Source organism: Triturus cristatus, chromosome 6 (genome assembly GCF_964204655.1).
Source record: "Triturus cristatus chromosome 6, aTriCri1.1, whole genome shotgun sequence".
Lineage (NCBI taxonomy): Eukaryota > Metazoa > Chordata > Amphibia > Caudata > Salamandridae > Triturus > Triturus cristatus.
In genome coordinates, this window is record NC_140589.1 from 1,035,570,993 (window position 1) to 1,036,724,425 (window position 1,153,433).

The 1,153,433-nt window shown below is 44.6% G+C and overlaps 3 protein-coding genes across 10 annotated transcripts in view; 1 reads left to right on the forward strand and 2 right to left on the reverse strand.

Annotated features, from left to right (window-relative positions):
• Nucleotides 1–84,929, forward strand: part of ARHGAP18 (Rho GTPase activating protein 18) — a 730,387-nt gene extending 645,458 nt beyond the window's left edge. Inside the window, exons 14-15 of the mRNA XM_085611821.1 lie at nt 30,679–30,740; nt 82,583–84,929. Coding sequence (XP_085467947.1) covers nt 30,679–30,740; nt 82,583–82,677 — 157 coding nt within the window. The 3' untranslated portion in view covers nt 82,678–84,929. The remainder of the gene's footprint in view (nt 1–30,678; nt 30,741–82,582) is intronic.
• Nucleotides 84,930–147,294: 62,365 nt separating this feature from the next.
• Nucleotides 147,295–833,315, reverse strand: LOC146820952 (enoyl-[acyl-carrier-protein] reductase, mitochondrial-like). 3 transcript variants are annotated; one of them, XM_085611825.1, is made up of 11 exons: nt 833,093–833,309; nt 763,775–763,821; nt 595,849–595,946; nt 479,428–479,559; nt 386,231–386,374; nt 352,089–352,191; nt 335,186–335,288; nt 334,943–335,016; nt 333,820–333,880; nt 231,002–231,074; nt 147,295–148,075 (listed from the first exon to the last, which is right to left on the reverse strand). In XM_085611825.1, exons 3-11 carry the CDS (start codon nt 595,943–595,945, stop codon nt 147,912–147,914), a joined length of 951 nt encoding a protein of 316 aa, XP_085467951.1. In that variant the 5' UTR covers nt 595,946; nt 763,775–763,821; nt 833,093–833,309; the 3' UTR covers nt 147,295–147,911. The 3 variants fall into 3 exon arrangements, with proteins under 3 accessions (XP_085467951.1, XP_085467949.1, XP_085467948.1); XM_085611823.1 differs by lacking the exon at nt 763,775–763,821 and having other exon boundaries at nt 833,093–833,315; XM_085611822.1 differs by lacking the exons at nt 763,775–763,821; nt 833,093–833,309 and adding an exon at nt 734,867–735,149.
• Nucleotides 833,316–886,952: 53,637 nt separating this feature from the next.
• Nucleotides 886,953–1,153,433, reverse strand: part of LAMA2 (laminin subunit alpha 2) — a 3,129,796-nt gene continuing 2,863,315 nt past the window's right edge. For 5 of the 6 annotated variants that reach the window (XM_085611831.1, XM_085611827.1, XM_085611830.1 and 2 more), the window contains 17 exons: nt 1,145,925–1,146,049; nt 1,129,853–1,130,015; nt 1,124,969–1,125,113; nt 1,075,816–1,075,954; nt 1,024,411–1,024,531; nt 1,019,328–1,019,504; nt 1,018,722–1,018,864; nt 1,012,947–1,013,123; nt 992,207–992,429; nt 962,827–962,886; nt 957,347–957,459; nt 933,020–933,209; nt 909,304–909,459; nt 905,737–905,890; nt 902,325–902,455; nt 890,549–890,771; nt 886,953–887,326 (listed from right to left, as the gene is read on the reverse strand). In XM_085611831.1, the coding sequence (XP_085467957.1) occupies nt 887,169–887,326; nt 890,549–890,771; nt 902,325–902,455; nt 905,737–905,890; nt 909,304–909,459; nt 933,020–933,209; nt 957,347–957,459; nt 962,827–962,886; nt 992,207–992,429; nt 1,012,947–1,013,123; nt 1,018,722–1,018,864; nt 1,019,328–1,019,504; nt 1,024,411–1,024,531; nt 1,075,816–1,075,954; nt 1,124,969–1,125,113; nt 1,129,853–1,130,015; nt 1,145,925–1,146,049 (2,598 nt within the window). In that variant the 3' untranslated portion in view covers nt 886,953–887,168. The remainder of the gene's footprint in view (nt 887,327–890,548; nt 890,772–902,324; nt 902,456–905,736; nt 905,891–909,303; nt 909,460–933,019; nt 933,210–957,346; nt 957,460–962,826; nt 962,887–992,206; nt 992,430–1,012,946; nt 1,013,124–1,018,721; nt 1,018,865–1,019,327; nt 1,019,505–1,024,410; nt 1,024,532–1,075,815; nt 1,075,955–1,124,968; nt 1,125,114–1,129,852; nt 1,130,016–1,145,924; nt 1,146,050–1,153,433) is intronic. The other variant, XM_085611828.1, reaches the window with a different exon arrangement.

A 1,153,433-nucleotide genomic window follows, 5' to 3' on the forward strand; every position in this document is an offset into this window, starting at 1 on the left:
CATGAAGGCCGATTTTGTGATGCCGCCTACAGGTGGTGCTAAACTCAAAAGTTCTTACTGTTAGTTTCCTGTGATAACATCCAAATGCCACTATTTTACATTTGGAATTGATTTAGGATAAATGTATTTGCTTTTGTGTAAGCTTCTGCTGAATAGAGTAGGGCTTGTGATGATTTATGTGAAGAAACAATTGTAAGGGAATTGGCATACAACAGAAGTAGCAGCAAGAATCATATGGCATGGAGATTGTATCAAGTCATGAGAAGGGCATCACACACATAATTGGCATATAATGATGCCAGAAGAGAACAATAAATATACAAGGAGGCTTCACTCCTTCCTTGATGCTTTATGTAGTTTAAGTTGCTTGCTCGGTGTTACATCTTGTGATCATGCTCACCTTCAATCCAGAATGAGAGAAGAGAATTATTTTTGTCTTTAGATGTTTTTTGTAGAGATTAGTTTTTGCTACTTCTTTTCAAAAACTCTACATCCAGTTTAAATTAAACAGAGTGGGGTTTTGACTGGATATTTCTATGAAATGTAAGAAAAATACAAAGATCCTTTCTACAGGGATGGGCCTTGAAAGAACGTGGATTGAGGGAATGGGAATTTCAGATCCTTTTCGTTCCCAAGATGTCGTCCATGGTCAGTAAGAACAGTTTACAAATTATTCTCCAGTTATTGAGATGGGTTGGCCTGTGACATTTTGCTACTTCTATAATGCTCTTTTTGTACTGCAGAGAGCACACAACAATGTTAGTCCTTAATGTGGGAAAGGTCTGCGAGTTGCCAATTCCATAACACATCAGTTAGCAGATTGTTTCATCATTGTGCAAAGAATTTAACTACCTCTAGTGAAACCACACATTTCTTGGGAACATTCTTTCCTTTGGCTGGGGGGTTAATAAATTAATGTTATCCGGTCAAAGGAGTGATTCCTCAGGGAGCATGATTTTGTTTTATTATTTACAGCTAATGAAGGTGAAAGCTGAAACATACTAGAAGTAATTCTATATATACACATATATATATATATGTACACACACTCCCAGTGGGGTTGCCACTGGGTAGTTATAGTTACGATCATGTTTCCGTAGGAAATGCATTTTTTGAGCCATTTGACAAATTTCCACATAACTTTCCAGAACAGCACTCTTTTTCTCCCTAGTTTGTGAATGCAAAGTTTTGTGGTGATCCGTCAAGTAGGTGCAGAGAAAAAAAGGGGGTCCCTAAATGTGTTTTTTCCATTTATTTTCCCGTAGGAATTTTGGACACTGCACAGCCTAAACTGCTAAACCGATTTGCACCAAATTTGGCAGAATGCTAGATCTAGAACCAGAAAAGGGGTGTTTTATGTTTCAGTGTAAATCCGTTCATTAGTTTTCGAGCAATTAATGCTCAAAAACATTGTATATCAAGGGATGCAGAGGCTCCGCGGATCCAGACAGATTTCTTTTTAATTTTGCAGCAAATTCACAGAATATCTGCGAATCTACAGCAAAATTAAAAAAAACAAAACCAAGTGCGGTCTCCTGCGCTTGTTTGTTTTACAGCCCCCCTAGGTGGGGCAGGGCCTGGGGTGGCAAACAAATTGATACTGTGAAGGAGGGGGGGTGCTCGCATGGTCCTCCTTCCCAGGCCGTTTTTGGCTCGGAGACCCTATCCCAAGGCCAAAAACGCCATAGTAAAGGAAAGGGGGACATGCAGATCCCATCCCCGGCCCATATTTGTTCCAGGTGACCCCATCTCCCGGGGCCCATCAGTGTAGTAAAGGGGGAAGGGGGCACGCGGCCCCCTCACTGAGCCATAGTTAGATAGTTTTTCCATAGGAAATGCATTTTTCTGTTGCTAATAATTGTGGCACCATTTGACGAATATCCACAAAACATTCTGAAAAAGTGCTCTCTTTGACCTAGTTTGAGCAAAGAAAGTTTTGACAAAAGAGAGGTCCCAAAATGCATTTTCTCTAGTCAAGTCAAAATCACTTTATTCAATTAATTACGAATTACTCATAAAAGCACAAATAAACATTGCATAGATAAAAAAGGCAGTGATAAGACCAATTAAAAACATAAAATACAGTATATTTCATCAAGTGTGCAAACTCCTGTTTTTTAGAGGAAGACATAAAAAGGAAGCAACACAATAGCAGACTAGAGGATCAGGCAATAATTGTAAGAAATACAGTCCCGGACGGCATTGCCTGCATTTATATTTGTGCATGATTGGAAGTAAAAATCTCTTGCGATGTTAAGAATAAAATTTACATAAAAAGACGACATGCAAATCGGATTTGGTAGATACCATCACATGGGCAACATGGCAAAGCTCGAGTGGAAAAAATGCCAGATGGGAAACCCAACATACACAGCATTTTCCCTATTAATTTCCCCATAAGAGCTTTAGTCACAGCTACAGCCTAAACTGCTGAACAGATTTACACAAAATTTGGCAGAAAGCTAGATCTAGGTCTAGAAAAAGTGTTTTTTGTCTTTTGTTTGTAAATCCGTTCAGTGGTTTTTGAACAATGAATGCTCAAAAACTTTGTAACTGAGATCTGATTTGCTGCAACCATCTCAACCAGGAAGTGGTGGCAGTCATTTTAAGACTCAGGACTATGTCCCTAGTCTTAAAAAGAAAACTAATGCAAAAATAGACAGGGTAAGAGTACCTTGACTCCAACAACATTTAAAAAAAAATCTGTGACAAAATTAAAACAGCCTGGTCTCCCAAGCTTGTATGTTTTAAAGCCCCAGGTGTGGGCAAGGTCCGGGGTGACATATTTATATTTTGGAGAGGTGTGTGCATGGCCCCCCTATGCTGATTTAGGCCCCAGGGTCCCCATCTCCCAGCAGCATTATTAGCTACTCCCTGCAGGCGACAGCAATGCCGGCTCCCGCTGGATGAGGGGAGCTGGCTGGGGCCACAGGGCCTTTGGTGCTCCCCCGTTGCCCCCAATGATAGTGTGGTGGGGGCCTTGGGTGGGCACCAGGACAGCCACCCTTTGTTGGCCTGGCCCAGGGGATTGTGTCTCTGGGTCTGAAAATTGGCCTGTGGGTAGGGACTGCATACTCTCTTCCCTGAATATGGTGCAAAGCCCTGTGGGATGGGGTCCCCAGGTTAAAAATCAGCCTGGGGAGGGGGCCCACTTTCCCCCTTCCCCCCACCAAATGTGCTGTGCCCCGGGAGATGGGGTCTCCGGGGCCAAAAGCATCCCAGAGAGCGTGGGCCACGTGCCTCCCTTCCCTCCAAAAAGGTGCCCTCCCTTAATTATTTTAAATAGCCCTGGGAGATGGGATCCCCAGACTCCTTACATGGCCCGGGGAGGGAGGCTGAACAGCCTCCTAACCTTTTAATTTTAATAGTGGCCCTGGCGAATGGGGTTCTTAGAGCCTAACAAGGCTCAAGGGAAGGGACACATGAGCCCCTCAACTTTATATTATATATGGCCCTGGAGAATGGGGTCCCCAAGGCTATAATAGGTTCGGGGAGGGGGCATTTCCCTCCTCTTTTCCCATGGCCAGGCCCTGTGGCCAACCCCGGCGCTGCACACAGCCAAACACTGTGTGCGATGCAGGGTTGGCTGCCTTTGGGAGGGTTGGACACAGGGCCTGCAGCCTTGTGGCCAACCTGCCACTGCGCACGACGAAAGCCTATATGCAGCAAAGGGCTGGCTGCATGTGGGATATTGGCCACAGGGCCTGCCTGCCGGCCCTGTAGCCAAAACCCAGCCATTCATTAAAAGAACAAGAAGTTCACTGGAAAAAACATAAAGGTGTAAGAAAAATTATAGATAGGTGAAATGTTCAGTTTTAAACTCTAAAAACCATTGTAATTCAACAGTTATAGTTAGTTATCTCAAGTAACAATAAATTGTGCCCTAGGGTATTCATATCTCGCGCCCTCACCATGCACTGCTAATTACGCTACACTCATGAACCCTTCTTTCACATCAATTAAAATAACACAGTGCATAACAGGAAAGCAAGTTATAGTTACCTTAGGGCACAAGTTATTGTTACTTGAGATTTGATTATAACTGATGAATTTCAGTGATTTTTAGAGTAGAAAAACTGAACATTTCACCTAAATGTAATATTATTTCAACCTTTGTTTTTTTAGATAGATGGATAGAAAGATATAGCTAGCTAGATAGATAGAGAGCTAGAAAGATAGAGAGATAGATAGATAGATAGATAGATAGATAGATAGATAGATAGATAGATAGATAGATAGATAGATAGATAGATTGATTGATTGATTGATTGATTGATTCAGTGAAAAACCCAAAGGTTAAACCTCTGTTATAGTTAGGTAAACTTTATTTATTCTTTCTATACAAACCAAACTCAAACTATACAACATTTAGAAACCTTTAATTTGTAATGTATTCAACACCTTCACATTATAACGTGCATCTCTATACACTGTGTATTCAACTCAGTAGCCACAATACATTAACTATAAGCTGTACCTTCTCCATGCACTGCTTATATCCTTTCATATTATATCATTTATAACTTCTAAAATTATAGCATTTACAACAACAGTTATGACATCCCTAATCACATCAATTCTGTGAGTAGAGTGCATGGTAAAGTGGCCAATTATTGTTAATATATTGTGGCTACTGAGACGAATAACCTATGTATGGAAGTGCCTAAGTTGTAGTGATGTGAAGGTGTTGAGTAAATTATCAATTGAAAGTTTAAGTTTAATTTTCGAATTTCTAAATTTTGTGCAGTTTGCATAGACAGAATAGATATCTTGCTGGCTTTGCACAAGGGATATTAACGGAGGAGCTTACCTGTCTCCTACTTGACGCCACACAACCACTCGGCGCACCCGCTTCGCGGGTGCCCCTTCGCCCGTTTTCGAGGAGCGGATCACAGTCCACGATTGGGAGGAGTCCGGAGGAGGGAAACCGGCGGCTGGCGTGTGGCTGCAGCGGGGCTGCGAGCGTGCGGGGACTTCATTTCCCAGAAGTCCCTGCCAGACCGTCATCGAGCTTCCGGTCCGCTCTCCCTGCTGCCCCGCCCCCCCGCCCTCCTGAGCCTTAAAACCACCTCTTTGCCACGAGTTAAGCGGGACATCTTGCTGGCTTTACACAAGGGATATTAACGGAGGAGCTTACCTGTCTCCTACTTGACGCCACACAACCACTCGGCGCACCCGCTTCGCGGGTGCCCCTTCGCCCGTTTTCGAGGAGCGGATCACAGTCCACGATTGGGAGGAGTCCGGAGGAGGGAAACCGGCGGCTGGCGTGTGGCTGCAGCGGGGCTGCGAGCGTGCGGGGACTTCATTTCCCAGAAGTCCCTGCCAGACCGTCATCGAGCTTCCGGTCCGCTCTCCCTGCTGCCCCGCCCCCCCGCCCTCCTGAGCCTTAAAACCACCTCTTTGCCACGAGTTAAGCGGGACATCTTGCTGGCTTTGCACAAGGGATATTAACGGAGGAGCTTACCTGTCTCCTACTTGACGCCACACAACCACTCGGCGCACCCGCTTCGCGGGTGCCCCTTCGCCCGTTTTCGAGGAGCGGATCACAGTCCACGATTGGGAGGAGTCCGGAGGAGGGAAACCGGCGGCTGGCGTGTGGCTGCAGCGGGGCTGCGAGCGTGCGGGGACTTCATTTCCCAGAAGTCCCTGCCAGACCGTCATCGAGCTTCCGGTCCGCTCTCCCTGCTGCCCCGCCCCCCCGCCCTCCTGAGCCTTAAAACCACCTCTTTGCCACGAGTTAAGCGGGACATCTTGCTGGCTTTGCACAAGGGATATTAACGGAGGAGCTTACCTGTCTCCTACTTGACGCCACACAACCACTCGGCGCACCCGCTTCGCGGGTGCCCCTTCGCCCGTTTTCGAGGAGCGGATCACAGTCCACGATTGGGAGGAGTCCGGAGGAGGGAAACCGGCGGCTGGCGTGTGGCTGCAGCGGGGCTGCGAGCGTGCGGGGACTTCATTTCCCAGAAGTCCCTGCCAGACCGTCATCGAGCTTCCGGTCCGCTCTCCCTGCTGCCCCGCCCCCCCGCCCTCCTGAGGCTTGATAACGACATCGAACTCCCGCAGCGCGGGACGCAGCCCGGGCTAAGACTGGGCAAAGATAGGGCCGTTTGAGGCCGTTCGAGACTGGAGACACTGGGCTGGGCCACCCCCCCTTATATTTCAGTAAGTGTATGAGATTGAGTCCTCCTCATCCTCTTTGGCGGGAACAATGTCCAAAAATAAAATTCCCGCCGCTAGCACATCCATGGCAGGGACTTTGGACAACTTTATTGTTAGAGCTGCAACCATCCTAGAGCGAGAGATAGACCTTACCGAGCGTCGTCTATCGTTTGACCCCTTTACAACTAAACGTTCATCTCTAGGGAAAATCGCCTCATCTGCCACACCAGGGGTAACTACTACTAACCCCATACCACCTGAATGTTTGCCCAGTGACAATGATAGTGCAGACCTCAGTATGGAATTAACTGTTGGCAGTAACAGTAATAGGCGCGGAGATTCTAATAGGACAACTACACCTATAACTATTACGGCACCGGCCGCTAAAAATCTAACTGAAGGTGTTTCTACTCGCGCACAACTGCATGCAATAACTGAGGCTACTTCACTTTCCTCCTCCTCTCCCTCAAATTTAGGAGCAAAACCGAAAACCAAGGCTGCTCCGCAAATAAAAGGGGGGAGACAAATAAGAGGGTCAAAAAATAAAAACAAAACATCTGCCTCTAAATTTACCATGGGCGCTGCTGAACACCCTCTGAATGAAGTCACCTTAGATCAGGCCAGGCAACTAGATGTCGGGTTTCAGGCTAAAATAATAGAGGTGTTTGAAAACTCTACCCGTTTAATACTGGACAGACTCTCCAAAATTGAGGAGCGTCTACAGAAATTAGAAAAGACTGCCTCTGCTAGTTTAGAAATTAATAAATCTTTGAGGACAGACCTTCTCAGAGAACCCCAAGAACACCCCCTTCCCGTCAAATCTGCCAGTAACCCAAAAGAGAAAACCCCTCCCCCTATGGCCTTGCCGTTAATAGACAAGCACCTGGTCCCTACAGGGGACAATCGTGCAAACACAGCCTGTACTGAAAAAACCACGTCCAGAAGTGGCCTCCAAAATCTTCACGCAGGAGTAAAGTTCCAGCAGAACCCATCGGAAGTCAATAATAAAACCAACAATTTCACTCCACAAGATAGTCATGAGGCAGCAAATAGACCTGCTCCCGTCCAAGATGCTGTTCCTAAATTACCCACCTTAGACCTTCCCCCAGAATCATCACCCTACGTCATTATACTGGCGGGAGTACCTGCTTTGCAGGGAAAAACCAACGAGTCTTATCTGGAACTCAGGAACAAGATTATCCATTGGCTTAATTTCAACCGACCCCTCCCTCCTAACATTCACACCAAAATCTTGTTTGTTCGGAGAGTCAGTTGGGTGGGTAGAAGGAGTAAAGACATACCGGGGGACTGCATAATTGTTAATTTTAGGGACACTCAGGCTGTAAAATATATCCAGCACGCACAATCTTTTGACCCTAACACAAACATCACGCCACTACTTCTCGACTATTTTTATCCTCATCATCTAGTAAATAACCAGTGGGAATTAGTAGGGAGAGCAAACACACATACAAACCAGGCAAGAGGCATGCTGCCTATACATAGACAAGGTTGGCTGGAAACCTTCCCACTGTCTAATAAGTATAGCTGTCTGGACATGGTCGATTGACTACCTCTAAATTTTAATGCTGTTGATCCTGGGGGGGAAGCCACAGTGGGTGATAAATCAACCCCTGCGACTAACCGATGGCCTGCAAAACGGCCAATTTCCTTAAAGAACAACGTAGGATCTTCCCCTATTAACATGGAGGATAATGAGAAAACGGACCATCTTCTACTGTCGAGTAGCGAATCCACCAAACCTGGTGCTCCTGGCGAAACTCCCATAGTGATTTCATCTCCAGAGGGCGACACATGCCATTCAGTCAGATTTTTATCCTGGAATGTTGCAGGGTTGAACTCCAGGTTAGCCGACATAAACTGTGCTTCCTTTATTAAACAGTTTTCGATTGTCTGCCTTCAGGAATGTTGGACGGTCGAGCCTACTCATTTGAACGGCTACCGCACTTACCACACACCAGCGGTACACACTCTGAGAGGGAGAAATAAAGGAGGCCTTTGTATTTATGTCTCAAACTGTTTTAAGGAAACTAAGATCTCCTTTTTTTCTAATTCTACCTTTTACCAGATTTTGCACATTACACTGGGAGGAAATGAACATATCAACCTGATCAATCTCTATAATAACATTCCGAAAGATGCATGGGCCTCGACCTACAAAGAACTACTTGAGAGCCTTAAAAATATAGATGAAAAAGAACGCACTGACAGCTGTGTGATCTGGATGGGCGATTTTAATTGCTCCTTGTGCCCATTGAGCGACCACAACCTATGTGGACTGGGAGAGATGGATGATGTCACTCTGACACACTTTTCACATACATCTCTGGGCAAACACCTTAATGAGATTCTTTTCTCCCTGGACCTGGGCTTTGTGAACGAACTATGCTCCCCACCAGTCTCTTTTAACCCCACATTTATTGGACGGGGTTGTAAATCAACAATTGACTTCATGCTAATATCCAAACGCTATTCTCACCATATTCTCGCGTTTGAAACATGCGAGATAGCAATGAGCGACCACCTACCGCTTAGTATGTCCCTTGGTATAATGCTGGGTAAACAGAACATGGCCACTAAGACCCAGACCCTGTACGACTTCAATCTTGAACTCGTGAAGAAGAATGGCTATACCCTTAAATGGGACAAAGTGGAACCAGTGGCCTTCCTAGGCAAACTAATTGGCTCAAAGGAAGAGGAATTTAATATCTGTCTTGCAGAGCTCATTGACCCTCCCAAAGTCAACAATGCCTTCCTTACCATCTCGGAGGAAATTAAAAAGCTACTCACGAGACCACTGCATTCTGGGGCAAAAAAAATTAAGAGATGGTTTGATAGAGAGTGTAGCAAGACCCACGCTCACTTAATGGAACAATTGAAAAGGGAGCCTAGGGTAATGGCCGAAGTTAGATCAGCCAGATCTGCGTACCAACAGGCAGTAAAAAAAAGGAAAAAGCAAATTAAACAGGAAGCCTGGAGTACTCTCCGTGAAACCTGTATTTCCAAAAATAATACTGCATTTTGGAAAGCGGTGAATGCTCCGTTTTTTTCCAAAGATTCCACAGACTCTATTGTAATAGCAATATCGGAAGAAGGCTGGCTGTCCTTCTTCCGTGAACTTTACACTAATGACTCTCAGGTCGAGATAGAAGGGGACTTTAATCCGGGTAATAAGGACACAGTATTCCATCCAATAAATATCGATTTTACTATGGAGGAAGTTATGACAGCCATCAATAAGAGCCCAGCAGGCAAGGCCCCGGGGCCGGATGGTGTTCCCGTAGATGTCTTTAAGGCTAACAGTAAGTTATGGGCCCCCCTGCTAACCAACGTTCTTAACAGTTTTACCAAAACGGGGTTCCCAAAGACCTGGCAGGAAGCCATTGTAGTACCTATTTTCAAGAAAGGAGATCGCAGCTCACCTAAATGTTACAGACCGATCTCTTTACTTGATTCACTTATGAAGATAGCGGGGAGAGTCATACTTGACAAATTACAAGTATGGGTGAAAGACACAGGCACTCTCTCCCAATTTCAATACGGCTTTAGGGAAGGTCTAGGTACAATTGAGCAAGGCCTGAACTTAGCACTCCTTGTAGCCAAGTACGTCGAAGCAAAACAAGAGAACTTATTTCTTACATTTGTAGATTTGAGTTCGGCCTTTGACTGTATCAATCATAATAAACTCTGGCTAACTATGCAGGAAATGGGAGTGGATCCAAACCTCCTCATTTTCATCAGAGAACTATATCGGGAGGCGGGCGCAAGGGTACGTTATGGGGAAAAGGGGGATTGTACATCCAAATTTTCTATAGAAAAGGGCGTGAGACAAGGCTGTATTTTAGCACCTTTTTTATTTAACTTATATATTAACTCGGTCGCGTCTCACCTCCTGGCAGATAAACAGGATTACCCTAAAATTGGCAACTCCTTTATCCCCATTCTCCTATACGCAGATGATGCCGTAATCATGGCCCGGACCCAAATCGGTCTCCAGAGATCGATCGCTAGTTTCTCCGAATATATGGGTAGTAGAGGCCTAAAGATCAACATAACTAAAACATTTAATATGTGTTGCACAAAAAAGAATAGCCTTAGTTGTAACTCATTTTTATCTAACACGAAAATCATGACTGTTAATACTTTTTCGTATTTAGGTATCACTTTTGACAGTAAGGGAACTTGGATCGCGGCAGGTGATTCCCGAAAGCTAGCTTTCTCACGAACAATTGGGGCGGTCAAACATTTTTCAAACAAGGTCGGAGGCCGCCCGGTACCAGTCTTGCTCGATATTTATAGAGCTAAGTGTGTATCAACTGCAATATATGGTGCAGGAATTTGGGGGATTGTGAATACCTCAAGCACTCAAATCCAGACCTGTCAAAATACTTTCCTGCGGTATTTACTGGCTGTGCCAGGGTCAACTTCTTCTTATGCCTGTCATCAAGAGTTGGGTGTGCCCTACATTGCAGATCTTATCAAACTGGAGCCCATCTTGCTGTGGCACAAAGTCTGGTCTGGAACTGAGACAGCCCTAAATAGGGAAATAATAAAGGACTGCCTAGGCTTACATGGAGCATTGAAAATTCCCTGGCTTAATTATGTTAGGAAATTTTTCATCGAGCTAGGTCATCCGGAGTTCTTTAACTCTCCAGCAAGTATGACGAATTTCTCTAGAAGGAAATTCAAGCAAATCTGCCTGCACTCCCTTTCAGAGGCACGCTGGATGTTAGAGAAACACAAGAGCTCTGTCATGGCCAATCAGCTACTTATCACTCACCAGGGCATACAACCATACTTGAAAGTAGTCCCCAGCTGCTATACCCGCATGCTGTTATCTCGTTTTAGGGCTGACATTTTCCATAGAATGGTTACATTCCCCGAGAAGAATTGCTGGCTCAAGGAACTTACTGCATGTCCCTGCGACCATATTTCTGTCCAAACTTCCCTTCACTGTATTCTTTTTTGTAAATTTTACTCGGAACCTAGAAAAAGTATTTTACGACCAGTTTTAAAAAAGCTAGGGCTGAGACAATGTAGAGCGGCTCTGGTCAGACTACAAATGTTAGATGATGAATTTCTTATCTTTTCGGTCTCTACTTTTTTAAAAACTGTTATTAGATTCAGGATCTCTATGAATTAGCTCATTTTTATCATGCTGTTACTTTTAACTCTGAAAATCTGTTTTTAATGTATGAAATCTGATGTATATCTGCTTTTATGGTTTTGAATCTTAAAAATCGAATAAAGCTGTTTCTGATTCTGATTCTTCTGATAAAGTTATAGTAATTTAAAGGTGGTGTGTAAATTCTACATTTAATGTATCAAAATAACTTTAGCGCTTCTGATATTTGTGTAGTTTAAGTTTGGTTTATATAGAAAGAATCAACAAAGTTCTCCTAACTATAGCAATTGTTTAACCTTTGTTTTTTTAATTACATTTTAATGATTTAAAAATTATAAAGAATATCAAATCATAGAGTCCAATGCCATCGAGTGGAGTGTCGTTAAGTAGAGTGTCATACAGTAGAGTTGAGGAGAGAATTGTATAGTGTAGTAAAGTAGAGTTGAGTGCTATAGCGTACAATGGACTAAAGTGTCATAGAGTATTGTGGTGTCTTGTATAGTACAGCAGCATGGCGTACACTAGAGTGGACAGGCATAGTGTAGAGTCAAGTAAACTGTTATAAATTGAAGAGGCGTCTTGTACAGTGGCATGGTGTGTCATAGCGTATTGCAAAGTGTCATAGAGTGGAGTGAAGTGTTGTACAGTGGAGTGTAGGGGCAAATAGTGGAGTGGAAGGTTGTACAATGTATTGTAGGGGCATAGAGTGGAGTACAGTGCGGTATGGTGGCAAAGAGTGGAGTAGAGTCTTGTAGAGTGAAGTTGCATAGAGTGGAGTAGAGTGGAGCGGTGCAGAGTGGATTCTTGTACAGTTTCATAGAGTGGGGTAAAGTGTCATGCAGTGGAGTGGAGTCCAGTGAAGTGGCATAGCGAAGAGTGCAGTAATGTGTTGTAGAGTAGAGTGGTGTGGAGTAAAGTTTACTGGTGTAGCATACAGTGGAGTGGCGTGGTGTGTGGTACAGTAGAGTGGACTGGCATGCTGTAGAGTGGTGTGTCATAGAGTGAAGTGATTTAGACTGCTGTAGAATAGAGTGGCATGGAGCATCATACAGTGGAATGGTGTAGAGTGCAGCAGTGGAGTAGTGTCTCACAGAGAAGATTATAATAAAGGGGGGTGGAGCAGCATAGTGGGAGATGGGTAGAGTGGAGTACAGTTGTATACAGTGAAGTAGAGTGCTGTACAGTGGCATTGACAGGAGTATATTGTTGTACTATGTAGTGCTGCAGAGTGGAGTATAGTAAGGTAGAGTGAAGGGGTGTAGACTGTTGTTAAATGGAGTACAGTCTTGTTAAGTGAAGTACAGTGGCCTGGCATGGGCTGCAGTTGGGTAGAGTGGAATGCTGTACACTGGAATCGCGTGGAGTGGCATACAGTGGAATAGCGTACAGTGGAGTGGCATTGACTGGAGTGATGTAGAGAGTTGTGGCATACAGTAGAGTGTCATACAGTGGAATAGCATAAAGTAGAGCAGCGTACAATGAACTAGCATACAATGGAGTGCCGTATATTGAGGTAGATTGTAATAGCATACCGTAGAGTAATGCAAAATGGAGTGGCATAGAGTGGAGTGGTGTACCGTGACATGAGGTAGTGTGTAGTGACATACAGTGGAATAGAGTGGTGTAGAGTGGAATTGCTTATATTAGAGTGGTGTATTGTATAGTCACGTACAGTGTATTGGTATAGATTGGAGCTGCGTAGAGTAGAGCGGCATAAAGTGGTGTGGCGTACAGTGGAATAGCATACAGCAAAGTGGCGTAGAGTCGAATAGCTTATAATAGAGTGGCTATAGCCGAGTGGTGTAGAGTGGAGTAGCGTAGAGTGGAGTGAGGTACAGTTTAGTGTCATATAGTGCAGTGGCATACAGTGAAATAGCACACACCAAAGTGAGGTAGAGTGGAGTGGCATAAAATAGAGTGGAGTACTGTGGAATGAGGTACACTGTAGTGGCCTACAATGGAATAATGTAGACTTGAGTAGAGTGGTATACAGTGCAGTGGAGAAGGGTAGAATAGCATACAGTGGAGCGGGGTAGAGTATAGTGGGATAAACTATAGTACCATACAGTGTAGTGGCGAGCAGTGAAGTGGCAGAGTGTAGTGATGTAGAATGGAGTGCCATAAAGTGAAGTAGTAGTAGAGTAGTGTATAGTGCAGTGGTGTTGAGTGAAATTTAGTTGAGTGTAGTGGTGTACAGCGGAGTGACATAGAATGGAGTGCCATATAGTGGAATAGCGTAGAGTGGAGGGGCATACAGTGGAACAGCATGCAGTGTAGTAGAGTGGAGTATATTGGAGTGGCATAGAGTTGGGTGGTTTACAGTGTAATACCTACAGTAGAGTATCGTTGAGTGAAGTAACACATAGTGTACTGTACACTGGAGTGGCGTACTCCTGAGTGGCATACCCCTGAGTAGTGTGATCTGATGTAGCATATAGTGGAGTGGCATAGAGTGGAATAGTGTTAACCGTAGTGTTGTAGAGTTGTGCACAATGGAATAGAGTGTAGTGGTTGGCGTACAGTGGAATAGCATACAGGAGGGTAGTATTGAGTGTAATGGTGTACACTGGAGTGGCATACAGTGGAGTGGAGTAACGTAAAGTGGAGTGGAATTGAGTAAAGTATAGTAGTGTAGAGTGGAGTTGCATACAGTGGAATAGCATCAAATGGAGTGGAGGGATATACAGTGGTGTGGGGTAAAGTGGAATAAAGGACAGTGGAGTGGTATAGGGTGTGGTGGCATACAGTGAAGTGGCATAGAGTGGAATAGTGTACAGTAGACTGGAGTGATGTTGCGTGAACTACAGTGGAACAGTGGTGAGTGGCATACAGTTGAATAGGGTACACCTCAGTGGCGTGTAGACTGCAATGCTGTACAGTGGAGTTGTAAAGAGTAGAATACCCTACAGTGGAGTGCTGTAGAGTGTTGCAGAGTGGAGCGAAAGTCTGATAGCTTACAGCGGAATAGTGTAGTGTAGTGGCTTAGAGTGGAGTGCCGTAGAACGGAATGGCATACAGTGGAGAAGCGTACAGTGGAGTGGTGTAGAGCGGAATACCTTTGAGTGTAGTGGTGTACAGAAGAGTAACTTAGAGTTCAGTGCCATATAGTGGAATAGCATAGATTGGAGTAGTCGAGAGTGGAATAGCATACAGTCTCTGCTTGCTTCCTCACACCTGCCAGTGCTTGTCCTGCCCACAGATCACCCCCTCCCTGTCACTCCTTTTCCCATTGTTTCTGCTTTTTGTTTTCCCCACCTCCTCCCTTCTGTTGCTGCTTGCTCCCTTGCACCTCCCAGAGCTTGTCCCATCCACAGATCACCCCCTACCCTGTCACTGCTTTTACCTTCCTTTCAGCTTTCACTTTCCCCCACCTACTCCATTTTGACTCAGCTTGCCCCCTCACACCTCCCGGTGCTTGCCCCATCCTCAAATCACCCCGATCCCCTCACTATTTTAAACCCCCATGTTTCGAGTGGTGGTGTTCTGCCTATTAATGTCCTGTTAGTGTATAGTTGACATGCTAATTGGAGCATGTGTGCCTTGCTACTATTACTTGGCACAAGTGTAGTCTGCATTTATTTTTTGCATGTGTGGGTACTAGGTGTGCATGCGTGTGTTTACACCTTATGTGGTCATTGGACAATGGTGTTTATAGCGGGAAAATCAGACCTCAAGTGAATCAGGTATTCGTTATCACAGGGCATGTCAGAGCTTCTTAAGTTCCTGGGCCTTCTGCTGTAATTGCTTAGCCATGTTTCTTCTGTGCAAAATTATTGAACTGTTCATGTCTCACCTTGTTGCTTATTATTTCATAGGGTGGGACTCTATTTCTTAAAATTTCTCCCTTCAGGACACTTTCTTCCTTTTTCCGCATTCACCAGTGAAGTGTTTGTGTGCGCCATTGTTGCTTAACTAGAATTGTCTTCAAAGGAGTCAGTCTCAGTCTTGATGTCATCAAGGTCTGCCTGCCTTCAATGCCCATGGCAAAAGTAGTCCTTCTAATGTGGTTGCCAATGCAATGAATTTCCTCATGTTCACTACTGTAAACCAGCCTAACACTGTGATTCTGTCTGTTCTTGTGCAGTTTTACATAGCACCAGCACCACCTGAAGGTATTTGTTAGGTGGCGAGAACCGGTAACGCGCTGCTCGCGTCACCACGATGTCCATCCCGACAGTCGAACACCTCGGGAACTACATTTCCCAGGACGCCCGGTGGATCACGCCCCACGTGACCAGCGCCGTGCGCGACAGCGGATAAAGCCGCCAACAACCTACGAGCGGGGCCGATGCTTCCTGCCTGTCCCATCTAAACCCTTGTGCTGACGCAACGTACCAGTCCAGTATCCTCGGCCTCGCCCTCGTCCTTCCGACCCAGACTCCCCTGCTCCAGCGGTGTGTCCTCGCCGGCAGCCCCGATGCTAGGAAGACCTCGGGGAGTTCCCTGCTCTCAACGTCCCAGCCTCCCGGAAGACACCTCCGGCGCTCCTCTGCCCACGGAGTACCGGGTCCAGAGTGGAAGCGCGAAGGTGAAAACCTCGCCGGCGACCCCCGACGCTATTAAGGCGTCTGAGAGATCTGTGCCCTCAACGTTCCAGTCTTCCTGAAGAAACCCCAGGCGCTCCTCTGCCCACGGAGTTCCGGGTCCAGAGTCGCAGCGCGAACAGGTGCACTCCTCTGCCCACGGAGTGCCGGGTCCAGAGTCGCAGCGCGAACAGGGGCTCTCCTCTGCCCACGGAGTTCTGGGTTCAGAGTCGCAGCGCCCGCTCCATTCTTAGTTCTACGTAACTGTGAGTACTGTTTTACATTTGCCTTCAGGGAGGCGTCTTTCTTTGTTCTCCGTGTTTGACCCTGATCCGTGGACGCGCTCTGGGGCATTAAGCACTGCTTTGGAAGTGCTGGTCTTTGCTCCCAGAGAGGTCGCGCCCCATTGACCATCCGAACCCGTCGCAAGGGTCCGCCCTGGCTCTGCGACCGTTGGCCAGTGCTCTCGTTCAACTGGGCTACACGTCGTCCCAGGCCAGGGGGCCTTTCTCCATAAGGGTGGGAAGGTAGCAGGTGAGAACACGACTACAGAGTGGTGGGGAGGTAACGGGAGGGTCACAAGTGACGTATTTCTTATGGTGTGCTTGTTTCGTTCCAGGTCCCTCTCCCAGCTGCTTCTTCCCTTCCTTCCCTCGCCAACCTGTCTCCATAGTCCGTGTGTGTCACACGTTTTCCGGACTGGGGACGGATGGGAGGTGGTTCCCATTAAAGCATCAGCGTCATCCTGAGGAGAGAATTCCCCGGCCACCGTGACAGAATCATCGGCCCACGAATTAACGCTCCTCCCGATTGCGCCGACCTAGGGGATGGCCACCTTAGAGGATGTGCTGGCAGCCCTGGCCCTTGTCCAAGGAGAGCTGGCTGCATCACGGCAGGAAACTGCTGCACTACACTCCCGGATGGACCGGCTCCAAAGAAATCCCTTTGATGCCGGGCCCATAGGACCTGCCCCCGCGCCCCAGGTAGTGGTTGAGATGCCCGCGCACGTTCCCCTGGCCCCTCCTGAGCGGTTCCATGGGGATATACAGAAGGTGCAGGTCTTCATGACGCAGATCCTATTACACTTCCACTGTAAGCCCAAGCTGTTCGCTACTAACCAGTCCAGGGTGGCGTTCCTTATCTCGTACCTGTCAGGAGATGCGGCTCAATGGGCAGTCCCTATCGTTAGGAGAGACGACGCCCTGCTCTATGATTGGGATACGTTCCGCGTGGAGTTCGAGAAGACCTTCGATCGACGGGCCGACACCTTCTCCGCGGACCGTGATCTTTTCGACCTCAAACAGAGCAGCTCCGATTTCCTCGGATACCTCAACAATTTCAGGAGGCTGGTGGCGGAAACGGACTGGCCCGAGTCGAAGTAATCAGCCATCTTTTACCGGGGTTTGACGGAGGAACTGAAGGACGTCATCACTCAAATAGACCCCCAACCACGCACCTGTGCCGCGATGGTGGAGCTTGCCTCACGGTTGTAATATCGCCTCCAAGAGAGAAAGGGGGACCATAGGAGGAAGGAAAGACCCCCTCCGTCATCTGACCTGATGCGAACACCTGATCACGGACCGGCCCGGCCCGGCCCGAGCCCATGAAATAGGGGCGGTAAGAGCGTCCCTAACGCTGAGCGAGAGAGATTACCGCAGAAAACAGGGCCTCTGTCTGTACTGTGGCAAAAAAGGCCACTATCTCCGAGAATGTCCTGTTCGATCCAATGTCGGGAGGCCTCGCGCAGGACAAGCCGCGGCAGTGACAGGAGATGGGGAGGCGGGAAACGCCCGGGCTTGAAGAACCACGAAGGGAAGCCTTCAAGCTACCACTCCATCCCTTCTGTGGAGGCAGATGCGGATGCAGAACCGGATCACTTCTTCCTTACGCTTCAAGTAGAGATTGACCATACCACTCGGACCATGATCGATTCAGGTGCCACTGGCTGCTTTTTGGACGAGACAGAAGCCCAGAGGTTGGGGGTCGCTCTTCTAACCAAACACACGCCTGAACTCGTCTATGCAGTAGACGGCAAGGAGTTGGACTCAGGGCCCATTCGCTATGTCACGCCGGCCCTATGGATGACCATAGGGAAAACCCACGGCGAATGGCTGGCCTTGAACATCATCAAAGCTCCCCGATGCAAACTCATTCTGGGGCTACCGTGGTTAAGAAAACACAAACCAACCATAGAGTGGTCCACGAACACCCTTTCCTTTTGTTCCACCTTTTGCCATCAACATTGTACGCTGACCGAGTCGTCGCCAGCCCCTCCGTTGGCCCCTCCGCAACACATCGCCACGGCAGTGGAGAAAGAAGTGGTTCTTCTGACTTGGTATAGCTCCTATTCGGACGTCTTCGACAAACAGAAGGCCGAAGAGCTGCCACCTCATCGGGCCTACGACTGCCGAATCGACCTGGAACCCGGAGCTATCGTCCCCTGTTGCCGTGTCTATGCTCTCACGGGTCCCGAAACGAGCCACCTCCGAGAGTACCTGGACACTTACCTCGTGTTGGGATTCATTCGCCCCTCCCGGTCACCCGCGGCCTCTCCACTCTTCTTCATCCCGAAGGCCAACGGCGAGTTGCGCTGCTGCATTGACTATCGTGCGCTCAATGCAGTAACAATAAAGAACCAGTACCCCTTGCCGTTGATCCCGGTGCTACTCGAACAGGTCCGGGAGGCGGCCCTGTACACCAAGCTGGACCTGCGTGGGGCGTACCACTTGGTTCGGATGAGAGAGGGGGACGAATGGAAGACGGCCTTCAAGACGCGGTATGGGTTGTTCGAATACCTTGTTATGCCTTTCGGGCTCTGCAACGCCCCTGCCGCCTTCCAGTTCTTCCTCAACGAGGCCTTGAGAGACTACCTGGACAAATTCGTCATAGTATACATCGACGACATCCTTATCTTTTCGTCCAACTCGAAGGAACACGTCGTCCATGTGAGACAGTTCTTGCAAGCCCTACGTGCACACCGTTTGTACTGTAAACTCACTAAGTGTGAGTTCCACGTGACTACAGTGGAATTCCTGGGCGTTCTTCTAACCCCCGCCGGACATGTCATGTCGGATCGGAAAGTGCAAGCTGTGGTGAAGTGGCCTCCACCTCAAACTGTCAAGGACGTCCAAAGTTTCCTCGGCTTCTCAAACTTCTACCGGCGCTTTATCCACCATTTCTCCCAACTGGTGGCCCCGCTCACGAGATTAACTCGCAAAGGTGTTCCGTTTTCCTGGCATCCCGAGGCGCAGAGGGCGTTCGAACAACTCAAGACAGCCTTCACCACCGCCCCTATTCTGCGCCACGCCAGACCCGAACTCCCGTTCATAGTAGAGGCGGACGCCTCTGACATCGCAGTAGGGGCGGTTCTGTCACAGAGACATCCAGACACCGGCCATCTCCATCCCGTGGCCTACTTGTCCAGGAAACTGAACCCCGTCGAAAAGAACTACACCATCGCCGAGAAAGAGCTGCTGGCCATAAGGGAAGCCTTCCTGGAATGGAGACACTTGCTGATGGGAGCTCAGCACCAGGTGACGGTCTACACCGACCACCGCAATCTCCAGTTTTTACGGTCAGCTCGGCATCTCACTCCCAGACAACAACGGTGGATGCTATTCTTCGCGGAGTACCACTTCCTCGTCACGTTCCGACCAGGAACACAGAACCAAAAAGCGGACGCCTTGTCCCACCAGGGTATGGCCTTTTTCCCCTTGGCGGACACAGAACGATCTATTATAGCCCCCGACAACGTGTTGGGAAGAGTGGAAACAGGATCGTTCCTGGATGGAGTGAAACGAGGCATCAGAACATTCGCTTGGTCGTCCTGGTTGCGCAGCCACAGGTAGTGGCGAATGCATTAAGGCCTCCCTCTGTGTGGATCCCGGGTTCTGGTCCCTACTCTCCGCCTCCGAAAACTCGTGTTCAGCTGGTGTCACGACGCCCCCCGCGCCTGTCACATGGGTGGCTCCAAGACCCTGGAAAAGGTTCTGCGACAGTTCTGGTGTCCATCGGTTCAGCCGGATGTCTTACGCTGGGTCAAGAACTGCTCTATATGCGCCCAGATGAAGACCGATCACTGCAAAAAACAATGCCTTCTGTGTCCACTGTCAACCAATATGACTCCGTGGGAAAAGATCTCCGTCGATTTTATAGTGGGACTACCTAAAGACCAGAACTGCACGGCTATCGTGGTCGTCATCGATTACCTCACCAAGATGGGGCATTTCATAGCGTGCAAGCAGATACCCACGGCAGGTACCTTGGCAAAGCTCATGTTGAAAGACCTCGTGAGGCTACACGGCCTTCCCTTGGAGATCGTGTCGGACAGAGGGTCCCAATTCACCGCCCGTTTTTGGAAGGTCTGGTGCACCGAGTTGGGTATTCAATCATCCCTGTCCACAAGCTTTCATCCCCAATCCGATGGCCAAACTGAGCGCCTCAACCAATCCCTGAAGCAGTACCTCTGATGCTACGTGAACAAGGCCACTGAGGCCTGGGTGGATTGGCTATGGGTAGCTGAGATAGCTTACAACAGCACCATCCATGCTTCCACACAACACACTCCCTTCTACCTCTCTTCTGGGTTTCACCCTCGTTTCACCCCTTTTTTGCTCCCACGCTCTCGCGTCACTCTGCCCGATCTCCAACACCGACTCGCGCAGATACGCTCGACCCTCACGACTGCCCGCGTAAACCTTCGCCTTGCAAAGGAGAGATACAAGGCGTAGGCCGACAAGCACCGTAGGCCCAATCCCGTATACCACAAGGGGGAGAAAGTATGGTTGTCCACTAGAAACATCACCTTAAAAAAACCCAGTGTGTTCAACCCCAAGTTCATAGGCCCCTATTCAGTGATCCGTCACGTCAACCCTGTGGCCGTGCGGCTCCGCCTCCCGGCGCACATGCATATACACCCCGTGTTCCACGTCTCTTTGCTCAAACCCTCGCATTGTCCTGTGAAGCGAGTCCCTCCTCTTGTATGGGTACAACACGAGCGGGAATACGTGGTGGAACGGGTACTTGATTCCAAGCTGGTGAGGGGCCGATTGTGGTATCTCTTGGCGTGGAAGAGGTATGGGCCGGAAGAACATTCATGGGAGCCGGCTGCGGCGATTCACGCTCCCTGCCTGGTGGCTGCTTTTCACCGCCGCTGCCCCGACAAACCCGGTGCTGCTCTCAGCGCTTGAGTCGGTGGGGAGAGGGGTGTACTGTCAGGTGGCGAGAACCGGTAACGCGCTGCTCGCGTCACCACGATGTCCATCCCGACAGTCGAACACCTCGGGAACTACATTTCCCAGGACGCCCGGCGGATCACGCCCCCACGTGACCGGCGCCGTGCGCGACAGCGGATAAAGCCGCCAACAACCTACGAGCGGGGCCGATGATTCCTGCCTGTCCCGTCTCAACCCTTGTGCTGACGCAACGTTCCAGTCCAGTATCCTCGGCCTCGCCCTCGTCCTTCCGACCCAGACTCCCCTGCTCCAGCGGTGTGTCCTCGCCGGCAGCCCCGACGCTAGGAAGACCTCGGGGAGTTCCCTGCTCTCAACGTCCCAGCCTCCCGGAAGACACCTCCGGCGCTCCTCTGCCCACGGAGTACCGGGTCCAGAGTGGAAGCGCGAAGGTGAAAACCTCGCCGGCGACCCCCGACGCTAGTAAGGCGTCTGAGAGATCTGTGCCCTCAACGTTCCAGTCTTCCTGAAGAAACCCCAGGCGCTCCTCTGCCCATGGAGTTCCGGGTCCAGAGTCGCAGCGCGAACAGGTGCGCTCCTCTGCCCACGGAGTGCCGGGTCCAGAGTCGCAGCGCGAACAGGGGCACTCCTCTGCCCACGGAGTTCCGGGTTCAGAGTCGCAGTGCCCGCTCCATTCTCAGTTCTACGTAACTGTGAGTACTGTTTTACATTTGCCTTCAGGGAGGCGTCTTTCTTTGTTCTCCGTGTTTGACCCTGATCCGTGGACGCGCTCTGGGGCCTTAAGCACTGCTTTGGAAGTGCTGGTCTTTGCTCCCAGAGAGGTCACGCCCCATTGACCATCCGAACCCGTCGCAAGGGTCCGCCCTGGCTCTGCGACCGTGAGCCAGTGCTCTCGTTCAACTGGGCTACACGTCGTCCCAGGCCAGGGGGCCTTTCTCCATAAGGGTGGGAAGGTAGCAGGTGAGAACACGACTACAGAGTGGTGGGGAGGTAACGGGAGGGTCACAAGTGACGTATTTCTTATGGTGTGCTTGTTTCGTTCCAGGTCCCTCTCCCAGCTGCTCCTTCCCTTCCTTCCCTCGCTCACCTGTCTCCATAGTCCGTGTGTGTCACACGTTTTCCGGACTGGGGACGGATGGGAGGTGGATCCCATTAAAGCATCAGCGTCATCCTGAGGAGAGAATTCCCCGGCCACCGTGACAGTATTGGAGAACTTTGTGTTAGCACCAGGTCCTTTACACTAGGACGCATTAATTTTTGTAGGCATGGGAAGATTATGTGATTTGCCCATAATGAAGGATGCTCAGCCAATGCTGAAATTCGAACCCAGTTTCCCAGCTCCATAGTCGGCAGCTGTGGTCTTTCCATCACATCCTCTCCCAAGAGGATGCCACATCGTTTCCCTAGCCTTTGGCTCAGTTCTACATTTTGTGATTATGGACAGATCACTTAATCGCCCCATTTCTAAACAGAACAAGCATTGGCGAAGCCAGTAGGTTTCGCCTGTGCAAAATCTAATATTTTTAGGTCTTGGCTAGAAAGCGCATGTGCTGTCTCGAAGAGAAATGTGTTCTATCTGTGGTCTTATAGGCCACCTATCTCCTACCATTGGTAAACTTCACCATCGCTGTCATTCTCTTTGATGCCATTCGTCATGGCATGCGGGCGTCATGCCCTTTTCTTGTCTTTGGTCTTCCCATAGTGCATGTTTCCTTACATTGCTCCCGATTTGCGTTGCTATTTTTTCTATGTGTTAAAGACCTCTTTAGGAGTACTTGTGTTTTCAGGCCGTCTCCCTTGTACACATACACACTAAGCACTAAAATGAATGCACATGTACAAAAACAAATGCATTTCTTAAAAAGTGGTTAAAACATGAACAGCACTTGTGTTTTTTTCTTTGCACGATCCAATGGTATTGGGTCGCGCCTGTTTTGCGATAATGTGAATATGAGCCAATGGTATTGGAGCGCATTAAGTGTTTACTAGTTAGATTTCACAATGACACATTTATTTTTGTCACTGTTCCTACTTCAATTAAGATATTTTTTTATGCTTTCATTGTTGCTTCCTCCCACCCTCTCCTGTTGTTGCTTGCCCATCTCTCCATCCCTTCCTGCTTCCATGCTTGACCCGTCCCCCCACTAGCTCTCTCGTCGCTGAGGCTTTTTTTCATTTTTTTTTTAACAATCTGAAGGTAATGGAGTGCTTGTTCCATCTTCTATCTTGCCATTGTGCTAACACCAGCTGATGGTATTGTAGTGCTTTAAATGCTCACCAGTTACATTATACAATGACACATACATTGTTGTATGCTGGGGAAGCATACGTCCCAGAATCACACACTGTTCAGCCGACCATCGAGATTCTAATCTGGTTCCTCAGTTCACCTGTCAGCAGCTCTGGCTGTTATGCCACATCCTTGCTTCCCTTCAAAGCTCCTCAGCTGTTCTTCACTATCCCTTCCACGTTTTTTCAGCAAGACCCATTAAAAACACCGAACAAGCTATGTTGTCTAGGAGCACATCTTCTGGTCAGCATGCCTGAAAGTCACTAAAAAAACAATATGATGTGGCCAGTGCAGGCCACGTGATAGCGCTTTTTTGTGTTAGGAGGGGCAGGACAATAAACTTAACATAGGGGTTGAAGAGGCTTGGCCTCAGCTCAACATCCTGTGATTCTGGGCTTTCAGTGACTTTCAGCCATGCTGAGCAGCCAATGTGCTGCCAGATAACATGACTAAAAGACATTGACACTGAAAATGCCAATAGCTTGGTAATTGCATACACTATTGGCTTTGCCAATGCTTGTTGGTAATAGGTGTAAATAGTGTAAGCGTTGTAAAAGTTATAAGTGTTAAAATGCTTAGTTATATGTAGCGCCACGGTATACCAGACGGTGACTCGCTCCTGTCCCTCGGGCTGAGTGGTCGCTCCCCAGTGCCTCCCTGCTTCAGTCGGTATCGTTGCTTGGCTGCCTATCTGCTCATTTAAATCATTATTGCTGCCTGCTGTGTGCCTGGTTGCCGCGCTGAACAATTTGCATTTCTGTACTGCTAAAGCGCCGCTTTTTCAGCATTTGCGCATTTCCGCTGGGCTCCCCCCTCCGCCTCCATTTTGCCTGTGTTGTTGTTGTTGTTGTGCTCATCTCTAGCCCGCCCCGCCTCCCAGCTGAGACGCCCTCCCACTGACCAGAACAGCGCTCCAATACCTGAAAGCGCCGTGACTCGCTCCTGTCCCTCGGGCTGAGTGGTCGCTCCCCAGTGCCTCCCTGCTTCAGTCGGTATCGTTGCTTGGCTGCCTATCTGCTCATTTAAATCATTATTGCTGCCTGCTGTGTGCCTGGTTGCCGCGCTGAACAATTTGCATTTCTGTACTGCTAAAGCGCCGCTTTTTCAGCATTTGCGCATTTCCGCTGGGCTCCCCCCTCCGCCTCCATTTTGCCTTTGTTGTTGTTGTTGTTGTGCTCATCTCTAGCCCGCCCCGCCTCCCAGCTGAGACGCCCTCGCCCCTCCCCCTCCGCTATCCATATATGACAGTAGTTCCCGCGCGCAGCGTCCACGCGCAGCGTCCGCGCCCAACCCGCGCCGAAGGTGCGCCAAAGGTAAGCCCGTCTACGCCCGTCCGCGCCTGGACCGCGCCCAGCGCCAGTCCCCCTGCCCCTCGCGCTGCCCAGCCCTCCCGCATTACCTACGATGCCGCCTCCCTCCTAGCCCTCGACCCCGGTCGCGCCCCCAACTGCGTCCAAGCCGCTCCTGGACACACCCATGGACCTTTCTCTTGCTACTCCTGCAAATTCATCGGCACCGACAACATCTCCGCTACTACCACACCACAGATTCCCGACCCCAACCACCTACAATGCATCCTTCTCAACACCCGATCTGTCCACAGACACGCCATTGACCTATGGAATCTACTAGACACCACCTCCCCGGACATCGCCTTCCTAACGGAAACATGGATGAACGCTTCCTCCGCCCCAGACATCACCATTGCCATCCCTGAAGACTATAAGATCACTCGCAAAGACCGTACCAGCCACACAGGAGGAGGAATCGCTATCGTCCATAAGAAATCAATCCGCATCTCAACCAGCTATGACGCCAACCTCGCCAACTCCGAACACCTTCACTTCCAGATCCACATCGACCCCAAGACCACACTCAGAGGCACCCTCCTCTACAGACCACCAGGACCCCGCGCAAAATTCAGTGAAGACATCACGGACTTCATCACTCCACTCGCGCTCCCCTCCAAAGAATACATCCTTCTGGGAGACCTCAACTTTCACCTTGAAAAGATCAACGACCACAACACCACCACCCTCCTGGACAACCTCGCCAACCTCGGACTTAAACAACTGGTCACTTCCCCCACCCACATCGCAGGTCACACACTCGACCCCATCTTCTCCTCCAGCAATCATGTCTCCTTCAGCCACACTACGGATCTCCTCTGGACTGACCACAGCTGCGTTCACTTCACCTACAACAAGCCCAAACCCACCAACCACCTCCAACCGACTCTGCAAAGAAACTGGAACAAAATCACCTCCGACCAGATCTCCTCATCGCTCCTTCTAAACACCCCAGCCCACTCCTCGGACCCAAACCTAGCCGCCGCCAACTTCACCCGATGGCTATCCAACACCGCAGACACCTTAGCACCACTGAAAAAACGTCAAAGCAAACCTGGCAACAAGAAGGCCTCATGGTTCAACGATGATCTTAAGAAGTCCAAGAAACTCTGCCGCACCCTTGAAAAAGCGTGGAAAAAAGACCCAACCACCAGCACCAAGGACGCCTTCAAAAACGCCACCCGCACTCACCACCAACTAATCCGAAAGGCCAAGAAAACAGCATTCAAGGACCGACTCGACAACAACGCCCACAACAGCAAGGAACTTTTCAACATCGTCAAGGAGTTTTCCAATCCCTCGGCCAACTCCAACGACATCACCGCCTCTCAAGCCCTCTGCGACTCCCTAGCCTCATTCTTCCACAACAAGATTGCAGACATCCACAACAGCTTCGACAACCAACCCGGGGCCCAACCCACCCAACCACATGCTGAACACTCTCCCCCCGCGAACACCCTTAACGACTGGAACCCAATCTCCACTGAGGACACCATCCGCCTAATGAACTCCATCCACTCAGGATCCCCCACAGACCCATGCCCTCACCACATCTTCAACAAAGCAGACTCCGTCATAGCACCGCACCTCCGAGACGTCATCAACTGCTCCTTCAACTCCGCCACCTTTCCGGAAACCTGGAAACACGCTGAACTCACCGCCCTTCTGAAAAAACCCACAGCGGACCCCACCGAACTCAAAAATTACCGCCCCATCTCGCTCCTTCCATTCCCGGCCAAAGTAATCGAGAAAGCTGTCAACAACCAGCTCACCGCTTTCCTCGAAGCCAACAAATCCCTCGACTCCTCACAATCTGGCTTCCGAGCAAAACACAGCACTGAGACCGCCCTTATCGCAGCAACAGACGACATTCGAACCCTACTGGACAATGGAGACACAGTCGCCCTCATCCTCCTCGACCTCTCTGCTGCTTTCGACACAGTCTGCCACAGCACCCTGTTACAACGCCTCAATAACATCGGAATAAAAGGAAAAGCACTTGAATGGATCACCTCTTTCCTCACCGGAAGAACCCAGAGAGTCCGTCTTCCACCATTCAAGTCCGAGGCCACCGAAGTCATCTGTGGCGTACCACAAGGATCCTCTCTCAGCCCCACCCTCTTCAACGTATACATGAGCCCCCTCGCGACCATCGCCCGCCAACACAACCTCAACATCATCTCTTACGCGGATGACACTCAACTGATCCTTTCTCTCACCAAGGACCCCAGCACCGCCAAAACTAACCTACACGAAGGAATGAAAGAAGTTGCTGAATGGATGAAACATAGCCGTCTGAAACTGAACTCAGATAAAACAGAAGTCCTCATCCTAGGTACATCCCCCTCTGCATGGGACGACTCATGGTGGCCGGTAGCCCTTGGAAAAGCACCCATCCCGACAGACCACGCACGGAACCTAGGCGTTATCCTGGATTCTTCACTCTCAATGAACAGACAAGTCAGCGCCGTATCTTCATCTTGCTTCAACATTCTTCGCATGCTCAAAAAAACATTTAGATGGATCCCCACCGAAACCAGGAAAACAGTCACCCATGCTCTAGTCACGAGCCGACTGGACTACGGAAACACCCTCTACGCAGGCACTACCGCTAAACTCCAAAAGAAACTCCAACGAATCCAAAACGCCTCAGCCAGAATCATATTAGACATCCCACGCAACGAACACATCTCTGGTCACCTGAAAGACCTCCACTGGCTACCCGTCAATAAGAGAATCACTTTCCGACTGCTAACCCACGCACACAAATCACTCTACGACATCGGACCAGAATGCCTCAACTCAAGACTGTCCTTCTACACCCCCTCCCGCCAATTACGTTCCTCCAGCCAAGCCCTCGCCCCCGTACCTCGCATCAACAAGACCACCATGGGAGGCAGATCCTTCTCTTACCTGGCTGCTAAAACATGGAACTCACTCCCCACTCACCTTCGCCTTACCCAGAACCACCTAGCTTTCAGAAAGCAACTTAAAACGTGGATTTTTGACAAGTAATCCTCCCCCCCCCCCCCTCCTTAGCGCCTTGAGACCCTCTGGGTATGTAGTGCGCTTTATAAATTCTCTGACTTGACTTGACTTGACCATAGTAACCTTGCGGTAGACCGTGGTACATGCTAATTTGAAGAGAGTAATTGATAAGCTAATAGCTATCTTTACAAAATGTAAATGGCAGCCATGTAGTTTTCAGCACACTTTCACTGCTTTCTTGGTTAGGGCTTTAAATATAGATAAGTAGTATTTTTATTGTTTTTACCTACATATTACTACTTATCAAAGTGCTGATAGGTAGAGAAATCTACTTATATTTTCTATATATTTTTACAGCACTTTACAGAGAAACGTGCACATTTTTTAAAAGTGATTTTCAATAGCACGGCAATTTGTAGGTATTACTGCAGTACTCCATAGACTTTTTGGCAAATAATTAAATATGTAAATATTGAAAAAACATTCTAGTGCACTATATTTGTAAAAGATAATGTACAGTGTATTTTTCATTTTTTAACATTTAATGACAACTTCAGTACTTCCTAGAAAGTACTATGGTATTCCTTACATTTAAAAAAATAAAATATAGAAACTTATAAATAATTATTCCTACTTTAGCAAAACTACTGCGGCATCAGATATCTCTAAGACATAATGGTTTATAACTTAAAAGATACTTACCCTACTTACCTGTAATATCCAAGAGATCTTCTGCCTAGTAGGGTGGAGAATATTAACGAAACTGTACCATCGGTTCGGAGCACCGGACATGCAACTTTATTTCTATTGCACACAGGCGCTACACGCGCACTATTGGACAAAACACCACGCGTACATCCCACATATAGCGGTGGAGGCGGACAATGTACACCCGACTCCACTGATGGCTTTTGTATCTAAACCCACATCCTAAACACATACTGACATGATCCAACCTGTGTGCTGCACCTCGAGGGCGTGGCATACACTAGCGAGCAGAGCGGACAAACTACCTATTTATGCCTCAGCACTTCCCATTGCCAACCACCCGAAGCTATCGGTGACGCAGGAAAAGAAAATGACACAGCTATTGTCGGACATGAAGATCTCCGCCATGAAGGATGTTTTCCCGCATGGCAGATTTATACAGCGGGGCGACCCATCATTGAGCATATATAACACACCAATGAAGATGTTTGCCCTTCTGCGCTTGCAGATGGTGATCAGGAATATGTATACAACCTACCCGAAGGAACCACCAACACTACTCTCACTACAAGCTCTGCTGTAAGCACCAACATGCCAGAAATTAATTACCCGTCTATACACTGCATCACAATCAGAGCAAAGAGAGCTTAGAAATACATCACTTATCAGGTGGGAAATACTGCTAGGAGAAGCAATTGAAGTACAGAACTGGGAATATAGCTGCATGCAATTAAGGTTATTGACATCAAATTGTAATTTGCGTATCATACACTTCAAATTCCTGCATCAATTTTATTACTTCCCGATGCAATTACATAGATACGGTCTCAGAACACATGACAAATGCCAAACATGCGACGCTCTGCACGCAGATTTCCTACACCTAGCGTGGGCATGCCCGCAGATACACAAATATTGGCAAGATATAATGGATTCAATAACGGGAATGCTTGCTGAACTGGTACCGAACACTCCTCTGGTGTGCTTGCTGGGGATATATAAATTGAAGCCCGTGAAGAAGCGGAAATTCCTAGCGATATCCATGCTGCTGGCAAAAAGATGGGTGGCCATAAGATGGGGCAGCAAGCTATGGGAAACTATGGAGGTCTATGCGGAAGAATTACCACAAGCATCAAGGCCCAGGGTTTCTGGGAACCGCTAAGACAATATCTCCTGCATATGCAGAGTGATGAGTAAGATATGTTCGGAGATGTGAACAAAACTGTATGAGACAGGCGGCGATGTTTGGTTATATTGAGAGTGGGTGAGTATGAACATGCGATTGTTATCTAAATGCACAGCGTCAGGGTGAATAATGGCATATAATATTTATACTATATGGAAGGCCTCCCTGTACAGCAGGGAATGTTAATGTACTCGTGACTGATCTCATGTACCCGCTGATAACTGTTTGATGAAGCTTGCACATATGTGTATCTAACTTCTGTACATCATGAACTGAATGATTGCAATGTGGGGGTGGCTCATTTGTCAGACCAGACAAAATAATCAAATTTATAAAAAATAAAAAAAGATCTTCTGCCTATCATACTGTGCAGGCCTGCCAAATTTAATGTAAATCCATTCAGCTGTTTTTGCGTAACATAGAATACAATAGTCTGTAGAAAATGCATTAAAGGAAAAATGCGTTTGGGGCCCTTCCTCCTCCTTTTAGCTTTGCACCCCCCTTGACCAATCATCACAAAACTTTCCATCCTCTGTTAATGTAGAAGAAGCTACGGATCAGGAACGTTTTGTGGAGATTCATCAAATGGGCACATTTATTAGCGAGCAAATATCTGAGGAATTCCTATAGCTGGAAATTTTAAACATAAGGAAGGATGAAATTAGGTTGGTAATATAGTGGTGCCTTCAATGTTCGGAGGTAATTTCTAACATGACTATAAGATGAGAGAGAATGATACCTTTCCTGAGAATAAATATCCTTCTACCAAATGTTGCTTTGTCCTTTTCAAACAAACCCATATGGTACAGGTGTTGTAGTACTGGCACTAGAAAATTACAGAAACTAAACAGACTTATTTGCTGAACCTTGATTAAACCTCAGGTTACCGTGCTATGAAAACACTTGGTCATTAAACGTGGTTTAAACTATGTCCCTAAAGGGCGTGATTGATCGCCCACCATCTGTCATTTTAAAATGAGTTTGTTTATTTTAGCTCCAGCCTGTTTTTCTCCTTTATCTGGTGGTATAGTAAAGGACTATTTGGTTGCAAGTGTATTATTTGTAAATGTGCACCTCTGCTTTTTACAGCATATTGAATAAATATTAAATCTGTTTTTCTTTCCTTTCTAATAGTGGAATTTCACAGAATCTTAAGACCGATGAGATTTGCTTGTACGAAATCGGGGGAAATATTGGTAAGTATACGCTTTATTCATTTCAGTAATATCGTTCATTCATTTCATTCATATCGTTTATTCATTTCAGTAATATCGCAGATCGTTGTGTCTCTATACCCCGGACGTGAATTGGGGATGGACCACAATTTCCAGGCCTGTATGTCGGAGGTGGCCCGTTGGATGGCTAGCAACTGTCTTAGGCTAAACTCTAATAAAACTGAGGTAATGCTGTTTGGGAATAACCCTAGCTTCTGGACCCCAACATGGTGGCCTCAGGAATTAGGGGCCCTTCCCAGCCCGGTTAACAAAGTAAAAAATCTCGGGATGGTGTTGGACGACAAACTCACCATGTCACTACAGGTCAAGGCAGTAGCTTCCAAAACGGGCTTCATTTTAAGAATGTTAAAAAAGATCTTGTTTCTGCTTCCTCATGATAGCCGACAAATGGTGGTCACAGCCCTTGTAACTTCCAGACTCGATTACTGCAATAGTTTGTATCTGAATATACAGGAAAACCTGCTGCACAGACTGCAGCTATTGCAGAATGCGGCTGCTAGACTACTCACTGGCATCACGAAATTCTCCCCAATATCCAAGGCCATCCGCGACCTACACTGGTTGCCAATTCAAAGCAGAGTCCAGTTCAAATCTCTGTGCTTGGTGTTCAAGGCCTTGAATGGAGAAGGCGCAGAATACCTTACTAAACGACTCACTAGGTACGTTCCTGCCCGGCATCTTCGTTCAGCGGAAGCCAGTCTTGTTACAGTCCCAGTCATAAAAAAAAGCCCGTTGGGGAGGACGTAGTTTTTCCTACGGGGCTGCCAGGCTTTGGAACAAATTGCCTCTCCACCTGAGATGCATGGAGAACCTATTGCATTTCAGGAAAGCTTTAAAAACCTGGCTGTTTCAGTAATTAATTCTGCTTAAGGATCTTGGAATTGTGGACAGCGCCAGGACACCTACTTGGTAATCGCGCGCTTTACAAATCACCATAACATAACATAACATCCAACTGTTTATAACCAATCATTGTTCAAAATGGAGTGCAAGCTCAAAGACTTGCTTAGCGTGACTCACATAAATTTACATTAAAATGCCAAATTAGTGCAAACTTTATAACTCAATATTTTTCTAATTCAGGATTCAATTGTTTTTTAAAGGAATTTTTAAAGCTGATTAAACAATATAGGTGAGCGCACTTACCAACACAAACTCCCTCGCCCCACCCTAAAGAATTCAAAATTCTCCTACTTCCATTTTTTATTATTATTATTAGGAGCTTATAAAGCGCACTTATACCCACGGGTGTCCTGGTGCTGCACACTGAACTCCCTGGAGAACGAGGGGCTCAATCCCTAAATAACCAAGTCTTCAGCCACTTTCTAAAAGAGAGGAGCTCCTCAGCCTTCCTGATGTGCGCCGGCAGGCTGTCCCAAGCTTTCGCTGCACCATAGGAAAAGGTATTTCCTCCCAAGCTGGCCTTTTTTATTCGGGGCACAGCCACTAGTTTGCTTTCTGCGGAGCGCAGTGCTCTCCCGGGCACATACCAATTGAAGCACCTATTCAAAAACTCTGGGCCACTGCCCTTCAATGCTTTGAATACCACGTACAGCGCCTTAAATTGAGCTCGTCTGGATACCGGCAGCTAGTGCAGTTGCTGTAGGCTGTCTCGTACAGAGACAAACCTTGGAGTGCCTGTTAGCAGTCTCGCTGCAGCGTTTTGTACCATCTGTAGTCTGTACAGATGGGTTTTTTTTCAGCTTCAGGTACAGACTATTACAGTAGTCCAAACGCGACAGAATAAGGGCTGAGACTGCCAACCTGAAACCATCGGCTGGAAGAGAAAATGTTATTTTTCTAAATATCCTGAGGATATGGAAGCATGTTGAAACCACTCCACTAACCTGCTCCCCAAAATCGAGTTTCTGGTCCATGCAGAAGTGCATCAGGCCACATATCCGTAGTCCAGATGTTAGGATTATTCCCGAATATCATGACCTCGGTCTTCCCTGCATTCAATTTGAGGCAGTTTTAGGCCATCCAGCCTGCAATGTCTTTCAGGCAATCATGGCACCTCGCGGCCATATCCACTTGTGACCCTTGTTGAATAGATAACACGATTTGTGTGTCATCTGCATAGGAGGTGAGTTGCCAGAGGGCTAACATAAATGTTGAAAAGCGTGGGGCTCAAGGTAGAGCCCTGTGGTGCCCCGCAAGGGAGGGCAAATGGTTTGGACTTATCCGGCCCCAGATCAACTGTCTGGATTCTGTCGGCCAAAAAAGATTTCAGGAGGCTCCAGGCAGTGCCTTCCACCCCCACCCTCGACAACCGGTCCATCAGCACCCCGTGATGGACCGTATCGAAGGCTGCCGACAGATCCAACAAAATCAGGACAGCCACCCCTCCCTGGTCCACCACAACTCTAACCTCCTCCGTGGCCTTAATCAAGGGCAGTTCTGTGCTGTGTCCTGTGCGAAACCCAAACTGCGTGGGGTCGAGTGCCTTGGTTCTCTGAAAAAAATAACTTAATTGCCTATTTATGGCCTTCTACAGTAATTTAGCTGGAAGCAGGAGACGTGAAATGGGTCTGTAGCTATTGGGGTCATTTTTATCAAGACTAGTTTTTTTATTAAGGGAAGGATAGAGGCAACTTTCCACCTCCTAGGATCGTTACCCGACTCAATGATGGTGTTAAACACTGGGGTAAGAGTAGTAACAATCACTTCAGGACAGATTTTAAGAACCGCCACTGGGCAGGGATCACTAGGCGCTCCCGACCGGGCAACCCGCAGAAGGCCAATGACCTTCTCCGTCTGTAGCGGACTAAAACTTACTTATCTATCCGGAGCCAGCCTCACCCTAGAGTCTAGGCTAAATGCTGCTTCCCCTGCCTCTCCATGAGATTTGGAGAAGGAGGAGAAAATCCCTTCCACTTTGTTTTGGAAAAAGGTGGCCAGCAATTCGGATAGTGCCGGACTACTGTGTGTGATGGGTTTGGTGGAAACCATAAGCTTCGTAATGGTCCTAAACAATTCTCTGGAGGAAGAGTTGGCCGTCTTTATCTGATCAGTAAAGTAGGCGTTTTTGGCCTCTATTATTAATTTCTTGTAGATAGAAAGGCTCTCTTCATGCTTTTCTATATTATTGGAACTGTACCCATTCCTCCATATTCTTTCAAGCCTCTTGCAGTCAGTTTTATGTTTTTGCAGAGTTTTGGAAAACCAAGGGGCAGAGGGCTGGGCCCGCCTAGGAGTAAAGAGTTTAACTGGCGTAAATTTATCACAAGCCCTCTCAATCCACTTTGAGTACATCTCCTCTGCTTTGTCTACATCTGCTGGAATGCTGGGGGTACTTAAGGTTAGAAAATTGCCCATCTCAGACTCATCTATATTTTTCCATGCCCGGATTGCAATCTTATCCCTTGGCTTGGAGTCAGCCGGGATCTGAGACACTTGTGAAAGTGTGAAAATTATAGCTGCATGATCTGTCCATGGAAGCGGCAAAATTTCCAATATGTCCAAAGCGAAGTTATTGGAATAAATGCCATCCAGGGTATGCCCTGCTATGTGCGATGGTCCAGCCACCCTTTGATCTAGCCCCCCTCCGTACATGAGATCCATAAGTCTCTTATTATCCGGTCTGAAACATCTTCCAGATAAAAATTAAAATCTCCCATGATGGTGAAGGAGTTCGAGCACAGTCTATCCTCCAACAAAGCGCTGAGCGAGTCCAGGAACATGCCTCTGGGCCCTGGAGGACAATAGATCAGCAGTGCTCTAAAGATATTTTGGGGGGAGAGGCGGACACTAATAGACAGTGCTTCACATGCTTGGTTGGAGGCTATAGAGAAGGAGGGCTCCAGACTGCTGTGATAGATAACAGCGTGCCCTCCCCCTCTTCTTAAGGGTCGATCCAGCGTGTGACAAACAAAGTTTACTGGCAAAGCCTTCACAATGTCAGGACCTGAGGAATTATCTGTCCATGCCTCCGTAATAAAAGCCATCTTGATAAGATGCTCTTCCATGAACAGATTGCATTCCAGGCTATGCTTAACCAGTGACCTGGCATTTAACAATAAGCATTTCCATAGTGGAACTTCTGTCCCTCGGTTCTGTGGGCCCTTCCTCTCTTTGAGCGATATATTACTACGGCATGCCAGGATATCCTGCAAGGGGCATTGACAGAGCATGCAATTGGCGACCAAATCTTCCGGACTTGTAAGCCTTCCCACCCTCTGGGTCCATGCTTCTAAGCAGCTTGGGGGAGTATCTTAAGACATCTGGTGTATCAGAGCCAGGGGGATTAGCCCTGAGCCCGGCCCGAGTGCAGACAGGCGCCTTAGGGTTTAAATGCACTGCCCAGTCCACCCGCCCAATCAGAGTCCCGTTCCCCGCCTCCCTATTCCTCCAATCAGCCGCCTCTCACTCGGCGTCACTGGGAATCCGGAAGAACAAGCAACCACGGTAGCCCTTCCGGCCCGGTAAGCCCATTAAAACAAATAAAACAGAGTAGCAGCACATGAATTAAAATACAGAATGGCTAAAAGAATAGCAGCACTTGTAACAAAAAAGAGCGTGACCTGGCGGGTAATGAACACAATCCGATCTCCAGAGGTGTACATATGAAGAAGTATGTACCTAGCTTTCTAAAGGCCCTCCCATGAATAAGTCATGTTGCACTTGTTAACTTTATGATCTACTTTTGTGTGACGGGCGCACACATATATACACCCACTCAGAAGTTATGGTACTCTGAGCCTTGCTGGGCAAGTGACTCCTGTAAAGTTTAGGAAGAGATAATGAGAACCTTGTCCCCATAGTTTTCTAAAAACACACTCTAGGCTAGTATTATATGCTAATTTCTCATGATCCATAGTAGCCCTTAGCCTCTGAATTCACAATTCATAAGTGGATATTTGTTCCTTTCCTATTAAGGATAAGATCACCTCAAGTAATTATCACAATCCTTATTAGAGTAAATCACTAAAGGCACAAAATTAACCTAAGCTCAACTCCTGGTAGCTATGGCACAGAGTGGCAGCCTTATCTTAGAGGCAATATGTGAAGTTGTAATGCAGTACCAAACCAGCAATAAAGTCAAAATGCAAAACAATAGACATCCAAAATGAATTAGAATAACAGAGTAAAATTTAATAGAATAATGCTGAAATTACACAATCCAATAAGGGGAACCAGAAATATTATTTTTGATGTTTTAAGTACTGATTGTGCAAGAAGCTCAAAGAGCCAATGATTGTCAGTGGTTATTGTAGATCAGGACCTAGACGCAATTTGACACTGATGGTGATGGAGCGCAGGTCAGACACACTAACCAGGTTTACCCTTGTCAAATATTTTACCTTCAGACGTCAGTCTTTTAAGTCCCAATCCACCACAGCGATACATTTGTAAAGGTCCCACAGAAGTTCAGAAGAGTCACTTGTAGACTCACAGGGTGTCAGGCAAAGTCTAGTCCAAGTTCAGTTGCCACTGATCTGCTGGGCAGTTGCAGGGAAAGTCTCTAGGTGCTTGTTGTATCTCGGTAGTGTAAACAAGAACGTCAAGGTCAGCCTTGTGACCCTTGGAGTTCATATCTTTGTCCTGGCTGAAAAAGAGAGAACAGGTGAGTCCTCCAGAGCTTTTCTCAGGTTCAGCAGGTTCAGTCCTCATCTGATCTTACTAAGATCCAGAAGTGTTCTGAATTGGGTACCTGGAGATGATACATTTATTTTTGGCATGAACAAGGGGGTAGGAATGCCCCCTAGTGGCACCATAATCAAAAGGGGGAAGGCTCTTGGGGCAGAACCTACCCACTTTGGCCTTTTTCAAGATGGCTGACTTCTTCGGCCTCAGTAAACTTGGGCTCTGAGGGCTGGGGCTGTATGTGGGAAGCGTACTATGGTAATCCTAGTGTCCTCCCATATCTCACAGTAAAAGCTAGTTTAAGTCAGTACCCGTACTGCCAAGAAACTTGTGGTAATGAATGTACTCAAGTACAATGGATTACCGGTAAGTGTATTGGAGCTGCTATCCATAACGGACCATCTACTTTTTCGAAGAAAGCTGAAGACTTGGCTTTTTTCTCAATAAAGTTAGGTATTTGAGTACTTCAGTCACTGTCTGTCTCTCTGTCTTGGCTGCTAGCGCCCTGAGACCTTTTGGTGATTTGTGCGCGTTATAAAAACATTTGACATTGACATTGACATATTGCATCCTGAAAGGAGCAGCCAACGATGACTGCAAACACACAGAGGTCTCTATGCAATCCTAACCATTTTTTCAAGAACCCCAGAACATTCTAAATACAACATTCCACCCCCACCCTGCCCCCTCCCAGGTCCTGAATGCAGAATATAACAAAACTCAGAGACAGGAGTGCAGTAGAACAAAAATGAGCTTTCAGCAACCAGACAGCGGGGACACACAAACAGTTTATGTATTTTTTTTCCCTCTTTAGAAGTGCGCCCCAAATGTTATATGTAAACCTAGCAGACCGGTCAAACAAGCTTTGAGACCAGAATGTCAAAAAGAGGCCCATCTTCACTGGGTTCTGGCTGGGGGCGAGGGGGAACAAAAGAAGATCCCTGTCAGCTAACATTTGCCTGTAACAGGTACAGCCTCTTTGAAGTGCCCCCCAAGTATCATTTGAAAAACCCCAGCAAACCTGCCAAGTAGGTCCTGACACTGTGATGTCAACAAGAGGCACACTGTGATGTAAGCTGGTTAGGCTGAGGGGGGACAAAAGAAGGTTGCAGACCTAGGTGTTCCTACATCTCCTTGTGACAGGTAGGTCTCTTTAAACGTAATCAAGTCCTTGAGCCGAACCTACAGGCCAGGCACAACAGTACCTCCCCACAACCAAGTCCATTTTCTGTCTTATAAACAAGTTCATGTCTATTGCAATGCTAACTTCTGGCTGTCAAAAGATGGTGAACAAAATGCAGCTTCAACTTCCAGGGACTTCAGACAACGGCAAAGGTAACTTTCTGAAAGTAATCTAAACATTTATTACAAATCCACCTGCTCCAGTGAATAGGGCTTTAAAAAATATTTCAGAGTTCAAACTTTACGTTTTTGCTGTTTCCTACGCAGAGATAACACTTATTAAACTTACTATTGAATCCCAGTGCCTTCCTATGGAGCAACAAACCCTGCTACAGTGAAAATAGCTAACAGAGCTTTTTCACTGGTACATTATACTTTTACATATTAGACTTTAAAAAAAAAACACGCACCCTGCCTTATGGGCAATAAGGTCTACTTCGGAAATTCTTAGTAATATTTAAAATAAAGGTTCTGGCCTATCAAAATAGATTAGTTTGACAGGTTGTGTTTGCAGTTTTAAAACTGCATAGCAGGTTGCAATGGTAGGCCTAGAGGGATTCTTTACAGTGCTACTGCAATGGATGGCACAGTGATTGTGAAGTCCACTGGTAGCATTTAATTTACCAGGCCTAGATACACATGGTACCCCACACTAGGGACTTATGAACACATTAATTGTGCCAATCTGGAGTATACCAAGTTTACCATATTGGAAGGAGGAGCAGATGCATTTTATCCCTGTTAGCAGAATTAAAATCCACAGAGTTCTATAACAGGCAAAAATAGGGTTCATGAAAATGGCAAAAACAAAAACTGGGGTGACTGATCTACATAGAAATATAGAGATGTTAGATATGGACATTTATCAAGTACAATTCTTGTAGTCTGTAGTGCTTGTTCTCTAATACCCATCGTGAATTTCTCCAATATCAGGCAGCCCCAAAGAATATGTAGAAAAGTCCTTTTTACATCCCACCCTCTCCAGCATTCTGTGCTTCTTGCAGTATGACCTTTAATCTGAATGGATGCAGTTCTAGCTGAATAGTATGCTTTGGATTGATTCAGTCCCAAGGACATGTGAGGCAAAGTTATTTGCTCTGATAAACACCTCGGGTCATTATTTTTCAATAACCGTTCAACCAAGTCCTTTCTCCCTTTGCAGTTGGGATGGGCGTTTGTTATTTGTGTGGGGTGCGATTAGCTGTAAATGTATGTTGCAGGCCATATGATTGGCCAATGTCTCAGTTTGGTATAATAGAATCACTCTAATTCCAGGATCCTATACGTCATCTCAACATATTTTCCCTTAATGAAAAGGTAATTTATCCAATAACATACCCTTCCTTTGTGGCATAGAAGCCATGACTTATCCAGTCCTGGAGAGAAGTGTTTATTGCCAAAGAGGTATAGGTGGAGAGACCCAGTGTACAAGTCAGATGATCCTATACAAGCAATGTCACACCGGTGACAAGATTCTATATAGGTTATTTCCCAGTTTTGCTTTGGGGATCCAAGTACCTCACCCAAAGGCCGTTTTACCAGATAATATTCTAAAAAACACCACCCACAAAGTGTCTGTTTTGCCCTTCAGCCACTCCACTACATATCTAAGCTGGGAAGCTTGATAATAGTGTAAGAGTTGCAGTATCTCCCAAACTGTGTGCTCTGTGATGTGTAGTGTAGTGTTGCCATTTAAGTCACCATTTATCAGGGGCCCATATAAAGGTTTTGTATAATCTCTGTTGGTGGATGATGTCACTTTTATTCAAAAGTAACCGGATGGTCAGAAATGAGTACTATGTCCTAGATAAATACTCCTCTTCTGGGCAACAATCCAAACCACTCAAGAGTGTGTATAGTTATATGTATGTGTTATTTCTGTAGGACTAACATAGCCTGGAGGCAGACGAGCACTGTGCAGGGTCAAAAACAAGCATAAATTCAACAAGAAGAGGGAGCTGGTTTGTGAGTTGTCAATGGATTGTGATGAAGGGTTGTTTAAAGAAGTGCATCTTCAATTCCTTCCTAAATGAAACCGCGTTGTGGACTTCATGGAAACAGGGATGTTGTTCAGATCCAGGGTGCATATATAGAAAAGTCCTGCTGCCTTGTTTTTTTTCATTTTCACACTTCTCAGTCTGCAGTCTGATGGTATCCTGGTTATGGATGTGCTGAAACCACCAGATATGATTAACTCATCTACAATATAATCAGGGGTTCTGGTCTTGATGGCTTTGTAAATGATGCAGCTGGTTTTGAAGATGGTGTGCGCTGGTAAGAGCAGCCAGTGGAGGTCTATCAAGATGGGGGTTATTTGATTATTTTCTTTAGGCCCTTGATGTGTCGTGCTGAGTGGAATGCCCTTGGGGGTATCAATGTGCCCTCTGTGAGGCACTGGACTAGGGCTTTACAAACATCTAGATGCAAGAGTACAAGGACTTGTACAGCAGTTCTGAAGTCACTTTCTGGGAAAAATTGTTTCACTTTCTTCAGACGATAAGGCTAATAACAGGAGGTCTGTTTTTCAACAATGTGTTCCTTAAAGGCGAGGTTGGAGTTCAGTAAAAGTTGGGGTTTGAAGCCATCTAGGTTAATGACATTGAGATAGGCTTGTACTGTTTCTTGTTGGTTGTTCTAGACAAGTAACAGAAATTCTGTCTTGGTTGGTGTGAACTTCAAGTTGATGCTAAACATACAGGTATGGCTGATGTGCAAACACTGTTTGAGACTGTGGATGTGTGAAGTAGAGAAGTTTTTTAAGATGAGTTGTGTATCATTGGCATGTTGAAGACTTTTGATGCTGTTATCTATGAATAAAGCACCAGGCCGCTCCATGTAGACGTTCAAGATGAGGGGAGTCAGTATGAAACCCCTGGGAGAGGTGGACTTCATAGGTAATAGGGATCTTTTGGGGCCATGGGCTGCTAAGCAAACCCAAATAACTTGGGTGACTTTGACATTGGACTACAGCCAAAGTGAGATTGCAGCCCCAGGCTTTGAACTTTCTTACCTGTGCACTCAAACACAATATGCATACTATTGGTATCAACCCCAGTCTTAAATGCTTCATCTAGTGGTTAAGAACAACAATGCATACGCAACCCCACTCTCCATGATACGACACATGCACAGAAATTAATTTTGTATCTGCATGATGCGGCATGGCACAAACTAAGAGTTAGGCAGAAACTCCCATTGCCATACTCCTCCTCAGTACAATTGATACATCACCCACCCAACTCTGTCTTGTACATGTGAAGGCAAGGTCCTAGCTCAAGTAAAAAAACTACAGGTAAAAAACTGGGGTGACTTCTATCAGGAAAGCACATTCCTTGCCAAAGCTTCCTTCCTCAGGGTTGTACTCCACACACCAAAAGATGCCATCCTGTACTATCACCTCAGAGCCATGCTCAAAGCCAACACATCTAGCTTCCCTCTAGAACCCCCTTCCTTTAAACAACTAGCTACTCTGCTAATATCTTAGATGGCAAAGAAATTGGTGACGAACCTCTACACAAATGGTTCTTATTATTTTGACGTCTGTGGCCCCTCACTGAATCATTATCGGGATCCAGAAGCTTCCGCTGAGTCATTACTGGATGCAGTGGACCCCAGCTTTGCAATGGTTTGAACCACCAAGCAATACTCGAAATTACAGAAACATACATTCATCAAACACATCCACTCATGATATAATGCTTTATTTAATTCACCAACAAATATAGAAAAAAATCACAATCTTAATTTTAATGTAAAGGTTGGAGCTTTTCTAAATTCAATTTAGGCCAATCATTGTCCATACTATAATCTGTTTGCTGAACTTGCACTGCTACCACAAATCATTCTGAGGATATCAACTTAATTTCTAGTCTCCAAATTCAAATTCCTTCACGTTTTCACAGCATTTTAAAATGTTCATCTATACATTTTGCTTCATTATTTGTATACACTTTAATAATCAGTAAATATTATTTAATTTTCTAAGCAGTCATGGACCCCTTGAGTAGGCTTTGCTGACTGACCCCCATGGGTCCCTGGCTCACAGGTTAAGAACCACTGCCGTACACCACAACTCGGGCTGAACCAGCATAACGGTTGCAAACTCTAGGGTGAGATGGGTTGAAGTGCTACGAAACCAGCTCACGGAAAATGAATAGAAATTTTACTACACGTAAACTGCTCATTTAACATCCAGCAGTAGACACCGCTTAACATTTCAAATACTTACATTGGCTATATTACACTCCAGCAGCTAAGGAAAACTGAAATTAACAAAAACAAATGTATACAAAATAAATCATATCCGTGAATCCATGAACTCCTTGTCTAACAGAATATTGAATACATTTAACAATTTAAAAAGATATACACTTTTAAGAAAGTTGTTGTAAAATTGTAAAAGCTAACCTATGGTATCTGAGATTAAACATACTAAATTAAGGTAATAAACCCTGTTTGATTGATGCTATATGAAAACAACAGAAAATAATAAAACAAATTGTTTGCATTGAACGATCATCTCAAGAACAGCAATTTAATCCCTGCATAGGCCTTTCTCAGGAAAAGTCAATAACTAAAAAAACCTAAATCAAATTAAAAGAAATCTGTGATACAAATTAGCTGTGAGCAAAAGTTATGCTCACATGTCATTAGTAGTGGAAATTGCAAAGTGTAAGAGTTCAGTGTCCTTAGAGGCCGCATCACACTTCCCTAATAATTAGGTTTTCAGTATGTTTTTCATGCAGAGATTTCCTGGAATTGGTGTATTTAAGAGCCAAGGGATTGGCTGCCTATTTATAAGGGATAAACAATCCAAGATGATTAAACAATTGAAATTTGTCTCTTGCTTTGACCAAATAGAAAGCTAAGGTGCCTGTGGCTGAAACCTGAGTTGATCCTCTACTCTACAAATTCCCAGCTCAGCAGGACAAATGAAAGAGGGAATGATTTAAGATACTGCTAGTAACCTTCATAAGAAGACATTTCCTGTCAGTTGTATTGCCTTTAGTTTGTATAAGGCTTTAATTAAGCCCATAGTTCAGCCCATTACACCGCAACCTGAACACACTTGCTTTTGTAAGTGTATAGGATCTCTTTGAATTTGATTACACCCCAATTACTTTGAAAATCTAAAGAATGCTTCAAGATCTCTTTCTAGTGAAAAACAAACAAAGGCATCAAGACGTTTTTGAAGCCTGTTGACCGTACAAACCATTAAAACATCATTGTCAGTGTAGATAAGCAGCGAGGCCAGGCGAGAGTCTATCTGGAGCATGTCCTGGCTCATTGACTTGAGATGACCCTCAACGTTATTGATGTAAAAAGAAAAGATGACAATGGTGCAGAAGCACTCCGGGCCACTTTACATAAACATGTTACTACTGTCAATTAGATTTTGCATCATGCAAAATTTCTTTAAAATGAAGATTATAAAAAGGGAAAAAGTACAACTTGCTTTTCCTTATAAAGCCCCTCATGGGGTTTAACCCCTAACCTTCGGGCTGAATGTCTACAATCTTAACTACTAGGCCACAGGTAATACTATATGTGTATGCTAATTATATGTGTCAGGTTAGCTTAGCAATGATGCTCTCTTTTTGTTTGTTTGTGGTTTGTTGAGCAGCAATCTCTAATAGAGCATTTTGTGCCTCAATTTCCCGCTTAAGCAAGGGGAAGTACTTAACAAGCGTTCTTTGTAAGAATATATATTTTTATTATGGATTCACTCAAAAAATATTTTTACCCAGCCACAATCCTCATTACAGCTAGGGATAGAATGGCAGCGAGCGAAAGCACATATCTTGCCCATCATGATAAATCCCTCAGTAGCAAGGGATTAACATGGAAAAGTAAAAGCAGCATCATGTTAAACAACTCTGCCTGTTTAGAAACCAAGAGTGAGCGAGAGGAAGTCAAGTTAACTTTTGCCCGCCTGCAATAAAATCCCACTGCCACAGAAATTAATGCAGACGGATGTTATGAAACATAGCAATAGCTTCTATCCATCTGCTTCTCCAACAGCAAGCTAGTAATGCAGTGAATGTGAGAAAACTAATACTCTTGCATTATAAAATCCTGTTGCAGCTGGGATCAACATGCGCAGTAAAAAAAGTGAATACTTCTCCTGCCCATATAGAATGCTGTTAGAGCAATAGACTATGGTTGTGCGGCAGAAATAAACTTGTCAGCGCTTCTGTTATGACAAGAATGATTGATTCGCAGGATCAATGGGAGTAGATTTAGAAAGTCCCCCGTGAAAAATTCCATCAAAGACACTTACATGGTCTTTCAAAATATTAGATTTATTCAGTAAATACAGCATTGCTGTAGCAATGTAACTTGCAAAAATAGTACCACTGATGAGTAAAAATGTGTGTTCAGTGTATATGAACTGCCTAAAGATGCAATATGAAAGCAAGAACAATAGAGCATATTAAAAAAAGCCAAATATATTTTTTTAACTCTTCTTTATTTTATTTTTAAAAATCAGCCAACACATCAGCAGTTGAATCGTATATGCGACAAATTTGACTTTATTACCAATAATTGTAATACTCAAGGATATAGAGGTTACATTGCAGTAGTTTCTCGCCTGACCCATTCTCAATGCACATTTCTAGGGAAAAAGGTGGTCCACCGACAAGTTATGGGTCGGGGCTTACATTATCCATTTCGGCCCGGGTCATCTCGAGGTTCTAATATCTTAGCCATGGCTACCAAATTTTCCTAAACTTTTTGGGACACCCTCTGGCTGCGTATATTGTGTTCTCTGCCCCCATATATAGGTCCATACTGGCACCCCATTCCGCCATAGTAGGCAAGTCTATTTTCCCCCAGTATCTAGCGATGTCTCAATTTGCAACTATGAGTCCCAAATTGATCAATAAGAGTTTGTACCTGGGAATATCAACATATGTGGGAATGCCCAGGATAACTTATTTTGGATCCATTTGGATCTGTGTTTCTAGTATGTTGTTTAGTTCCTTTACTATTCATGATCAGTATCTCTGTACTTGTTGCCATTCTCACAGTGTATGTATATAGTTACCTTGGGCTGTTTTGCAGCGCAAGCAGTTGGGTGTTTCTGCCCTGCCCATTGTTTGGAGTTGAGTTTTATCATAATATACCCTGTGCAAGACTTTGAACTGTATTAGCCTTAGACGGCGCTTGATCGCCACTTTCTTTGGATGCATCAGTGCAGCCTCCCAATCTATGTCTTCGAGTGGGCCTGTGGTTTCCTCCCATTTACACCTATGGGCTAGTAGTCTATCTGGAATATTATTTATAAGGGCTTTGTATGTCCAGGAGACTGCCTTTGAGGGTATCTCTTCTTGTAGCAGTCTCCCTTCTAGTGGTGCATATTTGGGGATGCCCGTAATGTCAGGTTTTTGTGCCCTACAAGCGTGTTGCAGTTGTAAGTATTTGTACTGTTGTGTATTTGATAGTTGATATCAGCTTGGAGATCCGCAAAGGTAATTAAGTCCCCCCTTTTAATTATGTCTCCTAGTGTCGTGATCCTGACCATATCCCAACCCTTGAAACCCTGTAGTTCGCCAGCAGCCGCAACCTCCCCCCTCCCATAACAGTGTAGCTTTAGTTAGTTTCTTGCCCCAATCTATCTGTCGTTCTGCCCCTTTCCAGTCTTTGACCACCCTCTCTGTGGTGGGTAGCAGGTCTTGCACCCCCATATAGATAGTGAAGATAGGAGTGTTTCCAGAATTGGAGCTCTCGAGGGCATATGTAGGGTGATCTCCTTGAGCGTGGCACCGTTCATTGATTACTGTTAGATGTTCCGCTTGATAGTACGCTTGAATATCTGGAAAGGCCAGTCCCCCGTTATATTGGCTGCGCTGTAGTGTTTGCAGCACCACTCTAGGATGGGCCCCATCCCACAGGAATGTGCACAATTCGTTGTTGATTGTCTTTAAAATGGTTTCCAGGATTTTATGATACTTATTTTGGAATATGTACAGAAATTTGGGTAGCGTTATCATTTTATACATGACTGCTCTCCCTAGCAGTGTCAGGGGGAGTCGTTGCCATCTAGCAATGTCTTCCCAGAATTCCGCCAGGACTCACTTAATGTTGCGAGTAAGGCAGTCCGCCTCGTTCGTAGAAATAAACAGCCCCAAGTATTTAAAACCCTCTTTGGTGATGTGTAAATGTTCTGGTATTGAGTGTTTATCTATGAGGCCTCCTACGGGATAAAGACTCAACTTCCCCCAGTTGATGTTGTATCTGGAGTGTTTGCCATATTCCTTGACTGGTTGCAGTATCAGAGGAAGTGTTGTGTCAGGGTTGGTGAAATAAAGCAAGATATCGTCCGCATATAGGGAGATACATTCCTCTACAAGCTGGCCTCCAGTGTCTTGGAAACCCCTAAGTCCTGGGTAGGTCCTAATTTGGCCCGCCAATGGCTCCAAGACCAGCACAAAGAGCAGGGGGAGAGGGGGCAGCTCTGTCGAATTCCTCTTTGAATGGGGAAGTCGACTGATTTTACTCCATTGACCCTGACACTGGCTCTAGGTTGAGTATATAATAGTTCCACCCAGGTCATGAAATCTGATAGAGACATCTAGCCGCAGATTCCTTAACTTAGAACTATCCCCAGGTGTCAGTCTGGATCCGGAATATTTTTTGCAGCAGCACCTCTGCGCGCCGGGGACAGCGCCATGCAACCCCGCCCTACCGTTGTCCGTGGATGTGACGTCAGCAAGGTCATATAAGTCCCTCCTGGCGCGCTGACATCAGTTTCCTTCTTTTCCGCATGCAACGCTCATCTGGAGTAAGAGGTTCCTCTGGCATGTTTTCAGGCCCCTCTGACGCTTCGCGTCTGGAGAACAGTGTACAATGCCTTCGGGCTTTAAAACATGTGACTCCTGCTCGCGGCAAATGTCCGCGACCGACCCACATCTTATCTGAATGTAGTGTCTGGGTGAACACCCCGACTCGGTGGATTGCGATGCCTGCCAACAACTCAGTCGAAGTCCTGGCGGGAGCGCCGGATGAAGCTACTTTTGGCTCACCTGTCCCGATCTGAGTCGTCACGGCCCCCGGCCTCGTCTTCGGCTGCAGGTTCCGGTGGCAGTGGGTTCCGTTTGCGGCGTCGGTCGTCGCCTTGTTCCAACGGGTGTCGCTCGCCCCTTCCTCGTATGTCCCGGTGCATGTCGCCGAGGTCCTCAACCTCCCTTCCTTCTGTTGTCGAGGGCACTAGTTCCCGGATTTCTCCGGACGTGCGCCTGCAGGAGTCGTCCCTCCCCTATCCACCTTTTCCTGGCGCGGGAGTGACTCGGACCCAAATGGTGGCCTATGCAGTGACCCTGCAGGCCTTCCTTGGGTCCCCTCCTCTCCCTGGGGCATCCTCGGACCCTCCGCTACGTGCGGGGTCTCCGGTGGCCTCGCCGGTGGATTTGCCCCCGGCGTCAACTGGGCCCCTTGCCTCACGGGATGATGGAGATATGGCGTAGTCAGGGCGCGGCCCAGCGGAGTCCCCCTGTTTGACCCATAGCGCCCCTAGCACGCTGCATAGTCCTGTGGGGCTCCCTGTGGCATCACAGGTGGTTGCTGGTGCTCGCAGCTTGGCTCCGAGCCCACCTCAGCCTTTTCAGAACCGGCGCCTGTCGTGGTCGAGGTCCAGTCGGTGCCGGACGAGGTCGAGTCAGCGCCAGATGAGGCCAAATCAGCGCCGGACAAGGCCAAGTCGACGCCAACCGAAGACGTCCTGGCGCCACCTCGACGACGGCTCATTGACTCCACTCTGGAGGCTTCCGGGGGGAGTTTGACTTCACCCCGACTTCCGGCGATGCCGGATCCATCCTTGCCTCTTTCCCCCCCTTGGAATTTGTGGCTCCAGCGGACTCTGTCTCCTCAGGAGCCCCATCAGGGCCCTCATTCGTCAACGGAGCTTCCTTCCTCTGGACGTTGGGCTCATCCTCCATTCCTTGGACAATCCCCTTGGGGTGGGAGGCTCAGTTTACAGCCCTCACCCACGGATGAGTTTCTGTCCCCTCCTCGGAGGACAACCAAGGCTGGTGCGGCATTTACAAGAGTTGTTTCTTTGGCCGCCCGCATTCTGAATATGCAGCCCCCTTCGGTGCCCCTGCCTGTTGATCCGCTGTTGGAAGTCCTCCACCATGGTTCGGGGAATGTTGAGCTGCTTCTGCCTTTTGAGGCTTCTCTGTAAGATGTCCTTTTGGGCACCTGGGCTGGGCCGGCGTCGGGCGATCCGGTGGCTCGTTCTATCTTGCACTGCCACCGCCCTGCTCCAAGCAATCCTGTTTGCTTGTTTGTTCATCCTGATGCTCCGGGGCTTGTTCTGTGTACTGCTTTTCCTTCCTTGCCTCAGCTGCTGCTTCCTCCCTCCCGGGATTCCAGATTGCTGGAGTCGTGGGGTCGTAATATTTTCGCCTGTCTTGGCCCGGGCTACTTCTGCCCTTTGGGAGTCTGTTGAGTCTCTTCTATCTTCCTCCTCTGAGGGCGCTCGTGTTGACCACCTCCATTTTCTCCGTGATGGCCGTGATCTGGCGGAATTTACTATCTGCTCGGCCTTGGATACCTCGGATTCCTTTGGCTGGTTCGGTTGCTCTATGCCGCCATGCTTGGTTGAGGGATGGCGTCTTCCCGGAGATGTCTGGGAACGCCTTGTTGACCTGCCCTTTGATGAGGTCCTTTTGTTTAATACCCACACCGATTTGGCGGTTCAGTGCCTCCTTGTGGGCTTGCGTCCTCCACCATAGGAATGTACTTAGCAGGTCTCAAGTTGTCAAATCCTGGGGTGGTTACCCTTTCATTTAGCATTCACCATTTGGACTGTGCGTTTTTGGGCTGGCAGTAAGCCTACTGTGGCGGTGTTCCACAGGTTGTTGTGTTCTGTCCTCTGACTGTGGTTTACCCTAAGAGGTGCTCCCCTGTTTTATTGGGGCCGTGATATACTCCGGGTGGGGTACCAGTATGCTATTGTGTAGCTCCGCTTGCGCCACGCAGGCATGGAGGTCCGTTTGGGCTCTCTACGTCTCCTGACTCCATTATCTTACTGGTGGATGGTTTTCAGTGTTGTGCCTTCTGGCGCTGCCTCCTACACTCCATGGGTCTCGCCTTGCTTGAGCTCTGCGTGTGGGCCTCATTCTCCTCTTCTAGAGGTTTTTACCTTGTAATAACTTTTTAGGGTGTATTTCAACACGCTTCAAATTAGGCTGCCTCCTGCCACAGGTGCTTTAGGTGGGTCCCTCCTATATAACGCCCATGGCTGCGTGGTCTCGGGGCTCGCCCCCCTTTGATATATATGTGGCACGCAACAGAGGACCCTTCCGCAAAGTGGTGTTGACTTCATGAGCAAGTGAATCTGTTGTTGAGCCGAGGAATCGAATGTTCGAGACCCGCCACCTCAATTCAAGGGAACCGAGATACTGCCGCCAAACGGCAGACCAAGACTGCTTGGGTAGACGCTGGCACTGTCCTTACGTTTCCAGCATGGGTTTCAGTGGATGGGGTCGGCTGGAAGTTGGGGACTCGAGGCTGTTTATGTCCTGCAATTTTCCACGAGTTTTACCTGCTGCAACAAGGTACTTACCATCACGCTGCATCATGGGACACGTAGTTCTGGCATTTGGACTGTCGTGATGTGCTGCAGGCAAAGGGGTTGCAGGTGAGCCCCTCATCATTGGATAGGAGGGGCGTACTTTAGAAACCTATCAACGAACTTTGTTTTGGAACAGAGGCATTTGAGATAGGCATCCAGCCGAAACCGGTCATGCCGTCCAATTTTCAATAAACAGCCATTGAAAACCCAGTTGTGTCCTTTGCTCATCTCTGAAGGGAGGAGAGTTTTAGTGCCATATGAAGTGCGCTGCTCGTGGCGCGCAACAGAGGTCTCTTCCGCAAAGTGGTCTCGACTTCATGAGCAAGTGAATCTGTGGTTGAGCCGAGGAAACGGATGTTCGAGACCCGCCACCTCAAATCAAGGGAACCGAGATACTGCCGCCAAACGGTGGACCAAGACTGCTTGGGGAGACGCTGGCAGTGTCCTTACGTTTCCAGCCTGGGTTTCAGTGGATGGGGTCAGCTGGAAGTTGGGAACTCGAGGCTGTTTATGTCCTGCAATTTTCCAAGAGTTTTACCTGCTGCAACAAGGTACTTACCATCACGCTGCATCATGGGACACACAGTTCTGGCATTTGGATTGTCGTGACGTGCTGCAGGCAAAGGGGTTGCAGGTGAGCCCCTCATCATTGGATAGGAGGGGCCTACTTTTCTCATCTCTGAAGGGAGGAGAGTTTTAGTTATATATATATAAACGTTAGATAAGGAGAAGCTAACAGTTGTGAATCTGACGCCAAGAAATCTCAAAAAAGCAGAAGAAGAGGTTTTACAACTGGGTCGAAGTTTTTGTCCAACCAAAACCTCTGAATACACACAGAGCAAAATTGACTTATTTAAATTTGGGAGGAAAATGAAGCTGTTAAAATACTTCAAAGGTAAAGAATGCCTAGCCCCAATACGAGTTACTGAAGATAGAACTAGTATGGACAACCTTACAGCTGATGACATCGAAACCTTAGCTGTATTGAATGATTTGGCAGATGAAGGGAATCCCACATCATGGATCCAACCACCAACATTGAATAGAAATCAAACAGGGGTGATACAGATCAATCCAGGTAGCCCCTTTAAACCGAACTCGAAGTTTTGTCCATTAATGCCAGCGGACTCTATAGATGTCTTTATGGACATTGTGACTAGGGAACTGCTCAAACTTCGAAATTCCAATACTAGGAGAAGAGGTGGAAGCAACGTAACGGAACTACAAAGGAAAGCAATAACGGACTTGAGAGAGGACAAGACCATTATTTGCAAGCCATCGGACAAGGGTGGGAATGTAGTTTTGATGACGAATGATTATTACATAAAGGAGGCCCTAGTGCAACTGAATGATGAAACAAATTATATGAGGGTGACAAACAAACTCTTCGAAGAGAGCGTCCATGCTTATCGGACATTGTTGAACAAATGGTTCCATAGAGGCATGCTAAGTAAACAAGAGTATGCATTCTTAGAATGCAAGCACCCTCGTATACCGACTTTCTACCACCTGCCAAAGCTGCACAAACATGCAACCTGTCCACCAGGCCGCCCAATCATGTCATCGTTGGGAAGCCTAACAGAGAATATGTCAAGGTTTGTGGACTATTTTCTTTTTGATTTTGTAAAAAAACTGTCATCCTATATCAGAGACACTAAGGACTTTTTGATTAAATTGGAGAATTTAATTTGGGATGAGAACTGCATAATGATCACACTTGATATATCAAGTTTATATACCAGCATTGATCATTCACAGGGAATCGAAGCAGTTAAATGGTTTCTGGGGACAAGATCAATGAATTTGGCTGAACACAACAAAATGATATTGGAATTTGTGGAGTTCTGTTTGGGGAATAACATTTTTCTCTTTCAGGAACAGTTATTTAAACAAGTTCATGGTACTGCGATGGGCAGCTGCTTCGCCCCCAGTCACGCGAACTTGTTCGTGGGCTGGTGGGAGAAGCAGGTGGCCTGGGCAGATTGTAATGTGGCCTGGACCAGCAATGTCGTAAGCTGGAGTAGATATATAGACTATCTTTTTATCGTCTACAGCGGCACAGAACAGTCAGCCAGAGAGTATATTGAAATCCTTAATACCAACAATCTTAATCTCAGATTTACAGGTGAAGTCAGTAAAGAATCCGTCAATTTTTTAGACTTGAAGGTCTTCCCTGCGGATGGAAGGCTATGCACATCTTTGCACAGGAAACCGACCGCAGGGAACTCTATTCTGCAAGCTAGCAGTTGCCATTCAGGGAAGACTATCAGCAGTATCCCGTATGGCGAACTGCTTAGGATTAAAAGGAACTGCACACGTACATGTGATTTTGAAACAGAAGCAGAAGACAGCATGAATAGATTAAAGGCCCGGGGCTACTGCAAAGAGATCTTAGAAGAGGCAAAATCCAAAACAGACAAGAAATCTAGAAAGGATTTGATAGTGGGTTGTGATCGTAATGCACAGAAGGGAAAAACAAAAGAAAAAGCAAAAGTTGCTGTAGCCAACAATCTTAGGATGATCACCAACTACTCGGATGATGCCTCTGATATAAGAATAATCTTTGCAAGAAATTGGCACATTTTGAGGTCAGACCCAGTAATAGGGAAGGACCTGTCTAAAGTACCCCTAATGACATTCAGGAGAGCAAGATCCCTAAGAAACACTCTAGTCCAGAGCCATTGTGGCAATGAGAAAAGAGTTCAACCCTTTGGGGGAGTGGTGGGGTTCTTTCCATGCCTTAGGTGTAGGGCATGTAAAAACAGCAAGAACGTGTTGGAATATGCAATACCAGGAGTAAAGGAACCCAAAAGAATCAAAAGCCTGATGAACTGTAACACCAGCTACACGGTGTACTGTCTGGTATGTCCGTGTGGCCTACGTTACATCGGCAGTACGATCCACCCCACCAAGATAAGGATTCTAGAACACCTTAGGGCAATACAGAACAGGGATGTCACCTATCCAGTGGCCAGACACTTTGAGATGTGTCACCAAAGCAACAGGGATCTGTTAAGCTTTTTCTGTATAGACCAAGTACCCATGAATGTAAGAGGGGGAAACAGACAGTTACTATTACGCAGATTAGAGTCAAGACACATTATTGACAACCAGACTAAGAAACCAGGAGGTCTCAACTGTGGTGAGGAAATGGCAGTACATCTGTAAAGTCAAATTTGTAAATATTTGCTTTTGCGAATGTTCCTTTTGAAAATATGTTTTCATTGAATTAATGGCACTAGTATCACATTAAGAGTTGGAATCAATCAACCAGTGTAGATACTGAGGGCGGTTGATCATTACTGTTAACATACAGATTGACTAGCATTATGAACCTAGGCCCATTCAGGGCAAAAAAATAGTGAATTTGGCTCATTTGAAACTAGTAGCAACATGTACATTAAAGCCCATTTAGGGCAGAATACTAACTGATTGCTGTACGAATGCTAAATGCCTATGTACATACATTCGCACTGATATACATTTGCTATGCTGTAACAAATAACATGTTTAGTAATGGCCGACACCGCTAACCTAAGTAAGGTTGGTGTCCTTTGTTTGTGTTTAACAGTGTATACATATTTAAGTGTGTCTCATACCGGCGCCGGCCACCATTAACAAAGGCGACAGCCGAAACGCGTCTGTTCATGTGAGAGAACCCATAATAAATCTTGGGAAGCCCGTTCCTGTGAGTGCTTGGTCCATTCGTTTGTGCCGCGAGCTGAGGATTTTGACGATCCATGCGGTCTCCGTCACCGCACCATTGAGCACCCGATCGTGAGGGAAGGGGAGGAAAGACGGGAATTGAGCGTTATTTATATATATATATATATATATATATTACCTACTGGTGGTCGCCAGTAGATAGTTATAGTTAGGACCTATTTTCTATAGGAAATCCGCAACATTCTATTACCAATAAGTCTGGCGCCGGTTGACGAATCTTCGCGAAATTTTCCAAACTTTTGGCCAGCTCCGGTCCGCTCCTATCCTGAAGGTTTCTTGGTGATTCGTCAAGCGGGGCTGAGAAATAAGGGGGGTCCCAAAACGCATTTTCCCCATGCATTTTCCCATAGGACCTGTTGACGCAGCTACAGCCCGAACTGCTGAACGGAATTGCACCAAATTTGGCAAAGAGGTAGTCCTCAGTTCAGACTCGTGCCTTTTGCATAAATGGAGTAGATCCGTTCAGTAGTTCCTGAGAAAATTAGAGTAAAAAAGATAGATATATCTATGGCCTCGGAGGATCCGCGCACCCTAAGCGCACCCTCTGCGAACCGAGCGCGCACCCTCCCGATCACGCACTGAATGCTAATTGGCTGTCAAGTGTCTGTCTACATTCGAAACCAGAAACTGTTGGCAGCCATTTTGTGCCTTGGTAGAAGCGAGGCTGATTAAGTAAAGGAAATAAGTGTGTGAAAGATGTAAAGGGGGCAGGGTAGAAATACTCTGACCCTCTAGTGTTGCTTAGGGGGTCCCAGAAGGACCCCCTGGGCCCCCCTTTTTTTTTTTAAATGGTGAAATGAGTGCAGGGTGCGCTGATCTGGCCGAAAAAAAAAAAAACAAAGCACGAGCTCCGCGCTTCGTTAATAATTAGCCCCCGGGTGGGCCAAATCCCGGGGGCAAAATCTTTATAAATTAATGGGGGAGGGGGCTGCGTGGCCCCCCTCCTGGAGCCCTCGAGGGCCCTGGGGACCGCCACCCCCCAGGGCCGGCTCCTACAGTGTCCTGGGGTGCCCACCCTCCACTTTCTTTGGATGCATCAGTGCAGCCTCCCAATCTATGTCTTCGAGTGGGCCTGTGGTTTCCTCCCATTTACACTATGGGCTAGTAGTCTATCTGGAATATTATTTATAAGGGCTTTGTATGTCCCGGAGACTGCCTTTGAGGGTATCTCTTCTTGTAGCAGTCTCCCTTCTAGTGGTGCATATTCGGAGATGCCCGTAATGTCAGGTTTTTGTGCCCTACAAGCTTGTTGCAGTTGTAAGTATTTGTACTGTTGTGTATTTGATAGTTGATATCAGCTTGGAGATCCGCAAAGGTAATTAAGTCCCCCCCTTTTAATTATGTCTCCTAGTGTCGTGATCCTGACCATATCCCAACCCTTGAAACCCTGTAGTTCGCCAGCAGCCGCAACCTCCCCCCTCCCATAACAGTGTAGCTTTAGTTAGTTTCTTGCCCCAATCTATCTGTCGTTCTGCCCCTTTCCAGTCTTTGACCACCCTCTCTGTGGTGGGTAGCAGGTCTTGCACCCCCATAAAGATAGTGAAGATAGGAGTGTTTCCAGAATTGGAGCTCTCGAGGGCATATGTAGGGTGATCTCCTTGAGCGTGGCACCGTTCATTGATTACTGTTAGATGTTCCGCTTGATAGTACGCTTGAATATCTGGCAAGACCAGTCCCCCGTTATATTGGCTGCGCTGTAGTGTTTGCAGCACCACTCTAGGATGGGCCCCATCCCACAGGAATGTGCACAATTCGTTGTTGATTGTCTTTGAGATGGTTTCCAGGATTTTATGATACTTATTTTGGAATATGTACAGAAATTTGGGTAGCATTATCATTTTATACATGACTGCTCTCCCTAGCAGTGTCAGGGGGAGTCGTTGCCATCTAGCAATGTCTTCCCAGAATTCCGCCAGGACTCACTTAATGTTGCGAGTAAGGCAGTCAGCCTCGTTCGTAGAAATAAACAGCCCCAAGTATTTAAAACCCTCTTTGGTGATGTGTAAATGTTCTGGTATTGAGTGTTTATCTATGAGGCCTCCTACGGGATAGAGACTCAACTTCCCCCAGTTGATGTTGTATCTGGAGTGTTTGCCATATTCCTTGACTGGTTGCAGTATCAGAGGAAGTGTTGTGTCAGGGTTGGTGAAATAAAGCAAGATATCGTCCGCATACAGGGAGATACATTCCTCTACAAGCTGGCCTCCAGTGTCTTGGAAACCCCTAAGTCCTGGGTAGGTCCTAATTTGGCCCGCCAATGGCTCCAAGACCAGCACAAAGAGCAGGGGGAGAGGGGGCAGCTCTGTCGAATTCCTCTTTGAATGGGGAAGTCGACTGATTTTACTCCATTGACCTTGACACTGGCTCTAGGTTGAGTATATAATAGTTCCACCCAGGTCATGAAATCTGATAGAGACATCTAGCCGCAGATTCCTTAACTTAGAAGTATCCCCAGGTGTCAGTCTGGATCCGGAATATTTTTTGCAGCATCACCTCTGCGCGCCGGGGACAGCGCCACGCAACCCCGCCCTACCGTTGTCCGTGGATGTGACGTCAGCAAAGTCATATAAGTCCCTCCCGGCGCGCTGACATCAGTTTCCTTCTTTTCCGCGTGCAACGCGGATCTTGAGTAAGAGGTTCCTCTGGCATGTTTTCAGGCCCCTCTGACGCTTCGCGTCTGGAGAACAGTGTACAATGCCTTTGGGCTTTAAAACATGTGACTCCTGCTCGCGGCAAATGTCCGCGACCGACCCACATCTTATCTGAATGTAGTGTCTGGGTGAACACCCCGACTCGGTGGATTGCGATGCCTGCCAACAACTCAGTCGAAGTCCTGGCGTGAGCGCCGGATGAAGCTACTTTTGGCTCACCTGTCCCGATCTGAGTCGTCACGGCCCCCGGCCTCGTCTTCGGCTGCAGGTTCCGGTGGCAGTGGGTTCCGTTTGCGGCGTCGGTCGCCGCCTTGTTCCAACGGGTGTCGCTCGCCCCTTCCTGGTAAGTCCCGGTGCATGTCGCCGAGGTCCTCAACCTCCCTTCCTTCTGTTGTCGAGGGCACTAGTTCCCGGATTTCTCGTCCCTCCCCTATCCACCTTTTCCTGGCGCGGGAGCTACTCGGACCCAAATGGTGGCCTATGCAGTGACCCTGCAGGCCTTCCTTGGGTCCCCTGCTCTCCCTGGGGCATCCTCGGACCCTCCGCTACGTGCGGGGTCTCCGGTGGCCTCGCTGGTGGATTTGCCCCCGGCGTCAACTGGACCCCTTGCCTCACGGGATGATGGAGATATGGCGTAGTCAGGGCGCGGCCCAGCTGAGTCCCCCTGTTCGACCCATAGCGCCCCTAGCATGCCGCATAGTCCTGTGGGGCTCCCTGTGGCATCACAAGTGGTTGCTGGTGCTCGCAGCTTGGCTCCGAGCCCACCTCAGCCTTCCGGACAGGCGGTTGCCTTTTTGGAGGCCGGTGCCGGCGCCGTAGGCTTGCCTCCCCGGCTCCGGCACTGTTCCTTTCTTCAGGACTGGAGCCTGTTGTGGTTGAGGCTCAGTCAGCGCCAGGCCGGCACCGTAGGCTTACCCTCCCCCCCGGCTCCAGAACTGTTCCTTTCTTCAGAACCGGCACCTGTCGTGGTCGAGGTCCAGTCGGTGCCGGACGAGGTCGAGTCAGCGCCAGATGAGGCCGAATCAGCGCCGGACGAGGCCAAGTCGGCGCCAACCGAAGACGCCCTGGCGCCACCTCGACGACGGCTCATTGACTCCACCCTGGAGGCTTCCGGGGGGAGTTTGACTTCATCCCGACTTCCGGTGATGCCGGATCCATCCTTGCCTCTTTCCCCCCCTTGGAATTTGTGGCTCCAGCTCTGTCTCCTCAGGAGCCCCATCAGGGCCCTCATTCGTCAATGGAGCTTCCTTCCTCTGGACGTTGGGCTCATCCTCCGTTCCTTGGACAACCCCCTTGGGGTGGGAGGCTCAGTTTACAGCCCTCACCCACGGATGAGTTTCTGTCCCCTCCTCGGAGGACAACCAAGGCTGGGGTGGCATTTACAAGAGTTGTTTCTTTGGCCGCCCGCATTCTGAATATGCAGCCCCCTTCGGTGCCCCTGCCTGTTGATCCGCTGTTGGAAGTCCTCCACCATGGTTCGGGGAATGTTGAGCTGCTTCTGCCTTTTGAGGCTTCTCTGTAAGATGTTCTTTTGGGCACCTGGGCTGGGCTGGCGTCGGGCGATCCGGTGGCTCGTTCTATCTTGCACTGCCACGGCCCTGCTCCAAGCAATCCTGTTTGCTTGTTTGTTCATCCTGACGCTCCGGGGCTTGTTCTGCGTACTGCTTTTCCTTCCTTGCCTCAGCTGCTGCTTCCTCCCTCCCGGGATTCCAGATTGCTGGAGTCGTGGGGTCGTAATATTTTCGCCTGTCTTGGCCCGGGCTACTTCTGCCCTTTGGGAGTCTGTTGAGTCTCTTCTATCTTCCGCCTCTGAGGGCGCTCGTGTTGACCACCTCCATTTCCTCCGTGATGGCCGTGATCTGGCGGAATTTACTATCTGCTCGGCCTTGGATACCTCGGATTCCTTTGGCTGGTTCGGTTGCTCTATGCCGCCATGCTTGGTTGAGGGATGGCGTCTTCCCGGAGATGTCTGGGAACGCCTTGTTGACCTGCCCTTTGATGGGGTCCTTTTGTTTAATACCCACACCGATTTGGCGGTTCAGTGCCTCCATGCGGGCTTGCGTCCTCCACCATAGGATTGTACTTAGCAGGTCTCAAGTTGTCAAATCCTGGGGTGGTTACCCTCTCATTTAGCATTCACCATTTGGACTGTGCGTTTTTGGTCTGGCAGTAAGCCTACTGTGGCGGTGTTCCACAGGTTGTTGTGTTCTGTCCTCTGACTGTGGTTTACCCTAAGAGGTGCTCCCCTGTTTTATTGGGGCCGTGATATACTCCGGGTGGGGTACCAGTATGCTATTGTGTAGCTCCGCTTGCGCCACGCAGGCATGGAGGTCCGTTTGGGCTCTCTACGTCTCCTGACTCCATTATCTTACTGGTGGATGGTTTTCAGTGTTGTGCCTTCTGGCGCTGCCTCCTACACTCCATGGGTCTCGCCTTGCTTGAGCTCTGCGTGTGGGCCTCATTCTCCTCTTCTAGAGGTTTTTACCTTGTAATAACTTTTTTGGGTGTATTTCAACACGCTTCAAATTAGGCTGCCTCCTGCCACAGGTGCTTTAGGTGGGTCCCTCCTATATAACGCCCGCGGCTGCGTGGTCTCAGGGCTCGCCCCCCTTTGATATATATGTGGCACGCAACAGAGGACCCTTCCGCAAAGTGGTGTTGACTTCATGAGCAAGTGAATCTGTTGTTGAGCCGAGGAATCGAATGTTCGAGACTCGCCACCTCAATTCAAGGGAACCGAGATACTGCCGCCAAACGGCAGACCAAGACTGCTTGGGTAGACGCTGGCACTGTCCTTACGTTTCCAGCATGGGTTTCAGTGGATGGGTTCGGCTGGAAGTTGGGGACTCGAGGCTGTTTATGTCCTGCAATTTTCCACGAGTTTTACCTGCTGCAACAAGGTACTTACCATCACGCTGCATCATGGGACACGTAGTTCTGGCATTTGGACTGTCGTGATGTGCTGCAGGCAAAGGGGTTGCAGGTGAGCCCCTCATCATTGGATAGGAGGGGCCTACTTTAGAAACCTATCAGGGAACTTTGTTTTGGAACTGAGGCATTTGATTTAGGCATCCAGCCGAAACCGGTCATGCCGTCCAATTTTCAATAAGCAGCCATTGAAAACCCAGTTGTGTCCTTTGCTCATCTCTGAAGGGAGGAGAGTTTTAGTGCCATATGAAGTGCGCTGCTCGTGGCGCGCAACAGAGGTCCCTTCCGCAAAGTGGTCTCGACTTCATGAGCAAGTGAATCTGTTGTTGAGCTGAGGAAACGGATGTTCGAGACCCGCCACCTCAAATCAAGGGAACCGAGATACTGCCGCCAAACGGTGGACCAAGACTGCTTGGGGAGACGCTGGCACTGTCCTTACGTTTCCAGCCTGGGTTTCAGTGGATGGGGTCAGCTGGAAGTTGGGAACTCGAGGCTGTTTATGTCCTGCAATTTTCCAAGAGTTTTAACTGCTGCAACAAGGTACTTACCATCACGCTGCATCATGGGACACATAGTTCTGGCATTTGGATTGTCGTGACGTGCTGCAGGCAAAGGGGTTGCAGGTGAGCCCCTCATCATTGGATAGGAGAGGCCTACTTTGCTCATCTCTGAAGGGAGGAGAGTTTTAGTTATATATATATATAAACGTTAGATGAGGAGAAGCTAACAGTTGTGAATCTGACGCCAAGAAGACTCAAAAAGGCAGAAGAAGAGGTTTTTCAACTGGGTCTAAGTTTTTGTCCAACCAAAACCTCTGAATACACACAGACCAAAATTGACTTATTTAAATTTGGGAGGAAAATGAAGCTGTTAAAATACTTCAAAGGCAAAGAATGCCTAGCCCCAATACGAGTTACTGAAGATAGAACTAGTATGGACAACCTTACAGCTGATGACATCGAAACCTTAGCTGTATTGAATGATTTGGCAGATGAAGCGAATCCCACATCATGGATCCAACCACCAACATTGAATAGAAATCAAACAGGGGTGATACAGATCAATCCAGGTAGCCCCTTTAAACCGAACTCGAAGTTTTGTCCATTAATGCCAGCGGACTCTATAGATGTCTTTATGGACATTGTGACTAGGGAACTGCTCAAACTTCGAAATTCCAATACTAGGAGAAGAGGTGGAAGCAACGTAACGGAACTACAAAGGAAAGCAATAACGGACTTGAGAGAGGACAAGACCATTATTTGCAAGCCATCGGACAATGGTGGGAATGTAGTTTTGATGACAAATGATTATTACATAAAGGAGGCCCTAGTGCAACTGAATGATGAAACAAATTATATGAGGGTGACAAACAAACTCTTCGAAGAGAGCGTCCATGCTTATCGGACATTGTTGAACAAATGGTTCCATAGAGGCATGCTAAGTAAACAAGAGTATGCATTCTTAGAATGCAAGCACCCTCGTATACCGACTTTCTACCACCTGCCAAAGCTGCACAAACATGCAACCTGTCCACCAGGCCGCCCAATCGTGTCATCGTTGGGAAGCCTAACAGAGAATATGTCAAGGTTTGTGGACTATTTTCTTTTTGATTTTGTAACAAAACTCATTCTATATCAGAGACACTAAGGACTTTTTGATTAAATTGGAGAATTTAATTTGGGATGAGAACTGCATAATGATCACACTTGATATATCAAGTTTATATACCAGCATTGATCATTCACAGGGAATCGAAGCAGTTAAATGGTTTCTGGGGACAAGATCAATGAATTTGGCTGAACACAACAAAATGATATTGGAATTTGTGGAGTTCTGTTTGGGGAATAACATTTTTCTCTTTCAGGAACAGTTATTTAAACAAGTTCATGGTACTGCGATGGGCACCTGCTTCGCCCCCAGTTACGCGAACTTGTTCGTGGGCTGGTGGGAGAAGCAGGTGGCCTGGGCAGATTGTAATGTGGCCTGGACCAGCAATGTCGTTAGCTGGAGTAGATATATAGACTATCTTTTTATCGTCTACAGCGGCACAGAACAGTCAGCTAGAGAGTATATTGAAATCATTAATACCAACAATCTTAATCTCAGATTTACAGGTGAAGTCAGTAAAAAATCTGTCAATTTTTTAGACTTGAAGGTCTTCCCTGCAGATGGAAGGCTATGCACATCTTTGCACAGGAAACCGACCGCAGGGAACTCTATTCTGCAAGCTAGCAGTTGCAATTCAGGGAAGACTATCAGCAGTATCCCGTATGGCGAACTGCTTAGGATTAAAAGGGACTGCACACGTACATGTGATTTTGAAACAGCAGCAGAAGACAGCATGAATAGATTAAAGGCCCGGGGCTACTGCAAAGAGATCTTAGAAGAGGCAAAATCCAAAGCAGGCAAGAAATCTAGAAAGGATTTGATAGTGGGTTGTGATCGTAATGCACAGAAGGGAAAAACAAAAGAAAAAGCAAAAGTTGCTGTAGCCAACAATCTTAGGATGATCACCAACTACTCGGATGATGCCTCTGATATAAGAAAAATCTTTGCAAGAAATTGGCACATTTTGAGGTCAGACCCAGTAATAGGGAAGGACCTGTCTAAAGTACCCCTAATGACATTCAGGAGAGCAAGATCCCTAAGAAACACTCTAGTCGAGAGCCATTGCGGCAATGAGAAAAGAGTTCAGCCCTTTGGGGGAGTGGTGGGGTTCTTTCCATTCCTTGGGTGTAGGGCATGTAAAAACAGCAAGAACGTGTTGGAATATGCAATACCAGGAGTAAAGGAACCCAAAAGAATCAAAAGCCTGATGAACTGTAACACCAGCTACACGGTGTACTGTCTGGTATGTCCGTGTGGCCTACGTTACATCGGCAGTACGATCCACCCCACCAAGATAAGGATTCTAGAACACCTTAGGGCAATACAGAACAGGGATGTCACCTATCCAGTGGCCAGACACTTTGAGATGTGTCACCAAAGCAACAGGGATCTGTTAAGCTTTTTCTGTATAGACCAAGTACCCATGAATGTAAGAGGGGGAAACAGACAGTTACTATTACGCAGATTAGAGTCAAGACACATTATTGACAACCAGACTAAGAAACCAGGAGGTCTCAACAGTGGTGAGGAAATGGCAGTACATCTGTAAAGTCAAAATTGTAAATATTTGCTTTTGCGAATGTTCCTTTTGAAAATATGTTTTCATTGAATTAATGGCACTAGTATCACATTAAGAGTTGGAATCAATCAACCAGTGTAGATACTGAGGGCGGTTGATCATTACTGTTAACATACAGATTGACTAGCATCATGAACCTAGGCCCATTCAGGGCAAAAAATAGTGAATTTGGTTCATTTGAAACTAGTAGCAACATGTACATTAAAGCCCATTCAGGGCAGAATACTAACTGATTGCTGTACGAATGCTAAATGCCTATGTACATACATTCGCACTGATATACATTTGCTATGCTGTAACAAATAACATGTTTAGTAATGGCCGACACCGCTAACCTAAGTAAGGTTGGTGTCCTTTGTTTGTGTTTAACAGTGTATACAGATTTAAGTGTGTCTCATACCGGCGCCGGCCACCATTGACAAAGGCGACACCCGAAACGCGTCTGGTCGTGTGAGAGAACCCATAATAAATCTTGGGAAGCCCGTTCCTGTAAGTGCTTGGTCCCGCGAGCTGAGGATTTTGTCGATCCGTGCGGTCTCCGTCACCGCACCATTGAGCACCCGATCGTGAGTGAAGGGGAGGAAAGACGGGAATTGAGCGTGATATATATATATATATATATTACCTACTGGTGGTCGCCAGTAGATAGTTATAGTTAGGACCTATTTTCTATAGGAAATCCACAACATTCTATTCCCAATAAGTCTGGCGCCGGTTGACGAATCTTCGCGAAATTTTCCAAACTTTTGGCCAGCTCCGGTCCGCTCCTATCCTGAAGGTTTCTTGGTGATTCGTCAAGCGGGGGCTGAGAAAAAAGGGGGGTCCCAAAACGTGTTTTCCCCATGCATTTTCCCATAGGACCTGTTGACGCAGCTACAGCCCGAACTGCTGAACGGAATTGCACCAAATGTGGCAAAGAGGTAGTCCTCAGTTCAGACTCGTGCCTTTTGCATAAATGGAGTAGATCCGTTCAGTAGTTCCTGAGAAAATTAGAGTAAAAAAGATAGATATATCTATGGCCTTGGAGGATCCGCGCACCCTAAGCGCACCCTCTGCGAACCGAGCGTGCACCCTCCCGATCACGCACTGAATGCTAATTGGCTGTCAAGTGTCTGTCTACATTCGAAACCAGCAACTGTTGGCAGCCATTTTGTGCCTTGGAAGAAGCGAGGCTGATTAAGTAAAGGAAATAAGTGTGTGAAAGATGTAAGGGGACAACTGCTGATATGAACGATATCAGTCCCAGGATGCATCACTCCATGTGAGATGAAAAATCATCGTACTCAAAATTTAATCAGTAATCCATAATTTTATTATTTATAAAGTTGATTGTAGAACGAGGTATTTACAATATTCAAATGCGTGCATAATGCTCAATCGCCTTTAGTGCAGCATGTCGAAATACCCAGTCCCGTTAACAGTGGTGAAAAGTATAATCCAATGCATTTCGGGCCATGGCGGCCCTTCGTCAGGGATACTTTTCTGAAAAGATATTAATCAAACGAATTGGCATTAGTATTCTGTGAACTAATTACAAAGACCATAAAGCTCCTTTTATAAATGTTAAACCAATTGTACATTAACAGACGCTTTCCCTCTCAACCTGAATTGACAGATCTAAACATGTGCTACCAAGCAGCCCTCCCTCATTGTGGAAAGTTCAAGACCGATAGAAATTACAAAGATATACACTGCTATTCCCCAAAGGTTAAATAAACAGGTCTCTCATAGATATACACTGCTATTCCCCAAAGGTTAAATAAACAGGTCTCTCATACCTTCGTATGCTGCTCAAATGCGCACGCAGTGCTTCCCACTTTGCTCTGATGGTAAGTCTTTCACCCTCATGGGTAACAGACCTTATATTGACGATGTAACCCCTCCCACATTATTCCTTAATTGCTTAAGTGGGCCTATGTAAACTTCAACTCCCATAACTCTCCAATTATATCTATGAAACTCTGACCGTTGATGGTAACGTGCCTCCTCGGTAACTCAAAATACCCCACCCTTCCCAGGAAAGTATAAAACTGCGTCATTTAAATAACAGTTGAAGGAACGATGTAAAGGCATTCATTTGCAATCATTAACAACAGATATTACAATGCTCTGTTTGTAGCGAAATTTTCATGTAAAGTCTCATCGTTATGGTGCATTTCTTTTGGTTGCTGGGTCCAATTTGGACGTAAGTAACAATTATATGAAGACAAATCTTGGTCCCGCACTCCATGTTTTGTTCATTTTAATCCAATGGTAATCCTTAAAGGGGAGCAATCCTGGCTAACGCTACGTCCTAAAGCGCCGAATACACAAAGCAACAACTGCTGATATGAACGATATCAGTCCCAGGATGCATCACTCCATGTGAGATGAAAAATCATCGTACTCAAAGTTTAATCAGTAATCCATAATTTTATTATTTATAAAGTTGATTGTAGAACGAGGTATTTACAATATTCAAATGCGTTCATAATGCTCAATCGCCTTTAGTGCAGCATGTCGAAATACCCAGTCCCGTTAACAGTGGTGAAAAGTATAATCCAATGCATTTCGGGCCATGGCGGCCCTTCGTCAGAGATACTTTTCTGAAAAGATATTAATCAAACGAATTGGCATTAGTATTCTACAATCAACTTTATAAACGCACCCACCGCGTCATACACGCATATGACATATCGCGGAAGCGCGCAAGCGTCGCGTAACGTGCATCGTACGTGTCGCGTATAGGCTTGGAGTCGCGTACTGGTCACATTACAATCGCGCACCAAACACGTACCCAAAGCATACCGTACACGGATGCTTTCGCGCAGGGATCGAGAACGGTGCGCATAGGGTGCGCGAATCCCCCCAAAAATGGAAAAATAAAATAAAAAATAAAGTTTTGAAAATATAGTTTAAAAAATATTTTTAAAAATATAAAACATATTTTAATTTTTTTTCCACATTTAAAAAAAAATATATATTTTTTAAAAGAATTAATTGAAAAAATAAGTTAAAAAAATGGTGATAAAAAATATTTTTTTTTAACGGAATTGACACACTGAAATAGAAAATTTTTGAAATCCAATCAAAATCATTAAACAGCATAACTTTACAGATAAGTTGTAGATAGGAATTAGCATTTGAAAAACCTTTGAAATTCACTGTAAAAACCATAGGTTTCATGCACGTTATAGTTAGGAATTGGCATTTAAAAAACCTTTGAAATTCACTGAAAAAACCATAGGTTTCATGCACGTTATAGTTAGGAATTGGCATTTAAAAAACCTTAGAAATTCACTAAAAAAACCATAGGTTTCAGGGGCTTTGTAGTTAGCTGGTCATTTTCCTCGTACAAAACCCTAGAAATTCCCCTGTTATAGTTAGTTCAGCTAACTATAACTCGCGCCCCCGCAATGTACTGCTGATGACGTCACATATTACATCACTCATGACATGGTCAGTGACATCCCTGATAACATCTCAAATGACATCACTGATGACATCACTGATGACGTCATCCATGTGATAAATTAGTGCATCTTCTCACACCCTAATATAACCTTTGATACACTGACTCAAATTTTCAGACGGCCATTCTCAAAACCATAGATACTCCAATACCAATAACTACATACCCACTCATTGACTCTTAGGTCTACACACACATCCACTCACTCACCTGTAAAGTCACTCATACTTACAGTCACTTAGTACTAGACTATCAAATGCGTTTATACACCTATATAGACACTCACACACCGCTAATCATCCATAGAGGTACTCACACACCTAGTCAGTCATGCAAATAATTAATCACACTCCCATTTACTCACCTATACAATTATACACACACAAGTCACTTACTCATAAAAATAGTACCACATTCTTACGCTCTTATACAATTACTGATACAAGCACACACTCATCCATACAGAGCTTCTTGTCCGAACCCGAATCTCGTAAGGGCTTGTCTCATGAAAGGCCAGTGGACGGTATCAAAGGCCTTCTCCACCTCTAGTGAAGGAAGCATCTGTGGGGTGGCCCTGTCCTTCACTGTGTCTAGCCAATTGGTGAGTTGACGGAGATTGAGGCATTCTGCGAGGCCAGGCATAAAGACCGATTGGTGTATGAATGATGCAATTACTGCTATGAGTCGATCCGCTAGGATAGAGGCCAAAATCTTTGTTTCAATATTTAATAGAGATATTGGGCTATAGGATCCACAACTCACTGGGGGTTTGCCTGGCTTTGGTATAACCACCACTGTGGCCTAAGGTAGATCTAATGGCAGAGTCCCCTCTTCCTGCGCCGCCTGGAACATATTTAAGAGATGGGGGAGCTAGCAAACCAGCGTTTTGCTTAAAGGATTCTGCTGACAGTCCATTTGGCCCTGGGGCTTTTCCTGATTTTTGTCTATTTATGGCGTCTTGTACTCCGCTATGCTGCCCACCTCAGCCCCCCTATTTAAGATATACGTGAGCAGTAATTTAAAACTATAAAAAAACTTACCTCTTTACCGCGGCGTCCCCGGGCTGCCCTGCTCCTCTTCCTCTTGATTAGGATACTGCTTAAGAAAACTGTTCATGCGCGCATGCACCTCATGCGCATTTCTCACATGAAATGCGAATTGGGAAGTGCCTTGAAGGATAACTTTGAGCTTGGCACAGAAGACGAGCATGTATTGGATCCGCATGACTCTCAGTTTGACCTTCACCGAGTCAAATGACCTCCTCATCTTCTACACTTCCCTGGAGTAGTCGGGCAAGATCATTATCTTGGCATTGGCGAACTTGAGTTCTGTAGTAGGGGATCTCTGTGTATAGTCATAATCTAGTGAATAGTCCCGCCCATGTGCGTGGACCCCGGAGCAATAAAAAATTATCTCTTAAGGTGTCAAATCATGAAGACCTGCATCCACCTTTAAGAGAGAATTTAATTTAAAGACAGATAATGCAGCCTATACCCACAGGCTACACTGTCCAGTACTTCAACTAGAATTCCACCAACATCCACAAACAGCACTGCCTGCCCAGCTTTTCTCCACACAGGAAAAAACCCTGCCTCTACCAGCAAAAGCCTCTGGAATGATAGAGAGGAAGGAATGGACAGACAAGCCCCGTAGGCTGCCATTATGTGGCTGAGAACAGGATACTGTGCCTTTAAGAAAACTTTCCAGATTTCCAGAACTTTCCCAGTATCCCAGAATGCACAGCAGGTCCCTTCTACTTTCAGTTCTTTTTTCCGGCTCCTGCTAGCAGGACCCTGGAGCATTGAGCTCTCCCTTTTCAAGGGTTATTTGTTACTTTTCAAGTGTTAGAAAGTCCTTTTTCCTTCTGGTGTTATCAGAATGACTGGCTTGTTCGACAAGTGTCCTGATTGTGGAAGAAAAAAGGCTAAGTCAGACACACACAGGGTGTGCATCGTCTGCCTTCCCCAGTCCCTCGTGCCTGAGGAGTGTGAGATCTGCCGCTCTTTTTCAGCCAGGACCCTGAGAGAGAGGAAGAAGATCAGGCTCCAGGTCCTGGAGGACAGAAGGCTGAAGGCACGAGGTGGGTCTGGAGGGGCTGATTCTGCCCATGCTGAGGCCTCTGGGGGGCTCCCCAGGGGCAGGAAGACCAGCAAGCGTCCCCACTCCCCGTCGAGGGCGGCGTCGACGGCGGCGTCGAGGGGGATGACTACGGTCTGTTCGCCATCTCCCCAGGGCTCTGGGGAGAAGCGGCGTCAACGATCGACGTCGAAGGAGCTGAACAGGCCGCCGTCGACGACATCGGCATCTTCTGCGACGACGCCGTCGACGTCGCTGTCGAGCCATCGACGGCGAGATCAGGCCCGGCGTCGGCGCTCGCCTTCGAAGGGGGAGCGCCGCTCGCCGTCGGCGAAGAGGCGACGGTCGCCGTCGAAGTGATCAACGTCATGGAGATCGCCGTCGAGAAGACGATCGACGTCGAGAAGACGATCGACGTCACGGAGGTGGACGTCGAGGCGGCGGTCGCCGTCGAGAAGACGCTCGACGTCGAGGCGGTCGACGTTGAGACAGCGCAGGGGGAGCCCTGACACCAGGAGTAAGAGGGGAACGGAGTCGCCGGGATCGGGGTACTCCGTGGTGTATACACCCCCTCGGAACCCTACGCCATCACCACCTCTGCCGCCGCCACCACGGCCACCGACTTCTCCACCGCCACCACCAACACCACCGCCACCGCCACTGCCGGCGTCACCACCTCCACCTCCACCTCCCCCTCCGCGTCCTATACCACCTCGCACTCCGTTGGGGCCGCCTGCAGTTCCACCGAGGTCGGTCTCCCTGCCCAGGTATCCGACTCCGCCGCAGGGGACGCCGAGGCCGCGTCACCCACGGTCGCCGGGCCCGGCTAGACCGTCAGACAGGCCGAAGCCGAGGAGGTCGCGCTCCCGCTCCGTCAGGAGGAGAAGGACGCGGAGCCATAGGAGGTCGTCGTTGTCGACATCGGGACGGCGCCATCGGAGGCACAGGTCCAGGTCACGTACACGGTCCTCGGCCAGGGACTTCTCGCCGACGCTGTCGGACTCACCGGGGACTAGGGTGTCTCCGGTGGATGATCTGGTCTCCTTCCAGGAGGTGCTGCTGCGGGGGGCAGCCAAGTTGGGCATCTCGGTGACGGTACCGACGCCCACGACGTCCGTGATATTCGATACTCTACACAAAAAACACCTGTCTCGCCCTCTGCTGCCTCTAGTGCCGGGACTGGTGGAACCCGCGTTGGAGTTGTTCCTCACCCCCGCGGTGACGAAATCCGCTCCCTCACGGCTCATGAAAAAGTATCGGGCCTCAGACTCGGACCCTGCTTTTTTACGGATGGACCCGAAGCCGGACTCTGTCATCGTGACGGCGGCGAGGAAGCAGCATGCGACTGCACCTTCATCGACGGTCCCGCCCGACAAGGAAAGCCACTGGCTGGACTCTGCGGGCAGGAAGGTGTGTGGGACCGCGTCTACCACCATGAAGGCGGCAAGCGCGGGGGCGCTGTTGGGGCGTTACGACCGGGCCCTGTGGGAGTCCCTCCAACAGTATGCGGACCTGCTGCCCCGGGACCGGAAGGAGGACTTCCTGGAAACGGTGCGAGAGGGCATGCTGGTTTCGAACCAGGTCATCAGTGCGGCAGCGGATGTCTCCTTGTTGGCGGCGCACTCCTACTGTCATGGTGTCCATCAGAGGCGTCACTCTTGGCTGCGCCTGACGTCGCTCAAGCCAGAGGCTCAGCACAGAGTAGCCAATCTGCCCTTCTCGGGGGAAACCCTGTTTGGAAAACATGCGGATGATGAGATGGCCCGCATGAAGGCGGAGGCGGAGACCCTGACGGCTGTCGGGTTGGAGAAGGCCGAGAAGAAGAAGCGCCCATTCCAGAGGCGGTTCGGGTCTACGGGCAGAGGGCGTGTGCAGGGTTTGGGACAGCAGCAGCACCAACAGCAGCAGTTCCGGAAGCCCTTCCAGAAACGCCAGAGGGGTAGAGGAGGCCAGCAGGCTGCTACCACTACCAAGGGCCCGGCCGGGTCTCGGCCCTGAGCGACTACTTCCCCCTCAACCGTTACCCACTCCAGTGGGGGGAAGCATTCAACTTTTTCTGGCAGAGTGGAGAAAAATTACTCAGGACAAGTGGGTGCTGAATATTGTTTGCAATGGATACAGTCTTCGGTTTATCAGCCCGCCTCCAGCGATTCCGCCGGTAAGCTCTCAGTTTCAGCTGCGAGAGCTCCAGGCGGAGGCAGACATCTTGTTGAGAAAAAAGGCGGTAGAAAAGGTACCTCTGTCTCAAAGGGGAAGAGGTCTGTACTCTCGGTTCTTCCTCGTTCGCAAGAAGGACAAGAACGAGTTCAGGCCCATTCTGGATTTGCGACAGGCAAACAAATGGATTCGCAGAGAGAAGTTTTGCAAGCTATTGTTGCATCAGATTTACCCTCAGCTGCAACGGGGAGACTGGCTCTGTGCCATAGATCTACAGGATGCGTACTTCCATGTGCCCATCGCACAGAAGCACAGGAAGTTCCTGCGATTCCAAGTCGGCGCCAATCACTATCAATACACAGTACTGCCATTCGGGCTAAAGTCTGCGCCCAGGACCTTCTCGAAGTGCATGGCGGTGGTGGCGGCACACCTGCGGAGGAACAAGGTGTTTGTCTACCCGTATCTGGACGATTGGCTGATCAAGGCATCATCCTTCTCGGAAGCGCAAGAACACTTCCGGTGGACGTGCGCTCTCTTGCACAAGCTGGGGTTGCATGTCAACATGTCCTAATCGGTCCCGACTCTGATCCAGTGCATACAGTACCTGGGAGCCTCCATCGATATGCGCTCAGCAAGCGTGTCTCCTTCGGAGGAGAGACGGTTATCACTCCTTCGGAAGGCTCAGGACCTCAGGACTGCTCCATCGACGACAGTGAGGAAGGTGTATTCGCTGCTGGGATCGATGGCCTCCTGTATCTTCCTCACGCACAGCTGCACATGAGACCACTGCAGGAGTGCTTGGAGGATCAGTGGGATCAGAAGACAGGTTCTTGGGACGACAAGATACGGCTGTCTCTACATGCTCTTCAGTCTCTGAAGTGGTGGTGTTCGGCGGAAAACCTCCTCAGGGGGGTTCCCTTCCACAAGGACATTCGCACGAAGAGTGTCGTGACGGATGCGTCTCTCCAAGGCTGGGGAGCGCATTCCGGGGACTTGCAGATTCAGGGAACGTGGTCCCCGTTGGAGTCGACGTACCACATCAATTTCCTGGAACTCAGAGCTGTCTTCCTGACACTGAAGGCCTTCCTGCCATCCTTCTGGACCAACTCGCTGCTGATACAGACGGACAATACAACCACTATGTATTACCTCAACAAGCAGGGGGGGTCGGGATCGCGCTCTCTGTCGCAGGAGGCGCAGGCGATCTGGCACTGGCTTCTGGCCCGAGGACTGACGATTACGGCCACGCATCTGCCAGGGGTGCAGAATGCTCAGGTGGACGCACTGAGCAGGCTGCTTCAGGAAAACCACGAATGGGTCATAAACGACGAAGTACTAGGAAAGTCTTCGCAAGGTGGGGGACTCCAGACGTAGATCTGTTCGTCACCGCCGAAAACAGCAAATGCCGAGACTTCGCATCCAGGTACTACCAGCGGATCCTGATCGCCCCGGAATGGCCCAGACAGTGGTGGTTCACGGACCTACTTCACCGGTCTCTCCTTCCTCACATACGGTTGCCGTGCAGGCCGTACCTTCTCACGAAGTTCGGGGGGCGGATGGTGCACCCCAACCTCTCGTCTTCGAGTTTGGCGGCATGGCTCCTGAAATAGTGCAATATGGCCATCTGCATCTGCCAGAAGATTGTATGGACATACTGAAGGAGTCTAAACGGCCTTCCACTAGGACGTCTTATGCCTATAAGTGGAAGAGGTTCTGTATCTGGTGTAAGTCCAAGAACTTTGATCCTACGACATGTAAGGAAGATGTCATCCTTCCGTACCTTTTACATTTGGCGCAGTCTGGCCTTAATTTCCATTCCATTAAGGTTCATCTGGCTGCTTTGACTGCTTACAGGAAATGCCCTTCACAGACTTCCTTCTTTCAGATCCCTGTGGTCAAGGATTTTTTGGAAGGCTTGAAGAAAGTGTTTCCTCCTGTCAGACTTCCCTCGCCTTCCTGGGACTTGATTGTGGTGCTGTCCAGACTGATGAAGGAGCCTTTTGAACCCATTCACAAGGCTTCATTGCAGCACCTATCCTGGAAGGCGGCGTTCCTAGTGGCCATTACATCGGCCCGCAGGGTGAGTGAACTTCAGGCATTATGTTGTCAAGAACCTTATACTGTATTTCATGCTGCTAAGGTTGTGATGCGTACTCACCCTAGATTTCTTCCTAAGGTTATCTCTGATTTTCATGTCAACCAGACCATAACTTTGCCTACGTTCTTTCAGAATCCCTCTTCGCCAGCGGAAAGGTCTCTCCATTCCCTGGATGTTCGGAGGGTGTTGAAATTTTATCTGGATAAGACCAAGGATATTCGGAGGTTAGACAAATTGTTTGTTAATTATGGATCAGTCAGGACCGGTCTCGCGACCTCTAAGCAGTCCATTTCTCGGTGGATTGTGTCCTGCATACAATTATGTTATCAAAAGGCTAATAAGACCTTAGGGGGTAAACCTAAGGCTCATTCCACCAGGGGCAAAGCTGCCACGACGGCTTTGCTGCGTAATGTTCCGATTGCAGAAATCTGCAAGGCGGCCACTTGGAAGTCGGTCCATACCTTTGCTGCGCATTACTGTCTGGACACGGATGCCAGGGCAGATGCTCAGGTTGGGAAGGCTGCACTGCGAAATTTGTTCGCACAGTAGTGGTATTGTCTTGTGTGTTCTCCACCACCGTTGTTGTATGGGGATGGGCTTGCCATTCTATTCACTAGATTATGACTATACACAGAGATCCCCTACTACAGAAGGATTAGTTTCTTTTCTGTAACACCAGTTCTGTAGTAGGGGTATCTCTGTGATAGTCATAAGCGCCCGCCCTCCTCCCCGGTGGAGAGATAATTCTTCATGTGAGGAATGCTACAGGTCTGGCGTGCTACGCCTTCAAAAAGAACTGAAAGTAGAAGGGACCTGCTGTGCATTCTTGGATACTGGAAAAGTTCTGGAAATCTGGAAAGTTTTCTTAAAGGCACAGTATCCTGTTCTCAGCCACATAATGGCAGCCTATGGGGCTTGTCTGTCCATTCCTTCCTCTCTATCATTCCAGAGGCTTTTGCTGGTAGAGGCAGGGTTTTTTCCTGTGTGGAGAAAAGCTGGGCAGGCAGTGCTGTTTGTGGATGTTGGTGGAATTCTAGTTGAAGTACTGGACAGTGTAGCCTGTGGGTATAGGCTGCATTATCTGTCTTTAAATTAAATTCTCTCTTAAAGGTGGATGCAGGTCTGCATGATTTGACACCTTAAGAGATTATTTTTTATTGCTCCGGGGTCCACGCACATGGGCGGGACTATTCACTAGATTATGACTATCACAGAGATACCCCTACTACAGAACTGGAGTTACAGAAAAGAAACTACTCCTTCCCCTATATGCTGTGACTCTCTGAGGATTATATCTCAATCTTGGTAGTTTAAGAACATTTCTATTAATGGTCGCGGGAAGTACCAGGTGGTGGTCTCACATTGGGCATCCTGTGAACCCTTTTGATGATAAAACAGGATGAGGATTAAACCACAGGGAGGGAGTCGCGCAACCATGACATCAAGAATGTCCCTGGGTTAGAGCCCTCCTTTCGCTCTGCGAACCCAATAAAACATAGATTGTTCCTGCGTGCTCTATTTTCCACGTCGTCCACTTTCATGCAACCTCTCTCATGGTTGCCTTTAGGTCTTTGACATCTGAATGTAGTTTGTATGTCGTGTCTTCCACCTCTGAGATGAGAGTTTCAGGATGGGTCACCCTTTCCGCAATATTGCGCATGTCCTGGCGTAGGAGAGAGACCTTTGATCTTATTTCTGCCATTTTGCCCTCAATGGCATCTCTGGAGGTGTGGATCGCTTGAAGAATGGCTGTATTGTCTGGTAGACCCGGGAATTCTCCCTCCGTTTCCATTGGTGGTGGGAGCACTTGTACTTATCCATTTTTCCCTTCTTCTGAGTTTTTTTTTGTCCTCACTATTATTTAGGTGGAGGGGTTAAGTCTTCCAGTAGGTTGGTAATTATTTCTGTGTTTCCTGTCGGAGCTCCACAGTTGGGCGTGTCGGTGCATCGTCTGCGCCCTTCAACCATCCAACAGTGCTGCCATTCTGGTGTAGTGTAGTTCCTATTTACCTTATAGGCTCTGCGCATTGGAATAATATACACTATAGTTGTGGCATAGGACTGAGGTCAGTATGCCTCTATCGAGTACATTAATCTTAATTACTTGTGTACCAGCTAGCTCGGAGGTCACTAGAAACTTCTCGAATAAACAAGAAGGGAGTAGTTTCTGACAGCCGCTTAAACATGACAACTTTGTTTCCCTTAGAATCGGAACGTGTCTCAGAATCGTGGAAACAATAGATAACAGTTTCACACAGTCATTCGTGCATGCTTAGTTTCTTCAGAGTTACACAGAAATAAATAGACGGGCATTTCAAGAAAAGGATTTATTGAACAGTCTTGTTTCTCGTGTAAGAGATATAAGCTGTTACAATCGTTAGACAGTAAGCAAGATATAATACGCACAGCATAAGGAGTAAGAAGAAATAATGCTGCAATAGCATTGTCTTTTAGCTATGACATATATTCATATATACCTACATAAATAACACAGGCTAAAAAGTGAATACTCGTCTGATGCTTCTAAATAGTTCTACCCCAGTGTACCTAACCTAAGTGTAGTACAAGGTAAGAAGTAGGTGCTATTTTCTATAGTATGGTGTATACTAAGTTTATATGCCGAGAGTCCCTCTAGGTTCTTGTCAGCTCCATACCTTAGAATGAGAGAGGTGGGAAATCTCTTTCCGAATCTCAAACTCTAACACCCCGCGAAGGGAGTCAGAACACTGAAAACTGGATTTTTCTGCGAACAGGAATGACAGCGTCTGGTCAGTGCGTCAGGCAGGGACTCGAATTCTTCTGAACTTGCTGTGGCGAGCCATATCGAGCTGTGTAGCCGAGCCGTGGTTTGCCATGGTAAGGGAAGGTATATTTATACCTGAAAGGTACTTAGGAATGCTAGCATATCTCCAAGACGTGTTGACTGAGATGGGATTTTGGCCCCAGTTCCAGGCATTGGTCCGAGTACTTTATACGCAGCCGCGGGCACGGGTGGTGGTGAACGGCGTCCTGTCCAAGGCTTTTCCCATTGCTAGGGGCACGCGGCAGGGTTGTCCCCTTTCGCCCCTGTTGTTTGCCCTGGCAATGGAACCCTTGGGGGGCCATGGTGCGGGCTGACGTCCGTGTTAAGGGTTGGGAGTGGCCAAACACCGAAACGGACAAGATCGCGCTCTACGCGGATGATGTCCTGCTCTTTCTGTCCGAGCCCGCTTCCTCGGGGCCGCCCTGTCTGTGGTTTTTGCAGGCATTTGGGCGAGTGTCCGGTCTTCGGCTGAACCCCAGGAAATCAGTACTGGTCCCACTTCACCTGTCAAGGAACTGTTGCGATTGGCAGTCTAATATTCCGACCTGGCACAACTCTTTTAAATACCTGGGAATATGGATTACCCTGCTCCCGGAACAGGGCTGGTCCCTCAACGTAACCCCACTGGTCAAAATGGCCAAAGAAGACCTACATAAATGGAAGACACTGCCCCTGAACCCTCTGGGCCGGGTTGCCTTGTTTAAAATATTGATCCTTCCCCGGTTCCTCTATGTCCTCTAGAACACCCCGTTCTGTTTCCCCAGATCCTGGTTTAAGGAGTTGGACGGCTTACTTACCAAATTTTTATGGGACGGCGGGAGGTCGTGTCTGGCTCTCCCCACATGTCGGATCCCTTCCTTTGATGGCGGCATCAGCATGACACATCTTTACCTCTACTTTATAGCCACATGTTTGCTGGTGGTCCATGATTGGTTCAACAGGGGATGGTCTGACCCGGCCTATCGGCTGGAGTTTTGCGAGCTGGGATTTTCTAAAGTACAGGCCATGTTGTATGGGGGACCTCTCCCGATCCAGCTACCAGATGTGACACGTTCGGTATTCCAGGCTTGGCGGACTTCACTGCGCCATACTGGCTGGACCAGCAAATTGACCCGGCCTATCGGCTGGAGTTGTGTGAGCTGGGATTTTCTAAAGTACAGGCCAGGTTGTATGGGGGACCTGTCCCGATCCAGCTGCCAGAAGTGACACGTTCGGTATTCCTGGCTTGGCGGGCTTCACTGCGCCATACCGGTTGGACCGGCAGATTGACCCAATGCACCCCCCTCTGGCAAGGGCCTTGGCTCCGGGAAGTGAGTGGCCTACGGGGGTTCAAAACCTGGGACCTCATAGGCATAACACAGCTTGGTGACGTCTGGGTTATGGGCCACATGCTTTCCTTCCTGGATACGTGCACCCATTATTCCCTGCACCCCTCCCAATTTTATAAATATTTACAGTTGAGACACACCCTTCACATACACATCATAGACGACACTCGGCTCCCGGAATACAGCCCTACGGAGACGTTATTGGGGGACTTGGGCAGGGGGGGCATCTCCTGTATATACTACACTTTAATCAACAACACTTCCACCTCGTTGGACAAACTGAAGGACCAATGGACAGATTGGGTGGGGCCACTGGATGAGGTGGACTGGCGCGATGCGCTCATGGCACCCAAAACAATTACCGCCTCCTCCAAATCTAGACTCATCCAATTATATTACTTGCATGTCGCTTACCTCACTCCGGCACGCCTTTACCGAGCGGGCCTACTCTATTATGCGTCCTGCGCTAGGTGCGGCCAGGCCCCAGCAGATTTTTTTCCCCTGGTATGGACCTGTCCCCGGCTGGCAAATTTTGGGGAGCCATTGAAGAGGAACTTGCAGAGGCCCTGGGGTGGACAGTTCCTCACGATCCACGACATTCTTTATTGGGGATAACAGATGGGCTAGATGGGTCCCGGAACAATAAGACCTTCTTTAACATCGCTATGATAGTTGCCAAGCGTGACATAGCGGCAGCATGGATTTGTCCTGATCCACCAGCTCTGGTGCGCGACACAAGAGAAAGCTCTATACGCGGCACGTGGATACCCCAAGAAATACCCGAGGGTGTGGGGTAAATGGGTGGACGCTATCGAAGAAAGTGAATTATACTCTAATTCTTTCTATGGTTGTACACTCTGTGGGGTGCAGAATTGGGGTCACATAGATTTTGATGATGTAAATGAATATCTGCTATCCGTGATTTTTCTGATTTGTTTGTATGTGTTTAAAATCAATAAATACTTGACAATCAAAAAAATATGCCAGTGACATCCTCTATTCCTGTAGACAAAAAATCGTCTACCGTTGTGGGTGATAGGTCGATTACCTCGTTTAGAAGACTAACTGCACATAGATGTAACACATCGTCTGAAGCATTGTTTGTTACTAATGTTACCTGTGTGCCTGTTGATCCATCTCGTACCTCAGCAGTAGCATGTTTCGTCTGTGAGATCTCAATGAATGCCGTCATCAGGATTGGTAGCCTCTGGGGACAACACAGACCATGGGCCATTTATCGGGTCCAGCAGATTATCAATATTCATTGGCACGACTGATGGGAGTGTTAGACAAATGTCTAGCATGCATTCTTCACCACAAAGCAGGCAGTGTAGAATAGGTAAGATGCAATCTTGCCAGATTGGTCTGAATGACAGAAACCATATGGTATTTAGTTCTCGTAGAGGAGGTAAACCCAATAGCTGTACTATGCGCTCACGACACTTCCTCTCCAGAAGAGCTTTCTCCAAGTCGCAGGGAGTGACGCTGGTGGATTGGCTTGCCATAGTGTAGTAGTAGGAATAAAAACAGGATTCCTGCAACAAGTGCTAGAATTAGCGTCAGACCCCCAAACACCGAGTGCACGAAGTTTGGAATGATTCCGAGGACTGCTTGAAAAGGTGTTAACAGTCTTGAACATATGGTCTTAAATACATGCACAATACCGCTCGTATCAAACATGTTTAAGATAAGTCCCAACATTTCTGTGAAATGCGTAGGGCAGTTTGTCCTTAACAGAGCCTGTATCTCAGCCGAAGTCCTAGCAACTTGTAGATCATAGGTTTCTTTGGCCCGAGGTCAAAGGCACGGTTTGTTGTAAAAGAATGGCTTTTATTCTGCTTAAAGTATCAATTCGTATAGAAGAGATGTTCAGTGAAGGCCATAAAGGCGACTCCCTGACTGTGTATATTTGGGGGAACAAGACTTGCATACAGCAAGTGACCCTGGAACTAACCATTACTAGATATGGGATACCTGGCAACATGCCACAACAGCTCTGATCATTCAACATGAGGTAACTCCCATTCGAAAGTTGGCCAAACGTTGGATTAATCACAGCGTCCGGTGAACCTTGCAGGTGGCAGGACACATTTACAGTAGAACCGCTACAGGCCCCATGTAAACTAATATCCCGACATATGAGTGAACCGCTCAGTGCATTTTCACAGTGTGTACCGCTAAGAAACACTTCACGCCCCCCACTCCAACATCTGTGTGTGTAAGGTAAATCCCAGGATGTCCTGATGTATTCTTGCTTAGCCACGTGTTGCCTCACCGGATCGTTTCTTCTTTCTGCTACCATTCAGCATTCAACACATTGGGGGCCACTTTAGGCACACTCCTTCAGTGCAGGGAGTGAATGGCACCAAACACGGGCAGCAGATGGTGGCAAGATTATGTTCAGGATTGATGTCGGGCTGCCGGAGCTCCGGCAGATGCAGTTAGTCGGCCATGTTCCTCAAAAAAGCCAAATTATTAGCCTAAGTAACAGAATGGTCTCCATGCTAAGACTAAAGGGTCTAAATGTCTCTGCAAAAGTGTCCTCTGCTAAAGTGAGCAACTTGCCAATAAATATGATTCTTCTTGTAGGGTTTTGAACAATATGAACACTTCATGTATACAGAACTAAAAGTGACTGTGCCTCATGGGAACAGTCCAGCCCGAATTGCTAAGCCAGGTCCTCCCTGGACTGGAAACAAGCATCCTAGGACTGGTCCCGTGCTCTCCATGCCACTGGAGTCAAGCTATCCTGGCTGATGAGGGGTGAAACCCCGAAACCGGTCCTAGGATGCTTGTTTCCAATCCAGGGAGGACCTGGCTTGGCAGTTTGGGCTGGACTGTTCCCATGAGGCACAGGGTCAAGACTGATTTGCATATGGCTGGGTTCAAACTGGAATGGCATGGTGAGCAACAAAACAATGGATTTAGGCCCAGGTTTCTGTACTGGGGGTGAATGTATGACATTGTTCTGCATTCTGTCCATCAACTGTTCTTTATGTATGATAATTAAATGAAGGCTCCTGTTGCAGGACAGAACAATAAAATGTGTTTTTAGTTTATGAATGGACGGAAATATAAAGTGTTAGACCTGGTCTCCTTAGTGTGGTTTCCCCTAACATTTTGCCTTCAGACCTGCTGCTTTTCTAACTTCATTTTTGCTGGCCTTAGAATTCTGCACACTTTACTACAGCTACCCAGTGCTAAAGTGCTTGTGCGCTTTCCGTAAAATGTGGCAACATCGGCTTATCCAAAATTTGTACATTTAATTTACTTACAAGTCCCTGTTACAGTACATTACAGGTGCCCAGGGCCTGTAAATTAAATGCTACTAGTGAACTTGCAGCACTGATGTGCCACCCACTTAAGTAGCCCTTTAAACGGGTCTCAGACCTGTAGTTGCAGAGTTTGTGTGTGCAGTTCTAAACTGCTATATTGACCTGGTAAGATAAATATCTTGCCAAGCCCAAAGCTTCCTTCTTAATACATATGTCACCCCTTGGGTAGGCTCTGGATAGCCCAGAGGGCAGGGTGCAATATATTTAAAAAGCAGAACAGGTTTTCCATGTTGTGGTAGTGAAAAACTCTTATATTTCTTTGTCACTACTGCAAGGCCTGTATCTCCCATTGTATAACATTGGGATTATCTTATTACATTTTATAATTGTAATTTCCAAATGGGAAGATACGATTAGCTCATGTTTGGTGTCTCTGGAATCCTAATTTGAAATCTAATTTATGGTGAATTGAGATTTAAAATTACAATTCTGAACATGCCACTTTTAGATAATTGGCATTTTAATGCCTTAGCCATTTGGTGTGTTCAGCCTGTCTCTGGTCACTTGACTGTGTGTAGATGGCAGTTGTGCTTTGTGTATTCCTCTTAGACAGCCACACACAATGGGTGCTTGGTGTCACTGAGTGGGCTATCACTGACAGGATGGGAGGGAGGAGCTGGGACCAGCCTAACTTACACCAGTATAGGCTGTGTCTTGTCCCCACACAAAGGGCTGTTTACCCCGTATATTTAGTCTGGAGCCAGGGCTGGCAGGGCAGGACATCTCTGCACTTCAAAGGCATTCCTCTAGAAGCTTTTCCCCACTTCAAAGACACACTTGTGCATAAAAGAAGGACCTTAGACACCACCAATTCAATACACTTCTGGACCTGTGGATCCTCTGTCAGGAAGGACTGTCTGCGGCTGAAAGGACTGTCACTCTGCTGGACTGCTACTCTGCTGGACTCCTGCGTTGCTGTTCTGACCTGCTGCCCTCTTACCTGTGTGAGGAGGACTGGACCTGCATTTCTTGAACCCAAAACCCAGAGTGACTCCAAGGGCTAGCTGTCTGGCCTCCTGATCTGAAGCCTCAAGGACATAACAAGCTTCCAATAACCTTGCATCTTCACCTGGACCCTGCCATCTGTGAGTCTACCCTGCCCACTGGTGCCACCCCAGTCCTGGACCCTTGAAAATGGGCCTTAGGTGACTACCAGCTGGAACAAGCATCTTCCCTGCTGAGTAGAGCTTCCTTGAGTTGAACTGACCCATCACCTCGGAAGAGCGGCGCATCCTCTAACAGAACCTACGCAGTACCACTGCTGCATGGATTCGACATGGTGCAGAAAGCCCACATTGCCCTTGCAGTCATCGGAACAGATGCATTGCCAAAGGCGTGGTGCATCTCCTGCACAGGTCCGCTCATCTCTCATGGATGACAGCCTTGACAACGATGCTTGACTCTGCATCGCAGCCTCACATCTATTCAGAACTGACGCACTGCCAGGTGCATGCTGCATCTCCAACACTGGGACTTCGCATCGCAAGCCCCGTTGGCAGGATCCTCGATGGTGATGCAACAGGACCTTGCACTGCAGCCTTACCACATCTCACAACCGACGCATCGCTTAGGCTGCATGGTGCTTCTTCAGCCCAAACTCACTCAACACTCTGCAAAAAGGATTTAAGGTACTTTGTTCAGCGGACCTAGCTGGGTCCCTGTAGCTGGCCTACGCTCCATGGCGGAGGCCTGAACTTGTGACTTTGTCCGGGTCTTGTACCACTAGATACCCTTTGTTAGTGCTTTGTGCTTTTTGGTGCTATTTTGACCTAAAACTTAAAAATCTACGATCTTTGGTTTTACTGATTTGGATTTTTGTTGTTTTGGTCTGTGTTTAATTATTTAAAATTACTCTATTTTTCTAAACCTGGCATGGGAACTTTTGGTGTGGCATTTTCACTGTTTTACTGTTTGAAGTGTTACACAAATATTTTACTCTTTTCCTTCAAGTTAAGCCTTTGTGCCAAGCTACCAGGTGGTGAGCACACGTTAATTTGGGGTTTGCTTGTACCTTACCCTGACTAGGTTTGTGGTTGCTTCTTGACCAAGGCTCACACTCCAGTCAAGCAGTAACCCAATTTCTAACATAAATGATACGGGACAGCCCTTAGAGATATAATAGTCAGGGAAGAGAGACTGTCCACATACAGAAGAAAGTCCCTAATCCCAGTTAAGGGGATGAGTATATTTTGTTTGGAGAGGCTGAACAGAAGTAAGGATTGGGGAGAAAAGAAAAAAAACAGATGAGGAGGTAATGGTTTCATTACTTTGGTCAAGGAAATCGCAAGCGGCTGGGGGGACCAAAAACTTTTTATGCATATGTTTTGTTATGTAAGTTTTAACTTTATCCATGAAGATGGAGAAGTTAAGGTATTGTTGGTAACATTAACTGGAGAATATTCTTGTTTCTGTACTGGGCCTAAATATCCTCCAACTTCCTGTATTTCATGGAATTTGCAAATCTAGTATTAACAAAGTACCTGAACTCACATTTAATTAGCAGTCTTACATGTGGAGTAGCATCAGGATTGTTATGGACACTAATAGCCAATATTATTACTGACCCTTTGTCAGTGTTCAATAGAAATCACCGTTATGCAATTGAACATAAAGTCATGAACAGTTGTCATCATATCCCTTTGAGGAAATGGTAAAACATATCATTTATAAAAATGACAGGAAATGTTGTATATTATAACCATCCCTCAAGTCAGCAGTTTAGTCTGTTTACTTTTACTAAGGTATGAAGCTAAGGGCCATATGTAGGTAGCTAAATACCGGTCGTTAACGGCCGAAATTCGGTAAATATCCCGTTACCGACCGGTATTTAGGCACTTGAGATGTAGGAGGCATGATTTAAGGATTCGGTAATTTACCGAATCGGTAAGTGATCGGTAAAATACCGAATCAGTAAAATACAGATTCGGTAAATTACCGAATCCTTAAATCATATGTAGGGAGCACTCAAGTGAGTGAATTTCAGTATTAAGGATTCGGTATTTACCACCAACTACAGGTTGATGATAAATAACGAATACCTTTCAAAAAGCTATATTTTGCTGATTTAAAAGTGCCATGTGGCAGACATACATGCCCTTAGGGCATGTATGTGCGCCACATGTGCACACATGCACGATTCAGGGGTGCAACCGGGTGTCAATGTGACACCCTGCCACCCATGAATATGCTTCCCCTATTACCGATTCGGTATTTACCGAATCGGTAATAGTAAATGGCTTCCCATTCATTCCTATGGGCCTCCAGGCCCATAGGAATGAATGGGAAGGGATGCATTATTACCGATTCGGTAATTACCTATTCATAAATACAGAATATTACCGAATCGGTAATAATTACCGAATGTTTACCTACATACTATTTACAGATTCATAAATACCGAATCGGTAAAATTCGGTATTTATGAATCGATAAATATAATTTATCTACATATGGCCCTAAGTCTTTAAATAGTTGCCAGCTGACATTGGGTCATGTGTAGCAGATTAAGCTTCTTCCAGATTTTATCCAGCAGCTCTTTGGGTGGTGGGATTTTTGAGCACTGTCCTTAAAGGTGGGTGAATAAAAGGTCAAAACTAATTGAGTGTGCCAACCAAGACATATGGCTTCTTACCTTCTGTATGTTTGTAGAGGGGTAGAGTGGTGGACACAAACAAAACTCATTAACTGAATAGCTTATTTTATTATTTATTTTTACAGTGGAGCGCAGCCTTGAAGTTGACACTTACATGAAGGATCTGTTTCAACTGAACCCCAGTGCCGAATGGGTGATCAAGCCGAAACCCAACACTTAAGAGATCATGAAGGAACAGCCATCCTAAAATCCTGTGGTGTTATAAGTCATGAGAAGACCCCAATGGCACAAATGCCCGAGTAGAAGCTGGGATTCTTCTTCATATTTAAAAGGAGCACATCTCCAATTGCTTGCATCCAAGATCTCGAGGGCCACTGTTGGTGATAGAAATTGGTTTTGCTGTATTGCAACTTTGCTGCCACTTGCAAAGAGAAAAGCAGTGCAAACTTGTATCGATTCTGTGAAACATTCCCCTTCATTTACTGTAATGAAAATACTAACAGAGTCAGGATTTTCCTTTATGAAAACTGTATGCTCTCATGAATGGGTTATATTGTGAGCAATACAATTGCAAACCCATGAGATATTTGTTGGCCTGCCCTCACAAGATAGAAATACCAGTTCCATTCATAAAGGTGTCTTTTCAACATAATTGCAAAATGTTAAATTCGCTTGCCATTGCATGTTTTTTTCGCATGGAAAATGTGGTAAAACCAGCGTTCTGAGCCAATCATGATGTTAGAGCTATACCAAACTCCGAAAATATAACGCATATCTTCACACTCCTCTCATATAAAGGGAACTTCGAAAAAGGGTAGTGACATGCACCTCAAAGCTCTTCAAGTTTCAGCATTGCAAAATCCAGGCCTCTTTCTATGCATATGCCACAAAGGCAGTCATTGTTAGCGTCACTCACAAACCCATTGAGCAAAGCTACATGGGTGCAAAGAACTGGAGTGGTGCAGAGAATATAGCTAATCTAGTTTGACAATTTCTCTTGAGGCAGCCCTGACCTGTCTTCTTTTAGTCACATGTCAGCTTGATTTGTGGCTTTGCTGGCTAGTGAGCTAGATAAGTCTAAGTGTTATACACTTTTTTACTGCCATTGAACCAGAAGGGTTTTTTTGTTTTCGCTTGCCATTCAAATAGACCCCAAACTGTTGATTCTTTCTGTTCCGCTCTTAGGATTGTTAGAGCAGTTGGCTCTGTAATACTACCCAAGAAACAATGTCAACAACTTGTGAAATCAGCAATGTAACTGCTGTTCCCAAGATGCCATCATGGCAAATTGCTTAATCATTGCTTCTCTCAGCTATTCTTCCAGTAAATTAAAAGCGGCTGTATGTGGTCCTGTGAGCAGTGTGTACACCCATACCCACAAACCTTGTACCGTAATCCATTGTTCGACTGGTGGTTATAGGGACATAGTTTTGAAGTGGAGCAGTCTTGCAGTGAAGACATTACCTCATGACCATTGGAAGACTATTTAAGTGATTAGATTTTAGGACTAGCATAGAGCTTTCCTGATGTTATCCAATTTAGAGGAAATGGCCGGCTTTAGATAAATCATAGATTGAAAACCTGGCCCTTGTTGGTTTAGACAGTAAGGTGAATTTTATTTTGTGAGACACTTGCTTGAAATTACCCAATCAGCAAATATATTGTTCCAGCATTTTCAATACTAGATGATGTAGGAAGACAGCTAAGTGGACTACTGTGTCTATTGCATATTTTGGTTAATCTTCAGGTCACAGGCCATGTTCCAGAGCTGAGACTTGCCCTTTCATTGTAGATTATAATAATTTTGTTGTTTGTGCTATGTAAATGATAATACTTATTACTTGAAATTGTAGAGTAAGTGAAGTGTATCCTTATGGCGAGCATTGACCATTATGACTAGAAGTGGTATGCAGCTCTATCGTCAGTATTGTAGAAAGTGAAGATCTGCCCTCCCTTCGACCACCTAAAACAGGTGAAACTAGACATTTCCTGCAAATAGGAAGCTTGTTGTTGAGAATGCACCCAAGCATCTGAGCAGCTGCCCGAGCATAATTCAAGCACATAAGCTAACGAGAAAAATGGCTGGGCACGCATTGAATTTTGACAGTGGTCTTCTACATTGAAGACATTCCTGTCTCTTTAAAAATTCTTCACTTGTGGCGAAAACATATTTTTGAGTGGTAAGTTGGAGTAGTTCTTGACGTTTAATTTATTCGCGTTGTGATTAAGGTAGGCGGGCATGTATTGTCTTGAGTATTCAGAAAAAAAACGATATTCTTAACTTAAAAAAACTGGGTCTCATAACATTAATATGACTTTACTGAGACGAGAAGAAACTTATACTTACCAAATAACAATATGCAAGGAACACCAAACAATCAAAACAGTACTTGTGCATTTGTGGCTCCTTGTGTTATGAAAATAAATTTGTGCTGTGATGTCATAGTGAAAATTATAATTTTTTTCTTGATGGTTGACGAGTTTCATTTTTAAGAATTGTAGTAAGTGCCCTTAGCTATAAAATGATTATTCTATGGCTGGTGCTTAGGTGGTAAAATTGTACGTGCCCGTGCCGAAGATATTTTTCAAGAGGCTGCTGCAGCTTGTACCAATCACTGTTACTAACAGCCGGGTTTTGTGGCTTAGTGGACTGAAGCATCCACTTTGACCTCATAATCACAGGTTCAAATCCAGGTGGGTCCACTCAGCCTTTTATCCTTATGAGGTTGATAACACTCGTGTCTCCTGAGGCGGAAGCCGGGAGCTAGGCTAGCGCAATTTTAACCTTGATTGTTACTTCATCCTGTGATTTTAAAAATATTCTTGAAACTCGCTCACCTTTCTCCACGACATCTGTAACTCCCGCGCAGCGGATTTTATCGCTGACACGGGCAAAACAAAGCAGTGTTAGGCTTTTCCTCGCCGTCCTCGGCACCAAGCAGGGACACGCCCCCTTTGACGAGGCCACGCCCACCAGAGCACACTATTTAGGCGCCGCTGAATACAAGCGACCCTAGCAACACTCGTGTCTCCTGAGGCGGAAGCCGGGAGCTAGGCTAGCGCAATTTTAACCTTGATTGTTACTTCATCCTGTGATTTTAAAATATTCTTGAAACTCGCTCACCTTTCTCCACGACATCTGTAACTCCCGCGCAGCGGATTTTATCGCTGACACGGGCAAAACAAAGCAGTGTTAGGCTTTTCCTCGCCGTCCTCGAAACCAAGCAGGGACACGCCCCCTTTGACGAGGCCACGCCCACCAGAGCACACTATTTAGGCGCCGCTGAATACAAGCCACCCTAGCAACACTCGTGTCTCCTGAGGCGGAAGCCGGGAGCTAGGCTAGCGCAATTTTAACCTTGATTGTTACTTCATCCTGTGATTTTAAAATATTCTTGAAACTCGCTCACCTTTCTCCACGACATCTGTAACTCCCGCGCAGCGGATTTTATCGCTGACACGGGCAAAACAAAGCAGTGTTAGTCTTTTCCTCGCCGTCCTCGGCACCAAGCAGGGACACGCCGCCTTTGACGAGGCCACGTCCTCTTCAGACGTCACTTTCCCCTTATAAGTATGTGCCACTTCCGGACGCGCAGCGGACGGGCGCAGCGGGCGCGCCGTCAGCGCGCCGAAGGCGCGCCAAAGGCAAGCCCGTCTGGGCCCGGACGGGCCCAGACGGGCTTGCCTTTGGCCTAGACACTATGCCCGACTCTCAAAGGCGCATAACCTACACCCAAGATACACTTCGAGCTTGGAACACGAATAAACATCCCCAGTGTAAGTACATCCTTAAGGAAGACACCGCTTTCACGGGCTGCACCCTCTGCAATCCGACAGAGGAAACGGAACACGGCCAAGCACTTCGACTCGGCCTTCTGAACTGCAGGTCTCTTGTAAGACATGCTCATGAGATAAATATCTTCGTCCAGAACTCTATGCTGGACATATTGTTTCTGACAGAGACATGGATGACACCAAACAGTGACTTTGATATGGTTAATGCAGTCCCACCAGGTTATCAAATTTGCTCCTTGAATAGACCAGTCGGCAGAGGCGGCGGGTTAGCAATACTTCACAAAGATTACTTCACTTGCAGAATCGACAGTGGAACTGTCAAAGACTGTGAAAACTGCAACTTCATTTTCCAGATCTCGCCAACAATCTCACTGTCGGGACTACTAGTGTACCGACCGCCAGGCTCACCAGGGGAATTCTCCGGTACTTTGATGGATCACATCACACTAAAAACAATTACTGCCTCCAATTTTCTCCTCCTAGGAGATCTGAATCTGCATTTATTGGACTCTGCGGATAACACCGCAGCTAACCTACTAGCAGATCTTGCATCAGTTGACCTACATCTTCTGAACTCAAAAGCTACCCATGAGAAAGGACAGCTTTTGGACCCGATCTTTACAAATATTAGGAACCTCAAAACCCAAGATCCCACCCCCCTCCCATGGACAGACCACTTACTGGTCTCCATGTATTGGCACCTCCAAACTACCCCGGCTCTAACACAGAAAACAAGGACACTCGGGAGACGGTGGCACAAGCTGATACCAGAGGAATGGGAAGCTAAGTTAAGAGAATCCACCGCACCTCTCTCCTCGGATCCCAACACGGCGGATAGAGAATTTAACGGTTGGCTCACCCACTCCCTAGACAGCCTTGTCCCACTAACCAGCACCCTTAAACATATCAAAAGGATCAACCCAGCTCCATGGTACACACCTTCCCTGAACGCATTAAGGAAGGAGTGCAAAAGAACTGAACGCACTTGGAGGAAAAATAAGTCTGTGAAGGAAAAAGATGCCTTTCAGTTGTCCATGAAAGCGTACAAACTAGCACTTCGTAATGCCAAAAGTGCCTTTTACGAGGAAAAAATAAAGAATTCCTCCTGCTCAGCCAAGGAGACCTTCCTTATCCTTAAAGAGCTCCTCCATGTCCCTGACCCCCCACAAAAACCTATGGACCCCAAAGCAGCGGAAAAAAAATGTGTCAATCTAGCTACCTTTTTTGACGAAAAAATTAAAAAAAATCCTTGCCTCCCTTCCCGCTGCTAAACCAGACACCACTGGAAAAATTAAGGACCTACTTCCCTTACAGAGGAATTCCTCTGTGAAACCCGATACACCCCAGCTGGCGTTACTCGGCCCGGTCACCATGGAGGAAGTTGCAGCAACATTTGCTTCAATCAAGAGTGGCGCCCCCAGTGACCCAGTACCCATAAGATTTCTCAAAGATATAACTCAAACCGTAGTGCCCCCGCTGACCGCCCTAATCAACACCTCTTTAGTCCAAGGTGAAGTCCCTTCGAGTTGGAAGGAGGCGGTCGTGAAAGGGCTTCTTAAGAAACCATCACTAGACCCTGAGGATCTATCAAATTACAGACCAATCTCTCTCCTCCCTTGGATTGGTAAGGTCGCAGAGAAACTCGTAAATAAAAAACTGTCTCAATTCCTGGAAACCAACCATCTCCTCAAGAACTCCCAGACGGGTTTTCGACCAGGTCAGGGCACTGACACCGCTCTCCTCGCAGCAGTGGAGAAGACCAGAGAAATTCTCGATACAGGAGGATCAGTGGCAGTGGTCCTCCTGGATTTGAGCGCGGCATTCGACACTGTCAGCCGCCAGGTCTTAACCCAACGCCTAGAAAACATCGGAGTGAAAGATACAGCGCTGAAATGGCTCTCGTCCTTTCTCTACCAACGCTCTTTCCAAGTCTGGGAATGTGAAGGCCGTTCCCCCGCCATCCCCCTCCGGTGTGGTGTGCCACAGGGCTCATCACTAAGCCCCACGTTATTTAACGTGTACATGGCCCCACTGGAGGAGTTGGTCTCCCCATTCGGAGTCACCATCGTCAGTTATGCTGACGACACTCAGCTGGTGGTAACTCTCTCTCACCCCAAGCTAGAGCCTTCCAATCTCCATGACTGCCTCTCCAATATACATCAATGGATGAGCGACTCAGCACTGAAATTAAATGGGTCAAAAACGGAGATCCTTCTCCTAGGTCAAAAAACACTGATTCTACCCCCAAACATCTGGCCCGTCTGTATGGGTGAACCCCCTGCCCCTAAGACGGAAGTTAAGAGTTTGGGAGTATGGTTAGAGAAAGACCTCACCTTCAGAACGCAGGCAAGGAAAACGGCCGGCATCTGTTATGGCCTATTAAGATCATGTAGAAAGGTGCTCTCCCTACTCCCTTTACATTCCCGACTACTGCTGATCCAAGGCCTAGTTGTGTCCAGGTTGGACTACAGCAACGCCATTTATTTAGGAGCCCCGGAAACCACTCTCCAAATGCTACAGAAAACCCAGAATGCCGCTGCCCGGCTTCTCACGAATACCCCAGCCAGAACATCAGCCAAACCCGCACTGAAAAAACTACACTGGCTTCCGATCAGGGAAAGAGTGAGATTCAAGGCCCTATGCCTGGCTCACAAAGTGCTTCACAACGCGGGCCCACCAATTCTTAACAACTGGATCACACCCTACAGACCGACAAGAGCGCTTCGATCGGACCATGAAAATCTTATTGTGGTTCCCAGGGTAAAAAAGGCCCGCGCAGGAGGTCGCCGCTTCTCAGTCCACACAGCGAAACAATGGAACGCGCTCCCCTTGAAACTTAGATCAGAACCTAACCTCCTGCGCTTCAGGAAATCTCTTAAAACCTTTCTTTTCCCTTAAACTACGTTCACCCCCGTATCTTCATCTATCAGGACCACGAGGTTTAGCGCTGGGATACTTTTGGGTGACTACGCGCTCTATAAAAACCTAAAATAAATAAATAATAAATAAAATGAGCACCATTGAGTTGGGTAACAATAAATATCTTTTATTCAGCACCAAGATACCCTTCTGGGTGAACGTGTGCTTTACAAATTCCATGCAAATACAATACAAATACATGTAATACAAACATTATAGGCTTGCCAGCATTGGAAAATGCCTTAACCGATGCCACCTGCTAACCATCACACTACTACAAATACCACATTTTGAAATATTCCGGGTCCCAAACAACTGTAAATCTAGCTTGGACACACTGGTAGTGTTATTTTCAATGCATATTAGGTTGTTTAAAAAGAGACAGTGCAACTATGTGGTGGACGTTTCACAAATATATGCAGGTGTTAAAAACGAAGTGCCAAGCACTGGCGAACACCTGCGCAAATTAAGTACTGAGGCTGCTGCATTGTCACATTTTGTCTTTTTGTGACATATGATCCTGGAATAATTTGGATTTTCTGACACCAGAAAAGGAGCTTAGCCAATTAAATATTCATTATATGCACCAATCTGCATTGATTTGTACAGAACCGATACTATGAAAAGCAACTTATCAATAGTACTTGACACCAATCTGACAGTTGGAGTTTCAATTTATAAATGCTAGCACACAAGTAGCATACTGAAAATTATGAAGTAGACAACAGCTGTTTATAACCGTATCACATCTTTACTCGTTCTTTTCAGTACTCGCATTGTTCTATACAAAAAGGGCTTAATATATCCTTCTAAGACTTTGCTAATGTGTTCAAATATATTCACTCAGAAACCAACATATATGTCCCAGTATGTAATGGTTTTAAAAAATAGCTGTGCCCTACTCATAAGTTCCTTTTCCACTACCAAATTTGCCATTTTAACTATGAATATTTAAACTAAGTTCTCTTTTCCACCTATACTTCAGTGATTGCAGATCAATCTGAACAAGCTCAATAATAATTTATTTAGAAGTAGATGTATAGTATTTTTATTTAAAAAGTGTTCCATTATACAATTGGCATTCAGGCTCATAGTAGCAATATGACCAATTTCATATTACACATATTGAGTTTAAAAAAAGCTTGAAGAAGACCAATAGTAAGCAGTCTGCAATGTCGGATATGTCTTGAGCCAAGCATCATTATATTTAATAGCATGGCGTCTGATGTGAGAAATTTTACTTTGAGTTGTCCCATCATTGAACATATGAAGATAATTCAGACATGAAATTTGCAATAGATTCAATTAAAAATAGTTTATAATAATTTTTAGTCTTTTTTGAGGGGGGAATAAATTGTTTTACTTTGGCAAAAAAGAGCAAGTTTAGTAATGTGGGAAGCATAGGTTTCCTAAAGGTGCACTGGATGTATGAACTTGCATATATCACATCCATTAAAGTGTGTTAACATAATTCAAAATGCCGTACTTTTGGGCTGTCAGTTTCCGAACTGGGGCTTCTAGAACTTGCAAGACTTTTAATCTTTTTTAGCTCCACAGGAAAATGCAAAACTATCCAATAATATTTTCGAGTATTTAGATTTAAGACTAGAATAATGTATTATGACTTAACATAATGCATGTGTTCCTTTGGTTAGGAGAGGTCTCTTAATTTGATTAGTTTGATCAAATCTTGACAGTTATCTATTTTGCAACATCGCCACAAATCATTTGGCCAACTATAGGATAAAATCAAAATGTTTAATGAAACAAAGTGCAAAGATTGACCACTATGATGCCTCTATATCCTCTAAATGTTTTTTTATTTTATTTTTTTAAATAGAGTGGACTGATGTTTCGAAAGAACTGATAGACTAAGAATGTTATGCTTGTTTTTAAATATATGGACTGCGAACCACACATTGTGACTGCGTCAATTAATCGCTATTACGTGCACTGTGGACAATACCAGCTCTTATTTAATCTTTCTGTAGTTTGAGGCTCGAGTCACAGAGGAGGAGGTAGAGGAGGTAGTCAGTGGGCGCTGTCGGGTACGGGCAATAATGCTATATTGGGAGCTCTCTGGAAGCAGGAGCTACTCTTGCCTGAAAAGTTGGTCAATAAAAGGGTCCCTTCTCCCGCAGCACTCCCTCAGCATTTTTCAAAGCAGCCTTATTTACACATATCTTTCTGGGCTTCTCTGTTTGATTTTGCAGAGAGAAACCAGTTAGCCAAAAAAATAGAAAAACTTTTGTTTATGATTTTCCACTTTTTGGCAGACTTGGTGTTCCTTGTGGTCCTATAACAATAGCTAAACCCCATTAAGGGAGCAGTCTCATTGGCAGGACAGATTTCAGCATTCTATATGGGGTGTTAATAACTATTACTGCTTATAATGCATCCAAAGGAATAAGCCACAATATTGTTCTTCTCATTCACAGTTTAGGAAGAGTGCACTTATGGATTTAAATCACCATAAGTGCAGAAACCAGATAAATAGAGCAAACGAACAACATACATTTGCTTCATTCCCTTTACAATTAGAAACTGATTGAATATGTGAGATCCATTATTCTTATAGTTAAGAGACCAACAAGATACTCCCTTTATTCACTGCAGAAGTCTTTTGTTCTGTAAGCGTACCATCAGTAAAGGTGTTTAAAAAAACGAAATTAAAGAGGCTGCTCTATTAATAAATTAAGCTATGCAGCTGACTCGGAGCTGACCTGTGCTTTTAAGTTGAAATCAACTGACCAACATACTTAGATGATCTGACTGAAATTTTGCCCAAATTTCACTGTCCACTTTGAGCAATGATGTTGGATGATATGATGACAATGCTGCTTATTTTTATGTGATTTTTGGCAAGAATGATGCAGATGTTCTTCATTTTCAAAATTACTTAAGGGAAACATTACAGCACATAAAACGTCTTACAAACAATCTTGTACATTATTAATAATGGCAGTTTATTATTTGGTATTTGTACCAATACTCAATATTGCACTTATCTCAAAATAATGTCAGTTATGTTTCATGATTTTGGTAAGTTAAAATTATCTTTGCTATCTGCTGCCTTGTGCATAGAATCTTAAGCATAAAAGGTTCTACAGTTACATCTAGAGACACATTGCTTCACTCTGGACTTTCTATCACCCATCACTAATTTTACAAATAGTGCTGTTACCCTACTTTATTTTGACTTTAATGGTAGAGATCTGCCAAGATATTGGCTGTACTCCGATCTACTGGCCCAATTGTTTTTTTGTCTTTTATGTTCATGACTGTATATTTGGAAACGATTTTGGCTTTGATGTAATACATTTTAATATATGTCATCTGTTTCAGGATCACAGTTTGTCACCTGAGATTCACCTTGAAAGTCTAAAGCTTTTGAATTATGGAGATCTTGTTCTTTAATCTCCTACTTGTATTTAGCATCCTTAGCAAACAAACTGATGGCTTTACCCTTTATGGGATTTTAAATCATCCTATCTATACTGCCATGTGGCCAGATGTATTAAATAGCCAACCACATTTTAGGGATACCAAATATGTGAATTCCTTGAGCGGTGAATGATTATGTTGAGAACCAACCAAATTATACTTTTTTTAGGAATACTTTATTAATTTTGTGTGGTTGATCAACAGATAGCTAGAATGATATGTATTGTCAGATTGAGGGAATAATAAAGATATGTTAATGTTATTGGTGTAGATCAAGGCAATATTATCTAATCTGATCAAAGGATCTTCAATATTTGGTCCATAAAGATAAGGAAGTACTAGACTCATGAAGAACTAACAATAGGTGTGTGTGTGTATTTAAGGCTATGTGTAAGCTGAAGTATAAGTCATTTGGCCACACGTATTGATCACAAATATTATTGAAATGGAATGTATTTTTAACAATAGGATTAATTTTCTGCTCGCACATAATTACTTGATTCCATTTCTGTGTATTAACATGCTCTTCAAATCATCAATGCGCTTAGAAGGAATTTTCAGTAGTTTCTTTTCTAATCCAGGGATGGGCGCACTACCCGCCAAAAGAAACGCTAAAGATGAACTCCACTCTGTCGTCAACTTCTTGCACTCAACTTGGATTAGCTATTAAGACCCAATTATCGTTATGAATCACCCTTGGTAAGACACCAGTAAAGCAACATTTGATAAGGGAAACAGCTTCTGCTCCATGTCCACTAGAGGCCTCGTGTGGAGGGAATGAAACAAATAGATTGTTTTTATTGATACAGACAGGGAATCAAGCAACCACGCACTAAAACTCACACGAAGTACTTATAAAAAGTAGCGATAGCTCCTAATTTAATTGACCGCGCCTTGCCTAAAAAAGTATCAAAACATTTTAATCATGACTTTAGCCCTACCACGAATATTGTTAATTCATACGTAAATAGATATTTTTACGTAGCTGTATTCTTATTCTTGCACTCACCTTGGCTCATCAGTAGTGGGAAAAATCTCCTCCATGCCCAATGATAAAGAAGAAATAGAGATGCACAAGTTTCACCTTTTACATACTGCATCTAATCATTTAGGTCATGATGGTTTAACATGCTAATACCTGCATTTGCAACAACTCTCAGATCTTTTCTGGCATCATTGACCTTTCATGCCATGTCACTTTTGGCAACCATTGCAACAATCACAGTGAAAGCTAAGATATTGAGCATAAAGGTTGACTAGAATCAGATACCGAGAACTCTGAGGGGATGAAAGGCAGCGAAATATTGTGTATCAAAAACATCTTTGTTCGCTTTCTAAATGTATGTAATCATAAGCTATTCATTCACTTACTTCTTTCCAAAAGCATCCATAATGTGAGCAATGTGTCTTCTACATGTATTATAAGGCAAAATAATAATAATCAAATTTAAAACCTTTTGTTTTCAGAAACACTGCTACATTGTATATACTGTCTGAAGCTGCAAAATGTGTCCCAGAGAATAAAGCACCTGTTCTTCTGTAATAGTAAATTTGTGCTATATAAAATAAACTACCGGCATGAGAAGCCTATTTCTGAATTTCTGGAATAATATGAAGAGAATGATAGGTCTCTGGAATGTGTTCTAGAACTGCAAAAAGTGCAGTAAACCTAGACATATTATGCATTTGATTGAGCAAAATTTAAATTATTTTTATTTAAGTTGTACTCTAATGAAAATTATACTACAACAGTGACTCAGTGTTTCCACTTGAACAATCAAGTACAAATGATGTTCTTAATGTTTAATGAGCTTAAATTTGTATAAGGATTTTGCGGGCAAGTGTTGTAGTGGCAGTTTCAATGCTTGTATAGTGCAATGGCTTTTTTATTTATAAATGTTTTCTTAATAAAGTTATTGTTAAAGTGTAAATGTTAAAGTTAATGTTTTTCCATCTTTCTTGACTGGTTATTATCACATATGACGAGAACCCCCCACAATGACCTGTCTACTTTGCAGGATGACAGTATGGTATTTTGTGTTTGGTGTTTGAATTGCCTTCAATGTGGTGTTCAATGTTATGCAGACTTATGGCTGGATAACCATAAGGTCTCCATATATGATAGCAGTTATGCTTTAGATGCTTTAAATCTATTTGTATGTTATTTTTTTGTAGAAATTCTACCCTCTCTTTCTGAGTAGACTAGCATGGACTTGTGGTACAAGGCAAGCAATGGGCCTTTTAATAACATGTTGCAGATGTCTAATGATATGCAAATCTCATCTGTAACTGGACCCTTGACATGGCAGAACACAAACTGCATGAACATTAATTCATCAAATGGCCTGGGAAAGCAGAAGTGACATTACGGTTCATTTGACCTTTCCATTCACTCACACATACATGCTTAGTCATACACATAATCACACATGCACACTCTCTCTTACATAAGCACACTCTCATGTACATGCATGCAAATAACATAGATTTAAAAGCCTTTTTACTTAACTCTGGTGTCCAGGATGTTCACATTCCTGCCAACTGTATTCCATTTTTATTACACTAATAGTGAATAATAAATTATTATTCACTATTAGTATAATAAACAAAATCATAAAAACCAACAAAATAGGAGCCGCAACCAATGTTAATGTTGGCTCTGTGTTCCTGGGACTGATTTTGCCACCTCTGACGTCATGGGTCGCAAATGCAGTGCTAGAGGTCTCAAGGGACAACCCCTAAATAATGTCTATGACTAACTGTTCTCCCTTTACATTTATGGAGTAGGCACAGACATGCGTTTTATTCAGAAAAGAGAAAGGCTCCACAGCACAACCGACATGTTCTGTTCTTTTCACTGGCAGTTACCAATGAAGCTTCAATTAGCATTTGCGTCAATAACCTTTCTTCCTGCCCTGTGTGGGGGAATGAGGAACCCTTCTTGTAGCCTCCAAGCAAGATGAAGTATAGATCTTAGAGCATGTCCAGACCCACAAACCATAGTTTTTAAAAAAAAAATTCTCATCTGTTTCTAAAATTGCATTGTTCTCAGGCATTCCAATGAAATGTAAATTTTAGGCTACCTCTTCACTACTAAATACTCTGGCTCTGCATTCCCCACATTGAAATGTTCAACAGTCTAGTCCATCAACCAGTGTCTTAACTAAAACTACTGCAGTTTCTTTTCCTGTCATAATTCCAAAATCCTTTCTACAAATCAGGAATGATGTGACCTTCCCCATTGCAAACATGTCCCTAACCAAACAACATTTTCTCTCCATTTCTTAAATATCAAGCCAGTTAAAATTGTGGGAATTATAGAGGTCTTCGTAGGAATAGATAGGGCTAATGGTTAGGATGGACACTATCCACAGGTCGTCCTATGAATGGAAGGTATTTGTGATGATCAGGATTTTGTGTAAGACAGCAATCTATGATGTTTGGCTGCCATAGAATCTCCTATCGCAGTTGTGTGGCATTGGCCTCTTCCATAAACTTCCAGTGTTTCACTGATTCCATCAATATCCAGTCTTTTAAAACTCCTCATTGGGGACGATGATAATACATTTCTATGTTCACGCATTCCTTTCTTCTGTTATCTGTGGGACCATCAAATGACTCTTTCTGACTCACATGCTTAGAGCCTCAAATAAAATGGATTATATGCCTTTGAACTTTCTGAAAGTCTGTTGTCAGGGCTTTCACCTGTAGGGTCTGAAAAATGTATAATAACTGGTGAAAGATTACCATTTCACTGTATTGTCATTCTAAAGAGACTGAGATAACATTCCTTACATAAAATGGAAACATACATGTGTTAATATGACTCCAGGATATTTTAGAGCACATGGTGAGTATGATAGTTGGAGCTATGTCTTCTTTTCTATTTTTATTTTTATTTGAACAAGCATAGCTTTAGCATCACAAATTTCCCAGATTTTATTTTGAACCCTGGTACAGCAGAAAATTGGTTGATCTATTGTGTTAAAGGTGGAATATATCCAGCGAATCATCAAGAAATATCACTTTATTGTCAGCGAATAAAGTAATTCTCTGACCACCTTTCTCAATCCTTACACCTTTAACTTGATCACTGGGTGTAATATTTTCTGCCAATCCTTCACTGTCAATGCAAATAGCAACAGTGATCAAGGGCACACCAGAGTGGTGTTTCACGGAAGAAGCAATGGAACTAGTGTAAAACTACCATCACCAGTATCCTTTCTTGAACCCTCATGTCCCTTAATAACCGTATCAAAGTCCACTCACCTGAATTTCCCCCAGAAAATAGTACTCAGATCTCTGTTAGACTGCGGACATTGAAAACTGCTTTCTAGGAGAACAGGGTTGGGAGAGAGAGATAGAGGTGATCAAGAACGGTATGCCATCATCTGTAAGAATATCAGGACCGACAGTCCTCTGATTCTTAGTGGTCTTGTTTCAATATCATATATTCCTTTATTTCGCTTTCCTAATTGAAGTAGTAGTATTTGGTTAACCAGGATTTCACTTTCTTACCATGCACACAATAAAGATTTAATTATGCTCTAAACCGTGCTCACCTCAAATGTTATACAGGTTTTTTTTGTTGGTCGATTACTTGGATTCACTCTATTCTTTTCAGAGTGTTGTCCTGTCACTAGTTACTCTATTTCCTTCATAGAATAATGTCATAGAATAATTTCACCTTGCTGGCAGTGATGTTAAATCTTTAAATTATCCACAATTATGTGAATCCTTATTGTCTATTAGCCTCTTAGGATGAGCTCTGTTTCGTATAAATTAGTATATTTATCTTGTGCTCTAAACAATGGTGATCGTAAAGTATTTGGGATTTTTAGTTATTTCACAAATTGCTCTCTTATCAATTTACCATTTTGTTTACTTTGCTTAAACAACATAAGGATTAGCGTGCTATCCTTTTTGGACGGGGAGTTCTTGTATTTTAATGCACTCCCTGGGTTCTAATTTTATAGGTTTGACACCTGCTCCGTATGAACTGACTGAATACTGCACTTCTCGAGCACTTGATGCCCAGAAAACTGTCTGGAATAGGTTTTGAGGAGTCTGTAGAATGAGGATGTAGGGCAAGAGTAAATCCTCCAGGTGGAGCAGCAGGGGGAACATGGCGGCCGTAAGCTAAGCGGTCGCGGCTGAAAAGCTCCATCGGGCGTGAGTCCAGGTCTCTCTAATGGGACTTTTCATAATGAAACCCGATTAATTCCTCTCTACCCCCACCTCGTATTTGTTCTGGTACCTCTTTTTCTTCCTTGTCATGGCACAGCGAACAGCTCCGGAGAGGATTACCAGCACTCCCAGCCTCGCGGTGGGAGGGCGCGGCTCCAGAGTGGCGACGCAGTGGAACTGCATGCTTCCAAATCCGGGCTTCAGGAGGAAGAGTCAGTACCGGAGATTATTCGGCGATAGAGCTGGGCTATCCGTGGACTATGGCAGGAGAACAAACATTTCAGGTAGGGCTGGAGGAGTTTGGTTTGAACGCCAAGGCTGAGGTGTCTGCCGGGAAGGAAGGGAAGGAAATTTTTAGCTACCCGGGGTACCTCCTTCCCTGCAGTGTTTATCGGAGCCATCAGAGGAAGATTTTTGCTGTTGTTTGGAAGCTTGGAGAGCGAAGGGGGACCTATACTGTATGGAGAAAGGTGAAGTCTTGCAAGGAATAGGCCCCCCATTCCCAAAGTGTGTAGATAGAACAAGGGCTGTTCAGCTCCCCTCTAGTATAAATATTGCACTGTCTTCCCGAGTCTCCCCCCTATTGCTGAGGTAAAAGTGTCATCCACACAGAAGAGTGGTGGAGTGGAAAAGGGTGTTAATTCTGAGACCCCAGTTTGCATTAAAGGTAGAGGAAGAGGCAGAGGCAAGAAAGTATTGGCTCCTAAAGTAAATATAACACCTTCACTAAAGTCGTACTATGAGGTTCTCTCTGCACCCACTACTCGGGCTCTAACAAGGAAGGTATTTGTCCTTTCAACACCAGCAGGATGCAATCGGACCAGCACCAGAACCCACCTCAGATCATAACCTCGGCTATGTCAACCACCGCCTCAGAGAGAAACACAATTCCCCGCTATACTTTGTGTCTCGGATGGAACAGAAGAGGCTTTGTCAGAGATTTCTGGGAGCCATCAAACTGCTATTCACCCTATGGTTAGTATTTCAAATCGTTTCAGTGTTTTGGAGGCACAAGATGTTCAATTAGTCCCGCCCAGAACCAATGAATCTAGCAGCGTCCCCCCAACATCTTCCTACATGAACCCCAGGGTCTCTGGCGGATATTTTGCTAGCGCTCAAGGATGAGATGGAGAATAGATTCACAGTCTCGGAGTCGAATCAGGCGACAATTCAAGCATCTTGTGTGGTGTTAGCCCAGAAGTAGGAAGAAGTATCATTAAGAACAGATGTGTTGGAGCAGGAGATACCGAAAATCATAGATGCACTTAATACCTCCGTGTCAGAAATGGCTACGTGTGAAAGCCAGAACAGGCAAATGAAGAACGATCTGGAGCGTTTGGAGAACCACTCAAGGAGGAATAATTTGAGACTCATTAAAGTCCCTGAAGCACTTGAAGTCGCAGATATTAGGTGGTTTGTGACACTACTATTAAAAGAGACAGCATAAAAAATTCCTCCGATATAGATCTTGCTCATGAGATAAAGCGGGTACATTGGGACCACTTTAAAAGAAACCCAGGAAAATGTTGATAAACTTTCATACATACGCTGTTAAAGGGGCAATTCTTTAAACAGCACTCAAGGAAGGAACATTAACATCCAACTTCCTCTCCAACTCTTTCACATTTTCTATAAGGTCAGATGTATGTCATACCACTGCATCAAAACAGTGGGAGCTGGGCAAACGAATGGAGGAACTGAATAGGCTGGGGCAAGGGCACAATTGAAGTTCCCAGCATCTCTTCGTATCATGTGGAATAACCATATGTATATGTATTGCTCGATTGAGGAGGTTGATGCCCTCATTAATAAGATTAAGAAGGGAGCTGGGGTGTAGGGGGAGAGGAACATCAAAGCAAAGAAGGCCCTGAAATTAGAGCGACCTTGGAAATGAAATGTAAAGTTTAAAGCTTCTTTTTATCAGCCCGAGGGACGGTGGCTGAATAGGCTCATAGCCCAATAGAAGGGAGGGTTACCCGGGGGAGGGGGAGGCACGTAGGCGGGATGGGGGTGGTAGGTGAGCACGAGGTGGGAAACAGTGGGAAAAAACTTTTAAAATATCCTCAACTTTACGTCAGGCCATCTGCCCTTGCATTTCTGTATATAACGAGAAGGTTCCTGCTAATAGTTGAACTGTTTCAATGGGTGTTAATTATGTAAAATGTATCTCGTGGAATATAAATGGTTTAAGATGCCCTTCTAGACAAAGGCTAGCAATGAAATATCTAGAGCAAAGTCCTGTTCAAATTTGTTTTATTCAGGAGACTCATCTGAGCCACCTAGAGAGTCGTACTATATTCGCTACGTACAATTGGGTAAAATATTTCTGTACTTCAGAACAGACAGTTCATAGCAAAGGGGTGGCCATTATGATTAAGCAGGGGGCGGGTTGCACTATTAAATCAACTGAAACCGACCAAACCCGGAGATGGATAGTAGCCATATTAGACTTTGGAGGTTCAGAGCTAATATGTATATCTTTCTAAGGTCCTAACATCGACGACCCTTCATACATATGTAAGTTACAATCTAATTTGATGGAAGCAGTCTCGCCCATAATTATCGGAGGAGACTCCAATGTCCTTCTTGACCCCCTAAAGGATAGATCTAATCAGAGCCTCTATGTAGGGGCACCTCGGGTGCGTGGAGCCTTGAAATATATGATCCATGATCTGGAGCTCACAAATCTGTGGAGGGCAAAGATGGGTGACAAACCAGGTTTTAATTTTCATAGTAAGAAACATGGCCGCTCTTCTATAATTGACTATGTTCTGATCGATAGACCTAGCATAGATAATATGACAGCAATAACTGTTTTGCCTAGTTATATATCAGATCATGCTCATGTTGCATTTGCTTTAGTAGGAAAGAGGTACAATCTAAGGCCCAGATGGACATTTAAAAGGTCTATGTTGTTGGATCCAGAGATAGTAAGGGATCTTAGAACCGCATCCCTAGACAATTTCTCAGTTAATATCGGTTCAACATTTATGAACTATGTCTGGAACACCTTTAAGGCATATTTCAGGGGGTTCTTACATAGTCGTATTTGCTCAAAGAATAGGGAGGAGTCACAAGAGTTACGGACATTGGAGGATAAATTCTCCCAATCAGAGGCAGAAAGGATTCGGATTAAGCATGGGGCTAAGGGAAGACTGCTACAAGTTCAGAGGGATTTGGAAAATGCTCACCAAGACTTTAGGGGTAGGCTAGATCAGAAATGTAAGGCACAATGGCTGACCAAAAATATGCAGAACTTCGATTACGGAGAGAAGGCAGGAGCACTTTTGGCATTGAAAGCCAGGGTAGATCGTGCAATTAAACACATTAATGAATTTATAATAAATGAGTGGGGAGACATCGAGTAGATTGGAGGATATGCAAGCCTGCTTGCTTTCACTATTTTCGGAGCTCTATAAAGAGGAGATTGTACCAAATACTGAGGCTCTTCAAACGTGGTTGAGTGAGAAATCATTATCGACCCTAACAGCTGAAAGTCGTGAAAGACTAGATGCTCCAATTACTGAGAGTGTGATTAGAGCGCAAATAGGCAAATGTAAAAACAATAAAACAGCCGGTACGGGTGCGCTTCCTAGCGAGGTTTACAAACTTCTGTTAGAAGAACTGGTCCCGATTATGGGTAAGTTATTCAACTCAGTTTACCACTCAGCAGGCCTTATCCCTAGATCTTGGAAAGAGGCAACTATGGTGCTTATTTTGAAACCTGCAAAGGACCCTTTAAGGGCGGATTCCTATAGACCAATCTCCCTGCTGAATGCCGACTGTAAAATCTTTGAGTATTCTCGCAGGGAGATTGGTTAAAATTGACCCACAACTGATTAATGCCGACCAAAAAGGATTTATCCCTAAAAATATATTCAGGAACAAACGCAGCAACTAATTGGCAATATAGATCTGGCCATGGCTCGATTGGAACCCTTGGCCGTTGTGGCATTGGATGCGGCCAAGGCGTTCAATAGAGTTTGTTGGGTATATCCTTGGGAGGTATTAAGTTTGATGGGCTTTGGGCCCATTTTTACTCATACCCTGATAAATTGCTATCAGGGGGCCTCTGCAAAAATCTTACTGAATGGTATGTTAACATCTAGTTTCAATATTTTAAGAGGGACAAGACAGGGCTGCCCCATCTCACCCCTATTGTTTAATATTTATGTAGAATCCTTGGCCGAAGCAATAAGAGCGGACAATCAGCTTACCCCTTTTAAATCCTACCAATATAGCAGCAAGGTTGGTCTATATGCGGACGACTTGTTGTTATACACTAACAATCCGGTGGTGGCAATACCAAGGGATGAAGCTTTGTTAGAGGCATTTGGATCCTTGTCAGGGTATTTAGCCAACACCTCTAAAACCAAGGTGATCTGTTTGAATATTGATAACTGGAGAGCCAGAACGAGCCATGATTTTAAATATTTGGGTATCACTATAGTCAAAGATATAGCTTAAATTCCTTAGATTAATTTGAACAGGACTAAAAAAAGAAGTGGACCGACTATTTGCTAGATGGAAGAAACTTCCCCTGACAATATTCGGTCGGGTCAATTTAGTAAAAATGGTAATCCTCCCCAAACTAACATATTTGTTTACTGCCATCCCTCTTAACTTTCCAAGTCAGGATATGGGTAAACTTCTGAGTAAGATCAAGAGTTTTATTTGGGCATATAAGGGTGCTAGACTGGCATGGAAAAAGTTGAGACGTAGGCTTAATAAAGGGGGACTAGCCCTTACAGACAGGTTGGTACTGTTTCATTTCAATTTAAGAATATTCAGATGTTACTTCTTGGGGCAAACTATTGGCTGAAATGACCAGAAAGGACGGTGGGGTGACGGTTTTTTGTATAAATTTGGGGCACCTAGGTACTTCAAAAAAGTGTGTCTGAAAGTACTAAGGGCTGCCCTCAGTTTGTGGTATAAGGTCAGATGTAGATGGGGGATCGGGTATTACTCTGAGTTCGCTCCATTCTGGGACTCCCCAGGGACCCCGTTATGCCTTTTCGACAGCCTCCCAACATCAGTTAGAAGGGCAGGCATTACCATATGGTCAGAACCTTTATCTTCAGAAGGGGTTGACCCATGGGAGGTTTTAAGAGCTAGGATTGGAAGATGATTCTCTAGATTTAAATACCTGCAATTAGTTTCCTGGTTTGCAGCTGAAAAGGGGGACATTCATGGTGATTGGGAGGTGGAGCAAACTCTGCAAGTGGTACACCCTAAGAGTAAGGAAATCTCAAAATGGTATAAGAAACTCCTGGAGGCTGAGGAGTTGGAATACCCCCCTCAACACCTAGTTTGGAATCAGATCCCCCTAGAAGGTGACATAGAAGAACTATATGAATCCTCTTTTAAGTTTTTTTATAAATACTTTAAGCCAGCTAACCTCAAAAAGAATCACTGTTTTGTTATTAATAGATTATATTATACACCTGCAAAGATTGCTAAGTTTGCCCCACTCTCCTCTCAAATGTCCATGATGTGACTATCTTGAGGCCAATGATATTCATACCTTTTTTGAGTGTCCCAGACTTAGTGATTTCTGAAGGGGAGTCGAGGAAGTTCTGTGTGGTATCTTTGGAGTAATAATCAAGGTTAATGTGACTCTGGTTTTCTTTGGCAATGATGGCACTTAAGCCAGAAGATGAGGCATCTACATAGAGGTCTATTGCTATACCTTGTCTTTATTGCACAGAGGGAAATATGTAAGAACTGGAAGGATCCGTTGCCCCCAAAGCATGAAGATTGGATTAAAGCTGCATTCGCTATGGCCCGTTTTGACCAGGGAGGAGGAAATGAGAACTGTGTGAATATCTGGCAGGCCTTAATATAGTGGGGTAGAGGGCTGTGACTTGTATAACTCTTCCTGGTCCTATGATTACACCAAGCTACCAATAATGGGGCAGGTCTGGTTTGGACCCTAGCGAATGCAGTAGCCACAGGGTGCTAAGGTCGGAAGGGCGGCTTTTTAAGAATTGCATACGCATATTTGGTGAAATGAAGACAAAAAAAAAAGTAAATCCTCCAGAAGCAAGTAATGTGTGTACATCTTCCAGGACTGACAAAGTTAAACAATGGCTTGCAGCCCAAGATGGTTCCCAAGCTAAATAAATCAATCCTTTATTCAATTCATTGAATACGGATCATATAAGCACAGATAAAAGGTACAATAGTCAGCATGCAATTCCAATTGATGTTAAGTAGAATCCATATTTTAAAAAGTTCTTATCAAAAGTCATATGATTATTTTTAAAAGTCTAGCTAAAACAAAGAGAAATTATACTAAGGGGAAGTCCTGGGCATTTTATGCAATTTGGGCCACATAAAATATATATAAAATTACATATTATCTTTGTTGAATTGATAATGGAATCAGTAGATAAAAACAGCCCACCGTTTATAAAGCCTACTGCTTCCATTTTTTATACAGGCCCACGGAAATGTCGCTACCGAGAAGTAGACTAAAGGGTCAGGCAATGATTTTGAAAAATAAAGTGCAACCTGACATTGTTTAAAATTATAACGCTTTAAAATTGGGCAATGTAGTCCTTCCTTTCTTTATTATAACGCCCACAGAACAGAACTAAATGCAAATCAGTTTTGGGAGAGTGTTTATCCCAAGGTCACAGGTTCAGATCTGAGTGCTTAAACCATCTTTCCGGATGACCTATCATCCGTGGTATCCGAATCATATGGAATCTCAGTAGTCTTAATATGTGCTGTGCTCCGCTAATGTCTGCTAGGTAGAATTACCATCCTTCTATCAGAGGTGGAGTTAAATGATATACGAGGACTGTCTGTTTGTTATAGTTCTTTTCCATTTGATTATATTGTGCCCTCAGCATAAAGGTGTTAATCAGATTCTGTTTCGATATCTTCCTACATGCAGTTGGGTCATTAAATAGTTCTGCAAGGCCAATAGCAGTCAGTTCTGATTCCACATAATTCAGCCATCCTCCTGTAGTTATCAAGTTTTATACAGTTTCTTAATATATTTTGTGTTAGGTTCACTGTATCCCTGCGCTAAATGGAGAACCACAGTACGATCGGGGCTAGTCTGATTGAATCTGAGATATAGGCCAGGCCCAATTCAGTCCGTAGGATATTGTTAGAGTAGGAAGGCAGGAGAGACACTAAGGACTTAAAAAATCTATTTTCAATGGTTTGGAGCGAGTCTATGGACGCCAATCCCCAGACTCCTGCCTCATATATGGCTGCTGACTTTGTCGTAGCTTGGTAGATGTTTTTTAGGGGGATTTATGGTCGGCGCCCAGCTTTTTAGAAAAGACTTTATAGCTATCAGACTCCTCTCCATACCTAAAATCCTTCCCTCCACCATGTTTGATTTTGTCAAAAAGAACCCGCAAATAGCAGAAGGTGTTTGCCACTACTATTTTACCAGATTCCATACGGAGGTGCGGGTCTTTGTCTCGTTTGCCAGCCCCTGCTATGATGACAAATTATTTAGTTTGGTTAACTTGCAAATCCAATGAATCCATAAAAGATGCATATGCTGTTATGAGACATTGGAGGGCCATGCCCATTCTAGCAACCAACACCACATCATTGGCGTAGGCCTGTATTGGTAATAGGTGTGTATCAAATACGGGGACATCCAGAGATGCACCCAGAAGTGCTTCCTGAACACGGTATAGATAGAAAACAGAAACTTGGACAGGACGCTTCCCTGCCTTACCCCCCTGGTGATCTTAAAGGGGCGGTATATTCCCCTGCTTTTGCCATAACGCACAGATGCTGTGGCATTGGAATATAGTTGGTGAACACAATTAATTATAGCTGGCTCAATACCCATCACCTCCATTATATGCCAGAGCTTAGAGTGGGCCACACAGTCAAATATTGCTGAAAGGTCCATGAATGCAATGTAAATTATACTGCCCTTCACACTGGTATATTTATCTATAATCAGTGATCGATGCAGACACTGATCTACAGTGCCCTTCCCCGCTGGAAAGCATACTGTTCCTACATTAGGATGTTCTTCTACTGAGCCCACCGCTCCAACCTGAATAGCAGGAGTCCACCCATGAGCTTGGCTGTTGTGTCCAGCTTGGTTTAATTTCAGCAAAGCAGATGCCGTGCATGTGAGTTTTTAATCCGCCATATTAGTATTTTCTGCTCATGCGCAAGAATTTCCCTCCACGCAACAGCTCGTCATACTGTGTAGATGCAGTTGATGCATGCGCAATAAAGGTTTCCCGTTGGCAGCCATTTTAGAACGGCTCGAGTTACTTACGTTAGTAAACACATTGGCAAGCTTCTCTAGCCCTTATTTTGATGTGGTGTGTATTAGTTTTACACAATACATAATCAATACCATGTTAGAAGTTAGATGAGAAGATTGCTTTCGAGCAAGTCTCTTTTCTAGGAGTCCATCCCAATCAGATGCCAACTTTAGCATATTTCAATTTCTTTTCCCCCCTTTTCGTTCTTGTTCTCATCTTGATTTTTCAAATCTTTCATTCTTTTGTATAACTTCCTTTTCATTTCTTCTAGTTGGATCTCTTCATATTTTCTTTTCTTTCCCTTTCCATTCACTTCATATATTCTTCCTTTCCCTTTGTTTCAGCATCATTTACACCATATCATTATTGTTAAAACTATTATTGTTATACCAACTAATGGAAAGACTACTTGACCAATAATACCTTTCCCAAGATTAGTAAACCAAGTCCCTATTTAAGAAATACTCTTGGTTAGTCTCTCCCATTCACTGTCAACCTCCAGTGGTTTCAATTCTTCTTGAAGTTTTGTAATATTCCTAATATATCCTCTGATTTCCTTGCTTTTATCAGGTATGTAAGTGCAACAATGTTGCACTTTCAGCATTCTACAGACTCCACCTTCCTTTGCCAATAATATATCAAGCGCAAGTCAATTTTGTAAAACCATAGACCTAATTGCAACCATTTCTGTATTAATCATCTAGAAACCCCCAGCAGTATCAGTTGAAAGACGATCAACTACTGTTGACAATTGACAGATTCTATGTGAATTCAGAATGAGTCCCACTGAAGGTATCAATGCATCAAAAATGTCACCTATTATTTCCAAAAAACTAGCTCTCTTTCTTCGTGTTAGTTCATTAGTGTTTTCATTGCTTCCAGTGATTCTTTTTACGTGGTATATTTTTGGAAATACAATCCCAAAGTAGCAACTCCCATACCACTTTGCAGGCAGCTTATAGTAAGCATTATTCCCACACACGTAGTAAACCCCAAGAAATACTGGATCAGTTCCCCCTTTTAGTCCCCAACCTCCCAGAATCAGGAAGTTATGTTCACATTCACTGGAACCAATAAATACGCTATTATAGTCTGTCTTTAATCTGTGGAGGCATGTTTTCCCTGTCTTCACAAAGTCTAGGGACATTGTAGCATGAGCTTTGCCAGCTGTATAAATTCCCTCTTTCTCAGCCCATCGTGGAATATGGGTTTTCTGTTCAGCAGCTTTTCTTTGGAAATCCTGTCTCCTTTCTTCAACTAAATTAAAAAACACTTTCACTTCTTCACGTAATGAGCATGTTAAATTATTTGTATGAGCCTTTACTATATCTATTGACTTCCTTGTTAAAAAAAATTCACCCATAAACTGTGCATCTGGACTACTAATCACTGGATTCATATTCTTCTGAATAGGAATTTCTGAAAATACTACATCTAAATTTGAATAATAATACTGAAGTTTTCCTGTTCTATAGAATAGACTTGTCAGTACACTACATGAAATGCCATATGTTAAAGGTAAATTATGGTATGTGACTCCCTCTGCCACTGAAGCTGGTAATTTCATACAAACATAACAATCACTAAATTCCATTGTGTCTACATACTGAAACAACAACTTTGTAAATACATTTAAAGATGTGTCATTAGCTGATATTGTGTGGTGTAAATCTATCTCATCTGCTGCTTCTTATTCTACTCTATCTCCTTTCATGGTAGCTATCTTTTCATTAGTATCTGTATCATTCTTCTTGTCTGTTATCATGAAATAAGGAACTTCTACTGTTAGAAATAGCCATACTGTGACCACTAATAAAATGCTACATATGCAAGCCCTACAGCATTTTTTAGTACAACTTCGTTTTGGTCTTTCAGCAACCCTGTCTTCAGCCATTTTAATCTAAGAAGATTTCTCTTCCTTTCTTTTCTTTACTTGTGAATTCAAATCTTTGGTACTTCAAGGAAGTCTCACTTTCCCTTCATCAATCTTTTCAGCATTTATTTCTTCCTTGTCTGTCTCTTAATTCAAATCCAAATTTTCAAACTCTTCCAATATCACGTAGGTCCACTCAGGACCCTTGAACTTATTGTTCAAGATTCTCCGTCTTGGGCTTCTTCGAGTATTTTTCACAATTGACTGAGTCTGACTAGTAACTTCATTCACTTGTTCAGGTTTTTCTCAAATGGTATTTTAACCTTTTGACTCCACCTGGCCAGTTATCTTTTCTGACCCTTTTAACTTGCACTACACTTTCACCTTCTTTGTCTCTCTCAGGGGTTATTTTATTTTCGTTATGTTGTGGCACAATCTGTTCTTCCCCTTTTTCAGAGTCACTCTCTATCTGTTCTTATTCAGGTCTTGTTATTGTGGCTTCATTTGCCTTAACTTGTTATTCTTCCTCTAGCTGTTCCTGTCCGGGTCTCATTTCAAATTGATCTTCTTCTTCCCGAACTTGTTCTTTTTCTCCTAACTGGTCCTGTTCAGGTCTCAATACAATTTGTTCTCCTGCTGCCTGAACGTGTTCTTCTATACCCGTCTCTCCCTGCCCAGGTCTTTTGTTTGATCTGTTTGCCTGAGTATGTTCTTCTATCCATGTCTGGTCTTGCTCAGGGTCTCGAATAGCTTTGTTCACTTCTTCCTGAGCATGTTCTTCTACACCTATCTGCTCCTCACTAGTTTCTTGTCTTTCTAATCTGGTTCTACTTCTTGTTTGAATACCCACCTCAGGTATGTCAATCACTGGTATCCAGTCCTCCTAACTTGTGCTCGGTTGTTCTTTGTCAGTAGTGACCAGTATGACTTGCCGTGGATCATCCAACCTGGGTGCTAGGCACGACTTTCTGGTGTGCTTTTTCACTACTACCTAGTCTCCAGGATTCAAATCATGCGCCTGTGCTGGCTGCCTGGTAACTGCGTCTTCTCCAACCTGGTGAGAGACAGAACGCACTAGGTCAGCCAATCCTTTGCAATAGTCAAATACCAGATCATCAGATATAGTCAGCAATTTATGTCCTGGTATAAATGCTTGTCTCATTGCACTTCCCATGAGTATCTCATGGGGACTCAATCCTGTTTTTCTGTCAGGAATACTTCGGAATCCCATCAATACAAAAGGCAATGAGTCTGGCCAACTTAGTGATGTGGATGCACACACCTTTGCCAGTCTTGACTTGATTGTGCCATTCAATTGCTCTACCCCTCCAGAAGCCTCTGGACGGTATGCACAGTGCAGTTTTTGTTCTATTTTTAATGCTTCACAGATTAATCAAATTATTTCATTATTAAAATGAGGTCCTCTATCTGATACCAAAGTTACTAGAAAACCAAAATGAGAAAATAACTCCCTCAACAGCTATTTAGCAACTGCCAGACTGTCATTTCTCATAGTGGGGTATGCCTCCACCCATCGTGAAAAATAACACACTATGACAAGGATGTACTTCATTCCATTGCTTGGTGGTAACTCTATAAAATCAAGCTGTAATCTTATGAATGGTCCTTCTGCCTTTCAAATTTTTCCCCAACTGACTAATGTCTTCGTGCCTGGATTTATTTGTTGACAAATTAAGCATCTTTGACAAAGACTCTCTGCGACTACCTTTTTTTTTTTTTTTTTTTTTTTTTTTTTTGAAACCGTTTATTGCAATCTCAAATAGTTACAGGTATGGGCCTACAATCGTCTGGCCGGCCGCTAGAGTGGCAGAAGCATATGACATATATACAGAAAAATCTCTTGGCGGTGCAAAAAGGTAAATCAGGAGACATCAGTAATGCAGGCCACATAACTCCAAACCCACAATACGGTTTCCTTTTGTCGAAACACAACAACACAAAAAACCACACCCGCAAGGCAACCCGCAATCCCAAGTGACAGCACGCGCTCCTTAAGTGGGGGACCCCAACCAATCGCCAAACTCTGAAGAGGGGAATGAGAACAGATCAGGGACTGGGGAACCACGTGCCCGTGGCTGGGGGAGGGGGTCGGCTAGGGGGACGGAGCTGGTGAGGCAGCCGGCAGCAGTGGCGGCTCGCAAATACCCCCGCGATAGGCGTTCCAGGGGCCCCAGATTTTCACCCACGCCCCAGGCTTACCCCTCGCAACATACACCACCTTTTCACGAAACATACACCAATCCATGTGTTCTTTCCAGGCCGACACCGCCGGGGGCCTCTGGGATCCCCACAATTGAGCAATGTCACGCTTAGCTATCATGTATCCCAGAGTCACCCACCGCGTCTGCGGAACCGAGTAGTCAGTTGGCTCCCACACATTCAGCAAGCATCTCCTCGCTTCAGGCAAGAGCGCGACACGCGTAACCACTCGCAGGACCCCGTGCACACCACGCCAGAATCGCTCCACCTTTGGGCATTCCCACAGAATATGCAAGAAAGTTGCCAAAGCACCACAGCCACGCTTACACAGTCCATCCTCAGCAAAGCCCATACGTAGAAGCCTTGGCCCCGTCACGTAAACCCGGTGGAGGATCTTAAGCTGGACGAAGCGAAGGCGAGCCGGGATGGCCACCTCCTTCGGAGAGGCCACCGCGGAAATCCAGTCCTCGTCGTCCAATTCCAGCCCATCGGCAACCCAGGCCTCGCGGAGGCCAGTCAGCAGGCCCGATCGGTCGTTGATCAGTTTTTTATATATAAGGGAGATCGTGCTGTCTGGGACATGGCCATCCAGCACTCTGTCCTCCAGGGGGGAAGACTCCGGAATGGACGCGACATCCGGGAAGACGGAGCCCAGCGCGTGGCGGACTTGTAAGTACCGAAAGTACTCACTGCCTTGCAACTGAAACTCCGTCTGCAGCGTCTCGAAAGTTTTGAATCCCCCCCTCGTCCAGAGATCTCCCACTGTGCTGATGCCGATCGTGTCCCACTTCTCGAAGCCCTTCGAGGTCCACAGGGAGCCCAACCTCGCAGACGCATATAGCGGTGACGCCCGGGTCAAACGGTCCTTCCACCCCATAGCTGCGTTAGCCGCGTGCCATACACGCACCATGACACGCGTCGGTCCCGTCAGGCGAGGGTCCGGCGCGCCAGAGTAGAGCGCTCGATTGTAGTCGCCACCGGGCAGGAGCATCTTGTCCATTTCAAATGCCGGGTTCAGGGCGGGCCCGTAAAGGCCATGATTAATCGCAGCTAGCTGGGAGGCCCAGTAATACCGTTTAACATCCGGGAGGGCAACCCCCCCCATCGTACCACGGGAGCGTCAATTTAGCCAAGGCAATACGTGGCCTCCCGTCCCAGAACAGGCGACGCTGCAAACTCTCCACCTCACGGAAGTAGCGCGCCGGGACCAAGTCCATAGTGTTCTGGAGAGCGTACAGAAAGCGCGGCAACGACATCATCTTAAACAAGGCCGCTCGGCCGAGCGGCAAAAGCGGCAGACGCCGCCAACGCACCACGTCCTCCTTCAAGCGCTGGAGGGGGGGTAGCAAATTCCGCTCGTAGCGGGCCTCCGGGTCCAGAGTAATATATATACCCAGGTACCGAAACCCCTGGGAGGCAATCTGGATCGGACAGTCCCGTGGTAGGACCGGAGCCTCCCCGGCAAGCACATATACACAGGATTTCGCCCAGTTGATGACGAGGCCTGAGTTGCGACCGAATGAGCGCAAAACATCAACTAGGACGATCAGTGATTTACGCGGGGAGGCGAGATATAGAAGGATATCATCAGCGTAGAGGGACACACGGTCCTCATGCTCGGGGGTCCAGCGGAGACCACGGATGGAAGGGTGCCACCGCAGCCACTCCGCCAGGGGCTCCAGGGCCAGTGCAAACAGGAGAGGCGACAGGGGGCAACCCTGTCGCGTGCCCCGTCCCAGTGCGAATGGGGCCGAAACTCGTCCATTCACCACCACCTGCGCCAATGGGCCGGAATACAACAACTTGACCCAGCTGATGAAGCCCGGTCCGAAGCCAAACTTCGCCAGCATCGCCCAAATGTATGGCCACTCGAGCGTATCAAACGCCATGGTGGCGTCCAAGGACGCCAAGATGGCCGGTTCCCGCACGAACGGGACACGCGCGAGCACCCCGTGCAAGCGTCGCAGATTAAGGGCCGTGTTGCGATGGGGTATGAAGCCGGACTGGTCTTGGTGGACCAAATCGCCCACCACGCCGACCAGCCGGTTGGCCAGCACCTTGGCGAGGATTTTGGGCTCCGCGTTCAAGAGCGAGATAGGCCTATAGGATGTGACCCGCTCACGGGGTCTCCCCCCCCTTGTGGATCACCACGATCGTGGCCAGACGCTGGTCCGGCGGAAGGGAACCCCGCGAGCGGGCCGCCAGGAACATCGCGCGCAGGTGGGGCGCCAGTACATCCGGTCGCAGCTTATACAGCTCGATAGGGATGCCATTGGGGCCCATGGCCTTGCCAGATGCGACCGAGCGGATAGCAAGGGCAATTTCGTCCGAGGTGGGAGGAGCGTCCAGCGAATCCCTGTCCTCCACCGAAAGGGAGGGCAGCGCGATGTCCCGAAGCAGGGCATGGGAATCCTCCTCCGAGCAGGGAGAAACCGGGGAATACACCTCGCGGAAATAATCCGCGAAGCAGGAGACAATGGCGTCCGGCTCGGTGACACACACACCATCCATCCTCTCAATCAACGGAACCACACGACTCGCTCTCTCCTTTTTGTCCAACCACGCAATCAATTTACCAGCCTTATCACCCACATCATACAGTCGCCCCTGTTGCTCTCTACTGAGGCCCCTGGCCGCCTCCGTGACGAGGGCCCTATAGGCCGCCTGCTTGAGGTGTAGAACATGCAATGTGGCATCCGTCACCCCGCTCCCCAGGTCACCCTCTAGTTCAGTAATTTCGGCCTCCACCCGGGTTACCTCCTCCCGCTCGCGCCTCCGGGCATGGGAGATAAAGGAGAGGGCCTCCCCTCTGAGAACTACCTTAAAAGCCTCCCACAGGGAGATAGCCGAAGGGACAGACCCCACATTCTCCTCAAAGTACCGCTGCAAGGATTTGATCAATTCGGCTCGAATAGTGGGGTCGCGCAGGTACCAGGCATTGATTGGGGCTACCCTGCCCTCCCCCCTCGGGAAGACATCAAAGTGCAACAGTAGTGGGGAGTGATCTGAAATACCCCGCGCCAAATGGCGCACCTCTCCCACTCTCCCAGCATAGGCCGCAGGGACAAGGACATAATCAAGCCGCGAGAGGCTACCATGGGCACCCGAGTGGAAGGTGTATTGCAGCTGCGCGGGATGCTTTAGTCGCCAGCAATCCACCAATCCTAGTGTATCTAAAAGGCCGGACAGCCACGCCTGTGCCCGGGGGAGGTCCCTGGGGGGATGACGATCCATAGACCCAGAAGCCACCGCATTGAAGTCCCCCCCAACTACCAGAAGCCCACCCGGGAGGTCAAGGAGGAGGCGCCCCAGGTCCGCAAACGTGGTAGATTGCAACCCCGGCGGAACGTACACTGATACAAAAACGACCACTCTGCCCTCCATTCTACCCACCAAGACAGTGTAACGTCCCCTCTCATCATGGCGCACCTCATCAATCTCCAATGGGAGCGAGTTCTTAATCATGATGCCCACCCCCCGCGAGCCCGAAGTGAAGCCCGAATGGGCCACCAAGCGATAGCCTCGCCGATTCATGGCATGAAAGGAATTACCTATAAGGTGTGTCTCCTGCAGGAAGACCACATCTGGTGAAATTCGTTTCAGATACTGCAGGACCACACCACGCTTAATCCTATCCCCCAGTCCGTTAACGTTCCATGATAACACAGTCAAATCCCTACCCCCCATCATACATGGAAGCCATCAGTCGTCCCCCAAAGAGCATCTCGAAAACAACAATACAGTAAAGGGTTCGCCTTGCGGTGCAAACAAACAACACTCCACCCCCGCCCACCCATCCCAACAAAACTCCCCCCTCCCTGCACCCCTGCATGAGCCCAGACAGCCCCCCCAAAGTGCAGTGTGCCTGTCGCCCCATAAACGAAAAACTAACTAGTCCCCCAGAGGAGGAGGGAAAGCCCCCAATGGACCCCGTACGACCTCCATAGGAGGGGAACATACACGATCAGTGAATGGTAACCGGAATGTTGTCCAGAGCAAGGCCTACTATTCACCCCTCAGTTCTGATCCGGCGAGCCCTCCCCGCCAACCGCACCCCCCCACCCCCCCGGCCCCGATCCCCAGGCAGAGTATCCAACCAGTCCCCAGCCGCCTCGGGACGGTCAAAAAAGTGCGTGCGACCATCCACCTCCACCCTCAGCTTAGCTGGAAAAAGCATTGAGTACTTAAGGTTCAGGTCCCGTAGGCGACGTTTAACTCCGAGAAAACTCAGTCTCTGCTTTTGGACCGTCGGAGTAAAGTCAGGGTAGAAATTCACGTCCATATTATCGAGCTTGACCGGTCCCTGTAGCCTGGAAGTCTGCAGGATAGCGTCTCTGTCCCGAAAGTTAAAAATCCGGGCAATGAGAGGCCGCGGCGGGGCTCCGGCCTTAGGTCTTCCTCCGGGGACCCTGTGAGCACGTTCCACCGCAAAAAGTTTACTCAGCCCCCGGGGCTGGAGACGGGTGAGGATCAGGTCTTCCACAAACAAATCTGCCGCCTCCTCCTCCCGTCCCTCCGGCACCCCGACAATGCGAACGTTGTTCCTCCGGGCCCGACCCTCGGAGTCCTCCAATCGACGGTCCATCAGGGCGCTCGCCTGGCCAAGCCGGTGCACCTCCTTTTGAAGGGCCGCCACGTCTGTAGTGAGACTCGAGGTAGTGTGGGCCAGGGAATCGACCCGGTCATTTGTTTTAGACAAGTCGGCTCTCACCAGGCCCACATCCACCAGGGCCGAGTCTATCTTCTGCGCCAGAGTATCAAAGCGCTGGTCCACCGAGGCCTTCATCTCGGCAATGGCGCCCATGACGTCCCGGAGGGTCAGATCCGCGGGCTGAGCAGACGCCTCAGTCGGGCCCGCGGGGGATGTACGCGGTGCCTCTGGAGATCCCTTCTGGAGGGTGTAGCGGTCCATGCTGTTAGACTGATGTGCCGGGCCACGGCGGGTCGATTTCACCTTTGCCCGGTCGCCATCTTGCTTTGTGGACATGTCGCACTCCCAAAGTCGTGCCAATCTCCTCGAAAGGGCCGATAAACCAGTTCACGGGTTCCGGGGGGGGGTGACCACTGGACCGCAGGACAACTCACAGCCGGCGGGTCAGCCGGGCACCGGGACAAGGCCACACCACCGCACCCCGCTCCGCAACCCTACCTCGCTTGAGGGCAAGGAGGGCGCAAAAGCGAAAGTGAAAGCGCGGGGTACGCGAGTCGCCCAGCCCTGCCCGCCGCTGTTGTTCGCTTTATCCCCGGATCGCCCCACAACTCCAATCCGGGGGGCCGGCGCGGAGAAGGCCGCAATCTTCAATCGGTGCTCCCACCGGTGTCCGGGGTCCGATTCGAAAACGGAAAACGGGTGCCGCCTCAGCTCGGGTACACAGACACAGTCCCCTCATCAAAGACAGGATATAATCAGGATTAATTCAGGAGGTCGCGGAGGTCCTCGGGAGCTTCGCACCTACGCGGCCATCTTGGTTGCGCGCTAGGCTCCTCCTCTCTGCGACTACCTTAAACCTTGGGTTATACCAATCTTGTCTAAATAGTCTGATCATAGCATCCCTACCTACATGAGTGTCTCCATGATACATTCTTGCCATTTGAGAGAGCAAGCAGTCTGGCATGACTGGTCTGCCATCAGAGTACACCCATAAGTCATCTGCTGCCTTTTTTTCATAACTTGATTTTATCCAATTTTCCTTTTTGCTTACCTCTACCTCATCCTGCAACTGTCTCACCTCATCCCATGTTTCAACAGCTGAGAATAACATAAGTTGGCAGCTGATTCCACTGGTTTAAATTTTCTTATTCAATGCCACATTATTTCTTGCACAATATTGAGCAATCTGGTCAACATATCGGTTACCGGCCGCCACATAGTAATTTCCTGACTGTTGAGCAGCACACTTGACCACTGCTATTTCTTTTGGCAATTGTATTGCTTCCAACAATTCTTTCACAAATTTCCCATTTCGTATGGGGATCCTGAAGAAGTCAGAAATCCCCTCTGAATCCAGACCTGGCCAAAGTCATGCACAACCCCGTAACTATATTGACTGTCTGTAAATATGGTTATCTTCCAATTTTTCCCAATTTTGCATGCCTTTATTAAGGGCACCAATTCGGCTATTTGTGCAGACTTGACTCCCTGTATGAGCTATTTTAAAATCGTATTAACGCTTTTAATCTATTCGTTCCTGTATTGTACAAATGTCGAAATGTAAAATTGCACATGCTTTTATGGTTTGAAATTAACTTACCGAATAAAGCTGATTTTGATTTGATTTGACTCCCTGTAAACAGGATGCTTCAATGACCCCAGATATTTTACAGACAGCATAAGCTTCACTCAGTCCTCCTCCTTCAATCCTTAATCAAGAGCCATTGACAAATAATACATGATCTGGCTCTTTCAGGGGTTCCTCCTGTATATCAGGGCGGGCTTACTACACATCTCAGTCACATCCAAGCAATCATGATCCACTTCATCATCCACTTCATCATTCACTTCTTCACAACTTGGGCCTGGCAATAACGTAGCAGGATTTACCATTGTACACCTAATTACTGTCACGTTTTCTGCTCCAAGAATTAATTCATACTTAGTAATCTGACTAGGGGTAAGATGCTGTGTTCTTGTTAAGAGAATCTCGACTGAATGTGGAACATAAACCTTTACTGGATGTCCCATCACAATTGACTCACTTTGCTCCAGACTCATACAAGTAGCAGCTACTGCTTTTAAGCAGCCAGGTAAAACTGAAGCCACAGGATCCAAAGTAGCAGAAAAATATACGACTGGATGTCGGCTTAATCCATGTCTCTGGGTTAAAACTGAAAGCGCACAACTCTCTCTCTCACAACAAAACAGTCCAAATTCTTTTGTGTAATCAAGAATACCTAAGGCAGGGGCCTCGCACAGGCAATTTCGCAATTTCACAAATGCTTCCACACTTTCAACATTCCAGACAATTGGATCCTTCACTCTCTTTCGTGTCATCTGAATCAATGGTTTTGCTAACAAAGAAAATCCTACAATCCACTGTCGACAGTACCCAACCACTCCAATAAACATTCTTATCTCTCTTTGCGGCTACGGTAACTGCATTTGCTTGATTATTTGAATTTTCTCAGGGGTCACTTTTCTCACTCCTCTTCCTATTTTGCGACCCAGGTATTTTACTCCTGTTGACAAAATTGCAATTTCTTTGGAGATACTTTGAATCTTCCATTAGACAAATGGTTCAGTAACGCAGTCTTCTCTGGATTTCGATGCCACAAGTAAGTCATCGATATATTGTATTAGGACTGAATTTCTGGGCATAACTAACTTCCCTAGTCACTTTTCCAGTATTTGATTAAAAATTGAAGGACTTTCTGTATACCCTTGAGGAACTCAGTTCCATGCCAAGATACGATCGTCAAATTTAAAAGATACTGGCTGTCTGGATGCACAGGAATAGAGAAAAAGGCCTGACATAAATCAATTACTGTAAACCAACCTGCATTCCAGGGTATCTGATAAAGAATCACTGCTGATTTGGCACTACAGGACAACAAAGCACTACAATTTTATTAATCTTTCTTAAATCCTGCACTATCCTGTATTTTACGCTAGGCTTTTTAAGTCCTATTATAGGGGAAATACATGGACTACTCGTATTTCTTTTAATATGCCCTGTTTAATTATTCGGTCAATCTCTGAAGCCACTCCTGCTTTCACTTCTGGACACATTTTGTATTGTCTGGTGTTGGGATAAACTGCACCTTCTTTTAAAGTCACCTGCACTGGGTCTACATTCTCCATTAGCCCTATTTCTTTTCCAGTGAAATCCCATCCTTCTGGATTCACGGTTGTTTTCAGTTCTTCTGGTAAGTCATGTATAGTCATTAAAGAATACATCTCATCTACCTCTGTGCCTAGTTTAGCAAGCATTATCTTATATACAATATCTTCATCAGGGGTATGAAAAGCAACACCATCCAGTGCGCAATCAATTGTGCAATTCATTTTGCACAACAGATCCCTTCCTAATAAATTTACTGGACTAGAATTGCAGACTACGAATCTATGCAGGTCTTTAAAATTTCCGATGTGCACTTCCATTGGTTCTGTAACTGGGGTTCTAATCTGTTTATTCAATACTCTGACTACTTGGATCACTTCTCCCGAGAGCGGTAGGTTTGGGATGTCTGCTGTTCTCACAGTAGAACAGGTAGCACCAGTATCCAACAGAAAAGTGATCTCATTGCCTTCCACTTTCCCATCAATAAATGGACCTGACTGATCTACCGGCAAGGATGCGCCAAGTACGCACTCCACTTCCTCCCCCCCTCAGGCACCATCATGTTCATCTTCCTCATTATTCTGTTAAAGGTATTGTGAAATCACAGAATTTTTCTTACCACTTCCTCCTTGGAATCCGGCGTCCGCACTGTACTTTGGCTGGTTCACAAAATTTGGCAAAGGGCAGGTGGCACCTGACACTGATGATTAACTACCTGTTGCAGCTGATTCATAAGCAACTCATTCTGCGTCTGTGGATTTAAATGTTGGTTTGGCCCATTATTCTGAATATTCTTACACTCGTTTTACCAATGTCCCAGCTTTCCGCACCCATGACAAGGAAACTTCTTCTTTGCATCCTCTCTATTCATTCGTCCTCTTGATTTACCACCATTCGCCACATGATCACTCTGATTCTGTTCTTTCATCTGACCATCAGCCTGACTATTCGACTTAAGTTCCTGTTTTTCTGCCAATTTCACTTGTGCCCGCATCATTTTCTCTTTTAACTTTCTATGCCTTGCCTCAGTATCATCTCCACAATACTTAGCTATTATCTTGCTCTGCCAGCACAACATGTGCTGCTGAATCATCTGACTAATTTCTGGTTTCAAACCATACACAAACCGATACAAAAAATGTCCCATATCCTTATCACCAATGTTCTTAAAACCACTATACTGCTTAAACACCTGTAGTAGCCTTTCATAATACACATGAACAGATTCATTCTGCTCTTGGGTTGTTCTATCTATCTTTACCCAGTCTGTTTTTTGGGAGGGATCTTCCCTTTCAAGAACGTAATTACTTGGTGATATTTCTTCATCACATCATCTGAGGGTGCTCCTGTTTTTGAATGTCTTGGATACTCTTCACTCAGCCAATCGACTGTAATCTTACATTACGTCTATAAATCGGCAGGTACTACTATATCGAATGGACCATCCAGATCTTTAAACAGAACCTTTGAAACTTTCACAAACCCATCAACTTGTTTGTACCATTCAACTGGTTACTTTCTTAATCCAGGGAAATCGATTGTAAATGACAAAATATCTTGTTGACTCCATGGGATATGAACATATCCACTTCCAGGTACCTCTCTCATGGGACACATTCTTTCTACCTTTCCTGATTCTCTGAATAAATATGCAGAGGACGCTTCTTTCGCCTGTGCTTCCTCCTTCTTCCTTGTCCACCTTGTCCTCCACTTGTAAATGTCACCCCACTTTTGCAAAATATTCATCAACTCCTTTACCTGTAGCTTTCTACTGGACACTTTCATATTTTATAAATCTATGTCAGTAAACTCCAATCAATATGGTTTCTGTGGTACTTTTGATCTCCCTATATCTATTCACATCTATGAAGCAAGCTCTGTCAATTTATCATGAAACACTGTCACATTTCTTGTTCTACCCCTGCATATAAACAACAACTCTTCTTCATTGTAAGTGTTCAATCTTTCTATTCCTACATTTCCAGCTATCATCTCTTCCAATTCCACTTTGTAAATGTCTATTATTTTTGGGATGAACTTTGTTTTTCTATTCCCTGTGCCCATCTCTCCCGATCTTCTGGAGTTACTGCCTACCTTCCTTCCTTTGAACTGCTGGGTATAACTCTTTTTGGGGTTTCACTTACTGATTCTCTTATTGGTAGATCCAATAATGAAATCACTGAATCACACTCACTGGCTTGGTCGTCGGTTATTCTTTTCTAGGATTATTCAAAGGAGTTGTTACAGCTTGTGGTTTTGGGGAATTTACTTTGTTCCATACAAAGGAACAACGGGACCTATAGTTACGGGTATTGTCGATGCTTCAGGGTTTCAATTTAATTGGCTTATTCTCAGTATTAATTCCTCTCTATTTTTATTTAACGCTTCTTTTTCCTTATCTTGAAGTACCCTACTGATGTATCATGTAAAATGTGTGGAATCAAGGGTGTTCCCATGACTGGTGCACTTGGGGTGACTCTACCGGGTTCATCCTGATACGGCGGAGGGTTTTTAGTTAAAATGTCCTCCAAAAATTCATCATCTGGTTCACCATAACCTGTCACTTTAATGTGTTTTGTTTTCTCTTTACACTTGCCCCCTGACTGTTCCTCAGCCATAAACCCTGGATATAAACCTTCCGATACCATTGCTCTTCTCCATTGCTTCATCTGACCCTCACATGACTCACGTAAATATCGGGGAAAATGTCCCTTATATCTTCCACTCCTATTTTTCTCTTGTTCATATGACTCAGTCTCCCATTCTTCTAAAGCCTCAAACTGCGTTAGCCTAAGTCATGGAAGTAAATCATTCATCCGCATTCTTAAATTCTGAAGAATTCTCCCATTAAACGTACCATGTTCAGGAAAAGCTAAAACACCATCACTCTTTGTGTATTCTATCAAATTCTCCATCCATACACATGTATTATATACTCTCTCCATCATCATAAATGAAGCAGGCATTTTAGGTGGCGGAATAGGAATTCCCTCTCTAGTCAACACAGGCTTATCCTTCTTAAAGAAATTCTTAATGTTCATTATTAATGACATTTTTCTCCTTTCTCAGTACATTCTAGCCCCTTCGCTGCAGGCCTTTTCCCCCTCCTGTGCCACGCCCTTTTTGGGATATTTGGGGTAGTGCGCGCTGAGGCCCCTGTAACTTTTTGACAACATAAGGTATAAATGCCAAATTTGCGTCTTTTTCTTCCAACATCATGGGGATTCTAAAGGTACTCAGGGTTTGTGGATTCCCCTGGAGTGGTCACAGAAATTAGCCAAAATACAGCAAAATTTAGTTTTTTTGGGGAACAATGGGAAAAACGGGCTGCAAATGAAAGCATCTGAGTTTTTCACTGCAAATGTTATCAAAAAAGGGTTTGTGGGGCTGAGATCACCATTTTCCCAGCTTTTAGGGGATACCAGACTTTTGTCAGAAACCCAACATCGTTTACACAGTTTTGGCATTTTTCTGGGACATAGCATATTTTTGCTATTTTTTGTGCTTTCGACCTCCTTCCAGTTAATGGTAGAAATGGGTACAAAAGCAATAATGGATCCTGGAAAGCTATACATTTTAGAGAAGTAGTCAAAATTCTGAATTCAGCAAGGGGTCATTTGTGTAGATCCATCAAGGTTTATTTATAGAAACTAACAGTTAAATATAGGATACATTGAAAATTTGTTGAGAAAAAAAAGCCTTTTGTGTCAACGTTTTCACCTGTAACTTCTTATTATTATGACAGCTCTTTGAAAGCAATATACCGTTACTTCCGCTGGACATTACTGGTTGTGGGGATATATATGACTTGTAGGTTCACCAAGAACCCGACGAACCCAGAGCCAAAAACTGAGCAGCAACTTGCAATTGTTTTTTATTATGTACCGGGTATATAGTAATTATTCTGTAAAAATGTGTTCATGGAAAAATCGGTATGAAAGACACCTATGTATTTCTGAAATGGGAACAAAATATAGAGTTTAGAAACAGTAGATATTTGCACATTTACATAATTGGGAATACTCATACTAGCATGAGAATCATCAGTCATTTTTTAGAATGGCTTCTTTTTTACACAATGTCTTTCATTTGGAAGGCAGAAATGCATCGAAAGTCAATAGGTAATAACAGTTCCTTTACAAATCTGAATTACCGTAAGTCTCCCGATAAAAATGGTACCTCACTTGTATGGGTAGGCATAGTGCCCATGACAGGAAATGGCTCAAAACCCAACGTGAACACACCACATTTTCACAATGCAAAATTACCCTTTTTTGGCAAAGTGCCTAGCTGTAGTTTTTGAACCATAGGTCTGCCGGCACCTAGGGAAACCTAGCAAACCTATACATTTTTTAAAACTAGACATCCAGAGGAATCCAGGATGGGGTGACTTGACTGCCTCCCACCAGGTTCTGTTACCCAGAATCCCTTGCAAACCTAAAAAATTGCCCAAAAAAACACATTTTCCCCACATTTCTCTGGTAGAAAGATCTGGAATCTGCATGGATCCACAAATTTCCACCCACCCTGCGTTCCCCAAAGTCTTCTGAGAAAAATAGTACCTCACTTGTGTGGGTCGGCCTAGTGCCCGCGACAGGAAACAGCGCAAAATGCATCGTGGACACACCTCAATTTCGCTGTGAAAAATGACCCTTTTTTTGGCAAAGTGCCTAGCTGTAGTTTTTTAACCCTAGCTCTGCCGGCACCTAGGGAAACCTACCAAACCCACACATTTCTGAAAACTAGACACCCAGGGGATTGCAGGGAGGTATGGCTTGCATGGATCCCCCAGCGTTTCCTTACCCAGAATGCCCTGCAAACCTCAAATTTAGCTGAACAAATCACCTTTTCACACATTTTTGTGTGGGAAAGTTGTGGCATCACCGGGCTGACACAAATTTCCTACCACCCAGCATTCCCCTGGGTCTCCCGATAAAAACAGTGCCTCACTTGTGTGGGAGGCCCAAGTACCCACGACAGGCAAGGGACCACAACGTAGTGAGGCGACATGAAAATTGCCTATCTCAAAACGACCTGGTTTTGCAAGGGGGGACACTTGGGTTTTCGGCCCGGTGCTCGGCGGCTACCTAGGGAAACCTACCAAACCCACACATTTCTTAAAACTTGACACCAGGGGATTCCAGGGAGGTATGGCTTGCCTGGATCCCCCAACGTTTCCTTACCCAGAATGCCCTGCAAACCTCAAATTTAGCTGACAAATCACCTTTTTTCACACATTTTTGTGTGGGTAAGTTGTGGCATCACCGGGCTGACACAAATTTCCTACCACCCAGAATTCCCCCGGGTCTCCCGATAAAAATGGTGCCTCACTCGTGTGGGAGGCCTAAGGACCCGCCAAGGGGAAGGTTCCAAAACGTAGTGAGGCGCACTACGTTTAGGACCCTTGCCTGTCGCGGGTTCTTGGGCCTCACACACGAGTGAGGCACCGTTTTTATCGGGAGACTCAGGGGAACGCTGGGTGGTAGGACATTTGTGTCAGCCCGGTGATGCCACAACTTTCCCACACAAAAATGTGTGAAAAAGGTGATTTTTCAGCTAAATTTAAGGTTTGCAGGGCATTCTGGGTAAGGAAACGTTGGGGAATCCATGCAAGCCATACCTACCTTGAATCCCCCGGGTGTCTAGTTTTAAGAAATGTGTGGGTTTGGTAGGTTTCCCTAGGTGGCCACCGAGCACTGGGCCAAAAACCCAAGTGACCCCCCCTTGCAAAACCAGGTCGTTTTGAGATAGGCAATTTTCATGTCGCCTCACTACGTTGTGGGCCCTTGCCTGTCGCGGGTACTTGGGCCTCCCACACGAGTGAGGCACCGTTTTTATCGGGAGACCCGGGGGAACGCTGGGTGGTAGGAAATTTGTGTCAGCCCGGTGATGCCACAACTTTCCCACACAAAAATGTGTGAAAAAGGTGATTTTTTGCACCTAAATTTGAGGTTTGCAGAGCATTCTGGGTAAGGAAACGTTGGGGGATCCACGCAAGCCATACCTCCCTGGAATCCCCCGAGTGTCTAGTTTTCAGAAATGTGTGTGTTTGGTAGGTTTCCCTAGATGGCCACCAAGCCTGGGGCCAAAAACTCATGAGACCCCCTTTGCAAAACCAGGTTGTTTTGTGATAGGTAAATTTGATGTCTCCTCAATAGGCTTTGGGCCCTTGCCTGACGCGGGCACTAGGCCTACTCATGCAAGTGACTTACCATTTTTCTCGGAAGACTTTGGGGAACGCGGGGTGGGTGTTATTTTGTGGACCCACGCAGATTCCAGAACTTTCCACCACAGAAATGTGAGGAAAATGTGTATTTTGGACACATTTTTAGGTTTGCAATGGATTCTGGGTAACAGAACCTGGTGAGAGCCAGTCAAGTCACTCCAGCCTAGATTCCCCTCGGTCTAGTTTTAAAAAATGTACAGGTTTGCTAGGTTTGCCTACGTGCCAATTGCGCTAGGGCCCAAAATCCACAGGTGTGCAAATTGCTAAAAAAAAATTCGGAGCCCAGTGGGCTTTCAGCCGTCCTGGGGGGGAATCGGGGAAGGGGGTTTCATCCCGATGTACTCCTAAAGGGGCAGAAAGACTGTGGCTATTTTTTGTGGGGGTGGGGGCATTGGTATGACCATTTTGGGCAGCCCCTACCTCCACGCATTAAAAAAGCCTGCATACTCGCTCTGCGCCTAGTGGGTTTTCTGCCCCCCCAGGGGGCAGATCAAGGGCCACTGCCACCATCCGGGGGGGGCACAAAGACTGGAATTTCTCTGGGGGCAGGATGGGGGTTTTGTCATGCCCATTTTGGGGAGCGCCCTTCCCCTACACTAATAAAACAAAAAAATCCATGGTTTCTAGTGGGCTTCCTGCGCCCCCAGGGGGGGTCCAGATTGAGGGCTACAGCTCCCATCTGCCTCCTGGGGGGCAGAAAGACTTTTATTTTTGTGGGGGAGAGGGTGGGGACATTGGCGTGCCCGTTTTGGGCAGCCCACACCCTAAAAACAATTGCGCAAAAAAAATCCCTGGGGATAGTGGGCTTTCTGCCCCTCTGAGGGGGGCAGATTGGAGGCTACTGCCGGCAGAAAGGCTGTAATGGTGGCAGGGGTGGGGGCATTGGCGTGCCCATTTCTGGCAGCCTCCACCCTAAAGAAAATCCATCACCCTAAATAAAATTGTGCTAAAAAAATCCCTGGCGTCTAGTGGGCTTTCCGCACATTAGGGGCCAATGCCGCATCTGCCCCCGGGGGGGCAGAAAGGCTGTAATGGGGGTGGGTGGGGGCATTGGCGTGCCCGTTTGGGGCAGCCTCCAGCCTAAAAAAAACCTTCTAAAAACAAATCCCTGGTGTTTAGTGGGCTTTCTGCCCCCCCGAAGGGGCAGATTAGGGGCCAATGCCCCATCTGCCCCCCAGAGGGGGCAGAAAAACTAAACATTGCAGGGGTGGGGGCATGGGCATGCCTGTTTTGGGCATCCCCCACCCTTATTTTTACTTTCTAAAACAATCCCTGGTTTCTAGTGGGCTTTCCGCCCCCCGAAGGGGCAGATTAGGGACCAATGCCCCATCTGCCCCCCAGGGAGGGTAGAAAGGCTGTAATGATGGCGGGTGGGTGGGGGCATTGGCGTGCCCGTTTCGGGCAGCCCCACCCTAAAACAAAACTACAAACAAATCCCTGGTGTTTAGTGGGCTTTCTGCCCCACCTAAGGGGCAGATTAGGGGCCAATGCCCCATCTGCCCCCGGGGGACAGAAAGACTGTAATAATTGGGGGGTGGGGTGGGGGCATGGGCCTGCCTGTTTGGGCAACCCCCACCCCTATTTATTTTTTTTAATTCCCTGGAGTCTAGTGGGCTTTTTGCCCCCCCCCGGGGGGGCAGATTGGGGGCCAATGCCCCATCTGCCCCCCGGGGGGACAGAAAGGCTGTAATGGTGGCGGGTGGGTGGGGGCATTGGCGTGCCCGTTTCGGGCAGCCCCACCCTAAAACATAAACTAAAAACAAATCCCTGGTGTTTAGTGGGCTTTCTGCCCCCCCGAAGGGGCAGATTAGGGGCCAATGCCCCATATGACCCCAGGGGGGCAGAAAGACTGTAATAATTGGGGGGTGGGCAGCCCCCACCTCTATTTTTTTATTTTTATTCCCTGGTGTCTAGTGGGCTTTCTGCCCCCCGGGGGGGCAAAAAGACTCAATGGTGCCAAAGTAATTGGGGGGGAGCAAAGGCCCTTGTCCAAGGGGTAGCTCCCCCCTCCCTGGTGTCTAGTTGGTGGATCCCTGCTTGGGGATCGCCCTCCTGTGGCGATCCCCAAGCAGGGATCCACTGGGGAGGAGTACTATTGGAAAGGGGAGATTCTCCCCTTTCCAACGATACCTCTCCCATCTTTTTACGTGCTCAAGGGGCTGAGATAGCCCCCTGAGCACGTAGAAAGTGAAACTGAAATGAGCTTCTTGGCTCATTTCAGTTTCAGTGTAATGACGTCGGCGTGATGTGCGCTCCAATCGTCATTACACGGAAAGCAGGGGGGGGGGCCTCAGGGGCTGGGGAAGCTCTTCCCCAGCTCCCGAGGCTATTTTGAATGAAAGGGAATCCCTCTGGTGCCCGCACCAGAGGGATTTCCTAGGGAATGCCTCATGACGAGCTGGACTCGTCATGGGCACACGAGAACTGTGTGTCATGACGAGTCCAGCTCGTCATGGGCATTCAAGGGGCTAGACACTTGGTGTACAAAACAATAATCTGCAAATCCTCAAGCTTTTCTGTCAGCGCGACTCACACCAAAAGGCAAATGAGAATCGAACATACAATTTTTTGTTGACCAATCCTAAAACAGCTTTCACTCAGTCACCCAATCAGATTCCAGCTCACGCTCGTGGTTTGACCAATACCGACGCGGCCTTTTTGATGTCGTCAGTTCTGCTCCTTTCTACTGACCCCTCCTTTACAATTTGCGTCAGTCACACGCCCGCTGTTTCAGCCTATCCCAGTGCGACTCTCTGTGACGTCACTGCAACTCTGGCAACTGACCCTCCCTTTACAAGGTAATACAAAAACGTATTTCTTTTACTTTTCTTTAAATTAACCCCTTCAGTGCGGCGCGGATTTCCACGCTGTGCTGAAGGTTCTGTGCGCGGGCGAGGCCATGACGGAGCGGTTCCATCATGCGCACCGCGCAACCGACGCGCATGACGGAACCGCTCCGTCATGCGCATCGAAAGGGTTAAATTAGTTAATAACAACATAAAAACATTCATTACTCTGCCTGTTCCACTAAACAAAGGATAGATTTCCAACTTATTCTGGAGTCTCTGAATTTCTCCTCTTTCACTGCGAATAAAAACCTCGATTTACCCTTCATCCAAGCTCAAGAGATCCTGTTACTCCTTCAGTGTTACCCTTACTATACCTATAAAAGTATTCCAATGGTAATGCTGTGATCTGTGGGCCCTTGGGTGGGACTCTATGTAACTGGGCTAGAAGAGATCGAACTACAAATTCATTATTAAAATTTATCACCACACAGTCACCCTGTATTACTTTACTGGACGAGCCCTGCCACCCTATCTTTCTGGCCATAATAATTTTATTGGACAGCGGGCTACACCCTCGCCCCACATAGATTAGATGGCGCGACAACCAGTGGAGGGATGTGTCCATTAGTTGGTTTGTCCTTTCTTTCTGATCCTCCCTCAAGGTCAGTAAATTTGCTAAAACCAGTATGAGTGAGGAAGCAGCCAGTGGAAGGTGCAAGGACTGGTACGAGGTAAGGCGCTTCCCCACCTTGGTCTTTCTGACCTCCTAGGATCAATGCTCCCCCTGTCTCCAAGTGGTGATGCCACCAGTCTATTTGAAATATTGTTTGGAATACTACTAGCATGTGGCTTTGGTATTATCTCTTCCGGTAGCTTCTCAGAGAGCTCAATGCATTGTGGAAGGAGCGTTTTGGCATGAAGGTGGGAGCTAGTTTCCGAGTTGTGGTTTGGGCTTGTGACCAGGCCCAAATTACTATGGGAATGATATTGTTGATGTTACTCAGTTTCAGTTCCCAATAGCTGGGTCCCCACCTGTGGGTGTGATACAAGACCAGGCCCATCCCGGGAGGTAAAAGTTCAAAAGGACATAAGTTATTAATGCCCTGGTCCTCAATGCGAGATAGTCTCTCTTCAATCTGTGTTAATTTAGGTAGGAGGTGACTCAGCAGTGAGGTGACCATAGTTTCTAATTTCTTTCACATGTCATTATCATTCATCTGTAGGGGCGGGGTAGGAGGATTGACAGTTATCAAGCCAGTTTCATTAGGTATATTTCCCCTTGATTTTACTACTCGGGTAACTTTCACAGGCTTCTGCTTCTGTGACCCACCACCCCTTCTTCTTTTAATTGGCTGTTCAATGTTGGTGTCTTAATGCATTCGCAAAGCCAGACCCCTGGTAGATATGTTGGAGCTGGTAGATGTTGCAGGGGAGAGTTCATGATGAACAGTCGCTGCATGCTCTAGTGATGCTATTAAGGGGGCTGTGTGGGGACATTGTTCCTGCTTTGGACTCCTAACCAAGAGCGCTTCTGAGAAATCAGGAGTTCCAAAAATAGGTGCCGCTCTGTTAGTTCAATTTCATGGGTAAGAACTGACTCAGCCCTTGTTAAAAATGCATCAAGAGTTCCTGTTAGTTCACCACCCGCCTGCTCACTTTGACCTTTACATTTAACCATTCCTTTAAATGGAGCGATAGGTTAGAAGTAGACAAATACATTTTAGCACAATACCTTACAAAAGACCCAGTGGTTAGAGCGGCTCCGACGGGTGTGTACGGGCCAACCCTTGGCCCGGGCGCGGCCCTGGCACGTCCCCCATGCACATCACGCACAACGGGGATGCAACGCACTTTTGAGGATGTCGGGATGTGTAGTCCTCCCCAGCGGTGGCTGCACATGCCACAGCTTTCTCTCTGTGGGCTCCCCGATTCAGACCAGCAAGTGGCTACACTGCCGTAGGGATGGGACGCGCTTTTGAGCACAGCCTGGAATGGAGGATGTCGGGATGTGTAGTCCTCCCCAGCGGTGACTGTACATGGCATGGCTTTCTCCTCACGGGCTCCCCGATTCAGACCAGCAAGCGGCTACCCAAGCTGAATAAAAAATCCAGCTAGATTTTGGGTTGAACTCCTGGTAACTCCTGGAAACATGAAGGCTTTTAACATAAAAGGCTAGAAGAGGGCCATCACTGGTGAAAGTGTGATGGGGGAAGGCAGAAGGGAAAAGGAAACATAGTTACATGTGAAGCTAGTGGTAAGAACAAGAGGGTAAGACAGGGCACCAGAGGGAGCAACAAGGGCACAAGATGTATGTTAGACCTGACATCCTTGGCGTGGGTTTTTCCCCTATCTTTTGCCTCTGCTACCTGGATTTTTGATGCTGTGCTGGATTTCGATTTGCTGGTTTAGATGCTTTGGACACTCTGTCACTGCTAATCAGTGCCAGAGTGTAAGTGCTCCCTGTGTAAAATATCGCAGTGATTGGATATACCTGATTGGCTCATCTGTATCACCATGAAGTCCCTAGTAAAGTGCACTGTGTGTGCCAGGGCTGGTGATGACGGATGCTACTAGTGGGTCTGCAGCGCAGATTGCGCCACCCACCTGTGTAGCCCTAAAACAGTGTCTCAGGCCTGCCGCTGCAGGCCTGCCTGCGGTCCCCGGACTGCCATGTCCCCCTGGCCAGTGTCCACACTGGCCGGGCCTAACCCTTCCCTTTTCATACACATCAGTCATCCCTATGGAAGGCCCAAGGTACCCCCCTGGGCAGGGTGCAGTGTATGTAGAAGGTAGAGCATGTACTAGTGCAGGTAACATGTTCTGGTAGTGAACACCGGCCATTTTGTGTGTTCACTACTGCAAGGCTATCTTGTTCCATAGGCTAACATGAGGGAGGCGGGTGCCGATGGCTATCCGCCTATCTTCTCATACGAACAAGATAAGACATGAGTGTTTGATATCCCTGAGCTCAGCATTTAATAACACATCTTTTAGGAGAGATTGTTTTTAAATCCTGAGTTGGAGAACAGTACTTTTTAGAGAGTAGCTGTTCTCTTGTCTGACCCTTCTGTGTGCATGGGCGCGCTTGTGGATTGACTGTCTGGTTTGAGAGTGACAGGGGCTGGGGATCCCCCGGGAGGTTGGACGAGTCAGCCCTCTGCTGAATGGCGACAATCGCAAGGAGAGTGGAGGGAGGAGATAGCACCTGGGATTGAATAGGGCTGTGCCTGCCTGCCACTCCGCTGGCTCCACCTCCTGCTGGGCGGCTGACGACTCTGCCCCTCGCTCTGAAAAGAATGTAGCGACCAGGAAAACAAAGTGCTCCAACAACACCCAGAACTGGATCAGACCGGGCTCAGGACCCACTTGCACAAAGACTTCAAAGACTTTTAGGGGTATAAGTACAAGACCCCCGACAACAGATTTTTAGATTCGACCATCAAGAGGAACCTCTGCTGAAAGACGGACCGCTGAAGAACTAAAGGAAGATTGCCGTGCTGTGTGCTCTAAAGGCTGACCTGTTCTGCTGTGCAACTGAAGCTGAGGAGGAGAAGGGGTCTTGCTGTGTGCTGACCCTATCCACTTGACCAAACAAGACTTTGCTGTGTGCTGTGTCTTCAACTGAATCTCCAAGGGCCTGAGAAGAGCTGGCCTCCTGTTTCGCAACCCAGGGATAGAAAGGTTGCCAAGAACTCAAGACTCTGCTGTGTCCCACCTGCGCTGCTGTGTGCCGCAGGGACCGTGGACTGTTCTACCAAGCTTCTCAACATCTGCCTGTGAGGTGGGCTGGCTGCTCTCTGTCTTGCTGGAGAGTACCGCACCGAGCCGGGCCTGACACCGGTTGCCGCATCAAGAAGATCGACGTGCTCATCGGCACGTGCCTTGCCGCGACCCGGAGGCCTGACGCAGACCGAGAGTCGTATTTCCCTGCTCTACGAAGCCGCGCAGTGAGTGGCTGACTCCGGTGACGTCGACATCGTCACTGGGGGCTCGTCGAGGGAGTTGTGGAATCCTTGCATCGAACAGCCCGAGGAGCGCTCGTGCAACGAGCGCAGTGACACCGCCGGAGCAACGTAGCTGCCTAAAACATCGAGAGCCTACAAATTGATTCATTCTCAGTGAGTATCGAATCACTCAAGAGACTAGAGACTATCGTCTGACGATCCCGACCAACCAAGAAAGCGATTGTTGTGTAAACCTGTGATGCTTGATTTCAACTGCGGAAACTAGATAAAGATATATTATTTTTGATATAACTCACCTGTGTGGTCTAAGTTTGTGGTGTGCGGAGGGGGGATCATTGTGGTGTCTACGTGCAAATACCTTACACATTGCCTTGGGGATAAGCCTGACTGCTCGAGCCAAGCTACCTAGAGGGTGAGCAGGGGTTATCTACCGTGTGTGTCCCTGTACCCTGACTAGAAGCAAGGGTCCCTATTTGGTCTAAGGTGTATGCCTCTGCCAACTAGAGACCCCCAGATCTAACATTGGTGGTCAGCGGTGCGGATTAGAACCAGTATTTGCACTTGACCTACAGTGATTCTTCGTACATCACTAATCTAGTAAGCAGTTGCATCGCACGAAGTTTTTTTTGCGAAGACTATTCTTGGAGGATCGACGAAGCATCATGTCTCAGAATGGAGTAGGCGAGGAGTCGGAATTGCAATTTGAAGTGAAAAAGTTGCTCGAGTATAAGAAGGAGCAACTAAAGCAATTCTGCAAGCAGCTTGGATGCCCAGCGAAGGGCAGCGCCAACAAGACGGAGCTACAGAAAGCTCTAAGGGCCTGGTGGGAGGCCAAGAATGGCGCAACCGAGGAAACTACGGAAGGGGATGGCACACCGGAGGACGGATTTGGATCCGATGATCTGCCAGTGAACAGGCCAGCGTCGAGGGCTGGCAGCACCCATTCCAGTAGGAGCCTCTCTCCAGAGGAGCTGGAGGAAAACCAAAGGGTTAGAGCCCATGAGATTGAACTTTTTAAGCTCAAAGCTCAAGCGGAAGAAAGGAAACTGCGCCTTGACAGTGAGAAAGAGGCGGAGGAGAGGAGGAATGCTCTTGCTTTGGAAGAGAAGAAACTCCAGTTGGCTCATGAGTTGAGCATGAGGGAGCTGGACATTAAAGCCAAACAGGTGGCGTCCAGTCCGAATGGTGGCAGCGCACAACCAGTACAGGCGGGTAAAGTATACATACCGAAAGATTTGGTGCAGAATTATCAGAGGGGTGAGGATATCTATGCGTGGTTTAGATCCTATGAGCTTGCCTTGAAGATGAATGAAGTGCCTGAGAAAAGTTGGGGAGCGGGTTTGTGGAAGCATTTTGAGGCCTCTGGGAGGGATGTCTTAGCACCCTTAGAAGCAGCAGGGACCTTAACCTACCCCACGATGAAGGAGGCCTTATGCCTCAGGTATGGGCTTACACCAGAACAGTACCGACAGAAGTTTAGGAACTTCAAGAAACTTGATTCGAGTACGTGGGTGGAGTGTGTGAGTATGTACACGCGTGCACTGGAAGGTTGGATAAAGGGCAGCAAAGTTACTGATTATGTGGGGTTGTGTCACTTGATTAGTTGGGAGCACTTGAGTAGTCTATGTGTTCCAGAGCTGCGCCAGCATCTTTTAGACAGCAAGTTAACTGATCCCAGTGAGCTTGCTAAAGAGGCCGACCGCTGGACTAGCACCAGGGTCAACAAAGGGGTGGTAAGTATGCCAGCCAAGGGTGGACAGGGTCCCCAGCAGAAGAGTGGGGAGGACAAGGGTAACAGTAAGGAGTTCTCTAAAGGGCCCCAAAACAGTTCCCAGGAGAAGGAGTCCCGGGCCCCCAAACCGAAGCGGTCCTGGCCCCCTAAGGGCAACAGACCACCGCCTACTTGCTATGCTTGTAGGGAAGTGGGGCACATCGCCCCTAAATGTCCCAACAAACCCCCAGCACCAGCGGCTGCTCCAGTCCCAGGGTTAGCTAGTGTCGCTTTGGGAGGGGATTTGATTTCCAGTGGGGAAGAGGGATTAGCTATGATGACCCTTGTCTCGTTAGGAGACCAAGAGATGGTCCGGGATGCCTTGATACCCGCTAACACTAAGAAATACGGGCAGAAGGTGACCATCAATGGGAGGGAGATAGAGGCTCTGAGAGACACCGGGGCTAGTGTGACATCTGTCAGGTGTCAGTGGGTGTCTGAAGAGCAAGTCATTCCCAATGTGCTCCGCCCAGTAGTGGCAGCTGACACTTCAGTTCGCCTCTGCAAGATGGCGCGTGTTCCCTTTACATGGGGGGGAGTCTCTGGTACCTTGGAAGTCTGTGTCAGTGATGCCTTACCGGTAGATTGTCTGTTGGGTAACGACCTGGAGAGTTCTCCATGGAAGGACGTAGAGCACAGAACTCACTTGGAGATGCTAGGACTGCCAGCGTGGATCTGCGTATCCACACGTGCCATGACAGCCAGTAAGGGTGAATTAGCAGAGCTGGAGCCTGGAACAATGGCCCAGGAACCTGCCAGGAGAGGAAGGGGCAGAGGGCGCGGGAAACCGGCCCCCGCTGTTCCCACGGTCCAGGAGGAAGCAGAACCTGAGGGGGATGCCCTGGAACCTACAGGGGAGCAGGTGGCCGAACTGGGGGAGTTGCCTGAGCTGACCCATTGGCAGCAAGAGGGTGGCCCCTCCAGGGAGGAATTCTGCCAGGCTCAGAAGGAGTGCCCTTCTCTCATTGGTGTGCGGCAGCAGGCTGCAGACCAGGCAGCAGGCCTAGGGTCCAAGGAACACTTGATCTACTGGGAAGATGACTTACTGTATAGTGAGCCTAAGTTCGCTGAGCCCGGTGCAGCCCGTGTGCTGGTGGTACCCGGGCGCTTCAGGAACTTCTTACTGGGTCTGGCTCACGACGTGCCTCTCGCAGGACATCTGGGGCAAGACAAGACCTATCACAGGCTTGTCACCCACTTCTACTGGCCCCAGATGAAGAAGCACGTCGGTACCTTTTGTAAGTCATGCCAAACCTGTCAAGCCAGTGGTAAGAGCGGAGGGAAGTGCGTGGCGCCCCTCCAGCCATTTCCTGTAGTGAGCACCCCTTTCGAGCGGGTGGGCATTGATATCGTAGGGCCCCTGGATCCCAAGACCGCCTTAGGCAACAGGTTTATCCTGGTCTTGGTGGATCACGCCACTCGGTACCCGGAAGCAGTCCCTCTCAGGACAATCACAGCCCCCGTGGTGGGTCGTGCATTGATGGGGATCTTTTCCCGTGTGGGGTTCCCTCGAGAGGTGGTCTCCGACCGGGGTACCAACTTCATCTCTAGGTACATGAAGTCTCTGTGGGAGGAGTGTGGAGTAACGTATAAGTTCACCACTCCTTACCACCCTCAAGGAAATGGGTTGGTTGAAAGGTTCAACCGCACCCTGAAGGGTATGATCATGGGCCTAGCGGAGCCCATGAGACGGAAGTGGGACGTCTTGTTACCATGCCTGTTGTTTGCCTACAGGGAGGTGCCCCAGAAGTCCTTAGGGTTCAGCCCCTTTGAACTGCTGTATGGCCACCCTGTTAGAGGACCTCTCACACTGGTGAAGGAGGGGTGGGAGAAATCCCGTGGGAAGACCCCCCAGGATGTGTTCAGCTATGTGCTGGCCATCCGCAACCAAACGCAGCGCTTCAGGAAGCTCGCTCAGGAGAACCTAGAAGCCAGCCAGGAGGAGATGAAAAGATGGTACGACCAGAATACCACTCTGGTAGAATTTCATCCCGGGCAGAAAGTGTGGGTAATGGCGCCGGTGGAGCCTTGTGCGCTCCGTGACAAGTGGACCGGGCCATATGAGGTGGTAGAGCGCAAGAGTGAGGTGACCTACCTGATCAACATGAAGACTCCTAGGCAGCCCCTTAGAGTCTTGCATGTAAACCGCCTCAAACCCCACTTCGAGAGGTCTGAAGTGACGATGCTCATGGCTACCGACGACGGTGGGGAAGAGGATAGTGATCCTCTCCCTGACCTCCTGGCAACCAAGGAGCAAGACGGGTCAGTGGATGGTGTGGTCCTCTCGCCCACCCTGACCCCAGAGCAGCAGAGCGACTGTCGCCAGGTGTTGGGTCAGTTTGCCTCCCTGTTCTCCCTGACACCAGGTGTCACCAATTGGTGCGTCCATGATGTGGACACTGGAGATAGCCTGCCTGTGAAACAGAAGTTTTACAGAGTAGCTGACAAGGTCAGGGCCAGCATCAAGGAAGAAGTTTCCAGGATGTTGGCGTTAGGGGTAATTGAGCCCTCTAGCAGTCCCTGGGCTAGCCCAGTGGTCCTCGTTCCCAAGAAATCTGCTACACCCGGTGGCCCGTCAGAACTTCGGTTTTGCGTGGACTACCGCGGGCTCAATGCGGTCACCAAGACTGACGCGCACCCCATCCCCAGAGCTGATGAGCTCGTGGATCGGTTAGGAGCTGCCCGGTACCTCAGCACCTTCGATTTGACTTCGGGGTACTGGCAGATTGCCTTAACTGACGGGGCCAAGGAGAGGTCGGCATTTTCAACGCCAGAGGGGCACTTCCAGTTTCGAGTCATGCCCTTTGGATTGAAAAATGCCCCTGCCACCTTCCAGAGACTGGTCAACCGGGTACTGACCGGGCTGGAGCAATTCAGCGCCGCATACCTGGATGACATTGCTGTGTTCAGCTCCACTTGGGAGGAACACTTGCAACACCTCTGTGAAGTGTTGAGGGCGCTGCAGAAGGCAGGCCTCACTATCAAGGCTAGTAAGTGCCAGATAGGGCAGGGATCAGTGGTGTATTTGGGACACCAGGTGGGGAGCGGCCAGGTGGCGCCCCTACAGGCGAAGATCGATACCATTCTGGCTTGGGAACCCCCCAAGACGCAGACAGAGGTGAGGGCCTTTCTAGGACTCACCGGGTATTACAGACGGTTCATCAAGGGATACGGCACCATTGTTGCCCCCTTAACGGAACTAACCTCTAGGAATCAGCCCAGGAAAGTGAATTGGACCGAGGCCTGTCAAACTGCTTTTGATGCCCTGAAAACTGCAATGTGCACAGCACCGGTGCTTAAGGCGCCTGACTTTTCGAGTGAGTTCGTAGTGCAGACAGACGCTTCAGAGCAAGGCGTGGGAGCAGTACTCTCACAGATGGACGACGAGGGCGGGGACCAACCCGTAGCTTTCATTAGTAGGAGGCTACTTCCCAGGGAACAGAGGTGGAGCGCTATTGAAAGGGAAGCATTCGCTGTGGTCTGGGCCCTGAAGAAGCTGAGGCCCTACCTGTTTGGGACTCACTTCCGTGTTCAGACCGACCACAGGCCCCTCAGATGGTTAATGCAGATGAGGGGTGAGAATCCAAAACTGTTGAGGTGGTCCATCTCCCTACAGGGAATGGACTTTACGGTGGAACACCGTCCCGGTACAGAGCACGCCAATGCTGATGGTCTGTCCAGGTTTTTCCGCCTTAGCGATGAGAACTCCCAAGAGGGTGGGTAGTTCTCCCCGCTTTCAGCTGGAGGGGACACGTGTTAGACCTGACATCCTTGGCGTGGGTTTTTCCCCTATCTTTTGCCTCTGCTACCTGGATTTTTGATGCTGTGCTGGATTTCGATTTGCTGGTTTAGATGCTTTGGACACTCTGTCACTGCTAATCAGTGCCAGAGTGTAAGTGCTCCCTGTGTAAAATATCGCAGTGATTGGATATACCTGATTGGCTCATCTGTATCACCATGAAGTCCCTAGTAAAGTGCACTGTGTGTGCCAGGGCTGGTGATGACGGATGCTACTAGTGGGTCTGCAGCGCAGATTGCGCCACCCACCTGTGTAGCCCTAAAACAGTGTCTCAGGCCTGCCGCCGCAGGCCTGCCTGCGGTCCCCGGACTGCCATGTCCCCCTGGCCAGTGTCCACACTGGCCGGGCCTAACCCTTCCCTTTTCATACACGTCAGTCATCCCTATGGAAGGCCCAAGGTACCCCCCTGGGCAGGGTGCAGTGTATGTAGAAGGTAGAGCATGTACTAGTGCAGGTAACATGTTCTGGTAGTGAACACCGGCCATTTTGTGTGTTCACTACTGCAAGGCTATCTTGTTCCATAGGCTAACATGAGGGAGGCGGGTGCCGATGGCTATCCGCCTATCTTCTCATACGAACAAGATAAGACATGAGTGTTTGATATCCCTGAGCTCAGCATTTAATAACACATCTTTTAGGAGAGATTGTTTTTAAATCCTGAGTTGGAGAACAGTACTTTTTAGAGAGTAGCTGTTCTCTTGTCTGACCCTTCTGTGTGCATGGGCGCGCTTGTGGATTGACTGTCTGGTTTGAGAGTGACAGGGGCTGGGGATCCCCCGGGAGGTTGGACGAGTCAGCCCTCTGCTGAATGGCGACAATCGCAAGGAGAGTGGAGGGAGGAGATAGCACCTGGGATTGAATAGGGCTGTGCCTGCCTGCCACTCCGCTGGCTCCACCTCCTGCTGGGCGGCTGACGACTCTGCCCCTCGCTCTGAAAAGAATGTAGCGACCAGGAAAACAAAGTGCTCCAACAACACCCAGAACTGGATCAGACCGGGCTCAGGACCCACTTGCACAAAGACTTCAAAGACTTTTAGGGGTATAAGTACAAGACCCCCGACAACAGATTTTTAGATTCGACCATCAAGAGGAACCTCTGCTGAAAGACGGACCGCTGAAGAACTAAAGGAAGATTGCCGTGCTGTGTGCTCTAAAGGCTGACCTGTTCTGCTGTGCAACTGAAGCTGAGGAGGAGAAGGGGTCTTGCTGTGTGCTGACCCTATCCACTTGACCAAACAAGACTTTGCTGTGTGCTGTGTCTTCAACTGAATCTCCAAGGGCCTGAGAAGAGCTGGCCTCCTGTTTCGCAACCCAGGGATAGAAAGGTTGCCAAGAACTCAAGACTCTGCTGTGTCCCACCTGCGCTGCTGTGTGCCGCAGGGACCGTGGACTGTTCTACCAAGCTTCTCAACATCTGCCTGTGAGGTGGGCTGGCTGCTCTCTGTCTTGCTGGAGAGTACCGCACCGAGCCGGGCCTGACACCGGTTGCCGCATCAAGAAGATCGACGTGCTCATCGGCACGTGCCTTGCCGCGACCCGGAGGCCTGACGCAGACCGAGAGTCGTATTTCCCTGCTCTACGAAGCCGCGCAGTGAGTGGCTGACTCCGGTGACGTCGACATCGTCACTGGGGGCTCGTCGAGGGAGTTGTGGAATCCTTGCATCGAACAGCCCGAGGAGCGCTCGTGCAACGAGCGCAGTGACACCGCCGGAGCAACGTAGCTGCCTAAAACATCGAGAGCCTACAAATTGATTCATTCTCAGTGAGTATCGAATCACTCAAGAGACTAGAGACTATCGTCTGACGATCCCGACCAACCAAGAAAGCGATTGTTGTGTAAACCTGTGATGCTTGATTTCAACTGCGGAAACTAGATAAAGATATATTATTTTTGATATAACTCACCTGTGTGGTCTAAGTTTGTGGTGTGCGGAGGGGGGATCATTGTGGTGTCTACGTGCAAATACCTTACACATTGCCTTGGGGATAAGCCTGACTGCTCGAGCCAAGCTACCTAGAGGGTGAGCAGGGGTTATCTACCGTGTGTGTCCCTGTACCCTGACTAGAAGCAAGGGTCCCTATTTGGTCTAAGGTGTATGCCTCTGCCAACTAGAGACCCCCAGATCTAACAATGTACAAGTTATAACAGCCTCCATGGTGTCATATATTTGACTACTTATCTACTCATGTATAATCATATTATCTCAATCGTCAAGGACTTCCACTAGTTGTATTGTCAAGAGTCAAATTAAATTTTTATACTTCATCTGCACAGTGCTACTCATGCAAAACTGACCATCTACCTGAAAACCTCACTCTGGCAGGGCATTCTTACACTGCATGCAGCATGTGCCAATTCATGAAATTCCCAAAACAGGATAATAAATGGCCCAATAGCAGACCTTCTTTTCATTCACACCTTCTCTGAGTAATCAAATTCCTTTTACCCAAACTACCCCCGCTTCTTCTATGTTCAGGAAAGGACTAAAGGCAATCTACTGATCCTTAGCTAAAGACAATCTCCTTATCCGTTTATTTTCCTCACTTATTTTTCCCTTCACCTGAGTTGCCCCTGTTTCTCTTATGTTCATGAAAGAAGTAAAGGCAATCTTCTTATCTATTTACCTTTCTCGCTCCTTAGTCCCACAACCTCTCTGCTAGTTTTGATCAACATATATCTACCTCTCAGTCTTCCCCTACTTTAAACCCTAGCCTCCATTTGCCCAACATCAATGCCTTTCTGTAAAATTGTGTATTCTAATGACCGTGTTCTGCGTAAATCTATGTATAAATTGAGTTTAATTTACATAAACATGTATGTAATTTTCCATATTATGTAAATATTTACCTTTGTTTTTTTTTTTTAATTTAACTCCGCTTGCTGATTTTGCAAATGCCCCCTTCCTGATATCATTAAGCTATAGTGGTCAGGGCATATTTATTCTTTCTTGAAATGCTTTGCTGTTCTCTTGGTTAGGTGTGTGCTATAGAAAAGCCACAATAAAACAGTAACACAGAAAAATAAACAGTTAAAGGATATGAATGATATATTTTCATGACATGCTGTGGTTATGTGGCATAGAAATGACTACATGCTAACATCGCCATGTAATATCAAAGCACGCACACAAGGCATTTGTCAGAAAAACTAAAGAGGAGGTAGTTAAGCCCAAATGTATATTAATTGATTATAGTATGGAGTCCTACTTCTCTCTTTCCCATATTTACCTTGGCCACTTTACCTGATATGCGTCTTGGTCACCCTGCCATTAATTCCTCGATCTGTGTCTTGTGCTCCTTTCTTCTCTGTCATCCACTTTGTTAGTTCCATCTCTTAAAATGCTGTACCCTGTGTGCATCACTCATTCTGCATTTGGTCCGTATGTCTCCCCTATCTAACGTGTATCTCAGTCTTTTAACCAATCAGTCTTGCATCTTATTCTGCTCTTACCTCAGTCCTGTGCTTCATCTCAGTAATCATTTACATTATGCCTAGGATGCCTCAAACAACCGTCTTGCAACTCTCTCCCTAATATCTAATGTCTTATGTCTTGCAACATTCTCTTATCAGTCATACATCACATTTTGCTCTACTCATTTTTCCATATCGTACCCCTGTTTTCTCTCGTGCCTTGCCCCACATTTTATCTCCAGATCTGGATGCTAAATAGAAAATGAGAAATTGTTTGTTGTAGCAGTTGTATTTATAAATGCCTGTTGTTATTTACACATTTAGATTCAGATGGAAGTTGTACAGGGGCATGGAAAGGCTTTCCAGTCCCTCATATACTTCCATAACCTTGGAAGAAAAAATTGAGAATAGGTTGACAGGGGCATTTCTAAGAAGGATTTACTGTGCCCTGCACTCTGTTTGTCATTTCTATTTTGGGGGTTTTGTGGGAGGTAGGAGGTGGGAGGCAGTAGCCAGTGAACTTTCCATCTCCACATGATTCAATCAGCAATAACGATGAACATGAGTGGGAATTGGAAAGCGAATGTGAAGAGTATATGGAAGGGATGCATGGACCACTGGAAATATGGTAGAAGTAAAGTTTACTAGTTGGAATGTGGAACGCATGTAACTTGGGAAGATGACATTGTAATGTGTAATGTTTTGCTTTAAACCTCTGGCAGTTGGACCGTCCCCTAGCTATCTTGCCGATTCTATTCTCAAGCTTAAAGTAAACTTAACTCCCATCATGTTTCCAGTGGTTCATGTGTCCTTCCATATACTTTTCACTTGTGACAAGCAGACAGAAGGGACAGCAGTGCTCACAGCTGGCAGGGTGGCATTTTGGCTTATTTCAGTAAAAGGTTGGAGAGGACCCTCATACAGGTGGATTGGAGGAATCTTGAAGGTCACAGACCTTCTGACCATCGGAGCCAGAGGTGTTGGTGGCATTTCCGAGACTGGAGAAGTTTTGAGGAGAGGATTATCAGTGAGGACAGCTAGAGGCTGACATCAGTGAAGCAAACAAATTGTGCGAAACGCACACGGCGACGACCTATACATGGCTGGCAATGCCAGAAACACGCATACGTACTGTCATCTTGACCAAACTGGTGCATTTGTCTAATGTAGCCAAGAAATGTATAAAGCGTGCCTGTCATTGTCGGCAACCTGCCATCACATTGAGTGTACTTGTGAATGTACACAGATGCGGCTGGGCATGCAGTGAAACGCATGACTGCAGAACGTTATCAATTGTCTCAAAGGTACTGTGTTTGGTATTGTGAAGCTTGTGACAGTTGATGTGCGCAGTTAAGGGTCTGGCTGCAGCTTATAAACCCTTGTTGGATTGAAAATTTACTGAACCGTATTGAAGTGATTCAAACAGCACTCTGTCTTCATTATGTAGGTCTTTTCAGCAAATAGCATGGCAGCCTGTATTGTATTGCCAAGTCAACTTAAACCCTACGGTGAGTGTGAATGCAGTTATCTGCAGTGGCATGAAAGGGACTTTGGCACTCTTGTGAGAATACGTATAGACTTGCATTCATCAGATGCATTTGGAGATTCACACACCTGGAAAAGTGGTTTACGGTGATCTGCACACTACATATACCCTGAGGGTGTCATTGGGATGTCTATACATTTTTTTGTGAATCTGTAAGTGCTTTTAGGTAAAATAAAAGCTGTTGGATGTTCACACACCTTGTAGAGTTTGGACCACGGTATTTTCTCACTATTCACAGCCTGCAACTGTTTTCTAGGTGACATTACAAGCATTTGGTGATTCGCACACCTTGCAGATATGAATCAATCAAATGTTGCATCTATTTATCATCCCTTATCTGGCAGTTTGGGTAGGTACGATGCAACAAAGTGTGATTCCACCACCTGCTTTGCTGTCATCTCCGGGTTTACCTCCTGTAGACTGGGAGCAATGGAAAGAAGGATTTGAAGAATATTTGGAAGCTTTTGAAGGTGATGTGTTTACGTAAAAGACCAGATTTGCAATATGGCATCACTCTTTGAGCACTGAGGGCAGAAAGGTATTAAAATATCTACCAGCATCAACAGTGTTGGGTGAGGGTGATGTGATAGATGAGCATGCATCGGCTATTAAGGTGTTAGATTTTCATTTAAAAAAGTAAAGGAATGTCCTAATGGAACAACACTAATTTTATATGAGACATAAACTGCCAGGTGAGTCAGAACATTTTGTGAGTAATCTTAGGGTATTGGCCTCCATATGTGACTTCAAGGCGTTTGAAGAAGAGGTCATACATGACCAAGTCATGGAGAAGTCCATTAGTAAGAAAGTGCAGGAAAAGTTGTTCACATTGGAAAATCTTACCTTGGATAAGGCTATTGAAATAGTGAGTGGGATTGAATCAATAGCTAAGTTTGCATGTGCATGCGTTGCTATGTGAAGATAAAGCAAAGAAAAAGCGGCCCAAAATGAGGAAAGGAAAAAAAAACATGGGAGTGTTATCGATGTGGCAGTAAAACTCATTTATGAAATTCTTCCAGTTGTCCTGCAATGGAAAAAATATGTGGGAAATGTAAGAAAAAGGGACATTTCATGAAAGTATGTAAAGCTAAGTGGGGGTAAGGAGGCCAAACCTTTGAAAAGTGTAAACTCAATTGGGAATGGTCAAGACTGGTCCAGTCAATCCCATTCTGATGATGGTAGTGTGGTATTCATGGTGGGTGAAGAGTAAACAAATGAAGGCCAGACCACATGTGAGAATGGAGTGGTATCATTAGTGTCCTGCCAGGTCTTCAACAAGCCTCAATGCATGGTTGATGTGGACAGAGTTAGTATTAGTATGACATCTGATTCAGGTTTGTTGTTCACTTTGATAGGGATGGATAAGTGGAATACATTTCAGATTGCGCAGATGAGAAAGTCAAAAGTGAAACCAGTAGTGTATGGGGGTAAACCAAATTGATGTGGTTGGTGAGGTTGATGCCACTCCAAACTTCAAAGGCAGTGTGGTGCAAGCCACGGTGTATGTGCCTATGGAAGGTTCATGTTTGTTGGGGTAGTTGACCACAAAAATCTGGGAATCCTGTTGGTTTCCAACAGCTCTGAACAGGTGATGTTACGTAATTAGAAATTGGGGTGTTGATAGTTGGGAAATGAGATTGGACAAATGCCTTTCCAGAAGTGTTCGGCAATGAAGTGGGAAAAATCAAAGGGTTCACGCACCAGATTCGTTTGAAAGCAGGTGCTGAACGGAAGTGTATACGGCAAGACATGTACCTATTGCCTTGAGGGAGGAGTTGAATAAGGAATTGGAGACAGTGTGATAGCAAGGTATAACAGAGCTTATAGAGATTTCAGAATGACTTTCAATGGTACTACTAGCTAGGAAGGTCAATGGATCATTGAGAATGTGTATCAACCTGAGGGATCTGAATGAAAGGATATGGGTCAATAGGCATCTTTACCCAACACTTCAGAAATGTTGACCACGTTGAAGGGAGCAAGGATATTCACTACATTAGACATGTCCTCCACATACAATCAAATTGCATTGTATCGAGACTCTCAGCATTTAACATTATTTGTAACTCATAGTAGGGCTTATAGCTTTAAGCGGATGTCTTTTGAATTGGTTTCGGTCTTATCTGTGTTTCAACGTGTGGTGGAGGCCATGTTTTAGGGCATTGATAATGTGAGGTTCTTTCAGGGTGACATACTAGTTTTTGGTGCTGATGATGACGCACATGATAAAACTCTAGCATTAGTGTTGTCATTTTGAAGGATAAAGAGGTCTCTTTGAAACCAAGTAAATGTCAATTTGCAGTAACCAGTGGGGAATTTGGGACACAAATTGTCTGGCAGAGTGGGGGGGCCAAATGAGAGTTTGGTGAAGGCTATTAAAGAGTTTTCTGCACCGCTAAACAAAGATCAATTGCTATCATTCTGTGGCATGCTAGAATTTTATCTGCATTTCATACCAAAATGTGCAGAAAGGACAAAAATTATGAGATTATTATCAAAGAAGAGTGAAAGATTTGAATGGATTGAGGAGGTGAACGGAGCTTTTCTTGATAAAGAAAGAGATAGCTGAGACTCTTGTGTTCCATGCATTATAATATCATATGCTTATCAGTATGGGTTGGGAGCAGTACTGATGCAGGCACTGGATGGCAAGGACGAAGTAGTGGCTTTTGCTTTACCTGCTCTTTGTGGTGCGGAGAGTTTGTATTCTGTAATTGAGAGAATCGTTGGTGTGTTTGTGGGCTGTAAACCACTTTAGAATATATATTTGGAGTTTGGAGTTCACTTTGCAGATGGATCACAAACCTTTGGTAAACTTAGTTACTACCAAAGGAGCTGGTAAAGCAACCCCTAGAACAGTCAAAAGGCACCCCAGGCTGCAATAATTCCTGTTCAAATTGTAGTACATTCCAGGGTAAAATATGTCCTTGTGGACTGTATGTTACAGTTACTGTTGGAGGTAGTTGCTAGTGAAGAGGAACAGAGAGAAGGTTGATTACTTTGTGTTGTGGCTTGTACATTGCCTGATGAGTTGGGCTGCATAGGTGAGGAGGAGTGGAAAGAAGCTGTAAGATTGGATCTGGTGTTGCAAGAGTTAATAGCGTGTCTAAATAAAGATTGGGCCAAAGGAGGTGTTAATGACTCGTTGAAAGAAGTGTTTGGAGAGTTTAGCATTTCCGATGGTATTTTGAGACGTGCAAATTTGTTGGTAGTGCCTCAGGGAGCATGGTGAAAGGTGTTGAAATTGGCACATGAGGGCCATGTGGGTATGAGAGCGATAAAAAGAAGGATTAGGGACACGTTTTGGTGGTCTGGAATGGATAAGCAGGTGGAACATTAGTTAAGAGATTAGGTAGCGCGTGCCTTGAGTGACAAGTCACAGGTGATGGTGTCAAGTCCTGTGGAGGCAGTCCCAGTGGCAGAGAAACCTTGGATGAAACTGGACATGGAGATTATTTGGCCAATGAATATGCTTAAGGAGAGTTCTAGATATAGCATCAGTTTAATTGATTACTTTTCTCGTAGCGTGAGGTGAAATATGTGAAGACCGTAAATACATCAAACGTGATACCATTTTTGCACACCTTATTCCTGAGGGAAGGTTCTCCAATGGAGTTAGTAATGGACAACGGTGTTCAATTCATGTCTGAGGTTTTTAGCAAATTTATGAACCATTGAGGTGTGAAGCATATGACTACTTCTCTGTACCATCCCACGAGTAATGGCTTGGTCGAGAGGTGCAACAGTGTGATTAAGGACAGTGTGCAGCTGTCATTAGAAAATGGTTTAGACTGAAACAGAGAATTGGAGGATTTGGTGTGGGCATTATGTACCACTCCTAATGCAGTAACCAGCATGTTACCCTCTGCATTACTCAAGGGTAGGTTGGCTGCAACCAAATTGCAGCCTCCTGGGATGACTGGCTTAGAGTTATGGCTGTAAGTGCTCTTTACAATCTTACATAAATATACTTAATCAGACATGTTTCAAGTTATCTGGCTTTGAAGTGCATAGGGCTTTGTCTCACATTCACTGCTAGACAAAATGAATATGTGTGTTTTCCTGATACTCATTTACTCCATGTTCCCTATATTTGTTATAACCATTTTTTTGTGAGCTGTCACTGTGTAGCCCATTACTATCTCTTTCTCTTTAAAGCCTGATTTACATTCCCAATGTCCAGCTAGAAGAGACCGAGATTATATTTTGCATAATTGTTTTTAAGGTTTTTCAACAGTGGTATGATGTTTGCTAAAGCATGTTTAAAAGGTACGCATTTAAACATGCTTTTTTTAAGGTTACTTTGTTCATTTAGCAAAATGTGCCCTCTCCAGCTTAAATTTCAAGTGTTATGGTGTTTGTGTAAGATAAATCTTGCCAGGTCTGTTATACATTTCAAATGTTTATTTCCTGCTAGTGTTTGAATTTGTCTGTATACTAAAGTGAAGACATACCAAAGTTGCAGTCTACTAACAATCTTGACAAGTGTTATATTATGTTAAATACTTCTTAACGGCCCAGGACTTTCACTGAATCAAAGACTTTGTGACTGCAAAATCTCTGGTTGCCATGTAAATGAGCAATTTTGTCATACGTAAATGTGTTTCAAAATGGCTTTTGCAATCCATTCTCCCTCGCAAAGAGATGGCATTCCACTCCCATTTGTGAGCCACAATGCTATTCATCAATGGTTTGCAATGCATTTATGGCTAGACACCATTCCAAGTTTACCAACACCCTTTTTGATATGACAGACAGTTTGATAAGTGTAAGCTTTCATTATGTGGACAGGTACTTTGTGAGAGATGCCAGGAGGTCTTGGAAGGACTAGACAGAGGACCACTCCATGTATCCTATGTCGATATTCCTTGCATGTGAAATTTGTTTGAATACAGTCCCTGTAGCTTTAAATAATAGGGTTGCTTAAAAAATGATCGCTGCTAAGAAATGTTAATACTGGCATTAAGATCTGCTGCTGTCTTACAACCCTGCATTTGAAGAGAGTTGCGAAATGCCCCATGCTTCATAAACGTTGATGATGCTGGTGTTTCCTTCCCTGAAGACTATTTTACTCTGCTACCTATCAACACTATTGCTTCTTCACTTTCCTCTTCCCCTTAATTTTGTTGCATGTCCACTTTTTTTCAGTGCCCCTTCTCTCAATGCGCACTTCTCACATTCCGCACAACTTGCTTTTTAACACACTATTCCTTTTTTTCCTTTAGTTTTCCTTCTTAGCGTTTCATATGTTCAAGTGTTTGATGGCGTGATCTGTTGTTCTATTCGAAGTCAATTATCATAGAAAAAGAAAGGAACATCCATATTTAACCTGTGTTTATCAGTTCACACTGTCCTTTTCTGAATATATTACAATATTTACCTCTTTTAATTTAAAAAAAAATAAAAGTTGTACTCTGAATCTGGAATTTGGTACTGTACCTGTAAATATTTTTACATTCATTTTTTTACATGAAAGTTGTTATCAACATGCCTTTTCATAAGGGTTGGCTGGTATTCTCAGAGTTGGATTTCATCAATATTATATAATGTAGGAGAAACATTCAGATAATTCATAATAGAATGAGGTACTTGTGCGCTCTTATGTGGACAGATGTTGGAAATGTCTCACAGATCTTAAAACTACACAATGTACTTAACCTGTTGAAAAACATAACTGAGTACTCCTTAAATCATTAAAGGCTTTCCTGTGATGATCCATGTGCCTCACACACATACAATAGTAATGCCTTCTGGGTCAAAAGAGATGCAAAATGTGTGTTATAGACATTTCAAAATGTTTTCAGTGGCGTAGAAGAATTACTGAACACAAAGACAGTACTTTCCAATCTCATTTTCTGAATATTTCCAGATTTATCATTTTGCTCATAGATGCATTTGTTTTTCTAATGTATTTCATTGCAGAAGTTCTGTATGACGCTTGATCACACACTGTCAATACTTTTAAAGATTGTTTCTGGTAGTTAGACTGTGAGTCAAATACATCTTTAATTCTTATGCATTTGGTCATTAATCCAAAATGACACAAAATTTTGACAATAATACAAAACATATACACATAATTTTGTTATTTTTTGAGAAAATCTATTTTTATGGCTGTCACATATGATCAACATTCATTTTGGGGGCTTCAGACAAATGGCATGTTATCACATGGTGAACATTCACACTGTAGTGTATTCACTAAAAAGGAGGTGATTTCCAGTTAATCTCTTGATCCAATAGCTCCTAAGGCATAAGTGTGGTTGTTAATCGTCTCTATTTTATATTGGTCGAACATGCATGCAAAGTCTTAGAACTGCACAACGACGTTGAGTTTAGTGAGCAAATGACTCAAACAATTTTTTGTCCAGTGTTTTAGGGTGCCATAAGCACAGCAGGGTGATGATGGCATAATTTGGTAGATCTTCTGAAAGGTGCGAGCAAGTCATTTCAGAACAGATGATGTACAATTTTAATCCATTATGAGCATGTATTTTCTGCCATTAGGAGATGTGAGATCTTTCAACGCAACCTTGTAGTCATGTAATGGAACTGGTGTACACATTGGAGCAGTCAATTTTCCTTTTCTGACCATTTCAGACAGAAGTGACACCATTGTATTGAACTTCCTCAAATCTAAGAACAAAAAAATGTTGTGAATGAGACATTGTCTTTATTCAACAAAGTTCGCATTGCACATATATTTATTGTTCATTTTGTGTTACCCTAAATCCAGATCCAATCTTGCCAACTTGTGGTATCATTAGAGTGCTTTATCCCATGTATAGTTAATATGCAGTTTGGCAATTTAGGTAAAATAGGTTGATAATGCATTCATTCAGCGATTGACAAATACGTATTGCCAGATGGTTCTGCAGCAGGAGCCCAGCATTTCGGTATTCTGGATTGATGATCCCAGTGTTGCTTACTGGATGAGAAGTACCACTCTGCACAAGGTACTCTGTAGGGGTTTCCTGAAGCCAGTATTGTTGTGTTTGTATATAGAGACATTTCTGTAAAGCGGTGCCTACAGCATTCTGAAATGTTTCCATATAAGGGACCTTTGTTTATCAACATTTAACATACTGTGGCAGACTTAAGGTTATTATGATAGCTCAGGTATCTGAAATGAGTGCATCAGCAAGCTTCCTTTTTTTTTTTTACTTGGTCTACATCCTAAGCTTGTGTCCTTTTACTGATGACAAACTTTTGTGATCACTACTAATTCTAATGCTAGGAAGACTCAAGTTTTCCTGCAATGTCTTCTTCCAAAAAGTCACCGAAATTGCATGTGCCTTCAATGGAAACAGCTTATCAGTAGTACAGATTTCTTGCTAAAAACATTTGTTAAAGTTTCACAGATGCATAATCAAGATACTGGTCACTCTTTTTGGAGTATTTAAAGACATTTAGCTGCAAGAGGTAAATCTATTTCCATAAACAGGCACCAAAGGAAATCTAACTTGTTAATGCTAGTCGTTAATGTGCTTGACATCAAAGCATTCCCTTTAGGCCTCTATTATTAATGCAGCTGTAAATACTTATAAAGCCATTGTAGTCTTGGTTATGATTTTGGGGATGTGGGTTGATTAACCCCACCATTATGGATGTGGCAGTAGTCTGTCACTCCTCAGTGTTCACAATTTTCTTTGTCATTCTAGGATTACTATCAAGGACTTTTCAAATGTAAATGTGCACCAGACCACCTACTCAAAGGTTACACTTAAACCATACTAGGAAGTTACATAAATATTTTTCCTTGAAATAAAAAAAACAAATTGGAGGAAGTCCAGGGCCATATTACATATATTTTAAAAATGCCCAAAACTGTACACTGGTAAACCTCCAACTCCAGTGGCCAGATAGAGATCCCCTTTTAGCAAAAGTGTGTCTTCCTGTTCCTCTAATAAAATCTGTAATGTTTTTGCTAAGGTTATTAGGTCTAGTTTAGAACTCACTGGGGCTTTTCTCATCATTGGTGAAAAGTGTAATGCACCAAGAATCGCAAAGAAGACATTGTAACTGCTTGTAGTTGTAACTATGAGGAAAAGCCATTTAACTGGGTGCACGTCTGTTTTTTTCTTTACAAAGACACTAGTCATGCCATTAGATCACAAGAAACTCCACGTATGGCAATTGTGTTAAAGGAATTTTTTTTTGCAATACTATGTCCCATAGAGACCTACTTTGCTAGGTTTTCCTTTGACCAATTTTTTTCTTTTTTTTAAGAATGAAACCACTTTTTGTGCTTATAAGACTGCAAGAAAAGCTCAACTGAATCAGAATTGGATGTCAAAAGCTAAAATTGAGCAGCATAGATATGCTAATGTTGTGATTTGTGTATTTAAGCCTGCTCACCCCACTGATCCTCAAATGTATATTAGCATTCTTCTAGAGTAAACGACATCGACGTCATACCCATTTTGGTAACATGTTGGAAGAACAACTTTAGAGATGTTTCTCTCTGCATTTGTTATAGTGCAGTAGTTTCGATTCTTCTAAAATGTGGCTCTCACCAGTGGTGTGAAAGCGTGCATCCAGGTTCCCTGTTCTTTATACAATAATTGTTTTATAATTAAGTAAATAATGGGTGGAAGATGAAGAACAACACAGCAAACTAAAATCACCAATGTGAAACAAGGGGTCTATTTCCTTCCTGAGTTTGGGTTGTTCCATGTGGCCTTGTCTAAGAAACAAGCATCAGAACATGGTTTTAATGCAGCTCATACCCGTAATTTCGTTAAGAAAGTGCCATGATAGCACTTATGTATTATGTGTGTTTTGCTATGGAGTTCTGGATAGGCAAAGGAAGCCTGTAAACACAATATTTGTTCCAACAGTGACAAGTATTCCATTACAAAGTGTCTATAATGGTGTAATAAAGCAATATAGTTGGGAAGAAAGGTTTTTAGAGGTTTGCCAGTCATATGACAATCACCATATTTTTCAAAATTCAAAAAATTCTTTATTTCAACCAATTTGGCCATAAAAAAGTACAAAGTAAAAGACAAAAGGGAAGAAGGAGGGAAGGGAAGGCAAATAACATTTAAAATGTGTTTATATACACATGCCAATATTTTCATACAGGCAAAAATACCCTCTCATCTGTAAAATATTTAAAAATAAATCAGGTTCCAAACGCTCATTTCGTAAACATTAAAGCTAGCAATCAATATCAATTAATTTACGCCGCTTGAACCACATAGCTAGCAAAAATTTAGAAAGTGCAAAAACAATAGGGCTCGATGTATTGGTTTTAAAAATTCTCAAAGCATTCAAGCAATGTTTAAAACCCAGATTTCTGTACAATGGTATCAACCAATGTTTTCTTGGTTTGGTATATGCTGGACAGAAGAAGAGAACATGAAGCTCATCCTCTAAGTCACAGCTACAGCCCGGACAAGACTTATTAGAGGAGACCGTCCACTTACTTATGACGGCCTTGAGGGGTAAAGTGCCATGGCGCCATTGGATAAAAAGTTTACGCGCTAAAATCGGGAAGACAACATCCATGAAGTCCTCAAAATAGTAAGAATTTTTGAATTCTAAAAAAGAGTTAGTAAGGGAACCTGCATTGGGGGCCATGATTAAAACTTCCAGCTTTTGCCCTTTGTAAATTTTGGTGAGCATCTTTCGTGACATCTGGCTGCATGCCCTATCTGGGTCTTCCCACATGGATTGTAGGCCTAGACTTATAAGTTCACGCTTAATGAACGCAAGCCACGGGATTTTACCTACACAATTAAAACTAAGGATCTGTTTAAGTTCATCCCTGTAGTTTAGAAGATCTGGAGTAGTCCATAGTCTGTGCCAGAACCTTAGGGGTTTTACTGCTAGCTCGTTTGCAATAGGCGTCAATGCCAGGTCTAACCTCAGCGGTGTTAGTGGAGAACTCTGAGGAAGCGAAAGTAATCGCCTTACAAATTTGGACTCAACTTTAGTGATTTCAGGGGCAGCACTGTTACCCCAAAGCTCACCCCCATAGAGAGCAGCTGCCCTTGCTTGAGTCTTGTAGACCTCCAGGGCAGGACTCACTGGTCTAAAGCTAGATGAATTGGAAACCTTTGAGATAGCATCCGACAGCTGTGAAAGTCTCATGTGGGATTTGGCCTTTTGCGGACCCCATGACAAATTTTCATTAAATGATGCAGGAAAATATGGGTGTTAGACTGTCATAGGAAGACACTTGACGGTTTTGAAACTCTACACAAATTTTCACATGAAATTTAGAAAATGTCTTGGGTCGTTAAAACTAAAAATTTGACACCAGTGATAGTCTTTTGACCTAATAGCAGAAAGATTCATCTGATGTCTTTTCGGTGAGTGGGAATAACACTTGCAGATATTTGTTGATTATGTTGATGGTTGTACAGCTTCCTTTTCCGACTCGCTTGCTCTCTGCCATATGACTTTTGGGCAGTGGTTTTGCTCTGATAGAAACAATCTTTATGTGCATGGTTCCTTTAGCTTTAGGGAATATTTTGCTTAGCAGCCTTTTTAGTCTAGTAAACATGCCATCTCTGTTTCAAAATATTTAATTTAGTGTTAAGTATTGGTATACACAATATTATAACTAAGTGGAAGAAATGTGAATTTATCTTTTAAAACGTGATTGAAATTGAGTATCATGTGCCTACATCATAATATTGTTTTCCGTCTTCAGATTATTTTGTAATTAGGGGAATTTAAATCTATATTATGAGATGGGAGCACTTTTACAAATGTCTTACACACACCAACAACAAATTGATCCAAAATATTTACCCTATTCAAGATTGGAAAGTGGTTAACCCTCAGTAAATTTGTTGAATGTTGGGGTTAATTTTTGTTAGTGTGTGATGAGTAATTGAAAATGTAAGAAATTAGTAAATAATGCTTGTATTCATTTTTTAACGTTCAAACCGTTTTGTTGTTTTTTCGAAAAAACGATAATGAAACAAATCATGAACACTGGAGAGATTTACTTACAAAGCCCAGGAATACCCATAAAAACACGTTGATACAGTTCTGGGTGGATATAATTATAAAAAAACAACAGAACAAAGAACACTAGTGGAAATAAGAGACTGGTGAAATGTAGTAGAATCATCTATATATTCCAGAAGACAAAGGAATTAATCAATTTGTCTATCTGTGATACCCATTATAAACTCAAAAGTTACTACAATTGAACTATGGAGATTTTATGTTGTGTAGGTAAGCATCCAGTCTATTAGGAAAACAATTACAGTTTTTTCTATTTCATGACATCCAGGTTAACGTTATGTCATCACATCTTTTAACATGATTCACCCAACCAAGGTGCATTGATAATTTGTCTCCATTTTTCTAGCAACACATGACAGATTTAGATGCAATTATTTGCACTAAATAAAGAAATAACTCCTCAGAAGCAGGACATAAAGATCTATATTGTGAACATACAAAACTATGCACTCCCAATAGGCCAAAAAATTATGTTGTTTTTTTTTAAATAAAAATTCAATGTCACTTAAGCCTTCACTTTCACCAAAATGGGTGTATCCTCCTACATTCAACCATCTGGTCATGTTCTCATTTTTAAAAGATTTCAGATCATCTGTACTATCCTTAAATTATTACCCGGATAATTTTTACCTCCAGTACTTTTCATCTTCTTTTACCCCGTTCTTTCCTTTCTCTTCTCCTTTTTGTTACTAATGTCCCATTGCTTTTAATATTATGACATTTGTTTCAATAGTTGTCAAATGTGTGACAAATTAATGAATGACTTAGTTTTTAAATGTTTTGTATTCTTACTTTCTGTACTGGTTATGTTGCAGAAAGCAATGATTTGCCAATTTGCCACCAGAAATCTGATGTGGCCACTTGTACTGTAAAATTCCTCATCAAGGCACTTCCCAATGAAACAAGATCTCTTTGTGGACGATCACTGCAGAAAGATGCCACCCTTTGTCCTTCTCCCTGCCAAGCAGAAAGTAGGTGTTTGAAGAAAATGGAAACAAAACTAGAGTGATCTAGTGGAAACGTGAAAATTAGGAACACATTATAAACATGTTAAAGAAGGCAGGACATCTGACAAGAGCTCAGAAAAACATATGTCCAGGACAGAAGAAATGGGAGTATATGAAGCCAAATTTCATTGCAGCATCCCAGAACTACTTAATTGAACACAAGAAGTGGTATTGATCAATTTATCCTGGAAAAAGGATATTGCTAATAAAAAAGAACCTCTGTTCTGTAGTGACTCAGTGTGAGTAAATCCTAGACTGAAATAGTATGCTTCATTTTGAGGAAAAAGGCCCACTCCACAGGCTGGAAGAAGAGGTACAGAGAACGTATTGGTAACTAGCTGGACCATGCCAACAGTGAGCTCAACCTTACTAAACATACAAACAGAAACTCCATGTCCTAGCAGCCAAAAAGATAAACAGGAAAGCAACATAAAATTATCAACCTGCACATAACAAAGCAGTGAACCTAATCAGTAGGCATACATAAGTGCAAGGCAACAGCATAGGAGTGCAGGCCAACATAGTGATGTGACTCAGAGTGGCAGCTGGGTGGATCTGGAAGCCACCTATGTTGGCACCAATATGGTGTTAGTGCAATTCAGTAGCACAGCACAGACGTTTAAAGCAAGACAATGGGGTCACTAGACATAGAAGTGACTGAGCAGGTGTAATATCTCATATCTTCCCAACTTCTGAAAACAGCTGAAAAACAGGATCTTTGTAACAACATTTGGTTAACTACATAATCAACCCTATCTTGATGATTTCTTCTTCATTGGTTCCTATAAAGGATATTGCTAATTTGCTACTTGGAAGCTTAATCAGGTTGATGGTATGCAAAGTCAATCAATCAATCAAATAACTTTTATTCGGTTGATATACATCAGCCATATAAGCATAGACATAGTAACAGACAGCATATAAAAACGAAATTATCCTTAATATAAATACATAAAAATTCATGAACATATGGTAATCTTGGTACGTAAAGTGCAAATGCATTAATACAGTACAAATGAATATCCTTATTTACTGGCAGACAAAAACAGTAAGTGCAAAGTACCTATTAAAAATAGATTTTATGGAAGATGTAACTAGTCAAGGACTGGAGTGCAAAAATGCAATAATACAGTACATAAGAGATCCAGATAGACTCAATATCAAGAAATAAGTGGACATAGGTTTCCTAATACCAGTGGGTTTCAAGTTAAAACAAGGCTAAACAAAGACACAAACCTGTGGGAGATGTAACTAGGCAGGGACTAAAGTGCAGAGTGCAGTAATACAGTACATAAGAGATCCAAATGGACTCAGTATCAAAGATAAGTAGACATAGATTTCCTAATACCAATAGATTTCAGGATAAAAGTAGCTAAATGGAAACACAAACCTGGGTCTTCTAATTTAAAAAGCAACTTCATAGCATCTTTAACCGACCTGATATTATAATATAAGAAAAAAGGTTTCAGATAAAACTTACTAAAATTGAAGTAAAAATTACAAATTAATAAGAAATGGCAGCAGCTTTGGTGAGATATACCATCACATGGGCAACATTGGGCAGTACTCTGTTTCATGACTGGGAAATTGACAAGGTGATGTAATGTGCCCAGTCTTGAACGTGTCAGCACATATCAGTGTAATGCTCTAGTCCCAAATGACAAATAGGGTTGAAAACCCTCTTTGACTTCCAGTTGTTGGTAGAGCATAAAGGTGGTTTGTTTATTAAGTGCACTAAGATGAGCCTTTAATTGCTGTGTACAGAAAGCTAATTTTATCTCCTTTTTAGAAACACAGGCTATACACCCGGGGTCCGACCGTATATCATAATTAAAAAGAATTTTGTACCAGTGTGAGATGTATTTTAGCCATGGTATTTTTAAACAATTTTCCATTTTGACACAGTCCCGTATAATAGATTGACTAAACCTGGTCTCTTCCTTTGACCAAATTGATTTCCATAGGAGGAGAGGTCGTAAGGAAGCAGTGTCCGATATGTAAGCAATGCCCACTTCCCGGTGAATAAGTTCCGTTGAGGCAGAGGGGAGGGCACACAGCAAGCGTTTTAAAAAGGCATTTTCTGCTTGTAAAAGAGGAGTCGCTTGAGTGTGTCCCCAAATGCCAGCACCGTAAAGGGCAGCAGAGACGCATCTAGCTTCATAAATTGCCATCATAGCTTTTATACGGCCATGGCCCAATTTAGTGGTAAATCTAAAAATGCCGGTAATATTTCTCTCCATCTTAAGACGGGCATTCTCCTGTTTCTGTGCCCATGACCCATTTCCAGCAAAGGTGATACCCAAATAACAGAAAGATTTTACAGTTGATACTTTAAAATCCTCTATATAAAAGCTTCTAACTGTTATAGGGTTTTTGCTGCAAACCATAACAAAAGTTTTTGATTTGTTAATCAAAAGCTTTCTTTAAGTAATGAATATAGTAAGATTGTCAATAAGAAGCCGGAGCCCAATGGGGGTCCGAGATAATAAAACTGCATCGTCTGCGTATAAAAGAATTGGGATGGGGTTTCCTTCAATCCTTGGTGTATCAGCTTCAAATTTTTTCAGGGCAGCATCAACATTATTAATAAATAAAGAAAACAATAATGGAGCCAGCACACACCCCTGGCGGATACCTCTCTTAACTTTAAAGGAGGGGGTATATTCACCTGAAGATCCATACCGCACCTTACTGGTTAAAACTTCATATAATCTTGCTAGAAAATAAACTATATCTTTTGGGGCACCCATTTCTAGCAACAGGGGCCATAGAATCAAATGATCAACTAAATCAAAAGCGCTGCTCAGGTCGGCGAAGCATAAGTATAAGTTGCCCTCCTTTGCCCGTGTATACTTCCCAATCAGAAGATCCAGGTTTACACACTGCTCCAAAGTTCCCAAACCTTTCCTGAATCCGTATTGGGCTTGTGAAAGGATCATCTTTTCTGTAGCCCAATCTTCTAATCTTGAGAGTAAGACCCTACTCAAAATCTTTATAGAGGAGTCCAACAATGAGATTGGGCAATAGTTACGAGCATCAGTCTTTACTCCCTTCTTATATATTGGAATTATTATTGACTGTCCCCATGATATTGGGAATACTGTTTCAGAGGCAACATTAAAAACTCTGGTTAAAAGGGGTGACCATAAGTCTATATTATTCTCATAAAGGTCAATCAGAACCCCATCTGGACCGGGCACTTTACCGCCCTTACTACTAGATATGCCGTCTAAAACCTCCCTATTACTAATCATCAGAGGTATAGTTGGCCATTGAACGGGCATATCATGTGGAGTAGCATACGGGGTATTCCTATCAATAGAATTAAAAATATTTGAAAAATGTTCAACCCAGGAGTTACTAGTGATATTGGAGTTAAGTTCTGGTACGTGATCATCTTTCAAAAAGGAGCTATTGACAGTGGCCCAGAATAGCTTACTATTTTTGGTATCAGTTGCATAACTTAATTTTTCCCATGCATCATTACGGAGTTCGGCTTTTCTTATCTCCAAGGCAGAATTATACTCTTCGTAAATTCCTGATATTTTTCCCGGTCTCGTGGATTGCACCCCAGGGCTTGTTTAAGATGGTGTAAGGCAGCTGAACAATTCTTGTCGAACCAGCCTACCTTGGGGTTTCTTTTACCATGGGCAGATTTCATCAAAAGATTCTCAATAACTTTATTGATCTTATTAAAATTTTCAAGCAAAGATTGAGAATCGATCTCCTTCCTTAAACAAAGTTGTAGTTCAACCTGGCATGATTTAATAACGTCACTCTGAATTTGTGTTGGATTCAAACCTGTCCATTTTATCCGCACACCATTGGTCCTAATAGGGGCAATACATGGACTGGTAGATGCATCAATGGGGTTTTTAAGACCCCAGGTAAATAAATTAAGGGAGATACTGTTGTGGTCACTTATAGGTTGCTCCGTTACCCATGGTGAGGAAAACAGGTCTGCACTATTATTAGAAATTAAAATATGATCAATGTTAGACCTTACATTCCTCCCTGTAAAAGTAGGACATTTCACATTATTTTTGTCCATAGAACAATCTAGCAATTCCAGATCTAATTTAGCAGTAACATTATTTAAAGCAACACCATAGTCACAATGGGGTAAATGCATATAATCATCACTTTCATTTTCCCCGTTCCTATGTCCACATACTTTAGTCAAGGATAAGGGACATGCCTGAATATTAAAATCATCAACCCAAAGGATAATAGGCGGGTTCCTAATGGTGCTGATCAATTTGTCAACTTCTCGCTCCAGGGCAAAAACAACTGACCCTCGGGTTGAGTTGAACAGGTTGTTATAAAAGTTGATCAAAATGACATCCTTTCCCACCATGGACTCCAACCACATAATCTGGGCATAAGCACCAACAGTAATACAAGACTTAATATTACATTTATTCAGGTTGATAGCAATCATAATCAAAAATGCCCCCCTGGCTCTACCTGAGGTTGATGGCAGAGCCGGTAGCGAATGAGTAATATAGCCCTCTACATAAACTGGCTCCGTGCTCCATGTCTCCTGGAGACATACAATATCATGTTGGGCTGAGATAAAATCTAACCATGCCGGGGTGCCAATCTTACTCTTAAAACCTGATATATTCCAAGAGGTAACTAAATAACCAATACCAGGTATAGGGTCGGTGGCCTCAACAACTTCCGGCAGTAGGACGTTATCAGCTACTTTATCATTGGGGAATGATGAAATTAAAGGGGGACAAACATAGTTGTCAGTGGTGGGAGATAATAGGATTAGACTAGAAATATACCCACCAACTGGCTTTACCCCAGGGGATTCCGTATTACCCAATTAATAATTTCTTTGGCCTCCGTTCCCCATACAGGTTTGGCACATGCATATCGATCCTGTTGTCTCTGATTCATCTGTGGGTGTCCCTTACGTCAATCATTGGTGTTGAGGTCACTCAGGGCCTGAAATCTATTAGCCAATGGAATGGCAGGATGAAGTAGGGAGCAAGAGCTCGAAAGGGCTAAAAGAGATCTATTTCTGGTGCGGTTATCAGTTTCCTGTGTTGGCATTAAGTGTCTATAAAAATATCCTAGGGGGAAAAGAGTGATATTAAATTCCGTACAGGAAGGAGGGGGTGCATTATTAAGAGTTTTACTAACCCAACTTGGGGATCGAAAATTAATAATAATGCAATCACCTTCAAAACATTTTTGTAACGGGCCAACCCAGCTCACTCTGCGTGTGGTCAGGATCTGGTTTACTCCGGCTATTGGATATCCACAATTTTTAGTCAGCCAGAACACCACTTTATTCAGAAGAGAGCCATGATCTTCTGTCTGTCCTACTGGGAGTTTGGGTACATTGGTGAGGACAGCAACATAGGCACTATATTCAGGCGGTAGGTTTACGGACACACAGGATCTACCGTCCCTAGGGGTCGCAGTTTCAAATTCTCCTAATTTTACGGGGCCCAGTAGGTTGGAGTTACTCAATTTTGCTTCTTCATTATCTTTCGTTGGTGAGGCTGATCTATGGTTATCAGTTAATCTGCTCATTGGCAGGGCTTTAGAGGCTTTTGGATTTACCCTATTTGCCTCATTTATAATGGGAGGCCTATCCTTTGGATAAGTGCTGGGTTCTCTAACAGGACAGTTGTTAGTAAGTACTGGGTTAAGCCCTAACATTTGCGCCCTACTACTCTCACTTGTAGGTCTTTCATTAACTTTAATAATGGAACCACTTAGCTTATTAACTTCTGTAATGAGGGAATCCAATTTATCATAGAGTGGCCTAAGTAATTCTTTAACTTTATCAGTTATGACTTCAAGAGTTAGATCAAGTTGTAAAGGGACTATTTTGTCCAACTTTTCACCTAATAGGCCTTGTTTTCCTGTAGAGTTATCCTTTTTATCTCTTTTTGCCCTAAGGTTAGGTTTAGGATTTCCCTGACCCAAAGTACTCTTTCTGCCACATCCCCTAGTATTTTTCATGGGCAATGTACATGCTGGAGTAAGCAATTTGGGGGATATGGATAACCGAGTACGGTCTTCGATAATCTCACCCTTATTGGCAGTGGTCATATGTGTCACCTCGGATATCTGTGGGTCAATCATTAGATTAACTGGGCAAAGCTCGCATGGTGAATTAGCAGATGCCATTACCTCGTCCCCCTGTGCGACACCCGGTTGGCTATGGCCCATAGATAGCCGCCTCTCCGTGCGGTCTATCTCCTCTGATAAGACATTCACAGCCTTAACCAAATATAAATCTAGCAAAGTACATTGTCTATCAATAGATGGTTTGCTAGTCTTCCTTTTTACCATGACAAATATAGGGTTGTATTATTCTCTTACTTTTTAGTTTATCAAGTCCTGAATGTCAGAGAGTTAGCCCTGCCCGGCCTCTGTCGGTCACAGACGGGCAAGGATGGGCCCGCCCTTGGCCCGGGTTACGCCCAGGCGCCGCCCACGCGCGTCCCGCGTTGCGTGGGGCGGGGTTGCTTTTATCCAAGCTGCCTCGGTGCTGTTTCAGGCGTCACAGAGCTGCGCCGCGCCTGTAGGGGAGCCTGTGATCTGTAGTTCCCCTCTCTGCGGCGTCGCTAGGGCAGCAAAATGGAAAGCGATGGCCGTTCCCCTCACGGCATAGAGAGCAACTGACAAGGCGTTTCCCTCACGGCAGAGTAAAGGTAAGTGAAAGTCCAAAGCGCGTCCCTCGTTGCGTGGGGTGGGGTTGCTTTTATCCAAGCTGCCTCGGCGCTGTTTCAGACGTCACAGAGCCGCACCGTGCCTGCAGGGGATCCTGTGATTTGTAGCTCCTCTCTCTGCGGCGTTGCTAGGGCAGCAAAATGGAAAGCGATGGCCGTTCCCCTCATGGCGTAGACAGCAGCTGACAAGCCCTTTCCCTCACAGCAGAGTAAAGGTAAGTGAAAGTCCAAAGCGCGTCCCGCGTTGCGTGGGGCAGGGTGGCTTTTATCCAAGCTGCCTCGGCGCTGTTTCAGGCATCACAGAGCCGCGCCTGCAGGGGATCCTGTGATCTGTAGTTCCCCTCTCCGCGGCGTCGCTAGGGCAGCAAAATGGAAAGCGATGGCCGTTCCCCTCACGGCGTAGAGAGCAGCTGACAAGCCGTTTCCCTCACGGCAGAGTAAAGGTAAGTGAAAGTCCAAAGCGTCTCTGGTATGCAACGTCATATATGTTCTTTTAGGATGTTTGATAGCTAGAATATATTGTTAATGCTCAAAAGCATGGAAGGGTAGAAGTTCTAACAAGATTATATCTTCCTGACTTGAAGGTATAAATCTCTCTGTTGGGAATTGCTTGCTCACCCACCGAAAAAAAACACTTGCAGGCTTTTTTGTTCTGCAGTAATCAGAATGCAACATATGAGGAATGTTTTATACTTTTTGGAGAAAGAGATAATTTTTCTGGGTTTCTTTGGTACATTTATTATTGGTTACGAAGTCATTAACAACGTACAACTTTACTCGTACATCATCCTGCAGGAGATGATGTGTTTGGTATGGGAAATATTTTAAATAGTTTATAGATTTCTAACCCAATGTTAAAGATGGATATAGGGTGTACAACCTTAATTTCATTCAGAAATGTCATCAGTATTTACTATATTTGCAGAAATATCATGTTGTCAGCTCTATCATGGGATATTATCTTGAAGGTAAGAATATAGTTTTTTTGATTTTTTTAATAGTGTAGCTGTGATTGTGTTTTTAAGTATAATATACCATTGTTTGATATGTTTATTATTATTTACATTTATTGTATCATTTTTAATTTTTCTTTTTAATTTGCATGTTATTTTTAAGGGAAATTGAGTGGGAGGTGATTTTAATTTTGCTTTTATTTTTGCTTTTTTTTTTAAATGTTAAGTTGAGTTTGATTTCTTTAAAACGATTTACTTCAATTGTCCTAAGGATATATAGTTTTAAAAAGTATATTTAGCTGCATTTAAAAAGAAGGATTTTAAACTTAAGACTTCATTTTAATTTTCTTTTTTTATTTAAAACTTCTAGAATTTTGTTACATCTTAATTTTGTAATCATCCTTATGTTTAAATTGGTATTGTTGTGGTTTTGGTTTAAAAATATTACCTCAGTATTTATTATTTAGTATTTATTTTCTAGTATTACTTGTTGGAAAAATTATTTCTGGTCTTTTATTATAGTTTTATAACTGGCATAACACAAAGCTACTCTTATTATATCTATTGGGGTCTCATTGAGATCCTTAATTAAATCACAATGCGTCTTGGAAGAGTGGTGATCAAACCAACTTTGTGGCACCACGTCCCTCACTTTTCTAGCAGTAGTAGAAATAGACGTTACTTTATTGCAGATAGTCAAAAAAGAGTTAACTACAAGATCTTCAGAGGCATACAAAAAATTGAAGGAGCATTGCCTAAATTACCCAGAATAGACCACCTTGGGCAAAAAGCTAACCAACTTATATCTACAGCCCAAAGATAATTTGTCTCTGGAACCACAAAGGGGAACTATGATATAATTAAGAGTGTGGGCCCACTGCAGAGGCAGTCTGGGGATTATGCCCATTTCGAGGGGCCCCTAAAAACTTAAAATTAACTTAAAAAAACTGTAACAGGGTAGGGGACACAAGAATGAAGTCAATAACCGTATTGTACCTTTTGACAGTAAAAGTTGGTATAACCATGGAAAACACAGTCACTGGTCCTAATTGCTCTAACAAGGATTCATCATATTTCCATGAGGCAAATGTTAAAAATAGGGAGTATAATGTACAACTGTACCAAAAGTACTCCCATCCATTGAACACAATTAGAAGAAAGATGTAATTTAAAATTACCTAGCAAAACTAAGGGGGTAAAAACCATACTATTGGTAGTATACGTCTCCAAAATGCACCTGAGAGAACGATCTTGGTCATTATTGCATAACGAGGTAATAGCATTATAGAAATTAACTATTAATAATCTTCACAATCTAAAAAAACTATTATAAATCGCCCAAGTTTCCTGAAGACACATATATTATTAAAATGAGTTTAAAGGAACACCAGCCATCATCCTGCTTTTTACCCACCAAGCCAGCTATATTCCTACATAAAATACTAAGTGTATGCGAAGATATTGGTTTGGTAGGTACCGCAATATGTACAGAGGCAATGAATCGAAATAGGAGATGAAGACAGTCAGCACTATCTGCAAAGGACAAAGCCCCCTACAAAATGCTAGGCAGCTGGAAAACAAGGCTTACAAAAAAGCCAAGAGAAAAGAATAACATGCCATCATTGCCACACTGCCCGGCAGAAAGTTCAGACAGCAAATAACCATCTTTAACAGTATTATAGCATCATTAAAACTATTCACAGTACAATCTCCTGCAAGAGATTTAGGGGCCTTACTGTCCCAAGAGAGCCTCCTGACCGTTTTATTAACTGAAAGGGAAAGGAGTTGCATCCCAATCGCCCGTCTAGACAATGTACAACCTTGTTACTCAATTCCTCAAAATGTTCTGAAGAATGGTCTTGAGTGGTGGCACCTTGGCCAACGCTAAAACATATGGAGTTTCAGCAGGTGGTAGGTTAAGTACATTAGATGGAGGCGATGGTCGGACTTGGAAATCTCCAATGCTGGTTTCCTCCCTTCATGGATCCAGAAGAGTCATAAAGGAGTGACATAGGTTGCACAATGTTACATTCAGAACAATCTTGGCCTGGTCTTTGATTGATGCAATTGGGCCCACATGAACAGTTTCACACTATAGCCGATGGCACAACCTTCCTGTTGACCTGCCTGGTAGTAGTACTATTTACAAAATCAGGGCAAGATAGAGATGATAGTTGTACAAAACAAAAATATCCATCTGGCCGGGCCTGAATCACAGGTGGTGCCTTTTCAATCCATGTTAGTCTCTGATTGCAGAACTCAAAAGATTAGACTTGAAGGGACACTAGTCTTACAAACAACTTGTCAAATAATGCATACAAATCTTTGCTTGTTGTACTCAAAGCTCCCTTCGGTGAAATGATAATGCTCTTATTTAGGACAGAACGATCAGACTTCCTTTTCCCCTTGGATGGAGGTGAGGTAAAGACAGAGTGCCCTACAGGACCTTCGCCTCGCGCCGATGTACTGATGCCTTAGACAGATGAGTGCTGATAGCTGGGTGCAAAGCATTGCTCAACGTGGAGTTTAATTTAAAAACAGATTACAGCAGAGAGTCTCCAGCAGGCACCACATTGCTCTTGTTCATAATGTTCAAAATGTTAAAGCCATTACAGGGGCACTTAGGATCCCTCGATTACCCATAATGGCAAAGTCTGAACACAGTTCTAAGAGATACGGCTTGGTGTGGTCTCATCTGAGTATAGTTGAACCCCATCTTGGCTTTAACATTTTGTCTTTACTTTTATCTGTGGTTGGGGCCATTCTGGAGAAAATATTTCAGCTGAAGAGGATTTGGATCTTGGTTCACAGGCTCTACCTATCTATTCAGGCCACTGTTATGAACAAGAGCAATGTGGTGCCCACTGGAGACTCTCTGCTGTAATCCATGGTTAAATTAAACTCCAGGTTGAGCAATGCTTTGCACCCAATTAACAAATTAGATGTATCCACAAGTCTGGATTTTTGAAAGTGTGAACGCGGTAGTTTGTGCACACAAACGGAACAATAAAGTGGGGGAGGTTTCGATTCATTGAACCCTGATGATTAACATTTGTCACGAAACTGCAATAAGCAATATAGGATTTACATTTGTAATTTAAAGAAATCTGTTTTTAAGCAAGACAGTATATTTTGATTTTAAAGTAACGTTTTCAAGTGGAGTAACTTGGAAAATGTTAAGTCTGTTCACTATATTCACATGAGAGGATCACATGGTGTGTTTATTTAAATGAAATTGAAACTGACACATTTTACTCGTGAGCAAGGGGGCAACCCCGAAAGGCATGGAGTTTTGTCAGAACCTTGGTGATTAAAAGACCACTTTTGCAACCATCTGATGTCCACTGCATGCTGTTTCTTTTACAAATGAATTCAGCGTTTTTGTCGAATACGGAGGGACTCGCCACCCCGCTTTGGAACGCCGTCATTGGAGGCTGGGGTAAGGCATTGCTGTGCTCTGCATCGCTTTGCTGTGGGATTGTTTAAATACCCATGCCCGCTTCATTTTATATCAGTTATAGGACTGACCGCCCTGCAAAATCTGGCGTTCCTCTTTATTGATTGTGTAGTAGCAAGACATCAGTGGGAACTGTGCGGTTTAAATAGATACAGAAAATATTGAATAAACGAGGCAGACGGCTTCCCCGCGTTGACTGTATGTGGGTTAATGCTGGGAGTTGCAAGTGGTAGCGCGTGTACAGCGCTTGTTATCAATCAAAGAAAATTTGTCTCTGACAAGAAATCTGAAGCGCTGCCAGGCAGCCGGAAAAATGTTTGAAAACTATAGAACGAGTGACATAGTTGAACAAAGTGAACAAGTATGCATTGGGACTACAATACCCAGTAAACGACAACTCTGGGACCACTTATGAAAAGCATTAAAGCAGGAACAGTGCAAGTGGTGGGAGGCAATGACACTCCAAAAATACATTGATGTTGGGAGAATTCCGAGGGGGGTTAGGGATCTTCATAACTCCAACTTTCAGTGATCCTGACCCCTAATTAATCAATGACTGGCCTGGAAACAACCACAATTGTTCAACAATTATGTTGGGGCTTCTTGTGAAATATGCACGTAAAGTTAGTGAACGATTGGCAGAAGATATTGAAAACACAACCAAACAATTAAAATCTGTTTGTGGACAAGAGGAATTTTAAAATGAGATGGACAAAATGGAGGCAAAACTTGAAAAAATTGAGAAAGAAACGCACCTGTAGTGGGAGCCTGTTTGCTGTGAGACAGCACCAAGTATTCCAGAGGACGCTGTGAGGGGAACGGCTTGGGCGAGAGAGCGGGGCTAATCCTACCAAGATCTATACCGGCGCCGCCGTGAGGGGAACGGCCAGCGTTGCGGGACTACATCCCCCAGAAGTCTCTGCGCCAGGCGCTCGCCGTTGCTGTCATCAGGCAGCGCCTGGCCCCTACTTCAGTGCCGCTGGTGCCCAGCAGCGCGGGACGCGTGCGGGCCAAGCCCGGGCCAAGGGCGGGCCCGTCCGCGCCCATCCGCGCCCGTCCGCGCCCGTCAGAGTCCGAAGGAGGCTGGGTCGGGCCACCCCCCTAACGCCACACAATGGGTAAGCGCAAACAAGCAGCATCCCTAGCAGGGAGCGGGAAGAAAGCGAAAGTGCCCCGTAAATCTGACTGTATCATCTCATATTTGTCGTCCGCCGTCGGGGTGCTATCTAAGGAAATTGCCAACGCTGAATTGGAACTTGGACTGGTACCTCCTACTTTGCCTTGTGACCACAGTGAGGGTGTGGTCACTCCAAGTATCCCCTTGGAGCCCGTTGTAGTAATTTCTAATCCCCCTATTACACATGAGCCTGCTTCCTCTACCCAGGGTGAGGTGGTTCAATCAGAGTCACAGGCCTGTGTCACTTCGGGAGTTGTGAGAAATTGTAAGAGGAAGTGAACGAAACGGCCTAAACCTGTTCCGGCATTGACCTCGGAGGAGCATCTAGGGGCCCCTATGGCGGTCATCCTAGAAAACCTAATTGCATCACGGGTGGAACCTTTACTGGTCGGCATCGCGAAAGACATTGTGGAGACACATAATGCTTGTGTAGCAGACCTGCTTAAAAAATGTTCCAGCTTGGTAGCCTCCATTAAGGAGCTTAATCAACAGCAGGGGGGGGACAGGGTGGGGTTAGATCATCAACCTAGGTTAGATAGTGGCATTGGCGTCTCTTCGGGGCCATTGTTTCAATCATGTCCCCCTAAGGTAGGCATTCCCCCTCATAGGGAGTCAGTACTGGTTCCCCCCCCTCCTACTCCACAATCGTTACAAACCTCACATTTAAATAGCCACATGGCGGGTGAGGTTGGCAATGTTGTTCCTCAGCCCACAGTAAGGAGCTTGTTACAGGTTAAGGGCAGTCAGGTTATACTTGATCTTCCCCCGGAATCAGCTCCTCTGGTGGCCGTTTTTGTTGGGGTCCCCCCGCTCCAAACGGGTGCAATGGAATCTACGCATGATTTATTGAGGCTTACTAGATCATGGTGTTCAATGCGTAGCTGCGGTGGCCTGGACTTTTCTTCAAATATCATTATGGCTAGAAGGGTGGGGTGGGTGGGACGACGCTTAAAGCGATTGATGGGGGATTGTGTAATTGTTAACTTCAATAGACCAAATATTGCTGACAGTCTGTTTTGGGATGGGTCTGAGATCAGACAGGGGGAAATGAGAGCAGTCCCCCTTGGGTTCTTCTATCAACCTGCCTCTCTTCCCCTCCCTGGGTTACACAATCATCGGGTTTTACCCCGCAACGCTAATTATATCCCGCCCCCACCCTTGAAGCCTCACTCCTTCACGAGAGGGCCTTCCCTGGGAGGGGCTCAAAACTTTGGAGCTCCGCATATGCCGGTAGCTTCCCAACCTCCTCAGAACGTCTTGCTCCCACAGCCTCCCATTTTGACACTGAATAATTACTACTCCCCACTGTCAGATTTGGAAACTAATGATTGACTGCCAGAGCCGGCTCAGACATCTGTACCCTGTTCTGATTATTCTGCTGGTGGGGTTAGTTGTAAATTACTTAGTTGGAATGTGGCTGGGATAAGCTCTAAAAAAGCGGACCCATCCTGGCTGGACTTTTTAGGCAAACATGACATTATTGCCATTCAGGAAACTTTGGACCTCTCTAGCAATTTCTGTGTGGATGGCTACTCCAGCTTTGTCGTTCCGGCTGTCTCGGGGGGGGCTGGTCGACCCAAAGGGGGTCTACTGCTTCTTTCGTCACTGCATTTGTCGGGTACTTTTACCCGGCTGTCCACCGAGTCTAATAATTTCCTTTGTGTCGAATGGCTGGTTTCCCACACTTTTAAATTTTTATTAATTAATTTTTATAATGCAAGAGAAGGCGCTGATCTCACACAATATGTGGCCGCCTTGCAATCTTTTATGCTGGAATATAGTCAGAAACAAAACACTGGTTTCGAGTTCGTCCTTATGGGCGATTTTAATATTCATCCTTGTGTCGACGAGTGCTACCTAAAGTGCCTTGATGTCTATGAGGGGCCGGTAGGCGCCTTGGCTCCTCATTTTGAGCATACTAAGCAGGGGGAGGCCCTTGAGGTTCTCCTCGCCACAACCAACATTTTTGAGTCTAACCTCATAGAGGTTGGAGGGAGGGCCTCCACTTTTAAAGGCTCTTTTTCTGGGCTCAGTAATCGACTACTTTTTTTTATCCACTGGGGTTTTAGCTAGGGTTCTTGCCCACTCAATTATTCCATCTGTACATAGCGATCACAATCCGGTATTTTTAGAGGTGGCTCTGCCAAAGAGTCTGGGCGTAGTGCACCATCCCTGCCCAAGAGATCTTTCCCTGATTGCGAAAGATCAGGGTCGCAGGGTAAAATGGGCCAAGGTGGTCCCTGCTTCCTTTTTAGAGGAGCTTTGTGCTAAAATGGATGGGCCGTGGACCACCTGTGCGAACAAACATTCGACTGCAGAGGAGGTGGTCAGGGGCTTTGAGGCCATTTGCGTACAGATTTCCCGGGATCTGACTTCCAACTATTCTTGCCGAAACAACAGTAATCCCCCCAGATGGTTTGATGGGAGTTGCTCCAGGGCTCATAGGATTTTGTTTGATGTATTAAAAAAGAGCCCTAGGGATCGGGGAGAAATCTCACACGCGAGAAGGGCCTATAAAGCGGCCATTGCCATAAGAAAAAAGGCAATTAAATCGGAAGCCTGGAATATTCTCCTATCTATTGATGTCCTTCGGGACAGTGGTAAGTTCTGGGCCACAATAAATAACCCATTCTTCTCGGATGTTGAGGGCACCACCCAAGATTGTGTTATTCAGGACGAGCTCTGGTATGACCACTTCAGTAAAATCTATGGGGCTTGTGGCGCTAGCTCTAATAGTGGTCCTCTTCCTCTTGCATCTTGCTCCATGCCTTTCTTAGTTTTTGAGCAGGGGGATGTGGAAAAGGCGATCAAGGAGTCGGCCAGTAATAAGGCACCTGGCCCTGATGGTGTACCAGCAGACCTTTTCGCCTATTCTCCTAGTGTCTGGGCAGGGATCCTAGTTAATGTTTTTAATGCCGTCTCAAGCTATAGGTTTCCAGCCTCATGGGCAACTGCTCTTATTATACCCATTTTTAAAAAGGGCCAACGTGATGACCCCTCGTGCTACAGACCTATCTCCCTGCTAAACTCTGCGGTTAAGATCTTGGGCAGGGTCCTACTTGGTAAACTCAGGGATGCCCTAGACAGCAGGGGCATTTTATCTAATTTGCAATATGGTTTTAGAGCAAAGAGGGGGACTTTGGATCAGTGTCTAAATCTCCAACTTTTAATCAGCAAATATACGGTGGCGAAGGACGGGTCCCTTTTTATGGCTTTTATGGACCTGTCCTCCGCCTTTGATTTAGTCAACCGGTCCAAGCTCTGGTGCATCATGATGGATTTGGGAATTGACCCGCCTTTAGTAAATTTTCTTGCAACTTTGCATCAGGATTTATCCGCATCTGTGAGGGTCACTCAGGATGGGAAATGCACGAAGCACTTTAGGTCGGAGAGAGGGGTGAGGCAGGGGTGTATGCTTGCCCCACTCCTCTTTACAATTTATATTAACGGCCTGGAGGGGTCTCTGGGGGTTCCGAGAGCAGATGCGCCGCGTGTGAGGGAACTGGCTGTTCCGGTTCTTCTCTACGCGGACGATGCCGTTTTGTTGGCCCGCACTGCGGTGGGGCTCCAGAGATTGTTGGATGCCTTTGGAGCATTTATGGCTGCTCTGGATCTTAGAGTGAATATTAAAAAATCCCATTTTATGGTTGTGGGGAAACAGCGTAAAAAGCTTATGTCTAGATCCTTATTTTGCAATGGGGAAGAGATCTCCAGGGTCAAGGTCTTCTGCTATTTGGGAGTCCTCTTTGATGAGAATGGCTCCTGGGGCCCGCAAATTAAACTTAAACGCAACTCTGTAGCCAGGTCTACCTCAGCTGTGATGAGTTTTGCTAAGAAGTTGGGGGCAAGGCCTATGGAGGCCTTGCTGAAAGTTTATACTGCAAAAAGCCTGGCCATCGCCACTTATAGCGCGGCTCTGCGGGGCTATGTTACTCAGGACATGATTCAAGTAGCAGAAAACAGATTCCTGCGTTCTTTGCTATCAGTTCCCCAATCAACCCCTGTTTTTTCTATCCATGCGGAGGTTGGTTTGGGCTATGTTTCTGATAAACTGAAGCTGGCCCCATTGTTATTTTGGGTGAAAACCTGGTTAAACCAGGAAATCTCCCTTAATCACCAGATCTTGACTGATGTTTTAGCCTTAGATCATGCTAACAGAATCCCCTGGTTAGAGTATATTAGAGTGGCGTTCTCTACCATGGGGTGCCCTGAGCTTTTTTCATCCCCATCTCTTATAGTTAAAGCAGACATTGCGTGGACCAGGCAGTCTTTTTTAGATAGGCTTACTATGGACCGCGAGGAGACGGAACTTCGAAAACCAAGTGTGAGAGCGCATTTTTTGCTTCTCTCGTCTCCTTCGCTGGAACCCTATCTAAGCATTGTCTTAAATCCTTTCCATAGATTTTTATTACTGCGTTTTAGGTTTAATCTGATCCACTATTCACTTGGCTCTTATCCACTGTGGGGCAAGCCCGAATGCAACGCACCATGCAGCGCACCATGCCACTGTGATGATTTTTCTTGCCAGGATACTCTGCATTTTATTATGTTTTGCGAGTTTTATTCTGCTAGCCGTAAAAAATATTTACTCCCAATTTTAAAGGAAGCTGGCTTTCTACAAGTTAGACCTGCCCTGCTGTTTCTTCAACAGCTGAGTAGTACTCGCATTATCTTTAGTGTGGCAAACTTCCTGGTGGCTGCTATGCGCTGCAAGGCGAAACAATCCCTTAGCTTGGGCAATACATGAGTAATTTTTTAATGATGACTTTTTAATTGTTTGTATGTTGTTTCATTATATGGATTTATTTGTAATCTTATTTTGTATCGGTTATGTCATGGCATGTGTTTTTATGAATTTCTTTACTTTTATGATTTTAACTAATCGAATAAAGTGTTTTGACTGACTGACTGACTGAGAAAGAAATAAAAAATCAAAAAACAGTGCAAATTCCACCGGGACCTGGTTGATTACCAAAAAGGACAAATACTAACTTTTGCAAAGAAATATGATCAACTCTGGGGTGCGGCAAGTGCGTCAAAAATCACACCAAATGCAAGAAACAGATCAAGACAAGTCACTGAGACCGCGGATGGCTCCACCAGTGAGCATCAGAGAGATGAGAGTGTTATCAGCGAAAGTGACTTTTCAATTGTATCTAAACAGGACGGAGCAAAAAAACGCATTTTAACAGAATTCAACTTGATGGCAAAAGAAAGAATGACAGCCAACAAGCAAGGAGGATATTGAGGTCTCGGAAGAGGAGGCAGAGGTGGGGCAAAATAAAGCAAAGCATCATTAGGAGATTTAGGTAGCCTGGTGGGAAGCCGTACAAGGGGCCAGAAAAAGACAAATTGATGGAGAGAAAAACTGTGATCAATCTGTCGCAGTGCGAACTCAGTGATGTGGAGGTAGAGATTTTATCTTTGGGTTTGTCGTTCTGCCCCACTTATGATTTTAATCATACCTAGAGTCATTTTGACTTATTTCACTTTACACGCAACTTACGAATTAAGAAATGGTATGCAGCTAAAGTAACTGATAAAGCTGGTAATACCAGGGAACAACCAAGTATCATTAACATTGAAGATGTAGATTTGTTGCGCACCATGAGTGAATTGGTTAATGACGCCAATTTTACTGATGATCCATTCATTAATTTGATTAATGAAAATATACGTTTGGATCTAAGTGTAGAGAGTGAGTTCAAACCAAAATCTGTTTTCCTTCCACAAATTAAAAAAGAAGCCATAGATGTGTTTGAGAGAGGGGTAATGCAAGAGTTTATTGATCTTCCGATAAAAGAAGAAGTGTGGCAGAAAGAATGTACCCCATGCACATAAAACTGCTATTGATAATCTTAGAAAAGACCATGATTTAGTTATAAAAAAATCTGACAAGGGACGGAATATTGTTGTGTTATCGAAAATAATGTACATTGAGGAAGGAATGAAACAACTCTCTGATGTAGAGAAATATGAATTGAGCAATAGATGTGAATATAATAAATCTGTTAAGATGTATCAGATAAAACTGACGGAATGGAAAGATAAGGGGCTTTTGGAAGCAGGTGAAAAGGATTTTCTTGCATGTAAATTTCCTAAGTTGCCTGTACTTTATCTGTTACCCAAAATCCATAAAGATAACCGGAACCCCCCTGGGAGACCTATTGTAACCTCCAGGCGGAGTTGCCTGAAAAATACATCGAAGTACGTAGACTTTTTCCTTCAACCACTAGTACAAAACTTCCCCTCCCATGTGAAGGACACTGGGGATTTTCTTAGAAAGCTGGACAACATTGAGTGGAGAAAAGATTATGGTCTGCTATTTTTACATGTAACAAGCTTATATACCTGTAACCCCCATTATTTGAGGTTGAAAGCTTGTCGTCACTTCCTTAAAGGCAGATCATTATCATACCTCTTCCACACGGAGATGTTGATTGAAATAATGACATGTTGCCTCACACAGAATTTCTTTATTTTTGACAATAAGATTTTCAGACAGACCCTCGAAACAGCGATGTGGGGACCTGCTTTGCTCCAAGCTTTGCAGGTCTCTATCTAGGGTACTGGGAGGAGTCAATTGTCATGAAGTTGGGCATCACAAAAGATAAAGTGGTAACATGGGTATGATACATTGACAACATTTTCTGTGTTTGGAATTGAAGTGAGGAGGAAGCCAATGAGTTTGTCAACCAAAAGGTTTTTAATCTTAAACTCACTAGCCAATTCTCCAGAGATACAATTGAGTTTCTGGATCTAAGACTCACTGCCAAAGGTGCCAAAATTGAAAGTATCGTGTTCCGTAAAGAAACCGTGTGGAACAGTCTGTCACACGCTAGGAGCTGTCACCCCAGCAGTTTAATTCAAAGCATTCCCCTTGGTGAATGTTTGCGTGCCAAGCGTAATTGCAGTACTGAGGAGGGTTTTAAAGTGGAAGAAATTACAATGACTAAATGATTCCTACAGAGAGGGTACTCTAGGTCATCAATCAAGAAGGCTAGTCTGGAGGTGAAAAATAGATCAAGACACACTTTACTTGACAGAAAAGGAATGAAGTCCCTGAACACAAGATAATATTTATTACCACCTTCAATAGACAGGCACAACAAGTAAGAAAGGGACTTGCCACATTTTGGGAAGTTTAAAAAACAGATAAAGACGTAGCCAGGCATGTTGAGCTGTCACCACAAATGACCTTTAGAGAAGCTAAATCCCTTAAGGACACCCTTTGCGCAGAGCCTTGGAATCACCTATTCCAAGATCTCTAGGCATACAAGGTTTTTACACTTGCCGCAATTGCAAAGCGTGTAAGAACAGTAAGAACTATAAGGAATGCAAATTGTCTCCAGATTGCAAACCCTTCATAATTCAAAAACATCTGTCATGCAACACAGATCATGTTGTCTGTGCCCTTAGTTGCCCCTGCAAAAAATCGTACATCATGAGCACAATACACAAAGCTAAAAACCGTGTATTAGAGCATCTCCGAGCCATATAAAATGGTGGCAGGCTGTACCCAGTGGCAAGACATTTCTAGACACATCACAATCAAAATGGTAACTTATTAACCTTTTGTGTTTTGGATACGATCGAAGTTAATGAAAGAGGAGGCAATCGTGTTCAAGATCTTAGACGCCTGGAATCAAGATTAATTATCCAATATCAGACATTGATGCCAGTAGGAAATAATTGTGACAAAGACTTGTCTGTCCACTTAGAATAGCTCCTATCACACACCAACCTATTAAGTGTTGCATTTCCTATAGAGATAATGACTCAGTCCCTGAATCGATTTGACTACATGAGTTGTCATTTTAATGTTCAATTGGTGTTTTAACATGTACAGCATTAAGCCGCAATAAGACATATATATATATATTTTGACTGTATTTCTGTATTTTGAATTAAGTCTTATTTGTTGTTCCCTTTTTGGTGAATAGTATATATTTTTACTACTGTCTGTTTGTTTTTACAGAGCTCATGTATATTGCAGTTCGTGGGAAGAAGGCACTTGAGCTCAAATATCAGTTCTGGATCGCAGGAATCAAACCTGTTGTTCTAAAACGAAATGCCCACTTGGGCAGAAGACATAACTCTGACAACACATCTTGACTCGGACCTGCAAACCCCTTAGAAACGTGTATGACATAAGTCCACTTGGGCATAATTGACATTTTTGACTGTTTTCCGTTTTTATCTTCTGACCATCTGCGAATATGTATTTTTGCCACTGATCCTGGCAATCTTGTCGACATTAGGTATTGAATTCTTGCCCACTTGGGCTTAACGCTGTTGTGTATTTGGGAGGATTGGCTGTGAGAATTGCCTTTACGATGGGTATACATAATATTTCCCCCTGTTTGCCCACATGGGAATGAAATGTCAGAGTGTGAGCTGGGACCCGTCGTCTAATTAAACATGGCACGATATGGGGCATATACAAATTAGGATGTATCCACAAGTCCGGGTTTTTGACAGTGCGAATGTGGTAGTTTGCGCGCACAAACGGAACAATAAAGTTACAGAGGTTTTGATTCATTGAACCCTGATGATTAAATTCCTCACCAAACTGCAATAAGCAAAATAGGATTTACATTTGTAATTTAAAGAAATCTGTTTTTAATCAAGACAGTATATTTTGAATATAAAGTAACATTTTCAAGTGAAGTAACTTGAAAAATGTTAAGTCTGTTCACTATGTTCACATGAGAGGATCACATGGTGTGTTTATTTAAATGAAATTGAAACTGACACAGTTTACTCGTGAGCAAGGGGGCAACCCCGAAATGTGTAGATTTTTGTCAGAACCTTGGTGATTAAAAGACCACTTTTGCAACCATCTGATGTCCGCGGGATGCTGTTTCTTTTATGAATGAATTCAGCGTTTTCGTCAAATATATATATATATATATATATATATATATAGATATATATATATATATATTCACTAAAAAAACATAGGTTTCAGGGGCGTTATAGTTAGCTGGACTTTTCACTCGTACAAAACCATTGAAATTCCCCCATTATAGTTAGTTCAGCTAACTATAACTCACGCTCCCGCAATGCACTGCTGATGACATAACATATTACATCACTCATGACATGGTCAGTGACATCACTCATGACATCACTGATGACATCTCAAATGACATCACGATGACATCATCCAGTGAATGTGTTTTTTTCTTAAAGTTACATATGTTTTATATATGTATATCTCGAGGTCGATGGAAGAATAAATCGGTATATAAGTGTCTAAATGGATGATTTGTTTTTGAAAAATTGATTGTATAACTGACTGATTAAGTGTATCTTAGTGAATACATGTCTTGGTGAGTAATGTTTAAATATGTAAATATCTGTATCAGTCTCTCACCTTGTGTATAAGTGGCTGCATGGGTTGGTGAGTAGCTACATGAGTGTCTATATAGGTTATTAGTTGGTTTTTTGAGTATCAGTATGAGTGTCTAATTGTCTGTATGGTTCGGTGGGGGTATTACGTAGTGCATAGGTGCATGAATGAGTGACTCACTGTTTGTATGTGTTGAAGACAGCATGTGTGCATGACTGTATGGGTGGATGAGTGTGTGCATGGGTGTGTTAGTGAGTGAATGACTGTCTCAATAGTGTCTATGAGTAACTACATATGTTTTAAACTAGTATATGTGACTATTGGTGTATATAAGTGAGTATATGTGAGAGTGAGAGACTGGAAGAGTTCCTGTATGAATAAGTATGTGTTTCTATAAGTGATTGTTAGAATTACTGAATAGGTTGTTGTAACTGGTATTGGTATGTCCTTTGTTTTGAAAATTTTAGTTTCTATTTTTGAATGTGTGTATCAAAGGTTATATTAGGGGCGGAGGAGGTCTGCCACTCTATCACAAGGATGATGTCATCAGTGATGTCATTTGAGATGTCATCAGTGATGTCATGAGTTATGTCACTGACCATGTCATGAGTGATGTAATATGTGACGTCATCAGCAGTGCATTGCGGGCGCGCGAGTTATAGTTAGCTGAACTAACTAGAACGGGGGAATTTCAATGGTGTTGTACGAGTGAAAAGTCCAGCTAACTATAACGCCCCTGAAACCTATGGTTTTTTCAGTGAATTTTTAAGGTTTTTTAAATACTAATTCCTAACTATAACGTGCCTGAAACCTATGGTTTTTTCAGTGAATTTCAAAGGTTTTTTAAATGCTAATTTCTAACTATGCCTACAGAGATAGGACATGTGAAGAAAGAAGAAAAAAAGCACTAAAGAAAAAAAAGAAATGCTGAAAGAAGCAACAGAAGTCCTCAAAGACGAAGAACAGTGCAGGAAGAAGGATAACGTGCAGAAAGAACAAACAGAAGAGTAGAAAGAAGCCTTGTTGCAAAATCATCCTGTACCCTCAACTTTTTCAGACGGATACTGGTGGTAACTGAGTCTGACTAACCAGTCCTAGAGCCAGTGCAATGTTAAAAGACACTCAGAATATAGTGAAAACACCTACATACACTAGGGAACACCATGCGTTGGGGTCCCCCTGTGATTAGCATGACCTCCTCTGTAAGCCCCTAGTATATAATAGGGCAGGGGATTAAAACTACCTCTTAAAATGCACCACAGGCCGTGTTTGCACACGTCACCTCAGGCCCTGTCCCCTCCCTTCCCCACTGTGTAAACATGGCCTGTGGCCGTTTTAGGTTGGGAGATTAAGTCCCCTTGAATCCTGAGGGTCCCTAGGTCCAACTAGACCACTAAGTACCTCCAGTAAGCGCCACGGAGCTGCGTTGCAGAGAGGTGTAAAAAGTGGCACGGCCTGGACCACCTCTCTGCAACGCAGCTCAGTGGCGCTTACTGGAAGCACCTGGTCGGCTAGTTAGCCCCCAGGGGCCCTCAGGATTGAAGGGGAATTATTTCCCCAACTTAGAACGGGCCATAGGGCGTGTTTGCACACGTCACCTCAGGCCCCGTCCCCTCCCTTCCCCACTGTGTAACCACGCCCTGTGGCCGTTTTAAGTTGGGAGATTAAGTCCCCTTGAATCCTGAGGGTCCATAGGGGCAAAATAGCCCCCTAGGTACGTCCAGTAAGCGCCATTGCAGAGAGGTGTAAAAAGGGGCACGGCCTGCACCACCTCTCTGCAACGCAGAGCAGTGGCGCTTACTAGAAGCACCTGGTGGGCTAGTTGGCCCCCAGGGTCCCTCAGGATTGAAAGGGAATTATTTCCCCAACTTAAAACGCGCCACAGGGCGTGTTTGCACACGTCACCTCCGGCCCCGTCCCCTCCCTTCACCACTGTGTAAACGCACCCTGTGGCCGTTCTAAGTTGAGAGATTAAGTCCCCTTGAATCCTAAGGGTCCCTAGGGTCAAACTAGCCCACTAGGTACCTCCAATAAACACCACAGAGCTGCGTTGCATAGAGGTGTAAAAAGGGGTGTGGCCTCAGAGCACCTGTCTGTAATGCAGCTCCCTGGCGCATACTGGAGATACCTGTTGGGCTAGTTGGCCCTCAGGGACCCGCAGTATTGAAGGGGAATTAATTCCCCAACTTACAACTGGCCAGGGGGCGCTTTTGCAGAGTGCTGCAAGGAGGGGGCGTGGCCTCCAACGCAATGCTGGTCTTTTATTTATTTTATTTTTTTAAGAAGGAGGGCTGTGTGGCCCCCTTCTTTTTCTAATTTATTGGCCCTGGGGACCCCATCCCCCAGGGCCTGCACCCTAATTTTGTTTGTTGAAAAAAATAAATTTGGAAGGGGGCCACGTGGCCCCCCTCCCAAGACCTTAATCGGCCCGGGGACCCCAACCCTCAGGTCATGGCCTTTTTTTTTTTTTTTTATTCTTTAGGAGGGTGTCTGCGTTGCCCCCGTCCTCAGGCCACTTATGGCCCCGGGGACCCCATCCCCCGGGGCCGGCCTTTGTTTTTTATTATTTTAAAAAAATATATATTTATAGAAACACCTAGGACATGCTGGACAAACCGTATGTACCCATCACCATGACGATTTGCGTGATATTCATTAAAAGGCGACTATGCATACAATGAATCCACGTGGAATGTATTTACACCACTTGTGAAGCTCTGACGTGTCTGACGCCCTACTGTGCCGGCACCCCCGCCGGGGGGTACTCTCCAAGTAGACACCCTTGTCATTTATTTATACAAACATGGGTAGCTATTAACGGGCACATTTAATACACACGCACACCAAGCCATTCAAAGGGGATTCGACAAAAATTCGACCAAACTATGCAAGAAACCCCCCTCACGGTTAATAAAACACACATCCACCGCCGGATGTGTAATACTTTTTATTTTACTCTCTGGAAAAAGAGACAAACCTCACTTGAGAGTCACATCATGCTCCTGGCTGAGCCCAATGCAGTGTTACACCCACCAGTGCCCGCCGAGTGCCACACACCTCTGTGTTGTATTCCACCAGCTAGTGTGTATGCTATGACACTCTCTAGCCCATGTGCACTGTAACACCACCCCGTGAATATGTCATGCCACACTTGCCTTCGCACGGGTTATATTGCTCCATCTAACGTGCCTTCCTCGATGCCTATGTTATAACGCACAGCGCTATGCCATACATATTACAATCTGGGATCCATATCTTTGTCACAGTGCATATGCAATGTTACACTCCCCAGCACATATTTTATATTACAACTTTAGAGACTAGTTAGGTTACACAACACTGCCATGTGCATATTACACTCAAAGGCGCAAACCGCATAGAACGCGCTAGTGCCTGTGCTATCTCGGGCTCTCCAATGAATCTGTCATTTGGCACAATGTATTGCATATTGTATTTCACGCCACGGTTCATCTTATATCACACTTTTTGGTGCATAGTTTATACCATATACTATATCTAGTTTTCATTTTCAATCGTGCTCTCAGGACTATGTTCTATATAACACTGCTTCCACCTACCCTTTTCACGGGCATTTCATTTTGCGATGGGGGGTGGAGGGTCAGGGGGTGTTTCTGCCAAGTGAGCCCAGAGTCACAGTCACAAACGTCCTCTTCTTCCTGAATAAAAGTGTGATTATGCTGCATACTTGTTCATATTTTAAGTAGTTCGCACAGACACACATTTTAAAAACAATAACATTCCTAATACCCACCTTCTCTGAACAGTTAGCTTGCTGCCCCATCCACCTCCTCCCTATCCTCTGTTGTCTGAATCCATGGACTAGTCTCCTCCCTCCTGCCATGCATGGTCTGATGTGCTGCCACTGCCTTCCATTTAGCATGATGTACCAGTCCACTCCTTCTGCCCTCTATTGCTCAATTCTATGGCCCATCATTGACCTCCTGCTTAGCCTCTGTGCTTAGCTTGCTGCCCCTATTCTCCTTCCCCCTGCTCTCCGATGTCTTTGTGCATGCCCCTGCTCCATCCTTTTTACCCACCATGTTCCATGGACCTGCCACTCCTATCTACTCTGGGTGTTCTGTTGAGCTGCCACTCCCCTCCCACCTGCCTAGCATTGTCAGATGACTGTAACCTGTCCCTGCCACCTCCACCCTGCCTGTCCACATGCCATGCCCCTATTCCCTTCCTCCTGTCCTCCATGGTCCATTTTACTGCCACACCCTTCTGCCCTCCCTGGTCTGTTGTGCTGCAACTGCTCCTCCTGCCTGCCCCGCACGGTCTGTTGTGAGGCCCCTTCCCCTGAACTCTCTTGTCTGTGCCCAGGTCCTGACCCTCCCTTCTATCCTCCATGGTCCTTTGTGCATGCCCCTGCACCCTCCTTCTTGCCCATCATAGCCATTGTGCTGCCACTAACCCTCCCGCATTCAAGGTCTTCTGTGCTGCCATGGTCCTTCCCACCTTCCCAGTGTGGTTAGCTAGCTGCCCCTGACCCCATCCCACCTTCCCTCCATGGTCTGTGTGTATGCCATCGTAGTCTCACTGTTTCTCTCCATGGTGTGTCTTGTTTCTAGTGCCCATCCTGCCTGACCTTCATGGTCATCTTGCTGCTCCTGCCCTGCCCCCTTGCCCCCAGCCCTCCCTCCAGGCTTGTCTGTTCCATTGTAATGCCTCTGATCCGTCCCTCTGAAGAACCAGAACCTTTTGGGCCTGGCGACGCAGGGTACGCCTTAATCTCCGGGATTCTCCTGCTCAGCTACACAGAGACACGGGACACTCTGTTAGGCGTTAGAAGATTGGATTTATTAGCTGCAGCTAGTACAGTTATCCCAGAAGTACACGAGGTAGGTACAAAGTATCAGATAACTCGAAGAAGCCTCTCCTCCGACTGTGTTTGTCACCCCTCCTACGAACTAATTTATTAACAGATCTGTAACCAACTTGCAGGTGGCGAGATACATTTGTGTGCTTTGGAGGACAGTTGTGAAACGAGAGAATGCTAGCAGAGGACAGCAAAGGCCAGACGATAAGATTAAGTCAGAAGAGAATAGTGTGAACCAACAGATAGTTGAGACGGGGATTAGGAAAACCAGACAGGGATTAGTGTACTCGGCCAGTCCTAACATCAGCTTTGTAAATAGAGGCAGAAGGCTTATGTCGACACGAAGCTGCAGGAAAAGCAGAATAGACTTTGTTCGCCGTGCTGCCTGAGTGAGGGCAACACAAAATGGCGGCGGAGCACAAAATGGCGGGTCGATTCGATTGCGATCGAAAACCGAATTTTCTCACCTCCTGCCCTTTATGGTCTGTTATGCTGCAGCTTTCTCTCCTGTCTGTCCATTATGGTTATCTAGCTACCATTGCCTCTTTCCCCTCTGTTCTCTGTTGTCCATGCGCATGGTCCTGTCCCCTCCCTATTGCTTTCTATGAATTGCTGTGCTGCACTCCCGTCCCGCATGCCCTGTGTGGTGTATTGTGCTGCTGTAAACCCTGATGCCTGCCCTGTAGGGTCAGTTTGGTGCACCTCTCCATGTCTCTCTTGTCCTCTATTATCCGAGTCCATGTTCCTACCCCAATTCCTCCTGCCTACCATGATCCAATGTACCATACTTGCGAACATTTTGAACTTGGTAATTTCCGCTATTAAGAACTTAGCGCAGTCATTTGGACGGCTTTCAGGTTATAAACTTAACGTCCAGAAGACTCAGATTATTCAGTCCTCATCTATGCCACCTACGGAAGTCCCGGTGGTACAGACTGCAACATATCTGGGGGTTAAAATCTCAGCAGCAGTAGAACAAATACCAGATATGAATATTCTACCTATTATTGATGCTGCCAATCTCACTCTACGTAGGCTAGACAATCTCCATCTTTCTTTATTTGGCAGAAGGAATGTGCTAAAGATGTTGATCTTGCCAAAATTTCTATACATCTTTAGGACTATACCCCTGGAGTTCTCGAAGGCTAGTCTTAATAGCGCAGAAAGATGCTGTAACAGATTTATGTGGAGCTATCATATGCCTCGAAGAGCTGCTAAATGGATGATCCTTACATTGGACAGAGGAGGTTGGTCAGTCCCTAGTCTCTCTTTATATTATTGGGCCGCTTTACTTCAACATCTGGCTCCCCCATTATTCGGGCTCCGCAGTTCACTTCCCTTATCCTGCAGTCCTTCTATTTTCGAGATCAGCTTAGGACAAGAGGTCAAGGGGGTACTTCTTAAGGTCCTCGAGCCGAGTTATTATAAAAAAACAAAATTCAAGGTCATTATAGCAATGCATTCTGCCTGGAGGAAGATCTCTCGAAAATGGGTAATACCTAAAATAAATTTCTACACTCCATTGACTGCTGCTAGGCTGCTACCATCAATCTTCCAAGACTCAGTCACAATTAGGTGGGGAACCCAAGGGATTCTTACGCTGGGGGACTTACTCTGTGAGGGTAAAATGGCCTCTTTTGCATTCTTAAAAGATAAATATGCTTTGATTGCGTGTGATTTTTTTAAGTATTTACAGCTACGCAGCTACATAGACCGTCTTCTGATCAATTCCCCTAATGCATTAAGTAAGAATGCTCTCATGGAGTTAATCTTAAGGAGGACTCGTTTGAGTATCCTTTACCAAACCTTGCTAAATGGTCTTCCTGATGATCTTCTGTCCCAGACGGCTAAATTAGGAAGCAAATTTGGAAAGGTAAATATAGATATCGCTTATGCATTGGATCTGTCTAATTCTGTATTAATTTCAGGCAGTTTACGTTCACAAAGTTATATGGCTATGTATGATTTATATTTTACCCCAGCCAAGATTTCTAAATGGGGTGGTGGTGGCGTTCAGGGGTGTCCTAGATGTGGTTTGGGGGCAGCAAATGATGTTCATATGTTCTTTTCATGTACTAAACTGTATAGCTTTCTTCAGGATATCCAAGTGTTTATCAATAATTCACTGAACATTCAGGTAGAACTTTCTTCCGAATTAGTAATTATGGGCTATGTGACAGATCCCAGTATGGATAGACCATTTTTTGAATCTGCCTTTCTCTGTATTGCAATGTCTGTAGTTCGCTTATGTATAACTTCTGAATGGATCAGCCATTTAGCCCCGTCTTTTTTGAATTGGAGAGCGAGAATGCTGGCCCTCTATAATTTGGAATCAGCAGTCATTTTAAAAAGCGGGAGAAGAAGGCGGGATAAGGGCCTAAAGATTTGGGCCCCTTTTTCGATTTGGTATAGCAAGTAAATTGGTTGGGCCAATTGCTATAATTTTTTTTTTTTTTTTTTTCTTCCTGTTGAGACCGCTTGTTGTTGTGTTCCGGACAGTGATTTTATATTTGGTACTGTGAACCATGATTGCCGAAGCTTTGTGCCCTTCTGTTCTTTTTTGCTCCTTGTTTTGTCAAGCGAAAATTAATAAAAAAAATTTTTAAAAAAAAGGTAAGAGGGAGGTTTTGAAAAAAAAACTGGGGTAATGATTTTCCCCTTTGAGTTACATTGAAAAAGAGGAGGTTGTAGGCGGGAGACAGATCAAATAAAGCCCATTTGAGCTTAAAAACATTGGACGTTTCCTGGCTGAAACGGGTCTGTTGGCATGTATGGTTGTACTACCACTGCCTCTTCCTTCTGCCCACGATGGTCTATTATATTGCCACAGCCTCTCTTGCCAGTCCTGTATTGTTGGTTTGTTGCCCCTGCCCCTCTTTCCACTGCCATCCATAGTCTGTTGTGCTGCCACTGCCCTTCCTGCCTGCCCAGTGTGGTCAAATTGTTGCCTCTGCACTCTCCTACCTGCCTTCAATTTTCAGAGTCCGTGCCCCTGGCCTCTGCCTCTCAACAGTATCCCAATGAACAACTAGATTGCTAACATTCTATATTTATTACAAAAGTGTGGAACGCCTGACGTCATCTTGATGTAATCAAAACTGTAATACCTAGAGCATTTCCTTTAGAAATTACATATCTTATTTGCATCAAAATTATGGTTAGCGCTCTAAAAAAACTAAAATGAGGACATATTTTATGAGTTTTCAAATAGCGACAAAGAACTTTTAAATTATGTGTAATCTTTGTTTTTTTATCCAGTTGACCACTTGATTAAATGTTGCACTTAGGGGAGAGGATGTGGTGTTACATCCAGAGCTGCAGACTTTGCAACTGGGGAACCAGGTTGGAGTTTCTGCTTCAGCTCAACATTCTGTGATTCTGGTTAAATCACTTAATCTCCCCATGTCTACAACCAATATGAATTTGATCTTGTGTGATGTAACCAATGCTCATGTAAAGCACTCCAATACCTGACAAGTCTGCACTATATAGAACTGCAAATACACAAAAAAGAAGTGTTTTGCACACTCCTGTCATTGGGCTACATGTGGGCAACATCTGGATGATAATTGTGCTGCATTTGGGCTCTTTTGTCTCTGGTGGCCATCTTGGGAGATTTATTTGCTATGAAATTTCCTAATTTCCTCATTTACTGCAGTCTCCTCAGTAGGAAATGCTTTCAGTTTTCTACTTTGATTCTATCAAGAAGGTATTCAGATATGTCACACATTTGCCATAAATTCTGAATGTTAGCCCTCTAGTTGCTCATTAGATCACTGTAGTAAAGCTACTGCTCACCACGGAAGACTGCTGCTGGTATTAAAAGTGCATGTTTCAGTCTGCATATCAGAATTTTTTAATGAAATAGAAGAGGATTTGTGAAGTCACTCAAAATGTGCCCTAATTTTACTTTCTTCAGCACTAATAATAATTTCTATGGCAAAATGAACCCCCTCATTGTGTTCCTTTTTAAATTAAATGTTTTAAGTGTTACCAGTTTATTCCAATGAAGATGGCTTCAGGTGTGCCATACTTTTGTCATAAGTAAGACAGTAAGCGCTCTAGTTGTTCTTAAGAACACTCTGGGGCATTCTGTCATTGGGCTATACTTGGGCGACATTTGGGTGATATTTGGGCTACATTTGGGCTTTTTTGTCTCTGGTTGCCATCTTGGGAGATTTATTTGTTATGAAGTTTCCTAATTTCGTCATTTACTGCAGTATCCTCAGTAGGAAATACTTTCAGTTTTTTAGTTTGGTTCCATCAAGAAGGCATTCAGATGTGTCACACATTTGCCATAAATTCTGAATGTTAGCACTCTAGTTGCTCATTAGATCACTGTAGTAAAGCTACTGCTCACCAGGGAAGTCTGCTGCTGGTATTCAAAGTGCATGTTTCAGTCTGCATGTCAGAATTTTTTTATGAAATAGAAGAGGATTTGAGAAGTCAAAATATGCCCTAATTTTTCTTTCTGCAGCACTAATCATACTTTCTGTGGCAAAATGAACCCCCTCATTGTGTTCCTTTTTAAATTAAATGTTTTAAGTGTTATCAGTTTATTCCAATCAAGATGGCTTCAGGTGTGCAATACGTTTGTCATAAGCAGGACTGTTAGCGCTCTAGTTGTTCTTTAGAGCACTCTGGGAAGCTGCAGTAGAACACAAAGGAATCAACTGACAGTCTCTGCTCTTGTTGGATGTACATGTTTTACTGAGAATGTTAGACTTCATTCTCACATGACTGAGAAAGATAATGTGAATTTACAGAAAATATGCTCTCAGTTTAGCTTATAGATAACCTTCCAAACCTCTGTGGGAAAAGCATGAGAAAATAGTTTTCTCTCAAACATGATTCATGATATCACAGCAGAAGGCTTTTTCACATGGTAAAATCACCTTAAAACACACCACAATTCCTAAAATGAGTATTGTACTATCAACAAATGATTTATAATATAACTAAAATCTTAAAACCTTCTATTAACTGCAATGCTTTTTAATGAGGTGCTATCAAGTATATTGGTCGCAAGATGGCTGCCAACACTTCTTGGATGAAGTACTGACAGCCAATCAGATCTCACGATGAGATGTGTGGTTAGGCTCCGCCCAGATATATCTATCTTTTTAACTCAAATTTTTTAAGGAACTACTGAACGGATTCACACTATTTAAGCAAAAGGCACGAGTCTGAACTGAGGACTACCTCTTTGCCAAATTTGGTGTAATTCCGTTCAGCAGTTCAGGCTGTAGCTGCGTCAATAGGTCCTATGGGAAAATGCATGGGGAAAACGCATTTTGGGCCCCCCTTTTTTCTCGGCCCCCGCTTGACGAATCACCGTGAAATTTTCAGGATGGGAGCGGACCGGAGCTGGCCAAAAGTATGGAAAATTTCGCGAAGATTCATCAATCGGTTGCCAACGTTTTTCCAAATAGAATGTTGCAGATTTCCTATGGAAAATAGGTCCTAACTACAACTACCTACTGCCGACTGCCAGTAGGTAATATATAATATGCACCAAACCCCTCCAATCATGAAAGGTAGAGGCCACACAAGGGATTTTTTGGAAGCATTTATTAAAAACAGCAAATGGCATGATGCATTTCGGCTGCCTTCAGCCTTTGTCGGATGCCGCTGTGAAAAAAAAGTGCTGCCAGAGTGACAAAACAAAGGTTAAAATAACATTATAGTTAGGTGAATGTCAGAGACAACATTAACGTTTTGAACTAAAAAAAAACACAGAAATTTACCAGTTATAGTAGCAGAGCTAACTTTAACATGCACCCCCGCCATGAACTGCTTATCACCTCACATATTACATTGCTCATGACATGTTCTATGACATCATTTATGGACTATAAAATCGAATACAGGCTAGAGGCCTATTGGGATACCATTACGAGCCCTGGTGATAGTAAGCTCTATCACCAATTTAGAGTGGGCACTCTCCCCCTAAAATCTTTTACGAAAAGGTGGGGGATTGAGGATGACACAAAATGTCATATATGCCCATGTGAGGAAGAGACTTTACCGCATGTTCTGTTTGTGTGCCCTGCATACAAGGTCCCTTGTCGTAAATGGCTCAAGCCGGTTTGTGCCAAAATTTGAACAAGATCTTGTCAAACGGCTCTGCGTATCTTAAAAACTGTAGTAATCAAGCCCACATCCAGGAAGTAGTTTAAGGTAGGTTTATTCAAGTTGGTTAAAAGATGTAGGTTAGTTGTAAATAAGCCCCACCAGGAGCAGCCAGCCAGGCGCTCAGCCCATCTCCAACTGTGAGTTCCCACTCACAACATTCCATCTTGCATCATTCAGGCAGCATTACACTGGCACATCATGAACCATAACAAACCAGGATACTACATATCCTCTTTTCTTCCAAAGAAAAACAGAAAAGAAAACTGTAACAGGTGAAGAGTAAAGGAGAAAAGCAGGAACAAGATGGAGAAACTAGATGCACGAAAGAGAGAACCAAAAGGAGACAAGAAAGGCAGTGAGAGAAATAAAAAACGTGGTTGGCAAAGTAAACTCAACACCATTACCCATCCTCCTTTCCATACACAAAGAGAAGAATGAAACAGAAAAAGAGACGAATGAAGAATAGAAAAAGAAACCATTAATGACTGTCCTCTGCATACCCACTGGCCAGGTAGATATACAAGAAGGCAGCTCACATCAGGAGGAAACAAGACGACAGAGGAGAAAGGAATGCAAATACTCATTCTTCCCTGTCAAAAGCATGAAGAAAAAAAATGACAAATAGAAAAATACAACTGGGCTAAAAAACTAGAACAATTGAAACGCCCAGAGTAACGTAACCCATGCACTATGGCGACTTAAACCAAAACACCCGCTAAGGGTAAAGACATTTGCTTATGCATGGGGAACCTCGAGTGGAGGTATAGATATGTGCACTGTTAAAAACAAAACATGACCAACACTAAACACCTTAAGAAAGGTAAAACGTGCACTGCAGTGAAGGCAATAGACATATAATGTGATGTCCACCTACGGACCCACCTCGACTGGAGGTAAAAATGCTATGCACAGGATAATGGGGAATGACCCCACAACACACCTCTAGAGAGGTCAAGAGATTGTGCATAGAAAATGCGGGACACACGTCCGTGCAACGCACCTCGACTGGAGGTAAATTGATATGCACATGAAAATGGGACAAGACCCCAAAACACACCTCGTGGAGAGGTCATTAAATGAGCATGTGCGAGTGGGACAGTAGTCCACACATAACATTGTGTACATGAGGAGAGACACTGTACACCGTAATAAAGGTGAAAACACCTTGAGGAACAGACCTCGTGTGGGGAACAAAAACGTTATGCACAAGTGTACAATCACCTCGTAAGGAGGTAATGACAATGTGTAGCCCACACTGTGACCGACATAGTCACGACACCCTTTAAAAATAAAAACATAAGAACTTGCACCTCCAGTAGAGGTCAATGTGTATGCACATCAAAATAAACCAAAAGACACACCTCACGGAGAGGTCAGACACACCTCACAGGTGGGTCAACAAACAATGTGCACAAAGAAGTATCATCAGTAAATGGAATGAGACACTTTAAAGTGGAATACATTTAGACTTGCAAAATTGGCATACTAATAGTGAACAATAAGACACTGAACATGGAGCTAACACAAAGCAGTAAATACACCTACATAGCACCTGCGTACTGAAAAACGATCTATAAAAGGACTTGTGAAGTTCAGTCAAATCACTGAGACAGGTCCGGTACTGCAGAGAAAATCTTCAGCGCCTCAAATGTAAATATGAGCACTCAGTTTCAGGGCGGTTTTAATTTGACAAAATCAGAACTAGGTTGAAAAATGGCAGTCTGAGAAAAGAGAAGCGTTATAGAATTCCAAATAGTGAAAACATCTTGTTGTGGCCAAGGGTGTAAATAATGCCACTCACCCTTCTGAAAGATAATCCCCTCGATTACAGAGATCATTAGAAAACACTCATTACCGCAGCATTGATAAAGATCCCAGCATGACTCGTGCTTCAGACATGTTAAAGCTACAAGCGACATTACCCAAAACGCCATAACTGCAACGCAGAGAAAGTGTGGAAAAACTTAGTCACTCCGAGGTAAAACCAGGGTTCCGTAGCAAACGTGGTTGGCAGAATGACAGTCTGTGTAACCGCAAATCACGTAGACGATTTCCAACCCCAAGATGGCGCCACGCTATCCCACGCCGTGCAGGGCGGTTCGTGGCACGCCAGTGCCTCCAAACGCTGATGGGCAAACACGGAGTTTCCAAAAAACATCACAAGAGGCTCCTGAGCTGTTCCGCACGAGAACATGGGCCAGGTAAGGTGCGCACGCACAAATTTAAATTCGAGATACAGCGCAACTGCCAATTTTTAAGAGGCCTCAGAGAGGAAAAAAACCAAATATACCTTTGAACAAAATGAAACTTTACCAAGCCTACGATGTCATTCTCCTCTTCCGCAGTAGGCAGGAAAACTTTAAACTGATCCTCAAAACCAGCCACAAACAGTTAAAAAAAAATGTCTAACAAACAATTCAGCACTTGAATAACGCAGCACATGTAAATTTTGGGACATCTCCAGGCTTACAGAGACCCCAATGCTCACGAAGAGTGCCGGTTTTCACATAATGCGATTCACTGTTGCTTGCCATTCACTGTTGCCAAATCTGAAAACATGACGCTGGTTCATGTGGAGATAACGCAGATGCAGCGCTAATAAAATGTCACACCTTCAAAAAAAATGAAGAACTCCATGTTGACAGTCTTGTATAACAGCGCACTTTGCTCCTCTGAAGGCACAGCACAGGAAAAAGGCGTTGTAGAGTGTCAGGCTTACTCTCTCCTGAGGGCACAGCACAGGCTTACCCTCTCTTGAGGGCACAGCACCTGACACAGGCGTTGTAGAGTGTCAGGCTTGGGCTGCAACTGAACAGACGCTGTAGGTACAGCAAACAGAGACTTGAGCTGCAGTTGAGACCGGAGCTGGCACTGTAGCGTAAAGGGCGACTGTTGTAGAGGTCACTGGTGGGGCTGATGTTTGCCAGTAGTTGAGTAACCGCAGCTGTAGTTACAAGAGTTGAGGTAGCTTGAGGGTAGGTACTCCAGACTTGAAGATGAAGGTCTCAGAGGTAGCAGACGCAGGTTCTTTGGTTCAACTTGTCGCCAATAAATTGTAGTAATCAAGCCCACATCCAGGAAGTAGTTTAAGGTAGGTTTATTCAAGTTGGTTACAAGATGTAGGTTAGTTGTAAATAAGCCCCACCAGGAGCAGCCAGCCAGGCGCTCAGCCCATCTCCAACTGTGAGTTCCCACTCACAGCATTCCATCTTGCATCATTCAGGCAGCATTCCACTGGCACATCATGAACCATAACAAACCAGGATACTACAAAAACTAATACCAGTGAAGTCATAGTTATTGCTATGGCCACATTTTGGAGTTGGACGTAGGCACTTAGGAGGCATAGTTTGCATGGTATTATGTAACATGATTTTATTGAGTGTTACTGTGTTTTTTTCTGTTTTTTAGTCTTTTTTTAATCTAATCTGCTTATAAGAATGAAACGTCAAACCAAATCTTGTGCAATTATGGATAACATTTTCTTATCATGGATTTTATCTGGTTTGGAGGAAAGGGTGTATTTATAATTATTTATAATTCGATATGTGTTTATAATTTTAATGGAACTTTTTTATGAGAAGTTTTTTAATATTCTTTTTTTTTAAATAAAAAGCTATTCTTTTTAATTAAATTGTACTGTTAATATGTCTTTTATGATTGTTTATGATTGAATAAAGAAATTGAATTGACATCATTTATGACATCACTGTTAACATCACTGATGACCTCATTCAATGTGTGTGTTGGTTTGTTTTATAGTTTACCTTGTGGCAGGTAACAACCATATTACTTTTTTACCTCATTTTGTACAGCCTGTGTCCAGCTTGTTTACAAAACACATGTGCTCCTAATGCACCATAGGTGTGTAGAGGTATTGAACACATTATAAATCTTTGTATTGAAGAGTAACTCTGTGTGCAGGAGACAGTTGACAACTATTTTGGCCTAGTTTCCATAGGAAAAGCTTTTTATTGACTTGCTTATAACTTTGCCGCCATTTGACAAACCTTCACAAAACTTTTTTTTATAAAGTGCCCCACATTGTCTAGTTGTGCATGGAATGTTTTAGGGTGATCCGTCAAACAGGGTGCCACGAAAACGGGTGGTCAACAAAAGTGCATTTTGAATGTTAATTCGTATAGAGATTTTAGACACAACTGTAGCCTGAACTGCTGGATGGAATTACACCAAATTTGGCAGAGAGGCAGCCCTTGGTTCAGAAATAGCCCTTGTTGGGATTTGGTGTAAATCCATGTATTAGTTTTTGAGCTATTAAAGGAAAAAGAAATGTAGATATCTAGCGGTGTAGGCCCTTTGCGAATCCAACAGATCTTGTGTGGCAGCCATTTTGGGACTCGAACTCAGCCAATTCCCAAACAAAAAGGTTAAAAAAAATAGAGAAGGAGCAGGATGGAAATACCCTGACCCCCTAGGCCTAGGCCTAGGGGGTCAGGGTATTCTCATCCAGCCCCCTTCTCTTTGATGTCCTGGGCCAAAAAGCATTTTTTTGTTAAATTCCAACTGCAAAATCACAACAAATTCATGAATTTGTGTGAAAATTAAAAACAAATATATAAACATGTAGTCTCCTGCAGTTGTTTGTTTACCCAGTTCCAGGCCAATGTGCTAATATCAGAGGGGGACCGCTTGTTCCCCTTCTGTAGGCCTTTTATGGCCCTCTGGACCGTAAACTTTCTGGGGCCTGGCCTAAAGAACATAAAGGGAAATGGGGGCAGTGTGGCCCCCTTCAAGGCTGTTTTCAGCCCTGTGGACCACCATCTCCCTGGGGTGCATGGAATTTTTTAAAGGGCGGCGCGGCCCCCAGTTTTAGACCTTTTACAGCCATTGGGACTGCTATCTCTCTGGGGCCAGGGCTTTTGAACATAAAGGGGGACGGGGCTGCACAGCTCTCCTCCTGTACCATATTCTGCTCAAGGCCCACCACCCCTAAGATAACTAAGGAGGGGGGCTCCTCCTGGAGCCATTAATGGCCCTGGGGACCGCAACCCCCTGGGGCTGGCTCCTTATTTCCTGGGCTGACCACCTCTGGGACATCAATGTTTGCACTCACTTGGTGGGAACTTTGATAGTTCCCACCAAGCGAGACAAAACAGTAAGTCCACTCACAGTGGGCGGGAGCAGGAAAATTGCTGCTGCTTACTGGGAGCAGCATTTTTGCAATACTGACTCCCGCTGGAGGCAGGAAGCTGGCAGGGACAGCGGTGGCATTGAGGCTCCCCCTGCGGTACCCAACACTGCACTCTGGTTGCCTTTGGTGGGCTCCAGGGCACTCAGAATTAAATGGCAGATGGGGTCACTTGGGCCAAAATCATGCAGATAAGGGTGATGCCACACTGCCCCCGCCCTTCTTTAAAGAACATCCTTGGTGGAGATAAATGCATCATTAATCTACTGGAGCGCAATCTGTAGTGACTGGACGAGTGGGTTCTTTCTTGTCCTCTCCTGGTGAGAGCTAAGTACATGGTTCACCCTTTAAATTACTACAAGTATGCAAATGTGAAACATCACCCGGAAGCCTCGCTCATTCGGCCTCACCCACCTTAGTAGTATGCAAATATCTTCCCTCCTTTTGTCAGTATGATGGACAGCTTTCCATAAGATCCCCCAGTGCTTTTATAGCTGATTTTGGTGATGCCTTCTTGGTGCCAAAAAATATGAGGACATCTTAGTCAAACAAAGAAGCACTTACTTTATATAGTTAGGAGGAAGTACCCTTGTTTGTTGGAGATTCACCTCTTTGTAGTCTTGTTATCTTCTCTATAGGAGAATTCATGTTCTCACAGATTCTTGAAGAAGACACATGAGGAACAATCACATTGCCAAAATTAAATGCACAGGTCACCTGAGACATTTACTCCTGGTCCATTAACCAGCTTGTAGTGTAGAATATGGATTAGACAGTGAACACTTACTAATTAATCAGTAGAAAGTACCCCAGTTTGGTAGATATTTTGTGCAAAACTGTGAACTCTTGTTGGTTAAAGGGACTGGTGAGGTTCCATTCTGATCTAGTCCCTCACATAGCTACTGACACACCCACACAGACACCTACTCACACACGCATTCTACACTCTCACACCCACAAATTCACTCACATACCCACTCACTGACCCAGGCAGCCACTCACACAACCATCTGATGTGATGTCATCAGTGATGTCATTTGAGATGTCATCAGTGATGTCGCTGACCATGTTATGATTTATTTAATATGAGAGTTCTTAAGCAGTGCATTGTGGGGGCGTAAGTTATAGTTAGCTCAGGTAACTATAACTACTGAATTTCTTTTTTTGTACAAGTGAAATGTGAGGCTAACTCTAACATCCCTGTAACTTTTGTTTTTTTCAGTGAATTTCTAATGTTTTTGTTAAATTCTATTTTCTACCTATACCATCCCTTTTACCTTTTTTTCAGTGAATTTCTACATTTTAAAAAATTCTATTTCCTAATTATAACAGCCTTGTACCCTTTGGTTTTTAAGTACATTTGTAATTTTTAAAAATTGTATTTTCTAACTGTAGCAACTAACCTTTGACACAGTTGCTCTGGAAAACGTAGTTTGCCATGATTCTCCATGCATATTTCAGGTTTCGTAGTCACAAAACCTCACACCAAGTGGTGAGTACATTCTGTGTGTCCCACTGACCTTTTCTGCAGCGGAAATATGAGCATCATTGAAGTTCAAAAAGGCACATCTCCATGCCTGCAGGCGCACGCAGATCAGCGCAGACCACAGATCATGCCGAGTATATTGCAAAAATAATAGGCTTGACTAAGAGTTGCTGATAATATTCTTACCCATGCATCAACTTCCTTTTATGCATGAGTTAGAATTACGAGTTTAAAGGTATTTAATGCATCCAATAAATATCAGCTGTGTTAAATAACTAAACCTTTAAATTTCAGTAGGTCAAACCTGCTGAAATTTAACAAGAGAAAACAGTGTTTTCCATATTATGTGGATTTTGATGTGTTAAACACCAAAATCTGCATGTTATTTCAAATGGACTCACATGGGTGTTATTTATCAAACCCGATAAATATCGTCCCTCATGGTATCATTATTTATCAGGGGTGATAAATAACACCTTTGCTCATAATCAGGGGCAATATGTCTTACAAGATAAATGTTGATGATGTTTTTGTAAATACAGAGCATATATACAGATGTGCAAACTGTAATACACTATTTATTACCATTTGTTGAGTGTGAGGAGGAGCCATGATTTATGAGAGGGGAAACTTTGGGTGGGTCATATGTCCCTTCACTCCCACTCCAACAGTAATAAATAGCATATTGCACTCAAAAGATCTGCATGTATGGTTTAATCCATGCTGTAGTTTTTCATGGAAGTTAGTAACAGTGATTTTTAATCATAACCAAAACACAAGAGGTCAATCCGTGTAGTGAGGCAAAATCACAATAACTTAAAGTTTTGAGTATGGCCCCAGTTGCTTCCTTCTGTGAAATGATTTTCGATGGAAACTGTAAGCCATTATGTGTTTTTTGCTCAGGTAAGTTACCCTCCAAGTCCCCAATTACAAGTAGATACATGGTACTGGCAGGGTGCAAACTCCACACCCTTCAACACAAGTTCCATGCGGGAACACCACCACACCAGTGCATTGCAATTATGAGGTCATTTTATGAACTGGGAAATGACATGGGGGCCTGTTTTGAACAGGTCACATTCCACTTAGTAGTTTTCATGAGTATTAACAGTAATATTTACCAGCTTTTATAAGTTAAACAAGCACAAGACGTGAGGACTGGTTATTAGAAAGGCATAGTACATTGTGAATAATTTTAACAAATTACTTTCAGGAAAGGGGGGTGTTAGAGCCTGTTTACGAGGAACATGTGTTTGATGTCTGATTACCTGTGAAGAGCAGCAGATGGGCAAAGTAATATGACGATACAAGAGATAGGTGAAAGAAAGAGAAGTTAAATGTTCACCTTATGTTGGGATTCCTTGCAGCAGGCAGGTAAAAGTGCATATTGGTGAGGACAAGCTCTTTAAGGGGGGGGGGGGGCAAAATGAAGACAGGATCTCGAGGAAGAGCATTGGGTGCCTGTATCCTGGAAAATTCTCCTTCACCCAGCTCCTCACTTCCTGCCACTTTTTCCTTTAGTCCTCCATGGTGTATGCTTCCACCAAAAATGCATTGACATATCATGTCAGCTCCTGCCATATGAGTGCCCAGGGTGTATGGAGAGAGACCATGCACTTGCTTGTATTTATCAACTAAAAAGGTATCTATAAGCTGTGTCTCCTCCTCAGAGAACTTCCATTTCCTCTTGAGTGTGGCTGGCTTCTTGGAATCTTTAGCTGTTAGTAGTTTCCTAATGATGAGGCAGCCAAAGGAGAAGATGGCAGAGTTTAAGATGTGTAGGATGCACTTATGCGATTGTACAATAAATGTGTGTCAAGTGTGTGAGATTTGGGGCACGTGTATGGTGATTCCCTGTTCCTTTCCATTCGGAGTTCTCCATTTCAGTGGCAAAGATCTCTACCACCTGGGCACACAACTACTTCAATAGGCACTAATAGTATCTTTACGGTTGTAATTTCTGTTGTAAATGGCTCCACATCCTCGTATAAATGTGTAAGTCAAAGCAAATGCCCTGGTGCCGGATTAGCAGGATCTCAGGGATCCTAGGGAATAGATTAAAAAAAACAGCAGAATCAGTTCCAAAAAAGTGGCATTATCATGCCAAAAAGGGCAGTTCCTTACATTAACTATATATGTTATAGACCTGCAAACGCCACATCCCCACCCTTAATCAAGGAAATTACAAATGTACACCCTCACTTGCTTTAACCATTATGATAACAAGTATTGACTGCTCTGTCCATTCCTGCTAGAGGCACAAAAACATTATCTTGATAACAACAATGTATCACATTTTGTCACATTCTATCTTGTTTGTGTTTTTATCCTTGCTTTAGAGTTTCACCTCATACACTGATTTGTTTAAATATTTCGCTGAAGGTCATCACCTGGATCCACCTTCCCCTACTTTCTATGTCCTCTCATCCAAAGCACCTATGCAGAATGCTACCAGGTGGCAAATCGTAACCTCCCATTGTTTCGGCCTTGAATACTTTGTTTTAAGTGCTCTTGTCTCCTGTGTGCTCCAGCTTCTGGAATGTGTGCAACACTGTCATTGTCGTTTCTCTTAATCTTTTCTTTTCCACTTTATTTCTGGAATTGTCCAAATATTGGTCATTATTATTTTTTTATGGAGGTGTGATCGAGATTGGCTATGAGGTTAGTCTCAAATGTGCTGATTATGGAAATCAGTGAATCAATAGTTGTTGTGGCCATGAAGTTGATGTGTGGACATGTCAAAGATGGAGACCTAATTGATGGTTGGTTTATGTCACTAATTCACCCACTATCGCCTCTCCTTACCATTAGATCAATCACTTTACTGCAACCTATCCCTAGTTTAAGTCTTTACCCATCTTGTAGAATTAAATGAATCCTTATCCCTCCTTTATAATCTTTCCCTGACCTGATAGTGTATTGTTTTTGCAATAGGGAGTACTCACAAAACCTCTATTACAGTTTCACAATACTCATTTTCTTTTTCACGTTCTTTCCTCTTTTCCTTTATTTAAGCTTCTCACCTCACCCCTCTATTTTTAATATTCCTATTTAGCCTAACCTCTAGGGGACCCCCCCACTACTGTTCTCCTGCTCCTCTCACCCAAAACTATGATATTTTATGCTGTCTGACGTCCACCGATGTCTCCATATGGGATTGAGGTGATCATGGGAGTCCCAGTCATATGGTCACTATGAAGACATGGGGGCTGTACCAAGCATTGTTCTTTTAGAGTGCCACAACCATACTTGATGGGATTTATTCTTATGGGCTTGTCAAAGTAATCTTTTGAGATGTTGTTGTGATTAGTGAAGCTCTTGTAAAGGTATATCCAGGTGCTGGGCGCTTCTAGTGCACTCTATCTTCAACTTTCATTGCTTCTCTGCTTGCAGTGTGAAGGTTCAGAAATGGCTTCTGTTCTTCTGGCTTAATCTGTATGGCTCTGTATCCATTAGACAGTGATTTCCTTCTGGGCAGAAAACAATAATGCTTGCTTTCTTTGTTGCTTATTATTTGGTTTCTTCTTAAGTGCTGCTCCAGACAACAACAAAAAACTGCTCCAGCATACTAAGAACACTGCTCCATTATTAGCTTACATTGGCTCCCAATCTCTAAAATAATTATTTTATGTTGGTTCATCTAAGGGCCATGATATCTCCAACACAAATTATCTCCTTATTCTCCAGTTCAAAAGTGCCATTTCCCTACTGCCCAGTTGGTGTGTGTCACCTAAATTCCATTGGGTGAGGTTGGCTGGTGTTTCTCTCTCTCTAATAGCTGCCCTTCTCCGGAATTCTAAACCTCTCTCCTCGTAAATGCTCCAAAGATTGCCTTTTCAAAAAGTGTTGAAGACCTGGCTTTTCACTCAATATATGCTTTATGTGTTTTCAGTTCTCTGCATTTTCGGGTAATACCCTTGCACCAGGATACCTTTTAAGTTGCACTGTGCTCTCCAAGTATTAGAACCATTAATTAAGCACAGTAATCTAAGCAGACTGTCAATCAGTAATGGTGAAATTATTTCTAGGTAATCATCATTACTCCTATTCCTCCTTCCTCCTTCTTCCTCTCATACCTTACACTGTGGGGTGGAATCAAATTGCTGAGATCCCTTCAAACCTGAGCAACAAACACAAATACACCCTTGTATCTGCTTCTATGAGCACCATGCCAAGCTACTCTTCCACAGCAGCTTACACAAAGTAAGGGCAGGTGCCCACAATCTTCAATGAAATATAATCAGCCAATGGAATTAGGCCATAAAAAACATAGGTAGGAGGGTGGGAAATACATTCTGGGACAAGAAAGAAAGGGGGATTTGGAGTATACAGATTACAAGTAATCTGGGCATTAGCTCTTCAAACTAATTTCTCTCACTGGTAGTGCATGAAGATAGCCAAGCATTATGCTTTAGACACAGTCAACCGTCTTAACAGCAAATCAGGCATAAGGTGAAATGCAACACAACAACTGGTAGGAAGGAAGCCAAATCTAGACCACTGCAAAAACTGAGGTGTGGGACCAAAATCCCAGAGACCCTGAGGTTGCCAACACTGAGGGAGAAACATAGGCATAACAAAACCATGCAAACTGCAGCAGCAGCCCAGGCTGGCCAACCCCAGAGCCTCAAGTAGTAGCAGAGGTGTCCACAATTCAGGAGCACAAACAAAGTGGAAAAGAGAGGACAACCACAGATTGGCCCACCACTAACCAAACCCAGGCCAGTACCAAAACTGGGCACAATGGTACAAAACCCTTCCCTGCAGGTGGCAAGTAACGTTGTTCACCTTCACACTTCGAATAGCCCAAGTACCCATAAGGAAAATTAAGAGGAGAAAGAGAAGGTAAGATACAAGAATGAGGTAGAGTACCTATTAGAAACGGGGGTCTCTAGTTGGCAGAGGTAGGTACCTTTGTCAAAGTAGGGGCCCATGCTTCTAGTCAGGGTAAGGGGGATACACTCATAAAATAACCCCTGCTCACCCCCTTGGTAGCTTGGCACGAGCAGACAGGCTTATCTCAGAGACTGTGTGTAAAGCATTTGTGAACACATTCAGTAACACAGTGAAAACACTACAAATGGACACCACACCAGTTTAGAAAAATAAGTATCTTTATATAAACAGGACCAAATGGCAAAAATCCACAATACATTATCAAAAATAGGCTCTTCAATGGTAGAAATAGTTCAGTTCAATGCAAGTTGTAAATGCGACACTTTTCCAACAATGTACCTTAGATGCGTCACGCAAAATAAACAAAAAGGTCGCAGGGAAGGCGAAGCGTCAGTTCCTTGCTTCGGGGGTGGCAGCGCACCCGTTCCTTACTGCAGCTCAGGGGAGGCGATGAGTCAGTTCCTTACTGGAGAGGAGGGGATGCGTCACTTTCTTACTGCGTTACGGTTGCGATGCGACAAGATGGCGCCCTGAAGCAACGATCCGGTGCGATGCGATAAAATGGTGGCTTGATGTAATGCGACGATCCGGTCCAATGCGTGAACTTTTGCAGCCACATGGCAGGCACTGCGACAATGTTCTCGGTGATGCATCAGGACTCGGTGTAGATGTGGCACGCTTCTTCCCCATGACTCAGCGATGTGTTGGATCTCGGTGCGGATGTGACACGCTTCTTCGTCGTTGTGTCGCACTTCCAGCGGCAAGCAGTCTCTAGAGGTCCTGAACAGCAGCGGGCACCTCTCTGCAGGTTAGAATTCCCAGCAAGGAAATTCAGGGGAGCTGGTGGTGAAGTCTTTGTGACCCTGAGACTTCAGACAGGAGGCAAGCTCAATTTCAAGCCCGTGGAGTTCTTCCTCAAGATGACAAAGCAAACAGCAAAGTCATTTTCTCTTTTCCTTGACAACAAATAACCACTGCAGGCCAACCCCAACAGCAAACCACACAGGGGCAGTAATCCTCCTTCAGCTTCTCTGGTTTCTTCTCCTTGGCAAAGGTTCCTCTTGATTTCCCAGAAGTGATCTAAAGTTCTGGGGTCTGGGTCCCCCTTTTTATACACTCAAATACTTTGTCTCTGAAGGCAGAGAGTGTCTGTACCCAGCCAAAACCAGTTCTGTCCTCACTGGTGCAGCTTCCTGGCAGGAGGTGGAGACAGCATTGTTGAAAGCAGACCTGGCCCAGGCAGGTGAAAGGAAATCTCCTCCCCCTACTCTAAATTCAACCCAGGTCCCATTCAGCCCAGCCCTGACTCATCAGACTGCTGGAACATCAGCCCTCTCCCAGCTCCTGTCACTCACAAGACAGACATGCAATACAAAAACCTAGCAGAGGCATACTGGATGGTTAGGCAAGAAAATACCTACTTTTTAAAAGTGGTATTTTCAAACACAGAATGTTAAAATCACCCACACTAAAAGATGCACTTTAGCATTCTGAGTTCAGGCATACTAAACGTTATTTTCCTATCTTGTTCCCTGGGTCAGTTATGTTTATAAGATGTTATAATCAAACTGCCCATTGACATGGCAGTCCTAGACTGCACACAGGCTCTGCAATGGCAGGCCTGAGCCACATTTTACAAGCTGCTCCTGTGGGTGGCACAATCAGTGCACACATGGTGCATGGTACTAGGGACTGACAAGTAAATCAAATAACCAATCATGGAATCACTAATCCATACAACAATTTACAATAGGGAGCCCTTGCACTTTGGCACTGAACAGCAGTGGCAAAGAGCCCAAAGCATCTAGACCAGCAAAAACCGATGAGGCAACAGCAAAAAGTGGAAGGGAGACTCACGCCAATGGTGCCAGGTCGAACAGTACCCAAAGAAGCAGACACTCAAAGCCAGTCAAAGGCACGCAGCAATATAACGCGCACTCAAGCCTAAGACTCGGGATCCCAAGACAGGGTAGCAAAGACAAAGAGGGAGACCAGGCAATAATAGCCAACCAATGTATGGACCATTACCATCACCTTCACATTTCCCATGATAGCAACCCTTGCACTCAGAACATAACCTTGTGAAAAAGGTACACTGATGAGGTCTTCATTGAATGGACAGGCGATATTCCTACTCATAATCTTTTTTGGAATGGTTGAATGGTAGATTACCAAACATACAGTTCACTATGGCCCACAGTGAAAAGCAACTTAACATTTAGGACATAATGATTAGTTTGAGAAATTGGGTTGTTGGTTGAGTGTGGTGGAAACCCTGCTAAAGCAAAGCCACAAACACTGCTAGGGTGAACCACTAAAGGCACTTAATGAACCTGTGCTTAGCCCTCCGATATCTTGGTACAAAACCAGTCAAGCTTAATTTAGAAGCAATGTATAAAGTATTTAGTAAAGTATTTATGCAGCACACAAACAGTAATAGTGATAATGCGACACAAGAAAAATCCCACACCAATTTAGAAAAAAGAGGACATTTTAATAAATTATTTGACACCCAAATAACAAAAAGCCAGTTAGTAGAACTGGAGTTATGAATGTTTAAAGTTTGAGGTAAAAACTAGCACCTAAAAGATCAAAGTGCCAACTGCAGCCATCTAGTTCTGTGAGACTGGGGCAAAGATGAAAGTTCTAGCTGACTGCGATGGAGTGAGGGTTTGATACAAGGATTGGATTGTCCTCATCGGGAAGCCGATGGACAAAGTTGTGGTAAAGATTTCTACATTAGGACTTAGTTTCTTTTTTGGAAGCTGAAAATCTCCAGTGGGATGAAGCTGCATGCTGTAGCTGATGAGGGCTCCTCGAAGACAAAGACCCCTCCTCAGAAGAGCCACTGAACAGGATTGGCTACTGCAGAGAAGAACATAGTGGGAGCTGCAGGGAAGTCAGGCCGACCAGCGATGCACCTTGGACAGATCAGCGAGCTGGTAGGGCTAGGTATTCTCTCGGTTCTCAGAGCAGTTTTACCCAAAAATTTGTTTAAGTCCCATGTTTTGGATTCTGGCTCACTGTGCACCTTTAGCATCACTTACAAGGATTCAGGACTGGAGACGCACCACTTTGAGGGTCAGGAGTTACTCAGACTGGGTAAAGTTGTGGGTTCAAGATGATTGGAGCCTTTTCTGTCCCTAAGATTCTAACTAGGAGGCTAGCCAACTGGTCCTTGGAGTCACTCTGGTAGTCCTGTGTTCAAGAAGTGAAACAGGGCCCAAGCAGCAGGGTAGGCCTCTGAGGGTTCAAGGAAGGCTTTAGGCAGTAGAGTGGTCCTTCCATGTGTAGCAAAGCAAACTTCTAAGGTACGCAACAGGCCACAGCAGCAGGCAGTCCTATGAGAGTCCTGTCACAGTTCCAGATAGTCAACTGAAGAGTGGGTCTGAGGATCTGACTTTTATACCTGGTGCCTTCGTAAAGTAGAAGTTTCTAGAGATTTTGCTTTGAAGTGTTTGGAGTTTATTTCCTCCCCTGCATTGGCTACAGCTTGGCTACAGGCACAATGGGATAGTGTGGAATCCTTTGTGTGAAGCATGACACAGCTGTTTACTTGGAGCTGTGCCAAGTTTCTCCCCATCGTGCCATTGATGGCTCATCCAGGTACACCTAATCCCTCTACTGTGTGGCTGTCTGAGAGGGATAAACAAAGTCCAACTGACACCTACACCCAGTCGTATGACCCAGGAACAGGCTGCAGGCATCAAATAGTAAGGGCAGAAAAATGCCAACTATCTAAAAGTGGTGTTTTTAAAATTGTGACTTAAAATCCAAGAGGATTTAAGACTACAATTTCTCAGATGCCAAACATGAATTTCCTACCTGCTTCTAATCAAATGTAAAAAGACAACCTAATGTTATCCTATGGGAGAGGTAGTCCTCAAAGTTGTAAAAAAATACATTTGTGGGTGTGGAGGTAGTTGACAAGCCAAACAAGATGGTGGACATGTAGAGCCTAAGCTTCTCTTCCTGACTGCCTTACGTGCACCCCAGCACAGTAGACCCCTACCTACTCTGGTACAAAACACCTTGAAGATTGGGCGAGGTGCCAGAAAAGACCGCAAGGCCATTTAGGCCAGAGCTTGGTGTGTAAACAGCATGCTGATGCGCGTGCCCATATCTTGATGGCACCAACTGGCGTGGGTCCAGGGGAGGACTGGGACTCGCACTCTGTCTCACTTAATGTCTGCTTTCTCTGGCAACCATGCTAGCCCACGGAAGAGCCGGCCTGAAGAAATGCTTCAATGCGGGCAGCTACCAGGAGAGACCACTGAGGAACTATCGCTGGCTCCGCTGTGATTGGGGGACTTCCCATGCACCATTGAGACTTGTTCCCACTGGCGGGCAGCCAAATGTGGTGAATTGGGCCAGAGGTGCCCCTAACAGCATAGAATATTGTCCGCCAATGTGGGCCCAGTGAGGAGTGGGGGCATGAGCCTCGCCAGCTGGTGACTACTGCACTTTTCAGTGGTTGCATAAAGCTCTCGCAGGGGACGTCAGCGTGCTTCCTCACAATCCTGAGGGGTAGTACTAGAGTGCTACGCCACCCCTAAGACTTTTTCACACTGCCCATGACACCACTGTGTTGGTGGGGGGTCATTTCTCTGCTTGGTGGCCCTACAATGTGGCCTCCTGCAGCCAGTGATTTTGGGGCACCAAGGACCTGCACCCCTGCGGTGACTTTGAGGCTCACCTTTGCGGGTGCTGTGTGCCCTGTTTGGTGTACCTTCAATTGGCAACCCAACAGAGGCTCCCACAACCTGACAACAAGAGAGGTCTGGCTACCTGAACAACCCCACATTTTGCCATTCTCATCTCTCTGCCACTTGGACCATGGCCAGGGTCTGAGGCAAGTGAGATTCAACTATTAAAACATTCCCCCAACAGTCATCCCACTACCCCTTGGGAGAGGATGCACTACCCACGACTAGAGTGTGTGGGCCTGGAAGCCAACCAGACAGCCAGAAACAGTGGGTCACCAGTGACCTACTCCTCCAGCTTTTCCAGGCGCTCTGAGATGACCTCAAGGGAGTCAAGACCAACCACCATCAGGATCTTTGAGCCCTCCAATGGGATGCCAATGAGATTGGAGAGAGGGTGATCCAGACTGAAACCTCTATCACTGAACCCAACAAAGAGGGCAAGATCCTCCAAAACAAATTCTCCTGCAGGAGGACCAGTACTTCCTCCTTCAGGAGACATGCGAGGACTTGGAGAACATCATAACAACATTTGCACCAGGGGAATGACAACCACTGTTACAGACAAAGAACTCTTCAAATACTTCTGTGACTTCTTAGACGCTATTCTGGAATGATCCAGAGGCAACCCCATACTCATGGACAGAGCACACAGGGTGCCCCCCTACAAGCAGTCAGGCGTCCTCACCTGCAGTCACTGCTTCAGTGACAAGGAACAGATTATGTCTGAGGCTCAACATCTCATTTAATGGCTCTCCGTTCCTCCTCTTCTAGAAATTTATTTATTTATTTGAGTTTTATATGGCGCTGGCTAGACCCGGAGGTATCAGAGCGCTTTACATAAGGTTCCACAAAATTACAAAGTTACATCAGTTGCTAGGAAAACGTTTCAAGAGTGTAGAAGACGAAATAAATGGGGTTTAGAAGGGTAAAGGGGTAGGAGGTAGATAGGATGGGGAGACGAAGGAGAGTCTGCCCAAAGTCCGGCTGGGTAGGTGATGATAGAGGGGGAAGTCCCCAGCCCATCTCCTCTATAGCTATCAGGTAGCTCCAACGGGCATCAGCCAAACAGCTAGGTCTCAATGGGAAAAGAATTCAAGAGTAAAGAGGAGGGATGAATGGAGCATAAAGGGGTGGAGTACAGGGGTAGGAGGGAGAATACAATGGAGAGATGCAGTAAGGACTGCCCAAAGTCCCGCTAGGTAGGTGACGGCCGAGGGTGTAGTCCATTGCCCATCTCCTCTTTAGCTATCAAGTAGCTCCACCGGGCATTGGCCAAAAAGCTAGGTCTCCACGGTCAGAGGTAGGTTCACAGATTCAGTATCCTGATGGGTAGGCCGGAATTGGAATGTGTTCGAGGTCTGGTTGATGTCCGGTGCACCTTCAAACCAGTTACAGACCTCCTCTCCACCCATAATTTCAAGGCCCACTGGTCCCACCAATTCCACACCCTCTTCACCTGGAATGGCTGGGCCCACTTCACAGGCAAACTTAGAGAAGCAAAACACATCCTGGGGTTGCCGGTGGAGTCAGGGGCTCCTGGTGAAGGATGAGGCCTCGGGCATCAACCTCTGGGTGTCTAAAAGTCTCCAGGCTAGCGGGGTGACTCCAGCCTTGCCCCAATGGTAGAGAATCCAGTAGACTCTGACTTATGGAGCACCTCCACTGCTCCACTGATGACACCTTGCTGGGCAGAGATTAAGTACATGCTGCTTTGTGATCAATTGCTGAGTAGTCCTTTCTGCAACATTTCTAATATTTTACTTTGGTGCCGGGTGGGGAAAAGCTAGAACAGGCTCTTGGTCAGCAGCACCCCCACCTCGACGTTCCAACATGGAAATTGATATGATCCAGCAAACTCATTAGAGGCATATGAGCTCTTCAATTTGTCATTTTCTTCTCCAATGTTTTGCTGTTTGCAGGTATTTTTGAAGTCATTTGTTGAGGGTTTGGGGGTAGGATAATAGAGCAATACCTCTCTGGGCAATCATGGGGCCCCATGACACACAACCTTCATCTCTCTTCACTATCATTAGTTCCTCCACCTTATAGGAAGTCACATACAATGTCAGGGGTTTAATATGCTCTAAAAGGCTTTCCATCCTAGGAGAGCTCCAGGTGATGGGAGTCCCCTCTGCCTGCTCCAGGAGACCCATCTCCTGCAGGCTGATACACCCAGACTCTGCTCCAGCAAATTTCTGATCCAATACCATGCTTCATCCAAAGCTGAAAATACAGGGGTAGCGATTTTCATTGCCCAACCCCTATGCTTCACTGAACACAACCAGAATTTGGAAAAAGAGGGTTGGTGGTAGATGGTTGTTGGTACCTGGGACAGTCAGCTGCTTGGCATTGCTTCTTTGTATGCTCCCAACTCTGGCCAAGAGGCCGTCCGAAGCTTGAGGCAACTGACCATCACTGCCTTCGCACGTGGCCCCTTGATATTGGGAGGTGAGTTCAACTTGGTACTCAATGCAGAACAAGTTAAATCACGGAACCGCCATGGGGATACCTTAGTCCTGTTGCATATTGATGATGGACATTGGATTCCTAGATGCATGTCGCATATAACAGCCCTTAATAATTGACTACTCTGCCTATATTCAGCACACTGCACATGTGCCAGGTTTGACCTTGTCCTCCTGGACAGGAGGCTTGAGGGCGAGCTCCTTGAGACAGACCAGGTCCTCTCTGATCACAGCGCTGTGGTGGTATCAAGCACCTGAAACCCCCCTGCACTTGGGGCCTCATGGCACCTGAATGAGTCCCTCCTCTATGACCCAGTTGTGGTGAACAAGATTCATGGCACCCTCTCAGAATATCTAACACTATATGGTACCGAGGATGAGGACAAGGTGGGTAGTTTGGGAAGCCTTGAAGGTGGTGGTTTGGGTTGCTTTCACCCACAAAGCTGCACACCTCAAACGCACGTGAGATCTCACTAGGTCCAACCTAATTACTGACCTGGCAGACCTCTAACAACAGCATAAATGCTCTTGCTCGAATAAGCTCTGGAGGAAGGTCTTGGTGGTTCGCGGTCAAATCTGCACCCTTGGAACTAGATATGGCCAAATACCTTCTCACTGGACTGGGTACCTGGTTCAATGAGGGGGTAACAAGTCATGTGCCCTACTAGCTCATAAACTGTGGGTGTACAAAAGCAAACAACTTCTCAGGGATATTAAAACAACTTTTCAGGAAGATTAAGGACAATGATGGTACCGTACACATCACCACTATCGCCAAACTCAAAGCATTGCGCTCCTTTTATTACTTGCTGTAAACTGCATCCCCAGCAACTCCATATCTGTGCCATGCTTGCCTTGAGTCTGTCACTCTTTTCAGCCTCTCAGCATTGGCAGCAAAAGACTTGGACTGCCCTTTCACCCCCCCCCCCCCCCCCCCCGGAGATGCTATTGGCCAAATTAAGGGTCCCAAATCTCCTGGGGCAAGGATCCAATGCACTGCTCCTCGTACTGCCCCATCTCCCTACTTAACCCACATCTCAAGCTCCTTGCCAAGGTCTAGACCAATCACCTAGATAAACGTCTTCCTGATCGGAACCACCCCAACCAGGGCATGTTTGATCTCTGTCATGCCACTGGCGACAAGACCATGCAGGTTCTGCATCTCATCGACATCACCAGGAAAAAGGGCAAAGTGGTGGTCCTCCTTTTCATAGATGCCAAAAAGGCATTCAATAAGTTGGGCTGGAACATGATGTTCAATGCCTTACAGAAATACGGCATGGGTCACCACTTTCAGAAATGTAGTCTGAGCCAATGGTCCGACTTAGAAACCCTTGCCCATATTCCAGGGCACCATACAGGGCTCCCTCTTTTCCCTCTCCTTTGTGACCTCTTCTTGGAGCTTCTTCTACACAAAATCAGTGAGTACCCCGGATACATAGCTTCTCATTCTGCAGTGATACCTTTAACGTATCTGCCTTCAAGGATGACCTACTCCTGACTCTAACCAAGCCCAGCATTCCCTCTCTACACGTTTCCCTTCTCAACAAATTCGGAGAGATGGCGGGCCTTAAAATCAATATGAACAAGTCTGAGGGATTGGTTCTGGTGGGTGGTAAAACACTCATGGGCTCTCTAAACACTACCACACCAATCTGTTGGTCGACTGACTCTGTTCACTACCTACGCATTCAACTCACACCCAACTTGCATGAATGCGCATGGCTCGGCTTCAACCACCTCCTTTGTGAGGCCAAAACCTCTCTAGCTGCATGGTGAAAGCATTCCCTCTCCTGGGTGGGAAGCATCTCTGCACTCAAGATGACATTGCTACAGTGTAACCTCTACCCATTTCTAGCCATACCGCTTGACATTCCGAAGGACAACATCTCACTCTTACAGGCAATTTGTATGCACTATGTATTAGTGACACCAATCTCAGCTGGCTACATAGACCTCTATGAGGTGCCTCAAGGATAGTAGATTGGGGGTCCTGAACCTTGCCCTATTCTACCAAGCCTCACAACTCTGATGTATGATTGTATATCTCAGGGGGGAATATGACAAACAGCGGTGTTGCATAGACCACAACCTGGCATCTAGACCTATAGGCGAGGTCCTGTGGGTCCCCAAAAGCATGAGAGGTAGACTGATTCATATCTGTCTAGTCACATGGACCACACTTACCGTGTTAGACTCAATCACACTTCGGAGAGGCCTTACCTCCTTCCCCACCCCACTCCCGCCTATAGTTGACAGTACGTATTTCACCCCAGGTATGTCCACAAGCGACTACAAAATATGGAGATCCAAGGGCTGATTCTGACTTCAGGACTTTTATGCCGAGGATACTCCGAGGTCCTCTCAAGACCTTAAGGACAGGGACGGCATCTCAGAGTCTGAAAGTGTTTTCCTACCTGCAATTCTACCACTGGATTGCACAACGCACCATTAAGGCAGGTGATACGAGGGCCCTAATACCCGTTGAAAAATTCCTCGAGCACCTCCCTACAGCTAAACACCGATCTAGGACTTTCTTGACACACCACTCACATGTACAAAGCACCCTTCCAAAAGCAATGGGGAAAAGACCAGAACATCACACTACAGTATAAGCAGATGAGGAAAATCTACACTTGCACCACCAGCTTTGCCCGCTACACCCAAGGCAGAGAGATCATGTATAACCTGTTATATTGTTGCCACCTAAAGGCAGCCAGACTCCATGCCATTTACCCTACCTGCCCTGACACTTGAGTGGGGATGTGGGGAGAGAGGCTTTCTACTGCATACTATTGGACTTTCCCCCTCTTGAGGGACTTCTGGGACACAGCTTTCCCACCATTTTTCAGATACATGTCTATCCACCTCACAAAATCTCGAGACTGGTCCTCTTGGGTAGACATTCAGAGGTCTTTTATCCCCTTGGTTCCACTTCAGGTAAGCAAATCACCCACCTCCCGTTGGCAGCTAAACACACTATTCTCTCTCTTTGGGGCAAGACTGTAACCCTGAAACAGGCTCAATGGCTCCATAAACTTTGGTATGTCCTTGGGCATGAGATATTAGCTTACGCTGATAAATCCAACCACTTCCTTAAGCTGTGGACCCAATAGCTCTCCTATCTTAACTAGGACTACAGCAGCCCAACATACTCTCAAAGGCTTCGTGCCATGGGACTGGTCAATTTTTCTGTCATCCCACACCTCGACTCTCATGCACCCTCAAAGGACTAATGGTACATTTCTCCTTTTTGCAACTACCAATCATCCTGGTGGGTGTAAGTTTGATGGGTTTTATGGGGGGGGGGGGGGGGTTATGGGTGGGTGCATCCACAGAATAGTTTTGAAAAGTTCTCCCTTTTTGTGGAAAATGCAATAAAAACATTGAAACTAAAAAAAAAGTTTCCACTACCAGGACATGTAAAACCTAAATATACATGTCTAACCTATTCATTACAATGTTATGTTATGTTATGTTATACATTTATTTTTATAGCGCACGGCTACTCCAAAGGAGTGTCCCGGCGCTTTATCGAGGCAGCTCAGAATAAAAAACATAACACCATACAGCGAACAACTGAAAAAAAAGAACAGCAGAAATACTAAAGGTTAAAAAGCCAGGTCTTCAGGCTCTTCCTAAAGTGAAGCAGATTAATAGAGGACCGTAGGGCCAAAGGGAGGGTGTTCCACAACTGAGGGGCCCTCAGACTAAAGGAGCGCCCTCCAGAGCGTACCTTCCTAATTCGAGGAACCACAGCCAAGAACAGAGATTCGGATCGCAAGGATCTGGCAGGGCGGTAGAAGGCGAGCCTGCGTTGGAGGTATTTCGCGCCCACGCCAAAAAGCGCTTTATGCGCCAGCGTCAGAACTTTAAACATGATCCGCTTCCGGATGGGCAGCCAATGAAGCGACTGCAACAAACCGGAGGCTCCAACTCGCCTATGGAGGCCAAAAATAGCGCGAGCTGCAGCGTTCTGCACAGCCTGCAGCCGCTGAACAAGATAGTCCGGGAGACCACTGTACAGGACATTAGCATAGTCCAATCTGGAACCAACCAAGGCCTGTACAGTGATCTTTCTGTGCTCTTCCGAGAGCAGAGGCAAAAACCTCCGGAGCATCTTGAGTAACCCGAAGCAAGTGCCCGTTAGACCACGAACATGTGGCACCAGTGTCAGGCTATTATCCATCTTTACACCCAAATTCTTTGCCACCAGCGAAGCCAGGGCAGGGGGACACATATCCGACGGCCACCAGGCCCGCCAATCAGGGTCGAGGGAGCAGCCAAAAAACAACACCTCCGATTTATCTGAATTGGCCTTAAGGCCATTCGACTGGAACCAGCTAAAGACCGACTCCAAGCAGCCCCGGATGTTCTCCCCATCAAAAGCCTGATCCTTCCCACACGCGAAAAGCAGCTGCGTGTCATCGGCGTAGGAAACGATCTGGGCCCCAGAAGACTCCACCAGTGCCGCCAGAGGTGTCATAAAGATGTTAAAGAGAGTCGGGCTCAACACAGATCCCTGCGGAACACCGACTCCCAATGGCGGCATCTCGGCGGAGCTCGGAGAGGCCCAGCCCGTTTGTCGGCGGCCCTCCAGGAAAGATGAAAACCAATCCAACACCGTCTCCCTCAGACCGATGTCATAAAGTCTGGCGAGAAGCATCTCGTGGAGGACGGTGTCAAAGGCCGCCAAGAGATCGAGCATGACAAGCAGAGCGCGACCTCCAGAGTCCAGCGTCTCCCTAATGATCTCAGACACCTCCAACAGTGCCGTCTCCGTACTTAAATTAGGACGGAAACCGGACTGTGAAGGGTGTAGCAGATCACTGGACTCAAGAAAGCTGGAAAGAACGCCGTGCACATGCTTTTCCGTGATCTTGGACAGCGCCGGAAGGAGGGAGATCGGCCTGTAATTGGCCAATGCCTCCGAGTCCAGCCCAGGCTTCTTGAGGAGGGGGATCACCATCGCCCTTTTCCAGGGCGATGGAACCTGCCCCTCCCTCAGAGACAAATTCACAAGTGGGTTGACCACAGGGTTGACCACAGTCGCCATTTTAGCCAAAAATTTGGCCGGGCAAGGATCTAATGGCGAACCCGACTTAAGATTGGCCAGAAGCGCCAAGGAAGCATCGGTGGAAATAGGTGGAAACTCTGCGAGGACCGCAGCCTGTGAAGGCCACCACACCGGTCCCACCACCACGCTCGCATGCACCACGGCTGAGCCCACTGAGAAAGAGTCCTGAATGGACTTAATCTTATCCGTGAAAAATCTGGCCAGGTTACAGACCCACAACTCAGATGGAACCCCTTGGGGCAGGTTGGATCTGGGGGCCATAAACTCCCTAACTACCGCAAAGATCTCCTTGCATGGGCGGCCTCAATCCTCCTGGCCAAGAAAACCTTTTTTTCACGGAGAATATCACAGTGGTAGGCTTTAACCCTTGACCTATAGGCCGCTCTGGCCTCCAGATCATAATGGAGGCGCCACGCCCTTTCTGCCACCTTGCATTGGCGATGAGTGGCCAGCAGTGCCTCAGTGAACCAGGGGGCCGAGACCCTCTTGATCATATTTCTCGGGGCCATAACTGGGGCAAGATCATCCAACCTCTCCGTCAACCACCCCTGTAGGGACTCAACGTCCTGCTCCAAGTTGCCTGATATAGGGCACGGATGGTCCTCGGCCGCCTGACTTAACATCTCAGGTGTAACTCTATGCAGAGCCCTCCGCGCCGTGCCATGCTGTCTCGGCCCACTACAAGGGGGTTGCTTGCTGGCTAATATCGAGAATCTGACCAGCCTATGGTCAGTCAAAAGCACCGGAAGGAGCTCGATATCAAAGAGAGGGATTGAAGAGAAGACCTGGTCCAAGGTGTGTCCTTTATCATGAGTAGGACCTGTGAGAAAAGGGGCAAGGCCCAGAGAAGCCGTGATATCCTGCAGTTTATTGGCATCCGAATCACCGGCAACATCCATATGGACGTTAAAGTCTCCTGCCAGAAGAGAGTGCTGCGCACTCAAGACCAGCTCAGCAGTGGCGGCCTGGAGATCGTCGAAAAAGGATCCAACTGGGCCAGGGGATCTATACACCAACAGCCCTTTCAGGGCTTGCTGCGGGGACAGTCTGATGGTAAAAGCAAGGGATTCAGATCCTGCGATGGCGTTAAGAGGAAGAATAGAGCAGGAAACTGCTTTGTTCACTACCACCGCTACCCCCCCCACCCCTGCCTTTGGCTCTATCTTGCCGGAAGATGTTATAATCCGGGGGAATCGTGCCATGATGTCCGGATTAGACAGCTCCCCCAACCAGGTTTCGGTCAGCAGCAGGCAGAGTGGCTTTTCTTTCACAAGGAGATCAAAGATCTCCAGAGCATGCTTGCCTACCGATCTAGTATTGAGCAATAGGAAATGATGTCTCACTCGATCCTCATCTCTCCCTTGTGAGGAAACGGGGGCATAATTAGGCACCCAACCACACCCCGGGCAAAGCCGCTTACCCCTATAACATCCCGGGAACACGGATCGGCATGTACAGGAACATTTCCGCAATGTGAAAAGTTCCCTGGCAGAATAACAAATCATCTTGCCTAAGAACAAAATACCACCAGAGCCTACCGCCGCTCCGCCGCCTCCGAGACGCTGACGGACGCAGATGGGCAGGACTCTGGCAAGACTCAGGCAAAGCGAAGGCCGACCCGCTACGCGATCCCGCTACGCTCTGGGGACTGGTTTAAATAGTGCCTCCAGGTGAGGGTCAAAGCGCACCAGCAGGACACACAAGATGGCGCTCAAAGAGCGTCAATGCCCTTCCCAAAATGGCGGCCGTTCAACCAACTCGGGGGACCCCCGACCACCCCAGAACCGGGTCCGCTCGAGCAGCGGTGCTTCACAATTTAGTGTGCAGGTAAAGGGAGAGCCCAGTAAGTACCTCTATTTTAAAAGCAGGGTCAAGCAAACAAAAGCGAACAGAAATGAAAAACGGGAATTTTAAAAGCAAACAGCCTCACCGCGCAGCGCAGTAAACTATAATGAGCTGCCAGCACCTGAGCGCTGAGACCTATCAAGGTCTGACACTAGAGGACCGCCTTAAATAGTGCCTCCAGGTGAGGGTCAAAGCGCACCACCAGGACACACAAGATGGCGCTCAAAGAGCGTCAATGCCCTTCCCAAAATGGCGGCCGTGCAACCAACTCGGGGGACCCCCGACCACCCCAGAACCGGGTCCGCTCGAGCAGCGGTGCTTCACAATTTAGTGTGCAGGTAAAGGGAGAGCCCAGTAAATACCTCTATTTTAAAAGCAGGGTCAAGCAAACAAAAGCGAACAGAAATGAAAAACGGGAATTTTAAAAGCAAACAGCCTCACCGCGCAGCGCAGTAAACTATAATGAGCTGACAGCACCTGAGCGCTGAGACCTATCCTGCCCAGCCCAATGCGTTGTCTAGGGCCTAACTTATGGGTGAAAAGTGCAATGAAAGGGATGGTTAAGTATTGGAAAGAGGGTTATTTTGCCAAGCTGAAATTACAGTTTAAAATTGCATTCAGGCTGCAAAGGCAGACCTGAGACCATTTTTGATGGCCTACTTAAGTGGGTGGAACAATACGTGCTTCAGGGCCACTAGTATCATTTCATTTATAGGCCCTGGCCCTGGGTATATGGTATACAACTTTACTAGGGCGTTATAACTAAATTAAATATGACAATCAGGTGTCAGCCAATTTAACCACCTTTTAGGGAGTGAGCACAAACACTTTAGCACTGGTTAGCAGTGGTAAAGTGCACAGACATCTACCAAGCACTGAACACTATTCATTCACAATTGAATATTAAACCACTTGTAGGCCATTACAAATGTGGCAAATATAAAGCCTGTAAGTCATGCTTGGAAACAAAACACTTTGGCCATCAAAATAAAAATATTATTTGAAGAGTTAAATGAATTGTAACAGAATGGATGTCATCTGTCAATATATGCCCATGCAACCTGCCGTATATTGGTCAGACAAAACAGAGTAAAACAACGCATCCTTAAACATTGCATCCATTATCGATGCCATACACGTGAAGCACCTATAGTGGAACATTTTAAAGTGTTTACTTATAGGCTGACTATATACAATGGGTCTTTTTGTAGAAGGTGCAACAGAATTTACACGGTGGGGACATTAGACTAGTATTGAACGTACAGGAAGTTTGTGCAACTACTTGATTTAGTAAACAGGGGACTGAATGACTGAGGAGCTTGAAAAAATTAGGGAAAAATGTATTGTTACCTTTCCTATGTCTTCTACCGCTGTATGTGTTTTCACATATAACGAGTGGTCGAAGTGGGGGAAAAAATCAGGAGAATTGGAGGGCGGGAATAACTGAGGATTGGGTCAGTGCGCAGAGTCAGAGGTGTGGCCAGGAAAAGCAAAACATCCCAATTTTAGTAGTTGTTTGGCATTTTACTGACCAGTTACAGCTTAGTACGTTATTTAATTCAACCAGTGAATACACATGTTTATTTAAGGTTTATTATGAGTTATTGACAGTAAAATACATTCACAAAGTGGAATACATTTCCAATCACAGAATGTCCCAAATACACTTAAAAGTGGAATCAAAAGCCATTTGTCTCTGAGCCATGCAGTTTCTGTCGTCAGCACTTCTCCCTTTTTCCACAAGAGCAGTTCAAACATGAATGGCAAGATATCCTAGTTTGTAAATGTTTTCCACATAATTATGGCTTTGCCATATTTGCCACATAATACATTATCCGCTGCATTATCTCACGAGAATTGTTTTTTAGCTTCAACGGATCAAAATTTAATAAAAAATGTTACTTGTGTTGCTGTGAAGGGGAGGGTAATCTAATGTAATTTATATTTATAGAGCGCATTATCACCAACCTGTCTCTCAGCGCTTTCAGAGGGCGTACCTATCAATGTTAGTGGAGGAATGGCAGAAGTTACATGATGCCCCATGCTTCTGAGAAGAGAACTGTTTTCAGCTTCTTCCTAAAAGGGAGGAGGTTTTCTTCCTTCCGTAGGTTTACCTGCAGACTATTCCACACCTGAGAGATGGATGTAGAGAAAGCTCTTCCTCCGACGGTGGACAGGTTGAAACGAGGACAGACTAAAAGACTGTCCTCTGCTGACCGGAGCACCCTGCTAGGGACATAATTGGCTAGATGGTCTTTGATATACCTTGGTGCTTGGCCATACATAGTTTTATTTACAATGCAGAGACCTTTGAACTTGACTCTCTGTTTAACCGGGAGCCAGTGTAGTTTGTGTAGCAGAGGGGTGGCGTGGGCTTGCCTCTGCATTCTATAGATAAGTCTGGCCGCGTCATTCATGACAACCTGCAGTCTGGCCAACAGTTGCTGTGGGAGGCCAGTATAAAGGGCTTTGCCATAGTCCAGACGCGAAAGTATCATTGCCGTGACCGCCAGGCTAAGGGTTGGTGAGGTAAGGAGGGGGGCCAGTTTACGCAGTTGTCTCAACAGTCCCACGCAGGTACCCACTACTGCCAATACCTGCTGTGTCATGGGTAGCCTGGCATCAATTTTGATGCCCAGGCTTTTCACCACCCTGGCTGGTTCCGGAAAAGGACCAGGTTCTTGCAGCCAAAAAAGATCATTTCAAGGATTGGACTCTGTGGTGACGGCCAGTACCTCTGTCTTGCTGGATTAATCCTTTACAAAGGTTGACTGGTCACCTTTCTCACTGCTGCATTTGTATGTTACCCTGGAACAAATTAGGCAAAATCTTTGCAGAGACTACTAGTATGTGTAAAAATGCCCCAAACAATCAGAAAAGGTACTGCATTAGTCTGCAGCCCTTTTTTGCTGCATAATTTAGTCAACACTGCAACCTAAGTTTGTCCTCCATTGCTGCATAATTTCAGTGGCCCCAAAGCAGGCAGCACATTTTAAAAGTGTTTGTGCATGAAGCAGAGAGACCATGTAGTTTGCAAACATGGTTAGGTGTGTGTGCAAATCTTGCATTGCTGTTTCCTGGTGAGTTGCACTAGTACTGCTTAAACAAGGCCAATGGAGGTACCAATGGGTAAGGCGGACTGGCCTCAAGGGTCCTGTGATTTCAGTGACAGAGCCACTGATGCTCTATGGTGTGCTGCTTCGTAGGCATGCCTACAAGACTCGAGGTGAACTTCAGTATGGAGTGTGGGGGGCAGACCTTCAAGGTTAACCACACTTGCCACTGCTATGTTCCACCTGCTGGTGCTAAGACACCAGGGCTACTAAGGTCTAGCGGGGCCTTCTAAGGTCAAGAATGGGAATGTGGAAAGAACTGAACAATATCCTTGGAGCTCAATTTGGGTTGGATGTAAAGTTTCTCTCACTGGGTATCTCTACAGATATTGATCTGCCGAGGCATAAGCTCCTGTTGGCTAACCTAGGGTTAGTAGTGACCAAGAGAGATATAGCTAAAGGTTGGGGGGCTCAACGACCTCCTACATTTGTAGAGTGGAGGTCCAGTATGGATCTATATATGGTCGCAGAAAAGGTGGTATACAAGGCGAGAGGGTGCCCTCGTAAATTCCGGAAAATTTGGATGCCCTGGATATAGTTTTATGGCCTAGATTTCGACACAGAAGACGGAGGAAAGGGCCTTTTCCACAGCAGGAAAGGGATTGGACATTAACAACTGTGATGATTTGCCCACTCTTGAGAAATGTACTCGTATTAGAATGAGACCCTTATGTTTGTATATCTGTGATATTGGTTTAATCATGTGTTTCGCATTGGAGATGCTGCTGCAACACCTACTGCTGATAAGTATACCTTTCTGCCCACTGCTGTACCTATATCGTGCATTATTGTTTTCTTTTTTTTACCGGGATGTTTCATTTCTTAAAAACAAATAAAAAAAATATTTGTAAAAAAAGAATGGGAATGTGCTCCTTCAAGAGTCTGGTTATGAAGGCTGAATCTGGTTCCCCAGTTGCAAATTTGGAAGATCTGGCCATAGTGCCACATCCTCTCCCCCACTGAACACCATACTGCCCCACTGAGAGAAACTCGCACTGCCTTCAGCTTCAACCCAATTGTGCCCGCTATAAACACTTGGATGTGACTCCATTCAAATTATGCTCTGGACAAGAGTGATATGCTGCCTGGAAGAAAAGTAACAACATCCTGGAAAAAGCAAATACTCATAGGGAATGCAAGATTAAGTAAAGCATGTGAAATGTAAGTAAGAACAGAACGGTTACCTTAATGCTTTTACACTCATTATTCAGGAATCATTGAGAGTTTTTGCCTGAAGAGTTAAGGACATGAGTACAGGGTCCGGAAGTGACCAGTTTCGATGTCCATTGCTTATATCCTTAAATTCTGAAAAAATGTAAGCCCTATTGTTTAGAAAGTCCACATCACTGAAGACAGAACTACGGTACACATTTTTCAAGCTAAAATACGGAAAACAGCTGATATGGATCATAAGTGGCGTAGCTAGGGGGGGGGTGGTGGGGGTGGTCCGCCCCAGGCGGCACTATTTTGGGGGCGGACAAAGGCATTCAGATAAGGCTCGGCTTGCTTTCGGGGACAGGCAGAGAAGGAATAGGACTCGGGCAATGTCCTCTTCTTTTTTGTGCTGGCAGCTGCCCCCCCCCCCCCTCTCTTCCTATTATTCCCTCTCTTTCTGTCTTGCTCCTCACTTACTGAAAACCGTAACTTGAAGAAACGGTTCGCAACCACAGAACCTCTTTCCTTCTTTCATGTAGTCGCTTCCCCTGTGAAATGGATCCAAAAAAGAAAAACACTTTTGCGGGAAATGCCCTTTTTCTGACATTTTTCTATTCCAAAGTGCAGCGGGATGGAGAGAAATAGAAGGTTTTAAATATGAAAAATAAATACATAACTAAATAAAGCAAGACAGAGTGGTTGCAAAGTGTCCAGATTGGGTTTATTCACATCCAAACACATCAGCCTCACTTTACAGACTTTGCAGTGAAGCGCTACTTTTGGTTTCTCCTCTTTCTTTGAACAGCATTGTTGTCTCCAGGTGGGGAAGTGCACCATTCCTGGAGGTACTGCAATACCTGGTTGATGGATGGGATTGGAAAACAAAATGTGTACCATGGCTCTGTTTATGGATGTGGTCTTTTTAAACCATGCTGCTTACGTTTATTAAGGATATAAGCAATGGACATTGAAACAGTTCCCTTCAGGGCCCTGTAGTCATGTCCTTAACTTTTCAGGTAAAACCACTCGCTGATTTCTGAATAGTGAGTGAGAGATCGTTAAGGTAACCATGTTGTTTCTGCTTACATTTCACATGCTTTACTTAATCTTGCATTCCCTATGAGTGTTTGCTTTTACTTTTTTTTTAGACAGCATATTACTCTTATCAAGTGAATAATTTTAATTGAGCCACATCCAAGTGTTTAGAGCGGGCACAATTAGGTTGTAGCTGAAGGCAGTGCGAGTTTCTCTCAGTGGGGCAGTATGGTGTTTAGTGGGGAGAGGATGTGGCACTATGGCCAGACCTGTCGAATTTGGAACTGGGGAACTGGGTTCAGCCTTCATGACCAGTCCACCAGACCACTCTACTGAAGGAGCATATTCCCATGCTAGACCTTACAAGACCCCACTAGACCTTAGAAGGCTTGATGTCTTAGCACAAGCAGGTGTACCCTAGTGGTGTCAATTGTGAGTTAACCTTGAAGGCCTGTCCACCACAATCCATACTGAAGTTCATCTCCAGTCTTGCGGGCAGGCCTACTAAGCAGCACACCCTAGAGCAACAGTGATCCAGTCACTGTGACTATGTCACTGAGGTCACATGAACCTTGAGCAGGTTAGGGCAGTGCAAACGGTGTGACCGCACTGGGTACCTATTTCGGGTGGGTGCGTAGTGTTTGCAAGTATATTATGGTTTAAAAAAAACTTGCTGCCTCCTTCCTGGCCTACAGCAGTTTTCAGAAACAATAGAAATGTCATGATAACTTCGTGATTAATGTGCGTCCTAGAGAGAAATCCGAGTTTTGTCTAGTGGAAGGGTTGACTCCTGGAAAGGTAGCACAGAGGGTTAATATGCCTGCTGCAAAGAACATGTACCATGCAGATCACAAAGTGCACTGCTTTAATGGGGGACCATGATGAATGGTCATTTAATGTAAGCTGTAGATGATGGATCCCTGAACAGTGTCATATATGTGCATGTTTGCATTGTGCTGAGGGGATTACCAGGTAATTGTTCACGCAGCTCTCTGATGGATGTCACATGCGTTTTTTCAGAGTCCCCAGATAGATCATGCAGTCTGTGTGTTCTCTTTTGTACTGTCTGTCACTGCCAATCACCGGTGTATTCAACTGTGTAGCCTTGGACCGTGTCATGTATGTGCATGTAACTTGCATGATCGAGGTAACTATTAGCGGCGATACTACGTGTCTCTCGGTCCACTTTCAAGTGCTTGCCGTCCTTTTTCCCAGCAAACTCCACCCCCCCCCCCCAGCCCCCCCCCCCCCCCGGGGCGGCAGTCTGAGGGATAGCCCCGGGCGCCACAAGCTCTAGCTACGCCTCTGTGGATCATATCAAACGTTTTCCACTCCACCATCAACCAGGTAGTGCAGTACACGTTTGGGTGTGAATAAAACCAATCTGAACACTTTGCGACTACTCTGTCTCACTCTATGTAGTTATTCAGTTATTTTTCGTATTTTTAACCTTTTTTTTCCTCTCGTCCTGAAGCTGCACTTTGGAATAGAAACATTTCAGATAAAGACAACATTTCCAGCAAAAGTGTTTATTTATATTTTGGATCAATTCCACCTGGGAATGAATAGAGGAAAGGAGAGGAAAGAGAGGGTAAGAGCTGTTTGTTGAATTCATAGTTCTTAGCAAGTGAGGAAGAGCGCAATAGAAATAGTGGGACTAAGAGGATGAGGAAGAAAGAGAGAGAGAGGGGCAGGTACCAGTGGCAGAGCAGGAGAAGTGGACATTGTCTGTTCTATATGTGTAAGTATGTAGATTGTATGCTCTTTTTTCCTCTTAAGGCCATGCACCTGTGACAAGTTTGCTTGCACCATGATTTAAGCTCTTAAAAACTTGCTAGCACTATGATGCAATATGTTACAATGTTCTTTATGTAATTATGCGATGTCATGGAACATCGAGAGCAGATGAGTTGTTAGGAGCATGACAACCTCTTATTTTGCCAGCTCCTGTGTGTGGGCCTTTTATTTGTTGTAATGTTAATATATCCTTGTTAACATTTTATTTGCATTGTGACTTCCATAATAACAATTTGGCGATATTTTTTTTAGGAACCTGATGGCCCACACCAGAGTTTATTGCTGAATTTCAATATATTCTCCTTCTACGCTGCGTGTGGGAAACCTGAGACAAGAATTTGCATCTGATCGAGACAACTAAGTGAAGGTTCATTTTAAAAAATATATTCCAAGCAGAAATTTTGAAACTTTATCACTAATTACCCCTGCATAGCATAATTTCTTTGCTGTTAAATTCAAATTGCCTTTCGGCTCTGTGAGATGTTGCATATGTGTTCCGACAGGCTTGTGCATTCTTCAGGCCCTTGCGTTTGCACTGCTGAAGCACCGTGAAGCACCGTGTGTGACGCGTGAACAGTAAGACCGTCATTTTGCCACATGACACCTGGTAGTGTACGCCTCACACTTGTAGGCTAAGTTAAGTGCCTCTCTTTTGGTTTTCTCTGAGGAACTGTTTCGAATGATAGGTTTCACCCGGTCAGAGCATCAGAAAGCATAGCGACTGGTACATGAGGATTACGTGCTTTGTAAAGCACTGAAAAAAGAGGTCTTGTGCAAATCTAAGTATTTGAAACTTTAACTTTATTTTAAAAGAAAAAGGGAACAGTAATTTAATTTATTTTCCTTGTCTGAGGCATCAGTTAACACTTGATACAACATTCACAACATTGTGATAGACTCATACATTTAATGTTTCGCTCATTCAACAAACTTACTGGAAGTTACAAAATACGTTCTATAAAGTTATTATTTTTTTAACTTAAGGTTCAAATTTTAACCAGGACTTCTTCTTATGTTCAAAGAGATAGAAGTCTTTTACAAAGGATCAAAAAACAACATGGCACAAAGTAATACGCTATGTCAACCCACTCCTTTTGTAAATGAACCAGGTAAACCAGCAATGAGATGGACAAACTGGCAGACATCTTGAGAAATTTATCTTGTAGCTATTGATGGAAAGGCTTACAATACAGAAAGGAAAAAATCCATGATGTTGGGTCTCTTTGGCAATGCTTGACAGGACATTTTCGATAGTTTACCCGAATATGAAAATACTCCAGGCAAATTCATACCATTGGATGAATATCAGAAAGTGGTTAAGCACATGGAAAAACTGTTTTCAGAACAAGCAAATATTATGGTGAGCCTCAGAGTATTAGCTACTGAATGCAAATTCAATGACATGGTGGATATATATATACATGTATACTGATTGATAGCCTAAATTCTGGTCTTGCCATCTTATACATTACATGGACGTTAATATGTCTCTTTCATCATTGGGTTTTGGACAGTAACGGTCTAGTGTCTTTTGTTGCGTATGCAACATATCTGGTCCACACATACATATGTATATTTACTCTGACATCGCTCCCATACATAAGAAATTGAACCTCTCGCCCCTGTGGTTATTCAGGGTGATGATGTTGGATATCGGTTTTGTGTTGCTTGATGACGTACGTAATACATGAATGTTTTTATATGTTTCGATTCAGGTAGCGGTCTAGTGTCCTTTAGTGATGTGTACACGGGTATGTCTACCTGTCTCTATCATTATTGGGCTTTGGCTAATAGTGGTCTAGTGTTTTTTGAGGTGTACGTAAAATTACGGATGTCACTATACGTGATAGCTAGTACTTCCAGGTAGCGCCGACCCTGTGATTATGAGAGGCGATTTCTTCCTGGAGTATATTTAAACATCGAAACTGACGCCTTCAGTGGTAACTGGTGAGGCGTGGAAGAATATCCTGACCATCATGCTTTCAAACATCAAGTCGAATGATTGGGGTACGCCTTGGATTTCTAAATCTTTCTGGATAAATAACTAATGGATAGTTTATTCCCTGAAGTGGGGGACAGAAATTTTCCGTTATACTGTCTTGTTGCTCACCTTGTACACATCATAGTTTTTGCATACGGGTCGTTAATACAATTGAAAACATCACCTAATGTGTAACTCCTATATTTTGTTATATTGGTGTAAGTTATTGATCGACAGTGGTATACTTGTAGGCACCGCAACATGCAGAATACCTAAGCTTTTATGGAAGCGAACAATGTTGAGTCCTATGCTGTTCATGATTTCTAATTATGGCTTACCATGTATACATTATATGTTTTACATATGGGTCGCCAATGCACTTAGGAAAGTATCACCTAATTTGTAACCCCTATATTTTGTGAAATTGGTGTAAGCTATTGATCAACAGGTTTATAATGGTATAAGTGTTCCTGGTAGGCACCACAACATGTAGCGTACTTAAACTTTTATGGAAGCGTATGCAGGAACAATGTTGAGTTCTACGTAGTTTATTTTGTTTAACTTATGGACACCCAGTCATTTATCCTGTCTTTTCTGATTGGCTTACGTTGATAGTAATAGAGAACACCGGTGATATTATGATTACCGAATACATTCCCGATTCCCTGTATGAGTCGATATAATGAAGGTCTAATCTGGGAAAAGATTGGTATTTGATTTGCCCTCTCCTTTTCTTCCATACAGAAGCATTCCATTTTTGTTTGACTTCAATGGGGAAGTGAATACACATGTATTGGCTTTACTCTGCCTATATCTTCGAATTTTGAAAACACTGAAATACTTAGGTGCGACAACCTGTAGTAATTGTGAAAGGTGTGTAACTCTTGAGGTTGATAACATTTATTGAGTGGTACATTTACTCTGTGTATAGTAATAAATGTCGATACTAATTCTCGATCTTGGATTTTTATAGAGTTCAAATACGCCTGCCTATCTGCTGAAGAGAAATCTTGTTTCTTCTTGAGTGGTTTATACAATTTTATGGTAAGAATGCCATGAAGTTAGAAATACTTTTCTTTCTTCTGGGCGAACCCTACACATTTGTAATGATCCAGGTATGTGCATGAGACATACACTACAGCATGAGGTACTCGGTCTGTGTCATCTTTTAAAGTACACTTCACATTGTGATAGCATATGGCCCCTCTCTTTTAACCATGTGATTAATTTAAAACGCAAAGAAACACGCTCACTCGCTAATTCCTGTATGATGGTATTGACTCCATGCTTGCCTTGGGCTTTCTGTGCCTTCCTTTCATCATGTCTAAATTTGTTTTTTTTTGGTATTTCTTAACCTTGGGATGTGAATATATTTTCATATTCAGTATTTATTTTACTTATGTATTACATATGTTACATACTTTATGTGGAATTGCCCGTACGTATGCATTAGTGCTCATGACTGACAATCACTGGATGTTATGAAATTCACTGGTCTACCTAAATGTAATAGTTGGTTAAACCTGCCAACTCCGTTAATAGCATTGCTTTGGTGGGTAGAGATTCACATGTACATTTTATTAATGGGTTTTGCTAATGAGACTGTACTGTTGTGTATAGTGTGTCCTTTTTTGAATGTCTTGTTTTGTAAATAGACTTATTGTAGTGTCACATAGAACCTCATAAGTGTGTTATCTTTTATATTTGCAGCCCTGATGAAGCCTTCTTTAAGGTGAAATGCGTTGGATGCGCTAGTTTTGGCAGAAAAATAAATAAGAGACAAATCAATAAAGAAAAGTAACCAACTCAACGACCAAGACCTGTGACTTGTATTCACTTCTTGAATTCATTACATTTATGAATAGTTAGTGTTTGCCTCTCTATTTGTATATATTCAATGTTTAAGCTTGGTCAATAAGCAGCTGACCATTTAGGTGGGCAACGTGCAATCACAATATACTTTGTAAGTGGCAATTTTAGGTGGTGCGGCTGTCTAATCCCTGGCTGGTCCCGATCTTATTTGATGTCCAGCTAAGGGTAAGAAGTGTTTAAAATGTAAAAAATGTAGTCATTTTTGTTAAGATTGTTCGTTGGAGCCACCGTCTAGTTATTGGTGTAAACCATAGGCTCTTCTTCTGTAAAAAATCTTGATAATGTTCGCATATGGTAGATACTGTACCAGCCAGATAAATGAGTCGCGACTGGATGCAGACCCACGGTATATTCAATAACCTTAATGTAGGTGTTAACTGAATATAAGACAAATTATATTATCAAGATTTTTTACAGAAGAAGAGCCTATGGTTTACACCAATAACTAGACGGTGGCTCCAACGAACAATCTTTATACCATATGGGCAATTACCTAGCGTTTTTTAATCATTGGGACATCATCAAGTTCCTTTCTTTACTGTCACGAATATTGAATAATTAACAATAAGGAAGACTAACAGTCCTCGATGTACTAGAGAAAACTGTCCTGAAGAAGGTGAACATCTGTCTACTCACCGAAACGCTGCGTCGACTGTGTTTTCTAAAAATGTGATGATGATATGTCTGTTTATGTATAAAACTTGTTTTTAATCCTCATAATAAATTTTAAGAATTTTAATTGTATTTGTTTGACGTACCTTATTATAATTTTTTGCAATTTTTGTATTATCCCTTTTTGCATTGTTTTTTATACTGTTGATGAGTCTAATCCAAATGTGATTTATGGTATAAATCCTGGTTATACTGTACCTCTTATTAGGGACATTTTTGTCCATTCCTGATGAACCATGGTCTAAGATTGCCATTAATTTTTCAGGCCCTTATAACATTTTAGAGACCAAATGTAGATATCTTGTTGTTTTAACTGATTACTATAGTACATGGATTCATTATGTTTTCCTTCCCAATATTACCACAGAATTGGTTATTGATTTTTTTAGAAGAATTTTGCAATTAAAGGTCAGTCTGATATTTCAGTTTCTGGCAATGGTACACAACTTGTTTCAATCAAAATGACAAACTATTTAAAGGACCTAGGAATCAAACAAGAGAAAACATCTTTATAGTCTCTATCTTAAAATGGACAGGTGGTGCGTGTAACAGTTACAACAAGACTAAAAATTATGTAGCAGGTTACACACCTTTCTTTTTAATGAGAGGAAGGAAAGAAAATAATATGCTTGCACCAAAGTTTGGATCGGAGTTTAAAACTGTAAAACATGTTGAAAGAATTGATAGTAATCTCAAGGTCCACCAGGAAATTGTAGATAAACACAAGTTAATCAAGAGTTATCATGATGAGATTCATAGAGCAAAAAATAAAATGATTAAAAAAGGTGACTGAGTCATTGTCAAGAAATCTAATTAAAATACAAAAAAGGGAATCAGCTGTCACTGCACCTTATTGTGTTGTTCGGGTTTCTAAGGGAGCAGTACTTTTTAAAGATAAAGGTTGGTGGAGTAAGAGTGATGTTGTCAAGTTGAAACCTGGTCAAAATGTAATTAAAAAAACATAATGACTCGATCTGTTTCTGAAAATGATCAACTCGTCTAGAACGACTTTGATCAAGGATCCATAACTATTGATTCCACTACTTGTGTTGGAGACAATGGAAACTGTGTTGGTAGAGCTAATCGAGGAAAAGAGAGAAATGTAACTAAAAGGTTTTCTAGGTTTTATGACAAACATGTTTATACTAAGAATGATAATTCAGCCACTAGACCTTTGTGTGTTGCTCAAGTAAATAACAGTTCTGGTGAAGATGTTAGTGAAACCAGATCTGATTTGACTTCAAATGATCGGTATCAATTACAGAACAAAATAGATGAACCTTCCACAACATCAGGCAGAGTCTCAAAATTGCTTAAGAGATTTGAAGAGAATATTTTGCATGAACTTTCTTTTCATTAAAGAAAGGGAGATGTTATATATGTGTAAGAATACAGATAGTTTGCTCTTAGTTCCTCTTAAGGTCATGCACCTATAACAAGTTTGCTTGCACCATGATTTAAGCTATTAAAACTTGCTAGCATTATGATGCAATATGTTAGAAAGTTCTTTATGTATTTATGTGATGTCACGTAACATTGAGATTAGATGGTTCGTTGGGAACATGATAACCTCTTGTCTTGCCAGGACCTGCGTCGGCCTTTTGTTTGTTGTAATGTTAATAAAGCCTTATTAACATTTTATTTGGATTGTGACTTCTTTCATAACACTGTCCTTGACTTCTCTGGACAAGAAGGAAGAGACAGAGTCCTTTCCCTCTTCTGCCCACCCTGCCTGTCCCTGTACTGCCACGAATATCCACGCCTTATCTAAAGGCCTGGGCTATTTCTGCCGTACTGGGATGCATTTTTAAAATATAAAAGTTGGGGAACAAATTCTATTATATTAAAAAAGCAGAGTCATACCACGCCCTGCCAATCCCGCCCACTTCGACCACCGCATATAACCATGTTTTGAAGTTTAGATTTCCCAGTATTGCTTCAATCTACATCAATAAAAGCTTTTTAAACAAAGGTGTTTTCACCCTTCAACTTAAAATATGACTATGGACTCCAGCATAGGCCAGCCTGCATTTCCCACACACTACGCAAGAAAGAGACTCTGGATCTGTTTCTAATAGGCTTGGGTGCACTTTGACATGCGGTTCCCACCCACATCATTAAGAGCTCATTCTGTACTCGCTTCTTGCAGCACAGCGTATACACCATTACAGATATGCATGCGCATTGTAAGGATCCTTTTTCAGCCCAGCACCATTCAACTAATTGAACTCTTAGCATGTTCAGTTTTCTTTGGTAACAAGTGACTTTATGTTGATTTTCAGAGCATTGTGGAATTGTTCAACCTTGATAATTGTAACAATTCTTGTTGAGTTGATTCCGCTGCTATTTTAAAGTATATACATTTAATAACTTGCCTATTCTTGCTACTCAAGTTCTTTTCTGAAGTTTGCAGGGCATTTTAAGACAGCCCAGTGATAATTTGGTGAGTTACACTAGATTTATAAATATTTACTGTAACTCTTCTATGAAGAGCAGATTTTAAATGCATGTGCTTTGTTCATCCCAAAGGTAGCTGTTTAGCCTTACATAGAGTGATTGTAGGTGAATCTTTGTGCCTTTTCTTGGCCTCCTTTGGCATGTTTTGGTAGTGAGGAAATAACTCAAATATACTACATGATACACAGCTTCTTGCACTGATGTACACCATCCTTACGCAATGATTTTTACCACACAGGATGTATCCATCTTCCTTGGTCGTGATGAAGATCTGCTTTCATTAAACCACCCTTCCACAGGTCAAAACATCAACACTGAAATCTTGAAAAGATTTGTTGTTTTGATGTACGAGTAGGCAAAACTATGAATTTGACTATTTGCCAATGAAATCACTACATTGTATCTATTCTAACCAAACATGTTTCTCATCTGTTTTGTATCTATTATGACACAACTACCACAAGCACCTTCCACAAGCACTGCGCAGCTGCCCTTATTTTGTTTTTTGGAACACCTACCTTGTAAATATTAATATCTTGTGTGATGTTTGAAACAATATAAGATGCACTACAAGTGAAAAAAGTGAAGTTAGTGTGCTCTTTGCTTTCATTTGTTGAGAAGCAGAGGACTTACTTAAGGATCTCTACCAAGAGATTGTGGTTATGGTTCAATTAATAAATCAGATGGAACCACATTTGTATATACTTATATTAGAAGTCAAAATTCTGAGGAATACCGGGTAACCCTAGTACTATATCATTGAGTAAGAGATGGAGTAAAGAAGGTGCCAGCAGCAGCACACAATGTCACATGCACTCAAGCCCAAGAATGTAGATGCCAGCACAGGGCAGCAAAGACAAAGATAAGTATAAGTTTTATTAATTGAATTAGATCTCTTCAGAGGTCAACAATTTATAATGAGTGCAAAATTATAAATATAAAAGTGATATCTATACATTCTTTTAAAACAATGACAGAAAGGATTAAAAAATGTATACAGATGGTAACAATCAAATTCATTTGGAGGGGAACTAATTAGAGCGATCAAATCATTAGTAGTAAATAGGTTACATCTAAAACATATACAGCTAACAGTGCTGTTGGACAAGCTGTGATTCAAATTGCGGCATCAATGAGTTTAAAAACGATTAATGTGATAAGAGACAGGTAACAGCCTCATTTTTGCTTTGCATTAGCATTTTCCAGTTGAGTGAGTGCATTTCTGTCAACTCTTTTTGTGATTTGTTAGGTTACATATTTTTTTAAATGTATATTATCAAATGAAGTGCAATGTGTTTACAGTTTTTACCGTTTGTTAACCTGTTCCATTGCTAAAATGTAATTCGCTGCTACAATTTATTGCTATAAAGTAAAAGCTGGGCACATTATTTCTACTTGATAACTTAATGACCCTTCTGTATACTAGAAAATGAAATCGTAATATCTTCTCATACCACATTAGTTCAATGAAGGTATGGCTCAAATTGTGGGGAAGGTGAACAAGCCATTTGCCTGTCAACATATCTTTGTCACACCATTGCTTCCTGGGTATGCAATTTTCGTAAATATTTCTTAAGAAAGGGCGATTTTTCGGGTATTTTTAGTAAAATGAATACAAAATGATAGTCTGGTGGGATACAAAAACAATTGTACTTTATATGAATTAATAATTAATATGTTAATTAATACAATATTTTATTAAATAATTACATTTTTCAGTTTTACCAGCGTACATGTAGACAATCTGGTCCTCGATGAAAAGTCGAGCAATGGTTTGTGTGACTGACATGTTTCTTCAATCAAAGTTTACAAGAGTAATTGGCCGTGCTGGGCTAAATCTGGAGATCCAACTGGCTCACCAGTGCAAGGAGTGATACCTTTACGTCCTCAAAATTAGAATACTGATTAAAAAGTAATCAAACATACAGTCAAGATGGTGGTAGATAAATAAGATTATGCACCCAAGTGACCCTGAAAATCACTGATTTGTAAAGATGGACGTACCGTATCCCAGCTGCCCTTGCTCCTGCTGTACGAGGATCCTGTGTAACTCCTGATGTCAACACACCATTTCTTTGTCCTGCTGCAATGATTAGCAGGCTTCAGAACACTGAATTTGGCATAAGGGACTGATATTTCCTCATGGTTACAAACAGTAAGAATCAGGAGAGTCTTCAGGAGAGTCTTCTTTCTCAGCATGCATGCATGAGGGGTCGATGCCCCACATTTACACATGCTTAGAGATGGTTCCATGAAAAATTTGTCCAATCCCAACTCTGTGCTCACATTGAGACCTACCAACTCTTAGACCATCATCAATCTGGTTTCCGGAGGGGTCACAGCACTGAATCGGCCCTTGTACACATTTTTGATGACATCCTGAAAATGCTTGACAAAAACGAATCCTGCCTATTGATCCTCCTTGACCTCTCCTCTGCATTCGATACGGTCAATCATGACATTCTCCTATCCATCCTTCAGAACAGAATGGGTGTCTCGGATTGTGTGCTCCACTGGGTCTCAACCTTCTTTCTCCACAGATCTCAAAGATTCAAGACAAACCACTCTCTCTCTCAGCCCTCCCCAGTACTCATGGGGGTCCCGCAAGGATCCGCCCTTTCTCCTATCCTCTTCAACCTTTTCCTGGAACCTCTTACTAACTTACTTAACTCTATGAATATTCTCTTCCACATGTATTCTGACGACACACAACTCTATTTAAAAATTTCATCCCCAGACAACATCATCTCACTAAATTCTATCCTCACCTCGACCCAAAATTGGTTAACCGAGAACCATCTCCTGCTCAACGCTTCCAAAACTGAATTCTTGCTCATCTCCCTGTCGAACCACACCCCCAAGATCGATCTCGGGTTGCCTCACCTCACAGCTCTCAACTGCACTCCGATCATCATAGACTTAGCCAAATCGCTCAGAGTCACAGTGGACAAGCACCTGAGTATGAGGACTCATATCAGCAATGTCTGTAAGGGAGCGAACCACCTGATGAGGACACTCAGAATGATCAAACCCTTCCTGCCACAAAAGGATTTCAAGCAGGTGGTACAAGCTCTTGTCTAACCAAGGTTAGACTATGGCAGTGCAACTCTCTGTGGCCTTCCTAAATACGCCTTGGCTCCACTTAGGGCCTCGCTGAACTCTGCAGCAATACTGATCACAGGCTCCAAACGAAATGAGCACATATCCCCAGTCTTTTATTTCTCTCAACTGGTTACCCTTTGAAGCACGAATCCAGCTAAAGATTGCAATCCTGATGCACAAAGCCCTTCACTACAATAGTCCCACGTATCTAGCGCAAAAACTTGAATTATCCTGTGGGGTAAGGGCATCTAGAAGCGCCTCTACTCTCCTCCTGAAACCTATCATCCTTAGCAAAAAAAGAACTTATCACCGAGCCTTCTCTGGCGCTGCCCCTAAAATATGGAACTCTCTTCCTCCGGATGTACGCAGACTCGCCTCGACGACGGCTTTCAAACTGAAAGCCAAAAGATTCTTAATGAGCAATTTCCAACCATAACGGGTTGTGGCACTCATAAGGCGGCTGTCTCTGTGTTCCTAGCTCCATGGCACAACTAACAGTCACGGATCGTATCGTCTGCATAATATTATACCTTTTATGTGTACCATTGCTTACTGTTTATCATTGTTTCTTACCTTATTTTACTTATTTCTTTTCTTTTTTCTTTCTTTCCACAATTGCTGTGTATATTTCATTTTGTCCTCTCAACCAACTTATTGTAAAGCGCTCTGATATCCTGCGGGATCCTGTTTGCGCAATATATAACTTTATAAATAAATTTTAAAAAGGCAATGTCGAGCTTCTATCAAGGCTTTACTGGGGCAAAAAAATAGACCATGGCTATATCTTGTCTTATCACTTGTACCTTCCCAGTATTTAGTATAGGCGCTTAGAGGTAAAATCCCTAGATGAAGCATCATAATGCAGCATCAAATGCTGTGTTCTAGAGCAAATCTCAAATATTTTGGGTAAGTCTTATACTCTAGAGTAGCTGTAAAAGACCTATATTGTAATAACTGAGAACAATATGCAATATATAGGTTGAAACCTAGAAGCGGGTCATGTTTTTTAAAAACAACTTCAAGTGTGCATGTGACCAAGACTGTAGGAGGGTTACAGTGCATTTAGAATGGTCTATAGCTGTCACAAGATTTTCATTAAAAGTATAGTTACTCATTCGAACCTTAAATGTTTCTTGCTTCAAAAGGGCTCACAAAGAGTCTTCTTCATCATGCACTAGGTTGTATGCCCATCTAATTATGTTGGTCAAGGCTCTTGTGTAGGCACTTGCTAATGAGGGTTCTTGACGGACTGCTTCTACTGGTGTAGCTTGGCTTGTTGTGGTTATTATGTGGAGTAATTTCCCTTTGATCTTATTCAGGGTATACCATTTGCTTATGGGAATATATTCTAATGCATACAAGAGAATGGGAGGAATTTTAGCACAATATATTTCAAGGAGTGAGTAGAAATGTCTCTTTCCAGAGGAAGAATAACATCTTTTTAGGGCACTTATGTGGGCTATAGCCTTGAATTGCAAGCACTGAAGATGAAAATTGTTTTTGAGTGTCTGTGTGAATACTCTCTACAGATAAGAATATGCCTCTACTACCTCTATCTGTTTACCACCTAATTTGTAGTCAAAGTTGATGTGATGTTTCTCCCCCTAAATGGTGCTACTTTTGTTTTGGAGATCTTTACTTTTAAGTAGTTTGCTTCAGAGTACCTATAGAGAGCATCTAAATTATGTTGTAGACTGATCGATGTAAGGTCAAAAATGACAACATCCTTGGTGTACTGCAAAGACAAAGAAGGAGACCAGAAATGAATACCCATTGCAGATCCAGATAAATCCCCAGAATGCAAATATTGACACAGGAAAAGGCTCCAAGATACCTCATGCAGGCTCCAGCTGAAACAACCTACAAAAGGGGGGCATAGAGACATCAAGCACATCAGGAAACACTGGCTTGCATAAAGAGGTGGTAAAGGAGACAGAAAGGTCAACCTGGAATAAAGATACCCTACCCAGATAAGTAACAGCCACAGAAAACAACTAACTGCCAATATTTTGTTCATATGTCCTTTAGAGAAAATTGGTAGTTGCTGCACATGTTCTTCCTCTTCATTCTCCTTTTGTTGTGGTTAAAATGTAAACAATATGTTGTATTCAATAGTCATTTCATTTCAAGGAATACAGAATGTTACCTTTGTTATTCTCCTTTTTCCATCGTGTCATCCAAAACCCACGAATTTTGATGTCATCAAATATTAGATGTTTCTAAGAGAAATGGCAAATTAAGGAGTCGTCATGACTGATATTATAATACTACTGTGATTTTTTAATCTGAAATAACATTGTAATGAGTTCTTATTGATAAAGTTTGATTTCCTTACTTAACCCCTTCGCTGCGGCGGAAATTCCGCCGCAGCGCTGGGGAGTGCGGGGGGGCAGCGCGGTGGCGCGGTGCTCATGACGGAGCCACTCCGTCATGAGCCACGGTTGGGCTGTGCTCATGACGGAGTGGTTCCGTCATGACTCCGCTCACGGCGCTAATCGCCCGCACAGGCGGGGAATTAGCGCCGCGTGGGCGGCGTGGCCGCCAACGGCCGCAGCATGACGGAACCACTCCGTCATGAGCACACGGCAACCGTGGCTCATGACGGCGTGGTTCCGTCATGAGCACGGAACGAGTTAAATGAAATCTAATGATAGAAGGGCATAATTGTGCAGGATTGTATCCTGTAAGTTCATGCTGAAAAATGTTGAAGTTTTATAAGCACATTTTAGAATACTGTCCCTGAATGGATCTAATTACTTCCATTACAACTAATTTATCCTGAGCTGAGGAGACCTCAACAAACTACAAGCTATTTTACTTACTGATACCCTAGTGATGGTATATTCTGCATGGTGGCACTTGAGGCAGCCAGATCTGGTGTTAAGGTCTTTGCACAGAAATGCGCCCCCTTCCTTCAAGCATTAAATGCTGCAAGATGGTGCCACCATGATTTTCCTTTTGGATCCTGGCAGGTTCTACACAGGTTAGCAATAGGGAGCGACCACAGGCACATCACACACCTTTGTCCAAAGGCACTTAACACTACTTGAAAATGCCATCATTACTTCCAAGTCACAAAAGTTAGTAGCAATATAGAATCTGTATGTCAACAGTATCTCTTTGACTGGTAACATAATATATATAAATATATATATATATATATATATATAACAACGCTGTATCATTCCTTTCTTGAAAAGACAGCAACCGCGGACAACTTTCTGCCTCCCAGACAATCTTTATTCGGAGCACAGACAACGCCCAACTCGACGCGTTTCGGGATAGATTCCCTTTCTCACGAGAAAGTTGTCCCCGGTTGCTGTCTTTTCAAGAAAGGAATGATACAGCGTTGTGTTTTATACGTAGAGGATTGCCACCTCACCGCGGACCTACATCACAAGTGAGTAAGGGAAAGGCTGTTATTGTGGTTGTGTATATATATATATATATATATATATATATATATATATATATATCAAAACGCAGAGGTAGCCCCATGAGGATGCCACACACAAAGGAGGTTACTGCACTGTACATCATCGGCAGCAAAAGAGAGCAGAGTGTCCCCAAGTTTAAAATCATTGCCAAACGCGTTTCGAGCACTCCTTGTGCCCTTGATCACTGGCTGAAATGAAAGAAGGAAACAGAATTTGCTCGGCACAGGTGCTTTATTTAAATGAAAGTCCCGCCCATGTGGGCGTCGGCAGGATGGAATTCTGGTCTTGGTAGTCCTTACAATGCCTGCCCTGAACTAATAAAGCACCTGTGCCGAGCAAATTCCGTTTCCTTCTTTCATTTCAGCCAGTGATCAAGGGCACAAGGAGTGCTCGAAACGCGTTTGGCAATGATTTTAAACTTGGGGACACTCTGCTCTCTTTTGCTGCCGATGATGTACAGTGCAGTAACCTCCTTCGTGTGTGGCATCCTCATGGGGCTACCTCTGCGTTTTGATATATATATATATATATATATCAGAAACACTTTCCCAACTCTTCCCGCTTCCCATCCGGCAAACAGCGAAGAGAGAGTCACGGACACCAGCTTTCTTCGTGGCAAGGTCAGGTCTTTATTTGAGTTTGCAGCTTTCGACGCGTTTCGGATAACACAGTATCCTTGTTCACATATACAGTTCCACAGTTGCCCACAAGCAGGATGCACTCACTGTAAGCATACTCCAGTTAAGGGAAGGCACCCATGCTCCCAGCATCAGCAGAGCCTGACGCATTTCAGGATCACTCCCTTTCTCAAAGGCTTTTCTGCAATTGAATGACTGCCAGTTAAACGACTATCAGCGTATGTTCCTCCTTTATTTCCATGTCCTAATCACACTCAGGTGAGTTAAACATCACAAATGCATTCTGGGGCTGATAGTTCGTAAAATTAATCCCAAGTGGGCTGCAGGCAGTCCATTCGACCTAATATTAAAACATCACAGGGGCACAAGCAGAGTTCTTCCCCATTCAAATTTCATGCTAATCAGTCCAGCTCCGCTGATGCGACGCACCAGCAGCAGGACCGCTGACTTCTTCGGCGGTGCTTCCTTCGACCGGGTCGGCCGATTAAATACAGTTCCACAGTTGCCCACAAGCAGGATGCACTCACTGTAAGCATACTCCAGTTAAGGGAAGGCACCCATGCTCCCAGCATCAGCAGAGCCTGACGCGTTTCAGGATCACTCCCTTTCTCAAAGGCTTTTCTGCAATTGAATGACTGCCAGCTAAACGACTATCAGCGTATGTCCCTCCTTTATTTCCATGTCATAATCACATTCAGGTGAGTTAAACATCACAAATGCATTCTGGGGCTGATAGTTCGTAAAATGAATCCCAAGTGGGCTGCAGGCAGTCCATTCAACCTAATATTAAAACATCACAGGGGCACAAGCAGAGTTCTTCCCCGATCAAATTTCATGCTAATCAGTCCAGCTCCGCTGATGCGTCGCACCAGCGGCGGGACCGCTGACTTCTGCGGCGGCGCTTCTTTCGACCGGGTCGGCCGATTAATTACAGTTCCACAATTGCGCACAAGCAGGATGCACTCACTGTAAGCATACTCCAGTTAAGGGAAGGCACCCATGATCCCAGCATCAGCAGAGCCTGACGCGTTTCAGGATCACTCCCTTTCTCAAAGGCATTTCTGCAATTGAATGACTGCCAGCTAAACGACTATCAGCGAATGTCCCTCCTTTATTTCCATGTCATAATCACACTCAGGTGAGTTAAACATCACAAATGATTCTGGGGCTGATAGTTCGTAAAATGAATCCCAAGTGGGCTGCAGGCAGTCCATTCAACCTAATATTAAAACATCACAGGGGCACAAGCAGAGTTCTTCCCCGTTCAAATTTCATGCTAATCAGTCCAGCTCCGCTGATGCATCGCACCAGCAGCGGGACCGCTGACTTCTGCGGCGGTGCTTCCTTCGACCGGGTCGGCCGATTAAATACAGTTCCACAGTTGCCCACAAGAAGGATGCACTCACTGTAAGCATACTCCAGGTAAGGGAAGGCACCCATGCTCCCAGCATCAGCAGAGCCGGACGCGTTTCAGGATCACTCCCTTTCTCAAAGGCTTTTCTGCAATTGAATGACTGCCAGCTAATATATATATATATATATATATATATATATATATATATATATATATATATATATATGCATATTCACTGAAAAAACCATAGGTTTCACACATGTTATAGTTAGCGGAAATTTTACTGATAAAAAACCAGTGAAATTGCCCCGTTATAGTTAGTGCTGGCAACTATAACTCACGCGACCGCAATCCTCTGCTGATGCTAATACTGTATTTAGACACTTATTTGCCCATGTCTTCTTCCATACATTTTTAGCTATACATATATTACAAATATTTTTTTTTCATAAAGACACATATGTCATCAGCAGAAGATTGCGGTCGCGTGAGTTATAGTTGCCAGCACTAACTATAACGGGGCAATTTCACTGGTTTTTTATCAGTAAAATTTCCGCTAACTATAACATGTGTGAAACCTATGGTTTTTTCAGTGAATTTGCAAGGTTTTTTAAATGCTAATTCCTAACTATAACGTGTGTGAAACCTATGGTTTTTTCAGTGAATTTGTACGGTTTTTTAAATGCTAAGTTACTTTACGCCATTCGAGGCGTGCGCGCCCACTTAACGCAGTTCGTTCCGTGCACGGTTTTTATCAACTTTAATAAGCCCTGTACATTTGGTGGCCTTCGGCCACCAAAAGCACAGGGGGTGGGGTCAATGTGGATAGTGTTTTTTTTATTTCGATTTTATAATTTCATGTTGCCAAAATTTAGTTTTTTTTACCTATTAATAAGCCCTGTACATTTGGTGGCCTACGGCCACCAATAGCACAGGGGGTGGGGTAAGTGTGGATAGTGGTTTTTTTTTTTTTTTCTTTTTTACCGTACGCTTACGGTAAGCGTACGGTAAGCGTACTCGGCGAAATTGCCGAAAAAAAAATAAAACCGTTTTTGCTCTTGGGGGATGTTTGGGGACTCCCTCAACATGACTATGTGGGAGGGAGTTGTCAAAACAGCCCCGTAACATGTTTTTGGCCATCTTGTTTGATAAACAACACTCCGTGCGAGAGACAAAATGGCGGCCGCCGCTTCCTGGTTTCGGGCGATTCGAATGTTTACTAAGATCTAAGAGCCAATCAGAATCGCGCTCGCGCACGCCACCGTATGCTTACGGTAAGCGTACGGTAAGCGTACCGTAAGCGGGCTCAGATATATATATTGATTTAAAGGCTATTTTCTCAGAATCTACTGAACAGATTTACACCAAACCTACAAAAGGCACTTCCTTGACCTAGGGACTACCTCTCTGCCAAATTTCTAGTAATTCTGTTCAGCCGTTCGGGCTGTAGCTCGTTCTAAAGGTCCTATGGAAAAATGCATGGGAAAAACGCGTTTTGGGACCCCCCTTTTATCTCAGCCCCCGCTTGACGAATCCCCCCGAGACTTTCAGGGTAGGAGCGGAGCGTAGCGCCCCACCTATTGTGAGAAATTTGCGAGGATTCATCGACCGGCGCCAAAGTTATTCAAAATAGAATGTTGAGGTTTTCCTATGGAAAAGGGGTCCTAACTATAACTACCTACTGGCGACCGCCAGTAGGTAATATATATTTATATATTACCTACTGGCAGTCGCCAGTAGGTAGTTATAGTTAGGACCAATTTTCCATAGGAAACCTGCAACATTCTATTTGGAATAACGTTGGCGCCGATTGACGAATCTACGCGAAATTTTCCAAACTTTTGGCCAGCTTCGGTCCGCTCCTATCCTGAAAATTTCAAGGTGATTTATCAAGCGAGGGCCGAGAAAAAAGGGGGTCCCAAAACGCGTTTTCCCCATGCATTTTCCCATAGGACATGTTGATGCAGCTACAGCCCGAACTGATGAACGGAATTACACCAAATTTGGCAAAGAGGTAGTCCTCAGTTCAGACTCGTGCCTTTTGCTTAAATGGTGTAAATCCGTTCAGTAGTTCCTGAGAAAATTAGAGTTAAAAAGATATATATATCTGGGTGGAGCCTTACCACACATCTCATCGTGAGATCTGATTGTCTGTCAGTACTTCATTCAAGAAGTGTTGGCAGCCATCTTGGGACCAATATACATGATAGCACCTCATTAAAAAACATTGCAGTTAATAGAAGGTTTTAAGACATTAGTTACAGTATAAATAATTTGTTGATGGTACCATACTCATTTTAGGAATTGTGGTGTGTTCTAAAGTTATTTTACCATGTGAAAAAGCCTTCTGCTGTGATATTATGAATCATGTTTGGGAGAAAACTATTGTTTGGAAGGTGATCTATAAACTAAACTGAGAGCATATTTTCTGTAAATTCACATTATCTTTCTCAGTCATGTGAGAATGAAGTCTGAAATTCTAAGTAAAACATGTACATCCAACAAGGGCAGAGACTGTCAGTTGATTCCTTAGTGTTCTACTGCAGCTTCCCAGAGTATTCTAAAGAACAACTAGAGCGCTAACAGTCCTACTTATGACAAAAGTATGGCACACCTGAAGCCATCTTGATGGGAATAAAGTGGTAACACTTAAAACATTTAATTTACAAAGGAACAAAATGAGGGGGTTCGTTTTGCCATAGAAATTATGATTAGTGCTGCAGAAAGAAAAATTAGGGCACATTTTGACTTCTCAAATCCTCTTCTATTTCATAAAAAAATTCTGACATGCAGACTGAAACCTGCACTTTGAATACCAGCAGCAGACTTCCGTGGTGAGCAGTAGCTTTACTACAGTAATCTAATGAGCAACTAGAGTGCTAACATTCAGAATTTATGGCAAATGTGTGACACATCTGAATGTCTTCTTGATGGGACCAAAGTAAAAAACTGAAAGTATTTCCTACTGAGGAGACTGCAGTAAATGAGGAAATTAGGAAACTTCATAACAAATAAATCTCCCAAGATGGCCACCAGAGACAAAAGAGCCCAAATGCAGCCCAAATATCACCCAGATGTAGCCCACATGTAGCCCAATGACAGAAGTGTGCAAAACACTTATTTTTTGTGTATTTGCAGTTTTATATAGTGCAGACTTGTCAGGTATTGGAGTGCTTTACATGAGCATTGGTTACATCACACAAGATCAAATTCATTTTGGTTGTAGACATGGGGAGATTAAGTGATTTGACCAGAATCACAGAATGTTGAGCTGAAGCATAAACTCCAACCTGGTTCCCCAGTTGCAAAGTCTGTAGCTCTGGAAGTAACACCACATCCTCTCCCCTAAGTGCAACATTTAATCAAGTGGTCAACTGGATAAAAAAACATAAAGATTACAAATAATTTAAAAGTTCTTTGTCGCTATTTGAAAACTCAGAAAATATGTCCTCATTTTACTTTTTTAGAGCACTAACCATAATTGTGATGCAAATAAGATATGTAATTTCTAAAGGAAATGCTCTAGGTATTACAGTTTTGATTACATCAAGATGACGTCAGGCGTTCCACACTTTTGTAATAAATATAGAATGTTAGCAATCTAGTTGTTCATTGGGATACTGTTGAGAGGCAGAGGCCAGGGGCACGGACTGTGGAAATTGAAGGCAGGTAGGAGAGTGCAGAGGCAACAATTTGACCACACTGGGCAGGCAGGAAGGGCAGTGGCAGCACAACAGACTATGGAGGGCAGTGGAAAGGGGGGCAGGGGCAACAAACCAACAATACAGGACTGGCAAGAGAGGCTGTGGCAATATAATAGACCATGGTGGGCAGAAGGAAGAGGCAGTGGTAGTACATCCATACATGCCAACAGACCCATTTCAGCCAGGAAATGTCCAATGTTTTTAAGCTCAAATAGGCTTTATTTGATCTGTCTCCTGTCTACAATCTCCTCTTTTTCAATGTAACTCAAAGGGGAAAATCAATACCCCAGTTTTTTTTCAAAATCTCCCTCTTACCAAGTTCAAAATGTTCGCAAGTATGGTACATTGGATCATGGTAGGCAGGAGGAATTGGGGTAGGGACATGGACTCGGATAACAGAGGACAGGAGGGACATGGAGTGCTGCACCAAACTGACCCTACAGGTCAGGCATCAGAGTTTGCAGCAGCACAATACACCACACAGGGCATGCGGGACTGGAGTGCAGCACAACAATCCATGGAAAGCAATAGGGACGGGACAGGACCATGCACATGGACAACAGAGAATAGAGGGGAAAGAGGCAATGGTAGCTGGCTGACCGTAATGGACAGACAGGAGAGAAAGCTGCAGCATAACAGACCATAAAGGGCAGGAGGGACGGATCAGGGCCATTACAATGGAACAGACAAGCCAGGAGGGAGGGAATAGGGGTCTGCACATGGAAACAGAGGGCTGGAGGCAAGGGGGCAGGGCAGGAGTAGCAAGATGACCATGGAGGTCAGGCAGGATGGGCACTAGGAACAAGACACACCATGGAGACCAACAGTGAGACTATGATGGCATACACACAGACCATGGAGGGAAGGTGGGAGGGGGTCAGGGGCAGCTAGCTGACCACACAGGGAAGGTGGGAGGGGCCTAATGGCAGCACAGTACACCATGCATGGCAAGCGGGAGGGTTAGTGGCAGCACAATGGCTATGATGGGCAAGAAGGAGGGTGCAGGGGCATGCACAAAGGACCATGGAGGATAGAAGGGAGGGTCAGGACCTGTGCACAGACAAGAGAGTTCAGGGGAAGGGACCTCACAACAGACCGTGAGGGGCAGGCAGGAGGAGCAGTTGCAGCACCACAGGCCAGGGAGGGCAGAAGGGTGTGGCAGTAAAATGGACCATGGAGGACAGGAGGAAGGGCATAGGGGCATGGTATGTGGACAGGCAGGGTGGAGGTGGCAGGGACAGGTTACAGTCATCTGCCAATGCTAGGCAGGTGGGAGGGGAGTGGCAGCTCAACAGAACACTCAGAGTAGATAGGAGTGGCAGGTCCATGGTGGGCAAAAAGGATGGAGCAGGGGCATGCACAAAGACATCGGAGAACAGGGGGTAGGAGAATAGGGGCAGCAAGCTAAGCACAGAGGCTAAGCAGGAGGTCGATGATGGGTCATAGAATTGGGCTATGGAGGGCAGGAGAAGTGGACTGGTACATCATGCTAAATGGAGGGCAGTGGCAGCACATCAGACCATGCATGGCAGGAGGGAGGAGGCTAGTCCATGGATTCAGACAACAGAGGATAGAGAGGAGGTGGATGGGGCAGCAAGCTAACTGTTCAGAGAAGGTGGGTTTTAGGAACTTTATTGTTTTTAAAATGTGTGTCTGTGCGAACTACTTAAAATATGAACAAGTATGCAGCATAATCTCACTTTCATTCAGGAAGAAGAGGACGTTTGTGACTGTGACTCCGGGCTCACTTGGCAGAAACACCCCCTGACCCTCCACCCCCATTGCAAAATGTAATCCCCGTGAAAAGGGTAGGTGGACGCAGTGTTATATAGAACATAGTTCTGAGAGCACGTTTGAAAATGAAAACTAGATATAGTATATGGTATAAACTATGCACCAAAAAGTGTGATATAAGATGAACCGGGGCGTGAAATATAATATGCAATACATTGTGCGCAATGACAGATTCATTGGAGAGCGCGAGATAACACAGGCACTAGCACGTGCTATGCAATATGCGCCTTGGAGTGTAAAATGCACAGGGCAGTGTTGTGTAACCTAACTAGTCTCTAAAGTTGTAATATAAAATATGTGCTGGGGAGTGTAACGTTGCATATGCACTGTGACTGATATGGATCCCAGATTGTAATATGTATGGCATAGCGCTGTGCGTTATGACATAGGCATCGAGCAAGGGATGTTAGATGGGGCAAGATAACCCGTGCGAAGGCAAGTGTGGCATGACATATTCACGGGGTGGTGTTACAGTGCACATGGGCTAGAGAGTGTCATACAATACGCACTAGCTGGTGGAATACAACACAGAGGTGTGTGGCACTCGGCGGGCACTGGTGGGTGTAACACAGCATTGGGCTCAGCCAGGAGCTCGCTGTGACTCTGAAGTGAGGTTCGTCTCCTTTCCAGAGAGTAAAATAAAAAGCATTACACATTCGGCGGTGGATGTGTGTTTTATTAACCGTGAGGGGGGTTTCTTGCAATGTTTGGTCAGATTTTTGTCGAATCCCCTTTGAATGGCTTGGTGTGCATGTGTATTAAATGTGCCCGTCAATAGCTACCCATGTTTGTATAAATACACAACAAGGGTGTCTACTTGGAGAGTACCCACCGGCGGGGGCGCCGTGATTAGGCACGGTAGGGCGTCAGACACGTCAGAGCTTCACTAGCGGTGTAAATACATTTCACGTGGATTCATTGTATGCATAGTCGTCTCTTAATGAATATCACGTATATCGTCATGGTGATAGGTACATACGGTTTGTCCAGGACGTCCTAGGTGTTTCTATAAATATATATTTTTTAAAAATAATAAAAAACAAAGGCTGGTCCCGGGGGATGGGGTCCCTGGGGCCATAAGTGGCCTGAGGAGGGGGGCAACGCAGCCCCCCTCCTATAGAATTTTTTTTTAAAAAGGCCATGACCCGGGGGTTGGGGTCCCTGGGGCCGATTAAGGCCTTGGAAGGGGGGTCACGCAGCCCCCTTCCAAATGTATTTTTTTCAACAACAAGAAATTAGGGCGCAGGCCCTGGGGGATGGGGTCCCCAGGGCCAATAAATTAGAAAAAGAAGTGGGGGCCACACAGCCCTCCTTCTTAAAAAAAATAAAATAAAGACCGGCATCGCGCCAGAGGCCACGCCCCCTCCTTGAATCACTATGCAAACGCGCACCTTGGCCCGTTGTAAGTTGGGGAATTAATTCCCCTTCGATACTGAGGGTCCCTGATGGCCAACTAGCCCAACTGGTATCTCCAGTATGCGCCAGGGAGCTGCGTTGCAGACAGGTGTTCTGAGGCCACGCCCCTATTTACACCTCTATGCAACGCAGCTCTGTGGTGCTTAATGGAGGTACCTAGTGGGCTATTTTGCCCCTAGGGACCCTCAGGATTCAAGGGGACTTAGTCTCCCAACTTAAAACGGCCACAGGGTGTGTTTACACAGTGGTGAAGGGAGGGGACGGGGCCTGAGGTGACATGTGCAAACACACCCTATGGCGCATTTTAAGTTGGGGAAATAATTCCCCTTCAATCCTGAGGGTCCCTGGATGCTAACTAGCCCACCAGGTACTTCCAGTAAGCGCCACTGAGCTGCGTTGGAGAGAGGTGGTCCAGGACATTCCACTTTTTACACCTCTATGCAACGCAGCTCTGTGGCGCTTACTGGAGGTACCTAGTGGGCTAGTTGAACCCTAGGGACCCTCAGGATTCAAATGAACTTAATCTCCCAACTAAAAACGGCCACAGGGCGTGTTTACATAGTGGTGAAGGGAGGGGACGGGCCTGAGGTGACGTGTGCAAACACACCCTGTGGCACGTTTTAAGAGGTAGTTTTAATCCCCTGCCCTATTATATACTAAGGGCTTACAGAGGAGGTCATGCTAATCACAGGGGGACCCCAACGCATAGTGTTCCCTAGTGTATGTAGGTGTTTTCACTGTATTCTGAGTGTCTTTTAACATAGCACTGGCTCTAGGACTGGTTAGTCAGACTGGGTTACCACCAGTATCCGTCTGAAAAAGTTGAGGGTACAGGATGATTTTGCAACAAGGCTTCTTTTTGCTCTTCTGTTTGTTCTTTCTGCACGTTATCCTTCTTCCTGCACTTTTCTTCATCTTTGAGGACTTCTGTTGCTTCTTTCTGCATTTCTTTTTTTTCTTTCTGTGCGTTTTTTCTTCTTTCTTCACATGTCCTATCTCTGTAGGCATAGTTAGAAATTAGCATTTAAAAACCCTTTCCAATTCACTGAAAAAACATAGGTTTCAGGCACGTTATAGTTAGGAATTAGCATTTAAAAAACCTTAAAAATTCACTGAAAAAACCATAGGTTTCAGGGGCGTTATAGTTAGCTTGTATTTTCACTCGTACAAAACCATTGAAATTCCCCCGTTATAGTTAGTTCAGCTAACTATAACTCGCACGCCCGCAATGCACTGCTGATGACGTCACATATTACATCACTGATGACATCATCCTTGTGATAGAGTGGCAGACCTCCTCTTCCCCTAATATAACCTTTGATACACACATTCAAAAATAGAAACTAAAAATTACAAAACAATGGACATACCAATACCAGTTACAACAACCTACTGAGTAATTCTAAGATCCACATACACATCCACTCATTCACCAACAGTCCTATACAGTCACTCATACATGTACTCACTCATCATATGTACTCATACACCTATACATCCTGTTACACAACACCACTCATCCATAGAGTTACTCACACACATAGTCACTCATGCTAATAAAGAATCAAACATCCATTTACTTGCATATACAGTTATACACACCACCACACTTACTTCTACAGAAACTTACACATACTTAGTCTTTTAAACAATTACTTATAGAAACACATACTTATTCATACAGGAACTCTTTCAATCTCTCACTCTCACATATACTCACTTATATACACCAATAGTCACATATACTAGTTTAAAACATATGTAGTTACTCATAAAGACACTATTGAGACAGTCATTCACTCACTAACATACCCATACACACACTCATCCACCCATACAGTCCTGCACACATGCTGTCTTCAACACATACAAACAGTGAGTCACTCATTCATGCACCTATGCACTATGTAATACCTCCCACCGAACCATACAGACACTCAGACACTCATACTGATACTCAATAAACCAACTAATAACCTATATAGAAACTCATGTAGCTACTCACCAACCCATGCAGCCACTTATACACAAAGTGAGAGACTGCTACAGATATTTACATATTTAAACATTACTCACTAAGCCATGTATTCACTAAGATACACTTAATCAGTCAGTTATACAATCAATTTTTCAAAAACAAATCATCCATTTGGACACTGATATACCCATTTATTCTTCCATCGACCTTGACATATACATATATAAAACATATGTAATTTTCAGAAAAACACACATTCACTGGATGATGTCATCAGTGATGTCATCAGTGATGTCATCAGTGATGTCATGAGTGATGTCACTGACCATGTCATGAGTGATGTAATATGTGACGTCATCAGCAGTGCATTGCGGGCGTGCTAGTTATAGTTAGCTGAACTAACTATAACGGGGGAATTTCAATGGTTTTGTACAAGTGAAAAGTCCAGCTAACTATAACGCCCCTGAAACCTATGTTTTTTTCAGTGAATATATATATATATAGACATATATATATATATATATCCACTGAAAAAACCATAGGTTTCAGGGGTGTTATAGTTAGCTGGACTTTTCACTTGTACAAAACCATTGAAATTCCCCCGTTATAGTTAGTTCAGCTAACTATAACTCGCGCGCCCGTAATGCACTGCTGATGACGTCACATATTACATCACTCATGACATGGTCAGTGACATCACTCATGACATCACTGATGACATCTCCAATGACATCACTGATGACATCACTGATGACATCATCCAGTGAATGTGTGTTTTTCTGAAAATTAAATATGTTTTGTATATGTATATCTCAAGGTCGATGGAAGAATAAATGGGTATATAAGTGTCTAAATGGATGATTTGTTTTTGAAAAATTGATTGTGTAACTGACTGATTAAGTGTATCATAGTGAATACATGGCTTAGTGAGTAATGTTTAAATATGTAAATATCTGTATCAGTCTCTCACTTTGTGTATAAGTGGCTGCATGGGTTGGTGAGTAGCTACATGGGTGTCTATATAGGTTATTAGTTGGTTTTTTGAGTATCAGTCTGAGTGTCTGCATGGTTCGGTGGGGGTTATTACGTAGTGCATAGGTGCATGAATGAGTGACTCACTGTTTGTATGTGTTGAAGACAGCATGTGTGCAGGACTGTATGGGTGGATGAGTGTGTGTATGGGTGTGTTAGTGAGTGAATGACTGTCTCAATAGTGTCTTTATGAGTAACTACATATGTTTTAAACTAGTATATGTGACTATTGGTGTATATAAGTGAGTATATGTGAGAGTGAGAGATTGAAAGAGTTCCTGTATGAATAAGTATGTGTTTCTATAAGTGATTGTTTAAAAGACTAAGTATGTGTAAGTTTCTGTAGAAGTAAGTGTGGTGGTGTGTGTATAACTGTATATGCAAGTAAATGTATGTTTGATTCTTTATTAGCATGAGTGACTATGTGTGTGAATAACTATATGGATGAGTGGCATTGTGTAACAGGATGTATAGGTGTATGAGTAAATATGATGAGTGAGTACATGTATGAGTGACTGTATAGGACTGTTGGTGAATGAGTGGATGTGTATGTGGATCTTAGAATTACTGAAGAGATTGTTGTAACTGGTATTGGTATCTCCATTGTTTTGAAAATTTTAGTCTCTATTTTTGAATGTGTGTATCAAAGGTTATATTAGGGTGAGAGGAGGTCTGCCACTCTATCACAAGGATGATGTCATCAGTGATGTCATTTGAGATGTCATCAGTGATGTCATGAGTGATGTCACTGACCATGTCATGAGTGATGTAATATGTGACGTCATCAGCAATGCATTGCGGGCGCGCGAGTTATAGTTAGCTGAACTAACTATAACGGGGGAATTTCAATGGTTTTGTACAAGTGAAAAGTCCAGCTAACTATAACACCCCTGAAACCTATGGTTTTTTCAGTGAATTTCTGAGGTTTTTTAAATGCTAATTCCTAACTATAACGTGCCTGAAACCTATGTTTTTTTCTGTGAATTTCAAAAGTTTTTTAAATGCTAATTTCTAACTATGCCTACAGAGATAGGGCATGTGAAGAAAGAAGAAAAAATGCACAGAAAGAAAAAAAAAAAAGAAATGCAGAAAGAAGCAACAGAAGTCCTCAAAGATGAATAAAAGTGCAGGAAGAAGGATAACGTGAAGAAAGAACAAACAGAAGAGCATAAAGAAGCCTTGTTGCAAAATCATCCTGTACCCTCAACTTTTTCAGACGGATACTGGTGGTAACTGAGTCTGACTAACCAGTCCTAGAGCCAGTGCTATGTTAAAAGACACTTAGAATACAGTGAAAACACCTACATACACTAGGGAACATTATGCGTTGGGGTCCCCCTGTGATTAACATGACCTCCTCTGTAAGCCCCTAGTATATAATAGGTCAGGGGGATTAAAACTACCTCTTAAAACTGGCCACAGGGCGTTTTTGCACACGTTAACTCAGGCCCCGTCCCCTCCCTTCACCACTGTGTAAACACGCCCTGTGTCCGTTTTTAGTTGGGAGATTAAGTCCATTTGAATCCTGAGGGTCCCTAGGGTCCAACTAACCCACTAGGTACCTCCAGTAAGTGCCACAGAGCTGCGTTGCAGAGAGGTGTAAAAAGTGGCACGGCCTTGACCACCTCTCTGCAATGCAGCTCAGTGGCGCTTACTGGAAGCACTTGGTGGGCTAGTTAGCCCCCAGGGGCCCTCAGTATTGAAGGGAAATTATATCCCCAATTTAAAACGTGCCATAGTGCGTGTTTGCACACGTCACCTCAGGCCCCGTCCCCTCCCTTCACCACTGTGTAAACGCGCCCTGTGGCTGTTCTAAGTTCAGAGATTAAGTCCCCTTGAATCCTAAGGGTCCCTAGGGTCAAACTAGACCACTAGGTACCTCCAGTAAGCGCCACAGAGCTGCGTTGCAGAGAGGTGTAAAAAGGGGCTTGGCCTCAGAACACCTGTCTGCAGCGCAGCTCCCTGGCGCATACTGGAGATGCCTGTTGGGCTAGTTGGCCCTCAGGGACCCTCAGTATTGAAGAGGAATTAATTCCCCAACTTACAACTCGCCAGGGGGCGCGTTTGCAGAGTGCTGCAAGGAGGGAGCGTGGCCTCCAGCACGATGCCTGTCTTTTATTTATTTTAATTTTTTAAGAAGGGGGGCTGTGTGGTTCGCCTTCTTATTCTAATTTATTGGCCCTGATGACCCCATCCCCCAGGGCCTGTCTCCTAATTATATTTTTTTGACCGCAATCCCCAGGGCCGGCCACTGTTTTTTTATTATTTTAAAAAAATATATATTTATAGACACACCTAGGACATGCTGGACAAACCGTACGTACCTATCACCATGACGATTTGCGTGATATTCATTAAAAGGTGACTATGCATACAATGAATCCACGTGGAATGTATTTACACCACTAGTGAAGCTCTGACATGTCTGATGCCTTACCGTGCCTAATCCCGGTAGACACCCTTGTCGTTTATTTATACAAACATGGGTAGCTATTGACGGGCACATTTAATACACATGCACACCAAGCTATTCAAAGGGGATTCGACAAAAATTCGACCAAAACTATGCAAGAAACCCCCCTCACGGTTAATAAAACACACATCCACTGCCGGATGTGTAATACTTTTATTTTACTCTCTGGAAGGGGGACGAACATCACTTGAGAGTCACCGCGTGCTCCTGGCAGAGCCCAATGCTGTGTTACACCCACCATTGCCTGCTGAGTGCCACACACCTCTGTGTTGTATTCCACCAGCTAGTGCATATGCTATGACACTCTCTAGCCCATGTGCACTGTAACACCACCCCGTGAATATGTCATGCCACACTGTCTTCGCACGGGTTATATTGCCCCATCTAACGTGCCTTCCTCGATGCCTATGTTATAACGCACAGTGCTATGCCATACATATTACAATCTGGGATCCATATCTTTGTCACAGTGCATATGCAACGTTACACTCCCCAGCACATATTTTATATTACAACTTTAAAGACTAGTTAGGTTACAGAACACTGCCCTGTGCATTTTACACTCCAAGGCGCATATCGCATAGCACGCGCTAGTGCCTGTGCTATCTCGCGCTCTCCAATGAATCTGTCATTGCGCACAATGTATTGCATGTTATATTTCACGCCTGGTTCATCTTATATCACACTTTTTGGTGCATAGTTTATACCATACACTATATCTAGTTTTCTTTTTCAATCGTGCTCTCAGGACTATGTTCTATATAACACTGTGTTCACCTACCCTTTTCACGGGCATTACATTTTGCGATAGGGAGTGGAGGGTCAGGGGGTGTTTCTGCCAAGTGAGCCCGGAGTCACAGCCACAAACGTCCTCTTCTTCCTGAATGAAAGTGAGATTATGCTGCATACTTGTTCATATTTTAAGTAGTTCGCACAGACACACGTTTTAAAAACAATAAAGTTCCTAATACCCGCCTTCTATGAACAGTTAGCTTGCTGCCCCATCCCCCTCCTCCCTATCCTCTGTTGTGTGAATCCATGGACTAGCCTCCTCCCTCCTGCCATGCATGGTCTGATGTGCTGCCACTGCCCTCAATTTAGTATGATGTACCAGTCCACTCCTCCTGCCCTCCATTGCCCAATTCTATGCCCCATCATTGACCTCCTGTTTAAACTCTGTGCTTAGCTTGCTGCCCCTATTCTCCTTCCCCCTGCCCTCCGATGTCTTTGTGCATGCCCCTGCTCCATCCTTTTTGCCCACCATGTTCCATGGACCTGCCACTCCTATCTACTCTGAGTGTTCTGTTGAGCTGCCACTCCCCTCCCACCTGCCTAGCATTGTCAGATGACTGTAACCTGTCCCTGCCACGTCCACCTTGCCTGTCCACATGCCATGCCCCTATCCTCTTCCTCCTGTCCTACATGGTCCATTGTACTGCCACACCCTTCTGCCCTCCCTGGTCTGTTGTGCTGCAACTGCTCCTCCTGCCTGCCCCGTGCGGTCTGTTGTGAGGCCCCTTCCCCTGAACTTTCTTGTCTGTGCACAGGTCCTGACCCTCCCTTCTATCCTCCATCGTCCTTTGTGCATGCCCCTGCACCCTCCTTCTTGCCCATCATAGCCATTGTGCTGCCACTAACCCTCCCACTTGCCATGCATGGTCTTCTGTGCTGCCATGGCCCTTCCCACCTTCCCTGTGTGGTCAGTTAGCTGCCCCTGACCCCCTCCCACCTTCCCTCCATGGTCTGTGTGTATTCCATCACAGTCTCACTGTTGCTCTTCATGGTGTGTCTTGCTTCTAGTGCCCATCCTGCCTGACCTCCATGGCTATCTTGCTGCTCCTGCCCTGCCCCCTTGCCCCCAGCCCTCTGATTACATGTGCAGACCCTTACTCCCTCCCTCCTGGCTTGTCTGTTCCATTGTAATGCCCCTGATCCGTCCCTCCTGCCCTTTATGGTCTGTTATGCTGCAGCTTTCTCTCCTGTCTGTCCATTATGGTCAGCTAGCTACCATTGCCTCTTGCCCCTCTGTTCTCTGTTGTCCATGTGCATGGTCCTGTCCCCTCCCTCTTGCTTTCTATGGATTGTTGTGCTGCACTCCCGTCCCGCATGCCCTGTGTGGTGTATTGTGCTGCTGCAAACCCTGATGCCTGCCCTGCAGGGTCAGTTTGGTGCACCTCTCCCTGTCCCTCCTGTCCTCTGTTATCCAAGTCCATGTCCCTACCCCATTTCCTTCCATGATCCAATGTCCCATACTTGCGAACATTTTGAACTTGGTAAGAGGGAGATTTTGAAAAAAAAACTGGGGTATTGATTTTCCCCTTTGAGTTACATTGAAAAAGAGGAGATTGTAGACAGGAGACAGATCAAATAAAGCCCATTTGAGCTTAAAAACATTGGACTTTTCCTGGCTGAATCGGGTCTGTTGGCATATATGGTTGTACTACCATTGCCTCTTCCTTCTGCCCACAATGGTCTATTACATTGCCACAGCCTCTCTTGCAAGTCCTGTATTTTTGGTTTGTTGCCCCTGACCCCCTTTCCACTGCCCTCCATAGTCTGTTGTGCTGCCACGGCCCTTCCTGCCTGCTCAGTGTGGTTAAATTGTTGCCTTTGCACCCTCCTACCTGCCTTCAATTTTCAGAGTCCGTGCCCCTGGCCTCTGCCGCTCAACAGTATCCTAATGAACAACTAGATTGCTAACATTCTATATTTATTACAAAAGTGTGGAACGCCTGGCGTCATCTTGATGTTATCAAAACTGTAATACCTAGAGCATTTCCTTTAGAAATTACATATATGAGAGTGTCTTATTGGCATCAAAATTATGGTTAGTGCTCTAAAAATTTAAAATAAGGACATATTTTCTGAGTTTTCAAATAGCGACAAAGCACTTTTAAATTATTTGTTATCTGTATGTTTTTTTATCCAGTTGACCACTTGATTAAATGTTGCTCTTAGGGGAGAGGATGTGGTGTTACTTCCAGAACTGCAGACTTTGCAACTGGGGAACCAGGTTGGAGTTTCTGCTTCAGCTCGACATTCTGTGATTCTGGTCAAATCACTTAGTCTCCCCATGTCTACAACCAGAATGAATTTGTTCTTGTGTGATGTAACCAATGCTCATGTAAAGCACTCCAATACCTGACAAGTCTTCACTATATAACACTGCAAAAACACAAAATAATAAGTGTTTTGCACACTTCTGTCATTGGGCTATATTTGGGCTACATCTGGGTGATTTTGGGCTACATTTGGGCTCTTTTGTCTCCGGTGGCCATCTTGGGAGATTTATTTGTTATGAAGTTTCCTAATTTCCTCATGTACTGCAGTCTCCTCAGTAGGAAATGCTTTCAGTTTTTTATTTTGATTCCATCATGAAGGTATTCAGATATGTCACACATTTGCCATAAATTCTGAATGTTAGCACTCTAGTTGCTCATTAGATCACTGTAGTAAAACTACTGTTCACCATGGAAGTCTGCTCCTGGTATTAAAAGTGCATGTTTCAGTCTGCATGTCAGAATTTTTTAATGAAATAGAAGAGGATTTGAGAAGTCACTCAAAATGTGCCCTCATTTTCTTTCTTCAGCATAAATCATAATTTCTATGGCAAAATGAACCCCCTCATTGTGTTCCTTTTTAAATTAAATGTTTTAAGTGTTACCAGTTTATTCCAATCAAGATGGCTTCAGGTGTGCGATACTTTTGTCATAATGAAAGACAGTAAGCGCTCTAGTTGTTTTTAAGAACACTCTGGGACATTCTGTCATTGGGCTATACTTGGGCTACATCTTGGTGATATTTGGGCTACATTTGGGCTCTTTTGTCTCTGTTGGCCATCTTGGGAGACTTATTTGTTATGAAGTTTCCTAATTTCCTCATTTACTGCAGTCTCCTCAGTAGGAAATACTTTCCGTTTTTTACTTTGATTCCATTAAGAAGGCATTCAGATGTGTCACACATTTGCCATAAATTCAGAATGTTAGCACTCTTTTTGCTCATTAGATCACTGTAGTAAAGCTACTGCTCACCAGGGAAAACTGCTGCTGGTATTGAAAGTGCATGTCTCAGTCTGCATGTCAGAATTTTTTAATGAAATAGAAGAGGATTTGAGAAGTCACTCAAAATGTGCCCTAATTTTTCTTTCTGCAGCACTAATCATACTTTTTATGGAAAAATGAACCCCCTCATTTTGTTCCTTTTTAAATTAAATGTTTTAAGAGTTACCACTTTAATCCAAGCAAGATGGCTTCAGGTATGCCATACGTTTATCATAAGTAGGACTGTTAGCGCTCTAGTTGTTCTTTGGAACACTCTGGGAAGCTGCAGTAGAACACAAAGGAATCAACTGACAGTCTCTGCCCTTGTTGGATGTACATGTTTTACTGAGAATGTCAGACTTCATGCTCACATGACTGAGAAAGATAATGTGAATTTACAGAAAATAAGCTCTCAGTTTAGCTTATAGATCACCTTCCAAACCTCTGTGGGAAAAGCATGAGAAAATATTTTTCTCTCAATCATGATATCCCAGCAGAAGGCTTTTTCACATGGTGAAATCACCTTAGAACATACCACAATTCCTAAAATGAGTATGGTACCATCAACAAATGATTTATAATGTAACTAAAGTCTTAAAACCTTCTATTAACTGCAATGCTTTTTAATGAGGTGCTATCATGTATATTGGTCCCAAGATAGCTGCCAACACTTCTTGGATGAAGTGCTGACAGCCAATCAGATCTCAGGATGAGATGTGTGGTTAGGCTCCGCCCACATATATATATGATTTTACTTTTGATTTTCTCAGGAACTACTGAACAGATTGACACCAGACCTGCAAAAGGCACTTCCCTGACCTGAGGACTACCTCTCTGCCAAATTTCAAGTAATTCTGTTCAGCCGTTCGAGCTGTACCTTCGACTAAAGGTCCTATGGAAAAATGCATGGGGAAAACGCGTTTGGGGACCCCCTTTTTTCTCGGCCCCCGCTTGACGAATCACCCCGAGACTTTCAGGGTAGGAGCGGAGCGCCCCACCTATTTTGGAAATTTTGCGAGGATTCGTCAACCGGCGCCAAAGTTATTTCAAATAGAATGTTGCGGATTTCCTATGGAAACACGGTCCTAACTATAACTATCTACTGGCGACCGCCAGTAGATAATAGATATAGATATATATTTAACAACAACAAGAATACTCGCACTCCAGAGAGTCACTGTATCAGGCAATTTTATTTAATTATTGCCATCATCACCATGCAAAACTAACGCGTTTCGACTCAGAGGTCTTGATCACGGTTAGTCTCTGGAGTGCGAGTATTCTTCTTGTTGGTAAAAGTATTATGCAGAATTTGATCCATTCTGCTACGCGTGCTGCATGGAGGATCAGTTGTTGGATATAAACTTTGTTTTTTTACATATTTCACATGAAAGCCCAGCCGTGGAGACGAGCACCTTCGAGAATCCTGAGAGGTTGAGGAGTGAAACTGTTTTCACACCAGGACAGCACAGCACTCCACATGCAAATGGAGCTTGCCTACAATGTTCCAGTGCCTACTAAGGATATGAAAATGCTTTTAAAATTCAAATCCGCATCAGCCTACTACAGTAGATATTTGAAACTCACATGAGGGGCTATACATCCCATAATGCAACAAAAATAAATTTGCACTAAGCACAGCCCACTGAGGGCAGTAATGGAAATAAAAGATGCCTAATGTGAGCCTTGAAGCACGTTTGTTCATCAGCCCAGAAAGAAGAGGAAATGTACCTCGAAACGCGTCGGTGAAAATGGTAAGGACCGGAACATTATGGTGAACAGCATTTCAATGCCAGATGGTGAGAGTGTTGTTGTGTGCCCTCTCAATGCTTCCGGGCATGTTGTTTTTCACATATATATAAATATATATATATATATATATATATATATATATATATATCATGTGATCAAGGCTCTACGGAGTTGAAACACGTCATGGCTGGCATACCTTGAGCGAATCAATCATTTTGTATGCACTGAATTGCGGTCCTTGCTCCTTTCTTTTCGACACAACGAAATGCTCACAAAAGCGGAGGAATGCTTCTGATATATATATATATATATATATATATATATACACACACATACATACACACATACATACATACATATACACACACAGAAGCTAATCATTTTCCCAAAGGGTCTCGGGAAAAGAACCAGCCGATCCGGGATTGTGGCAAAAGTAGTGATTTATTTAGTGGTAGACATAAGATAACACATTTCGACTCACCAGAGTCGCCAGTAGGTAGTTATAGTTAGGGTCTAGTTTCCATAGGAAAAGCATTTTTGAACTTGCTTATATACTTGGGTGTCATTTGACCAATCTTCATGAAATTTTCCCCAAAGAGTCGCAAAGTAGGTTCTGGTTGTCATGGAAAGTTTGGGGGTGATCATTGCAGGGGGGACTGAGAAATAGGGGCGTGAAAAAAGGGGTGTTGTAATGTTATTTTCCATAGGAACATGTTGTCAAACCTACAGCCCAAATCACTGGACGGAATTACACGACTGAGGATGTTCACAATTTTTGATAAGGATTTCTGTGATTTCTCATCTTCTGTATTGTGCAACCCTTACATGCTTTAGTCAATGCATGAAATATTTAACTTTATGATAGTATGTAGTTGGAGGCCAATTATTACTGTACACTAGAGTATTAATCTCAGCCTCGTATAATTCATTTTACCACCTATATTATCATTGTTTTTAAATTATATAGAAAAAAAAACAGAAAAAGATATTTTTAGATATGGTTTTAATTATCAATTATTATTTATTATTCAACTTCCTCAGTACTGTATTGTTGAGTTTAGCACTTTATTCTTGCACGGTTTGCACATGGTTAAATGTTTGCACAGGTCTAACAGTACTGTATTGCGCTGTTTGCACTTTGTTGGTAAATATCAGGTTTTAATCATTTTTCAATTGTTTTAATACATAACAGAGGTTCCAAAGGCAGATAGAACATATTAAAAACTAGGATGATATGAATGTCATCTAGTATAGAAGCGAGGAGTGTACAGCGGATTTAGAGGGGTTTCTTTAGCATTTTGGCTTTTTTTCTGTGGTATTTAACAGATATTGTCAGATGTGGCATTTAAGCACAGTGGGTTAAAGATCTAAATGACCTCATAATAACGACAATCTGTATAAATATATGGACCGACATTAGGCTTCATCATTGAGATGTGATGAATATAATAACCATTACTTTCTTCTGCTATAGCCCCAATGCATTGATGCAAGAAGTCCGTACGAATTTCAATCTATCAGTATGGCATGTTTTAAAAATGTATTTGTACTTATCATATCTTCAGTCCTACTATTTATTTATTTTTTAATTGCCGGATGGCATTAAAATGTTCTCTTACATTATGTAATTATTATTAATGCCTTGGACTCTAATGTATTGAAGTTTGGATTTGACCGAGTCTTTCCTCTATGTCTTTTTTGGGGGTCATGTGACACTTGGAGGTGGTACAAATTAGGTTCATGAAACGCTGTCTCTACATGTGATCAAGGCTAGTTTTTCCGGCCGGAACGCATAATGACTACTTTGTGAGCAATAAGTAAATCAACTTATGCCAAGAAAAGTGGAGTTCGCGCTTTCTTCAACGCCGTAAGGATGTTGAGGAGGGGAATCTCTTTGAATATATATATATATATATATTACCTACTGGCGGTCGCCAGTAGGTAGTTATAGTTAGGACCGTGTTTCCATAGGAAATCTCAAAATTCTATTTTGAATAACTTTGGCACCGGTTGACGAATCCTCGCGAAATTTTCAAAACTAATGGGGCGCTCCGCTCCGCTCCTACCCTGAAAGTCTCGGGGTGATTCATCAAGCGGGGGCTGAGAAAAAAGGGGGTCCCAAAACACATTTTCCCCATGCATTTTTCCATAGGACCTTTAGACACAGCTACAGCCCGAACGGCTGAACAGAATTACTTGTAATTTGGCAGAGAGGTAGTCCGCAGGTCAAGGATGTGCCTTTTGTAGGTCTGGTGTAAATCTGTTCAGTAGTTCCTGAGAAAATAGCATTTAAATCAATATATATATCTGTAAGCGCGCTCCGGGCGCTTACCGTAAGCTTACCGTACGCGTACGGTGCCGTGCGCGAGCTCAAATCTGATTGGTTGTCACATGACTGTAAACATTCGAATCGGACGAAATCAGGAAGTGTCGGCCGCCATTTCGTGTGTTTCACACAGAAAAAAAAAAGGGAGATAACGTGAAAAGGGGGCAAGGAAGAGAGTTACAGACCCCCTAACATTTGAAAGGGGGTCAAAGAAGGACACAAAAGTACGAAAAAAACATTTATTAATTTTTAAAAAAAATCGCGGAGTACGCGTACGGTAAGCTTACCGTACGCGTACGGTAGAAAAAAAAAATAAAAAAAGAAATAAAATTCAGATTTAAGTGTTTAGATATTAGGGGGCTCTAAAAAGAGCCGTTGTGTTTATGAAGTGATTTTTTAGTGGTACCTACAAGTAAGTACCGATGCAGAGTCTAAGGTTCAAGAGGATGACTCTGTTCCCTTCATCAGTGAAGTGTTCACCATCTCCTCTATAAATGTCTTGCATGTTGTAACGCAAGTTGTTGTGGTAAAAGGAACCCATACCATAGTCTCAGAGGAAAGCAGAAACAGATTTGTTGACGTGCTTTCTTGCTTTGTCAATCGGTGGACAAAAATGATTGGACCAGTTCCATTTTTGCCTTTGGCATATGTTAGAATACGCAAAGGCAGTTTTAGGGAAAAGTGAAAACAGTTGTGCAAAGGTCTCCTTCATAAGCATTTCCAGACCTACCCCAGTCAAAGTGCCTAGGTCATTGCCACCACAGTGCACTATTATGAGGTCAGGGTGTTGGATTTGCATGAAGGATTTCACCAATGGCATCAATTGGTGCCACTTTAACCCTCTCTGACCAATCCATTTAATGTCTACATTTGGCAAAGCAAGGTCTCTCACCATACCTGTTTTCTCTGCATACTTTTCACTCCAGAAGACATAGCTGTGCCCTACAATCCACACTGTGAACATCTTCAAAGGAGATCTGGATGCACTCAGGAGGTGTATTTCAGTAGAATGGGAAAAAGAAATGAAAGACAGTTTGGAAATGGAGGCATACCTATTTTTTTAAAATAAAAAGAACTCATTGGCTGTTTCATACCATTCTACGCTAAAAACTAGGCTGTATGTGTCAATTTATAGAAGCATGTTTTGTATTGGTACAGAAAAATGTGTTACCAAAGAACATTACTATGGATTTGCTGTTAGGTTAGAAAAGTCAAGCACTCTTGCTCTTTGGAAATGAAACATTGTGTGGTGAACTTCTGACCTGACTCCACACAGCAGTGTTCCATGAGCTGTTGCTATGGTAGCAGGCAGAAGTCAAGTTGGGGGAAGGGTACTAGGCAGAAGTCAAGTTGGGGGAAGGGTACGTTTGGAAAAGGGTTGGTTTTCAACCAATAGAAATGTGTGATTACATTTGAAAAAAAGGGGGAAGCACTGAGATTTGAAATTAACATGTATATGTGTGGAAAAAGAGAGGGAAACATTGCCATTATCTGGTTCTGCTGAGAGGAGAGAGGTGTACAGAACAGAGATCCTGGCTCTGATAATCTGCTGTTTGAGTGCCACATTTCTTTCACAACTAACTAATTTTAAAGGTGAGTTATGAGTTTGAGAGGGGATGTATGTGGTAAATTAAGAAATGAATAATAGAATTGGAATTCCTTTTGTTGAAGTTGTGTTTATCATTTTGTGTTTTGGGAGAAATTTAAATGTAAGGAACATGTAAAATATTATGGACTATGTTTTCACCATAAATTAAGGTGTACTGGTATAAATGAGGAATACTGTTTTCTGCATAGAATCAGAAGATGACTCTGTGTGCAAAGAGGAATTGTTGACAGAGATTTATTGCGTATTACTCTGGTAATTTTAGATTTGCATTAGTAGGAAAGGGGCAGCTATTTTTCTGCAGAAGCAGACTCTTAGCACACACCCAGCTGCTTATCCTGTAGAATCATGCATAGTATTCACAACCGAGTGGGGTTTGAGGTTGCAGTGAGTAATGCAAATACATTCAACATCACTAAGGCTGGTTGCCCTTGCTGGAGTGTAGTCATTCACCCAGGTTACACATGTTCCTGGTCTCAAAAAGCTGTTTGGACATGTGCTGTTTTCAGAATCTGAAAAGTGGATTGAAAATGTGTCAGACTGAAAAAGTACTTATCACTTGCCAAAAAAAGAGTAGTAAGTGTGCTTTCAAATTGGCAAAGAAATTTTGTTTTCTGCCTCATTTCTAACCATGACTCTGTGTGCAAAGAGGAATTGTTGACAGAGATTTATTGCGTATTACTCTGGTAATTTTAGATTTGCATTAGTAGGAAAGGGGCAGCTATTTTTCTGCAGAAGCAGACTCTTAGCACACACCCAGCTGCTTATCCTGTAGAATCATGCATAGTATTCACAACCGAGTGGGGTTTGAGGTTGCAGTGAGTAATGCAAATACATTCAACATCACTAAGGCTGGTTGCCCTTGCTGGAGTGTAGTCATTCACCCAGGTTACACATGTTCCTGGTCTCAAAAAGCTGTTTGGACATGTGCTGTTTTCAGAATCTGAAAAGTGGATTGAAAATGTGTCAGACTGTAAAAGTACTTATCACTTGCCAAAAAAAGAGTAGTAAGTGTGCTTTCAAATTGGCAAAGAAATTTCGTTTTCTGCCTAATATCAAACCATGACTCTGTGTGCAAAGAGGAATTGTTGACAGAGATTTATTGCGTATTACTCTGGTAATTTTACATTTGCATTAGTAGGAAAGGGGCAGCTATTTTTCTGCAGAAGCAGACTCTTAGCACACACCCAGCTGCTTATCCTGTAGAATCATGCATAGTATTCACAACCGAGTGGGGTTTGAGGTTGCAGTGAGTAATGCAAATACATTCAGCATCACTAAGGCTGGTTGCCCTTGCTGGAGTGTAGTCATTCACCCAGGTTACACATGTTCCTGGTCTCAAAAAGCTGTTTGGACATGTGCTGTTTTCAGAATCTGAAAAGTGGATTGAAAATGTGTCAGACTGTAAAAGTACTTATCACTTGCCAAAAAAAGAGTAGTAAGTGTGCTTTCAAATTGGCAAAGAAATTTCGTTTTCTGCCTAATATCAAACCATGACTCTGTGTGCAAAGAGGAATTGTTGACAGAGATTTATTGCGTATTACTCTGGTAATTTTAGATTTGCATTAGTAGGAAAGGGGCAGCTATTTTTCTGCAGAAGCAGACTCTTTGCACACACCCAGCTGCTTATCCTGTAGAATCATGCATAGTATTCACAACCGAGTGGGGTTTGAGGTTGCAGTGAGTAATGCAAATACATTCAGCATCACTAAGGCTGGTTGCCTTTGCTGGAGTGTAGTCATTCACCCAGGTTACACATGTTCCTGGACTCAAAAAGCTGTTTGGACATGTGCTGTTTTCAGAATCTGAAAAGTGGATTGAAAATGTGTCAGACTGTAAAAGTACTTATCACTTGCCAAAAAAAGAGTAGTAAGTGTGCTTTCAAATTGGCAAAGAAATTTCGTTTTCTGCCTAATATCAAACCATGACTCTGTGTGCAAAGAGGAATTGTTGACAGAGATTTATTGCGTATTACTCTGGTAATTTTAGATTTGCATTAGTAGGAAAGGGGCAGCTATTTTTCTGCAGAAGCAGACTCTTTGCACACACCCAGCTGCTTATCCTGTAGAATCATGCATAGTATTCACAACCGAGTGGGGTTTGAGGTTGCAGTGAGTAATGCAAATACATTCAACATCACTAAGGCTGGTTGCCTTTGCTGGAGTGTAGTCATTCACCCAGGTTACACATGTTCCTGGACTCAAAAAGCTGTTTGGACATGTGCTGTTTTCAGAATCTGAAAAGTGGATTGAAAATGTGTCAGACTGTAAAAGTACTTATCACTTGCCAAAAAAAGAGTAGTAAGTGTGCTTTCAAATTGGCAAAGAAATTTCGTTTTCTGCTTAATATCAAACCATGACTCTGTGTGCACACAGGAATTGTTTTTAGATATTTAATTTGTGATGGGTTTATTATGATTTTCAGTTGTAGGAAAGGGGTACATAGTATTTTAAGATTTGAAAAGATCATAAAAAATATAGTAATATATTTAAATAAAATAAAGGAATTTTTTTTTAGTTTTTTTCAGGTATTGCTGAAGAGCAGTGAACAACATTTAAGATGCCTATAAAATCCAGACTAAGGAAAAACCACAAAAAAAATCTATATTTGAAGACAACTGGAGGACCTAAGTTAGTTGGAGATGCTCATGTTGGGAAAAAGAGAAAGTCTTCTGGTAAGCAGACAAAAGATTTTTTTTAAAATATCTTCAAAAAAAGGAAAAATTTACAAAATGTCTGTACTGGAAATAATGTTTTAAATAGAAAACAACAGGAAAAAATTGAGCATTTAGTTAATGCAAATATACCTTCAGAAACAATAAAGATTAACTTAAAAAGAAAAACAGCGTTTAAAGAGATTCGTAGAAAAATGTTTCAGAGAAGAGTTATGTCCAATTTGATAAAGGATGTGAAGAAATATAAGAAAAAAGCAAAATTTTATAAGAGAAAAAAAGAAATTGAAGCCATTGTAGCAAAGGCTTTAGAATTAAAAAGGAAACTATTCATTTTAATTTTGAACAGGATGCGTACATTAGATAAAATGGTCAATGTACTGAAATCACAAAGCAAAAGGAAAAGACTAGTGAAAAGAACAAACTTTTGTAAAGTGTTTTTAGGAGAATGGATGCATAGTTCAAGTAGTGAACCTTTTTTTAATGAAGAGAGTTATCTTCAAAGTAATAGTTTGCTGCATGCAGTTGACACCAGAGGTCGTGCTTATGAAGTGAAAAATGGTTGTATAATGGAGAAGGAGAAAATGGTTCCAAGAGATGAGGAACAAGTGATGGCGGATGAGGTTATGGGGAGACGTCCTAAAGCCCCAGTGTATACTTGGAATTGTAGTAGTATTTGCACTGTGCGTCAGGAATCTATTGATAAATTTTGTGAGTTTCTAAGAGAATATAGTAAAAAAAGTGTTAAACAGAAGATTAAGGTGCTTCAAAGTCTAGATCCATGCAGAGTGAGAGAGAATACTTGTTTGCAGGGACATTCTCTGGCTTGTCTATATAGAAAAGTGTGTAAAAGTGTTTTTCATCATTTTAGGATGCTGGCTGTTCATCATACTGAAATGAGAAAGTTTGTGAGACGATTGTATTTTGCTAAAAGTCCAGCAATAAAGTTAGATGAATTGAATAGGGCTCTGTTCCGTGGATCGGTATCAGATGTAGAGAAGGTTACTGATGAAATTCAGTTTAGTTACTTTGGTCCAGAACAAGACAGTGCAGGTAATGACACAGTTATTGAGGAAGATGTGGAAGAGAATGTAGAACCCTCTGTAAGTAAGAAATTTGATGATCAAATGACAAAATGTGCAATAATCTCTAATGAAAGACCAAATATTACTTGTATTTGTTGCCGCAGAACTCATTATAGAAATCAAACCAGGAATGTTGATCTCTACAGAAAAAGTGAAAATGAAGATAATTATAAGTGGAAGGATTTTGCAACATATATATTTCTTGAAAATTGTTTTGAATTGGGTGAAGATCAGCGTATTTGTAAATACTGTTAGAATAAGTTAGAAGAAAATAGAATGCCGACCAGAGCTGTACATAATAATTTAGAATTGGATGCTATTCCTGCCGAACTTTCTGAATTAAATACATATACTCATTCAATGTGTTCATCCGTTCCAGACCATAGTACGTATGGAGCCCAAAACTGGTAAATTACCTCCTTCAGATTTACTGAGAGGTTTAAAAGGTAGAGTGGTGTATTTGCCCTTGGATTTGAAAAAAAATATGGAAACTATTGATGCAGATACTTTGGAAACTGAACCATTAGTTAATCTGGTTAATGGTGTAACTACAAAGAATAAGAAGATTTGGCAGGAGCTGGTAGATGTACGGAAAGTACAAAGAGCAAATTTGTATTTGAAAAGGAATAACAAATGGTATGAATCAATTTATATAGAAGAAGAAGAAGAAGATTTACAAGAAGACACAGAAACACCAACTGAACAAATTGAAAAAGTGGACAAGTCAAAGGAAGAAGAAATTTATGAACATTTTAGCATACATCCTCTTCATTCAAAAGAAGTTATGGGAGACACTATTGATCTGTTTCAGATGAAGAAAGCAAAAGGAACTCCCGTGAGTGTATGGGAGGAGAGCTTGGAAGCTCGATGTTTTCCCCAGCTGTTTCCTACAGGAAAAGGAGGACGATACGATGAACGTCCAGAACAGATTCCAGCTTCTGAGTATTGGACTACAAGACTATATGCAGAAGATCCAAGATTTCGACAAAGTATTCCTTATTTGTTCCATCTTTTATTTGAAAGCGACTTGTCTGCATTATCTTATGCAGTAAATCACATTTTAAAAAGTGGAGTACATTTACAAAATGTGTCTGCTAAGGATTTTATGGAGAAAGTGCAGCACCGAGATGATCATTTGGAAACACAACTGATCAATCTGATGGCTTGTCAGCGTGGGACAAATGAATATTGGTACCGACGCCATGGTGAATTAAAATGCATGTTACGGAATTTAGGAACTCCAACATGGTTCCTTACCCTAAGCTGTGCCGAGTACGCTTGGGATGATTTACTGGATTTTCTACGAGAGGCAAATTAAAACATTAAAAACATCAAATACAAGACAGCAGGAGAACTGTGCTCATTGGATCCGGTTAATGTTTGCAGATATTTCAATCATAGATTTGAGGCCATGATGTGCTTCATCTGCAATAAAAAAAATCCACCTCTTGGAGAAGTTGTGGATTTCTTTTGGAGAAAAGAGTACCAAGCAAGAGGTGCTCCTCATATTCATATGCTGTTGTGGATCAAGGATGCCCCAAAGTTTGGAACAGATACTGATGAAGCAGTGTTATCTTTCATTGAAGAATATGCAACATGTGCTATACCAAAAAGCACAGAAGAGAAAAAGTTAAAGGAGCAAGTTTTACGTTTCCAAAGTCATCAGTGTGGAAAATACTGTCGACGGAAATACAAGAGCAAAGATAAATTCTACACTAAATGTCGATTTGGATATCCTAGACCTGTTCTTTCAAAAGGAAGAGTAAACAGTTTTATGTCAGCTGTGAGACATACTATTACAAGAAAATCACCTAAGAATACCTACAACCTAAAAAGAAAAGAAGAATCAAAAAATATAAATGACTACAACCCAGTCATTTTATCCATGTGGAATGCTAACATGGATATACAGTATGTAGCTGACAATTCCATTGCTGTTGCTCGATATGTAACGTCTTACATTACTAAATCAGAAAAAACTGAATTGAAAGAAATGTGGGAAGAGATTTCTCACGAGAAGACTGTCAGTAAGAAGCTATACAGTTTCAGTTTAAAGATGTTATCGCATCGAGAAATTGGATCCTACGAATGTTCAGATAGGTTATCTTCTGCAAGTCTCTACTCGAAATCAAGAAGAATAATTTGGGCAAGTTTAGGCCTTGCAGCAATGAGAAATCGGGTACTGAAATCTGTTGGAGAAATTGAATATTTGGCCGAGAATGACCCAGAAAGTACAGATATTTTGAAATCAAACATGTTGGACACATATTACCCAAAGAGAAGTCATCATCTTGAGAACATGTGTCTCTATGAAGTGCTGCAGAACTACATTTATTCACGGAAAGCCACAGAAGACATCAACAATGGAAAATATAAAGTCATTGGTGAGGAAGGATGTTTGGTGAAGCAAACAAAAGGAAGTTTGGTAAATCACAGGAAGCTCAGTTGCGAAACTACTGACAAAAAGGAATTTTACTACTTGGCTCTTTTACAGCTGTTTAAACCATGGCGTTCAGAGGACGAACTGTCATGCCCCGCGGTCATGCCTGGAGACGCGGAAGGTATTTAAGGAGCATTGAGGGCTTCTAACGCTGCTTAGCGTTCTAGCTGTTAGCCCGTTTCCGTCTCGTCGTTGTATTGCCTGACTTCCTGTTTGGTAGAGTTTCCTGTTTCCGGTCCAGAGGTCGTGCTTTCGCGGACTGTACGAGCCGTGCTGTTCCTTGTGCGGCAGTGTTTGTATATCCCGGAGTTGTTGGGGGACAACCCTCTGGTCCATTTGCCCTGCTGCAGTCGCCCCACGGTCCAGAAGCCTCTGTCAAGTAAGGCCTCGGTGTTGGTAGCTTGGTGCTACTCACGGGGCGGTTTTTTGTTCAGCTCCTTGTTTTGGTATTCTTGTGCTTGGTTTACTCGAATCCTGTGGTTAAGGATTCTCTCTGACTCTTCTGGCCAGAGTTATATTGTTTACTTGAAACTCTTCAGTTCCGTTCGCATTTTCCTTACCCCCCACATTAGGCAGGAGAAACTAGCGTGGACCTTTGGGGGTGTACCATAGGTTACAGTGGTGCTTCAATAATAACACGGTAACCTTCAGTCATTGCAGGGGAATATTCGGGAGAAAGTTGTTCACGCATATTCCTTATATTCTTTTTCATCCATATTCCCTGCAGCTCTTCGTTATCATATTCACTTCAGATTATCTGTGGACACACAAAGAGACTAGCATTCCGCCTATTCACACTCATCAGAAGATAGGGGTAAGCGCCACCATTACAGTTATAGATTGATGGTTCAGGAACGTAGTGAACGTTGGTTGTGATCCTTGTATATTCACATAGGGGTCTGGACGTCTACAATAAGATACATGCTGAGAATTCCCTAAGTCAAAAATAGCGTGGTAGGTGTATCTTTACTCACACAAGGTTAGACCGGAAAAGGGGATATTAATGCACATTAACGAAGTGTCTTTGTCTTACAGCTGTGAAGTTCTGCCTGTTACCTAGAAGTGGTCCACCGTACGATCTGCCTTTTTTCCCCCGCCTACCCTTGTTTTGTTTCCCTGTTTTCCCTAGCGTCCTTCCTGGCTCTAGAGTCTGATAGAGCAGAAGGGGCGTGGGGGACGACAGAGGACTTCTCTTCAGGATTCCTGGCGCTCCTGCGGAACAGAACCACTGATCCTTACACGAACTACTGGGAGAATTTCAAAGCTATGAAGATTCCTTTAATGCTTGCAAAGACCGCATAGAATGCAGTACTTTCATAACTTATGTCCAAATGTTAAATGAAGAAATTGAACAGGAAACTACAATTGCAGCTGAAGTAGCTAGAGACAGTTCTCAAGACAGCCAAAGTTCTGGAACACTCAGTCAAGATCCCCTAGGACAACCAATCGTAGAAAATGAAGCTGCAATAGCTATGACTGAAGTGGAAACGGCTATGAATCAAGCTCAAGAAGAATTAATAGACTTACCAAATTTGGAAAGACAACTGAATGAAGAGCAGCAACAAATTTATGAAGAGATCAGAAACAAAATTGATCACGGATTACTACATGAAAAAAAAGAGTGCTCATGCACATCATTTCAACCAATCAGGATGTATGTAAGCGGACAAGCTGGAACTGGAAAAAGTTTCTTAATAAAAGTCATCAGACGCTACCTACAGCAAAAAACGGATTCAACTTTGTCTTGTGTGGTTACTGCTCCAACTGGGTTAGCAGCATATAACATAAAAGGAATCACCTTACATTGTTTTCTAATGTTACCAGTGGAGCATGAGAACAAAATACAATACCACAAGCTAACTGGAGAAGCATGCTTGGAAGTTTCAAGAGTATTGAAGAAGATGCAAGTTCTCATTATTGATGAGGTGAGCATGGTATCAAACTTAATGCTTGCCTTTGTGCATTTAAGAATGCAGCAAATTCTAAGGAGAGACTATGACGTGTTATTTGGTGGAAAACATGTCATAGTTTTTGGGGATCTTCTACAGCTTACTCCAGTTAAAGGACAACCAGTGTTTAATACTGTGACACATGAAGACACAAAGAAGTCATTGGGAAGCATTGGTAATGCAAATATTTGGTCCTTCTTTGAGTACAAGGAACTTACTACTAATATGAGGCAAGCAAACGAAGAATATGGAAGTATTCTGAAAGATATCAGAATTGGACTACTCACTGAAGCTGGCACGAAAGCATTACAGAGTCGGTTGCTACATAATTTATTCCCAAAGGAAGAAATAGTTGCAGAGAAAATATACAAGAACATTGCAGAAAAGAAAAGTGTAATCTGCTTAATGCCAACTCTACGTGAATGCTCAATATTCAATGAGGAACTTTTGAAATTGGAAAAGGAAGAGATTAGGAAATTGGAAGCAGTGGACAAAATTCAGCATGAAAGAATTACTATTACATTAACAGGCAAACTGAAAAATAAATTGGATTCACTAGAGAAGAACATTTCCAAAACTGCTGGATTAGAAAAAAATCTATGGGCCTCATGTAGGTGGGCTGGCATTTACCACTTCATAAATACCGAATCATACCGATTCGGTATTTATGAAGTGGTAAATGCTATGTAGGTATTCCTGCGGTAAAAATTACCGATTCGTAGTAATTCGGTAATTACCGAATCGGCATTTACCGATTCGGTAATGAGGCATACCTTCCCATTGATTGAATCAATGGGAAGGTATGCCTCATTACCGAATCGGTAAATACCGATTCGGTAATGGGGGGAGCACAATCAAGGGTGGCAGGGTGTCACATTGACACCCTGTTGCACCCCTGATTCCTGCATGTGTGCACATGTGGCACACATACATGCTCTAAAGGCATGTATGTCTGCCACATTGCACACTTCTAAGCGCTTGAAAATGCTTTAACAGAGCCAGTCTTCATTTACCACCAACTATTAGTTGGTGGTAAATACCGACTCCACACGACACCCACACACTCCCCCTACATATCATTATAGGATTCGGTATTTACCGAATCGGTAAAATTACCGATTCGGTAATTTTACCGATTCGGTAAATTACCGAATCCTATAATGTGCCCCCTACATTGCAAAAGCCTAAATACCGGTCGGTAACGGTATACTTACCGAAAATCGGCCGTTACCGACCGGTATTGGGCTACCTACATGAGGCCCTATATGTTTGCATGAACTGTAGAGTATTTTTAAGGAGAAATTTGGATGTTGAAAAAGGTTTAGTGAATGGAGCTATGGGAAGAGTTGTGGGTTTTATTAATTACCAGAAAAAAGATGGAATTTAATGTTTAAAAATAAAATTTGATCAGATAGAAGAAGTTATAGACATTTGTCGTTGTACAGTTCGTTTCATGCTTGTGAAAGACTTATATGTACGTAGGAAGCAGTTTCCATTTTCTCTAGCATATGCTGTAACTATTCACAAGTCTCAAGGATTGACTGTAGATTGTGCTTTTGTGAACATTGGTTCAACTGTGTTCAAAGAAGGTATGGCTTATGTTGCTTTGTCACGAGTGAAAACATTATCTGGTTTATTTATGATAGACTTTGATGACTCAAAAGTTAGTGCTGATGCAAATTGTGTAAAGGAGTATAATAGATTAAGAAGAACCTATGCTCCTCATTTAGGTCAGTATCCTGTGTTGGAAAAACGTGTTGTTTCTCGAAAAAGGAGAATTGAGAATATCTGTAATGAGGATGTAGAGAGGAGAAAAAAAAAGAAGAGTGATGTAATTGCAAGCAAAAAGAAAAAGGAAAATGTTGAAGAGGTTGTTGGTTGTCATTTTGAAAATAGCTCTGGTGTCAACTGCTACGCTAATGTAGTGCTGAATGTTGTATTTTATCTTGAAAGTTTGCAAGAGCAGATAATAGTAAATCAGAGAAAAAGATTCTGTTCTGAGTTGAGTCTCCTTTTTGAAAAGCTGAGTAATGATAAAACTAAAATAGAAAGTGCTACTGAAATTAGAAAACTTTTAGATGTATGTTCAGGATGTACACAGTTTTCTCAAAATGTACAGCAAGACGCACAGGAATTCTTGATGTATTTTCTTCAGGTACTGGAAGAAGAAGGGGTACAAATTGAAAATATGTTTGGTCTCTCTTATAAATGGGAACATAGTTGTGAAAACTGTTTCAATACATGTGGCTCTAATGTTGATTCTGAAAGCTTTATTTATTTAACATTTCCAGAGAGTAAAACAGTCACTTTTGCTAAATTAGTTAAAGATGCTAATCATAGCATGGAGAGGAGCCTAGCGCGCAACCAAGATGGCCGCGTAGGTGCGAGGCTCCCGAGGACCTCCGTGACCTCCTACATAAATCCTGTAAATATCCTGTCCTAGAAGAGGGGACTGTGTTGGTGAGCCCGAGCTGAGGTGTCACCCGTTTTCCGTTTCCAAATTGGACCTCGGACACCGGCGGGAGCACCGATTGAGGTTTGCGGCCTTCTCCACGCCGGCCCCCCGGATTGGAGTTGCGGGGCGATCCGGAGACAAAGTGATCAACAGCGGCGGGCAGGGCTGGGCGACTCGCGTACCCCACACTTTCACTTTCACTTTTGCACCCTCCTTGCTGCTCGGGCGAGGTTGGGTTGCGGGGCGGTGTGCGGTGGTGTGGCCTCGTTGGGGTGCCCTGCTGGCCCGCCGGCTGTGATCCGTCCTGCGGACCTGTGGTGGCCCCCCCCGGAGCCCGTGAACTGGTTTGTCGGCTTTTTCCGAGGTGATTGGCACGATTTGGGGACTGAAACCATGTCCACAAAGCAAGATGGCGACCGGGCAAAGGTGAAATCGACCCGCCGTGGTGCGGCCCATCAGTCCAACAGCATGGACCGCTACACCCTCCAGAAGGGATCTCCCGAGGTGCCGCATCGGTCCCCTGAGGGCCCGACTGATGCTCCTACGCTGCCCGCGGATCTGACCCTGCGAGATGTTATGGGCGCTATCGCCGAGATGAAGGCCTCGGTGGACCAGCGCTTTGACACACTGGCGCAAAAGATTGACTCGGTCCACGTGGATGTTGGCCTGGTGAGGGCCGATTTATCCAAGACCAATGACCGGGTCGATTCCTTGGCCCACACTACTTCGGGCCTTACGGCGGACGTGGCGGCCCTCCAAAAGGAGGTGCGCCGGCTCGGCCAGGCGAGCGCCCTGATGGATCGTCGACTGGAGGATTCCGAGGGTCGGGCCCGGAGGAACAATGTCCGCATTGTCGGGGTGCCGGAGGGACGTGAGGAGGCGGCGGCGGACCTGTTTGTGGAGGATCTGATTCTCACCCATCTCCAGCCCCGGGGGCTGAGTAAATTCTTTGCGGTGGAACGTGCCCACAGGGTTCCCGGAGGAAGACCTAAGGCCGGAGCCCCTCCGCGGCCTCTCATTGCCCGGATTTTCAACTTTCGGGACAGAGACGCTATCCTTCAGACTTCTAGGCAACAAGGACTGGTCAGACTTGACAATATGGATGTGAACTTCTATCCTGATTTCACCCCAGCGGTCCAGAAGCAGAGACTGAGCTTTCTCGGAGTCAAACGTCGTCTACGGGACCTGAACCTCAAGTATGCGATGCTTTTTCCAGCTAAGTTGCGGGTGGAGGTGGATGGCCGCACGCACTTTTTTGATCGTCCCGAGGCAGCCGGGGACTGGTTGGACTCCTTGCCCGGGGATCGGGGCCGGGGGGGTGGGGGGGGCGCGGTTGGAGGGGAGGGCTCGCCGGATCAGGACTGAGGGACTAATAGTAGGCCTTGCTCTGGACAACATTGTCATCATTTTTGACTGTTCGTTAAGTCTCCCTCCTGTGGAGGTGGTACGGGGTCTCTTGGGGGCTCTCCCTCCTCCTCTGGGGGACTAGTTAGTTTAATCATTCATGGGGCGACAGGCACACTGCACTTTGGGGGGGCTATTTGGGCTCATGCAGGGGTGCAGGGAGGGGGGAGTTCTGTTGGGATGGGTGGGTTGGGGTGGGGTGTTGTTTGTTTTTACCGCAAGGCAAACCCTTTATTGTATTTGTGTTTTTAAGGTGCTCTCGGGGGGACGAATGATGGCTTCTGTATGTGATGGGGGGTAGGGACCTGACTTCATTGTCCTGGAACGTTAACGGACTGGGGGATAGGATTAAGCGAAGTGTGGTCCTGCAGTATTTGAAACGACTTTCGCCAGATGTGGTCTTTCTGCAGGAGACACACCTTATTGGTAATTCCTTTTGTGCCATGAATCGGCGTGGCTATCGTTTGGTGGCCCACTCGGGCTTCACGTCGGGCTCACGGGGGGTGGGCATCATGGTGAAGAACTCGCTCCCGTTGGAAATAGACGAGGTGCGCCATGATGAGAGGGGACGCTACACTGTCTTAGTGGGGAGAATGGAGGGTAAAGTAGTTGTCTTTGTATCAGTGTACGTCCCACCGGGGTTACAGTCCACGACTTTTGCAGACCTAGGGCGCCTCCTCCTTGACCTTCCGGGGGGGCTTCTGGTGGTTGGGGGGGACTTCAATGCGGTGGTTTCTGGGACCGTGGATCGTCACCCCCCTAGGGACCTCCCCCGGGCGCAGGCGTGGCTGTCCGGCTTCTTAGATACACTGGGATTGGTGGACTGCTGGCGCTTAAAACATCCCACGCAGCTGCAGTACACTTTCCACTCGGGTGCCCATGGTAGCCTCTCACGGCTTGATTATGTCCTTGTCCCTGCGGCCTATGTTGGGAGGGTAGGAGAGGTGCGCCATTTGGCGCGGGGTATTTCAGATCACTCCCCGCTCCTGTTGCACGTTGATGTCTTCCCGAGGGGGGAGGGCAGAGTAGCTCCAATCAATGCCTGGTACCTGCGCGACCCCACCATTCGCGCTGATTTGATTAAATCCTTGCAGCGGTATTTCGATGAGAATGTGGGGTCCGTCCCTTCGGCTATCTCCCTGTGGGAAGCTTTCAATTCAGTTCTTAGAGGGGAGGCCCTCTCCTTTATTTCCCATGCCCGGAGGCGCGAGCAGGAGGAGGTGACCCGGGTGGAGGCCGAAATCGCTGAATTGGAGGGTAATCTAGAGGGTGGGGTGACGGATGCTGCACTACATGTCCTACAACTTAAGCAGGCGGCCTACAGGGCCCTCGTCACGGAGTCGGCCAGGGGCCTCTATAGAGAGCAACAGGGGCGACTGTATGATGTGGGTGATAAGGCTGGTAAACTGCTTGCATGGTTGGATAAAAAGGAGAGAGCGAGTTGTGTGGTCCCGCTGATTGAGAGGATGGATGGTGTGCATGTCACCGAGCCAGAAGACATCGTCTCTTGTTTCGCGGATTATTTTCGCAAGGTGTATTCCCCGGTTTCTCCCTGCTCGGAGGATGATTCCCATGCCCTGCTTAGGGATATCGCGCTGCCTTCCCTTTCGGTGGAGGACAGGATGTCGTTAGATGCCGCTCCTACCGCCGACGAAATTGCCCTCGCCATACGCTCGGTCGCATCCGGCAAGGCCATGGGCCCGAACGGCATCCCTATCGAGTTGTATAAGCTGCGACCGGATGTACTGGCACCCCACCTCCGTGCGATGTTCCTGGCGGCCCACTCGCTGGGCTCCCTCCCGCCGGACCAACGTCTGGCTACAATCGTGGTGATCCACAAGGAGGGGAGACCTCGAGACCGGGTTACATCCTACCGGCCTATCTCGCTCTTGAATGCGGAGCCCAAAATCCTCGCCAAGGTGCTAGCCAACCGGCTGGTCGGCGTGGTGGGCGACCTGGTCCACCAAGACCAGTCCGGCTTTATTCCCCATCGCAACACGGCCCTTAATCTGCGGCGCTTGCACGGGGTGCTCGCGCGTGTCCCGTTTGTGCGGGAGTCGGCCATATTGGCGTCCTTAGACGCCACCATGGCGTTTGACACGCTCGAGTGGCCATACATCTGGGCCATGCTGGCGAAGTTTGGATTTGGCCCGGGGTTCATCAGCTGGGTCAAATTGTTGTATTCGGGCCCATTGGCGCAGGTGGTGGTGAATGGAAGAGTATCGGTCCCATTCGAGCTGGGACGGGGCACACGACAGGGCTGTCCCTTGTCGCCGCTCCTGTTCGCGCTGGCCTTGGAACCCCTGGCGGAGTGGCTGCGGTGGCACCCTTCCATCCGTGGTCTCCGTTGGACCCCCGAATATGAGGACCGCGTGTCCCTATACGCTGACGATATCCTTTTGTACCTAGCCTCCCCGCGTAAATCATTGATTGTCCTGGTTGATGTTTTGCGCTCATTCGGCCGCAATTCAGGCCTTGTCATCAACTGGGCTAAATCATGTGTGTATGTGCTCTCCGGGGAGGCTCCCGTCCTCCTGCGGGGCTGTCCGATCCAGATTGCCTCACAGGGGTTTCGGTACCTGGGGGTTTACATTACTCTGGACCCGGAGGCCCGCTACGAGCGGAATTTGCTTCCCCCCCTCCAGCGCTTGAAGGAGGACGTCGCGCGCTGGCGGCGCCTGCCGCTTTCGCCGCTCGGCCGGGCGGCATTGTTTAAGATGATGTCGTTGCCACGCTTCCTGTACGCTCTCCAGAATACTATGGATTTAGTCCCGGCGCGCTACTTCCGTGAGGTGGAGAGTCTACAGCGCCGCCTGTTCTGGGACGGGAGGCCGCGTATTGCCCTGGCGAAGTTGACGCTCCCATGGTACGACGGGGGGGATTGCCCTCCCGGATATCAAACGGTATTACTGGGCCTCCCAGCTGGCTGCAATTAATCATGGCCTTTACGGGCCCGCCTTAAACCCGGCATTTGAAATGGACAAGATGCTCCTGCCTGGTGGCGATTATAATCGAGCGCTCTACTCTGGCGCGCCCGGCCCCCGCCTGACGGGACCTACGCGTGTCATGGTACGAGTATGGCACGCGGCTAACGCAGCTATGGGGTGGAAGGACCGTTTGACCCGGGCATCACCGTTGTACGCGTCTGAGAGATTGGGCTCCCTGTGGACCTCGAAGGGCTTCGAGAAGTGGGACACGATCGGCATCAGTAAAGTGGGGGACCTCTGGACGAGAGGGGGATTTAAAACATTCGAGACGCTGCAGACGGAGTTTCAGCTGCAGGGCAGTGAATACTTTCGGTACTTGCAGGTCCGTCACGCGCTGGGCTCAGTCTTCCCAGACGTCGCCTCCATCCCGGAGTCTTCCCCCCTGGAGGATAGAGTGCTGGATGGCCACGTTCCGGACAGCACGATCTCCCTTATTTACAAAAAATTGATTAATGACCGCTCGGGCCTGCTGACTGGCCTCCGCGAGGCTTGGGTTGCCGACGGGCTGGAGTTGGACGACGAAGACTGGATTTCCGCGGTGGCCTCTCCGACGGAGGTGGCCATACCGGCTCGCCTTCGCTTCATCCAGCTTAAGATACTCCACCGGGTTTACATGACGGGGCCAAGGCTTCTGCGTATGGGCTATGCTGAGGATGGGTTGTGTAAGCATGGGTGTGGTGCCTTGGCGACTTTTTTGCATATTTTGTGGGAATGCCCGAAGGTGGAGCGATTCTGGCGTGGTGTGCATGAGGTCCTGCGAGTGGTTACGCATGTCGCGCTGCTGCCTGAAGCGAGGAGATGCCTGCTGAATGTGTGGGAACCAACTGACTACTCGGTTCCGCAGACGCGATGGGTGACTCTGGGATATATGATAGCTAAGCGTGACATTGCTCAACTGTGGGGATCCCAGAGGCCCCCGGCGGTGTCGGCCTGGAAAGAACACATGGATTGGTGCATGTTCCGAGAAAAGGTGGTGTATGTGGCGAGGGGTAAGCCTGGGGCATGGGTGAAGGTATGGGGCCCCTGGAACGCCTACCGCGGGGGTATTTGCGCGCCACCATTGCTGCCTGCGGCCTCGCCAGCCCCGTCCCCTTAGTTGACTCCTTTCCTAGCCCCGAGCACGGAATTCCCCCAGTCCTCGATCTGTTCCCCTTCCCCTCTTTAGACTCCTGTGGATGGCTGGGGTCCCCCATTCGGGGAGCACGTGCTGTTACTGTCGATTGCAGGTTGCCTTGCGGGTGTGGTTTTTGTGTTGTTTGTATAAAATGAAACCGTATTGTGGGGTCAGAGTGATGTGGCCCACGACGCTGATACCTCCTGATTTTGCTCCTCTGCAACGCCAAGTGTTTTTGTATGTATGTCATATGCTCCTGTCATTCTAGCGGCCGGCCGGAAGGTTGTAGGCCCATACCTGTATATTCTTGAGATTGCAATAAACGGTTTCACAAAAAAAAAAAAAAAAAATCATAGCATGGAATGCGGTGAGTGTAAATCTGACATGTTTTCAATGTTAATTTTAAAGGAATACGGACAGTATGTAATTTTAATGATGCAACGATGTAGAGCTGATGGTTCAAAATTGGATACTTTAATAAAGAAGTTTACAGGACAGCAATTATCAATTTCAGGAAAAACTTTTGTAACAGTTGCAATAATTTTCCATGATGGACCTACTGTAACTTCTGGTCATTACACAGTGTATCTAAAATGTAAAAAAGGCTGGACAATGTGTAATGATTGTCAATTGGTTTTTAAGCAACGTTTGCCTTTTGATTTAGCAAATTCCTATCTAATCTTCCTGAAACCTAAATTTTAGAGAGAATTGGCAACATCTGTACAAAACAATTTTACCATTTTATTGGATTACCATTGGAATTTTCAAATAAAAAGATTTTTAAAATTACCATTTGGCCTAAAGGAAAGGTAACCAATTGTATTGTGGACTTATTTAATTCCTAATTAATCTTTCGGAAACCAAAATTTTAGAGAGAATCGGTAACATCTGTACAATTTAAATTTTGGAATTTTATTGGATTACCATTGGAAATTTAATCAAAAAAGATTTTTAAAATTACCATTTGGCCTAAAGGAAAGGTAACCAATTGTATTGTGGACTTATTTAATTCCTAATTAATCTTTCGAAAACCAAAATTTTAGAGAGAATCGGTAACATCTGTACAATTTAAATTTTGGAATTTTATTAGATTACCATTGGAAATTTAATCAAAAAAGAATTTTAAAATTACCATTTGGCCTAAAGGAAAGGTAACCAGATGTATTGTGGAGTTATTTGAGATATATTATTTTTGTGATTATGCTTCTGTAACAAAATTGTCAGACGGTATTTTTTAGAAATAGTTATTGTTATTAGATGATATTTTTTTTTAATATTTTGCATTTCTATAATGTTATGTTTAAGTGAGAAGAGATTCTGGGCTTTTTTAAAACAATCTTTGAGATTGTTATTTTTTTTTTGCCCGCTGTTAAGTGATGAATGCAATTGCTTTCACGGTTTATAGTGGAATGCAATACATTCTGAAAACAGCAAAAAAATGGCAAAAAATTGTTTTTGGAAAATATGTAAATACGTGTACTGTATTATAAAATGTTTTATTAAATATTAATACTTTTTTCTTTTTTTTCAGATTGAGAAAGAAAATTTTCGAAAAATAAAACCATTTTTTCAAGCAATTTCAGTAAAATTTAAATTGATAATTATATTTTTGGGTGGGTCAGGTAAGTCAGAAATTTGATGGTCCCTTTTTTCCACTTCTCCTCAAACAGATTTTCAGTATTTCGTTATTAATCCCTTAAGGACCTTGTAATGTGGTAATTGTTTTTTAGTGTTTTTAAAAAAAAAAAAAAAAAATACGCTTACCGTACGCGTACGGTAAAAAAAAAAAAAAGTTTTTAAGAAAAATTTTTAAAAAGTTGAGAGGTAAGGTTGGCTCTTAAAAGAGCCGTTGTGTTCATGCAGGGACAGAGGAAAGGAAGAATGGGAATATTAGCTGGTAGGACAAATGTGCTGGTCTATTCTGTTGTTAATTAGGGGAACACTGGTCTCCCCACGAACAATTAGATCATGGCAATTTGAGCACCGCATTGTAACCCTCGCAAATCGATGGTTAGTTTCCAGGGGACCAGAAAAAGGTGAATCTCCCCCCACAGATGAAGGGCTCAGCAGAGCTGCCGAAGATGGACTCGGCTGAGCTGCTGTGGATGTGCTTGGTCGACTTACTGAAGGGTTTCCTCCAGTATGTCGAGCATGTGTCCTAGGGTGTACATCCTCAAGGTGTCTTAACATAGTGTGATTCCCGAAGGAATACTTCTTGTTAGGATTACCTCTAGAAAGTACACGCTGGCAAAGCTTGCAAGTCACTAAAGCAGCATTTACTTTTTTCTGGCCCTCAGGAAACGTAAAATACTCCCATATAAAAGAGCTCTTCTGTTTCCTCCTTCTCTGCCTGATGGTGGTGCTGCTAGCCTCACTCTCATAAGAGGAGTGCTGGTCTGCCATCGTATCCCAAAGACAACTCAGCTCCTTCTCCTAAGGGATCACAAGCAGAAATGAGGGGAATGGGTGTGGTGTAGGAGAGTTCTAGAACTGAAAGTACTTTAAACCAATCAAAAGTTTTGTTTCTTGATCACATGACCCACCGTGCGCGTACGTTACGCTTACGCAGCGCTTACGGAGCGCTTACGGAGCGCTTACGGAACGCTTACGGAGCGCTTACGGTAAAAGTACGCATGCGTGTATAAAAGACACGCGCACGCGCGCATGCGCATAACAGGCACGCCCCAACACTTCCGCGTAACATACGCGTGTAACGTATGCGCTTACGCGCCGCGTACGCAGTACGCACGTCTACGTAAATTGCGTAACCATACGCAAAAAGAGTAGAAATATTACGTACATTACGCAAAACGTACGCTTACCGTAAGCTTACCGTACGCGCACGTAAAAAAAAAAAATCACTATGTTATACTAATATATCTTACCTGTTTGGTAAAAAAAAATGAGAAAAAATGATATATTGCAGAATTTTTAAAATTTAAGCATAGTGTTTAAAGAGAATATAAAGTAAAAATAAAAAGATGTAAAAAACCTTGCAAAAAAAAAAAAAAATCACACGTTTAATATAAGAATTTGTATTTAAAAAACCATACAAAATCACTGAAAAAACCATGGGTTTCACACACGTTATAGGTAAGAATTAGCATTTAAAAACCATACAAATTCACTGAAAAAACCATGGGTTTCACACACGTTATAGTTAGGAATTAGCATTTAAAAAACCTTGCAAATTCAGTGAAAAAACCATAGGTTTCACACACGTTATAGTTAGCTGGACATTTCACTCGTAAAAAACCAATGAAATTCCCCCGTTATAGTTAGTTAAGCTAACTATAACTCGCGCACCCGCAATCCACTGCTGATGACGTCACATATTACATCACTCATGACATGGTCAGTGACATCACTCATGACATCACTGATGACATCTCAAATGACATCACTGATGACATAATCCTTGTGACAGAGTGGCAGACCTCCTCTCACCCTAATATAACCTTTGAAACACACATTCAAAAATAGAGACTAAAATTTTCAAAAAAATGGACATACCAATACCAGTTACAACAACCTCTTGAGTAATTCTAAGATCCACATACACATCTACTCATTCACGAACAGTCCTGTACAGTCACTCATACATGTACTCACTCATCATATGTACTCATACACCTATACATCCTGCTACACAATGCCACTCATCCACAGAGTTACTGACACACATACTCACTCATGAAAATAAAGAATCAAACATAGATTTATTTGCATATACAGTTATACACACACCACCACACTTACTTCTACGGAAACTTACACATACTTAGTCTTTTAAACAATCACTTATAGAAACACATACTTATTCATACAGGAACTCTTTCAATCTCTCACTCTCACATATACTCACTTATATACACCAATAGTCACATATACTAGTTTAAAACATATGTAGTTACTCATAAAGACACTATTGAGACAGTCATTCACTCACTAACACACCCATACACACACTCATCCACCCATACAGTCCTGCACACATGCTGTCTTCAACACATACAACCAGTGAGTCACTCATTCATGCACCTATGCACTACGTAATACCCCCCACCGAACCATGCAGACACTCAGACTGATACTCAAAAAAACACCTAATATCCTATATAAACACCCATGTAGCTACTCACCAACCCATGCAGCCACTTATACACAAAGTGAGAGACTGATACAGATAATTACATATTTAAACATTACTCAGTAAGCCATATATTCACTAAGATACACTTAATCAGTCAGTTATACAATCAATTTTTCAAAAACAAATCATCCATTTAGACACTTATATACCCATTTATTCTTCCATCGCCCGTGAGATATACATATATAAAACATATTTAATTTTCAGAAAAATACACATTCACTGGATGATGTCATCAGTGATGTCATTTGAGATGTCATCACTGATGTCATGAGTGATGTCACTGACCATGTCATGAGTGATGTAATATGTGACGTCATCAGCAGTGGATTGCGGGTGCGCGAGTTATAGTTAGCTTAACTAACTATAACGGGGGAATTTCATTGGTTTTTTACGAGTGAAATGTCCAGCTAACTATAACGTGTGTGAAACCTATGGTTTTTTCACTGAATATATATATATACACATATATACATACATACATACATACATACACACACAGAAGCAAATCGTTTTCCCGAAGGGTCTCAGAAAATGAACCAGCCGATCCGGGATTGTGGCAAAAGTAGTGAATTATTTAGTGGTAGATGTAAGATAACACATTTCAACTCACCAGAGTCACCAGTAGGTAGTTATAGTTAGGACCTAGTTTCCATAGGAAAAGCATTTTTGAACTTGCTTATATCCTTGCGTGTCGTTTGACCAACTTTCATGAAATTTTCCCCAAAAAGTCGCAAAGTAGGTTCTGGTTGTCATGGAAAGTTTGGGGGTGATCATTGCAGTGGGTACTGAGAAATAGGGGTGTGAAAAAAGGGTGCGTTGTAATGTTATTTTCCATAAGAACATGTTGTCAAACCTACAGCCAGAATCACTGGACGAAATTACACCAAATTTGGCAAAATGGTAGATGTTGTTACGGAGATCGCGCTTTTTGTTATTTGGTGCAAATCTGTCCATTAGCTTTTGAGAAATTTAGGCTGAAAATTATAGATATTTCTCCGGCTGCAGATATTTTGCAACAATTTTGCTATTAATTGCGACTGCACATGCCAACAGGAATGCTCTGATTGGCTGACACAACCTGAACAGAAAGTTGTGACTGCCATTTTATCAACCGGGAGTGGTTTCTGGGGCTGAAAATCTGTGTGAAAGCTCACATAAGGTGTCAGGGTGAAGATGCTTTGATCCCTTGTTTTAGAAATTGGTATGTTAGTGACACAAGGTATGTGTCCAAAATTATTTTTTTTCATCACATGCGATCGCCAGCATGGCCCCCCATGTACCGACATGGGGCTATTGCAACTATTGCGATGACATCGGAAATATTGGTAAAAATATATTACAAAAATATATATGTTTGTGCACACTCTAGTCACTGTCACACACTCATGTATGCACTCACAAACTCACTCAGACACTTATACAGCCATTCACATACCCACTCACACACCTATATATTCAGTCACATAACCACTCAGATACTCATACTCCCACTCACCCATTCAGGTGCTCATGTACCCACTTACAGACTGATTCTGAGAGTGATGCACCCATGTACAGACTCACTTAGAGACTCATGCACCTACTTAGAGATCCACTCATAGACTCATGTGTACAGTATCACACCCACTTAGAGACTCTTACACCCGCTCACAGAACCACCTGGGCACTCATGCATCCACTCAGATATCCACGTACCCACTTACAGACTCACTCAGAGAGTCAACACACCCATGTACAGACCCACGTAGACACTCACACACTCACTTACAGACCCATTCACACACCTATGTATGTCCTCACAGACTCACTCAGATACTCATACACCCACTCACAGATACACTCAGACCCTAATACATCCATACACCCATTCACACATCCATCCATACATTCACTCACTCACTCAGTCACAGACCCTCTCGGAGACTTATGGACTCAGTCACTCACTCATACACTTAAAAACTTACACATCCACTCACAAGCTCACTCCGATATACATGTACCCACCCACTAACTCACCCAGTCAAGGTTTATGCATCCATTCACTGAGCTACCCAGGTACTTGCCCACCCAGTCACAGACCCACTCAGGCTCTCATGAATGCACCCATTCACTCACCAACTCAGAGAGCTATGCTCTCACTCACAGACCCATAGAGACACCCATACACCCACTCACAGATCCACTCAGACACTCCTACATCCACTCGTGGACCCACTCAGACACTCACACAACCACTCATAGACCCACTCAGAGACTTATGCACCCAGTCAGTTATATACTCAGAGACTCATAAACCCACTCAGTCACACTCAGAGACCCATGCACCCACTGAAAGAACCACTCAAACACTTACACTGCCAGTCATAGATCCACTGAGAAGCTCATGAATTCTCTCACAGACCCACTCAGACACTCATGCTGCCACTCACTCACTCAGACACCTACTTAGACACTCATGTATCCACTCACAGATCCAGTCAAACAGTGATATACTTACTTACAAATGCACAAAGGCACTCAAGCACCTACTCACAGATTGAGTGAGAGACTTACGCAACCAATCACAGACCCATTGTAACACTGATGCACCCATCCATAGATGTATTGAGGCAGTCAGGCCTTTTGTTACAGAAATATTGAAAGCCTGATGCACCATCTCACAGATCTCCTAAAACAGTTATACAATGAATGAGATACTTAGTGACACAGTGATGCATGCAGTCAGTGCTTACAGTGAAAACGTCATGCACCTTGTTATAGAGATACTAAGGGAGGTGTACATGCTAATATACAGTTGTTTAGATAGTAATGTGTTGGTTATAATCCATTTTGCAGTTATAAGTTTTGAATGTGGTATGGCTATTGAATGCCTGAATTTATTTTGTAATTTCACGAGGCATTCGCGGTGACCACGGCTACCGATATCATCGCGAAGCCCGGCGTCAAAGCAAAAATTGAAAATTGGTTAAATGGTTGTTTTATTCCAACTCCATACAAAAATATGACTTTAAACAGTGCATTAATAAATCCCTAGTTTCTAAAATATGTTGAAATGTGTACATACATGTGTTTTGCACTCCCTAAAAAGGCACGATCGTCACGGTTACCGGAGTCATTTCGACTCTGGGTGCCATTGCAGAAACAGGAAGTAGGGTTCAAACACAGTTTTTAAAAATGTACTAAAAAGATATGTGTACAAACATGATCTTTAAGTTAGTAATGTGTGTATTGTAATAGAATTCATTTTTTAACTTACAATTTTTTAATGTGGTGGTGGTCATTAAATGTCTGCTTTTTTTACGACATGATAGCAATCATCGTGACGTCTCGAATTTTAAAAATTCATTGGAAAAAATAGTTTGACAAGAAAATTAACAAAAGTTGGCATCTTGGGTGCGTCTGATTTTAAAAAAATGTCTTTACATGTATTTTTCAGGATGCAAAATACATTTGCTGATCACCGATTCTCCACAGTAAATGCTTCAATGTTGTATTGACAAATAATTATTAAAAATAAAACCAGTTATTAATGTACTTATTGATGAACACATACCAAATCAAAAAATGAGTGGTTTATAATATAAATATAATATACAATATTCAATTATGGAAAGAAAATACAAAAATCTTGGAGGCTCACTAAAAAAACAATTAAGAAATAAAAACAAAGGTTACAGGGACATTATAGTTACCCATACAGCCACTCATACACCAACATACATACACCAACTCACTCTCTAATACAGCCACTGATATAACCACTCATACAGCCATACAGCCACTTACACACTGTCAGTCACTCATAGAGCTACTCACACATCTACTCCCTCACCTATAGAGTTAATCAGACAGCCATTTACTCACGTATACAGTTATACAAACACACACCCACTGACTTATTCATACATATATTAACACGCACTCCCTCACCCATACAGCCCCTCACACATGTACTCACTAACCCATACAATCACTATCATAATCCCTCCCTCACACATACAGTCACTTATATACATGAACACTTACCTATAATGCCTTTCATGTATCTACTTCCTCACCCATATACCACTAACAACTCCATTTCCTCACTGACACAGCCATACACACACTGTCACTTATATAGCCCTTCTCTCACACACTCACTAACCCATACAACCCACTGACTTACCCACTCACTCAGCCACACAGGCACTCACACACCCTCTAGCCCACCCACACAAATACTCATACACCCATAGAGTTACTCAGACAACCATAAAACCACCCATACACCCACTCCTGTACCCACTCACCAACCTATAAAGCCACTTAGACACCATCTGACCAACTGATACAGACATTTAGTGAACCACGTCAGTGACCCATACATTCACTGAGACACCTAATCACTCACTTATACAGTCAGTCAAGCACCTACTGAATCACCAATACAGGCACTCATACATCAGTATACCTTGGTATATATATTTATCACTCAAAAACATTTAAAAAATACTCACAATCGCTGGATGATGTAATCAGTGATGTCATTTGAGATGTCATCAGTCATGCCATCAGTGATGTCACTGACCTTGTCATGAGTGATGTAATATGTGCAGTGATAAGCTGTGCATTGGGGCGCAAGTTATGGTTAGCTCAGCTAACAGTAACTGATGAATTTCTCTGGTTTTGTACAAGTGAAATGTCAGCGTAATTATTAAGTCCCTGTAACCTTTAGTATATATATATATATACATATATATATCACTTAAAAAACCATAGGTTTCACACATGTTATAGTTAGCTGGACATTTCACTCGTGAAAAACCATTGAAATTCCCCCGTTATAGTTAGTGCAGGCAACTATAACTCACGCGACCGCAATCCTCTGCTGATGACGTCAGATATTACATCACTGTATTTAGACACTTATTTACCCATGTCTTCTTCCATTAATTTTTAGCTATACATATATTACAAATATTTTGTTTTCAGAAAGACACATATGTCATCAGTTATGTAATATCTGACGTCATCAGCAGAGGATTGCGGTCGCGTGAGTTATAGTTGCCTGCACTAACTATAACGGGGGAATTTCAATGGTTTTTCACGAGTGAAATGTCCAGCTAACTATAACATGTGTGAAACCTATGGTTTTTTAAGTGAATTTGCAAGGTTTTTTAAATGCTAATTCCTAACTATAATGTGTGTGAAACCTATGGTTTTTTCAGTGAATTTGTACGGTTTTTTAAATGCTAAGTTATGTATTTATTTATTTTATTTTAAGGTTTTTCACTGTGCGCGTACCGTACGCGCACGGTGCGCTTTGCGCACCGCACGCCCACATTACGCAGTTCGCGGAATTTTTCCGTTTCTACCGTACGCGCGCGCTACGCGCACTCCGCAAATTTTCGAAACAAAATTAAAAGAAATTTTGGCCCTTGTGGGTCCTTCTGGGACCCCCTGACAAACGCTAGGGGGTCAGGAATTGTCCACCCTGCCCCCTTTTCACATTCTCCACCTCTGTTTTTCACCCCCTCAGACTGCGAGAGACAAAATGGCGGCCGGCACTTCCTGGTTTCGACCGATTTGAATGTTTACTAAGATCTAACAACCAATCAGAATCGTGCTCGCGCACGACAGCATGCGCGTACGGTAAGTTTTACCGTACGCGCACGGTGCGCGCTTATAGATATATATATGCTTTTAAATGCTATTTTCTCAGGAAATACTGAACAGATTTACACCAGACCTTAAAAGGCACATCCCTGACCTGAGGACTACCTCTCTGCCAAATTTCAAGTAATTCTGTTCAGCTGTTCGGGCTGTAGCTTGGACTAAAGATCCTATGGAAAAATGCATGGGGAAAACGCGTTTTGGGACCCCCCCTTTTTCTCAGCCCCCGCTTGACGAATCCCCCCGAGACTTTCAGGGAAGGAGCGGAGCGGAGCGCCCCACCTATTTTGAAAATTTTGCGAGGATTCGTCAATCTGCGCCAAAGTTTTTCCAAATAGAATGTTGCGGATTTCCTATGGAAACACGATCCTAACTATAACTATCTACTGGCGACCGCCAGTAGATAACATATATATATATATATATATATATATATATATTCAACCATCTCCAACTTCCGCTACAGAAATTAGACTCCGACACTTGGGTAAGCTTCACCATCCAGCTTTAGTTTATTTACTTCGCTTGACGCGTTTCGGCACACTTGCCTTGTTCACAATGGGAAGTCATTTAAAAAACACCATTTTTAAACACATAGTCGAAGGTCACATGGTTGTTTGTTAAATAGATATGGTAAACAGACTACGCAAATGAAACATCATCCTTGACATTGCTCAGACCGACTCATTGTTCCAGTAGGTAAAATCACTACTAGACCCACATATATAATATTATAAAATCCATATTACATAAATAGAAAGTGTATACCGTGATTGTTGTCTTCCCTTAAAAATAAATTATCACTATTTAACTTGAAATTTAATTACCACAATAAAACTCTTTCCTGATAAAATCTCAAGATAGCTAACAGTTCAAAATATTACTCATGGTATACTATATATCATCATATCCAATCAACCTTGGTGTCGGTCACAATGTCCATTTGCAAAAGAGTATCGGGCTAGTGCCCCAATGTTAAGTCATAGACAGTCCATGGTTCTACCAATAAATCAAAAAGGTTTCAATTTAGTAAAAGTTATTATTATTAAAGTGCGAGTGCATTACAGTACATCTGATATTAAGTGCAACATTCCTATGATTTTACAGTATCTATGATTTACTGTGCAAAATAGCAATTTAAAGTGCAAAACTGTTACATGAACCAAAAGATCATCTTAAAAAATTGAAACCTTTATAATAAAAACCTAAAAGTTTCAAAAAACCTCTATATTCCATGTCACCAAGCGAATAGATTGTGCTAAATATTTAAATACCTCTATTGTATTATTATACCGATATTGCACCTCACGGGAATATAAGGACACAAGTATATAAAATTGCTAGTGCAAAATCCTGTTATTCACATATTTCCATGAATTACCAATTAGGCGCACTATAACATTCCCTTGATTATCTTTTACAATATAAAATATTATTGTCTAATGACTCAATATAGCACTTTTATTAATCATGTTGCCACATACTCATGTTGCTATTACTAAAGTATACCTATTGATTGACCTTCTTTCTTCCTCTGAGTGTTAGAAATTAGTCTTCAGCTAAAAATTAATTAAAATTTAAGATGACAAATGGAAATTTGAGTTAGCAATTATATCAAGTGTACATATAGATCCTCCTCTATATTCAAACCATTTGGGATTTTGGTATTGAATAAGAGTATGTACTTTGACTCTAATTTACGCAACTTTCTTTCTCTATCACCACCTCTGAGATTTTTGGGGATTTGATCAATTGCAAAATAAACAAGATCATTAATGTTTCCCTTGTGTTCTTCATTAATGTGGCGAGCTACCACATAGTTCTTATCATTATTCTTAATTGCTCTCAAGTGTTGGAGTATGCGAATGTGGACCATATGGATAGTACTACCAACATACATTTTTGGACATGAACATTGCAGAACATAAACAACATAGTAACTTTTACAATTTAGTGAGGTTCTTATCTTCCATGGGCTATTAAGAAGGGTAGATGTTACCAGTTTTTCATTCTTACCATGTTTACAGGCCTTACACTTATAACATTTATGGAAGCCCGGGGTGGTCTGTAACCAACTCTTTCCTCCCTTCTCCACAGCTGGACTTATTTTAAATAAATCCTCTCTCATTGATTTTGCTTAGTTAAAAGTTATCATAGGTCTTCTCGACACAAGGTCATGTAACACCTGATCCTGCTTTATTAGGTATATATATATACACTCTGTTCTGAGTGTGTTTCCCTAAGGCAGCCTGATCACCAGTGCTGCACAGTTTTCAGCGCTTCACCACGTGCTGATTTTACAGAAATAATACACCTTCCTCCTTTTAAGGACTCCATGGCACTCTGGTGCAAGTTAGTAAAGTATTGTTTATACATCTGCTCCTCTGTAGAAAACAGTCACACCAATGCGTTTTGATGCTTAGAAGCAACTTCTTCACAACGTCAACCATATCTTTTATTATTCTTCTTAACAAATAATGTATCAAGACAGAAGAACAATGAAAATGTTTTTGCATTCACCCTCCATCTTGTAGTGGCTCACAATGACTATCACTAGTGTCTAAACATAAATTAAATCTTTATTCAATAGCAAAACATAAATCAATTAAATTCATTGAATTCATTTAAATACCCATATTTCATTACCTTTGTACTATAGTTTCCAAAATAGTGTTATTTTCTTTTTTCTTCTCTTTATACATGGGGGCCATATTTGAACATGTGTGTTTGCATACTGCATGACTCCTTTTGCATATCCCCCAAGTTGGTGATGCCTGCAGCCGAGCCCTGACCTGTTAAGCTGGGTGTCTAGTTCCAGTTTGATTGTCTTACGAGTTAAAATTGAGGATAACCACCGGCTGCAGTCAAATGATGATGAGATTGAGTACTGGAAGCAAGTGCCACTGTTGGATAATGGGAGGCCTGTCTAGGCACTGTTGAACTTTGAGGCATTCTGGCAGCCAGGGTTTGTGGGGGCCATTGGGCCCCACACATACACCAGGACGGACAATTGTTTATTCGTTCGAAGGAAATTCAGAAACATCATTGGAAGCTAAAATAACATTGAGTGTCAATAAAACTGTCGTCCTACATAATTCATAGGATGTTTACAGATCCTCAACCCAACATGAAATTATATTATTTGTGGCAAGAATGAGGTTGTTTGCAAACAAATACATCAGAGAGCTGAAAAAACAATTGATTTCACAGTTGCAATGCATTTTGGAAGATGTGGTCCATGACTGATGAATGTAGAATACAGAACAATCACATTGGGTGTTATAACTAAAGCAGAGCTTTCATATCATTTATTGTGATCAAAATGACTGTTTAGTGAAAGGTGAATATGCATGGAGCACTTCAGTACGGATTTATGCCTTTAAAACATCATAAAATTGTTCAAATCTTCATTGGGACTGAAGTCTCTCTACAGTGTTTATGCATTGGAAGCTTATAAGGGTCCACAATTGACTGCTTGTCATTTAAGCTGTCACATGGCCCATAGGGACATTGTCGTCTTCACTAAGTTAGCATGAGCATGCTGCAGCTTGCTCGCTGCTTTGCGGACGTTACTACACAACTTTATTTTTGCAATAAGTTCTATGGCTGTTTTCATATGAGAACTCATCACTGTGTTCACTCTCTGCAGGTTCCTGGGATTTTGACTGAAAATTGTAAGCAAGGTTGAACAACAATGCCCCTTGTTTTTTGTTCTGGCCAGGCTTTAGGCCTTAGACAAAACATACTGATGCATCTGGTGTTTGGACAATGTACTTTGGTTATATTGGAATACATGAATAGGTAACACACACTTGGAGAGGGACCATTCCAGGGAGAAGAGTGAGACAGCACCTATTATGTAGATCTACCATCTATAGGCTAAGATATGGAGTCTGCTGACAAAGCCCAGTGATCTTCTAATATATAATAATACTGCTTCTTAACAAGGGGAGGGAGGTTAGTCTCTGTTGCCTTTCAATGATGACATCTCCCTTTATGATTTATGGACTAGTTGCTATGCTGACTTTATTTGTACAATGCATTTTCCTGCTTTTTGTGGCATGTATACTGCATGTTAGGGCATGTTAGTTAAAATAGATATTTTAAACTGTTTCGTGTCTCTGTCAGACCTTATTGTGAATAAGTATAAAAGTGTGAGCGAAGGGTGTGTCTTGTTACTGTGATTCCTGAGAAATCTGGGAATGTTGTGTTCTGGGGTGTCTAATCATTTGTTTATCTGTGAGTGAGTAGGACAGCAACTGAGACACTATAGCTAGTTGGTCCTGAACTCATGGGTACTAAGGTGGTAAGATGATTTAGACCCTGTACACCAAGGTTCTATACTCCTGCACATAGTTCTGTTCTTGGGCAGAATCCCTGCAAGAAAGCATATGAATAAGACCGATTGCAGGTCCAAATGTGTCATGCTACATATTTATCAAAATAAAGAATATTTGTATGTGACTGGTTGGTTGGGCTTGTGTTGACATCGTGGAAGGTACGGTGCCTGACTTTTAGACTATGTAAGCATTGACACCTGATGGTGAGCCCCGACTCATTAGGCTGGGTGTCCATATTTAGCATAATTGTCTTATGGAATATATATATATATGTATGTAAGTATACATATATATATTCCATACTTAAAAACCCAAAGGTTATAGAGATGTTATAGTATGAAATAGCATTAAAAAAACCTTATAAATTCATTAAAAAAACAAATGTTACAGGGACATTATAATTAGGCTCCGATTTCACTTGGAAAAAAACAGTGAAATTTAGCAGTTACATTTACCTGAGCTAACTATAGCTTACTCGCCAGCAATGCACTGTTTATGGCCTTCCATATTACATCACTCATAACATGATCAGTGACAACACTGATGACATCTGAAATGACATCCACAGAACAACTCTTGAACCCAAACATACCACTTTAGAACCTCTTATACACCCACTCAAAAATCCAGACAACAACTCACATTCCCATACAAGTACTTACACAACCACTCACTCATCTGTAGAGCCCCTCACACACCCACTAACCCAAACGGCCACTCACTAACCTATACAGCTACTCATACTACCAACCACTCACCCATAGAGCCACTCACATAGACACACACTCATCCATACAGATACTCGCACACAAACGTATTCACCTATGCAGCCAATCACCTACCCACTTACTCACCCATACAGCCTCTAAACACAACCACACATTCAACTATATAAGCACTCACACAACCACTTATATATTCATTCACATATCCATACAACCAATCTCATATATCCACTCACTCACCCATAAAGCCATTCACACAGATACTCAATCATATACACATTCAGCCAACTACTCACATACTTACTCACCCTCCCATACAGCCACTCACACACCTATACAGCCACTCACACACTAACACACAAAACCACTTACACACCTTACAATCACTCAGAGATCGTCACAAAGCCACTAACCCACACATGCACACACTCACACACACATACAGTACTCAGATACTCACTCACAAACTGATACAAACAGTCACACAGTCACTCAGATCACCTATGTTAGAAATAGTATCACCCATTACTAGTACGCCTAGTATAGTAATCTAACTTTTGTAATTGGTTGGTATATATGTTTAACACTCATACATTCTGAGAAAACACTTACACTCACTTGATGTCATCAATGATGTACTTTGAGATGTTATCAGTGATGTCACCGACTATGTAATGAGTGATATAATATGTGAGGTCATAAGTAGTGCATTGTGGGTGCATAAGTTATAGTTAGCTCACGTAACTATAACTGCTAAATTTCAATGTTTTTGTACAAGTAAAATCTAAGACTAACTATAACATCCCTTTAACATTTGTGTTCTGCAGGGAATTTCCACATTTAAAAAAAAAAATCTATTTCCTAGATATAATGCCCCTGTAACCTTTGCCTTTTTGTGACTTTCTTCATTTTTTAAAATTTTAATTCCTAACTATAACATCCCTGTAACCTTTGTTTTTTTAAGTGAATTTCAATTTTTTTATGCTATTTCTTAACTATAGTATCCCTGCAACCTGGGTGTGTGAGGGAGTGTGTAAGAGGGAGTGTGTAAATGGGTGTGTGAGTGGCTGTATGGGAGTGTGTTGGTTTGTTTGTGAGTGTTAGTGTGAGTAGATGTGTGGATCTGTGAATGAGTGTATGTTCCTTTTTTGATTGAGGTCTGGATCTGCGGATCCACCCTAATCCATTTGAATCCGAGAGGATCCAGGGAGGATCCGCGGATCCCCGTGTGGTAAAAAAAAGGGTTTTGGACAATTTCTTGCCCATGACTGGTTCCTTCATAAAAGACACACAGATGATGGACTGAATGCAGATCAAATCAAACATTCACCCCCAGTCAAGAGATCTAGGTTAAATCAATCGTTATTTTGCTCACCATGCCACCCCAGTGTAGACCCAGCCATATGCAACTCAATCTTGACCCTGTGCCTCATGGGAACAGTCCGGACTGAACTGCCAAGGCAGGTCATCTCTGGACCGGAAACAAGCATCCTGGGATTGGTATCGGGGCATCACCCCTCATCAGCCAGGCTAGCTTGAATACAATAGCACAGTGAGCCCGGGACCCATGTCTGGGCATACCTGGCGCACTTAGGGCAAGAAAGCAAAAGACAAACAGATGATGAACGGAATGCAGAGCAAATCAAATATTCACCCCCAGTCAAGAGATCTGGGTTAAATCCATTGTTCTTTTGCTCACCATGCCACCCCAGTTTAGACCCAGTCATATGCAAATCAGTCTTGACTCTAGGCCTCATGGAAAGAGTCCAGACCGAACTGCCAAGCCACGTCCTCTCTAGACTGGAAACAAGCATCCTAGGACTGGTTTTGGGGCAGAGTGGTGCTAAGAGAGGGCATGCCTCCGGCAACTTGCCAGGCCGACTTTGCATTTTTTTTTATTACTACAGTAGGTGGGCCACATGGCTCACTTTCCCCGGTTCAATTTCAGCCCGGAGCCCCATCCCCTGGGCCAAGGATTTTTTATTTATAAAACTAAGGGAGAGGGGCTGCCTGTCCCCTCTAACGGGCTGATTTGGCCCTGGGGACCTCAGTCTCTGGGGCCCAGCTTTTTAATTTTTTTTAACTAGGAAAGGGGCGGCACACTGCCCCACTCCCAGGGCCGTTTTGGCCCCGGGATCTCATCCTGGGGCCTTGGGGGGGGGGGGTCCAAATGGCCTCGCATAAAATTCAGAAGCCCTGGGAGGTGATTGTCCCTGGGGCACAGGGGAGTTCTTCAAGCCCCCCCCCCTGATTTGTTGCTCATTTATGGCCACAGGGATGTGGTGGTCACTGAGGCATAATAAGCCCCAGGAGGCAGATCTGTGTGCCCCCCTCCTTTAATTGGAGAATGGCCATAGGACCTGGCCCACCTGGGGCTGATAATTAAGGAAGCACGTGAGCGTGCCCTTCTTTATTTTATTTTTTTTACAGTTTTGGCAGGATCCCTGGATCCAGTGGAGCTCTCACTGATTTGTTTTTTTAAATGCCTTTTTGGCCCTACGGGTTCCCAAGATGGCTGCCAACACTTTCTGGTTTGAAATGTTGCTAGCCAATCAGATCGCAGCACCAGATTATGGATCGCAGGTCCTCCGCATCTCTATATGTACAATTGAAATTTCTTTAAATAACTCCACAACTATTGAACAGATTAGCACCAAATCACAAAAAGACACTTCCTTGGACCAACATCTACATTTCTGCCAAATTTAGTGTAATTCCGTTCAGCAGTTCGGGCTGTAGTTGTTTCTGAAGTTCCTATTGAAATTAACATGGGGAAAATGCATTTTGGAACCCCCCCTTTTACTTGGCTCCCACTTGACGGATCACCCCGAAACTTTCGTGCGCAGAGAACTAATTTTAAAAGGTTTGTGAGGATTCAATAAACAACGACAAAGTAAATGGCAAATGAAAAAACGGTCTTCTTCTGGAAACTACATCCTACCTATAACAACCTGCTGGAGATATAAATATATATATATATATATCTTGATAAAGAACAGTGCCATTCACCAGTGCCAAGATCATTTGGATAGATAGATAGATAGATAGATAGATAGATAGATAGATAGATAGATAGATAGATAGATAGATAGATAGATAGATAGATAGATAGATAGATAGATAGATCTTGATAAAGAACTGTGCCATTCACCATTACCAAGATCCTTTGGATGCCATGGCAATGGTTTATACTGAGCATTGTGGGTATTAAGAGTTATGGTATGATGAAATGCACTCCATAACTGGCATATGTCATTAGCGTTTGTGTGTTTGCTGAACTATAATTGAACTCAGCAGTTTTTTTTCCCAGAAGATTTCATGGGTTTTTAATGAAGTACAACATTAACATGCCATGGGCCCATTCAGCACTGCACATAGCCTGTGGCAAGTCCCTGAGCCCAACCCACTTCGGATGTACTCAGCAGAGGTTGGTCACATGACCTCCCTTGTCTTGCAGTTGGCTTAATTTGTGAGCTGGCTAATTTTATGCAGATTCATCGAGCAGTGTTAAGATTTTGAGAAAACCAAGAGTAGGCTAAATACGCTATGTTTCTATCAAATTTTGTGCAGATCAATTAAACTGAGCCAAGGTTTTTAGTAAATCAAATAATTTTGCCCTGCCTGTTTTACTCCTCGCATCAGTTATACCTACAAGTGTAACGTGCTAACTGCCTGCAACATTTGATAGCATTAACAAATTAAACATTTATCCACCTCTTTTACTTTGTTCACTCTTGATGGATTGGCACAGAACATGACACACCAAATTGTGTGCAAATTCATTACAAAGTGGTACATTTCTTGGCAAATTAACACATGATTGCCTCCCCCCCCTTTGAACTGCTCCCCTTGATGCACAGATTTTAAAATATCAATAGCAATAGCAGCCTACTACGGCTCTCATTACCAGTCGGTGGTGTGGAATTAGCTACTGGAATTCTATTCTGCTTTGTTCCAAGTGTGGCAGTTTTTCCACACCCATTATCCACAGGTGTAAGGCAAACAGACATGATTTTACTGTGTGGCATAGTGCAATCACAAGGGGCTTTGGCTAGAGCACCAACCAAGCAAAATTCCTTGTTTTTTCTGATAGGGAAGATTGCTCCCTGACAGGAAACACCTAATTTGTCTCTCAGCTGCTCCCTCTCTCACCCCTACCTCTCCAAGACATCACTTAACAGTACCTGCATACATTTTCCACTTGCTCAAAGCAGGTGGTAAATGTATGCATTAAACCCCAAGAAACACGGAAGCCTGTGTGCTTTTATGACCAGAAAAATCAGCTACACATGGTAATTCCCCATTGTAATTTTACTGTACCTCCAGTACTGGGCAATTCAAAATGAAGGGCTAAGTGTCTACCAAATGTCATTCATATTCGTCCAGCAATGCCACATTTAAAAACAAACAAACAAATGTTTTCAACTAGCAATAAACAAGTGTTCACACTTTCAAGCCAGTAATGCCTTACTTATTCCTTTACTAATATCACAACCATTACTGAATACATTTCTGCCATACCATCAAAAGCAAGCTTTCCGAGTAAAGTTCTACATTCAATCCAAGTTTGCTGTGAATGCATTTAGTGGTTTGGGCTGTAGGTAAGAACGTGGGGGCATATCAACAACAACCGGCGATAATTATCGCTCAGCGCTGTTAGCGTGAGGATAATTATCGCCGGCTAGCGTGAATTTTTATCGCTGAGATAGCGTGCTATTAGCAACGCTTATCTCAATAGCGATAAAAATCTGCACGCTAACAGGCTAACGTGAGATTATCGCTGGAAACCCAGCGATAATCACACGTTACCTTGTTGATAGGGACAGGCAAACTTAGCCATGATATCCTCCTTCCATAGGATATCATGGCTAAGTCAGAAAAATACCAGACGTAAAAAAGCAGCGTTAACCGCGGTTAGCGCTGCTTTTTTTGTCTCTAACAGGGTTAGCGACATTCTTGATAATAGGAGAAATGTCGCTTAGCGACATTTCTCCTATTATTTTACTCTGGAACGCCCCCTTTGCATCTCATTAGAGATGCAAGGGGAAGCGTAGAGTAAAAGGGTGCTAACATGCAAATTTGCGTGTTAGCACCCTGTTGTTGATAGGGTGCTAGTTTTATCTCTGCTTTTTTGGCTTTTAAAGCCAAAAAAGCAGAGATAAAGCCCTTGTTGATATGCCCCAAAATGTCCTGTTAGAGCTAGAATGGGGGAAGCATATGCTTCAACACCCTCCTAAATGTTTTCCCCTACAAGGAAATGCACAAAATTTGCCATAATAGATCCTAACTAACTATGTAATAAGAGTGCTAAATTTGGTGCACATCTGGTGATGGGAGCCATGGTTAAAGTTAAATTAAAAAAAATATTTTCAATTGAAAGCACTGACTTCACCCTCATCCCACACCTGGGATCATGATGTCCTGCCACACATCTGGATTCAGGGGCTATGTATACTACATTGGGGCTGGTAGACCTTCAGCAGCCAGAAATGTGAAATCTCTGGGTGGGTGAAGCATTCCGCTCCGCAGGCTGAGTTCGCTGAGTTTTGCCCACTACACGCTCTGTTAGGAGTTCCGAAACACTCCACGAAATGACGCCAATCGGAGTTTTTTTCTCAAGTGGTTTGCTAATGGTAAGTTGGTGAGCACTTGCGAGAAAAAAATAACGCGCTAGAGCTCCTCCTGGTGAGATTTCTCATCACAGGCGGTCACGGCATGTTGTGACGGCTTGCGTTGAGAAATCTGCCATTTGCGTTGAGGAAGCTCCCGCTCGAGTAGAATGTCTACTCTACAGTAAGCAGCAGTTCCCTCTGGCGCGACACATAGTGCAGTTTGCGCTGATTTTACTGCACGGGACAAACTCCTGGTGCTAAAAATAAGTGCAAGCAGTGAGACTTAACAGACTCCGCTGCTGGCGGAACTCTGTGGAGCGCAGGGGAGTTTTTCAGCACCACCCTTGCCCGAACAGCAGGGCGAGTGTGGCTTGCTACTTTTTTTTTTAGTTTTTGTGAAGTTTACACTTTGTGAATCAGGTGAAGATTTCACTCACATGGCATCCTGGGATACTGCAGCAGTTTTTAGCGAACTAGGTTTGCTAGCAAAAGCTTCTGCTCTCACTAGCACGGTCTATCTTGGGCCTTCATGCTTGAACACCACAGATGCGAAGTCAGTTATTGCATTAATGCCGTCTGACACAGAACAGTGCCATGCCTGCTGTTTGTACCTTGCCTTTCTGCTATTTGGAGTCTAAACGCCGAGAATTCTTGAGTGATCTGCTTGGTAGCTTTTCAGTCTGTGAGGGCTGATTTTGTCAACTAACAGAAGAAGCTGATCGCATCTACACACAAGGCCTAGCTTTTAATAGAGGATTTCTAAAAAGTTTATTGATAGCCCTTAGTGCTTTCTTGAGCATGTTTAACTTTTCCCCCCATAAAACCTTTTGCTTCTTTTTGACATTAAGCATTAACGGTTACCCCATCTGACACTCAACTGCACGAGTTTGGCCCAAGGACATATGAGTGCCTTCCAATCGAACCACTGTATGTTACACATTTTATTTTTATGGAAGGCGAGATTAGGAAATTTGCCCAGGTTCACAGGATGTTGAGCCGAAGTCGGGGTTCAAACTAAGGGTGGGCGCAGTGCTCCGCTCCACCCGCGGAGTGTGCGTAGTGCTGCCTACTACGCGCTTCGCAAAGTAGGCGTAGCAGGGGCAGACTACGCACACGCCGCGGTGGAGCAGAGTTGCCCACCACCCGCCTCCCTCCCGCCCTCATTTTACAATTACTTAGAACCTTACATATACAGAAAATTACTTACCTGAGCTGCCGCGTCCCGGGGCTCCATCTTCCTGCTTCCTGGCTAGCTTCTTTCTCACGAATGCACGGGCGCCCGCACATGCGCATTCGTGAGGAAGAAGCTAGGCAGGAAGCAGGAAGATGGAGCCCCGGGACGCGGCAGCTCAGGTAAGTAATTTTCTTTATATGTAAGGTTTTAAGTCATTGTAAAATGAGGCCGGGAGGGAGGCGGGCGGCGCGTAGTGGGGCTACGCGAAGTGTGCGGGTGGGTGTAGATTTGCCCCCAATACGTAATGCTTCACGGAGCCTCACTACGCCCACTATGCCCAGGGCTGGTTCAAACCAGTTTTCCCAGTCCAAAATTTCACACTTATATTCTTCCATTTTTGTACGTATTTAGTGGTAATTCGTACATATAATTCTACATTTTTATGCTGCAGAATATTGTACCACTATTTCTTAATTCTTAGAACTGTATTAGTGCTTTTGGGGTTCTGTGTCCCTTTCCTCTTTAGACTCGAGTTCCTCTTGAGTCTGGTCCATACTGCTGGATGAAGCAGGGATACTTCAAGGAGGCACTTGACCTGATTTTGAGGCGATCGTCTGGCAAGGATTTTGTGAAAGCCTGGCTAAGGCATGTAGTAAAGTTTCTAAGCATTGCCCCATCGGTACCATGCCAAGCAATGCCTTACCAGGTTATTATTGTCGGTGTTTTTTATGAGCAACAGATTCACGTCATAGCATTAACATAACAATGAAAGAATGTGCATTTATTATTAATGATCGTTTTACCGCTGAGAAAGTTACAGTGACATTGAACTTTCTTTTTTTTACTTTTAATTGAATTTCAGCTAATTAACACACGTACTTTTTTCATCATTTCTCCCTAATTAAGGGCAGGTGAATTTATGAACCGTGCATAATGAAACAAAGCACTTTTGTAATGAATCTTGTGTGACACGTAGGATTAAAAAAAGAAGGAAGACGCAATTTGGTACTTAATAAATATTCAGATGTTTTGAGAAAATACGCCACAAAACCGGCGACTATCTTCAAAACGGAAATATCAAACTCAAATTTAATATTAAAAACACATCAAAAACAACTAATACTCCTGTATTGAGCTGAGTAGAATGACCAGCACACGCTGTACACTTTATTTGGAATGAACATAAAAAGGACAATAAGCAACTTTGTTTCTATTAAGAAAGTGAATGCTTGACTGAATCGACTGAGGGATTGCTTGAAGTAGTTCATAAATCATGTTGCTATTATCGCTACAGGCATCTGTACACACGAATCTAGTTTCTTACTTTTCCAGGCTCTCTGTGTGTACTCTGGCATCATGTACCTGTTAAAGTTTAACGGTGAAATTGTTGAGCATATATATATGTTTTAAGATGTTTCATCATTAGACAAGTTTCTGAGTGACTTCAAACCGAAGAAAGAGGCGGTGAGTGGAGTGATAAAAAATGAGGCAGTGGAAGAGGCGATTTGGATGAAAAGGGGGAGAATCAGATGTCAATGGTAGAACCAAGGCTACGGAAAGCATGGGATGGGAATGCCTGTCTCCATACTTATTATCACTATCAAAATCGTGTCTAATGAATAGTTTAAGAATGCCTTGAGACATTTTTACACTTTAAAAATTCAAAACAAAAAGTACAAAAATTGCAAATAAAGGCAATTGCAGCATAGTAAGGATTAACATTAGGGTGTGCTTACCTATTTACACACATTCACCGAAAATAGGCAGTGATGGAGAAAGCACATCGGTCCCAGGTTGCTTGTTTCCGGTTCAGGGAGGATCTGGTCCGGCAGTTGGGGCTGGACTGTTCCCATGGGGAGCAGGGTCAAGACACATTTGCAAATGGCTGGGTCCAAACTGGGGTGGCAATGTGAGCAAAAAAATGATGGAATAAACCAAACCTGTGACTGGGGGTGAATGCTTGATTTGTTCAGCATTTCGTCCATCATCTGTTCTTTTTGCCCATGGCATATGGGGGCAGTGCAAACACTCTTTAGGGGAGGATGGGTGTGTGGTCCGCCTCTTCAGTCTTCTCTGACGGCCTGGGGATCCCATTCACGAGGGCCAATATTTGCAAAAATGGGGAGGAGGCACGCAGCGCCCCTTAGAGAGCCTCAAGGAAGTCCTAGGGACCCCATACCCCCAGGGCTGATATCTTAGAAAAAGGGAAAAAGGTTGCATGCAGCAGCCTTCCTGCACCTAACCGAGGCCCCAGGGACCTCATCTCCTGGGGCCCTTTCAATTGAGGGCTGGGGGGGCATGCAGCCCCCCTCCCAGAGCCTCCTAAAGCCCCAGAGACCCATCCCCACAGCGAAAACTTTCAAAAAAGGAGAGAAGGCATGCACCCCCCACCCAGAGCCATTTTATGGCCTTAGAACCCCATCCTCGGTGCTGGCTTCATGACTGTGTCCTGGAAGCCCCAATTCCCAGGACATAATGTTTTTCCAGGAGCGTGGGCAGGGAAAGTGTAATGTGCTTCCACCCAGCAGGAGCAGAAGGCAATTATTAGCTTGGGATTGGCATTATGTATGGTAATAATACATTACTTTATGTTAAAAAAACTTCCTATTCACTGCAAAAAACAAAGTTTGAAATAATGTTATAATTAGATATGGTGCTAATATCTTACGTTGCATTAAAAAAACTTAGAAAGTCACTCAAAAAACCAAAGGTTAAATGGACTTTATAGTGACTTGAAAATATCAGGAAAAACATACTGTTTTAAACTAACAAAACCACTCAATTTAATGGTTATGGTTATCTCAATTAAATATAACGCATGCCCTAAGGCAACTATAAATCTTGCCCTATTCATTCACTGCTAATTACCCCACATATTACACCACTCATGATATGCGCTATGACACCATTGATAATATCACTGCAAGATTTGCAATGAAGTCATTGATCAGAAACTGCATGAGGAGGACACCAGTTATAGTTACCTTAGAGCACGAGGTATAGTTGCTTGACATAACTATATTCCTTTATTTTCTTGAGTGTGTATATATATATATATATTCATCCAAAAGCGTCCCACATTTGAAAGAGCACTCGAGAAAACAGGCAGACCCAGCCGTTACTTGCAGGATCTTTAATATATTTCAGCCGGCAGAATCCTCGGTAATGTTGTCAGCCCAACGCGTTTCGAAGCTTCTGCTTCTTGATCACGGGCAAGTGTGAGCTGCGTGAAAGTACACCTTGGGTCATTGGCTCTTTGTACTTCCTTCCGATAAATTCGTCTCCAAGTTCTCCTGGGACTTGTAGTGCCAATGAAGTTGTATCCACCAATAAAGTTCCGCATGTCACACACTTCAAAAATATAAAACCCAAATGGGTCCCAATTATTTCCGCTGGTTCTCTCAATGAACACCTGTTTCTCTGTATACGGATCGCCGTGTATCAGCAAACCACAGTCCATATTTAAATTTTATGGCGGTGCTCTTTCCCGACCTGGAATACTCTGATTTGTCCTACACCTAAACTTGAAGCCTCTGACACAGAAACACCTGATAACTTTAGATTTATCTTCCAATATAACAGACAAGAGGGGGCAGTAAGGAAAATACTTAACAGAAACTGGTACCTCATCAAACAGGACCCAATAATTGGTAAAAAAATCCCCAAAAGACCAACTATCACCTATAGACGAGGAGTATCTATGAAAGATATGTTGGTAGACAATGATCCGTGTAGGGTGGGAGTCAAGGGATCTTGGCTGTCACAACGACGGGGATTCCTCAAATGCAGGATCTGCAAGGCCTGTGAATATGGAATCTCCACAACTAACTATACCACACCCTTCGGGGGACCCAACAGGGAAATTACCAAATCATTGAACTGTAAATCTGACCATGTAATTTATGTTTTGGAATGTACATGCAAACTAAGTTACATAGGGAGTACCATTCTCCCTGGGCACAAGAGAATATTACAACACATTCGTGCCATCAAAAACCACGACCAGGCATATCCAGTGGCACGTAATTTCCAAGAAATCCATGAGGGTAACCCTAAGGATTTAAGTTACTTTCTCATTGACTCTGTCCCCAAAAACAAAAGAGGGGGTGACCGTGAAAAATCACTTAGAGTTTTGGAAATGTATTACATTCTCAATCTAGACAGCAAATATCCACATGGATTGAATAGCTCGGAGGAGCTCCACGCTAGCCTGTAAACATGTACACCAAGTTATGTAAAATCCCTGATACACACATTTTTACAAACATAACAACAGTTCTTTGATTTTCCTTACTGTAATGAGAATTTAATCTAATTCAAGTTTTGAAAGAGGATCCCTGGTTGACCTGCACCTCACTTTATTTTCAAGCCCTAGTAGCAAGTTACTATACATATATTTGTTAACATCATAGTTACTATGAAGCTACTAATATCTTTAAAACTGCTTTTTTTTCCTCTCTCGGGTCTCTTTTTTTATATATAATATTTTTATATTATTATACACATATTTTTACATATATTTAATCATCACTTGTCACTTTTTTAGAAGTTTGAAATTCAAGCACTTTTTAGCACAACAACACTAATATCTAAATAGATACCAACATTTTTTTTAAATAAAAATCAAATAATAAGTTGAAAATCACAAAAAAATAATAATTATTTCAATGTGACGAAACATATCGGGGATGATTCTACAATGGGCAATCTAATCTGTCCCCCTTTTTTCTATTCTTTTTAGTCTTTCGAGTCTGTGATCATCAAACGTAGAGAACCGTGGCTCCCAATATGCTATCACAATTAGTCAACAGGGGTCATGGTAGACAAAATGAATTGTAATATTGAATTTTAAATTGTGATGTATTTTATAATCTTACACTCGGATTTCTTTGCATTTACGTATTTATACTATATATTTATTCATACATTTATATGTTTTTATACATGTCTATATGTCTATATATATGAGGTATTTATATAAGATTTTATCTCTACATGTGTACATATTTATATATATTTATATATTTATTCTGAAGATTTTAATCTTTCTAAACATGACACGATGAACATAAGATTGCGCATTCTGATATTTAAATCGTTATTATAATCTCTATACTAACTCGAAAGAACTGATACGTTAAAGACTCGGACAATGATGAAATTAACTGACTGTGAGTAAAGTTTCAAATGTTTCATTTGTGAAAAAAACTGTTGAAACTCATTTAGCCCTACCCCGTTTAAAAGTGCAACACAACTGGTGGTTCAGCGTCATGTGATCAAGTCCCCCAGCAGGGACGAAATGCGTAATGGCTGCTACTCTGTGGATGTAACCTAAGGACATTAAAAAACTTCGATCTTTAAGGATTGTGGTCCGTGCTCTTTTTCCGTGGCTGGTGGCAGAATCGCGGAGTGTAAGAGTGCTTGCAAATATATATATATATATGTGCATATGTGTGCAGGTAGAGAGAGGTAGAGGGGTAGAGGTGTAGAGGTAGAGAGGTAGAGGTGTAGAGAGGTAGAGAGTAGTGGAGAGAGAGAGTGGTAGAGAGAGGTAGAGAGTAGAGAGTGAGTAGCAGAGAGTGTAGCAGAGAGTGAGTAGTAGAGAGTAGTAGAGTGAGTAGTAGAGAGTGAGTAGTAGAGAGTAGTAGAGAGTGAGTAGTAGAGAGTGAGTAGCAGAGAGAGAGTAGTAGACAGAGTAGTAGACAGAGAGTAGTAGATTGTAGAGAGAGTGAGTAGTAGAGAGTAGTAGAGAGTGAGTAGTAGAGAGTTGTACAGAGTGAGTAGAAGAGAGAGAGTAGTAGAGAGAGAGTAGTAGAGAGTGAGTAGTAGAGTGAGTAGTAGAGAGAGAGTAGTAGAGAGAGAGAGTAGTAGAAAGTGAGTAGTAGAGAGTAGTAGAGAGTGAGTAGTAGGGAGTTGTAGAGAGTGAGTAGTAGAGAGAGAGTAGTAGAGAGTGAGTAGTAGAGTGAGTAGTAGAGAGAGAGTAGTAGAGTGAGTAGTAGAGAGTAGTAGAGAGAGAGTAGTAGAGAGTGAGTAGTAGAGAGTGAGTAGTAGCGAGTTGTAGAGAGTGAGTAGTAGAGAGTGAGTAGTAGAGAGTGAGTAGTAGAGAGAGAGTGAGTAGTAGAGTGAGTAGTAGAGAGAGAGTAGTAGAGTGAGTAGTAGAGAGTGAGTAGTAGAGAATGAGTTGTAGAGAGTAGTAGAGTAGTAGAGAGTGAGTAGTAGAGAGTAGTGGAGTAGTAGAGAGTGAGTAGTAGATAGTAGTAGAGAATGAGTAGTAGAGAGTTGTAGAGTAGTAGAGAGTGAGTAGTAGAGAGTAGTAGAGTATTAGAGCGTGAGTAGTAGAGAGTAGTGGAGTAGTAGAGAGTGAGTAGTAGAGAGTGAGTGGTAGTGAGTAGTAGAGTGAGTAGTAGAGTGAGTAGTAGAGTGAGTAGTAGAGAGCAAGTAGTAGAGAGTGTGTAGTAGAGAGTGAGTAGTAGAGAGAGTAGTAGAGTAGTAGATAGTGAATAGTAGAGTGAGTAGTAGTGAGTAGTAGAGTGAGTAGTAGAGAGTAGTTGAGAGCGAGTAGTGGAGAGTGAGTAGTAGAGAGTGAGTAGTACAGAGTGAGTAGTAGAGAGTGAGTAGAGAGAGTAGTAGAGAGTGAGTCTCACGCAGACCAAGGATCGGTAAAATGGCTGCTACGGTAGCGGGACAAGGCAATTTGGTATGATCAGATCGCTACGCTGCTCGTAAGGGGGCTGCCGTTCCCAACAGGACTACACTACCTCGGGACTGCGAGGACCAGGGTGCTCGGAGGCCATCTCACCTGGTTCCTCTTCCCGACTCCTCCCCCTGCACCTACTTGACGCCTCGCGGCCCCCGCTCTGCGGGGGCCGCTCGCAGGCTTAGTCTCTGCTGTTACTCGCCTGGGCTTCTTTCACCATTTCTTGTTGGCTGCAGATCAGGACGCTACGCTGCTCGTAAGGGGGCCGCCGTTCCCAAAAGGACTACACTACCTCGGGACTGCGAGGACCAGGGTGCTCGGAGGCCATCTCACCTGGTTCCTCTTCCCGACTCCTCCTTATCCGGCGTTCCCCTTCAACAGAGCGGCTCCGCCCACACGCGCCTGCAGGACGCACGCGGGACGTAGGCCGGGGCGAAGACCGGGCAAAGAGCGGGCCGTTTGAGGCCGTTCGAGTATGGCCGAGGCAGGCGTAGGCCCCATACTTGCATGCTCGCATCTTCCCGGAGGCTTCCCGTACGGACTATGTCTGCCAGAGAAACCAGGAGTAAAACAGCGCTGGCAGCGGGAGCTGCCACCGGCACCCTGGATATGTACTTTGCAAAGGCTGGTTCCTCCCCTGTGTATGCGCCCGAATCCATGGTACTCACTCAGGGGGTCGAACCTGGCTCCCGAGAGCCAATTATTTTGACTACATTGGCCGCTGACTGTGACACCTCAGCTCCTACAGAGCATAGTATTCTATCTCTCCCACCACCCAGACCTCACCCTGCTCAAGCTATTCTAAAAGCTAGTATCCCTGACCAGCTTCTCCCTCTGGATAGAAAGCAACCATCTAAACTGCTAAGTCAGGGCGATCGGGAAGGTGCAATTCCGAAGAGGAAAAGAAGGGCACAAATTATAGGGGGGCGCAAGATAAAGATTGCAAAGCCTAACCCAAGGAATGTAGTCAATGAATTGGGAGTAGTTGGCACAGGGACCGATCCAATAGACACATTTGACCATATATCCCATAGCCAGAATGTTCTACCAAGAGAAGCTGGCCTCTCTCTCTCGGATGTAAACTCCATGTTAAAGAAATCGCTCACTCCCCTAGTAGATCGCCTGGTAGAACTAGAAACATCTTTAATGAACCTCCAAAAGGGAATTGATTCACTCCTAGAGGCTTCTAGATTAGCTAGTCAACATGTAAATCCCACGCCAGTACCTTTAGCTAAGGAAGGCTGTCCCACACACAAGCCCCCCCAAATACACCACTCCGGGTCATCTATCCCGCACGTATCCAAACCCTTGATTCCATCTTGTACTGCTAACTCTAGCCCCCTAAGGGTGTCAGGGGAACCTATAGCAAGGATAGAAGGCAATGGCAATAGAGCTAGGCCATTCAATTTACCTCCGGAGGCTGTCCCCTACACAGCCATTCTAACTGGCATTCCTGAACTCAAACCATCTGTCAAGGAACCAGTGGAGGCCTTAAGAAATAAGGTAATTCACTGGCTCTCTTTAAATAGACCCCTCCCTCAGGGTATTTACAGCAAGGTCCTTATGGTGAGGAGAGTTCCATGGATAGGCAATACCAAAAAAACCATCCAGGGAGACTGTGTACTTATCAACTTTAGGGACCCTCGCACAGTTTCTCACATATGTAGTTGGCCCTATTATACCCAGGGGTCCTCTATCCAACCCCTTCCACTCTCATTCTTTTATCCACCTATTCTGCTAGATCAGGACGAGGAACGATGGGAATTAGTTCGCAGGAGAAGGAGCAGAGGAGCCCAAGGGGTAAGAAGCGAGCACCTTCCTACGAGTCTCCTACGTTTTGATTATCCCCCCACCCACATTAGGTTCAGCATTTTAGATATGGTGGATTGACCATGTGTTACGGGGGGTGATGGTGACCTGATCCAAAACAAGCCCAATACATCTCCCATTCAACTAGATACCTCCACTGAGAAGGAACAAGGCGATTATAGTCAATCGAACACAGATGGACGCTCTGGGACTATTAGTCCTACATCTAATCTGGCCACGGTCAGGTGCTCCCATGAATACAATTTTGTTCCCACTCCTCCGTTAAGGTCAAATTTTGGTCCGGTCTCCCATTCAATTGCACACCCTGTGACGGGCCGGCCCCCTCTTCTCAAGATTCTATCTTGGAATGTTGCGGGTTTAGCCACTAAATTGAATAATCCGACTTGGAGCTCTTTTATCGAGGACAAGGATATTTGTCTGTTGCAAGAGACCTGGGCAAGGGAAGACATTATCCACACGGGTTTTGCAGCATTCTCCACCCATGCAACCTGGGGGGGGGAAAGGGCGCCCCTCAGGCGGTCTAGTAACATGGGTGGCTACTGACCTGGGTTGTAGGGCTTTTATCTTCCCGACAAACACAGAAGACATTCTAGCTGTCATGCTGGAATGGCCCAATTTCCAAAGCCTCCTATTGTTAAACATCTACTCAAGGCCAGTTAATATCACACAGGAGTCGCCCACAATTGCGAAGCTTGTGTCGGTCCTCAATGAAATTCCTGAGGGCACTCCATTTATAATTGGAGGTGACCTAAACTGCCAATATGAGCCCCTCACAGGTATACTGGAGGGACTGACTTTGGAGGAAGACCTTTTGTGGGCCATACCGCCCTCACAGGCCCCGGCCCCACGAATGTGCTCCCCCTTGGCCCTACAAATTAATTCTTTGTGTTTGAAATTTGGTCTCCGGGCCTGTAACGGAAGGTTCAAATCTGACATTCCCTCCAGATGCACTTTTAATCGAGTGGGTAGCGAATCGCGACTAGACTATGTTCTGGTTCCCCTGAGCTCATGGCCCTATATTGGAGACTTTAGGGTCATAGCCAGGGATGATAGCGATCATAATGCCCTTGAATTAGATTATGCTCACCCTGGGTTGGAGTCAAGGGATAAACAAAGGGTGCTCCCTGAGGACAGCCTGGCTCTTACAAACAACAGGCATAGAGTAAAATGGGAGCAATTAGTTTCACACTCTGGGAAGTTGCCTAAACTATATGCGCAGGTAATCCCCATATTCGAAAAGCTTCAGGTACTCGAGATGCAAGATATCAGCCGGGATGCATTCATTCAATTGGGCCAGATCCATGACGATCTGGTGAAATCCCTCTCTGAATGTTTAACTAAGAGCATAGTCAGGCCCAACAGAAAAATTGCCGGTCCTCACTGGTATAATAACGCCTGTTGGAAGGCAAAAACTGATCTCTTGCTTTCAATTAAAGAGAGAAAGGGCAAGGAGGAAATCAGGGCGAGAAGAGTAGTATATAAGTCCTTGATTACTAATGCCAAAATTGAATGGGAGCATGATAAATGGGTAAGACTCGCCACTTTTTTGGCTACAGGGGATTCACGTAAATTCTGGTGTTGTGTTAATACAGGCACGGAGGAGCTGGTCTCTGCCACACAACCTAATATATCACCTAAGGTGTGGCAGGATCATTTCCAGTCTCTATATAAATTACCGCAGGATGACCTAGCAAGTTCCATGCAGATGTCTTGCTTACCTGCGACTGGGGAGCCGCTCACAGGGGGGGAGGTTCGAGCGGCTGTAGTCGGTCTGGCTTCTGGAAAGGCACCGGGCCTGGATGGCATGCCTGGTGATTTATTTAAGCAGGAACCGGATGTCTGGGCGCCTTACTTCACGATCCTTTTTAACGCCATCCTGGATGGCATGGCTATACCAGGTACTTGGCTGGGCGCAGAGATTGTTCCAATTTTTAAAAAGGGCTCCCCTCTGCTCCCAGCCAACTACAGACCTATTAGCCTTATCGATGTGCCACAAAAGATCTTTGGCAGACTTATTTTAAATCGCCTCCACGATTGGATCGAGGAGAATGCGATCATGAGCCCATACCAGGCAAGGTTCCAAAGGGGTATCTCCACCACTGATCAAGTCTTCCGCTTAAATCTTATCTACTGGAAGACGGTGCTATTTGAAGGCGGCAGTTTATACACGGTTTTCGTGGACCTACGTGCCGCCTTTGATTTAGTCCCCAGGGACAAATTATGGGCTGTTTTATTGGAACTCCAGGTTCCTGCGGACATCTTAATAATCCTGAGGAGACTGCATCAGGGAAACTTTGCCAGGGTGAGATGTGGCAAAGGGGGCTTTCTTTCGGATGCCATCCCCGTTGACAGGGGGGTGAGGCAGGGATGTGTTCTTGCACCTACCCTTTTCTGCCTCTTTGTCAACGGGGTCATAAACCACCTTAATAGGCTAAGTAACACCGACGCCCCCAAGCTCGACGGCAGCAGGGTCTCCGCCATTATGTTTGCGGATGATACCCTGCTGCTTTCCAAATCCCCTATGGGCTTGAAGCGGGTCCTGGATGGGTTTACGCGTTTTTGTGGGGATCGCGGATTGGAGATCAACGCTGCAAAAACCAAGTATATGATCTTCAACCCGCCCCCCAAGACTCGCGCATCTCCCCATGTAGGGACCTCAAAACTGGAGCGGGTTTACACCTTCGAATGTTTGGGGGTAGTAATTAACCAGTCCATGTCCTGGGAGCCCCATAAAACCAAGGCAAATATGAAACTTTCTCAGCTGGTGGGGGGTATTGCGAGGATGACGAAAGGACTATCCTACAGGCCATTTGCGCCCCGTCTGCAGATCTATAAAACTCAGGCTAGAGCATCAGTGACCTATGGAGCCGAACTATGGGGCCACACGCCAGGGCAGAAGTTGCAGATTACCGAGAACAATTTCCTTAGGAAACTGGCAGCTCTACCAACCAGCACTCCACTCTTGCCACTTAGACTGGATCTAGGCCTAAGACCGATATCAGAGGTTTTGGGTCTCAAACCCTTAACCTTCTGGTGTAAAATATGGTCTTCCCCGGACCTCCTGAAATATAGAGCTGAGCTGATGGAGATCTTGCGTCTATGCAAAAGCATTCAAATCCCATGGCTCAGCTACATCAAGCGCATTTGCGAGGCCATGGGTAGACCAGAACTGTGGCTTGATCCGGCATCTGCTTGTTCAAGGGTCTCTCTAAAACTCATCTCGAAGGTTTATTACGAATACAACTTGCGTATTGCCATCTCGAGCCCACGAGAGGGCGCTCAAATAGCCTACTTCTTGGGTTTTAAAGATTTTTAAGATCTGGAGCCCATATTTGATGATATGGGCCCCCCACTGACTAGGAAACTCTACATGCAATGGCGTTTTAACACACTACCCCTTAGGGCATATTCAGCTATGTGGGCACATTCAAATCACACAGCCCAATGCCCCACTTGCGCGCAACCCTGTGAATCAGACATGCATGTTATATTCTTTTGCCCGGCCTATCATAGACCAAGGAATTATTGGCTTCGCCCTCTCCTTAGAAACTTGGGTTTTAGGCAGCATGTCCCAGCTTTTAGAGTATTGAAAACAGACCTTTCAGCTCCAACTGTATTTGCAGTTGCAAAATTTTTAACTTCAATGTGGATTATCCGTACGCTTTGTCTTAAGTCTTCTTAACTGAATGATCTACTGTGATGATTTTAGTCTATTTCTTTATGTTTTTTATCAATTGACTCATCATGGAACTTTTTATTCTGTATAATTATTGCTGTGTTACTTGTATTCTTTTATGGTCCTGGTGACCGAAATAAAGATAATTGATGATGATGATGATGAGTGAGTAGTAGAGAGTGAGTGGTAGCGAGAAGTAGAGAGTAGTAGAGTGAGTAGTAGAGAGTAGTAGAGTAGTAGAGAGTGAGTAGTAGAGAGTAGTAGAGAGTGAGTAGTGGAGAGAGTAGTAGAGAGTAGTAGATTAGTAGAGAGTGAGTAGTAGAGAGTAGTGGAGAGTGAGTAGTAGAGAGTAGTAGAGAGTGAGTAGTGAAGAGTGAGTAGTAGAGAGTAGTAGAGAGAGAGTAGTAGAGAGTAGTGAAGAGTGAGTAGTAGAGAGTATTAGAGAGTGAGTAGTAGAGAGAGAGTAGTAGAGAGTGAGTGGTACAGAGTAGTAGAGAGTAGTAGAGTGAGTAGTAGAGAGTAGTAGAGAGTGAATAGAAGAGTGAGTAGTAGATAGTAGAGAGTGAGTAGTAGAGATTAGTAGCGAGTGAGTAGTAGAGAGTGAGTAGTAGAGAGAGAGTATTAGAGAGTAGTAGAGAGTGAGTAGTAGAGAGTGAGTAGTAGAGAGTAGTAGAGAGTGAGTAGTAGAGAGAAAGTAGTAGAGAGTAGTAGAGAGTGAGTAGTAAAGTAGTAGAGAGTAGTCAGTCAGTCTGTGTCAGTCAGTCAGTGTCAGTCAGTCAGTCAGTGTCAGTTAGTCGGTGTCAGTCAGGGTCAGTCAGTCAGTGTCAGTCAGTGTCAGTCAGTGTCAATCAGTCAGTGTCAGTCAGTCAGTGTCAGTCAGTCAGTGTCAGTCAGTCAGTGTCAGATAGAGCAGCTCTGCTGACCTGGTTCTCTGGCTCTAAAGCAGCTCTGCTGACTTGGTTCTCTGGCTCTAAAGCAGCTCTGCTGACCTGGTTCTCTCCCTCTAAAGCAGCTCTGCTGACCTTGTTTCTCTGGCTCTACAGCAGGTCTGCTGACCTGGTTCTCTGGCTCTAGAGCTGCTCTGCTGACCTAGTTCTTAGCCTACAGAGCAGCTCTGCTGATCTGGTTCTCTGGCTCTACAACAGATCTGCTGACCTGGTACTCTGGCTCTAAAGCAGCTCTGCTGACCCGGTTCTATGGCTCTAAAGCAGTTCTGCTGACATGGTTCTCTGGCTCTAGAGTAGCTCTGCTGACCTGGTTCTCTCCCTCTAGAGCAGCTCTGCTGATCTAGTTCTCTCCCTCTAAAGCAGCTCTACTGACCTGGTTTCTCTGGCTCTACAGCAGCTCTGCTGACCTGCTTCTCTGGCTCTAGAGCAGCTCTGCTTACCTGGTTCTTAGGCACTAGAGCAGCTCTGCTGAACTGGTTCTCTGGCTCTAAAGCAGCTCTGCTGACGTGGTTCTCTGGCGCTAGAGCAGCTCTACTGACCTGGCTCTCTGGCTCTAAAGCAGCTCTGCTGACCTGGTTCTCTGGCTCTAAAGCAGCTCTGCTGGCCTGGTTCTCTGGCTCTAAAGCAGCTCTGCTGACCTGGTTCTCTCCCTCTAAAGCAGCTCTGCGGACCTGGTTACTCTGGCTCTACAGCAGCTCTGCTGACCAGTTTCTCTGGCTCGAGAGCAGCTCTGCTGACCTATTTCTTAGGCTCTAGAACAGCTCTGCTGACCTGGTTCTCTCACTCTACAACAGCTCTGCTGACCTGGTTCTCTGGCTCTAAAGCAGCTGTACTGACCCGGTTCTATGGCTCTAAAGCAGTTCTGCTGACCTGGTTCTCTGGCTCTAGAGCAGCTCTGCAGACCTGGTCCCTTGGCTCTAAAGCAGCTCTGCTGACCTGGTTCTCTCCCTCTAAAGCAGCGCTGCTGACCTGGTTCTCTAGCTCTAAAGCAGCTCTACTGACCTGGTATCTCTGGCTCTAGAGCAGCTCTGCTGACCCGGTTCTTAGGCTCTAGAGCAGCTCTGCTGACCTGGTTCTCTGGCTATAAAGCAGCTCTGCTGACCTGGTTTTATGGCTCTAAAGCAGCTCTGCTGACCGGGTTCTCTGGCTCTAGAGCAGCTCTGCTGACCTGGTTCTCTGGCTCTAAAGCAGCTCTGCTAACCTGGTTCTCTCCCTCTAAATCAGCTCTGCTGACCTGGTTCTCTGGCTCTAGAGCAGCTCTGCTGACCTGGTTCTCTGGCTCTAAAGCAGTTCTGCTGGCCTGGTTCTCTCCATCTAAAGCAGCTCTGCTGACCTGGTTTCTCTGGCTCTACAGCATCTCTGCTGACCTGGTTCTCGGCCTCTAGAGCAGCTCTGCTGACCTGGGTCTCTGGCTCTAGAGCAGCTCTGCTGACCTGGTTCTCTGGCTCTAGAGCAGCTCTGCTGACCTAGTTCTTAGGCTCTAGAGCAGCTCTGCTGACCTGGTTCTCTGGCTCTACAACAGCTCTGCTGACCTGGTTCTCTGGCTCTAAAGCAACTCTGCTGACCCGGTTCTATGGCTCTAAAGCAGTCCTGCTGACCTAGTTCTCTGGCTCTAGAGCAGTTCTGCTGACCTGGTCCCTTGGCTCTAAAGCAGACCTGCTGACCTGGTTCTCTCCCTCTAGAGCAGCTCTGCTGACCTGGTTCTCTCGCTCTAAAGCAGCTCTACTGACCTGGTTTCTCTGGCTCTACAGCAGCTCTGCTGACCTGGTTCTCTGGCTCTAGAGCAGCTCTGCTGACCTTGTTTCTCTGGCTCCACAGCAGCTCTGCTGACCTGGTTCTCGGCCTCTAGAGCAGCTCTGCTGACCTGATTCTCTCCCTCTAAAGCAGCTCTGCTGACCTGGTTTCTCTGGCTCTACAGCATCTCTGCTGACCTGGTTCTCGGCCTCTAGAGCAGCTCTGCTGACCTGGGTCTCTGGCTCTAGAGCAGCTTTGCTGACCTGGGTCTCTGGTTCTAGAGCAGCTCTGCTGACCTGCTTCTTAGGCTCTAGAGCAGCTCTGCTGACCTGGTTCTCTGGCTCTACAACGGCTCTGCTGATCTGGTTTCTCTCGCTCTACAGCAGCTCTGCTGACCTGGTTCTCTGGCTCTAGAGCAGCTCTGCTGACCTCGTTCTCTGGCTTTACAACAGCTCTGCTGACCTGGTTCTGTGGCTCTAGAGCAGCTCTGCTTCCTGGTTCTCTGGCTCTAGAGCAGCTCTGCTGACCTGGTTTTCTGGCTCTAAAGCAGCTCTGCTGACCTGGTTCTCTCCTTCTAAAGAGCTCTGCTGACCTGGTTCTCTGGCTCTAAAGCAGTTCTGCTGACCTGGTTCTCTGCCTCTAGAGCAGCTCTGCTGACCTGCTCCTATGGTTCTAGAGCAGCTCTGCTGACCTGGTTCTCTGGCTCTAAAGCAGTTCTGCTGACCTGGTTCTCTCCCTCTAAAGCAGCTCTGCTGACCTGGTTTCTCTGGATCTACAGCATCTCTGCTGACCTGGTTCTCAGCCTCTAGAGCAGCTCTGCTGACCTGGGTCTCTGGCTCTTGAGCAGCTTTGCTGACCTGGGTCTCTGGTTCTAGAGCAGCTCTGCTGACCTGCTTCTTAGGCTCAAGAGCAGCTCTGCTGACCTGGTTCTCTGGCTCTACAACGGCTCTGCTGACCTGGTTTCTCTGGCTCTACAGCACCTCTGCTGACCTGGTTCTCTGCACTCACGATGCATGCACCCTACTTCACGAAAATATATTTTAAAATAATATAAGTTTATTATAAGTACAAATATGTTATGTTTATGACTATCTTAGATAATCTCTTGCCCTAATATGTATATTAAAGACACATACATATAATTTTGGAGCATAACATATTTTTGCAGGAATTGCGCACCCAGCGCGCCCCAGCACATATATGACATCACGGGGGACCCGCCACCGCGCAAGCATCTCATACCGTAATGCGCATGTGTCGCGAATGCGCGGAAGCAGGAGTCGCAGACTGGTCGCATACCAATCGCACACATCACGTAATATTAAATGTATTTGATGTGACTGAAAAACACGCAGCCGTCGCACACCGCACTCGGATCCTTCACGACTTTTCTAAAATAGCGGCTAGAATCCGCGCACACACCGTGATGTGTACGCTTTGAGTGCGTGATTCCGAATTTTTGGGGGAAAAAACATTTTTTTAAAGAAAATAATATAAATATATTAAAATGAATTATGAAAACAAAAAAAATAATCAATATTTCAGTTTGAATTTTTTAAATGTTTTTTTTGCAATTGTCAGAAAAATATATAATGTTATTTAATGAATCAGGGGCCATATGTAGGTAGGCTGTGTTTTGCGATTCTCTAATTGCAATTTTTAGGGAATCGCAATTAGAGAATAGCAAAACGCTATGTAGGTAGGATTAGCAATTTTGTTTGCGAATCCCACCTATTCCTTATTTGCGATTCTCTAATTGAGAATCGCAAATAAGGAATACCTTGCCATTCATTCCTATGGGCTAAAAGGCCCATAGGAATGAATAGGAAGACATTCTCAATTTGCGATTCTCAATTAGAGAATCGCAAATTGAGAATGCAATTTCAAGGGTGCAAGGGTGTCAACATGACACCCTTTTGCACCCCTGTAATGAGCATGGGTGCCCATGTGGCGCACATACATGCCCTAAGGGCATGTATGTGTGCCACATGGCACTTTGAATAATGCAAAAAACTGCATTATTGAAAGAAATCGCAAATTACCATCAACCTGAAGTTGGTGGTAATTTGCGATTCCTTAAGCCAAAATAGCACAACTTGGGTGCTTTCTACATTGCATTTAAGGAATCACTATTTGGGATTCCTTAAATGCATTTGCAAAATAAGGAATCGCAAATTTTGCGATTCCTTATTTTGCATGCAGATTTGCCTTCCTACATCCCACTTAGCAAAATTGCGATCGCAAACGCCGAAATTCGGCGAATTTCGGCGTTTGCGATCGCAATTTTGCTTTCTACATATGGCCCAAAATATTTATAAATGAACGGTTAAACTGTAGAAAATCAGTACAAAAAATAGGTATAACTTCTATCACACTTAAAAATTAGCATTTAAACAACTCACTGAAAATTCACTGAAAAAAAACCATAGGTTTCAGAGATGTTATAGATAGAAATTAGCATGTAAAAAAGCTTTGAAATTCACTGAAAAAAACATAGGTTTCAGAGACGTTATAGTTAGAAATCAGCATTTTAAAAACCTTCGAAATTCACAGAAAAAACCATAGGTTTCAGGGGTGTTATAGTTAGCTGGCCATTTCACTCATACAAAACCATAGAAATTTCTCTGTTATAGTTAGTTCTGCTAACTATAACTCGCGCGCCCGCAATGCACTGCTGATGATGTCACATATTGCATCATTCATGACATGGTCAGTGACATCACTGATGACATCTCAAATGACATCACTGATGACATCATCCATGTGACAACCTGATACACCTCATCATACACTAGTATAACCTTTCATCACTCACTATAAAATACAGAGTACCATATTTGAAACCATTGACACACCAATACCAGTTACTACATACCCACTCACTGATTCCTAAGTCTACACACACAACTACCCATTCAACAACAGATATATATATATGAACCAATTGTTATTGTAGGTAGTTATAATAGCACTACTATACAGTTAAAGTGTATGGTGACGATATCACACACAAGTGGTCACTGGGCGCGCTACTGATAAGTGACGGTGCAGTGACACAAGGTGAGGGAATAACAGCGTGAACAGCGATAAGAAGTAACAAAATGTGGTCAATAGTACCAGTCAAATATATACAATAGGTGGTTGTAGATTTGGGTAAAGTCAATTGACCACTACAGCGCCAAAGTTCTGGGAAGTCGATGGCGTTTCAACCTGATAAATTTCAGGTCATCATCAGGACATATGGTCAGTTATTTTCAACAATAGTGCTGTATAGGAAGCGGAGGAGAGAAAGTTAGTGTAGTATAAGCTGATAAGTGACCCGTGGGAGCAGGAAGAAAGGCAGAGCGAGTCCCAAAGTTACATAATTACCTGGAGAATACCCAAAAAACAATGTAAATGGGGCGGCCAAGGGTCCAGCCGGAGAAGAAGGTCAAAGGTGGTCTCCAGAGTACTGCGAGATTGAATCAAGGGTTGGCGGAGCAAAAATCAAGGAAGGACAACTGTGGGGAGGAAGAAAGGGGCATGTAAGAGGAATGCTCTGCAGTGTGTTTCCAGAGGATGGTGACTGTGGGGGTCATTAGGGCGGACGGGGAGTGAATTACCTCAATGTCCGGAATGGGGAGCATGAGGGCTGGAAATAGGAAAATCCACGTGGGATCCTGGAGGTCCCTGAAGTCAGGATAAGGTCTGGCCAATCTACAGAATGACATGGAGACAAGGGGTCAGGCACGGCTGCAGGACGGTGCTAAATTACAGGAAGGGGGGTAAATGGCACCGAAGCTTACCTGACTGAAGAGGTCCAGAGCGTGGGAGAAACCGGAGTAGAGTCGGAACCGTGAACGTGAAGAACGCGTGTGTGCTCAGCCAAAGCGAGGGGTTAGATCAGGCGGGGGAGGAAGTAATCCTCTCAATCAAGGCATGGAGGACGAGTGAAGTGTCCATAGCTGGGACGTGAGAGTGAGTTGTTATTTTTAAAGGAGCCGGGGATTGGAGTGCCAGTGTGCCTGATTATGTGCTGGAGAAAGACTAGAGCGGGCAAGAGAGCTAATCCAGGGCCCCCTGGGAGACCGGACAATTCTGATGGAAGAAAACACCGAGAAGAGGGTGTTCATGGCTGCAGTGTAGCAGAAGTAAAGTGACAGGTGTATACATTTGTGACAATTGTACAAAAAGTACTAAAGAAAATAAATAATTTCCAAATTTTGGAGTAGGTATACACTGATCAAAGTTGGTAAACACAATTTAGTTTATGTGCCAGACATAATGAAGTCTAGATATCACAGCAATGAAAACCGATGTTTAACGGTGAGGTTAGGCAATTAAGAGCATCAGTGGATTACTCTGGAGTACATGCGTACAATGCATGACAAGGGTGAGTTGTGTAACCAATCAGGTAAATTAATCCGAGAAAAAACACATTCATTATTTGGAATTGAATTATGAACCGGGTGGATCAAGTTAAGAAGTGAATGGCATGGATAAAATTGCAATGGAATCAGGGTTACAAAGCAATTCTCTGTTTAACAAGTCGGTTAAGGTTATACAGCAGCATTATTACATATTAGTATTGCAACCTGTAAGAGACACAGTGTAGACAAGGATGAGCAATGTAAGGTTAAAATTAATACAACTTCATTAGTCTCACACACTGTAAGGAGCTAGTCAGGCAACTGTCACATCATGAACCGGCAGCGTAATTGGTATACAATCAGAGTGATAGCTAGATGGTGTCCTGGCTATGGATCATATAACACAGTTGTATGCCGTGGGGCCGGGGAAGGTGACAGTAAAGTCTGAAGTGGACCAAGAGTGGAAGGGTCAGGAGAGATGAAAAGCACTTATTTATAAAAAGTATTTCACTCCCCCACTAACAAAGCTACTCATTCCTAACACACTTTCATTCCCTCATTACAGCCATGTTTTGCTTTTTCCAACCACCGAGTTTAATCACTGTCTGAGACAACGGGGAAGTGACTGTTCTCTCTGCCGTTGCTGTGTTGTGGGTCGGAATCTGGTATAGTCCGGTCTAGGATTGTTTCGGTGGATAGTATGTAGAAAACTCCACCTACTTCTGGACCACCTGGTATGATACCTCATGAAATGGCAGATTAAAATTTCTTTTAGAACCTTGTCTTAGTAAAAATTATAAGAAATCCTTAGTGGCCAGCTATATAATATCAACTAATATGAATTCAAAACTCATACCCAGTGTTGTTTCTACACAAACGAAAGCTTACACCAATGTGGTGCAAAGTGTAAAGGAAGGAAAAATGTTCTGAAGAAAACAATGAATGCATTTAATATATGTGGATGAAATGGAGTTCACCTTATATCCCACAATGATTAAGAAACGTTTTATCACCTTTGTGATCTTCGTACTGTATAGTTAGTGTGCATGTTATGTAAATTGTCAATATTAATCTTATAGCTGTGAACACAGAGTTGGGAAAGGTTTCCTCCACCTGGATGAGGGAAATAAACTAAAGAGATTTTACCTGTTTTGAGCCTCGTATAGTTTACTAGGTGTCCCTCTATAAATATCGCAAACTGAGTTCCCGTAAGGGTACTACGCTTCTCGCGTCAGGACTGGAGTGCCCGTTTAGGCTTCAATGGTCTCTTGTGTAATCATTCAATTTGAGGGACTAGTGGTGTCCTAATACTGCATATATCTGTAGCCGAGTCGTCTTATTAAGAAAAAGACAGAACAAAGAAATTTGGTGGTATAGTCAGGAAAAGACTCACCCATACCTCACAACAAATTATTACCAAGAGTGTTCAATGAAAGAAGACACTACGACCAAACTAGAGCACTGAGAAGGAAGCTCATTACTTTTTCTGAAACATTTTCCTTAGTCTTCGAGGATGAACACTCAGGGCCACTTTCAAAGTTTGCAGTTAAAAAATAATATTTTATTACTTCATAAGTCATCAAGGTGAGTGGTTAGCCGAAACAAGACAGGTGTACATTAGAAATTGGGTTGTTGGTTGACTGGGGTTTTAGCAACAGACAAATCCTTTGCAGCGTGAACCACAAAAAGTCACTAAATTGACCTATGCTTAACTTAGAGACAATGTGTGAAGTATTTGTGCAGCACACAAACAGTGATAAAGTGAAAATACAAGAAAAGAAAAATCCCAAACAAAGTTAGAAAAAATAGAGTACATTTTAATAAATTATTTGACACCAAAGTGACAAAAAGCAATTCAGTAGAACAGGAGTTATGAATGATTAAAACTAGCACCTCAAAGATCAAAGCACCAACCGCGGACATCTAGTCAAGTGAGACTGGGTAAAATTGGAAAAATATGTCTGACCGCGAAGGAGCGCAGTTCGGATACAAGAAGTGGATTGGGCCTGGTCAGCACTTACATTTAGAGTTTGAAAAATTATTGAGAAAAAAGTTCTGAAAAGGTAAAGTTCAGCTGGGCAAAGATAAAGGAGGTGTCTGGAGAGGGAGTGTTGCCACTGGATAGCCTTGGATCAAAGTCACAGTGAAAATTTGTACATTAAGACTTTGTCTCTGAAACGGAAGTTGAGAATGTAACGATGGAAGAAGGTGGGGAGATCTGTAGCTGAAGACAATTCCAAGAGGTCGGATACCCCTTGGTGAAGGACCGCTAAAACAGCTTTGCTGCTGAGGAGAAGAATGTAGCAGGAGAACCTGTAATGAATCTTTGGTGGATAGGTGAGCAGGTTGGTCCTGGTGTCCTCCTGTTTCTCAGAGAAGTCCCCACTTTTGGGTTTTGGCTATTTGGGCACCTTTACCCACCACTCCCAAGGGTCCAATATCCGAGGGGGAACCACTTGGTGGGTCAGGTCTCATTCAGGCTGGGTCCAGGTGCGGGTTCAAGATGGAGGGAGCCTTTTGTATCCCTGTGACTTTGAACAAGAGGCCAGAAAACTAGCCATTGTGAGTCACTCTGGTGGTCCTGGGACAGTTGAGGTGCACTCATTGTCCCCAGGCAAAAGGTAGAAGAGTAGCAGGACAAATAGGGCAGCTATACAGCAGGTAAGAAGTATTGCAGAGAGCAGCAATCTAGCAAAGTGGCATTGCTTCCAGGAGCACAACAGTTCTTCTTCCTGACAGAGTATCCACAGGTCCAGAATTGTACTGAAGAGCTGGTGTCTGAGCTCTTCTTTTTATATCCTGGTGCTCAGTTTCTGGAAGGTTGGAGAAGCTTCTAGACAGTGGCTTTGAAGTGCATGGAGTTCAATTTCTCCCCTGCCCTGACTCCATACTGGCTGCAGTAACAATGTGGTGTCACTAGGCATTTGTGTGAAGGGAGAGCACAGGCTATTCATTTGTAAGTGGGGCTGTGCTCACCGTCGCCCCCATCCTGCCAGTAGATGGGCCATGCAGGCACACCTAACCCCTCTATTATGTGACTGTCTGGAAGGAATTCACAAAGCCCAACTGTCAGCTACACCCAGTCAAGTGACCCAGGCCAGGCTACAGGGACAAAAGGGCTAAAGGCAGAAAAATGCCAAGTTTCTAAAGGTGATAGGTAATTGGGCAACCCAATCAACCTTTGTGGGCTTGGGTAGAAAAGCTGAAAGGTAAAGCTGCCTACAAGGGATTTATTAAAGTACAAAATTAAAGAAATTAAAAATAAGTTTCTATTGAGTGATATAAAATAACACTCAAAATAACAAATCAAAAATTGTCTTAAGAAAATTAGTAAATTAATTGCAACAGCCGGGTGATGAGTTATACACAAATATATTTTTCAAAAATCGTAAAAATTACATTAAATTCACAATGCTAATGTACAGGGGTGCAAAGAAATACAATGACAAATACTGGAATCACATTGACAACAGAACATATATACATGAAATACAAGAAAAATATCTTAGTTCTCAGTGTGTATGTTCATCTCCAGAAAGTACAAGCATTGGCATAGCCAATAGGTCTTGCCTTTGGGACCTTATAAGTGTTTAGAGATATTGGGCCCGATTCACAGAACTAACTTAAGACCAAATCCTAAACTTACTACCATTTTGGTATTCACAGAAGGCACTTACTCATTTTGGTATTCACAGAAGGCACTTACTCATTTCGGTATTCACAGAAGTTAGGAGTCCTAACTTTAGGACTCCTAAATGCCTTCTGTGAATACCGAAAGTCTTAAAATTAGGATTTTTCTGAGTTTAGTTGTAGTATAGTTAGGACTCCTAACTTTAGGACTCCTAAATGCCTTCTGTGAATACTGAAAGTCTTAAAATTAGGATTTTTCTCAATTTAGTAGTCCTAAGTTCAGGACTCCTAACTTTAGGACTCCTAAATGCCTTCTGTGAATACCGAAAGTCTTAAAATTAGGATTTTTCTCAATTTAGTAGTCCTAAGTTTAGACTTAGGACTACTAAATTGAGAAAAATCCTAATTTTAAGACTTTCGGTATTCACAGAAGACCTTTAGGAGTCCTAAAGTTAGGAGTCCTAACTATACTACTACTAAACTGAGAAAAATCCTAATTTTAAGGCTTTCAGTATTCACAGAAGGCATTTAGGAGTCCTAAAGTTAGGAGTCCTAACTTCTGTGAACACCGAAATTAGTAAGTGCCTTCTGAGAATACCAAAATGAGTAAGTGCCTTCTGTGAATACCAAAATGGTAGTAAGTTTAGGATTTTGTCTTAAGTTAGTTCTGTGAATCGGGCCCATTGACTTTGCTGTAGAGAAGTGTGCAGCATGCTGAAAAGTTATAATAAAGAAGTGTCAGAAGCATTTTTGTTACCTTATATATGACGAAGAAAGCATTATGTGCAACTGAACGACTATATTAAAAAAGTACTAAAAATTAATATTGTCTTAAGTTTTTTTTTGTCCTCGCAATGCTGGCAATGTCTATCTGCCTGTTCCAATGGTTGCTTGTTATGTTTTTTTTTGTTATGGGGGGGCATAAATAACAGGATGGTGAAATAGTACCTGTATAACAACACTAACAGGGGACAGATGCTAAGGGAGAATCAACAGATGCCAGATACCGAGGGCAGACTGAGGTGGTGCTGAGTAATGCTGAGGTGGTGGTAGTGGTGGTGACTAGTGTGAAGGTGCAGAGGTGATGCTCAGGTGATGCTGAATGATACTCAGATCTTGCTGAGTGATGCTGAGGTGGTGATGTACTGGTGCAGAGGTGATGGTGACCTGGTGCAGAAGCAAAGCTGAGTGATACTGAGGTGGTGCTGAGTGATGCCTAGGTGGTGCTGACTGATGCTGTGGTGCTGAGTCATGCGGAGGTGGTGGTGTTGCACTGGTGCTCAGGGGGTGCAGAGCTGGTGCTCAGGTGGTACTGAGTGATGTTGAGTTAGAACTGTGCTAAGGTGATGCACTGATGCTGAGGTGGTGCTGTGCTGATGCTGAAGTGGTGCTGTGTTGGTGCTGATGTGGTGCTGCGATGGTGCTGAGGTGGTGGTGGTGGTACACTGATGAGGTGGTGCTGTGCTGATGCTGAGTTGGTGCTGTGGTAGTGCTGTGTGAATGTGGTGCTGAGTGATACTGATGTGGTGCTGAGTGATGCTGAGGTGATGCTGAGTGAAGGTTTGGTGTAGCTCAGGTGATGCGGAGTTGGTGCTGCGCTGGTGCACTGATGCTAAAGTGGTGCTGTGCTGATACTGAGGTGGTGCTGTGGTGGTGTTGAGTGATGCTGAGAAGATGCTGTGCTGGTGCTGAGGGGGTGCTGACTGATGCTGTTGCGGTGGTGAGTGATGCTATGGTGGTGCTGAGTGATGCTGTGGTGGTGCTGAGCGATGCTATGATAGCACTGAGTGATGCTGTGTTGGCGCTGAATGATGCTGTGGTGGCACTGAGTGATGCTGAAATGGTGCTGAGATCCTGCTGAGTGATGCTGAGGTGCCGCTGAGTGATGCTGCGGTGGTGCTGAGTGATGCTGAGGTGGTGCTGTGTGATGCTGAGGTAGCACTGAGTGAATCTGAGGTGGCACTGAGCAATTCTGTGGTCACGCTGAGTGAAGCTGTGGTGCTGGTGAGTGATGCTGTGGTGGTGCTAAGTGATGCTGAGGTTGCACTGAATGATGCTGTGGTGGTGCTGAGTGAAACTGTGGTGGAGCTGAGTGATGCTGGGTGGCACTGAGTGATGTTGAGGTGGAGCTGAGGTGGCACTGAGTGATGCTGTGGTAGCACTGAGTGATGCTGTGGTCACGCTGAGTGATGCTGAGGTGACGTTGAGGTGATGCTGAGTTATGCTGAGGTGGTGCTGAGTGATGCTGTGGTGAAGCTGAGTGATGCTGTGGGGGCACTGAGTGATGCTGTGCTGGCGCTGTTGTGATGCTGAGTTATGCTCAGATGGCGCTGAATTATACTGTGGTGGTGCTGATGAGTGCTGAATCGGTGCTGAGGTGGCACTGAGTGATGCTGAGGTGGTGCTGAGTGAAGCCGTGGTGGTGCTGAATGATGCTGTTGTGGCGCTGAGTGATGCTGAGGTAGGGCTAAGTGATGCTGTGGTGCACTGAAGGATGCTGTGGTGCTGCTGAGTGATGCTGAGGTGGCTTTGAGGTGGCTCTGAGTGATGTTGAGGTGGCACTGAGTGATGCTGTGGTGGTGCTGAGAGATGCTGTGGTGGTGCTGAAAGATGTTGTGGTGGCATGGAGGGATGCTGGGGTGGCGGTGAGTGATGCTGTGGTGGCAGTGAGTGATGTTGTGGTGGCAGTGAGTGATGTTGTGGTCAAGCTGAGTAATGCTGTGGTCAAGCTGAGTGATGCTGAGGTTGCGCTAAGGTGGCTCTGAGTGATGCAGAGGTGGCATTGAGTGATGCTGTGGTGACGCAGAGTCATGCTGTGGGGGCGATGAGTGATGCTGAGGTGGAGCTGAGGTTTTGCTGAGTGATGCTATGGTTTTGCTGAGTGATGCTATGGTGGTGCTGAGTGATGCTGTGGTGGTGCTGAGTGATAATGTAGTGATGCTGTGATGGTGCTGTGGTCACGCTGAGTGATGCTGAGGTGGCACTGAGTGATGCTGAGGTGGCGCTGAATGATGCTGAGGTGGCACTGAGTGATGCTGAGGTGGAGCTGAGTAATGCTAAGGCAGCACTGAGTGATGCTGTAACCTAAAAAGGAACTGAGAGGAAGAGATTGAATTTGGAGTGAACAGATGGTGTGAGGGTTCACTCTGTAACTTGCATGTCAGAGCCTTCAATCCCAATCTATTCTATCTTTACAAATCTAGTGCTGCTCTCCTCTTTTACGCAGCACAATGCAGCTACACCACTAACTGCACTGTATTGCGTGAAAATTTAGTAAATAATGCCCCTCAATGATGTATCACAGGTGTAAAGACATACATGCTGTGTTGGACCTTGCACTCTGCTGCCTTTGGGCCAGGGTCGCTCCTGAAATAACACATAGATTTCAACAGAGTGTCACTGTTTGTTAAGGAAAGGCTCATTTTCAACGAATGATGGAGAAATCCATCCAAGGATGCAGTACCGAGCATTTGTCTGGCAGGTCACAGTGCACTAGAGGATTCTCGGATTAGTGCACACCGTAATGTAATTTAATTATTTCTTATTGTACTCTTCGTTCTCCATTAACTGGAAAAGGTGAAACAAAAACTTTATAGAAACGAGTTACAATAAAATGAACTCCCTCGATTCATAGGCAATGCCGTCTTACCATTTTGACCCACAATCAGCTCTTGAAGTGCTTCTGCCTCGGGCCTTGGGCACTGCAGCGGTCCCAGGAATGACAGTAGCGCCTAGAGGTGGGCGAGCAGCACATGAACAGGGCAAGTGCAGCCAGAGCCGAGCCAAGGGCCTGCCAGAGCCGTGCAAAAGCCGAGCCCTGGAAATGTCTGCCATGTAAATCATACAACAAACATCACGCAATATATGATGAAGTGTCTTCAGAGTTCAAAAAGGTGTATTTGTTTAACATGTGGAAGCTTATTAATGAATACCTCACATTTTAGCAATGCACTGTGAATTGCTTATTTAAAGTGATAGACTCCTGTCCCCGCCCCCACTCTTGTGACAGTGTCTTTAGTGAACTTAAGGCAAGACAGTTGTCATGTGACCCCCGCATGTGGCGCAGATAGTTATGGAAAGCTGCATTATAGTCAATGCCACTGGAATTATGCACTTGTGCGGTTGCTGAGTTTTTTTTGCATGATTACAGAGTTGCTGCATTTTCCACATAATCCACCATCTCCTGCATATTCTGCAGATTTGAACAAAAAATGATGTTTCTAGCTCAAACAGTACAAAAGTTACTAAGAAAGCATGGCACTTGTAGCCCCACTGTGGGAGTGACGAGCGAGGAGGGGCACCTTACCCTCGATGAGACGAACCACTGATGTTTTATTTTGTCTTCTAATGAAAACACACATATATTATAACAGCTATCATAAGAATTACTGGGAATTTGTACCTTGAAAATGCCATGGAATTTATGACATATTGTCGATGTGCCCCCACATAGCAAAACAGAAAGGGAAACTGACACTTTGCCCCCCTTCTTCTCCCCTTCCTTACAGCCTACAGTCACAGCTGATCCTGACGTCAGCGGGATCGAGGTAGCTCAAACAGAGCCGACTGCCCACGTGACCGGGACTCAGGTGCAGGAAAAAGCTAGAAGCGGTGCTGGCCCTTTAAGAAGGACCCCGGAAGAAGAGGGAGGCGGGACTCAACCATCGAGTCAGGAAGAAGACGTGAAGAAGGCAGAAGACGGAAGATGAGAAGAGAAAGCGGTGTTGCTCTGCGGGACGCACAAGCCAGAAACGGAGAGTGACCGGCGCTGGAGAGAAGTTGACACGGTGCCCCGCCACGTTCCTGGAGGAGCGTGGCTCTCTCAGGGACCATCGGAGGGGAACCAAAACATTCCAGAAGGGAAGTGAAGAACCTGGGAAAGAAAAAGAGATAAGGACTGTAAAACTGGAACGGACAGACTATAGTAGAAGAAAGAGAAACTGCGATAATTTACCTAAACAAAAGAAATAAAAGGGAAAAATACAACCACGAAAGACGCACTTACCTCTTCATTTATTAACTCAATTAGGAACACTAGCTTAAGTGTCACACATATTTTGTCAATATTCACAAGAAGAGATCGGTTGCTCACACGTCACAAGGCTGGAATGTCGGCTCCTCTTCAAAGCGTTTTGTTTTTAAATTGACTTTAGATCTCAGGTCGAGGACCCCACCCAGGATGAAGTCACCTTCTCGGTAATATCCGCTTGTGACCGGGGCTCTCGATGCGCACCTGTCTTCGGACGTGTGGCTGCACACCTCTGGAAGCCAGAGGACCTTGACAAGCTGCAGCAGCAGGGAGCTAAAGTGGATGGGGGTCATCTTTGTGGTGGGAGTGGGGGTGCAGGTACGGCTCTCACAGGCGGAGACCTGTGAGGCGCCAACAGATCTGGCAAGGGTCAAGCGGTGCTCTCCCAAAGCCCGGGTGTGCCAGCTCCGGAGTGCGTTAAGCTGCGCCCTGGACCCAAGGCACACGCAGGGACCCAGGCACCAACTGCAGGCAGAGGGTCTGCTTGTGACCCACCAACAGACATGGCTAAGGTCCACTCTGCCCTGCGCAAAGGCTCACGCTCAGACTGGTGGCCAGGGGTGGCACAGAGAGCTGTGTGCCGGGGCTGCCTGGCCGATGGTGGCACAGGACACAGTAAGCCACGGCCCAGGGCTGCCTGGCAGTGACCGAAGGTGGCACAGGACACAGTGAACCGCAGCCCAGGGCTGCCTGGCCGATGGTGGCACAGGACAGTGAGCCGTGGCCCAGGGCTGGCTGGTGGTGAATGAAGGTGGCACAGGACACAGCGAGCCGAGCCCCAGGGTTGCCTGGCAAACCTGAATGCAGGCGGTCTATTTATAGGAAGGTTTGGGTGAAGGTTCTGCCCAGCCGTCCCCTGCCTCCTATTACAGCATTCAGCTTCACCGAAGAAGAGGGCTCGTTTTGGGCCTGGCTGTTTTTAACTCTGCCCCTCAGAGGTCTGGCTCGAGGAATCTCCAAGGAGCACAGGTGTGCTGCAGGCCTGGACTCACGGTGCCAGTCTAACATTGGAGGGTAGGACCCCACAGGCGCCACCTGTGAGTAAAACAAACAAGTTTTACCAGTATTGGCCCCACACCAGGGGCCAGGGAGGAGGGGGGCAGTGATGGGGCCTCAGAGAAGTGCACAGGGAAATGGTGAAGGCAGCCACACTTGGCCTGTGTACAACCGTTTCCATCACTCTCAGGGTTTTGTGTGGAGGTGGCAGGTGCCCACGGCGTAGTAGTTTCACATTAAAATGCACTGTGAAAAAAATGAAGTTGATGTTACCCATTACACCGATTGGAACCAATTGTTAACTTTCATTGCGGTTGTATGGGTAACAAGCATTTGCAATGCAATAGGACTCGCATTTATGCAAGAAGGCACGGACTGCGGAGGGGAGAGAAAATAAAATAGTGCTCACAATCAAAATAAAACATACTGTGCAACACTCAAAGTAAAGGGGCCAGTAACCATGGAAGGATACAAATGACGACATGGCCGTCATAAGGAGTGACTAACAAGTCTAAAACCAATCGGAAGGCAGCATTTAGGAACGACAAAGACACAAGCCAATGAAAAAGATGGGTGGGGAGTGGGCGGAGCTTCCACTCCAATACAGAATACTGCATGCCTTGCAAAGCGAGCAGCGCATGCGCGCTGCCGCTATAGGCTTGACCTAATAATGAGTCAGTCCTATATCTAGGATCAAATACTCAAAGGTAACTGAATTTTAACAATTACTAAGGAGAATGGAATCGGCGTCGACGTTTCGGTCTTTGCTTAAACAAATCTGTGAGACCATCTTCAGGACAAAATTAATTCTGGTGTGAGTTCTTGACCCCTCTATTTCAAAAGAAATAAGGATCAACTTAGTTTTATTGAGAGATATAAAGGTGTTAGCAGCCGGTGTAGGTGAACTAAATCAATACTAGGTAATTGTGAAAAAATGTGACCAAAGATATAGATAAGATTGACTGAAATTAAATGGAGAAAAGATTAAGTAATAGACCATTTTAATTAGTTTATCTAATTTATTTGATTATTAAGGTCTAGATAGATCATTGACTTACTGCTCAACAGAGAATAGATTCAAAGATTACTATGATCTAAAGAATCTTAAATGTTTGAAGCGATTCTTAAAAGACAGTTCAGAAATCAGTAAGTATTCTGGTATAAACCATATTGCTTATTTATGGGCACATTGAGTAGTGGATACTTACAGATCATTTGGCATAGTTTAATCTCCTTATCCGCATAGGGGAAAAGCATTTCCTGAAACACAACAGATATCCCGGATGTATGGGATGTCATTTTGTTTATTAAATGATTTTCATTAATTCTAGAAACAACATTGTCTCTGATTAATATATATTTTATAAAGACAGGAATCACATCTACATTGACCCAGTATTTTGAGCTTTTAAACACTACTGGTTATCGTTTTGTACAGAGGATTATATAATGGACAGACTATAGACAGGAAGAACCTTTAAATGACGTGTAACAGTCACGTGTAACAGAGTGACCTTTTAAATCTCTGAGGTGCGTTAAACAGAAAATCAGTTATTAATCTATTTGAGAATTCAATTTTAAGAAGGTCTGCATTTGTGCTCGACTTGATTAAAATATAAAAGAAGGAAAATAAAACCCAAATAGTCTTGGATTTGATTTGGATCTGACTTACTTATTTCTTCGGCATCAGCGTTTACCTCGTTGATTCAGTAGCGGTTCAGGTATAGTTAGAACGCCTTGATGTGGTACCGGAAGAGAAGCTTTGAACGAGATACGCGATAGGCAAAGATTGTGGGCGCCATTTTGAAGTGATCATTTGAAAATTAAGAAATGATGTAGAATTGAGATAAAAACAATTTATAGGTGAAATGAAGTATTTGAGACATCTTAATTAGGCATTGACCTGTTTTTTATGTTTTTAAGTATTTAGAATGGACTGATTGAGTCTCCCTGTTCGACATTCTAGATCGACATCTGATCACGTCTGGGAGGGTCTCTCTTATTATTATTGTATTCTATAGATGAATTCATAGAAACTGTGTAAAAGTCAAATTCAGTAAAACTTGGTGAGTGTTGACCTCATTTTGTGGCAGTTATTGTTAATTTACATTCATATATAAAGATCCAAGCATCGGAACAAAATAGTGACCGCCATCATCGAATGGTCAACATCAGTGAGCTCTTATTAGTAAGAAAGATCCATATCGTAACAAGCATGTTACGTTGAAATAAGGTGCATAAATGCTCTATGGAGAATCTTTATTGAAATGAGATATCCCTGATTATTAAAAGCTATCATAAAGGGAAAAGTAGGTGATATTAAAGAATGTTCAAAGAAAAAGAGAAATATAAAGGAGAAGATTAGAACATGCAAAAGTAATCCCGAATAGAAATTAATGTGTCTAAAAAATAATTTCAAAATGTACATTAGGAGGGAACTGTCCTGGATTATTCCAATTGGAGCAAGACGTGATCCTACTTGCAAAAGTCTGGATCCTGCCTCGGGTGGCATTGTGGGCAAAAAAAGTAAGGACTGGATTGCAGCAATGAGTAATTACCAGTGGCTGAGATTAATTCAAACAGTCAACCCATCACTTTTTTTTTTGCTTTCCTCAAAAAAAATGTGGGCCGGTTTAACAAAACATCCTCAATTACTTACCAAGATTATTTTATCACATGCTATTTGCTCAAGAAAGGACTTCCCGTTGATGAGGTATACTGAAAAGCCATGCATCTAATAGGAGCCGCTTCTAGACCCTTAGTGTTACATCCGTCTCACCACAGAGATAATTTACTTCTCATCTCATTTAAATGTTGACGTGGAGTTAGTAGGTGTAAGGATGAATGCTGAAATATTCTTTGCACTCTCTCGAGAAAAGGGAGCTGTTTGGAGGCACTTACTTATTTAATAGATTGTGCTTTCACACAAGAATGTTTTATTTGTTGCTTTACATCAGGTGGTAGCAAACGTATGACTTAAGAAGGCTAGCAAAAAATCATGCCGTAACCTTGGCAAGCGGCACAGCAGTACTTGTCTGATGTGAAAATAGATGTCACCTTTGCTACAATATCTTTGGTGATTAATGTTATGTTGATTTGTATACCGCACTAATCACTTGAGATGGTAGTGCGTGGTGACAGTTATTCTTTTCATGAGCCTTTCTCAGATCGATTCGCTCTTTAAATATCGTCACCTTTCAGAGGACCAAGCAACGAGGGATCTCATTCATGCTGCGCAGTGTGTGCTGTCCATTGTGCAGCGTCTTAACGCCCATGGGCTATTTTCTCGTAAAGGAAAACTGTATGAGTAACTAAATAAACAAGTCATTTAGTAATCCTGTCAGCGTTGCTGTCAATCCCATACAAAGAGAAATTGTGCATGTCTGGGTTCTTGTCCAAGTTAATATTTCTAAGCACCAAGGGCCAGCTGTGAATATGACGTGAAATGTGACAGCCTTTGCAGAAGGTGGACATTGGTGCTTAATGAGATGAGTGACTATTAGTTTGTTACACTTGCTGCATAACAATCTCTAATAGACATTGTCAAAGCCAGTCTGCCTGGGTTTCCTGTAGCACACAGGAACAAGACACACAATAGGGTGCAGCAGACATTGTCAGGGGGTCCCTACCTGCCACGAGCCGGGGGAGGACTTTAATCCGTATTCGTTTCCGCCCCGACTGCAGGATGGACATGGTCCCTTTAAGACGGAGCGGACATTCCCGGAGGAGGGGACCCCGCCTCTGACATCACCGGCCGTCTACCAATCAGAAGCCTCAGTGCCGTTCATAGGACGGCATCCGGAAGAACACGGCGCGACACAGACAGTAGAGGAGAAGTCGTCCCGAACAGTTACGGAGGTCCTTAGGAGCCAGGAGTCGGATGAATTCGAAGCAGTGCCGCCGCAGGAGGAGAAGAGAGCCGATCCAGAGCCTTCGGCATCCCAGGAGCAGAGAAAGCCGGGAGGCCAACGAGACCACGCTCCGCCCCGCCACACTTCTGGAGAAGTGTGGCACCACAAGGTACGGGCCAGATTAAGGGGGCTCATGTTCTCACGGGGAGGGAACAGGTAGGGGTGGGTGACGGTGGTCACAGGACGGTTGGGTGGGTTTTTTTTCAAGAGAAAACGCACCTCCCCTACACGAGTATGTTTTTGCACGGTAAAGGTTCCCTGGTGATCCCGTCACTTCCCCTCCCCCTCCTTTCATATACGGAACTCCCGATATTGGAAGCAACCCCCAGTTTCTGTTTCCTTTATACCCGAGAGACTCCTCTGGACCCCTGTTGCGTTCAAGCCCGAAGCGTCCCTGGCTGAAAAGGAGAACGACCAGACTGGACTACTCAGAGCTCCCCGAGAACTCCGACTTCTTCAGAGACTGTTCCTTGGGTGGTCTGCTTATTTCTTTGAGCTGGAACGATGTAAATAAAAGCTCACATCCTTTGAATCTACTGTCGTATCCTGGTCCTTATGTTACAGGGGATTGAGACCCCTCCATCCCTTCTTACAAGTGGCGAGCCAGATAGGAGAGACAACAACCATCCTCTGATACAAGATGGAAAACCTCATTCAACAAATGAATGAAGGCCAGGATAAGCTTGAATGGGCAATTGGACAAACCTCCACTCAAGCCGAAGCAGACCGCACAGCCTTTACCACTGCCATACAGACTCAGGCTGATAGCCTATTGAAGTTGGCAGAGGGTCAAAACCAACTCATGGCAGTGCTAGGACAAGGGAGAACAAGTGCCCCTCTCCCGGGAACGGTTGTCCCTCTTCAGAAGTTCACTCATGGGGATGATCCTTTGGCTTTCTTTTTGAATTTCGAAAGGGCCGCTAGGGCCAGCGCTTGGCCCGGTGAGAGGTGGCCTTTTTACCTTGCCCCTCTTTTAACAGGGGAGGCGCAAGCTGCTTATCAGATAGTTAATAAAGACGGCACTTCCGGTTATGCTGTGGTGAAACAGTATATACTCGACCGTCTAGGGGTGGATGAAGAGACCCATAGACTCAAGTTCCGCCAAGAACGCGGCGCCCCAGGCGACCTTCCAAAGACACTATTCTTTAAACTAAAAGCAGCTGCCGACCTATGGCTCAAACCCCAGGAGGGTAATATGGAAGAAGTGATGAATAAAATTTATCTCGAACAGTTTTTGGAGGCGTTACCTTATGGGACACAACGATGGCTGAAACAGCATGCAGGCTTAACGCTTGAACATGCTGTTGAGATGGCTACGTCATATGCGAGGGCCCAGGGACGACCCCCTGTAAGAGAACCCGAGAAAACCAATAAAACCATCCCGGGCAAACCCGAAAAGAAATATATGAAGCCCCCATTAGAACCTTACCGACCGCGTCCCCTCAAACCGGACTTTCAACCCAACCCTGGTCCTCAATGCTATGACTGTGGCGAGTGGGGACATATATCAAGGTATTGCCGAAAAAGAAAAGAAAAGGAAGAAGAACCTATGGATGTGAGCTACGCCCCCTATTCTCTTCTATACGCCCAAGAAACAGGTCCAATCTTCTATGTGAGTGTGAATATTTATGGGAGAGTGGTTCGCGCTTTACTTGATTCAGAATGCAGGCATTCGGTGGTTAGAAAAGAACTGCCCCCCCCCCTCCTGCCTCATAACAGGGAAACAGGTTCACATACAATGCGTACATGGAGATGTAAGGGAGCATCCCATAGCTAACATCACCCTCCGCACTGCCGCAGGCACCAGAACAGAAGTAGTCGTTGGGGTTTTGCCTACTCTACCAGAACCTGTGATCATAGGAACCGATAATCCGGGCTGCGTCACTCTCATGTCTGATGCCTTACAGAGTACTCCCCGTAACAATCTTCTTGCTTCTGAGCCATGGGCTAGGGATACCCATTTTAGGACAGCACAACTAAACGATTCCTCGCTTACTAATGCTTGGCAAATTGCCCGTTCAGGTCAGGATCCTGTAACAGTCACCTATCCCACCTTCATTGAAAAAAAACGGGTTGTTATATAGGTTGGCCAAACCCGATTCAGTGCCCCAACTCCTGGTACCTGTTGCCTTTAGGGACCAAATACTTTTCTTTGCACATGCACACTTACTTGCAGGACATTCAGGTGTGGAAAAAACCGGGCAGGCCATTTTGCAACACTTCTTTTGGCCAGGGATCTATGCACAAATTCAACGTTACTGTCAAGAATGTCAGATATGTCAACGAAGAAACCCCTATGTTCCACCCCCGGTACCTCTGAACCCATTGCCTATCATAGGTAAACCTTTTGATAGGATAGGAATGGACCTTATAGGTCCCTTGCCTAAGTCGGCTAGGGGCCACCTGTATGCATTAGTCTTAGTAGACTATGCAACTCGATACCCCGAGGCCTTTCCCCTCCGGGCGGCTACATCGACAGCAATCGCCCAAAAACTCGTCGAGGTGTTCGCTAGGATGGGCTATCCTCGCGAAATCATTACCGACCAAGGAACATCTTTTGTCTCACGCTTAATGACCCAAGTCTGTAAACAACTCCAAATCACTCACATCAAAACGTCTGTCTACCATCCCCAGACGGATGGTTTGGTCGAGCGGTATAATGGTAGCTTAAAGCTCACCCTGAAGAAACTTCTATCTGGGGATGGTAAAAACTGGGACCAGTTACTACCACTGGCTCTTTTTGTCCTCCGGAGCCAAAAACAAGCCAGCCTAGGTACCTCTCCTTTTGAATTATTGTTTGGTAGAACCCCAAGAACCCTGTTGGAAATTACCAAAGATAGCTGGGAAAGGGAAGGAGCACACGAAGCAGAAACCTTACTCGATTACACCCGACAACTCCAAACCAGGTTGCACAAACTGAGAAGTATGGCACATGATCACCTGGCTATAGACCAGACCAAACAAAAAACGTTTTATGACAGGGGCAAAAAGTGGAGGGAGATGGATGTTGGTGATTGGGCCTTGGTTTTGTTGCCCTCATCAACACACAAACTGAGAAAAGAATGGAAGGGCCCTTTTAAGATTATCAGGAAAATCAGTAGGACCACATACATCCTACAAGTCCAAGGTAACAAGACATTAATGTGCCACATAAACTTGTTAAAAAAATGGCTGGGAACACCTCCCCAAGCGGTCAATTCCCTTACACTTGCCAATCATACCGTGTATGACACCCCCATCAACTCTGACATAACAACCGGAGAACGTGAGGAAGTTCTATCACTTCTTCTCAAGTATGCAGACGTCTTTTCAGATCAACCGGGGAAAACCAACATAGCAATGCATTCCATTCCTACATCTCCCGGGACGGTGGTCAAACAAAAGCCCTACCGCATCCCCGAAGCTAGGAGACAGGCCTTCCAAGAAGAGGTCAACCAAATGTTGCGCTCTGGAGTGATAGTACCCTCCCACAGCAACTGGTGTTCTCCGGTTGTCCTCGTCCCCAAACCGGACGGCAGTATTCGATTTTGTATCGACTTCAGAGCAGTGAATAGGGTATCTAAACAAGACGCTTACCCCCTTCCTCGGGTAGACGAGTTACTAGAACGCCTTGGGGAGGCTCGTTATATCACCACTATCGACCTCACCAAGGGGTATTGCAGATTCCACTCAACCCTGCAGATCAAGAGAAAACCGCTTTCTCTACCCCCTCTGGCCATTATCATTTCACAGTCCTCCCATTTGGACTGCACGGTGCTCCGGCAACGTTTCAAAGAGCAATGGATAAAGTATTGTCTTCTCATACTCGCTATTCTTCCGCTTACTTGGACGATATTGTCGTCTACAGTAAGACGTGGAAGGAACATTTGATTCATTTGGAAAAGATACTCTGTAGTTTGAGGACAACGGGCTTTCACATAAATGCCAAAAAAACTAGAATAGCCTTCAGGAAGGTGAAGTATCTAGGATATGTCTTAGGAGACGGGAGGATAGAACCACAGACCGAAAAAATTAAGGCTATAGTTGAAGTCCCCTATCCCAAGACCAAAAGAGATCTGCGGGCTTTCCTGGGCCTAGTGGGTTATTATAGGAGGTTTATTGCTCAGTTTGCCGATTTGGCTGGCCCTCTCACTGACCTCTTAAAGAAAACTCAGTCATCACCTAGACTACCAGCCCCTACTCCCAGGGAAACCAGTGCATTTCAGGCACTAAAGAATGTCCTTACCACTGCACCCGTGTTGATATCCCCAGATTTCTCGAAACCCTTCATCCTCCAGACAGATGCCTCAGGAGTGGGTATTGGGGTGGTCCTTTCACAGGAAGATCCAGAGGGATTGGAAAGACCGATCCTCTTCATCAGTCGTAAACTGTTCCCCAGGGAAGCGGCTTACTCCACTATTGAGAAAGAGTGCTTGGCAGTCCGTTGGGGAGTGGACAAACTCAGATACTATCTGGAGGGAAGACCATTTGTTTTGTATACGGACCATGCCCCGCTGACGTGGCTGCAAAGGAACCGTGGTCACAATGATCGCATTCTCAGATGGTTCTTGGCTCTACAACCCTTTCAGATTGAAGTACGGCATCGGAAAGGTCTGGATCAGGGGAATGCTGATTTCTTGTCCCGATTTCCCTTTTCCCCCGATCGGGGAAATCCCGGGGGAGGGATGTGTCAGGGGGTCCCTACCTGCCACAAGCCGGGGGAGGACTTTAATCCGTATTCGTTTCCGCCCCGACTGCAGGATGGACATGGTCCCTTTAAGACGGAGCGGACATTCCCGGAGGAGGGGGCCCCGCCTCTGACATCACCGGCCGTCTACCAATCAGAAGCCTCAATGCCGTTCATAGGACGGCGTCCGGAAGAACACGGCGCGACACAGACAGGAGAGGAGAAGTCGTCCCGAACAGTTACGGAGGTCCTTAGGAGCCAGGAGTCGGAGGAATTCGAAGCAGTGCCGCCGCAGGAGGAGAAGAGAGATGATCCAGAGCCTTCGGCGTCCCAGGAGCAGAGAAAGCCGGGAGGCCAACGAGACCACGCTCCGCCCCGCCACACTTCTGGAGAAGTGTGGCACCACAAGGTACGGGCCAGATTAAGGGGGCTCGTGTTCTCACGGGGAGGGAACAGGTAGGGGTGGGAGACGGTGGTCACAGGACGGTTGGGTGGGTTTTTTTTCAAGAGAAAGCGCACCTCCCCTACACGAGTACGTTCTTGCACGGTAAAGGTTCCCTGGTGATCCCGTCACTTCCCCTCCCCCTCCTTTCATATACGGAACTCCCGATATTGGAAGTAACCCCCAGTTTCTGTTTCCTTTATACCCGAGAGACTCCTCTGGACCCCTGTCGCGTTCAAGCCGGAAGTGTCCCTGGCTGAAAAGGAGAACGACCAGACCGGACTACTCAGAGCTCCCCGAGAACTCCGACTTCTTCAGAGACTGTTCCTTGGGTGGTCTGCTTATTTCTTTGAGCTGGAACGATGTAAATAAAAGCTCACATCCTTTGAATCTACTGTCGTATCCTGGTCCTTATGTTACAGGGGATTGCGACCCCTCCATCCCTTCTTACACGCATGTTTTAGCTATTGGCATTGTAAATGACAATGCCTTTCATGTATGTTTTGGTTTTTGAAACATTAATAAAACGCATTGCCATTTACAATTCCAATAGGTTAAACTCACGTAAATACGAGACCTATTGCATTACAAATGCTTGTTAAAATTGTGATAAAAAACCTGACTGTATCATTAAATAGGGTTCTTCGCCACAATTCCAAAGACAAAAAACATGAGATTCCTACTAGCTCCAACTTAGAAATTACAGCTTATTAAATGTATTAATGAACATCCAATGTTGTCCTATGGGAGGGGAAGCCTCACTGGAGTGAAAAACAAATGTAAGAGTTGTTTTACTACCAGGACATGTAAAATGTATAAATACTAGTCCAAACATTTAATTACAAGGCCCCCTGCTATATGGTCTGCCTAATGCCTCCCTTAGCTAATATGAAAAGCAATTAATGGGGAGTTTTTGGCTTGGCAAGGGGATTTAAATGCCAAGTTGGCATAGCTGTTTAAATTTGCAGTAAGGTTGCAGTGGCAGACCAGGTACATGAATTAAGTTGCTGCTTATATCAGTGACACAATCAGTGCTGAAGGCCCACTAGTAGCATTTAATTTACAGCTTTATGGCTGACGTTCTAACATGCTGCTAATAAATGACACCAGCATTCACCAGCCACTTGTGTGCACATGTGTTTTTTTCTTTGAACCAATGGAAAGTTTGCTTTGGTTTTAAGCAGGTTTCTTTCCTGTACACGTACCGCCATGTCTCTGATGCTAGCAGCGAGAGAACAAAGAGCACGTCAATTTCTAACCAGCTACAAGGACATCACGATTTCAGGGAAACTGGTACATAACTTTTTGATGAGGGACAGAGGTATGGGTGAAGGGGGGATGCCAAGTGTCCGTAATATGGACATTAGTTAGAACCCACCTTATTAAGTCAATAGCTCCACACAGTCAATAGTCATGGATGGGATATTTTAATTTGTTTTCAAGAAAGAAGAGTACCTTAATAAAGGTCCTGTGCAGTGCATATTATAGTTTGAGTGAAACATGTTGCGTTTGTTCAACACGTGACAAAAAAAGGAGATTGAATTTATAAGGATTTCTATATTATTTTACTATCAATGAAAAGCTGAGCCTCAAAGAACAAATCACATATTTAACAAAGAATTTGATGTCACAATTTAAGGTAAAGGTATCTCTTGTGACAACAATGAGGACTTAGCTGCTAATTGTTTTTTTAATGATATTTAATTTACTAAGACAGACAATCCACTATTAAATACTCACAGCTGGTAATTGCATTGGCTGTCTTGCCATTGCTCCATAGGTCACCATTGTGCTACCACATCTGCAAAGTCAAAGAGGATAGTTGCATCGTTAGCAGTGTTGAAAGGAAAGAATATCCATCTAGTTAATCAACCTTTCTGATACACGCATATAAATGCCGAATTAGCGGCAATCAATAGGAGGGTAAGTCAATCAAAGTACTTGCTCCCACAGGTGTCTTTCTCCTGTGGCAGCAAATTGGCCCAAGGGGGAAAAATCTTCCTAGGCCAATCAGAGTGCTCTATTTTATTTAAAAATTGGGTTTGAGGCACTCTTATAAGAGTCCCTTAAACCCAATCGTCCAATTATACAAGTATTTTTGAGCCCTAATTTCTCAAAAAGTACACAACAGATTTACTCGGAATCACAAAAAGCACACTTTCTAGACAAAGAACTAGATTCCTGCCAAATGTGGTGTAATACTGTGCAGCAGTGATATTTGCATTCTCCCCTCCCCCCTTTTTTGGCCCCCGCTTCATGGTGGGTCACTCTGAAACTTCCCATGAAGAAATCCTAACTATAACTCCCAGTGGGAACTGCCTTCTCTGTTCTCCAGTGATGCTCTGACTGGCTCTCGGCTACAGTTGACTAGAATTCCTTTATGAGTACCAAAAGTGGCTGACAAGTTTTGCCAGCCATTATAGCAGTGAATGACTGGAACTGCAAGCCAATTATTCACGCTAATGCACAGCAATTAGTATGCCACTCCCTCTATTGGACATGATGCCACTCAAGCTAAACAGATATGCCAGAACTAAGCCATGGATATACCTCATACAGCATGAAGCCTAACCGGAATGATCCACTAAAGATGTGTGTCTTTTGTATATAATCCTTCCACGTAACTAGCGATAAATATAATTCAAAATCAGAATGTGCAGAGGCAAAACTAAAATAAATTAGGATCAGAACACTTTGTTAGCCCCTGTTCAAAATTGCCACCCCGGGAAAATAAAGTTTATGCTAGCTTTTTGCATGGAAGGTTAAACATGTTAAATCACATGTACTTTTAAATTGGCTGCATTTTGTACATGGCAGATTTCTAACTAACCAGGCATTACCATAGAAACACAACATAACTTACTCTATGTGTTTCAAAAGGTTCCCAGCGCTGTGTCCTCCTACACAGTTTAGAGCTAATTTGGACTTCGGTACACCCTGTGAAAGAAAGAATGTTTATTGGCAGAGCTTGTACCATGAGGGTCACAAATGATTTGATTGTAATATGGCATGAAAAACAAAAATAAAACCTGACAAATTCAAAATGTTCTAAAAGTGCTCTTTAGAAAATAGTGCATTGATGAAGTCTCCCTTCACAAATAATTACCCAGAATAGATCTGCCATTTTGGAATTGTGTAGTGTTTCTTCTGTAATGACCCAGTCGGCACCAATAGATTGTAAAGTCTCCATGAGGTCTTTCACATTTGGTCTGGGAAAGAAAATAAATAATGCTATTTAGGCGAGCAAAGAAAACCCATTGGGAATAGATGGTAAGAAGAAACTTAAGTTATCATTGTATATATTGCTCACTCTTTCATCAGCTCACTTAGATACATGATGATTCATCCTTGCTTACACTCCACCCATTTTCTGCGATTCCTTGGAACATGAAAAAGTTCATTGCAATGTATAAACATTTCACTATTTTAATGGTGTCAAGTGTTGTTTTATTATGCTGTGAATACTGGCAAGGATTGTAGGGTAATACCTATATTGGGTCAATCGGATCTATATTAAAGGAGACACTGATAGTAGAGAAACATTGAAACCCTATTTCTGGGTCGCTGCAGCGCTCTCCTGAACTGGGGTTGCTCTAAGCTGTCTATGATTAGTGATAGTCTATATTGGCCAGATTGTGGACCATGAGACATTCCTAAATAAGGTTGCCTATATTCAATGCTTTTTATCTGACACACTTCTTGATGCAAGTAGGTGGATCGCTATTTGGGCACCGTAATAGTTCCCTCGATGGTGGATCCTATTTTATTGCTTCTGTTCTGAGGGGTTGGGTTCTGTTAGGATCTTATTAGTAATTTTTAGGTTAAGCATAGGCAGCGCAAATGCCTGTCTTCAAGACCGGCTGTGTTCACTAAAAGGAGTTTAATACTGCCTGCTGCTTACCATAGGTTCGCTCCAGTGTTGCTCTTAATTGCTGCCTCCTAACTGGTTCCCGCAGTTGATGCATTACCATTGTTCTTATCTGAAGGGCACCGGCCAAGTACCACTAACCTTACCCTTTGCACTGTGTCTGGTTATTTTCCGCACTATTTTCTTCTTGGGTTCCGTGTCATGTTTGAGGAAGCTTGTCTTTGTTGTTGCTTTCTTAAGGACTCACACTGTATGTGTGCTGAGTTCTCCAGGCCACCTCCTGCTCCTTGCACGCTCTCCAGCCAAAGTGGAGGTTTCTCCTAATATCTGTGCCGCATCAGCGACATCACTTACAGCCAGCTGGAGAGAGGGTGTTTTTCTATTTTTTTGTATACACTGTTGTTGTACCTTGATCTGATCGTTGCATCTCTCCTGCTCCACCCCGTGTCTTGTTCTCCACCAGCATCATGCCTCATCCGCTTCTGTTATTTACACTGCAAACGGGCGCCCAGCTGGTGAGAAGGGATTTTTCTGTTTCTTCTTTTGCTTATACCTGTCGTTGCATCTTGCTCCAATCATTGCGTTGTTGCATCTTGCTCCAATCTTGCTGAAGTCCGCTTCTTGTTCCCCACCAGCACCATGCCTCATCCTCTTCTGTTATTTACACTGTAAACGGGGCACCCAGCTGGAGAGAAGGGATTTTTCTAATATTATATTTTTGCTTGCCCTTATTGTTGTATGTTGCCCCACTTATTACGTCTCTCCTGCCCCAAGGAGCTGCCCACGCAGCGCCGCCACTCAGCCCCATATATTGATGAGGTGAGGGGGATGCAGATATGGCAGAGTTGCAGAGAGGAGATGTACTGCTGAGACCCCAAGACTGGCCGATCGGAGGTTAAAGGACAGGTAGGCTGCACGGGCCAGGGCATGGCTAATAAGAGGACTGACGTTTCTTTACAAAAGGTTGGCCAAATGTGCATTCTGTGCTTTTAGATAAATCTGGCGCTTACAATTTCTGCTCCACTTGTTTGTGTTGGCCAATCGAAAGGCTGCAATTGGGGCAGGACATCTGCTTGCTATAGATGTGATTTGTAAAGTGGAATATGAGCTAATAAGGGTCTGCCATTTCATGTTCTTAAAAAGTCCAATCGAAGTTCTGTTTGAAGTATTAGTGGCTACTTGTTCTGCTATTATCTGATGACCTCAGCGTGTATTTGTCACCCATATTTAAACACTTGGGAGTGGTTACCATTGAGATGAAGTCTTACTCGCTCACGCTGTGGACCTAAGCTCTAGCCTGTGGTGTTCTGCCATTTGGACTGTTGTTTGATTATGTAAACAATCAGAATGCAGTTGTAACTTGTCTAGTCATTTGTCCCTGCTGTCCGTGCTCTCGAACTTACAAAATGACCTCTCATATACAGTCATTCAGAGCTTTAAAATGTAGCCAGAAGGTTTGGATTTTGGCACTGTTTAATGGAAGAAAGTCAGCCAATGATGGGTGTTTCCATATCTTACATTCACTGAAAGATCGTGTTTTTCCATTGGATATACGTTTACTTTGGAATGTGAATATATACATCAGAACTTGAGGGCATTTTGATCACTCCACATATGTGCAGTGTGTTCATATGCTACCTCTTAGCACATGCACAGTACAAAAGTCAAACAAGATGTCTCTTGATTAATTTGCAAGCTGTGACAAGCGGTATGTGAAAGATTGCAGGACAGACAGTGTAGATGACAAAGTATTTATTCTACAAACAAAAATGTCTCATCCAGCTACAATGGCAGACACGCTTCTCTGTCCCCACTAACTGCCAACTGCCCACTAGTCTCCCACCACGATTCCTTGAGATGACTGCTGCAGCTGTCACAGACAGCTTCATCTCACTTTGTATGCACATATCACACATCTCCCCTTATTAATCAAACAACAAATTTAAACATTATCCAACAGAATTTTAAAACACATTAATAACTAATCATATAAAAGAAAAGCTAAGTTGAGTATTACAAATGCTACGTGATGAGAATACTAATTTTCTTGTTAAAAAATTATATACATATCCAGATGAAAATTGAAAGACATTTATCTTATGTAGTCTTCAAGATACTTTGGAGCTTTAACATCTCTACAAGATCTTTCCCTGGCTTCCATCTTGTTCGCAGTTTTCTTACCACCCAACACATTTGCTGACATCCTTTCCTGGGCTATCAACCCTTTATAAATCACTATTCTATTTAGGTTCCATATTTTATGATCTCCTATCTCCACTGCATTGTTGAAGATCTTTATGACCTTATTGGGTCTGGAAAGTTTGTAACCACCTTCCTTACCACTTGATTTACTTATCATAATCAGATCACCGACAACAGCCCTTGTTTGTTTCACTGACTTCCTCATATCATAGTGTTGTTTGCATGCTTGTATTATCCTCTCTTCTCTCAATCGCCACTCTTTACCCTCATCTACTGCGGGTGTTTTTGTCTTTAAATCATTGATCCAAACAGGATTAATTAGTGTACATGGACATCTACCGCAAAATAATTCAAAAGTACTTCAACCAGTAGCATACCTGCCAACTTAAAGAACAATCTCACAATGTGAGGAGGGGGCAGGGCCTTGTGCCAAGAAGTACCTAGGAGCCACTTTTTAACCCCTGCCCCCAAGCCAATTCCTCCCAAACAAAAGAGCTTACAGAGGTTGGTGCTGATGTCCTGTAGTGTTTTCACACCCTTTAATCAATGCCAGCAGTTCAACGCCTCTCAAAAAACAAGCTGGAAAACCACTATTTACAGCGGTTTTCCATGCCATAGTGTGATATCGGCTCCTCACCGGGTGACTGTGTGATGGGAGCTGATATCGTGTGTCACACTGTGGCACCGTATGAGTTGGCAGGTATGCAGTAGTAGAGTGTGGTGTTATTCTGTAAGCTTCTACTCTCTTACGGACTTCCTCCTTCTACGTCAAACCATTATCTTTGGCCATGTGAATAGTCTCCTTTAATACTCAGTTTAAACATTCTACCATTCCATTTGTTTCTGGATGGTAAAGTGCATATTTTTTGTGTTTTATTCCACATTCTCCTAAAAATGTTTCAATTTCTTTGGAAAGTAACTAAACTCCGGTGTCTGTTAGTAGAATTTGCGGTAAACCTCCCCTCCCAAATATTTCTTTCAAAAGTGTCACCACATGTTTAGTTTCAATACCTCGTGTGAAGTGTACCTCAAGCCATCTTGAATAAATAACCCTCAAAACTATAATATAGGTTTCACAACCATCACTTTGTACTAGACCAAGTATGTCCAAAGCAATCTCTTCCCAAGGCTCAGCAGGACGTTCTCTAATAACCATAGGCTGTACCCTAGGTTTCTTGGAATTTTCAATTAAAGCACACTGCATGTATTCGCGAATCTATCTTTCTGCTTGGAGTTCCATACGTGGCTACCAATACGTCATTCTCAACATCTCTCCTTAGTTTTAGACATCCCTTGATGAACGCAATAGGCTAATGATGAGTTCTTCTCTCATCGTCAGAGGAGGAACAAGTTTGTTCCTCTGAATTGTAACCAATGACTTTCTGAAAACTCATCTTTAATTCTCCAGAACATTTTCATTTCTTCCCTTTTTTTGTTGCTGCCACCTCATCCAGTTTTCAATAAGTGTAGAACTTCTTGTAAGGTTTTATCTGATTTCAGTTCTGACCACCATTCCTCTTCTAAGCCAATGGCATCACCCATTTCACAGATCATTTCTTGCTCAAACTTACTATCATCAAATTCATGATCTTCACCTTGTGCCTCCTCCTTTATAGATGCTAACATAGATAAAGTGTCAGCTACAGTGTTGTTTATACCTGAAATATATTTTCTTTCAAAATCATACACCCGAAGAGCAATCACCCACTTCATAATTCAACTTGAAACTGCATCTATACCTTTTCTTTTAAAAATGGCACACAAAGGTCTGTGATCAGTTCTGATTTCAAATTTGCTGCTTCATAAGAAAGTTTTTAACTTTTTGACTGCCTAAAATACCGCAAGTGCCTCTCTCTCTATAACAAAATAGCGGTTTTCTGAACCCTTGAGACTTCTCAAGAGGAACAACACGGTTTGTTCTGAACCCTACTCTCCTTGTTGCAAGACTTTAAGACTTGCATATGTCCTGAGTACCTACTTCCTTTTTGGCACACAATTCTTAAGTTTGGGTACTAAACTTAATTTTTGTCTCGCCTCCTTGAGCTCCGCTTCACAAAACAAAATCCCAAACAAATGTATTTCCTTTCTTGAGTAAGTTTCTCATTGCTAAGCACATTGCCGCAAAACCCTTGAAAAATTTTCAATAGTACTCTGCCATACCTAGATATCTCATCAACTTTACTGTGTTGGCTGGGGTTTTCAAATAATGAATGGTGTTAATTAGGTCATCCGTGGGAATTATGCCCTCACCAGTAATGGTATGCCCCAAATAATCTATTGATTCTTTCCTGAATTTACATTTCTCTAGCTTCACTGAAAATTTGAATTTTCAAGTTTTCTTAACACCTGTCTCACCCCCGATCATGCTGAGCCACATTTGTTTTCAAATACTAAGATATTGTCTTGATATATCCTTATTCTTTTTATACCTTTGAGTATCATTTCTAATGCTCTCTGAAAAACCGATGTAGCAGACACCAAACCAAATGGTAATCTTGCATATCTGAAAGTACCAAATGGAGTGATGAATGCTGTAAGGTCACATAATTCCTCATCAAGTGTAATCTGGTGGTAGGCTGATGTGAGGTCTATTGTAGAGAAAACTATTGCCCCATCAAGTAATGTGAGCATGTATAGACCCCAGAAGTTTAGATCACTTTGGGAAACAAGGAGAAGCCTTTGCTGAAGAGTGGAACCAGAAGAAACTGAGGAGAGACTATCCCTAAACTGAAGTGCTACTTGGGGGATTGGCCTGCAGTGGTTGCCTGAATGCCAAAGAAAGGAGAAAAGACTTTGTGTGCATTTTCATTCCACTTGTGAAGGATCTCCAAGGGCTTGGAAAAGAGCTTGCCTCCTGCTGAAGTCTAAGGGACAACAGATTTCAACCACCAGCTCCCCAAGAGTTCTTTGGAAGTGCCTGTAGCTGTATTTGGGCCTTCTGAGGGACTGCGTGTCGCAAGGAGCTGGAAGCATGACTCAAGAAGAAGAAGCGTGTCGCAGCCGCTGCATCACTGAACGAGGGTGTCGCCGCTGTCGCATTGCACCGCATCACGAGATGCGCCTCGCAACACCGAAGAAGCGTGTCGCAGTCGCAGCCGCCGCATCACTAAACAAGGGTGTCGCCGCTGGAGCTGTCGCATTGCATCGCATCACAAGAAGCACCTCGCATCCACAGAGAATCATGCCACCGTCGCAGCCGCTGTTGTCACATCACTGAACAAGGGTGTCGCCGCTGCAACTGTCGCAACAAGCGGAAGCGTCTCGCATCGTTGGAGAAGAGTGTCGCTGCCAAAGCCGCTGTCATCGCATCACTGGACAAGGGTGTCGCCGCTGCAGCTGACGCATCGAGCCGAGAAATCTCGCAACATCGGAGAAGCGCGTCGCATCACCTTCTCTGCAACACTTTCTTTGCCCTGCGTGTCGCATCTTAAGGTACATTGACTCAAAGTGTCGCACAGTATTGTGGATTTTTGTCGTTTATGGTCTTGTGTTAAATCTATATAAAGAATACTTATTTTTTATATAAAACTTGTGTGGTGTCCATCTGTAGTGTTGTCACTTGATTACTGTATGTGTTCACAAATGCTTTACGCACTGCCTTTGAGATAAGCCTGTCTGCTCGGGCCAAGCTACCAAGGGGGTGAGCAGGGGTTATTTTGGGAGTGTACCCCCTTACCCTGACTAGAGGCAAGGGTCTCTATTTGTCACAAGTACCTACCTGTGCCAACTAGAGACCCCCAAATCTAACAAAAGGTCTCTCATGAGTCTTTCTGCAGCCATTGTTTTACGTGTTGTTCAAAACCAGATAGACAGAGTTGGGGTAGGTCTTGTTGGAAATGACCAACGTTTGTGTGGTATTCCCCCAGATTTTTACCTTCTGTTGCTGAATATGTATTAGTTGGGCATAGAATTCTGTGCACTTTATCACTGCCAACCAGTGCTAAAGTTATTGTACTTTCCTTTTTAAGTATGGTAAATTTGGCATACATCTGATTGGCACATTTAATTCACTTGTAATTCCATAATGTATAGTACTACATGTACCCAGTGACTGTACATGAAATATTGCAAACACAAGGAGATGATGGACGGAGAGCTAAAACTTTTCAGACACTCAACCCCAGTCGCTTTTAGATCTGGGTTGAATCCTTCATCGTTCTTTAGCTCACTGCACCACCCCCGTTCACACCGAGCCATATGCAAATCTGTCTTGACTCTGCTCCTCATGGGAACAGTCCATCCCGAAATGCCAAGTTAGGGCTTCCCTGGACCGAAAACAAGCATCCTGGGAATGGTTTCGGGGTAACACCCCTCATCAGCCAGGCTAGCTTAAATCCAGTGGCAATGTAAGCAAGGGACCCATATCTGGGCATACCGTGCCAACTTAGGACAAACATAACAAACACAAGGAGAGGATGGACCGAGCATTGAAACTTTTCAGACACTCACCCCCAGTCACTATTAGATCTGGGTTAAATCCATCATCGTCTTTAGCTCACTTTGCCACCCCAGGTCAGGCCCCAGCCATATGCGAATCAGTCTTGACCCTGTTCCTCATGGGAACAGTCCAGGCCGAACTGCCAAGCCAGGTCTGCCCTGGACCAGAAACAAGCATCCTGGAACCGGTTTGGGGGTAACACCCCTCACCCGTCAGGCTAACTTGAAATTAAATATTACCAGTGAACTACTTCACCTGTTGTGCCATCCACTAAAATAGCATTGTGAAAACCTGTCTCCAGGCCTGCCGGTGTGGTAATGCAGTTTTAATGTGTCATTTTAACCTGTCACAATAACCATTTGGCATGCCTAAATCCTTCCTTTTTAATATATAGAAAGTCACCCCTAATGTAGTCCTTCAGACTGGGATCGCCAATGAACCAAAGCCATCGACGTGAACTCGCCGGTTAAATCTACTTGCCAGTTTACATTTCTGAAGGAGTTCCGACTTCCAGAAAAGTTTTTAAGTCAGAGGGAAAATGTTCCACCGAGATGAACCTGGTCCTAGTATCAGCCCACAGGTCCAACTGGTTGGCTTTAACTTTTAACTTTAACTCTGTCTAGTGCGACCAGATATGCGTGGGTAACGCTTTGCGCTTTAATTGAGCTTTAAAAACACATATCAATTCAATTCAATATTTCGGCCGGTTAGGCCATAAAAGATACAACAATATAATATCACATAAACAGACACTTGAATAAAAACATTAAATCGTAAAAATACATTTATATAAAAATTCTAATCACGGGGAAGGATTACAGTTCATATCATTAATGTTTAGTTGTTTAGTAATTTTCTCCTTATCTGCCACATGGCCATTATAAATTTAGCAACTGCAAAAACTATATGGGGGAGAGTACTTGTTTTCAGTATTCTGTACGAATGCAGATGGCTCCTTATACCCAGGTTTCTACATAATGGCACTAGCCAATATTTCCTGGGTCTATTGTAGGCTGGGCAGAAGAATAGTACGTGGACCTCGTCCTCCTCGTGGTTGCTGCACCCTGGACAGATTTTATCGTCCCTCTTTGTCCATTTGCAGGTGAAAGTTTTAATGGGCAAAGTGCCTAACCTCCATTGAATAAACAGTTTTCTAGTTAAGATGGGAAAAATAGTATCCAGAAAACCTTCAAAGTGATAAGAATTTTTAAAATCCAGAAATCGATCGGTTAAAGTGCCATTTTTAGATGCAGAGACCAGAGAGGCTAGACTTTTCTCCTTGTATATCTCCACCAGTTTTTTTCGTGAAACCCTTTGGCAGCTTTGTTCGGGAAGCTCCCATAACTCAGGGAGTCTCAACCTATAAAGTTCTTTCTTTATAAAAGCCAGCCACGGGATTCTATCACACTGGTTCAGATTCATTACGTGAATGAGCTCTTGCCTGTAATGCGCGAGCTCGCCAGTGGACCAGAGCCTGTGCCAGAATCTTAATGGCATTAATTCCAAATCCTCTACTATAGAGGGAAGGCCCAAATCTAATCTTAGGGGGAACAGGGGTGTACCACGGGGAAGGGCCAAGAGGCGTCTAAGGAAACTATTTTCTATAGTGACCAGGTCTGCTCCTGCTTTATGCCCCCATAGCTCTCCACCGTAAGATGCGGCCGCTTTAGCTTGGGTTTTCTACACTTCTACTGCCGGGCTGATGGGTTTGAAACTAGAAGTGTTTACAACCTTCCGAATTGCCCCAGACAATTGGGACAGCTTTAGCCGACATCTTGCTATTTGAGGTTCCCAAGATAAGTTCTCTTGCAAGGTTACCCCCAAATACTGAAAAGTTTTTACCCTCTCCAGTCTTACTGAGCTCAGTAATGGATTAGGTCGGGTTTTGGGTGAGGGATTAAATATCATGAACTTGGTCTTCTCAGTATTGATCTCTAGACCATATTGTCTACAGAAAAGACCAAATCCATCTAAGATCCGTTGAATCCCCATCGGGGATTTTGAGAGCAGGAGGGTATCGTCCGCAAACATAATAGCAGGTACCCTCCTGCCCGCCAAAGATGGAGCGTCATTGTCCCCAATATTGTCAAGATGGGATATGACATTGTTAACATAGAGACAAAACAGGGTTGGCGCCAAAACGCAACCCTGTCTTACCCCTCTAAGAACTGGGAACCTAGATGACAGCGCTACATCCCTCCCACACCTGACCTGAGCAAAGTTGTTATCGTGGAGCCTAATTATGGTATTTAATAAATGGGTAGGAACACCCAGCTCCTTTAGGACCTCCCATAGTTTCTTACGAGGGACTAGGTCAAAGGCTGACCTCAGATCCACGAACACCATGTACAGCCTCCCACCCTCAATCCTCACGGTTTTCCAATAGAGGAGAACAAGGCGGAAGATCTGGTCCATGGTGGACGTTTTTTTCCTGAAGCCAGCCTGGAGGGGGCTAAGGATTTCCTTATCCTCCATCCAGTCTAAAAGATGGTCCAAAAGGAGGCGAGAGAATAGTTTTTGTGAAACATCTATGAGGCTGATCGGCCTGTAGTTGGCTGGGAGAAGAGGAGAGCCCTTTTTGAAAATAGGCACAATCTCCGCCCTCAACCAAGTACAGGGGATCTCCATACCCCCCACGATGGAATTAAAAAGAATGAGGAGGTAAGGACCCCAGATCTCTGGGTGATGGCGAAACACATATCTCCTATTTAATTTATTTGAGTTTTGTCATTTTGGTGTAATTTTATTTCTTAAAATACTGTGATTATATTACTTGAGATAGGGTTTTGCCCCACCATCCCCCCAATTAATACTCCAATTTCTTACAGTACCTATTTTCATTGTCTCTGGATTATCAATTTGGGCATCAGGAGCAGTTAAAAAAATCAGTTTCCATTCCCTTCAATACATTTCTTCACAGATACCTTCGGTGATTGGAAATCCCATTTTCGAATTAATTGTTGCCAAAACCTCCTTCCAGTATGTCCTATGAATGGGCCAACAGCCACCAACTATGTAATGGTGTATCCACTTTACCAAGCATTCAACATCCTAGGAAATATTTTGCAGAGTTTCTCCAGTGTTAAATACCACCCTATAATGACCTTAATGAAGTGTTCTCTATCTTGGACAGACATACTGCGCTTTATATCCTTCCTCAAGGTTAGAGGCAACAGTATTGATTTCCCTGTATTGATTTTATAGCCTGACATAGTCAGGGACCTCATATATTCAGAAGGGATCGTATTGCCTGGCTAAAGATTCTGTTATCTAGGACTCTCTGAAAGTCAAAGTATGTCTCATGTATTTTATCAGTCGTTCATTTGAGGTGGAAGGGAGCCACAGCTTTTAGACACTGTGCTGCCAGACTGCTCAAGGTTTGAGGCAACAGTATTAATGATCCTCTATTTATTGTATTTCTTTACGTATCTCAGAAATAAGGCAAAATGTCAAGTTGATGAAGGGATTGGAACGCTTGGGCTCACAATCGACAGAATTACATCATCTCCAAATAGTGACATGTTATGGTTGGCATCTTCAAGAATAACCTCTGTTACAGATGGAAAAGAAAGGCTCAACTAGAAAAAGTAAACTGAAGAGGGGATATCGGATGTCCCTGCTTGGCGAAAACATCCTGTTATGAAGTACTCTAGTAGCCGGAGCCTGGTATGCTGTTATGATAATTTTTAGGTCTCGCCTGAGACAGCGCATGCGCTGCCCTGCGAGACATTTAGTAAGTGGGCTTTTAAAAGTGCTACCACACGCTTTTGCTGGCCTAGCGCTTGCGGTTACGCATGGATGCACGCGTGCACGCGCGCAGCCGCCAGCTTTCAGCGCCCGATCAGGCACCATCTGGCTTTCCTCTTGCTTGCTCTCTCAATGCTCCTCCGCCCCTACCCCACCTCGTCTCGCGTTAATTGGAAACATATGTTCAAACGCGATGCTTTCACTTTCACAGCGGTGGGCGCGCGCACCACTTTTGAAGCCGGGCTTGTCTTGTTACAGGTAGGAGCTTATTAAGGTCTCCATCTCTAGTATTCGATGACATTGTGACCGCTACACCTACATACGGTCACATGGGCGGGAACAACACTTAGCTTCCACTTTTTGATTCTGGACCAGAGTTAGGTAAATTACCTTTCAGGATTTTCGGTATTTTGGTGGGCAATCAATGGGTTGGCATTATCTTTTCAAGTTTTGGGATTATCGCAGCAGTAGTGGTATTCATGATTTTGACTTCCTGGTATTTTCGGCACAACTACTAGGCAATACTTTACGTGAGGGGCACCATTTATACTCTGCTAAGAGAATCATTGTGTACCGGGCAGGGTGATATGACACCCTCTCTGAACCATTTCTTCAGAAGTTACTGGGATTTCCGGGAGCATGTCCCATCATTGTCATGACTTTGGCTTTTAAAGTGGGGATTTAATGCTGATTCTTGTCGCCTGCCTTTTTCTATTTTTTGTTGTTGTTATACTTCATTGACTGCTTGGAGCATGGGGCTTTGTCCGATATACTCTTGCATTCAGATGGATGCACTTTGGTAAGGTCCTTGCAGTGACTTGACAAATGTGCTCCTCAGTGGTTCACGAAGGGTCGCGGGCAGAAGGTGTCTTGGAAAGTAATCAGCGAGGTTAATTATCCTTCATCGCTATTGTAAAACGAGCTGGTACTCTTGCGTTTGCAGCATCTGAGTAGGAGATAAGTGTGAAGAACAAACAGTTGAAAGTGATAGAGGCAGTTTTAAAAATTAAAGCGTAAGTGGAAAGGGTTCACTTTGACGTTGGCAAAACATATAAAGGCCCACACAAACTATAGCGAACACACACAGCACTACAGGGATCACTTCACCCGTTCTCAGCGCACCCGTGACGATCACTCTCTCAGCGTGTGACCTTGTACCACTGGATGGGCCTGGAACCAGGCGCCATCAGTGTGCAGGAGGTAATCGCCATATTTGTTCTGTGGGCTTATGTGCCTGTTGCAGATATCTGCATGTAATTTGAAGGTCAGAGGTTTGAATCTCTCAGCAGGGTCATCATAGACTTTCATCCTTCCGAGGTTGATTCAATGAGCACTGTTGAATCGGGTCTTTTGTAGCAAATGCTATTAAAGAGAGGTACTTATGGACTGAATTGAGATGGGAAATACAAATATCGTTTGATTATGCCACACCCTCTCTGTCTAAAGCAATCCACATTTTTTTAGGGCTGTTTGTCTCCATTTCCCTCACTGAGTTACCCTCCCACCATGCAGCCACCCTTAACCCCTTACTCCCTTTTCTTCCCCCGAGCACCCCCACTAGAGTGTTGATGCACAATTATTACCTGTTTGAGCGGCTTGAGCTCCATGAAGCCGTACGTTTGAGCTCTGTGTAGAAATATAGTGCCAAAGCAGGGCTATGACAAAGACCTAAAAAAAAAATTTTTTAACTATGTTTTGAACACTGAAGGAGAAATCTGTAAATATGTGACACATGGGAAAGAACAAGCATTGGCATAGCCAATAGGTCTCACCTTTGGGACCTTATAAGTGTTTAGCCATGCAAAGGTTGATGTTGTTGCACCAAGGATATTGTGCTGCATAACTAAATACTTATGAGGTCCCAAAAGCTAGACCTATTGGCTATGCCAACGCTTGTTACAAATTCTCCCCTGGACAAGTTACTCCAATGCTTCCTGCTAAAAATGTCAGCTCCCCCTGTCAAAGGCCATTTCCACAAAGAAAGGTGTTAGTACTGACCCGATCTTTTTTCCATGTGTCTTTTCGACACGGTGAACTATCCTGCAAGTGGTGTCAAACCTTTGACATCCGATGACATAGGCCGATTTTCCTGTCCGAATGCTGTTAATACCTAAGTGGGTCTTTTTTTGCTAATACGTTCATGTAGATTTTAAAGCCCACATTAAGCAAAGCGATAAGTCTGTGCATCTGAAAGGTTGCTACACTGTACTTAAGGCATGGCATGTGGAAATGGATGGGGGACTGGAAGAACAACAACTTAGAGCTCTTTAAGCTTGAGACGGCCTTGCTTTTGGTATTGGCCACACCCCAACATGTTTATTCCTTCATTTGCTCTCCTAGAATAGGTGAGGATAGCCCTGTTGTTCTTTGCCCCATCTCACAACACTCAGCATCTGCCAGGCAGGACTGACAGTTGCAGGTGAAAGAACTTCTTCCCAATTCTTACTCTGCTGAGACCTTGACACACAGTAAAGATTAGGAAGATGTAACCAAGGAAAGACAGTTTCTGGAGGAAATCGTAGGTTGGATTGCTAAGGATGTCCTTTTAATTTACAGCTAAATCCTGGAGAAAGGTGAAGGAAGCAAAGTGCTTCCTGAAAGATACAGGAGCTCAGAGGTCCAGAGGCTCTGAAATTGGTAGAGTAACAAAACTTGAGGGGACCCCCTGCAAAGGTCACGGAGGGGACCCCACACTCTCTGGACCCAGTCAGGAACATTTGGGCCAGGATCTCCACCACCCATGCACAGTGCCCGCGGGGCACCATGGAGCTCGGGGCCTCACCACCACCCCCCCCCCCCCACCCCCACCATCTGGCTGCTGGGGCTATTGTTACACCACTGATTGAGGAGTCAAATAGGAAGTAGAAAAGAGGAGCATTGTATAGAACAGTAGGCAGGAGTGGTGCTGGAGGGAAAGTAGGGAAGAGAATGGGAAAAACATCAGCAGCACTTGACGAATGGATGAGTACCAGTAAATACGACTCCGGAACAGCAGGTACTGAAAATAAAAGGTGGAAAGCACTGGAGCAAGTACAGATACTTCATTTCATCCTTTCATAGCATAACTTAACATAGAGCATGGGCTGTATTTATTTTATTTTATTTTATTTATAAAGTTTTATATAGCGCGAACAGGATCCCTCAGGATATCAGAGCGCTTTACAATAAGTTGGTTGAAAGGACAAAATGAAATATACACAGCAATTGTGGAAAGAAAAAAAAAGAAAATAAATAAGTAAAATAAGGTAAGGAACAATGATAAACAGTAAGCAATGGTACACATAAAAGGTATAATATTATGCAGACGATACGATCTGTGACTGTTAGTTGTGCCATGGAGCTAGGAACACAGAGACAGCCGCCTTATGAGTGCCACAACCCGTTATGGTTGGAAATTGCTCATTAAGAATCTTTTGGCTTTCAGTTTGAAAGCCGTCGTCGAGGCGAGTCTGCAAACATCCGGAGGAAGAGAGTTCCATATTTTAGGGGCAGCGCCAGAGAAGGCTCGGTGACAAGTTCTTTTTTTGCTAAGGATGATAGGTTTCAGGAGGAGAGTAGAGGTGCTTCTAGATGCCCTTACCCCACAGGATAATTCAAGTTTTTGCGCTAGATACGTGGGAGTATTGTAGTGAAGGGCTTTGTGCATCAGGATTGCAATCTTTAGCTGGATTCGTGCTTCAAAGGGTAACCAGTTGAGAGATTTAAGGACTGGGGATATGTGCTCATTTCGTTTGGAGCCTGTGATCAGTCTTGCTGCAGAGTTCAGCTTGGCCCTAAGTGGAGCCAAGGCATATTTAGGAAGGCCACAGAGAGTTGCACTGCCATAGACTAACCTTGGTAAGACAAGAGCTTGTACCACCTGCTTGAAATCCTTTTGTGGCAGGAAGGGTTTGATCATTCTGAGTGTCCTCATCAGGTGGTTTGCTCCCTTACAGATATTGCTGATATGAATTTTCATACTCAGGTGCTTGTCCACTGTGACTCTGAGCGATTTGGCTGAGTCTTTGATGATCGGAGTGCAGTTGAGAGCCCTGAGGTGAGGCAACCCAAGATCGATCTTGGGGGTGTGGTTCGACAGGGTGATGAGCAAGAATTCCGTTTTTGAAGCGTTGAGCAGGAGATGGTTCTCGGTTAACCAATTTTGGGTCGAGGTGAGGATAGAATTTAGTGAGATGATGTTGTCTGGGGATGACATTTTTAAATAGAGTTGTGTGTCGTCAGCATACATGTGGAAGAGAATATTCATAGAGTTAAGTAAGTTAGTAAGAGGTTCCAGGAAAAGGTTGAAGAGGATAGGAGAAAGGGCGGATCCTTGCGGGACCCCCATAAGTACTGGGGAGGGCTGAGAGAGAGAGTGGTTTGTCTTGAATCTTTGAGATCTGTGGAGAAGGAAGGACGAGACCCAGTGGAGCACACAATCCGAGAAACCCATTCTGTTCTGAAGGATGGATAGGAGAATGTCATGATTGACCGTATCGAATGCAGAGGAGAGGTCAAGGAGGATCAATAGGCAGGATTAGTTTTTGTCAAGCATTTTCAGGATGTCATCAAAAATGTGTTCCAGGGCCCGATTCAGTGCTGTGACCCCTCCGGAAACCAGATTGATGATGGTCTAAGAGTTGTTAGGTCTCAATGTGAGCACAGAGTTGGGATTGGACACATTTTTCATTGAACCATCTCTGAGCATGTGTAAAGGTGGGGCATCGACCCCTCATGCATGCATGCTGAGAAAGAAGACTCTCCTGAAGACTCTCTTGATTCATACTGTTTATAGTCATGAGGAAAAATCAGTCCCTTATGCCAAATTCAGTGTTCTGAAGCCTGTTTATCATTGCAGCAGGACAAAGAAATGGTGTGTTGACATCAGGAGTTACACAGGATCCTCGTACAGCAGGAGCAAGGGCAGCTGGGATACGGTACGTCCATCTTTACAAATCAGTGATCTTCAGGGTCACTTGGGTGCATAATCTTATTTATCTACCACCATCTTGACTGTATGTTTGATTATCTTTTAATCAGTATTCTAATTTTGAGGACGTAAAGGTATCACTCCTTGCACTGGTGAGCCAGTTGGATCTCCAGATTTAGCCCAGCACGGCCAATTACTCTTGTAAACTTTGATTGAAGAAACATGTCAGTCACACAAACCATTGCTCGACTTTTCATCGAGGACCAGATTGTCTACATGTACGCTGGTAAAACTGAAACATTTAATTATTTAATAAAATATTGTGTTAATTAACATATTAATTATTAATTCATATAAAGTACAATTGTTTTTTGTATCCCACCAAACTATCATTTTGTATTCATTTTACTAAAATTACCCGAAAAATCGCCCTTTCTTAGGAAATATTTCCGAAAATTGCATACCCAGGAAGCAATGGTGTGACAAAGATATGTTGACAGGCAAATGGCTTGTTCACCTTCCCCACAATTTGAGCCATACCTTCATTGAACTAATGTGGTATGAGAAGATATTACGATTTCATTTGCTAGTATACAGAAGGGTCATTAAGTTATCAAGTAGAAATAATGTGCCCAGCTTTTACTTTATAGCAATAAATTGTACCAGCGAATTACTTTTTAGCAATGGAACAGGTTAACAAACGGTAAAAACTGTAAACACATTGCACTTCATTTGATAATATACATTTAAAAAAATATGTAACCTAACAAATCACAAAAAGAGTTGACAGAAATGCACTCACTCAACTGGAAAATGCTAATGCAAAGCAAAAATGAGGCTGTTACCTGTCTCTTATCACATTAATCGTTTTTAAACCCATTGATGCCGCAATTTGAATCACAGCTTGTCCAACAGCACTGTTAGCACCATTCTGAATCACTGTATCTCCTGAGGAGAAAAATCATATTTCATGCTGTACTCTTTTGACACAGTATGTAAAGTATAAATCATTAATACACAAGTTCTCCTTTCAACTCATCGAACACATCTAACGATTAGTCTGATGTTTAATCATGCCTGCACGTATATGTGGGCTGATGCTGACTGTTATCTTTGTAATGTATGTATCCTATATCAGGATTAGATTTGATTTATCTCACAACCTTCCTTCTTTCGATGCCTTACTTAGTAGAAGAATGTATATAACAGGAAGAAGCCAGAAATATGCTAGTATCTGACGTAATAGCAGAGAACTGCTGGTGTTGTTCTTTCATGACCCCGGAGACCACCTAAACATTTTCTTGCTCGGTAGAAAATATCTTTTCTGAGTATTAAGTATATTTAAAGTGGACTTAAACGTGGTTTCCTTTCCCCTGGTACATTGCATTGTTCATTAGTCTGTGCACATGTTCCAAAACTATTTTGTACAGTACCTATAGTTTTAAAAATAGTCACACATTGACATGGATAAGTAACTTCTTAGACACCGTCTTCGGTTGGTTAATTCACAGTTAGGAAATCTAAACATTAGTGTGATGGTTAACAGTCCTGTGTTCTGGCTCGTTAGCCGGAACTGTGACCACATAATCCGCAGGCTAGGCGTGGCCTGCGGGGTGAAATAGGAGGGGATTGACCGCACGTGGGTCATCTCCCTGATACCACTACCCAACTGTGTCTGTGTCCCATTAATGCAGCGCAGCATCACGTTAGGCCTCACCTGGCTACTGTCTCCACTGGACATCACATTGGCGATGATGGTGGGCCGCAACCCTCGTTCTCCCCAGCTGTCCTGTCCAGCTCCTCCACCGACAGTGAAGCTACCACTGTGCTGCGGAGCCGTGACCTGCTTCGCTGCACAGGATGCGGTGGGAGTGGTGTCTGCACCCCACGGGTGTGCGCTGCCCCGCTGCGATGACCCACAAGTCCAGCTGCCCAGGAGTAGCGCCCGGCGGATCCCCAGAACTGTCCCGCTCTGTGTGAGAGCTGTCCTGGAGGGACCGGCTGCTGCACCTCCCGAAAGCTGTGTGCGATTGCCGCGGTGGCGGCGCTGATCGGTGCATCGACTACCACGCTTCAGGCGGTGACGACGAGACCCTGCCTAGCGTGCACACAAGAGGAGCGTGCTGTGGTGCCAGGATTGTGATGCCACAGTGGGACACAGAGTGAGCTCGCAGCCCCCCCTGAGGTGAGGGGAGTGCTCGGCCAGGGTGCCTGCTGCCTCAGGAAGAGGCCCACGAGGGAGTTAGCAGTGCTCCCCCAGGGCACATGTGTAGTCACACGGGGCTACGGAACAGCAAAGGACCATCAAATCATCGGGAAGGGCACCTACCACTGACAGCATGGGCGACAAAGACCAGGCCCAACACAGACTCCAAGTGCAACACGCTCTAACCGGGGTACTGCCACCCTTCAGTAAATTGGAAGACCCAGCCACAGCGTCCCCGAGGTGGAAAATCTGGATCGAACACCTGAATAACTATTTTGTATCCACCAGGGAGACTGACTGCGCAGTGAATGATTACGGTCTTATATAGCGCATAGCTACCCGGAGGCATCCCAGCGCTTCAGCTCGACTAGATCTCGGAAGAATCAGGCAAACAGGAAGTTTTTCAACCTCTTCCTAAACCTAAGGTGGTTAACTTCCATTCTGATAGGATCGGGAAGGTTGTTCCAAAGGGTGGCGGCTTGAAGGGAAAAACGCCTGCCTCCCATTCGCACTCTCCTGGTTTTAGGGATTGCAAGCAGCTTCTTGTTATCAGATCTTAGGGCACGTCCAGGATGATATAAGTGGAACATTGATTGAGTCAAGGATGGTCCTATTTTATTAATTGCTTTATGGACCGCAATCAAAGCTTTAAACTCTACTCTCTGCTGGACAGGCAGCCAGTGGTGTTGACGCAACGCTGGCTTAGCCGAAGTCCGGAGAGGGACATTCAGCAGCATTCGAGCAGCGCAGTTCTGCACTGTCTGCAAGGTTTTAATAGTTGCTTGAGTAAAGAGGTAATCACTTCTCCACTATGCTGGAGCTGAAATATTCAAGTTGTTCAAACACTTACTGAATACAGGCACCACCACGGACTACAACTTGGCAGTTGCAGCTTTAGATGCGCACTTCGACCCCCACCTGAATCCCTATTTTGAACATTTCAAATTGCGCCAGGCCCACCAAAGGGAAAGGGAGTCGATTGATGCATTTTACGCCCACCTGCGCAAACTGCCGAGCACATGTCCGGAGGATGACCAACCCAAGGAGATAAGAGCCCAGAGGATCCAAGGTTGCTGAGACAAGACGCTCAGGGGACTCATTCTACGCCAGACAAGAATTACTATGGATGATATCCTCATACTGGCGAGCACCCACGAACTAGTCACAGCAAGAGCTAATGAAATAGACCAGGCTCTCATGAAGCTCCATGGAAGACCAGAGACCATCAAGACAGAACGGGCCGATGCCCTCCGCACGAAGACACAAAGCGACATACCCAAGAAGACAAGGCCCGAGATGACCAAGACATGGTGTGGATACTGTGGACATGAGCCACACGCGGCGAAAGACTGCCCCGCGCAAGGAAAAACCTGTGCAAACTGTGGGATTCTCAACCACTTTGCAGCGGTGTACAGGAGACGGAATCGAGGCTGCAACACATGAGGACAAAAGCCACCCTCACAGGCAGTATAACATCTGTCCACAATGGACTTTGCACAGAAGGAAGAGGCACAAAGAACAAGCTGAAGGTACCAAGGGCCAGAAGATTCATCCACAGACGAGGATGAAGGGGAAACCGGAGCTTAAGCATCGCAGGAGGCTGCAGCCCACCTGTGTGACTAACATCGCTGGATCAGAGGTGAAAGCAATTATATATAATGGGGCGTCCGTCAACATAATGGGTCTTCAACAATACCGGCGCCTCCAACCTCGACCACTGATCACCCCGTCCCGGACCAGGATATTTGCCTATGGGAGCCAAACTCCCCTGCCACTGAAAGGAAAAATATCCATCCCAGTCATGTCAAATGACCAAGAAGTTACAACCATCATCCAGGTCATAGATCGTGAAGCGAACACAGCGGAGGACCTTGGCTTAGTGTAATTTGCCTGGAGTGTCCAGGCACACCAGGTTGACGAGATATTAGATCAGTTCCCGGAACTGTTCCAAGGACTCGAACGCATCAGGTGTGACCCCATCAAACTGCATATTAACAAGTCCATCACCCCGGTTGCACTTCGACACTGGCGAATCCCCTTTCACCTGAGGCCTTTGGTGGAGAAAGAACTGCTAACCTGGGAAAACTAGGAGTGATTGAAAAGGTCTCGGGACCGACACCCTGGGTGTCCCCGATGGTTATCGCGGAAAAACCTAAACAGCCGGTTGCCATCCGCCTCTGCATCGATATGAGGTTACCTAACTGAGCCATCAAAAGGGAGCGCCACATCACGCTGACTATGGATGACATAATTGCGGATGTTAATGGCTCTAGGTGGTTTTTGTAGATCGACTTGAATGCGGGGTACCACCAACTGCCTTTAGCAGGAGGAAAGCTGCAACATTACAATGTTTAGTAACCACTTAGGGCTGGGTTGTTACAAATGACTCCGCTTTGGAATATCCTCAGCCACAGAGGTTTTCCAGAACACTATCCACAAGATGTTGTCAGGGCTGCCAGGGGTGTTAAACGTCAGCGACGACATCCTGAATCACTCTGCCACGGCCGCTGACCATCACAGACACCTGAGGAATACCTTACTTCGCCTCAGTTAACATGGTGCGACACTCCACAGAGAGAAGTGTCTGTTTTTCCAACCATCTCTGGAATTCTTCGGGTACGTGTTCAATCAGCAAGGCATCCAGGTAGACCCAAAGAAGTCACAAGCCACCCGAAGCGCTCCAGCGCCAACCACCCCCACTGAAATGCGTAGTTTCCTTGGCATGCCTACTTATTGCGGGGGATTAATCCCTGATCTCGCAACCTGGGCTGAGCCGCTGAGGGCTCTTATGAAAACTGATGCCAAATGGCAATAGGGACCACGGGAAGAGTCCTTCCAGAGCATCAACGTCCTCCTGGGAGAATCAACCCTTGCGTACTTTGACCCGGTGAGGCAAACAGAACTACTGGTAGATGCCAGTCCAGTGGGGCTAGGGGCAGTGCTGGCTGAGGAACAGGAACCAGGTCGGTGGGCGGCCCTATCGTTTGCCTGCAAGTCCCTGACTCCCACTGAAATGAGGTACGCTCAGATCGAACAAGAAGCTCTCGCTATAAAATGGGCCTGCATCCATTTACATCTGTAGCTGACTGGCCAGCCGTTCACCGTGGTGACTGACCACCAGCCGTTGGTTCCCCTCTTCAAAAGGTCAGTCCCTCAGCCACCTCCCCGAATTGAGCGATGGGCTGTACAGCTCCAGCCCTATCAGATGGAAGTTGTATACAGGCCTGGGGCAAAGAACGCTGCACACTTCTTGTCCTGACACCCAGCACCCCAAGAAGAGGAGGAGGACCTCGAAGGGTCGGAACAATACGTAAAGATGATCTCAGCGGCAGAATGCCCATGGCGATGACACTCGAAGAAATCAAGAAGGCTGCCGAGCAGGACCCCATATACACCCTGACTCTCCAAGCGGTACAAGAGGGATCGTGGAAGAACTACCTTCCACAGACCAACACATAGGCGCCGGAAGACGAGAGAGAGCTGACAAAAATATGGAGGGTGAGGAGCGAACTGAGCGCTACGGCAGATGGAATTCTCTTAAGAGACCCGAGGCTAGTAATACCGCAAGCTCTAAGGCAATGAGCGACTCAACTGGCCCATGGAGGCACCTAGGTGTAACCAAATGAAGGCAAGAATGAGAGAAAAAAAACTCAAGGCAATGGTTGAAGACTTAGTGCACCAGTGCCCTGCCTGCCAGTTAACCAGTGCTCCTGAGAGGCTGACCCCCATAATCACAGAAGAGGCCTGCACTATCCCATGGTCGAAAGTGAGCATAGATTTTGGGAGATTCCCTGGAGGGAAATACATGCTCGTCCTCGTGGATGGGTTTTTGAAATATCCGGTAGTGGAACCAGTCATGTCAACCGCATTTGCCCATGTGGCCCCCATCCTGGAGAAGGTCTTTGCCACTTTTTGGTTCCCCACGGAGATCCGAAGTGACACCAATGAGGAATCCGTCACCGCTGCATCACGCCCCAATAGCCCCAAGCCAATAGGGACGTAGACCGCTTTATGAGGACCTTAAACAAAATGCTACGTATTGCCAGTGTGGAACAAGTAGATCCGGAGCGGCGCCTCCACGAGTTCATCTGGGAATACCAAAGCACCCCACATTGTACCACGCTGGTCCCTTATGCTCAGAGGGCCACAGAGAGACCTGATCTCTACGTGTCCAGGGTGGACATCCCCACCCCAAGACGAGGGCAAACCCAGGCAAGGTGGGAACAGCAGAATCACTGGGCCAGCACCTCGGTCACTCCAATCAGGTGCCACTGTCCTACTAAAAGATCTCCGGCCCGGGGGAAAGTTGTGGACCATTCATGAACCAGGTACCTGGACAGTTGTTATCAGCAACAGAACTATTGTGACCGTCCGGAGAGGAAGTGAGGAAATTTCTTGCAACATCTCCTGGTTCAAAGAGGTCCCAGCTGAATCTGCAGAGTCTGACCCTCAACCTCTGCCGAGTCCGGGGAGAGACCCTCATGACCAAGGGGAAGACAATGACGACACTCTAGAATCTGCCTCCCCCGGACCCCTGCCTCCCCCGGACCCCTGCCTCCTGGTTCACCTCAAAGCAGACCGACGCCAAACGAACCATCCATCCGAGGCCGGCCGCATCTTTACAGCCTCCGGCCTAATCCTTGCCTTTACCGGCGTCTTCAGGATTTTGCGTGCTGAGACACTAAAGACTGTTGCAAGATAACTGGTTATGTTTATAAGACTTTTCCAAAGTTTTGTTTTTCAAGATCCGAGTTGGAAAGGGATGTAATGGTTAGCAGTCCTGTGTTCCGCCTTGTTAGCCGGAACTGTGACCACGTCATCTGCAGGCCAGGCGTGGCCTGCGGGGTGAAATAAAAGGGGAGGGCCCACACGTGGGTCATCTCCCCGATACCACTTCCCAACTGTATGTGTGTCCCATTAAGGCCGCGCAGCGCCACGTTAGGCCTCACCTGGCTATTGTCCCCACTGGACATCAGTTAGGTTATTTGTTGAGGCAAGTGGTGGAGGAACGCAAAGCCCATAGGATTGGCTCCCGAAACAAATGTCTTTCCCTGACACTGCCCAATGCTAAAATTACCAAATACCAGAGTATCTCAGTCTTTATTCGGTCTCATTCCCCACACTGCACCTTGACTTTTACAATCACTCTTGCAGGTTCTTTTTCATCCCTGCTCTCCCCCAGAGTCTCTATTCTTCCATCTTCATTTTCCATATCACTTTAGGCCTTTCTCTCTTCTCAATTATGAATCAATGTATGGTGATGAAAAATAAGTCTTGGTTCCCAAAGGTAATTGTCACTGCCAACCAGGAGCATCTAGTGGCACAAAATAATCCCTGACCCACATGTCACATTTCACTAGCTGTATTTCTCATTAACAATTCTATTGCAACAAAGCATGACTTAAATAGAGCCTACTAATTCTTCCTATATATAAGGATGGAAGCCCACTGAGCAAATACAATGTTTTCTTTCATGTTTTCCCTAAACCTACAACTAAGTTTGGTGGTGTTGTGTTCCCCTTCCAGCCCTTGCCATCCAAGCTGTAGTGACCAGCTGGTCACTGTTCTAGTTGTTGCTGTGCCAGCCACTCCCCGAGGGCTGGCTTACACCCTATTCCACACCCATCCAACACAGGCATCACAGCACATGTGACCCTGTTAATATAAGTGGCTGGGCGCACGTGCCCTGGGCCAATTCCAGTAACCAGATTCCAGTGTCTGTGTCCTGATTACATATGCATGGGGCCTAGGGCCCCAGTACATTACATTGGCGACGAGCGGGTGGACCCATATGAGCAGCCACCTTTATGGTGAAAAAGGGGGAGAGAGTGTAGCCCATGTTAAGGGTACCCCTCTGTCAGTGGTTGCAAGCAGCGACTGGTGGCCCATGGGGCGTCAGGTGAGCCCTTGGCTGAGTACGAGCAGAGGAAGAGAAGCCGGGTGAGTGTAGCAGCCTCTGCTGTGTCTGAGGTGCAGAGCATTGCAGTTGAGCAAGTCAAAGGAGAGGACTGCCGCCCCGGTGAAAAGGCCGCATTGGGCAAGAGTGACACCCTGCACAGAGACTGGCCAGCGAGTGGAAGACTCACGCAGAGGAAGTTGGGAGATTGCGGTGGTGCTGCAGGATGACAGGGCCTTGTATGTAACAACAGGAGTATAACCCATAGACCACGTTGAGATATGGGTAGGTACGAGAGGTAAAGAACAACAATTCTCAACTGGTATGATTATACAGGACAATTAGAGATGCATGTACAACACATTGCAGGGAAGAGAAAGGGAGACTCAGACCAAATTTTTGAATAGTGCCCTTGGCATCATATATTTACAAAACGCAATAAAGTACAGTTGTAGCAGCACTGTAGGCATGAAATGCGAAGAAACAACCCGAATTGGAATTGGTGCTCAATTGTGTAAGTGACACAAAAAGTGGCGACGCAAGTGACAATGTGTAATCAGCGGAAAACAGCGCAACATAAAATTGGTGAAAAGATATATACAGTGTGTTTTGGTGGTTCTAGTAATTAATTAACAAATTTGTTCAATGAAGACAATTATTTGGTAGAACCACAGAGAGTGATGCGCTATTATTTGCGCTGAATGGTCGACAGCGTTTTGATCCTTTGACTCAGGATCATCTTCAGGACCCGGTTGTCGAACTTAGAGTGGTGCTGTACAGGGGGGCAACAAAAAGGAAAGGGAAAAGGGGTAAGGAGGATACTCGTGCAGCGTGTGCAGGTAGCGGTCGGATTCAAGAGGCAGGTGAACCGATTAGGGCTGGTAAGGTGAAGCGCGCGGGAGTGGGAGTAGGCGGTCCGACGAGTCAAACAAAAAAAAACAGTGGGGAGGCGTGTTGTGAGTTACACCGGGAAGTAAGGATAAAGGAAAGACGACTAGTGCCTGTGGGGGGAAAAGACTGGAAGAAGGGGATATAATAAGGCAGCACGTGTGAACCAGTAAAGTGAGCGAGCAAGGCCAGTAGAGGTGCCTAAGTGAGAACCACTGAAGTAGGTATGGTAGGGACTAGTGAGCGCGGGGTGGGGAGCATCTTGTGAAGACCGTCAGGGACTGAAAGGAAAGGCAGCTGGTACCTGAGGAGGGCACGGTCCCGTGTCCCTGGAGGGCGAGATGGCAGTTGCCAAAGCGCTGAGTGTCGGATTCCGGGTCAGGATATCCTAAAAGAGGGGGTAACTGAGCATCAATATACACGGCAGGGCGTGTGAGCCAGTTGAAGTGAGCGCGCAAGGACAGAGGGGGTACCTGCAAAAGGAAACACGGTGTTGGTAGCGTGTGGAAGCCATGTCACGGAGGGAACATCGGCAGGTACGAAGGTAAGGGTGGTGGAAACTCTTTGTTGTACAGCGGTTCGGTACTGATGCCGTGTCACGGAGGGAACATCGGCAGGTACGAAGGTTGTAAACTTTTTCAATGTACCGCGAGTCGGTACCAGTGGGGGAGCTCTAGGGAGAAAGAAAAATGGGTCAAGGCATGGCCGGGGGCCAGGGAACCAATTAAATTATTAAGGGTAGGTGCTAAAAATTAGGCAAGGCCGAGGTTCGAGGACCTAGGCTCAACTATTTGCGAAGGTGCCGAAACTTACTTCGTTGAGTTTGGAGTGAATCCAAGGTGTCGCGGGGGCGTCAGGGAAGACTGCTCCTAGCTTTGTGCGTGTGTCGATGAATGATGTGAATAGCCACATGAGTAGATATGGGGATGGACTCGTACTTCCGGGTCAAAAGACGTCAGAGATCACGTGATCGCAGAAGCGGTCGGTGATAGGAGACGCTGCATGGCAGAGGGCGGATTGGGAGGGGAAAAAGAGCCACTAGACCGCATAGGTTAAACTCTGGTAATGAATACTTAAGAACGAACGGCTCACTCTTGTTGGTGAATGTGCGAGGAGCAGCCAGAGGTTATATAGTAACAATCAATGGAATCCACATGAGGAAAGATGGTTAAATCAAATTTACAAGGTGGAATTATAATGATAACATATCAAGTAAGGAGGGGAACGAAGGGGAAAGGGAAAAACAATTCTGAACATCATGGAAATATAGGGAGATCAGAGTGGAGGTGTGCTACTGGGATAGTCGAGGATAGGGTTAGTCATGTTATATCTTGCTCACAGTGGTAGAAAGAGGGTGGTAATTACAGCACAATGGTGCTATTCCATTCACCAACCTGTGTGGACAGAGTTACAAACAGTGATCCATTTGCATTCGCACTTGTTGAGGAGTGCTTTCATGTCACCACCTCTCATAGGTAGTGTGGGTTGGTCTATCACTTGCCAGGTGATATCTGTTTCGCAGTGGTTTTGTTGAATGTAATGTGCGACCAGGGGTGCTGTAAGGACCTGGCAATGGAGTCTACTTTTGTGTTGGATTATCCTTTGTTTGACCATTTGGGTGGTTTTTCCAAAGTAAATGATGTTGCACGGACAACGGATAGCATATATGACGCTTTGGGACCTGCAGTTATTGAGAGTCTTTAGTTTGTATGATTGGTTATTGGTTTTGAAGTCTTTGATATTGACTGTGAGGTCAGAAACAACACAGGCTTGGCATTTATAGTGTCCCATGGCAGGAGGGAGGCCCCAGGCAGTAGTGATTGTGTTCTTGCCTGGAGCTTCAATCGGCCATGTAATGGCATGAACCAACTGTGTGGCTAGATTGCTGCCTTGCTGGTAAGAGAAGAGTGGAGCTTTCCTGAATGTATCAAATGGTTGTAGCAGCTGCCAATTGTGTTTGATGATCTTGCTAACTTTATTGCTGCAGGGGCTGAATCTTGAGACAAAAGGGATCCTGTTCATGCTTTTTTTGGGTTGAGGCGTCAGGAGATGTTCTCGATGACATTAGCAAGCTCTTTTCCGGGCTTTGGTCACAAGACATTTAGGATAACCTCTGTCACTGAGTTTTTGGATTAAGATTTCTGATTCTCTGAAGTAGTCTTTTCGCCATTTACAGTTCCTGCGGATGCATAGGAATTGGATGTAGGGAAGCCGATCCCAGAGGCCTCGTGGGTGGTAACTTGAGTATTGAAGAAGGGTGTTCCTTTCAGTTGGTTTCCGGTATAGGCATGTACCAATTTTGTCATCTTCTTCGTGTCTTATGACATCTAGTAATGGAAGGTCATTGGGTCTGGACTCATGGGTGAATTTGAGATGAGTTTGAGACTGGTTGATCAATTGGATAAAGTGGTCAAGACTTTGGGCAGGGCCTTTCCAAAGTAGGAGAATATCATCGATGTAGCGTCGCCAGAGGGAGATGTGGTTGATGAATGGGTTCTTAGTAGTGAGTATGTGGGACATTTCCAGGTTGTAGACAAAGAGGATAGCAAAAGTAGGGGCGAAACAAGCCCCCATAGAGACACCCTTGACTTGGAGGTAGAAGGTGTCATGGCAGGGCCAGGCGCCATGCACCATACTGTCACTGGGGCAGAAAGGAATTACCCGGTGAGCATGCAGCAGTGGTGAAGCGCAAGAGCTGACATGGCAGGACCTGATCACAGAAATGCACAGGAAAGGCAGTAGCGGCTGTGACGGAGAAGAATTCCATCAGCGTCCTAGCCACATGAGAGCAGGAAAGAAATTAGGCTACTTCGGCCCGAAGCAGTTATGCGGTTTCAGCAGCCATTAAATAAAAAAGAAGAAAAAAAGTAAAGCACCTAACCTGGAGTATGGGGCTATTAATGACTGTGCCCGAGTGGGTGAAGTGACCCCCTGCATCAAGGGAGCCACCGAGGTTGTGAGGACATCCTGGCACCGGCATCCCTACATGAGGAGAGTGGTGCCACGGTGAGCGTTGGATGCTGGAGCATGGGGTCACTCAGGTGCAGAGAGAGACCCGCACCAGCCCTAGAAGAGGACATAGGTCGCCCTCACTGTGCCCGCATGTGCCTTTTTAGTTGCAGGCAGTCTTGGGGATGACATTGACATTGCCTTGTGGTAAAGAAAATCAGGAAAATAGAGAGCAAAGAGGCCTACAGCAATGGGGAAGCTGCTGAGGCCCAGGACAATAGCAGCAATGCCACATAGTGGCTGTTTGGTAGTGCCACGCCAGAAAGAGAAAATAAGGGGCAACAGTTTGCCCGGGGTCTACAGATAAGGTGAAGGGAGAGGGAGCTCCGTGGTGGTCTACAGAAAAAACGATATATATACATATTAATTAAAAGAAAGGTAAAGTGAAAGAGGAAGAGGAAGACAGAAACGGCCTGAGCCACTACGGATGTGAAGGTGCATGATTATGCCCCCCCCCAAGAGACTGATTATGAACTGCCAGGCTCCAAGGCCTCCAGTGGACTACCAGGTGTTAAGACGAGAACCAACTGGCAAGAATTACCCAAACAGCCCTAGGCTGCAAGAGTACTGACTGACAGAGAAATGAACACCCAGTGGCGAAAGGACACAACTGCAAGTGGAAGAAGTGAATGCGTAATCTGCCCAAAGTAGGAATACTCTCAGATGAAAGGAGAGCACAAGGATAGAAGTATGCCAAAGATCATACATGAAAACCTGACAGCACGGGCTGGAGCCAGAGAAAGAACGCCCTGCGAGGGAGAGGGCCCAGATTAAGTCTGCAAAGAGAGCCACGTCCGCATGGGATTGTGGGGCAAGGAACGCATCCTTAAGAGTAGAGTCCTGCGAGAAGTCAGCGAAGATGACCTGCAAGAGGTCAGCGAAGAGGACCTGCGAGAGGCCTGTGAAGAGGACCTGCAAGAGATCAGCGAATAGGACCTGCGAGAGGCCTGTGAAGAGGACCTGCATGAGGTCAGCAAAGCGAAGATGACCGAGGAGAGGTCAGAGAAGAGATGACCAGCGAGAGGTCTGTCAAGATTGACCTGAAGTCAAAATATGAGGACCTATGAGAGGTCGTGAAAGGAATAAGGTTGCGACGAGAGGCCGGGTCATCGGACGAGGAGAATGCATTGTCCTAGGTGTAGAATATGGCCAGGGAGACTCATGTGAAGTGCACGTCAGGAGAGGGGGGGGGGGGCAGTAAATAAAGAAGAAAGAAGAAATAAAAAAATTAAAAAAATTTTTTTGGGCCTTAAGACTTTAAAAGCATGTTCAATTGATAGCTTGAGGGGATTCGTTGTTATCCCTCCTCCCCCATATTATTATCTTTTTTAGAAAAGGAAGAATAAAAAGGTAGGGAGGTAATGGAGAAGGGGAAAGGGAGGTTAAACAAAAAAGAAGGGAAGGGAGCGAGAAAAGAAAAAGGGATAAAAACCCAGGTGGGTCCCCAAGAATTTAAAAAAGGAAAAAGGGGGGATTTTTTTTTTTTTATATATAGATATATCTGTTAGCAGAGGACGGGGGGAGAGGTCATAGGTTAGATCACCAGGGTGTAATTCCATGACACCCAACTTAGAAGGGAGGGGGCAATGTGGATGGTGTGGTGCCGAGTTAGGGGTCCACATTTTGGGAGGGGTAAGGGGTAGTGGGGTAAGGAATGCGACGGGAAAAATGATGTCTTGTTTAAATTCCTTTGTTTATCAAACTCAATCAGATCTGATACTTGAGATGTGGTATTTGACCTTTTTTGTTGTTTATCATTTGCAATTTAATATGTCATTTGAGACATGGCCAGGTAGACTCATGTGAAGTGCACGTCACATGGAGAGGCCTAGTCAGAGAAGACAAGTAAGACAGAAAGGGACCAGACCACTTCGCAAAATGAAAGAACAAGGAAGAGGAAGTCAGGTGGCATGAGGCCACCACCGAAGAAGTTCAAAGAAGAAGGGAAAAGAAAGAAGAGAGGAGTGTGTGTGATCAGACACCTGGCAAACCCCAAGATAAAGAAGATGACTGAGCGCAAGAACAGCCGGAGTAGAGAGAAGTACCTCAGTAACATCGGTGGCACCAGGAGAGGCTGGCCATCCAGAAGTTTTCAGTTAAACTAAGCAGACCAGGCACCTTCAGATGTGAGCAAGCTGGATCATTGCTAACATCTGGATTGTGGTCCTGCTCAGACATCCTGAGTGACCTCAGATGTGAGGTCTAAAAGAGGATCCGACCACGCAACACCAGACCGTGGCGATGCAGGGGCAAGGGCCTCAGGGACTACTGGTGAGAGCAGGTCCCAACACGAGAGTTTACAGCACCTCCTCCGCAGGTCCCAGGAAGACAAAGATCTTGTGTTGTTAGCTGGTTCGTCCAAAGACCATCCTATCGATGCCGATGCACCAGAGTCTGGATGGCAGGAGTAATCCTATCAGGAAACAACTATCCTCCAGGTGGAGCGACTCACTTGAAGGTGGGACTCGTAGCGCTTTCTCCACTAACCAAGAGGGTGGTGTTGGAGTGACACAGTGAAGTACACCGAGTCCAGGAGAAGCCTGTGAAGAGGTCCTCTGGGATATCCCGTGAGATGGGAACACCCAGGAGAGGGGCATCCTGGTGAGAGAAGGATGTCTGCAACTATTCCACCATTCTGCAGCTAGAAGCACTGCTGCCTCTGCGAAGACACAACAACAACAAGGATGTGTTTGAGAAAATGCAACATCTACTAAATTCACTATCGCTCTACCTGCACCGTTACAGCGAAATGTGTATATAGAGACTTTGGCTGTCAACTTCCACACCTCGAGTCCAGGGAAGACCGGATCAGCAGTGCACCACTGAACTGTGCCAAGCCAAACTGGTGATCCTAGCTGCAGCTGTACAATCATCCTGTTGTAAAAGCAGCTGGAAGTTTTCTATTTTTTGTTTTACTCTCTCCCCAGGTTGGACTTTGTTGTCCCAGTTTGAATAAAGTTTGGGAGGGATGTAGTGATCTGCTGGTCACTGTTCTAGTTGTTGTCTGTGCCAGCCACTACCCGAGGGCTGGCTTACACCCCACCCCACCCCACACCACACCCATCCAACACAGGCATCACAGGACATGCAACCCTGTTAATAAAAGGGGCTGTGCGACCGTGCCCTGGGCCAGTTCTACTAACCAGATTCCAGTGTCTGTGTCGTGATTACATATGTATGGGGGCCTAAGGTTCTACTACATTACACAACCCTTGAAGCGTATTTAGTTCAGACCTTTGCTGGAGTAAATGTCTCTGGTGAGAAAGGGTTTGAGAGGACTTGTCTGGTCATCTGTTCTCTATGGTTTGGCTGTCGCTCAGCAGGTGTAACTCAGGGTTCGGATGTATTCCCTACTGACTTTCACATTAAATCTACTTGGAGAGAGTTGCGTAGTTATAGTAAAGAGCCCGGACATGTTGGAAGCTGCCGCAATGATAATTTGAGAGCTTCATGTTTTGCAATCAGTCTTGGAAGTTTCCTAATAAATATCCAACACATGTTCTTAATTCTGTTATATATATAATCTTCTATGGAGGCTCAGGATCGTATGTACAAGAGAAGTGGTGGAGTGAGGCTTTAGCCTTCCTGGCTTAATGCCTCACTCTGCCTCTTCAGAAACGCAGGCCCGCACCATATTTACAAGAATATGGTGCAACCCTGCGTTTCCCTCTGCGCTGGCGCTACACTTTACAGCCCAGCACCAATGCAGGCACCCTTGCACCATAGTGCAAGGGTGTCTGCATGCAGGGGAAGATTGTTTATCCTACACATAAACAATCTTTAAATGCTGTTTTGTAATTTCTAGGTGTGCTGCTTAATGCAGCACACACAGAAGTTGCAAAACAGCATTTTTTCAAAATGATTGTTTATGTGCAGGAAGGGGGACCTTCATGTACATAAACAATCATTAGCCTTTTGTTGTTTTCATGTGTACTGCACAACGCAGCACACATGAAAACAGGAAAAACAAGGAGAAATGAAACATTTCTCCTCGTTGCGCCAGGGTAAGACCAGGTTTTCCCTGGTCTTAAATCTGGTGCTGCCTCCTATTTACGCCTCCCTTGTAAATAAGAGGCTGCGTCAGAATCAATGGGTATTGCGGTGGTACGCTCACTTCAACACCCATTGCCCTCCCCTTTCACGCTAAGCAAAGCGTGAAAGGGTGACTTATTTACAAGGCAGCATTAAGCCACGTTTATTGGCTTAACACTGCCTTGTAAATAAGGCGAGGTCACTGAAAGTGACGTTGTGATGGTGACAAGGGCTTGTGAATATGCCCCTCAGTGTTCTTTAGAAGGAGGAAAAGGTTGTTACATCAGAATCTTAATTTCTGTTCTCTTCTAGTTAAGTGTAGGCAATCTTCTGCACAGCAAACACTTGGAGAGACAAATGACTCTGTGGTCAAATTCGGGATTGTAGTCTGCCCATAGAATCTTACTAAAACATGTTTAACATTGCAAAATAAAAGCAGTTAATACATTTCAACTGCTAGCATGATAGCAAGCAATACCAACGACCTGAAAACATTTATTTTGATAGTGGTCATCCTAACTAAGTAGCCAAGACAGGGTAAGTACAGCACATCTCTCTACATCTTGCCCAATGTCTCTCAACATGACCTCATAAATCTTTTAATTTAATACTGTGCGATACAACCCTTCATACTATACCCTTGGGTCAGATATTTATCAAACAGAAGTAAAATACATCCTTTTCATTAGATAATTCAGAATCCAGAAATGCTCACAACCTCTCCCCTTCCTGCATTGTCTCTGTGAAAGCCTGTTGAGGAAGTATTGCAAAAAGGCATCTGCAAATAAAGGTATTTTATATTGATAACCTTCACAGCTAACATTAGGATCCTTACTCACCGTACTTGCAAATGGCTCCATCATCAGTGTAAAAAGTGATAGAGGAAGTTAAACATACGAATAATGCCTTTCTTAAACTCAAATTCTTGGGATAACTGCCCATTCTTTTTCATTTTGATCTTTTGGAGTATAGTAAAAGGCGTTCACCCATTTTATGAAATCCAGGCCAAGACTAAATCTATCTAGAATATCTTGCATGAAGTGCCACTAGTCTAGACTTAGATGTATCAAATCAATCGTTTTAAACCCTGTGCTTCTCTGGAATAAATCTCACCTGTGCAAGAAACCAACCCACAACTCGTAGGGGTGGAAACAATGGTCAAGGAAGATGCACACCCAAGTTATATCCTAACTATAATATACATCCAAGTAAACAAATGGTTGTAGTAATCATTTTGGGTGGCAACTGCTTGCACCCCCTGTCACTCCAAGGGCATTATGTCCCAGATCAATTAGTCCTAATCCAAAAAACAAATGAAATCTAAGCAGCAGCTGCATTACCCAAAATATATTAACCATCTTTATGAAATTGGGTTATTGGTTGGGAGGGGTGGAAGCCGCACTCAAGAAACAACCACAATCCTCGTCAGAGTGAATCACAAAAGTCACTAAATTAACCTGTGCTTAACCCTCTGGTAGCTGGGTCAAAAGCAGTCAGGCTTAACTAAGACAACGTGTAAAGTATGCATGCAGTATAAAAACAGTAATAAAGTGGAAGAGCAACTCAAGAAAATCCCACACCAATTTAGTAAAACAGAGCCGATTTTAATAAATATAACGATACCAGAACAACAATAATCCAATCAGTAGCAATTTTATAATTGTAGGTGGGTATGGAACCCAAAGGCACAAAGCGCCAATTACTGTAATCCAGTTATGCTAGACCTGGAGAACGTGACAAGTTTATGCCGACCACTATGGAGCATGGGCCAGATACAGGGACAAGGTTAGTTCAGCTGAAAAAGTTACCTTCTCAAGTCTGTCATGAACAGTTTCGTCCACAGTGTAGGAGGCTGCAAGGAACAGGGAGAGTGTTATGGATGGTTGCCACTGAAGTGTGAAGTGTGAAGAGCAGGCCTGGCATCACGGAAAGTTGATGCTGTAGCATGAAAAACCATTCGAGCGTCGCAGACGTTCATTGCTGGAGCCTTCGCGCAGAAGGTCACAAGAGGCTATCATTGCTGATGTTCGAAGTGCAGGTCTCAGGTTGCTGGCAGTTGCTGCAGTGTAAAGTCAGGTTCATCGGAGCATCATTCTGGCGGTTGTCATGGGTGCAGAGTCTCAGTGCAAAAGGGCCTATTTATGCCCAAATCTACATCATTTTAACTTTTCTTGTACAGGAGTGCACTCTGATGCCAACCAAGGATCCAGGACCTGGGGAGACCAGCAGGACTCAGACAGGTCCAGTTTCAGGTCCCGTGCAGTTCCAGTGCAGCGTGTCAGCTTGGCCATTCCAAGGAGGCCTCCGGAGCTTGTTGTGTCCATGCCAAGAGTTCTGTTTGTGGTGGAGGAGGGCGCGTGGGACAGGTTAGTGGATGGTTGTCACTGAAGCACAGAGAGCTGGCCTGGCATTGCAGCCAGTCAATGGGGCAGCGCAAAGTTTCGGGTTGGGCGTTGCAGATGGTCATTGTTGGAGATTCATTCTGGTAGTCTCCGCTGGCTGCCATTGCTGTAATACAAAATGCAGGTCTTGTGTTGCCGATTGTTGCTGGTGGTCACTGTAGAGCGGAGTTTCTGAGTCACCGGATCTTTCAGTTTGCGGTCATCATGGGTTTCAGAGACTCAGTGCAAAGGACCCCTTTTTCTAGTTATGAAGTGCCAAAACGCCAACATTTCACCGTGTCTTGTAGAGGAGTTAACTCTGATGCCGGTCAAGGATCCAGGAATCAGGGACTCACTCTAGCAGAGGCCAGCAGGGCTCAGGCAAGTCAACTTGTAGGTCCAGGCAGGTCCAGTGCAGGCCCAATGCAGAAGGTCAGCTGGGCAGTTACAGGGAGGTCTCTGGAGCTTGATGTATCCCTGTTGCTAAGAGCAGGTCCTCAAACAACTGACCCTAGGATTCACTCATGAGCATGAGATGAAGGGAGCAGGTCCAGTCTTCCTTTTCAGAGATCCGGACAGGCTTCAAACAACAGGGCAGTCCTCTGGGGGACAAGGCAGGCCAGGCCTCAAGCAATAAGACAGTACTCTGAAAGCAGCAGGGCAGTCCCCTGGGAAAAAGTAGGCTTCAAGCAGCATAGACGTCTTCTGGGAACAAGGTAGTCCTTCTGTAATGTCTTCAGACCAAGGAACGTACAGAATGGATTTGCTGGAGGTCTAATATTTATACCTGGTGCCAGCCTTAGAAGCAGGGGAATTCCCTTTACTACTCCCATATCTGGTTCTGGAAAGTTCTTCCCTTCCCCTGTCAAGGATCCAAGAAGTTTGGGGTGACAAAAGACTAGTGCCATGTGACTTTGTGTGTGCTGGAGGCAAGCCATTTTAAGTGTAAGTGTGGCAAGGCGCAGCTCCACCCCCTGCCATCCTGGTAGGATGGCTCATTCTGCCCACACCTAGTGCCCTTTTGTGTCACTGTCTGGGACGAATAAACACACCCCAACAGCACAGCCATTCACAGTGATGTGACCCAGGATACTGGAAGAAGACACAAGGGCAGGACAAGAAAATGTCAACTTTCTAAAAGTAGCACTTTCCGAAATGTGACTTAACATCCATCTTTACCATTAAAGAGGGTTTTAAATTACATTTAATTTGAGTGTAGTGAGGAAATATGAATTTTTATGGTCAATTGTGTCCCCTATCTTAGACCCCAACGACTCCATGTACATGCTACAAGTACATGTATGTTCCCTCCAGTTCCAGCTATGGAGACGCAAATACATGTGCGTCCAACGTCAACATGTCCTCTTTCAGATCCGCCATGAATGGGTCGAATATTCCATTCCTAAGTATGATTGGCCACCGACTTTATATGGTTCACTTTTCTAGTTTTACAGTTCAGGCGAGTAGGCCCTGAATTCTGTCATCAAGCTTTTTCCTGTTTCTGCCTCTGAAATGCTCCAGCCTGGACCTGCATCGGTATCCATGAACTTTGTCCTACTCCCTACGCGGCTCACGGTGCCTGACGCGGCCTGTTGCCTGCCAAAAACTGTATTCAGCCTTCAAGTTATCTGCTCCGCTCCTCATCCAATGCATTCCTGTCTAGTAGTTTAGGTAAACATCCTTCCAGCTACCGAGCAAAGGGCTCGGCCTCGCTGTTTTTATGCAAGTAATTCATAGCCCCTGTTACCATGGAAGATTCCTGCCCCCTCGCATCTCATGTAGACACATAGACGCTTGTACATGCACTAACAGTCAGTATAGAATAGATTCCGTCCGAGAGACCTTTCCTTTTGGATAAAACAGTTCCTTAAACAAAGATATTAGATACGATTTGGGATTAGGTTGACCTGACCCCCCAGACTTCTGTCTCCACATGTAGAGCTAAATGTCAATTCCCCTTCACCCTCTAGTTGCACGTCAATCACACGTCATGCGGCTGCGCGCGCATCTCTGCCAAATATTTCTGCTGACGCTGCAGGATTCTCTTATGGATCCACCCACTTGTGACATCATTTTAAATGACGTTTCTAGTATACGCCTATTATTACGCCTATTTTCATTACGTATGTGTATTCTTATCTGTATTATCAGCCGTTACGCCTCCTGCATCTGTCTTACTGCAATGCTTTTCATATATATATCGTTACTTGTCAATAATGTATTGCCTATCCCTTCCTGAACCTTCGTGGTGATGGAATAAGATTGCCTGGTTCGAACCATAATTCCTTTGTAAGGAATAAAGCCCTTTTCAGAACCTCTAATACCACGGATTCTGCCTCTTATTTTGACTGAGTTATTCTTACTAGACTTTACCGCATAAAAAATAGTACAGGTAATTTAAATATTTACCACATAAATTGGCGCCCGAACAGGGACACTTTCTCATCTCACGCGCCGGAGGTGCGTTGCAGGCCCGGTCTCCTGCCACAGCTGGACGGACAAAAACGCGTACCCACAGGATTTCCTGTATCTCCCTCCGGCCAAGCGGGGGTGACTGAGGCTGCGATCAACACCCAGACGAGGCGGTGAGAAGTGCGAAGTATCCCGACCAGAGCCTAGCTGAGAGAGCAAGATCCGAGGTATACAGAGGCCCACCAGGTTCCGAAGTTCCGAGTCGAGTCGAGTCCAGTCCGGTTCAGTTCAGTTCAGTTCCGAGGCCTTCTGTTCCGTGCTACCCGGTGAGTACCATTGCTGGGGAGGCATTTAGACGTGCACATTAATTTGTGCCGGTCATGACGGGTCTGGGTACACAGATCCGGTCTGCACTGTTTCAGCAGTGTATCTGTACTGTTTAGCAGTATATCCAGTATGTTCATGTATATAATTCAGTATTATCTAGTATTAGTATTATGTCAGTGACTAGTTTTCTTCTAATTATCATTGCTCGTTAAATGTTAAATGTTAAATGTTTTACAGTGTTTAAAATTGTGGTATGAATGAGTGTTCATTATTGTGTTTATTGTATTAATTTGTGTTCAAGTCCAGTTTGAGTAAGAATAAAGTAGCAAGGTTTAAAGATGCCGTTCTTTTCAAAATTAAGACAGATCAAAACTAGAAAAGGAGTACTCGAAGAAGCTGTTCCCATTCCACCTCGGGACACTCCAGGGTATTTTATGTATCATAAACATGGCCTAGATGCCGTATTATATCTTGACTTATGGGTGGACTACACCAAAGATCTAGCAGAAAGTCAGAGGTGGCCCGCAGCTGGGACATGGGATGCAGATTGCATCATGAGAGTAGAAGAAGAATTATGGAAAAAGAAAGCCAGACAGTCACAGAAAGATGCCATTGAGTTATGGCGTAAAGAATCGCATAGGCGCACAGAGAAAGCGCTCAGACAGGAAGAGAAAAGTAGGGAGAACTCAAATAAAGCCCGAGAAAACGTATTAGTTGAGGAAGGTATCCGAGTAAAAACAGAACAAGTAGATAGACAACGAAACACTCTTATGAATGGTATGTATCCTCTTTTGGCCGAAGGTTTACCTAAGGCCACCCCGGAAATACCGAAAGATTTGCCACCCCCATTACTCCCGATTAAAGCACATCCCAAGACCGCAAAAGATATTTTCCTTTCTTCCTATTTAGACGATGTAGCTCCCGAATATGTTAATGTTCCACCACACACGCCACCTGTCGATGGTGCCCAACCCCGAGATCATCCGCCCCCAACTCCGCAACCACAAACTCCTCCGCACAATCCAACAGGTCCATTTGTTTCCACCGCTTTTCCCGCATCCACAGTTTCTACCTTACATCCCACAATCCTTTTGTGCCTAGCACCTCAGAAAGTGCGACAGGAGGTGCGGCAGCAATTTTCGCCACGCCACCATCACGAAGTAAATCGTCTCTTAGAGATTTAGCAAACCAACGTACACCCCAAATAGCAACGTCCGACATGTTTAAGGAACATCTTGTAGATTGTAGATATGATCCAGTGCCCGGTAAAAATGACAGAATGCTGCTATCATCACTACGTATACGACGAGCTTCAATATATTTAACGACACTACCAGGAATGATTAAACATTTAGACAATATATATCGCTTTGTCCAAACAGGGCAAGGCCCTGAAAGTATTGACGAAGCCATGGAATACCAGAAAGTGGATATATAGAGACTACTGTTACGCTTCTTCATAAACTGCCTGATCAGAGACAGAGATAGGTCCGAGGTAGACCAGGATGAAATGCAAGTACTTACCAGATGGGGTCAGAATATATCAGAGGGAAAACATGATAAACAGACGTGTATAGTAGCTATGTACCGAAAGATCCGCAAAGAAGTAGAACGAATACATAAAGCCAGATTGGAGGCAGACAAAACTGAATCAGAGGGAGAGGAGGAGGAAGAATCAGAAATGCCCACAGGACAATTAGAAACGATAGCTTATGTAGGTAGGGGAAGACCTTGTAACAATACCAGATACTTTAATGATCCGATACGTCCGATACGTCCAGAATGTAACAGACATTTTCAAGCCCCTATGCTAAATACGAAGTCCCCAGAACACTTATTCCAGGCTGCTGATAAATTACTCCGAGACCGAAGGGGGTATCATATGCTCGATTCTATGGATGAACAAGAATTAGCCAGGTCAGCAGTACAATGGGCTGACAGTTCTGAAAAATACAGTGATGATGCACTAGCACACACGTTTTTGAACCTTACCCCAGACGAACAGCGTTTAGCTGGTATATACATGATACAACACCTCCTTATATTATATAGAAGCCAACACTCCGATCCTGGTCCCCTACCTGATATACTGATAGAATTACTCACGAATAAATGGAGAGGTTCAGGTACTGATTTAATTAAAGAAATTCTAGAATATCGACACCAGTACATTGTCTTCGTATGCCCAGAACATGTTTCAGTTCCCCCCAAGGAAAGAAGAACGTATCACATAGACAGACAGAATCCCTTACGCGAAGTACACCCAATCAGAGGTGATGACAATAATTTTAAACGCGTGTTTGTGTACGCGCCCATAACTAAAATTGAATTATTAGAAATGAAGAAAGTAGTACCTAGCCATGACAAAGACCCAGCAGGTTTCCACCGTGAGATAAAAGACATGTTACTCATGGGAGAGTATACTTATCCTGACATTATGAAAATATTGAAAGTTTTATTGCCTGCTGGTATTTACGAGAAACTCAAAGAAAAGGAATGGGAGGTGGGAGACCAAAAGATAGATTGGACAGCATTAGAAAACGAAGAAAAGGCCCGAGATGCAGGTTCAGGGCTTGGGGAAAAGACTACAGCATTACCAGGATTATTAGTGCAGGTACTACCACGTTTATTAACTACGAAAAAGTAAGACTGGGGTGCAATTTCAGCCTGTAAACAAAAACAAGATGAAGACACTAGTGATTTCTATTCCCGATTTGAAAAATGTTTTGGTATTAATAGTGGCATAAAAGCAAGTAGTGAGTCGTATCCACATCTGTTTGTGACAAAATTAGTTGAAAATTCCCTGCCCCAAGTTAAGAATAGAGTATTAAAATTCGAGAGTACTTGGCAAGGTAACACACCGTCACAGATGTTACAAATGTTACAATATCATCACAATAGAATTAGAGAAGAACAAGAACATGAACAAAGACGTATGAAAGACACGAAAATGAAAATGCTCGTTGCTCAGTCAGTTCCAGCTGACGGTCATAAAAAGGGTACGATGCAGTCCAATGATTCAGCGGGTCCTGTTAGAGGGACATGCAACTATTGTAAACAGCCAGGTCATTATATACACGATTGCGCAGTTCTGAAACATAATATCTCTACGGGTATAACGAAAGAGAGACCACGTCCGCCTAGACAGGATCAGATCCAACAACAAGTCCCTCAGCATGCGCAACCTATGCCAGTTCCACAACAGACCGCACCACAACCACAACAACAACCACAACAACAGCCACAGCCTATTGCTGCAACACAAAACACGACACAACAGATGTACCAGTATGCACAAAATGACTATCCAGAGTATCAGCGCTACACATGAAATAGCCTAGAGAGGGAAGTTGGCTTACCCCTTATTGAGGTTCCTGTAGATCAAGAGGGTCCTTATGTACAGAGTCAAGTATTAGGGAAAGACAGAAAGTTTCTACTCGATACAGGGGCAAGCAGAACAACTATCAGTCACAGCGAAGTCCCAGGGGCACCCCTCTCAGGCTCACAAAATATTTCCCTTGGTTTTTCAGGAAAGCCCACTATTAACGAAGTATCGCAACCACTTGCATTCACAGTCGGTCCATTAACACGGACTACAGATCTATTGCTTACTAAATCATGTCCAGAAAACTTGTTAGGTATAAAAACATTGAAGGCTCTAGGAGCTGTAATATGTTGTTCTCCGGAAGGAGTACGACTATTTTTGCGTGACTTTAAAGGTCACTACGTGTCTAGAGACATGGATCATCGGTTACAGAATCTACCTGCACATTTATGGGCGCAAGGCCCCACTGATGTAGGTTGTATGCACATTACACCATATCGAGTCACACTCAAAACAGGAGTAGTACTACCACGAATGCGACAATACAAGTTACCCCCAGATGCTGTTGTGGCTTTACTGCAAATCATTGACGAGCTCATTGCACAAGGAGTGGTTGTGGAAACCGACTCCAATGTGTGTAATTCCCCGATAATTCCGATTCTTAAACGAACTGATCCAAAAGCACCACCAGTATATCGATTAGTTATTGATCTGCGAGAATTAAATAAATGCATTGTACCACAATACCCCGTGGTCCCAGATATCTCTTCATTGCTAACAGCCATAGATTCAGAAGCAACGTTCTTCACCGTAATTGATCTCAAGAACGCTTTCTTTAGCGTCCCAATCGATCCGGAAAGCCAATATTTGTTCGGATTCAGTTTAAATGGACGAAGTTTTAAATTCGCACGCGCACCTCAAGGATTCACAGAAAGCCCCAGCATCTATAGCCAAGCACTGAAAAGAGAACTTGACAGTATCCACATGCCAGCTAACACTGCCCTGCTTCAATACGTCGATGATCTGCTGATCACCGCCCGAAGCGAACCTGAATGTGAAAAAGCATCACTGACGGTTTTACATTTCTTAGCCGACAAGGGGCACAAAGTGTCCCCTTCGAAGCTGCAATTCTGTGTCCAGCAAGTTGTGTACCTTGGGCACTTGCTGTCCAAGGGGGGAAGACAGCTTACACCCGACCGTATCCAGTTAATTGTTAACATGCCGCCACCTAAGACACAAAAGGAGGTACGGGCATTCATAGGCCTCACTTCGTACTGTAGGCAGTGGATCCCTCAATATGCATTTCTAGCAAAACCACTCATTCAGTTGACAACACAGGAGGCAGCGACATCGACTGTCCTCCCTTGGACTCAGGAACATACACAAGCTTTTGAAAGCTTAAAGAAAGCTTTATGTCAAGCACCTGTTTTAGCAACACCATGTTACAGCAAACGTTTTACACTCTTTGTTACAGAACGTGAAGGTACTGCTTCGTCAGTACTCACGCAGGAACAAGCAGGATCACACAAGCCATGTGCTTATTTTTCTAGTACATTAGATCCCGTAGCTCAGGCTCTTCCTGCGTGCCTGAAATCAGTCGCAGCAACAGCTTTAGCAATCAGACAAAGCGATGCCATAGTGTTAGGACATCAATTGACAGTACAAGTACCACACGCAGTAGAGGTTCTCTTGAACCGGACCCAAACACAACACTTGACTATAGCAAGACTGACGGGTTATGAATTGACATTGTTCCAGCCACACATAGAAATCAGACGTTGTAGTACATTAAATCCTGCCACACTTTTGCCATTAAGTGGAACAGACCCATTGGCACATGATTGTATTGAAGTTATTACTATTACGACGAAACCCAGACAAGACTTGACAGATATTCCATTATCAGATCCAGACCTAACATTGTATGTCGATGGTTCATGCATGAGAACAAATACAGGAGAGTTAGTGGCCGCTTATGCAGTCACAACAGATACTGAAATTATTGAAACGAATTGTATCGATACCTTGTCAGCTCAAGCAGCAGAGCTCATCGCTCTGACACAAGCCTGTATTCAAGCCAAAAATAAGAAAGTCAACATATACACAGATTCACGTTATGCATTCGGAGTCGTCCATGACTTCGGCGTGCTTTGGCGAGAGAGAGGTTATTTAACTTCTCACGGTGCCCACATCCAGCACGGTCCCCTTATTCAAGCTCTGTTAGATGCAATACATCTGCCGACTGCAATATCGATTATGAAGTGTAAAGCCCATACAAAAGTGACTGACATTATTTCTCAGGGTAACGACCTAGCTGACAGAACAGCTAAACAGACTGCTCAGAATCAGACTCATACAACTGACACGACAAAGACAATAGTTCCGACACCAACCCACTGCATGACAGTTAAGGATCCCGCCCTTGATGTAATTGACATACAGACACATGCCACACCAGAAGAAATAAAGAGATGGACTGAATTAGGAGGGATCCAAACGGATCAAGGATGGATGACGAAGGGAAAATCTATATGGTTTCTTCCTGACTCAATGGTTCAAGTCATCATTAACACAATACATAGTCCAGCGCACCTAGGAGAGAAAGCTATGCTAGACAGTATTCAACACATTTGGTTCAATAAACACTTGCGAGCAGCAGCTAAACAGAAAGTACGTACCTGCATGATTTGTTGCCAGTTCAATCCAGGAAAAGGCGTACCTGTAGAACAGGGTGGATTTCAACCCCCCGATCACCCTTTTGAAGTCCTCCAGATGGATTATATCCAGATGGAACGTTGTCGAGGATTCAAATATGTCCTCGTAGTTGTATGCGCTCTTTCCCGGTGGACAGAGGCGTATCCCGTCTCAGATTACACTGCCCCGACTACTGCCAAACAGTTAGTTCGAGAATTCTTCCCACGGTATGGTTTGCCCCGTGTCGTGTACTCAGATAATGGCCAGCCATTCTCATCCGAGCTAATGAAACATGTTTCACTTCTGTTAGGCTATCAATGGAAATTCCACTGTGTCCGACATCCCGAGGCAGCAGGTCTCGTGGAGCGGCATAATCAAACTTTGAAAATTAGACTGTCCAAAGTATGTAGAGAAAAAGGTGTCGACTGGATAGTAGCTTTACCAGTTGCGCTCTTTTACATGAGAATGGTAGCACACTCTCGAACAGGGCTATCCCCGTATGAGGTGATCTTCGGTAGACCACCAAATATGTGGGGGACGCCTATACCTCGTAAAATCACTGATGTTGATTGTAATATGCTGACAGATTACCTGGCTTCCTTGATGTCTGCACTACAATCTTGTCGTTCACAGGTAGCTGCAGCTTTTCCCGATAACACTGAGGTGAAGCCCCATGACGTGGTTCCGGGAGACCTTGTGCTTGTAAGGAACTTCGACAGAAGGAACCCGCTGGAGCCTCGCTGGCAGTCGCCTAAACTCGTCTTATTGACCACAAGGACAGCTGTGAAGATTGAGGGACGTAAAGGGTGGTTGCACTCGAGCCATATCAAAAAATTTCATGGACTATCATCCGACTTGAATTTTCAGCCCTGCATTCCCTCACAGACTGACTCAAAACTCCCCCTGGTTGATGAGCCAGAAAAAGAGAATTATAAACTGAAACTAAGGTCTAGCAAGTCAGACAATTTGATTGTTTAAGTCCTCTCCAAGGTGAATCGGTTGAATTTGTCTCTGACATGTATCCTCTAGACCGAAATAGAGAGAGAAATAGACAGAAACAGCTCAAGAAACATGCGTACTGTAAATCACTTCGTAGTCACTGCATAATGACATTGTTAATTATGTTTTTTCTAAGTCTTCTGATTATTATTGCCAGTATATTATTACACATGTATTACCCTACTTCCAAGCGTACTTTCAATGCTACTGCCGAACATTCTTTTAGCGAATTACCCCCGCATGAGTTGTCCTATAGATTTGTGCTGCGCAACAACACATTCATTAGTATGTTACATCATTCTCATCAGACCAGCAATGCTACAAATTGTTGGATATGTGGCCGACTCCCTCCCTATCAGAAATACAAGGGAGTTCTGCCCCTCTTTCCGTATCCATTCACACACAATGGCTCCTGTGGAGCATGGTTTAGTTTGATTAATTCCCTAGATTCAAATTCAGTAGTTTATCAAGACAACTGGGTTTGGGGAAACCTGAACCTAGTTTTACTTAAAGTCTGCTACCCTAACAAGGAGGGACTTCCCAAAAGAACAGGAACTGATCTAGAAAATGAAGTATATGGATTAGGTAACTTTACACTTAACCTCATGATCCTGAATGTTGAATCCGAAGCTACACCAATCTTGCCCGCTATGTCAGTATTTCCAGTTAGAGGCGAATTATGTGTAAGAAAGAATGGTTCAATACACATGGGCCATAGTAAATGTACCACTGTAATAGAATTCAGTGATAAAGGCAAGTCTACATTTAGAGCTTCTCGTCACTCCTACTTCATCTGTGGTCACACTGCATACATACGCCTACCCCTAGATTGGGATGGTACCTGTTACATTGCATTCCTTCTGCCACCTGTTTTCCTAGCCCCGCCTGATTACCATAGGAATACCCATTTAGTACACAATAGACAGCAGAGAGATCTCCCGATTGTCGACTATACCGAAACAGCATGGGAGCAATACACAGATTTCAATAAAGGTTTCTTTCCCTACATAGGTACAGTCACTAATAGTAAGTTGATACGTAGATTAACTAGAACCCTTGAAGCAGTAGTGAATGAAACTACTTCCGCCTTAGGCAACTTAACAGAGGAGCAGTCTGCGATGCGGATTGTTGTTCTTCAAAATCGTCTTGTCCTTGACGTCATTCTGGCCGATAGGGGCGGAGCTTGTAGGGTCATCGGATCAAGTTGCTGTGTTTTCATACCAGAAAACGCGCCGTCAGTATATAAAGCCATAACTCGACTTCATAAGATCGTAAGCCAGATACACCAGAATCCAGGCACCTGGACTTGGTCCGGTTGGTTCTGGAGCGTGTTGTCAGCCTGGGGATGGAGGATCCTATCCTTCCTAGGTATTGGCTTCCTCATACTATTCAGTTGCTGCCTGTGTCTACAATGTGGGCCAGCGATTTGTGGTCTGTGTGCCACATCGTGTATCCCGCCTTCAAATTTTCATTCAAGATCCCGGAAGAAGAAAGAAGAACAAATGATGCTATATGAACAGATTGATGGATTGATGAAGATGGATATTTCATGAGGGTCCGTAGGGGACAAGGAGGGAATGAGGAAATATGAATTTTTATGGTCAATTGTGTCCCCTATCTTAGACCCCAACGACTCCATGTACATGCTACAAGTACATGTATGTTCCCTCCAGTTCCAGCTATGGAGACGCAAATACATGTGCGTCCAACGTCAACATGTCCTCTTTCAGATCCGCCATGAATGGGTCGAATATTCCATTCCTAAGTATGATTGGCCACCGACTTTATATGGTTCACTTTTCTAGTTTTACAGTTCAGGCGAGTAGGCCCTGAATTCTGTCATCAAGCTTTTTCCTGTTTCTGCCTCTGAAATGCTCCAGCCTGGACCTGCATCGGTATCCATGAACTTTGTCCTACTCCCTACGCGGCTCTCGGTGCCTGACGCGGCCTGTTGCCTGCCAAAAACTGTATTCAGCCTTCAAGTTATCTGCTCCGCTCCTCATCCAATGCATTCCTGTCTAGTAGTTTAGGTAAACATCCTTCCAGCTACCGAGCAAAGGGCTCGGCCTCGCTGTCTTTATGCAAGTAATTCATAGCCCCTGTTACCATGGAAGATTCCTGCCCCCTCGCATCTCATGTAGACACATAGACGCTTGTACATGCACTAACAGTCAGTATAGAATAGATTCCGTCCGAGAGACCTTTCCTTTTGGATAAAACAGTTCCTTAAACAAAGATATTAGATACGATTTGGGATTAGGTTGACCTGACCCCCCAGACTTCTGTCTCCACATGTAGAGCTAAATGTCAATTCCCCTTCACCCTCTAGTTGCACGTCAATCACACGTCATGCGGCTGCGCGCGCATCTCTGCCAAATATGTCTGCTGACGCTGCAGGATTCTCTTATGGATCCACCCACTTGTGACATCATTTTAAATGACGTTTCTAGTATACGCCTATTATTACGCCTATTTTCATTACGTATGTGTATTCTTATCTGTATTATCAACCGTTACGCCTCCTGCATCTGTCTTACTGCAATGCTTTTCATATATATATCGTTACTTGTCAATAATGTATTGCCTATCCCTTCCTGAACCTTCGTGGTGATGGAATAAGATTGCCTGGTTCGAACCATAATTCCTTTGTAAGGAATAAAGCCCTTTTCAGAACCTCTAATACCACGGATTCTGCCTCTTATTTTGACTGAGTTATTCTTACTAGACTTTACCGCATAAAAAATAGTACAGGTAATTTAAATATTTACCACAGTAGAGACAATCTCTTTATCTGCTCCCACTCAAAAGTTATCACTTCTTAAATGTAATATAGTAACTCGATTATAGTCAATGGGAGAGATAAGCCTTATGGTACTGGAAGGGGACTGCACTACAGGCTCCAGTGCTAGGTCTGAGCGATATTTTAAAAGGCAATCTTAGTGGGTGGCACAATGAGTGCTGCATGCCTAGTAGTAGCATTTAATTTTGAGGCCTCAGGCACATGTTGCATCAGTTTACCAGGCACATACAAATAAATTAAATGTGCCAAATAGGTTTAGGCTTGTTTTAACATGTTTCAGGGAGCGAGCACAAGCCCTTTAGCATTGGTTAGCACAGAGATGTTTTAAAGCATGGACAAAGTGGGCTCTGGCCCAGGGCCCCAATAGATCTGGCTCTGTTCTCCACACAGTCCTGTCCTGATGACCTTGGATGATTCTTAAACATAGATTGCTTTAAATACTACTTTCGTTTAGTTTATTTTTAATATGGGTGATGTGTGGGAGTCATTTACAGGCATTATGCCGAGAAATGTTTAACACCATGCAATATCCACACAAAAAAGTTCCTTTTAGATCAAAACAGAATCTCGCACATGAGGAATGGCAGTGGTATACAGAGATTATTTACAGTATTTTTCGGTGTGCTGCTGCTATATTACAGTATTGAAAACACACTTCACTATCCCTGAATATTAGATGGAAACACATTTAGAATTTGTCATAGTGTGCCTGTTCAGTGTCAATGACCTAGCCAAAGAGGACATGAAAAAGCTGAAATTGGATAATAGTTTCAAAGCTGTTCCAAACAGGGGCTCCCAAAATACGTTTGGCCCAGGGCCCCCAAAATCCTTAAAATGGCCCTGTGTTAGCAGTGGTAAAGTACATAAGTGGAAATTTACAAAATCTCCATGCAATGCAGACCAGCCCCCCCCCCACGAGGCTGTGTGGCCCTGATTTCAGCTGCTGTGAACCATGCACACATCTTAGGGTCGCAGCCCTAAGGTGTGTGCATGAGTGTACCATGGGTTTTGTTCAGGAAGGGTAAAATACTATGCTAGGCACAATGCAAAGATTTTCCCACTTTGCATACGTGCTGCACAATGCAGCACACATGCGAATTTGGAAAAGGAAGGAGAAATGAAAGCATTTCTCCTTCCTTGCGCCTAGTTGAAAAGGGCACAGTTTTTTCACGCTAACCTCAACCTACTGTTTTTAGTAGATTGGGGTGAGGTTAAGAAACCTTGGGTGGATGCATAGGAATGCGCATACACCACCCTTGGAACGCCCCCATGGCGCAAAGTAATGCGAAGCAGTGTAATGCGCTGCTTCGCATTACTTTTACATTATTTCCAGCGCTAAATAAGTTTAGCACTGGAAAGTTAATTAGGAAAAAAAACATTTTGCATCATTTGCATCACTTTTGTGCCACAAACAGTGCAAAATGAGTCCTAAAGTGAACAATTCAGTAAACAAGAAGGGTGAAGGCAATACGTTTAGGGAATACCACCCAAGGATGCAAGGTCTACCTCTCCCATAATACCAGGCTGTACTTTATTGACTTACTATTTTATTTGCTTATATTTTTTCGGTTAATTATTAATAACAAAATGCTGACATGCCAATTTTCATTCCACAAAATCAATAAGTTGAACGCGTTTCCAAATGATTTACGAAGGCCATTCAACAAGTGTTTCATAACTGTGTCAAATAATTTCCCCCTGCTGAGACTGTACGTGTGTTATTTGATGTAAGTACGTGTGAAATACATTGTGTAAATAATGAACTGTCACTATTTCTTCATTCATCACCAGTCATCTTCACCACAGATCTATGTGACCTTTCTGGTGCTTAAGATTTAATGGACGACTTTGTCTCTATGAAGAGCTTTTCAGTATAACATCAGTGTCTCCCAATTAAATAAGTACATTTTCAAACCTCAATTAGCTAACACCCTTTCTACTCATGGTGCTAAAACCTGTCCGAAAAAATGAAATGGGAGCCCAGGGTGCACTCTGAGCTACAAAACTATCCGCGTTTCTCTGACAGTGTCACTTCTATCGAAACACTTATTTTTGAATGTTTTTATTTAGGATCAACATGCTGTTTCTTGTATATTTCCGAGCATTCTAAGAAAACGTCTAATAAAGTTACACTACACAGGTGGTCTTTTGGACCTATTGGTGCATTGTGTATTCACAAAAAGAAGGACATTGCCTTATATACGATGAAACATGTATCAATGTGTTCTCCCTAGGAGTAGACTCCACAGTAGATTGAGTACTTTGAAATGAGCAACTTCTCTATTTCAAGTTGGATTGGCGGCAAGAAGACAGGTCAATATAGACATAGATGCATATTTACAATGTCCCTGTAGCACTTTTACGCTGCCAGAGCACCACTTATATGATGCTCCGGAGGCACAGTGAGTCGACCCACATTTACATGGCCTCACAAAGCCAGCTTGCGTGGCTTTTCATGGACTTGTAAATATGAAGTTGGGCAAAGCCTTACTTTGCGTGGAAGGGGCGTTCCATGGGTGTTGTTGTGGGTGTTCCCACACAACACCCATAGTTTCTGACAGTGCCTCAGAATTATAACATAGTGTAAATTTGGGACAGTAGCAAAGCTAACGCCTTCCCAAAGCAGGTATAACAAGGAAAAATCTTTACATTTCTCCTCGTTAATTTTCATCCTTCCACATGTGCTGCATTCTGCAGCACACATAGAATGCGGAAAATGCCTCCTTTGATTGTTTTTGTGCTGGCAGGTGTCCCTTCCTGCACAAAAACAATCATGCCATCAACACTGACTCTTGCACCATTGTGCAATGGTGTCTGCATTGGCGCTTGGCTGCAGTTTGTGCGCCGGCGCTGGCAGGACAGGAATGCTCCGTATCTTATAGATATTGCGCATTCCTGCCCTTTTCTTTTGAAGTAAGACAGCGCAGCTAGAAGGCTTGTGACGCTGCCCTACACCAAAGTATTGTAAATATGCTCCATAGTATTTGCCAATTTGTCTGTAATTGATTAGAAGGTCTACATTGTTGTAAACTCCTTTAAAAATGCCCTCCAGCATGGCAAAAACTACTTAACTATCCCAGATTAGACTTGTTGGTCTATTCAAAAAGGCACTTTGGAATAGGTAAAGTAGTACTCCCATAATACTCTTTTATATATTCCTTCATTTCTTTGCGAATTGGCCCAAAAATATCTAAAAGATAAATAAAACTGCACTACCAAGGGAACAGACATATACGTTTAGCAGAAATAAAAATTATTGTGCCCTCGTTACACTTTTCATAATAGGGACTTGGACATTTGGGTGACAATTCACAAAAGTATGTAGAAGAGTACTCCTGTAGGGCTGCTTCTTATACTCATAAATGCCTTGGTGGATCCGCCCAATGTATTTTGCCTGGTGAAAGGGCCAGAGGCACAAGATCCTATGGGGCATATCAGCAAGGGACGGCGATAATTATCGCTTAGCGCGAGGATTATTATCGCCGGCTAATGCTGAATTTTATCGCTGAGATAGCGTGCTATCAGCAACGCTTATCTCAACAGCGATAAAATTTCAGGCGCAAGCTGCCAAATGTGTGATTATCGCTGGAAATCCAGCGATAATCGCACAACGTTTGGCGATAGCTTGTTGATAGGGCAGGGCAGACTCAGCCATGATATCCACTTTCCATTGGATATCATGGCGAAGTCAGATGAAAAGCAGGCGTAAGGAAAGTAGCGTTAACCGTGGTTAGCGCTACTTTTCTTATCGCTCCGCAGGTTAGCGTGAGGCTAGATAATAGGAGAAATTTCGGTTAGCAACATTTCTCACGTTCTTTTGGGAAGGAACGCCCAATCTGCATCTCATTAGAGATGCAAAGCTGGGCGTTAAGGGAAAGGGCGCTAAGGCAAGGTTTCACGCGATAGCGTGACCTTGCTGATAAAGCGATAAAATTATCGCCGCTTTTCGGCACAAACACCAGCAGACATGCTCCATCTTGTATAGCAATCGTAAAGCAGCACACATTAGGACGCTCACCAGATGTCAGGGTCTCAAAATCCATCAGCAGCCGGTACGCCGTGCATGGGTTGACGCCAATAGTAGCAGCACTTAGAAGAGGTATATCCTTAGAAACCAGCATCACGTCACTTGCTTTGCAAACAGCTTCTGTCCGCCAAGTACCTGGGAAAGTAAAAAAGATCATGGAGAAGAACAGTCATTTTTATTTTTATTTTGTATTATGCGTGAAATGACTTCGATAATAGCGTTCTTTTAAGGCGAGTAAGACAAAACTTAGCACTGTGCCTAAGTGCTATCCAAATTAACTGAATTAACCAAAATTCATGCTTCGTTGCTCATTGGTAGATGAATTGGTGCATTTATTTGATTAGATTCTTGTTGACATAGGCCAATATTTGTGGTCAGTTGTAATGTTCACAACATTGCCACGTGGTTTCCAACCGTCTTTATTTAAAGTCACTTGTGTATTTAGGACCCTACATTTCAGATGTTTTATTTATTCATTTTCTATCAGGCCTCTACATCACGGTACTATGACTAGAAACACGAGAGATAAACTCCACAACGCTTGGAACATGCAGTGGCAAGTGTGAAGTAAATTACACAACTAAAAATGCAACACCTTTTTGCAGGCAAATAATTTTAGTTCCATTCAGTGAGAACACCAGAATGAAACGAGTATGGCTGTGGTGACTGAGGCCTTCATTAACAAAAGAAAGCTGCAGATTCCTTCCTAGTGCTTCCTTCTTCGCTGCACTACTCAGTTTTGTGTGAAAGCAGAGATGGGCTAGTCTACAGGGAAAGCTGGCAATCTCCCAGAAAGGGCAACTGGGCCGAATGGGAGGCTTGATAACTCAAGTGGTGGTATTTGAACAAAAAAATCATAAACGTTAAGAATGTGTTGCTTATATTTAATTTTAAACAATGAGATCTTAACATTTGACACTGATGTCTAATACTTCATACATTATATTTTGTGCATTCTAAAAAGCACGTGTTTCTCTTATTTGCTCTACACTGCTGTGTCGTCTCTTGCTCTTTCTTCCTGTGCACTGTTGGCAAACAAGGAATGTAGAGCCAATTAGCACACCCCACAAGCCTTCACAGCCACAAACTCCCTCACAGTCCAACATTCATGGTTATTTTAAAGAAACGACGGCTGGTCACAAAAAGAATGTTCGCAGAGGGGGTGTGAATGAAACAGCCGTGCTCACTACGCCACTGGAGTCAAGCTATCCTGGCTGAAGAGGGGTGTAACCCCGAAACCGGCCCTAGGATGCTTGATTCCGGTCCAGGGAAGACCTGGCTTGGCAGTTCGGGCTGGACTGTTCCCATGAGGCACAGGGTCAAGACTGATTTGCATATGGCCATGTCTGAACTGGGGTGGCGTGGTGAGCAAAATAACGATGGATTAAACCCAGATCTGTGACTGGGGGTGAATGTTTTGCAAATGTGCAACATTCCGTCCATCATCGTGTGTGTTTTGCTGAAACAGCCAGCAGCCATCACATTGGCTACCATATGTGCTGTTGTGGAGCCAGACGAGGAGGAGGGCGGAAGCCAGTAGCGGTCCGTGGAGGGAGTTCCGTGGGGCGGTGAGGCGGGGCGGGGCGGGGGAGGGGCAGGGTGGGGGATTGTAAACACCGGAATATGGATGAACGGAGGTAAGTACACATTTAAATAAATAAAACAAATTATTTATTTAAATGTGTACTTACCTCCGTTTATCCATATTCAGGTGTTTACATTCCCCCATCCTGCCCCTCCCCCGCCTCACCGCCCCACGGAACTCCCTCCACGGACCGCTACTGGCGGAAGCCTTGTATGATAATTACCTAAAGTGGGCTCTCTAAACTGGGGCAGTGTAAGACTTGGTCAAGTCTCCTGCGGGAGACAGCTTGCCCCCAACCCTATACCAGCTGGTCTGTTGCAGTAAAAGATCGCTGAACGGTCAATGCACTGTAAAGATGCACTATGTGGGCTGCCTACTGCACCCACAAGCAGACTGTAAGAAAGAAATAATTCACTGGGCTACCCAAAATGTGAATGGCACTTTCTTCAAGCAAAAACTGAAGTAGGCTGACTCAAACAAACTAGTGACTGAAAGAGTATGACCCCAAGTCCCTCTCTGTTTTTTTTTTGTTTTTTTTGGCAAAAGCACTGGCTATGACATTATTGATAATATTGCAAGAAGAGGTTGCGCCTGTTCTAAAAATATGGGAAATCAACGTTAAGTGGAGTTGCAAATTACAACACTTTCTCTAGAATCAATTCAAACAAGATAAAGGCAAAGAAATTGTAAACTTTTATTATGTTTCACCTGTAACTAATATTTTATAACTATTTCTTATGAAATTTTCAGTCATACTGAATAGGTGCTTCAAGAACTACCCATTCAACAAAATTGACCAATATGCTGCATTCATAAGTCTTGCGATGTGTTTTGAGGCTAAATGAGAAATTAATGTCTGTTTAACAGGTGCCACTCAACAATGGAAATATGGTCAGCACAAAGGGTTTAAACAGTCGAAACACCAAGGTCACGTATGCAACATAGTTGGAGCCTAGGCAACACAACAAGATAATGGACAGAGTGCTGAAACTTTTGAAAACACTCACCCCCATGCAAAAGATCTGAGTTAAATCCTTCGTTCTTTGCTCACCATGCTACCCCAGTTTGGACCCAGCCATTTGCAAATCTGTCTTGAACCTGCTCCCCATGGGAACAGTCCAGCCCGAACTGCCAAGCCAGGTCCTCCCTGGACCAGAAGCAAGCTTCTTGGGTACGGTTTAGGGGTATCACTCAGTTATGGAACAAGAGGTACAAGGCCAGACCAATCCGTTATATCACTCTGTTTTATTTATCCATACATTGATGATTAACAAAAAAAGATTGAAAATCAACATCAGTCACTCCACACAGTCTGCTGTTTTATAGGTCTCCTCCTTAGGGCTTACTCCCAGACATCTTCCTTCTTTACAAACCAGCAAACTTGTGAAAACATAAGCACAAGGCCATTAACATCTTTTTAGCTTTCTATCCATGCGCCCATCAGGATTAGACACCTCAGTGTACCGCATAAAGCATATCCACCATATTGTGACACTTCGCCTATCGTCAATATACTTTTATCAATAGCTCCAGAAAAGTCGAGAAAAGAAAGGATCCCTCAGTCGCTTGTTGCTACCCACTACAGTGAGAACACACAAAGCAACAGTGCTCCAATGCCTCAACATATGACTCTTGAGTGCCACCACAATATGCACCACAGGCCCATCCAGTATGCATGCACCGCAAGCCTATAACCAAGGGTGCGAGCACTTGCTTGTAGCACTTGCCTGAAGCCATGAACCCAAAATGGAATCACGGCTGCTTCGTTCAACACGCCTTCCCCCGGGTGCTCTTGGCTGCTGTTGGTGGGGGTCACACCATTCTCTGGCCACACCGCAGCACCGTCATCGGGTTCCACACGTGTCACCACTTCTGTCTGTCCTCTGGAATCTCCCAGCCCCTCACCATCCATCAATCTCTCCACAAATGCCATCAGCCCTCCTTCAACAAAGTGTATTGGCAACACCTCCAATTCCGGCCAATGAAAAACTGGAGCCACAGAAACGGGTATCTCACGCACAACTAGAACACTAGTATGTGCATCCCCAGTGTCCCCTAGGTTCCCTCTATCAGCCGGCACCCAGGAGCCTCCACACACCCCTCATCAGCCAGGCTAACTTGAATCCAGTGGCACAGTGAGCAAGGGACCCACGTCTGGGACACCTAAGGCAAACATAACTAACATAACAAGATGATGGACAGAGTGCTGAAACTTTTCAAACACTCACCCCATGTCAAAAGAGCTGGTTTTCATCCATCGTTCTTTTGCTCACCATGCAACCCCCGTTTGACTGAGCCAGCATCATAGAGGAGGCTGCACACACATCTCTGTGATGTTTCACTCATTTCCACAGGCACTGCACATCTCTCAACCCAGTTGACTGCAAATTGTGGTGTGAGATGAGATACATGCTGCAATACTGCAGAAGCAAAGCAGCCAGTTCACATTTGCTCCTCCTCACATCTTTTAAGCTGGCCAGCAAGTACTGGCCCTTGTGCTTGGGTATGGCTCAGGTGATCCAACAGTGATTTCAGTGACATAAGCCAGATGCATGCACCTGAGACAGCCCCTTACAGTAGCGGGTGCGCCTACGAATGCAGGGCTTTGTAACTTTAGGGATGGCAGACAGAACTGCATATTTTCAGAATAAAACCCATTACTCTAGTCGAGTAGAAAGTCAGTTTCTACACAGTATAGATCCTATTTCTCAGCTAGAAATTTGCTGACGTGGGACTTCTGCCAAAAAATGGTGGATGTCCCCTCCACCCTTTCTCGGCCTTTATTGGTGGAGCCTCATACTTTTGTCCTCCCTCCGCAAACCAAACAACTGTTGACACGTGTCGCAATTTAGTGGGAAGTTTGTTGCACCTGGAAATTATCAGGTTAATTAGATGGCTAGACTCGAAATTTGAGTGATTTATCACCCCATATATATACTGATCCCTTTGGTATTGGTATTTTCCAGGGGTGCTACATATGATAAGCAACCACTCGGCTACTTTGTATGTATGCATTCTAGATAGGTTGGGTAGGACATCTGCCAATTTTTGACATCTAACCCGCATTCCTCCAAACTGTAAATGCTGCCAATATGTTCTTTATTTGGTTGCTCCCTGTACATGAGAACACTACAGCCTCTGTGTCTGTATCTTTATCAATCAATGTCCAGTCAGCATCCTACTCCAGATGTTTGCTTAATTAAAATAATGATTGATTAAACAGGGTTCAGCTTGAAGAAATGTAACCAACGTGGGAGAGGAAGACACTGGCTGCCTGCCTGTGCCACTTCTCATAGTGCAAGTTGGTAGATGCAAATCTGCATACGGTTCACACTCTCCATCAATCGTTTATCATATAGGTTTGGCACAGCTAGTGCTGAATATACTGGAATACTTGGTGTATGCTAATTAGCAACCATTTTAGGGGAGCACACCAATGGTTTGTGGGTGTTTGGCAAAACGCTTTTAATATATGAGATTCTGCGGCACTTCCGGCAGACGTTTTTCTAGTCTACTTCTCTATATTAATTTGTAACTTGCACTGCTCGCCAGGCCTCGGGATTCCGAAGGGTTCCAGCCGAACTCACAGGTCGCCTCAATGATTTGGCAAAACATCCGTTTGAATTCCTCCAGGTTTCATTAGGAGTGCTTCAGAAGCATCATCTGTAGCTGGAGACACTGATCCTCCTATTTTTGTCTTTATTTATCCCATTAGCTCTGTAAAGTTTTTTGAAAGATTTTATCAAAGACCGGCCATGAAAAAAGGCTAAAGTTTCAACTTCTAACTTACCTCTGATGCCTTCTTGATAGTTAAAATACATACCACCCCCACAAATGTTTCTTGTGTACCAGTAGTACCAAAGACCACATTTTCCCTCGCTCCATGTAACAGATTGCCATCATATTTTAAAGTGCAATTCCATCTCTCGATTTACATATTTATTTTCTCGCTTATACAGCACTTTTAAAAAGGTAACTGACATAGCTTACAATGTTGCTCCTGTGCTTCCGTTTCCTTTAACAAGCTACTCGGGTCATTCTTCCCTATTTAAACTCTTGATACTGACACCTCGTCAGTACCCAGCGGCGGCTGGTGACATTTCAAAGTGCAGGGGCGTAAGTGGTGGGGATGAGTTTTACATAGCACATGAGATAAGCGACCGAGCACGAACAAGAAGTGGCTTCTGTCCTTCCTGAAAAGTTTGAAAAATATTGTGGTCAATGATGCTTTTTAAAGCATATTTGAGTAAGCAAAAATGTTTATACAGAAATTGTGAACGTAAAAGTCTTGAAATATTTAAACCCATTTATTCAGAAATTGTGAACGTATGAGTCTTGAGATATTTAAACCCATTACAAATTGCCCCATATCTGACATCATTAAAGATGTTAAGTGTGCATTATTGCAAGTGAGAGTAACTTGAAACGCGTGACTCCAGAATGTGTTTAGGTAAAGAATCATTAGCACCGAACCCATGGTAAATCAAGAACAAGAGGTTTTTACATAGCATACTCTGAATTCCCTTATCATACTATACTTTGCTCCATGAATAATAAGAATCTAGGCCACATATAAATTGCGCATGACACAAACAGAGGGGAATGACTATTTGTAACCGGGTAAATGTTTCTCAATTCATGTTCCAAAACTATCATTTTTAATAAATGCTTCCCGATGCAGAAATGTTTATTGTATGAAGGTAAAACGCTTGGCCATGTTAAAGAAAAGCACCGATTTTTGAAGAGATTTGATCATATTTTCACGTTTGTTGCAAGATTTACAAGCCAAACATTTTCATGGCTTGGCTCGTGCTTGAGCTTTTACAGGCATGCCAGGACCTAGGCTTGGCTCTACTCTCCTGGTAATTTGTTGGCTCCAGACCTAACCAACCTTAAACTTCTAATTTAATGTAAAATGCCTGGTCTGCGAGTCATGGGTACTGAGACACAACAAGATGTGTAATGGGCTCAGAATGTTACCATTTTATCAGTGGGGAAAGCCCAGAGCACACTTGACACAGAAACCTCTATCTCCACCAAGAACAGATCACCGGACTCATATGGACAGGGTTAGCAGCAGTAAGATTCCAAAAATGTCTTTAAAATACAATGTGCATTCCCCTCATATGTAGTATTAGGCCTTCACAATCCGCTAAGCTAGCCACTAAGATCCAGGAGAGGCAGACATATTACACTGGCCCTAAGAGCGGCACACAAGTCAATACTGGCCCTATGGGGTACGGACAGAGTCCCGACTAGAAAGTCATGGATACAGCGTATCTGTGTTTACTGGTGATGGTGATGTTAAACCAGAAGGGGACATGTTCTGGGAGATCTGGCAACCATTCATAACACTTCTTTTACAAGCCTTCACTGAGCTCACTTGCCCTAGATATCTGAAACTGCTGGGCTTGACGGAGCCAACCCCACATTCCCGCTGAGACTGATCGTGTGATGGCTATAGGCTCTGATCCTAAGATACGTTCTTAACTGTTCTTAGCCGGGGTGGGAGGGCAAGGGAGGGGGGGGTGAAGGGGAGTATCATGTTATAAGTTGCATGATAACTAACAGTGGCTGAATGTTGACACCAAACCAGCAGATGACTGACCTCATTTTCACGCGTACCTTCCAACAATAAAAACAATAGTAAACATGAAATACAATGTGCATTCTCATATAGCCTTGCTGCCACTGTTTGTTTTATAATAGTAATGTAATCCACCCCATATATTTACATGATGCAAATGGGGAAAATGTATCACAGGGAAATTTTCCATTTATACTAATAATGACTAGGGGTATAATAGCAACCCCGGCTCCTTGTTATGGTCTGGTCTGATTGGTGGGTATATCTAGTGAGAACAATGGGTTCCATTCTCGAATGTGGTGAGTGTGGAGAGAATGCTGAGAAGGAAAGCTGTTTGGATACAGGCAGTTGATAACGGACAACTAATGCTGAAATAAGCCTATGTGAAACACTTACTGACTCAAAGTGTGTTTCCTGAAGAGCAGCACACATTACCCCTATCAGTGCAACATTTTTAATGTTATACCACTCAATCAGTGGAAATGTCGTGTGACCTGCAGATCACACACAGATCGCAGCAGTGAGAGAGGACTTAACACTTTGAACTATTCTACATTAGAACGTGGAAATGATCGATTAGAACTGACATCCTTGGTGTGGTATTCTCCAAGACTTTTTGCCTTCATACCCGTGAGGGTCTCAAGGTGCTGGGGTGGGGTGCTGCTACTGATCGAAGAGCCAGGTCTTGAGGAGTCTTCTGAAGGCCAGTAGGTCTTGGGTCTGCCGTAGGTTGGTGGGGAGGGTGTTCCAGGTCTTGGCTGCAAAGTGGGAGAAGGATCTGCAACCGGCGGTCGTTCTTCGGATGCGGGGGACTGTGGCGAGGGCAAGGCCGGCGGAGCGAAGCTGGTGGGTGGGGGTGTAGAAGCTGAGAGGTCTGTTGAGGTATGCTGGGCCAGTGTGTGCGTGGATGAGGAGCTTGAAGGTTATCCTCTTGTTGACGGGGAGCCAGTGCAGGTCTCTCAGGTGGGGTGTGATGTGGCTGCGGCAGGGGATGTTGAGGATCAGATGTGCTGAGGCATTCTGGCTGCGTTGCAGTTGTCCCAGGAGCTTGGCCAACGTTCCTGCGTAGAGGGCGTTTCCATAGTCCAGCCTGCTGGTGACGAGGGCCTGGGTGACTGTTCTTCTTGTTTCAATGGGGATCCACTTGAGGATCCTGCGGAGCATTCAGAGGGTGTTGAAGCAGGAGGAGGAGACGGCGTTGACCTGTTTAGTCATGGAGAGGGTGGAGTCGAGGATGACCCCTAGGTTGCGGGCATGGTCGGTGGGTGTCGGGGATGTTGATAGTGTTGTCCGTCACCAGGAGTCGTCCCAGGCTGAGGGGGTAGAGCCGAGGATGAGGACCTCCGTCTTGTCCGAGTTCAGCTTCAGTTGGCTGTTCCTCATCCATTCGGCGACGGCCTTCATCCCTTCGTGGAGGTTGGTTTTGGCAGTGTGAGGGTCGTTGGTGAGGGAGGGGATCAGCTGGGTGTCGTCGGCGTAGGAGATGATGTTGAGGTCGTGCTGTCGGGCAACGTGGGCGAGGGGTGCCATGTAGATGGTGAACAGCATCGGGCTGAGGGAAGAGCCCTGGGGTATGCCGCAGATGATCTCGGTGGCACTGGAGTGGAAGGGGGGGAGGCGGATGCTCTGAGTTCTGCTGGAGAGGAAGGATGTGGTCCAGTCCAGGGACTTCTCTTGAATTCTGGCGTCGTGTAGGCGTGTTCGTAGTGTGCGGTAGCAGACTGTGTCGAATGCGGCTGATAGGTCCAAGAGGATGAGGGCCGCTGTTTCTCCATTGTCAAGCAGGGACCTGATGTCTTCGGTGGTGGCAATGAGGGCGGTTTCGGTGCTGTGGTTGCTGCGGAACCCGGACTGGGATGGGTCCAGGATGCTGTTCTCCTCAAGGTAGCAGGTCAGTTGTTTTTTGACGATTTTCTCGGTGACCTTTGCCGGGAACGGGAGAAGGGAGATGGGTCGGAAGTTCTTGAGGTCATTGGGGTCTGCCTTGGGTTTCTTGAGTAAGGCATTGATCTCAGCATGCTTCCAGCTTCCCGGGAAGGTTGCTGTCTCGAAGGAGATGTTGATTACTTTCCAGAGATGGGGTGCAAGGGCTGTGCAGGCTTTGTTGAAGATGTGGTGAGGGCATGGGTCTAGCGGTGATCCGGAGTGGATGGTGTTCATGATCTCGCTGGTGTCCTCGTCATTGATGCTGGTCCAGGAGAGAAGGCGGTTGTTGTGGGTGGTGGTCGTGGGGGGCGGTGGTTGTCGGGGCGGCTGTGGCATTGAAGCTGTCGTGGATGTCGGCAATCTTGCGGTGGAAGAAGGTGGCCAGAGAGTCGCACAGGTCTTGCGAAGGCAGGATGTCGTTGGTGTTGATGTCGTTGGTGTTGGAGCTGGGGTTGGAGAGTTCTTTCACGATGTTGAAGAGCTCTTTGCTGTTGTGTGCGTTGTTATCTAGGCGGTCTTTGAATGAGGCCCTCTTGGCGGTTCTGATGAGTTGATAGTGTCTGCGAGTGGCGTTCTTGTGGGCTGCGTGGCTGTCCGGTGTTCGTTCGTGGAGCCAGTTCTTCTCCAGTTTTCAGCATGTTCGTTTGGAGGCCTGGAGGTGTTCGGTGAACCAGGTGGCTTTCTTGCTGGTGTGGCTGTTGGAGGGTGTCTTGAGTGGGGCGAGGGTGTTGGCGCAGTCACAAAGCAGATGTGGCACAATACAAGTACAATACAGAAGCAAGTCAAGAGCAGGAAGCAGACCTACGGCCTACCACTGGCCACCAGGGATGAGGCGCAGGTGGTAGCCTGCGGGTTGAGGCGGGCCTTGATTTCCCTCAGCAGTAGCGGCAGCTTGGCAGGGACACGGGCAGAGACACGGGTGCAGTCAGGTGGGGCTGCACAGCGTGTGGGGCAACCTACCTGCAGACAGGGTCATAAAATATTCAGCACAGCAATTAAATTTCAACAGGTAAAGTACGATATAATATATTATTCCTAAAAAACAAAAGGGAAGGAGAAGAAGCATGTACAAATATATTATTAATAATGATTAAAGTAGAGCTACTATAAAGTAAACCCTATACCATTACAATAGCAATAAATAACTAGAGACAGCTACGTATTTAAGAAGATAAATAAATATAAACAGGTTTCCAAAATGAATGAAAAGAACTAGAATTATGATTAATACCGTTCAAAGATAAATAAGCTCCTCTTCTGGTAAAAATAACCTATGACCACCAAACATGAACAGATAATAATGAAACATCTTTCCAACAAGTTGTAATGGATTTTAAAGCTGCTGATAACAGAAAATTAAAACGTTTACCTTCTAAGTCACTTATTTTTTGAGAAAGAAAAATCTTCATGTATATTAAGTATCTTTTTAATAATATCCCAACCTTCAGTCCAAAATTTTAAAGCAGGACAATCATAAAGCATATGTTTTAGCGAACCAGTATGTAAATTACAGTGCCAACAATTTGAAGTCAGAAGACGTTTAGCTTGAAACAAACATAATGGAGACCATAAACAATTTTATAAAATATATGAGTTTGTTTGATAGAGTGAAACAGGTAACCATCCAGAAATATTATTGAGCCAAATAATTTTCCATGTATCAATAGATAAAGAGGTTGAAAGTTCGTTATTCCAGAATGTTGAGATCACATTAATGTTGGTACTTTGAGAGATGTTCATCTTTTTATATAATATAGAAACACCATGAGATAAAGTGGACACAGTTTGAATATAAATTGATAGATCTGATTTAACATTAGAAGGAATATTATGAGGAAATGAATATAAAATAGAATTACATAAAAATTCATATATGAGAAAATCAGAAGTAGGTAAAAGAAATGTTGTTTGTAAAACCTCAAAAGATATAAAAGCATTACTACAGTAAACATCTTTAAGGTACAAAATATCGGCTTTAATCCATGAATGCCAAAATGTAACATTTCTATTAAGTTTTATGCATGCGTTATACCATAATGACATATCTTCAGTAATGGATATGGCAGATTGAAAAATACATCATTAATTTAGTGGATTTTAAAATAACAGATTTGTGAAAAAATTGAGATTTATTGGACATGCTTAACAAAGTAGGTAATGGAAATGGTTCTATTAACCCCTTCGGTGCTCAGGACGGCCCCTGGCTGTCATACGTCATGGTGGGTGTGTGCGGAGGACGGCCGGGGCCGTCCAAACCCCGCCCGCTCATTAATTCTCCCGCACAGTGGGAGAATTCACGGAGTGCCGAAGGGGTTACATTTTTTTCTATAAAAAGCCATGTAGGGGGATTACTCAAATGAGAGTGATTAAACCAAAGAGAGCTTTGTTTTAATATAACAGCTTTGTGATAATAAAAAAGTCTGGTAAACCAAATCCTCCATTACATTTAGGCAATTTTAGTTATTTATAACTAATATGAGGTGATTTATTGTTCCAAAGAAATTTGGAAAGGAGTTTATCTACAACTTTATAAAACTTTAAAGGAAATTGAGTAGGAATCATGGCAAGGGAATACATACATTTAGGTGCTATAGTCTTTTTTATAGAGTCCATTCTTCCCCACCACGAAAGATGAAGTGAAAACCATTTGGATATTTTATCCTTAATATAATTTAAGATAGAGTCACAATTCAATGATATTGTTGTTTTCATAGATGAAGAAAACAAAATGCCAAGGTATTTAAATGTATCTCTTTGCCATATTATTTCTTTCATGGGTAACCAATACCACCAATACTAGTACCACTACCACCAATACCAATACCACCACCAATACTGCCACCACCAATACCACCACCACCAATATCACTACCAATACCACCATCAATACCACCACCACCAGTACCAATACCACCACCACCAATAACGCCACCACTAATACCACCACTGCCAATACCATCTATGCCACCACCACTAATACCACCACCACTCATACCACCACCACTCATACCACCACCACTCATACCACCACCACCAATACCAGCACCACCAATACCACCACCTCCACCAATACCACCACCAATACCACCACCACCATCAATACCACCACCACCACCAATACCACCACCACCACCAATACCAGCAAAACCAGTACCACCACCAACAATACCACCACCACCAATACCACCACCATCAATACCACCACCAATTCCACCACCATTACCACCACCACCAATACCACAACCACCCCCAATGCCAATACCACCATCAATTGCAATACCACCACTACGAATAACCCCACCAATACCACCACCATGACTAATACCACCACCACCAATACCACCACTAATACCACCAATACCTAGTGGTACCATAATGACATATCTTCAGTAATGGATATGGCAGATTGAAAAATACATCATTAATTTAGTGGATTTTAAAATAACAGATTTGTGAAAAAATTGAGATTTATTGGACATGCTTAACAAAGTAGGTAATGGAAATGGTTCTATTAACCCCTTCGGTGCTCAGGACGGCCCCTGGCTGTCATACGTCACGGTGGGTGTGTGCGGAGGACGGCCGGGGCCGTCCAAACCCCGCCCGCTCATTAATTCTCCCGCACAGTGGGAGAATTCACGCAGTGCCGAAGGGGTTACATTTTTTTCTATAAAAAGCCATGTAGGGGGATTACTCAAATGATAGTCATTGTATTTATTAAGGGCCCGCTGTAACTCTAATGGTGTTTGGGCCATTATCACTGCATCATTTGCATAGAGTAGGGCAGGTATAGATCGATTTTGTACTTGCGGTAGGTCCTGGCACCCCTCAAGCATTACCTGTTCAAGGCCGTTAGTATACAAGGTAAACAAGAAGGGTGCCAGGACACAGCCCTGTCTAACCCCCCTCTCTACTGCAAATGGAGCTGTATATACCCCATTTGGTCCATACTGTACCCTAGCTCTAGCGTTCGAGTATAATTCTCTTACAATTTGGATTAAGGGTAGTTCGACTTCCATCGCTTCGAGGGTCTTCCACAATTTATTGTGGCATACGCAATCAAATGCAGTGGAGAGATCTACAAATGCTAGGTCCAATTTTCCTTTTTTCACTTTAGTGCATTTTTCCATTAAGATTGTTAAATTAAGGCCCTGTTCTATTGTTCCTAGGCCTTCCCTAAATCCAAATTGCAAGTCCGATAATACATCATTATCTTCCACCCATTGTTGAAGACGGTTTAGAATAATGCGACCCAACACTTTTCCCACCGAGTCCAGTAAAGAAATCGGCCGATAGCATGTTGAATTCTGTCTATCGCCTTTCTTGAAGATTGGTACCATTAGTGACTCAGACCAGGTTCCTATGAGTCCTAATTTACGAGCTGCTGCAAAGACTTGTTTTATTAAAGGACCCCATAGCTCTAGATTTTGTTTAAATAAGTCTATGGGTACCCCGTCTGGTCCTGGTGCCTTTCCGCCCTTGCTAGCTTTTAAAGCCAATTTAACTTCATCTAAAGTGAAGTCTATATTAATTGGGAAGTCCTCAATTAAGGGGCTAGTAGATATAGGACAGACAACTTGGTTGCTAACCTCCTTTTTCTTAGCATATATTTTAGAAAAATGATCTACCCATTGTCCTTCATTAATAGCAATTTCTATTTTTGGAGTCATCTCAGATCTCAAGAAAGGAGAGTTGACCACACGCCAAAAGGCGATATTATCCCTATCTGTACTCGCCTTATGTAAGTTGGCCCAGGCATTCCTTTTTACTTCCCTTTTCCTTATTTTTAATGCTTGATTATATGCATGCCTACATCGCATTATTTCCGCTCTATCCCTTTCCTTTTTGTGTTGAGCGTGATTTAGACTAGTATAGGCTTTTGTACAGTTATTATCAAACCTTCGACTTTTCTTCTTCTTCCCATTTTTCAGTTCTCTTTTCAGTGTGTTCCTAATTATGTCTGTTATATGTATATAGGACCCCAATATATCTTTATATGGTGTAGTCTCGTAGAAGCATTTCAAAATTTCTTCCAAACTGTTGTCTACCACTGCTTTCATAATTACAGGTGGCTCTACCTGTGGCAATTTTAGTGAGTAACCATTTGTTTTGTTTATTACCAAATCCTGTATTTGTTGAATTCCATTAGAATAAAGTACCCATGTTTTTGTAGAGATGGATATATCCACACTTAGGGAAAAGTGATCACTTAACACATTCTTGTGGGTTTTGAAGCTTAGAACCCTAGAGGCAGACCTGTTTGGGATGATTATAAAATCAATATTTGTACTCAACCCTCTCCCATGAAACGTCTGTGTAAATGGAGTAGGTGGCAAGCTCAATACGTTTGCAAAGCCCATATCCAGAAAAAATAGAATCTCATTTAGAGCATCACTGTGTGGGCTATGCAGAAAATGAGGGAGGTTACACTCCTTTTCATCTACTAATCCACATAATACATCCTCACTGTGTGGACACAAGGCATCTCAGTTGTTTGATTTGGTTACCTTGAGCTCTTAAAGAACCTACAAACCCTATATATCCCCGCAACTAGAAGGGTCTAGCGAACACAATGGTATATCGCTTTTGAAAATCTGCCAGCATGACAAAAAGTCACAGATGAAAACATTGTCACAAATGGCTGTCTTTTGCCAATGCATTTTCAATACTTCTTTAATTCAACATTATGTTTCTTTGGGAAAGATCTACACATATGACCCCTTGCTTAATCCAGAATTGTGGCTACTTTTCATAAATCTGTAGTTTTCCTGGATCACCCATGGGTTTTACACTGGTTTTCACCACACACTTGAAGTAGGCTTTGGGCACAAAAAAGAGAAAAATTAGATCCCTCTTTGAAGAATGCTCAATGTGTGCTAAACAATTTGGTTTATTTATTGAGCTCTGCATGTTCCTGAAAGCTGGGAAGATGGTGACATTATTACAGCAAACTGTTTGTTGATGCCATTTTTAGGATACTTTTATCCAGAGCACTTTTTTCCTGTTTTTCCCCCAAACTCCAAATTTAGCTATACAAGCTTATTTACTCAGTTCCCTCCAGGGGAATCCACTAATCCTGGGTACCTTTAGATTTTCCAGGATGCTGGAAAAAAAGGACTCCATTTTGGCATGGATATCTAATGTGGATAAAAGTTATGTAGCCCTGAGCATGAAGTACCCCAAATAGCCAAAAAGGGGCTCAGCACTAGAGGAAGGAGGTAGATCCAGCAGTTAAAGGGTTAAGGAGATGTTGTTGGTGTTTGTTTAACACCTCATGTTGTAAGTTTTAATACTACCCTATTGTGCTCACCATTTGGTAGCTTGGCACAGAGCAGTCACGCTTAACTTAAGAGACAATGTGTAAAGTATTTCTGCAACCCGCATGCACAGAGTAACACAATGAATACACCACAAACAGACTCCAAACAGGTTTATAAAATAGATTATCATATACTGAACAAAACAAGAGAACAACGTCAAAAAAACCTATATATAGACATCAAGATATTAAATTTCAAAATAATAAATGCAGTAAAGCACTTAGAAGCAAGTAGTGTTTAAAAGTGTACTTTAGGTTGTGCTGGACTGAAGCAAAGTCAAAGTTCAGACCAACCATGATGGAGCGTCAGCTGGCTATAAGACCCACGCAGGCCCGGTGAACATAGTACCTTTCCTGGTCGCAAGGAACTAAATGCATCGATGTCGAGCCCTGCGGTTCATGATGTATCGATCTTCTCCATGTAGTGAATGCAATGCATCAGTTCTGAAGACGGTTGCTGGAGTTAAGAGGTGTCCAGCGATAAGCAGTAATCTGCCACGCATTTGAGGGGATGCATCAATCTCACCAAGCTGCAGTGGTGGTGACACACTGTCCGATGTGTTGATCTTTGAAGGCAAAAGTGCTGGTTCTGAGGCAATGAGCTGATTTTACTCCTGCAACCAAGTCGATGCATTGGTTCTGCTACACACAGGCAGGAAATGCGTCAAATTGTAGCAAGGCAGCTGTAGCACCCACTTCTGAGGTCCAGCACTGGAGAGGCACCTCCGGCAAGGGTAAGACTCACAGAAAGCAGAGTCCAGCTGCACCAGCAAAATTTCTGCTAAGACTTTTGTGTCTCTGAGAGATTTCGGAAAACCGGAGATAAGCCAGCAAGCCCTTGGTGATCCCTTTGGATGGAAAACAGAGTTCAATTCTGTTTCAGCAGAGTCAGACAGCAGGAGGCAGTAGGGCAACAGTTCTTCTGATAGAGGTCCAGTTCAAGATTGAGAAGTATCTGATTTTAGGGGTCCAGAGACCCAGTACGTATACCCAAAAGTGCCTTTAATGTTGGAGGTGACTTCGAAAGAACCCTCTGAAGTTCACAAGGATCCCTTTTAACCCAGTTGTGTCTGCCAGGCTATCTTTAAGGGTCAGTCCTTTGTGTGAGGTCAGTTCACTACCCTTTGAAGTGTAAGTGAGAGCCCCTTCCTCCCATCTACTCAGGAAGCCCCATCAGAATGCAGATGAGGGCTTAGAATGCAGATGGGCCTCACTTTCCTGTGTTTGTGGCTGTCTAGAGGTAATGCTCAAAGTGCAGCTTTCACCCAGCCAAGACGTGTATTTGAGACAGGCTGCAGGCACCCAGAGCAAAGTTAAGGGTAGAGAAATGCCTACTTTCTAAAACTGCAATTTCTAAAATTGTAATTTGAAATCCAACTTTACTAATAATGAGGATCTATCAACACCAGCACAAAGATATTAAACATGAAGAATCTACTCTTTTCCAATCAGGAATTATAGCTTACAAGGTGTTTTAAGGAATTCCCAAAACTAGAATCAGCAAGGAGTAGGCCTCACAGCAATGACAAATGAAATAGACTGTTTGTCACTACCAGGACATGTCAAACATAAAAGTTCAGATCCTACCTTTTACTTATACAGCACCCTACCCATAGGGCTACCTAGGACCTACCTTAGTGGTGACCTATGTATAATAAAAGTAGTTTTCCATGCCAAGTTGAAGTGGCAGTACACTGAACACACGCCCTGCAGTGGCAGGCCTTTGGCATGGTTAAGGGGTTACTTATGTGGGTGGCACAATCAGCGCTGCAGGCCTACTAGTAGCACTTAATTTACAGGCCCTAGGCACATATAGTACCCTTTACTAGGGACATATAAGTAATTTAATTATGCCAATTGGGCATGAGCTTAGGCTACCATGTTTTAGGGGGAGAGTACATTCACTTTATCACTGGTTAAAGCGGTAAAGTACCCAGGGAACTATAACCAACAAAAACAAGGTCAGAAAAAATAGGAGGCGGAAGGCAACAGGTTTAGGGTAACCCTACAAAAAGGGCCTTTTCCAACACTTGTTAAAACCTGTTAACAAAAACGGCTCTTTTCAGAGCTACCCTTTAGTTTAATGATGTATGTTACTTGTACCATGTTTATCTTTTTTTCCTTTTTCCAAATTTCTCGCAAGACTCTTGCGAGAGCCAGAGAAGCCCACCATAACCGGTGGCTCTCACAAGACCGCAGTTTATTATCTTGGAGTTTGAATTTACACTGAATATATCCTGATATAGCATGTATAATTTATACACACTAGAACAGTAACTGTGTGTTTCGTTTAATGAAATGCATCCTTTATATAGTTGTGGGGGACAAAATAAACCTCTTAGATTTAAGAAAAAAACATGTTTTATGTGCATGAGACCAACATTAGTACATAGCACACATTGATGCTCATTTATTTGTTTTAATTTCATTTATCATTATTAGAATAAGTGGAACCATTACATAGTCGTTATTCTTAGTAGGCCACATGAAGACAATGAATATTAACTTAAATGCTTTTTCTGTGTTTAAATCTACCTAGAAGTTTGTAAATATCATTTCTTCTAGTAGTATGGTGAGAGGAGAGACTAGCCTTTCTGCTGATATTTGCAGGTATATAGATACATGACAGTAAAAATACGTACACCTATGATGCTAACTCTAACTAGATATACCTCAATATACCTAGCATGTAAGAAGGTGAATAGCCAAGAATACTGCTAGGATGAAGCCAACCCCATTACCTGAAGTGAGGAACTGTAGGATCACGTCTTGGTCTCCAGATGGACACCCCATGTGGGATGTCAGACCACTGCGTGCTGGAGTGTCTGCGTGCAGGATCCTCAGCGTCTCTTGTCAATGTGTCAGCATGGAAGTCTTTCTCCTCTGCCTGCCCCAGTAACGATATGGTGCTTATAGACCCAAAAGGTACCCTCAGGGGTTCTACCTTGCTGTGTCATATCGGGAACAGATGACAAAAAGGATGACCCTTATATATAGTTATTATTCAGAAGATGGTAATCCTGTTGTGATTCCGAGAATCTTTACGCATAATAAATAAGGCTAGTTTTCGGGGAACCCTGCACAACATTTATGCAGCACCTTACTAGATAAAATGTCAGCACAAACTCGTTATGTTGTATAATGGCACGGTAAAATGTAGGTGAAAGGTTAGGTGACTACCTAAGCCTATGTTGGGGTGCATTACATATCATTACACCCACTCCTCATCTGACTGGACGATATACTAAAAAGGGAATGGTCTTCTAATCAGTCATAAAACATTCTAATAAATCATCAGAATAAAAATTTCTAAAGCATGTATAAAAATACCTAAAAAACTCTAAAAACTCTAAAAGTCCTTTATAGATGTTAAAATCTTTATAAGTCCTTTAAAATATGTTCATGTATATGGTTTGAGCAAATGGGAATGTTTGAAAGCCATGGTGCTCAGTAAGAGTAAAGTAGTTAGTAAATTATTTTTGTTTAAAATTACTATTTTAGTTGTTTTGGAAAAAGTCTGCATTCTTCCCAGCACACGGAGAGACAAATGTGTAAGTGTCCTGTGCGGGAGACACAACATCACTGCTCACAGATCAGGTCAATCGAGGAACGGTGATCTTCAGTTCCCATAGCCCATGCTGAGAAAGCAGTTGAAAAAATCCAAAGCCTGTGTGCCTGGAGTAGAGCCGGTATCCAACCCAACAGAAGCTGAAGCATCCCGTTGTGGCTCTAGGAATGCCAACATCAACATGGGAATACGCTGAGGACACTGTAGTACATGGGCCTTTAATGGGTCCTGCAATACATCCACACCTGGTGGCACAACTAATGGAAGTGTTAGACAGAGATCCAACAGGCATTCTTGTCCACAGAACAATCAGTGGAGAACAGGCAAAACACAGTCCATCCAGACTGGTAGGAATGATAGGAACCAAGATTCGCTTAGCTCCCAAAGTCGAGGGGTGCCCAGATGGAGTACCATGCGATCACAGTCACGTCACTACAAGAGTGTTTTTTCCATATTCTTGGTGACTGGGATGTCCATTGCGCAGCAGAAAAATTAAAATCAGGATCCCCACTACCAGTAGCAGGATTAAAAGGAGGCCTCCAAAAATGCTTTCGAATACGGAGTGTAGAAAAGCTGGAATCACTCCGAAGACAGTCTGCAAGGTGCTTAACCGTCCAGAACCTATGGTCTTAAATAGGTGCACTATACCCTTCATATCATACATGTTAAAAATATGCTGTACCATTTCTCCAAAATGGAAATGGCAGTTAGTTCGTACCAATGCCTGTATCTCAGCTGAGGATCTTGCAACCTGAAGATCAAAAGTCTCCCGGGCTGAGGTTAAGGGCACATCTTTCTACAAAAGCATGGCTTTCATTTGGCTCAGAATATCAAACCATATAAAGGAAGCATTCAAATAAGGCCATAATGGTGCCTCCCTGACTATGTGGGTCGGTGGAAACAATACTTGCATACAGCAAGTAACCCTTGAACTCACTGTGACTAGATATGCGATACCTGGAAGCATCACAACCTTGATAATTCAGCATTAAGTAACTCCCATTTGGGAGCAGCCTGAACACTGGATTAGTCACGGCTGCTTGGGACCCTTTCAAATGAAAGGACAAGTTTGCAACTGAACCAATACAGCATAATATCTTGGCAAATGAGAGATCCACTCAATGAATTCTTACAGTATGTACAGCTGAGAAACACATCAGTGTGTCTGTTCCTGCATCTAAATCAATACAGTAATTCCCAAGATTCATGAATGAACTCCCTACCAATTGCTTCCTAACTGCCTGCCTGTTGGTGTTCTGGGCAATATTGAAACTGGGAAGTTGTTACTGGCAATGTTATATGGCCACGAATTAACCATTCTGTGGACAGTGACTCTGCCATGGTGTAAGGTAATTGGTCTAATTTTTCAATGTGCAGCATCGTATTTTTCGTATCCATTTGTGCCATTGCTGTCTGCTTTTCAGTCAAATTATATGCAGAGAACAGAGACGTACTGTTGATTTATCACCAGGGCACATAACCAGAGCACAAGGATTGTAGCGTCCAGCTTAATGACATAATAGAACGTAATTCTGATTGCCCATGTTGTAGAATAGACAAATCTTGTTCCAGTATATAGCAGAAGATACAATGTTGCCCAGTGAATAAATTCTGGATGTCAGTGTGGTCATACCATTGTCAACCACATTCAAAGCCTTGTCTAAGTTAACTCTGTCAATTTCACGAAGTCTCTTTGCGGCTTCCTGTTGAGAGATTTTCCAACTTTCATTATAGACAGGGTATAAGAAGCATTTACGAAGTGGTTTTGGGGCACCTAGCAAAAAATCCCTTAAATTCATGTCTTCTGAGAGTAAGGACAAGTGTTGATTCACCTGGGACAGTGTCCAGTTTCTTAGCCAATCTAGGCATAACTTCCTAACACTGTATGATGTCACCACCCCCGATGTTCTCGTTGTACTTAGCGTATGTCAGGCATATTAATACTAAACCCTTCGGTGGTACCCTTGAGTCTTGACTGACACCTATTTGTGTCGATAGGCCAAACTAACCATCCCTTCTAATTGGGGTCTGTTGTATTGTATGAAATGCCCTGCATGATGTCATCTAGTGTACCCTCACCATTTTCTGTATAGTTTTGCCACCTCTCAAAGTGTGAAAGCAAAGGAATACGAGGTGTGTTCAAGTCCTTAATCTTGGCTAACCCTAGACAGGAAGTCTGTTGTGCAGTGTTGTTCAGGAAGGTAATTTGTTGTGGTATGAGGCATGCTCGAAATAGTGCCTCCGTTCCCTGTACCTGCCAGACCTTAGTACCCCAGACAGATTTTATGTCTATAGTGTATTTACATGAGTAAAAACCCTGTTCAGACAGTTAGGCAATAAAGGATGCAGAGTATATCTGTTTAGTGTTTGTTAGCATATTTTTCCGTGCAGGTGCAGATGCAACCTTATAGTAATATGAGCTTGAATTTGAAGTATTAAAACCAGAAAAATAAGCAAACGTCTGTGCAAGCATGTTTGAAATACCTATCAGCGGTGTTGGGCAATGTTCCCATAAATTATATGTGAAAACATTATATGGTGCACTGGTGTTATGCAGAAAATGATGACCCTAGTCTTAGTAAAAATGCATGGTGTCAAAATCAAACATTTAATTTTTTGAAAATGCTGCAGTTCTAAATCAGACAGCATACGATTGACAGTCTCAAAATCCCAATAGTCAGAGTATGTACTGGAGGTGATGATATCATTCAAAGAAATTTTAAACACATATGGTATTTTCAAAAGTTCAGTGAGACCAAATACATCACATGAAACTCTGCCCCAAACTATTCCGTCAAGAACTGGAACTGCTGTAATGTTCACATAGGACAGGTCTCTCTGTTCACAATGAGATGACATATGAGGTTTCAGTACCAGGTTCACATGTGATACTGCAGAGCATTCTGGGAGATAATGTCCATTCACTAATAAGACAAAAGAGTAGGAACAGTATGCCAGTTGTTATCTCGAGCTGGGGCCATGGTGACACTAGGTATGTGTTTTTCAACCAAAGGTAGAAATCATGAAGTTGTTTTTTGCGGGAAACTGGAGTTGGCGGCGACTCAGGTTCACTAGGATCAAGAAAAAAATTGTCAAAATTGATGAAGTAGCCAGATGCAATTCGATTAAATCTTTGGTAGCTCAGCAGGTTTTGTTGAACTTGAAGGTGTCTCTTGTAGAGGCATATATATGTAGATGTCAGTAGTAGGGCAAATTGATATCTATGTTTAATTCACGTTTTGTTGCTGCTCAATTGCAATAAGAATGAGCTCCATTTCATTGTTGGTAACATTACTACACATAGAACACTCTTTAAATGTTATCAGTCTTTCTGTCTGATCCTCCTGTATGGTAGCAAGAGGAGAGCGGCGGCTACCCATGAGCCGATGCAGCCTGCTATTGAGGATCGGCCACATAGAATTTTTTGATCAGATCAATGGAGACAAATCTCTTTTCCTTCTTGTCGGCAAGATGCGGAAGAAATACTGTTCTTGTTCCTTCGACAGCCAGGACAGGCCCAGTCTTTCTGTAGGATGGCCCAAATTCTTTCTTGTCCACAATCTTTTCTCTGACCAGGACAACATTTAAAATTACAGGGGAAAACATGGCGGCCAGCTAGCGTGACTGGTCGGGAGTGCCGGGACAGTGGCGTGATGGTTGTTTGTTTTGACCAGTGAACTAGCGTCTATCGTGTATCATCTATCGGAGAGAAAGCACGGAGTATTAAACCTTTCTGTGTTTCCGTGTTTCGATCAACCGCCGCGTCTGCTAAATTTAGCGGTACCGTGCAAGATTTCATTCTTGGCATTTTTGGCGGCAGTGTATGGCGAGTGTTACGGAGCAGGAGGAGGAGGAAACCTTACCTCAGAGGCCGGTGGCTCCGGGGGTGGGGCTGCCAGAGAAACCAACGGAGGAGCCCATTACAGCAGCAGCAGCAGTAGGAGGAACGGCAGGTTCTGGACCCTGGAGCCGTGCCGTCATCGAGCGAGGTAGAGGGAGGCGGGCGGCTTCCAGAGTTCAGTTTAGTGCGGGTGGGGCTGTGGGAAGGGGGACTGCTAGTAAGCAGGATTCTAAGTTTCCCTTGTCTTCCCTACCCCATTCCGACACGCAGGACTCGGGAGGTGCTTCTAATGTTTCTACCAGCATTTTAGAGGCAAAGGAAAAGGAAAAGGAGGGAGTTACCCGCCCAAAAGCTAGAGCAAAACTATCTCAAAAGACCAACAAAGGTTATGAGCTTAGAAGTATAGGCAAGGTAGAGGGGAGGGAAAGTGAGGTCACACAATTGGGTAGTAAAACCCGCAGTCATTCAAAAAAATATATTAAGCAAACTCACAAGACGGGGTTATTAAACAAGAAAATTACTTTCAACCCCTCCTTAAACGCTTATTTTAAACCAGTCCCTAGGACACTTATACTTTCAAAAGATAGGAGCTCAACAGATACAGTTTATGTTAAAACAGCTGAAAACTAATTAGGTCCAGCGGACTCTAAAGCTATTCTGGGTGGCTGGCTTGACTATCTGAGCCCTAATAGATATAAGTCTTTAGAGATGGAAGCAGAAAATCTAGAGGCTCCTAGACTGGATGGAGAAGTTGATGGTTTAGTGGATAGCCCGTGTCAGGTCATTACCCCCGTTACGATAGAGACATTGAATTTAAATTTAAATACTGGTTCACAATGTAATGATATGGTGACCGAAGCTACGGTGGGGGAGTCGCACCCAGATACAGTTGTTATTACCCTGTTAAAAAAGCTTGATTTGGACATGCATAGGGGGTTTGAGGAGTCTAAGGTAAAACAGGACGGTATTAGGGAGGCAGTTGGCCTACTGGAAGCCAGATTTGATGAGTTAAATGTGCGCCCGGCTTCTATTGAGGAGGAGGTTAAAGTGATACATGGCAAGCTTGATGAAAATTGTAAAGAGCTAGAGCAGGTTAAGTCTAGAGAAAAGGCCTACGAGGATCGCTTGGAAAGATTGGAAAATTTACAGCGAAGGAACAATTAAAAAATGTTGAGGCTTCCAGAGGGGAAGGAAGGGCCCGATCTAAAGGGCTTTATTGTTCATTTATTAAAGACAGAGCTACAGCTGAAGGAAACTGAGGATGAGATTGCACAAGATATTCAGAGGGTGCATCGTGACCCCTTCAAACTGAATCCAAATCGTTCGAAGCCCAGGAAGATTCTGATACATTTTTTAACCTATGGGTTAAAAGAGAAAATCCTGACGGCAGCATTGAAGAAGGGCCTTTTAACAGTCGGAGAGGCAAGAATCGAGGTTAGGTCGGACCTTTCTATAGTAACAGCAAATAAACAGTGGGATCTGGGCAAGAGAATTGAACCTTTGAGGAAGCTAGGTGCTACGGTTCAGTTGAAATTTCCGGCGTTCTTAAAAGTCATGTGGAACAATAAGATGCATACTTTTACGGCTGTAGATGATGTAGATAGTTTTTTGGAGTATTGCCAGGCTGGGGGTTTATAACATAACAACATAATAACGCCTTTTCAGGTCATTGATGCTAACAAAAGTATGGTGATAGATTCACGTTCACTAGAACCGGCACTCGGTAGGCCAAGGTTGGGCCTTAGGTTAATGGATGGGTTTTCCCGGGAGGGGGGTCTTGGGGTTTGGGGAAGGGAATGGGGGGGTTAGGGTTGGGGGTTTCCGGTGTAAGCGAAGGGAAAAAAGTTCTAAAAATGCTCTCATAGGTCACGGTTATGGTTATGGATTCAGTTGGGTGCTAGGTAGAGACAAACAGTGGAAACGATGTTGGAGGACAGGATAGATGTGGTGAGTTGGATGTCATGGAATGTAAACGGGTTAAGGGGTAAAGACAGGAGAGATAGGATCATGAGATATTTGGAAGATGTTCCAGCTAATATTATGATTCTTCAAGAGTCTCATCTAACGGAAGAGGAAAGCAAGAAATTTATAGGTTCACTTCGGTGGCTAGAATATGTTTTTTATACGCCACAGACACTGTGGTTACAAAAGGTATTGTTTTACTGGTCAGAAAGGGACTGGATTGTCAGATTGAGGGTAAAAAGGCAGATATTAGGGGTAGGTGGCTAATAGTAAACATAAAGATAGCTGGCCTTATATATAATGTTATTGGTTATTATGGCCCAAATCAAGATGATGTTGGTCCATTGGACGAATTAGCTAAGGAGATGTTGGGCCTTACGGGTTATATAATTTTTGCTGGAGACTTTAATACAGTACTGAACCCCAGGTTAGACCGCTCGGTGAGCAGTAGAGCTCAGGTGAATAGTAAAATGGCATGCAGAGTAAGAGGTTTGATGGAGCAATTTGGACTATGTGATGTATGGCGACAGAGAGCGGACCAGAATGTTGGGTATACTTTTTATAATAAAAAATATCAACATAAGTCTAGAATCGATTATTTTTTAATCGATTCAAGATTACTTGGTAAGGTAAAAAACAGTATGCATGTCGGGGTACATTTGTCGGATCATTCGGCGGTTATTTTAGAACTTGTGCTTGGGATTCGTGATTTGGATTCAGTTTGGAGGTTGGATCGCACAGTTTTATATGACCAAGAAGCACTGCAATCCCTCCAGCAAGAACTTGAAATTTTTGTTGAACACAATCTGGGTACAGCCAAAATAGATATTGTGTGGGAGACAACTAAGGCTTATTTGCGTGGCAGATTAGGCGCTATTGCAGCCAGCAGAAGAAGAAAGTACTTTCTTGAAGTAGAAGGTTTGGAACTAGCAATTAGGCAGAGAGAAGCAGAAATTGTAAACAGGGAGAGAGCGCAGAAGGAAGAAATTATTCAAAAGCTGGTAAAGTTGAAAGAAAAACTATCCTCTGTAGTTAATAATCGAGTAAAAGAAAAATGGGAAGCCAGCAGATTAGCACATTTTGAATATGGGGAGGCTACAAGCAAACTACTTGCTTGGAAGGCTAGGAAAGACCGGATTAAGAATACGATTAAAGAAGTGAAAACAAGCGAAGTAGGTGATTTAGTTACAGAGACTAAAGATATTGTGGAAGCTTTTTTTAGATATTTTACAGCGGTATACAGGGAAGATTTGGTCCCGGATATGAAGCAGATAGAGGACTGGCTGAAAGTTTTAAACCCTTTGACAGAGGATTTACAAAATTTGCTAGATCAAGATATTTCTCCAGGGGAATTAGATGAGGCCATCAAACAAGCTAAAATAGGCAAGGCCCCTGGTCCAGATGGCCTCCCAGTGGAGGTATATAAAACTTTATCCGGGAGTCTTTTGCCGTTATTTTTTAAGCTATTTAATGGGGTCTTTTGTGGTAATATAGAGCTCCCTGCCTCTTGGAATCAGGCCAATATAGTCGTTATTCCTAAAACGGGGAAATCACCAAGATGCATGGAATCATATAGGCCTATTTCACTTCTAAATAGTGATTATAAACTTTATGCAAAGATTTTGGCAGATAGGCTTGCTAAGGTGATCCCCGGTATAGTTCACGAAGATCAGAAAGGGTTTATTAAGAACAGATACCTTAAAGAATTAACATTCTCTCTGATAGCGAGCATTGATGTTGCTACTGATCAGAAGCTCCCCTTGGCGATTGTTGCCCTGGATGCTGCTAAAGCTTTTGATCGCGTCAACTGGACTTTTTTGAAGGCCTTAATTACGCACTAACGTTTGGGGAGAAATTTTGGCCAATCTTTAATCTCTCTTTACCAGTCACCTACTTCAAGGGTTTTAGTTAATGGAGTTTTAACCAAACCTATTAAGGTCATGAGGGGTACGAGGCAGGGTTGTCCCCTTTCCCCTCTGTTGTTCGATCTTTATATCGAACCGTTGGCTTGCAAAATTAGGGGGACAGATAGTATTCCTCCTTTTATATGTCAGCGATGGTCTAAGAAGATCGGTCTCTATGCTGATGACATAGTTATTCTAACGTCAGATCTGAACCAATCACTAGCTATGATAGAAACAATTACAAACAATTTTGGTGCAGTCTCAGGATATTGTTTGAACACGGACAAAACGGAAATTATGTCTTGGAATTTGGCAACGGATGCTATAATCCCCAAAAGGCAGATTAGATATTTAGGGGTCCAAGTAACCCAAGATATTACACAAATTGCCACAACTAACCTGGTTAAAATAGGGAAGGATATTTCTAGCTTGATGAAGGGTTGGAAACATCTTCCACTAACTATTTTTGGTCGAGTTAATTTGATTAAGATGATGGTCTTGCCGAAGTTAACCTTTTTATTTGATTCTATCCCTCTAATGTTTGAAAAAAAGGGGTCGGCAAAACTGCAAAGCGAGATTGCCTCATTTATATGGTCCTCCAAGGGATCTAGGCTTTCATGGAAAAAGATTAGGAGGAAGTATATAAAGGGGGGTCTGGCAGCCCCGGATTTTCAGATCTATTCTTGGGCTTTTTTGCTCAAAAATTGCAGAATGCTTTTGGGAAACCCAGGGAGCTCAGTTAATGGGGAATTATTCTCTGCTTTGTTGAACATTGAGAGGGTCAAGCAGTTTGGTTTCATGTACAAATTTTCGGATCCAAAATACTTTAAAAAAGTAAGATTGAAGACTTTGAGAGATTTGGCCATGGTTTGGTATCGGGTCAGAAGAACTACAAATATTCCTTATTTCAGTGCGGGTGCACCAATTTGGGAACCTCCGGGAGCTCCAAGCTGGACGGCTGATGCACTGGCAAAGACTTTAAAATCAGAAGGACCCCAGAAGTGGGGTGATTTATTTGTTGAAGGTATTTTAATACCATGGTCTGAATGTGAACTATGTTGGGGTACTAAGTTTTCCAAATTTAAATATCTTCAGATACAAAGCTGGGCCACAGGGAACGGTCATCTTATTGGACGTCATAACGACTTTGAGGAAAAGTTGGCACTGGATGTTTGTATCAAGAAGGAGGTCGCGATGTGGTACTGGGCTATTGTTGAGCTGGAAGATTGCCCCTTTTTGTTGCCAGAGTCCCTTTGGAGAGAGTGCTTGCCGAGGATTGCGACAGAAGAACAATGGCAAGTAACTATGTTGATTCTATATAAGTTGGTAAAACCTGCAAATTTAAGAAGGAATCATGTGTTCACTCTCCACAGGGCATATTGGACTCCAAAAAGGTTGGCCAAATTTAAAAATGGTGGTGAAGTAAGATGCCCTAAATGCAACAGTCTAAATGAGGACGATATTCATATGTTTGTTACGTGCCCGGCAATCAAGATATTTTGGGATTCTGTAAGTAACTGCTTATCAACAATTTTAAAGCAAAGAATAAAGGTAAGCCCTGAAACTATTATTACTGGCAGATTGGATCTACAATGCAAGGGTTTGGATGATAAAACGAAGTTGGTGTTTTATGCTATCCTGCTGGCCCGCAGGGAAATTTGTAGACTTTGGGTTTCCCCTGACCCCCCGACAAACTTAACTTGGATTAAAGCTATGAGATCCATTGGAAAACTAGATATGGCTGTTCCCCAGAAAGAAAAGAAGTATAGATTTTGGTCTTTATTTTTTGAGCATTACGGGTGAAGGGCCGGGATATATAGTAGTTTAAATTTAAAATTTTGAGATTTATAAAGACGGTAAAGTCCAGTCCTATGATTAAGTTGCTTTTAATCTCTTGGCGGATTTCCTTGCTTTGGAATAGTCGGAGTTAAGTTCTTGCAACTTTCCTCCCTTAGGCTTTCTAAACGAGCAGGATCCTTCCATTATATGAGAGGAGTAACACCCTAGGGCGCCACCAAGAGAGAAAGGGTGGAAAGTGACACATGAGGACAAAAAAAAAAAAAAAAAATCTTTTCTCTGACCAGATCCCTGACTTTTGGGATCCAGGCAGGTCTTGTCGTTACTGATTTTAATTCCCCAGTGGGGGGGTGTTTTACTCGGACGTTGCTTTGTAGTGCCCGGAATTCATTAAGATCAAAATTTCCAAAGGGTTATCAATATCAAATGGTTTTTCATCCGTCACTGTGCTGCCACAATCGAGGTCAGGCACCCACATTCTCATCCCAAATAGGACCTTGTAAGGAGTATGTCCTCCTAGGGAACTTCTTGGCATGTTATTAAGTGCCGTCTGAACTCCATATAGGTGATTGACCCAACTGCCATCCAAACTTAATAACCTTGCTGTTTAATGTTCCTTTAAGTCCTTGTTTTTCTTCTCCATTACCGAATTTCCCTCGAGATGGTACAAAGTGGAGTACCGCAATGCAACACCCAAACTTCCCATGGCTTCCTTGTAAGCCCGAGAGCTAAACGTGGGGCAACGGTCAGAATGTAATGTGCGAACTGCGTATGTCCCTATGAAGACTCGTAAATCCCTTATAGCAGTTCGGCAGTCAGCCGAGCGCTGAAGTCAAACCAACGGGAATCTAGAGCATGAATCCACTGCAACCAAGATGTACTTGCAAGCCCCATCAGATTGTAAGGAGCCACATGGGGTACAAATAGACATAAGTGAGAGGTCTATCTGATATCAGTAGTGGTGTTTACGGTGGACGTGCTACAGTTGAACCCTTCATCTGCTGACAGATGTCCCACTTAAGGACAAATGTTTTTGTCTGTTTTGTTTAACCTGGCCACCAATTGCGCTGTTTCAGTAGTGAAACTGTTGAAGTAATATCTGCGTGTGCTGCACCCAGACCCTTGTGTGCAGCTAGAATTAAACCCAATCTGTGATCCACGTTTGGTATGACTCTATCCCCCACTCCTGGAATTTGAGCATACAGAATGTTTTACGCAACTAACTTGTAGGAGTACGTGAGTGGAAAACATTTTGGCATGGCTGAGCTGTTTTTGCGTAACGCAATGACAGCTACCATTATATCTTCGTCTATTCTCATGGTTGAACGAGTAATTGCAGCTATGGCAGCAGTACGCTCTGTTGCCTTGGTGGCTTCATCAGCCAATGAATTCCCTTCAATGTGAACGCCATCACGTTGATGACTCAGGGTATGAATCACGTGAACACGTAGCAAGTTTTTTTTTCAGCTCTGCCACTTGTTCCAAAGTAGTTAATGCTTATTTTTGCAACATTTAGAGTCTTTAAACCCATTCTGACCCCAGTAGTGAAGATATTCATTGTAAGACTGGACACAGCAAAATAAATCTCACACTATAAGTGTGGGGAATCGATGTATTTATGAGTGTCAGTAACAAGGCTTTTAATTCTGCCTGTTGTGCCATGCAGTCTCCTAGATACTATGTTTTTGTACTGCTAAGATGGAACTTGCCTTTCTGCATACGTTCTTTTACAATCGCACAAGCTGTGCTGTATTGCTGTTTACCTCCGATGGCAGGCTGAGCAGAACCGTCAGTGTAAATAATGTATTATTCATACTGATCTAGAGGCAATATTACATTTTGTAGAGGATATTCTTGTTCGTATTGAAGTAATGCTTGTGTTTTTAGTGTAGAATCGAATTTGTTGTCTACATCTGTTGCAGTGAGAGAATTAGCCCATTGTATCCATAGCAGATATAAAGCTTTAGCATCTGGAACGCTTGCCATTGTAACAGCCTCTAAGGCCGGTACTAGAGTTACGATGATTATTAGTTTCCCATGAGCCAGTGCTCTTTCTCTCACTACGGCAGTCTGTACTGCTGTCAGATTTTTTCTGTAGAAGCAAAATTCATTTCAGCATTTGTGTACAAGTGTGATTTGTATTCTATGGGTACCATTTCCCCTTCATTGAAGGTTAAGTAAGTGTACCCTGATTGACTTGCTATTACACGGATCACCAAATTTGTAGTGTTTACATGTGTGCGTAAGTGTTTGGGAGCTATCATGTCAGCTTGTAAGGATTGTAGGATTTCTGTGCGTCCCTGTGTCCAATGGTGAACTGAAAAATCAGGTCTGATTAAGTCGGAGGACGGTTTCACTTTTTTTGTGTAATCTAAAATGTATGTTCCGCCAAAATGTAGGAATCCCAGTATGGATTGTAAGTTTTTCAGAGTTTTGGAGTAGTGCACACTGTTCTAAAAAATTAGCTGCTAGGCTTTTTCCTTCATTTGGTAACTTGTATTCCAAAAACAGGACATTGAGGTGGGCTATTTTCGATTTTTTAAAGTTGAATTTGTAGTCCTCAGAGGCAATTCCCCAAATTATGTTGCTCACTCTACATAGGACATTGATTCCTCATCAAAATTTAGAATTAATTCTGTTACCCTAGCTGAGAACAACCCAGGGCTATTCTTATACCAAAATGACGCTGAGAGCCTAGGGCAAATATCTGTTCTCAGGTGATAAATTTTGGCAGAAGAATCGATTTGATATATCTAGTGTTATTTTGTATTTTTTCAACACAATGTTGTTCATTAATGCAGCACTGTGTGCATTCTGTACTGCAAATGTCTTTTTGCATGTATTCAAATGTCTGTAGTATAAAACTAGACAATAGGAATTTACAGGCTTAATTACAGGCAACAAAGGGTTGTTCATTGACGAAGTGCAATTCTCTATCACACCTTGGTATTCAAGTTGATATAAGATCTCCTTGACTTGTTTTTTCACTTCGTGTTTTATTTGGTACTGTCTCTGTGGAGTTGGAGTAGTTTTTACTGGGATTTCATGGTGAGGTAACTTATCATCTCACCCCACATGGTTGCGATATAATGCTGGAGCAAGTGCTGCCACCCACTCCTGCGTGTATGAGTGTTGTAGTGATTCAGAAACGAGGTCAGAGAAAGTTGGTAAAATTTCCATTTCCCCTTTTGGGCAATCCATAACGAATTCAGGAGGCGATTCGTTTTCAGCCAAAAGGATGACGTATCCAAAAATCAAGGGGCATATTATCAAGACAGGCGATAAAATTATCGCAGCTTTAGCGGCAGAAAACTGCCGCTAAAACGGCGATAATGGGCTTGATAATATGCTCTATGACATTCCAATTGAAGCCCATGTTAGATGTGAAGGACATCTAACCTGAGCTTCAATTGGAATTATCAAGCCCCTTTATTGCCATTTTATCGGCAGTTTTCTGCCGCTAAAGCGGTGATAATTTTATCGCCTGTCTTGATAATATGCCACCAAGTTCTCCTAAAAGAGACCTTTAACTTTCCTGGGTTTGTCCCCTTCCATTTGGAGTGTTATTTCAAATAACAGGTGTGGGACACTTACCCTAGTATCAGGTGTTTCCATGGTGATATATTCATTCAACGCCGCTGCCAATAGAAATTCCATCAGGTTCTGGCGAGCTATTGCTACATCTGCCATGCTGTCTAGCATTGTCAGAGCCCATTCCCCATTCAGTAGTTGAGTCCTCAGCAACCTGGGCATTTCTTACTTTAGGGCCCACTACTTTCTTCTTTTTAAATTGAGGTTATGATTTTTGTTTATCTTCTTTTTTTATATTATAGTCCGAAGTATATCTCTCAACTTTGTTCTTTCTTCTGATCTGTATTCTGACCGTCCTTCCCTCTCTGAGTTTTTTGATGAGCTCTGAAAGGAACGAGAGGAATGTGTATCAGTATCCTGATACCTGTCAGGTTTTTTTATGTTATCACGACTCCTAAGGTTGTACCTCCTTTAGTTGGGCTCCTGTTGAGGAGACCCACCCCTTGATTGTGATCTATTCTCTCTATTCTTTTGTTATTCATTATCCCATTGTGTTATACTTTTCTGGTCCACCCATCAGTTAAGGTTTTGTTGCTCTAGCTCCCAAATTATTTCTACCTAATTCGGCATCTGTATCTTTGATAATTCTAGGTAATTCACGCTCCTGTTGTGCAGGAGTGAAATCCCTCAGGCGTTGGCGTATAGCCACCACTGCTGCCTCCCATTTTATGTTTGCCAACATAATCGTGGATACCTGGGCAAAATTTCCCTAACAATTTAATCTCTAAGTTCAGAGAAGGTTCTGCTCCATACTCATTTTGTATCTGTCTCATTACATCTGGTATCACTGCTATTGAAGGGATACCATGAGTTCTGGTATAGATGGCTGCGAAAACTGTACCCCAAGAGGTACATTCCTCTATCGGGTGAGCAATCCCCATTGACAAGCAAGTTGTTAGCATTCTGTGCTTTTCTTGGTGGCCTGTGTGTGGAAACACTGCCTCAAACTATGTGATTTTCCAAGCTGTCCAGAAGGGCATTTGCTCACGTTTAGTGGGCCTTTTTCTCATGACCGTGTTCAGCATTTGTGGGGTGATTTTAGTTGCAGTCCCTTGAAGTTGGCCTGCTGTGGTAATTTTAGTTGCTAAAAGTGTGAGTGTTCTAACAACAAACTGTGTTAAATTTCTGTAAAGTTGTATTACTTCTTTGTGAAGTGGACGTAGGTCTGCGATTGGCATTGTGTCAATGTCTGGATGCGGAGTATAAGCCGCTAGGACCAGCCAAGTCGCTCCGTTTCTGCTGAGCGGACCGAGTCTCACTTTATCTGTTGTGTATAGCAAGGCGCTTTAAACCAGTTTATGCCCTCCTGGAACGTGAGCAGGACTTAAATGTCCTCGTATGGACAATATTCTTCTGGTATTTCATCATCAGTGTATGAATGAAATGTATTTGTGCGTGCATCTGCTGGTGGGAATTTGACCCACAAATAAAATACCTCTATCCTGTATGACTCGTGTGCCTCAATCATGAAGGTTACTGTCCCACCTCCTGCTGTGACTCCAAATTCTGCAAATGTTAAAGTAAGGGCTGTTCTGACATTTTCTGAAATGTTGATGGCACTTTCTTGCTCTTCACCCCTGCTTCATTCGCATGGAGTGCTGGCACAGCATTGTCTTCTTCGCCAATCATTGTTGAAAGAGTTTCAAGGAAACTGATAAGGTTGTATGCACAATAGGGAATTGTAATCCTTCAATCTTGAATAAACCCACAGCCAATACATAGAATATGCCTATTCAGCTGCTGCGGATTTTTCCCTCCCCACTCCAGACATCTCTTGAATAATGTGAGAAAGGGACTCTGAGAGAGCACAACTGAACTACTCAAATTTAGCTGTAAAATAAGAACCAAACCAACGTTGGCGGCACCATGTCATGTAGTTCCTATAAATCTATATAAGATCTGCGCATTTAAACAACATAAACTGTTGGACTGGTGTCCAGACTGACTCCAGACATCGCCACAGAATACGTTCGCCTGAATACCAGCTAGCTCAAAGTGCCACTATGAAGCCCTCTTACCAAAGAGAGAATAGTTTCTAGCAACTATAAGAGTAAATGGATGGTAGATTTCCACTAAATACTAACAAAGAGGGGGGGGATGGGGAGCGGTTCCAGAAAGAGTAGGTCCAGTACCAGTGCTCCCAACAACGTAACTGTACTCATTGGATGGTAACTGTTCCTATTAAAGAAAGCGGTAACCCATTAGGTTACAAGAAACAAATGTGCATAGATGGTCGGTCTCTTAGTGTGTTACTGCTCTGATGAAGACGGGGAATTTCTCCTTTGGAAATGAGTGCCCTTACACACTCTTGCGAGTGTCATGCTTCATCATCGGGTGCTGCTCCTCGTGGGGGTGGCACTGCTGTCCTCCATGGGACCCGCAGGAGGGCTCTTTATCGGAGATCTTTTAGGAGATGCCGCAGTTGTGCATGTGTGTGTGTGGGCCTAAAGGGAAGATGTGGTGTAGGGGTGTTAAAATTAACCCATCAGTACCATTAAATGAAATTTATTTGTAGGGCCGTGGGGTAAGGATAAAAGCCAAGTGGTAGGAGACTAGGGCACCTCTTAAAAACAAATGAGGTAGAGGTCGAGGTATTACTCTGCTGCTCTCAGTCCTGTGTGTGTTTAGTGAAAGTGAAGCCTGGTCTGGGGAAGGCAATTCCCAAGCGGCAGGGTAGGCACAAAAGCCATTCCATACGGGCGCAACTAGGCTCCTCTTAAGTACCGCTGGGACCCGCTGTTGAGGCACTCCATCTCACTCGAAGGGGTAATAAACAGGAACACTGCTATTGAAGTGTTCCCCTGAGTATTATCACTCAAGCAGAGCCTCAATTGAGGTTCTATGGGATTATAGGGTTTAGTTCCCTGCTCCCATTTTTATTCTTCTTTTTTTCATGCACTTCATCACTTCACAAGGTCCTGAAGAAGCGCATTAGGAAATGGGCACAGGTAATCTTGCATGTGTATCTGAATTAACCTGAGTGGTGGTGGGTTCTGCCTGGCTTAGGTGTATACCCTAGCCAACCAAAATCCCTATTTGTAACAGGGAAACATTCAGCAGCACCTGCTGCTGCATGTTGCCTGCTTTCATTCCAAGCAGTAATGTGCAAGGGGCGGGGCAGCGGCATTTCAGATTTTAGCTGGGCCCACAACAAAGGCCGAAGTTAAAGGGCCATCAGGCCTCCTTTTGTTCCAGGGAGCTATCTGGAGCCTCAAACCTAGAAGCAAATGCCTCTGCCACGGCGAAACAGCTGCCCTCTTCCTCCTGTACCTCTCAACTGCCTTCAACACCATTTTCCACCACACCCTCTGCACAAGACTCCACGATGCTGCCATCCGGGACAAAGCCCTGGATGGATCCACTCCTTCCTCACCGGCCAAACACAGAGAGTCAGACTTCTACCATTCAACTCAAAACCCACAGAGATCAGCTGCAAAGGGCCTCAGGACTCCTCCCTGAGCCCCACCCTCTTCAACATCTACATGGCCCCACTTGCAGCTATCGTCAGAAACCACAGACTCAACATCGTCTCCAACGCCAACAACACGCAGCTGATTCTCTCCCTCACAGAGGAACCCACAGCCGCCAAGAGCAACTTCCACAACGGGATAAATGCAGTCACCACCAGGATGAAGGACAGCTGCCTCAAGCTTAACTCAAACAAGACCTAAGTCCTTAACCTGGGATCCAGCCCCCAGTGCTTCCACCCCCTCTGCCTGGGATGACTCCTGGTGGCCCAGGCAACGGGGGCCTGCAGCACTTGCAACCCCCCACATCCACTGACCACGTGCAAAACCTTGGCATCTTCCTGGACTCCTCGCTCTCAATAAACCACCAAATCAATGCTGTTTCATCCTCCCATTTTCACATGCTCCATCTACTTCATAAGATCTTCCAGTGTGTCCCCAGTGAGTACAGGAAAACCGTCACCCATGCGCCCATCAGCACTCTAGCCGGCACCACCCAGAAACTCCAAAAGAAACTGCAGAACATCAAGAACACCTCTGCCAGACTCATCCTGAACATCCCATGCCGCAGCCACATCACCGGCCACCTAAGAGGGGAACCAGCCATTACAACAAATTCAATACAACGCATGCCATTACAACGCATGCCAACACAACGCAAGTACCATTACATTGCAATGCCATTACAATGCATAAACCTTTAACACGCATGCCTTTACAACAAAGTTCATTGTAAAGGCATGAATGGTAAAAGCATATGTGTTTTACATGTAAGTATAAGGTAAGTATAGGGTAATTTTAGGGTTCAGGGTGGATTTGGGTTTTGTGGTGCCAAGGGTAATTTTAATTTTTAGGATGGGTATAGGTTTTGGGGTAGCAACGGTAATTTTAGAGTTCAGGGTTGTAATGGTAACGCATTGTAACAGCACTTGCGTTGTTACAACCGCGTTGTAATGGCATGCGTTGTGTTGGCATGCAATATAACATCATTTATTCCCTGAGAGACCTTCACTTGCTATCTATCAACAAAAGAACTACCTTCAAGCTCCTCATGCATGTCTACAAATCCCTCCACAATGCCAGACCTGCATACCTCAACCACCACTACTCCTTCTACACTCCCACCAGACATCTCAACTCTGCCCAACTGGCCCAGTCCACCATCCCACGTATCTGCAAGACCACTGCTCGAGAAATATCCTTCTCCTAACTTCTGGAACTCCCTGCCTCTGCACCTCAGGCTATCACCATCACAGCCGCAATTCAGGAAGGACCTCAAGACCTGGCTCTTCGACTCAACCGCAGATCCCCCCCCTCCCAACCCCCCACACTCAGCTCCTGGAGACCCTTACAGGTTAGTAGTCTCACTTTAAATACTGATTGATTGAATACAATGGATTGGAAAGAAAGGCTCAAAGCTTATCACTTCATGAGAGGCTTGCTTTTGACTTTGTATTTACACAAATAACAATTTAAATACCACTATTTTGTTTTTATTTCTTTTTGTAGTGCTACTCATCCACATGTAGGGTGTCAAAGCGCTTTAGATCACATGTACACATATAGTGACAATAAATCATGAGTGTGTACATCAATGTACAGGTTGTGCTGGTTAATTAAGTGAGGGGTACAAGGTTTAAGAGTCGCATGCTGTTTATAACTCACTGTGCTATATTAGAAGGATTACAATTTATGAACTGTAAATAACAAAATGAGCTCTGTATTAAAAGCAGTGACCCACTTATCTAGCTACATAAAATTAAAACCTGTCATCTGCATATTACATGATGTGGTTTGCATGAGGCATATTAACCCTTGCAAGTTTATTTAAATGCACTCATGTCATGACACTAGACCTGCTAAACGGACTTTGTAATATGCTAAAATAATTTAAAAGCAGCATATTTAAATAACGCAACCATTGCAAAAATAATTTAAAAGTACAATAATTAATATTTCACACTTACCTTATCAGGCAGCTTATGTCTTGGTCAGTCAGCCGGTTGATGGTGTCAATGCAGGTTGCTGGCTGGCTGTGCTTCTCCTGTTGTTGTCCAGCAGCTACTGGTTCAGAGGAGCTGAAAGGGAAAGCTCTACTCTGTGCAGCATGTGACTCCACCTCACAGGGTCATGAGTTAATTCTCATGACTCTGTGACAAGAAAGTGCTTACACCGTTTTTGTTTTAAAAATAAAGTAGAAAGTTAATACAGTAATCATTCAGTGCAATGAATATTGTATTAACAAAAAAAACACCTTTCCTAACTCGTCATAGAGATGGGTGGGGTCAGTTATGCTTGACCCCACCCCATCCAGTGAAGACTGGTGAAAGGGTGGGCTGAGGATGTCCTCATTCCTAGCCCAGCTTCATGAGAGCCTGGAATGCAGCCTTAGGCTTATACTGTACCCACCCGAGGCTGCTGTAGAATTATGACGCTGCCTGGTCCAAAAGGTCCTAATCAAGGATTACCGGGCTGGCACCACGTCAGCCCGGTTTGTTTTTGTTGTTTTGTGACACATGCGCAAATACATGTCTGTATTCATGCCTGGCCTGCCTGATGCTGCGCATCAGTGATGCTCGAATGTGTGGCAGGCAAGCAGGCAGCAGGATTCAGCAGTCGGGGCTGGCTTCCACATTGAATTTAAAATGATAAAAACATTGCTGTTACTTAGCATTTTAAATTAAAAGCGCAATGTGGATGCCGGCGGACTGGTGGTGCAAATAGGGATGGCGCACCCCTCTCGCGCTTTATAGAAAACCGCCACTGGTGTTTTCCTGTAATTCTGAACAAAGTAACAGATTACAGAAGTTGATTATGTTAGTAACATTGATTATGAGTTGTTCCATTAAATATATAAAGCAAAAATAATTTTGTGATGACCTGAGACACTCGAGGGAGTTGAACGCAAAATCCCCTGCGTGGACTGTACTTTGTGTTCGGCTCTCGCAATATACCATCGAGAAAATGCATTTGGAATTTGGTTAAAAAAAGCATTTTCTTGTAATTCTGAACAAATTAAGACAGAGATGTTAATCAGCTTGGAAAAATTGATTATGAAGTGTGCCATTAAATACATACAGAAACAATATTTTCACGATCTTGCAGATGCCCGCATGAATGTGGCAAGATGTAAGAAAGAGGAAACACACCTTAAGGAATGATTGTGATTGTTCTTTGGATGTTTTTATTTAGAAAAATAATATTCTATCCTTTTGGTTTTATTTCCCTATCAGATTTTGGTGAGGGTAGACATATCTAGCTTGATCTCCTTTCCTGTTTCCCTTCCTACACAAAGATGTTTTCATCAGATTCTGGTGAGCAACCAGGAGCACTTGCACCAGCTTATCCACCTCAGCCTCCCAAGTAATCCTTGGTGTGGCAGTTCTATAAAATAAGGTAAGGTGGCAAGAAAGCTTCTGCAAAGTACCTCAATGGAAAACTCTGCAAGAAGGAGCTCAGCCCGGGGAGCAGAAATAAACAGTACAGTATAGTATGATTACCACAGGTATATGCAGGCACCTCATGCATCCGCAAAGGCTTGCTCTGGCAGGGTTGGCTAATGCTGCGGAGCTAGAAAACTCTTCAAGGGCTTCCACATTATTTGATTCAGTAGGTACTGTGCTTCACAGGTAGTAAGCTCTGAAACAGACAATAAATAACCCACTTACCTGAACAAACCACTATTTTGCTGCTGTGTAGGAGAAGCTTTTCCAAGATCACAAATGCCTCCCTAGGCAGTAGTTGGGTTTTTTTAACAGTTTTTTCCAAATGTTTCTCTTTTTTGTTTTTACCCTTTTAAGTGCAGATCAAACCAAGGTCAATGGGAGCCCTTGGGACCCTGGTTTAATACATTTCTATCGCAGACACTAGGCCCAATCACACAGTTGCTCACCGTTTTTATAGGCACAAGTGGGGCAATGCTGCGTGGTAGGAATTTAGTAGATCTCTGCAGATTCTGGAAGTTTTCATTCAGGCAAAGTTTATGGTTTGCAAAGCCTTTTGGGTAAGAAAACCTAATGGGATCCACACAAGACACACTACTCTGGAATCCCCTGGTTGTCTAGTTTAAAAAAAAGTCTGTGGTTTGCAAAGGAGGTGCCACAGCAGAGCCCCAAATACTACAGCTATCCCTATTGCTTATATACCAACATAGCACTGTAGAGCCTTTTGTGTCGTGGGTCACCCACACAATTGGGGTAGTATTCTTATCCGGGGACATGTGGGAACTCCGGTCATGTGGGAACTCCGGTTGGTAGGAAATGTGTGGTTACCCACATATTCCAGAACTTTCTGTCACAGTAATGTGAGGAAAATTTGTGGTGTTTACCAAAGTTTGACATTTGCAAGGGCTACTGGGAAGAATTAACTGGTGAAAACCATGAAAGCCATCCACCCCTGGGCTCCTTTAGTTGTTTAGTTTTCGGAAATGTGCTTGTTTGCTAGGTTTCCCCAAGTGCCTGAGCTAAGGCCCAAATTCCACAGCTACCCACTCTGGAAAAAAGGGTCAATTTTGAGTGGAAAAATGTGATGTATCCAGGTTGTATTTTGGGCCGTTTACTGTTGCAGGCACTAGGCCTACCCACACAATCGAGGTACCATTTGTATTGGGAGACATATGTTAGTTTAGAATGGAAGAAGATTTGTTATTACCAATTGAATTACTCTGAATTTGTGCCATCCACATGTAAGCCAGTATGTAAGAAAGAAGACAATTTGAAAAATACCCTCTGAAACATATGCTTGTACGGGTACCTACAAATTGAGAGATGTACAAATAATCACTGCTCCTAAACTTTATATATTGTACCGATTTCAGAAATGCTTAGGTCTCCTTGATACACATTTTTCTCTCTACATATTTCATCATATGAATTGGTCTTTACTCAGTACACAATAGAAAACCATAGTACAATGCATCTCAGTTGTTCAAATTCAAATTCAAAATTCGCTTTATTCGATTTTCATTTTTGAATTACAAAACCATAAAAGCACAGTACACATTAGACTTATTGTAAAACACTCAATTTAAATTAATTATTAGGAAAAAGGGACAAACACGACAAAATATTTTTAATTTTATTACTTCATATTTACCATGATAAAAACATTTCTCAATATGGGACTCAATTATTAAAAATGGTTATACAAATAAGTCAGTATATTAAAATTCAAAGTTGTTTCCTAAGTTTGATTACAGCTTTTAAAAATAGTGCAATATTTCTTGTGTAGCATTCATTGTCCAATAACTGCAATGCAAGATAGCCAGGGCGACATTGCCTCAGGCCCCAAATTTTTAAAATGGGTAGGATCCACCTTTTTCTTTGATTCCAATAATATTTACAGAATAAAACGACATGAATTGTCGATTGGGATGAGGATCCATCACAGGGGCAAAGTGCAATATTTTTTGACCAGTCATTTATCGTAGGAAACGATACTAGTCGGTAGAAGAGGTCTAGTCTAAAGCGTGTAAGTACAAATCTTTCGTACCCAGTTCCATGGTAAGTTAAATATGGTTGCATTGCAGTAGAAGAAACAATCATTTGATTTAATTGAACTGTTGACTTATGAACCTCACTGACATATCTAAGTTCTTCCAGGTGTGACATGCATTGTTTTTTAAAAACTTTCCTCGAGATAATACTCATCTTTGATGGATTGTGAAAAAATTCTGGCTGTCCTAGGTCCATCATGAAGTCTTTAATAAACTTCAGCCACCTAATAGCTAGGGCTTGCTCCAGTTTAAGGGAATCACTTAGGATCTTTTGATTAAAAGTCATTTTTGTTGAGGTCCAAATTCGATGCCACAATAAAACTGGCTGCGCCCTTATTTTATCTGTAATGTATTGTAACCCCAGCTCGGTGGGGCAAATATAGGTTGACGTTGACCTGGGGACAGCCAATAAATAGCGGATAAAAGCATTTTCCACTTTCTGTATGTCAGTTACATTGCAATATCCCCAGATCCCAGCCCCATATATTACTGCACTGACACACTTAGCTTGATAAATCTTGATCAGTTCCATTGGGGGCCTTTTACCTAACTTCTGTGCAAAATTTACAAGGGCTGTTGTAGTTCTCATAAATAACAATTTTTTTGCCCTTATGGCCTGTTGCCAGGTACCCTTATTATCTACGAGAATACCTAAGTATGGGTATGTTTTTGTACTTTCGAGTTTCTTGTTCTCCTTAAAGATAGTCCTTTGTTTTCTACTAGCCTTCCCGCAATTCATTATGTACGTTTTGGTAACATTAATCTTTAAATCAAGGCTTTCCATATATTTGTCTGCTAGCTTGGAGCAGAGTAGGCTTATCACAGAGGCAATGTGTAAAGTATTTGTGCAACACATAGTAAAGCACCACAGTGAAAGACACCACAAAAAAACTCCACACCAGTTGTAGAAAAATAGGCCATCTTTGTGTAATTAAAACCAAGCCTAAAGGACAACAGTCTAATCAGTCTATCAAGAGTTATGCCAGTAGTAACGGTAATAGCTCATTCGTCTGGGGCATCATAGTGCTCAGGAACCTTTGAGGGAGTTACAGTAATCCTCAAATGAGCCCACCGGCGGCCTCTGCCTCGGAAAGGTCTTCAATGCAATGGGGGTTGAAGTCAGGCCGCACGGGCCCTCAGGACAGTACCTGGGGCTTGGAGTTTCTGCTCTGGTTGTCAGCAGTCTTGCACATGGGGTCCATGTGGTAGGAAGATGAGTTGGGCTCTGGCATGGCCGCAGGAGCACAGGCAGGTCAATGGCCCCATACTGCTGTGTTAGTGGGCCTCACACACGGAGTTTATGTTGGTAAAAGGCACAGAGGCAGGCAGGGCTGGGGTTCAGCCACAGTAGAGGCAGTCTTGTGATTCTTCGGCCCAAAGAGCCTGGAGAGACGCGCTCAGATCGTTGTGTTGCTAGGCAACCAGAATGCACTCATGCCGCTTGGTACTTCCGGCGCTGACTGAGGAGAAAGGGCTACACCGCGGCACTGCGGTATCTTCAAAAACAGCAATCTCTAGTACGACTAGTAGCAAAAGTTGACCGAGCACCAACACAGCAGGAGCTAGACTGTATGAGTGTGTCTGATGGCCCAATAAAACATACAAATAGCCCTGATTCTTCCATAACAGGAGGCAAGCCAACAAGTTCTTGGGAAATTGTAGGATATAGAGGGCAGTTGTCCCTCATTGTAGAGGTAGCAGGAAGCAGGCCAACACAGCAGTTCACAGTGCAAAGAGGCAGTTGCTCCTGGCAGTACAGCAATCAGCAGGCAGAAGGCCTGTACAGCAAAGCAATTGACAAAGGGGCAGTCCCTCCTGGTAGCGTAGTAGCTTGTAGTTGCAGAGTCTCTTCCAGACCCCAAAGAGAACTAATTTGGTGGTGTCACAGGTCCAGTACTAATACCAAAATGTGTCTTTGGGAGAGACAATGAAATAGGGCTGTCTTTGATCCTCAAAAGGTCCCTGCCCTTCCTTCTCTCGCTCCATGCACACTACAGGCGGTTATGCAGCTATTTGTGTTGGGACAGGCATAGTCCTATTCAGTGTAGGTGTCAGCCCCTCCCTCCTATCATGTTTAAGGAAGTCTTCTTAGTGTGGTGTTATAATTTGACTTGATAGTGTCAAAGATATCAAATGTTAAATAGATACACTTTTTTTCATTTTGAAGAGCGTTCACTTTTCACATTTGCAGTCCTGTCAAGTACCACTCATTAGTGGTCAGACTAGTGCTGGTGTCCGTATCACCACACTAGAATGCTTTAATCATTCAAGCTATAGCATCCCTGGGCCCTAAACACCTTACATGCTGTATGAGTAGCTGCATTTAAGCAGCAAGCATGCTGGCAGTAAGTGCATTGTGGAAAGTATGCAGTCTGTACCACTTATTTTCTTGGCACAATCAAATTTCGGCACTGCCTGGAAAAATATAATTACCAATCTCTTGCCAAACTGGCTGCTTTCCCAGAGTGTAAAGCACTTTCTTCAGTTAGTGCAAGTCATAAACAAAAATAATTCCAGACCCGGCTGGCAGAGAGTGCTCCATGTAGAACCAATGGTTCGCACTTTCCCAACTGTTGTTTTCTGGAAAGGCGATGGACTTTAGGCTGCTTTGAGGGGGCAGTGGCCTTGGTGCTAAATGTTTTCAAACTCGGGGTCCCGTTGCTGGAAATGATCACTGGCTTACCTGTCCCCTGACTCTCCAGCCCCCTGAATGTAGCCGTTGTAAAACCTTAACTCACCATCCCTCCTTTAGTCACATGAGGTGTTCCCATACCTCTGCTCACTACATCAACAGGATTCTAGAGTTCGGGCCAGTGGCACAGTTGCTCTCTGCAATGCACACATACTCAAACATACACACACATTCATTCACATAGATTCATGTTTAAACATGGGCATACACCTCTTTGCAGAAACATGCAACTCTACACAAAATTGCACACATCACCATGCTTGCAGCACTGGCGTAGCTAGGGGGGGCGGTGGGGGCGGTCCGCCCCAGGCGGCACTATTTTGGGGGCGGCGGCCCGTTCCGGCAGTCTTTTATAATTTATTTGGGGGACAGTTGTGTCAGTGTCCCAGTGGGTCCCAGGGCCGTCAATCTTGTAGCGCGCGTAAGCGCTACCAATGACGGCCCTGGGCATCGTTTTGGGCCAGCCCCCACACCGCGCTGAAAATGCAGCACAGACGCGCGCCACTGCTAACGCACTCTCGTTGGGAGTGGCATCGAGTGTGGGGAGATTGAAAAGACTGCGCAGGCTGGCGCTGGACAGCAGGTCGCGGCGCGCTTGAGTTGCAGCAGGAATTGTTGCGGCCACGAGGCGGCCGGGCCGGAACCGAATTGCTGCAAATGAGCCTCGCAAAGTAAGTGTGCGTGAATTTAGTGAGGTCTTTATAGGCGGCGCATCCTCCTGCCGCCCGAGCCGCAGTCCTGAGAAAGTTTTGGCTGGCACTGCTCGCACTGTTAAGACATTTAATCATGAAGTCCGCCACCTGATCAGATTCGACAACCCCCACCGGTGGCGGAGTGAACCTGGTCGCTGGGAGTGCTTCCTCTGCTACAGCCAGCCCAGATCACAATAGCAGCCCTCAGATTCAATCATGCCGGGCTGCCCTGAGTCCGAGTTGCGGGCTCCAGCTACCAGCAAGTTTGCAGTGTTGCCGATGCAAAGAAATAAGTGCATTCGGTGTGATGTGTTAACTTACTACTGACTCATGTGTGCTGCTTTAGTATAGAAACAATAGAAATCACGAGCAATGCAGGATAGCGGCCTTACCTCCCGATCCTAAAGGCAGCTGTTTCTATGTGTTTTGAATGAGGGAAGGGTTTCTGCGGCCTGCCCTTACCCTGTTCAGTAGAAAGAGAGGGATTCGGCCGACAAACGCTGCGTGGAAAACACAAGCAGAGCTTTCGAAACAAAGAAGTGTTAATTATCTGGGAGGCACGAAATTTTATTTTCTGTACACAGGCTTGAGAGATTACAAGGTTAAGCACACTGCAGCTCAGAAACTGCTGTAGCACCACGCTCCGGGAGGTGTTCTTGTACATACACATGCAAGTATGAATGTGAAATAAAATGGCGTTTAAGACTTTAAACGTAAACCTACCTAGTTTGCCCTTAGGCTTTTTTTTTTTTTTTTTTTTTACAACGTAGCCACATTATGACACCATAGAATAGACTGCTTTCTGTATTTAGACATCGTATGTAAATAACATGGGGTGATTGTCATTCGGGGATCTATGTACGAAAATGAGTGCTCGGAGAGACGCTAAATCCTTCTTTTGATAGTTCACAAATCTCTTAATGGCGACTCCGCTGTAAACAACCAGTAGCAATTCTACGTGACTTGGTGTTCTCTTACTAAAATGAAGGGGGATCAAACTATTCATAAGTTTAAGGACAATTTGTAATAGTTTTGATGTCAAAATAGAACGTTTCACTAGCAGTGCTTGGGCCAAAGATGGAGAAACACTCTCTGCAACAATTTTGGTGGGTTATTTGTGAACCCCCTCTCACTACACGATAGAAGTTGTTTCACTTACGCTATGAACGTGGCGGTGCTTCCTTTACCGTCTTACAGTGGATGAATGTTGAAAGAATGATACCCCCTGGTTTGCGTCATCAAGCAGGAATAGTGGGGCTGACTGGGAAGCCTTAAGGAGCAGATAGATGCAGACAGGTGTCTGCTTTGTTTTAATTTTAGCAAAGCTAATGGTCGCAAACTGAACTTCTGCAGTAAATAATCCCTTCCATTCCATTCATTGCCCGGTTTTGTTCACGAGAAAGTGTCACTCACAGTCATTGAATGTCACTCATAAGTACACTGACATTATGAAAATGTCACACATAAGCAATCTGAAACCTTGGCAGCTATGCTGCCTGTGCCCTGTAACAGAAATTTACACTGGTCAGCAGCGTCACTCAGCAGAGCAGCACTGGCTGGCTCTCCGTGACAGGCCTGCTGTGGTGTGATCCGTGCGTTAGGCACCCGAAACCACGTGGCTAGAACGTCACTAGTGACTACATTGTGAGTCGAGCCAGGCACTCTTTAATTTAGTTCAACTACTGCCTCCTGAGATACGAGCAGGGTCGGGCAGTATTCCTAATGTTTTTATAGTCTGCACTGGTGTAAGTGCTGGAGGGGAATGGTAACCAGCTCTCGCCAAGCCACAGTATCCTGCGACGTCACAGACTCGACCCCCGTGGCCTTTTGCTTACCTGCCGTGGCACACACTTCTGCCCCGGCAATATGGCAGAGAGCTGCTGGCATGCGGTATCCATAACCAGACCTGACCCCCCGCGGGCCGCACCTGAGACTGTTTGCTCAGGGTTGAGCGAGAAAGAATCATGCAGCCGCAACGTTAGGAGTCGTAGCAGCCATGGTGACTGGGACTGGCAGTCAATTCAACTACACAGTGCACTTTTTTTCAATGAGGAATGCAGGTATTTTTGTGGACTGAGTGAAGCTGTCTCTGTGCCCTGAGTGATCCGCAATATCCTGCGCCCGTTTGTCTGTGTGGGTCTGCAATCACATGACCTTCATTTGAGGGCCTGACTGGCTCCACTAAAACCATTTCAAGGTCCTAAAAGTTCATTGCGCTGACAATAACATTTTAATCCTAATTTTGAGTTGGCCTGCGATTTCATTGTCAGGGGACTCACAACTTTGACAGGTTGAGAGCAATGGCCCCGAAAATTCTGGTGGTGCTATAGTGTGTTTATGGTTCAAAAGAATGACACTGCTAGTGCACAACTGTAAAAACTGCACTGAACAAAAGTCAACATCACCGCCTTTGTAGTGTTTGGAACTGGCTAAAAAAAACCTGCAGCCTAGACCCCTGCTCCACATTTTACTAAACTTTGGTTATCAGAGATCACATCACACTCCACACTTTCTATGTGTCTGTGCATTCAAGTAATCTATCGATAGGGGTAGGCCCCTTTTAAAGGGTGCAGGGTTATTAATACAAGCTGTAGAGACTGGCATAATGGCTTCAGCTCAGCTGATGAGTCACTTCAGTAGACAGATGCACATTTTATTAGAACTTAGTTTATTGTACAGTACTAGTGCACAGTACTTTTCAGGAGCCCTGAGCCGCGCAACATAGTTGAAGTCGCACTTAACTAGCTGGTGACGGTGGGGTGACTCTGGTCAGTGGTGACAGAGATAGTGTTGCTCATAGTTGAAATGTCACTCATAATTACACAAATTCTGAAAATGTCACACTTAGCAATTTGAAACCGTGGCAGCTATGGGAGTGCTGGGCGATTTGCAGCAGAACAACCGGTAGGGGCCCTGCCACCACTGTGGACTCTACACACAACCGACAAGAGCCTGAAGTAAGAGCTAAAAATGGTCGTCATAAGGGGAGGAAAGGATCTTCGGTGAGCCTCCTCATTTTGGGGTTTAGAACTTCCCCTGAACATTACCCCAAAAAAGTTTGTGTCACAGAGCTCCATTCCCAACTACCTCAGACCAAGTGCCTCTAGTTTCAGCAGCAGCTAAATTGAGAATAGGTTTGGTTGGTATCTTTAGTTGCAGCAGTTTGCTCCTGTCAGTGCTTGACTCTATGGTTTGAAGAGGACAGTGTTCTGCTTCCCCATCCCCAAGATATTAATGGGCGTTTAGTCATATAACAAAGTATTAAACCTTCCTTCATACACGAGTCCTAATTCACTTCTGTCCTGATGATGGTCCCGTTCATTGGTTGAACGTTGGAACAAATCTTTTACACCTAAAAGTCGAAGATTATTAAAGCTGATTTACGAATAAAGCAATCATTTTTTGGGAAATCTATAGAAAGAATAACACCATCATAGTGAGGGTATAAAGGAGCATGAGCTATTCCCTGAAAGAGGACATGTAAAATAAAAGCAAAAAATTGGTCATAGGATATCTGAATCTATTTTGTTATATATTAAAGGAAAGTCATAGAAATAAACCAAAGATTCCGTGGTAGAAAGGCGGTTGGCCCATTACCATCACAGATAAGGCCGGGAGTCAAGTTTGTATGAGTAAAGTATACATCCTGTAGGTTGGCAAACAAATTCCAGAGCAAATACGCACCCCCCCCCCCCCCCCCCCATTACCTGCCAAGGGCGCCAATCTGAGGGATAGCCCCGGGCGCCAGAAGCTCTAGCTACGCCACTGGCTTGCAGGGACCCAGGAGCTCACTTGCACTCATGAACATTCCATTAAAAACCACCTGAATTTATTATTTTAAATGTTATTTTTTTGTTTTGTGTTAAACAGTATTGTACAGGAAGCAGAATTGCTAGAAACATTACATGAATGCAATGTCATTGTTGGTAATAATTCTTGTTTTAATTCTTTTAGCACATGAGAAATTGGAGTTAAGACTTGTCGTGATATAGTCGCATTCAAGATCAGTACTGAGTGATCTTGAAAGAGGATACGTGGTGGCTCTGACTCTGCTGCAACAGGACCAGGACTCAGCCTCCTGGTCCTTAATCTCAGGCCACAAGGTGGGACATGGTTTTCTATTTATGGCAAAGGTCCATATTCAGCTGTATATGGGTGCCAACTGTGTGGTCTTTAGGTGTGGAGGCCTGTTGTTTTATCCTAGCAGAACAGTGCAGAGAGTATGAGGTTGTGACGAGTTAAACGTTCAAGGGAATAATTTTATGTTTTTCATTATGAACTATAAAAATTCCCAAAATGTTGATTTTTAAATCTTTTATTATTGTATACACGCTTTCATTTATTTAACTGTAGCCTAATAATCCCTTACTATCCCTTAATGCTTCCCATCCCTAAAGCCTTTAAACTCCAACCTACCTATACAATCTATCCTTTCTAGATGCTTAACAAAAAGTACTACTCTAATTCATATAATAGACCTCTACTACTCCTTAGTGCTACACTGGTATCCCCTAACTATCCATTAACACTAACTTTACCTAAATTATTAAAATGGTTTGCTAGTCTCCCGCCCCTTTACCCCACCTAATTTTAAATGCTCCTGTCTACTTTAGGAGGATTGCCCCTTACCCCCTCTCCCAGTACACTTATGTTTGCTCTCTAATACATGACATTTTACCATGTTTTAAGCCACTGTTTATTTTCATTCTATTTTTTCAGTCGACAATATTTTTTGACCTTGATGTTTTTCAGTCTACTTTTTTGCACACAGTATTTTTACTGCACACAGAGTATGTACAGAGAGTAGCATATATAAAATCTATCTAATGTGTTGTGACAGTTGTGACTGCTGACTGATCTGGGGTGATGGTTGTATAGGAAGTGATGGCGCTTGACTCCTTCTGTCTGTAATATGTATGATTAGTAACTGGTGTTGTGTAAATAGGTAGAGGAAAACACCCTGTAACCCCTAAAATTGTGAAGAAAGGCTCCTACACGTAACTGTAACCCAAAATCCTATGCACACGCCGAGAGTGTTCAATGAAAGTTCATCATGTACTGGGCGGACAAAAGTTTAATAGAGTCTCATCAAGTTTGTAACTTGTCTTTTACTCAGATAACCAGAAAAACATCCAGCCAACACGTGTTTTATCGTATGGTGAAATGTCCACCGACTTCTTCAGGGCTGTAATAAGTTTTTGTATTAGGTCTGTGATCACTCCGCCGGTTTTAATTCCGACCTGGCTGGTCAATACTGCTGGTATCCTTGAAATTCACCACATAAAACGTCAACTCCAGAGGTCACATTGACACCTATCATAGAAGATTAACGAAGGAAAAACCATGCCGATAAACGAGAGGAACGTGACCTTGAAACAAGTTTTCAAAGTGTGATCTTAGCGAGTATGCTGCGATCAGAATCGGCGTCTGGTGTGTGTCCTGCTCCGGATACAGCACTATCCGGAGCAGGCCAGACACGTTAATCTTCTGTGATAGGTTTCAATTCCCTCTATTGAACATTGATCCGTCCAGTACATGATGAACTTTCATTGAACACTCTCGGCGTGTGCATAGGATTTTGGATTACAGTTGTGACTGCTGTCCATTTAGTAATAGGATCACTGATTGGACAAGCACTGTCTACAGGCTGTAATTTTAGTCTGTCTTGTGTGTAAAATAGCTCAGTTCAAAAATGTGTAGAATTTCAAAATGGTCTAACTGCAATGTTAAACTCTTAATTGAAAAAGTATGCATTGATTTTGCATTGTTGGGTACAGATGAGTATTGGATATATCAGCGATCTGCCTAGAACTCTTTTAAAGGGTATTGCTCAATGAGAGTCTTATGCTTTTTAAGAAATTTTTCTATACGTTTTGTATTATTTGCCATCTAAAGTTAAGTCCAAATTTATAAGTACTTTGTTTTAGGTTTACTCCTAACATGTAGTTATTTTATCCTTATAATAATAATTCAAGGACCCCGTAATTTGAATGCACCCTTAAAATTCTAGTCAGATCACTGAATTGACATGCTCAAGCTTTTCAATCACCACTGGTGTTGTGCATGCAATGGCACCTAGCCTCAAAGCTTACACCATACTTTAATTATTAACAGTATCCCAGGAGAAATTCAAATTCTGCAAATAGTTAAAAGCCTATACCACTTAGGGGACAGCTGTACATGCTGCTGCAGTTGCATTCCTGTCAGAATGAGTATGGATGAATAATTGGCTCCAGTAGAGTACCTCCCTTCATCCGTGATGACCAGCACCAGTTAGAGCTGCCTGCATCGTGTCCGTATAGAACGCTTGGAATAAGAAGATTTTCTCACCTGCCTATTTGTTGCCTGCTGTGCCCTGTGTTCTTCTGGCCGCCTACAACGCCCGCAATGCCGCAATTGCCATTTTTGGAACCTCTGGTGCGATGAGGGTCCCAGGGGCTGCGCGGCTGCCACAGCGTCTTCTGCCTTGCTGCACACACTCTGGGGAGGATCACAACCCCCAGAGTGCATTGCTCCAGCCCACAGCTGCCGCGAGTGAGGGCAGGCAGGGCCAACGCGCTTATAGCACAGCCTCTCCCATCGCGGCGCGGGACGCGCGCAGGACGCAGCCTGGACCAAGGGCGGGCCCGTCTGAGGCCGTCAGAGGCTGAAGAAGGCTAGGCTGGGCCACCCCCCTTTTGTCCGTGCAAAGACTTGCTGACCCCTGGACTCTGATCAACTCTGAGGTTATTCTTGCTTCCTGGCCATGACTACTAAACGTAAGATTACTGAACAGAGGGTCGGGGGTGTAGCGGGAATGCTGGATGTGTTTTTTATCAAGGGCGGAATCAGTTTTAAATCATGAAATACTGCTCACAGAAAAAAGGCTTTCTCTGGGGTCGTATGTTGGGCAAAAAAGATCATCCTTGGGGGCTATTACTTTGGTCAAATCTCCCCTGGGTGTTCCGCAAGCCATAGTCTGTCCAAACTTGGATGCACTAAATGCTAGTTCGGCTGGGGGAACAGGTGATGCCGCAACCTCCAAATTAAGGGCTTTGGATGTGGATAACTTAGATATTTTGGAGCTCAACCAAAGCCCAAGGTTGAGCTTCCCTAGGGATCCGGAGGGGACTCCTCCTGAGCAGAAATTAGACTTGCCCGCTTCCCCTGTCCTATCCCAAGTTCATACTTCAATCACGCCCCGGGCAGCCCAAGGTGACCCCGCTATTAGACCCAAAAGAACCGCTCGGGAAAAGGAAAGTGTGGCATGTTCCTCTAAATCTAGACTGGGAGGGAACCGCCTGCAAAACGTACAAGGGTGGTGTGGCATTGAGGAGTAAGGCCAAAGCTAAGCTTAAACATCAAGCCTTAGGGACATGCGAGAATTACTCCCCGAAACCTAATGGTGGCACGCCTTCTACCCTAAAACCTGATTCCCCCACTATGGCGGAACACGGAGGTGATCCCGATCATTGGAAGCGCCTGGAGACCTTAATGTCTGTTCTCCTAGCACCTTTCTTAAATAAACTAGGGGTGATTAAAGAAAAACTGTCTCATCTCTTAAAATCAAGTCATGTCCCAGACAATCTGGAGGCATGTGGGTGTCATTGTGCTACACGGGGGGAGTCATGGTACCCGTGGTGCTATCGCTGCCAGGGACCATTGGTCCTGGGGGTATCATTATAGGGATGTGGCCTATGGGGTAGGAAAAAAACGTACTGGTAATGCGTGCCCTGTAACGCCACGATCATTACGTTTGCCATCTGGTTCGGGGGGGAGATCGCACAATTGACCACGGGAGGCCAGGGGATAGGTGGCCCGGCGAACTTCTTTCACCCAGACGAACAGAACCCGCCCATGCCCGTTTGCCCGCTGAGACCATTACCTGCTGAACAGGCTAAATCAACCTCGATACCCAGTAATCACAGTAGAGATGGCCCTATTATGTTGAATCCTGTGATCACCGAGCCCTCTGGGGATGTCTTAGATCTGCCCCCGGCCGCATGTCCTTATGTCTTGGTGTTGGCTGGTGTTCCCCCGCTCAGACCAAACCAACCTGAATCTTGGACCCAACTGCGTAATAAAATCGTAGATAGGTTATCCAGACATAAAGGCTTTAGGGTACCCTTGAGTAATAACATCATAATGGTGCGCAGAGTTGGGTGGGTGGGACGGTCGCTAAAGAATATCGAGGGGAACTGTGTGGTTGTCAACTTCTGAAACCCCTCGATTGTCTAGATGATTCTAAGGGCACAGGTCTTGTGCCCCATGTCTGCCACCTTGATCTGGGCTTTGCCACTGGGCTATTTCTATAAATCCCTATTGAGAACATTGAAGGAGATAGCTCCCCCCATCCCTGTTTTAAATAGGTTTGAGGAACTGTCTGGACTAGATACCCAAGACTGACTACCCGTTAGTAACACATCCTCAGCGGTTTTAGACAACTTGGAGGAAACAATGGAGGATGAAATACATGCCCCCTCGGTTAGTCCATTGATTTCGATTATATCTTCCCCTTTGGAGTGCCAGCCCCCTCCATCTGATATAGCAAACCCTAGCTCTACCCGGGCATTAATTGATGGAGGCTGTATGAAAGTATTATCATGGAATATTGCCGGCCTAAGGGCCTAAAGGGGGGACGCCAATTGGGAACTCTTCCTTGCTACTCATCAACTTATAGCCCTTCAGGAAACATGGGAGGTTAAGGAAACCTATTTTTTGGATGGGTTTATATCCTTCTGTAAACACGCTATACCATACTGCATGGGGAGAGCTGGGGGGGTTATTGTTGTTGATTAACCTCAAATTGTTATACAAAGCAAAGTTGATAGATTCATGTTTCCCTAATAATTTGGCAGTTGAATTGATAGGGAAGAATCTGCCAACTCGTCTAGTGGTGAATTTTTATAATTAATTGATGAGTTAGAGCATCTAAGAGCCCTTACTGCCTTTTTGGTTAACTATGATGACAGCGCTGAAACACATTACAATATATTAGTCCTGGGTGATTTTAATATTCATATTTGCCCTATTAAATGTCTAGCAAGACTGGAAGAGGAGTATGACCCCCAGGGGTTAACTCACTTTGAACATACCCCCTCCGGGACCTTTTTAGAAAGTTTTTTATCAACCCATAATTTGATCTGCCCTGCACAGTCGGATAGGATACTTCCTGTACCTACATACATTGGTCAAAGCCGGCAAAGCACAATTGATTATATTCTAGTCTGAGCTTCATTGCTGACTTCACTAGGCAACCTAAGAGTAACAAATAATTGCCTTAGTGATCACAACCCGTTGATATTGGACATTAATATTCACGCTGTTAATAAAGGGAGGCCTATGGTTCAACATACCAATGCTAATATTGCACCTGTAGACCAAGCACGTAGAATAAGGTGGGAAATGATCACCCATGACAGCTCCATTGACAATCTAATTACTGATTGTGCACAGGAGTTTGGGATCTGCTCAGACAAGGACTCCAACCCATTATCAGTCCTTGGTGCCTTTGACGGAATCACAAAGCAAGTTGCCTCAAATCTAACTGTATCCCGTAGACCAAGGCCTCTAAAACATAAAAAATGGTTTGATGAAACCTGTATGAGTGCCCATAACGCACTCATGCAGGAATTCAAGCAAAAACCCAGGGTAGCCTTAGGGGTTAAGAATGCAAGGAGGGCATACAAACTTGCAGTGGAAAGGCGGAAAAAGCAACTAAGAGAGATGGCTTGGGAGGAGCTTAGTCAGGCCAGTGTTCTGGCAAATAGCACTAGATTCTGGTCCGTTGTAAATAGTCCAATGTTTGATGAATCATCAAACTCCGAGAAAGACTGTTTAATCCCTGCTGAGAGGTGGGTTCAACACTTTGGGAAAGTGTATAGTGATGAGATCACCGGAACACCTGTATGGACAGTTGGTAGCGTCCGCGCTTCACATCCCTTAGTCTTTACAACGGATGAAGTTATCAAGGCGATTATATCAACATCAGGGGGGAAAGCCCCGGGTCCTGACCGAGTACCGGCCGATCTTTATAAAGCAGATCCTAAGCTATGGGCTAAAATTTCAACTCATGTTTTTAATGCAGCCACCCAGTCTGGTTTTCCCCTGTCTTGGGCCAAGGCGGTTATTATACCGATTTTTAAGAAGGGAGCAAGAGACGATCCGGCCTGCTATAGGCCTATTTCGCTTCTGTACTCCGCGGCTAAAATTATGGGGAAAGTTGTCCTCGCACGCCTAACAGAGTGGCTTGATCAAGCAAGCATAGTTTCTGACCTTCAATATGGCTTCAGGCAAGGGAAAGGCACTCTGGGCCAATGCCTTAACCTTCATCTGGTGTTAGGGAAGTACACAGTCGCTAAGCTCGGGGACCTCCATCTGGCCTTTATGGACCTAACCTCGGCTTTCGACCTTGTCAATAGATCAAAGCTCTGGGCGACGCTCCAAGATATAGGGCTAGATGTTGACCTGATCTCTTTTTTGGCGGCCATCCATGAAAATAGAAAAGCGGCATTGCGCTTTAATGAAGATGGTAGCCTAACAGATTCTTGGGCAGTTAAAAGAAGGGTCTGGCAGGGGTGCATTTTGGCCCCCTTGCTGTTCACACTCTATATTAACAAGTTAGGGGACACCCTGACCTCTTGTTGTAAAGACATCCCTAGAGCTGGCACTAAAATGATTCCCGCACTTCAGTATGCCGATGATGCAGTTTTGGTGGCAAGGACTGCAAGGGGGCTGCAAACCTTTTAAATTGTTTTATAGATTTTATGGAGTCCCTGGACTTAATTACCAATTTTAAAAAGACACATGCCATGTCCATAGGTTCAAGGAGGGCAATGAAGGTCAAATTCTATTGCAAGGATCTAGAATTTGTAAAAGTCCCCGCTTTTCCATATTTAGGGGTTCTTTTTGACAACCGGCGTTCGTGGTCCACGCAGCGCACACACAAAAAGAACACATTAGCTAGAGCTTCAGGGGCTATTCTAGACTTTGCAAAAAGAATTGGTTCTAAACCACTCCCGGCACTCATGAAGATCTATACCGGCAAATGTCTCCCCATGGCGACTTATGGGAGCGACATTTGGGGATATGTAGAGGTCAGAGAAATCCAGGGGGCCGAAAATACTCTTTTGCGTAGATTGCTGTCGGTCCCAGCTTCCATGCCAGTTTTTAACATACATGAGGAGCTAGGAGTAGGTTTTATTTCCGACCAGATTGCGGCTGCCCCTTTACTGTGTTGGCTGAGAATTTGGGGACAACCCACACCAAATCTCAATCAACTGATCATCCAAGATTGCCTCTCCTAATACAAGGTGTTAGATATCCCATGGATCCGATGTATTAAGGTCCAGATGGCTGCCTTGATTTATTTTTGAGCCCTACAGCATTGGGCAAATCTGCCATAAGGGATTTCAAGCGCCAGTTTTTGGACAGATGTATGTCAGTAAGGGAGGAGAAGGAACTGGCAAAACCCACAGTGAGAAGTTTTGTCACATTGAGCCTGGGTAGTCAGTTGCAACCCTATTTATCCTATATAAACAAACCATACCACCTGTTTGTTTTAATAAGATTTAGGCATAATATGGTCCCCTGGCTCTTAGCGTTTCCGAAAGGGTTCTTTAAAGAAGGAGCATTAAATCCTTGTCCATGTGACAACTTCTCGGAACAGAACACCCTCCATTTAATATTTTTCTGTGCTTATTACAATTCATTATGCAGAAAATGTATTATTCCTTTACTCAGAGGCTGTAACTTTGAACAAGTTAGACCAGCGCAGGCATATCTGCAAATGCTAGCGTCACCTGTGGTGTGTTTTGGGGTCGCAAGTTTTTTAACAGGAGCAATCAGGCATAGGAACAGGTTAACATTGAACCACATTGTGGACTCTGTTTTAAATCATGCTATTTAGTTATTTATTTTTAACGAAATCCTCATATGACATTGGATAAGAACAAGATGGGCTAAATTTTATCTTATTTATTTATTAACTCCCAGGACTAATTATTTTGGGTTGGAGTGCTGTATTTTTACCCCCCGCCATGTATTGTTGGGGTGTTTATTTTGTCGCATGAAGTTTTTGTGCAATTTAGCGAAATGTATTTCAAATGTAATTCATTGTTGATAATGACTCTGAATAGAGTAAGATTGCATGAAGTGTAATAACTGTTTTTAGTGTTCTTTGTTAAACTTTGTTGATGTCTGTCACTCTGTTATAAGTAGGGGAAATCAAATGAGTCTACATCCAGGGACCTAATGCATGTTGTTCTGAATGGTTTTGTTTTGTGTTTTGTACTTTGATGGTTTTAATTAACCGAATAAAGTTGACTTTGACTTTGACTAATTGCTGTTACTTGTGTGTGCATGACAATTCTTATTAGTGTTTATTTAGTATTTTGTGTAATATCGTTTTTGTGTCTTCAACCGAGGGAATATTTAAATCAGGCTATGTTTTCTATTTCCAGTCTGATCTATTGCTGGACACAATGAACACAGTTGATAGTTTACTCATAGACCCATTTTTGGGCTTGACACATGCAGATGAACTGCAAGTGAAAACATTAGGAGCTGATAAACCTCAAATTAAAATTGAGCAGTCTACAAAAGATAGGGGAAAGGGTTACACACGTCGGTTTACCAGGACATGATATGATAGGATGGAATGACTTACTGGTAGTGCTTCTAAAAATGCTTTATTCTGTTTCCTTTGCTTACTCTTTGGAGGTGAAGTTACCTGGACAAAAACAGGAGTTACTGACCTAAAGCATCTCGCAGAAAAAATAAAAAAAAACAGAATTCCTGTAAATCCCATTTGAAAAATATTTTGAAATTATCTCTTTTTGGAAAATCGGACATTGTACAGCAATTGAACGAAGCATACTGTATGGGAGTAAGAAAACATAATGCCGAAGTGGATAAAAACCGATACATTTTATCAAATTTGATTGACTGTTTTCGCTTTTGTGGTGCCTTTGAATTGGCATTACGAGACCATGATAAAATTGAAGAATCTCTAAATCCTGGCCTGTTCAGGGGCCTTGTTGAATTTGTCTTCAGCATTGCCAGTGCTATGGAAACACATTTAAAAACAGCAACAGTGTTTAAAAGCACTTCCAAAACTATTCAGAATGAATTGCTGGACTGTATGCTGGATGTAATTGGAGAATATATTACATGGCAGTTGAGAAGCACTGATTATGTGGCTATCCATGCTGACGATACAACTGATGTCTCTACTAAGACACAGTCAGTTTTGGTCTTCCGCTACATTAATGGAAATTGCAAGGTAGCTGAAAGATTTTATTATTTCACACATCTAAAAGACTCATCTGCAGAAACAATTGCATCAGCCATTCTTAATGAATTAAACATTGTTTACTCTGAGCAATGTGCTAAAGAAAAAGTAATTGCTCAAAGCTACGATTGGGCCAGCGTCATGTGTGGTGCAACTGGTGGGGTGCAAAAGAAAATCAGGGATGTGCACCCAAATGCACATTATATTCATTGCCATGCCCACCAACTTAACCTAATTATGGAACAGCCCTCTTCCAAAATATCTAGAGTTCAAATTTTCTTTTCAGAGGTTGGTGGCATACCAGCATTTTTTGGATGTTCCCCGAAAAGGATTGATATTCTTGAACAATTAGTTTCAAGAAAACTTCCAAGAGGGTATGAAACTCGCTGGAACTTCAATATTTGAGCAATAAACATAATTTATGAATACAGAGATGATCTTATTGAATGCATGACAACAATTACAAACAGTGGTGATTTCGAGTCCAATACTGTATGTGATATAGAACATTAGAAGATAGGGAGTTAATATTCTTTCTGTTTCTTTTTCTTAGTATAATGCCCCACGTAGACATTTTATATAATCAATTGCAAAAGCGAGACATTGACACTATGTCTGTCCAGAAAGCTACTACAGACTTTGTGACAAACATCACCAAAGAATGGAAATCCACTGCCACAAAAATGTAAATTTGTAAACTGGAGACTGCAAATAAATACTTTGACCCAAGAAGCAAATGAAGTCTGTGACATTATTGTGGTCCATGCCAGAGAGTGCTTTGCATTCACAAAGCATCCTGTAAGTGCAACACTATTGCGAAGTGACCTTTTTGAAAGACATGCCAAATCTTTCCCAGCCGAGGCACTCGCAGAAACAATAGAAGTCTATCCTATGCTAGACAAAGCTAGATTGTGTACAGAACTTTCAGTCCTGTATGGAAGACGTGACTTCCATCAGGCTACTGGTGGTGCCATGGCTTTATTTAGCTTTTTGCGTGAAAACAACTTAGAGAAGTCTTTTTCTGAGACCATAAAGCTTTTAAGATTTGTCATTACTACACCCATGACAACAGCAGAGTCTGAGCGATGTTTTTCGACACTAAAGAGGGTAAAAACGTTTTTGCCAAACTTAATGCATTGGCTATGCTATTAATTGAAAAAGAGCTAATAAAGGAAATACCAGAATTCAACAAAAGAAAAATTGAAAAGTTTGTTCATATTAAAGATCGACGAGCAAACTTTCTAGATATCTAGAAAATATGAATCTGATGTGTGATCATAGTTTCAAGTGTTTATAGATCGGTTTGTTTTGTTTGATAACATTAGGAACTACTGTTGGCAACTTACTCATTCTATTTAATATTCATAGAACTCCTTTACAGTTGATAGGTATTTATATATGTGTGTTTATGTATATGTGAATTTATATCTATTTGTTTTCATATTTTATTATTTAAAATATTTTTGTTGTTAGTGTTTAAAAATAGGTTGGTTTTGTGTGTATATTTTATAAATGTATAACATTTAGTTCTTTCCATAATTTATTTTTATTTAACCATTTTCTACTGTACTGACAGGCACAAGAACCTGAGATTGACATGCAAAGTATTTAAATATATATATATTTCTTAAAATGTTCATTTATTCATTTTCATAATTTCTTTTTATTTAACTGTTTTCTGCTGTGCCGGTTGATGGGCACAAGGACCTGATAGTGGCATGCAAAGTACTTACATAGTATTATTTAAAACAATTTTGTTTGTGTTTACAAATATCATATCGGTTTTGCAGGGATATTTCTTAAAATGTACATTTATTTATTTTCATTATTTATTTTTATGTTAACATTTTCCACTGTACTGACAGGCACAAGAGCCTGAGAGTGGCATGCAAAGTATTTAAAAATAAAGTAAAATGTTTTATTTTTGAACAATTTTACCTAGCCTGCTTATAGTTGTTGTTGTTTCTTTCTATAATAAATCAAAGATTTTTAATGGATATTTATTATATTTTAAGCAATGCATATTAGACTCATTTTATAACTTATTTTTATTTAGTGGTTTTCTAAGATACTGATGGACCCAAGGGCTTCAGAGCGCTATATGAACTATTGTAAGTACAATATTTACTTCATTTTTTATTTTGCTAAATTGCCTTGCTCAAAAATGCAAAGCTTTTGCGGACTTCCTGAAAACTTAAATGTCTGTTTCGAATGGATAGTTCTTATACTTGTAGATATTTAATATGTCATGAAGATTACTGGGCAATCAACATTGAATAGCTGATGCAGAAAAGAAAGTGGCCAGTCTGCATTCCCGGTAGGAACAAAATTACAATTGTGTTTCTTTGTAGACCTTTATGCACCTATGTTATGTGTTTTATATTGGCACGGGTAGAGCCCAGGAGTCTTGCCTAGTAACTACCCTAGCCCCCTTCACTAGTCAGACTCGCTTGTCAACCCGGAAAATCCATTATATATTTTATGAGTTTTCCTTTATGAATGCCTATAAGAACTGTATTTTCAGTCCATTTATCATAAAGGTAGTGCTGAAAAGTGCACCTAAATACACCATTTTTACTGAAACATTCTCGGAGGAACATTCTCCGAATACCCCTTATTTCCGTTAGGATCGCTCGTTTCACTCGCTCGCTAGCATTGATTGATTCCTTATGCTTGTGCCATCCCACTTTTAAATTCCACCACCTGTCCCCGGATGTTTAAACTATTTCAAGAACAATATTTACTACATTTTATTTTAGCAAAATTGCCTTGCTCATAAATACAAAGCTTTTGCTGACTTCCTAAAAATTAAATGTTTTTTTCAAATTGATATTTCTGATACTTGTAGCTATTTAATATGACATAAAGATTACTGGGCAATCAACATTGAATAGCTGGTGAAGAAATGGAAGTGGCCAGCCTGCATTATCGGTAGAAACAAAATTACAAGTGTGTTTCTTTGCGGACGTTTATGCACCTATGTTGTGTGTTTTCTATTGGAAACGGTAGAGCCAAAGCAGTCTTGCTTACTACCCTAGCCCTCTTCAGAAGTCGGACCTGCTTGGCAACCCAGAAATTCTCAGAAATAATGTATGAGTTTTCTTTTATGAATGCCTATAAGAACTGTATTTTTAGTCCATTTATCACAGAAATAGTGCTGAAAATTGCACCAAAAATACGCCAATTAAAAAAAAAATTCTGGGGGGAGAACCCCCCCAAACCACCCTTACTGCCGTTGGCCTCGCTTGCTGCGCTTGCTCGCATTCGTTGTTTTGGTCTGCATACGTCCCACCAGCCGCCACTGGAAAACACTGGTCCTAACTTAATCTCAAATGTACGCGCTCGTGAGCGTGTCACCAGAGCCAACCAAGAAGTGCATCCCCTCAGAGTTCACGCAGGGGATTGTGTGTTCGACTCCTGCAAGCATCTCATAGGAGTCACCACCTTCTTAAAAAAAATGATTATTACGGCTGTATTTTAATGACTCTTTTTGACAGATTAACATAAAATAATAACTGAACACATGAAAAAGAACTCTAAACAGTAGATAAAAACAAAATATAGAAATAGATTTATATCATTAAACTTAATACTATACGATATTCAAAAAACGGATTACTCTCTTTCTGAATTATAATTCTGACTTTAGAGTAAAAAGACATACAAAGGCTATGAAAAGTATGCTATTACAATATTAATTAACTTGCTAGGAAGCTGTCTCAATATGAGAGTAGAATGAACTGAGGAATTAAACAATCTCAACACAAATATTGATGTATTACTCTATTTTATACTGAAACATACATTTTTAGAAACGTTTTGCAAAGAGTGCACTCTTTCCTGTTAAGTTACAATCCAAAAGCAATTCCCTTGCAGAATAATGTCCGCACGCAGGATATATTATTCAGTTATTCTACCTTACATGGTCTTAAAAAAATATTAATTTACTTACAAATAACCTCTAGAAATCCACTGAAAAAAATGTAAGTTTAAAGTAACGTTCTAATTAGGTGAATTCCTCAGGTACATCATTAACGTTTTGAACTAGAAAAACCACAGAAATTCACCAGTTACAGTTAGCAGCGCTAACTATGACTTGCATCTCCACCATGCACTGCTTTCACATATGACATCACTCATTACATGTTCTATGGAATCATTTATGGCATTGTTGATTACATCTCAAATGACATCATAGATGACATCACTGATGACATAACTAATGACATCATCCAAGCTTCTTTTTCCCCGTGCATTGCTGTATAACTTACTGTGGCATTAGAAGTCTGTGACATTAAGTGCAAAATAGCTCAGGAGAAGATCACAGGCATCATTACTACCAAGCAAACTCAACAAGAGGATGGACGGAGTGCTGTATCTTTTCAACCGCTCACCTCCAGGCAAAAGATCTGGGTTGCATCCATCGTCTTTTTGCTCAGCATGTTACCCCAGTTTGGACCCAGTCATATACAAATCAGTCTTGACCATGCTCCTCATGGGAACAGTCCAGCCTGAAATGTCAGGCCAGGCCCTCCCAGGACAAGAAACAAGCAACCTGGGACCGGTTTCGAGGTATCACTAGGGTATGCCCAGACGTGGGTCCGTTGCTCGCTGCGCCACTGAATTCAAGTTAGCCTGGCTGATAAGGGGTGATACCCCTAAACGAGTCCCAGGATGATTGTTTCCCATCCAGCGAGGACCTGGCTTAGCAGGTCCGTCTGGACTGTTCCCATGGGGAGCAGGACCCAGACTGATTTGCATATAGCTGGGTCCAAACTGGGGTGACATGGCAAGCAAAATAACAATGGATTCAACCCAGATCTGTGTCTGGGAGTGAGTGTTTGAAAAGTTTCAACACTCTGTCCATTATTTTATTTTGTGTAGTTGCCATCATTACAACCAACATAGAAACAACACCCTTAGGTGTTGAAAACAAGCATTATGTGAAACATTGACCCTATAGCATACATTTTACAGGTAGCATAGTTCACATTAACAATCAACCACAAATATATGGGAAACCCTCACTGAGTACAGTGTTTAATGTGCATACAACTGTTCAGAGAAAACCAAAACCAAAATAGTGAATGCAACCTCCAAAACAAATTCCCTACTATGGACAGCTTTTATCTGTATCAAACCCCCGACACACACGTAAACTACATTAAGAAATAAAGTTGACATCAGTTGAGAACTGAGTATTGTAAGCCATGTTTACTCTATGGAGAGAGAGCGTTCTGTGCCACATTGTTTGCAAACAGGGAATCTCTACATCACAGAGTATTCAAAAGAATTTACTAATAACAGTGTATATTCTGTGCAACAGTTGTCATAAAAGACACTATTTGCTAAAAATAATCAAGATCTGAAGATGCTAAAGATCATACTACCTGCACCCTTTATACTGTGGTGAAAAGCTTACAAAAAGTCCATCTTCTGAAGCAAAACAAACTCTCTACATAGGTAAGTGCCTGGTAAACACACTCTTCTATTGTAAGTACAAATTATCATGATGACACAGTTCTATCTAATAACTCAAGACTGCTTACAAATGTTAGTATCTGCTGCATAGAATATGTCTCCTGTTGGAAACTTTTTCTCCAGAACTAAAAGGTTGTGTGGAGCATGTTGACAACATGTCAACTGTCACTTGTACCCAGAGTTACTCTGGAATGCAAACATTTATAATATGTTTAATACTGCTACACAGCTATGGTGCATTAGGAGCACATGTGTTTTGTAAACACTTACACCCATTAGCTGGATACAATTCATACAAAATAAAATAGAAAAGTAATATGGTAGTTACCAGCCACTATGTAAACTGTAAAACCAACTAACACACTCATTGGATGATGTCATCAGTTAAGTCATCAAAGATGTCATTTGTGATATCATCAATGTTGTTATAAATGATGTCATAGAACATGTGATGAGTGATGTAATATGTGAGGGCATAAACAGTGCATGGCAGGGTGCAAGTTATCGTTAGGGTAACCAGAGATAGGAATTCCTGAAATTTTTGGTTGCTCATAACATTGCACCCATTTGATGAATCTCCACAAATATATTGGTGAAGGATGCACAGTTTCGCAGAGATTCGTCAAGGGGCTGCAAAGGAAAAAGGGGGTCCCAAAATGCATTTTGGCACCAATGCTTTTTCTATGGACTTTGTACTGACGCATAGTAGAAGAATGGTGGAACAGATTTGAATGAGATTTGGAGGGAATGTTGATTTTTGTGTGTAGATGATCCCTTTGAGTAGTACAGGTAAGTATGGTAATTATTGTTTTACTTATAAGGTATTTTAACTTAGTGATATGTGTTGTCGCAGTATTTTCAAGGGGAAACAGTGTTTACAACGTTGTCATTGCATTGCGCTACCATTACAACGCGGTCAAACGACCACGTTGTTAGTACGCAATGCAATTACATCGCAAGTCATTACAACCACTTGCACTAGGGGGTGCTCAGGTATTGGAAATAAATTCCAACACCTTCCCTACTGTCGCGCAAACTGGAGTAGGAATAGTAATTAATACTATTCCTAAGTCCAGCGCGCCCCCTAGTGCAAGTCGTTGTAATGACTTACGATGTAAATGCATCATGTACTAACAACGCGGATGTTGTAACGACCGCGTTGCAATAGTACGCAATGTTATAGCATGCGTTGTAACATGCTACATTCATTTTCAAGGTATTTTACTAAAGTACAGTGGTACCTAGTGATGACAAGACATTTTGGGGCTGATTATGATGCCGGTCGGCATTGTAGCAGAAACAAGACCGCCCAACAAGGAGTTGGAGGACCCACTTCCGTGATTACGATCTGACTGCGTGCTGGCAGTCGGATACTGTAATTTTTCCATTGTGGCTTGTGATGCCGCTCACAGCACAAGGCGCAGTGGAAGAAATGCAGACTTTAAACATTCCTGTACCGTGCTGCCACACAATGCAGAGATGTTTTGGGGGGACACCTGTCACAGCGGAGGGCTAGGGCGGAAGTGGCCCTGCTAGGGCCCCACAAAATCCCTTTCCGCCTGTCTTTTCATGGAGAGTAGACCGCCACGAAAGGCCAAGCAGAAAGCAAACTTTTAATCCCAATGGCAGAGCCGAGGCTTGCTCCACTGCCATTTCTAGATTACATTTCCGCCTGCCACCCCTACGGACGCATAGCGGTATTCCCTGCGGGTTTCCTCAGACTGCCAGTATCGTAATACAGCAGTCGGACAGAAACCTCTGATGCCGGGTGGAAAGCCTCCGACAAGCTGTCGGATGGCTTTCCATCCCAACATCATAATGATGCCCTATGTCATTAGCTAATGATTGCAAAAGTTAAAGGCAGATATGTTCTTTTTAAAGCCACTTTCACTGTGTTCTGGGTTAGGGGTTTGGATATAGGTAAGTATTAGGTTATGAATGTTTTCCCTACCTATTACCACTTATTTAAAGTGTTAATAGGTAGGAAAAATATAAATACATTTCACCTACCTATTAACTCTTTAATAAAGTGGTAATAGGTTGGGAACCAAAATATAACCTACTACTTACCTATATTTAGGCCCTAACCCAAAACACAGCTAAAGTGTATTAAAAACAAATGCCTTCCTTTTAAATTTGCAAAGACAGCCATTAGCCAATTATTTATTGCCTTGTCATTGACACATACTGTGGTATAGAATGAAGTTACTTCGGTATACCATGGCACAATATAACTAAGGGCCAGAAGTATCATTGTATTGCATAACTCTTGCATCAAACTGTCACGTCCACCAAGGCGCCCGCTGCACAAGGCGCTTCATTGACGAATGCCGCGCTCCATCTCCGCGAGATGCGTGAGATATGGAAGGGTTTTCGGGCGCACTGCAATTCCCGGCATCCCTGAGCACGCGCATGCGCAGAAGGCTCTGCAACGCGGATCCGCCCGGCTACCTAAGCCGAGGAACTAATGGAGCGGCGCAGATTATTCGAATCAGGCTGCCGAAGGCGGAGGATGTTTCAACGGCTTCGCTGCTTCACATTTTGGCTTTGGTGGGGGTAAGGGTGTCGGTGACACCGCCAAGAGTCATTCCTTGTCCATGTTCATAGTATTGGCGTGGTGCCTCACGCCGCTAGTGCCGCTTTGGGACTGTTTGCTGTAGCGGATTTGAGTGACACCGCCAAGAGTCATAACCTGTGTTTCCTTGTGTTTCGGCGTTGGGACTCACGCCGCTAGCGCTGGTTAGTGCTTATAGAGTGTTGTGGATTGGAGCAACACCGCCAAGAGTTACAAGACGCTCTGTAGCATTGTAGGGCGCTGTTGAATACTAGCGCAGGACAAATTCATGGTTGCCCATGCTGAGAATATTCAGAACACTTGCATAAACTTCGCAGCTGTATCTCACGTGTCGCTGGTAGAACGCGCTGGTGTAAATATAACATTATGAACTAGAGCCAGGTGGTTTAATGCCATTCTCCAACATTCAGCAACTTGTCTGCCTGACTTCCGTTCTCCAACGTAATTGTTTCTTTTCTGTGTGTATTGTTTCGTCTTAGCAGGGGACAAGAGAGAGGTGCTGAGCTTAAGAGTAATTCCTTCTTCCCTTGTGAGGCCCACAGTCGCACGGGTAATGGTGGCTAAGGAGCATGAGATCAGAATAAAGTAGTAAAGACATGAAGAAAGATTATTGCTGATAATGTTTATGTATCCACAGTTTCTGCTGTGTATCATGCATTGATGGTACGAACATTCAGACAAGCATCCCATTTTTTCTTAGAGGGTCCGATGATGATACAATCGTCCTTCTGATTATAGAAACATCCTTTGTTTCCTTTACAGGTATATACATTGATAGATATGAAGCCTGGGTACTTCCAAAAAGGAGGGAGTTAAAGAATTGCAGTATAATAGGTTAAGTGTTTCTTAATCATCGTTTTTTCTCCACAGATCTCCCTCCCCGCTGTTCCCTTCCTTTCCTTCCCCCCGATTGGCCCCCTCTAATGTCCGTGCTGTTGTAGCATATCGGAAATTGAGGTTGTCAATAGGTGGACCCCATTGAGCATCGAATCGATCCTGAGAGGCCTCCGAGGGACCGTGACAGAATAATCTGCCTACTTAAATATACCTCTCCCGGTCGGTTCGGTGTTGCAATGGCCACCTTGGAAGACGTCCTAGTTACTTTAGGGGCGCTTCAGCAAGAGATAGTCGACCCCAGGGCAGAGATAGCGGCATCCAGGGCCGAAACCGCAGCCTTGCAAGACACAGTCACTAGATTACAAAGGAACCCTTTTGACGCACACACAGGTAGACCTTGGGGGGGGGAGTGCTTTTCAGTTTGGATCTTCCTCTGTTCCCTCCCCCTTTACAGTGGAAATGCCTACACCCATTCCTTTGGCAGCCCCTGAGCGGTTTTATGGGGAGGCATCCAAGGTACAAGTCTTTATGACTCAGGTATTGCTACATTTTTCGTGCAAGCCCAAGGCCTTTCCCACTAACCAGGCTAGGGTGGCTTTTATGATTTCTTATTTGACTGGTGACGCGGCTCAACGGGCAGTGCCTTATGTGCGTCGCGACGATCCCCTTCTATATGATTGGGACGCATTTCGTAAAGAATTCGAACTTGTGTTTGATCGTAGGGCAGCTTCCTTCTCAGCAGATAGAGAACTGCTGGAGCTTAAACAGGGGAATAAGGATTTGTGGTGTACATCAACACTTTCCAACGTTTGGTAGCAGAAACCCAGTGGCCAGAGGAAAAGAGGGCTGCTATGTTTTATCAGGGGCTGAGGGACGACATGAAAGACGTGTTGGCACAAATAGACCCTCAACCCTCCACCTGTATAGATCTTATAAACCTCACCTTGAGATTGGATTATCGCATAGGGGAACGCAGCGGGGACAGAAAGAAAGTAGAGCGTCCGCCTATGAGATTTGAGAAAAGTAGGGGGTCAGGAGTAGGGGTGGCCCCTGCATCAGAACCTATGGATATAGGAACCATTCGAGCCCCACTTACTCAAGCGGAGAGAGATCTCCGACGCAAAACAGGGTTATGCATGTATTGCGGAAAGAAAGGGCATTTTGTTAAAGATTGTCTGGCTAAACCTAAAACCAGCATAGGGGCCAAACGAGTTTCGGGCTTGTCCTTAGAGGTAGTGTCGGAAAACTAAAGCACTCAGGGAACACAGAAGGGAAGTCCTTGGGTGGGGTGCACATCCCTTCTACTATGAATGCCATAGTGTTGTCGTCTCAACATTTGTTTATGACCATCACCCTTAAAATGAGTGGAGGTTGGCAGGCCTGTGAAGCTATGGTGGATTCTGGTGCTACTGGGCTGTTTATGGATCTAGGAACTGCTAGGCTTTTAGGGATAGAGCTGATCAATAAAGACTCCCCTGAAGAGGTGTTGGCTGTTGATGGGGAACATTTAAGCACTGGCCCTATTAGGTATCATACCAATTCCATGTCTATGAAGTGTGGGGAAGGGCATTCTGAACGTGTATCTTTCAATATCATCAAAGCCCCGCAATATGGAGTGATCCTAGGCCTGCCCTGGTTAAAATTACACAACCCAACCATCGATTGGAAGAACAACAAGGTGGAGTTTAAGAGTGCCTGGTGCAGAGACCATTGTACTAACCCCGGGGGGAATATTGCCTGTAGTCAGGGAAATCCACAATCAATTGCCACGGCCGCAGAAACTGACGTGAAGTTACCAGCTTGGTATGCCGAATATCAAGATGTGTTTTGTGAGAAATCAGCAGATACACTCCCCCCTCATCGGCATTATGACTGCCGAATAGACTTAGTCCCAGGCGCAGTAATACCTTGTGGACGATTATATGCGCTCACTGAAGCAGAAAACACTCACTTGAGAGAATACTTGGACAAATACTTAGAGAATGGGTTCATACGCCCTTCACGATCCCCGGCAGCCTCTCCTATTTTCTTCATTCCAAAAGCCAATGGGGAAAAGAGAGCCTGCATAGACTTTAGAGCTTTAAACAATGTCACGATCAAAAACAGGTATCCCCTGCCCCTGATATCTGTTCTGTTAGAGCAGGTTAAATCGGCCACAATCTACACTCGCCTTGATTTAAAGGGGGCCTACCACTTGATACGCGTTCGGGAAGGTGACGAGTGGAAAACCGCCTTTCGAACGCGTTATGGCCTTTACGAGTATACCGTAATGCCTTTCAGACTGTGCAATGCTCCCGCCGCATTTCAATACTTCGTTAACGAGGTGCTGCGGGAGTATTTGGACAAGTTTGTGGTGGCTTATGTCGATGACATTTTGATTTATTCCACCACAGAGGAGGAACATAAGGCTCATGTGGGGTTGGTGTTTGATGCCTTGCGACAAAATAAACTTTATTGTAAGCTCAGCAAATGTGAGTTTCACGTGAAAGAAGTGGAGTTCTTGGGAGTGATGCTCACACCCACTGGCCAAGTAATGTCAGAAAGAAAAATCAAAGCGGTGGGGGGCAAGATGGCCGCTGGTGGTGTGTAGTGACCAGTCGCACTCCTCTCCTCCTCCTGATTATACCAGAAGATGTGGTGATACCCCGCGACCCACGGGATGAAACCCGATTATCGTCTAAAAGGAACTGGCTTTGAATTCACTTGGACTTTCACCAAAAGGTTTGCCGAGCTTCTGTTAAGGATAATTCGTTTCTTGTTAGCAATATCCTTGAAAGCGGCAGCTTTTACCTTGGGACGGTACAATATGCCACCACGCACCATCAAAGGGAGCGAGGCAGCCAAAGAGAGTAATACGAAAGAACGGCCTGATCGGCCGGATCGGGACAAACAGGACAAACAGGAGCCAAAGAGTACATCCTCGCGTACCAGCAACGCGCTTACCTCGAAAAAAGGCACCGGGAAGAAAGCTGGTGTGATCCAAGGCACTGACGGGCTCCAAGCGAACCCCATCGGGACGTCTCTCCAGTGCGACTCACGAGAGGTAAGAAATCTGCGGTCCAACAATGCAGGAGGAAAAGAAATACAACTGCGGCAGCCTTCTGTGGTCGAGAGCTTCCCGGTGATGAGTACAGGCCGCTTGGAAAGACGAAATGCCGGTAAGCAATCCAAAGGGAACAGCGTGAGCAGTGCCGAGGCGCAGGACTCCCGCGAAACGGGGGTTGCTAAGCAACCAGACCAAGCACCGGCATTGGAGCAGACTCCTTCGGCTGTGTGTAACCTAGCCGAGGGTGTTCCGGCGGAGTCTGAGCGATCGGAAACTTCCCTCCCGGGCCCAGAAGTACCAATGTTAGCAGCGGAGGACAAGCTCAAGGTGAGGCAGCCTCAAGGTTTGGAGTCTGTTCGCACGGGCTCAGGTGGGCCATTTGCAAGGGATAATTCCAAAGGGGGACAACCTTTGGAGAATGATGAGGCGCACGGAGACAGTCACGGTGAGTTGGGGGCTGAGCAGGCTAATAGCCAGAAGGCAGGCACGGAGTCAGAGATCTCCCTGGGAGGGAGTACCTCAGCATGTTCATTGTTGGACCCGGCCAGTGGGTGTGCTTCACCTGACTATTTTTTTTCGCTTAATGAGGATTCAGAGTCTGTAACTCACAGCGACGACAGCTTTGGTGAGTCTTCAGCCTCAGACGCTAGTTCGGTCCCTCAAAAATGCACTTTAAAGAAACGTAGATCCCGTAGGAAGCCAAATTCTCTAGAAAGCCCTCCTAATCCAACAAAGAGACTTTCATGGGATTATTCAGCTACGTCACAGCCATACCAGGAGGTGAATAATATGGCTTCTGGTGGAGAGGGAATACCTCAATCTAAAACGCAAGAAGCCTCAATGGATCTATTATTCAGTACTCTGAAAAGTATGCAGAACGAGGCAAGGGCCGAAGCTCGGAGATCAAGGCAGGGGCTCAACAAAATTCATAACTCACTAAGGAAAATGAATAAGTTGTATGAGGAGGCCTCTGAGAGAATTACCCAGGTTGAAGAAAGAACGGGGAGGCTGGAAGACGAGCTAAGCAGTTTACGGAAAATGAAGGAGGAGCAAAGTAAGGTATCCGAAGACATGCAGTGGAAGCTGGAGGACTATGAAAATAGACAGCGCCGCAACAATATAAGACTTCTGGGGGTTGAAGAGGGGATTGAAGGCCAGGATGTAAGGATGTTTGTTGTCAACCTACTTAAGGGCGCATTCCCAGAGCTTTCAGCATGGCAATGGGATACAGAAATCCAGAGAGCGCATCGATTTCCTCTGGCCCCTAGGCGCAACTCAGTGCAAGACACGAGACCTAGAGCTATTTTGTTATTTGTGGGTAACTTTCTACTAAGGCAACAGATATTGGACAAAGCTAAACCGGACTCTAAGCGTACCTTTAACGGGATCACTTTCTTCGCAAGGCCTGATTTCTGTCATGCCACAGTAGAAAGAAGGTGGAGGCTGAGGCAATTGATAGCACCTATACAAGCCCTGGGCTCACAAGCTTTCCTGCTGTATCCAGCCAAACTAAAAATAATCACCAAAGGCCAGTTTAAAATGTTCTTCTCGGAAATAAAAGCTAAAGAGTATATGGTGGAGGTGCTGGGGTATAAAGTCACGGGGGATCACTAAAGGAAGGGAGAAAGAGGGATTGGATGGGAAATATACGGTTTCTCATATTGGGAGGAGGAGGCGACAACTGCACTCCTAAGCGATCACACATAGGTCATGGTTGACCTATTTGCCTGTAGGGGGGGAGGGGGGAGAGGGGGGGCACAGGTTGGAGGGTGCGGGTAGGGGTTCAGGGGGAGGGGGGGGCAGGTAAAATACAGCTTTTTCGGATTTCTTGAGCACAGCATAGGATGTTATATCTCTGGTCTATTTATTTTACTAACTGTATTGATAAAAGTTATTCATGGAATACGCTAATGACGTGTAAAATAGCCTCAATTAATATTTGTAGCCTCAACGATGCTCAAAAAAGAATGCGAGTGTCGTCTTTATTGAAAGCAATGAACTTGGATCTAGTATGTCTCCAGGAGACACATGTAGAGGGGGTTAGGGGGTTTCTCCTGGAACAACTGGGGTCCTCCCTACTGGCTAATACTAAACAGGGGACTAAAACGAGGGGAGTAGCGGTTCTAGGCAGAAATAGAGATACAATATTAGTCAGGAAAAAAGAAGACCAGTGGGGTAGGTGGGTATTATTGGAAGTTATATTTAAAGGGGAGAAGTTCACGTTGGCTTCAGTTTATGGCTCCAACGAAGATGACCCTGAAATGCTCCAGTTTTTGGATACAGAGTTGGCTTTGTGGCCTGTACCGAGTATTTGTTGTGGGGATTTTAATATTCACTCTCAGGTCGGGGCTACGGGATACACTGGCAGAAAGAAAAAAATCTTTTAGGGCTTTAGAGGATCTCTTAGTACACAACTCACTGATTGACATGTGGGCCGCTACTCATCCCTTTTTAGATGGCAGTACTTTTTTTTCTGCTCCCCATAGGGTTTTGGTAAGATTAGATTATTTTTTTATATCCAACTCTTTGCTGAATAGGTCACAAATAGAGAGGCACCCTCGGATCATATCCGATCATAACCCTCTGATCCTAACTATTAAAATGGGCTGTCAGCAGGGGAAGTTCTCCGCTTGGACTTTCGAAAGGGCTCTTTTAAGGGAGGAAGCCTATATTCTTCATATGAATTCCTGGATTAAGAACTTCTGGGAAATTAATAGAGGGTCGGTAGACTCTGGGATTGAATGGGACACCTTTAAGGCGGGCATACGGGGAGAGACGATGAGCTACTCACTGCACAAACAGAAAAAGGAGAGGGCAATGTTTAATGAATTAACAATGGAAATAACTAAAGCGGAAGAAGAACTTTATTTAGCAATACAGGCCCAAAGATCTGTTGAGCAGCTGAGTGTAAAATTAATCTGTTTAAAGGCAAGGGTCTGTGAAAATATTGCTACTAAGGCAGCTGCTAGATATTTATTAAACAGAGAGAATGCTTACGATATGAGCGAAAGAGTGGGGCACCTTTTGGCTATCCGCTCTAGACAAAAAGCCTCAGCGGCGGAGATCAAAAAGATTACAGATGCTCAGGGTAATATGATTACGGATTCAGACGGGGTAAGAGAAGTGTTTAGGCAGTTCTACGTAGATTTATATAGATCAGATAAGGTTTTAGATATGGGTCAGATCTTATACTATCTCGATAATATTCAGCCAACATTTCTGTCTGAGGAAGATAAGGAGCAGCTAGAAGCCCCATTCAATCTGGAAGAAATCTTGGGTGCACTCATCGATCTTCCTCCCGGTAAAGCCATGGGCCCGGATTTAATCCCAGTTGAATTTTATAGAGTATTCAAGGACATATTAGGCGATATACTTCTATCTACTATGCTTCAGGCGCAGATAGGGGCCTCTATTCCTAAGTCTTGGGGAGGAGCAGATATTATAGTCATTTTGAAAAAAGGCAAAAATCCTTTGGCAGCTTCATCTTATAGACCCATCACTCTAATGAATTCAGACGTTAAAATCTATTCGAAAGTGTTGGCAAAGAGATTGGCGACTATAATCGAGTCCCTTGTTAGCCCTATACAGCACGGCTTCATTCCAGGAAAGGGTACCACTCAACATATCAGGCAGGTGCTTACGCTCTTTGATGCCGTGGAGATCCCAAGAGACCCTATGGCAGTGTTGTTTTTGGACGCCGAAAAGGCATTTGATAGGGTCTCTTGGGATTTCTTATGGTCTGTCTTGAGGTGGTTTGGGTTTGGCGAGGATTATATTAGAGCCATCCAGACCTTATATAATAAACCCTCGGCCAGAATTAGAGTTAACAGTGGCCACTCATCCATAGTTCAAATAGAAAGGGGGACTAGGCAAGGGTGTCCGTCTTCCCCTCTCTTATTTGCGTTGTATATTGACCCTCTTTTGCGCAGGCTTGTTGCCAACGTTAATATCCCACCGGTAATAGTTAATAATTTGCATATCAAGGTGCAGGCATATGCGGACGACGTTGCAATCATTACAGCTAATCCTACTCTTGCTATGTGCGCAGTAGAATTAGAAGCTCGGGATTTTGGTCAGGTGTCAGGGTATAGCCTCAATAAAACGAAAACACAAATAGTAAAAAATTCATATGTCATATGTAATGATTACAGGGTAATTAGCTCGGCAGTCTATCTAGGTATAGAAATTTCGGCAGTTTTGGAGAAGGTGGTTGAGCAGAATATAACTCCATTAATGGTGAGACTAAAATTAGATCTTGGTAGGATGAATAATCTGCACCTTTCTATATTAGGACGCACAAACGTTATCAAAATGATTGTATTGCCCAAATGTTTATACCTGTTTCGCGCAATACCTCTGTTTTTTGGTGCAAAATGGTTTCAGGCTTTGGAATTGGTACTAAATAGATTCATTTGGGCTCACGGAAAGACTAGGAGAGCGTACAGATTCATGACTCTTCCAAGGGCTAGAGGTGGGTGGGGCGCCCCCGACTTTAGGCTATACTATCTGGCTACCGCACTGCAATATCTGCAGGGATTAATTGGTGGAGGGGAGCATCCTAGAATCTCCAAAATGTCAACTGAAGTTTATTCTATAGTCTTGGGGGCGGAGGCGGAGAACTGTTTCTTAAATTGCACGGACTTTGCATACTTTAAAAGAACAAGGTTCAAGACAGTCATTGCTGCTGTTAACATCTGGACAGCTTTTTTGAAAAGATCTGGATTGGGTAGATACAACAGATATACCCGCTTGTTTAAGAATAAATCCTGGCCAGGAGATATATTTGCAGACTCAATTTTTGCATCCTGGGAACACAATGGGATCAGGAGGATAGGGGATATTGTTGGGCTGGACGGAATTGTGCAATTTGCGGATTTAGTTATCAAATTTCACATAGATACAAGGACTTTTTTCAAATATCTACAGGTCAGAAGTTTTCTGAATACCAAGCGCGGAGGGTTGATAGGGTTTAAAAACAATGAAATATTGGATATGATCGAGAAAGGGGGAGATTGCAATATACGTAGTTTCTATGCTTGCCTTCTTACTACTAAGAAAGATGATCTTGTCAAATATGGTACTAAGTGGGCCACGAAGTTAGGCATTGAAGCGGCTTGGTTTCAGGAATCACTGGCTCTCGGCCATACGGTTTTATGTTCAGCACCATTACAATCACAGCACTATAAAACTATTTATTTTCTATATTATACACCAGCTAGAATTGCGCAATGGGGTGGCACCCTAGGGACAGACTGCCCACGGTGTAATCATTCACAGGCGGATATAATCCATATCTTTGCCACTTGTTCTCAATTGGCTACTTTGATTAGGGAGGTAGAGGGATTTCTAGTGAGACATCTAGGTATTCAAATTAAAATTACACCCATGGTGGTTCTTTTGGGAATAGTAATAGATGGTCAGGCTACTTGTCAAGAGTTTGTCTTTATTGCTATGGCAGTTTTTCGGTTGTTAATAGCAAGAGCCTGGCGTGACAAAGTTGCTCCCACTATGAATCAATGGTTGGCCAACCTGTTGTTTGCCTATAATTTAGAAAAAGGGATTTACGAACGGAAAGGTCGAAGGGGGAAGCAACTGGGTCTGAGAATTTGGGATCCAATACGGAGATGGAAAGAACAAGTGGTGTAAATATGGTGGCTGAATATGATTTGATTGCTTGGTTTTTATTCTCAAAAAGAAATTGTGATAATGGCTGTATTGAAGCTATATATTGTTTATAATAATTGAATTGTATATTTTCATTGATTATTTATTGTCGAACCCTATGCTGTGCTGTATCGTTATATCTGGTATAAAAATTTCTTTTAAATATAAATAAAAAAAAAGAAAAAAAAGAAAAATTAAAGCGGTGAAAGAATGGGCTAAACCTACAAATGTCAAGGAAATCCAATGCTTTCTTGGATTTGCGAATTTTTATCGCAGATTCATTAATCAGTTCTCTGCGGTGGTGGCTCCCCTTACCAAATTGTTGCGAAAAAACCAAACATTTCTGTGGACACCAGAAGCTGAGGCCTCCTTTCAGAGTTTGAAGGAAGCTTTTGTTACGACCCCGGTGTTGACACATCCGGACCCGGAGAGGCCGTACATTGTGGAGGCTGATGCCTCTGATGTTGCAGTGGGAGCCATACTCTCTCAACGTCATAAAACAACGGGCCAACTTCATCCGGTGGCCTATATGTCCAGGAAATTAAATCTGGCCGAAACGCGGTATACCGTTGCCGAAAAAGAGCTCCTGGCAATAAAAGAAGCTTTTAGCGATTGGAGACACCTGTTGTTAGGAGCCAAGCATGTAGTAACTGTATATACCGATCATCGCAATTTGCAATTTATGAGATCAACTCGGATGCTGTCTCCCAGGCAATTACGCTGGATGTTGTTCTTTTCAGAATTTCATTATCTTGTCACTTACCGACCTGGGGCAGACAATAAAAAAGCGGACGCTCTGTCCCGCAAAGACATTCCTGATGGAACTCAAGTAGAACAATCACAGTCAGTTTTGGATCCTCAAAATGTCATAGGATCACTTCAAACTGATACCTTTCTACAGAAAGTAATCAAAGGGGTGAAGACTCCTTACTGGAAGAAATGGTTGCGGGACCACCCGCAGTGGAAGATACGTAAGGGTCTCCCAATGAAAGGCAAGCAGTTATTGGTGCCCAATCCAACCTTAAGGAAAGAGGTTTTCCATTGGTGTCACCACACGCACAGTGCGGGACATAACGGGATTAAGAAAACCCTAGATCGCATTGCTCATCAGTTTTGGTGGCCAACAGTGGTGGAAGACACCACGGTCATGATTCACCAGTGTGAGACGTGTGCGACTACTAAACCATTACACGGGAAGTCCCATGGTCTGTTACAACCCCTACCGTCGCCTTTTGTGCCATGGGAAACTATTTCTATAGATTTTGTTGTGGGGTTACCTCGGGATCAAGGATGTACAGCCATCGTGGTAGTGGTGGACAGTCTCACAAAGATGGGACACTTTATAGCCTGTGCTAAAGAACCCTCGGCAGGACAATTGGCTAAACTGCTTTTGTTTCATGTGATACGGCTTCATGGCCTTCCTGCAAATATAGTGTCCGACAGGGGCCCCCAATTCACTGCACGATTTTGGACTGCTTGGTGTAAAGCCTTACATATGAAATCGTCCAAAAGTACCAGTTTTCACCCTCAGTCCGACGGACAAACAGAGAGACTGAATCAGACTCTCAAGCAGTACCTAAGGTGCTACGTGGAAAAGAACACCGATGCTTGGGTGGACCTCTTGTGTTTGGCTGAGGTAGCATACAACAGCGCCAAACACCAATCCACCAATTTTACGCCTTTTTACAGTAATTACGGTTACCATCCACGCTTTATCTCTTTGATTCAACCAGTGAGTGTACCGGAAGTGCCGGAAGCTCATGACCGGGTGAAACACATTCAACAAATCCTACACACCACTCGTAGAAATTTGGAAAAAGCCAATGGGATTTACAAACGACAAGCGGATAAACACCGCCAACCCAACCCTACCTACAAGGTGGGAGATGCAGTGTGGCTATCGACAAAAAACCTTCGATTTCGTCGATATAGTGTGTTTAATCCCAAATTTGTTGGGCCTTATAAGATTCTCAAGGTAATCTCGCCTGTGGCCATGAAATTGGCACTGCCCAAGGCCATGAAAATACATCTGGTTTTCCATGTGTCCTTATTGAAGCCCTCCTATACGCCCATAAAGAGGAAACCTTCACCCATCTGGATCAATCACGAACCTGAATATGAGGTGCAATCAATTCTTGACTCGAAAATGAGGGGATCCAAATTGTGGTATTTGGTGTCTTGGAAAGGATACGGCACGGAAGAAAATTCGTGGGAACCGGCGGTGGGCATGCATGCACCTCGTTGTGTAAAGGCTTTTCATGATCGATTCCCCAACAAACCTGGTTCGCGTCAGCGGTCGCTGGGAGAGGGATGTGCTGTCACATCCACCAAGGCGCCCGCTGCACAAGGCGCTTCATTGACGAATGCCGCGCTCCATCTCCGCGAGATGCGTGAGATATGGAAGGGTTTTCGTGCGCACTGCAATTCCCGGCATCCCTGAGCACGCGCATGCGCAGAAGGCTCTGCAACGCGGATCCGCCCGGCTACGTAAGCCGAGGAACTAATGGAGCGGCGCAGATTATTCGAATCAGGCTGCCGAAGGCGGAGGATGTTTCAACGGCTTCGCTGCTTCACATTTTGGCTTTGGTGGGGGTAAGGGTGTCGGTGACACCGCCAAGAGTCATTCCTTGTCCATGTTCATAGTATTGGCGTGGTGCCTCACGCCGCTAGTGCCGCTTTGGGACTGTTTGCTGTAGCGGATTTGAGTGACACCGCCAAGAGTCATAACCTGTGTTTCCTTGTGTTTCGGCGTTGGGACTCACGCCGCTAGCGCTGGTTAGTGCTTATAGAGTGTTGTGGATTGGAGCAACACCGCCAAGAGTTACAAGACGCTCTGTAGCATTGTAGGGCGCTGTTGAATACTAGCGCAGGACAAATTCATGGTTGCCCATGCTGAGAATATTCAGAACACTTGCATAAACTTTGCAGCTGTATCTCACGTGTCGCTGGTAGAACGCGCTGGTGTAAATATAACATTATGAACTAGAGCCAGGTGGTTTAATGCCATTCTCCAACATTCAGCAACTTGTCTGCCTGACTTCCGTTCTCCAACGTAATTGTTTCTTTTCTGTGTGTATTGTTTCGTCTTAGCAGGGGACAAGAGAGAGGTGCTGAGCTTAAGAGTAATTCCTTCTTCCCTTGTGAGGCCCACAGTCGCACGGGTAATGGTGGGTAAGGAGCATGAGATCAGAATAAAGTAGTAAAGACATGAAGAAAGATTATTGCTGATAATGTTTATGTATCCACAGTTTCTGCTGTGTATCATGCATTGATGGTACGAACATTCAGACAAGCATCCCATTTTTTCTTAGAGGGTCCGATGATGATACAATCGTCCTTCTGATTATAGAAACATCCTTTGTTTCCTTTACAGGTATATACATTGATAGATATGAAGCCTGGGTACTTCCAAAAAGGAGGGAGTTAAAGAATTGCAGTATAATAGGTTAAGTGTTTCTTAATCATCGTTTTTTCTCCACAGATCTCCCTCCCCGCTGTTCCCTTCCTTTCCTTCCCCCCGATTGACCCCCTCTAATGTCTGTGCTGTTGTAGCATATCGGAAATTGAGGTTGTCAATAGGTGGACCCCATTGAGCATCGAATCGATCCTGAGAGGCCTCCGAGGGACCGTGACACAAACATGGTCTCGAATGGGCAGCGCAATACTTCAGTCACATTTGCAAAGCAACAAAAGGTCATCATGCTTGGTAAATCTGGAGGAACGCAAGGCAGTGAAAATCGTTGCTTGTATTAATCTGCATACCATAGTGTACATTTCTGCCAAATTTCATGTACATCCATATGCCATGCCACTCCACTGTACATCATTCCAGTCTACGACACACCACTGTACGCCATCCCACTGTAAGCTACTCCAGTCAATGCTATTGCACTCTACACCACTCCATGGTATTCCTCTCCACTCTACACTATACCACTGTATGCCACTCCACGATATGTCACTCCACTGTTTGCTATTCCATTCTATGCCACTTCACTCTATGCTGCTCCACTCTGCACTGTTCCACTGTAGCTACTTCACTCTGATATTCCGCTGTACACCACTCCACTCTACACTATTCCACTCTACGCCACTTTACTGAATGCCACTCCACTCTATGCTATTCCACTCTATGCCACTCCACTCTACGCCACTCCACTGTTTGCTATTCCACTCTATGCCACTCCACTCCATGCTGCTCAACTCTGCACTATTCCACTGTAGCTACTCCACTGTTATATTCGGCTGTACATTGCTCCACTCTACACTATAATACTTCACACCACTCCACTGTACGCCACTCCACGCCACTCCACTGTGCGCCATGCTACAGCACTCCACTGTACATTATTTCACTCTACATCACTTCACTGTTTTCACTCCCCTGTATGCCACTCTGCTCTATGCTGCTCCACTCTACGCTATGCCACCGTATACTACTCCACTCTATGCCTCTCCTCTGTACGCCACTCCACTGTATGCCACTCCACTCTACGCTATTATTCTATACGCCACTACACTTTACACAACTCCACTGTATTATTTTCCACTCTACCCAACTCCACTGTATGCCACTCCATTTTACGTAACTCAACTGTTTGCTATTCCACTGTATATCAGTCCAAGGCAGTGCACTCAACACTCCTCCACTGTACACCACTCCACTTTACGCCACTCCACTGCACAGTACTCCACTTTACACCAATCTGCTCTACAGTATTCCACTGTGCCACACTCCACTCTATGCCACTGTACTGTACACTATTCCATTCTATGCCACTCCGTTGTATGCCACTCACTCTACGCTGTTCCACTGTATGCCAGTCCACTCTAAGCTACTCCCCTCTATGCTATCCCAAAGTATGCCACTCCAAAGTATGCTACTCTATGCCACTTTGATGTATGCTATTTCACTCTACCCTACCCCACTCTATGTCACTCCAATCTAGGTGACTCCAATATAGCCCCTGCACTGTCAAATTACTGAATGCTTCCTTCACTCTACGCTATTCCACTCTATGCCACTCTACGTTATTCCAATGTATGCTACTTCACTGTAGGCTACTCCAATCTACACCACTCCACTGCACACCACTCTGACACTCCGCACTAATCCACGGTACCCACTCAGCTCCTCGCCACTTCATGCTATTCTCTTGTATGGCAATCCACTCTATGCAACTCCACTATATGCTATTCCACTCACTCCACTGTACGTCACTCTAGTCTACTCCACTCCACTGTACCCCACTTCAATCTATGCTACTCTACTCTGAGATATTCCACTCCACTCTACAACAGTCCACTCTAAATTATTCCACTTTATGCCACTCCACTCTATCCTATCCACTGTTTGCCACCCCACTGTACGCTAATCCACTCTATCCCATTCACTGTATGCCACTGCACTTTACACCACTCCACTCCACTCTATCCAATTCAACTGTATGCCACTCCTGTGTACACCACTCCATTCTATGCTACTCCACTATGCACTACTCCACGCTATGCCAATCCACTCTACTCTATTCCACTGTATGCAACTCCACTGCATGCTGATTCACTCTATGCTGTTCCACTCTACCCAAACATACTGCACGCCACTCGTGTACGTCACTCCACTGTATGCCTTTACACTGTGCGCTTCTTCACTCTACACTATTACGCTCTATGCCTCTGCACTATACACCACTCCACTCTATGCTATTCCTCAGTATGCAATTCCACTGTACACCGCTTCACTGTACACTATTTCACTGTATACCACAGCCCTCTACACTACTATACTCTTCCCACCTCCACTGTATACTATTCCACTCTATTCCACTCCACTTTAAGCTTTTCCACTCTACCCCACTCCACTGTACACCACTCCAGTCTAGGACACACAGTGGATGCCACTCCATTGTACCCTACTCCACACTATATTATTACACTCTATGGTTCCCGACCGTTCGCCACCTTACTCTACGCTATTTCACTATATGCCACTCATCTAAGCGCTACTCCAGTGTATGCCACTCTACTCTACACCACTCTACTCTACGCTATTCCACTCTTTGCCACTTCGCTCTACACCACTCCACTGTACGCCATGAAACTCTGAACCACAACTGCCCATGCCATAAGACTGTATGACATGGCACTCTAAGCTACTGCAGTCTGTGCCACTCAAGTCTATTCACCTCGACAAATCCCTACTCTACTCTATGATACTTTATGCCCCTCCACTTTACCAAACTACACTCCACCCTATGCTATTCCGCTGTACAACACTGTACTCAAGTGTATGTCACTGCACAACACTGTAGTCCACTCTGTGTCCTAAAAACTCTCTACGAAACTCCATGTACTCCTCTCCACCACTGTTTGCTTCACTCTACTTTATAACACACTACTCCACTCTACTCAGCTCTACTCCACTACTCCACTCCATGCCTCTCCCATCAATGGCACTATATACCACTTGAATCTACAACACTCCATGCCACTTCACTGTACCACACTCAACAACACTGTACCTCATTCCACTGTACAACACTGTACTCCACTCTATGCCACTCCACTCTACGACAGTTTCACACACAGCATACCACTCCACTGTATAACATGTCACTCCACTCTCTGACACTTTGCTCCACTCTACGCATATTCTACTTTATGGCACTGTACTATACAAGATGCCACTCCTCTACATAACACTTTACTCCAGTCTACACTACTCCACTCCACTCGACTTCACTGTACAACAGTTTACTCCACTCTACGCGCTCCACTCTACAACATTCTATACTACAGATGTCCACTCTCCAATACTCTACACTCTACTATACTCTGTGGCATTGTACAAAACTCTACTATACTGTATGCCCCCAGACTACAATGTACAACTCTCTACTCCACTCTATGCCACTGTTCGCCAATCTACTTTATGCCACTCTATGCCACTTGACTCTACACCACTCTGTGCCATTACACTCTAACACCCTCTGTACTGTACGGTGTGCCACTCCACTCTATAAAGGTCTACGCCACTCTATGCCACTCAACTGTACGACACTTTCCAACATGCAATGACACACCAGTTCACTCCACTGTACCACACAGCACTGTAATCTATAACATTTTACTCCACTGTAGGATTCACCAGGCCACTCTACTCCACTCCAAGCCATGCCATTCCATTGTACAACATAACTCTCCACTGTATTACACTTTACTCCACTCTGTCCTATGCAACTCCACTGAGTTGCGCTCTACTCTACTACACTGTACAATACTTTACCCCACTCTATGTCACTTATCGACACACCACTCTACTATGGTCTACTGTACGAAGCCCTACTGTACTCTATGCAACTCCACTCTACAAGACTCTACTCCCCTCTATGTCAATACATGACATGCTAGTCTACTCTATGACCATCCACTGTATGTCACTGTACTACACTGTACATATGACTCCACTCCACTATATGACACACCACTCCACTCTATGACACTCTCATCCTCTGTACAATACTGTACCACAATCCACTGTATGACATGCCACTGTATGACATGCCACTGTACGACACTCCACTGTACGACACTACACGGTATGGGACTCTAATCCACTGTACTAGAAGACACGCCACTCCACAACACTGAACTGTATGACACTTTACTGCACTGTACTCCGCTCTATGTCACTCTGTGACATTCCACTGAACGATACTCCCTTCCACAACACTGCAGGCGATGTCACGCCACTGTATGACACTCATCTGTACTGCAGGACATGCCACTCCACTCTGCGTACTCCACTCCACTATATAACACACCATGACACTCCATTGTATAACATTTTACTCCACTATTTCCTACACAACTCCACTCTATTCAACTTTACAAAACAAGATTCCATGACTCTAGACTGTATGACACTGTCCTACACTATACTCTGTGACACTCCATGTAGGAGAGTAGGATCTGCTATCCTATGGTCACCCCAAATTTTTGCTTTTTGCTTCACTGGTTTTTGACATATCGAGGCTGTGGGCCTGCTAATCAGACCCCCAGCCTGCTGTTCTCTCTAACTAAATTGACACTATGCACCCTAGTTGCATAACCAATTGGAAGTGGATCACCCTGTGAGCCCCTGTACCAGTGTACACTAGGTACCCAGGGCATTGGTGTATCTAAGGCCTGCCAGGGGCTGAAGCATGTATTATGCCACCCCAGGCTTGGCCTAACAAATTTGACACAACTGGCTGATCTCTCAGCTGGGGTAAGTTGGTGTAACCACCTCTTACTTAGGTGTAGTATACCTATACCTAACCTTAAATGGGACACATGTTAACCTATAAGTCACTCCTATGGCAGGCCTTAACAATCCTGAAGGCAGAGTGCTTGGTTCCATGTGAGATGGTGCTCTGGCATGAGCTGAGCCTGTCTGCAGTGGTCGGAACAACTTCCTTCTACCGTTTCCAGATATCGTCATACCATATACTCTTAAGTGCATTATGAACCTCGCGGTTAAATGCTATCTTTGGTTTGGCTTTATCAAAACATGTCGAGTAAGGTGTCATACGAATTGGAATACTAACCCCTCGCCAATTCTGGCAACGGGGTTAGCATTCCACCCTTCTAGAGGGACACGACATGTACAGTACCTGAAACCCGGGTAAAATCAGACATAGCCTCAGCTCCACAAAATGGATGCTGCCACCACAGACACAAGTCTGCCCTCCCGCTGCTGGGAGTCCTTCCAGCTTGGGAGACGTCGACAAAGGGTTTCCTGCCAGGGGAGGTGCGAGCACCACCCCAGACAGGATTTTGTGTATTGGTCAGGTAGGGCTTGAATGGAATGAGACATGCCTGAGGCTCACAAGGAGCCTCGGTGCATATGCCAGTTCAAACCGGTCCTGGGGCACACCAGCCCGGACCTGGGGCGAGCTAGACAAAGGATTGGGGGTGTAACCACCCCCCTTCCTGGTCCCACCCTTAGGGAGGGACCTAGCAGGTAGTCCGGCCCCTAGAATCCACTTAAAGGTAGGAGCTGTGTCCTAAGACTTCAGACATCCTGGAATCAACTTAACCACAAGAAGAAGACGGGAACTTCGACGCTCTGCTGCACAGAGGACTGAAGGAAATCTCCCCTATGGTCAGGGAGTGACCATCTTGCTAACGCAAGCACCAACCAGCTATTGAACGTCTGCTTTGCTCTCCAAAAGAGCAGCCCCTCTGACCTTGCTGGTCAGAACAATCAGCTTTCTTGAACTTCCACAACTCCTGCCTTTGCCAAGGCTTGTTTGCTTCTTTCGAGTCGCCGACACCGCCGACAGCGAGAGCCTGCGTGGGACAGCTCGTGACTCGACTCCTGGACGTCGTCGACCTTCAGGGACCACGTGGCTGCGGAGACAAGCTACACTTCACCACCTGTTTGCACCCGACATCGCCTGGTACCTACCTGGTGCCACGCCGGTCATTGGCTAGTGACTGTGAACACTGTCCCCTCTGCTTTCAGGTCTTCCACAACTCCGATCCACTCTTGGATCCAACGCAGCTCTTCTGGACCGACCGCCTGCAGCATCTTTGTCATCAGGCTCCATTGAATCGATAGAAGAAACCCGACGCACTTCGAGACCTATGCACCCACTTCCTGTGGGTGAGGTAAAGCTGGCACTCCGGTGCCCAAGTGTAGAGAATCATCTCTAGTGTCTGTGTTTCGAATCTTGAGATCGTAGTCCATCCAGAAGACCCTTTCTGCAGTAACTTTTTAACTTTTACGCACCCATTGAAAACCTATGGGAGCACGCGTGTGACTTTCCTCACTGCACACGCAACCCGTGGACCTCCTGGTCACTAACTAAAGTTAGCTCCTTGTAGGCCCAGCGATTCTAGAGGCCCTAGGCCTTTTCCCTTTCCTGTTCGTGGTACTTATACCACTATTTTAGTATATGGTTTGAGTGGCCACCAGGGCCCATCCATATAAAGTGCAACTTCTGTGTATTATAACATTGTCTTGTTTAACGATTTGTGCTCCTGTGCTCATAAAGAGTCTAGGGGTTACTTTGAGAAATAAATACATATATATTTTGAATATATATCTGTGTGGTGTCCTTTCATTGGTATAAAAGGGGGTTACATTTGGTGAAACAGCCTGCTTAACACGCTTTAACGAGTTTAGCCTCAAAGACTGCTTAGCCTACGCTACCACTAGGGCAGCTAGTCCGAAAAGGTTGACTTACAACCACACCATAAGGGTTGCTTGGCATGGTACAAGGTGGTCACTTTAACTAGTGAACATCATATACCAGGCCAACTTCTCACACTCCACTTAACAGCACTCAACTGAATGACACCATGATTTGAAACACATTTTTTATAAAAAATGGAAACCATTAAAATTCAATAAAAAAACAAAAGTTAAGGATAGGTTATAGTTAGGAAATATTTATTTATTATTTATATACAAACCCAAATTAAACTATGCAAACTATAGAAATTCAAAAGTTATAGTTATTACTTAAATTCATAATTTACCCACCACATTCAATTTATTATAAGTCGCGCACCTCTATACACAATCTTGTCACCACACTCAGTGACCCTGATGAACTTTTTTTATTTTCCAAAAACATCCCCGCAGCGTTAGTGTTTGGTGGAGAAAAAATGTAATGTCTCTGATGCACTGGGAGTTTTTTCTCACCACAAGAGGTTATTAGTCTTCTTTCCTGGCTTTCCCTGTCAATTTTAAAAAGGAACAAAACATGTTGGAACTGCCAGAAATAGCCAAGATAGCCTAACACCAATCCTTCTACTGCCAAATGTTTGTTGGACCATCGGTCAAAGGTTCCTACTGGTAGAGTGAATGTAGGCTTCACCATCAGAAACATGCTGGTTCCCCTGACTCTAAAGGAGTGAGGAGATTGTGAGTTTGGTGAACAGGGTACTCCGCAACATATTTGGCTGAGTACCCTGTCCTTCATACCTTACTTACGCCCGAGAGGCACCAACAGACAGCTGCGGTATTAAGGCAAACCTTATAATTCAGAACCTGTTGCTTATAGAAGGGGGAGCCTTCTTTTGAAATAGGACTTCTGCTTCCACTAAATAATCCTGATCATATACTGTTAAAAGCACTGCATGCATTGGGATTGAATCACTGATTAGGAGGTGAAATGATACTCCAAACAGCCAATAGCATGAATTCAGAGATATTTACTCCAGTGCTTAATTTGTAAAATAATAAGTGCCAGAGCTCTAGTCAGGGGGCCACTGCAGCTTGCACCACTCATTTCTCCTAATCACGCTGCCAATAACAGTATCAGCACAGCTACCATCCAAAACACACTTAGCAGTGTGACCATTAAGACTATTCTAGGCCCCCCATAGCTATAAGAATGGCTTGTGCTACAGGTATTAGTCTTTTTAATGTATATTGAATCAACAAACAAATGCTGTTGTGCTGTTCTCTATTTTAGGGAAGTATGCCACATGGTGGCGCGGTTTGTCTAAGTGCTGGTGTTGACAATTAAGTGCGGGTGCTCAGCACCGGAAAGCACCAACTTAAATTAAGCACTGATTTACTCCCCCCAACTCCCACTGGACATATAGTTTGTTGGACGAGTAGAGACAAAAGGTCAGGCAGATAGCCGTTCTGTCAAGCCAGACACAAAAAGCAGCAGAGTAGTGGGCAACTTGCAGCACCATTATAGACACAAAGAGAGTAACATCAAATAGTAGCAAAGCCTGCGAATAAGTGAAGCTCTGGCAACGGGTCATTATCCATCCCCATAAACTACCACATAATTGTATAACACACTCTCGTACATTTATGCATCCACTGAGGGTTAATTGCTTCTAATTTAAGCACTAGTCGCTAATTCCAAAGGCTCTTTCAGATGGCGCTACCTAAATGATGCGTTTCCCTGCTCAAATAGCATGAAGTCAGAGGCCAGCTGCTATATATTACAGTGGTGTACCAACAAGAGTCAAAAGCTTGCTTATCAGTGACAGATTGCTGATGTTTTTAATGATGTCTTGTCATGGTGGATTTATTTGCTTGTAAACAATGATTATTCCTGTTGCAGTGAAAGCAAGGACCTTATAATCATTTCCAGGCACCCCGCCAAGGGTTTACAGAGAGTGCCTCATTTGAATTTTCCTCTCACTGAAAAAGAAGCGCTGGGAGTAGTTTGACCTTTGCTGTATTTATGAAAAAAATGGAGGGCCTGTTAAGATTTATGGAGCGTGTGCTTGTGCTGTTGGAATACTAATATGTGTTCATGTGAATTTTATCTATGGTGTGTCTGGAATCCTTGCTTCCTGTGTCTGTCTAAAGGAAAAGCAGGCGAGTTTCAATTCACCAAAAGCAAACAAGCACAGTTATGGGACAATTGAATATTTTCAGGAAGATTGTTCTTTGCAACCTAGGATTTTGAAAAGGTTGTGAGAAATGAATGCGAATGAGATGCAAATTTATAGCTAGGGTGACAAAGCATTTCCTTGAGAAACAAGCATTCACAGAGTGCGGTGATGTTCAACTTCAAACTGACTACTTGATGTGAGTGTGTCTATTACCGATGGGGAAAGAGAAAAAAATATGATGAAAACACGACTATTGCTTGAGAAAAAAATGTAACCACACTAGTGAGTGATTCAGGAGATATGAGTGGTATACTTTGCTTTCAAACAATACCACTGGCATAGAAGACATTTGTTGTGGACTTGGAACATGCCTGTTACATTAGTACCTGTAACTCTCCTGAATCTGTGCATGAAGCGTCCTTTTGGAAAGGCTCCATATTGAGTTGTATAGGTTCTTGACAATGATTTTTTATATGGCAAATTAACCTGTTAGTGACATCATGGCGAAAAATTGGCACAACTGAACACAAAATCGATCGAAAACATTCTTCACAAAATCAAACAAGAACATATAAACTATAAGCCACCGAACGGTTTCCAATATATGTGTACAGAAAATAAGACAAAATAAAAATAAGATGGCACACAACGTACACGAATGGCCGAATACTTGCACTCAGATTTTAGAACAGTTATGTTTTTTGTGGACAAACTATATTTCTGCACAGTGTGTGCATTAAAAAACTGCCTAGTACTTAAGTTTCAACACAAAAGGCTCAATCAAAACAAAACATAAAAAGTCTTAAAATTGATAAAAGTTAAGCTTTCGGGAATGGTTGTTCTGCTTCTTACTCATCTCATTTAGGAAAAAAGGTCAAAATGAATACATTTCTCAATTATCCCAAATCACACAGAGGAAACCTGTACTTAGCTGACGGTGGGTAAACTTCCAGTTGCAAAAAAAGTCTACACAGATTGAATAAGAGAACAATTCACTGAAACCCAAATTCAAACCTGAAGCTGATGTGCATGTGGGAGTGAGGGAATGGTTCTCTTCTCTAGTGCAAAAGTTCCATGTTCTATTTCATGCATTGTGAATGGTATAGGAGAACCACAGAACACACTGCTTACCTTAAACCTATCTCCGGCAGTGTCCTGTTCATAAGGCTTATGTTTTGTTGCCAGAAGTTACGGCAGAGATGGCAGTCACTTAATCGTTAAATTCCCTGTGTTCACTACAGACTGGTGTATGTACCTTGTCTCTCACTACATTATCTTAAGGTCATGGCTGGCCCTTAATTTAAGCCTTGCCCTCGGGTTGCAGGAGCGAGAGCCTGTTACTCAGGAAGGCAGAGTGTAAACAACTGGATGCCGCATATGGCTGGTTCCTAATCCCACTCCATAAAAACCCAACTTGACATTTCTATTAACAGCAGTCCAGCATCCATTTGACACTGCAGTATTTGATTAGGGTTCTGCTGCTAAACATGAGCATCCACAAAAGCAAGAAGTACCAAATGCTAGTCATCTGTCCCAGCGGAACCAGTTATCCCAAACTTGGATGTTAGAGTTAGAGAGATGCAGGGGATCAGGAATGTGAATTTCAAATAATAGCATGAGGACAAATAAAAACCTAAAGGCAAATTTCACGTGGGAGCTAGATCTAGCGGTGAAAATAACAGAAGATAATGTGATGAGGGAATAGCAGCAAACTGGAAAGTTATCCCTTACTGTATGATCTAGTCTGATAAATTTTAAGGTATTTCACCGATCATTCTGAACTCCTAGAGTGAAGTAAAATCTAGTTTCTTCTAAAATGTCTAACTGCAGTAAGTGTACTTGTTAAAAATGAGAAAGTTGGTCAAGCAGCAACCACAATCCTAGTCAGGGTAAGGCACATGCAAAACTCCAATTTAACCTGTGCTCAACCCTCTGATAGCTTGACACGGTGCAGTCAGGTTTAACTTAGAGGCAATGTGTAAAGTATTTGTGCAACACTTCAAACAGGAAAACAATTAAAACACTACATACATAGATCCCACACTAGTTTAGGAAAACAGAGCCAAATTTAATAAATAAAAGAAGACTGAAACAAGAAAAATCACATTAGTAGAACCGGTGTTATTAATTTTTAAAGAATAAACTGTTAAATAGTGCCTAAAAACATAAAGCACCAAACGGGAATATCTTGTCATGCTGGACTGGGACAAAGTCAAAAGTTCAGGCAACCGAGGTGGACCGAAGGTCAGGTACAGTCCAGATAAGCCCCGCTGAAGGTTTGCCTTCTCAAATTGTGTGCCAAGTGTCCCTTTTGCATTAAAGAAAGTTATTGGAAGGAAGGGGAGCGTCACTGTTGGTGGTCAGTGTGGTGCGAGGAGCAGGCTGGGCATCACGGATGGGGGGCTGGTACTTTGCGTTGCTGGTCCTCCATAGGCAATAGGTACTTGCTGGGTGAAGAGGCAGGTTTGCAACAGCTTGCAGTGATTTTTGGTGGGAGCGGTGCGGTTCCGGTGTAAACGGGCTTGTTTGCAGTCATGAAAAGGCAAAAAGCTTGAATTTAAGAGCTCAAGAGCCACACTGAAGGTCCAGGCCCCTCTTGAGGATCAGGAACTTGCTGAAGATGGGTCCAGGAACTGTTGGGGAGTCTTTTATGTCCCTGAGGCTCAGATCAGGAGGCCAGCAGACTAGCCCTTTGAGCCACTCTGGGGTCATGGGTTCACAATGGGTTCTAGGTCCAGTTCTTCCTCCCCAAGCAACATGGCAGTAGGCAGCAAGTCAGCACAGCAAGGCAGTAGCTTCTTCAGAGTAGCAGTCTAGGAAAGAGGCAGTCCTTGTAGCAGCACAGCAGACCTTCTGACTGGCAGAGTAACACAGGTCTAGAAGTGTACTGAAGTGGTGGGGTCTGAGGTCCTTCTTTTATACATTGGTGCTCAGAATCTTGATGGTGGGAGAAGCCATGTGACCAGAGATAGGCTGCAGGCACCAAGTGGCTAAGGCAAGAATGCCAACTTTCTAAAAGTGCCATTTCAGACTTGTAATTTAAAATCCAGCTTCACCATAAGCTAGGATTTCAGAAACATCAAACACGAACCAGTCATATCTTCCCATTTGGAAAGTAGAGTTATAACATGTAATAAGGTAACACCAATGGTATCCTATGGGAGAGATAGGCCTTGCAGTAGTGAAAAACAAATGTACGAGTTTTTCACTACCGGGATATGTAATACGTAAAAGTACTTGTCTAATGTTTTAAATACACTAGACCTTGGGGCTGTCCAGGGCCTATCTTAGGGTTGACTTATGTGTATTAAAAAGGAAGGTTTGGGCCTGACAAAAGGTTTATTTTGCCAGGTCAACATCACAGTTTAAAACTGCACACACAGGATCTGCAATGCCATGCCTGAGACATGTTTAAAGGGTTACTTAAGTGAGTGGCACAATCAATGCTGGAGGCCCACTGGTAGAATTTAAGTTACAGACCCTGGGCACATGTAGTGCACTTTACTAGGGTCTTATAAGTAAATAAAGAATGCCAAATGGGTATAAGCCAATGTTACCATGTTTTAAGCAAAGACCGCAAACACTTTAGCACAGCACTGGCTAGCAGTGGTAAAGTGTATAGAGTCTCAAAGGCAACAAAAACGATTTCAGCAAAAATTGGAGGAGTGATGGCAAAAGGTTTGGGGATGACGACGCAGAGACGGCCATTTCCAACAGTTGCGCAAATGATGCAGCAATGTATTGACATACACATTGGATTGGAGAAGCTTTCTACAGCAAACATAAAGAGATCCCTTCCTGCACAAAAACAATCACGCCAACAACACAGACACCCTTGCACCATGGTGCAAGAGTGCCTGCATTGGCGCATGGCTGCTAATGGTGCGCTGGCACTGACTGAAAGGACAGGAATGCACCTTATCTTGTAAACACAGTGCATTTCTGCCCTTACGAATTGACGTAAGGCAGCGAAGCAAAATGACTTGTGGTGCTGCCCTGCACCAATTCTTTGTAAATAAGCCCCTAAGATTGCAATAATCAAGTGTGAATATGAGAATTAATAGAACATTTTGGGGGATTTATAGAAAAAGTTGAAAAGGAAAGAAACCAAAAGAGGGAGACAGAAAAACAAATTAGGGGATAGCAGAGGAGAGGAGAGATTAGAAAGAAAAGAAAGTAGGAGAAATATGAGTGCAGAGCGGGAAAGTTAGTAAAAGGTGGCTTGTATAAATCAGATTTAGGGCCTGATTTAGATCTCTGCAGACGGATTACTCTGTCACAATGGTGACAGATATCCCGTTCGCAGAAATATAAATTCCATAAGACATAAGGGGATTTATATTTCGGTGGTCGGGACATCAGTCAAAGTTTTGTCTGACTAACCCGTCTGCCGAGACCTAAATCAGGCCCTTAATCCTTTGGAATAGCATGAGAGATGATACAATATGGATTCTATGCTCATCACAAATAAAATTCCACCAAGTAGTAGATTAGTGGTATTTGGATTGTAAATAATCAAACCTGAAAAAATGCAGAACCAGTTATAGATTGATGATTTTATATAAAAAAATCACTTGTTGGTGCCAGTGTTCAAAATAGAATGATATATTTAATTTCTGATGGGAAAGAGTACCATCTGTTCGAATCGAGGACAATTTTAGCGATGCAACTCAATGCCTGTGTTAAAGTTCTGTTTACACCAAGAGGATTATTTTAGGAGAAATGCAAGAAAAAGAGCATAAACTAGTACATTCTAGCAATTTATATCTTTATCCATGTTGGTTTGTGGTGCGGGATTGATAGTTATCCCTAGGGTGACCGAGGAGTAGCTTTTCTGGCATTGTGTGATCTTGAGCTGCCAATGGGCACAAGGTGTATTACTGAAGGATCCCGATTTAATGATGTGGCATGCAGGTATGAGATCCCGCCAAAGAGGCCACAAATGTGCCAGTGCAGCAAATTCAGAAGGAATCTCGGAAAAGTGAACCCATGTGGATGTAAGTAATAAAGATCATATCTGGGCGGGGTACCAGCCTTGTACATGGGATGTACTGTCCTAGCAGAAGGCAGGTTGAAAGTCTAACATACTGCAAACTGGGACCTGAGAACCAGACAACACATCCAGTCCATTCACCCTATTAGACTGGACATGGCAGCACCAGATGATGAGTTCATGTTGGTGTTTGGAAGTAAGTGTGTCTGAAGAGGGTCTGAACACTGAATCCTGTAGGAGGAAGGGCATCATTGGGGAGATGAATGCAAGTAATAAAGATACCCCTTACTGTGCTTGGTTTAGTAGTGGTATGATGATTTGCTATCCTAAATGAACAATCAATACATTTAAAGTATTGGTGAACTGCCACTGTGGGATTGTGTGTGTTACATTTGACAACCAAGGTCTATTGTGGTAAAGGAAAACAAATCTGAGTTTCCACAAAGATGGTTTACAAAGCAGCAAGCAACTGAAAGTAAATATGCTTGTGTACATGTTTAATTGATTACAAAACTGTTCTAGGCTAAATTCAGACAGCATTCTTACCAAAGCCAGCATCCACTGGAATGACCCAGTCCCCAGGTTTAAGGTCAAGGACATTACATCCAACCTCAATGACTTCTCCCAGACCTTCATTCCCACCAACAGCAGGTAATGTTGGCAACAGAGCGTAAGTGCCTGAAAAGAGATAAACCAACATAAGACATTTTACTTCACTGCAATACAATCTAAAGTAGGGTCGAATAGAGCTTGTACGCTTTTGAATACTTAAGGTCGGTTCACATCTAATGGCTAACTCGACTCTGACTCATCTATAAATTTGTAGCAAGACTCATAGATGAATCATGTTTTTGTAAGGAGTTATCAGTACGGCCCAAATAGAAAAATATGTATCAATACATTTGATTCTATATCTATGTGTAAATCTTTAGCAAGAGCAATCAATCAAGATTTTGGAAAGTTGTGTTTGCAGGATGCAGAATCACAATGGCTTGACTCAGCCTTAGGTCTCAGCCACAAATTTCGCTGTCTGTGGGCATTAGGTCGGACCCTTGCTCATGATTGCATGGCTGTGCTGCCCATCTCATTTTGCTGTTCTTGCGTTGATGTTTTTTCAACATATTCTATTGACTGTCCCGCCCAGGAGCTTTCAGCTCTCCAGCATTTTAATTGGTTCAAGTATCTTTTCACTTTTGATGCCAGCCCTTGATTTGTAAGTGATGAACCTTTGTGTCCCCTGCCTCTCTGATCCTCCTTTTTCCTCACTTTTCACCCATACCTCTCTTTTTATTCCCCTCCACTACCCCTAACCCCACAAAGGGTCTTCTTGTCCTTGGCCAGCTGCTGAGCTATTAGCAGGTGACCATCTTCAAATGTTTTTTTTTAGTATTTCAACATCTCCACCAACATACACACATGAGCACAAATGCATGCCACGCCTTTCTGAATATTTTTAGCACACCCCATTCAAAGATGGCTACCACAGAGGCATGCGCATCCACATACCCCATCTCTAAAAAGATAGGAATTCTTGAAATAAATCCAAATGCATTTAAAGATGGATGCTGGGGTGTGCGTGCATCTGTTGCGACGATCTTTGAAAGGTGTTTGGTAAAACCTTGCAAAATGCATTCAAAGATGGCCACTGTTGATTCACACACATCCCCCTTGGCCATCTTTTAATGCACTTTGTAATGTTTCAAAACTCATTCTAGAAAGCTGCTGTGGATATGTGTGCATTTCCATCAGCTGTTTAAGGTAGAAAAAAAAATCAAAGCCAATACTCAGACCTATTGGCTTTGACAATGCTTGTTTGCACCTAGAACTAAGCCAGACGTTTAACTGTACTCTGGTGCGATACTGCTACAGAATGTTCTAGCTTGATCTTCTCCGACAGGAAGGAGAGATAATAAAGCTGGAATTGCCTTAAGGAGGCTGTGTGTGTATTTCTGTAGCTACATTTGCATGCAAGAACATTGGTGTTTGGTTGAATGCATGCCACAGGTTTTTAGTCAGTTTATTAACTCAACAAATGGTAATATTAATCTATTTTAGGAAATGCGCAGTGCTGTGTGTCAAAAAGGAAAGCCTACATTCACACACATAAGGAAGCATGCACCTTATAGGCTTACATTTTGTGACGCACATCATTCCTTCTTGTTTTGCAACAGGAATATTGGCAAAGAAAATGCATTTACCCTGCAAGAGTAAAGATTTGCTAACTAAGGAATGAGAATGCTGGTCTGACGTTTCGAGATGCTTATCTGATATGTTGTGGAATGAGGTTAGAACAAGTACACAAAACATTTATCTGTCATGGGTTGTTCTCTAGATACACACCACTCGTTATTTGGCGTGAAAGGGGTGGACAATGGGTGTTATGGTGGGCATTGCACTGCAACACCCATTGATTTTGACGCTGTCCTTTAATTACAAGAGCGGCGTAAATATGGGGCAGTGCCAAAATTAAGACTAGTCTTAAACAGGCGTAACCAGGAGAAATGTTTATTTTCTCCTTGTTTTTGCTGTTTCCATGTGTGCTGCGTTGTGCAGCCAAACATAGAAACAGCAAAAGGCCATTGATTGTTTATGTGCAGGAAGGTGACCCTTCCTGCTCATAACCAATCTCCCCCTGCGCAAGGGTGACTGCGTCGGCGCTAGGCAGCAACATTTAGCGCCAGCACAGGGGGAAACTCAGGGCTGCACCATATGCACTATATTCTTGTGAATATGATGCAGCCCTGCGTTTCAGAAGTGGTGGAGCGCCGTGTTAAGCCAAGGAGGCTAACGCTGCGCTCTGTCATTTTATAAGTAACTATGCCCTAGAGTGACTTACTGTTGCTTTCAGTCAAGAGGGACACTCAGCACCTTCAGAGTGGTACATGATGTGGCCCTACAAGGAGGTGGCGCTGGTCCTTATAAAGGTAATGGAACTAGTATTGTGATTAGTGTGCAGCAGACTAGATTGCACTATACCACGGGTCTTGTCAAAGTAGCAAATTGCACTGGTACACCGCGTAAGAAAAAGCAACGCGGCCTCACAACTTTAAAGTCAAGCGCTTCTGGTGCTAAAACAAAGTCGGGTCAATTCCATCACAAAAAGTGGAAGACAATTATTAGCTATAGTCTCAAACTCATCAGCGTTCACTCTTTATTTTTATACCAGAGATAGAACTCAAAGCCAGAGCAGCTAAATGCACTTATAAGAGCAGCACATGGAGTGGAAACATGGAGTCTCAAATAGAAATGTGTGACGTGGTGGAGGTTGATATGGACCCTCAGCCGTTTCATGAATACATCTGAGACAATGTGTAGGTCGAACATGCTGGAAAACGTGGCCATCTGAATTTCTGGTTTCTATTCCTGGAACTTATCTGGCCATACATCATTAAAGAAAGTGCTTTGCTTAAGTATCAGTGAGTTGCTGCACAGCACTCCATCAAACAGGGAGCATTTTAAATGATAAAACAACTGCACTCTATATCCTTTTGATTGAGGTTCAAAGTCAATACCATATAAACAGTTTTAAATCCCCTGAAAACATATATATATACTGTATATTTGAAGAGCAGACTTTTACTTTCGCACACCAAGTCAGTCATATTTGGGGAAACTTTACTTTGGCAAAGCCAAGCATAGTTAACTGATTTCGCCACAGCAAGATTCCTCACTGACCATCAGCACAGCTGGGCTATTTTTCCAGCCACAGAATGTCCTGCGTGTGAATAGTATGCGCACAATGTGACATTCACCCTTCTCCATTTTTTAACATTTTCTACCCCACTAAGCCCAAGAACTCGCAGAGTCAAAGCATGTTGTCTAGGGCGTAGCCTTTTATTCACATCAAACCAGGTAATTCTTCACAGACCAATAGGAGAAGACCATCCTGTTTGGATATATACAATTATTCACAGCATCATGCTTTAGCCGCATCAACCTGTCAAAGGCATTAAGTAAATCAGACACGACATTACTTGAATTTCAGTTTTGGCCGTACGCTTTAGCGGCAACAACACATCATAGGCAGTAAAAAAATTAGGCACAACATTACACCTGCACTTGAGCTTGGCCTTACAATGGAACTTGACCGACTCATCCATCACGCCAAGCTCTCCACTCAGCTGCGCACATTGTGCCGTCAGGCCCCAACGCACACAGCAAACAGCTGCATTACTTGCAATCCAGGGCACCGCATAACGCACCGGCCCACCGGGGTGCCTGAACACAGGCAGCCTCCCCAAAGTTCTACTCAGTCCATACGTTGCGGGTTAGGGCAGTAGAGTCCAGGACTACCGTCAGGTCAGTCCTCCTTTTCCACTACCCTCAGCACCTGTGGATCCTACCCCCTCCTGGAGTCCATCCAGTCTCTGTACTTCTCTTGTTGTGCATCCCACTTTGTTGTTAACTGTCAGTGCTCTGCCACGAAGCCTTGTTCTTCTGCCGGGTGGGTGGGTGGTTAACACCGCGCCTCTGCAGCTTGCTGGAGGTCTGAGGGGACAAAGAGCCTGAATACTCCATGGCGCAGCCTTATATAACTCCCCTTGCATTCCTGCGCACCCTGATGACATCACCGTCCCTCCTTACTCAATACACCACCCCTTTTTAGCTGACCCGTAGGGGGCTTCGTCACATGGCGCAACTAAGGACGCCCCTCCTCTAGGCACGGGGGGCGCCTGTGCAGAAGGGGCATCCCACCACTGGAAAACATCATGGATAAAAAGGAATGAGGAACAGATAGCAGCTGCCCGAGCATATGTCGGAGGGGAGAGTACGAGTGAGAGGAGAGAAAGGAGGAGAAATGCACGTACGGCTATAAAAAGTTCTTGCAAAATTGCTGTTTCTGGTATGCTTGGCGAGGCTCATAAAGCTGCAAAACTGTAAAGTTAAGAGCCTACCTGACGGAGTCGGCGGTGCTGGCGGCCTCGGGTCGGGTAGGAACCCTTTCGCTGCCGGAGGCCTGTCTGTTTTGGAGAAGTGCGTCCCGGGAGGCGGTGATGGCACGAAGAATCACGTTGAGGACTGTTGAAGGCAGCTGAGGTGGCGGTGTGTGGTCCGCGCCAACTGTGGGATGATTGGACCCCGCGAGAGGCACTTCAGGACGGAGGGTGCATGGAGGCGGGCCTTGGGCAAACCGGTCAGTTTCTCCTCAGTAGAAGCTGGGCCACTGTCTGGAGAAGGTTTCTCTTTCAACACCGGATCAGATGTATTGTATGCAACCTCAACCAAGCAATAGGAGCTAGGAAAAAGAATGGGAGACTTCAAAAAGTTAGGTGGAACTGCCCAGTTAAAGTTTCCAGCCACTCTACGAGTGATGATAGGAAATAAAATGTATAACTTTAGGGATCATGAGGAGGCTTATGCCTTGCTGGAAAAACGTAAGGATTCCTAACTACAATAGGTTCTGGGCATGTGGCAGGAGTTCTCAGCCTTAGGATATCAGGGATCTCTGATGAGGCTACTATTTATAAGTTCTGTATTTTTGTCACCTCTACTCTTTATTTATTGCCCCTTTTTCTTTTCCTTTTTCCTTTACACATCATGGGGTGCACTCACCTCCCTTATAGACAGGCCCAAATGGCTAGGATATCCAAGGAAAGAAGGGTTTGGTTTCTCCAGGGAGGGAGAGGGTGAAGGAAGCATGGGGTTGGAAGCATAGGGGGAAAGAAAAATGTCCCATTGCCTTAAGTTTCATAAAAGTTTGGAAGTCTACGCAGTCTTCTCAATAAAATTTAATGAATAATTTTAATATACAGATCCTGTCCTGGAATATTAATGGGTTGAGAGTTGACCTTAGGTGAAGGAAAATATTACAATACTTAAAAGATGCCCCAGCTCAAATAATTATTATTCAGGAGCCCCACGTATCTAGATTGGAATGTCTGGATATTTTTGAAAAAACAGAGGTGGATTGGGCAGATGGGCCCTAGCTACCGAAATTCCCACACAAAGGGAGTCCTTGTATTAATAAAAAAACAAACAGAGATTTCTATCGTCGATTGAAAAGCAGATAAGAAAGGGCGATGGGTTATTGCTGTCATGAAAATACTGGGTAAACACTATACCTTGGTAGGGTACTATGGACCAAATTTTGATGATACAGAGCCCCTACAAGCTCTGGCCTCAGAGCTTCTGCAATTTTAATACTCAATTATTTGGTCTGGTGATTTTAATGTTGTAATGGATTACCAGCTGGATAGGTCTAATAATAGTCGAGCAAGATTCAATCCTAAAATGCAAGGCTATGTTAAATCCTTTATAAAACAGTCTGGTCTGTGTGATATTTGGCAAGTTAGGCATAGCACCGAAATGCAGTTTACTTTTCATAATTTAAAATATAAAAATCGCTCTAGGATTGACTTCTTTTTAATAGACAAATTCTTCGACATAGGGGTCAGGAACATTAGTCATGTTCCCGCTCACTTGTACGACCATGCAGCTTTGGCATTAGAAATAAAGGTGGAGAAGGAAAGACAAGAAAGAAGATGGACACTAGACAGATCATTATTAAATGACCAGGTAGTGTTAGACACCCTAATGAAGAGGACAGGTGAGTTTTTTTAAATTTAAATAAAGACATGGCGCCTAAAAATGTTGTGTGGGACACATACAAGGCATTTATTAGAGGGGTTCTGATTAGAATTGCAGCGCAAAAGAGGAACGTCTATAGGAGTAAAATTGAAGAGCTGGAACAGATGTTTGAGACACTTGAGTCAAAGTGCAGAGAATCATCATGGGAGTGAGACCTAAATAAAAATGGGCATGAGGAGATTTCTGAATATAAGCATTCCTTCTCTGCCATACTAGAAGCTAGAGTGTGATAGCGGTGAGAAGCTACTAAACAAGCACACAATAAATACAGTGAAAGTGCCGAGAAACTTCTGGCCTGTAAGGCAAAAGCAGAAGTTGCAAAGAACGATATAAGCAAGATTACTTGTAGAGAAACAGGGAACATTTTAAGTCCGAGACAGGAGATTGGATGTGCTTTTGTAGACTTTTGTGGGGAATTATACACCGAGAATCTGTGTGTGTCAGAAGCCCTATTTAGTAGGTGGTTTGAGAATCAGTAAGTAGAGTAATTCTCTAGGGAGGAAAAGTAATTTTTAGAGGATAATATGAAGCAGAATGAGCTCTATGCAGCTATGAAAAAAGGGAAAAAGAATAAAGCAGCAGGGCCGGATGGTCTTCCTAATGAGTTCTTCAAAAACCTAAAAGACCACTTGTGTCCAGTGCTGACAGATTTATTTACAGAGATCTGGGAGGATGGAGTAGCTCTACCAAAATTCTAGGAGGAAGCAGTTGTTTCCTTACTCTTAAAACCAGGGAAAAATCCGAATGCTTCTGATGCATGCAGGCCAATTTCCCTTTTAAATTATGACTATAAACTTTACGCTTCTGTGCTTGCCCCGAGATCAGGCAAAGTGAGCAGAAAGCTAGTAACAGAAGACCAAAAGGTGTTCATGAAAGGTAGATACATACATCAATTAAGTTATGAACTCATTGGTTCAATGAATATGCCGGTGGAATATAAGATCCCATTAGCTATTATCACGCTAGATGCTTCCAAAGCTTTTGACAGAGTGAATTGGCTATTTCTGTATTTTATGCTGAACCGTTATAATCTGGGTAATAGATTCTGTAGAGCTATACAGGGGGTATATAGGGCCCCTGCTGCAAGGATCTTGGTGAATGGCAATTCAACCCCTAGTTTTATGATCACTAGGGGAACCAGACAGGGTTGCCCCCTTTCCCCGCTTTTGTTCAATTTATACATCGAACCATTTGCAGAAAAAATTAAGCTGGAGCAACAAATTACTCCCTTTGTGTGGGGGGTTTGGCAGAAAAAATTATCTCTTTATGCAGACAACATTATGATCCACACACAAAACCTATCATCAGCAGTAGCGAGTCTCGAACGTCTAATAACAGAATTTGGGATGTTTGCAGGTTACTAGGCGAATCTGAATAAAACAGAGGTAATGATGTGGAATATGGAAGAGAATCATGTGCGGATAAAAGATGAGATCAAATACTTAAGAATAAAGGTACCCACTCATTAGACAAACTGGTGGAAGTAAATTTCAGGAAAGCGATGGTTGAAACCAATAGGTTGATAACCGCTTGGGCTCATCTTCCATTAACAATATTTGGCAGAACCAATCTAGTTAAAATGTCAATTCTCCCCAGATTTACTTTTCCATGGTTTAAACAGCTCCACAGTAGTGTAGACTTCTTCATCTGGGCTGAGAAGGGGAGAAGAATCGCAAGAAGAAAGTTGCTGAAAAAATATGAAAAGGGGGGTCTTGCGCTCCCAGACTTCCAATTATATGCCTGGGTTTTCTTATTAAAAATGTCAGATTTCTCTTATCAGATAATGTTGGAGCAGACAGTACAATGTTATGGGAGACCCTGCTTGAGGAGGTGGGAAAAGGTCAGCATTGTTTTATGTTTATATTTGGGCACCAGAACATTTTTAAGAAGATCACATTAAAGGTGCTACTGGCAGCCGCTCAACTGTGGGCACGGATTTGACACGTAACAAAGTTCCCTTATTATAGCAAGTATGCCCCACTATGGGACTCCCTGGGGTCACCAGAATTCTAGAGTGGGGTCAGATTTTTCAAAAGGGCAGTTGTGTTTGTGGGCCCAGTTCCAACAGTGGACTGAGATGTCAGTGTCCAAGTTTAAATTTTTACAGTTACAAAGTTGCGCTCAGTCAGTGATGGAAATTCAAGGGGGGACCAATGAACTGGAAGAACATCTAATAACCAACAGCCAACAAAAGAAGGTGGTTGCAACCTGGTACGAGATAATTATGGATATTCAAGATGAAGGTGACAACAAATCAATACAGCTCTAGGGTGGAGTAATTCTGCCTGCAAATGTGGAACTCCTATGACAAGTATCCTTTCAGTTATTGTACAAGGTGATTAAGCTAGCGTATCTTAGGCAAAATCATTGTTTTGTCTCTATAGAGCTTTTTGGTCCCCAAGAAAGCTCTCGAGACTGAAGAGGTCGAATGGAGCCAGCTGTAAGGAGTGCGGCCTTATTGATGCCGATGATGTTCATATGATTTTCAGATGCCCCACTATTCACTGTTTTTGGAAGGATGTGTGTAAGTTTGTATCAGATCTCTTGCACACACAACTCGAGGTAAGCCTTGAACTTATTATTTTTGGATTGATACCTGGGACTGGAGGTAAGCTGAATTCGGACAATAAGTTACTATTTTTCTTAATATTATTGGGACGGAGGCTGATATGTAGATATTGGGTTCTTCCGACTGGCCCATCCAAAGCAGAATGGCTTAATTCAGTCTTATATGTTATGAGATAGAGAAAAATTGCATGGCAATAAATAAGGTGAACACGCTATTGTACCCCTGAACAGTTGGTTTCAAATGAAAGGACAAACGTTGCCATAGAACCGGTATAGGTTGATGTTATCATTACCCTTCTGTCCGATGAATGCAGCCTTGGGGTACTCGACATGGCAGTCAATTCTTCTCCTCCCTGCTTTGCTCAGAAAACTGTTTTCTCCGTTTCCTTCAGCCAGGGCTGGTTTCTCCTTTATATAAATAAGGAGGAAGGTCAGAGATTTCAGTAGGAAATGAAGGCATATGTGGACAAAAAAAAGGAATGAGGGGGGTGAGGAACTGCATACGAGGTGGGACTGGGCCTAATGCAGAATCTATGAGCCCGTGGATGAAGGCATGGGGCTCACCCATGAGTACCTCGTTGGGGCGCTGGTGACATAATTAGCAGGGCACAATGCAAGGGGACGCTTGTGAGAAATGGCAAGTAGGGAGTATGGGTTCTGATTGAGAAGTCTACCGAGTAACCTATGTACAAAGGGAACATTTCCCCACTGCTCAAAAGAGCCATTGAATCTGGACCTCTTTTTCTAAAAAATACTTTCACCAGCTTTGCAGGTAAAGTTCAACTGGTCTTGCTGCTTTTCCCTAAGCCACATCAGGCACGTTCCCTCCCTTCACCACTGTGCAAATGCGCTCCGTGGTGCATTTTAAGTTGGGGGATTAAGTCCCGTTGAATCCTGAGGGTCCCTGGGGGCAAACTAGCCCACCAGATACCTCCAGTAAACACAACAGATTTGCTTTGCAGAGAGGTGTAAAAAGGGGCATGGCCTCGGACCAACTCTCTGCAACGCAGTTCTGGGGCTAGTTGGCCCCCAGGGAGCCTCAAGATTAAAGGGGACTTAATCCTCCAACCTAAAACGCACCACGGGGAGCGGTTGCACACTTGTCACATCAGGCCCCGTCCCCTTCCTTCACCACTGTGCAGACGGGCCCTGTGGTGCATTGTAAGTTGAGCGATTAATTCCCCTTGAATCCTGAGGGTCCCTTGGGTCCAAGTAGCCCACCAGGTACCTCCAGTAAGCGCCACAGAGCTGCGTTGCAGAGAGATGTAAAAAGGAGCGTGGTGTTGGACCACCTCTCTGCAAAGCAGCTCTGTGCCCCTTTCTGGAGGCACCTGGTGGGCTGGTTGGTCCACAGGGACCCTCAGGATTCAAGGGGATTTAATCCCCCAACTTACACTGTGCAAACCTCCAGTTTGCACAGTGGTGCAGGAAGGGGGCCGGACCTGATATAAGAAGTTAGCAATCCTGCTGTGTGGGACTTACTGGTGGTAATAAAAGGGATAGTTGGCCACCAATGTTGACGTTGGGGGCTAACTACTCCTCCTGTTACCTCCTGTAAATCCCACACAGTGGTATTGCTAAGAGGTGTTTCAGAGGCCACGCTCACCTTTCTCCACCACTCTGGAAATGCGACTGGTATGTTATAGTTAGAAATTAGCATTTAAAAACCTTTGAAATTCACTGAAAAAACCATAGGTGTCAGTGACTTTATAGTTAGTTGGGCATTTCACTCGTACAAAACCAGAGAAATTCCGCCGTTATAGTTAGTTCAGCTAACTATAACTCGCGCCCCCTCAATGCACTGCTGATGATGTCACATATTACATCATTCATGACATGGTCAGTGACATCTGAAATGACATCACTGATGACATTGTCACGTACCTGGCTCCTGCCCCCGCTATACACGACTCGCAGCCGAAGGAGGCGAGCTGGGAACCTGTTTCACCGTCTTACGGCAGTTGCAGTCGGGCTGGGAGGAAGAGACAGGTCGAAATCCACACGCGCCACCAAAGAAACTACCGCTCCCATAAGCCCGAGCGCCACGTCCCGCACACTTCGGAAGTGACGGGGAAAACTCCCAGCAGGCTATGTAAGCCGTCGCCGTCGTCGTCGTGGAAGACGCCGCAGATTATCCTGATCGGGTCAGCGATCCTGAGGCTTAGAAGCGGACCCGGGTTACCTTTGAAGTGCGGTAAGGGTGTCGGTGACACCAGCGTTTACTTGTTTGCCAGCTTGAGAATTTACCGAATGTATTGAAACCCTGAGAGATAGCGCGCTTCTGTGTGCGTGTTGTAAGGCCGTTACTTGTGGATAACGGAAAGCTTTATGAAACATGCATAATTCTGCCTCAAGTATACCAGGTGGTATATAAGACATTACGGAGTATTATCTGTGTGTGACGTAACACGCTGGGAGTACAAACATTGCTTATGAATACTGAATGTGTGTGACGTAACACGCTGGGAGTACAAACCTTGTTTCTGAATACTGAATGTGTGTAAAGTAACATGCTGGAAACAGAGACATGGTGAATACTGTGAATGAGTGGAAAACAAACACGAAGTGAGTTAAAGCAAAGCAACAATACTACTTGTATGGGTGTGCATAAAACGCTAAACACGCCGTCAATCAAAGTGCAGTGCTGTACCCATTAATTGTGTTAACCAGAGTGGCGTGTGTTTTGTTGCCCGTCTTATAGCAGGGGGGAACAGTGAGAGGTGGAAGTTACACCTTTCTCCCTTGTGAAGCCCGAACTAACCAAGAGCATGGTGGGTATGAGGGGGTGCTGAACTACGATTGAAAGAGTTTCGGGGTTCCTATTGTGTAGAAGTCTGAACGTTGTTTCTATTTTTAGTAAGCCCATCGTGTACATTATAAAATCAGTGATGTGCACACTCCCATGGTAAATTCTGGGGGATCGTTGAGACGCCTGCATCAACCTTCCTAAATAGAACATAGACGGAAGTTACTTTTCTTTACAGGTATCTTAGACAGAAAGGGTCTTCCATAAAGGTTGATGTTTATGTAAAGGTGTATGTACAAATTGGTTTGAATATCTCCTTTATATTCACAGGTCTCCCTCCCCGCTGTCCCCATCCTTTCCTTCCCGCAGGGCTGCGTCCTTTTCGGTAGACACGGAGTTACTAGAGTTAAAGCAGGGCAATAAAGAGTTAGTGGTGTATATTAACTCCTTTCAGCACCTAGTGGCAGAAACCCAGTGGCCCGAGGAAAAAAGGGCGGCCCTTTTCTGTCAAGGCTTAAGAGACGAAATGAAAGATGTCTTAGCCCAGATTGACCCTCAGCCATCGCAATGTGTCGATCTTATCAATCTAACGTTAAGGTTGGATTATAGAATGGGAGAACGTGAGGGGGACAGAAGGAGGACGGAAAGGCCCTCACCTCGTTTTGATAAATCCAGAACCCCAGGAGCCTTCTCAAATTCGTCAGTTGAACCCATGGAGATAGGCGTGATACGCGCTCCCTTGAGTCAAACTGAGCGAAAAACCAAGAGAAAAAATGGCATGTGCATGTATTGTGGCAAGAAAGGCCATTTCGTAAGGGAATCTTTGGGTGGTATGACTGTCCCTTCTCTTCAACCTCGAATCAGCCGTTCATCCTATCATTTTTTTATCCCTGTTCAGTTGAAGACAGCGAATGGATGGCAAGAATTAGAAGCCATGATAGACTCCGGAGCCACAGGGCTTTTCGTAGATGGAAGGGTGGTCACAGAATTGGGATTAGACTTAGTGGCTAAGGATAACCCTGAGGAGGTACTCACGGTAGATGGGACAGAGTTAAGCACTGGTCCTGTTCGATACCACACCGAGCCTTTGTTAATGGGTTGTGGGAAAGTACATCTCGAAACCGTACGGTTTAATGTGAATCAGGCCCCACAATACAGTGTCATATTGGGGTTACCGTGGTTGGTACAACACAATCCCACGGTTGATTGGGTAAAAAGAACCTTGGAATTCCGTAGTCCCTGGTGTCATGAGCACGGATGCTTGCAAATTCCCCCCCCCCCGGGCAGGGTATGGGTCTAGTTCACGACATAGCCATGGCAGCAGAAACCGATGTAGCCTTACCAGACTGTTACGCAGAATACAGAGACGTGTTCTGTGAGAAAAAGGCAGACTCTCTCTCCCCCCACATAGGCATTACGACTGCCAAATCGATTTGGTGCCAGGGGCAGTCATTCCCTGTGGTAGGCTGTATGCCTTAACTGAACCAGAAAACACACATCTTAGAGAGTACATCGATAAATATTTGGAGAACGGGTTCATACGCCCATCCAAATCCCCTGCCGCATCTCCTCTTTTTCTTATTCCCAAGGCTACTGGTGAAAAAAGGGCATGCATAGACTATAGAGCCCTAAACAATGTTACGATAAAGAACAGATACCCTTTGCCGTTGATCCCTGTTTTGTTAGAACAAGTCAAAACGGCCATCATATTCACCAGGTTGGATTTGAAAGGGGCGTATCACCTGGTACGAGTAAGAGAAGGCGATGAATGGAAGACCGCCTTCCGTACCAGGTATGTACTGTATGAATATACAGTAATGCCTTTTGGACTATGTAATGCCCCCGCAGCTTTTCAGTATTTTGTAAATGAAGTCTTGCGGGAGTTCTTAGATCGCTTTGTAGTGGCGTACATAGATGACATTTTGATCTATTCTTCTTCTGTTGGTGACCATGTACGTCATGTGAAGCAGGTGTTCGACGCCTTGAGAAAAAATAAGCTGTATTGCAAACTCAGCAAATGTGAATTTCACATGCAAAAGATGGAATTTCTGGGGGTAATGCTATCTCCAGGAGGCCAGGAAATGTCAGAGCGCAAGATCCTGGCCATAAAGGAATGGCCCAGACCCACCAATGTTAAAGACATACAGTTTTTTCTAGGATTCGCGAACTTTTAGAGGCGATTCATAAGTCACTTTTCTTACATAGTGGCCCCGATCACTAAACTCCTGCGAAAGAAGAACCCTTTTAGCTGGGATGACAAAGCTGAAGCTTCGTTCCAAACCCTGAAACAAACCTTCACAACAGCCCCCATTTTGGCTCACCCCGATCCGGAAAAGCCATACATTGTGGAAGCCGACGCATAAGACGTGGCTATAGGGGCCATAATATCCCAAAGAAAAGAGGACACCGGTCGATTGCATCCGGTTGCTTATATGTCCAGAAAACTGAACGAGGCCGAAGGTAGATACACGGTCGCCGAAAAGGAACTTCTAGCTATCAAGGCAGCCTTCAGCGACTGGAGACACTTATTGATGGGGGCTAAACATGTGGTAACCGTGTATACAGACCACAGGAATCTACAGTTTATGAGATCCACTAGAATGCTCTCTCCCAGACAACTCAGATGGATGCTCTTCTTTTTGGAGTACAGCTTCATGTTGACCTATCGACCAGGAACCGAAAATAAAAAGGCCGACGCTCTGTCTAGACAAGAAACGGTCCCTGGAGGCATGGTTGAGACGACACATTCCATTCAAGGCCACAACAAGTAATCGGGCTGCTACAAACCGATTCCTTCCTACAGAGAGTAGCAAAAGGGGTGCAAAAGCATTACTGGAAGGACTGGATAAAGACACATACCCAATGGACCCTGGTTAAAGGACTATTGGTGAAGGGTAAACAGCTGTTAGTACCTACTGTGGCCTTACGAAAAGAGGTGTTTCACTGGTGTCATGCCTATCACAGTGCAGGGCATACCGGAATAGAAAAAACTCTTGACAGAATACGACGCCAGTTTTGGTGGCCTTTGATGGAAACAGAAGTCCGTGATATGATTCACAAGTGCGAAACATGTGCACAGTCTAAAGCAGAACATGGGAAAACACAAGGGTTGCTGCAACCCCTTCCTACCCCGCTGGTGCCTTGGGATACTATTTCGTTGGATTTTGTGGTGGGACTCCCCAAAGATAAAGGCTGCACAGCCATCCTGGTGGTGGTGGATAGCCTTACGAAACTGGGGCATTTCATTGCCTGTGCCCAGGAACCAACCTCGGGACAACTGTCACGGTTGCTGATGCAAAATGTCTTTAGGTTACATGGACTCCCGACTACTATTATTACTGATAGGGGCCCCCAGTTCACAGCTAGGTTTTGGACCGCATGGTGTAAGGCTCTTCACATGAAGTCTTCCAAATCAACCAGTTTTCACCCGCAATCAGACGGGCAAACAAAACGACTAAATCAAACGTTAAAACAATATCTAAGATGTTACGTAGCTCATAACTCAGACGAGTGGGTGCAGCTCCTATGTTTAGCCGAAGTTGCGTATAACAGCGCAAAACACCAATCCACGAGAACAGCTCCGTTCTACAGTAGTTACGGTTTCCATCCCCGGATTATACCCTTGACCCATCCAGCAGTCAACCTACAGGTGCCGGAAGCACAGAAAAGAATAACCCACATACAACACACCTTGAAACAAACCTACAAAAACCTGAAAGAAGCCAAAGTCAAGTATAAGGCGGTGGCCGATCGACACCGCCAACCAAATCCCGCATATCAGGTGGGGGACGTGGTATGGCTCTCCAAGAGAAACATTAGTTTCCGCAAATATAGCATATTTAATCCACGATTCATTGGCCCTTACAGGATAAAAAAGGTTATCTCGCCTGTTGCCATGATATTGGCACTTCCAAACACCATGAAAATACATCCTGTTTTTCATGTATCCCTCTTGAAGCCCTCTTATACACCGGAGAAGAAGAAACCAAGTCCCATATGGGTAAACAACGAGCCAGAGTACGAGGTCTGCGCGATAGTGGATTCCAAAATGAGAGGTTCCAAACTATGGTATTTGGTGTCCTGGAAAGGATACAGAGAAGAAGAGAATTCATGGGAACCAGAGGCCAGAATGCACGCTCCAAGGAGAGTTAAGGCCTTGCATGCTAAATATCCCAACAAACCTGGTCCGTGTAAGCGGTTGGGGGAAGAGGGATGTGCTGTCACGCACCTGACTACTGCCCCCCGCTTTACACGTCTCGCAGCCGAAGGAGGCGAGCTGGGGGACCTGTTTCGCCGTCTTATGGCAGTTGCAGTCGGGCTGGGAGGAAGAGACAGGTCGAAATCCACACGCGCCACCAAAGAAACTACCGCTCCCATAAGCCCGAGCGCCACGTCCCGCACGCATCGGAAGTGACGGGGAAAACTCCCAGCAGGCTATGTAAGCCGGCGTCGTCGTGGAAGACGCCGCAGATTATCCTGATCGGGTCAGCGATCCTGAGGCTTGGAATCGGACCCGGGTTACCTTTGAAGTGCGGTAAGGGTGTCGGTGACACCAGCGTTTACTTGTTTCTCGGCTTGAGAATTTACCGAGTGTATTGAAACCCTGAGAGATAGCACGCTTCTGTGTGGGTGTTGTAAGGCTGTTCCTTGTGGATAACGGAAAGCTTTATGAAACATGCATAATTCTGCCTCAAGTATACCAGGTGGTATATAAGACATTACGAAGTATTATCTGTGTGTGACGTAACACGCTGGGAGTACAAACATTGCTTATGAATACTGAATGTGTGTGACGTAACACGCTGGGAGTACAAACATTGCTTATGAATACTGAATGTGTGTGACGTAACACGCTGCGAGTACAAACCTTGTTTATGAATACTGAATGTGTGTAAAGTAACACGCTGGAAACAGAAACATGGTGAATACTGTGAATGAGTGAAAAACAAACACAAAGGGAGTTGAAGCAAAGCAACGATACTACTTGTATGGGTGTGCATAAAACGCTAAACACGCCGTCAATCAAAGTGCATTGCTGTACCCATTAATTGTGTTAACCAGAGTGGCGTGTGTTTTGTTGCCCGTCTTATAGCAGGGGGGAACAGTGAGAGGTGGAAGTTACACCTTCCTCCCTTGTGAAGCCCGAACTAACCAAGAGCATGGTGGGTATGAGGGGGTGCTGAACTACGATTGAAAGAGTTTCGGGGTTCCTATTGTGTAGAAGTCTAAACGTTGTTTATATTTTTAGTAAGCCCATCGTGTGCATTATAAAATCAGTGATGTGCACACTCCCATGGTAAATTCTGGGGGATCGTTGAGAGGCCTGCATCAACCTTCCTAAATAGAACATAGACGGAAGTTACTTTTCTTTACAGGTATCTTAGACAGAAAGGGTCTTCCATAAAGGTTGATGTTTATGTAAAGGTGTATGTACAAATTGGTTTGAATATCTCCTTTGTATTCACAGGTCTCCCTCCCTGCTGTCCCCATCCTTTCCTTCCCGACCGATTTGAGCAACGAACCGATCCTGAGAGGCCTCCGAGGGACCCATGACAGACATCATCCAAGTGAAAATCTGATGCACCTCCTCACACTCTAATATAATCTGTGATACACCCACTGTAAAATACAGACTACCATTTTCGAAACCATCGACACACCAATACCAGTTACTAGATATGCACTCACTGATTCCTAGGTCTACACACACATCCACTCATTCACCCATACAATCACTCATACATGCAGTCACTCATCAATACGACACTATCATATGCACTCATACACCTATACAGACACTCACACACCGCCACTCATCCAAGGAGTTACTCACACCCATAGTCAGTCATGCAAAGAATCAATCACATTCCCATTTACTCACCTATACAGTTATTTACACACCACCTCACTTATTCATAGAGATACTAACGCATACTTACATAATCAATGATACAAGTACACATTCATCCATACTGCCACTCTCACAATCACTGACTCTCACGTACAGTCATTTATATACTCCAACTCTCACATACACTGCCTTTTACATATTTAGTTAGTTGGACATGTACCACTGAGACATCCATTTATTCACCAACACACCGATACACACACTCACTCACCCATACAGCTGTTTCCACATGCACTCTTGAACCCATACACCCAGTGAATCAATCACACACATGTCTGTACAGAGTCAGGCACCTCCCACCAACCCACACTCACACTCAGTCTCCCATACAAATACTCAGGCAACCAATCAATAACCCATATAGACACTCATGTAGCGACTGACCAACCCAAGCAGCAGCTTACACAACAACAGACAGACTGATACAGACATTCACAGTTTAGTCACTAACCCATGCATTCAGCAAGACACATTTAATCACTCACTTAAACAGTCAGTCACGCACCTACTAAATCATCCATCCAGACACTTAAACACCCACTCATTCTTCAATACACCTAGACATATAGATAATACATATTTAAACTTCACAGAAAAACATCCACTGGATGATGTAATCAGTGATGTCACTGACCATGTCATGAATGATGTAATATATGACATCATCAGCAGTGCATTGCGGGGGCGCGAGTTATAGTTAGCTGAGCTAACTATAACAGCGGAATTTCTCTAGTTTTGTACGAGTGAAATGTCCAACTGACTATAACTATAACGTCCCTGAAACCTATGGTTTTTTCAGTGAATATGTATATATATAGATATATATTCACTGCGTTGTTGCCAGTGACCAAGGGCAGTTAGCCCGAAACATGTATGGCGCTTTTTGACATTGAGGAGCAACGCGCTGTTTTCTGCTTACCTGCAATAAAGAAAGGATACACCTCTCACTGTGTGGCATTCTCAAGCAGGGAAACCTTTTTGTGGATAAATTTAATGCGGCGCTCCTCGTCGCGAGAATGCCCCCCGCTTACTCTGCTGGCCACGGACCCGCTGAACTTTCGTGTTTCCGTGGAGTCAGAGGTTCCAACTGTTGTGGGAGTTGATACTATGCGGAAGGCTGCAAGTTTTCCTCCATGCCAGCCCACTTTGGGGAAAGCAGTTTATGACATAGAACCGGCTGCTACCACCACGGAGAAGAATCCCACTACGGTAATGATCTCCTTTGCCCAGAATGCACTGTCGTTAGAGGGCGGAGTCAATGACTTTAAATGCAAGCAGCTGTGGGCGCCTGTGTTGTTGCCAGTGACCAAGGGCAGTTAGCCCGAAACATGTATGGCGCTTTTTGACATTGAGGAGCAACGCGCTGTTTTCTGCTTACCTGCAATAAAGAAAGGATACACCTCTCACTGTGTGGCATTCTCAAGCAGGGAAACCTTTTTGTGGATAAATTTAATGCGGCGCTCCTCGTCGCGAGAATGCCCCCCGCTTACTCTGCTGGCCACGGACCCGCTGAACTTTCGTGTTTCCGTGGAGTCAGAGGTTCCAACTGTTGTGGGAGTTGATACTATGCGGAAGGCTGCAAGTTTTCCTCCATGCCAGCCCACTTTGGGGAATGCAGTTTATGACACAGAACCGGCTGCTACCACCACGGAGAAGAATCCCACTATGGTAATGAACTCCTTTGCCCAGAATGCACTGTCGTTAGAGGGTGGAGTCAATGACTTTAAATGCAAGCAGCTGTGGGCGCCTGTGTTGTTGCCAGTGACCAAGGGCAGTTAGCCCGAAACATGTATGGCGCTTTTTGACATTGAGGAGCAACGCGCTGTTTTCTGCTTACCTGCAATAAAGAAAGGATACACCTCTCACTGTGTGGCATTCTCAAGCAGGGAAATCTTTTTGTGGATAAATTTAATGCGGCGCTCCTCGTCGCGAGAATGCCCCCCGCTTACTCTGCTGGCCACGGACCCGCTGAACTTTCGTGTTTCCGTGGAGTCAGAGGTTCCAACTGTTGTGGGAGTTGATACTATGCGGAAGGCTGCAAGTTTTCCTCCATGCCAGCCCACTTTGGGGAATGCAGTTTATGACACAGAACCGGCTGCTACCACCACGGAGAAGAATCCCACTATGGTAATGAACTCCTTTGCCCAGAATGCACTGTCGTTAGAGGGCGGAGTCAATGACTTTAAATGCAAGCAGCTGTGGGCGCCTGTGTTGTTGCCAGTGACCAAGGGCAGTTAGCCCGAAACATGTATGGCACTTTTTGACATTGAGGAGCAACGCGCTGTTTTCTGCTTACCTGCAATAAAGAAAGGATACACCTCTCACTGTGTGGCATTCTCAAGCAGGGAAACCTTTTTGTTGATATATATATATATATATTACCTACTGGCGGTCGCCAGTAGGTAGTTATAGTTAGGACCACGTTTCCATTGGAAATCCGCAACATTCTATTTTGAATAACTTTGGCGCCGGTCGACGAATCGTCGCGAATTTTTCAAAATAGGTGGGGCGCTACGCTCCGCTCCTACCCTGAAAGTCTCGGGGGGATTCGTCAAGCGGGGGCTGAGATAAAAGGGGGGTCCCAAAACGCGTTTTTCCCATGCATTTTTCCATAGGACCTTTAGACAGGGCTACAGCCCGAACGGCTGAACAGAATTTAATGAAATTTGGCAGAGAGGTAGTCCCCAGGTCAAGGAAGTGCCTTTTGTAGGTTTGGTGTAAATCTGTTCAGTAGATTCTGAGAAAATAGCCTTTAAATCAATATATATATCTGTGGCAGCTTACGGTGCGCTTACCGTAAGCTTACCGTACGCGTACGGTGGCGTGCGCGAGCGCGATTCTGATTGGCTCTTAGATCTTAGTAAACATTCGAATCGGTCGAAACCAGGAAGCGGCGGCCGCCATTTTCTCTCTCGCTTCCTGAGTTGGGCAGCAAAAACGAACCCCAAAAATGTGTAAAGAGGCAGTTTCATGAGATCCTAACCACCCAGCATTGATACAGGGGTCCCCAAACCACCCCCAAGCCCAAAAAAAAATGTAAGAAGTTAACAAAGAATACATTTCACAAAGATGCGCAAAATATGTCCCCCATGTGCGCACGGTGCGCGAAGCGCATCGTGCGTACATGGCCCATCCCGCTTAACGTGGGCACGCGGTGCGCGCAGCGCACCGCGTGACCACTGTGCGTGCACGGCACTAACTGCGTAAAGTGGACGCGCGGTGCGCAAAGCGCACCGCGTGCTCACTGTGCGCGCACAGTGCGCGAAGCGCACCGTGCGCGCACGGAACGAACTGCGTTAACTGGGCGCGCACGCCACGAATGGCGTAAAGTAACTTAGCATTTAAAAAACCTTGCAAATTCACTGAAAAAACCATAGGTTTCACACATGTTATAGTTAGCTGGTCATTTTACTGATAAAAAACCAATGAAATTCCCCCGTTATAGTTACTGCAGGCAACTATAACTCACGCGACCGCAATCTTCTGCTGATGACATATGTGTCTTTATGAAAAAAAAATATTTGTAATATATGTAAAGCTAAAATTTAATGGAAGAAGACATGGGCAAATAAGTGTCTAAATACAGTATTAGCATCAGCAGAGGATTGCGGTCGCGTGAGATATAGTTGCCTGCAGTAACTATAACGGGGGAATTTCATTGGTTTTTTATCAGTAAAATGACCAGCTAACTATAACATGTGTGAAACCTATTGTTTTTTCAGTGAATATATATATATATATATTACCTACTGGCAATCGCCAGTAGGTAGTTATAGTTAGGACCTATTTTCCATAGGAAATCCGCAACATTCTATTCCCAATAAGTCTGGTGCTGATTGTCGAATCCTCGTGAAATTTTCTAAACTTTTGGCCAGCTCCGCTCCGCTCCGCTCCTACCCTGAAAGTTTCGTGTTGATTCGTCAAGCGGGGGCAGAGAAAAAAGGAGGGTCCCAAAACGCGTTTTCCCCATGCAATTTCCCATAGGATCTGTTGTCGCAGCTACAGCCCGAACCGCTGAACGGAATGACACCAAATTTGGCAAAGAGGTAGTCCTCAGTTCAGACTCGTGCCTTTTGCATAAATGGTGTGAATCCGTTCAGTAGTTCCTGAGAAAATTAGAGTTAAAAGTACATAAATATCTATGGCCGGGGAGGATCCGCAGACCCTACCCGCACCGTGAGTGCACCCTCCCCGAACCGAGCACGCACCCTCCTGATCGTGCGCTGAATGCTAATTGGCTGTCGAGTGTCTCTCTACATTCGAAACCAGGAATTGTTGGCGGGCATTTTCTGCCTCGGTAGAAGCGAGGCTGAAGAAGCAAGGGGAATAAGTGTGTAAAACATATAAAGGGGGCAGAGTGGAAATATTCTGACCCTCTAGAGGTGCTTTGGGGTTCCCAGAAGGACCCCCTGGGGCCCCCTTTAAAAAGAAAAACGGTGAAATGCGCGCACGGTGCGCGCATGCTATCGCGTTGGGTGCGCGGATCCATGGAATTTTTTTTTTAAAAAGACAATAAATCATTGGTTGTATGACTACTTTGTACACTGAAAGGTAGGGTGTATATTTCTGTTTTTTAAAGGTATGATTCTTATAGGTTAACAAAAACAGATTGTAAGGAACATTATATATGATTAGCTGACATGTTGAAAAGTGAAGCACACTTCCTCTCTTGTGTAGCAACATTGTGTGCTGAACTTCTGACCTGTGTGCTCAGTGCAGTGTTCCATGACCTGTTTCTATGGTAACAGGCAGAAGGCAGATTGGGGGAAGGGTTGAAATGTATTTCAGTTGGAAAGGGTGGAAATGTTTAACCAATAGAAATGTGTGTTTGCTTTTGAGTTTATGTGTGAAGGATTGTGATTTGATGTTTACATGTATATGTGTGGAAAATTAAAGGGAAACTTTTTCATTCTTTGTTTTTGCTGAGAGGTGCACAGTGCAGAGATTCTGTAAAAGAAAATATGGTGAGTGACTAATATACTTCTTAATCTACAGAAGAACTTGAAAGATGAGTTATTTAATTGTGAGGGGATGTATGTAGACTATTTTGATTTTAATCAGACTAATGTATTTCTCCTGCTAAAGTGTAGGGAGTACTTTTTTTCTCTACAATCTTATTGACAGTGTGTGTGCATGTAGAAGCCATTCTGTGATAAGCATGTGTGTTTTTCATGTGTTTGCAGACAGATAACTGTGCTGTTGTTATATTTTGGTAGAATTAGAAACCAGTCATTGTTTATGAATTTGTGAAATGAGTTATGTTATGTTTCTATACTAAAATGTAGTACTTCTTCTAGATGAAGAAATGTGTTTTGGTATAGTGAATGAATGAATGAATGAATGAATGAATGAATGAAGGAAAACGTATAATGTGCAAGTAAGCCCAAAGGCATCAAGGGATAGTGTTGTTTGTCTAGAATCACAGAGTGAGTATGTGTGCATTTGGGAACCACTGTGAGAGAAGCATTTGGTAACATCGTGTATTTGCTGACAGACAACTGTTTTAACCTGTCATGTTGTGAAGTTTTAGTAGCATTAGAAGACAGTTATGGCTTATGCTTTGATTAAATGAGTCAGGCTTTGATAGAAAAGTGCAATCCTGAAATATGTAGATTGCGTGCAGTTCCCTTACCACTTGCACTGTAGTGAATGAGTTTTGGTAAACTCCTAGGGATAGTGGTGTTTGTCTAGAATCACACTGTGAGTTAGTGTGTATTTGGGATCACTGTGAGAGAAGCATTTGGTAACATCATGTATTTACTGACAGATAACTGTTTTAAAACCTGTCATGTTGTGAAGTTTTAGTAGCATTAGAATCCAGTCTTTGCTGATGCGTTGATTAAATGAGTCATGCTTTGACACTGATGTGCTGTACTTAAATATTTAGATTGTGTGCAGTACCATTAACTCTTCTAGACTAGTAAATGAGTTTTGGTAAACTCCTAGGATAGTGTTGCTTGTCTAAAATCACACTGTGAGTCTGTGTGCATTTGTGTAAGGATTGTGAGAGAAGCATTTGGTAACATCGTGTATTTGCTGACAGATAACTGTTTTAAAACCGGTCATGTTGTCAAGTTTTAGTAGCATTAGAAGCCAGTCTTTGTTATGCTTTGATTAAATGAGTCAGGCTTTGACACAAAAGTGCAGTCCTGAAATATGAAGATTGTGTGCAGTTCCCTTGCCACTTCCACAGTAGTGAATGATATTGTTAAACTCCTAGGTATAGTGGTTGTTGTCTAGAATCACACTGTGAGTCTGTGTGCATTTGGGAACCACTGTGAGAGAAGCATTTGGTAAAATCATGTATTTTTTAGCAGATAACTCTTTTAAAACCTCTCATGTTGTCAAGGTTTAGTAGCATTATAAGCTAGTCTTTGCTTATGCATTGATAAAATGAGTCAGGGTTTGACACTAAGGTGCAGTACCATGTACTGTTCTCTTCACTGTGGCAGAACTGAAAATTTAAAAGTTTTACCCAAGCACTGTCCTAGAAGTAGTCTGATGATTTAGTCAGTTTCTGAGTACCAAATAGACTGCTTCAAATGTCTATGCAGTATGCATGTAGTGTCCTAACATACTATACACTTGTCTTTTACACCTTCAATTCCCTAGTCAGTATCCATACACTTCCAGGAAACACCCTGTCACTCCCTTTGTAGTCCTCTAGTGACCCATTCAACACCATGTACTAATCTATTCACTGTGCCAAAACCCAAACACTTATAAATTCACCAAGACACTCTCTTTCCAGTACTCTAATTATTCAGTCACTGCCTAAGTATTCATGCACTGAGCCAGGCCTTAGCACATGGACTTCTTCAAACCCCTATCCACTATGCATGCAGTCCTCTAAAGACCTACACACTTGTCTTTCACACCTTCAATTCCCCAGTCAGTATCCATACACTTCCAACAAACATCCTGTCACTCCCCTTGCACTTCTCTAGTGACCTTATTAAGCATCATGTACTAATCCATTCACTGCGCCAAAACCCAAGCCCTAATAAATTCACCCAGGCACTCTCCTTGCAGTACTCTAATCATTCAGTCAGTACCCAAGTACTCATCCAGTGACCCAGGCCTTAGCATATGGACTGCTTCAAACCCCTATCCACTATGCATGCAGTCCTCTAACCACCTACACAATTGTCTTTCACACCTTCAATTCCCTAGTCAGTATCCATACACTTCCAGGAAACACCCTGTCACTCCCTTTGCAGTCCTCTAGTGACCCATTCAGCATCATGTACTAATCCATTCACTGTGCGAAAACTCAAACACTTATAAATTCACCAAGATACTATCTTTGCAATACTCTAATCATTCAGTCAGTGCCTAAGTATTCATGCAGTGAGCCAGGCCTTAGCACATGGACTGCTTCAAACCCCTATCCACTATGCATGCAGTCTTCTAACCACCTAGACACTTGTCTTTCACACTTTCAATTTCCTAGTCAGTATCCATACAGTCCAGCAAACATCTTGTCACTGCCTTTGCACTCCTCTAGTGAACCATTCAGTACCAAGTACTAATCCATTCCCTGTGCGAAAAGCCTAGCACTTATAAATTCACCTAGGCACTCTCCTTGCTGTACTCTAATCATTCAGTCAGTACCCAAGTAGTCATGCAGTGAGCCAGGCCTTAGCACATGGACTGCTTTAAATGCCTATGCAGTATGGATGCAGTCCTCTAATCACCTACACAGTTGTGTTTCACACCTTCAATTCCATAGTTAGTATTCATACACTTCTAGCAAACACCCTGTCACTCACCCAGTGTGTCTCCTTATAGTACTGTAATCATTTAGTCAGTTAGCATGTAGAGTTTTAGTGAGGTAGGCTTTAGGGCATAAACTGCTTCAAAGTACTATGCACTATGCATGTAGTGTTTTAACTATCGTCACACTTGTGGTTCAGGGCTATAGTTTCTTAGTCAGTATTTATATAAAATTTGTTTGTTCAGTAATGGAATAGTATAATTTTGAACGTTATTAATATACATTTATTTGTGATTCTTTTTTACAGATACAGAACAGGAGTGTTTCTCATCTGTTTGCACTCTTCTCATGCAAGATTGTTTGGATGAAGGGTCCTTAGGTGTTTCATCATACTTGCTGTGCCGCATGAGTATTTTTTGTTAGGATCCCCTCGTAACAGAACTCTTTTCAAAATCTTGTGCATGAGAAAGGTGGCATTGGTCTTTGTTTGCCCCTCGAGAAAAGTAGAAAATTTCCACGTCACTGAAGGAAAACATTGTGGGCGTGGTGCATCCTCCAAAAATTCATCTTTAGATTTGGTGAATATTTTAAAGCGACATCATTTACAGTTTTTGTAAGTTAAAGTTAAAAAAAATTGTTAGCTGTGTGCATTTTATATATCTGTGATTTGTATTTTGAGAATGGCATGTTGTTTTTTTTAACAATCTTTGAGATTGTGTTTTTTTTGCCCGCTGTTAAGTGATGAGTACGAATGAAATCACTATTTTTAGTGAAATTTAATATATTCTGAGAACAGCAAAAAAGGCAAAAAAAGTACTTTGTGGAAATTATGCTGTGTTGTAAAAAATTTATTATTACATGTTATAATTTTTTTTTCCTTTTCTTTCACAGATCCAAATTTTAAAATAAGCAATTTATATGAATTTATATTTGAATGAAAAACAGAAAAAAATGTATACCATGTTTTATTCCTATTACTGTGAAGGTAAGTTTAACTAAGTCTCAATATGCAGAATGAAGAGGTCTGCAAGAAGCTACAAAGTTTAAACACGTTTCTAAAAACACTGTTTATGTAGTTTTGAAATATGACCATAATCAGATATCATGTGACCTGCAAAAAAAGAGATTTGAGGGGTTCATAATATTTCCCATTTTAGCTATTGAAGGACCGCAATCATTTCAATCATTCTTCATTGAACATCATTGCAGACAAAAATCTGTGCTTACCTTCTATCATTCGCAAGGAAATTTAAAAACGGAAATATGTCACTTTTTGTAACATAGATATTGTGCAAGATACTCTTTCATATTTACAAAGAGAAGAAAAGGAACTCTGTGCACTTTTTATACTCCATGTAAATATAACCTCATCATGCACACCACTTTGTGTTGAAAGGGTGTTTTATAAGTGTTGTTGTGCATGATTGCACTTAATACTCATAGAACAAGACACATGTCTAGATTTATCATAAATAATAAATCTCGATATGTGTGTGAATGCTGCACCATTCTAAAATTGGTGTAGGAAAGCACAACAAGGAGAATTGTTTTAATTTCTCCACATTTTTATATCTTCAATGCATGCTGAAATGTTCAGCATACATTAAAGGAGAAAAATGCATTTTCTCATTGTTTTTGTGCAGGAAGGTGTGTCTCTTCCTGTAGAAAAACAAATAGCACATGACACAGATATCCTTGCACTATGGTGCAAGGGTGCCTGTGTCACCTCATGGCTGCAGTTTAAGCAGCCGTGCAGAGAGAAGCATAGATTTGCAACATATTTATGTACATATGTTGCATCACTGTGCTTCGGAAGTACTACAGCACACTGCAGTTAAAGAGGTTACTGTGTTATGCTGCAGCACTTCCTCATACTTCTGCACTTATACATCCACCATACCCTACTAATGCATTCATTCAGTCAATTACGTACTACACATGCATTCATCTAAACTAACAAAGAAATTCAGCTCCTTTTTTAAACCAGGAAAGTTAGTTCTTAAAAGAACTTTCTTTTTCTTCTTTCTTCTTTTATAACTTTTTGGGGGTTTTCTGAACAATTTTAAATTTTTGAGGTTTTTTCTGCAAAAAACAAAACAAAAACAGGAGAAACCAAACAATGAACTTCAGGGCACAATAAAAAAAACAAAAAAACTAGCAAATGTGACTTTCTTGCCGGCGGCAGATCAGATCGATCGACTGCACACCATAGCACAAAGTCTTATTGCACTTAGCGCAGAGCACTTTTAAAAATTGAAATTGAGGACGAATGTCCAAGGTTTGGGCTGATGGATGCACTCTTGATGTGCTCGGCTGCGATGAGGTGGATGGCGCAGGTGCAGGAGTGTTTCTCATCCGTCGGCACTCTTCTTGTGCAAGATTGTTCGGATGAAGGGTCCTCATGTGCTTCATCATACTTGCCTTGCCGCAAGAGTATTTCTTGTTAGGATCCCCTTGCGACAGGACTCTTTTGCAAATCTTGCACGTGACCAAGGTGGCATTGGTCTTATTCTGCCCCTCGGGAAAAGTAAAAAATGTCCACACCACTGAAGAAAAACGTTTTTTGGGTGGTGCCTCCGGCAAATATTCATCCTCAGAAGTATGAGGTGATGTAGGTGATGCCTGCTGCCCTGAAGCCATTTTGGGTTGAAAAAATTTAGAGCTAAGTGTAAACTTAGTCTAAAAAATCTTCTTCTCTCCAAAGAGATGGTGCTCTAAAGAAGGTCAAAGAAGAATGATTGAAATGGGTGGGGTCTTTCAATAGTTAGAAGAGGAAGTGTAATGAACCAATCAAATCTCTTTTTTTGCAGGTCACATGGGATCCGCGCACCCTGCGCTTATGCAGCACACACCCAGCGCGCATCCGCGAAATTGAATTAAAAAAAATTATAGGATTAGATGTAAAAATATTTTAGTTTTAAGACTAGTTTAGAGTTTGTCTTCGATTAATATTCACATGAAATACACACATATGTTTTTTTAAATGTTAAATACTTCGCGGGATCCGCGCACCTACCACGTCATAGACGCAGATGACGCATCACGGAAGCGCGTAAACATCGTGTTCCGTACATTGAACGTGTTGCGTATAGGCTGGGAGTCGTGTACCGATCGCATTGCGATCGCGCACTAAACACGTACCCAACGCATACCATGCGCAGATGCTATCGCGTAGGGATCGAGAACGGTGCGCATAGGGTGCGTGGATCCAAAAACATTGAAAAAAATATATAAAATACAGTTTTGAACATATAGTTAAAAAAATATTTTGAAAAATATAAAAAAATATGTTTGAAAACCCCATTAAGTTCAAATAATATTTTTTAATTTTTAAAAGAATTAATTGAAAAAAGAAGTTTCAAAAATGGTGATAAAAAAGTATTTAATGAAATTGACACACTGAATTTGAAAAATATAGAAATCCAATCAAAATCATTAAACATGATATCTTCAGAGATAAGGTATAGATAGGAATTAGCATTTAAAAAACCTTAGAAATTCACTGAAAAAACCATAGGTTTCATGCACGTTATATTTAGGAATTGGCATTTAAAAAACCTTTCAAATTCACTGAAAAAACCAAAGGTTTCAGGGGCGTAATAGTTAGGAATTGGCATTTACAAAACCTTAGAAATTCACTAAAAAAAACATAGGTTTCAGGGGCGTTATAGTGAGCTGGACATTTCCCTCGCACAAAACCCTGGAAATTCCCCTGTTATAGTTAGTTCAGCTAACTATATCTCACGCCCCCGCAATGCACTGCTGATGACGTCACATATTACATCACTCATGACATGGTCAGTGACATCACTGATGACATCTCAAATGACATCACAGATGACATCACTGATGACATCATCCATGTGATAAATTAGTGCATCTTCTCACACCCTGATATAACCTTTGATACACCGACTCAAAATTTTAGACGGCCATTTTGAAAGCCATAGATACTCCAATACTAATAACTACATACCCACTCATTGACTCTTAGGTCTACATACACCTCCACTCACTCACCTGTACATTCACTCATACTTACAGTCACTCCGTACAAGACTATCATATGCATTTATACACCTCTATAGACACTCACACACCGCCAATAATCCATTGAGGTACTGACACACCTAGTCAGTTGTGCAAATAATTAAACACAGTCCAATTTACTCACCTGTACAGTTAAACACACTCAAGTTCCCTTACTCATAAAAATACTAACAAATTCTGACACTCTTATACAATTACTAATACAAGCACACACTCATCCATACAGCCACTCCCTCAATCACACACTCTCACATATAGATAGTTATATACTCTTACACACATATACACTGCGTTTCACATATGTAGCTACTGACACATGTACAACTGAGATATACATTCAATCACTAACACACTCCATCACAGTTGCACTCTTAAAACCATGCACCATAGCATCACCCACTCACACATCTATGCACAGAGTCACACACACCCTACCCACACAAACACTCGGGCACCCATACAGATACTCAGACAACCAATCAATAACCCATCTAGACACTCATATAGCTATTCACAAAACCTTGCAGCCACTTATACACCAACACACAGACACATATAGACATTCACACAGTTTAGTCACTAGTCTGCAGTAAGATACATTTAATGACTCACTTATAGAGTCAGTTACGCACCTAGAAAATCACCCATTCACACACTTATACACCCACTCATTCTTCCATAGGCCTTTCACTATAAATATATAAAACATATTTAAACTTTTAAGAAAAACACACAATCACTGGATGAACAAAATGGCCGTTTGAAATTTTGAGTCGGTGTATCAAAGGTTATATTAGGGTGTGAGAAGGTGCACTAATTTGTCACATGGATGATGTCATCAGTGATGTCATCAGTGATGCCATTTGAGATGTCATCAGTGATGTCATCAGTGATGTCACTGACCATGTCATGAGTGATGTAATATGTGACGTCATCAGCAGTGCATTGGGGGACGCGAGTTATAGTTAGCTGAACTAACTATAACAGGGGAATTTCTAGGGTTTTGTATGAGGGAAATGTCCAGCTAACTATAACGCCCCTGAAACCTACGGTTTTTTCAGTGAATATATATATATATATATATATTTATATATATTTATATATATATATAATTTTACCGAGAGAACCAAGAACATTTGTTCAGTCCACCTCTTGGCTCACTATTAACCAATGGGATTGATGGTCCCAGTACTTCAACCAATCAGGCAATGTGTAGCAAGGACTCTCAAATCCAGCACCGAAGAAGGCACAACGCCGAAACGCGTATGCAGGAGGGAGGAAAATACATTTCTTTACATTTACCCTGTGAGTGCTCTGAATCTTTTTGTAGTTGTTATGGAACATAAACGAGCTCCACCCTCGTGCATGGATACAGCACCCACCCTGAGTTCGGCTGTTAAGGTGGAAACGGAACATGAATATATATATTATATTATATCTACTGGCGGTCGCCAGTACATAGTTATTGTTAGGACCTTGTTTCTATTCAAAAAGCGTTTTTTCTTTTCCCAATAACTTTGACGCCGGTTGACGAATCTTCGCGAAATTTTCAAAACGTTGGTCCCGCTCCGGTTAGTTCCTATCCTGAAAGTTTTGGGGTGATTCACCAAGCAGGGTCACAAAAAAAAGGGGGGTCCCAAAACGTGTTTTCTCCATGTTAATTCCCATAGGAAATTTTAGACACGACTACAGCCCGAACCGCTGAACGGAATTACACCAAATTTGGCGAGAAGGTAGCCCTTGGTTCAGAAACAGACCTTTTTTAAAAATGGTGTAAATCCATTCAGTAGTTTCTGAGAAAATTAAAAAATAGAGGTCGGAAAATAATTTTTCCCATAGGAAACTTTAGACATGGTTATAGCCAAAACTGCTGAACGAAATTACACCAAATTTGGCAAAAGGGTAATGCTTGGTTCAGAAAGCGCCCTTTTTTTCAAATTATGTAAATCCATTCACTAGTTTGCGATATTAAAGAAAAAAAACCTTTATATATCTGGGCGGGACCTAACTACACAAGCACAAGCTTGGCTCTAATTGGCTGCCAACACTTCGAACCAGGAAGTGTTGGCAGCCATCTTGGTGCAATGCTCTTTAGGTCTGGCCTAGCGCTGCACACTACACACACACCACTGCACTGAACTAAACCCTAAAACACTACCCCAGGACGACCCCCTACACTGCACGAACACCACTGCACTGCCCTAAACCCTGAAACACCACCCCCAGCATGACCCCCTACACTGCCTGAACACCACTGCACTGCCCTAAACACTGAAGCACCACCCCCATGCATGACCCCTACTCTGCCCAAACACCACTGCCCTAAACCCTGAAACACCACCCCCAGCAAGACCCCCTACACTGCCCGAACACCACTGCCCTAAACCCTGAAACAACACCCCCTGCAAGACCCCCTACACTGCCTGAACACCACTGCACTACCCTAAACCTTAAAACACTTCTCCAGCATGACCCCCTACACTACCCGAACACCACTGCACTACCCTAAACCCTAAATCACTACCCCAAGCACAACCCCCTGCACTACCCAAACATCACTGCACTTCCTTAAACCCTGAAACACTACCCCCAGCACGACTCCCTGCACTACCCAAACACCACTGCACTGCCCTAAACCCTAAAACACTAGCCCCAGCACGACCCCCTACACTGCCCTAACACCACTGCACTCCCTAAACCCTGAAACACCAGCTCCAGCATGATCCCCTATTCTGCCCAAACACCACTCCACTGTCCTAAACCCTGAAACACCATCCCCAGCATGACCCCCTACTCTGCCCGAACACCATTGCACTGCCCTAAACCCTGAAACACCACCCCCAGCACAAACCCCTACACTGCCCGAATACCACTGCACTGCCCTAAACCCTGAAACAACACCCCCAGCACAACCCCCTTCACTGCCCGAACACTACTGCACTGCCCTAAACCCTAAAACACCACCCCCAGCATGACCCCCTACTCTGCCCGAACACCACTGCACTGCCCTAAACCCTGAAACACCACCCCCCTGCACGACCCCCTACTCTACCTGAACACCACTGCCCTAAACCCTGAAATACCACCCCCAGCACGACCCCCTACACTGCCCGAACACCACTGCACTAGCCTAAATCCTGAAACAGCAGCCCCACCACGACCCCCTACACTGCCCGAACACCACTGCACTGCCCTAAACCCTGAAACACCAACCCCAGCAAGACCCCCTACTCTGCCCGAACACCACTGCCCTAAACCCTGAAACACCACCCCCAGGAAGACCCCCTACAATGCTCGAACACCACTGCCCTAAACCCTGAAACACCACCCCCAGGATGACCCCCTACACTGCCCAAACACCACTGCACTGCCCTAAACAAAGAAGCCCCACCCCCCTGCATGACCCCTACTCTGCCCAAACACCACTGCCCTAAACCCTGAAACACCACCCCCAGCAAGACCCCCTACACTGCCCGAACACCACTGCCCTAAACCCTGAAACAACACCCCCTGCAAGACCCCCTACACTGCCCGAACACCACTGCACTACCCTAAACCTTAAAACACTTCCCCAGCATGACCCCCTACACTACCCGAACACCACTGCACTACCCTAAACCCTAAATCACTACCCCAAGCACAACCCCCTGCACTACCCAAACATCACTGCACTTCCTTAAACCCTAAAACACTACCCCCAGCACGACCCCCTGCACTACCCAAACACCACTGCACTGCCCTAAACCCTAAAACACTAGCCCCAGCACGACCCCCTACACTGCCCTAACTCCACTGCACTCCCTAAATCCTGAAACACCAGCTCCAGCACGATCCCCTACACTGCCCAAACACCACTCCACTGTCCTAAACCCTGAAACACCATCCCCAGCATGACCCCCTACTCTGCCCGAACACCATTGCACTGCCCTAAACCCTGAAACACCACCCCCAGCACAAACCCCTACACTGCCCGAACACCACTGCACTGCCCTAAACCCTGAAACAACACCCCCAGCACAACCCCCTTCACTGCCCGAACACTACTGCACTGCCCTAAACCCTAAAACACCACCCCCAGCATGACCCCCTACTCTGCCCGAACACCACTGCACTGCCCTAAACCCTGAAACACCACCCCCCTGCACAACCCCCTACTCTACCTGAACACCACTGCCCTAAACCCTGAAATACCACCCCCAGCACGACCCCCTACACTGCCTGAACACCACTGCACTAGCCTAAATCCTGAAACAGCAGCCCCACCACGACCCCCTACACTGCCCGAACACCACTGCACTGCCCTAAACCCTGAAACACCAACCCCAGCAAGACCCCCTACTCTGCCCGAACACCACTGCCCTAAACCCTGAAACACCACCCCCAGGAAGACCCCCTACAATGCTCGAACACCACTGCCCTAAACCCTGAAACACCACCCCCAGGAAGACCCCCTACACTGCTCGAACACCACTGCCCTAAACCCTGAAACACCACCCCCTGCAAGACCCCTACACTGTCCGAACACCACTGCACTGCTCTAAACCCTGAAACACCACCCCCAGCATGACCCCAACACTGCCCGAACACCACTGCACTGCCCTAAACCCTGAAACACCACCCCCAGCACGACCCCCTACCATGCCCGAACACCACTGCACTGCCCTAAATCCTGAAACACCACCCCCAGCACAACCCCCTACACTGCCCGAACACCACTGCACTGCCCTAAACCCTGAAATATTACCCCCTGCACGACCCCTACACTGCCCGAACACCACTGCACTGTCCCAAACCCTGAAACACCACCCCCTGCACGACCGCCTACACGGCCTGAACACCACTGCCCTAAACCCTGAAACACCACCCCCAGCACGACCCCCTACACTGCATGAACACCACTGCACTGCCTTAAACCCTGAAATACCACCCCAGCACGACCCCCTACACTGCCCGAACACCACTGCACTGCCCTAAACCCTGAAACACCACCCCCTGCAAGACCCCCTACACTGTCTAAACACCACTGCCCTGCCCTAAACCCTGAAACACCACCCCCAGCATGACCCCCTACACTGCCCGAACACCACTGCACTTCCCTAAACCCTGAAACACCACCCCCAGCACGACCCCCTACACTACACAAACACCACTGCACTGCCCTAAACCCTAAATATACCCCAATCACGATCCCCTATACTACACAAACATCACTGCACTACCCTAAACCCTGAAACGCCAGCACGACCCCCTACACTGCCTGAACACCACTGCACTGCCCTAAACCCTGAAACACTATACCCTGAAACACCACCCCAGCACGACCCCCTACACTACACAAACACCACTGCACTGCCCTAAACCCTAAATATACCCCAATCACGATCCCCTATACTACACAAACATCTCTGCACTACCCTAAACCCTGAAACGCCAGCACAACCCCGTACACTGCCCGAACACCACTGCACTGCCGTAAACCCTGAAACATCACCCCCAGCACGACCCCCTACACTACCCAAACATCAAAGCAGTACCCTAAACCCTAAAACACTACCCCTAGCATGACCCCCTACACTATATATGGTAGCTACTGGCGGTCTCCAGTAGTATCTACTGGCGGTCGCCAGTAGATAGTTATAGTTAGGACCTTGTTTCTATTCAAAATGCGTTTTTTCTTTTCCCAATAACTTTGGCGCCGGTTGATGAATCTTCGTGAAATTTTCAAAACGGTGGTCCCGCTCCGGTCAGTTCCTATCCTGAAAGATTTGGGGTGATTTGCCAAGCGGGGGCTGAGAAAAAAGGGGGGTCCCAAAACGTGTTTTCTCCATGTTAATTCCCATAGGAAATTTTAGACACGACTACAGCACGAACTGCTGAACGGAATTACACCAAATTTAGCAAGAAGGTAGCCCTTGGTTCGGAAAGAGACCTTTTTTGTAAATGCTGTAAATCCATTCAGTAGTTTCTGAGAAAATAAAAAAAGAGAGGTCGCAAAATAATTTTTCCCATAGGAAACTTTAGACATGGTTATAGCCAAAACTGCTGAACGGAATTACACCAAATTTGGCAAAAAGATAATGCTTGGTTCAGAAAGCGCCCTTTTTTTCAAATTATGTAAATCCATTCACTAGTTTGCGATATTAAAGAAAAAAAACCTTTATATATCTGGGTGGGACCTAACTACACAAGCACAAGCTTGGCTCTAATTGGCTGCCAACACTTCGAACCAGGAAGTGTTGGCAGCCATCTTGGTGCAATGCTCTTTAGGTCTGGCCTAGCGCTGCACACTACACACACACCACTGCACTGCCCTAGACACTGAAACACCACCCCCCTGCACGACCCCTACTCTGCCCAAACACCACTGCCCTAAACCGTGAAAAACCACCCCCAGCAAGACCCCCTATACTGCCCGAACACCACTGCCCTAAACCCTGAAACACCACCCCCTGCAAGACCCCCTACACTGCCCGAACACCACTGCACTACCCTAAACCTTAAAACACTACCCCAGCATGACCCCCTACACTACCCGAACACCACTGCACTACCCTAAACCCTGAAACACTACCCCCAGCACGACCCCCTGCACTACCCAAACACCACTGCACTTCCCTAAACCCTGAAACACTAGCCCCAGCACGACCCCCTACACTGCCCTAACACCACTGCACTCCCTAAACCCTGAAACACCAGCCCCAGCACGATCCCCTACACTGCCCAAACACCACTCCACTGCCCTAAACCCTGAAACACCATCCCCAGCACGACCCCCTACTCTGCCCGAACACCACTACACTGCCCTAAACCCTGAAAACACCACCCCCAGCACAAACCCCTGCACTGCCCGAACACCACTGTACTGCCCTAAACCCTGAAACAATACCCCCAGCACAACCCCCTTCACTGCCCGAACACCACTGCACTGCCCTAAACCCTGAAACACCACCCCCAGCATGACCCCCTACTCTGCCCGAACACCACTGCACTGCCCTAAACCCTGAAACACCACCACCCTGCATGACCCCCTACTCTACCTGAACACCACTGCCCTAAACCCTGAAATACCACCCCCAGCATGACCCCCTACACTGCCCGCACACCACTGCACTAGCCTAAACCCTGAAACAGCAGCCCCACCACGACCCCCTACACTGCCCGAACACCACTGCACTGCCCTAAGCCCTGAAACACCAACCCCAACAAGACCCCATACTCTGCCCGAACACCACTGCCCTAAACCCTGAAACACCACCCCCAGGAAGACCCCCTACACTGCTCGAACACCACTGCCCTAAACCTTGAAACACCACCCCCTGCAAGACCCCTACACTGTCCGAACACCACTGCACTGCCCTAAACCCTAAAACACTATCCCAGCATGACACCCTACACTGCACAAACATCACGGCACTGCCCTAAACCCTAAAACACTACCCCCAGCATGACCCCCTACACTGCCCGAACACCACTGCTCTAAACCCTGAAACACCACCCCCAGCATGACCCCCTACACTGCCCGAACACCACTGCACTGCCCTAAACCCTGAAACACCACCCCTGCAAGACCCCCTACACTGCCCGAACACCACTGCCCTGCCCTAAACCCTGAAACACCACCCCCTGCACGACCCCCTACACTGCCCGAACACCACTGCACTGCCCTAAACCCTAAAACACCACCCCCAGCACGACCGCTACACTACCCAAACACCACTGCTCTGCCCTAAACCCTGAAACACCACCCCCAGCATTACCCCTACACTGCTCGACCACCACTGCTCTGCCCTAAACCCTAAAACACCACCCCCAGCATGACCCCTACACTACCCAAACACCACTGCTCTGCCCTAAACCCTAAAAACTCCCCCCCGCATGAGCCCCTTCACTACACAAACACCAATGCACTGCCCTAAACCCTAAAACACGACCCCCAGCACGATCCCCTACACTACCCAAACACCACTGAACTGCCCTAAACCCTAAAACACTACCCCAGAACGAACCCCTACACTACCCAAACACCACTGCACTACCCTAAACCCTAAAACACTGCCCCAGCACGACCCCCTACACTACCCAAACACCACTGCACTACCCTAAACCCTAAAACACTACCCCCGCACGACCCTCTACACTACCCAAAGACCACTGCACTACCCTAAACCCTAAAACATGACCCCTTACACTACACAAACATCGCTGCACTACCCTATACCTTAAAACACTACCCCCAGCACGATCCCCTACACTACCCAAACACCACTGAACTGCCCTAAACCCTAAAACACTACCCCCAGAACGAACCCCTACACTACCCAAACACCACTGCACTACCCTAAACCCTAAAACACTACCCCCGCTCGACCCTCTACACTACCCAAACACCACTGCACTACCCTAAACCCTAAAACATGACCCCCTACACTACACAAACATCGCTGCCCTACCCTAAAACACTACCCCCAGCACAACCCCCTACATTACACAAACACCACTGCACTACCCTAAACCCTAAAACACTACCCCCTACACTACACACACACCACTGCACTACCCTAAACCCTAAAACACTACCCACAGCACGACCCCCTACACTACCCAAACACCACTGCACTACCCTAAACCCTAAAACATTACCCCAGCAGTACCTCCTACACTACCCAAACACCACTGCACTGCCCTAATCCCTAAAACACTGCCCCCAGCAGTACCCACTACACTACCCAAATACCACTGCACTACCCTAAACCCTAAAACACTACCCCCGCTCGACCCTCTACACTACCCAAACACCACTGCACTACCCTAAACCCTAAAACATGACCCCCTACACTACACAAACATTGCTGCCCTACCCTAAAACACTACCCCCAGCACAACCCCCTACATTACACAAACACCACTGCACTACCCTAAACCCTAAAACACTACCCCCTACACTACACACACACCACTGCACTACCCTAAACCCTAAAACACTACCCACAGCACGACCCCCTACACTACCCAAACACCACTGCACTACCCTAAACCCTAAAACATTACCCCAGCAGTACCCCCTACACTACCCAAACACCACTGCACTACCCTAAACCCTAAAACACTACCCCCGCTCGACCCTCTACACTACCCAAACACCACTGCACTACCCTAAACCCTAAAACATGACCCCCTACACTACACAAACATCGCTGCCCTACCCTAAAACACTACCCCCAGCACAACCCCCTACATTACACAAACACCACTGCACTACCCTAAACCCTAAAACACTACCCCCTACACTACACACACACCACTGCACTACCCTAAACCCTAAAACACTACCCACAGCACGACCCCCTACACTACCCAAACACCACTGCACTACCCTAAACCCTAAAACATTACCCCAGCAGTACCTCCTACACTACCCAAACACCATCGCACTACCCTAAACCCTAAAACACTACCTCCAGCAGTACCCACTACACTACCCAAATACCACTGCACTACCCTAAACCCCTACCCCCAGCACGACCCCCTACAACACCCAAACACCACTGCACTTCCATAAACCCTAAAACACTACCCCCAGCACGACCCCTACCCTACCCAAACACCACTGCACTACCCTAAACCCTAAAACACTCCCCCAGCATGACTCCCTACACTACGCAAACACGACTGCACTACCCTAAACCCTAAATCTACCCCCAGCATGACCCCCTACACTACCCAAACACCATTGCACTACCCTAAACCCTAAATCTACCCCCAGCATGACCCCCTACACTACCCAAACACCACTGCACTATCCTAAACCCTAAATCTACCCCAAGCACGTCCCCCTACACTACACAAACATCACTGCACTACCCTAAACCCTAAAACACTACCACCAGCACGACCCCCTGCACTACACAAACACCACTGCACTACCCTAAACCCTGAAACACCAGCCCTAGCACGACTCCCTACACTGCCTGAACACCACTGCACTGCCCTAAACCCTGAAACACCAGCCCCAGCATGACCCCCTACACTGCCCGAACACCACTGCACTGCCCTAAACCCTGAAACACAACCCCCAGCAAGACCCCCTACTCTGCCCGAGCATCACTGCACTGCCCTAAACCCTGAAACACCACCCCCCAGAAATCGTGTAGGGTGCGCGAAGGGTGCGCGACCTCTGTATAATATTTGAAAAAAAATTATGAATATATATATATATATATATATATATATATATATATATATATATATATATATATATATATATATATATATTCACTGAAAAAACCATAGGTTTCAGGGGTGTTATAGTTAGCTGGACTTTTCACTTGTACAACACCATTGAAATTCCCCCGTTATAGTTAGTTCAGCTAACTATAACTCGCGCGCCCGCAATGCACTGCTGATGACGTCACATATTACATCACTCATGACATGGTCAGTGACATCACTCATGACATCACTGATGACATCTCAAATGACATCACTGATGACATCATCCAGTGAATGTGTGTTTTTCTGAAAATTAAATATGTTTTATATATGTATATCTCAAGGTCGATGGAAGAATAAATGGGTATATAAGTGTCTAAATGGATGTTTGTTTTTGAAAAATTGATTGTGTAACTGACTGATTAAGTGTATCATAGTGAATACATGGCTTAGTGAGTAATGTTTAAATATGTAAATATCTGTATCAGTCTCGCACTTTGTGTATAAGTGGCTGCATGGGTTGGTGAGTAGCTACATGGGTGTCTATATAGGTTATTAGTTGGTTTTTTGAGTATCAGTCTGAGTGTCTGCATGGTTCGGTGGGGGGTATTACGTAGTGCATGGGTGCATGAATGAGTGACTCACTGTTTGTATGTGTTGAAGACAGCATGTGTGCAGGACTGTATGGGTGGATGAGTGTGTGTAAGGGTGTGTTAGTGAGTGAATGACTGTCTCAATAGTGTCTTTATGAGTAACTACATATGTTTTAAACTAGTATATGTGACTATTGGTGTATATAAGTGAGTATATGTGAGAGTGAGAGATTGAAATAGTTCCTGTATGAATAAGTATGTGTTTCTATAAGTGATTGTTTAAAAGACTAAGTATGTGTAAGTTTCCGCAGAAGTAAGTGTGGTGGTGTGTGTATAACTGTATATGCAAGTAAATGTATGTTTGATTCTATATTAGCATGAGTGACTATGTGTGTGAGTAACTTTATGGATGAGTGGCATTGTGTAACAGGATGTATAGGTGTATGAGTACATATGATGAGTGAGTACATGTATGAGTGGGGAACAGCCATTACAACGCGGTTATTACCACGCTGTGCAGTTACATCGCATGCGTTACAACACATGCAATGTTACAACGCTATGCCATTACAACGCAAGTCTGTACATCGACTTGCGCTAGATGGCGTGCTAACATTACAAATAGTGTAGTTTACTATCCCAACACCTTCCCTACTGTTAAGTGGACTGGAGTTGGAATAGTAAATTACACTTTTTTAATGTCAGCACGCCATCTAGCGCAAGTCGATGTAAAGACTTGCGCTCTAATGGCATTGCGTTGTAACGCATGCGATGTAACTGCACGCGTGGTAAAAACCCGCGTTGTAATATCATACATCCGTATGAGTGGCTGTATAGGACTGTTGGTGAATGAGTGGATGTGTATGTGGATCTTAGAATTACTGAAGAGGTTGTTGTAACTGGAATTGGTATGTCCATTGTTTTGAAAATTTTAGTCTCTATTTTTGAAAGTGTGTATCAAAGGTTATATTAGGGTGAGAGGAGGTCTGCCACTCTATCACAAGGATGATGTTATCAGTGATGTCATCAGTGATGTCATTTGAGATGTCATCAGTGATGCCATGAGTGATGTCACTGACCATGTCATGAGTGATGTAATATGTGACATCATCAGCGGTGCATTGCGGGCGCGCGAGTTATAGTTAGCTGAACTAACTATAACGGGGGAATTTCAATGGTTTTGTACAAGTGAAAAGTCCAGTTAACTATAACACCCCTGAAATCTATGGTTTTTTCTGTGAATTTCAAAGGTTTTTTAAATGCTAATTTCTAACTATGCCTACAGAGATAGGACATGTGAAGAAAGAAGAAAAAATGCACAGAAAGAAAAAAAAGAAGTGCAGAAAGAAGCAACATACTTGTTCATATTTCTGAGAAAATCAAAAGTAAAATCATATATATATGTGGGCGGAGCCTAACCACACATCTCATCCTGAGATCTGATTGGCTGTCAGCACTTCATCCAAGAAGTGTTGGCAGCCATCTTGGGACCAATATACATGATATCACCTCATTAAAAAGCATTGCAGTTAATAGAAGGTTTTAAGACTTTAGTTACATTATAAATCATTTGTTGATGGTACCATACTCATTTTAGGAATTGTGGTATGTTCTAAGGTGATTTCACCATGTGAAAAAGCCTTCTGCTGGGATATCATGATTGAGAGAAAAATATTTTCTCATGCTTTTCCCACAGAGGTTTGGAAGGTGATCTATAAGCTAAACTGAGAGCTTATTTTCTGTAAATTCACATTATCTTTCTCAGTCATGTGAGAATGAAGTCTGACATTCTCAGTAAAACATGTACATCCAACAAGGGCAGAGACTGTCAGTTGATTCCTTTGTGTTCTACTGCAGCTTCCCAGAGTGTTCCAAAGAACAACTAGAGCGCTAACAGTCCTACTTATGATAAACGTATGGCACACCTGAAGCCATCTTGCTTGGATTAAAGTGGTAACTCTTAAAACATTTCATTTAAAAAGGAACAAAATGAGGGGGTTCATTTTTCAATAAAAAGTATGATTAGTGCTGCAGAAAGAAAAATTAGGGCACATTTTGAGTGACTTCTCAAATCCTCTTCTATTTCATTAAAAAATTCTGACATGCAGACTGAAACATGCACTTACAATACCAGCAGCAGTTTTCCCTGGTGAGCAGTAGCTTTACTACAGTGATCTAATGAGCAAAAAGAGTGCTAACATTCTGAATTTATGGCAAATGTGTGACACATCTGAATGCCTTTGGAATCAAAGTAAAAAACTGAAAGTATTTCCTACTGAGGAGACTGCAGTAAATGAGGAAATTAGGAAACTTCATAACAAATAAGTCTGCCAAGATGGCCACCAGAGACAAAAGAGACCAAATGCAGCCCAAATATCACCCAGATGTAGCCCAAGTATAGCCCAATGACAGAATGTCCCAGAGTGTTCTTAAAAACAACTAGAGCGCTTACTGTCTTCATTATGACAAAAGTATGGCACACCTGAAGCCATCTTGATTGGAATAAACTGGTAACACTTAAAACATTTAATTTAAAAAGGAACACAATGAGGGGGTTCATTTTGCCATAGAAATTATGATTAATGCTGAAGAAAGAAAATGAGGGCACATTTTGAGTGACTTCTCAAATCCTCTTCTATTTCATTAAAAAATTCTGACATGCAGACTGAAACATGCACTTTTAATACCAGGAGCAGACTTCCATGGTGAACAGTAGTGTAACTACAGTGATCTAATGAGCAACTAGAGTGCTAACATTCAGAATTTATGGCAAATGTGTGACATATCTGAATACCTTCATGATGGAATCAAAGTAAAAAACTGAAAGCATTTCCTACTGAGGAGACTGCAGTACATGAGGAAATTAGGAAACTTCATAACAAATAAATCTCCCAAGATGGCCACCGGAGACAAAAGAGCCCAAATGTAGCCCAAAATCACCGAGATGTTGCCCAAATACAGCCCAATGACAGAAGTGTGCAAAACACTTATTATTTTGTGTTTTTGCAGTGTTATATAGTGCAGACTTGTCAGGTATTGGAGTGCTTTACATGAGCATTGGTTACATCACACAAGAACAAATTCATTTTGGTTGTAGACATGGGGAGACTAAGTGATTTGACCAGAATCACAGAATGTCGAGCTGAAGCAGAAACTCCAACCTGGTTCCCCAGTTGCAAAGTCTGCAGTTCTGGAAGTAACACCACATCCTCTCCCCTAAGTGCAACATTTAATCAAGTGGTCAACTGGATAAAAAAACATAAAGGTAACAAATAATTTAAAAGTGCTTTCTCGCTATTTGAAAACTCAGAAAATATGTCCTTATTTCACTCTTTTAGAGCACTAACCATAATTTTGATGCCAATAAGACCCTCTCATATATGTAATTTCTAAAGGAAATGCTCTAGGTATTACAGTTTTGATTACATCAAGATGACGTCAGGCGTTCCACACTTTTGAAATAAATATAGAATGTTAGCAATCTAGTTGTTCATTAGGATACTGTTGAGAGGCAGAGGCCAGGGGCACGGACTCTGAAAATTGAAGGCAGGTAGGAGGGTGCAAAGGCAACAATTTAACCACACTGAGCAGGCAGGAAGGGCCGTGGCAGCACAACAGACTATAGAGGGCAGTGGAAAGGGGGGCAGGGGCAACAAACCAACAATACAGGACTTGCAAGAGAGGCTGTGGCAATGTAATAGACCATTGTGGGCAGAAGGAAGAGGCAATGGTAGTACAACCATACATGCCAACAGACCCGATTCAGCCAGGAAACGTCCAATGTTTTTAAGCTCAAATGGGCTTTATTTTATCTGTCTCCTGTCTACAATCTCCTCTTTTCAATGTAACTCAAAGGGGAAAATCAATACCCCAGTTTTTTTTCAAAATCTCCCTCTTACCAAGTTCAAAATGTTCGCAAGTATGGTACATTGGATCATGGAAGGAAATGGGGTAGGGACATGGACTTGGATAACAGAGGACAGGAGGGACATGGAGAGGTGCACCAAACTGACCCTGCAGGGCGGGCATCAGGGTTTGCAGCAGCACAATACACCACACAGGGCATGCGGGACAGGAGTGCAGCACAACAATCCATAGAAAGCAAGAGGGAGGGGACGGGACCATGCACATGGACAACAGAGAACAGAGGGGCAAGAGGCAGGACCATAATGGACAGACAGGAGAGAAAGCTGCAGCATAACAGACCATAAAGGGCAGGAGGGATGGATCAGGGGCATTACAATTGAACAGACAAGCCAGGAGGGAGGGAGTAGGGGTCTGCACATGTAAACAGAGGGCTGGGGGCAAGGGGGCAGGGCAGCAGCAGTAAGATAGCCATGGAGGTCAGGCAGGATGGGCACTAGAAGCAAGACTCACCATGAAGAGCAACAGTGAGACTGTGATGGCATACACACAGACCATGGAGGGAAGGTGGGAGGGGTTCAGGGGCAGCTAACTGACCACACAGGGAAGGTGGGAGGGGCCATGGCAGCACAGAAGACCATGCATGGCAAGTGGGAGGGTTAGTGGTAGCACAATGGCTATGATGGGCACGAAGGAGGGTGCAGGGGCATGCACAAAGGAGGATGGAGGATAGAAGGGAGGGTCAGGACCTGTGCACAGACAAGAAAGTTCAGGGGAAGGGGCATCACAACAGACCGCACGGGGCAGGCAGGAGGAGCAGTTGCAGCACAAAAGACCAGGGAGGGCAGGAGGGTGTGGCAGTACAATGGACCATGTAGGACAGGAGGAAGAGGATAGGGGCATGGCATGTGGACAGGCAGGGTGGAGGTGGCAGGGACAGGTTACAGTCATCTGACAATGCTAGGCAGGTGGGAGGGGAGTGGCAGCTCAACAGAATACTCAGAGTAGATAGGAGTGGCAGGTCCATGGAACATGGTGGGCAAAAAGGATGGAGCAGGGGCATACACAAAGACATCGGAGGGCAGGGGGAAGGAGAATAGGGGCAGCAAGCTAAGCACAGAGTTTAAGCAGGAGGTCAATGATGGGGCATAGGATTGGGCAATGGAGGGCAGGAGGAGTGGACTGGTACATCATACTAAATTGAGGGCAGTGGCAGCACATCAGACCATGCATGGCAGGAGGGAGGAGGCTAGTCCATGGATTCACACAACAGAGGATAGGGAGGAGGGGGATGGGGCAGCAAGCTAACTGTTCAGAGAAGGTGGGTATTAGGAACTTTATTATTTTTAAAACGTGTGTCTGTGCGAACTACTTAAAATATGAACAAGTATGCAGCATAATCTCACTTTTATTCAGGAAGAAGAGGACGTTTGTGACTGTGACTCCGGGCTCACTTGGCAGAAACACCCCCTGACCCTCCACCCCCTATCGCAAAATGTAATGCCCGTGAAAAGGGTAGGTGAACACAGTGTTATATAGAACATAGTCCTGAGAGCATGATTGAAAATGAAAACTAGATATAGTGTATGGCATAAACTATGCACCAAAAAGTGTGACATAAGATGAACCGGGCGTGAAATATAATATGCAATACATTGTGCGCAATGACAGATTCATTGGAGAGCGTGAGATAGCACAGGCACTAGCGCGTGCTATGCGATATGCGCCTTGGAGTGTAATATGCACAGGGCAGTGTTGTGTAACCTAAATAGTCTCTAAAGTTGTAATATAAAATATGTGCTGGGGAGTGTAACGTTGCATATGCACTGTGACAAAGATATGGATCCCAGATTGTAATATGTATGGCATAGCACTGTGCGTTATAACATAGGCATCGAGGAAGGCACGTTAGATGGGGCAATATAACCCGTGCGAAGACAAGTGTGGCATGACATATTCACGGGGTGGTGTTACAGTGCACATGGGCTAGAGAGTGTCATAGCATATGCACTAGCTAGTAGAATACAACACAGAGGTGTGTGGCACTCAGCAGGCAATGGTGGGTGTAACATAGCATTGGGCTCTGCCAGGAGCATGCTGTGACTCTCAAGTGATGTTCGTCCCCCTTCCAGAGAGTAAAATAAAAAGTATTACACATCCGGCAATGAATGTGTGTTTTATTAACCGTGAGGGGGGTTTCTTGCATAGTTTTGGTCGAATTTTTGTCGAATCCCCTTTGAATGGCTTGGTGTGCATGTGTATTAAATGTGCCCGTCAATAGCTACCCATGTTTGTATAAATAAACGACAAGGGTGTCTACCGGGATTAGGCACGGTAGGGCATCAGACATGTCAGAGCTTCACTAGTGGTGTAAATACATTCCACGTGGATTCATTGTATGCATAGTCGCCTTTTAATGAATATCACGCAAATCGTCATGGTGATAGGTACGTACGGTTTGTCCAGCATGTCCTAGGTGTGTCTATAAATATATATTTTTTAAAAATAATAAAAAACAGTGGCCGGCCCTGGGGATTGGGGTCAAAAAAATATAATTAGGAGACAGGCCCTGGGGGATGGGGTCATCAGGGCCAATAAATTAGAATAAGAAGGGGAACCACACAGCCCCCCTTCTTAAAAAATTAAAATAAATAAAAGACTGGCATCGTGCCGGAGGCCACGCCCCCTCCTTGCAGCACTCTGCAAACGCGCCCCCTGGCGAGTTGTAAGTTGGGGAATTAATTCCTCTTCAATACTGAGGGTCCCTGAGGGCCAACTAGCCCAACAGGCATCTCCAGTATGCACCAGGGAGCTGCGCTGCAGACAGGTGTTCTGAGGCCAAGCCCCTTTTTACACCTCTCTGCAACGCAGCTCTGTGGCGCTTACTGGAGGTACCTAGTGGTCTAGTTTGACCCTAGGGACCCTTAGGATTCAAGGGGACTTAATCTCTCAACTTAGAACAGCCACAGGGCGCGTTTACACAGTGGTGAAGGGAGGGGATGGGGCCTGAGGTGACGTGTGCAAACACGCACTATGGCACGTTTTAAATTGGGGATATAATTTTCCTTCAATACTGAGGGCCCCTGGGGGCTAACTAGCCCACCAAGTGCTTCCAGTAAGCGCCACTGAGCTGCATTGCAGAGAGGTGGTCCAGGCCGTGCCACTTTTTACACCTCTCTGCAACACAGCTCTGTGGCACTTACTGGAGGTACCTAGTGGGCTAGTTGGACCCTAGGGACCCTCAGGATTCAAATGAACTTAATCTCCCAACTAAAAACGGACACAGGGCGTGTTTACACAGTGGTGAAGGGAGGGGACGGGGCCTGAGTTAACGTGTGCAAAAACGCCCTGTGGCCTGTTTTAAGAGGTAGTTTTAATCCCCCTGCCCTATTATATACTAGGGGCTTACAGAGGAGGTCATGCTAATCACAGGGGGACCCCAACGCATAATGTTCCCTAGTGTATGTAGGTGTTTTCACTGTAGTCTAAGTGTCTTTTAACATAGCACTGGCTCTAGGACTGGTTAGTCAGACTCAGTTACCACCAGTATCCGTCTGAAAAAGTTGAGGGTACAGGATGATTTTGCAACAAGGCTTCTTTCTGCTCTTCTTTTTGTTCTTTCTGCACGTTATCCTTCTTCCTGCACTTTTCTTCGTCTTTGAGGACTTCTGTTGCTTCTTTCTGCACTTCTTTTTTTTCTTTCTGTGCATTTTTTCTTCTTTCTTCACCTGTCCTATCTCTGTAGGCATAGTTAGAAATTAGCATTTAAAAAACCTTTGAAATTCACATAAAAAACCATAGGTTTCAGGCACGTTATAGTTAGGAATTAGCATTTAAAAAACCTCAGAAATTCACTGAAAAAAGCATAGGTTTCAGGGGTGTTATAGTTAGCTGGACTTTTCACTTGTACAAAACCATTGAAATTCCCCCGTTATAGTTAGTTCAGCTAACTATAACTTGCGCGCCCGCAATGCACTGCTGATGACGTCACATATTACATCACTCATGACATGGTCAGTGACATCACTCATGACATCACTGATGACATCTCAAATGACATCACTGATGACATCACTGATGACATCATCCTTGTGATAGAGTGGCAGACCTCCTCTCACCCTAATATAACCTTTGATACACACATTCAAAAATAGAGACTAAACTTTTCAAAACAATGGACATACCAATACCAGTTACAACAACCTCTTCAGTAATTCTAAGATCCACATACACATCCACCAACAGTCCTATACAGTCACTCATACATGTATTCACTCATCATATGTACTCATACACCTATACATCCTGTTACACAATGCCACTCATCGATAGAGTTACTCACACACATAGTCACTCATGCTAATAAAGAATCAAACATACATTTATTTGCATATACAGTTATACACACACCACCACACTTACTTCTACGGAAACTTACACATACTTAGTCTTTTAAACAATCACTTATAGCAACACATACGTATTCATACAGGAACTCTTTCAATCTCTCACTCTCACATATACTCACTTATATACACCAATAGTCACATATACTAGTTTAAAACATATGTAGTTACTCATAAAGACACTATTGAGACAGTCATTCACTCACTAACACACCCATACACACACTCATAAACCCATACAGTCCTGCACACATGCTGTCTTCAACACATACAAAGAGTGAGTCACTCATTCTTGCACCTATGCACTACATAATACCCCCCACCGAACCATGCAGACACTCAGACTGATACTCAAAAAACCAACTAATAACCTATATAGACACCCATGTAGCTACTCACCAACCCATGCAGCCACTTATACACAAAGTGAGAGACTGATACAGATATTTACATATTTAAACATTACTCACTAAGCCATGTTTTCACTATGATACACTTAATCAGTCAGTTACACAATCAATTTTTCAAAAACAAATCATCCATTTAGACACTTATATACCCATTTATTCTTCCATCGACCTTGAGATATACATATATAAAACATATTTAATTTTCAGAAAAACACACATTCACTGGATGATGTCATCAGTGATGTCATTTGAGATGTCATCAGTGATGTCATGAGTGATGTCACTGACCATGTCATGAGTGATGTAATATGTGACGTCATCAGCAGTGCTTTGCGGGCGCGCGAGTTATAGTTAGCTGAACTAACTATAACGGGGGAATTTCAATGGTTTTGTACAAGTGAAAAGTCCAGCTAACTATAACACCCCTGAAACCTATGGTTTTTTCAGTGAATATATATATATATATATATATATATATATATATATATATATATATAATAAAAAAACATAGGATTGAGGTACATTAGACTTACAAATTTTAATTTAAAAAACCTTTGAAATTCACTGGAGAAACCATAGGTTTCAGGCACATTATAGTTAGAAATTAGCATTTAAAAACCATAGAAAATCACTAAAAAAACCATAGCTTTCAGGCACGCTATAGTTAGAAATTAGCATTTAAAAAACCATAGAAATTAACTGAAAAAACCATAGGTTTCAGGAACGTTATAGTTAGTTGGACATTTCACTCGTACAAAAACTTAGAAATTCCGGCGTTATTGTTAGTTCAGCTAACTATAACTCGCGCACCCGCAATGCACTGCTGATGACCTCACATATTACATCATTCATGACATGGTCAATGACATCACTGATGACATCACCCATGTGAAAATCTGATGCACCTCCTCACACCTGAATATAACCTTTGACACACCCACTCTAAAATACAGACTACCATTTTCGAAAAAATAGACACATTAATACCAGTTACTAAATACGCACTGACTGATTCCTAGGTCTACACACACATCCACTCATTCACCCATACAGTCACTCATACATGCAGTCACTCATCAATACAACACTATCATATGCACTGATACACCTATACAGACACTCACACACTGCCACATATCCAGAGTTACTCACACACTTAGTCAGTCATGCACAGAATCAATCATACTTCCATGTACTCACCTATGCAGTTTGCCAGACACAGCCTCACTTATTCATACAGATACTAATACATAATTACTCTCTTATAGAATCACTGATACAAATACATACTCATCCATGCAGCCACTCTCACAATTACTGACTCTCACATATAGTTATTTCTATACACCATCACTCACATATACTGCCTTTTACATATGTAGTTACTTGGACATGTACCTCTGAGCCATCCATTCACTCACCAACACACCCATACACACACTTACCCACCCATACAGCTGTTTCCACATGCACTCTTGAACCCATACACCCAGTGAATCAACCACTCACACATCTATGCACAGAGTCACACACCTCCCAGCCACCCACACACACACTCAGGCAGCCATACAAATACTCAGGCAAGCAATAAATAACCCCATATTATATATAGGAAACCACGGGCACAGACCTCTTGCGATACCAAACAGTTTTATTTATTTCCCTTAGTGATGTCCAGACGCGTTTCGGCCGTCCAAGCGGCCTTGATCACCTGACCACACGCATTGACAAACCCGTTATTTAAAGTGCAAGTGCTAATTGAATTTTTAGTAGACATGGAAAAAATACTGGTAATCACATCATTTGTACATATTCATTTTTGCTAATGCATAACTAATGTCCAAATAATTGACTTCCTCAGTACTCACTTCACCTAAGAATTTTCGGTTTAGGTCTAAACAGATGTTTTTGAAACAAAAATATATTATGAGTCAGGCAAAAGTTGACAAATTCCAAAATCATAGTGTTGTGTTCATAGAACCTCAAGCCACGGGATTCTAAGAAAATTTGTCAACTTTTGCCTGACTCATAATATATTTTTGTTTCAAAAACATCTGTTTAGACAGATGTCAGGGACTGCTATGGGTACCTGCTTTGCCCCTAGCTATGCGAACCTGTTCGTTGGCTGGTGGGAGGAGCAGGTGGCCTGGGCAGAGCCTAATACATTTTGGAACGTGAGGATAAAGGCATGGTATCGTTACATTGATGATTTGTTTATTGTGTTTGATGGTCCACCAGATTTGGCAAAATCATATATTGATGTCTTGAATTGCAACAATGTAAACCTAAAATTCTTAGGTGAAGTGAGTACTGAGGAAGTCAATTACTTGGACCTGACAGTGTATGTAAGAGATGGGCAGTTACATACCAGACTCTATCGGAAAACCACCGCAGGGAATTCTACCCTTTTTGCCACTAGCAGCCATCCTAAGAAGCTTGTTGATAGCATCCCATATGGAGAGCTACTTAGGCTAAAAAGGAACAATACTAGCAATAAGGAATTCCAAAAGGCAGCAGAATCGAGCATGCAACGCTTTAGAGTGAGAGGCTATAGCGAAGCAGTCCTGTCACGAGCCCTAGATAGAGTTAATGAGATCCCTAGGAGAGATCTACTTATGGAGAAAGCTATAAAAAAGTCTAATAATGGGACCTTTCGTATGATCACCACTTTCTCTGAAAATGCTAACCAACTTAAGAGGATATTGCGAAAAAAGTGGCATATCCTCCTCATTGACCATATTATAAAAGAAGATTTACCATCGAATCCCTTGGTCACGTTCAGAAAAGCAAGGTCATTGAGAGACCATTTGGTCCATAGCTACCACAATGTAGAACCTAGTAGGGTATCTTTTAAAGCACTCAATGGTTTTTATCCATGTGGCAAGTGCAAAGCCTGTAAGAAAAGCAAACACACTTTGACGTATGACGTCCCTGGCCTCAGTACACCTAGAAAGATCACCAAGTTCCTTACGTGCACCACTCCTTATGCTATTTATTGTTTGCTGTGCCCATGTGGGCTCCGTTACATCGGGAGCACGATACATCCGGTTAAGATACGGATTCTAGAACACATGAGGGCGATCAACAATGTTGATGAATCATACCCAGTAGCGAGACATTACAACAAAATGCATTGCCGTAATAAGGATCTCCTATCATACTTTTGTGTAGATCATGTACCACAAAACCCTAGGGGTGGTGATAGGATACAGAGATTAAGGCGTTTAGAATCACGCTACATTATAGATTTGCAAAGCAAGAATCCACTGGGTTTGAATAGTAGCGAAGAGCTTGCTGTACATTTAGGATGAATAGACTGACATTGTAGATTATGTTGATCTTCTCTTCTAATCAATTTGCATTCTGTATTTTCTCTTATTATTTTTTTGCATTTTTTGCATTTTTTGCGTCTGTTGGAACTATTATGAAATGTACAATATGTAAAATGTATATCGGGTGTTGACTGATCATGTTTTGCCTAGTTGTGGTGCCATGGTATCTCTGGTAGGAGGCAGAACATTGGCCCATCTGTGGGCAAGATTTAGTTTATGTACGATTTTCCTATTTAGGTGTGTTTATATTGTTAATAAGGATTGACCAATTTACGTGACACTATGGAAGCAATGCTATATTTACTGCATTACGTTCCTTTTTAGACATTCCAAGATGGCGGAATGACATGATTTGTTGCCGTCTCACGAATAGTCTTTCTTCTGTCTTTACACCGGATATCATGAATGCACTCTTTATAAACAAAATGTGGCCGCAGCGTTTTCGTGCAGAAATTGACAAAGGCTAAGCGCCGAAACGCGTCTTGTTTGCCCGGAGTTCAGGAAATAAATCTTTTTGAACTCTCCCCCGTGAGTGCTGTCTTCTGTTACGGGTACGATTACTCGATGGAACTGTGAGCTGCATATTGAAAGCGGGAACACCCCCGCTTGGCGTGCACCCATTCGAGAGTGCAACTGGCTGGTGTTGCGGAGCGAGAATATATACATATATATATATATATATATATATAAATATATATATATATTTTTTTTTTTTTTTTTTTTTTTTTTTGACACCACAGTCTTTTTAAAACAGATTTTTGATGGCCATTAGGAATCTGACTTTCTTATGGTGAGTATGGACGTCAACTCCCTATTCACTAGTATTCGTCATGAAGATGCACTGAGAGCCGGAGAACATTTTTTGAATTGCAGACCGAGACAATTTGCTGAGCACAATGCTATGTTGATCAAAATGCTAAAGTGGTGTTTGTCATGTAACATCTTCTTATTTAACAAAATTCTCTACAAATAGCAACAGGGGAAAGCAATAGGCACCTGCTTCGCCCCCAGCTATGTGAATTTGCATATGAGCTTGTGGGAGGAGCAGGTGCAACATGGTCTAGAAATGGAAAGGTGGTCATCCCATATTGGTATATGGTTACGCTATATTGATGACCTTTTCATTTTATGGAAAGGTAACTTCAAGTCTGTGGAGATGTTTGTAAACTGTATTAACTTCAACAAACTGAACCTAACATTTACAAGTCGAATCAGCAACACCGAGATTGAGTTTTTGGATGTTAAAATAGAGTTCAAACATAAATGCCTCTCTACTACAGTCCTCTGCAAACCTACGGCAGGTAACACAACACTACATGCCAACAGCTCACATACCCAGTTACTCAAAAATAGTATACGCAACGGATAGCTATTGAGAGCCAAACAAATATGTGGCTCCATTGGGAACTATGAGATAGCAGAGAGGGAAATGTGTGACAGAATGGCAGACAGAGGGTACTAACGTCCTGTTCTACAGCTGGCTAAAAACAAAGCCAGAGAGGCAAAAAGAATAGATCTTTTATTTAAACAAAACAAACCCGATGGGAAGGCTATAGAAGTTAACAGGTTTATAACCACCTACAACCCACACCACAAAGAGCAGAGAAAGGCGCTCAACAGGCATTGGCATCTTGTTAAAAGAGCATCTATTATAGGAACAGAGGTCACTTCCAGACCACACACAACCTATCGAAGACTCCCAACACTAGGCAATAAACTAGTAAATATCTATACAGACACGCACCAAAAATGGCTAAAACCTAGCAATGGCTTTAAAAGATGCATGAAGTGCAAGGCATGCCAGCACAGTAGAAACACAACAGAGGTTAAAATCTGTCCCGGAGAACGTCTGATTTTATCTAAATCACTCAATTGTAAATCAGACTAGATGGTTTACCTGCTAGAATGTCCCTGCCCGAGGGGTTACATTGGGAGCACAAAATTAGAAGAGCCTAAGCGGCTTCTACAACATTTACGTTCTATTAAGAATGCGGATATTACATATCTGGTAGCAAGGCACTTTATGGAGTACCACAACAAAGACCCCTCCAAACTGACCTACTGTATCCTAGATCATGTGGTAAAAACATTGAGAGGTGGGGACAGAGAGAAGGCTCTCAGGAAAATAGAATGCATATATATTCTCAGGATGGGTACCAAAGAGCTGATAGCCATAAATATTGACGAGGAAATGTATATGTTTCTCCAAAACATCTTTTATTTGGTATTCCCTGTGAATTTGTAGAGACATCTAGCTTACTTCTATGCTGCTTTTGTTAATCTGTTTGCATCCTATTTTAATGATTTTATTGGTTTTAATGTTTTTCTGTTCCCAGAAAATGTTCTAATGTTATAATTGTTTACATCTGTTCCAGGTTGTCCAGGAGTAACACCGTGGTGTGACAGCAAAAGAGCTAAGATATCTATTCTTGTACTTTTGATTTTACATTTCATATAACCATCATATTTGGCAACATTTGTACTTATCTTGTTGCTACTATTGCTCCACAGTACTTTTGATTTGAAATGCCCTGTCCAATGGGGCTCAATTGACTCTACCACTTTATCCATTTTTGACATGTGGTCAAATCCCAGTTTATCAATATTCCAGTATGGACATTCTTGCAACTAGAAAGAAAAACTTGTTTTAACAACACACAATCTGAAAAGGATGCCCCATGAGGCAGTATATTGTCACAATTTTGGTGCTTTTTGATTTTGATTTTTAACTCCAAATGAAGTAGCCAATAACATTTACTGTAAAACAAGCTAATCAACAAGAATATAACCTTTATCAATTAAACACAATGAAAAAGTACACACATCCTCACTACTTTTTTGCATGAAAAACTTACCAACTACAAGAAAAGGACATTATCCAAAACTGGTTGAAGAAAACCCAGAAAGGAGACTTCAACAAAATATCAAGCCACCTTCACAAGTAAGTTTAAAAATAATCCTAACTGAAAATTAACTAACAGAATTTTTAAATGCAAATGCATATATATGTTACTAAATCCTACATGTTAATCTCTATATTAATCCTTAGATACTATAGAAACACTTCATCAAAAATGAAGTACTGCACACCAAAACTTCCAATTATATACTGGTAAACCTGGACAGAGACACTGTCAATGTAAGCAACATAAACACAGGTATAAAAATGAAACTACCTGTTTACATTAAACTTAAACATAAAACAAGATCACCTCTCAAATCAAACCAAATCTATATTTGTAACAAACATTTTCTTACCATCTGAGAAGGAAAGCCCACCTGACCCACATCTCAACTACATCAAAGATAAACTGAAGAAATTTAAGTGCAACTTAAAGCAACAGCACATGTCCTTCAAAAATGTAAAGCATTTGAAAGCATGTTTAAAACATATTAGCAAACATAATAGACTTTTCTTCAAAAGGTATTGTTTTTAAAATTATACCTCTTTCAGATATACTGGCAGAAAGAGGCTAATATATTACATAGGAGAAAGACAAACATTTGCTCTAGCACATGGGATACACATACAGTCTGTAAACCACAAGCACAGAGAATGTGAATTGGAAATATACTAAATATTATGCAAATGCCTGTTATGGTAGGGCTACAATGAAAATGATATTATAATTAGCATCAGAGAACACAACCACCCACCAAATGTAACAGAAATAGAGGTAAGGGATGTACTTCAAGATTTAAAAGAGGCAAGCATTAGTTCTCAAGAGCCCACAACCAAAATGTTAAAGAACATATTACCTAAAGTAAGTGAGCAAATTGCAGGTCATAACTATGATCACATACTAAAAAAGGTCACTAGTCCACCCCTGGCTGCCCCTAAACAACACAAAGCCATAAAAGTCCCAAAACACCTAACCACTACATATAATAATGAACCCTTTCTTCTATACAACAATCACAATCACTACAGAAGAATAATCATGTTTGCAACTGAAAACAACCTCCTGAGACTAAGCCAATGTAAAACGTGGATGATGGATGAAACCTTCAAAATGTGCCTTCCACCAATCACTAACATGGTGTATATCCTAATACTAACATACCTCTTGTTTATGCACTGCTTATTAACAAATACAGTGCAACTTATTCTAAACTTTAAAATCAGATCAAAATAAAAATTAACAACTATTCTCCATACAAATATATAATAGACTTTAAACAGGCAATGATACTAACAGTATTGAAACCATACCGTACTGAAACTATATCCACACACACCATATAAGACTGCTATTATCACTTCAACCAAAGCATTAGAAACATTTTAAAAAATCTGCACTTAGAGCCTGATTAATATGGCGGTGAGACCGCCACCATCAGGCTGTCGGCATCAGTCTCACCACCATCCAGCCCATTGGATGCAACCGCCGCATTACGATGCAGGCGGTCGGATCTTCGCTGGCGGGGTGAACGACCGATGCGTCCGACAGGATAAAGGATCCCGGCAGTGCAGCGGTCGGACTCCTGTTCCCTACAATGAGACAGGGCCTGCTCAGACCACGAAAAGGCAGGCGGACAGTGACTTTGGGGGCCCTAGCAGGGCCCAATTCCCCGCTGGCCCTCTGCAATGGTTTCTGGGGGGCACCAACTTCCCTGCACAATGTGGTGAAATATGAAAAAATGTGTCCACTAATGGACAACTTCGCAGACACTTGGGTTGGAGGAATGCACCTTTCTGAACATAGACCCCAACCCAAATTCCAAATACCATGGTGGAATGTCTACAAAAGCACCATGGCTCAACAACCCAAAACCAACAATGCAGTGAAAGGATGGTACGAATCCTTCCAAGCCACACTAGGAAGAACCCAACAAACACTATACACATTCATAGAAGCTCCCCAAAAATATCAACGCTAACAACAGCTAAGGATGCAACAATCACTACAATACATCAAACCTAAAATAGTCTAGCCAGTTAAATGTATGAAATGCTATAATTCAATGTCAAACTCTTTGTAAATAACAAAGGAGTGGACTACCTGGAAATAATAGCTAAATCACCATTATATATGATGTACTAACATACACAAAACTAAAATACAACAAAAACCAACACAAGCGTAGAATAAAAACAAATTTAAATATATATTTAAATTAGTATGTGTATAAATCAGTCTATAGTAAAAAATAGAATAAGAAAGTACAAATAAGACAGATAAACAAAGCAATTAATTTTATAATTGAATTAAAAATAGTCATAACATAATCAACAACATTCCAGATGCAAAAATACAATACTCATGAAACAAAATACAGTCATATTACAAAAGATTTCAATTGCAGTAAAAGCAAAGTATATATAGATTATAAAATATAACATTTCACACCCAAAAATAAATAAAGATATTCTACTTAGAATTGCATAGCTGGTATTTTTGATCCACGCCCACTTCCCAAAAATCGAAAAAGTAAAAAATCAACACAAAGAAACCCAAAGAAATGCATATATGGAATTGCAAAATGAAACCCACTGAATTTATCCAGTTAGTCAATAAATCTTTATTCGGCTTAAGCAGCCATAAAATAATAAAAATAAAAATCATTCAATACATTAAAAACATCACAATAGAAATCCATAAATATTGTATATACATGGGGTAAAGTGCATTTCTAGTAGGCTTAAAACCAACTAAGTAAACCTCCATAATTTCCCGAAGTTATCCAATAATTGAAAATCATAAAACACTGGAAAAAAATCTAATTAACTTCAGGAAATCTTAAAATGAAAGGAAAGTAAAAAATAACGTTGGTTTAAACCAAACCAAACCAAAAAAGTTTCCTTTAAAAAACACACATAACCTTGTCCGCAGATTAGCAACAGGGAGCCACGACCGACACAACTGAAACCCACATAAAAATGACACTAATAGACTACAGAATATAGGTAGGGTTACAAAAAATTGTCTGCTTGGTAAATGTAAATAAAAAAGACTAACTCCCTATAAAAATCAATAGAAATGTAAAAAGAAATGAAAAATTTGCAAAAATGTTTAAAAGATGTTGGTCAAATGCTTAAAAAATGGTAAACAAAATACTGAACAAATACAAATTTACCTGTAAAGTATCAATTAGGTATGAAACAGTATTGCAGATGAAACACCAATATGCAAATGTTTACATACCAACATGTAGGCACTCATACTGATGGCACCAGTGATGTATGCAAAATATATGTGTCGAATCCCAACTTACCAATGTGAAGTGTTGTCCGGTTATTGCATCAAAAGTGCAATGTATGCTATGTCACATGTAATAGGGTTATCATTACACGAGGCACAGTAGAGAAGGATCATCACACCAGTCGCTATAAAGAACATTGGCCTGTTTGGTACAACTGTCATCCATAACATCAAACTACATGAGGTGATTTAGGAATTTACACGGCATTTGGCTGCTCAAAATAGTACATTGGTAGTGGATTGGTCTCTGCTGTGTTCCTGGTCAAAAAGACAAGAGGCGAAGCACATCGTCATGCACCTTCTACCAGACCTAAACATTCAAAAACTCTTCTTTTTCTTTGGACATGTTTCACCCTCAATGTTGATGGGGAAATGCCTGCCTGTAACAAAAAAGAGGTTCATGTAACATGTTAAACTCAGGTCAAGAATTGCCCCCTTGTTGCCACAGTTGGACCCTCAACTGCCCCTCAAACTCAAGAAAGGCAGCCACCACTGTGTGGGCCATTAGGGGGATCAGGTTGTGGCATGGGGGGTACATGTAGAGAGGACTTCCCCAGTTGGACCTCTGTGATCTTTTGGGTCAAGCGCCTTAGGTCTTCCCGCCTTTTCCAGCAATGTATGCTGCACCACATGAAGACCCCAGGGTCTGCACCTTCCTGGTGATGGCCTTCCATATATGATAGGCATTGACCTGTATGAATATAAGAGGGGGGAAAAGAGGTTGATACTGTCACTTTTTGCATATCTGTATTGTTGTCACGCAATTTATCTACATCTAGCACAAGCATAACTCATAAGTTACCATACAACATAGGTAGTATTCACATGCTGAGCACTACAAACACATTACTGCATACTTTTGTTGTAAGCTGCTGACTATCCTCATCCCTTGTAAGTTCCTAAACTCAGTAAGCCAACCCAGTAACATAATCTAGCCCAGGATCCTCCTACATCTTTTGTGATGTGAGCTACAATGAAACAGAACAAAACAATGTGATCTACTGAAATCTAAACAACTTGTGCATTTTTATCAGATACCTTCACGGCCAGCATCATTGACTTGGTGCCTACCTGCCATAGAGCCAGGTATCATAGTATAGACTTCATCCTATGACTAAGGGCACTATGAAAGGTCTGCAATGTGTGTCAGTGAGAGCCTGCTCTCTGGAGATGTGAGAGTGTATGCATGTATCAATGGGATATCATTCTGTGGGTGACTGAGTCTGCATGGTATGTACTAGCAGCACAGGAGGACACACCTTTTGCCATATGTAGCACTGTTACATGGATGACATTAACATACCATTGTGTGTCCTTTTGGATTGGGGGACTATAAAACTGCAGTGGAAACTTCTATTCATCGCCTCATACAGTGCAAGCATCACTTATGAAACACTGAAAAACAACCAGTGGGAGCAAGGGGCCTATTTTTCGGAAAGCACACACTTTTAAAATGTAGGTAAATGAAATGAAGTGTTAAGTCAAGAGTTTACCGCACTCACCATTCCAAATGTAGTCCATGTGAAAGCAATCAGGGGTAGTATTATTGGTCACAACTCGTTTTGTGATCATCCACAGATTTACAGTTCAATGTGGATGTAACTCAGTGCATCAGCTGTATTGCCACAGAGACTCAGCCCCACTTCTGCCCATGGTTTTGCCAGGGCACACTTCATTATCAGGCCTTGCTATCTGCAGGCCAAGTATAACAATGTCACATGAACAGAACCTTTCCATCAGTTAAAATTTAGAATGTAAAGCTTGTGCCCCTCCAATATGTTACCTCAAGGCTGTGTGCCACTCTGAAGGGTTCTGTGCTATTGATAGCTCCCAGACAACTGTTTGGAGAGCTTTGATCTAGGCAGAGTGAAAAGGGGGACTATACACATAGCTAACATCATCCTCATTAGCATTTTTCAGAACACATTCACCGCTCATTCTGTATAGGGTATAGATCTGTATTCACCTTTAAAATTATATGAGTTGTATAAATATCACAGGTACTGTCAAATGTATACATACATCAATGTCTACATACACACCAAGTACAAACTAGGGCTCTACACACATTACACTTCCCAAAGGTGATGTTAATTAGACAATGTATAGTGCTCAACAATCCCTAACATGAGTGTCCTATGTAAGGACCTCATAATGTGACATTAATTAGTACACTTTACTCTGGAAGTCAGTGGCACATTGTAGCCTGTGGAAATGAACATGAGACAACTAGACAGATAATCAAATGTATGCAAGAAATGTACCTGTTCCTCTGATGTGCCGTAGAGCTGTCCATACAGGGAAAGGACCTCAGTAGGCAGCAGCTCCAGCTCCTATGCTGAGAAAGCAGTGGCCCTCTCAATTGCATGGTATGGCATAATTGCTCCCAAAAAGCAAACAGCAGCAAAAGTGGAGGAAGTCTTAATGGCAGGAGTGTCAGGAGGCAAGTGAGCTATTTTTAAACCCGGCTCTTAAATGTATGCGACATATGCAATCATCAGCGGAAACGGGTAGAGACATTGGCCTTTTACCTTTACCATCACCAGCTTTAGCCTGTGGTCTGTGTCTGTAGTGGAGTTTATCATCTCTTGCGTAGTTGACTTCCGCATCTGCCGTCTGAGCAAAAATGACTTTATGGCGAGGTCAGGCACCCGCCATTTTAAGGTTCCAAATACTGTGTCAGTGACTGTTAAGTGCGTCACCACCACTTCCAATGAGGGCTAGTTTGTTGATGTTTTCAACCATCCATGGACTATTGATATTTTAAACTAAACATTTATGTGTATAGCGTTACTGTGCTGAAATGCACAATTTGCACCGTGTTGTGTACACCTCCATAAATGGAATATTGTGTGATAAAAGATTTGGAAACAAAAAAGAATGTGTACATTACACATGTGTAAAACCAAAGGGGATGATGGACGGAGTGTTGAACATTGCAAGCACTCACCCCCAGTCAACTGATCTGGGTTTAATCCACTATCATTCTTTAGCTCACTCTGCCACCCCAGTTCAGACATGGCCATATGCAAATCAGTCTGACCCTGTGCCTCATGGGAACAGTCCAGCCCGAACTGCCAAGTCATGTCTTCCCTGGACCGGAAGCAAGCATCCTGGGACCGGTTTCTGGCTAATCAGCCGTCATCAGCCAGGCTAGCTTGAATCCAGTGGCAAAGTGAGCAAGGGACCCACGTCTGGGCATACCCTGCCAACTTAGGGCGAACAAAGCAAAACCAAAGGGGATGATGGACGGAGTGTTGGACATTGCAAGCACTCACCCCCAGTCAACTGCTCTGGGTTTAATCCATTATCATTATTTAGCTCACTCTGCCACCCCAGTTCAGACATGGCCATATGCAAATCAGTCTGACCCTGTGCCTCATGGGAACAGTCCAGCCCGAACTGCCAAGCCATGTCTTCCCTGGACCGGAAACAAGCATCCTGGGACCTGTTTCTGGCTAATCAGCCGTCATCAGCCAGGCTAGCTTTAATCCATTGGCAAAGTGAGCAAGGATGCTTGATTTGCATATGGCCATGTCTGAACTGGGGTGGGGTGGTGAGCAAAATAACGATGGATTTAACCCAGATCCGTGACTGGGGGTGAATGCTTGCCAATGTGCGACATTCCGTCCATCATCTTGTGTGTTTTGCTGTTTGCCCTATGTGGGAAGGGTATGCCCAGACGTGGGTCCCGTGCTCACTACGGCACTGGAGTCAAGCTATCCTGGCTGAAGAGGGGTGAAACCCCGAAACCGGTCCTAGGATGCATGATTCCGGTCCAGGGAAGACATGGCTTGGCAGTTCAGGCTGGACTGTTCCCATGAGGCACAGGGTCAAGACTGATTTGCATATGGCCATGTCTGAACTGGAGTGGCATGGTGAGCAAAATAACGATGGAATAAACCCAGATCCGTGACTGGGGGGGAATGCTTTGCCAATGTGCAACATTCCGTCCATCATTATGTGTGTTTTGCATTACACATGTGTGACTGTTTACACATTTGCATTAATACAAATATCAAGCCCACAATTGTCTTTAGTCATGGATTAAGGACATAAGGCTATTTCTCTTTTGGAAATATGTATTAAAACATATGCAGTTATGTAGAAGTACCTGACTTTTTGTGTTACTCTTCACAAATGTTGCTGTGGACAATGTCACTAATATTGAAAAATGTTATCACTGAAGACGTAGGAACCCTGGGAGAGTTGGAAGAGGGCAGACTCCAGTTAGCCGGTCATTTCCAGACCTTGCCATCATGGAAGAAAGGGATGTAATTAAGAAGTTCAGGTTGAATAGGCAAACAATACTGGATTTCTGTTATCAGCTGGAGCCAGATCTCATGCCTCACAACACTAATCCCACATGTATACCACCAATTGTCAAACTAATGACAGTACTTCCTTTTGTAGCCATGGGTTCCTTTCAATACACTGTGGTAGTTTCTGTTGGTATGTCACAACCAAATGTGTCAGTGGTGTGCTTATTGGTATGTATGATCTGTCCTAAGGTTGTCTGTGTAATGTCAAGTTGCATGATGCAAATAAAAGTGTAACATCTTGTGGCACTTATGTTAGTCTTCCATCTTGGAGACCCAGCTTATACCAACTGTTGAGGAATTCAACAACGCCAGGGGAAGTCCATTTCAATGAGGTCCATGGAAGAACATGGCAGCAAGTGGAGCAGGCTTTCTGGGTCCTGAAGGTCTGATATAGATGCATGGACACAACTGGTGGAGCCCTCCTCTACTCACTGGAGAAGGATTGTCAAATCACTGAGGCCTGCTGCATGCTCAACATTGCCCTGCGATGGGCTATCCCCTACATGGCAGAGGAAGCAGAGCATGAAGAGTCATCGGGCGAGGATCCTTAAATAACAAATGAAGATGATAGTGATGAAGAAGGAGTTGACTCATCAATATCTCATCAACAATTTCTTCTCATGAGTGTCAGTATTATTTTACATTTTAAAGCAAATCTTGATGTCATGATGAGAGAAGTATGTTGTGGTAATTAGTTAGGAAGAGCAAGCCCTGGGAAACCCAAGCCAAAGGTGTTTGTTGAGCATAGTTTTGAAACATTGCCAACTTTGTTCAGTTATAATTTTCACTCTGATTGTTGTGGGAAAGTGGGTCCGCTAAAATTTGACTTTGTGATGTGTCCATTATGTTATGTTTGATTGGTAATCTTCTTGTTCTGATCCATTTTAGGTTCCTTCACCATGTCATCTTCATTTAGACACTTCAGAGTTGTGAAATTTGTAGATATATGGTACTGTTTCAATGTACAAAGGGAATATGGATTGATCTTGTGAAATACAGACACAGACATTGGGTGTACAACTCTTGTACCGAGGCAACTTGCACTGTGATTGAAAGATTTGTAGATTACATTGGACTTGTTCTGCACTAAGGCAAGGAAGTGCATATTTACAAGCCCCTATCGCCACCACAACATCACGTTCAGTGACGTTATGATGGTGATATGGGCTTTGCCTTATTTACAAGGCAGCGTTAAACAACTTAACATGGCTTAACGCTGCCTTGTAAATAAGGCCCTTTTCACACTGTGTTTAGGGTGAAAGAGGAGGGCAATGGGTGTTGAGGTGGGTGTTCCACCACAACACCCATTGATTTTGGCGCTGACCCATATTTACAAGGGCAGCATAAATAGGAGGCAGCGCCAAAATTAAGACCCAGGAAAACGTAGTCTTAAACAGGGGAAACGAGGAGAAAGGTTTTATTCCTCCTTGTTTTTGAAGTTTCCATGGGTGCTGCCTTGCGAATCACTCAGAGAAACAGCAAATGGCCAATGATTGTTTATGTTCAGGAGGGTACCCCTTGCTGCAGCTGTCTGCCCAGGCTAACCAAATGGACGAGCACCGTCGTCATCGTCCAGATCACCAGGAGCATTGTCTTCACTGAAGGCTTGCTCCTGGAGTGGAGTGGTGATCTCTTCAGTGGCAGAGCTCTGGCCACGTGCTTTTGCAGAAAGACCTGTAGAAAAATGGAGCACATTGTTATTAGTGAAAGTGTTGAATATACATCCTAATCTTTAGGAACAAAGAATGTAGTAACCTAGAAGAAACAAAAAGGTAGAGATTAATAGGTTTTCAGTGGTATTACATATTATGCAGAAATTTTGGCATTTCGAAAATATGTCTGAGATGTAAAATGTTTGATTATGAAGTATACCTGACATCTCCCAAACATTCAACCCAACACAGTGGAGAGGTGACATGTGTATTTGACCATTACAAGGCCTAGCTGAGTACAAAACAGAAAATTACACAACTTGTTTGGATGTTTACCATTAGTCATAATGTGAACAGTGCTGAGTCAATATTTCAGCTGCCACTTCTAAACAACAGAGTAAAATGAATGCCTTACAATATTTGGTTGAACACCCTTGGTATAGTGCCACTCATGCCATGATTTTAATCAGTTGAGGAGAACAGGACAACATGCAGGAAACAAGCCAGATATTGCTATTGGATAGATTGCTCAGTATATGAATACTGACATTCAGTTGGAATATATCAGACAAGAGACCTTAAGCAAAATCACATGACAAATTTGTTTTGAACAGAACAGGGCATCATGGTGGTTGTAGTCATTGCCAACACTAGCAAAATGGTTAGTGGAAGATACCTATTGACATAAGGCCTGGACAGAGCTCATGGAGTCTAACTCTGCAGAATTCCGCAGAGTTACCCAAAAACTCCGCAAGATTCCACAGACTTCCATGAGCGGGAGAAGTAAGGGGGACTCCAACAGGGCATGGAGTGACATCTAACAATTGCTTAAATCGTCGAGCACCTGTATCCCACTTCACTCCCTCACTCAGCTTGCATTCTCCGTCATGCACTTTATGAATCCTTTCGCGGCCGGAGTGCACCCAGCTGATGCAGATGTAGTGATTAGACGCTCTAATGGGACATCCCATTGGATCTGCACAAAGCACCATCCTCTTTGCACACGCCAAGGCCCTAGGCCTCCGTCCCGCTTGTTCTGGGCTAGCTCAGTCACAACAGCCCTGGGGCTCAGCGTGCCTTGCACTCACCCTGACCCCCGCACTCTTTGCCCTCCACACTCAGGCACTGCAGACAGCACCCACAATCATGCTTAACCACGAGTTCAGGCACTTGGCAGGCAATGGGGGGCCAGCTGTCAGGAGAGCAGGGGCCACAGTCACCGCTGACTCTGGGGCAAAGCCACAAAGATATTAGTAGGACAACAAAAAATACCAGAGTTCATTGTAGCTACTGCATGCCTCCTCAAGCTGGAGCGTGAACCCCTCAACTTCAAATTATTGTAGCCTGATTGCTTGAGCCCGTGCTGTGGGTATTAAAAAGGCTCTGACAACAGGGAGAGCAGAGCAGATTGTTACAGATCCACTGCCTTGAGCACACCCTCCCTTACCACACACAGCCTCTCTCAGACTAGAAGAGGTGAAAGGGCATTCACCAACTTGGCCTGTTGAAGGTCAGCTAACCCCTCATATAATAAGCACATCTGAAATGGGATTGAGTTACACAGATATTATTAATGAACAAAAGGTTCATTTAGGCAAATTTTCTACAGTTTATGGAATATGTTGTGATTGCATTCATAAAGCGCTTGCTACCCATTAAGTGTTAGCATGCTACAATGGAAACCAAGGTTAGTGGTTATTTCATTAGTTATTAGGTTTAGTCTCTTTTAGGGGTGAAACCACAAGAGGCTGTCCCAAAGTAAGTTACCCGTTGCTCTTTAGCTGTGTCGAAGTATTGTGCCAATGAGCTTTTATTTACAGTTAAAAGACATCAACACATCTGTAAGTACACTGAACGCTGACTGCTTTGCTCTTGTTTACTGTTAGAATAATTACATTTGGGTAATTTCAGTGATAGCGTTATATTATGATGATTTTATTTTCAACAGTGTTTTTCTTCTTCAGGTTGTTGTATTCTGCACACAGGCAAGGACACATAGAGAAATACTGAGTAGCGGTACTTCACTTTTCAGTCACTTCCACTCTACCTCCTCTATCTACATCAATGTGTACTGTTCCCCTTCCTTCAGAACTCTACAGTACCCACAAGGCTACATGCAGCAGGGCCGAGGGCCAAGCACCTTGTCCTGAGCAGCTGTCTGGCTCTGAACATGTTGGTGTCTACTTAAAGGGAGGAAGCTGCACGTAGCAGTGGAGCAAAAGCCCAAGAGGGAGGGCCCCCCAGTCTGAGGTGCAGAGGCTGGAACGGGCCCTGAATATACTCCCGACAGTCTAAGTTCGGAGGTGATGTGCAGGGTGGAGTATCAGACTCAGGAGCTGCTGTAGGAGGAACCGATGGAGCGCTTTTCATCCTCGTGACATAGGTGTACACCACATGGCTTTCTGCAGCAGACAGCATGACAGACCTGTTATAACCAGTGTCTCACAAATGGCATTTATATTTTGTGTGGTAACCTCCACTCTGCTTGGATGGTGGAGTTTCTAAGAACTCCATGCTCCAAGTGGGGCGCGAACTTGAGAAAACCTAGTGAACTTTGCTGGTGGAGCGGAGTTCACCACCCACCCTTAGTTGTCAATATGCACTTGAAATGGGCTATATCTTTACAATATGACACACATATGGGTACTGTGTTATTTGTGCTTGTAACACATACAGGCAGCATATCATCATTTGCCATTTAATGCTGATTGACACCTGTTATCGTATATGTGATACAAAACATCCGGACATTGAGGTTTCATGAGAGTTAGTGAGGTGTAACTTACCAGAGTAGACTCCACTAGGCATTCCTCTTAAGCCTTCAATATGTAGGATCTGCAAGATTCTGTCCTCTCAGGGAAATAGCTGTAATGCTGGACTGGGAGAACCGCCACCAGTTCTCTGCGCCTGCAGGTGATGCTTGGAGGTCATTGAACGCACCCTTCCACGCAGGTCGTTCCACCTCTTCCTAATTTCCTCCTGTATGTGCAGGTTGTTAGCTACAGCATTCACCCTGCCAACAATTATGGCCCACATTTGCCTTTTCTGACTGATAGCTGTATTTTAAACCTGAGCTCCAAACAATTGTGGCTCTACTTTAATGATTTCATCCACAATGACTGACGACTCTCTATCTTGGATTTTTGATTCTTGTCAAGTTCCCAAATTAAACAAAGTAGCATTACATCAAAATTAATGACACCCTGCAATATAAAGTGAGTAGAGTGGAAAACTGAGAAACAAAAAAATCCTGACTTCTCTGACCAAATGTTCTGGTTCCCTATGTGGTGGTGCAGTGGAATGGCAAAGGATCATGGTCTGAAATGGGGTGTGTGTTATAGTGTGAAATGCAGTTGCTTCCACTTGGCCAATGTACATCAGGTGAGTTTTATTTGTATCCATCAAATGGCCACTGTTATGATGCTTTGTTGAGTGCCTATTGTGATGGACTCCCTCTGTCGGGGCACTGTTGCAAGCAGACCACCAGTGCGACTATGATTTCTTAATATGCTCGGCTGGAAGCCACGGCCCTGATGCCAACAAAGTACTATTCACCAGAAGTGCAGTCCGACGTGTCGCAGACAGGACACACTCCATCAATGTGGTTGGCAGTTCAGGCTGCATGCATTTAAATACGATGGGAGTAAGACCGAAGTCTCGACACAGCACTTGGGACCGCCGCCACGGTGGGATGGCGGTAAGACCAGATTTACTATTTCTACTCCAATCTAATTATTTTAGGGAACGTGTTGGGCGCTATAAAAATTTAATTTACTATTTTCCCTCCAATCTAAACCATTTTAGGGAAGGTGTTCAACACTGAATGGGTCACATTTACTATTCCCACTCTAATCTAACCCATTTTGTGGGAAGGTGTTGAACACTAAAAGGTCAGATTTACTAGATCCACTCCATTCTAATCCATTTTGAAGAAGGTATTGGACACTGAAGGGATCAGATTTATCATTTACAAACCATCTAAACCATTTTAGGGAAGGTGTTGGACACTAAATAGGTAATATTTGCTATCACCACAACATTAGACATCATTTTACAAAATCATTAAAAACAATAGCACACAATAAAGGTTAATTACAATAAATAAATACAATTTACACAATATATAATAAATCACTACAAAAAATATTAAATAATAAAAAAATAAATATTATGAAGCATTAAAAATTAAATATAATGAAAAGAAATATACCAAATCAAACACAGGACATGAATATAGATTATATATATATATTTCTGTTCATGATTAAATATTACAAAATAGCAATTCTCAGAAACAACATTACTAATAATAGAAATATTATAACAGATTCAAACTATTAATTTAACATTTTTATTTTTGAATTTTTTCAAAGTTAAAAATATTTTTCATACATAAATGAATTTATCAAATATTAAAATGTATATAAAAATAAAAAAACAAAATTTATGCAATATAACTACACACATAAACCAAATTGTAATTAGTTTAAAATAAATGTTAAACATTTTTATTGGATTTAAATTATATAAAATATTTAAATTGTTTTAATAAAACTCTTTTTATTTATCAGTTCTCAATCAACAGTACATTGAAATTATATCGTACAGTATACCATTGATCCATTAGTCAGAATGTACGATGGTCACATCAGCAATCGACTTTCGAAATCCTTATAGCACAGCTGTACACAGTTCTCCTACCTAAACTTAGGTGTCTCTATCTACAAACCTCAGTATTCCTGCTAATCCCCCATACCTTCCCCCATTTATGCTGGCATCCTCAACTTAGATAAATTGCATGTTCGGCACGCAAACAGCAGCCCAGGTCTGTTTCCCAGTCAGCAACCCTTGGGGGAGAGACCGCCCCCCAGCCCTGTGCTATATTGCGCTTGGCCACCACTGTGGCCAGCGCCAACAATATTTTTTTTATATCTCGGCCAGGATTCATCCCCAGGGATAATCAGCTGATGCCACTTAGCTTCTAATGAGACCTCCAGCCCGACCACCTCTGCCATAATCCTTCCTATTTCTGTCCAATAATATGAATCAACAGACAGTACCACAGGACATGGTAAAAGGTCCCCTCTTGTTCACGTCCGCGTTGCCACAATGAATTCTCTGCCCATTCCAAGTGATGTAGCAGTTTGCTGGAGTAGTAAGTTCGAAGATATAAGATCAGTCTAATGCGAGACGGTTTGGCCACTTCTCGTGGACCTTGCATAGCTTCCACCCAGTGCTCATTGTCTAAGGTACCAAGGTCACCCTCCCAAGCTGCCTTCAGTGGCCCCAAACGGATGCAGGGAGTTATTCATCAGTTTTCTATATATTAGTGAGATCACCTTGTCAGCCAAAGGGTCTGTCAATAATCGGTCTTCCAACGTGGCCGCCTCGGTCAACAACTCTCCCTCATGGATGTGACCCCGCACTGAGTGACCTAACTGTAAATATCAAAGCTACTCGGGTATTACACAATTTAGATAAAATTAGCCTGTGCCTGCACCTGAAACCAGCGAGGGGGGGGACTGCAAGTCCCACAACACCCAGCGCAATGAGTCGCTGACACTGTTATTCCCGTGCCCAGCGGTACGTAAAAGCACTTCACCCGCCAACGCCTGTGCCCGCGCCTGCAACTAGCGAGAGTGGGACTGCAAGCCCCACAACACCCAGTATCAGGAGGCGCTGACACTGTTCTTCCTGTGCCCGGAGGCACATAAAAGCACTTTGCGGCTCGGGAGTCACCAACGCCTGTGCCTGCCAGTGCCTGCGCCTGCAACTAGCAAGGGGGGGACTGCAAGCCCCACAACACCCAGCGGCAGGAGGCGCTGACACTGTTCTTCCCGTGCCCAGAGGCACGTAAATGCACATCGCAGTCAGGGATGCACACAGGCCTGCCCGGGACCCGCCCGGGCAAAGCCCAGGCCAAGGGCGTGCCCGTTTGCGCCATTCAAAGCCAGGAGAAGGCTGGGCCACCCCTCTGATATCTTCAACAGAAGATATACGGACCATGGACTGCTTAATCTAGAGGTATTCTGACTATTTCTCATTTGCACAAAGCTATAATCAGATCCCTCTGCTGCCACCATTCTTTTCTTTTGTTTCACTTAACCGCATTCCTGCCTAATCATGGGGAAACAGAAAGTAATTGAGGGAGGATTGGGAGGTGCCCTGAAGAAAAAGTCAAAGAAACGGACTCAGAATCCCGGTCTGTAGGTTGAGAGGGATGGGGAACTTGGGGGGAGTGTGATAGATCGAATTAAATTTTTACTATCTGATTGTGAAGGCCTGCTCACGACATCTCCACCATCTACTGTTACACCTGCCCCCTTATTGAAAGTTCCCCAAATTCCCATCTCTTCCCCCACTGCAGCTGTTAGTAGAGGCCCAGGCAGTATACTTAGCCTATTTAAAAAGGCAGCTAGCAATAAAAGGCCGGCGAAAGTCCCTGAAGATATCGAAGTGCTCCCCACTAGCCCCCCAGGCAATTATAGCGAAGCCCAAGACAGGACCTCAATAGACTTACTGTTGACCAACAGATTTGCACCTCTTGCAGAACATACAGATACACTGGATACACCCACGCTTAAGGAGCACGTGGGACCCATGGGTATAGCATCAAGCAGGATGGACACAAATTCTCATCATGGGAGTTGCAGGGTGGCGGGTACTGAACCAACATGAACTAATATAGAACTCCAGAACAGAACTCTAGCCCTTAAGGAAACAATAGGGACTTTAACCCCCCTCATTTTAAAACTGTATCACATTAAAGATGATCGCACCAACCTCGAGAGGCTACTACCTAAGTGTCCCCCGAGCACATGCACAATAGTCAAAACCAATCATTCTAATACCCATAGGACACAAATTACATGCACTAATCCTGCACCCCTGGCTGAAAACCTAGATGACTACAAAAAGGGACCTTCGTCATACCTTTCCACCTATGACAAACATCAAGAAAGCCTCAGGGAAAACCCTAAGGGTAAGACTGGACCCATGATGGCCACGGCGAAAACATCACCCCATCAGACCACAGGCCACAGTGTGGTGCCTCGGCTTTTTAGGCCTCGCCCAATCCCCCACTGTTAGACCTGGCATCATTGGTGTGGGTCTCCCATCCATTTTTTGAGCTATGCCTCCTCTGTTGTTATGTTTTTGTGGGTTTAGATGCTTCGGGCACTTTGCCACAGCTAATCAGTGCCAAAGTGCAAGTGGTCCCTATGGTAAATTGATGTATGGATTAGTGACTCCATGATTGGCTTATTTGATTTACTGTCAGACCCAGCGTGTGCCTAGGGCCTGTAAATCAAATGCTGCTGGTGGGCTTGCAGCACTGGTTGTGCCACCCACCGGAGCAGCTTGTAAAGTGTGTCTCAGGCCTGCCAATGCAGAGCCTGTGTGCAGTCTGGTACTGCAATGTTGACTTGGCAAGTCCACCCACTTGCCAGTCCCTAAACCTTCCATTTTCTGCATGTTAGTCACCCCTAAGGTAGGCCCTAGGGCAGGGTGCATTGTATGTGAAAGGAAGGACATGTCCTGGTGTGTGTGGCATGTCCTGATAGTGAATTACAGCACATTTTGTTTTTCACTATTGCAAGGCTATCTGCTCCCATAGCCCAGAATTGGCAGTTTGATTATAACATCTTACAATCCTAATTGACTCAGGGAGCATGGTAGAAAAACGAATTTAGTATGCCTGAACTCAGAATGATAAAATACATCTTTTAGTGAAGTTGGTTTTAACATTCTATGTTTGAAAATACCACGTTTTATAAAGTAGGTATTTTCTTGGTTACCATCCAGCCTGCATCTGCTAGGTTGTGTCTTGCATGTCTGGTATGTGAGTGACAGGTGGGATTGGGCTCCAGCAGTCTGATGAGTCAGGGCTGGGCAGAATAGGACCTTGGCTGCATAGAGAGTGGGGAGGTGGAAATTTCCTTTCAGAGCCCCCAGCCCTCATAGAATAGAGAGTAGGGGGAGGAGATTTCCTTTCAGCTACCTGGGCCAGGTCTGCCCTCGAACAATGCTGTCTATACCTCATGCCAGGAAGCTGCACAGAACTGGTTCTGACTAGGTACAGGCACCCTCTGGCTTCAGAGGCCAAAGGAGTTACTAGTATAAATATTGGTGCCCAGAACCCAGAACTTTAGATCACTTCTGGGAATCAAGACAAACCTTTGCCAAGGAGAAGAACCAAGGAAGCTGAAGGAGGAGACTGCCCCTATGCTCTGTGTTTTTGGGGTTGGCCTGCATTGGCTACTTTATTGCCAAGGAAAGGAGAAAAGGACGGAGTGTGCTTTTACATCATCTTGAAGAAGATCTCCAAGGGCTTGAAGATTGAGCTTACCTCCTGCCTGAAGTCTCAGGGATCAAGACTTCACCCCCAGCTCCCCTCCTGAATTCCCTTGCTGGGAATTGACGTCCCTGCTGTTGTTTGGGCCTTCTGAGAGACTGCGAGTCACTGGGAGCTGGAAGCGCGACTCAACGAAGAGGAAGCGCGTCGCCGCCTCAGCAGTTGTCGTCGCATCGCCGAGTAAACGTCCCACCACTGCCTCTGTCGCCATCGCATCGCCGAAGCACCTCGCATCACCGGAGAAGCGTGCCGCCACCACAGAGGTCACCGTCGCATCGCCGGAGAAGCGTATTGCAGGGCCTGTCGCGGCTCAGAAGTTCACCGAGCCGTCGCACGGCCATCGGGCGTGCACGCATCACGTCTACATTGTCGCACCATAAGCAAGACGCCATTTTGTCTCACCGCACCGGATCGTCATTGCATCGAGGCGTCATCTTGTCGCATCGTAACCGGGAAGCAGTAAGAAACCGACGCATCACCTCCCCACGCAGTGAAGAACCGACGCATCACCTCCTCTGCAGCAAGGAACCGATGTATCCTCGTTCTTGCGTGTAAGGAATCGACGCATCACCTTCCCTGCGACCCTGTTGTTTGTTTTGCGTTAAGCATCTAAGGTACATTGAGAGTAAAGTGTTGCATTTATCATCTCATGGAACTGAACTATTTCCACCATTTGACAGTCATATTTTAGAGTATTGTATTGTGGATTTGTGTCGTTTGGGTCTTGTGTTAAGTCTATATAAAGAATACTTATTTTTATATACAACCTATGTGGTGTCCCTCTGTAGTGTTGTCACTGTATTACTGTGTGTGTTCACAAATGCTTTACACACTGCCTCTGAAATAAGCCTGTCTGCTTGTGCCAAGCTACCAAGATGGTGAGCAGGGGTTATTTTAGGAGTGTACCCCCTTACCCTGACTAGAAGCAAGGGTCCCTATTTGGACAAAGGTACCTACCTCTGCCAACTAGAGACCCCCAGTTCTAACACCCACAATGCTCCCCAGTCTAATATTTATATGATCAAGGTACCAAAGCTTCATTCCAACAACAAATTTGAACATGGTGAGGTCCTGAAGAACAAAGCCATCCACTGGATTAGGCATGTAAGGGGCTGTCGATCAGTGATAAGGGACGACATCTTGAGGGCATTAAGATGTGTCCTAAATAATAGCTCGTTGGACGCAGTAGAACTCACCCTGACAAGTTACAATTTAGTGTACAATCTTGTTGTTCTGGAAGCTAGATTGTGCCCCCCACGCACCACTAACATTCAATTGAAGTTAAACATCCCGTCATCCGCAGCCCTTCACAAGATTGTAACAACGCCCCAAGGGGATCTACCATCATCATCCTTATCACAGAACAACTGACTATCCTCAGAACCCCCACAGGAACGCATATGTCTCTTGAACATCGATTCTGATTCAACCTATACATTGTTGCACATGTGCTCAGAAGACCATTCCCCTGAATATGAGGTAGAGTCATCTAGTTCCACTCTCCCTTACACGGTGAATTTGATTTGCAAATAAGAGATGAGGTCAAGGAAGATGACAACAATTTATACATTCAGTCGACCGTTGACTTGGCCGATTCGGCTCCAGTGCTATCGTCCTCTACTACCCTGCACCATCTAGACACAAGGAAACTCAAAATAGCCTTGTGGAATGTGGCAAGCATAAGGGGAAAATTAGGTCTCCCTCATTGGCTTGAGCTTATTAATCAGCATGAGCTCTGTATCTTGCAGGAAACCTGGAGCTCGACTTTCACTTTTATTCCAGGGTTCATAACGTTTCACTAACCAGCAATTCCCAACACGGCCACCCCTCTGTAGGGCTCCCATCATCATGGTCAAAATTGCACTAAATTGTGTAATAGAGGAGCTTTCCACTAATAACAGCAATATTCTTTGAGTTAGACTCAAAGGCCCACTGGGAAAGTGCATTGACATTCTTAATGTCTATGCAAGGAGCTCTACAGCTGGTAGATCTCATACCCTGCAGGCCCTAGATGAGGAACTGAATGCAAAGCAGGCCGCCCACCCCTTAATCGTGTCTGGTGATTTTAATGTAACTTTTGATCCCCTTGATCGGGAAGACATCATAGAGGCCACCGAGGAGGACAACATGTGGTCAGCTCCTTCATTGGAGCTCCCACCAATCAAGAAGTGGTCCCAAGCAGCCCTGCAGTTAAATTCTATTACATTTGCGCATAGACTATTGGCTGCTAACGGAATGACCACCTCCGACACAAATGGGGCCATGACTTTTGTTGGACTAAATGGGTTCAGCCGGTTAAGACTATATACCAGTGGACCTTAGTCTATGGCCACTTGTAGTAGATATGTCCATTATCCAGACCTGCGAAAGCGACCACAATCCTCTTAGCCTTATAATTGAATATCCGTGGGGCAAAAATTCAAGGGTAGCTCATGATCTTTTCACTACAAGGGAGGTGACTCCCTCAAATAATAATCACCGGCTCAAATGGCCCACAATTTTGGCAGACAAATCCAAGCTTAGCACTCTAAAACGTGATCTTGAGAGCTACCTTGGGGTGTTGATATCCCGGTCAAGCAACCTGCCTTCACGAGTAAGTTGTAGTGATCAACATTCTAACTTTTTTACCATTTGGCAAGAAACTTTATTGTTCATCAACCTAAATCTAGGTCGAATTAGGTGAAACCAACTAAAACGACTTAATGGTTCTCAAAAGAATTCAGATCCCTAAAAAGACGGCTGTCCCTAGCCCTAAGGCAAAGGGATATCCCGTCAATTCGGGAATTGAGGATGCAATACAAACTGGCCCAATTAAAGGTGAAGAGGGAATGGGATGAAAGGAGGTGGGCAGAACTTGGGAAGTCCATCTCATGTCCAGACGCCAGATTGTTCTGGATACTTGTAAGCAAGGGTAACCATGAAAAGTCTCCACACTTGGCTAAAAACATCTCGGCCCATGCGTGGCAAGACCATTTTGGAGCCCTGTACTCAACCCTTACCAGACACTACATGCAACCATCAGTCCCGACTTACTTCAATCAACATATGATCTTTCACTCGCCAGAGAGGAAATATTGGCCTCTCTGAATGCAATCGTACCCTCCAAGGCTCCTGGCCCTGATGGGATCCCTGGGGATCTCTTCCGCTTCGACAGAGAAAATTGGGCACCCTACATACTGACCCTTGCAAATGACACCGCGGGAGGAGGAAGGATCCCAGAATCTTGGAAAGGGGCTGAGGTAATTCCCATCTTCAAAAAGGGCAATAGGTATATCCCTTCCAACTATCGACCAATTAGCCTGATCGATTGTGTCCAGAAAGTCCTCTGTCGCTCGCTTCTAGCTAAAATCTCAGATTGAATGGAAGAGAATGATATTCTCTCTCCCCTCCAAGGGGGCTTCTGATGGAAAACTGGCACAATTGCCCAGGTTTTTTGGTTCTTTATGTTGTACTGGAAGGCGGTCCTGCTGGGTAAAGGGAGCCTATATATTGCATTCATCGATCTAAAAACTGCATTTGATCTCGTTCCCAGGGACAACCTATAGCGAGTGCTCATGGAGATGGGCATGCCACCGGGCATCCTTGCACTTTTGATTAGGCTCCATGAAGAGAACATTGCCAGGGTTAGGTGAGGTAGCCAGGTACAGGTCACCGATCCCATTAAAGTACAATGGGGGATCCGACAAGGATGTGTCCTGGCACCAACCTTATTTTCACTTTACATCAATCATGTTGCCGAGCTCCTATCCGCCATTCCAGTGGTTGCCCCCTCACTAGCTAAGCAAAGAATCGCCACCCTCCTATTCGCAGACGATACTCTTCTCGTCTCGAAGACCCCAATGGGCATTCAAAAATTATTAAATTAATTCAAGCTCTTTTGCGACGGGAGGAGGCTCGAAATAAATACATCTAAAATCAAGCTTATGCTATTGAATTCCCACAAGTCCTTTAAGGGAAAAATGCTCCTAGACAACATCCCTCTGGAGAGAGTCAGCTCCTTTGAAAACCTGGGAATTAAACTATCAGAGGATATGGCCTGGACGTCCCATCTCAGTAAGGCCTTCCTCAAATTTTCCCAGGTAATCGGGGCTCTGCGTAAAGAACACTGTCTCTCCTACATTAAGCCAATTGCACCAGCACTGAAATTATATAATTGCAAGGCAGTGAGTAGTGCACTTTATGGGGCTGATTTGTGGCGTACAGCAAGAGCAATCGACTTGACAACCCTGCAGAACAAGTTCCTTAGAAATTTGGTTTCGCTGCCGCAGAGTATTCCTCTATGCCCACTATTGCTTGATATGGGCATTAAACCCATTAGTGAACTAGTGAAGATCCGCCCCTTGCTGTTTTGGCAGCAGATGGTTACCACCCCGGAATTGTTGTCCTTTGCCGCCGCATTCCAGGAAATTTGTGCTTTAGACACCACGCACAAAATAGGCTGGATTAAACATGTTAAAAGCCTTTTGTCTAGCATAGGCCTCGCAGGTCACAATATTGTCTGGCCAACATCCTACACTAGAAGACAGATTAAAACACTTTACTGGGAAGGGTTTGGGCAAAATGTATACAGAGATGGCAGCCAGGGCAGATTGACTAAAGATTTTAGAAGCTGTAAGATCAACTGCATTCCAGAAAGCTACCTCGATTTTATCAAAGTGCAGGTCGATAGGAAGTTATATATCCAGTTTAGGTTTAGTAGCTTGCCAATTAACGCATCCACTAAATTATGGTCAGTTAACATAGTGCAGCCAAAGAGCTGCCCCTGTTGTCCCAGTTCGCAGGAATCCATTGCCCATTTCCTTTTTGCCTGTATAGCTTATGTAAAACCCAGGAGCAAATGGCTGTCTCCTGTTTGTAGGCAACTTGGCACCCGAGATCACAGAGTGGCCCTACGGATACTCTAGTCGGATGTGGGACCTCTATTTGCGTGCACTACTGTGAAATTTCTGGGCCACTCATGGGCAAATAGAAGGAGGGCACTGACAGTCTCCCGGCCTATTCCTGAGAGTTGCTGATATAACCATTTGTCTCATTAAGCGTAATTGCTAAGATAGTTAGTAATTCTGAATCGCAAAGTGCTTTTTTAATTTCTTCTCACAAGCAAATACTGCGAAGACTGGTGAATGTAATCGCTAGCATTTAATGCATTTGCACTTTAGAAATGGGACTTTGCCAAATTTGCACATTAATTCTTTTTGTTGGCTAGAACCTGTGATGTAAACCATGACTTGCACAGCACCTGCAGCTTTTAATCTTTTTACTGCCTGTTTTTATATTTTTAACGGATCGTCATTTTTTTAATTGTGCTGTTCAAACTAATTATATGCATTGTCTGATTTTACACTGATAAGCATGAAGCCTATTTTGAATCTTTGTTTCTTTTATGGTATTTTACTGAAAAAAGAGTTTTTGATTGATTTGAGTTAAAATTATATTTAAAATACAGCAATTATCAAAAACAAACAAAGGAGTGTTTGAATCTTCAATTTCAAAATGTAGCATTTTAAAACAGAAATTTACAAATAAAATGGTTATAATTACAATCTAAAACATCAAATACAATATAAACATAAAAATAAATACTTACTACATTTTAACACCCTATTGCCCTATAAATCAAAACTTGCACTATTAAAAATCTTATCAAGCATTTTTTTTTTAAAGAATTTTTTTTAAAATCCCATAACAATAAATAGGTCAAATTTATTATTCTCACTCCAGTCCAAACCATTTTAGGGAAGGTGTTGGACACCAAAGAGGTCAAATGTATTATCCCCACCCCAATCTAAACCATTTTGGGATGGTTTTGAACACTAAAGGGGTTAGATTTACTATAACCCGAGCACTATACATCGTTTTGCAAAGTCAATTAAAATCATTTACTTTGTTTCGACGTTAAGTCATAAAAGTTCAGTTTCAGTTTGCCAATGGTACTTAGCTGTAACATAAAATGTGAATCTAATGTAAATCTTAATCATGGACCAGGCTATAAATACAAATAAATAGCAATAGCGTGACAAGTTCTGACATTGCTTGATTATCGATTATTAATCATATAGTCCATAGGATTCATATATCAACCTAGTAAAACCAATTAAAAGGGTTAGCAGCAATACTGGATTAATAGCCTTGAGTGGCGTACACAATCAAACTAATACATGATTTACAAAAATAATCAATTATACCAGTTGCGTAACGAAAGTTGAGGGGCCTCCCCCTGCCACGTACACGGAGGGGCCCCCACTCCAGATTTAATTCAGAGTTCTTGGGCTCGCGTATTGTGTTGAGGGGGCCCCCTGCAGCTCAGGGACCCCCAGCTCTGGGGGGGCTGCGGGGGCCTGTGTCCCCCCCTGAATTATTCTCCACGTCAGATCCTTTACAAATACCATTCAGTGATTGACTGTATAGGATCGAGCATGAAGGATACAGTAAAAGCAACTAGTCGAGATAAAGTGCATTAGAGTAATTAATTCATCATATACAGTAAAACAGTAGTAATACCTTAGAGGAATATCATAATACAAGGGTACAAAGTACTATGTGATCAGCTGCCAAGAACGCCTTCTTTGTAGGTAAAAACACCTATGGCCCGGGAAGTATGGTTAAGCCTCTACATAGTGTTCGCCCTCTGGGCCCTGCCTTTACTGCCCCACATTAGGCACAGAAATGTTGCCACTGCACAGGCAAATAGTGGCCTGGCATCAGAATGCAGGATCCTTAATGCAGTTTGATAATTATCAGTTCCAATTGACTTACAGATTGGAGTAAGCCGGTTTTTCCTAGGCTTTGCGTATAATGGACAGGCAAACATTACATGGGGTAGGTTCTAACAGCCAGGACATGTAAGAGTAGTTTTGTTCCTGCAGTTCCAATTGTTGGTAAAATCGTGGGCAAGGTGCGGAACCTGAACTGGATGTATAGTTTCCTATCTCCAGGATATTCTATAAAGTCGAGACAGCCTTCCAGACAGTGAACTAGTTTGTGAGCTATAAAATCTTAGGTAAGTTCTACCTGGGTGCTGCTACACATTTCTTCCTGAGATACCCACCCCGAATAGGCTTTTTTCGGATTGCATATATGGGCGGAGCAAGGGGAATCACGGATTTCCCATATGTCACCCATCCTAATGGCTTTGAGCAGATTCTTAACCCCTCTTATCCAACTCACTTTGATTGCTGAGTCCCTGCTTATTACAACCTCCATTGCACATGCTTACGGCAATAGTTCAGGGATTGTCTTAATCCTGAGCCAAAATAGAAAGGGACGCAATCTTACTTTCAATCAAGGGAGTTTCTGCCTATATCTAGCATGCGCAGAAGGAGGGGAGGCTTAAAATCTAAGCTACTAAGCTCCTCCAGAGATTTCAAGGCCCCATAGTTCTGCGTCATACATCACAGAGCTCAACACTATACCATTGTATGCCTACAATGCTGGCCCAATCAGTTTAGTATGAGATAATCGCTGTTCTAGCCCTAGAACACCAGACAACTGTTTATGCTTCAAGATAATCCTATTAATATGGGGTTTCCATGACATGTTATTTGCTAATTTTAGACCTAGGTATTCAAAAGCGATGATCCTTTCAAGCTGTGTAACTCCAAACCTCGGACTGCCCCGATAAAATGTGTGGGGGTTCAGGGCCATACATTTGGTTTTAGTTGTATTGATTATTAGGCCTTTGGAGTCACGAAATTCCTGGAACGAATTTAGCAGCTGCTTGAATCCTCCGGGTGTTTTGGACACCAGCAGGGTATCGTCAGCAAATATAAGGGTGACTACTTTTTACCCCACTAACGTAGGGGCGTCAGCTGGCTTAGCGCTAAGAAATTTTAACACGTTGTTAATGAATAACGAAAAAAGTGTGGAGGCCAAGACGCAACCTTGTCGGAAACCCTTGCTAACAGTGATCCAAGTTTGTGAGCTGTCCTTGGGAGCTTCAACGCACCCTGAAAGACTTACCTTCATGCATGCGAATGAGCAGAGCTACAATTTTCTCCGGTAAGCGTAGATCTCTTAGTGTTTGCTACAGGTTTTGCCTGGGCACAAGATCAAATGCCATCTTGAGATCTATAAATGCGACATATAGGCTGCCTTTCCCAATTAGCCCTGTTTTCCAGCAGTGAAGGAGAAAACGGAATACTTGATCTACGGTCCCTGTTTTACCTCTAAGTCCTGCTTGGTATGGGGATAGGATTTCATTGTTATTGGCCTATAGCTGAATTTTGCCCAGGAGCACCATGCTGAAGACCTTCTGAATTGCATAAATAAGGCTGATTAGCCTATAATTGCAGGGGGATGACCTGTCGCCCTTTTTAAATACTGGTACAACTTCTGCGACTTTCCAGAAAGCTGGGATAGGGGCACCTTCAACTATGGCATTGAATAGTACACACATATATGGCGTCGATCCAGGGATATCCCAAAGCAATAGATCTCCTGGTATCCCATCGGGACCCAGAGCTTTGGGCGGTACTATAGTGCTAATTTCAGATGAAATATATTTCAAAGAAATGAGAACCCCATTATTTTTAAGATACCTACTGGGTTGCACAGTCAGTGACTTAGGCACTTCAAGGTCAATGTACAGGTTGGAAACGAGGGTGTGCCACACATCAGGGAGAATGTGATGCTAATCACATTAGGCCGCGTGGAAAGGAACTGGCCGGACAGGATTGACCTCGGGCAGCGGAGTCAGTTTGCACAGGTCACAGAGAAGTCACAGAAGGTGTACGTGTACTTTAGGCCTAGGCATGGCCTTAGTGCGCAGCCTATGTGAGGGCAACCACAAAATGGCTACTGTTCTAAAATGGCACCCAAGGGTGCAACATGTAGTATCGTATACACGGTGAATTCATCAGTGAAACATGACGAAAACACTCATACATACCGCATTTGGCATTTGCGGTTTGCTGATACTAAAATCGGCATGGTAGGGCCATGCATCCAACATGGTTCCGAAATTTACAGTACCACAGACCCTCCTTTTGCCCTTACATAGGCAATAACTATACTAATCTGAATCCAGGTCTATATTCATAAAGTTATGGAGATGTTGCTGTAGCATCATCCTGTTGCTTAGCTCGTCCCTTAATACAGGCTTCCTTACACATGATGTAACACAGAGGCTACACATTACAGGAGCACATTGTACACATAGACAGAACAGGAAAAGAATGGCTAAGATCATCCCAATGACTATTAGAATCTTCCATCCCCAAGCTGATATCAGTCCCCAGAACAACCCCATCATTGACCAATCTCCTTTATCCACGTCAATGGATTTGGAAATCTTATGTAGTTTGGAAATGGCCTGGTAGACTGTCGGAGCGTTATCTGGTATGAAAATACAACAGCTCGATTGGATAACCTTGCATACCCCACCACGGTCTGCAAGTATAACATCTAGAACCATACGGTTCTGCAACGTCATGAGGCGATTCGCTTGAAGCTCAGCTGTCAAGTTACCAAGGGCACCAGCCGTTACATTAACAGTGGATTCCACTACACGAGTCAGTTGTCTCAGGTTCCTACTATTGACCATTGGTCCCCAAAATGGCAGGAAAGCCAAGAAAAAGTCTCCTGCTTCCTGACCGGCAGTAGCCTCCTCACTAACAACGCCTCTCACAACTCTGGTCTTGTGATAATCAGAGGCGACAGTAAATGTCGGCGGTAGCAAATTTGCAACATAGCATGTGCCCGAGAAATCAGGGGGCAACCATGTATATGCTCGATCATTACAAACAAAGTATGTACCCTTGGCAGCCAAAAACGCCTGGGAAAACTGTGATGGAAAAGTGTATGTTTCCGTACAGTCACTCTTCCCTAGTTGAGCTCTTGGATTCTGACCATTGCCTTGTTGACAGAACCGGCCTATGTGGGGTACGACCCAAATCGGAGATGAACTTTTACGCTGTTTCTCGCCCAGACTAATGCTATACCCCGTCGCGTTCCAACCTACATAAGCTCGCAACTCATCCTTGGGAATAGATGTATATACATCGATATCTCTACTCATATCTGCAACTCCTCTCATCAAGGCTTTATTGTTCGAGTTAAGTCTAGTGGAACGCGGTGGTCGCGGGGAGTAGATTTCAAGTGCAAAAAGAAACATGGTCTGGAATGCCCACAATGAACCATTATAGCTAAACGGCAGTACTAGATATGGGATACCCTTATTAATGGTATGCGGCATCAAACCACACACCCAGCAATTTGTTGTATTCATAACTAGTTGGTGCTGGTGCAGGAGTTGAATGAACGAATTGTTCACGAACTCAGAACGTCTAGCTTGTTCGTGTTCTGGCAGAGGGTGGAAAGAGTGTGGGAAACCAGTAGGAGGAGGTGTGGGCTGTACAGTGGGTGCAAAAGACACTTGGAAAGACAATAATACACAACCTACAGAAAACATCATTATGCTAAATAGTACAAACAGACACAATATTACAAAACGTTTGCTATTCATTATTTTACATATTCTGCTCTTGAAATGTATTTCCTCGGTGGGCCTCTCCATCTTGAAAAACTCCATCCTCTAATCGTGCTGCTCGCGGCTGATGAGTATCTTCTGCTAAGGGGTACACCTGTCAGTCCAGGGAACGCCCTAGACCAACCAGAACCGTTGACCTAACGTCTTCGGCTTGTACCCCAAAGTCTTGGCACTGCGACCCTGCAGCTGAACCCGGATGGTGGTTCGAAAAACACAAAATCAAAAAGTTTCTCAGATGAGAGAGCTGCACTTTCGAAAATAGTAAAGAAAAATAATTTTTATTTGTCCATAGTTCTTGGCCTTAAATTATAGCGACTTCTGCCAGGTACTGTCTGGTCTTGAAACAAAAGTTCAGGCTCTGTGGTGTCCAATCGGTTTGATGGCGGCACAGCTTCCTGCAGAGTGTCGTCGTTCTCTTGTTCTGAAATTGTTCCCTTTACACGTGCATCGCTAAAAGGCAAGAATCGAGGCACAGTCTCAGCCTCAGAGTCAGCGATCCCCTCCTGGACCCACCGATCATACGGTAGGGGCAAAGGGATCCTCTTGCAATGTATGCCGTGTATCCAATTCTTTTTCCCTTTCACTCGAACCGCTGATCTTGTTGATAGAAGGACGAGGTGGAGGCCGATCCAACGGGGCTCATCATTTTTCGTGCAATGTTGTGCAGTAAAAAAGAATCACAAAATACAAATTAAAAAAGATCACAAAATAAAAAACAGTTCAAAGCATGGGGAGAACATCAGAAAGAAAAAGTGCTTTCTAATCCAGAATGCAAAGGAAGACACTAGACCCAAATCAACTGTTCTCTACAGTGTTGATACTGCTAGCTAGTTTCATCGAGAACAGATGTCACTCCAGTCTACAGTCTGCCTTTTAAACTTGCGTTGACGCGTTTCGGTGGAGTATTATGATTATAAGACCACCTTCTTCAGGACAAATTATTCAATCTCCCACGATATAGATAATCTTTAAAAAAAAAAATTATTTAAACCATCCAATAGGTCCGTGTTGTTAGACTTCTCGCCAAAAACCTAAAGGGCAAATGCGCTGACTGGAGTGACATCTGTTCTCGATGAAACTAGCTAGCAGTATCAACACTGTAGAGAACAGTTGATTTGGGTCTAGTGTCTTCCTTTGCATTCTGGATTAGAAAGCACTTTTTCTTTCTGATGTTCTCCCCGTGCTTTGAACTGTTTTTTATTTTGTGATCTTTTTTAATTTGTATTTTGTGATTCTTTTTTACTGCACAACAGGCACAATGTCATTAGTTATGTGTACTGTTTTGTAACTGTCGGACTATTTTTAATAGTGTATTTACTTAACAATGTTCTGTATCTAACAATTTTGAATAAAATGAAAAAAAATTTATAATACCTTGTGACTAGGGTTCAAACTTTGGTGTCTTGTTCTGGTGATCGATTGAGTGTAATATCTGTATGAGTTTGTATGATTATTTGCATAAGTGCCAAAAAGGGGAATACTTCTTCGGTCTTCTTCTGTTCTGAACAGACAATCATGCTGCTCAATCTCATCTGTGTCTGTTGGAATCGGCAATAATGTAGCTGGATTCAACTTGTTGCACCTCTTTATGTGTTCATGGTTTGCTAACAGTGTCAATTCATACCCTGACAATCGAGCACTAGTTAAGTGCTGTGTCTTGGTCCTGTTTAACAATGTGTCCACAGCATGTGGAACCATTACAATCAATGTGTTATTCATCACTAATCCGGCAGACCGTCGAATAGACACAGCTGCTGCCGCTGTGGCTCTTAAACAACTTGGAAATGCCCTCGCTACAGGGTCCAAAGTTGATGAAAAATACGCGCATGGACGCGGTCTGTCTCCAAAAGGCTGTGTTAACACGGACAATGCGCAACTTTCCTTTTCATGAACATACAATGTAAAAGGCTTGCTGTAGTCGGGGGTACCCAACACAGGAGCTGAACATAATGCCTTGCGCATTTCCCAAAAACTTTTCTGACACTCTTCAGACCATGGGACAGGATTTGGTGTATCTTTACATGTTAATGCTATCAAAGGTTTTGCCAGCAAAGAAAAACTCGGGATCCAATGCCTACAGTATGAAGTAATGCCCAAGAAAGCACGCACTTCTCTCTGTGTCCTTGGCACGCTTAATTGTGCAATGGCCTGCATTCTTTCTGGGGTCAACTTCCTTCCCTCCTTCGATAAGAGATGACCTAAATAGGTCACTTCTTGTCGACAATATTGCAGTTTAGAGAGAGACACTTTGTGATGAAAGGCAGACAAATGACGCAACAATGACGTTGTAGCTCCTTTACAAATCTCCTCAGTATCTGCGGCGATTAATAAGTCGTCAACATACTGAATAAGGGTAGCACCACTAGGTAAAACAAATGCATCAAGCTGCGCTTTTAAAGCCTGACTGTATATTGATGGACTTTCACAGTAGCCCCGTGGAGCGCGTTTAAAACGGAAGATACGACCTCCTAAACTAAAACCAAAAATATCCCTGCTCTCCTCTGCAATCGGGATACTAAAGAAAGCATTCTTTAAATCGATCACTGAGAACCAAGCAGCGGAAGCTGGGATCATAGTTAACAAGGCAGTTATATCAGGGACGACTGGAAACTGTGGCACAACTATCTTATTGACCTCTCTAAGATCAATCACAAACCTGTAAACAGGTGGCTGAGAAGGGTCAGTACGTTTTAAAACAGGCAGAACCGGACTATTGCAAACGTTGCCTCTTGTCTCTTCAATTACATCCTTCTCAATTAAATCATAGATAATTGCTAACAACGCTTTTTCACCTTCATTAGAGATCTTGTACTGGGAAATGCGTGGCAATCTAACATTGGCTTTCAGAGTGACCACATATGGCGGTATTTCCAAAAGGCCCACATCGTTAGGACCAGTAGCCCAAAGGACATCTGGAAGAGACGACAATTCAGCTGGCAGTTTATTCTTCGACAAATACATTGGAGAAATCACTTCCCTACCCAGTGTAAGTTGTACTCCCGAGGGGGAACAATATAATGTTGCATGTAATCTCTTTAACAAATCCAATCCTAACAGGTTTTCACCACATCCTGTCGTTAGGATAAGGGGTGCTTTCAGCTCACAAGGTCCAACAGAAAGGGCCATAGGACTTGAGATCGGGTTCCTAACCGGGGCGCCAAAAAAACCTACTGAAACATTCATTTCGCCAGACAAAGGCTCGCTGGGAGTTTTGAGCGCATAATAGAACTCTTTGCAGCACCAGTATCCAGCAGAAAGGGCTCTGTTACACCCGCTGTAGTAAACTTAACATACGGTCCGCTCTGATCCACTGGCACTGAAACAACTCCCTCTCTCTGTCCATGGCTGTCCTAGTAATCATTACCTTCCGTATTTTCATCTTCTGCATAATAGTCAGTATTATAGTACTGCGCTGTCTTGCCAGTTGCATTGGCTTGCTGATCAAAACTATTTATCGTATTTTGAGGTGGAAGAGGACGCGCGTTCTAGGGAACATTTCCACGCCCTCTACCTCTTGGAGCTTGCTGGCCACCTCTACCTTTTGTGCCATAAGCATTATTCGTGCGCTGCAACAATCTAAGACAATTAGTTTTAAAATGACCTTCCTCCTTGCAATACGAACACTGATTGGGACCTATAGGGACACGTGGTTGATAATACCCATACATTTGCTGATTATTCTGAAATTGTTGGGGTTGCTGATAGATACCCTGGGTTTGCCTATAATTATTCTGACCTCCACGTGGCGGATAAGCCTGCTGTAAAAGAACCTTCGTTTTTAATTCTTTTGTTTTCTTCTCTGCTCTATCCTTCTCATCTTTATCTCTATTTTCGTAATACTGTGCAGTAGCCAGTATTTGCGCTGAAGAGGAAACGGCCCAAGAACTCTCCGAATCTTTCAATTTTTTACACAACTCTGGAAGCAAATTGTGCACAAATTTATCAACAAATAACCGTTGACCACCTTCTGTACTCATGTCTTGACCACTGTGGTCGATAAATGTTTCTTCAAACCTGGTGAAGAAATCGGACACTGTTTCATCTTTCTTCTGTTTGCATGCGGATAATTTATCCCAATTCACACGCATTGCAGGCATTAAAGTTTTCAAATAGTTAATTATTCTACCAGGGAGTTCTGCTACCGCGGGCTCAGGCTTGGCACCACCAACCTGTCTGTTGTCTGCATTAATGATATTAGCCCATGTGTCACCTAGTTCTGCAGCATGATCTGCATTACGAATCAATCCCCACAAAGGCTGTGGAACAACATTTCCGAACAACATATCTATGTCAGCTAGGTTCATGACACATGATTCTGCAGTCTGTGATAACTCCTTATAATATCCTGCGGGGTTCTTACGGGGATCAGGCAGAGTCTGCTTAAGGGCTAAAACTTCAGATCTCTTCCAGGGAACATGTACCCAAACACGCTGAAAATGTGGCAGAACAGGTGGATTAGCCTGTGCATCACCAGGTCTCCAAACTGGAGGAACCTCACGCATCGGGTATTGTCGCGCTTTTACCTGTTTCCCTACAGGGAATTCCTGTTCAAACAACGACTGCTGACAATCCCCATTCCTGAAAGACAGCAATGTCGCTACTGCTTTCTCAACATCAGAACCCACAATCGCGCATTTTCCAAATTCAAACCTTACTCGACACAACTCCTGCGGGCTTAAGTCTAAACCATTATCTTCCAATTCCTCACAGAGGAATTCACACATTTTCTCGAAGACGTATCTTTGTTGCGGTGCTTCCCATTGATGAAAAAGATTCACAACAGACTCTGCATCATATCTAGAAGGATAAACAATCCATCTACGTGCCATGTGGTCCAGTTCTTCTTTCTCTCTCGGACCAGGTATTTGACTACGTAACTGCTTACGTTGTGGACCAGGGGTCGTACTAGATGACCCAAAGAGAGGTGATATAAGACTAGTGACTGCACTAGCTATTCGTTGTTGTGTAGAAGGGGACGTTGAGGCAAGAACCGGGGGAAAAACAGAGGGAAGAAAAACGGGTGTAGATACAGATACAGGAGTAGTAGCAGGTAGGGCACCAAGGGAGGCAGCTGATGTGCTAGGGAAAGTCGCAGGGAGCGCAGAAGAGGTAGGTAGCAAAATCGGCGTCCCTTGGGAAGGCTGTGCTGCAGGGATAGGAGCCGGCTGAGGAAGAGCTGGCGGCTGCGGGAAAGCTTGCGGTGCATTAGCTGGAGGCTGTACATTTAAGGGTTGCGGAGGCGCTGTAGCATTTTGCGCATACGGGGGTGGCGAACTTAGCAAATGTGACATTAGGGGGTCTTTCTCTTTTTCTTTTGACGCATCGTGTTGAAAGGGTGGCAAAACTGGGTAACATTTATCAATGACTAGTTTGCGTAGCCTGTGCAACTGCTCATTCATTTGGTCCTCTTCATTATCTTTAAACTGCGAAGCTGCTTGCATTATCGACATACCTCTCTCTCTTTTATTCTTCTTTGCTAATTTAATTTCTTTTTGTTTGGCTTCCTTTCGCCATAGGCGGAAAGAATCAAACATCGCCGGCCGGGCTTTCTTCTTGAATAATTTAACTTCTAGGTTATCTAGGATTTCTGTGTCGAAACTACCATTTTGGGGCCATTTTAAAACACCATCCTTCCTGGTGTATCGGATCCATACTTCATTATACGTAATGGGGCCCACGCCATGCTTCACATAAAGCTCATAAGTTGGAGTTCCAATTGGAGGAACCGGACACAAATCCTCTAATCGGGAATCGCTTTTACAACCAAAACAAAACAAATTTCCAAATATACTAGAACCAGGCATCTTGTTCACTAGTCTAGTTTCAAACTTCAAAGGATTATCGAATACGATAGTCTCGTGAATACACGGGTCCTTCGGCTTTGGCACTTGCAAGTTCCAAATCAAAGCGATCCCGAAGGATACCAAAATCCCGAAGGATGCCAAACAAACTGGGAGACGCTCCACTTATACTTAACTGAGGTATCGATGACCTCACCAGAAGACTCTCTCAATTGTTTCGCTCTACCAAATCGTCAAGGGTCCAAAACAGGGCGATAGTCAGGGCAGCAGTCCTTCGTAGCCGTCGGGACGCGGAGAACCTCGCAGAAAAGACTTTCGGACCACGTCGACATGCAGGGGTCGATGAAGTGGCGGCCTTCCTCCGGAATTTCCACACGAAGCTCCCCACGAACCTCTGGCTTGGACCAGTACCGCTGAAATCGCCCCGAGTTGGGCGCCAACTGAAGTACCAGGTTTTTAGAACCCGGCGGTGCAGGGGAACACACCCTAAGACTTCGGGTTCTTCCTGTTTCAGACACACAGAAACACAGAGTCTTCTAGATGAAACCAAAGATCATATTTATTGGCTGCAGACCAATCACAGTTATCCGAGAAGTACAAGACGATGTATGTTCTCAGGAGACTGCTCCCGAACCAAAAAACAGTCTTTTCTTATATACAGAATATTACGCTTCTGGGCAACACCGCCCCTATTTTACAAGTGGTCATTCACATATTTTCGTTTCAAAGAAACAGCAGAGCCATAATGACAATCCCACATTTCAGTTCGTTAAGCGCACAATCATTTTACCCAGCAAGGCTCAGAACCCTCATCAGATAACAGCGGACCCCAATAAAACGGGCACCTCCTGCTCGTAAAACAAGCCATAAAGTAGGAAACAGAGTCAGGTGTGAAATAGCTTAGTCAGAGATCATGTGCGAACAAGGACTTTATGATGGGTCGAGCCCTGATGCTAATCACATTAGGCCGCGAGGAAAGGAACTGGCCGGACAGGATTGACCTCGGGCAGCGGAGTCAGTTTGCACAGGTCACAGAGAAGTCACAGAAGGTGTACGTGTCCTTTAGGCCTAGGCATGGCCTTAGTGCGCAGCCTATGTGAGGGCAACCACAAAATGGCTACTGTTCTAAAATGGAACCCAAGGGTGCAATATGTAGTATCGTATACACGGTGAATTCATCAGTGAAACATGACGAAAACACTCATACATACCGCATTTGGCATTTGCGGTTTGCTGATACTAAAATCGGCATGGTAGGGCCATGCATCCAACATGGTTCCGAAATTTACAGTACCACATGACCGGTAGGGACATAGAAGATTCTGGTAATGCATCTTGACTAACGCTGATAATAAGGTCAGTAGTTCCACCACTGTGCCCTGCTAGTCATTCAACCTCCCTCAGCAGTGACTTAAATAGCAATCCCCTCGACTCACTACTTGCCATCTGGAGCTGGTCTGCGGGAAATGGACCGTGTCTGAATTGTATAGCCAATGGAGCAGGTGGGCAAGATCTAAACTCTCATGCTAATAAGTACTCAGCCAGTTGTTCATTTACCAGGTTCATCTCCAGAAAGTCAGTAGAGGAGTAGGGGGTCACATGTATTCTAACCCTGACAATGTCTTCCCTAATTAGGGACCTGTAGCTCCTCACATGCCGTATCCAATGAGTCACCTTATTTCTCAAGGAATCTTCACTCTCAAAGCCTATTTGAGGGTCTAGTTTTTGGACATTGGTCACAAATACTTTATGAGGCTCCTTTGTTATCAAGCTCCATTGAGGAGGGGATCTTTACTCCATACATGTGCTAATGGGCAATTCAGGGAACCCGGCTTCCCTAGTTCTAATGAAATGCTCATGGCCCCGCTGCCTGCTCTCCCAATTAATGGGGTTATTTGGTTAGAGGGTTAGAGGTTAAAGGGATTTGGCAGATCTCTTTGCTGGCCCTGTTTAATGAACCATTCCCCACCAGTGCAACCTCTTTGTTTTTTTACTATTGGTAGAGCGGCCTACCTTTTATTCACAGTGTACTTGAAGATTTCCCCTGGGTATGGGTTCATTAGACAGAGAGATTTGTGCCGCAGATCTTGCGGACGTCAATCTGTTAAGGGCCATTAACTCCCTCATCATCCCCATAAGGTCACCTATCAAGGAGTTCAAGCTGATGCGGTCTGCTTTTAGATCTCTGACAGGGTCGTGGATACTGGGGATAGTAGCTGGAGTATTGTTAGTCTGATTAGTGTGACATTTCTCAGTGCAGCTGTCCCTAGTTTTGATGGGGCTCTGTAAAGAGGCAAATAGATTACTACATCCAATTGGATTGTCTGTTGTAATGTCAGGATGTGTTTCAGAATGAATTGAGACTGCTGCTTCTAAAAATGAAATTAGCTGTTTTGCAGTAGGTGCAGGATTCTTTTTAAGCCTAGACTTTGACAACATATTTGGGATGATTTGAGTGATGGCATCATTATTACAACTAAGGGGACTATTGTGAATGCTTGAAACCACCTCCTCACCCACCCTGTTTACGTTTAAAATACCCTCACATTCAACCAGAAGGGTATCTATACGGTCAAGAATACAATTACTCACTAGAGGCTTAGCTTGCTTCTTGGCTTTCTTTGAGCCTAGCCCACCCCCCGCCGTCGCCTTTCTTTTCACCATTATGCAAGGGGATGGACTGCTATGGACTGCTACAAGTAAGGACCTTGCCAAACAGCATCAATATCATTTGGTCTATTTTGGGGCTAATGACCTTTTGCCTGGCTTCAGCAACTTCTCAATGAATGGCAATTAAAATAGAGAACAATAATTTAAATTGTTAATACCTCACAGTCCAAAGAATCAAATCTTAGGGGGGTGGCCCAGCCCAGCCTCCGATGGGCTCACATGGACGGGCCCTTGGCTCGGGCTTCTCCCGAGCGAGCCTACGCGTGTCCCACACTGCAGGAGTGTTCCAGCACCTTTGTGGCGTGTCAGGAGCTTGGCCCCACCCCTCCTAGTGAGCGCGTTGAGCTGGGGGACCGAGTCCTACCCAAGTGAGGGAGCAGCGAGAGCAGCGCCGCAGAAACAGGTTGGTTTGGGCCTAGGCTGGATTACAAAATCATTAAAAACAATAAAAAGCAATATATGTTAATTACAAAAACAGATACAATTTACACAATATAAAATAAAACATGTAAAATATATAAAACATTACAACAACATAAAATATTTACAAAAATATACATTTAAAATACACAATCAACATATAATAATAATATAGGTTAAATATTTCAAAATTACAGCATTTTAATTCTCAGAAACAACTTTACTAACATTATAAATATTATAAAAAATACAAACTAATAACTTAAAACTTATATTTTTAAAGTGCTTAAAATTAAAAATAATCACGAGTGTAACAGGGGAATCTACCGAAAATATTTTGGTAATCACATGATAACTATCCCAGGTGTTTCAGGTTAACAATCGTTATTACAATCTAAACATCTTGATAAAATACAATTGTACCCCCCCCCCCCCAAGAGGGCAGAATTGCCATATTAACCACAAGCCTCACGCAGCCTGATTACAGCAACTTAAAAAATGAGTGGCAAATACATAAGTGTGATTATCTCTGAGCATCATTAGGTGTAACATGGTGGGTCTTACTTTTGTAAAATTGGAAGTTTTAGACAGGGGTAGTAAAGAACATGTTTCTGGAAGAGAAAAATGGGTACAGAAGAAAACAAAGTTCTCAAGAGTTCGAGCTGATAAGTTGTCACAAGTACAAGGGCCCAAGGTGCCTAATTAATAGCAGCTGGTGATAAACATTGGTTACTCATGTGAGATAACATTTCTTGGAGGATACTGTTTCTAATATACAGTGATCACGGACAACAGGTTTGACATTCAGTATTTTCCCTGGAGGCCTCAGTGCCGATGTTAAAAGTGAGTTTACCCATTCATAGTTATCTTTAGCAATTTTATCAAGGGTAGAGAATATGTCAGGGTGATCCAAACTAGTGACTTGCGACTTAACATAGCCAGGCCAAGGTATTGCTTTCACATTATCTAAACATAGACAAGGGCCTTAATGAAATAGTATCTAAAATATATTTAATGCCCAGTTCTTAATGGACAGCAAAGGTGTAAGTACTCTGTGGAACCCCCAATAAATGCTGTGCAAGCCTCTTGTCCTCAGCCTGAATCAAATGGCAGTCCTTGTACCCTCAGAAATCACTTCCATAAGTTGTGGCCTACATGCATTTGGCACAATAAATTTGAAGGGGCTTAATCAGCTTCCTGCCTAACCTAGATCCAAAAGCCAATGTCGCCCCCGCATGCAAGCTTTTGGACATAAGAGGGGACCTCAGGTACTCTTGTTATCAAGCAAGATACCCAAATAGTTAAAAGTGGGTACCTGATCGATTTTACTTCTGTTGAGTAAAGGAATTTTGACAGATGACCATAACATAAGATGTTGTCTGGTTTATGGAGAGATCCAAATGATCCATAAAGTCTGAAGGTGACATAAGGATGGTGTCGTCCATGTAAAGGAGAACTGGGATCACCTACTGACCTACTCAGGGAACAACACATTTCAGCTTGGATAGAACTTTTTCAAGATAATTAATGTGGTTGGTAAACAAAAAAGGTACCCTGCCTGACACCGCAACTTATTGGAAAGGATCTTGAGCAGCTTTCTTCGCTGCAAAACCTAACAGATGCAGACATGTCCTTGTGGAAGTCTCCTAAAAAAGACACCAACGCCGGAGTGTCAATATCAAGATCCATGACTTAGTTCGATTTACACAATCAATTGTGGAGGTCAGGATCATAATATTTAAGAAAAGGATGCCCTTACTGGCCACAGGGATAGGTTCTGGAATTGACCTGTGCTGCAACTCAGAGATGATGCTGTTCTCTTTGTCCCACGAGGAGAGACTTCCCAAAATCACCTGACCCAAAACCTTGACTTGTGGTATAGATCAGGGAAATGGGCCTGTATTATTTTCGCTCCCTTGATAGCCCTTTTTGAACACAGAGTGGAGATGCAAACTGTAGACCAGGTTCTAATGATTAAATGTGTGAAAAATCTTCAAACCATTCACCAATCACAGAAATCAAAGGACGACCATCCTCTGCCCCAAAAAAGGGCTTTGAACAATCTACCACAAAGTGATGCTGTTCTGAGAACCCTTAGCACACACCAAATTATCCCAGGCCTTTCCATTGTTTAATAACCAACTTATTCTGTCTGCATAGTAAGCTTACCTCTACTACGTCCCTTAAAATACAGCTAAAGACCTTCTTTAACTCCCAATGGGCTTTGAAAGAGGCTCCATCAAACTAGAGTTCACCCTTATTATCACTCTGTGCTCTTCTTGGACTTGTTAGAGCGGCCCTAATATCGGGACAGAGAGTGGTGAATGCCCTCAAAACTTCTTGAGGCTCACTATCTGAGCTTAGGCAGCATTCCAACTCATGGCTACTAAGAGGACACATATTACAAGAACTTCATCTGGGATTATTTTGGACCATTTCACCTGCCTACTTTGATCCCTCCAAGCAAGATGAGAGGAAGCAGGGTCCAATAATGGCTGTTTCAAGAATAACCATCTTAAGGACAACATTATAGGGTTATGGTCACTCCAACCAGAATCTAGTATCTTATACTTGTGTAAAGAGTAAAACTGACGAAGAAATTAAAATAGAATCTACAAGTGTCTTGCACCCCCTACCCACATAATAAGGGGCCTCCAAGGCTCTAAGCATAAGCATATTCAGTGATTGTACTATTACATTGGCCTGTTCACCTTGAGATGAGTGGTCAAAATGGACATCAGGAAAGTTCTGCCCCATAAAAAACTCCTGAGACGACAGGCAAGCCTGTGTACATGGATGAAGATCAAAATTACCCTTAATGACTATTGGTGTGAACAAGATAGAACTTGCGCCAGATTCCAAAGACTGAGTCTTCCAGGTATTGATGACCATACCCATAGAGGTAATAATATCTGAACTGGGCAACTGGCTATTTCAGTTATAAATATGAAATACCAAACAATTTGATTTATCAAGAATGGTGTGCAGAACTGCTCCTAAATTAGGAAAGTTGGTAATCAATTCAACAATAGACCAGTTCAGAGATAGAGGTGCACACCCCACCCTTGGCACGACCTGAGGATGAAGGAGTGGCTGAGCAAAAGAAATGTGCAAAACGTCCAAGAAAGGAGTAGTCCTACTTGACCAAGTTTCTTGAAAGGCCAAAATATCATATTGTTTGAAGAAATCTAGCCAATTTCAATCATTTAACTTTTCCTCCGATCCCGCTATATTTAAGGACAAAAAACTATGTTGCTCTTGAATAACAGCACCTTTGTGGAGAGAGTACCCCATCATCAACGTCAAGTCTGATTTTACAGCACATCCAGAGGGGGGTACTTAGTTCACTTTTTCCAGAGTGACAAGTGGGTTAACGCAATTCAATAAGGGGAAAGCATAGATGTTGTAGGGACAGAGTCCCTGATAGCCCCCTGTTGACTCCACTCTCTCGGGTGCTGGGTGGGTTTTAGGAAACATGAAGTCAAAACAGTGCCTGGTTGATAAAAAATCCATTTGGTTGAAACCAATAAACTCATTCGGAAAACCCTTGTTTTGACAGGAGGCAAGAATTCTGCATGCGACCTGACTATTGCAAAATTAACCACAATAGTCGCCTTTTTGGCCCAGGTCACCCACCCAATTCTACGAGACATAATGATTTGATCATGAATGTTTACATGGAACCCACCCTTGGTAGACAACCAATGTGTCACTTTATTTCTCAGATAATCAAAATAAAATTCCCAGCAGTCTTCAACGGGCATGTTTACCAAAACTACTACATAAGGAATACAATCAGGAGGGAGATCCAGCAGATTAATATTATTCCGAGGTACATGACTAGGCTCAGTATTACGGACACCCTGAGATCCATTAGTCTGATACAAATGGACCCCATTGTTAAGATCCAGAAAATTAGACAATTTTAAATTTAAAGCAAAAACGGCATCCTGAACAATGTTCAGATCGGTTCTCAGACTACCCACAATGTATTTGATAATGTCAAAACACGAGGAGTAAAAAGTCAGATTATCAGAAGGGGGCTGAATCTCGCCATAAGGGAAGTCCTACGAGGCTATCGGGTGAGCAACTTCTCCAGGCAAAGGTTCACACAGAACAGTCACACTAGGTTCCAATTGTGTCTCCAAACCCATGGAGTCAACTGATCAGGACAAGAAATAATAGGAGTTAGTGTCCTATGCACCTCTGTGTGCTGTATTTGTGCCATAAAGGAAGAGGTAGAGATGCCAGGACAATCACCAGTTTATTTCTTTTAGGAAAACTTAGAAATATTTATTATGGGGAATAAATTCAGGCTACAAGTATTCACCACATGTCTACAACAGGTTTGGGCTCTTTCCCTGCTCCCAGGGAGCACTTGTTCGTCTTCCTTTTGGCCATAATGAGGAATGACACGAAAACCAGGGCACCAGTAGGTTAAGACTGGCAAAAAATTATGAGGCGCAAGAAAAGGCCATCCCTCAAAAATAACTAATAAAGAATGAAAATGCTCACCAGGATACTAAGCCAAGATGGGTGGCCATGCCCTGACTCTTCCTGGTGCAGCCGGGCATGGATGGGCCCGTCTTTGGTCGGGGCATTGCCCTGGCACGGTCCATGCCACAAGAAGTGGGAGGCCCTTTAAAATCATGTCTCGTGAGGAGATGTCAGCGGCCCCTACTCTCCCGGGGCTATTGAATTATGAGACAATTAGTCTCCAGCAAAAGTGGCAAAGTCTCCTGAGGCAACCCACGCTGTGGAAGGTGGTAGGCGCTTTTTAAAGCGCGTACAGAGATCTCGGCAACCCCTCCTCTCCTAAGCTATAGAATTATGGCACACTGAGTCACCAGCAAAAGAGGCAAAGTAATGAAGAAAAAAGTACTGAAGCACACAGAGAAGTCCAATGGTTTTGTGTATGACCAGTAGTAAAGTAATAAAAAGTTCAAAGTTGTGTTGGATGTATTTATTCTTCCTAGTGTTATTCACATTTCTTGCATCAAAGACATAATATACTATACAGACAGGCAGCCGACACGTGTTTCATCACAGAGACTTTTCCAAGGCTTGAATTGAACTAAAAGTGTCAATGTTCAGAATGGTATACCAGGAAGGTAATCCCTCACAGTATTGTGTCCTTTCTTTAAATCAGTAAATGCAAGAAGTAATAAAGGCAGTCATCAAGAGCTGTCTGGTAAAGGTAAAAGTATCTAGCCAAGATGGCAGTTGTACAGAGGCATTTGAGGAAATGATCATGATAGGTCGTCCAGTGGCTATAGGATTATAATCTTGTAAGAAAGGAGCGCAGCATACTAAATGATGGTGAAAGGAATGAACGGGCAAGGCCTTGATAAACCTGAAAGAATGCAAGTTAAACCACGTGTGTGGCTCTGAATTTGTGCCCCAAAAGTAGCAAAGTTTCCTGAGCTGTCTCCCGCCGTGGAAGGTGGTTTTAAAGCGAGCAGCGCGGGGAGATGTTGGCGTCTCCTCCTCTACTGGGGTGATGGAATTATGGGACACCGAGACCCCAACAAGTGCAGCATAGTCTCCTGATGCATCCCAGGCCGCGGGAGGTGGTAGGTGTTTTTTAAGCACACGATACGGGGAGATGTTGTTGGCCCCTCTACTCCTATGGCTATGAATCTATGGTACACCGAGTCCCCAGCAAAAGTAGCAAGTCTCCTGAGGCGTCCCATACCATGGGAGGTGGTAGGTGCTGTTAAAGTGTGAGAGGAGATGTTTGAGATGTCGGCAGCCCCTCCTCTCCCAGGGCTATTGAATTATGGGACACAGAGTCCCCACCAAAAGCAGCAAATTCTCCTGAGGCATCAAAAATCTAATTCACATAAAAAATGGTACACGTTTTTTACTAAATGCACATTTGAAATTAACAAATTTAAAACAATTAGAATTATAAAAGTACAGAAAAAAACAAAAAACTTTGAAAAGAAAACAAATATTTTAAAATGAAATAATTATTGCATTAGTCTATAAATACATTTATAAAATATATAATTTTAATTTAAAATGAATACAAAATATAACAAGGCTTAACATAGATTTTAAAGAATGAATAGGAAATCACTAAAAAAAATAAAAAAGAACAAAATTGCCAAAATTAGTTTTCAAATTAAACTAAATTAAGAAAATAATTGTAACATTACGAAAAACAACAAAAACAATTCTAAAATTTAAATATGCATTGGTAAAAATTTTAACGTATAAAATATAAATTTAGTAGTAACAAATCAATTTTACATAGAAAAGAATGCGTATAGTAATTATTTATACAAACATACTTTAGAAATCTCCTATAAACCCAACATTCCACTACTAAAAATGTCATTAAATATATAGGTTTTTTTTTCAAATTGTCAAGGAATACACAGTAAAATTGAATACAATACACATTATGATTACTTTTTTAAAATAAATGTACAAAACATCAACCATTTGTAAGATAATTACATCAAAAAAATTGTAAAAAAACAACATGATATACAATGATATTTTAATATCTTGATGAAATCAACAGACAACTAAATGACAACACATGTTATAGGCAGGTTACAAATAATCCAATACCTGCTCTCTCTACTATGATCAATTCCACACTGGTTGAATGGAGGGATATTTCATTAATATCAGAGGATGAATATAGATTTTTGAAGGTTGAATGTCCATCTTTCCCTTGTATATATATTCTACCAAAAATACACAAGGGGGGGCCATTCCCCCCAGGAAGACCTATTATTTCGGGGATTGGTTCACCCACCGAAAAACTCTCACACTTTGTAGATCTTCAAATACGCAAATATGTATTGGACTTACCCTCTTATGTCAAGGATAGTAAAGACATTCTTGTCAAACTCAAAGACTTTCAATGGTCTGAGGAACTGCTTTTTGTGACATTTGATGTTGAAAGTCTTTACACGTGTATTGACCAAAAATTTGGTATAATGGCCCTACGTTCATTTTTGGACCGGGAAGGTGCCGAGCACTACGAACATAATGAAATGGTCATTGAGATGGTCAATATTATACTCATGAATAACTTTTTCCTACATGATAACCGCTGGTATCAACAGATCAAGGGCGCTGCGATGGGTTCCAGGTTTGCTCCTTCGTACGCCTGCCTCTTCATGGGGTGGTACGAGAAGGAGCATGCCTGGGCCCGATGTGCCTCCCCCTGGACCGAATACATTGTATTCTGGGGGAGGTACATAGACGATATCATCTGTCTCTGGTCCGGTTCTGTTGAGAAATTGGAGCAATATTACACGTATCTAAATGATAATGTGTTCAATGTAAAACTGACTATGTCCTATCATAACAGCAGTATTAATTTTCTTGATATCAACTTTATGTTGAAAATGATAAGATCCAAAGTAAACTCCATAGAAAGGAGACTGCATGCAATTCAGTTTTACATGCTTCTAGTGCCCATGCAAGTTCAGTCATCAATAACATCCCCTTTGGGGAATTTGTACGCATTAGAAGGAATTGCAGTGAGGAGAATAATTTTCTCTCAAATGTCAGTGAAACTAAAAAAAGATTTCAAGCCAGAGGCTACAATAAGAAGATTCTAGATAACGCTGAAAAAAGAATTTTGTCTTCAACCAGGGATGCGACACTACTTGATAAATCCAAAACCGGTGACAAATCTAATAACATGGCAAGATTTATTACTCAATATACTACACATAGTGATGGTATATTTAGAGCTCTAAGGAAGAATTGCCATCTTCTGACTTCCATTGTTGGACTCAAAGATTGTATTTCCATAACGCCTACTATTACATACAAAAAAGGCGTTTCCCTGAGAAATGAACTGTGTCCCAGTTATATTAGCACTCCACATACAAGTGGTACTTGGCTCCCCAAAAAACCTAAAGGTTTTTTTGTCTGTGGTAGCTGTAATGTTTGCCCCATGGGTAAAAATAAAACTAAAACCTTTTCTTACAATTGTATACGAACATTTAACATTAACCAATTCATCAATTGTAATACTACCCATGTTGTATATATCCTGGGATGTGATTGCGACATCATTTACGTGGGTAGTACCATTCGCCCCTTAAAAACACGTATACAAGAACATAGGAGAGCCCTATTAAATAATGATACAAGATATCCCATTACTGAGCATTACAGGATTAAACATACAGACTGCCCCTCTTTTTGGTTCCATGGAATTGAACATATTCCTGTAGGCAAAAGAGGACAAAATAGAGAATTGATACTGAGACAATGTGAATCTAAATGGATTTGTCGCCTACGAGCTGTCACCTTGGGACATAATTCTGATACTGAGATGCATTATTTTTTATAATGATTGAATTGTACAATTTTTCATCCAAGCTGAGCCTCTATTTTATATTTGGGTTGATACACTGTCATTATTAATACTCGTACTAAATCATCTAGATATGATCTGGGATCAGTTCATACCTTTCTCACTTGTTCTCTATATATATTTTTTTTAACTTTACCTTTCTTTCATGTATGTCCATAGTGCAATATTCTTTTATTAATATCAGGCATTTTCCTCTTTATGTATTTTGCTTTTTCACTTTGTTTATATTTTTTTTCTATGTGGCTATATATTGGCCTCTATATTTAGTAGTTAGTGTTACATCTACCTTTTTTCTCATGGACTCATGTAGGTACTGTCCATATGCAATATGTATATCTATACTTCTATTTTTTGTTTTGATCAGGACTCGATTTGTAATACCTGTGTTGGCCTCTTGTCAGCTGTACCTATTTTTGTTTTGTCCATTTATTCACGTTTTGTATACATTTGGGATGTGGTATATATATTTTTTATAATTATATACATCTCTTCAATATAGGTGGGGATGTATTACCTCCTTTCTATTAAGATATACATATCACCAACATTGCTCTTCCAGCTTCGAATATATTACATCTGTTTCTTTCGATGCTGCATATGCAACAATGTCCGTTCCTTACACCATTTAAATATGGCGCATTTCGCTCGACTTCACGCTATATGGGCATGTGTTTCCAGATATCCGGTATATTATTATTATTTCGGTTTTGCGATTCACCTTCAGTATTGTGACGTAGTTTAGTTATTTCTCTGAGCCCTGGATACATATGGGACGTGATATATATATATATATATATATATATATATATATATCGGCAAAGCACTCTCCTCTCTCGTATCCAACCAGCTGAGCAGAAGGGAGCACGGACCACAAGATTCTTTTCAAATATCTGTTCGTTTATTCAAGACTCAAACAAACAAGGCAGCCATTACGCGTTTCATCCCTCCTGGGGGACTTGATCACTTGATCGTGTGTTTTTTAAGCACACGATACGGGGAGATGTCGGTGGCCCCTCTACTCCTATGGCTATGAATCTATGGTACACCGAGTCCCCAGCAAAAGTAGCAAGTCTCCTGAGGCGTCCCATACCATGGGAGGTGGTAGGTGCTGTTAAAGTGTGAGAGGAGATGTTTGAGATGTCGGCAGCCCCTCCTCTCCCAGGGCTATTGAATTATGGGACACAGAGTCCCCACCAAAAGCAGCAAATTCTCCTGAGGCATCAAAAATCTAATTCACATAAAAAATGGTACACGTTTTTTACTAAATGCACATTTGAAATTAACAAATTTAAAACAATTAGAATTATAAAAGTACAGAAAAAAACAAAAAACTTTGAAAAGAAAACAAATATTTTAAAATGAAATAATTATTGCATTAGTCTATAAATACATTTATAAAATATATAATTTTAATTTAAAATGAATACAAAATATAACAAGGCTTAACATAGATTTTAAAGAATGAATAGGAAATCACTAAAAAAAATAAAAAAGAACAAAATTGCCAAAATTAGTTTTCAAATTAAACTAAATTAAGAAAATAATTGTAACATTACGAAAAACAACAAAAACAATTCTAAAATTTAAATATGCATTGGTAAAAATTTTAACGTATAAAATATAAATTTAGTAGTAACAAATCAATTTTACATAGAAAAGAATGCGTATAGTAATTATTTATACAAACATACTTTAGAAATCTCCTATAAACCCAACATTCCACTACTAAAAATGTCATTAAATATATAGGGTTTTTTTTCAAATTGTCAAGGAATACACAGTAAAATTGAATACAATACACATTATGATTACTTTTTTAAAATAAATGTACAAAACATCAACCATTTGTAAGATAATTACATCAAAAAAATTGTAAAAAAACAACATGATATACAATGATATTTTAATATCTTGATGAAATCAACAGACAACTAAATGACAACACATGTTATAGGCAGGTTACAAATAATCCAATACCTGCTCTCTCTACTATGATCAATTCCACACTGGTTGAATGGAGGGATATTTCATTAATATCAGAGGATGAATATAGATTTTTGAAGGTTGAATGTCCATCTTTCCCTTGTATATATATTCTACCAAAAATACACAAGGGGGGGCCATTCCCCCCAGGAAGACCTATTATTTCGGGGATTGGTTCACCCACCGAAAAACTCTCACACTTTGTAGATCTTCAAATACGCAAATATGTATTGGACTTACCCTCTTATGTCAAGGATAGTAAAGACATTCTTGTCAAACTCAAAGACTTTCAATGGTCTGAGGAACTGCTTTTTGTGACATTTGATGTTGAAAGTCTTTACACGTGTATTGACCAAAAATTTGGTATAATGGCCCTACGTTCATTTTTGGACCGGGAAGGTGCCGAGCACTACGAACATAATGAAATGGTCATTGAGATGGTCAATATTATACTCATGAATAACTTTTTCCTACATGATAACCGCTGGTATCAACAGATCAAGGGCGCTGCGATGGGTTCCAGGTTTGCTCCTTCGTACGCCTGCCTCTTCATGGGGTGGTACGAGAAGGAGCATGCCTGGGCCCGATGTGCCTCCCCCTGGACCGAATACATTGTATTCTGGGGGAGGTACATAGACGATATCATCTGTCTCTGGTCCGGTTCTGTTGAGAAATTGGAGCAATATTACACGTATCTAAATGATAATGTGTTCAATGTAAAACTGACTATGTCCTATCATAACAGCAGTATTAATTTTCTTGATATCAACTTTATGTTGAAAATGATAAGATCCAAAGTAAACTCCATAGAAAGGAGACTGCATGTAATTCAGTTTTACATGCTTCTAGTGCCCATGCAAGTTCAGTCATCAATAACATCCCCTTTGGGGAATTTGTACGCATTAGAAGGAATTGCAGTGAGGAGAATAATTTTCTCTCAAATGTCAGTGAAACTAAAAAAAGATTTCAAGCCAGAGGCTACAATAAGAAGATTCTAGATAACGCTGAAAAAAGAATTTTGTCTTCAACCAGGGATGCGACACTACTTGATAAATCCAAAACCGGTGACAAATCTAATAACATGGCAAGATTTATTACTCAATATACTACACATAGTGATGGTATATTTAGAGCTCTAAGGAAGAATTGGCATCTTCTGACTTCCATTGTTGGACTCAAAGATTGTATTTCCATAACGCCTACTATTACATACAAAAAAGGCGTTTCCCTGAGAAATGAACTGTGTCCCAGTTATATTAGCACTCCACATACAAGTGGTACTTGGCTCCCCAAAAAACCTAAAGGTTTTTTTGTCTGTGGTAGCTGTAATGTTTGCCCCATGGGTAAAAATAAAACTAAAACCTTTTCTTACAATTGTATACGAACATTTAACATTAACCAATTCATCAATTGTAATACTACCCATGTTGTATATATCCTGGGATGTGATTGCGACATCATTTACGTGGGTAGTACCATTCGCCCCTTAAAAACACGTATACAAGAACATAGGAGAGCCCTATTAAATAATGATACAAGATATCCCATTACTGAGCATTACAGGATTAAACATACAGACTGCCCCTCTTTTTGGTTCCATGGAATTGAACATATTCCTGTAGGCAAAAGAGGACAAAATAGAGAATTGATACTGAGACAATGTGAATCTAAATGGATTTGTCGCCTACGAGCTGTCACCTTGGGACATAATTCTGATACTGAGATGCATTATTTTTTATAATGATTGAATTGTACAATTTTTCATCCAAGCTGAGCCTCTATTTTATATTTGGGTTGATACACTGTCATTATTAATACTCGTACTAAATCATCTAGATATGATCTGGGATCAGTTCATACCTTTCTCACTTGTTCTCTATATATATTTTTTTTAACTTTACCTTTCTTTCATGTATGTCCATAGTGCAATATTCTTTTATTAATATCAGGCATTTTCCTCTTTATGTATTTTGCTTTTTCACTTTGTTTATATTTTTTTTCTATGTGGCTATATATTGGCCTCTATATTTAGTAGTTAGTGTTACATCTACCTTTTTTCTCATGGACTCATGTAGGTACTGTCCATATGCAATATGTATATCTATACTTCTATTTTTTGTTTTGATCAGGACTCGATTTGTAATACCTGTGTTGGCCTCTTGTCAGCTGTACCTATTTTTGTTTTGTCCATTTATTCACGTTTTGTATACATTTGGGATGTGGTATATATATTTTTTATAATTATATACATCTCTTCAATATAGGTGGGGATGTATTACCTCCTTTCTATTAAGATATACATATCACCAACATTGCTCTTCCAGCTTCGAATATATCACATCTGTTTCTTTCGATGCTGCATATGCAACAATGTCCGTTCCTTACACCATTTAAATATGGCGCATTTCGCTCGACTTCACGCTATATGGGCATGTGTTTCCAGATATCCGGTATATTATTATTATTTCGGTTTTGCGATTCACCTTCAGTATTGTGACGTAGTTTAGTTATTTCTCTGAGCCCTGGATACATATGGGACGTGATATATATATATATATATATATATATATATATATATATATCTTCTCGCTTTATATTTATATGTTTCTTTTTTATACGGGCAGGACGTAGTATCTTATTGATAATTTCACGCAACTTTTGAGTATTATCTTTCCATGTTCAAATTATATTCCAAATCGTTTTTCGATGCTTTATATACATCGATGCTTGTTATACACACCATTCAAATATGGCGTCTGTGTTTACCTGCTCCTCTACTAACATTTGGGGAGGTGTCACCTCATTTCCGGTGATTGATTTAAATAGCGGCTTCGCGGTTACCTTTGAAAATACAGGTGTGCTGTCTGACCCCGTTACTCTCTCTCCGCTTTTCGTATTTGGAAAAGGTAAGCCGTTTTTTACCTGCAGTACGGGTTTAGACAATCACTGGTTTTCTTTTGATTAGGTTTTGGTAACTCTGTTGAATTTACTTGTTTCCCGCAATTCTGGCAAGATACTAATACGGATTGATAGGTAGAAGCATTTTTAAGTCTTGAGTTTGTCCTGTGACTAAGCGCTTTAGCAATGTTTGGAGATAAGTTTATATCATGCCTTTTGAGAATATTAGCATTGTGGATATTCAAACTTTTATACTTACAGTTACTTATTCTAGTATGAGTATTATTTTTCTGTTTTCTCGTTTGTTGCTGTTTTTCTACTCTCTTGCGCTTTTCCTTCGTTCACCCCTTTCCTTTTGCTCTGTTTACATTTTAGCGCGTTGGAATGTTCATATACTACTAAGATAAATGCCACTTGGCGTCTTGACTAGAAGGACATATTCGTATTTCATACCGACGGTCTTATTTATATCTTCCCACTGAACTTCCAAATGATTTAGGTGAGATATTATCTTATCTTATGGTTCAATATGACTATAAACGTTCAAATTAATTGGATATCTTTTTCAAAATATATGTGTTTTTGGAATGTTTTATACAAATTGCGTCGCCGTTTATGTTTTTTGACGTAACTTATGTCAGTCTTGTTGCTCATTATTTTTTGTTGTTTATTGACAACAATGTTGTTGAATACTCTCAAGCAAACTTTATTGTTTTTGTCTATTTTCGTACTTACGTTTTTTTCATAAGAAACTTTCTTTTTTTCATTTACTATATGTCAGACCTGTGAAAGACATCTTTATTACTTGTTTGAATTCACATCGTTGAATTCTATACTGAATCGTGTGATAATACTGATCTATTGATCGTGCGGAACCAGATTGATAATCGCAGGTATCCCACATCGTCAAAGTAGAGGTGAGATTCCTTTACTATAAACTCCCCCCCATTTTTAATATTTATTTTTGGGGCACATTCGATAGGCCGTATACTAATTAGACCTATGGATATCGATTCTACTATATATACTCTTGAAAAATATAAATATATGAGTGTTCAAAATGGTTTAGTAGTATTCACAATGTACTTCATCTTCTGAATTAATGTCTTCTATTAGATTTTATATTATTCTTGGTATTTGAATGTATTTTCATGTTTTTATATTACAACGGTCTGATGTGTATTTGTATATATATATATGTATTGTATTAATATTTGTGTATATATCAAAGTCGTTGAGTATGGTCCTATGTGTTTACTGTTGTTTGCAATATTGTGTATGACTATATATGTTTTATATAAATGTAGTTATGTCTGTATATTTGTTTGTTACTTGTTTCAGCCCTGAAGAAGTTCTTGCCTTTTAGAACGAAACGCGTTGGCTGATGTCTGTTTTTAAGAATACATACAAGAATTAAAGAAACGTTAAGGACTTCCTATCATGTTTGGACTTCTTACTGGTGCACCTTCCTCTTTCGTTAAAGTACAATGATATTTTAGTAAATGATATTAAAAACAAGACCAAAAACAGTATGTGATAGTTATAACCACAATCTTTTTGACATCACGATATTCCTGTAACAATGTATCACAATATTTTTTATATTCTTTCTGTTCAAACACTCGTCTGAAAAAGGGGACCTTCTCAGGTTTGTGGTTCGACGTTTACTACAGCATTTCCGCTCAGAATCCTGGATGTTTTATCTTTTCTCCAATCCATCCTCCATGATATACTGCGAACTGAACTGAATCCAGTGAAGATCATTAAAAAATGTAAGCAAATTCCAAATTTCTTGAGCTGGTATGGAAGAGATCATATGTAACATCTCAAAATCGCACCCATGAGGGGAAAATGTCAAGCCTGAGACTTCTAAAATGCACTTTTTACACCAGAATTATTAGATGAGTTTCTTGCCTTTCATGTAGATGTGCTGCATTCACCACAAGCACTTATAACTAAGATAATCGAACTAGTAGGTCATTCCTCAGTGTAACATTACCAACATCCCCATCCTGGCCATCTTTGCCTCTCCAGCCCCAAAGCCTCCACCTAGCAACAGGCTGGGCTGAGCCTGTCTCACTATCACCAGCAACCACTGCATTGAGTCTTGCTTTTCCTACTCCTGTTGCTTCAGGAGTTAAGTTTTAAAACATCGCTTAGCTTCCAGTTCACAATTTCCTTCACAACAGGCCACACACACAAAAGCACATGCACACAAACACACACAGTCCATTATTAGAAAGAGAAATATAATTAAAAATAACATGTCTTCTCATCCATGTCATATTCCATGTGAGTGTTTGTGTGTATGTGTGTGTGCAACTCCGGCCTATATAACTGGCAAGGTTGGCTTTTCTGAGCAATCTGGAAACTGGTAATCATGTCTGTGTTGATATGCAATGTAAAAGCTGAAAGTATTAGCATTTCTGGGAACTGATGAAATCCTTAATATCTGTATACAGTGGCATTGGTGATACTGTACATTTACACTGTACTGTGGGATTAGAAAAATACTGTAGCAATATATCATCTTCCTTGAAGCTTACGTAAACTAGATACATCAACATTATGTGGCAATGGGAAAAGTGACAATAATTGCTAAGAGTGCACCTGTGGAAAATGGCAATATCTGCTTTACTGCTAAACATAAAACTGCCACTATCTGTTTACAGGGCCATTGTGAAAATGGGCAATGCCCTGGTTACTTACCGGTAATCTTAATCACTCCGAGTATAGTCTTCCTCACCACATTACTTCCGTGGTGAGCTTCAGCTCCCCCAGAGAACCCTCCAAGTGAATTAGGACTCTAGCCTTCCCATCCCTCCCTAACATGGCTGACCTTCTTTACACCTGACGTTCTATAAGAGGCGGCACAACCCACCCCACTTCTGCTCTACTACCAAGCCTCAGTACCAAAAACATGAAGCCCATAACCAAACAGGGAAGGGAGAGATGGGAACCTATGTGGCGAGGAAGACTATGCTCGAAGTAATGAAGATGATCGGTAAATAACTAGGGCATTACCTCCTAATAAGTCTTCCTCGCCACTTTACTTATGTAGTGAGCATATCCCAAAGTCAATGCGGCTTCATGGTCACCAGAAAACAAGAACACCAGAAACCAAAATGCGAGGCACAAATAAAGTTTAAAACATACATAAAACAGAGGAAAAACAGCCACCCAACAGCACAGCAACAGTCAATCACAGTCAGTGCCAGCCTGGAGAACATCCACAGCAAAATCCCCAGCAGCTGAACATCCCAACACAACCCAATAGTAGTCCATGAACATGGGAGGACAAGCCCATGTTGTGGCCCTACAAATTTCTTCGATCAAGAACCCCTTGAAAGAAGCCTAGGAGACAGAAATACTGTGGGCCCGATTCACAGACTTAACTTAAGACAAAATCCTAAACTTACTACTTTTGGTATTCACAGAATGCACCTACTACTTTTGGTATTCACAGAATGCACTTACTACTTTTGTTATTCACAGAATGGATTTACGACTACTAACTTTACGTCCGCACTCGGGCCGGAGCTTCCGGCCTGGAGGCGGAGGTTCCGGTCCGGAGGCGGGGCTTCCGTCCCAGAGGCGGAGTTTACGGCCCAGAGGTTTGGATTCCGGCCGGTGGAAGAGATTTAGTCATGGCCGAAATCTCCACCTCTGGGCCGGAAGCTCCGCCTCTGGGCCGGAAGCTACGCCCCTGGGCCGGAAGCTCCGCCTCCGGGCCGGAAGCTCCGCCTCTGGGCCGGAATATCCGGCCCGAGTGCGGACGTAAATTTAGTAGTCGTAAATCCATTCTGTGAATACCAAAAGTAGTAAGTGCAATCTGTGAATACCAAAAGTAGTAAGTTTAGAATTTTGTCTTAAGTTAATTCTGTGAATCGGACCCACAGGGTGGCCCCCCTGGATCCTGGCAGAGTCCTCCGACTCCAGAGACTCATATGCCAGAAGGATTGTCTGTTTAATCCACCTAATCAATGTGGAAATAGCAGGTTTATGACCAGACCTTACCAGGCCAAACGTGACAAACAAACTATCACACTTGCAAAACTCCAAGATACACCAAAACTGCCCTCCTGACATCCAATAGCAAGAGGCCAGCATCTACCCCAGATAGAGGCTCGGGAGAACACGTGGGCAGAACAGCCTCAGTCAAATGATTAGTTACAGAAGAAATCCTGGGCAAGAACTTTGAAACAGACTGCAGGACAATGCTATCTGGCAATACCCTCAAGAAAGGAGGAGATCTTAAAAAAGACTCCCAACTCCCCAATCCTTCCACTGGACACAATAGCCACCAAAAACACAACTATCATGGTCAGGAACTTGATGTTCACCACCCACAAAGGTTTCAATAGGAGCAGCTTGCAGTGCCTGCAACACCAAAGGGAGATATCAGGCCGGGGCAGGACAAATCTCCCTAGGACACTGAATAAAGAAACTATCCATGAACCTGGAAACCAAAGGATCCAACTCATCCACATGGGGACTCCGGGAAGCCCGCAAAGCCGGCCACTGTGCCTGAAGAATAGAGGGAGCCAGGCCCAATGAAAATCTATCAGACAAAAAATCTAGTATCCTGAGCGGATTCACTGAGGCCAGCCCCTTAGTGCCACACCATCTAGAAAACGACCCCAATGCCTGGAATAAGACCTAGGAGTCACCGGACGTGTGGAACTCTGAAGTAGATCAACCACCTCAGCTGAGCAACCTCGTGACAACAGAGTCACCCTTTCAATGGGAAGGCCTGAAGATGGAGCAGCCGCAGAATCCCAGTGGGCAGAGGTGAACCTCTCAGAGGCAGAGGATATGGATGGTCTGGAGTCACCCAACACTCCTGAACCACAAGCTCCTTCACCAGAGAGTACCAGAGGTGCAGGAAACAGCATGGCACCACCAACAGAACAAGAGCCTTCTCCAAGCCGATTTTGCACAGCTCCCTGGCAATCAGTAGGATTGGAGGAAAAGCATAGAGAAGGCCTTCCTGCCACCTGAATGACATTGAATCCATCTGCCATGCCTCCAGACAAGAAAATTTGGGACGAAGTGGGGCAGTAGAGCATTATCCCTGTCTGCAAATAAGTGCACCATTGGACACCCAAACCTCCTCTGCAACACACTGAACACCTCTACTGACCAGCAGAGCACATTCATGGGGACAAAAACCCTGCTCAGGTGGTCCGCCGCACAATTCTCCCTCCCTGGGAGGTACACTGCCCGTAGAGACAACACTATGCTCTCCGCCCAGGTCAGAATTTCCTGAGCCAGGAGCCACAAGGATCATACCCTGCAACCCTCTGGTGATTGAGATAACCCAACACAACCTGATTGTGCAGCTGGACCAGCACATGATGCCCACTGAGAGCTGATGCAAATTCCTGAGAATTGCACAGCCTTCAGTTCCCTGAAGTTGGAAGAACAACCTGCCTGCAGGCGATCCCATTACCCCTGAAAAGACAAGGAATCAAAGTCGCCCCCCAGCCCAGCTTACTGGCATTTGTGGTCACAACCCTGGAGGGGGACACCACAAATGGAAGACCCCTCATCAGATTGGTCGCATCCAGCCACCAGCTAAGGGCGAACCTAATCCAAGGGTACACCACTACCTGTAGATTGTAATTGGGGGCATGTGGGGACCAATGGGACAGGAGATGGTTCACTAATGGGTACAGGTGCAACAAAGGCCATGGCAACACATTGATTGCCACTGACATCAAGCAATGTAATGTCATCCACTGATGTGCTGGGGCTGAATCCAGTGCGAGCAGGCAACCCAGATTCTTCTGTAAGATCACCCTCCTCCCCACCGTCAAAAAACACAAGTCCCTTGGCCAGGTCCAGGTGACCTCCAATGAACACCAGGTCCTGCATGGAAACTAGGTGCGACTTCTTGTGATTGATCAGAAACCCATGGCCCTCCAGAATCTTGCAGACCCTCTGGATGTGATGAGCCCCCTTGGAAAAAGAAGAAGTAGAAATCAACCAGTCATCAAGGTACGGGAACCCACAAATCTCCTCCCTATGGATGAGCCCAACCAAGGAAGCCAAGACTTTCGTAAAAACCCATGGGGCAGAGGACAAGCCAAACAGGAATACCTGGAACTGAAAATGCTCAGGCCCCATACAGCACCAGATGAATTCCTGGGAAGCCGGGTGAATCGGCACATGAAGATAGGCATCGAACAGATCCAAGGAAGCCACCATGTCTCCCTGAACCAGCGAAGAGAGGATCTCCTGCAAAGACAACATTTTAAACTTAACAAGGGGGAAAAAAGAGTTCACCCACTTCAAATCCAGCACAGGACAAAAATTCCCTGAAGTCTTCCTTACCAGTAAAAGGATGGAGTAGACACCTCAACCCCACTGACCAGCCGGAACAGGATGAATGGCCCCTTTTGTGAGAAGATCCCAAATATCTGACAAGAGAGCATCCTTCTATGTGGCAGCAGAGGGCAGCTTGAATGTGAACAAAAAACTCTGGGGGGTAGAGAATCAAAGACAATCATGGAGCCCTTCTTGACAATCCTTAACACCTACTTGTCAGAGATTGACTTTACCCAATCCTCCCCAAAGTTCGACAACCGAGCCCCAACAGGAAGTTGACTGTTGAGGCCTATCGGATAGTGAAGACTTAGATGAGGGGTTGGGACCAACATCTGACTGCTGCGGCTGGGATTTGTGGGCGAAAGAGACACCCCAGCTGAGTCCCCTGCCATGAAAGTACAGGTTACCCTTGAGAGCAGAAGACATGCTGAAGGCCCTCTTGGATCCAAACCATTTACCCCTAGTAGGATGATTGAGAAGCAACAGTTTCCTATCCTCTGCTGATTTCTTCACCATCTGCATTGGAGCACCGAACTGCTTCACCCCAGAGAAAGGAATCTTCACAAAAGTGCCTTCTGTGCCACCTCAGCCTTCCAATGGCACAATCAGACCTGGTGCCAGCCCTGAATGGCCGTGCCTGCAGAGGCAGAGGCAGCAGCAGCCCCAAGGTATCAAAGGAAATGTCTGACAACAATCTGGTCTGTTGCTCCATTATCTCCAAGGTAGGCATGATATCCACCCCTCTATTCCAAAATCTCAACCAGAGACTGGTAGTCCTTCAAAAGAGACTGGACTATGTGGGAGAGATGAGCAGAGGCCATAAGGGGAAATTGGCCATCACATAAGACCTTTTGACTGCAGCTTCCACCCTCTTGTCAGCCTGGTCCGAAGGAGAGGCATCCTCCAAAATGATGACCCCTGTGAAGACAACCTAGACATGAAGGAATCTACCTTAACTACTGCAGGAAAATCCTTAGAAAAGTCCTGAATGGCATAACTCTTTGATAAGTACCATGGGAAAGATGGCTTGTGAACCTCCTGTCACTCATTATCCATCACCTTCTTGATGGAGGGATGCAGGGGCAGGGCAAGGACTCAGGCTCACACCTCTAGTATTGCATGAAAAAGTCCTTTGATACTTCCTCTACCTGGGGCACACAGGATGCCAGATTATCTTTGATATTCTACAGAACCTCCTTCAGAACTTGGCCCTGCACATAACGGCACATGAGATCATCGTCCTCTCCTTCAGCCCCAGCACTAGTGGAAGGTTCAACACACTGCTTCTTAAGAGGAGAAGGGCCCTTGCACTCTTTAAATGCAGCAGCCACTGCAGCTTGGATCATCTGCTGACTGGCCTGCAAAGAAGGCTACTCTGCCGGAGCCTGCACACTATGGCCATCCCTAACTTGAGGCTCCTTAGTATTCTCCATCCTGAAGCACACAGAACCAGTCCAAGGGAGCCAGGTTTAAATAGGCCCTTCCTGACGTGAACATCTGACTGTGATGGCCGGGCCATTTGCCAAGAAACAGAAACACACAAGCAGCCTGCACACTGCACAGCATGACTCTATCATTCGCATTCCCCAGCAAAGCCCAGCATGCCAGGAATGTGTCAAGCCCCAGCATTGCAAACCAGCCAGCTGCCCTACCACAGCCCCACAAAATAAAAGGACTGCCAGAGTTGCCTGCCAGCCTATACGGAGAACAGGACCAACAGCACTCTCCATGCAGCCCGCCCGCGCCGCAAAGGAGCATGGGTTGGCGGCCCTCAGAAGATTGAACCCAGAAGGCCGGCGTCCCAACCACAAGGACCTGTCGTAATGGCTGAGCCCGCTAAGGCAGAGCTTTGAGGAGGAGGTAAGAACCCACTGTGGCCGGGCCTCAGAATACACCATACAATCAAAAGTATAACAGCAAAAGCACAGCAATAGACACAAAGAGCCCACTCAGCAGGGCTTCCTCCAAGCCCCCGGGTCAGCTACCGCATGACATTGCCCCGCTTACCTGTGACTTGCTCGAAGAGTCTGCAAAGCAGAACCAAAAAAACAGGAAGTGGGGTGGGTCGTGCCACCTCTTATAGTAGGTCAGGGGTGAAGGATGTCAGCCATGTTAGGAAGGATGGGAAGGCTAGAGCGCGTATTTGCTAGGAGGGTTCGGTGGGGAATCTGAAGCTCATTACATAAGTAATGTGAGGAGGAAGTCCGCTTACGGGGCTACTGTGAAGAAGGGCAAATATAGAAGGGCATCATGAAAAATTTAAGGAGCATTATGGAAGATGGTTACATCTCCTTAATAGCTCCTTCTATAAAAAAAACTGCCAGCAGCTGCTTATCGGGCCATTTCACTGACTCAAGTAACTTGTGCAGCTAATGAATTCAAATGTGCTTCTTATTGACCTCTGACTGATGACATTTTGAATAGACAGGGCCAGGGCCGAGCTGGAATCTCTTACATATAATTAGCACACATTTCTGCAGCTAGCGTATTAGGCTGATAGGTTTATGCTCTTGGGACCTATGGCCTGAAGCTTACACATAAATCTCTACAACAGGTGCATTCAACCAATGAATGATCACCTTAGTCAGAATTGAAAATTTGACTTGCAGCGTTGCCAGTGCCCCTCTTCACTCACAGTATTTTTCAAAAGTTCTGAGCCAGAATGGGGAACTTTGAACAGTTATCAAGTTTGAGATCTGTGTAACTATCACTCACATTAAAAGTGGGTGATGTTTTAGTGTTTGGAGGTGGGTGATGTTTTAGTGTTTAGAGGTGGGTGATGTTTTAGTGTTTAGAGGTGGGTGATGTTTTAGTGTTTGGAGGTGGGTGATGTTTTAGTGTTTGGAGGTGGGTGATGTTTTAGTGCAGGGGTCTCCAACATTTAGTGTAATAAGAGCTACTTATGTTAAATTAAAATCATGGTGAGCTACTTATGTTATCAGTGTTCTAATACTGACCCCATCAGACAAGATTACATTAGTGGCCATGCCATGCAAGATTACCAGCAGTGATCACCTCAGTGCATCAGACAGTAGAGCCAGCAGTAATGTAGAAGAGTCATAGTGAATTTGGAATGCCTCTACATAGGTAATACATGCCAGCCACAGCTGCAGTGCCCTGGCATGAAAGTTACAATATTATTAATAAGTCTCCTCACATGATTTATCACTCAAAAATCAGCTTTGAATATATTTTGAAAATCTAATCTCCATTTTTCTCCAAACATAAGCTTATGACTTCTAAAATGCATACATATTCCTCTTAAATATACAACTTTGGCACATATATATTACTCCATCTGAATATATATATTAATTCAACCAATCAAAAGGTTCCAGTTTTGTAGGATGGGATGCACCCAGGTGAGCTACTTACAGGCAGCTGGAGGGCTACCAGTAGCCCACGATCTACTCGGAGAGCCTGTTTTAGTGTTTGGAGGTGGGTGATGTTTTAGTGTTTTGAGGTGGGTGATGTCTTAGTGTTTTGAGGTGGGTGATGTCTTAGTGTTTAGTGGTGGATGATATTTTAGTGTTTAGAGCTGGGTGATGTTTTAATGTTTAGAGCTGAGTGATGGTTTAGTGTTTAGAGGTGGGTAATGGTTTAGTGTTTAGGGGTGACTGATGTTTTAGTGTTTAGAGGTGGGTGATGTTTTAATGTTTAGAGGTGGGTATTGTTTTAGTGTTTAGATGTGGGTGATGTTTTAGTGTTTAGAGGTGGGTAATGGTTTATTGTTTAGAGGTAGGTAATGGCTTAGTGTTTAGAGGTGGGTGATGTCAGCGTTTAGAGGTGGGTGATATTTTAGTGTTTAGAGCTGGGTGATGTTTTGGTGTTTAGAGCTGAGTAATATTTTAGTGTTTAGAGGTGAGTGATGTCTTAGTGATTTGAGGTGGGTGATGTTTTACTGTTTAGAAGTGGGTGATATTTTCGTGTTAAGAGCTGGGTGATGTTTTAGTGTTTAGAGCTCGGTGATGGTTTAGTGTTTAGAGGTGGGCAATGGTTTAGTGTTTAGAGGTGGGTGATGTCAGTGTTTAGAAGTGGGTGATTTTTTTGTGTTTAGAGGTGGGTGATGTTTTAGTGTTTAGAGCTGGGTAATATTTTAGTGTTTAGAGGTGGGTGATGTGTAAGTGATTTGAGGTGGGTGATGTTATACTGTTTAGAGGTGGATGATATTTTCGTGTTAAGAGCTGGGTGATGGTTTAGTGTTTAGAGGAGGGCGATGTCAGTATTTAGAGGTGGGGTGATGGTCTAGTGTTTAGAGCTGGGTGAAGTTTTAGTGTTTAGAGATGGGTAATGGTTTAGTGTTTAGAGGTGGGTGATGTCTTAGTGTTTTGAGGTAGGTGATGTTTTAATGTTTTGTGGTGGGTGATATTTTAGCGTTTAGAGTGTGGGTGATGCTTTCGATCCTCTTTGTGTGCTTTGTTCATCTAGGTATTTCGTGTTAACCAAGGACGCAGCGTGGGCGATCCGCGTGATTGTATTTAGTGTAACGTTAGGTTGAGTCGTAATAAAGGCAGCCGTTTTTAACACTCCAAAATCATTTCTACAGTGATATCAATCCTCCTGTTCTTAAGCCTCAATACAGAGTACTTTAAAAACTAAAAACAGAAGCGTACTATGGGGTATTCCATTTCAACCACTCCGCAGAATCACAGATGTGGACCCTTGTGGTACAGAAATGTTTCCATTAGGCCGAGTTACCCACAATCTTTGTTTACGTGAACTACCGACCGGAGATTTAACGTATTTTATAACGTTTCTTTTCTGCTATTATTTCATGCGTTCCTAAGACACGTATTAACATTTTAAAACGCTTTACTATTTTACATGTTTGAACTCAACAGCTCTTAGGAGCGGTTTGATTCGACTCTAAGGCATAGCAGGCACTTTAGCAACATTAGACTCAACATTGGACTCAACATTGGACTCAGATTCAAAGCTGTAAATGAAGAACTGCATTTATATTTGACCATACATCAATGCAATTTCATTGTAGTGATGAAGAGGTATATAATTTACCCTGTCAAATGTTGACGAAAGGGGTGTACTGACTCCTACAGAAGGTGCATGTTTTTTAAACAAAGTGTTCTTGGCATGTATCTCACCTTCGATCATGTTGATGTCTGCTGGATTAATCGGGGCAGCTAGCATTTTAATTCGAACATCTGTTTCGTGAACATGCGGCAGGGCGACATTTTCCATACTGTTGGCATAAAGACAGATATCATTTGACCAGAACATTTATACCAGACTTAAGGTTGAAATAAAAAGAAATAATCTACTACTTGCGACTCAGAACATTATTTTAATATGCCCGATTCAGGATCAAAACTGTTCCCCTTATATCGAGCATATCAACATATACATTTTGTTCTTAGGAACGGAACATTTATATAAATTCAGAAAATAGCATGGAAAAAGAATAACATTATGCTCCAAGTTTATTGGTACAATACATACTTCTACCACTAGATGGTAGCATACCATATGTATTTCAGATTCACTTCCTTGAATGTTTTTCAATATTATGTGCATTGCTGTATGCAGTTACATCATGCTGAAGTACATTTGTACCTTTCAACTTTTTTTTCCCTGCAGGGAAGAAATATTTTTCCCAGTCTATAAACCCTTTCAGGTGTGTTCCGTCGCATTTCCGTTTACGGAAAGCAAGAACTTCGAACTGTGACATTACTTAAAGTGATAGCCCTAAGGGCCGTATTACGCAAGTGCCCCGGGCCCCAACGGGCATTTGTTCCCGCTTTGTGCACCCCTGGGGCACTTTGGTATTACAGCCCCTTCTGTAATACCGATATCGCGGGCGCACGTGAGGAAATCCCTTTGCCTCTGCGCTATGTCGAAATACAGACCCGGGCGCAGTGCGATCCCTGATGGCTGCCTTCAGGAGGGGAGAAAGGGGGTCCCATGGACCTCCCCCAAATATCCCCTTGCAAGCAGGATCCGTAACACCCTACACCGGCCTGCAAGGGGATCTCTATTCCCCCTTCAAAGTGCGGAAGGGTTGCCGCCTGCACTGTGAAAACACAGAGCGGCTTCAAAGCAGCAGCTCAGTTTTTCACATGAGCACAAGTTCACGGCTGCCCTGGGGGCAGTCATTCAGTATAATACGGCGCATTTTCCTTCATTGCACCAAGTGCAACTTTCAAAATGTGCGCCCCGCGCAATGAAGGAAAATGCCTCGCATGTATAAGACGGCCCCAGAAGTGCTGTTATATGTAACTTCAGGAATTCATATATACCGACATTTTAGAGCAGGCAAGTGGGAGATTAGGCAATCTGCCTGAATTCGGTCTATTGGTATGTATGGTGACAGACAATCTTCATTCAATTATGGCAGTTTAATAGCGCAAACAAAGTTCCAACCTCTGGGGCATAGTTACAATAAAGTGGCAGAGCGTGGGTTAGTTCCAAATTAGCTAAAGCTGCCTTACGTCAATTTAGAAGCACAGGGATGCGCCGTATTTACAATAATACGGCACTTTCCTACATTTCTCCCTGTGCCAGTGCTAAAGTAAGCTGCCTAGCACCAACACAGGCACCCTTGCACCATAGTGAAAGAGTGCCTGTGCACTGCACAATGCAGCACAAATAGAAACATCTAAATAAGGTGAAATAAACATTAACATGACTGAATCATTTTGCTATGTTAAGACCAGGTTTTCCTTGTCTTAATTTTGGTGCTGCCTCCTATTTCGCCACCCTCGTAAATAGGGGGCAGCATCAAAATCAATGGGTAATGTGGCGGAACGCCCTCCGAAACACATAAGGCGAAATCCCTATCGCCACAGGAACGGCGTTAAAAGTAATGTTCCTGTGGTGATAGTTGTTTTTAAATATGCCCCTCAGTTTTAGTTTACGCTATGTAAAACTGCCAAAAATAAAATGTTGGATCCTGTCACATGCTCAAATCTCCCCCTTCAAGAATTAAGACGAAGTGTTAACCTTTGATGTCAGAGGTAATTCTTGGAGGGGAGGTTGGAGCATGTGGGACAGGCATCAACATTTTATTTTTGGCAGGTTTACAAAACTCCAAATCGGGTTTCTGCATGCAGGAATTGGGAGGCGGGTGACTAGCCTTGAAATTGGTAGTCCCATGCTTGTATTGGGAGAGTTTGCATGTATGGGAATTAATGAACAGTTTATACAAAACAGAGACTTGGCTTTTACCAGTAAAAAGAGATGTGTGCTGTCTATTAGCTATTGAGGGCCACATGCATCAACATTAGGAATAACAATACCAAATTGCGATTGCCTGCAATTCGTAATTAGGTAATCGCTATTCCTAATGTATGAAACTCCAAGAGTTTCATTTAGCAATTCCTAGGGGGTTGTAAATTGACCTACCTCATTAATATTAGTGAGGTAGGTCGCAATATGCGACCCCCCCTAGAAATCTCTAAAATCATGGGGATGGCGGCCTGCTGGGGTCAGCAGACCACCATATACGTGATTGCTTTTCAAAAAAGCAATATTTAGTTTTTAAATGCAGCCCATTTTCCTTAATGGAAAATGGGTTGCGTTAAAAAAGAAAAATTGAAGTTTTCTTCCCATATTTTAAGAGCAGGCAGTGGTCCGCGGGACAACTGCCTGCTCTCAAAAAACGTTTTTGCCAACCATACCAAAGGGGAAGGGGACCCCCTTGCCATTTGCGAATGGGTTACCACCAACTTGAAGTTGGTGGTAAAATGCGAATGTTTTAGAAATGCATTCACGATCACAAAACATTCATACATACTGTTACAATTCAGTATTTGGAAAGAATGCCCTAAACATGCCCTTTCCAAATACCTATTAACCAAACCCATTTTGCGATTTGGTAACAGGTTACCGAATCGCAAAATAGGGTTTGATACATGGGAAAAGCCTTTTTTCCATTCGCAAACAGGCTGATTCTGCGAATTGGCCAGGTTGCGTACGCAAAATTGCTTGATACATGTGGCCCTGAGTGCTTTATTTGCTAGAAATGATATTTGGAGAAAACAGACATGACCGAATCATTTCACCCTATCTACATTTCCTATATCCTCCCTTTCAATGTAGATCTTTTCTGCATTTGCTTCCTCTTTTCTTCCTTTCCACTCCCCCCCACAGTCTTGCATCCTCACCCTTCACTGCTGGTTCATTCTTCTGCCCTGACTCCCATACCAACTGTAGCCCATATTCTTTTCTCCCTCCTTTTTCATCAGTTATATTTTTCCAAAATTTTTATAAAATCCTATTTTCCATTCTAATTATTGTGTCTCCATTTGCTTCTTTTATTCACTCTCCTACCATTTTCTCTCACTTTCATTTCCAGCCTCCCTGGAGGGGAACAGCCAGCACTCCACATGTGCATGTGAGTGAGCGTTAAAAAAAAAAGTAACACCATGTGACCCCATCCACCCCTAGTGGTGTGTTTGCTCCCAGGACCATCACTCTGCAGTAGCTCACGAAAGCGCTACCATGATGGCCCTGGTGTAAATTATTTTGACGTTCCACCGCACTCTCCACCCTAGCATCCCTCCCTCAATTCCTTGGCCTCTCCTCTTGGATGTCAGGGTGCTCGGAGTTGGGGCAGACAGTCAGGCCCAGAGGCCTGCAGCCAAGCCCAGGACCAGTTATCACGTGGTTAAATTACTAGAAGCTGCCAGTGGTAACTGACGGCCTTGGCCTGGTATAATAATTTTTAAATCCCCCACGCTCTCCGTCCTCGACAGGCAACTCAGCTACTACCAGTGGTGGTAAATGCTGAGTGGATGTCTGTGACTCCATTCAAAATGTTAAATTATGTTGATGGTGTCGATGGGTTCTACATGACCCCCACCAAACCGATCGCTGAGCTGGGGGGGACTGTGTGGTGCAAATTGCCATGGGTTTAAAAGCACCCTCTGCAGAGCTCCCTTTATATGCAGCAGTTTTCAGGTAACAATACAAATGTCGAGATAACTCTGGTGAATAATAGAAGTGGCTGAAATCAAGAGAGTTCCAGGATATCGTATACTTTAATATGCACAACATATAGATGTAGTTATAAGTTGTGTTTGATATATCTTCTGGTAATGTTCAAGACACCTGGTTTCAATGCAAACAGTTCTTTATTTGATAGGCACGTAATACTTTATTGTATCACATTTTGATAATTCCATAACATTTTAGCCAACACATGTTTAACACTTAACACAATTGGGCTTAAATATTTTTCAGGAATTCTGCACATATATAGAATTATGTGCAGAATTAGGGTCCTCGGTGTATAGGGGCTAAGCCTTCCTACCACCTTAGTGCCCAGGAGCCCAGGACTGACTAGCTATAGTGTCTCACTCGCTCTCCTACTCACAAATGGAGAAACCAATGATTAAACACCCCAGAACACAACACTTTCGGATCCCTCCGGAATAGCGGTAACAAGACACATCTTTTCGCTCACACTCTCATACTTGTCCACAATAAGATATGACAGAGACACAAAGATAGTTTAAAATATTTATTTTAACTAACATGCTCTAAAATGCAGTATACGAGCCACAACCAGCAGCAAAATGCATAATATCAATACAGTTAACATTGCAGCAAGGCCATATATCATAAAGGGAGATGTCATTGGGGGTGTGGCTAGCCAGCCAACATGACGGACACAAAACCCTAGTGCTCCGCTCATCATTCCCTTTAAATTCAGCAAAATTATCCTGTGAGCGCCATCCGTGCTAATTCTGGCTAGGACTAGGCACCGGAAGATCTGCTGAGCCCGATGAGTCCTGTCCCGAGGCGCCTGACCCGTTGAGACTGCGGCGGTGTGGGTGATGAGCGTGCGGCCCCGCTGGCTGTGAGGCCGCGCGTGGGCATTTTACGTTTGAAAATGGCGGCCCGCGATTAAGACGCTGACGGGACCGAGCAGCGGGAGCAGCGCTGCCAGCTGGGGGCCTCAGAAACGTGTTGTTTAGCCCTCCGGAGTTGCCGCTGCCGAGGTGTGGAAGGCAGAAGCTCCCCTGTTGTAAGGTACATTTATCCATTCTGGTGGAAGACAGCGGTGGGGCCCCGTGAAGGCGTTGGCGGCCAAGCTACTGCTGTGTCTGCTATGCGCCCCTAGCTGCACCTCCCTGCCTCCCGGGACAGCATTATGGGGAAGCCTCCTAGGGGCCCAGGAACTGGGGGCCATGAGGAGACAGGGATTAATTGAGGAGTGACCACTGGTGGCTGTGAAGGCGACAGGAGTGGGGGTTGGGGATCCCGCAGGACCCCTGGGACGGGAGACACGCAGCGGATCATGCCGGACATCCCAACAAGCCTCGGTGCTGCAGGCCCTGGCGAGTCGGAGCCCCTGGAGAGGCACTGCAGTTGCGAAGTGTGTCTGGCTGCAGAGTGGTGTGAGGCAGAGCTGGACCCGGGCTGCTGTGGAGGTGTTGACGGCCCGGGGTGGCGGCTGGAGCGACCCCATGCTGGAGTGGTCCGTTGTGCACAAACGGCGGAACTAAGCGGCGCTGGAGGCAACGACACACTACACGCTGGTGAGGAGACAGTAGTAGGCACGCTGACGGCACACGCTGGAGGAGGATTGTACGGAACTAAGCTGGTGCTAGGGGGCCGCCGCGATAATTATAGGGATCAAACCCCCCAAACTGGAGTCTGAGAGACAAGCAAGCATTGCGCCACTGGAAAGGAGCAGGGTGGAGGCACTAAAGGTGCGTGCCTGCTGCAATACCCCACTCCTGGGCACAAACGGCTGGACTAAGTGACGCTGGGGGAGACGACACACTGCATGCTGGAGGGAAGGAAGTAGTAGCCACACCGACGACGCTCGCTGGGGGAGGATTGTAAGGAGCTAAGCTGGTGCTGGCAGGCAACCACGATACTTTCAGGGATCCAAACACCCCCAACTGGAGCCTAAGGGACAAGCAAACATTGCACCACTGGAAAGGTGCAGGGTGGAGACACCAAAGGTACGTGGCTGCTGCAAACTCCCCACTGCCATGCATGTAGGACAGTGCTACTTGTGAGGACGGCGCCCTTGCGAGTACCCACCCCCAGAGAGCTCAGTGTTGTTTGCGCTGCCACGCAACTGTGGCAACTGACGGCCCCCACTTTGCCATGCATACATCGCGGTGACTGGGTGCGTTGACGCTACTAGCAAACAAGACATACCACCTTATTCACAACTGATCCTGGCAGGGACAATACACAGACCCCAAAAGTGGGCCGGCGCCAGTGATCTTGCATGCAGGTAGTGCAGGGTGGCGAGGCTACCACACACAGCCCTCGCCTGATGACGTCCCCTGAGCAGCCCACGCGGAAGCGGAACTTTCTGAAAGTGGTACCACCGCCGGCGCATCGCCCCTTCTGCCAAGTGTTCGCAAATGCCCACGGCGCAGCAACTTGTAATGGGCCGGATAAGAGCCAAGGCACAGCAGGGACCCCTGCGCGCAGCCAACTTGGACCCTATAAACATGAGTGCTGGGGAGGTGACAGAACCAACGGCCACAGCCCTGGCGGCCAAAATGGACTCAGTCCTTGCAGCGGTGGAAAAGATAGGTGCTGCCCTGGAACACACCAGGACCTCCCTGGAGACTCAGATAGATAAAGTCACCTCGGACTTCACCTTACTCCATGCAGACCACCGTAAGTTGGCCGAAAAAGTCACCACACAAGGCCAAACACTGAAGGAGCTCATCCAGTAACGCAAAGTCATACAGCCGCACTGCAAGACTTGATAGACCGCGTTCACGTCCTGGAGGACAGAGCAGAAGATGCGGAGGGGCGCTCCCGACGCAACAACGTTCGCGTGGTGGGCCTGCCGGAAGGCGAGGAAGGAAGTAGCCTGGAGCAATTCACGGAGCGTTGGCTGCGCGATCTCCTACCCCAGGGAACATTGTCCATGCAATTCGCGGTTGAGCGAGCACACCGCATGCCGGCGCAGAAGCCCCAGCCAGGAGCCAGACGAAGACCTCTCATTATCAAATTGCTCAACAACAGGGACAGGGATGCGGCACTCCATGAAACACGCAAGATGGGCAGCCTCAAGGTGAGCGGCAGTCAAGTTATGCTCTTTCCAGATTACACCGCTCTGGTGCAGAGATGCAGGAGTAACTACACAGCTGTGAAATGCTAGCTCAGAGCTCTAGAGCTACCATATTCGTTGCTGTTCCCAGCCCGACTACGAGTGGTCACAAAAGACAGGTGCCGCTTCTTTGACTCTCCCAAGGAGGCGTGGAGCTGGTTGGAGGAGTCGGGGTTGTGGACGGGTGTGAGGCCTTCGGACTCAGATGGCGACCACTCAGCGGGCAGGAGAACCAGGCGGCGGCGGTGGCGGGGGCCTGTGAGGAATGCAGCCCCGGGGACTGCAGCGCCGATTCCGGAGAAACTAAGGAAGGACAGACTAGACGCCCTGGATCTCCACATCCCAAAGATCGATTGGACTCCTACACGCGAGGCACATTGATAGCCAGTGGCTCCTCGTCGCCGTCCACAGAAATATCCGAGGATCTTGGCTTACCAGTGATTACCCCACAAATAGCTGATGGCATTAAATGAAGACGTACCAACGTGATGTACTATGATATAGTCAGCTCACGCAAGTAGAACACTGTTTGTTGTCAACTATGATCTTGCTTGCTGCTGAGTGGGGGGGCGGGTCCACCGGTTTACACTCCACACGCGCCTCACAATGAGAAGGTACCGTAACGATACGCCCACCACTGGCCACCAGATGCTTATTATTAGAGAGCGCATGTACACCTGACTTGGCACCCAGGTCTACACACAGCTGGTCCCGCGGGACAATCCTGGTGATTATATAGATGGCACACTACATATACAGGAAGCACAGGGAAGTCCATAACACCACCCCACTAGTGCGCACACCCCAATAGGCGACACACTGACCTAGTTTGTACTACTCAATTGTTACAGAGGTTTGGACAGGCATTGCAAAATGTCCGCCCCAGATGTTATGATGTTCTTAGTTCCTTTATCATTATTGTTTTTGATGCAGCATTCCGACACGCTCATACATGTCCCTGACCACGGCACTCTGTGGCATGTCCTGTCTTTAAAGCCCCAGCCGATTTACACCATCAGCAATGACACGAGCTGACATGATTACATAGAATATCCGTGGCATGTACACACCTGTGCGCCGCTACTCCATATTTGCGTACCTTCAGAGACACTCGCTTGCAATATCTCTACTGCAGGAAACACACATGACCCAGCTGGAACTGGACAGATTGCACAGGCGCTGGAGGTGACAGATATATGGAACTACATACTCGGCGTATTCATGGGGCACATTAATCTGGGTGAGTGCGGGCACCCTGTTCATCTATGCTGATGCAGTGACAGACCCTGAAGGCAGATACACCTTTGTGAGGGGGACACTTAATGGCCAACAGATATTGCTCGGCTCAATATATGCCCCAAACACAGACCAACAATCGTTCCTAGCATGGTTGTCCGTAATGCTGACCCCCTATATTGGGCTCCCCTGGCTAGTAGGTGGGGATTTCAACTCGGTGCTCGACGTGCACACAGATAGATCCTTTCCACCTCTCCGAACGACGACAGCTGTGTCAAATGCGCAGGCGCTCACAGACTGGCTATCACATTGGGCATTACTAGACCTGTGGCATGTCCTACATCCTAATGACCGTATCTACTCCTATTACTCTGCAGTACACGACTTGCAAGTGCGACTGGATAGGGTGGTGGGCTCCCAGTCGCTACTCCCCCTGGTTAAGGTGGCGGAATACCTAGGGCGGACGCATTCTGACCACAATCCCTCGAGGCTACAGCTGAATTGGGAACCTGATCGCCCTCCCATACCTACTTGGAGCCTCCAGCCCTCCGCACTGGGAGACCCTGAATTCCGTGCATCCCTGGAAACAGCTGTTCTTGAGTATTTTGAACTCAATGAGGGGAAGGCGAGCACCGCACTGGTGGAATAGGACGCCCACAAAATTGCTGTCAGGGGTCACTGTCTCATTGCCACGTGGAACATATGCAAACAGCTGACTTTATCGCTCACTCGCCTAAAAACACAATTGCTCCAGTTCGAGCGAGAGGGGGAGGGTGGAGGTAGGCAATCAGGCCATTCGGAGAATCTTAGGACGCAGCATGCGGACCTCATGGAACGACTGATATGCCACAACTATACTGCCCACACGGCTCGCACACACGCTAAAGCGGACAGAGCGGGCCGCCTCCTAGCCTGGCTGCTGATACAGGAGAGTAAGCATACCCCAATCTGAGCCATACGCACACCAGAGGAGGCCCTGGTATACACGCAGCGAGAGATACACAAAGTGATGTCAGATCATTAGACACAACTGTATCAATCCAAGGGGCGCTGCTCCGGCACCGACTTGGACAAGTTTTTAGACCCTGTCCAGCTGCCCGTAGCCTCAGAAGAGCACAGAGAGGCGCTGAATGGTCCCCTCACTCTAGAAGAAATCGGGGAGACGATTGGGTCCATGGCGTCTGAGAAAACGCCGGGGCCGGATGGCCTACCTGCTGAATATTACAAGGCCTACTGGGAGTCTCTGACGCAGCGACTACATGCCCTCTACTCCACAGCCCTAGAAGAACACGCCCTGCCCCCGTCGATGTGCGAGGCCTACCTGGTGTCCCTGCTCAAACCAGATAGGGACCCCGAAGGCTTGGGATCCTACAGAACCCTGGCACTCCTTAATGTGGACTATAAAATATTCGCTAAATTGCTGACGGAGCATCTGGCGCCGGTGGTCCCAGACCTGGTCCACAACGACCAAAATGGACTTGTGCCCAAGTGCAGTACATCGCTGAACTTGCGGAGGTTCTTTAGGGTGGCATTGGATAGTGTGAGGGAGTGGCCAAGGGCGGGATGCCTTGTTTTGGACCTCGAGAAAGATTTTGACTGTTTAGAGTGGGGCTACCTCGCGGCAGTGCTGTTGCGATATGATCTGGGTTGGGGATTCCTCCAGATGGTTGACCTATTATACAAAAATCTCACAGTTCGGGTGTGCTGGGGCCATACATTTGTGATGCCATACCAATACGCCGAGTACCAGGCAGGGATGCCCGCTATCGCCCCTCCTGTTCACGTTTGCAATCGAGCCCCTGGCAGCGGCTCTGCAAGCGCCGCTAGGAGATGGAATACCCCTAGGGCATGAGACACACCAGGTGTCGTTGTATGCAGACAACCTCCTTGTTTTTGTGAGAGATGTAGAAAATATACCAGCCCTATTGGCACATAAATTGCGCGACTTTGCTGCTCTCTCAGGACTCCGGGTAAATAGCAACAAATCCTGTCTTTCCGCATTTGGGGGGACACTCAGGACCCGGGCTATACGCTAGAGGGCACAATGGTGCAATGGAAGGCTGATACTTTTTGCTACCTAGGAATTCAGATATATTGCCAGCCAACAGACCTCTTTGATTGCAATCTGGGACGAGCGGTGACAGCTATCAAGTCACAAATGCACTTCTGGGGAACTCTTCCATTAACAGTTACTGGCAGGGTGGCGTTATCCAAGATGGTGATCCTTCCTCGTCTCCTATACTACTTTGCTAACCTACCCTTATATGTTCCGGCGGCCTTCTTCACCACACTCACTAAACTGCTTAGTGACTTCCTTTGGGGCAATTCGCGACACAGGATAACATTGGTAAAGTTATATTTGCCCACTGATCAAGGGGGCCTTGCTGCGCCTTGTTTTGAAAATTACTATTTGGCTGCACAATTGCAGTGGATAGCCCGCTGGCTCGCAGATAGGGGCCGTGAAGACACTGCGACCACCACCCCTCCCCTCTCTCTGGACCATATTACCAGACTCCCTTACCCGGCCTCTAGGGCTCCAGTGCCTACCCCGCTCCTTCTGGCAGTAGCTTATAAGTGCTAACGTCGCTGTCTATACCTCACTAGAACGCTGGTTCCCTACGCACCGGCCATACCACTAGAGGGTTTCCTCAGCGGGCCTGGGGTGCTTACATCTCTTGAACTCACGGAATGGCACGAAGCTGACATACAGACCCTGGGAGACTTGTACCGGGATGGCACGCTCATACCATATGAATCCCTGGTTGAAGAAGTGGGGCTACCATCTGGTAATTCCTAAGACACCGCTTGCTGATCACAACACTAACATCTAGATGGGGGGGACATTAAAGAGGAGCCGAGCCAATACCTCACCATACAGTATCTTTACATTATGGGCCTGGGTAGGCACTAGATTCGATGGTTTGCGGCATCCCTTCTCACACACGCAGCGACAAGTCTGGCCTCACTCCGCCATAAGTGGGAGACAGACCTGGAGCGGCAGCTGGAGGACAGGGAGTGGCAAAAGATACTAAAGAGCCCCACACGCATCCCCAGAAACATGAGGTTCCGACAAATACAATTGTTTATAGTCCACAGAGCGTACCTTACACCTGAGAAGATCAATAGGTACTTTCATCGCACGGACGTGGCATGTCCTCGCTGCGCGGAGTTTGGGGTTGTACTGGTACACATACTGTGGAGCTGTTATAAGCTACATGCCTATTGGCAGGCCGTTGGCGAGGCACTAAATACATGTACGGGCCGCGACATACCCTTGGAATGGCCTGTTTGCTTATTACACCATTTACGCAGGACCCCGGCCACAAAAGTTTCCTCTCGTTTCCTTGACCTGGGCCTGGTGGTTGCTAAGCGGCTTCTAACTAAGAGATGGAAAGCGCAAGACCCTCCGCACATACAGGCATGGAGGTACTCACTCCTAGCATGGGCCAAAGCAGAGGGAATTGCCATCCAGTGGGAGGAAACGTTGGGGCTACGAAAGACACCTATAGCAGCGCAATGGGAGGGTCTACTTCAGGCCTTGACAAACATTGAGAGAGCTAGGCCCCAAGGGGCCACCTGGGGGCGGGGGGGGAGTCCCTACAGTGAGCGACGGGTAGCCCGTCAGTGCTCCTCTGCTACACCATGTCGGTACACATACGCCAACTGACTCCTGGAGTGGACATTGATATGGGCAGTGGATAGAGATGACGACCTATGGGGAGCTGCGAGATGGGGCAGCGGGGGATGGGGGGGAGGTGGGGGGACTAGGTGAGGAGCGTACACACACAGAAGTCGGTCTATGCTGCTGGTCTTGGTTTTGAGTTTTTTGTTTGTTTTATTTATAACATCTGTATACTTGCCCGAGCTGAATGACCTGTACAGACTCTGTGCAATGCACCAATGGAACCGCATTACCAATGTACGGTGGCTTTTATTCTTGACGACATGAAATACAGGCTGAGATTTAGCTAGTGCCTAACTCAACAATGCCATCTACATGCACATCCGAACTATTTCTGCTCAATCGTAATGTCTATTTGATATTGCTGGATGGTTCAATGTATGGTCGGATGTAATTGATGTATGTTGTCTTTCAAGAAGATGTAATTTTTTGTTGGATTTGTTTTTTTTAATAAAAACAGATTTAAACATAAAGGGAGATGTCATCTTACAAAGACAGTCAATAAAGGACTATAAGACCTAACTACCATCCCCTTGGCATGAAGAAGTATTATTATATAATAGAAGATCTCTGGGCTTTGTCTGCAGACCCCATACCTCAGGCCATAGATCGTATTTCTACATCACAAGTGCGGGTTGCTCTTCTCCCTGGAAAGGTCCCTCTTCAAGTGTGTTTCCTAAACATGCATCCCCATAATATCAAAGTATAAGTCTCCAGCAAAAACTGCTGCATTGGTATGTTTGTCTAGGTGACCAGAACAGAATAACAAGAGGCAGTGTTTATCGGCCTTGCTCACAATGTTCAGACTAAACTCCAAGAATAGGCAGAGAACGAGCACAGCAGTGAATTCTCATGTGAAAGGCATAAACAGATTCTTGCAAAAATAAAGACATGCCGTGTCATGCTCAAAAGCAGCATCATGGCTACCGGGCTCATGCTATCTTAAAGATGTCAACAATGTCCCTAGGTACCACGTGACACTACAAACAAACACAAATAACACACATATGTTGCCTACATGAAGTATATTTGCAACTGCAAAGATAAGCAAAGTATCATTCCCTTTGATGCAACTCCAAAACACACTAGAAGTTGAAAATAGGGGTTACACCAACAAAACAATTAGAGCATCCTAGTATTAACGCTATCTGGGGATATCATTTTCATTGCTAAGTCTTAAGTGTTATACTGGCACCAGAGAGGCCAAAGATTGGATGTGCATGTCATCAGAGCCGACTATAAGGTGGGGCGACCACTTAACGGTGACCTCGGGGGTGCTTTATTAAAAATAATTTATGGGTTTAAAAGCATGTGCTACAGGTTTCCATGTGGGTCTAATGGTTTTCAGGCAGCAATAAAAATGTAAAGATAATAATGTTCCTGCTGGATTAGGGGTTTTGTCTAGTGGCAGTTTTGACTCATCTAAAGTAGTGCTACGAACAGCCATCAAAGAGGTGCATGCAAACTGCAGGATACAGGTCAGAAAGTTATGTTTTTCATGTTTTTCACAGTCTTTCATTATCCTAATGTGGCTAAAAAGGGTTTGTTTCAGTAGAAACCCTTTTCTTATGTTTTGAATCCTGAGTTTGTGCTTCCCCAGACCAAGCACTCTTAAAAAATGCCTACCAGTATGGATGACATTTGAATACTACACCTTTTAGTCACACAGGTGAATCATTGCCTGTATGTGTGTGTGATGTAAAGTGATCCAACACCCAACACTGATATGAGAGGTGCTACAAAACAGCCATCATACACCTACCATATGCTATTGTAATCTGGGAATGGGTCTGAGACCAGAGTTCATGGGCCGGTCTGGCAGGTACTGTCAGTTGAGGAACTCAGTCCTGGTAGATTAGACATAGATACAGGCCAAGTATTGCTAGCAGTTAAATACATTTCCATTGTAGTGGGTTTGAGAGGGGATGTAGGAACTGGTTTACACTATTGCTGGCACTGCCAGTTCAGACAGGACATGAGCAGTTAATGACATTTCAGTTCTAGAGTAACTTTAAATGGTTGTGGTAGACAGAGTGACCGTGGGTGCAGAACAATCTCCTATAAATCAACTAACACCATGAAGCAGTATTACAGAAACTCTGGGAAGTTGAAAAAAGAAAAAAATAGGCCAAATCAATTTGCACAAATTTTGATGCTGGTGCAAACAGAATATAAATAATATTGTCTCCGGTTAACAACACAGAAACATATTGTTCAAGTGAAAACATTGAATAAACCGATTTTTGAAACACAATCACCACATCTGTGGCTTGTAATAAGCTGAATAAGTAACAGATGTTTGCAAAGAAACCTTAAATCACATAACCCTTGTTATTAAAATTATTTTGTACAGTTTTCAATTGCTCATTCAAGAAAAATAAAAACATTGTCTCAAACACGGTCCCATTCGTTCCCTTTTTAAAAGTGGCTAATATATTTCTTCTGTTCCTTATTATGTAAACACAACAAACCTAGAATTAACCCCTTCGCTGCGGCGCGAATTCCGCCGCAGCACTGGGGGGGGTGAGGGGTGAGCGCGGCGCGGCCATGCTCATGACGGAACCATGCCGTCATGAGTCACGGGCGAGCTGTGCTCATGACGGAGTGGTTCCGTCACGACTCCGCCCACTCTCTATTTCGCCCGCACAGGCGGGGAATTAGTGCCGCGTGGGAGGAGCGGCCATCAACGGCCGCAGCATGACGGAACCACGCCGTCATGAGCACACGCCGCCCATGGCTCATGACGGCGTGGTTCCGTCAAGAGCACGCAAGGGGTTAAATCAATGTGTGGCATGCTTGCCAGGGTGCGAGTATAGTTTGCAATATCCTGTGTGACAAGAATCCAAATATCAAACGCACTACTCATATACAAAAGCTGTGCATGTGAAATGGTTGACTATTTGTTTATGTCCCAGATCAAAGTTTTTCTAATACATTTTATCAAAAATGAACACACATTAAGGCAGCCACAAGTTGGCCACAACAAACCAGACCACGGTTTATGATCACACTAGTAAAACCAAAATCTGCCACAAAGAACATATTAAAACCACAGACCTCTCCAACTGCATATACATGTCTGTATGTAATTACCCAACCACACCCCAGAGAGGTTAAAGTGCCATGTTACCCCACTGGTGACAGATATGTGCTATAGGAATGTTAGATAACATAATATGGCATCATTTTAATACATCTGAACAAACGAGGTTAATATTTCCTAACTCACTGTTTGTCTGTTGACTTCATAATGATGAAAGGCGGAGTCGCCACTTAAATGCTTCAAGGTTGGGACTTTAAAGGGACACGTTAAATGCTGAACTATTTTACCCAGTGGGATAAAAATGCATTTCGCAGTCCAAGGACACTGGAAAGCAGCACAGTAAACAGCAGAAATTGGTTTATAATGTGCTTGTATAAGCTTCTTTCACTGCTGTAGGATATAACTCGGAACCACTTTAAATAACCTGGTGATGCACAACATAAAATATGCACAGTGCTGTATTCATTCTATCATTTTTGGGAAGATGAAAGGTTGGAATAGCTCTACAAGAGTTGGAGCTTCTTTTTTACACAGCTCTCTGCAGCAGGGGATTAACCCCGTGAGCTGTAAAAAGGATCATTAGATCAAGTAGATTTAAGCTCTTTCTTCTAAGGCTTTCCGTGCAGACAGGTGCTACCAGCCACGCGTCCTAAACCTTCCAGGGCAGGACGCCATCTCCTCATAGGGAAAATACGATTGTGCAGCAGGTTGGTACTTCAGAAAGGCAGGCTGGGCTGGATCTAGTCAGCCAGCTAGGCTAGTTCCTCTGACTGTCAGGCTTGTTGTGGTAGAGGCTCGACTTTGAAAGGCTAACAGGGCCTTGAAAAAGAAGGCTCTGGGTGGAGTCGGTTAGATTAGACAATGACGCAAATGCCTCCAAGTTGGTCCTGGTATAGAATAAGTCACAGAACTGGCACGTTTCTCTGTGAACCCAGGAGGACAGTACGGTGTCCGTCACATGCCAATCTGGCGCATCTGAAAGACCAGGGGGCTTTGAAATTCCATAGCTCTCATGTTTCCCAGTTTCAAGCATGATTAGCCCATCCAGTCAGGCATTCTGGGACCTGTAGTTCTGGTTTTATAATTGATTAACCATCACTACAAATCCCGGGCAGTAATAAAAACAAGTGTTTCACACACAAAAAACTGGCTATCTTGAGGGCTCTGAAAGAGTCATTCACATGTCAAACTCACTTATGATAAACCAGACGGTCTGAGGTTTTTTGTCAGAAACTTAGAGGCCTCCAGTTGTCATCGCTTGTCCACTGCTCATTTACCTTTTGTTCATGACTTGTATTCATGTATGTATGTTGACAAACAAATGTAGGCATATCACAAGGCAAAAAATGTAATAAAACAGGACTCAACTATTTGAGAACTCCTGGTAGAAGTCACGCGGCTGCTTCTGAAAGGCTGCCAGATCTGGTTGAAGTTAATCAGTTACATTGCAGTCAGTAAACAAGCATTTACAATGCAATGGTCTCGGCATTGTTAAAGTTAGAGCTATTGGCATTGCTCATGACATTATTTTTGTTTATGATTTTGTTTTTAAAACATTTAAAGAAACGGCATTGTTATTTACAATGTCAATAGCTTAATCACTCTCAAATGCGAGACCTATTGCATTTGCACCCACACACAGAGCCACACTCACAAAGCCACCCACACACAGCCACTCACATAGAGCAACCCACACACAAATAGAGCCACCCACAGAGCCACCTACACACACACACACGCAGTAGCCCACTGACCTATTTACATTATGTGCACTTTGTGATCTGCATGGTACATGTTCTTTGCAGCAGGCACATTAACCCTATGTGCTACCTTTCCAGGAGTCAAAAATTCCACTAGATAACACTCCGGTCTCTCTCTAGGAAGAACATTAAACACCAGAGTCATCATGACATTTTTATTGTTGCCGAAAATTGCTGGAGGCCAGGAAGGAGGCAGCAAGCGCTTTTAAAACCTTAATTTACTTGCAAACATAATGTCTCCACCCAAAGTCAGCGCCCGGTCACACCGGTTTCACTGCCCTAGATCTGGCCCTTCTCAAGGGTCCTGTGACCTCAGTGACAGAGTAACTGTTGTTCTTAACTGTGCTGCTTCATAGGCCTGCTAGCAAGACTGGAGGTGAACTTCAGTATAGATTGTGGTGGACAAACCTTGAAGGTTAACCCAGACTTGACAGTGCTAGGGTCCACCTGCTGGTGCTAAGACACCAGCGCTTCTAAGGTCTTGCAAAGCCTTCTAAGGTCTAGCTTGGGATTGTGCTCTCTAAGGAGAGTCGTCTGGTGGACTGGTTATTAAGGCTGAACCTGGTTCTCCAGTTCCAAATTCAGCAGCTCTGGCCATAGTGCCACATCCTCTCCCCCACTAAACACCATATTGTCCCACTGAGAAAAACTCACACTGCCTTCAACTACAATCCAATTGCTGCCGGCTATAAACACCTGGATGAGGCTCAATTTAAATGACACAATAGACAAGAGCAATATGCGGCCTAGAAAAAAAAAGTAACATCATCCTGGAAAAAGCAAACACTCATAGGGGAATGCAAAATTTAGCAAACCATGTGAAATGTAAGCTGGAACAACATTGTTACCTTAACGCTTTTACACTCACTATTCAGAAATCAGTGAGTGCTTTTGCCTGAAAGAGGCCTTGAATGGTCCCATTTCAATGTCCATTGCTGATATCCTTACAAAACGTTAGCAGTATGGTAAAAAGATCACATCCCTGGACGCAGAGCCGCAGTACACATTTTGTTTTCCAATCCACACTTTGCAGTACCTCCAGGATTGGTGCACTAGTTGCAAGCCCAGGGAAAAAAAAGACAAGAAAACAAAAATAGCGCTTCACTGGCAAACTCTGTAAAAGTGGCGCTAATGGGTTTGGGTGTGATTAAAATCAATCTGGCCAGTTTGCTACCACTGTCTTTCTTTATTTAGTTATTTTTCATATTTTTAACCTTTTATTCCAGATGCTGCACCTTAGAATTAAAATACGACATTTCCAGCAAAAATGATTTTCTTTTTTGGATCCATTTCACAGGGGAGCAAATAAAAGAAAGTAGAGGAAAGAGAGTGAGAACCCCATCTTGAAGTCAAGGTTTTCAGTAAGAGAAAAACTGCTAGACAGAAAGAGAGGGAAGAATGAAAGAGTTGGGGAGGGGGCAGCTGAAGCATTGTCGCACAGGGCGCCACCCAGGGCCGGACTGGGAACCGAAACCAGCCCTGGTAAACAGCTCGGCCAGCCCCTGGTGGGGGGGAGGGAGGGGGGTGCGGCTGAGCTGTTTGCTGGGGCCAGTTTCAGCCTATTTTGTTACAGGGGGACAATATTGCCAGCCCCCCATAACAAAAACAGACCTTCAGGTGACCAAAACCGGCCCGACCCTAGTGGCCCACTGGGGAAATGCCTGGTGCCCTCTACGGCCAGTCCTGCCCTGCTTCCTGGATCTCAAACGCAGCTTATTTAGCACCCATGCTCTAGGAAATCCAAATGATGAGAACAATTTGTATTCATTTTCTCATTAAAGCGAAGGGTGTGCACTCTGGCACTACACATAAAAGCATCAAGGGCGATGCGGCCCATTTCACATTTTACTCCTACTGTAGAAGTAGGATATGCTGTGCTTCCTGGGTGTATGAAGAGCATTGCAACAACTTGTTTGGCAATTGTTCAAAGTCAGGCAATTATGATAGGAAACACTCTTATTGTGATGGCTCTACATTCAGATAAGACATAGCTGAATCATTCACATACTCCGCATCTTACAAAGAGTAGCTTAACGAAGTACGAGCAGATTATTCTGGTGGGAAGGAACTTTTCAGTTAAACACTGCCATACCCTAAATCATGCAACACTTGTACCATAACCAAAGAAGGAGCTTAATGATGAAATAAATGAAAGTGACCATGATTGTATTTATGTGACAGAGTTGTGCATCAAACCTAGACCATATCTTCGACATGGAGCACTCGAATTGACTGATTTGATTGTATCTGTGGATGACTCTTGTCTGAGAGACCATTATGGAACTGTGGGAGCAGCATATGTAGTTACTACAATAGCATACATTGTGGAAGCATCATTCTTGTGTAAAATAACTTCAGCACAAGTATGAAAATCAAGTGCAATTACAAGAGCATGCTGCATAGTCAATGGACTGCGTGTTACAATCTATACAGTGTATTTGTTTTTGGAGTGGTCTATGATTTTGGCCAATTGTAGTCACAAACAGTTTTCTTGACATTCGCCGACACCCCTCTTGGAATTGGCACATGAATTTTGGATCTCTTAGGGGCCCTACAATTTCCAAAGAGGATTGCTGTTGTTACACACTCCACACATAAGTGTGGAAAGTACATAGTTACAGTAGGCAATAATTTTGCAGATGAGGCTGTAAAGTACTGCACTTGTGCATCTGGTACAAAGGGGACAAATGAAAAATCTGCATGTATAATAGAAAATGTCAGTAGTTTCTTACCACTGTCAGCTCAGTGACTTGAGGAGTTGGGGGAATAGCAAAATCAGGTGCCAGCGGATGAAAAGAGAACATCAGTAAAAGCAGGAGGCTCAAAAGACAATCAGGAAATTTGGGTGTCAGGTGATAAGAAATTCATAATACCTGATTTCTTGAAGTTGCAGATGCCAAGATACATTCATGGGCAAATATATGTGTTAGGAGATTGTTTTTTTCAATCTTTAAGAAATATTGGTTGAATCCATATTTTAGAAAAACTGCAGAGTCAATATGTTAAAAGTGTGTTACCTGTCAGGAGGTAAATATTGGTAGTAAACCTTGAGTCACATACAAAACTCTGAGGCTCCCTTTACAAGATTGCAAATAGATTTGTTGAAATGCCTCTGTGCAGTGGTTTAAAGAACATCCTAGTAGTTGGTAATTTAGGAGGTGGGTGGAGGCATATCCAACTAGAAGACATTGATCCCTAGATACGGTTTGCCAACTTCTTTAGAATCAGATAGAAGAATTCATTTTAAAAATGAAGTCAGTAGAGCCCTCGGCTTGGTGCAGAATGTCAAGCAGAAATCCCCTTGTGGATATCATTCAGAAGCAACAGAAATTTTAGAAATAGGGTCAAAAGTACCCTAAATACAAAGTTAACCAAAAAACATTGAAATGGCCAGATGCCCTTCTATTACTTCTGTTGAGTATGAAAAGCGCACCAAAAAAGATTACAGGCTGGTCTTCCCATGTATTCCTAAAGCGGCGATCTGTGAGGATTCCTGCTATTCCTTCAGCTGCATTTCTGAATATTAGTGATGATCTAGTTCTAGATTAGTGCGAGAGTTTGGCTGATTTGGTATGTTCAATCTCTCCAAAACACAAGATAGGAGAGACAAGGGATTAAGCTTTCTCTGACTCCCTCACTAGTACTTAGTCTCACACGACAGAGAAACAATCCGAAACATAAATAACTGTGCTGGACGCTACACGTGGGAAAATCAACAGATGTCTTAGTACTGCCCTCACACACTTGGTAGTGTCATGCTTCATCATTGGGCCGCATCATACACCCAGGTGCAGACCAACACCTTGGATGGAGCGCAATTTTTTAGTATATACGATGAAGAGAAGTGGTGAGGGTAAAGTATAGTAAAGAAGACAGACAAAAATCAAGCACAAAAGTGTAACTCTAAACAAAACAGGAAAACAAATTTTCTCCTGGAAGGAGGGGCCAAGAGAGGTGCAGAAATAGATATAAAACTGTCTCGAGGTAAACCCACAAATTTTATTCTTGTCAACCTCTGGCAGGATTAAAATCAACAAAATGGGGTATTCCGGGAAGGTAACGACCCTTCAATCCCCACTGCAAAAACCAACATGTTTCTGCCAGCTTTTTATGTGCCCAACTGGATCACTCTGGCATTCATCAGGGTGTTGGTCCCTATTTTATGGTCTATACCACTACTCGGGTATTCTTTACCTTATCAATCGGGGTATTACCCCAGCATCACTCTAGGGCTCTGGACACAGTAGCGCCATGGACACTCAAGTCCCCCGCCAGGAAAACTAAAACTGCTCCCTGGTTCTCCAAAGAACTTAAAGAAGCTAAAGCCAAATGTAAAAATACTGAACGTGGATGGAGGAAAAATTATAATTCAGGGGATAAGCTGAACTATAAAAGAGAACTAAAAACATATCACAAACTCGTAAGAGCAGCCAAAGGCGCTCAATTTAAAGAACGCATTGAATCTGCTAAAAATCCTACCAAGGAACTCTTCTCGATTTATAAAGAGCTCACGGTCCCAACCAGACTTGAGGCCCAAGATACCTACTCTAATGAACTATGTGATGACATCGCAGATTTTTTCGTAAAAAGAGTGGATTTAATACACGCCACCTTTACAGGTAGCATGCCGACTAAATACTCGGTAGTGAGAAGTGATGCTGCTACCAAGTCCCATCTGACATGCTTTATAGTTCCTGAGAGGCTAGATCTGCTTACCATCGTAAACGGCATCCAGTCCGGCTCTCCCCTTGATGTGATCTCTCCCAATCGCTGTAAGGGAGTCTTTGATTGTATGATTGAGCAGATTGAACACCTGATCACCCTATCTTTTCAGGAGTGCCACGTGCCTGATGTATGGAAAACGGCACAGGTTATACCCCTGAAAAAAAAAACAATATACATATTTCCCAGCTACAAAATCTCCGCCCTATCTCTCTCCTCCCCTTCTGTGGGAAAGTTGTGGAGAAGGTAGTGAACAGTCAACTCATGAAATTCGTTGAGGAGAACTCTCTTCTCCATTCCACACAGTCAGGGTTTAGAGCAGGTCACTCTACAGAGTCGGCGGTTCTCTTCTCCACAGAATGTCTGAGACAACTTGTAGATGAGGGGCAGGTGGCAGCGTTGGTTTTATTAGATCCCAGTGCAGCTTTTGACACCGTGCTGCACTCGACGCGGCTGTCTTGCCTCTCAGACTTGGGAGTAGAAGGATCAGCCCTGAAATGGATAGAATCCTTTCTAGAAAACAGGAGCTTTCAGGTACACTGCCCTCCTCACAAATCGTCTCTTCGCAAGCTGAGACATGGGGTTCCACAGGGCTCAAGTCTGAGCCCTACGCTGTTTAATCTTTATATAGAGCCCCTAGCCCATATTGTGGAAGCCTTCGGTGTGGATATCATCACATATGCTGACGATACCCAACTAATAATTAAACTTACCCACAATCAGGCAGAGGATGCCACTAACTTTTCCAACTGCATGCAGTCTGCGGCAGGGTGGATGAACAACAACTGCCCACGCCTTAATGGTGATAAAACAGAACTGTTGGTGGTTGGAAAGTCCCCCTCTGCCTGGTCGCAGGCCTGGTGGCCAACAGAATTAGGTGCGATCCCCCTCCCGGCGGACTCCGTTAGAAATCTAGGAATCTGGCTGGATGCAGAGCTTTCTTTCAAGCAACAGATCAGCAAAATTACGGGATCATGTTTTGGAATATTAAAAACACTCCGTAAAGTCCTCGACCTGCTCCCCATCGGTGCCAGGCAGACACTTATTCATGCCCTAGTCACCCCACATTTGGACTACGGCAACGCCCTACTCCTAGGCCTAAGCAGAAAAGGCATGCACCAATTGCAGTGCGTCCAAAATGCTGCCGCCCGCCTGGTACTCAACCTTCCACGCAGGGCATCTGGAAAAACGGCATTACGAAAACTTCACTGGCTCCCTATTGAGGAGCGCATCAAGTTTAAAGCACTCTGTTTTGCCCATCGCGTTGCCCAGGGAAAAGGTCCAGGTTACCTGCGAAACCTTATCACTATCCATCGCCCCACCCGGAACCTCAGATCTGCTGGAACGATGTTGTTTCAGCTTCCTCGCATGCGCAAGACTAGGATGGGGGGTAGCTCCTTTCGCTTTCTAGTGAGTAAGCACTGGAACAATCTCCCTCTTGACTTGCGCATGGAGCCCTCCGAAATGAGATTCAGACTTAAATTAAAAACGTACCTTTTCCCAAGCTAATAATTGTCCTTTGTAACCTAGGATCCAGACCTGTTCCGGACCTCGGCCTCTTCAGGGAGCAGTAGCATTTCTAAGCGCGGGGACACACCGTCTTGAGTGTAACCAGGCGCTCTAAAAGTGGTTTTATTATTATTATTATTAATATTATAAGCTCGCTAGTCCAGCTACAGTTCTTAGAAAATGTGATGCCAAGATAGCTAAAGGAATCCACCGTTTGCACCTTGTGCCCATCGTTAAATAGGAATGGGGTTTTCTTCGCCCCATACCACATTCCATGATGTAAGTTTTGGATTTATTAATCAACAACTTTCTATCCTTGATGAACAGCGAAAACCTGTCCATCAGGCGTTGTAGACCTATGGGGGTCCTGGACAAGATCACGGCATCGTCCGCATAGAGTAATACAGGGACGTTAAAATCATTAATGCTCAATATTGCTATGTGGATCCAGAGGGGGAGGAACAAACAGTTCAGGATGAACAAAACTAACAAAGAGTTCAAGAAGACGAAGAACAACAACAAAAGGAACAACACGAAAATCAAACCCCAATAACTTGATCTCTGAAAACCTCAAGAGCAATTTAAGATGATTCAGTTGCAAATTGCACAAATCATGAAACAAGAGAAGTTGAAATCAGGGCATATGCAAGAAATCTCATGGAAAATTGAATCTTGACACAAACTGATTGGTCTGGAGGTATGAGAGAAGAAAGAGTGCTGTAAAAAGTTGGCACCTTGAAGGAAAATAGAGAAAAATCAGCTGAAACAATAGCAGATCTGAATGACAGAAACTCTGAAAAGACTTAGCTCAGCAGTGCAACAAGAGTTAGGGTGCCAAACAAGAATATTAGTGCATATTCGTCAAAGATTTAGCCAGAAGAAAGGAATATTGCTTTGACAAACTACCGATTACTGTTGGAGGAACTTCCATTAAAAGAAATGTAGTTTTGAGAAGAAATGTATTTTTTAATTTTTGATTTTTTCATAGTATGCCTGCTTAACTCTTTTCCATTAGATACATAATTAGAGATCCTTGTTTATGATCATATTTTTAATAGTAATGCCTGCCTTTAAGAAGAAGATTAATTTTGTGCCATAGGGTTCCCACTGAAGATAGTTTTGTGTTTTGATCTTTAAGAACTCTGCTGCTGAATTTCATGACCATATCTACTCGCATAAACTTATTTTTGAACACAGAAATTACTAATATAAATGTTTTACTTTAATTTTGAATGCCTGATTTTCTTTTAATTTGTGCACCTTGGTTAGTGTTTTAATTTTTGTTTTTGAATGTTTTTCATAGAAAGGGGGTGGCTAGTTTATAAGCAAAGCAACATATTTTAAACTTACTCTGAGTTGCAACATTTCTTGCAGCATATATCTGTCAATTCTAGTAGGACAAGATCTACTGGAGGAGTATGAAGTACATTATGAGTTACCTTTAATGAATTACCTGAAATTAAGACTTCAGTCAATCAATCAATCAGTCAATCAATCAATCCGGGTTCTTATAGAGTAACCAGTAATGGTCTCAAGGTGCATGGGGGGGTTCTGCAGTTCAGTCGAAGAGCAATGTCTTGAGGTCCTTCCTGAATTGAGGCAGTGACGGTGATTGCCTGGGATGCAGAGGTAGGGAGTTCTAGATCTTCGCAGCGTGGTAGAAGAAGAATCTTCCTCCAGCCGAGGTCTTGCAGATCTGTGGGATAGTGGTCAAGGTCTGCTGGGTGTGTAGAAGGAGAGGCGGTGGTTAAGGTATTCGGGCCCAGTGTTGAAGAGGGCTTGGTAGGCATGCATGAGGAGCTTGAAGGTGATTCTTTTGTTGATCGGCAGCCAGTGGAGGTCACTCAGGTGACCAGAGATGTGGCTGTGGATAAGTCTGGCAGAGGTGCTCTGAAAGCTCTGCAATTTCCTTTGGGAGTTTTTGGGTTGTGCTGGCATAGTGTGCGTTTCCATAGTCGAGCTTTCTGCTGACGAGTGTTTGGGTGATCGTCAAGAATTTGACTTTTGCAAAACAAGCCTATTATAGACGTATTATGCTATCTAAGCGAAGTTTGAATACTAATGTGTGTGTGTAAGTGGACTAAATGAAGGGAGAGGGGAAATTAGTAAAAATTGTGCAGAATTAAAAGAGATTCAATCACAGGAAAAAGCTGAGGAGAGATTTAGAAATTCAAAGATACGTACAATCCAGACTTGGAATAAATCCAGAGAAGAAAGGAATTCTATTTATGATGAGTGAGAAACTTGATAGATGGGAAACTTCACAGATGAAGGGGACGAGTGAGTGTGGTTATAATCATAAAGTTGACAGAGATTACATGCTGGGTAATGACTCTTTATTTAGAGGTATTTATCTTTGTTGTGGTGAAACAGCTTGTTTTAACATTCCAAGCAACTGCGTAGGTTCTTCCTGTCTTTTGTTAGACTTTCCAAAACTTTCCAAGAGTGTATAATGTAGATGCGATGAAGGAAAGAGTAAATGAGTTTTAAAACGGTGAAACACAGGTTAAATCAAGATTTTATGGATATATATTTGGTGAGTTGATTGCCCCATTGGTGTGACTTTGAATGATGTGAAAATTAGATAGTTGTTTACTATAGTGGATTGTGTGGCTACAAATCACACCTGCTACTAATTGCCACACTGAAAATGTATGTTGCTATGTGTAACAAACAGCACTGAACAAGATCTGTTACAAGCAAAATAGTGTGCATGTCAACTACCCATTGCAAATAGTCCTCCATTGTCACCCACAATTATCATGGTGTGGCATCATAGACAGTATGCTATGACTGTGTGTGTGTGTGAGTGTGTGTCACCTTCAGCTACCCATTTGTACGGCCTCATACCTGTGGACAATAGTAGATGACTGATGACTGCGAAATCATTCACATCGTTTGTGCATGGGAACACAGTCCCAAACTTATAAAATACATGTGCTACATCAAAAACTGTATCCACATATGAAATCCATTAGGAGATCTCATATCACACATACAAATGCTACATACTATACTTTGCCAGTGCAACAGTTTTTACCTAGTGAGACTGTATGCACACTTGCCACACTAGGCCAAGATGCCAATGGAACAAGCTGTGATGTAGCCTACCATCTTGGTTAATGGAGATACAAATAATGGCTTCACTCCTCTCAGTATAGTCTTAGTTCAAATGTGAAGACATAACACCCATATTCAGAAATATGTAACAATTGAGCATCAGAAATTACATAAGGCAAGGTCAATACAGCCAAGTTCCCCTGCACTGATGTATCCCACGATATGGTATTCCAATGTGGTGAGAAAACTGCAGGGGAACTTCATGTCTGAATGCATAGCCATCACCAAACGTCTCGTTACAAACAACCTAGAAACATTTTGTGATGGGTCCCTATACACCTGACTAGTTGTGGCTAGACAACCTGGCCTTATGAACCACAAATCATAGGTTACACATGGTGATAAAGACTATGGGCTTTTGCAATATGCATGGCCCAAACATATCCTTCTAGACACAAGGCCATACAGCCCATATATGTGTTCCTCAGCATGAATGGTGGCTTCTCTCAACCTTTCCCTGCACATAAACCATTCATGGAATAGTTCTACATGGACAATGTGAGCAACAGCATGCAGAACACATGGAAACAGATAAGCCAATGTTACACCATCTTATGCATCTGTGTTCTGGCTCTACTGGGGATGGCTGTCAAGTTTGGAACTGTGTCAGGTCCATGTGAATCTCATCACCTGTCACAGTGCCAAACTACATGAGTGTTGCATGTGAACACCCACTGATATGCACAAGCAACACCTCCTTGATGTAGAATGTAGTTATGGTGTGATATACGCAGCCTTACTGTCAGCAATAGGTAGGAGGTCACTCCAAGGCATGCATGGTGATCTAACATAGCACCATCAAGCAGGATTGAGAATCATGTTGCCCACAAATGCTGACATTGTTACTTTCCTGTGGGGTATGACCCTTGAAAATGAATGGCCTATACTCAACCAATCATATGACGCCATCATACATTCCCTTCCAGGTGGTTGCAGCCAATTGCAACACTCACCTGCAAGAGAAAAAGTAACCCTCCCAAGTTTCCCCTCAGCCTGCTTCCTCCACTGTGGTACATGATGCTTATTTGCAGTAGGCTGCGCTGTGGTAGATGTGGGTGCACCCCGATGTCAGTGCTAGTTTGTGGCATGCATGAGGGAAGCTAAAGCAATGTAATTCAATGCTAATACTTATTTAGCACAGAGGGTACCTCTTGTAAGGTGTGCCCTTGCGCTACCAGAGGGATTGAGCCCTATTTGTAATATGATTTCCCAAAGCATGAACTCACTCATATGTACACTGACAACACATATTGTAAACACATACAAAGACAATAAGCAGGTCAACTCAACTATTCACACCCTTCACAGCAATCTCTGTAAATGATTACATGCATTGCACATCACAATATACCAAAATACACACATTTGCACTATTGCATCAAAAATTAAAGAAGCATGGACTTAAAGCGCGAATTTTGCAGCCACCGCGTTATTTGAAAATGACTCTTTCCAGCCGACGCATCTAAATGAACGCATGGTGGCTTGTCAGGCCTTGCCTTGTGTGAATTCAAAGCATTGACTGGTAGTGTAAAAAAAAAGATGCATGAGCCTAAAGCGTGAATTTTGCAGCCAATACGGCAGCCGAAAATGACGCTTCGCAGCCGAAGCGTCTGAATGATCACATGGTGCCTTGTCAGGCCTTGCGTGAAATCGACGCATTTGCTGGTAGCGTCAAATAGAAGGACGCATCAGCTGAAAACGTGATGCATCCGTCCAGTAAATGATGTTATGGATAAAGGGAAGTGGTGTCAGGGATCATGCATGCCGCAAATCAGGAAGTGTGAAGCTTCAGATTAAGTCACAGTTTTACTGTCTGTGCTAGAGAGTGGTTGTGTGTTGGCTGTGCTGGAGAGTATTATGATGTGTCTGGAGCTGGTTTATTGTGTCTGCTGTCCCCTTTGTGTCTCTTAAATCCTTTTTTTGTTTTCTTATTTTATCATGTTGTGTAATGTCCTATGTGCTGTCGGGTGTTTGTCCTCTGTGGTATTTTTGTCATAGGGGTAGTTCTGGGAAATTGTGGGGTTCTGTTTTGTTTGGGTGTTTGATGTTTTTGGGAGGGATCAAGCCTGGGAAGGGCAGTGCCCAGCCCATGAGCGAACAGGAGTTAGGGAGCTTCCTGTGGCTGGGGACCCAATACCTGCTCAACATGGTAGTCAGTGGGCAATGTGTGCTCCTGGGATACCCCCTGAAAGTGGGGAAGCAACATTGGGAGAGGGTGCACCAACAAATGCATAGGCTGTTTGGAGTAGACCGGAACGTCATTCAGCTCCAAAATTGCTGGATGGATATGGTTGGCAGGAAGTCTGACCTCCTTGACTATGTTTGCATTCAAGTTGGTGGAGAAGTAGGTAAGTACAGATGATTTGGGTGTTTTCCTATGTGTTTCATTTACCCATTCATGAAAAGTGGTAACATTAGGCATGACTCACATTTGTTGCTCAAAATAGCCATGCCCCATGCAAATGAGGGAAGGCCATGCCAATAGCACTTGCACAATCTGTGCACCAGTGCTATCTGTAACACTGAGTGGGCCACGCAAGTGTTAGTTTCCATTAAAGTGATACAAATGAGTCCTAGGGAAGCATTTAGCTGATCCACATGCCCATAGCCCATCCCGACAACTCATATTATGACAGACCAGGTAGTGCAGATCTTCTCCAAAGGTGCTTCTTTCACAACAAACCCCTTGCGCCACTGGCATTTCACTTTTTCTCTTATCAAAAGTGATGCACCAGCAGCGCAAGGGCCTGGTAACTAAGCCCCTAAGTTGTCAACAAAATCTGTGGAAGTGCAAATCACATGTAATGGCGCTGCACACCTCAACGAGGATTTGCCCTATGCTGGCCACCAAGACATAGAAAATGCAAGGGGCAGTCCGTTGAGTCATAGCTGAACACCTTACCAACAATGGTGTTAATTTTGAAGCCCCTAGCGGTGCTGGTGCGCCTCTTTTCATATGTAAAAAAGTGATGCCTCAGTGGCACAAGGGACTTGCAAATTAGTCCCTTGTTGTGATTAGAATACACACGCACCCTTGATCTATGGTGAACATGTGTGTGCATTGTTTACTTGATTGGTATTGTATTGGAAGGGACAGCTCTCAGCACAAAGAAATGCTAAGGCAGAGTATGGCACTTTGGTATGTGTGCATTGGAATGAATACTATGATACTGAATCACACATAGTGATGTGCCGATGATCCTCCTTGTCATACCTTCCCTGGGTAGTCACGCAGTAATGAGGTCTGCCATGGCTTACACAGCTTAGCTTACCTGTGAATGAGGCAAAAAAAATATTACTGGTCTAGAACCGCATTTCCTATGTAAAAGGTATGGCTCCTTGATGTCAACTATGGCTACGATGTGCTTTGCACTGGCCTGCCTGACTCCTTACCTTGGAATGCCTAGCAAATCCTACAAGCTGGCTTTACATGGCCTCATGGAGGTGCCTTTGAGACCAGAGCCACTGGAGAAGTCCTTCCATATGAGACTCCCATTGTACATGCCTCTTGTACAGGAGGCCAAATGAATGTCAGAGGGGAGCCCACTCATATGGCACTGTATCGTAGTGTATGCCAGCCTGATTCTGACACATCTCCACATATCCCATACATGTTATTGTTCAATTTTCCTATAAAATACTTAGGGATGCATGGAACATGCCTGAAAGATATCTGGTTCTCTGCAGCACTGACAGGTACAGAACTAACTTAACTTAAGGACTAAGTACACATAATCTGTGATGTATGTAGATTACTCAAAATGATACCTTTCAAAATGGGGTTTTAGAGTGGGTCAACAAGGTGAAATACTTTTTTTTCTGCTTGTTTTTTACTCTTCCTATTTGTGCTGCAGCACACATAGAAGGGGCAAAACACCATTATTGATTGTTTATGTGCAGGAAGGGATGCACCGTATTTACAGGAACATGTGCCACCCCTGTGCTCACGCCTGCGCCAGTGCAAAAATATCAGCTGTGCACCAATGTGGCAAACACATGCACCCTTGCACCATGTCCACCATGTGCAAGGGTGCCTGCGCTGGCGCAAGTCTGTTCTTTCTGCACCAGCACAGGAGTAAGCAAAGGGGTGGCACATATTTATGTAAATATGGTGCATCTCTGCATTTTTTAAATGACGCATCTCAGTGCAGCACAATTGTTTGCGGCGATGCGCTGAGCCATTTCATTGTAAATTTGGCTCATAGTCCTCTGGTGTACATCATTTGCATTCACCCCCACACCCACTCAGATTTAGTAAATGAGAGGAGATCAGGTGGTCCCTACCATGGCAACTGAAACCTGTGTGCTCTGACTCTGCATGCCAGGACAGCTGCGTGCAATGTAGTTTAATCTAGGCTACTATGTTGAAAATGTCCCTATGTGTTGATGCGTCCCATGGCCCGCATATCCCCCATCCCTCAGGTGGGTTGCTTCTTGTTAGACCTGGATTTAACAGCTGGTTTATCCCCAGATTTTTTGCTTTGTGGCCTTTTGTTTTTGACCTGTTTTGTTTTGGGTTTTATGACTCTGGCCACTTTACCACTGCTGATCAGTGCTAAAGTGCATGTGGTATCTCTGTAAATTGTATGTATGGATTGGTGTTTCCAAAATTGGCTGATTTGATTTACTAGTCAGTCCCTAGTACAGTGCACTGTGTGTGCCCAGGGCCTTTAAATCAAATTCTGCTAGAGGGCCTGCAGCACTGATTGTGCCACCCACATAAGCAGCCTGTAAATGTAACTCAGGCCTGCCATTGCAGAGCCTGGGTGCAGTCTGGTACTGCCATGTCGACTTGGCAAGTGCACACACTGCCAGTCCCTAACCATCCCTTTTCTTAAATGTTAATCACCCCTTAGGTAGGGCCAAGGTACCCCTGTGGGCAGGGTGCACTGCATGTGAAAGGTAGGACATGCCCTGGTGTGTGTGGCATGTCCTGATAGTGAAATACTGGTAATTTCGTTTTTTACTATTGCAAGGCTATCTGTTCCCATAGGATAGAATGGGGAGGGTCTTTGCTTATAACTTCTTACAAGCCTTACTAACCCTGGGAACAAGGTAGGAAAATAAAGTTTAGTATGCCTGAAGTCAGAATGTTAAAATACATCTTTAAGTGAGGGTGATTTTTACATTCTGTGTTTGAAAATACAAATTTTAGAAAGTGGGTATTCTCTCACTTAGCCATCCGGTGTGCCTCTGCTAGGATGCGTATTGACTGTCTGTCTTTGGAGTGACAAGGGCTGGAGATGTGCATTGCCTCCAGAGAGTCTGCATGAGTCAGCGCTAGGCTGAATAGGCCTGGTTTGCATTTGGAGCGGTGGGAGGAGTAGCACCTGCACCAGAATAGGGCTATTCCTGCCTTCCACAATGGTGTCTTCGCCCCCCTGTGGCGTGTCTGGAGCAAAGGCTCACACCGAAAATGGAGGTTGTTGGGCACTTGCAAAGTGTCACCCAGAACTGGTTTGGACTGGGCTCAGAGCCCAGGCCAGGAGAGGACAAAGAGATTTACTGTATAAAAAGAGAGGCTCAGACCCCAGACTTTTAGATCACTGTTGAACTAAGGAACCTGCCAGGAAGAAGGACTGGGAAAGCTGGAGGAGGAGTACTGCCCCTGTGCTGTTGGGGGGTTTCCTGCAGTGGTTGCTTCTGTCTTGGGTAGGGAAAGGGCTGGACTGTGCTTTCATCATCCTGCTGTTAGAGGTTTATCCAAGGGCTTGTAGTAGAGTTTGCCTTCTGTTGGAAGTCTCAGGGATAGAAAAGACTTCAAAGATTACTTTTGGGAATCAAGAGGAACCTTTGCCAAGGAGAAGAGCCAGAGAAGATGAGGAGGAATACTGCCCCTGTGCTGTGTGCTGTCTGGGGTTGGCCTGCAGTGGTTACATTTTGGCAAGGAAATGGAAAAGGACTTTGCCGTTTGCTGTGTCCCCTGTTTGAGGAAGATCTCCAAGGGCTTGAAGAAGAGCTTGCCTCCTGTTCTGAAGTCTAAGGGACACAAAGACTTCCCCCCCCCCCCAGCTTCCCTGAACTTCCTTGCTGGGAGTTCTGACCTGCCAAGGTAGCTGTTCTGGGCCTCTGGAGGTGATTCTGGCTGTAGGGAGCTCGAAAAGCAATGCAACAACAAAAAGCATGACGCATCCGCACCTGTTTCTGACGCATCGACGAATAAACCATCACAGCGCCTGCCTGTAGCTCAAGAAATAGCCACACACCACATCGAGTGCACCGGCCTCTGAGTCTGAGATCACCGCACCGATTCCGATGCAAGTCCTGCTCTGCGGCTGCAAGAACCAGCGCATTTTCCCAGATCGTTGCATCGCATCAAGGCACCAGGTCTGTCGCATAGTTGGGGGACAGAGTAAGAAACCAACGCATCACCTCTCCACGCAGTAAAAAACTGATTCATCACCTCCTCTCTGGTAAGGAACTTATGCATCACCTCCCCTGGCAGCAGTAAGGAACCGAGGCATCACCTCCTCCGGAGCAAGGAACCGACGCATCACCTTCCCTGAGTGTAATGAACTGACGCATCACCTTCCCTGGAGCCCTTTTTGTTTGTAAGCGTGACCCATCCAAGGTACTTTCTGTGAAAAGTGTCACATCTGCAAATTGCTTTGAACCAAACTATTTCTACCATTTGAACGTTATATTTTTAATACTGTATTGTGGATTTTTGTTGTTTGGTCTTGTTTAGTTTAGACAAAGGTTACTTATTTTTCTAAACTGGTGTTGTGTCCATTTGTAGTGTTTTCACTGTATCACTGTATGTGTTCACAAATGCTTTACACACTGCCTCTGAGATAAGCCTGTCTGCTTGTGCCAAGCTACCAAGGGGGTGAGCAGGGGTTATTTTAGAAGTGTATCCCCCCTTACCCTGACTAGAAGCAAGGGTCTCTATTTGAACATAGTTACCTACCTCAGCCCTCTAGAGACCCCCTTTTCCAACACTTCTCCTCTAAGAAACCCTTTCCATGCTATGAATTTCCAGGCTAGGTTAATGTGCATGGGCCCAGGTGAGACAGAGTGGCATATTTTCTAAACATATGGTGCAGTGCAGCACCACAAACCATCTTGCTGCGCCAAGCTGTGACATTAGCAAAGTGCAGTGATGCACTGTGTTTACAAAAAAATAATGCTTCCCTGTGCTTTCCTCTGTGTTGGTGCACAATAAGCTGGCTAGCGCCAATGCAGGTATCCTTACACCATGGAACAAGAGTGCCTGTTTTGGCGGTCGGCTGCTGTTTGTGCACCGGCAATTGCAGAAAGGATAGGACTCTGCCATATCTTTTAGATATGGCGCATTCTTGCCCTTTTTGTTTTGACATAGGACAGCACAGCTAGAAGGCTTGCGGAGCTGCCCTATAATAAATATTGTCACCATGTTTTTCAATAATGAGCCAGTATACTACCCTTTAGCATGCAGACAGTGCCACATGGTGCTGGGACATAGCTGCCTGCACTGCTTGACATGGCCTCCCCAATGACATTTTGAAGCTGAGAAAGAGCTTGTGTTGCTGCCCCGTCACCTCTGTGATAAAGATCACATTCTCTTCTTCACTAAACTTGGACTTCCTCTTCCTCTTCACGTGGGAATCTGGCTTGTTATCTTGGCTGGAACTGGGGTTGTTGTCCTGGACTGTGCTCACTGCTGGGTGCTCCATTGTTCTTTTCAGGTAAGTTTGTCGTTTTTATTTTCATGTAGCGGTGTTTTGAAAAAAATTTTCCCGCTAGGCGCACAAAAGTCGCACTCAGACGGCTAGCTTCTATTCTCCAGACGCTGCCTGCCCCACCGTCACATTTGCAGCATTAGTGTCAAATTTTCTAATGACTCAGCGCACACAACAGCACCAGTTTTTATGACGCCGGCTTTTTCCTAACTCCATGGTGCGCCATATTGTAAATACGACACAAACATGGTGTTGGAAACTGTTGTACTGTGGCAGTTATTTTATTTGGCGCACTGCTGCGCCAGCTCTCATAAATATACCCCTGTGTCTTTTAACGTTGCACAAACAAGTGTGCTATGTGCATGTTTTTTGCTCTTCTTTTTTTCCTTTTCATAAAATGGGCAAAGCGGAATACATTTCATGGTGTTATTCTCTTGTACTTGTATTGCTTGTTGCAATAATCGAGGCTTTTGTTGTCTGAGCCACAACTGTATTTTCTTTTCTTTTAAAAATTACTTATTATTTAGTTTGCTTCAAAAGTGCAATGTAATTTTGCTTGTTTGTAGGGTAAATGGAATTGTTAGTTAATAAAGTGCTAGATGCTCCTTAAAGTAACGTACTTTATGTACCTCAATTTCTTCAATGTCAATTGGTTTACATCATGTATCGTTCTTACCACTTCCTGCCATGTAGAATGCATTTTTTGTACTTCTCTGACAATACAAAATGTGCTTTTTCTAGAATGCGTGAAAGGCTTTTGCTCATTTCCAAGAAGGCAGATTCTATGACAGTTGGTTTATTTGATTTATGCTTAGAGAACTTTTCCTCGCTTTCATACTAAGCAGTCCCATATTGGATTGTTATCAACTTTATAAATAGACCTTTGCTTTTGAACTAGCTGATGGGAGAATAATTAGACTGTGTGCGTATTTATCTCTTTCCTTTGATTTACAAACCGAGTAAATTCATGTTAGTTCATTACTGAACTCTATGTTGATTATGACTAATTCCCTTAAGTTTTGACCTCCCCCAATTTGTATGGATTGTTGATGCTGATTTGCATCTAACTGACTACTTTTTTTGTCTTCTTTTATGATTCTTAATTTTGAATCAACCTTTATGGTTTTGACTTTGTATATTGTCCTAATAAGGTTTACTCAATGTGTCCCAGGCCCCTGTCCTTTGGAACTCAGATGACCCTGATCCTGTGCATCTTCCATTTCAATGTATTATTTCAAAGCACCCGCACTGGCATTAGCAGACTAATGGCATGCACCTGAATCAGAAAGATAACTATACTCAGATATTAGACATAATGAATGAATGAATGAATGTGGGTTTTATAGAGCGCATAGTAACCCAGAAGCATCCCAACGCTAAAAACCAAGACAGCAGATTCGGTGGGGTGACCAGGGAGAGGAAAGAAGGAGTGAGTCAAGGGAAGAGGTGAGTTTTCAAAAGTTTTCTGAAGCGGAGATGATTGGGTTCACTCCTAAGTTTGAGAGGTAGAGCGTTCCACATTTTAGCCGTGTTCACCGAGAATCGCTGACCTCCTGTGCGTGCTTTTTTTACTCATAAGCATAAGCATATACATATTTATTTATTTATTTTATTTATTTTACTGATTTGTAGAGCGCATGGCTGCCCGTGAGCGTCCCAGCGCTAAGTGACAAGAACCTGCTGAGGGCGAACCTCATGGAAATAGCCATGTTTTGAGTGCTCTGCGGAATGAGAGAAGGTTGGGTTGAGCTCTGAGGTTTGGGGGAAGGGTGTTCCATAGTTTGGACGCGTTGTATGAGAACAGTCGACCGCCAGAGCGAGCTTTCCTGATTCTAGGTACAGAGGCTAGATTGCAGTTGGAGGATCGAAGCGTTGCAAGTGTCATTTAACATGTTACGGTTGATTGGAGCCTATAAGATTGACCACTCTTGTCATGATGCACTAACCTCGGTCGCATAGGTTAGTTTTTTACGCTGTGTCCAATGTACAAAGCAAATAATGCTCTTTAGTTGGAGTCACAGTATCGCTGCTCAATTCACATTAACGGTATAAGGAGTAATTATGACAATCTCTCTGACTGGCTGTAAATGCCAGAATGGAGGTCTGCAAGCAACATCACCCATCACTGCATTCACGGTCAGAAAATGCTAGTTTACCTTCCTAGCAGCCTCTGGACAGAGGGTTGGCATTTGCAAATTGGCATTGGGGGGAAGAAGGCAGTTTTCCCTTGACTACCATATGTACCCCAAGGCCCGAGCACATATTCACAGAGTGGGAGCTGTGCCTCGTGAAACCGGTGATTTCAATGGTTGGGACTGAAACTGTGATTTGCAAAACCTTTGTGATTCATAACGGGATGCGTCCATTTCTATGGCTGTTTCTTCTTATACTGCTGATATGTTTGTGCTCTATTAAATGCTAATAAAGCTTTTCAAACATTAAAAAAAAACGGATACGTCCACTTTTAAGTTCTGTCCTATTTCCATATCATAAGGAGTGCCAATATGTACATTGGAAGCCGCGAAGAATTTGTGACTTCTAATCTACTTTTTCTAATTGCAAACTACGCTTTTTTTGCACACTAATCCAGTGATTTGCAAATCGCAGATTTTGCGACAATAGAACCCTTTGGCACACCAATCCGAAAGAAATGCATCTAAAAATGCATACCTGCAGTCTAGGTCCAACTTATATGTAGTAGTCACAGGGTGGTGCTGTTAAACCAGAATTACTCTCAGAGAAAGGCAAATAGCTCCCAGGGCCATTGTGCATTATGCCCAATCAGTGTCAGCTAGAGAAATTGTTCGCGTTGATGGATTGTGTTTTCAAAGGTTTTTTTTTTTTTTTTTTACTATCGGAGAAGTTCAGATTGTTATGTCTAATGCATTTTACTTACACATCGTCACTGTATTTATTAAAGCTAAGGTGAATTTCAGAACCGTTCTGTAAGGCTTATGCTATGGCAAAAGAATGTGGTTCTGTTTGTGCCCAATTGCGTCTTATTAAACGACGATAAGTAAGTTATTGCATACTTACTGTAGTTCTTTTGATATGCTGCTCTCAAATGATATTATATTGCAAAACCTGAACTTTCTCTTTTCATATTCTACGGCAAACTTTAAACTAGAATGTATCCCGAAATCCAAATCTACTGTCACTCAATATATATTCAATTTTGGTTAGTTTTAGTTTATAGCGCACATTAACGCCATCACCCCAGGAAAGTTGGAATGCTTTGTGAACATCAATTCACCAAAATGCTAGAAGAGACATTCCGCGCCATTTTAAACACCTCATCTGCCTAGCTCCCTGCCTCCCCTGCCCCATGAGATCACAAGGTGACCCGACTTAGCTCCTCAATATCTTTCCATTTGCTTCTGAGGAGTTATGGAAAGAGAAATGAGTGGATACTGTCTCTTTCTAATGTTGGCTTCTTGAACCCTTTGGCCAGAAAGAGGTCATGCTAGTGGTAAAAACAAGCATTTGCAAAGTCATTACGTTTAACCTATGCAAGATCTATTGGCTTTGACATTGCTTTTTTTTTACATGTTGCACAACAATACGAGCTGCTGTGCAAAATGGCTTAAAGGAAAAAAATCACCGCTGTCCTTGTCAATAATTAGAAAAAAAATTAAATCCTTTCTTTGGAATGTAATTTGCAGGCAGACATTGGGTGAATCAGTGTTCTAGCACTCTGGGCTTCTGCTGCTTGGAGGTCTCTGGACATAGGTCAGACATGATGCTAAGGAGCAGCAGCGGCTCATCCGCTAGGACGGAGGAGGGCCAGGCCACTGCTCGCTTACCGAGCAATTAAAAACAGAGAAATAAAAGAATAACTTAATGTTATTATCATTTTATTTAAACAACCGGTTCAGTTGGTGGGAGGCGGGGCTGGCCTGTTTAGAGGCTGGGAGAATGGCAGGCACTTCCTAAGTGTGCGTGGCATTTTGGCCAACTCTCTCGGTTTCATAGGCAGTCTGGAAGATTCCTTGCTGTGTATGATATGGAAACTCATGTTGACACTAAAACCATAGAACGTCCTAGGCGCCTCGAGCCTATCCTATTTAAACAGTTGAATGATGGCTAGTGAGTGTTGATTGAATGAAACGCCTCACTAAATGTTGCATTGATTGGCCTGCAAGCAAGATGTAATCCGGGATTGTGTAATGTAACTGGTGCTCCTGTAAAAGTGCTCCAATACCTTCGGGTCAAGTTGGCGCTATAAAAGACGTCAAAAATGTTCTTTTTTAAAAGAGGATGGACAGCAGGATTAGGGCAAGCAATGCGAGGGCGAGCGGGGTGGGGAGACTGTACAAGGTGCTGGAGTCTATGCGCGAGTATGTAAACCATTGTAAGATGGATGGTGAGTGTTGATTGACTGAAACGCTTTTGTAAATGTTGCACTGATTGGCCTAAAGGCAAGAATTAATCCAGCCTTGTGTATTGTGACTGCTGCTCCTGTAAAATCGCCCCAAAACCTATGATTCGTGTTGGCGCTATATAAGATGACAAAAATAAAAAAAAGAGCACGGATAGCAGGAGGAGGACAAGCAATTCAATAGGGGGCATATTAGGCGCTGGGGCCCATGTGCAAGGATGTAAACTATTGTATAATGCATGGTGAGTGTTTAATGAATGGAATGCCTCGGTATATTTTACATTGCATGGCATGTAATTAAGAAGTAATTGGGCCTTGTGTACAGAAACTGGTGCTCCTGTAAAGGCGCTCTAATACTAGGGGTGGGTGGAATTTGCGTAGTCGCGCCATGCAAAGCTCCGCGAAACGGTAAAAAATCTCCACAAGCACGCAGAAATTCCACGAACACGCGAAATTGCTTGTTCCCGATGTTTTTTTCCTGTTCGCGAATGCTGTTTGCGTGCACGGGGGGGGGGGTAAATCTCGCAGACATGTATTTTGAGAACGCGAACAAGCAAAAAATTCCGCGAAGCCGTGGAACGCAGAATTTTGGGCAAATCCGCGTTCTCCGCGGAACACGAAATTACCCAAATTCTGCAAATTCTGCAAATTCCGCGAGCGGAACGGAATTCACCGCCCAGGCCTATCCAATACCATCTGGTAGAGCAAACTAAAAAGTAGCTCAAGCAGTGAAAACAGCGGATAATGACTTTAAAAAGAAGAGATACTTGGTTCATGCTTCACAGAAAACACAAATACACAAGGAAAGACGAAGGGAAACAGGAAGTTGCATGTAATAACCAATAGAAAGCATGGTAAAGAGAGTGAAAACTATAAGCATACCAACATATTGTAAGTAATGGGCGAGCTGTAAGCCCCTTTTAATTTATTTTCTTTTTTAATTTACAAAAGATTTTGCAAGCAAAGCGCAAGAGCTGTGCAGGCGAAACCTAAAAAATGCAGTGAAGGAGAGAGGTGGGGGCCACAAACAGAATCGAGACTCGTGAAGATGGCATTGAGGATTCGGATGCAAATTCTTACTGCTGATATGAGATAGAGCCTAGAACTATAGGTTGCAAGAGAGATAGACTCACAGCTACAGTTAATTGTAAAATGGAGCGACGGAATAAACTTGACAAATAATTGGATGTCAGAGTGACGTTTTTAGACGTGGAAGATTAGGGCTCCCGGTTTTATGGTATTTATTTTTAAACATTTCCCTCCGTATTTACCCATATTTATTTTTGGCCCATTTTATTGTTGTCTATCCATACTTATTTTATATTTTGAGAATAAACTGACTTGAAAAATTGTATATTTCCACCAATATTTAACTGATCTACATGCACTCGTACTTTGATGATTTTCACCTTTTGGCAGGCTTCTAGGAAGCTGAGACAGGCCTTAAGCAACAGGCCCGAGACGTGGTGGTGGTAAAAGGGCTGTGTAGAGCATGTAAGGCCGCACTAGCAAATCATAAATCCTCACTGAAGGAGGAGGTCTGGTCTGATCTAGTGGAGGCAAGCACACTGCGCAACAGCTCTAAGTTTTGGGCCCTCATTAATAGCCTATTTTTTTTCAGAAGAGTATGTCAAATCATTGGATGCCCACATTACGGAGGATGATTGGGTCCACCACTTTGAGGGTACTTTTCAACCTAAATCCCAGCGATCTGAAGGGCAGGAAAGCGTGGAAGGTAAGGCGGATCTCATATTTTCCACCCAAGAAGTAAGAGCTGGAATATTAGGTCTAACTAAAAGAAAGGCCCCAGGGTCAGATGGGATTCCTCCTGACCTTTATATTGCCCATATAGACTTTTGGGTGCCTGTCTTTACAGTTGGTATTAATGCTGCTGTGCGGGTCGGCCGCCCAGATTCCTGGGCTTTATCGACCATAGTGCCTGTATTTAAAAAGGGCGACTGGGACAGTACGTTATGTTACAGGCCCTCCTGGTACAACCTGCATTTTACTTTGCACAAATATAAAAAAAATGTTTGCTCTAGAGACAGTCTGCATATTACTAAAATGTATTTTTATAAGCACTTTTTATCTTAAACCCCAATCTTTTGTGAGTTTTGTGGCAGCCTATCTTTTACTGTTTGTAATGCAAATGTACAATAATGCTTTCTGTCACAGGCTGGGACTTTGTGTCTTTAAAAATACACAAGTCACTATTCACCTCTGCACTAGACAGGATTCAATTTTGTGGTTCTATTGTTATACAGACATCTACAGTGATTGCATTAACCAAAAGAGGTTTCATATAATAAAATAGTGCATTCCCCACTGGTTTTGTTTAACTTTCATTTGTTTTTAATTTAATATGTGTGTTACTTTATGTGTAGGTACCTGAAGGCGAAAGACTAACAAAATAGTTACAGAATATTTTGTTCTTTTCAGCCATGGTTTTGATCCACCCCACACTTACTGACTCCGCCCCCAATGCATTCAGAATCATAGATCCCATACTTTTTTTAATGCTTTTCGACCACTGGTCCATGTAGACTGTAACGCTGCAAAAATTGGAGAAGGCACTAGACCTCACACGTGCCCAGAACTTAGATTTTGAAGTCCAGTCTCCACATAATAACCCGTGCATAGAGGGGGCCAGATTTTCCAAAGTGTTACCCAACGCAGTGCAGCAGTCAAAAATGCTGTTCTGTATTGTGTAACAGGGTGGGAGCAGGAGAGTACCATATCATCAAAAATCTATTCTGTCCCTAGCATTGGTGTAGAATTTTGCTGCAGAGAGCTACAAACCCATCTTTGCACCATAGTGCAAGGTGTGTGCGTGACCCTAGCATACGTTTTGTACTGGAAGGGTTTCCTTCCAGTACAAAATACTATGCCTAGACAACTTTTAAAACGTTTTCTACTTTGTATTGTGCTGTCCAGTGCAGCACACATGCAAAGTCGGAAAAGAAAGGAGAAGTGAAAATATTTCTCCTTTTAAGAATTGCTTTCAAGTGGCATTGACTTTTTAATGCAAAACCCTGTCTTCTACTGTTAGTAGATAGGGTTTTGCATTAAAAAAACATGGGTAGTTGCTTTGGAACCCCCATGTACCACCCATGTAATGCCCCCTTGATGCTAAGTTATGCAAAGCAGTGGTTCGCGCTGCTTTGCATTACATTTAGGCAACTAACAAAAAAAACTGTTTTGCTTCACTTTTGTGATACAAACACAATGCACAATGTTTGTACACCTGGGCATAGGTGTCATGGAATCCACTAACACAGGTCAAATGGAGCCTCACGTAAAGAAAATACTAAATGAGATGTTTGGAGAAACAAACTTCTTTTCAATGTTGTGGTCATTGCGATTGGTTTCTACTTGTTGTGCTTGAATATGAAGTGGGAGTGTGGGATCTTATTGCTTAGTTTTAGCAGGGTATTTTTAAAAGTCTCAACAAGTTTATTATAAGTATTTATACTTTATTTTACACACCCTTGAGGTAAAGAGTGGAGCGTCCCACTTGGACAGCTTGAGGTGCCATTTTCCTCCTGTGTGCTCTAGTGTCTCTGTGGGTTTTGCTTGGAAAGAGGCTTCCTATATAAACATGGCCATGGCGTGGACGTACCACTGGCATGCCTGAGGCCAGCCCATCTGGGCCATCTGTATCCTGGAAGCGCCCAACGTCATCCAGTATGCTGGTTCGGCAAGTGAAAGCAGGGCAAAGCTTGTCTATCCGGCTGAGGTACTATTACATTTGAGGAATTTTAACCTATGTGATTGCAAGCTGATCCTAAAGGACTGCCGGGGGCCTGTTACATGTGTAAGGTGTAGAAGAGTACTGTGCCTTCAGTACTGTAGCACAGAGGGGAACACTTAAAGTTAATATTGGCAATAACTTCAAGCCAGCTCTAATTAACATCCATTGATTGCATAAATATGCACTAGACATTTACAATCTTCTAATCTATAACCAACCTGACATTCTTTTTATGACTGAGACTTGGATGAATGAAGTCTCTAGTCCTGATCTACCATTAGAACTACCGAACACGTACGCCTGCATTCATGTGGACAGTAAAGGATATACAGGGCGGAGGAGTAGGAATTGTTTTAAAAAAACATCTCAAGTGCTCCATATTTCAGGTTGAAGAGCTGATAGATGCAGAAACCTTGGCTCCTCTTCAGCTTCCCTATCTGGGGTTTTAATTTAGTGTTCCATAGTGGCGTGTAGTTCCTATAAACCTATATAGGATCTGCATGTTTATACAACATAGACTGTGGGATTGGTGTTCAGACTGATTCCAGACAACCCCACTGGGTATGTTCGCCTGTATACCAGCTAGCTCACAGTGCCACTGTAAACTCCTCTTCCCAAGGAGAGAATAGTTCTTGGAAACTATTGAACATGACAACTCTGTCCCATCAGAGATCATGGAAACAGTATAGTACTTTTCACTCAGTCACTACTGCTCACTTTTTCTCAGAGAGATACACAGAATAAACAGTGGGGACGTTTTTAATAAGCATTTATTGAATCAGCATCATTCTAGTGTAAAATAGGTGTGCTGAAACAACCATAAGACAGAAACAGATGTAAATGATTATAAGCACCAACAGAGTAAAAGGATGGTAGATACCTACCATAGTGCTAAAACAATGAATACAGGGGGTGTGGCCTACTGAGCCATCATGGCGGACGTGTGCTAGGAGAGCTCCATCCAGCCCGCTTCAAACTTCTGCATCATCCTGCTTCCCCTGTCTATTGCCAAGCTCAACCTATGCTCCGAAGGTGCTGTTGACTACTGATTGCCGCTCCTGTACAGTTGCAGATTGCTCCGTGGCTTGGAGCGGGTGCAGACATCCACGATCCTGACCGGGTCTGCCGTCCCTGAGATCGGGCGGTTTGCAGCAGGAGCCGCAGCGCCGGCACTGCGTGGAGCTGGCGGCTGGGGCGCTGCCTTGGTGGTGATTGGTGACTTTTGAGACGGGATAGATCCCCCGGGGGCAGATTGCTGCCTTCAATCTGCCCGCTGTGCTGCGGTGAGTACTACTGCTCGGCGGCCGCATCGGGCTGTGGGGAGACGTGTTGGGGGTAAACGCGGCTGAGCCAAGGCCTACATCCGTGCTCTGCTGGGCCGCATAGGCTGCGTGGGCCGCGGCTGAAGACACCATAGAGGTGGCCCCAGTGACGGTGCTCCCTGTCACCCCCCCTCGCCTAGGTGGTGTGGCTGGTCTTGGCGCCTCTGGGAGGGGGCAGACCCCCCGGGCCTGCTGTTCGTCCGCCGTGGGTGGATTGCTGCCCCTCCCCTCGCCTGCTATCCTGTGGTGAGTGAAATTGCACGGCGGCCGCATCGGGCCGTGGGGAGTCGCGCTAAGGGTGTACGCGGCCGGGCTCAGGCACGCATCGGCGGTATGCCGGGCCCCGCACCACTTCATTCAAGGGACCATCTCGGACTCGCCATGACGAGGTTCCGGCCGGGTGGGGGCTCGTCCAAGCAGAGAACCATCGACAAATTCACGGGCCCTGGGGCCGCTGCAGTGGCGTCGGGGGTGTCACCCGGAGATGTGCCTGATAATGCCTCCCTCCTGGCCGCCATCACACAGTCGAGAGATGCTCTAGATGCCAAAATAAGAGCAGTAGGATCCGATGTCATGCTATTGCGCCAAGATCTACGCAACGGATCACGGAAACCGAAACAAGGATTTCTGGTGTAGAGGACGTGGTGGATACTCTGCAGAAGCGGGTGGGCTCCCTGGAGACGATCCAACCGGTGCGGCATCCTGGGTGGAGGATGCCAAGGGGAGGGCCTGGCGTAATAATCTCTGTTTCATTGGTTTCCCGGAGGGATGTGCGGAGGGTGGCATGGAGCAGTTCCTCATCCAGTGGCTCGAGAGTTGGCTCCCTCTGATGGTCATTGTCAGTATGTTTCGTTGTGGAACGCGCCCACAGGGCACTGACTCAGCAGCCCCTGCCTGATGTCTGCCCGAGAACTGTCATTGCAAAACTATTGAACTACGATGACCGAGACGTTATCCTGAAACAGGCGAGGGCTAAGGAACCGCTCCTCTTTAACAATGTTCGTATCCTCATATTTCTGGACTACACTAAACTAGTCCAGCAACGGCGGCAGTCCTTTATGGCGGCGAAGGCCCGTCTTCGGGAACTTAACCTCCCTTATGCCCTGCTGTACCCAGCCAGACTGCGGGTGGTCTATCGATCCCGCACTCATTTCTTTGATTCCCCGAAGGAGGTCTTTCAATGGACAGATGAAACAGTAGGTCTTCGCCTGCATACGCCGCCCCGGAGGGACTCTGACTCCTCGTCAGGCAAGATGGTGCAGAAACCAACTGCGCAGAAAGGGAAGGGGACCAGACGCTCCAGGTCCAGATGTCGATCTCAATCAGGTGGTGCCGCATCTCGAGCTGCATCGGCCCAGCGATTGCCTACCACCTTAGACTGATGTGGGGGGTATTCTATGTTCACAGCCCCTTGACATGTTTGCCTTGACCGGGGAAGCACGATTTAGGGCCGATTTTCCCGTAACGTATGGGTTGACGAGGGAGGGGCCAGCTGACTATGAGCTGTAAGTTGGGGATCTATTGGTGTGCAGGGGAGGGGGCCCCCGGTTGGGGTCGGCCACTCACGTTCGCCGTGACAGGTACTTCATTGTTTTTTAGGTATAGGGTGGGGGGGTGTTGTTGGGATGTTTGGGGGGGGCAGGGGGGGTTTATTGTTTGATCGCACTAGCCTAAATTGGTTCCGAGCCACTGTATTCAGACCTTATACTCTGGTTTAGTATGCTTTTCTACTTCCCACACTTCTATGATGAGGTCATCTAGTGGTACGCGGGATCCCTCTGGGACCCTTCAAATCATGAGTTGGAATGTCAGAGGGGCGCTGGACAAAATCAAGCGGGGCGCAATACTTAAGCAAGCGAAGCGAGCGCACGCAGACGTTCTCATGCTGCAGGAGACACATCTTATGGGAACTAAGGCGCTATGTTTTCAACCCTTTGGGTACACACATGTCTTCCATTTTGGGTTTGTGAGGGGGTCAAGGAGAGTTGCGATCTTGATTCATAGACGAGTTCCATACACACATGCGACGATCTGGAGGGATACACAGGGTAAATATTTGTTTCTGTAGGGGACGCTGGGGTCGGACTCCATTGCCTTGGGATGCGTCTATGCTCCCCCGCCTCTTTCGAGGGGCTTGGTGGAAAAGCTTATGTCTTTGTGGACAGATTTGCTGGATGGGTTAGCTACTGTGGGGGGAGATTGGAATGATGTGTTGGATATGGTCGGAGATCGTTGGCGACCTGGGGGCCCCGCGGCGGCAGGCAAGTCCACCAAGCTGCCTTCATTGGTGACGGGCTTAGATTGGGTGGATCCTTGGCGCCGCCTGCATGGATCTACACAGGGCTATACATATATGTCGGCTGTACATGGCTCATTCTCCCACCTGAATTACCTCTTTATCCCCCGAGACATGGAATGGAGGGTGGTTGCTGCTGATATCCTCCCACACGGCCTGTCGGATCACTCGCCGATTACCCTTACCTTGCGTGTGGGCTGGGTGCAGCAGCCCTTCCGGTGGCGTCTCTTGGCATGGAATCTCCAACAGGAAGAATACAGAGAGCATATGGGTGATGCTATTCACCAATTTCTGTCAACCAATGTGGGGACAGTGCAGACAGCTGACTGCCTCTGGGAGGCTATGAATCCCACACTCAGGGGGGGTGAACATCTCGTTTTGCGCAGCCGCCCGCAGAAGACGTAGGGAATCCCTCGTACAGGTGGAGGCGAAGTTACTCGAGTTGGAAACTTGGAGTAGGGATAGGGCTGATCGGCAGGCTCGTTACCAACTCCTATTGACTGCCCTGTCCCCACTGTTATTTAATCTCTATCTACAACCTCTGATTGCATCATTGGCCAGCAGGGGCTGTAGAGTCTTTAACTATGCGGATGATACACAGCTGCTGCTGAGTGTTGATAATTCAAGGACCGCACAACTCAATGCTCAGAACATCTTGAGGTACACTGTACAATGGATGACTGAAAACCTACTAAAGATCAATCCAGACAAGACCGAGGTATTGGTGATTCCATCCACTGCTTCACCTTGGAGTGACCTCTACTGGCCAGCTGAGTTGGGCCCCGCTCCAAAACCAAGTATGAATGTAAAGAGCTTGGGGATCAAAGTGGATTGCGACTTGTCAATGTCCAGTCAAATTTCATCTGTGGTGGGTAGCTGCACAAATATCATCCGGCAGTTACGGAAGCTGACCCCTGTCCTCTCCCAATCAATGATGCGCTCAATCGTAGCAGCAACTGTCATCTCAAGGATAGACTACGGAAACGCTCTCTATCTTGGACTACCTAAAACTCTTACTAATCGATTGCAGGTCGTGATGAATGATGTGGCACGATTAATTTTTAGACTCCCAAGGAGAACTAAGGCCTCTCCATTGCTACACAGCCTGCATTGGCTTCCTATTAAAGAGCGAGTGGAATTTAAGAATCTATGTACAGCTCACAAGGCAATTTACGGTCAGGCACCAGCCTATATCACTGATCGTTTGGAGATTTATAGCCCAGTGAGAATACTTAGATCCTCAGATTCTCAGCTTCTGGTTTGCCCCCGTTACAAACTTGTAACTTAGGGAGGAAGAGCCTTCTCTGTATTAGTCCCTCAGCTATGGAACACGCTGCCTGAGGGGATGCGCAGGGAAGGGAACCTCCTGCGGTTTAGAAGGATGCTAAAAACATTGCTGTTTAAAAGAACCCTGGGTGTAAATTAGACCAAGAAGTGCCTTCATTCTGTGTCTGCCTAGCTTATTGTTTGTTACCACTGATTTCCGCGCGCCTAGAGACCTGTAGGTGATTGGGCGCGATACAAATCCAAAATAACAATAACAATAACAATAACAATATGCTCATCTTCTTCTGGAGGAAGCCCGGCAGGCGTGGCTGGCGACCCGCAGTCGGATCTACCAGTGGGGGGATAAGTCCAGCAAGTTACTACATAAGTTGTGTCAGAGGTCGCTCCATTCCCAGGCCCTACCGGGCATTTTGGGCCCAGATGGGTCCGTCCTCATAGATCTCTCCGGAATTGCTGAAAGTTTTGCTGTATACTATGCAGACTTGTATGCCCCAAGTGAATGTCTCCCTGCAGCCGTCATTGGTCGTTTTCTGGATGATCTGCCACCCAAGACCCTCTCCGACGACGTACATGAGGAGCTGGATCTCCCGCTTACAGAGGAGGAAATGGGAGCGGCACTGGGTGAGCTGCAGCCTGGCAAGGCCCCGGGGCCGAATGGCTTCGCCTGCAAATTTTTTAAGCGTTACTATCGGCAGCTAGGGCCCCATTTTTGTAGAGTGGTCGAAGAGGCCAGGGAGCGGGGCCGCCTGCCTCGGGACTGGAGACACGCAGAGGTCGTGGTGTTCCATAAGCCTGGAAGACCCCCAGATCAGCATGCATCATATCGCCCGATATCCCTTCTAATGTGGAGGACAAGGTCTTGGTTAAGGCACTGGCCAATCGCCTCCGAGCCCATATTGCATCCTTGGTTCATCCTGATCAAGCTGGGTTTATGCCCCAGCGGGCGACTCGCCACAGTATTCGGTGCACACACATCGCAGTGGCGACTGTCAAGGGGTTAGAGGAGTGGGCCGCGTTATTACTCGCAGATATGGATAGGTCGTTTGACTCTCTTAGCTGGGTCTACCTATTCGCGCTTCTCCATAGACTAAATTTTGGTCCTCGCTTCCTATCATATCTGACTCTTCTATATACAGACCTGACTGCCTCTGTACGAGTGGGAGGCGCTGTTTGCTCCACGTTCTCTATAGGGCGGGGCACTAGGCAGGGCTGTCTGCTCTCCCCTTATCTATTTGCATTGGCCATGGAACCCTTAGCATCCTGGGTACGGATTGACGCCCAGATAACTGGCCTGGAGTGGGCGGAGGGTCTGTCGGATCACATTGCGTTGTATGCAGACAATGTCTTTTTTTTCTTACGAATATAGACAGGACGGGACCGCGCCTCCTACGCATCATGCAGAGTTTTGGAGAAAATTCGGGTCTCTATATGAACCCTCGCAAATCTACTTTATGTGTCCTGGGGGGAGGGGAGAGTCCGGGTTCCTGGGCCTCCTCCGTTCAGGTGGTGACTGGAGGTCTGAAATATCTGGGAGTGTTTTTATCGGACTCGCCAAACATCTCTTGGGAAAGGAATCTAGTCCCTGTATAGGATCGCGTACGGGAGGATATTAAAACCTGGTCCCTTATGCCCCTATCAATCTACAGCCGGTCGGCCATATTTAAGATGGTGTCGCTCCCCCGCCTCTTTTACCAATTACAGAACCATCCCTACCCGATCTCTCCTGGATGGTTCCGATGGGTCAATACGGCCCTGAGCCAGTTTCGTTGGGCTGGCGGACTGGCGAGAGTGGCCTTGCAGACATGCTTCCAGTCCACATACTGCGGTGGACTGGCAACCTCGGATGTCATGTCCTACTATATGGCATCCCAGTTGTTAGTCCTTAACGAGTGGTGGTACGGTGATAGGGCTGACCCAGCATGTGCGGTTGAGAGGCGCTGCATGGAGACCATACCCTTCATACTATGCTTTACTCTGCACCGCTGCTTAGCTCCCTGCCACCGGCGACCAAACTGATTTTTCAGGTGTGGCGACAGGCGTTGTGGAGGACAGGGTGGTGGAATAAGCTGATGCGGGAGACCCCCCTCTGGGGCAACAGGCAACTGCTGCAATTGGCGGCATTGATGGGTTTTCGGGGCTGGGACAATATCAGCATCTCTACCCTTGGGGACATTATGCGAGGTTCGGTGCTAAAGTCCTTTCAGGAGCTCCAAAAAGAATTTCACATGCCCAGAACCCAATTCTTTCGTTATCTACAGCTCCTTCATGCCATTACCCCCTGCATTAAGGGTTTGGGGTCCCTGGCTGACTTTAGTCCCAAAGAGGCAAAGGTTTTCATGGAGGATCTCCAAGATATATAGGTCCCTGGTCATAGATAGTTCCCCCACATTACAGCGTCTCCGGGAGGTCTGGGAGGGAGATGTTGGCCTGCTGGAGGAGGAGGATTGGGTGGAGGCCCTGGCTTCCCCGTGGGGTTCGGCAATTGCCGTGAGTCTACGCCTTATCCAGTTCAAATATCTCTCCCAGGTCTATTTTACGAGGGTCAGGCTCTGGAGGGCGAGATTGGTGGACTCCCCGATGTGTCTCTGATGCCAACACGAGAAGGGTACCATGCTGCACACCGTCTGGGGCTGCAGCGCCTTAGCACGTTTTTGGCAGGGGGTTCTGTCGTGCCTCTCTGAGGTTCTGGGATGGGACCCCCCCCAGCTCCCCAAAGCTGGTCCTGTTGCATGTTCTGGATGATGTGGGAGGTAACATATATAAACGCCATCTTATGTTGCTAGGGTTCACCTTAGCCAAAAGAGATATCGCCAGACCTAGGAAGACCCCGATTGCACCCTCGGTCTCAGTATGGAAAAATGGCAAGGAGTTCTGTATGGGGCTGGAGATCCCCATTTTTGTGGCCAAGGGATGCCCGCTTAAATATTATAAAATCTGGCGGCGCTGGGCAGAGTACCGTGGCCTAGAACTAGAACCGGTTCCGGCAGCCAGATCTACAGACTTGGCGTCCCTCCAACTATAGTCGATAGGTATTATCGCCCTTGGGATGTTGGTGTACTACGTCTGGATTGATGTGACTGTTTTTGTATGGTATGGCTCTGGAGTAGGAGTAAGTGCGACGAGGGGTGGGTTTTTTTTTTTTTTTTCCTTTCAATATGTGTTAATATTTCTCATGTATTGCTCTTCAATTGTCCTGTCCAAAAATTGCAATTGTCAAAGGTGTCTTATTATGCAACTTGTATGCATGAGTTGTTGGGCTACAGCACTCTGCAATATATTTGTTATTTGACAAATAAAATCTGTTCTTAGAAAAACAAAAAAAACAATGAATACAGGCAGGTATATAAATACATGATAGTAATAATGCATACTCCTACGATGCAACCCCAACTAGATGTACCTATGTGTACCTAGCATGTATTTTGGTGTAGAGCCAAGGATTTCTCTTGGATAAAGCCAACCCCATTACCTGATGTGAGAGACTGTGGGACCCCATCTTGGTCTCGAGATGGACCCCTCGCAAGGAATGTCAGACTACTGCGAGCTGGAGTGTCTGTGTGCAGGAACCTCAGAATCTCAGGTCAGGGTGTCAGTATGGAAGTCCTTTTTCTCCTCTCTCTGGCTCAGAAAATATATGGTGTTTATATACTCAAAGAGTTACCCTCAGGGGATCTACCTTGCTGTGTCATTTCAGACTAGGATGACGGAAGGAATGACCCTTTGACATTGTTATTATGCAGGAGATGGTAATCCTGATGAGATTACAAGAATCCTCATGCATAATGAATGAGGCTAGTTTTCGGAGAAAACCCCACGTCATATAGGCATTAACTTAAGTAGGTAAAAGGTCACTACCAAGAACCGTTACGTAGTGTAATGGCAGGGGAAATATAGGTGAAAGGTTTAGTCACTACCTGAGACTGTATCGGGGTACCTGTATCAAACATAATAATAGAGTATGCAGGGGATTTTATTAACTCTCTCTAACAATCCTTGGGACGTCTAAGATTATTAATTATGCAAACTTCTTGGTATCAAGTGATTTTAATCTGCATATGGATATGGCTGAAGATACATTGTCTGTGTGTTTTCTTGAAACATTAACAGCATTGAATCTCTATGGCCCAAATCAATAGTCAGGGCATATCATTAATTTAATATTTTCCAATACGTCTATTTTTTTGGAAGCACCTAGGAAAGCGGCATGGGCTAACAACTGTATTCTACCATTTTCTTGGCCCTTTTTAAGTCTCAAAATGAGGACAGAAAGGCATTAAATGGCCCATTAGTGCATGTAGAGATTCAAATTTTACAGTAAGTCTTAGGTTGTACTAGGCCCTGTTTTTTGGGTAAGGTGTTAGAAGATAATGTCATGGTGGATAAATGGCTGGCCGCCGCAGCCAATAGTGTGGCCCCTGAAAAGCTGCCTCCTAAAAACAAACATTCCTCTTCAGCCACCTTGTACATCGCTGAGCTGGTTTCAGAAAGGCAATTCTGCAAAAGACTTGAAAGTATTTTGAGGCGCTATCATAAAGTGGAAGACAAATAACTATATAAACAAGTGTTGAAACAGTGTCATAACAATCTGAAACTGGTCAATGATAATTTCTATTCTAAACTGATTAGTGAAGCTAATAACAGGCCTAAGGACAGTTTTACGTTTGTGTCGCTCTTTTTTGATCCCACCATATTTGCGCCACGATGCTAGGTAGACACAAATCTGTGCAGTAAGTTTAGCAATTTCTTTGAAGATAAAAATCGTAAAGATCCAATTGAATCTTGCACTATCAAATGCAGTTTATTTATAGGCATTAGCATTCACCAGCACTGGTGGTAAAGCTTACATGTGTTTTTTTTATCTCCCTTTCAAGGAAAACTGAGAGAATGCTTCCGCAACTGCAAATCTAGCTCCCCTTGAGACCCATTTCCTCAATTTGCCTTTGTTTCTGGAGCAATTCACTACCTCTCTACAAACAGATTCAGTGGAATCCATCTGAAGGTCTTTTGAAGCAGGTGAAGCATGTGGAAGCATGATGAGGAGACGAAGTTGATCTGGCGGTTCATTGTGAGCGAGGAGTTCAGTGTGATGCTGAGGTTTCGTGCTTGGTCTTTGGGTGTATGGGTTGTTCCGAGTACAGCAGGGTACCAGGAGAGTGACAACCAAGCCATGGTAAGTAATGAGTAGCCCTTTTCAGAATTTGTTTATTTACAAGAGATTTTGCTGTCCAGGAAAACCTAGAAAGGCAAACCAGGAATACCAGTTTCTACCCTTGGGTGCTCCTTATTCCTTATAGAAAATAATGGAGAACAAGGGCAACCCAAATAGCCCAAAAAAAACTAGGCAATATATATGTGGGAGAACTATGATTTCTTAGGAAGTAATTGATTAAAAGGGGACCTACAAATCAATTAATGTTTCTGCAATAGTCCTATTTAAGGCATATGTTGATATAGCTTTATTATTATTATTATGACGCACTTGTAAAGCACATGGCTACCCGAAGGCATCCCAGCGCTGATAGTGTCACACAAAACAACGGGTGAAAGAATATACTGATTATAATGGGAGGTTCTGGTTTAACCAAGTTTTAAGCAACTTCCGGAAAGGGAAATGTGAACTAACTGATCAAAAATAGAGCGGGAGGGCATTCCAAAGCCTGGCAACATTATATGAGAAGTAGTGGCCATGATATTGTTCCTTTTTTATTCGAGGTACTATGGCCAGAAAGAGATTGGCAGAGGGTAAGCATTTTCTAGGGTGATAGAAAGAAATCAAAGAGTGGATGATTGGGATTCCTTTACCCCAGAGTGTCTTTTAGGCAATACAAGGAGATTAAAAACGTTATTCTATCAATTACAGGCAGCCAATGAAGGGTGTTAAGTGCAAAACTGGCCGATTGAAATCGAATCAGCAACCGAGATGCACACTTTTGTATTAATTGCAATTTTCTTGTGGTGGTTTTTGGGGCCCCTAGGTAGAGGGAGTTCCCATAATCCAGGTGAGAGTTGACAAGGGCCTGGACCATCAGTCTCTTAGAGTTGGCAGTAAGAAGAGGGAGGATTTTGCAAAGCATTCTAAGCATTCCATAGCATGTGACTGCCAGCTTCCCGGCTTGGTGATCAAATTTAAAGGTCCTATCTAGCCACATGTCAAGGTTTTTTATTAAAGCTTTAGGAGCAGGGACAGGAACCGTACAATTGGGCCATATCAGTCCCAGTTCTGGGGCAAGCTTATTGCCCAACAGCATCAGCTCAGTTGGGTCTCCATTGAGCTTGAGGTAGGAGAGTTCCATCCATTTTGCCACTTTTTCTAGACAAGAGCGGTGGGAAGATGATAAGGTGTTCTAGATATGGCTTAATGAAAGACCAGTTGAGTATCATCAGCATATGTAACTATATTGATTCCATAGGGTAAAACAATCTCTGCAAGAGGCCTCATATAGACATGAACAATGTCAGGCTTTATGATGCGCACTGCAGCACTCCTCATCCAAGCGGAAAGCTGTCAGAAATGTAACCTCTTTCAAAAATCTGGAAGGTCCCACCCTCCAAAAAGGACCGCATCCAGGCGATCACCCTACCAGTAACTCTGACGTTCCTAAGTCTTCTTATGGGGATATCATAGCTTACCGTATCAAATGTGGAGCTCAGATCTAGAAGAATGATAGTGACTGAGCCACCTTAATCGTGGAGTTTTTTAGATTACTCAACTACAGTGACAAGGGCCGTTTCCGTACCATGAAGAGGTCAGAAACCTGTCTGAGAAGGGTGAAGTAAATTGTGATTTTCAAGAAACTCCGATAAAGTCCAATTGACATGCTTCTCAGGATTTTACATATCCCTGGAAGGAGGGAAATGGGTCAGTAATTGCCCAAAAACTCAGGATCCAAATTGGTCTTCTTCAGTAAGGCCTTAACCATTGCCTGTTTCCAACGAAGGGGGACTTGGCCAGTTGTAATAGAAAGGTTTAGCAGCTCAAGCAAGGTTGGAAAAACAGCTTCTGCAGCCTTAATTAGAAGGCACAGAGGTATTGAATCAGATGGAGAACCTGATTTTATTTGGGATAAGATTTCTATGATCTTATCGTGGTTCAAAAAGGGAATTCTTCCCAAAACTTATAACTGGAACCTCCTGAGGCGCAGCCGGGTGTAGTGGCAACTGATGTATTTTACTCTGTAATACTGTGTTTTTAAAAAACTAAACTTACCGATACCCTGAGCACCTAACTCCTTCAGGCACAGACATCCCCGCACAGTGGATTGATCGCTGTTGTGGGCGGGTGTTTTTCTCAGCCCTGCCGCCATTTGCCGGAACCACAAGACACGCCCACTTGTACTGGCCACGCCCCCTCTTTGCACTCTCCCCACTTCCATAAAGGATGTGCTTTCACTGGAAGCGCAGCGGACGAGCGCAGCGGGCGCGACGTTTGCGCGCCGAGACCGGGCCTAGGGCCACCCCCCTTGCCCGACTTATCCCGGATAGTGAGACTTATAGATATAGTAGGGATACCCTGATAATGCTGGATCCACTGGCCGGCAAAGCAACCTGCCCACGTTTAGCCACTAACACAACATCCAAGGATAAGAATCCCTGCCCTAACTGCCTAGTTTGTCTGCCACATATCAACCCCCGCCCACTCGAACCATTATTTAAATCTGACCAGGCCTCAGGCAACTGGCACATCCCGCTAGACAAGACATCGTATACAGAACAAGGACATACACCTAAGGGAGAATTAAAAAGTGGGTTACTAAAAGTTAGATCCCTCCCAAAACATGCCACTGAGATACAGCTACTGATCGAATCCAGCAACCTGGATATTCTGTTTCTAACTGAAACATGGACGGTGGCTGGACTAGAATCAGAGCTGGGGCCGGCATGCCCAGTAGGGTATAAGATTGTTCACAAACCTAGGACCGAGGGACGAGGGGGAGGAACGGGAATCATTTTCAGGGAAGATTTGAACATTGCAACATTGGACATTGATACGGTCTCATGTGTTGAAGTTCTTGGGATATCGATCAAGCATGATTCAGGCCATTGTCTTACTGGCCTAATCTGCTACAGGCCACCGGGGTACATTAACGCTATGCAACAGCAGGAATTGATCGCTGCCATTAACAACCTGACAATCTCCCTAGCAGACTATTGATATTGGGAGATTTTAACCTGTGGACCAACAGCCAACTAGACACGGCCCTTTACAACATCACACAATCCTGTGCCAACCTAGGACTAAAACAATGGATAACCACCCCCACACATAGGGAAGAAAATATTCTGGACCTAATCTTCGCTGCAGAAGATCTTATAACCATGGGAATAATACAACCAGTAGGATGGTCAGATCACCATCTCTTAATATTCAATATCCACACTCTGGGTAATATAGGACTGGCAAACATGCAGCTCAGGACCTTCATCAGTCGTGACTGGAAGGGACTATTAAAAAGAAAAAAGGAAGAGGGGACTGACCTCTTTCAAGTGGGGACCTTGTTTAACCCAGAGAACGCTATTACCACAAACTATTGCCTACTATACGATGAGGTAACCAGGAAACTTGATCATATCGCACCGATGAAAGTAATCAGAAAAAGAGGCAACCCTTCCGCGCCCTGGTACACGGAAACACTGAAAGAGCTGAAAAACGTATGTAAAAAGGCGGAAAGGCACTGGAGGAAAAACTATATAGAGCAGGATAGACTACTCTGGAGGCAGACAATAACTCAGTACAAGAAAGAGATTACCACAGCCAAAGCAAACTATTTTGCAGATCTAATCTTAAAAAGCTCCAACAAGTCACGTGACATCTTTAGGATAGTAAAAGATCTGTCGCATCCTGAATGTGCTAATAGCAAAATCAAGCCCTCACAGGAATTATGTGACGGTTTGGCCTCCTTCTTCCAGGAAAAGATTACCAAAATAATTGAGGGCATGAAGGATGCCCCCACCTCAATGCAGCGTAATAGCAGCACGGAGAACGGGAAGAAGAGCGAAGGAAAAGAAGGACACCCCATGCCAAAGGCTATCTTGGATAAATTCGAGACTCCGACAGAACAAGAGTTTGCGCATACAGTCCTAAATATAACATCGGGATCCCCACTGGACCCCCTACTTCACAAAATAGTAAACGAATTTGGGGCGGAACTCTTTCCAGTACTTCGTCAGCTATGCAATCAATACCTCGACACAGGTATCGTACCGAAAGAATGGAAATTGGCAGTTGTCACCCCCCTACTGAAAAAATCAATTGCCATAAGAACTATCGACCTATATCGCTCCTGCCGTATCCAATTAAGATCATGGAACGGCTGGTTAGCAGATCTTTGTCCCTCTTCCTGGAAACTAACAACATCCTTGAAGAGGAGCAATTCGGTTTCAGACCAGCCCATGGGACCGAGTCAGCTCTGCTGATGGTCCTGGACAACCTGCGAATGAGGGCGGACAGCGGAGAATCAGCAATCTTAATTTTGCTGGACCTGTCCGCCGCATTCGTGTCATGACATCCTGCTGACAAGGATGAAAAGCTTTGGAGTTGAGGGAGTTGCGCTCGATTGGTTCCGCTCTTATTTGACGGACAGATGGCAGGCAGTAGCACTCCCTCCATACCAGTCTGAGTTTGCTACGGTTCCACACGGGGTCCCACAGGGGTCTGCGATCAGTCCGATCCTTTTTAATGTTTACATGCAACCCCTGATGGGCATCATCAAGGCTCACGGCATTAGCGTGATCAACTATGCGGATGACACGCAGCTGATGTTTTCTCTTGATGGTGTTCATGCAGACTCACTCGAGACCTTCCACACCTGCATGCTGGAAATGGCATCCTGGCTAAATAGTAACTCACTACAGTTCAATAGTGGTAAACCCGAGATAATGCACTGCAAAGTAGGTAGAATTGCTAGAAGCCTGCCTGCTGACTTTTGGCCTCTGGAGTCAGGGGAGCTACTAACTCCAGTAAAATCAGTGCTGAACCTAGGGGTCAGCTTTAATGACAACCTGAGTCTAGAGACCAATGTCAACAAGCAGGTGAGCAGCTGCTTCGCCTTAATGCGAGTCCTTCGAAAGCTGCTGCCCCTCCTACCAGCACAGACTAGAGCCACCATAGTCAGGAGCCTTATTCTCAGCCGCCTGGACTATTGTAACGCTCTGTTACTGGAATCTCCTGCTTATTTGATTTCCAGACTTCAGAGCATCCAGGCGGCAGCAGCAGCTAAAATGGCACTTTCCCGAGGACGAAGATCCTCCACCACTCTTGCTCTGGCTGAAATACACTGGCTGCCCGTGCATCAGAGGATCCTCTTCAAATCTCTATGCACTGTCTTTAAGGCATTACAAAATAAATGTAAATGGTATGAACCCACTCGGACCCTTCGATCATCCTCCACTAATCTCATCAGTATACCTAGGATCAGGAAAACCACCCATGGTGGCAGAGCCTTTAGTATAGCGGCAGCCCATCTCTGGAATAGCCTCCCTATTGCTATTAGGAAAACAGGCGAATTGATGGCATTTCGAAAAAAGGTAAAGACATGGCTATTCCCCAAAGTTTAATTACCCTAGAAACAAATTGATCACTCAACCTACTCATGATGCACATCTGTCTCAGTTATACTCTCACAGCGCCAGGATGCCCGTAGGGTTGCAGAGCGCTTTATAAATACCATAAATAAATAAATAAAAATGTTCAGCATAAGGTAGATGAATATTGTCAATTGAAGGACTACCAAGGGGAGAAGTGTGCGAAAATTTGTCGTAGATATCTTGTATTTTTTTATGAAAAAAGCGGGCTAGTTCATTACAGCGCACTGATGAGGCTTCAGCTAATATGTAAGGAGAAGAAGGTTCAAGCAAGTTTCTAGCGATTTGAAAATTTTTATGCGGGGAGCTGGCAGCGAGAGTGATTTTTTTCCCCAAAATGAAGGGCTTGAGCTTTTCTATTTCAACCTTATAATTTTTATAGTTTACCTATAATGATGTTTGCTTGACTCACTATAATCTTTTCTCCATTTCCTTTCCACCTTCTGGCAATTCTGTTTCAGCTTCCGAAGTTTAGGGGAATACCAAGGTGAGGTTGTCTTTTTTATTAGCTTATTACCCATTTTCTTCAGAATAACTAAATCCAAAGAAGATTCAATCCAGTGAGTACATTTTTTATTGGCTAAATTAGGATTGAAGCCTATTGTAGGTTTAGAGTCTCTAAGAACCTGAAGCAATCTTTCCAGTGGTAATTTAGACCTGTGCATTCTGAGCTACTGATGTTTCTCGAATGGGTAGATTGTGTCACTCTATCCCAGATAATTGAGATCAAATAGTGAATATACCAAGACACTGGAATACGATCCAGTGCTCTTAGGGCGATATTCTCAAGGAGCTATCACTGAGTTATCGGCACTTTATCGCTTCCAAAGTCGCGATAAATTCATCGCCCCATTCACAAGCTGGTGCAAACAGCCCATATCACCAGTTTTCCGGCCATAGCATCCTCAAAAAACATTGCCACAGACGACCATGGCAAATATCGCTAATGAGATGCAGAGTAGCCGTTCCCGAGCAAAAAGTCTTAACAACACCACTCCACAACATTCTCAACTACCAGACACATCGGCGATAAGATCCCAAAACAGGCAATAAGGCGCGGTAGCACCAGGGAACTAACACCTGCTCTGACCTGGTGTAAAGTCAGACGACAACCGGCACCAGACAAGGGAGCACAGCCCGAAGCCAAACATGAAGAACAACAGATGCTCCCGGACAACTGAACATGCAGCCCGGAGCCCCAATAGGGCAACAACATCCACTGCCACCACACCCAGGACCCCCCCCCCTCGGAACCCCTCCCCGGAGCACCACAGAGGCAGCACGGACAAAGACAGCGGACCCACAGGAAACCCACCAGCCTCACAGACTCAACACCAGAGGATGTCATTGCACACTACAGGCTCAAAAGGACAACCATCCTCCGCATCCTGATCATCATCGTCCAACAGGCCGATGGCACCAACACAGTGGACAACCAACATCCCACCCCACACAAAGCTGCTGGCTGTGATGCACCTGTTGGCCTCTGGTACGGGGAGTACCAGAGGCCAACAGGTGCATCTGGCACTGGGGTACCAGGCTGATGATGACATCCAGGACAGGTTTGAGGGACATGGATGCAACTGCCTGTGAGACTCCTCAGACTCTGGCAGGTGTTGGTTGGGGGAACCAACACCTGCCAGATTCTGAGGAGTCTCACAGCCAGCCGCATCCAAGTCCCTCACACCTGTCTTGGATGCCATCATCAGCCTGGTACCCCAGTATCTATACATCCACCACAATGCGCAGGGTCCACTGGAGACCAAGCACGGACCATACACCAGAGCTGGATGCAAGCACATGTTGGGGGCAATCCACAGCACACATGTCTGACTTGTGCCCCCTGGTGACACAGCACACAATCACCGCAACAGAAAGCACACACATTCCATCAATGTGCAGGCAATAGTGGACCACCAGGGACTCTTCACCAATGTCGTCGCCAACTACCCAGCCAGTGTGCATGATTCCTTCATCCTCCGACAGTCCATCATCAACCAGGGCTACCAAGATGGCACCAAGGTACATGCACAGCCCCTTGGCAAGTTCCAAATAAATACCCCACACACCTCAACTCCACAACCATGCAACTCACAACTCTGGCAATACACATATCACAAAATCACATACAACATGCAAAACAACATGTCCACCCACCAGACACGACAGGCGAACTTACAATGTTAACCTGGGCAAGCCATGAACATGAGCCATCAACGGCATGGCACCCCAGCCACACAATAGCGGAATGTGGGGAGAGGTGGGAACCAGGCATGTGTGAAGGAGGCAGGAGAACCATGAATGGGAATGTACACAATGCCAAGAGTGGCGGCGATGTGCTGGACAGACCACAGTATGCAGAACACACTCATATCCATGGCAACATACACCGCTGGTGTATGGAGTGTAGTGGACAGTGGACGCAACCATGTCACGCCAGCTAGTGGGGGAGTACGCTGAAATGTTGCCTGTTACGTCCTCCCGTAAGTGTGAGCAGAGTGGGATGGCCCGACGTACACCAGGCCAGCGTAGGGGTATGAATAAAAAGCACATAGCCCAGGGTGTGGTCCTCTTTCGGAATGCCCAACGTCTCTGCCAGGGTGGCACCTCTCACCTTGCCATGAGGCCGACATCATCCTCGTGAGCGGAGTTGCCTACGATCCTGTGTGCCTGCCGTACCACGGCCCGCTGGAGCCCGAACCTGTCAGGCCTGCCCCTGCGCAGACAGGCCACACTGATCACCTGCCGACACCGGCGTGTGTCAAGGAGGACCCATCACGTGCAGGCACAAGCTCCAAACCCGAGGCCCGCAACCCTGGCATCCTCTCAGACCATCACGGCCTCCACGACACAGGCCCGCTTTACTCCTTTCTCATTGACGTACTCTACTGCTGCACCCGGCCTACACTACGGTCAAGTAGGTCACACATTTGGAACTGATTCTTGATCACACGATGGCAGTGAACATTATTTAAGGCAGAGTTTATGTCACTATACTCCCTTCAATGTGGTGCCACCAAGTCTGTGCATAGCATTACAACCACACGTGTCTGTGGGCCTACGTGGACTACTGCCCTCCGCCTACGCTGCCCATGAGTAGGTCACAGAATTGGAACTGAACATCGATTATTCAAAGCAGAGTACATATCATTGCACGCAAGGAGAGGCGTAAGGGGATGACGCGTTGCAGTCCGGAGGGAATAGGATCATCGTTACGGAGGTGATCGAACACTACCGAAAACTGCCCTGGTGTCACTAACTCTGTGCATCGCGAGCCAACGACACGTGGCTGTGGGCCACTGCTGACCGCTGCCTCCGGCCTACACTGCGGTCCAGTAGGTCACATAGTCTTGATTTAGTGATGGCGGAGTTCATATCAGTGTACCGGCATCATCGCAGACTGCATCCACTCTCAGCCCGGTGCCACTAATTCTGTTCCCCGACATTCATGGACACTCTCTGGTCGTAGATTGGTGGAATCTGAGCCTATGGACTAGGGGGTAGTTTTCATCCTCATGTAGCTGTTACAGAATTGGTGGTGAAAACAAGGCTGTCGCTTTCCACTCCACCATTTGCAGCTTCCGGATAACATCAGACCTTCCGCATCATGCCCTGGAGGACACCTTCCTCTGTGCCCCAAAGCCTCCGCCACATTCACCTTCGACATCGATGAGGACCCACTCACTACACCAGGCCCTACCTCAGTGTGCTGCAAGTCACCGTCCCGTGGCAGGGTGCCTGTGCCAGCCGCTGTGCATCCGGTGCCACTAACTCTGTGCTGGTCAGGTCCGGGACCCCTTCTTCTGAGATATTCGATGGCCTCTGAGGTGATGGCCTTGGGGTCATCAACGCCATGTGTTTGTGTCCCTGCGCTGTCCGCTGCCTCCGGACTCAACTGCAACCCACCAGGGATCACACATCAAATCGAGTTCTGACTGGCCCGGATGTCGCATCACCACAAGAGGCACATGTCACCATCACAAGGACCACCTCCAACCGCCATCTGCCAGAGTCGAAACGGTGGTCCTGACAGACTTACGGAGTTTCTCACACCTGTCATGGATGCCATCATCGGCCTGATACCCTGCTCAGCACTCCAGGTGCCACTAACTTAGTGCACCGCAAGCCATCGTCCGTTACTGATTGAGTTTTGTGCTGTGGAGAGGTTGTGCAGCAATGTCATCTCAAGCAGTGTGGGAGACCTGGGACGTTGATGAGGAAGATGATGCAGGTCTAACACACCCCACTGCATCTGAATTAGGAATATCTCGAAGGGACACAATGCGAGACTTTTTCTTCACATGAGCGCGCTCATCTCTAGTGTCCCAACCACAGTGCACTGAAACGCATGGTCACTTCTGTTTGCATGTTGGGTTTCCTCTGGAATGTCTCAGGCTCCCTCCATGTTGCTCAGCAGTTGACTCTGTTATGCAGGTGTTTCCAGTTTCCGTTGCACTGGTGTCCACTGTTCAAGCAGTTGCCAGCATCCGTGCGTGCTGGCTTACACTCACCCCACACACATCCAGCATAGGCGTCACTGTATATGTGGCTCTGCCAATAAAGGGGCCGGGCGCAAGTGCCCGTAGCCAGTTCTACATGATATGTGCATGTGTCCCTGTGGTTTTGTTGTATGCATGAGGGCCCTGGGCCCTACGACATTGCATTGTGCTGTGTACAGCTGATGCAGACATGTCACCGCAGGCAGCGGGTTAGAGCTTGGACATGTAGCTTTGTCGTCACCCACTCCATTCGTAAGGGGAGTGGCCTGGGCCGTCGTACGCAGAGCCAACGTGGGTGTGTGACTGCTATTTGCATGACCCTCGGTGTGGTTCTGTACTGTGAATGAGCATCTGCATGCATCTATGGCAGCGTGAGTCTCCTTTGTGGGGTGTAGGTGGTCCCTGAAGGGTAATAGACACCAACGTATGTGATCTAGTTTGCCTTACATGGGTTCGGACCCCACCCACACCTGTTCAGCCACCTCTTTCTGGCATGCCGACACATGGCATTGGGGTGCCATGGGTGGGTGGGTGAAGTGTCATTAGCCAGCTGTGCTTGCGGGTGCTTCCTGCTGTGTGGTCTGTTGCAGGCTCTGTGTTCTCCTCTGAGTAGCTTGCCTGCCCGGGTCCTGGGGCTGGGTTTCATGGGATGTCCATGGGCTGTTGTAGGGCGTCGGTGTCGAAGGTGTGGTGGCCCTCTCCGGGATCACAGATGTGTTGTCTTCTGTGTTCTCCTGGAGGTGTTGTGTGCCCCTCTGCAATGTCATCATGCCAGCGCCTCTTGGCTTCCTCGGCACTCCGAGTGCATTCCAGGTGGTCTACTTGTGGGTCAGCTGATGGTAGTGTTCTGTCACCTCCGTGACGCTGATCTGGTTTTGCTGCGGAATGCAACCAGTCTTCTTCTCCCTCTTCTCCTGGGCCGGCCCCGTTGTTCCTTGCTGGGGGTCTTGGGGGTTGTGGGGTCCACGTCGGCCTCTGCACTGGGTCAGGGTGCATCCATGGTGCTGCGCACTTTGGATTGTTTCTGGTGTGTTTTTCTTGTTCTGCTTTTATAGTGCATTTTCCCACCAGATGCATGGGATTTGCAGGCCTGTGGCTGTTTTTTGCAGCTTTTTGTATTGCGCTTGGCCTCATCGCAGCTTTTTAGGCATTTGTGTTTTGCATTTTTGAGGCGTGGCGTTAATTTAAACTTGGTCATTTGGCGCGTTATCTGGTGACTATCGCATGGTACCATCATGTTGTGAATTCTTGGTTAACACGGAGTAAATTTCTCGCGATAGACTGCGATGTTGTAGGTTGCGTTGCTACTTTTGAGATGGTTATCACACGTTCTTGAGAATATGCCCCTTAGTTTTTTATCATTGGGAAAAAAGGGTCAGGTAGATGTCCTTTACAGTGAGTGGGGCCTATTACTTTTTGTTCTAACTGGAAGGCTAATAGAGTCTTGAAGACCTCAGAGGCTTGGGAGCACAATGGCTCATCGAGATGTTAATTAAAGTCCCCCAGGAGGGAGAAATTGGGTAAGGCACTTACAAGATTGGCAGTGATTTCAAGGATGGAATGCAGAAATCTTCCATAAATTCCTAGAGGTCTGTATATTAAAATCCCAGACAATATGCAAGTGGAAGAGAAGGTGATTGCAAAGGTAAAACATTTTTTAAACTGGTACCAAAGCAGGTTTGATGAGGCATTTAAAGGTATATTTCAAAATAATGGGAATGCATCCACCTTTCTTAATTTCACGATCTCTACGCTAAATAAAATAGCCAGGGGGGAGGGTCTGCATAAGATCGGGACCAGATTCCTTGTGTAGCCAGGTTTGCGTTAAAAATAGAACATCTGGTTGTTCCACCTCCAAGAAAATACAAATTAGTGTTTTGTTAAAGATCTACAATTAATTAAAAATATTTTATAAAAACATGAGTTTATGGATTTAGTTAAAATCATTGGGACAGGGAGCGGGCTAAATGTACACTGAGAACATGGGAAATCTCTGTCTGTTAGACATACAGAGTGTAAACATAGTTCCTTGTATGGTCCCTGAAGCGCTAGGAGTTGTGAAGCGGAATAGTGTATCCTACTTACTTGAGAAGAAACAGGGTTCCTGGCCCCTGAGCCCCGATCGGACGCGGATGGGACAGACGGGATTGCCTTTGGCACTCCTTCAGTGGGCCTGCTGCACGCATCCGCAGAGCAGGTCTCATTTAAGGGGACCCAGAAACACTGTAGCGGTAACCAAAATGGCACCTTCAAGTGTCCCAAGTGCAAAATGGCCAGTAAAAATGAAATAGATTAAAACGAGTAAGTAGATTCAGTAATCAGTTTTAAAACGTACAAGCAGCACAGTTTTACACAGATTCAATAACAGGTGTTCAGAGTACCGTTCCCCCAACAGTAATTATCTGCAATGCTAACCGCGCGTCCGCACAGCAGAACTCATTTAAGGAGGAGACCTAGAAACACTGGAGCGCTAACCAAAATGGAGCCTCCAATTGTGCCAAATGCAAAATGGGCAGTAAAAATAAAATACATTAAAACAAGCAGGTAGATTCAGTAATCATTTTAAAATGTATTAGCAGCACAGTTTTACACAGATTCAACAACGGGGGTTCAGAGACCCATACCCCAAACAGTAATTCTGTGCGACGCTAACCGCACACCCAAACAGCGGGTCTCATTTAAGGCGGAGGCCCAGAAACAGTAGAGCGTTGGAGATTTTTTGCTGAATGTAATGCTTTGCCGTAGTAGAAATCTGTACTTGAACTAACCTAAGGAAAGCAAAGGCTTTGACTCCATCATATTGTGAGAGTTCACTGCACCACAGGAACAGGCTTGTATTTCCATGTCTTACTAGAAAAAAAAATAAGTGTCCACATTTGAGATTAAACTTAAATGTCTCAGGTAGAATCACATATCTTGTGGATTTTTCTGTATCATGTGCAGATGCTGATCATGATAAGCTCTATGAAGTGGAATTATAAGAATCCTGTTGATTGTATTTAGTTGTAATTGGTTATCTTTTGCTATATTCTGATTGGTTTACAGTCTGTGAACCATGTACCACTGAATTGAATGAATGAAATCCTTTCTTTAGAACCCTATATAAGAGTGTATTTCTTGACGCGAGTGAGAGCCCTTTCCCTTTACTTCAGCAGTTGAATCTATGCCAGATTTCATTAGCATTGTGCATTCTGTACTTTGCTGATTTGGAGTTAACTGAGTTTCTGATTCTGTACTTTAACTGAGTCTTGCACTCCAATTTATTGACTAATTGATTTTAAATGTAATAAATTTGCTCCTGTATCTCTAAATCCTACTAAAACCTTTAAGCTTGAGACTTCATTGTCTGTCATTCATGTAGGAATGAAGGTGTTCTACATTTCTGTTATTTGAAATTGCCAGCCTGATCTTCTTAAATTGGCACAGGACCAGCGGGGAGCACTCTAGGGACTACAACACTCCCAATCCATGAAGGCATGCTTTGGAGGAAGATTGAATGGGTTTTGCGCGCCATCGGATCTAGTAGTAGAATTGGTGGTTATGACTGGATTCATCTGGTACTAATTAAATCAGAATAGGTTAATTGGGTTTTTAAAACTGAGAGCTGCACTTTCATGGTTCAGAAGGTTTTGTCGCAAGATGCAAAATGACCCTGACCCAATCTGTATCCCCAATTACTGATGACTGTTTGGGAATGTGGCAGCTGTCCTGAGACTCCTGAGTGTCAATAGTAAAAAGCATTGTGCATGCATAGAAGTGTGAGTGACCTCATACCAAAGGTTTGTATTTTGGGATTTGTTGTCTGAGAGAGTGCACTGTCATGTGGTGGTCGTATTTTGAATTTAAATATTATGTGGATTTGATTCATAAACTTGTAGGGATTATGATTATTGTCTTTTTGATGTTATTCTTTGAGCTTTGAGGGATTGTGCTGTGTGATTTTACTTATGCTTGATGCGCTTAATGCAGTTGCAATACACAGGTGTGGTTTAAGTTGGCAAGGTCTGTGATCTCAAGATCTAGTTGTTTTGTTGAATTCTCTGCTAGGGTTGAGGTGTGTAATGTGAAGTGCTGTGAGTCACATCAAGAGAGGGACATAATATCACTGTGGGTAAATGCATTAACTTGGATTGGTATTCCTTGGTGCACAGGAGTGAACATGTCAGTTAAAAGAGAGATCCCACAGGTCGAGAGTTCACTGCTGTGAAAAGCACTATTTGTCTTTGAGCTGTAATATTGCTTTCCATTTAGCAGAAGGAGACAATAGTAGTTTAGAGAAGTTATTGGATTTCGTTCATTGAAAGGTTTGCAGTACGCTGTGCTGCTTGCATCATACGGTGCCGAGCTGGGATTGGTCGATTCGTGTCAACAGCCACACTGTGATTGATTGACTTTTACCAGGGTTGGGCTGGCATTGGTGGACAGGTGGAAGAAGCCACCATGTGATTGGAGATATTGAAGGGAGGCTTGCACCATGATTTGAGGGACTTGATTTTTGCTGACGATTAAGTAAACATGGGGAATCTTTAATTAGAAAACTCAAACTCTTTGACCAAGGAAGAGAAATTACCACCAGAGGGAGCACCTGCTATGGAGATGGTGGCAAAGAAGGGTATACATATGTGCATGGCTCAAACAATGGCAACAGTATACCGAGAAAGATGAGGTTTTAAAATTTCTATTATGCAGTACTTTCCACATAGCAAACCCTAAGAATCAGATAAAGAGAAAGTATGATATTAATCCTCATCCCTAGAGCCACACAATGTGAGGCACTCAACCTTTGGGAACAGGTAGCGAACAAGAAGAACCATGAAAGAGATAAGATTCACACTTGAAAAAAGATCTGCGCATGGTTGGATTTTCAGGCCCACAAGAGGTAAAAGAACTGCAGTGAAATATAATTGAGACAGTGGAGCACTTCCCTATAATAGCAAATGGCACAACAGAGGAGAAATTCACAAACAAAAGAAACACGAGAATGAAACCCGAGCTGAGAGCAATGATGATGATTTCCTAGATGACCTGTTAAGGTCAGGAACACCCCCTTACTACTTAGTCCCACCCATGGAGCAAAGACCCCAGAATTCACTGGAAGAAAAAATAATGGCATGCTGCTCTACAGAGGTGAGTGCACCTGTCCCCCATGTTATGTATACACTTGTTGATGTGCCGCGGGCCGAAATGCGACCCACTACGCTGCCCGTTTCCTCTTTGCGGGTCGCAGTGCAGCCCGCAACACCTCTATCCCCTTCTCGAGTGTGTCACGGAGCAACACGGCGAAGAGCTAACGTAATTTTGGCGTCGCAGGTGCGCCCCGCGATGCCTGCTGCCTCTTTTGATTGGGCACGTCACAGACTTGCGCTGTGGCCCATTGGATGTTTCGTATAACATCTTAGGAATACTGCAGGTCCCAGAAGAGGACTACGGTTTCCCATGCTAATTATTTGGGGGCATTTGCACTTACCTTTGGCATGGTAACATCCTGTGGGTCATCTCCTTTGGGGCCATCTTGTTGCCTGTTTTCCTTCTCTACTTTACAGTCATGGTCCCAGAGGGCCTTGGGTGAAGATTGTTTTACATTTCTCACATGGTGTTCTTCCTATTCTGCTCTTCACTCCTTTCCCTATCCAAGATGGAAACGGTCTTCTTCCTGTTTTGTCACTTCCTGTTCCTATTTTGTCACTTCCAGTTTGTTACTTCCTGTTCTTGGGTATAAAAGTGGCAGAACCTTTTCCTTCCTTGCGTTGCAACACTCCTTGTTCCTATTGGTGTGTCCTCGCTCCAGTTGGTTTCCTGTTCTAGTTTTTGGTGCTCCTCTCCTTCAGTTGGCGCTCTTTTCCTTTGGCGCCTTCTGCTCCAGTCTGGGTTCCTGTAAACCTCCTCCTCTATCCTAGGCTTCTGGTTTCTCAGTGTTTCCTGTCTCCTTTTCTTCCCCTTTGTTTCTGGAGTCTCCTCGTCATCAGAGGTTTTTCCCTACAGGGTTTTTTCCTCTTGGGACTCCTTCTGGAAGGCACTGGCTGCTTAGGCTTCTCACTGTCTGCGGCACCTTGGCTACTGGAAGGACTTACAAGGACCGATGCCAAGAACCGTCCCAACATCCCAAGACCGGTAAGAAATACTCTAAATGTGACACTTGTTCTTCCCAGGCCCCATTGGTCCAAAGTGTTCCCCGGATACCAGTTACCTCGATTACACTCCAGAGTTTGACATGTATGAGCCTTCCCATTATGCCCATGGTTACAAGAACCCTACAGGTTCAGGCCACTTCAAGTATTCCTCAGACCCCAGTTGGTATGAATAGCCCCTTACTACCCAGGATTCTGGAAGGAAGATCCACAGATTCAACTATCAGCCGAGGGGCTGCAGCAGCTGTATCTCCCAAACTTTCATTCCCACCTAGTCGTAACGTCCCCCAGAAATTAAATGTCACACAGTTGAAAACAGAGTTTGAGGAGATCGTGAAGGAAAATTTAGGATTCGAATTTCTGAGCCACTATAGTGAGAATGAATATATGTTTTTCTGCAAGTAGGGTGTGAGAGTAGTGTGTGAGGCTCATGCTAAGATGAGTGCAGATTTGATATGTCCCAAGTAAAAGAAGTTATGAAAGAATTTCAGAATGACCATAATCACCTGGGATTTGAAGTCAATGAAGCTGCGAGGGCTGCTAATCCATGTTTTGGATTTGGTAGTGTGGATCTGAGAATTGAGTGACTTGGAAAAGTTAAAAGAGCAATGGCCAAAGCAAGTGGGGTTGAAGGTGAAAAGGGAAAAGGAGATGATAGAGGATGAGAAGGGAAAAAGCACTAAGGCAGCAGCTAGGGGATACCCCTTGAGAGAGAGGTGCAGAGCCGAGCATATGTGCATGTTGTATGGATTTGAGAAGACTTTTTCCATTTCACAAATGGTCTCCCAAAGCTGAGAGAGAACCCAGACATATGGTACACCCTGATAGACCAAATTGAGACCACTTCAAATGCTTTGTGAGAAGATTTTGATATTACCTGTGAAGTTGTGCTCTCTACAAATTTGTGGGCTAAGTATAAGCAAGTTGTAGACTGGCTGAGACAAGAGACCCCGAAGGTACCGAACACAAATACTCTGTGGTAAAAGCCAAGTATAATGCAGTAATTGCATGCCTAAAAACAAAGGTCCCACAAAAAGAGGTGCATTTGTCCAAGAGTTTCAAGATGAAACAAGAGCCGAAGAGGTCAGTGCATGCTTTCTTTGAGCGATTGATGCAAGTGTATTGAAAATATAGTGGTATAAATGATCCACTCAATGAAAACATAGGAAGGTTCATTTAGTCTTTTGTCTTTGGGTTGCGTCAGGAGATTTGCCGCCAGATAAAACAGAACATGATTTGTTATCAGACAAAGCCTCTCAGAGACATTTTGCAGTATACCAAATACTGGTGTGCCACTTTAGAAGCAAAACAAAAGAGAGTGGAGGAGAAATGTACGATTGCACAGACCAAGTTGGCACAGATGGTGGTGCAAGAGGTTCGATTGTGATAGCTTCAGGTTTGGATCTGGCTAGTGGTGCTGTAGTGTAGTTCCTATAGTACCCTTCATGCAGGACCTGCGCATTCGTGGATAACATAAACTGTGGGTCTGGTGGCAGACTGACTCTGTACACCCCCGCTGAGTATGTTAGCCTGTTTTTGCATTAGCTAGCTCACAGTGCCACTAGAATCTCCTTTTATCTGAGAGATTCGTTTTTGGCAACCTCAGAACAAAACAAACCCTGATTTCTCAGACTCGTGGAAACAATATACTACTTTTCACCCAGTCACTCGTGCTTGCTCCTTTTCTCTCAGAGAGATACACAGAAGAAACAGTTGGACGTGTTTACAATAAGAATTTATTGTACAGTTGTTCTTCTCATGTGGAATATATGTGCTGCTACAACTGTTACACAGTAGCAGAGATATAGAATCAGCAGTCCAGTGAATAAAAAGGTATAGTACAGCTCTACCATTTTTCAATAGTCATGAACATATACATGAATATAAAATGCCTTTATATAATAAAGTGCGTACTCCTAAGATGCCTGTCTAGATGTACCTGAGTGTACCTAGAATGTGAGTAGGTGCGAAAGAGCTAATAAGCCTAAGAGCCTAGTAGTCTAATAGCCTAATAGTCTAAGACACTAGAGCCAAGAATCCCACTAGGATTTAGTCAAACCCCATTACCTGAATTGTGAGAGTGTGGGACTTTGTCCTGGACTTGAGTTGGACACCCCGCAAGGGATAGTCAGACCACTGTCGGCTTTAGCGTTTGCATGTCGGAGCCGCAGCATCTCTGGTCAGTATGTCGGCCTTGAAGTCTCGGTCCCTCCTGACTACTGATAGCAAGAGGTGCTGTATTTATACAGTCTATGTGCATGTGTTAGCCATTGTTCAGTATGAGGATGATGTTGGGGATTAAACCTTTGTGCGTAGATTGGAAAGGTGAAGTATGCCCCCTGGAGAGTGTTCTCATAAATTATTCCTATGTGCTAAGGATGGCGTCTTAGCAATATCAATCGGGCAAAACCCACCCTCGTCATGGAACTAGGTGAAAGGTTTAGTCCTTAAAAGGCATCAGTCCTTATAAGGCGTTCAGTGCCTATAAGGCATTTTGTCCTTATTTGGAGTTAGGTCCTTATAAGGCTCGTTCATATAAAATGAAGGGGAGATGATGTAGGGAAAGAGTACGATGTTCTCTAAACCTATATTAGGGTACCGCTATGAAACATAACAGTGCAGGTGTGAATGTGCTAGGAGTTGCCATTCAGTATGTGCAAAGAGGGAACTTAGTGTCATAAGGGAGAGGTATAGGAAATATTTGTGGTGCAAATATTGATGCATCAAAGAAATTAACCTCTTGCCACATCTGTAACAATGACCAACACTGGAAAAGGAAATACATAGGTACATTCCTGATAGAGTGCAAATCGATGCTCAAGCAAGCAATGCCATGTGACAGGAGGGAGTAATGCTGATGCTTCAGCCTCCTATGATTAACCAGAAAGGTGTAAGGCTGAATGTGACTCAGGCCCCCATGGTGCAATCCCAGAAGCAGAATGGCGGTTCTAACTGCCAGCCCTGTCCCAGAGTACATCAGAACTCATTCACAGGTCACAAGCTCCAGGTCCCTACGATGTTTGATAGTCTCATTGGATTTAAAAAGTCATAATGAAGGAGCCTGTGGGGGAGGTGGACGAGTTTGTGCTTGGCACAATTCTGGAGGTGGATCAGAGTGGCCCATCTGTGGAAGAGAAGTGAATGGACACCCTGTATCCTCTTTGAGTGATACTGGTGCTACTCATTAAATTGTTAGGACAGTTAAGGTTCCAAACTACCCTTCTCAGAAAGAGAAATCCAAGTTGCAGGTATCACAAATCAGCAGTAGACAAAGTTTCAGCCCCAGTAAAAATAGGGCCAATCGGAGACAATCACCAGTTTGTAATTTGTGATTCGAGTCTCATTAACCTACTGGGAAGGGTCCTGCTTTGTAAACTCAATTATGTGATTTACTACACACCAGAAGGTTAGGAGATGGAGATCCAGGTAGCTGATGCAGAATTTAAATTAAAGTCCCAATAATCCATAATTAGGCTGTACTCTGTTCTCACCAACAAAGATCTTCCTCCTTGTTTGAAGGATACATTGAAAGAGGAAAGATGGGATTATACAGAGAAAGAAATTGGCCTGATGAGAAATGCCTAACCTCTCAAGATTACCTTAGGAACAGATGTAATCCCACCTCAGACAACCCATACAAGTTCTAACCAGAAGCAATTGTTGGCACAAACCTAATAATTGATAGCATGAAAGAACATGGCATTCTGAAAGGAGCCATTGGGAGTCCATACAACTCCCCAATTATAACATTGCACAAAATGAACAAAAAATGGAGAATAGTACATTAACTTTTTTGAAATAGTCATTCCATGCTATCAAGTGTTATCATGTACCTTCTTCACAAGTGGCCGAATTGATAGCTCTGAGAAGGGCATGTTGTACATCTGATGGGTTGGGAGTTGCCATTTACACTGACAGCCAGTATGGATTTGGTGTCAGCTATGACTTTGGATAATTGTGGTTACAGAGACGATTTCTGACCTCCTCTGACTCCTTTATTCACAATAGTCTGTACATTATGAATGTGTTGACAGTACTCCAGTTGCCATAGGAAATAGCTGTTTTGAACTATGCTGCCCACAGGAGTGGCTATGATTTTGTTACTTCAGGCAACATATACGCGGAAGAGATTGCCATATATTGCACTGTTAAATCCAGAACATTTCACTTAGTGAGGAAAATGTGACAGTCTCAATTATGTTGTGGAACACTGTGCAGACCTTTAATGATTTAAGAGATGAAATCACGAGGATCCTGAAAGCAAAAAGCAAAGTAGGAGAATTCAGAATATGCAAAGGATTTCAGTGACATTTGATTATCAGGCGAGGGAAATCCAGTTTTGTCCAATTCCATGTTGTCGGCCATGGTCTGACATATGCGTGGCCTGACCCATGTTAGTCTAGACGGCATGTTGGGACCTTCAAGCATTATTGGCATAACCCTCATTTACTTGTTATGGGTGAAAATTTGTGCCAGAGGTGCCCCAGCTGAAGGAACAATTGATGGACAGAATGCGTAACAATGCAGACATTCACCCACAGTCACAAGAATCTGGGTTTAATTAATCGTTCTTTCACTCACCACGCACCCCAGTTTAAACACAGCCATATGCAAATCAGTATTGACACTGTGCCTCATGGGAACAGTCCGGCCTGAACTGCCAAGCCAGGTCCTCCCTGGACCAGAAACAAGCATCCTGGGACCGATTTCAGGACATCACCCCTCATCAGCCAGGGTCGCTTGAATCCACTGGTACAGTGAGCACGAGATCCATGTCTGGGCATACCCTTCTCTCTTAGGTTGACAAAAGCAAAAGGAACAAATGATGGATGGAATGCTGAACAATGTAGACATTCACCCCCAGTCGCAAGGTTCTGGGTTTAATCCATTGTTCTTTCACTCACCACATCACCCCGGTGTGGACCCAGCCATAAGCAAATCAGTCTTGACCCTGTACCTCATGGGAGCAGTCAAACCCGAACTGTCAAGCTAGGTGCTCCTTTTTTGACTGTCTGTCAAAACATTAATGCAGGAAGAAAATTTGTTGTGTCAATGAGTCACATAGCAGAGTCAGACAGCTACTTCAATCAACTCCACATTGATTTCCTGGAGATGCTCTGCTTTAGCTAGCTGAGTAAGTTGACAGCGTTTGCAACGCAGTCATTACATCGCATTTCCTTTACAACGCCGTCCTTACAACGACCACATTGTTAGAAAGCGATGCCTTTCAGCGCAAGTCATTAGAACGACTTGCTGTAGGGGGCGCTCTAACATAAGGAATAGTATGATTTACTATTCCAACACCTTCCCTACTGTTGCACAGGCTGAAGTTAGAATAGTAAATTACTATACCTAAGTCCAGCGCGCCCCCTACAGCAAGTCGATCTAAGGACTTGTGTTGTAAAGGTATCGCGCTCGAACAACTCGGTCATTGTAATGACCTTGTCGTAAAGGAACACGATGTAATAGCATGCAATGTAAGATGCTATATTCGCTGACTCATATACTAGTTATTGTGGAGCATATTTACCAATATGTCATGCAGCACAGAGCCACAAGTCACCCTGCTGTGCTGCGGAAAGGGCAGGAATGTGCTATATCTAACATAATACAGCGCATTCCTGCCTTTCCCCAACCATGGCACGCAATCTGCTGCCTAGCGCCAATGCAAGAGTGCCTGCATCAATCTACTCAGCCTGGAAAAGTGTGCAGATATTACCCATTCAAAAGAAAAACTATTTAGATCCTTCTATTCTTTCACATTGCAGACCCATATCACTACTTTCGTGCGTGGGCAAGCTGCTGGAAGGCCAAATTAATAAACAATTGCCTGATTATCTTGATGTGAATAAAATCCTGAATCCTTCTCAATCAGGCTTCAGAGCAGAGCATTTCACCAAAGTAGCCTTGGTGGCTGTGACTGACACAATTAGGTGCTCATTGGACACTGTAATGCTCGTGCTCTTAGACCAATCCGCAACATTTTATACTGTGTCCCATACTAAGTTACTACAAAGACTACAAGTGGTTGGAATTCATGGTCTGCCTTGGCATGGTTCCAGGACTTCTTGTAGAACAGAATGCAGAGTGTCTTATTGGGGGCTTTTAAAACCAAACCCAGGTTGGTCGATAAGTCCCGCAAGGGTCATGTTTGAGCTCTACTATATTTATCATTTATATGGCACTCCTTGCTAAAGTCGTTAGAAAATATGAGTTTGATATTATATCATACGTGGACGATATACAGCTGGTTTTGTCCTTAGAGGAAGATCTAGATAAAGCAAATTATCACTTATTGACTGGTGTGAAGGAGATTGTCAAGTGGATGGCAGATACATTCTTGCAGCTAAACCCAGGTAAAAAATATGTTTTGTTTGGGAAAGCCCAAACCCTGTGATCTCCAGATTGGTTGCCATCTGAGTTGGGCAAGGCCCCCATCCGTAGCAAGGTAGTAAAAAATCTAGGGGTCAAGATAGATCAGGAACTTAAAATGAAAGAGCAAGTCCTATCTACTGCAGGCACCTGTTTCCGCATACTACGCCTACTCAAGAAGGCATTATCATTTCTTCCATTATCTGCCAGGAAGAACTTGATGCACGCTCTTGTAAGCCAGTTAGATTACGGCAATGTGCTATTGGCTTCTGCCAATGAGTCTCTATTGTCGAAATTGCAGGTCGTGAAAAATACAGCAGCACATGTGATTTGCGGCCAGCCGTCTAGAACGGCCGCTGCTCCCCTTTTAAAATCTCTGCACTGGCCGCCAGTAAAGAAAAGGACAACATTTAAAATATGCTGCCTAACTTACTGAGCCTGGCTGAGCAAAGATCCTGAGTATCTATGTGAGAGGCTCAAACGTTCTCACCCTGCTAGGAATCTGCATTCAAGTGAGAAGAAACTACTTTCAGTCCCTCGTAGTCGTCGACCTAAATGCGGCGGAACGTCTTTTTCTTATTTGGCCCCCACCCTCTGGAACAAACTGCCATTTTCTGTCTGAACCTGTCCAGACTACAACACATTTTTTTTACATTCTGTACTGACGGTGCGCCAAGATACCCTGGTTGAGGTGATTCATGCTCAATATCAAATTAAATCATTCATTTGTTCATTTTCCTCTTTCTATGTGTGCAGCATTCTGTAGCACACATAAAAAGAGGAAAAAACAAAAACATATTCCTCCTCGTTCCGCCTCACCTGGGAAGTTTTGACACATTCCCAAGTCTATCACTTATGGTAAATCTAGGAATGCATCAAAATCCATGGGTTTTGTATGGGCAACCCCATGCACCATTCATGGAATGCCTCCTTTGTGCAGAGTAATGCAAAGCAGTGATTTGCAAAGCGTTGCATTACTCTGGATTTATCAAGCCACTCAGGGACACACAGGATGATCTTGCATGGCTTGATAATTTGCATGTAAGGATTTCATCTGCATACACCCTGTTTCGTGGTGCAAAAGCATCGCAATTCTTTCATAAATATGGCCTTGTATGTTTCTTTTCCAGATAGGTTGAGGCATATCCCTCTAGGAAATGTGCTTGTCTAACCGTGGCCAAACTATTTTTGGGGGAGTTAAACCTGAGGTTTGGAATGCCAGTTTATCTCAAAGTAGGGAGTCACTTCAAGAATGAGGTGAACGGCCACTCTGCACAGCCTTATTCATTGACCAAAAATGTCACTGCAGTTACAGACCAGAAGCATCAGGAATGATAGAGAGGGTAAACGGGACAATCAAAGCAAAGTTAGCAAAGGCAATGTCTGTATGTCTTTCAATTGACCAGATGAACTCCAACTGGTACTCATGAGCATTCGAAGCACTCCAAGCATGAGAACATGACTCTACCCCCATGAGATACTAATGTAGGAGCAAGGAGAATTCCTTCTGTTCCTGCATCTGCACTTATGAATATTTCAGATGTCAAAGTTCTTGACTATGTGGTGCATTTTATTTCTCACCAAGTCCACTCGGTGACCCCATCTTTGAGATCTGCTCTGGCCACGATTTGAAGCTTGCAGATTGGATTTACAGTGAAAAAGCATGCTCACAAGTGGTGCTTGGAGGAGAGCTGTAGAGCCCTGTACTAGGGCACTCTCATCCATCACCGCTGTGAAATGTGCAGGCCTACCAAACTGGATTCATTCCTCATACACAGAACCTGAGGGTTCGCAGCACCACTCATGGTAACCACAGCTAGAAAATAACATGGGTGACATTTTAGATTCTCGGTCACATTCTTGTAGGGCCAAATGTGTCCTACATTTCTGTTATTTGTAATTGCCAGCCTTAACCTCTTAAATTGAGACAAGTGCTGTGGGGAGCACCAAAGTCCCTCTAGGTATTACATATCTCCCGATCCATCAAAAGCGCTTTGAGGCAAGGTTGAATGGGTTTTGCTCACCGACATGTAACAACTCGGTAGCATGTACTGCAGAGGGGCCTCTGTGCCCAAAGGAGTGATTCACACGATACATTAAAACGTAGTGCAGATTAACAACACCTTGCCAACAGAAAATTATCATCATGAATGATGATACAGGGTACCATTAATCCCTGTTTCACATGTGAGTACAGTTGATTATGTTTTGACCCAAGCCAGTTTCACGGGTTACTACTAGGACTATGATTAACTAAAAGGCATGTAGAGAGGGGTTTATGATGAGGAGGCCTTTGGATGCCCATGGTAAAACAAAAAGGGGCAGATTTATGAGCCCCTTGCGCCACTTTAGCGTCACTTTTCCCATGTTAAAAGTGACGCAAAAGTGGCGCAAGGGGCTCATAAATCTGCCCCAAAGTATTAAGCTGGATCATCCACGCTAAAATCGGCTGACTGGATGCTGCAGGGCAGCAGCCACTGCCAGCATTTGTCATTGCAGAGTCATTTGCACTAATGCTATCTGTTGCACTTATGCATCTGGATATTTGTTTGTGCCTCTCAACCATGGGCAGTCACTCCTTTCCTCTTTGGTAGGCCCTGTGCCCACCTCTTCCTTGCAGCTCAGCGAGCGTGGGCTTAGGCTGGGCCGAGCTAACAAGGTGGATACATCAGCTAGACCCATTGCTCAGTCCGCTTGCCAACATATCCCTCTGTGCAAGGGCCTTATATTTGGCCCTTCAGCACTGCCAGATGACAAATGTGCTTAAGAGAACATATCTGCTAGTATCGAAACTATCAATGTTGATCTGATGTGTGATGTCACCGGGATCTAATTGATGACATCATCTAGATAATATTTGTGAAATGATGTAGGCAATGAGAACTGCATTTGTGAGGCTATGGGTGCACAGCTGATGAGTTTCGGTACATTTAGGTTTTAGATTGTTCCTGGGGGGGCTTATGCAAGGTGGCGGCACCTTTGCGCAAATCCAGACCTTTGTTTATTGCTATTATTCACATGGAGAAAACAATTTAAAAGTGGAAGATAATTTGAGCTAATGCAATTACACATTCATTTAGTGTTGAAAATCATACCTGTTGAAAATGTTTGTAGTTGACATGGGTTTTATAGTCATGATTAGCATTGATTTACAACGTGAAGGTGAGCTCCATCCCACTTCCCAAGTATTTCTGGTTACATTTATTTTAATTCTTACTTTGACTTCAGAACCTCAAGTCTTTTTAGGTCTCGCCTGACCCAGCGCATGCGCTGGTCTGGCGAGACTTATTGAGAGGGCTCCAAAAAGTGCTACCAGGCCAGCCTAGAGCTACAGTGCATGTGCGCGGGCGCGCGTGCCACTTTTACCGCGATTACTTTCACTTTATGTTTGATCGCGATCACTTTCACTTTTGCGGCCGCACGGCCCCTTGGCATAGCCAATATGTCTCGCTTTTGGGACCTTATAAGTGTTTAGTTATGCAACTGTTGCATGACTAAACACTTATAAGGTCCCAAAGGCGAGACCTATTGGCTATGCCAATGCTTGTTTTTATTGCGAACATCAAAATGAAAGCACTGGCCAATTTGCCATTTTTCGTCCTTTGCTCAGTGTCATTCTTCCCTTGAGCAGCACTTTAACGCCCTGGATATTAGTCGCCTGTGTACCATGACTGACTTCTAATAATGCCTTATAAGGGCTAAAAACGGAGGGAGGCTTTACCACTCAGAACCAGAACTGATATATCAAGTTTCAGATGACAGAGGGAGCAGTCGGTGTTTTTCACCACAGACTGATTTGCGCCCGTACCTCCATTTTGCGCTTGACAGATTTATGATGGTGCCTAACATATTAGTTAGTTTTTAAATCTCTAAGCAGTGGGCAAGCAGAGAACATATGTACCTCGTTGGCATTTTCTTCAGCACATCTAGGGCAGTTCGAGCTGACATTATTGTTAATCCTGAGCAAAGCACTACGCTACGCTCGCGTAGTTTGCGAAGTTTGCGCTACTTCGCACTACACAAATTGCACATAGCACAGTGCAAACACGTCTAGTTCAGCGGTCATTTTTTGCTTGCTCGCGGTCCTCAACGTCAAGTTGGCGACCGCGAGCAAGCAAAATGACATCCCAGCGAGACTTTTTCCTCGTTCGCGATCAGGAACATCAAGTTGCCGATCGCGAGCGTGGAAAAGAAACCTCCCGGCGAAATTCTCAACGCGGGGAGGTCAGGTTTCTCATTGCGAGTGGGCGCGTATGCTCGCGACCGCTCGTGATGAGAAACTACCAGTCCGCGTTGAGAAAGCTGCCGCTCGAGTAAAAATCTACTCGAGCGGCAGAAAACGACAGCTCGCACTGTGCAAGATGCCGTTTTCAATGATTGCACAGTGCGTACCTCACGTAGTGCAATGTGCACTTCGCATAGCTACGCGTAGCGCTACTTCGCGATCTACGCCCAGGGTTAATTATTGTTCAATTAATGTAGCCTACTCGGTGAAAAATCATGGAATATGTATTGTCTTATACTGTTGTATTTATTAATAGATTGGCAGCTCCTAGAAATGCATTACCACGCCTAAACCTTAATAGCAATACATCAATACTTACCTTTCTATCCAGTGACTTAGACCATTTCTCTGGCAGATCACTGTTGTAATTAGGTATATGCTTTGTCAATACCGCATATACATTCTTAATGGTGGCTGTGTCTGATTTACTTACAATTTTAAATAATTAAAGTGTATCTGTCTGTAGATTTTTTTCATTAAATAATCCCTCATTTGTAGGTATTTGAGAAATCCAAATCTAGGCAACGGAAATATTCCTATGGTCCTCATATGTGCAAATGCATTGACCTTTATATAGTGTTGCAATTTGTGTGACCCTATTTTTATCGCATTTCTGGGCCATTCCATCATAGAAAGTCTCTGGCAGCAAGGTGCAAGTGCCGATTGGAATGTACCTGTTAAGAACAGTATATTTAGCACATTAACCCATTGTGACTAAATTTTTATGGCATCGTTTAGCACCTTGACATTTATCCTTTTGTAAAAGTCAGGATGTAAGGCATGAATTAGCCTGCATAGATATCGCTAGTGGTTCTAACAGCCTAACATCAGGCAGACTGATTATCCTCTTACCCACTGCAACCCAGTTGTAGTATAATGCTCTAATTCGGTTACAGACAATCAAACAAAACATAGATTAAAACAAAAGGCGATTAAAAGTACATTAAGCTTAAAGATGAAACACACAGTCCACAGGATTAACTTTACATAATGTTTCCACAGTAAGGAATAAAAATGATTTAAATATACAATAAAATAGAAGTAGATCACATCATCCATAATAAATAGAACTTCACACAACGTAGATCACAAGCCTGCTAATGCACTTAATTTAAAAATATTATTTTAAAAACCTTGCCGGTTTTATGAAAACACCTACAATTGCTTACATAAAGGTAGCACCGGGTGTTGTTACATCTTTATAAGAGAATAATCATGAGAATGTATACATAAAAAACAGTCATCAATTCACAACAGTTGTAGGCATAAGAAAACAGTTGTCAACTCATAACAGTTGCCTTGGGCCTAAAATGCAATTATATATCTTGTAAACCCCTCCTCAAGAAGCCCTTCGCAGATCCGACGGACCTCAAGAACTACAGACCCATCTCTCTCCTCCCCTTCACTGCCAAAGTCACAGAAAAATCGTCAACAACCAGCTCACAAACTTCATAGAATTCAACGCAATCCTCGACACTCCTCAATCTGGATTCCGCAGCAGCCACAGTAGCAAGACCGCCCTCCTAGGCACCACGGGCAACATCCACACTCTCCTTAACCAAGGCCACACAGCAGTCCTCATTCTGCTACACTTCTCAGCAGCCTTCAACACCGTCTCCCTCTGCACTCCAGCCACCATACTCAATGACGCTGGCATACAAGGAACTGCCCTAGACTGGATCCGCTCCTTCCTCACAGGCCGAAATCAAATAATTAGACTCCCGCCCATTCTCTCCGAACCTGCAGAGATTAGATGCGGAGTACCCCAAGGATCCTCACTCAGCCTCACGCTCTTCAGCATCTACATGGCCCCTCTCGCAACCATCATCAGAAAACAAGGACTCAGCATAGTATTCTATGCTGACGACACCAAGCTCATCCTCTCCCTCTCCAAGGAACCCGGCATCATCAGAGACAGTTTCCAGGAAGGAATGAAGGACGTCGCATGCTGAATGAGCAGCAGCTGCCTGACGCTCAACTCGGGGGAAAACGAAATTCCTCATCCTTGGATCCACCACATCGGCATGGGAAAACATCTGGTGGCCTCCCGCCCTCAGCAACCCTCCCACACCCACGGATCAAACCTGCAACCTCGGCATCATACTCAACTCCTCCCTCACCATGAAGTGACAGATCAATGCTGTATCTTCCACGTGCTTCAACACCCTCCGCATACTCCGCAACAACTTCAAATGGATCCCCCCAATCCAGAAAGTCCTTCACCCACGCATCCATAACCAGCAGACTGGACTACGGGAATGCCCTCTATGCCGAAATCAACAAATCTCTGCTCCACAAACTCCAGACAATCCAGGACGCCGCAGCAAGACTTGTCCTCAACATCCCATGACAAGACCACATCACCCAGCACCCACAAGACCTCCACTGGCTCCCTGTCGAAAAAGAGAGTGACTTTCAAGCTGCTCACCCGCCCCAACAAATCCCTCCACAACATCAGACCCCAATGCCTCAACAAAAGAATCTCCTTCTACGCCCCCACGAGAAACCTCTGCTCCGCCGACCTTGCCCTGGCTGAAATCCTTTGGATTCACAGAGCCAGAACGGGAGGAAGGGCCTTCTCCTACATTACACCAAGACCTGGAACGAACTCCTCCTCAGCATAAGGCGAACCCCCACACTGCAAGCATTTAGGAAGAGCCTCAAGACCTGGCTCTTTGGCTGAATCGGAACTGCCCGAACTTCCCCCATACCCCAGGCACCTCGAGGCCCTCACAGGTGAGTAGTGCACTTTGAAAATTCCTGATTGATTGATTGATTGATTGATTGATTGATTGTACTAGAGTTGTAGACCTCACCATTTTTGTGTCACACCTACAGCTAATAGGAACCTGCTCAGAAAAAAATGCGTAACGGCTGGGGTCAGATCCCACAATGTGAAAGACTGTCAAATAACACTGGAACCCCAAATTCTGACAATAATGTTTTAACTAATTTACTCTATGACGAGAGTACGATGGACAACAAAATAGAATATGGTTGATATTTTCTACACAATCAGGGCAAAGAGGGTAACTGTGCTCTCCTTGCTTCATTTACAAGTGTAACTATTAAGTGCTAAAATAGTATACCTTAATTTAACAAAAAGCGTTTTGGCCCATAAGATTCAAAATATGGAGTTGGTTTATAGATACAAACTTGCCAGTAAGGCTGCCCCTGCCGGCTATATGGTGGTGGTTAAACTTCAAATACCACCAAAAGGATTTCTTTAGAAGAGCCTTTAAAGCAGAATTAATGGTTAAGGGTTTAGACCACAGTTCTCCCAACCCAAATTTTAAGAGCCATAATTTGATGTGCGCCAACCAAGGTGTGGCCACATTCCTATCCAACTAAATGGGATCTTGAAGGCCTTCACAGGACAAGGACAGTTCGGGAGTGGACCAGATTTTAACCCAGCAAACCAATAGTTTTAAGATGGCTAGGTCACCTATCCTGTTAAGAGCTAGGTCGTAATATATGGGGACTAGTGATGTAGCTCACGGCATAGAAAGTATTGATCTTATGAAGTGGTTTTTGCTAACCTATTACTGATCACGAGGAGTCATCCCTCAACCCCTGCCCCATAAAGGGCTGTAGACTGGACTGCAACCTTAGATATTTCTACAGCGGGAGAAACTGCCCTCTGTTTTGTAAACCTTATGCATTCTCCTGATTGATGCTGCTTTGTGCTCTATAAGTGCATTGATTTTCTCTATATGAGGATGCCACAAGAGGGAACTACTGATTCTTATGCCTAAATAATCAAAGCGTTTAGCTTCCTCAAGTACTAAGCCCCCTAGATTCAGTTTCCCCCTAAATGATCGATGTGGTCTGATAATCATACACTTTGTTTTGACAACCTCAATCTCAAGCCCTCCTAGATAGAAGTATTCTTGGAATTTGTTAAACAGCTTCTGAATGAGCAACGTGTCATCTGTAAACAGTAAACCGGGTATGTGGGTGCCACAGCGTTTTGGGACATCATGGGTACACTCCAAGAGATATGCAAATGAGAGGTTAATAAACAATGAAAAGAGGGTATGTGCAAGAATTCATCTCTGCCGGACTCGCATGTGACTTTTATCCTCTTACTAAGTTTCCCATCTAGCCTCCATCGAACTTGAGCAAAATCTTCTTTATGCAGCCTCTTAGGATCTCCAACAAGTGTAACGGAGCCCCATATACCTGAGGCAGTCCCAAAGATTAGATCTTGGGACCAGATCAAAAGCAGCTTTCAGGCTGATGAAGGCTATGTATAAATGATCCTTTAGAATCCTAATGTACTTCCAGAGGTTCATAGAAAATCTAAAAACCTGATTCACTGTTCGGACCCTAGATTTAAACCCAGCATGGAAGGGGGGAAAGAATATCATTATCAGTGATCCACCCCTGAAGTTTGTCGAGAACCTGACAACAAAACACCTTTTGTAGTATATTGATGAGGCTTATTGTCCGTAATTGCTGGGGTCTAATCTAACACCCTTTTTGTAAATGGGTATAATCACGGCTCGGCTCCAAGTATCAAGTAGGGAAGCTACGGCCAATATAGCATTTGACAAGATGTTGATGTAAGGGGCCCTAACGTTAACCTCAGAGCTATACAAATCGCCTGGTATGCAATCCAGTCCAGGAGCTTTCCCAGGCTTCATTGACTGGTTTGCTACCCTGGTATCGTCTAGTGAAAATGTATTACTCATCTGATTCAATAAGTCACCATTTCCCCTTAAACCAGGATTGCTAGCATGGTCAGATTAATCTTGCTGTATTGAATGTCGATTCATTGTCTTACCAATGTTTCTCGGGCCAGGGTAATAGAGCAAATGGGCTGCTCTTGATAAGGAGTTGAATAAAGGTTTGCAAAATGTTGTACCCAGACCTGTTGTGATATATATGACATATGATGAATAGTTGGAGTACTGGCTTTTAGGCTACCATGGGCATTAATATGCCAGAAAGTTGAAACATCATTACTTTGAAAGCCTCCAACTGGTCTTGCCAATTCTGTTCATCCCATTCCTTTTTACTTGCCTCTAATACCTCTTTATAGAGAGCTCTAGCTTCACGAATACTTTGGGGATTTAGGGTTTAGTGGTTAATATCAGGCTGGTTGTTGCCCTCCTACAGTCCTTTGAAAACCATGGGGCTGTACCAGCATTGGCTAGTTTCAAGTCATCAGAACCCACCTCCACCTGGAATACTCCACTTAGGGCACTAAAAAGGTGGTTGTGAATTTTAGAAATCGGTTTCACACACAAGTCAAGATCCGAATACTGCAAAAGAGTCAAACCACTCATAAATGGTGCCAAGAAGCCTAGAGCAAGAGATACATTTAGACCACTTAAGAATTCTTTTGGAGTCTCAAACAGTAAAATACACCAGAAACATTACCTCCGATTGGGCGGCTAACAGCTCTTCTTTGAGAGTCAAGATTAATGGGTTAGGGTCACTCTCGGCTCTTTTTACAACACCCAAGTCCACCAGCCATACCCAGAAATTGGGGAAAGGAGTATGTAGTCTATTCTACATTTGGCAGCCCCTTGATAGAAGGTGTAAGCCCTACCCACATCATACACTGATCTGCTGTTGCGTGCCCGAACACTATGAGGGATCGTGAAGAGAGCCATTTGGGTAGCAACGCCAGAGCAAGACTTTAAGGGGGGGCATTTAGTTTCAGGATGGCAATAGATACATCTTCCATTTCAGTCACCCAAGATAAATAATCCAATGGCTGATAGGTAGTGTTAGTTGGTGAATTGGGCAAACTGCAAACGTAGATGTTATAAATGTTAATAGTAAGACCCTTGCTGGCCCTTACAGTTAGTCATAATATGTCAGATGACTCAATTATCAGTTTCTTAATGTCCCTTCCAAGAGATACTTTTAAGGAAATCAGGAGCCCCAAGCAGGGCAACCAGACAGGTAGGGGAGTTCATCCACAGCGTATGTTATAAACCATGATCTATACAGGGGTATCTAAAGCCCATGTCTCTTGCAACAAGCATAAATGAAAGGTGTTGATGTAAACTCCCCATAATGGGTCAGCCAGCTTACTGCGTATGCCTGCAACGTTCCATGAAGTTACCTGCAGCTGCCCGTTGAGGTTACAACAATCCTGTGGAGTGACTCTAGTGGGGCCACCTCCTCCCTGGGTACAAGCTGCCAGCTCTATTAACTGGGGATACAATCCCTCAGCGTCTACTAATGTAGATTCAGAGGTGGAAGACTTGCTAATAATAGCAGAAGGGAGTCAATCAACCCTAGATAGGGCCCTCTTTGTCCTGTAATCCTGCCACCCCCCACTATGTCGGTAGGGCATCTGCAGTCAGGGTCGTTAGAAAAGGCAAGCTGTATCACTTTTCCTGAAGTACGGATGTCACAGGCATCAATTGCCAAAAGCCTGTCAATGATTTCCCTAGAAGCTACCTCAATCCTAATTATATCCTGTAGCTGGGGGTCATATGACTTCCTTCGTACATTCAGGATATCTCACATAATGATTGACTTGCATTTATAATTCATCCTTAGCCAGTGTAAAACTATTTTAGATAATGATCCTCTACTCTCATGAGACAACCTATTTAGAGCCCAAGCCACACTGATCGTCCTGATGTCTCTTAGATTGGAAAGGATGAGCAACCGGCCAAGACCTCCCAGTGTCCGATTGATTACCTTGAGTGTTCAGAGTTGAGACTACTGTGTTTTTATGAGTTGGTAGGGACGATTGGCAAAGGGGTGTAGATGCAGGCAGGCCAGCAACACCAGACTGGGGACTAGTGATCGTATCAACAGCAGTATTCAGCTTACTTTCTAAAGACTTTACCAACTCGCTGAGACCTACTACTGCATTACGCAGTGCGAGCACTATTTCATACAAGTTAGTTGTAGAGTCGTGTGACCTAGTAAGGATAGTAGCCTCTTCCCTACTGCATTCAATCTCTGGCAGGCCTTCAGGAATGTTCTCTATCAAGGGTGAAAATCCTTGGAACAGATCACCACAGGTTCAAGGGGTGAAGGTAGATGTACTGGTCAAACGTCGGTAGTCTCCTCTACTACTGCTGGTATTGGGGCATGTACTGGACCGGGAGAGGACCTACTAATGCTAGGCCTTACCCAATCAGGTGTTCGTGAAAGGAAATTTTGCAGTGTTGGTTGTGTGAATTTCTGACCCTGCTTAGGGCCACTAGTCCGTGGGAGGAAAGACGGGTTCAGGATTGTCTCAGCCTCTTCTATTAAATCATTTATTTGATTAAATGTGGTTGTATCTTTGGTTTTCCTAGACCATTTGGTGAGTTCCCTAGGGATAGTAGTGACATCAACAGCTTTTCATTTTTCCATAATTAATAATGGATAAATAAGGGGGAACAACAATAGATTAATCACAACCCTTCCTTCACCTATTTATAACCCAAGATGAATAAACTATACCTATAAAACCCTTCTCCTTCTAGGGGACGAGTTCCTCCACGTCTAGCAAAGAATAGGTAAAAATTCAAATGTCCTGATTAATAACAATTAGTCAACAGTATTATACCACTTCTTCTACAATTCTAAGCAACCAATCATGCCCTTGATATATTATCTCAGCTGACAGAAGAATACGAGGTTCTTCCTCAACCGGTGCGGGCCTTAAAGTACAGCAAACCTGACTCCTGTTACTGTAAGGGGATACTAGCGCTACGTAGTGTTCAAAAGAACCTCACAATATCTGGATGCCCAAACCAAGAATAGGTTAAGCAATACTTTGAACAAAAAGTCCTTCACAGTCCGAAGTCTCACTGGTTAAAACAAAGCAGAAAAGAACCCCCGCAGCCAACCACAAACTTCTTTCCTCAGGAATGTTACAGGACTTGCAGGTTCACCTGCTTAGTGCTAAAATCCAGAAGCCTGCCAAACAAATAACCCTTCAAAACAGGGGTTTACGACACAAACTTGAAATACAAAGATATCGCAGACCAAAGATTATTTGGGTGGTCCAGCCCAGCCTCCTAGGGGCTCTGACGGGAGTGAACGGGCTCGCCCCTGGCACCGGCTTAGCCCAGGTATGTCCTGCGCCGTGTGTAGATGTAAGGCGCTTTATAGCACTAGGCAGTGTACGGGAAGCAGTCCCTCCCTCTCCTGGGGAACGGTAGTCTGAGGATTGAAGTTCCTCCAGTCCAGGGCAACAAAACAAGTCTACAGGCTCAATGCATCCTGCACCGGGGGTAGATGTAAGGCTCTTTATAGCAATAGGTGGCATTGCAGGAAGCAGCCTCTCCTCCTCCTGGTGAGCGGTATTCTGGGGATTGAAGTACCCGCAGTGCAGGGCAACAAAACAAGGCAACAGGCTCACTGCGTCCCGCGCTGTTAGAAGATGAAAGGCGCTTTATAGAGCTAGGCAGCATTGCAGGAAGAGGCCTCTCCTCCTTCTGGTGAGCGGTAGTCTGGGGATTGAAGTCCCCCCCCAGTTCAGGGCAACAAAACAAGGCAACAGGCTCACTGCGTTCCACGCTGCTAGAAGATGTAAGGCGCTTTATAGAGCTAGGCAGCATTGCAGGAAGAGGCCTCTCCTCCTTCTGGTGAGCGGTAGTCTGGGGATTGAAGTCCCCCCCCAGTTCAGGGCAACAAAACAAGGCAACAGGCTCACTGCGTCCCACGCTGCTAGAAGATGTAAGGCGCTTTATAGAGCTAGGCAGCATTGCAGGAAGAGGCCTCTCCTCCTTCTGGTGAGCGGTAGTCTGGGGATTGAAGTCCCCCCCCAGTTCAGGGCAACAAAACAAGGCAACAGGCTCACTGCGTCCCACGCTGCTAGAAGATGTAAGGCGCTTTATAGAGCTAGGCAGCATTGCAGGAAGAGGCCTCTCCTCCTTCTGGTGAGCGGTAGTCTGGGGATTGAAGTCCCCCCCCAGTTCAGGGCAACAAAACAAGGCAACAATCTCACTTAGTAGACTCAGAAGACAGCAGTATTTATCCTCCATCAGTTGTTGAGTTGCTTAGTCATTTTGCTGCTCAGTGCACATTTTTATATCCCCATAGAAAACTAGATATAGCAGCATCCAGCGGTTGGAAAAATGCTATTTGGTCACATACTGTAATGGCTCAAAATAAATATCGGAATCTGGGCACTATCATCATCTTGATCAGATTACATCTGACAATTAAAGATATTGGGAGTCTATCCCACATTCTCATTAAGGCTTTTGATTTTTTAAGAAGCAGCTTATAATCTAAGTAATATTTCTTATGTACACCTAAGTATTTGACAATAGCAGCTGATTGTATGCAAACATTCCGATCTATGTTAAAATTGGTAAATTCTTCAGTTATTATTGTATTCTGAGTATATCCTTATACTCTCCCAAATTATGAGGCAATCTTATCTGTAGCAGGTATTGCCATTTCTCTATTACATAAAAAATAGCCATATTATCCACATATGTTGCTATCTTTAGTTGTGTTGAGTTAAGATTCACTGGTATTTTACCAGTCTCTTCCTATAGTCTCTGTAAGTATGGATCTAAAATAGGGCAAATAGTAGTGGGAGAGTGAGCAGGCCTGACATGTGCCTTTCCCAATTTTATTATGACTAAAGGCTTTACCCATAATACAATTCTGGTAGTTGGCTTATTATATCATTTATTTATCAGCATTAAATGTGTTTACAGCAGATTGTCTGTCCAATTACTGCTCATAGATAGCAGCGACCTACCCAGGGAAATGCCTTTTTGGCATTAAGGAGAATCATGCTGACTTTTCTGACTTACCATTAACATAATCAAACATAGATATGGCCAAATAAGCATTTTGCATGGTATCCCGTCCTGTTCTTCAGATACTAGCTTTGGTATCACATGTGACATCCATCATTCTAAGACTTTCTCATAAATCTTGGCATCTGCTTTAATCAGGGAAATAGGCCTGTATTAGAACATTGGAATGTTGGGAGCTCCATTGAAAACAATGGAGTGCTCCGGGCTTATAGTGGCTGGTATAAGCCCGGAGCACCAACATTCCAATGTGTCTTTGTTCACAGCTCTGGCTGTGAACAAAGACTTCAGGGAGCCTGAGGGGATTTGAATCCCCTCGCGCTCCCTGAAGGCTTCGTTTTGTAAGAACATTCTGCCCTCTAGTGGCAGAATGTTCTAATAGCCTTATAGCCCTTCGTAGCAGGGCTATACCGCTATTAAAGTCCCGCTGCATTAGATAAAGTCCCTCGCCTTCGGCTCGGGCCTTTAACGCTGCAGCGGGCCTTTAATAGCCGGTATAGCCCGCTACGGCGGGCTATAAGGCTAGATTATCCTCACTTCTCTGCAGGTACTCTCTTTTTCAAAAATACCAATATTAAAGTACACTTCAAGGGGGGTAGTATCAAACCATCATTATATTTACTGGTAAGCACATCCATAGAAAAAGGAAATATTATATCCTAACAATCTTACGAAATTCAACCAAGATCACATCTTCTCCTGCAGCTTTTTCATTTGCCATATTTTGTTGCTAACTTCACCACCTGCTCCGAAAATAAGATTCCTAGCCCACGTGATTCGAAGGAAGAAAGTTGCCTAGTAGGAGTTTCTGCCATGTAATTGTTTATGTCTAATTCTCACTAGGGATGTGGATCTTGTGTCTTTAATTTCTGATTATGTTGATTAAACAAATCTAGTATAGACTGCGGGCAGATTTACTAACATTTGGTGAAACGTAGCAAGACAACTTGCTGCACAGCACCAAATGGAGAGAGCAGTGGAGCAGCATCATTTTGCCTCCACCCTTTTATGTTTTGACTATGTCATATATGCGTACACATGATCCCATGTATTTGTGGGATTTAGTATCATTAACGGAATGTAGTGCACTAGAACAGATATAGAAAGTGCATTAACTGTATAATCATGACATTTATATAAGTGTGCATGCTAATGTTTTCCTTACAGTGTCATCAGATTGCAGTTCTCATATATATCTACACCTCTGTGGTTTGAATAATATTGTTCATTCTTACATAATTGCGTTCTCGTTTGAATAGTATTATGCATTCATTTTCTAACTGTATATGTATCTTTAACCATGCATTTAAATGTGTACTGAGATGCTTGCCACATTGACATGCATATGCATTTGAATTTTATGTTTAACCTTCAATGTGAAAGTTTAATCGTGTTGCAATGTTTTCTCTCTTCTGCAGGTGAATTCATATGATCTCATAGCTAGAAAAAAGGCGCATTGTGTATGAGAGCTAGTGGAGCTCGTGAGGCTTTTTTTGGCGAGGACATGAGGCCCTAATGAGTAAAGGGAGGACTACTGTCCATAATGTTTTTGAGAGACAGGAGTAATCCAAGGATGTTCTGATGTACAAACCAAAAGAAAGGAGTTTCAAGTGTAGTTGCCAAGTTTTACTGTGTGAAGGTGGAAAGCAATAAGACACACGTAATATGGGATTCTCAAATGTTCTTTTGTAGGTTTAATTGTGTGATCATACTGCTACTTTAGTCAGATTCCCTTTAGACTCAGAGAGGTACAGACCTCTTTGCTTTTTCTCTGTATTGTGGCTTTATGCTATGCAATACTACTGATTTTGGAGGACTTAAAGTTGACACCTTCTTCCTTTACTGGATCTAGTTAGGGTTTCCCCAATTAGTGCTACTTAGAGTAGACTTACTTTAGGTAACTTAGATTTACTAAGGCCTAGGCAAGAGGAACGCAAATCATATTCTTATAATCAAATCCTGTTTCTCATTTTCTGCATTGCCATTATTGATTTTCTCATATGTTTCATGTTGTTGAGACTTAACTTTGTTAGTCTTTTTGGACTGCCTGTAGTGATTCTGCATTTTTACAATGTATTTTTGAAATTTGTGTGCAATCCCTTACCGACCTTTATGTCCTCACTGCGTGACCAAGTTGGTTACACTGTCAAATGAACTTGTGGAAGATGTTAACTTCCTTTTATTCCTTAGGCTCCTGAAAAGGTCAGTTGCAGGGAAATTTGGATAAGGGGCTCAGTGCTCTAGCAGTAGGAATATGCCATATCTACCCTGCTGCCCCTCTGTGCTAGCGCACTTGTGGCTGCCACATGCCAATGCAGGCACACTTGCACCATGGTACAAGTGTGCCTACATTACAGCTAGGATTATTTTTGTGCAGGAGGGGATGCCATCCTGCACAAAAACAAAACTCAGAGTAATTTTCCTCTTTCTATGTGCGCTGCAAAATGCAACATATGTAGAAAGAAGAAAACATGAGGATAAATAAATATATTTCAGCTTTTTAAGCCTCCCCTGTGAAGGTGTACCATTTTGACGCATTCCCAGGTTTACTAGGGTTAGTAAATCTGGTAGTGCACCAAAAACCATGAGTGGATTAGTGGGGACACACATGCTGCACTCATGGAACACCTCCCCAGGGCAGAGCAAGACAATGCAGCAACTTGCACTGCCTTGCGTTACTCTAGAGTTACAATGCCATACAGTGGCATAGTAAATCTCACTTAAGGGCTTGCTTTGCCCCAGCATCACCTTGTATGGCGCCAGGGCAATGTAAATCCTTGATAAATCTGCCCCTCAGTCTCTGTAGGAAAGGCCCTGCTATCATCAACAATCTGTTTAGTACTAGGTCAGGTTTGTTGATCCCTTGACCTAAAAGCCAGAAAACACCAAACAGAGCCATTCTACTTATATGTAGTGCAGCAATGCTGCAAGGAAAGCTGAGCATTTTTTTTAGTTATATCTAATGGTTTGTGCCTTTGCTCAAAATATATCCAAATAAATAGCAGTGCTGATAGCTACCCCTTTCTTAATAGCAGTTGTATATCTTTCCTGCTAAAGGACAAATTTCTATTGCAACCTATGAAGTCCCGTATCTATCTTCTGTTTTTTACTCATCATATAGCTGATAGTGGCCCCTACTACAACTGCTTTCATTGAGTCCCACAGTATTATTGCAGAAGTGGAGTATCTGTGGATGTGTATCACTCCTCTTCTTGGTAGCAATGCCCTTGGCAAGCTTCATCCGTTATACCCGCTGACAGAGGTGGCTGATATCAAGAAGATCAATGGGCTATGATCCGAGCAGACCCTTGCCCTCCTATGGATATTAAATCACTTCAAGAGCTGTCTAGAAATAAAAATATATATATATTTTCTAGAGTACTAACTCTGAGCATGTGAATAAAAAGTAAAACTGTTCTCCTCTTTCTTTTTGTCTATGTATTGTTTTGCCCAGATATGCGTTAAGCCCAGGACCCTGACTAAATTTCTCATTGCCAGTATGACTTTATGTAATCTCTAAGCTCTCTCCGAAACCATCTATAGGACAGTTAGAGTTCCCACACAGTATTTAAGATGCCAGCTAGCCAGCTCCTAGGATAGAAAATTAAACAAATATGGGTTACCATAGTTAGTACCATAGTCTGTACAAATAGTGAAATACCGTCCTTCAGTTTCTATTAAAGCCTCTGCACAGTACCCTAGTTTTTCAGAAACTATTTTAATTATCCTAATCTCCTTCGTATTCTTCAGAGAAGTGGCAAATAATACTCCCTTTTGTGTGTTTACCTGGGACCTGCAAACACCTATTTTTAACCTTAATTATTTGAACAATGACCAACCCGTGAAGGATATATGTGTTTCTTGAAGGCAAACAAGGACACTCCTACACCCTCAAGTTCTTTCCTGATCATCCTTTATTTTGAGCCAGAGTTCCACCCATTAATGTTTCAGCTAAGTACTCTCAATAGTGTCATGTTTTAATCTAGCCCAGCAGGTATCACTCATTCACACCCAAATAATCGATATAGGTGCACAAATAACCCTCATTATTTTGTCACAATTCTTATTATGTTGTAATATAAATATAGTTCCACATCTCCTTAGTCTCCCATTTTTCAGACCCCATTACCACAGTTCTCTTAGCTTCTCTTCCCTCCCTCACATCCTGCCTCACCCTCTATACACAGCCCCTGCAGATGATGCCAATGCCCTGCTTTAAGGGGGATACCCATCACTCATCCCACCTCTGGATGTGTTAGTGTGCATCTGCTAAGGTTAGATGAAGGTTCAAAGATCCTTCCCTGGCCGGGTAATCCCACAATCCATTGTATTTATCCTTATGTTTAAACTCATTTGTTATTCGTGTTTCATTTTAGCAACAGAAGCTACAGCATTTACCACTTACAGTACAGCTCCAACTTCCATAGAACCCTCAGATTCAATTGCTGCACTATCTGAGTCTGTGCTCCCATTGGCTTAATATCAGGCATCAGAGCGCTCATGTAGTGGGAAGTCTCAAAAGCCATGTCCAGATAAATACTAAATGTAAACCCGGCCCTAGTTTAAAAAGTTTTTTTACTACTTGCAATATTTAAGATTTTCTCCTTTATCAAGTAATCTGTGAAGCAGATGAGAAAAGTATATGGCCTGGTAACCTTGTGTACTCTTGAAAAGGTACTTGATGGGCTTGAAAAATTGGTAGTTCCTGTTAGGCTCATTTAACAATACAACTTCATTTATCAGCTTGTTCAGTACCTCCATTAATGTACTCCGGGATCCCAACCACACTCAGATTACATCACCAAGATCAATTTTCAAGATATTCACTATTTTGCTTGAGTATCTTGATAGCCAATACCTTCTTGTCTGTTACATGTAATCTTATTCTCTTTTATATCCTCTTCCAATTCTTCCAATCAATTAGCAAACAACACCAGCCTCTTGTCCATCTCTTCCACATTATTCCGGATATAATTTATTTCTACACCCATTTTAACATTTCCTTGTGGATTTTTTTTAGATGGTTGTAATATTAACTGTAGTAAGATATTCTTATTTGGGGGGTGGGGGGAGTCTAGCACCATCATCGGTGTTATGACCATCTCCACTCTCATCCCGGGTCTCCTCTTGTCCAATCTCACTCTCTGATAAACTTGGCGACTGACTAACCTCCAAACGTCCATCTTTATCTTCGGTGCATTACTTTTCCAAGCTATCTGACTGGCTGTATCTGAATCTCTTTTCAGTTCTTTCCTGTTTTGTTCAGCTTGTTCAAGATGCGCTAATGTCGCAAATCTGTTCTGAGGTATGGGTAAAGAATCCTCTGGTTCACTGAGCGTATTGCTTGGTAATGTTTGCTACCCCTTGCTCTGACCGCTTTCCTGTTTTATAAGCATTATTTCAGTTTTATCCACATTTATGCCCCCTCTGCCACTCTGTTATCAGTAACAGATGTATTTGAATGAATATCAGGGAGATGGGTGCATCTTCTGTTGCTTAATGTGCGACCTAATCTCCACATCTTTAGGACAAAATATTGGGTATATCCTGACCTGAAGAACTAACAGCCTGTTTCTTGCCATTAGATTGGTTCTGCGGAACAGATGGCTGAGATCAAGAACTTTTTAAGGGCTTTGAGTGGATATGGGATGAATGCCACTTCTTTATTCCTTGTGGCCCCTTAATATGGAGGACTCTGTAAAGGGAAGATGTCCCCTACCTCTGCCTAAGAAAGGCTTCTGCTGCCATCCTCATATACTTGCTGATTCTTCTTGAATGCTTTCTGTTTATTGTCTGTATTTTGTAATTCAGCCATTTCCATATTTCCTCCCCTTGATTACATTAGACATACTTGTATCCTCCATAGGCTTACTACATAACTGATTAAGGCGCTTGAAGTAATTTTGGAGGCCACTAGAGATACTTATTTCTGTTGATAACTGTTGTCTCCTAACAATCTATTTATCAACAGTTTGGAAACACAATTTACATAACAGCGAGCCTTCAGTCTGTGGCTCACCTTTTATTTGAATCCTCTGTACTGCACACTGCCTTGTGGAGACCACAGGGTGCAGCTCCTGTAATTTGGTTGGTCTCTCCGGTGAACCAGTGCTGACTTTGCCTTCCGTGGTATCTGGTGTTGGCTTCTCCTGCTCCATTGCTTCAGTGTCTGCCATCCAATACTATGTCAGCAAAGTCTTTCAAAGCCATTAAAATGTCTGCTTGGATAGTATTGCATTAAGATAGCCTATGTGCAAACATGTATTCACCTTATTAATAAAATAAGTGGTAAATACAGCAACATGGGATTATAACAGCAAGGTAAATCAAACAAATGCACGAGGCTGATTTCTGCAAAGCACTGTGACTTTATTACATGGCAAGGCATCCAAAAAATGAGTAGCTCCTAAACAAAAAACCATAAACCAGCAATTACACTGTCCTCATATCAGCAACATAAATGCATCAATAAATTCACTCTGGCTTTCAACTGAAGCTAAACATCATGTGACATCTGCTGTGTAATAAAGATCCTCAGCACCAAACCCTACTGGAAAAACAAATAGGATAATATAACCATCCTCAAAAAGCCATGGGATGATGGACAGACTATTATGGCAATGGCAAAGTATGAATAAACACTTGAAACCTGCAGGCTGTTGGGGAATTGCTCAAAGCTCACTTTGTCGTCTGTACACTGTTAAACAAATTGATAATAGACTCTTTCAATAGGTGAAGCTGCCTGCATCCAGACGTAAACATCTGTATAGCAATGGTTGCATTAATATGCACAGATGATTTGTCATATGCATAGTTGATTTATTCTTCATTTGGGATTGCTGATTTACTGAAGCTATCGCTTTGTAAAATATTTGGGAGCCATTAGTCTAAACTTAACATTTACTCATAAAATGAGATGAGTCACAGTGAAATTGAATATCTAGATTAAAAAAATGGAATTAATTGAAGGACATTTGCCTATTAGACATAACAGGAAGGATACAGCTGTCATCAGATTGATACATGGAATTTCTCTTCATACTCCTACTTTAACAAAGAATGTCCCTTATGGAAAACTCTTATGTGCAACTGTATTACTGAAACCCAAGAAACAAAGGTGAAACACGATATATTGACTAGTTTCAGGTAGAGGCACTATCCCAACGCACTTTGAGAATAGTTGCTGGGAAGAGAGATGAAAAATCATGGGAAGATTAGCTTTTCAAAAAACATACTGAAAACTACAAAATAGACCAATGGTGGATTACCACCCTTAATAAGGAGTCTAATATAGTCAGGGATATTATGATGAAGAACACGAATAGACCCAAGTCTGACTAGATGATAAGGAAAGCATTTTCATAGAAGAATATATATCAGTTCACGTTCAGAAAAATAATATTACCGAACTTGAATTATGGTTGGGGACACACAATGTCACATGTGCAAAGTACGTAAGAGTAGCTTGGATTGAAGTATGTCTCCAGACCTGAGTTTCCTATGGGAATTACAATGGGGAACTGCACTTCTGGGACCTTCTTTTTTCTTGATTCCCCACTTGACAGATCAGTGCAAAACTTTCCTCGAAGGAGCCAAAGGGTGTGTGCGAACGACCCTTTCAAATTGTGATTACATAGGGTGATAACTGACTTCCAAAACGGAATTGGGATACAAGTCTCAGGAGGAGTGAAAATTCACCCTGAAGACCACAGCCAGCTTTCACTGGATATTTTCCTTTGAGAACTCTTTGAGAAAATATTTTTTTTTCAAAAAAGAAATCACAGGAATGGTGGTCTGCTGACCCTTGCAGGCCAGCATCACTGCGATTATAGGCAATCACAGCCAAATTGCGAACTTCCTATTTAATATTCATCAGGAAGGTCAGTCTGCGACCCACTATGATTCAACTGATCTCTTAGTACTTAGGTCGGATGATGACATCATTCTCAAAATGTCAGTGAGCAATTCAAAAACTAGTCCTTCAACAGAAAAACCCCTGAAGTTTACAAGTTATGCTTAGGACCGTAGTTCAAATCTCACAAATGGATATGCAAACCATACCTCGCACACCAAATACAATGCCCATGACCTTACCTTTGATGTGACAGTGCAAATAAAAATGTGAGTCCCCTCACTGGCTATCATCTAGTCAGTACATTGACTGTCCAAAAGAATCTTGTTGAGTAAGCTACGACACTGGTGTAGCTTTACAAGATTTGCTTTGCGACCCATGCGCGTGGCCTAAGTAAACTTAATTCAATGTATCTGCACTGAATGTGAAAGACAGGTTATTGTAGTACTGCAAAACTCCATTCAATGCATAGTTGATGTGAAATCATTTGCTTTTGAGGTACTACCAATTCCTGAAAAGGGAATCAAGGGCATCATGGTAACAGTAAACCCATTTTGTTCTTCACAGCTTCACATACATACACACACACACACACACACACACACACAGTGCTAAGAAGAACAGACACTCTTAACTAAAAGTATTTTTTACAACAGGGTGATTCTTAGCACATCAAAAACAATCACAAGAAGTGAAGTTGCAGACAACAAAAATAAAACGAAAAATCTTCTTCAGAAAGTATCTTGTAGGATAATCTGGGATGAGGGACCTCTCTACCTAAGAGGTTGAATGGTGGTCCTTAAATATGGAAAAGTTATCAGGGATGAAAACCTCTGAACCAGAGAAGGAGTCCTTGACACATCTTCAAGAAAATGAGCAACAAGGAGAAGTCAATTTGGACTACACCTCTTTGATGATTTATCTAGACATGTTTCTTGATAGCCTTGACATATTAATAAAAGAGAACCTGTTCCAGATAGGTTCCTACTGAATTACTGGACAATATGTATGCTATGGAAAATGAGAGTTGTAAAGTGTGATTGGATAAAGACAGAGTGGTCTGGTCTCGCTAGTAACTTCACATTAAAATCAGGAAAAAGGATCCTTATTGGGCATATGAATCAAGATGAATAGAGATTGGAGTGTTCAGTCGGGGAAGCTGTTGTCATTTAGGTCTCCATCGTAGAGATAAAAGATGCAGAGCAAGTGGTTAAGTCTAATAATGGTCAGCATCTAGGCTGACCAGTCACAGCGACTGTCCTTGTTTGGCAAGAATATGAAAGAGCACATATCTAGAGTTTTTCTAGGGCAGTGTGAAGATCAGGTAACCGTTCTGCTAAACTATCCTGCCAGAGAAAATTGTCTTCATTTGAACCCTCAGTTGGGAGGGTGTGGTTTCCATGTGAAGGATCTCATAATAAGAGATGGAAGATGTATTTATGTCAGAGAGTAGTGGCCTGCCACCCATAAGGTGGCCAGCCCCTCCTAGATAGGAATATTTCCCATTTCAGCCCTGAGGAGTCATGTCATACCCACACCAGCCATATCATCCTCAGCACACTATAGAGTTTTACAGTCATAGTAGTATAGATTGTTCTCAGACAGCACGTCTGCACCATTATGAGATTATTTAGTCCAAGTGGTCTTCTGTTGTCAATAGCGATAAAACCAAAAACATCAACAGAAAAGCAGTATGGCAAAGAGAGCATGCCCATGCAACACTGTGGGATTGCAGTGATATTCAGAGTGGTAGGGATAGGTAGTTAGAGCAGTACCATGTGTAGTGACTGGAGTCAGTCCTCATCAACACGGATCATGTGGAACTATCTGCCAAGAATCAGGAAAAGGGGCTGAAGAGGAGAAGTGAACCTTTTGGAAGCCTGAGCACTTTGAAACAGTGGTTGTTCCTGTGTCATCCTTGACATAAGTGAAAGTACAGTACTACTGTTTAAGCAGAAGACTGAAATCAGCACATTTTGGCAGAATTATAATGGAAGTTGCAAAGTATCTGGACTCCTGGCACACCCATATACTGACTCTAAAATTGACAAAGTAGAAGGATTGTGGATTGGGGTGCCCATGCCCTCAACAGGAGAATTGGAACTGTGTGTGCTCATGATCAGTGATGTATGTCAGTGGTGGGACATGAAGCAGAAAGTCATTCCAACGAGCTGCATTATGAAATTCATTTAAGACCCCTGTTAATTCTTCTCGAGCAGACAACTGACCTTCACATTATTGTAATAAAGATGGTTTTGTATGGAATATATGATGTTACAACGCAAACCATTACAACTCCTGCTTTTACAACGTGGGTTTTACAACGCAGCTACCATTATATCGCATGATTTAACAACGCATACCATTACATTGCATAACCATAGGAATGCACTAAAAGTACTATTACAACACAAACCACTACAATGAATACTGTTGCTACGCATACTATTACTCTGCTTTTTTTTATTGAAGAAAATAATTCAAATATTTGTTTTTAAAGTATAACTAAACCCTGGAACAGGATGCAAGGAAAATAGGGGTTTTCAGTGGGGAAGTATATTAACACACCGGTATTAAAAATAAATACTTGAGTATAACAAATTAATACTAGTGTACTTTATGCAAATTGTTATTTAAATGAACAAAAAAAATCACCTTATTTTTATTAAATTGATAAACTAACCCCTGGAACGGGATGCAAGGGAAATAGGAAGATTTACTATTCCAACTCCGACCTGTGTTTACCTCAGGAAAATTGCTAGATGGTGGTGGGGGAAAATTTACTATTCCAACTCCAACCTGTAGTGCTGGATGGTGGTGGGCGCACATTTACTATTCCTACTCCAACCTGTGTTTTCCTCAGGGAAAGTGCTCGATGGTGGTGAGGGCAAAATAACTATTCCTACTCCGACCTGTGTTTGCCTAAGGGAACGTGCTAGATGGTGGTGCGGGCAAATTTACTATTCCTACTCAGACATCTGCTTGCCTCAGGAAAAGTGTTGGTTGTAAATGATTGCAAAATTGTAGTACCCCAATGCAAAAGTCTAAATTACTAAATTTGTTAAATTAGCATGGTTATGTACAATATGTGAAAAACAAAGTATAAAACATTTATAAAACATTTAATTTTCTCAACAGTAAAAAGATTAAACAACACCAGCAGAGGTGGACACACCCTGCAACTCAAACAAAAGACAAACATTACTTGTCTACGGAAAAAAAGAAATCAAGGTAATAATATTCTCCTTTTTATAAATAAACATTTGCAGGTTACAAGAGCACCAGCAATTTGCAGAAAAATTTATGTAACCTTGCATCTCAACAATGAAAATCACTTGCAAAATAAAACTGTCTTCAAACATATGTAAAATTGCAAATCTTTTTTTCAGACTTTTGATATATCAGAATATTCCATACAGAAAACATCCAACTACAAATTAAAAACAGTCCCTCAGAAGTAAACCAACTTTAAAAGGTAAGAATTCGCCATATGTTTTACCAATAAAGATTTAAGAGCTCAAGAAAACAAATCAGTCAAACCAAAGCAAAATGTCCTGAAAAAAGGATGCCAGACTTTCAACTGCACAACCGTTACCAAGCACTATTTTTTTAAATTGCAGGGTAATTGAAATGATAAAAAAAACACCCAAAAATAATCCTTAATTACTATTAATTGTTTTCAGAACCAACAAAACAGCAATAAAATCCAATTTGAAACACAGCCTCAGAACAGAAAACAACAAACAGAAATTCCTGAAGTAACAAAAGAGAACACTTAAATAGGTATGCTTTGCAAATAACTCTTGTGTAAAACAACCTAACAATTATTAATTTCTAGGTTTTAAAATAAGAACAAAGGGGCTCATTAGGCTGGCGGATGGATGCGCATCTACTGGCGGTGGAAGAAAATGTCCTTTTCCGCACTCCAGCGGCAGTCCACGTGCCTGCCATATTACGATGCGCAAACATAGTCCGGAGTTACGTGAACCGCCAGAAATTTCCGCCCACCACCGCGGCAGAGGGAGCCAATAAAGACACACCGCCATGCGGAATGACGTCCTGCCCATGGTACAAATCACAATGGCGCAAACAGCCCATCACACCGCAGCTGAGAATCCACCCACCCGGAGACAGTGGAAGCACGACAGCGGAGAGCGAAACCTGACTCCCGGTCCCCTCCACCCGGTCCTGACCGCTATAGATCCATCTCTTCAAGCCTTTCCGCTGCTGTACCTCATCCACTACAAGCAAATAATACACTGTTGCGGACAACGCCACAGGTACGCAAATACACAACTCCGCACACAACCACAACACACAACTCCTGTGCTGACAAACGGTTCCTGTCCACATCAGACACTCTGATGGGGACAGGAATATATCCCCCAGTGTACCCACACATGTCCTACCTGCCAGAAACTCACCCCTCTGTATCCGGATCACCCATCAACTGCGAAATCACTGCAATGTCCCGGGAAAGTCACTGCAGCAGTGAAGACGCTGGAAAACCTGCACACAATGTAATAGGCAGGGCCTGCGCCAGGCATGGGCAGTCCGGCCAGATTCACAGGGCTCCACCTTTACCCTTCCCACACTAAGCATCACACCCCCATTTGGGCACATGCTGTGTGCTCCTCCTGTGCCCCCCCCCGTGCACAATTAATCAGCCAGGTGTAGCCAGACTTTGCACCTCACACTTCAAAGGACAAGGGAGATTGACTGAGAAGGTGGGGGTGAAGAGGAAAACCCTGCACAGAAGCTCAGGGTCTGGATAATCTTCCTCCTCACACCTACCTTCCACTCATGTGAAGAAAACTGAGTATATTTACAAAATGAAGACTCACACTGAATATGAACATCCACTGAACTGTTCACACTGCTTGTCAAGTCACTCAGAAATACCCCACACTGACACCCAGCCACATACTCATACCATAGGTCAGCACCAATGGAGGACAATAAATGGGCCAGCCAAAAGTGAAGTGGACAGTGCTGGAAAACCATGGGCCAAGCCACATAAGCATGTGTACATCACATGCAAGAGAAGGAACATATCACACCACCCTTAGGCCATCAAATCAGACATGGGTGGCACATTTAGTGAAATTAAACCAATGTGACCTCTGTGCAACAACTCAGGAATACATCAAGGCAAGCCATGCATAGGCTCAGGAATTATAGGAAGTGTCTGAAGTCATGCAGTGACCAGCCACACATCAATGTCAACTTACTTGACATGTGTATGTCAACAGCACAACACACATGGCTCATTGTCACACTCCCTGACTGTCAAACACAAGTAGGACATTAACACATACCCCTCCTCTACCCACCTCACACCTGCAACACTCAACACCTGTGAGAAACACACATAATGGTTCAATTGATGTCATGTGAGTTCACTGACAACCAATCACACTCCATGTGGCATATCCACAAATATCAGACTCACACTCAGGGATGCCTGAACCAATGCTGACACAAAAACAATAGCCAAACACAAAGCTCACAAACAACATACACAGACGTCCAACAAGCCCACACATGTGCAGCCAAACAGTGGAAAGGCAATGTGTCCCTATACAGAACAGAAATACACAACATTGTCACTCAGGACCAATGCACAGACACCATATCCCAACACAAACAAGAATTGCATCATCAAAAGCCAATCATGAACACTAACTGGGATCAATGGAGCAAATCAGCTAACACAGACATAGACACCACACCAGTCATCAAGTGAATATGGTGCCATGGTGTACCACAAGCATGCACATGCACAATCCTGACAAGTGACAGGTCAAAAATAGGAGGACAAACCACCATTGTGCACTCAAAACACGCTCATGAACAAGAATCCACCTTTCTGCATGTGACAGACACACAAGTAATGCACACTACACTTGCAACACACATCTGAATATACCACAATGCACAAACTACTCACACACAATATCATGCAAATAGAACACCACAAATACATAGCATCTGTCAGTAGAAAGAGCCTACACAGGCCAAACACTGCATACATCCACAAAAAAAACACAACAGATGCACACGCCAATTCATCACATTGCAAACTCAGTTGGACATCAGGGGATGAAGTACTGGGTATTTTAGACCCAGCGGTGCAGGGGCACACACCCTATGACTTCTGGGTTCACCCTGTTCCAGACCTACAGAAACACAGAGTCTTCTGGGTGAAGTCAAAGAATCGTTTATTGGCTGCAGACCAATTACAGGTATCCTAGAAGTACAACAGCGTGTATGTTCTCAGGAGACTGCTGAAAATCATAGGAACGGACTTCAGCTTAAATACCCTTTTTCTTGCCTCAAGCATACATTCCTAGGTTTTATGATACGGTAATGAAGAAGTGTACATTACAAAGAAAAGGCAGAGTCATGATGACCATCCCACATTCCAGTTCGGCCAGCCCACAATGATTTACACAGTAAGGTTCAGATCCCACGTTTGATATCAGTAGACCCCCCAATAAACATGAGCATCTCCTGTTTTGGGAAACAAGTCATAAAACAGGAACAAGCAGGTGTGAAAGAGATTAGCCGGAGGTTTCTGTAGAATAAAAGGGTTTTATGATGGGTCAAGCCCTGATGCTAATCACAGGTGGACGGAGGAAGGGGAGCTCGTGAGACCAGTTTGACCCGGGGCAGCAGAGCCAGCTGCCCAGGTCACCAAGAAGTCACGGGAAAGCACATGTACTGTGAGGCCCGTATTTGCTCCATTATAGCCTATGTGAGGGCAATGACAAGATGGCCACCGCTTCCAAAATGGAACCCGCGTAGTGAAGCAGAATAGCGTGTACACAGTGCATTCATAGCTAGAACGATATATAAAGCACTTGTACATGCCGCATTTACCATTTGCGGTTTGCTAATACGGAGATAGACAGGGGTAGGGCCCTGTCCCCTACGCGGTGGCAGAAATTAAAGTACGACAGACCCTCCTTTTGCCCTTACATAGGCAATCACTATACTCATCTTAATCAGAGTCTAGGTCAATGTTCGCAAAGTCATGGAGATGTTGCTGTAGCATCATCCTATTACTTAGCTCGTCCCTTGATACAGGTTTCCTTACACATAAGGTAGCACAGAGGCCACATATCGCAGGAGCACACTGTATACACAGACAGAACAGGAAAAGAATGGCTAAGATCATTCCAATGACCATCAGAACTTTCCAACCCCAGGCAGATATCAGTTCCCAGAACCACCCCACCAGTGACCAGTCTCCCTTATCCACGTGTATGGATTCAGATATTTTATGGAGTTTGGAGATGGCTTGATATACTGTTGGAGCGTTATCTGGTATGAAAATGCAACAACTGGATTGAATAACCTTACATACCCCACCGCGGTCTGCAAGAATAACGTCTAGAACCATGCGGTTCTGCAAAGTCATAAGGCGATCCGCTTGGAGCTCAGCTGTCAAATTACCAAGGGCACCAGCCGTTACATTAACAGTGGATTCAACCACACGTGTCAGCTGTCTCAGGTTCCTACTATTGACCATAGGTCCCCAAAACGGCAGGAAACCCAAGAAGAAGTCTCCCGCTTCCTGACCGGCGGTATCCTCCTTACTAATCACGCCTCTCACAACTCTGGTCTTGTGATAATCAGAGGCAGCAGTAAATGTTGGCGGTAGCAGATTTGCAATATAACATGTGCCCGAGAAATCAGGGGGCAGCCATGTATATGCTCGGTCATTACAGATGAAATATGTGCCCTTGGCAGCTAGAAACGCAGGGGAAAACTGTGATGGGAAAGTGTACGTTTCAGTACAGTCACTTCTTCCCAGTTGAGCTCTAGGATTCTGACCATTACCCTGTAAGCAGAACCGACCCATGTGGGGTACGACCCAGATTGGAGATGAGATTTTCCGCTGTCTTTCACCCAGACTAATACTATACCCCGTCGCGTTCCATCCTACATAAGGTCTCAGCTCTTCTTTGGGAATGGATGAGTATGCATCAATATCCCTACTCATATCGGCAACTCCTTTCATCAAAGCCTTATTATTGGTGATAGGTCTAATGGAACGCGGTTGGCGAGGGGAGTACGTATCTAGAGCATAGAGAAACATGGTCTGGAATGCCCATGACGATCCATTGTAACTGTACGGCAGCACCAAATAAGGAATACCCTTATTAATGGTATGTGGCATTAACCCACACACCCAGCAATTGGTCGGGTTCATTACTAGTTGGTGCTGGTGCAAGAGCTGGATAAACGAGTTATTTACAAACTCTGATCGTCTGGTCTGTTCGTGCTCAGGCAAAGGGTGAAAAGAGTGAGAGGAGGCAGTAGAAAGAGGTATAGGCTGTTCAGTGGGTGCAATGGGCTTTTGAGCGGAGAAAAACACAAATCCTACAATAAACATGACTATACTACACAGTGTAAAAAGACACAAAAATACAAAACATTTACTTTTCATAATTTCACATATCCTTGCTTTAAAGTTCATTTCCTCAACGGGTCTCTCCATTTTGAAAAACTCCATCCTCTAAACGGGCCGCTCGCGGCGGATGAGTTTCTTCTGCTAAGGAGTACGCCTGTCAGTCCAGGGAAACGCCCTAGACCAACCAGAACCGTTGACCTAGCGTCTTCGGCCTGTACCCCAAAGTCTTGGCACCGCGACCCTGCGGCAGAACCCGGATGGTGGTTCGAAAAACAAAAATCAGGAAAGTCCTTCAGATGGGAGAGCCAAAAAATGTCAAAAGAGGAAATAGTAAGGAAATCTTTATTTGTCCATGGGCCTTGGTCTCAAATTATAGCGGAGACGGCCAGGTGCTGTTTGGTCTTGAAACAAAAGTTCAGGCTCAGTGGTGTCCAGTCGATTCGATGGTGGCACAGCTTCCTGCAGAATATTGTCACTCTCTTGGTCTGAAACTGTGTCTTTTAGGCGTGCGTCACTGAATGGTACAAAACGAGGTACAGTGTCTGTCTCAGAGTTGGTGATACCCTCCTGGACCCACTGGTCGTATGGCAAAGGCAAGGGGACTACTTTGCAGTGGGTGCCATGGATCCAGTGCTTCTTCCCTTTTACTCGCACCGCTGACCTCGTCGACAAAAGTACAAGGTGAGGGCCGATCCAGCGAGGCTCGTCGTTGCTCTTGCGCTGGAAATTCCGGACCAGGACCCACGAGCCAGGGTTGATAGGGTGTCCGGGAGGTTCAGAAGCTTGGGGAAGAGTATCATGTACCTGTTGGTGCAAAACACGCAGTTTAACAGTCAAATCATACAAGTAATCGAGTAGTACTGGATGCTCAATCTCACTGAACTTCGTAGGCCTCGGTACACCCCATACGTTGGCCGGGCGGCCAAAGACGACCTCGTAAGGGCTAAGTCCCACTCGTGAGTGTATGGTCATTCTGGTGGACAGGAGTGCTAAAGGCAGAGCGTCAGGCCATTTAAGACCGGTGCTCGCCTGGATTTTGGCCAGCTTGAGCTTCAAGGCTCCATTGTAGCGTTCTACTAGTCCAGCTGATTGGGGGTGATTTGCAGCGTGGAACTTCTGCTTTATCCCTAGCCCTTCACATACATTCTTCATCACTTTACCCACGAACTCACTTCCATTATCACACCACACCATTCTCGGCATTCCAAACCTAGGGAAAAATTCCTTCACAAGGGCTTTGGCTGTGGATAGGGCAGTGTTATCTTTCAGAGGATAAGCCTCTATCCATTTTGAGAAAGCACAAACAACCACCAGTACATATTTCAGGTTGTTGCACCTTTCCATGTGAATAAAGTCCAGCTGCAAAACTTCGAATGGACATGATGGGGGTGCAAAGTGACCAGCTGGAGTTGGGGTTCCCCTACCAGGGTTGTATTTCAAGCATACCATGCAGTTCTTGACCACATTCTCTGCACACTTGGGAATCCCAGCATTTTGCCATACTGGAGCCAACAACTTGCATATACCTTTCGTACTGATGTGTGCCATTCCATGTGCCATAGTAACCACTGGAAGCACATATGCATCAGGCAACAACCATCGCCTATGTTCTGTTAGATCAATCCAACAACCATTCTCATCCAACTTACCCATACTTTCTCTCCACTTGCTTAACTCTTTCTCTGTGGCTTCAGCTTGAAGCGACTTCACGCTCTCTATTGTGTTTTCACACATCCCAACATCGTCAACCCATCTTGCGGGGCCTGCAACATACATTCTAGTCTTTACATTCTGTGCTGTTTCTTTCGCGGTCTCATCAGCAAACGCATTCCCACGTCCAACATCATCTGTGACTTTCCTGTGCGCACTGCATTTCATGATCGCAACTTGCAACGGTAGGGTCAGTGACTCAAGGAGATCATTCACCAACTTGCCATTCTGGATTTTAGCTCCATGCGATGTCAGGAACCCACGCTCTTTCCACAGTCGCCCAAAATTATGAGCCACGCCAAAGGCGTACTGGCTATCTGTGTATATATTCACTCTCATTCCTTCAGATAACACGCATGCTCTCGTGAGGGCGATTAATTCTGCTGCTTGGGCCGAATTATGTGGCACTCGTGCAGTTTCCACGACCGTGTGTAAAGTCGTGATAGCATATGCAGCAGTCGTGTCACCATTAGGGAGTTTGAAACACGAACCATCCACCCATAAAGTACCATCACACTCAGTCAGGGGAGTATCTTTTAGATCTACTCTCCCTTTCGTCTCTTCTTCTGTTCTGAACAGACAGTCATGTTGCTCAATCTCGTCTGAGTCTGCTGGGACTGGCAATAACGTAGCTGGATTCAGCGTATTACATCTCTTTATGTGTATGGGATTCGCTAACAGTGTAAGCTCATAGCCTGATAATCGCGCACTAGTCAAGTGTTGTGTCTTGGTCCTATTTAATAATGTGTCTACAGCGTGTGGAACCATAACAATCAATGTATTGTCCATTACCAAACCAGCAGATTGTCGGATAGACATTGCTGCAGCAGCTGTCGCTCTCAGACAGCTTGGTAATGCCCTCGCTACAGGGTCCAAGGTTGATGAGAAATATGCGCATGGGCGCGGTCTGTCGCCAAAAGGCTGTGTTAACACTGACAACACACATCCATCTTTCTCGTGAACATACAACGTAAAGGGTTTGCTGTAGTCAGGAGTACCCAACACAGGTGCTGAACACAATGCATTATGCAATTCCACAAAACTTTTCTGGCACTCTTCAGACCATGGGATAGGATTCGGTGTGTCTTTGCATGTTAAGGCTACTAAAGGTTTTGCCAACAAAGAAAAACTAGGGATCCAATGCCTACAGTATGAAGTGATGCCCAAGAAAGCACGCACTTCTCTCTGTGTTTTTGGCACACTCAACTGTGCAATGGCTTGAATTCTTTCTGGGGTCAGTTTCCTTCCCTCCTTCGATAAGAGATGACCTAAGTAGGTCACTTCTTGTCGACAATATTGCAGCTTGGAGAGAGACACTTTGTGATGGAAAGCGGATAAATGGCGCAACAATGACAATGTAGCTTCTTTACAAATCTTTTCAGTATCCGCAGCGATTAGTAAATCGTCCACGTACTGAATCAGGATAGCGCCACTAGGTAAAACAAGTGCATCAAGCTGTGCTTTCAAAGCTTGACTGTATATTGATGGACTTTCACAGTAGCCCTGGGGAGCGCGTTTGAAGCGTAAGCTTCGGCCTCCCAGACTAAAGCCAAAAATATCTCTGCTCTCTTCTGCAATTGGGATGCTAAAGAAAGCATTCTTTAAATCAATCACTGAAAACCATGCAGCAGAGGCTGGAATCATCGTTAACAAGGCAGTTATTTCAGGGACAACTGGAAACTGTGGCACAACAATCTTATTAACCTCTCTAAGGTCAATCACAAATCTGTAAACAGGTGGCTGTGAAGGGTCCGTTCGTTTTAAGACAGGTAAAATCGGACTATTGCAAACGTTGCCTCTTGTCTCTTCAATCACACCCTTATTAATCAAGTCGCTGACAATGTCTAACAATGCTTTCTGGCCTTCATTAGAGATTTTGTATTGGGGAATACGCGGCAGTCTGACATTGGCCTTTAAAGTTACCACGTATGGCGGTATCTCCAAGAGGCCCACATCGTTGGGACCAGTAGCCCAAAGGGCATCCGGAAGGGATGACAATTCAGGCGGCATTGTGTTTTTAGACAAGTACATTGGGGAAATCACTTTCTTGCCTAATGTAAGTTGTACTCCTGAAGGAGAACAATACAGTGTAGCGTGCAATCTTTTCAACAAATCTAATCCCAGTAAATTCTCACCACAACCTGTTGTCAGAATCAGGGGTGCTTTCAGCTCGCAAGGTCCAACAGAGAGTGACATGGGACTAGAAATCGGGTTCCGAACTGGGGCGCCAGAAAAACCTACTGAAACATTTATATCGCCAGACAAAGGTGCGCCAGGGAGCTTTGAATGCATGATCGAACTCTTTGCAGCACCAGTGTCTAGCAGAAAAGGCTCCGTTACATTTGCTGTAGTCACCTCAACATACTGTCCACTCTGATCCACTGGCACTGAAACAACTCCCTCTCTCTGTCTATGGCTGTCCTAGTAATCATTATTTTCTGCATCGTCATCCTCTGCATAATAATCATTATTATAATACTGGGCCGTATTACTAGTCGCGTTAGCTTGCTGATCAAAGCTATTAATGGTATTTTGAGGCGGCAGAGGACGCGCGTTCTGGGGAGCATTTCCACGCCCTCTGCCTCTAGGAGCTTGCTGACCACCCCTACCTCTTGCGCCATACACATTACCGTTCCGCTGCATTAATTTAGGGCAACTATATTTGAAATGACCTTCCTCTTTGCAGTATGAACATTGATTGGGACCTACAGGGACACGTGGTTGATAATACCCATTCATTTGCTGGTTGTTCTGAAACTGTTGGGGTTGGTGATAGACACCTTGGGTTTGCCTATAATTATTCTGACCTCCACGTGGTGAGTAAGCCTGCTGTAAAAGGACCTTTGTCTTTAATTCCTTCGTTTTCTTCTCTGTTCTATCTTTCTCGTCTTTATCTCTATTTTCATAATACTGTGCAGTAGCCAGTATTTGCGCTGAAGAAGAAACAGCCCAAGAACTCTGAGTCTTTCAACTTTTTACACAGGTCAGGAAGTAGATTCTGCACAAACTTATCCACAAATAACCGTTGGCCACCCTCAGTATTCATATCCTGCCCACTGTGGTCAATAAACGTTTCTTCAAACCTAGTAAAGAAGTCTGACACTGTCTCATCTTTCTTCTGCTTGCATGCAGATAACTTGTCCCAATTTACGCGCATCGCGGGCATTATTGTCTTCATATACGTGATGATTCTACCAGGCAGTTCAGCTACTGAAGGTTCTGGTTTTGCGCCACCAGTTTGTCTAGCATCAGCAGCAACAATGTTAGCCCATGTATCCCCTAGTTCTACATCGTGATCTGCATTACGGATTGACCCCCATAGAGGTTGTGGAACAACATTACCAAACAACATGTCTATATCGGCCAGATTCATAACGCATGATCCTGCTGTCTGTGACAACTCTTTATAATAACCTGCTGGGTTTTTACGGGGATCAGGTAAGGACTGCTTAAGCGCTAACACCTCAGAACGCTTCCATGGCACATGCACCCAAACACGCTGGAAATGCGCTGGCGCAGCGGGGATACCGGCACCAGCTGCAACTGCTTCCTTCCATACCGGGGGAACTTCTCTCATGGGGTATTGTCGCGCTTTTACCTTCTTCCCCACAAGGACATCTTGTTCAAACAATGACTGTTGACAGTCATCATTCCTGAAGGACAATACAACCGCAACTGCTTTATCTACTTCGCGGTCCACAATTATACCAGTTCCAAAATCAAACCTCACTCTACACAATTCCTGCGGGCTCGGATTTTTACCACTATCTTCCAATTCTTCACAGAGAATCTCGCACATTTTCTCAAACACATATCTCTGTTTCGGGGCATCCCACTGATGGAAGACGTTGACCACTGATTCCACATCATACAGTGAAGGGAAAACAATCCATCTGCGCGCCATGCTATCTATTAGCTTTTTCTCATCAGGGTTAGGCAACTGACTACGCAATTGCTTACGCTGCAAACCAGGAGTCGCACAAGACGAATCAAAGAGAGGCGACATTAATGTAGTAACCACATTAGCTAAACGCTGTCGCGTTGAAGGAGAAGTTGAGGCGGAAACAGGGGGAAAAACAGAGGGAAGAAAAGAGGATGTAGAAACAGGTACTGGAGTGGTGCAAGGAAGAGTGTCAGGGGAGGCAGCTGCTGAATTAGGCAAAGTCGCAGGAAGCGCGGGGGCAGTCGGGAACACAGCTGGCAGCCCTTGAGAGGGCTGCGCTATAGGGATAGGAGCCGGCTGCAAAGCAACTGGCGGTAGCGGCAAGGCTTGCAGTATATTGGCTAGAGGGGGCATATTCACAAGCTGGGGAGGCGCCGTGGCATTTTGAGCATACGGGGGTGGCGAACTCAACAAATGCGACATCAGGGGATCTTTCTCCTTTTCTTCTAACTCATTCTGCTTAGAATGTGGTAAAGCTGGGTAACATTTGTCAATCCCTAACTTACGCTGCCTGTGCAATTGCTCACTCATCTGTTCCTCCTCATTGTCTTTAAATTGTACAGCTGCTTGCATTACTGTCATACCTCTCTCCCTTTTATTCTTTTTCGCTAACTTAATTTCCTTTTGTTTGGCTTCCTTTCGCCATAAGCGGAAAGAGTCAAACATCGCCGGCCGGGCTTTCTTTTTGAACAATTTAATTTCTAAGTTATCTAAAATATCGGTATCGAAACTACCATTTTGGGGCCATTTTAAAACACCGTCTTTCCTAGTGTAGTGGATCCATACTTCGTTATATGCAATGGGGCCTACGCCATGTTTTACATAGAGCTCATAAGTTGGAGTTCCAACCGGAGGAACCGGATATGATTCCTCTAGCTGGAAATCTTTTCCACAACCCAAACAGAATAATCTACCAAATATTCCAGAACCAGGCATCTTTGCTCACTAGTCTAGATCCAAACGTCAAAGGATTATCGATTACGATATTCTCGTGAATACACGAGTCCTCTGGCTTTGGCGTTTGCAAACTCCAAATTACCAAATTACCAAATCAAACGATCCCGAAGGATACCAAAACAAATGGGAGACGCTCCACTTATACTTAACTGAATATTGCTGATCGATGGCGTCACCAGAAGACTCTCTCGATTGTTTCGCTCTCTCAAACTCGTCAAGGGTCCAAAACAGGTCGATTAATCAGGGCAGCAGTCCTTCGTAGCCGTCGGGACGCGGAGAACCTCGCAGAAAAGACTTTCGGACCACGTCGACATGCAGGGGTCGATGAAGTGGCGGCCTTCCTCCGGAATTTCCACACGAAGCTCCTCACGAACCTCTGGCTTGGACTGGTACCGCTGAAATCGTCCCGAGTTGGACGCCAAACTGAAGTACTGGGTATTTTAGACCCAGCGGTGCAGGGGCACACACCCTATGACTTCTGGGTTCACCCTGTTCCAGACCTACAGAAACACAGAGTCTTCTGGGTGAAGTCAAAGAATCGTTTATTGGCTGCAGACCAATTACAGGTATCCTAGAAGTACAACAGCGTGTATGTTCTCAGGAGACTGCTGAAAATCATAGGAACGGACTTCAGCTTAAATACCCTTTTTCTTGCCTCAAGCATACATTCCTAGGTTTTATGATACGGTAATGAAGAAGTGTACATTACAAAGAAAAGGCAGAGTCATGATGACCATCCCACATTCCAGTTCTGCCAGCCCACAATGATTTACACAGTAAGGTTCAGATCCCACGTTTGATATCAGTAGACCCCCCAATAAACATGAGCATCTCCTGTTTTGGGAAACAAGTCATAAAACAGGAACAAGCAGGTGTGAAAGAGATTAGCCGGAGGTTTCTGTAGAATAAAAGGGTTTTATGATGGGTCAAGCCCTGATGCTAATCACAGGTGGACGGAGGAAGGGGAGCTCGTGAGACCAGTTTGACCCGGGGCAGCAGAGCCAGCTGCCCAGGTCACCAAGAAGTCACGGGAAAGCACATGTACTGTGAGGCCCGTATTTGCTCCATTATAGCCTATGTGAGGGCAATGACAAGATGGCCACCGCTTCCAAAATGGAACCCGCGTAGTGAAGCAGAATAGCGTGTACACAGTGCATTCATAGCTAGAACGATATATAAAGCACTCGTACATGCCACATTTACCATTTGCGGTTTGCTAATACAGAGATAGACAGGGGTAGGGCCCTGTCCCCTACGCGGTGGCAGAAATTAAAGTACGACAGGGAATGCACACCAGGCAAGTGCAAGGCAACATACACTGACAGCACTGCATTCACACCAAGCAGTGTGTGCACACCAACCAAACCAGTAGCACACATACCTGAGTGCCACACCATGAACTCCCACAACACAAATCATCACAGCACACAGATTACATCACACTCAGGAAGGGTAGCAGTACCTCAGCAACCACACATACAGCTTACCCATCACCTACAGATGCACAACTCAGGGATACCCAGATGCAAACAACATGACTAGAGGACTGTGCTGCTCAAACATATGCACTGCACATGAGCAACCATGACTGCAAAATAGTAGAAGAAAATAACACATAACTAATTGTGAAACTGTCCTGAGTGGCACATTGGTCCTGTACACAGATCAGCCTCCCCTGTATAGTGTCACACTAAGAAGTGGTGGGGAAGCTCACACACTGGCAAGCCATGGGGTGGAAGACATGAGATTGAAGTGGTGTGTACTTCAGTAGTGGACAGGTGAGGAGTGTACAGTACACAAACACATAGAGGAGTTACTCACAATGTGTAGTCATCAGAAGCACATACAGGGGATGACATGACTCCACATACCACATACCATACTGGAGCCAAAAATGGGTCAAGTGACAGCAATGCATGAGAAAACTCACAAATAATGTCAGTGTGGCTGAACAGGTCTGCACAGTGAGTCCAAACAGTAACAAGACACATGGTTGATCAACAAAACACAACACAGACTTGGCAGTGACACACTCTGCATACTCACAACTGGAAGCAACAACAAGTAGGTGTCCCCCAGGAGTGCAGGGACACACCAACACACTGCACAGTGCCCAACCTACAACTCCTACATGTGCCCACAATCTGAAGCACATGGCAGACAATTGAAACAAACAGGCACTCATTACCTGGATCATACATGTGTGCAGTTGGCATTGCAAGGGCACACACACATCAACACTACTGACAATGACAGCCCATTCACATTGTATGACCACTCAAGTTCACATATTCAAATGTACCCGTGTGACTAGGAAGACAGGCCTACACAAGATGACCACACATTAACACTGCTGTTCACACATCAAGAAAGATCACACAGATATGATGGACCCTGGTCAGCCCACAAGTAATTCCTGTGGATAGAATTCACCTCTGTTGTGATATTGCATCCTAACATGACATGTGTACAATTTAGCAAACCTGACCATAGAATGATTACGATAAGATTAGATCATCACAAACAACCATCTTTGCACCCTCAAGCCTCAGAGTCAAGAAGAACTAAAGTGCCTGTCACCTCTGGCAAACTATCAAAAAGTAAAACAAGCAATTGGCAATGTTAAAGTGGCATACAGAGCATGTGTCACATGAAACCATACCCATACATAAAACCTTTTATTTAGCAAGGACATTGACAAAGCAGACACCATGAGTTACTGTCTGTATTACATAATACACAGATAGGCATCAAAAGTAGAAAACAGCAAGGCCATTGGCCAGTACAAAATCAAAGTATGTACATGTGTGCATGAGAAACTGCACAGGGAATGGACATCCAAAGTGACAAACAGCAAGGCCATTGGCAAGTCCATAGTTCAAAGTATGTACATGTGTGCATGAGAAACTGCACAGGGAATGGGCATACAAAGTGACAAACAGCTAGGCCATTGGCTAGTCCATAGTTCAAAGTATGTACATGTATGCATGAGAAACTGCACAGGGAGTGGGTAACACCGTACACTGCCATGGGGGATACAAATGGGCAGTCCAGGCACCGCTGTGGGAGAGATGGGTTTGGGAGGGGGACTTTGCCTCAGACTTGGCTGTCAGTTGAACTGGGAGGTGGCTGATTGTCGGGGACAGTTGGAGGACTGGACCTGGGAGAGAGAGGACCAGCTGAGGTAGAGGCATCAGTGGCTGTGGGAGCCTGAGGGCTGCTTGGGCTGGGTGGCATGGTGGCACAGGGAGGCGGAGACATGCTGCCATGAGACACAGAGTGTGAGGGTGAATGTGGTGGGCTGTGTCTCCACTTCTTGGGGATTCGATAGGCAAGAATTGTCTTGGCAGGAGTGGGAAGTGGGGCGGGCACAACAACCTCACTCTCCACCAAAGGTGTATCAGGTGCAGGCGGCTCTCCCTATGGGGATTTGCTGGATCTGGTGGTATGCTTGGAGTGGCCTTGCCTTTTCCCCTCCATCCCCTGTTGTCCAGGTGAACCCCCCACTTTGCTCTCCTGTTCAAGCTTCACAGGGGTGTGGGTGGGAGTTGACGCTACAGGTGAATCTGCCTTAGAGAGATGTTTGTGCTGACTCTTTGCAGGCACCAGCTTCACAGCATACAGGCCAACTGTTTGTTTGTCTTTGGGAGCAGGTGTGGGGATGGGACTGTCCTTGGATGGGGGTGATTTGGATGAATGTGAGCGTGAGGCCTGCTTCTTGGCCTGATGCACCTGTCATGTGAAGGGCTTTTTCCTTTGCGCTCCTGTGTGTCTGTTTTTTGTTTTGGGGACGGTGTCTGTGCTCTGGGCTGCTTGGAGTGCTGCTGTTGTGTGCTGCGTGTGGAGTACTTGGCGCCTGAGGGCTGTGGTGTGTGGTCACTCTCGTCAGGTGATGCCACTGGCAGGGTGGTTGCTGAAGAGACTGGAGCTGGACTTGGAGCCTGTGACAGCTGAATGGCTGCCGGCACTGTGGAGGACAAAGACTGGACAGTTCTGTGTAGCCCACCCACATCAGAATGAATGCCCTTCATGAAGGCAACTACCTGTGCCAGCTTGTTGTCATGATCCTGGAAGGCATTCAGGAGAGTAGTCTGAGCCACACCTAGCTGGCAAAAAAAAACGGTCCACCGCCTCCACACTGAGGGTAGCATGTTAGACAGGGGCAGGAGCAGCGGTGCTTGGGGGAAGGACACTCTACCCTTCCTAGGGCTGCGGGCACGGCCAGCACTAGCCGGGAGGGTGGGCACTGGACGATGTGTGGTAGAAGAAGAGGCAGATTTCGCACTCCCTGTGCCCGCAACATCGAGGAGTCACCGCTGGAGTCAGATGATGTTGAGGTTGGTGTTTCTGAGCGTGATTCTTCAAGGGCACTCCTGTCCCCCTCCGAGGCGCTGGTCATGTCAGTGAGCTCATGTGTAGCAGTTGTGCCAGAAGCTTCACCACTGGTGTCCGTCGCCTGTCCTTCCATGCCCTTGGTAGATGCTGCAATTGACAGAGATGTAGGTTCAGTATAGTGCCATACTCACAAACATCATATGCAAACAAAGAAAAAAACTTGAATATGATACCCCCATTTTGCCCACGACCCTGTGCAGTCTGCATGTGCAACCTTAATGCAAAACTCAGAAGATGCATGAAAACATGCATAGTTGACATTAATGACCCATGTGACATTCACACAACCAAATAGCTGGCCCATACCTCCTTGTAACCGAACATACTGATCTCTGTAAGCATACCTAGGTGCCTGTAGGTGAGATAGATATACATCTCAACATGTTGTCTCAGTCACATATGGAGTCACTTTAAGGGAACAACACAGATACTGACTCCAAAATATCCTTTTACAATAGCCATGAGCTACTGATGTCTACCATGCTGTGCTTTGAAGCACAACGATCATAGCACATTGGTGTTAGATGTGCAGTTCTCATAATTTCCAAGTCAGGCACTGCACACATCAACAAAAGCACACTAAAATCATGCACACTTCTGTTCACTGCCCAGTGATGTGTATGATACCCATAATGCAGCAGATGTCATAAGGCCACATCTCATCTTGCAATGTCAAGGGCCATTGTATTAAACACAAAAGAAAGGGTTGGCATACATGCAGTCACTCACACCCAAAGTCACCCTTCGTAGAATACTCACCCCCAACTTGCTGCTGATTGGCCCTCAAACCTCCATCCAGCTCTGGCTGTGTCACTGCCAAGATGTGGGCCATTAGTGGTGTCAAGCTCCTGCATGCCAACCTTCCAGTCTGAGGGAGCATCCCAGCGTCATCTCTGCCATGTTTTTGTTCAGCCAGCAGATGTCATCCCACCTCTTGTGACAGTGTGTGTGCCGTCGGTTGGAGACACCCAGAGCCCGCATCTTGCGTGCAATAGCCCTCCATAAGGCCTTACGCTGGCAGACTTTAAGATGTAGGCATGGGAGACAAGAAGAGAATGTTTCAGTGACACTGTGTTATGTACCACTGTGTGTCAGTACATGAGCATGCAAAAACATAGCACACAAATACAGAAATGTTGAGCAGAGGCCATACAGCATGACATGTAGTACATTTGCATCTGATAATCCCATAGAAATGTATGCAGGTATGAGGATGGACACAGTACATGGCCATCTCATACACATGCATAATGCCAGCACAGAAAGCAATGTGAAGAAGGCCCTCATCTGTGATGCAGTATGTGAGTGAGCAAGACATACAATACATTGGAAATGATGTGTCGGGTCATACTCACTGTGTCCAACACTACACACCCCTCAATGTCCTAGGCCTGCGAATGGCTCACTGTGTCATGGAGGTAACATTTAGGGACATGATCTTACATTCTCACACTCTGCTCACAAGGTCTGTCTTGTGCAATCCTCATGCCTAAGATAGCTCATTGATTAATAGGGTGGCAGACAACACATATGTTTCACTCCGTCCATTTACTGATGGGTCCTTGTCAAATTGGGCAGTATCTGTGCAGGCCAGGTGGACTCACACTGAGGTTAAACGTGGGTCATCAGAACATTCACATGCATGTACAATATGAGAGGGCAAACAGTGCCTACACATGCGAGTCACAACACATAATGAAAACAATGGAAGGATGTTAATTCCGAAGTACATTAATCTGATGTGTCATAGGTGAATTTCCACCAAGAGTGTTACCCTCAGACATTTCAATCTTGTGCATAATGCATACATATCCATTGTGGCAATATGAAAATTGTACACACATCCTTCAGTACCCTCTGGACGAAACACATTAGTAATGTCACAAATGAGCATGTGAAAACCTCATGGACTATGACATCCATTAGCACAGGCAATGTTTGTTCAGACTTCCACTGTCCAAACCAGCAGTGTTACTGTATGGCTGCATAAACACTGCATGTCCCTCTCATCCTTAAATGCAGCCATGGATCTGTAAAAATAAGACTACACACCCCATTACCTGAACTCAGCATGCTAGGTAGTGTATCACACAAATGTGCACTCATAGGCACATACTACAGCAGTAAATATCACAAAAAGGAAGAGACAAGGGACTAAGCCTTCTCTCGCTCCCTTACCAAAGTCAAAAACTCACTCAACAGAGAAGTGCTAGAACAAGTACTGTATCACAATACTGCGGGACAGACAAGTGCTGCAATTCAAACGTCCACCCACATAAGAATGGTAAATCTCATTTACCCTGGGGCAACAAACTAGTCCTGGGAAGACAGTGAATGTCTTAATACTGCCCTCACACACTTTGCAGTGTCATGCTTCATCATAGGGCCGCATCATACATCCAGGTGCAGACCAACACTCTGGATGGAGCTCAAATTCTTTTAGAAGAACAGTGGTGAGGGTACATAAAATTTGGAGGAACACAAAACACAACGTTACAAACGTAAACAAAACTTGAAGGAGAAGTCTGTTCCCCTCAGAGAAGGGACCAAAAAGTGCAGATACATATAGTTAAAACTCCCTAGTGGTCAACACTCAATTGTTTTATTCCTGTTGACCTCTGGAAGGATTAAAACATAAGAGATGGGATAGACAGGGGAGGTAAAGACCCCTATATCCCCACTGCAGATACCAACATGTTTCTGCCAAATTTATGCGCCCAACCGAGTCGCTCTGGCATTCGTCAGGGTGTTGGTCCCTAATTTTTTAGTCTCCACCCCAAGTCGGGTGTTTACCTTCTTACTTTAGTGCATAGGACAATGTCCAGTTGTCAGATACTCTGGGAATTTCCGAGAGAGAATATATTTAAGAGTTCACAAGAAATTCTCTGAAGCCGGGACCTTTGCGGGAATGCACTCTTGCAGTCACACTTACTCCAAAGAGGCACCGTCAGTTTCATCTCGTGAGGAGGAAACTGACGGTGCCTCTTTGGAGTAAGTGTGACTACAAGAGGTACATTGGAATCAGAGTCAACAACATACATCATGTGATAAACGTGGAGCTGACACAAAAACATAGGTGTGTAAAGAGTGTTTATTTACAAAGAGTGTTTGTGACAGACAAGTGATGTTTAAAAGAATGGTGCAAAGTGAATCAGTGAGTTGTCAGTGATGGTAAACGAGACAATGGAGTAGTCACCACATTGATGTGGTGACACAGACCAACAGACACCTGCCATCAATATGGCAGTGCGGGTAAGGATGGTCAACAAAGTCGATGTCAAGGTGAACAGAGGTGTCATCATGGCTGGCTCTTTGACTTGCATTTGGCTGGTGCTTTGCCACGTGATCCTCCCGTGGTGTTTATCGGACGGCCCCTTTTGCATTTTCCAGGAGGGGCCACTGCTGAGGGCTCAACGGTGTCTGAGGAGACATCCTGTTGCAACTCACCCCTCTCTGTGGCCACAGCTGAGGTGGTGGGGGTATCATCCTGCAGGCCACTGGAGGGGGGTTGAGCTGTCCTTTGGACCACATGACTGTCCCTCAGAACACCCACAAGCTAGTCCATGAGGTCCACAATTTGGCCCATACGCATGTCCATGGACCTCAGCAACAGGTGGAGCTCACGCACTTCTTCCAGAACCTGTCCCTGGGTTTGCTTGTATGCCCCAAGGGCTCTGGTGATGTTGGCCAGGGCTTCGGTCCCAGTGTCCTCTCCATTTTGTCCCTCAGTTGCCCTCCCACCTGCCCTGCTGTCCCAGACCTGTGGTGTTGCCACTCAACGCACCCACAGACTCTCCCTGCCCTCCTCTGATTGTGTGATGGTGTTGGTATCCACTGAGGCAGGGAGAGTGTTGCAGGCAGCACTGGTGGGGTGGTGGTTGAGGCCAGACAGGTCATTGCAGCAGGGTTCAGCGCGGTTGTTGTTGCTGAGGTGGTGGTGGTGGAGACAGTGGGGGACTGGGACGTGGTGCGCCCTGGCAGTCCGGATGGGCCAGGTTCAGGCTCCTCATCCAAGAAACGTATGGAGTCTGAATCTGAGAGTCCATGGTCAGAGGGTGGAGACTGGCTGTGCAGGTCGGTGTTGTCTTTTGCAGCAGTCAATTTTTGATCTCCTGTTGAACAGAGGTGAAATAGTCATTGACGTGCACACCACAAGCTTGGTGTTAGACGTTTGGATGTTGCATGTGATACACCACACAGTTTAAATTGATATAACTTTGTATGGCTGCAAGGCACTGTGCACCATGACATGATGTGGAGGTACCTACATTACTTGTCCATGGTGTGACATGTCAATAGACACCATGTTCCATGTACAGATTGTGTTATTGCAAGGACATGTCAGAATCTAACGACTTACAGCACATCAACTTTATGTGATGCGTCTTTTTTTTTGTTTGCTCTGCATGGAAGACGTTACATCTGAGCAAGAACTAGCCATTGTAATCTGATGCATACCTTTGCCAAATCATGTACTTTACTTTCTTTTACAAACTGATCATGCATGTTTTGTGTTCATATGGGCCTTGATGCTCTGCCACCACGGCACTTACACATAGCATTCACTGCTGTGCATGATTGTGCCCTGAATTTCATCATGTGACTTGGTGAGTCAGACTTAATTTCTGTGACAGTTACATACGCTTAGCTGTCTGCACACTGGAAGTGGCTATTGGATCTATGCCAAGTTGGGTGACATGTGAGGGCTGGTGTGGTCATATGGCTCCCTGCTTTTTCAGAGGAATGGCAAGGTGCATGCACCTTCTACCTACCTGTTCTGTGACACAGATGAGGGGAATTGCTGCCACGTTGTTCTGGGTATGGGGGGTGTACCATCCTTCTGATCTTTGGGACAAGGTGGCCTGGTGGGAGTTGTAGTGCAGGTTTCCCACCCACATACACCCCTCCCTGTTAAGATGGCTATCTACCTGTTAGGTGAAGGTGAGCATTGCAATGTCTGCCACATGCTTCTGGTTAGGGGGAAGTGCTCTATCCTGCTGATCTTTGAGATAAGGCGGCCTGGTGAGAGCTGTAGTGCAGGCTTCCCACCCTCAAAGACCCCTCCCTGTTAAGATGGCTACCTACCTGTGAGTTTGAAGTAAGCAATGCAATGGTTGACACATGGTTGTGGGTGTGGGGTTGAGTGTTCCATCCTGCTGAGCTTTGGGACAAGGGTGCCTGGTGGGAGTTGTAGTGCAGGCTTCACACCCACAAACACTCCTCCCTGTTAAAATGGCTGCCTTCCTGTGAAGTGGAGGAGAGGAAGGTAATAGGCTACACATGGCTCTTGGATGGGGGAGTGTTCCATCCTGCTCGGGGTGGGACAAGAGAGCATACGATGGCTACCTACCTGTTAGGTGAAGGAGAACAATGCAATGGCAGCCACATGGTTCTGGTTGGGGGAGTGCTCCATCCTGCTTAGCTGTGGGACAAGAGGGCCTGGTAGGAGTTGTAGTGCAGGCTTCATACCCACAAATACCCCTCCCTGTTAAGATGGCTACCTACCTGTAAGTTTGTAGAGAGCAATGCAATGGCTGACACATGGTTGTGGGTGTGGGGTGGAGTGTTGCATACTGCTCAGCTTTGGGACTAGGGTGCCTGGTGGGAGTTGTAGTGCTGGCTGCCTGTACACATGGAAATATTGCTAGCTACGTTTGGGGTGAATCAGAGGGAGTACATGTTGGATCTGTGAAACATGTGTTGGGGAGAGTGTGGTGCACATGAGTGCATTTGGGCCTAGGAGGTTATTGCTTTGTAGTTGTGCAAGACAGTACCTAGCAGTGTAATGATAGCCATTTTTTGGTACTCACCAGCCTCCACTCCACTCAAATCCTGTGAGACTCTCTGGATGCAGTATGGCAAGCACATTCGGTGAATGTTCGTAGTGGAATGGGAGGGCCACTGCCAGTCATTTGAGCCAGCTTATGGTTCTTGTTGTTATGCTCTTTCACCTTGGTCTTGATGTCATTCCCCCTCTTCCTGATCTCCTTCTGGGAGCGCAGGATGGTCCCTACTGCATTGACCTTGTTGATTATCCTTGCCCACATTTGATTTTTGGTGGCTAATGGTGTCTGATACACCAGGTTTCCAAACAAATGTGGTTCTACTCGGATTACCTCATCTACCATCACTGACAACTCATTGTCAGTGAATTTGGGCATTTTCTTCTGTGACATGGTGTGTGATGAGCAAATGGGTTAAAGGTGCAGGTGTGAAGGTGGTGGTGATGTGCGTTGTATGTGTGTGGTTGTTATGGGTACAGATTTGCCTCTCCTTCGTGCTGTGGGGTTGGGCCCTTCAGTTGTGGAGTAGTGCAAAGGATTCTGGTCAGGGAAGGGGCTGGTTTCATACTCAGCTATGTGGGTGGGTCCCAATGGAGTATTAATTTCAGGTGTGTTGTGTGGGTTGACCTGGCATTTGTATTTTTTACTTGCCATGGGGATGTGTCATTGGGGTGTGTTAGGTGTAGGTGTTTTTGAGGCTGAGCCAGATTAATGGCCATACTTGGTAGCCTTGTTGTGTGTTTGCTTTCGACCGCCATCACTCTTTCAGAGTGACCGCGGCAGTTGGAATACAACAGCCCTTCCTCTGGCTCTCCCATTCATCACTAGTTGCGATCGTGGCAGTCGGAAACAGCTGATCGTCCTGCTGTCACTGCAATCATATCCTAATTTCACATGCGGTCAATCCGCTGGCTGTGCGGCTTTTCAACTGCTCCGTATGCTCCCGGCAAACTTTCATAGAATCCGCCCGCCGCGGTCGGATTACTCTGGTGGTTCATCCTAATTTGACTGCCGGTTTTCCCTTGGTACATGTGGACGGTTAATTTCCACTACCACGGCGGTTGGAATGGTTTTCCGACCACCATCCTAATCGACCTCAACGTTTTCAAAGCAACATCAACAATGTTAAAGAATAAAATCAAGGTTCATACTGCCTAATATATGAGCTGCAAAAACAATGTGCATTAAAATTTCACTAACATATTTTTTTTAAAATAGGAAATCAACAACACTTCAAATAAATTAAACAATATTTTGTTCTTTTTCAATACTTTACAGATAATGGCATCCAATAAAGAAGCCAAATACATAAAGTCCAGCAGAAGAAACTGGCTTTGAAGTCATAGTGGGTACGTTTATTGTAAGGAGAGACTAACAGAGCCCAGGTGTCATTGGAGGTGTGTGCAATATTACTCATCCCATTGCACAGGCAGAGCGGTTACTCCTGGTGACTCTATTTTAAGAACCAGAGAGTATAACCACTCTGCCTCTGCAATGGAGATAGAGGTACGAGAAAACATCAATGAAATAAAAGCACTTGCATCCACCTCAAATGAACCCTGAGGCTCTGTTTTGAGGGAGGTTTCACAACACATCCCATCTCATGTTGCAAGTAGTATGCCCACAATACCTAAACCACGCAGAATTATTCAGCGTAAAAAACAGGCTAGTAACCCTCTTAGAGTAACACTCCAAACCTTTTCTGGCATTAACATTCATCCTGAACTTTCTATAACAGTCAGTAATGAACCATTTCTTTTACATGACAACCAAAACCCTCTTAAAAGAATACTAATCTTTAGCACACCCCATAATCTTGTTACGTTGGAGAGTAGTGATATTTGGATGATGGATGGAACGTTCAAATCCACACCCCATCCATTCACCCAAATATACACTATTCATGCCTATATTAATCATACAGTTGTTCCCGTAGTGTACAGTTTACCCCCTGATAAACAATCCTCAACATACACTGAATTTTGGTTAGTGATAAAATCTAAAACAAGGAACAAAAGTCCTAGAAAAGTGTTTAATTGACTTTGAATAACCTATGATTAACACAATTACCAAACTATACACAGAAACCCAAATTCAAGGATGTTTTTTTCACTTTTCACAGGCATATTGGTGAAAAATTCCCAAAACATCCTTAGTTGAGGATTATAAATCAGATAGCAAACTACAATTTGAATTAAAAAAACTAACTGCACTTTGTTCAATCAATCAATCAATCAATCAATCAATTGTAAACACGCTACTCACCCATGAGTGTCTCAAGGCGCTGGGGGGTTACACAGCTCTGTTTAGCCAAAGCGCCAGGTCTTGAGAGTCTTCCTGAAGGTGTTCAGGGAGGAGGCACGTCTAATGTCTGCTGGTAGCTCGTTCAAGGTCTTAGCCACAATGTATAAGAAGGATCTTCTGCCTGCTCTGGCTCTATGGATGCGAGGAGTTTTGGCCAGTGCGAGGTTGGAGGATTGGAGGTTTCTTTTGGGTACGTGGAAGTTAATTCTGTTGTTGAGGTATTTGGGTCAGTTATTGTGTAGGCACTTGTAGGCGTGAGTAAGGATCTTGAAGGGGAACAACCTTTACAACGCAACTTTTACACCGCACTACCATTACAATGAAACTTTTACAACGCATGCGATGTTACAACGCATGCTTTTACAACGCAAGTCTTTACATCGACTTGCACTAGATGGCGTGCTAACATTAGAAATAGTGTAGTTTACTATCCAAACACCTTCCCTACTGCAACGTGGACTGGAGTTAGAATAGTAAATTACACATTTCTAATGTCAGCACGCCATCTAGTGTATGTCGATGTAAAGACTTGCGTTGTAAAAGCATGCGTTGTAACATCGCATGCGTTGTAAAACTTTCGTTGTAACAGCATGCGTTGTAAAAGCATGCGTTGTAACGTCATACATCCATCTTGAAGGTGATTCTTTTGGGAGCCAGTGGAGTCTCCGCAGGTGTTGGCTGATGTGTTCGTGCCGGGGGATGCCGAGGACGAGTCTGGCGGCGGAGTTCTGTTGTGTCTGGAGTTTGCAGAGTAGGGACTTGTTGATGCCGGCGTAGAGTGCATTTCCGTAGTCCAGTCTGCTGGTGATGAGTACGTGGGTGACTGTCTTCCTTGACTCTAGGGGGATCCATTTGAAGGTCTTGCGAAGGATCCGGAGGGTGTTGAAGCAGCTGGAGGTGACGGCGTTGACCTGTCGGTTCATGGTGAGAGTTGAGTCGAGTACGATGCCAATTTGTTGGTATGGTTTGAGGGGGTAGGTGGGCTTCCGAGGGCGGTCGGCTACCGTATGTTGTCCCATGCTGAGGGGGTGGTTCCAAGGATGAGGACTTCTGTCTTCTCAGCACTTTGTTTTGTTTCTCCGGAAAGTGTAGACGAATACGACATATCTAATACTGAATCTGAATACTTTACTGCAAACAAATACAAATTGTCACCCCTACTAAATTACTTTGAAAACACATGGATTGGCTATCTAAGCAGGTCACGTCACAGGAGGAAACCACGTTTCCATGTGAAGTGGTGGAACTGCTACTCAACCTGCTTAGCGGGAGGAGCAAAAACAAACAATGCTATAGAGGATGGCACAACTCCTTCAATAAATCAATTGGGAAACCACATCCTAACTTCTATTATTTCTTGGAAATTTTGAGGAAGGAGCAAAGTTTCCAAGAAATTTGAATTTTGCAATCATTAACTGGTAGACTGAACCCACAAATTTCAAAAAGAACATAGGAAACGTCCGAGCGACTATTGGGTGCAATTCAACAATTTCGCTGATGGTGCCATCAGACTACCTAGATAATATTGCACACATCCTCCATTTCTAAGCTACACTATCGCCTTGAACACCTTACTTGTCTGTTTTGATCAAAATACCCCCTAATTCAATTGACATTTTTCAAAAAATACTTACATTTTAATATAAAGTTGGGCTTCCTTACCTTCAGATGTCTTCTTTTTTCAACTCTTGGACTTTTGTTTAATATAGCTTTTCACCAAGAGCCCTTTGCAGTCATTCAAACCATTGTAAATACTCCATAATCCTTGCATTAATCCATTTCCTGAATGAAACTATCCAAAAATGGCACAGTTCTACATAAACATATTTTTACCGTTAAATATTAAACTGTAAAAATTGTGCACACCTACAAAAATCACACCCAAAAAAAATCCTGAAAAAGAAATATAGGGGGTCATTACGATGGCGGGCGGCATCGTGATGGGGATCGGGACCGCCCGCCATGCATGCGGCAGTCCCGCAGTACAAATTAGGATGTAACCGCCACCATGGCGGCCGCATCTTGCTAGTTAACATTGCGGCGGTTGCTGCTGACCGCAGCACCTGCCGCGATGCCTAAAAGGTAGGTTGTGCATTTCACTGCACTATGTGGCAGGCACCACACTGTGCATGCCACTTAGTGCTGTGAATTGTAGGGGGTACCACGGGTACTCCTCAGTGCACCCACCCCTCCCCCTAACAGAAGGGGGGCCTGCAATGGGCCCCCGAAACAAATCCTCGCCAGCCTTTCCATGGCAGTTTCGCTGCCATGGACAGGCTGGCTGTAGCCAGCATCCTAATTTGGCAGACGGTGCCTGTTAGGCACTGCCACCATTTTAGCCTATCTGAACCGTCCACCAGGAAATCGTACCGATTGCCTGTGGCGGACGGTCTTTGTGTCCGCCACGGTCACAGTCTGGATCCCCCCGTCATCTTAATGTGGCAGGGGGAAAATTGCTGTCCGATGGCTGAAGGCCTGCCACCGCACGGCTGGCGGCCCTTCCGCCATCATAATGACCCCCATAGTTTGGCAAAAAACGCAACAAAATTCCATCGATGCAATCCACTCTTGCTCAAAATCCAAATCCAAAATACCATGAAAAATAAGTAATGATTTTTAAAAAATCACCATCCAAAAATCATTTGTTGCAATCCTTTCTCGAATAAAAACAATTTGATGTCCCAAAATCCATTAAGGAATGGTTTAAAAATGACCAAAAATGTTTTTGTCAAAACACAAAGGGGCCAAATCCGATCCGGGTCTGAAAGCACTCCGACCGAGCCGGATCCTGAGTGTTTTTCGACCGAGCCGGAGTCCTGCAATCCGACGGAGCGAGTACGATGCGGCCGTATGCTGCCGGACTCGGTTCGGTCAGACTCCCATAGAAGTCAATGGGAGCTGGTCGTACGACGCATACATGGGCTCCCATTGACTGACTGGGTACGTCGCGGACAAGTGCCCCCCCTACAGTGAGTACACGTCGGTGCCATCCGCACCATACATGCCTGTGTTGGGGAGACCCATGGGTCTCCCCGTGTGTCCGAGTCGTAGGGCTGTGGGTGACAGGGGGTCCGACGCGACCCCCAAAGGCAACCACCCGGACGATTTGCGAGCCGGACTATCCGGCTCGCATAGGCTGTCCGACGCGTGCATCGTACTGGCTCAGTCGTGAATCGCATCCATTGCACGCCACGGTTAGCTTACGACCGAGACATACGGTGCGGTTCGGACCCGGAAACGAGTCGTTGAATTTCATGTAGCTCGCATCGTACTTGCTCGCTCGTACAGCTGTACGAGTCGGGCGGAAAACACATGTACGGCGCGTATTTTTTCCGGCCGGATCGTGTTCGGTGCCCTTCCGACCCAGATCGGAATCGACCCCAAAGTCTTTTTCCAAGTCCCTATAACCTATCCCGAAAACCGCGACAACGCATTTACCTATTTTCAAATAAACCTGTTGTTTCAAAAAATAATCCCAAAAAGATTTCATTCTTATCACTTTTGCTCCATAAAATTAATTATCTATATAATTTAAAAAAATGTATTAAACAAAAAGTGTTACGAACTAAAGAAACCCGACTTGGGCCTACTACTTCTACCTGTTTTTGAATGAATTGAAATGTTAAAACACATTTCCTATATCTTGTAACAACAAAACAACCAACAGCCGACCTTGGTCAAGCACTTACGTTCCATTAGTTATACGTTATTTGGAGCGAGTGCAACGTCTTCCAGCATCTGCTGTTGAAAGATGCTATTTAAACATGAAGATTCATAAGAAAAAAAAGGGAAGGTGCACTCTATCAATGGTCGTAAGCAACCCACACTTGTATTTCAGAAAGTTTTTTTTCTTCCTTTTATTTGAAGATGCTTGATACAACAACGGCACACAGCCAACGCGTTTCATTCCCTTGTGCCTTGGGAACTTCGTCAGGGCTGTGATAATCATAAAACCACACATAAATATACAATACAAATACAATTATACAACACAATATATATCAAATAAAATATGCATACAAGAAACAAAAAACATTGAAAGAAAAAGTCACAGATGGTCAGACAAAATCATCAATAAGACAAAGATAACAACAATTATATAAATAAAAGACCCAGAATTGGTACAAACAACTCAAAATAGTCTAAACATATTGACAAAAAAGACAGTCTTATTACGGTCAAAATACATATATATATAAAGTACCACATATAGCAACAAACACAATTATATTCCTTTGCGTAGTAAACATGTAGCATTATTGCCACAGTATAAAATATCTTAAAATTACAAAAAGCATTTCCTTTAGAGAGGATTGAAACAAGGATGAGAAAGGAGAGAGCGAAAAGAGAACAAAAGACAAAAAAGGAGAAAAAGTGAAAATCATTCATTTAAATTTAATAGGAATAACACAAGAAAGTCAAGACGCCAAAAGTTATCACCAGGACACAAACAACACCAAAAACCACCAAAGTAAAGATATTTCCTATATCTATCTACCTCCCTCCTCTCTCCTTACAATAAACTTTACCACTATTAATCTTTTTTTATTAATTAAAGTTCGACTTACCTGGACGGAGCTCTTCCTTGAATCTGATTTGGTGTGCGATGATCCTCGCAATGACGAAAGTTACGTATACACGGCAACGTAATGTCTTTCTGTAAAAACGAAAAAAGGACAATTTTGCCATTTGACTTCAATGGTAAACCGTGGGAAAACCTAAAGAAATTAAAAACTATATATTACAAATGAGAATAAATTCAAAAAATATATTTATAAAATAATATTGTTAATAAAAAATTGATCATTTTTTGCATATTTATTTATAATGTTTTATAATGTTAATAAATTCAATACAAATGTTTACAATATCATCAAACTGTGTATTCTTTGTTTTTTTAGACATATTTAAAATTCTAAAATGTGTTTTTCTAAATTATTATATGTATCTTTGCATGCCTATATTATACTGTTAAGCTTAAATACATTTACATTAAATATATTTAAAATATATTTATCATTCTATATTTTTACATAATAATTTCAACTAATATTTTAAAAATATATTATAATTTTCAGTTTACATCAAATCATGCCCACTCTCCAAAATTTCCTTTTTTTAAGATTAGATAATTTTGTAAAATATTATAATAATTATTACTTTTATTTTTTTAAGGAATATCGTTATTAAATGTATTAATAACATATACTTTACTATTACAATTATTACCTGCCTATTAAATTACTACCCCACCATAGCATCCCATCCCAGTGGATAAGTGCAAATCAATTTTTAACTATCTACAATTCTTTTTTACAATATTCTTTTCTATTTCTTTTATTTAATTATTAAAATCATTTTATAATTAATCATTTTTATTACTTGTGTATTAATCATTAATTTTCACCTGTTTATTAATTATGTTTAAAAATGAGTAATAAAATACTCCCCTCCTTATATATTTGTACACTTATTAAAATTATAAATAATATTTAAAAATATATATATTTAATACACTTCTATTTATATATAATCATTATTTGTATAACTCACGCTCACTAATAAATAAATATAAATGTTAAAATTAATACTCTTCATTTTTAAATTATATATATTATTTATTACTCACCCCCAATTTTTTTTTATTCATTATTCTACATTTTATTAGAATATATTAATTCTTGTAATATAATAAAATACAAAACTAGATGTTTTAAATATCAAAGTATGAATATCATTGACTACCCAAATAAAAAGTTTTGTAAAGTTATTTTAAATGATACAAATACTATTATTCATTCTGTGTTAAATATAAAAAAAAACACAAATAACAACTTACCTCAAATACATCTAATATTTACCTTTCAATGTGTTGTAATGGCATGCTTTGTAATGGCATGCATTGTAATGGCACATGCATTGTAATAGTAGTTACGTTGTGAAAGTTGCATTGTATAGGAATTACGACGTAATGCCTGCGATGTAATGGATATCTCCCTTTGTAAGGCCTGAGCCTTCCTTCATCCTAAATCCTAAATCAGTGTTTGGATTGCCTTGGAGTATGTATGTGCAGTACCTTGTGGTGCCTGTCCCCACATCAGACAAATTGTTGTTTAACTTGCTAATCTTGCCTCATATGTTGTTGAGTTGAGCCATTATATAATCAGTTGTGTTGGCTAGTTATTTATAGTGACTTGAAATGGAAAGCAAGACATCACTTAAGCTATATATTTGGTATGCTTGCCGTTTGGTGAAAGACAGCAGGTCGTGGGACCAGAGAAGAGTGTTGAGTGCTAGCCAAAAGCCCTGGTACACATTTCTATGCTGATAAGCAAACCAATGTATCATGAAGAATAGAGAGCGTTGAATATAATTCCAAACAATGAAAGTGAGGGTATCATATCATCAGTACAAGTATTCTGAAAGTAATGTAGGGGTGGACAGCACTAGTCATGATTTGAGGAAACAGGGAATGCACCCAGTTACAGTTACAAGATGGCAGACAAATAGAAGAAAAATGTGGGGTATATTCACAAGAATGTGTGATAACTACCGCAAGAGTAACGTAACGCAACTTTCAATATCGCAGCTGATCGTGGGAAAATAACCCTGTGTCAACGTGGAATTCACAACAAGGAGGTAGCATGCGATCGTCACCAGATAACGTGCCAAATGTCAGAGTCAAAATCAACGCCACACAGCAAAAATGCGATATGTGAACTCGAAAATTCATGCGATGAGGGCAATCGCGGTACAGAAATCAGCGAAGATCAGCCACAGGCCTGCAAATCCCACGTGTCTGGCAGAACAATGCACTATAAAAGCAAGGAAAAACAATTCAAACTGCGTAGCAACATGGATACACCCGGACTGAGTGCAGAGGACAAGCGAACACCACAAGCCCCATGGAGGACCAGCCAGGAACCCCGCGTTCGGGGAAGGGCAAGGACAAGAGGAAGAGGAAGACGGGTTCAGTCCGCAGGAAGACCAAATCCTCGTCACGGAGGTGATCGAGCACCATCAACAACTGTTCGGCACCTCCACTGCGGCACTGGCCACCCAAACGCAAAAATAGCAGGCCATCTTTACCAACGTCAATGCAGTTGGAGTGTCGAGGAGGTCACTGGAGAACGTCAAGAGGCGCTTGCATGATCTGAAAAAACAGACCAAACATAAGCTCACCGCCAACAGGAAAGCAGCAACGGCTACTTGAGGTGGGCCTCCTGTGACACAGGAGGAGCTGGATGAGCTGGAGCAAATGGTGGCCACAGTCAGCAGTTAGGAGACGGTGGCAGGATTGGGGGGCCTGGACACAGCTCGATACGAGCAGAGCCAACAGCAACAGGGTGAGTAACTAGCAGGGACGGGGGGATGGGGGGAGATGGGCAGAATGACACACATGCATAAGTATGCGTAGCACACTGCACACACACAATGACCCTGGAACATGTCCCTGATTGCCTTGGCACACTGCAGCACACATAGGAATGCCAAGTAGGCCCCCATCCACAATGTGCACAGAGGCCCCCCCCATCACCAATACCACAACAGACCCATGCACATGTGCTGAATCCAGCAAAGCAGCCGCTCTGTGACCCACACTGACTATGCAAGTAACAGTGCATGGCAGCTGCCAAGAAAAATTACATGGCCCACGAATCGACATGGAGGTAGCCCAGTGCGGATCACATCCGTAAAGGAGCAGGTCACACTCTGACATGTCCACGTGCACACACAACCCATGCCGTATGAAACACGCAGCAGACGAACAGTGCATCAGACCACTAAATCTGTCCGAGAGCACATATGACCCAAGTCAAAAGCAAATCAGGCCCCAAAAAGCACACAATTCCAAGGCACTCCGGCTCAAAGTGAGAAAACCACACGAAATCAGAGCTGCAGGGGCAACTCCCCCACAATGCAGCACACACACAAAGCAATCACAGGACATCAGCAACAACGGCAATATGGTACAATGTGCACCACCAACACCACAGGACAGAGCTCACAAGAGGTTCCGCCCGTGCATAGTAACTGTCCACTCACATTCGGTATTGCCTGACACTGTGTGATGATAATGAACTGGTACTACCAAACATCCATCATGTATTTGGGAAACACACTGACTGCCATCAAATAGCCAGCTCCCCCCAAACAGTCACACTGTACATTGGCATGCAGTCTGAATGTAAACATCTGCAAATCAACAACATACATGTGAAACTCTGTTAATCTGCATCGCCCCTTAACATTTCAGAGGGACAATCAACACCTACTGCAGAGCAGAACACAAACCCCATCATTGATGATGTAGAGAACAACCTGCACATATGTCAAGATACCATCCAACGGATACTGGACAGCCTCTGTACACCTCCCCCAGGAGCAGGGCAGGCCAACTGCCTCGAGGTGACCCCACCACCTGCACAGACCACACAGCAGGAACAACACACACCCACGGCTGTCTCCCATGACCCCCCGACCAATAAATGGAGCACATACAATGTGTGTGGTCTTCCCAGGTGGAGTTGGCTGAACAGCTGCGTGGGGGGTTCGAGCTCATGGCAGCCAAACTCGATGCCATACGTGGGTGTCTGAGTCCCATCAGGGACCACGTACAGTCCCTATCAGACACCCCATGTCTGCACCATGCTCCGCCACAGACCTTGCATGACCTCGCAGGTGCCATGAATTGTACCCAAGAACTATGTGAGCAGACAGGCACCAGCCATGACAGCACAGAGTTGGCACAGATGCGGCAGTCAATGGAGACCATGGAGCAGATGCATGCTGGAAGGATGTCTGACACGGATGGACACCAGCGAGTAGAAGCTGTGCACTTCAATGCCCTGCAGTACTTCATCTTGCCATTGCTGCCACTGAGCCATTCACAGATGACTGCAGCTGGAACATTGACACCCACAGCTCTGACCCCTGATGTGTCCATGGCACACAGTGATGCTGCCCAATCGCCTTCGCAGTCTGATGTGTCAGTGGCACACGGTGATGCAGCCATCACACCGCCACACACACCGGACACAGAACCCGTATCAGGGGAGTAAGAAGGAGATGAGAACTACTGTGTGAGGAAGGAGGCAGTAGCAGCCATCACCGCCGTATTGCCTGTCCCTGTCTGGTTATGAGCCATGCATCATGGCCTGGGAAACACCTCCTAGTCACCCCTGGAATACTCTGCGACTTTCACCCGGACCCCAAAACGGACTGCCATTTTGTCACTGCTGGACAATTACACAGCTATACTGCTGCAGACTGCACTCTCCCTCTTCCCAATCACTGTGCAATCCCCAAAGGACCCTGGTTGGCCCACCATTGGCCTTTCATGTGATGTGGGCTTGGTTGGCCATGTACAGCCCCAGCTCCGTCAATCACCTGAATGTGAATAAAACATTCTAAATCACACAGATGTGTCATCACTCTGTTCGCTCCCGTATGGAGTTGTGGCTGGATGTAGGACAATGATTGCACATGAAGGTACACCCTGGTAACTGACATCTATGTGCATGTGTATCCCTGAGACACATGGTCAATTGAATGACTGTGAAGGTGAGTACTAACTGTGTAACCATTGCACATCAACAACAATTTCACAACCCCCAACGTAGGAACACATCCATGTATTGAATAGGGCTGTGTGTAGGACTGACCCAAATGACAGCAGGCCAGGAGTGGTGTCCTACATCACATGTGACACCAGACGTTCACGTCGCATACCTACTCACACACATCTGTGTGGACACATTCTGTTATGATATATGACATTGCTCCACATAGTCAGAGGTTGGACACCATACTCACATTGCTGCAGTCACATACGTGCACATGTCCTCCAGCTCCTATCCAAAAACACTGTCTGGCTCACAGAGGTGGAGCTTGCCAAAGGGACACCCTCCCCATTGCACATGCGTCAGTCCGTTCCTCCCTGTGTAGAGACGATGCTCATTGTGGCACACAAGTGGACAATCCAAACAACACACCGCACAGTCAGACACCAGTGGAGTTGCATAGACTTTATTGGCATGTGCATGTCAGTACGGACGACGCAACGGCCACAACAGGCAGGGACATGCTTGAGACACTTACACGCAGCATGGGTACATGTCGAGGTTCAGGAAATGTTGGGGCTAAAATGGGCAACATTCATCACGGATGGCAACGCTCTCAGCCCACCTTGCCTTGCTGGATGAGTCATGTGTTGTTTGGCGTCTGCCCATTGCCCCGTGCGAGGGGGCACGACTCACTGCCCATGGGATCTGCATGGTGCTCCGCCTCCAGAGTGTGACAATAGTCTGCTCGCCTGACGGTGATCAGGTGTGAGGGTCCGACAGGTTCCCATGTCGTGCTACATTGCCATGTGTGTGCTCTCCCCCAGCAGTGTGTCTGAATTGGCAACGTTGCCAAACGACACTGTGTTGCACCGAGCATGGACCTGCATCACCTTGCACAGGTGTGTGTGTACACATGCGTAGTTCCACACACATGCATCCAGAGCCCGGACGAAGGCAGACGTGTGCTCTGTTGTGGTGGGATATGTGTGCAATCCCCACGATGCAACAAGTTGTTGGGACATGTGCTGTGGGGGACAATCGGATGTGGCTGCAGGAACGTAGTTACTCATCCATGAATGCCCATGCAGCTTCATGTGCAATTTGTTCCAATAGTACGTTGTTGTCAAGGAACACCAGGGTGAACCAATCCATTAAGTTGTCCGGCCAGGTGTGCTCAGCCCACGCCGTGTCACCAATCCACAACACAGCCCAAAAGGGGAGCGCCTCGATGTGGTCACTGCACACAAGGAATTGTGCAACCTCCCATGCACAACTACAAATACATATGCAGTATGTCAGGGCATCCCATGCACGGCTGTCTCGGTTACACTCCTGTTCGTGATCCAACAGCGGGCGCACACACAGGTCATAGTCCAATTAATCAACAGTTGAGTTGGATAGGCAGACATCCATGGGACACGAATGTGCATGTTCGGCAGTGGATCCAGGGCTGGACGCAGGTGACGCAGGCAATGCAGATGCTGAGCCGGTAACTGATCCGCAGCACTGCCAGTGGCACTGCGCCCAGTAAATGCAGCATACGTGCATGGTACTGTTACACTTGACGGGGATGTACATGTGCCCGGTATGGCCTGCCATTGCCTTGGTGCGTCTCATGTAACCGGCACTCTTCTGACCTGCGGAAGTTGTGTGGAGGATATGCCACAGCTCAGAGCAATGATTCGATTGTGTGTGCAACGTTGGGGAGAGTGGCTTTCTGTTTCCTTGTGTGTCAAGGGCATGTCATTTGGGGGCACCAGAGGCAGGGGTTTCTGTGCGTGGGGTGTGGATGAGTCGGATAGTTCATTTGCGGAATGCGTGGTGTGGGAGTCATCCCCGTCTGCCATGGCTTCTCATTCAGGGTGTTCCAAGCACGTTCTGGACCAAGGTCAGAGGTGCAGGTGTCCTCCCACCTTCTGCATTGGAACAATGGAGCTTTCATCCATGAGGTTTGTCTGACTACTACTTGTGTTTACGGAATGTGATGTGAGTTTGGCGCTGAGATTGGGACACGGCCTTGGGCTCATGGTGTACGGATGGGGATACACACACACATGTTGGCATGTGGAGCCAGGTGGCCTTGCGCTACTTGTGCAATCTCACTCCGTCTCTCTCCCTCGCTCTCTCCCTCTCTTTCCTTTGTTGGGCTCATGGCACACCTTCTTCTCTTGGATTTGGTCTTCCAGGCTGTGTGCTCCAGATTGTCCAGTGAGGCGCCTCTAGGACTTATCCTCAGGGTTGTCTCGGCTTTAGTTTGTATGTTGTTTTGTGTTGGTGATTGCATTGCTGTTTGACTGAATCTCCATTTTCTGGCCACTCAGGTCTGTTGATTTTCCTGCTCGTGCAACATCAGGCAATATGTTTGTATTGGGATTCATGGTGTTGGTGTGCAGTTTCTTAGTCTGGGTTTGGGGGTGGTCCCGGGGGGGGTGGGTGTTGCGGGCTTGGGTGTGGTGTTGGTGGGCGTTGTGGCCCTCTTGGGTGTCCAGGCCGCATGATGGGTGGCTCTATGGCATCTGTTGCCCTTCTGATGTGGCCCTGGGCTGGTCTCCCTTTTGTGGTGCTGGCTGCCGTCCGACTTTACACCAGGTCAGAGCAGGTGTAGAATTCCTGCTGCTAACGCGGCTTATCGCCTGGTTTGTGTTTTTATCGCCGATCTGTCTGGTTGTTGAGAATGTTGAGGTGCGATGTTGTCACGGCTTTTGGCACTGGAACGCCCACTCTGCATCTCATTAGCGATAGTTGCAGGGGTCCTCTGTGGGGATGTTTTTTGCAGCTGCTATCGCAGGTAAACTGGTGATATGGGCTGTTAGCACCAGCTTGTGAATGGGGAGGTAAATTTATCATTGGCTGCGATAAAGTGCCAATAGTTTGGCGATAGCTCCTTGTGAATATGCCCCTAAGAATGCCAGTCAAGAAGCTGTAGTTGTCTTTCAGGTCCTCATCCTCTCCAAAAAGGCAAGGGAATTAAAGTATGAAGTAGAGTGTGTGAAGAGGTAGGAATGGAAAGTGGTCAGTGGAAATTATCTGCATTAATCCTAAGGTTCTTCATTATGGCCACCTAACTCAATACCAGGCACTGTGGGTGCATGGACAAGGAAGTTCAAGGATCAGCACCCCTAATGGATCATAGACCTTCTGCATTCTGGGTCTCTGAGATGAAGTTGCCACCATCAGAGATTCTAAGCAGCAACCTCCAGGAACATTGTAGCCAGTGTTTTTGAAGCATTATTAAGGAGCACGTTCCAGCCACCGTGTACTTTCAACCTCTTGCAGGTGGATGAAAGGGCCACCTCTTTCAGCAGACTATCTGTAAAAAGAGGCAGGATGGATGGAGCCTATAGGTAAAAAGAAGGTTCCCAGGATAGTTCAATAGAGGGTAGAGCACTACCTCCCCACTCAGCTCTCACCAATCACCTCAAGGACTAATTACAGCTCAACAGGGATTGCCATAGTTCTTAGAGTAGTGGTGACCACCATGCCAATTTGCCAGCACAGCACATTACCGGGCACACCCCTCTGTGGGCAACAATTTACCCTGCAGTTATGCAATAAGAGGTTCTTCTGAGGAACCAAGCCTCATCACAGCTGGCACTGTACCATCCAAACAGTCACTGGTTTCCAGCTCCACATACAGTTCAGGGGATAGTGAGAGCCCTCTGGACTGCACACCATAGGATTCATCACAGTAATGAGGTAAGCCCTGCAGCAGTCACAGAGCCACGATGTGCGGCTGCAGGGAAGTCACTCCAGAAGCATGAGGGAAGAATGGCATTCCACAGCCTCAGTCACCAGTAAGTCATCCACATCCACATCTGCCTGAGAACCACACATCTGAGGAACCTAACCCCATGGATGACCTCTGGGGGAGGTCAGAGTACTAAGGACTACATCGCACTAGTGGCGATGATGGTGTAAATTTGAACTTTACAGATGGCACTTCTGAGAAGAGGATCCCTCCAGAAACACATTGGTGCCATTGTAGAGTTATGCTGGTTTAAAATAACCGGAACAGCAAGGATAAATCAGCTTAGTAGTGCATACTTCTGAGCTAGCCCTTCTTGTTCTGTGGCTTATTCCCATTTTCCCCACCAGCAGTGGCCGCTCACAGAGTGAGTGCGGTGAGGCGGGCCGGGTGGGGGGCAGGGTGGGGTGGTGGTGGAGGCAGACATACGATGGCCAGGAGTAAAGTAAGTAAATAAATAAATAAAACTATTTACCTTGCGCTCGCTGCATCGCCAACCGGCGATGCAGCGAGCGCAAGGTAAGTAAAATGAGACCCAAGATTGGCTCTGTGGTCTGCAGAAAAACAACAAATGCACCCTCCCTTACTGAGTGCGTCTACAGACATATAACCAGGGTGCAGATGACTGAGTGGTATCAGCAACAGATTATAGTGCCAGGACTGGCACTATTACTTTTTGCCTGCCAGGAATAGTTGCATACTGGCCTCTTTTGTGCTTTCTTTTTATAGATGGGTCTGTCAGGTGCCTGCAATAGGGCCTTTTGGTCCATGCATCTGGGAGGGAGGGAGGGAGGGAGGGAGGGAGAGAGAGAGATAGAGAGAGAGAGAGAGAGAGAGAGAGAGAGAGAGAGAGAGAGAGAGAGTGTTAGTTACACTGTGTGTGGACTGTAAGATTGCATATGGCTGTGGCCACACAGGAATCCATTTTGATTTCCTGTTATGGAGATTTGCATAAGATGGAGGCTTGAATGAGGCCAGACAGCAATGTAAGTTGTATTGCTTTTCCAGAACATTTATGATGACCCTATTATGGCGGAGGGTCTCTTTGTAGTGTAGTGAAAACTCTTGACCTTATATACTGCACTCTTACTGATAACAGGGTGAAAGGTAGTTCATTGGAGAAGCATCTCCCTCCTTTCTGTCTTTCTTTAAGGTCTTCCCTGACAAGAGACTGGCAATTCCACTCTACTTTCCTGCTAATGCTGTGAGACGAAGACTAAGGCTGGACTAATCTGGGAGGAATACAAAAAAGACAGCAACTGCCTGAAATCGGTCTCAGAGGTGGAGCTGTAGGATACACAAGCTCTGTCTACAAACATGGTACACGTTTGGGCAAAAACCATCAATATGCCACACTTCCTCTACAACAAGAATAGAGGGGCTCACACCGGTAAAGACTGAGAAACTCTACTGCAGGGGTCACTGACTGCCAGCTTCCACTTGCCGTGTATGGGAATAGGAACGTGGAATGTTTGTGAGGAGGGATTCCACAAGTGGAAGCACACTGGTTGCTCTGGAGCAGCATCACTGTTGTCATGACACCTAAACACTAACATTAAGCATTAAATAACTCAATACCTAGGCTTGTTGCAGTCTTGGGCCAACATTTAATAATTCAGAATTGCTGGTGCACACCCTGCCTTTATTGTTAGGGTGGAAACTGTGACGAGGCTCTTCCTATTGTCCCAAGTGGGCGTCGACAAATACCCACAATGTTGTGGGACTCAGATAAATTACTCTATCTAAAATGACACGGAGTTGTTGAGACTGGTGTTATGCCATTGAATGTTGCTATGCAGGTATGCCGTGTAATGCTTCATTGGCTGTTTCTACGAGAAGACAAGCACCATTAGTCTAATTACTCATGCCCATTGTAGAGATTACAGTTAATTCGAATGTTGCTATAATCACGGGTTTAAATTTAATAAATAAGTGGAGACATAAAGGAAGCAGCGAGTGAATACTAATCACGGTAAACTTTGGCAAAAAAAAGTCGAAGCGACTTTTCACACATAAACATTCACTTACCGCAAGACATCTCTGGGGTGTCCACGAGTCCGGTAGACGAGTGCATCACAGCTACGCACCCCAGCTGAGGAGTAGGTTCGAAGGGGAGAATACAATCTTCCCGTCACAGGAGAGCAAAGAAAATGAACTTTTCGAAGGGGCAAATGCCACGGAAGTGCCATTATTTTTATTCACGGTTATCAAAGCGCCAGTGTAAAAGTAAACAATCCCCGCGTCTCTTTTGTATTTGTAGTCTTGAAGAAAAATATGAAAACAAATGTCTTGTTTTAGCCAATAGAAAGACGCTGATGTCTCTTCTCCGCTATATTTAAAGTCTCGAAAAATGAATGAAGAAAAAATATTTGCTTTTGTGGCCAATAGAGCTCAAGAAGTAAAGGGGAAGCACAAGTGACGGAAATAAACTGCAGGGAAATGGGTTGCTTCTGGTTCCTTTTCGGCTGCAAGAATCAACGTTGGGCAAGTTACATTTTACCTGCCAGTTAGAGTCTAATGGTAAAAATTGTAAATTGATACTTGTATAGCGCACTACTCACCCGCAAGGGTCTCAAGGCGCTTGTACGAATACCGCTGTGGAACCCATCCTGGCTTTCCCAGTGAGGCGTCCACTCCTGGGCACCCCCAAGGTGGAGGCCAGGCATCCTTAGCGTTGTGGGGGCCGTTGTGGAGATTAAGCAAGCTATTGCCCAGAGTTGCAGAGTGGGACTCCATGATTGGAATGGCACAGAGGTGAGAATTATCAGGTCCGTGGAATTTTTGAGCCCAAGACCCGCGAGACGGGGAATTGAACCCTGGTCCCGGGCTAGACCTCTGCATCAGGGTCTGCCGCTCTAATCATTGAGCCACACTTCTCCACTTTGGTTTGTCTAATGGTTTCATTTTGATTTCTGTTCATTGACTGTTGCAACAAAGTAAGTAATGCACATGAGGTACTAGTAAAAACAAAAACTATCTAAACCCAAAAAAAGTACTGCAATGACATTACGTGAAATGTAATGTAATATAGCCTTATAGCCCGCCGTAGCGGGCTATACCGGCTGTTAAAGGCCCGCTGCAGCGTTAAAGGCTCGCCCGAGCCGAAGGCGAGGGACTTTAACAAAGCAGAGGGACTTTAAAAGCCGGTATAGCTCTGCTACGAAGGGCTGTTAGGCTATTAGAACATTCTGCTACTAGAGGGCAGAATGTTCTAACAAAACAAAGCCTTCAGGGAGCGCGAGGGGATTGAAATCCCCTCAGGCTCCCTGAAGCCTTTGTTCACAGCGACACATTGGAATGTTGGAGCTCGGGCTTATACCACCCATTATAAGCCCGGAGCGCTCCATTGTTTTCAATGGAGCTTCCAACGTTCCAATGTTCTAATACACATGAAATAATCACAGGCTAACTAACAAAAAGGAAAACAGCCAATGGCAACGCAAAAAAGTCTGGGTTTGCCTGCCAGTATTTTGGTTTACTCGTTGCTGGTTTTGTCATGGATTTTGTTAAACTTTATTTACTCTTGTGGGAGCTGCCTGGTCGTGGCGATTATTTAAAAAAAAAAGCTACAAGCAAAAAAATGTTAGACTCAAAAACAAACATTGCCACAGCAGACCCTGAATGGAACTGCTTTCTGAGAAGGTGTCCTCTCTATGAAAGAGCGAAATGCCGTTGCAAATAACGAATCTAGCCATTGTCTGTAGTGGACAGACCCATTCATCCGTGCCGCAGGCTGTAGAGGGCCGAAATGAAATGTGAATGACACAACAACCAATCGCGAAGAGGGCTGGACAAAAACACTAGACCTAAAAAACACAGAGAGGGTTATTTAGTTCTATCCCAATCGTACATCCATTATAGCTGTGTCATAGTCACCCCTAATGTTGCTGTTCTGGTACTTAACGGCAAGTCTCTTACGGTATGGGACACTCCACTAGTTGTGGAACGGCCACTCTGCTTCAGTGAAAGATTTCTCCTGGGGTTTGAAGTTTATGCTGTGTATTTCCCTCTTTGAGCTTAGATACATTATGAAACCCGTGAGGGAAGAGAAATCTTTATGGAGTTAAAGACTCAAAAGCTGCAACATAGGACTTTCCAGACCGACTCTAATGCTTCAGTAATGGCTTGAGCAACTGATACAAGAGCAAGCACTAGCCATGTATGGTGTTCTATTCTATAGCTAATGCTTGCCATGCTCTTCCGAAGATCAAAGTTGAGGTTTCTTTTTTTTTTTTTTTTATGTTTGAAAAGCTTTATTCAAGAAGGAATAAATACATAGGCATCAGCCGCAATATAAGAGAAAGATAAATGGAATAAATTACATTGAACAAGCTAATGTCATTAAAAGATAGAACAAAGCATTTTATAAAGTTTTAAGGAAAAATGGGACGGGAAAAAGGGAAAGGAGGACCAGGAAAATAAAAGGGGGAAAAGGGGAACGGCAAGAACATATTATATAATAAAAGATCCTAAAACCTTGCTATAAGAAAGGAATGAAAGCTGTAGGCAATACAACAATCAAAATGTTACACAGCAAACCCAATAGTGTCATAAACCAATCTGATATTATTAAAGTAGGAGAAGGAGGAGTAACTCCCTCAAGGTGGTTTGAAGTTTTCCGAAGTGATGGCGGGAATCTTCCTCGGGACCATCCGATCTAAGTATGTGGTAAGAGGTAGCCAAAAAAGATCCCTATTATGTGTAGGATTACAGAGGGAAGCAAAGGCAGTGTCTAGTCTGTGAAAGTGACACAAGGAATTCCACCAGTGACGGATGGAAAGGTTAGATAGGGTTTTCCAGTTGGAGGAAATGTGTTGAAAGGCGAGAGCAAGCATGAGGTCGAAAAGACCATGAGAACATAGAGGGAGATTTAAAGAGTCAGATAAGCTGCCTAAAAAGAGAATAGAAGTTGAGTATGGAGAAGGGAGAGTGAAAATACGAGAGATATAGAGCCAGACAGAGGTCCAGAATTGAGAGACAGAGGGACATAAAAACAAGAGGTGAAAAAGATTAGCGTTGGGGGCAGAACAAGTCCAACAACTAGAATCAGAAGAGGAAGAAAAACGGGCTAGAGAGAGTGGAGAGAGATATAGTCTATGGTATAAGTAGAATAAAGATTGAGTAAGAGAGGCCGAACGAGAAATTTTCAAAGATCTAGACCAGAGTTTGTCCCACAAGGCGACGGACCAAGTACAACCCAGGTCTTCCTCCCAAGCAAGTTCTACCTTAATTTTAAGGCGCTCTGGATTAGGGGATGAAAAGAATTTGTAGATAAGAGACGCCTTGGGTAAGGTTAAGAGAATTTTAAGAAGAGGTGCCTGGGAGAACGAAGAAGGGGAGGGGGGAAGAGAGTAAAAAACATCCAGGATAAGCGTCATTAGGGCAACAAACTTCTGGAAGAAGGAGCGCGGACAGCGAAAGGTCATCTGAAACTGGGGAAAAGAACAAGGGGATGCTCCGTCAAAAAACTGGTTCACCCAAATGATGCCCAGCGATCTCCAAGACTTCCAGAAGATGGGTCTGTTTCTTATAAGAATAAGGGAGTTATGCCAGACAGTGGAGTTCAAGAAGGACTCTCGAGTAATAGGTGTAGGGTTGAAGAGTGGCTTTAGAAGAGAAGAAGTATGCTTAAATAAGGGAAGAGCCAAGTGTGGAACCCTAGCAGAGAAGCGAATAACCTCCCCAAAAGAAAAGGGTAGTAATAATATATGCTCGATGGAAAGCCAAAGAGGGGCAAAAGCAGAAGGGACAGAAGGAAGCCATCTAGATGCCTGGCGAAGGGAAAAAGATTTATGATACAGACGGAAATCTGGAAAGTTGACCCCACCATTGGCCTTTGATTTACGGAGTGACGCCAAAGAGATTCTAGATCTTTTCTTGTTCCAAAGGAAGCGAGACAAACAAGAATCTATACGTTTAAAGAAAATTGCGGGGATATGGACAGGTAGCATAGAAAGAACGTAAATTAAAATGGGAGCGATCATCATTTTGATGGAGTCTAATCTCCCCCACCAAGAAAGGAAAAGAGGATTCCAAGAAGAAAGTAAACGTTCAATGCGGGACAAAACCGCTGACATATTAAGAGCAATTGAAGAAGAAACAGAGTTAGAAAACCATACTCCTAAATATTTAATTTTAGAGCCATTCCAAGCAAAGCCCGTGGGGGCAAAGGCATGAGGAGTGCAAAATTTCGTAAGGGGAACAATTTCAGTTTTATCGGAATTAATTTTATAACCAGAAACCTGTGAGAAAGACTCGAATTCGGACAACAATGGGGGAATAGATGATTCTGGAGCGGAGATGAAAAGAAGAATATCGTCTGCGTATGCAGAGAGTTTCAGTTGCTTGTCACCATAAGGAAAACCAGCGATGGCATTATTGTTCCGGATAGACGACAGAAAGGGTTCAAGGGCAAGAACAAAAAGCAAGGGAGATAAAGGGCAACCTTGACGAACCCCACGCTGAAGAGGGAAATACGAAGAGACTTGACCATTGACCAGGACTGAAGCCTTAGGGGCAGAATATAACAGAGAAATAAGAGAGATGAAGCGAGGACCAAAGCCATGCCAGCGCAATGAAGCAAATAGGAAAGACCAGTCAACTCTATCAAAGGCTTTCTCTGCGTCAACCGAGATTGCCGCTAAGGGAATAGAAAGAGATGGAACTTTATTTAGTACATTAAGGAAGAGACGAGAATTATCAGATGTCAACCGACCCTTCACAAAGCCACACTGCTCCTTACCAATGAGGTGGGGCATTAAGGGATCTAGGCGTAGAGCCAGTACTTTGGCAAACAACTTATAATCAACATTCACTAAAGAAATCGGGCGATAGTTCTTACAGTATTTAGGATCGCGACCGTCTTTAGGGATAAGGCAGATGGTAGCTTCTTGAAACGTACCTTCCGCTCTCCCCGATGAATGAAACGATTGAAAAAGAGACAGGAGTTTAGGAAGTAACAGGTCAGAAAAATGTAAATAAAATTCAACTGAAAAGCCATCAGGACCTGGAGTTTTGCCCTTGGTAAGAATAGCCAACGCCGTGGAGAGCTCATGTAAAGAAAGGTCAACTTCCAGATCCGGGAAATGAAGATGAGACGTCAAGGGCTTAGGAAGTTTATCTAGGTAGGCTTGGACAAGAGAGGGAGAGGGAGAAGACTCAGGTGTATAAAGGGTACGATAAAATAATTGAAATTGTTCAAGAATATCCTGAGGTTTATGCAATAAAGTAGTATCAGAGGAGTAGATGGAGTCAATGAATGAACGTTCTTTGCGTGATTTGAGATAATTGGCTAAAAGCTTCCCAGATTTGTTGCGACCACCATAAAACCGGGCAGAACTCCGAAGAAGCATTGACGAGGCATTATCGGTAGTTGATTTGTTAAAATCTAGTTTGGCACGAATAAGTTCCGGAGGTACAGAATTCTTAGAGGAAGAATAGAACTGGCGCTCCAGAGACTTAATATGAGCTAATGTATCTTTCCGCTTCTGAAGAAAGCGTTTCTTTTTTTTGGAAACAAAATCAATGACAAATCCGCGCGCAGTGGCTTTAAAGGAGTCCCAGAGAAGATGAGGGGAAATATTAGAAACATCATTTAATAGAAAGAAATCAGTAGCAAAAGAGCGGAAGGAAGAGGAGAAAAGGGGATCAGTAAGTAAAGAGTTGTTAAAGCGCCAACGAGAGGATCTGGGAGCAGGGGAGAGAAGGTCAAGATCTGTTACAATAGGAGCATGGTCAGAGATAAGTATAGGTCCAATAGAAGACGACAGCAAATTTTGCGACAAGGAAAGAGAAAGAAAGATATAATCAAGACGAGAGAAAGAGGAGTGAGGAGGAGAGAAAAAGGAATAATCAAGTGTGTCAGGGTGCGAAAGTCTCCAAGAATCAATGAGAGATGTTTGAGAAATGGTGTCGAGAAAGTGTTTGTGGGGTTTGTGGGGTATGAAACGAACACTTGACTTACGATCAATAAAGGGGTCCACAATCTGGTTGCAGTCGCCACCTAGAATGAAGAGGTCATCTTTATATTGAAAACATTTGCTAGTAATTAAAGGCCAAAAAAGTAAATCAGGTTGCGTAGGGCCATAAACATTAAACACAGTTAAAGGGATAGAGTTAATTGACAATTTAGCTAGAATCCATCTACCATCAGAATCCGACTCTTGTGTTAAGACTTTACATACTAATTTTTTATGACATAGAATAACCACTCCATTCTTCTTGTTGGTAGAAGGGGAAAATAGAACCGTACCCACCCACCCACGTTTTAATTTGAGAGACTCAGTCTCCGAAAGATGCGTCTCTTGTAAGAGAACTATGTCAGGATTGTAAGTAGCAAGGTGGGAAAGAATTCTCTGACGTTTGATAGGGTTAATAAAACCTTTCACATTCCAAGAAATTACTCTGAACTTAAACAGTGAATAACATTATCAGAAACAATAACTACAGCAATGGGGAAAAAGTGAAACATTTGTAAAAGATAGATATAGAAAAGAATAGATACAAGAAAAGGAAGCTCAAGCAAGGTAAGGGAAACAAAGAATAAAGAAAGTAAGAATAAAGAAGGGAAGAGAGGGGAAAGGTGAAGAGAAGAAGATACAAAAAGAGACAGTACAAATCCATAAGGACGACTGAAAGTAACATACCTGAAGGGAACACGGAGAGGATATCGGGGCAGTGGATGACGCAACAATACAAGCATGACCTCCCGAAACCAGGAGGACAATCCGACCGCACCAGGACGAAATGGGAAACACAACTCACATGAGGGAAAAAGGGAACACCTTAGTCGATCTGGGCAAGGAAAACAAACACAAGAATAAATGAATAAAAAGCGCTGATGAGGACAAGGGACACGTAAATAGAAGAATAAACAATGAACAATGGGATGCAGACAGCCCAAAATTGTGGGCAATAATAAAAATGGAAAAAACAAAGGTTGCGCAAAAGAGAGCAACCAGCAGGATTAATCAAAGACAGTGAGAGAACATATCAAAAAGCTCTTAAGAGTAAAACAGAGTGAGAAAAACCAACATCATAACAAGGCATGGCAATGCAGAAACATTATCAGGAACACCCTGTAAGAAAAAAGGAGAGGAGCGTTCAGCCACTAGTAGAGGCGGAAGTATCCATGCCAACGTTGGACTGTATGTGAATAAAGTTTTTAAGCTCCGCAGGATCTTGAAAAGTCCAAGTCTTATTCTGATGAGTGACTTTGAAGGTACAAGGATGGAAAAGACCAAATCTGGCACCAAGAGCACGTAAGGGTGTACGAAGGCTCAAAAATTCCTTCCTTCTTGCTGCGGTAGCATTGGAAACATCCTGAGCAAGGAAAACTCTCTGGCCCAACCAGGAAACTTGGCGCTTGGCTCTAGCCGCGGAGAGGACAAGGAGCAGGTCAGTGAACTTCAGAAAGAGAATGATAACACCTCGAGGTTTAGTTGCGGATGATAGGCGAGGACCAAGCCTGTGCGCCCTCTGAATGGTGAGAGAGGTGGTAGGAGGCATGTCCAGAAGTTTCGGAAGGAAAGTAGAGAAGAACGAGACGGGGTCATCGCTCTCCAAGGATTCTGGCAAACCATAAATGCGTAGGTTGTTCCTCCTATTTCGGTTTTCTAAATCCTCGGTATGCTGCTGCAAAGCAAGAACAGATTCCTCCAATGAGGTGATACGTTGAGAGTGAGATTGAATCTCCGAAGTCTGAAGTTCCACCACCGACACTCTGCTCTCGATAGTTGACCATCTCTCTTCAAAAAGTTGCATCTTGTTGTTGGTTTCCTCAATGAACGGACGTAAAGCCCGTATTTCCTCAAGTATTAACTCCATGGAGATAGGGGGTGACGGTGGATCCGGAGAAGGAGAGTCTTGTTTTAGACGTTTGGTTGACGTAGCAGAAGAAGAGGCCTTACTGGAGGTTGATTGTGTCAAGGAAGGACGACTGGACGACGTTGCCGCCATTGGATCTGCAGGACTGGAAGAAGGATCAACTGATGAGGAGGAGGAAGGATGAGCCGCCGAAGAGCCCTTTGAAGGCACGAAAACAAACTTTGGATTGCGAAGCTTGCCCATAAGTGCGCTCCGAACAAATCCCCACAAGTATCGCACTTCAGGGGAGCGTGCAACGCCGTCAGCAGAGGTTGAAAAGGCACATTAACAGGTCACAACGTTCCACTCAAAGACCCCACAGCCACCTGCACCTGCCACGCAGAAGAACCAAGGCATCCGAAGGAGTTGGCGCAGAAAAAATAAAGTCACTGAGAACAGCGTCTGACCACGATCCTCAAACCGCAGTCAGACCAAGAAGAGAATAAAAACTGTGTATCCTTGAAGATAGACCATGAAGGGTTACAAATAAAAATAAAAATAAGGTGTTATACAGTATCTACCTTGGTCATGATCCAAGATTCCATGTTTCGTGAGGAGAAATGTAGCTGCGTAGGAATCATCGCGCCGAAAAACAAAATGGCGGCCGTTATGAGGCGCTCACAAAACGGCTTGAAAACGAAGCATTGAGGAGTCCCAGCGCGTTCATTTTAAGCTCACCATGAACAGGACATGTTCCGACTACAGGAACCAGCAGGCAGCGTGTAATAACATCGCGTAAATTAACGCGAGGCGGAAGAAGTCGTCCCGATGCGGCGGAGCCCCGGACTCAGGCGGCCATCTTGAACGGCGTCCAAGCCACGCCCCCCCAAAGTTGAGGTTTCTAAAACAGCCACCGTGTCTCTTTGGTAGGGAGAGAACTATGTCGCCATTGTGACAGAGATCCCTCTTTGCCAAGATCTAAATCGATCCCAAATTTGCCTTGGAAGATGCATAATGTAGTTTTGCTCAGATAAGAGCTCTCATGTGCACGTGCCAGCTTCTGTTAAAGGGATTACGGTAAACACCAGGCATTCAATCGAGCAAAGGTGTAAGCTGCAAACACTCTATATGCAATTGTTAATTGAGACGTAGCGCAAAATCCAGTTGTGCGCAATGACAACATACATCAAGCAAATAGAGCAATGGCACTAATTACGCAGTCTTTGCCAAATATTATGGAGCACATATCAACTTTCAACTTACACGTAGCAGAAGGGTACTGACAATGGACTACAATCCATTCACTGAACCTGTAAGAAGAGCTGTGATGGATGTATGACATTACAACGCGGGTTTTTACCACGCGTGCAGTTACATCGCATGCGTTACAACGCATGCGATGTTACAACGCTATGCCATTACAACGCAAGTCTTTACATCGACTTGCGCTAGATGGCGTGCTAACATTAAAAAAGTGTAATTTACTATTCCAACTCCAGTCCACTTAACAGTAGGGAAGGTGTTGGGATAGTAAACTACACTATTTGTAATGTTAGCACGCCATCTAGCGCAAGTCGATGTACAGACTTGCGTTGTAATGGCATAGTGTTTTAACATCGCATGCGTTGTAACGCATGCGATATAACTGCACTGCGTGGTAAAAACCGCGTTGTAATGGCTGTTCCCCGCTGTGATGCATGGAAAGGCAACTTTGCCTTGCAAACTCCTGTGAGGCCTATAGTAATGGGTGACAGCACATAGAAGAATAATATTTCAATAAAAGAGAACCTCCTTTGCGTGAAAAAGGATGAATATTTTAAAAAAGACAACACCTAAACAAGGACATCATTATCAACAGTTTACTACAAATGATTTAAAAAAACACACATCAGGCTTTTAAAGAAATGCCTCAGACCTTGTCACCAGAAACCTAAGGAACTCTGCACATTTCAATCATATACTGCATGCTACCTCTAGAGAGTCAAAAGGGGCACAGTTAGCATTTCACATCCATGCATCTGCTAAACAATATATCAGGCTACAGGTAAATTTAAACCCCACCGGTCATGCTATGTCACCATTCCCCTTAAACAACAGAACACTCCAAAATCCCATATATAGTTCTTTGACTTGGATGGCTCTTCTTTACCCCACCAGAGGGGCCATTGAATGCCCCCATCTCATCAGGAGAAAGCCTTCCTCTCTAATCTCGAAGGGTTCACAGGTCCAACATCAAATTGGTAGGTGATATACAAACTTTCTCCATATCATACACCATCTTTCCATTTTACCAAATATAATTCCACTTTGGATTCAAATAGATTCAGATGAGTGAGCACTGATACAGAATATGTATCTTACTAGGTTAGTCTCATTCTCATGTTCCTTCACAGACACAGCCAAATACAGTCAGGATTCACAGAATCCACCAACTGCTGACAGCAGATATTCTTTGAGGAGATGCTTGATGACACGCAAACTCAATTTTCCCAGCAAGGAACATGCAAGGTATAGCAGAGCACACATTCACAAATGATGCACACTTGAGAGAATCATTAGCTGACTCGAACAATGCATCAAGGGGCATGTTTATTAAACTTTCACATAGCCCTACCCAGCAAGCCACCTTGCTGTGCTGTGCTAAGGGAAAGGGCAGGAATACACCGCATTTAACATTATATGTCGCGTTCATGTCCTTTCATAGCACTTGCGCACTTTTGGCTTTCTAGCGCCAATGCAGGCACCCTTGCATTATGTTTCAAGGATGCCTGCGTTGTAAGCAGCATTGTTTTTGTACATGAAGGGATGCCGCCATTTGCCTCTTTCTACTCTGCAGTACAAGTGGAAAGAGTCAAAATGAATAGAAATAAAGATATTTCTCCTTGTTTTGCCTTGCTTGGGAGGCATAGCATTTTGATGTATTCCCAGGTCTACCAGTATTGGTAAATCTGGGAATGTGCCAAAATTGATGGGCAGATGCATGGGAACACCCAAGTTGCACCCATGGAATGCCTCCCAGCAGAAAAGTAACACAAAACAGCAGTTTGAGCTGCCTTGAGTTACTCTAGATGTATCAAGCCATGCAGGGCCACACAAGGTGGCCTTGCAGCCCAACAGGGAAATGCCAGAATGACCTAATCATCAGTCTGAGCCTGCCCTGATCCATCTGCATGTACCTCTCATCCCTAGTAAAGTTCATGGCCTTATCCTTGGTGTGGTTGATGCAATGAGCTCACAGTAAATTTATTTGCAGGAACCACATCTTCTGCTTCCATCGCTATGACTTCTGTGTAAATCTGCAAAACTCTTTTCTGCAGTAGGATATTTCCATTATTATGTATTTCCAGTAGGCTTTGCATATATTTATAGAATTGTGTTCACTGCGAATATTACTAGTTGCCCCATCTTTGTAAAAGCATTTCATAGATCCTTGACATTTTATCAAAGACTAGTCATAACTTCCAACTTTGGAACAATGGCGTGCTACAGTGAAATGGGTATTTTGCACTGTTTTCCCCTGGTTCAACAAGAAGCAAATGCAGTTTATTTCCAAATAGAGTACAAATTAACCTAATGTGAAAAGTGTTTTCCTTCCACTGTATTATGGAAAGGGAGAAAGAAGGAGGAAGAGAAAGATAACAAACCAGAGACACAGGGGAAATGTTAGGAGGAAAAAGATCCTAGAAGAGTAATAAAAAAAGTCAAGAAGTGTAGGGAGGTGAAAGAAAGAGAGCTGAGATGCAATCAAAACTGGACAGCATTGGTATTCAGTAACTCCAACATTCAGTAATGCCGGCAGTGGTCTACTAAGAAAAACTGTGGGTGTTGCCTTCATTTGTATTTATTAACTTAATTTACATATGAGGCACTGCATAGACCCGAAGAAACTGACAGTGAGTCATGGTGCTACAATTTTGGGTACAGCCCCACATTCTCTATCCTTCTCTTTCTCTGTGGCTGTGTGCACAGTGCTTCAAAATTGACTGAGCAGGTGGCAGTTTAATTTCTATGAGAAAAAAGGATCTACCAATGAGAGAAAGAAGAGGCCCTCTTCTCCTACACCCAAATCAGTCCAGGCCTGATTGGAGCCACCACCCCCCTTTGTGCACTGCACCAGCAGGAAGCATGTGGAAACCAAATGGCCGAGGCAGGTTTTAGGGTTATTTTGAATAGTGCTTGAGGGGGCATTTTCTTTGGAAGCTGATAGCCAACTTATAATATCAAGAATAAAGGTTAGGAAGTAATGTTGACTATCAGAATTTGCCAATGGTATGCCCTCTTAGGGCCTTATTTATGAAAAGTGGTGCATCCCTGGGCAATGCGTCACTTTTCATAGCGCCATCCTTATAAAACAATGGATGTGCCAAATTTACAATACAGTGCTCCATAGCGCAAGGATTTACAGATACGTCAGGAATCCTGACGTATCTGGTGGTGCAAAAATGATGCATTGCTGGAGTGTGCCGGATAACTGATGCAACTCCAGCAGTGAGTCCTTAAACATGGGGGAGTCCTATGTGAAAAACCCTGCATCACTCATTATGTCTGCTGGCAGCAGTTATAAGGATTGTGATGCAGTCAAGTCTTAGAGGTAGAGCAGTGAAATCTCATAGATTTCACTGCGCCACTTGTACAAGTCTTTTTCACTGGGGAATGCCCACCCCTGCATACATTATACCTGATGTAGGTATAATGTAATGCAGGCCTTTACAAAGTGACACATCTGTCTAGATGCGTTACTTTGTAAATAAGGGGCAGTGTGGTGCATTGTTTACACCGCCGCAGCGTCACAGAAAAGTGCCACAACTGCGCAACCTCTTCATAAATAAGGGCCTTAGTTGTGAGGGCTGTTAACATTGTGCTTAGTTTTGACTGTGGGCATGTTTTCTCTTATGTCCAAGGTCTCCAAGACTGTCTCCCTGTCCTAGTTTTTGTGTCCACACATTACTGGTCCTATGTCCACCTGTCCCATTTTGGATGATCCTGTGTAGGTTTAAGTGCCTATGTCAGTGACCCACTGTACCCGTGTCCACATGCCCCATTGTCAGTGTCATAGCATCAACCTCCCAATGGCACTATCATTTACAATGTCCATCTATCAGTGTGCCCATATCAGACTACAAATTGCAATGTCTCTGATTCAGTGCTGTTGTATCCATTTCGAGATTTGGTGCCATTTTGACAGTTTCGGTGTCCCTGTGTCAGTGTTTGAGTGCCATACCCCCATCTCAATGTCTGTGCCCTTTTCCCAGTGTCACTATTCCAATGTGAAAGTCCCAATGTAAGTTTAACTATCTCAGTGTTAGGATCTCAATGCATTTTTGGTTGTGTCCTAATGGCAGCAATGGACATCCCAATGCCTGTGCTGGTGTTCGAGTGCCAGTATCAACATGTCTGAGCTCCTGTGCCAATGCATCCATGCCAGAGAGCTTGTATTAGTTTCCCAGGGTGAGTGTGTGTCTCTCTCTCAGGACTCCATCAGTATTAATTTGCTGTTGCTTGTGCCTCAGTGTTTATGTCCTTACTGGCAGTTTCCTTATGTCAGTGTGGGTGCTCTAGTGCCAGTGAACCAGGTTCAGTGTCTCCAGGCTTGTGCCCCTGTGTCGTGCCACTTAATATTGTTTGTGTCAGTATCAATGTGTTATAGCACATGTTACTGTGTCAATGTGTCATACTCAGTCACTGTTAGTACCATGTGTTAGTGTTTCCATGTTCTCCCTCCTGTCCAGTTCCAGTGTCAATGTCAGTGTTTCTATTTCCCTATCTATACAGACCCCAGTGTAGGTATCCAGGTGTCACTGTCCCAGTGTTACTTTCCCCATTTCATTCTTCTGTGACATTGTCTATGTGCCAGTGTCCGCATACTAATGTCCCGAGTTGGTTTTAGTACCTCTATGTCAGCGTCCTCTTGTCCCGTCAATATCTGCATGCCCATGCAGAGGTGCTGTGGTGGTAACTATTTTCTGTGTTGACTTACCCAATATTCATGTTAGTATTCCAGAGTCAATATCATTCATATGAGTCTATGTCAGTGTCCTTGTGTCAGTATCCCAGCATCAGTGTCCCCATGTCACTAACCACATGTCAGTGCCCCAGTGTTGTGATCCCAGGTGATGCCATTGTGTTATTGTCACAGCCATTTTTGCAGCATCAATGTTTGCACCCTCTCTCAGCATTTCAGTGTCACTATTCCCAGGTCAATATCCCCATGCCAGTATTGGTGCTCCTATATCAGTGTCCTAGTATCGTTTACCCAATCGCATTATCCCATTATCGCTATTGCAGTTCCATTGCTAGTGCTACAGTGTCAGGGTCCTGTTGTCAGTGTTGGTGCCCCTGTGTCAGTGTACTAGTGTCAATGTATTTACTACATGTGAAAGTTCTAGGGTTACTGCTCCCATGTCAACATCTCCATGCTGGTGTAGATACCCTAGAGTCAGTGGTCTAATCTCCATGTCCCCATGGCAGAATAGCCATGGCGGTGTGCTTGTATCACTACCTTCATCAGTATCCACGTTAGTACATAAGTGTTGCCCCCCCCCTTCCAGTCAGAGTCCACGTGTCAGTGTCCCTATGTTGGGTCACTGTTCTGGAATTGTGTCTTATCTTAGTCTCAGTGACTTTGTGTCCAAGCATCTCTGTCTCAGTAACCCAGTTAAACTGCTCTTCTTGCCACTCTCCACGCATTAGTGTTTGTGCCCAAAGCCAATGTTCCAGAGCCACTGTTTCCATGTCAGTATTGGCATGCCTCTTTCAGTGTCCTCTGTGGGTGTGTCCTAATATCAGGCTTGATGTGCACACTTCAGTATCTGAGTGACAGTGTCCATTTGCAAGTGGCCCTGTGTCAGTGTCCCTTTGTTAGTGTTCTAGTGTGCCCCTTCCTCACTTAGCCATGTTCATGCCATAATGTCACCATTGGGGCTACTGTGGCAATGCGCCTGTAACATTGTTGGTTAATCTTTGTTGGTGCTACTGTGGCATTCTCGGTGCCCCTTTGTTAGTTTACTGGTGCCAGCAGTGGCTTTCCTGTTTCAGTATAATAGCTCTAGTCTAGTGTGTTACATGATGTCACTGCTTATACAGCTTTGAAGCATTAAGTGGCTGAAAAAGTCGTCAGGGCCAAGATGAGGGGAGGAGGGATCTGCCAATCTAAAAATGGATCAAGGATAAAGTGTTTTAGGAAGGATAACTTTGAGAAAAGGGGTAAAAAAAAATTTTTTAGAGAGAGAGAGACTCACTTCCAGAAAGGTAGAGTTGACAAGTAAATAAATACTAATGCATACACAGAGTGGCTCAAGCAGCATGACAATCCTCCCCATCATGTTAATTTTTCTGGATGACCGTGCAGGAGCAGTGTCCCCGGTGTTTGAAAAGCAAAGACGTGGTTTGAAATGTGTTTTGCAATGCACCAGGTGTGTTTACGTTTAGATTAACAAATGAAGAAGTGAACAAGTCTTAACGTGAGCTCCGATTTCTGACAGTTGTATTGTGGAAGTCAAGCCTTGAAATTGGGGTGTTAGACCCTGCCAGCCCCTCCCCACAGCCCCAACGGTGTTTGTATCATATTTAAACAGTCTGTAAAGCCTGAAACACTTGAGATCCATTCCCCATAATTCTTTGGTTAGAGTTGCTCTCTGAACCCGCGACTTAAGAATTTTCTTTATGTGAAAAATGTAGGCATAGTGTAGGGCAGGGCGTCTGCTAGACAGTGTCCTGAGAAGACTGTGCAGCTCTGGTGCTTCTTGGCAAAGGGTCACAGGATGAAGTGGTTTATTGCTTCAGAGACAGGAAACTGCTGCGGGTTCCTGAACCATCTGTATGCGCATGTTCCAAGGAACCTGTGGGTTTCAATACTGAACTTAACTGTCACATGCCACCACCAGTCCATGTGGGCTTCGCATGTTGCACACAGGGTGACTGATTGCCTAACATAATTGCACTAATTCCTACTTTGTATTGTTTTGGGTAATGGATGACGGAAAAAAACGTTTTTTACATGAGTTGTTTCACATGTAACATTATTTGAGATTGTGGAAGATAACATGCTATGCAGTTTCGCAAATTAAAGCAATAATCAATCATCAAAAATTAAGAATTTCTCTAAATGTAAACATATAAATAATTTTTTTTTGCCTATTAATCTTTGAAGTGTCAGTACCTGATTGAAAATGAATAAATCCACAAATTCCTCAAAGAAATGGTAAATCCGGAGGCACGTCAACTTGTGGAATTTCATCCACCATGTAATTCTTAAGATGAAGGAAATTCCATCCCTGGATTCGACACTGGTTTAGAATGTAATGCAGAAATTGGAGGAGTTTCCATTAGCAGTCAACTTTAAATCAGGTTGTTTCTTTTTGTTCCAGGTGTTATGGCCGAAGGCGCACACCTAAGGGTTTCAATCAATGAATCAATCAAGAAAGCTTTATTCGACTGTTATGAATTTACAATCATAAAAGCACAGAAATGTTTATGTATATGTTATGGCCGAAGGCGCACACCTAAGGGTTTCCTAAGGAGAAGACAGTGGACATCTTATATACTCCACTTAGGCCAGGTAGTAATCCAAACTAAGCCCAGGCAATAAGCCAACTACCTCAAAATATGCCGTTTGTATTTGGAACGAACTGTGCCATCACAAAATACTTGCAGCTCTAAATATAATGATCGCGCAAAACAGTCCCAATGTGACATCCAGTATGTAAACTGGCCCATGACGGACTGTTCAAAAATGCACTGAACCGACGCAAAGTCATTGATTTGCATAGAATATATTTGTAAAAAACAATGATGCAAACATTCAATTTATGAATTACCAATGACAAAGCACAATATAAACTATGGGGCATATTTATAAAAAAAATCACGGAGAGCTAAAGTCACCTTGCTGCGCTGCATGATGGAGAAAGGGCAGGAATGCGCCGTATTTAACAATATACAGTGCATTCCCGTCTTTTCCTTGCGCTGGCGAACTATGTGCTGCCCATGTTGCAAGTGTGCCTGCATTGCATGCAGGATTGTTTTTGTGCAGGAAAAGACACCTTCTTGTACAGAAACAATCCCCTGAGGCATTTTACTCACAAAGAAAGAGGAAGCAACGTGGAGAAATAAAGATATTTCTCCTCGTTACAACTCACCTGGGAAGGTGTACCATGTTTGTGCATTCCCAGGTCATACATCTGGGAATGCATCAAAATCCATGGGTGTTGTGTGGGACACGCGCGCGCCATGCCCATGGAACATCTCATTCGGACAGAGTAACTCAACACAGTGATTTGTGCTGCATTGCGCTATTTAATTGATCGGATTGTTTTTCCTTAGGCCGATTTTAGTAAAATGTGCGTAAAGTGTAGGGAAAGGGGCAGAGTTTCCGTGTTCTCGTAATATATAGGAGGAACGTCAAGCTCAGACAAATGCCCTATGGTTTTTAAAACATTTTCCTGAAATGCTGTACTCAGCTCTCAGTCTTCCTTCACTGTGTCATATGATGTTGGAATATTTGTACTAACAAATGAAAGGCAGTTGCAAAAATGTAAGAACTGATGTTTCACACTATTTTGAGGTTGACAATATTATCATGGTGTTATTAACTGCTATTCTTAAATCAACGTCTACCTGTCTCTTTCTGGTCATGCAAAATAGTAGGTCAATGTAATGGGTATGATATTAATGACATGTAATATAACACATGCATTATAGTGAGGGAAAACCTGTAGAAAAAAGTGTCTACTTGCAAATAAGTGCTGTTATGTTCATTACAATTACAAAAGCCTTGTTCACAACTTGGTACTGACCCATCAAAAATAAAACGTGTTGGAACTGACCACTACTTCTAGAGCAGGCATGCTGAGACGCTCTGGTACCATTCCTTGAAAAATGAAGGTACTGTCCCAGTAAAAGTCTGGCAGCCCTGCTGCGAATAAGTGGAACTGTGAATTCCATGCACAGAAGGGTGTTTATTATGTGCAGGTACTATTCATTGACTATATAGCAGCTGTATTAAGAAGGGCTGTTATAGTCTTTGATTTGTGTAGCAACCTGTTGACAAGCACCAGTACTGTTAATAGATTAATAGGAATGACGAGGAGTGTTGGAAATTAAACATTGAACCTTTGCCAGCCTGAATGAGGAATGCCAATAGCAATGCAGCAACGGAATTATGTTTGATCAAAATATTATCACAATGGTGATGGTCGCTAGCCCAAATGGGGAATTTGCAGTGGTGCCCATATGAAACTGACAGTGTCCAAATCCACTGCTTCCAAAAATTCAGGTAATTGGCAATTGGACCATGAATTTGAATCAATGTAACACAGTTGTACCAATTTTGAACTTAACCCCTTTGCTGCTAGGCCTACCCCCCAACTGCTCCCCCCTCCTAGTGCTAAGCCTTTTTTTTGGGCTATTTGGGGTATTTCACACCTCTGCCCCTGCAACTTTTTGTCCAAATAAGGTATCCATGCCAAATTTGCGCCCCTTTCTTCCAACATTTAGAGAATTGTAAAGGTACCCAAGGTTTGTGGATTCCTCTGGAAGGAACAGAGAAATTGGCCATAATACAGCTAATTCTTTTTCCTTTTTTTTAAATGGGAAAATAGTGCTGCAGAAGAAAGAGTCTTTATTTGCCCCTGCAAAAGTTATCAACAAAGGGCTTGCAGTGCTAAAATCACCATCTACACAGCTTTTAGGAACAGGCAGACTTTTTCAGAAAACCAAAATGTTTTGGCATTTTACTAGGACATCGCCTATTTTGTGTGCTTTCAGCTTCGTTCCAGTTGGTGCTAGTTATGGGTGTGAAAGCAATAATGGATCCCGAAAAACTATACATTTCTGAAAATACACAACATTTAGAATTCAGCAAGGGGTCATTTGTGTAGATCTTTCAAGCTTTTTTTTATAGAAGCTAACAATTGAAATAAAAAAATATTGAAACTGAGTTAAAAAAAAAAAACAGCCATTTGTGCCAACGTTTTCACTTGTAACTTCTTCTAAGTATGGCAGATTTTTTAAAGCAATATACCGTTATGTCTGCTGGACACTTTTGGTTGCGTTGATATATAGGACTTGTAGGGTCACCAAGAACTCGAGGTACCCAAACCCAATAACTATGCTGCATCTTGCAATGGTTTTTCATTGTGCACTGGGTATATAGCAATTAATTTGGTAAAATATAAAGAGTAAAAAATAGGTACCAAGGAAACCTATATATTTAAAAATATGACAACAAATAACCACTGGTTCTAAACATGGTTTAGAACCAGTGGTTATTTGCACATCGCCGAAATTGTGGGTACCCATATAAGCATGTGAATTAGAGGACATTTTTCAAAATTACTTCTTTTTTACACAGTAGAAAGGTAGAAATGAATAGAAAACCAACTGACAATAACATTTGTTCAAGAAAAACAATAAAGGGTCTAAGGGGATTTATAGACACAACGGATTAGATCCCCCTAATCAAGAATTGCCAAAACATTAATGATAATCCTTGGTCTGTACAAGTAACTGTTAATCTTTGCAAGTTTTAAGCACATAAAAGAAAGAACAGGTACCAAAATTGCAATCTCAAAAGAAAAAAGAAGAAAGATAAAGATAGGAACCTAAATAGGATTCTTGGTTTCCCATCATTTCACCAACGTGACCAGTGTCATCATTTGGGTATTACCAAACTCCTCATCAAATCTCCTCCATTTGTAATCCAACTAATCTTATCTCAATGCTACCTGTCAGGAGGCAACGACGGTCAGGTAAGACGAAAACCGATATCTCTTCCCAAAAACTTTTTTCACGAGTGCAGTCCATATCAGATTACAGATAAGTTTAAGGCTTAAGAGACACAATTACTTTTTCATAAAGGCATGTAGCATTGAGATAAGATAAGTTGGTAGACATAACTAACTACTAAGTTTTTTCCGCTAAGCAATATCATTTGACTTAGATGCGACATGGGTGATTTTATATTTTCAAACAGGGAGATAACGTGAATACGTATTTTTAAACAGGGAGATAACGTGAACACGTATTTCTATGTATTTGGTAACGTTGATGCACTCTTAGCGGAGGCTTTCTAGCTATGAGTTCTATTATGATTATTTTTCGTGCCATTAATACTTACAAAGTGGACAGGAGTTCATCAGCGAGCATTAAGCCATCTGTCCTTAGCCTTTAGAGAGGTGAATTTTGTAACACACTATCCAATATTGATACACTTGACAAGATATTTCTTACTTACAAGTGAAAAAGGTGATATAAAACACCAAGATAAAACATTTTTCATTGAATTTCATTTTTTTTATGTGTACCTTTATAGACGCATTACAGAGCGGGGCCTCTTTGACAAGACCTGGAGCCGGGTGAGGTGAGGTCTATTCCTCATTTTTACAGGTGAGCACACTATATTTTTTCAAATTACACCGCTCCAAAATCAAAATCAAAAATTAATAGTAAGAATTGCATGTTAAGACACAGACATGACTTCTATCATATTTTGCATTCTCATTTTCTTTTACATGTTCACAACATCTTGTAAATTCTGGAGATCAGAGAAAGACAACTTTATCCCATCTGTATGTATTGAATATATTTTGTATATATACTCAACTGAATCATTGCAGTAGCAAAGAATGTATCACAACAAGGTCCTGAAGAAAGCCTGGGAGAAGTATCCCGTAGGCTGAAACATGTCGACCCAACACTAGCAGTGACTGGTTGAACTGCTTTTGCTTATTATATATATTTTTATACAGGATAGCAATTGAGAAAACAGACACAGACTTTGACTTCTTTTGCTGATCCTATTTTATTCACATTATTGTATGCACTGCATTATTTTTGTTTGAAAATCACTTTCAAATGCTTATTGTTATACTGTTTTTGACCTAGTCTTAAGGTCTTTCTTCTTTCTCTCTGCAAAGAATCTAATGAGAGGATACAACTCATTTAAATACTCCACCAATGATTACAAAAGGAGGTGATTTGATGAAGAGTTTGGTAATACCCAAATGATGACACTGGTCACGTTGGTGAAATGATGGGAAACCAAGAATCCTATTTAGGTTCCTATGTTTATCTTTCTTCTTTTTTCTTTTGAGATTGCAATTTTGGTACCTGTTCTTTCTTTTATGTGCTTAAAACTTGCAAAGATTAACAGTTACTTGTACAGACCACAGATTATCATTAATGTTTTGGCAATAACATTTGTTCTACAGTTCTGTATTCCCCCAAGTCTCCTGATAAAAATGATACCTCACTTGTGTGGGTAGGCCCGGTGCCCGTGACAGGAAACGTCCCAAAATGCAACATTGACACATCATATTTTTCCACTAGAAACTGACCCTTTTTTCGCAATGCCTAGCTGTGGATTCTGGACCCTAGTTCAGCCAGCACCTAGGGAAACCTCGTAAACCTGTACCATTTTGCAAACTAGATACACAGGGGATGCCAGGATGGGTGACTTGTGTGGCCCTAATTAGGTTTTTACCCTAAATCCCATGCAAACCACTAACTGTGTGAAAAAAAACATTTTCATCGCATTTCTGTGATGAAAGGTTCTGGCATCTACGTGGAGCAACAAACTTTCACCAAACCAGCATTCCCCCAAGTGTCCCGATAAAAATGCTACCTCACTTGTGTGAGTAGGCCTAGTGCCCATGACAGGAAATGGCCAAAATGTACTGTGGAGACTTCAAAATGATAGATTACAAAAAGACCTTGTTTTGCAAAGGATTCACCTGCATTTTTGATACCGGTCTCGGCGGCCATACAGGGAAACCTACTAATCGCAGACATTTCTGAAAACTCAACACCAGGGTAGGTCCAGGGAGGTGTGACTTGCGTGGATCCCCCAACATTTTCCTACTCAGAATTCCCTTCAAGCCTAAAATTTAGCTGACAAAAATCACATTTTTCTCATATTTCTGGGTGGAAAAGTTGTGGGATCACCGGGCTGACAAACATTTCCTACCACCAAGAGTTCCCCCTGGTTTTACCCAATAAAAATGTTGCCTCTCTTGTGTGGGTGAGCCAAGTGCCCGCGACAGGCAGGGGCCTAAAATGAATTGTTGGGACACTAAATTATCTAACACAAAACTATCTAGTGCAAGGGGGGGCGCATGCATTTTTGGTCCCGGGATCGGCGGCCATCTAGGGAAACCTACCAAACCCACACATTTCTGAAAACTAGACACCCAGGGCAGTACAGGGATGTGTGGCTTGCGTGGATCCCCCAATGTTTTCCTACCCACATTACCCTGCAAACCTCAAATGTAGGTAAAAACAAAATCACATTTTCCTTACATTTCTGTGTGGGATTACTGCATTGGCACACATGTCCTACCATCTAGCATTCCCCTTGGTCTCCCAATAAAAATGATACCTCACTTGTTTGGTTGTCTAATGCAGAATTGCCTAAAAACACATTTAAAACAAAATATTGCGCCTAGAGTTTGCTGTGCTATCCCCTCAATCCCTATGTTTTTGGCCCTTCCCAGTCACAGGTCCTTGTCCACCCCCTCAAGTGAGGTATCTTTTACTCTGGAGACTTGGGGGAATGCTAAGTAGTAGGACATTTGTGCCGGTGTGGTAATCCCAGCCAGAAATGTGAGGAAAATGTGATTTTCTTAGCTAAATTTGAGGTTTGCAGGGGATCATGGGTAGGAAAACATTGGGGGATCCATGCAAGCCATACCTCCCTGGACTCTCCTGGGAGTCTAGTTTTCAGAAATGTGTGGGTATGGTAGGTTTTCCAAGATGGCCACCGAGCCTGGGGCCAGAAACGCAGGTGACCCCCTTGCAAAACCAGGCCATTTTGTGATAGATAATTTTGATGTCTCTACAATACGTTGTGGGCCCTTCCCTGCTGTGGGGACTTGGCCCACCCATATAATTGATGTACCATTTTTACCAGGAGAACTGAGGGATCGCTGGATAGTAGGAAATGTGTGTCAGTCTGGTGATCCCACAACTCTCCCTCACAGAAATGTGAGAACATTTTTATTTTTTCAGCTAAATTTGAAGTTTGTAGTGGATTTTGGGTAGGAAAACGTTGGGGGATCCACTTGATTTGTCAGGGTGTCTTGTTTTCATGAATGTCTGGGTTTAATAGTTTCCCTAGATGCCCACCGAGCCCGGGACCAAAAGCGCAGGTGATTCCCTCGCTAAAGCAAGTCTTTTTTTAATTGATAATTTTGAAAACTCCACAGTATATTTTAGGCCATTTGCTGTTGCGGGCACTAGGTCGAACTACACAAGTGAGGTACCATTTTAATTGGGAGACTTAAGGGACTGCTGTGTGGGTAGACGTTTGTGGCTACCCACAGATTCTAAAGCTTTCAATCACAAAATGTGAGAAAAATGTTTCCTTTTAACAAAATTTGAGGTTTGCAAGGGATTCTGGGTAACAGAACCTGTTAAGAGCCACACAAGTCACCCCATTCTGGCTTCCCCTGGGTGTTCAAGTTATTACTCAGACGACTTCAGTGGGTTGAGGGATTTATTGGAGATCGCAGCGTAACAACCAGTCTCTCTAAAGGGGCCCAGAGATAACTGCCTGTCCTAGAATCCCAAAGATTCTCGGGTTCCATGACAGAGCAGCATTACAGACTTACATCACCAGACTTTTTCAAATAAAGACAATTCAAAGAAGGAAACAGTAAGAAACACATAAACAGTGCAAACCTAGAAGCAATAAAATGCATTACATTGAGAAACATGTTAACAGCGCCAGCACAAACAAACTCGATGCACAATACTCTTTCCTTCCCCTTAAACAAAAAAAAACTAATCACAAATAAAATCTTGCCACATGCTCAGTGTGAATTTAGTGCGAACACTCCTCAAAGTTCCATGTAAATCTCTCTCATCAACTTGTTTTGATGGTTGACTAAAATTGTTTTGTTCTTTGACATCCTTATAAGCACTAGGATCAAGTGCTAGGTGAGAAACATTCCACCAATTGCCATCAGAAAGTTTGGCAGCATTCTTCCTGAGTTCAGAGATTTGTAAGGAATCTTTGAATTTGGAAATACCTTTCCCCGCTAGACAGGGATTCTTTTTTTTTTTATTAATCTTTTTATTAACATTGCTCATAGTACCATAAATTACAGGACAGTAGTCATACAGAATGTGATGAAATAGTGATATACAATACAATACATAGTAAGAAAGTTAAGGGCACAAGCGGGGCATCCAAATGTTGAGTTTAGGTCCCTGACTCTCCCACCAACATCCTGTATTTCCGCCAAGGCCCCCAGACTTTCTTCCATTCCTTAGTACAACCTCTACTCTTATCAATAGTTTCCTCGGCTCTCTGGCACCAATCTAGGTTGCGCATCCATTGGTCCCACTGCGAAGGCGCCTACAACCCTCAACCACTGGCTATGTTCCTTTTCGCCACACTGGCTGCCAATGCCAGCCAGATCTCATTATATCTAGACCAATCAGTATCATCCTTGATCATTAGCAACAGCCACCTGGGCTCCAGCGGGAGCGGTGAACCCACAACAGCTGACATCATGTCCGCGGCCTTGGTCCAGAAGGGCACTCCCATAATATGTGGTAGAAGGTGCCTTCCCCCTGACATCCCCGTGCACATAGGGCCAACGGACTTCTTCCCCAAGTATATAGGTGGGTACGGGGGTAGTATACACGGTGCAAAATTGTAAGCTGTACTAACCTGAACCTAGAACGAATTGCTATCTCGTGCGGGCTCTGTAGTGTGTCCTGCCAGTCATCATCTTCCAGGGCACCTATGTCTCTCACCCACATTGCCCGCAGTGCCACCAAGGGATCAGGCATATTATTTATGAGTTTGTGGTATATGGTGGAAGTGGGTTTCTCCAGTATAGGGTCATGGAGCAGTCTATCCTCCATGGGACAATACTCCGGGATTGATGTGCCGCCCCGTATGTGTGAGTGCAGGGCATGAGATAGGCCTATGTAGTGGTAGTTTTGTGAGTCGTGAAGGTCATATTCCTTTTTGAGGTAGGCAAAGGATCGGGGGCATCCCCTTTCCAGACGTCTCCTAGATACTCAATGCCTATGAGTTTCCATCCCCTGAAACCGGTCAATCGAGTCACCTCTGTAAGCTGATCTCCAAGCCACAAAGGGGTTCTACCCGTCAGGGAGCCCGACCACCCCGGGAACTTATTTGCCTCTCTCCAGCACTGAACAACCACCCCTGTGTGTGTAGGCCAGTCCCTTCGTGGCTTCCGGGCATAGAGCAGTGGCTCACAGTTTCCCCCGGGCATGACCCTCCGGTCAAATCTGTAGGCCGGCTCCGACCTATCCGCGTATACCCAATCATTAACCGCCTGTAATTGTGAAGCCCAATAATACAATTTGATGTCCGGAAGGGCCAGCCCCCCATCATACACCCCTCTCGTCAGCTTGTGTAACCCTATCCTTGGGTTGCCACCATCCCAAAGCAATGTTCGTAGCGCCTGTGATATTCATGTGAATGCCCCCAGGTTGAACCGGATACAGTGTATTTTGAAGTATATAGAGGAGTCGTGGTAGTGCTAGCATCTTAAACATAGCGGCTCGACCCAATATCGTTGGCATATAAGGAGATACGCTCTTCCCACTCATTGGTCAGCACCAAGCCCCAGAATGACATGTCCCTCCTGATCCACTGAGCCAATGGCTCTAGGGCCAAGGCAAACAGGAGGGGGGACAGAGGGCACCCCTGTCTGGTACCCCTCCATAAAGGGAAGACTCTGGACACAGCCTTGTTGACTCTCACCCTCGCCACCGGCTGCTCGTATAAAAGTCGCACCCAGCTGCAGAAAGTCTGGCCGAAGCCCAGTCTCTGGAGTACCATAAACAGGTATGGCCATTCGATACTATCGAATGCCATTGAGACGTCCAGCGCCATCAATGCTGTCTGGGTGTTCCCCACATCCTCTGTCATATAAAGATGCCGTAGGTTATGACGGGTGCTCCTGCATGGCATAAACCCTGATTGGTCAACGTGCACAAGATCTAGTAAAACCGACCACAGTCTATCAGCCAAGGCCTTGGCCAAGACCTTGGCCTCACATTAATAAGCAAAATTGGCCGGTATGAAGAGCTTTGATCTGCCGTCTTCCCTGCTTTGTGAATTACGACAATCGTGGCATCCCGTTGGTCAGGCGGGAGTCTTCCTACCTCTCGCACCTCCGAATACATCTGAAGGAGGGGGTCAATAATGACATTTGCCTGCCGCTTATATATTTCTACTGGGAGCTCATTTGGTCCCTGCGCCTTCCCGGATTTAAGGGAGTTAAGGGCTTCCCCTATTTCCTCCCCGGTGAAATCTGCCTCAAGGCGGTCTCTTTGGTCCTGGGACAACGGGAGCAATGCTGTAGGAAGTAAGCGCAATCGTGTTCAGTCCTGGTGCAGACCGGGGTGTAAACCCCTTCGAAGTATGATGCGAAGGCTTCCGCTATACCCGTACTATTGGAGGCTAGTGAGCCTGTCCCGTCGCGTACCTCGGCTACCCATGATCGCTCCCTATCCCGACGCTCGAGCCACGCTAGTAACTTCAGAGCCTTATCTCCCATGTCATAAATTCGATGTTGCGTGGCAAGGGAGTAGGCATGCGCCTCGCACTCTGCCAATGCGCGGAGCTCCCTCTGTTTAAAAGCCAAAGTGTGACGGAGATCTATCGAAGACGCAATGTTGGCGTCCCGTTCGAGCCTCTCTATGTCGCTTTCCAACTGGCTGACCTGCAGGGACTCCTCTTTCTTTTGGGCACCAATCAGAGCCTGGGCCTGACCTCTCAGAACTGTCATAACGTGATATGTTGTACTAACTACATATCGCGCGCCCGCAATCCACTGCTGTATATTACATCATTCATGACATGGTCAGTGACATCACTGATGACATCTCAAATGACATCACTGATGACATCACTGATGACATCATCCAGTGAATGTGGTTTGGTTCGTTATTTAAATATGTATTATATATATAGAGAGAAATTTGCATTGAAGAATGAGTGGATATATAAATAGTTATAGTGAGGCGCGGAGAAAATGGATCATCCCCATTTGCAGGAACTTGGGTTTTACTAGGTGTCATGAAGCCTTTAGAATCCTCAAGAGTGAAATGGCTGCCCATATTGTGTTTGCTGTGGCCAAATTTCTGGGGGCTTTCTGGCATACAAGGAGATGGTACCTGAAAACGCTCACCTGATTCAATTTGTACTGGTTTAAACTGTATATGACTGTTGTAACGAGCGGCCATATAGATGTCCTGGTGTTCTAAATGTTTTAAATATTTTAAACCACTTTTTAACTAATTCTATGCATGTTTTTAAATATTTTTATAATAGTATAATTCAATGCATCTTTTATGGAGATATTCTCCGAAATAAAGTTTAATTGACTTGATATATAAATATAAATATCTGGATGGAGGATTTAGTAGCAGTGTGATTAACTGTTTACTTGACTAATTTATAGTGTCTCACTAAATATATTGGATAGTGACTAAACTGTGTGAATATCTGCATCACTTTGTCAGTTGTTGTGTAAACTGCTGCTCCAGTTGGTTACTAGCTCCGTGAAAGTCTATATTAGTTATTGATTAGTTAACTGAGTATTTGTATGGGATAGTGAATGTGTGTGTGGTTCGGTGGGGAGGTGTGACAGCCCAAAGATGTGTGAATAGTTGATTCAGTATGTATATGAAGTTCAAACTACATGTTATAATAGTTGTTTGGGTGAGTGAATATCTTTATGGGTGTGGTCATGAGCAAATATATGTCTCAATGGTACATATACAACAAACTAGAAAAATAAAAGCCAGTGTGTGTGTCAGTTGTATATAAATCAGTATACATAAGACTCAGTGATTGTATGAGTGACTGTATGGATAACTGTATACTTGTAATAGTGATTTTCTAACACACTAAGTATGAGTTACTATCTATATGAATAGATGAAGTGGTGTTTGTATAAGTGTGTAGCTAAGTAAAAGTAAGTATGATCCATTGTTTGCATAAGTCAGTAGGATGACTTCATAAGTGATTAGGATGTGTGCTGGTGTGTAATGTCGAAATAGGTGTATAAGTATATCTGATAGTGTTCCATTGATCATTGACAGCATGTATGAGTGAATCTTTAGGTAAGTGATTAGATGTGAGTATAGATCTAGGAATCCCTGAGTGGGTGTTTAGAAACTTGTACTGGTGTGTCAATGGTCGCAAATATGGCACTCTGTATTTTACAGTGAGTGATGAAAGGTTATACTAGTGTATGATGAGGTGTGGATGATGTCATCAGTGATGTAATCAGTGATGTCATTTGAGATGTCATCAGTGATGTCACTGACCATGTCATGAATGATGTAATATGTGACATCATCAGCAGTGGATTGCGGGCGCGCGAGATTACAACTAACTATATCGGAGGAATTTTAATGGTTTTGTTCGAGCGAAATGTCCAGCAAACTATAACACCCCTAAAACCCATGGTTTTTTCAGAGAATTTCTAAGGTTTTTTAAATGCTAATTCCCAACTATATCAGGCCTGAAACCTATGGTTTTTTCAGTCAATTTCAAAGGTTTTTTAAATGCTAATTCCTAACTATATCAGGCCTGAAACCTGTGGATTTTTTCAGTGAATTTCAAAGGTTTTGTAAATGACAATTTTTAATGTATTAATTGTTATACTGATTTTTTTTATACTGATCTACTAAATTTTTTTAACTATTTATTTTTAGATATTTTATTTTTTTCATTACATTATAATTACATTATACATTACAACACAAAATATACTTTCTCAGAATGAATTACTTTAGTTTAAATACTTTGCAAATAGGCAATAGACTTTTAAGTACAGTAGTTACAGTTGTTGCAATTGGCAACACAATTTCAAACACAATGCAACACTGAGCTCAATGTGAATTTCTAGTCAAATGCAATTAGTTACTTTATGGATTACTTTTCTAACCACAGGACTGGATCCTAGATTCAGTCCTTGGACATCTCCTGTAAACAGTTGAGTAAAAGCATTTTGGTTACAGTGGTGATTTTTAAGGAATATTATTGTATTTTAAAAGTTGACACAAATTGTTTCACATAGAATCACCAATGGTATCCTATGGCAGAAAATTCACTTAGCAGGTAAGTAGTGTTATTGTTACCTTTTCTTACTCAGTGGTGGATCCTGGATCCAACAGTGGCGAATCTCCTGTAAACAGTTGAAAGAATGTGTTGAAGTCATACAGACAATTTTTTAGGAATATTTTTAGTTTGTGAAAATAGACACTTAGAAACTTTTCTGGTGAAAACCATACAATGGATTCCTATGGAAGGAAATACAAGTTACTGGTAAGTACGCTTAGAATTACTTTTACAGGGTCAGTGCTGGGCTAAAAGATGCAGCACTGGGTTCTCTCCTGATAACAGGTGAGTAAATCGGAATTCGTAGTGCGGCTGATTTTAGAGGAATATTTGCACAATGGTGAAGGAAGGGGGCGGGGCCTGAGGTGATATGTGTGCAAACACGCCCTGTGGCGCGTTTTAAGTTGGGGAATTAATTCCTCCTCAACCCTGAGGTCGTCTGGGACCAACTAGTCCACCAGGTACCTCCAGTATGCGCCAGGGAGCTGGGTTGCAGAGAGGTGTTCAGAGGCCACGCCCCTTTTTACAACACTCTGCAACGCAGCTCCGTAGTGCTTACTGAAGGTACCTGGTGGGCTAGTTGGCCCCCAGGGGACCTCAGGATTGAAAAGGAATTAATTCCCCAACTTAAAATGCGCCACAGAGCGTGTTTGCACAATTATCACCTCAAGCCCCGCCCCCCTACCTTCACCATTGTGCAAACGCACCCTGTGGCGCATTTTAAGTGGGAGGGGTTAAGTCCCTTTGAATCCCGAGGGTCCCTGGGGTCCAACTAGCCCACCGGGTACCTCCAGTAAGCGCCACAAGGCTGCGTTGCAGAGAGGTGTAAAATGGACATGGCCTGGAGCACCTCTCTGCAACGCAGCCCTGTGGCACTTACTGGAGGTACCTGGTGGGCTAGTTGGCCCCCAGGGACCTCCAGTATTGAAGGGGAATGAATGCCCCAATTTAAAATGCACCAGAGGGCACGTGTGCAGAGTGTGCTTGTGAGGGGGCGGGTCCTAGGGACGATCGCGTCTTTTTTTTTTTCTTCTTTTTTTGAAAAGGGGGCTGTGTGGCCCCCCTTCCTTTTACTTTTTTGTGCCTCACCCCCAAATTAAAATGTAAAAAAAAATTGTGGGAAGGGGGCTGTGTGGCCCCCCTCCCGTGGCCAATTCCGGGCCCTGGGGACCCCATCCACCGGGGCATGGCCAACTTTTTAAATCTTTTTATGGAGGGGGGCTGCATAGCCCCCCTGCTCTGGCCACTTAAGGCCCCGGGGACCTGGCTCTCATTGGGGACCGTGGGGGGTCCCCAATCTCCCTAAGTTCCCGCCGGCTCCCCGCCTCCTGCGGGAGCCGGAATTGCTTTTCCACATGGGGAGCAGCTGACATGCTGCTCCCCATGTGGAAAAGCAATCTGCTTTGCTTCATTGAAGAGAGAACAGGTTTCCCTGCTCTCGCTTCAATGAAGCAAAGCAGTTTGCAATGCCAGGGTGGGAGCCGAGAGGCTTCCGCCCTGCCATTGCAAACAGCAGTGTCCCGGGGGTGGGCACCCCGGGACACTGCAGGAGCCGGCCCTGGGGGGTGGTGGTCCCCAGGGCCTGTACAAGGCTCCAGGAGGGGAGCTGCATGGCCCTCCTCCCACATTTTAAAGTTGCCCTGGGGGTGGCGGTCCCCGGGGCTGGGGTGGCCTGAGAGCCCCCCACCCATGTTAAAGTTGCCCCGGGGGTGGCGGTCCCCGGGGCTGCGGGGGGCATTAGCCCCCACCTATTTTATGTTAGTGCCCCGGGGGTGGTGGTCCCCGGGGCAGTGTGGGGGGGATTGGGACCCCCCACACTTTTTTAAAATGCTCCCGGGATTTGGCCCCCCCGGGGGCCAATTAACAAAGAAGCGCGGGAGCCCGCTTAATTTTTTGTTTTTTTCGGCCGAAATTCACGCTGGGTGCGCGAATCTCGCCGATTGTTTTTTAAAACAAATGCTTTTTTGGGCCCTGGGGGTCCTTGTGGGAACCCCTGAGCAGGCCTAGGGGGGGCAGGGTGTTTCTACCCTACCCCCTTTTCGCATTTTACGCGTTTGTTTCTTAGGTTTCTTGTGCCTTGGTTCTACCGAGGCACAAGATGGCTGCCCACACTTCCTGATTTGGAATGTTGACAGCCAATTAGAATACAGCTCGTGCACAGCAGGGTGCGCGCTGGGTGCGCATAGGGTGCGCAGATCCTACGAGGCCATAGATATATATGTACTTTTAATTGTCATTTTCTCAGGAACTACTGAACGGATTTACCCCATTTAAGCAAAAGGCACGAGTCTGAACTAAGGACTACCTCTTTGCCAAATTTGGTGTAATTCCGTTCAGCATGGGAAATTGCATAGGGAAAATGAGTTTTGGGACCCTCCTTTTTTCTCGGCCCCCACTTGATCAATCACCGTTAAACTTTCAGGATAGGAGCAGACTGGAGCTGGCCAAATGTTTTGAAATTTTCACGAAGATTCGTTAATTGGCGCCAAAGTTAGGACTGACCTAAGTTGTACCTGAAGCCCCCCACACTTACAGAAAGAGGACTTCTGCAGCAGCCATCTTGATATGGGCATAGCTCTAACTCAGGCATGGGCATATGATTAACAGCTCGCGCATTTGTTCTTTCGCTGCTCCTTTAAGATGGGGCTTCTCGGCATGATAGCACATTCCCTAAGTTAACCCGGATGGTAGGGCAAAGCTACTGATCTATCCCACCACGCAAACCGACCGCTTGGGTTGTTGCCTCATCACTTTCCTCAGCATGGCAGAGCCCCACCTGACTTCCACGGGTGACAATTACTACACTATTACCTATCCTCCCAAGCTCTCCAAATCTGCCTCCAAAACCCTTAAGCACTCTATTCTGAAAAATCATCCCGAAATGCTGATATCTGACCATCGTCTCTGCGCTAACCAGGGCACTGTCATCAACGGCCTCATCTTCCATTCTAGAAAAACGTCCCTCTGGTGTAATGCCTTCTCAAGCCTCCTCAAAGTACAAGAAACCAGGGTCATCCCACACGGAAAAAAACTCACAATCACTCCTTCTGCAAATCTGCGTGCAGACCTTACCATCTCCTTATACAACAGCGGCACCATCCTGATTCAAGGGCCTCCCAAAAATCTCATCAAATTTGCAGACCTCTTCCCCCTCCTTAAAATACATATTCACAACCCAGCTCAGTCCCCACTCCAGCCACTCCTCCCTGCACCCACTCCGCCTAGTATACCCTGCATCTTACCATCCACTCCTGACTTGGGGGTACCTGGCCCTGCCAGTGGCCCTACCTTGGGGGGTCCCGGCCCTGCCTCCCTGTCACCCATGCCTGCCATCCACTATGCCCCATTACCTCCACATCCTGACCTCCCAGGAAACCCCTCGCCATCGAGCACCGAAGCTCCCCCTAGGATCTCCCCTTCTCGGCTACCCAGCCACTCCATCTCACCTCCAGCATTCACCAGAAGCGTCCCCAAACCCTTAACCTCCTGCCACCGGCCCCCTGTAACCCCTGCTAGGTATTGCAATACCGAGCTGGAAACACCTCATTCGGCCCAGAACCCTGGTAGATTTAACCCCTCCGCCAGGCTGCTTTCTCGCTCTGGCGAAATCACTCCCACCCGCCTGGCCCCTTGCCCACAAGACCCCTCTTCACATAGGGACACGGACCATCCTAACCCCCCTCACTCTATCACAATAGCACACCAGCTTCCAGCCCTCAGCCCACCTAAACCCGCCTCGAGTCTACCGGAGCATACCGTCAGAACGGTCCAGTGTCTCCCTATAGCTCACCTACCACCAGTCCTCAACCCGCCTGATCTCACCGCTAGGTCACCTGAACATACCATCAAAACTGCGCCCCGGCAACAGGCCGCAGGCCTTCCAGAACTCACCTCTCTTTATATGATATTGATATTCTCCACCGCAGATCCTCGGAATTAACACTGAGCATCCACAAATCGATTCTGGACCTAAAGCACCTCCTTCACATCACTGAACTCACCTTCTCCAAACTATGGCTCTCTCAGACTGAAACTCACATCCCCGTCACGAAGCCCCTCCTTCACCCTCTACCTCTATCCCAAAGACACCTATGCCCTCGCAAGCAACCCTGCCTCCTCTCTGAAGAGGAAATTCTTGCTCTCCTCTACACCTATAAACCCTCCCCGGGCATGATCAATCCCTCAGAACTCACGGAGGAAGAAGTAGCTGACCTCCTACGTAGCTACGACTCTGCCTTCATAGCCCCATGCCCATTAGACCCAGAGGGTGAACACCCTATCTGCACGGTTGTAACCAACCCTAACAGAGTTGCTACCCGCCGCGTCCGAGGGGTGGTAAATAGCAACCTAGCCATAGTTCCCACCTCTGCCGCTACGGTCGACACCCACTCCTACCCCTCCCTAGCCGGCCTCCTAATAAACTGCCGATCAGCTGTAAAGCATGCATCCGATGTCGCAGACCTCATCATGAAACACAAATCGGATCTTGCAATCCTGACTGAATCATGGCTCAAGGATTCCTCATCACCCTACCTTGACCTCTTGGTCCCACCCAACTATTGCATTGTAAGGTTGGACAGACACTCAAAGAAAAAGGGGGGCGGCATTGCCTGTATCTACCGCTCCAGCCTCCTTGTGACAGAACTGCCGGTGGACCCCACGGACTCTTGTGAATACCTCGCACTCGCCATCTCCAACAACACCTCGCAGCTGTGCAAATTGCACATTTTTTACCACCCCCCTGGCAAAAATGACTGCTTTACGGACCTCCTCATGGAAATACTCACTACTAAGGTGTCCCCAAGCTCTAATGACATTTTTCTTGGTGACTTTAACTTGCATTGGAACGACCCTAAAAATCCTCAGGTCAATGCGATCAGAGACCTCTTAGCCGATCTAGCCCTTACCCAAGCTTGCACCCTCCCCACTCACGCGAAAGGTGCCACCCTCGACTGGATCATTGCTAAGAAATCAGCGGTCAAACTTATCTCCATTGATCCTTGTGATTGGTCTGACCACCACGCCATCACCTTCCTCCTGCCCAACACTCGCAAACCATGGGCCCCCCAACCTGCGATTCCCAAACGATGGGTCAGAGACACCAAGAACCTTGACCACGAGAAACTGGCAGCCCGTTGTGAATCTGACCTCCCCCCCCTCCACAGTGCACAACGGTCTCAAACCTGGCGGACCACTACTCCTCCACCATATCCGACATTCTCGATGACCTGGCACCGCTAAAACTAAAAAGAACACAGATCAAAGACAGAAACCCCTGGTTCAGTGGATCCCTCAACAAGGAGAGGAGATCCCTGCGACAGTCTGAACGAATCTGGAAAAAACACCCATCTGCGGCACATCTAAATCTCCTTAGCCAGGCCAGAAATGCCTACAACAAGAAAATACTCAACACAAAAAAAGAATTCTTCAGAACTGAACTGGAAAATGCGAAAAATAGGCCCCGCAAGCTGTTCAACCTGGTCAAACACCAATCCAACAAACTAGTGAAAACTGCCAAAGAAATACCGAAACCCTTAATATCAAGTGAGGAATTCTCTTCCTTCTTCTGTGAAAAAATCTCGGCCCTAAGAAATGAGCTTAAATCTGCAACCCTCCACCAAAATCAAAATCATCCAGCTCCACCTTCTTCTTCTGTGTTGTCCACCCAAACCTCACCCAAAAACCTAGCACACTGGTCCAATTTTAATCTATATGACGTTCAATCTGTCTCTAAAATTCTTGCCTCCCTTAAACCGAACAATCATTTTAACGATCCTCTCCCCTCTAACTGCCTAGCTGCCGCCTCGAAGGCCATCATCCCTTCCTGGACCTCAATAATCAACGCCTCCCTCCTACAGGGCTCAATTCCTGACTCGCTCAAGGCGGGTCAAGTTGTCCCCATCCTAAAAAAACCTACGCTGGACCCTGCCTCCGCCGAGAACTATAGACCCATTTCCAACATCCCACTCCTTGCCAAAGTTCTGGAAAAATGTGTGCAACAGCAGCTAAGCCATCACATCAACAACTTTCACCTGCTCGATGACTTTCAATCAGGCTTCAGACCGGGACACAGCACAGAAACCACCCTCCTCCACATTGTTGATGACGCTCTCCAAGCCCTAGATCTAGGCAAAACCTGTCTCCTAATCCTTCTAGACCTCTCTTCCGCCTTTGATACGGTGAACCACGAAATTCTCCTTGAACGCCTCAAATCCAGGATGGGGCTGGAGGGCACCGTCCTTGAATGGTTTAGATCCTTCCTCCAAAACCGATCACAAAGAGTCCTTATCAATGGCGATCTATCCGCCCCATCTCCAGTTTCCGTGGGAGTCCCCCAAGGATCAACCCTATCCCCTACCCTCTTCAACCTTTATCTCGAACCTCTCACCGAGGTTCTGCGTGCCGCCAACATCTCATACCTTATGTACGCCGACGATACACAGGTCTACATTAAAATCTCTTCCCCCCAGGACATTCTCTCCCTAAACATGGCACTGAAGCTAACAGTTCATTGGCTCACTGCCAACCAACTTAAACTCAACGCCAACAAAACCGAATTCCTTCTGATCTCCCCACCCAAACCTAACCCAGACATCCAGGAATGGATCAAGACAATCACGGCACTAAACTGCCCGCCTACCATTGTTGACTCTGCAAAATCCCTGGGAATAACCCTTGACGGCAGCTTGAATATGCACAGCCATATAAACGCGATGGCCAAAACGGCTAGATTCCACCTGAGCTACCTAAGAAACCTAAAACCCTTCCTCGAGAGGTCCGACCTTAAAATGGCTACCCAGGCCCTTGTCATCTCCAGGTTTGAATATGGATGCTCTACTCTCGCAGGGCTACCCAAGAACTCTCTGGCCCCACTGAAAGCCTGCCTCAACTCCGCTGCCAGACTCATAACGGGCTCAAAAAAATTTGACCACATCTCTCCCCACCTCAAAGCTCTGAACTGGCTGCCCCTGGAGGCCAGAATACAATTTAAACTGGCCTGCATAACTCACAAAGCTCTATACGCGAACTCACCGGCATTTCTTGCACAAAAACTCGTGATATCCGGACAGGCCAGAAATTCCCGATCTGCCAAAAACCTGCTGTTGCAGCCAGCAAAATTCCGGAAGAAAAAAACCTACAATCGAGCCTTCTCTGGAGCCGCTCCAAGAATCTGGAACTCTATCCCACCCGCCGTTAGAAGACTCCCGTCCTTGGCACACTTTAAGAGGGAGACCAAAACTTTCTTAATGGGAAAATACCTCATCTAGTGAACCCCTTACTTTCAGACTTGCCGCGTGTGCCCTATAACTGCCCGCTCAAACTTTTTATCCCATTTGTAGCGTCAACTGCAGCTAGGATGCACCTCGTGGATTGGAAACTTTGTTTTGTATTGTTACTCTGCATACTTTAATTTTTCTCCCTCAGGTAGCTTGAACTTGAAATTGAATCTCCCCCTGTATCCCTTTCTCTCCCAGTGTGATCCCTCCCGTCCCTACGTCTTACTCCCCCCTCAATCCTGTAAAGCGCTCTGATACCCTCACGGGTCTGGTTCGTGCTATATAAAACTGTAAAAATAAATAAATAAATAAATAAATGGAATGTTGCGTATTTCCTATGGGAAATAGGTCCTAACTATATCTACCTACTGGCGACCGCCAGTAGGTTATATATATATATATATATATGTATATGTATATATATATATATATGACCTACTGGCAGTAGCCAGTAGGTACTTATAGTTAGGACATATTATCCCTAGGAAATCCACAACATTCTATCTAGAATAACTTTGGCGCCGGTTGACAAATGTTCGTGAAATTTTCAAAACTCGTGGCCCGCTCTGGTCTGCTCCTATCCTGAAAGTCTTGCGGTGATTCGTCAAGCGTGGGCTGAGAAAAATGGGGGGTCCCAAAACATGTTTTCCCCATACAATTTTCCATAGGGCACTTTAGTCGCAGCTACAGACCGAACTGCTGAATGGAATTACACCAAATTTGGCAGAAAGGTAGACCTTGGTTCAGAGTCGTGCTTTTTGCTTAAATGGTGTAAATCCGTTCAGTAGTTCCTGAGAAAATCAAAAGTAAAATCACATATATAGCTGGGCGGAGCCTAACCACACATCTCATCGTGAGATCTGATTGGCTGTCAGCACTTCATCCAAGAAGTGTTGGCAACCATCTAGGGACCAATATACATGATAGCACCTCATTAAAAAGCATTGTAGTTAACAGAAGGCTTTAAGACTTTAGTTACATTATCAATCATTTGTTGATGGTACCATACTCATTTTAGGAATTGTGGTATGTTCTAAGGTGATTTTACCATGTGAAAAAGTCTTCTGCTTGGATATCATGAATCATGTTTGAGAAGGTGATCTATAAGCTATACTGAGAGCATATTTTCTATAAATTCACATTATCTTTCTCAGTCATGTGAGTATGAAGTCTGACATTCTCAGTAAAACATGTTCATCCAACAAGGGCAGAGACTGTCAGTTGATTCCTTTGTGTTCTACTGCAGCTTCCCAGAGTGTTCCAAAGAACAACTAGAGCGCTAACAGTCCTACTTATGACAAACGTATGGCACACCTGAAGCCATCTTGATTGGAATAAAGTGGTAACTCTTAAAACATTTAATTTAAAAAGGAGGGGGTTCATTTTGCCATAGAAAGTATGATTAGTGCTGCAGAAAGAAATATTAGGGCACATTTTGAGTAACTTCTCCAATCCACTTCTATTTCATTAAACAATTCTGACATGCAGACTGAAACATGCACTTTCAATATCAGCAGCAGACTTCCATGGTGAGCAGTAGCTTTACTACAGTGATCTAATGAGCAACTAGAGTGCTAACATTCTGAATTTATGGCAAACGTGTGACACATCTGAATGCCTTCTTGATGGAATCAAAGTAAAAAACCTGAAAGTATTTCCTACTGAGGAGACTGTAGTAAATGAGGAAATTAGGAAACTTCATAACAAATACGTCTCCCAAGATGGCCACCAGAGACAAAAGAGACCAAATGTAGCACAAATATCACCCAGATGTAGGCCAAGTATATCCCAATGACGGAATGTCCCAGAGTGTTCTAAAGAACAACTAGAGCCCCAAGAGTCTTATGACAAAAGTATGGCACACCTGAAGCCATCTTGATTGGAATAAAGTGGTAACACTGAAAACATTTAATTTACAAAGGAACAAAATGAGGGGGTTCATTTTGCCATAGAAAGTATGATTAGTGCTGCAGAAAGAAAAATTAGGGCACATTTTGACTTCTCAAATCCTCTTCTATTTCATTAAAAAATTCTGACATGCAGACTGAAACATGCACTTTGAATACCAGCAGCAGACTTTACTGGTGAGCAGTAGCTTTACTACAGTGATCTAATGAGCAACTAGAGTTCTACCATTCAGAATTTATGGCAAATGTGTGACACATCTGAATGCCTTCTTGCTGGAACCAAAGTAAACAAGCATTGAAAATGCAATAGGTCTCGCCCTCGTTTAAGTTAAAGCAATTCTGTTTGTAATTAGGTGGCTTTTTAGCTTTGCTTGTATTAGTGTTTTTCAAACTTTCATGTACATAACATGCATATGTATGCATAAATGTATATGTATGCATGCATTTATATTTGTATTTATACAGATATGCATATTATATATATATTTATATATGTATATATATATATTCACTGAAAAAACCATAGGTTTCAGGGACGTTATAGTTAGGAATTAGCATTTAAAAAAACCTTAGAAATTCACTGAAAAAAACCAAAGGTTTCAGGGACGTTATAGTTAGTTGGACATTTGATTTATATAAAACTAGAGAAATTCGCCTGTCATAGTTAGTTGAGCTAACTATAACTCGCGCCCCCGCAATGCACTGCTGATGACATCACATATTACATCACTCATGACATGGTCAGTGACATCACTGATGAAATCACTGATGACTTCTCAAATGACATCACTGATGACATCATCCACGTGAAAATCAGATGCACCTGATAAGACCCTAATATAACACTTGATACACCCTGTCTAAAATACAGACTATAATTTTCAAAACCGTGAATACACCAATACCAGTTAGTGCATATCTACTCTCTTATTTGTAGGTCTACACACATCCATTCATTCACCTATACAGTCACTCATACATACAGTCAGCCATCAATACAGCATTATCATATCCCGTCACATATCTATACAGACACTCACACACTGCCTCTTATTCTTAGAGTTATTCACACACCTAGTCAGTAATGAAAATAGTCAATAACACTTTCATTTACTCACCTGTACAGTTATACACATACCAAGTCACTTATTTAAACATATACTAACACAAACTTACACACTAATACAAGGACACACTGATCCATACAGGCACTCTCACAATCAATCATTCTCACATATAGTCATTTATATAGTTCAACACTCATATATACTGCCTTTCACATGTGGAGTTACTCACATGTACCACGGAGGCATTCATTCACTCACCGAGACACTCATACACACACTAACTCAGCCAAACAGACCTTCACAGATACAGACTTGAACACATATGCCTAGTGAATTAGCCACTCACACATCTATGCAGAGAGTCACACACCCCCACCCACCCACGCAGACACTCAGGTACTCATACGGGTACTCAGACAAGCAATGAATAGCTCATATAGATCCTCATTTAGTTGCTAACCAAACCATGGAACTGCTTACACACCAACTAACAAACTAAACTGTGTGAATGTCTATATCAGTCGCTATCACAAGCATTAAGCAAGACACAATTAATTAGTCACTTATACAGTTAGTCACACACCTACTTAATCATCCATCCTGAGTCTTATACACTCACTCATTCTTCAATACACCTTGGCATATATATATATTTATAAAACACGCAATGCACTGCTAATGATGTCACATATTACATCATTCATGACATGGTCAGCGACATCACTGATGACATCACTGATGACATCTCAAATGACATCACTGATGACATCATCCAGTGACTGTGTGTTTCTGTAAAGTTTAAATATGTTTTATATATATATATACATATACATATATATACATATATATATTATCTACTGGCGGTCGCCAGTAGATAGTTATAGTTACAACCTAGTTTCCATAGGAAATCTCAAAATTCTATTTTGAATAACTTTGGCGCCGGTTGACGAATCCTCGCAAAATTTTCAAAACTAATGGGGCGCTCTCGGGGTGATTCGTCAAGTGGGGGCCGAGAAAAGAGGTGGGTCCCAAAACGCGTTTTCCCCATGCATTTTTCCATAGGACCTTTAGACACAGCTACAGCCCGAACGGCTGAACAGAATTACTTGAAATTTGGCAGAGAGGTAGCCATAAGGTCAAGGAAGTGCCTTTTGCAGGTCTGGTGTAAATCTGTTCAGTATTTCCTGAGAAAATAGCATTTAAAAGTATATCAATATCTATACGCGCGCACCGTGCGCGCACAGTGCGCGCACCCTGCCGTGCGCGAGCGCAATTCTGATTGGTTGTTAGATGTCGGTAAACATTCGAATCGGTCAAAACCAGGAAGTGTCGGCCGCCATTTTGTCTCTCGCAGTCTGAGGGGGTGAAAAACAAAGGTGGAGAACGTGAAAAGGGGGCAGAGTGGACAGTTCCTGACCCCTAGCCTTGGTCAGGGGGTCACAGAAGGACCCCCAAGTGAGAAAAAAACAACATTTTTTTTGTTTTTAAATCGCGAGGTGCGCGCACCCTGCACGCACTGCGAACCATGGGCGCTCGGTGCGCAAAGCGCACCGAGTGCCCACAGAGCGCGCACGGTGTAAAACCTGAAAAAATTAATAAATATATAAATACATAACTTAGCATTTAAAAAAACGTACAAATTCACTGAAAAAAACATAGGTTTCACACACGTTATAGTTAGGAATTAGCATTTAAAAAACCTTGCAAATTCACTTAAAAAACCATAGGTTTCACACATGTTATAGTTAGCTGGACATTTCACTCGTAAAAAACCAATGAAATTCCCCCGTTATAGTTACTGCAGGCAACTATAACTCACGTCACCGCAATCCTCTGCTGATGACGTCAGATATTACATCACTGATGACATATGTGTCTTTCTGAAAAATAAATGTTTGTAATATATGTATATCTAAATATTAATGGAAGAAGACATGGGTAAATAAGTGTCTAAATACAGTGATGTAATATCTGACGTCATCAGCAGAGGATTGCGGTCGCGTGAGTTATAGTTGCCTGCAGTAACTAAAACGGGGGAATTTCATTGGTTTTTTACGAGTGAAATGTCCAGCTAACTATAACATGTGTGAAACCTATGGTTTTTTAAGTGAATTTGCAAGGTTTTTTAAATGCTAATTCCTAACTATAACGTGTGTGAAACCTATGGTTTTTTCAGTGAATATATATATACACATACATATATATATATATATATATTCACTGAAAAAAACATAGGTTTCAGGCACTTTATAGTTAGGAATTAGCATTTAAAAAACCTTACACCCATACAGTCCTGCACACATGCTGTCTTCAACACATACAAACAGTGAGTCACTCATTCAGGCACCTATGCACTACGTAATACCCCCCACCAAACCATACAGACACTCAGACACTCATACTGATACTCAAAAAAACAACTAATAACCTATATAGACACTCATGTAGCTACTCACCAACCCATGCAGCCACTTATACACAAAGTGAGAGACTGATACAGATATTTACATATTTAAACATTACTCACTAAGCCATGTATTCACTAAGATACACTTAATCAGTCCGTTATACAATCAATTTTTCAAAAACAAATCATCCATTTAGACACTTATACACCCATTTATTCTTCCATCGACCTTGAGGTATACATATATAAAACATATGTAATTTTCAGAAAAACACACATTCACTGGATGATGTCATCAGTGATGTCATCAGTGATGACATTTGAGATGTCATCAGTGATGTCATGAGTGATGTCACTGACCATGTCATGAGTGATGTAATATGTGACGTCATCAGCAGTGCATTGCGGGCGCCCGAGTTATAGTTAGCTGAACAAACTATAACGGGGGAATTTCAATGGTTTTTTACGAGTGAAAAGTCCAGCTAAATATAACCTATGGTTTTTTCAGTGAATTTCTAAGGTTTTTTAAATGCTAATTCCTAACTATAACGTGCCTGAAACCTATGGTTTTTTCAGTGAATTTCAAAGGTTTTTTAAATGCTAATTTCTAACTATGCCTACAGAGATAGGACATGTGAAGAAAGAAGAAAAAATGCACAGAAAGAAAAAAAAGAAATGCAGAAAGAAGCAACAGAGGTCCTCAAAGACGAAGAAAAGTGAAGGAAGAAGGATAACGTGCAGAAAGAACAAACAGAAGAGCAGAAAGAAGCCTTGTTGCAAAATCATCCTGTACCCTCAACTTTTTCAGACGGATACTGGTGTTAACTGAGTCTGACTAACCAGTCCTAGAGCCAGTGCTCTGTTAAAAGACACTCAGAATACAGTGAAAACACCTACATACACTAGGGAACACTATGCGTTGGCGTCCCCCTGTGATCAGCATGACCTCCTCTGTAAGCCCCTAGTATATAATAGGGCAGGGGATTAAAACTACCTCTTAAAACGCGCCACAGGGCGTGTTTGCACACGTCACCTCAGGCCCCGTCCCCTCACTTCCCCACTGTGTAAACACGCCCTGTGGCCGTTTTAAGTTGGGAGATTAAGTCCCCTTGAATCCTGAGGGTCCCTAGGGTCCAACTAGACCACTAGGTACCTCCAGTAAGTGCCACAGAGCTGCGTTGCAGAGAGATGTAAAAAGGGGCACGGCCTAGATCACCTCTCTGCAACGCAGTGCAGTGGCGCTTACTGGAAGCACCTGGTGGGCTAGTTGGCCCCCAGGGTCCCTCAGGATTGAAGGGGAATAATTTCCCCAACTTAAAACGCGCCACAGGGTGTGTTTGCACATGTCACCTCAGGCCCCGTCCCCTCCCTTCCCCACTGTGTAAACACGCCCTGTGGCCGTTTTTTAAGTTGGGAGATTAAGTCCCCTTGAATCCTGAGGATCCCTAGGGGCAAAATAGCTCACTAGGTACGTCCAGTAAGTGCCATTACAGTGAGGTGTAAAAAGGGGCACGGCCTGCACCACCTCTCTGCAACGCAGAGCAGTGGCGCTTACTGGAAGCACCTGGTGGGCTAGTTGGCCCCCAGGGTCCCTCAGGATTGAAAGGGAATTATTTCCCCAACTTAAAACGTGACACAGGGCGTGTTTGCACACGTCACCTCAGGCCCCGTTCCCTCCCTTCACCACTGTGTAAACGCACCCTGTGGCCGTTCTAAGTTGAGAGATTAAGTCCCCTTGAATCCTAAGGGTCCCTAGGGTCAAACTAGCCCACTAGGTACCTCCAGTAAGCGCCACACAGCTGCGTTACATAGAGGTGTAAAAAGGGGCGTGGCCTCAGAACACCTGTCTGCAACGCAGCTCCCTGGCGCATACTGGAGATACCTGTTGGGCTTGTTGGCCCTCAGGGACCCTCAGTATTGAAGGGGAATTAATTCCCTGACTTACAACTGGCCAGGGGGCGCGTTTGCAGAGTGCTGCAAGGAGGGGGCGCGGCCTCCGGCGCGATGCCGGTCTTTTATTTATTTTATTTTTTCAAGAAGGAGGACTGTGTGGCCCCCCTTCTTTTTCTAATTTATTGGCCCTGGGGACCCCATCCCCCAGGGCCGGCCTTTGTTTTTTTTATTTAAAAAAAATATATATTTATAGAAACACCTAGGACATGCTGGACAAACCGTACGTACCTATCACCATGCCGATTTGCGTGATATTCATTAAAAGGCGACTATGCATAGAATGAATCCACATGGAATGTATTTACACCGCTAGTGAAGCTCTGACGTGTCTGACGCCCTACCGTGCCTAATCCTGGCGCCCCCGCCGGTGGGTACTCTCCAAGTAGACACCCTTGTTGTTTATGTATACAAACATGGGTAGCTATTGACGGGCACATTTAATATACACGCACACCAAGCCATTCAAAGGGGATTCGACAACAATTCGACCAAACTATGCAAGAAACCCCCCTCACGGTTAATAAAACACACATCCACCGCCGGATGTGTAATACTTTTTATTTTACTCTCTGGAAAGGAGACAAACCTCACTTGAGAGTCACAGCATGCTCCTGGATGAGCCCAATGCTGTGTTACACCCACCAGTGCCCGCCGAGTGCCTCACACCTCTGTGTTGTATTCCACCAGCTAGTGCGTATGCTATGACACTCTCTAGCCCATGTGCACTGTAACACCACCCCGTGAATATGTCATGCCACACTTGCCTTCGCACGGGTTATTTTGCCCCATCTAACGTGCCTTCCTCGATGCCTATGTTAGAACGCACAGCGCTATGCCATACATATTACAATCTGGGATCCATATCTTTGTCACAGTGCATATGCAACATTTCACTCCCCAGCACATATTTTATATTACAACTTTAGAGACTAGTTAGGTTACACAACACTGCCCTGTGCATATTACACTCCAAGGCGCATATCGCATAGCACGCGCTAGTGCCTGTGCTATCTCGCGCTCTCCAATGAATCTGTCATTGTGCACAATGTATTGCATATTATATTTCACGCCCGGTTCATCTTATATCACACTTTTTGGTGAATAGTTTATACCATATACTATATCTAGTTTTCATTTTCAATCATGCTCTCAGGACTATGTTCTATATAACACTGCGTCCACCTACCCTTTTCACGGGCATTACATTTTGCAATGGGGTGTGGAGGGTCAGGGGTGTTTCTGACAAGTGAGCCCGGAATCACAATCACAAACTTCCTCTTCTTCCTGAATAAAAGTGAGATTATGCTGCATACTTGTTCATATTTTAAGTAGTTCTCACCGACACACATTTTAAAAACAATAAAGTTCCTAATACCCACCTTCTCTGAACAGTTAGCTTGCTGCCCCATCCACCTCCTCCCTATCCTCTGTTGTCTGAATCCATGGAGTAGCCTCCTCCCTCCTGCCATGCATGGTCTGATGTGCTGCCACTGCCCTCCATTTAGCATGATGTACCAGTCCACTCCTCCTGCCCTCCATTACTTAATTCTATGGCCCATCATTGACCTCCTGCTTAGCCTCTGTGCTTAGCTTGCTGCCCCTATTCTCCTTCCCCCTGCCCTCCGATGTCTTTGTGCATGCCCCTGCTCCATCCTTTTTGCCCACCATGTTCCATGGACCTGCCACTCCTATCTACTCTGAGTGTTCTGTTGAGCTGCCACTCCCCTCCCACCTGCCTAGCATTGTTAGATGACTGTAACCTGTCCCTGCCACCTCCACCCTGCCTGTCCCCATGCCATGCCCCTATCCCCTTCCTCCTGTCCTCCATGGTACATTTTACTGCCACACCCTTCTGCCCTCCCTGGACTGTTGTGCTGCAACTGCTCCTCCTGCCTGCCCCGCGCGGTCTGTTGTGAGGCCCCTTCCCCTGAACTCTCTTGTCTGTGCCCAGGTCCTGACCCTCCCTTCTATCCTCCATGGTCCTTTGTGCATGCCCCTGCACCCTCCTTCTTGCCCTTCATAGCCATTGTGCTGCCACTAATCCTCCCGCTTGCCATGCATGGTCTTCTGTGCTGCCATGGCCACTCCCACCTTCCCTGTGTGATCAGCTAGCTGCCCCTGACCCCCTCCCACCTTCCCTCCATGGTCTGTGTGTATGCCATCATAGTCTCATTGTTGCTCTCCATGGTGTGTCTTGTTTCTAGTGCCCATCCTGCCTGACCTCCATGGTCATCTTGCTGCTCCTGCCCTGCCCCCTTGCCCCCAGCCATCTGTTTCCATGTGCTGACCCCTATTCCCTCCCTCCTGGCTTGTCTGTTCCATTGTAATGCCCCTGATCCATCCCTCCTGCCCTTTATGGTCTGTTATGCTGCAGATTTCTCTCCTGTCTGTCCATTATGGTCAGCTAGCTACCATTGCCTCTTTCCCCTCTGTTCTCTGTTGTCCATGTGCATGGTCCTGTCCCCTCCCTATTTCGTTCTATGGATTGTTGTGCTGCACTCCCGTCCCGCATGCGCTATGTGGTGTTTTGTGCTGCTGCAAACCCTGATGCCTGCCCTGTAGGGTCAGTTTGGGGCACCTCTCCATGTCCCTCCTGTCCTCTGTTATCCGAGTCCATGTCCCTACCCTAATTCCTCCTGCCTACCATGATCCAATGTACCATACGTGTGAACTTTTAGAACTTGGTAAGAGGGAGATTTTGAAAAAAAACTGGGGTATTGATTTTCCCCTTTAAGTTACATTGAAAAGGAGGAGATTGTAGACAGGAGACAGATCAAATAAAGCCCATTTGAGCTTAAAAACATCGGACGTTTCCTGGCTGAAACGGGTCTGTTGGCATGTATGGTTGTACTACCACTGCCTCTTCCTTCTGCCCACAATGGTCTATTATATTGCCACAGCCTCTTGTGCCAGTCCTGTATTGTTGGTTTGTTGCCCCTGTCCCCTTTCCACTGCCCTCCATAGTCTGTTGTGCTGCCACGGCCCTTCCTGCCTGCCCAGTGTGGTCAAATTGTTGCCTCTGCACTCTCCTACCTGCCTTCAATTTTCAGAGTCCGTTGCCCTGGCCTCTACCTCTCAACAGTATCCCAATGAACAACTAGATTGCTTACATTCTATATTTATTACAAAAGTGTGGAACGCCTGACGTCATCTTGATGTAATCAAAACTGTAATACCTAGAGTATTTCCTTTAGAAATTACATATATGAGAGGGTCTTATTTGCATCAAAATTATGGTTAGTGCTCTAAAAAACTAAAATGAGGACATATTTTCTGAGTTTTCAAATAGCGACAAAGAACTTTTAAATTATTTGTAATCTTTATGTTTTTTTATCCAGTTGACCACTTGATTAAATGTTGCACCTAGGGGAGAGGATGTGGTGTTACTTCCAGAGCTGCAGACTTTGCAACTGGGGAACCAGGTTGGAGTTTCTGCGTCAGCTCTACATTCTGTGATTCTGGTCATGTCACTTAATCTCCCCATGTCTACAACCAAATGAATTTGATCTTGTGTGATGTAACCAATGCTCATGTAAAGCACTCCGATACCTGACAAGTCTGCACTATATAAAACTGCAAATACACAAAAAATAAGTGTTTTGCTCACTTCGGTCATTGGGCTACATGTGGGCTACATCTGGGTTATGTTTGTGCTGCATTTGGGCTCTTTTGTCTCTGGTGGCCATCTTGGAGGATTTATTTGTTATGAAGTTTCCTGATTTCCTCATTTACTGCAGTCTCCTCAGTAGGAAATGCTTTCAGTTTTTTACTTTGATTCAATCAAGAAGGTATTCAGATATGTCACACATTTGCCATAAATTCTGAATGTTAGCACTCTAGTTGCTCATTAGATCACTGTAGTAAAGCTACTGCTCACCACGGAAGTCTGCTGCTGGTATTAAAAGTGTATGTTTCAGTCTGCATGTCAGAATTTTTTTATGAAATGGAAGATGATTTGAGAAGTCAAAATGTGCCCTAATTTTTCTTTCTGCAGAACTAATCATAATTTCTATGGGAAAATGAACCCCCTCATTTTGATCCTTTGTAAATTAAATGTTTTAAGTGTTACCACTTTATTCCAATCAAGATGGGTTCAGGTGTGCCATACTTTTGTCGTTTGTCATAAGTAAGACTGTTAGCGCTCTAGTTGTTCGTTAGAACACTCTGGGACATTCTGTCATTGGGCTATACTTGAGCTACATCTGGGTGATATTTGGGCTACATTTGGGCTCTTTTGTCTTTGGTGGCCATTTTGGGAGACTTATTTGTTATGATGTTTCCTAATTTCCTCATTTACTACAGTCTCCTCAGTAGGAAATACTTTCAGTTTTTTACTTTGATTCCATCAAGAAGGCATTCAGATGTGTCACACATTTGCCATAAAAACTGAATGTTAGCACTCTAGTTGCTTATTAGATCACTGTAGTAAAGCTACTGCTCACCGGGGAAGTCTGCTGCTGGTATTGAAAGTGCATGTTTCAGTCTGCATGTCAGACTTTTTTAATGAAATAGAAGAGGATTTGAGAAGTCACTCAAAATGTGCCCTAATTTTTCTTTCTGCAGCACTAATCATACTTTCTATGGCAAAATGAAGCCCCCTCATTTTGTTCCTTTTTAAATTAAATGCTTTAAGAGTTACCACTTTATTCCAACCAAGATGGCTTCAGGTGTGCCATGTGTTTGTCACAAGTAGGACTGTTAGCGCTCTAGTTGTTCTTTAGAACACTCTGGGAAGCTGCAGTAGAACACAGAGGAATCAACTGAAAGTCTCTGCCCTTGTTGGATGTACATGTTTTACTGAGAATGTCAGACTTCATTCTCACATGACTGAGAAAGATAATGTGAATTTACAGAAAATATGCTCTCAGTTTAGCTTATAGATCACCTTCCAAACCTCTGTGGGAGAAGCATGAGAAAATAGTTTTCTCTCAAACATGATTCATGATATCACAGCAGAAGGCTTTTTCACATAGTAAAATCACCTTAGAACACAACACAATTCCTAAAATGAGTATGGTACCATCAACAAATGATTTATAATGTAACTAAAGTCTTAAAACCTTTTATTAACTGCAATGCTTTTTAATGAGGTGTTATCATGTATATTGGTCCCAAGATGGCTGCCAACACTTCTTGGATGAAGTGCTGACAGCCAATCAGATCTCACGATGAGATGTGTGGTTAGGCTCCGCCCAGATATATGTGATTTTACTTTTGATTTTCACAGGAACTACTGAACGGATTTACACCATTTAAGCAAAAGGCACAAGTCTGAACTGAGGACTACCTCTTTGACAAATTTGGTGTAATTCCATTCAGCACTTCGGGCTGTAGCTGTGTCAACAGGTCCTATGGGAAAATGCATGGGGAAAACGCTTTTTGGGACCCCCCTTTTTTGTCATCTCTTGCTTGACGAATCACCGTGAAATTTTCAGGATAGGAGTGGACCGGAGCTGGCCAAAAGTTTGGAAAATTTCGTGAAGATTCATCAATCGATGCCAACGTTATTCCAAATAGAATGTTGCGTATTTCCTATGGAAAATAGGTCCTAACTACAACTACCTACTGGTGACTGCCAGTAGGTAATATATATATATATATATATATATATATTGCTATGGCGCAATGACATTGCAAATGCAGAGCCCCCCCATGCGGGTAATTGCCATGTAGCAGTATCTTTCTGCAAGGGGAGAGAGGAGGAGGAACTGTACTGCCTGATTAAGGGGAGACGAGTGGTATGAACCGGACATTCTCACCATGGCTGGCTGCGGCGGAACATGTGAAAATCGCCGAGTTTGGGGACACCACTGGGTGTTTTGGATTCTCGTTATCACCTGATGAGGTTTCCTTGACAGACCACATGATCCAGCATGCAGCCTGCCAGGAAACGCTGTGTGATGAGGTACACACCTGGTAAATGAGGAGGAGCTAAGAAACTGTGACACTGGGAGTGGTTTCTGAACGCTTTAAAGATCTCCTTGTGAATTAGACCATACCTGTGATTCCGGCACTGATGAAAGCCGTCCCGGCCAGAAACGCGTCTGCCTTAGCGTTTCACGGACTTCTTTGCACGCATCAATTGATTCAATAAAGCCACTTTCAACCCCGGAGTTGTGTCCTGCCTACTTCGTACCCGTAAGTTGAGCATTTGGTGGTGATGGATAGCTGGTACAGTCCACACCGGCAAAGGACACGCCCTCTCGTTCAGGCGCACTGCGAGAGTTGACTAACTTTGTTATGGCGCAATGACCTTGCAAACGCAGAGCCCCCCCATGCGGGTAATTGCCATGTAGCAGTATCTTTCTGCAAGGGGAGAGAGGAGGAGGAACTGTACTGCCTGATTAAGGGGAGACGAGTGGTATGAACCGGACATTCTCACCATGGCTGGCTGTGGCGGAACATGTGAAAATCGCCGAGTTTGGGGACACCACTGGGTGTTTTGGATTCTCGTTATCACCTGATGAGGTTTCCACGACAGACCACATGATCCAGCATGCAGCCTGCCAGGAAACGCTGCGTGATGAGGTACACACCTGGTAAATGAGGAGGAGCTAAGAAACTGTGACACTGGGAGTGGTTTCTGAACGCTTTAAAGATCTCCTTGTGAATTAGACCATACCTGTGATTCCGGCACTGATGAAAGCCGTCCCGGCCAGAAACGCGTCTGCCTTAGCGTTTCACGGACTTCTTTGCACGCATCAATTGATTCAATAAAGCCACTTTCAACCCCGGAGTTGTGTCCTGCCTACTTCGTACCCGTAAGTTGAGCATTTGGTGGTGATGGATAGCTGGTACAGTCCACACCGGCAAAGGACACGCCCTCTCGTTCAGGCGCACTGCGAGAGTTGACTAACTTTGGTATGGCGCAATGACATTGCAAACGCAGAGCCCCCCCCATGCGGGTAATTGCCATGTAGCAGTATCTTTCTGCAAGGGGAGAGAGGAGGAGGAACTGTACTGCCTGATTAAGGGTAGACGAGTGGTATGAACCGGACATTCTCACCATGGCTGGCTGTGGCGGAACATGTGAAAATCGCCGAGTTTGGGGACACCACTGGGTGTTTTGGATTCTCGTTATCACCTGATGAGGTTTCCACGACAGACCACATGATCCAGCATGCAGCCTGCCAGGAAACGCTGCGTGATGAGGTACACACCTGGTAAATGAGGAGGAGCTAAGAAACTGTGACACTGGGAGTGGTTTCTGAACGCTTTAAAGATCTCCTTGTGAATTAGACCATACCTGTGATTCCGGGACTGATGAAAGCCGTCCCGGCCAGAAACGCGTCTGCCTTAGCATTTCACGGACTTCTTTGCACGCATCAATTGATTCAATAAAGCCACTTTCAACCCCGGAGCTGTGTCCTGCCTACTTCGTACCCGTAAGTTGAGCATTTGGTGGTGATATATATATATATATATATATATATAGGCCAAGGTGTATTGAAGAATGAGTGGGTGTATAAGTGTCTGAATGGATGATTTAGTAGGTGTGTGGCTGACTGTATAAGTGAGTGATTAAATGTGACTTACTGAATGCATGCTTTAGTGAATGATACAGACATTCACACAGTTTGTCAGTTGATGTGTAAGTGGTTATATGGGTTGGTGAGTAGCTAAATGAGGGTCTATATGGGTTATTGATAGGTTATCTGAGTATCTGTATGGGTGCCTGAGTGTCTGTGTGGGTGGGTGGGGGATGACTCTGTGCATAGATGTGTTAGTGGGTGATTTACTAGGTGTATGGGTTCAAGAGTGCATCTGTGAAGGGCTGTATGGGTGGGTGAGTGTGTATATGGGTGTGTTGGTAAGTGAATGGATGCATATGTGAGTAACTGCATATGTGTATATGGGAGTGTTGGAGTATGTAAATGACTATATGTGAGAGTGAGTGATTGTGAGAGTGGCTGTATGGATGAGTGTGTGCTTGTATTAGTTATTGTATAAGAGTGTGTATTAGTATATGTTTGAATATGTGAGGTGGTATGTGTATAGCTGTATAGGTGAGTAAATGGGAGTGTGATTGATTCTTTTCATGAATGACTAGGTATGTGAGTAACTATGGATGAGTGGCAGTGTGTGAGTGTGTGAGTGCCTGTATAGATATGTGAGTGCATATGATAGTGCCGTATTGATGAGTGACTGTATGGGTGAATGAGTGGATGTGTGTGTGTAGACTAGGGATTAGTGAGTGGGTTTATACTAACTGGTATTGGTGTGTCTATGGTTTCAAAAATGGTAGTCTGTATTTTAGAGTGGGTGTATCAAAGGTCATATTAGGGTATGAGGAGGTGCATCAGATTATCACGTGGATGATATCAGTGATGTCATCAGTGATGTAATTTGAGATGTTATCAGTGATATCATCAATGATATCACTGACCATGTCATGAATCATGTATTGTAATATGTGACGTCATCAGCAGTGCATTGCGGGGGCAAGAGTTATAGTTAGCTGAACTAACTATAACGACTGAATTTCTCTGGTTTGGTATGAGTGAATTGTCCAACTAACTATAACGTCCCTGAAACCTGTGTTTTTTTCACTGAATTTCAAAGGTTTTTTAAATTCTCATTTCTAACTATGCCTACAAAGGTAGGAGATGTGCAGAAAGAGGAAGAAAGGCGCAGAAAGAAGCAAGAGAAACGCAGAAAGAGGCAACAGAAGTCCAGAATGAGGCCTTGTTGCAAAGTTATCATGTGCTCCCAACTTTTTGACGATGGGTACTGGTGGTAACTGACTCCGACTAACCTGGCCCGGAGCCGGTACTATGCTGAAAGACACTTTGAATACAGTGAAAACACCTACATACACTAGGTTACACAATGGGTTGGGGCACCCCTGTGATTGGCATGACCTCCCCTGTATGGCCCTAATACATAATTGGGCAGGGGGATTAAAACTAAGGGGTGCCGAAGGAGGCAAGAGAAGTACAGAAAGAAGCAACACAGGTGCCGAAAGAGGCAAGAGATGTGCAGAAAAAAGCAGGTGAAGTGTAGAAAGAGGCAAGTGAGGTGCAGAAAGAAGCAAGAGCAGTGCAGAAAGAGGCAAGAGAATTGCTGAAAGAAGCAACAGAGGTATAGAAAGAAGCAAGAGGAATGCAGAAAGAGGCAAGTAAGGTGCAGATAGAAGCAAGAGCTATGCAGAACGAACCAACAGGGGTGCAGAAAGAGGGAAAAGGGGTGGAGAGAGTGGCAAGAGGGGTGGAGAAAAAGGTAGGATGGGTGCACAAAAGCCAAGAAAAGTGCAGAAAGAGGCAAAAGACGTACATAAAGAGAGTACAGGGTGCAGAAAGGAGCAAGTGAGGTGCAGAAAGAGCCAACAGAGGTGCAAAAAGAGGCAAGAGAGGTGCAGAAACAGGCAAGAGAAGTGCACAAAGAGGTGAGAGAATTGCTAAAAGAAGCAACAGAGGTGTAGAAAGAAGCAAGAAAAGTGCAGAAAGAGGCAAGTGAGATGCAAAAACAGGCAGGAAAGGTTAGAAAGAGGGACGACGAGGGCAGAAAGAGACAACAGGGGTGCAGAAGGAAGCAAATGAGGTGCAGAAAGAGGCAACAGACGTGCAAAAATAGGGAAGAGAAGTGCAGAAAAAGAACAAGAAAAGTGCAGAAAGAGGCAAAATAGGTACATAACGAGACAACAGGGATACAGAAAGAAGCAAGACAGGTGCAGAAAGATTCATGGAAAGTGCAGAATGAACAACAGGGGTGCAGAAAGAGGCAAGAGAAATGCAGAAACAGGCAAGAGAAGTGCAGAAAGAGGCAAGAGAATTGCTGAAAAAAGCAACAGAGGTGTAGAAAGAAGCAATAAAAGTGCAGAAAGAGGCAAGTGAAATGCAAAAACAGGCAGGAAAGGTACAGAAAGAAGGAAGACAAGTGCAGAAAGAGAAAACAGGGGTGCAGAAAGAAGCAAATGAGGTGCAGAAAGAGGCATGGGAAGTGCAGAATGAAGCAACAGGGGTGCAGAAAGAAGCAAGAGAAGTGTAGAAAGGAGCATGTGAGGTGCTGAAAGAGCCAACAGAGGTGCAAAAAGAGGCAAGAGAAGTGCAGAAAGAGGCAAGAGAATTGCTGAAAGAAGCAACAGAGGTGTAGAAAGAAGCAAGAAAAGTGCAGAAAGAAGCAAGTGAGATACAAAAACAGGCAGGAAAGGTACCGAAGGAGGGAAGACGAGTGCAGAAAGAAACAACAGGGGTGCAGAAAGAAGCAAATGAGGTGCAGAAAGAGGCAACAGACGTGCAGAAAGAGGGAAGAGGGGTACAGAAAAATGCAAGAAAAGTGCAGCAAGAGCCAAAAGAGGTACATAAAGAGACAATGGGTGTGGAAAAAAGCAAGACAAATGCAGAAAGAAACATGGAAAGTGTAGAATGAAGCAGCAGGGGTGCAGAAGGAGGCAAGAGAAGTGTAGAAAGGAGCAAGTGAGGTGCAGAAAGTGCCAAAAGAGGTAAAAAAAAGAGGCAAGAGATTTGCAGAAACAGGTAAGAGAAGTGCACAAAGAGGCAAGAGAATTTCTGAAAGAAGCAACAGGTGAAGAAAGAATCAAGAAAAGTGCAGAAAGAAGCAAGTGAGATACAAAAACAGGCAGGAAAGGTGCAGAAAGAGGGAAGGCGAGTGCAGAAAGAGACAACAGGGGTGCAGAAAGAAGCAAATGAGGTGCAGAAAGAGGCAACAGATGTGCAGAAAGAGAGAAGAGAGGTGCAGAAAAAGGCAAGAAAAGTGCTGAAAGAGGCAAAAGAGGTACATAAAGAGACAACAGGGGAGCAGAAAGAAGCAAGACAGGTGCAGAAAGAAGCATGGAAAGTGCAGAATGAAGCAACAGGGGTGCAGAAAGAGGCAACAGATGTGCAGAAACAGGCAAGGGAAGTGCACAAAGAGGCAAGAGAATTGCTGAAACAAGCAACAGAGGTGTAGAAAGAGGTAAGTGAGAAGCAAAAACAGGCAGGAAAGGTACAGAAAGAGGGAAGACGAGTGCAGAAAGAGACAACAGGGGTGCAGAAAGAAACAAATGAGGTGCAGAAAGAGGCAACAGACAAGCAGAAAGAAGGGAGAGAGGTGCAGAAAAAGGCAAGCAAAGTGCAGAAAGAGGCACTTCACGAGGGCACTTGTGCATCAGGAGAGTCGGGTTCGAAGGAGGCCACTGGGATTGGGGACAGGGTGGGCGATGAAGACACCAGGGTGGGTGATGAGGGCACCAGGGTGGGTGATGAGGGCACCAGGGTGGGTGATGAGGGCACCAGGGTGGGTGATGAGGACACCGGGGTGGGTGATAAGAACACCAGAGTGGGTGAAGCGGACACCAGGGTGGGTGATGAGGAAACCAGGGTGGGTGATGAGGACTCCAGGGTGGGTGATGAGGACACCAGGGTGGGTGACGAGGACACCACGATGGGTGACGAGGACACCAGGATGGGTGATGAGGACTCCAGGGCAGGTGATGAGGACACCAGGGTGAGTGATGAGGACACCAGAGTGGGTGATGAGGGCACGTTACAACTATTCTTGGAGAAGTGACAGGTGAAGATGAGGAGGAAGGAAAGAGAGGAAAGTACAGAAGACCAAAAAGGGAGAAAAGCAGTGAGTGAAATGAAAGGAGAGAGAAAATTCAGAAGCGTGGAGGAAGGAAAACCAAGGGTGGAAGAAAGCAAGAGAGGGACACAGCAGAGAAAGAAATTAGACAGAAATGGAGGGGGTAGAAAATACACAGCCGGGGTGCCAGCACAGGCAGAGCGCTCAAAGGAGAGTGGAAAACCAGAAGGAAAAAAACTATGGAAGAGCAAGGTTTAAAACCTGATAAAGAAGAGAGAGGGTGAAAGTAAACGAAGGAGAGAATGTGTGTGAAAAGAGAGATGGTAGTGACGGTAGCAGAAAGATAAAAGGGAGAGAGGAGGGGTGTAACAAAAGAAAAACGGTGGTGAACTCTCTGGCCACACACTCCGTCAGCCTCGTTTTGCCTTTTGCCTTCATGTAGTTTCCTCTCCTTTAACTCTCTCAGGCGCGAGGGTTGGAGGGTGAGGTAGAAATGGAAAGAAAGGCACCAATCTGGTGAGGGTGAATGGGAGGGATGGTGAGAGGTGAAGGAGAGAGTGAGAAACGAGCAAGAGAAAGGTTGTGGGGGGCTTCCACGCTCCTCACGTTCCCAGGACGCATGTAATCTAACACGTTGGCTGCGGTGTCGAGCTGACCTGTCGGAGAACCAAGGTCACTCACCCATAGTGACATGGGTGAGGCCGGAGACCGCGGGCTGGCAGCCTCGAGTGCTCCAGGGGCCACTATCTCCCCCTTCTCTCACTGCTCCTGCTGGGGGAGCAGGACTGCTGCAGACAATACACTAAACTAGCACCTTCCTGTCAATGCGCTATTCATAGCGAGAATGAGCGAGCGCTGTGCCGACCGTGGAGGGTCTAAGAGAACAGGTCAAGTGGAACCTGAAACTGTCTAAATAAGTCCTCCTCACTTCCTTCCTTCTCAGCCCCTTCAGTGCCAGGCAGGTGGGGCGCAGAAAAATTCACGGGTTGAGCGTGGGCACATCACCCGATCACAAATGGAGAAGGGGCTTGGGGCACTTCTTTTGAGTCAAAATTAAAAAATGGAAAGCAATGCCTGATACAGCCCCCCCCCCACCCCCCCCGCCTTGGGTGCCCTGCTGCTCAGCAGACAGCACGCAGGGTGTCTGTGTCACAGCTCAGATGCTCAGCTCCTCAGCACACAGCAGGCTGGGTGTCTCTGTCATAGCTCAGATGCCCAGCTCCTCGGCACACAGCAGGCTGGGTGTCACTGCCACAGTTCAGATGCGCATCTTCTTGGCACACAGCAGGCTGGGTGTCACTTCTGTAGAGAGCCACTCGGGCTCTCCACTACTTTGTATCTACATCGCACACGCATCCACACACCCCTGGGGCGGGCTCGCCCGAGGGGATAAATAAAGGTGGGCGAGGCCGCACGTGGTCTCTACGGTGTAGCCCAGCAAAGCACAACCAGTGTAGTGTCCTTTACTTGCACTGCAGTAACTGCGACCCTGGGCCGCACTGCTACACTGGCGACGAGGGTCGTACCTGTGCGTGCGACGCTGCTGTTGCTGCTTGCGGAGCGAGCGGAGCCCTCCAGCGCTGATCGCGCCCCCTCCTCTTCTGTCTCGCTGCCTGCGGGGCCCGCGTCTGTCTGCGGCCTGCCGTCGGCGGAGCCCACCCGCTTGCTGCTTCCCGCTCGCCTGGAGCCGCTGGAGTGTTCATCGGTGAGGCCGGGTGAGTGGCAGGCTTCGCGCGCTTCCCGGAGGACTGCTTTCAGCTGGGGGGGGGCCTTGGCGGGCTGCCCTTCGCACTGCCTGCCTGCAATTTGCACGTCTGGCTGATCGCTGCCGTGTGCTGTCTCCCGGGGGGGAGGAAGACGATCGTGAGCGCGAGGTGAAGACACCCAGGCTCCTGCTTGCTACCATTGGCTGCTGCATCTCCAGGACTGGGAGGCCAACGATCCAACAAGCATTGGCAGTGGCAAAACCAGGCCTGGGAATCCCTCATTGTGTTTCACTGCTCCTGAGGGCCGACAGAGAGGAATACTCACACCCCGGCAGGATTTGCGCTCCGGCACCAGCGTTCCTCAGGCTGCCCCACGCCCCACCATGTCCACACCGCCATCTAACGGCGCTGGCACATCGCAGGGGAGCGGACCCGCCGCGGTGGCGGTCAACCATCCGCCGCCGCCTTCGGTGGTCACCCACACGGCTGTCGCGCCGTTACCCCCCTTCAGCGAAGCATCGGACCCTGCTACCGCCGCCCGCGCTGGAAAGCATGGGTGGGTCGTTTGAACCACTACTTCCGAGGGACCCGCGAGACGGATGGAGCAGTGAAGAGATCGCTACTCATTTACTACGGAGGGGCGGAGATATACGAGCTATTTGACACGCTTCCGAATAGGGGATGACTACGACGCCGCAGTCGCGGCGCTGAACAAGCACTTCGACCCCAACTGAACCCGGACTTCGAAAAATTCAAGTTCAGGAGGGCGTGCCAAACGGACGCAGAGTCGGTGGACATGTTCTACGCGCGGCTGCGCCGGCTGGCCAGCACGTGCCCGTTCGCCGATCAAAGGGCGGAGATTAGGGATCAAATCATTCTAGGTTGTCGCTCCAAGCTACTCCGGAAGCTGATCCTCAGGCAACCAGGAATCTCGCTAGATGACATCCTCATTCTGGCCCGGTCTCACGAACTCTCCGATGCCCGGGCGGAAGAAATGGAAGCCGCCCTCCACACGCCCGTGGCGGCGGGACCAGGGCTCAAGAGCGTGCCTATCAAAGAGGAAAGGGTTGAAGCAATACTTCGGCGGCCTCCCGCGCCCCGCGCGATGCCAAAACCCGCGACATCAGGCCTGTGTGGCTACTGTGGGGAGGACCACCCGGCGACGGCGATCTGCGGAGCTAAAGGCAAGACGTGCTCTCGCTGTGGGAGGATGAACCACTACGCCCGGGTGTGCCGAGGCGGATGCTTCCGGCAGCAGTCTGCGAGGCCGAAGTCTGGACAACAACAGGTGCGCCAAATCGAACACGAGGATCCTCCGCCAACCGACCGATCCTACCGCCAGGCGCACGACCCGGTGTATGAGGACGAAGACGACGAGGTATTCGTGGTATCATTCGTCAGCAGGATCAGCTCCCGGCGGCGGCCGCCGCCCATGTGCTCAGTCTCCGTGGGCCGTGCAGAGATCCAGGCCCTCATCGACACCAGTGCGTCCGTGAACGTCATGGACTCGGACCAGTATGACCGACTATCTCCAAAGCCCCCGCTGGCGTCGTCGAAAGCAAGAATATACACATACGGTGGGACGGATCCACTTCCGCTCCGTGGCGTTATCACCACCACTGTCGCCAGCAGAGGATACTCCACGCAGACGCAGTTCTATGTCACGGAGGGCAAGAAAGGGACGCTGCTCAGCTGCCACACCGCCGAGGACCTGGGCCTGGTCTTCTTTGCGAACCAAGTTCATGACTCCCACGCAGAGGACATCCTTCGAGAGTTCCCGGCTCTCTTCACCGGCCTGGGCAAACTGAAGGGCGGAGCCCACCCGCTTGCTGCTTCCCGCTCGCCTGGAGCCGCTGGAGTGTTCATCGGTGAGGCCGGGTGAGTGGCAGGCTTCGCGCGCTTCCCGGCACTTCCCGGAGGACTGCTTTCAGCTGGGGGGGGGCCTTGGCGGGCTGCCCTTCGCACTGCCTGCCTGCAATTTGCACGTCTGGCTGATCGCTGCCGTGTGCTGTCTCCCGGGGGGGAGGAAGACGATCGTGAGCGCGAGGTGAAGACACCCAGGCTCCTGCTTGCTACCATTGGCTGCTGCATCTCCAGGACTGGGAGGCCAACGATCCAACAAGCATTGGCAGTGGCAAAACCAGGCCTGGGAATCCCTCATTGTGTTTCACTGCTCCTGAGGGCCGACAGAGAGGAATACTCACACCCCGGCAGGATTTGCGCTCCGGCACCAGCGTTCCTCAGGCTGCCCCACGCCCCACCATGTCCACACCGCCGGCTAACGGCGCTGGCACATCGCAGGGGAGCGGACCCGCCGCGGTGGCGGTCAACCATCCGCCGCCGCCTTCGGTGGTCACCCACACGGCTGTCGCGCCGTTACCCCCCTTCAGCGAAGCATCGGACCCTGCTACCGCCGCCCGCGCTGGAAAGCATGGGTTGGTCGTTTGAACCACTACTTCCGAGGGACCCGCGAGACGGATGGAGCAGTGAAGAGATCGCTACTCATTTACTACGGAGGGGCGGAGATATACGAGCTATTTGACACGCTTCCGAATAGGGGATGACTACGACGCCGCAGTCGCGGCGCTGAACAAGCACTTCGACCCCCAACTGAACCCGGACTTCGAAAAATTCAAGTTCAGGAGGGCGTGCCAAACGGACGCAGAGTCGGTGGACATGTTCTACGCGCGGCTGCGCCGGCTGGCCAGCACGTGCCCGTTCGCCGATCAAAGGGCGGAGATTAGGGATCAAATCATTCTAGGTTGTCGCTCCAAGCTACTCCGGAAGCTGATCCTCAGGTAACCAGGAATCTCGCTAGATGACATCCTCATTCTGGCCCGGTCTCACGAACTCTCCGATGCCCGGGCGGAAGAAATGGAAGCCGCCCTCCACACGCCCGTGGCGGCGGGACCAGGGCTCATGAGCGTGCCTATCAAAGAGGAAAGGGTTGAAGCAATACTTCGGCGGCCTCCCGCGCCCCGCGCGATGCCAAAACCCGCGACATCAGGCCTGTGTGGCTACTGTGGGGAGGACCACCCGGCGACGGCGATCTGTGGAGCTAAAGGCAAGACGTGCTCTCGCTGTGGGAGGATGAACCACTACGCCCGGGTGTGCCGAGGCGGATGCTTCCGGCAGCAGTCTGCGAGGCCGAAGTCTGGACAACAACAGGTGCGCCAAATCGAACACGAGGATCCTCCGCCAACCGACCGATGCTACCGCCAGGCGCACGACCCGGTGTATGAGGACGAAGACGACGAGGTATTCGTGGTATCATTCATCAGCAGGATCAGCTCCCGGCGGCGGCCGCCGCCCATGTGCTCAGTCTCCGTGGGCCGTGCAGAGATCCAGGCCCTCATCGACACCAGTGCGTCCGTGAACGTCATGGACTCGGACCAGTATGACCGACTATCTCCAAAGCCCCCGCTGGCGTCGTCGAAAGCAAGAATATACACATACGGTGGGACGGATCCACTTCCGCTCCGTGGCGTTATCACCACCACTGTCGCCAGCAGAGGATACTCCACGCAGACGCAGTTCTATGTCACGGAGGGCAAGAAAGGGACGCTGCTCAGCTGCCACACCGCCGAGGACCTGGGCCTGGTCTTCTTTGCGAACCAAGTTCATGACTCCCACGCAGAGGACATCCTTCGAGAGTTCCCGGCTCTCTTCACCGGCCTGGGCAAACTGAAGGGCAAAAGATTCAAACTGCATATAGACTCCAACGTGAGGCCAGTAGCGCTGAGACACCGGAGGGTACCGTTCAGCCTGCGCCCGCAGGTGGAAGAGGAGCTGCGGAAACTCGAGGAACTGGACGTCATCGAGAAGGTGTCTGGCCCCACGCCCTGGGTGTCCCCGCTGGTCGTGGCGCCCAAGCAGCCCGGAGCCATTTGGCTGTGTGTCGACATGCGGTTGCCCAACACCGCGGTGAAGAGGGAAAGGCACATCACCCCCACAATGGACGATATAGTGGCTGATCTCAACGGGGCCAAGTGGTTCTCGAAGCTGGATCTCAATGCAGGATACCACCAGCTGGAACTGGACCCTGGCAGCCGTTACATAACGAACTTTTCCACCCACGTTGGTCTCCGCAGGCACAAGAGGCTAAGTTTTGGCGTCTCCTCGGCGGCAGAAGTGTTCCAGAACGCCATTCGAGAGTCATTGTCAGGACTGCAAGGGGTGATCAACCTCAGTGACGACATCCTGGTCTACTCCACCACCCTGGAGGAGCTCCATGCTCACCTTAGGGCCACGCTTCAACGGCTGGAAGAGTGCGGGTTGACACTGCACAAAGCAAAATGCTCGTTCTACCAAGACCGGGTGGACTTCTTCGGGTACACCTTCATGCGTGACGGACTGCTCGTAGATCCGAAGAAAGCGGAAGCCATCCGAGCGGTGCCCACACCGCGAAGCCCGACAGAGGTTCGAAGCTTCCTTGGAATGGCGACGTACTGCGGACGGTTCATTCCCCGACTGGCCGCGTTGTTGGAACCGCTGCGCGCCCTCACGCACCAAGACCGCCCGTGGGAGTGGACCCCGGAAGCTCACAAAGCGTTCCAGGAAATCAAGGAAGGGCTCCTCGATAAGACCATCATGGCATACTTCCACCCGCGACGGAAAACGGAACTGGTAGTGGACGCCAGCCCGGTGGGCCTGGGGGCCGTCCTCCTGCAGGAGCACAGCTCAGAAGTGTGGAAGCCGGTGGCATATGCCAGCAAGGCGCTGACGGACACGGAGACGAGGTACGCCCAGAGCGAGCGAGAGGCACTGGCAATCAAATGGGCGTGCCAGCATTTCCATCTGTATCTCTGCGGACAGGACTTCACCGTGGTCACTGATCACAAGCCTCTCATCGCCCTGTTCACGGGATCGACGAGGCTCGCCCCGCCCCGAATCGAAAGGTGGGCCGTCCAGCTGCAAGGGTACCGGTTCAAGGTGGTGTACCAGCCAGGGGCCCACAACCCCGCGGACTACCTGTCCAGACATCCGAAGCCAAGTCTCGAGGCCGGAGTGCAGGAAGACACCGGCAGCACGGAGGCGTTTGTGAAGATGGTGTCTCAAGGCGCCTGTCCGAAAGCCATGACCCTGGATGAAATCGGCCTTGCCACACGGGAGGACCCCACTCTGACCAGAGTCCGCAAGGTGCTAGATCGCGAAGGTTGGGCTCACTTCCTCGACGGTATTCGGGCCCTGCGGCCGGAGGTCAGTCATGCTGGTCAGCAGCTGTGGCACATCTGGAGTGAGCTCAGTGTGGGGGACAAAGATGTCATCCTGAGGGGGCGGCTGATAGTGGTCCCAGAGAGCCTCCAGCAGAAGGTCCTAGCCCTTGCGCACGTGGGCCACCAAGGCACGGCCAAGACCAAAGCACGACTCCGAGACAAGGTATGGTTCCCAGCGATGGACACCAAAGTCGATGAAATGGTCAGACAGTGCCATGCCTGCACCATCACCGGAGGGGATCCAGCACCCACCCCGGTGATCACTGAGGAAGCGAGCGTGTCGCCATTGACGCACCTCAGCATAGACTTTGGAAGTTTTCCGGATGGCCGGCAGATGATGGTTCTGGTCGACTCCTTCTCCAAGTTCCCGGTAGTGGAAGTCATTGCGTCCACCGCGTTTCCCCACGTCAAAAGGGCCCTGGACCGCGTGTTCGCAACCCTGGGACTGCCCGAGGAGATCAAGTCGGACCACGGGCCCCCGTTCCAGGGGCGGGAGTTTCATGAATACCTGGCGAGTCAAGCCATCCGGCACCGGAAAATCACACCCCTGTGGCCACAAGCCAACGGAGAGGTGGAACGGCTGATGAGGACACTCAACCGGGCACTGCGAATTGCCGGGGAAGCCGGGGATGATCCGTAGGCAGCCCTAAGTCAGTTCCTGGGAGTATACCGTCAGACCCCCCACAGCACCACCAAATGTGCACCTGCGCATCTCTTGTTCAGGAGAGCCCCGAGAGACAGCATCCCGACGGATCCCGCCTGGACCCCTGCAGAGCGAGATGATGTCGCCATTCAGGCCAGGAGAGAGGTGACCAACCAAAAGGCGAGTGAAGCACGCCGAGCCCAGGACACCGGGCTCAAGGTCGGAGACAGCGTGGTCATCAAGGACCGGCATCCGGGCTGGAAGTTCCGAACACCCTATGAACCCGAGAAATGGACAGTGACGGGAGTGCAAGGGACCATGATCACGGCCCGTCGGGGCCAGCAGGCCATCACAAGAAATGTGTCCAGCTTCAAGGTGGTGCCGGATACGGGCCGCGAGGTCGAAGATCCTGATCTGGCTCCGGGTGGAGCCCTGGCCGGAGATCCACTGTCTCTCACCCAAACAGCTTCCCCGGTGGACGATCGCCCGAATCAGGTGAGGAGGTTGACCAGGGGTCCGGGAGTCAGGACAGTGGGACGGGTGAGTCCGGGACTGTTTTACAGGAGAGGTCACCCGAGTCTTACTCCAGATGCCCGAGGTACGGGCTGCGCCCCAATCTGGCGCCTAGCCAGAGACTAAGAGACTATGTATAGACTTGTTCCCAAAGCATGGATCGTGTGTGGGCTGTATAGCTAAAACAAAGGAGGGATGTAGAGAGCCACTCGGGCTCTCCACTACTTTGTATCTACATCGCACACGCATCCACACACCCCTGTAGCCCAGTGTACTGCTCGATTTTCCCGGCCCTATTGTGTTGATGGGTGATTAGGGTGACTTCAGTCTTACCATTCAATCCTAAGGGTTAGAGTAGTGAATGAAGTCTATTTACTAGGCACTTCGACATGATCCTGTGCTCTTCCCCATAGATTAGGGCTTGCACACATATCCTAGGGGATAGATTCGTTAGTATTAGGGATAACCTGCCCTGTAGTGAGGGTATTTCATGGAGCCGTGCTGAATTCAGGCCTGGTAGGCCTCAAACGGGAGAGACTCCATCTTTCTTTCTGCTCCGGCAGCTTGAGATGCTTTTAGGTTAAAGAGGATGTTTTAGTTATAAGGTGTTATTCGCTTGGAGAGAACCGGTTCAGACCGGCCCTTATCGAAGGATTGTATTTTTCTTCATGCCGAAGACACTACATCAGGCCGGCCGGCTGGGAAAGTGTCCTTGGTGCGGGGAGGTACAAGAATTTGGTGGGCGGCAGGTTACGGGCCAGAATTTTCCATGGGGAAATGCACCTCTATATTAGTGAAAGTCTGAGGCAGTTACGTGACACACTTACTTCAGTCCGTAGGCGGCATCTAGCCGTTAGCAGTAAAGCTACTACTTATTCCAGGGAAGACAGATGACAAACTTGAAGGCGGAGAAAAACCGAGAGGCAGATACTCTTCTAGCAGAATTGCCAGAGAGGAGAGAGTAGCCGATGAGGAAGAGGTCCCAGTGACTCGGAGAAGGGAGCTGTGACTACGGAGGTGTGACCTCCAGGCGAGCCGAGGCACAGACGAGAAGGGAACCTAGATGACCATTGAGTGCAGGCTACACACGACTAAGGTGATGTCGACCCCTTTCTTATTAGAGTGTACAACCTAATCTTTCACTTTTCTTTGCAGGTTATGTGTTACACAGTAATGTTATGTGATTGCGTATATAATAGATAATAAAGTATCCAGTTTGTAATGAATCAACATGTGCTGCGTGTTCTTGTATAAGAGGGTAGCCTACTCTTCTAGTCAGCTGTGACTTGACATGAACAGATGAACCCTGATCAGGTAGGTGGTAACTGAATAAGGGAGAGAGGAGCCCCTCGAACCAGAGAACAGGTTGTGCTCAAACTGGCAGTTCTTGTGTGATCTGATAAATAGTAAAACTGGTTCCCCTGTTGTATGTTATGGTAATCATAGGATGAACTTGTACTGAGGCTGCCGTCTGGGTAGGAAGTCCTGGGTCCGTCTGGGACCGCGAGGCTAAGGCTGCCGTCTGGGTAGGAAGTCCTGGGTCCGTCTGGGACCGCGAGGCTGAGGCTGCCGCCTGGGTAGGAAGTCCTGGGTCCGTCTGGGACCGCGAGGCTGAGGCTGCCGTCTGGGTAGGAAGTCCTGGGTCCGTCTGGGACCGCGAGGCTAAGGCTGCCGTCTGGGTAGGAAGTCCTGGGTCCGTCTGAGACCGCGAGGCTGAGGCTGCCGTCTGGGTAGGAAGTCCTGGGTCCGTCTGGGACCGCGAGGCTAAGGCTGCCGTCTGGGTAGGAAGTCCTGGGTCCGTCTGGGACCGCGAGGCTAAGGCTGCCGTCTGGGTAGGAAGTCCTGGGTCCGTCTGGGACCGCGAGGCTAAGGCTGCCGTCTGGGTAGGAAGTCCTGGGTCCGTCTGGGACCGCGAGGCTAAGGCTGCCGTCTGGGTAGGAAGTCCTGGGTCTGTCTGGGACCGCGAGGCTAAGGCTGCCGTCTGGGTAGGAAGTCCTGGGTCCGTCTGGGATCGCGAGGCCGCCACTTGTATTATAAGAGGTCTAGGTATATGTATGTGTGTGTATATATATGTGTGTATATATATATATATATATATATATATATATATATATATATATATAGTAGGAATTCCCTGTCCTTAGGTGATATATATATATATATATATCGGTGGTTACTTGTTGTGAATAGGCCCTAGGGAGAGGGAAACGTTCTGGCTGGGTTAGAGAGGCTCTGATGAGCGGGTTCTATCTGATCCGAAAACCCAAGCAGAACATTTGGCGTCACGAACCGTTTTCGAAACCTGTGTGCGTCGTGTTGTCTCGTGTTTGCTTTCGGCGTGTGCGTGGTTTTGTTTGTATATTATTTGTGGTATAATTGTGTGTATAGTTTTTCTTCTCCTTTCTTTTCTTTTTCTTTCTTTTCTTCTTTCTTTTTCACGATGTTTTCTAGAAAGTCCAAATCTACTTTTAAGTTGCCCGTTGATATTCCCGGATGGGATTCAACGCCTTATGAAGCCTTAGCCCGTGAGTGGGCTGATTCTACTGGTTTGAGTGAGAATTGGAATTCTTCTTTGGAGCTGGCGGAACCGGCTAATGTGATTACTTGTTTACAGAAGGCACCCATCTCGAAGGGTGAGGAGATTCCCATTTTGGGGCGCAGAGGTTGGATTGTTCTGTCTGCGTACAGGATTCTGCATGAGAGGTTGTTGAAGCTACAGATATCTCTTAAGGATGTGGAAGCGCACTTTGTTGAGATTCAGAATTCTCATACTTTGTTGCGGTGTCAAAATAAGTTGCTTGCTGACAAACTTGAGACTTACCAGACTATTGCCGAGAGGGCGGCTGTGCGAATTGCTCGTTATAAATACAAGAATCGGCGCGGTCGGGTTTCGACGCGAAAGGTGCGTCTGGTCGTGGCGAAAGCCGGACTGGATTGGAATCCTGATGAATGGGATGGTAATATCTGGAATTCGAGTGATTCTTGTTCCTCGGGTGAGGAATCTGTCAAGCGCGAGTCCTCTCGCTCCCGCCATGATTGTAAGCCTGCTTCTCCCACCTCTGATGGTGCACCCCGTGATTGCGCTCGTCCTTCGAGCGGGGTTGATGCTTCTTCCGCTGATTGTTCCTCTACGTGTACTGATCGAGCTCCTTGTGATGCTCATCCCGCGGTCTCGGCGCATCCAGTTTTTCGTCGGAAGTTGCAGCAGTCTCCCGCTGCTCCGCAGGGTGTTTCTTTAGACTCTTTAGAGGACTTTACTCAACAGGAAATTAGTGATATTTTGCAGCGATTTCGGCAGCGAGCTGGTGAGACCTTGCTCACATGGATGGTGCGCCTTTATGAACTGGGCGCTGCTGGCATTATGTTAGATAATGGCGATTGTTTGAAGTTTTGTTCCTTGAGTTCGGATTCTACTGTACAAGATCATTTTCGTAACTATAATGGTGGTGGTCAAATTTCTTTACTTCAATTGGCGACTGAGGGTTGTAATATAAAGTATCCTACTGAGTCTGATTGGCCTGTGAATGACAAACCGTGGTATACTTTGCGTGACGCTGCACAACGTCTCAAAGAGGAGGTGATGAAAACGGCAATTTTTCTGGGTACTGCTGACAGGTTGCTTGATGGTTCGTTGACATCTTCTGTGCGGAATCGTATTATTCGTTCTTCCCCTGTTGCTTATAAGCAGGTCATGATGACTTTATTGATTAATCAGACTGGTAACGTGTTATCTACGGTACTGGAATCGGTACGCCAACTCGGTGAGTTGGGTTAGTGGTTTAAACCTGAACGTCAGTCCCGGCCTGACACTCGTACTCCTGGTGACAATAAACTTACTAGACGTGATATCTTTTCTGGTCTTCTGGCCGATGGTGTGCGGAGGGAGGACATTGACGGTGAAACTACTGCTCGTTTGTGGGAGTTGTTTCGCAAACGTGGCTTGGATCGGAAGGAGGGTGCCCGGCGTGTTCGGATGACTGAGTGTGATCGTGGTGGTTCTGACGGTAGCGGTGATGACGACCGCCGTGGGCGCTCTGTTCGTCGTGATGATCGACGTTATGTACGTGATATGTCCCCCCGTCGTGAGAGAGACAGAGAGAGAGAAGAGGAAAGAGAGAGGGGAAAAAATGATTATGTTTACAGCAGACGTAGAGATGATAGGGATCAATCCCCTGAGTTGAGGAGGAGAGAGGATCGTCATAGTTTGGCCGATCGAAACCAGCAGTGCAATGCAGATAATACGAATCCATTTCGTACTGGGAATGGATATGAACAGGAGGCACCGATACCTAAGAAACGTGAGAGTCTTTATCCTGATTTATCCTGGTACACAGAATGCAGTAAGCATGACTAGGAAATAGGTCAAGCTCCAGTACACAGATGGGCTCACAGAGATAATAGACCCTATGTAGATATTGAAATTTATTGGAGACATCGTAATATCCAAAGGGCCCGAGCATTGGTGGATACAGGAGCGGAGGCCACTCTTATTCATGGAAAATCAAAGAAGTTTACAGGTCAGTCTTTTACAATTACTGGATTAGGTGGAAAGGAAACTCCTGCCGTTCAAACTTTACTTGAAATGAGAATAGGTAGAATCCCTAGAAAAGAATACTCTGTACTAGTGGTGCCACTCTTGGAATTCATAATTGGAATTGATATTTTGAGAGGAATGACTTTACATTTAGATGATGGATGTTACCAATTTGGAACTACGCATTATATATCGTCCAGGCCTATACGGGTTGGTCGTTTACGAATGCCCCCCATAATAGTTCCTCAGGCGACAAAAGTGGTTAGTCAGAAGCAGTATCGTATTCCAGGTGGTCATGAGGAGATTAGTACCACTATTCAGGAGTTGGTGGATGCAGGTGTTATAGCCCCAGTTACTTCTGCTTGGAATAATCCTGTTTGGCCTGTACGTAAGAGTGATAATTCTTGGCGTATGACTGTTGATTATCGAGAATTGAACAAACACACACCCTCCTTGACCGTTGCGGTACCGGATGTCATTACTCTAATTGAAAGAATCCAAACACATCCAGGTACATGGTATGCGTCCATTGATATTGCTAATGCTTTCTTTTCGATTCCGATTGCCCCTGAGTGTCAGGAACAGTTCAGTTTTACGTGGAATGGGCGTCAGATGACGTTTAGAAGTCTTCCTCAGGGCTATGTGCATAGTCCTACGATATGTCACCGGCTGGTGGCAGAGCATTTGGCTGAGGTACCAGTTCATCCACAAATTCAGATGTGTCATTATATTGATGATGTTTTGATCCAAGGCGAAACACAAGAGGAAGTTCAGACCCAATTGGACAGAGTCATTGAGTGCCTGCGTGAGAAAGGTTGGGAAATCAATCCGGATAAATTACAAGGCCCGTCCCAGGCTGTAAAATTTTTGGGTATTAATTGGCATGCAGGACACCGTGAAGTGATCCCTCAGGTTAAACAGAAAATTCTTGATTTTGCAGTTCCGAGGAATAGGAAAGAAGCCCAAAGCTTCATTGGTTTATTTGGTTTTTGGCGTCAGCATATTCCTCATTTGAGTCAAATATTGGCCCCCTTGTACCGTGTCACTCGTAAAAAGAATGCATTTGAATGGGATAAACCACAACAAGATGCGTTCAACCTAGCAAAAGAGGCAATTCAACATGCTTTGGCTTTATGGCCCGTACGTGATGGTGAGGTGGATTTGAATGTGTCTGTACAGGGCCTTTATGCGAATTGGAGTTTGTGGCAGAAGCAAGGCAGGAGTAGAGTGCCGTTGGGTGTCTGGACCAAAAAGTTACCTGATGCTGGTAAGCGTTATACACCTTTTGAGAAACAGTTACTTGCATGTTATTGGGCTCTGGTGGATACCGAGCAACTGACTTTGGGTCATGATATAGTTTTGCGACCTGAAATTCCTATCATGCAGTGGGTTATGAGTTCGCCGAAAACTCACCGAATTGGACATGCTCAAGAGGCGAGTGTGATTAAATGGAAATGGTATATACAAGACAGGGCACGTGTGGGACAGAAAGGAGTTGCATCTTTACATGAGCAGGTGGCGCGAGCGCCATCGACTAAGACTGAGAGTGAATGTTCCGTACCTTTAGTACAGGAGTCTCCTGTCAAATGGGGTAGACCTTTTGATGATTTGTCCGCAGAGGACAGAAACCATGTCTGGTTTACGGATGGTTCAGCAAGGTTCATAGGGACGAAACGGCACTGGAAAGCGGTGTCCTATAATCCGATCACACAAAAACTGCTGAGCACAACTGGTGAAGGTAAGAGCAGTCAATTTGCTGAACTTTATGCTGTTTATCAAGTTCTGAAACAAGAGTTACCTGGCACATGTCATATTTTCACCGATTCTTGGTCTACTGCCAATGGACTGGCAGTTTGGTTACCGACTTGGCATTCCCATAATTGGGAATTGCATTCAAAACAATTGTGGGGAAAAGAATTATGGCAGGAGATTTGGGAGATGCTCCCACAGAGTACTGTTACAATCTTCCATGTGGATGCTCACACCCCGATAGATTCTCTTGACAAATTCTTTCATGACATTGCAGATGAGAAATCTAAAATTGCTGAGGCAGTGGTGGACAGGCAAGATTCTGATATTGCGGGATTGGCGAAATGGGCCCACCAGAAAGCAGGACACTTTGGAGAGAAAGCCACTAGCAGGTGGGCTGCTGATCGAGGAATTTATATTCCCCTAGATTTGATCAAGAATGTTATTTTACATTGTCCCATTTGTCAGCATATCAGACAGCGCAAAGTGCCCCAAATCGTTAAAGGTCATTTACATCGCGGGAAACTGCCCGCTCAAATTTGGCAGATTGATTACATCGGTCCACTTCCCATGAGTAGGAATTGTCAATATGTTTGCACTATTGTCGATACATACAGTGGCCTGTTGGTAGCCCTTCCCTGTAAGCAAGCTACCCAATTGAATACCATTAAAACATTGGAATTGATTATGATGTATTATGGTGTGCCATTCCAAATTCAATCTGATAATGCATCCCATTTTCGTGGAAGACTGGTACAGGAATTCTGTGTGGAAAACAATATTGACTGGGTATTTCATATCCCATACTATCCGCAGGCCTCGGGTCTTGTGGAGGGATTGAATGGTCTGCTGAAGGAGCAGCTGCGTAAATTGACAGATGACAAATATAAGAATTGGCGAGACTTTTTGCCCCAAGCGCTATTAATTTTGAATAATCGTCCTTTTCTAAATGCTGAATCTCCACTTATGCGTTTGTTCCCTCCGAATGTTAATGCTCAGCCAAATGAAATCAGAGAGACTGTGATGTACTGGGAAATTACTCCCGGAGCTTTGGCTCCATGTAGAGCGACCCCAGGGTCGGCAGGTTTAGACTTGCATGCCATGGATGACACCGTTATTAAAGGTAAAGATCGGGTCATCATCGCGACCGGTGTTGGTGTTCATATACCACCCGGGAATTTTGGATTAATCGCCCCTAGATCGGGGCTGGCTGTAAAAGGCATTCAGGTACTTGGAGGGGTCATTGACAGTGATTATCAGGGAGAGATTAAGGTGCTCCTGCTGAATAGCAGTGAGGCTGACTTGCTGATCCATCGAACTGACCGAGTGGCTCAATTACTCATAATGCCTGTCTTCAGTGGTGGGATGGTAAAAGGCACTGCCCCAACTTTGCTAACTATACGTGGCCAGAAAGGTTTTGGCTCCACAGATAACCCTGGGGCCAGGGTTTGGGTGCAGTCGCCTAAAAATCCCCCTGAACAAGCAGAGGTCATCGCCACCGGTCGTGACAACACCATTTTAGTTATGAGACCAGGGAAAGATAGCTGGGAAGCGGTCCCGGCTGACAAATGTTACTTACGAGAATGATTAATGCCTGTATTTGATTCTCTTTCAGATCATTCTTTGGACTGTTGCTGCAGGATGTGTCGTCGTCGGACTATTTTCGGGTTGGTTCGACGAGAGAGGAGGAATCCCGTCAACCCGGGATGAGCTACGCACCCGAGTGTCGCGTTCCCTCGCTGCGTGGGATTCGTCATCGAACTTTTGGACCTTACTGGCGAAAAGGGTGACCGATGCCCCTCACTTTTGTTTAACGCCGATGAGATCTGTACAGGACATCTTAGCGACCTGTCTGGTTGCTGTCCCTGCTTCGCTGGAAACTTTGACTAATATTTTTAACATTTCAAAGGCTCGCCCCAATGTTCTTCTGGGCGATTTTGCCACCCATGCGTATTGCCCCTTATGTACTGAACTACCAGACCAGATACCCCCCGTCCAGTCCCAAATAGTTACCTATAATATCACACAAGGAGATATGTGTTTTTTCCTTACGTGTAATCCTAGTGCAATTTCTGAATGTCTGCGTCTAAAATTGAAAGGTGCTACTTCCTTCACCCTTCATGAGCAAACTTTGTGCTTTCAAAGGACACCGAAAACATGTGCTTCGGTCCAGAACAATATGACTTGCAAGAGTTTGGTAGTTACCCCTAGTCATTATCGCACGATGTTACTACCTGCCGGATGGCTTTTCTCCTGTGGTAATACTTCCTGGCCATATGTCCCCGCAAATATTTCTGGTGGCCCTTGTGCCATTACGAGACTCAGTTTACTGATGTTCTCGTCACATCCGAATGCCAATTCTCGTGTGATTCGAGATACAGTGATGTTACAGGAGGATTGTGACTCATCTTTGCATTTATATTCCAAGTCTGAATACCTTAGCCTGGCTATTTCAATTATTGGTGTTCCTGCTTTGGCGGTTTATAATGCTAAATCTATTGAGAAAATGGCCTGCTGGATGGTAAAATCCATTAATCATACTTCTACAGTCCTGTCTGACATGCTGTTAGACGCCCAGGGTGAACGGAGAGCCATCTTGCAAAATCGAGCGGCCATTGATTATCTTTTGCTTAAACATGGACACGACTGTTCCGATTTTGAGGGTCTTTGTTGTTTTAACTTGTCTGATCATACACAATCCATTCGCGCTCACATTGACAGGCTACATGACTTGACGGAGGAAGTTAGAAAACACATTGACCAGGGCTGGTTTGACTGGCTCTTTAATTGGTTACCTGATTTGTATCTGTTACGTCAAATATTAGGAGGTATTCTGATTACCATCGCTGTTTTGATTTCTATCTGTTGCTTTATTCAGTGTATTCCTTCACTACTTCAATTTTGCACATTTGGTACTAGACATAGATCAGTTAGCTTTGTTTCATATTATTCTTCCACAGATGTTAGTTCTGTTTAATGAATGTATAATAGACTGAAGTCAAGGGTGAAATGTACTGCTCGATTTTCCCGGCCCTATTGTGTTGATGGGTGATTAGGGTGACTTCAGTCTCTTACCATTCAAGCCTAAGGGTTAGAGTAGTGAATGAAGTCTATTTACTAGGCACTTCGACATGATCCTGTGCTCTTCCCCATAGATTAGGGCTTGCACACATATCCTAGGGGATAGATTCGTTAGTATTAGGGATAACCTGCCCTGTAGTGAGGGTATTTCATGGAGCCGTGCTGAATTCAGGCCTGGTAGGCCTCAAACGGGAGAGACTCCATCTTTCTTTCTGCTCCGGCAGCTTGAGATGCTTTTAGGTTAAAGGGGATGTTTTAGTTATGAGGTGTTATTCGCTTGGAGAGAACCGGTTCAGACCGGCCCTTATCGAAGGATTGTATTTTTCTTCATGCCGAAGACACTACATCAGGCCGGCCGGCTGGGAAAGTGTCCTTGGTACGGGGAGGTACAAGAATTTGGTGGGCGGCAGGTTACGGGCCGGAATTTTCCATGGGGAAATGCACCTCTATATTAGTGAAAGTCTGAGGCAGTTACGTGACACACTTACTTCAGTCCGTAGGCGGCATCTAGCCGTTAGCAGTAAAGCTACTACTTATTCCAGGGAAGACAGATGACAAACTTGAAGGCGGAGAAAAACCGAGAGGCAGATACTCTTCTAGCAGAATTGCCAGAGAGGAGAGAGTAGCCGATGAGGAAGAGGTCCCAGTGACTCGGAGAAGGGAGCTGTGACTACGGAGGTGTGACCTCCAGGCGAGCCGAGGCACAGACGAGAAGGGAACCTAGATGACCATTGAGTGCAGGCTACACACGACTAAGGTGATGTCGACCCCTTTCTTATTAGAGTGTACAACCTAATCTTTCACTTTTCTTTGCAGGTTATGTGTTACACAGTAATGTATGTGATTGCGTATATAATAGATAGTAAAGTATCCAGTTTGTAATGAATCAACATGTGCTGCGTGTTCTTGTATAAGAGGGTAGCCTACTCTTCTAGTCAGCTGTGACTTGACATGAACAGATGAACCCTGATCAGGTAGGTGGTAACTGAATAAGGGAGAGAGGAGCCCCTCGAACCAGAGAACAGGTTGTGCTCAAACTGGCAGTTCTTGTGTGATCTGATAAATAGTAAAACTGGTTCCCCTGTTGTATGTTATGGTAATCATAGGATGAACTTGTACTGAGGCTGCCGTCTGGGTAGGAAGTCCTGGGTCCGTCTGGGACCGCGAGGCTAAGGCTGCCGTCTGGGTAGGAAGTCCTGGGTCCGTCTGGGACCGCGAGGCTGAGGCTGCCGCCTGGGTAGGAAGTCCTGGGTCCGTCTGGGACCGCGAGGCTGAGGCTGCCGTCTGGGTAGGAAGTCCTGGGTCCGTCTGGGACCGCGAGGCTGAGGCTGCCGTCTGGGTAGGAAGTCCTGGGTCCGTCTGAGACCGCGAGGCTGAGGCTGCCGTCTGGGTAGGAAGTCCTGGGTCCGTCTGGGACCGCGAGGCTAAGGCTGCCATCTGGGTAGGAAGTCCTGGGTCCGTCTGGGACCGCGAGGCTAAGGCTGCCGTCTGGGTAGGAAGTCCTGGGTCCGTCTGGGACCGCGAGGCTAAGGCTGCCGTCTGGGTAGGAAGTCCTGGGTCCGTCTGGGACCGCGAGGCTAAGGCTGCCATCTGGGTAGGAAGTCCTGGGTCTGTCTGGGACCGCGAGGCTAAGGCTGCCGTCTGGGTAGGAAGTCCTGGGTCCGTCTGGGATCGCGAGGCCGCCACTTGTATTATAAGAGGTCTAGGTATATGTATGTGTGTGTATATATATATGTATATATATATGTGTGTATATATATATTCACTGAAAAAACCATAGGTTTCACACACGTTATAGTTAGGAATTAGCATTTAAAAAACCTTGCAAATTCACTGAAAAAACCATAGGTTTCACACAAGTTATAGTTAGCTGTACATTTCACTCGTAAAAAACCAATGAAATTCCCCCGTTATAGTTAGTGCAGGCAACTATAACTCACGCGACCGCAATCCTCTGCTGATGCTAATACTGTATTTAGACACTTATTTGCCCATGTCTTCTTCCATTAAATTTTAGCTATACATATATTACAAATTTTTTTTTTCATAAAGACACATATGTCATCAGCAGAGGATTGCGGTTACGTGAGTTATAGTTGCCTGCACTAACTATAACGGGGGAATTTCATTGGTTTTTTACGAGTGAAATGTACAGCTAACTATAACTTGTGTGAAACCTATGGTTTTTTCAGTGAATTTGCAAGGTTTTTTAAATGCTAATTCCTAACTATAACGTGTGTGAAACCTATGGTTTTTTCAGTGAATTTGTACGGTTTTTTAAATGCTAAGTTACTTTACGCCATTCGTGGCGTGTGCGCCCAGTTAACGCAGTTCGTTCCGTGCGCACACGGTGCGCTTCGCGCACCGTGCGCGCACAGTGAGCACGCGGTGCGCTTCGCGCACCGCGTGCCCACTTTACGCAGTTAGTGCCGTGCACGCACGGTGGTCACGCGGTGCGCTGCGCGCACCGCGTGCCCACGTTACGCGGGATGGGCCATGTACGCACGTGCGCACATGGGGGACATATTATGCGCTTCGTTGTGAACGTTATTCATTTGTACTTTCCATTTAATTAGATATGCCATGCACAAATGGTGCCCTACGGGCACCCTTTGCACACGGGGTGGGGAAAGTGTGGATAATTTTTTGTTTTTATACATTTTTTACCGTACGTGTACGGTAAGCGTAATCGGCGATTTTTCGAAAAAAAATAAATTTGTTTTTTTGGCCTTGGGGGTTGTTTGGGGACACATATATGGATGCTGGGTGTTTAAGAACTGAATATACTCCCCCTGTAGATGTTTTTTGTCTTGGTTTTTGCAGCCCCCCTCAGAGTGCGAGAGAGAAAATGGCGGCCACCGCTTCCTGGTTTCGACCGATTCGAATGTTTACTTAGATCGAACAGCCAATCAGAATCGCGCTCGCGCACGTCACCGTACGCGTACGGTAAGCGCACCGTAAGCGCACCGTAAGCTGGCTCAGATATATATATTGATTTAAAGGCTATTTTCTCAGAATATACTGAACAGATTTACACCAAACCTACAAAAGGCACTTCCTTGACCTGTAGACTACCTCTCTGCCAAATTTCAAGGAACTCTGTTCAGCCGTTCGGGCTGTGGCTGTGTCTAAAGGTCCTATGGAAAAATGCATGGGAAAAACACGTTTTGGGACCCCCCTTTTATCCCAGCCCCCGCTTGACGAATCCCCCCGAGACTTTCAGGGTAGGAGCGGAGCGCAGCGCCCCACCTATTTTGAAAATTCGGCGAGGATTCGTCGACCGGCGCCAAAGTTATTCAAAATAGAATGTTGCGGTTTTCCTATGGAAACAGGGTCCTAACTATAACTACCTACTGGCGACCGCCAGTAGGTAATATATATATATATATATATATATATATATATATATATAGTAGGAATTCCCTGTCCTTAGGTGATATATATATATATATATATCGGTGGTTACTTGTTGTGAATAGGCCCTAGGGAGAGGGAAACGTTCTGGCTGGGTTAGAGAGGCTCTGATGAGCGGGTTCTATCTGATCCGAACACCCAGCAAAGCACAACCAGTGTAGTGTCCTTTACTTGCGCTGCAGTAACTGCGACACTGGGCCGCACTGCTACAACTTCCACAGCTCCTTCGGCCTCAGATGCCCTGATCCTCAGCAGGCTGTAGGCTGATTGCTGCTGCCAGAGCTCCCTCTGCACAGGGAGACAACGATGCCCTGCTCCTAGGTGATGGTGCCAGCGCTCGCTCTTGTGCTCTTGTACCCCCGGGTGCCCTGCTCCTCCTCAGCGCCCTGAAGCGCGTGCTGCGGTCTGAGTACTCTTGTGCACAGAAGGCTGACCTTGGAGCATGCAGCCGCCCAGAGATCTCTTTACTGCTTGGGCTCTGTATGTTCAGTGTAAACCAGCGCCATCTTTTACTTAACTCCTAGCCGAAGCACTAGGCAAACTATGGATATAAGACCTATAAACAAAAGATCGCGCCCAAATTAGAAGCAAAGGTCGACGGAGCGGTTTAGTCCATCACAGATTTGCCCATTCACCCACGCACAGCTAAACCTCAACCACAGCCTGTGGTGGCCAAGTCCACTCGGTGCCAGGTCGGATTTTACTCCAACCCTAGGGCTAGACAGCGGGGTTTCAGAGTGTTAGTCAGGGCTTTAAGTGGGATGAAAAAACTGGGGGGTACTCTCAAAGCGGCGTGGCTGATGTAATAATGGGCGTGGCTTAAAAAAACGTAAGCTACAAATCTATACTTAGCAGAGGCGCAAGTAGAGCCAAATTTCTCTGGGGGGAGATGTGGTGCTAAAAATTTGGGGGGGGTGGGGAATTTTTCTAGCTATTGGCAGAGTCAAAATGCAGGGGCTTTAAGAAGGGGCAAAACAACAACAAAGCCTCATTAACAAGTGAATGGTCTTTTAAAGACCTGTGAAGTACTCGGTGCAGCTGGCAGCTCAAAAACTGTCTGTGTGCCCGGGAAGCTGTCTCAGCCTGGGCTGACACACAAACAACGGGGGCGCTGAAGCTCTTTGAGCCCTATGGGCGTTGGACGCCTGGTGCTTTGCATAGTGTGCCGCCTAACTTGTATTTTGCTGTTTCGGTCATTGCATCCAGATATATGATACAAGTAACATTACACATACAACAAGTCAGGACTATTGACTTTGTCAAAGGTTGTTAGTTGAATAAAATAAATAAGCAACAACTATTGCTTTGTTGTATATAACATTGAGAATGCTTCATGTGAGAAGTTGGCCTGGTATATGCTGTCCACTAGTTATAGTGGGCACCCTGTACCAGTCCAAACAACCCCTTATTGGATATAGGTTAAAGACAATCTTTATTGAAAGCTATCCTAGTGGTAGCTATGGAGAGCAACCTTCAGGCTAAGTCTTGAAGGAATGTAAAGCAGCTTATTTTACCAGTCTATAATCTCTTGAGTTCTTAAATGAAAGATATCCACACCAAGTACATATATAAAATATATGTATGTATTACTAAACACACCCTCCTAATCTTTTTATGAGACTAGAGCTCAAAACACACAAGTTACACTTCAAATATTACAGTAAAATAGCACAAATACACGTCAGGCCCTAGGGGCGAGCCAAACCATATACTACAATAGTGGTATAAGAACCACGACATAACTAGACACAAGGCCTAGAGACTGTAGAATCGCTGGGACCCCAAGGAACCACCCAAGGTAGTGAAACAGTGTGCAGTGTGTGAACACAGCAGCAAGCTCCCGTTAGCTTCAATGGGGAAAGTCGCGGTTAGATTTTTAAAGATTAGAGACACTTAGGATTGAGTCAGGACCAAACCCTTTTGGACTTAGGAAGTTCTAGGGCTAGCACCCATGGGAGCACCGGAGTACTTGTGTTACCTTATCCAGGGAAGCCGGGTGCATAGGTGTCTTTTGGTGTCGGGTCGCGTCGTTGATTTCAATGGAAGCTGGTGAAGAAGTGCTGCTGCTGGGAAGATGCGAAGTGTCCGAAGAGATCCAAGCCTGGATCGAAGATGAGAAGAACCTGAAAGCAGAGGGGAGAGAGTCTGGGTCACTAGCCAGTGACCAGGAAGGTGATAGGCAGATGCCCACCGATGTCGGGTGATTTCAGGTGAAGAAGGTGAAGCTTGACGCTTCAGCCATGAGGCCCAGGAGGTGTCACCACAACCAGGAGCTAGATTTGAGCTGTCCCACAAAGGATGTCAAGTGCTGCGGTGTTGGGTCCAGATTTGACTCACCAAGCCTTGGCAACAGCAACCCACACAGAAACAAGAAAGATGCTTCGGTGCAGACCAGCAAGGTCTGTGGGACTCACCACTTGGTAGGGAGTCGGGGCACATATGGAGAAACCAGAGAAGCCCAAGGAAATTCAAAGTTACCCCCTCAGGGACCCACCAGTCGAAAGACCAGGGATCGCAAAGGGACCTTGAGACAAAACACAAAATGGTGGCCCACGGGTCGCTCGGGGTGACTAGGCCAACAATCTTTGGTGGATTCAGTACTCAAGGTGGGGGGTACAAGTGAGCCCAAGCACGACTTCAAGAGACGTCGAGAAGTCAATGCACTTGCAGAAATGCACGGTGACCAGGAGTTCCGGTTCCACGCTACTCACGAGGGCTGTGGGTCTCAGCTTTGCTGCGAACTTGGGTCGGCCTCTGAGACGTCTGGAAATCCTCTTCCTGGGCTGCAAATACTTCAGAGTCCGGTGGGAGCTTCGATAATGCAGACCGGCAAATTGCTTCGTTGGTGCCTGCCAAGCAGGAGAGTCAGTCCTTGACCCCAAGGTAGATTTCTTCAGTCCTCTAGTCTTGAGTAGAGCGTCAAAGTTCCAGGATTCAGCTTCAGAGTTTCATCCAGGGAGATCTAAAGTTCTGGTTACAGAGGTTCCTTACTTATATCAAAGGAAGGGGTTGGACTAGCTCTGGGGACCCACCTATGGGAGGGTTTGGAAAGAGGGGTGGCTACACCCATTTCCTTTGTCCAGTGTCACACCAGAGCAGGGGCTGGAAGCCCCTGAACTGGTTTGAGCTGGACTATGCACAGGGACACTAAATGTGACCCCAGTGCAGGACTACAAAGCCCTCAGAGAGTGCTCCCACCCAGCCCCAATACACATACGCCTATCTGGGAGGTGGTTACACCTCCCTGTGACAGGAAACCTATTGTCCAGGCCTCCCCTGCCAGAGTTTCGGTCAGCAGCAGGAGGCCAGACCCGTGTCTGTGGCTGCAGTATCCATTTTGTGATGCCAGGGCTCTGTTAAGTTTCTACCGGCTAACCCAGTACTACCATTTCTTTCCCTCTAGAAGGGTGGAATTCTACCCCCGCAACCAGAACTGGTGGGGGGGGTAGGATTCCAAAGCGTTTGACACCAAACACGACATGTTTCTGTGCAGCCATCCCAAAGTTAGCATTTACCGCGAGGTTATAATGCACTTAAGAGTATATGGTCAGGCTGCATTACAAACAGCATCAGAGAAGGGTCTCCGAATGCTGCAGAGGGGCTCTGCTCATGCAGGGGCATCCTCTCACATAAGAACCAACCACTCTGCCTTCAGGATTGATAAGGCCTGCCATAGGAGTGACTTATAGGTTTATATGTGTGTATATATATATATATATATATAGTGATATACGTAACCTATATCACAGTAAGGGGTGCATGCACCACCTTACCCAGGCTGCAGTAGCACACCAGTGGTGTCATTTTGGGTGGCTTTCCAGGGGTGGCATAATACATGCTTCAGCCCGTGGTAGGCCTCTGGGGTACTTATGCCCTGGGTACATAGTGTACCATATACTAGGGACTCACATGGGTACCTCAGGATCTAATGTATGGTGTATCTAAAGTACATGCAATCAATGTAGAGAGGAAGCAGCTATGCTGGTGTCCTGAATAGCAGGGTCCCAGCCAGACTAAATTAGAAAAACAGTGAAACACCAGCAAAAAGTGGGGGTATACATGTGAAGCAGATCCTACTCTCCTACTCTCCTACACAACCCCCCCCCCCCCCAAACGCAGGGACATTAAGCTAACCTTGACCACTTGAGTCTTCTTTTCTCATGTGGAAATATCTGGAGAGTCTATCTGCATTGGCATGGTTACTCCCAGGTCTATGTTCCACTGTATAGTCCATCCCCTGTAGGGAATGGACCACCTGAGAAGTTTGGGGTTTTCACCCTTCATCTGCTTTAGCCATAAGAGGGGCTTATGGTCTGTCTGAACAATGAAGTGAGTACCAAACAAGTATGGCCTCAACTTCTTCAGAGCCGGAACCACAGCAAAGGCCTCCCTCTCAATGGCTGACCAACGTTTCTCTCTGGGGGTCAACCTTCTGCTTAAGAAAGCTACTGGTTGATCCAGACCTTCGTCATTCAACTGTGACAGTATAGCCCCTACCCCCAATTCAGATGCATCTGTTTGGACAATGAACTTTTTGGAGTAGTCAGGACTTTGCAGAATGGGAGCAGTGCCCATGGCCTGCTTCAGGTCATCAAATGCCTTTTGACAGCTAACTGTCCACTGAACTTTTTGGGCATCGTCTTAGAGGTTAAGTCATTCAGGGGGGGTCACTATTGATCCATATCCCTTGAAAAATCTTCTATAGTACCCAGTCAGGTCTTAGAAGGCTCTCACCTGAGTCTGGGTAGTGGGAGCAACCCAGTCCATTATGGTCTGAATTTTGCTCTGCAATGGTTGAACCTGGCCTCCACCTACAAGGTGGCCCAGGTGCACAACCTGACTCTGCCCTATCTGGCACTTAGTAGCCTTGATAGTTAGGCCTGCTTTTTGCAGGGCCTCCAAAACATTCCTCAGGTAGACCAGGTGATCCTCTCAAGTGGAGCTAAAGACAGCAATATCATCTAAATATGCTGCACTATAGTCTTCCAGGCCTGTAAGGACTTGATTCACCAACCATTGGAAAGTGGCAGGTGAATTCTTCAAACCAAAGGGCATTACCACAAATTGATAGGGCCCACTAGGGGTAGAAAATGCTGTCTTTGGCTTTGCATCATCAGATAGTCTGATCTGCCAGTAGCCAGCTGTCAAGACAAATAGGCTTAGAAACTTGGCTGAGGCCAAAGTATCTATTAGCTCATCTGCCCTGGGGATGGGATGGGCATCAGTCCTAGTGACTGCATTGAGACCCCTGTAATCCACACAAAACCTCATCTCTCTCTTGCCGTCTTTGGTGTGAGGTTTAGGTACCAGGACTACTGGACTAGCCCAACGGCTATCTGAGGGTTCAATAACTACCAAATCCAACATCTTTTGGACTTCTGTCCTTATACAGTCCATGACATGGTCAGGTTGCCTGTAGATCTTATTCTTCACAGGCAGACTGTCCCCAGTGTACACTTCATGAGTGCACCAGGTGGTCTGACTTGGAGTCAGAGAAAACATATGTCTGTACTGACTGAGAAGTTTTCTGCAGTCAGTTTGCTGCTGGTCAGTGAGGCTGCCTGCCAAGGCTACAACATCAACTGACCCATCATCAGGGTTCTGAGAAAGTAGGTCAGGGAGTGGGTCACTCTCTTCCTCCTGTCCTTCATCAGTAGCCATGAGCAAGCCCATGTCTGCCCTGTCGACATATGGTTTTAGTCTGTTGATATGAAGTACCCTGTGGGGACTCCTAGGGGTTCCAAGGTCTACCAATTAGGTGAACTCCCCTTTCTGTTCAACAATTGTATGGGGGCCACTCCATTTGTCCTGGAGGGCTGCTGGGGGCACAGGCTCCAATGCCCACACTTTCTGTTCTGGCTGGTAAACTGTCAGTACAGCCTTTTGGTCATGCCAGGTTTTTTGTAATTCCTGGCTAGCCTCAAGGTTTTAGTAGCCTTTTTCATGTATTCACCCATCCTGGAGCGGAGACCAAGTACATAGTCCACTATGTCCTGTTTAGGGGGTTTGAGAGGTAACTCCCATCCCTCCTTCACCAGACACAAAGGACCCCTGACAGGATGGCCAAACAAACGTTCAAAAGGGCTGTAACCAACCCCCTTTTGTGGCACCGCCCTGTAGGCAAACAAAAGGCAGAGCAACAGAATGTCCCATCTCTGCCTAAGCTTCTCTGGGAGACCTTTGATCATGCCCTTTAAGGTTTTGTTGAATCTTTCAACTAAACCATTGCATTGTGGGTGATAGGGTGGGGTGAACTTGTAGTTCACTCCACACTCCTTCCACATAGCAGTTAAGTAACTTGACATAAAGTTTGCATCTCTGTCAGATACTTAGGAAAGCCTACTCTTGGGGAAAAAAAACAAGAGGTGATTTAGAAGTCCTTAAGGGAATTGCTTCTGGGTACCTGGTGGCATGGTCCCAAACCACCAGTATAAACCTGTGCCCAGATGCTGTCTGAGGATCCATGGGACCAACAATGTCAATCCCAACCCTCTCAAAGGGAACCCCCACCACGGGTGGTGGTATCAGGGGGCCTTTGTGGTTCTACCTGCCTTGTCACTGGCTTGGCAGGTCACACAGGAGCGACAAAACTCCTTAGTGTCTTCAGACATGTGGGGCCGGTGAAAGTGAGGGACAATTCTGTCCCAAGTCTTGTTCTGGACCAGGTGTCCTGCTAGGGGAATATCATGGGCTAGTGTCAATAGGAAGCCCCTAAACGTCAGAGGTATAACCAACCTCCTGGATGCACCAGGCTTGGGGTCTCTACTCTGTGAGTAAAGGAGTCCATCCTCCCAATAAATCTTATGGGTGCCACTAGCATTCCCAGCAGCCTCATCAGCAGCTTGCTTTCTGAGGGGTTCAAGAGAGGGGCAGGTTTTCTGCTCCTGGCTCAGATCAGACCTGGAAGGGCCACCTGTACCCAAGAACTCAACCTGGTCAGGTTCTAGCTCCTCTGGGACAGTACCTTCTTCAGGCTCAAGATCATCTCCCTGAGGAGACTGATCTGCATTCTGAGTCAGGTGGGAAGGCACTGCTTAACCCAACTGTTCCTCCTCTTGGGAGGTACCTGGTCCATTATTCCAGAATCCTGGGGCTGTCAGGTGTTAGACATTTTGGCCTGTGACCTAGTCACAGAAAAGACATGAGCAGGGATCCCTAACATTTCTGCATGTGTCCTGAGCTCCACTTCAGTCCAAGCTGAAGATTCTAGATCATTGCCAAGCAAGCACTGAACTGGTAGGTCTGCACTTACCACAACCTTCTTAAGGCCAGTTACCCCTCCCCAGGAGAAGTTAACAACTGCCAGAGAATGATCTGTTCTGACATTGCTAGCATTGGTCACTTGGTACATTTCACCAAGTATAATCTGCCCAGGATCCACAAGATCTTTTGTCACCATTGTGACACTTGCTCCTGTGTCCCTGAATGCCAAAGCCTCTATTCCATTTATTAAAGGCTGTTGTCTGTGTTTGCCCAGATTACTGGGACTCACAAAGGAGGACGTATCCATGCCTCAATCACAGACTAGAACAGCCTGAGTTGGAACTCTGACTAGGCTAGAGTCCATCTCAGAACACAGGGTCAACCCTACTACACCCTTATTCTGGACATTACCACCACCAAGTGTAGCTGTACTAGGGGGAACAGTTGCCTTAGGGGCAATGGTGGCTGGAGTAGATTCTTTGGACTTTGTGCAGTCACTGGTCCAGTGAATTTTCTGCTTACAGATTTTGCACCATGGTTTCTTTTGGCCTTTTCCCTTGTTAGACTGTGAATCCCCACCTGAAGAAGATTAGTGGTTAAGCCAAACCCATCAGTCAATGCACTCTTCAGATGGTTGTAATCATCTGCCTCCTCCTCTCTTATAGCGAGGAGCTTATCTCTACCTTTGTCTGCAAAGGAGAGCCATAAGATTGCTGCCCACTGCTTTGGGGGACCCTTTGTACTTTACAGGCCCTTTCCAGTGCAGTTATCCATTTGTGGATGCCATCCCCACTCTGGTAGGGAGGGACAATCTTATTCAGGTTTCTATGGTCATGAGACCTCTCCCTATCTCTAGGGATGTTGCTGCCACCATGGAACTCTAGTCCCATCTTTTTTCTAGCTCTGTAGAGCTCTATGGCCTCCTTATCTAGGGTTACCTGCTTTCTTCTGATTTCAAGATGAGCTTCCTCATACTTGAGCAGTCTCTCCCTTCTCTCCTGAGAGGTTTCCCTCCTATGAGAGGAGATTGAGGTCACTATAGATGAGTTAGAATGGTTAGACGCCACTGAGGGAGATCTTGACCTTCTAGGCCTACCACCAACTCTCCCAGGAGGGACAAAGAGGGGTCCATTGTGGTCCTCTCTATCACTGTCTTGGGGAATTGGATTTTCCAGGTCCATATCATTGTCATCTGTCTGGCCAGCCCCAGAGATCAGTTCATGGGGAGTTACACCCCTAGGCCTTTCCTCAGGTGCTGTCCCACCCACTCTGCCTACCCCTTCAGATCCTATAGATCTGCTGAGATCATCCAGCCTGAGTACCTCTATGAGATGCTGGGTGGTTAGACTTTTGCCTGTCTTCAGTTTCCTAGTTGTACATAATGCTCTCAATTCCATGAATGGGAGGTTATCATACTGGGAATTTAGAAGCTCATTGGCTTCTGGCAGGGACCTAGTGGTTCCTGGCCTAGAAGACATTACTAGTGTGGTGTGGTGTATTGCACTACCTACTCTAGTGTGGCCTACTAAACTCTCTTGAGTTGAAGAAAGTGTGTGCTAAGCCCTTAACACACAACTCTAAGTTCAGTAGAACTTACTGTTATTCTAAAGCTTGTATTATATGTACCTAGGGTGCCTTTAGTGGTTTTCAGTTAGTCACTCAATTGAGATTATCTGGTAAAACAATAGCAAGCTGGAATCCCACACACTGCACACCAATGTGAGAGGTTGGCCTGGTATATGCTGTTCACTAGTTATAGTGGGCACCCTGTACCAGTCCAAACAACCCCTTATTGGTTATTGGTTAAAGAAAACCTTTATTGAAAGCTATCCTAGCGGTAGCTATGGAGAGCAGCCTTAAGGCTAAGTCTTGAAGGAATGTAAAGCAGCTTGTTTTGCCAGTATATAATCTCTTGAGTTCCGAAATGAAAGATATCCACACTAGGTATATATATAAAATATATATATTTATTACTAAACACACCCTCCTAGTCTCTTTATGAGACTAGCGGTAAAAACACATAAATTACACTTCAAATATTACAGTAAAATAGCACAAATACACATCAGGCCCTAGGGGCGAGCCAAGCCATATACTAAAATAGTGGTATAAGAACCACGACTTAGCTAGACACAAGGCCTAGAGCCTGTAGAATCGCTGGGACCCCTAGGAACCACCCACGGTAGTGACACAGGGGACCCACGGGGGCCGTGTGCAGTGTGTGAACACAGCCGCGAGCTCCCGTTAGCTTCTATGGGGAAAGTCACGGTTAGATTTTTAAAGATTAGGGACACTTAGGATTGAGTCAGGACCAAACCCTTTTGGACTTAGGAAGTTCTAGGGCTAGCACCCATAGGAGCACTAGAGTACTCATGTTACCTCACCCAGGGAAGCCGGGTGCATAAGTGTCTTTTGGTGTTGGGTCGCGTTGCGTCATTGATTTCAATGGGAGCTGGTGAAGAAGTGCTGCTGCCGGGAAGATGCGAAGTGTCCGAAGAGATCCAAGCCTGGATCGAAGATGAGAAGAACCTGAAAGCAGAGGGGACAGAGTCTGGGTCACTAGCCAGTGACCAGGAAGGCAATAGGCAGATGCCCACCGATGTCGGGTGATTTCAGGTGAAGAAGGTGAAGCTTGACTCTTTAGCCACGAAAACCAGGAGGCGTTGAGGACAACCAGGAGCTGGATTCGAGCTGTCCTACAAAGGATGTCGAGTGCTGCGGTGTCGGCATCCGAATTGGACTCACCAAGCCTTGGAAACAGCAACCCACACAGAAACGAGAAAGATGCTTCGGTGCAGACTAGCAAGGTCTGTGGGACTCACCACTTAGTAGGGAGTCGGGGCATGTCTGGAGCAACCAGAGAAGCCCAAAGAATTCAAAGTTGCCCCCTCAGGGACCGCCCAGTCGACGGACCAGGGATCGCGAAGGGACCTCAAGACGAAACACAAAATGGTGGCCCACGGGTCACTCAGGGTGCCTAGGCCAACAATCTTTGGTGGATTCAGTGCTTGAGGTGGGGGCTACAAGTGAGCCCAAGCACGACTTCAAGAGACGTTGAGAAGTCAATGCACTTGCAGAAATGCACAGTGACCAGGAGTTCCGGTTCCACGCTACTCACGAGGGCTGCGGGTCTCAGCGTTGCTGGGGACTCGGGTCGGCCTCTGAGACATTTGGAAATCCTCTTCCTGGGCTGCAAATACTTCGGAGTCCGGCGGGAGCTTCGATAATGCAGACTGGCAAATTGCTTTGTTGGTGCCTGCAAAGCAGGGGAGTCACTTCTTGACCCCAAGGGAGATTTCTTCAGTCCTCTAGTTTTGAGTAGATCGTCAACGTTCCAGGATTCAGCTTCAGAGTTTCATCCAGGGATATCTAAATGTCTGGTTACAGAGGTTCCTTACTTATACCTAAGGAAGGGGTTGGACTAGCCCTGGGGACCCACCTATGGGAGGGTTTGGAAAGAGGGGTGGCTACACCCATTTCCTTTGTCCAGTTTCATGCCAGAGCAGGGGCTGGAAGCCCCTGAACTGGTGTGAGCTGGACTATGCACAGGGACACCAAATGTGCCCCCAGTGCAGGACTTCAAAGCACTCAGAGAGTGCTCTCACCCAGCCCCAATACACATAAGCCTATCTGGGAGGTGGGTAGACCTCCCTGTGACAGGAAACCTATTGTCCAGGCCTCACCTGCCAGAGTTTCGGTCAGCAGCAGGAGGCCAGAACCAATCGCTCTGCCTTCAGAATTGATAAGACCTGCCATAGGAGTGACTTATAGGTTTATATGTGTGTATATATATAGTGATATAGGTAACCTATATCACAGTAAGGGGTGCATGTACCACCTTACCCAGGCTGCAGTAGCAGACCTGTGGTGTCATTTTGGGTGGCGTTCCAGGGATGGCATAATACATGCTTCAGCCCCTGGTAGGCCTCTGGGGTACCTATGCCTTGGGTACATAGTGTACCATATACTAGGGACTCACAAGGGTACCTCAGGATCCAATCTATGGTGTACCTAAAGTACATGCAATCAATGTAGAGAGGAAGCAGCAAGGCTGGGGCCCTGAATAGCAGGGTCCCAGCCAGACTGAAGTAAAAAAAAACAGTGAAACACCAGCAAAAAGTGGGGGTATACATGTGAAGCAGATCCTACTCTCCTACACTTCAGATCTGAAATGAAGAGACTGTGAAAGTACTAAAATGAGTCTCTTTGAAGTTACATCAAAGGCTTTCAGCAGCGGCACTACTGCAGAGTTATGATTCTTTTTGATTCTTTTTTCACCCTGAGGGTGAGGGCAAAAATGGAGAGCCCGATAGGGACCCGGTCTTGGCACCTGCTTTTAATAACTGCCGGTGCTGAGTACCTGCAGGACCAAGCTCACTTAAAGCCCTGGTGTTAGTCCCAGGTTACCAGGAGACTCCAGCTGGGGTGTTAACTCAACTGGAAAGCTTTTAAATTGACATCTGAAGCTTGAACTGCCAACTCGACCCTGCGAGGATATGATACGGTCACCCGAAGTTTGCTCACAGAGCTCTGAAGCGAGGCTCACCTCAAGGCACTATGACTGGGGTTAATATATGTCTTGTCCAATGGGTCAATAGTCTCACACCAGTCAGATATAAGTGGCAACATTACCCCGCTATATTGTTTATTTAACATGTATTAATTCAAAAAGGATCCCCCCATTCTAAAAAGGAAAACTGATCTTTTAACAGATTACATTCAAGATGTCATTCCCTGACAGTTGATGCTTTTCTCTTGCATGGGAGCAGAGGAACACTATTTTAATTAACACTGTTTCTTCTACCTCCTTTGGTGTCCTGTCCCCCCAAGAAGACGCTGGACGCGGGAGCTCCCTTATACCATTTTTTTTATTTCTCGCGCTCCGCGCCGTTCTCTACTCCTCCCGCTCCCGCCTCCCTCTTAGTTCCGCCTCTTCCTCTTTGCCTGCCCTGTCTGGTTACCAGGGTCAGACACCTCCCCCCTTTGTATTTTAAGTGTTCACCGTATTTTAGAGTTCCCCGATGAGCCGAACAGGTCTCCGGATTGTTCTCCGTGGTCGGTTGGCTTGTGTCTGGTCAGGTGGGCTATTGTCTCTCCTGTCGTTAGACTCCCGTGCTCGACGATATTCATGTTCACTGTTCCTGTCTTCACTTGACGAGTCCGTGTCATGATCAGGCTCTCGAGCTCGAGTATAGGCAGAGATATTGCAACTTTTGAAGTACGATTTGTTTCTGGTTGTCCGCTTGCCCTCGGACTCTGCAGTGATCATGGTCTCTTTTCTTCTTGTTACCTGCAGGGGGTGGGCAAGGTAGCGACTGTCTGCTTTTGTTCTCTTGTCCTGTTTCACCAGCACCCAGTTTCCTTCATGGATGTCGGACGCCTTTGCATGCCTGCGGTGATCAGCATACTCCTTCATTTTGGATTTTTTAGCATGATCAAGTTTTACTAGTGTGTCATGATCTGTGGTTAAGACTCGAGATTGCGTGACCGCGTCTGTAGTTGGGAGCCGGGTGCGTGCAATTCGCCCAAGCATTAGAGTGGCAGGACATTGGTTCGTGGTGCTGTGTGGTGTAGTCCGATAGGCTCGCAGCACTTCATTTAGTGCTGGTTGAATGTCGCGGTGAGCCAGTTCAGCTTGCTGTATGGTCTTTTTGATTGTTCCCATAAATCGCTCTACCAATCCCGTTGGCCTGGGGCCAAAAGGGAGTGATCTTTCGATGTTTGAAGTTTAAGTGTCTTGCAAACTCTGCACATTCTTGTCCATTGAATGGTGGTCTGTTTTCTGTCTTTACCACCGTGGGTATTCCCCATGCTGCAAATGCCTCGTCGATGACAGGTATGACGGCCGTCGCTTTGGTGGAAGAGATTTGATGAGCAATGGGAAAACGAGAATATTCGTCCATGATAACGACGATGTATTTCCCTGATTTCAACGGCCCGAAGAAGTCGATAGCTACTTGTTGCCATACACTGTCTGGGAGGTCTGACATCTGCAGTGGTGCTGGTGGTTCATCTCGTCCCACTAGTTGGCAGGATGTGCAGTCTTGAAGTGTGGCTTCCACCATCTATTCGAGGGATGGGAACCAGACACGTTCCCGTAACGCTTTCTTCGTGGCCACCACTCCTCTGTGCCCTTCGTGTGCCAGGTTGGCGATTCCTTGTCTTAGCCTTTGAGGGATTACGATTCTTCTGTCTCTCAGTAGTAGTTCGTCCATACTGATAGACAGTTCTTCTTGGACGTGTTTGAACGCTGCAAGTTCTTGAGTGTTGACAGCTTAATTTTTGTGGGTATCTTCTAAGTGTCTCCACGAGTTGGTAGGAATTCGGTGCATAATGTTTTGAATTGTGGCATCTTGGGCAGACGCTTCTCTGGTGGCTTCTAGTGGGACCGCCGGTGGACAGGCGTGGTCGATGACAAAATGGAGGTATTGCTCTGCCACCGAATGTCGTACATGTGTTTGGGTTTGTGGATGTCGTGACATGTAATCTGCCGGGGTTTCCACCTTTCCCGGTTTGTGGATAATGGTGTAAGTGTAGTCCTGTAGGCGAATGCCCCACCGTTGAATCCGTGGGGGCATCTTGGCCCGCGGGTTACCAAAAATGGTTGTTAGCGCCTGGTGATCAGTGATGAGCGTGAAGTGTTTCCCGTAGATGAAGAGATGGAAATGTTCACACGCCCACACAACCGCAAGGCTTTCTTTTTCCGTTTGTGAGTAAGCCTTTTCTGTGTCAGTGAGGCTGCGACTGGCGTATGCGACAATGTGGCGTTGGTCAGGCATGTTCACAGGTAGCTGACCATAGGAACTGCTGTCCTTGGCAGGTCAGTTCTCGGAGTGGATAGCTGATGGTGACATAGTCTTTAATATAGCGGGCACAGTAGCTGGCCATCCCTAGAAACGAATGGAGATCACTAACATCACGTGGTTGTGGAGTGTCCGAGAGGGCAGACACTTTCTCTGGGTCAGGTCTCATGCCGTCCTTTGAGAAGATATGGCCGTAGAATTTGAGTGTTGACTTATGAAATTCGCACTTGTCTTTGTTGAGTGTGAGGTTGGCATTGAGGAGGGCATGACATGTCCGATCAAGTGCTTTGTCATGTTCTTTCTGATTCTCTCCGAAAACCAGGATGTTGTCGCTGTAGTTGAATGCGTTCGGGATGTCTTGAATCACCCGCCGGACGGCCTCCTGAAAGATCTCGGCTGCCGAGGAGATTCCGAAGTTGAGACGTCTGTATCTGAAGAGGCCTTGGTGAGTGGTGAATGTGATAATGTATCTCGACTTCTCATGTAGTTCGAATTGGTGGTATCCTTTGTTAAGATCCAATTTCGAGAAGACTGTTGCTCCGTTTAGGCGCGTTATCATGTCGCTGATATGGGGTCCTGGGTGCCGCTCTCTCTCAATAGCTGTATTCGGGGCTCGCATGTCCACACACAGGCGTACCTTGTTGTCTTGACCTCTCTTGGGCATGACCACGACCGGTGACACCCATGGGGTGGGTCCTGTTGATCGTTCTATGATGTCCGCTCTTAGTAGGTCTTGTAGTTCATCATCTACTGCCTGTTGCAAGTGGAATGGTACCTTCCTGTGATACTGCGCTATTGGTGTTATTTGTTCGTTGATATGGAGCTTGACTTTGAAGTGAGTTAGTTTTCCAAGACCACTAAATAGCTTCGGGAATTTCTTGACAATGTCTGGCGAGTCATCAACCTTGTATAGGATTTCTATTAGCTTCAGACGTTCTGCTGTTGGCAGGCTGAGGAGGCAGTCTGCTGCTTCAGGGCCTTCAATCACATGAATGTGTGCTTGGATTTGTCGATCTTTGTATATCAGGGTTGTGCGGAACTGTCCTAGACATGGCAGTGGTTTTCTGGACATCCACGTGTAAACTCGCACTGCTGCTGGTTCTAACTTCGGTTTGGGATTCATACTCTGATATTCTGTGGTACAAATGTAATTAACCCCTTCAGCGCGGCACGGATTTCCGCGCCACGCTGAAGGTTCTGAGCGCGGGCGGGGCCATGACGGAACGGTTCCGTCATAAGCACAGCCCAACCGACGTGCATGACGGAACCGTTCCGTCATGCGCGTCGAAGGGGTTAAGTGATGCGCCCGTATCTAGTACAAACTTGGCGGAGTGGCTTCCTATTTGGATGTCTAGCCGTGGGTATTTCTTTAATCTGTCTGGGTCTGCCACCATGCACAAGTATTCATCACTGTCTTGTGATATAGGAGTGAGGGACGATGATTCTCTGGACGTTGACCGCTGAGATCTGTAGGAGTTTACTGATTGAGCGCTTGACCTTGATGAGCTGGAGGAGCGGTCTCTCCGTCCCTGTACAGCTCTGGCATGGTGACGTGATTCCGTGTTCTGTCTGGTCTGTTTTACCTCCGAGCGGCGAGTTTGGCAGACAGCTTCAAAATGGTTCTCTCTTCCGCATCGATGGCACTGTTGACCAACTGCTGGGCATTGACCTGTGTGGGGGTAGTCTTGGCCACACCGATAACATTGTGATGATTTTTTTCTGAGTTGGCTGCTTCGGGTCCTGCTGCGAGTAGAGTTCGCGCGATGCGTTCTCGCAAGTCTTCCAGATTTGGGACGGTCAGGACGATACCTCGAGTCGGTGTGGGACTGTACTCTAAGAGCTTGCTCTCTTTTCTCGATTTTGCTGGCCTACATCTTTTTTGTGTGCTCTTCCACTTGATCGTTGATGCGGGTGAGTTCTTCTATCTCCTCAAGAGTGTAGTGTTATTTTAGGAGTTGACGACGTAGCGATTCTGATTGGCATCCTTCAATGATGCGCAGACGGAGTGCATCTTCGGTGTTGAATTTGTCGAATTCGCAGTTTCCGGCAAGACGCCTTAAGCGAGCGATGAAGTCGCTCATTGACTCCTCCTTTTCTTCCAAGGCTAGGTTGAACGTGTAGCGTTCATAGTCCAGGTTCCGTTTGTGGAGGAACTTCCTATATAGAGCTTCTTTCACATCATTGTAGGATGCAGTATTGGCGGCCGGTAGTTCTTTGATGATTTGCGCAATGTCTTTACCCACTAGGTTCCGCAGGGCTATGAGTTTCTGATTAGGATCACGAACTTGCGACCCCGTCATGAAATCTTCAAAATCTTCGGCCCAGCTTTTCCATTTGGGCCCCATGCTGTTCCCAGACGTCAGCGATAAGGGGTCGGGGGGCGCAGGAAAGGTACTCCCATGAACACCGGTCCAAGTTGCAGGGCATTTTGGGTGGATCCAGTGGCGGCCGGCCTCGTGGAATCAACCTCTGTTGACATGATGGGTGATAATGTGACTCCAGCAGACTGTGGGGCTTCTAATCCACAGAATTTGTGTGTTTTTGCGAGGTTTTTTGTAGCTTGCCTGACTCCAAATAGGCCGCCTAGATATGGTTAAATGTTATCCAATGCAGATGCCTGACTTCAAGATGGCCGCCGGAGAGACGTGAATGCTTTACTCCTACTGAGTGATTTGCATGCTCAGTTCTTTATCAGGGTAGTTATGTGGCTGGAATCACCCTGATTTTGTCTTTCTCGCATCAGGGTCGCACTCTGCAGGTTGTGGAGCCGCTTCAGCAGGTCAGCTCGTGCTCGCTCTGGTTTGTAGCTGCCAGAGTGCTCTGCAGCCTGTCTTCAGAGGCGCGCTCCTCTCGCGCCGTGGTGATTGTAGGGGACAGGTGTAGTGGGTCAGGTAATCCCACCCTCGTCGCCAGTTTGGTGTCCTGGTCGCTCAAGAAGACGCTGGACGCGGGAGCTCCCTTATACCATTTTTTTTATTTCTCGCGCTCCGCGCCTCCCTCTTAGTCCCGCCTCTTCCTCTTTGCCTGCCCTGTCTGGTTACCAGGGTCAGGCATAACGATATGACACCTCCTAGGGTAAGATCCTTCGTGTATCGAAAATCAGGGTTACATGCAAAAGAAACAGGCCTCCATGTACACGCTTCTTTTAAAAGTTGTGCTTCTCTTATCTACCTCCCAATTACGTTTAAAATTCGGGCTTCTTCTGTGTTCACACACAGGACCTTTAGGAGAAATACTTTATATTAAAGGCAAGACATCAGAAGTAACTCTGTACAATTCATATTTATGTTTGACATGTATAATTCAAACGGCTTTTAAGGTTCAATATATGGGGCCTTAGAACGAGATGCAAGGTGTTTTGCATTTGACTGAATTGTAAACTCCCTATGGGAAGCAACTTTAAGAACAGTGTCAGTAAAATAACTGCAGCTTTGAGAACAGTGCATGTGGGTTGAACATGAATTTGCATAAACAGTGAAACAAACAACTTTCAACACAAGGAAGGAGTCGTTATTTCCCTTAGGCTTAACAAGTAACTATGAAACGTTCATTTCATGTTTCTGAATCCTGCTGCAGACAAAGTTCACCATAAGCGGCCGTTCAAATATCTCTATCTACTGTTTCTACCTACCTGTAAGGATCACATTTTCAATTCTTGTTCCCAAGAACTACAGTTCTGAGAATGAAGGGGGTAAATATGCTGAAACAGCAAGTGCCTGGTTAGGCTTCACAAATCATGATCCTAGAGCCTCAAAGGCCTTTCTTCCCTGTCTAAGGCTCTACGTTGGTATAGCTGTGCTAGCACCCTAGCTGGTCTGGGGCAGAGCACTCAGAAAGCTGCTGCTATTGCCCGAACACTGGAAGAGATGCGCACTGCTTATCGGTGCACTGAGTCTCAAGCCACTGGTCTCATGAAGAGATGGCTTTGAAGGCCTTTAATCCTCGAGGCCTCTTGCCCAGTGACCTCTGACAGTCTCTGCATCTTTGCAGCTGCCAGCCTTGCTCTGGTAGTTCTGTCAGCACCTCTTCCTGCCCTCCTTTTTCAGTCCCGCCCTCTATGTTTCTAACATACTCAGCTAGCCGTGCCTTCGAGGCGCTACCGCCTGCCTAGTCTTAACCACGTTTTGTCTTCATTCACCTTGCCTTCCTGCACCCACCCTTCTTTATTCATCGTCTGCAGTTTCCACCTCATCTGCCTCAGCACTCCGAGAGCTGTGCATTGTTGCCAGTATCCCCCACCACCCTCAAATGCCCAGTGCCTCAGCAGCACACCGTGTGTCGCCGTCACATCCCCACGTCTGCTCCTACAGCCTCGGGTGCCCTGTTTGCCCTTTGCAACCGGCAGGAATTTGTTGTCAAGTTTCTCTGTGCCTCTGGTTCCAGATGCCCTACTCTACGGCATGCAGGAGGTTGTGTGTGACTGTCACAGCTCCTCTGTCATCCTGCACCTCGGATGCCCTGCTCTACAGGACACAGCAGGCAGTGTGTGACTGTCCCTACTCAGATGCGTAGCTCTTCTGCACACAGCCTGCTGCTGTTTGTCTCTGTTACAGCCCCTCTGTCTCCTGCGCCCCCATACTCTTTCCTATTGAACCGGTCTGGTTAACCTCTCCCTCAGTCAAGGCTCACTTCCTATTACCTTTAAAAAAGGATAGGTTACCCCTCTTCTTAAAAAACCCACCACTGGTGTGAACGACCTCAACAACTTCCGCCCCACCACTAACCTCACTTTTCTTGCGAAAATCACAGAAAGATGTGTAGCGAACCAACTTTCCCGTCATATTAAGGACAATGATCTTCTTGACAACTTTCAGTCTGGTTTCATTCAAAACTGCAGCACTGAAACAGTGCTGCTGTAAGTGATTGATGACGGGCTGCGCATACTCGATTCAGAGGAGTCTTGTCTTTTGATTCTCCTAGACCATTCTGCAGCCTTTGACACTGTCAATCACAACACTCTCCTTAACACTCTTCAACAGAGAATGGGTTTGGAAGGCACAGTGCTTAAATGGTTTGCCTCTTTTCTCTCTGACAGATTCCCTAATGATCAAAATAGCGAACAGTCTCTCATCTCTTCCTAATGGAGTATGTGCAGAGTGTCGCTGAGGCATCATGACCGCTAGGGCTCGGCCCTCTCGGGGCTCCCATGGGCATCCTTGTATCAACACAACAGCTTTGTGACAGAGTCACACAAAGATGCATGCGCTCTCACACACACACACACAGAAACATGCGATGACAGGCGGTACAGCCTCACAAACACACAGGCAGCCTGGATAAAGCCCCGGGGAGGTGGCAGTCCCCAGGGCTGCAGGGGCCCCGCAGGTCCCCGCTACATAAATAAATTGCTCCCGGGACTTGGCCCACCCAGGGGCTTTGAAAACGAAGCGCGGGATACCCCGCCCGAATTATTTTTAAAAAAATGCTTTTTTTGTCCCTGTGGGACCCCCTGAGCAGGCCTGGGGTGTCTGGGTGTTTTTACCCTGCCCCTTTTCTTGTTTTTAGGTCAAGCGTAGCGCAGCGCAGCGCAGCGCAGCGCGCATGCGCTGCTCTAGGAAAACGACCTCTTGGAATTGCTCTGGACTTCCGGCCTATGGCTTGCGGTTACAAGCAGCACTCGCGGGATGCTGCAGCAGCATTTGCGGCTGTGCTTGTCCTGCCTTGGAGTCTGGCAGTTTCACCGGAAGGCACGGTACACCAAGCGGGTGCAATTCAGCCAGTCACAGACAACTACAATGTGCCGACTTCCTAAACAACGTGACACCAGAAACGCCATCCCCCCCAACTAGATGCGTCCTCAAAACTTACCCAGTGTGGTGCCTGTCTTATGTCTACCGCTCCCCTTACCCACCCATGGCCTCCAGAAAAATTCACCCCACACAAGAATCCAAAAAAGCATCTGCCAAGTTGTAGTTGTCAGAGGGAACACAGGACGCTTTATTGATGACACTGCAACGCAAAATGAAAGCGCGTCATTAGGGTGGGACTCATTTTAAGAAGAACATGGCACTTCAACTGCAATAGGAGGCGGACTCTTGCAAAAATAAAAGGTCCATAATCCGTTGAAGGGCAACAATTAAACTCATTTAAATTATTTATGCACATTGCTCTCCATATACACCGAGTCAAGTGTCTAGAAGTCACATGATAAAGCCAGTGGCTACTTACTTTACTTTCCAATAAAGTACAATTGAGAAAGTTTTCTGTGTTTCTCTCGTGTACAACAGCATGCAAATTTAGACTTTCAAACAGACATGCCATGGGCTCCTTCAGCCAAAAGTCATGACAGAGAATAACACAAGAGTACACTATTTAACAACTCGAGCCCAGGCGACCCAAACGACCATAGGAGTCACAACCAAAAATGTTCTGATGCGAAGAAACATCACTGCTCCTTCACCAGCGCTTTGTACTTTCCCATTTCCTTGCGCAAGCTGCTAGCCAGTCTAGGATTTATTTCTTGCATTCTGGGATTTGTAGCCCTGGTGGCTCCATTTTAAAATAACACGTTTCCATGTATTGTTTCTAAGCGCTTTAATTAATCTCTTAGTAGTACATAGCTTTATGGCACCCAATTTACTTATCCAGTTTACAGACTCAGAAGATTTTAGGCTGGGCCGGCCTTATTGGGATTCAAACTCCTCTGCCAATTAGCGTTTCCGTCAGCAGCGATCACTTATCACCAGGGAAGAAGTTATCAATGGGTAACAGGTGTAATGGCGCCAGAGTTCAGTGGTCCTCAAATAAGGCTGCTATTCACTCCCCCAAAAGAAGCGAGGATTGGCCAATTTTACGTGTTTACATTTGGACCAATGCATTACACCACTGTAAAAACCCTGAGCTTGCCTGCACACGTCAGGACTAGAAATCCCAGAAAGCAAAGAAAACAACCCAGATGAGCAACCGGTGCTTCCAATTGCTGACCCGGTTTGTTGAACTTCGGAAAACACCTTACTCTTCAAACCTGTGATTTTTAGCCTTGCGATACAAACAGTACACAAGTAGTGTGTTGGTGATCAGCTGTGAGGGAAGAATTGGGAGGTTACGTGAGAACATGTGCGTGAATCATTCCACTTCCACAAAGATTAGTTTACTTGAACCATAAAATATAATTTAAGGTTTGGTTTCAGTCGGTCAACCAAGAGACTCGGAAACTGCCGCCTGTTATGGTAGCAGATAATACCCTGAGATTTCTGGACAAACCAGCACATTGTTGGACCATGGGTGGGAAATGAATCCGTGACACTTTGGACTTGCCCCCCTGAGGATTGCACCCGCACCACATCGTGCCAATTATAATGCAATACAGCTAAACTAGATAAGTAAAGTTGTCAATAGTAACTCTCCATTCTTACCACAAAATGCGCCGTTTACAAAAATGTGACATATGAATGAGAATGTTTCAGAAAAACGCATATTCTAAATTAAATGAACTGTATATGCCCTCACCCCATTCACACCACTGTTCATGTTTCAAGCACCTACAACTTTTGACACCAAATGTTAATGTTAATGTTATTGGCACACTTATAGAGCGCGACTGCTACCCGGAGGTGTCCTGGCGCTATTATGTGATGTCCATCATTGGCCTGAGTTGGGTAGGTGCACCTGGTCTTTAAAGCGTAAATAGCCAAGTTTTCAGGGCCTTCCTAAAATCCAGATGTTTAGTTGTGCTTCTGAGGTGTAATGGGAGAGTGTTCCAACCTTTGGCCGCTCAAATACAAATACAAATAACGCTGCTAAAAAGTCATGAAGCACACATCAAACTATTGAGCATGGTAAATAAATGGACATGACGATAGGCAGATGTCCAACAGATGGCAGTCTTATTAACACCAACTACAAAAGGTGTACAAATTCTCCAGAAAGAGGGAAACTGCAGATGCAAGCACCGGGCAGCTGAAAGGCGAGTAGAAAGGTTTTGTTGTTTTGTGAACCAGTACGTTACTGTGAACAGCAGAATCTTCGCAAGTGAATACTGAGGCTTGGTTTATTCATGATGCAACACGATTTACAGGCTCGAAACTGCATTTAAGCTACTGGGGTCAAAAAGCCCTCCAAGAGATTACTGCAACTTGAGGTGTTTGAAAAGGGGGCCCGAAGCACATTGAGCAACACTAGCGTTTAGTGGGAGACCCCATGGATCCAGTTTAACAGTTTTAAATAAAGAAGACACCCACCACCCGAGCACCAAGTGTCTATGAGTGCTGCCAGAACCCGGTTGCTTCAGTGGCTGGCAAAAAAAGGGACCTGCAGGCATCTGGGGGCACACAACTGGTAGGGCGCCCCCGCCTGCTTGCTCTCCCCCACTCCCCAGCACAGTGGCTCACCCTGCCTCCTACCTTTCATCCAGTCCACAAGTTGCAATGCGCTCCACTTGGTGACGGGCTCCATGTTCGTCCCCTCAATCCTACGGTGACTCCCCACTCAGCGCCGGTCCCACTCCTCCATGGATCCTGTGCTCTGCCCCTGCTCGGAGCCCTGCAGGTGCCTTGGCATTCCCTGAGCTCAGCCACTGGCTGCCTGTCTGCCGCCCGCCTGCTTCCCCTCGCTCCCTCTGTCGGTATAGTGGCAGATGGGGGAGGAGAGCCGCCGAGCTCAGGTTACAGTTTCAGCTGTTCCCAGTCTCCCGTACCGACACTCGGAGAGGTGCACAAATAAACTCGTGCTGAGGGACGCAGGCTTCACTGACACGAGCATCACACGCAGTACCTGCTCAGGGTAATTCCATGTACGCACACGTGAATGAATTACTACTTCAGCTAGAATTTGACCATGGTTACACGCATTATAGGAAAGGAAGTCAACATATGTCCAGATCACCAATCCACTTTCCTTTACTAGCCTCCTTGTGTGGCATAACTAGACTGCAAGCGCTTGAAGGGCGTAAGGACCAGAGCTGCCGACTTTGTCGCTGGGAAGTTAAGTTCGAGTCTCCCTGTGGCTCAACATCCTGTGATTCATGGCAAATCACTTAATTTCCCTGTGCCTACCAAAAACAAGCATTTGCATATATATATATATATAGATATAGATATAGATATAGATATATTACCTACCGGCGGTCGCCAGTAGGTAGTTATAGTTAGGACCTAGTTTCCTTAGAAAAAGCGTTTTTTGTTTTCCCAATAACTTTGGCATCGTTTGACAAATCTTCGGGAAATTTTAAACAACTAGTGGGGTGCTCCGGTCAGCTCCTGTCTTGAAAGTTTCAGGGTGATTCATCAAGCGGAGGCCGAAATAAAAAGGGGTCCCAAAACGCTTTTTCCCCATGTTATTTTCCATAGGAAACTTTAGACAAAGCTACAGCCCGAACTGCTTAACGGAATTACAACAAATTTAGCAAAAAGGTAGGTCTTGGTTCAGAAAGAGACCTTTTTTTTAAATGGTGTAAATCCGTTCAGCATTTCCTGAGAAATTAGAAAAAGAAAAAGTTTTGATATCTGTGGCCGAGCAGCCATCTTGTGACTTGTCACAAGAAAACAGAAAAACAAGCTTAAAAAACAATAAAAGGGGCAGGGTAGAAACACCCTGACCACCTAGGCCTGCTCAGGGGGTCACAAAAGGACCCCCAGAGTCAAGAAAAGCATTTTTTTAAAAATAATTTCGGCGGAAATCGCGTTGAGGTCGCGAATCCCGGCATAATTTTTTTTTTAAAAGTGCATTTTCAAAAAGCCCCCGGGTGGGCCAGGTCCCGGGGGCACTACCGAATATTTAGCGGGGGCCCACAGCCTCAAGGACCGCCACCTCACCGGGGCTGTGGAAAAAAATGCGAGGTGGTCCCAATGCCCTGAACGCTGCCCTGGGGACTGCCACCTCCCCAGGGCTTACAGAAACAACTGCAGGGGGGCCCGCTTGCCCCCTCAGCCTCGGGGACTGCCACCTCCCTGGGACAGTGAAAAAAATGCATGGGGGTCCCAATTTCCACCACGCTGCCCTGGGTACCACCACCTCCCTGGGGCTCTTTCTTTTTCTTAAACCTGTGTGAGGGTGCTCGAGACCCCCACATGCCCCAGGGACCACCATCTCCCCGGGGCACTAAATATGAAAATGCTGAGGTACTTTACGGACCCCCGAGCCCTGGGGACCACCAACTCCCCGGGACTTTGGACTGGTAGGAGGGGTGCTGCGCGGCCCCCTCTTGGAGCCCTTGATGGCCCTGGGGACCACCGAGATCAGGGCCGGCTCGTGCAGGGTCCCAGGGTGCCCACCCCAGGACACTGCTGTTTGTTATGACAGGGCGGGAGCCGTGCGGCTCCCGCCCTGTCATAGCAAACTCTGCTTTGCTTCATTGAAGCGAGAGCAGGGAAACCTGCTCTCACTTCAATGAAGTAAAGCAGGATTGATTTTCCACAAGGGGAGCTGTATGTTAGCAGCTCCCCTGTGAAAAAGCAGTGCAGGCTCCTGCAGGAGGCGGGGAGCCAGTGGGACCGTGGGGGCATTGGGGCTCCCCCCACGACCCCCAATGGAGTGGCCAGGCCCCGTGGGATGGGGTGCCCGGGTCTAGAAGTGGCCCAGGAGGGGGGCCATGCGGCCCCCCTCCTTCCCAAAGAAAGAAATGTTTTTAAAAAAAGGAAAGGGCAGCCTCAGGGATAGGGTCCCCGGGGCCATAAATGACCTGAGGAGGGGGGCCACGTGGCCCCCTCCAAATATTTTAAATACTGACCATGCCCCGGGGATGGGGTCACCGGGGCCAAAAATGGCCTCGGGAGGGGGGCCACGCGTTATATATATTACCTACTGGCGGCCGCCAGTAGGTAGTTATAGTTAGAACATAGTTTCCATAGAAAAGCGTTTTTCAATTTGCCAATATCTTTGGCGCTGTTTCACAACACCACGTGAAATTACTAATGGGTCGGCCCTCTCAGTTTCTCTGTTGAAAGTTTCGGGGTGATTGGGGAAGCGGGGTAGAGAAAAAAAGGGAATTCCAAAGCACGTTTTCTCCATGTTAATTTACATAGGAAATTTTGGAACAGGCTACAGCCCGAACTGCTGAACGGAATTACACCAAATTTGGCAAAAAGGTAGCTCTTGGTTCAGAAAGCGGCTTTTTTTTAAATTGTGTAAATCCGTTCAGTAGTTTTTGAAATATTATAGGAAAAAGAAATATTGATATCTGGGCGAAGCCTAACCACACATCTCATCCTGAGATCTGATTGGCTGCCAACACTCCAAACCAAGAAGTGTTGGCAGCCGTCTTGTGACTCGGTAACCGAGTCACAAGAAAAAGGTAAACCAAAAAGATAAAAAACAAGAAAAGGGGACAGGGTTGAAACATACTGACCCCCTAGGTCTGCTCAGGGGGGTCCCACAAGTACCGCTGCCCCAAAAAAGCATTAAAAAAATGGGCGAATTTGCGCTGGGTGCGCGAATTCAGCCGAAAAAATTAAAAAAAAAATTGTGATGTCTATATCCATGCAAGCTGCCGTGCAGGCTTATTTCTTGCAACTGAGGTAAGGTTGCTGGCAGGCTCACTGCACTGTGCAACAATGTTTAATTGTGAATATTTTCCATGGCCCGGCTCTCACAGCCTGATGTCACGGTATTGCCCAGTGTGATTATACGTCCATCAGTCTGGCTCCAAGGGGGACATCACGTCCTGCTAACAAATGCGGGGAGTTTGTTTTGGGAGGAAGGGTTCGTGCTGGTTTGCAGGCACCGTTGCAATCATGGCACTCGCAGCACTGTCTGCCTGCTCCTCGGACCGTCCCGGGCTGTGGTCGCATGCTTAAAAAAATCTTCATCTTGTGAGCCCGCAGTGAATTGATAATTTATTCATTACAAAGCTGAGTTCACGTCATGGAGTCGATGATCGGCGGTTGCAGCGGCCGCTCAGGACAGTCTGTCACCGAAGGAGACCAGAGTGCAGCCGACTCTAAAAACAGCACTGGACGAAGGAAGGAGGCGGGAGGCTAACTACTCGTAAGTACCAGCCACCCGAGATTTGAATCACACCATTGCTGCTGCAGTGCTGAGAAAACTTTAAAACCGTTTCAGTTACAGTTGTTCCCAGTTTCTGCACTCTAGTTTCTGTGTTTTGACAACACTTACCTCTGATATTCTTTGTCTGTTTTTGCTCTTTATGCAGTATGAACCTGAACCAAAGAAGTGCTTTAAAGTAGCACCAGTCATGTGGCATGGGTCACAATCAGTTTTTAGGCCCGGGCAGCCTTGGATGATTTGGCCAGAATAATGGAATGTTTTGCAAATTCATCCTCATGGCCGGGCGCTCATTCCACAGACTGGTTCATGATGCCAAGGCCTGAAGATTCGGAAAGCTTAAGGTGCTTTGCTCTGGGCTGATTAGTAGAGTTGCGTCGCTGTGCAGCTACAGGAAAACAAAAAGATGAAATATGTAAAGAAGATAGTTTTGGAGGAGAAGAAGTGTTTTTACCAATGTGCTTGTTCTCATGTTACACACAAAGTCTACAGTCAGTAAGTTGCATGCGTTATGAGGCTTCAACCAGCCCGAGTTTCTGTTGCACATACCTTGCCATGCATTCGAGGCAAGTAAAATATGCACAGATGATAACAGATCCTACTCAGGTGGGAGATTCACGATTTTTTAAGCCAAAAATGGCTTCATTGTACTAGTTATCTCGAGCCTAAAGTGCCTCAGCTTTAATATGGGAGTGTTGACTCACAGGTATGTGTGTACACATTTAGAGATAATCCTGTGAGTGTATTGTACACAGGATGTCAAGTGTGCAGGTGCACACTCACAAGATGCAGAGAAGGTGCATGTTTCATGCTAATCTCACATGTGCAGCGATGGCAGGAGTATGAGTGCACATTCCTCGATAATCTCAGGTGTGTAGACTTCGATGCACATATTTTTGTCTCTGAGTATATATAAGAGAATGTAAATTCAGTGCATTGCAGGTGACTGAGCGCAGATTATGAGTGCAGACCGTGAGTCCGCCGCTGCAAATACTAGGGGAGTAGAGTTGACTGACAGTGACTCCTCCGCGAGTCCACTTTACCCCTCGGCCAGCCAACAGTGAAATGCCACTCTCTGTGTGCTGCCAGTTTGCTGCCTGTCCTCATGGTGAACATTGGGAGAGCAGACAATCTTTTACAGTCATCTCTGCTGAGGCAGGATCTCAAAAGATCTGACTGCCTCCGCTGTGCTCAAAGACAGCAAACTTATCAGTGTTTAAAAATAGGCCCTCATGAACTCCAAAGGAGGAGGGAGGTTGCAATTTCTGATATTTATGTTTCCCTCATCTTTGATTGATTTTGCTCGCGAGAAAGTGCCACTTATAGTTGTTGAAATGTCGCTCATAAATACAGTGAAATTATGAAAATGTCACACATAGCAATCTGAAACCTTGGCAGTTATGCTAGCATCGCATGCTCTTTGTATTATGCTGACATATTAATGACTCCAATGTTTATTATCTTAGACACATACTAATGATATACGCCAATCTCTGCCATCACGTGCTCTATTGTATTCTACATTGTACTACGCGGGCTATCCTGCCAATCATGTGACACCACTAAGGGTCTCGATTTTCCCACAGAGCACCGCTTTGCACCTTAGCCTCATTCTAATTATTTGTTCCCCACACCATGTTTATCCCCCTTCACAGATTAGCCCCTATGTATCACTACATTAGGGGCACCACATGCACATGTCTTGTGTTATGTTTAAAGCACCAGCTCTGCGTTCCTGCACAGCTCACTAACTGCACAACAAGCACCCGCCTATTCCCCTAGGCTGCCCACTCATCAGACTGCCCTTCTACCACCACATCAAACTCAGAGGCACACCGAGGTTCGGTAACTGGCAGGCGGCTTTCCGATCACACGCGCATCCCCGGCAGCATAATAAATACATTGCATCGCAATTTAGTGACATCAAACTACCGCATTTTGGGGGCCTAGATTCAGCTGCAGCTCGTGGCATTTATCTGATGCCGTTTGTTGTTTACACCTCACTATGTGTGATCCACGCTTATAACATATCAGTATGCGCCCAGGATCAACTCATGCACATTTCTCTGCATCAATGAAAACACGGGCAGTTCTCCTTTAAGGGCTCCGGGGCTACGCCCTCCTTGATTTTTAGACTATTTTTATTTTTAATTTACCAAGAGTGAATAATAACCTATTATTCACTCTTGGTACAATAAAAAAAAAATGCCGTCAAACAGATGCCTGATGCAGCTTCTTGTAGCACAGCCTGATGGCTGGCACAGGCGCACAGCAGCACCTGCACCAGCCATCAGCTAGATTATCCAGGGGTGGTGAAACCCCCAGCCCTGGTCTCAGGCCCCTGGCACTCCTCAGTGCCTCCCCCATCTGTGACATTTAAAGTGTCACAGATAAAGTTAGACCCAGTCATTGCAGGCTTAAGCCCTGCAGTGCCCTTGGCTACATGTCAATCAGTCTAACAGCCCTCCCTTTCACCACTCGTCAGAGTTGGGAAAGGGTGGGGTAACATAGCAGCCATTGAACGTTCGAGTCCGCACTGCGCAGCTTCAAGGTTCAGTTTCACTATCGTCCCACTGGAAGGAGATGGAGCTGGTGACATGCAGATCTTTGTGGGGACCCTGACAGGCACAATTATCACTCTAGAGGTGAGTGACCGGGTATCCCTGTCTCTGACTAGCTATAAATGAACCTTTGTGTCTGGGGCCGGCAGGGTGTGAAATGTGACTGGAGACTTGGAGCTGAATCTTATGTCCACTACTTCTTTGTTCCTGATCTCAGCCACAGAGTAAACTCCCTGGTGCGAAAACTCACGGGTGCTACAAGCACGTGCGTTGCAATGTCCTGGCAGCCGCCACCATTCCTCCGTAGAATGGCATTGGATAGTTGTCAATTATTTTACATTACTTCTGTATGTATGTACCCTTTATATTCTCATAACCTGCTTTTTGTGGCACATAAGCTGTAAGCAGCCTTTATCAATTGTTTCACGTTCAACAATTTGCATAACCCCTTGCTTGCTCTAGGTGACATAACATACCGGGTTGTCTGTAACTTGACTTTTCTCCCCTGCTTTGTACTAATTTCTAATCTCTGCCAGTCTGCCCGCTTTTACTATTTAAATACCTTCATTAAGGTGAACTGTCTGTCAACTCTCTTGCCTCTTTCTGCATGTCTCTTTCCTCGTTCTGCACTCCTCATACCTTCTTGTGCACCTCTGTTGCTTCTTTCTAGACCTCTGTTGCTTCTTTCAGCAATTCTCTTGCCTCTTTCTGCACTTCTCTTGCCTGTTTCTGCACCCGTCTTCCCTCTTTGTGCAACTCTCTAGCCTCTTTCTACACCTCCCTTCCCGCACCACACCTGCCCCTTTTTGTACCTCTATTTCTTTTTTCTGCACTTCTCTTGCCTCTTTCTGCACCCTTTGTGCCTCTTTCACCACCTCTGTTGCTTCTTTCTGCACTTCTCTTCTTTCTTTCTGCACTCCTTGTGCCTCCTGTACCTCTGTTGCTTCTTTCTACACTTCTAGTGGTTCTTTCTGCACTGCTCTTGCCTCTTTCTGCATCCCTCTTGCCTCTTTGAGCACCTCGTTTGCTTCTTTTCGCACTTCTCTCTCCTCTTTCTGCACCCCTCTTGCCTCTTTCTGCATCTCTGATGCTTCTTTCTGCACTTCTATTGCCTCTTTCTGCACCTCTCTTGCTTCTTTCTGCAGCTGACCTGCCTCTTTCAGCACCTATGTTGCTTTTTTACTGCAGATCCTTTGCATCTTTCTGCACCTCACTTGCCTATTTCTGCACTTCTCTTACCTCTTTCTGCACCCCTGTTCCCTCTTTCTGTACCTCTCTTACCTCTTTCTGTACCTCTGTTGCCTCTTTTTGCACTTATCTTGCTCTTGCTGCACCATTCATACCTCTTTCAGCACCTCTGTTACTTGTTTCTATACTTCTCTTACTTCTTTCTGCACCTCTCTTGCTTCTTTCTTCACCTCACTTGCCTCTTTCAGCACATCTGTTGCTTTTTTCTGCAGATCTCTTGCCTCTTTCTGTACCCCTCATTTCTCTTTCTGCACCCCTGTTCCCTTTTTCTGCACCTTTCCTGCCTGTTTCTGCACATTGCTTGCCTCTTTCTATACCTCTGTTGCCTCTTTCTGTACTTTTCTTGCCTCTTTCTGCACCCCTTTTGCCTCTTTCTGCACCTCTGTTGCTTCTTTCTGCCCTTTTTTTGCCTCTTTTTGCACCTCTCTTGCTTCTTTCTGCACATCACTTGCCTCTTTCAGCACCTCTGTTTCTTTTTCTGAAGATCTCTTGCCCCTTTCTGCACCTCACTTGCCACTTTCAGCACCTTTGTTGCTTTTTTCTGCAGATCTCTTGCCTCTTTCTGCACCCCTCTTTTCTCTTTATGTACCTCTCTTGCCTCTATCTGCACCCCTGTTCCCTCTTTCTGTACCTTTCCTGCCTGTTTCTGTACCTCTCTTGCCTCTTTCTGTACCTCTCTTGCCTCTTTCTGCACTTCTCTTGCTCTTTCTGCACACTTCGCGCCTCTTTCAGCACCTCTGTTACTTCTTTCTTCACTTCTCTTCCTTCTTTGTGCACCATTCCTGCCTCTTTTTGTACCTTTCTTGCCTCTTTGTACACCCCTCCTACCTTTTTCTGCACCCCTCTTGCCTCTTTTTGCACCTCTGTTGGTTCTTTCTGCACTGTTCTTGCTTCTTTCTGCACCTTCATTGACTCTTTCTGCACTTCTCTTGCTTCCTTCTACACCTCTGTTGCTTCTTTCAGCAATTCTCTTGCCTCTTTCTGCACTTCTCTTGCTTGTTTCCGCACCTCTCTTGCGTCTTTCTTCACCTCCGTCGCCTCTTTCTGTACTTCACTTGCTTCTTTCTGCCCCTATCTTGCCTCTTTCGGCACCTCTATTGCTTCTTTCCGTAACCCTCCTGCCTCTTTCTGCACGCCCCTTCCCTCTTTGTGTAACTCTCTTGCCTCTTCCTAAACCTCTCTTCCCTCTTTCTGCACCACTCTTGCCTCTTTCTGTACATATGTTGCTTCTTTCTTCGCTTCTCTTGGTTCTTTCAGCACTGCTGTTGCCTCTTTCTGTATCCCTCTTGCCTCTTTGAGCGCCTCTTTTGCTTCTTTCTGCACTTCTGTTGCCTCTTTCTGCACCTGCCTTGCTTCTTTCTGCAGCTGACTTGCCTCTTTCAGCACCTCACTTGCCTGTTTCAGCACCTCTGTTGCCTTTTTCTGCAGATCGCTTGCCTCTTTCTGCACCCCTGTTCTCTTTTTCTGCACCCCTCTGTTGCCTCTTTCTGCACTTTATTTGCTATTTCTGTGCCCTTCTTGCCTCTTTCAGCACCTCTGTTACTTCTTTCTGCACAACTCTTCATTCTTTCTGCACCTTTCTTGCTTCTTTCAGCACCTCACTTGCCTCTTTCAGCACCTCTCTTGCTTTTTCTGCAGATCTCTTGCCTCTTTCTGTACCTCGCTTGCCTCTTTCAGCACCTCTCTTGCTTTTTTCTGCAGATCTCTTGCCTCTTTCTGCACCCCTCTTTTCTCTTTCTGCACCTTTCTTGCCTCTTTCTGCACCCCTGTTCCCTCTTTCTGTACCTTTCCTGCCTGTTTCTGTACCTCTCTTGCCTCTTTATGTACCTCTGTTGCCTCCTTCTGCACATTTCTTTCCTCTTTCTATACCCCTTTTGCCTCTTTCTGCACCTATGTTGCTCCTTTCTGCACTTCTATTGCCTTTTTCTGCACGTCTCTTACTTCTTTCTGCACCTCACCTGCCTCTTTCAGCACCTCTGTTGCATTTTACTTCAGATCTCTTGCCTCTTTCTGCACCCCTCTTTTCTCTTTCTGCACCTTTCTTGCCTCTTTTTGAACCCCTGTCCCCTCTATCTGCACCTTTCCTGCCTGTTTATCCATCTCTCTTCTCTTTATGTACCTCTATTGCCTCTTTCTGTACATTTCTTGCCTCTTTCTGCACCTCTGTTGCTTATTTCTGCACTTCTCTTTCCTCTTTCTCCTCCTCTGACTTAGAGGTAGTTTTAATCCCCCTGCCCTATTATGTACTAGGACCTTCAGGGGAGGTCCTGCCAATCACAGGGGTACCTCAGCCCATAGTGTACCCTAGTGTATGTCTGTGTTTTCACTGTATTCTAGGTGTCTTTCAGCATAGCACTGGCTCCGGGCCTGGTTAGTCAGAGTCAGTTACCACCAGTACCAGTCAGCAAAAAGTGCGAGGCACAGGATGACTTTGCAACAAGGCCTCTTTCTGCACCTCTGTTGGTTCTTTCTGCATTTCTCTTGCTTCTTTCTGCACCTTTCTTCCTCTTTCTCTACATATCCTACCTCTGTAGGAATAGTTAGAAATTAGCATTTAAAAAACCTTAGAAATTCACTGGAAAAGAACATAGGTTTGAGGGGTGTTATAGTTAGGAATTAGCATTTAAATAAACCTTAGAAATTCACTGAAAAAACATAGGTTTCAGGGACATTATAGTTAGAAATTAGCATTTAAAAAACCTTAGAAATTCACTGAAAAAACCAAAGGTTTCAAGGACGTTATAGTTAGTTGGATATTTCACTCGTACAAAACGAGAGAAATTCGGCTGTTATAGTTAGTTGAGCTAACTAGAACTTGCGCCCCCACAATACACTGCTGATGACATCACATATTACATCATTCATGACATGGTCAGTGACATCACTGATGACATCTCAAATGACATCACTGATGACATCATCCACATGATAATCTGATGCACCTCCTCACACCCTAAAATAACCTTTGATATACCCACTCTAAAATACAGACTACCATTTTCGAAACCATAGACATACCACTACCATTTACTACATACCCACTCACTGATTCCTGGGTCTACACACACATCTGCTCATTCAGCCATATACTTACTCACCCATAAAGTCACTCATACATGCAGTCACTCATCAATATAGCATGGTCATATGCACTCATACACCTATACAGACACTCACATGCCACCACTCATCCATAGTTACTCACACATCTAGTCAGTCATGAAAGAATTAATCACACTCCCAATTACTCACCTATACAGTAATACACACACCACCTCACTTATTCATACAGATACTAACACATACTTACTCTCTTATAAAATCACAGATACAAGCACACACTCATCCATACAGCCACTCTCACAATCACTCACTCTTACATATAGTGATTTATATACTGCAACACTCACATATACTGCCTTTCACATATGCAGTTCCTCACACATGTACCACTGAGACATCTATTCACAATCCAACATACCCATACACATACTCACCCATCCATACAGCCCTTCACACATACAGTCTTGAACTCATACACCCAGTGAAATACCTACTCACACATGTATGCACAGAGTTGCATACACCCTACCCACCCACACAGACACTCAGGCACCCATACAGATACTCAGACAACCAATCAATAACCCATATAGACACTCATGTAGCTACTCACCAACCCATGCAGCCGCTTACACACCAACTAACAGACTGATACATAGATTTACACAGTTTAGTCACTAACCTATGCATTCAGTAAGACAAGTTTAATCACTCACGTATACAGTCAGTCACGCACCCACAAAGTCATCCATACAGATACTCATTCTTCAAAACACCTTGACATTTATATATATAAACATATTTAAACTTTACAGAAACACACAGTCACTGGATGATGTCATCAGTGATGTCATTTGAGATGTCATCAGTGATGTCATCAGTGATGTCACTGACCATGTCATGAATGATGTAATATGTGACATCATCAGCAGTGCATTGCGGGGGCGCAAGTTATAGTTAGCTCAACTAACTATAATGGCCAAATTTCTCTGGTTTTGTACGCGTGAAATGTCCAACTAACTATAAAGTCCCTGCAACCTGTGTTTTTTCAGTGAATTTCTAAGGTTTTTTAAATGCTAATTTCTAACTATAACGTCCCTGAAACCTATGGTTTTTTCAGTGAAAATATATATATGAAGAATGTACCTGCTAACGATGGAGTTGGGACATGACTACATGGAAAAGCAGTGATTACTTAAATCGGCGCTTTCAGGTACAAACATTCTGATGTGCACAGAGTGGCTGACGAAAGGCATGTTATAATAATAGCATCACAATTACAACTGCACCCTGAATGAAACGAACAGTGGCATAATCAAAGAAAATGTGTGAGATACGATCAGTTAACCCATTACGTAAATGGAAGCTTACTTTGAAAGGCAGCATATGAAATAAAACACCACCACTATGGGATTGCAATGTAATCAACTCACACTCCATGATGGCGGCGTGAAAAAACAACAAAGGCACTATGATGTAAATGCAGTCCTGTTTTCATTGCTACGACAAAGAGGGGGAGCATAGTGAGCTATTTAAACATTGGAACATTAATGATCGGTTTCATCATATAAGCATTTGATAAAGGCCTGGCGGCTGAAACGCGTCATGCTGATGAAATAAATGTTTTAAATGAAAGCCTGTGAGTGCTCCTGTTATGTTCCTGGAAGTAGGGACTTTTGGTGGATAATTTATTGCGTGCAAGCCAAATGCACGAAGGAGGCACCGTCACGTACGGAGTTCGACAGTTTGTTTGGCATTTGTTGGAACATTATATATATCCGGAGCTGTGTCCTGCTTGCTTTTGTGTTTAAGGTGAGCGTTGGATTGTATGTTTAGCCGGTGTGCTGATACCGGCCTCGGACACGCCCTTTCGGTCAGGAGCACCGTGTTTTCAGCAAAACTTGTGGACGAGTACGATGAGTACAAACACGGCGCCCCCCCGAGCGAAAACTACTGCCACTGGGCCGTTATGTTTGCGAGGGGAGAAAGGAGGCAGCGCGTAGTTGCCTGAGAAGGATGCGGACGAGGATGTGAGCTGAATTGACACACCCAGGTGGAATATGCAGTTTGAAGTCCAGCGCCATGAACTGTGGGGCATTAATAGGTGTCTGTTTTCCCGTCACTGTATGAGGTACCACGTTGGACCACCAGTACCATCATGCAGTTCTCCTGGAGCCCAGCGGCACCGTCTCACTCACCTGACTGTAGTGGGAGGAGCTGAGAGACTGCTTATCAGGACAGATCTCTAAGCAAACAGTTGAATTCACCAGCCTGTGATACCGGCACTGATGACGGCCACGGAGGCCAGAAACGCGTCTGCCATTGCTTCACGGACTGTTTAGCCAAAGCTGGAAATTTTGCTCATTAAATTCTTTTCCGCATCCGGAGCTGTGTCCTGCTTGCTTTTGTGTTTAAGGTGAGCGTTGGATTGTATGTTTAGCCGGTGTGCTGATACCGGCCTCGGACACGCCCTTTCGGTCAGGAGCACCGTGTTTTCAGCAAAACTTGTGGACGAGTACGATGAGTACAAACACGGCGCCCCCCCGAGCGAAAACTACTGCCACTGGGCCGTTATGTTTGCGAGGGGAGAAAGGAGGCAGCGCGTAGTTGCCTGAGAAGGATGCGGACGAGGATGTGAGCTGAATTGACACACCCAGGTGGAATATGCAGTTTGAAGTCCAGCGCCATGAACTGTGGGGCATTAATAGGTGTCTGTTTTCCCGTCACTGTATGAGGTACCACGTTGGACCACCAGTACCATCATGCAGTTCTCCTGGAGCCCAGCGGCACCGTCTCACTCACCTGACTGTAGTGGGAGGAGCTGAGAGACTGCTTATCAGGACAGATCTCTAAGCAAACAGTTGAATTCACCAGCCTGTGATACCGGCACTGATGACGGCCACGGAGGCCAGAAACGCGTCTGCCATTGCTTCACGGACTGTTTAGCCAAAGCTGGAAATTTTGCTCATTAAATTCTTTTCCGCATCCGGAGCTGTGTCCTGCTTGCTTTTGTGTTTAAGGTGAGCGTTGGATTGTATATATATATATATATATATATATATATATATATATATTCACTTAAAAAACCATAGGTTTCACACATGTTATAGTTAGGTGGATATTTCACTCGTAAAAAAACAATGAAATTCCCCCGTTATAGTAGTTAGTTCAGATAACTATAACTTGCGCGCCCGCAATGCACAGCTGATGACGTCACATATTACATCACTCATGACATGGTCAGTGACATCACTCATGACATCACTGATGACATCATCCTTGTGATAGAGTGGCGGTCGCGTGAGTTATAGTTATCTGAACTTACTATAACGGGGGGAATTTCATTGGTTTTGTCCAGGAACCGGGTCTTGGCGCATTTCTTCTTTGGATGTTGCTTTGCGGGAATCGCTGTCTCCCGTATTTGCCAAGACCGCCCTGCAGGGTTGGAGGTCCCCGTCGACAGCATCTTTCTGGACGATTAAATTTGGGGGGCATGACCCGCTCGCCCCGCCACAAGCCTAAGGAATGCCGGCGATTATTGTGAGGAGGGGTGAGAAAGGGAGCGGAGCGAGGCAGATGCCTTGTTCAGCAGGTCCTGGACCCAGCGCTGATTTGAGATTGTGTGGTAACAACGTGTCAACAGAAGTGCACCAGTCTCTCTCCATTGTTGTGCCATACCTACCTGGTTACATCGAGACATTGAGACAGCATATGCTAAACATCACCAAGATCACACCGAGAGTATGTTGTCTCACGAACTGCATCTTGGGAGTTTGAGTGTGGCCAACGAAGGGGCGTGTGATCAATTCCAAACTAGGACACTGCACTCAAAGAGGACACACCTTTGAGAAAGGCAAAATGCTGAAACGCGTCAGGTGCCTCTGGCACGTGATTACCTGCGCCAATTTGAATAAAAGCACTTTTGTCCAGGAACCGGGTCTTGGCGCATTTCTTCTTTGGATGTTGCTTTGCGGGAATCGCTGTCTCCCGTATTTGCTAAGACCGCCCTGCAGGGTTGGAGGTCCCCGTCGACAGCATCTTTCTGGACGATTAAAGTTGGGGGACATGACCTGCTCGCCCCGCCACAAGCCTAAGGAATGCCGGCGATTATTGTGAGGAGGGGAGAGAAAGGGAGCGGAGCGAGGCAGATGCCTTGTTCAGCAGGTCCTGGACCCAGTGCTGATTTGAGATTGTGTGGTAACAACATGTCAACAGAAGTGCACCAGTCTCTCTCCATTGTTGTGCCATACCTACCTGGTTACATCGAGACGTTGAGACAGCATATGCTAAACATCACCAAGATCACACCGAGAGTATGTTGTCTCACAAACTGCATCTTGGGAGTTTGAGTGTGGCCAACGAAGGGGCGTGTGATCAATTACAAACTGGAACACTGCACTTAAAGAGGACACACCTTTGAGAAAGGCAAAATGCTGAAACGTGTCAGGTGCCTCTGGCACGTGATTACCTGCGCCAATTTGAATAAAAGCACTTTTGTCCAGGAACCGGGTCTTGGCGCATTTCTTCTTTGGATGTTGCTTTGCGGGAATCGCTGTCTCCCGTATTTGCTAAGACTGCCCTGCAGGGTTGGAGGTCCCCGTCGACAGCATCTTTCTGGATGATTAAAGTTGGGGGGCATGACCCGCTCGCCCCGCCACAAGCCTAAGGAATGCGGGCAATTATTGTGAGGAGGGGTGAGAAAGGGAGCGGAGCGAGGCAGATGCCTTGTTCAGCAGGTCCTGGACCCAGCGCTGATTTGAGATTGTGTGGTAACAACGTGTCAACAGAAGTGCACCAGTCTCTCTCCATTGTTGTGCCATACCTACCTGGTTACATCGAGACGTTGAGACAGCATATGCTAAACATCACCAAGATCACACCGAGAGTATGTTGTCTCACGAACTGCATCTTGGGAGTTTGAGTGTGGCCAACGAAGGGGCGTGTGATCAATTACAAACTGGGACACTGCACTTAAAGAGGACACACCTTTGAGAAAGGCAAAATGCTGAAACGTGTCAGGTGCCTCTGGCACGTGATTACCTGCGCCAATTTGAATAAAAGCACTTTTGTCCAGGAACCGGGTCTTGGCGCATTTCTTCTTTGGATGTTGCTTTGCGGGAATCGCTGTCTCCCGTATTTGCTAAGACCGCCCTGCAGGGTTGGAGGTCCCCGTCGACAGCATCTTTCTGGACGATATATATATATTAGGGGTGCTGCCACGAACACCCTTTGGAACATCCACTCCATAAGGCGTCCTGCTGCATTGGTGGCAACTTTTGGTTTTCACTGCAGAACTCTGTGGTACATGCAGGACACGCCGCATGCCCGCAATCCTGTCCGTCACGACTACTGCACCGCGATACTACGTGGGAAATGTGCTGCCTACCTAGGCGCCACATTTGGACTGTATTTGGGAGTTTTTGCGGCGGAGTGAGGGACACATTAAACTGCAATACCGCCTTCTCTCAAGAACTTGGTGAGCATTGTTGTGATAAGAGGAGACACGGCCCACTGGGGATTGCACTTGCCTGATGTTGTCTGCTCCTCGAGAATCCACTCCGGATTTTCGTTATCCCAATGCCAAGGTCACCTGGAGTGTCCTGTCCAATCACAGCAGGACATTTGACTTTAAAAGAGGGCGGGAAAACTATTTTAGTTAAACCTCGGCAGCATTGATGAAGTTCGCAATGAACGAAACGCGTCTGCATATTGCCGCAATAAAGGATTTGTTTGCAGTTTCCCCTGGAGTCTCGTTGGTGTTCCCCTCCTTGCAGGTGTCAGGGGGATTGGCTTATATATATATATATATATATATATATATATATATATATATATATATATATATATATATATATATATATATATATATATATATATATATATATATATATATATATATATATATATATATATATATATATATATATATATATATATATTACTTAAAAAACCATAGGTTTCACACATGTTATAGTTAGGTGGATATTTCACTCGTAAAAAAACAATGAAATTCCCCCGTTATAGTAGTTAGTTCAGATAACTATAACTTGCGCGCCCGCAATGCACAGCTGATGACGTCACATATTACATCACTCATGACATGGTCAGTGACATCACTCATGACATCACTGATGACATCATCCTTGTGATAGAGTGGCGGTCGCGTGAGTTATAGTTATCTGAACTTACTATAACGGGGGGAATTTCATTGGTTTTTTACGAGTGAAATATCCACCTAACTATAACATGTGTGAAACCTATGGTTTTTTTAAGTGAATTTGCAAGGTTTTTTAAATGCTAATTCCTAACTATAACGTGTATGAAACCTATGGTTTATTCAGTGAATTTGTACGGTTTTTTAAATGCTAAGTTATGTATGTATTATTATTTTTTTATATATTTATTTTACAATAAACTACGTATTAAAAAAAAAAAAATAATAATTTTTTTGGGGGGTTTTACACAGTGCGCGCACGGTGCGCGCACCCCGGCGATTTATTTTGAGAAAATTTTTTTAAAAAAATTCTGCCTTCGGGGTCCTTCAGGGACCCCCTGACAAAGGCTAGGGGGTCTGGAACTCTCTACCCTGCCCCCTTTTCACGTTCGCCACCTTCCTTTTTCACTCTCGCACTGAAAACAAACAAAATGGCGGCCGACACTTCCTGATTTCGACCGATTCGAACGTTGAATAACATGTAACCACCAATCAGAATTACGCTCGCGCAGGTTAGGGTGCTCGCACGGTGCGCGCACGGTGCGCGCACGGTACGCGCTTATAGATATTTATATGCTTTTAAATGCTATTTTCTCAGGAACTACTGAACAGATTGACACCAGACCTGCAAAAGGCACTTCCCTGACCTGAGGACTACCTCTCTGCCAAATTTCAAGTATTTCTGTTCAGCCGTTCGGGCTGTACCTTCGACTAAAGGTCCTATGGGAAAATGCATGGGGAAAACGCGTTTTGGGACCCCCCTTGTTTCTCGGCCCCCACTTGACGAATCGCCCCAAGACTTTCAGGGTAGGAGCTGAGCGGAGCACCCCATTAGTTTTGAAAATTTCGCGAGGATTCGTCAACCGGCGCCAAAGTTATTCAAAGTAGAATTTTCAGATTTCCTATGGAAACACGGTCCTAACTATAACTATCTACTGGCGACCGCCAGTAGATAATAATATATATATTATATATATATATATATATATATATATATATATATATATATATATATATATATATCAATACACACGGGGAGTCCAACAATTGTGCCACACTCGGGTTACAGGTCCGCTTGTCCCCAAAGCCTTTATTGGTATAGCCAGCTCAGCTTGCCGTCAAAGCATGTGACTGTAGCCTGACGCGTTTTGAGGACTTCTCTTCTTCAAGGGCAACCAACAGTCAATGAAGGCATACCGGACTCCACCTCCCTATTACCAACAATCGTGCGCCATGATTCAGTGGCTCTGTATGAGTCAGCACGTCAGGATTATGGAATTCGCAGTCGCCAGTAGATAGTTATAGTTAGGACCCCGTTTCCATAGGAAAAGCGTTTTTTGATTTGCTTATAACTTTGGCATCGTTTGACGAATGTTTACGAAATTTTCCCCAAAACTTCTCTTTTTTTAGATCAGCTCCTATCTTGAAAGTTTGGGGGTGAATCGTCAAGGGGTGGCTGAGGGAAAAGGTGGGTCCCAAAACGTGTTTTCTCCATGCAATTTCCATAGGAAACTTTAGACAAGGCTACAGGTCAAACTGCTGAACGGAATTACACCAAATTTGGCAGGGAGAAAGGTCTTGGTCCAGAAAGCACGCTTTTGTTTAAATGGGGTATATCCGTTCACTAGTTTTTGAGAAATATCAAATTTTACAGATATCGATATTTGAGAATTCTGACATCTGATTGGCTGAGGCATTACAAGCATGAGCTTGCGGCTCATTGGCTGTGAACGGTTGAAGCTAGGAAGTGTTGGTAGCCATTTTGTGATTAAGTCCGTCAGCTCGCATCTTTCCCTCTAGAAGGCATTGGGTCCGTAGTTCTACCTCTGCAAGGCAACACTAAAAATATACCGCAGCTCTGTCAGTGCGAGATACCCCTTTCACGGTCCCTCTTCCACATCTCCAGCTTGCGGCTATGCCTTTAGAAGCCAGTCCGTCGGCTTGCAGGTCTGCGTCTGCGAGCTGTCAGCCATTTTGTGATTCAGTCCGTAAGCTTGCATCTCTCCCTCTACAAGCCATCATGGCGTAGTTCTACCTCTGCGAGGCAACACTGAAAATATACCGCAGCTCTGTCTGTGCGAGATACCCCTTTCACGCTCCTTCTCCCCACATCACCAGCTCTTGGCTATGCCTTTAGAAGCTAGTCCGTCGGCTCACGGCTCTGTGTCTGCGAGCTGTCATGCCCGCAGCTCTACCTCTGCGAGCAACCCCCTTAACTCGTAGCTGTGTCTGTGCTAGCAGGCCCGTCGGCTTGTTGCTCTCCCTCTGCGAGTCAGCCCATCGGGTCGAAGCTCGGGCCTGCAGCTGTACCTCTTTGAGCCAGCCCGTTAGCTCAAAGCTGTGTCTCTGCTAGCAGGCCTGTTGGCCCGTTGCTCTCCCTCTGCGAGTCAGACCACAGCTCTCCCTCTGCGAGCCAGTACGCTGCTGTGCTTTTGCGAGCTGACAGCCTGTAGCTCTCCCTCTGCGAGCCGAGCCCATGGGCCTCTGCTCTTCCTCTGCGAGCCTGCCCGACGGCCCGCAGGTCTCCCTCTGCTAGCCGGACCGCAGATGTCACTCTGCAAGGCAATATTGGGAATATAAGGAGGCTCTATAAAGAGCCCTTGTGTTTATTACTTAGAGCTACATGTAAGTGTGGATGCACAGCTTTAGGTTATTCAGAAAAATTCGGTTTTCCTCATCTGTTAAGTGTACTCCATCACTTCTGTAGATATCAGCCATATCAAAATGTATGCTGTTGTTGTACATCGACCCCATTCTATGGTCTCTGAGGTATGCAGACACAGCTTTGTTGACATTCTTCCTAGATTTTTTTATCTTATGACAAAATTGGTTTGACCATTTCCACTTCTGTCTTTGGCATATATTGAAATATACAAAGACAGTTTGAGGCAAAAGTAACATCAATTGCCCAAGGGTGTCCTTCATAAGCAATTCCAAACCTATCCCAATCAATGTGCCTAGGTCGTTACCACCACAGTGCCCAATCATGGGGTCAGGGTGTTGAAGATGCAAACAGGTTTTAACCAAAGGCAGCAATTGGTGCCACTTCAATCCTCTCTCTGCAAACCGTTTAATGTGCACATTTTGCAAACCTAGGTCTAAGTCAATACGTCTCTGTTCTGCATACCTCTTGCACCAGAAAACATAGCTATGTCCTACAATCCACACTAGCATTTTGAAGGTATAGCTGGAAGATATGGATAGATGTCTGTAGCTCATGCAGTCTGTTCTTAGAATAAGAGATATGTTTAAAGATGGGGAACTACTTTTTTGGTTTTTTTAAATACAAAATGTTAACCGATTAGGAGATGAAATGCATTGTTTCCTAAAAAGTAGGATGCATATTAGTTTTGAGGAGAGCATCTTTGTCATTGGTTAAAAAAAGCAGTTTATACGTGGAGTACATATTATAGGATAAAATTTGCTCAACTCAACCACACCTGCTAAATGTATTTGGAAGGTGCAGTTCGAACTTGAAAGAATGGTGAACTTTTGACCTGCACGTGCCATTAAATGTTCGAGAAAATGTTGCAAAAAAAACACACTACTGTTACAGTTAGTTTTTCAATACAAAAAGTATGCACGTCTTTTTAAAATTTACTTAAAAACAATATAGGTTTTACAGAAGTTAGAAGAAGAAATTAGCATTTAAAAAAAACACTGAAATTAACACAAAAAAAACATAGGTTTCATGTACATTATAGTTAGAAATTAGCATTTAAAAAAACTTTGAAATTCACTGAAAAAACCATAGGATTCAGGGACGTTATAGTTAGCTGAACATTTCACTCTTTCAAAACTATAGAAATTCCACCGTTATAGTTAGTTCAGCTAACTATAACTTGCGCACCCGCAATGCACTGCTGATGACGTCACATATTACTTCATTGATGACATGCTCAGTGACATCACTGATGACATCACTGATTAAATCTCAAATGACATCACTGATGACATCACTGATGACACCCACTATAAAATACAGACTACCATTTTCGAAACGATCAACACCAGTTACTACATACGCACTCACTGATTCCTAGGTCTACACACATCCACTCATTCACCCATACAATCACTCATACATGCAGTCATTCTTCAATGCAACACTATTATATGCACTCATACACCTATACAGACAGTCATACACCACCACTCATCCATGGAACTACTCACACACCTAGTCAGTCATGCAAAGAATCATTCACACTCCCATTTACTCACCTATACACTTATATACACACCACCTCACTTATTGATACAGATACTAACGCATACTTACTCTCTTATATAATCAGTGATACAAGTACCTACTCATCTATGCAGCTACTCTCACAATCACTGACTCACACGTATAGTCATTTATATACTCCAACTCTCACATCCACTACCTTTTACAAATGTAGTTACTTACACATGTACCAGTGAGACATGCATTCACTCACCACACACCCATACACACACTCATCCACCCATACAGCTGTTTCCACATGCACTCTTGAACTCAAACACCCAGTAAATCAACCACTCACACATGTATGCACAGAGTCACACACCTCTCACTCACCCACACACACGCTCAGTCTCCCATACAAATACTCAGGCAATCAATCAATAACCCATATAGACACTCATGTAGCTACTGACCAACCCATGCAGCAGCTTATACAACAAGTCAGACTGATATAGACATTGACACAGTCACTAACCCATGCATTCAGTAAGACACATGTAATCACTCACTTAAACAGTCAGCCATGCACCTACTAAATCCTCAATCCAGACACTTATACACCCACTCATTCTTCAATACACCTTGGAATATATATAATACATATTTAAACTTTATAGAAACACAAAGTCACTGGATGATGTCATCAGTGATGTCATTTGAGATGTCATCAATGATGTCATCAGTGATGTCACTGACCATGTCATGAATGATGTGATATGTGACATCATCAGCAGTGCATTGCGGGGGCACGAGTTATAGTTAGTTGAACTAACTATATCGGGGGATTTTCTATGGTCTTGTAAGAGTGAAATGTCCAGCTAACTATAACGTCCCTGAAACCTATGTTTTTTCAGTGAAAAAAAAATATATATATATATATATATATATATATATATATATATATATCACGCCTATTGGCTCTGTCAGGCTGTCATCACAACAGTAATATATGGTAAGCTTATTGGATTTGTCAAAGGTTCCCTACATTAAAAGAATAATAAGCACATGTTAGAATGTTTTGTCATTGAATTCAATAACCCTGTTTGAATGCAGTAACTATTTTTAATAACACTTTTCAAAGCTTATTCCAAGCTACTATCAACCATATATTTGCAATAAAGCATTGAAAATCAATATAGCATGTGTCTGAGTCTTTAACACATATAGGCCACATAAAATATGCCATAGAAACAACTACTAGAGGTCCCTGCACTCTCAGGCTGTACAACAAAAGTTCCATTCTTAGATTTACTTCAAAACTGTGAGCAACTTTCCTGAGGTCATGAATTCCATTACTAAGGAGACTTATGGGCACTTTTTAAATAATTTCTGGTGGGCACTGCTGCAACTCCTGCAGCCTTCATGGTGCTGGAATTTATGTTGATGGTGCCTCTTTCCTTCTGGGGTATCCACAAGCACAGGAAAAACATATGCACATTAATCCCTCACATTTTGAATTGCTCCTTCCATGGAGCTGTAAATAGTTTATGAGCAGCTCTTTCACAGCTTTTTCTTTTGTTTCTTTTTGGTTTTTAAAACGGGGGTACCCAGTCCTGCCTGGGACACCTCCAAGGCTGTTTTAAGCTGGGAAGTAACAGGTGCCCCAAGGCCCACGCAACCCGGTAGGCTCCTCTTGTACAGCTCTGTGCTTGGTGGAAACCAGTTCACTCCACGCAATAGCACTTACCTAGAGCTCCTGTGGTAGGGAGCAGCCTCCTTCTTCTGGGTCTCAGAAACAGGCTCCCAGAACTGGTCTTTGGGGCCAGTCAAGAGTGTCCTGGGATCTGTTTTAGTTTATGCTGACTTGGGAGATGATGTCCCCAGGCTAGTAAGAGTCTTTGGAGGGGGCACTAGGCATGCCCCAACTCTGGAAAGAAAATAATTAAATTCATCTCACGTTCATCCCCAGGCACTGGCCCACCTTAGAAATGAGTTTAGAATTTGCTGTGAAACACCATGTGCTTCGTTCCTCGCAAGGAGTCCAAACATCACAAAGCTTTGGAGGTTCATAACTCTGGATTTTGATGGTCCTGAGCTCAGTTTCTTCCTGGTGCTGAGCTGTAGCACCTGGAGCACTTTTAGCAGGCCTCGTCTTCTGGTTCCCTATGCCAGCTTTCTCCTTTGCCTGACTCCAGGTGCTCCCCTCCTCCTGCTGGGGCACAGACACCTATGTCTTCCCCCAACTGGTCCTCATGGAGTGTATGGGGCCAGCATTACTGGCCTTGGAGAGATCCACTTGTACTGGGGTTAGCTACAGAGAGAGTCCTAAGTCCACCAGGTAGCTTCTCCTTCCAGCTGTCAATGGTGTTTCTGTTGTCGCAGTCTGAGTCCAAGGGTTTGCTCTCCTACATGTTCTGGGGATGCTACTTTTATGTCCAGCCCAGCCTGGGGATGAGGGACATGCCTTATTTTGACCCTAAAAATAATTCTGGTCTGTTCTCCCCTCTTCCATGGGTTTAATTCAATTCTGGCTATTGACACAAAAGGCTGGTGTCAGGTCAAATAAGCATTTCCCAGTGGGAGAGCCATTATCAAAGCAAGCTGCTGAAAACTCCTGGAAACTTTAGGCAGAAATATGCCAACTTTCTGAAAGTTGCATTTCTAAACTAATAATTTAAAATGTAACCTCACCATTAAGGAAGAATTTAAATTACAATTGAATGGAATTTAAGAAGGATTGTATAGCTGCTACCAATCCAAATTTGTCATTTAATAAATGTCACATTGTAGCCCAATAATTTCCTGTGGCAGCAGCCAGGCTCACTACAGTGAAAATAGATTTTGGATACAGGAAATACATAGAAGGAGTTATGTTCACGTACCTTGGAATAGGCGTGATATTTATGCCTTTATGACAAATTTCTCAAAAATGAGAGAGGTACCTGACAAGTGGTAGAAGGAGGTTCAGAGATTGGTGTCAACTTTGATTTGGATTGATATGGATACGTTATTTGAAGTTGTCATTCCTAGTGATTACTGCATAGAATACAAAGTGCAGTTGCTTGACCAACTGAATAACCAGCAAGAACTCCACCTAGCAATGCTCCAGCTGAGGTAGTTATGTAAAAGCACAGAGCAGTGATAATGCACTTGAAAATAAGTGCCAAAGAAGGAAATGAACTGAGCGAAAATAATTAAGGTCACCCAGGAGTCAGTGCATTCTTATAAAAGGCTTATGTATATTTATACCTAGTATGGCAAAGTTGAATAGCCTTAAAGAGACTGCATTAGCAGATTTGTATCAGCTTTAATTTTGGGTTTGTGTCCAAAGGTTAGTTCTCATATTCAGCAGAGTGAAATGATTTGGCAGACTAAAAGTAGAGATTCTGAAATATGCCAAATACTGTAGCAACTGTTTTAATGCGAAGAAGAAAAGGGCCAACTATGTTTATCTGATTGCGCCGGACCCGGGAAACTCTCAAGTTCAGGTCAACCACAATGGAGCGCAGTCCCGCTACTGGGACCCACCTAAGTCCGCTGAATATTGTACCTTAATTATGGTTGCAAAGAGATGCGGAGTCCTGTGTTGAGGATGAGTTGCTCAGCAAAGTTTATGCGAGGTCCAGGTGAGGAGATGTATTGTGCAGCAGTGGTTATGTAGAGCTGGGAAATGCGATGTGATGTCCTTGAGTGGAGATGTGTCTTGCAGTGGGGGTTCCAATGCGCTGCGTTGGGCGAGGTGGGGGCCATACGTGAAGATGCGTCGCTCAGCAGCAGTTTCGACGACCTGCGATGGGTGATGAAAAATCCTTCCATGTTGTAAGTCTGCGCAGGACATGCGATGTATCGCTTCCGAGAGTTATGCCTCGAGCAGCAGAGGAGATGATCCAGTTCTGCCGGACATGTGCGGCGGAGGGAATGCATCAGTTCTGGCGCTGGCATAATACCTTTAGGCCCACTTCCAAGTGCCCATGACTGGGGTAGCACAACTTGGGAGGGGAGGACTTACATATGGCAGAGGCAAAGTTCTAGGTTTGAGGTTTTTGGGAGCCTGTTCTGTACCTGAGGCTTCTGCTCAGGAGGCCAGCCAACTAGCCCTTGCAGTTAATCTGGAGTCCTGGGTTTAGAGATGCAGATCCAGTCCTTATCAGCCAGGTAAGAGGGCAGCGGGTCAGCACCATAGGGCAGCAGTCCAGAAGAGTGACAGTCCTTTCAGCAGTACAACAGTCCTTTTTTCCTGGCAGAGTCCAAAGGTCCAGAAGTGCACTGAAAAGTTCGGTCTAAGGGTCCTATATTTATACCAGGTGCTCAATCAATCAATCACGTGTTTGTTAAGTGCAAATACTCACCTGTAAGGGTCTCAAGGCGCTGGGGAGGAGGGGAGGTGCAGGATCCAGTCTATCAAGGATGGGGTCTATCAAAGAGCCAGGATTTGAGGTTTCTCGTGAAGATGGGGAGTGATGTTGTCTGTCTGAGGTGGAGCGGTAGGGCATTCCAGGCTCTGACTGCGAGGAAGGAGAAGGAGCAGCCTCCAGATCTGGTCTTTCTGGCACGGGGTACCACGGCGTAGGAGAGCTGGGCTGATCATTGGGTCCTTTGGGGTGCGTGGAATTTGAGTTGGTTGTTCAGGTATGCTGGTCCGGTGTTGTGGTGGGCTTTGTGTGTGTGGGTGAGGATCTTGAAGGTGATTCTAGTCTCGATGGGGAGCCAGTGGAGTGTGCGCAGATCCTGGGAGATATGGCAGTCTTGGCAGGTTGAGGACCAGTCTTGCAGCGGTGTTGTGGATGTTTTGTAGCTTGCGTAGTGTGTGTTGCCGTAATTGAGTCTGATGGTGATGAGGGCATGAGTGATGATCTTTCTGTGTTTGAGGGGGATCCATTTGAAGGTCTTACATAAGAGGCAGGGGGTGTGGATGCAGGAGGATGTGACGGAGTTGATCTGTCCATTTTTTGCTCGGAGTCCAGGATGATTCTAAGGTTGTGTGAGTGGTCCGTGGAGGTGGGTGGGCTTCCGAGTGCAGGGGGCCACCAGGTGTCGTTCCAGGCATCGGGGTGTGGGCCCATGATAAGTACTTCGGTTTTGTCGGTGTTGAGTTGTAGACAGCTGCTTTTCATCCATTTGGCAACAGTTTCCATGCCTTCTTGAAAGTTGTGTTTGGCTGCGTTGAGTTCGTTGGATAGGGAGACGATGAGTTGGGTGTCATCTGCATATGAAACAATGTTGAGTCTGTGGGTTCTGACGATGGAGGTGAGCGAAGCCATGTAGACGTTGAAGAGCGTGTGGCTGAGGGAGGACCTCTGGTGGACTCAGGAGGTGGTTGGTGTAGGGTCCGAGAGGAAAGGAGGGAGTCTGACCCACTGCGTTCTGCCAGAGAGGAAAGAGTGGATCCAGTTGAGGGCCTTGTCCTGGATCTCTGCAACGTGGAGTCTGCGTGTTAGGGTGTGGTGGGAGACTGTGTTGAAGGCTGCTGAGAGGTTGAGGAGGATGAGGGCTACTGTTTCTCCTTTGTCCAGTAGGGAGCCGATGTTGTCTGTTGCGGCGAGGAGGGTGGTTTCTGTGCTGTGGTTTTTCCAGAAGCCGGATTCGGAGTAGTCAAGGATGTTGTGCTCTTCGATGAAGGTGGCGAGTTGGCTGTTGATAGCTTTCTCAATGACTTTCGCTGGGAACGGGAGAAGGGATATGGGTCTGTAGTTTTTGAGGGTTGTATGACATAATTTCGACAGACAGAAAATCGACCTACAAATATATCGCAACAAAAACATCGATGTCAAGAATATCGACATCCTATCTACAACATGGTAAGTACAAAAATATCGAAAATTAAATATCGATGTCAAAAATATCGTTATTAAAAATATCGTTTTTTTTACTTTAAAAATATATGTAAAATAAACCAAATTATACTTAGAAATTAAATAAACATAATTAAATATATTGTATAATATTTAAAATGTATAATTAATATATATAATTTAATAAAACTTTAATTAAACATATACATATAATATATAATATATATACTTACTTAATAATTAATTTTACTAATAATTTCTGTAACGTGTAAATTATTAAATGTTTTTAAAAATTACCAATACATCTATAAACATAAAATAATAACATTAATAAATATTTAATAATTACATATAGCAAATAATAATCAATATTTTTAATGAGAATAATTTTTATTATTAATGATATATTACAATAGCAAAAATAATACAAAACATATGAAATATCAGACACAATAAAACTACTAGTCCAACTCCAACAAAAACAACAGAAAGTAAAATGTTGGATACCGTAGGGGTAAAAATTACTATTCCAACTCCAAAGAGTGCAACAGTAGGGAAAGCGTTGGATAGCGTAGGGTTAAAATTACTATTCCAACTCCAGAGAGTGCAATAGTAGGGAAAGCGTTGGATAGCGTAAAGGTAAAAATTACTATTCCAACTCCAGAGAGTGCAACAGTAGGAAAAGCGCTGGATAGTGTAGGGGTAAAAATTACTATTCCAACTCCAAAGAGTGCAACAGTAGGGAAAGCGTTGGATAGCGTAGGGTTAAATTACTATTCCAACTCCAGAGAGTGCAATAGTAGGGAAAGCGTTGGATAGCGTAAAGGTAAAAATTACTATTCCAACTCCAGGGAGTGCAACAGTAGGAAAAGCGCTGGATAGCGTAGGGGTAAAAATTACTATTCCAACTCCAGAGAGTGCAACAGTAGGGAAAGCGTTGGATAGCGTAGGGGTACAAATTACTATTCCCACTCCAGTAAGTGAAACAGTAGGTAAAGCGCTGGATAGCGTAGGGGTAAAAATTACTATTCCCACTCCAGTAAATGAAACAGTAGGGAAAGCGCTAGATAGCGTAGGGGTAAAAATTACTATTCCAACTCCAAAGAGTGCAACAGTAGGGAAAGTGTTGGATAGCGTAGGGATATAAATTACTATTCCAACTCCAGAGAGTGCAATAGTAGGGAAAGCGTTGGATAGCGTAGGGGTACAAATTACTATTCCCACTCCAGAGAGTGCAACAGTAGGGAAAGTGTTGGATAGCGTAGGGAAAATAATTACTATTCCAACTCCAGAGAGTGCAACAGTAGGAAAAGCGCTGGATAGCGTAGGGGTAAAAATTACTATTCCAACTCCAGAGAGTGCAACAGTAGGGAAAGCGTTGGATAGCGTAGGGGTAAAAATTACTATTCCAACTCCAGAGAGTGCAATAGTAGGGAAAGCGTTGGATAGCATAAGAGTAAAAATTACTATTCCCACTCCAGAGAGTGCAACAGTAGGGAAAGTGTTGGATAGCGTAGGGAAAAGAATTACTATTCCAACTCCAGAGAGTGCAATAGTAGGGAAAACATTGGATAGCGTAGGAGTAAAAATTACTATTCCCACTCCAGTGAGTCCAACAGTAGGGAAAGCGTTGGATAGCGTAGGGGTAAAAATTACTATTCCCACTCCAGAGAGTGCAACAGTAGTGAAAATGCTGGATAGCGTAGGGGTACAAATTACTACTCCCACTCCAGTAAGTGAAACAGTAGGAAAAGCGCTGGATAGCGTAGGGGTAAAAATTACTATTCCCACTCCAGTAAGTGAAACAGTAGGGAAAGCGCTGGATAGCGTAGGGGTAAAAATTACTATTCCAACTCCAGAGAGTGCAACAGTAGGAAAAGCGCTGGATAGCGTAGGGGTACAAATTACTATTCCCACTCCAGTAAGTGAAACAGTAGGGAAAGCGCTGGATAGCGTAGGGGTAAAAATTACTATTCCAAATCCAAAGAGTGCAACAGTAGGGAAAGCGTTGGATAGCGTAGGGGTAAAAATTACTATTCCAACTCCAGAGAGTGCAATAGTAGGGAAAGCGTTGGATGGCGTAAGGGTAAAAATTACTATTCCCACTCCAGTGAGTCCAACAGAAGGGAAAGCGTTGGATAGCGTAGGAGTAAAATTACTATTCCCACTCCAGAGAGTGCAACAGTAGTGAAAACGCTGGATAGCGTAGGGGTACAAATTACTATTCCCACTCCAGTAAGTGAAACAGTAGGGAAAGCGCTGGATAGCGTAGGGTTAAAAATTACTATTCCAACTCCAGATAGTAAAACAGTTGGGAAAGCACTGGATAGCATAGGGATTCTATAAACATAATAACCAATTAAATAATTAGTTATAAAAAAATAGCATATTAATAATTAATTTACAAAATATGTATTATTAAATACCAAATATTTAAAATAAATATTTATATAAATAACTTTAAATTACATCCCACACTATTCCCCCTTTAACACACAACACACTACACATACAAAATACACAATACATTTAAATATCAGTGTATCTATTATTTACAATTCATAATACATTCTTTATAATTAATATACTTATTATTTACAAATTTATACATATTAACTACCAAATTACAATTATTCACAAATTAATTATTAATTAACAATACATTAATTAGCAATAACAACAAATAACATGGAATAATAAATTATTTATATTTACTATATTTAACGTACTAATAACAATTAAATACCAATTAATAATTAATTAACAATTATTATTAATTACAAATAAATAAAAATTATCAGTAATTATTTGAATTTAATTACATCCCACCCTATTCCCCTATAAACCCACAACCCACTACACATAAAAATTCACATAATTAATTTAATCATCAATTAATCACTTAATAAAATTAAATCACCAATTAATTAGTAATTAACAATTAATTAATTAACAATACCAATAAAAAAATATTAATATTAAACTAATTATAACTTATATAATTAACCAATTAATAAAATTAATTTACAATTAATAATTAATTAACAATTAATTAATCAATTAATATATTTAATTAACAATTAGTAATTAATTAACAATTAATCATAAATACCAATTAAACAATACATATTAATTAATTATATTTAAATTACTTCCCACCCTAATCCCCTATAAACCCACAACCCGCTCTGATACTAAAACGCTAAATTATATTTTACATAATTATTAATCTCTAAACATTTATTTTTAAATGTATTAAAATACATTACAATAGTCTTTAACATACAAATAAAATACATATTAAAATACATTACACTAATAAAATATCGATATTCTTGATATCGAAATTTTTGATTACGATATTACTTACATCTATATTAATGACTTCATTATTATTAACTTCGATAATACTTACCTTGGGGTCGATATTCTGTCCATCGATATTCTTGACTTCGATGTTCTTTACCTACGATATTTACAACTCGATATACTTGTAGTTCGATATTTAAAACTCGATATTTAGACTGCTCACCGTTTTTGAGGTCGGTGTGGTCTACCGAGGGCTTCTTCAGGAGGAGGTTGATCTCGGCGGGTTTCAAGTCATCGAGGAAGGAGGCGTTCACCAGGGAGCGGTGTATGGTGTGGCGAAGCATGGGTGCAATGGTGTCAGCGGCTCTGTTGAAGATGTGGTGGGGGCAGGGGTCCATAGGGGCCCCTAAGTGGATTGACTTCATCGTCTTCAGTGTGTCTTCGGTGGTGAGGGCAGTCCAGCTGTCAATCGTTGGCTTCAGGGTGTCGGGGATGGCTGGTGAGGGTTCAGTGTGTTGGTTGTCTTCATCGAAGTTGTTGTAAATGTTCTTGATTTTGTGGTGGAAGAAGGTGATGAGTTGGTGTGCAGAGGTCTTGTGAGGGAGGGATGTCAGTAGACTCGCTGGTGGGTTGGGCGAATTCCTTGATGATGCTGAAGAGTTCTTTGCTGTTTTGTGCATGTGTGGAGATTCTATCTTCGATCACTGTTTTTCTCGTATTTCTTTTGAGTTGGTGGTGGGCGTTGGTGGCAGCTCTGAAGTTGTGGACTTCTGTGGATTGGTGTTCCTCCAGGCCTTTTCGAGGCGGCAGCATGTGCGTCTGGACTCTCCAAGTTCGGTGGTAAACCATCTGGCTTTCTTGGCGTGTGTGTTGTTGTTCTTCTTGAGGGGGCTATGGTGTTGGTGCTGTCAGAGATCCATCTGTGCAGAGTTCGGGCTGTGGTGTTGGGGTTGTCGTTTTCCATGGTGGTTGGGGTAGAGTTGCAGAGTCAGGAGGTGAGGTGGTCGATGGTGATTTTGGTCCAGTTCCTTCGTGGGAGCAGGTGCTGGTGTCTGTGGATGGTGGGTGTTCTGAAGGTGAAGTGGATGCATCGATGGTCTGGGAGTTCGGTGGTGTGGCTGAAAGTGATGGAGTTTCCTGATGTGAAGAGGGGGTCGAGAGTGTGTCCTGCTGAATGTGTGGGTTCGGTCATGATCTGGCAGGGTCCAATGTTGTAGAGGTTGTCCAGGAGGGATGCAGTGTTGGGGTCTAGTTGGTTGTCTAGGTGGAAGTTGAGATCTCAGAGCAGGGTGTAGTTTGTGGATGCGATGGCTTGCGGGAAGATGATGTCTGTGATGGAGTTGGTGAAAGGTCTGCAGGGTGTGAGGGGTTGGTAAATGAGAGTTTCTAGGAGGGTGGTGGTAGGGCTGGCCTGTATCTTGAAGTGAAGGTGTTCCATCAGGTCTCTGGGCTCGTCGGAGAGTGTGCTCAGGCGGAGGGTGGATTTGTGGATGATGGCGATTCCTCCTCCCGGACAGGTGGGTGGTCCTTCCAGGAGATCTTGTATCCTTGGGGGATGGCAATTGCGATGTTCGGTCCCGAGGTGGTGTTGGTCCAGGTTTCTGTGAAGAAGTCTACGTCTGGGGTGGTGCTGTCAAGGAGGTCCCAGATTTTGGTGGCGTGTTTGTGGAGTGATCGGACGTTGAGGAGGATGCATTGCAGGATCTTCAGTTTGGTTGTTTTCTATCAGGCAGTTGTGCTGTGTCCGTGTTCCTGGCGGTGCTGCAGGTGTGCCGGCAGCGGTGACAGCTGAAGGGTCCGTGGGTTTCGGCTGGTGATGCTAGCTTGCAGTTGTTGTTGCCACCTGGGTTGAGTGCGTGGTGTGCTGCTGAGTTGTAGCGTTGGCGGTGCAGAGGTGCAGGGTTCCTGGCACTGGTCGCCGACAGGCAGAGACGGACTTGCCTTTGTAGGGGTCGGGGTTGGCTAGACAGCTGGGAGGCGGGAGAGGGTAGGGGAACTGACTCGGGCTGGTCACGCTGGGGGCGGAGGGGCCGCGGGGGCAGCAGCAGCAGGAAAAACAGGGAAAAGCAAGCAATAAGGAAGAGGAAAAAAGTAAAGAGTTAAAGGGTGCAAAAAGAAAAGAAAAAGATATAAAGAGTAAAAGGGTAAGAAGAATAAAGGGTGAAACGGGGCAGAAAGCACAAGAAAAGTGCTATGAAGAGTGAAAGAGCTAAAGGGTGAAAACGGAGCAGAAAGGGGCAGAAAGTGGAGCGAGAGAAAGGAGTCAGAGGTCCACTGGACCACCAGGGATGAGGCGCAGGTATACCCTGCGGATGGAGGAGGGCCTCGAACACCAACACAACGGGAGTGCAGGGGCTCAGGAGAGGCCTCACTTAATGGTGTAGCTGGAAGGGTGGGAGAGAAGGCTCAATGACAATGAGTCAATGGTCTTGCTCCCTGTGATGTTGGTGAAGCTAGTAGAGCTTTCCACCCCTCTGAGGTGTCAGGCATCCCCTACCTCCATGTCCTGGCCCCAGCTTGTCAGTATTTAATCCCTTTGTGAGAGTACTCAGGCAAAGCCTTTGTGATGTGCAAGGGTGGTAGGTGACAGCTCTTCCGCCTCATCAACTCAGAGTGGCCCATCCTGCTAACACCTTGAGTCCCTTTGCCTCACTGTCTGGGAGCAATACACATAGACCAACTGCCAGGCATGTGACCCAGGAACAGGCTGCTGGCACCAAAGGGTTATGAAAAAAAATGCCAACTTTCTAAAAGAGGCATTTTCAGAATTGTGACTAAAAATCCAACTTTACCATTAAAGAGGGATTTTAAATTCAATTCTTTAGATATCAAACTCGATATGTCTGCCTCCTCCCAATTGGAAGTTTTCACATTAAATGTAATAAGATAATCCAGTGTTATCCAATGGGAGAGGTAGATCTTGCATGAGTGAAAAACTAATTTAGATGTTTTTCACATTCATTACCAGGACAAGTAAAACTTAAAGGTACACACCCTACTTTTTAAAAACACTGCATCCTACCCTCTGGGGGTGTTCAGGGCCTAATCTAGGGGTGACTAATATGTATTAAGAAGGAAGGTTTGGGCCTGGAGAAAGCTTTAATTTTGCCAGGCCAAAATGACAGTTTAAAGCTGCACAACCAGGCTGTAATTGCAAGCTGAGATATGCTAAAAGGGCTACTTAAGTGAGTGACACAATCAGCTCTGCAGTGCGACTAGCAGCATTTAATTTATAGGTCCTGGGCACATGTAGCACAACTTTACTAGGGATTTACAAGTTAATTAGGTAGACCAATTAGCCCTAACCCAATTCTACCGTGCTTTAAGGAGTGGGCACAAGCACTTTACCACTAGTTAGCAGTGGTAAAATGTGCAGAGTTCTAAAAGCCAACAAAAGTGAGTTGAGAAAACAGGAGGGTGAAGCAAAAAAGTTTGGGGATGACCCAGCAGAAAGGGCTACGTCCAACCCAGATTAGGACTTTTGTCCATCTTATTGTGGGGCGTGAAAGTTGTGTGAAGTTCCTGCAGTTGATCCCTTGTCCTGGGCTAGGTACGTAAGAGTTCCTACAGTGAATTCACTCCTCTGGTGACGTTCCGGGTAAGGTGACCCCTCTGGCATACGGAGTCACCGTATCTCTACTGTACACAGGCACGACCATTCGGCATAGCAGATGTCTACAAAGTGGCTCCTCCTAGCAGCTCTTCACTGCATGTCAGAACCCCCTTCAGAGGGCCTTGAGGCACACAAGGGATACTGGGTCTAACTGTGGTGGTTGAGGCCTTTTACTTTTGATATCCTTAGTCCCTAAGAAACTTTGGACCCTAAGCAACTGGGCCAAGTACCTCTTCCCTACTTGACTCTCAGTAGTATCTATGGGTGTGTTGCAGGGATTCTGCTTATGCACAGAACTATGCGCAGGAAACCAGGACCTCAGAGAATTGTGGTGTACCAGAAACTCCCCTCAGAACTAAGAACCCCTATCCGACTAGCTTAGTGTCACATTCGTTATCCGAGATTTAGCTCGGCGGTCCCAATGTATAGACAACCAAGAACAAGCGACTTAGATACTCTCAGGAGTGGTGGGAACCCGAAATGCCCGTTGGTAGCTATATATCAGTCCACAACAGAATAACAAAGACACGGTAAAAGTTTAAAGAGTTTATTTTATAAACCTCGCGTCCTAAGATGCAGTACTTTGGCTAACACAAGCAGACAAATGGTTAGGATCAGCACCATCAGCATTGTTACAATACCATAGAAAATAAAAGGAGCAATCATAATAATAATGACCGTGGAACACAACCACCATCCTACTAATAAGGTATTATTAGACTAATAGAAGGTCTCTTAGGCTTGCATTGGGGACCCCATACCTTATAGATCAGCTTAGTGGGATCACATCACAGGATCAGCTAGGCTCTCTCCTGCTTCAGCTCTTCGTTTCGAATGTACCAGAAAACATGCTGCTCTGTAATATTAAAGGGCTCGTCTTTCAGGTATTGGCAGCTGTATGTATGTTATGGCTAAAAAGTGGTACGATCAACCTGAACACAACAACCTGCCCCGTCTAGTGACCCAGACTCGTTCCTTACACGGTGTACAGACCAAGGTCACTACTCGCTGTTAAGTATGTTAAACAACAGACGGTTCTCATGTGAAGCAATTTCGATTCAGCAGTTCTCGAATGAATAAATGTAACAACAGTGTCGCGTGCAAAAGCAGCAGAAGCAGCAAGCTGGCTTTCTAACAGCCATCGAGGTTATGCTAACTTAGCGTTGTACATAGGGTGTGGTTAACCCACACTACAGGTGGTCAGTCAAAGGCTCCCTCGGGGGGGAGTGTAGATACAGCGATGTGAGCATGGCTCAAACCTCAAAGTTCACACAGTAAGAACAATAAATCAACGTCCAGTTCAATACTTACTTTTAGAAGAAAAGGAAGTATTGTATTTCTTACTCTAGACATGCAAAAGAATAACAGTACTCATATGCAATAACACACTTCCCTTGAGGTCGGAGCTCTAGTAGTTGTCAGGCAAATCCCTGTCCCACCCTCTTCCTTGTAACATTTTCAGGGTTATTCACCATTCTCTTGTGGCAGCATCCAGGAAATACGTACTAGTTGACTCCTTATTTATTAGTCAAAAGTGTCTATGGTGCTGCAACACTATTCTCAGTGAGTCCCCCAGGGCCTACGGACCCAGTTTCAGTTTTCCCTGCCCCGGCGGTTTAGAAATGTTCAGCAGTGCAGGGAGTGCCCGCCCGTGGGTGCTCCTGAGTCCAGATCCTGTTTGATGAAGATGGGTGTTTGAAGAGGCTTCAAAAGTAAGGGCTATTCTCTTTATTGAATCCAGCAGGAACATTGCAGCCCCCTGGGTGCTCTTGAGTCCAGATCCTGTTTGATGAAGACGGCTGTTTGAAGAGGCTTCATAGCTAAGGTGCAAGTCTCTTAATTGAAGCCAGGAGCAACATCGCGGCCACAACTCCATAAACCAACTGTCACCTCCCAGCTCCCACATTCCAGAGCCATGCACCACATTCCACCCAAGACTCAGCACACAACCGTAACCTAACACATCTTCCTCCTATATAATAACAAGTAAACATAAGTACAGAATTGATCCAGTTAAAGTCAAACATAGCATATACATAGTTCACAAATGTTGGATAAGTGCATATCGATCCACTAGAACTAAATGGAAATTATTTGAATTAATATAAAACATACTCTAAGAACATTGTTGAATTAATACGCAACAAAACACTTAAAATGAGCAGAATAGAGTGTAAATTAATGCATGATATATTCTTGAAATTTGGTTGGCAAACTAGAAATCCTGGAAGAAGGTACCCGGACACTTGTTTCATGAAACACCTTTGTGTGAACTGCTTGAGACCCATCTTCTCGGAAACATTGCCTTGACGTGAACTAGGCACCGTGATTTTCCTTTTGGTCCACCATCTGCCATCCTCCAGTTTCACTGCTCTTATTGATTCTCACTACAGTCTTAGGGGCATATTCTCAAGAACGTGTGATAACCATCGCAAAAGTAACTTAACGCAACAAACAACATCGCAGTCTATCACGGGAAATGTACGCCGTGTTAACCAAGTATTCACAACACGGCGGTACCATGCGATAGACACCAGATAACGCGCCAAATGGGCATGGTAAAATCAATGCCACGCCGCAAAAATGAGAATCACGAACGCAAAAAAAGCTGCGATGAGGCCAAGCATGATACAAAAAGCTGCGAAAACCAACCACTGGCCTGCAAATCCCACAAGTCTGGCTGGAAAATGCACTATAAAATGCACTATAAAAGCTACAAAAACAACACACCAGAAACAATCCAAAGTGCCTAGCAACGTGGATGCACCATGACCGAGCGCAGAGGCCAACGCAAACTCCAAAAGCCCCTCAGACCACCAGCAAGGAACAACGGGCTCGGGCAAGGCCAAGGAGAAGAGGGAGAGGAAGATGGGGTGCAGTCTGCAGGAAAACAAGACCAGCGTCACAGAGGTGACAGAACACAACCAGCAACTGACCCACAATCAGACGACCTGGAATGCAGCCGAAGTGTCAAGGGTGACAATGGATGAGGCCAAGAGGTGCTGGCATGACCTGAAAACATAAACCAGGCACAAACCCGCTGACAACAGGAAGGCAGCAACGGCGACAGGAGGTGGGAGTCCTGCACCACAGGAGGAGCAGGAGGAAATGGAGGCCAGTCATCAGTGTGGAGACTGAGCAAGGAGGTGGGAGTATGGACACAGCTCAAGAGGACCTGACACAACAACAACAGGGTGAGTAACGGCCAGGGACTGGGGGGATGGGGGAGATGGGCTCAATGGCACACATGCACAATCAAGTATAGCACACTGCACACTCACAATGACCCAAGATCATGTCCCTCATCCACGTGGCACACTGCAGAACACACACATAGCAATCACAGCACATCCCATGACAATGTGGCACCAAGTGCAACACCGACACTGCAGAACAGGGGACACAACTGGGTCCGCCCAGGCGCAGAAACAGGCCAATCACATTGGACAGAGCAGGAAACTGAGAGATGCATATGCACGGGTACTATCTCACATCCGTCATGTAGTCCCAATGTCCAGTCTCCGCCCCAAATTGCCAGCACCGCCAAAACAGTCACAATGTACATTGTCACACAGCCTGCATGTAAACAAGAACAATGCACAAACATAAATGTCAACACAATGTCAACATGCATCTCCCCTTCACATTGCAGAGGGACAAAAAACACCTCCAGCAGGTCAGACCAGACAACCCATCAGTGATGCCGGAGACGACCACCACACCTCGAACATGACGTCCTACAGCAGTTCATGGACTTATCAGGCAACCCATCCCCAGGAGCAGAGCAGTCAAGCCACATAGAGAAGACCCCCCCAGCCCCTGCACAGACCACACAGCAGGTAGCACCCGCCACCACGACTGGCTCCCAACAATTTACCCAGGCACAAATCACATTCCAATGCCAGGTGTCAGAATGCCAAAGGAGGTGGCAGAACAGGTGCGGGTGGGGTCAGAGCTCATGGAAACTGAACTAGATCACATACGTGAGTGTTCAAGTCTCATCAGGGACTACCTACACCCCACAAAGGAGACCCACACCGCGACAGATACACATGCATGTGAACATGTCCTGCAATGAACCACGCCCAGAGCCACGGAACCATCATTTACACCAGACGCTGGTCCTCCGTGCGACGGCCCAGTCCACTCCTCTTACGTATTGAGTGGCTGACGACAAAGCTACATGTCCAAGGTCGTACCCACTGCCTGCGGTGACATGTCTGCGTCCGCTGTACACAGCACAATGTAATGTCATTGGGCCTAGGGCCCTCATGCATACAACAAGACCACAGGGACACATGCATATATCATGTTGAACTGGCTATGAGCACGTGTGCCCGGCCCCTTTATTGGCAGGGCCACCTGTACAGTGACGCCTGTGCTGGATGTGTGTGGGGTGAGTATAAGCCAGCCTGCACGGAGTGCTTGGTGCTGGCAACAACTTGAACAGCGGACACCAGTGCAATGGAAAGAGAAAACACCAGCATAACATAGTAAACTGCTGAGTAACATGGGAGTAAGTACAGAGGTCACCCAATATCCAGGCAGGAGGTTCCGTGAATTGCAGTACACTAAGGTAGGGGCACCAGGGCTGAGCGTGCTCATGTGAGATATTGTCTCGGATTGTGTTCCTTTGGGATATTCCTGCTGCAACTGCAGTAGGGTGTGTCACACCTGCCACATCTCACCCACCATCGTCCCAGGTCCTCCACACTGCCTGAGGTGACAGTTGCATCCGCAGTGCACAGTGCAATACCCAGTAATAGATCCGGGTGTGTAGCTGGACTACCACCTCCAGTCTGCATTCCTGCCTTCTGGTTGTTGCCTCCTGCCCTCCCATTGTCTGTGCCTTCTCCCGTCCACACACTTGCCACATCTTCCTCGTCATAGTCCCAGGTCTTCCCCCACTGCATGAGGTGACATTGTTGCGTGCGCTGTCCCCAGCACAGTACTCAATCAGAACAGGTCCATAAGTTGTGGTGCACAGAATTAGTGGGCTCGGAAGCAGTGCGGCCGGCACAGGCACACCGCCACTGGACGGTGACTGATGGTGCAGTGAGATAGGGACACCAAAGCTTAGTGGGTCCTCGTCGATGTCCAAGGTGAGTTAGTGTTTCACGGGACAGTGGAAGGTGTTCTTCCAGGAGCTGATGCAGAGAGCAGAACCAAGCACACACAGACAATATGTAGGAGATGAATGCTACAGACTCATACTTGACTGCAAATCAGTATCGGCTACATGATGATGATGACAACACCCAGGCAATAGTCCCGCACACCACCAAAGTTCAACCAGGGAGTGTATATGGATTACGGCGCACAGAGTTAGTGGCACCAGTGCTGAAAGGGGATGCAGTCTTCGATGATGCGTGTACAATGGCATATAATCTGCCATAAATAAATCATGTCTCAGTTCCACATGTGTGACCTACTTGTCCGCAGTGCAGTCCGGAGCCATGGCTTAGCAAGGGCCCACAGCCACGTGTCGTTGGCTAGTGATGCACAGAGTTAGTGGCACAAGAGCAGTTGTTGGTAGTGTTCTATCACCTCCGTAACGATGATCCTTTCTTCCTCCGGACTGAACCGTGTCTTCCTCTTACTCCTCTCCTTGTGTACAATGGTACACAGTCTGAAATCAATAAATCAAGACTCAGTTCTAAATGTGTGACTCACTTGTCCACTGTGTATGCCGGTGGAGTATGTCAACGAGAAAGGAGGACTGAGGGCCTTGCTCGAGGAGGCCGTGATGGTCTGAGCAGGCTGCCAAGGTTGCGGGCCTCGGGCTTGGAGGTTGCATCGGCACATGTTGGGCCCTCCTTGACACACGCCCATGTTGTCAGGTGAGCATTGAGGCCTGGCTGCGCCAGGGAGGGCAAGACGGGTTCAGGGACCAGCGGCTCCGGGTACAGCAGGCACACAGGATCGCAGGAAACTCCGCTCAGGACGACGGCATCGGCCTCGTGGTGGGGTGAGATGCGCTGCCCTGGCAGAGACGTTGGGCATTCCGGAAGAGGACCACGCCCAGGGCTACGTGCTGTTTAGTCACACCCCTACGCTGGCCTGGCATACGCAAGGCCAGACCCCTCCGCTCACGCTTACAGGGGGGGACGTAACAGGCTACATTTCCGCGATCTCCCCCTCAGCTGGGGTGACATGGTTGCGTCCACTGTCCGATACACTCTATACACCAGCGGTGTATGTTGACAGGGATATGAGTGTGGTCTGCATACTCCTGTCTGTCCAGCACATCCACGCCACACTTGGCATTGTGTACATACTCATTCATGGGTCACTTGCCTCCTTTGCACATGCCTGGTGCCCACCTTTTCACTATCTGCTATGGTGTGGCCGAGGTGCCATGCCATTAATGGGTAATGTACATGGCTGGCACAGGTTCCCACAGTGAGTTGTGCTGTTGTGTCTGGTGGGTGTGCATATTGTATGTGAGCTTGTGATGTGTGCATTTCCTGTGTCGTGTGTTGTATGATTGTGGAGTTGAGGTGTGTGGTGTGTGCATTTGTTATTGGCCAATGAGCAGTGCATTTCCGTAGGTGCCATCCTGGTGGTGCAGGTTAATGATGGACTGTCAGAAGGTGTGGAAATCATGCACACTGGCTGTGTGGTTTGCGGCGGCGTTGGCGGGGATTCCCCGGTGGTCCACTATTGCCTGGACATTGGTGGGGTGCGTGCACTTTCTGTTGCGCTTATTGTGTGCAGTGTTTTCAGGGGCCACTAGTGAGACATGTGTGCAATCAATTACCCCCTGACACATGCGGGCAGCCAGCTGCTGCGTACATGGCTTGCTTGGTCTCAGGCTGTTCATGCACAGTGTGTGCGAAGTATAGATGGTGGGATACCAAGCTGATGGTGTCATCCACGGCAATTGTGAGGGACTTGTATTGGCCTGGCTATGTGACTCCACCGTCTCAGGCAGATGTTGGTTGGAGGGTACCAGATACCAACAGGGGCAGCACAGCCATCAGCTTTGTCTGAGGTGGGATGTTGGTTATCCGCTGTGTTGGTACCGTCAGACTGGGGGCAATGGTGGTCAGGATGAGGAGGAGGGTTGTCCCTTTGAGCATGTAGTGGGCAATGACATTCTCTGGTGTTGGGTCTGTGAGGTTGGTGCATTTTTGGAGGGTCGCTGTCATTGTCTGCGCTGCCTCAGTGTTGGTCAGGGGGAGCAGTGGGAGTGTGGGGGGGTGGGGGTGGTTTGGGGGTGTTGGTGGTGGGTGCTGTGGCCCTCTTGGGTGACCGGCCCACATGTTCAGTGGCTCCATGGCATCTGTTGTTCTTCGGGTGTGGGTCTGGGCTCCCTTTTGTGGTGCCTGCTGCCGTCCGACTTTGCACCAGGTCGGAGCAGGTGTTAATTTCCTGCAGCTAACGCACCTTATCGCATGTTTCGTGGTCTTTTCACAGATCTGTCTGGTCGTTGAGAATGTTGTGGAGTGGTGTTGTCGCGGCTTTTTGCTCAGGAACGCCTTCTCTGCATCTCATTAGCGATAGTTGCGTGGATCATCTGTGGCGATGTTTTTTGTGACTGCTATTGCGGTTGAACTGGTGTTATGGGCTGTTAGCACCGGCTTGTGAAGGGGGTGATGAGTTTATCGCGACTTTGGCTGCGGTAAAGTGACGTCAACTCGGCGATAGCTCCTTGAGAATATGGCCCTTAATATCAGAGAATTTAGACTCTCCCTTAGGAAGAATCCTAGGACATTTTATTCTCAATCGATCAACAACACACACTCTTAGCTCTCTGCTCCTTGGTTGAACATATTTGTTTTGACCTTTAACCCTCTTACTATTTTATCTTCAGGCAATTTATACCCTCCCATCCACCTCTTCAACTTTTTGGAAGAGGGAACACATCCGCTCAACAAAATAAATGGAGAAATCTCAGTGTCAGCATTGGCAGTAGTGCGCGCTGCCCACAGCAGTTTCTTTAGTTCTTGGTTACAATTTAAACCACTGGCTTTTGACAGTTGTATATTCTCCTTGATCACCCTATTAAACCTCTCCATGAGGTCATTGCCCCTAGGGTGATGAAGATAAGTCCTAGTGTGTTTTATGCCCATAAATTGCATAAACTGCTTAAATTGAGGTGAAGTAAATTGACAGCCATTGTCGGGACGTACCTCATCAGGAAACCCTTCCCTCGCAAACAATGATTCAAGAAACTCAATGGCACAAACAGCCGTGGGTTCTTTCACAAACTTGACCTCAGGCCAGTGACTATAGTAGTCCACAGGGACTATGCCATACTCGGGAACACCACTGATAGAAAGAGACATGGGACCTATGATGTCAATGGCAAGTTTTGAGAAAGCCTTTATGGGTACCTCAATGGCTTCTACTAGGCTGGGCACAGTTACCTGTGACTTATCGCTAACAGCAAAGAACATGCAATCCCTCACAAACTATTCTACCTGCCGGTCCAAACCAGGCCACCAGAAAATTTCCCTGATTCTGCTCTTCGTGGCACACATGTCAATGCAACCATCATGAGCTAACTTAAGAACTTAATCGCACATGGCCTCAGGGACCACAAGCAAATACATTTGATACAATAATCCATTAACAACAGATAACTCTTCAAAAACGTGTTTGAACTTACTGAGAGGGTTGTCCCTTGAATAGCTTCCAGACCAACCTATGTGCACAAGGCTCATGACTTTCTTAGTTCCCTCATCCATCTCATAAGCACACCTCCACTCCTGTTCCAACAAAGCACCATTAGAATTACACATGGTATGGCAGATAATCTCAGAGTCAAAATCCCTTACATCTTCCCACCTCCATTTTATTCACAACTGGGCAATCTAGACAGATAATCTGCTAACAGATTCTTCTTGCCAGGAACATATTCAACCTTGAAATTGTGCTCCAAACGTCTGTATTGCCACTTGGAAATCCTGAGGGTCGCCTTATCACCTACCTTTGTGGTAAATAGATCAACTAAAAGGTTGTGAGCCACCCTCTGTGTAAATTTTGAACCCCATAGCTAATGTTTAAAAAGGACAATGCCCCACCATCAGGCTAATGCCTCGTGCCTAACAACGGAATACGTTGCTTCTGCTCCTCTCAAACTTCTGGATGCAAAAGTTATCACTTCATCCTTTCCCCCTCTTTTTGCATAAGCACAGCACCCAAACCTTTCTGACTAGCGTCAGTCATGATGATGGTATGATCCCTGGTATCAAAAGGTTTTAAAGGAATGGCATGTGCAATCTCTCTTTTAATCAACACTAATTCTTCTGTACACTCATTACTCCACTTGAACATGGAGTTCTTCTAGAGGAGGTCCCCATGTGATAAGTTTTTGCAGCACAATTAGGTACGAATCTAGTATAAAACTTAATGAGTCCCATAAAGGATCTCAAATGGTCCTTGTCCTCAGGTGTGCTGAAATCTTCTATCACCTTCACTAAACTGGCCTTGGGCTCCACCCCCTCAGCAACATTTTTGTAGCCTAAGTACTCCACGGTGGTCCTATTCAACTTGCATTTCTCGAGACTCAGTATAACCCCTTTACTTTCTAGAATAGACAATACAGAGTGCAACCTTTCATTGTGTTGTTCTTGATCGATACCAAACACCAACACATCATCCTGAAAAGACATCACCCCGAACATACCCTTGAACATGCTCTCCACAATTCTCTGAAACACTGCAGAGGCAGAAGCAAGTCCAAAGGGCATGTGTTTAAATTGAAATAAACCTTCTGGAGTGATGAAGGCCATGTAATGCCCAAAGTCAGGGTCAAATCGATCTGGTGATAGGCTGAAGTAATGTCCAGTAAACTGAACCACTTTCCACCCTTGAGAGTGGATGTCATTTGGATGATATTGGGCAAAAGGTGTTGATCTACCCATATGTGCTGGTTTAGATCGCGTAAATCAACACACATACGAAGGGCCCCATTAGCTTTCTTGGCCAACACAATCAGAGAAAATCAGTCTGATGCCTCAATAGGTTCTATTACATTGCTGGTACATTACTTATTCAATTCTTTTTTTAATTCATCACATAAAACCAAAGGTACCCTGCAAACCTTGTGCACAACAGCTTCCGGCTCATCGACCAACCTTATTTTGTGCTTAAATCCCTTAAACAGACCTAGTTCCCATTTGCCACGAGAATGACTAGAGTGCACACCTGGCTGTAGGTCACAGTGATATGTGTATCGAAAGGTTAGCTCAGGGCCTGAGCCCTAACCTTATGATTCCCTTATCAGCCACATCTCCTTCCTGAAATGTGACCAGGTCCCTTCCTTGTGACGTCTCTCGGAATCAAAGAGAACCCTTTGAAGCCTGACTCTCCCCTCTCCAGTGTGCCCAACCCAGCTAACAAGAATGCAGAAATACACAAATCTGCCTGGGGGGATTCTGCTACCTCCTCTCCCTATTACACCATGCAGCCCTGGGTCTCCCAAAATGGAATCCATAGTCTGCAATGTTGTATGGTACCATTCATAGGCACACATACACTCGGTACATGCATTTCACATACATTGTACAGCCCTGTATACTTCATGTACTATGGCATTCCCTGGCACACATACACGCAGTACATGCACTTAACATGCATGCATGGCACAGTACTGCATTATCCTTGTATTGTACCTTCAACAGGCAACATACTCCCAGCACATATACACCACTCATGCACTGCACAGCACTCCCCATCAATCCAATGTAGGCCAATGGGTGAGTTAAGCACACATCAAAGGCAATTTGAATGAAGGATTTAGGACGGAATTCTTAATTCAATATCCCGCCTTCTCACAGAGTGAGTGATCCTAGATCCATGAACCTACACGAATTAGACCAATAGAGTTTGGGGGAGGTTTGAATGTGAAAGTGATGTTGTTAGTGTTTAAGTTGTGGTTGGTGGAGAGCTGATTCTTAGAGGAATCTCTTGATAGTGTAGAAAGACTGCTTATTTTGTTTGGAAAGCTGCTACCTTGCTTTGTTATTCCTTTGTGATTACCAGGTGAATGAGAATAATGATGCCATTAGTTCGAGAAAAGTGAAGCGAGCTTTTGGGCAAATTGTGCTAGACATATTAGGGGTTATGATTCCATCTTTTGGAGTGGCTATGAATGATGTGATAATTAGAAAATTATCTACACTTGTGGATCACCTTGCTTCTAACAGCTAATGCATTAAGTCAGATAAATAATGAGTTAATTGCTATTTGGACAATGTAAAACCGCCTACAGCTAGATATCCTTCTTGCAAAGGAATATGAAGTTACTGGGTTTTGAAGGTGGGAGACTCCTGCCCCTTCATCCCAGATAAATGTAAGCTTATTGAGGCATATGTAACTAATATCACTAATGCTTCTCGTGAAGTCTAAGCTTTTGAAGAGCATGGCTTAAGGGAATCAGTGGGTTCCTGGGTTGGTGAAACTGCAAAGGGTTTTAGAAAAATTGTTGAAAGGTTTGACATCTTTGGTGGTGGCACGTTAGGGCCACCACCAAAGAATACTAAAAAATTTTTTTTTTACGGAAAATAGCCTTTAGCATGACGCCGGAATCACGCTGTGCCTTTACAGTGCAGGCAATGGAACAAATGTGTTGTTAATGCACTTGTTTAGCACGCAAGTCATTACAACGACTTGCTTTAGGGGGACACATTGGTGGAGAGGTGATGGATTTAAAGTCCAACACCTTCCCAACTGTTGCGCAGACTGGAGTTGGATTAGTAAATTTAATTAATCTAACGTCCACCGCCCCCCCTAAGGCAAGTCATTGCGTGCAAAAGGAACGCTTCATTACGATGCATTCATACTAATGACTGCGTTAAAAAGCCATGCGTTCTAACGCATACGTAATTCCAACATACAATCATCTTTAACATGTGGTTGCACCAAGAAAAAGATATTGTCTAAAAGGAGAAGATGCAAGATGTGAGATGGAGGAAGCCAAAGAGCGACTCTATAATCAACACAAGATGTTAGCAAAATTGAGTTTTAAGAGACGGAAAATGATGCAGACTATGTTCTGAATTGTTCGAGTGTTTTAGTGATGATAGAATCATTGGAGGAGGGGAGGTCTAGGGAACTTTTGTGCACTAAACAAGAACATGCATTATTTACAGTGTGCAGAATATTAATTTACTCTAGATTCACATGTATATGTTAACATGGTTCTATTGTAGTTGAAACAATTTTGCTATGACATGCTAAAGGGTGTTTAGCTGGATTATTTTAAGTAGGCCTAAATTAGGCCATAACGACATCTTGTTCAAAATGACATAGTTTGACAAAACATTAGTTTGTTTATTCCTGAATGACGCTGTTCTCGAGTGGCTTGCTAGCGAGAACTCAAATAAAACATGTTTTCATGAATCTTCCTCTTGCATGCTATATTGAAATCATTCACAATGGTACACTGTTGTTTTTGAAACGAGTTTGTTCTGGCACCTCAATATGACATTAGGGCAGGGGAGCTGGATTTTTTATATAGTAGGATGGTGTTAAAGGGAATAAGGATTTGAAATGCTTTATATTTCCTGTGTTCTGTTTATTGAAAATGTAACTCTTTACTCACGCCATGATGAGTTTGCAGTTCTAATACCTTTCGATGTATTAAATAGCTATATAAACCCTTGAATTCGGGGGTCAGACAGGAGCTCTCCTGATCCACTAGGGATCCCGCCTGATTGATTACAAATTTTGCTGCACATTTGAGACTGATCCTATCATTGATTTTGCCTATCATACTGCATTTGTTCTATTTCCTCAGAGCCTTCATGCCAATGATTTCTGCATCTGCATTTACTATTACTTACTTACCTTTATGGTTTCTCTAATTATGGTTTAGAACTCATATATTGAATCAGTCCTTTATTATTGACAGTATTTTGTAATGCTTGTTTTGGTCCTTGTCTCTTGGACCCATTGCCTCGTGATTCGCAAACATCGTCCCCGATGCACACATCCATTGAGCGTGCTTTTTTAGGTATAAGATTTAGGGGTACAGTGCACCCACAGAGGGATGGTCAATTTGGTGTTCTTTATTGATAAATTATACTATTTTGTATGATTAATTAATTATTATTATTTTTTTTTGTTCCCGTCATACTCCTGAAAGATTTGTGAAATATTGTAGACTATTTGTCCTTTGACCTCCATTTACTTTTAATTTGCAAGGGTGGCTGAACCTTGAACTTTGTTTACTGTTTAATTGGTGCTATAACTATTCTTGGTGGTAACGAAGGCTGAGCTTGGTGCAAACACCTTTCACCACTGTCTTATGAAAGCAGACCTGTGGCGTTCACATAATGAGACTAGTGTATTTGCGCATGTTTCACAAGTTGTTTCTTGTTTCCGCAGTGATTTGTTGTTTTGTTTATTTGTGAAGTAATATTTTGTACCAACAATGGCATTGTTTTGTTGTAATGTGGTAGCTGTGTTGCATTCTATTTGTTTTGTTCTGTTGTACCATGTTATTTTTTGTTTTATTATAGCATTGTGTTGTGTTTTGTTGTGGATGGTAATTACATTCGAAATGTCAACAAATGATACAACATATCCTTCCAAAAGCAGCACATTCCTTTAAAGACTCGGTGACAAACATCCATTTACCACTCTCTGATGTGAAAAACTACCGCTGCTGTAGCTCGTTCTTCAACTTGCCCAAAACTGTGGCAGATATTGGTCTTAAAGTACAACTTAATGTGCTCATTCTATGTGATACTGCCCTTTATTTTGCAAACCCAAGCCACATCCACTTACAGCACTAATGAACGGTAATGAGAATGTTTAAATCTGACACCAGAAAAGGAAATTAAGGGAAGGAATTGTATGTAGAGATGATCAGCAGTTGCAGTACCAACCCAAGAAAATATGCCACTTAGGGGCCGATTCCGATCCAGGTCGGTAGGGCACCGAACGTGATCCGGCTGGAAAAACTACGAGCCGTACGCGTCTTTTCCGCCCAACTCGTACAGCTGTACGAGCGAGCAAGTATGATGTGAGCTACGTGAAATTCACCGACCGGGTCCAAACCACTCCGTACGTCTTGGCCGTAAGCTAACCGTGGCATGCAATGGATGCGATTTACGACCGAGCCAGTACGATGCACGCGTCAGACAGCCGGTGCAAGCCGGAGTGTCCGGCTCACAAAACGTCTGGGAAGTTGCTTTTGGGGGTCCGCGTCGGACCCCCTGTCACACGCAGCCCTACGACTCAGACACAGGGGGAGACCCAAGGGTCTCCCCAACACAGGCAAGTACGGTGCGGATGGCACCGACGCGTACCCACTGTAGGGGGCGCACCTGTCTGCGACGTACCCATTCAGTCAATCGGAGCCCATGTACGCGTCGTACGACCGGCTCCCATTGACTTCTATTGGAGTCCGACCGAACCGAGTTCGGCAGCATACAGCCGCATCGTACTTGCTCAGTCAGAAAACACTCCGGATCCGGCTCGGTCGGAGAGCTTTCCGACCCGGATCAGAATCGGCCCCTTAGGGGCAGTAAGGATTGATGGACTGGACTGGCCTTATAGGACACTGAAAGAATCCCGGATGGGTTGAGGACCACGGGGCTGCTTTCCGGGGTGGAAGAAGGAAAGGTCAACTAGTTAGCCTGGCAAACAGTCCTGAAAGAGCACACACAATTTTCTTGTAGAAATATATATAATACCCCTCCAAATCCTCAAGGCTCACTCACTATGCTCACTCAGCATGCAAGGGGCTGATATGAAAGCATTTTCCTGGCTGCTTTTAGCTCCTATTCCATCACTGGAGGGAGATCAGGAGAAGATGAGAGTTAGGATGTGGGGTAGGCAGAAGGCTTCTTACATATAAATATTGTAAAGTATGAAATAGAATTACCTCATTGACCGCCTTCCTGGATGCAGTCTTTACACATGACATACTTCTCCTTTCTGGCAGAACGAATTCCCTAGCTGAAACCCTAAATGTTTCCCCAATATGTCCCCCATTACCCAGGAGTCACCACAAGAGGGAGGGACTAACAAAGCACTTCCTGTTTTTTCTTTATGTAACGCACCCTAGTCTGAAGCTCCTTTACTGATTAGGTAAGTGTTTTTCTTTATTTTTATGATTTATGATGTCTAAATTGTTTTGTATTGGCATTTTTTGGCATTCCTTTGATCATATTTCTGTATGCCCGTTTGTTCAGCTTTTGTGAGCAGGGCTTCAGCGCAGTGTGCTGTGGCTCTCCACTGTGTCCAGCTTTAACGGGCAGGGCTGGTGGGGTCCACGCACACCAACAAAGGCTGTGTTTGTGATCCCCGCCAAGTTGCTCTGCTTTAGCATTCAGGCTTTGGATTCCCTGGCCCAAAGTGCCCTGCAGTAGTGGACGGGGCTGGGTAGAAAGTTCATATTTGGTCACCTTGCCATAGCAGGAGTTTTTGAGATTAACTCTTGCCAGGACTCACAAAGTGGTCCTTCAGCAGCCAGGAGGTATAGTTTTTGGTAGTCTCTTCTCCCCTTCTCCCCCCCGGCAAAGCGCATGGGGTGGTTGGAGTTTGAGTAGTATGGAGCCTGTCAAGGAAGAGGCTGGTCCTTCTGTGCAGCCCTCTTTACAGTCCCTGAAACACATGATTGTAGCTGCGGTTGAGGCAGCATTTAAGACCCGGGATGGACAGCCTCCTCCTAAGATTCCAGGCAAGAGATGGAGGAGCCTGAGGGTGCTCCTGAGAAGGAGAATCGATGTGAGCAATATGTTCAGGGTCCGAGCTGACAAATCACTTGAAGCATGTTAGAGAAAACTTAAGTCTCCTTGCAGCTGTTCATGAGCTGATGAGGATGATATATTAGCTAATTATCAGCAGGCGGACCCTGAGACTGTACCATTACATATCAGCAGGTGCTGTTGCATGAGTGGCCATATCAACCTTTCCTGAGTTTTGTCACGGTGTTATCCAGTGACCAGTTTGTTCAGGAATTATCATCTGTGGTCAAGGTGGATAATCTGATGGCTGTCATGTCCACTCAGGGGAGTGTGGTTTCTGAGGATGCTTGCCCCCTGATGCAGTGGATAGGATGGTGGATGGGGCTGTAAAACGGTGCAATTCTGTGGCCAGTTTCTCTGTTTGTGCGAATACTTACGCAACTCATACTGCGCAGTCCTTAGTCAAGAACTTTCACGCCTTGGCCGGGTTCAGATTGTTTGAATCTTCTGACACTGATGGTACAGCAAGGTCGCTTATTAGCTGACTTGTCCTTTGACAATATGCGTGCATCTGCACCTACTTCTGTGATGGCTGTTGCGGCTCGCAGACCTCAGTGGTTGCACAATTGGAAGGCTGATGCAGTTCAAATGGCTGTTTTGATGTGGCTACCCTTTGAGGGTCCCAAGCTGTTGGGGCAGCTTTTTCAGGTGAAGATCAAGATATCTATGGGGAACTAGAAATTGATGGTGCCAGCAAGATCCTTTCAAAGGAGAAGAGGTTTTGCATTTAATAGGGCTTTCCCTTCCTGCTCCACGAGGGGTTCCTTGCGGCCCATTTGTGGTAGAGGTCACAGCTATGGCTTCCTGTATCCAAAAAATCCCAGTTCCCGCCATCATCCTCAGCTGCTACCCCCAGATTCCAAATGTGTGACCACCCGAGTGCTTCTCCAAAGGGTAGGCACCTTGTGGACTTTCAAGACCAATGGCAGAAGGACTTTTCTGATGTCTGGGCCTAACCGGTAGTCTCCAAGGGGTATCACTTGGAGTTTGCACAGTGTCCAGGATCGTTGTTCCGGGAAACTCATCTTCCACAGGATCTGGTAACAATCCAGCAAATACTGAACGAAGGGGCAGTTGTTTGTGTTCCCCAGAGGAAACAACAGGCTGGGCTTTTACTCCATTCTCCGTTTTAGTACAAAACGTTTCAGGGGACTAACCCTGTGTTGGATTTGAAAGCATTGGATCTGTTCCTGGTCACAATAACTTTTATAATGGTCACCCTTCAGAGTATCTTTCCCCTGTTGAGATTAGGCCTGTTTCTCGCTTTTGTAGACCTGCTGGATGCATTTTGCATGTCCCACTCTGTCCTCTTCATCAACAATACCTTAGGATTCCAGTGGATGGCCGCTATTACCAGTTATGCTCTCTCCCATTTGGTTTGGCATTGCCTTTCAGAGTTTTCATTAAGCTGCTGGCTCCACTGGTGGGTATTTTGCACTCTCAAGTTATTCAGGTGTTTCCTTCCTTGACATTGTTTAATTGCTCCTTTTCTCTCTAGGGCTTGCAAAGATGTGGAGGACGTGTGTCTCTGCAGTTTGTAGGACCTCCCTTCTGAATGGACTTGGGGGAGGTTTCTGGCTCCAGCACGATGGGATGAACTGATGTTACACCTGTTACCCGACCTGTCTCTCCCCTTGATTCCAGTGAGACTGTGGCTGAGGAGTCAGGGGGAAATGGCGTTCAATTTGGCTCTGGTATCCAGTTGTGCATCATATTCTGCATCACTGGAATCCTCTGTCTCAGGATTTCACAGCCCGGGTTCCAGTTACTTGGCATGTTGTGCAGGAACAGCAGTGGGGGTTGAACCCAGACAACCTCAGCATGGGGCATCCGTTGAGTGGTCCTCCTTCTGTGATCATCTTCATCGATGCCAGCAGTCAGGGGTGGGGAGCAGATCTGGTGAGTCTTGCTGCCTATGGGTTGTGGAGCAGGGGTGAGTGTCTCCATTCTTCCAAATGGAAGGAACTGGCTTCAGTTTAGGTGGTCCTCTTTCATTTCCTCCCATCCATCAGGGGTCGAGGAGTGCGTATCCAGACAGACAATCAGGTCATGAGGTTTTATGCTTGTCATCTGGGGGAGATGATTCCCTCCCTCTTTGTCTTATCCCGGGAAGGGGGGCTGTGGCAAGAGCGGATTCTTCTTTATCTGACGCGGTCTATCTTCTGGGGAGGAAGGACGGGCATGCGGATCAGCTCAGTCAGAGTTCTCATCGTCTATCTCTCTTCCCCAGGGTATTTTGGGAGATACATTAGAGGTTCAGGTGCCCCTGGCTGGACCTGTTTGTCAGAGAGTGCAATGCCCTTCTTCCCTATTTCTGATCCTTGATTCCCTCTCTGGGAACCTAGGCCTTGGATGCCCTCTCAAATCCCTGGCTGGGGGTTTCCTGTATTGTTTTCTGCTGATCCCCTTGATTCCCTGGGTGCTGCACAAGGTGATCTCTGACCACACAAAGGTTCTACTGGTGGCTCCGGGTGGTCGAGGTGGCTTTGGTTTCCTCTGCTTCTTCAGCTGTCAGAGGGTCTTCCCTGAGTGTTTCCGCTTTTGCCTTCTCCTCTGAGTCATCCCCTTCTGGAGACTTCCTCCTTGAAGCATCTCAATTTGGGGGTCTGGCTGCTAAGCGGTTGACTCTGTATGTTCTATTCTATTCTGAACCTGGGGCCATCTCCATCCAGTTGTTTCACAAGCCCTCCACTCACGGATCGTTCAATCGCCATTGGGGGCATTTTGCTAATTAATGTGATTCTAAGGGGTTGGTTTCCTCCCCTTGTTCTCTTTTACGGATTTTGGATGTCTTGCAGGATGGCTTTGCTTTCGGTTTGGCTGTTTCGGCCCTTGGAGCCCAGTGGGTGACTCTTTGGGCCTTTCAAGGGAATGGGGTCTTCGATATTGTGACTTTGGCCTCTCAGCTTCTTAGGGTTTTTTATTCTGCACAGCTTGTTTCCCATTCTCTGATTCCTCCCTGGAATTTACCTTTGGGTCTCCAGGCGCTGACTGGTACTCCTTTTGAGCCCCTGGATGCGGTGTCCTTCTATTTACTGAAGGAGCAGGCGGTGTTTTTGGTTGCAGTGGGTTGTGGGGGAAGGGTGGAAGAAATAGGTGCTTTAATGTCGGTTTTTCTGGTTCTCCGTTTCTTTCCAGATACAGTGGTTCTTCGGCCAGACCTGGCTTTCCTTCCAGTGGTTCTTTCTCAGTTTCCTTGTTTGGAGGACCTTGTCCTTCAAGTTTTCTTTCCTGACCCTTCTTTGGCTGAAGAAGTTGTTTTACATTCCCTGGATCTTCGCAGGTCCTTGTCCATTTATTTGGAACATTCTTCTTCCTTTCGGGTGGTTGATTTCCTTTTTGTTAACTTTGATCTTTCCAATAAGGGTTTGCGTCCTTCTACGGCTTCCGTTTCCCGCTGAATTAAGTCTGCAGTCATGCGGGCTTACCAGGTGTCTGGATGTTGTTTTCCTCTGCAGGTGCAAGGTCGTTCAACTTGAGGGGTTTCTATCCCTTGGGCTGTCTTTTGCGGTGCCCATTTGCATGAAGTGTGTGCTGCAACTACTTAGATTTCCCATCAAACTTTCCTCTCCCACTATCGTTTACTATTGGGTGGGCAATTTGTTTCCTCCTTTGGGGATCATGTCCTGTCTGCAGCGATGGGTATTTCTGCTCATTTTGTATCTTGAATAGCAGTATCTTTTGTATGTTGTAATAAATCGGTTTTCATTCAGCATCCTTGGTGCTTTGATGGTGTGTTTTTTCGACCTTAGTGGCTGGAAATAGTTACTGGTCTGCTTGGGTCTCATGCATAAGGACTGCATTCAGGAATGCCACGGTTACTTATCACTAATCTTCCTGCCTCCGAGTAATGAAGTCCTTACGAATGATATAATTCTCCTTTCTGGCAGAACCTATTCCCTAGCTGAAACCCAAAAACGTCCTCAAGATGACCCCCGTTACCCAGGAGCCACAACTAAAGGGAGGAACTAATGAAGCACTTCCTGTAACACACCACGCCAAAAAGACAAGAGGAAGACAGGAAATAGTCAACCACCATGCCCGGGTGGGACAGCGGGACTCAGGACTGCATCCAGGTAGACCAGGACTCAGAGTAATGAAGATTATTGATAAGTAACCGGAACATTAATGTGTATACTGATTCATACAGCACCAACTTGGGAACACAAACACTGGGCCTGTGAACAAGTTGCAAGCCGTACAGTGCTAATGTATGCCTGTGCAATAATGAGCACCAGTTCACATTTTTTGGGACTAGCACTTATATTTCATACTCAAAAGAGAAAGTAAGAAGCACAGTGAAAAGGGAATATTCAGGGATAAAAAAGAACCATCAAGATTGAAATAGAGAGAGGAAGAGTAGGTTGGTGGAAGAAAGAGGCATGAGGTGACATCATGATAAGTCATCGTTGATACTTAGCAATCCAGATATTTGGCAGCACCTGAGGTGTGCTCATGACAAGAACTTTGGGCACATTTTTTTTTTTATTATTATTTTCTGGCAAATAAAACACGGTCTAAACAGTCTTGTAAGACTTGACTCTGACTTCTTAAGCATGTAAAAAAGAGCACAAAACGAACTGCAGTAAAAGGGGAATCTTTATTGTGTTTTGGGGGAAATATTCATTGTTTTTGTTGCATAATTCTTATCCTTCATGTTGTCATTAAGTAGTACCATGGCTTCCTTCAACACACTGATATGTGTCAATCCATGCACCATGCACTGTTAAGTATTCCCGTTTGAATGGCTGCAAATAAACATTCCAAAAGAGTCGACTGCCTTTTGGGAGAGAGGTTTCATGCAGCAGGGCACGTTAGAGGCTGGACTCCAGTGAGCTCCAGAGCTTTGGTAAATTTGATTTCCTGAGGCTTGCCTGTTCCCTTGGTGAGCTTCAAGTCTCGAATGCACCCTCTAAAACGTGCTGCAGTCTTCAAGCCGAACTGATTCAGGCCATCTGAGGGAATAAAACAAAGGACACGAGTTACAAAAACATAAATCCACATCTTTCCCCCCCATTTTGAACCCTCAAGCTGCTTATGAAGTTGGAGAAGCCACTGAGTCAATCAGTGACTTGTGCGATGTTTTGTTTTGCACTAGCAAATATTCAGTCAATAGGACCTTCCTTTTGGAATCACAACTATTCGTTAGGACAGAGAATACCCTATTCTCTTTAAATGGAATATGGTCGAACTCCATGCCTTTTTCTGGGTTCAGTGGTTTATCATGAGTAAAACTCGTTTTTCTTGAGCCCTAGTTCAGACTCTTACAGTGTTTGGGAACTGTAGCATTTAGGACTCTTTGGAAGCTAGCAAAATGTTTTATAATACCAATAGGGGTCTATTTCAAAACTTTGGGGCATATTATCAAGCACGGCGTTAAAACATGGGCTTCTATGGGAATTCTCTGCGGCATATTATCAAGCCCATTATCGCCGCTTTAGCGGCAGTTTTCTGCCGCTAAAGCGGCGATAATTTTAACGCCGTTTCTTAACAATATGCCCCTTAGAGTTAACACTTGACACAAAGAGGTCAGCCGTCAAGTGAAAATAAGCAAAATGGATCTGTCTCTTCAATAAGCATTTTTTATGGGCTGATCAACGAGGTAATGGAAAGTGTATTATCTGAGTATTTTAAACTTGGTTGCAAAGATCACAGTACAAGTACTTTTTATAGTAAATCCTAGTTTTCTCTGAAAGCTCATATTTGTCTACAATTTAAGACTCGTGGTCACTGTTTTTTAATCTGGTCGCACTGTGTAAATGTATTCCAAAATCTAATAAAATACAGGTTATGATATTTTTACATGAACTAGTAAGTTTTTCCAAAAATGGGGAAGTTCATAAGCTGTAAAACGTCATTCATACATCTTCCTCAGACGTAAGTCCATTTATGCATACAAATATTTATTACTCATTCAATATTTGGAACACAAACCAGAGAAGAGCAGTGTTGGCCTTGGGACAAATGCACTAGTGTCAATTTCGATAATGTTTAGCAGTAGTGCTCTTGCAGTCCCACTGCTCAGAAACTGCCAAAAATGTTTTTAAAAAAAACCTTATAGTAGAAGGAACAGTCAATATCAAATAGTTTTTATCCTGCCATACAAATTCAAATCAGTTCAAACCATGATTTTCATCTTTATTCGTTTTCATCACTGCTGTACACTTCCAGTCAGCCCAACCAACAGGTTTCATCCTGTCAAGGACTTCATCAGGGTCAGGACTTGTGCGTGTAGCAATCCAGAACAAGTTAGTTCTTGTGAGTTAGATACCCACCAGTCACTCTCGAGCGGAATTTTGTAGTTCGTCCAATTACGCTAGTTCCTATGAGTTTAAGAAAGGTCAATCTCTCCCCAGTAGGATCTGCTGAGCGAAGTTAGTGTCGTGTAACAACGCCTGTGTAAGAAGCCATTACTCTTAAATTGTACTAGGGAGGGCCTCACACGCGAAGAGTACTTAGAGAGTCACTCTCTCTCTTGTAGTGCGACGCCTGCTGCTGTATGCTAGCTCTTCACTCAAAGCTAGTAATGCCAGCAGCATGCAGCGTGAACAAGAGTTAAGCAGGTTTAACGAGCACGCCTTCAGTTCTGACATGGGATGCAGTTGATGGCAAGAAGCAATGCCACCAGGCACTGCAGACTGTCTCTCAGCAGTGCTTGTGCAATGCAGCTGCAAACCTTCCTGCCAGCGCAGTTCTGCAGCCTCTTCACCCTCTTTCATTCAGGTTAGTGTTTAGAGACGTACTGGCTTTTTTATTTGTGCTTATGTAGTAGCAACTGTCCTTATCCCCTGATAGCAGGTTTAGAACTCCAATTGCACATATTTAAAATCGATGAGGTTACTAAGCCCACCACTTTATAATTTCCCCAGTCACCACTGTTGCTTGGTGCCACATTCTAGTTTATTATCTTCTGCCCATAATGAAACTCTAGAAAAAGACTAGCTATGGGCAAATGGGCAACTGTCATACTTCCACAGGAACAGTGCAACCCGATCTGCCAGGCAAAGAACCATCCAGATGAAAACACTAGCAATCCTACACCAGATTCAGCCTACTTAGGGCTCAGCAGTGTGCTATAGCTGAACTTCTAATGCATATTGAGCAAAGGAGTAAGGACCCGCATCGTTGTAAAGCTGGCACACTCCTCTTTTCACCTAAGATCATGATAAAATTCATACGTTTTGGCAACCTTCAAAAATCACCATGATACAGAGGTTGAAAAAATGCAAGAATACAGTAAATAGGTGGGTTACATATAAGACACATTTATGTACAATATAGATACAGGTCGAGATTTGCTAACAGTTTGCACTGGACTTACATTACTTTTGCAACGCAAACCCAATATAAAGTGTTAGGCTGGAGTGTGTATTATTTAATCAACACAAATCAGAATTTTGCATTGGAGAGTTTCTCAAAGAACAAAAATTGCACTATGCGCTCATTTGTGTCAAGGGGCTTTCTGTGGGTGAGACATAGGCGTTCCCATGTAACCATGCATGAGTTTTGTTGCAGATCCCTACCAACATACATTCATAGACATGGAATTGCACCAAAACCTTCCGCCTCCTGGAGGAAGGCGTAACAAAGAGAAATGCTTTCAATTCTATTTGTTTGTCCTACTTTGCCTGTGCGCTGCATTTTACAGCAAAAATACAAAACAGGAAAATATTAAAGAATAGTTTATGTAGTGGAGGATCCTCCTTCAGTGCAAAAACTATTCCTTAATGCCGCACACATACTTGCACTATGGCGCAAAGGTGAGTGCGCTGGTGCATATCAGCCTAAAGTGCAGCAGGAAGAGGAAAGAGGAAAAGGATGCCATATCTTGGTACATATTCATTGTTCTGCTCTCTCCCTTTCATGCAGTGCAGTGTAGCAAAATCAGTTGCAACTATGTTGCATGACTTTTTCATAAATATAGGCCACAATGTCCTGCCTTGGATGTTTTTGTTGTCTGTTCTTATGTGAAGGCTTTTCTGACTGGTTTCATAGTTGCCAATAGTCCTGGATACTGACCCTTGTCAGTGTAAAAAATAAATCTGAATTTGTCCTTATGGCACAGAGTATGCATGCGGTCTATCATCTGTAGTTTGAACTATGACATTCTCATTTATAATGAGAAATGTGGAGGTTTAGGCTAATTATTTCTCTAATAGTGCATTGATGGAACTCACGTGGATAGCCACCAACATAGACTGGGTCATTGGTGTCTGCAGAAGCGGAAGACACAGCTTCGCTTTTCCCCTCTACTTTTTTGTCATCCACAGTCAGTTCCAGGCGGTGTTTGATCTTGTTTGCTGTCACTTTGTGCCAATTCCCATCACATAAACTTCCTGGAACATCAGGCTCATAAATGGCGGAAAACTGTCCTGCACCATTATCCGCATGGAAGAGTACCTAAAGAAATAAATGTTTAAATAAATCTGCATTCTGATACCAATCATTAGAATATTGCAACTCATATTTGCATACATACAATTCCCTATAATGGATTGGGCATAATAACGCCCCCTGGTATAATGGCAGAACAGTTTAGTATTGCAGAAGGAGTACACAAAGGCTGATTTTTAATATAGAATGTAAATGGGCATAATTCTCTACCACGCAATCCATGAGGTTATTCTCTCATCTGAAATAGATCCATGCACTATGGACGTGTAGCAGTCCCAGATGTGCTTTTGCATGCCACAATAATGGAACCATTTCAAACGTCAGCTCAAAACGTTACCCAATCCAAGAGGTAGGCTAATGTCTTTCTTAAATACTTCTTTAAAAAACACACAACAAACCGCATTGTAATGATCTCAGAATCTCAAAATACATGATTAAAAATAAATAAATAAGACACAATTCTGCATGTTCAGAGTCTTTTTCAGTAATTTTTATATACTTCACAGACTAGCAGTCAAGAATATATACTTACAGAGGTGTATATATTATGAGAAGAAATTTTGAAGATCTGTTAAAAGCAGCAGATTTAAATGTCAAAAAACCGATCAATACAATTTATCCCATTCCATAATAAAAACAGATTGCAGTCATATGTTTTATCTGTGCAACTGGCCCCAAATTGTGATAGTTATGCATTTAAGCAATATGTTTTGGAAGGTAAAAGACATTGTCGGCCATTATTATGGTCTGCAGTAGCATCCATCATAGATACCCGCTTAGAATTAGGGGCTACACTTATACTGGTTAACACCAGGGAGTGCCAAAGCAGTAAAAGCACACTAAAATATAGTGCTTTCTGGTTTCTGCTGAAAATGGCGTTTTATCTTTGTTAATCATTTTTATCAGTATACTTGGTAATAACTGAAAACCAGAGACCATATTCATATTGAACGCATACTGATGATCTGATGTGTTTGTTCGGTATATCTTTATAAAACTTTGTAGACTTATCCTTTCCATTTATTTTATTTTATTTATTTATTAATTTAATTTATAAAGCACCTGAATCACCCCCAAAGGGGTATCTCCGTGCTGTGGGAAAACATAGCAGTCAGTACAGACCAGATGACAAAGACTCAGAAAACTTCTGTTTTAAGAAGTTTTGTAAGAAGAAGATATTCTGAGCATTTTCGAAGATGGATCTGGAGTTGATTCCAATAATGGGGGGCTAAATAGAAGAATGCTTTGCCACCCATATAAGCTTGTCTAAAACGGGGTGTCACATGCAGGGATTTCTCTCCTGATCGTAGGGATCTATTTGGCTGGTATGGGATACGTTTTTCAGTTAAATAACTGGGTCGTCTGCCATTCAAAACTTTGTGTACAATGCAGGATATTTTGAACTTAACTCGCTGGCATATCTGTATCCAATGAAGTTGTCGCAAGAGGGGAAGTGAGGCTGTTCTGGCTGTAAGTTCCTAACGAGATGGGCAGTGGTATTTTGAACTACTTGGAGTCTATTTAGTGAAGAATCACTTGCGGCAACCTGGAGGGCATTACAGTAGTCCAGGAAGGCCATCACTAGTGCCTGAACAAGCATTTTTCGCACACAGAGAGAAAGGAAAGGAAAAACTGTGCGCAAAAGGCTCAGCATATGACCAGAGCGAAAGGGCATCGCAGATGAGCATGTTCTCTGTTTTCCCAGCATTCAGCTGGAGAAAATTCTCCATCATACCGTCTGATAAACGAGACTGGGTGTTCGTGTTATTTCTGTCAAACGATAGTAGGAGCTGAGTATCATCAGCATATGAAATCAAGATGTATTTCGAATTCTCGGAGTAGTTTAGCAAGGGAGGGGCACAAAAATGTTAAACAAAGTGAGGTTGAGACAAGATCCCTGTGGAACTCCCTTGGTAAGCTCCATAGTTTAGGAGCGAAAGGGTCCAAGATTAATAGTCTGTGTAAGATGTGATAGGAAGCTTGAGAACCATGATAGGGCATGTCCACAGATCCCAATCTCTTTAAGTCTCTGGAGCAGAATAAAGTGGGATACAGTGTTGAAAGCTGCGACAAATCTAACAGCACCAACGAGGCCACCTGACCATTATTGAGGGAGTGACTTCTGTTGTTTGTAACAGCAATCAGTGCTGACTCAGTACTGTATATTGGCCTAAAGCCAGACTGTGAGGGATCGAGGCATCCAGTGGACTCAGTATATTCTGAAAGTAATTTGTTGATATCTTTTTTCAAGAGTTTACTCAGTAGAGGTAATAGGGAGGTAGTTGGATAAATCCGCTACTGGGGCATTCGCCTTTTTTCGAAAGGGGATTATCTGTGCATCTTTTCACTCAGGTGGGAGTTGGCCCTCTCTCATAGAGAGAATGTGTATTCTGCTGATAGAGGGAAACAGTTGTTTATGTAGCAGGGAAGAGATTCTGGCTAGGATTAAATCCATAGGTGACCCAGAGTTGGCTGCCTACAACATTGCCTCAACTGTGTCTACTGTGAGTGGGGTAAAACTATCCAAAATATGGACATTAATCGAGGTAAGTAGAGTGAATTTTATTGTTTCACTCGGAGAGCCCCTAGCCTCAGTGAATTTCTCATACATCAAATTAATTTTGTGTTCAAAATGATTGGCGATCTCATCGCAAAGGTCTTGAGATGGGGGGATTTCATTGGTGCAAGACCTCGGATTGCTGAAAGATATAAGAATCAATCAATCAGGGAATTGTAAGCATGCTACTCACCCGTGAGGGTCTCAAGATGCTGGGGGGGGGGGGTCCGCAGATCTGTTTAGCCAAGAGCCAGGTCTTGAGGGGCTTCCTGAAGGTGTTCAGGAGGGGGCGCGTCTGATGTCTGCCGGCAGCTCGTTCCAGGTCTTGGCTGCAATGTGAGAGAAGGATCTTCCACCTGCTCTGGCTCTGTGGAAGAGCGGGGTTTCCGCCAGTGCGAGGTTGGAAGATCAGAATTCTTCCAACCTAGATAAAATTCTTTAGGAAAATCCCCTGCCTGATTAAGTTGTAAGGCAATAAAAGCTCTTCTGGCATTTTTTAAATTCTTATGATAGACAGCTAAAGAAGTCTTATAGACTTCCTTATCATTCTGGTCCTGAGAGTGACTCCAGCATTTCTCTAGCTTTTTGCAAAGGGTTTTCTCCGTCTGCAGTTCTTGAGAGTACCAGGCTGCATGTGGCCGTCACACATTATTAAGTTGCTGTTTCAGAGGGGTCAAACTATCTTTAGCCACTCTTACCGCATTGTGGTCAGTTAAGCAATCACTGGTATTCCTCGATTCCTAGTTCATGTATGATGAAAATTCATTCATAAAGGTGTCTAGTATGATTTTACGCCACTGTCACCTATGGCTATGGAGTACATTGGAGAGGATGGACTCCACCTTGGACCCTAGAATTTGAAAGTCAATCAGGGAATGGTCTAACTATACCAAAGGGCGGAGAGCCTCAATATGAATGTGTGGTGAGTTGGTCTGGATAAGATCTAGCATATGTCCTGACGAATGGGTTGGGCCCTTGTTAATCTTATCCAGTCGTATAGTAGACATATCGGCAAGGAAAAAAGAGGCATCCACGTTGGAGGCAATTTCTTTTTGTGAATTAAAATCCCCTAGTAAAAGAAAGTGTTTGGTAGAGATGGTATGGGGAGCAATCAATTCCATCAATTGGAGTGTAAAATCACAGAGGGGTCCGGGGGGAGGGTACACAAGGGCACCTTTCCAGCAGTCATGGGGCGAGAGATCAATTCTAAAAATACAAATCTCTATCTTATCATCAAAGCAGCGTTCAAGAATAGATACCTTGACAGAATCTTTATGGATAATAGCAATACCTCCATCCGCACGGTTCCCCCCAATCTAATCTTTGGATATGATAGCTCTCTGGGAATGCCACAGTAATGGAGGAAGTGGAGCTGGGTTTGAGCCATGTCTCGATGAGGAACCCGAGATCAGGTGTTCCTGAGGTAAGCAGGTCCCAAATTTCTGTAGAATGCTTAGGCAAAGATCTAACATTACTCAAGAAGCATTTCCACATCTGATCTGGTTTGGCAGTCAGAGTGCTGGAGGGGGAAGGAGAAGTGTCTATAATATAATTCCTAACCACCTGGTCAGGGATAGGCTGTGTAACTGACTTTTGCCTCAGCTAAATGCTTTGTAATTGACAATGTGTACAGGAAAATGGACCCTCCATATTACAAAATGCCCCAGACATGCCATGTGAGCTATTCAAACAGTGAGCCTTGTACAAAAGTCTATTATTTAGAAGTTCTTTAGCCGAATAAATACGTCTTTGCCCAGGAGAAGTGCCTGACCTAAAAGATGCAGGGGTCCTGGCTCCTGGTGACGGCTTCCCTTTGGTGCGCCTTAGGCGCTCCCACTGCGCACGTCTGCTGTGCGTTGGGGGAGCCATGTATTTAAATAGGAGCCACGGAGCAGCTAGACTGCTAACTCCTGTAACTCCTCCCCTAACCGGAAGTGAGGGTAGGTTCGTATTTGCTAGCTCTCTCCATTCAAACAGGAAATCTTGCGGTGGAACGGAGAGCGTACGGGACACGAATACGGAGAAGGGCAGCAATGGTACAGGGTAAGAGTAAAAGGCAGAGAGGCCCGTGTCAGTATTTAAAATTGAAATCGTAAAAATGCAGCTCAATGCAAATAAAATCTTAGACAAATAGAGGCTAAAAGGTCTTCCCCAGAAGCAATGTAAAAGCGAAATGAATAACGTTACAGGTCTGTGAGTACACCTTTTTATACCATAACAAATGATTAACATTTTTTTTATCACTCTGTGCTTCATTCTGAATAACTTTCATGCAGTCTACAATTCCCATTTCACATGGCATATCTAGGTGTGACACACTATATCTGGTAAAGGAGTTAAGCTGTTTGAAGACTATTTCAACATTTTGTATGTTTGAGTAGTAGGGAAGATTTGTTTCAGATCACATATCTGACCTCATGAACTGAGTCATATTGACTTGTCTTACTGTTTGATGATGCATAATCATTTGTGGTTGAAGATATTGAAGATACATGGCCATCAACAGTCTTCTTTCTTTACTGCAAAGCATTTTTTACTAATGTCACCTTTGTTTTAAAAGAGATGGAGTCCCTCTGGAGGTGGTCAGTTCTCAAGGGATTTATCTTCATTCATAAGCAGAAAATGATGCTAAAGCCCTAATTTAGAGTCTGGTGGATGAGATACTCTGTCACAAACTTGACAGATGTCCCATCCTCTGTATTGCAAGAGTATTATAGACTACCATGTGTAATACAACTGATGGGCTATCATATACATTTTCACAGAGTACCCCATCCTCAAACTCTAAATGTGACACTAAGGGCCTCATTTATATGTTGGCACTATGTATACTCTGTCACAATGGAGTATATATACTGCCAACATGAAGTTCAGCCAGCCCGATTTAAATGTGGGCGGTACTTTGGTTTGACTATGGTGGTGGCTTCACCGCCATAGTCTCAACCTCTTTGACAGCCTGAAGAAGTAAGGGATGTTAGAGAAATGGCTACATGACCCTCCACCCAATCAGGATGAGCAAACATGTAGCCTTATTGTTACTGTCCGTCACCACTAGGTAAACCCTTGCACTGAGGGAGTAAGTATCAGTTTTTCTAGAGCGCCCAAATACCGATGTTTCTTGGCGCTAGTGGACCTAAACAGCTCAAAGAACAACCCAGGCTACATATAACAGCGACAGTACAGCCATGTCTTTAAACATTGCCTAAAACCGATAAGGCATGGTTCCGATCCTAAATGCAAAGGCATGGAATTCCACAGTTTGTTAGCTAGGATTGTGTGTCTTCTACCACCCCAACTAGCCTTCACTATTTTTGGGATAGTTACCAGATTAGAACAGGAGAACCTCAGTTCACTCCATGGATATACCACTTAACCCGTTCGTTGCGTGCGTCGGCCAACTTCTGTCGCGACCACTACCTCCGTAGTGCTGCGCATGTGCGTTGGCTGGCGCAGCCCCGCCCGCGCACGGAAACGTCCGCACTGCGGCGGATTCTACGACGTGCTAAAAGGGTTAAAAGTATTTTGGAAGGAGAGAGGCCTGATCCATGCAGGGCTTTATGAATTGTACACAACACCTTGAAATCGATCCTTTTAGGCAATGCCAGCCAGTGTAATTCCAGTAACTTATTTTTGAACATGCAAACGTACTGTGGTTGTTGCCTGAGTGGGGCTTCCACCCTCTCCACAAATAACCCCATTTCTTACAGCTACATCAGGAACAATGCTTAAACCTTCACTTCATAGAGCCAAGCTGCCACATTTTGTAATGATTGCAGCTTGGATTGCAATCACTTGTTTATCCCTTAATAAAGGGCAATAAAATAATCCATCCTTGAAAGGATCAGCGCAACCACCACCTTCTTTTTCAGGTCGTGTGGAATAAAAGGACATATTTTTTTAACATCTTGATTCTTAGGAAACAGGAAGATGTTATACAGTTTATCAGTTCTAAAAAATTCAGCTGATCATCAACTACAATCCCTAAATGTTTTGCCTTCTGAACAGGCGAAGGTAAAGGGCTGAAGTTGTCAGACCACCAGGAGTTATTCCAGACTGATTTGTTTCTCCCAAAGAGAATCACCTCAGTTTTTTCAGTGTTTAATGTTAAGCAGTTATCCTGCATCCAGACTAGAATGTGGGTCACACAATTATTCGAGTGTTTGGCAGCTACACCATCCTCTGTGGGAATGGATACAATTATCTGCATGTCATATGCATACAATTTGGTGAAGAAACCAAATGATTGAATCAATTCCACCAAGGGAGTGATATAAATGTTGAAAAGCATAGGGGACAGAGAAGACCCCTGTGGGACTCCGCAAGGATGGAAAAAAGGGCTAGAGTTGCAACTGTCCTCTTCTATCATTTGTTCTCTGTTAGTTAAAAAGAGATAAGTAGGGCCAAGGCAGTATCCCGATCCCCACCATTGATAGCCGATTGATGAACAAATCATGGTTCACCGTATCAAAGGCGGCCGAGAGGCCTAACAATATCAATGCTCCTCTGCCACCCTCATCCACCAACCTGCAGATTTCCTCTATTGCTACCAGTAGAGCTGATTCAGTGCAATATTTCGTCCTGAATCCATGTTGGGACGGGTTCAAAATATTGTTGGAGTCCAGAAAAGCTGTAAGATCTTCATTTAAGGCTTCCTCAAAGGACCTAGATAATGCTCCTCCCCCTCCCCCACAGTTACAAAAATGACTCCCATTGCGATGGGAACCATTACTTCTTTCACTTTTAAAAAGAGAACCCTGTTACAGAGTTTTCTTTTTTAAATTAAAAAAGAATACTGTTTGATGCAACCCTGCACCAAACAGGGGATTGCATCAACAGGAACTGCAGTGACGGTGGTTCCCGCCAATGCTTTATATATGACCACCAAGTTGGTGGTCATTTATACATTTGGCAGTTGGGACCTCCACCAGGATGATGGAGGTATTTACTTCTTTGCCTTAGCAGAACTATGGCCCAACTGCTGAGATATGAATGAGGCCCTAAGTGTTCAATCCTCCCCAGTGGCAGAAGATAGATTGAGAGCTTCTATTTTAGAAAAGGTCAAACTAAAATCAATTTCACTTGTATGATGTTATTATAAAGTTGTACATCGCATAAATATTTTCATATTGTTCCAAATACTGTTAATCTCACAAATTCTGTACACCCATCAAAAGTAGCACAATATGACATTGTATTTTTATGATAGAAGTCTTGTATTCCGTTAAGGTTGTTTCTCAAGCACTCTGTGACATTTATGCCCCAAATCTAAAGTGATCTATATTTTCAGACCTCACTTTGCCTAAGGTAGTTCAGATTGTTATGACCTGGAAGCTTGCATTGCTGTCATGATTCTGCAATCAACTTCAGTTCTGAGATATTATACCCTACTGGATTTGACTAACCTTGGTTTGTACAACAGTTTTTTTCTGGCTCCCTCAAAAGATTCCAGTTCACACTTTTATACAAAATGCGTACTTGGACCTAGAGTTTGTATCTTCCTCTCATATGTCAACTGATCTGTTTCTTCTGGGTTAGGCTTAGGGAAACGGATAACCACTGCACTGATCAATATAATCTTTTGGGCTTACATCAGTCTCAGTTTCTGAAGGGGGGTGGCCAGAGAGGCCAAAGTGGGGGTCAAGTTTTGAAACTGCTCCAGGAGGCACCCCAGTTATCCAACAAAGTACCTGGTTTGATCTCTAACCATTTTTTCTCCAACAGCCATAAAAACAACGGGGACAATATCTAACTTACAGGCTGGGTCTTCAGCGACTGGCAAGAAGAGGATTGGGACTGAGAGGCCCATCCTCATGGCAGCGTGATTAGAACCCTCCCTCTCTGTCTTACAGACACCGAAGGAACGCGGCTGAAAGTGACTTCCCTGTTCACCGAGAGGCCTGAAAGCACACCCTGTGGCCTGGTCCTGACCCACAGAGGTGGCACGGAGATAGTCAGTAATCAGCACCCAACACACTAGGTTGGCTATTTCCACCCTAGGCCCTACACCTGTGCATTTACACTCCTTCCCTGGTGATCCTGCCTACAATATCAGAGCAGATGAGGAGTGCCGTGTGCAAAGCTGCGGCTGCCACACTAGGGAAGATGATGCCCATATATCAGCTGTGGCCCATGGAAACAGCTGAACAGGTCTGGTGGACCGCCGTGCAGAACTCAAGGCAGGCGCCTTGTGGATAAGTTCCCCATTGGAGGGGAATCCTGACAGAGATAACAGTATTCCGGGCCCAGGCTGTAGCATCTTACATCCCCCTTTTCGGCAGCCTGCATACACTGGATTGGGGCTAAAGGGTACCATAACAACTCAGCAAGTTGAGGTGCCGGGCTACTGCAGCATGTAGTGCCTGTAGTGCAGTTTTAATCTGACATTTCAACCTGACAAAATAAAACTTTGCCAGGCATAGACCTTGCTTTTCATTCTTATAACTCACCCCTAAGACAGACCCTAAAGGCTCTTAGGGCTGGGTGCATTGTATTTGAAAATTAGGACATGTATGCTGACTTTTTATACGTCCTGCCAGTGAAAAACTCCTAACATTGTTTTTCACTATTGTAAGGCCTATCTCTTACACTGAAAAACACAAGGTTAGAGTATTACTTTTAATTAGTGTTACCTTTGAATTAAGAGCAGGTAGAGATATGGTGTTTGCACTCAAATTAATTTTAAACTGTCTTCAATTGTGAAGTTCGATTTCAAGTCACAATTCTGAACATGCCAGTCTTGGAAAGTTTATATTTTCTTGTCCTAAACTTTGTGCCTTCTGGGAGTGTCTTGGGCCACATAACTGTGAATGCCTCTGCTATTGGTGTTTATGTATTGCTTCCAAACAGTAATAGAAAGGGGGCTTATGTATGGACAGGATGGGCCATCCTGGCAAGATGAATGGGAGGAGCAGCACCCAGCCCCACTTGCACTTCAAAGCGTTTTTCCTCCTTCACACTCAAAGGAATCTGACAGTAGGCCTACCTGCCTTTTCTCAACCCTAGGCAGTTGAAAGCCTTGAAAGGGAAAGAACCTTCCAGAAACAAATGTGTGCATAGAACAGGGACACCCCCCCCCCCTCCTCCACTGAAAAAAAGGCTGGCACCAGGGATAAATACTGGACCTCCAGAGCCAGGCTTCAGAAAACTCTTGACCCATGGAAGTTACAGAAGAACTGCCTTTGTGACAGAGGACTGCCTTGCTGTCTGGGGAGGAAGAATGGACCTGCTTGCCTTCTTCTCAGGTTAACCAGAGTTACTCCACTCAGTTGGTGACCTCCTGTGTGAGTTATAGGGATGCAACAAGCTTCAGAGGTCTCCCTGCAATTGCCCAGCTGCACAGGAACTGCTTGGACCTGCAAATGGACTTGCCTGAGCCCTGATGCTGGCCCCTGCCTGAAGTAAGCCCTGATCCCCAAGAGGTGCCGCTCTAGGTACTGGACTCTTGGCTGGCATCAAAGTGTACTCCTCCCTGACTAACAGTGGGTCGCATCAAATCGGATGCAGCACAACACAGGATATTGCATTGCAGCTCCTGATCTGCGGCCTCATCGGAACAGACACAGCGTGACACAACTTGATGCAGAACCTCACATCCCAGCCCTCGCACCTCCTCACTGGAACCAACACAGCACGGCACAAAGCCTGGCATCAAGGACATAAGGTACAACTCTTAGCAGGGATAACTTGGTCCCTGTGCCCAGCCTGCACTCCATCGTGGTCAAACTGAACTTGTGAGTTTGTCCTGGTCCGGCCATTAGCAGATAACCACATTTTGCACTCTTTTTAGAAAAAAACTTTCAATTCAATATTGCGGGTTCTACTAATTGGAATTTTTCTTGTGTTGTGTTTTCACTTTATCACGGTTTCTCTGCTGCATAAATATTTCACAAATTGCCTCTAAGTTAACCCTGACTGCTATTGTGCCAAGCTACCAGAGGGTTAAGCACAGGATAATTTAGTGACTTTTGTGGTACACCCTGAGAAGTACTGTGGTTGTTGCCTGAGTGGGGCTTCCACCCTCTCCACAAATAACCCCATTTCTTACAGCTACATCAGGAACAATGCTTAAACCTTCACTTCATAATCAGTAAATATACTATAAAATAGCGCGGCCCACTATACCTAGCTTTGATGGGATTGTCTCACATAATTGACTGGGTCAACCGTATGACCATATGATGTAGTGACTTAGCTAGCACCTGAGTCAGAAGATGTACTTTTCATGAAACTTCTCCTGGAAATCCAAAAAGCTACATTTTGTGCAAAGTAAAATACATTATGGCTGGCATTTTCCTTTACATTCAGATGCGTCCTTAATCTTTAAAATAAAACTCTGTTCAAAGTTCCCTCAGTAAAAAGTATTTGAAAAATAAGACCTGATATTATAAAGATTGAAAACACTGAGACAGCATGTGTTTCATTTTCCTCTAATATTTTCATTATTGTTTTTTTGTTTTAAACTTTTTTCTTTTAAACAGTACTTTACAGCCAAACATTAGCTAAGCCAACAGCAATGCACTTGCGTTAGAAGGTCAAGACCTATTCGCTTTACCAGTACCTTTTCATTTATGGGAGAAGCTTGATATTTCTTTAGAACACTAGACTCCAACCTAATAGACGGATGCAAACAAAGGGGCATAACAATCGTAGTCCTTGTGCAAAAATAAACTGTTTGACTAGTACTTGTGAATTAATAAGGCAGGCCTGTATTACTTGAAAACTGTTTTTGCTTAGGAGCCCAGAAGTTCCATGCCTATGCTGCATCATAATAATTGGTTGTTCTGTTTTGGCACCTAATGATTGTCTGCAATGAGCCTCAAAAAGGTATCTCTCCTTCAATGAACACCAGCTCTATATATCATAAAAAGCAACTATGATATTAAATAGACCTAAACATCGATTTGATTATTTTCCCAAATAAAAGATTTATATAAAGAAATGAATGTGATTACATGCACAGACATGTTACATACGGGATCACGTTGAAAATGTTATTTACTCACATTTCCATTCACCAGTTCAAGACCCATTCCATTCATTTTCTGACCACTTATTCCGAGTAGAACTCCGTTTGTTCGAGTAGTACGAAATTCAAATTCCACAAGCAGTTGTAATCCCACTTTAAAAGCATCCACTGATGTATATATAGAAAAATATAAAGATATTATGATCACTCAATACATAATTTAGTTGGTGCATTAATATATTGGGACTTTGAGCCCCACATAACTACCAGGCCTGAAGAATATTAGTCAAGTTGAAGAGATAGATAGAAACACATATATATATATTTTAAAGGATACTCACAAATTACAGTCGTGCTGTTGTTTCCTGATTACAAAGTAGCAAAGACTTTCGCTTAGGGTCATAGGTCTAATATAAATGCAAAGCTAAGCGAAATAATCTAATGTATACACTCATGGCCTCATATCTGAAGTAGTTTTCTAAATTTAAGACTTATTACTGTTTTAATCCAGGTAAGGTGCTTTACAAAGGGTTCTGCCCTGGTAATAAGATCGTTTTAAATGTGTTATAAATCAGGAAAAAAACTATATAAAGCAGGCCTGTCTTAAAATTGTCTTTATCAAGGTAAGACTGTCTTAAAACGACTTAATCCAGGGCAAAAAACTTTAATAAAAAAAGTTTGGTACTTGTTTTGATTTACTTTAGTGTCACTGGGATTGTGTGATGATCTCTTGATCCTCCGCCGTATACATAGTCAGGTCATTAGGTATAACTTCATATGAACAGTTTTTTTTATTTACACATATTATTTCTTTGCTTAGCTCTTATATACTTGTTTTTCTTTGAATGGAGTTTTTCTTGGGGACTGCTATTTACATACCAGTTAAATTTGTTCCTTTCGAAAAGAGCAATTTTTAGTCTTTTGCAGAGCTGGGTGAGGTTTAACTGGATGGGGAAGCATATGGCATTCCACATTTGGAGGCCTACTATAAAGAAAGTTTCTCTTACATTGGTTATTTCCTTTATTTTGAGGACTCCAATTTGTGGTAGGATTCAGACATGGCAATGTACATCAAGATCTTATCTTTCTCTACAGATTATGGAAAGTGTGACTAGTTAAGTCTCTCTGTGAATTTGTGTATTGTAGAAGTGGTGCTTTTGAACTCGATCCTGGAATCAACTTATAGTAAATGTAGGCCTTTACTGAATAGAGGAAAGGGAAGACATTAGGGCACCCCAGAAAGAGAAAGGGAAAGAAACAGAGGTAGAGAAAATAGAGTTTAGTAGCCAATGTTTGCATTGTAGAAGGTTGGGGGTGGGAATTTAGTTTTTAAAAGAGTATGTAAAAAACAAAAGATTCTTGGGTTCGTGGCAATATAAAAGAGCAATGTGTTTTTGAACAAGAGAGGGGTCAGCCAGTCCTCAATGTCTTCAATCCAGATAGCTAGAAAATGTATTAGAATGTGACCCAGCTGTGCCATTTTCCCGCTATGGAATTTAGATTTTATTTTTATGAGTGGAGTTATGGGGAGATTTCCCTGTCTGGATGCAAGTTTTCTCTCCTTGTGTGGAAACTTAAATCACCAGTGATGTGTAAAGCTAAATTCATGCATCAAGTGAAAGCAAAGACATCTGCTTGTGCCGTAACATATATTTGCCATGGTAATTAATACTTGGCACATGCTCACATTTCCTGCATACTTTTTTATTTTAAGCTTTGCATCACTGATTCAAAGGAACCAAAAGTGTTAACAGTTGTGGGTGGTGAAATCGCAGAAACAAAAAAAAATCACTTAGTTCCCGACCGGCCGGCCGGCTACCACCGCATCTCCTGTGTTCCCTCCTGTCCTCTTCCTGGCTTCTTGCTAGAAACAGGAAGCAGGAAGGACCAGGGCTCCCATGCTCCCCGCAGTCAATCACAATGCTGCAATGCAGCGTTGTGTTTGGTCTGAGCGTCGTGACACGGCGCTCAGTCAGGGGCTGTAGGGGTGGGCATGGTCTCCATGCAGGCTCTAATGCAGCCTGCATGGAGAACAGGGAAGTGCTCATGACTGTTTTGGGAGACCCGAGATGGCCGACCAAACAGTCATAGTGCACAGAAGTGTTCTACTACTCCTCCCCTGCTCTGCAGCCCTGCCCCCTCACACAAGCTGCTGCAGCAGGAGGACAAAATAAAATGATAATAACATTACGTTTTTATCATTTTATTATTTTCTTTCTTTTGCTGCTTCCCAGCAGTGAGGCGACACTCTTCCACCTTAGCGGGGGAGCCACCACTGAGTGTTAATACAATTAATCCATTCAATCATGTAATCCTTCCCAAGTATGAATTTCGCTATATGTAATGTTTCCTTATGTGGGCATTTAAACTCTTGTTTTTGTGTTTAAAGCACCCTTGCCCTGTCACCTTAGATGGGATTCACTGAATTTTACTAACAGTAGATAAGCTACCTTTGTTTCAATATATTTGCTTTTTCAGGGTTATTGTTATGATATATGCGCTCCAAGAAAGCTGTCTAGTGGCTCAGAATGTGTTGTAAGGAAGTTGTATAGATGGAGAAGACAAGATAGATCAACTAGAACTTGCGTGTCTATGCCTTCCTATACTGGGATGAAGGCGAAATCTTCACTTAGTGAACCCACTGATTAGACTTTGTATTGAGGACACGTCAGGAGAGCGCCAGCCAAAGACCAGTCTTGGGTAAGTACATCTAAGTACTTATGTACAACGCATTTCTTTTGTCGCATACTTCCCGTTTATGACCGGAAAAATGTTTTTTCAAATGCACAAAATGTGATTCGGTAACTTGTTCCCGAATCATATTTTGCATTTGTGATTTGGTATTTGGAAGGTGCATGTTCATAGTGTCTCTTCTAAATGCCACTTTTGGTCACAAATTAGTAATACTTCAGCACCAGTTTAAAACTTGTGGTAACCCATTCGCAAAGGAGAAGAGGTCCCCAAGGAGCCCTTTTCCTTTGAGAATATAAAATATTTAAAGAGCACGCAGTGGTCCCTAGGACCACTGCCTACTCTTAAAATAAAAAGTTCAAGGTTTCATTTTTTTCATTTTAAACACATCCTATTCTCCTTTAAGAAAAACAGGCTGCATTTAAAAAAAAAAAGATTGCTCTATTAAAAAACAATCATAGACTTGGTGATCAGCTGAACTCAGCAGGTCGCATCCCAGTGATGGCGGTGATTCCTAATGGGTTTCAAATTGCAACCTACCTCATTGATATTCATGAGGTTGGTCGACTTGAGTCCCACATGGAATCCCTAAGTGAAACTTAACGAGTATCCTACATTAGGAATACCAATTTCCTAATTGCAATTCGGAGAGAATCACAATTAGGAAATCGATATTGCTAATGATTTTACATCTGGCCTTTAATTTACAGTTATCATTCACTTCAGATGCTCTTGTAACATATCACAAATGAACTCACCTGCTTTTGCAAATCCAGTTCCATCAAAGTAGGTTCCCTTCTGTGCATTAGCAAAACATTTTCCTACGTTGTAGCTGGAAGTGGGGTTCTCAAAATCAATGGGAGACTCTGCCATTTTAAACCTCTTCATGCAGCCTTCAATGCTGTATAACACCTGAGTAAAGAATAAGTGTTAAATGATTTATTAGTATGAGGTAACAATGCACACAAACAGTTTAATTTGAGCAAGAACATTTTATAAAACTTTCACTTATTTAAATTATCTGACTAAACTGCTGATAGACAAAGGGACTGATTTAGAGTTTGGCGGATGGGTTACTCTGTGACAAATGTGACGGATATTCTGTCCACTTTTTTACATGTGCATTAAATCCTATGAGACTTGTAATAAGGCTGCTGGGATATCCGTCGAATTTGTGATAAAGTAGCAGTCTACCAAATTCTGAATCAAGTTCAAAATGTCAAAATTCATGCAAAATGGAGTTTTTAGATTTTGTGATTCTTACCAAATTAGTTTGGATTGTATGTATTTAAGAATCATAAATCATTTACAATTATGCTAGCCTCAATATGTGACCAGGTAGTCAGACTCACAGTTAATCCGAGTTTTTCTATGTTAATGATTTTTCAAACTGTGAGAATACAGATATATTGGAAGATTCTTCAGAAAAGCTCATTGACAAAGGGGAGAAGTCAAAACCAAACCTCTGATGAGTGTCGCAAACATTACTCATGTATTTGACAATTTAGATATTAATCAGCAATTTATTAATATCTAGGGTGGAAATTCTTGTTGACCAATTAAAATTAATTTCATAAGATCCAGTTGGTGTTATATGGCCTTTGCACCATATGGTAATGGAGTGCTAGGTTGAGTGGAACATTGTAAACCATTGATGAAGAGACCATCTGAGCTAAGAACTGTAAAATGAGTCCAGATACAAGATAAAGGCCCACTAAAAGACTATGGATAGTGTGCATTACCACAAGACATGTTTGCTCCCAGCTCTATGCTGAATATGAAAAACCAATCAAGGTCAAACAGACTACACACAGGTTTGAGATACAATGAATAAAAGCATATGGTGTAATTACGATAGAAAGGGAAACGGGGACCTCAGTCCTCCCTATCAATTGCAACAATCGCTACAATCATTTGGGCTCATGTACCTATGCAAATTCCCTACAGTCTATATTAATTGTGCAACCTAGGAACATAGATAAATACTCTGTTCACAAATTCCATAATCTGAAAATAATTTCACTATTTTGTTAATTTTTCTGTATGAGACATATATATTCATACTAATAGGCCAAAAGCTGGAAATATAATAGTATACCCTGCTATGTATGGAGGCATCCTTCGGTGACTTGATGTAGCAGAAACAATAAGTTGCCTTTTCATCTCTGTGATCTGATTGGTGCAGGGATGCTTCAGAGAGCTGAAAACCATAGGTGCGAGTAGGAGGCCAGTGTTAAATACTGTGAATGGGACGGTTCCAGGAAACCTGCAAGTTGCTTGTGTCCCAAAAATGGCTTGCCCTCCTCAGCATGTGCTAACTCAGGGCTGCTAAAATGTCTGATATCAGGGGAGCTTGCCAATAGCCGTTGTGACCTATTGTGTGCTGATAATTTCTAGTTGATTAGCCATGGACTTGATGTCTCAAAGCCACCTCAGTCACCCTTACTTTAATAACTTGCTGGTGGTGGGGCTATCAGAACACAAAAATATGTGAGAGACGCGCAACCTCTGTGTGTTACTATGCTTGGTGACATCTGGGGAGAACTGCAAGGTCTCAATGTGCCAGAAAACATCAATGCCTTCACTCATGTGATTTACTGGGGAGAGGTCTGCTATGGGGCTCAAAAGATGTATAGGTCCATGCGTTCCATGTCTGAGCTGTTATGCATTGTGAAGCAGAGAAGTCCAACCTGATGCTCTGCGACCCCAGTAGCCACCTATCTCCTCCTTCCCAGAGACATGCTGAGTGGAGAGCCATTACTTTAAGGGTTTGATTTGATGCTGCCAAAATTATCCTAGGAATGGACAATTTGGTCTTATAGGAGTTAGAACATATTGCTAATTAAAGCACAGGGTTTGAGAAATTGACACAGATCAGATTTGGGTGCTGAACATTCATTTTTAATAAAACGTACAGCCACATTCTTATTCAAATTTATTTGTAATAGCATGAACATTCCTTACTAGACATACAGGAGTCAAATAAAAGCAGCCAATAAGTACTTTCTCCTACATTTGTCTTATCTTGTGTTAGCCCTTGCACTGCCCTTGCTATCTTGTGTTCTCAGGGGTGATGAAGAAAGTGGCAGAAACCATAATTAAACAAAGCTTTAAAAACTATTCAATTTCAGCCGCTACCACTCCACTTAGGGAGAAATTTAATTGTTGGCAGGCCCATTTCTCCACCGGGACAACGGAGTAAATTATTCCGTTGCCCTGCCTGATACTCCGCCCATCAAATTTTGAAAAAAACACCAAGAAGCTGGCCAATTCTAAGGCATTGGCAGGACCCGCCATCAGTGTGGTCTTTGTCAATGATTTTTGCAGTTGGGTGCAAGGCTCAATCAACATAATGGAGCCTAGCACCAAACTGTTTTCTTATTTATTTTCAAAAAGAAAATCCCAAAGTGGAATTTTCTTTTTTAAAATAAAAAAGATAATGCCTCCAAGGCCAGAGGGGCATTTATTGTTTTTACTGTTCCTTTTCGTCAGGGTTTGTCTGGTGGTGACGGACAATAAAAAGTAGTATATGTTCACCCATCCTAATTGGGCCGATGCAAAGTTAGCCAATTCTCTGATGGTCCTAACTCTGTAAAGCCATCGGTAAAGTTTGGCTACAGCAGTGACTGATAAGTCACTTTTGTTCCCTATCTATGGTATGCCCGTATTTTAATCTGCTGCCAATGCGTGGAGTTCTCTCTCTACCAACATATAAATTAAACCCGTAGTTTGGGGGCAAGGCCAAAGGTTTTTCTTACAACGCCACTGCCACACTTATATTGCTGCCGGATGCCGGAGGTCCAAATACCAATGATACCTAGTCTTGATTACACCTCAGGCCTCTTTCCTCCAACACTCTACACTTCCTTTCTCTTTATCTCTCTTTCACCAGTTCTTTCTTACTCCTTTTCTCCCTTCCTTATTGTTTTCCTACTTATCTCTTCCTCTTTCTTTTTCCCTTGTCTGGTTTCCCCAGTATTGCCTGAGTCAAGTTCGAATGATGAAATATTAGTCCTGGTCCCCAAAAACTGAGCACCTGAACCCAACAGCTGCAACCACTTGCATAAATTAGGCATTGTTTCAACACATTGTCCCTCCCCTTTCCCTCAGAAGTGCAAAGGAAACCACAGAGAGGATAGGAATGTGATATACAGTCCACCCTATGATGCCATGAGTAGTCGAATGATGTGTGGGGACAGTTCTCATACTCCAGGCATTTTCATGAATCAACATTGATGTCTAAATTATACATGATAGAAGTAACACATGATGGCAATGTATCTGATAAGAAAAAATATATACATATATATATATATATGATTTACCGGCCCAATCCGTTGAGTTTTGTAGTTCACGGGCAATCCTCCAATATACAGCATTCCTACCACATCGAGGATATCGGCTGCGTTCGGACTTACAGTGTGATTTGATTGATCGTCCACAAATAGGGTACCTTCTTGCTTCAATCTAGATATTTTTATCTTAGATAAAGATTAAAAAAAGAAATATAATTACAAAAATAAAGAGGCATTTTCTCAATCAGGCACAATTTTATTGTTTAAGCTCTCTCTTTCAGGAAGCTGCTGGTTTAGAAATATAGTAAAAGAGAATTCTGATACATTAACTTACGGGTCTAAAGTGAACAGAAGTGCTGTTGCCATCAGGAGAAATGCATAATAAAGTCATTGTTGTAATAAGGCATATTTTTATTGGGCTAAATGTTGCTGAATTTGTTTGTATTTGTAACTGTACTGTTATGTATGGCTTCCACTGGAATCCTTTAGCGTGAATGCCAGATTCGAAATCTGGTAATTTGCTGCTATGATGTAGCAACAGTTGCTAACAAAATGTGAGAAAGTTCCTCTTTTGAAATGGATAGCCCCCCACTTTTTGTCTGGAAAATGATGTGGTTTCGATTGTAGTAAACACGGTCCCGGCCAACCAGGTTCCAAGTACTGATGCTTCTTCCCCAAAACTGTTCCACCATTGGCAACTTCAGCCCCTGTAAATCCCTAGTAAATGGTACCTAGGGCATGGGAACTGAAGAGTGTCTCATAGGGACCCCTCACCAAGGCCATGCCACTGACACTGCAGCTTGCATGCCCTGGTGCAGTGAAATCAACAAAGTTGACATGGCACACTCACTGTGTGCCATGCAAACCACCACTGCCTAAGGAATAGGTAAGTCACCCCTCTGGCACGCCTTACAAGCCCTAAGGCAGGGCGCACTATATCACATGTATGGGCATACCTGCATGAGCTGATATGCCCGTACAATATTTAAGTCTATTCTTAGATATTGTAAGTTCCAGGGAAGCCATAGAGAGTTCATGGCTGGAAAGTCAAGTTCCCTAGCACTATGATGGCTTCTCTGAACCCAGGAGTGTTTGGTATCAAACGACTCCTCTTAATAAACCCACACTGATGCAAGTGTTGGATTTATTAAACCATGTACCTCAGAGGTACCCCCTGAAAACCTACCCATGCAGGTGGGGTCTCTGACTGGCTTTAGTCAGCCTGGCACCACCAGACCTGTTTCTGGACCCCTGCATCTAGAGCCTCTGCTCTCTGTGGCCAGAAACAAAGCACATTCTGGACGGAGGTGTCACTCATCCTCCCCCAGGATGGGCACACTGCTTGAGAGGAACGTTCAATGGCCTGCTGAATTTGTAATGTGAACCCAGCCTCTGCTGCTAGCAGCAGATGACAGCCCCCGGTTCAAACCCCCACTTTGGTGGGAGAACCGGCGAGAAAACTTAGGAAGAATGGGAGGTGTGCCCCCCTTCGCCTACTCCATCCCTCAGGTACAGGAGGTGCAGTAAAGCATATTTTTCAGTGCCCACCATCTTGAAGATGGTAGGCCTTATCCAATCATATAATAATAATATTAATAATCTTTATTCGGAAGTAATCACATCCATAAAAGATAAAATAATAAAACAAAGACAAGCCTTAAAACACTTCATCAGTGCAACTGAGTATCAGACTAAATAATGTGCAAAATAGCAAAATCCAATCAATCATTAATAAATCTGCTATTTCTAGACCTAAGTGCTGCTCTTAAAAAAATGTGTAACTGCAAAGAGCGTGTGATCATTAGGCAGCAGCTGCAGATACATTAAGGCAACGCGGGCTTGTCTAAAACTCATGGCTTTTAAAAGAGGTTTAAGATATATTCTTCTAGGGTAAATAAAATATTTACATAAAAGTACAAAATGTAGGGTGTCCTGTGGGGACCTATTGTCACAACCACAGGGGCCTCTCATCTCATAGTGTAAAACAAAACCAGTTGGCTGAGCTAAAAGATGATGGAGCTGGTTAAATCTATCAGAGGCATTTTTCAACCTGCATAGGTAATTCTCCAATGCCCTGTACTGATTTTATGAGAGCATGCCCTCTCACCACTGGCTTGGTTAGCTCAGGGTTTTCGCGGGCAGCAATGGTGTATTATAAAAAATAGCTCCTTCAATATACTCAAGTACCGAGGCTTCACTGAGTCAGGCTTTAAAAAAATGTTTGCCCCACCCAAAGCAACAGACATCTCTTTAATATAGCGCAGCCACGGTTTTTTTAGTGCATGGTCTAGTGATAAACAATCTGATACAATCAGTCGATTGAAGGCCAACTCCTTATTAGAACAGATTTTTTAATGTAAATTCTGTTTATTGAATAAGAAACATACAACACAAGTCTAACAAATTGAAGACATACATCCCTGTAAAGAAAGCATCAAATATGCCCGCATTCCATGGTGCAATGCGCAATAACTTAAGGACATTTTGGGGTCAAGTCCATGTAAGATACAATCAGGTGCTACATAGTGAACTATACCACAGTAAAAGAACAATACTCGCTTGGACCCTGTCTCCATTGATCTTGAAAAGAGACATTGCAGAGAGAGCAAAAAGAAAAAACAAAGCTTGAAGCAAAAGAACAAGGCTCCCAATACCATAAGTGTTGAACATGAGCCTAACCTTGGCAATGCAATGGAAGCATTGGGGACACTCCAAGCATGACGTTACAGTGTATACATACTTCCCCTAGTTAGAACAGATTTTTAGGTCAGGGGTTTTAGTGCCACCATGTCCACTATATAATAAAACAATGGGGTGCCCTGTGGGACCTTCAATATACGTTACGGAAACTTATTTTCTGCGATCTGAAGTTTGTTGGTCACTATATAGCCCCACACCTCACTTCCATACAAGGCCTTGGATTTACAAAATGACTGGTAGAGTTTTATAACCACACCCGGTGTACCTAGTCTGTGGGCATAGCTAGCAATGGCTCCCATTGATTCGTTCATATCGCCTACCTTTGCCTCTAGCAACTGTTTCCAGTTCAATTTCTTGGTGAATAAAATTCCAAGATAATGAAAAGCCGGGACCGTAGCTAGAGTATGGGCACCTGCTTTAAATGTTTTAGATCAGATCCCCGGGAGCAAACTTCCAAAAGTACGAATTTGTGAAGTTGGCCGACAGGTCAAACCCGCTCATAAAAGCTACAAATCCATCAATCAAGGACTGTAGGCCCCTCGCAGTGCTTACCATCAGAACCACATCACCGTCATATAAAAGAACTGGAATTGTTTTCCTACCCACTCGGGCCAGTCAGTCTGCAAAGATGTCAAGGCCACCTCTAGGCCGTTAATATATAGGGTGAATAAAAAAGGGCTGAAATGCACCGCTGGCGTACCCCCCCCCCCCCCCGGCACAATTAAAATAAACAGTGGTACCCGCCCCCTGTGAGTGTCTGAATGCAGCTGTAGTGCAGGCATGGAGGGTCCTCAATAAATTTACAATAGCAGGCTTGATCCCCAAGTAAGCAAGTAGGGCCCATAATTTTTTGCGGTTCACCCGGTCGAAGGCCACAGTGATATGCATAAAACCCCAAAAGAGGGCACCAGATTGAGCAACCGTGTATTTAGTAATTATTAAATAAAGATTCAAACATTGCTCCGTGGTTGATTTTCCCTTTCGGAAGCCATACATATATATCAAGGAAATGCATGTCAATCCAATAAGCATGCTTTAAGGTGTGTTTTATTGAATACCAGATCACTTCCTAAGCACAAATACGAACTGGCTGATTTTTTTGAACAACACAAGCCAGAAATAATGTTTCTTACAGTTCCTCGGACCGGACTTAAATATCGCTATACCCGACGGCTACGACTTGCAAAGATTTGACAGAGAGGGACAACGAGGTGGGGGGGTGGCCATTGTTTACCGCTCCCATATTAAAGCTATCTTCTCTGATATCCCTGAACTAAAGGAAGAAGCTATTCTGTTCTTATTTAAATGTAACAATACATCTACTTTCAATGGGCTACTAATATACAGGCCACCAGGGCCTAGAAATCCCTTTATTGAATCCATCTTGTCAGTCATGGAGTCCTGTATGGAATACTCCAACCTTTCAATACTAGGAGACTTCAATTTTCATTTAGTGTCCATAGAAGTCCATAGAAAGCTGTGACACTACTAAGCTGCAAGATGTGCTAAACAGTCTTGCCTTAAAGCAAGCACCGAGCCCACGCACAATGGGAATCTGGATGGTATTTTCACAAATTACACAAAGATAAAGTTCAGCTGCACACTAACACTGACCTGGACTGACCATTGGGCTGTATTCCTTGAATTATTCCCTACTGGTCCGCCCATTAGAGAGCAGAAGGAAAATAGGACAAGCGTAATACGCCCCTGGAGGCAAATAAATGCTTCAGACTTGGAAATCGCTCAACAGTCTCAAGATTTCCATACAGACGAAGATCCGGACTCAGCAGCACGAAATTTTAATAGTTGGATAGATCGTGCAACACAAAAATTAGCCCCAGAAACACACAAACATATTGGCAAAAGAGTATCATCAGCTCCTTGGTATTCCGTGGAGTTAAACGAGTTAAAGAAAAAAATGTAGAGCCAAGGAGCGAATTTGGAGAAAGGAATACTTGGAAACTGACAAACAACAATACAACGAGGCACAAGCAAAATACAAAAAGTCAATAGTCTTAGCAAAAACTACTTTTTTACTGAAAAAATCATGGCCGCCAATTACACTGCTAGAGAGCTATTCAAAACAGTCTCTAACTTAGCTAAATTTGGTAATAGCAAACGACGTAGTCATACTGGACAGTTCTGTGACAAACTTGCAGATTTCCTTTACGACAAAGTGGTCAAAGTCTATGACGAGTTCTCTAACAGCAAAACCGAAACAAAATCAGATGAACCTAATGACGACAGGGCAAATACACAGGTATACTTACATGAATTCAACACTTTAACACCAGATAGAGTAGAGAAGTTAATATCATCAACTAAGTCGGGATCCCCTCTGGATCCCTGTCCTGCCATGGTCTTTCACTTGGCCCCTAATACAATCGCAAACAACTTAACACCTCTTCTCAATAACATTCTAGATACAGGACTTTTTCCTGCTACCTGGAAAAAATCTCTGGTTAGACCTATCCTGAAAAAGCCAAATCTAGACCCCGTGGAGGTTAGCATCTACTGGCCCATTTCCTGTCTACCATTTCCCTCCAAAATTTTGGAAACAGCCATAAACCAAGAACTACTGTCCTTCATAGAGTCAAACGAAAAACTCAATTCGGCGCAACATGGGTTCCGTCCCTGCAATAGCACGGAGTCTGCACTGATTGCTGCTACAGAAGACATATGTGCTCAACTTGATGGAGGGGCAATGCCATACTAATTCTACTAGACCTATCGGCTGCATTTGCTAAGATTGATCACCATACACTTATACAGCGTCTGGCTGACATAGGAATCATAAACAAAGCTTCTGCCATTCTCCGAACGGGTAGAGAACAATCCATAATGATGGATGAACACACATCGCACCCCTACGCTTTGCCGTGTGGGTTGCCCCAGGGATCGTCATTTTCCCCAACCTTATTCAACGTGTACGTCACCCCATTGGCAAAACAAATACACTCCTATGGTTTTTCCGTTGTATGCTACGCGGATGACACGTAAATAATTGTCTCTCTGTCATCCAAACCTGAGAAAGTGGTAATGAGCTTTAACAACTGCATGAACCATATTATTACCTGGATGCTAGACAACTGCTTGAAGTTGAATAATAGTAAAACTGATGTGGTCATGTTCAGAAGAGACACATCCATCTGGAACTACACCTGGTGGCCGGAAGCAGCAGGGCCTTGCCCCCAGCCTGTCAAACAAGTTAGAAATCTTGGGATCAAGATAGATGACCAGCTCACACTATCTGACCAGGTCAATAGCATTACCTCCTCATGCTTTTTTACCCTGAAAATCCTTCTAAAGATTCTACTTTTTATTCCCATGGCCCTTAGAAAAACAACTATGTCTGCCTTGGTATTATCCAAAATTGATTATTGCAACGTACTTTATCTGGGTGCAAAAAGGAGTACGATATGCAAACTGCAGACCTTACAGAATGCGGCTGCCCGATTACTCCTTAATATTTTAAAATTCAGCCCCATAAGTCAAGCTATGCAGGATCTGCACTGGCTACCTGTCTATGCAAGGATCCAATTTAAATACATGTGCATACTCCACAAGACTTTGTACGGGACTGGATCAGCATACCTCAGACAAAATATCAGGCGTCATATTCCACAGCGTAATCTTAGATCAGCATCGGCCTCGCTTCTTGTGGTTCCAAGGATAAAAACTTTAAAGTGGGGTGGCAGAAGCTTTCTCTACCTTGCTTCAAAACTATGGAATACACTGTCCATCAGTCTTAGAAAACAAAGCAATCTGTTGATGTTCCGAAAAGCTTTGAAAACTTGGTTATTTACCCCCAAGCCATAGCCAATTCCATTGTCCCTGCATAAACTGAAGACAGTCAGCGCTAAGACGCCAAAGCATACACGCGCTCTATAAAACCTTTCATTTAATTTCATACTGCACGTCAGACATGATGTTATTCGAGTCAGCCTCTCAGAGAGCCTGTTAAGTAAGACCCGCCCCAGGACTTTGACTGTGGAGTCGATAAGCCAAATGGGGGGGTAAAACTAGGGATTATTCTTGTCCCCTTTCTTAAAGATCGGCACGATCGTGGCGGTAGACCACGACGATGGTAGCCTGTTACTTACAGCTGCATTTAACACCCTCGTCAGAACCGGGCCCATACATCAGTGTTGTCCCAGAGAAGATCCGGTGGACCCCGTCTGGACCCGGGGCCTTACTCCGGTCCAGTCCCTCAATACCCACCGTTACTTCATCCAGGGTGAAGAGTATAGGATTATCCAACTGAGGTGACCTTATCTCAGTGTCAAATCCCTCGCCTTTCTCATAATTATAAACTCCTTCATAATGGGCAATGCAAACTTCCGGGGTGATCGGTTGACATAGGGCCGGTTTCAGTGGATCAGAAAAACAGTGTCTATTTATTACTTGCCAAAAAAAGAGTTCTATCCTGCTGCTCACTTGCTTGAGTTAATTCTTCCCTTGCCTGCCCCTGTAATGTTCGCCTCCGGTCCTTGAGAGCTGCCATATGATTGGCGCAACAATCAATCACCCTCTCTCTATCCCTGGGGGTCTCTTTCAGGGACCTCTTTAGGAGACAAAAGGCCTGTGAGCACTTATCGTCAAACCATTTTTGATGGTCGGAGATGGATTGGGTTCCAGAAACTAATAATAAACTAGCAGTTGACTGCGTGATGGTAATGAATGAATTAATAATCTCTTCTTCCCATGCTAATGGCTCTAGGCAGGTTTGGATCTCCTTGTTTAGTTTTAAAAAGAGAATGATTAAAAACCCTAGGGTCTACCTGCGACAATCGAAGGTGTCTCCCCTGATCAGTTACAGGTAGTGTGGCCACAGATGTACTGGGTGCTTCAACTGATTAACCGCTCTTTCGAGTAGTAGTGTCAAGACATTGTGATGGCTATAAGGGCTATGAAGGATCTTAAAACAGAGTGATGACCCTCCCAACGAGGTGGAAACAAGAATATAATCATTAATTGACACGTAACCCCTTCCCTTGTAGGTTGGGGGAGTAACGGTATTAAAAAGGTCCAGTCTCTTATCTATACTAAACACTAAGTTGTGGGCGTGTAAAACGCTACTCACTTCAGACCGTTCTGCAGAGTGCTCCATATGCAAACCTTTTTTTATCATACATGTTTGGGCACTTAGGTGAGATTGTAATGAAGCATGGCAGGGATGACAGTGGAAATCCCCAGCTACAATTGAGTTGTCAAGACATTGTCCCTCTTCCTGCAGCGTGTCTAATACCCCTCTCAGTTCCGATAGACTTGATGGCCCCACCCTTTCCTTTTTAGCATTATAAAAATGTACTATGGTCAAGCGGAGCATTCTTCCCACCACTACTTCAATACCCTGGTGCACTCTGGAATCCCACTTCAGTTGCTTCATTGCCACACCAAGATCAAGAGCCAGAAAAATGATCAGGCCACCTCTTGCTCTACCTGCTCTAGAGCTCGCCGCTGGGAGAAAGAACATTTACAAACCCTCAATAAAAACGTTGTTCTCAATCTCCCAAGTCTCGTGGAGGCAAATGATACTGAATGCTCTAATAAACGAGATACACCTTCCACCTGCAGATTTTGGTGATAACTCTGCCACATTCCATGAGACAAGGCTAAGGCTTCTACCGTTGTCTTTAATACAGATAGGGAGAGGGGTAATGACATTTACTGATTGGGGTGTGGCGTCTTCAGAGGGAAGCCCGCAAATAGCGTGCTCTGCGTTAGAGTTTATGGGGATCTCATTATCTGCCAAAACCAGTAAGGGGGGACATTAAAGGTGTGTATTCAATCCACCCTGCACATAAACTTCCCCCATGTGCATTAAAATACTCCATGGGTGTAATATTCTGCCGGGTTCTATAAAAAAAGCCCAGCGATAATAATTTAGTATTCGATATAAGAGAATTGGACTGGGTTGACTGTTTCAGGAGATGGCATGTTAGGGCACGGTATCTAACAGTGATGATCACACAGTCTCCCTCAAAGCTCTTCCTTGAGGTCCCTATCTAGGAAATTCTCCTAGCTATCAGGATGTGTCTATGGTCTGTCACGTTAAATCAATTGTGTTTGACTAACCAATAAGAAACTTTGTTGATTAGTTGACCTGTGGATTTCTGATTCGCCGAGCTGAGCCCTGGGACCCCTACTAAGACCAGGGTATAGGGGCAGAAATCTGGGGAGGTTAATCATGGGAAGAAAAGGGGTATTAAAGGACATCTTTTGCTCCCTCCCCGCTATGAGGGTACATGGCATAAGGGGCTGAGCTATAAAAACGTGCGACTTAATGGTCTCGGAATTTGTAGGTCCGATAGGAATATCCTGTCTAGCAATGCCCATAGACATGTCAATGTTGGTATGAGTCAGGCCTCCACTGAGCTGTGCTGGGGAGGTTGTTTAGGGCCACTGGCTTGGGCCTGAGGAGTTGTATGTGAAGGGGTTTTACTGGTGGTGGACAAGTTCTCGAGTCTGACACAATTCTCGCATTTTTATTGCAAAATGGAGTATTTAACTTGGTCAATATCTCGGCAATTTTCTATATTAAAAGATGCCAAACTCAACCATGTCCTTCCAGGTGCAGCTTGTGTTATCAGTCCCAGTCCCCTTCCGCATAATTGGCATTTCTACATCTTTTTTAGTTTTACGATTCCGCTTAGAGGGTGGGGGCATTACTGATTCTTTACCCCCGGCTGGAGCTGATGAAGATGGAATGACCGAATAAGTCTTAGCACCATGCGGGAGGGGGTAGCGGGGGGGGATTTAAAGCTTGGACCAGCTAGATCTTTGTGTGTTCCCTGTGTCAAGCTCCTGCATAATCTCTGGTGGATCTATTGAATGTAGAGCTTCACTAGGCAGCAACAGAGATGGATCCCTTGGTCTAATGTCCCAGCAGAAAGCCTCCTCTCCACCCGATCGATCTCTTCCGAGATGGCACCCATGCCTTCACTAAAATTTATTCTATGGTTAATCTCTTTATTCCAATAGGTGATGTAAGTGCCATGGCTTTTCTTTCCCTCATTTAAGGTAGAGCGCTGATAGCCGTAGAGAAGCGGGAATATAAGGGTGCACTAATTGGCCCTAAAAGAACTGAGGCTCTCCAGGCTGTACCAAACTGTTTGATTAATGCATGGTTACTCACTGTGAAAACTCCAGAGGATCCACTTGGTGGGAGAACCGACAGGAAAACTTAGGAAGAGTAGGAAGTGTGCCCCCCTTCGCCAACCCCATCCCTCAGATGCAGGAGGCGCAGCAAAGCACATTTTTCAGTGCCCATCGTTTTGAAGATGGTGGGCCTTATCCAATCAGGGCTAGGGCTATGCCCCCTTCCCACAGGGTAGCATAATAGTGGGTGTAGACACCTGAGGTAAGGAACCCATTGGTCCATACCTGTTACTCCCCTGTAATGCCCCTAACTCTAGTATTTAGGTGGCTACCCCAGACCCAGAATTCAGATCTACGACGACCTAAGAAACCTGGACACTGAAGAGCCACACCAGCCTGAAAGAAGAAGGACCAGTGACTGACTCAGCCCTGCGTCAGCCTGCCTGTTGCCTTTTGCCTCTGCTACAAAAATAAAGTTGATAAATCCCATTTTCTGATGAAGTTGGATTTAACGTTACTGTTTTAGAAATGCCACCTTTATAACTTGTAGAATTTCTCTGCACTTACTGCTCTGTGTGTCTAATAGCGTGTCTCCAAGCTACACATTGTGCATTCCCTCTAGACAGCCACAACACAGGAAGAATAGGTATATCTGCATACCGATCTATATACATCTGCATTCTGATGCCTGGGTAGGATGGAGGGGAGGGGCTAATACTTTACTTGAATAGGCAGTGTCCTTTCTCCACACAGAGGACTGATTACCCCCCAGAGATAGTCTGGCAGACGGGACTGGGTTGAAAGGTGTAGTTGTGCACTTCAGAGAGCTGCTTCGAAGTCACCCCCTCTTCAAACGCACTTTTAGGTATAAGTACTGTCTCTGATCCCCTAACATCAGACACAACTGGACTTGTAACTGAAGCTCTGCCAGAAGAACTGCTGTGCTGCTTAAAGGACTCAACTGGACGTACTTTGACTTTGGCCCATTCCAGCACGACCTAATATAACCTTTTTAGTGCTAGTTGCTTTATTGCATTTATTCCTTTAAAATTCAATATCTCAAGAATGTAATAATCTTTTTTTTCCAAATCTCTTTTTAAGTTTTTTAGTGGTGTATTCATTGTCTTAATATGTGTGTGTTGCACAAATACTTTACACATTGCCTCTGTAGATAAGCCTGACTGCTCTGTGCCAAGCTATCAGAGGGTGAGCACAATTATCTTTTAGTGTGTATCTAGCTTACCGGGACAAGAGTGGTGGTTCCTGCTTGGCATACCTCAGACAACCAGTGTAGCTGGTGAAAGCAGAGGCATATTACTTTGAGGGTGTGGTATCTTAAGGTATTATTGGTTGTTAGTGTTAGTTGCCAGAATATTCCTTTTAGAAGGTATTGATGTAATTTTCTAAGAATGTTTAGGGCTGAGAGTGGGTGCAGTTGTGGATCAGGGTAGCTGTGTGGTGGCTGAGATGTTTTGAAACCAAAGAAACTAGAATATATAACTTGGAAATTCTTTCTGCAGTGTCGTACTTCACTACATTGAAGCTGGCTATGGGTTCTCGGCCAGTGGAGGACACACGTCTCCACACCATATTGACTCAACAGATTATTTTTTCTTTTTAAATAAAATGTACTGTTCTTTATTTGTTTTTAACTTTGGTCAACTCGAATGTTAGGGAGGTGCAGTCCTTGCAATTCTACAGTGGGGGTGTCTCCTGTTTTCTATATTTCAGTGAGCACAGTCAACCTATTGCCTCATGCTTCATACTGTGCTCTCTTTTACACAGCCTGTTGTAGTACAGACAGTTAGCATGCTTCGTGCATCCCTCCATTCCCCCAATAGACTCTCAATCACGCCGATCACAGCCTATGTGACAAAAATTTGCCAAAAGGAATATCAAATTCATCTGCAAAACCTTCAAATAAAAGTAATACTCGAACCTGGTATAAATCACCTACACAATTAATCCCATATTCAAACCACTTCTCAGTTCCTCCCAATGCACCTACACGAGCCACCAACTTCATCCAACTAAGTTGTAAATCAGGTGAGTAGGACACAAGGACAGGAACGTCAACATGGTTGTATTACCAAGAGCTCCTGAGAAGCCACAGGCAACCGTCTCTGAGGAACTAAGAGTACTTGCAGTAAGTCCCGCAAAACAGGCAGAAAACCAACTATACCCTTCACCAGGGTTCATTCTATTATAAACCCACTGATTTAACCACTGAAGTTGAGCCACTATACAATAAGACTTGAGATCAGGTACAGCCAGACCACCCTCCACTGTAGGGTACTGCAATTTAGTCAGGGATACTCTACACCTGCCCGTCCCCCAGTTTAGGACCAACAGTAGAGTTTCCTTATCTTTGAACAGCCAGCGAGCCACTAGCAGTGGTAGCATAGAAAAGAAATAGAGCGATCCTGGCAAACTCACCATTTTAGCCACTGCTATTCTGCCAGCCACAGACAAAGGCAATGCAGTCGAAAACGTTATACTATTTTGTAGAGCCCTGATAGCTGCTCCCACATTACCATCCAGTAGGTCATGTTGAATATGGTATATTTGAACTCCTAAATATTTAAGACAAGTGGAGCCCCATGCAAGCCCACACAGATTCTGAGTCGGGGTAGCATCTGTACTCAGTGGAAATAAATGGGATTTCTGCATATTAATGTGCAGGCCAGAGACTGTCCCAAAATGCTCCAATAAATGTATTGCGCCTGGCAAGTCTACTCTAACATTTCTCATGAAGAGTAACATGTCATCACCATATAACACGGAGTAATGGGATAACCTTCTAACCTCTAATCCACAATAGAATTCTCCAGTGCGTGCACACAAGGCCAAAGGTTCCATTGTAATGGCAAATAATAGTGGTGAAAATGGACACCCTTGTCTAGTTCCACGGCCCACATCATGAGGTTCAGATATAGTTCTGCCTGAGCGAACCCATGCTGTGGAACACATGTAAAGGAACTTAATCCAGCGAATAAACCCAGGACCCAAGCTCAATTTAGCCATTACCCAATACAAGAAGTCCCAATTTAGATTAGCAAAGTCAAAGTCATTTGCCATGACAGCTGCCAACTTTTTATCAAAAAAACTCCTCATTCAGCAATGAAATGAGTTTTCTTATATTTAGTACTGTATTTCGCCCTTAAATAAAATCCGCTTGATAAAATGAATCAAAGAGGGCATATGGGGATGAATGCGAGTCACTAAGATTTGACTTCAAATTTTATAGTCCACATTTAGCATGGATAATGGCCTGCAGGCTCTGACATCTGTGGAAGGACACAGTGGGTTGAAGAGCGGGATGACAAGAGCCTTGCATGTAGACTCCGGCAGGTGTCCTGATCCCCGATCAGCACAGTAAAGTTCTACAAGCTTCAGAGCCAAGCTATCCCTAAATGCTCCAAAAAACTCCACAGGCAGGCCTTTAGATCCAGGAACCTTTCCCCCTGCTATTCTTTGAATTGCTGATTTCAACTCTTGCCCAGTAATATTACCCCCAAAGCATCTGCATCCTCTCTTGAGAGTACCTGCAGTTGACCAATCGCCAGAATCTCATCAACGGCTTGAGAAGGCAACCTAGGGGCTGCTGCATAGAGGGAAGTATAGTTCTTACAAAATATTGTGTTTATGGCAGCTTGGCCTTATAGGAGTTCACCTGTGTCAGAATCTGGCTCCAAAGCCAAGGCATTCCTGATATTTGGTTTGTTAAGCCACATTAAAAGTGAACCAGTTTTATCATGCTCAGCATGTACCCTAATCTGATATTCTCCATAATCAAAACAACTGAGTCTCTTAACTTTGGCAGCCAGTAATTCTCTAGCCTCTAGTAAAGAATACTTAAGAGCAGGATTTCCTGGTCTCCACTGCTCAAGATCCCAGAGTAATTTTTCCTGTGATTCTACTTCACCTACTAACATTTTATGCACACCAAAAACTTTTGCAATACAGCAACCCCTAAATAGTGCTTTAAAAGCATCCGACTCAATCAAGGGGGATGAAGCAGTCCCCTCATTATCCACAAAATAAGCAGATATGGCCGCTCCAATATTGTTTTGAGTCTGTGTTACATCTTTGAGTACGGAGTAGAGGACTTCTCTCCATCTTCATTGTTTGTATCCAGAGGGCCAAGAGGTTTTTCAGGTATCTCCCAGAAATAGATGATGGTGACGCTGAAGGCCTGAATCAGTTTGAGGTGTGCACTAGGAAATTAGACAATCATTTTTTGGCCAAAGTAAGCACAATACTAGGGTGGTACCATTTTGGCAAGAGGATACAAAGGCCACAGGAATCTGTAGAGAATTATTTCACTGATGTACGCAAGCTTGCTTCCTCTTGCAAGTTTGATGGGTCACTAGAGGAACAAATTAGAAATCAATGTATGTTAGGGTGTAATACAGCAAATAATGATTATATAAATGTTAATGGGTTGAAAGTGAAAATGCTATTTGATTATGGGTGAACCAATTCTCTGGAGCCTAGGGTTTTTTATGAATATGGTCTTTCTAATAAAAGTCCAGATATTCAAACCAGGCATTAGACCATTAACTTATGTTGGGGAACCAATTAAACTGCTTGGTTATTTTATTGGCAAATTGGAATATGAGTTATATCACAGCACAGAAAATGTATGCATCCTGCAAAGGAGAAAGTATTATTAACTGGCTCCATCAAAAAAACTTGGATTTGATGTTAGACCCTAACAGTGATCCTCCTAAGAGAAGGCATAAGACTCAGGTAAGTCTCAGGTAAGTCTGTTCAAGAGAAAGATGATGATGAATTGGTTGCTTTGGTACATAAGGACTTTTTGGATGTATTTTGTTATAAGTTAGGTTAACTCTAACAAGATAGTGTTGAAGGAGGACGTTATTCCAGTTGCTTCCAACGTACGAGGGGTCCTCTTTGCCTTGAGGGAGTGAATGGCTGATTAGGTCGATAAGTTAAAAAAAGAAGGGATATTGAAGCGTTAGAAACTAATAAATGGGTAGAACCTGTTGTACTAGCATGAAAAGCTTTGGGAGATGTAGGATTGTGCATGGATCTGAGAGGTTTGAATAAATCAGTGATGGTGGACAGATATTCTATGCCCAACATAACGGATATGTTATCTCAGTTGAAAGGTGCGGTGGTGTTTTCCACATTAGTTCTTAGGTCTGCTTACTACTAGATTAAACTGGATAGTAGTTCCATGGATTTGACTTTGTTCATACTCCATTTGGTGTGTTTAGAATTATACAAATGCCGTTTGTTCTGATATCTGTGGCAGCAGCTTTTCAGAGGGCCATGGAGGATGAGTTGGATGGAATTCCTGGGTGGAAGATCTATCAGGATGATGTGCTATTAGACAGAACAATACAGGAGGAGCATGACTATCATTTGAGGTCTGTACTAGACATATTCAGGAACAGGGGGCTCAAACTTAAGGAAGCCAAGTTTCACCTTAACCACAGGGATATTGTATATCTAGGCCACAGGTTAGCTTGTGAGATTAGTAAAACTGCATGAAAATAAAGTGAGACCTTTTGAAAAGTTGCCAGTTTGTGAAAATAAAGATGAGCTGGTCAAAGTGGTCAAATTCTGTTAAAAAAGAGAGCAGCTTTTATGTGGTCATCACAATTTGCCTTAGAATTTCAAGGCGTAAAGGTAGTGTTGTCCAGTGCTCCTTTGTTATAAAGATTCAGTACTTCCTAAAATATTGGTCACTGATGCCAGTTCCAAGGAGTTAGATACAGTGTTAAAGCAAGGCGAAGTTAGCAATAAGAGGACTAGAACATTAATTTCTATATGCTTAGTGGTCCAGAGTATAGATATTCTGTTACTGAAAGAGAAGCTCTGTTTATATTCTGGGCCATCAGGAAAGTGAAGAGATTTCTATGCGGTACATGTTTTGAGGCGAAGTCAAGCCATAAGCCATTTAAAGGTGCTTTTTGGGAGAAAAAAAAGTCTGGATGCCATTTCTACCAGATTTTGTAAGTGGGTGATCTGTCTGCAGGAATTTGATTTTCAAGGTTGGTACCTTCTGAAAAACATGTGGATGACGACACTGTGGGGGATGCATGGGAGTTGGACAATTACAATGTTTGTGAGATGACTGGGGCAATATTAGTGAAGAGGAATGGAACAACCTTGTGGCCAGTGATGCAATTGTGCAGGAGATTGCCAAGCTAGTTGAGAGGGGGTGGACTCTAAACGATGTATGTCCAGAAATCATATAATACTGGGAAGCTAGGAATGAACTGTCATACCAACAGGCCTTTTTTTAGAGAGGTACGAAATTAATTCCTCTCACCTGCATCTGAGAGCCCTTAATTCATTTGGCTCATCAGAGACATTTAGGAATATGCAAAACTAAAAAGAGAATTAGGTTAAATTATTTTGGTGACCTTGTCTGGATGTTCAGGTGAAGAAGTCTATCTGAGATTACCAAGAGTGCATGTGCATTGGCAAAGCTTCCAAGGCAAGTGTTCAGCCAATGGTTGCGAGGAATCTTACGGAAAAACCATGGCAAGAAGTGGCCTTTGGATATTTTTGGGTCTGCGACTATTAAAACAGGGGTGTAGTATGTATAATTCTTATTGACATGTTTTTATGTTGACCAGAAATACACATATCCCAGAGCACTGAAACAAATAATGTTGTAGCTTTTATAAAAGGGGTGTTTAGAAGGGAATGGAAACTAGATTCCATTCTCATGGACAATAGTCTTCAATTGGTCTCTCAAGAAATGGAAGCTTTCTGTTTCACAGGAGGGTTAGCATTAGTAGTATTCCCTGCACCAGTGGGTTGGTGGAAAGGTTTAATAGAGTTGTGAAAGAATCATTTCAGGTAGCAAGATTGAATGGACTTGAAGGTGGAACCTCGGTTCACAGACGAGATATATCATATATCGCCACATTTTGTTTCAGGCAGAGTGTCCTTCGACCTGTCTACGGGAGGGAAAACTAATTCCTTGATATGTTATCCATGGATGAATCATATGAATTTTGGCTCCTCTCATATGTCAGGCAATGGGCGTAGTGGGGCTACGTGGAGCATCACGTAGTGTGGCCAAATCTACGAACACTCGCACACTCCGCGTAGCCCCACTACGCGCCGCCCGCCCTCATTTTAAAATTCGTCCGCGCAAGTGCATTTGTGAGGAAGGAGTTGCCGCAGAAGCAGGAAGAGGGAGCCCTGGAACGCCGCACCTCAGGTAAGACATTTCCTTACTTTTAAATACTTTAAGTTATTTTAAAATGAGGGCGAGCGGGAGGCAGGTGGTGGGCAACTCTGCTCCGCCATGGCGTGTGCGTACCGCTGCCTGCTATGCCTACTTCGTGGACCACGAAGCAGGCAGCACTACGCACACTCCGCGGGCGGAGCGGAGCGGAGCACTACGCCCACCCTTATAAACAGCAGGAAAAAAACTATTTGACAACAAACATTCTGCACATGACATTAAAGTTGTGGTTGGTGACTTGGTGAGGGAAAAATGCACCCTGTGGACTTTTCAAGCTATAAAAATTTTCATCACCACGCAATGCTGTAAAACTGTAGGATAATCACATTTTGAATTTTGGTAGAGTTGTAGGTGTGAATCAGAACACTCATGGTGTAGGTGAAACTGGAAATGTACCCACGGAAGGCAGTAACCTGCCGAGGCGGAGTGAGAGGATGGCACAACTGCCAAGATTTATGAAAGGTTATGTGTGTGATGTTTGTAAGTTTTGGGAAAATGTGTGTAATGTTTGAAATTCTTTCTGCTTTTTTGTTTCTTTTGATGTTTTTTTAGGGTATTTATGGTCATTGTTCATTTTAATGTTGTATAAATGGTAAGATGTGTGGTACGTAGAATGTAAATATTAGTGTTAGTTGCTAGAACATTCCTTTTAGTAGTGATGGAATGTTCTAAGAATGTTTAGGGTTGAGAGCTGAGAGTGGGCTCAGTTGGAGATTGGGTGGTGGTGTGGTGGCTGAGACATTTTCATACCGAAGAAATTAGAAAATTTTACTTGGAAATTCTTTCTGCGGTGTTGTACTTCACTATAGAGGGCCATACATAACATAAAGTCATAGATGAGTAAAAAGTGAATTTCAGGGCTTTTTCACCTCGGGTTTCAAGTGCCATCATAGACAACTCAAGCTTGCCTCTTGGTGTCTATCTGATGTCACTCAGAGTCGCTAGGTATAAAAACATGCCTGTAATTCACTGTCACCCATCTATAATTCTCTATATGAGCAATTAGAACACTGGACTGTTGGGAGTTCTACTGAAGACAATTAAGTGGCTCTGAGCTTATATTGGCTGGAGTAAGCTGTCTGCTACAACATTCTAATGTTTGTCTTTCTGTTTCTCCCTTTTTAGCTCAGAACATTTTAACTTCAGTGGGTGGAATTTCCAAATAACCTTTTAGCCCTTCTGCCTCGGGCTATGCCAGGTGTTTTTTGCTTGTTATAGGCCTACGCATGCTTCTTGGGCTATAACTCAGGTTCAGGCCATTAATAACCAGTATAGCCCATGGCAGCGGCCAAAAAGGCTATAATATAGCCTTATAGCCTGCCGGGCTAATAAAGGCCAGCTCCAGCATTCGGCTTGGGTCTTTAACAAGGGAGCGGGACTTTATTAGCCGGTATAGCCCAGCTACGAAGGGCTATAAGGCTATTAGAACATTCTGCCACTAGAGGGCAGAATGTTCTAACAAATAAAACAAAGGCTTCAGGGAGCGCGAGGGGATTGAAATCCCCTCAGGCTCCCTGAAGCCTTTGCTCACAGCCACAGCTGTGAACAAAGAAACAATGGAATGTTGGAGCTCGGGCTTATACCAGCCATTATAAGCCCGGAGCAGTCCATTGTTATCAATGGAGCTCCCAACATTCCAATGCTCTAATGTCAGTCTGTACTTTAGTACAGTACAAAGCGAGCTAAACTAATAGACAGAGATTTGAAACTTTGACATTCCGATGAAGCACCTAAGCTATAGTCACTTGTCACATAATTAAAAAAATTATTGCACTGGCAAACATTGTGCACACCTACTTATACTCAGCTACAATCACCAATTATCATTTCTAGTTAGTCATTCTATAATGGCAAAACTATAGACAATTTCAGAGAACATCATGAGTTGATGGGAATTGGAGTTCTTAGTTTACCTAAAGTAACGCCAGTCTACAAAAAGTCAGTGCCATGTCTAGATAAGAAATAATAGACTACTCTTCAAAGACATCTTTTGTCAGTTTATGCCCACATGTTGAGTATTCTCATGCAATTTGGTACTATAAGAGAGGATGTGTACCCCTTCCCTAATATGCCAATGTACTAACTATGTTTATCTGCTGTCAAATGTGCCCTTCCATCTGCAAATTAGGGTTCTCTTGACTGTCCTGACACGTGCATATTTAGGCAGTTGTTATTTGCTAGGACCAAATGCACATCTAGAGAGGAAAGCAGGTTGTAGCCTGCATTTGTGCCCCTCGTGCACTCAGCTTGTGGTGAGGAGGATATTCTGCCCTCCACATATGACACATGGATGTAGGTGAGAGCATCATTCAGTGGGAGTGCACTTCAGTGTAGGAGCTCAGGCGCAAACTGATATCAGTTCAGCATTTGTTTCTGTATCTCTGCTATTAACATGAGAAAGGAATATGTGCTGGAGTAAACACCGGAAGTCTAGGCCAGGCGCTTAAATTATTCCTTACGTTATGTGGGGCACAGTAATTTTGGCTGTTCTTCATAGGAACATAAGGGACCCACTGTGGCTGCTGGCAGCCACCCTCTCACCCCAGAAACTACTGCTGATGGTTTATTTTCCAGACACTTCTGTCATGGATTAATTAGTGATCCATGGTATATTATGTTGATGACTCTTACTCATAAGGCATGTGCCACTACTGTTTTTTGTGCACTAAAGAAAATAGGAGGGGGGGTCAGGGGTGCCATCAGAACTCTTCTACAGAGAAGATCCTCACAGGCTTATGCCCTGATTCGAAGATAGTTGGTCACAGCATGTGGAGAGCCTGGAGCTGAAGTTACTTCTTTCGGCTGGTAGCTTCACTAAAGTTACAGGCCACCATAAGTTGTCAGACCCAGAATGAGGAATAGCCTGCCGACCAAAAATTGCGCGGTCCAATACTGTATGTTTTTCTGGATTCCAGGCGCTTTTCAATGTACATTTGTTTGTTTCCAAGCGTTGGTATCAGGAGATGTATCCACAAAGCTATTACTCCACCTGTCTCAGAATAAGGCCCGTAATAAGTTACCGCTGCGACCTAATGGTGGTTGTAAACTGCATCTGATTGACTAGGATGCGGCTTCGAGTAATTTCCAGTGTCTGAGATTAATTGAAGCATTTCATCCATCTCTTTATGTATACTTCACTGCTTCCAAGTCTCCATTTCCCAAATGGGAAATGGTGCAACAATGCACAACTGAGCTGCCTGTACTAAGAATCACCAGCAGTCAGTGCCTTACTTCTAATAATGTGGCACACTGAGAAATGGAGTGATTATAAGGGTGTGTTAAGGAACTTAGCGATGGAAGTTCACACCCACTAATGGGAATCAAAGCTTTGTCTAAACTTAACGTACTTTTCATACAGATACTAGGTATACTATTTCATCTCTGGAAAACAATAAGCGAGATCAAGACAGTGTACTCCCCAAATGGTCTACTAGGTGGTCTCTCTGAGACATGTCGCAGGCGCGGCCCGTGTAGATAAGAGCGGCAGGGCGGGGGATGGAGTGGGGAGGAGTCGACAGATGACGATGAGGGAAATTTAAATAAAAAAAGTGTTTTTTGCTTTTTTTATTTAAGTTTCCCTCGTCTTCGCCTGTCGACTCGCCCCGACCCCGCCCCCTTGCTCTTACCTGCACGGGCTGCGCCTGGACATGTGTTGCAATAAGCACAAATTCATAACAGATTCACGGCCTATGATTTGAAAGGCGCTTCCAGGATAGCAGCTTGAAGAAAAGAAATCATCAAAACCAAAACCAAAGAAAATGCTCCAATTCTAGCAACGAGCATAGATGTGAACCAGTGCACCGATATATAGATGTGTCCATTTCAGAAAGTGATTACATTGGTTCTCTTATTCCACGTGTTACTAACAGAAGAGGTATCAAGGCGAGTCTGTAAGTGCATACACAATGTGTATATGCACATTCTGTTTAGTCTTTTCCATCCTTGTGCCTCAGTTACAACCAGCAGTTAATTTAATGTAAACATGTGCACGTTTTGTTGTCATCCTATAATGATCCTAGATTTTTTTCTTTCCCGAGAGAGACGATAGATAGTCACCATTAAGAAGTACTTGAAAGGCTAATTATTCAGATTAATCTTCCTGCATCACATGACCCTCGGTCTACATTTTCTTCTCTTCCAAAAACCCACTTGGGGCTCATTGTGTGGAAGCCAGAGAGGGGCGAAATAAATGCTGTTATAAAGTGGCTCTTCCTTAAAACCGTAATATTCCATATTCAGTCATGCTCTGGGGTCTTGAGTTTTGGGTATTTATAACTTAATTTAAAAGTTGCATTTTTCTTATTAGCTGGGCAAACTGCTATTACGTGTAAAGTCAGAGCCTATGAGATTTATCCAACTTCGGTGCAGTATTGCAGCACGGAAGCAACGGGCCCGTGTGCAAGCAATGAAAAAAAGTCCCTTGACTGCTGTTGGGGTAGTAAACTATAGCCATAATCAGGGTTCACTGGGCCCCCCAGGGCTATGCCCTGGCACCACTCCACCTGCTGTGCCAATGGAAGCTACAACAATGAGTGTTCAAGGTCAAAATAGCAAAAAGCTCAAGTAAGACTTTTATCCTTATGAGGTAGTCGAGATAACCATGCACAGACTGATAGAAGCATAGTTTACTACACACTGTAAATACCTTTACTGGGCATTCTTTCTTCTCTGTTTTCTTTGAAATCCATATTAAAAGCAACTAACTTGGCACACCAAAGGTTAATTTGTCCGGGGTATAAGAGTGACTTAATGCAAACCCTCTTCCATCATACTAAGAAGCTAGTGAAAATTAGCACTAAAGGAAACATGGGACACAGTGTTGTGAAAAAAAGCATACAGATATGCAACCTAATTGATTGTTGATAACTGTTTTTTTTCGCTGGCACGGAAAGAGTGCTGTCCGTATATTCTGACAATCGCTTTACAGCAACCAGCATTCCAGATTAAAATAAGTTCAACTGCAAATGACTGACAGAACTCACACAAAATCTTTTCTTACTTGCCCTCTTCATTGAACCCCTTCCCCGCTCATGACGGAACCACTCCGTCATGAGCCACGGTTGCACTGTGCTCATGACGGAGTGGTTCCGTCATGCTGTGGCCGTTGCCGGCCGCTCCGCCCATGTGGCGCTAATTCCCCGCCTGTGCGGGCGATTAGCGCAGTGGGCGGAGACATGACGGAACCACTCCGTCATGAGCACAGCTCAACCGTGGCTCGTGACGGAGTGGTTCCGTCACGAGCACAGCGCCACCGCGCTGCCCCCAAACCCCCCCCCCCAGCGCCGCGGCGGAATTCCTGCCGCGGCGAAGGGGTTAAAGGCATGTTCTCACTAGCTCGCCCACTTTTTATGCATTTGCATTACGATGGACCCAAAACGTTGTCCAATATTTCAAGTGGGGGCAAAGAAAAAAGGGTGTCACTAAACATAAAATCCTCATGCATTTGAAGTACACTTCTTTAACACAGGTTACAGCAAAAACCGCTGAACAATATTACACCAAATTTTGGCAGAAACCTTGATCTTGGTTTTATGCTTTTTGTGATTTGATTTAACTCTGTTCAGTAGTTTTTGAAAAATTAAGGTCGAGAAATAATTCTATATCTGTATGGTTGGGTCCGCGAGAGTCTTGAAAGACTCTTGCGGGAATGGCAATTTAAAAATACAGCATTCTGATTGGCCCAGGAGATTGGCCATCTCGCTCCCATGGTAGTCAGACTCCTTCGGGAGTGAGCACTCCGATTGGCTGCCGACAACATGAGTAAATGTAGCTAGTAGCCATTACAGGAATCGGGGACTTAGTTGGAGAATCAACATTGGACAAACTCAGATTGATGGAGCTCCAACTTGGTGAATGTGTAATTTGAGGCAAAACATTTTTCAAATGGGGCGATTGGCATTTAAAAAAAAAACAACTATCACATGAAATTTGTAATTCTGGAACCAGACTGAAAACACAAATTTTAAAAAGGAGCATACATCTTTTTTACAATTCCCAAACAGAAGGAATAGTAGGAATGTGAACAGGTTTTATTTTACAAAAAGAAAAGCAAAACAAAAGTTTTGAGAGTATAGTCTGTTACTTATTTCTACCATGACCACAGCGGGAAAATTATGGTAGATTGGGTGGAAGAAGGGAATAATTAACTAGCAGTAAAAGGTTTAGGAAATGTAGGCAAAGGCAAATGAGGCTTTTTATGTGAGGTGCTGATTGGGAGGCAAAACTAGGAGAGGAAGTGGCAAGATGAGGAGGAAAGGTTGCACAGAGAACCTGGAAAATATAATGAGTGAGGGAAGAAGAGGAAGCTCCCTCCTCAGCAACAAGGAAGGGTGAAGGTCAGGCAGAAAAGAAGACATGGGAAGGTCTTGCTACAAACCAGACAAGAAAGGGGGGAAAGGGGAACTCATGTTTTGAAGGTTTGGCGATGGAAAGATAAGTCTTTGGGGAACAGTAAAGCATGAGTTTTGCTAAGCATTGCATTCAAATAAATAACTTAAATCATGTATCAAATATTACAATGTTTTAGCATCAAATTGAACCATTGGACATACTTTCCTCCACAATTGACTGATCGTCTAATCTATTATTTTTCTCTCAAACACCTTTTCCAAAACTGAACAGTTGATATCTTTCTTCCTTTCATTTTCTTAGTCCACACTCGGTCTTGCCCTTTCTCTCCACCTGCCCCCCCCAACTCCACCGTTTGAATACCTTGTGCCATTGTCCATCGTTTATCTTTTTAGAAACCATTGTGCTGGTGTTGCCCTTTCCCAAGTCATAGCTGAAGTAGGCCATTCCATTCTTGATCTGAACAGTAGCAAAATCAGCGTGATTGATTCTGGCCATGTAAAAAAGCAAGCCCGACTCTGCCTCTGTGCGGACATCAAACTCAATATTGAGACTGCAAAGAAAGAAGAAACACAATTATGAATGAAAGAAAATGTATATATATTTTTTTTTTAAATCATTTAATAGTGACCCTTTATTCAGCAAGTGCATTTTACAGACTCTCATTCTGATACATACATAAGTAAATTCGAATTAGATATATGTCGTTCACTGCTGTTTTGAAGAGGAAGGTTCTTCTGTCTCAGCATCACTGCACCAAGCCTGTTGACTGTCATGCCAGCCTTGCCAAATAACATTGGGATGCTCACACTACCAAATGATTCAGCAAGGAAACACCGAGATGGGCAAGGGACCATTGCATGTGATGAGCAGCGAACTACACAGTATTAGCTTTAGGAGAAGACTTGAGACCTCAATACGAGTGGCCCTGTAAAAGAGTCTGTAAACCATACCAGTATTATAAGCATTAGGTCCTGGTATTACTGGGGGATCACCTAAAGGCATCTAAATGCTCCAATGCACTGGGGAAAAATTAGGAAAATCATGTAAACTCCTAATCCCTTGCATTGGCCAGTGACAAGTTCTGATACGATCTGTAGAAGGGATCCTTGGTAATACCGTACCACTTGTGATTCTCAATGGGGAATTGTGGGCCACTTGTAAGTGGACATAAGAGGGGAAACCTGGGGTCCCACAGTGATTTAAAAAAAACTTTACATTTGAGGAGGTGAGTGCAGAGGAGGTATTTAAAGAAAAGTACTTCAGCAGTTTGGCAACAATAATCTTGGGGCCATGGAAACTCCTTACATTCAGAGTCTCATAAATCCTCCTTTTTCCCAAGTGATTCTTTACTATTATGCCTTGCAGATACAGATTGGTAAAACACCAACCTTTTACATGAGTATGCATGCCATCTTCACATCATCAAGAGCAAATTCCTGTGGTTGGTCTCCCCTTTAACCAAGTCCCCACCTGATTATTGACCTGTGGTATGTAGATTGCCTTCACTTGTCATGATTTAGGTATAACCGACAACAGGGCCCCACCTGCCCAACTTAAAACTGCAATATATTTTGTGGCAACTAACTAGTAATGGTTCAGCCCAGTCTTCGTTGCTTTGGCTCAGTATCCTGCACTTTCTTCTATCTCCGACTTCCAGGAAAGTGAGGGCGTGAACTCACTTCCGGAGCATCGCTTGCCTGGTTGCCAGTTCCATATAGTACTGGGCAGTGCATCTTTAATATGGGGTTGAGGTGTGGGAGATAGTTTCTGGTACAGTATTGGGTGGAAAGTGCTATGGCTCCTCTGCCTCTCCTGTCATGTCCAACTAGATGGATGTAGGTTGTAGGGTCCCAAATTATTGCTCCTAATTTATCTCTGCTGGGGGTAGTGTACTGGTGTATGTTGCCAGGAGTGTTCACTGCGGTCTAGACATGTGTCCATGTGGCCCAGTGTGGCCAGTGTCAATTCCACGGTCTCAACTTGATCTTTCAATTTGGCCTGGACTGCTCTCAAAAAGAACATGTCTTGCATAAAGGCATCTCTTTTCGTAACCAGTGAGGTCTTTACATCTGTGATTGTCTGGAGCAAATCTCAAATTGCCCAGGTTGGCTCAGCAGTTTGTGTGCTATAGGGTCGACAGCGGTCGTTCTTATGACCCCTAGCTTGTCCCTTGCGACCCCTGGTACTACCTTAGTGGTCGCTTCCCTAGGAGATCACTAAAGTAGTATCAGGAATGCTAAACTGGTCTTTCCTGAGATTTTTGCTTTTAACTCGCGGCCAACGTTAACATGTTACCTGCAATAAAAAACATTCACCATTGAAACTACACTGCACTGAAATAAAATGTTACCATTTGTGGGCGGTGGTACGTGGGCTGAGCTGTTTTTGCAGCGTGCATCTCCAGAAAAAACCTAGCACAGTGGGAAACTACAAATAACAAAACTTTGCAGCATAATTTATTGTTGCTGATTGAGAAGGCCGGGCAAAAGGTGCCTCCATGTATCTTGCTGTCTTTGGACATGTCAGGGGAATTAAAGAAGCGAGTATATAGAGAAAAAAAGAAGTGTTAAGAGAGGAATGAGGGAGGAGCAGAGGAACCAGGTGAGAGGATGAAGACACACAGATATGTGCAATACAGAAGCATGCGTGAGTAAGAGAGAAAAAGGGAGCAAATAAAAAAAAAAAAAACAACTAAGTAAGATGAAAATATAAAGAGTTATATGTTGAGAGGTAGAGACAGACAAGTGTGAGAGAGACAAGAGAGAATTTTAGCAAAGAATGGCAAAAAAGAGACCGATGACAGAGGAAAAGACAGATGTGACAGAAAGATGACAGAAAAATTATACAATAGAGATGAAGAGATATATGTTGGAGGGTAGAGACAGACAGGTGTCAGAGAAAGAGAGAAGTTAAAGACAGAGTGGCAAAAAAGTGACCGTTTACAGACAGAGGGAAAGACAGAGATGTGACAGGAATATATAGAGATATAGAGGGGAAACGGGTTTGCACAAAGGACTAAAATAGAGCCAGGTCAATAAACACTGCAGAGAGTGGACAGGGTGAAAGAGGCATCTATGAGACAGGTGAGAGATAGGTGAGTAGGAGGCAGTTTAAAGAGACAGAGAGATAGTAGGAGGTAGGTGTAAGAAAGGTGATATAGAACGACCTCCATGAGAGAGCCCAGAGAAAAAGAGATGATACAGGTGAAGGAGAGGGAATATAAAACAACTGAGTGAAGAGGGAATGGACAGGTGAGAAATAAATCCTACAGGGACAGATAATATCTAGAGATAATCTAGAGAGTTTAGAGAGAGGTGGGCAAAGAGACTGGTGCAAGGTAGATGACATACAGAGAGAGGTGAGAGAAGGAAAGAGATGGGTGAGGAGTGGGAAGTGTGAGAAAGGTGGGAGAAGTACCAAGGAGTCAGAGGAGAGAGAAAGAGAGAGAGATGGGTGAAAAAGACAATTCAGAGAAGGGGTAAAAGGGGAGAGAAAGGTGGGGAAGACTATATTAAGAGAGATGGTATGAGATAGGTGAAGGGGAACAGAGAAACTGATGCGATACTTTAGAGAGAGAGAGATAGGTGGGAGAGTGAGGACTGATAGATAGATAGCAGCTTAGATGCAAAGAGCTGAGAGAGGTAGTAAGGATTGGCAGGTAAGATTTAGATGAGAGCTGCAAGAGAGGGTAGAGAGGAGAGAGCAGAAACAGAAATGAAACAAGTTGAGAGGGGGCTGAGGGGAATATGTGGGTGCTATGATAGAGGCAGATGGATGAGAAAGAAACAGCTGAAATAGAGAGAAGCAGGTAAGAGAGAGATTATAAAGACAGTACCTAAGCTCTTTATCAGCCATGCACTTATTGCATGTGTTCTAACTGCGGTGATGGCCCTTCTCATGGTGTCAGCGCAGTAAAATGTAATGTGACATCACTTCCTAGGATGGTATTAGGTGAAAGTTTACATGATGCCACTTCCTGTGATGTAATTGGGGGTGGTCAAAGGGCAAGCATTGTCACCTCCGCAACCCTCGGATTTTGGTGAATTTACATCTTTAGGGCCTCCGATGTCGCTCTTGTGGGGCTAGTGTTAGGGGGAGCAAGGCCAGTTCCCGGATTTCCACCCCCTTTGGGGGAACAATTGTTGACCATTTTAAATCCAGTTTCTGAAGAGGGAAGTCTTGGGCAATTGTGAGAGCTGTTGCATGGGGACCAGAACATACCCGGGTGACCCCAAGTACAACTCTATCCAGAAAGTGTGGGCCTTCTTCAAGTCAGTCTCACAGGCTGTTTTCTCAACATGGGGCCACCCGCTGCCCCTGGCAATGTTCCCCCAAAATAAGGTGGGAGGGTGAGGGTAGCACAGTCTCTCAAGGGGAGCACAGGGGTAAGACTTTGTTCCAAATATCTCCTCCCAGGGCGTGCGGTTCTTGTTGAAGCTAAGAAGTATGCTGCCTCTCTGTGTCAGTGCTCCTGTCCTTCCCCTAGGCATCATGCTCTCATGTTCCCACCCTAGTCGGGGCCTCACTTCTCCACTCTCTTCCCGAGACCGGGATGCCCAAATAGTGCGCAGTTCTCCTCCCCAACACTGACACAATGGGGGACGGCAGGGGTGCACCTCCACTTAATGTTTTACCCCAATGGTAGCCAGCTGTTATCTCTTTTGAGGCCAGTACTGCCAGTCCCTGCATGGCCGCTCTGTGCCATGGCTCCCGCCTTTCCTCGGGGCATCGGGCATACTCAAGTTCATCTCAGTGGGGTTGGTGCCGATCTACTCATGCACCATAGCCGGGCCTCCCATGGCATTCTCTGATGTCCTCTGCAACAGATGGGGTGACTTGGAAGCCCGTCCGCTTCTCGCAGGCCCAGCTCACTCTTCGGGGCACGATCTTGTATTGGGCACTCCCCAGCCTTCAGTCCTAGCCATCCTCAGGCTGCAGTGGTGTCTCACAGCTGTCTTGCCTCCTGCAGCCATTTAATCACATACAGCAGCCCACCGGGGGGGCAAGGGGAGGGAGAGGGAGAGGAGCCCCTGCCAGCCAGGGGAGCCCCCAAAATGCATCAGGATATGTAAAGGCGGGAAGGCAGGCGACCGTTGCAGAATTGCACATGGCGCTTCCTTCTTGGCCACCATCTCATAAATCCTAATAACAATGTTCATGCAAATACAATCATTTTAATCATCGAATTGTGATGCACTCTTCACTTATTTTAAAGACAGGCAGCAATCTGGGAACACAGAGTACCATGGTTAGGAAAAAGAAACTAACTGAATATATCACATAAATAATAATATGCTTACGTGATGAAGACAACTGAAGCTAGGTAAATCTGAGAGACATTTAACTTCAGCAATTATATCTCAGATCCGACTTTCAGTGTTGCCTTACGTCATTTTTCTCTAATTTGATATGGCTAGAAGAATCATTATGGATGGGAGCCCAAAATGTAAGTATGCATGCCCCTATCGATAGGTGAAAGTGTGCCTGCATGGCAAGGTCACCACTGTGCTTTTTAGTCTTTGATTGTTGTGATGCTACATGTTTTGACTATGTTTTTAAACTTGTAAACCATTTCTTTTAACTTTTATAGCTACTCACTGCATATTTGGCCTTTTCACCCGCCAGTTCCCGGTCCACCGCAGCCTGTGTTGATTGAGTGGAGGGACGTGGCACCACCCTCTTTCCCTCACTTCCGCTACCGGGGGCTTATTTAAATGACATGATAGTCCAGCCGTGCAGCGGGTGCGCCTTTGGCGTGCCACCGGCGCACCAAAGGCACGCCCGTCTGCGCCCGTCCGCGCCAGTCCTTTGCCAGACATGCTGCCAATTCCGATAAAATGAAGTACACCTATGACCAGAATGAGCTGCTAGCAATCAGGATGCGGGTTGGCAGGTGCAAACAATCTGGCCTGGGTGACTTAGAAGCTCCTTTCAGCTGCAAATGTTGTGGCTTCATGTCTGTCATCCCAGCAACTCCTCGCTGCCGCCCCCCCACCAGTAATAACACGACCATTCTCCACCTTAACTGCCATTCCCTAGCCAAACACTTTGCTGACGTCCATGATCTTCTGGAAGCAGAGTCCCCCGACGTCCTATTTCTCACAGAGACCTGGCTCTCGGAGGGCATGGTCGCTGAGCCAGGGCACGCACTCCCGGAGGGTTATAACACTAACACATACACCCTCAATAGGGAAACGAGAGGCGGGGGTATTGCGGTTATTGTTAAAACGGGCTACCTTTGCACCTTCACAAAGCAGCCCGTCGCCGGCTGCGAATGCACTCGTTTTAAAATCACCCTTAATCCTAATTACACTGTGACAGGCTTGCTAGTTTACCGACCTCTGGGTCCATCAAAAGTCTTTAAGGAAGCTCTTATCGAGACAGTTAGTGCCCTGGCGGTTAATGCCTCGAATTTTACAGTCACAGGAGATCTTAACCTGCATTTGGATAACCACTCTGACTCCTATGTGGCTAATTTTGTGGCCGATCTTGCAGCTTGTCAGCTCGATCAATGGGTCTCAGGACCTACGCATTTGGCTGGCCACCTGTTGGACCCAGTTTTCACAAATACACCTACCCTTACTGTCCGACCCCCTGTCCCGATGGGATGGTCCAATCACTATCTGCTCCCCATGTCCATTCAGGGCATCGTACCAGTGTGTAATTTAGAAAAACGCCCTCCCTCAAACGCCCTTGGCATAAGCTGAACTGGGACCAATTCCAAACCCACCTCTTCATCACCATCCCAGTTCTACCGGCTGACCCCAATGATTCTAATTCAGTCTTTACCGATTGGATTAACCAGCCGTTGGATAGCCGGATTCCAGCTAAGTTGTCCACGAATCGCAAATCGAAATCCAACCCATGGTACAACACTAAATTAGCTGAACTGCGCAAAATCTGTAAAAGGCTAGAGAGAATCTTGAGAAGGGATTTTGACCCGGCCACTAAGGATCGCTACCGGGTAGCCGTAAGAAGCTATCACAGGGCCATCCAAGTTGAGTGCACAGCATTTTATGCTCAGCAAATCAGTGAGAGTACCAACCCGGCGAAGAGTATCTTTTCGATAGTTCATGCCTTAAAACTCAGAAAGGTGCCGCAGGTTCACTGATCATCTCTGATTAGCAGTGGGTAGAGCTCGCCACCTTCTTTGTCAAGAAAGTAGAAGACATTTACAAGTGCTTCCCTTTGGCCCTCTTGAGGTATCCTGTAACTACACCAATGTCACATTAGAGGTTTTTCCGCCTATCCCTCCGGATCAATTACTTGCCTTATGCTCCAAAATCAAGTCAGGCTCTCCGACCGATCCATTGAGACCTGACCAATTTCGAAAAATGTAATCCACTATCTCACTTCCCTTAGGACAGGTGATCAATGGGTCTCTTAGTACAGCGATCGTGCCTACAGCTTGGAAACAGGCCAGGGTGATACCGCTGCTTGAAAAACCCTCCTTAGACGCAAAAAAAACAGAAAACGTTCTGCCGATTTCCCTGCTACCTTGGGCCGCAAAGATCACAGAGGCTTATATCAACTCCCTCCTCACGGACCACCTGAAATCCAACAATAGTTTAGACCCTTCCCAAAATGGCTTTCGCCCTGGCCACAGCACAGAGTTGGCGCTCCTGGCTGTGACAGAATATCTTTGGACAGCTTTGGATGCAGGGCAGACGTCGGCACTGATCCTTCTGTTTGATACTGTGTCCCACGCCGTTGCGTCCTCTGGAGGAGGCTGGAATTGTAGGCTCAGCCCTTAAGTGGCTCGCCTCATTTCTTGCTGATAGGATGTTTCAGGTGATAGCACCCCCCTTCGCCTCTGGCATATTTCCCATCAAGCAAGGGGTGCCACAGGGCTCCTCCCTGAGCCCTCTGCTTTTCAATCTATACGTACAACCGCAGGCTATAGTAGCCAAGAGCAGAAGGCTGACCATGGTCTCCTACGCCAACGACACACAGCTGGTGGTGGCTCTCTTGAGCGACTCTAAGCAGGACGCTCTTAAGTTTCAAAGTGATCTTGCGGCAGTATGATCCACCAACTGTCTCCAATTTAATGCTAACAAGTCAGAGGTGTTGCTGGTGGGAAAGGACTATGGTCTATGGAACGAGCTCTGGTGGCCTAAGAGCTTAGGCACTAGGGGCGGCTCTAGGCTCATGGTGGCCCTGTGCAGGGAGCATAGGTAGGGGGCCCCGGAAGAGGGGGTCCGGGCGGGGCGGAGCTCAGGAAGGTGTTTTGATAAAACGTCCAGAAACGGCGTTAGATGACCAGTGCCTGCGGCTGCTCCTACCCTTCCAAATTCGTCTCAGATCGATAACATTTAGGAGGAGGAGGTGGAGGGCATTGTGACACACGATGTGAGGGACTGGCACAGACGGCTGCAGGGCCATGACAGGACCTGTGTCCTCTGGATACGCGGGCAGCGATGTAGTAAATAAGGGTTCGTTTTCACCCAGGCACACCAGGAAAACTGCAAAAGAAACGAATTTCCACAACCTCAGCACGTGACGCACTACTCCTGTTTACCTACTGTTTACCAAAAACCTATCATGCTTCCCTTTCTCACCTAAAATGTTTTTTTTCTTTGTATTTAAAAAATTGTAAGACTCACTGAGACACACCTTCCTACCACAGTTTGGCAATGTGTGACAGCTAGATGGCACCGCACGCGTCGTAACGTTCCGAGTCCGACCACCAGAAAGAATGCAGACTGATGACACACGCCATGCCGCACGCGGGAAGCAGTTTGAGGAGGTTGAGTCTGCACAGATCACTCTATCCTCAGCTTCCGACGTCTGCCAGCCGCAACGCCCGCCTTGGTGAGATTGAAACACCCCGGCGCCACTTACAGCCAAAGTCGGACGGTGTGTTGCTGGACGCTACACCCAGCCTGCAACTGCGCATCTTCACTGCCTGGGCTGTACTGACGGTCAGTGATCGCGTTCAGCCAGAAAGGTGTATGTACTGTGGGAGGTAAAAGCTTTAGTCTGCGCAGGCGGCAGTGGAGCAACCGGCAAAGGATTTCTAACTTGGTCTAATTTGAGTGTTTAATTAAGGTCATAATTCTGAGGAAGGAGGCAAGGCCATGCTTATAAACTACCCTTTCCAAGGGTGTGGTTTGTCCAGAGAACTCGAATAGAGGTTCCTATTCCAAGATAAAGCAGAAATCTTTCCTGTGAAGCATTCACAAGAGGAAGATGAGTTGAAACACATTTTTTCCCTATTTTTCGTCCTGTTCATTGTACAATGTTTTCTTTATTTTTGCTTCATGCAGTTGAATTCCATTAGATTCTTTGGTCTGGCTCTTCTCTGTTCCATGTGCTTCGGAAAGTTTGGTTCCTGACTTATCTACTACAACAATATCTCCATCTTCACTCAAGGATTATCAAATTGCCACTTTATTGACCTTTGTGTTTTTTCATCTTAACTGGGACCCTCTTAAGGAGAGCATGTGATTACTTTAACATGTTACACTGTGCAAAGCTATATTGTGGATACTGGGAGGAGTCGCCTTATCCTCAAGAAATTAAGAGAGAAACTGGACATTCACTGCGTCCAGTCTTTGACATAGGGCTGGAGAGATCTATATTTACTTCTTACCAGGACAAACCTCTGAAAGAAAAAAAGAAATGATCCTATATGACAATCAGGCTGGACATCTTTGTTTACAGATTTGTCCCAGATAGCTTAGCCCTAAGTGGAATTACTTGCACTGCACACCCTCAAATTCACATGCCCTGTAGCCACCTGCAACTTTCCTTTTGTGTTGGAACAAGAGCCGGCTATAAGACACAATACTCCAATCAGGTAGACTCCACAGACTCTCTCTAATCCGTGACCCCTTTGAACATCTAATACTGCCCAGCTCCGTTCTTGCAAAGAATGCTTGATATGCTTTAGAGTGTTAGGAACTATATTTTTTGAAAGTGGCACACCTTAAGAAGGGCCTTTGGCTTACCATCGGTACATACACCTATAACCTGCATAAGAACTAGCCCGCAAGTGCCAATTGCTTGAATTAGTCTGGACTTCAGATGAAGCAGTGTAGCAACAGTAGGAACGCACACTTGATCAGGAAAGGGTTTCAGAGGCTGCAATATTACTGCAAAGCTGTAGCCAAGACGGATACTGCCAATTGTTGCATGCAACTCAAACGTGGTTTTAGCCCAGACCACAGAACTGTTAGCGCTGCTACTGTAAAAGTACAGAGGGGGCAGGGGTAACAAAAGGCAGTATATTCAACTATACTTCCTAACCACTGAGCTTCTGGGACAGATATGAAAAAGGGAATGTCATCAGAGTTGTGGGCAGTGCCAATGTGGTGCATCGGTAGTAGCAAATCTAGTCCCAGGAAAGCAGGGCTTAAAAGTTTATTGATCCAATTTGACACCTGAGATTATTTCTATATACAAGAAACATGCAGAAGAAGCATCCGTTAGAAATACTATCAGTGAACTCTGGGGCGAACACCAGGAGACAGCATTATTGACAACAAAGAGACCCTAGCAAAAACTGATGATGTAATACACAATGATCCCATCCAAAGGGAAGGGCAGCTTAAGTCACATAGTGGTTTCAGTGACATATGAGAGAAGAAATGGCACCTCTCTCACCCGTGCAAGAAATTAAAAACCAAAATCAGTGACACACTGGCCATGAGAGAAGATTTTGAACCCTAAAATTCACCACACAACCACCACCCCTGCCTATCTGGCTGACAAGCTCACCAGGTCTGTTGACTCTCTACAAACCACAAACCGGAAGGAACACATTCAGATGGGAAATGAAGAAATGGAAAAACCAAGACAACAAGCCTGCTCTGTCCATGCAGCAAGAATCTGAAACACCATACCCGTAACCATCGGGCTGAGAAGACCAATTCTGCTCTCAGAACACAAGTGCCCCTGCAATCACTTTTCGACTGAAATTTACCCCTTGATCTTATATAGGGCTCCACTACCTTCCTGATCGGCTATATTTGTGCTGTACAAATAACACATAAAAAACACTGAAAGACGATATTTACTAACACCAAAGGCAGATTCCATGAAAGACCACACAGAGAGAGCCCAACTGTCAGTTACATCAAACAACCACATTGAGAAACACACCATCAATGACTGATGCACAAGCCCAAAAATTGAACAGAGAAAAGAGGTACACCAAGCTGAAGAAAAAGAAACAGAGGAAGAGACAACATCGCTGTCACATCAGTTTGAGAGACAGGCACACCAACAGTCTGCTAACTGGACCACAGACATAAGCACAATGCAGAGTAAGTCATCACTGACACACCACATACTGAAATTTTAAGTGCATACTTATCGTGATAATTAAACTACAACTTCCAAAACGCGAAGTACTACTGGCTTAAAAAAACTCACAACCCCCTTGAGGGCATCACACATCACACTGTGCTTTCCACTTGGCAGGTACAACAGCAATCGTACGCATGGAAATAGAGAGAATCAGTGGCGCACAAAAGTTTGCCATGGTTAAAGACAGACTTAGCTGAACAGATACAGCAACATCGGAAGTGACAGCATTACTGACACGAGAGGGAGACCGCCAGAGAGCCAATGGCATTGATACCAAATACATTATAGGAGACCACATCGGTGGCATAAAAATAAATCGTTGGGGCGGAGGTTGGTCGCGAATCAGCACTGACACAAGACACAGACACTAAAAGAGGGACACCGTAGGCGAAAGTGGGGGACGATACTAATGAGAGGGACATCGAGGGAAAGCAGAGTAAAAATGAGAAATAGCAGCAAAGCACCCAAACAAATAAAGGCGCACTGACTTTAGAAACAAACACTAAAGTGACAGTATTGCTGCTACCAAAGAGACAGCGGCACTGAGACAGACACCAGGAGTGACACTGTCAAAACCGAAGACAAACACTGGGAAATGAACAATAATTAAAAGAAGAGCATTACCGATAACGAACAAAGACAACTGAGAGGGGTGTCAGAAGAACCAGTCTCTGTTGATTGGGTACCGGAAAACTCGGTGGGATATGCAAGGAAAAACAGAAACTGGCGCAGGAAGAGGACTTAGCATCAATACAGACGAAATAACACCATGACAGCCAGCATTCCGATCCCCACAGAGACAGAAACACTAATAGGCAGCGTTACTGACCCAAAAAGAAAGACAAAATGACAGACAGCACTGACACATCCAGAAAAATACAGGGAGTAAAGGAACCCTGCATTCAGAGATACACATGCCTGTTGCCCGCTTCATCCGCCTGTAAGGCAGATGTCTCACCTGCATCCAGTCACCGCTGTCCCGAGTGGACAGACAGACGGACGTGGTCCGGTATGCGGCCCTCAGGCCGATAGGAGCTTGTGACAGGGCTCGGCCAGACGCGGAGGCTCTCAGATCTCGCGGACGCCACCAGCTCAGCAGTAAAAGGCTTCGTCCCGAGCCGCGGAACAGACGGACAATAGAAGACCAGACAGACAGACAGAGCAAGATGGAGGCGTCCGCGAGCGCGCCGTGCGACCGTTGCGGGGAAGGCGCGAATCAGGAACGAGGAACACAGGTGCGGGAAGGCGGGGGGTGGCGGTCAGGGTGTTTGCAAGTTAGTGGAAGCCAGAGGCCGCCAAATCCCTGCCAGGGGCCGCCACAAATATGTATTTATAGTGTTTGATCTGGAGAAACACAAACTCAGAATTTAAAACTTAATACCATGATTGGAGGTTCCCTTTAATAATCATTATTGATTTCTATCCAAATGAACACTTTTTGCACTTTTTGTTCTTTGTTAGGATTTTAACTTATAAACTGCAAGTAGCAAAAGGATCTTACTGTCAAAAGCAGTAACCCACTAACCTATTTACAATATGTGCACTTTGTGATGGGCATGGTACATGTTCTTAGCAGCAGGCACATTAACCCTCTGCGCTATCTTTCCATGAGTCAAAACTTCCACTAGACAAAACTCCAATCTCGCTCTAGTAAGACGTTTATTCACCGGAGTTATCATGACATTTTTATTATTGCCGAAAATTGCTGTAGGCCAGGAAGGAGGCAGCAAGTGCTTTTAAAACCATAATATACAATGCCCCCACTCAAAGTCAGCACCCGTTGCGGTCACACCGGTCGCATCTCCCTAGTGCCAGCTCTTCTCAGGGGTCCTGTTGCTCTAGGGTCTGCTACTTCTTAGGCCTGCCAGCAAGACTGGAGGTGAACTTCAGTATGGATTGTGGTGGGCAAGCCTTCAAGGTGAACCCGCACGCCACACGCCACTGCTAGGGTCCACCTGCTGGTGTTAAGACACCAGGGCTTTTCCGGATTTGCAGGGTCTTCTAAGGTCTAGCGTGGGTCTAGCGTGGGAATGTGCTCCCTCAGGAGAGTGGTCTGGGGGACTGCTCATGAAGGCTGAACCTGGTTCCTCAGTTCTAAATTCGGCAGCTCTGCCCCCAGTGCTACATCCGCTCCCTCACTGAACAACATACTGCCCCACAGAGAGAAATTCACGTTACCTTCAACTACAATCCAATTTGACCTGCTATAAACAACTGGATGCGACTCAATTCAAATTAAGCACTGGCAAGAGCAATATGCTCCCTAAAGGAAAAAGTAACGACATCCTGGAAAAAGCAAACTCTCATTGGGAATGAAAGATTAAATAAAGCTTGTGAAATGTAAGCAGGAACAACATGGTGAACTTCACGCTTTTACATTCACTATTCAGAAATCAGTGAGTGCTTCTGCCTAAAAACTACAGGGCCCAGAAAGGACCCATTTCAATGTCCACTGCTTATATGCTTACAAAACGTAAGCAGTATGGTATAAAAAGACCACATTCGTGAACACAAAGCCGCCGTACACATTTTGTTTTCCAATCCACCCATCAACCAGGTATCGCAGTACCTCCAGGTTTGGCGCACTTCCCCACCGGGGGAAAACAACGCTTCACTGGCAAACTGAGTAAAGTGACGCTAATGTTTTTGGGGTTTGAATAAAACCGATGTGGGCACTTTAAGAACATTCCGTCTTGCTTTATTTATTGATTTTTCATATTTTGAACCTTTTATTTCCGTGGCTGCACAGTGCACTTTGGAATAGAAAAATGTCAAAACAGCATTTCCAGCAAAAGTGTTTTTCTTTTTTGCATCCATTTCACAGGGGAACAAATGAACGACAGGAAGAAAGAGAGGGTGAGAACCATTTCTTGAGTCACGGTTTTCGGTGAGTGAGGAGGAGTTAGACAGACAGAGACGGAATAAGAGTAAGAAAGAGAGGGGGGGCAGCTGCCAACGGCAGAGCAGAAGCGGACACCTTCCTTGTCTTGTCTGGGCAGGAAGGGAAAGACAGAGACCTTTTCCTCCTCTGCTCCCCGCCCGTCCCCAAACAGCCAGCCTTCTCTGCAGTGCTTGGATATTTCTTACGTCCAGGGACGCATGTTCCAAATAAAAAAGTAGGGGCACAGAATCTATAGAATTAAAGAAGTAGGGGCACGCCGTGCCCTGCCGTTCCCGCCCACTTCGACCACTGATTGTATCCGATTCCTCGTGGCGGCCCCTGGGGTTTGGCGGCCCTGTGCTGGTGCACAGCTTGCACATGCCTAAGGCCGCCCCTGTAGGCACTGCCCTCTTCCCCAAGCAGGCAGTGAAGAACTAAGGGGTTTGGATGGATGCTTACCTCAACTACCAGTCCCAAACTAAAAAGGTGGCTGGGACCTGTTTCTGGCTGTTGCGAGGACTCAAACCCATCCTTGGCTTCTTTGATGCCCCCACCAGGCAGATCATCATTCAGGCCTTGATCATGTCTAGACTTGATTACGCTAGCTCACTGTATCTGGGAGCAAACAAGACAGAAATACATAGGCTACAGAGAGTACAGAATGCGGCCGCAAGATCTCTCCTCAGTTTGCGCAGAGCCTGCTCGGTGACTAACACTAGTCGCCGTCTCCACTGGCTGCCGGTGGCCAGGTGGACTGAGTTCAAGGCTCTCTGTATAGCCTTCAAAGTCCTCAAATCTGCCTCTCCTGGTATTTTGGCTGACCTGCTTCTACCCTATGTTCCCTCTCGCCAGCTCCGTTCCATGAGACAACACTTGGTGGTGGTTCCCCGGGTTAGGAGGGTTCGCGCCGGAGGTCGTTCTTTCCGGCACAGAGCGGCCATTCATTGGAACACGCTGCCTGCCCACATTCGTGGACTTAACAATTACCTAGAATTCAGGAAAGCCATCAAAACCTTTCTCTTTCCCACTTCGTAGGCCTCCGTGGGGCCATGCCTTGATCTTGTCCACCTCATTGCTGTCAGCGCCGGGACGCCTCTTTGCTGGGGCAGCTGTCGCGCTTTATAAAATTGATTAACATAACATAACATATGGCAGACGCAATCTGCCTCGGCTTCATAATTTGCATATTTCTACAAAAATTATCTTTCTAGCTCAAAAGGGATCGAATGCTGCTAAAAAGTAAAAATAGCACTGCAAGTGGTGCCCCAAAGTTTCAGACCTTTCAGAAAAGTTAACTTGTCAACTTTTAGTAACCATGAGGCACATTCATCAAGCATTTTACTGGTCGCAAACGAACCGATTCGCATAATTGGCCCATTTGCGACCGGTAAAATGCTATTTGCGATGCATCAAGCCGCAAAGCATTCGCCAAACAGGTAATCGCAATTTTTGCAATGGCCTATTTTGCTAATGCAGTTAGGGAATCGCAATTTGCGATTCCCTAAATGCAATACATTGCGCATTCGCAATTTGCATTTTCGCAATTTGGAATCGCAAATTACCATCAACTTCAAGTGGATGGTAATTTGTGATTCCTTTGGAAAATGCACTAAAATGCATTTTTCAAAGTGCAATGTGGTGCATACATATGCCCTTAGGGCATATGTGTGCGCCACATGTGCACACATGCCAATTTTGGGGGTGCAGCAGGGTTGCCTTTAGGCCCCCTAGCCCCCTTCAAATTGCACGCGCAATTTGCGAGTACCTATTAGGTACTCGCAAACTGCGCATGCATTCCCATTCATTCCTATGGGCCTCTAGGCCCATAGGAATGAAAGGGAAGGCATTCCTTAATAACGAGTCGCAAATTATGTAGGAATTGCAAAATATGTTGCGATTCCTAAATGCATAGGGAATTGCGAGTCCTAAATAGCAATTTCTTAAAAATCGCTATTTAGGAATCGCAATTCCTGACTTTGATGCATGTGGCGCCATATGTGGTATTCAGTTCTTGGAAATGGTTATGTGACGTTACCCCATGCATTTACCCCGCATGCTTTTACCTTGCAGTTTTTTACTCTGCAAAATCTTTTACAATGCAGGGCTTTACAACGCAGTTCGTTACAATGCATTCCCCATTCCAACACAATTACTATTCTAACTTCAGGGGGGGCGTTAGTTTGGGGAATGCGTTGTAACAGTTTTGCGATGTAAAGCCCTGCGTTGTAAAAGTTATTGCGGAGTAAAAAATGCGGGGTAAATGGCGTTTCTCATTGGAACAGTACTAATGAGATGAAGCATTTGCTCAGACAGCATTTTTTAAAGTCACAAATCAGTTAATATGGCATTTGGTTGCCAGATAGCTAAGTCAGCCCTGCCAGACTGCAGCATAACTCCAATGGCCTTGGGTATAAGGCACTTTTGATCATGACGTGCAGACTCCAGTACAGTGTGATGATGGCATAGAAGTACTTCCCAGTACAGTAGGTGGTGTTGTTAAATGAGTAATGCATTAGGGTTCCGGTTGGTTTTGCACAGCCAGAAGCTGTACAAACTTGTAGGGAAGTAAAATTAAATGTGAACAGGTAATGTATGTCACATTTGTACTACTGTTGCTGTCTTGGAACGATTCTGGATTAATGGTATATCGGTTTTTTGCCTACCGTTAAATCCTCTGAGGATGAAAAACTGATAGCCTGTTAATAGACTAAAATGCTGGTGAGAAAAAGGTTTCCCACTATACCCTCATCACATTCACGGGCCTGATTAATTTAGAAAAGTTTTAAATCTGTACTCGTAACTGTACTCCTACAGATAGCTGCAGATTTTTTACTGCTTCTGGGAATGCACAAACATTCCCAATAGTTCCCCCTGAAAGGAGCTGCAGGTTTCCATGTACACTACCTGGAGCATCATGTGATATCTACCTGTCCACACATTTCCCAAATGTGGACTTCTTCATACTGGTCAATAACTTCCTGGGCAAATGCAGCCTGACGTGTAGTTGCATTTTATTCTTTATGCCAAACACATTTTTTCGGTGCAAATGCCCTCTCTCTTACAACATGCTTGGAAATCACTTTGTGAATCAGGCTCCAAATGTCCAAAAGGGATTTCCCACCTCAGAATACTCATACTGCAACTAAGAAGGAAGTAGCAACAAAGAGGTATAAACAAAATGTTCTCTATCATCATTTACAGTGAGTCGAGCGATGTAGTTCGAGATTAAGTGGTGTTAGACCTGGCCCTTTTTACAGGTTTATCCCTAAACCTTTTGCCTTTTGCCTCCTATTTGTGTGACCCTGTTTTTGTTGAATATAGGATTCTGAGCACTCTACCACTACTGATCAATGCTAAAGGGACCGATTCACAGAACTAATCTGAGATAAAATCCTAAACTTACTACTTTTGGTATTCACAGAAGACATTTCGTAGTAGTAAACTTAGGACTCCTAACTTTACTAATAATAACTGAGACAAAATGCTAACTTTACGACTTTTGGTATTCACAAAAGGCATTTAGTAGTAGTAAAGTTAGGAGTCCTTACTTTACTACTACTGAATGTCTTCTGTGAACACCAAAAGTAGTAAGTTTAGGATTTTATCTCAGATTAGTTCTGTGAATCGGCCCCAAAGTACTTATGCTCTCTGTTTAAATTGTGATTAGGGTTGGTTATCAATGATTTGCATATTTGATTTACTGGTAAGTCCCTCGTTAAATGCAATGAGTGTGCCAGGGTCTGCAAAACAAATGCAACTAGTGGTCTTGCAGCACTAGTTGCATCACCTACATGAGTAGCCCTGTAAATGTGTCTCAGACCTGCCACTGCATTGTCTGCATGCACAGGGTTCAACTGCCATGTTGACCTAGCAAGAGCACCCTCTTGCCAGACCCAAACCTTCCCTTTTCTTACATGTAGGGCACCCCTAAGGAAGGCCCAAGGTACCCCCATTGGCAGGGTGCAGTGTAGGTGAAATGTAGGACATGTACTGGTGTATATGCCATGTCCTGATAGTGAAATACTGTATTTCATTTGTCACTGTTGATAGGTTATCTGTCTCATAGGCTAACATTGTAGCTGCACTGTAACATTTTACATGTGCAACTTTCAATTGGGACAAGATAGAGAAATGGAGTTTAGACTCTCTGAACTCAGAACTTAATAACACACCTTTAAGTAAAGGTTTTTTTTTTTTAATTGTGTGTTTGAAAACTCCACTTTTAGAAAGTGGGCATTTTCTTGCCTTACCATTCTGTATGCCTCTGCCTGATATTGTTATTGTTAAATTATATTTATAAAACGCCAATCACCGGAAGGTCTCTAAGCGCTATAACATGAATCAGACGTCCAGAATCCTATCACGCAACTATACTACCCACACAGCGAGCTGGCTTATCAAAACACCTCTGTAAACAGAAGGGTTTTAAGGTTTTAAGCCTCTTCTGTAAGGGTAATAGCCTGGCTTCCTGGCGCATACCGTCCGGTAGTTTGTTCCAGATCTGAGGGATAGTAACTGAAAATGCCCGGCCCCCTAAAGTCGTTCTATTGAAACGTGGGCATACCAATAGGCAAGACTCTGATGACCGAAGGCAACATCCAGGGACATAAGGCTTCAAGTGGTCTTTAATGTATTTAGGTGACTCTCCAAACTGGGACATGTGTGCAATTCAAAGCCCCTGGAATTTAACCCTTTGCTTCATGGGGGGCCAGTGTAACTGCTACAACAGTGGGGTGGCCTGAGTTTGTCTTGGCAGTTTATAGATCAACCTTGCCGCATCGTTCATAACCACTTGGAGCTTCCCCAGAAGTGTTTCGGGAAGCCCAGGTTAGACTGCTTTACCATAGTCTAAGCTTGACAAGATTAATGCCGTCACGACTGTCCGCATGGTGGAGAAAGACAGCAAGGTCACCAATTTCCGGAGCTGCCACATCAGGCCGATACAGCTTCCCACAACAGCAGATACCTGGTTATGTAGGGTCAGTCCAGTGCCCAACTTTATGCCCAGGCTCTTTACTACTGGCACTGTTATTGGAGTGGTGCCCAGCTCTTGAGGCCAAAAGAGACTGGACCAGCACGAGATCCCTGAAGTGAGAGCGAGCACTTCTGTTTTGTCTAGATTTACCTTCAGTGAATTAGAGGTCATCCAGTTCATGGTGAACCGGAGGATATTCTGGACGTTACACTGTGAGTCAGGGGAATTATTGATTCGCACAATTAGCTGAGTATCATCAGCATAATTAAACACCTGACAGTCTGTTTTAGCCTGTGCATCTATCAAAGGCTGAAGGTAAATATTAAAAAGCAGAGGGGAAAGCGCAGAGCCCTGTGAGACCCCCCATTGTAGGTTACCCTGCATGGATGTACAATCTCCTAGTTGGACTCTTTGAGACCGATCCTCCATGAAGGACGTAATCCACTGGAGGACCTTCCCAGTAACTCCCAGCCGCCGAACACAGGCCAACAACTGTACGTGGTTCACCATGTCAAATGCGGCTGAGAGGTCCAACAGGATCAGGGCTGAGGGGATCTTCTTATCAGCTGCAAGCCGCAGGTCATCCAGTACTGAAAGCATCACTAATTCAGTGCTGTTGTGCGCCCTGAACCTGGCTTGCCGAATGTGTAGCAGCTGATGTTGTTCGATGAAAGAAGAAAGGACTCTGAGTACGTGTTGTTCAAGGACTTTGAAAAACACACAAGATGATGGACGGAATGTTACACAGTGGCAAAACATTCACCCCCAGTCACAGATCTGGGTTTAATCCATTGTTATTTTGCTCACCACGCCACCCCAGTTCATGCCACTTTGCCACTGGGTTCAAGCTAGCCTGGCTGATGACGGCTGATTAGCCAGGAACCGGTCCCAGGATGCTTGTTTCCGGTCCAGGTAAGGCACGGCTTGGCAGTTCGGGCTGGACTGTTCCCATGAGGCACAGGGTCAGACTGATTTGCATATGGCCATGTCTGACCTGGGGTGGTGGAGTGAGCTAAAGAATGATGATATATTAAACCCAGATCAGTTGACTGGGGGTGAGTGCTTGCAATGTTCAACACTCCGTCCATCATCCCCTTTGGTTTTGCTTTGTTCGCCCTAAGTTGGCAGGGTATGCACAGACGTGGGCCCCTTGCTCACTTTGCCACTGGGTTCAAGCTAGCCTGGCTGATGACGGCTGATTAGCCAGGAACCGGTCCCTGGATGCTTGTTTCCGGTCCAGGGAAGACAAGGATTGGCAGTTTGGGCTGAATTGTTCCCATGGGGCACAGGGTCAGACTGATTTTCATATGGCCATGTCTGAACTGGGGTGGCGGAGTGAGCTAAAGAATGATGATGGATTAAACCCAGATCAGTTGACGGGGGGTGAGTGCTTGCAATGTTCAGCACTCCTTCCATCATCCCCTTTGGTTTTGCTTTGTTCAAGGACTTTGGCCAGGAAGGGAAGTCTGGAAATAGGTCTAAACTTTTTGAGGATCTTGGTGTCCGCCCCTGCCTTTTTCAACAGCGGGATCACCAAGGCTTCTTTGAACCTCTGCGGTACCCTTCCTGTCGCCAACGACAGATTCAGTAGGAACAGCACCTCAGCTTCTATCATTGGGATGATTGTTTTGAACAATTTTGGCAGACAAGGGTCCTCAGGTGACCCCAATTTTACTTGAGCTAAGTCATGTGGTTTGAGCATAGGGAACACCGAGAGAACAGTACCCTGAAAGTCAGGCAGATCCTCCGCTAATAAGGGGCAAGGGGTAATACGCATCTTGCCTATATCTGTAATGATGTCTTCAACCTTAATTAAGAAGAAGTCCTGTATCCTGTCGCAGTCAGCCTGACTAGAGACAGTCCTTTGATCTTTCAGACGACTCAACTCCCTGAGTATGTTAAAGGTCTCTTGCTGAGTATCTGTTGCCTCACTGATCCTAGCTTTGTAGTGCGCAGATTTAGTTCTGATGATTGAAGCTTTATAGAGAGCCAATTTTACTTTGTAGGCATCCTTCGACTCAGGATTGGGAAATTTCCACCATAATCGCTCACATTGACGGAGAGCTTGTTTTTCCCCTCTCATTTCTTGCGTGTACCATGGGGCCCCCTTCATGCTATTCGTCATTCTTTCCCTGCGGGCAGGGGCTACCTCATCGATAGCTAGCCGAAACTGATGTAGAAGCTCTTCGTACTTCAAATCCGGATCCCTGGACTGAGATCCAGAATGTATTGTCTGGTTCAGTACTTCCCTCAACTTGGCGTCTTCAATCTTACGCCAATTCCGTACCATCCTCCATCCCATGGATAGGTGTGTAGGGCGGCTGTCTACAGGGAGTAAAAAACTGACCAAGATGTGGTCAGACCAGCTACATGGCCTGCAGTCAATATGTAATGTAGCTGATGACGTGGTCGAAATGAGGTCCAAAATGTGACTCTTATCATGTGTGGGCAGCCCCACGATTTGGTGCAACCCCAACATGGTCATGGCCTCATTGAACCTACTAGCCTTGCAATCTCTTGGTAACCGATCCCAAGGATAATTAAAATCCCCGAGAACTAGGATCTGTTGATATCTTGAACACAGATCGCTCATAACTTCGTGGAACAAATCATTGAACAACGGAGTTGGGCGGGGAGGGCGTTATACCACCATCACTATCAGGCATGAGGATGTAAGTCCCAACTTAATCCCCAAAACCTCCTGCCTGTTGTATTTTCGTTGTCTGGTTTTGGAGGGACAGGAGCTGGGGATGTGCATTCACTCTAGACAGGCACAAGGGGGCTTGAGGTGTGCCCTGACTTGCCTAGGTGACTCATCATTAGGCAGAATAGACTTGGTCAGCATTTAGAGTGGTAAGAGGAGTTTCGCCAGCACCTGAATAGGCTGTGCCTCCTTTTCACAATACTGTTTCCACCCCCTGTGTTTATGCTACACCAGGGAGGACAGAACTGGTTCGGACTAAGCTCAGGGACTCTGAAACAAAGACTTCAATTATAAAATGGGTATAAGTATTGGACCTAAAACCCCAGGACTTTAGATAACATCTGAAAACAATTGGACCCTGCCAAGAAAAACATCTGAAGAGCTGTGCGAGGAGCGCCGCCTTTTCTGTGCAAGGGTTGGGTTGGCCTGCAGTTGCTGCTTCTGTCTGTGGTGGAGGAAAAGGACTGACTCTTTTTGCACTGCTGTGGTATCCTGCTTGTGAAGAATCTCCAAGGGCTTGAGTGTGTTTGCCTCCTGTTGGAAGTCTTAGGGAGATTAAAGACTTCAGTAAAGTTCCTTGCTGGATCTAAAGGTAACTTGCCTGGGAGGTGAGCTGAAGAGTTGTATGAGAAGCACTGCCCCTGCTGTGTATTGCGTGGGCCGGCCTGCAGTTGCTGCTCCTGCCTGGAGCAGGAGATAGCACTAGACTATTATTTCACAAATTTGCAAAACAGAGCGTGGTGAGCACTCTATTTTCCATCTAAAAAGAGAACTAGTTCCTTGTGCTTTTACTTTTTCGGAAGACCCTGTTGCTTTTACTTTATTGGAAGTTTCTGGTGCTGTACGGAAACTTTGTTGTGTTTTACTTTCTGGAAAGTCTCTATGTGCTCTCCTCGCTGGGAAGCTCCCTTATGCTTCCTGGATTAAAAATCCCTTGTGCCCCTTCACCGGCGCTGAGCAACAATCAAGGCGCCACCCAAAGTGCTGTGAGGTCTCTGACCTTGAATAACCAGTGTGCAGCCACTCCCCAGCTGGACAAGTGCAGCAGAAGCACCAAGCGTTGCCTGGCAACTGACACAGCAGTGAAGCCTCCTGTGGCACCGCGAAACACCTCCTGATGCCACCCAGGATTCCAACAGCAGCAGGAGGTGGAAGTGGCCTCCACGGCAGCACCGCCCAGATCGAGTTGTTCCCGTACCACCGAGGAGCTTGAGCAGCACGACTGCCGGAGGGGGGTTGGCTCTGCAGGCAGCACCACACAGAGAGACCGAGGGAGGTCTCTTGCACCCGCGGCTGGCCCAAAGCATTGTTGCAAAGTGGCACGGCCACTCGAGACCAGAGGAGGTCACCGACATCGCAGCATTCAGATGCTGAGGGCTGACGAGCATCGGGTGGCGACGGCTGCACCACATGTTCACAGGCAGCCCCACCTACTAGTTGTGCCTGCGGCGGACCCAGCAAGGTCTCTCTGCCATTAGTGGCCCCCCATCCTGACACCTAACTTGGGGAATTGGCTGAAGTATTGCAACATGGGGCGGATCCTCGCCAGAGGCCCCTGGTTGCCTAGCGAAACTTGCCACATCTCCCCTTTATTCAGGCCCATAGTAGGCGCACTGGTGCTCCTTTGGTCTATGGGTTTTTAATACATATCTAGCATTTACTGTTGATGTTTAGGGGGATCTATGTGTTTTTTCTCCCTAGATAACAGCTTTATTTGTTACCTGATGTTGTAGTATATTCCCAAGCTGGTATGGTGGGCCGAGCAGTTATGATTAATGTATGGTAAAGCCTACATGTTGTACCCTGGTTAATTATGTATGTGTACTCATACAGTACATTGACCAAAGGAGGGTTACTATGTGAGGAATTACATATTTACACTGATGATATTTTTATGACTTGTGCAACTTGTAAGTATTTGCTTTATTACACTAAATGTCATATTATGACAATTACCTAGTTGGCAAAGTGATTTATGATCAAAGTGATGTTATGACAATTGCCTAGTGGCAAAGTGATTTATGATTTATGTGATTGTGGTCTATATTTCTTATCTACAATAGATTAGATATGTTTATATAACCCTGTGTATGGTTTCTTTTGTAGTGTACTTTCTGTGTCACTGGTGTGTGTGTGTCTGTGGTATGCAAATGCCTTACACATTGCCTCTGGGAAAAGCCTGACTGCTCTGCCCAACTTTCAAGGGGGTGAGCAGGAGTGGTGGGTTCTGCCTTGCTTAGGTGTGTACCCTAGCCAACCAGAAACCCCATTTCTAATAGGTGGCTTCTGGAAGAATACGCTCCCAGTACTCTCACATATGCACTGTACGCTAAAATCCTCTTCAGACAGGTTGCTGTGCATAGCTGGCATCAAGACATGTTCTGCAATCTTAATGTAAGCACGTCTAACGCTTAAGTTACAGAGAAGTCTCTATAAATTATGTTTTTGAGAACTACAACCCCTAACTGTAAAGTGTTTCTTAATAGAGGACTTTATTCGGTAAAAACATTTCATTTCATGCACAAAAGGATGAGTGGAATTCAAATTTTGGCAAGCATGCAACATTTGTGGTTAACATAATCTCCAATATTAAGGGCACAATTTCAGCTGTGGGTAAGGTTTTCCATCTACAACGGCCTATTCATGAGGGTTGGCCTACCAGATATTTTTGTCCTGAAATGTATTCAGCTAGCCATACCAGGAACCTTGCCTTGCAGTCTTTAGTTAATAAAGCATCTATATGGAAAAGGTTTCTATACATCATGTTACCATGCCAACTGAAAACTTATTAAAAAAAAGTATTGTGATATGACATACCTGTTCTTCACTTTAGTGTCATCAAATGCAACAGCTATATGGCTGTTCCGTGACAGACCAAACTGTTTGCCCCCCTCCAGGGTCACTGGTTCTCTCTCCGCGGCACAAGAGCCCTAAAAGAGGAAAGAAGTGTTTAATTAATGTTTTACTCTAGGATGTCTGCTCTTGGAGCTATCTGGGCCTGATGAGTAACAAATAGTTTGATCTTTCGGGGAGCGCACGATGAAAAGGAAGCAAACTGGACGCCTAGAGCACAGAATCCAAGCAGGATGTTACCAACAGCAGACAAACTCTACCATCAAGGGGGCAGATTTATAAGCGCCTTGCGCCTCTTTTACGCCGCCGTTGCGTCACTTTTGTGACGCAGCGGCGGCGCAAGACCAACGCCAGGCTGCGGGGTATTTACAACGTGACGCATCTGGGAGATGCGTCACGTTGTAAAGCCCTGCGCCAGAAGTAGGCGTTCCTGCGCAGGGGGGGCGTTCCGTCACAGGAACGCCTCCTAAAAGTGGCTGAGTGAAATCTACAAGATTTCACTCAGTCACTTTTAGGCCCATGCTGCGTCAAAACCCTGCGCCTGCTTGAAGCAGGCGTAAGGATTGACACAGCATTTTAACGATAGGGCACCCCAGAGCCTTGCTGGTGCTGCGTCGCGCTTGCGACGCAACTCCAGCAATACGCCGCCTTTACGGCACAGATGCGTCACGCATCTTCCCGTTTTTGCCCCATGGTGCGCCGCATTGCGCATCCATGGTGGCAGAGCCATGACGCACAATAACTAGCGCATCCCTGCTGATATGCAGGGATGCGCCAGTTATTGTAAATCTGCCCCAAGGTGTTTGTGAGTCCTTAACTCACAGCTCGGGTAGGGTACAGGCCCTCGTTACAAGGCTGCTGTTAAAGTCCGATCCCTGGTCAACAGATATGAGGCAGGCATCAGAATCCGGAGTTGTGTAATAACTGTTTTCTTCACCAACAGATTTTGACAGGTCGAACCTTCTGAAACTGACTCGAATTTAAGTCTTGGACAAAAGGCAAAACGTGGAATTAGATGTGTCCTATGCCGATTCTGCACGCTATGCGTCATTTCCAAATTAAAAATATAAAATAGAAGATATTTGCCGCACAAGGTAAATATCCCTCCCTTGGGTAATGGTTTTTTAATGGTGTGGTAAATACCCCCACAATTCCTCGCATCATGTAATAATGGCAGTAGTATCTGCTCGCCAGCAATAATGATGTGAAATGATGAAGAGGTAATAAATGTTTTCTGATATTTGAACCAACAACTACTAAATTGCAGACATCTAACTAGGTGACATTATAAACCTGCTTTACAATTGTCTACAAATATATTCCCCGATGTTGAAGAAAGTTTTCTGCCTCAGTAAGAGTTGTATCTAGCTGGGGCTGTATTTTTTATGAGGCCCAGTATGGATGTACAGACAGTTACAGGGTAGAATTTGCACTGGTATGTGTGGTAGTGTTCCCATTATATAGTTGTCTTCGATAAAAAGCTGTACTATATTTTTTTTACAACATGACAGAAGCATCAGTTACACATTCAATAACAGATTCTCTTAAGGTGTTCTGCAACCAATGACCTAGCTTTCTTTTGCACTGAGCCCTCCTTTCTTCAGGACAGCTTTGTCTTTCCCTGCCATGACTCGAAGCCTTCGCTCGCAGGGACTATTAACTCTGTCCCTGTATAAAAGGCACGGGTATGCGGATGATGAAAACAGATTTGATAAAAACAGATTTATAAAACGTGCACAGGTCCTCCTAAGAAGGCCCTGGAGGACATTCATTTAGGGGTTTGCGGACCAAAATCTGGATCTAATCAAAAGCGTTTTAAGGCATTGGCAAAGTGGGCTCTGGCCCAGGGCCCTAGCCTTTCAGGGGCCCCCCTGATAGAGCCGGCTCTGATCTGAAGAGGGTCTTGCCCTGATGACCTTGAAAAATCCATACACAGATTATTTTAAATAGCGTTTTCCTTTCATTTATTTTTATTGTGGGGGTTGTGTGAGAGTCAATTACACTCATTTTGCAGAGAAAATGTATATTTTGGTTTCATGCAATATCCATAAAAAAGATTTTTTTAGATCAAAACAGGACCCCACATATGAGAAATGGTAGGGTCTCACAGAGATTATTTGCAGTAATATTAGCGAACTGCTGCTGTGTTACAATATAGAAAACACATCAGTATCCCTGAGTATTAGATGTAAACATATTTAGAATTTGGACCAGTGTGCCTGTGCACTGTCAGTGACCCGGCCAAAGAGGGCATGAAAGAGCTGAAACTGGATCATAAATTCAAAGCTATTCCGAACAAGGTCCCCAAAATACGTTTGGCCGAAGGCCCCCAAATCCTTAAGACGTCTCTGGATCTAGTTGACCGGAGACCCTTGGTTTTCTAGAACTCTCTAAAGATCTCACTCTTCTGTTAAGTAAGGACAGAAACTGTAGTACTGGAGGACTAACTCGTTTAAGAGCACCAAGGTGCTCAGTAGTAACTATGCGGTCTACAAATACGTTCAGTTAGTCAACCAGTCAATGAGGATTTGCAGCATGAGTTCCTCAGTCTCTACAGGCCTGACCACTAGAATCCCACTGACAAGCCCTCCAAATTCACTCCATGATCTGCTACTTCTGAGGTCTTGTATGAAATAAGTATGGGGAGATATACTACACCCTCACTATTGCCTAATTGGAGGCTCAGAGCAGTATGCAAAAGAGGCTGTCCCGATCAGGGACATGATGGTTTTGCAAATTGTGTAGAAACCCTCTCTAGTTACAGATTGCCAGGCATTACAGATCACTTCTGTATACCCTAAATTATATGAATAATTGGGTCATTTTTATACTAATTGTTCATGTTATACTTATAGCCTCCGCCCTGCACTCCGATAACTGCACAGCTTCACTGTGTTTTGCTATCTGTCCGGTAGGGAACACATTTCACATATATATTCCTTTCCATTGTTTTTGCCATTTTTTTACTATTCAGGACCTTTTTTGGTGCATGTCAGGTTTGATCTTCTTTTGCAAATCACTCATAATCTGTCATTCGTTGGTTTAAACCACTCCCGTGGGGGGCCATTTTGTTTTCTTTTGCTCCAGATGCAAGTTCCCTCCTTGAAATGCAGCGGTTGTTCACTAGGTTTATAACCTGCTTCATGCTGCAGCCACAGAGGCCAGCATGCACATTCTAGTTGTTAGGCCAGAATTCCAAGTATTTTGATTGGCAGAGCCAGAGCAGGGTTCTAACATAGATTAAGTAAATGGAAAATTGCAAAATATCTATCTATCTATCTATCTATCTATCTATCTATCTATCTATCTATCTATCTATCTACCTACCTACCTATCTATGCAGAAGACAAACCCCTGCGTTGCAGCGAAGATCCATGAGCCACACCAGTCGTGAGTGTTAATCAAGTTGTTTATTCAGGCAGATAAACAGACGCGCTTCAACCACAGCCGTGGTCTTGGTCAAATTATGGTGATAGATTACTATTTCTTGCCTATTTTGTAGTTTCTATGAAAACATGTTTCCCTCTTTTCGTTAAGAGACTAACCAAATGAGATTTCCAACCGAAGTACCTTGCAAATAAAGCAGATTATGCAATGTGCATATTTGAAAAAATAAACAACAACCACAATAGAATTGCCTTGCATGCAAATATCTGAAATCCTCCTACGATGAACCACAGTTGGTGTGCTAAGATTTGTAAATGAATTATAGACCGTTCCTGCTCGCAGTGAATAGCATGTCTGTGCACACACCTCTTACAGAAATTGTTGCCACACTGGTCTTCCTGAAATTCACAACCAAGATGAGAATAAACCACTGAGTGACCAGAAACGAGCTTATGTGACAGGAAAGGCCAGTCTCTTGCCTTCATACCGTGGGAAACATCCTTTACAACGCATGCATTACTCCGCAAGCCATTACCCCGCATTTTTTTCACTTTTACAACGCAGGGCTTTACACCGCAAACTGTTACAACGCATTCTATAAAGTAAGGCCTCCTGGAGTTAGAATAGTAATTGCGTTGGAATGGGGAATGCGTTGTAACCGATTGCGTTGTAAAGCCCTGCGCTGTAAAAGTTTCTGCGGTGTAAAAATACGGGGTAATGGCATGCAGAGTAAAAGCATACGGGGTAAAGTGTCCTATTCTCATACCGTGGATTGTGAGCAAAACGCAAAAGGAACACGACTTGTACTTCTCCTACGAGTTATATACAAGTCGTAGAAGGAGTTCACATTCAGCAGTGCCAAACAGCCTCCTAACTGTGGATAAATTCGATCTTACTAAAACTTGCAGACTTTTTTTCAAACATCAAATGAGTGTATACATGACATCCTAGAAACAGTAGAGAAAAAGCATGCTCTTCGACAACCTCTGAATATTTGTGAAACGTCACACCCATTCACACACAAGGCTAGAATAATGTTATTCATGAGCATACAACAGTCACATGAAGAATGTGTGATAATAGTCATCGCACAGAGCCATGTTTGCAAAATGTGTTTATGTTCTATCATATTATATGCCAAAGAAGGCACATCTTTGGCAAACAGGGCTCTCATACCCACTCAGCCGCGTGTTATACCTTCAAGCTTTTTCATACTTTATTTGTTTGCAGCAATTTTCCCGCTTCCAATTAGTTGACTAGAGAAACTGGTAAACAATGTAACCATAATATTCAACTCGTGAATGTTTGGGTTCAAGACTGGCTGATGAGTTCATCATCTTTAAATAGTTCTTCAAGAAGGCCTTTTGTGCGTCCTTTGGTTACATTGCGCCTGAGGGGCCGTTTTTAAGTTTTCAGAGACTAGTCTCCCAGCCTGCATTTTTTTTCACCACGCGCCATGTTGGGAGAGTGCTAGTCACTGTCAGTTAGGACTCTGACACATGAAACGTTTTGAATAATTGTCTCAGGTTTTTGTCAGGCCTTTATGGCACATGCCCTATTAATCTAGATATACCAAAACAATAGGGGGCTATTTTTTGATAACTTTCTTTCAAGCTTTTGCTTGGATTTTGAGATTATTTTAAATGCCAAAATGCTGGAATATCCGCATTATGTTTTAGATTTTTACACTAAACACTAAAAGTCCTGTGTTTTCCAGGACTACCACGAATCCCTTCTTGAGATTCCGCTGGAGTTCGGGGTTATTTATTTCCCTTTATTCCCATTAATAACCGATGCATTACTGAATCCCTGTGACCACTGTTTTGGGCTATAATTCAATGTGTTCAAGAACCGTAGCAACAATAAATATATAATTTAACAGCTGACAATATCACACATTCTTTTATTTAAAAATGGAAAGATACCAGAACAGCACTCAGGGGAAAAGTCATGTATTAGAAAAAGAGAAAACTTGGCATCACTGGAAAATAAACACCATTAATAACATCTTGTTAAAGAAAACAAAATTAAGAAATGCTGGAATCGCTGAAAGATACCGTCATGGCAGCTTGGTCGGCCATTATGTTGGCGCTCTTCAGCTCAGTAGCGTGAGAATCCTAGAAAGTTTTAAATAACAGGAGGCAAAGTAGCAGTTAAGGAAGCACTGGCAGGCAAGGCACATTCAAACTCACCCCTTTTACAAAGGCACTGAGACAAAGGTCACAATTGTTTGTTTTTTTTTGTGGTTTTCAAATTCAACTGCTCTTTAAGTTATATTTGTTTGCACCATGCGCCACCATGTGGCCATCTTTGGTTGCCGTTCTCTGTATTGTGGGAGACGTGCAATAATACACACTAAACCAATGATTCTTAACCTTTTGACTTCTGTGGCACACCTACTTAATCATTACTGGAACCAGGGGGCCTCAATTACTTATTATTGGGATAGCGAGGGACCAGACCTAAGCATTTTTCATGATTTAAACTGCAAAACAATACACAAAAATACAGCACAAGCATTTATCAAACACATACACAAAAGATAAAATATTGTATTATATTCACAAACAAATCTATAAAAAACGAATTTCTAATATTAATAGGAAGTTTGGAGCTTTTCTAAATTCAATTCAGGCCGCTCATCATCCATGTTATATTCTGTTTCACGCATTTTCACTGCTCTCACAAATCAATCTGAGGATACTAACTTGATTTTTAGACTCCAATTTCAAATTCCTTCACATTTACAGAAAGTTTTAAAGGTTTCAACTTCACCTTTTGCATTTACATACACTTTATTAATCTGGTAATACTATTTAATCTTCAAGGCGTTCGCGATCTTCCCCCCCCCCCCCCCCCCCCCCCAGTACGATTTGCTGACCTCCGGGGGTCCCTGGACCACAGGTTAAGAACCACTGCACTAATTTAAAGATTCGAACCAGCCTTAGAATAGCTATTCCTGAAAGAAGAAAGCCCATGGTGGCTGCCTCATATTTTCAAACATATGACGTATTAGATACTTTTAAAGGTTCTCAGTTTTAGTTTGATACAGATGGAGAAAAATATCAGCCAATCAATTGTTTAGAGTTCCTTTGCAGGTACTACTGCAGAGGGTACTTATGGGAATTCCCCAGCAGATGAATGCACAGCTCGACATTATTTACATTTTTTTCGATGGGTAGGAGCGTACCATTATTCATATCAGAACACAGTACGATTAAAGACAGTGGGGACCCTCAGCATTTTCAACAGGTGCAGCACCAAGGCTGGGATTGCACAGTACCTGGTGCACGCACAATCACTACCCCTTTCAAAGCAGTTGGCACCAGCGTGCCAGTCTAAAGCATAGTTAGTTAGACTGCAGATGGGCAACTCCAAATACCAATGGCCTACTAGGTTATGGCTACCTGTCAATAAGAAGAAAACTAATGCATTAGCTAAACTGCAGCAATTCATAAATGGCCCTAAACCTACATTTTGCTCCATTTTCACCACTAAATATCTATGCTTCATCTTGAAACCATCACTGTATTGATTTAAGACTTCAGTCCTGCATATGATTTTCTCCTCTGACCTCATAAGCAGGGGAGTATGAAGACAGAAGGGGCAATGATAGGAAGAGATCAAATGAACAGCATACAAGTGGGTGTTTTTTGTTTTTTTGTTTTGTCATTTTGTCTTAAGAAGCCCTTACTGGGTGCATACCACTCTCCACATCCCTGTTCACACCATGATTAAAGAAGGTGTTTATATCGATAAAATATGGCTTCTTAGATCTTAAGTTCATAGAGAATTATGCATGTGAATGGTAGCAGTTGGGTGTACGAGACTGCATGCATATGATAACAGTTACAGCAAGTCTCCAAGTGGCAGCACCAGAACTTTCAGGATGCTGAAGTCGAATTCCAAATAAGTCGGAATAATGTCAGATTCACACATTCACTCACTCATACATTTACATTTTTCTCAGTGAGTTAAGTGTCCACTCCAGAGATCGGTCTGTAACTTACATGTCACTCATGTCTTAACTGTATTCGTCCTGTGAGCGATGAAAGCTTGTACTAGTCTGCCCTACTGAATCTGTTCTGCGAGGAATGGAAGATTTGATTACTGGATTCTGTGAGAAAGGGAAGCTTGTTTTGCTACTTGCAAGGAAATGCCACTTTTTGCATGATCATCCCAAAGATTTGGACTGATTCTGCTGGTTTTCGATGCTGAGAGTGCACTGAAACCTGCTAACCAGACCTCATTGCTATTATTCTAACCCCTAACAAGGTATATATTGTATTGAATTGGCTACACCCAATTGGCATAAACTGACTTACTTATAAGTCCCGATTATGTGGTACTCAGGACAACCAGGGAATGTAAGACAGAGTTTCCTCCCAGGGCTGCAGCACTGGTTGTACCACCCTGTATGGGACAAAATGGCTCCCAGCCTGCCATTGCAGCCTGGAAAAGCAGTTTTAAATTGCTAGTTTGACTTTACTGTTTAAATCAATGGAAAAGCCCCCACTTCTCTTAACAATATCTGTAAGTCTCCCCTAAGGAAGGCCTATGGAGCCCCGAGATAGGTAGCTATTTATTAAGCAAGACTTATACTTTTAATCTGTGCTGACAGCAACACTTCCAAATTGTCATCTTGCTGTGAAAAAGTTAGTAGCCCCATTAGCAAAAACAGCCTCAGCCCAGCTAACCTCTGAATGGGACTACTAAAGAGGGTACTTCAAGTTATCAAAGTAATCATGGCATTAAACCTGACTTGATGCTCCACTCGAATTTAATGTCACTTTTAAGGAAAAGCAAGTTTAAGAAAGTTGGCACCATGTAGCCCAGTTTTTTCAGTGGCCTCGCATAGCTGCTGGCTGCTAGACCGCTTTTGCCCTACTGGGGAGTAGTGTGAACAACTCCTAGGCTTAGGAACAATGGTAGACTGCTACAAAGGGAGGTGTTACCTCCCCCTTGCGGAAAACCACTCAGGGTGTTGGCCCAAAAGATGAGCTTCAAAGGCGAAGCTGACTTTGGTGGGCAAACGGTGATCACAATCCTGAGTGGTTGCCCCTTCTTTCAGGTAGACAGGGTGGATGTGGGAACAGAGAGGGAAGACCAGTGTCCAAATTGGTTTTCCCGTGGGCGTCTAGCACACAAGTAGTCACACCTCTAGGGTGGGCTATCGAGCTCCTAGCATCCAAGGAAGTATTCAGACATCTTGAGAGTGGGCAAAATAGTGCACCCTGGAATTGCTAGATGCCACGTAAAGCTGAAACTTGTCACAGGCTGAGAGGGATCCTGGTAGCCCATTTGCTAGTGACCTCAACACCCCACCAGGGCACTTACTGGCCAAGTATATGGCAGCTCAGCAACCTGAACCTCAGATCACGATGGAACTGGAGAAGGACCAAAGAAGGATTGCCCTGCTGACCCTTGGACAGGCAAAGAGAGGCTGCGCCATCTGCTGGACTGCACTCGCCACACCTTGGGCTAACAAAGAAAGGACTGTGCCTGTGGCTCCTTGATTGAGAAAAGGTCGCTCTCAAGCACCAGACCAAAGCAGTGACTACAAGAGTCAGTTGTCTGACCTCCTGGAACCAACACCAGGGCCATCAAAGCTGGAGTAGCCCAACCTAGCAAGCCAGCAGCCACTTCTGGAGAATCGCCACTGACTGCCGCTTGGCGCCCCAAGAGACCGATCCACCATGACCAAACGTTGCACCTGCGTCGCACCCAGGAGTGTCATCTGAGTGCAGATTGGTCACACAAAAGGGGCACTAGCCTCCACAAAATGATACTGCTGGAGATGCTTTGTACAGAGACCAGTAGATCTGCAGCAGCTGCCCTTCTAGTTGTTCAAAGAGGGCTTTGAGGGACGCTGACCTACTTGGCCAAAGTCGCCCCACCTCATCTATGGACTGAGGAATAACCGCAAGCCCACCCCTATTGACTACAAAAACACCCAGAGCATCCTTGAGCATCCACCATCGTCTGCATCCTCAGCATCAGGACCACTCCATGAAGTCTATGGTAGTTGTGCTGTAAAGTTCAGAACTGGACTGGAGAATGCTTTGGTGGCCAGGTAACTATCCAAATACTCCTTAGTGGCACCCTGACCCTCTCCCTGCCAGATTTGGTTGCCCCAGTCAGGCCGGAGTAGTTGAACACAACTCTTTTAAACTTTTCAAAAGGTTACTAAATTTACGGTTAGCAGTGCTTGTTTGTGGTTGAATTGAGATGTACATTTTCTTTAAAAATCTATAGCTCCAGAATCCTCCAGTGGATTTTCAGCATCTTGGTTCCAAAAACGCATAAAAATCTAATCTATTTTTATAAATTAGTGCCAGATTTCTTTCCGGTTGTGTGACTTTCTTATTTCGTTGTTTGGGTGTTTCTAAATGCTTTACACTGGTTCCTTTGATCAATCCATGCTGCTCGAAGCCACAGCTACCCAGGATTGAGGTAAAGGATTTTCAAACAAGCCTGACTGGACCCAAGACAATTTATGCAAGTACATTACAGGGTAAGGTTGCATGGCCATACCATATAATTCACCCAAATCCTCAGACTACTGCCATGCTTTAGATGTCTGATGAGGAAGTACAGCTTGCACTGCTTCTGCATAATTTGTGTATCCTGTGATGAGGAAAGCCTGTGCTGTTGATGCACTAGGTGTACCTGACCTCTGAAGGGTGGAAGCTTGTTTTGCCCAAAATGTACCTGTTCCATGAAGAATGTGTATTATTACTGCTATTACCCTGTCTTATGAAAAAATGATAAATTAAATGCGCTTGCATGATGTTCCTAACAAACCAGAGACTGTTTCCCAATATTTTCTGTGAGATACCGAGACCTATAATCCTGAGGTGGGCACTTGATCCCATAGGGGCAACATTAAAGCATCAAAACATGTCAACACAAAAGAGAAGCACAAGCAGTTGCTTGACCGGTCTGTTTTTTAATCTTTTCGTACAAAGACACCATTTTAAGCTCACTTGCGCACATTTTTAATGTAAGTATGACAATTTAACAAAAGTAAAACATAATTCTTGACTCATGGGAAATAATATCACCCAAGCTAGGGGACCTGTGACTAGGAGACAATACAAACAGAGAACAATAGTACGCTGCTTCTAAGTGCAAGATGCAGAACCCTTTCATAAAATGTACACACTAGGTAGGTGAGTTTGCACCTATCATTTATTTATTATTTGTGTTACTAAAGGCTGTGCTGCTGCTACAGATGTTGTGTCTTTCTTTTGAAGCTTGGTATCAAAATTGACCCTATCATCTTCTGCACAGCCTTCCCTTTCCTCACTGCAGAAAACTCTGCAAAAAGTGGATCATCCACTCAATGGGCCTCCATATAACCTGTATAAAAATTCAAGCCACTATTGGGGGTCATTTAATGAAGCTTCTTCTCCTTTATTGAGGGGTTAGGGGGGAGCAGACCATTCTGGTAGAGTGATTGTCCAGGGACTGACAGTCTTCAATATGAAGACGGCATGAGTCCTCGGCATCAATTTGTCCAGGAACAAGGGGGTGTAGGGTGGCTGAACTGAGGCTTCTGGCTGTTCATGCAACAAATAAAAAAGCGAAGCAAGAGATGAAACAACTACCTATGCATAGCAGTGGGGGCCGCCATAAACAAAGGGTGGTAGGGTGGGTGGAGGGAGCGCAGGGAGGGAGCGCAGAGGGGAGCGTGGGGGTGGAGGGTGTTAATAATAATAATAATAAAAAATAGTAATAAAACTTACATTAAGGTGCCGGCCGCGAAGCGCCTCCTGTGCTCTTCCTGGTCCCAGCAATCCCTGGGACAGACTCCCTGTGCAAACCCCGCGCTGCTCTCATGCTATGAGAGCAGCACTGGTATTGGCCTGAGCGGGCTGAAAAGACGCTCCACTCAGGCCAGTGAGTCTGTGGGATTTCTCCAGCTCGGCTGCTCAATACAGCCGGGCTGGAGAAACCTAAGTGTGCATGGGTTTTTGGCTGACCTGAGACGGCCGGCCAAACACATATGCGCACTTAGGGAGTGCACATAGCACTCCTCCTCCCATGCCCCAACCCTTCCTGCACAAGCTCGCTCAGAGCCGGTAAATGATCTTTTTATTTTTCATTTGCTGGCTCTGAGCCAGGCAGTGGGGAGACACTCCTTTGCGATTGCGAAGGAGCCGCCGCTGAGGCATAGACTCAAGAGATGCATACACAAGAAATTTCAAGACCATGTTAAGGTTGAACTGGGCATTACAAAGTAATGGGAGGGAAAAGGTGACTCAAACCTTAATGAACCATTTCACAAGTGGTGAATTAAACACTAATGGTTCGTCCAGAAAACATAGGGACACTAAAAGGGGAAACAAATTACTTTTTATAGTGCCTATTGAAAGTCATTGCTGAGCTATAGTAAGGACAAATAACATGACTTATGACAGCTTCACTTCTCAGGGGTAGTGTCTCAAGAACCACACAGACAACAAGTTTGTCCCAGCATGGATAGATTTTATGTAGGTGTGTCTAGCAGCAAGGATGACATCTAGCAGTTCAGTTGCAACTCAAATGCAGTCAATTACTACCTCTCAATTTACACGTATGGAGGTGTAGGTTGTGGAGGTATGGCTCGAAGACCCATTCCTGTTCCTGAGATAAGAGGTCCTAACAAAGGGGTAGCTTGATTGGGGGTCAGATGCACTTACTCCTGAGCTCCAGGTACCACAGTGTGTTGGAGGAGTCCATTGCATATAGGATGAATTTGGCCCAGTCGTTCTTGATCTACGTTAGAACTCGGGCAAGGAGAGGGGAAGGTGTAGAGGGATCCCTTGTCCCATCCCTGTCAGAATGCATCTTCTAACGAGTGCTCTTGTGGAAAATCCAAGGCTGCAAAAGCTTTACACTGAGTGTTCTCATTGGTGTTGAAAAGGCCTAGCCATGGCTCTCCACACTGGTCGAATATGCCCTGTGCTACGTATGGCTATAGATGGCCTTTGTGATGTGCCACCTCCAGAGACATAAAGCATAATGGCACAGGACCCAGGCCGCCACTCCTCTTTGCTTGTTGCAATACCATATGGCAGACGTGTTGTCTGTGAGGAACCTGCAACATCCTACTGTTGGGTATGGAGCGCGGTCTGCCACAGGACAAATTAGGATCGGTCATCCACTACTGCAGATCTTGTGCCACCTCATTCAAACCTGAGATGGAGCTGGGGAGGCAGCCTCTGGGATTTCAGGTTACATTGCTGAGCATGCATGTGCCACCTGGTGTTGCTGACCAGAATAGTGCATAAGGCCAAGAGACCAAGAAGCCTCAAGACATCCGTACCAGAGCCAAGTCTAAACCTGAAACATCAGGATCACAGCCTGAATGTCACAGACTCATTGTAGTGGAGGAAAGACCTTGAACCTCACGTACCCATGATCACCCCAATGAGTGGAAACCTCTTTGAGGGAATCAGGTGGGACGCTGGCTTGTTCATGGTTAAACCCAATGATGGTTAAAGTTCTACAGGTGTCCCGAAAAGATGGGCAGTGATCACCAACTTCATGGCTAATAAATATAAGAACCAGGTTTCCTGCAAGTCTAGGGTCACCATGCAGTCTCCCAGGTCCAGGCCAAATAGATTGAGCCAGAGTGAGCTTTTTTTTCAATGTGTCCTTACACAGGAAGGCATTTGGAAGCGGAATAACTACTATACGTCTGAGGTTCCATCCTTTTTCAGAACAAAGAAGTACAGTGAATACAACCCTTGCCTCATTTTGAGTCCAGTACCTTTCAATGGTGTCATTGGAGAGTAAAAGATGTGCCTACTGCAATTGGATGGACAGATACTCCTTTAAAATTCATTCTAGTACGGGAGAAAGGTAGGGTGGAGAGGAAGTAAGAGACACTGAATAGTCCCTCTGAATGATCTGTAAGATCGATCTGCCAGATGTGATGGATCACCAACCTGGGAGGAAATATTGTGACTCACACAAGATGGGCGTGAATCATTAACGACAAACTAAAGCAGGTTGGTAGCTGTAGCTATGGGTTATGAGGAACTGGAGGACTGGTGTCCATGCTGCACTGTGTATTGTCTGCCGGCACCATGATAGCGTCCCTAAAAGTGCCTAGCGGTTTGCTGCAACACTGGCTGGAAAGGCTACTCTTGTCTATAAGCTAACCCACTGGAACGTCCCCTTGAGCTGCAGAACTGATGAGGGAACTGTTTTGCAGGAATTGGTAGCCACGCGGAGTGTGGTGAGCCCTCACTCTCTTTAAACATTTAAAGTCCAGAGTGTGCCATCTCTCCCAACAGTCTACACCCATTAAAGAGCATGCCCATTAGCACTGCTTGTACAGCACCAGAAAACCGGTTGCCCTCATCCATGTGAGCTTTCAAAGCACAACACTGGTGCCAGCTGCTCTAGAAAATCAACCTCCCGGCAAGATTTCACAATGCAAGCTGTCAGATTTCTCATTGCGAGTGGTCGAGTATGCTCGTGACCGCTCACGTTGAGAAACCGCCCGCTCACGTTGAGAAAGCTGCAGCTCGAGTAGAAATCTTATTGAGTGGCAGAAAGGAAGCAGTACCCACTTGGGCTGTGCATGATTCTGTTTGCGATTATTACACTGTGCGGACAAGCACCTGGCACTGAAAATCACTGTGAACTGCATTTATCTAAAGAAACTCAGCTGCTCGCGGAGCTCCAAGTAGAGCAGCAGAGTTTTGTTTGCACTTTGCGGAGTTCTGCGTAGCGGAATTCAGTAAACTCCACCCAGGCTTAGTAGTAACCCACCTTCTGATTCTCTGACGTGATGCAGTGTAGCGATCCTGCACTTCAGCTGAAGGGGCCCTTCTTCTGATGGTGTTAGCTGCTGTCAGCTTTTGGGCAGAGGTGTACTGGGGCACTGCTTGAAACCTTGCATGCAGCATCCAGCTCTGGGGCCTCTTTTGAACCACAGCTGGGTTCCTGTTAATGCTTCTTCACAGTGAGATGAAGAGAGTGACAGCAACACAGAATGGTCAATGCTGCTCACCCCTTTCCATTTTAAAGCCTGTCTACTGTATTTTCCTTATTGGACATTGTTCAAACATTGTGATCCGTTGCATTGTAAGGCTAGTTCCTCCTGATACGTTTTTCAATAGGCTGAGCTAAATTTAACTTAGCTCAGTGACAGGTTATTGAGGGTGTTGAAAGGTTGCAATTTCATTGCATCTGACAACAAAGAGCAAGCAAGCAAGTGACTATGTTTTGCTATACATAGAGTCTTGAAGTGCATCAGAGCAAACATACCTAGACAAGAATTGGAGATTAAGGTGGTTGAAATAAAAGAATAAATATAGATTTTAGCCTGTCTTCAAAGAGTAGATTGTTGCCAAAGTGAAAGGGGAATTCATTTGCATCTTTTATATCTAAACAGTATCCACCTGGTTACCTTTGTGTTCAGTACTAATAATTCTCTATCCCTGCTCGAGTCCAGAATTGTCAAGCCTGCCCTAGGTAAAATGTTTCAGCATCACCCCCCAAACTCTTTTATGAAGGAAGGAGATGATAAAATGCAGGGGAGCGGGAGGGAGTTTATTAAAATGTTTGCACAGTAAGAATTGTACTGAGACATGTGGAGCAAGGGACCCCATCTTTCAGCTTTTCTCACTGTTAAAGTCCCCTCTTCTTATTACTGCTATGCTTTCCTGTCATTCTTTCTTATACACGCCTCTCCTGTCACAGCCTAATCTGGAGTTATAGCCACCACTTCTGCTACTGCCGAAGCCACTACCCACATTTCCCATAACAGCCCCTTTTTGTCAACGTTACTCACCTCTCCCGTCACTGAGCATCACTTTTTATGTACTCTCCCACTGTCCCAAAACATTCTGTGCATTACTTTATATACTTACCCTAAACCTTTTCAAAGTGTATAATTACATTTAGCCCCCTCATCTTGTCAATCCCTGGCAATTAAGTATATTCTCGAATTGGGAGCATGACAATGTTTGACATAATATACCACAACTGCCTACAAAACAGAAGCCCAAAACAATTATAATCCACACAAAGACAGTGATATGGGTATCGCCATCTGTTAGAAATTGAATTTCTGGTTGGCAGATTATATTTTTTATCAATATCCAGACACAGCCTCTGAGAAAAAATAATTTGAAACAACAAACTATGATTCTCGGCTGTATCTATCTACATCCCTCCAAAATCAAGCGAGAATCAACCTTGAATAAAATTCTTCCTATCATGATAGATCGTCTTGTGCACTTCCCAAACGATATGTGGCTAGTAATGGGAGACTTTAATGCTAACCTAATGGAGACAGGCTTGGATTGTTCTCTCCTATCCTCATTGGACAATCAAATGTGGGCCATCCCAGACATAAGGTACTGGTACCAATGGAAGGATAATCAAGGGACAAAGGTGGCAGTGTGCTTAAACCAATTAGGGCTCCGCATTTTAAACGGCAGACTCGATTCAGACTCGCCCGCTGCTTATACCCATGCATCCCCCTTCAGAATGGCTACCTTGGATTACATATGGATCTCAGTTGCCCACTTTCATCTTGCTCAGGAATTTGTGGTAACCCCTTCATTGGAAAGTGATAATGCCGTACTAACGTGCAAAGTTCTATCCTGGCAGAGCTACCACCCAAAAAATTATTTGATTGGGAAAGAATCTAAATTGGAGCCTGTTAGAAAACTACGGTAGACTCTGGACCAACAAGAAACAATTGAAGAGAAGGTGGACGACTTCTTGTAAAACCTGAACCACGAGTCTAGCGACCAGCTGACGGCACTATCGTGGGAACAGGTAGTGGAGGGCCTAAAAAAGAATCTATCTATAAAGATATTTAAAAGTTCAAATAATTCCCCCTCAACTATACCCCACTCCAGTGAGCACAAGCAAACTATGTTGAGTATTAAACACAAATTAAATAACTTATTGCACAAATGCACCTACAACAACATAGATTACAAATCCATACGAGAGAAGTTATTGATTACTCGTAAAGAGTATAGGAAGGCAAGGTTCACCTCTCAGAGGATAAAAGAAGAACATCATTGGACAATTGGCCATGAAATTATAAAATCAAAGGATCAAAGGAGATTCTGGAGCTGGGTAAATAAGGCTGTTAGATCGGATCAACCATCTACCGTAACAAATATCTCCCCCACTGATTGGGAGGCTCATATTAAAGCACTTTACGTTGAGCCCGTCAGAAACAACTGGCCTAATTATCACAGCACTACTCTCCACAATCCCCATATTGGAACGCCACCCACTATTAAGATCGCCCCCAAACAAGTTGCACTTATTATAAAGCAAATGCACCAAGGAGAGGCGCCGGGCCCAAATGGTTTACCAACAAAGATATATAAAGTTTCTACTCATAAGTGGGCAGCACTCTTGGCCCCCCTATTTGAGGCATGCAGAATGGGCGGGTCTATTCCAGATTCTTGGCGAGGCTCTCTCCTCCTCCCAATCTACAAAAAAGACCAGCGGTCTAATCCCGACAACTATCGGATGATTGCCCTCCTTGACGTCGACGGGAAGGCCTCTGCAAGCGTCTTATTACAAGAATTGACCAGCTGGTTGGAAGACCGTAAACTAATACCTTTTACTCAAACCGGTTTCAAAAAGGGCAGCCACACCGAAGACAATCTGATCTGCTTAGCTCACATGATTGAGGGCACTCTTGCAACAAAGGTAAAATCGCTATTCTTGGGATTTATTGATTTTCGGAAGGCATTTGTTAGCGTTGTCTGCCCCAGGCTTTGGGAAAAACTAATCAAATGGGGCATTCCGCAGTCTCTATTGAATGCCCTTATTGCTCTCTATACTGATACCTGGGTAAAAATAAAAGTTTCCTCTGGTTGGTCTACAACTAATAAAATCATGACCAACAGAGGCCTAAAGCAGGGATGCATTTTGGCCCCTCTACTTTTTAATTTGTACCTTGCAGACTTGCCTGAGTGGCTAGCCCGTTCTCGAGCTTTCCCACCAAGAATCGCATCTGTTAAAATCCAGTCAATGCAATATGCAGATGACACGATTCTCCTTGATCAAACCAGGTGGGCCTTCAACGGCTTTTTGATTTCCTGGCATCGTACTGTGAAACAAATGGTTTGGAGATTAATATTTCTAAAACTAAGGTGATGATAGTCTTGAGGCGTCGAGCAAGACAGCGCCCCTTGTACATCGCTGGGAAACCTATAGAGGTAGTTGCCATATACAGATAGACCACAGAGGGAGTACGGGTCCGCAAATCGCTGCAATGCAAGGTATGGTTCGCAGCCTGGAGGGGGCATTCTTAAGAACAAAGAAAGCTCTCCATTCTCCAGACTTCACTCCGTTAATCAGAGTGATAGGTGCCAAATTACTACCCACTACAGCTTTTGGTGCCATTACTTTTAAAGATAACATGTTCACCTGGTTGGATAGAGTGCAATCAGCTTGTTTTCGCAGAGTGTTTCATTTAACCAACTCGACCTCTCATGCCCAAATCCGTATGGAGTTCTGCCTGTCTTCCCAACATTGGATTATGAAAGCAAGATTCATTGGCTATTGTGTAAAAACTTAAATGGCTTGTGACTCCACACTAAAGAGCTGTATATGGTCACTGTTAAACAACTCCAGCACTTCCTGGAATACATTTTTAATATTCTGCTTGGACGCACTAGAAGCTCATGAATTATGGGCAAGCTCGCTGCCCATAGGGGTGGTCACTAAAGTTTTGACTAAACAAGCAAAGATCCTCTCAGTGGAACACGATGCATCAGCTGTGAAAAATCTATCCCATGGTAGCTGGGCGTCAAAACTTTATGACCTTAAAACCTTACCGCATTATCTGTCATCCTCTATGAAGCCATTGGTGAAACATCAGCTAATGAGACTACATTTTGGCCTAATCCCCCTGATGGCGTATAAGTATGGACAGAGTTATAAGGCAGATACGCCCTCTCAGTGTAGTTTTTGCAGCAATGGGGAAGAAAATGTAATACACGTTTTGTGCATCTGTAGAATCCTACTCCCCTTTCGAATCTTCTGGTTGCGCCCCATCTGGAGAGCTCTCAATGTGCGGACATGCCAAGAAGCCCTGGAGGAGTGCATGAAGGGGGAATCAGCTCAGATGGTCGCCCGATTTGTAAAATTCATGACCAAGATAAACTCAATTTTAGCAGTAGATGTCCCCCACAAACCTCCGCTGTGTTAGCTACGAATTTCTTCTTCTTTTCTTTTACATGAACTTTCTAATTGAGAGTGGAAAGTGCTTTTTATTTCCTTTTTGTATGAATTGCAATGATTTTAATAATTTGTGCAAATAAACATATCTATCTATCTATCTGGTTGGCAGAAGTATTCAGCCTGCTGAAGCAGGAAGCACAATCCTAGTCAGGGTAATTCAGACACACACCCTAAATTTACCTGTGCTCACCGTCTGGTAGCTTGGCACAGAGCAGTCAGGCTTAACTTAAGAGGCAATGTGTAAAGTATTTGTGCAACACTTCAAACAGTAAAACAGGTAAAACACCACACAAAAAGATGCCATACCTGGTTGGAAAAATAAAGCTTAATTCAATGAACATAACTAGACCAAAATGACAAAAATCCAATAATTAGGCCTAGAGTTATGAATTTTTAAAGAATGAACTGAAATGTAGTGCTTAAAAGTATAAAGCGCCAACCAGGGCTATCTGGTTAAGCTAGACTGTGTCAAATCCAAAAGTTCAGGCTGAGCGCAATGGAGCATGGGTTGGATGCAGGGACCAGCCTTGGCCCGTTGCAAAGTACCTTAGTTGCGTCGTCAAAGGATCTGATATGCGTGAGCCGATGTGTCATCGTCGAACCGCAGGATGAAGGTGATGCATCAGCTCCGAGCTGTGGAAACTCAAAGATGCGTTAGGAGTGGAGGCGATGCAGTTGGTGATGAGATGTCCTTGAGGCCCGCTGCAGCAATGATGCGCAATGGCATCGATGTGTGGATTTCTGCTGGAAAAGCACTTTTTACCCACTTCCAATGGCCCAGGGCTTGACTCCATATAGCAGAGTCCAGGTTCTGTAGCGTGGTGAGTTGGAAGTCTTTGATGTCTCTGAGACTTCAAATAGGAGGCAAGTCAGCAAACCCTTGGAATCACTTTGGTTCTGGGTTGAAGAGATGCAGGTCCAGTCCTTCTCACTCCCAGGCAAGAAGTGCAGTACAGCAAAGCAGGAGTCCAGCAGAGTAGCAGTCCAGCAGAGTGTGATCCTTCTACCAGCATAGCAGTCCTTATTCCTGTAAGAATATCCACAGGTCCAGAAGTGTACTTAAGTGGTGGTGTCAGAGGTCCAGTACTTATACCCAGTTGTGCCTTTGAAATGGGGGAGACTTTAAAGAGATGCCTTTGAAGTGCACAGAGCCACTGCTCTGACTCTGGACTCACTGCGGAGGGGGAGATTGCAGCCTTTTGTGAGGGGACAGGACACACCCTATTCAGGTGTAAGTGTCAGTTCCTCCCTCCCATACTGCACAAGATGGCCCATCAGGATGTGGATGGCCCTATACTCAGACCTAAGCTCTCTTTTTGTATGACTGGCTAGAGGAAATGCACACAGCCCAGCTATCACCCACCCCACCATGTATTCAGAGACAGGCAGAAGGCACCAAATGGCTAAAGTAAGAAAATGACAGCTTTCCAAAAGTGGCATTTTCAGAATTACAATTTAAAATTCAACGATAGGTTGTGATCTTAAATTGTGATTCCAGGGACACAAAACTTGGGGGTCCATTCTCAGCCCTGTTGCAAATGACACTTATAAAATATAAAGGAAATCCCAATGTTAGCCTATGGGAGGGATAGGCCTTGCAGTGGTGAAAAACGAGTTTTTCACTACCAGGGCATGTAAAAAGTAAAAGCATAAGTCCTACTTTTTATACAGTGCACCCTGCCATTCAGCTTTCCAGGCCTCCCTTAGGGTGACTTTTATGTATTAAAAAGGAAGGTTTAGGCCTGGCAAGAGCGTTACCCTGCCAGGTCGACATAGCAGTTCAAAACTCAACATGCAGGCTCTGCAATGGCAGGTCTAAAACATGTTTAAAGGGCAACTTTTTATTTTTATTCATTTTTTTAAACTGTAGTTTCCATTTTTCATACAGTTAACAAACCATTGGATTATGACAGATTTAAGCCCCATACCGTGTTACATTTCTGATAGCATTGTTGACAATTCCTAATCTACTAAAAGTAACAACATTGTGTCTGTTAGACCTGGCACCATTGGCGTGGGTCACCCTTCCATTTTCTCCACTGTTGCCTCCTCTGTTTCGCTATGTTTTTCCTAATCTAGATGCTTTGGGCACTTTGCCACTGCTAATCAGTGCCAAAGGGCTTGTGCTCCCTATTGTAAAGTATTGTAATGGATTAGTGACTCCATGATTGGCTTATTTGGTTTACTTGTCAGACCCTAGTACAATGCACCGCGTGTGCCCAGGGCCTGTAAGTCAAATGCTGCTGGTGGGCTTCCAGCACTGATTGTGCCACCCACCGGTGCAGCTTGTAACCTATGGCTCAGGCCTGTCATCGCAGAGCCTGTGTGCAGTCTGGGACTGCCATGTCGACTTGGCCAGTGTACACACTTGCCATACCCTAAACCTTCCCTTTTCTACATGTTAGCCACCCCTAAGGAAGGCCCTAGGGCAAGGTGCATTGTTTGTGGAAGATAGAACATGCCCCGATGTGTGTGGCATGTCCTGATAGTGAATTACAGCCAATTTCATTTTTCACTATTGCAAGGCTACCTGTCCCCATAGGCCAGAATGGGCAGTTTGATTATAACAGCTTATAATCCTAACTGATCCAGGGAACACAGTAGAAATTCGAGTTTAGTATGCCTGAACTCAGAATAATAAAATACATATTTTCGTGAAGTTAGTTTTAACATTCTGTGTTTGAAAATACCACTTTTAGAAAGTAGGTCTTTTCTTACCTAACCATCCAGCCTGCCTCTGCTAGGTTTGTGTATTCCAGGTCTGGTTTGTGAGTGACAGGTGCTGGGGTGGCTCCAGGAGTCAGGGTAAGTCAGCGCTAGGCGGAATAGATCTCTCTGCCTTCGGATTGGTGGGAGGAGTAGCACCTGGGCCTGAAAAGGGCTGTGAATGCCTTCCACAATGCTGGCTCCACCTCCTGTGGTGTGTCTGATGACCCTGACCCACACTGGCAAAGGAGGACGTTGTGCACTGGCAGAGTGCACCCAGAACTGGTTTGGTCTAGGTACAGACACTGTCTGCCTTCAGAGGCAAAGGATTTGTGTTTATAAAATGGGGAACCCAGACCCCAGAACTTTAGATCACTTCTATGAATCAAGAGGAACCTTTGCTGAGGAGAAGAACCAGGAAACTGAAGGAGGAGACTACCCCTGTGCTGTGTGCTGTTTGGGGGTTGGCCTGCAGTGGTAGCTTCATTGCCAAAGAAAGGAGAAAAAGGACTGAGTGTGCTTTCATCATCTTGAAGAAAAATATCTAAGGGCTTGAACTGTGCTTGCCTCCTGCCTGAAGTCTGAGGGATACAAGGCTTCACCACCAGCTCCCCCCTGAACGCCCTTGATGGGAATTGAAGTGCCTACTGTTGTGCTGGGCCTTCTAAGAGACTGCGTGTCACTGGGAGCGCGACTCAACAAAGAAGAAGCATGTTGCCACCGCAGCAGTTGTCGTCCCATCGCCGAGTAAGCGTGCCGCCGTTGCCGCTGTCATAATTGCATCACCACGGCGCATCGCATCACCGGAGAAGCGTGCCGCTGCAGCAGAGGTCATCGTCGCATTACAGGAGAAGAGTGTTGCAGGGCCTGTCGCGGCTCAGAAGTTCACCTAGTCACCGCACTGCCTTCGGGCGTGCACGCATCGCATCTACGTTGTCACACTGTAACCAAGACGCAATTTTGTCACATCGCACCGGAGTGTCATTGCATCAGATCGCAGTAAGAAACCGGCGCGTCAACTCCCCTGCGCAGCAGTAAGGAACCAAAGCATCCACTCCCCTGAGTTTAAGGAACAGCACATAACCTTCCCTGCAACCCTTTTATTTGTTTTGCGCTACGCATCCCAGGTACGTTGAGAGTAAAGTGTCGCATTTACAATCTAAAGTGAACTAAGCTATTTTGTACCATTTTAAAGACTTGTTTCGATTACAGTATTGTGGACTTTTGTCGTTTGGTTTTGTGTTAAGTCTAGTAAAGATTACTCATTTATTTTCCAAACTGGTGTGGTGTCCATTTTTAGTGTTTTCACTGTATTACTGTATGTGTTCACAAATGCTTTACACACTGCCTCTGAGATAAGTCAGTCTGCTCGTGCCACGCTACCAAGGGGGTGAGCAGATGTTATTTTAGAAGTGTAGCCGCTTACCCTGACTAGAAGCAAGGGTCCCTATGTGGACAAACATGTATACCATTGCCAACTAGAGACCCCCAAATCTAATAGTGTTCATTTTGCAACTTCTGCTAATTATGTACACATTGCTTGAACAAGCATGGGCCGGAGTCATACAATGGGATTATTAATAGGGTGTGGACTCCGTGTTTATCTTGTTAGGCCACCAAGTCTGGGGTGTGATCGGAGTCATTTTGTGTTTCTGGAAAATATGTTTGGTGTCATTGCCAGATGTCACATGGGCGTGAGGTAATCGGTTGGAGTTGAGAATATATTTCACTGTTGGTGCTGCAAAATATTAAGCTGGCAATCCAGCACTTCAATGTCGGTGGGTGCTTGCCACCCCAGCATATTGCAATTTCTCGTTTCGCTAGTGTGAGAAGTTGGCCTGGTATATGCTGTCCACTAATTAAAGTGGACACCTTGCACCAGTCCAAACGACCCTCATGCTGTATGAGGTCAAAGATAACCTTTAGAACGCTATCCTAGTGGTAGCTGTGGAGAGCAGCCTCCAGGCTTAATCTTGAAGGAATGTAAGCAGCTTGTTATATTGACTAAATGAAAGGAGAACCACACAGTAGGTATATAAAAATATGTATTTATTAATATAGCACTCTCTAGTATCCTCCACACGAGGATAGAACACAAAGCACACAATACGAGATCAATAGAACAGTTGGAAGTAGCACAATACACAGTGGGCTCCAGGGGAAGACCATCCATATACTAAAATAGTGGTATGACAATCACGACTTGGATCAAGACAAGGTCTGGCGCACGTAGAAGAAACGCGTTACTTACCTGTAACAGCAGTTATCCAGTATTGGTGTCTTTCATAGATTCACATGCCTGAATCATTCCCCGTCGTCGAGACGGGAGCCTCCGGTACATAAAAAAGTAATGTCCTATAGACATACATAGAGAAAAATAGGCCTAAGGGCCTCCCCTTAGCAGCCTATCCTAGTCCTTATGTAAAAAGGACCAAACTCTTAGAGTCAGCCAATCAGCTATCACCTCCCTCTAGAACCTTCCTGGCAGGAGCCTCAGTCCCTCAGATTTTCGTACGCACCAAGCTAGGTAGGCGTAATATAGTTAGAGAGAGATGTGAGTCCTTCCAGGGGAGGCGGGAGGGTTGCATGTGAATCTATGAAAGACACCAATACTGGATAACTGCTGTTACAGGTAAGTAACGCGTTTCTTATCCAGTATTAGGGGTGTCTTTCATAGATTCACATGCCTGAATCAGAGTAGTTAGCAATACATTATGCACATTTCTGATGTAACATGCCATAAAGATATTTGAGATAATACAACTATTATCATATCAGTTTGAAACATTGGCATACGTCAAAACAGTAACTCAGTAAAGAATGTGCATACCAGGATGGCGGGATGTTGGAAGGCTCACCTCACTGGAATAGATGGCGAAGCACCGCCTGGCCCACTGCCGCATCCTTCGTAAGTTCGGCATCAAGGCAGTAGTGTCTGGAGAAGGTGTGCGGTGACTTCCACGTCGCCGCTCTGCAGATGTCCAAAATCGGCACTCCAGCGAACAGCGCTGCTGATGTGGACATCGCTCTGGTGGAGTGCGCTTCCACCCTGTCTGTCAAAGGCCGTCCGGCCCCGTCATGGCAGAATGCTATTGCCGAAGAGATCCACCTTGAAATGCTTTGTTTTGTTAGAGGCATACCCAACCTTGGCCTACTGTAGGCCACAAATAGTTGTGATGACTTCCTGAAGCTCTTTGTTTTGTCCATGTAAAACTTAAGACACCTTTTGAGATCCAGAGAGTGGAGTGTCCTTTCTGCTGCCGTGGTAGGGTTTGCAAAGAAGGACCGTAGAACCACCGGCTCGTTGAGGTGAAAGTCTGAAGGCACTTTCGGTATGAACTTGGGATTCGTCCTCAGCACCACCCTGTCCTGTTTGAACTGCATGAAGGGTTCCTGAATGGAGAGAGCTTGCAGCTCGCTGACCCTCCTGGCAGATGTTAGAGCGAGCAACAGAGCCGTTTTCCATGAGATGTACTTGATGGAAGCTCGATGAATGGGCTCAAAAGGGTGCTTCATGAGTTGGTTGAGGACCAAGTTGAGGTGCCACGTCGGTGGGACCCGTCGAGGTCTTGGGAAGGACCTATATAGCCCCTTGAGGAACTGTTTGATAAGCCTACTGGACCAGAGAGACGGGCCTTTGTAAGTCCTGGTAAAACGTGAAATTGCCGCCAGATGCACCTTTATGGATGCATGCGCCAATCCCGACTGTGCCAAGTGTAGTAGATATGGCAATATCTGTTCAGGTGTGATATGGAGTGGTCTCAGGCCTTTCTCTAAACGCAGAAGCGCTTCCATTTGAGAGAGTAGGTTTTGTTGGTACTGTCCGCCCTCGCTTTAGCTAGCACGTCCCTGCAGTCCTGCGGGATGTTTAAATGGCAGAACTCTCTGTGCTCAGGAGCCAGGCCGATAACCTGAGCGATTGCAGGTTCGGGAATTGCACCTGCCCGTTGGACATCGACAGCAGGTTCGGGTGTTGTTTGAGACGAATCGGTGTCCTGATGGAGAGGCGATGAAGGTCAGAGAACCAGTGCTGCCTCGGCCAGAACGGGGCAATTAGGATCAGGGTACAAGGCTCCGCCTTCATCTTCCTGAGGACCCTGGAAATCATCGGGAACGGCGGAAAAGCGTACGCAAATACGCTGAACCAGCCTATGGAAAAGGCATTTCCGAGCGACCCTGGTTGGGGATGCCAGCTTGCGTAGCTTGGGCATTTGGCGTTCTCCCTGGTGGCAAACAGGTCGATTCCTGGGACTCCCCATTCTGAGAATACGTGTGTTAGCGAATTCTCGTCGAGCTCCCATTCGTGGGAGAGTGATTTCTGTCTGCTTAGGGCGTCTGCAATGGTGTTGTCCTTGCCCGGGACATAGTCCGCTCTGAGAGTAATCCCATGGAGAACCAGCCAGTTCCAGATCTTTTGCGATTCGCGTGATAGAGTAAGCGAACGCGTTCCTCCCTGTTTGTTCAGGTAGTGCATCGTCGTGGTGTTGTCCGTTCTGACGAGCACCTGGGAGTTCTGGATGCGCGGTAAGAAGGCTTGCAGCGCTAGATACACAGCCCTCAACTCCAGAAGATTGATATGGAGCTGTTGCTCCTGATCTGACCATTTGCCACTCACTCTGAGGTCCTGAAGGACAGCTCCCCAGCCCGCCAGAGATGCATCGGTGGTGATCACAAGTGGCGCTGCTGGAAGCAGGAACGGCAGTCCCGTAGACAGATTCCTGTAATCTTTCCACCATTATAGGCTTTTGGATATTCGCGGTGTTATCCTCACAATGTCTTCGAACGAACCCGTACTCTGAGTCCACTGGTTCGTGAGGGCTTCTTGCAATGGACGCATCCGAAGCCTGCAGTGAGGGATGAGGAGAATACAGGAAGACATCATTCCCAGGAGTGATTTGAAGGTGCGAACTCTTAGGGACTTCCTTGATGCCACCGCCGTGGCCAGCGATATTATCTTGTTTTTTCGTTCTTCCGAAGGAAATGCCCTCGCGCATTCCGTATTCAAGGTTGTCCCTAGGAAGGTGATGCTTCTTGTTGGGGACATATAGGATTTCTGGAGATTGAGAGTCAATCCTAGATGTTGGAAAAGATTGGTACAGGCGTTGGAGGATTTGGTTGCGCCTGCAGCTGTGGGTGCCTTTACCAGCCAGTCGTCTAGGTAGGAGAAGACTTGGTGACCCATTTGACGCAGGAAAGCTGCCACAGGAGAAAGGCACTTGGTGAAAATCCGCGGAGCGGATTTGAGGCCAAATGGCAGGACCTTGAATTGGTAGTGCTGTCCTGCCACCTCGAAACGTAGAAACTTCCTGTGCCTCCTGAGAATCGGGTTGTGATAGTAGGCATCTTGAAGATCCAAAGATGTCATGAAATCTCCTTTTTCTAGAATGCCTAGAATTTCTTGGAGCGTCACCATCCTGAACGACTGACTCTTCAGGAAAGAGTTGAGTGCCCTGAGAACTAGAATGGGCCTCCACTTCTTTTCTTTCTTGCATATCAGAAAGAAGCGGGAATAGAATCCTTTCTCCCTCTGAGCCGATGGAACTCGCTCGATCGCTCCTTTCTTCAACATCTCCGATATTTCCCGGAGTAGCAGTCACAGATGTCTGTGTGGGAACCTGCGGGGAGGGGTTGCAGGTGGGATGGTGGTAAATTCTAGGGAATGGCCGAATCTTAGGAGTTGGAGTACCCAGCGATCCGTGGTGATGAGGCGCCAATTTTCCAGGAAATGGGTCAATTTTCCTCCAATTTTTAATGAGGGAGATGGTATGTGGACTGGCTGGAATAACTGGTCACTGGCGTCCGCCGGTGCCCTTCTTCTGGTTCTTACCCCTGAAGTTAGACCGTCCATACGAAGACTGTCGACCTTGTTGCTGCTTCTGCTGGTACTGGGTCTTATTCTGGAAGGAATATGAAGACCTATTTTGGTAGGATCCTCTGTAGGAGGACTGGCCTCTAGATTTGTTGCCCCGAAAGGACTGATTCCTCGCCTGCAAGGTTCCAAGCGCTCGAGCAGCGTCAGTGTCCTTCTTGATAGCTTGGAGCGCCTCATCAATTTTTTCTCCGAAAAGATGTTGTCCGTCGAAGGGCATGTCCAGTACCTTCGTCTGCACTTCCTGCCTGAACGATGTTGCCTTCAGCCATCCCTGTCGGCGCAGGACTGCAGCCCCAGCCAGTTGACGAAAGCCTGTCATGGCCACGTCTATGGCACAGTCAATGATTTCGGCCGCCGAGGTTTGACCCTCCGAAAGTAGTGCCTTGACTTCCTCCTGAACTGCGCTTGGTAGTTCTGCTAAATATGGGGCTATATCCTCCCAAAGTTGGCGGTTATAACGCCCTAACAGGGCTATGGAGTTGGCCACCTTAATGGTCATTGCCGAAGTGGTTGAAAACCTCTTGCCAATTGTGTCCAATTTCCTGCCTTCCTTGTCCGGTGGGGCTGACAAAGGGGAGGAAGGATTACGAGAATTTTTCTGGGCCGCCTGGGTCACAACCGAATCCGGTTTCGGGTGCCCATTAAGGCAAGCCGGTGCCGTGGATGGAGCTTTGTACTTCTTGTCCAGGCGTGGAACAACCGCAGGTACGGAAGCCGGCGTCAGCATTAATTTCTTTCCCTGGTCCCAGAGAAAGTCAATGATAGGGATTGACTTCGTCGACTTCTTCGTCTGCTCCTTAAAGTCATGCAAGAAGCACTCAGTCTCCGTTGATTCCATGACCATATGAAACCGCGTCGCTGCTCGTTCAACTATCTTATGAAAACCGCCAATATCCACTGGCGGTGAATCAGCTTGGCGCGGTTGTGGGGAAGGTGGGGAGGATGCCACATACTCCTCCTCCTCATCCTGGTCCGTCCGGTCTTCTGGACCTCCCCCTCTTCCATCTCCTCAGCCTCCTCATCCGATGACTCTATCACCTGAGTTGGCGGTTTCTCGTGGCAGACCTGAGTCGCTGGTCGTGATTGCTTTGGGGCTGTCGTTGATGGAATTGTAGTAGACACTGGGCCCCCTGTGTCCAGTGCTGGCGACTCCGGGAAACGTTGCTTGTAGTCCCGGATAAGGAATTTGAGGTCATTAACTATCGACAGGGGAAGACATACCATCGGGGTGACCTCCGTGCGAACCTGTTCCTGGACGGGGCGTTCCTGCCCGCTCATCTCCTCCTGTTCCTCGTCCGTGCTTTGACATTTGACGTACAGCTCAGACGGGGAAGTAGCCTGATCAAAGAGCTCTTCTTCCGACTCCTCACTCTGAAGAATCTCCATAGGCAAATTGGTTTGCACCTTACTTGGAGATGTCGTTTCCGGTGTAATCTGCGGTCTGGACAGTTTGCCAGATGGCGATGCCTCTACAGGAACCCCTGCTGTCTTCCTTGCTGACATTCCTACCAGTTCAGATTTCCCCATGGACGACGACGACTTTCCCGTCGACGATACCGTCGTCGACGGCATGGTCGTCGCTGACGGCGGCTCCATCGACGATACTCTCCTCGTCGACGTTGTCTTCGTCGACGATGCGCTCGTCGACGATTCATTCGTCGTCGACGCCTTCGTCGTCGACGCCTTCGTCGTCGATGCCTTCGACGTCAACATCTTCGTCGTCGATGCCTTCGACGTCGACATCTTCGTCGACGATGCCTTCGTCGTCGATGCCTTCGTCGTCGACGCCCTCGTCGTCGACGTCTTCGTCGTCGACTCTTCCGTCGACGGTGGACTCCTCATCGACGATGTCTTCGTCGACGGGACAATCTTCGTCGTCGACGATGACTTAGCCGCCGCCGACGGTTTTAACAGTATAATAGACGAAATAGGAGTACCTGCTGACGACGATGAAGGGGTGGTTGTCGTCGACGAGAAGACTGACGACGCTGTCGTTGTGGACACGGTCGTCGTCGCTGTGGAGACATGACCTGGCGCCCTTTTTTGCGCTGAAGAAGGCGTCGCAATTTGGCTGGCCGACAGGGTAGGCTTCTTAAAAGTCAGAGAGTCCTTGCCAGACACTGAAGACTTTGCAGATCTTGCCTCTGAAGACTTCTTGTGTGTCTTCATAGGAGGAGCGTCTGAGGGGCCAGGAGACGTCACTCTCGGCCTCTTCAGGGAGACTTCAGAGGCTCCGGAAAAGCTTGCCTCTAAGGACACCACACTCTCCCTGTCCTTGAGCCTGTCCAGCCAGATAAGGAGACGACCCTCTCTGTCTCTCAAGGTCTTGTGAGGGAAAGACCTACATATTTTACAGTCCTTAGGGACGTGGTCCGGATACAGGCAATACAAGCAGAGGTCATGCTTGTCGTCCACATGAAGTCTCTTCTTCCCACATGAAGAGCAAGCCCTGAAAAGGGCTTTCTTCTGGGATTCAGACATGCCAGGAGTTGTAGAAGAAATAAACACTCACTGCAGTAACAAGAGGCCTGAAGTGGTCTGCATTCAATCCTTGAAGTAGAAAGTCCCAAAAAAGTGAACAATCTGGTTTGAAAGAAATCCGGAGGAGAACTCAGGCTGGAGACTCCCTAGCACAACGTGCGGTAGAAAATCTGAGGGACTGAGGCTCCTGCCAGGAAGGTTCTAGAGGGAGGTGATAGCTGATTGGCTGACTCTAAGAGTTTGGTCCTTTTTACATAAGGACTAGGATAGGCTGCTAAGGGGAGGCCCTTAGGCCTATTTTTCTCAATGTATGTCTATAGGACATTACTTTTTTATGTACCGGAGGCTCCCGTCTCGACGATGGGGAATGATTCAGGCATGTGAATCTATGAAAGACACCCCTAATACTGGATAATTGCTGGAACCTCAAGGAACCACCCAAGTGAGTAGATAGGGACATCACGGAGGATGGGCACGGTGTGCTAACATGACCGTGGGCTCTGTACAATTCTATGGGAAAGTTGCGGTTGCAATTCAAAGTTTAAGGACCCTTCTAGGAGGACTTCAAACAAACCCTTTGGAACTTAAGAGGTTGGAGAGCCACCCCACCAGTGGATACCATAGTACCCAAGTTAACTATTCCAGAGGAGCCGATTGCATAGGTCTGGAGTGGTGTCTGAAACCGCTGTCGTTCTCAAGTGAGGGCTGTGAAGATGTACTGCTGTCGTGAAGGTGAAAAGGGTCAGATGGAATCCAAGCCTGGATTCTGGAAGGAAGGAACCTGAAAGCAGAGGGGACCAGGAGCTGGAGGTGAGCTGTCCAACGAAGGATGTCGAGTGCTGAGCTGTCGGTGTCTGGCTGGAGCACCAACAAGCCTTGGCAAAAGCAACCCATGCAGGAAGGTCAAGCAGGTTACAGTGTGGACCAGCAAGGTCCAGGGGACTCTCCAAGCAATGGAGAGTCAGGGCACGTGTGGAGCAACCAGGGAAGCACAACAGAAATCAAGATGACCCTCAGGAGGACCCACCGGCCGAATGACCAGCAGTCCAGAGGGGACCTCAAGCAAGTTTACAAAGTACCAGCCCACAGACCACTCGGTGCGAGGAGTCCGGAGTTCTTTGGTGCAAATACTGCTCAGAGTCAGGACTACAACAAGTCCAATGCACAAGCACTGGACCTGCCCACAAGCATATGCACCTGCAAATGGATGCGGTGCACAGGGGTTCGGGTTATGCACTCCCTACGAGGGATACTGGCCTCAGTTTTGCTGAAATGGCAGATCAACCTCAGGGACCTTCAGGAACCCACCTCCTGTGTTGCTGAACTCATGGGAGTCCGCAGGAGCTTGGAAGCAGCAGACCATTCAGTTGCATTGAGGTGCCCGCTAATGCAGGGGAGTAACTCCTTCACTCCAAGGGAGAATCTTCAGTTGTCCTTAGTGTACCACATGTCCTGCACAGAACCTGTATGGAGCAAGGGCACAGACAAAGCTTTGGACGGAGAGGGAGACAAAGCCGGGCCCTGTCAAATTCCAGCAAAGTCCAGAGTGTCCAGACGGTCGAAGGTAAGTGGTTTCTTCTTGCAGAATCTTGTCCACGTAAAATCTAAAGTCTTACAGCCAGGTAAGCCCTTTTGTCCCCACTGGAGGGGGTTGTACAGATTCGGGGGACCCTCCTAGGAAGGGTCAGGACAGAGGGGTGGTTACACCCATGTCCTTTGTCGAGTTTCACACCAGAGCAGGAGCCAATGGCTCCCAGAACTGGTTTGAACTGGACTATGCACAGGGACACCAAATGTGCCACCAAGTGCAGACTTTCAGGCACTCTCAGATTGCACCCACCCAGCCCCAATACACTAAATTCTGTCTGGGAGGTGGTCACACCTGCCTGTGAAAGGATGCCTATTGTGCTGCCTTCCTCTGCTCGAGCTTGGCTCAGCAGCAGGAGGGCAGAAATGTGTCTCTGGTTTGCAGCATCCATTTTGTGCTGACCGGCTCAAGAAGGCTGGCACCGGATAGACCAGTGACCCCATGAAGCTCACTTCAGAAGGGTGGAATCATACCTCCCACACCGGTTACCAGTGTGGAGGTATGATTCCAAGGTGTTTGATACCAAACATGATATATTTCTATGCAGCCGTTTTTGAGATAGCATTTACCACAAGGTTTTAATGCACCTCTACCTATATGTACGGCTGAGTCACAGACAACCCGGGAGAATGGTCTCCGAAGGCTGCAGAGAGGCTCTGCTCATGCAGGGGCAGCCTTTCACTAAAAACCCAGCACCCCTGCCTTCAGGATTGATAAGACCTGCCATAGGGGTGGCTGATGAGTTTTAAGTGTAGTGACCTATAGATATAGTGAACTTATATCTAAAGTAAGTGGTGCAAGCACCAGCTTACACAGGTTGCAGTAGCAGACCTGCAGTTCCATTTTGCATGGCCTCTCATGGGTGGCATAATACGTGCTTCAGCCCATAGGAGGCCTCTGGGGTACCTATGCCCTGGGTACATGGGTACCATATACTAGGTACCCCAGTATCCGATCTCGAGTGTACCATGGTACATGTGTAACAGTTTAAAGGATAAAGCAGATAGACTGGGGTCCTGATTAGCAGGATCCCAGTCAGACTTGTCAAAAACAGTGCAACATCAAGCAAAAAGTGGGGGAAACCATAAGAAGCAGATCCCGCTTTCCTACACATAGCATCATAGCTATCACCACAAAATGCGTATTGCTTTATAGGCGGGATGCACAAACCTGAGTAGCGACTATAATGGGTCGGGCGTGAGTGTCTTGAAGGGCTACTTAAGTGTGTGGCACAATCAGTGCTACAGGCCCACTAGTGGCATTAAATTTACAGGTCCTGGGCAAATGTAGTGCTCATTACTAGGGACTTATAAGTAAAGTAGATAGGTTAATTGTTTGTAAGGCAATGTTACCATGTTTTAAGCAGAGAGCACATGCACTTTAGCACTGATTAGCAGTGGTAAAGTGCCCAGAGTCCTAAAGCCAACAAAAACGAATTCATCAAAAAGAGGAGGTGGAAGGCAAAAAGTCTGCATTCAGGGCCATTTCCAACACTGTCATTGTGAAGTTTAGGTTTGGCTTAAGTTCTCTTTTTAGGCAGATATCCTTATTCACAGAAATTGTGAAAAATCGGCAGTGCCCTGCATTTTATTGTGGAACTCTAGGCTCTTGGAAATACCACTATGCCCCAGCAGGGTACCTTGCGCCCCAGTTTGAAAACTTCTGCTGTAGATTAATTACACAAATGCATCTTCTGCAACACTTTTTTTCTGTGGCATGGTAACCATTACCCTATATGTGAATACATATTTGCTGCTGCTACTTGCATGACTCACTATCATCCATCTTTAAACTAGACCTACATACGAATACTCTTTTAAATATGTGCTTTTCAATCAATACAATATTGCTTCCAGACAATATGATTCTAGAGCTGTGCTTTAGATTGTATTGTTACTTTCTCCCTCCTTTTCAGAGAATGGCTTCCAGAACTGGACATAATCATTTAGATGTATATATCCTGAAGGATAGTCATACCTCATAACACCACCACATTCTTTGTGCATGTTCCATCTCCTTTTCGTGCACTCCATAAACGTCATATAGTTTGAGACCAGCAGCTAATGTAATTCCAGGGTTCTCATAAAAAAATATTCTGCACTGGTTTGCTGCCCTAAATTTATGCTCTTCCAGTTGGCTATATTAAGTATTTTTTGACACCTCCCAGATCTTTCCATCATAATTTTGAAATCATTTTTTATTGAAGTTTGTTATAAAAATAAAAGTGTGTTTTTTCAGGCACAGTGAAAGTGCTAGAGACAAAATAACAAAAGAAATAATAATAATCAAAATAACAACAATAATATGAATGAAGAAAAGCAGTGCTTAAAATATTGACACTATTGTAAGCTTAGCTATCCCCCCCCCCCCCCCCCCCCCAGGGATATTGGGTACATGGTTTCGTAACTAAAACAGATGAGGAAGCTGTAAACTGAGTTCTGCAAAGCCTCATCTTTTCACTCAGTATCGCCAAGAACCCCTGGAATATATTATGCTAAAGAAACTGAAACACATAAGTGTAGCTATTGTTTCAAGATCAGCTCTGATTTATCTGTGCTGAAGTCCCTTACTAACGGTCAATTGCAGTTCAAATAGGAAGGAGTGTAATATCAGAAGCCAAAACAGTGTTAGGAACTATTAAGGGATTTTTTAAATTTATTTTTTCTACCTTATTTCTCCCCCTTTTTTTTTTATCTCAGCCAGTCACTCGCACCCTACCTCTGAGAGTCCAAATGTAGGAAAAATGTCCATCTAATCTCCTGGTCTTTTTATATGATTCGCATATAAGAGACCATTTTGTACATTTCAATCAACCACTCTCCATGTGTTTGAATAATGGGGGAACATCAGTGCCTGAGGATGCACATCTTAGGTGTTGCTAACACAACTGACAACCAGCACAATTGGTGGATGGATACATCTTATAATCTGAGGTGTGATGTAATATCACTAGTCTATCTGAAGGGACCAATGCATGGTCACTAACAGAACTTTTTAACCAATGTTGCTATGTCATAAAGGAATGGCTGGGCTCTGTTGCAGCCTGTCAAAGCAGCGATGGAATGCAGGGAGCACAGATTCTGGAGGGAGGGGAGGGCACAGAGAGTCATGGGGATGGGTGGCAGGAGGCCATGCATTTATTTGCATCTTATTTATTTATTTGAATTTAAGAAAGGTAGAAGAGGCCATGTTATATATGGCTGCCTCATTACTAGACTCTGGAAGAAGTGCATATGAATATTGCAGGAGAATTATGGAGATTTTGTAAAAACAAAAGCAAGAGCACACTAGATTTTACAGATCTTAAGGCAGCTGCGGCCGCTGCAGGTAAGAGCGGTGGGGCCAGGTGAGGGGGGATATTGAGAGAAGACCACGAGGTAAAATTAAATAAATAAATAATTTTCCCTCGTGGTCGTCTCTCGAAATCCCCCTTACCTGGCCTCCTGCGCCACCGCTCTTACCTGCAGGGGCCACGGCTGACTTCAGGGTTGCACATCTGTTGAAGGAGTTAACACTTTAGATACTACAATTCAAAATCTATAATTCAGAAAAAGCAAGGTATACTTACGAAAGGAGGAGGTAAAGGAGGTGGTGGTGGGGTGAATTTGGGAGGAATGGATGTAATCTCTTCTGCTCCCCCGGGGGCAGGTGTTGGTTGGATTTTGATTGATGAATTTGTTGGGGCTCCCCCATCCTCTCCTTCATCAGGAGGTGGCCTGGCCTGTTCTTGAGTGGGGCAGTGGCCAATATCTGCATTCTCGAAGTCCACATTCTGAGAAAAATCCATTGGTCTGTGGGAAGAAATAAGATAACTGCTACCCCTGGCATATAAAAAGGTTAATGTTGAAACACTGAGCTGCTGTTCTCTTTTAAAAGTAAATGTAACAATGAGCTGTGAAGTGGTTACAAGAGCTGTAGTTTTTGAGGATGTATATTTCCAAGAAAAACATTTATAACTGGGCCAACAGCAGTAACTTAGTGTGATTGAGTACTATCATATCTTTTTACTCTTACACTGACACTCCATGTCAGTATGAAATCCCATTCAATGCGAACTGGAGATAATGTGCTCAGCATTGTTCTTTGATGTTAATTGATTTGAATGCCAGAAAACCATTACATTTATCATGGTGTGATTTGTCATGTGCAGTATATACTGGCCGTCAAAGCATCTTCAGGGCAAACCTAGATCAGAATTGGGAGACAGGCCTGTTTATCAATTTCTAAGTATTGTAAGGCCCTGAATATGATTGGACCATTACATTCCTATCGCTGTACGAACCGTTACCGCACACTGCAATTTTCCCGATGTATATTTTACGAGTTCACCCCGTCCAGGGTTCACCAGGTGAAAAATGCCCGATACGTACAGAGTTGTGTGGAATATACTATAGAGCTATTGCAGTAAAATGCATATTGGGGAGGCTGGTGAGTACAGAAATGCCACATCCAGGGAAAGGACCAGGTCTCATGTGGTGGATCTGAATGGAGACAAAGAGATAATAGCAAGCAGCATATGTCTTCTTGGCAATGTGGATCTTAAAGGAGAGCTTTCCTTCTATGATAAACTCTATGGAATTCGATTTGGGGATGAGCTATTGAGAAAAATCTCCTAGTTTCCTCTTAGAAAGCTAGTGCTAGAATTGGGCTTTTTGGGAGCTTTTGTTAAAGAGTAAAATCTCTGTCTGATGGGGCCCACTTTAAAGATGGATCCTGGACACCTGACACTGCAACCGTCCTATGTGTGTGACTGAAGAGATTTTTAAACAGGGTTGTTGAGTTTTAGCATTGTGTAGTTGAATCTTGACTAGCCAGCAGGACCACTTGTGAAAGAATGAATCTTTAGGGCACTCTGTTCTTTGCAGGTTATTGCTCAGAATGGGAGTGCCACGTCTGAATTACTGGAGTCCAATTTGAGGAGATTAAAGAGATCAATGCAAGGGCCCTTTTGTCAATGGTGTAGAGAGATGAAGGAGGCCTAAGAGAAAGGACTGACTTTTGACATTCATGGAAAGGGCTGGACAAATGTGATGGTGAGAATTGCTTGAACCAATATGAAATGCTGGTAGTAGTATTGGTACATTCCACTGGTTCACCTAGCCACGCCATTGCAGTATTGTTTTGGGGAAAGTAGAAACATCGACTAATCTAGGGAGTTTGTTTAAAGCTATTCCAGTTCTCTGTTCGCATACCGGTATGGTAGTTTGTGGGGGCTTGAACATCCTATTATTTAGTTTACAGGAAAGTTAAAACCTTTCTTAAGTGTATTGGCTCCTAGTTAACACTAGTTCTTTTATTGGTGCTCTTCCAGATTGTTTAAATACTTTTGCTGTTGACTTTCAGGGCAAGTACCTCGGCTGGTAGCCCATAATGCATGCTGATGATGCTGCTCTTATTTCACATATGTCTTGGAGTATTCAGAAGCAACTTAGACTATTGTGCAACTATCCAATGCATCACATCTTGCTTAATAATTAGTACTTAAGACCAACATAATTGTTGTGGCCATTATTCAAATAAGGGCTACTCCGAATGAACAACTGATGGCAAGAGGATTACAAATGTTAGTCATTGAAACATTTGGGACATAGCATCACTCTTAAATGTAAACAGCACATTTACACTGGGAACATGTATGTAGATTTCGGGGTTAACATTTCTGAAAGTGGTTTTGATCTTGAGTCTTTAGGCCTTTCTCTGACTCCTCTATTGAAACTATATCATGGGAAAGTAATCCTACAAATAATTCTTGGTAGGTACATTCGTGGTGACATAGGACAAGAGTGTCTTAAATAAAGGCACTATGTGGAGATAGACAGACATTGGTCTTGGCTCAATTTACTCTGATTGGGGCAGTCGGAATTGGAGTGTCTCTAGATACATATACAATATAAATAACACACAATCAACAACTGGCGTCTTATTTGTTCAATTAGAATTTGAAATCAGTGATTGTTATTGTAATTCACATACAATGTTACTACACCATTTAAAACACTTAAGTCGTTTACTTTCTTGTTATATTCAGATGAGGCATTAATGTTTAAAACATCCCAAATACTATCAGTCTGTGACTGGCTTTAACTCATACTCTGGAAAAGCTATATCTTTTCATCTTTGCCCGACGTACTTAGATTATATGGGAAAATGTTTGATTAAATTCAGTCAACAGGGGAAAATATAATTGTTTCTACCAGGCGCATGCAAATTCAGTAGTTTAATTATGAAATGTTTCTCCTGCCAAACCAGTACATATTTATTATGATTAAGGCAACTCCGTGTGATATATTTATTTTTTGTGTTGCTGCTAATTGTAAAGTTTGCAAAGTTTGAAAGGGTATGCTTTCAGTTATTATCTGTGAGGTGTAGCTTGAGTATCAATGACACAGTAAAGTTAGAGTGCACGGTTGGGCATCATCGATTCACTCAAGAATGGAATGGAATAGAATGTGACAAGAAAACTTTCCATGGGTTCAGAATAATTAAATATCTCCATCATTTTTGTGTACTGTAATTGTGTTGCCTTTATGTCAGAGAATTGCTGTTCTGTGCTGCAGCATTGCCTTATCTGAAATCTGACCAATACCCCTGAAAGGAATGAGGCAGCAGCTGTTTTTTCTGGTATTCTTTCATAGCAAGGGTGGTTGTTTGTTAGGCCCCGAGATGATTAGTTCATCTTGGTTGACATTTACCTTTTTAAGAAGTGGGATGACTTCTACAGATTTGAGGCCACTGGGGAAGATGTTCATCTGAAGATTACATTCTTCATGTTTGTAGTGTCATGTGATCATGTGCAGTAGGACCCTTGTGGTCCTAGACGGACTCCTTACAAAGTTACATAATCAGTAGGAAGGTACTCGGGTGTGGTCAATAATGTCTTTGATGTAGTGCATTCACTTAACAGTTGCATGTCGAAGAATAAAGACGTGTATTACAGATCTCAGTGTGTGGTGTAGTCGTTTGCATGCTCCAGAGCTGGGGTGGATGCTACAATGTTGAACAAGGATGTACGCAGTTCACTCTCATAACTTTCCCTGATGGAGAAGGTGGAGAGCTCATCTGTGTAGATTTATGGTTTTGAGGAGAGTGAGGCTGTAGTTGACTTCTACATCAATGAACGTGGATGAAATGGGTGGATGTCACATGTTGGCTGCAGTTTTTATGTCTTTCTTTCTTTATGTTTATTTTGCACATCAATAAAATACATAAAAGTTCACATATAAAATAGATTCGAAATGTAAAAGCACACAATAATAGCCTTTACATAATATAGATTAGATCTAAAAATAAATTCACAAGATATAAAAGGCAGAATATGATGGTAAAAAAATAATCTTAAAGTGCTAGAAGTGAAGTACTAAAAGCAGCAGTAAAAAGGAGGCTAGTGCAAAACAAACCAATGGGGTATCTAATGAATAGAATTAAAAAAGAGCTGAGGCTACTGTTCGCCCTGAGAATTTTCACAAAAGCGGAACAATTGAAACCTTCCTCTCTTTTAAATATAATGGGCAAAAAAGGAGGAGGTGTAAAGTCGATTGAGCTGTCTTGTTATCACAAGGGCAAGGCGGTAAATTCTTAAGAACAAATGATTGTTTGGATAACCAAGCATTAACGGAATAAGGTTCAATCTGAATCTAGTCAGGATGAATCGATGCTGGTAATTCTCAACTATACATAAGTATGAGTGAGAATTATTTAATATCTGTGGTATAGATTCATACAACTTTACAGTTTGTTTCCCTTTATGGGTATTCCACCTATCCTGAGTGAATTGATTTAGAAAGATCGCTGTTAGTTTTAATTTAGAGAAATGTTTGCAAAGGTGTGGAGTATCATACAAAAAAATCAAAAAGACCCAAAGTTGTAAGGGTTTCTCTGACATATGATATCCAGGGGATTGTGTGGGCATCGTACGAATTCAGGACATCTGTAAAGATTCTTTGGTTTAAACCCACAGTGTCCTTTTACAAATGGATAGCCAGAGAGAAAGTGGCGCTAATCTTATGGCATCCATAATAAATGGCATACCGCTTCTTTATGCTCTATAAAATTGTTGCTTGATTGTGGAATTCACAACAGTCTTTTAATTAATTTATCTTCTTGTACTTGGAGTAGTGTTACATCAGTGATACCCCATATTGCTGACCGGTAGGTGGCCACTGGGAGCATTTTTGCCATATAGATAGTAGACATTTCCAGTATCAGTTTATGGCCTAATTTTTTAGAAAATCGAAATAAGGCTGCGATACTTTGAATCATTAAACTGACTCGATTTTGCATCATCTCCTTCCAAGTTTGTTTGTTATCAACAACAACCCCTAAATAATTAAAACACTGTACCTGCTCTATTATTTCTCCATCTAATTTGTATCTCATTTTCTTTTTTTTTGTCACTGCCTATTGCCATGACGTAGGATTTAGCTTTATTAACATGCAAATCCAGGTTATGCATAAAATCTGTATAGTGTGTAATAAGATTTTGTAAGGCCATGGGTGTCCTTGCCAGCAGGACAGCATTGTCTGCGTAGAGGAAGATAGGGAGCGCAGAGGATTAATCTAACGGGGTATCTTTTGCACTCTTAGTTGAGACGTTTTTTGACTTATTTGTATAGAGACGGAACAAAAAGGGAGCCAGGACACAATCTTGCTTGACACCCCTTTCAATTTTAAATGGTTTGGCGCATTCGATATTTTTCCCGTATCGTACTATAGTGGTAGCATCCAGATATAGCTCCCTAATAAAGTTAATAATAGCCTCCTCAACTCCCATCTCCTTTAGCATTTCCCATAACTTGCTGTGATCCACACAGTCGAAAGCCTTAGATAAATCGATAAATGCCTGATAAATTTGAGCATTTTTTGCTCTCGTATATGTACCAATTGTAAGAGTCAAGTTGAGACATTGGTCCAATGTTCCCCTACCCTGTCTAAACCCATACTAAACTTCAGTGAGGAGATTCCTTTCCTCTGCCCATATTTCTAATTTATTTAACAATAACCAACGCATTAGTTTGGCCGAGCTATCGAGCAAAGAAATGGGACGAGTATTGGCAGGGACAAGGCATCCTCTTTCCTGTGTATCGGGATGATTACAGATTGTTTCCAGGAAGGGGGAGGACCAGTCTCAGCTATGGCATTAAAAGCCACGCTTAATAGAGGGGACCAAAAGGGGATATTTGCTAGAAAGACATTCATAGGTACCCCATGGTGCTTTGCAAAAAGGAGAGTGGGTAAGGGCAAGTTTGATTTCATCAAGGTCAAAGGAGAGGCACATGGGGGAATCAATTTTAGGACTAACATTTACGCCTGTAGATTCTTCTACCCCACAATGATGAGGCATTTGTTCAGTCTGAGTTGTGTGCTGGCGGCTCCTTGACTGGGTCGATGTAATGTTGGTCAGCCTTTAATATGACATCTACTCAATAACATACCAAATTAAAAAATAGAAGGCCACAGTCGGTCAGTAAAAGACACATTTAATAACATGTGTAGGCTTTAAGTAGAAAGTAAAGCAACATAGCATGGTCTTAGATTTTTCTTTAACCCCTTCAGTGCCCATGACGAGCTGGACTCGTCATGGGCCGCGGTTGCGCTGTGCCCATGACGAGTCCAGCTCGTCATAGACCCCGCCCGCTAATGCAACGGCCGGCACAGGGCGGGGAAAGGGGCGGGCACTGAAGGGGTTAACATGGACTACGGATTGTTTGGATATTAGAGGGGGGGTCTTTCAGTAGAGCAGACAAGTATGTGATGATTGTAGCACCCCAGATTTGGATTTTTATCTGAGTTATGGAATGATCAAATGTCATCTTCCTAAGGTGACACTTTTAGCCCCATAAACAGGATGGCACCATTCCCAAAGACTAATATTTGCTAAATTAATTTTCATTTTCAATCTGTATTTCTAACCAGAAATACACACGCTGATTTAAAAACACGAGCTTGAAGCCCTCTTGTCACATCCATTCTCTGCCCCTTTTATTATTTCATTATTAACCCTTGCCTCTCTTCAGAGCATTCTGTAGATTCAACAGGCTAGGGTCGTAACTAGTATCTCCATACACTTTTAAATTATTTACTTGGAAAGCTCTTCCGTTACATAAAGTCCTCTCCGAAATGTGCAGGGAATGGTCATCTGTAACCTTCTCTATTTATAGAACTGCTATGGCGCTCATGAATAAAAATTGTAGCTCTTTTCAACTCCAAACATGATTAAAAAGTGAGTCAACATGCATAGGTTTATTAGGAAACAGGTGACATGCTTAGTTAAGTGTATCAACAGAGGTGCTTGGAGAAGGGGCTGGGGGCTGAAGACGTAGGGAGCAGCCTAAAATTAAACATATTAATTTATTTTAAGATGATATCTGGGCGGGCTTTCGGGATGATCTTCCAACCTGATTGAAAAAGTATTTTGATTCATCAAGCTTGAGCAGAAGTGTCCCAGGGAAAATGTCACTTTCGACAATTAAATTATGGTGTTTTGAAGGAGAACCAGAAGACACATTGTTCTCCGCGTTATTCTCGAAAGCAATACCGAAACGTGGTCGAGGGCAAAAGGGACAAATAACACAACAGCTTCATGTGTGAACAATAAAGAGTAAGTTTTTTTTATGTGCTGAGAATTTCATCTTTGTTTTTCAGTAGAGCAGGGATCACAGAAAAATAACAATGATCACCCGCTTTTCCCTGCGTGTATCTAGGCATCTAATATTTATGTGTATTGCCTGTCAATGTTTCAAGTTGAGTGGTTTCTGTCTTATGTGCTTGTTTTCCGAAAGGTCTTTTTTTTTAAAAATCATACTAGAATTCGTCCTGTTTCTCAGCATAATCCTGCATGTCCTGTCAATTTCATTTCCTGATTGCCTCTTTATGTTTGAGGGTTTCAATTTGATCTCTACTGTAGCATGCCTCAGGTCACTCTCTCAGGCATAAAACAGATCTGTGTCCTCCAGAAAGAGAATCCTTTTCAGTGGGATCACGTCTGTGAAACCAAAGTTGTTTTGCAATCATGTAGTTATGGCTATAAACCCATGCGAGGGTCTGAGAACATTCCTTACCATCAGACTCTAGAAATGCATTAGCTGCTTAGCATTTAAGACACTGACTGACTAATAATATATTCCTTTGCCTAACAATCAGCTAGGAGTGTGTGAAATTTAAATTCTACCAGCAGAGTTTTCTAAATTTGACAACTAGACTTTACAAACGTCCTGCATCAGTTACATTTTCAGCTGGAACTTTTTTTGGCTGAAACATTTTGTCAGACTGAATAGATTTTTCACTCCAATGGTCTTTAAAAGTAGCCACCTTTGTGATATCCATGAAGTTGGCATAGTTTTAAAAAACGTAGTTTACTGAAGTGAAAGAAAGGAAATTGAGATAATTTCACTCACCTGGCATTAGCCATACTTTGTAGAACTAACCACTGAAGATTATCTGGGGCCTGAAAATCTAAGGTATGTCACAGCTCCACATTTTGAAAGTGTTTATCACTTCATATACTGGATACTAAGTGTCAACGCTTACTCAAACCACTTTGTAAACATACTTTGGAGACATAATACTCATGAGTAAATGAGCTGCTGGAGCTGTAGAACTTGAGAAAATAGCTTTTTTTCAGTTGAGAGGAGCTTGAGGATATAAAACACCTGAAATATTAAGAATTTCATTTAGCACCAGAGAACGGTGTGAGTTAATGCATACACAAATAAGAAGGATGGACTCACGCTGCTCCACACAAATATTTGGACCCCGCCTACAATTATGAGGATGCGAGAGGCAAGAACTAACAAGCATAGGCATAGCCAATAGGTCTCGCCTTTGGGACCTTATAAGTGTTTAGCTATGCAACAGTTGCATAACTAAATACTTATAGGGTCCCAAAAGCGAGACCTATTGGCTAAGCAAAGCGGCCGTGCGGCCGCGAAAGTGAAAGTAATCGCGGTAAAGCGCGGCGCGCGTGCCCGCGCACATGCACTGTAGGTCTATGCTGGCCTGGTAGCACTTTTTGGAGCCCTCTCAATAAGTCTCGCCAGACCAGCGCATGTGCTGGGTCAGGCGAGACCTAAAAAACAGGCCTTTTCAGAAAGGTAAGGTATGAAAGAAAGCAGATCGGCAGCAACAGGGCAATGTAGCAGAACGTGAACCAATTCAATGTGGCACAGATGATGTAGGTGGTGTAGTAAAAAGGGAGGCCAACCAATGGAGGTCAGCAGTGGGAAATTCCAAATTGATGTGATATTTCATGTGGAATGGTACAAAACAATTACAGATGAGATTCCACTATCAGTTGAAGCACTTAACTACGAGTCGACGAAAATGGACACTTAGATCAAACTGTTAAACACACTGGCCATTTTTACGTGGGGGAGCGATGAAAAAATTGCAAACCTTAACAGCCCATTAATTAAATCTCAAAAAGTGTCAGAAGTCTTGGTGCCGGTAGACTCTTGCACCCGATTTTAGACAATCTAGAAATCCTTCCACACAGAAAAAAGAGATTTAGCTTCCGTGGTCACTATCACGCTAGTGGCAAAGTAAGGACCAATGGATTATGATCGCTCTCTTGCCTCTCTAGAAATTTCATGTCTACCATCAGCCACCATATCCAAAATCTAAAATAATATAATTAATGTGGCTGGAATAAGCCCCTCTTTTAAAAGTAGGCATAGGATGAACATCAGATGGTGAGCAGTCATTACAGGCCAGCAACCCAAAATTTAGAGTAAGACCAACCTTTTGAAGGGCAGTCTTCGAAAGGTGATACCTCATTGGAGATGTTAATGCAAAAATGCCCCATGATGTCAGATGCTGCTGAAGGTGGAAAATTGGCATTTGCGTGCAACCATTATAGTACCTTGTTTTATAAGTTGTGCAAAAGATTCAACATTGTTAGGGGGCAAGCATGGAACACTGGATAGTACTACCATATAAGGGCAAGCCTCCCGAGGGAAGTTCACCACAGGAAGATGCGACTCCTGAAGCAGTGCACAACCAGTTTCCCCAATAGCCTCCACCAGTTTAGCCTTCCTGAAACTAGAGTCAACCTGCTCCTTGCTCGAAGGGGCAGGATTAACCTAAACTTTTGGTCTGCCCCTGTCTTAGAGTAATGAGTGGGTGGTTTGCCGCTGGGCTCAGTGTCATTGAAAAAGCATTTTGTGATAGAAATTACGGCTGCACCAGAGGGAGCGAGCGGGGAAGGATTCAAAGACTGAGGTTATGGGGCTAAATTCAACTTTAAAAGTTCTTCCTCCATAACCCGTAGCCGTTCATAAAGTGGTTTTAGTGTAGCCTCCAAGATATCAGTTATTTTACTGCACAAAACCCTTACAGCCTCAGCAATAAATGCCTCACACTGGCCTCCAGAGTCTGCCTTTGGGCTTGCCAGTGGTGGCCAAGTGGTTTTAAAGTTGACACATAACTAGACCCACTTCCCTTTTGCTGGCTGGCCTTTGGTTGAAGTACTAAATACATTAGGCTATGATTCCAAATGGATCAGTGGAAAGGAGAAGACTCCACCTCAGCAGTATTGGAAAAACATTCGGGTGCAGATGCCTCAATTATTTGGCAAACAGAATATGCTGGTAAAGTGGGGGTAAGGGGCAAATGGCACTCAGCCACTTCAATCTCTTTATTGATAACTCCCACTTCACATTAAGGAAACCCATTCAATGAGGAACCCATCTGGGTTTACACCAGTTTTACGCTTGCCATTCTGGCTCTGCTAGTGCTCGGACTGGCTACCAAGTGGTATCCCCACATTAAAATCCCAACAATATAAACACACAGTACCTTTAATAGTCCCCTACAGGAATGGTGTTTTAAAGTCAAAAAGGGGTGGTTCAGTCCAGACTCTTGCGGGTGATGACAGGCAAAGATGGGCCCGCTCTTGTCCTGTTCTTCGCCCGGGTACATCCCTCGTAAGTTCTGCTTTTCAGCACAAGATCTTTAGGGGCCCCTCCTCCTCCTAGGGATCAGCAGTATTGTGGGCAATAGATTGCCACATGAAACCCACAAGACCACAAGCGTCAAAGTGTTCAAGACTTGCTGTGTCTCTTCCAATTTCCTTTAGGAGATTATGACCAGCAGCAGCCTTCCTGTTACCACAAACAACCAACTCCCAACGACCAATATCCAAGCCAATATTCAGTGGGGCCAGTGCAGGGCCACCTTGGGGGGAGGGACAACATTAGGTAACATGGGGGAACAGGAGCTTTCAATGCAGCACCGCTCATGCACTCGCTCCTCGCCCTCTCCACTCCTCTCCAGCCCTGCTGTCTGCTCCTGCCCACACAAGTATCTCCCTTTCCCTAAGGATACCCATGGGGGCGAGAGTCGGTGAGTAGAACTCTTAGTATCCGGAGCCCAAAGTCCTGAACACCCTGACTTGGGGAAGGATGTGGCCTCTCTTTAGCCATTCTCTGACCGCCCATAGCATCTCGACGGCTACTGCTGCACACTGCACACTGCAAGCCGCAACCTCTCCAAGCTGTGCTCCTACCTGGGATTAATTACTCCTGTTATGTATGTTAAGAAAAAATACCTAACTTGGAGACATTGATAAAGTGGGTTTGTCTTCTCAGGGAGTGCGCTAAATCTTCTGGGTTTTTAAAAAAAGAAAGTTTAATAAGGTCTGATTTACAGCAACAACATGCTTCTGAAAATGACAAAAAACTATAAATCCTTTGCCTCATGAAAAATGACCCAAATAGGATAAAGAGCTAGATGTACTAAGATACTAGTTGCAAAACTTTCCGACTAGACTTATTGCAAACAGCATCTAATTTTGCAAACTGTTGTACTATGTATTAATAATACTGTTTGCAAAATAAGTCTATGGAGTGGGTTACAAAGCGATCTGCCTAATAAATATTACTTAGGCAGGTCAAAAATTGAGACTTCTTCTTCTTCTACAAAGACAGTGATGGTGGCCCGCATGGCACAAAAATCCACCATCACTATGTCTGCATTTTAAAAGTTTATTTTTAAGGAGTTTATTTTGCTTAAAGGAAGTGAGGCTTTTTTTTTTTATTAACTTTTACTCATTACGAATCAGTTACGACTACAACTTGGGAGTCAGGCACTAATTTACCAATGGTTTGCAACTTAATTTCTGGTTGAAAACTATTGATAAATATGATATCGACTAACATTCTGGAAGTGATGCGGTAAACACACCCCTTCCAAATTGCGATTCAGTATCCATTTAACATTTTTGAAGTCGATAATATTTCACTGACTCCTAAAATGGTTTTAATACATACCAAACGACTTTATATTTGTCACAAACCATCTGATTTTGAGAATCAGATGGTTCGCAACAGCTAACAAGTACACCAGCTCCATGATCCTTAATATACCATCGAAAGTAACTCAGTGGAGGAGGAGCCTAGCGCGCAACCAAGATGGCCGCGTAGGTGCGAGGCTCCCGAGGACCTCCGCGACCTCCTACATAAATCCTGACAGAATCCTGTCCCAGATGAGGGGACTGTATTTGTGAGCCCGAGCAGAGGTGACGCCCGTTTTCCGTTTTTAAATCGGACCTCGGACACCGGCGGGAGCATCGATAGAGGTTTGCGGCCTTCTCCACACCGGCCCCCCGTCCTGGAGTAGTGGGGCGATCCGGACACAAAGTGAACAACAGCGGCGGGTAAGGCTGGGTGGCTCGCGTGCCCCGCACTTTCACTTTCGCTTTTTGCGCCCTCCTTGCTGCCAGGCGAGGTTGGGTTGCGGGGCGGTGTGAGGTGCTGTGGCCTCGTTGGGCTGCCCTGCCGACCCGCCGGCAGCGATCTGTCCTTAGGATCGGCGGTTGCCCCCCCCCGGAGCCCTTGAACGGGATTGTCTGCCCCCTTTCTGAGGAGATTGGCTCGATTTGGGGATTGCGACCATGGCCACAAAACAAGATGGCGACCGGGCCAAGGTGAAGTCGACCCGTCGTGGCACGGCCCAACAATCCAATAACATGGACCGCTACACCCTCCAGAAGGGATCTCCAGAGGTGCTGCGTAAGTCCCCCACGGGCCCGACTGATGCTCCCGCTCTGCCCACGGACCTGACCCTCCGGGACGTCATGGGCGCCATCGCCGAGATGAAGGCCTCGGTGGACCAGCGCTTTGACACTCTGGCGCAGAAGATCGACTCGGTCCTCGTGGACGTGGGCCTCGTGAGAGCCGATCTGTCGAAAACAAATGACCGGGTCGATTCTTTGGCCCACTCTACCTCGGGCCTCACCACTGACGTGGCGGCCCTTCAACAGGAGGTGCGCAGGCTTGGCCAGGCGAGCGCCCTGATGAATCGTCGACTGGAGGATTCCGAGGGTCGGGCCCGGAGAAACAACGTCCGCATTATCGGGGTGCCGGAGGGACGAGAGGCGGAGGCAGCGGATCTGTTCGTGGAGGACCTGGTCCTCACCCACCTACAGCCTCGGGGGCTGAGCAAATTCTTTGCTGTGGAACGGGCCCATAGGGTCCCCGGGGGTAGACCTAAGATCGGCGCCCCTCCGAGGCCTCTCATCGCCCGGATCTTCAATTTTAGGGACAGAGACGCTATCCTGCAGACTTCTAGGCTCCAAGGGCCGGTCAGACTGGACAACATGGATATTAATTTCTATCCTGACTTTACCCCGGCGGTCCAAAAGCAGCGATTGAGCTTTCTGGGTGTCAAACGTCGCCTACGAGACCTGAATCTCAAATATTCTATGCTTTTTCCAGCTAAGCTGAGGGTGGAGGTGGATGGCCACACACACTTTTTTGATCGTCCCGAGGCGGCCGGGGACTGGCTGGACACTTTGCCCGGAGATCGGGGCCGGGGGGGCGGGGGGGGAGCGGTTGGTGGGGAGGGCCCGCCGGATCAGGACTAAGAGACTAATGGTAGGCCTTGCTCCGGACTGTGTTATTGTCACCATTGACTGTTAGGGTAAGTTCCCCTCCTGAGGGGGTCGTGCGGGGTCTCTTGGGGGATCTCCCTCCTCCTCTGGGGGACTAGTTAGTTTTCTTCTATGGGGCGACAGGCACACTGCACTTTGGGGGGGCTGTCTGGGCTCATGCAGGGGTGCAGGGTGGGGGGAGTTTTGTTGGGATGGGTGGGTTGGGGTGGGGTGTGGTTCGTTTCTACCGCAAGGCAAACCCTTTATTGTACTGGTGTTCTTGAGTTGCTCTCGGGGGGACAAATGATGGCTTCTGTATGTGATGGGGGGTAGGGACCTGACTTTGTTGTCCTGGAACGTCAACGGGCTGGGGGATAGGATTAAGCGGGGTGTGGTCCTGCAGTATCTGAAACGGATTTCGCCTGATGTGGTCTTTCTGCAGGAGACACACCTTATTGGTAACTCCTTTTGTGCCATGAATCGACGTGGTTATCGTTTGGTGGCCCACTCGGGCTTTACGTCAGGCTCACGGGGGGTGGGCATTATGGTCAAGACCTCGCTCCCGCTAGAAATAGACGAGGTGCGCCATGATGAGAGGGGACGCTACACTGTTTTGGTGGGGAGAATGGAGGGCAAAGTGGTCGTCTTTGTCTCAGTGTACGTCCCACCGGGGTTGCAGTCCACCACCTTTGCGGACCTGGGGCGCCTCCTTCTTGACCTTCCGGGGGGGCTTCTGGTGGTTGGGGGGGATTTCAACGCAGTGGTTTCTGGGACTATGGATCGTTATCCCCCTAGGGACCTCCCCCGGGCACAGGCGTGGCTGTCGGGCCTTTTGGATACACTGGGATTGGTGGACTGCTGGCGTTTAAAGCATCCCACTCAGCTGCAGTACACCTTCCATTCGGGTGCCCATGGTAGCCTTTCGCGGCTTGATCATATCCTTGTCCCTGCGGCCTATGCCGGGAGGGTGGGGGAGGTGCGCCATTTGGCGAGGGGCATTTCAGATCACTCCCCGCTCCTGTTGCACTTTGGTGTCTTCCCGAGGGGGGAGGGCAGGGTAGCCCCGATCAACGCTTGGTACCTGCGCGACCCCACTATTCGCGCTGACTTGATTAAATCCTTGCAACGGTATTTTGAGGAGAATGTGGGGTCAGTCCTGTCGGCTATCTCCCTTTGGGAGGCTTTCAAGACAGTGCTGAGAGGGGAGGCCCTCTCCTTTATTTCCCATGCCCGGAGGCGCGCACAGGAGGAGGTGACCCGGGTGGAGGCTGAAATTACTGAATTGGAGGGTGATTTGGGGAGTGGGATGACTGACGCTGCGCTACACGTTCTGCACCTCAAGCAGGCGGCCTATAGGGCCCTCGTCACGGAGGCGGCCAGGGGCCTCAGCAGAGAGCAACAGGGGCGATTGTATGATGTGGGTGATAAGGCGGGCAAGTTGATTGCGTGGTTGGATAAGAAGGAGAGAGCGAGTCGTGTAGTCCCGCTGATTGAGAGGGCGGATGGCGTGCGTGTCACTGAGCCGGAAGGCATTGTTTCTTGCTTCGCGGATTATTTCCGCGAGGTATATTCCCCGGTTTCTACCTGCTCGGAGGAGGATTCCCATGCCCTGCTGCGTGACATCGCGCTCCCCTCCCTTTCTGTGGAGGACAGGGAGTTGTTGGATGCCGCCCCCACCTCGGACGAAATCGCCCTCGTCATCCGCTCGGTCGCTTCTGGCAAGGCCATGGGCCCGAACGGCATTCCTATCGAGTTATACAAGCTGCGACCGGATGTACTGGCACCCCACCTCCGCGCGATGTTTCTGGCGGCCCACTCGCGGGGCTCCCTCCCGCCGGACCAGCGTCTGGCTACCATCGTGGTTATCCACAAGGAGGGGAGGCCTCGAGACCGAGTCACATCCTATCGGCCTATCTCGCTCTTGAATGCGGAGCCTAAAATCCTCGCCAAGGTGCTCGCCAACCGGCTGGTCGGCGTGGTGGGCGACCTGGTCCACCAAGACCAGTCCGGCTTTATTCCCCATCGCAATACGGCTCTTAATCTACGACGCCTGCACGGCGTGCTAGCGCGTGTTCCGTTCGTGCGGGAGCCGGCCATCTTGGCGTCTTTGGACGCCACCATGGCGTTCGACACACTCGAGTGGCCGTACATCTGGGCGATGCTGGCGAAGTTCGGCTTCGGGCCGGGTTTCGTCAGCTGGGTCAAATTGTTGTACTCGGACCCACTTGCGCAGGTGGTGGTGAATGGTCGAGTCTCGGCCCCATTCGTGCTGGGACGGGGCACGCGACAGGGTTGCCCCCTGTCGCCGCTCCTGTTCGCACTGGCCTTGGAACCTCTGGCGGAGTGGCTGCGGTGGCACCCTTCTATCCGAGGTCTCCGTTGGACCCCCGAGTATGAGGACCGCGTGTCTCTCTATGCAGACGACATCCTTTTGTATTTAGCCTCCCCGCGTAAATCACTGATTGTCCTGGTCGATGTTCTGCACTCATTTGGCCGTAATTCAGGCCTTGTCATCAACTGGGCCAAATCCTGTGTCTATGTGCTTTCCGGGGAGGCTCCTGTCCTCCCGCGGGGCTGTCCGATCCAGATTGCCTCGGAGGGATTTCGATACTTGGGTGTCTACATTACGCTTGACCCAGTGGCCCGCTACGAGCGAAATTTGCTTCCCCCCCTCCAGCGTTTGAAGGAGGATGTCGCGCGCTGGAGGCGCTTGCCACTTTCGCCGCTCGGCCGGGCGGCTTTGTTCAAGATGATGTCACTGCCGCGCTTCCTGTACGCTCTCCAGAACACCATGGACCTGGTCCCAGCGCGCTACTTCCGTGAAGTGGAGGGTCTACAGCGCCGCCTGTTCTGGGACGGGAGGCCGCGTATAGCCCTGGCAAAGTTGACGCTCCCGTGGTACGACGGAGGGATTGCCCTCCCGGATATTAAACGGTATTACTGGGCCTCCCAATTAGCTGCAATTAATCACGGCCTCTATGGGCCCGCCCTAAACCCGGCATTTGAAATGGACAAGGTGCTCCTGCCCGGTGGCGACTACAATCGAGCGCTCTACGCTAGTGTGCCCGATTCCCGCTTGACGGGACCCACGCGTGTTATGGTGCGAGTATGGCACGCGGCTAGTGCAGCTATGGGCTGGAAGGACCGTTTGACCCGGGCGTCACCGCTGTATGCGTCCGAGAGGTTGGGCTCTCTGTGGACCTCAAAGGGCTTTGCGCAGTGGGACACTATAGGCATCAGTACAGTGGGGGATCTCTGGACGAGGGGAGGATTTAAAACATTTGAGACGTTGCAGGCAGAGTTTCAGCTGCGGGGCAGTGAATACTTTCGGTACCTGCAGGTCCGTCACGCACTGGGCTCCGTCTTCCCAGACGTGGCCTCCATCCCGGAGTCCTCCCCCCTGGAGGATCGAGTGCTAGATGGCCATGTTCCGGACAGCACGATCTCCCTCATTTACAAGAAATTGATAAATGATCGCTCGGGCTTACTGACTGGCCTCCGCGAGGCCTGGGTTGCCGATGGGCTGGAGTTGGACGACGAGGACTGGATTTCCGCGGTGGCCTCTCCGAAGGAGGTGGCCATCCCGGCTCGCCTTCGTTTCGTCCAGCTTAAGATACTCCACCGGGTGTACATGACGGGGCCAAGGCTTCTGCGTATGGGCTATGCCGAGGACGGACTGTGTAAGCGTGGATGTGGTGCCTCAGCGACCTTTCTACACATTTTGTGGGAATGCCCGAGGGTGGAGCGATTCTGGCGTGGTGTGCATGAGGTCCTGCGAGCGGTTACGCATGTCGCGCTGTTGCCTGAAGCGAGGAGATGTCTGCTGAATGTGTGGGAACCGACCGATTACTCAGTTCCGCAGACGCGATGGGTGACTCTGGGCTATATGGTGGCTAAGCGGGACGTTGCACAGCTGTGGGGATCCCAGAGGTCCCCGGCGGTATCGGCCTGGAAAGAACACATGGATTGGTGCATGTTCCGAGAAAAGGTGGTGTATGTGGCGCGGGGTAAGCCTGGTGCATGGGTGAAGATATGGGGCCCCTGGAACGCCTTCCGCGGGGATATCTGCGAGCCGCCGTTGTTGCCTCCCGCCTCACCAGCTCCATCCCCTTAGTTTTCTCCCTTCCCTAGCTCCAAGCATAGTGTTCCCCCAGTCCTGGACTTGTTTCCCTTCCCCTCTTGGGGGTTTTCAGTGGATGGTTTGGGGTCCCCCATTTGAGGAGCACGTGCTGTCACTCTCGATCGTGGGTTGCCTTGCGGGTGTGTGTTTACTTATGTTGTTGTGTTGTAGAAAATGAAACCGTATTGCGGGCTCTGAGCCATATGGCCTGCGTTGTTGATACCTCCTGCCTTAGTGTCTATGCAAAGCTAAGTGCCTCATTGTATGTTTCTCATTTGTTATCGTCACTTTAGCGGCCGGCCGGAAGGTTGTAGGCCCATACCTGTATATATTTGAGATTGCAATAAACGGTTTCAAAAAAAAAAAAAAAAAAAAAAAAAAAAAGTAACTCAGTGATGGATCTTCTGATAATTTCTGATAGTGGTGGTAGTTATGAGGTTCAGGACTGAACTCTGCATCATTCAGAAATCATGGTCACTGTTTCTGAGCTAGTGTGGAGCATAATCAATTGGACTTTCTAGGATATTACTGTATAGTTTAAAAAAAAATTCCTTGGGCTTTTTTCCTTTCCTTCTCTTACTTTCTGTTCAATTTGTATCTTCTTTTCGGTTATATGCATTTTGGTCAGCAGTCCTTATTGTTTATAAGTTCAAATTTCTTGACTGCAATGACTTTTTGTTAATGTCAATTTAAAGAATGGAAAAGTTCCAGGTAAAACTGCACAACTACTTAGCAGTTTGGCATCTGAGCCTAGCAATTATATACCACCATTTGCACTGACCAACTGTGCAAAATATTTGTACTGGTCAGGTGATACTAATAATATTGTGCACTGGTCAAGTGGTGTCAATGTCACTCTGCACTTGTAAATTGGTACAAATGTCGGTGAGATTCCTAATGTACTGGTGAACAAACTGAAGTTACAAAATTACATTTAAAGACAAAAGGGTTGGTGAAATCAGTTTTCGTATTTAATCTATTATAAATGGAACCCATTCAGAAATAAATCTGGGACTTTAGTCACATTACACACAGATCTAAAATTTACAAAGATTTATACAAAAAGGGTGAATGGCTATCTTTGAAAATAATGCTTGTCAGCATACTTCTAGTCCTACGTCCATACTCCACTGTTTATTTACTTGCTTTGCAGAAAAGTGTAAAAACGTATGCTTTTCTTTGACATTTTCCTATGGAAAAACACGTTTGCAAATGGTTAACCTTTCACATATTGTCCAATGCAATATGGTTGTCTATCCTTTGTTCCCCACCATGAAAATAAATAATTTCCTTCTTTTACAAGAGTAATTTAACATGTATTCTTTAGAGTCAAAATGACCTGCAAACGTTTTGGCATACAAGCTTGTAGGTGCTCACTAACTTTGTGCTTGACAAGTATCTAGCATTTTCACTGTCTTGCATTTGGTTTAAGATTTTCTACTGAGGATAATTCACAAACTGGCAACTGGCATATTGGCCAAAGTTTTAAATCCAACCTGATGCGAGAAATTACATAACAAAAGTATCTGTAAACCGTGCACTCACCACAACGGGTATCTTAGCGCTGAATTACAGATGTTTATTGTTACACAACTAAATGATACTCATTTTATCAACCTCAGAAGGATAAAAGGCTGAGGGGACCCGCTGGGATTTAAACCTGTGACTATGAGGCCGAACACAGGCACCTACAGAGGACGCATTAGTCAACTAAGCCACCAGACCCGTGTGCATGTGTGCATTGCTCAATATTGTGGCCCTGACTTCCAGATATGTTCACATAAAGATTGTCAATTGTGGTTCTAGTCAGGTTGCAATTGTAACTCTTGGCTGCTAGTAGTCAATGTGAAAAGAGCTGATTATTTTCCACTGAAAACAACAGAAAACAAGCCTAGGCTAACCGAATGGATGTTTCCATAGAAATGCATTAGCCGATCGTTTGTATTTGGCAATGCTGTTTCGGATGTTAAACAGCGCTGGCAAAAACAAAAAAATGGTTGTTGTTGATTCTCAACAGTATTCGCAAAACAAACAAAACTCCAAAATGACGAGCTCCATGATGATGATGTATACGCACGCCTGAGCAGTGTCATGAGGTTGCAGCTTCAGCTACCATTTTATTTTACTTTTTTATTTACTGTTTCAAGATGGTGGACACCCACCTGGAATCAGTCAATTAAAAAATATAACAAGTGTGCAAAACTGCTAATGAGAATAAATGACCAGTAGGAACGAGAATGCATCTGATAGGCCCACTGAAAGATAAAATAAAATGCAAATGAAAAAAGTGGGGAACGGTAGGTGAGCGATGAAGGAATGAGAGGAACATCTCAACGCAGCTGAGCACTGGGGACCAGAAGGGAGAGACGGGAGAGCTAGTATAGACCCATAGTAGGAAAAATGCCACAAAAAATGCAGTGGGATGGAAGGGAAAGATTCAGACAAGTTGCAGGAGCAACATGGAAGCTGTGGGGCATTAAAGATAGCACGTAGGGAAGAAAGAAAGCAAATGCACTCTTGAGGAGTGCTGAAAGAAAATGGAAAAAGTAATTCTCTGAATATAAACAGTGTAAGGATACAATGCATCCAATCACAAATACTGTAAAATAGCTATGCTCGAGGAGAGGACCAAACACAACACAACAATAGGAAGGAAAGCCACTGAATAAGAAGTCAGCATATGAAATAGACAAGAAAACCGACCGTCCACAAGCAAATGGCTGACGCAGTACATCCCAAGAAACACCATTACAAGATAAATGCATACTGGCAGCCATCTCAGAAGGCCGTAGTTTGGATGGCATCACATTTCCACAATTCTTGTTCTGGTCCCTTCATTGAAGGTGGAAGGCTGATTGGTTGTTTGAGAAAAATAAAAAGGCCATGGATGGAATGCTTGAATTACTCTCAATCGCAGGTAGCGATGCAAGAATCATTGAGTCAATCATTTCAAGAATCTATTACAGATAGAGACCAACAATATGCAAATCTGCCTTGGTCCTGCTCCAAAAGTCACAAACTACTAGGCCATGTAATCACTGTAGAGGAGCACAAGCAACCACCAGACTGGCGGCTTTTGCCTCGTTGGACCTCATCAGTGAGGTGCAGATTTGGTTATATGAACCAGTGGGCTACAAATCCCACGTCTGTGAATATTCGTTGCACTAAGTGAGTCTCACCAAGAAGCTTCATTTGAGGCTCTGGTCTGTGGACATTGCATGCAAACCCAATGGCCTTTGAAACGGGTAAAATACATGTTCAAGCAAGGATATCATGAAGCAACTTATAAGTAATGCAACAGCTACTCCTAGTAGCTCAACTTACACTGTATTAATCACTAGATTCCATATGCATCCCTCAAAAGGCGGAATGTTTCTCAGCGGGGCGGGCTGGGAGTTGGGGGGAATTCCTCCCACGAAGAGTCTTTTCACATTGATAGCTTTATCACCATTTATCTTGTGTGTTTGCCCTTGTTCTTCATCCACCTGGACAGTAAACGCCCTGAACATTTTTTTAAAAAAGAAACAAAGTGTTACAACCACATCATTCAGTCCATTCAATATGTATGCAGTGTCGAGCCAGGGAACACGTAACATCAAGTGGACTGAAGTTTGGCAATTTCACAGAGAAATATACATGTAAAAACCACATTAGCTCTGACTAAAATATCAAAAATGACATGGCTTGCATTCAAACAGTGTAAATGTTAGTTCATGATTCTTTCACAATTCCTTGTAACAGTTCAAAATCGACCACCGCTGATGCAAACTATATGATCTGGTCCCTGAACTTTAGCAATGTGAAAGAAAGGCAAATATTATGTCTGTGCTGCTGCCACCAATGGCTTTCCATCATACCTTCTTGTCTAGCACTACCGTAAACCCTCATTTACAGGAGAGCAGCGATAGGATGTCTGCAAACCAGAGCCGGTGTCCCATCCTCTCACCTCTATGTTCCCCCTTTTTGAGTGAAGTGTGGGACTAATGAAGGCTGATGGCTGAGCCGCCACTGGTTCCGCCATTGGCAAAACGTTTTCGTAAAACAGGATGCCCGTTTAAATGATGGTGGATAGACATCCCAAATTCGGGTAGCCCCTTAGACGCCATTTCCACCAGCATCCTTTCTGTCTGTGTGAGCCTCCATGCAAACAATACCAATCCGGACAAATGGCCTGAAAATATCCTTCTCATAAAGGATGAAAGCTTCTAGTGTGTGAAGGGCATTTATTATGGCATTCCCGTAGTTGGATGTAGGAATATCATAAAGGATGAATGGTCCATCCTGCTGGCATGGCGAACATGCTGAAATGGTTCATTGTTCCCTCAAAGTGGCTCCGGCCATGTATTGGGAGTCATTTTGGAGGGAAATGTCTGTAAATACGCAGGGCAACTTTAAATGAGGCTAATGTCTACCCATGGCAGAATGCACATCCCTCCTTTCCCATAATGAAATCCTCTGTTACCTTCCTGCTTACTTGCCCCTCGTGTTTCACCCACTGTCTGTCACTTTTATAGTGGAGTTCACACAATCCTCCCTTTCATGTTGTAATAGCTGTTGGTCTTTAAATGTGCCGAACCTACCTTTTCACTGGTTTGTTTTGATCTAAATCCCACTCCATCCGAAGTTTACCCAGTGCTGCCTGGTGTTTACTGTTTAAATGCCACTACGAGCTATCTACAATGTTCTATTGGTAATTTATTGCTAATTTCTAGTTCTCCGATAAGCATTTCAGGTTCAATTTTATACATTTTCGATTTTGTTTTTTTTTTCAGGTGAATTCTCATCGTCATTGGTCGTATTGTTAGCTAATCTGTAACTTTTCCTCCTACGCTCTTCTGTCACAATCTGAGAGAGTCCTAGAAATAACCTAATTGGTTCATTCATTATGTCCTTTGATGCCGTTTTCATCCGTAAACAATGTTGGGTGACCAGGCGTTCCGGATTTCAGGAAATTTAGCTCACGTCTCGGTTTTTAGAGGGCTGACTGAAAAAGGCAGGAGGGGCTTTTTTATGTTTTACAAAGCAGGGATATTTAGCAGTTGTTTCACGAAAGCAATTTAATTATCAGGCAAGCTACTACTGGGTCTAAAAATTGCATTCTCTGTATGTTCTAACTGCCTGTTCTGTAATTCTCTGCTGATGAGCGCTGTCATTCTGTGCGCTTCTTGAAGTCAAATTGTGGTCCTACTTCTATGTTTGTTAATTGTCCCGGCTTTTGGCTTTAAACTTCTGGTCACCATAAAACAATGCATAGGTAAAGTGGCGTTGCGCTAGGGCCGTGGGCCATAATGCAAGCAAAGAATGTGACTCCTCATTCTCTGAAGAAGAAAAACAGCCCATATTTCGGGTACAATGCCCCTCCCCCCGCCACCTGGACCCCAGTGCCAGCGGACCAGCTGCATTGTTGACAGCTGGCGTAGTGTTTGGATAGCCGTAGGGAAGGCAGATCACGGCGCCCCTGCTCATCTGCTCTCTGTGCACCGGAGCACGCGCAGTACGGGTGCTGGCAACAGTAATGAGAAGTCTGCCTGGCAGGATGGACATGATTGGCGCCTGGTTGGGTACAATGGGAAGTGTCTCCAGTAATATGCAATTCGATTGGGCTCAGTGGGCCTCTCGAAGCTCCTGGGGTCCCATCTGCCAAGGTCTTAATTCTCTGGTTCGCACTATTTATTTTTCTCCCTGAGAAACAAAGTAATGCTTCTGGCTCTTGGAGCTGAAAACAGATACTCATTCGGCAGAAGCTGTGAACAGGCCATTTAAGAGGAAGGAACACAAACTATTGATTGTTCACTGTGGCGATTTAAATACGTTGCTTTCCATCTGATTAGCTTCCATGACTCAGCCAATTGCAGACACTGCAACTTTCACGGCTCATCTCTCCCACCAAGTAGTTTAAAAGTTTAGAGAAAAGCGCTTTTGATGCGAGGGCTCAACATCTTGCACTGCTCAGTGCCTAGATGAAACAAAAAAACAAGCACTAGTAAAGTTTGGGATTTGAGGTACCAATAGACAGTGGCGGCACCTCCGCTATGGCTCTGGAGCGTTGCCTCACTGCTTTAAAACAGTGCGTGGCATACACAGTATAAACATCAAATGATGATAACTGTGTTATTATCATTGTATGCTTCCTGCTGCTTTGTAGGTAGGCGGGGCTTCTCTGCTCTCAGAGCGGGGCAGGGGAGGAGTGGTGTGCCCACTCCTAATTGCGCAATGACTGTTTGGTCAGCCCTCTCGGGTCGCCCAAACCAGTCATGCGCCCTTTCCCCTTCTCCATGCAGGCTGTATTACAGCCTGAATAGAGAACATGCTCACCCCCTCAGCCCCTGGTTGAGCGCTGTGTCACGGCGATCGGACCAATCACAACGCTGCATTTCAGTGTTGTGATTGGTTTAGGGGAGGGAGGCTGGCTGCCTGCTTCCAGTTACTGGAGCGGAGACAGAAGAGCAGAGACGCGGGACCTGCCGGAAAAGTCAGGGTTTTTTTCTTTTATGTTTTTTATTCGCCCCAAGTCACCCCCCAATCTCAACACCCCCTACGATCCCTCTCCACGACCCTCCCCCGCATCAGCCACTCTTCCCGCTACCCACCAGCCATGACAGCTGCCCCTGCTAATGGATGCTGCTTTAGGACGTTAGAGCTAGACATATGGGAAGGAGTTGCCAAAAGTTCAGTGAAAGGGCTACCGTGGTAAAACAGTCTCCCATGCAGCTCAACAGAAGCACTTCAGTAGAGGTAGATGGGCAAACCTAAACAACCAGTAGTTTTAGGTAAGAAATGAACCAAGACGGCACTGGGCTGAAGCAGTACTTAATTTGAACCAGTGGTTTCCGGTGCTTGCCACCGGCACTTAATTGTCAACATGGGCACTTATGACTTTCAACACCTGCATTTATGACAGTCTGCCACAAGGTGGTGCTGTTTAGAGATGACCACAACAACAGTTATTTATTAATTCAATATACATTAAAATCACTATTACCTACCACCCAAGCCAATTTTATAGCTTTAGGGGCATGAAATAGTCTGAACTGTCACAGTTGTAGGCATGTGATGGTTAATAGTTGTGTTGTTGCTATTATTGGCAGCATGGCAGAGGCCATGTGAGGTGCAAGCTGCAGTGGCCTCCTGAAAAGAGCCATGACACTTTATTTTCTCACAAATGAAGCACTACGTGATGGGATTGTCATAGTATCAAGATAAAGCTGAAACAGGTTGGATGAAGAAAGCCAGTGGGTGAAAGGGGTGCACCCACAGCCCATACAGTGGCTATTGTAAGCAATAGGGTTGTGTTAGCAAAACCCAGAAATAATAATACACTGTGAAATTTGCCCATGCACCATTACTGGTCCACAGAGCTTCCCATGCACTGCTTTAATTTGTAAACATGTCACTGGATAGGTATTGTCAATGATGTGTCAGGTGGTGCACAGGCCATGCTGCATAATAAGTACCACTGGCACATATATTGATAGGCGCTGGAGGGAAGCGCATGTGTCCAATGCACTTTTTTATGATGTTGTTTGAGGAGTGAGCGGGAGCATGTGATTGTCAGCCCTCTGGAGAGGAGGATGCGTCCTCATGGACATTTCTCCCATAAGGTCTCACCCCATGCCCTAACTGGGACCCAAAGCCAAGACTGGCAAACATGATGAAACCAGACCCATCTTGCACCATGCAAAAGTAGGGACCAAGCCTGACCCTCTTCAATTTTGGGGAGAGAGCGAGTGAGCCCCCCCTTCAAGGTCAGAGTTCAAAAACTGTTCACAATCTAGCACAGTCTTTTAAATATATTTTCTACACACTTTCAGAGCCGAATCATGGCACCCCATCTAGCCCTAAAGCAAGCCCTATGAATTGCCGTCCACTGGGAAAAACATGATTATGGGAAAAACATGAATACACAAAGGGCCAGTATGGCCATGACGATCCCCACAGGCACCATGTTACTGAGCAAAAGGTGAGGCTAACTTGGTTACCACTTCCTGCTCTTGCTGACAAGCGACCACACTCCTCTTTTTGTGCCTATTGCTTCTCCCTTTGAATGCAAAAATACAAAATCATGTACTAATCTGGAGGTGGCAGAAATTATTTTTAGTGGCAGACTGTGATGCCATCAGCACAGTGCTTAATTTGAGCAGTTGGTTTCCAGTGCTCCGCACCGGCACTTAATCATCAACACCAGCAGTTTTCATGAGTAAAAGTTAAGGACAAATTCATTTATGTCACAGGGGATTATGTGATTTGCCCCGAATCACAGGATGTTGAACCGATGCCGAGACTCGAACTTCGTTCCCCAGCTCCAAAGCCGGCACCTCTGGCCATTATGCCGCATCTTCTCCCCATTGTCATGGTTAGTTGGTTCTGTTTTAGGTGGCGTGAACAGGAGAAATGGGCCTGTGCAAGCTTCCTCCGGACGAGGTCCTCGGTCAATTTCTTTTTATTTTTTGCTACAAATTAACCACTGCATAAGCAGCTTGGTAAGGGCAGAATTGTAGCAAAACACATGCAACGCTCATCACCTCAATTGCCATCCCTGTGTTTACAAGGGTGACTTTTGGAGTGAGGTGGCTCTAAGTTGAACAGTAGCTTCAAGAAACTTATATCTCCCGACGGCCCTAAGCGCCTTGAAATCCTTAAGGGGGTGATATGGTCGTGGTCTACAAATATGAATTATTATTATTATTATGAGACCATGGCTGTAGTAGCGGCGAAGTATCATGTGTTTTTTTTATTTTATTTAATATTGGGTAGCCTTGCTAAAAAAACTTTATTTAAACTCCCATCTGTGCTCCAAATCCCTCACCCAATACCCCATGCACCAATCCCTATATATATTTAGCACTAGGTTACAGAAAATGGTAAATGTATGTGGTAAAACCACATGGAATAGAGGATTAAGTTGTATGTATTGTTCCAGTCACCCTTCTTTTTTGTTCCATTCCTCACGACATAAGTTGACCTTTTGTTATTGTTCCTGTCCCTGACGGGTTCACCGGTTGAAAGCGGTCTCTGCCCAGATCTTACCATGACGAGAGGGGGGTGGGTTAGGTAGGAGTAAAGAACATTACCAATAAGTTATAGGGTTATTTCCGTTACCCTTTGGTTCTTTCGATCCGGACTGAATGTTCCTTGCCATCGTGAAACTCCCCTGACTTGATGGTGATCCTATGGGGCTCCCGCAGGCCTGTGGAGAGCTGGACCTCAATTCGCCCCTTGTTCAGCAACACAGCATAGAAGGCCTGAGAAATTAAAGACATAACCTTAAGTAGCAAAATAAAAGGTCACTGACTGTTATGAACTTGTTATTAAAGGCCTTAAAAAAAAAAATTACAAAAAATTAGCAAAATAAAAGGTGAGGTAGGTGTATTCTGCGTTTGACTCGCCCTACTCATGTGCACCTTCTGTTCTTCACTTTATTAGAACTAAGGCGGATAATTACTGCTTGTCATATTAGGCACATGTATTTAATAACCGTTTCACTGTTGGAATCAAACAGTGGAACTGCACACAACTTCACCAGCGTCCCTATATCATATAGTATTATCCCAATGCCGTGCAATTGTGCACAAAAGCTACATGGGCACTACTCCGCCAGTGCCAATGTCAGTGTGCGGGTGCACTGCACTGGTGCCTGGTTTGTATTACCTTGTCCCACATGTTTACCCCAACAAGGTCTAGTAGAGGGTGATGCGGGAGGTGTACCTGTCCGAGCTGCCTCCGCTTTCTCCTTGGAGGAGAGGGGGTCCCACCGTTGCCAAACAGGATGATCCCAGACTCGTTCTTTGTGCTGAATGATAGGTTAATTTCAGAGCCAGTATCAAACGAGGCAGGAGGAAGTTCCACAAATCCAGGTTTAGGAAAGCTAACCGTGTACAGTTTCTGGGGAGCAAAAAGACAAAAACTGTAGTTAGGATGGTAAAGCAAGCATAAAGAAAGCCAACAGTTTTGGCCCTCTCAAAGTAGGAAGGTTTTCTTAAGCTTAAGTGAGACAAAGAATAACAGCCAAACAGCACAAGAAGTGCAAGTCTATCTCAGTCCAGGCAAAGCTACAAAAACACAAACAAAGCCACGCAAACGTCCTTTGGACACAGGAATCAAGGACAGTATAGCAGCACAAACGTCAGTCACTTTCCCATAACACGCACAGCATGAACAACTGTATTGCAAGTTTCGCTCACACATTTCATGTATGGCTCAAAGAGCAGTAGTTCAGGATTATTTCACACATATGGAATGGCTACTGCAGTAGCAAATCAGTGCATATGTTGCTTATTTAAATAAGGAAGACTGACACTGTTGACATCCTTTAACCTTCAACTCCATCATCGCACCCAAACCCGCCCCGTGTCCACCATGAAGGAACTGGAGCAAGATCACAGAGGAAGACGTCAGCACTACCCTCCTCCACGACTGACGCCAACTCCGCAGCCAAAGAACTACACCGCTGGATCTCCAGATGCGCCGACAAGCTTGCACCCCTCCGCCACACCGTCAATGAACGTCCCCTGAAGGCCGCCAGGTTCACCACCGACATCCAAGAAACCAGGCGCTCCTGCAGACGCCTTGAGAAACTCTGGCAGAACAAGAAAACCACTGAAGACCTGAACAACTACAGGAACGCCATGAATGAATACCACCAGCACTTCAGCGCCACGAAGAGGACCTTTATCAAGAAAAAAATCCACTCTAACGCAAGCAACGCAAAAGAACTCTTCAACGTCATACAGCAGTTCACCAAACCCCCCAGCGAATCCACGGACGTCACTCCTTCCCAGGACCTCTACAACAAGCTCAGCTCCTACTTCCACCTGAAGATCAAGGCCCTCTACGACAACTTCAGCTAATAGACTCCTGACACCACCCCCCCTCTCCACTACCGACAACCAACCGACCATCACCACCTGGAAACCAGCCACCACTGAAGACACCACCAAGACCATGAAGAACACCTACTCAGGAGCCCCCATGGACCCCTGCTCACCGCACATCTACCACAGAGCTGCCGCCACCATAGCTCCCGAACTAGGCCGGACCATCAACACCTCCCTCGAATCCGGCATCTTCCCCAACGTCTGGAAGCGGGCAGAAGTCAAGCCCCTCCTCAAGAAACCCTTAGCGACCCGACATACATGAAAAACTACCGGCCCATCTCTCTCCTTCCCGTCGCAGCCAAAGTCAACGAGAGATTCATCAACGCCCGACCACCTTCATCGAAGAGAACGCCAACCTCGACTCCTCCCAGTCTGGGAGCAGCAACCGCAGCACCAAGACCGCCCTCCTCGCCCCATCGATGACACAGGGCCACACTGCGGCCCTCATACTACTAGACCTCTCTTTGCTCTTCTACACCGTCTCACACCGCACACTCTCAGCCAGACTACACGACGTTGGCATACGAGGAACTGCCCTCGACTGGATCTGCTCCTTTCTCTCCGGCAGAACCCAAAGGACCGGACTCCCTCCATTCCTCTCCGAACCTACAGAGATCAATTGTGCAATACCCCAAGGATCCTCACTCAGCCCCACGCTTTTCAACATCTACATGGCCCCCCTCGCTGCCATCGTCAGACAGCATGGGCCCAGCATAGTGTCTTATGCCGACGACACCCAGCTCATCCTCTCTCTCACGAAGAACCCCATAGACACCAGAATCAGCTTTCAAGAAGGAATGAAAGACGTCGCTGCCTGGATGAAAGACAGATGCCTAAAACTGAACTCGGAGAAGACCGAGCTCCTCATCCTTGGTCCCTCCCCCAAGGCGTGGGACAGCTCTTGGTAGCCCCCTGCCCTCGGAAACCCACCCACCCCGAAGGACCACGCACAGAACCTCAGCATCATTCCAGACTCCTCCCTCAACATGACCCGCCAGATCAACGCCATCGCCTCTACCTGCTTCAACTCTCTCCTCATCCACTGCAAGACCTTCAATTGGATCTCCCACGAATGCAGAAAGACAATCACCCACGCATTCGTATCTAGCAGAATAGGTACACTACACCGGAATCAACAATACACTGCTACACAAGCTCCAAATCATCCAGAACACCGCAGCCGGACTCGTCCTCGGAACCCCACGACATGAGCACATGACCCCACACAAACGAGAAATCCCTCCACAACATCGGACCCAAATACCTCAACGAAAGAGTCTCCTTCCCCGTACCCATAGGGAACCTACGCTCTTCCGACCTCGCCCTGGCAGAGACCACACGCATCTGCAGACCAGAGCTGGCAGAAGAGCCTTCTCCTACGTCGCAGCAAAGACCTAGAACGGTCTCCCAGTCAACATCAGACGCTCCCCCACTCTGCACACCTTCAGGAAGAACCTCAAGACCTGGCTTTTCGACTGATCCGGAGCTGCACCCCCGTGCCTTGAGACCCCTTCGGGTGAGTAGAGAGCTCTATAAACCCCCTGATTGATTGTGTTAGTCAGCAGTGACCTGACAACTTTGAAAGTGGTGGGTTGTAAATAACTGCATCAAGTTACTCTGAGCGCGAGAGTGAAGTGAATGAGCCTAACTGGCTCCAATGGGTGTGGGTGGTGTCTCCCTCAGTGAAAAAGAAAATATTTAAAAAACAGGTGTAGTGGTGGCTTTTGTGCACTAAAAAAGTTTCCTAGAAATTGGCTAAAAATCCATAGGTTGTGAAAGGGCACTAATGAAACATTCCAATACTTTCATCATGTGCCTTCAAGCCTACGCTCAAAAGGGGTGTTTTATGGTCACTCTCCCTAATAAAACATTTAAAAAATGTTGTCACAGCAGAGCATTCATACAATCACAGGCCATACAGAGTACAGCTTGTTGACATCTTTATGGTACAAAAAGCAGCACGATTACTCAATTTACACGCAATCATGTGCCTGAGAGTTCCACCATCATGATGCCAGGAATTCTCAGTATTGTCTTACAAATGCCCCCCAAAAAAAAGTATGGGACTGTAAGGCCTGGAACCCATTATACCATGGGTAGACACAGTTATTACCATAACACACTTAATATGTCAAGGATTGGCACCATCATAAGAGATAGTCGCAATAAGATATCCCCAAATGGTAGAAATGAGAGAGAACTAACATCACATGACAAAAACTTGACCTCAAACTCAACAAGCATAATATCCTCTTGGGAGATGGCAGTTGAAAATAATCTAACAATGCTGAGCCTTACAGTTTTACACCAGGCCACGGTTTTCAGTGACGGCATTAACATTCAGAAACAAATGACAAATACCTTCCCTTAGGAGTAGTGTGGTGTGCATGAAGGCATCCACTATTTTGCTAACTCTATAGCCAACTACATACAAACTGTAATATTCAAGTGCTGCGAATTAAAAAGCTACAGTAATAAGTACAAAGAGTCCTAAAGTGCCAAATAAAGCATGAACTACCTCTCTCTTCTATAGTAGAGACTCTATTGTAGAGATATACATCTGGGTACCTTAGGTCACTGTATTTTAACAATACAAGTCACACCAAGCACATGTTTTCTAAATCACAAAACTTAGATTTCATAGAGAAAATCCATGATTAAATGACGACAACTTTATACTCTGTTGGAAAAATGTACCCATGTTTATTGGATAAGACTGAAACCATTTACAATATAGGGTTAAATGCAAAAAAAATCACTATTCACCAAAATCGCCCTTTTTATTGATGAACATTGGATTTGGTGGAAGCAACTTCAGTGATAGAATTTAACAAACATGGCTAAAAAAATATAAAAATAGTTCTGGCCTTTTACAAAGTTGCAGTATTGAACGGGCTTAATAGATGTCCCTTTCAAATCAGATACAGCTGCTTGAGAAATCGTCCACAAAGCTTCAGTACTTCAAGCTGCCTCTAGATGGACCCCTAATTGGAATATAAATATTTGAGAACTCTTTCACAAAGCTGTAGTACCGCAGGGCGCCACTAGAGGCCCCTTTCGAGTAGGATGCATGTGCTTGCAAAGACTTTCACAAAGCTGCAGTAGTGTTTGCTGTTACTAGATACCCTTCTAGATCAGGTACATATAATTGCTGTGCCATACTACAAGTATTTGTTGTGCCGTGCCTTATGCCCTTATTAGGGGGTTTACTTGTGTCCACTCCGGCCCCAGCCTCAGGATAAAAAATAATAATTAATTGAACTAACCCACTTGAATGTCTCTTTTTGTTGAAAGTTAGAAAGAACAATGGCAAAAAGCATAACCATGCATGTGTTTTAAGCACATTGAGGGATTTTTTATAATAACCATTATACCCAGGTGTTTGCAAAGTTTTTTCTTGACTTTTTTTGTCCTTCACAAAGTTTATGAAGTTTCCTGCGTCCGTTTTGCAACTGCCTGTGCATACTTTTTCCATGTTTTGTGAGGCAATTGTCACTCCAAACAACCCCAGCAAAGATGGAAAATACATGCAGTTTTTTTTTCAATGCAGTTTACAGGGTTTTTGTACGTGCAGTGGAAACTTCAGATTTTTATGTGTACAAATGTACCTTTTTCCACATGCATTACTGCAAAAGTTACGATCTTGATGCAAATTAGGAAAGCGTAAAACTTTGCAACTTTGTCAATATGCAGCGTTTTTCAGAGAAAAAAAACTTCCATCTCTGCATACATTTAAAGTTTATTGTAGACAAACAACAATGTATCATTTTAAAGGGCAATTGACGTTTATCGGATCTATGCTGTCTACTGCTAAAAGTATTATCATGGTGTGTGTTGCTGTTTGTAAATGTGTTTAGGGAGCATGCATACTTGAAAGGCTTAAACAGACATAACAATTTGACATTCTAACATACCTCTAACGCACATCCTTTGGTGATTCCCACATAATCAGGGCTGCTCAGTAAATTGTAGGGTGTTCGGGAAACTTCGATATCCTTCATGCAGCCTGAATACTTCTTTAAATTCACTTCAGGCCTACAAAGAGAGGATCAATGCGAAACAATGATTAGTAACTGTTTTTTTGGCATGCCTAGTCCCATGTGGGATGCACACTGACAGTGCCACACCATGCGCGATACCTGAAATCTACAGGTTGGGCTGATTCTCGCCTGCGGGTATGAAGACTCTAGAATCTACTGAGGGGTGGTAGACTATCGACTGCCATGTGTGCGGATACTGTAGCCTGATGTCCTTTTTCAGGATTCATAGGAAGGAGTGAAAATGAGGCAGGACTAGTGAGCAAGTTCAGGCAGGAGAAGAAGAAAACTGGATTGAGCAACATTCATTCAAATTTTACATTTTTGTGTTGGAACATTTTCCTTTAAACGTGAACATTGTTGCTGTTTCAGTGGCATCATCAAAGACAGGTCTCCAGCCAAGAATGTCAGCAACATCCAGGACATTATCACGAATACCCCTCTCTATGTCGCATGCCAGCACTTGGACCGGGTTCTCCGTTACTCCACTTGCAGATCAACAGCTCATAGACTTTAAGAGTGGCAGATGCAACTGAATCTCGGGTGGTGAAGCACACATTTACTCACATGCTGTCACATGTAAGGATATCCCAACTATGACTACTTTGACCACATGATGACCAAAGGCATGTCCAAATCCACATCCCCTTCGTGGAGACAGCCATCTATCCCAGTCCACGTTTAAATGTGAGGCTTTAGTTTCCCCATCTGACCTTGCTGATCTGAATCTGTGGTTGCTCTTGAGCTTTTCTCACACACACGCACGCACATCTCAGTATCTGGATGGACACATTTGTGAACTTCTGTGTTCTAAGCCAGGGGCTCCCATAGCTTCTCACAATCTGTCACTAAACCCAGCACACGAAGGCAGGCACAGTCAGTCCACCGTTGCCTGCAAACTTCAACATCACTGTCATATACTATTTACCACCCGTTGCCTTACCATTCCCTGTACTTCTTCAACATGGCTGATGATCAACATACAAAACAAAATGAGAGGTCTGAAAGGGTGATTATGGTTCAGCACACATCCTCCCTTAACAAAGTCAAGCAAAAGTAGTGTGCAGTTCCAATACAAGACGAGACTACCTAATGAGATCAATTAAGGCTCTTGGTTTATTCATGAACGAGAGCATCCCCTTTAAGATGCACAAGACCCTACACTGGACAGTGCTTCTGTGCTTATTGATGCCGGTTTTGATTGGTCCCGATGTACCTGAGGTTAGAGGGAGACAAGTACAGGTGTATACTGTTGCTGGTGTTGCAATTTGTACCTTCTACAGAATCCACTTCTTAGGTAGGCCCACATCAATATCCTTTGTCTGTATTGTTAAATCACGTACATTGCAACTTCCACAGGTGAAATGGCCTATTACCGGTGGTAATCCCCAACAAGTGGTTATTGGCTCTGAGCTAATGTCTTTGCTTGGTAGAATGTGTACCGACTGTCGAAACGTAAACAGGGGTCTTTGTAAAGATAGTTGCTTGTGCTCAAAATATTCCACTTTTTGTTTCTGATCTTCTTAATATCAATGGATATCGATGTATGCTTGTGGCACACGTCAATTTCTGATTGGACTTCATATTCAGATATTTTTCTGCATTTTCTACATAGTTTCAGGAACATTGCTACCAGTGATAACTGCTGGGTCACCCTCCCACTTTACTTCACATGTTGTATCCTCTGATCGTCCATGAGGGGGAGGATCAATGTTGTAATTGGGCGTTTTCACACAGTAACATCTAGACCTCTGCCAAAAGAGAATAGTAATTGACCTTCTAGACCCAATTGTTGGGAAATTAAATGACTCCTCTTTCTCTCACAATTCTTTACAGAAAGAATTATCACGAGTCAGAATCCAGATATGGAAATTACATTTAGGATTATGAGCGTGGTCAGGGCAGCACGCTCAAGAAGGTTGGAAAGAAGGGGAGGGAGCGCTGCAGCCGTAGGGTCAGTCACAAAGCATCAGCCCATACAGCAGCAAGATCACTTTCCTTTGAAACTGCCGCCAAGCTAAAGGGAATTTCTAGAGCTTCTGAATTTGTGACACAGTTATTGAAGCACAGCTGTCCATGAGCAGGATGTTGGTGTGGCTGCTAACTTGCCCCTCTCTGGTGCTCGTCGGAGGAACAGCGACACCAGTCAGACAGGTATTGGACAAGAGCTCTGCAGGAGCCACTGTCCAGTCAAACAGAGGTGATCGGATGGACCCAGCTGGCCCTGTTATGGGTTGTGGTCATGGCTAGAATTCAGCAACATCACCCAGTATGTCTAGAGTGAGGCCCCCTGTGGGTACTCACCCGTGGGATGAAGAGGCCTGGGGAGCCAAGAGACAGATGCACCAGTAAGAGTGTCTTGACAGAAGTCCTGGTCATCATTGCACCATTCCCTGGCTGACCAGTGAGATGCAGGCACTGCAGGCACCAACCCTCCTGAGAGCTAGGAATCGTAATAGCCAGCATTTGAGCTGAACTGGGGCGAGATGCTGTGGATTTTGGAGCACCATTTTTTGCAGAGAAGCATCAAAAAGTCAGAGCTGCAGGGCCATAGAACAGTGTGGGCAGCTGGTGAGGGCCTACACAGGACAATGGCAGGACGAGGGCCCCTGGAGAAGCTTAGGCGGTCCGCCAGAAACTTGTCCAGGGTGAAGAGTTCTTCGGCATGGGGTAGGTGCCCTGTTGTGAGTTCACTTCCCAAGAAGGGGGTTCTTGGGTTCTTGGGCAATAATTTAGAATGTTAACATGGTCTAAGGATGAAGGAGGAGGTGTATATGGCTATAAGCACTGAGGGGAGCCCTAGAAGGGCTGCAGGTAACAGAGGCAAATAAGTCTATACAAGTGGTGGAGCACAGGGCCACTTTCCAGTTGTTGGTGGTAAGGATAAGATCATGGAGCTAGCAGTGCTTAATGATTCTGTACCGAGGAGGAGGGGTGGAAAAGACCAACAGGATACTTTGGCTATGTTTGGCAACCTGTGTGGTGTCAACAGCAATGACAGCTGGGGGTCTCCTCTTCAATGGGAGAGTGGTCTGACACTGGCCTGGGATGAGCAGAGGTCAAAGGTGGATATAGTCCAGAAGAAGAACATGAGAGGGTGAATTTTCTGACAATGGGGAGGGGAGCATGGTCAGGAAAGGTTGACATCAGAGCAAGAGGTACATGCAGGAATGGCATTGACTTAATCGTCATCATGCGGAGCGAATCAGTGATGTGGTGCAGAGGCAAGGCTAAACTGCGGGGTAAGTTCGGGACACACTGCAGGGTTTCGTTAAGCACTGCATAAATGCTCTGCCATGACACAGATAGGGCAGAAAAAGAATATCATGGCGGAGGATGCCCCAATGGGGCTCTCCTTGGGCTGCAATCATGACGAAGGGGTGTGATGTGTGAATTGCAGAATACGGGCATAAGTGACCCCTTGAGGTGACCAATTGATGCAGACAGCCAAGAATGAGATTCGGGCAAACAAGTATGTTGATTTGTTTAAATTGGTGCATAGGTAGACTGTGAGCATAGAAGGCTTGAAAGCAGAGGAAAGCGAGCTAGCTAAGAGGCCGAAGGTGCCCAGTAACATGGATACCTGGAGAGGGGCATTCACTATTTTCATTAGCATCTATGTGGAAAGTTCCCAGAGCAGAGTTTGGCCTTAAGGGAGTACTTATATCTCCTTATTGCAGCTAGAATCAGTTTTGGTGGCTTGGCGTGGTTAAGATATGATGAGCAGTTTAGTCCCTGGAGAAGCACCATGCCAGTAAAATCATATTGATCAGGAGCCTTGGCTACAGTACATGGAGCATACCAGACATGTGCAAACGGCACCTGCTGCGAGTAGTCTGCCTTCCTTACCACACCTTTCTGAGACACCCCTCCCAGAGTGAGATTGGGGGACAGGCAAGAAACCTTCTATGGGGGCCTGCTGAAACTTTAACTAAAGGGAGCCTATTATTTGCACCCTGTGACTTTTTCCATAACTGTTCCAAGTGCGGCGGCAGGCACATCCGATGCGGTGCACAGCAGCGGGCAACCACTTCCAGGGGGACGGAGAAGGGGGAATGGCAAATCAGTGGTGGCAATGGGCAGATACTCGAGTTAACCCGGATGCAATGCTACCATTGTTGGAGAGATATCCTGACAGTACAACAACAGCTTTCTTTTGGGAGTGTTCTTGTTTGTTTTTCGCGTTCCCTACCTGGGTCCCCGGGTGGGTCGACACACATACAATCTGAAGTCCTGCAAATGGATGGAAGAGCACTACCACATTAGTGGAAGAAACTGTGAAAAGAAGTGTGTGAGGGTAGTATGGCAGGGCCATTTCCGATTCCTAATTTGAGGAACTTGATGGTGATGCAATATCTGTCATGACCTGATGAGGGTTCTGTAAATGACTGCATCGACCAAACAGTGTTCAGTGTCATATGCCCACCAGTGAAGACACAGCCATTGAGTTAGTGTTAAGGTGCCGGCTGGTGCAAAATGGTCAAAGCATATATTATATTGGGTTTTTGCCTTCTGCCAGTGCACCCAAATGAGCTTGATTTATTAGGAATACCATTTCCTGGCAGATACTTTGTTGACAAGTGCATGTCTATGGGAGGTTCAATTGTCTGGGCAGTGCATGGAAAATGTAGTACCTTCCTGAAAGGGGTGTTTCACATAGTAGCCGCGCCAGAGCAGGTTCTTCATTACTAGGATGATTTTCTTGCTAATTGGGAGAACAGTGGTAACAGGAGAGTGTGCAAGATTGAGGATGGCGTTGGAAGAGGACGCATAGTGGAAGAACAGGAGGGTGACATTTTTGTCTGATAATGCAGCAGTGGTGCTGGTGGTAAACAGGATGACTCTGTCTGATGCTCGGATGTTGAAGGTTCTGAGAGAATTGGTCTTGCAAGGCATGGAGAAGAACCTCTGGTTTCGAGCTAAGCAGCACATTGTTGGCCTAGACAATGGAGTAGCTGATGCACTATCTCATTCACAGTGGGAAAGGTTCCTTGGTTTGACCCAGAGTGTGGAGAAGGAAGGTCTTTGTGTTCCAGAAGACCAGTGGGACGTCAGGCTGTGAAAGCATATCTACTTGTGGAATATTCGCTAGCAATGTCCACAAGGAAGATGTACCAACAGCATTGAGTGCCAGAAGGCATAGCCATGAAAAGAAGGGGTTACGGTTGAGAAGCGAGGACATGCTGAATATGCTGGAATTTATTTTGTGTCAATTAGAGAGTAGTTAGTCCATCTGCGATTAGTACATGAGGCAAGCTGGCAGGTATTGCATTCTATGGTGTTAGATAGCTGGTCCCGACTGCAAGGCAGGGTGCCCCGCGAGGCATCTTCTTTTGATCAGGGTCCTGAGGGCTATAATATAGCAGGTGAGAGTCGCATGCCCTTTCACCTGCGGATGCAGCTCTTCAGAGCAATCTTCAGTTTGGTGTTTTCAGCGCATTAGGATTTTAGAGATGGTAGGTGGGAGAGGTAGTTCAGGGATGGTGTTTGCCAACCTAGAGTTGCATACAAAAGGTTTCAAAGTGCATTTGAGGAAGTCTAGGACTGACCATAAGGGTAAGGGGCAGTGGTGCACATTGTTCAGGTGAGGCATGGGTAGATCCTTGGTTGCACTGGCAGGTCTTGTTTGGAGTTAAGGGTTGGGGTGAGGGCCCCATTTTCTTGCACAAGAACGGTTCTGCTGTAAGATTGGGGCAAGTACTGGGAGTATTAAGAAGATGCTTAGGGGTGCCAGGCTTGCCATAACTGGACTTAAGCACCCACTTATTTTGGTTAGGAGCAGCGAAGGAGAGTTTCTGGATGGAGCTGAGAGAAGACAGACTGAATGGTTTGGGTAGCTGGCAGAGCAGGTTGTGCGGAGGTATGGCAAGCAAAGAACTAACAGGCTGTTGCTTTGTTGGAAGGTGCTCCTTGTGCAGAGGCTCACTAGTGGGGTATAGGGAGCTGTGGTCCCTCTGTGATGATGTGGGCCAGGGTGCAGGGTGAGGAATAATTTGGAGGCAACCAGCAGGAGTTGGAATAAGATAGTGCCAGGGTTCATTGGTATGTCCTTGGTAGGATGAGTTGGGGGCAACAGGTGTCAGCCTTGTAAGAGTACAGGGCAAAGTGGGGCAGGCCAGATGTTTTGATCACTCTTTTAAGTGAGAATTATATTGTAAAATACGCTGCGCTGGATTTATTGAAGTCCATCAAGTGGGACATAGAAATGCAGAAGGTCAGCCAGGTTTCCACAGATATTTTCAGGACTAAGCTGTTGTCTGGTAGGATGTAGAGGGGTGTGAAACGAGCAGCCGAGATAGAGCCAGGAAGGAGCTGAATAGAGAAATGACTGGTCCGTGCAAGGGGAGAGAGGTGCAGATGATACCTCAACAGATCATTCTTTTTGAGTCCTTGCTTTTGTTCAGGCATGATAGGGTGCACTTGTCCGATGAGGGCAATTACTTTTGTTTAGAAGGGTTGACGGCCACTGGAAGGATGGATGAAACACCATAAAAAGCTCTGAGTTCGGAGGACAGAAGTGACACCACAGGGAGGGCCTTTCTGGTGGCTGAGGAAGGCAAACTGTTCAGCTGATTGGGGAAAAGATAAGGGAAGTCAAGATATGGGGCAAGGATGAGGATCTAGTCCAAGAGCGGTCAGGCTCAACAAGATGGTTAATGTGGGTTCCGGTAGGAGGACCCCAAGGGCATAGGGCATTTCAAAGTTTGCGTGCAGTTCAGGGTGGGATGTTGGGGTGGGAGTTACTTAGGGAGTTGGTTTAGAACCTTTTGTTAGCCCAGTTGACGGGGTAGCTTGTGCAGCTCAGCCAAATAGCTAGGTACTTTGCTTGCCAGTTGTAAATAAAGTGGCCTTTTGCAAAAGTCTAAATATGTGGCATTTTTGCATGGATCAGATTACTTGTACTTTACCATGTCTTAAATGAATACATTTGTGACTAGGCTATTGTGCACTGAAACTACAACACATCAAGCATTGACTTTTTGGTACCTGTGCAGTGTCAGCCCCATGACCTGCAAAATGCATGAGGCCAGTCCCATCTTACAGGGCTACTGTGGAAGGTAGAAGGGTGATCTCGTTTTATTACAGTGCACATACCTATACAAACATTGATATAGTCCAGCTAGCTGAAATCATATATAGTAACACGATTCTCTGGTCATCTGTTTGCTGATCATACTAAGCTAGATCTCAAGCTACATGCAGGACCTGCAGATACTCAGCTCGTCACAGACTGTTTTCTGCACCTTCAAGGATAGATGAATATAAAACATCGCTGCCTGCCTAAAAAAATGGCAAAATGGATGTCCTCTTACTCCTGTCTTTACATCTCACAAAGATACTCAGATATGGGATGACATTGAAAATGCCCATCCAAACACATCTCACCACCTCTTTCAGCGTTCAACCTTGCCATCTCAGGACCACACAATACTCAAATTCTCAGAGTGGACAGCCCAGTAAGCAAACTATATCATACAAAATAATATAAAAGGACCTGCAGAGCTGTTCAAAGCTACAGGCATACTAAAAACCAGAAAACTATCCGTCTGTCTCTCACACTTCATCATCCACCACACTGCTACAAGCATTAAAATTCCACTTCAGTGGTTATCACTCATGACATGGAATCAGTTCCCACATAAGAGCAAAACAAAGACAGCATCCTTCCAACTACACACCATTGCATGGTTGTAGCATGCTACCTATGTAGTAAGCCCTATAAGATGTTACAAAACAATACAATACGATATTACTGAAAGATAATTGAAACATAACCCAATTAACCTGTGGCAATAATACTATTGGAAACTGAAAAACATAATTTGATGGATAGTTGTGTCAAGATGGCTACATGAGAATCTCTAATTGCAGATCTCAATAGGCAAAGTTAAAGTTCTGTGGCCATATCTTTTCAGATGGGGGTATCACACCTAATCCTGCAAAAGTACAAGCTCTGTCAAATGCTGATCCGCCACAAGATGTTTCTATGACACGTTAAGTTCTTAGCATGGCCATTTACTGTTCAGGATAAATACGAGACGTTGCTACTATTAGTTCTCCATTGTGAGAGTTAATGATGAAAAATGTTTCATTCAAATGGTCACAAGAATGTGGGAAAAGTTTTAAGAAAATCAAATAAGCCATTGGCACTGCTGCTGAAATGGCCTCTACAATCCGAAGCTTCATTCGGAGGTAGTTGTTGATGCTAGCCCAGTCAGGTTAGGCACTATCCTGGCACAGCACAACAGACACCCATATGTCAAAGGCAGATTGGGGCATATGCCAGTAGAAGTTTGCCCAGACAGAACGTGCTTACTTCCAACAAGAAAAATACATTTTAGCCGTGGTTTGGACTTGTGAATATTTCCATGCCTTCCTGTAGGGATAGACTTTTACGCTGGTAACTGATCATCAAGCTTCACTGACTATCTTTGGCTATCCGGAAGCCAAGATGGCGCCTCGCACTGAATGGTGGGCGCTATGATTACAAGAGTAAAATTATACCATTTTGCATCATCCAGGAAAGGATCAAACCCTGCTGACTACTTTTCCAGAGTGCCTATTCAAGGGCAGGGTACTCCTTCCAAGACGGCTGAAGCCTACAGTAATTTCATTGTAAATTTTCTAGCTGCTAAATCATTAGCCCAGATCATCACTGCCATGAGACATGATAGTGACATGCTGAAGTTGAAAGATATAATTTATTAGTAATGGAATAGACAGACACGACCTCTCACCAGTGATGGTGAATATCAAAAATACAAAATTTTAAAGATGAACTGTCCATAACTGAGGAAGGAGTTACACTGAGAGGGACGAGAATCCTAATTCTGGAGAGTCTGCGACAGAAAATAATTAAAGTAGCTCACGAAGGACATCGTGGTACTGTTGCCACTGAAAGTGCTCTCCGAGACTGAGTTTGGTTTATATTTTAGATGAAAGGATTGAAAAGGAACCCAAAGCCTGCCATTTAAGCAACTAAATTTCTACCATTATTACTCAACTTACTCTGAACATCTCAGAACTCCCTAAGAATGCATGGGAGAGAATATCCATCAATGTCTTTGGTTCACTCGATAACGGGCATCATCTGATGATAATTGTGGAGGAGTACTGACATTTTCCATTAACAGAAGATCTCTCACTTACAACCCGTGAGCAAGTCATTGAGAGACTAGATGGCATCTTTGCGACATGGCGAGTTCCAGTCATTTTGAAGACTTATAATGACCCGCCTTTTAACAGTCGAGAATTCAAGGATTTCCTGGAGCATCTGAACATGAAGCATCAGAATAGCCCACCGTTGTGGTGGCAGGCCAACAGAATCATTGAGTATTTTATGAGTATGGCAAAGAAAGCATTACAGCCTGCAACTCGAGAGGCTCAGTTTAAAAATTGTATTGAATTCCAGCTGAATTGAGCACAGGCGAAAGTCCTGCGACTTTGATGTTCCAGAGATCAATGACAACCAAGTTACCTTATTCGACCAACAAAAGAGAAGGAAAGGAGAACACCACTTGTACAAAGGACTTGGTTAAAAAGAAAATGAAAGCCTATGCAGACAAGAGGTGACATGCAAAGAACATTTAGTTTAAGAAAGGAGATCTAGTAATTGCATGACAAATTCGAAGGAGGAAATTTGATGCTCCATATAATGCTGAACCTTTCCTCGTAGTGTCCGCCAAGGGACACACGGTGACTGCCCAGTATCCTGGAAAGTCTGTTGCAAGAACCTCTTCTCACTTTCTGCATTAGATTCATCAGTCTTCTGATCAAGATGGTGAAAGAAAGACTGAATCTGGAAACTCACTGACTGCTGTTACCTCTTCACTGTCTTCAAAAATCTCTGAAACTGAAGCTGATAGTTCCCAGCTTCCAGTAACCAGATCAAGTTGAACAATTAGAGCACCAAGTAGGTTGACTGAAGATGTAAAGTATATATATATTCACTTAAACCATAGGTTTCACACAAGTTATAGTTAGCTGTACATTTCACGTTATAGTTAGATCAGGTAACTATAACTTGCGCGCCCACAATAAACTGCTGATGACGTCACATATTACATCACTTATGACATGGTCAGTGACATCACTCATGACATCAATGATGACATCTGAAATGACACATTGTGCATTGCGGTCGCGCAAGTTATAGTTACCTGATCTAAAGATAACGTGGAATTTCATTGGTTTTTTACGAGTGAAATGTACAGCTAACTATAACTTGTGTGAAACCTATGGTTTTTTAAGTGAATTTGCAAGGTTTTTTAAATGCTAATTCCTAACTATAACGTGTGTGAAACCTATGGTTTTTTCAGTGAATTTGTACGTTTTTTTAAATGCTAAGTTATGTATTTATTTTTAATTTTTGCGCGCACGTTGCGCATTTCGTACCGTGCACGCCTCGCCATTTTTTACAAAATATCAATTGTTTTTTTCTCCCTTGGGGGTCCTTAGATTTATATATTAAATGTGATTGTTAATTCTTTTTTTTTTTTTTACCGTACGCGTACGGTAAGCTTACCGTACGCGCACTCCGCGATTTTTTTTAAAAATTATTAAATTTATTTTTCATACTTTTTGGTCCTTTGTGAACCCCCTGACGAATGCTAGGGGGTCTGCAACTCTCTTCATTGCCCCCTTTTCATGTTATCAACCTTTGTTTTTCAGTGCGAGAGACAGAAAATGGCGGCCGATACTTTCTGATTTCGTCCGATTCGAATGTTTACAGTCATGTAACCACCAATCAGAATTGAGCTCGCGCACGGCACCGTACGCGTACGGTAAGCTTACCGTAAGGGCACGGAGCGCGCTTACAGATATATATATTGATTTAAATGCTATTTTCTCAGGACCTACTGAACAGATTTACACCAGACCTGCAAAAGGCACATCCCTGACCTGAGGACTACCTCTCTGCCCAATTTCAAGTAATTCTGTTCAGCCGTTCGGGCTGTAGCTCAGACTAAAGGTCCTATGGGAAAATGCATGGGGAAAACGCGTTTTGGGACCCCCTTTTTTCTCAGCCCCCGCTTGACGAATCCCCCCGAGACTTTCAGGGTAGGAGCGGAGCGTAGCGCCCCATTAGTTTTGAGAAATTTGCGAGGATTCATCAACCGGCGCCAAAGTTGTTCCAAATAGAATGTTGCGGATTTCCTATGGAAACACGGTCCTAACTATAACTATCTACTGGCGACCGCCAGTAGATAATTATATATATATATATATATATATATATATATATATATATATATATATATATATATATATATATATATATATATATATTTTACACCAAGAGTTGCCCCCAATGACGAAGCCACAACACAACGTGCTAGTCCATGACTCCTTGGATTTTATTCAGCCAGATAACAGCACACAAATAAGCCAAACGCGTTTCAGGCGTTACGACGCCCTTGATCACTGGCAATGGAGACCCCATTCGAGCAGTCCACCTGAGCACCATTTAATGTCCCGCCCATGTGGGCGTGTGCCGTAGGAATTCTGGTCTATGCAGTCCGCTTGTAAATACAACCTCAATGGGTGATGCGGGCCCCCAATCAAAATGAACAGTCTTACCCCAGTGGGTATGTGCAGTAGAAGGCTGAACGCAGGTAACATCCTCCTTGGAGTGGACACGCTGTTCCAAGAGTGCCTCTTCATCTTTTGCACTCCGGACCCGCAAATAAGCAGTGGGGCCTCATCGCGGCTGAGCAAGCCGCCGAAATTTTTACACCAAGAGTTGCCCCCAATGACGAAGCCACAACACAACGTGCTAGTCCATGACTCCTTGGATTTTATTCAGCCAGATAACAGCACACAAATAAGCCAAACGCGTTTCAGGCGTTACGACGCCCTTGATCACTGGCAATGGAGACCCCATTCGAGCAGTCCACCTGAGCACCATTTAATGTCCCGCCCATGTGGGCGTGTGCCGTAGGAATTCTGGTCTATGCAGTCCGCTTGTAAATACAACCTCAATGGGTGATGCGGGCCCCCAATCAAAATGAACAGTCTTACCAACATTGAGGTTGTATTTACAAGCGGACTGCATAGACCAGAATTCCTACGGCACACGCCCACATGGGCGGGACATTAAATGGTGCTCAGGTGGACTGCTCGAATGGGGTCTCCATTGCCAGTGATCAAGGGCGTCGTTACGCCTGAAACGCGTTTGGCTTATTTGTGTGCTGTTATCTGGCTGAATAAAATCCAAGGAGTCATGGACTAGCACGTTGTGTTGTGGCTTCGTCATTGGGGGCAACTCTTGGTGTAAAAATTTCGGCGGCTTGCTCAGCCGCGATGAGGCCCCACTGCTTATTTGCGGGTCCGGAGTGCAAAAGATGAAGAGGCACTCTTGGAACAGCGTGTCCACTCCAAGGAGGATGTTACCTGCGTTCAGCCTTCTACTGCACATACCCACTGGGGTAAGACTGTTCATTTTGATTGGGGGCCCGCATCACCCATTGAGGTTGTATTTACAAGCGGACTGCATAGACCAGAATTCCTACGGCACACGCCCACATGGGCGGGACATTAAATGGTGCTCAGGTGGACTGCTCGAATGGGGTCTCCATTGCCAGTGATCAAGGGCGTCGTAACGCCTGAAACGCGTTTGGCTTATTTGTGTGCTGTTATCTGGCTGAATAAAATCCAAGGAGTCATGGACTAGCACGTTGTGTTGTGGCTTCGTCATTGGGGGCAACTCTTGGTGTAAAAATTTCGGCGGCTTGCTCAGCCGCGATGAGGCCCCACTGCTTATTTGCGGGTCCGGAGTGCAAAAGATGAAGAGGCACTCTTGGAACAGCGTGTCCACTCCAAGGAGGATGTTACCTGCGTTCAGCCTTCTACTGCACATACCCACTGGGGTAAGACTGTTCATTTTGATTGGGGGCCCGCATCACCCATTGAGGTTGTATTTACAAGCGGACTGCATAGACCAGAATTCCTACGGCACACGCCCACATGGGCGGGACATTAAATGGTGCTCAGGTGGACTGCTCGAATGGGGTCTCCATTGCCAGTGATCAAGGGCGTCGTAACGCCTGAAACGCGTTTGGCTTATTTGTGTGCTGTTATCTGGCTGAATAAAATCCAAGGAGTCATGGACTAGCACGTTGTGTTGTGGCTTCGTCATTGGGGGCAACTCTTGGTGTAAAAATTTCGGCGGCTTGCTCAGCCGCGATGAGGCCCCACTGCTTATTTGCGGGTCCGGAGTGCAAAAGATGAAGAGGCACTCTTGGAACAGCGTGTCCACTCCAAGGAGGATGTTACCTGCGTTCAGCCTTCTACTGCACATACCCACTGGGGTAAGACTGTTCATTTTGATTGGGGGCCCGCATCACCCATTGAGGTTGTATTTACAAGCGGACTGCATAGACCAGAATTCCTACGGCACACGCCCACATGGGCGGGACATTAAATGGTGCTCAGGTGGACTGCTCGAATGGGGTCTCCATTGCCAGTGATCAAGGGTGTCGTAACGCCTGAAACGCGTTTGGCTTATTTGTGTGCTGTTATCTGGCTGAATAAAATCCAAGGAGTCATGGACTAGCACGTTGTGTTGTGGCTTCGTCATTGGGGGCAACTCTTGGTGTAAAAAAAAAATATATATATATATATATATATTCACTGAAAAAACCATAGGTTTCACACACGTTATAGTTAGGAATTAGCATTTAAAAAACCTTGCTAATTCACTGAAAAAACCATAGGTTTCACACATGTTATAGTTAGCTGGACATTTTACTGATAAAAAACCAATGAAATTCCCCCGTTATAGTTACTGTAGGCAACTATAACTCACGCGACCGCAATCCTCTGCTGATGCTAATACTGTATTTAGACACTTATTTGCCCATGTCTTCTTCCATTAAATTTTAGCTATACATATATTACAAATATTTTTTTTTCATAAAGACACATATGTCATCAGCAGAGGATTACGGTCGCGTGAGTTATAGTTGCCTACAGTAACTATAACGGGGGAATTTCATTGGTTTTTTATCAGTAAAATGTCCAGCTAACTATAACATGTGTGAAACCTATGGTTTTTTCAGTGAATTAGCAAGGTTTTTTAAATGCTAATTCCTAACTATAACGTGTGTGAAACCTATGGTTTTTTCAGTGAATTTGTACGGTTTTTTAAATGCTAATTTATTTATGTATTATTTTTTATATATTTATTTTACAATAAACTACGTATTAAAAATTATTATTATTTTTTTTTTTGGTTTTCACCCTGCGAATTATTTTTTTTTTTTTGCAAAAAAAAAAAATTTTTTTTTGTGTTTTTCAGTGCGCGCACCCCCGCGATTTTTAAAAAAAAAAAATTTTTTTTTTTGCCTTCGGGGTCCTTCAGGGACCCCCTGACAAAGGCTAGGGGGTCAGGAACTCTCTACCCTGCCCCCTTTTCACGTTCGCCACCTTCCTTTTTCACTCTCGCACTGAAAACAAACAAAATGGCGGCCGACACTTCCTGATTTCGACCGATTCGAACGTTGACTAACATGTAACCACCAATCAGAATTACGCTCGCGCACGTTAGGGTGCTCGCACGGTGCTCGCACGGTGCGCGCACCCTGCGCGCATATATATATATATATGCTTTTAAATGCTATTTTCTCCGGAAATACTGAACAGATTTACACCAGACCTACAAAAGGCACTTCCTTGACCTAGGGACTACCTCTCTGCCAAATTTTGAGTAATTCTGTTCAGCCGTTCGGGCTGTAGCTCGTTCTAAAGGTCCTATGGAAAAATGCATGGGAAAAACGCGTTTTGGGACCCCCCTTTTATCTCAGCCCCCGCTTGATGGATCCCCCCGAGACTTTCAGGGTAGGAGCGGAGCGTAGCGCCCCACCTATTTTGAGAAATTCGCGAGGATTCGTCGACCGGCGCCAAAGTTATTCAAAATAGAATGTTGAGGTTTTCCTATGGAAACGTGGTCCTAACTATAACTACCTACTGGTGACCGCCAGTAGGTAATATATATATATATATATATATATATATATATATATATATATATATATATATATATATATCCACCACAATCGTTATTTCACCATACCAGAAAGGACGATGCCACTCCTTTTTTCAGTTGTACTCCAAAACGCGTCGAGTGACTGGCTAAACGAAATCAAATAAACACGCTTTGAAAAGGAATACGTGGCTGTGGCATCGTCTTTTCTGGTATGGTGAAATAACGACTGTGGTGGAGATTAGGGGTTTGTGCCCCCGCCACAGCCCACCGCTACAAGAGGCTTGGGTTTCTTCGCGATCAATAGTTGTGGATATATATATATATATATATATATATATACTTACATATATATAATATACATATGCATAATATACACTGAATTGACAAAAAATATTTTTGTATCTAAAAGAAGGGGAGATGTAGTGTCTTGAGAATTCCCTTTAAGCTGATTAACGGCCTCTGTAGAGCTGTGACATAGGTGTCTGAGTAGAACACAATTAAAGCTTATTTTAGAATGTTGAGTTTGCAGCATCATGCAGCAGAATAAAGAGATGTAATACTAAGCTCCATGTGTGGCATAGTCATTGGTGGGTACCCAGGCTGGGGATGACGCTACATGTGAGATCACAGCAAATGGTGCAAAGGTGTACTTTATGCTTTCACATTAAAAGGCAATAGTAGGAGCATTGTTGGCGTGCATTCAACTCTCTATCATTGCATTATGGATCTTTAAGTATTTCTTCCTTATGTGTTCTGCTTGAAATCAGTTTAGCAATTTGTTTGTGTTTAGGTCGAGCCTGGGCAGCGCATGCGCTGTTCTTTGAGCCATGCTGTATTTGAGTATGGACTTGAAGCCCCGCCCACTCTCCGCCCATATTTTTCATTGGCTTATGTCATTGTCCTTCATAAAAGCTGGCTTCTGATTCCTTATTAGGCTTGTTAGTCCTCCCTTAGTACTGCCTGGTCTTCGTTTGTAACCTCCGAGGAGGACTGGCCCTTTTACTTCTCTTGTTACAGGGTATGTTTATTTTAGTCTGTAAACACTATTATCTTTAAAAAGTCTCTAGTCCTGTAAGCACGACGTGCTGAGCGCCATGCACACTTTCACTGCAGCCTGGGACAATTGTGGCCATTGCTTTGTAATTAAATAGGTCTCACATTTACGAGAGTTTGAGCTATTGCCATTATAAATAACAATAGCTTAAACTCTCGCAAATGCGAGACCTATTGCAGTGCAAATATTTTTTTAACTTTTGGCTCTTCAGATTTCTCTATGCACTACATATCCCAGCTTTTAAAGACATTCAACGGAGTACAGGGAGAGGCGTCTTTCATGTATACACAGGATTAGTTAGCAGCTCTTACCAGGAAGCAATAGATGCATCTACGAACGGGAGGTTGTGGCAACATTTATTTTTCTCTGTTTTTAGGTCGAGCCTAGCATTGCAGCGCATGCGCTGTACACTTTGCGAGGCATGCTGTATTACGGTATGTTCTAGAAGTGGTGTGGAAGCCCCGCCCATAATTTTCATTGGCTGGCGTCATTGTCCATGGTTAACACTGGCTTCCGATTAATAATGAGGCTTCTTAGCCCCTCCTTGTTACCGCCCTGTCTTCTTTTGGGACCGCCCATCAGGACTGGATGTTTTACTTGCGGCTTTATACTGTCTCCTTCAATTAGTCGGTAAGCACTTTTTTTTTCATTCACGCAATGGCGACAGCTTGTCTGGCAACTTGCTCACCTGTGGGGTGGGGTCAGGGATGTGTGTGCGTGCGTGTTTTATCATTGTTTTGGCTTGCATGTTGAGCTTCTAGTTCCTGCAACAGATTAGATTTTACTGGCTTTAAGGAGCTAAATCAGAGTACAACAGGGAAAGCCCGGAGCTGAAAGTTGTGTAATTGAACCTCCTGTACCCTGCATACTAATCTCTCTACTGGCTGTTAGCGCTGTCGCTTTCCCTAAGTGACAGCACAAAGAGGCTTAGACTGGACACTAAACACATAAAGGGGTGCGGGAAATGTTTAACCTAGGAATGCTGCCTCCAATAGATGGATGCCCCACTCAAATGAGGACCCTTGCACTCACACAGCTCACCGTGATTGGAATAAGGCGAGATGTAATATGCACAGAACTGTCTTTAAACACATCCTTCCTTCCGTTCATTAGGCACGGAGCCGGATGCTCAAGGGAAACCACGTGGAGAGGCAGCTTTGCCTTTGAAAGTACACGACTGATGTCATGCTGCCACCATCATACACAAACGTTGACACATTCAAATGCAAAGCATTAGAGTGGGGAGCCTTTCTCGACAACATAAAATGTGTGAAAAAATTACAAATGGCGCTGTTATCTTTAAGGATGTTCTTATACAGGGGCTTCTAGATGTAGGAGGGCAAATCTCGGATGCTGGCCCACGTTGATTATAAGGCCTTGGGACCCGCGGCTCCGTGCATATAGCAATGTTTGTGTGGGCAAAGGGGAATACATATTTTCCACTTCCTTCTCCTGTTTACTACCTGACAATTTCAAGAAGACCTGTCATGAATAACCTCTCTGCAACACCTCTAAAGTGGCACAGACCTACTTTCTTTTTTCTAAAACTAACAAGCCTGGAAAACGTTGTGGTGTCATAGAAACAACATACAAATCAATCTTTGGCAATATTTGAGTTTATAAAATTTATATTATGCACAGTACATTCTTCGAATCAATGAACACTTAATACTAATTAACTCAGTTGACCCCAGGAGAATAGCAAAAGGCACACACACTTCATTGTTGGTAGACAATGGAGCCATCCCACATACCACAGCCTTCAGCAGGAACCAGTCACAAATCACTGAAAGCTCATGACAACATCAGCGCAGGGCACACGTGGACGGGATTTATAAACTGGGTGACCATAACATGCCATTAGAGAACCGCCCACTCTCCGCCCATATTTTTCATTGGCTTATGTCATTGTCCTTCATAAAAGCTGGCTTCTGATTCCTTATTAGGCTTGTCAGTCCTCCCTTATTACTGCCTGGTCTTCGTTTGTAACCTCCGAGGAGGACTGGCCCTTTTACTTCTCTTGTTACAGGGTATGTTTATTTTAGTCTGTAAGCACTATTATCTTTAAAAAGTCTCTAGTCCTGCAAGCACGACGTGCTGAGCGCCATGCACACTTACACTTTCACTGCAGCCTGGGACAATTGTGGCCATTGCTTGTAATTAAATAAGTCTCACATTTACGAGAGTTTGAGCTATTGCCATTATAAATAACGATAGCTTAAACTCTCGCAAATGCGAGACTTATTGCAGTGCAAATATTTTTTTTACTTTTGGCTCTTCAGATTTCTCTATGCACTACATATCCCAGCTTTTAAAGACATTCAACGGAGTACAGGGAGAGGCGTCTTTCATGTATACACAGAGGATTAGTTAGCAGCTCTTACCAGGAAGCAATATATGTAACTATGAAAGGGAGGTTGTGGCAACATTTATTTTTCTCTGTTTTTAGGTCGAGCCTAGCATTGCAGCGCATGCGCTGTACACTTTGCGAGGCATGCTGTATTACGGTATGTTCTAGAAGTGGTGTGGAAGCCCCGCCCATAATTTTCATTGGCTGGCGTGATTGTCCATGGTAAACACTGGCTTCCGATTAATAATGAGGCTTCTTAGCCCCTCCTTGTTACCGCCCTGTCTTCTTTTGGGACCGCCCATCGGGACTGGATCTTTTACTTGCGGCGTTATACTGTCTCCTTCAATTAGTCGGTAAGCACTTTTTTTTTCATTCACGCAATGGCGACAGCTTGTCTGGCAACTTGCTCACCTGTGGGGTGGGGTCAGGGATGTGTGTGCGTGCGTGTTTTATCATTGTTTTGGCTTGCATGTTGAGCTTCTAGTTCCTGCAACAGATTAGATTTTACTGGCTTTAAGGAGCTAAACCAGAGTACAACAGGGAAAGCCCGGAGCTGAAAGTTGTGTAATTGAACCTCCTGTACCCTGCATACTAATCTCTCTACTGGGTGTTAGCGCTGTCGCTTTCCCTAAGTGACAGCACAAAGAGGCTTAGACTGGACACTAAACACATAAAGGGGTGCGGGAAAGGTTTAACCTAGGAATGCTGCCTCCAATAGATGGATGCCCTACTCAAATGAGGACCCTTGCACTCACACAGCTCACCGTGATTGGAATAAGGCGAGATGTAATATGCACAGAACTGTCTTTAAACACATCCTTCCTTCCGTTCATTAGGCACGGAGCCAGATGCTCAAGGGAAACCACGTGGAGAGGCAGCTTTGCCTTTGAAATTGCACGACTGATGTCATGCTGCCACCATCATACACAAACGTTGACACATTCAAATGCAAAGCATTAGAGTGGGGAGCCTTTCTCGACAACATAAAATGTGTGAAAAAATTACAAATGACGCTGTTATCTTTAAGGATGTTCTTATACAGGGGCTTCTAGATGTAGGAGGGCAACTCTCGGATGCTGGCCCACGTTGATTATAAGGCCTTGGGACCCGCGGCTCCGTGCACATTGCAATGTTTTTGTGGGCAAAGGGGAATACATATTTTCCACTTCCTACTCCTGTTTACTACCTGACAATTTCAAGAAGACCTGTCATTAATAACCTCTCTGCAACACCTCTAAAGTGGCACAGACCTACTTTCTTTTTTCTAAAACTAACAAGCCTGGAAAACGTTGTGGTGTCATAGAAACAACATACAAATCAATCTTTGGCAATATTTGAGTTTATAAAATGTATATTATGCACAGTACATTCTTCGAACCAATGAACACTTAATACTAATTAACTCAGTTGACCCCAGGAGAATAGCAAAAGGCACACACACTTCATTGTTGGTAGACAATGGAGCCATCCCGCATACCACAGCCTTCAGCAGGAACCAGTCACAAATCACTGAAAGCTCATGACAACATCAGCTCAGGGCACACGTGGATGGGATTTAGAAACTGGGTGACCATAACATGACATTAGAGAACTGGCATTTTATAGTCCGATCATGGGATGGGTGGGTCTTACACCCTCCAGAGGCTGCAGGAAACTCTGACACCCACAAGAGAAACTCTATCACACACCACAAACAGTATGAGCACACTGTCCCCTCTAGAGACGACAGTGAGCCTTTGACACCCACCAGAGAAGGCAAGGAAGTCCTGATACCCAACACCACACATATGGGCACAATCCAGAGACATCAGGCAACTCTGGCAATACATACAGTAACTTCTTGAAAGATAATTATGCACTTTTTTTAGTCTTATAAGGTAGTGGAGGAAATGTAGTTTACATCATAGGTGTCCAAGTGACGCATTTCATGTGAAACACTATAAGCCAGCACTTGCATGTTTGTTTCCTTCAACATAGATTGGGTCTTGGCGACTAGGTGAAAAAATTACAGAAATCTGACCTCTTTGTTGGTAGACAATGGCGCCATCCCACATACCACAGCCTTCAGCAGGAACCAGTCACACATCACTGAAAGCTCATGACAACATCAGCTCAGGGCACAAGTGGATGGGATTTAGCAACCGGGTGACCATAAAATGCCATTAGAGAACTGGCATTTCATAGTCCGATCATGGGATGGATGGGTCAGACACCCTCCAGAGGCTGCAGGAAACTCTTACACCCCAAGAGAAGCTCTAACGCACACCACAAACAGTATGAGCACACTGTTCCCTCTAGAAATGACAGTGAGCCTTTGACTTCCACCAGAGAAGGCAAGGAAGTCCTGATACCCACCACCACACATATGGGCAGCCTGACACCATCCAGAGACATCAGGCAACTCTGGCACTACCTACAGTAACTTCTTGAAAGATAATAATGCCCGGTTTTTGAGTCTTGTGCGGTAGTGGAGGAAATGTGGTCAACATCATAGGTGTCCAAGTGCGGCATCTCATGTGTAACACTATAAACCAGCACTTGCATGTTTGTTTCTTACAACATAGATCGGGTCTTGGCGACTAGGTGAAAAAATTACATAAACCTGCTCTCGTTCACAAATGTAGCCTCAAAATAATTATGAAGTGTGAGCTATGAAAAAAAGCAGAGAGAGGGACGGAAGCTGCACATATCACACATATATGTGCCATCGCAGGCTAGCAGCATCAGGACAAAATGGTCTGGGAGGCAGCAGAGAGGGAAACCGACAGCAGACAAAATGTAGACAGCTCATGGTCCATCGCAGCTGGATCTATTTTAGCTTACTGAAGGTTGCTTGGGTGAGTATGGGAGGACAGAACTTCACTCTGCTCTGGTTTTAACAAAACTTTGTCAGAATAAAGGACTGTATTGAGACGTGTTGTTCTTGAATTGCAAAATACATTGGGAAAATGTGTCCCAAGCCACCCCACACCAATACCAGCACCAGTACTTCAACAAGCATTTGCAATGCAATAGGTCTCGCATTTGCACGAGTTTTAGCTATTGGCATTGTAAATAATGAGTTTTATTTATGTTTCAAAAACCAAAAGATAAATAAAAGGCATTGTCATTTACAATGCGAATAACTGAAACTCGCATAAATGCGGGACCTGTTGCATTGCAAATGCTTGTTTAAGTTGGCACGAAATGTTCTGTATTTTTCTGAAGTGTGGTCTTGCAGAAGGAGTAAAAAAGAGGCCAAGACATATCTCCTTGAATCAGGTTTCTGCTTGTCACTCGCCTGGCTCTTGAAAGCAAAAGATTGATATACATTTTATAATTTTTTTAAAAAAAAAGCTATTTTGCACTCTAGAACTCCACATGAAATACCAATCTTGGCACCTTCGTTTCCCATTGTCATCTTTTTGCGTATGTGTACTATCTGACAAGTTAGCATATACTCTGCTGTCGCGGCAACATTAGAGCGCCAGTTCTGGGTCTCTGGTATTTGCTGGTTTTTGGTTTTCAAAATCTGTTCTTCCTAGCTGAGGCTTTTTAACCACATGTTAATTTCTCGTGGCAGCATTCCATTCTACTGGTTATATGTTTGTGCCATAGAAGAAAGCCAACACTGGCTAGACCACATCGCTATGCATGGCAACCCGAGCAACCCCATAAGGAGCTGCTCAAGTTCCCATCCACATTTCCAAAAACACATGCCACTACCAGGGCCGGGCAGAACATTCTGCCACAGTAATCCTCGGGCTAGTCTTCTTTTTCCAAAGAAGGATAGACAGCAATGACCCAACCCTGCCCCTGTGACCCATCTCAAAGCCTGCTGCAGTGTGGGGCTGGTTTGCACATTTGTGCCCCCTCTGCTAACTAAAGATTGTTCCTTTACTGCACACACAAATCTGTTTACACACTGGCATACAAAACTTTCACCCACACACACCTTAGACAACGCTAATCTCTAGATTGTCACACAAAGCACGGCCCTCCTCTACACAAAAATGCAAAACTTGCCCACATTACACTGCCCCTTGCGTATAACCAGTACCCGCGTGCAGATATCAACACGTTTCTATACCCATGACCCCTCTAAAGGCCTCAAAACACGCACTCCTTGGGATAGACACAAGTAGGCTGCCGCTCACCAGAGGAAACGGACTGTCGTTTCCGCCCACACGAAACACTTCCACTTTCTCTGCTTTCAATCCTCTCTCAAACAAGCATTTGCGAGAGCGTGAACTATTGGTATTGTAAATGACAATGCATGTCTTTATTTTCAAAACAGATAAATAAAAGGCATTTACAATGCCAACAGCTTAAACTCTTGCACATGCGAGACCAATTGCATTGTAAATGCTTGTTGAGGACTATTATTGAGTATGGCACTTCCTGGCCAATAAATGCTGATGTCAGAGAAAGGCCATTGTTAATCTACAAACGAATAGTATCTCATTGCAGACTCTCCCCTATCACACATTTTAGGCGAATTCGCGTGGTGATTTCTTAAGTATGCCAACAAGTTTTCTTATATGCAACGCTGTTCCAATTTCTCAGTCACAACACCTCTTGAAACAGCCGTCCTCAGGAGCGCCTACGACCACGCTTCTTTACCTGTAATAACTAATCAGTTCCTGGAAACGAATTATTTATCAAATTGTTTTCCTCTCACATTTTCAATTTCCAGAGCTCCAATCATTTCCTGAACAGTATCGGGCCATGCCCAAAAGGCCTCAACTGTGTTCAGCTCGCTCAGCGGCCCCCCGCTGGGCCCAAATTGCTACTGTCGTTTGACAGCGTCGGCATATTGATGAGAGTTCCAGCAGCAGGCGCCCGCGCTGACACTACATAAACCGAGAGCGCGGTGCGCCGCTGTGAAGGGGACATGAAAGTGTGCGTCTGAATGCGTGCGTCTATGCGTCAGAACGTGTGTGTGTGGGCACGAGGGTACACACGGAAAGCGCTAAGCACGCAGCAGCAGCGTTTGTTGTGCCAGCATGAGCAGACAGCTCTGATTTCACAGCCCGGAGGAGAACAGCTGGAAGCTCAGCACCACAGCAAGTCCCCACTCCTACAGAAGCAACCCAATCAGAGCCACGCCAAGTAAACACATGCAATTCAACAAGGCATGCATGGCAAGAAAATGTTCATTTTTACCTGGCTTTCATACTGACATGAAAGGGAAAAAAAAGAATACGTTTAGGCGTGCATTTTTAAGCCATTTTGATGAAAAATGTTAAAACAGTTTCAAAAAGTCGTGCTTTTGATAAACTAGTACATTTAATGTTACATCAAGACATATTTATAAGTTTCCTTAATTTTGATTTGATTTTTTCACATATTTAAATTTAGTAAATTTGAAGTTCCTTAAAAAGAATGTTTCAGTAGCAATAAAAAATAGCATTTTCATCCATCTCATGATTAACATTTTTTTGTCCAGCAAGGCCGGCTGTCCACTTCAAACAGGACCTATTTAAAACACAAATTACATACCTGTAAACACAAATAGTAATTCCCTGGAAAATCACTCCACTTTGGTCGTTCATTGCACTAAACAAAAATAATAACAATACATGTCTTGTTCTTCTCTGGCATCCCATGGGAAGACCTCTGAGGCCAATCAATCCATTATCAAAACGAAATACTGGGCTATTGACATCTGAAACCATATTTTGGCAAACAGCAGTTCGAATCAAACAAATTGTTATGGTATGTTGTTATGTTAGTGACCTTTGTATAACACAGTAATCCATCCACATTGTCTTGCTGTGCTGCCAGTGGTATGGCGTACTTCCATATACCAAAGTAACACAAGAAGGGAGTGAAGAGGTAATGCTCAAAAGAGCAAAAGAGGTGGATACGTCCTCCTCAAGTTATATTTTAAAAGAACAAAGGGATCCACCCTCATGGGAAAGTATAAAAGTGTTCCTCCAGACTATGTGTGTCTCCTACAATGGTGAAAGCACACAGCTTTGTTTAAATCCCCCTCACCCACCAAAAGGACCCCTGGTGGCATGCTTCATCATCGGGGTTTTCCCGCCCTGCTGCGGGACGGGGCATGCTGCGACCTACGACTACGTGACATGTCGACACAGGAGACACTGCTCATTAAAGCATAGTATCTCCATCTCATTCCCCACTTTTAACGATACCAGCTCAAAGGAACATTAAAAGAATTTTTTTCCACTGAGCCAGGTATTTTTAAATTTTTAACCATTCACTCACTTCTGACCCTTCCACTCACACTCCTACACCACACATAGTATTGTTTTTCAAAACCAGTGCTCCCACGTAGTCGTAGGTCGCAGCACGCCCCATCCCGCAGCGGGGCGGGAAGACCCAGATAATGAAGCAAGCCACCAAAGGTCCTTTTGGTGGGTGAGGGGTGTTTAAACAAAGCTGTTTGCTTTCCTCCATTGTAGAAGACACACGTAGTCTGGAGGAACACTTTTATACTTTCCAGTAAGGGTGGATCCCTTTGTTTTTTGACAATGTACTTCCATATACTTCAGAAATATCCATCACAGGCTGGAGACTAAGGGGCCGATTACGATGGTGGACGGACTGGAGTCCGTCCGCCATCGTGGTGTGGACCGGGACCATCCGCGATACATGCAGTGGTCCCGCACACGCAAATAGGATGCGACCGCCACCATGGCGGTCGGATCTTGCATTTTAACATTGCGGCAGGTGCTGCTATCAGCAGCACCCGCCGCAATGTTAAAATAGCATGTTGTACATTTCACTGCACTACATGGCAGGCACAACACGGTGCCTGCCACTTGGGACAGTGTAATGGTGGGGGGTACCATGGGTATCTCCCCAGTGCACCAGCAATAATAATCGGCCCCAAAGTTCTTTTGTAATAATATGTTTGAATGTTGTGTTCTAGCCTTTTCCTGGGTCAGATGAGAATCGCAAATTAAATGAAATGTTTGTGTATCATTTTGTAGTCAGTGAGGTGTGGCCAAGGATGTTGTTTCATCAAATAACTGCAGCTAGGGGAAGTGATATCACACACCTTTTTATCCGCTTCCCCCCTTACAGCACACTAAATTAACTGTGACTCTAATGGCATTATAGGATGGCGTCAATCTTTGAAGTATAGAAAATAATGATCCAAGATGGCTAAACATTATTTTTTGCTCGTCGAAGAAGCTCACCACGTTGCATCTACAGGCAACATGAAGGCCATATTGGAACTATAGAAAACACCATTTCAAGAAGGCTGGCCACTGCGATTAGATTCACCAGTGATGGTGCAAGTTACAAGTATTAGAAAAGCGAGACCAATTGTCTTGGGTAATGCGTATCAATTTATTGATTGCACTTTACAATTGAGTTAAATATTGTTTTCATGATTAGTGATGTGGCTAAGTAAAGAAGGTATTATTTGTGACTCATAGAAACTCTCTTGCATGTTGCACTGGTTTTGTTGTGTTGCATGGTGACTTATCCATGTGTGGATTTTTTCATTGAATCTATTATAGATTTTGTTCTGCTCTTTTTTTTGTCGCACTTACCAGACAGCGCAAATAGGTTAGTTGCAAAATATTTACTGTGGGCTTATCAAGAACATACAGGGGATTGCAGCCCTCCCTTTGCTTATCATTGGTTGTCTTTAGTGTCATTCTCATTTACCTACTTCTTATTAATGTCACACCTTGTCAGCCCTGTGTTTGTCAATCTTATGAACTACACCCTCTTTCTAATCTCTTTGATTGGCCGTGCTTCCACTGCTTGCTTTTAGGGAACTCCCTTTTTTTGTTTAAACACTCCATGTGAGTGCAAGTGTTTTTCAGCTAACACTGCCATATGCTTTTTCCCCCTCCTCCATTTTACTCTCCCTCACCCATGTGCTTCACTTTTCCCACACACACACTTGTATTGCCCTCTCTCTCCTCTGCATTCCTCCTCTCTCCATGGTCCACAGTCTGTATTTTGCTCAGGTTGATTTTTACCCCATTCTTCGTGTTGCTCCTCCCCCACCAGGCCATATATATATTTTTTTTAACATATTTTTCATCATTTTAAAATAGTGCGTTCAAGCTGCTTTTTAAGAATGTACAATCTATCTCAGACTGGTAATTACAAAGAAAAAATGCCCATTGCAATTTTTAAGCCTCGTGCAAATGTGTTGAATGCATGTGCGTGCCTGCAAAATTACGCAGCGGGTGCATCATGCTTTTTTAAAACTCTAATAGCCACACTGCACAGCAGCCACAATTCTATATAGTAAAGGTAAAAAAGATAGGAAAAACCAAAGGTTTAATAGACACGATCTATTGGCTTTGACATTGCTTGTTTTGATAGTGTTGTTACCATCTGCATGACATTAGGTGCTGTGTTGTTTGTTTGAGGATATGGGATAGACTATCTGCATGACTGATCTGTTGAACTGGGATTGGGTGATGTAGTTGTACTTCAACTTCTGCAGAAGACTACAGAAGACAACTGGTTGCTTTCTCACTCCTCTGCATCTGTATGAGCAGTTTTTGGGCTCATGAAGAAGGCAGCGTTTCCTTAATCAATCAATCAATTAATCAGGGGTTTGTAAAGCGTGGCAACTCACCAGTGAGGGTCTCAAGGTGCTGGGGGTGGGGGGCTGCTAGTCAGACTGAGTGGAGTATACTTCGAAGAGACAGGTCTTGAGATCCTTCCTGAATTGGGCCAGTGACACTGATTGCCTGAGGTGCAGGGGCAGGGTGTGCCATGTCTTGGAGACGAGGTAAGAAAACAATCTTTTTCCGATTCAGTCTTGTGGATCCTGGGAATGGAGGCGAGAGCGAGTTAGGAGGATCGGAGTTGTCTGCTGGGTACGTGGAATGTGAGGCAGTGGTTCAGGTACACTGGTCCTTCGTTGTGTAGGGATTTGTAGGCATGAGTGAGGAGCTTGAAAGTGACTCTCTTGTTAACTGGGAGCCAGTGGAGTTGTCGGAGGTGTTGCGTGATGTGGCTGTGGCAGGAACACGGCCCATTCTGGCGGCAGCGTTTTGGACATTCTGTAGTTTATTGAGCTGTTTCTGAGTGATGCCGGCGTAGAGTTCATTGCCATAGTTGAGTCTGCTGGTGATGAGTGCCTGGGTGACCGTCCTTCTGGATTCTGTGGGGATCCATCTGATAATCTTTCAGAGCAGGCAGAGTGTGAGGAAGCAGGCTGAGGAAACTGAGTTGGTTTGGTGGTCCATCATGCGCAAAGAGTCTAGTATATGCCAAGGCTACGTGCGTGGTTCATGATCTCCATGGGTTCAGAGAGGAGCAGTGGTAGTCTGACTCACTGGGTCTGGCCGATGAGGAAGGAATGAATCCAGTCCAGAGCCTTGTCGCAGATGTCTGCGTCGTGGAGTCTTGTGATTAGGGTGCGGTTGAAGGCGGCCGAGAGGTCAAGTGGGACTGCTGGGGTCTCGCCCCGGTTGAGTAGGGTAAGGATGTCGTCTGTGGCAGTGAGGAGTGCAGTCTCTGTGCTGTGGTTGCTTCAGAAGCCTGATTGGGAGTTGTTCAGTAAATGGTTTGCTTCGATGAACTCTGAGAGTTGGGCGTTGATGGCCTTCTCTATCACCTTGGCTGGGAATGGGAGGAGGGAGATAGGTCTGTCGGGTCTGAGGATGGCTTTTGCAGCAGGGGGGTAGATCTTGGTATGTTTCCAGTCATCTGGGAAGGTAGCAGTTTTGATGGAGCAGTTGATGGTGCAGCGTAGCTCGGGCCCATGGCGGCAGCTGCTCTGTGGAAGATGTGGTATAGGCATGAGTCCATTGGGGCCCCTGAGTGGATGTTCTTCATGGTCTTGAGCAGGGGTCTCCAACCTTTTGTGTAGTGAGAGCTACTTCTGGTCAGTGAAAATCGTCGTGAGCTACTAAATCCCAAGCAACTCGCGCATTTTTCCGAGAGACCTCCCCCGCCCAGTTTCATTGACGTTAAGCCTATTTCTTCAGAGCCCATACTGTGGTTTGAACACAATAACACTGAAAGAAAAGATTGTGCATGTGTGCTGTTGGCAAACTGCTAGTTTACGACCTTTCAATTAATAGCTTCAAAATCAGGGCCTATCAATAGTTGTCACTGAAATAATCATTGTAATGCAGCCCAAAAACCAACTAATGAAATGTACTGATCTGTCAGACAAGCCTTTGGTAGGGCCTGGTTCACCTGTAGGCCATTCCCGCCCCACTAGCCTCTCGAGTGCAGTCCTAATATGGCGTCACTCCCACCATATACATATGTTTTTAATAATAGTCAACTCTACCTGAGACAAACCTGACAGGCCAGGCTATGAGAAAACAAAAAGCCTTTATATTAGGGGTCTGCCGCTTAAAATTCCAGTGATAATGGTGGTGTCTCTGTTAATCAGTATTCTGGGGCGATAAAACAGTGCACTTTCCAAACTTTGTAATTAAAGTAATGTTGGCCTCAGTCATCTGGGGTTATTCCTTCCTTCTCAATAAGGTATTAAGAGAGAGATTGGCCACAACAGATACGATCTCCACTCCTGTTCTATTGTAAAATGTAGCAGTGTATCTGGTTTCAGTTCCCTATTGGAGCTCATCCTCTTAATTGCCATGAGCTTTTCATCAACCTTAATTGGCCATTCCATCTTGTGTCGCTACTCAGGATTTAATAATGAAACTGCGATCCATTGCAAGTAATAGTGCACCCCTGCTAGCTCGTATATCAGCCCCCTATCACTTATAAAATTATCAAAAGATAAAGACTCTTAGCTTCCCGACTTCATCACAAAGTACCATTTCATCTCTCATTCTTTCATCTGTGAATTCTCTCTTAGCCATGTGTGTTCTGAGCCTGTTGGGAAGTTGCTTTCATATTCCATGTGTTATGTAAAAGGTTTTTCCAATGCAAGCAAATAAATATTTGCTCCACTGTAAGCATTTTGGAAGATGGAGAGTTAAGCCTTAATTCTGTTATTCTGGTTTAAACGTTTAAGCATGCTTTGTTGCTTTTGTTCAGTTAACAACGCTACGAATTCTCTTCTTAAATTAGTATCCATGACTGATCCATGGTAACACCTCCGACAGGCCTCCTATTATCAGGCTCCCATGACAACCACTTCAAGGGGGTCCCAATTGGTGGCACCTTTGCAATGGATGACTAAGTAGAAGAGTAGAAAATAATGGCCTGTCTAATTTTGACTTTATGGACTGGCTATCGCCGTTTACATTGGCAGTTTGCTCCATCTGAGGTCCCATAGGAGTAGGAGCCTAACTGCATGGCCCGTAAAGGGGATAATTAATACCATGTGTGCTCCACCCCTACTCCCTACAGTACTTTTGTGTGATAAAAAAACAAATAATGGAGATGCTGCAGCCAAAAAATAAAAATAAACAATCCCTGTCCTCTTTATATAAAGTTCTCCAAACATATTCTTGTCCCATCTCTGTTTTTTGCTCGAAGATGTTTACTCACTGGCTAGGAGTGGTGATGTATGATAACCTTTTCGGCAACCTCAGCTTGTTGTCTCGTTATAAAATACTGTAAAAGGTTCTTGGCCGCTTTTGGGGCACAGGCTCACATCTGAGATTAAAAAAAACCTTTCCCTGTGTATCCATACTCGGAACTTCATACTAGGAACACTGGCCACGGCTCACAACACGAAGCATACGCACTTATACCCATTATTACCATATTGATCGCAATACATGGCTTTTAATTGAATTGTTCACCGGACAAAGCCTTACGAAAGTCTCATGGCTCATGTTGATGGTATGCAGCACTATGCAGGGTCATTCACTCTTTACTTTTACAGGGAGCCCAGGGTGTGCTCACAAGGCTTACCTGCTGCGCTGGTGAGATATAAGGTGGCAGGCTGTACTGTAGAAAAGGGCAGATGGCGTGGGTACCAGCAGTTGTGTACTGCTTGCAAGACCTGCAAACCAGCTGCTCCGCCCTGACATGCCTGCTGCAGCTCCCCACTGGCACCCGTCGCACTCGCGCAATGAACAGTGCGGTGCCAGTGAGGAAAAGGCAGGGGGCACAGAAACAGTCACGAGATCCACAAAGGAAGGAGAGGAACGTCATCCTCTTCGGCTGCCCCAGCTAAGCTCAAGCCAATCTGAGCAGCTGGTTTGGGTAAGGGCGGCAACGGAGCCTGAAAAAAGTCTGCCCGGCCTAAATCGCCCACCAAACAACACTAAAGGGCCGTTACTTCCCTACCTACACCTACAGTACTTTGTGTGATTAAAAAAAAATAATAATGGACATGCTTAAAAAATAAACAATCTCTGTTCTCTTTATGTTAAGTTAATTTTCTTGGCCCATCTACAGCTGTTCGAAGATGTTGACTGGCTACCCTCCCGCTATATGAGTGGTAATGAATGAAACCTTTTCGCAATCCTAAGCTTGTTGTTTCCGAAAAAATACCGCAAAGGGATCTTGGCCGCTATTGGGGCACAGGCTCATCTGAGATTTAACCTTTCCTTTCCTGTATTATCCATTCTAGGAACATGGCTTACTTACACCAATAAGCAGACGCACTTTTACCCATTATGATTACCATATTGATCGCACTACATTACAAGGCATTTGACTATTGTTGGCCGGACACAGTTATGAAAGTCTCGTGGCTCATGATGATGGTATGCAGTACTATGCATGGTCATTCAATTTTTACTTTTACAGGGGATCTTGGCCACTATTGAGGCACAGGCTCATCTGAGATTTAACCTTTCCTTTCCTGTATTATCCATTCAGGAACATGGCTCACAACAATATGCAGACGCACTTTTACCCATTACGATTACCATATCGACAGCAGTACAAGGCATTTGACTAAACAGGCTCATCTGAGATTTAACCTTTCCTTTCCTGTATTATCCATTCAGGAACATGGCTCACAACAATATGCAGACGCACTTTTACCCATTACGATTACCATATCGACAGCAGTACAAGGCATTTGACTAAACAGGCTCATCTGAGAATTAACCTTTCCTTTCCTGTATTATCTATTCTAGGAACACGGCTCACAACAATAAGCAGACACACTTTTACCCATTACGATTACCATATCGATTGCAATACATGGCTTTTAACTGAATTGTTGACCAGACAAAGCCTTACGAAAGTCGGTATGCAGCACTATGCAGGGTCATTCACTCTTTACTTTTACAGGGGGCCAGGGTGTGCTCACACGGCTTACCTGCTGCGCTGGTGAGATATGAGGTGGAAAGCTGTTCTGCAGAAAAGGGCAGATGGCGCGGGTCCCTGCTTGCAAGACCTGCAAACCAGCTGCTCCGCCCTGACACGCCTGCTGCAGCTCCCCAATGGCTCCTGTCGCACTCGCACAATGAACAGTGCGGTGCCAGTGAGAAAAGGGCAGGGGGCGCAGAAACAGTCACAAGATCCACAAAGAAAGGAGAGGAACGTCGTCATCCTCTTCAGCCCGCCCCAGCTAAGCTCTTCTAAGCCAATCAGAGCAGCTGCTTTGGGTGAGGGCGGCAACGGAGCATGAAAAAAGCCTAAATAGCCCAAATAACACTAAAGGGCTACTAAATTGAGCAGCAAGCGTCGCGAGCTACTGACAGGGTCTCGGTGAGCTACCGGTAGCTCGCGATCGACCGGTTGGAGACACCTGGTCTTGAGCATGTCATCTGTAGTGAGCAGGGTCCAGGTGAGCACGGTCTGCTGAGGGGCAGCTTGGTTGTGTGCGATGGTGGTGGGCATGGCGACCGGGTCTAGGGTGTCAAAGCTGTCGTAGATCTGCCTGCTCTTGTGGGGGAAGAAGGTGCTGAGTTTGTTGCAGAGGTCTCGGGAGGGGGGGGGAACATATGTGGTCTCGCTGTTGGGCCTGGTGAACTCCTTGATGATGGGGAAGAGATCATTGCTGTTCTGTGCGCTGGCGTCAATTCGGTCTTGGAGGGCAGCTTTTTAGGGGTTTTGAGGAGGAGGCGGGGTGTGTTGGCGGTCAATTTGAAGGTTGTGTGAGTTTCCAAATTTTTGTTGCTCCTCCATTTCTTCTCGAGACGTCTGCAGGTGTGTCTAGACTCGTGGAGGGTGGAGGTGAACCAGCTGGCTGCCTTGGATTGTTGTTTTCCTAGTCTTCTTTTGAGGGGTGCCAGGGTGTCTCAGTATGGGAACTGGAATGCGTTGTCCACAACATCGATGAGCCAAGAGACTGTTGGTAGTGCCCGGTTACTCATCTGTAATATTCATTACTCCGAGTCCATGTCTTGCTTTTCTCAGTCCTCACGTATGAGATACCTCCAATCAAGCAGAATTTAACCACCAAACTTTAATTTTCCTTACCAATCCAATATGGCCCATGTAACTCCGAGTACAGGTATTTCCCTTCCTGGGAAGGACTTCCTGAAGTCATCAAGAACAGACAGAAATCATTGGACCACAGGGAGAGGTGGGACTCAGAGTAGTGAGTGATACCAGTAAGTAACTGAGCTTTACCTCCTCATCCGTCTTCTTCTTACAGTCCTCACTTATGAGTATGTACCCAAGCCAAACACTGATTTTGAACAAATCTACACCAATAATAAACAAAACAGGTGAATTTATTGAACAAAGAACCCCAAGTTATATAATGCATGCAGCCCCACAGGACTCAAGACAGCAGCACCAAAATTGGAAGAAACATCCACACACAATTGCAAGTAGTAGTAGGTCATGATTGTGTGGGGCAGAGCCCATGTGACAGCAAATGGCCTTAAAGGCCGCCCAGAAGGTAGGAAGACCCCTAGTAGATCTTCCCGGGAAGGCCTCCAGAACAGGTTGGCCAACTAAGGAATAGGAATGCAAACTAGCCAACTTAATTTAACAAAACAATGTAGAAAGGGACGACGTGAAACCCCGCTGCACCAAACCATGGGAGACAAACAAGTAATCTGACTTGTGGAAGACAGCAGTAATAATAAATGGAAAGAGCACAATGCACATCCAGGTTATGCAAACACACTTCCTCGTCAGACACAGGAGATGGATTAAAAGAAGGTAAAACAATATCCTAATCCAAATGAAAAGACACCACCTTAGGGAGAAATGCCGGACTAGTCAAAACCTCGCCACGTCTGGAAAAAAACAAAGGAAAGGAGGGGAGGACAGTAAGGCCCCGATCTCCCCAACACGTCTTCCCAAGGTAATGGCCACCAGAAAAGCAACTATTGCTGCAAGAAACTTAAAGTCACCGGACTATAAAGACTAAGAGGGAGTACCCTGCAGAACCAAAGGGAAGTCCCAAAGAGGAAATGGACCACCAGCCACCGAAGAGAACAACTCTGCAACAGACGAGCAGCCAGAGGAGCGACAAACATCACCCCCCCCCCCCGAAAAGCCTGAACAGCAGCCCACTGACTACGGAGTGTAGATAGCAAAACCCAGCTAAAAACCATCCCAAAGGAACTTCTAAACAGCCATAGGACCCCAAGAGGAAGAAGACAACCCCTTATCCTGACACTAGATGGAAAAAGTCGCCAATGGCAACCATAAGCCTTAAGGGTAGGCGGCTGCTGAGACTGCTGGATCAGTTCAGCAACATCCATACAACAACCCTGCTCTAAGAGGGTCTGCCTCTCAATCGCCAAATTGGCAGCCTCAACCTGTGAAGATTGTCAAGCGAAAGAAGCCGCTGATGCAGGGAGGATGGATGTAATGGCAACACAAGGGAACCAAGGACACCTCCACCAAGCCTGGGCAATCAACAGATTCAGCCTGGTCCTGGACCACCTTCTGAATCACCAAGGGAGACGAAGGATGGGCGTAAAACAATAGATGAGACACCCGGGCCAGGGAATCGCCAGTGCATCCACTGACCAAGCCTTTGAGGAGGCAACCAGACAATAAAAGAGGGTAATAAGCGCATATTCCTTGGTGGCAAAGAAATCTAGTCATGGATAAGTGAACTGACACAGAAGGGATTGAAAGACCCCTTGATCCAGACACTATGTCACAGAGAACAGAAACCTCCGACTCAGAGCATCGGCAGGCCCATTCTCCTTCCCTGGAAGATAAACTACCGCCCAAGATAGGAGATGGGATTTGGCCCAAAGACAAATCCTCTGGGAAAGGAAAAACAGGGATTAACACATGCTGTCCTGTCTGATCAGGTAAGATCATATGATCTGATTGTTCGTCTGCACACACACAGAAGGGCGCACCAGCTGTGAATGGAAAACCAGAAAGGCCTTCAGGACAGCTGCCAGCTCCTTCATATTCGAAGACTGAAGAGTCTCCATCTGATCCCATTTTTCTCAAGCTGCGGCATCCACCAGAGTGGCACCCAAGCCCCTCCCAATGATATCGGTCCTAAGAACCCACCAGAATAGGAAGAGGAACCAAAGAAAAACCCCAGTACAGATGAGCAGGGTCTAGCCACCACTGGAGATCTCTGCTTATCAGAGGAGTAACTGGAACCAAAGTCTCCAGAGACAACAGGTCCCAATGCCTCCAGAGAAGTTGAACAAGGGGACACATGTGTAATCTTCCCCAAGGAACAAGAACCAAAGTAGAGGACATTTCCCTCTGTCTGTGTAGCCAGGTCTGGGCAGAGGCCGAGGGGTGAAGGAGAGAAAACAGGGGGATGCAGAGACGTATACACTGCACTTCTGACACCACAACCTCCCCCTACATACAGCCTGAAGTGAACTCAGATGAAGAGGAGATCCTGGTTTGGCTGGGCCTGGGACTTCTTCCAGTTGATCATGACCACGTGATCGCCCTGCAGACCTCTGTCTAAGCCTTGGAAAAAGAACAAGAGGCAATAATCCAGTCGTCCAAATATGGAAAAAGCTGATTACCTTCTGAATGTAAAATACCCACCAAACGAGCTAACAGCTTGTTGAACACCCTCAGAGGGTAGGACCCGGAACTGGACGTGGTTGCTGTGGACAGCAAACCAGAGGAACCACTGTTGAGACAGATGAAACAGGACACGGAGGTATGCATCCAGGAGATCGATGGAAGTCAGGAAATCCTCCTTCCTCAAGAGCGACAGAATCAGCTGAAGAGGCACCATCTTGAAGGAGACATGAGGGATTTACTGATTGACCCTTTTTAGGTCCAGCACAGGGCGGAACTCTCTGGATGCTTTCTGGACCAGCAAAAGCAGGGAATAACAACCATGGAACATCTCCCCAGGAGGGACGGGAATGATGGGGGCCTTTTGGAGCAGAAACTGAATCCCCTGGAGAAGAGCAGACAACTTCACCAGGGAACAAGGAGCAGGAGCTGGAACAAATGGCGAGGCAGAGTCTCACCAAAATTTAGCCTGTAACCTTCCGAAAGCCTTTGGATGACCCAGTCATCGGAAATGCAACAAGTTCAAATGTCCAGAAAGAACTGAACATGCCCCCTCACAGGACGGAACATGGAGCGTTCATGCATTGGGAGGGGCAGGAGAGGACGCTGCAGCTGAGTACCGTGACTTGTCCACATGAGGGGCACCCCAGCCACTACCCCTTCCTTGAAAGGGCTGGTGTGGTGGGCCCTTATCTCCAGCAGTAAAAGCCTCTCTTGAACCCAAATCCCCTGTCTCTGAAAGCTGGACGAACAGGAGTAACCAGCTTCCTATTCTCTGCAAAATTCTTAATCATGTCCTCCAGTCACTGCCAAAAACCTTAGACCCTGTAAAAGGAAGCTTCAGAAGGACAGCTTTCTGAGCAACAGCGGTCTTCCATGACCACATCCAAATGTTGCAATGGGCCGCAATCGCCACACTACAAACTACTGCTGAAGCACAGAGATTGTCAAAGGTGGCATCTGAGAGGAATCACACCTTTTGCTCAATGAAAGCCAAAAGCTGAAAAATCTGCACACTCCTGTTCCTTTTGGCCAAAGAATGGAAGTGCTTCCATGAGGGACTGAATAGCGTAAGTGGTATTGGTATGAACAGCGAAGTTCAAAGTTGTGTAGGAATGCTTCACAGTCCCTCCACCTTCTGGTCCACAGCATCAGAAGGCAAAGCATACTCCAACACCACTGTCCCCTGAGAAGACAACCCAGCATAATATTATCAATCTTTACTGACGATGGAAACTCCTCCCCAAAGTTATCTAAGGAGTAGCGTTACAGAAAAAAATAGGGGAAGGATTGCTCCTCTATATCCTTCCACTCATTAGAAAGCACACACCGAATGAAGCCATGCATGGGCAAAGAGTCCAGCTCGGACCACTAATACTGCGAAAAGAAATCCTCCTCAGCCGACACTGGAGCGGTAGCTGCAAAGCCCAAATTTTCATACAAATGTTGCAGGACCTCGGCCAGGACCGTGCCCTGCACAAAATGGCCTTTAACACCAAACGCATCCCTTGGATTAAATGATCTATCCTAGGAACCTTGGCTAAAGAGGCCTTCTCATGAGCACGAAAAGTCGCTTCTACTGCTGCAGTAATAATGCTTGGAGGTCAGGGGACACTGGATCCCCCGAAGATGGCCCAGCCACCACTGGGATGTCCCCCAAGTCACTCATCAGAAGGCTGGGTGATACAGCCAAAAGACACAGGCAGAGATGCCACAATACTCCAGATGCACTGAAGCCAGCAAAGAGCCAGGGAAACACACCAATGATGTGGGATGCTGATAGGACAATTAGGATAACACACCAACGAGGCAACCGCAAGTACTGGAATGAAACCAACCAAGGAAGGACACTTCAAAGTAAGCCAGCTGGTAACCTAGGCAATGCCGCCCTTGCCACAACGCAGCCCCTCTCTGAAACGAAGGCCAGGCGGAAGCACTGGGACGCAACCTGCAGAACCCTGGAGTCGCCATCTTCGAATTAGGCAAATGCAGCGTGACCGCCAATTCCATTACAAATGAGCCCATACTGATGCCGCATGAGTGCCCTGCATCCCGTAGCTGAGTGGCACACAGTACAGCAACTGGGGACAGAAAACACACAAAATTAAAAACGAAGTGAAACAAAAATGCTCATCAACATCCCCGAGGCCGCCAAAGGTTGCCCAGCACATCACAGACATCCTTCATGATCCCGTATGACCAGCATACAAGCGTGATCCCAAAAACATGGCAGAAACCACTAAAGCAGGTCTGATCTAAAAAGAAAAAGGAAATAGACACACCTGAAGCCAAGATGGCAATAAGCTGCAGAAAAAAGTAACAGGAAGTCCTTCCCATTAAGCGAGGTACATGTACTCGGAGGTAAGCACCATCTTGGATTGGGAAGGAAAAGTCAAGTTTGGTGGTTAGGTTCTGCATGAATGGAGATAACCCATATGTGAGGTGTGTGAGTCGAAGACAGACGAGGAGGTAAATAATGGCATCAATGTCTTACATAATCTAACTCTGTTTGAGTGGCACATTTTTACAAGAAACACAATTTAGTCCATAAGTTGCTCGAGGAGACTAAAGGTTGGATTGCATTTTGAATTAAAGTGAATATCCTCCTGTGGCCACATTTCTCTCTTTCGATTTGTAAGAATCTTAGACCAGTCTCATTTTAAGTTTCTTCCCCTACCTCACGTCTTCTGTAACGACTACAAAGAGAGCACTACTTTTGATCTCCCTCCTTTCTCGAGTTTGCCTCGACATCCAACTCCCCGACCATCATCTCCACCCTCTCTTCTTTGCCTCATCTTTTTCCTCACCTTGTCCCATTCGTTCTTTTTTCTTTTCTCTTTGTCTACCCTCCTATTTCTTCCTTTCCTTCGGTTGAATTCACAGCTCCTTTTAATACTACAACTTTTTATGCTCTGTCTCATTCTGTTGTTTCATTTCTCAGCCATTAAAGTACATTTAAAAACCTCCTTGTTATTCTTTTTATTTTCTCTCCCCTCTAAAGATGACAGTCTTCCCAGGCCTTGCGCTGCTGCAGAAGTCCAGATCTGCCTTTTTTTAAATTGAATCAGAAATATAGACCCAGCGAGCGGCAAATGAAGGAGATTGTCAGCAGACTGATTTTTGTACTCATTTGCCAGTTTAGCCATGTTGTTGTCACATGCTAGACAATAAAGTGAGATACCCTTCTTTTTAGGTCTCGCCTAGGCAGCGCGCATGTGCTGTCTAGGAGGGCCTTTAGCCATCGGTCTTCACTTTTGAAGCACTGCACTCGTGCTTGTGGCGGCATCCACCTTGCGGGTGTGAGCAGCGGCGCGGCCACGTTAATTACAAACATATGGCCGCTGCCCGCTCCCGCAAGGTGGATGCCACCACAAGCACGAGTGCGGTGCTTCAAAATGAAGACCGCCGATCGCGATGCTGCTTGAGTGTGGCATCACTTGTTAACCAGTTGTTTCCTGACCGATAACGTGTCATGGCCCTTGCCACGGAAGCTAGGGTTTCCAGTGTGCAGTGCCTCCTGCTGCCCAGAATGTTTATTTGTTTTGACTAACGAGTCAAACGTGTTGCCCACAGATGTGTTCTGTCAGGGGTGATGGACTACAAACACGAAAGGCCAGAAGAAAACTTCTACTGCTTGCAAGGCAATGCGCGTGCCATTGACTGACACATTACCTCGTGTTCAGTATTACTTCGGAAACCTTCTTTTCCCATGAAAGATCTATAGAGTGCTCCATTTTTGCAGTGTGACGAGAGCGTAATTTAAGGCAAGGCTAATTACTATCATTTGTCACTTTGTGTTACTGAAATACCTGTGGGTATTTTTCTTTGAATTAGCGTGGTCGCTTACACCACGCTAATTCGAAAGGCGATTGTTAATTAGCGCGGCGCTCGGGGTGCCGGGAGCAGCGTGTGACCAGCGCTAGTTTTAAAAGTTGCTTTCCTACCAGCCCGTGTTGTGAGAATATTCCCTTTTATTTTCCGTGCACATGTTTTAGGGTTCACCAGGCTTTCGCTTGTTTAAGTTGTTTTCAACGCAGCTCCTGTTTTAGGAATGATAGCATTTGTTTCCTTTTTAACTGTGACATTATGCGCACGCCGGACTCTGTGTTTTGATCCTAAATCCCCAACCTCTATTACTTTTGCACTCAAAAGCAAATTGTTTTTGGACTTAAAAGCAAACACTAGTCGTGACCTTTTCACAGTATTGTTTAAGTCTGCATGGATTTACCAGTATCCTCGACTTCTGCAGCTGCTGCCTGGTGCCTGTGCCCATGTTTTCACCCTTAGATTGCTTCCTCCATCGACGTTGTTCTGGATGTTGTCAGGCGGTCACGCGAGGTTTTTTTTTCCCCATTTTTAACTTTATTGTGCCTGGTTACGTCTCTGCATTTCCTGCCTTCCAACTATTGGCTACCTTCCGTGCTTTCTTGTGTCATTGGGGGCCTGCTATGCCACATACGTGCAGGACAGGCAAGTTCTTCCAGCCTCATTTATCGTCTTCTCCTGCTTCACGTACTCTTGCAGTGTTACTTAGCAACCAGGACGCCCCAATGTAAGTTTGCACAGCCTCATTAGCACGCAGCATGCTACTGCTGTTTAGGGCCATGGGTTTCGGTTTTTCCACTGCCAGTCTGCTTTTAGTGCACTTCTGATGCACCAGGACAGCTCAAAGGCCGGGCTACGGCCACGCACCCGGTTTTTAATTTAAAAAAAAATAATAAATACAGGGGCACATATTTGTCTTGCGTACCTGTCTGTGGGGCTGCAGAATGCTGGCCTTTACAACCACTAAAGTTACCTGGCAGAGGTATACCTGAATACAGCATGCCTCGCAGAGCAGCGCATGCCCTGCCCAGGCTCAACCTAAACAAGCATTGGCATATTTGTATTTATTTATTTAGTTGTAGAGTTTTATATAGCGCGGACATGACCCAAAGGTATCAGAGCGCTTTACAATTGCATGATTTAGGTCTTTTAGATAACAACGGGTACAGTAGTAATATACATATGGTTCCGGTACGTGTCTTCATATCAGTTTCCATGATAACAATTAGGATCAATTAGGGGTACACGGTATAACAGTATTATTATACGAAAGGTTCCGATGTGTGTCTTCATATCATTATTATCAACAATATTACAAAAGATCCATTAGTTGTATTAGTGTATAATCTACATTGTCTTCGCCGCTAACTGGTGAGTTTGCCCTTATATTCCTTATTGATCACGGTGCGAGTGTTGATCAATCATTGTTTAGTGTAGGAACTTGCTCATCAGGAATATTTTTGCCTCCCTTTTGAAATTTGACGTGTTTGTGATTTTTCTAATGTTTGGAAGGAGTGAGTTCCAGATTCTGGGGGCCGCTCCGGAGAATGCTGTCATATGTTTTCTTCTTCTGAAAGATGGGAGGTTTCAACAACAGGTCTTTGGCATTTCGGGATAGTCTGCTTCCACTTGATAGTTCAATTTTCTGGGCTAGGTACATTGGTGTTTTGTAGTGGAGCGCTTTGTGGGTAATACATGCCAGTTTCAGTTGAATTCTGGCTTCGTATGGTAGCCAATTTAATGCCTTCAGGTGTGGGGAGATGTGGTCATATTTTCTTGATCCTGTAATGAGTCTTGGGGCCACATTGAGACAGGCTTTTAGTGGTGCTGTGGATATTTTCGATAGACCTGTTAATGTTGTGCAGCCATATTCAATCCTTGATATGACTGAGGACTGGACTGCCAGTTTAAGGTCCGACGTGGTGATAAATGGTTTCACTTTTCTAAGATAGTTCAGGTGAAAACAGGCACTTTTTGCCATTGATTTGATGTGGGCTTTCATGTCTAGGTTCTTATCCAGTGTGATTCCTAGTGATTTGGTCGAGTCAACTAGGATAGGGGTGCAGTTTAGCGCTGTGATCAGTTTGGTCCACTCCTTCACATCTGCATAGCTTTTTGGAGGGGATATTAGTAGGAATTCCGTTTATTGCGCATTTAATTTCAGATGATTGCCAGTTAACCATTGTACTGACACTTTTAAGGCCTCATTTATTGTCTTGATCTCTTCAAGCGATGAGATCTTGATGTAGATCTGAGTATCATCTGCGTACATGTGATAAGAGATGTTTGCTTGCCGGAGAATTTCTGTATGGGGTTCAACATATAGGTTGAATAGTGATGGAGATAATGTTGATCCTTGTGGAACTCCATTCGAGTTAGGGCATGGCGGGGATAGCGCTTGGTTTACCAAGAATATTTGTGTTCTGTTCGGCAGGAAGGATTTAAACCATTTCAGTACAGTTCCAGATAGACCCATCCTGTTTTCAAGCCGGTCAAGTAGTTTTTCATGATTTACCGTGTCAAATGTGGAAAACAGGTCCAGAAGAACTAGTAGACATGTTTCATTGTGATCTAAAGCCTGTAGGGCATCATCCACCATATGTAAGATCGCTGTTTCCATACTGTGGCCTGGTCTGAATCCTGATTGGCAGTCGTCCAATAGGCTGAAATTGGAGATGTGGTGGCTCATTTGCTGTTGCACGCATTTTTCAAGCAGTTTGGCTAGTAATGGAATATTGGTCACTGGACGAAAGTTGTTTGGGTCTGCTGGCTCCCTTGTAGGTTTTTTGATGATGGGGAGGACTTGACCAGTTTTTAGGCACTCAGGTAAGGTGCCTTGAGACAGTGAGGCATTGATTATTTTCGTCCATATGGGGACGACGATGTGATTGATTCTTTTCAGACATTTTAATGGGAGGGGGTCATTGTAGTGTTATTTGGTTTGATTTGTGATAGAATTTTGGCAATGGTATTCTGGTCATATAGCTTGAATGTCGACCAATGAGCTTTATTTTTTTTCATAGCTTGAGTGATGTGCATGGCAACATCAGTTTGTGATGTTACTGGGGTATGAACTCCTCGCAGCTCTGTTGGGTTTTTGTTGATTCCTGAGCAGTTTTGGCCAGTTTATTGGATTGTTATTTTAACATCTAGTATAGTTTCCGTGGTCTGTTTTTAGCATTATCCAGCTCATTTCTAAAAAAAATATTTTTGGGATCTGAGAATGCTTTTGTTGTAATCGTTTCTAATATTCCTGACTGTTTTTTAGTCGGGGGAAGATGGGTGCTGTCTCCATTTTCTTTCTGCTAGTCTTAGTCTCCGTCTTTCCTCATTTAGCGATCCATTAAAGCAGGGATTTTTATCTTTCTCTGTTATTCTTTTCAGTTTTAGCAGCATGGTGGAGTTTATTATGTTTGTCTTTGATGCGTTGCAGTGATTTGTGAGTTCGCTAACGTTTATCAAATATTTGGGTGGATTAAGATCCTTCTCACATCTTTCTACTAATTGCTCAATATTGTGGTCATTGGTATCCCGACTCCACTGTTTGAGTTTGATCGGTTGTGTGGTCTTATTCTTTTTTACGGTAGATATATAGAAGGTTATGGCATGGTGATCTGACAAGTCGCATCGAACAATTGAGTGCATTGTAGTAGCCTTAATTCTAGAGATCACCCAGTCTAAAATTGACCCTTTCGAAGTGTGTTGGCAGTGTGCAGGCTTGAGTAAGGTTTAGGTCTGCTAAGAAGTCTTTGAGTCCGTTGACCTGTTTGTCAATATTATCTTCCCAGTGTAAATTATAGTCACCTAGGAAAATATCATTAGTGTGAATGTTAGAGTTAGCTGAGATGATCTCCATTAGCTGGTCTATCAAGGACGCATTGTTTCCTTGTGGATGGTAGCGTGCATGCAGATTGCATCTTTGATTATCTGTAGTTTTTATAGTGAGACCGAGGTATTCACAGGATTCAAGAGGATCAGATTGTATTTGGCTTACTGAGATATTCGAGCGATGTATGCAAGCTTTACCACCTCCTGTCTTCTTTTGTCTGTCCAGCCTCACAATGTTATATTGTGGGGGCAACAATAGGTCCATGTAAGGTGAAGAAGACTCCGTAAGCCATGTTTCTGTTAAGATTGTTATGTCTACTTCCTGACTAATGATGAGGGCAGCAATGTCTTATGCGTATTTTACCGCAGAACGGCAGTTTAGCAGTATGCAAAGAAGTGGTTTCCCTGAATTACCAGAGTTGAACTCTTGAACACTGGTGGTTAACTTGACTTGTTTGAGGTTGTTAGGATTGAGTTTTCTGTTATTAGGCATTGAAGTTCTATTTGCATCAATCGGGACTGATTTAATTTCTTCACCTTTATTGATGGATGTAGACTCGTATGAGATGAGTAGGGCATGGGTCTCCTCCTCTGATAGATATTTAAGACTTTTGTTTGGTCGATTATGTCTATTCGATAATCGCGTGGATATGCATTTATTTTTTCCTTGAATATCCTTCATTGACTCTTGAATGAGTTTGACTTTGGATTGAGTCCTTACTGTGATTTCTAATGTTTTCTTCACAACTTGTAGAGTATTTAGAATATCCTGCAATATATTGTTCACTTGTATTCTAAGAGTTTCGATTTACCTTTGTGTAGGAGGAGATATACCAGAAGTGAACATCTGCCTACTTCTTATTTTGTTTGTGTTCATTCCTTCATTCTGGCGATTCTGATCATTGCCTTTTTCAGTGATCCTTTCTTTTTCATTAGGTAGAGTATTTGAGCCTTCTCTGTGTATGAGATGCGATGGTCTCCAATTGTCCTGTGATCTTTTGTGCGAGCTAGTTGGATCCGAGTTTCCTACATGAGCAGGTGCTATTGGTACTGTCGTAGTGAGGTGTTTGGGGGGATGGTTGGTCTCCCTACCCTCTTTAGCTGGATGGGGGTTTCTGTTAGTTGATCTCTGTGTGGGAGTAATCATATCCTGGTGGACAGGTACATACCTTTCCAGGTGTACTGGCATAGGGACGATATTAGGTGGATAGGGGTTTCCGTTAAGTGGTCTAAGTGTGGGAGTAATCCTATCCTGGGAGAGAGGTATGGACCTTTCCCGATGTATTGGCGTAGGGACGATATTGGCGTATTGTAGTGATTCTTCCTCTAGATCTGTTAGGTTAATGGCCATGTTGTCTCTTGACATATTTGTAGGTTGTGGCTGTTGGGGTTCTTCTGATATTACGGTGTCTATGGAGGTTGCATTAGTGGTATATTGGGTGACTGCTTGGGTGCTCCGGCTTTGTTGGGAACTTGTGTTATCCATATCGTCTTTTAAGGTTGCAAAATAGTTGTCAAACTTTTTCAATTCATTGTTGGCTGCTTGTATAAGCACAACCCCGTTCTTGTATATAGTTATGCATAGTTCAGCTCTTAGTCTCGGCGAAGGGATGATCTATAGTTTAGTACCATGTGGGATATTACTTATATTTTTTATGTTAAGCATCTTCGTCATGGCAGTGCACCATTTCACAGTTTTTCTGGTGAAAAATATCAAGTCGTTTACAATGGTGCCTTTTTTTAGATTGAAGGAAGGGTCAGAGACCAACGTATCTGGGTTTTTTCTAATTAGGTTGTGTTTGTATTTTTTGGCTGCGTTCTTAGATAAATTAGGTGAGTATATTATGGTGTAGGAGTTACTGCCTGATGATTTTAGATTGATACCTGCCATAATTCGCGACAGCAATATATAACTGTTGTAATAACTTCTGTGTGGTCCTGGAGTGGTGATACCAGCTTAAAATAAATAATAACTATCTGTACTTAGTGCATGTTCAAAACAAGTTTTTCATAGAAGACTATAGACTTCTTAGGGCGTATGCGTAAAAGTAAATCGCTGTACTTATAGCATATCCAGCCTATTTTCCATTGACTACTCTGTATGGTCATAGCCCTTCCAATATGGCCACCACCTTGTCAGGCTTGACTCAGATTGCTGCTGTAGTCTTTCGTTTGTTTTCCTGGTGTAGTCCTCTTTCCATTCCCATTTACTGCCATCCCACTACTGGAGTAGCACCATCTGAGAGATCATCTCTGTTTACCCAACTGTCTGGTGCAGTCCATAAAACTGCTGTATAACTGACCTGTACATTTACACAAATTGCTATTGTTTCTGATGTTCACCGCTGCTCCCGTTAGGGGTCTCTCCTTAGCAGTGACGATGTCTAACTTGCATAGTTCACCCAATTAGTGCAAATCGGTGGTGTGATGTATCGTTCCTCAAGCAGTGCAGGCGCTGTGATAATTAATATTTGCAGTCTTGAATTATCACTCTCTATAATACTGTCACGGTGTTATTGTGCCGCAGCCATATTAAAGTCTGGCAGTATAGTGCGATCATTGTGTCTTCATGCCGCCGCCATTTTAGGGTTAGGCATTGTTCGTCATGCAGGTCATTGGTAGGATGTAGCTGTTATTGCTCTCTTCTCAAAGCTGGGTGCTCTGCTTTCACATTGCTTAATTATTTGCTTTTTAAGTAGCCTTTAACATTAACAATGAGCCTCGGATTATTTATGGAGCCGCTATCTTGATTATGGCCATCATTTATCTAATGGTTATCGTAGCATGCATATACTACTAGACGCGTTGTAAATACCTTGCCGAGGGTGTGTCCGGTTGAGGTCTTGATGATCGGATATTTGATGGGGTAGGAAGGGTCATTAATTGATATTAGATGCTCTTAGAGTGAACATTGTTCGGATTCGTCCATTTTGTTCGGTCGTGTTCTGGTGCACCTCCCGGTTGGATTTCTCGGGTTTGGGTTGATTATGCACCTTTCGGTCCTTCCGTCACTTTTCCGATGGTGTGGGAGAGCTAGGACTCTGGCCGGGTTGTCTCCGCTGGTGATCTGAACACTGCAGAGCTGTTTATGCTTGTGTCTGCAGTTACGGTCAGGGCTCGTCTCCAGTACTGGTGCTCTCAACGGGGAATTTGTTCCTCGATATTGGTGTTTTCACTCAATCCAATCCACGTTGGACCGTTGTGGACAACGTTACCATTCCGACAGGGTGGCTTGGGGGTTGGGTCGTCTTGGGCATTGTCGCGCCGATTCTGGTGATGTATGTGAGTCCTGGCCAGAAGTCAGTTCATATTCCGGGCGCCGACGCGCTTAAAATAGACGATTCGCCTCTTGTTGCTGAAAATATCCCGAGGACCCTCAAGCTGCGGTCAAGATGCGGTTAGGAGATGCGGTCAAGCTTGGTCGGATGTCGGGACGTAGTCTCCGCAGTCTCGGTTCCAGAGTCCTGAAGTCCGTCTCCGGTAGGTTTACGATCAAGGCTTTAGTTATTGCTGCATTAAGTTACGGCTTACTCGTTTCCTAATTTCCTGGTTTGTGATGTCTTGCTTTGGTGGTGCTAGTGCGGGCTAAAACAGGGATATATAGACAAGTTTCGATTCCCAGACAGCAGAGCTCACTCCTTGAGCTCCTCACCAGTCGCCATCTTATTCAGTATGTTTTAGCCAATAGGTCTCGCCTTTGGGACCTTATAAGTGTTTAACCATGCAACAGTTGATGTTGTTGCACCAAGGATATTGTACTGCATAACTAAATACTTATAAGGTTCCAAAGCCGAGACCTATTGGATATGCCAATGCTTGTTTGTTCTTGGGGAAACATTATTTGGGGCAGTTTAAAAGAAGGCGTCCATTTTGGTAAATTTTTAACAGGAAAAACTGTTTTAAACACAGTTTTGCTGATTTTAATAACTCTTTTTGCAACATGAAGACTCATAGGGAATTTCATCTTACAAAGATCTTAAGCTTTCAGTTGCTGAAGAGCCTTCTCTCACACCTCAAAAGGCAGAGTCACTTTATGTAATGTAAACCGGCTTGCAACTTCCTCAGCTTATTATAGGACTTCACATTTTGCTTAAGCACTTCATATCGTTTCCTTAGTTCTCAGCCACGGTCTGTGCAGGTAACAAGGTGGAGGGGCGATTTCGAGGGACGATGCAGAGGGAAATTTAAATAAATAATTAATTTTCCCTTGGCATCGTCCCTCGAAATCCCCCCACGCAGCCACACGCGCCACCGCTGTTACCTGCATGGACCGCAGCTGTTAGCCCATCTAATTGTTGCTTGGAAGCAGCCACGGTCCGTGCAGGGAACCGCGGTGAGGTGGTGAGGCAGGGTGGGGGGGATTGTGACTGACGATGATGAGGGAATATTAATTATTTCTTTAATTTTCCCTCAGCATCGTCCCTCGAAATCCCCCTCCCAGCCCCACCGCCCCACTGCTGTTACCTGCACGGACCGCGACTGCTTGGAAGCATCTTTCCAGGTTCCAGCTCTGAGAAGGGCCAAAGTTTCAAATGAGCTTGGACAGGTGACATGCTCTCCTGCAGTGATAGTGGACAGCAAGCAATGGTTTAGCGCTTGTTGCAATGGAAGACCAAGGAGGTACGTATTTCTGGGGAGAACCACACCCCCTCAAACATGAATCATGGGTAAATGCCCCTCTCTAGAATGGAATCATCAGGTCTTTTTCTAGGATCCCTCCACAAGCAATTTCTGGAGATGTGTAAAGGGAGAAAACATCCCAACTTTTGCCCCTTCCATGGCTATTCTGAAGCCATCAGGAGTTAAATGACAGCTGGTGGATGTGTAAAGAGCTGGAATTCTATTCACCTCTTAGCACGCATTTTATCCCTCAATAGTCTGCTGTCGGCTGATGAGGAAGTAAGGAAGGGACAAGCAGTGGAAATGGCAGAAATACACACAGTTTTTAGATAGCAACGTTGGCTTATTTTATTCTTGTAATGTTCCGCTACTTTTGATCCACAAGGTTTGTGCCAAGAATAGCAGTGGGCAAGCGAGGGGTAGTATATGTGCCTTCTGGTAGGTCAAAACTATGCCCTTGGCTGCCGCTGGAAGGCTTCAACAGTTGGTTATACATGTATTTGGTATTTAACATGACCAGTACCTGGCTATTAAAAATAGTCTAAACAAAATGTTGCTGGGCATGCAGCTTGTTTAAGCCAAGTTTGTTGTTTGAGATATTCTCTACAATGTGTTCTGAGGGTTTGTGATGTGTGGCTGTGTGATGTTCACGCTAATATATTTTTGTGCTAGTGATGCAGATGTTGCTATGGTGGGTGGCACTGCTGGTGTGTCTCAGTTGAGTGATAAATGAGTGTTTTAAGGTGTCTTATCTTGTGTGTCATTTGGCACTCTTTATAAGTTCCCCTTTAACTCTATGGGGAGATACCATGGCTGGAAGGCATTAGGGACTATGAGTCAAACTCATTAGAAATGGGGACCAACTTGTTGGACCCAGAATGACCAGGTTCTTTGTAACATATTTCCCCTATTCTGGCGAGTTTATTGCAGATATTTACCAATTGCGCTGAGCAGCTGGTAAATATCTGTGTGAGGAGGCCAGTGGTGGCTAGTTATTGTTGGATGAGGGCTGTGAAGGGCATCTTGTGGTTACAGGCGGTGCACTTATTGGGAGGGTTATTGTCTGCTTTTTCATGGTGCTGGATGGAGCGAGTTCCGAGACATTTTAAGGCATGGGGCAATGTGGGCAATTGTCCAGAGCCCACCAACTTCCGATGGGTCCCATGTGAAAGTGAATTACTTCACCTCTATCCTATTTTTCTATTTTTACCTCTCTATCTTTCTACTTGCATCTAATTCTGACTATGTCTCTCTACCCTGTGTCATCTTAAAGATTTTTTGGGGGCGCAAGCAATCCATGTTTCCACTGATTTTGTGTGACTTTAATACAGTTGACCATCTAATTCAATACTCTTTTATATTACACTGGCTTGAGTTAGCAGGAAATGAGGAATAAAAGTAAAATTTGTTCTGTACAGGGGCCCCCAAATTTGCCTTGCTTGGGGCACACCAATAACTTTAAGGTGACACTGGGAGGGTTGAGGCCAGACTGTGCCTCTGTCTGTCATCCTTGTCTGATGTTCAGACACAGATTTTCTAGGTTTGGACCTGCACCCCCTAGAACAGGGTCTGGTGCTTCCACACCCAAAATTGTGGGTAAGGAGAAACCTGTGAACTTGTAATTGCCCAGTCCATATACCCAACCGCCTCGCCTAATGAGGGCCTATGCAGCGTAGCTATGTTTTTGTATTTTTTTATGTGTGAAGCATCCTAGTAGGAATAGCTATTGGGAACACAAGAGAACAGGAGATAGAAGGCATTTAAAAGGGCGTTGAGTAGGGCAAGGCACTGGAGGAATTTGGACACAACAAAAAATGTGAAATATTATGTTAAGATACATATTTAGCACATATTTCAAAAGCTGCAATACACTGCACTTGCAACATAATTAACTGCACAACTAATGCTACAACAGAGTACAATTATTGGCAGCCAGCATAAGAAAGACTAGGCACAGGGAAATTGACGGACTGAAAAGTGAAAATTTAAGGCACTTTCTCAGATTGTCTCTGCCTTCAAGGAGAGGGTGAGACACATTCACAGTTTAGCAGACTCAATTAAAAAGACCTAGGTGCACGACGGTGATTGTTCTGGTTCTCAGCATACACAGTGTCAACTGATGAGCAAACAGTAAATTACTCTGTGGATTATTTCCCTTGAATTTGTCCACCCAAGAGACAGGACTGTGAGTGGACCAGCTGCAAGAGGTGTAAACCTTTTATCAAGGTTACCAAGTAGTCCAATAATGACAGGAGGAAAGCATTCATGACTGTCACTTGAAGCTATGGATTGATGAAGGGGATTATTTTCTTTAGTGTTTTAAGTCTAAGAAGAATTGTTGGATGCATTTAGGCCCTGAGACTCGAGTGAAAGGTCCACATCCAACATATTACCCCAATTTCCGGTCACCTGAGCTGACAGAGGTAATGATGAATGATCTCAGGCCAGGTTACCTCTCCCAGCATGTGCTGTCAGTAGCCGTTATAAGCCACTCTCTAATTAGAAGTCTACCTTGACCTCTCAGCATTGGTTCATTGCAACTTCTTGATTCTGACGGAACTCATACTAAGAAATGGCATGTAAATAGTGGAAATTTGCCACAATTATAAAAACGAATATCCGGAAATAATACAATATGCGGAAGCAGGTTTGAAAAAAATATTTATAAAACATAAAAATAGTTAAGTTTTATAAATGCATAAAATACTAGAATCTCTGGATTACCATTTTTAATGTACCCACAGGTGATCATCTGTACAGTATATATTAGTATCATGCATTCTACCCAAGAACAGCACTGGCATATCATTTGAGACAATCACTAAGAAAGAACAGCCAGAGGTGGACTGGAAACCAAAATCAGACCTGGTAAAAATGTTCCAACCAGTCTACACAGCAGGAGGTCACCAGTAGAATGGTTCATTGGGGACATGGTGAATTCAAGGCAGCTAGTGGTGTAACAAAAGTTGAGGGGCCCCCCCTGCCACGCACACGAAGGGGCCCCCGCTCCAGATTAAACCTGGAGCCACTGGGCCTGAGTACTGTGCTGAGGGGGCCCCCTGCAGCTCAGAGACCCCCGACCCACAGGGGCCTGTGTTACGCCATCCTGCTGTTAAAGCAGCCGCCAATGCTGCAGCCTACCAGGAACATGGTTGAATGTGAGTCCAGTCATGAGCAAAGAGTTCATTTCTTCTAGCTGAGGGATAATGTCATTTTCTATTGGCCTCTGAGTATCTTATTCATCCACCAATTAGATGGCATTATTTGGAATTAAAGAACAAGTTAGATTGTCGCCTATGAGTTTTGCAACTTTGTTGAATGCAAACTGCCCATGCAGTCTAGTGCTTCAAAAACATCTGCCAGACATGTCTTATCAGTCGTTTATTTACTGACTACTTCACAATCAAGGAGTGGGTTATTGAGAATGTGTGAATGGATGAATCAGTTAGTGGATGAATGGGTTGTAGAGGAAATGAGTGACAAAGGGAGTCAGTAATTTTCTGTTCTTTTGTGCACCAATCTTAGTTATTGTAACCAAAGTTAGAACAGAGATATACAAACATTTGACCGTGTTTTATCTTTGCAAAACGTGCAAGATTAAAACACAAATATAAGAAAAAACGAAACTCTTCCATTTCCATAATGAAGGGACCAGTGTTTCCTTATGTTATCTTATCAGTATATCATGGCCTAAATGTTGTCATGGATCTAAATATAATTTACAAAAATATCACCCTAGTGGATTTAATAGAAAATCTACACAAAATGCAGCAATATTTTTGTAAAAAATATTTAGACTATCATACCTATGTCAAATTACATTTTTGTTGTCAATATTCGGACATGCAAATTCCTTTATTGTAAGCCAGGCACCATTACCTTAAATTTCTCAGAGTTGGAAGCCCGCCAAAATAGATTTTTTCATCAGCTTTTAGATTCAAGCCAAAATTACTTCCAACAGCGAGTGTTATGATGTTGTCCTCTTCCTCCGTATCCAAATCTATAATCGATATGTTAGCTAGAAAACAAAAATAGATTCAAAATGCAAATTAAGTGCAAAACCCATGGTTTACATTTTTGAATGGTTTAAATCTTTTTATTGATTTTGAAAAAAAGAAGCGTTACAGTGGCTGCCACCTACATCTACCGGCCGGTGGGGAACATTCGAATGAATTGAGAAGAAGGCAGAAGAGAAAAGAATAGAAGACAGAAAGAAGGGTAAAGATTTCTATCCCCAATTGGTGTGCGTGGTGTGGCAGGCCAGGGTCACCCGGAGGATGTGGTCTGGGCATCCATCTATTATCCTTAATCCGTTGGGGGGGATCCCAGTAAGGCGGAGCACTCTAAGGTACTTCGGGCAAGTAAGCTCAGTGAATTCATTGGACAAGAATTCTATAGTGGTACCTCATGTTTTATCGAATTAAGGGAGGGAGCGTGTGAGGCCCGCCTTGATCTTCTACAGCTCCAGTATTTCCCATAACTTATCTAGCCAATCCAGACGGGAGGGAATCCCCGCCATGCCCCATCTAGCCAGTAGTGCCTGTTTGGCCACTCCCAATTCCAAAGTAATTGCTCTACCCTGGTTAGATCTGAGAGGGTACATCAGGGCATTTGGGAGTCCGAACAGTATGTATGAGGGGAATTTAGGTATGTCAGTAGGGTATATGTTGTCTATATCCCAGAGAATTACCTCCCACTAGTCCTGTATCTTCGGGCATGACCACAGGATATGAGTGAGTGTGCCTTGTAAATTGCACTGCTGCCAGCATTGCCCAATCCCACCCTGTTTCCATTTGATAATTCTCGCTGGTGTGTAATACCAGTAATGTGCAATTTTCAAAAACATCTCCTTGCCTGCTGTGCTGCATGAGGTAGCTCTGGCCCTATGTATGATGTCCTGCCATTCCTTAGGGGAGAATTTGCGTTCCATTTCAGATTCCCACCTACGCTGCGCTGGGGACTTGCTAGCCTGTCGGGGTGTGTAAGAAAGCATACATTTCAGACTGCAGCCGTTTATCTGATATTCTAGTAACGTACCACTTCTCAAACCTCATTAAAAGCAGCCTGCATGGGGTTTTATCTGTGGTTGTGTAACCCAATGACGGAGAGCCAGGTATTGCCAATAGGCCTTCCGAGGAGTTCCCAAAGCTGTCTATGAGGCTTGTGAAGTCCATTATCCCGTTTTCATCAAAGAGGTCCCCAATGCGTTTGCAGTTGGCCTTTTGCCAGTGGAGATATCCCTCCCCTGTGTGGGCCGGCGGGAAGTCAGGGTTGGCTATAAATGATCAAAGAAGACACCGGAGTAGAGAGGCCGTATGTTACCTGTACCCGATCCCACACCCCCAATGTGGGCCGTAGGACCGGTGACACATACACTCCACTGAGGTGGTGTTTTCGGGGGAGCCGAGGGACCTTCCAGATGTGCATGACTGCTATCAAGCTGTCTATAAAACACCAGTGTTTCTCCAACTCTAACTTATACCACTCAAGCATATACCCAAGTTGTGCTGCCTGAAAATCACCTTCCAAGCATGGGACACCCAAACCCCCGTCTTACTGCTTCAGATATGTCAAATTCCGGGCTAATCTCACTTTCTTACCTCCCCAAACAAAGTTAATAAGACGTTGCATCTGGGACAACGTATTGGGCGGTGGTCTGAGCTGTAGCGTCTGCATCACATAGAGGATCAGTGAGACAGTAGTCATTTTAACTGCAGCTAGTCTACCCAGCCAGGACAGGAGGTGCCCTTTCCAGTTGAAGAGCTCATTCCTAACCCCAGCCAGCAGACGAGCATAGTTTACTTAGGCCGTCTTGACCAGGGTGAGGAACAACTGCAAACCTAGGTACTGGATGCCATCTGTAGCCCATTTAAATGGGAACTGTACCGCCAGGGTCTATTGCTCTGCTTGAGGGAGGGTCAGGCTCAGAGCTTGAGTTTTGTGGATGTTAACCTTAAAACCCAATGCTAGACTAAAAAGATCTAGTTCCTCCATTAAAGGGGGAATTGATGTTGCTGGTTATATATAAAATAATATGAAATCATCTGCATATAATGAAATTTTATGCTCCCTATCTCCCATTCGATTCCCAGATATTTTCAGGTTCTGACGAATTTTCTCTGCAAACGACTCCATAGACAATGCAAAGAGTAGGGGCGACAGACGGCGACCCTGTCGTGTACCCCTCTGAATAGCAAACGGCTGAGATGTTACACCATTAACCCTAATATGCGCCTGAGGATCCCTATAGATGAAGTCCACCCATTGCAAGAAGCAGTCACCCGCTCCAAATTTGCGGAGTGTCTGTTGAAGATATGGCCAGTGAACCCGATCGAACGCCTTCTCAGCATCGATCGATAGAAGCACCGTGGGCGTCTGAGTACGTTGGGTCTTATCCAGTAAGTGGCAAATCCGACGGGTCCCGACTGGTCGGGTCAATCAACCCCTACATATTTGGCGCTAAGCGGGCAGCCAGGATGCTAGTGAATATCTTGAGGTCAACGTTCAATAATGAAATAGGATGATAGAAAGCGCAATCCCTCGGATCCTTACCGGGTTTAGGAATCACCACTACTTCCGCCATGGCATAGTTGGGGTCACTCTGCCAGATTCGCTAAAAGAATTAAATAGGCAAATCAAAACCGGGGCTAAGTCTTGGGCAAAGGATTTGTAGAAATCAGTTGAGAAACCATCCTTCCCGGGTGCCTTTCCTGAGAGGAGTCCTGCAATGGCCTTGAGAACCTCCTCTAACCGAATATCGGCGTCCAGGTTAGTTGCCTCCAGGGAAGGAAGGGGCGTCACCGGTGCATCTTGTATATATAGTCTTGCTGCTTCCAAATCTAAGTTATCTGCCCTGTATAATTCTATATAAAAGGCCTCAAATCTATCCGCTATGTCGCTGTTGGAATGTAAGATCTAACCCTGGGAGCTTTTAATCTCCTCGATGCGCCTAGCAGTTGTCTGAGCCCGAAAGAGGGTTGCCAGGAGTTTTCCTGCTTTTTTGCCGCCAGCGTAGTAACACTGCTTGGTTCGCAGGAACGAATATTTCGCTCGGTCATAGTCATGGGCTTTCAGCTGCCGTCTAGTCACACTGAGTTGCCGCCGAACTTGAACAGTGCCCGTTCTCTGATGGACCCCCTCCAATTCCTTTACTTGTGATTCAAGGTGCTCCCTCTTCTCTTTCCTATCCTTGTTGATTCCTGCAGCTATTGCTATGCAACACCCTCGAATGATTGCTTTTAGTGCGTCCCATAGAAGGGCGAGCGAGGTCCCTCCTCCATCATTAATCTCGAGATATGTCCTTATTTTATCCCGTAGTTCTTTAATGTTGGCGTCGTATTCGAGCAATTTATGATTAAGCCTCCACTGTTTGTGACCCCGGGAGTCTCCTTGTATACGCGATTCAATCCTGATAGGAGAATGATCTGATATTGTCATGGTCCCTATGGAGGCCCCACTCGTAGCCCTAGTAACTCTCGGTGATGTTAGGAATCAGTCAATACGAGCATGGGTCTGGTGGGCTGATGAAAAGCATGTGTATTCCCTAGCCCTAGGGTTTCCTGTCCTCCACACGTCCGAGAGACCCAAGTCTGAAAATTTCTGCCTCTTGGAGTCAGAAAGCGCCCCGGTGTGGCCCTGTCTTTGTATGGATCGATCCACGTGGTTTAAATTTTTTTACGTGCAAAACAGGTGCATAGGCAACAAAGTATTAGCAATACCATTCCCAGGTCCATAAAAAGTGAAATCAGGGGCTCATAATTCCTCAGGCCCTGTGCTTTTGAAGACCCCCCACTCGTGCTGCAACATGTATTTATAGATTTTAAAGCATAACTGAAATATTTATTCATGATGAGGGAACACTCTATGAAGGACTGGACTTTAGCTTGTTAACCTCCACCCAAAAAGAACTTATGATATGCCTGGCCATTTTCATGTTGGACAATATTGCCATATGCAGCATGGCTTTCCCAGCACATGACCCTCGTTCATTCAAATATGGCGCATCAATTAACAGAATGTGTCCGTCTTTCAGACCAGATATTGTAGGAGAACATTTGCAGAAAGAATCTTGTAAAACACCTAAGAGTGAAATCAAGCTTATGAGCTTCTACTATGATAATGTATCCAACATTTGTTGTACAAATCTTGTTGTTGATAATGCTGACAACACAAAAACGCCTTTCAGTCATGGCTAGGCAACAGCTAGCTATCTGGCATCCAGGTCCCTCCTTCCTGTGCACAATAAACACATGAAAGTAAATTAATGGAAAAAAGGCCACACCCAAAACCTCAGAGAAAGTTTGCATAGATTCAAACAGTAGTTAAATCTATGTAAAACACAAATGACCAATCAAGCAAAAATTAAATCGGTCTCAGTGATACGAAAGAAATTGTGGCGAAGGATGCTTTCTTGGTGCACCAACTTTTCAATAAGCAACAACTTCCAACAATGACCAGTACTTGTCTTCGTCTCTTTGATGTGCTCTTCGGGGTCGGATATATGCTTTAAAACTTATGGGAAAAGGTGCTGCCGACAGGGCCGTCTTAACAGCATTATAGGCCCCTCAGCAAAGCAGTGCACTAGGCCCTGCCTACACAACCACTCACAGGAATAACAAGCATTGGCATAGCCAATAGGTCTCGCCTTTGGGACCTTATAAGTGTTTATCCATGCAACAGTTGCATAACTAAATACTTATAAGGTCCCAAAAGCGAGACCTATTGGCTATGAAAGTGAAAGTGATCGCGATCGCGATCACGATCACACATCAAAGCGGCCGTGCGGCCGAAAGTGAAAGTAATCGCGGTAAAACGCGGCATGCGTGCCCGCGCACATGCACTGTAGCTCTAGGCTGGCCTGGTAGCACTTTTTGGAGCCCTCTCAATAAGTCTCGCCAGACCAGCGCATGCGCTGGGTCAGGCGAGACCTAAAAATGTTCAATGGAAAATTAGTGTTAAATTCTGGTCTGCATGGGGCCCCTATGCTCGTGGTGCTCCCGGGTAACTGCCCAGCGTGTCCATGTGTTAAGACGGCACTGACTGCTGGTGCATCTCATGTTGCTATATTCTTTACTTAATTTGAGCCCGTGGTTGCAGGTGGTACCCACAGGCACTCATTTTTGGGGACCAGCACTTATTTTTTAACAACAGCTTTTGATGCAGAGCAAGAGAGAGGAAAACGCAATACAGAAAAGAAAGAGAAGAGGGGGATGGGAAAATAGTGACACATTTAGAAAGCAGAGACAACAAATGAACTGCAAGAGTGAGGGAAAAAGGTAGTAAGCGTCTGTTGGTTGATTAAAGAGGCAGAAGGTGGAATCAATACTAGCAGTCTCGATATTCGGCACCTTGACCTTCAATACTGCTGGCCGTTGGCTACTGAGCAAAGCTTTGGGTCAGGGCACTTATTCAACAAATAAAGCACTGTTTGTACTCCACTAAGAATATATTCCTTTTCTTGAAATCTGTAAATACTCATAGCCCGAGAACTGCACACCAGAGACGTTTTAAGGCATGGGCAAAGTGGGCTCAGGCCCAGGGCCCCAGCCTTTCAGGGGGGGGGGCCCTGATAGAGCCAGATCTGTTCTGTTTTGCACTGATGACTTTGAACAATTCTTAAACAGATTGTATTAAATACGTTTTCCTTTCATTTTATTATTTAGGTGATGTGTGAGAATCTATTACAGACATTTTGCAGAGAACGTGTTTGTTTGGAATATATGATGTTACAACACGATGATTTACATCGCGGCACGTTACATTGCAGTTTTTACAACGCAAGTCGTTACAACGACTTGCACTGGAGGGCGCTGGACTTAGGAATAGTATGAGTTACAATTCCAACTCCAGCCTACGTAACAGTAGGGAAGGTGTTGGAATAGTAAATCATACTATTCCTTAGTGTATAGCGCCATCCAGCGCAAGTCGTTGTAACGGCTTGGGTTGTAATGACTGCGATGTAAATGTATCGCCGTGTAATGACCGAGTTGTAAAGGTTGTTCGCCGTTTGTTTCAGGCAACATCCATAAAAATGTTTCTTTTAGATAAAAACAGGACCTCACATATGAGAAATGGGAGGGTGTCACAGATTATTTACAGTGCTATTAGTGAGCTGTTGTTGTGTTACCCTATTGAAAACACACATCACTATCCCTGAATATTAGATGTAAACACATTTAGAATTTGGACCAGTGTGCCTGTGCACTGTAAGTGACCTGGCCGAAGAGGTCATGAAAGAGCAGAACCTGGATCAGAAATTCAAATCTGTTCCGAATAGGGGCCCCCAAAATACAATTGGCCCAGGGCCCCCCAAATCCTTAAGATGTCCCTGCTGCACAGAGCTGAAGAAGTCACACCACAACCCTCACTGCAAGCCGCTTACGTTCTTTTCACGGGTTCAAATCAGGAGAAAGCATTGCCCCCCAAAACAAAAATCTTCCTCCCTCCCAGCATCATCGATTGCCGCAGAGGCAAGGAGGAGAGAACATTTATTACTGCATACATTCGCTGGAATATTAAGCAAAATGAAAACAAACCCCTCCCATGAGTTTGCAGCAGAAGCTCCTAGCACACACATTAGTTTTTAAGGCTCTCCTGCTGCAGCTTTATTTTAACTTTGCCCTTTACCTTGAGACTACAGCCGAGGCTGTTTCCATACAAACTACTTTGAAAAGGCCTCCTTGCCATTTTAGTTTTATACCCTCGGCCTGCAGCCGAAGATGTGAGCGCAGAACTCTTTTCAAGAGGCTTGTTCCACAAATTCGATCCTGTACCTCCCTCAGCGCACTCGTGAAGGATGTCTGGCACTGCCCGACAGAAGCACAGACATCACCCAGGGACAGCTGCGATCAGCAGCTGCCACCTCTGACTTGCGCTTCTGTATTCCCAGCACTGCCCCCTGCAGGTATCAAGGGAAAGACAGGACGGGAAAGTGAACAGGGATCCAAGAGCCCCGTTTCCTTCAGGATTTTCTACTCCTTGCCCTTCAGGCGACCCTCAGCAGGACATAGCATGTTGTTCAGGTGGCCAAGGCGGAACTTGGGTCCACCCACTAATGTCATCAGACATCAGAGGGTCCGGGTGAACTGACCTCCAAGCACCACAGGTTGTTGCGGTTGGCAGGGCGAGCAGTAGTGCTTAATTTGAGCAGGTGCTTTCCGGTGCTGAGCACCGGCACTTAATTGTCAACACCGGCACTGAGACAAACAGCGCCACCATGTGGCATACTTCCCTAAATTAGAGAACAGCACAACAGCATTTGTTTGTTGATTCAATATACATTAAGAAGACCTGTGTCACAAGCCATTCTGATAGCTATGGGGGGCCTAGAATAGTCTTAATGGTCACACTGCTAAGTGTGTTTTGGATAGTAGCTGTGCTGATACTGTTATTGGCAGCATGATTAGGAGAAATGAGTGGTGCACGCTGCAGTGGCCTCCTGACTAGAGCCCTGGCACTTATTATGTTAGAAATTAAGCACTGGCGAGCACATTTGAATGTACATCTTAATTAGATCATTTTGGAAAACTCAGCAGCTGGGCACAGTTCTGTTACATCACATACTGGGGATTTGTGTGTGTCTATACCATCAAATCTTACTGTTTTTATTTTAAACATTGGCGCCTGCGGTGTGTTTATAGTCATCCTTCATAACTTGCGCAGTTTGTCCTCTCAATACCTCACATATTACCATCACAAGCTCCATTTCCATACTTTCATTTTCCGTATTATTTCTCTTCTTTTCAGGTACTGTATTTATGTATGATTCTTTACACATTACTACTCTTACCCCAAACGTTTTCAGTGCAGTTTTCATTTAACAAAGAAATAAGAGACTTTGGCTTCCTAAAAACATTGAACATGGAAACAGCAAGAGGTAACTACAATTCGAAAATAATATACTGCAATATAATGCATAGTTAAGGGAGCAAGTAAAGAATGTTCAGGGCAAGATGTGGCTGAGGATAAAACTACGGCATATCTCTTGTAAAGGGACCAAACTATCTTTAATCTCCTCGGGAGCAGGAATGTGTTCCCGCCATCTTATGTTCCCTGGGAGCGAGTTTTTATGTGATTGTATTATATTTATATAGCACTTCAGACAAAGCACTTTGCAAAATATTTTTTAAAGCATTACAATCAATAAAAGGAGAAATAATTACGAAGATCAATATAGGTAATGTGAAGAGACAATTGAGGGGAGATGATGCTGAAGGAAGTGGCCCGATCAGGGCCACCTGGGTCACTCGGAACTGAGGTTCCGTGTGGGACGGAACGACACTTTTGGGTGGTGACGAATATGGATGAGTTGGGTATCTACGAACCGCAAATAACGAGTATAGTGGGTGTACGCAGTTTCGCTACGCAACCACGTATGGTTCGTCTTATTTTCGGGTTTGTTCATCTGAACCCTCGGGTTCCATTTTAGATACGGCATCCATTTTGTTTCTTGCCCTCAAGTAGCCAGCGAACGGACTTCGTCCGCTTCGTGACCCTGGGACTCCCAAGCTTACACGAGGGACACGTGTTCCTTTGAGTATGACTTTTATGACGAGGGAAATGACACGACGAAGGCAGATGGCCCCGCTCAAGGCTCATCTTGCCGTGCCGGTCTATTGTTTCAGTCATGCATACATTAGACACGGTGTCTCTGATCCCGTTATCAAGTTTCCTTTATTGCCCCCGACACTCTTCTTTAACCTGTTGTGCATCCTTGTCCTTTCTCTGCATCTGTTCTTGTCCCTTCTCCTAATGTGTTTACGATCAGGATGGAATGTGTTTTATTGTAGAGAGGATATGTTTTTACAGTTGGGAACTGGCAATACTGTTGTAATTATGTTCCGGCCTCCTGAAACATGAACGCGACCCTTTTGAAGTTTATTATGGGAACTGAATTGTAATCTTTGTTCACTATACTGTTCTATGGGAAAAACGTGTATAAAAGGAGCGATCCACTTTTGCAAATTGAAGCAGTCTCCGAGAACCTACACGCTGTGTACTTCTTGTGACCTCTGTATCCCTGCAGTAAATAAACGCTGATCTCTGACGTCGCTGGAAGTGTCCCGTGTCTCTGTGTTTGGTACGCCAGAACAGGTAACCCACATAGGTTTCAGGTGTTGTTCCCTGGCACCGCTGGGTCTTAGAAAAACCCAGTCCTTCAGTTGGCGCCCAACGTGGGGCGACATCAACGGTACCGGTCCAAAGCCCGACGATCGTGAGGAACTTCGTGTGAAATCTCCGAGGGAAGGTGCACCCCGCTTCATCGATCCAGTTGTCGAAATAAGTGGCCCGACGTCTTTTCCCGCGAAGATCCCCGCCTCCGGACGGCTGCGACGGACTGATACCCTGACTGTCGACCTGTTTTGGCGCCTGGCGTAGTCCTTTGTATGGCGAGACGATAGACGGGCCTTCCTGGTGACGCCATTGTTCTTTCAGTTAAGTATTTGTGGGTCGCTCCCAGTGTTCCTTTGTTGTTTACATGGTACCATAGCATTCGTGGTTCTTAGTTGTTGGGTTTTATTTGACGATTGCAATTGCCAAAAACCGAGGGTCTCGCAAAATCTTTTTTTTTTGCGAGGATATCATAAATTCGATAGCCCTTGAAGTTTGTAAACTCGGTTAGTGTGCGCGATGCCTAGCCGTAGTACTTTGTTTGGATTTTTCAAATGTTGCAGAACGGATTCCCGGCTGGAGGATTCATGTCCGATACCTCCGGTTGGAACTCCAATTTACGAGCTCTATAGTCGCCATGGTGTGGGTCCTATCGTGTATAATGAATATTGGGTCCGCTACACTAAAAATGATGGTGTCCTTAGTTGGCCATCTCATGGTAGTTTCGAAACTGCCGTTTTAGATAATTTGGAAGCTAAACTGTTTAAAAAGAAGGTTAGGCCGGCCATGTTTGATTCCTTCCGGTTATGGCGGAAAGAGGCCAAGCAGAAAGAAATCAAACAGAGTAAGAAAAATAAAAGAGAAGGCGTTATTGCGGTGATGCAAGATGCTGAACAGTATCAGCGAGACAAAGATGAGAAAGAGCAGGAAGTTAGTGCTCGACTTCATCGTATGGCAGTGGATAAATGTTATCCGGTGCTACCGTCTAATGTCGATAAATCGGGAGAAGAAGCGGTAGAGGATTCGCTATTGTCTTATCTGTTGAAATCACCACCTCCCTATGCTCCCGATACTCTGGGCCCTGTGATTCTACCTCTTCCTCCACCTGCTGTTTTGGCGGCCGCTGGTCAGCCCGCCGTTCCTCCCGCTCTCCCGAATCCCCTTGTGCCGCAGATACCGGTTTCTCTTCCTACTGCGCCTTTTCAAGTCCCTCCTCAGTCTGTCGTTCCCACTACTCCTGGTGCCGCATCTACTTCTATTGCCTCCACCCCTACTGTTGCTGCGCCTGCATCTTCTTCCTCTTCTCCTTCTGTTCGTAGCCGTCTCCTGACTGCTGTTGCTACTCTTTATTCTCCACTTTTTGGGCCAATACTCGGCTCGACTTTTTCAGATGCCGCCCAGAGGCGCAGTCAGCTTCCTGATGATAGGGAACGTGAATCGCTGGTAAAAATGGCACGTAAATGGATTCGTAATCCTGTTAAATACTCTTTGCGTGTAGTGTTTGAAACATTTTCTCAGTTTAATGCGCCCACTCAACGATTCGTGTTTGAGGAATTGTGTAAATCGTTGAAGGAGGAGTGGGATCATGATGTGGTAGATAATGTACCGTCAGAGGTTTCTGATCTCCAGCATCGGTTCACAACTGGTGTGATCGTAGGTGACAAGGTTCGAGAAGCTCTAGAACGTTTGTTATCATTTCGATGTACAGTGCAACCTCGAGCATTGTTTAAGGAAGAAACCGCAGAGTGGATGGCAAAACCTGGTCAATATCCGATGCGGGAAGTTCCCCCAGTATGGATGCCAGGTGATCCTAATGCTAACCCTGCTGTCCCAGGCCGTTTTCAGAGAGTGTGGATACACCTCCCTTGGAAACGATCGGAAGTCTTACAGGTGAAGCAAACTTTGCCTGATCCCCGTAAAAATCCAGCGGGTTATTATAAGGAGCTGTCCCAATTGGTGGATGCTACTGTTATGAACCTTGCAGATATTGACATGTTGTTTGGCAATGTAGTGCCTCAGCCGATTTGGGCGAAAATTCGTCACGAGAATCACGCGGCCGAGTTAGGCGGTGATTGGGCTGCCCTTACGGCGGCAGACGCTCAGCAAGTTGGTGGGGCTAAGCCTGAGCAGCTTATTGTGGAATTGCCCCAGAGGATAATTACCCTTTTGAAAACGCTTATGCCGGCGATGCACGTTAATTGGGACAAGTTGTCCGCGTGCAAGCAAAAGAAGGATGAAAGCGTTTCCGATTTCTTTACGAGATTCGAGGAAGCATTTGTTGATCATAGTGGCCAGGACATGGGTTCAGAGGGTGGTCAGCGACTGTTTGTTGATAAGTTCGTATCGAACTTGTTGCCCGAACTTAGCAATAAGTTGAAAAATTCTGAGAGTTCATGGGCTGTTTCTACCACTGCTCAAATATTGGCTACGGCCCAATATTACGAAAATAGGGAAAAGGAGGAAAGTGAACGTGCAGATAAGAAAACAAAGGATCTTAAAACTAAGGTCTTATTGCAGCAAGCGTATCCTCCGCGCTCAAATTTCAATGATTCGCAACAGCCAAATAGATCGCAATCACAGTTCTCCAGGTCCCAGATGCGAAATGACTCTCCCGCACCTCGTTTTGTGTTGGGATATAATCAATGTGCGTATTGCCGAGGAGAGGGCTATCTGAAGTTTAATTGTCCGGTTCTCCGTGATAGGAATAATGGTGTGTCAGCTCGAGGAGGTCGTGGTGGTCCTCAACAAGCTTCACGTGGTAGAGGTCGTGGAGTTACTCAGACTCAGGCCGAGCGTTTTGCCACTTCCTCAGACTCGCAGAATTGTTTCGATCGACGTGAACCATCGTCCGGTAGATCTACACAGTATCATGTGGATGACTGTTACGTAGAGCGTGATGTTGATACGGATGGTATCTACTAGGGCAGCCATAGACGAAGGAAGGGAGAAGTATCAGTTCCGGTTGATCAGAGAGGGCCTTATGTTGCAGTAGCCACATTGGGCGTCGTTGAGCCTTTTCTGCTGGACACTGGTGCAGCAAAAAGTTCAATTATGCATTCGAAACTCCCTGGCGCGCCTTTGTCTGGCTTAACGAATGTTTCCGTTGGATTCTCTGGCGCCCCCGTTAGCAATCCAGTTTCTAGCCCCTTGCCCCTTACGATTGGGTCTCGTGAGTTAGAAGCTCCTTTGATTTTGACTACTGGTTGTGGTGAGAATCTTTTGGGTTTGGATTTATTGAAGAGGTTACATGCGACTTTGTACTGCTCTCCTACGGGTGTGGAGCTTACATTGGGTGAGAATGTGATTTCCCCTATGTATCTATCGATCGATAAGCTCCCACCGGAATTGAGTTTACTTCCGGTTTCTTTGTGGGCGACAGGTCCCAATGATGTGGGCCTGCTGGATATCCCACCTTATGTTGTTCAATTGAAAGTTGATGCGCGCTTACCACGCATACCCCAGTATCGTATTTTCCTTGATGGTGAACGGGCACTATTAGCGATCATTTATGATCTGATCGGTAAAGATGTTATCGAGGAGACACAAGGTAACGTGTGTAATAGTCCCGTGTTGCCTATTCTGAAACGAACTGATCCGTCCAAGCCTCCCGTGTACCGCCTAGTTATTGACTTACGGGAAGTGAATAAAATTGTTGTCCCGCAGTTTCCTGTGATTCCAGACATTACAGCTTTACTGACTCTGATTCCAGCCTCTGCATCATGGTTCTCGGTGATCGATCTGAAGAATGCGTTCTTTAGCATTCCGATTGCTGAGGAAAGTCGTGATTTGTTCGGATTTTCGTTAGGAGGTCGCAGTTTCCGGTTCAAACGCGCACCTCAAGGCTATTGTGAGAGCCCATCGATATACAGCCAAGCTCTTAAAAGTCAACTAGATGCATTTGTGCTGCCGACTGGTGCGGCTTTGATTCAGTACGTCGACGATCTGTTGGTAGCTGCAGATACTGAACAAGTTTGCAAGACTGCTACTGTGTCACTGTTACAGCATCTCTGTGACTTACACCACAAAGTGTCACCTTCCAAATTGCAATATTGTTGTCAAGAAGTTACCTACTTAGGTCACTTATTGTCAAAGGCGGGAAGAAGGTTGACCCCTGAAAGAATCGCAGCAATTGCTCGAATGACGGTGCCGACGACCCAGAGAGAGGTGCGGGCCTTTTTAGGTATCACGTCATACTGCAGACAGTGGATTCCGAATTTTTCACTGTTAGCGAAGCCATTGATAGCTCTTACGTGCAAGGACGTTTCGACTCCTTTGCCATGGACGGAGGAATGTCAGAAAAGTTTTTCTGAACTACGTGATGCACTGTGTTCGGCTCCTGTGTTAGGTACTCCTGATTACAGCAAGCCATTCACATTATACGTTCACGAGAGAGAAGGTTGTGCGTTGAGTGTTTTAACGCAACAATTTGGTGACAAGCAAAGCCCGTGTGCATATTTTTCCTCGACCTTAGACCCGGTAGCTAGAGCGTTGCCAAGTTGCTTGAGGGCGACAGCGGCAGCAGCAGCGTCTATTCGGCAGTCCGCAGGTCTTGTTATGGATAATATGCTCATGGTGATGGTTCCGCATGCAGTTGATACTCTTCTGAATCGGACAAAGACTCAACATCTGACGAGTGCAAGGTTGTCTGGGTACGAGCTGACCCTTTTGGCAAGTCATATACAGATCAAACGTTGTAATGTACTGAATCCGGCGACATTGTTGCCGATTAATATGGAATCAGATGATGTGCCACCACATGATTGTTATTTACGAACTGAGGAAGAAACAAAAGGTCGTGTGGACCTGAAAAACACTCCCTTGACAGATCCCGATGGTACTTTGTATGTGGATGGCTCGTGCTTTAAATTGCCGAATGGCGATGTGACGACTGCGTATGCTGTAGTGACGTTGAGCACGGTTGTGGAGACTGCAAGATTGAATCAGAATTCAGCACAAGCTGCAGAGTTGATTGCATTGACAAGAGCGTGTGTTTTGTCTAAAGGAAAGCGAGTGAATGTGTTTACCGACAGTCAGTATGCATTCGGTGTTGCGCATAACTTTGGAAGACTGTGGAGAGAGAGAGGATTTATGACATCGCATGGTACGAAGATTCAGCATGGACAGCTTGTGAATGACCTTTTGGATGCACTTACACTGCCTAAACAAGTGGCGATTGTTAAATGTAGTGCACATCGGAAAGTGACGGATGATGTTGGTCGTGGTAATGCGTTTGCGGATGAGATTGCTAAGGAAACGGCTAAGGATCTTGCGACCCGAATGTATGTCACGAGTTCAGTGAGGTGGCCGATGGAGACTGGTATGTGTGAAAATACTATTGAGAGTGTGAAAACAATTCAGAACGAAGCTACTAAAGCCGAAAAGACTAAGTGGAAAGAAAGTATGGAAAAGTTGGACATGCATGGATGTTGGGTTGACCTGACGGAATGTCAGAGGTGGATGTTACCAGATGCGTACGTATTAGCTGTTGTGACGATGGCTCATGGGTTGTCACATATCAGTGCGAAAGGAATATGTAGGTTTTTGTCTCCTGTATGGAGGAATGAGGGTATTGCTAAGTGTGCCGAGAGAGTGGTTAAGAACTGTATGGTGTGTTTGATGCACAATCCTGGCAAGGGCACCCCCACTCCACCTGGTCATTTTGCTCCCCCTGTTTGTCCCTTTGAGGTTATCCAGCTGGACTTTATCCATATGGAGAGATGCAATAACTTAAAGTATGTTTTGGTTGTGGTTTTTGCGTTCTCCAGATGGCTTGAGGCCTATCTTCTTAAGGACAACACTGCCCTGTCCACAGCAAAAATCCTGCTGAAGGAATACTTTCCTCGGTACGGAATGCCACGGATTGTATGGTCGGATAATGGAAGTGAGTTTGTGGGAAGTGTAATGCAGAGTGTGTGTAAGGGTCTTGGAATTCGTCAAAAATTCCATAGTGCTAATCATCCACAGGCAGCGGGTTTGGTTGAAGGGTACAATGGTACCCTAAAACTGAAACTCGCCAAGATTCAAGCTACGACTGGCTTATCATGGCCTGATGCCTTGCCTCTGGCTCTCCTATCGACCAGAGCGACCGTACACTCTCGAGTAGGGCTTAGCCCATATGAGATTGTGTTCGGCCGCCCTGCAAATATTTGGGGGGTCCCGTGGCCAAGGGCTTTTGATAGTCTTGAGTATCCAATGTTAATTGATTACCTGCATGATTTGACCACTAAACTACGGTTAATCCATCAACAGGTCTTTGAAGCTCTACCGGCGCAGACAGAGGGTCCTGGACACCAGCCAGGGGACGGGGTTGTTACCCGAAATTTTGGTCGGAAACGTAACTTGGAGCCAAGATTTGTGGGACCCTTTCAAGTCTTGTTGACCACGAGGACTGCGGTTCGACTGGAGGGCCGGAAGAACTGGGTACACGCCAGCCACACGAAGAAGGTACCGATCCCCTTACCAACGGATGGTTGGGTGAGGACTGGGATTTCGGCAAAAGAAACTGAGACTCCTTTGCACTTTGTGCCGTTTAGCGACGCTCAACCTGTGGGGAATGATTTGCCACTGTCAAACCCGCATGTGGAGTCATCGGTAGCAGAGAGCCCAAGGTCTGACTCGTTGTCCACTTCTTCGAATACTGTTGCGCCAGCTGAACAATTGTTTGTAGAGCAAACTCGACCTGGAAGAAGTCGATACTTTCTTCGTTCGAGGACTAATAAAAATTAGTTGTATATTTGCTTTTTGATGCTATGAACATTATGGACAATTATATCCTTTCTTTTTGAGTTTTTATGTGCTGTCCCACGGCTAAGAGACTTGTAATAATACAGAACTTTTCGAGGAAACCTCTCCATCCGGGTCACCGTAGGGCCGTGCGGGTACTCCTTTCTGTTTAGCAGGTTTCTGACGCTAGGTCGGTTACTTTTGTCGATTCCTGGGAACTCCTGGGGATTGATAATCGCTACTCAGAACGAAGTGCGTCAAGTACGTCACGGACGGTTTGTAGAGGATGGCATTCTCTAAGCTGTTGGAAGTAGAAAGGATGTCGGCGCAGAGATCAGAATTAAGAAGAGTTGTACGTACAAAATGTTTTTTGTTTCAGGTGTTCCTACTGTTCCTGACCGTATCTATGTTATTGGTGGGTGGAGTGTATTTTGGAGTACACTTGTTATTACCTTCTGTTTCACCTACCTCTTCTCCTAAACTGAGCTCCCTCACCACTGTTTCCCCACATTCTTTTCATCCTCTGCCCCAACATGAACAGGTTAGACGTGCGGAATTTATGAATAACTCCTTCGTTCAACTTCTACATCAGCATCAGTTGGTAATGAATACTACCAATTGTTGGGTGTGTGGGTTAATGCCACATACCATGGATAGGGGTATTCCATATTTGGTCCTTCCTTACAGCTCCCAGGGTTCGGCTTGAGCATTCCAAACTATGTTCCGTAGTGCACTAGATTCCTACCCCAGTCGAGAGCCACGTTCTGCCAACTTTGGTCCTGGGCCATATCACAAACCTTTGGCGATAGCGGATTTAGATAGAGATGTTTTTGATGCATCGCTTATCCCAAGTGAAGAGGTACAGGCTTATAAGGATCTGAGCGAGGCTGAGTATAGTACGTCAGTGGGTGATAGACAGCTTAAGAGCTCGTCCCCAATATGGATTGTACCACACCTTGGTAATTTCTGCTTGAAAGGTCTGGGTCGAAATCCGAGAGCACAACTTGGGAACAGTGCTTGCACTGACACGTATGTTCTGCCGATGCTCTCTTCCCCTGTTTTTCTGACCGCTAAGGGCACTTATTTTGTATGTTACGAACGCGCATATACATGGTTACCCCGTGATTTCTCGGGTACCTGTTATATTGCGAATCTTTTACCACCGACTTTCACAGTTGCCTCAGATTATCACAAGACTAGAGTTGTGAGAGGCGTTATTAGCAAAGAGGATACTGCCGGTCAAGAAGCATGAGACTTCTTTAAGGGTTTCTTGCCGTTTTGGGGACCTATGGTTAATAGTAGGAACCTAAGACAGCTGACACGTGTAGTAGAGTCGACTGCTAATATTACTGCAAGTGCCCTTGGTAATCTAACAGCTGAACTTCAGGCGGATAGACTCATGACGTTGCAGAACCGTATGGTTCTAGATGTTGTTCTCGCAGATAGAGGTGGTGTGTGTAAAGTTATCCATTCGAGTTGTTGCAATTTTATTCCTGACAATGCTCCAACTGTCTACCAAGCCATCTCGAAGTTGCACAAGATTTCCGAGTCCATACACGTGGACGAAGGTAATTGGACGCTTCTAGGATGGTTTTGGGGCCTGATGTCAACTTGGGGTTGGAAGATTCTGATGATCGTAGGAGTTGTTGTAACGTTTCTGTTCACGTGTTGTCTTTGTGTACAGTGTGGTCCTGCCTTATGTGGCCTATGTGCTACAACGTGTATAAGACGACCATCTGTTACCGAGGAAACGTTGATGAATAGAATGATGTTTCAGCAGCAATTGAACGATCTGATGAATATTGAAATAGATTCCGATCTTGACTAGTGCTTGCCTACATGAGGGCAAAAGGAGCGTCTGAGGTTCCGTGTGGGACGGAACGACACTTTTGGGTGGTGACGAATATGGATGAGTTGGGTATCTACGAACCGCAAATAACGAGTATAGTGGGTGTACGCAGTTTCGCTACGCAACCACGTATGGTTCGTCTTATTTTTGGGTTTGTTCATCTGAACCCTCGGGTTCCATTTTAGATACGGCATCCATTTTGTTTCTTGCCCTCAAGTAGCCAGCGAACGGACTTCGTCCGCTTCGTGACCCTGGGACTCCCAAGCTTACACGAGGGACACGTGTTCCTTTGAGTATGACTTTTATGACGAGGGAAATGACACGACGAAGGCAGATGGCCCCGCTCAAGGCTCATCTTGCCGTGCCGGTCTATTGTTTCAGTCATGCATACATTAGACACGGTGTCTCTGATCCCGTTATCAAGTTTCCTTTATTGCCCCCGACACTCTTCTTTAACCTGTTGTGCATCCTTGTCCTTTCTCTGCATCTGTTCTTGTCCCTTCTCCTAATGTGTTTACGATCAGAATGGAATGTGTTTTACTGTAGAGAGGATATGTTTTTACAGTTGGGAACTGGCAATACTGTTGTAATTATGTTCCGGCCTCCTGAAACATGAACGCGACCCTTTTGAAGTTTATTATGGGAACTGAATTGTAATCTTTGTTCACTATACTGTTCTATGGGAAAAACGTGTATAAAAGGAGCGATCCACTTTTGCAAATTGAAGCAGTCTCCGAGAACCTACACGCTGTGTACTTCTTGTGACCTCTGTATCCCTGCAGTAAATAAACGCTGATCTCTGACGTCGCTGGAAGTGTCCCGTGTCTCTGTGTTTGGTACGCCAGAACAGGTAACCCACGAAGGTTTCAGGTGTTGTTCCCTGGCACCGCTGGGTCTTAGAAAAACCCAGTCCTTCAGAACCACCTCTCAGCCTTCCATACAAATGAAGAGTCAGTCAGACAGTAGAGAATACAAACCAAGTAAATATATACAGGTACACTCGAGCGCAGCCCCGTCTGCCCAGTTGCATGGGGTGCTGCAGAGAGGACTGACATCAGAAAACATGGTGATACATTATGTACGATTCAGAACCAATGAAGACACGCCCAGACTGGAAATTTCCAGACCAAACTATCTTTAATCTCCTCAGGAACAGGAATGTGTTGCCGTCCTCTTATGTTCTCTGGGAGTGAGTTTTTATGTGATTGTATTATATTTATATAGCACTTCAGCCAAAGCACTTTGCAAAATATTTTTTAAAGCGTTACAATCAATAAAAGGAGAAATAATTACGAAGATCAATACAGGTCATGTGAAGAGACAATTGAGGGGAGATGATGCTGAAGGAAGTGGCCCGATCAGGGCCACCTGGGTCACTCGGAACCACCTCTCAACCTTCCACACAAATGAAGAGTCGGTCAGACAGTAGAGAATACAAACCAAGTATATTTCTTAAGGTACACTCGAGCGGAGCCCCGTCTGCCCAGTTGCTTGGGGTGCTGCAGAGAGGACTGACATCAGAAAACATGGTGATACATTATGTACGAGTCAGAACCAATGAAGACACGCCCAGACTGGAAATTTCCAGATGGAGTCCGCTACACAAAGGAGGTACAAAAGGATAAGTTTCGATCCTGAGACCAGGCACACGCTATCTCTATGCCAAGGTCGCTCTGCCTGCGCCCATCACTGGACTAGTGGGAGCAGGCCTCTATCTAGTCGGAAAGGTATGCGCTAATAAGAACAGTGTATTCGTTAGTACAGCAGGGCCCACCCTTGGAGAAGAGGAAAATTACCAAAGCTGCTTCTCTCAAGGAGGCAGAGAGATTGATTAGTGTAGCTCATGGATCAAAATGGCAGCTAAACATAAAATGGTGCCACAAATGCTAACTTATGCAGAACAACGTGTAACAGCACAGCTAAGACATTTTATTTTATTCTAACAATGCTTTAGGAGGGAGCATAAGGTGTGTAAGTTTGGGTGGTGCAATTGGATACTCAAAAAGAATAACAGTGGGTTGGAACAAGTACCAAGAAAAAACAGACACCAGACTGGACGCAAGCTGGGGAGCAGGCACTAAACTGACAGGCCTAATGCAGAATGAGTGAGGGAACACAAAGAGGACAACGGAGGAAATTTAAGGAGGGGCAAGATCAAGAATGGATTGGAAAGCAATACAGAAGTGAAAGAGAATATGGGAGTGAAATTGAAGTCAATGTAAAGCAGCAAGGGAAGGGGAAATATGCATTTAAAGAGGAAGCCTGAAAAGAAGTCCAATTGGAGATTTAAAATTAGAGTGGATAAGGTAAATTGTAGGTAAGGAGGGTCATGGCATGGGGGATAGCAATAAAAGTGAGAAAGAATAAGTAACTTAAAAACTAAGAAAAGGATGGATTGTCCTCAGGCATGAAGAGGCAACGGAAAAGAAGTGCATGGAGAAGGTAATAAAGGATGTCAAATATAAGATCAACGTTACAGGCATCAGATGACAATGAGAGAAAGGCAGAAGAGAATGATTTTAAAGGAGGAGGACAGCAGTACAGGCTAAAAGCAGGTTAGACTGGTTAAGAAGAAGGGAATGTTATGCCATCCAAGAATGGATGAATAATAGGAAACTGGTGAAAGAGCTTCTTAGAGAAGAATCAAAGGGGGAAAAGAAATGACAGATTTGGAAACTATCCATGTAGGAGTAGCAGGAGATCTGAAAGTAGATCAAAGAAACAGGAGGGATTATGAAGACCGAAGGAGAGCAGCAACAACAGAGCACTGCCGGCTCCTCCGCTAAGGCATAGGAGCATCGCCCCACTGCTTGTTCAGCAGTGGAAAATTAAAAAAAAATGATAATAAATAGTTTTTATTATTTTATTTTCCTTTGCGACTCCGGGCGGGGCCTGGCAGGGCTGGCTCGCCGCACAGGGAGCAGGAGTGGTTTGCACTCCCTCCCTACATGCGCCTGACCCATTGACCAGCCCTCTACGGCCAGCCAAACAGTCATGCGTAGATGGCATGTTCTCTATGGGGCTGTGTTGCACAGCCCCATGGAGAACATGTCCAGTCTCTCCAGGCACTGCCTAAGCGGCCAAACAGGCCGCTCAGACTAATCACAACGCTACTCCTGCAATGTCGTGATTGGCTGGCAGAGTCGGAAGCCTGGGTGCTTCCGGTGCAGGCAGCAGCCGGGAAGAAGAAAAGAAGACGGAGGAGACGGATGCAGTGGCAAAGCAGGTAAGCTTATTTTTTTTTTTCATCCAGACCCCCACCTCACCACTTCCGTTCAGTGACAGCCGCCACTGCAACAGAGCCATTTGGACCTCCACAGCAGATAGGAGAAGAACCAGAACTATCCCATGCTTTACTTAAGACACAGCATTAGAATGATCAACAAGGTAAGATAAGATCATTGCTGAGCGAGAGATGCCAAATGAAGAGAGAAAGGCAGCCAGAAGTGGAGGCAAGTCCACATTGGGCCATAGGGTGCTGACGCACCAAAACCATTAATGACAGAGTTAGAAGATGCACTGTGCAGCATTGTGCAGCAGCAAAACAAACTGCCGAAATGACAGGCATGTAATTTCGTCAGTTGTCACTACCGAGGCTTGTGCTGTTGTTAGTGGAGAGTAAGCATGTCAGAAGCACAGGCAAGGCGTAATAGCAGGGCTCCATGGATTGTGCATGTATGTGAGAGGTACTTTTCATTTCAGCCCTTGCACATATTCACAGCCTATAGACATATGGATTGTGCAGTTCTGGCATATTCATGATAGGAGCCTGCTCGGGTGGTGACACATTTTCATCACAATCACCCCAAGCCCTTGCTCTACCCTGCCTTCTGATGTGGAAGTAAAGCAGCAAACCCACGTATTAGTGGAGCCCACCTGAATCGAGCAGGCCCAGTGATGCCTGCTCCAGCTGGTACGCTTTTGAACCCACCTGGCCTGAATTCACCCCTTCACACCCAAACCCTAGAAAAGCAAAGGCATCTAAACTGGCAACAAAGCCCTAGATTTGACATGCTCCCCTGCACCTTGGAAACAGAGGTGTAAGTTTTTAACCGGCCCTCATCAGAGATTAAAACCTCAGGGGATTTAGGGCCAGAAAGTATCGGAAAGCTTGTTCCATTTGTGCACATGTTCTTATTTGTACATGATTCTACCCTGTAACATTTATTCAACAACCATTCACTGGATGTTATCTCCTCATGCAACTCAAACTCCAATTATAGAGGTGATTTGATCTAAAGGCCAGAGCTCTAGACCTTGAAACTGGGGAAATAGTTTTGAGTCATTGCCTCAGTTCAGCATCATGTGATTCTGGGCAATTCACTTAAACTCCCCCACCTAACAAATGTGCATCTGACCATATGAAGTGTAATCTGGTGCTCATATAAAGAATTCTAATGCCCCTCTGTCAGGTTTGCGCTATGTGACACTGCAAAAAGTAGAGACAGAATCTATTAGCCAGTGGGCAGTATACTTTGGGTAAATGGTTGCTATTAAGCATTGCCATTACCGAACACTCCAGCTTCTGCACACTGTCCTGCATTGTCTGGGTGACTCATCGCTAGGCTGAATAGACCTGGGCTGCATTTAGAATGGTGGGAGGAGTTTCACTAGCACCTGAATAGGTTGTGTCTCCCTTACACAATGCTGTATCCACACCCTGTGGTCATGCGGGACCAGGGAGGACAGAACTGGTTTTGACTGAGCTCAGAGACTCCGAAGCAAAGAGAACAATGACTAAATGGGCTATAAGTATTTGACCTTAAAACCGAGGATTTTAGATTACTTCAAGAAACGTGTTGACGAGATTTCCTAACTAGAGCATGCTATGCGCTTTGGGAGTTGCCTACCTGCTTGTGTAGCACTGTCTTCGGGCCATTTCCCTCGTGTACCACCAGTAGCACATGTGGAGCGCTTTTTGAGGGCGTCTGAGGCGAAATGCTGTAGGACGCGTTTCTCCCAACCTCTTCCCTCCCTCGCGCCGCAAAGACAGTGCGTGTATCAGCTGGGGGAGCCATGAGAAGAAGGAGTCTCATTGGCATCTCCCTATGCGGCCCCTGCATGGGAAAGTCTGCCTAACAACACTAGGCAACGGAGTGCAGCCTGTCCAATTCTCAGGAGAATGCAGAAGTTGGACTGGTGGTGCTACCGCTGTTGGGTCTTGTGGGAGAGGCCTTGCAACATCACCAGTGGGTACTACGTCCCCGCAGGAGAACCAGACAGACCCACCCGCACCCCAGCCAAAAGTGTGGCTGATTCCAGCGCCGCGGGCATTGTTGTTGTTGAAATGGTGTGATGGGGGATCAAGGCACCAGCCCCTCCTAGTCAACCGCATGAGACAGGGAGAGGTATCCGACTTGTTTCTGGGAATTACCTGCAGATGCACGCGTGATTGTGGGCAGCTGCCTTATTACATGCCTTCAGGGCATAGTGGGCGCCACTAGTTGGAGCAGAAGGGAATCCTCCACAGAGGTATCATGAGGCTCGTTCCCCTGCCAGTATTACTTTATTGCAGGTAACAGACGCACAGGCATCCCTGCTGCCTGAGCAAGGTTAAGAGCCTAATGTGCTTGAGTGCTACAAACTACAGTGTTCATTTTCATGCCCTGAGATATGAATTTATGTTGTGCTCATACTGTGTGTAGACAGGATAATATATTATTGCAGGAGATGCATAAGATGTACCATGATGAGGTAGGGGGTTGTTATGCATAATGTTTTCATGATATTTTCATGATCTGTGCAACTTATAAGTACCTATCTAGTGAACTAACTGTTCTGTTTATGACAATTGCATAGCTGGCAAAGTGATGTATAATTTATGCATTATTATGACAATTGCATTTTGGCAAAGTGATTTATGTGGTTGTGGTCTATGTGTTTTATCTACAGTATATGAGATATGTTTATATGACCTTGTATGGAGTCTTTTTTTCTGATGGGCCTAGTATGTCACCAGTCTGTGTGTGTGTGGTGAGCAAACGGTTTAACATTGTTTTACACATTGCCTCTTTCATACGCCTGACTGCTCTGTCAAGCTACCAAGGCAGTGAGCAGAGGTTATTTTGGGTGTGTAACTCCCTTACCCTGACTAGAGTGGCGGACTCTGCATGGCTTAGGTGCATACCTTAGCCAACCAGAAACCCCATTTCTAACAGTGATGACTTATTTAGCGCTTAGAAGCAGGCTTCAGCCCTAGTCAAGAGTTTCTTTTTACAGGTATCTGTGCAAACACAAGAGCTTGCAGGCTGTGGGTAATAACACCTCTGTGGAGGTCTGTGTCATGTTTTCAGGATCACAAAGTGGTTAGCATGAGACATTGTTTCAATCCACATGTGATATTTCATTTAACATGTCATAGGTGTAGTTTCTATCCCATATACAAGTAAAAAAGCCAGAGCCTGCAATAGTAAAAAGAAACAGGGGACTACTTCTCCGTGTCTATAAAGGCCTACAATACATCCTCGGTTGCAACCTGCAAAATGGCAGCCATCTTGAAATGTCTTTGCCATACTTAGATCATCTAGCTAGTCTGTTCAGCATTCCTCTTCTTCTCTAATTCCCTCTAAAATCCATTTTCTCCCACACCTGCTTTGATCCCATACTTCTCCCTTTGAAATACATATTCCTAGCTCTTCCTCAAAAGGTGTACGAACCGGTCCCTACACCCAGAACAAGGAGAACCATATCATGGCTGAACCATCTTTGAAACCTGCAGGAAGCAAAGCCTATTCTATTCTATACCCACCAATCTATCTAAGAATGATTCCAAAACCTTCAAGCACAACCTATTCAGAACAAACCCTGAAACTCTGTTCCTTGACCCCTCCTTCAACGCAAAGAAAGGTACAAAATTCAATGACCTTATATTTTTCAATAGAAAAATAGCTAAATGGCGAACTTCCTTTTCTAAGCTACTAATCATCCATCACAAGAAAAATATTCCCTACGGAACCAAGATTACAACGACCCCCTCACAAAACCTTAGAGCCACCCTGAACATAACCTCCTACAAAAATGGCACTGTTCTTATTCAAGCAGCCAATAAGGACCTAGAACAATTCGACAAATACGTTTCCACACTAAAAACCCACACCAACACTCCACCCATTGTTCACCTGGCCCAAACTACTTCCTCTATCTCTATCTCTCCGGAATCTCAGCGACCAACACCCTTACCTAGAACCCTCAAAAGAAGCAACAACAACTCACCTCCCTTAGAACTCCACTCACAGACACCCTTACCTAGAACCACCTCAAGAAGCAACAACACTCCTCCCCTAAAACCCAAACTACGTCCCTCATCATTTCCAGATACCGCCACCAGCCCCCTCCCATATCCCTCACCCCCCACCTAAACCCCTCTCTGACCTCATATACGACAACCACATTCCCAGCCACTCAAATGTCCCACACTGCAATCACAGTCATTGAACCCTCCAGCAATCCTATCCCCAGCCCTCTTTGCGCACCGCACCGCTCCTGCCTTCTCCCTCTTACCAATATGAACTAGACACATTCAGAACCCACACTAACATCACATTCAGGAACCTACAAAACATTATCTTAGAAATTAGAAACATCTTACAACTTGCAGAAAATTCTCTCTCTAAATTCGACCACTTTCAAAACTCTCTAGCCACAGACAACAACTAGATAAACACTATCCCACTGCCTCTGTCTAACTGACACGCAAACACCTCAACTACTTAACTGACTCGAATATCCAAACCTTACTACTATCCTACGAATCTACTACTTATCCCCTCACCAATAAGGACGAATTCTCTATTCACCCAGTCCTCAGCAACTCAAACAGAACATCCCAACCGAATTACAGAAAGATAAACCCTAATAATCTTCAACGAATAACCCCAACCTCTGAAAATCACATCCCTTTGTTAGAGAATGCCTCCATCCAGATGCCCTGCCTCCTATTAAACTGCTGCTCAGTTTTAAAACACAAATCTGACATCGCCAACCTCATTTCTGAACCTGAAAGTGCACGTAACCATTCTAACAGTGACTTGGCTCACAGAATCATCCTCCCCATGCCTAGACCTTCTAGTCACCCCGAACTACAACATCATAAGACTAGAAAGATCTCACAAAAAGGGCGGAGGCATTGCCTGCATACATTGATCCGACATCGCTATCTCGAAGTTTCACTCCGAACCCGTGGATTCATGTGAATACCTCCGGATCACCATAACATTTTCAGATAACCACCCCTAAATACTACATATACTCTACCATCCCCCAGGTATGAACGCTGTATTCACAGACCAACTTCTGGAAATCATTACTACTAATTCGACCCCTCGCTCCAATGACAAATTCCTTGGCAACTTCAATCTCCATTGGGAAGACCCCTTAGACAAGCAGGTCAACGCTATCAAAATCTTCCTAGCAGACCATTCCTTGATCAAAGCCGTCTCAAAGCCCACCCATTCCAAAGGTGCTATACTTGGCTGGATCATCTCTAAAGAAAAAATGGTTGAATCTATCTTGATCACCCCTTGTGATTGGCCAGACCATCAAATTATTACTTTCAAAATTCCCTCCACTAAAAAGAAAACGTACTCGCAGCTGATCAAGCCCAGACACTGGACAAGAGACACAAAAAACCTCAACTGGAACAATCTAACTTCCCACTGTGAGAAAGTTCTCAATCCTCCCAATAACATGTCAGACATCAATGACCTCACTGCTCACTACAACTCCACGATGACCAAATCATTTGACCAAGTAGCGCCACCAAAACTCTAAAGAATACCGGACAAAGACAAAAATCCATGGTTCAACAGAGCCCTGAATGAAGAGACGTAAACTGAGACTAACTGAACGGAAATGGAGCCAACATCCCTCCTCCCTCCAACTCAAACTACTAAGAAAATCTGGAAACTCCTATAACAAAAATTTTCTACAATCAAAAAAAGACTTCTTCAGATTGGAACTAGACAATGCCAAAAATCAGACTGAAGAAACTCTTCAAAATGCTAAAACTATAATCAAACAAATTGGCCAAAACCGCACTCTTGACTTTGAAATCGCAGCTAAGTAGTAAAGAGTTTTCTTCATTCTTCACAGCTAAAACCAGGACGGCAGCAATCAACTCAGCTACCCTAAAGAACACACAAGTTGAAAATCCTATTCAACTTTATCTACCTTTGCCTAAAAATAACTCTCATTGGTCTACCTTCAAACTTTACGATCTCAGTGAAATTACTAAAACCTTAGCAACTATCAAACCCAATAACCACTTTAATGACCCTCTCCTCTCAAACTGCCTACCTCACATCTACCATATCATCTCCCCTCTCTGGACCAAAATCATCAATGCCTCACTCTCACAAGGTCACATCCCGGATTGCCTAAAAATTGGTTGAGTAACCCCTATCCTAAAATAAACGACAGAAAATCCCTCCGACCCTAATAACTTCTGACCTATAACCAACATTCCCATGCTAGCCAAGGTCTTGGAAAAATGTGTTCAGCAACAATTAAACCAACATATCACTGATTTCAAACAACTGAATGACTGCCAATCGGTTTCAGACCCGGGCATAGCACAGAAACGATGCCCTACTCACTCTCGACCGTAATGAAACCTGTCTACTAGTCCTGCATGACCGCTCATCAGCCTTCGACACTGTCAATCACAAAAAATTCTAAAAAGACTGGAAAACAGGATGGGATTATCAGGCACAGTCCTTTAATGGTTCAAATCCTTTCTGGAAAACAGAACGCAAACGTTCATGGTAAATACAAATCTTTCTTCCTCTTCCCCTAACTCACTAGGAGTACCACAAGGCTCAACTTTATCCCCCGTGCTATTCAACCTCTATGTCGAACCACTAACTGAACTACTACAGCAGTCAAATATCTCCTTCCACATGTACGCGGACGACACTTGTTGGATTTGGCCCTATTTGCGGGGTCTTCCCTGAACTTTTTGCCTTCCTCCTAGTCTTTTTTCTGACATGGTGTTGGTGGTTTTAGTACTCTGGGCACTTTAGCACTGCTGTCGAGTGTAAAGTGCGTCTGCTCTTTGTGGTAAACATGGGAAGATTGGTCTACATCTGTTTGGCATATTTAATTTACCTGTCAGTCCCTAGTAAAGTGGTATCTCATATACCCGGAGCCAGTAAATTAAATGCTACTGGTGGGCTTGCAGCGCTGATTGCGCCACCCACCAAAGTAGCCTCTCAAACCTGTCTCAGGCCTCTGCCATTGCAGAGCCTGTGCGCGCAGTGTTACTGCCGCTGTGACGTGGCACCTAGAGTGTGTGCCACATCTCTGGCCCCCCTTTTACTGCATGTCAGTCACCTCTAAGGTAGGCCCTAGCTAGTCCTATGGGCAGGGTGCATTGTAGGTGAAATGTAGGACATGTACCTTAAGTGTGTGACATGTCCTGTTAGTGACAAACAGCCATTTTGGTTTCTCACTGCTGGGAGGCTGCCCACTCATAGGAATGCTTTGGGGAGTCCCTGATATATGAGAGGAGCAGCGTGGTCAAGTTTGGTATGTTTGGAATCGTGATACTAAATGCTGCACAATGGTGTGTGCAGATTTATTATCACTATTTTAGAAATGCCACTTTTAGAAGTTGGTATTCCTGTATGCTATGTGTCTGCCTGCCTGTTGTGTATTGCATGTCTAGCTCTGGAGTGACAGGTGCTGGTGAGGTGCGTGTAGCTCCAGGGAGGGCAGGGTGAGTCAGCGCTAGGCTGAATAGGATATCTGCATTTGGAGTAGTGGGAGGAGTAGTCCCCTGACCCTGAATAGGTCTGTGCCTACCTGGGTGAATGCTGGCTCTGCCCCCTGTGGTGTGTCTGATGACCGAGCCCCCACCTGACAAAGGGGAAAAGGAGCCTAGTAAAAAAAGGGCTTGACTACCCTCCAGAATCTGTTGAGACTGGTTCCCAAAGCCCTGTGTCAAGGGCAGAACAAAGGAAGAATGTCCTATAAAAACTGGGGCTGTGACCCCATGAAGTGTGCTTCCCTGTGACTTGGGACTTGCTGCTGCTGGGCCCCAGGAGGAATCACCACGAGGGACTGCCTCCCTGCTGCAGGGCCCTGTGAGCTGGCCTGCCTGGGTCCAGCCTTTGCCCTGAAACCTTTGGGGACTGAGCTCCTCGTGAGCGCCCCATCTTTGCTGCTGGAGTCCCAGAGAGGGGGACTCCACCCTTGCAGAAGGAGAGACGAGCGTTGTTGAACCAGCAGCGCTGGACTGCATAGTGTCCGGGGGAGATATCGACGTGGGGATTCCCCACCCTGCCAGAGGACAGCGGGAGCCTACTCCGCATTGGGGTAAAGTGGGTGGACATTGTTGGTGCCTGCCCCGCAGCATAGACCGAGACCGGAGGAGTCCCTGGAGAGCCTGTTGAGTGGGGCTCGAATTTGCACATTGTCGGTGCTGGGAGCCGGCGCCAACCGCCCCAGTGAGTGGGGCTGATGTCAGGAAGCAATAATAGTGCTGAGTGAGTGCACCAGACAGAGCCCAAAGAACGGGGCTCTCAAGGCACTAATAGTGCCAGAGCTGATTTGTCTTTGGGGACAACTTTGATTCCCTGAGTGAGACCTGAGAGGCACAGTGGTGCCAGGCCTAATTCTCTCAACTGCACCGCGAGAGGGCGGGCAGTTGCAATGTGGGGCCATTTCTTTCAGATGAAGAGGAGGGCTGAGGTGCACACCCCGCCTCCAGTGCATTACGAATGTTGTTCTTGCTGCCAAGGCAGCCACAGGCCTATGGAAAGTCTTATCTTTAGGTCCTGACATTTGGGACAAAGGGCAGTGGGCCCCAGAGGCAGGTCAGTTGGCCTGGGGTCAGGGTTGGTACCTGTGTGTTCTAGGAGGGCACAAGGCCCTAAAGGATGGCATTATGTGTTTATGCTAAGGGTGATGTATGCACCTGGGGGGTGTTACTAGGGTACACTAGTAAATGTGATTGATGCTTATGATGCTTATGCATAATGTGCTTTATGCCTAATGTGATGCAGACATAATGCATATATGTTGCTAATGCTAATGTGGAGTACAGTATTCTGCCAGTAGTTACTGGTCGTGTTTTATATTTGCTACTTGTGCACTGTGGTGGTTCTGACAGTGGCCAGATTGGCCCTGTCTTGTATATAATCCCTGTAAATTATTACCTGGTGCCAGTTGGCACAGTTTATATGTGTGATTATGATTCTAATGTTTTGGATAATACACAGGCTATTTTTTATATAAACTTGTGTGGAGTTTCTTTTGTAGTGTGCCTAGTGGGTTGCTGCTGTGTGTGTGTGTTGCGCAAACGCTTTACACATTGCCTCTGGGATGAGCCTGGCTGCTCATGCCAAGCTACCAAGGGGGTGAGCAGGCGTTATCTTCAGCGTGTAACTCCCTTGCCCTGACGAGAGTGGTGGTTTCTGCCGGGCTTAGGCGCAAGCCCTAGCCAACCAGAAATCCCATTTCTGACATTGGTGGCAGCGGTGGGATGGGAATTGTGTTTGCGCAATACCACAGCGGCAACTGGTTGCACTGCAAACTCTGCATTTAGAAAATCACAGGTTTGTGGATTATTTTTTCCAGATTTTTTTTTCTTCTCCTTAAAAAGTGTCATTTTTGGATTGTGTTTTCCTGCTCTGCTAAATTTTGGTGACACCCCTAAAGTGTCAGTCATGTCTCACCCCGGTGATACAGCAGTTATTGTGACAGGAAGTGCATTTAATGTAAAGAGGTTATGTAAATACACTGTGAAGGACCTAAAGAGGTTCTGTCAGGATCTTGGGTGTCAGGTGTGTAGGTCAGCCAGGAGGGAGGAACTGCAGGAGGCCTTGTTGGCCTGTTGGACATCCCAAAACCGGGTGGGGGAGGAGTCTGGGAAGGAGGGCCCGAGACCAGTGATGTCCCCAAGAGGGAGGGTCCCCAACCAGCACCCCCAGAGGGCAGTGGCCCTGGAGAGTTAGAGCAGGAGGGAGAAAATGACAGGGCAGGGATGCCAGTAGGTAGGGAGGACCCCATAGATAGGGAGTCCCTTGCTGGGTCCAGTAACGGGGGCAGTTCCCCATCCCTTTCTCTGTCCCCAGAGGAGTGGGTGGATAGGAGGGAAGAAAGGGAGCATCAGCTGGCTTTGGAGAAGCTCAGGTTAGAGCATGCCAAGGAGATAGCTCACCTGGGTGAGGAGGTGAAAAAGCTAGAGACTGAAAGGGTCTTAGCGCAGGAGAGGATGACGGAGGCAGAGAGGGCCTTCGCCATGGAGAAGCTAGCTTTTGTGGATATGTCCCCTGAGTGTAGTTGTTGTGGTCTGGATTCACCAGTGAGGGTGGGGTCTAATGGTGGCAGCAATATGGAGTCCAGTGCAGGAAGTACCACTCCCAGATCCCAGAGTATGGTGCCTGGTTCCAAGGAAGAGGGTACAGGTTGAGGTTTAGGGACAGTAGAAACTGTCTTACCAGTCTTGGAGCGAGTTTGTGCACTAAAAGATTGTTTGATGGGTAGCACGGCAAATGATTTTGAAGGGCTGTTCAATCTGGTTGTCACAAAGCACATGTTCAGTAATTGTTTTCCGGGTTTGCACCAACACCTGTTGCAGTGTGAGTTCTCTGATCCCAGGGAGCTTGCACGGGAGGCAGACCTCTGGGTGTTTGCCCGAGAATCTGAAGAGGCATTGGGGAGTGACCCTAAGAGGAGTGGCTCAGGTATTTCCCAGCCCAGAGTGGTGGGAAAGGTTCAGAGTAGCCCAGCTAGGTCACGGTGTAGAGGGAGGGTTGTAGGGCCTCACGTCCTGTCTCCAAGGAGAAGGAGTGAGACTTGGATGCGCCCCGAAGTGCCCCAACCTCCGTCTCAGGACCTGGAGGGTTCCTTAAGGGAACACCAGGTAGGGAGCCTATGCTGTAATTTTAGGCTGTCCATTGAGCGGGATCTCCTAGTGTCAGGAGAACTTGGAGCGTCTGTAAGTAGAGCTCCATCGGTTCTGGTGTCTGGCGCTGCCGCGCCTAAGTGGAGTGTGCGGAATTCCAGATTGAGGTGAGAGGGGGATGCGTTCCCCAGTGGGAGAACCAGTGGGTCAGAGGTCAGCCAAAAGGGCTGAGCCTCCTAGGAGTGACCATGGTGACACCACTTCTGTCCTGGGGGATCTTCGCGCACTGTCAGATGGACAGGGGTCTGGAGAACTGCGCCATGCAGACTGTCACACAACGCATGAGTCATGTGTTACCCTCGGGGGCATGCGTGCTCCCCAGGATGTCCTGGTGTGTCAGGCAGGTGCTCAATTGCAAGGTTCCATCCCTGGGTTTGGAAGCCAGGTTCAGGTGTTACCTGACCTGGAGGGAAGGACATCTGTAAGCAGTGTCCTGATCGGTTTGTCTTCTAGGGGTACCACTCCAAATGGGAGTGTGCAGAACTCTAGAAGGGGGTGCAGAGGGAGGGAGTCCTCGCCTCTGACCCCGGTTCAACCTGAGGGTTTAGGCCCTAGGTTGGTAGATCAGTTGCAGGGTCAAGGCCCAGAACCGATGGAAGGATTGTGTAGGTGGGCTGATTGCAGTGTCCTGACAGTTGTTGGTTCTGGAGATGCTTCTCCTGGGAGGAGAGTGCAGAACCCCAGAAGGATAGCTAAAGGGAGCAGAGCCTCGCCCGAGACCTCTGGTAGAGTGGAGAATGGATACTATGTACTAGGGGTTACTGCCCCCACTCTGTGAGATGGCAAGGGTCAGAGACATCTGGATGGCCTAGGGCCTGGTCCTGCCCGTGGACAACTTGGGAGTACCATTGGGGTAGCTTAGTTGGTCCTGGGAGCTTTGACAGAGAAAACCACATGGGTTCAGATTGGCGTAGAACTGGATTGTGCCCCTGCAGTTGTGGGCCCGCGTCCGGTTCTATCCCCTCTAAGCAGGGAAGCCCATGAAGGTAATGATTGGTCTACCCTGGCTTTTGGCTGGAAGGGAGTTGAGTTGCGCAAACGCTTTACACATTGCCTGTGAGATAAGACTGACTGCTCGTGCCAAGCTACCAAGGAGGTGAACAGGGGTTATCTTCAGTGTGTAACTCCCTTGCCCTGACTTGAGTGGTGGTTTCTGCATGGCTTAGGCGCAAGCCCTAGCCAACCAGAAATTCCATTTATGATTTACTTGTACTTGAACTTGTTCCTACCACACAGAACAAATCGTCTCTATTATCGTTTTTGCTATCTGCCAAACCTTACTAAAATGTTTTTTATACTTACTCTGCTCTGTATTGTAAAATGTTTTTATACATACTCTGCTCTTATTGTAAAGCGCTCTGATACCACTCAGGGTCTTGTTCGCGCTATGGAAAACTCTAAAATAAATAAATAAAATAAAAAGTTCAAAAAAGTTTCTAAGTCCCACTTTAGAAAGGGATTTTGTCACTTTCATGAAGAAAAATATTTACATTTCTCGGCGGATGTCTTTGTCAAGTTTTTAGGGTCACAAGTGGATGGCAAATATAGTACTTCAGACAATGTGTCACATCTCATTTTACAAACCATAGGTGTAGTTTTTACAACATTTACAATGGTTTTATAGTAACATCAAATATACTACATGGGGCTCTAAGTAAATTTAACTTTTTTGGGAGGGTCAGAGCACAAACACTGGGCTCGGAATAACAGTGTATCAGTGTTAGAGTTCAAAGTTACCAGCAGGTGAGCCCTCCACAAAAAACATGAAAAACTGGGGGTAATCACTGAAAAAAGGTGTCACTATGCAACAGTGATGTTATCACCCCCACAGTCCCTCACAATGCCCTTACTTTAATATCACAGTGCACACATAGTGGTACGTTATCTTGTTAGGCTGGACATAACATTTGTCACAAGTCACACTGTTAAGCATGTTTTAAACTTGATTGTCAGTAGCTTCGATATTGCCATAAAATGTACCATTTTAAATGGATTTGAAATGATCCCATTTCCGAATTTATGAACTGAAAGTTTAAGTAGTGGGAAAACCACTAGAATGTTAACTGTGCACGTTTAGATGTTGGTGAATATGTTGCTCCTAGATCTGTGACGAAGATGAGGAAGACGAACATTGGGTGCAGTAGAGATCTCTGGGTAGCCTCCATATCTGGGTTCCAATGCTTTCTAATACAGATTTTGTGATTAATCAACCTACTATGAAGATCTATGTGTAACCTGCATGGCACATGGGGATTTCCAATAAGGTAGTGGCAATTGACCAGAAAAGATCAGAGTATAATCTGTGAGTCACAGGTTCAAATTCACACTGAGACAATTAAGCATTTTATCTTTCCAACTTCCTTAAATTAGTACTATTGAGTATATAGCCTTTTTGTAAAAAATGATTCGCTTTGTCAATCATTGAAACAGACTGGAGATTATAATGGAAGTTTCACAGTTTGATAGTTTTGTAACATATTTTCCAAACATCAGCAACATTTTAGGATTTCATGGTGAATACATTTTCACTGATTTCAAGTTTCCTTTCATGAGCCTGCAACATCAACTGCCTGTTAGAGATTTTCGGGCCTATTGAGAAGCTGCCTGTAATGGGAAGAGGGCAGGTACTAGTAACCTAACGTCAATCCTATTTTTGTATACTTGAATTGGCATATTTTTGCAGTGACAACTGTAGCACCAGAAGTCATGCACTTTCACAAGATCTTTAAAAAAATCACATATCATGATAAAACTGAAACATTACCTTTGTGTCCTGCTGGACAAGTCATGCAGCAGCCCCTCCCAGTGGCAGTACTTACACCCACAACCATCCAACACAGGCGTCACCAGTCAGGTGACCCACTGAATTAAAGGGCCCGGGCGCATGTGATTGCAGCCAGTTACATACCCCTAACTGTAGTGTCTGTATCCATTATTTGAGCAACATGCAGGCCTACAGTGCAAGACTTTACATTGGTGATGAGGGCGTCTAACCACACCTGCCATACTGCCCTGGAGAAAAGCTCCATGAGAGAGGAAAATGGCAGATCTGCACTGCCGCCATAGCCTGACCATGCAATCGTCTCTATTTTGCTGTGAAGGGGAAGAACTCTGCCTTAACCTGCAAGAGGAAATGGCGACACGTTGCCTCACACAACCCGCCTCTTCACCTGCTATAAGCCTAGTGAGAGCATGTTGTAGGACTGGCAAGCCAAGTAGGGAGATGGCGTGAGTCAGTAAGTAGCGCAGCCCGACAGAGAAGAGGGCACCTGCCTGAGACGCCACTGGGTGGCCACTCCTTAGTCATGCTGGAGCATGGATGTGTGTACCCCCTTGGCTCACAGCACTGACAGGCACCAATGAGGAAGTGATAAGGCAGAAATTGGAGCCGCTCCCGCTGACAAGGAGACATTGGCCACCGAGGAGTCCCCGTAATCATGCCCCATTAGAGAATAGCTGATGCCTGGGACAGAAAAGGGCACACAAGAGCTCACACACCCTCCTCACCTTTCCAAGTTCATGTGTGAATGGATCCACTTCCCTCTGTCCAGCGGTGACGGACGTCTTTCACATAGAGCCAGGACAGGAGTAGTGAGCACTGTACACGCCCTAGTGGCCATCTGCCACCACTGCTTGAGGAGAGGAGCCCCTTCTGCCTCCCACAGCAACCCCATAGCACCACCTATATCCCTTGTCTCAGCAAGAGAGGGAAAGAGAAGCACATGGAGCAGTACAGGGAACAGGACTGCCAGCACAGGTCAGCCCAAGGCATGAGGAGGAACAACCCAAGGAACGCGCGATATGAGAATAGTGCAGCACAAGGGCAGAGGCTGCCGCCTAGAGGGTACACATGCCTTAATGGCAATATGATGAATCAGGCAGTCTGGCTACCACAGCAATCCATCAGGAGCCTGGGGGCAAAGAGAGACACAAGAGAGACTGTGTTGTAGGAACCCATGTCCCAGCATCAGTCTCTGCACACTCATAGGCATTTTGCAGTCTGGCCAACCCCCTACTAAGGGAGCTCCTTAGCTGTCAGCACAACCCATCAGCTACAGCAAGGACTGATAGGTTGATGGCCCCACTGTGAGAAAAGGTACTAAACCAGTCTATCGCTGGCGCTAAGAAGCACAACAAACGCTGTGAGTCTGCTGCACAAGAGGGCGCCCCTCACAATCCAAAGAAGCTCACAGCTGACATAAAAAGATTCATCTCACCCGCCAATCACTGTGAAAAGTCACAGAGCTTCCCGTATAGCAGCCAGACAGTCCCATATGGGCCAAGAACTCTGAGGCAAACAGTTGCACTGCACAAATCCACCACCTGCCAACGCAAGTGAATCAGGGTGGCAAAGCCGAGAAAGCCACCCCTGCCAAGAGCCGACAGCAGTTGTCGCCCCAGAGACACCGAGGTATGGTCTGAGGAGCTGGAAGAAGAGACCACTACACAGTGTGGCACCACCAGAGAGCCGGCTCCAGAGTGGACGCAGACAGGAGCCTATCTCCCCAAAGAGGTACAGAGAGAAGTAGATGAGCCAACGAGTGAAAGGAAGGAAAGCACTCCGACCTTGGCCTCTGCGCGACAAAGGAGTGGAGGACTGGCAAGCGAACACACAGAGCACGAGTTGCAACCTACCCAGGGCCACCCATTAAAGAGAATGAGAACCCCAGAGGCACCACATTGGTTGTCCAAGCCAACCAGATTGACACACCCCTATGCAGGAGAAGGTGCAAGGAAAGCAAGGCTAGACCAGAAGGTGGACAGAAGCAAACAATGCTGTGACAGTGGCCCCCACACTAGGCCTGCACCATCCTGCAACCTGAAGGCACACTGTGACACGATCCACCACCTATGCCTAATGGCAGCGATGACTCAAGGTGCAAGTCCTAAACCACCAAGAGAAAGTGGGACAGAAAAACAGCTCCCTATTACCCATGAAAGAGTGATCCCTAAAAAGGGAACAGCAGGGAGTAGGAGTTCTAAGAAGGTCCCTGAGGAGCAAATGCCAAAATGTGGCATGAAGACACATTGACCCAGAGGAGAAGAGAACTAGGCAGCGGGAAGGCCCTAAGGCAGATGGCCAGCCACATACATCTACCCATGGAGTATGTGCTCCAGGAACGTTCCGGAAGATTGGACATGTGGCCAGATGCCACAAAGCCCTATAGAAGACAAGGGGAAGAGATGCAAGCAATGAGAAGTCTAGCCAGTATAAGTGGAAAGAAGGTGCATGCTAAAGCACCAAGGAGAAACAGGAGAAGGAAGTACTGGTTCACACTGGAAAATCTAGTGATGGACCATGCCCTAAAGAGGGAAGATCAAGATTGGCCATGCCTGGAAGGTGGGCGTGTGAGGACTCCAGTCACTGATGGAATGCATCTATTCACATGAAGAAGCCACCGAGGTAAAACAAGGGCAGCCTGATGACGGCACAGTGGGAAAACCACAAGTAAGTAGGAAGCATGCATAAAAGGATTCTCTACCCCAAGCCCAGCAGGAGAACCAAGAGTAAGCTGCAAGCATGTGTAAACTGAGTCTCTGCCCAAAGACCCGAGGGAGAACCGGAAATAATCTGTAAGCATGCACAAACCGAGTCTCTGCCCCTAGCCCAGTGGGAGAACTGGGTATTACGCAACCATGCGTAAACCAAGTCTCTGCCCCAAGCCCGATAGGAGAACCGAGAGTATGCCGTAAGCATGCGCAAACCAAGCCTCTGCCCCATGCTTCCAATCATAACCATCCAGACATTGTAACTGGTGATTCAGCAACCCAGCGTATACAGGCTGAAGGATACAGGTACCTCCATAAAGAAAGAACGTAAGCATTTGGCCACCAACACTCCAAGTTGTTGACAGCCCAACAAGGAATGGCCGTGACCATCAAGGCAATTAATTACCACCTGTCATACAGTTTTACCACATGACATGTAACCCCATCTTCCCAGCCCCTTACTTTTTGCGTCATCACTACCACACACGGAGCATCTAACAACCAGAGTGGAGTCCCACACCGGTGTTATACCTACAGGCAAAAATCAACAGTGATACCCTCAAGTACCTGCTCATCCTACCTGCATCCTGATCTGAGTGGTGAGAACGCATCTTGAACAGGACCAATATACCCCTGTGGTTGCATGAGCGACTAGGCAGTGGTTACTCAGCGGTCTTGTAGTGGTTCAGACATGGCACACATGCAGCCCCAGCACAGACCATATGCATTACCATGGCAACCCTACCAAGTGGTCTCCACCAGCGCGACAGATGGACTTGACACTGCCCCACTGACGGATGCCAGGAGCTTTTGGGGCTTAAGAGCAGAGACTTCAACAGATTGCAGCACACCAAGAATGTCTTAAAGGAGTCAAGCAACACCACCAATGTAAGCTTCGCAATGAACTCCGACAACGCTCCACAGATAACCTGTCTTTGAGCTGTTGACACCAACCAAGAATCATCTGGAGCATCAGCAGGGTAGGCCAGTTCCACAAATCAACATGGTTCCAGCCGGCACGCAAACAGAAGGTTTTAAACATCCTTGAACCAGTGTTTGGGTCCTGTCTAACACAGGTTAAAGTAAGGATGCGATCAGAGATGTCCTGTCACAGCCAGCTTCATCAAACTACTCAAAGGATACTTTGAGGGAAGGAACTAAGAACATTTTCAGGTAAAATTGCCCCGTGGGACAAGGACATGGGCTGGCTATTTCCCTGCACTTCTTGGTGTGACATGCTGTTGGTATGAACTTGAACAGAACTTTCCTGATTTTTCTCCTGCGCTTCATTCGCCTAGTGAAGTTGAGCAGGCTAAACCTTTTGGCTGAAGGGTTGTCTACTCTGGCTAATTCAGACTGTGCTCTAGTCTATCTTGCGTCTCCGTCCTGATAATCTACAACCTAATTTTGGTTCTTATGATTCCTGTAATTGCATACTGTATTTACAAAATGTGATCTTTTTTTCTCACTCTCTCTCTACCCTCTCGTCAGGCATTTGATTTGTGATGCATTGTGTTTTAAACTGTGATTGAAGTGCGATTTACCTGTATCCATTTGAATAACCAAGTATTAAATGAATTCTAATGTACTTTCGCATTTGACCATTATCATCAGTGAAGTTTAGATAAAGGTACCTTGATAAGCATTCTGAGTTTATATTTCTTTATTGATATTATTGATAGTGTATGGTTATTGATTATTACTGTTAGATAGGCATTTCTTTATTACAGGTCCCCATGAAGGAGTGTCTTCAGTCTCTAATTATTATAGTCCTTATTAGCTCTTACAAAGCTATATCGGAGGGCCTCATAAATTGCAAGTGGTCACAGAGTTTCAATGGGCCCAAACTCTGTGTTGTTGAGAACTGGTTATTGATTTTATGTTTATAGTAAGGTGAGTAATCACAGGTTTATGCCCACAATTTTACACTGCTTCTGCTGAATCAGTAACTTATTTTAGATAGTGCGGGCCTATGGCCCACAAACTTACAGTTACCATACAATTCGTGCTATTTCAGTTTAGACTAATGAATTTACCCAGCTCTACTTTTGGACTTGCGCCAATCTGGCGTTCTTATTGGATCAGATGTTCAGCTGTTTATAAGCTGAAGAATCACATTAAGAGGCGCAAAACCCCTCGCAACTTGCTGCATAAATGTCCATGTTGTTTTTCTGGTGCTTTATCTGACGGCGAAAAACATTCCAATAATTTGATGTTTTATTGCAACGACTCAAGTGTAATTGCATTAAATAATTAGATTCTTACATAATAATGACACACAAAAAAAAAATCTTTAACATTTTTTTATGATATTCTTACCTTACCACTTGCATTTCTTTTGTTCTTGTACATTTGGATTGCGATTGGTAGGTGAAACTGTGATTTTTTTCATTTGTGTGCAAGTCTTTTTTACAATGACCAGTTCAATTCTTTCTAAAAATAAAATTCATATTTTTTGCCATTCATTGTTAGACCACTCAGCTTGGACCACCTGATATTGTTCACCTTGATTGCTCAGTATTGAATTTCATGGCCAGAGCAGCTGGGTTTTCCCAAAAATCAATAATGTGTCTGTGCTGTCAATCACCCACTCCCTGAGATAAAACTTCTCATTGCTGGATCCCAGCTGACCCCAGCAGCTAGCCTTATTGTGTGTGAAGAGAGCTTATGAAAGATATGTTCTAGATGCCTTTTATATGTATTCACAAAGAAAACTGCATACACCCAAATATAGCCAGTAGACATTTACTGCCATATTCTGCTGTAAATCCAGTAGTCTAAACTTGAATATTAGAAATGCTGTACAACTGCTTTTGTCCTCTAAGCAGGAGCAGTTTGTTTATCAAATTGTTTCTTTGTCCATTACTTTCAGGCTTCAGTCAGGCAGTCATAAGTAAAACCTGAGTAAGAGATTGAGGATGACAGATTCTCACCCAAAGCAGTGTCCTCCTACGAGTAAGGACATTTAAATGAGAACACTCGGTTTCACTATTTACAGCACAGAGGTTCCTTAAGGATTCAATTTTGATTGCAAGCAAAGATTGCCATTTAATACACAAAAAGGTAGACAGGGAAGTGCAAGTGCATTTAATATCCGAGTACAAATAGACAAGCAGCTCTTCTCTCAGATTAGATTTGCCAGTTAAACAGCTCCTATGAAAGTCATTATGTAGCAAGAATATATTAATGCCTTTGATTCTGTAGTTTTCTGTTCTAGATTTTCTATGCTTATCTCTTGAACCCACATGGGCAATATCGCTCTAAACATCATACCTTCCCCCCCACCTCAGAGACAACTTGGTCTCTTTAGGGGATAAAGCAATAATGCTGTGGACATTACACTGCCAAAACGTGGGTGCACTGGCTGATTCAGAGACCGAACCATCACCCTGTGGACACTTCATTGGGGTATCAGCATATTAGGGAAATGGTACAGGTATAGAGACACAGTTTGTAATTGGATTAGAAATTCTTACTTTGTTTGCATTGTTTATAAAGCTCTAACTTGGCCTAAGAACATTAGAGTGCTTTACATGAGCACCAGACGACATTACACAAAGCCAAGTTCCTGTTTTTTAAGGCATTGGGAAATTGAGGGCTATATTTACTAAAATCTCACAAAACACTGCACAGCAGTCAAAAATGTTGCACTGAGTTGCACGAGTGGTAGATAAGGAATACACCTTATCTACAGAGATATGACACTATCCTGTTTTCTCCCCTGTGCTGGTGCAGAATCATGCTGCCAAGCGGCACGCACATAAAATTGCTTGAGTCTAGCATAAGTTTTGTACTGGAAGGGTATCCTTCTGGTACAAAATAAAACGTTTTCCACTCTGTATATGAGCCCTGCAGTTCATATTCAAAGTTGGAAAAGTAAGGAGAAACTAAAGTCTTTCTCCTCGATAGAGGCTAGGTAAAAGTTTTTTAAAAGAATGCAAACCCCTGTCTCTTTCCTTTTAATACATAGAGTTTGCATCAAAAAAACATGGGTGGTTGAATGAGAATGACCATGTACCACCCAGCTAGGCACTGCTTTGCATTACTTTCAGGAGACTTTCCAGTGCAAAACAGTTTTTGTGCTGTAAAGTACATATGAAATTAACATTTTGCCCTTATTTGCATCATTTTTGTGATGCAAACGTGGTGCAAAATATTAGTAAATTAGAATCACAGGATGTGGAGCCAACACCATGACTTGAACTTGGCTCCCCTGTTTCAGAGTCGGCAGCTCTGGATATTAGTCCAAATCTTCTCACACTTTTGAAAAGGAAGGTCTGAATACGTGACTAATGTTGTTTATTTTTTGTTTTATTGGGTATCGTTCATTAGTGAATAATACTATTTTCACAGCATTTTGTGAACTTGCTTTGTACTTAATGTCCAAGATGTATTTTTCCCAATATGCACGTCTTAAAAATTCTGGCTTTGAGGAAATATCTAACTACGGGATATCTAAGAGCAGGCACGGCTGCTCCTGGGAAGCACCAGTGGGGCGGGGAGGGGGGGACCTTCAAAAAACAAACAAGAAAACCCCACTTACCTGCCTGCCGGCCTTCTGGCCGGCCGTCTCTGGCTCTCCTGCATACTCTTCCTGGGTTCTTCTCTGCAAAGGAAGCATCGGCTCCCAGCCTCCCTATAGCCAATCACAACGCTGCAATGAAGCTTTGTGCTTAGTCTCAGCACCGTGGTTCGGCACTCAGCCAGAGAATGGGAGGCTAGGCATGTTCTCCATGCAGGCTGTAAAACAGCCTGCATGAAGTACATGCAAAGTGTGCATGAGTGTTTGGCCGGCCCCAGAGGGCTGGTCAAACATTCATACACACTTAGATGGTGCTCAACACTCCTCCCCATGTTCTGAGAGCACAGCAGATCAGTCCCGCCCCACCCACTGAGATGCTGCAGCAGGTAAAATAAAATGATGATAACATAGATTTATTATTTTATTTTTCCTTTTTTTCCATTGCTAAAAGCAGTGAGGCGACTCTCCTCCGCCTTAGAGGAGGAGCTGCCACTGTCTAATAGTAAAATAAAAATGTTGCCATCTCCGAATTCCACACTGCAGAGTCAGTAGGTGTGAAGAGGATGGACAAAGAATATACATGCTTGAAATCATATTATGTTGATGCTATATTTTGTTACATTTTATTTACAGTTCATGAATAGCATTGGCAGAGCCAAGGCTTAGCTTTACAGTGCTCACAAAGCAGTGATTTGGGAAAGAGATAGGGAATGTATTCAGAGAAATTAATACAGAATCATGGCAAAATCCTTAGAGAAAGCAGTGGTTCTGCGGAGAAGACCACTCCAGCAGTGAGAAATTCCCAAGAGGTTTGGCCTTGTGAATTCATGAATACCACATTAGTTGATATGGTTATGGAAATATCACAAACTTTTGTTGTTCACATTTCCCACAAAAAATGATCCATGAAAATTAAGATGAAATATGTTTTATTTACTGCATATCAAATTACCTGGTGTTTTTTCCAACCCAAGTTTTTAGTCATGAGCCCTTAATGTGAGTCCCTTTAGCTATTTTAATATCAGATCTATCTGACTGAAGACAACAAAATTATTAATCTTATCCAGTGTGTTATACCATCTCAACTACTCAGGGTTCGGCTCTAGGGTGATGTGATCGGTCCCACCACACCGGGCGCTGACTTGGGGCGGGGGGGCATCATTTCTTGCGGGTATATTATCATTTTTAAAACACCTGCTGCCGCGTTCCTGGCATCAATTTAAATGTCAAGCTAACTCCGGTGATGAATCGTCTTCCTGGAAAGAGACAGGAGGTTTCTCTGGTGGAAGTTTGTCTCATTGTAAGGTAGCTGTAGTAGGTAGAAAACAGGTCCAGTTCCAAGTTGAATGCTTAACTAAGTTTATTCAGGATCAGATGTTAAGATGTAAAGCATAGCCCCACCAGGAGCAGCCTTCCTGCTGCTCAGCCCATCCACCAATGGACTCACACACTCACCAACATTCCACACGCTAACAATATGTCACCACAGTCACACTGGCTGAGCAGCAGGTATAACACATCTCCTTTCTTTATATTAATTACAAATGAACTCTAAATTGAATGACAATGAAGTCTGATGCAAGCAAAGGACAACATAGGAATGACAACATGCAACAGAATGATATCAGAACCATTGCCACAAATAAGCAATATAGCAACGATCCGAAACGTCAGCATGAAGATAATAGGTGGAAAATATCATGCCCAAGAAATAAAAAAGAGAGAGAGGAAAAGGAACACAAGTGCTGTAAGAAGAATACACTCATGCACCATCTGCCTCTCTACCACAGCAAAAACCATGCACTACCACACCACAAACCAACCCAGATACCTAAAACATGCTAGCTGGCCAGGCAAGCATGAGAAAAGTAAATAGGGTGCCACCCACAAGGTGTAGAAGAAAACCATCCAACAACTAAAATTCACCCAAACCTGAAGCATGGGTGGAAAGTGTGGAAATACACTCCACACAGAACCTGTAAAAGTGTACACTCTACACCAAGCAAATCGTAAGAGAAACAGAAATAACTAGAAACAAAACACTCACTCATGAAAATCTGGCTTCAAATCAGCCCTTCAACCCAAACCCGTAATTTGAGTGGTACGTGTGTAAAGACGCTCCACACGGAACATATAAAAGTGTACAACTCTACCCGCAATAAAGTAGTTGGGGAAAAAACAATCAATATGAAAAACACTCACTTATCAACAATCTGCACTACGATGGGTGGCAATGTTGCACCATCCCACATGTCAAAAGACATGCTCTCAACCCATAATCTCACTGCACAGCCTAAGAAGAAATAATGGAAGAAGTACCCATTAAAAAACATAAAACCCATGGCAGCATATTAGCAAGCACTGAACAGAAAAATAAACACACACAGAGGACACTCAAGACCTCTGCAAAATTTGACAAGAAAACCAACAGTAAATCATTAAACCTTTGACCATCAGCCCTCAAAGAAACAATCACACCCACCTTAGAGCAAACTAAGACATTAAACACAAGAAATATACCATTGTGAAAGGTCAAGTGGAAACCTCTGGTGAGCGAGCTCTCACCCAAGTGTTCAGGAACTCTAAACTAATAGTATGTTCTGTAGAATGTTCCATGGTAAACGGTGCTAGAAAATGTCCCAAGGCAAAAAGTAAGCTTGACTGCAGAAATGTCCCGGGAGCTTAGCGGAAGAAGGAGGAGGAAACGTCAAAGCGACTCCCAAAAAAAATTGCTCAACACTCACCCGCTTGGATAAAAGACACCCAAGAACGACACAGGCTCAATTGCTTGAAGAACTTGTGACAGAAAGTAGGAAGAGAAATAAAACAGTACCTTCAGCTGGAAGACTCCCCCTTTCAGAAACTGCTAATGTCATGCATCTCACCAGAAACTGGGGTATATAACAAGACGCTCGACGAAATTGCATAAAATCGCCTATTCCTGATTCCAAAAACTGTTTCCACACGAATGACGAAGAGCAAAACTTCTGGCAGACTGTTCAGGAAACTGAGTTTCGTGTGGGCAATACATACTCGGTACTTGTTGCTTCTTCCAACCACAAGATGGCGGGACGCAGTGTACGCTGCGCTGAGAGGCTCCAGGTGCAAGTGTGCGTCAAATATTTGCAGTGCAGGTGTTCAGGGACAGAGGAGGATCATCACAATGAGGAGTCAAAGACAAAGGGAGTCCACACGATGGATGCTCGAGGTAAGAAGATGCCTCGCAGCATGTTTGAATGTCGCAAGCCAATAACGGTCACTATACCGTTGTACCACAACGCAGGCAAAGGGTTGCTTCCTAGAAGAAAAAACGTGCATAACAAAGATGGCAGATGGCAGAAGTTTGCCACTCACACTGTCTCCAGCCCTGCTCAGATAATCCTCACATTGCTGTTTCACACAGAGCAGGGTACAACTGACAGCTGAACACAAGACAACTTTGTGGTATAGGGTGCACACACCAACAAAAGACCCTGTAAAGCTTCCACCCGATAAATAGGTGAAAGGGGATAAGTCAGTATGGGGATAAGTCAGTATGTGCAAAAGCACAGCTCACAGCCGATGTCAGAAAGCCATGAAATTTCCATCCATGTCACTAGATTATTGCAGCCAGATGTTGATGAATAGAAGCATGCCCAGGGTGGTAGGCTATCCAATGGCAAAGGACACTTTCCTGAAAACTTTTCTTCTAATTAATTCTTAAGGCTGTAGTTACTTATAGTTTGGTTCCCCTGCAGTACATGCCTAGATTCATCTACAGTTCCACAAAATCGTCGCCAAAATATGTAGTAGGAAGAGAACAGGCCCAGTTCCAAATTGAATGCTTAAGTAGGTTTATTCAGGATCAGATGTTAAGATGTAAAGCAGAGCCCCAGCAGGAGCAGCCTTCCTGCTGCTCAGCCCATTCACCAACTGACTCACACACTCACCAACATTCCGTCACCACAGTCACACTGGCTGAGCAGCAGGTATAACAGTAGCACACAGGGTTAAAATGCCGGCTGCTAAGAACGTGTACCATGCAGATCACAAAGTTCATATAATGTAAATAGGTCAGTGAGTTACTGCTTCTGCAAGAGATATCATTTTGTTACTTGTAGTTTATAAGTCCAAATCCTTAAAAAGAACATTGATCTATAAACTGTCATCAAAAAGCTGCATGCAATCTGCATGTTAGAGCTACATGTTTTTTTCCCAGTCTTTCACTATCCTAATCTTGTCAAAAGGGTTCATTTGGGTAGGAAACAATTCTTATTATTAAAAAAAGAACCCCTGACAATGGTGTTACGTTTTATATCCTGAATTTGTGCTCTTCCAGAATAAGGACTCTTAAACTATTTTGCCTACCAGTATCGTGGGCATGTGACTCCTACACCTTGTAGTCATGTCTGATGTAACATTTCTTATACACTTTACACTCATATGATTGCATCTGTGCAATGTGTGTGTGCTGGAGCGGGTAGTACCAAATTTTGTATACCCCTCCCATTCTGCATGTTTATATTAATCTGAATAATTAACTAATAGTAATCTTAATAATTTGTTTGCAGTGAAAGACTTATCAATCATATTAACAAAAGAATTACACGTGGGAATTGCACTTTACATGGCTAAACTAATTGTAAACTAACATATGTACGCATACTAATAGTAGAAAAGTACAATATTGCATGATATATGTTGCTTTTGTGATGTAATTGTAAATTGTGCTTTATTGAGTGAGTATAAACGCTTTAAATGTTGCTTTTCTGCTAGATAATTACTTACACATAAGGGTATTAGCGAGGGATTAACATTTCATTAGCCATTTCCATCTTTTATTTACATTTTTGTGTTTGTTTTGCTTAAGTTGCCCATTTCGGCCTTATCAAAATGGCTGAATGAGATGTTGAACGTGACTGCTCCTGACAACACGAGGTTCTGGGTGAAGTGCGCATGCGTCACCACCAGCAACAGTGGCCTAGTCCTGACCTCAGGAGCTGATGTTCTAGTCAAGGTCGCTCCGGGAGCTTTGCCAACGATAAAACAAAGGACTGTCTTAAAAACCGGAACCAGCAAGTGCGATGACTTCATTTTGCGGACTATGTGAGAACTTTAATGGATGACCCCAAGTCTACCAATCAGAACTTTCCAAAACCCCGATCTTGATACATTTTGACATTAATTTCATTATAAAAGTAGGTAGGGAATTGAACTAAAAAAAACTCTTCTCCTTTGACGAACTCGATTTCCTGACGTTATGCTGACGGGGAGGACGGTGACACTGCTGGACAGCTGTTATCCTGAATCTTTGAGAGACTGAATTGCGGCCTGACTTTGATAAAATGTAAAGGTTTTTCCACGACTTGACTGACTTAGAGGATGACTATTAGCCAGATTAGGTAAATATGATGTTCTGCGGTTCTACTGATGATTTCTAACAGTTTTGCAATTTTCTTAGATAAATGTATTTGATTAATTGACAAATGTGTTGTGTCGATTATTTGAAGAAGAACATCTAGAATAAAGAGTAAAGTATAGATAAATGATTGGGTTCACTAAACTATACAACAACTAAATGAGGGGAATATCTCAAGGTTGGAGTCAACGCATTTAGAGTTAGGTAAAGATATTCCTTTCATGTCAGCGTTTGGAAGCTTATTCCTCTAGGGAAGCAGATCAACGGAGTGTGAGTGTTGGTGTTATGGTCCCCACCAATGAATGTATTTGAGTGAATTTACTATTGAGGTATTTGGTCTGTGCCAAAGGGGGAATGTGATGTTCCACGCTGCAACATGTGTGATGTCAAGTGATCTGACAGGTTACACTGGTATGAGTGGTGCTATAAAACTAAATTAATCTGAGAGACGGCGGTTGTGGAGACTTGTGGACACTGTTAAAAGGGAATCTGTGGCAGAGGTAGTCATTGGGGGGTGCCAAGAAACATTGTCGCACAGGGCGCCACCAGTGTTAACGCAGGCCCTGCAACTTCCTCATGTCGACTACTTCAACATTTTGAATCTCAAGCTCATGCGAAACTAATTGAAAAATGACAGTGAATACAAAACTGTGGTGGAATAATGATCCGTGGTTTCCATCTGACTCAACCTCATGACCCGGCAGAGTTCCCTGTCGAACAAGACAGTGAGCTCAAGATGCATAGACACAAACACAGATGTATGCGTGCCTTAGACCTCTATTACCTAAATGTCTTAAAAAGTCAAAGTACTGCTAAGTACTGAAATCGAATGTAAGTTTTTTGCTGTGCTCTAACCTTTCAGAAATGTCTTTCCTAGTGGGCAGATAAGCAGCAGGGTGTGCTCTGTTGACGAAGACACTAAGAATTCATCCAGCAAACTCCCACCCCTCCTCCTGTTTGTTCTAAAATGGCTGACAGCCCCTTTACTACAAACAATATTTCGGTCACCCAGAAAAATGGATGCAAACCCATTCAACTCTCTATTGTGGTCTCTTATTCCAATCCAAATCAAATAACCACAGATCAGCTGAATATTAACTGCACTTCATAGTCATGTACGCATTCTGTGCAAGATGCACGCTATGCAGTTTCCTCTCCTCAGCATGGAGAAATAGGAAAACTATGTACAAAATGTTTTCACCCATCAAATAGGAAATTATCTGTAATCCTAATTGTAGGTTCATGGGTGGAAAGGAAGATATACATGAATATAGCCTTGCAAAACCAAGTAAGAGGCACAGCAGACAAGCAAGCGTGGTCGAATTTCCAAGCATTTTAAACCGCCTCTCCTGCCTTGGGAAAGCACTAAAACTACTGCAAAAGCCCAAAAACTTGCTTTTGAACATTTCTTGCAGGTATTTCCCTGTAGATTAATTGAGAGCCCTGCAGACCGTTTGAAAGAGCAGGTATGGATAACGGAGTATGCCCGGAAGTCTATGATTTGTGTAGATTTCCTTGTGAACCTCAGGAGATTTTTAAGAATCTCACAAATTTCAGCAACTTATACAAACTATAGCCATAAATCTATGCTGCTGAGATTATCTTTTGTCTATCAGCTCCTATGTATCTACCAGTTGAGACAAAGTTCAACTTCATGCTGGCCATCAACATTTTTATGGAACAGAACTGTGCTCTGAAGACAACTTAATTCAACCTGTCATTTTAATAATATACATTGTGTTCTCTTTGCTGAATTGCACTGTTAAAAAATATTGGTCTTTATACTCAAATTCGTGATGCGTAAGATTCTTTCCTAAAATAAGTGTAGTGTGGATTATGCAGTTTCCCCAAATGTAGAGTGTTCTTTCATCACAAATACTGCCTCAACTGATGAACAATTGATATTTATCAAATTTATAGGTGTATTTTTCATTCAAAGTTTTTATGCTGTTTCATGCAAATATTTTTCATGCAAAGTCATAGGTCAATTTTTCATGAATGAATAAAACCTGGGTAGTGTTGAAGTACACATACCTTGTTTCTGAATTCTGGACAGGGTAAATGCTTTCCACTTGCCATCATTGTGATTTTTGTTGCTAACACTGTAAGCTGTGCCGGAACCCAAGTCGTAGCTAACTTTTATTCGTCCATCACTGAGCTCCACGCTCATGAAGTCTTTCTGTTAAAGGGATTAAAAAAGAAGGCTCTAGATTGTGGATATAACATACCTTGCTGTATGAGTCAGAAACAAAAGATACATAGAAAGTACCGGTGAAAATGTGCATTCCATACAGGAACTCTGGTTTTGTGGACAAAGAAATTGATGCAAATTCAACTATGTATTTACCACACCATGGAGCCTCACTCATTCAGTGGTTTCCTGGGACCTCCTGGAAGCTATTGGAGGTGCCAAAATATTTCTTTATAGAAGTGAGAATACATAACAAGATGATTGGGGATGAATCCAAAACTCATTTTAGTCTGATATATCTTAGGTTTCATTCATCTATGTTGACATCCTGCTGAACCTAGGCAGATCAAAGTGTGATATAATACAGGATAGAGTGGCCAGCAGAACAGCAAAGCATTTTTAAATTGGAACTCGTGATCTTCAGCTGTAATATTTGGTATTTTCGGCTCACCAGTCAGACACTATTTTAACATTATTTCTGTTAGTCTTAAAATGACACTACATCTATGTTTCCTCCTATAATTTATGGAGGTCTATCTTTCAAGGGATGTAATGGAAGCAATGGTTTACTTGGAATTCATAGAAGTGAATGTAAAAGTAGGCCACAACAGGTTTCTGGCAATCAATGAATGCAGGAAAAACACATTATGACCCCAATGGTCAATTAATATGGATGAGGAATAAGCTCTATTGTACATGTTTACAAAGCATGGAAAACATGACATATATTTATACAAGTACAAGCAAGACAACAGCTGTGCAAAGGGTCCCAATAGGAAGAAACACAAAGAAGTGTACATAAAGTGGTTATATAAAAAAATGCACTTTCAGATATGTGTTCCAGAGCACACTTATGCTTGAGCTACATAAAAGTATATTGTTCAGGCCAACATCAGTTTGCGTGCTAGGGAGTTGACGACGTTGCAAACCCGTTTGAAATACCGGGTTTTCTTCCGGACTATCATAAGAAAGGGACTCCTGAGAACGGAGAGCCACAGGACCAAAGAGGCCTCAGGTTACCTGAGTTGCAAGTAACCAATAGTACAATATGGTGATACATTTGAATTGACTGTACTTAGCGCAGATGGTTTGAATGCCACCCAAGTAGTGCTTAGAAGACGAGAGGGGAGCTCGATATGTGCAGAGAGTTCCCAGGCATAGACGCTTATTCAAAAATGTATCTTAGTTTCAGAGCCGGTCTAATTCCGTGCTCTTGCCGGTCAGCAAGGTCCAGAAAACTGTAAGCGGGAAGCAGCGCACTGTTACTGTCAGCCCATCTGATCATCCTAGAGAGGCTAGATTGTCCTGAAGAGAACCCAGTATTTTAAATAGGCCTGAAATGCCATCAACACCCGTGACGGCTGGTACGTAATAGGGGTGGCAGTGAAAAAAATTATAACACTTTCCTCTGCACGGCCGCCGTCTCTCTTCCGTCATCTCTCCCAGGCTTTTCTTCCTGACTCCCAGAAGCAGGAAGCACACAGGCTCCCCTAAGCCAATCACGACGCTGCGGTCACCAGCACAGCAGCAACATTGGGATTGGTCTAAGCGGCCTAATTCCACGCTAAAATAGGGTGTTGGAGCCTGAACATGTTCTCCACCCTGTGCAATATAGCCAGGTGGAGATCATGCTGAGTGCGCATGACTGTTCTGCAGGCCCAAGACGACCGGCCAAACCATCGTGCGCACTTAAGAGCACATATTTCCTCCTTCCCCTGCTCTGACAGCCCAGTCCCGTCCCTCCCTAACCTGGCTCATACTGAAAAATAAAATAATAATAACATTGTGGTATTATCATTTTATTTTTCCTTTTTAGCAAAGCTGCAAATCAGTGGGGCTACGCTCCTCTGCCTTAGCGGAGAAGCTGCTGCTGAACAACACTCTAGCACATGAACTGAAATTGGCATGAACAATTTAGTTTTATGAAGCCCAACCATATGTGTGCGCTGGGACACATCTTAAAGTGCACTGCTTCTCAAGGATGTTCAATAGATAGCGGATGTTCTACCCACCAAGGTGAAGTAAGTGATGATAAAATGTGGCACTGTTTTTCTGCTAGGAATAACCCAGAAATATTGGAGATCTAGCTATTGTGAAACACTGACCTAATGTGCCCTTGAAGGCAAAGCTTGAACTGGCATTGGCTTCCAATTATGAAAATGCAGTGTCATGTACAACTGTAATTAAAAAGTGACCTTTAATTTGATTAAAGATCCATGTTTAACTTCATGTTCTTCATACAGATCTCCCATCCTATATTTCAAAAGAATAGTTAAGTTTTCAAAATGTATTGCCTTTTCACCTAAAAACATATAAAAACTCCACCACAACTCTTGCTGTTGGGGTGCTCACTGCATGACTTTGACACGTTATCCCTTCATGGCCCTGATAAACACCTCTGTAGAAATGATCAATCCAGACCATTGTAGCGATTACGAACAAGAATCCTGACGTAAAAGGGTTTTTTAGGGGCATGGTGTGATGCTTGCTCACCATGTATTTTAGTGGTGCACTCTTACGTGTGCTGTATCATTGATCACTGCTGTTCAATAAGACACCAATCAAATGTAGGCACTTTTATCTATTCTACAGATGATTATTTTTCTGTATTTCATTGAAAACATTTCAAGTTTTCATGAACTGAATGTTAGCCATTACCCCGTATGGAAAGATTTACCTAATCAAAATGTAAATAGATTTAATTTTGTGTTTTTTTCTTTTAGATAGACATAAACTTGGAACGAGAAAAGGCTTGCCAATACCTCGTGGAGAGGCACAACTTTTCCAGGAACATGTTGCTTCTCTAGGAAGATAGCAATGCAAACAATTTTCAGATCAAATCATAGGCAGTGTAGACATTGCACCCTTGCCAGTAAGGCTAGTTATGAATGGTTTGGTTCATAGACATCTGAAAGACACTTTCCTTCCTCACGTGCTGTGCAATAGTCAACTGCACTGGCTTCTAGGGACCTTCCGGCTCACCATTAAGTGTGAGTTTTTAGGGCAAAAGGCAGTGATCTTTTGCATTTGGTCGTGGCCAATACCAATGAGCATCTAACTCTCTGCTTCTAAAATATCTCATTTTTCACAATATGACCCAGTCTGTGGGAATGTGCAATTTTTTTAAAGTCATCCTGGTCGTAGGCTACCAAGTGTATCATAGGAGGAAGGGCATTGGTTAGGATGTAGAGGGATGAGAGTCAGGGTTATTGCGGAGGAGCGTCGTGCCACTGGTGGCAGCAGAGGTAAACACCTGAAAAATAAAATTAATAATTAAATGTTACTATCATTTTCTTTTTCATCTTACCGGCGGCTGCCCGCAGCAAGTCATAAGGTGGGGCCATGCATTCTACAACATTAGTGGACAGGCAGGGTGATGGACACTACTAAGTGCGCATGACTGTTTGGCCGGCCGTCTTAGGCTGGCCAAACTGTCATGCACACTTAGCATTTCTCCAGCGGGCTGTATTTTACAGCCTGGTAGAGATAAGCCACAGGCTCCCAGCTATGGCTTTAAGTGGGCCGGGTCTCAGCGGTGCTGAGCACCGGCAGTTTTTTAAAGGGGACCTCGAAACGGGTCTCTATGGGGCTCTGTTATGTGCCCTGGCACAGGCGGTCCGTTTTTTCCCGGAGTGCAGTGACAGCAGGCACATCTATGTGCGTGTGCTCACCCTGCTCACTTCTCACTCGTGGAGAAGGTACGGCATGAGGTCATGCCATGTGAGCCTTGTAGGGGAAGGAAAATCCTTTCAAGACAGTCATTTTCTCTCTGGATTTCCCTTCTCTTTTTGAAACTCAGGAGCAGTAACATTGTCGTGGTGTCACCAGGGCTTTAAGTGGAAGCTTTTTCAATATTATACACAAGCCATAGTTGCTGCATATTTATCTTTTGCAACTAACAACCATTGACAAAGCCAATAGTCCTGACTTGTTGCAAGTGTAATGTTACTTGTTGTATTGTATATCTGGATGCAATGACAGAAACAGCAAAATTTAAGTCGGGCGGCACACTATGCTAAGCACAGATTTTTAGCTTACGTGTTTTTAAGCCACGTCCCTTTGGCCACGTCCCTTTGAGAGACCCCACAGTTTTTTCACCCCACTTAAAGCTCTGCTCCCCGGCACAGTCTGAGTGCAGAACCATGACGCTCAGACCAATCCCAGCGCTGCTCTCATTAGCATGAGAGCAGTGTCAGAAATTGCCATCTGGGAGGCTGCACAGTGTGTTAAGCTCGGGACCGGATCGGCGAGAGGAGCAATGTGGCAGGTAAGTTCTCTATTTTATTATTTATTTTGTCTGTCCCCAAACACCCCCTTACCCCCCGGACTCACTACTTTGGATCCTGTGCAGCCGCCACTGATGAAAGCTCTTCTACCAGCCCCTCTGTGTGAGGAGATAGTGTCAGTAACTGAACAGCTGGACTAGGACCCATCTAGGGCTACATCAAAGGCAGGAAGGCCATCATTGTACTCTAAGAGCATCTCACACTTATGCAAACATTTGGCTATAAACTTCTTTTGTGTAACACAACATACTATTATGATCCTGGAGTTTCCCTGTGGCCTGCACATAATCTCATACTCTTTATGGTATTGTGCTAATTTTGGTAGATTTTGAATCATACACGTTTGTGGGTCTGATGAAAGTAGTCCATTTGTAGTTAAGGCAAATGAATGAAACCATATAAAATCATAAATACACTGCAAAGATTCTCAGCAGAACATACCAGATCATGCGTGGCAAGATACATCAACAAGGAACTCGAGGAAAACGTCTTAAACTTAAACATGATGGTGGAAATGTTGGGGTTCCAGCGTATTGGACGACTGACCAAGGCATAGCCCTCTCCATCAAACTGAACTGTGCCCTCGCTGTCTGCGACCTGTGGACTGCAAAAACAGGAGATTGCATAATACAGTTAGGTAGCCTCGTTGAGCAAGAGCTAAAATATGACGTCACGTCTGAGTCTAAGCATCAGTCTTTGACTATGACACTCATGCAAAAAAAAAGAATAATAAACTTCAGGAGGCATCTATTATATAGGAATACATGTGATTCTTTCCATTTTTGTTTGTGGTTCGTAAAAGCACTGCTAGAATAAATGTTTATACTAGGGCAGTGAATATATTTGTAGCTCATTAGCTGGTTATTTGGAATACCTGTACTAATAAATACACATTCAGACATTTATTCTTACAATACAAAGGTCAAAATGCAGTTTCCTACCACAGTAGAGTTAACTGGACATGGGAAAAACATGGCTTACTGACTGATGCATTGCATATTGCAGTTACTTCACACATGGAAACTATTCCCCTAATGGTCACAAGGCCTCTCCAATATGAGTTGATCAGATGGTACAGATTTAACCCCTTGCATCTTGGTTTTGATTATATAACAATTTTAAAGCGAATACACATGACACAATGCCATGACCTAAACCATATATTCCAATGCACAGAATGTAGGATGCTATTATTCACTATTGTTGTGGTAGGGGAGGGGTAACATGACTCACTCAAGACTTCACCTCTCGTGAGTCATGGTCCCTCCCACACTCAATAATAGTAGTAAATTGCATATTACAGTCTGTGCATCTGCATATATACTAATTACACATCTTGTGCACCATACACATCTTGTGCACCATCAAATATAAATCAATAGGCATATAGGTAGGACAGGTGTAGCAGGGGGATTTATCAACACACATATTTTATAGTGAGGGGAACCAGCAGGCCTGGTTTAACTGAATTCTTTTGGATGCATGGCTAAACCAGACATCAGAATGTACAAGAACCCATGGTCAGAAGCATCCAAGGGCTTTGAGAGTGGGTGAGTATTCGCTGCGCATGTCCATCCATTATCAGATGAGTGAGAATATAGGAAGTCCTTGGTGCATCATAAATCCCTTATTTTTCTCTGAGCGAGTAGGACAATAACTATTCATTTGACAAATCAAACAACCAGAATACGTTCTTTTTTTCTGCCTTTACACAATTCCACTGGTTGCTTTTCTTTTTGAATGAACTGCAAAAAATGTCTAGAAACGTGTAAGTCGGATTTTATGCCCACTAAGCAAAGTGTGACAATGTACCACCATTCAGAAATCCAGTGCACTTTCACATGTGTGTGTTGCCAAAGACGCACGAGATACCTTGCTAAAGACTTGGAAAGGCAACATAGAGAAAGCAAATGAAAAAAATGGTGAGACTAGTGGTTGCTTCTGGAATGTGCAGTTTTGGAAACAATTTGTAAATCCACTATTTTGAAATTGCTGTGTGTTGGGCAGAACTTTAACCTCAAAAGAATGACTTAAAAAGTGACTCACTACATCTATCATTCAGTGTACGTCCAAAAATGTGCCCAAATGGTAGAATGGGTGTGTGGGTCTGTTGACAATACTACTCCATGACAGGGCCGTTGGGGAGAAAAAAAAATGTGGGCCTTATGTACAACGTTTTTAATTGTTGCCATCCCTCAGACTAGGTAAACCGGAGGGGTTGTGACTGCTAAAACACTTTTTTTTATGTACTAAAACCATTTAACGATTCATAAACGGTTTTCGGATTCGTTAAATGGGTTTAGGAACATTACGGGATCGCTATTCGAAAGGGAGTTTTAAGGGCATTCCTACCATATATAGATACCTTAAGGTAACTAATAATCTTTTTCGACTGAAACCCAGACGCAAAATAATAATATTTTACCACCACCTCAAAGATGGTGGTAACTCATTTGGAATGGGAAGGGGTCCCCAAAGGACCCCTTCCTCTTTGTGAATGGTGAAAAAATATTTTTTTAGAGAAGGCAGTACTCCCATTGACCAATAATCATGCATCTCGTTATTCTTTTAGGAATATGGACTGGATTTAAAAATAGTTTGCTCTATTTAGTCACAGACACTGTGGACTGCTGACCTCAGCAGGCCACCATATCTTTGATTGTAGCCAATCGTATTTGGTCAAGAGTTGCGACCTGCCTCAGGTAGGCCGAATTGCCACCCACTATGATTCTGTCTTTTATGAACTGATCTCTTGATAGGAGGTCGTTTTGCAAAATAAGAATGCATTCAGTAGGGAAACAACCTTTACAACGCAACTATTACATCGCACTACACTTACAACGCAGGCATTACAATGGAACATCCTTTACAACGCATGACACTACAACGCATACCATTACAACGCATACCATTACAACGCATACACTACATCGCATGTCACTACAACGCAGGCATTACAACGCATACCATTACAATGCATACCATTACAATGCATACCATTGGAGTTAACATAGCAATTTTTAACCCCTACACTATCCAACACTTACCCTACTGTTGCACCCCCTGGAGTTAGAATAGTAATTTTTACCCCTATACTATCCAATACTTACCTTAAATGCAATGTAACAGTATGCGTTGTAATGGTATGTGTTGTAAAGGTAGTATGTGATGTAATGGAATGCGTTGTAAAGGTAGTTTTTTAAAATGCGTTGTAGTGTCATGCGATGTAATGGAATGCGTTGTAGTGGATGTTGCGATGTAAAAAATGCGTTGTAAGTGCATGCGTTGTAAAAGTATGCGTTGTAACGTCATACATCCCATTCAGTAAAAGTCAGTGAGTAAATTATGGCTGGTTTAACCTAATGCATTCTCCGTAGATAAGGTCCCCAGCTCTAATTTTATGACATTTTCGAAACTGAAGACTCAGGGGCATATTTACTAAAAGTTCACACAAAAGAGAGCAGCAGGCAAAGTTGTTGCACTTCGTTATGTGACTGGGAGAGAGCTGAGCAGCATCACATCTAGTAAGATATGGTGCTCTTCAGTTCCCCCCCTAAGCTGGCACACTAAAGGCTGTCTAACGCCAACACAGGAACCCTTGCAACATGGTGCAAGGGTGCAAACTTTACAGGAAGGATTGTTTTTGTGCGGGAAGGGCTACCGTCCTGCACAAAAACATTCCTAAGAGGCAATGTTCTGTTTCAATGAGTGACACAGAATACATCATGCACAGAAAGAGGAAATAACAAAGAGAAATAAACATATTTCTTGTTATGCCATGGCCAGTGTGGTGTACCGTTTTGGCGCAATCCCAGGTTTACTGATTTCAGTAAATCTGGTATTGTGTCACAGTCTATGGGTCAATGCATGGGAATGTCATTGCTCCACCTATGGAAAGCCTGCCACTATGTAATGTAATGCAATAAATATAGCACAAGGGTGAGAGGTTTGAAAAATTATTAATAATTTTGTTTTATTGCTAATAATTATTTTACTTGTTTATCAATTATTTAATTGCTAAATTCTTTTGCAAATTGTTTTATTTTTAATTGTTGGGTTTGTTTTTAAATGTACAATATATTTAGATATGTTTATTTTTTATTGGTTATTTATATTTTGGTGGTGGGTCGTTGGTTTTGTGGGGAATAGGGTCTGAAGTTAAATAAAGTATAAATTACTTTAGTCTATGCTAATTCATTAATAATTGTTAATGATGTAATTGAAGATTAATTATGGTAATTGTATTTTCTATTTGTTCTATTCATTTACAGTTTTTTTTAATGTTACAGTAGAAGTAAATATTTATATTTTTGTTAGTAATGTATATTTTAGTAGTAGGATGTTGGTCTTTCAGGGAATAGGGTGGGAAGGTACTGATATTATAGTATTTGGTAAATTAATTGTTAATAATATTTAATTGATTCATTGATAAAAAAAATGTTTTGGTTAATGTGCTAAATGTTGTGTACATTATTTATATAATTAAATAATTTAGTGTTAAATTATTTTACCTTTTTTATGTGTATTTTATTAAAATTTTGAAATAATATTTTAAAAATAATTTGGTTTTCTTTAATATGAAAGTAATTTTAGTGGTGTTTCCTGTTTTTTTTTTTGTTAGGAAAAAGGTAGATGTTAATTTTAATTTATTTCATTGTTTTTATTATGTATTTATTAATTATTTTAAAAGTCTACAATATGTAATGTTAATTTATGATATGAACCTAATTTCTAAACACTTTAAATATGTATACATTTTGTACAAATTGATTAGGAGGTGGAATGGTATTTTAAGTCTTTCCAAAATCCTATATTTACTGTACTGTTCATAACATTGGAGTATAAATAGTAAATGTAAACCTTCTGGAGATCAACACTTTCCCTACTGTTGTATAGATTGGAGTGGGAATAGTACATGTACCCCCCTCTGTAGTCTTTCACTGTCCCTCCTGTTTATTACACTTGTCAGCCTTGATCTTCCCTCAAACGTTTTGCCTTCTCCCCTCCTGCTTTGGTGAATTTGTTTTGTTTACATCAGCAGATTGTGCACTTTACCACTGATAACCAGTTCTAAAGTGTAAAATAGTAAAGTTAGCTTACACCTGATTGGCATTTTTAATTTAATTATAGACCACTAGTAAAGTGGTATGTAATATACCAAGGGCTGGCAAATTAAGTTCTACCAGTGGGCCTGCAGCACTCATTCTACAACCACTCTACAAACTATGTACGTAGTCCTTAAAACATGTCTCAGGCCTGCCATTCCAGCCTGTGTATGCAGTTTTAAATAGCCAATTCGACTTGGCAAAATAAACCTTTTGTGTGTCCCGGCAATGTTTGGGGTAGATCCACCGACGGTTTGCGGTGCACGCACAAGACTACATTTCTGAGTGTCTTTTCATGCCGGGAGACGATGATATGAGCCAGCAACCTGAATAGGGTTGGCTGATCTGTTTTACAGGCACCACACGTAGGGTGCCGTTTGTGGTTTATCTGTTTTACCCACATAGACAACCACTGGTAGTGTAGATCACACTGTTAGATTTGGTCCTGAAGAATTGCTGTCTACCTTGACACGAGGGCAAGAAACATGTTGACCACCAGTTAATGCGCAATATCCTGTAACATAAAGATAGGGGTGCAATACATTCTTTTTAATCAGGATGGGAGCCAGGTTCATTAAAATTGTTTTGAGTGGACTTCTATTTTATGTTTTAAACCACAAATAGTCTAGTGACCCATTTCACACACATCTACACACTTTTTAAGGCCCCTCACACCCACTGCACCCATACGGCATGGAATAAAAGATCTCCGCAATAGAGCCCCTCATAGGGTGCCCGCCAGGTATTGCAGCACTGACCTGACGAGAAACGCGCCCTATGATGAAGCATGACAACTAGCTGGCTGGGTGTGTGAGGGCACTTATTCCAAACAGAGGAATTCCCCTTTTCCTACCTACATTCAGTATACATTGTTTGACACTTGGCCAACCTATTAACCCCCACCCTCCCTGGTAGGAACTGCATACCAATCTTTTTGGAAAATATACCTTTTGCCAAGCCCAAAACTCCCTTTTTAATACATATAATTCAACTTTAAGGTGGGCCCTAAACAGCCCATAGCGCAGGGTGTATTGTGTTTAAAAATGTGGTCATGTACTTTTAAGGGTTACGTGTCCTGGTAGTGAAAAACTCACAAATTTATTTTTAACTAGTGCGAGGCCTGCCCATCCCAAAGGATAACATTGGGTTACCTTATTACATTTAATAAGTGTTAAGATTTTTGGGGGAACAGGTAGAAATATCATGTTTGGTGTCTAAGGAATTGTAATTTTAAATCCTCTTTAAAAGTAAAGTCAGATTTTAACTCTTAATTCTAAAAATGACACTTTTAGAAAATTGGCATTTCATTGTCCTAACTGTTTGGTGCCTGCAGCCTGTATCCTGGGTCACATCAGTAGGTATAGGGGGCAGTTGGTATTTATGCATTCCTCAGGGACAGTAACACAAAGGGGGACTAGGTGTTGGAAGGATGAGCCATCCAGACATGATGTGAGGGGTGGAGCTGTGCACAGTCCTGCTTACATTTCAAACAAGTTGCCACTGCACACACCCAAAGAACTTCACACTAGCCTTTTGTGACCCCAGACTCTTCAGAGCCTGGGTAGGGAGGCAGGACATTCCAGGACCATCTGTAGGGGGAACACTGTAGAAGCCTCTTCCACCTCAAATCTGGCATCAGGTATAAAGTTAGGATGCTCAGACTCACTCCTCCGCTCACATCTGGACCTGTGAAGGACTCTCAGAGGACTGCCCTGCTGCTCTAAGAGGACTGTTCTGGTGCCTGAATCTTGCCCTGAACCCTTAGAGGACTTCCCTTCTGCTTGAGGTCTGCTTTTCTGCTTGAACCCACGACCACCAAAAGGACTCACTGGGTTAGTTTGCTGTGAACAGCTACTGGGACACAAAAAGCTCCAACATCTTTTAAAGTACATCTTTACCGAATTTAAAGTGAGGTCTGAGCCCCCAAGTGGTGCTTTCCAGTCCTGGATCCCTGAATATGGTGGTAAAGGTGCCCATCCAGCTGAAATCTAAAAACTAAGAACCAAGAGGAGACCGGGACCTACCTGCCTACTTATCAACCCGAGTTGCATCGCCAGCAAACCTATTTTGCGGCAGCTCCCACTACAATCCTCTCTGCAGCAGCAAATCCTGTTCAGCGGCTCTTCGTCAGACACCACCGGCTGCCTCGCCCCACTGAACTTTACCTTCTCAGACATTTTTTTTAAAAGTTTCTTAGACTGGAGTGAGAATAGTAACTTAGACTGTAGTGAGAATAGTAACTCTAACCCCTCTGTAGTCCAACACTTTCCTTAACTGTTGCATAGATTAGAGTGAAAAGAGTAAAGCTAGCCACTCTGGAGTCCAACACTTTCCGTACTGTTGTTTAGAATGGAGTGGGAATGGTAAACTTAAACTTTCCAGAATCCATCACTTTTCCTACTGTTGCTTAAAGGGAAGTGAGAATAGTAAATATAACCCCTCCAGAGTACAACACTTCCCCTACTGCTGCATGAAATGACATGCAGGTAAAAGCATGTGCTGTAATCCATGCATTGTAAAGGTTGTTTCCCATTGCGAAGGCAGGAGATGCGATGGTTCCTTACTGCTATGCAGGTTCGTTGGCGCTTGAATACGATGCATTGCACAAAGGAGGTGAGGTATCACTGTAGTAAAGTGATGTATCGGTTCCTGTAGGAGGTGCAGGGTCGTTGATCAGCTAACAGCTGGAAATAATGTGGGACGCAGTGGAGGTGATGCGTCGGCTGCAGGGGCGAGACCTCGGGTCCTGAACTCAACACGGTGCTGATAATGCATCGATTTCGCAGTGCCTCAATTTCACGGTGTCAGTGTCGAAACACCAGACCACAGGCGCTACTTCAGAGTCAGAATGGTGTGTCACATACTTTGGTGAAGCGGTGCTCTAGACTCACATAGTGGAGGTACTTCGGAGGCTCTGCCGCACTGTTGGGGCTTTCGTTGTAAATTGTAGTCATTGTGTTGTGCACACAGGGAGCAGGGACCCCTGCTTCGCCAGTTCTGAAGTGACGCTTGGAGTCGATGTGTCGATTTCTTGGTTGCAGCACCAGAATCACCTCCAAGGGTCAAGGACTGGGTTTGGCACCACTTGGCAGGTCAGGACTCACATCAGAGGAGCACAGGTGCTGGTAGCAAGTTGAAGGTGAAGGTTTTGAAGACCCTGAGACTTCCAACAGGAGGCAAGCTCAACTCAAGTCCCTGGAGAAACTTTAGAGAGCCATATGCAGAGAGCAACATCCAGTCCTCTTACTCCCAGGTAAGAAGCTGCAGTCAGCAGGCCAACACAGCAAAGCAAGCATGCAGCAAAGTGGCAGTCCCTCTGGGCAGTCCAGCAACTCTTCTTCCTGGCAGAATGTGCTCAGTCCAGAAGTCTTTCTACTGTTATAGTGTCAGAGGTCCAGTAGTTATACCTATTTTGGCCATTGAAGTAGGGAGATTTCAAAGAAAGGTCTTTGCATGTAACAAAACCCTGCCCTTCCTGGCCCTGGCTCTGGGCACACTTCAGAGGGGTATTAATTGCTCAGACCACCTTCTCTCATGACCTAGCACCTGATCCTCAATGTGGACAGGTGCAGGGATACTAATAGATTACCACAGGCTAGCCTCCACACTTGCGAGGGAGGTTAGCCCAGATAGGTGTTACTGCTGAATGTGGCTTCAGACATAGTGAGTATGATTGGGACTTCACAACCACCCCTGGCTATGGGCACTATTTGCATATTTTAAACTGGCACCCAATCTTAAGACTCCAAATTTTTGTTTTACCGCATGCATTCTTAGTGTGCAGCTCTTCTCTAACTCATAGGAGTCAAACTGCTATCTTGATTTGGTAAATTAATCCAGGAAAAACAGTGTATGACATATTTTACCTTATTTTGTGGTTGTTGTCTGTCATGTGTATATTCCATGTTTGTTTTGGTTTACATCTCTCTTTTTGTGCAATCGCTTTATGGATGGCATGGTTTGCAGTGTTATGCAAGCCACATCAAATAATTATCATGTTTATACTTACTATGCGATTCATTTATTCACCTTACAGGTCGTTTTTTAGCATATTTCTTGAAGGTATCTACTATAATTTAGACAGATTCCCTGTGGTTGGTCATCTTTTTCATACATCTCCACATAAGATTCCAAACACTGTGTTGTGTAGATTAGGAGATATAGGTCATGACGAATGGCCACTATATCTCTACGACTGATATAGGCATGAAACATGTTGCCCCACCAGCTATCATAGATTATCATTTCTGATGATAGCAACCACATTTTTAATCTAGAAAGGTGGACTCGCTCATTAAGACTTTTTTAGATGACTGCTTTACCTATTTAAAACCTGAACTATCCCACTCACACACACATCAATCACACCAATCTACACTTGTAGCCCCCACACCCAGGCTTCATATACGGCAAAAAGAAAAAGTCTCTGGTTAAGAGCCCCCTCATGGGTGCCCATTGGGCATTGCACCACCAGCTCGATGAGGAGCATGCTCGATAATGAAGCATGACACCCACCTGGGTGAGTGAGGGCACTTGCTCCTGAAGAATCACACTCCCTGCTGACTCTCCAGGCAAACACTGACCCGTTTGTCTTCATTAGGAACTGCATACCATTTTGTTTATTATGCAGGGCACACCTGAGCTCCCTTAGTTTATGAGTGAATTCACAAAGCCCAACTGTCATGCAACCCAGACATGTATTCTAGGGACAGGTAGAGGCACCAAATGATGAAGTAAGAAAACGGCAACTTTAAAAAAATGGCATTTTCAGACCTGCAATCTAAAAGATAACTTTACTAAAAGATGTGTTTTTAAATTGTAAGTCCAGAGACACCAAACTCCAATTTTACATCAGCTCGCAATTGGAAGATACCCGCTACAGGGCAGCTTCAATTTTAACCTATGATAGAGATAGGACTTGCAGTAGTGAAAAGCGAATTTAGCAACTTTTCACTACCAGGACCTGTAAAACTCAAAAGCATATGTACCACCTTTTAAACACACACCACTGGCCCCTGGAGCTGCCTAGGGCCTACCTTAAGGGTCCCTTACATGTAATAAAAGGGAAGATTTGGGCCTTGCAAGTAGATGCACTTGCAGCTCGCCATGGCATTTAAAAACTGCGGCAGGCCTGAGACACTTTTAGAGGGCAACCCATGTGGGTGGCACAACCAGTGCTGAATGCCTACCAGTAGCATTTGGTTGACAGGCCCTGAGCACACGTAGTGCACTGTACTAGGGACTTGATAGTAAATCAAATATGTCAATCACAGAGAAACCAAATGCCATTACGTTTTAGACACAGAGCACATGCACTTTAGCCCTGTTCAGCAGTGGTAATGTGCCCAGAATCCAAAGACCAGCAAAATCAAAGTCCATCACACAACCAAAAAAAGGAGGGTAGAAGCAAAAAAAATAAGGGAAACCACACCAAAAGATGCTAGGTCTAACACCCTACAACATTAAACACTTTTACTTCCGGAGTTCAACAATTTTACTACTGCTGCATAGATTGGAGTGGGAATACTAAATCTAACATTTTGAGGGTCCAATACTTTCCATATTAGATTGGAGTGGGAAGAGTAAATCTAACTCCTCCAGAGTCCACCCCATTCCACAATGTTGATTAAAGTGGAGAAGGAATAGTAGGTATAATCACCGGAAAGCCTAACACTTTCGAGGTGGATAGGGAGGTACATTACCTGGGGCGAGAAAAGCAGGCACGATGATAAGGGGAAGGGGACGGCCCAGTTGGACGCTGGCAGGACTGCTGCACAGGCCACACGCCTCGACATATGTGTCCAAATTGCTAGATAACAATTGTCAACTGATTACATCCCCCACAAAATTACCTACAGTCATGTCTTCCTTTTTTGCTTAGCTTTACTTAAGGAATACTTTGATACGCCGATCATGCCAGAAGAAATCGCAAAAAGTATTGCCAGCCACCCTGGGGAGAAAGCCCACGGCTCAGATGGGCTTACGCCTGCCTTTTATAAGAAATACCCCACTATACTCATCCTGCATCTTATCGAGATGTACCAAGGCTCACTGTCGATGGGCCACCTCCCCCAACTCTCCGTGAGGCAATCATTATAACTAAACACAAACCAGACAAACCCCCAGAGTTCTGTGATTCCTATTGCCCCCTGTCATTAATAAAGAGAGGTGACAAAATATACGCGAAGATTCTAGTGAACCGTCTGTTGCCTCTCATGCCTTTAACTGTGTGACCCGATCAGTCCGGGTTTATATTGGCGAGGGCCACGTCGCACAATCTCCGTACTATATTCTCCATTGTGCATCACATTCATCCCTCCCTGCCGGCAGTAGCGGCTCTTCTTGATGCCACAAAGGCATTTGAATCCCTAAAATGGTTGTTCCTTTTCCACCTTCTCGGATGCCTGGGTTCAGCTCAAGCTTTGTAAAAAAAAAATCCAGAAACTACATACTCTTCCCTCGGCATGCATTAAACTAAATGGTCATATTTCAGACCTCATCACAATCACACGTGGTACTTGGCAGGGATGCGCCCTCTCGCTGCTCCTGTTTCCGAAGGCACTAGAGCCACTGGTGGTTAGGTTGAACTAACACCAGGTGGAGGAGGTATCAGCTTCACCACCCGAGGACTTGTGGTGTTTATGTACGCCGATTATATCACCCTGTACGTTTGTGAGCCACGCAAGAACCTAGACCATATGGCGAAGGAAGAGATCCAATTTGGGGGTTACTCGGCCATTCAGGTTAACTGGAGTAAATCAATACTCTTCCCACTCACTGAGGCCGTGCACCCATACGAGATGATGTATCCAATAAAATGGGTATCTGAGTTGACTAGATATCTGGGCATATGGCTGAGTAGAGACACGGAGGAGTTGTGGAGGGTGAATTACGGACGTGCTGTAGATTGGCTCAAGGCACGTATCCAGATATGGAACAAATTACTGCTATCCCTCACTGGGCGCATAGCGATTGTGAAAATGGTGGTTCTACCAAACATTTTATATTTATTTGTCAATGTCCTGCTTCCCCTCACAGCACAGTTCTTGAAGCAATTGCGCTCCGACATGATTACACTAGTGTGGGCGGGCCAACAGCCTAGAGTATCACATAAAATCCTCACGCTGCCTCCGGCATGCAGAGGACTTGGTGCACCAAACCTAAAGCTGTACGCCCTCTGCGCCCAAGCGAGCTTTCTACATTTCTGGCTGTACCCCACACCGTTTCAACCACATCCCTCTTTCTCCACACTGCAAGATAGCGGCACGGCGAGACGTGCTGGTGCTGGTGCACTGGTTTCTCCCCCCATTCACCAGAAATGCCTAGCGTAAGGTCACACTACTAGACGCATTATTATATTATCAAATCAAGGCGACCTGTCTGAATTCATACAGCGTGTTTTCTGCCCCCCCCTAATTTTTATGGCATTAGAACATATCCACACAACAAAATCGCCACGCAAACTCATTACCCAACTCTACTCCCTGACACTGACTACTTCCCATCTGGAAGCCTCGAGGGCCAGCCAGGCATAGGAACTAGACTTAGGCCTGGAAATACCTGCAGAGCAATGGCTTTACTGCTGCCGTCAAACAGAACGACTTTCTCCTAACTATAGACTGCGACTGATACATTTTAAATATCTACATAGAATGTATCGTACACCTACATAGGATAGGATTGGCTGGCGAATTGAGGTGTTTATGCTGCTCTGCGCCGGAAGCTACATTCATGCATCTGGCCTGGACTTGTCAGAGGTTGGCGGATTACTGGAGGACCATGTGTGAGACCGTCAGTGCCATCATGGGAGACTCCTTTCTACCAGACCCACAGATATGTTTACTTGGATATGTTAGGGAGACCCCGGACACATACCGCTGCCTTGTCGCGATGTTACTGCTGCTGGCCAAGTGCAGGGTGGCAATACACTGGGGGCGTAGGCCAGCGCCCACAGTGAAAGCGTGACTGGTCAATGTCTCACACTGCCAGGCACAACTGACCTCCTTTTGGGACCTTATGCCACCGACGAACCGCCCCAAAAATATCTGGGACCTATTCAAGACGTATCTCTGTCAGCATGCTTCTGTCGCAGTGGACGTACCTGGTTCCAAACTCCTTTGCAGCAATGTTGGCCCCTTAAGTTGCATGCTGGCTAGGCAACGGCGCCCGTCATGATCTTTGATGTATACAATATGGATCAACAAGTTACTCTGACCACTCAATGTTGTAGATCAATTGTGTCCGGTGGTGTTATGTGTGTGAAATACATTTTGCTACCAACTGTGATATATTGGGAAGGATTCCCAATAATGTATGCCTGATTTAAGTATAAATGAAGTTTTAAAAAAAAGAAAGTCTTACACTTATCTTACTGTTTAATAAGAACGAGTTGGAGTAGTAAATAAATGTTTCTGAAATTAAATCTTTTTTTAATGTTTGTCAATCTGCATGTATAGTTATTTTAAAATATATTGTTACCTTGTTTTTGCTGATCTCCCCAGCCATAATATTAGTGTCACAATATGTTTGTCATTCCTGTGTAATTAAAGGAAGACAACATTTTTGCTAACAATATTTTTTAACAATATTTTTGTGCCACAATATTTTTGTTGGCGATGATTTATCATGGAACCTCTACTGTATAGATGAACACCTGCCTGGGGATGACTCTACAAGTGGGCTTCTAGGGTCAATGTGGACTTTGTTTCCAGGGCCAGTGACAATGACATCTCCAATCCTTTAGGGGTCAGTAGTGCAAGAACTTGCTGGGAAATAGCGGAGGGAAGGAATGGAGGAAGAGTGGGTAAAAACAAAGCTCTGGACAAATCCAAAAGCTTCAGAGGCCACGAGGCCCTAAGCAATCACTCCTATGGATGGATCAGACTCTCAGAATCAAGGAGCCACAAACCACATACATTTGGCCACAGAAAACTTAAATTTTCCCTGATGCTTGTGTGTGACCCATCTCAGGGCCTTTGGGACTAGTAAATCTGTGCTGCATTCAGTGGTTCTTCATTGTTCCCTCAAGTGTACCAGTGGCCAGTGGGCCCAGCAACCGAAGATTACTGTTGTGCTATACTTAAATGAAAATGTCCCTGGGCACATAGATGGGGGACTGTGTATGTCAGATCCTGCTGCACAGGAGTGGCCAAAGGCCTTTGCACCATGTGCCTGTACCGGGGAGATTCCAAGAACAAACTCATTCCCGTTTACCCTCACACCTTAAGAAATACATGCACATTGATAGGAAGTGGAACCCATGCCGCCTAACGCATTTCACCAGGAACGAGCATTCCATGCTAATGAGTAGATCCTGCATGGGCACTGGGTTCTCCAGAGCCTGCTGTGTGGGCCCTGCAAACTTTAGACAGGAGAAGGCAGAAGTAGTAGCTCGCTCCTCCATTGGCAGAGGAGTGTGCCAGATGAGTGGATGAATTTCCTGACTGTGTGGGCATGGACTTCCACAGCACCCTGATTGTAGGTATCCCACATGGGGCTGCAGCAAACACATTCAAGAAAGGAACAAGTAAGCATGCACTTGTGTATAAAAGATAAAATAACTTTAAAGGAAAAGGAATAATTTACCAAACAGCCGGTTAAAAAAGAAATAGGTCGGTGGGCAAAGGAGCACCCCAAAGTCCTGTGGGGTGCTATGCTAATTTGCAGATAATACTGGGTGGGGGGTGGCTGTGGGGGCTACCAGGAGAGCTACATCCCCCTGAATGAGCCCCAGAGTTGATTGTATTTGAGTGATCATAAGTCTCATAGGGCTCTATAAGAATGAACTCAGAAATATTTGCCTTCAAAGACAAACTCTTCTGGAACTGGGGCTTTTACGCAGAGACTCTACGGTGCATGGACCTTTGTTCTTAAGTTCTCTGAGGTTGGTTGAAAGCTCCAACACAAAGGCCCTCATTGTAAGTGGCTTCTTAATCCCAATGGGGATGGTAACAGCATTATGAGATCTGTCAGAACACTGCAGATCTCATACATTTCCCCAAGAGTTTCAGCCACTACAAATATCTGAAATCTGGAGGAATTCTGGCCCAAAATGAGAAATTATGAGGGAATCAGACCTGGAATTACTGATTCCCTTAGTAATTCCTAAATTCTTGGTGGATCTTTATGGTTTAACCGATAATGGGATGGATTTTACCCACCTCTGGAGTTAACAGTACCCCTGATATGAGTAACTCCAGTGATGACAAAACATCAACACATTCATTGGGCCACTCACAATGAGTACTAAAGCGTTCACAGTTTTATTGCAGTATTGTTGCAGGATATACAACCAAGAGTTACAATTATTGCATAAAACAGTTATAAAATGAAAGTTTAATTCAGTGCATATTTCTAGTTACATTTCAAAAGGTTTTACAATGTTGAAATGCATTATAGCTGAGGGTTTTTGACCTATTGAATTATATGGCTCACCTTGACAAAGCCAGTAGACTTGCCTTTTTATTAATACACTAGCCATGTTTTGTGTGAGGCACCTGAAGGGTATATGGTATTTTTGGGAGTTAGCGCTTGCTAGTCTGCAGACCATTAGAGGTGCCTCCAGCTTGGGCAGACAAGAGTATATTTAGGGGGTTGCCTAACCTGCATGACTCCCCTTGTAGTGTTGTTCCTGGAGGATGTAAGCCTCTTTAGATGGTGTCGGGTAGGCGGTTCCACCTGAAAATTTGCTTATTTTTTAAATTAGTATTTCTTTTTCTATGTAATAGAGTGTTTTTTCTCTTTTTTTAAGTAAACTCATTCACTACGCAGACATTTATTAAGTGTTATTTGTTGTGCTGAACAGATCTGTGTCTCTACCCCAGAGAACCTCCACTGAGTAAGCCCTGAAAGAAACTGCCTTGCTACCCCGAGAATCAAGTGCTCGGGGGGCATTTGGTTCCCTATTTGGAGAATCGCAGTAACAGCATAACAGAGGCATAAGACCCCAGTTGTTACATTTGGGATCCAGTACCTTTTTACTGCCCTGTGACCATCCAACCCAGTACGTTTTCTGATCCTGAGTGTATAATTTAATTTCAGTGTGGCAAAAATGCGAAGTGACATGTGAGATGTAAATTTAATTATGCAAAGTGGAATAAAACTGTGTAATACAAAGATATAATAATGCACGACTCTCTGTCATTCTCCAGCTAAGTTAATGCGATATAAACTACCAATGCATAAACATATTTTTGATGGTCTTTGGCTTGTAAACTGTATCTGAGAGCAAGTGTCCCCCATACTAGAAATACAAAAAGTAGATAACCTCTGTCCATGACTCAACAGATATTCTTTTTATATAAAGGTTCAAAGTCCAGTGAAGAAAATGTCATAATTACTTTATAAACATAGTTTACTATGCATCAAGAAGAAACTTCTGAAAAAAATTATTATAGAATTACACCAACCTCACAGCGCATCCCTTGCAGTCACCTTCTCGGTCCCTGAAATTCCACAGTCCAATAGGCTTGCCATCCAGGAAGGTTTCACCCATACAGCCGGTAAAAGTGCTTGTTTTCACAGCATCCGCTTTCTACCCAGTAGAAAAAGATATTTTAGTGCTATGCACTATAAAATCAAACCTGTGCCCTAAAATGTTGATTAGCTACAAAAATGACTATTTAGATTTTAGGTATGAATGAAGCATGGACATTGATTCACTGAAATGCGAGGGGTAGTTGAAGTGACAACACCCATTGTTTGACCAGCCCCCTCATAGCATCACAGGATGTGAGCTCACATGAACATAGACACTGGAGAAATTCCAAGAAGTGACATCAATTAAATTGTAAAGACCCACAAATTATGGTAATAATACAAAAGATACTAAAGCAGATATAAATATTGGATTGCACTCGAAGTTTAGTACAGTGAACAGTGGGAAGAAGCATTGCCTGCATGAACTATCTCTAGGAATGCAGTTTAAGTACATCTATGCAGATCACAGTAGCACTCACCGAGCTGTGTGGGATATGTTCGCTGTATAGTAAATGCCCTATGGAATTATCCTGTAGAAAGGTTTAATTTCTTTGAAAATGGCAAATAAAATAAGCAGTGCATACAAGTGAGGTATCATTTGTATTGGGAGACCAAGGTGAACGCTGGGTGGTAGGACATTTGTGCTGGTGTGGTGATCCCACACAGAAATGTAAGGAAAATTAGAATTTTTTAGCTACATTTGAGGTTTGCAGGGGATTCTGGGTAGGAAAACGTTGGAGGGCCCACGCAAGCCACACCTCCCTTTTCTCCCCCGTGTGTCTAGTTTTCAGAAATATGTGGGTTTGGTATGATTCCTTAGGTGGCCGCTGAGCCCGGGGACCAAAAAAGCAGGTGTCACCCTTGCAAAACCAGGTCGTTTTGTGATAGATAATTTTGATGTCTCAACAATACGTTTTGGGCCCATGCCTGTTGCGGGTACTTGGCCCCCCCACACAAGTGAGGTACCATTTTTATTGGGACACTTGGGGGAACACTGGGTGGTAGGAAATTTGGGACAGCTCGGTGATCCCACATATTTCCCTTTCAGAAATGTGAGAACATTTGTATTTTTTTAGCTAAATTTGAGGTTTGCAGGAGATTTGGGGTAGGAAAACGTTGGGGGATCCACATAAGTCTCACCTCCCTGGACTCCCCTGGGTGTCTAGTTTTCAGAAATGTCTGGGATTTGTATGTTTACCAAGATGGCCGCCGAGCCCCGGACCAAAAATGCAGGTGACTCCATAGCAAAACAAGGTCTTTTTGCTATTGATAATTTTGAAGTCTTCACAGTACGTTTTGGGCCATTTATTGTCACGGGCACTAGGCCTACCCACACAAGTGGGGTACCATTTTTATTGGGAGAGTTGGGGGAATGCTGGGTTTGTGGAAGTTTGTGGCTCTACTTAGATTCCAGACGTGTCCTTCACAGAAATATTTGAGGTTTGCAAGGGATTCTGGATGACAGAACCTGGTGAGAGGCACCCAAGTGACCCCATCCTGGACTCCCCTGGGAGTCTAGTTTTCAAAAATTTACAGGTTTGCTTGGTTTCCCTCGGTGCTGGCTGAGCTAGGGCCCTATATCCACAGCTAGGCACACTGCGAAAAAAAGGGTCAGTTTGCAGTGGGAAAATGTAATGTGTCCATGTTGCGTTTTGGGCCGTTTCCTGTCGCAGGTATTAGGCCTACCCACACTATTGAGGTACCATTTTTGTTGGTAAACTTTGGGGAATGCTAGGTGGGTGGAAGTTTGTTGCTCCACGCAGATTCCAGAACTTTACATCACAGAATTGTGAGGAAAATGTGTTTCTTTTATGAAGTTTGAGGTTTGTAAGGGATTCTGGGTAACAGAACCTGGAGAGAGGTACCTAAGTCACCCCCATCCTGGATTTCCTGGGGTGTCTAGTTTAAAAAAACTTTACAGGTTTGCTAGGTTTCCTTAGTTGCCGGCTGAGCTAGGGTCCCACAGCCACAGCTAGGCACATTGCAAAAAAGAGTCAGTTTTCACCAAAAAAATGTGATGTGTCCACTTTGTGTTTTGGCCTGTTTCCCGTCACAGGCCCTAGGCTTACCCACACAGGTGGGGTACCATTTGTATTGGAAGACTTAGGGCAACACAGAATAGTAAAACAAGTGTTATTGCCGAATGACTTTCTTTGCATTTCTGCATTCCAAATGTAAGACAATGTCTAAAAAATGTCCTCTAATTCACATGCTTGTATAGGTACCCACAATTTCGGAGATGTGCAAATAACCACTGCTTCTAAACCCTATATTTTTTTACCATTACGGAAATATATTGGTTTCCGTGATACCTATTTTTCACTCTTTATATTTTACCAAATGAATTGCAACATACCCGTTAAACAATGAAAAACCCTTGCAAGACACAGCTCAGTTATTGGCTCTGGGTTCCTCAGGTTCTTGGTGAACCTACAAGTCCTATACATACTGCAACCAGAAGGGGCCAGTGGACATAACGGTATATTGCTTTAAAAAATCTACCATACTTAGAAAAAGGTTACAGGTGAAAACGTTGGCACAAATGGCTGTTTTTGCAACTCAATTTCAATATTTTTTAAACTATTAGTTTCTATAAAAAAAAACTTGAAGCATCTAAACATATGATCCCTTGCTGAATTCATACTTATGTCTGTCTACTTGTCAGAAACGTATAGTTTTCCAGGATCCATTGTTGCTTTCATACCCATTTCTACCACTAACTGGAAGGATGCTGAAAGCATGAAAATAGGAAAATTAGGCTATGTCCCAGTAAAATGCCAAAACTGTGTAGAAAAATGTGGTTTTCTGACAAAAGTCTGCCTGTTCCTGAAAGCTGTGAAGATGGTGATTTTATCACTATAAACCCTTTGCTGATACCTTTTGTAGGGAAAAGAACAGACGCTGGAAAAAAGGAAATTAACTGTAATTTGGCCAATTTCTCAGCCCTTCCAGAGGAATCCACAAACCCTGGGTACCTTTAGAGTCCTCAATATGCTGGAATAAAAGGACACAAATTTGGTGCGGATTCCTTATGTGGACAAAAAGTTACAAGGGTCTAAGCATGAACTACCCCAAATAGCCAAAAAAGGCTTAGCATGGGTGAGGAAGGCTTGCAGCGAAGGGGTTAAGGCCGGGCCCCGGGGGATGAAAAATAGAGGGCAGAAAAATGAGCAGAAAAGGCAAAACAGAGGGCAGAAAAATGAGCAGAAAAGGCAAAACAGGAGGCAGAAAAACTAGGAAAAAAGGATAAACAGAAGGGATAAAAAGAGCAGGAAAGGCAAAACAGATAACAGAAAAATGGGGAAAAAGGCAAAACAGAGGGTAAAAAAACAAGTAAGTAAGGCAAAACAGAGCAGAAGGGGCAAAACAGGGGACACTCACAGACCCACTCAGAGACTCATGCACCCACTTACAGACCAAATAACACACACATGCATCCACTCACAGACCCACTTAGATACTCATGCACCAACACACTGAGCCACTCAGACTCACGCACCCACTCAGGCTCATGCACCTACTCACGGACCCAATCAGACTCATGCACTCACTCACACACCCACTCAAACACTCACACACACACTCACAGACCCACTTAGACACTCAGGCATCCACTCATAGGCCCACCAAGAGACTCATGCAACACTCACAGACCCACTCAGGCACTCATGCACCCACTGACAAACCCAATTAGACCCTCATGCACCCACTTAGAGACCCACTCAGAGACTCTCTCACCCACTCAAAGACCTGCTGAGACACTCATGCACTCACTCACACACTCAGTGTCCAAGGTTAGTGGTTACAGTTAGGAAATACACATTTTAAAAAACTTAGAAATTAACTGAAGAAAAAAAGGTTACAGGGACATTATAGTTAGGAAATAGAATTGAAACACCTTAGAAATTCACTGAAAAAACCAAAGGTTAAAGGGACATTATAGCTAGGCTCATATTTAACTTGTGCAAAACCAGTGAAATTCAGCAGTTATAGTTACCTGAGCTCACATACTACATCACTCATGACATGGTCAGTGACATCACTGATGACATCTCAAATTACCTCACTGATTACATTACTGATTACATCATCCACAGAACTACTCACACATTCATTCTCATCCCTATACAACCTCTCATAGACCCACTCACACATGCACTCAACCACTCACATACCCATTCACTGACCCATACAAGTACTCACTCAACCACTCAGTCATCCAAATACCCCCTCACACACCCACTCACTCACTCATACAGCCTCTCAACACACCCACTCACTCACCCATACAAGTACTCATGCTTTCACTTGCACACCCACACAACCACTTACATAACCATTCACACATCCATACAAGCACTCTCATATTTGCTCACTCCCCCATACAGCCATTCACGCAGAAACTCACTCTCCAATAGAGCCATTCACACAAACACCCACTCAAACATCCACTGACTCACCCATACAGCCATTTACATACCCATTCACTCATAGAACCATTTACACACCCGCTCACTCACCTATACAGTCACTCACACAGCCACTCACTCATCTATTGAGCCACTGACACACCCATTCACTCACTTATACAACCATTAATACAACCACTCACACAGCCACTCACTCACCAACACAGCCACTCACACGCCTACTTATTCACCCATTCAGCCACTCACACACCCAGTGACTCATACAGCCATTCACACAATGATACATGTAGTCATACAACCACTCACATAATATATGTTAGAAGAAGTATCACACACCAGTAGTACAACTAATATACTTATTTAACTTTTGTAATACCATAGTGTATATATATATATACAAAAAATCATAAACTGTTTAAAATAATTGCACTTACTGGATGATGTCATCAGTGATGTCATTTAACATGTCATCAGTGATGTCATCAATGATGTCACTGACAATGTCATGAGTGATGTAATATGTGAGGTCATAAGCAGTGCATTGGGAGGACGTAAGTTATTTTTAGCTCAGGTAACCATAACGGATGGACTTCACTGGTTTTGTATGAGTGAAATTGTTAGCCTAACTATAATGTCTCTGTAACCTAACCTTTGGTTTTTTCAGTAAAAAAAAAAAAAAAATATATATATATATATATATATATATATAAAAAATACATATATATCATATATATATATATATATATATATAATATATTATCTACTGGCGGTCGCCAGTAGATAGTTATAGTTAGGACCGTGTTTCCATAGGAGATCCGCAACATTCTATTTGGAATAACTTTGGCGCCGATTGACGAATCCTCGCGAAATTTTCAAAATAGGTGGGGCGCTCCGCTCCGCTCCTTCCCTGAAAGTCTCGGGGGGATTCGTCAAGCAGTGGCTGAGAAAAAGGGGGGGTCCCAAAACACGTTTCCCCCATGCATTTTTCCATAGGACCTTTAGTCCAAGCTACAGCCCGAACGGCTGAACAGAATTACTTGAAATTTGGCAGAGAGGTAGTCCTCAGGTCAGGGATGTGCCTTTTGCAGGTCTGGTGTAAATCTGTTCAGTATTTCCTGAGAAAATAGCATTTAAAAGCATGTATACATCTATAGGCGCGCACCGTGCGCGTACGGTAAAACATACCGTACGCGCACGCTGCCGTGCGCGAGCGCGCTTCTGGTTGGTTGTTAGATCTTAGTAAACATTCGAATCGGTCGAAACCAGGAAGTGTCGGCCGCCATTTTTCTCTCGCAGTCTGAGGGGGTGAAAAACAAAGGTGGAGAACGTGAAAAGGGGGCAGGGTGGACTGTTCCTGACCCCCTAGCCTTTGTCAGGGGGTCCCAGAAGGACCCCCAAGGGCCTAAATTTGTTTTATTTTATTTACGAAAAATCACGGAGTGCGCGCAGCGTGCGCGCATGGTGTAAACGGAAAAAATCAGCGAACTGCGCAACGTGCGCGCGCGGTGCGCAAAGTGCACCGGGCGCCCACAGCGCGCGCACCATGTGCGCATGGTACGCGCACGGTGAAAAACCTAAAAAAAATAAATAAATAAATACATAACTTAGCATTTAAAAAACCGTACAAATTCACTGAAAAAACCATAGGTTTCACACACGTTATAGTTAGGAATTAGCATTTATAAAACCTTGCAAATTCACTTAAAAAACCATAGGTTTCACACATGTTATAGTTAGCTGGACATTTCACTCGTGAAAAACCATTGAAATTCCCCCGTTATAGTTAGTGCAGGCAACTATAACTCAAGCGACCGCAATCCTCTGCTGATGACGTCAGATATTACATCACTGATGACATATGTGTCTTTCTGTAAAATAAATATTTGTAATATATGTATAGCTAAAGGTAAATGGAAGAATAAATGGGTAAATAAGTGTCTAAATACAGTGATGTAATATGTGACGTCATCAGCAGAGGATTGCGGTCGCGTGAGTTATAGTTGCCTGCACTAACTATAACGGGGGAATTTCAATGGTTTTTCACGAGTGAAATGTCCAGCTAACTATAACATGTGTGAAACCTATGGTTTTTTAAGTGAATATATATATATATATACATACATATATCATATATAATTGTGTTAAAACCAAAAGGGCTTGGCTTATGCCAAACGTAAAAAGTGTCTCCCTGTAAGTGAGCAGGAGAAATACACAAGAAAGAAGCTATGCTCCAGAGCAGGGACAAATACAAGATGGACAAGACAAGCCATTGAATAAGAAGCAAGCAAATTAGACTGACTAGAAAGCCAACCAATGTAAGGAAGTAAGCAATAGGCAGGCCAAGTGCATTCACTGGAAATATAGAAGTTCAGTTACTCACTAATTAGAGTACCTGTTTGCTCCTGATAAGTGCTGGTACTCTCTCATTAAATGTATTGCAGGAGTGCTGAGAAGTGCAAGTACTATCCCTTTCAAATTAAAGAAGTGCAGGTACTCCGTACCGGACAGTACATGCCAATTTAAAGCTCTGGGCAGGCTATAAGACAATTGTAAGAACTGGTAAGCTGACAACAGCTCTTTTACAACCAGTGAGCTTGTGATGGCTGCTAGTCTTGACCTAAAAATGAAGGCCAAGAGTTTTCTAGAAAACTACAGGTTGCTCTTAATTGTAGACATTTTCACTAAAATATTTAAAAGAGGCATTCCTTTCTGCACCTATGGATTCCTGGACAAAAATAAACATATCTATCCTTCACAATTCCACAAAATAAGCTGGTTCTCTGTGTGTGTACATATAACCAAAAGACAATAAATAGTCTTAGAGGATCAAAGGCAAAGATATGGTCAGCAAGTGATGGGAGGGACACATTTATTCTAAGAGTAGAAGGTGACTGTAACTGCATCATGATAGATTTTTTTTTATTTGCAAAGTATATTTCTTGATTTTCACAGAATGCAAAATATAGATATGACAAAGTATACATTTTGCAACACTTCATAACCAAAACA

Coding starts and splice junctions, on each gene's coding strand:
- LOC146820952 (XM_085611822.1), bottom strand. CDS start 735,027: ATGGCACTTCCGTGGCATTTGCCCCTTCGAAAAGTTCATTTTCTTTGC. Junction 352,192..386,230: donor TTTTGAGACCCTGACATCTG/GTGAGCGTCCTA, acceptor TTTTCTCCTCAG/GAGATACAGTGATTCAGAAT. Junction 335,017..335,185: donor AAATGGCAGATCTATTCTGG/GTAATTATTTGT, acceptor TTTCTTTCACAG/GGTGTACCGAAGTCCAAATT.